General features: G+C 44.1%; 2 protein-coding genes and 1 long non-coding RNA gene across 10 annotated transcripts; 2 read left to right on the top strand and 1 right to left on the bottom strand.

Moving 5' to 3' along the window:
- Window positions 1-4595: 4595 nt before the first annotated feature.
- On the top strand, window positions 4596-110753 carry LOC108402683 (uncharacterized). The gene is made up of 5 exons (XR_001854505.3): window positions 4596-4837; window positions 9466-9591; window positions 93802-93907; window positions 104835-104978; window positions 110362-110753. It is a non-coding gene; the product is annotated as an uncharacterized lncRNA (long non-coding RNA).
- A 16329-nt stretch (window positions 110754-127082) lies between these two features.
- Window positions 127083-963858, top strand: ASTN2 (astrotactin 2). 8 transcript variants are annotated; one of them, XM_073225555.1, is made up of 24 exons: window positions 127083-127628; window positions 241858-242045; window positions 311052-311436; window positions 362863-363015; window positions 411380-411484; window positions 452366-452512; window positions 481204-481371; window positions 504750-504834; window positions 505324-505398; window positions 506185-506322; window positions 596693-596843; window positions 643585-643751; window positions 657754-657942; window positions 719293-719397; window positions 721127-721251; window positions 725201-725305; window positions 728281-728460; window positions 779885-780150; window positions 808250-808383; window positions 809894-810042; window positions 905831-905972; window positions 948490-948641; window positions 950322-950505; window positions 963041-963858. In XM_073225555.1, the coding sequence occupies exons 1-24, from the start codon at window positions 127190-127192 to the stop codon at window positions 963276-963278; spliced, it is 4170 nt and encodes a 1389-aa protein (XP_073081656.1). In that variant the 5' UTR covers window positions 127083-127189; the 3' UTR covers window positions 963279-963858. The 8 variants fall into 8 exon arrangements, with proteins under 8 accessions (XP_073081656.1, XP_073081667.1, XP_073081661.1 ...); XM_073225566.1 differs by having other exon boundaries at window positions 948541-948641; XM_073225560.1 differs by having other exon boundaries at window positions 506197-506322.
- TRIM32 (tripartite motif containing 32) lies at window positions 747508-760088 on the bottom strand. The gene is made up of 2 exons (XM_017662349.3): window positions 760025-760088; window positions 747508-750520 (listed from the first exon to the last, which is right to left on the bottom strand). The coding sequence occupies exon 2, from the start codon at window positions 750439-750441 to the stop codon at window positions 748480-748482; it is 1962 nt and encodes a 653-aa protein (XP_017517838.1). The 5' UTR covers window positions 750442-750520; window positions 760025-760088; the 3' UTR covers window positions 747508-748479.
- Window positions 963859-967492: the final 3634 nt, after the last annotated feature.

Raw genomic sequence — 967492 nt, forward strand, 5'->3', positions numbered from 1 at the left:
TTTCTTGGATTTGTAGAGTTTTAAATGCAAAAGATTCACAGCTCCTCCCTTTATCATCCCAAAGACGCTTTATTCCACTAACTCCAGGAAATGGTATAATTAATGTTTCTTAAATGGGAATGTGAGTACTTCTGGGTTATTTGTGGTGATGCACCAGTGGGTACACAAAGCCAGAGGAGAAACATGGCACATCTTTTTGAAGCAAGCTTAAAAATTGGAGGGGTGGGGGAAATTTTCATATTGTATAAAACTTTATAAGTTTTTATATTGAATACAGACAAATATTCAGTATGTCATTGATCCTCAGTCATTCATGTTTGAACACCTTTGAAATTAGAATGCTTCTTACCATTGATGCTGTGTCACAGTTTAATTTGCATCACTTTTTCTTTCTCAGTGATAAAATACTGTGTCTTACAATATATGCATCTTAGAGTTTATGGATTATAATATTGTGGAGTATAACCTACAGTTCATATGGCATTTTAAAAATAAATGTTTGTATGAACATTTGGAGCTGTTTGGAACAGGCTATGGTTTTTGCAAAGTTCCCTGACCATCATACCCTGGGGCTTTGGAATACAGTGGTACAGGCTGTGCCTCTTGCAGATGGCTTTGCATGGCCTGTCTCTCTGGCTACTCATGTACAGTGCCATCTTCCTAACATTCCACTTCAATATTGGATAATTCCCCCTTCCTTATTTCCCCCCAGTGTAGCTGAGACAGATTGACATTTTCAAGAATTTTATACAAAAGCCAAGGAAAAAGGAAAGGAAATAGAAACAGCACTGAAATTGTCAAATTTTTCATGATTGCATTTCTGATGTTATTATCCTGTAAAAGTAAACAAGAATTTTAGTGAGACCCTTCAATCTTAGCAAAAGTTAACTCTGAGGAAGCCTTTGGCCCTGTTCCAACTCAGTCCCACAGTCAGCTGTAGCTGCACTTCACCTCCCCACCCATGAAGTGAAAGCCTGGACTTGATGATTTCTTGGATTCTTCCGTTGCTGACATCCTTCAGCTTGGTTGTTTTGAAAAAGCTATGGCCCAAGCAAAATGCCACATCCTTTGTCCATAAAATGGCTTGGGATTCACTTGAACAGCTATGAAAGTAAAACCTCTTGCCAACATCATGAGAAGAGGAAAAGAAAACACAAGTTTGCTGGTTTAACTCATAAATTTGGCTCTGCCTTTTCAAAGCACTGTAGTCACCAAGGAGTTAGTTCAGAGGTGAGTAGTTGGTCTGGGTTGTTTGGCTAACAACAATTCAGGTTACTTTTATTGGATTCCAGAACAGTCTCTTAGAAAAAAATAATTTCAAAATTAATGAACGTATTTTTCCAAATCCAAGAAAAGTAACGCGCCCCACAAAAGCTTAACTTTTAATCTAAACCAGAACACTCCATGTTCCAGTGACTGGTTGAGTTTCTGAAATCAGGTGCGGGGATCCTGAAAGCCTAACACCGCTCCTTAAATGTTTCCCTGTCTTGTCCTTAAGCTTATGAAAAGGTATGAGGGATTCTCTTTGAAAGCTGATTATTTAGGCACTTTAGAGCCGTCCTTTCTCAATGTTTTCTGCTTCACGAGAGAAGAACATTTAGCAGGAGGAAAGGACATTCCATCACCACATTCATTCTGGATAACAACCTAAAGGAAGGCTAAAGACAGGTTGAGGCATGTTATAGAAAAGGTCTATCAAAGTTATGAGTACAAACAAAAACATGTCTATGGAGAAAGCAGAAGGAAAAGGGATAGCATAACCTAGAGAAGAGAATATTCATGATATGGGTGGTAGTGGTAGAAAGGAATCTGGGCCCATTCTCCAACATCAAGAACATAGCTACTGGTGCAATGTGAAGTGGACTGTACAGCTTTCTAATAGTTAAATTGGCTCAAGATACTACAGGGTGCTTGCAGAGGGTCTAAGTTCTTCAAGAAGGGAGGTGTTCAGGCGAAGCCTGATCACTACCAGTTGTAAGAGCTCCCAAATTGAATTTTAATAGTTAAGTGATAGAACTTTATTTTTAACATCCCTTTAAATCCTAAGCTCTAATGATCCCCTGTGTATAAGAGGGGAAGTAAGAAATGAGATTCTCAGCTGTCCCCCAAAGAAGGAAGAATATAGGCGCTGACAGCATTTAGGGTCTTTTGATTTAAGAATTGAAATGCAACCCAACATAGCAAGATTTTTGAGAACAACAAAAAGCTCAGCCTGCCTCACTCGGGCAAGGTCTTAGGCATATAAACTACAGATTGTGGGTCACCCTTTTCAACAAGTTTATGTCTCCCTCCTGACTCCTAGGCCTCTCTGCAGGTTGCAGCTAGCCTTCTGAAACTGCACTGTTTCCCATATACCACTCATGGGAAAACTGCCAGCCCAGGTGCCACAGTGCCCAGACCAGCTGAGCTCCTTCATGGTGCGCTACAATTTGGGCAGAAACATTCTCTTTGAAGACCAATGACCCTCTTGCCAGCAATTGCTTAGGTAGAATATTCATTCAAACATGCTGGGCTTGTTACCAGCTCAGAGGATGGAAATTGCGCAGGTAATTTCCACTCGCCATCCAATCTGTTGCTTGTCCACCCTCATGCCAGCCCCCATTCAGTCTTTCCCAAGATAGATGTGACATTATACACACCACTTTACGATGCCTAACACAGCGGGTGCAGTTAGATATATCCAACACCATAATTAATAAGAGTCCTAATGAAGAACTAAAATAACCTACCTGTCACAGAAGTAATGTCACCCCTTAGGAAAATTAAAGTGGCAAATCATCCCCTGCGTGGTCTATTTTCCCTTTATCTCCACTTCATGCTTTATGCCTTCCCCCAAGTTTCTCTTCCTTACATGTGTGAGTTTCAGCAGACCTGGGTTGGTTAGTAACTGACCTAGCCCTTTGCTGTATCAGTGGTGGGCGGGGCACTGAGCCAGGAAACAGAGGAGTAGGCAGGAGTTTCGGCGCCCCTACTACTCTCTGCACAGCGGAAATCTTCATTCTAAGAACCTACCCCAGGCCAAGCTGACATAGCGCTGCTGCAGGGATGCAGACCCAGACTAACCTCCTCCTGCAGTGCTCACTATGAAGGGCAAGCTCCCTGCCCTAAAAGGGCTTTTCGTCCACACAGGGGTCAGAAAATGTTTGCTGAAAGGAGCCGGATAGTAAATACCATAGGCTTGACAGGCCAGTCTGATGCAATCGTTAACTCTGCTGCTGTAGCTCAAGAGCGGTCATCAACAATTTCTAAGCAAATGAAAGTGACTGTCTTCCTGCAAAACATTATAGAAGCAGCCTGTGGTGTGAAGGCTCCTAATCTAGAGAGAGAGACAACCAAGTGATCCTATTGTTGTCGTGTTCAACAGGAAGTGGTAGGACAAGAGGGAAACAGCTGGAGGTAGTTAGGGAAGACTTCCTGGAAGAGGTGAGGTTTGAGTCGTAACTTGAAGGATGAAGAACTGTTTGACCACTTGCCTGCCCTTGCTTCCTCCCCCACCTCCGTCTTACTCAGTGGACTGCTTATCCGGATTAGAGTCATTAGATTTTGAGGCCTCTGAGACTTGTAACGGCATCTTCATTATCTCTGTAACTTCAAGGTCAAGCTCAGTGCCTGTACATGATCAGAGCTTCATGCATATTTATTGAGTTAAAAGGTATTTAACTTTCACCCATTTTAACCACTCTCCCTTCCTGTTCTTGGAAGGTAACATTCCTGTTTCACACAGCCTGGTGGAGGCTTTGTAACAAGCCAAGGGAGTCCTTATAGCTTTCTGAGTACTCATTTGCCGCCAGACTGCCTTTAGTATCGTGTTCTGCCATTTACTAGTTGTGTGACCATAGTTGTGTCACTTAACCTTTCTGTGCCTTGGTTTCCTCTTCTGTTAAAAGAGAATAATAGAAATATTTACCACATATGATTGTTGTGAGGATTAAATGAGTCAATATGAATACAGAATTTAGTGCTCTGTTCTGGCACAGAGCAACTGTTCATTAAAGCCTGGCTATTATTAATATTACAAAGCGGGGCTTAGAACACTAAATAAAAATCTTGCACCTCCATGGAAGGAGGGTGAAGAGGCGCTGTTGTAACTGCTAACATTCATTTGGAAATTCTAACCAACTTCCTAGCTCCAGCCTTATTTGTTTGTTGTTTTAATCTCTCTGCCCTCGGCTGCGGCACAAAGAGAGGAGTTGATTGGCAGCTTAAGTGTTTAAAATCAATATAAGAAGCACTTGGAGATTAAAGCAATTTAAGCAAGGTACTGGCTGGGGCTGGGAGCTGGAACTGCTCTTGAAGGAAACAAGGGAAGGAGATGAAGAAAGTGGGTCAGAAATGAAACAGTGTGAAACTCTGGATAGAGGTGAGATTACAACAATAGCGCAGCACGACTTCCTCATCAGAGAGAGATCGTTTCTTTTTATCAAAAATAAAGTAAAATACAACCCAATGCTTAATCTCAAAATTGCTCCTGCCTATTACTGATTGTTCTGCTGATTTAAACACACTTGTCTCTATGCTCTGCTCTCTGCCACCATGGCCCCCACCCACACACACACATGCACTCACTTCCCCCTATTCTAATCTCTACAGGAAATTCCTTGCCAGGTAGAGATGAAGAGAGTACATGCCAGCCTTGTTGCTGACACTGGATACGACTGAATCTCTGTGGAAACGAGCTGCAGAGACCAGGTGAGGAGGTGGAGATGCAGGAGTGTCGTCGTAGGCAGCCATGGTGCAACCACGGTGCCCCCATCAGACATTGGACTCAGTTAGCCCAGTCTGGGCTCACACGGCAGTGAGCTCCACCGAGGGAAGCTGGATCTGCGTTAAGCCCACAGTAAGTTCAAAGGGTTCTGAAGTAGATAAGGGAGCCCCAGTGCCCCACCTTCCCTACCTGTCTCCGACATACATTGGGACCTTCATCTCATGCTCATTCCCCTTTATTCCTCTGGCCATACTCAGTCTGTACTCCAGGGAGTTAGACTTTTATGGACTTGACAATACTTAATGCATCTCCCTGACTACAACTGTCACTATCTGGCCCTTGAAATCTCTCAGCCTACTTCCACCACAGACTGGTCCCTGCTGTGTTAGCTTCATCCCTAAAGAGGAATTACATGTGCACAGTTTACAAGAGTGTTGCTATACTTTTGAGTCCTGGGTAGATTACCTAATTCCTCATGCAATATAGGTGATTTTTCCTGCTCAGAGAGCCAGGAAGAAGGAGGCATCTGTGATGTTGGGGCATCCAAAGATCTTGGAGAGCTTGAGACATGTACATCAAAGAACACCAGCCATAAAGGAAAGCATCTAACCACATGTGGAGCATTTTAAGCAGGGTGTGGTCTTTATTTCTATGCACTTTTGGGTCTTAAAAGATACAATCTATACCTCTCCCCTTGAAAGAAAAGGGACTTACATAAAAATGCTAATACATGTCATTGAAATGATAGAATAGAAAGTCACCATCTAGTAATCATCAGTAAATAACTGGTTCAATGAAGGTTCAACAACAGAAGTTGAAGCCACTGGGTTAAAAGTTTTTGAAAAACAGAATGTTCGTGGGCTTTCAAACTGTCATCCCACAGATCACTCCTGAACTAAGGAAAGTGATTGTAATGGAGACACCCCAGTGGCTACCACCTTAACCAAATGAGCAAATTTAGCAACAATAATGGGATAAACTGGCATTCTGTGTCTCCTGATGTGCTTCTAAGTCAATTATACAATATCTTGCCAAAAATGTTTAACTTGAATCTGTTCATAAAAAGAAACAGAAAAATCCAAAATTTGGGTAAATTCTGTAAGACAGCTAGCCTGGACTTTCAAAAAATTGCTCATGAATAAAAGTAAAGAAACAAACAAACATACATATATATGTGAATAAATGAGTAGGGTTTTGCATGAAAAGGACAATAAGGAAACCTAAAACCAAATGCAATGACAGACCTTAGTTGGAGCCTGGATTTTCTTTGAGAGAGCTATGAAGTATATTTGGGAGCACTTGGTGTAATTTGAATATGGATGACATGTTAAGCAATTGCCGTATCAGTGTTACATTTCTTGGGTGTGATAATAGTAGCATAGTTCCGTTAAGACAAAGTCCTTTTGCTCTATAGATATATTCTACAGTATTTACTGTTGAAATATTATAATGCCTGCAAGTTACTGTCAAAAGATTTAAAATAAAAAGGCTGTGTGTGTGTGTACATGTATATGCAGATAAAGCAAATGTGGCAAAAGGCTAGCAATTGTGAATCTAAATGAATGGTATACATGTATTCATTATGTTATTGTATCAGGTTCTCTGAGGGTTAGAAATTTTTGCAAATAAAAATTGGTGGAGATGGAAGAAGCCCCCTCCACATTCCTTTTAAAATGTGACTCTTTCTTAGAGGGTATGCTGAGTGATGATATAAAAGTCCCCACGATGTCCCTAATCCCTTCCTCTCCCATAACCATCACAACGGTTTTGACTTCGTCACTTTTTTTTTACTTCACTCCACACATGCATTCTCTTATAATAAGGAAGATTGATCAGGGGTGTTGTGATGCTGAAGCAGCATAAGAAGGAGAAAGCACGTGGGCTGAAATTGGAGAAGAGTTTGCCAAAAGACGATGGAGGAGCAAAGCGTGTCTAGTGGCAGGAAGGGATTTCATAGGCATCATTAGAGAGACTGAATGTTTGTCCCAACGTAGCCTTTGGCCTGATTATCACCATCTTCTATTATGAGTAACTTACTTGTTCACCACCTTCTAGTGTTCTGTTAACCCGCTCCCAGTTGCCCCAGCCTACTAGATTGTGCCCACCCAGTGTCAGGAACCTGAGTTGGGGACTCTGGGCTCAACTGCATCTGATTGCACATCTCTAGCTGCCATCCTGGAACAGGATGGGTTAGACTGTTTGGAATCCTCTTTCTGACTCTGTCCTCCGGAAACTCTGTCTTATGGCCTCTTGGGCCACAGTGGACAGAGCTGTTCTCTCTCCCACATTGCCCACCTAGGAGGCAGGGACTGAGGGGCTGCCTGCTCCGCCACTCCCGAGGAGAGGGTCCCCACCAGTGCTCCAGAGATCTTTGCTGTGCTCATTTGCCTTTTGAAAATCCCCTCCAAACGTTCTGTTTCACAAATGAGCAAGGTCTCTCAGCTCTCTTGCTTCTGTTCTTTTTACTATTGTCTTGCCCTTTGACAACAGGCAGGCATGTGTGAGCTTGAGGTAAACCAAGGCCAGACAGAACTGGAGCATGGTGTTCTTCCACTGAGAGCTGGAGTCTCAGCACAATGCCTGGAGCAGAGCAAGGAGAAGAACAATAGTCCTCGGCCAAACTCATTTTCAAATGTGAATGGCACTTGTGATGACTAAGGGAAGCACCTGGTGAAAAGCTTTTCTCTTGAGTTGTTGTCATCATTGTGTGCATGGCTGTTGCCCTGTGGTTTTGCCTACCAGTTTAACTCACTGTTTTATGTCAGTTTTAGATCTAGTTAATGATTCACTCAAGAGAATGACAATTAGCATATTTGAGGTTTCTCCTCTTGGTTGTCACTGGGAAATTTTTGAGACTCTACTAAGTACCTAGCTGTGTAACAGGCTTATACCAGTCTGGGAAAAGGAAAATTTATCAAATAACATCACTAGTACACAGTTACTTATGACTGATATGTGTGGGGTGTGGTAAGAGTAATCTAACCAGAGGACTGACCTAGCCGGAGTAGGGACAGAGAAGCTATTGGTGAGGAAGTGATATTGAGCTGAGATACTCAAAATGACAAGGGGTTAGCTAGGCAAAGTACCTGTGTGCATGCCTGTGTTGTGTGTACACTCAGTTTTGTGTGCATGGGGTATGGGTGACTATGTTTGGGACATGAAAAGCATATCCTGAGCCAAGGGATGAGTGCAGGCCCAGACCTTCTGGTAGGAGCACAGAGAATGGTTGCTGCCTTCATAGATACATCCTCTGATGGAAAGAGCCATGGAAACCAGTAGATATGGTCATTATGCTACGTGATGGTACACTCTAAGGTCTTTGAAGAGATTTAGGGAGGCCCAGTTTCCCCAGAAATATCTCCATTACCCAGTGTCAGCAGAACCTTAAACTTTATGACTAGCTAACTGAATCTTCACATTCTCCTTACCCTTTTAGAATACAAAGGATAAATTATTTATTCGTTGCTTTTTTCTATCAAATATTTGAGAGCCTCAGATATACCAGCAGGATTCTAGAAGCTGAGGTTACAGTAGTCAGTGACCTTGACAGAAAAAGTTCCTTTCTTTATGGAACTTACAGCGGGTCGTCCCCACTCGATAAAGTCATGACTGTCTGAAACTACTTCTAGGATAGCCTGATCCTGTCTCTCTAAGGGAAATGGTTTGATTCTTTATTTACTTCTACTAACAATATAAAGTGGATGTGCTGGGGACAATCTTTTCTTTTCAACCAGACAACCACACCAAAAAAATGAAGTTGAATCATAACTTTACATATATATACAAATTAACTCAAAATAGTTAAAGACCTAACCTTAAGAGCTAACACAGATTTAAAAATCTCAAACAGATATTTGTACATTAATTTTCATTGCATCAGTATTCACAGTAACCAAAAGGTAGAAAGAGCTCTGGTGCTCATAAACAGATTAATGGATGAACAAAATGTGGTAAATACATACAGTGAAATGTTGTTGAATATAAGAAATGGAATGAAATGTTGATGTATGCTAAAACATGGGTGGGCCTTCAAAATAGTGTGCATAGTGAGATAAAGATGGACACAGACAGATGAATATTGTATGATTTCACTTACATGAGGTACTTAAAATAGGCAAATTCACAGACACAGAAAGTGGAATAAAAGTCACCAGGGTTGGGAGAAGGAGGTGTTATTGTTTACTGGATACAGAGTATTTGTTGAGAATGATGGAAAAGTTTTGGGTATAGATAATATCGGCAGTTAGCCAACATTGTGAATGTATTTAATGTCACTGAGCTATATGCACATATGAAAGGTTAAAATGATATTTGATGTGTATTTTACCACACAAAAACCATTTAGAAAACAAATGGGAGGGATTTTGAGTTTCCTGGGTAAATCCAAGAAAAACAGATGAAAAGAATTAGAATTAGTTATCAGGTAAGGAGAAAAGGGATGTGTGTGAATGTACATGTATGTGCACAAGCACGCACTCTTGAAGATGGAATAGATCCTGGGAGGGAAGACCAAGGGTGCTTGGGTCTGAGGAAGAGACCCAAGGGTGCTTGGGTCTGAGGAAGAGGTGGTATAATGGCCAAGGGTTTCTGATGACCTGGAATGGTTAAATTTACAGAGTATATATTTTGGTTTGGGAGAGATGGATAAACAACACCTCTCTCTTCTCCACTGGGGAGAAAACATCAGAAAGAAAGAAATGAAAGTGAAGAAGGAGGCTATGAGCCCCACAAATTAAAACATTTTATTTAGTCACTTTCAGTTTTAGGGTTCCCAAGGCTGTGATTTAAGTTCCATCAGGACCTCAATTCTCTTTGTGTCTACTGAGTACTTCAAGCAAAGTGTCTGAACCCCATGATTTAATGATAGAAAGGAACATCTTCAAGAGGTAAGATGGGAATGAGATAAATAATTTAAATGCAAGGAATAAGAACAGAATGTGTCCAAGGAGGAAATGGAAAAACTCCATGAACACTAGGGGCAATGCTAGTGTTCTAGGGATCAGCAAAAGTGTACTTGATTCTTTTTATATAAGGCAGTAAGCAGATGTTTTAGAAGACAGAGGACACTTGCCTCTCTCTCTTAGTCTCAGAATGTCTAAAAGTAGTAACATCTAGTTACAACTTTTCCTTTTGCCTGTGGTGCTCCCTCATCTTTTCTCTAGCAAAAATATTGAAAAGTAGGTCAAATTTCTCCTATTTACTCTTAAGAATAAGACAATGTAGTAAGCATGAAACATTTATCATATGTTGTCAGACAAAAAGACTGCAGAGTATCTCAATATTTATTCTCTATTTTTATGGTAATTTATAGCAAATCTCCTTGAGATCTGAAGGGCTCACACCTTGTTTCTTGTGTTCTCCAGGGAATAATATATCAAGTCCATTCTCATCTTCCCAGATGAAAGAATGATTGTAGTCATTAAAATGGCCAAAATGTGTAGGTTTCAGGGAAGCATTTTCCAAGAGTTTCTAACACCTTTTATCAGTCAGTTTTTCTTAGTACTTGGAATGTTGTACTCTTCAAAACATAGAAATCTTTGCATTTGGCCAGAATCCATGGTAAACATGACAAGGAAATGGGTATTTCATGGAATGGTAGGGCCACTAAAGTAACAACAATCAACGTGTGTGTATGTGTGTGTCTGTGTGTATATTATGCGTATATGCATGTGTGTGTGTTTACAGTGTTGGGTTCATATGTATTCAACTTCATATAAGATGACATAAGAATGAAGTAAGTTCTAAATCACCCCAAAATGTTGTGTTCAGCAATGATACTCCTAGCCCTAAAAAAATTTGACCCAATCATTATAGACTCCTGAGGAACACCATTTACCCTCAGCTAATAAAGAAGTGCTCAGTTAGGGATTCTATATCCTTGAAGACAGTACCCTTCCCAAGAGCACTAAAAGAAGCATCTGTCACTTCATTTACCCACATACACACAGTTTCTCAATCCGGTAGTAGAATCAGCACTAATCACCGCTGTTCCTTAGAGAAAAAACAGATAGTTTCATAGAAATTGCAACAAACAGGTCTCTAGGACTCTAGGAGCTGGAAAAATGGAATTTTGTGATCCAGCAGTTTAAACTCAGAAGGTATGGATGCTTGGAGGTAGTTACAAATTGAACACAATTGCTTGGAAGAACAAAAGTGAAATGGTACTTCTGGGAGTCATGTGTGGACAACGTTGCTTCCCAGGCAGATCTTACAATGTATACCCAACAGAGATGTTATAAATACAAGCAGACCCAAGACATAAAGGTATGGTTTTCATCTAGTTCTCTCATATTAACTCCATAACCATTACCAATTTTTCTTCCTATATGGACCTACAAATTATAGAACATGACTCATTTTGAAACACTGCTTTCTATTTTTATAAGCCGATAAAATAGTTTTATTACCCCACGGTTATCTTGCCCAGTTCACAATTTCAGTACTGTGAGCACTGATGTCATATTGGAGAGTCTAGCTCATTACGTAGTAGGTATACGTCGCCTGGATCATGCACTGTGAGCCATGCTTACAAATTCCCATGATCAGCCCCCACTCCTGGCAGCCATGACCTCTAGAGCAGAGTCACTTGTTTCCCCCAGGAGTCCTGCATGTCTACATGGTGTCTTATTTCAGTTTAATACAGCTATCTGTTGTATGGAATTTTTAGTACCTGGATGGCTTCAGAGCAATTCAGAGGTTTTATCTACCCCAAAGCCATTTAGGTCTATGGGGAAACTTAAAATGCTCTGTCCTTTTACCTCATATTCTTCACAGTTCTACTCCCAAAAGGGCTCGTAAGGTCATGCACTTCTCCACATGAGACTCCAATTATATCAGACAGGCTCATTACCCCAGACCTAGGTACAGAAAGTAATTTATTAGAGGCTTCCACCACTCACAGCACCACTGAATATTCTTTCAGGTTAATAGGGGTACTCACATTAAATACATATGTCACTAGGTATACTCCAGGATACTTTTTAGGAATTGTGTTCACACACCAATTGGATAAAGTTTGTCATGAATCATGTCTGACACAGTAATTATCATTGGCACATTGACAACCCACCAAATACCTTCTTCATTTAATGAAATAGAACAATATGACTTTGTGGTTGACATTTCCAGGACCTACCTACATCCGGTTCTACTGTCTTCCCAGGCACAGGATAACTTTACATTTCCTTAGTGCCTTATAGTTAGTCAGATAGGACCATGTGTCTGATTCTGGTCAGTGGGTTGTGAGAGGAAGTGTGGTGTCGTCTCTGAGAGTAAATATTTAAAGGCCAATATAAGACCCTTTTGCACATCCTTTATCTGCCACATTGACCATGGAGGCCGAATGTTCCAGATGGCAGAGCTTTAGTATGGTGGAGCCTCCATCGGCCTGTATCACTGAGGATATTTGGTCTGGAGAGTGACATGGACTTTGCATGAGTGAGAAATACACCTAAGTTTTGCTAAACCACTGAGATTTTGTGTTTGTTATCACTGGAATATAATCTAGCCTTTCCTTACCAATAAAGATTTCTTCCATAATGGAAAAATGTCATATGGCCCTACTTTATTTTAAAGTTTGTGTTCAAGGTCAAACCAAGTGTGATTAAGACTTAGAGTTCATGGCTCTTGGTGTCTGTATACATACCACCCAGTCTGTCACAAAGAGCTCCATGAGGTTCTATCAGAGATGTTATGAATACATTGCTTCCTATAGTCCACGTTCCATGAATGCAAGGGACTGGAGCAATTCAGGTGAAGTGTATGTCTCCTTGAACAATAATAGTCATCACCAGAAGCAACAGGTTTTTAAGGACTATAGTAGCAATATATTGCTGTGATGGTGTTGCATAAAATTTTGGTGGTTTTATAGCAAAATCATTTAAGATCCTGACTCACTCACTAGTTTATAGGTTGCTTGCAAAGTGGGTTGTCGGGGTGCTCTGCCACCCGTTGTGTGTTGTGCATGACACGGGTGTACCATTCTGGGCCCAGAGGCTATGCAGGGCATGGTCTTCTCATGGTGGGTGGTGCAAGCACAAGAGACCAACACAGATCAATCAAGCATATTCAAAGCCTCTCTTCCTGGCACATCTGCTACCCTATCATTAGCCAAAGTAAGCCAGATGGCCAAGCCCAAAGTAAGTAGACCTGGGCTTGTGGTGGAGATGATATATACTCCACCTACTCTCATGGAGGCACATCAAAGCCACATGGAAGAAGGGCCCAGGTGTATGATTCTATTAAAAGAGAAGAGGAAAAAAATAGAAAAAATAAATTCATTCTACCAAAAAAAAATCATACTGGAACAGGGAAAATTAATTGAAGTTATTTTATTTCAAATAACTATGAAATTCTAAATTATCTTTCCCTATGATACCATTCAGTTATATATTTAGTATTTCCCAATCCTGAAATATTTGCTCATGTTATTTATTACTTATGTATTAGTCCATTTATATGTTTTTTATTATTTATTTATGACTTTTTATATCTTGGCCACCAGTAGCTAATCCTTATCTCGTCTCCTCTTCCTTTGGCCAAGGGCATTTTAATTTCACTGTATACTTAGTTCTTTTTGATGACATTCTAAAATTACAGATAATTCCTCATTTAATTATAACTATAATTATAATTCCTGATTATCACATTATTGTTCTCCTGGATTATATAAACACACACATATATTCAACACAAAATGTTTTTTATTTTCCCAGTTTATAACCATTGGGTTTTGGTTCTGACCAGTAGAGTAAATGAGTCATCTCTTTTTCTACTTATCATATTGATTTAACAAAGACAAATTCAGGATTCCATACCTGTTTTTCATCAGGAACTTTCCTCGGGGTCTGCCACAGTGCGTGGTCACACTAACACTTGCATTCCAACATTTCATCCATCTCTTGGTCCTGTACGTCCTGAAGTCATGTGCTCCGGCAGACCAGAGCATGACGTGGCTAATGAGAACGTAGGAGACAATAGAACCATCAACTGTCCTTTTAAAGTTTCAACTCTTGGGGTTTTGAGCTGGGAAGTGAAATGTCCTTTGCATGGTACAACTCCTGTTTAGAAATGAGAGTTGAAAATTGAGGAACCATTTGATATCCAAAATGTGAACCTATTCTTGAAGCATATGTGCTGTGAACTGAGTTATCTGATCCTAATTCAGAAAACATTTATTGAGCACCTATGTTTAGGGCACTATTCTAAGCTCTGGTGATACAGCAAAAAACAAAACAGATAAAATTCCTACCCTTATGCTGCTAAAGTTTTAATGGGATCCTAAGGAATCAGGAAATAGCATTTTAAAAATAACTTTCAAAGTAAAGACTCCTATGTTAAATCCTCAATGCCTGTTTTTACCTGGGACAGAGGTAAAAAGAATGAGACTTAGGAAATAATCAGACTAAGGAAAAGAATGAGGATTTGTTTGATTTTTATTTAAATAATTAGCACTAAGGGTAACCGCAGCAGGTTGAGATACCTTGAGATATTCAAAAGGCTGCTCTAGGAGATACAGAAATCAAAACAATGAGTGTGCTTTGTTTTCCAAGGTCTCCTAGTTAGAAGGATGCACATCCCTAGGCTCTTTCCCTGCAGGTGTTGATTCAATTAGCCTTGTGTGGACCCTGGAATCAGGATGATTAACAACAAATGGCTCAGGGAGTCTTATGATCAACCAGTGTTTAAACAACACTGCAATAGGAGAAATGAAAACAAAGGTCCCGGCTCTGAACCTCATTTTCATTAATCATCACTACAACCTTGCAATATAGACATCTTTTCCTTTCTTTTACAGGCAACTAGAGTAGGATTTCCAAGATCACAAGGTTAATAAGTAACAGATCTGGAATTTGAACCCAAAGACCAAAGCCTGTCTCCATGACCCGTGCGCTATCTACCACACTCTCATTTGCTTATTAGTTCATTCATTCATTCATTCATTCATTCATTCATTTTCACTCAATTTGTGTTACAACAGATAGTTATTGGGTATTAGATGATATAGGAAGGAGGAATGAAAATTAGGTAAGATCCAAGGAATTCAAAAGTCTATAAAGTATCGTATTTGATTGAATTCCAGGAAACATATTCATGGGAGCTCAGAGGAAAGAAAGCTCAGTTACAGCTGGGGAGGTCCTCTGTGGAAAAAGTGTCACCTTAGAGTGTGGACGGATGGGGACAAAGGGCCGTGAACTCTAGGTTAGAGGGGACAGCATGAAGAAAATCCAAGGATCAGAAAACAGACTTACAGGGAATTGCAGGACTAAAGAAGAGAGATTTCCACAGCCACACACCTAATTTTAGAACATGTGAAACATTAAGATTGACAGACTTCACATATATATTTGATATCAGAATCCTTTTGAAAATATGGAAGCTATAGCAGCACTGGGCCTTCTTCTCCTCTGTGCACAAGCTGCTGTAGCTAAGTAATAGCTGCCTCTTTCCCGGAGAACATCTACGCTAATTCTCTTGGGCCAGTGTACACGTTTATGTTATCTGCTCAGCCACCCAGGGGACCAGTTGATGGAAAAGTCAGCTCTGGGTTCTGAGCCTGTCTGCTGTTAGCTGCTTGAATAAGCTTTTAGCACCTCCTTCTGTGGGGAGATGGAGCCGGGATGCAGTGACAGCCCTGGGCAAGTCCACTCCTGCCCAGGAATGTACAGTCTGCTGAGCTGCCTGACGGATAGTTCTCTAGACAGAAAGTGGGCATCTGGGAGGGATCTGGGCCTCTGGACTTGTGGGCTTGCCCCAACAGCCTTTTATGAAAGGTGAAACTAGTCAGTGATTAGTGAAGTCCCACTTTTCCATATTACCTCGGGGCCTGTTCTGTGACTTAAATGTTAGTTTTATTTAGCCAGCCAAGGAGACAGCAGTGGATCAGTGAAAGGGGAGACCCATGAATTTCTAAGATTGGTTTGGCATTTTCTTACCCTTGAGCTAAATGCTAGGATATATATGAGGAAAAAGAGAAAGAAAAAGGGGGAGAGAGCAAAACAGAGACAATAAAAAAAAGAGAGAGAGACAAATTCAGGAAACATTTATTGAGCACCTACTGTGTGCCAGACACTTTCCTGGTGGTCAATTTGATGACCACAAGGTAGAGAGCCTGCTCAACATAATTTTGTTTCTTCACAGAAGACAAATACTATAGAAGTTATTTATCTGAATATAAAAACACACAAATGCAAAGTCTCTGAGACAGTTAAGCCAAGAGCAGATGGAAATTGGGTGACAGGAACAAGCCAGTTGCTCAGCTTACACAAATTTACCTACCAACTCTCATTCTAGGAAATGGGTTAAGGGACATTGACTCGGTGCTGGGCAGCTGGTGGAATGGCAAGAACATGAGTTTTGGAGTCAGCAAGCCCACAGTTTATAAACTATGCCCTGTCACAAGACTTACAGTAACTACTTTCCTCAGTTTCGTCCTCCATAACATAAGAATCATAACTTGTTTACCATATCACAAATTTAAGTGAGGATTTCAATGACACTACATTTTCAGACACTTCATAGGCACTTTATGTATAAGAAACTACCTCCCCTCTTCTGCTTTCTTAGTGACATGGTCCAAGTCATTAGCAATCCTAGCTAGTTTTATTCATGCTGAGACAAAATAAATTCAGGTCCCAGAACCTCTAAATGAAAGATAATGAAAAATATATGTTTTCTCACTTCCTTATTTGGCCGCCTGCAAATTATGTCTCCTGACGCATGCTGGTGCCTCTGCTGTTGCATGACTTCAGACACTGAACTTTGAGTCTTTGTCACATCAGCAGCGCCGAGTAATTCTACACAGAAGTCTGACATTTCCAGTTGAAAAAAATAAATTGATTAAAATTCAACAGGCATGTAGTGTTCGGCATTTAAAGGTCAAGGAATCTAGGGAACTATCAACTTTAAGATAATTCAACATTTAACGCCAGTGGGGCAACCAGGATGTGTCTCCTTCTTTCATCACCCCAGCATTTGACTGATGGGAACATAATTGTGGCAAATTTAATTACAGCCTCAAGATGGGCCATCCATCCTTGGGGTCCTTAGCAATTGAGCTTCCTGAGAGTAAGAAAAGATTGATTTGACTTTCTATGGATTATGTCTTCACTTTTGTTATGTAAGAAAGAATCTTTGCTTTATTTCCCTTTTGAAATTCCCAGGAAGACTGCAAGCCAGGTGATCTTTGCTTAAAGATGGATAGGGAGGAAAAGATCTCCAGACCTTGAGCTCCAGGCTTGACTTACTATGCTAGCATGGTAGAGGCCCCCTCCATCATTATATAACCAATGTCTAGCACAGGACTGGCACATAAACCTAAGTAAGTCTGCCATAAACATTTGCTGATTAATTAAATTAAGAGATCACATTTATGTTTTTTTCAGATACTATTAGATCTTGGGCAAGTTACTCAACCACTCTGGTCCTCGATTCCCACTTTAGTGTAATAGGGACACTAAAGCCTACTACGCGATTGTTGAATTGTTTGCCAATTATTAGCTTTATGTTTTCTCCTCCGGACAGTGATTTTCTTCAATGCAGGGATGGAAATGCACCTCCCCATTCCCAACAGTGCCTGGCACAATGCCTAGGAAAAGGGTAGGTGTTTGTTGGCTTAAAAAGGAATTCGAATCCATGTCATGTGGCAATAACAGTACTGACACAGAATGCAGGAAACCAGGGGTCTAACTTCCTATTCTGTCACCAATGTGTGATGTGACCTCTAGGTCTTAATTTGCTTGTCTTTCAAATGAGAAATATATGTTAGAAAATTTCCAAAGTCCCATATTCTTTGATATTCTTTGATCCTTACTCCTGTTTTTATCAGGACTTCATTCACTAGAGGTCATTTATTGAGTCTTAGTAGTGACTTGAAATTACAGGAAGTAAAAGAACTGTCTTGTGAAAACATGAGATGACTAAAGGATGACATGACTGCTCTCTGCAAATACCTGAAGTGTTTTTATGATAGGACTGCTGATCATTTGTCCTCATTTTTACTAAGAGGAACAGGCTTTGGTTTTGCAGGCAAGGATGCAATTAGACATATGGAGAGATTTCTTGATTACTACAGGGATAAAATGATGCCTACTTTCAGTCTTCTCTACAGGTGAGAGCTAGTGTCCCCGATGAGTCAATCAGTGCATCAACAAATATTTGCTGAGCCTGCATGTTGCTCATTTTCCTCTTCATAACGTTATACCCAAAGTGTGGATCCTGAACCACCTGCATCAGAATCACATGGAGCTCATGCTTAGGCTTCTATGGAATCTACCTCTTGAGCTGATATATAGAATCAGTGGCATTTCTGTGTATCCTACAGTTTGTTTGGCAAATGCCGATCTTGAGTTGAATAGTCTTAAACAATATTTTCTCCCAACCTGGTGGCTATTAAAATAATAAGAACAGCAGGTACTATTTGTTGAACACCAACTATGTGCCACACATCTTACCTATATCATTTATAACAGTCAACACTCACCTGGGATATATATACTCATAGATATCTCCCACCTAAGAGATAAAAGAGACACTGAGTGACAAAGGGATAAAACCAGCAAGTGGCAGGATCAGGGCTTATACCCAGGTCTCCTGACTCCCAGTCCCTGACGCCACAGCTGCTCTCCTGACATGCTGGCTTCCAGGAAGGGCCCTCTGTGAGACTCATGTTCCGCAGCTGTGCCCTTACTTGCATTTGAACGAGAAGGAGAGGTAAAGAAGGTCACAGAGAAGCAAGCTCATCCATATTCAGCTTGGTCTGTTAGCTTTAAGTTTAAGAGAGGAGACTGAGAAAGAGATGGGTCTCTAGTTTCTTGCAGAGAACCTGAAGTAGTTTCTCAGAAAATGTACCATAGATTATTTTTTTCTTTCCTCTCAAGGAGAGTGTAGGATGTTGTGTGTGATCTTACTGTGACCCCTACAGGTTACTCAAAGCAGAATAAAATGACAACCTCCATCAGAGATCTCAGTCCAAAGGAGGGACTCCAGGGAGCCAATTTCAAATGGTCCCCATTTTCATTACTCCTTCTAATTGCAAAATACAATCTCCCTTTGGATCCTCATCACTGGATATCAGCAAGTGTCATGGAAGACCCGCCCCTCCTCACTTTGGACAGGGAAAGCTAATAGGTTATTAACTGGCAGAATAGTCAGTTTTACAGTAAAACAATCAAATAATCATTTATATGCATTATCAATGATTACCTGACAGGTGTGTCCAGAAGTGGAAGGCAAATTTGAGACAGGTAAGGTGGCACACAAATGCAGATGACTTTAGGAAATGCTCCCTTAGTTTTCCCTAACATTTCCTAGACAGTCAGGGTACAGGCTGAGATGATAAATGTGTTTACAACTGAAGTCTTGAAGGGTTAAAAAGTCACCCAACCAACTCCTCTGGAATACTTAAGGGAAAGTATTAGGGAGGCAGGGGAGTAGTTGAAATAACTTTGCTTCCCACTGAGGTTCGTTTATTCAGATTGTCTTGATGATCAGGCTAAGAGGCCGGGAGGCTGAAGAATAAGTAACAGTCCCATTTCAGGTAAAATGCATGGTCTTGTGATTCATTTGCTATGTGAGGAAGAAATAAAAATTAACCTACCCCTGGGAAATACTTAATTTAGCAGGGAGGACAGGGGAAGATTTCCTCAAGAAAATCGGATAAAATTAAGGTCATAAAGAGTGGGCAAGGGACATCACCATGAAGTTGCCTGGGTGCCCTTGGATAAGTCACTTAGCCTTTCTGGACCCTGGTTTCCTCATCTCCTATGTAAGGCGGTTGGATTGGGTGATCTCAGTGGCCCTTTCCAACTCTGACAGTCTATGATTCTACTTCTGTTTTTAAAAACACATAAGTTACTAAACTTATATGTATGACTTGTCCAGAAATACTAAGTCTTTTAAAATACATTGCCCCACTTGTCAGAAAATCTGAAATCCACCTTGGAATCTCAGGCTCCTTAGTGAAAACCCATACTAACCCTCTCCATTTAGAGGTGAAGACACCAAAGTCCAGAGAGGGAAAAGAACTTGCCCCAAGTCACACGTAAGTTAATGGTTGGCATTCTTAAAAAGCAGGCTTCTCGATCATAGGCAAGAAGGAAGCTGACCCACTGCACTTCCCACCCCTCCTTGCTGCCTGTGCATTCAGTACTGAGTATTTTTAGATCTTTTTTTAGATATAAAATCACCTTATTGGTTCTGAAACATAAAATGCAGTAAGCTTGGCCAAGATTGCTTTTAGAACCAGCAGGTTTACTGATATGAAAGATGCAGGGAACACAGGATTTTTTTCTTTCAAATGCCAAAAATATTAACAAAAAATACATTTCTGTACTTCCCCATGTTTCTTCACTTCTTTCCTTCATATCTGCAAGTTGATCTCCAACTAACGACTTCCCAGGGATGTTGTGGAGGCAGTCGTCATAGAAATGATAGCAGTTGTAGAATTAGTCACACTAGCGTTGATGAAGTTGTTTGATTATATAATTTTTTGGTGCTTTTTATAGTAAAAAAAAGAAAATCAGACTTAGGCAATAAAGGAAATTTGTCACATCAAGTATATAAAATGTGGGCAGGACAAGCTTCAGGAAAGGATCCATCCAGTAGAACAACAATGCACCAAGAAAAACACCAAGTGTTTTTCTGTCTCCTTTTTCTACTTCAATACAGGTTTCCTCTTAAGACTGGTTTCTTTTGTAGCCATGAGATGGTTTCCAGCCACCTCCTGGGCTACATATTTGCTGATACCTGCCCAGTGAGTGACAATTCATCTTTTTTTTCTGACTGACCCACAGAGTATGGAACCTGACTCTGTCTCATGGGGCCAACTTAGATCACTTATCCATTCTGAACCAATAAATATAATAGAGTTTAACAGCTATCATCACAGTACCATTATGTTTGTTGGCTGACTGAAATAACTTTGAGGCTATTAGATCCTATTAGATCTTGGGGAAGTTACTCAACCAACTCGTTGAGCTGCAGGAGAATTTAATTCCTTCTCAAATTCCGTGGCTACTAGGTAGTGACGAAGAGCAAAAATGGATGTTGGAGAGACTACCACAATGTACGCTATCATGCCGAGGGAAAAGGTGATGCTGACAGTGGTGCCGATGAAGATGAAAAGTAGTGATGAATAATAAAGAGGATGGCGGTGGCAAAGCCATTGAGGTAATAAAGATGATGCTGATGGTAGCAATGGTAGAGAGGTGGTCAAAGTGAAGGTGATGATGAGGAAAACATTCATTTAACACAGGTTCAGTGAATTTGCATGCTTTTCCCATGCATCCTTCCTAAATAACTTGCTACTGGCCACGGCCCTTGTTTCTCCCTCTGTATAATGCTATTGATTCCCATTTTCCTGGCCACTGCTAATTGGCTCATTGATAGACACATAATCCAGGAAAACCAATCCACAGTCTAGGCTGTCCTAAATGAATGGGAAGGTCTGTTAAGAATTTTCACTGTAACGCAAGCTGTACGCACATGATGATGGGCTCTCAAAATGGCAGGCCCAGTGTCCCTTATTGTTGTGTATCGTTTGTTCCCTCCCCACCCTTGCCACGCTTCCCTGCCCCATTTCCTTGAGGCTTTGCCATGTGACATATCCTGACCTGTGTGATAGGAGCAGACGTGATGCTAGTCTCACATGGGCAGATGCTTTCAATCTGCTTGCATGGCTGGCTGGGTCCTCTTGTTCTGGGCACCTGCCGACAGCATGTCCCAGATAGTGGCTTCTCCTTCAGCCTGGGCTGTAGAATGAGAAGGCATGTGGAATCCAGCTCAGCTAACAGAGCAGTCATTGACCCAAAACTTTCAAGAAATGTAAGAATGAAGTATGTGTTGATTAGATTTTGAGGCTGTTTGCTATCCAGCATAACCTAATTAAAGCTGACTGATACTTTTACACTCAGGCCTGGAGCTAACAACAGAGTTTTCAAAGCCACATGCAACTGTCAGTGAGGAAACAGAGAACCTATAAGAAATCAAAGCAAGTTGGTCAGCAGAAATGATTGAAGGGTATCTCAATATTTTTGTCCTGGGTAGACCTGAGGAATAGGGTTGTCTTAGGGACACCACAATGGCAGGATGCCTGCAGTGCCAGAGGCCACAGCCCCACTGCACAGCCAGAGCTCGAGCCATGTGACCTCATCCCTGCTCTGTCCTTGGGCCAGGCCAGCTCCCCGGGTGGCCTTCTCCCTCTGACCCTTATATTATAGGTGAGGGGCTCATTGCACACTGACATTTTCTCCTCCTAAGACCAGGTAAAGGAGAAAGCATCTCACTACAACTGATCCAACTCTTTTTCCTTACTGAGGACGGTATTTCCAGTAAATCAAAATTCTTCAGCCTGGATCCTGTTTTCTAAAAGTTACCTTTTGAACTCAGTTACAACTTTTGTTAAAATACATACCTACAGTGAAAAATGGCATTGCATTTTCTCTATGTTCTACAAGAGAATTTCTGAAGTCAAAATTTCTCTGAACAACTGGAACTGGCTTTATTTTTTAATGCCCCATAAATATTATATAATCATAAGCAGACATTTGAGTGATAATCTCTTTAGAATCTCAATTTCCCATCTGTGAAAAGGAAATAGTAATATATACATCTTAGGGATCATGTGAGTATTATATAAGAGACTAATGAGGGTGACTGACCCACAGTAAGTATTCCACAAATGACAACTTTTATTAATATTGAGGGGAAGGATGATGAGATGGAAGAAAGGGAAGTGGGAGGAACTTGTGAATTAAATAACAAACACAGACCCATAAGGGGATGTTTGGGAGAAGGCAGAGAACATGTTATGCAAACAGCAAACCTGTCCAAAGCTAACAGGAAAGGAAACCAAGAGTGAATTCCATCTGTTTTCTGCCTGCACCTGCTATTTATTTACTTTTCAGCTTCATCAATCCAGGCCAAATTGTTATTTTTTAAAACCTCAAAACATGGGGAAAAAAGAGAGCAGTGGAGAGAGAGAAACAGGGAAGGGAAAAGAGTAAGACAATAATAGCTAACATTATAGAGTTCTTACTATGTGCCAAGCACTGTTCTAATTTTCTTGCATGAATTGATACATTTACTACAGGGAGTTTATTCTTGTCCTTATTTCACTGGTAAGAACTTAAATGTAGAGATATTGAGTGATTTGCCCAAAATCTAATCTGGTAAGAGAGAGACTTAGCATTGAACCCAGCCAGTCTGGCTATTTAAATCTTTACATTACAAGCCTCACAAGATGAGCTAAGTATAGAGTGGAGAAATATCCAAGGAGAGAGAGGAAAAGAAAAAAGACCATTGTGTTTTCTTTGTGGCTGGGCAGATATTTACATTCGGAATGGAAAACAGTCTGATTGAGGGGCAGTGCAATCTAAGAACTATCCCTGACTCTTTGACTTACAGGTGACATTTGGTTTCACTTTGGAGGTTCAGTAAATCCCTCAAACTGTTTCCTCATTTGCAAAATTCTGTAGCTTTCTAAGTCATCTTTGTGGATAAAATAATAATAGAATAACAGTTACCTGACTATTATAGAAATTAAATAATATAGTTTAGGTAAAATAATTAGTGCATAGCGACTGCCTAATAACTGATAGCTATTATCATGATAATCATATATTATTATTAAATTAGTTGGAGAGAAAGAATCAAGAAATTCTCCATGAAAGAAGTGGTATTTCAGTCGCTTCTTGTGGGTGGGGGATTGTCATAGGTAGAGATCCAGTGGATTGTTCTAGGAGAAGGAAGACATGAGCAAGGCTCAGAGGTGGGAAAACACAAAGTAAATGCTCTGGATTCACTATTTCAGGAATCAGGGAAGCATGTGACTATCCTAGAAATGCATTGCTCTAAAAACTGTTGGAGAGCAGCCCTTAGAAGCTCACCGTGGCAGACCCTCAAGCATCTAGGCACTTTCACTAAGGGGAAGGATAGTCTCAAAGGAGCTACATACCTGACGTTTCACTGCAACGAGACATAAGTAGATCCACCGTTTGCTTTGGCGGTATTGCCAGAGTGTCCACTGGAGATCCTCTCCTCCCGAAAATGGTTGGCTTTTCCCTTTATTGTCTACTGAAGCTTTTGGAGGGCCATTGACCAAAGTTATTATGGGACCAGACTCCAGTTCTAAACTCTGATTATTTAAATCAGGTCCAGATGTGGCTGAGGCTCCTCAGATACATCTTGTGTCTCATTCTACTTGATCCAAAAACCTGTGCCCTAAAAGGGCAAACTCTCCCACCACTGATCCAGCATACAGGGTAAGGTAGAGACCAGATAGCCACAAAGAGCAACCCCACCTAAAAGGCAGGGGAAATGGAAGCACCAGGGCTATCACAGTGGTGGGTAAATGCCATTAGGTCCCTCCTAATTTATGCGGCAAGCTCAGGTGTCCTCGCTCTTCCAAAGTTTGCGTTACACCATTTTGCTTTTGCAAAAGACTTGCATTAGTACCTGCTTATGCTAACTGAAAGAAATCCAGAAATTTTCACTTCTATGACAAAAGATGAAAACAGAAAATAGTGTCCAGCATTTGTTTTGCAGCGAGTCATTATAGAGGCAGTGTGCACCCAGATAGGGAGAGTGGCCCCACCAAGCTTTCCTCCTTCCCTGGGAACCACACTCAGCATCTCGCCATCAAGCCACCAGAGCCTTGAACTCTGTGAGCACCTGTGCTGTATCTGCACTTCTTTTGTGTGTCTGTTAGCAAGATGTGTCCTAAGGGATCAGAAAAGACTGACAGGTTATTTGTTGGGTCTGGGAATGCTCAAAAAATTTCCATAAAAATTAATGGCCATTATGTCTTTGCTTTAGACAATTTCAGCTTCTGAACAGTTTCACAGGAAAACTCTACTTTTTCCTAGTGGGAAATCCTGTAATGGTCTTTGAACAGGCCTGGATCTATTCCCTGGGGGTGCTCCCTAGTTCATTACTATCTTTAGCTCATCACTCTGCCCTGGAGGAACTTGACTCTACCTTCTGAGATTTCTTATTATTTTATAAGAAATGATCCTTGTTAATAGCTAAGTAAATTTCTTAGCCTATTTCTTGCCTATGGGAAGGTGTGTGTTTATGGTAGAAGCATAAGTAATCTCAGTTCCTTTTCATGCAAGCTGGTGGTCCATTGTTGATACAACTCCCTTAAAAGCTTTATGGGCTTCCTACATATCAGTGTAGAAACATAGAATCAAATGTCCAGTTCATTCGACAGAAGCAGCAGCTACCATTCTTTTGGCTTTCCTCTGCTTTACTTTGGCCGTGTATTGTTTGTTAAGCTGTTGAGGAAAAAATGCCCCTAAGGCTCTGAGAAGCCCTTTGTCTGACCCAGAGACACGACTTTAAATCTTTCTGAAGTCTTCAGAACCACAGTTATTGATAATGACAAGAAATTTCTTACTTTATGAATTATTTAAAATTTTAGCGAAGGCCAGATTTGCAAAAAACCATTAGCATACTCATGATTTTTCACATATAATTTCAGTGCAAAACAAAAATGGTTTTGCAAAATTTTATCCATCTTTAAGCATTCTAGTCTATGTATCCTAGTTATTTATTTTTCTGTACATTTTGACCTTTAAATAAAATTTCCCAAACCAGTATTACCCAAAAATAATATCCAATTATAGTACCTTCTTGGCCATATTTTATTTCCTAATGCAACTCCACAATTACATTCACAAAATAAGATTGTAATTTACATTTTACAGTTAAAAAAAAAACCGAAGGCTCAGAGAGGTTAATTTTCATTCCAAAATGATACCACTATTAGCATAACTGGCATTTAAAGTTCAATTTGTCTGTCTTCAAAGGTAGAAAATTGACCATTTCACTCCACTGTGTTTCATTATAATAATCTCACCCTCTGGCACTACACTTTACAGTTTACCAAGCATGATCTCATTTGAGGATTCTCCGTCATGGCCAAATAAAGGACTAAATGAAAATTTAAAATTCCCTCTTCTTTGATCTTCATCAACAAAACAAACATAAATAACTTCAAAACAACTTATTTTTTCCCTGGAGCCAAAAAAAAAGAAATGCTTTGCCTAGTCATTTTTAACCAGCTCACCTAGGGTTCCTGATAAACAGCAGATGTAGTACTTAGCAACTGTTAGTGTGTTTCCACGTTTTCTTTCCTTTCATTGAGTCAAGCTGATATGTGGAATAAGAAAAGTGGTTCCGCGCCTGCAGAGAGACGTCGGGCTGGACCTCATGTGGGCGGGCTGTAAGTGCTAGCCTTTTGGACACCGTTGCTAAGTCTCTCACATAGACAGTGTGGTAGTCTAACCAATGCCCAGGACTTATGAGGAACCAGGTTCAGAAGTGTGGAAGCAATCTTCTACTGCCATGTTTTTCTAACTTTACTCCAGAGTAGAAAAACCAGAATTCAGACTTCTGTGCATCTGCTGATCATTCAGCGTTTTGAGCTACCACCTAGTGGCACTGCCTGCCAGCCAACTGTTCAGAGGGCAGCTTTCCATGTCCTCTGTAGAACAGGCTGTTTGTCCAAGGGATTGCCTTTTTTATTGCATTCTGACCTTACAGTCTTACAATTATGAATGGAAAATGGAAAAATGCAAGTGCTGTTACCTGGAGCAAAAGCAGAGATATAATAAGCTTAATGCAATCAAGGAAGAGGTGGCAATCACTCCAGCACAACCCTCCGGCATGTGCGCGGGCTCTGAATGCGTGCTGCTTTGAATGTAGACTCCATTGCTTACTAACTGGATGGCCTTAGGCAAAATACTTTTCAGTCTTCCATAAAATGGGGGATTATAATAAAATTCCTTGTTTGTATGTTGTGTGAGGATTAAATTACACAATCATGAAAGGTGTTATTTAAAGACCCTGTAAGGTAGTGGTTCAAAGAAGGGTTTCCTGACCAGCAACATCAAGATCCTCTGGAAACTTGTTTGAAATAGTGGTTTTCCAGCCCTACTTCAGACCTGAATCAGAGGCCCTGGGAGTGGGCCCAGCAGCTTGTGGGTAGCTGTCAGATGATGGTGATGCACCCACAAATGATGATGGCAAAGAACAGTCTCAGAAGCTAAATGATCTAGATTCAAATTCCAGTTCCACCTCTTACAATTGCACAATTTGGTATGTTAGTGGGTTAGTTTTCTCATCTGCAAATTTAGAACAATATTATGTTTATCCTGGATTTGTAATGAGAATTTAAAAATATATCCTGTCGTGTAGCAAGTCTTTTACCCGGTTGTTGCGTGGTTCTGATTATTGTTCAATTACTTCTGGCTTTAATTGCCCCTTAATCCAACTGGCTTTATTATTAATTATGAAGGAAAATCAAAATTAAAGAATAAGTATGAATTATTAAAAATATATCAAAGAATATTTTGTTCTAAATTTAAAGGCAAATATGAATTTTATTTATTTTTTAGCTATTTGAAAAAGGACCCTCCCCCACAACGTGGTAGTTTCTAGTTTAATTCCTATACTTTGACCATCATTCAATTTTTAAGGAATATGTCATTTCCGAAAGTATAGTCTGAGTAAAATATCACTGGCCCAGAGCTGGATTCTCTCACCAGAGACTTCCTGGTGTGCCAAAAAGGTAGGAGAGGATGAACATAGAAAAGGGGAGAATGTCCAGGGCCTGCCAGGGCCCTGAAGGCTAGTCCTTCTCAGCGCGGAGCTGACACCTGCCTTGGCCAGGAGCCCACTCCAGGGAGCGCTGCTGGGGCAGGAGCTCTGCTGGGGCAGGAGCTCTATGGCCCATCTCTCAGGTAAAGCCTGAGCAGGTGTGACCAGCAGGCTCTCTGAAGGCCTCTGCACCTGCCAGCAAGCAGGCATAGCGAAAGCGCCAAAAACAGAGCAAACAGGAGAAAGAGCAATTGTGGGCCAAGTCCCGGGGAGCCAGGCCAGGACACGGGCAGAAACAAGCCCTCCTCCTCCAGGGGAAGAGTGAAAGAACACAATGGGCTGTGCTCTCATTTTCTGCCATTAACTTAGGGTCAGACTCCAGACAAGTCTCGGACCCTTCTGGGCTCCCCCATCTGAAAAATAAAATGAGAGCTTCCATGAAAACTGAGGATTGTAATTATTGGTATGTAAGTCAGAGCACTGGCAATAGTGGGCGTGTTTTCCAAGGCACGCCCTTGACCTTGACGCTGATTCTCTGCCGGCCCAGTAACCACTCCTCCCCGGTGCTGCTGCCGGTCTCTCCATGTGCCACTGCTGCTGGCATGGCAACACCAGCACCTCCACATGCCTGATCCCAGGCTTTTCCCTACATGGCTGGTTCTTGGACAGTTGTGTCGCACACACACCCCCACCCCTGATGTTTGGCACAGTAGCAGGCGTTAGCACAGATGCCCCAGACACACCTTTGCCCACAGGACTTAAGGACACCTCTGGTTTCCTAGCATTCTCTAACTTGCTAAACTTCTGGAAGAAAGATGTCTTCATTCTCCCCTAACCCCCTTCCTCTGTATCCTCTTCTCTTTCTGTTCACTCCCATCTGCTCTATGCTTGGTTTTTGAGAGAATATACATGATTTGGGTCACAGTGGAACTTCATCAGGCTACGTAACTCCTCTGAGCCTCAGTTTCTTCATCTGCATAACCAAGATAATGATATATACCTCATACAACCACTGGGAAGGTTAATGCTCAGCACAGGGCCTGGTCCCTAGGACACACTCAGCCGATGAGCACCGCTTTACCATCGCAGCATCTCTACCGTCATCGTGAGCTTAGCAGTTACCTCTGGATTCATCTACTTCTTTCAGGTTGGCTGTTTGTTCCCCTGTAGGGCTGCGGGCTCCAAGAGGACAGGGATCCTGGTGTCCTTACTACTGGTTCTTAACTCAGGGGCTGCTACCCAGAATAGGTTCAAAAACTATTCTTGAAATAGATGTTGGAAAGCAGAAACTGGGCAGACTTTTAAAGTATGGCGTGAGAGTTTGTGTGTGTGAAGGTGTGCATGCGTGAGTATGTGTGACTGCATGTATGTGAAGGTGTGAGCATGTTTCTGTTCCCGTGTGTGTGTGTGTGTGTGTGTGTGTGTGTGTGCTGCAGCACTGCCGGCTCTTTCCTTTACCGCACATGTAGCTCTGCCTCACACTCAGAGCCTAATCAACTGGAATGGCTCTGTGGGGATTCTTTAGTGCCACTCTGTCTCCGTCGCTTCCCCCCGCCACCCAGGCTGCCTGTCCTCGTCCCCAGGGAGCCACAAGATCAGGGCCAGGGGCATTTGTTACATGTGCTTACTAACCGGTATGAAAGATGGAGGCTAAACATTGAGAATAAATAACCAGCTTGTGCTCAGTTAATGTTTCCAAAAAAAGAACAGAGAATGAAGGCCATTTACACAATATTTAGAATCCCAAAACACAGCACTTCAAGGATAGGAATCTAGAGATGTTCATTTTACCTCAGCCATTTCATAGATCTAATAGACAGGTGCCGAGAATGCACTGTGTGCCAAGCACCATGCTAAGTACTGTGGTTACAGAGAAAAAGTACAAGTGCTTGTTGGTAAGGGAAAGAGCATGGGTAGGGGGGGCAGAAAAATAACATAATTTCAATATGACATGCAAATGCAACTATTGGAAGTACAGATGACTACAAGAGGCAGTGCTTTCAGCCAATGACATTAAGGAAGTTTTTCCAGAGGCAGCAGCCCCAGAACTCAGTTTCTCAGCAATATTGTAGTTATCCAGATGAGGGACAGACATGTACATTTCCCTGAAGACTGAGAACATGATGCTCACTGGGAAATCATGACTAGTTCAGTGAGAGTGCTGGTAACGCCGTAACAGCAGTAATAATAATATCAACACAAATGCACTAACACTTCCGTCACATGTGCTCCATGCCAGACAGTCTAAGCATTTTACCTATTGCAACTCATTGCACAGCTAGAATTTAGGGTTCCCAGAATTAAAAGGGGTTGGGAGGTGCAAGGTTAAGAAGTAGATAGTTTCAGACCTCTACTTTGTGAGTAGGCTTGGGGCTTAGGGTTTGACTATGGGATGACAGATAGCTATAGAAGAACATGATTTGATCTTGATCAAGTACCTGCCTTAGAATTATTATTCTCCTTGAATGGCAGTGGGTGGGTAGGGATAAGCTTCAGCCTGAGGCTGGATGAGCAGTGTACAGGCTGCCGGAGCCATCCAGGTGAGGAAGTTGAGTGACTGAATCAAGAAGCAGCTTTGGGAAGAGTCGGTATAGATGGACCTGCTGAGGGCCACACAGCCAAATTCACAGCTCATTTCTTTTCCGCCAGCTTTATCGAGGTATACTTAAAATACACAGAACTTGTTACATGTTCAATGCAAACATTTTGGTGAGTCTGAACATATGCTTACTCCCTGCTCCCCCAAGGCCTGCAGCCTTTACTGCCTTTCTTACCTCACAGTATCTGTCAGGTTTGGGTATCCCTGAGCCCACCCACTGGCCTTCGCCACCTACTAGCTGGGTTATCCAATATACTACTTGATTTCTCTGAGTATCAGTTTTCCCTTATGTTAAATGATGGTAATAAGACCTGCTCTGCTTACATGCTTTTGTGCTTTAGAAATATTAAACCGTGACGTAAATGTGAAGGCTTTCTTTTGCCGATACTGATGAGGAAGATGAGGCTGAGCGTGAAGCGGACTATGCCTTTCCAGAAACCATTTCCTTTGGTCGAGACCAAGCCCCACCCATTCATTTAATCCCTCTCAGTACCCAACCCTTACCCCCCTTCCCCTTCCATAAAGAATTTCTATCCTCTTGTCCCATTAAAACTGTGCTCTAACTCAGCCCTTACATTGAACAGATTTCAATCCTTAAATAATGATTAATTCTGGGTAGATGATTACTGAAGTCTGGTTCAAAACCTGAACTTCCCCAATGTTCAGGGACTATAAGGACATTTAAAAATATATATACCCTTATGTTTAGGTTTGCGGACCAGAGCATTCGTGTTGCAGCATTATTTAATTATTCAGAATAAAAGTTGCCAGCTACAGGAAATGACTGCTTGCAGCATGTAATTTGCCTTCCAAACAAGCTCATTTGGGCTTTGACATTTGACAGAGAAAGGTCTGGGAAGATGAGCTGCTCAGAAAGGGTGTCTCCACATCTGACACCACCTGAACTTTGGTTAAGTTGATTTTCACAATTGCCAGATCATCAAAGGTTAGAGTCATTTAAATTCTCCCTTTACTAACAAAGAAAGAAAACAAAATGCCACCAGCTGCCTTAACCTGCTGTCCTCAACTACATGTACTGGCTGGGGATTCTCAGGAAACCCTTAATGTCTGCAAAAGTTGCTGTGAGGTTGGCACAGTGAATCTACCATAACTCGCTGTGCACTTTCTGCATCCTCTCCTCTTTTCGAAAATACAGCTGTGGCTCTGCTGAAATCTGCTCCGTACAAATAGCCCCTCGGATCCCCACACAGTCAGTACTCCATCCTTCCCTCTGGGTTGTCTGGTGCCAGCACAGAGCTGGACACTACATACGCAGAGCCAAACAAGTGTGTGTGCTGTCCAGGCTTCTCTCCCCACCTCTCTCCTGTGAGGCTGCAGTCATCTTCTGACTCATGTCCCATCCCCATGTCCCTCTAGTCATTCTCTTGGCCCTCTGGAGCACTCTGATAAAACACTAACATGACTGTTTCCATCTGGTGACTACAGAAATTGCCCTTATTCAGCTGAGTCTGGGACAGAGGGCCTTTTTCTTCTTTTTTATTGACTTACTTTACAAATAATTGTTTAGCACCCAGCATATGCTAGGTGTGCCATGCAAGGTACTTGGGAGATAGGGCAGTGATTAAGACAGGCAATGGTCTGTGCTCTGATGATAGAGGACAAGTAAATAAACAGCACAAAGGCAAATATATAGCTTCAATCTACTTAGGAAACAAAAGCGACTCTAATAAGATAGTATATCCAACTTAGGTTGGTATGAGGAGATCAAGGGAGGTCTCTGGAGTCTGGGGGAGTGACAGTTAGGTAAAGCCTTGAAATGAGAAACTGCATGGCGTGCTCAAGGACAGTGTGCCTGGAGGCTACTGCTCAAGGGTGAGAAGTGAAGGTAGACAGGTAGGCATGGGCCTGGCCGTGTAATACTTTATAAGGTGGTAGTCCTCAGCCCCCGTGTTCAATGCTAGAGCACTCTTAAAAATAATGGATGCTTTCTCCTTACCCCAAATCAAGGCACTTTGAATCTCATGGGGAGGTGCCAGAGCACACATCAGTTTGTAAAAGCTCTCCAGGGGATTCACTGGGCAGCTAGGAGAACACCTGCTGTGGAGTCTTTCTTTACAAATTGGCCCAACTTCCCTGTATGCTTACATCTCTGTCCTGCCCCCCAGTTCCCTAACACTATCCCCTAACAGCCTCTATTCCCCGTAGCCCCTAACCACTTTCATACCTTTCATTCGTACTTAGCTGGTTTCCTCTGCTTAAAATCCAATCCCCCATATTGGTTAGGGATATTTTTGGCTGCAAATAAAGAAAACCCTGGCTGAAAATAGCTTAAATAAACAGAGGCTTATGTTTCTCATATTGTGAGTATCAAGGTGTTGGCTAACATCAGTTTGGAGCTTCATCAGTACCAGGGCCTGCAAGTCACCCTTCAGTGCAGGAAAAAGGAAAGAGAGATGGTCCCTTTCATCAGGAAAACAGAGCTCTCCTAGAAGCCCCACTCAGGTATCTTCCCTTTATGTCTCATTAGCCATATCTGTATGACAAGCCATCCTTAGCTGCAAGGGAGGCGGGGAGAGTAAAGAGGAGTTGGAAATTATTAATTTTAACCCCTGATCCTGGCAGAACTTTGGTAAAGGAGTAAGGAGAGATATTGTTCAGATAACAGGCCCTGTCTACCACACATTGTCTTAATCTGCTCAGGGAACTCCTATCGCTCCTCAACAAATGAAAATTGTGATCCAGAGAAGAAATGTTACATATCCAGGGTAACTTGTGCTAGAGATTATAAGAAATAAAAAGAAGTAGAAGTGGCTTTTACCCCCAAAGTGTTTATACTCAGTTTAAGTAGGATAGTTTCTTTTGAGTGGTGAGTTGGGTAGGGAGCATGTGAGAATTTGGAGACCAAGTAAAGGGTACAGGCTTGCATCTTTGTGAAATACCAAACTCTACTAGCCTGACTCGATTCCTGAGTTTGTGGCATTCTACAAAACTAAAGGACTTGAGAGAAGTACGAGATGAGCAAAAAGGGGAAAAGAAAACAACCTCTTGGATGACCCTAGAGGATATGGGATCTAATAGGTTTTCTTAGGAAGAAAGAAGAGAAAGGATCCAAGTTGCAAAGAACACAACCCATTTCCATTGTCAATATCTCCATGAGTCAGGGAAGTGGATGAGAGTCCAGAAAGAGATAATTCAAAGCTCCACCAGGATCAGGGGTTAAAAGTGCCCTCAGTTGTTCCAGCTTCCTCTGTGATCAGCACACATACATATCCCAGGAAGGGACTGCTTCCTCCAGATGATTCCTTTGGGACCATGTGCTTATATTTGAACTTTATCCCCAGATATCTCCGGCATTTAACAACAAACAAAGGATTTTAAACAATGTGCTTTCTCCTGTGAGTGGTGAAACAGACAATAGATAGTCTCTCATCCCAGGGAAATGGGCCTGCTTTGCTGCTCAGAAATATGAGCGGTGGAACTAATCAAAGTACATCTATTTTTGCCTCTGACCCTAGACTCATGTGAATGGAAATCCATACCATCTTTGGGTAATTTTAAATGCAATAACTACTACCATTACATGCATGATTTCATTAAAACCTTAAATAAATACCTTAAAGAAGTGGGTTTCATTATTATCCTCATTTTTCAAATAAGAAAGTGGAGGCAAAGAGAGGTTAGGCAGGTCTATCTGGAGTGGTCAGGACTAGAATCCACCTAGTCTGTCTCCGGAGCCCATGCTCTTAACTAGTGTGCAACTTCCTTGCATAAAGCCATTATACTATAGTGCCTCCTAATTAGGAATTTCATTCTCATAACCACTTGGAATCTGTTTTCGGTGCCTACTCTAAACCCAAGGCCATTACAATCCAACGATCCTGCCCAGTGTGCAATCAGAGGCCACCAAAGTGGGCCACCTAGTCATGAGCAGTCTGAGAACCCACTGTCCACTCATTCTTATCCTTCTTACTTTGTCTTTTTTCCCTTGTTTATTCCTCCTCGTGGTTTTGCTCCTTGTTCCATGGTTGCCTCCGCGGTTGGATTGAACTAGCCTTTCACCATTTCAATCCACTGTGCTTGGAAAGGGTAAGATTGTCTCACTTTCCCAACCCATCCTCATGTGTATCTCCTGGAAGCTGGGGGTATTCTTATGGAGTCAGTTCAAGGACCCCATGACCCCAATTTTGGTGTCAAATATGTCTTCTCCAGCTCCTCAAAAGGGGTGCCATCTGCCTTTGAGCTTCACATTTGTGATTGTCAGTGTTCAATTTTAAAGATCATGTTAATTGAGTGCTTACTTTGTACCAACTACTCAGGTAAGCACTTGATCTCTTTTGTCTCACTTAATCCACCCTCCTCTAATCCCTGTGGGATATGTGTTAAGCATCATCATTACCTCTGTTGTGCAAAGGAATTGAGCCCTAGCAAATTTCAGTCACTTGCATAGGGTCATGCAACTGTAAGTGGACAGATAGAATCCAACCCCAGGGCTGGATGGCACCAAATTTCTCTCTTCCAGGGTTCCACAGAGCAAGCTAAAGCTTCCCACACATGTCAGCCCTCCAGATATTAGCTGACGGTCCTTACATTTCCCTGAATCTCCTCTAGTTTCAACAACCACAGGTCTAGCCACCACTCTCCTTTTTCCATGATTCCACCTTCCATCTCCTCATCACCCTTATCTCTACCCAGTGTGTCCGCTATCACCCTCCTTTTAGAGGTTGGTGTAGGTCTGTATTCACTGCTCCAGGTGTGATCTGATTAGCCCAACATGTACAGTTGGCCTATCACTTCCTTCATCCTTTATGGACTATTTCTGGCAATGAAGCCATATATTATTCTGGCAGCCTCTGTGACCCCAATCAACACAATGACTCCAGAGGGAAATCACTTCTGAATGTGTCTTCTGTTAACTGTGAAAGTGGGCAAAGTGAATGGAATAAGAGGAGATACTAGGAGAAACAATGCCTAGTGAGGAAGAACCTTAGAAGACTCTTGTGAAGGGAGTAAGGTGCTGTTGACTGTGGAGGCACTGGCTCCTAGGGAAGATACTATTCCATACCCAGATGCCAGTGACCCAGCGCTTTCCTGGAAATTCCCCAGGTAGGAAGGCCATCTTGAGGCCACCTGGTGTTCTTACCTTTGTATTCCTCTCAGCAGTTAGTATTTTTTGATGCTGGTCCACCTTGGTCTTTGCGATCCTGTGACATAATGGAATCAAATTAAAGGCCCATTTACCAGCTTTATTGTCGATTATTTATAATACTCTGGTTCCAAAGTGCTTCTTTATAGAGTACTTAAGCTGCCATCGCTGGGCAGAGCTTGCCATAAATGCCTTTACATGCACAACACATTATGTTCCATAGACGCAGCAAAAAGGGAAAAGATTATTCTCAATTATTTCATATGGTCTTTTTTATTGTTTTATTGTAATAAACTGCCATACCTTACACCACTTTAAAATCAATAGTTTACATTAAAAATAATGAAACATGGCTATTAATCTTGCTTAGCATTTCTGCTATTACTTTCTGATAGTGAATCTGTAATATAGAGAAGGTAATAATTATTCACTTCCAATCAATAGGAACATTTTCAAATGCTCCTATGTGTCCCACTGCTGTTGCATCAAAGGGAGCCGATGATAATATTGGCATAGATTTAAAGACTCTTAGTTGGCATGAAGTTCTTCATGCTCTCCCCACACCTGTCAGCACATTCCTTGACTTTCAGAGCATCCTTTTTAATTCCTTGAGACAGTACGATATAATTGTTAAATACCTGGACTTGTAGTCAGAAAGCCAGGATTTTTTAATTCCTAATTACTTCACTCACCAAGTACCATCTGAATGGCTTCAGGTTTGTTATTTGACCATTCCCTGACTCAGTCTCCCCATCTGTGAAAAGGGAATTACTCTGTCTACCTTGTAAGATTATTGTAAATACTATGCACAGAACTTTATAGGCCATGCTTATCACAGTGTCTGGATTGTACTGAGCATCCTAGAAATGGCAGCTACTACTATTATGCTCTGTGCACTTGGAGCCGATGAACGGCCTGAGAGAGAGCTATCATTTCCTGCAGAGTTGGTAGCAAATGAGGTGGAATGACTGTTGCCGTTTCTATCTTTTTGTTCCTTCATCTCAGCCTGGCATGAGGAGCCCCAGCTGTGCCTTGGGGTGGTGCTCAGCATCTGGACTTGAAACTCCGACAGGAGAAATTGCGCCATCAGTCTGGCCCTGATGCAAGAGGCCTTTTAACTCCCAATCCTTTGCTTTTCACGGAAGTCTCTGTGGAGACAGTACGGGAGTGAATATGTGGTTTTGTCAGTAAATACTCTTTGATCAGGACTCAACTGAAATATAAGAAGAGTAGAGACGGTGAATGCTTATGCCACAATTGATGGCATGGCTTTTCCTATCCTGTTTAATTTAATTCAACAACTGTTTATTGAACAGCTATAACATGTGCCAGGAGAAAGCCTAGGTATTGAAGGGTAAAGAGATTCAAAGATTAATAAAACATAATATTTGCTGTTTAAGTATCTTAAAATCTAGGCAAAGAGATTCATGTCCCCTGAATAATTTGAATCCAAAGGGCAGAAAGAAAGATTGATTTTTCTCAAGTAGCAAGAGCTGATTTCAACTAACCATGAAAGAGTAGAGCTTCGTCAGGCACAATGGAGGGAAAAGAGTATTCCGGGCAGGAGGAACGACAGAAGCAAATGCCAAAAGGTGGGCAAGCCTACATCTCAATATAACTCTACTAGCATAAAATCCTTCTAGACTCCCTGCTGCCAACAAAATGTCTTGGAGCTCCATAATCTCTCGGCCTGAGTTCCTAGCTCATTCACTATATGTTTTTTATCTACCCTAGTCTCCTAAAACTACACTGCAAGATATTTGTACCTTTTTTTGGACATGATGCCCTTTGTCTCATGACTCTATAAGCTTGTATTTGCTGTCTCTTGGACTCAAAATTGATTGATCTCCCTGAAAAACTAGTCTCCTGGAAGACTCACTTCAAATATTACCTCCTCTATGAAGACTTCCCTGATACTCTGAGATAATATCACACTGTGTTGCAATTCTTTGTAAGTCTGATATAATGTTTCTTGAATCTATGTGTGTATGTGTGAGTGAATGAATGGAATCATGTATAACATATTCATAAAATGGCAAATCTGGAGGGGCTGGGACACAGTCTGTTTGGGGACACAGTGACTTAGGCTTATAAGACAGGCTAAAGAATTTATATTTTATTTTGTATAAGATTAGATAAATAACCAGAATCATCTTCTTCTAAGAACATTTGATCTAACATGGGCATGTTAAAAAAATAAAATTGGCAGGGGAGAAACTAGAGACAGAAAGTCTACTTTAGGTGATGAGATACGACAATGAAGTAGTTATAGCTGAAATGGAGATGAAAGTAGTAATATTTTAGAGGAAGAACACAGAAGTTGGCAATGGATTGAATAGAATATGGAAAAAGAGTAAACAACCAAGGGTGAAGCTCATACCATCCCTTTTATCACCCTGAAGACATTGTTAGGAAGGGATGTTTCTATACCATTCTTTTTCCCATGTCACCTTTCTTTAAAAAAAAAAAAGAGTTATTAATCTGTTTAGATAAGATTTCAGAGCAGAAATAGGGAAAATGTACCCCAGGGTAGGGCCGCTGAGTTATGCACAAAATTGTCATGCTGTATTCTATCCTTCCCTCTCACTGCAGCCAGATCAATAAGTTAGCTGATCAAACTTGCAACTTTGTTTTCTCTTTCATGTCAAAAACTCTGGGAACACAGTCCTCAAAGCAGGCCCAGGAACCAGCAGTAACGTCGGGGAGCTTGCAGAAACGCAGATTCTCAAGTCTCACTCCAGCGTTACTAAATCAGAGTATGCCTTTTACCAAGATCCCAGGTGGCCTCTATGCACGTTAAAGTCTAAGTACTTGCTCTAGGAAATGACCATTTCAGTGTCAGACAGCTAAGCTGAAAATTATGACTCTCAACCTGGACTGCCCATGAGAATCACCTGGATAATTTTTTAACATCTCAATTCTCAAGCCAATTAAATAAATAATATTTGGGGTAGGACCCTGGCAGCAGTGTTTTAAAAGCTCTCCGGGTGATTCTAATATACAACCAAGGTTAAAAGCCACTGGTCTAAAGTTAAGATTTAGATTTGGGCATAATGGGAGAAATAATCTCCTTTCCTTCTCCTGCATCCCCTATTTAGCCCTTGGTTTCAGTCCAGTCTAACAAAGAGATCAAATTTGGGCTTCTGGCATAGGCCCTGCCTAAAATAAAATTGAAGTTTGATTCCTCATTTTTTTTTGTCATTGTTTCTGTGTTCATTGCTTTTGGGAGTTCTTGTGAGGAAAAGGAAAATAGTGTCAAGCAGGATCCAGATATTCTGTGTCTCCTAGCCAAACATCATTTAATAATGTGCCAACATTTAAACATTATTAACATGAAGTTTGGACCACCATGCTAATGAGGATAGAAAAGCCATCAACTAAAACAGAGGGCACAGAACAGCTTCGACTAAGGAAAAAAACTTTAAATGGAGCACACTGTCTCTCTTTGTGAACACACATCAAAACGTTCTTCTGAACATTTCACATACCTTTCACCTGTTGAGCTCAATGGTTGAGTTTCCCTGCTCCTCAACATTATGGATGAAACCATCTGGCCAGAGGCTTGATTTAGTCCATGTTTCATACAATAAAGAAGTAATGAAAAAAAAAACACAGCACATTAATTCTCTGTGATAATCTCATCAAGAAAGTGGGGGAAGATCATTCTATGGTGTTGGTCTTATTGTAATAATACAGGGCAAGCATCTGTCTGAATCACGGGTTGCAGCTGCTGGCTAGAAACCACTGTAATAATGAAAACCAGATTGAATTATCTTCAGCCATGATTAAAGATCAAAGACGATTTTTTTTTAATAAACCCTGTCTTGTTTTTCTTTGTCATAAATGGTATAGGTTAAGCTAGCTGACTAAATGGAGATATAGAAAATTGAAGGCCTTTTCAACAAAGAAGCCGAGCAGAATAGAAATACAAGAGTGGCCAGATGCATTTATGGGTGATGGGTAGCTAAGTGGATGGATGTGTGGATAAAAGAAGAGCAGAGTCTGTGGAAAACAGAACCTCTTGAAGGGCAATCAGGGGACATAACTTTGTCCTTTTCTGCTGGAAATAGTATTTTCAAGAATAAGCATAATGATAATGTCAGCTCTCACTTTCTGAATGTCTGCTCTGTGCTAGATACTGAATTGGATGCTCTAAAACATTTCTTTGGCTTATTTAGCTGATTTAATAATCACCTTGCAAGGCAAATATTATCTCATTTTTAAAAGAAGAAGCCTAAGGAGTAGAAATGTTTATTTATTTGTTCAAGAAATTTAGAACTTAAATCTTTCTTACTCTTAAAACCTATGGCTCTTTTCATATACATTGTTCCTTCCAATGAACATAATGATTCTTAACATTGGTGTGGTATGGGAATGCATGCTTTTATACGTCCCTTTGTGAATATGAGACACTCTCTCCAGAAGAAAACAAACACGGACATTTACTCCTGTGCAAGGAATTTAATGAAATTTCAGGGAGTTTCCTAACCCCCTAAATCCACATAGAGTTCCACATTAAGAAGCACATGCCCAAAGACTTTAAGAAGTAGTGTGTAGAGGTCAGAAGGAAAGAGAACAAGCAAGAAAAAGCAGTAGATAATTACAAGAAATGTCTTGGACTTGCTGTTTGGAGCAATTATATTTTTGTAATTTGGTTCTCTTAAAATTGTTTTTTAAATTAACATGAAATATATATATATGTTTGCGTAAATGCAAGTTAATGCTTAAAATATGCTATCAGCCAAACCCATCTGGGGGGAAAAAAGCCCTGCTCACTATCACTTAGACTTCTGTGATGTCGTTGTCATTGTCCATTAAAACCCATTGTCCATTAAAACCCACGCCGTCCTGTGGCTGTGAAGTGGCCTGAGCTATGTTGACATCAACACAGGCCATTTCCTGCCCATTAGATCGTACTGTCCTCAGTCTCTCCACCGCAATGAAGCATGCCCTACTATAGTGGACTGGTTTTATTTTTAATGGATGGCCACTGAAAATATTGCTTTTTAAGATATCCTGGTGTCTAGTATCCTATTTTTCTCTTGACTAATTTGAAATAATGTAGTCTTTTATGTAGCCACAATCAGTCTATAAAGGCCCCTCCCACCATCGGCACCGAGGTATTGACTTTCCCTGGTGTCATGTGCCCCTTTGTCACTTCTCTTCAGCATTCTGTTCTGCTCTGCCCATTCTATTCAATTCTTTTTTCTCCAGGGATATCTTTCATTTCCATCTTAATCTGCTAACATCTAGATTAATTCATTCAGTTTCTATTTTTTTTCAAGAGATTCAAGAGAATACTATATTTCAATATTTCAAGAGAAAAATTTCACTTGATCTGGACCCCACAATCCTTATTGACAGCTTGGGGCAGGGTCATGTGTTTAGTTACTTTTGGGGAATTTAAGCCATGATACATATAAACATAGGAAAAAGGACAATATGGGCTTGGAATTTGGAACTGCACTTTGTACTATTTGGGGAAATTTTGATTAGTGGCATTTGACTTGGTCTTTATATTATCAAAAGATATTCATGCATTCAACTGATATATTAATCAAGTTTCTAGTATGTGTTTTGTCCTGTGGAGCTTTCAAAGATCAGAAGCTTGGGTATATTCAGTTAAATTTAGGGGGCCACCACAAGATCCGAAAGGGCTGCTACTTTTTGAGTATTTACTCGGTGTCTGGGACTATACTGTGCCAAGTGTTTTGTAGACCCTTTTTCATTTATTGCCAATAATGTGCTCTCTCACCTCTTCCAAGGTGTTCAATATCCTGTTTATAGGGAAAGTGTGGAATTACTATGAACATCTGAAAGAGACAAGAACTTAGATCATAGCATCTTAGAGCTCAAAGGACTCAGAAATTATTCATTTCATTCCCTTTGATACAAAAATAAGTAGACTGAGGCCAAGAAGAAGAAATGATTTTTCCCAAAGCCATATCCCAAGTTAGCCACAAAGATGGAACTAAGATCTAAACCTCCTGACTTGTACCATGCATTGGTTCATTCATTCACAAAAGTTTTCAGCACCTACTTAGGGGGCATTGAAGTTAAACATCTCTATAGGGAAGGGCAAGACATTTACATCAAAGCGGGGGAATCAGACATTCCACACCTGCATAAATCATCACAATTATGGAAAATCTACACCTTAAAAAGCACCACTCCTAAAGCTCTTAGTGCAGTAGGGGTAGGCAGCGCTTTTGGGTGAGCATTTCCCAAAGTCAGTTGTACAGAACACTGGTTGTAAGTGATGATCTGAACACAGTGTTCTGTGGGCCAATGTTTGAAGATGCAGAATACTAACCCCTTCTTTGGGAAACTCCTGGTTCATACGCTCTGAGAAGTCCTTCACTAAAAAGCCTACTCAACTATGTTTTACGCTGACTCTTCCCACTTATTTGATCTCAAAATACGTTTTTCCAGGTAACATTCATAGACACGCAGAACTTTGTGTGGTGCAGGGAAGTGAAGTAACTTCTGATCTCTCCTAGGGCAGGACCAATGGAGATGCCAAGAAACACACATAAAGCTGTAATTCCTATGTTCTTCCTTTTTAGACCAGTTAGTCATAATACTGCCTACCACCAAAATCATAAAGCACCTCCACTCCTCCCTCCCTCTACAAAAATACATATGTTTTATTCAAAACTTCTTTGAACTCTTACTCTTTTTGCAAACTTCTTCCTACAGCTCTGTCCATTTCTATACCAGTTGGAAGTAGAGACCAGATCACTGGTCTTTAACTGCCAGCATATGTCCAGGACGTCCGGGTAATAGATCTCCTCGTAACACCTCTCTGTGCCACTATCCCAGAACACAGATTCCTAGAATCTTGTAAAAGAGAGAACCTTCAAGTTCACTTTGCATAACCTGCTATGACCATAGTACAGAAAGGTAAACTGAGGCCCAGAGATGTTAACTGACACCCTTCTGTGAAACTCTCCCCTCAGGTACCTCCACCCCTTGGACTGTCTAATGTTAAATCATCCTTCCAATATCAGGTGACAAATCTTTTTCCCTGAAAGTTGCATTACATGCCCTCCTTTTATGCTCCCACAACCATCTACATTTTCTCAAATGTAGTATTTAGCCTATAATGAAACTGTTTATTGTTTGTGTCCCCCACTGGAAACTCCATGAGGGCAGGATGCATGTCTGTCTTGTTCTCTTTGTTCCCATAGAGCCTAGCTCAGTGCATGGCTCCTGATTAGACTGTTCACATCTGTTGAATGAGTGGAAGAATGCCCACAATCACTTAGTGAAGAATGGCTGAAACAGAAGTATATTAATTCCATGTTCAGTATTCTTTTCAACAAATCTTGTCTTTGACTCCTGTGTCTACATATGAGAAGGTCTAGGAATGGAAATTTGCATATGAGGTGAGAGAACTTTCATTCTCAATGGGTGGATGCTCAATCATAGTCAGGTTCTGTTACACCCCACAGAAAAGCAGATGGAAAATTCAAACTGGGTTAAAGGGATTGATTTTTTTTAAACTTATGGATCTAATAGGGCCTGCGTCTCATTCTAGCTAATCAGCCTGATCTCACACTATGGCTATGGTTGCTATATGAATGTAAGACAAAGTTCAGGCCAGCAAGAAATAAAGAGAAGTTCATAGTGTTTCTGGACAAGGCTGCCTATACTTTTCAGAGAAAGTCTCAGATATGGGCGAAAAGGCATGTATGTAGTCCTGGACATTCTGATAGTGGATTTATACCCGAGAAAGGGGGCTAGCTCTAGAATGAAATCACCGTTGTAGTAGGCTGAGCAAATAAATCAGGGTGTTGATGACACCATAGAGCCAGTCAATCAAACTGAGCCAAAGCCCAGCACACTTCCAAACTGCCAGCCAGTGAACTGAGTCCTCTGGTCCCCATCCCTGTGATATACCAATTCTGGGCTTTTCTCTACCTCATGGCTCCCAGAGTGGTCCTACTTATGTTCAGAGTCTTTTAAAATCTTGCCCAAATACTATTTCTTCTATTTTTAGGCCTAATTCCCAGCTTAGAGGTATCTGAACAAAGTCCATCATGGGAAGATGGGACAGGGACAGTTCCATCCTTTGTCATTTTTCTGATCTCTTCGTCCCTCCCCAGAGTCTCCTCCCTTGTTCCTCAGCAAAAAGTAATTCCTGTGAACAGTAATTCATGTAAATAGATGCCCCATTCATTTCCTCACTAAAATGTTTCTCTAACGACTATCTGTCTCCCTGTATCAAATCCCCTGGATATTTAGACCTCTAAGTTCCAGGAATTTGCCTGGAAATGTAGCCTCTGGTCCTTGCTCCCTGCAAAGACCCCATGAGAGAAAATAACATTTTTAAAGGGTTCATTTAAGTACATGGGCTTTAGTATCACACAAATCATGATTTTCCTTTTGACCTTGACACTATATAACCCTGGACAAGTTGATTCAATTCATGTTTCTCAGTTCTGTAAAAAAAGGAGTAGAGCTATTATAATCCACACTTAAACTAAAAAATGTAAATATTAAAAGAGGTAATGTAAATAAAGTGATTGGCAGAATTTCAGGCACAGCAGAGACATCCAGTGAATAGTAGTTATAATGGGTGTCTTTCAAATGGTCCCTGTTTCCAGATAGTCAAGTCCTTAGGCAATCCCCTCCCCTGGTGACTGGCTTCTAGCAAACAGAACACAGGAGCTATGCTAGAATGTCAGCTCTGTCGTTAGGTGATGAAAAGCTGTGATTTCCATCTTTCTGGATCCCTTTGTTGCCTTCTTACCTTACATACATGGATGAAAGCAGCGACCATATTGGAGAGGTCCATGCAGTAAGGAAATGAGGGCAGCCTCAAGGCAAAAGCCAGTGAGGAACTGAGACCTTCCATCCAGCAGCCTGTGAAGAATTGCATCCTATCAACAACGACTGAGTAATCTCGGAAGGAGATCCTTCCCCAGTCAAACCCTGAAATAGTCCTACAGCCCCAGCCAAGAACATGATCACAGCCTATGTGAGACTGAAGCAGAGAACCCATCAAGCCATGTCCTGATTCCTGACCCACAGAAACTGTGACGTAATAAATGCACATTGTTTTAAGCCACTGAGTTTGGGGATATTTGTTATGCAGCAATAGATCACTAATACAGTAGTTTTGAGGCTGTTACCACTGTTGTTTGGCAACTTTGGCAGCTGTTGCTATTGTTAACAACAGAAAAAATAGTAAAAGCCTATCCCAGGGTTTCAGGACATAATCAAAGAGTTATCCATCCATAATCTTAACATTTTTATCAATTCTTCCTTCTGTCTTAAATTCATTTAATATTTCAGCATTTGCTTTCTACTTCTTAGTATATACATGATTCTCTTTTAAAAAAAATTAAATACCTACCAGTTAAATTCATTAATTTCCCCCCACCTCAAATATTCAAATCATATGGTCAATTTAGGACCCTATGTCTTATTGAATTCAAGTCATCTTTCTCCCCTAACATGTTACCTACCATTCATCTAAAACTGATGCGTCTGGGGAATGGTGCCAACCTACATTTGAAAACTGGCTTTGGTGGTATGACCAGAAACTCAGCCTATTACTTCTTCTGTAAAATGGGGAGAATGCCCCTATGCTGAGAATGTCATTTTGAGGCTGTAGTAAAGGAATATTTATCAAGTGCCTGAGCATTAGTGTCAACGAATATATCTTTCATTTCAAATCTCTCTTATGCATGAATCACAGTATCTTGGAACATTATGGATTTTAATCTGATGTAGGAAATTACACTGAGAAGTAACAAAACTAAAAAAATGAAAAAGGAAAATAACTGGCTCTAAATTCACAACAAACTCCTTTTTTTTTAAGGTTACTGTGCGACTTCATTTCTGCAGGATTTCACATACACATCTGTATATTCTTTTTCCTTCAAAGGGAACTATAAGAGATTCTTTCCTCTCTGATGGTCCAGGGTGGCCACACGTTGGGGTGGTTGGACAAAACCTGCCCAACATCTACTGGGATTCCATGGCCTCCGGTTCAATGATAGCAAAGGGATATGGGCTAGGAACTGGAGACGCTGGCTCCAGGATGGGTAAGTGCCCAGTCAATACAGAGTGAAACTCAGGCATGGTCTGGCAGGCCTTTGGTTTCCTTCCAACCCAGCAGGCAGAGTGAGCCCAGTTCCTTGGGGGTTTCCAAATCCAGGTCAGATTTCTATGCATGAAATCCAAGGAATGGTCTTATTTTCTGGAAAAAGACGATGGCAGGAGTAGGCAGTGTTGTATATCATGGTTCTGTAACGTCAGTGCACACACACATCACCTGGAGACCTTGTTAAAATACGTATTCAGATTTAGTAGGTCTGGAGTGGGTCTGAGATACGTGCACTCCTGCAGTGGTTCCAGACTTCCAGGTGATGCTGAATATCTAGTTCATGCATCACATTTTGAGTAGCTAGGGTGTACTGGAAAGAGATGGGCTTTTGGAACATAAGTGTGAGATTTAGCTCAGGCATTTATTAATTGCATGACTTTGGACAAGTCACTTGATTACTGTGAACCTGGAAAATGATTTCACTTATCTCCTAGGATTGTTGTGAGAATTGAAGAGAAAAATATGTTTGTAAAAAGCTTAGTAAAGTGTTCTATCTTGATAAATTTTAGGAAGAGGATACTTTCTACCACAGCTTATGCTTCTGTCTCTGCCAGCCTCTTTAGCAGCCAATATGATCAGTCATCCCCCAGGATGTTGACTTGGCGATGTTCATGTTCAGTTACTTCCTGCTTCCATGGGGTAAGCACATCTGAGTGCATTTTCCTCCTTGGAGAAAGATAGGCCAAGTCTGTATGTCTACCCTATTTCATGTGTGTCTACAACTGGAGGAATAACTTCTGCTATAATCTCCTCTGCAGACTCAGCCACCTCAAGTTTAAGGAAGGGGGCTAAGTAGACCAGCTTCACTCCCTAAGCCTCCTGCTGCAAGTGGGCTTTTACCAGAGCTCATCGTTGGGGGTTATTGGGTACAGGTTCAGCCATTAGCAGAGAAGAGCGTTCTCCCCCATAAGAATATTTCCTTATGTACATAGCCACCTCAGTTGAGAACCACTGTGGGGTGTGAGCAGCAGGCTAGGTTTTGAACATTTATTCAATTTCTTGGTAATACATTTCAATTTTGCAAAACTTCACTCTGATCTCTTAATTGTAGATTCCACAACCACCCCAACTCCTGCTATCTGCTTCTCCTCCTCCTCCTCATCCTCCCCAGCAAGATCCAAATGCAATTTTGTTCAACTCAATTTGAATTAAATTTCTTCAGTGATGTGCCATGTGCTGTGGTTCTGTCCTCAACATTTGTGTTGTTTGATAGACCGGGTCCTTTTGAGCAGCCTGAGTGCATTTGACGTACTGGCACTAGGCACTGGCCATGAAGACATATCGGGAACAGTGTAACTCAGGGACTGGAGCAAACTTGGGTGTCAGATGGTGATTTGCATTAGTGAATCCAGCTTCAGGAAACAATGGGGCAGAGCAAGGCTGAACACCCCTTCATCCCAACGGGGTCTCCCCTAGCTTAGAGCTGGGGTATGAGAGGGAGGAGGTGCTGGCCACAGACACAGGCAGCACCAGGAGATCTGTTCACACTGCCAGTAGGACTCTTACCTAGTTTGGACATTATCTGAAATTGAAATCATACCTGACGTATGAGGCCCTCCCTGGAAGAAATGCACTAAGTTCTTCCCACCTGAGATTATCTCTATCTAGTTTCTGTGCAACCAGAAGAACTGACAAAATGCTCAATTGCCCCTCTTTTCTTTCTGGCAGGAAAGTGGTCTTCCTCTTGGCCATGGCTTTTGAGGAAAATTCTTCTGAGCGTGGCTTTCCTGCTGATAAAGTGAAGCAGCGATTTTGTTCAGAAGGACTCATGTCTGTGCCTGGCCCCAGAGTACATATTACCAGTCCTGGGCCCTATGCTTCGCTCAGAACTGGCACAGTGTCTTACTCATGATTGCTCTTGGTTAGTAACTACCGTGCTAATTATTTACAACCATGTTTTCTTATTCAATCTTGCAAAAATGAATAATGCAGACAGAATTTCTAATCCCATTGTACAGTTAAGAATACTGCATCTCAGGTGGTGCAGAAACTTTTAAACATGTACAAACTTTGGATTCTAGCTCATGTCCCTTTTCTAGGACCACATAGTAAATATTTTAGACTTTTTAGGCCATATGTTCTCTGTAGCAACTACTCAACTCTGTCATTACAGTGTGAACACAGCCATAGACCCTTCCTATACAAATGAATGCAGCTGTGTTCCAGTAATGTTCCACTGTGTTTATTTAGAAAACAGGCAGCCAGCCCATGGTCAGTAGTTTTGTGACCTCTGTTCTAGAATGCTCTCTAGACACAGGCAAATCAGCATTAATGGTCTCTGAGTTCCCATTCTGTCCAATAAATACCTTGTGACCCAGGCCTGGTCCCAGGCCCTGAATCTCACACTGTGGTATTTCTTGTGTCAGATATGGCCCACATCAATCCTTGACTCTGCCATATCCATTCACTGGGGCATATACATCAAGGTAGAACACAGCCCGCATGCTCCTTGCTTAGCTTCATGGTGTGGCCCATTATTTAATTTTAGGACTCTTTCTATAATATAAATAGAGACTCTGAAGTCCATTGAGTTAAATAGTGGATCCAATCTTCAATCATGGTTTTGTAAAATCACAGACATGCTTTTCTCTTCTGCGCAGTTTCCCTTTCAGACCTCCATAAAGGCAAAGAGCAAAATATTAAGTCGTAACTCAGGGAATGCATTTCTGCCATGGCCTGAGAGAATGTGACTCAGGCATTTCCTTTCCAGTGGAGACTAGAGATGAATGGATAGTCAGCATGTCTATTAGACTTTCTCTATCAAACATCAGATACCTTCACCAAGCTTCTGAGAAGTGCTGGCTCTCATTCGATTCACAATCAAATCCTCTAACAGGGATTTAGAGAGCAGATAATCTCTATTGTGGATTAAAGTCAACCCATACACTTTGGCCACTATGTGATACAGAGAGGTAAAGATGCCATCCTTCCAGGAACACTTAAGAATGGATTGTTCACTGCCTGCCCAGAGAAACAGCCAAATCACTTCAGTACAAATCTAATAATAATATTATTCTCCTGTGGGATGTCTCGCCATGGAGGTGGTGGAGGCCACCCTCAATGAAACTAGTAGGTGCTGGAATCAAGAAAGAATGAAGATCTGAGAGGTGAATAGGAACTCCAGTCAAGATGTAGAGTAAACTGCCTGGAATTCATTTTCATTTTATTGTTTTTGCCCAGTTTCAATGATATGATACAAATGTGGACCAGTCTTATCTAAAGGGCAAGTAAGAGAAGAAATTGGATTTGTTTGGTTAAAGATATGAACATAGTTAAGGCTCTTAATTACTAAAACTCAACTTGTACTTATGAAATATTTGTGGAAGTACAGTACAACAGCAGTATGTAAGAGTAACTTAGCCAATTTTTCTTTGAGAGACATTCCTAAGAATCAGGAATCCAGCCATCCAACCATTCATTCATAGATTTATATATGCATGTTTTTATTCATTTATGCATGTAAGCATTCATCTATTCCTGGATTCATTTGCATTGTAAACTCCCAAGATACATTTGAATGCATAAGTATAGGAATTCATTAATTCATCCATGCACAAAGTCATTTATGCATCAGCCATGCATCCATGCAAGTTTGATTCAATCCTTTGTTTATGGGTTCTTATAAGTACTCATTAATTTGTTCAACAAACTCTCATTTAAAATCTATTGTACCAAAAGCACTGCATTAAACTATGTGTAGAATGAAGATGATTCCCCATCTTCATGGAATGCACACTTAAGAGGGGAGGAAAAATCATGAGCATAAAAAGGGTAAGTATTAGGTCAATTAAAAAATACATATTGCAATTAAAGCAATGTGGAAATTCACAAGCAGAGAAGATTTACTTGCATTTGGGACAGAGATACGGGAGAGTAGGAAGCATATTGTTCAGGAGAAGGTGGCCTTTAAGATGAAACGTGACAAGTAGAGAATTTGGGCAGGATCAGCTGGTCAAGAGAACCGTATAAGTAAGTATATGCATGGGATGGGAAAACACAGTAGGGGTGGGAGGAGCTCTGCATGGCTGGCTTACAGGAACTACAGAGAGATAGGATACTAGCAGCAGCCTGGAAGGCAAGGGAAGGCGAGACCGTGAAGGACCCTGAATGCCCAGCGAAGGATTTGGGACTTGTTCCTGTAGGCAATAGTGAGCTGCTGAAGGATTTTAGAGAGAAATCGTACCATCAGAAATGGGTTTAAGGAGGTTTACTTTGGCTGTCATGCATAGAGAGGCAGGGGGGACAGCTAAGAAGTTGTTAAGGGAAGCTATTGAGGCCAGACCTGGAGCTACGAAAGAAGAGGAGATATGTAAGAGAGACACAGAGACAAAGGAGATTTGGGAGATGTTTTGATAGGACTTGAAACTGGTCATACAAAGAGAGGGGAGAATATGTGTGTCTGAGGTTTCTAATCAGGTGTCCAGGAGGTGGCACTGCCTGTGAACATGACACAGGAGCAGACAGAGAGCAGCTGGGCTGGGCAGGAAGATGAGGACCTGGGGCTTGGCTTGAATCTGCTGTGATTCTCATGATGCTGGAAAACATCCTTGAAAACAGAGGCAAATAACTTTGGGCTCTGCATGAGCCAGCACACCAGGGAGCGCCTTCCTCCTCCCTACCCGCCCCATCAGCCTCAATAGCTCTCACCACTGACTCTGAGCAGTACAATCTCCAGGAAACAATCAAGAAAGGCCACTCGCTGGTTACTGGAGGAAGAACGGGCCTGGAGTGGGGAAGGGAGAATTATCCACAAAGTGACTTCTGAGCTCACCTATTTCCCGCCTGTCTTCTCAACCTTGGCCCCAGCTAATGAACCTCAGAGAGCAAAGCTGTCTTTTGTTTGTTTGTCATTGTGATGTTTTCTGGATGATTAAGATCTACACTGGCAGGAGGGTATAAAATCTCCAGCAATTCTTCGTCTGAGGATCACAGGGCATTTTCATCCCCTCCTGACAAAATGCTGAACCTAATATAAAAATGCTGTCCCATCCACTTTAGATGAGAGAAATTGTTAAAAGGGTTTTTTTTTCTTTCTCCTTTTTCCATTTGAATTGTTATTTTTTTCCTCTTCATCATTTTCTGCTTTGTTTCACAACCCCTGTAAAACAGGTTTCTTTTAAAAGAGCAAACATTGAATTGTTAGTTACAGACAAAAACTACAAATGAATCTCACTCTGAATGAGAGGCCAAGGGAAGAAAAAAACAAACTTAGTAGGTGACCGTTTGAGGTTTAACTTTTTCTCATCAAACTCGGATATTTCTTTATCTGTGGGCCATTTTGTCACTCTCACCAATACCTAACCTGCAGCCTTGAAACCCCTAACTCTTTCTGGAAGAAAAATGCAGCCTTCAGAGTTTTGGTCCAGAATTCAGCTCCCCCATGAAAGAATTTCTTATGAGTGATTAAGTGGTAACACATATGTCCACAATGCTCCCAGCTCTGGAATAATTCTGAGCAAACAAGAAAATGGCAACCGTTCCTGCTTCCAATCTGGAAACTCTACCTGGGTCTCTTTCCACCCCACGTGTTACAGAGCTCTTGAATTTGTTCAGATGTTGTATCTTGGGAGCCAGTAGACAGGTGAGGGGGACAACGGGTTTATCCATGGTGAGCATTAAGGGAATGAGAGCCAGAGAAGCAGCTGGCTGGTAGCTGGCTGTTTTAGGGACACTGCACAGGCCACCAGACTTGCTTAGCTGGAGCCTCTGTCTTGTTTCCTGTAGCCCTTGGCCTTGGCCGGCATGGCAACAGTGCCCTCTGCTGGAGCAGTGCAGTCATCACTCCCCACCCGAGCTCTGATGGTCAAGGACAATGGCTGAGAATATGGTGGAGAGAAGACAAGGTTTGACAACACAGCAACCTCGAAAGTCAGCTCTTGCGTGGCTAGTGTCAGGAGTCCCCGTTTTGATGTCAGCCTTGACCCAGGGATTTGGAATCAGAAAGACAGCCCTGTCATGCATTTGCTATGCAGCCATGAGTGTGCTTCACCCTTCCGAGATTCAGAACAGAGAAAGTCACCTGCATTTGGGGGCTATGGTGGCTATGAAATGGGTAATACCACTTCAGCAAGCGTGACCATACAGCTCAGTCTTCCCAGGATGGTCTCAGTTTATACCTGTGGTCCTGGTGTATTTCTTAACAACACCCCCTTTCATTTTTTGGATGATAAATGACATAGTCATCCTGTCCAAAGCCCAGGGCACACTGGCAGGTGTAGTAGTTACTCAGTGAATCCTAGTTTCTCTCTGCTTTATTCAGCTACTGGTATTCTACTGTGAATGCATATGCCCATGGCCAACGGGACAGGTGATGCAGCTCCCTCTCCCTTTCTTCCTGTAAGACACACTGGACACTAGCTTTCCTGCATCCAAGAAAGCAGTACTGCAGTGTTAGGGAAAATCAGCGGGGAAGCAGGTAGGAGTCATAGAATGACAAACCAGGCTGACAACTTCCGGACATCCCGAGGAAGCCCCTCACCCTGTCTTCTGCCTCTCAAAGGTTTTACTTTCTTTGCAGGATTGCAGCAAGACCTAAACACAGCAATCAGTATGAAAATGCAGCTCTAGATGTTATCTCATTTTCAATGGATACCACCATCCACAGTTGGAAAAATATCCCTAAGAAAGAAAATGCAAAATTACAGCATGCATAGGCACATAGCTATATAATGTGCATTATTTCTTCCAAGCCTGAGCAATGTGGGGAATTATTGATATGTCTACCACTGTGATAGCTCAGATCAGCAACAATGGCCAAATTTTGTTGCATCAACATCCCTGATGGGAAGCTGGCACCAGTGCCAGGGGAGCAGATGATCTGCATGTCTATTTACATAAATTTGCATTGGTGTGATGTTAAAAAATAAATGCTGATATTAAGGAAAGTGGTTTTCTCCCAGACTAAGTCATCTCAGTGGAGCACAGCAGTGAAGATCACAGGCTCTGGAAACCGGCCTGTTGTCTTGTGTTTGTGTGACCTTCAATGTGTTATAACCTTGTGGGACTGTTTCCTTATCTGGAAATGGGAATAATAACACCACCTACTGCAGAGGGTAGGTGCAAGGATTAAGTGAGTTAATGTGTACGAAGGATTCAGAGCATCGCCTGGCCTATTAAAGGCTCAAATATTAGCTACTATTATTATCCCAAGGGCTGTCCATTGTCTCCCACTATCAACCTTTATAACAAGGGCTGTGCTTTCTTCTTTCTGCAAATGATGAAAGTTGGAAATTTGGAGCTAGGAGGTATCTCAGAACATCTAATCAGTCACTTTCAAACTTTTATTTTATTCCTCTTAAAATAACCATGGAACACTTTTTGAAAATGAAAGTGTATGTGGAAACCCAGCATGGGAGGCCATGTAGCAATGTGGTTAAGAAAATGGGCTTTGCAAACAGACAGGTCTGATTTCCAGTTCTGGCAAAGCTATCTATTAGCCTTGTGACCCAGGGCAAATGGTTTACCCTGGCGTTTGCCTCCATTTTATACAGTGTAAAATAGCAATGGTAATTGTAAACATTTCATAAGGTCACTATGAAGCTAAATGACTTCACACCTGTTGAGGGTTTAGTGCAAAGCCTGGCACATAATATGAAGACACAGTAATTATGTTAACTCTTGAGATTCTAATATGTGAAACAGAGGTAAGATAGGCACTCCAGGTGAAGCACTCCAGGGGAACCCCTGTGAGTCCACATAACACTATGGCAAAGCTCCTGATTTAAGCCAACACCTGGAAAATAAGTTGCAGAAAGCCCTCAGCCCAGCCCCTGGTCACGCCTCACATTAAGCTTCTATCAGGGCCTTTCTCCACCCCTAGCCAGAATTCTAATTCTGCCACTGTCACTGGCTATGTGACTGCCCTTTCCCCTGCTCTTAGAGCCTCAGCCCTGAGACAGCCTCTTCGGCTTAAACACCTCTTACTGGGACCTATTAAGCTGAGCAGAAGTGTGTGGCATGCCCTGCTGTTGGCTCCCAATGGGGCAAAAGTGTCCTGGACTTGCATTTCTTATATTTCCTGCTTCCTTCCTGAGCCTTCGACAGCTCACAGCCAGAGGGGGAATGAGTCATTTCGTTAAAAATAAAAACACCACCATCTTCCCCCTGATGGCTTTGTTCACGATCCCTGCAGGCTTGCACGGATATGCATTCCCAGCAGCCGGGGACAGCCAGTGGGCAGCCCCGGAAGCTGGCCTACCTGAAACCACAGCATCACCATCACATCTGCCATCGCCAGCCATTCCCACACATTGTGGATGACATGGGGGCCTGGAGGACAGGACCTTGGCCCAGAGTAGAAGGGATGGCCAGGTTCCAGAAAAGAAGGGCAGGGCTGGACCTACGGGCCTCTTAGTTAAGAAACAGAGGACAGCATTCACAACAAAAGAGGGAGTCCAGTCTCCTCATTGTTCCGAGACCCAGAACTGGGGAGTCACTTAGCTGAAGATCACTTGGCCGAGAGGGGGAGAAGCACAGCAAGAACTCAGGCTCCTGTCTCTAGCGACCACCGCGCTGCTCTTCCACTTGCTGTTCCCAGCACCGTGATGAATGCTGTACGGTGTCTGCCTCATTCAGTGCTCAAAACAGGCCTATAAGGGAGGAGCTGCTGCCATTTTACAGATGAGAAAACTGAAGCTTAGAGAGGTTAGGTTACTAGCCTAAGCTCCACCAGCTAGTATGTGGTGAAGAAGTGTATGAAATCAGTTCATTTAAGTGCAGAGCCTAGATGCACAAGCGCTGAATCCTTTAAGTCTGAGTAGTGTGGGGGCTGTGGGGCCGGGTATTGCCTATGTATGGGCTGTAAGAGCAGGAACAATGTCTGGTTCATTGCTGAATCCTCAGTGCTGAGCACAGGGCCTGAACAGGAACAGGCATCCCACAGATAGCTGCTGAGTTCTCGTGTGATGACCAAATCTGCTTGCCCCATGAGGGCCTTCCCTTGAATTTGGGGCATGAGCCACTACTGTACCACTTTGGTCAGGGCAACTTCCTGTGGCCGTCTGGGGGAGAGCATCTTTGTTCTTTCCCCTATCGGGCACTGTCCACACACCTGACTCGTGCTCAGGTTCACAAGAGGCTGCTAACAGATGTAAGGGCTGAACTGGAAGTTAATGAAGCCATGGCAGTAGTCTCAGTCCCACTGTCCGCTCTGTGAATTTGGAGATGTCACTCATCTTCACTGCAGCTCGATTTACTCAGCTGGAAGGAGACCAGATGGTTTCCAAGGGCCACATCAGGGAAGAGCTGCGTCTAGGCATGGAGTAAGCAGGGTTTCTCAGCCTCAGCATGATAGATGTTTTGAGCTGAATAATTCTTTGTTGTGGCTACCTGTCCTATGCATTGCAGGAAGCTTAGCAGCATCCTTGACCTCTACCCCTCAGATGCCAGTAGCTTTTTCCTAGTAGTGGCAAATGAAAATGTCTCCAGATATTGCCACATAACTCCTAGGAAGGGAGCAAACTCCCCACTATCATCTATCTCAATGATATTCTTAGGTCCCTTGTCCTCTCTGGACCTGACCCCTCACCTGCAAAAGTAGGGTGTTGTCCTATTTGTCCCAAATGACTGAGGCATGAATGTGCTCCAGCTGTGACCCTTTCCTGCCTGTGCCATGGGTGGAGGTAACAATTAGTTGAGGGAATTGGTACTGCATGCTTTGATACAGGTATGTAGCTATCAGAATCTATTAAGTGGAATATTATATTCACTAGATTTATAAAATCTCACAATTGTATTTGCAACTAAGGAAAATCATGTTACTTCCAATTGAAAGCTTCCACCAGTTCTCAGGAACTGCTATGTTCAGGTTTTTCATGATCTAAGCCATCTAACTCCTCCACTCTGTGGTTCTCTCTCTACACTTATACCATTTCTTCACTTTGAAAAGCTATTACCTCTGCCAGGGATACCCGTTTCTCTCTCATGCCAAATCCATCAATCTGAATCTGAATTTAGGTATTGCCTCCCAATACCTAAAAGGAAGTCCCCCCAGAACCCCTGTGTACACATTAACCTCTAGGTCCTTCCCATGTGACATGGTGGGTGCAACACTGTGACTCTAATACGCAGCTTCAGTTCTCCAAGTTCATTTCTTTTTCACCTGCAAAATCAGTTCTATTTCTCTGCAGAACCTCGACACAAGGTACTAATCATCATTATAATCATCACTGGTGTTCACACACCATTCAGTCAAATATATATGCCAGAAACTGCTCTGGACTCCGGGTTTATACGGGTCAGACATCATATCCCAGTAAGAGTGAGAGGCCTTAGTTCTGCCTCCTTCTGCTCACAGGCCACAAGCTCCTTTCAGGAAGTGAACACATGTCTCCTCCCTCTGCCTCCAGAGGATCTGCTGAGTGTCTCCATTGAGATAAGAGGCGCAGGAGCCCTTTGCAGTATTGCAAATCGCTCCATCCTTCATGGGATTATTTGTGGCAGAGTCAGGGAGCATACTGTCAGTTATATAGATGCTGAGCCCTCCGGGGCCAGAATCTTGTCTGTTTTGTCCACTGCTATATGCTCCACATGCTGAGCAAGGCCTTACTTTTCCATCACGGACTCTAAATGCCAGGGTAACTTCTCTCCATGTATGTATCTCATCACACAAGGGAATCCTAATCCAGGTCTGTCCAAACTGGGAGAGTGGTTTTTCTGTGAATTCTTCTGGAGCAGTTGTTTTCAGATTTCCTTTGAGGAGGAGGCCACCCTGTCTCTTCTTCTATTCTCTTTTTTTCTAACTTTTCTTGAAAATCTTAAGTTTATGAAGAATACAGTTTGAACAGTGTTGACCATAAGTAATTTGAATGAAAGTTCTGTGCAGTTGAAAGAAAGTTGTGCAAGGAGCCTGAGGTTCCAGCTTAGCCTTCCTTCCGCCTCTGGCTCACTGTGAGACCACTGACCAGTCCCTTCCCTTCCCTGTGTGCTCCCATTTCCTCATCTCTAAAGTGGAAGAGACCGAATAATACTGGACGGTCCAACTGGATGTAATCGTCTAGAACACATGAAGGAGGCACTCACAGTATTGATCTGTTTCTCCCTCCTTTTGCAATATTCCTTTTTATCCCTCTTTTCTGTCCCATCTCTTCCTTCCCCAAGAAAGCAAGGACCCAAGGGGGGGCCCAATGGCACATATCCAGATGGCTGAGCGTGCGCTGTAGCACCTGAGTGACTATATAGGGTCACTGGGGCATCCTGAGCTCTCGCATGGTGCGATCCGGTGCCCTCAAGACCTGATCAGAAATGACAAGAGACAAAACAAACGTCTCCAAGTTGTGACAGCACCTGGGACCCTGTGCTTGGCTCGAGCAGGATGGAGGTGCCAGATCCTTGCTCCAACAACCTGGACGGGGTCTCTTCTGAAGGATCAGTGCCCTTATTTTGACAATTATATGTTCAGTGTGTCAAGTACTTAGCACAGTGTCTGCTATGCAGGAATAATTCAATAAATGGTTGCTATTTATGTTCATTTTCAATTTTTACTGATATCTCCTCTAGGTCAGAAACTGTGGTTAGTTCTGGGTATTAAAAAGTGAAGCAGACACACATTCCCCCTCTCCTCACAGAGCTTATCTAATTGGAGATACTGACAAGGACGATTCTGATCCAAGGTGACAGTTCCGGTCCTGGACAAACAGGAGAGGTGAAGCAGTGTAGCAGGGGAGTGGGAAGGCAGGCAGTTTCTAAGCAAAGACTGGCCTGTGGGAAAATCCACAGGATGAGAAAGAGCACCATGCATGGGGGAAACTGCAAGCAGCTCGGGAGTTGCTAGTTGTGGGTGGCAAAAAATAAGGAAGAATAGTGATGATAGAAGACGTCTGAACATGTTGTCAGGGACCTAATCGTCAAGAGCTTTTTGAGTTATGTTGGAAAGTCCGAAAATTATTTTGAGGGCCATAGGGAGCCCTGGAATGGTTTTCAGCAAGAGAGCAGCATGTCTAGATCGGTATTTTATGAACCTCATTCTGGCTGTTGTGTGGCTGCACATCACTGAATGAGAGAAGGCTAGAGCTGTGAATTAACCCCAGGAAGAATGGGTGGTGTCCTGAATGAGGGAAGTGGCGTGGGCCTGGGATGATGTATCTGCAACACATTATTGAGTTTTGCTTCCAGGCAATGAAATACTTAATTGTCTTCTCTCTTACCATTCATTGTTGTATTTTGTCTTAGAAAATAAAGTGGCACTATTTTCTGAGCATTTGGATCCCTAAATGAACTCTCGTTTCAATTGTTCTTGCTATGTTTATTGTCCACACCTTAAGCCTTTGTGTGTACTGCAAACAAATGGAACATGTATTGGTCCATCTAGATATCTAAAATTGGAAATTGAGGCTCAGAGAGGGTTGGCAGTGTTCATAGAGATGGCAAGAAGCTGGGTCTTTTGTCTCCAAATCCTATGCTTTTCCACATGACAATGCTACCTCCCGTTCATGTATCTATGTGCCCAGGGGACACTAGGAGATCCAAGATTTGAGAGACGGAGCCTGGTGGGAAGGCTTGAAATGAGTTGCTATGTTCTGCCCGCACCTCTGTGTTCTTCCTAGGCTCAGGGCAAGAGATGCCAGAAAGAAAAACAAAGAAGGAGGGAGAGGAAAGAATGCTGTTGTCATCTTTTCATATTGCCAGAGCAGCCAGTGTGGTACGAAAGGACTCACCCTACCGAAGCCCCAGCTCTTGCGCAGGTGCACAGCTGCCCTAAACCGCTCCAGCCTCAGCTACAAATCTTCTGAGGATAGATACAGGGAAAACAGAGCCACTAGGACAGTAGGAAGAGCACCAGGCTGAGCCCCAGTTCTACCACTTACTAGACAGGCAGTCTCCCCTCTCTGAGACTCAGTTTCCCCATCTGTAAATGAGGATGTTAATTATACCTACCTCCCAGGGTTGCGGTGAGGATCATTGATTGTAATACATGAAAGAGAGAATGCCTGCAATGCTTTTGCCCCACACAGCTGCATGGCTTCCTGCCACACTTGCAGCCTTTACTCAGGTGCCCCGTCCAGAGAGCCCTTCCTGTCCACCCCACTCAAAGTCACAGCATTCCTTCCTGCTGGTCCCTCCTATGACCTTCTGGCTTTATTTTCCACCACACCCCCCACCCCCACCCCGGAGAGCATATCCATTGTTGGCTAACAATGGATAGCAATGAACATACCTCCACGTACAAGTAGCAAATATTTCACTTGTTTATTCATTGTGTCTCCACCTTTCACTGTTTGGTTTATTGCTTTATCTCAAGAACCTAAAAGAATACCTAACACAAATGAGGCATGCATCCTAGCTGAATGAAGGATGAATGAATAAACACCTAAGTGAAAATATTTCATGGGTTGGCTTTGGATTTCCAGAATGCCGGGCAATGTTATCAGAATTTCAAATAAGCCACCTCTGCTTATTAATATGTATTCAAGAATACTGTCTCACATGAAAAAAAATAATTACAAGAGTACAAAATAAAAATATACAAATAATTACGGCAAAAGAGGGGCCTCCTTCCACATTCCTATCCCACTTGCCCTTCACAGTTAACCACTCTTCCCTCTTTCAGATTTACCCTATTCACTCACAGGCATATGAAAGTTTAGACATGGTAATAAATGTGAGGCAAAAATCTCCATGGTACATACTAGGTGCCAGGCATGGTTCTAAACACGTGCATCAACTCATCTGATCTCCACGGCAACACTATAAGTCCTATTTTTACCCCTAATTTATAGATAAGGGAGCTGAAACCATTGCTATCTCTTTAATATATAAATGGCATCATACTAGACCTATTAGCCTGCACTTTTTCCACTTAAAATATGTTGTTGTCAGACACACCTTGATATTTAAACTCAGACTCCGTCTGTCCCTTCCATAGCCATTTCAGATCAGTACAGGGCTTTCATTTCACTCAAGCTTTCTGCTGGTTCTTCATCTTGTCTGCAGTCCTCTCCGACTTAGGGGCTGAATTGAGTGCCCTTGGAAAGCCTTTCTCTAATGGTCCATGATTGTGTTCTGCTGGCAGCTCCCCAAGCCCTCGCTGTCTCTGCCCTTCCCTCCAGCCTGGGGTTCAGGGTGATATATCCTCTTCCTCAACACTGGGGGCAGTTCTGCTTACGCATTGCCACAAGGCCCCTTCGAGGTTCCCATTAGCACCACTCTGATTCCTTGCTGCCTTGTTCGCAAGAATGAATCTCTCCCCACTAAGTGGGCATGTTAGAAGTGGGGAGAAGGTGACTTCAAGCATGCTGTAAAACCAGCAGATGTCCACGGAAGTCAAACAGGAGGAGCAATTGCTACTCTTTTTGCTAATTTGCTGATATTTTAAAACCCATCATTCAACCTGTTTGAGCCCCTGGTTTCTCATATGGCAAATGCTGGTAGCTCCTGGCTTACTACCTCGTGTGTCCGAAGTGTAATATTTTGGGAGAATCTACATAATCATAATGAGGTATAACGGTCTTTCACACAAAGTGATTTACAATTTACCAAGTACTAGTTCCAGAGGGTTAATTCCTGGACTCATAAAATTTCAGAGGTGAACCTTAGAAGTGAACATATCCAGTGGTTCCCAAACTCTCTGCTTCACACTCCTGGCAGGAAGAACCCCGAAGATAGAATGGCACCTCATGAACTCTTCTCAATATTTCAAAAATGCTAACGGGAATCATATATTTCCCCAGTAAGATCAGACTTTAATTGCTTTTGTTGGGAATTACATCAACTAAAATTGGTACTTATTGGAAAACTAATTATCCCTTAATAAATGTAATGCGATAGCTATAACCTCTTGAAACATTGGGGGTCTGTGGAAAGAGAAGTCAGAGAAGCAGAGCTTCGTGGAACGATGAAGGACTGCTATCACAGAGATCCCCGCATTTTGGAGACAAGGGAGGTGGATCTCGAAGAAGCAATGTGTAACCTGAAGCTGCTCCGTTCTTCACCACTCCTACATTAGATTATGCCTCCTTTATCTTCTGCTGGACTTAGAATTAGTATTCAAGCTGGTCTAGCCTCTACTGCCCCCTTCCATCTGCCCTTCAAAATGCAACCAAAGTGGTCTTGTTAGTATGACTCCCTTCTCCCCTCTGAGAGATTAGCATTTTCTGGTGTCTCCCCCGTGCTTAGGATAAAGGCACACTCTTCCGTTAGCACACAGGCACCTCCATGAGCTGACCTCACCATCCCTACAGATCCACCTTATGCTCCAGCCACCCCTAGTGGGTTTTGGTCCCTGAATGCACCAGGCCTTCTCACTGTACTTCTGTGCCCTTCTGGAATGAACTCTTCCCTTGGCAGAATGCCCTTCTTCCACCTATTTAACTGCTGACTTTAAGTTCTCTCTCATGTTTCAGCTTCATCATACCTCCTGCAGGAAGCCTCCGTGGCCTGTGCTGCTTCACTCCAGCTTGCCTGCTCTGGGCACATCAGTACCCAGTGCTTCCCTCTGGCATGCACTTTCTGCACCGCCACCTCCTCGGTAGACAGGGGATTGTTACATGAACACGACTTCACCAAGATCTCATGGTACAGGCAGGAGGCAAATGCTAGGTCTTGTCCTGGCTCAAGAGCTCTGTTTGCTGTAGAACATTGCAAGTGCTTTGAAAACCTCAAGCATTTAGCTTTTCCCTCCATATGTTCCACATTTAGAGAAAACAGAGAGTTGTCCAACGTGGAATTTATTAAGGAATAATTTTAGGAATTGTAGAGTGGAAGAAAGACTGATTCTGTCCTCCAGTCTGTCAACCCACAGAAGATGTTCAAGAGCAAAAGCCCAAAGTGAAAGTAACTTCCAGGCAGAGAACGCAGAGCAGCTTTGCCAGAGAAAATGTGCAGGTGTAAATGAGGCCAAAAGGATTTTGTTACTTGTGGGAGAGAGAACCCAAATAATGAGTTGGGAGGCCTGTCTCATTATGTCAGGCTCACTCACAGGGCATTTCCCTCTGGCCTCTCTGCTTCCTGAGACCCATCAAGTATGACGCCAGTCGGGGAAGCCAGCACCTACCCTCACCTGCTGGCAGGTGCCGAGCCACCACCCACCAAGGCCTTGCCACTTAAAGAGCACAGATCCACCTTCAGAACCTCCAGCTGCTGCTTTGAGGGACAAAAAAAAATCCAATAATAGGCAGATCCCCAGAGGTCATAGTCAGAAGACCCAGCCCTTGCCATAATCAGGGACTCTCACTTAATTCACAATGTACTTCAATCTGCATTATCAGTTTTAACCACCCTGGACAATTGAAAAGCCAAGGATATTTATAATGTCACTTTTTTCAAATGAGAAGACCAAAGCTGAAAGATGTTAAGTTACTTTCCTGAGATCTGGTTAAAGCATTAGAAGGTCTCTTTGTAAAAATTGAAAATATAAAACTTTACCTCCACCTTGCTGTGCAACATCGGGCAAGTTACTTAACCTTTCTGATCTTTATTTTCCTCATTAATAAAAGGGAGGTAAAAATATCTCTGTCTCACGGTTTTTGTGAAATGAAATGAAGCAATACAATAATGGACACCTACTGATCCTTGGTACCTAAGGATCCTAATCTTCTAGCTCCAAATGCCCTTGTCCTTTCTGATCATGCATGAGGCTCCGGGTAAACCATTTAACCCTCCAGGCTACAATTTATCCATCGACAAAGGAGGTTCTAGTGACCTTACACAACTTCTCTGAATCTCAGTTCCCTCAACTCTAAATTAAGAGAAATAATTACAGTTTTTCTCTTACAGGGTTATTCTGAGTAGTGAATAGATCATGCTTAGAAAGCGCTTAAGACAATGCTTGGTTCATAGCCAACACTGACTATAAATTAACTGTTATCAGTGTGGTTGTTGCTAATGTTAATATGATTAGTCCTTCCTATTATAAAATGGGATATATATCCTCTCACTCACTCAAGTGATCAAAACTCAGTTCTATTTGGATCAAAGGGAGGTAAGAAAATTCCTGTACTTTTAGTGCCAAAGCCCCCAGTCACTCTTTTTTCTTCTTGCAGCTGACCTTAGAGAAGCATAGACTCTAAGGCCTAGAAAGGCCTTCAGAGGCCATCCACTTGGCCTCTTCTCCAATGTTTGAATTCTCTCCACATCTCCACGAAGTGACATATACTTGAGTACCTCTGGTGATGGGGACCTCACCACCTTGAATAGTGACTCACTCTGTAGACAGTTCTGCGTGCTGAACTCTGTTATATTGAGCCAAAATGCACATCACAGTAGCTTCTTCCTTGTGTATCACTTTTACCCTTCAGCTCTGGCTGGATCCATGAAGTCTCAGGGAATTTGCAGAAGCCAGGCTTCAACAACATTTTTCTCCAGACTGTAACAAACTCAAATGGTATTTGTTGGTCATTTTTTTTACCTCCTTCCTTCTGAAAAAAATCCTAAGCACATTTCACCATTCAAAAGATTTTCTTCTCTCTCTCTCTCTCTCTCTCTCTGTCTGCTGGTTCCCACTGGGATGAAAAGCAATAAAAAGTCAGAAAGAAGTATAGGTTTGCCTTCTGGCTTTGTCACTTAGACAAATAGCACCGTAAAAAACAGTGAATGCTATCGGTTAAAGCAAACTTCTTCCTCTCCCCCGTACATTTCACGGAGTTCTGATGCGAAGGGTTTGGACAGGGAAACCTTTTTCTGGAGATGGATAAGTTGGTGAGCTAAAGATTTTGCATTAAAAACAGATTCTGGTTATAATATCTTCCTGACAGTTGCATTTTGCTCCCCCTGTTTTGTGAGTCATATAAATAAATCTCAGGGGGCACATTAGCTGTAGAGGGGATGTCTTGGAACATTGTGAGATATCTGCCAATCAGAGCAGTTCCAAGCCAGCCCCTGCCATCATCCTGGGGTCTGTCTGCATTCTTTCTCCTTCCCTACCCACCAAGCATCATCTGTCCTTTCCTCTCTTTTTAATGTCCTTTGTATTTCCAATCAGCTTCCCGATCTGGCACAGCTGCAGGAAGTCACATGAATAGACAACATGAGAGGATCTTGTAGTATCTCACACATTCCGATGAAAAATATGCTGGTCAGGAATGTTAATATTTAATCACAGATAAAGTGTCTGAGAAGTTGGTGGAGAATTTTCCATTAAGATACAGAGATACTCAGAGAGTATACTCACCTTGTTAGAAAACCTTATCAGGCAAGTAGACAGCATATGGTGCTTGAAAAGATGCTGGGACAGCACCCGTGGGGCTAAATCCCTTGCCCTGCTGAGGGTTAAACATGAATTGTGAGTCTCGGATAAATGCAAAAGGGAGAAAGTACCCCTCGATCCAGTCTGTGTCTCTGACCGGCACACGCAAGATTAGAACTGAAAGGTGGATGCTGGGCCTTGGCTGTGGGGTAGTTGGGGAGGCTGGGTGTCAAAGATGACTTTGAACTTTTCTCCTGCTGTGGGGAGGGTAGCCCTATAGACACAATAATAAGCCATAAGCTAAAACAATAAAGAAGTTATAAAGTAGCCAACACTGACTATAAATTAACTGGAGCCTTCTCACCTCCTATTTCAATGGACAGTCCACTACAGATAAATCACACAGATCCCCTTCTGTGCAGAAGGGTTTGGAGGCTCAGAGGGGTAAAGTCATTTGCTCAAAGTCAGAGCATATGTATGGTTGGGTTTTGAATGTAGGTCTTTCTGACTCCAAATCCAGTGCTCTTTCCACTAAAGCTATTTTCTTCCAACAGGAAAAAGAGGAACATATCTATTGTGGGGAAGATGATGGTGATGGCAGTGATTGTGGTGATGACGGTGGTGATGGTAGTTGTGAAGGTGATGATACTGATGCTGAATCTGATGGTGATGATGGGGATGGTGATGACGGTGATGACAGTGATTGTGGTGATGACGGTGATGGTGGTGATGGCAGTGATTGTGGTGATGACGGTGGTGATGGTGGTGGGGATGGTGATGATACTGATGCTGAATCTGATGGTGATGATGGGAATGGTGATGATAATGGGAATGATAACAAAGCTGATGCTGGTACATTAACACCTATGCTATCTTCATGTTTCTAACCTAAGTGCCAAGTCCTATGTGAGATGCTTTCTGTGAAGTCTCTCATTTAATCCTTCTAACAGATATTTATTTATTTATTTATTTATTTATTTATTTATTTATTTATTTATTTATTTATTTCCTTTTACAGATAAACAAACAGGCTCAGAGGTAAAATGACTTGCTCACAGTCACATAAGGGGTTATTCAAACCTAGCTCTGGATAGATTTAAAATCCCTGTGCTTCTACTAAAAAGCAGAAAAGTGGAAAGAGTGGGAGGTGGACAAGGAGGAGGATTTATAGTTAGGGCACGTGGAGTTCAGAGGCAGTAGGGAAAACTGATTTATACTGATCATCCTTTAAAACTTCATTCTGTCAGGGATGCTTATAAGGTAGCTGGAAACTAACAGGGGCCTGGAGTTGTGGAAAGACACTGGAGGCAGAACTACAGAACCTAGGATGTCCTAGGCGTGCACTGAGCACCTAGTACATGCAATCCAATTGTCCAGGGGCAGTCTGGATGGGAACCTGGAAAAACCCTTGAACTCTGTGATGATTTGGTAGCCCTGGTGAATACCGTGCTCAGCGGAGTGCAGGACTCTGGATTACCATGAGTGGTGGAGTCATAAGACAAGTGAGGAAGGGCAGATAACAGTAAACTATGGAGAGGTTTGTGGTCAAAATGGCTTAAAGGATTATCAAGCACAAGGGACTTTTTCTTCCACTTCTTTTCGGATAAGAACTGAGCATTTTCATGGGCCGCAGAAGGAATCGGTGGAGAGGGAGAGATCAAAGATATAGGAGAGAGAAGGAGTAATCAGTGGTGTGGTGCAACTGAAGACAGTATTGGAGGATTGCACTTCAGAAAGAAGGGTCACCTCTCTCTGAAACTCCAGGCACAGTAACCATTTGGATCAATGAATCAATCATATCAGATTTCTGGAGTGGGAAAAATCACAGGGTATGAACAAGGCAGACTTGGGTTCAAATCCTGTTTCTGCCACTTTGTAGCTCTCCAATCTTGAATAAATCAATTAATTCCTCTTATTAATTATGTAATAATGATATAATAATAAATGAATGCAAAGCCTTAGTTTCTGCATCTGCGAAAAAGTTGCAAAACAGAGACATCATCATCAAATTCACTGGATCATTCTAAAGCAGAGATTCCCAAATTTACCTGATTCAATCACAGATTCTTCAGTATCTCAATAATTTTTCACAGGGCACCTAACCCAAAAGAAATACCCAACAATTCCAATTTTTGAGTAGTTGGATTTAAACAATTCAGTAAGTATGCATGTCCTATCACTTGATGCACATAATTTGAAAGATAATGTTGTCATTTCATTCTTAAATGAAGACAATCACAGTTAGTATGGATGGGGCTGTGAGCACTGAACAACTTCTCAAAACTCAGAATCAGACTAAATGCTGCAATCTCCATTTCCTATTCCACACCGATCCTTGCGTGGTTACCTACTTTTTTATTAGTGCAATCTTCTAAAACTCAGCATCACAACATACGATGCCATTGAAAGATCGTAGTGTGTTCCATTCTCAGGAATTTGAACTCCCTCACCCTAGTATTTCCAGGGTATTTGGCAAATGTTAAATATCACTGAGTTTGTCTCTAAAGTGGTAAACATCTCTTAGTGCCCCTCTAAATTCTGTTGTGGTCCCCTGGGTACCTTGAGACTTTTTAAGAACCATCATTCAAAAGATTAAATTAAATTGTATATGCATAATATGCACGGTATACCAAAATCCCTAACAAATTGACAAGAAAAAGTAGAACATCATGGTAGGAAGAGAAATTGGAACATCCCAATAGGAGAAGGTGAAAACCCTGATGGCCAATAAAAGCCTAAAGTAGAATTAGGCTCCCCTAGTTAGAGAAATACAAGTCAAAACAACAATGAAATAAAATTTTTGCCCATCCAACGTACAAAAGTTAAAGGCTGATTCCATCTAGTTGCTGGCAAGAGGTAGGAAAAAAATAACTGTCTAATATTGCCAGTGAGAATATAAATTGGTACAACATTTTTAGAAATTAAGCTGGAAGGATCTAATAAAATATAAAAACCGTTTGCCTTTACCATAGCAATCCCAATTGGAAGAATCCACTTACAGAAATAAAAACCACAGTATCCATGAATAGATAGCCAAAGATCTTTATTAGAAAATGCTTTACCATTACATAAACCAGAGTCTGGAAACAACATAAATGCCCATCACAAGTAGAAAAATTTATATGCATCTATCCTATGAGGAGTTGTTTAGTTATTAAAGGAATGAGTTAGATCTATGTGTATTGGCAGAAAGGACGTCTGAGATATATTGTTAGTGAAAAGGTAAAATGCAGAGCAAGTTAGTATAGTGGGATATTTCTTTTTGTAAATAAATAGAAGAAAAATATGTCTGCGTTTATACAAACATATGGAAAAGTCAGGCAGGACAAAAGCTAACAACTATTACAATGTGGTTGGATGGTGAACAGGGAAGGGGGCAAACTTTGGTTTTATCTGTGTTCATATCTGAGTTGCTTGGCAGATATCAACCTACCAACCAGAATTTATTGCCCTTCATAATTTCAACAGAAAACACAGTGAAGGGACCCCTCTTCCAAAAATGCATCTCATATACCTAGCATGGTGCTTAGCACACAACAGGGATTTTACATGCTCAACGTTCTGTCTCTAGTTTTCCTTCTGTATGTCTAATTCCCTGTTGCATTTCTCTCAAAATCTCTCCCTCTCTGTCTTTCTCTATCTCCACCTCCCTTTTCCTCTCTCTCCCTCCCTCTCCCTTTTATGCCAGGTGATGGGGACACAGACAAGGAATAAGACAGGGCCCCTTCCCCTGAGAACTTGCAATCTGCCGGGTTGAAGATCAACACATTTTCAGAGAGAGAGGAAGTAAGTAGAGGGAAGTTGCACCATATGGACTTAATTTTGATAAAGAACAAGGTAATTCATCCACTTAGGAAGTGAGGAAGCTGAGGACGTATGGGGCGTGCAAGCAGCTTGGGCTGCAATAGAAGGATCAACAGGAGATGAACGGAAGGGTTAAGTTCAGCCGTCCTCCCTGGGTGGTTTTGAAATTCATCTTTCTGAAGGCAAGAGTCTGGACTCAGCCACCTCTGAAAGACTCTTCAGGACCTGATTCCTTCATTTTTCAGGCTTCTGTCTAAGATTTATGGGCCGATAGATTCCCTTCCCCTACATAATGCTGAATCTTTTCAATTTTAATTGTGCTCAGAAGCCAACTGTTCATACCCACTCCATCTAAATCCTGCCTGACCAATAAAAAGAAACATCAGGCCCTAACTGTTAGGCCCCCTTCCCTCACCTCTCACCCTGAGCACCATTCTCTCTTTCAACACCCGGCAGATCAATGTCCCTAGGCCATTTCTGCCTCTGTCTACCTAGACAATGGTCCTGACAGAGACAGAAGGGTCAGATGGCAGGGCCGCTGGGCTGGGATCCTGCAAGCTGTGTCCTAGTTTTCTCGGGTAAGCCATCAGGAGTTGCCTCAGCACAGTCCCCTCTTCTCTCATCCCAAATCCCTTTTCTGAGTCTAAAGAAATGGCTTTGCCATCCCCAGGAGAAGCCTTCTGCCCTGGGAGAGCCAAGCCTGAGAAGCTGCCATCAGACCCCATTGTCTGTGTCCTGGGACAAGTGCCAAGCCCCAGGCATCTTGGCTGGGGATGTGGAAAGCCCCTGTTCTGCTCCCATCTGTTCAGAGTGGGGGAGAGAGGCCAGATTTCCCCCCACTTCCCACTTCCCTGAACCCCAGGCTCTATGGATGAGTGGCTTTTCAGAGATGAAAAACCAGAGCCCTGTCAAACAAGTCTTCTTGCTCGACAGAGACAGAATCTAAATATAGAAAGGTACAGCTCAACTCCACGGCAGAGCGAGAAACCCGTCTGGCACTCAGTTTCTGCGGGCTTCCTCCCCTGCCAGGGCACGTAGCCCGAAGCCCAGGACGTAGAAGAGGGTCAGAAAATGTTTTGTTTACCTGACCTGCTGAATCCTGCCTAACCCCCAGCAAAGGTCTTCTGTACAAATATCCCCGTAGGTCCCATCACAGCAGCCCTGGACCCCTCATTCTCCACCCTCCTTCTCGGCCCCTCTCCTGTTGGAAACGTCCTTATGAGAATGCCACTACTTTCAAAGAAACTTCCTGAAGTGGGGGGAGGGGACTAACGCATAGACTCTGCTCTTCCCTGTGCCAGGCACTATATCCCCTACCATATGAAGTCCTCACAATTTCAAGAATATAATTACTTCCATTTTATAGATTTGAACATTGAGGCTAAGAGGTTAACTGATTCACCCAAAGCCACCCTTTCAGAAACCACAGGCCCGTTTCCCCTGCTCCAGAAAATGCCACATAATGATGAAGGGAGGGGAGGGATCCACACTGTAGACCCCACTGGTGGTCGTGGCCCCCCAGATCAGTCACCACAGGAGCTCCAGAACCCTCCTTTGATTGACTTAAGAATCATAAAGTCATACTTCTGGGAGCCAAAAAGAACTCCAAGGGAACACAGGGCCCAGTCTCCTGTTTTCAAGGAGATAAGGTGGCATTCAGATGGTGTATTAGTTTCCTAGGGCTGCCACCTTTGGTGGCTTAAAATAACAGAAATGTATTCGCTCATAGGTCTGGGCACTGCAGGTCTGAAATCCAGTTGTCAGCAGGGCCCTGCTCCCTCCCAAGGCCCTAGGATAGCCTCCTTCCTTGTCTCTTTCTGGCATGCAGTGGTTTCCGGCAGTCCTTGGCTGGTAGCAGCATCACTCATTGCTGCCCGTCTCCACATCACCATCTTCCTTCTATGTGTGTTGGTTTCTGTGTCTGGATCTTCTATCCTTTCTCTTGTGTATAAAGGCAGGAGTCATTGGCTTCTGGGTTTAACTAATCCAGGATGCTCTCATCTTAACCAGATTGCATCTGCAAAGACCCTGTTTCCAAATAGGGTCACACCCGAGGTTCCAGGAGGACATGAGCTTTGGGGAGACACCATTTGACCCCGTGCAGATGACAGCATGGTGCCTAGGAGTGTGGACCAGGAGTCAGGCTGCCTGAGACTTTAATCCCAGATCTGCCACTTTCTCACTGTGTGACCTAGAAAATCTCTTCGCCTCTCAGAATCTCAGTGTCCTCATCTGTGAAATAGGGATAATAATAATACCTACCTCCTAGGCTGGTCGGGAGGAACCACTAAAATAACCCAAGTACAGAGCTTAGCTCAATGCCTGGCACCCAGTAGGTGCTCAAACATTAGCTCCTCTCCCATATGTTGGCAGTTAAGGGAGCATGCTCTGTAGTGAGGCTGCTGGAGTAGAATCCTGCGTCTATCATTTTCAATTGCAAGAAGATGGACAAGTTACTTAACCTCTCTGAGCCATAATTCCTACATGTGCAGAACAGAGATAATAATTATGTCAACCTCACGGGTTTTGGTGAATGGCACATGAAGCAATCCAGATAAGGCATATTAAGAGTATCTTACATGTAGCAAGTTCCCAATAAATGGTAGCAATTAATGATATTGATATTCCCAATTTGAATCCATATGGTATCATGTAATCCTGTCACGCAGTAGGAACAGACTCAGCACAGGGGTCCTGAGATTCTGGCAGAGAAAGACCAGAGCTTGGTGGGCTTCAGGGAAACTGGCTTTTCCCCAGAAGGGAGGGAGCCAAAGGCCTGAGGTACTGAGGCCAGGCTGGTGCGCCCTTGGAGCGGTCCCAGAGGCAGAACCCCTCTTCTCCGTGGCTGGCTCACACCCAGTGGATACACGGGAGCAAGCAGCATCCCCTAGCTTCTGGGCCAAACACACACACACACACACACACACACACACACACACACACACACACACATCCCTAGCTTCTGGGCCAAACACACACACACACACACTCCCACCAGTCTCTAGATGCCATATGAAGGTGACTTAGGAGATCTGGGGGTGGAGAAAGGCTTGTGGCTGGGGGCGGAGAAGCAGCATGAAGCTCATTAGTAACTGACTACTCTGGTGGAACAGACCTCTCCCGGGGGCCATAACTCTGTCCCTGAAAGAGAGAATCATGACTGGGAGGTGGCTGAGGCCTCTGCAGCCCACATCTGGGGCTGGACAGCGAGGGCAAAGCTCACTCCCTGCTTTCTCCGAATCCCAGCATATTCACAGAAAAACAAGAACTTCAGCAAGAAAAAAGAAGGGGGTGGGGTTAAAAGGAAACGGAGATACACACTACAGGGCTTCCTGTAACTAGGCAGCCGCTATCCTGACAAGGTGCCTGGACTCCCGCAATGAAGGATATGTTCTCAGTCTTGAAGGGGGGACATGGGACAGGGGAAAGGTCATGAGCTTTGGAGCCAGGTGCCCTTGGGTTTTGTTGGGTCGCCACACTTCTGGGTGATCTTGGGTAACTCAGGCGCTTTGAGTCTTGGGTTCCATATTTGTAAAATAGAAATATCCATTTTCAGGGTTGTCATAAAGGTTAAATAATCTAACTTGTATCAGCCTGATTCGTACTTGCTCATGAAACGACTCTGAAGACACAGTCCTCAGCAAAGTTGGTAAGGGTCCCAGCTAAATGCCGGCCGAGCCCTTGCACATTCCTCTGCCGTAACAGGAATCCTTTGTCGCTGACTTATGATTGCGTGTTTCCTTGTCTGTCTCCACTCTAAGGTATGAGCTCCCTGAGGGCAGAGAACGTCTTGTTCATTTTGGCATAATTTCTGGCACAGCTGAGTGAGCGGATAAATGGCCAAGCCTAGTTGGGTGAAAGTAATTCCAGTGAGGCAGGTGTGAAGGCAGCTAGTATAACCAAAGCCCTCTGGAAGGCACAATGGAGGGATATACTGATGAATATTCTCTCTCTCCTAGGGTAACTTTAATAGAGGTATACTAAGGAGATTTTGCCATGAATAAGAGAACCAATAAATGGAGACAGGCTTCTATGCACCAGGACTATGCTCTACATTTCACATCAGTCATGAAATTACTGGCAGCAAGCTGTCATCCTCAGTGTTCACATGAGGAAACTGAGGCTCAGAGAGAGCAGTTACCTCGCCCAAGAGCCCAAAGCTAGGAAGCAGCAGAGCCATTGAATAGAATCCTGATATGTATGCCTCGTTACCCAGCTTATGTCCTTTTCTCTAGGCCCCTTCTGATTTAATTTTTAGGCTGTTGGGAAATGGGTATCTCCAAAAGAAACAAGAGCAGAAAGCAGGAATGGAATTTCCTAGGGCATACTAGATTTATACCTCACGTAGCATGCTGCGTCTTTTTCCTTACTCATGCATTGGCTAAGAAAATGCCAGATAAAGCATTTTGGACACCGGGGTATCAGGGGGCCCCTGAAGAATTAAAGCCCTGTTTGTCAGGGACAGATATTTTTCTAGTCCTGATTATAATGGAAGTGACTTTGTAGTCTTAGGAGTCTCAGAAGGGCCTGGGGCTGAGGATGCAGAGAGAATAAGAGGGAGAAAAATGTCCCTTTGCTTTTCTTAGAAGGAAAATGTTGCCCAGATATTACACATTGCCCAACGTAGAGGGGAAAAACAAAATGCCTCGCTGTATGTAGGCTGTGGAAAAATGCAAGCATCCCTCCGAAGCAGCCAATCCACTGTTTATTGAGCCTGTATTAGGTGCCAGGGACTTTACATGTATTCTTTCAGTTCTCACAGGACTACCCCCATTTCATGGATGAATATAATGAGTCATTCTGCTAGTGGGTGGCATGACTGAGATTCATACCCAAGTGTGTCTAGCTACACAGGGCATAGAAGTTGGAATCTCTGCAACTGGAGCAAGCAGACGTGTAGATACTGACCCCCAAAGTCCAACCAAGCATATATACAAGCTTTGTTTTGTTTCATTTTATACTGAATTACCCACGTGTTAGTTCCGAGCCCCCTTACTTCCCACCCCTCCCTCTTACATTTGCTCTGGTCTAAGAACATTACTGGTTTTAGAATCCGCGTGATGCCAACCAGCCCCCAAACAACAGTAACAACATGCCACCCCAAGGTCGTAAATAAGAACATACATAAAAATTTAACTGAAAGAAGTTCATCACCAAACTCTTCATAATGTCAAAAAAATAAATAAAAGGAAGTTCTGCAAACATCCCAAAACAGGCAATTGGACTAATAAACTATGGCACAGTTCTTATATGTAGAATTCTTTACAGCAATGAAAAATTATTTGTGTGACAGTATTTAGGGACACAAACACAATCACATGTTTGTAAGATGTATGTTAGTTTTTAAAGGCAGGTTATAAAACTTTATGACCATTGGCATTTATGTGGTTTTTAAGGTTTTTAATTCTCTTTAACTCTGAGCATTTTATCCATTTTCCATAAGGAATATCTGTTGTTTTTGTAAAAGGGAAAATATTGAGCAGTTACTTATAACTTGCATAATAAGCATTCCACTTTCAAGTCCCCTTCAGTTGTAGTAATACAAGGTCAGTCTACATAAACACAAAAGATAGGAAAGAAGCTCTTAGTCTGCAGAGAAATCTGACTAAATAGTTGGTGTCTTTGTAGGGAAAGGAGAGCATCTGCTTTCTGCCTCCTCAAGAGGGCACATGTTTGAATGACAGCAGGCTGAATTTGTGTTGAATATAAGGAAGGCCTTTCGTAATGCTGTGGTCACCCAAATACACCATAGAGATCTGCTCAGAGAATGTTGATAATCAGCACAGACAGCCAAACCAAGAAGAGTCACATCACACAGAGACTGGCATTACCGGGCACAGCTACAGTTACATGGCACATGTGCCATACACCTTATATAAAGCAACTGCAATCATTGCATAATCCCAGTTAACATGCAAGGAAACAGAGGTTAAATTAGATGCTTACCAGCACACATCCAGAACGTAGCAGGATTGACCTTGGAACCCAGGCCTGTCTAGCACTAATGCCCAATATCCATACACTATATGGATTTCCTTGTCTTTCTTTTCTACCTAGAAATATTCTTCTCACCCAGCTTGCTGCAGCGCCCAGTATTTTTTAATATTAAAAGTTTTAGAATGCTTTTAGGTTTACAGAAAAAATATAAAGATGGTACAGATTTCCCATAAAACCTGCACTCACATTGCCCTCTGCTTAATATCTTGGTTAGCATGTCACAATTAATGAACTAATATTAATATATTATGATTAAGTGACATCTACATGGTATCCAGATTTCCTTAGTTTTTACCCAATATCCTTCTCCTGTGTCAGGTTCCCACATTACATTTATTCATTCAATTTCCTTAGGCTCCTCTTCACTGAGATATTTCCTAGACTTTCATTGTTTTTGACTACCTGGACAGTTTTTAGGAGTACAGTTCAGATATTTCATGGACATCCCTCAATTGGGATTTTTCCAATTCTTTTGTTCTCAAAATTAGACTGAGGGTATGGGTTTAGGAGAGGAAGATCAAAGAGATGAAATGCCATTTTATCACCTCATGTCAAGGGTACATGATATCAACACAACTTATCACTGATAATGTTCCTCTTGGTCACATGGCTAAGGTAGTGTTTTCCAGGTTTCTCCACTGTACAGCTATTCCTTTTGTCCCCCTTTTCATACTCCAGTCTTTGTAAAGAAGTCATTTTGCATAGCTCACATTTAAGGAACAGGGGACACGTGGGGACAGAATAGACACAAAAGTTATTTGGAATTCTTCTGCAGGAGATTTGTCTACATTCCCCCATTTATTTACCTACTTGATCACTTATTCAAATCAGTGTGGACTTGTGTATATTTATTTTATAATTTAGATTATAAACCAATACTACATGAAAGTTCTTACATTGCTTGAATTGTTTCAGCACGGACCATTGAGAGCTCTTACAATTGGTTCCTGTGTCCCTTTGACACATCACCATTACCGCATGTGTTTGTGTGTGTGTGTGTTTATTTCTGGCACTATGAGATGGCCCAGCTTCACCTTCTGTATTCCCTGTCTCAGTCTTCAAATCCAACTTTTCCCCGAGAAATTCCAGTTACTTTTACTGGAGAATGGCGTTAGAAACCAATTTACAGGCACTATCCATGCTCTATGTGCTTTCTATGACAGGGATATCTTACTTTAAGCCCCTCAGCTGACACAGCAAGGAAATGTATGTGTATGTCCTGACCCATGTATATAGCATATCTATGAATGAATCTATTTATATAAATACATCTATATGTAATTATCCTGTAGCTCTGTTAAGCAAAACATGAGTTATCCTGATGTCACCAACTCTAATCCATCACCAAATGGATCATTCTGGTCTTTCCTTGCTTGTATATAATATCCCCCTCCAACAGTGAAAAACCTGGCTCCTACTATCTGTCAACATTTACTTAATTTTTCAGTTCCAGTCGTGGTTTTCAGGATTATTAACTTTTACCCCCATGAGATGCAGCTTTCTAAGTGCAGTGCAGAGTGTCTATACAGTTCCTATTGCCGTTAGTCGTATGGCCTCCACTCATTTCCAAGCTTTCCTAGATCAGAGCATTTTTACCCACTCCCTTTAGTGAGATTATTCCATGTATTTGTAATACAGGTAGATTATGTTGTGACATGTGCTTTTCACCCTGGGATTCTCTGAACTCCTAAATTATTTTTACGTTCATATACATTAAGGTTCACTCTTTGTGTTGTGAAGTTCTATGTATTTCGACAGACACCTAAGGCCATATACCCACCATTTGAGTGTCATATGGACAGTTTTACTGTCCTAAAATATGGCCCATGCTCTGCTGATTTGTCTTCCTCTTAATTCAAATCCCTGGCAGCCATGTAAGTTTATCATTTCTATAGATTTGCCTTTTCAGAATATCGTATACATGGGAACATACCATATGTAGCCTTTTTTTTGCTGGCTTCCTTTGCTTAGCAGTATCAATTTAAGATCCATCCATGTCTTTGAATAGCTGGAAAGCTCATTTCCTTTTATTGCTGAATAATATTCCACACACAGATGTATCATTATTTGTTTATGCATTCACATACTGAAGGATATCTTGGTAGCTATCAGTTTTTTGGCAATTATCAATAAGGCTGCTATAAATATTCACATGCTGGTTACAGTGTGGCACAAGTTTCCCAATCAGTTTGGTAAATACCTAGGAGCAAGATTGCTGAAGTGTATGATAACACTACACTTAGCTATGTAAGAAACTGACAAACTGTCTTCTAAAGTAGTTGTATTATTTTGCATTCCTACCAACAATGGAAAAGAGTTCTTGTTGCTCAGCATTCTTGCCAGTAATTGGAATTACCAGCTTTTTGGATTGTAGCCATTCTAATAGGTATGTAGTGGTGTCTTGTTGCTTTAATTTGCATTTCCCTGATGATACATAATGTTGAGCATCTTTTCACATGCTTACATGCCATCTGTATATCTTCTTTGGTGAGGCTTGTTCAGATCTTCTTCCTATTTTTAAATTGGTTTGTTTGTTTTCTTTTGTTCCATTTTTGAGAGTTCTTTGTATATTTTGGATACAAGTTCAGATATGTGTTTTGCAAATATTTTCTCCCAGGCTATGATTTGTCTTTTTGTTCTCTTAAGGATGACTTAGACAGAGGAAAAGTTTTTAATTTTAATAAAATTCAACTTACCAAATTTTTTCCAATGGATCATTCTTTTGCTATTATATCTAAAAACTCATCTTCAAATCCAAGGTCATGTAGATATTCTCTTATTTTCAGAATTTCTTTGATTATATGTTTAAATTTAGGTGTATGACACATTTTGAGTTAATTTTTGTGTAGGGTTTCTACCTAGGTTCATGCATTTTTTCTCTTTTTTTTATTTCGGTATCATTAATGTACAATTACATGAGCAACATTATGGTTACTAGGCTCCCCCTATTATCAAGTCCCCACCACATACCCCACTACAGTCACTGTCCATCAGCATAGTAAGATGCTGTAGAATCACTACTTGTCTTCTCTGTGTTGTACTGCCTTCCCTGTGCCCCCGCACATACATTATGTGTGCTTATCATAATGCTCCTTTTCCCTCTTATCCCGCCCTTCCCACCCATCCTCCCCAGTCCCTTTCCCTTTGGTAACTGTTAGTCCATTATTGGATTCTGTGAGTCTGCTGCTGTTTTGTTCCTTCAGTTTTTTTTCTTCGTTCTTAAACTCCACATATGAGTGAAATCATTTGATACTTGTCTTTCTCCAGCTGGCTTATTTCACTGAGCATAATACCCTCTAGCTCCATTCATGTTGTTGCAAATAGTAGGATTTGTTTTCTTCTTACGGCTGAATAATATTCCATTGTGTATATGTACCACATCTTCTTTATCCATTCATCTACTGATGGACACTTAAGTTGCTTCCATTTCTTGGCTATTGTAAATAGTGCTGCGATAAACAGGGGTGCATATGTCTTTTTCAAACTGGGCTGCTGCATTCTTAGGGTAAATTCCTGGAAGTGGAATTCCTGCGTCAAATGGTATTTCTATTTTGAGCTTTTTGAGGAACCTGCATACTGCTTTCCACAATGGTTGAACTAATTTCCATTCCCACCAGCAGTGTAGGAGGGTTCCCCTTTCTCCACATCCTCGCCGACATTTGTTGTTGTTTGTCTTTTCAATGGTGGCGATCCTTACTGGTGTGAGGTGATATCTCATTGTGGTTTTAATTTGCATTTCTCTGATAATTAGTGATGTGGAGCATCTTTTCATGTGCCTGTTGGCCATCTGAATTTCTTCTTTGGAAAAGTGTCTGTTCAGATCCTCAGCCCATTTTTTAATTGGATTATTTACTTTTTGTTTGTTGAGGTGTATGAGCTCTTTATATGTTTTGGATGTCAACCCTTTATCGGATCTGTCATTTATGAATATATTCTCCCATATTGTTGGATGCCTTTCTGTTATATTGATGGTGTCCTTTGCTGTACAGAAGCTTTTCAGCTTAATATAGTCCCACTTGTTCATTTTTGCTTTTGTTTCCCTTGCCCAGGTAGATATGTTCATGAAGAAGTTGCTCATGTTTATGTCCAAGAGATTTTTGCCTATGTTTTTTCCTAAGAGTTTTATGTTTTCATGACTTACATTCAGGTCTTTGATCCATTTGGAATTTACTTTTGTGTATGGGGTTGGACAATGATCTAGTTTCATTCTCTTACATGTAGCTGTCCAGTTTTGCCAACACCAGCTGCTGAAGAGGCTGTCATTTCCCCATTGTATATCCATGGCTCCTTTATCATATATTAAATAACCATATATGCTTGGGTTAATATCTGGACTCTGTATTCTGTTCCACTGGTCTGTGGGTCTGTTCTTGTGCCAGCACCAAATTGTCTTGATTACAGTGTAGGAGAGCTTGAAGTTGGGAGGCAAGATCCCCCCTGCTTTACTCTTCCTTCTCATGATTGCTTTGGCTATTCAAGGTCTTTTGTGGTTCCATATGAATTTTAGAACTATTTGTTTCCAGTTCATTGAAGAATGCTGTTGGTATTTTGATATGGATTGCACTGAATCTGTATATTGCTTTAGGCAAGATGGCCATTTTGACAATATTAATTCTTCCTGTCCAAGAGCATGGGATGAGTTTCCATTTGTTGTTGTCCTTTTTAATTTCTCTTAAGAGTGTCTTGTAGTTTCCAGGATATAGGTCTTTTACTTCCTTGGTTAGGTTTATTCCTAGGTATTTTATTCTTTTTGAATCAATTGTTAATGGAATTGTTTTCCTGATTTCTCTTTCTGCTAGTTCATCATTAGTGTATAGGAAAGCCACAGATTTCTGTGTATTAATTTTGTATCCTGCTACTTTGCTGAATTCAGGTATTAGTTTTAGTAGTTTTGGAGTGGAATCTTTAGGGTTTTTTATGTACAATATCATGTCATCTGCAAATAGTGACAGTTTGACTTCTTTCTTACCAATCTTGATGCCCTTTCTTTGTTTTGTCTGATTGCTGTGGCTAGGATCTCCAGTACTATGTTGAATAAAAGTGGGGAGAGTGGGCATCCCTGTCATGTTCCCGATCATAGGTGAAAAGCTGTCAGCTTCTCACTGTTAAGTATGATGTTGACTGTGGGCTTGTCATATATGGCCGTAATTATGTTGAGGTACTTGTCCTTTTTACCATTTTGTTGAGAGTTTTTATCATGAATGGATGTTGAATTTTTTTGAATGCTTTTTCAGCATCTATGGTTTTTGCCCTTCTTTTTATTGATTTGGTGGATGATGTTGACGGATTTTCAAATGTTATACCATCCTTGCATCCCTGAGATGAATCCCACTTGATCGTGGTGTATGATCCTCTTAATGTATTTTTGAATTTGGTTTGCTAATATTTTGTTGATTATTTTTGCATCTATGTTCATCAGGGATATTGGTCTGTAATTTTCTTTTTTGTGGTGTCTTTGCCTGGTTTTGGTATTAGAGTGATGCTGGCTTCATAGAATGAGTTTGGAAGTATTCACTCCTCTTGTATTTTCTGGAAAGCTTAAAGGAGAATGGGTATTATGTCTTCTCTAAATGTCTGATAAAATTCAGTGGTGAATCTATCTGGCCTGGGAGTTTTGTTCGTGGGTAGTTTTTGATTACTAATTCAATTTTGTTGCTGGTAATTGGTCTGTTTAGATTTTCTGTTTCATCCTTGGTCAGTCTTGGAAGGTTGTATTTTTCTAGAAAGTCATCCAGCTTATTAGCATATAGATTTTCATAGTATTCTCTAATAATTCTTTGTATTTCTGTGGTGTCCATCATGATTTTTCCTTTTTCATTTCTGATTCTGATCATGTGTGTAGATTCTCTTTTTCCTTTAATAACTCTGGCTGGGGGGTTATCTGTTTCATTTATTTTCTCAATGAACCAGCTCTTGGTTTCATTGATTTTTTTCTATTGTTTTATTCTTCTCAACTTTATTTATTTCTTCTCTGATCTTTATGATGTCCCTCCTTCTATTGACATTGGGCCTCCTTTGTTCTTCATTTTGTAGTTTCATTAATTCTGAGTTTGACTTTTCATTTGGGATTGTTCTTCCTTCTTTAAATCGGCCTGGATTGCTATATACTTTCCTCTTAGAAGTGTGTTCGCTGCCTCCCACAGAAGTTGGGGCTTTGTGCTGTTTTTTTTTAATTGTCTCCATATATTGTTCAGTCTCTGTTTTAATTTGGTCATTGTCCCATTGATCATTTAGGAGCACATTGTTAAGCCTCCATGTGTTTGTAAGGTTTTTTGTTTTCTTTGTACAATTTATTTCTAGTTTTATACCTTTGTGATCTGAGAAGTTGGTTGGTACAATTTCAATCTTTTTTAATTTACTGAGGCTCTTTTTGTGGCCTACTATGTGGTCTATTCTGGAAAATGTTCCATGTGCACTTGAGAAGAATGTATATCCTGCTGCTTTGGGATGTAGAGTTCTATAGATGTCTGTTAGGTCCATCTGTTCTAGTGTGTTGTTCAGTGCCTCTGTGTCCTTACTTATTTTCTGTCTGGTTTATCTGTCCTTTGGGGTGAGTCGTGTGTTGAAGTCTCCTAAAATGAATGCATTACATTCTATTTCCTCCTTTAATTCTGTTAGTATTTGTTTCACATATGTTGGTGCTCCTGTGTTGGGTGCATAAATATTTACAATGGTTATATCCTCTTGTTGGACTGAGCCCTTTATCATTATGTAATGTCCTTCTTTATCTCTTCTTACTTTCTTTGTTTTGAAGTCTATTTTGTCTGATACAAGCACTGCAACATCTGCTTTTTTCTCCCTATTGTTTGCATGAAATATCTTTTTCCATCCCTTCACTTTTAGTCTGTGTATGTCTTTGGTTGTGAGGTGAGTCTCTTGTAAGCAGCATGTAGATGGGTCTTGCTTTTTTATCCATTTTTTTACTCTGTGTCTTTTGATTGGTGCATTCAGACCATTTACATTTAGGGTGATTATCAATAGATATATACTTATTGCCATTGCAGGCTTTGGATTTGTGGTTACCAAAGGTTCAAGGGTAGCTTCTTTACTATCTAACCATCTAACTTTAACTCACTTATTATGCTATTATAAACACAGTCTGATGATTCTTTATTTCTCTCCCTTCATATTTTTCCTCCTCCATTCTTTTTATATTAGGTGTTTTATTCTGTACCCTTTTGGGTTTCCCTTGACTGCTTTTGTGGATAACTGATTTTACTTTTTGCTTTTAATTAGTATTTGGTTGGTCTGCTTTCTTTTCTGTGAGTTTATTTTCTCTGGTGACATCTGTTTAGCCTTAGGAGTGCTTCCATCTAGAGCAGTCCCTTTAAAATATCCTGTAGAGGTGGTTTGTGGGAGGCAAATTCCCTTAACTTTTGCTTACTGGGAATTGTTTAATCCCTCCTTCAAATGTAAATACAGTATTCTTGGTTCAAGGCCCTTCTGTTTCATTGCATTAAATATGTCATGCCATTCTCTTCTGGCCTGTAAGTTTTCTGTTGAGAAGTCTGATGATAGCCTGATGGGTTTTCCTTTGTAGGTGATCTTTTTTCTCTCTCTCTGGCTGCCTTTAATACCCTATCCTTGTCTTTGATCTTTACCATTTTAATTATTATATGTCTTGGTGTTGTCCTCCTTGGGTCACTTGTGTTGGGAGATCTGTGGGCTTCCATGGTCTGAGAGACTATTTCCTTCCCCAGCTTGGGGAAGTTTTCAGCAGTTTTCTTCAAAGACACTTTCTATCCCTTTCTCTCTCTCTTCTTCTTCTGGTACCCCTCTTATGTGAATATTGTTCCATTTGGATTGGTCATACAGTTCTCTTAATATTTTTTCATTCGTAGAGATCCTTTTATCTCTCTCTGCCTCAGCTTCTCTGTATCCCTGTTCTCTGATTTATATTTCATTCACAGTCTCTTCCACCTCATCTAGTCTGCTCTTAAGTCCTTCTATCGATTGTTTCATTTGTGTTATTTCCTCCCAGACTTCATCCCTTAGCTCTTGCATATTTCTCTGCAGGTCCATCAGCATGGTTATGACTTTTATTTTGAATTCTTTTTCAGGAAGATTGGTTATATCTATCTCACCAGACCCTCTCTCTGGTGTTTGAGTGATTTTGGACTGGACCAGATTCACCTGTCTTTTCATGATGATGGAAGTGATCACTGGCAAATGGTGCATGTGTCAGCTGGGAGGACAAAGTCCCTTACTGCTTGCTGATCATCTTGCCCTTCTCCGCTGCCTGTGCCAGTTACCCACATACAGGAAGCAGTCTCTGGGTTAATCTCCTGAGCTGCCATTGGTGGGGCAGCCCTCAGGATAACCTAGGGCACTGCGGGGGGTCACAGATGTGCCAGGTTTATTCTCCTCTGAGAACAGCACCCCTTCATGCCTTCTGGACCTTGCGCTGACTTCCTCTGCCTGTGCCCAGCAGCTGCACATAGGCAGCAGCCTCTGGGTCTGGCCTGGTTAGCTGTGTGCTGGGAGAAGACTGTGTGGCTGCTATGGGTGGGGCTGCTCCCTGGCTGGTCCGCAACAGTGGTGGGTCAGCTGGTCTGCTTGCAGTGCTGGCAGGGGGGTAATGAATGGCAGGCTGCTTATCACCATGAGGGGCTTCAGAGCTGCGTTGCCACCCAGGGGGTTGGGGTGCCTGAAGTTCCTTAAGATTCCAGCTTGCTGGGCTGAGTGTGCCGGGACAATTTTGTCTACCTGTTAAACCCTTGTCCCTTTAAGACTTTTGAAGTCCCCGCTTTTCTTTTGTCCCAGGGGAGCCAGCTGTGGGGACCCGCTCACAGTCTCCATCTCAGATTTTACTTTTCCATTTCTCTAATATCCAGTACACCATGCAATGTGTGTCCTGCTCCCAGTGCAGATTACTAGGGCTGGTTATTTAGCAGTCCTGTGCTTCCACTCCCTCCCCACTCTGATTCTTTCCCTTCTGCCAGTGAGCTGGGGTGGGGGGAATGCTCGGGTCCTGCCGGGTCACGGCTTTGTATCTTACCCTTTTCATGGGATGCTGAGTTCTCGCAGATGTAGATGTAGCCTGGCTGTTGTACTGTATCTTCTGGTCTCTCTTTTAGGAATAGTTGTATTTGCTGTATTTTCAAAATATATATGGTTTTGGGAGGAAATTTCTGCTGCCCTACTCACACTGCCATCTTGAGCTCCCCCTCTCCATGGATTTTTCTTTTACTTATGGATGTCCATTTGATCCAGCATCACTTTTTGAAAAGACTATCCACTTTTTTTCTCAGTTTTTATTTTTATTTATTGAAGTATATTTGATATACAATCTTATATTAGTTTCAAGTATACAACACAGTGGTTCACCAGTTAACCCATTATTAAATTCTCACCACAACTGAAAAGACTATCCTCTCTTTATTAAATTGCTTTTTCATTTGTGTCCAAGATGAATTGACTACATTTGTGTGGGTTTATTTTGGTTTATTTCCTATTCTGTGGCTGTATGTATCTATTTTCTTCTACCAGTACCAACTTGTCTTGATTACAGCAGGTTTATAATAAGACTTAAAGTCAGATAGTAGAGTCTTCCAACTTTGTTCTTCTTCAGCATGGTGTGGTCATTCTTGGTCTTTTGCCTTTCTATATAAACTTTAACATGAGGTTTGCAATATCTACAGAATTCTCTGCAGGGATTTGGATTGTGATTGCATTGCATATGTACATTGAGTTGGGAAAAAACTGACATCTTACCATGTTGAATCTTCTAGTCTGTGAATATGAAATATCTCTCCATTTATTTAAACCCTTTCATTTCTTTCATAAGTTTTCTGTAGTTTCCACATATGAATACTATAACATATTTCATTTGATTTATATTTAATATTTTATTTTGTGAGTGCTATCATAAATGTGAACGTAAACTCAGATTCTTTACTGGTATACAGGAAAGCAATTAATTTTGTATACTATTGTTGTATCCTGAAAACTTTCTATCATCACTTACTAGTTCCTGGAGGTTTTCTAACTTAATATTTTTATTGAATCTTTGGGATTTTCTACATAGGTGATCATTTCATCTGAGTATAAAGATTGTCTCATTTCTTTCTTTGCAAGCTGTATACTTTTTATGCTTCTTTCTTTCCTGATTGTATTAGGTGGCCTTCTATTGTGATGTTGAACTGAAGTGGTGAGAGAACATTTTTTGCCTTGCTTCCAGTTTTAAGGAAAATGCCCTATCTCTCATCATTAAGTAGGATGTGGCTATAGGAATTTTGTAGCTGTCCTTTATCAAGTTGAGAAAATTCCCCTCCAAATCTAATCTAATGAATGGGTGTTGGATTATTTAAATGATGTTTTTGGTTTCAGCTGTTATGATCGCATGATTTTTCTTCTTTAGTCTATTTATATGGTTGATCACATTGATTTCAAATATTGAACTAGCCATATATCATGCCATTATATCCCAGCCTTATAATCCCGTTGCACCATAGCATATAATATTAGAATTTATTTGATGATATTTGGTTGAGAATTTTTACATCCATGATCTCTGCAGTTATCTTTTCTTATAATGTCCTTATCTAGTTTCAGTATAATTCTGGCCTCAGAGAGTTTGTTTGAAATGTTTCTTCTCCCCTGCACCCCATCTTCTTTTTCCTAAAGAGGTTGTAAAGAATTGATATTACTTATTCCTAGAATATTTGGTAGAATTTACCAGTGAAACCATCTAGGAATGGTGTTTTCCTTTATTAGAAGGCTGCTCATTATTAATTCAATTTTCAAATAGATACAGGGATATTTAGATTATATATTTCTCTTTGTGTGAGTTTTGGTACTTTTTGTTTTTCAAGGAATTGATCCATTTCATCTAAGTTATCAAATTTTGTTCATAAACTTTTTCATTATATTCCTTTATTCTCCTTTTCATGTTCATAAGATCAATATAATGACCCCTCCTTCGTTTCTGATATTAGTAGACTATGCTTCCTCTCTGTTTTGATTGTTTAACCTGGCTAGAATTTTATCAATTTACTGATCATTGCAAAGAACCAGATTTGAGTCTTGTGTATTCTTTATTTTCTGTTTTTAGTTTCATTGATTTCTGCTCTAATTTTTATTTCTTTTTCTCCTGCTTGTTTTAGGTTTAAATTCTTCTTTCTCTAGTTCCCATTTCTCTAGTTACATTATCCATTATTGGTGTATGTTGCACAGCCTTTCCATTAGAGCCCTTAACATATAAATCATAAGTATTTTAAATTCCATGGCTGATGTTTCAGACATCTCTGTCGTATCTGAGTATATTCTGGTGCTTGCTTTGTCACATCAGATTATGTTTTTCGTTACCTTTTGTCACATCTTGTAATTTTTTTGAAAGGCCACATGTTCTATCAGGTAACAAGAACTGGAACAAATAGGCCTTAGTGGGAGGATTTATAGTAATCTGGCTGGGATTAGGCTGGGTTTCATGTTTAGTGTACCTTGAAGTTCCAGAGGCTTCAAATTCCTGTAGTGCGCTTGCTTTTGCTTCCCCTCTTGAATTAGGGCTTCCTAAGTACTACTTTTGTATTCAGAGAGAATCTTTGTCTTGTAGCTGTTTCAGTTGTAATTCACTTTCTCATTATACTATAACCCTGTTAGTGGGATGGTAAGGAATAGGGGAGGGGAAGCTGTATTCGTTTCTTAATACTACTGTAATGAATTACTACAGACTTGGTGACTTAAAACAACATGCGTGTGTTCTCTTACAGTTATGGGGGTCAGATATTTGAAATCCATGTCAATGGGCTAAAGTACAGGTGTCAGCAGGCTCTGAGGGAGAATCCATCACCTGACCTCTAATTTCTGGAGGCCCCATGCATTTCCTGGCTGATCACCCTTTCCTTGAATCACTCCAACCCGTTCATCTCTCATCATACCTCCTGTTTCCCCCTTTGATCTTCTTGCTTCCCTCTTGTAAGGATCCTTGTGATTAAATTTAAGAACCACTGAGAAAACCCAGGATAATCTCCCCATCTCAAGGTTATTTAACTTAATCATATCTGAAAAAAAAAATTTTTTCTATCATATAAGGTAACATGTCACAGGCTCTGGGGATTAGGATGTGGATATCTTTGTAGTGGCATGCCACTACTCAGCATGCAACAGGAGCATTCTAGAATCTTCTTATTAAATCTCAGTGTTTTAGTGAGACGAAGGTTTAGGGCTGTGACCTTCACAGGTATCTTCCCAGTGCTAAAACATTTCTTTTCCACCTGCCTCTTATTCCCTTCCCTGGCTGAAGCATTCTCAATTTCCTTGATTATAAATGATGCCTTTTCCCTCCTCCCCTTCGGTGAAACAGGAATTCTAAAAGGGCTGGAGTATTAGGAATGTGGTTGCCCCTCCCACCATTTGGGTTAAGGATCTTACCTAGAGTGTAGGCTTTTGTTATGGAGTATTTCATGACGTTTACTACTTATCCTTTCCCATCCTCTTGCCAGAGACACAAGGGTTCTTCTCAGATTTCTAAAATGAGAAAATGGTGGGGTTCCTGGCAGTGAAGGCCATAAAAGTGCAGGGGGTCCCTGAAGATTGAGGTCCCCAGGCATTTTTCAATCTCTGGCTAGTCCTTACTCAGCCACCAGCAATTCTTCAAAATCATCAGTATGGTGTTCCTGCCAGTGTTCGGTCCAGCAGGTTCTGCAGGAGCTCTAGCTGTGCTTCTCTAGTGAAACTGTCTCTCTGATTTCAGAACCTGCCGCCTCAGTTCTCTAGTGGGTCTGAGGAAAGCCACTGCCTGTCAGTTTGTTGAGCTTTTTCTTGTTAGGACTGAAGTGATTACTTTCCTTCCAAGCTGTTTACATGTTGGAACTGAAATCCAATGTCCAAGAATTTCAGCATTAGAATGTCATTGCTTTGAGTTAAGTCACTGGACTCCCTTAAGCCATTGTATCAGTCATATACTATCTGGAAACAAAAATGAGGAACCTACTCACATCAAACAGTAGATGGAAGAGAATTTAGCCCAAATCTTCTGTTTTTCAAAAGAGAAAATTGACCACCAATGAGGGGAAAAGAGTTAAGTGAAAACACACAGAGAATTTCATCTGTATTGGTCATTATGATCAGCTTAAAATGATCAAACTTCTGGGGATATTTGAAAGCAGATTCTAAAGAGTAATTCACTAAAGATGAAATGTCAGACATGGCTTAAGTGGCTTTATGCCCTAGCACCTAGCAACACTTAAGAAACAGAGCAGGTGCTCAAAAAAGGTGTTTTGTTTTTGTTTTTAAATAAATCGATGACATAAACAAACAGATCATTTCATAGCCTCTTACATTTAACTCTACAGGTGGTCAAGCTCTTTTCTACTCCAGACAATAAAACTGCAATTAGATATTATATAACAATTAAAATTTTTTAAAAACTACAATTAGAGATTGGACAAATCTGGTCTCTGGTAAATTCATGCTGGGTTAGTATTTTTTTTCCCTTTGCTTGCTTTCTTCCATAAAGTCACAAAAAGAAATGTTATACATGAAGACCTCCATTGTATGTATGAGTTAGCAACTGCTGCCTAACAACCACTCCAAATTTAATGGCCTAAAATAACACACATTATTATTGCTCTTGAGTTTGTGTATCAACAGAGTGGTTCTTCTCATCTTAGTTTGCCTTTCTTATGTACCTACTGGTAGTTGTGTTAGCCAACTCTGCTGACTATAAATAGCTCTTGGATGGCTTCAAGTAGGTGTTCCTTTATTAAGGGGTCTGATCCTCCAAAAGGTTAGCTGGTGTCTTTGATGTGCCCAATGGTTGGGTTCCCAAAGATAGTGAGCAAAAGTACCTAATTAGGCAAAACTTAGGACCACTGCATTTCACTTCCATCATCTTTTCTCAGCCAGTGTAAGTCACAAGGACACATTCAAGGGATAGGGGACCAGACCCTATTGCTTTATGGAGGGGCAGCCAAGTTGTATTGCAAAGGGTGTGGTTATGGGTAAGGGTGAGAAATTGTAGCCAATTTTGCATTTACACTACGTTTCTAATAATAGAACTATTTCTCTAAATATCTGAAATGTTATTTGGCACTGTATTGTGTAGGTGCTGAGTTAGCATTGATTAAAAGGAAACACTCAGGCCACTTTTCTGGTTACATTAGGTTTAGGAAATATATTCAATTACAAACTTCCTGTAAGCAAGTTACCAGAGTACCCACTTCTCTGCTGCGCTGAGATGAGGGTCTGCTGAGCACCTCATATGTTCCCACATAGCAGACCTCAAACCCAGATGATGGTGTCCTGACTTCCCAGCAGTATGGACATCACCCTGGAGCACCAAGTTCCAAACATCAGACTCAGAGCCTTCCTCGGCCTTTATAACTCACTAATGTATCTACTAATAAAATATGCAATTTGTATGCATATCTAGGACTCAACTTCTTTGCTTTCTCTTTCTGACCCTCCCTGCAAACTGAGCTAATGACCAACAGGATCTGCTTACACATCACATCATTTGATCCTCAAAACAGCTTTACAAGCTGAAGAAAGGCTATCACCCCTGCTTTGCAGAACAGATCGTGGAGGTACCATGACTTAGCTAAACTCACAGACTGGTCAATAGTGGAGTTCTCTCTGAGGTTTCCTAATTCCTAGGAGAGAATTATAAGGGGTTATGTTCCTCTCAAGCCATCCCCCTGAATTTCAGAAAATTAACCAAGTTTTGGGTTGCACCAACACTTCCCTGATGAGCAACTGTCTCAACTATCACGTGTCATAGCAGCCGCCACTGTGGGTTTTAAAAGGCCTTTTTACAGACTGACTCATTTACTCCATTATCTCAAGTGGGCCTCAGGGAATTTTAAGGGAAGGATAAAGAAACACAAAAATAGACAACGAATCCAAATCTAGCAACATTTGGTATAAGAGTTAGTTTTCCTCTCCTCCTACCCAGTAAAGATTTAAAGCCACAAAGAAACCTCATTAACCTCATGTCTTATCCTTATTAATTATCAATAATAATAATCAGAGATGGTGGGGCAATGCTTCATGGATTAAATTATGAATCCAATGTTGATGATGTTATTATTGTTGGTAATAATGATGGCATGATTAGATGCAGCTTTTACATTTTTACCTCTCATTCCAAACCTACACTGATTAATTTCTCTTAATACACCCTACTTAATTAGGTATATTTGCCCTTATTTTGCAGGTGGTAAATTAAGACACACAGAAGCTAAATGCTTTTCTCAGTACCACTGAGGGAGGTCCTTTCTGGACCCTGATGTCTGAGCCCTAGACCCTATTAATTGTGGATGAATTAAAAGAGCATGGAATTTAAAATAAGACCAATCAGTATGTGAAGCCTGGTTCTGCCACTTACAAGCTCCTTGACTTTGAGCAGAAGACTGATTCTATAAGCCTCAGTTTCCCCTTGTATAAATGATCTGGCAGGATTATTTAAAAAGTTCCAGGCACTCAAGGAATTTGACTGAGTGGGAGAAACTCAATCAACCACATTTTATTTCCTTCCTAACTCATTCCTAAGAATCTCTTCAGATATAAAACTCACCAAAAAGAGTAATTCTTGATGTCGCAAACCCCTTACTTAGTCTACTCTTGTATTAATTCAGCATTTATTTACTGCATACATTCTGTGTGCAAGACATAATTTTCAATGTCACAAAGAAATGTTTCTCTAAAGTGGTCTTTCGACTTCTGTTAGGATTACCTGAGATAATTGCTTCTAAAACAGATTCCCAGATCCCATCAGAGGTCTACTGCATCTGAATCTCTGTAGGTAGAGATCAGCTATTGGTATTTTAATTAGCACCCCAAGTGATTTATCCACACAATGAAATTTCAGCCCTACTATTTTAACACTTATAAGCTATATAGTTCCTATTTTCCAGGATCCTAAAGATTAAGAAGAGAGGTAAATCATGTGTGCAAATTAATATAGCAAAATGTATGAAATGATTAAGTACTCTAAGGAAGGTTCAAGCAAATTCCTAGGAAGTCTGGGGCAGAAGATATCATTTATACCCCAAAGTGATCGGTGAATTCTTCAAGCCAGAGTTAACCCGATTTCCCATGAAGGTGTGACTAGGAGAAAGATTTCAGCTTTCCTTTGCAGCTTTGGCCAAAGCCAGTCTTCCCAGAATCATAGGTGATTGTGTGACCCTATTGTGGTCTCATGGCAGCAACTAATGCAGCATTTACCCACCATGGAAATCATGGGTCTTTTATTTTTAATGTGCAAAATCCTGAATCAAAATCCTTTCTTCTTAACCATTGTCAGAGTGCTAGGTTCCCAAATCTCACCATGAAACTCAAAGTCCGAGAACTGAGTTTGATGCCGCATATGCTCTGCAAATAATGCTTCCCTGAGAGTGTGGAAGTGGGATGTCTCTGTTTCTGGTTCCTGGGGACAGCCCGAGTACATAAGACAATATAGGAACATGTTAGTAACTCAAAATGTTATCCCACTGTATTGATTATTAAAGAACCATTTCTTTGTTGTATCATTTGTTACCCATCTCATTTCAATAATCCCGACACCATAACAACCCATGGTGAACTCCTCAGTCACCATAACAAAAATGGACACTTTCGTCTCCTAACCTGTAATAGATGCTGATCTAAATGCCTCAAATATATTAACTCATTCCCTTGTTAATTAATTCAAGCAGTGAGGGAAAGTTCACAAAAGGCAGAGAAGCAAGACCGTAAGGAACCACAGCCTCCAGTTCAGAGATGTTTGTGCTCGAAGGTCTGGTCCAGAAAGTTCTCTTCTCCTTTGACTCCTGGCATCTCGCAATTTAAAACACCCACGAGAAGTTCTGTGATATTTCCTACCATCTTGCTGCAAATGGTATCCATCTGGTTCTTGTTCATATTTTGCCTCAATAGAGCAGAAATAGAGTAAAAATACCTAAATCCTATAAATCATCTAGGAGACAAAGTAAAATGTTCTAAGAAAAGAAGGAGGGGGATGTTTCTCAACAAGTATCCCTGTTTAATAAACATTTAAAATGAAAGCTGTTAGAGGGCTGAAAGTTCTTCATATTTCTGGTAAATAAAGAAGAGGGGGAGTAAATACTGGCCAAGGTTGGCGCTTCCTTAGGTTCTTGCCAGCGAACGTGGACCCCAGTAACACACCTGTAACTTTAAGTGTGTATTTCCTTATTCCCATCTGAACAGGCAGGAGGCTGGATATAATTTGAGAACCTGCACATGTGAGAAGAGAGGCTATTCCAAAAGGTGGGAACAGTTTGGATTAACAAAGGCATCATCATATTTCCATCAATGCCATTGCTCAACCTTTATTGGATTTTACTATGTTTCAGATAATGCAACCTTATTTATTCTACACAGAAAGCCTACAGGATAAGTATCACTCCATTTTACACATGGTGATCCAGAATTAGAGGTTGAGTTACTTCATTAAGGAAATGCAAATCAAAACCACTATGAGATGCAACTTCACACCTACTGGGATGACTATTATAAAAAAAAAAGTTAAAACACAGAAAATAAGTATTGGCAAGGATGTGGCCAAATTAGAACACTGTACTTTGCTGATGGGAATGCAAAATGGTGCAGCTATTGTGGAAAACAGTCTGGTGGTTCCTCAAAGAGCTAAATATAGAATTACTATATGACCCACAATTCCACTTTCCAGGTACATTTCCAAAACATTTGTAAACACGGACTCAAACAGATGCTTGTATACCACTGTTCATTGCAGCATTATTAGAGGAAGTAGTTGTGAGGATATGATCACTGACTGACCCATGAGCAGGACCTGGGCAATGGGAAGCTGTCCTTGGAATGTACATTCCAAAATGGGAGCTGTTTTTCCAGGACACAGCCTTGAGAGAGCAATGTGCTATTGAGACCACCTGGATGGTATACGTGATTGAACCTAGTTAAGGCCTCTATATAAGTGTTTAAGATTCAGAGATCTGCTTGTCTGATGGTGCCCAAGACAAGCCTCACATCTAAGTTTCTTTGCTTATTAAACCTGCCACCTCCTGATCTGGAATGGTTTACCTCTTTCTTTGGTCTCTCCTTGCCCTCCATGTATAGGAACCAGTTTCAGATTTCATCCAGGAAGCTCCCAGGTCTTGAATTATCCGCAACAGCCAAAAGGTCAATACCACCCAAATGTCCATTAACAGATGAATAGATAAACAAAATGTGGTGTATTCACAAAATAGAATATTATTCAGTCTTAGGAAGGAATGACATTCTGACATGGTATATAACATGGATGAACCTTGAAAACACTACTTATAGTGACATAAGTCAGACACAAAAGGACAAATATTGTAAGATTTCAGTTATGTGGAACAAGGCAAATCACAGAGACAGAAAGTAGCTTAGAGGTTACCAGGGGCCAGGGGTGGGATGAACAAGGGGTTATTCTTTGACGTGTAGAGGGTTTCTGTTTGTGGTAAGAGAAATGTTTTGGAAATAGACAGCAATGATGATGGCATTGCACTGTGAAGGTAATTAATGCCAATGAGTTGTACACTTAAAAATAGTTAAAATGACAAATTTTATGTTATGTAGCTAGCTAGCTATAGCTTCATCACATATATATATATATATATGTCTACATTTTTAAAAAAGGTTGGAGTACTTGCCAGAGTCACACAGTGAGTACGAAGAGGAGAGAAGCAAAGCCAGATCTGCCTAAATCAGCTACCTTAAGTGCCATCCTGTTCTACCTTTCCGTCCTCTCAAGTTGGGGGAAATTGCAGATTGCAATGTGGACACACACTTCACATTAATTCCTTATCTTGTGTAGAAAAGATCTCTTCGATCTAACTCTTGCTTTCTTGTCTCCTGCATCTAGCAACTGAGAACAAATCATCACTTTTCATGACCTTAGAACTTGTAGTTTAAGAATCTTAACCTCGCTCCTTCATCACCCCAACTGTTGAAAATAAGAAGGCTTGGATATGTTTTTATTCATACCATAGCCTTACAGGAGCAAAGACATTATACCATGTCATTCACTTCCTATTTTCAATATTCATCCTTTTAAAAAAAGTGGATCTATCAGTCCTGATTCTGTGGGAGTGTGGATAAAGTGAAGGTTCCCGTGGCCAGAATTCTCACCTGGCGCTTGTTGGCTGGCTCAGTGCACATGTGTTGGCTATACATCATTATTGGCTCTATATAAAGAGCTCTGCCCAGTGCTCTGGGTGACACAGTGGCGCAGCTGCAGGAGAGCAGAGACGAGACTGGAGTGGTGGCAGCGCCGAGGACAGAGACTGAGACGGCTGCAGGGGTAGAGAGGCCCAGAGGCAGAGACCAGCTTGCTGCCTGCAGACTCGCTCTGAGTGGACAGGATTCTAGTGACTGACCTGCCTCCATGGAAATAAAGCTGGGTATAACCCTTTCACCCCAAGAACATTTTCTACTGTCATTTCTCTGGTCACATTGAATCCATAGTGAACTTGTCCAGGGCTGAAACCCACTGGCAAGACAGGGAGATTTCAAAGCTGTAGTCTCTGCCAGAGTTAAACAAATAGTGTCATTTGAACATATTCTTTGTACTTGTATTTAAGGGGAACAAAGATTCAAAATTATCAGGTTTTCCTGTAATATTTAATATTTAGCATTAGATATTAAACATTTAGTATAAACTATTTATTACTTTAATATTTAGTATAAAAATAGTAACAATTGAAAAGCCTAGTTTCTGGCCTATGTTCTCCCATTGACTGAGTGATCTTGGAAAGTGACTGACACATAATCAATGCAGAATAAATCATAGTTGTTGTTATTGTTGGTGAATGTCAGAGATATCTGAGTCTCTATATCAATTAATTAAAGCATTTGGATTTGATAACCTCTAAGGTCCCTTTCTACACATATTTTCTGGAATTCTATTTTTTTTATGAGAAAAACTAGAAAATCACTCTGCAAACCTATGCTTTCCAACACCTCTCTGGTTCTTCACTGGGGAAAGTTTTTTTTTTTTTAACTTCCAAAGGTTGCTCTTGTTGTTAACTGTAACTTATTGTTTTCCCACACTTGGGCGGCTTTTTCTTCCCTGGTCCCATTACCCCTCAGGAGAAATTGACACTTCCATGGCTTGGTGAGTGGAGTGTGAAATAATTAAATGTGACAAGCCTATCGCTTTCAGATTGAGTCCAACTCCCAAATAGTGGGATTGATTTTCCTCCAACTTATGACAAGAAATGGGTCTGACAAGTTACCACCCAAAAGGAGGCTTTTCAGAGAATTTTAAGCAGGTGAAAGTTGGGTGTATAATGAAAACTGTCCTTCATGCTGCAATGCAGCTCACGTGAGTTGACTATATAACTCATCTACATGGAGCCAGACCTGTCATTTGTACTAATTAAGGAAAGGCCAGTCTAAACTCCAGAAGTGCATGTTTTAGAATTCAATTCAAGTCCCTACAGGGACATGCTGATGGAAATACAAAAATATTCATAGGTGAGTAGCGTGTAACATGCTAGTTAAAGCACAGTGTTTGAAAATTGCTCTCTTAAGGAATGTAATCATTCTGTGTACTCCAGGGTGCAGCTTTCACTTATGTGGCAAAGCCTGAAAAGAACTGTATGTCCTCGGAATTAGTGGACTCCAGAAATGACAACGTTAGGTGGCAACACATGTGCTTCATTTCTCAGGTTTCCATGTGAGGATCTTGTGGGAGCATAATATTCCTGGCCTCTCAATGACCCCCAAGGGAGGATAAGTGACATCTGATTGGTGGATTCTGCTGAATGAAATGGGTGTGCAAAGCCTAATGTATTTTTGTTTGTTTTTTCAGGTCCGCCTGTCTGTAAGGAAGGTGCTTTCTTAGCTCCTCTTTGCCATGTGCTTAGTTGGGAAGGTTCTCTGTCCGGAGTGGAGGCTCTGAAGCAGTGACTGGGCAGGTGAGTTTGACTTTTCCAAGGATGAAAGTACTGGCAAGCATACCTGGGTAACAATCCAAAGCCACATATTTCAGAAGTTTTAACAGAAAAAAACAGTAAGAGCATGTTTCTTTTTTCTTTTGGCCTTTGTATCTATCTTTCACTTGTTCTAAACACAGGTGGAAAATAGGATGTTATTTATTGGAACAAATGTATTACATAGTGTTATCCAGGATATGAGGCTAAAATCAGTTTGTTGTGTCTCCACATGGACTGGGAAAGACTGAATATGTAAATTTTGTACACATTCATGTAAAGGTCACAAGCTTGAGGGTTGGGAGATCCAAGTTCAAGTTGAGTCTCTAAGTGGGAGGCAGCATGGATTCTGGAGCCAAATCTGCCGGCATTAGCATCTGAGACCTGCCAAGTGGTAGGTTTACTAACTTTGGGTACGTTTTGTAATTTGCCTGCAACTCTTTTTCCTCCTCCGTAAATTCAAGAGAATACTTTGTAAGGATGCAGTGGAGTAGATGGCATGGGACTGTAAAGATCTTGGCACGCTGCCACCATGTAGTAACTGCTCAGGGCGCTTTGTCATTAGAATGGGTATCATCTTTTGACTCGAGAAAATGACTTTCCCTCTGACAGCATCTATTTCCTCATTTGCAAAAATTAAAGGACCAGACTCACATGTTTATAAAGTCCCCGCCAGTCTGACTGTCTAGGATTCTATTCTGCAGACTCTTGAGAGTAAAAATGCGGTGCATGTGAACTTGTGTGTGAATATGGGGTTTGTGTGTGTCCTACAGAGGGTTGCTTCCTTTCCAAAGCTCCAAAATTTTACCATTACTGGAAAACACCAACAGAGGGCATCAGGATTTAATTCTGGGTGAGTTGTTCCTGGAGGCTGAGTTCTGGTTGTCTGGCAGGTCTCTAAGCAAAGCTCTTTCCCCACAGGAGCGCTGAAGATTTTGCAGTCCTTCTGACACTGCAGTAACCTCAGCCCTTCCTTCTTGTCTGGTGCTGGGGTGCATGCTTCAGTTTCTGTGTCTAGAGCTTCTGCCCCCAGGGTGTCTGCCTTTGCTTGGGATGGGGGGATGATGGCACTTGTGGAAACAGAACAGTGATTAAAGACATCTGAGCTCTGTCTGCTGAGTGCTGAACTAAGGCATGTGGGTTAGAAATTCCAATCTATCCAAGGGCAGTTCTCGTGTCTGAAATGACAGCAGGGAACCTTCCAGCAGACATACAGTGCAGGACAGATGCAGCAGAGAGGACCACGGTCAGGAAAGCCAGTCTCTGCACCCAGTGTACTCACAACTCCCTGTAAGAAATGTGGCAAATAGCTGAACTGTTCTGTGCCTCAGTCTACCCTTTGCCAGAGGTGTGATGACACTTCACTCCAAGCAGATTTCAAGCAGATTTCAACATCACACTGAAAGAGAAGGGCTGCCGTTGGAGCCAAGTGTCCTGGTGTGATGCAAGAAGCAAATTCCCAGAGCCTTACTATCTCAATCTACAGAACAGGATTAATCCCATCACAGATTCTTTTGGGGATGGTGTTGAGAAGCCATGGGGAGGATGAGTGGAAAGGCATTGTGGAAAAGTGTGAAGTGTCTGCATAGAGGGTAGCATGTCGTCAGTGCCTGTAGTCCTTGTAGTAGCTCTGGTGGTTGGGCCAGTGTCTACTAGGTTGTAACAACATGCAGAGATGCTGGGTGTAGCTGCCAAGAGCACCCGCTGTGGAGTCAGATGGTCTTGGTTCACACCCCACCTTGCCATTCACCTTGCGGGTCAATTGCAATCTGTAAAATGGGAATCATATTAGTAGCATGGACCCCATGTTCTATGACAAACATGCCAGATGTCACATGGAGAACACCTAGTGCAGACCCTGGAATTGAGTGACTGCCAGTAAATTGTGGTGGTCACTGTTATCACAATTGTTTGTTTCTTCCTGATAAGGGGAGCATTCCTAAAGGGTATTGTAATGCCTCACATCTGGAGAACCTTTCCAGTGTGACTCCCAAACTGCTCCGGTACTTAAGGTCTGTGCCAACAGCCCCCAGCTGTCTACCCCATCATAGCCATAGGTGGCCTGAGACGATTGCATAGGACCTTTTGTAAATTCTGTCCCTGTTTGGCATCCTGGGCCCTGAATGCTGGCTACCGTGAGCCCTTCACCCTGCTCCAGCACCAAAATATTTATATTCTCAGGTAGCACTGTAGAGTTGTAAGGACCCTCATCTGGTTCAGTCCCTTCATCTGACGGGATAATCGAGGACCGAGAAGGGGAAGGGATCAACCGAAGGTCACTAGTCCACTGTAAAGGCAGGACCTGGATGGAATCTCACACCAAGTCTGGTTTGCTTATCCTTTTTGCTGCACTACACTGGCTCTTACAAAGGAAGTTAGTTGTAGCAGTGAACTCCTAGCAGGGCTTGAAGTTTGGAAAGAATGCTAGGACCTGTCTAGAATAGTCTCTTGTCTCCAAGATGACCTTCCAACATGCCATCCCAGCCCTGCGCAGCTCTGCCGACATGTCTAGCAAAGCACTTTGAAAGGTAATACATCACTGTATCCGCAGGAAGGAATATAAGAGGAAGACAGGAAAGAGGGAAGAAAGGAGAGGAGGGAGAGAGAGGGAGGGAGGAAAGGCTTATTAAATTCTCCTACAACGGGCAGTGTGCTTGGACTGAACACACATATGGTATTTAATCTTCAGCACAATCTTATCAACTAGAAACTGATACCCCTGATTACAAAGAAGGAGCTGGTTAGACTAAGTTGCTTATGCTAGGATTCTCAGCCAAGTCTGTCTAACTGTAAAATCTGTAGGACTTCTGAAATTAAGCCACCTCAAACAAAGGTAAACATATTTTCAGGGCCCTGAATTTATCAACCACTGACTTTTGATTTATAGCATTTCCCTTGGCTTCTATTTGAGACACTCCTGCTTTTGGTCATTCATTCACTCCTTCTATCTTCATCTATTAAAACACCTGTTATATACCTATTACCATAGAAGATATGTTTGTTTTTTCTTTCCACCCAATCTCAGTGTGGTAGATTTGTCTGTCGTATGCCTGCAATGTGTACACACATGTGCACATAGAAAGTGTACCTACATTCATATGCAGATATGCAAATACATCCGGGGCTATATATTCCCACTGGCAAGCACACTGCATTTGGTGTCTTTGGAGGGGACCCAAGGAGTTTGAGCAGTAGAAGCCCTGGGGCCAGGCCTTGGGGCAATGTCCCTGGGGATTACCCAGGCCTTGCTGCTGTGACCCTGGACTGTGGGAGGGACTATTTGCTCAGACTCTACTCCACAGGGACTTTGATGGCAAATCAGGCCATTGTGGGATCTGTTTAGGTCTTTGCAGGCTGGCCTGGTAGGAGAAGAAAAATCAAAGAACACAAGGAGAGCATGTCACAGCATGTTCACCTCTCTGCACCTATGGGGGTATCATCTTGTGGTCTGGGGACTGACATCCTCTAGCAGGATCCAAAGGAAGGAACGGTGAGCAGTCTTGAAGTTCATTTAAAAAATTAAGAAATGCGAGCAACAATAACAATGATTGAAATTATTTATCCTACTAGATTATAATTATTTCATTTGTCTGCTCCCCAACTACTAGTTGGTAAGAGGAAACATTTACTTTGCCAGGCACTGAGCTAAGAACTTTATACTCATGTCTTACAACGGTGCTATGAAGCGAGTTCTGTTACTATGTCTCTTTTTAAAATATGAGACGACCGGAGTTCAGCAAGGTCCAGACACTTCCCCTAAGCTGCACAGCAAACTTATGGCAGAGTTTAGACTTCTACCAGGTTCCCTGCTGCCTGCCCCCCTCCCCTGCTGTGCTTCTGCCTTCTTGCCTCTAACACGTGACTACCATTCTGTTGGATTAGATCAGTGGTTCCTCTACCTAGTCAATCGTCAGCATCCTCAAGGTGCTACTGAACACTGCTAACACCCCAGCCTCTGGGGGCTTAAATGGGACTCGAAATACATGTTTTTCATAATGCCCCAGATAGTTGTGAAGGCCAATTAAGTCCTTACTTAAGGGGATTTTAGGAGACATGACCAGGTTCAAGATGCCATATATCCAAGGTCCTTTTACCTGTCATCTGGGAGACAAGAAAAGTGGGGATGGGCCCCATGGGGAAACAGCTGAAATAGGGTGTCAGCTCTCCCCCAGTGGGCCTGCCCATAAATCTCAGGTTTTTGGGACTGGAGCCAATGCAGATCAGAAGCGTTTTCCCCTCGAAGCGTGTAACGTCTGGGTATGTCAGGTGAGTGGGGAGCAAGACTCTACAGGCTTCGGCGGCTTCGGACGGCAGCAGCTCACCAAGGTTCACAAAGCACTCATTAGCCAGTCTTGCAAACTGTTCAGAAATCATTTTCTCTGAGCACTGATGTTTGGCTCCCCTAGACAGCCAGTTGCTGGTATCCCCTTCCTCCTCCCACAGCTCCTTGGGCCAGTCTCACCTTCCTAGATTGTTCTCCCAAAGCAAGGTGGCCATCTGGAATGAGCTGAGACATCTGGAGTCCAGTTCCCGCTCTGTCTTTCACTGTCCCTGTCATCCAGACAAGTCTCTTTTCTTCCCTCACTCCTAGATCTTCATTTGGCTTCTTGAATTTCAAAAGGGGTAAGAAAACTAACACTTGTTTGCTCAGCTAAGACATGACCTCAAGTCATTATAACCTAGTGTTCAAGGGCGAGGCTCTGGAATCAAGCATACCTGAGTTCATATCTCTTGTCCGCTACTTACTGCTGTGGAGCCATAGGCTAGTCACTGTACCTCTCTGAGCCTTGCTTTCAATAGCTCTGGACCATCACTACCACCAGCCCCACTAGCTTTCTCTCCGTTCCTGGCCCATGCCGGATCTTCCTCCTGAAGAGCATTGCACAGATGCTTCCCCTCTGCACGGCCCCGTCGTCACCAGGTGAGCCCTGCCCGCTCTCCCTCCCACCTGACATGGCACTCCTAAGCCTGTCCTCCACTCCTGTCCCTGGTGTCCCTATCTCTGTCCATGAACTTGCCCTCATCTCTTGAATCCAACAGAAATCCTTGATGTTACACTTGCCTGGCAATGAGCATGTCTATTACTTTAAATTCAAGTGCTTCTGTTTCACTTCTGGCTGTTCTGGGTTCCTGTCTACCCCCATTCTGATCCCATCCAGCTTTCCTAGGATGCCCTGGCACCCACAGACATGTGCTCTGGGGCTCACACATTCCCGGGGAAAGTGCCACTAACAAAGGTCCTCCTGAATCAGAGAAGGGTAAAAGTCACTTGGGAAAAAAATCTTCATTTGTGTATTTATTTAATAAGTAAATATTTATTTCACTAGGTGTCACAGTAAGAGCTAGGAAGAAGGTATACCTGGCCCCCAGCCCTCAGGAAATTGGTGGGATAAATAGAAATATAGATAACCAGATGGAAGAGGTAAGGTCGAGTGAGGGGAGTTCAGGTGTCTGGTGGGGCGCAGAGGACGGAGTACCACCTCAGTCAGTGCTGACGGGCAAAAACAACACTTTCAGGTAATCGAAGCAGAAAAAGAATTGATGAAAGGAATGGGTTAAAGGTGGCTCACAGGGAGCCAGGCCTGGACACCACACAACACCCAAACCGTAGTGTGGGAACGGCCAGCAAACCGCACACGGCTTGCCCTGTGACCAAAGATGACAGCATATACTCTGGCCCTGGTGCTGGACACCCGAACTTGTAACTCCTGCGGCCTGAATGCCAGGTGCTTCTAATAGCAACTTCCCCCAGGAAGAGTGTGTGCGTGTCTCCTTCCTCATTTCCCTGACTTTCTTCTCAAGGTCTGACTTGGGTGTGCCTGCTAGTCTGGGCCGGAGCTGCAACAGGTCAAAGTGGAATCAGGCAGGACGTTGCCCGACCAGAGGAAGGAAGGATGTGTGTGAGCTCAAAAGCTGCTGGGTAGCCAGAAATGCCAGACGCATATCCACTGCAGATCTCCACTGGGGGGGCGGGGGGGATGGAAAGTGGAAGGGAACATAAAAAGCTTTGCAGAGGTATTGATAGCTCACCTGAGCTCTGAAACAAGGAAGGAAGTTAGCTGAGTAAAGACAGATCTGGAAGAGTGTTCAAACACAGACAGAATAACAGGTGCGTAAGCTTGGAGATGGGGAACTGCACTAGTTCAGTGTAGCTGGAGTAGACTTGGAAGGGGCAATGGCCAGAGACGAGGCTGGAGAGGTGAGCAGGGCCAAAACCCTAAAATCGTGAATCCTTTAGGCTGCAAAGCAAAGCAAAGCAGAAGCCGAAACAAGGTAGCCAGTGTTTTCCAGAGAGACTGACAAAGATGATGGTTCCACATTCCAAGACCGTCCGTGGAAGTGTCTCTGATGTTCTGTTTCTTCTTTTATTGAAAGCAAATCACTGCATCTCACTTAAAAACTCCCTGTAAATAGAGATCCCTCACCATTATGGAGAATTTCTCCCATAAAATCACACTGATGTGGGCTGTTGATAAAAGCATGAAATACTCCTTGCAGAAGACGTCACTTTGTATTCATGTTGGAAACATCATCGACTCCCTTTGGAAATCAGCACAAGAGCCACATTCCTCTGCCTCTGGTCTGCAGGGCCCACCTCACACCTCTTGGCCCGTGTAAGGTGGAGCTCATACCACACGCATCCTGCACACAGACGTCCTCAGCAGTGCCCATCCCCGCCGACACCTCCTAATCTGCTGGCCTTGAGTACCTCACGCACCTCATGTTTTCAGGTGCCAATATACTGTCTATTATTATATTCTCTCACAATGAAAAGCAAAGGGAGCTCTCAACACATTTCACATGTAAAGATTCCTTTTTGTGAGATCTCCCAGGAGGAGGAAGCTGGAGCATGATCTGAGTATTTAGCATTACTGTTTTATGGAAACAGTAAGAGCTCCTAACCAGAGCTCCCTTGCACAGAGAGGGCTCAGTCTCAATGCCAAATTAACGTGCAGGCCAATTCAGGGCTCCTCAAGGGAGTGTCCTCTCCCTGAGACAGGGTTCATACCAGTAAGCAAGGCAGGGATGTGACCGCTCTCCCAGAACCTGCTGCTCCAGTTATCCATCATGGCCAAGTCATGGGATTCAGAGGGGAAAAAATCACGGTTCCAAAGCTGTGTGAGTCCCTTCTGTTCGTAAGCCTGGGCTTAGCAGAAAAAAGTGAACAGACATTTACAGAAGACAGTTTTCCTAGCTACATCCCTATTTAGTACAAGGGAGAGAAAGAGCATTATCTCTTTAAAGCACAAGAGGGCTGTATGCAAACCCCTTCTCTAAGTCATGTCTTTGCCTTTAAAATGAAGAGATGGCAAAGGAAATAGGTTATTTCCTCTATAGATCATCACTCCTAAGACCTTGAGTCCAGAGCCTTTCCTTCTAAGTAAATGCCCCAGCATCCAGAAAGGTGGTCATCTAATGCTTTTTGAAGGTGTCTTTGCATAAGAACCCTTTAGGGTGCATCTTAGATTGATTTCAACCAACGGAGCTGAAACCTGACAGTGCAGAGTTGGCTTCAAGTCCCCTGAGAAAAGGCACTGAGATGCCACTTGGACCTAAAGGTACTTTCTCATTGGTGTGTGGTTTTGTTTCTCCTCTCTGTTTCTCTCCTGCCTCTTGTTCTTCTCCCTCAGTCAGAAGCATCCTCCTCTGCTTTCTGCTTATCCCTGGCTCATGGTAGCTGACACAGCCCCCAACTCTCTATTCCTTTTCCAGAAGCAGTGCCCCCCAGTTACCTACTCAATCTTTCAGTTACCCAAATCCAAACTCCCAAATGCGGATTCCAGTTGTTTCTATGCCTGGCTGCCTGTCATCATCTGCTAGTCCGAGTAAGGTGGGCACCAGGCACACAGCACCGTTGTGCTCATTCTTTAAGGGCTGTGTAAAGGTAGCTTCTCTTAGATGGGATGTGGGCAGAGCAGGATGTTAAAGCTGTATTAGCCCTCTATTGCTGCGTGACAAATTGCCCCCAAATTTACATCATTAAAAAAAATAATAAACATTTATCATCTCATAGTTTCTGTGGGTCAGGAATTTGGTAACAACTTAGCTAAGCAGTTCTAGCTCAAAATCTCTCATGTGGTTGCAGTTGGGATGTCAGCTAAGACTCCAGTCATCTGAAGCTCGACTGGGGCTGGAGGATCCCCATCCAAAGTATCTCACTTACATGCTTGCAAGTTGATGTTAGTTTTTTCCAGGAGACCTCAGTTCCACCCCATCTGAACTTTTTCATGGGCTTTTTGAGTATCTTCATGACATGACAGCAGACTTTCCCATGAGCAGGTAGTCCAAGAAAGACTAGATTGAAGCCCCACTATCTCTTAGGACTTAGCTTCAGAAGTCACACTGTGTTTTTTCTATCATATCCTATTGGTTACACAGGTTAGCCCTATTCATATTGGAAGGGGACTATGCAATGACATGAACACCAGGTGACGAGGCTCACTGGGGGCCACCTTGGAGGCTGGCTACTGCAAGAGTCAGCACCCGCACAGGTATCTAGGGACACTGATGCAACATCTTCACGGAGTGGCTCATGTCAGTGTTCTTCTCCGAAGTGATCAAGATGCTCTCTTTTCTGTGCAACTGGAGTCTCTTGTTTTAAATTCAAAATGATTGCCAACGTTTTGTGCCTTAGAGTGAGAGATGCTGTACAGCTGGTTAACTACATGCTCATGATTTGTAGGACACCATTCACCCCAGAGATCTGTTCTAATTTTCCTGGAAATGTGTTTCATGAGCCCCTGCAGAGAGCCGTGCCTAGCTCAGTGTGAAGCTCTGAGAGGTGGGTGCCTGTATGTATTAACTGGTGAGAGTGATTGATGAGCTGGTGAGTGGAGGCAACTCTCTTAAAAGAAGGTAGGGGAGGAGCAAAGAAACCCATGACTTGGGTGTGAGAAAGCTGAACGTTCAGTAGCTGTGACCTCTACACCGTTGGCCACTTTTTCAGAACCAACCCAGAGTTGGCAGGGGACACAAGGAGCTAAGTAGAAAAAAATAAAATTGAATGTGCTCAGTGCCAAAAAAGGAATGATTCTAGGAAAAAGGTGAAATTCTGAAGGCTGGGCCCAAAAAACTGTGTGCTTCAGATCTCTTACGAGAGCAGAGCAATATTTTGTGGCGAGCCCAGAAGCTGGCTCCTAATCCTCCAATCAGGTACCCTGCCTGTGGAATCCGTTGTGTAGGGTAGACCAGGACTAAAAGCCAATTTTGAATTTTGATTTTGTTGTGCAGTCATTGACAAAGAACTTGGCCGCTTGAGAGTAGTGCAAAATTAGGTAAGAATTATCATCTGTCAGAGCTGCTGTTTCTTCATCTGTTAAAAAAAAAATAAAGATTAGTAATAACAATAACCACCTTGTCTACTCCCTGATGGTGTTCTAAGTATCAGGTTCTAGAAAGCAGGTACAGATTTGAAACAGTCAGGGAAGCTCCATACTGGCCCAGTGAGGATTGGGGACCATTGTAACGCTTTTACTTTGAATCACAGTCGCTCCTACTTCAGGCATGTGAGTAGCAGGGGGAGAAGGAGCTGATCCAAGTGTAAGACACAGAAACTGATAGAGTTACCCACCGCAAGGGCCTCCGCGGAAGCAGTAATGGTGATCGCTGCCATCTGGGGCTTTATGGGAATATTAGGGGCACGCATTAGACAAGTCTTTCCTTAAATTCAAGCATGTGAACAATAAAGCTCAGAATTTGTGGGCATGTACTTCTCTGTGGGACCAGGGACTTGCAGGATGCCACTCTTCAGACAATGAAGGAGAGAGCAGACGCAGGTGGTGGCAGAAATAAGGACGCGAGCATGAGGGAGTCCGGATGCCGTTCAAGCTGCTGGACCCCTTGCTTCTCAGGTCCAGCTGCAGTCCTGCCCTGGTTCCTGGAGAGCCACCTCCTCCCCTCGTCATAAATTTCACTGTCTGTGTAAGTTAAGGGTCTGATTGCTGTCATTCAGAATCAAATGGGTCTAAATGACATTGTTTCTGTAAAAGGAATGGTGTGTTTCAGTTGATGATTCCAGGAGAATTGACACAGAGCTCGTGCAGCCAGAGGCTGTCCTATTACTGAGAGACACAGGAGCATGATGGTTAAGGTCCAGACCTGGGATAGAGACCACCTGGGTCCAGGTCTCTGGAAAAAATCCCTTAACCTCTCTGTGACTGACTTCTTTATCTAGCAAATGCTGATCACAACAGCAACAATAATAATATTACCTACCTTAGAGGAATGTTGTGAGCATGTAATGAGAGATTGCATGATCCAGGTCAGTTACTGCTTTATTTTATGGGAAAAAATGTCACCAAGTTCCCAGCTGTGGCTCCAATCTGGACCCTTAGAAAACCTACTTATCATCACACGCATATGGGGGGAAATGCCTCTGAGTGCTGAAATGAGTCATTGTTCCTGGTGATAATTGGACAACTTGAAAGTGATCAAAATTTTGTATTGAAATTGGCTGCCACTGCCACATGGAAGATAGCTGATACCCCTAAGCTTCAAACGGGGAACTCCAGCTGAAACTTTGCATCCATGCTCAAAAATCCTGGAAATAGCAATTGATAATTGAGATTCTGGTTGAAGCTTAGTGAACAAAGATGCTCTAATTAAATTCTGCATAGCAGCTAATTAACCCATTTGTGTGTTTTCTTCCTTTGTGCAATAGGGGAAGCGCATTATCAACACTCATATACTTGCGATCTACCAGTATGTTTTGTGTGATCTTTCTCCCCTTGAGTAAAATGGGAAGGATAAAAGGCCATCCACGGAATCCCCAAGACATAATTCATCTGTCCGAGGCTTCTGCTTACTTTTATCATTAGCTCTGGGAAGCCCACGCATGCTTTGCTCTTCAGGCAGATGATGGAAGTCCTTTTGAAGGACTACTACCACTAATCAGATCTGTCTCCCGACACAGGGTCCTACAGATCATCTCGGAGTTGGCCGCTCAAGTCACCTAGAGGAAAGGGCCTTGTGCCAGTGTCCAGTGTGGACAGCTCTCCTAACTGCTTGGCATTCAGAGAAGCTTTCCTTGCTACAGTGCTAAGTGATTGACAGGCAGGTGAGTATTTCTGGATGAAGAGTCCTCCCGCCCACTCCAGCCTTGTGGCATGTGGCAAAGGTATTTGTTTCTTTGGAAGGAAGTGATTTGTCTGTGGGAGAACACTGTTTAGGTAAAGTTTGCATAGGAATAGCCTCTGTCTCTGCAGGCGTGTGTGTGTGTGTGTGTGCATGTGCGTGTGCGTGCATAAAGGAACAAAAATGAAAGATAAAGACAATGGGAACACCACAAAAAGGTGCTTCTTTATACAAATGCTTGAAAACACAACACTGAAAAGCTGCAGATCATATAAATGAATTTGTGCCTAATTCAACACATCTTTATTTCTTTCTTCTTCAGAATTAGTGAGTCTGAATTATCATTGGCTTTATTATATGTAAACCTTCACAGAGAGAAAACACTCTTAGAAACAGGTGAGAGAAAGGAAGAAAAATGAAAAAAATAAACAGTGTTGAGAAGGATATGAGAAAAGAAACAAAGGGAATATATTTGTTTCAAGTTGAAAGTGTTGATGAGGACTTTATACATTAGTGTAACTAGTTATAATTGCATATATATGTATGTTTTGCAACTAGCCAGACTATCTCAAAATGAACCTTCTGGTTATTTGGACTTATGTTCAAATTCAGAGAAGAAACAGTTTCCCTGAAGGATTTTGATCCTTAGTGATTTACTTCAGTATCAATACAGGCTGAATATGAAACCCACTGCTTTTAACTTCAGATGAATATAAGTTCATATTACCAATTATTCATTTATTTCCAAAATTTGCCATAATACATATTACTTAAACATAAGAGCCCAATTTTATAAATGAAGAAATTAATTTCTTTGGTCAATCAGAAGTTTCAACTCCTTAATTAAACATCGTTCACATATCCAATGATCATATTTTGCCACTCCACAAACTTTCCATAGTAGGTTGAGTTAATGGCAGTTGTTTTCCTGAACACATCTAACCTATTTGCTCACAATCTGAAGTTCACCTATAATGGAATGGAAGGGTTTGATTAACTGGCAGCTAAGAGGCATGGGTCCCATCCTCAGTTGCATAACAATAGCTGTGTGGTCTTGGGCAAGTCACTTAACTTCTCTGGGCCCCTGCTTCCTCATCTGTACTGTAATGTAATCTTACAATGTCTTCCTCACCAACCTCATATTATTGCTATGCAGAAGAAATCAGGTTCTAGTTGCAGAAGTTCTTTGAAAAGTTAAGCCTCTGAACGAAATGCATGTTTTTATGGATACACACACACATACGCGTGCGCACACACACACACACACACTATTCATGATCATGAATACATAATGTAGGCCGTGTTGAATATGATGTGGGTGTTTTGTGCTTTGAATGCATGTGCTGGAGATCCCAGCCTGTAACAGCGCATAATAGGTGTCCTCTGTGAGATGTAACCTAGGTGACTCTCTGTGCATTAAGCCGCACCTGTGCTCTGACAGAGCCCATGGTGTATAGAGGAGAATTTGGTAGATCAGCACAGGCCCCAGCAGAGAGAACGGAGCCATGCAGAAGTAGCATCAAGCTGTCTGTCCACCAAGGCCGAGCTGACCTACCACTTTATCTACATCATTTTCCAGGGCTCCTCTCTCCTCGGAAAAAAATTTCTCCCGAATCTGTGCACCTGTTTCACTTTATAGGTATAGCCCTGAACTTTAAGCACACATGCCAATCCCCACAGCATTCAGTGAACACCAAATAAATAGATTTACCACCCCCTCTGAGTTTGCAGCCTCAGTTCTAAAACTCTGATCCTGACCCTGACCCATTCCTCAGATTAGATTCCACCGTGTTTCTTTTCTTCTCGCTTCCCTTCAAGTCAAGCCAATAAATGGTTAGCAAGCACTTGCTGTTTTCTAGGATTGTGCTAAGTAATGAGAGGTACAGTAATGGACAGCAATTCATGCCCTCATGAAAGTTATCATCTAATTGGGCAATAGTCAATTAAATGGTTCCAGTCATCAGACTGAAGCAACCATGGAGAAATTTCCAGAAAAGGTGATGTTCAGTCTGAGACCTGCAGTCTGGCAAGGTGTTCATCAGGTCAAAGTATGGTTGGGAAGGAAAAGAAGGCAGAATATTCCAAGTAGCACATTGGGAGGCAACAGAGAATGTGTTGCATTTAAGACCTTGAAAGGCATTCAGTGTGGACAAAGGTAAACAGCAAGCGAGAGCCAACTGCTCGGCTTCTCTCTCCATTCCCAGCTTCACCTTACATTGGGCACCTGCACATTCGATGCTAAGCTCTGCCACTCTCGCTGCAACTTCAGCTCCAACTCCTTCCCCATAGTCTGTTTAATAACCTCCCCAACTTGGTCCAACACTTGAATCCCTTCTTTATGTTGATCCCAAAGGGACTTGTTATGCAATGGATGTTTTGTGTCCTCAAAGTTCATATGGTGAAGCCCTAATTCCCAGTGTGATGATGTTTGGAGATGGGGCTTTGGGGCAGTACTTGGGCTTGGATGAGGTCATAGGTGTGGAGCCCCAGTGAGGAGTTTCATGTCCTGATAGGGGAATGAAGAGAGCAGAGTTCTGTCTATCTCCCCCTAACACATGAGGACAAGCAAGAAGGCAGCCATCTACAAACCAAGAAGAGGGACCTTCCCAGAAACTGAGTCTGCTGGCACCTCATTCTTGGACTTCCCAGCCTCCAGAGCTGCGAGTGATAAATCTTTGTTGTTTAAGCCCTCAAGTCTAAGGTGTTCTGTTACAGCGGCCCAGGCTGCCTCAGAGAGGACTGATGTCCCCTGACCTTGTCTGCAGTCTTCTCTGACACGTCATTTGTATCATAGCTTTCTGATCTCATTTAAGTTTATTTATTATCTCTCAGACTGTAAGGCGCATCTTTGTGTCTCTTTCCAAGTACCTGGGACAGGGTCTAGCTATGTATTTTTCTATAACAAATCTATATTAGGTCACTTTTTGGTTTACAGTCCTTCAGCGATTCTGCATTAATCTTCAGACAAAACCCTATTGTTAACACAGTTCACAAGTCCCAACCCCTGTTAGCCTGCCAGCCTCACCTCTGCCCCTGTCCCTTCTCACTGTTCCCTCCTGGCTCTCCTGCTTTTGAGCTGTCATTCCCTCTGCTTGCTCCTCCCAGCCCTGTGCACCTCCTCCACTCACACTCATCTATAAAGTCTCAGCTTATATACCACTTCTGCAGGGAGGCATTCCCTGGTGCTCGCTGCTTGCCCCTGCTAGAACATGACACTTACTGTGCTTTATTGAAAGGGCCTGTGGCAATGTTCGTCTCTTCCTGTGTCTCAGCCCCAGCACTGATATTTTGGGCTGGATAACTCTGTTGTGGGGGCTGTCCTGTGCAAGGTATGATGTCTAGCAGCAGGCCTGACCTTCACCCACTAGGTACCAGTATTATTTCTCCCAGTTAGGACAACCAAGTATGCCTCCACATATTGCCACATGCACCCACCCCAGAAGACAAAAGCATCCCCCATTTGAGAACCACTGTGCTACACTCTTCAGAAAATAGAGGGACTGTGTCTTATTCGCTGCTCCATCCTCAACCTGGCATGTGGTAGAAGGCCACTAATGAAATGTGTGAATGAATGGAAGTTCCTCGTATAAACTCCTATTGAAGGAAGGAACCTCAGGAAGACAGCTGTGTCAGCAGCCTTGGTAGCTTGGAGTCTGTTTCCTTTTAACGAATGGGTGCACCCTGCATGAACCTGGTGGTCTTCTCACCTTGGAACCTGTGCCCTCCATGCCTTTAGGCAACAGACTGGTCATCTGCTTCCTTCCCCCCCACACCCCTTTGGGCTGCCATGCCCACCTATCTCCCTCTCCAGAACAGAAAAAAAGGTTCCGGTTCCCTGAGCTTTCTGCATCAAAGACGTTTAAGCTTTTAAAGCAAATCCTGATTAATTAACAACGGTGTAGGACTTACATGCATTTCAAGTCGCTTTTATCTCTGAAAGAAAAGATGCCTTTTGGCAGATACTTTCTGTTCCCTGTCTAGTCCAGAATTCAAAGGGCATGCTTTGATGGGCTGAGCGGGTTACCGGTTTTTGGGTGTGAAGAGCAATGACTAGTAATTAAGGAACAGACTCCTTTATATCAACTCAAGGGGGAAAAAAAAAATCAAATTCAATCTCAGCTTCATCCAGAACTGACTTGTGTCTAAGCTGAAGGGCTGTGCCTTGCGTTTAGAGGATAGAGGCAGGAGGGGAAGAGGGTGTGCCATGCGGTAATGGCTGCGTCCAAGGAAAGAGCCAGTATTTGTTCAGCACCTGCCCTGGGCCATGTTAGCTCTCCCACAAACTCTTGAAAGAATCAATATCGTTTCATTTTACAGACTGAACAGACTAAATTTTGGAGATGTTAAGTAATTTGTCCGAAATAACAAGTAGGCCAGGCCCATTCGGCATATGGAGGAAAGAACCTCCGAACCTGCGTGCCCTCAGGCCCCCTGTGTGCTCCCAGGCTCACCTATGCCTCCTAGCATAGAACAAAAAAGGCCTTGTTTTATCTTAAAGGCAAGTCATCCATTCAATCTACCATGGAGGGCTCCTGTAGCACTCTGTACCCACCCTACTGTAGCCCCCATCACAAAAATTCCTCTAAGTAATGTTTTATTCATCTTCCCACCTAAAGTATAAATTCAAAGCAAGCAGGCATCTTTACTTTCTTGTTGAATTCTGTATCCTTAGTGTTTCACACAGGGGTGGGCACAGAGTAGATTTCAAGAAATAGTCACCGAATTGAATATTTACTGAGGACCTACAATGACAAGATCACTGGTTGCTTCCAAAACGTAATTTATCCCTTCTTCCTTAATAGCATAATTCTCACTTTTACCTGAAAGGCCATACTTCCAAATGACTAAAAAAGACAACTTCAGCTGCTTTGCAGGTAGGCGTGGCTGTGCAACGAATTCTGGCCCCTGAGGTCTAAGCCGAGTGTTGTGTTGGCACTTCCACGAAGTCTTTTCTTACTCCGTCTTACTACTTAGATCATGCATATGATGGATGGAACTCAAGCAGCCATTCTGGACCATAATCAGAGCTATTTAGGGATTAAGAAGCAGAAAGGTGGAAGCAAACTGGGTCCCTGATAGCCATGGAACTACTAGAACAGTTCTTCACTATCTATTTTCAGACTTGCTTTATGAGAGAGAAAAATAGATTTCTACCTATTCAATTCACTGTTTTTGTTTTTTTGTTACTTTCCTCTGGATCTCATCTCACCAGATACAACTAAGTGCCCTATTCTAGAGATTGTGAGGCATGCTGTCATATCTGTCCCATGCCTGTGTGGAGATCACAGCATCCCACAGAGCTTTGATGTATCCTATCTGAGTATTATTTGACATGCTACACTCCAGTCATATTAATTTTCTTTCAGTCCCCAAATGGTAATCACCACAAGAGAAGAAGAGAGAAAATGCTCAATGGGATATGAATTGGGAGATACCACCTACAGCATGGAGACCGTGAACATTTTCACAGAGGAGGCGCCCCTTGAATTTGGTCCTAAATATTCACCAGAGTTGGAATCTGTAGAGAACAAGATGAGGTGGAACACCTCAGACACAGAAAATGCAGGACATGTTTGAGAGAAGGCCAGAGATTCTGCCATATAAAGTACAAGAAGAAAACATATCCTGTAAATGTAATTATGAGCATGGGCTCCGGAGTTAGATGTCCTGGGTTTGAATTCCAGCTTAACTGTTAACCAACTCTGTGACCTTGGCTGGGCCACTTAATTTCCATGAGTCCCATGTTTTTCATCTATCAAATGAGGAGAATAAACTCTGCTTTCTCAGTTTTTTTTGTTGGCCTTGAGTTTATATGCATAGAAGACTCAGAATAGTGGCTGTCTCAAAAAAGCACAGCCTAAATGTGTGCTATGACTATCCTCTCAAAAACCTGGGATATTTTGTTGAAACCACAGCAAGTAGAGTCATGAATGCCAAGTTAAGAACTTCAGGCCCATATTATAAAGGCACCAAAAAGCTGAAGGTGTGTAAGTTGTGGGTGACATGGTGAGAGCAATTTTTTTGGGAAATCTTAATGTTGTCAGCATTCACCGTGTATTATGTGTCCTCTCCCATGCCCACCCCATTAGCCTGATGGCTGTGGCGCCTCTCCCTAGGGCACACCAGCACTCAGCAATTCCCCAGGGTCCTTCCTCTGTCTCCGGGGCTCTCTGCCTGATTGCTGACTTAGGCAAATCTGGCTGCTTTTCAGAGACCTGGGGAAGGAAGCTCTCTGGCTCACAGCTCCTGGGCTAGTTGTCCCCATGGGATTTTGCTAAAGCATGTGATTCCTGCCTCACTTCCTCCACTTCCTCCACCCCAAATTCCCCTGTCTCCACCCCTCAGGAGTGGTGTTATCAGTACTGACATTCTGACTCTCTTCCTTGAAATACAAGCCGGTGATTACAACATAACCGGGTAATATGAGTAATTTTTTTCCTTGTTGGTGACAGTGGGAACCAGCTACCTTTGTGAGTGCCTGCAGAGAAAGCTGGCCACAGTGTATGCTGTGGATTGAACTCTGACCTCCAAAATTTATATATTGAAGCTCTGAGCTCCCATGTGATGCTAGTTGGAGACAGAGGCTTTAGGAAGTAATTAAAGTTAAGTGAGGTCACAAGGGCATGGCCGTTACCCAATCCAATAGGATTGGTGGTTTATAAGAAGAAGAGATCTCTCTCTTGCTTCCCCTTTCTCTTCCCCTTCCCACATGAACACATCAAGGAAAGGCCATGTGAACATGCAGAGAGAAGGCAGCCATCTACACATAAGGACAGAGCTCTCACCAGACAACAATCTTTCTGGCACTTTGATCTTAGACTTCCAGTCTCTGGAACTGTGTGAGAAGATACATTTCTGTTGTTTAAGCCCCCCACCCTGTGGTGTTATGTGATGTCAGTCATACACTACTGACACAGTGTATATGCACTTACAGCACACTGTAATGACAGCTGCTGCACAGACTTCTGGACCTGGAAGCCAGCTGCAGACCACTTCAGACAGCAAGTTGCACCTCTCCATCGATAGCTCAGCATACCCTCCAAATCTTCTATGCCAGGTAACAAAAGATGCTCTGGATCCCCTCATCCAGATTCCTGGTTACCAAGTGCCAAGTCAAAGTGGTTTTCCACCTGTGACCATTCAGCTGCCACAAAGAGAGTAGGTAGCTTCAGCTTTTTTGCCCCCATCTCTTTTTAACTTACACTTTATTGATGGTTTAAGCATCTGCTTAAGATGTCTGTGTGTGGCCACCCAGCGAAGCAGGAATCACAGCTGTGAGACAGAAATCACAGCTACAAAGAATATTAGAATACAGACAATATCAAGCCAAGGGCCTACTTTGGTCCAGGTAAAAATAGAATAGAAGAAGATTTAAAAAAAAAGAAACCCTACACACATTGCTGTTTCACCCAATTTTTATTCCTTCAAAAGATAACATGGAGATGAATATTCATGGTGAGAAATGTGAGCCTTTGGCCTTGGAAGCTCAATTATTGTTATTTTGAATTTCATTAGCACTTTATATTTGTAAAGCCCGTTTTGGTGAGGCATTTTGTTCCTTTCCTCCCTTGCCTTTCTACCCCATGCCTCCTTCCTTCCTAAAATCCCTGCGCTCTTCCAAGAGCTAAATCAGATACTGTCATTTCTACAGAAATGGAAAATCAGAAGTGAAGAGGGGAACTGCCTTTGACATAGAAATAACCGACTGTGGCAACAGAAATAATTATTCTAGGAAAACTTGCTCTGAGGCTGTCAGGCCATCTGGCTGTTGATGGTGGAGCTGATTGCTTCTGCTGTGGGACGTTCCTGGGGTTTCTGTCACTTGACTTCCCCTCCTCAGGAGCCAAAGTACAAGCATTGATACATGGTATCCCTGAGCTGGCTCCCTCCACCTGCAATCTTAACATGATTTGGGGACTTTCATTGGCAAGAACTGAGACTTTTCTGATTAGTTAAAGAGATTTGAAAGGGAACAACCACTCTTTATTCAACAGCTGTTAGGTGCAGATATTGAGTATATTACATACATCATCATTCTCTGTACCAGTTACCTGTTATTGCTCAACAAACTACCCCCAAACTTAGTGACATGAGACAACAGTTCTGTGTTGTTAGAGCTTATAGGTCAGTGGGTTGGTTGGTCTGCTCTCTGGGTGAGGCCCATGGATGGGTCTGTGAGTCAGTTGGGATTTAGCTCTAAGCTGAGCTTGCTTGCTGTACCTTAGCAGGGAAGTCTCTGCTCCACATGTCTGTCATCCTTCTGAGACCAACTGGCTAGCCCAGGCATGTGCTTCTCCTAGTGACTGGATAAGACAGAAGGTAGAAATACCCAAGGCTCACAACTGGCACACCATCACTGCAGCCTCGTTCTATTGGTAAAAACAAGTCATACAGCCAAGCCCTGATTTAAGGGGTGGGGAAATAGGCTCTGCCTCTTTGGTAAGAGGAACTGCAAAGACAGTTTGGCAAAGGTTACAGACACTGGAGAGGTGAAGGATCAGGCCATATTATAATCAATTTTGCAAATGACTCAGGGGGGACATTGCCTAGGTTACTCTATGGTGAATTTGGAACCAAATATTTTGGATGTAAGAGACCTTTCTCTTCTTTACCTGTCTATAATGGTTTGGCCTCAAAGGCCACATTTAAGCTTGCATCCTTACTTTTCAATTAACAGTTTCTTTCGGTAGCAACATTCCAGAAAACTACCCTTGTGCAGTGACTTTTCTTTTTATGCCACCTCATAATTTTGATTATGATAAAGAATATAATGATGATGGTGATGATGTTAACTTTCACTTACTCTATGTCATAATCTTGATCATGAAGGGGATTTGGAGTAATGGTTATAACCAGAAACTCCAGAGCAAGACTGTGTGGGTTCAAATCTTGGCACTACCACTTCCTGGCTGTGTGACTCTGGACAAGGGACTTTGCTTTTCTGAGCTTTAGTTTCCTCATATGTCAAATGGCAATAACTAGAGTTCCTGTCTCTTTGATTTATTAGAAGGGCTGATTGAGATGAGACCTTCACAGGATTTAGCATACTGCCTGTCTTATTGTAGGTACTCAATAAATGTTGCTATTATTATTTTGTCACTGTTGACATATGCAAAGTAGAGAACCAAATGCTGCACATGCATTATCACATTTAAACTGCACAGCGATTAGAAAATAGATCTCTGTTGATAGTTGTCTACTTGACCTAAAAGTTTATTTTCTTGTGGCTGCTGTCCCCATTGGAGTCTGCTAGCACATCAATGTGTCACTCATTGAAGGGAGTAAAAAGTTCCTTATTCTTTCTAGCTGAAAGGTGTTAGTTTTGGAAAGAGCCATCTATTTCCCTTTGCAGTACCATCCCTCAATCCGTGCAAAAGTTTCTGTTTCTCTCTAACAGTCCATTCATCCTTGCCACCTGCTCTTTCAAAACATAGACACAAACACAGAACCTCGGGGGATACTGAAGCACATGCTGGATGACTTTTCTCCCCAGTGGCTGGCATCCAAGACAAGGGAAGCTGGACTTCAGGCTTGGTTCTGTTGATGGCATCTGAGATTTAGGAATTCAGCTCTGCTCCTCATTCCTGGAGCTCCTTCTGTTGTGAAATGGAAGTGATGAGCCACAAGCTACCTTAGCCAAAGCTTTGGAGTTGAGTAGGTGCGGTAGGCAGGAGTGTGTGACAGAAATGCTTAATAATCAGGAAAAGCTCTCAGCAGAGGGCACTGAGGTCAGACTGTCATGGATCCAGGTTTTTGATTTACAGATAATAACGGCATTTAGGCTCAGCATGCTGACAGCCTCTCCACAATAGCGGAAAGAGACAGAGGTGTCATTCAGCAATCTGAAAATGACCCACCAGTACCTCTACCTTTAGATTTCAATTTTACCCCTCAGGTCAGCCTCTACTACTCATTTTCTTCAAATGGATGCAAATTCCTCCCATCTCTCTGGGGATTTGCTCTTAACTTGAGATAATGGGAATCAGCAGTAAGAGAGGGATCTTCTGCTCTTTTCTATCCATTATCACTTCTCTGATTATTTTGGTGCCCTTGCATGTGATTCAAGGATAATCAGAGTTTGCACGTTGACTGCACCATGAATCCCCAATGCTCAAGCTTTCCCAAGCCACTGAGCAGCATCCAGAAGCCAAGTCTGGTTTGTTTAGCACTAAATATTGTTTCTCTAACAGTAACAATGCCTGACACAAAATAAGGATTCAGTAAATTCTTGTTGAACTAATGAGTACTTTAGCTCCCTTGATTTTGAATCTCTCTCTAGAGGTCTTCAATTATTCATTTATTCATCCATTCATTTGCTCAAAAATACATATTAGGATTGTGCCTTGGAAGTTTGCATGAGTAAAAAAAAGGTGAATCAGACTGTTCCTAACTTCAAAAAACTCAGAGTATAGGAAAGGAGTTGAGATTTAGCATCAGTCAGTTATTACCACAATAATGCTGCATAATAAAACCACTCTAAAACTCAATGGCTTCAAATAGCCATCATTTCTTCTCAGTCAGACATCTGAATGTTGTCTGGGGGAGTCTGCTGATTTAGGCTAGCTTGGCTAAGCTTGTCTCTAAACTGTGGGTAGGTTTAGGTTTGTTCTCATATCTGTCACCCTCCTTGGACCAGTGGGCTGAACCAGGCATACCCTCTCATGGCAATGCCAGAAGTACACAGAGGCAGCCCCACTACCACAGCATCAGCTCACAGCATGACCACCAGTATCTAATTAGCCAATGCAAATCACATGGCAAGTTCAACATCAGTGGGTTCTGGGCAAATCTCTCTACTCCGAGTGAGAGGAGGAAGGGAATGAATATTTGCTGGACCAAAATCTATAGCATCAAAGCCTTAAATACACATAGCATATGGTAAGTAGATAAAAATATTACATGTTACAGATGTTACACAAGGAATAGGGACATATAAAGGGAAAAATTACTACATGTAAAGGATATGAATAGAATCAGAAATGGCCTTGAACGATGGCAGCTGTATGTGCATATAGAGCACTATTTAGGGAAAAAGTAATCTGGACGGGCTAACGGAGTTTGGAGTGTGTTCAGGGAATAGCAAAGACATTTATTTTGATGAAAAAATAAGTTATAGGAAGAAAAAATAGTGAAAGAGTGGATCAGAAAGATTGGGAACTAAAATACTCTGCTAATGGGTTACAGAAGACCCAGGGCAACAAAATTGGAGAATAACCGGTGAGAATTAAAGTTAATAACAGCAACAAAGTGCACAGTGCATTGGCAAGGTACAAGTTAGTATATTAGCTCCTAGGAATTTCCATTGATGTCAGAGAGAATGAACTGCCAGTAGACCAAGGTGATAAATACTAGACATTACACTTTTTCCAAGTATTATTTTTTCCCAGTGAATCTTCGTGGGTATCTCAAACCTCAGGCTTAACGCCGTGACTGCAGTATATCTCTCCTCTGTGCAGTTTCTTCCTGCTTTCCCATCCCGTCACCTTGGAAATAATGTCACCATGAAAATTACAGTGAATGGGTGAGCCCTTTCGAGGAGGGAGTCATGGAAGTCCTGTTTCCAGGGAGGACATCAGCCCTGAGCCCCAAACGAAAAGAAGGGACAGGTGAGAGCCCCTTCTTTGTCAGCAGTGCCACCTGGACCATGTGATTTGACCTCCCTGGCCTCAGTTTCTTAATTGGCACAAAGAGAATGGTAATACATCTCCTTCTTAGAGTTCGTGTGAAGATTAAATGCATTACCATTTGCAAAGTGCTTAGAACAGTACCTGGAACGTCAAGCAACTCCATTCTAAAGGTAAAGACAGAGGAGCAGATGCTTTTAATGCAGTGTCATCAGTGTTCCAAGCAGGTGCAAGGTGCCAAGGACAAAAAAAGGATGGTGCCTAACCCAGCCTGGGGCATCAGAGAAGTCTTCCTGGAGGGAATGATATTATATCAAAGAGATGAGAGAGATTAACATTTCATGAGTACATAGTTCTTGGTGCTGGGTGATTTCTCTTACTATTTGTAAAATTGACTCTCACAACAACCTTGTGAGATAGGTAAAATTGTGCCCATTTTAGAGATGAAGAATCAAGTCACTCATTAAATATTTTATCCATGACATGATGGTAGTGTTAATACTCTAAACCAATATACCTTATACTAAACACACAGCAACTTTTATTTCACCATTGTTGTTTTTGACCAAGAAGGTCTAGGATGCTGTAATTGCTAACATTTATTGATTGTATAATTATTGATTATAAACACAGGATTGATACCATGCTTCACGGTTTTAATCTTTTTGCCTATTTAATCCACATCTAACTCCATGAGGTAGGTATTTTTTGTTTGTAGATGAAGAAACCGAAGTTCAGAGAGTTTAAGTAACTTTCCCAAGGTCACATAGCAAGTATCAGAGTCAGGATTTGAACGTAGACAATCAGGGATCAGAACCCATCAGTTTATCCTCCATCTATGCTTCTCACTCTAACAGGAACAGAATGCTGGATAAGGAGTTGTAGGACTTGATTCAGCACCCAATTCTAACAACTTGTTATCTTACCAGTTTTGGGTAAATCACAACATTGAGTTTTATTCTTGTCACTCACAAATAAAGCTAAAAATTCCGGTCCTACTGGCTCCCAAGGTGGTAGAAGTCCAATGTTCTGTTGACGAATGTAGAAACATTCAGTGTAGGTGGAAGTTGTTAGTCATTGTTGTTAGTTTGATGTGCAGGCAGAAACTAGAGGAGGCAGCCAGAAGAGCCAGTGAGTCCTGTGAAGGGAGGAAAACAGATGCCTTCAGATGCTTGGAGAATTTTCATGAAACTTCTCCCGCATAGCTTCCCCAAAATGATAGAGTTGGAATCAATAAGTGGTAGATTCAGCAGGGGAAAATGAAATCAGTACATTCTATTGGTCTGAGCCAACCAAAGATAGAACCAGTTTTCAATATCAATGATGAATTCTCCACTTTCCATGTGTGCAAACAATAGGACCTCATGTTGTGGAGAGATTGTAATGGGGAAGTCTGCATTCTGCAGAGGTTTACACCTCTGCTGTGATAGGCTCCATGCTGGTCTCCTGTCATTCGCTCTTGCACTACTCAAATCCATTCTCTACCTAAAGCCAAAGTAGCATTTTAAAAATGTGTATCTGACTATGCCATCCTCTTACATAAAATTGCCCATGGCTTTCCATTTAAATTAGAATTAAATCCACACTCCTTACCATGACCTACGCAGACCTGAATGATTTAGGCCGTGCTAACTTTCCAAGACTCATTTCATCCCTTTCTAGTCTTCCGTGACCCCTCTCCAGCCATAGGACTTCAGATGTTTGGCTCCTAGAATTTGCCAAGTTCTCTCAGGGTTTTTGTATTTGCTGCCCCCTCTGCCTGGAATTCCCCAGGATCCCCCTCGCCATACCAACTCCTACTCATCCCTCCTTGTTTCCAATTAATTGTCCTCAAATATCAATCACTCTCTCTCTAGTTATTCTACTTCGTAGACTCATGTTCTTTTCCATCACAGAACATTTAAAAACTTTCAATCATATATTCTATCTTTTTATCGTGGTAAGATTTGTTAACGTGAGATCTACCGTGCTAACAAATTTTTATGAATATAATTCAGTATTAATAACTGTAGACACAGTGTTGTGCAGCAGATCTCTAGAACTTAACCATCTTGCATAACTGAAACTGTATACCAGCTGAATAGCAACTCCCCTTCCCTCCTCCCATCAAGTCATCTTTGATTGTTTGTTGTGATCTCTTGACTTGACTGTGGGCTCCATGAGTACAGGGGCCATTTCCATCTTGTTCGTCTCTGTATCCCCATTCCTGGAGCATAGTATTCCAAGAAGGAGAAATGATAAGGAGAAAAGGAGGGAGGGAGGAAGGGAGGGAGGAAGGTAGGAAGGAAAAGCTCTTTGAGGTTAATTTGTTTTCCTTTCTTTCTTCTGTAGATGAGCCTCAGTTAAAAACAAATAAACCCAAATTACATATATATTATATTTTGTGCCCAGAGCTGGGGAGAGGGGCTTCCAGTGGATTGCCCTGGAACCCTCTCTAGAATGAGATGGAGAGCAGCTGGACCTCCAGGAGACAGGGAGCCTGCAGCCTCCCAGCCTTGCTGAGTCTGCAGCTTATCATACAATAGTCATCAAATATAGGTTGATAAGTAGGTCAGGAGTGGGGGATGTCCTCTGCCTCCCTGAGATACCTCTGAGCAAGGCCCTGAGAGTTACATCTACATAAAGCTCCTTAGGATAGTGGTAGAAACAGTGAAAGGAGGCCATGGAGTTGGGAGTCAGGGCAGTGCGCTCCTTGGTGTGGTAACATGTGCAGGGACTTGAAAGCAGGTAGTCTTGGGGTTCGCTCCAGGTTACAAACCAAACAAGCACTTGCCCTTGAGTACAGTAGAGAGATTGTACCATTCTCATCTTATAGATGAAGTGATGCTTGAAGAGATAAATAATTTGCCCAAGGCACCAAAGCTAGCAATTGGAAGAGCTGGGATTTGAACTCTGGTTTGCCTGGCTCTGAAGGTTGCCAAATAATGTTCCTTAAAAATTAAAAACAACATGTATTCAGCAACATGCATCAACAAATATAAATATTTGTGAGAAAGCATCTGTTCTTTCCCTCCCAAGTTCAAGGTCACACAGGTATTAAATGGCAGAGCTGAAATTCAAAACCAGTGTTGTCTTATGCAAGAGACTGTGCTTTTAAACATTCATTCATTCATTCATTCATTCATTCATTCAACATAATCAATGATGCCCTAACATATCAAGGAACAACACTGACAGGATTTCTGCACTCATCATAACTGTAAACTTAGCCGGGAAGACACTCTGCCAAGTGTTTGTCGTCATCCCTGTTGCAGCAGTTTGGAAACTCAACCCTTACACTATACCGACTTGTTGGAGGAGATCACCCAGATCATGTCACTGCTTGTTGACCTGTGTGCTGGACTACAGCAATCAGAGGCTCCTCACGCTGTCCCCTGTCCTTGAAATATACATTTCACCCACTGTTCCCATAGCTGAAACAATTTCAAGGACACAACCTTAGAGAGTAATGTGTTGTTGAGACCATCTGGACTGTATACGTGACTGAAGCCCATTAAGGCATCTATATATATACATTTTAAGATTCTGGTGGACAGCGTGGAGACCTACTCATTTTGTGGCTGCTGAAGACAAGCCTTGAATGTAAGCTCGCTTCCTTATGAAACCTGCCACCCACCAAGCTGCGGCCGCTGCCTCTTCCCTCCGTCTCTGCTTGCCCTCCACGTGCAGGAGCCAGTTTTGAATTTCTGAATTTCTATCTAGAGAAGTTGGCAGGACTTTATTAGATACACATTGCCCAGCTTCAGGCTGTGCATTTTCTGTATGTTCCCAATTCTTCCCATGTAGAGCAGGGATTAAATATTCCAACTTCACAGGTGTTTGTAAGAATTATCTAAGAGAAAAATGTGTTTCATGCCTAACTCATAGTAGGCATCCAGAAAATGTTGTAGAAATATTCACTCATGCTGTCATCACCTTCACCACTTCAAAATATAATAGTAAAAATAATGTGCTGCAGAAAGGAAAATGACCTAGTGTTCTATAGCAGAGAATAAAGCTTGTACTTTTCATTAGTAATACACATTCTAATGCACCAGGTTAGCAGTCCAGCTTGAATAAATATAGAGCAGATACTGCAAGGATTCTTTTTTTTTTAGAGCAGGATCCCAGAGAGAAAAGATTGCAAACCAGAAGAGCCAATGAGCCCCAAAAAGACGATCCCGAAAATACACAAGTAGTAAGATTTGTAAGAAAAAAGGTCCAAAGGACCATCACCCATTAATATTGTTAATGATGGAAAATGACAAGAGTTAATGAGGAGGAAGGAAGCACGGATAGGTTAAATGATTAAGTAGGCAAAGAGGCACAGAGATTTGGGTACAAGCAAATGGATGATGGGGATGAATTAAAGATGAGTGGACTTGAGAAAGAAAATGCGAAAGGATGAATGAGGAAAGAAAGACTTTCAAGGAGTATTGTGAGAATTTTGACTAGATGGTGTAAGGAGGGTATGAAATCACTGCAGTAAATCATTGAACAAGAAGAGATTGATTTAGAGGACCAGAGCAGGAGAAGTGGGAGGTAGTGAGAGGTATGAGCTGGCGAAAAAAGATAATAAATTTGAGAATTGTTAAGGGAAAGAGTCAGAGAAGTACTGGGTCGAAGCAGAAATCAGTCAAACAGATGCAAGTGGAAATGAAGAAAGACAACGGTGATTAAAATATTCTTTCATTTTTCACGAAAGAGAAGTTAGAGACAATGATAAAAGTTTGCTCTAACTGAGATATAGTGGAAATGTTCTGAAAGGGAAATGAGAAATGGGGGATGAAAGCAAAGAGACAGAGAGGTAACGGAAGGATGAATAAATAAATAAGTATTTGGAAATAGAAGCAAGCTACTATTAATGAGGACCTACTGTGTGCCAGAGAGCATGGGTTGCTTCCATGTATACCTACTGGCTCCTTCAACCTTCCCATTACCCCACTTAAAGGAAAGGAAATTAAGGGTCAGAGAGGTTGTAAATTTCTAAAAATTAGTTGAGTAGTAAGTGGTGGCATGAAGAATTTGAGTTTACATTAAAGAGTGGTTTCTGATTCAAACAGATAGCAGTAATAAACATATTTACAGTGATTTATTTTTGGCACATGAACCATAAAAGGAAATGCTACAAGATTAGCCTTAATCTTGTTATTGATCCTATACTGACTGATGGAGCTGGACTCTGAATGCTTCGAGAGGCTGAGGGGTTTGCTGAGCTGAGACAAGGGACCATCTGCGGGAAGGTAGCTGAAGGCAAGGAAAGGTAACAATATACTGAACGATGAATGGAGGCAACATGCCGCAGGGAGTGAGGCAGGATTCAAAGCACAACGTGATTTACAGAGAGGGCTATGATTGGAGCAAGAGAAAGCAAATGGTGGAGATTTGTGGGTCCCTAGAGGATTGATGGAAGACTGAGCTTAGATAAGAGTGGAGATGGAGCAGGAGATAGCAAGCTCTTCCCCTAAACTGGAGCTTGTGTTGTAGAGATCATCTTGAGGCTTAAAGAAAGACCGTTCTTTCTTTTTTTAAGTAAAAAAAAAAAAGACTTGAATCACAGAAATCTGGGGAGGGAGAATAGGGGGCCAAAAAGGAAGAAAGAAGGAAAGGGCAAAGGGAGGGACAGATGGACAGAGGAAGAATTATGCCTGCAGTTTAGAAAACCAAAAAGGTGATCTTTTTTCTTTATTGTAGGATTATCCTAGTGCCTGCTTTGATACCTGCCTTAGAGTTACGAGCCAATGAATATGCTGGCATTCACTGACAAAATACTTAATTTGTATCTGTAGCCCATGCTAATCTGAGCACTAGCTCACATTAACACTGTAGTATCCCAGACACATGTGGTCTTTGATCTCTTGGGGCTCCCAGTCTACTGCGGAAGACATATCAAGAAAATACACTAGTAGGTGGACAGTTATTAAAGTATGTAATGAATGCAATTAAAAATATATGTGGAGATTTGAAAGGATATTACAGGGAAGATAGAGAGGGGCTAGCTTAGACTGGGTGGTTAGTTACCTTAGGAAAAGTACTTTATTAGCTAAGACTTGTAAGTTAGTGGAAGACAGCAAGGTGAAGGCTGGAGGGAAACCTAGCCAGGTAGAAGGAAGAGCTGCTGGGAAAATACTGGGGCAGCAAGAGCTTGAAACATTCTAGGACTAGAAAGGAGATACACATGGCTGCAGCCGAATGGCGGTGGCGGGGATCTGGTGACATGAGATGAGAGGAAAGCAGTGAGTTGGGTATCAGGAGACCTATGGATTTACTTATAACATTAATGAGAACCTAACATGGGCTAGACATTTTCACATGTATTATCCCATTTAGTCCCCATCATGACCCTGAGAAGTGAGTACTACTTTCCCCATTTCACAATTGAAAAATGAAGGGTCTAATAGGGGCATTATTAAGTGACTTGACCAGTAGGTAAATTGCAAAGAGGAGACCTAAATCAAAGTTGGTCAGCCTCTCCAAGCTTTGCTTTTCCAACTCTCCTAGGCTGCTTTCAGTTACATGGTATAAATGGAAAGAATTTGTAAAAAAAAAATCATAATAGAATATGGAGGAAGGGGTGGGGGAAGAAAGAGGGAAAATATGTTACAAAACTACTTATAAAGGCAAATATGAAATATGAACAGTGAAGCAAGAGGAAGCACTGGCTGGAAGGATTGAGGAGTTAGAATGAAAAAGAATTCCGGATCAGTGGAGTCAGAGAGAGAGGGAGAAGGGACCCTAGAGGAGAATAATTTACATCAATAATGAAATAGAACTAACTAAGTCAATAATGAAATAGAACTGAGTGAAGAAGAAAGTAGAAAGGAAGAGAGAAGCTGAGGGGACAGGAGTGGTGCCACGGGCCACAAACTAAGATACTGGTGTATAAGCAGGGAAGTCAGCATACTGGGAATAGGTGGGGAAGGCTTGGGGCAGGCCGTGCTGGGGCAGAGAGAGCAATGATTCAGGACTCAGGCAGGCGTGTGTTCTACCGACTGCATGGACAAGGTCGAATTTCTTTGCCTCCCTGAGCCTCACATTCCACATCTGTCACCTGGGTATGACAAGCCTTGCTGCAGATTTTACTGGGATCACACATTAAAGCAGCAGTTATAATTTGTTGAGCACATACTATGTTAAGTACTTTGCATAATTATTTCTGAAGCCCCAGTCCCACCAGAATGCAGGAATTGTTATTGTCATTCATTGATATACTACACAAAGTTTTTAAGTCCTAGAGTTGGCATTCAGAAATATGAGTTCTTTTCTTGTGGTCATCCCAGATTGGACAGTGCCTACTACATGAAGCTGGTCCTCCTCAAAATGACCAGCTAATCCCTTGCTTGCCTTTTCTTTTTTGACTTCAAACCCTCCCTCCCTTCCTCACTGAACGCCCCCCGTTTCCAGTCATCAGCTTTGCCTCCCCTGCCCTCCATTTGTTTCTACCTTTTGTATCCTCAGTCAGGTATCTTAGTTGCAGGCAACAGATACCAATTCTGGTTCATTTAAGCAGAAAGAGAATTCAGTAAAGTAATGTTAGATTACGTAGCATCTCCAAGAGGGTATGGGATCTAGGCTCAGAGTCCATGAAGTCTAGAGCACTACTCCAAATCCCAGCACAGAAAGGGCGGATTGGGACATTATTGTTGCAGCTGCAGTCGGACATAAATAGGGCCATTTATATGCTTGACGCCAGTGACACCAGGCTCTGAGCACTGTGGTTAGAGCCATTTCCACTAGCAGTAAAACCTGAATGTAACTGCCCCAATTGTTGCCACTTTGGTCCCTAAGTGGGTTCTTCCTGATTGCAGCTTCCTTACCAGCAGCTGGGGAGAGCAAATCTCATTGGTGAATTATGAGCCATGTGCCCAAGTCTGAGCTGCCCGGGAAACTGAGAAAGAATCTGGAAATTTTAGCATATTCATGAGAGGTGGGCTATGCCACAGAGAGTGAAACACCTTCTGGTGTAGGAAAGGGATTCATTTAGACACCGAGCGAGTTGAAAGAATATCAAAAGCCAGCTTTAACTTGGTATGCCCACCTCCATGCTACATCCTTTATGGCTCAACTCCAGTGCCACCTCCTCTGGGAAGTTTTCTTTGATTTCTCCAAGCATAAGTTTCAAAGCCTCTCATGAAAGAAGCACATGCCTGTCTGCCTGCATCATATCTGAGGTATTTCTGTCCTCACCACTTTCCCCCACCCCCATCATTATAAGCCCTGTGTTTATCCATCTTTGCATCCCTGTATAATACCTGCTAGGAGCCATGGATATTTGGGGGTGAATGAATGAGTGAAAGTTTTGGTCACATTTGACAGGCCTTTGTACCAGAGGTTCATGAAGGACTTTCACAGACTCTGCCTTACATAAGGGAGTCCTTCTTTCCTGGTGTGCACTTCTATAAATGGACTATGTCAGCATATTTGAAGAAAGGGGCATAGAGAATCAGAAAGCCCCATTGCAGAGGATAGTGGCAGATTGTAAGGGTACAAAGGAGAGACTGAGGGAGGCAGAACGACATATTTTGGAGGAGTAAATGAACTGGAGCAGGCACCAGTTAGAGAGGCAGGAGACGATTGAGAATCAGAGGACTTGAAAGGCCAGATTCCACCCTCCTCCCCCTTGGGTTCACAGATTAGTACACTGAGACAGGAGGAGCATACCTCACACACCTCAGAGCTGACACAGACCCAGATGCACTCCTTCAGATGCACCTTTCCTGACATCTTTGACAGCTGGTCTTTCCAAGGTCATTGAGGACAGTGTGATTTAATGGAAACAGCCAAGGCTTTGGAGCCTGGGGTTCAGGTCTCAGCTCTTCTGCTCATTAGCTTTGTGACTTTGGGAAGTCCCTTCACTTCCCTGACCTCTTGATCTCAGTTTTTTCATCTGGAAAATGGGAACCATAATACCCATCTCATTGGATTATGGTTGTATATAAGAGCTAACATAGGTATATGTCTAGCACTTGGAGAATGCTTCATGCTGATTAAGCATGTTTAGGGTAGAGACCTTGCATTGTATGGTAGTGTGTATGTGTAAGGTAGAGACCTTAAACTGTATGATTAAGCCCAAGGTCACAAAGCAGAGTTTGATTGTTCCTTCTTTTCAGTCCTCTGCCTTTATCTTAAGTCATAAAAAAGTAAATAAAATGTGATGGGAAAGGGGGAAAAAGGCAGGTCATGTGAAAGGTTAAAGATAGAAAGGGGGAAAAAAAGAGGCAGAAGAGGGAAGAGCTAAGAAGAGAAGTTAATGCACAGAGATGACCCAAAAGGTGCAGAGTAGACAAGCAATACAGAGAGAGATGGGAAATGGCTCACAAATTATAGGAAGGAAGCATTTGGGAGATTAAAGTCAAGATGAGGAAGAATGAAATGAGTGGAGAGATGAAAGAGAGAGAAAAGAAGAAAAGGATGGGTGTGGAGAACAGGGGTCATCGAGCACTGGATCCTTGCAGAAGTGATGGCTCCCCAGAGGATCCGAGGTATGTCGGTCAGACAGTCAGCCCAAGGCCAAAGGCGGCTGCGTGTCCGAGCCCCTAGGTCGACGGCTCAGTTTGAAACCAGGGGAAGAAGGAGTGGGGGTGAAGAATTGGTGAACAGACCCCTCCTGTGGGAATGGGGAGAGGATGTAGGAGCCCGCGGGAGCCAGAAACAGACAGAATAGTAGGTCCCTACCTTGCACCCTTTTCAGGAATTTCACACAAAGAGCAGGAGCAGCCAAGCAGATCTGCTCCAAGCAAGGAGTTGGGATCCAAAGGGAAAAAAAAATGCGTGAGTGGGCTGGCATGCAGACGGCAGCTAGGGGACCGGAGCATCCTGGCCTGAGTCAGTTTTTTGGGGGGAGGGTGGCTAGAAAGTGAGGCTCAGAACCCTTCTTCCATTAGCATTAAGTGCAATCGCAGAGGCCTGGGTGCAGGATGGGGTCTTGGAGGTGAGAGAATAAATGAGTGAGTTGTGGGCAAGTGAGTGGGCAGGGGGCTGTGAGGCCACAAGGAATTATTTCAGGGACTAGAAAAGGGTACCGCACTTGTCATGGGGCTTCTGAGCTGATAAAGTTAAGTCTTGACCATCCAGAGACGTCCCCTACCCCCGAGAAGGCGGAGCCTGGAGTAAGGCTGGGCTAAGGCGCGCCCCCAGGTGCAGCCAGTGGGTTGAGCCAGGGGTGGGGTGAAGCTGGGCGAGCCGGGTTGAACCTGGGGGGCTGGGTCGTCGCGAGGGGTCCCTAAGTGTTAGGAATTTGGGGAGGGGTAGTGTGGCTAAAGAACATTGGGAGGGCGGCATTGCGGGATCCTGGGAAAGGAAAGGGGGCGACGGGGATTTGCACGAGGCCGGGCGGAGCCTCCGAGACGCTCGGGGTCTGCGGGGGGAGCCAGAGAAGGGAGCGGGCGACCGGGCCCCGGGAGGCGGCGCGGGGGGGCGGTCCAGGCCGATCAGGAGGCGGAGCCCGGAGCCGGTGGCTGCCGGAGAGCGGCTCCCGCGGCTCTTCGCTCGGGCGCCCCGGTTCGCCTCGGCGTCCGCCGCCGCCGCCGCCTGCTCTTCCTCCTCCGTCGCCGCCGCCGCCGCCGCTCGCAGCCCCGCAGCCCCTTCTGCCATGGCCGCCGCGGGCGCCCGGCGAGGCCCCGGCCCCGGCCCCAGCTCGAGGCTCCGGGAGCGGCTGAGGCGCGGCTTCCACCCGGCGCCGCCGCCGCTGCTGCTGTTCCTGTGCCTGCTGTCGCCGCGGCCGCTGCTGGCCGGCGCCACCGCCGCCGCCTCGCAGGAGCCCGACAGCCCGTGCCGGCTCAAGACCGTCACGGTGTCCACACTGCCCGCGCTGCGGGAGAGCGACATCGGCTGGAGCGGCGCCCGCACCGGGGCCGGGACTGGGACCGGGGCGGGAGCCGCCGCCGCCGCCGCCGCGTCCCCGGGCTCCGCGGGCTCCGCGGGCACCGCCGCCGAGACGCGCCTCCTGCTCTTTGTGCGTAACGAGCTGCCGGGGCGCATCGCGGTGCAGGACGACCTGGACAACACCGAGCTGCCCTTCTTCACCCTGGGTAAGGCTGGGCGCAGGCACCCGCGGATCCCGGGGCACCGGCGCCGCTGAGTGAAGCCAGACGGGCGGGGGCGCCCTGGGGATCCCTGCCCCGGGCAGCCTCGAGCGGGGTTGGGAGAGGGCACCCGCGAGGCCCGGAGGGTGTACAGGTGGTCGGAAGGGAGAAGGGGTGGAGGTCCCGGAGAGCGCGCGGCGGGAGCCCGGGGGCGTGCCGGCACTCCCGCGGCGGGGGCCCGTCCCTCCGTCTCTCAGGGCAGCCGGTCCGTCCCCGGCGCCGCGGAACCCAGAGGGCCGGGTGTGCTCGAGCTGGGGGCCCAGGCAGCGCCCCGCTCCGAGGCCGGGTCCTGTCCCGCCGCCCTCCGCTCCCGTCTGGGCAGGGCCGCTGGCCGCCCGCGGTTACCGCCCCCTCGCTCTCGCCTCCGAGTTGGGGGCTTTGCTCTTGCAGGTAGATTTTCAGCGCGGAGACGCTCCGTGTAGAATCGCCCGGCGCGCGTAAATTCGGTTTCCCCATAGATTGCGTGACCTTGGCCAAGTCCCTTCCCGTCTCTGGCCCTCAGTTTCTGCCGTCTGCGAAGCGAGGCTGGGGAGGATGAGTGATTATCCGAGTCTCCCTCCACTTCCGTTGTCGCATTCGCTTTCCACCCCTCCTCCCAGCCGAGAGCATTTTGTCGTCGTAGTTCCCTCGCTGGTCTAATAATATTAACTTAACGACGAGAGAAAAAGGGTGGGGGGTGGGGGCTCAAGACGGAAAAGTTAATCAGAAGTTGGCCCGTAGCTTGCTGCCCAGCGCCAGTCCCGGAGGAGCCGGCCCTTCGGGGGAGCTGTGGGAGGCGCGGCTGATTTTCCACCCGGGTAATTGATAGTTTAATTATCTCGGAGAGCGTTTACAAAAATGTTGTTTCCCCCTTAGCTCTCCCGCGCTCGCCGATCGCCCGCTCTCCCCTCCTCTTCTGGGGGCGCGGGGCGCGATTGGTTGTCGGAGTCTGGCCAACGACAGCGGCTGGGAGGCGCGGGGGGTTTGCCGGAGTCCCCCGCGCTCGTCTTTCGCGGATCGTGCCTTCCCCGGTTGCTGCTCGGCTCGGGCACCGCGAGGGTGATGGGCCTTTGCGGTCAGCACCTCGGGATCCCCGCTTGGACCTCTGAGGTTAACTCTTTGCTTGCCCGAGAAGCCCCAAGGAGCAATCACTGGACTAGACTCCTCCGTGCTGGGAGCCATAATATTTTTAAATGTGTTTTTGTGACTCTCTGCCCGTCCCCCAACACCACCAACCTTCCCTTTCATGCTGGCTGCCTCTGGAGATTTGAGCGAGTGCCAGGCCCACTCCTGGGCTGAGCTTCGGGTTTCTGGCCCCTGGGCTCCCCCCAGCTGGCTGTAACCTGAGTATGCTGAGCTTTCTGGGATGCATGAAGGAAGAGCGCCCTGCAGGTTCCCAAGGGACTTCCCGTGGCGGCGCGTCTGGCGTACTACACACACACAGACACACACACAGACACACACACACACACACACACACACACACACACACACACAGAAACATGCACGCGCACGGACACACATGCACACACCAGTAGCCCTTCCCACATGCACCTGTGGGCCTGCCCATTTCCAAGGAAGGGGATGAGGGTGAAGATGTAGTTCCTAGGGCCAAAAACTAACCTTGGGCTCATGGCTAACTTGTACCTGCAACCCGGCAGGGAAGGGTCCTTCCTGAGACTCAGAGGGTGTCCCTTCACCCCTTCCAGTCTGACCCTTCAGTCTGTCTACTCCAGGATGACCTGAGAGGTTGGAAGTGGGACTCCCCTTAAAGGGCTGTTGCAGTGAAAAGGGGCGTTTTGGGGTATGGCATGACTTGGAAGGAGGACCCCAGAGCATTTGAATTACCCAAGGATGTGGAGGAACCAGTGCGGTGCAGCTAGGTATGGAAGTTGCCCCTGAATTCCTGGAGCTGACGATCTCTGCCTTTTTACACCTCGGCTTTCAAGAAGTAATGGGTGCCTGGGAGCCCAGGGCAAGCTGAGTGAGGAGCTGGAAGTCTCAAATCCTCCAGGAACGGTGCTTCAGCTAAAGAGTCTCCTGGCGCCCTCTGCTTGGAGCCACCCGCCTCCTCTGACGCACGTGGCAGAGCCTGTAGGCTGGGGACTGCGTGCCGTGGAGTGGCAGGGTGCTGTCCTTCTTGGCAGCTCTGAGCCCTTTGGATGCATGTGGGGAATTGTGTTCCCACCTCCTCCTCCTCCCCCCAGCGCCCTGGACTGGCAGCTCAAGGCGCTCCCGCGGGGGGATTTGGCTAGCGAGGTAGTCACCAGATGGCCGAGTATAGCAGGAGCTGTGTAGGGAGACGTGGGCTTTTTATTTGTGTTGGTCTTCCGCTGTTTGCATGTAAACACGGAGTGCACAAAGAGCTCTGGGAGGGCCAGGCTGGCTGGAAATGAAGGTTTGGAAGGTGGAGAACTATGAGTCATTTATGGCCATATCTGTCCCAGGCAGGGTCCAGAGGCAACCCAATCCCATCGTCCCATCCCAGACCTTTTAAACATCCTTGCCTACTGTTTGTCTCCTGTGCATTGGGAGACTTTCCTACTAGCTCACCACTTCAGGGGATTTGTTGATGGCAAATGCCAAATCCCACCAACAGTGGGGTGCATGGAGCCACCACTAGGGGGTGATGGTATCTGCCAAAGCCCTCAGGCTTCGCTTTGGACTGTGGGCCCAGGGTTGGTGGTGGTAAAATGTTGTTGCGCTGAAGGGGGTGAACAAACAATAAAAAGTAGAATTCCCATTTTACTCAAAGGTCAACTAGGGGACCTTAAGTCTACTTTGCAAACACTGCCTCCCATCACCATTCACCAAAGCTACCTCCATACCTGGCTGTACCTCCCTCCATTTTGCCTCTCTTATTTGAGTTATTGGCTCTATTATTGGTAATGCTCAGACTTAGGGGTCTTTTTTTCAGGCCTTTTCCTCTTCGTTTTTCTTCTCTCCCCATCATGCCCCAGCCTGCTTTATGTGTCCTGAGATCCCTCAGAGGTGAAGTGTCCTCCAGATTTCTATCTCAGGGCCTCATCTTTAGAATCTGATTATGTCAGTGGCACTGACAAAGTGAATTTCCTTGAAAGTGCTCAAGGAATAGCAAATAGTTAATTGAATCCTTAATGTGGTGCTAAGAGCTTTACACTTGCCTTTATTGTGAATTCACATAAAATACATGGAATGGGCACTGGTGTTATTCCCATTTTATGAATTAGGAAGCATTCTTAGGTCAAATACCTAGTCCAAGGTCACACTGTGAATAAATGGAAGACCCGGAACTGGAATCTCATTCTACCAGACACCTGCATTCTTGGTAAATGCTAAGTAGACACCTGAGCCAAATCTGCATGGAGGGGCTGGTTACATTTATGTAGGGCATGGTGCAGGGTCCTGGAGAGAAATAATAACTATCGTCAACATGACAGGAACCTTTCTCAAAGGAACTTCAGCTACATTGATGCACAGAAATATGAGAGTTTGAACATGAACCCTGGCTTAAATGACCTCCAATGACCCTGCCAGCTCAAAGTGCCAAGACTCATGGAGTGTCAAGCATTGTGTCTAATGATGCCAATGAGTGATGGAGATGACATGTTCTGAAACATCAGGGAGGGATGACATCTCTATAGACTCAGAGAAGGCTGGGGACACTTCCTGGGTAGGTAAAGAGCTCAGGAGGCCTTGGAAGATGGGCTGGAGGAGAAGCTGGAGGCTCTGGTACAGCGTGGGAATGTACTGTTGGTGAGAATCTGGAGATCTGAGCTGTGGCCCACTGTGACCTTGAACAAACCATTTATCCCCAGAGTTTCAGTTTTTTGTACTGTAATATGAGTGGGTGGATGAGCCCTAAAATAATCCTTCTGTGTGAAGATTCTATGAACTTGAAGTGCCCTGATGTGCTCTGTTACTCTGACTAGCTCCCCTTGCTTCTCACTCTCTCCTTTCCTTTGCCAGTAACACAGGAGTGTTGGGAAGGAGCAAGTGAAAAGAAATAATTTGAATAGGAGCAACTTCCAGGGCAGGGCTTCTGAGGTCAACCCACAAATCACCCAGTCCTCATCTGCCCCTAGGCAGCCCCAGTGTCTGCTAGTGGATTTAGCTTTCATGCCCACAGGTGGGGAAATGGCACCCTTCTTCCTGTGCTTCATAGTGGCCAGTCTGGACTGTTTACCACCAGCCTCGATTTGGCAAAAGGGGGAAAAAGAGATAAAATTGAGTGACCACTCACTGTCAGTATTTCCTACTTATTTGCCTTGTCATTAATCACACAGGTGAGGAGTGTGCTCTGTGTTTGGGGGAGGGCTGTGAAGAAGGAGAAATCATCTGGTAGTAAGTCTTTAAATGCACATGAGTAGATCTGGCAGTGTCCTGAAGGTCTGTCCCCAAAGGATGCTTTGTGCATGACCATGATTGGTCTAGGTGGAAGACAAAGGCAGGTCAAAATGCTAACTTGGTCAAGTCTGCAAAGATTTCTCAAAATACAGCCAAAAGTGGGCATCAAAAGAGAAAAGCCTCTCGAAGGAGTGAGGAACCAGGGACCAGGTCAGAAGTGTTGCTTGAAGCTGGAAATTTAGCCAGAAAGAACAGTCCACAGTGGGCTGGGGGAGCTTCCTTCAAATGTCAATAGGAAGTGAAGAAAGTTCTTTTTTCTGTCTTGTTCAAAGGGTACAAATACTAAGGGATACAGTTCAACCCCACGGGAGGCTGTGTCCCAGGGTGCTCTCCCACACCTGGCATTCTGACCCTAATGATGATAGGATCCACTTCAGATCTACCCTGCTAAAAATGTTTATGTATGCTATTCAGTATTGTTAACTATAGACACAATGTTGTACAGTCGATCTCTAGAACTCAACCATCTTGCATAACTGAAACTGTATACCAACTGAATAGAATTCCCCCTTCCACCTACCATAGAGTCATCTTTGATTGTTTTGATCTCTTGGCTTGCCTTAAGCAAAGACTATACCACTATTTAGCAGGAATTTGGAGAAAGGACCCACTCCCTGGGAGATGTTGAGGCTATCTGCCCTTTTTGGTTCCTGGTTTGATTCTGAAGGTTGATGCCAGTTATTAAGAAGGAGGAGAAAAAACAGATACAAATAGTAGTAATCTGGGTCTTCTGAAGGGATTTCTGACTACAGAATTTTCTTTGAAGTCAATTTTAGGATGCTTTTCCTCCATATGGGTGAGAGAGGGAGATTCTAAGGTGGATAAGATGATGAACTTGATGCCTTCAAACAAAGCTAGGTTTTAAAAAATGTTATTTCCTTATTAAATACCAGGTACCTTAATCACTAAATGAAGCATTCCAGTAATACTCAGACTTCAAGGTCCCATCCTGCTGTGATGGTCCAGGTTTCTGGGATCTTGTAAGTAAGGATCACGGGGTGGGGGGTGTTCAGTGGTCTCTGATCTGAATCTTTCTCCCCTTTCCACTCACTTCCCTCTCTCCATCAGAAATCTGGTCGAATCTACTTAATAATCAGGGCAGAGAGAGATGTATTGTCTGCCCTCAAAAAGTACTATGTTACTAAGAAGGAAACGGGGCTGGGAGAGAGGAGGGTTCTTCTCGGCTGTGTCAGAGAGGCTCACAGTCAGTCAAGGCCAACCGGGTTTGTTGTTTCTGGGGTCAGTGACATCAGCCAAGACAGCACGGTTCTGTAAGCTTTGGTCTGACCCAGAGTTTGATCATTTTCCTGAACTGGGCCCTCGGGCTGCAAGATCTTTCTGTAATTGTAATTTACAGCAAATTCAGCAGTAGGTTTGACAAAGCCTCTGGCAGACAAAGCCTCCTGCTTCGCACTTTGCTTTGTGGTAAACTAGGCCTTGGCTGCCATAGGCCAGTGTGAACACGTGTCCTGTGGGGAGAGAAGGCTGGAGGGTGGTAATGACTTTTTTGGGTGAAGTCATGAAAGCGCTGGCTGAGACCGTGAATGTTGTGCATTGAATCCACACCTTCCCTTTTATGTGGTAACATGAAGGCCCAGACAAGGGAAGAAGCCTACTTAAGGACCAGCAGTTCAAACTAAAGCCAGGGGTCTTGAATCCCACTCCATGCTTCTTTCTATCACATTGTACCTCCAAGTCATGGCTCTGGGTTTAAACACATTTCAGTGTCTACAAGTTGGTTGAATATCACACAGTGGACCACTTTCTCCTCCTCTCCCTGAAAAAGGAAAAACAAACAAACAAATGAAAAAAACCTTAAAAACAAAAACCTAAGGAGAAAAATATCCCTAGGGAAATTGAATTTGTTCTTCTGCCCAGGTCCCCAGCTGGTTGGCTCCAATTTCTCCGGAGAACCTGAGCGGATGGGTTTTGTTCTGAGTGGGGAGAAAGCCTTGTTGCTTTTCACGTTAGCTGCCTTTGGGGGTGAGCAGAAGCAGCCTGCTCTTTTCCAGGAAAAGAAAGGAGTCATTTTTAACCTTGAGGTGGAGCAGCATTACAGGATGCTTCTTTTTCAGAGCTGCTACTTTCCCAAGTTCTCATACTGACCAGCTAGTGGCAACAAAAGATTAACATTAGCGTAAGAGAGCTGTTTTTCCTTTCCTGCCAGCAGAGCCTGCATCCTTTCTGCCCCGGAAGGAGGCGGGCAGCGGCGCTTGGCAGGACTTGCTCTATTCTCCATCACCAGTGCTCTCCTTGCCTGGCTCTTTGCTGCTGTCTGTCGTTCTTTCGGACAACAGCCCCTACAAATAATTCCCTTTGGATTGGAAGGTGGGGTGGGTGGTGACTGCACAGTGGGAGATTCAGGACTGAAACATTTGTAGCTTCGTTGCTGGCTTGCTAGAACACACAAGCAGTCTAGTCTGTGTGTCAAAAATTGACAAGTCTGTTGTATGTTGTACAGTGTTAGGGTTTTTAACCTGCAAAACTGTGTCTCCTTCTGCACTGTCACAGCGCCCAGCAGGCTCAGCACTTCTTTCAACTACGATTTCAGCAGTAAACTCACTGGTCTATCTGCCTCTAGGCTTATCCTCTCTAATCCATCATCTATACTTGTAGACAGGGTGATTTCATTAAAAGCTCAAATCTGATCATGGCTCTCCTCTCCTAAAGCACTTCACTGGTTCCCCATAGCTCTTAGTGTGAAGTTCAAGCTCTTTATTGTGGCACAAGGTCCATGATCAGACTCTGCCTAACTGTCCTATGCTAAGAACCCTTCCATCTTGTTCTGTAGTTCTGCCCCACCACGCCCTGGGAAAATTCCTTCTTAACCCTTAAAGACTGAATTCAGATGTCAGCTTATCTTTGAAGGCTCTCCTGACGTCTTCACACTGGAATTGAACACTCTGGGCCTTGGTACCACTGTCAGTATAAAGACTGCTATAACATTCTAGTCCCTTAAGAACTATCGAGCGCCTACTATGTGCTATGCACTGGTCTAGGTGCTTAGGGTACATTGTAGAACAAGTGAGGGAGTGGAGTGGGGGAGAGAGAGACAAAGAGAGTGGTGGGGAGAGAATGATAACAACACACATTAAAAAAAAGAAATTAAGGTAGTATGTAAGAAGATGATAAGTTCTGTGAAAAAATAAAAGGAAAAACATAAAACAGAATTTTTTTGAAATGGGTTATCTGTTTTAATACTAAATTGGGTAGAGAGAGATGAGCTTATTAAGAAAATAGAATTAGAACCAAGACTTGAAGGCAGTGAAGGAGGTAGCCAAACAGACATCTAAGAAAGACCATTCTGGGCAGAAAACCATTCAAACCAAGACCTGGCTGGAGGACACCTGGAATGCTCAGTGGCAGCAAGAAGACCGGCATGGCTGGAGTAGAGTGAGAAGGGGGGCGGGCAGACCAGCAGAGGAAACGGGGACTCACATAGGGCCATACATATTCCAAAGAGTTACTCAGGCAGCTCTGAGTAGGGGAGCAAAGATGGAGGCAGGAAGGCTATAGGAATCTCTTCAGTTGAGAGGCAGTAGTGGAAAAGGATGGCAAAATGTACACATCCGTGTTTCTTTGTCTTGAGCTACTTGCCAGTGAGCAGAGGACATACCCCCTTCATCTCTAAGTCTGCAGATTTAGTCTGTGCTTGGCACATCCTGGGTGTTCAGCAGATCTTGGATGGCTAGAACCCTGGGTGTACAATGTCTCATCTCCAGAATCTGTACTGGGCAAAACTGGAGAAGTCTTGAAATTCCATTCATCAGTTAAGGTGGAGGTGGAATGCCACCTCTTCCATAAAGTCCTCCCTCTTCTGAAATCCCATAGCTATTTCCTCTACCTTCTCTAGCTCCTTATTATTCTGGGGTACTATAGGATGAGTAATGAGGCCAGTTTGATTAGAGGAAAGAGTGTTGAGTTCAAGGAAGACCTTCTCTTGAGAATTATGGAAGTCCCGTAAGGGATTAGAAGCTTTGCATCGGGGCACACAGAGAGGCATGGACTGTTTGGGGGGAAATGAATCAGCATGGTTCTGGGATCACCAAACATTCTAAATGGTAAGAATTTAGAACATTATCGGTACAAAACCCTTCTATAGAAAGATGGGGAAGTTGAGGCCACTGTAGCAAGTCAGTGGTGGAACAGGAGCTAGATCCCAGTTGGCTGACTCCTAGTCTGATGTGTCTTCCTCCCATTTGAGGGAAGGGCAGCTGAACCACAGGAGTGGGACGAGCTCGTGGTCCAGAGTGTCACTCTGGCATGGGCTATGGCATGTCATTCCAGCATAGTGAAAACATTTAGTGAACACTTACTGTGCCCCAGATGCGGCTACATCTGTCATCTCATTTCATCCTTTCCACAGTGCTGAAAGAGACAGCTGGGACTCATCCCATGTTAGAGGTGAGCACTGAGGTTCAGAGGAGTTAAGGAACACACCCAAGATCACACAGCTATTGTAGGGCTGAGCTGGGTCCACACCCAGGTCTGCCTGGTTGCAGACCTGGTCTGCGCTGCACAGCACTGAGAGTGTTCTTGAGTTTTCATCTCTTTGGGACCCTCTTTTACTTTTTATCCCTTCCTCTTCTCATTACCAAGAAGTTGCAAATGTTTCCTATATAGGAACTTCAAGCATGACAGCCTCCCAGGCCTGAGGGACTGAACACCTTGTTTCTGTGAGCCAGGGGCTGACTCAGCACCTCCCCAGGCTCTGCTGCTTCATGCTAGTTTGCCCAGAGAGCACGAGGACGTGCTTCATTTTCTCTAGATGCCATACATTATCCTGGACAACTCAGCTAGCAAATTCCTACCTGTCTGTGCTTTCTCGGCTCTCTTTCACCCCGTCTTCCTCCCTCCTTCTCTCCTCTCCACTTCTCTCTCTGTCAGTGCTTAGGGAATTCCCACCGTGTGCTAGGCATAGTGTCATACCAGGGGACCTGTTATCTGGTCTTGTCGTGAACTTAGAGAAGCTCTACCTTCCCTTTCTAGAGATTGCCGGGACATCTGCTCTCTGAAATACAGCTCGTATTTGGCTAGAGGCATTAACGGTCATTCCTCCTTGCCACCCCACGTTGAGTTGAGTTTTGTCCACCTAGTGCTTCTTAGAAGCACTGTGCAGTTTTTAGGTTCCCAACCTTGGAAAGGGAATTTGTACTGTGTAATCTATACACATGAGACACATATATAATAATATGTGATGTTTATGCACATTATAATGCTGTAAAAATCCAAATAAATAGTGTATACTTCTAGAATATTAGAACTGGGTAAAATAATGCCTTTGAGATTCAGCCCTGCTTCTCATTTACCTAGCAAAGAGAAGTACATTTTCCAAAGTCCCGCAGCTAGTCCACAGCAGAATCCAGTTTCTAGTGCAGCTCCTCTGACTGAGAGGCAGTGTGGTGGGGTGGAATGGGTGCCAGCTCTGAAGACCGAAAGCTCTACAACCAAATCCTGGATGTACTACTTCCTAACTGTAGACTTCTGTATGCCACCTCTCTGAGCCTCTATTTCCCCATCAGGAAAGTGAAGACAGCATAATTGCCTCTCTTGAAGTGCTGTGATCATTACCTTTAGAGATCCCTCCAAAACAAATTTTAGTCAGTGCCCAGCACCATGCTCAAGTTTTACTGACACTAAGCCATATGATTTATGGAGCTAATGTGAGCATAGCACCTAGCACAGAGTCTGGCACAATTTGAGCTCCATGCCTCTTAGCCACCTGGAATCCTTTTTTTGGAAGGAGGTGGAGATATGAATAAATAATGAATGCAAATTCCCTTTCTCTTTCCCCCCTTTCCACTCCAGCATACTCTGCTTATACCTTCCCCTCCAACCCCCCCTCCCTCCAGCAAGGCTAAAAAAGGATGAAATTGACCATTGATATCTGCTCCTTCTCTAGGAGCAGGGGAAGCAGTGGACGCCGGGGTTGTCTGAGGACAGTTTGGACAGAGAAGCTCTCAGAGGCTGAGTCTCAGGCAGGTGGGTGTTGGGGGAGGCAGCCAGCACAGAATCTTCTCCCTTCTGGTGGCTGGCTGACAAAGCCTTGCTCTCAGGCACCCAGGGAAGTCACGAGTGGCTTTGCAAGCAGCCGAAAAGGGAAGGAACATTTCCATTAGCAGAATCAGCAGTAAAGAGATTTCCAGTCACAGTAATAGCTGCATTTGGGGGAATCATTTCAGTGGTGGCTGTGGGCGGAGGAGGGAAGGAGTCAGGGCGGCAAGGAAAGGCGGGGAGACGCCTGGTCTGCTTGCACTTAGCCCAGAGAAGGATGGGAACCAGGGGCCAGACGCAGAGTGACTATTTGGGAGCCAGGCTGGTCTTTGGACAGGCATTCTGGACCTCCTACTTTCCTCAAATGGACAGATCCCCATTGCCAGGAGTCCCCCCAGGAAGGTGCACCCTCATTCTCTGCTGCCTGTGTTTAGATTATCTCAGTCACTCTTTCCCAGACTGCAGAGCTAGTTACAACTTCCTAGCCTCCTGGGATTTGCAGGTGGGAAAGCTCACAGTTACCAAGCTGTATTGATACTAGTTCTCCCTAAAGTTAGCTACTCATCAGAATCACCTTAGAACCCAGGTTCTCACTCGCAGGCCTGCTGAGGCTCTCAGGGAGGGCTTGGGAATCTAACTGAACAAGCGTACCAGCTCCTTGGTGTGCGCCTGTAGCACCTGCATGAAGTGGCCCCTGTGCACCTCTTCAGCCTGGTCCCCTGACATTCCCGGTCACACCTGAGGCTCTAGCCTTACTGAAGACTTGCAGATTTCTGAGGGCACCAGGCATATTCCCCTCACCTGACCCCAGAAAGGAATTGGAAGTGGTGTCTCTGCTCTTCTATCCCTGAGTCACCTGGCCAACTCCTAGCCTTAGCTCAGTTATACCTCCTCTGACGAACCTTCTCTTTCTCCTCCAAGGCTTAGACAGTTTGTTTGTTTTTTCCCTGAATGCTCATACCACCCTGGTAGGGTTGCCATGTTTCATGAATAAAAATAAATGCAAAAAAATAAAAGACAGGATGCCCAGTTAAACTTAAATTTCAGACAATGAATACGTGCTTAGCATAACTGTGTCCTATACAATATTTGGAATATAGTCACACTAGAAATTACTCTCTGATTATCAGACATTCAAATTTAACTGGGCGTCCTGTGTTTTATGTGTCACTCCACAGGGAGCCGGTGTCTCCCTCTGTCCTGTCAGGGACCACACACCACTTGGTGAGTGATTTGCCCCACACACCACGTGAGGTGCGCTCCTCACAACTCATACACCTTAGGAAATCAGACTACCATTCACCCAGTTATTCAAGTGAAGGAGTCATTTTTGATATTTCCTTTCCCTTGCCTCTCTCATTCTTTCAATCAGCCAACCCTGTGGTTTTACTTCTCAAAATTATTCACTTCTCATAATTTCCTATTGTCACTCCCTTCATCCAAGCCACCATCCTTTCTCACTTGCGCTATTATATCAATATCCTAAGTAGTCTTTCCGCTACCCTCCATCCCTATCCTTCCTTTATACCGTACCACATGCAGCATGTGGCTGAGTCCAGCTCGCTGCCTGCTCTTGTACAGCCTGTAATCCTATTTACGTGTCTAAATCATAAAAGATAAAAGAAAAAAATCAAAAGAATACTATTTCATGATGTGTGACAATTATATGAAATTCAAGTGTCAATGTCTACATAGTGATTTATTGGAGCACAGTCACATTCATACACTCACGCGTGTACTGTCTGCGGTGGCTTTCGCTTTGTAACAGCAGAGCTGAATACCAGTGACAATGAGCATCTGGCCGGCGAAGCTTAAAATATTTATGAACTGTCCTTTTACAGAAAAAGTTTGCCAAATCTGCTGTATACAGAAGTGACAGTCATCTTTTCTAGAAAGCAAATAGATTTTGCCATGCTCCTATTTAAAATCTTTGTTTCTCATTGCTCTTAAGATAAAATGCGAGTTCCTTTTCAGAGTCTAGAAAAATCCTTAAAATCTTTCCCTTCTCTCTGAGTCCATCTTTCATTTTCTCCCTAGCTCACAAAATTCCACTGTCACCTCCTCCGAGGAGTATTCCCTGGCCAGAGCAGCGCCCTGGTTCGCCCTCCCCCATAGCTTGCCATTTCCCTTATTTTAAGGACCTTTATCCGACAGCTCCTTGAAGGTAGGGCATGTGTCTTTTCCATCTTTGCCTCTCTGAGCTAGTGCCAAGCACAATACACAGTAGGTGCTGAGTGGATATTTCCAGACCAAATGAATGAACACAGGTGGGAATAGGGGTGATCATTTGTGAACACCTCTCTTAGAGGGTAGTCCCCTCATCAGGTTGTTGTGTTGTTTATTGGGAGCTTGCAATGAAGATTCTAAGAGCTGAAGTTTGCAGGGCTTGGAGAGCAGGGCCTGCCACTCAGCGCACAGGGGCAGCTTCCTCCGCCTTTGTTACATAAGCAGAAACAAATAGGCCTGTACTTCAATCCTTTGGCCCTGCTCCCTCCCCACTTTCTTTGTGGTTGGAAGGAATTCAGAGCAATTCAAAGTAATCCTGTGAGTGAAGACCTCATGGAACTAGGTGGCAGGATAACCTGGTGGCCTTGACCAGGTGCAAGGAGTCCTGGGGATTGGTCCCAGTTCTGCTGAGTGTCTGTGGTCAGTCCCTTTCACGTCCTGGGTTTTCCCCATTTCTGATGTGATGAGATTAAACCTAATGTGTGAGGCTCTGCTCAGCCCCCTCAGCTCAGCAGGACCCCAGGGAGAGAAGGGTCCCATCTAGCAGCTTCTGAGCCTGGAAGCTCAGCAGGCAGGATAAGCAGGCTCCCTCCCTTTCTTCCATCCACACTGCACCTTCCCTGGGCCCTCTGAAGATCAAACCCTCAGCTCCAAACCCAGGTGCAACTCACATTTTTGAGTCCAGTCTCCTACTAATTTGTCAGGGAACCTTCTTCAATTACTTTCTCTCTAGCCTCCCCCAGGGAGGAAGACTGGAGAATCTGACCATCCAAAGTAGCCAATTAGCTGTCCGCCAGGAGCAGGACTCCTGCGGTCCCTCCCACCCATCTGTCTTTGCTCTCCACTCTATTCCGCTGGCCTTTCTAAACCACCTCTCCAAGCTGCAGAGGCCTCGAGGGAATCACCCTCTCCCCGCAACTGCCCCTGTCACTTGCCTCCCTGCTCCTAGCCAGGGAACAGAACACCAGCCCTCTCCCCAAAGGGACAGCTGGTGGGAAGGCTGGTGGCTGAGAAAAGGCAGCTGCAAACTTTGGAAAACCAAACGGGCTTCTCAAATCTGCTACATACCAAACTGTGCCAGATTGGGAGGCAAATCATGGATTCTAGTCCTGTTTCTGCCATTCACTTGCTATGTGACCTCAGCTAAATGACAGTTCCTCTTGTGGCCTCAGATAAGATTAAGTGCACATTGTCAGAGCCAGGAAGCTGGGGCTGCTTAGGGTAATTCTTGAGAGAGGAGAAAATTTCCATCTTGCCCGCTACTGGACTTCCAGGTGTCTAGAGCTGTGCCCATCATAGGTGGCAACTCAATAAATATTTGCTGAATGAAGGAATGAATAAATGGAAAATACATGTACTCAGACATTGAAATCAACAGTTTAGTCACATCTTCAGGTCCCTTCTCAATGCAATGCCCTCATAGGTCCATGCCATCAACTAGGGTTTGCTTGGGAGGTGAATTCTATTCTCATTCCCTAGACTAAACCAGTTCTCCTAAAATCCCTGGTTCACCTCAACCTCCCCTCACCTGGGGCTAAGCCCCTTTTGTTATTATTCAGTGGTTCTCCCATCCAGGGCCCTGTGCTGAGGTCCTGGGTGCACAGAAATGCAGGTTGTTCACAGTCTGTTGGGGTAATAACATTTCTACTTTGTGATTTAAAAAAAAAAAAACTGCTCATGGGTATTTCGAGTCATTTCCGTATTATGGATGAAGACATGGTCATTCAGAGAGATCAAGTCAGTTGCACGAGATCGCATTATCAATGGGATAAGCTGTATTTATTTTTAAAAGGTATCTTTTTATCACTGTCATGAATGGAACACCAGAATAACTTGCTATAAATAGAAGATAGCCTGTAAAAGTATGTAACCACTGAAGTAAATATATATAGATGTATGTCAGTATTTACTTCAATAGTCATATATATTTGTTATATATGTATATATATATATATATAGGTTACCTAAATTTATCCCTCATATAACACTTCAGAAACACATTTATCTAGTCGAACCACTGAGACAAAAAGATGTTGGTTTAAAATTTGAATTTTGCTCACTTAATTGTCAGGTTTCCTCTAGTATATGCATTCAAAAATATCGTTCCTGCTTCATAGCTACTCACCATTTTTCAACATCTAACTTGAATGTACTTGCACTGCTTCCAAGACGGCTTTCCTAACTCTTCCAAGAACAGTTAGTTATCTCCCAAGCACTTTGTATATTGACTACAGTCCGTGTTTTCATAGAAATATTGTGATTGTTTAATTGTCTGTCTCTCGCGCTACTCTGTAAGCTTCCTAAGTCAAACATCATGTCGCTTTAATATCTGTAACTCCAGAAGCTAGCACATTCAAGCTTATTGAATTTTAACCCTAAGTTTAAATTGTAGCATAAGGAATACAAGCTTGTTGTAACAAATTCAAACAATTCAGGATTATTAGAAAGCAAAAAGCACCACCTCATTTCCTGGAAGTGATCATGACGAAGAGTTTGGCAGGATCCTTGTGGAATATGGAATGTGGAATAAATATGTGTCTGAAAAGCCACCTTTGGTGATGCAACAGGAAGGAAGTGACTTGTCCAAGGTCAGTCTGCAAGTTTCTTGTAAGTAGTTTAGGGATATGAATGAAGTCAACCTTTTGTGAGGGCACTGGCTTTTCAAACAGGATTCCATGATAGACTGAGTCTCTCTGGGCTTCAGCTAAAGAGACTCCATTTCCTCTGTAACATTGGAGCTGCAGTTTAATCTGAACAAGAGTCTGAAGCTTAAAAAAAACAGCTTCTACAGGAGCAGTACTATTCCTAGACCATCACATCATCCTCGATGTAGTACATTGGAAAGAAGATGGTTAATGTTCCCGACATAATATTTTATGGAGGAGTCATGATTGGAGAAAGCTCACTGACCATATTATATGCAATATTAAGCCAGCTTTACAGTGCTGCTACAAGCATGGCCAGGCTCCAGAACCTACCTCCAGATTTCCTCCTGGCCTCTGGCAGGGTATCCTCCTCTTCACTGACCCCTACTTGTATATGTTTATTATGCTTATATGTATGTATGTATGTGTGTATGTGTGTACATATATATGTATATGTAATGAATGTATAAAATGTATATACAAATGTGTATATATGTTATATGCACATATATATCATATACATATGCACATATATACATACAGATACCTGTGAGAGAGAGAGAATATGATGATTCTTCTCCCTGGAGAACTGAAAGAAGAAACTGAGCCTAGTAAGGAAAAGAGCCAGAAAGGGAGATATGATCACAGTGAGCTGGGGGTGGGTGGGTGTCTCTTTCTGGCATGGTATTGGGCATGATTGATAAAGCAGCTCTCCTCTTGCTTAAACTTCTTTCTCACTTGCGTCAAACTATTCAGGAGAGGATTACCTGGATTTAGGTTGAGTTGCTTACTTTCGAAACCCCCATTTAGGAAACCATGTGGATCGGCAGTTGGTCAGTTAATAGAAAAAAGTCTATTAAAGCAGGGAATCATAAAAAAATAATAATGCACCTTTAATATTTCATGTTCACTTAAAATACATAAAGGTGTATATGTTTGCCAATTATTTGATGTAGAACCCAGGGCCTCTTCTTTGAGTCTGGGTCAGCTGATCAGAGTTCCATGCCATCTTTCTTGCATAAACTATGCTCATAATGCACTAACTATGATCTCCAATGTTGGTTTCATTAAAGGGGGCTAAGAACTTCAATATGCTTGCCAAGTAATCCTTCTTGAATTTTATGATTCCTTTCTAAATTTTTATAGCTGTCACACCTGACCAAACTCAATAGCAATATTTAAGTGACTTTCTTTCTTTTTATAGTAAAATCAACTTAGTTCTAATAGAAACCCCTTTCTTTTGATGTTCATGAATTTTTAATGTGCCTAATACTTCATTAAATTTTGGAATGATAAGAAACACACAGGCTTAAACAGGTTTGGGAAACAAACTGGCTCTCTGTGAAAATGCATGTCAACTGACAGCAAGGTCCCAAGCATGCTGAAGCTGTGCCTTACTGGTGTGAGCCTCAGGATATTTTACAGAATAATGGAGAATACTGGTTAAGCTGGTGGTCAGTGGAGGGAATGCCAGCTAAAAGCTTTTGACATCTATACATATTTCTGGTTGACAGAGGCATTTCATCACAAATTTTAGTGGTTGAGCCATTAGATAGCATCATTAGCTTAGCCTTTAGATAGCCAAAAACTCTGATTTAAAGAAGAGGAAAAGGGAACCCATGTACATCATTGGTGGGAATGTAAATTGTTATAGCCACAATGGAAAACAGTATAGAAAGTCCTTAAAAAATTAAAAGTAGAAATACCATATGATTCAGCAATGCCACTTCTGGGTTTATTTCCCAAGGAAATGAAAACAAGATCTCAAAGAGATATTTGAACTCCCATGTTCACTGCAGCATTATTCACAATAGCCAAGATACTAGATCAAGCCTGTGTCAGTCAATGGATGAGTGAAAAAAGATGTGGTATATACATACGATGGGATATTTATCAGCCATGAGAAAAAAGGAAATCCTGCCATTTGCAGCAATGTGGATGGACTTTGAGGGAATTATGCTAATGAAATAAATCAGACAGAGAAAGACAGATAATATAGGATCTTGTATGTGGAATCTTAAAAAGCCAAACTCAGAAACAGAGAATAGAATGGTGGCTACTGGGAGGTGGGGGGAAATGGGAGGTGTTGGTCAAAGGGTACAAACTTCTAATTATAAGATGAATCAATTATGGGGAGCCAGTGAACAGCTGGGTGACTATAGTTGACAATATTGTATTATGTACTTGAAAGTAATTAAGAGAGTAGATCTTAAATGTCCTCACCAAAAAAATGAAATGGTAGTTATGTGATATGATGGAGGTGTTAGCAAATGCTAGGGTGGTCATTTTATAATATGTAAGTGTGTCAAATCAACACATTGTATATATTAAATGTACCCAATATTATATATCAATTTTATCTCAATAAAATTAGAATCTATGCTTTTGAAAATAAAAAGGAGGAAACTGAGTCCTACAGGTCAGTCAGGAACACAAGTCATGGCCCCTTCTGGGACTCCACAGCAATTGTCAATAATGTCCTTTTCCATTAGGGTGGCCACTTAAAAATTTTATTTATAATTGACATGTAATATGTTAGTTTTGGATGTGCTGTCCTAATGATTTGGTATTTTCATTTCTATTATGAAATTACCCTCCATAGTCTAGTTACTATCTGTCACTATACAAAGTTATTACAATATTATTCACTATATTCCCTATGCTGTACATTACATTATCAAGGCTGTACCCAACCCTTTTCCTGTTTTATAAATGAGGAAACTGTGTTTCAAATAGTGAAGTGACCTAGCATGGGATGCAGAGCTAGGTAGAGCTGCACTCAATTTCCAGATCATATCGACTTTCTCAACGTTATTCCAAATATTTCTTTGCTCAGGAGTAGTTCTTCAATATCTTTTTAAATAATTAAACTTTATCAAATATATTTTTTTTCTCATTTTTAACTATGCCTGATCTTTCTGTCCCTTATGAGGGATGTAGAGCAAGTCTCGTGCCGTCACCACACTGGCTGTCCCATACACGTGCAAGTTTTATAGCAGTTCTCTATAACTCCATCTATCTCCATGCCAACTCTCCAGGCCATCCAAATTCTGAACTCTCAGGACCCTCAGACTTCTCCAGACCTGCTGTCTCACTGCACAGAGGACAACCATGGTCCGAAGGCCAATACTTACCTAAAGTCAAGTAGTTGGGGCTGCTTCTGAATGCAGACTTCAGTCGGCCCAGTCCTGGGTTCTCGTGCCTCCCCTGAGTGGCCTGCACAGGCCTGGGTCTCCCAGCCTGCCTACCCGTCGGGAGGGTCGGACAGGTAAATGAGAGGACAGTGTGTATGAGCAGGCTGGCAACAGTTCCTGTGCTTTATGAGGTGCGGAGTATAATTCAGAACCCATTTTGGGGACGTCTCACCCCATAAAATCTCCAGCAGGAATGGCGGAATTGTTTTGATTTTCCCAGCGCATGTCTTTTAAATACCTCTTCTCGCCATCTCATTTTCCTCTTTGCTTCCTTTTTTCCGTCAACTCTCCTTGATGGCTTATAAGGGGACACAGTGGGGGTGGCTTTGGGGGAAGGGATCCCATGGTATAGATTAGTGGGCTGGCAAATGATTGTGAAAAAGCTCACCTTTCTTGGATGACTCTTCCTCTGCAAAGACCTTGGCTCAACAAATGACTTCAGGGACCTGCCTTCCACAATCATAGTTAGACTTACAGATGCTATCCTTATTCGGGGCAAAAATAAGGGCCCCCCAGAGCCCTCTGTTCTGTAATCCAATAGCAGCCACTCTTTTCTGGTCCGTCTCAGCCTTCCTCCTGTTACGTCATCTCCCTCCCAGTCTTTCGCAATACTGCTCCGGTTGCTTCCTTCCAATAGAGGTGCATTATGCTGCCTGAAAGATGCACCGCAAAGATCATTTCTCCCTCGCTCGGGATCCTCAGTGACTTCCCACTGCTTACAAGATTAATGCCAAACTCCTTGGATCAGAGCCTCCCACCCAAGGACTCAACCCACCTTTAGTTTTCCTTCTCTCTTACTATTCCTCTGCCTACGATTCAGCCAGACTGTTACGTTTTCTTTTTTTTGAAGTACTCCCAGAAAACAAGCTCTACCTGCTCATTTTTATGACTTTAGACAAGCTGTGTCCTCTCTCATGGATGTCCTTCTCCCCCTCCATATCTGCTGGTGGAATCCATCTATCTTTCATAAGCTGCTTTCCTTAGGGAAACTTCCGTCCTTATTGTTTCTTCCTCTTTTCTTCCTTCTCTAATTCAGATTTGAAAAACTATTCAGAAAACTATTGATACCGCTTGTAGACCACTTCCTTTATATTAAAATATGTATGTCTATGTCCTATGTCTTCCTCTACCCGCCTAGCCCAGTACAGTAGCTACTAGTCACATGTGGCTATCAAGCATTTAAAGTGTGATTAGCATGGCTGAGGGACTTTAATTTTATTTTTTTCCACTTAATTTTACTTTATAATTTAAATAATAGCTATGTGGCTAGTGAGAACCACATTGAACAGCAGAGGTGCAGACATGTCCACCGTTGCAGACAGTTCTGTTAGCACTGTCTCTGAGATCCTTGAGAGGAAGGGTGGAGTCCTGTCTTTTCTGGACCCTATTCCTCATACAGGTCCTATTACTGAATAGGTGTCAGTATGTGGTGGTAGAACTGACCTTCAAGTAAAGACTGGGTAACCGCACACCTCAAAGATACCCAGTTTTAAGAAGGAAAGTTATAGCAATTTACTCTTACAACATTCCAAGGTCTGCTAAAAGTACTGCTTCATAAGCTTTCAGCTGTACATTTTTTAGGCCTGGATATCTCACAGTAATCCATGAAGGACACCTACTGGTGAGAACTCTGGGCCTCTGATGGGTCATTTCTCAGCCACGCCTTTTCTTCCCGTCTTAATCTCCTGCCCAGAGCAGGAAGGGGAGCCCCAGGAGTTCTCATTCCGGGGAGACAAGTGCGTGGGGATTTGCCCAGGGGGAAGCTGCCTGACATGAATGCACAGGTTTGAGCTCCGTGGTTGCTTCATGGAAGATTTATGAGCGATTCTTCGAGAGAGAACTCCTGGAAACTCTGCCATGAGTGATGAGACGGGAACGGAATGCAAGAGGCTCTGCGTCCTTGTCTCATGCTTTTCTTTTCCTCAGTTTCCTCCTCGTTCCCACTTTCTCTTTACTCTTAATGTCTCTTTTCTTGTCTCTCCCTACCTCGCCGTGTACGCCTGTCTGTCTTCTCTGGCTCTGCTCCCACAGCCTTGCGTTCCCTGTAGAGTCCCTGAGCACGTGACTCCTGCCGGCCCTGCCTGGCTGGAGAACCCAGCCCCGGGCCCCTGTTGACCAGCATGCCCGCATGCACAGCGCAGAGCTGCTGCCTCTGGGCAGATCCTGACATCCCGAGATCCCCGTGTGCTGTTCGGGGTGAGAGAGCTCAGGTGGGTGGGGCGGTGCGGGGTGCAGCCCTGTGCCCCTGGTGCCTGGGTCTCCTGAAGGGGCCGCCTCCTTGGCCTGCCTCTCTTGTCAAATGTGATTCCACAAGTCCTGAATGACTGGAGAGGCCTTAAAGACCACTTGGTCCTTTTTGTACAGATTTGGCCGTGACCTTGACTTTCAGCATGAGGTGAGTTTTTGAGAGCCGTTGGTAAAAAGGATCCGGTTGCCATACTCCATTTTTGCTAAATATTCGAATCTCTTTTTCTGCACCTCTGGTGGGCTCCTCTTCCTCAGACCCGCTCTCCCCACCCCCCACCCCGCTGCTGCTCTGCACTATTCATCACCAGCTCTTTTTTGAAGCTTTTTTCTTAGGGCATTAGGAACATCTGCTGGAAAGTTTCCGAAGAAAAGTTGCAAGAATGATAAACCTCCGTAAGAGATTATCCCTTCTAAAATGTCAACCCTTAGCTATAACTGACAATGAAAGGCATCTGACCCAAGGTACCTTATTCCCAAATATCACATGCCCTTTTGGATTTGACCTTAAGCGCATATGCTCCGTTAACTTGCAAAGGTTTGGTAGTATTTTATCATGGTCCTGAGTTAAGAGGATTTCTTGTTTCAAAACAAAGCAGCAGCAGAAGGAGATGAAGTAGAAGAGGAATAAGAGGATTGGGAAGAGGGGGTGGGGGAAGACAAATGAAAACAGGCTTGCAACCTTTTGGCTTATCTGCAGGGTAGACTTAAATTTGCTTCTGGAGTGGGATTAGAAGCATCTTTTGTAATCTTTGGATTTCTTTGTTTTCATCCATTTCAATATGTAACCTATACCCAAAGTTTATTAATTTTCCTCCGGATGTATCTTTTGAATCCATCCATTTCTTTCCATCTCTATCCTGGTACAAATGATCTCCTCTCTAATCTGTAATTCAGTAGACTTGTAACAGGTCTCTCAGATTTACTGTTGCTCTTACTGGTCGCCCAGCCCTTCCCAAACCATTCTTCACACTGCCAGAATGACTTTATAAGCTTGTGCATCATATCATGCCTGTTCTCTGCCTAAATTCACAATGGCTTCCTGTTGTGCTTATAATGAAATACACGGTCCCTAACCAAGGCCTACAAGATATTCAACCTTACTTGCACGTTAAAATAGTTGGGAAGCTTTTAAAAATAGCAGGATCTGGACTCTACTGTAGGCCAATTACATCAGTATAACTGAGAGTCAGACAATTGGGTGGTTTCTTACAAAGCTAAGCACATTCTTACTGTAAGATGCAGCAATCACATTCCTTGGTATTTATTCAAATGAGTTGAAAACTTGTTTCTATGCAAAAACCCGCACATGCATGTTTACAGCAGCTAAACTTGGAAACAACCAACATACTGTCAATAGATAAATGTAAAAATACACTGTGGTACATCCAGTCAGTGGAATATTATGCAGTGGTAAAAAGAAATGAGCTATCAAGCCACAGAAAGACATGGAGGAAACTTAAAATCATATTGCTAAGTGAAAGATGCCAATCTGGAAAGGCCACATACAGCATGATTCCAAATATGTGACATTCTGTAAAAGGCAACACTGAGGAGACAAGAAAAAGATCAGTTGTTAGAGGTCTGAGGGAAAGGAGAAAGAGACAAAGAGATGGAACATGGGATTTTTACCAGAGTGAAACTATTCTGTGTGATACAGTAATGGTGAATATATGTTATTATACATTTGTCAAAACCCATAGAATGCACACCACAAAGAGTGAACCCTGATGTAAACTATGGACTTTAATTAATATTAATATATTTATTTTGGCTCATCAGTTGTAGCAAATGTGCTATACTTATACAAGAGGTAAGTGAATAGGGGAAACTGTGTGTGTGTGTGTGTGTGTGTGTGTGTGTGTAGGAAATATATGGTAATTCTCTGTAATTTCCCATTAATATTTCTATAAATTTAAAACTGCTCTTAAAAAAAAGCATATTAATTTAAAAAAAAGTCAGGGCCTGGGCTTTACCTTAGGCCAATTAAACCAGAACAGCTAAGCAGCACTGTTCTGTTTTGTTTTCAGTCTTCTTCTCCGGTTGAACTGGGGGTTCCAGCATGGAGCTGGGGTTTGCAGGCCACTGCCCCGAGTGGGTCCTGTCCACCTGCATCTTCATCCATGCTGTTTTTCTCTGGCTTGCTAAAGGCCCCACTGAAGCCCTCCTTGACTTCTTCAATCTAATTTGCACCTGAATATCTGATTGTCCACGTTTATTGTCCGTTGGCTCCTCTAGACCATGGACTTTTTGAAGACAGGGACTGTGATCGACACTGTGCTTCTCAAAGCATTTGCTTCATAATTCGCACTGGGCAAATATTTACTGAAATAATTAACAAATGAACGGATAGGTCCTACAGTTTGATAGGTTCCTTCCTCGCACCCCCATAAATCCAAATTAGTGGAGACCATGGGGAAAGGGGTGGATGACTGGAGCTAGGTACGATGTTGTATGTACACAGCCCCCTTCCGCTTCTAGAGGGGGCTACAGAACCCCGAAAAACAACTTCCTTAATGATCCCTGAGCATACCCCTCTGTTCCCTTTGCCCTCCAGCTGGTAGCCTGAGTCCTGAATTTAAATTAGGGAATGGATGAGTTAATGTGTCTCTGTCATTTCCATTTTCTTTCTCAATAAAGTTAGTGATTGCCTGGTCAAACTGCGTAATACAATTAGGCTCATGTGTTCCCATCTCCTTCAAGTGCCTTGGGAGCGACTTCTGCTACTGCAGGAGGCAGCTGTGTAGTCCACGCGCAAGCCGCAAGAGGAGAAACCTAAAGCCCTCCCCTTGCCCTCCAGTGCAGGTGCCCTCTGCTGCTTCTTTCATATAGGAAATTAAATTGCCTTTAGATTGTGAGCAAAGGGAAGTGCCATGTAGAAACAGGATATTCACAAGTGCTTTCTGAAGCAGGGAAAAGTGTAAAAGATTCTTTTGATCCTGGCTTGGGTGGGAGAGAGAGACGCACACATACTGGAGTAGCACAGTAAGGAAGCAGTTAAGGATTTATTTTGTTTTTGTTTCACTTGAGTTCCACCTCCTGGCATAGTAGCTGTACTTGTTATTCTGCACATTCAATAAATTATTTTATGGCCAATGAAGAGTGACTGATGTCAGATTTATGGTGAAGGAGCCTGAGGGCAGGATAGCCTGTGAATTCTCTTGGAGAATATCCAGAGGAAGAGAGGTGACTCTATTTTTTGTTCCCATGAAACTGAGGAAAACAAGCTGGGAAAACAAGGCAGAAAGAAGACTAGGGATTAAGGACCCAGTTAACATGGAGCTGCACAGTCACCAGCCCAGACAGGCAGAAGCAGTGATTGACGAGCTCTGATTTCCGACCCGGTCATACTGCTGGATCTGTGTCCTGAGCAAGCCATCCATACATACAGATTTGTAGAGACTTTGTCCATCCTTTTCTCCCAAAGCATTCTTTGGCTCAAAGTGGTGTCATATTTACATCTTGGGAAGAGGAGGTCACCTGGCATTCCCTCCAGGCTGCACATGGATGGAGGGAGGGATCTGGTTTGAAAGGTGAGTCTGGAGGCTTGTACCAAAATGGTGGCCAAGGTAGCAGGAGAAACACACGTCCTCATCGGGGCCCACGGTGTTCACTGTCTGTAAGAGGATAGTGGTGTTCCAAATCCTCTTTCAGGGTCAGAAGCTCTCCTTCAAACGGAATCTTGGGCAGCTCACTGTAAGTAAAGCCCACTGTGAAAGCCGGGGTAAAACTGAATTGCTCAGGCTGAGATGGGGGTGAGGGGTCCCCCGGCCTGCCCTACAGACCTGCTCTGCCCTCTTCTTGACTTGGTCCTTGAAATAATCTATTTAGAACCTAGAGCTCCATGAAGTACAGTTAGATACCACTGGGCATATGATCTCCAGGGCCTTTACAGCTCTGGCCTTAGCAGCTGAACAAAGTGTCTGAAGTCAAAGGTTCCCTAAAGACACGTAGAGGAGAGAGTGATTCACAAAAGGAGTTCCAGGGCTGAAGAGCCACTGACTTGCCTGGTAAAGGTAATGGGCTTTATGTGGCCTGCTGCGCACATGAAGGGACAGGACTTAGCATCTCAGACCAGAAAGGCTTTGCCAAAGGGAAATCATGCTGAAAAGTGTGTGGACCTCCTGGTTCCAGCCCTGTTTACATCTGCAGCCTCACATCCTGCTGTTCTCCATTGTTCTCTGCTTTTCCATCTCTGCTGGGCTTCTTTCAATTCCTCCATGGGAAGGATCCCCTTCTGCCTCAGGGCCTTTGTTCAGGCTGTTTCCTTTGCCTAGAAAGGTCTTGCCTCCACCTTTGCTTTTTGCCTAACTCCTGCTAATTTTTCAGATCTCAAATTAGAGAAGCCTTCCTTGACTTCTCAGGTGAGGGCTGGTCTTCCTGTTTTATATATCTTATTTCCTGTCATTAGTAACACTTAATCACAGGTTTTCATTATACATTTCTTTTTGATGGTTTTTTCCACTATACTGTAAGCTCAGCGTAGGCAGGGATCATGTCTTTATTAGGTGCAAAAATGTTTGTGGGATGGAAAAATAAATAGCATCATACAGTTCTCAAAGTGTTGATTCATTTCAGTGAGCTACTTCTATTGAACTATTTCTGTACACCAGGTCCTCAACAGGATTTTGATCCTATTGATCAAAAATGAGTTGCTCATTTTTGAGGGGACAGGAGAGTTTTTCTGTTTCCCATTTAATCCCCAACCTACCCCCAAGGGACTGTGGAGCCCAGAGAGGTCAAGGGACCTGAGCAGAGTCACACAGTGAGTTGGAGTTCATGCCAGGTTGAAAGCCTGAGATTTTGTCTCCCAGTCCTGTGTTCCTCTGCTTCCCCTGTTCCTACAGACAGTAATGTAATTAGTGAAAATGGGCTTCCTTGCACATGACACAACGTGTCGTCCTTCTTTCCTCTAGGGAGAAAGTAGTCTTGCTTAGAGAAGGATGACGTGTGTAGGTGTAGAAGGAGGAAAATAAGGTGGGGTTCAGTTAAGGAGGTATGCAGAACATGAGGATTCCATAATCCAGGATGCCCCTGGACTGGTGGTACTGAAGGAGGCTGAGGAATTGTGCTGTAGCATCTCTGAGTGGCGTGCCGCCTGCTGCCAGAGTGCAGACTGAAGGCAGGTCCTGCTCCCTCCTGGTCCCAGGAGTATTGACACCCAACCGGTGGGTCCTGATATGGCGCAAAGCTTGCATCAGCTGAGTCTAGCCCTGCTGGCCAGAAGGGGCCCATGTTTCCGTGCCATGGAGGTTTGCCAGATCATGACAGTGAAATGGGTACAAATCCCCATTTTCCCACCCCATGGAGCCTTGCTGGAGGCTGTCAGCAGCATCCTGTTAACCGGGAATAGCTGCTCATTTCCAGCTCTCTCCCAGCTAGCCACAGAGGGTGGCATTGGTAAAGCCACAGTCTTTTAACTGCAGGAAGAGTTCCTATGATTGGAGAACCAGCCTTATTATTTTCTACTTGTGTAAGAGTATGAAATACCTGCTTTCATTTTTTCCCCCTTTCTCTTGATCTTTGTCAAAGAATGAGGGCTTCTCCAATTAGGCAGTTGAGAAGGTAACCTTAGCAACTTAGAGCTGGCAGTGAAAAAAGAGACAGGGTTCCAGGTGCCCCACTTGCCCGAGCACTGGGCACTCTGGGCAAGGCATCCCTGCCCCCTTCATGCATTAGCAACCCCGCCCTGTCAGCTGGGACTGGCCCCAAAGCTGCCAGGCCATTCCCTGCTGCATCGGGGCATTCAGCCTCAGCATCAGCCCTTTCCAATCAAGGACTAAAACTCCTGGATGCAGAGAATTGCCTACTTCCATCTCTGTTCTCTCTTTCTCTCTACTTTTCTATCCTTCTGCTTCTCGATCCTTCTTCATCACTTCTGCAGTTCTCTCTCTCTTCTTTCTCTGCCTCCCTCCATCTTTTCTAGGGTAGAGAGAAGGGTAGAGATTTATGCATTCTTGATTGACACTTCCTACATTGAGCTGCCCCCAACCAACCAGGACACTCCCACCCCCGTGGTCTTTATCAAGTAGTTGTCAGTATACCCCAACTCCCTACCCATCCCTTTTTCCTATCTTCCAAAGCACTTCTCTGAAAGACCTTTTCTATCTAGTCTCCCATCCCGCCTGCACTCCCCATTGACACAGATTTCTGTCTGTCTAAAACTTTGTATTCAGTGCTTATTATCTGGACCACATAATCTAAAAACATTAAACATTGAAAAGAATTCTTGTATTTTTTGCACTCCATAGTTTCCTGGTTCTGAGTTATGCTTCCCAATAGGTTAAAGGATCACATGTTCCCTAACATTCTTTTCACAGTTAACATGTTAATTAGGCATGATGTTTTCTTATAATTCATGTGCTTACTCTGAAATAAAAGGAATGTTGTGGTATCACTCCTGAAGTAAGGGCTTCAGAAAGCTTCAGAAATTATGAGAATAAATATACTGGAATTTGTTCTAATGGACATTCAGTATACTGAAAATGGACAATGGCTGTCAAGGAGGTGTTGAGGTATTGACGGTAGATATCTTTCTTCCCATTTTTCTGTTCTCCAATATCCCCAAATTCCTTTTCATCCATTTATTCATCTTGTCCTCTTAACATTGATTAATGCATCAGCCATCCCCCCTCCGTCCCTCCACCTCTTCTTCTGTCCATCTGTTCTCTTTGCTAATAATTCTGGCATCAGTACCCATCAGGAGCCCTCAGGCTAGGCAAGGTGGGGACAGGAAGGGTGGCGTGCACTCAGTTACAAGCCAAGGAGCAAACTGGCAAGAGCCATGAGGTAAGTTCCCTGGGTCTTCTAAGTGGACAAGAACAGAGAACTCTAACTCTGAAGGGTCTTGAGAGATTTTCACGTTCAGCCCTCCCAGTGTGCCATGTGGAGCCCCAGGCCCAGAGGAAATGACTTGCTTAAAGTCACCCTTCAACTCAAGTCAGTGGGAGAGGCAGAGTTGGATTGAAATAAGTGTGACGCTGAAATAGATCGCTTGCTTTGCTCTTCCCTCTAAACAGATGGGAAAGTGTGGCTCAGAGATGCTAGTACCACATTTCCAGTCATACACCTGGCAGCAGAACTGACGTTGGAGCAGAGACTTTCTGACTTGGTTAGACTCAGGTGTGTGTTATGCTGAAAAAGGACCAGTGATTTGCTCAGGCTGTTTATTTGGGGTTTCACTTTGGCCTTTGAATCACTAGCCTTTTCCAGTACTTCCTCCAGCCAACCACCCCACTCCATCTCCAGACTCTCCAGGGCATCCTGAGTTCTGGGTAACACCCGACTCTGCATTCTTCCATTTTCTTGCAACCCAGCATAATCCCTGTGTCCATGCTGTCTGCTCATCTTCTAAACCCAGACCAGCCTCGCCTGACAGCCCAATATCACTACCCAGATTTGGGCTTCTCTGCTGATATTCCCAGGCCGCCCTGAAGCTGGCGGCTGAGGCCAGATCCAGGCACCAAGGAGACGAGCTTCTTGGCCGAGGATGGGAGATAAGTAGAGACATAAATGGTGATTTTCTGGCCTGTGAGCTCCTGTTCGTGGATTTCATCTTTTAATGGAAGTGCAGTAAATAAAAGCCGTTTTCACAATATGCCAAGCAACAGGTCAGGAACAGCTGAGCCGCTGGAATTGATAGAAGGGAGCAAAGCGTAACAAATCTCCCCAAATTGCACCTAGCTCCACTTGTATCAGCTCCCAGACTGCACACCCCAATTATTGTTCAAGGCAATTATTTCTAAGCTGGAGCTTTTGGAAAACAAGGCATGTGGATGAATGTATACTTCCATTGCTTCTTGCCCAATAGAGTTTTTTCCCATTTTCTATTAGTATTTGAGTCCTGATTGAATCTTAACCCTGTTCCCCTTCCCCATCTTGGAGGCTGAATTCATTCTTCAAGGTTCATTCTGATGATACTTCCTCTAGGTGGCCAACCCCCGCCCCCGCCCTCCCAACTCAGGTTTCAAAGCAACAGTGTTAAATTGAGGTTAAATTTACATACAGTGAAATGCACAGCTCATAAGTGTATTTTTCAATGAGTTTTGACAAATGTATACATCCATGTAACTAAGAGCATTTCTATCACTCCAGAAAGTTCTGGGGCTACCCTCTCCAACCCCCCAATAAACACCCATCCACCCATAGGTAACCACTGGGCTAATATGTATTGATATTAATTCATTTTGTGTACTCTTGACCTCCTTATAAATGGATCCATACAGTACAGGGGACAGAAAACTATGGCCTGTGGGTCAAATAAAGCCCATCATCTCTTTCTGTATGACTCGTCAGTGGAGAATGGTTTTTACATTTTTAAATAGCTGGAAAGAAAATCAAAAGAAGAGTGATATTTCATGACACATAAAAAGTATATGAAATTCCAATTTCAGTGTTCATAAATAATTTTATTGGCACACAGCCATGCTCTTTGGGTTATGTAGTGTCTATGGCTGCTTCCATGCTATGATGGCAGAGTTGACAGACCGCCCAAGCTTAACATTTCTGTTCATTATCTGACCCTTCACTGAAAATGTTTCTTGGCTCTTGATACAGTAGGCACTCTTGTTTCTGACACGTTCGCTAGGTATAATGTTTCTGAGGTTCTTGTATTACGTGTATCTGTAGTTCACAAGTGGCTATTTTAATTCCTTCTGTTAGATGTGCGTCTTTGTCCTTTGAACTGCTGGAGCAGGAATGGCAAGTTCGGTGTGCTTTCTCCACCACCATCTCTTTGTGCGCTCATTGGCTGCATTTCCCCATCAATCATGGCCTATTTTCCTGCTGGGCCTAGGCTCACTCTCAGAATCTGTCTCAACCCAGTGCTCCAGGCAGTTGCTGCTAATAGATCAGAGTTGGGTATGTGTTGAAAGTCATTTGCCATCCCTGGTCTAAAAGCATCACAGTGCAGAGCAAAGACAAACAGAACTTTGACATTGGACAAACCTGGGTATGATTCCCTGTGCCGCCACTTACCACCTCTGTGTAATAGGGCAGGTTACCTAGCCCCTCTGAGCCTGTTTCCCTCCTTAAACAGTGGGACAATAAGAAGATCTATCTCATTGGTTTCTTGGGAATATTAAAAGACCTACAGATATAAATTGCCTTGTTCAGCCCCTGGTATATGGTGGGTGCTAACTAAACATTTCTGAAGAACAAACTTGTTCTGCTTGGCCAAACCTGCTATTCCCTCCTGGTTGGTGAACTTAGAATGCTCCTAGTCATCCACTCTCAAAACATCAAAGTCAAAGCCTGTTCTTCCCATGCACACGTCCCCTCTCCCGTCATCCTCTCTGACTTGACATCTTCTCTTCCTTGACCTGTGCAACTGGTCACCTCTGTACCCTCCTTGAGTCCCTCACCAATATTCCATTATTCTAAGAATAAAGACCAAGCTGTTTAATGTGGCCTAAAGAGCACCCATGATCTACCCCCGCCTACACTTCTAGTCTTACGCACATCACACTCCCCTCCTCCCAATGCTTCAGCCACATTGACCCTGACCTCAGTTCTCCCTAGGAACCACAGAACCACACCTCCACTCTCCTGGTCATTTATGTATTTTCTTCCCTTTGACCAGAATACTATTCGTATTTTTACCCTCTTTACCTCATTTAGTCTTTTATTTTATTTTTTTATTGAGATATAATTCACATACCATAAATTCACCTCTTGAGGAAAGTGTACAATTATTCAGTGGTTTTTAGTATAATCACAAACTCATGTAACAATGACTGTTATCTATTTCCAGAACATCTCATCAACCCTAAAAAAAAAGCCTGTAACCCATTAGTGGTCACCCTCCACTCTCTTGTCCCCCAACCACTAATCTGCTTTCTGTCTCTATGAAGTTGCTTATGCTGGACAGCTCATGTAAATGGAATCTTTTATGACCAGCTTCTTTCATTTAGAGTAATCTTTCAATGTTCATCCTTATTGTACCACATATCAGTATTCTATTCCTTTTTATTGCTGAATAATCTTCCATTATGTGGATACACCACTTTTTTACTTATCTGTTCATCAGCTGATGGACATCTGGCTGGCTTCCATCTATTTTTTGGCCATTATGAGGAGTAATGCCCCTAGAAACATTGGTGTGTACATTTTTGTGTGGACATACGTTCTGCTTTCTATTGGGTATATACCTAAGAGTGGAATTACTGGGTGCTGTCGAACCTCTGTGTTTAAATTCCTGAGGAACTGACAAATGGTTTTCCAAACTGCCGCACCATTTTACATTCCTATCAGCATTCTAAGCTCTCTACATTCTTACCAACACTTGTTGGCCTTTTCTATTTTAGCCATCAAAGTGGGGTGAAGTGGTATCTCTTTCATTTAGTTCATTGTTGCTTATCCATTAGCTCCAAATAAAATACCACTCCCTCAGGGAAGACATCCCCAGGGGCTTCGTCCCCTAGAACAGATCTCATTGTTTTTTCCTAGCATCCTATGACCTTTTCCTCTAAAGTACATGTCAGACTTTTTGAATTATATAATTATCTGAATGATGTTAGATTACTATATACCCTCCACAGTCAACTCTATGCTCAAGGAGGTTAGAACTCTACTATTGCATTTTGAGATTCCAGCCCAGTGCCTTAAACATAGTGAGTGCTCAAAAAAAAACTTGTTAAATAAACACATGAATAGATCCCTTCATCTTCTCCAGAGCCTACATTCTCCTGCCATATACTCTCACAACCTGTTGTTTTATGTTCTCTAGAATCTTTTATGTTGGCTTTTCATCTTTTTTTCTTGGCCTCTAGCCTTGTCCATTTTTACCCATCATCCACAAAACTGTCAGACTGATCTTTGTAAAATACCTTTTTAAAATATCATGACACTCAGAAAACATCCGTGGCTACCTATGCTATTCCAAGTAAAGTGCACAATTTTGAACCATTTTGCTGAAAGACCCTCAGGGTGATACATATATGTATCAGTTGAACCCTTGATAAAATATACAGAGAAGAGAACAATTATGGAACTTCCTCTCTCTTTTACCTTATTTTTGAAATTTCTCCCTTGCTTTAAGTGGCTTGGCACACATCCCACTTGTCCTAATGAGCTACAAGCTCCTGAAGGACAGGGAAGTATTGTATTCATCTTTGGACTTCCCACTGCACCTTGCAAGTGCCTGGTTTAAAGCAACTGTCAGTAAATGTTTGTTCACTTGGATTAAATTTTATTATTCCTCCCAAGAGAAACATTTATATGCTAACAGAGGCCTTCAAACACTTAACTGGAAGGATTAATGTTACCTACCAGGCATCTACTGCAGGCTGGTCAGGGAGATATTCTTGGAGCTAGCCAATCACCATCTCCTCTCCTTGCCAAGGCTCCCTCCTCTGCATGAACTGGGGGCTAGTTCTCTTTGCATCAGTGGGAGGCAGTTGACCGACTCTTCTTCGTGCCAGCTTCAGAAGAACTCTGGGCTCCTTTTTCCTTCCGAGGGGCATCTTGCTTCTCATGCCCCTTCCTCTGCAGACAAACCCCTGGATCCCAGACTCCAGAGGTGGGGGAGCACATTGAATCCTTTGTTCCTGATGACAGCATTGCAACCCAAAGACATATATATTTTTCCTCCTGATAAGTAGGAAGGACCCAAAGACATTCAGAAAACTGGGGAGTGGAGAATGTGCAGAGAATGTTTCCAGACCTTCTCAAATGCTACCAGGTAGGTCTGGAGTGGAACAGAAATTTGAACCCCTAGCTGTGGGGCACACATTTAACCCAGTTATCTCTCCTCTTTTCCAGGAGTGGCATTGCTCTTTAAAAAGAAGGACAGAGAATGAGGATTTCTTAGAAAGGAGGAAGGAGAATTACAATTTAAGGCTTATATATCTCCATGAGAAAGGTGGTGGTGTCTCTGTGTTACAGAAAAGAAATCAGAGGCTTAGTGGGAAAAGTGACTTGGTTGAAGCTCTAGGCCAGACAGTGGCAGAAATAGTGACCTGACCACACTGCCACAGCGTGCTGTCCCTGGGGGTTCTGCTAATAAAGTTCTGCTGTCTCTTGGGAATTTGCCTTTGCAACATGGACACTCAAGGACTCCAGACTTCTAGGGCAGTGGAAACAGTTCTGGACTGGGTACCAGGAGCTTAGGGCCAGCTCCCCTCTGTGTCTGCCTGCTCTCTCCATCTGAGAAACGAGGAACTTAACCCACCTGCTCCAGCCTTTTCCTGTTCTCATCGTCTGTAGAAATGGGTTTCATTTTTTACCTTATACTTTTCTAAATTGCATAAATAACATGTAAAGCCATTCTTTTGGAAAAAATGTAAATGAAATAAAACCACATGGAGTGATAAGTGGCAGTCTGCCCTTGGTCTCCCTCATCTCACGCCCTACCCCTGGATAATCACTGTGAGCTGGTTGGTGTATATCGGTCCCAATTATTTTTCTCTTCCTTTACATCCACATGTATATATAAATCCAAATATGCATCGGCATTTTCCCCACATGCAGGACCATTGCTCTATTATTCTGAGACTTGCATGTGTGTGTTTTTCCTTTAAAAATGATGGAAAATCTTTCAATATCAGAACATTTGGATCTACCTCATTATTTCTAATGACCTCATTCTGTAGTATGGATGGATGTACTATAATTTACCCAACCTGTTTTCCTATTGATGGACATTTATGTTGTTTCTAAGCTTTCATTATTAAAAGCATGCTACAGTGAACTTTTTTGCATGTAACTTTCTATTGTGTAAGAGCATTTCTGTAGGTTAGATGCCTAGCGGTAATATTACCAGGGCAAAGAATATGGGCATTCTTCAACTTGCATAGCTACTGCTGAATTGCTCTCCCAAATAGCTATATTAATTTATACGCAGAGAGAGCCCAGGTGGAATTTTCGAGTTGGGGTTGGAGGATTCTGGGATGCTGCCCATCGCCCTTTGAACCACCTTCTGCCAGCCATTTGTGATTCTGTTTATAGGTGAATGGGTCCTGCATGGAATGCCTTCTGTGTCTGGTTTCCTGCAGTTCAATGCTTGCATGGCTTCCAAAACAGGGTTTTAGAAAAGGTTTTCTAGAATGGGGAGGTGGCCTGAAGAACCTACTGCCTAGCACAGAGCTGTGGGGTTCCTGAGAAGGTCCCAGTGAATCACCAGGGGCTGGGAGGCAGCGACTAACAGGGGCTGTGGCACCTGGCCTCTCTCGGAGATCGGCCTGGTCCTGCGATGTTCAGAAGACCTCTACAGCTCCCTAGCCCATTTCTGAGAGGGGCCCAGCACCAAATGCCCTGCATGCTGCATTGCATTTATTCTCTTGGTCTGATGGAGGACTGTTTTCCTCCCACCTGCCTATTTTCCCTCCTTTCTTTGCCTCTGTCACTAAGCGTTCAGCCAAGCCTTGCAAGCAGGTAGGGTTGGGAATGGACGAGGTTTTTTACAGAGTAGGTGTACGGCTAGCGGTCTTCCTTCAAATGAAGCCAAGATGTCTTTGTTTCCTACTCTTAAACCTGAGTCAGGATAGAGAAGGAAAAACAATAAAAATGCCCACATTTATTGAGCCCCTACTGTGTGCTGGATGCAATGCTTGGCAGCACACAGGTATGGCCTCACTAGCTCATCCTAAGAAGACACTGCTGTCCCTATTTTCCAATGAGGAAACTGGGCCCAGAGAAGTGACAAAAACTGCTTATGGCACATGTCAGAAGATGGGGGAGGTGAGTCAATATCTGTCTAACTTTGTAGCCCACTGTTTTTTTCTTCCATTGTGCCTGGCTGCTGAGAAGAGGATTTTATCACCTATAGTTACACTTCATCAGTATTCAACTATCCCCCAAACATGTATGTATTGATATTTTTAAAAATTCCAGAATCAGATCATCCACAACCATTTCCCATAACCCAGGGAGAATCACTGAGTTTGTGCTGAAACCTTCCCCGATGATTATTCATTTGGATTTGTCTGCTTATCCATTTGAATGTGCCACGTGGTTTATCTGTCTAGGACATTTTCCTGGAGGGTGTATGCTATGGTGTTGGGGGAAAGTGGAGTTCGAAGTCAGGCCAGTTTGGGTTTAGATTTCTTCCTTGCCACTGCATACATGTCCCAAAAGACTCACCTTACCTCTGTGAACCTTGGTGTCTTCTTTAAGATAATAGGCTTATTATTTATAGTTGCACTACAGTTAAATAAGCTTCTGGTATCCTGCGGTTGGCTGAATAATGACCCCCCAGCCCCCACGCAAGCTTTCCTAATTTCCTCACTTGTGAATAAGCTGTAGCATATGACAAAAGGAACATCACAGAGGTGATTAAGTTAAGGACTCTGGGTTGGGAAGATTATCCTGCATTATCTGCATGGGTCTTTTTAAGAAGGAGGCACTAGCATTAGAGTCAGAGAAGATGTTGAAGAGGCTCAGAGGGACTCAAAGATGCTATGCTGCCAGGTTTAAACAGGGAGGAAGGGGCCAGGGGCCAAGGAATGCAGCTATACAAGTCAGAAAAGGCAAGGAAATACATTCTTCCCTGGAGCCTCCGGAAAGGAATTCAGCCCTGCTGGCACCTTGATTTTAGCTCAATGAGATCTATCTCAGACTTCTGACCTCTAGAACTATAAGATGATAAATCTGTCTTATTTTATGTCACTATGTCTGTGGAAACTTGTTACACTGGCAATAGGAAACTAATATACACCCTTGCTAAATGGTGAGCTTCTTAAAGTCTGCAAGGCAGACGGATTTGAGCTTGAATCTCTGTTCCTGTACTTCCAAGCTGTGTGTGACCTCATGCATCTTCGAGCCTCTTTCCTCACGTGCAATATGGGGTGAACAATGACTCTTTAATACAAATTAGTGAAGATCACAGGAGATCGTGGGCTAAGTCACATGCCTGGCACTAAATAGATGCTCCATCATAAAAGTTATTATTTTCCTTGACCTATAGCCATGAACTATTGTCTGTGGCCTTGATAAGCTTCTGTAGTAAAGGGGACAAAACATGAGCTTTTAGAGAGACAGAGTTTTGAATTCCAGCTCTGATAACTCTGTGACCCTAGACAGTAAACCTAGACATCTATGAATCTTCTGAACATAAATTCAAGCAAGGTTAGGTGGGGACCCTGTGACAACCCTGGCTCCAGCAGTCCCCTCTAGCCTCAGCTTCCAGAGGGAGGGCAGAGCCTCCTGCCTTGTCCATCTCCCTGTCCTATGACCTCACACAGGGTATGGCACATAGTTGTGCATGGAGATGTTTGTTGCATAAAGGGGACTACGATAGGGAGCTTGGTCCCCTATTACCAGAGTGAACCCCAGACCTTAGCAGATAGTCTAGGTAAGGACTGGGTATCAGGGAGGTTCATCAGGAGGAAAATTTGGTCCTCAAGATTGGCCCGCTGGTCAATGAGAAAGGGCAGGATGGAAACCACAGCGGCTAGGCAGGACCCAGCCAAGTCGGTCTCTAGTTCTGTGTTGATGGTGTTTGGTATTTGTGATGGCTTCGGTTCAGCCTGCCTCTTTCCTCCTTTATGCAATGCCCACACCTTCACTTTTGTAGGTGCTAGTGGTGAGAAAGGAAACTAGCCCTTATCTCAGCCTTAATTCTTCCATTAACCCCAGGCCTCAAAATGGGGCTTCATTCCGCAAGGCTGTCCTTCACCCAGTACCTTAGCTCTGTCCTGCACATTACTAACTAGCTGGCAGGACTCATAAAATGGTATTGTCAGAGGCTTTGAGCTCTGGCAGACTCAGTGCCTTCCCTCATATTTGAATTATTTCCATCATTATTCTTTGTTTACTGCCTTTGAGCTAATTTTTGCGCCTTGCCGTTATTCAGCCTCTCCCAGTCCATTTGAATTAATTTCGCGAGAAATGTTTTTGAGTTATTGTGGCCCAGATTAAGTCATCTTGTGATCTTTTCATCCACTGTCTTTGTAATTCTATTGAAAAGCTTTCATGTTTGCAGGCCGTGATCGGTGCTGTTTTTATAACCCCGGCCTTTTGCAGTCTCATAATTCTTTTGTTTTCCTGGGTTGTGTCCAATTTGTTAATCCTTGTTGTGGAAGAGCAATAAAAATGGCAAGACGCAGGCCCTGCCAGCATGAGGCAGAGACTGGGGTTGAATCCCAGCTCCAGCAATGATTAGCGGTTGTCCTTGGACAATTTGCTTCCCTCGTCTTGAGATCCAACTTCCTGATCTGGAAAACGGGAAGAATCCAGGCCTGGCTTGCGAGTGGATGATTGAATGCATCTATCTGTAAATGCCTGTCACATAGCAGCTGGAAGTTATTTCCCCTCTCAGTTCTTAAAGTTTCTACTTCACGTATTTTTCCCGTCTGTCTAAAAGATCAATATGACATTTGATGTTTTACAAAATTTAAGTATATAGTCTGATGCTGCTCCACTGTGACTGTTCAGAAATAATTGCAAGTGCTTCAGTAACTGTATTAGCTCTTCTCTGGAACACCTTAGGATACATGCTGTCCAACCTGCTGATTTGTGTTTTCCCCTCAATTGCTAAGTATTCCCTTAACTGCTTTCTGTCATAGTTGTTTCTGTGAGATCTTAATTACTTCCTAATTGTCCACATTTCTTTCCTTTCCTTTTTTTTTTTTCTGTTACTGGCAAAAGACAGATTATCAAAGATGGGTTCAGGATCTTTGCCACCTTAGTCATCATTAATTTCCTTTCTCCCTCATTAGAAAGGCAGGAATATGTTCCAGTTTGCTGTCTGATTTCCCACGTGGATTCCTTCTAAGAACTCTTGATAATTTCAGCTTCTCTTTAATCACATCTCCCCTTCTAAAGAGGCCTTTCTGAGCAGATGCTCCTAATTCTGTAAGAACACATTTCATTGGTTTGTATCCCTTAATCTGACCTGATGGTATTTTACTGCAATGGACAATAATGTAACAACTCCTGTTAAATGCAAGGCACCATGGGAGATATCGGGGTGCAAGAAATGAAGATAACTCTGTCCTTGATTTGAGCACCTCACACAGATAAACATGTGCTCAAATAACAAATAATAAATAAAATGTTAAAGATCACATTAGCAGCTAAGGGAACGCAAGCCAAAACTCAAGTTGGAGCAGGTGGGCTTCAGAGAAAGCTATAGAAGTGAGGTTTTAATTGGTTTCTTTATAAGACATAATTTCTGCATCTGTAAAATGGAGTGATTAACACTAAATTTTCAGTTTGGACATAAAACTAGGTAAATATTTAAAATTCATAGCTCATACTAACCATTAAATAATTATTAATATGCTCCTCCTCTAACAATAGTAATAATAATGCTTGTAAGAGCAGCAGAAATGTGTATATCACCTTTCCCACTCTCACTTTGAGGTGGCAGATCAGGAAATACCATCATCCTTGAAGGAAAAATGAGGAACCTGAGTTTCAGAGAAATTCAGGGACGTACCAGGTGTAATGCTACAACTTAGAAATGTTAGAACCATGGGATTTGCGTGGAATGTGTCTCCACATTCAAGTTCTCATTTTATGCTTCTTCATTCTAGTGTGCTTACAAATAGGAACAGGGGCAATTTGCTTGGTGAATTTGCAAAGTGTTCCTCCAGGCAGCCAGCATCAGCCAGGGGCCAGCAGGGAAGAGGTGGTGAGCTGCAAAAACTCAGGATTTAGAGCTCACATTCGCCAGAATGGATTTCTAAAAATTATTTTTAATGATGGATAAAATTTCTTCAATACCTGGCATGTGACAGGCATTGTGCTGTGTTGTTTTGCATTTATCATCTCATGTAACTCTTGCAGCTTTTTGAATTAGGTACTGTTATTCTTCCCAGTTTACATGGGACAGAGAGACAGACTCAGAGAGATGATGTTATTCAGCCTATTCGGATGAAGTGAGTTGCCTAAATTCACATAGCTATTAAGTGGCAGCATCAGGATGTTTAGCCTACAAATCCAGGGTCCTTGTTTGTGACTGTGGGAATGCTCCATAACTGTCAGATGTCCAGATGAACAGGTGCCATGTTTGCAGATCGGGAAGCCACTGAATGGGAAGCATTGGTAAGACTTGCTAACTAGTGCCAGCATTTGATCAGCAACTCAGAGGCTGTCCCCTTCCCTCCTCACCCTCTGGGGGAAAAGAGTCAATGAGACATGAAATGACCAGGGGGCATCTGAAAAAGAGGAAAAGCCGGGCATTCAGCTAATTCACCAAGGACGTAATCAGCCCTTGAGTCACTGCATTGGTTGAAAGTTAATGTGCCTGCACTGGCCCTGGGGACTGCAGTCTGGCCTTGTGCAGCTTCTGAATCAAGGATGTTCAACAAGACATTGGAAGTATCAGTAGCTGCTTTGCAATGCTGCACTAAGGATTTGAAAACCCTGCTCAGCCAAGCCAGCCCACCACCTCTCCCAAATGAGAGCAGGGAAGCGCTTTTGTGATGAACAGTCCTTTGGGAATATGAGACACTTGGATAAATGAGTGCAAATGCAGCAAATGACCCCTGTCTGGTCACAGGTGGGTATCACTGGCTCTCTTAAGGTTGCAATGTCAGTGCTGGAAGGTCAGGGGTTGGGGTGGGGGTCTTCCTGTTTCTGAGCTTCTCTTCTGTAGAGTAATAAAATCAGACTCAGTGGCTCTGCAAGGGCCTCCCCCACTTAGCATCTTCTGGTCCAGCAGTGCTTTGAAATCTAACAATGATAGTAACAGAATTTTAGGAAACGCTTCCATCTTCCAGACCCTGTCTAAGTGCTTCCGGTATTATCTGATGAATCCTTACAACAACCCCATGAGGCGAGGAGTAAATGTTCTGCTGAGTTTATAGATCAAGAAACTGGGGCACAAGGAGGTTGCAAGTCTAGCTCAAGGTTGTGCAGCTGTCAGGGGTGAAGCAGGGATTCTAATTCTCATCATCTGGCTCCTGAGTTCACATTTGTAACCACTGTGCCTCACTGCCTCCCAATTCGGCTTCTTTGGAAACATTGTCCCCAGCTCAGCATCAGCAGGTGAGAGGACACTTTTACAGGAACAGCACTAAGGGAATTTAAAGCATTGCTATTTTTGTTCAAGTTTTGTTTGGATGAGGGAGGCGAGGCAGGGAATGATATTGCCATATTAAAATATATAGAGACCCTTTGAATTCCTATGTTGGGATGAGCTTGAATTGGAATAGAAAAACCCCAGTTTTGCATGTGGAATGTCCAGCTGGATTTAGTTTCTGCTCTCGCTTGGGTTGCAGGGGATAGATGATACAGAGTTTGAAAGTTCAACCTGTGGGTTAAAGTGGCTGGGGTTCAAATCCCAGCCACTTATCTGATACTGAGCACATTACTTAATTACCCCATCCAATTTCTCATTTTAAAATAGCAATTAAAATTTTACCTATTTAGGAAGGTTTTTGTGAACATCAAACGGCTAAATTAGGCAAAGTGTTTCCTAAGCTGTAAATGTTCCTTTGGATGATCGAAGGTGGCCTGGAGCAGGGGTAACCTTTCATGCATCTGCTATTTCTCCTCCGGATTCTTGGCTCTCCTGCTGCCACCCCGGGACTGGCCGCAGCTCAGAGGCCCTGGGCCTTTGGTGTTCACTGAGGCATTGCTGGGCCTGGGAAAAGAGTGTGATTGGGTTTGCTTTGCACTGACTGCACACGATGAAAGATTGTTTCTTTTTCCTTCTTTCCTTCTTTAGTCCTGGGAATTATATTTTTTCTTAGAGTGTTGTCAGTGGAAAGCACTGAACCAAATTCCCTCAAATTGAATTTGGCTGCCTGAATTGTCAGCTCCCCATCTACTACCATCCCCAGCCTTACCCACCCCCAATCAGATGCCTCCACATTGATACTCACATTCATGGGCTTCCAACTTGGGCTGATAGAAGCGTGGGCATGTGGAGGGAGCCGGGCAGTATACTTGGGTTTAGGGCTGGTCTGTTTATCACCCACCATGCCATGACAACACATGTGCATGCTGGATGCAATACAGAGGCAGCCCGGGTCTGTGGATGGCCCATCAGACGGAGGGTCAGAGGGCTTAGGATGGGTCTTGTCGCAGCACTTAACAACTGTGTGCCCTTAGGGAAGTTGCTTCCCTCTGAGAGTCTCTGTATGTCTGTTTGTTAACAGAAAATGATGCCAAGTGATCTCCTTGCCTCGGAAGAGGTGTACTAATTTAATTCACTTGCTTAACTCATTTGTTCATTCATTCTCTTAGCAAATATTTACCAAATGCCTGTACTGTTCCAAGTATGGTGCTGAGTAATGGTGTTACGATGCTGAACAGGACGTGTTTCTTGCCTTCAAAGAGCGTTTCATCTAAAAGCGTGACAGTTAATAGATAGGAAACAGGTAATTTTAAGGTCACAGGAAATGCTACAGAGTGAAAATGGTCTTGATCTTGGGGTCAGGCAGGGAGGTATTTTAGTCCCATTTCTACCACTTAAGAGCTGTGTCATCCTACTCATGTTTTTGACCTCTAGGGGTCTTGGTTTCCTTCCATACAGCACGGGTGTTAAAAACCTCTTGCAGGGTTATTGTGAAGATTACAGATATTGTGTTTACTCTTCACTGAACAGTGTCGGGCCCCTAAAAAGCACACAATAAATGGTAGCTATTATTATTAATAATGATAATATTAATAATGGATGGGAAAGTGCTTTCTAAGCTGCAAAACCCTGCACAAATATAATGAATCATTATAATCACGTTACATAGAGACTCATTTCCCTGGAGATTCCAAGAGCAGTCAGGATCACTGGTGCCTAGAAAAAGGAAATAATATTATTAACAAAAAGAACTTTAGGTTTGAATAGCTCTCTCCAGTATTAACAAACAGCCACGGCAGGCAAGAGTACTTAGAGAATTCACAAAGCCAGGCTGGCCTGTACTACTGTTGGCAACTGTTATCTCGTGTTTGTGGTAAAGAGTTTCCGTCTTCATTAACAACGCTTCAGTTTCCCTGAAGTCAGGGATGATGTACATAGATTTGCCCCATTTTACTTGACCTAAGTTCAGGCAGCACTATTCTGTGCCAACACCTGCAGTCAAGGTTTAGGGCATTTCTTCAGCCTGCAAATGATTATCCTTCCTACTGTGTTAAAGGCACAGTAATCGTTGGAGACTTGGCCAACTGTGGCTCCGTGATAATGGGATTTTATATTTATAAGCCAACATGTTAAAATGTGTGTTATTTTTATATACAAGTTTTTCAGATCAGAACTCTTAAATAGCACGTGGCAATCATTATTCCGGTCCCTGGGAAACCAAAGCAGTTCTACGGTCTAGTACAGACAAAAGAATGCTGTTTACCTTTACCTTTCAATATGAGGTAGGATGTCTCCCACCTACTTGCACCCTTGATCCAGGGATAATTTCAAACGCTTATGTCTCATACATTGGGAAAGTTAAGGGAGACAAAAGATATGGTTATATTTTTACCCTCCCAAAACACATGGGATTAGTTTACTGTGAAAACTTTAGTATGAGGGACAGCCTACATCATGGAAAACATGGGGGTGAGCATCTCTTGTGGCAGTTCTCATCACTGCAGCAGTATTTCCTGAACACATGAGAAGAGGTCATTATTTAGTACAGTACCTACTTCAGCAGGTTTTTGGCGAAAAACCCTTATGGCTCTGTTTTTCTTTCAATGGATACCTTTAGATTGTATTGAGTGTGAGGTTCAAAACTGAATGTGTGTGTGTGTGTGTGTGTGTGTGTGTGTGTGTGTGTGTATGTGGCACACACATATGGTTATGGTGTGTTTCCCAGAGCACCTATTTGATAAGGAATTCAAAATCTCTTGAACCTATTCTTGTCAATTATTACACTTTTCCAAGTTTGGTGAAGAATTATTGCATAAATATTATGCTTCTTTGGTGAACCCCTGACCCCCAGTTGCTGCTTAAGCCATGCCCACTTCCAGATTTTTAGCTACAGGGGAGTCATGTTTGGAGTCACCCCCACTTTTCTTGTGGTCAGGTTGAGACCTGGGGTTACTATTGTGTTTCACAGGTGAGAAACTGAAGAATTCCAAGTGGAAATTGTTAAAAGAGCACAGACTGCACCCTATGCAGGGGAATATTGTACAAACTCATCATATGGAAATTAGTGCACTGCAGAGATGACTCTGGCAAATGGATGGGGGCTGCCTTAAAGACCCTCTTTCCTCAAGGTTTCTGTGATTCTAAGTGAACCTAAAAATAACACTGAGAGAGAGCAAGCCAAGTTCAGTATGTCTGAGAAGCAAGAGCCTCAGTGATTTTATAGATAAGTTAGATATCTATGCGGTCTCAGTCAAGTCTCAGAATAATTAGAAGACTGTGAAGCCTTGACCACAGCCGAGGCACTGGGAGACTTTGGAAGAATCAGCCGTGAGTAAGCAGAGAGGACCTCCACCTTATGGGGCTTCCCACCAAGAGGGGAGGCGGACGTGAGGGAAGTAGTTGATGCTCAGTGCTTATCAAGAGCAGGTCCCTCCGCAAGAGCTTCATACACGTTCTCTCATTCATCTTTACAAGAACCCTAGTTGGGTCAGGAACATCCTTACTTTAGAAAACTAATTTGAGACTTAGAGTAGTGTTCGTGAGTAGCAGAAGGTCACAGAGCTCCTAAGTGGTGGAGCCACTCAAGATCCCAGGTCTGGCTGACTCTCAGAGCTTGTGCTCTTAACCGGTCGTCACACTGCGTGGAAACGTCACTCATCTGCGGACCCCGTGCTCTTCATCTTCCTGAAGTAGAATCAGTGGGCGGGTCTGCCTTATCCAAAGCACTGTGATAGGAGGAGCTTCAGCTGAGAGGAGCTTCAGACTAGTGTAACGTGATTTTGTCGCAGTTTGCGTTTATTGTTGTTGCTATAACACAGCACACAAATTGGAGAAGCAGAGAGGTGGTCCATGTGAGACTGAGCCTCCTTTTTACTCTGAAAATGTCCTCACTAATTAAAGAATTCACTGAAAAAGATGAAGTTGATGTTATTTGCGGTTCAGAGCAGGTGCTCACAGAAAGCTGGGGAGGCAGTGAGGTCGGCTGCAGTGGGTATGGGGAGCTCGGACACCAGGCAGGTCACATGGATGGCTCAGGGGTCTAAGCTGCCAGATGCAGGGAAAAATGGGGTCGACATAGTGCAATAAGGGATTATTTCTGTGTTATGGGAGGAGTCAGAGGAGAAGAGTTCTTATGGGAAGATCATGGGCAAGGGGTGAACAGGCCTCCACTTTTAATCCAGCTCTACCTTGACTAGCAGTGTGACCTTGGGGAAGTCCTGTCACCTCACTGGATCTCAACTTCCTCATCTTCAAAATGGGGGTGATAATCTCTGCTCTGCTTCCTCAAGGTTAATGAGGGCCTCAAGAGAGAGAATAGTGGTGAAAAGGATCTGTAAACTGGCAAATGCTCAGTATGTTATTTTCTATTATTAATATTTCTCAGATATTTATCAGCAGATCACTGACCTTATCAATTATTATCAGTGTATGTATTCATTGGTATATCCATAGAATTGGCCAGGCTCAGTCCTGGAAGTCATTGTTTTCAGAGAATTCAATCTGTTTTTTTATTAAAGGAACATGCAGTGAACACCTCCAGAATGTAAAGAACTGTGCTAGGTTCTGCAAGATGAGTAAGACAAGGCCTCTGCCCTCAAGGAGTTTACCAGGGGACATGAGCAGAGGGCTTGACTAACTGAAGAAGGGGCTAAATTATATAACGTGCCAGGAGCACAGAGCAAACAGAATGCCGTGTTAACTTGTCACATTCTGCCAAGGTGAATCCGTGCTCGGAAAGAGCTGGGAAGGAGCTCGAGCTCATCCCACAGATGAATCCAAGCTGCCTCCCACTTTGCTAAACTCAGAGGCTTACTAGCTTCCCCGCATCATCAGAACACGGCAGGCTTTCCTGGGAAGGTCTGTTGGCTATGCTGATAGTACTGTTTTGTTCAATATTTCTGATTCCTCTCCTTTCTGGGTCCATGGTAGGTTTGCGCTTTCTGGCCTACTTATGGTAAGATGGCTCAAATAACTACGTTGCGAGTGGAAGTGGGCAGAGCGTTAACCTGTCAGGGGAAGACCCTGCAGAACTCTTTCTTTCCCTCCCGCTTAATCTCCCAATGGAGATCAGCAGTGTTTCAGATGGTGGCAGCCCCTTCCAGGTCATGGAGAATATAATGAAAGGAGGCCCCTTGCAAGCTGGGATGAACATACAGCATGAGCGAAACATACACCAGTATCTCTTCAGCCTCCTGAGGTTTGGGAGTTGTTACTGAAGCATAGTGTAGCTAAAGTTAGCTGACAGATGCTCTGATGGGGTGTGGTGGGGTTACAGCCATGCCCATTTTCTTACTTGTTGTACCTCTTTGTAGGGTTCTTGGTGAGGCAGTGCGGAGGCTCAGAGTTCCTGATATACCTCGTCACCCAGGTTGGAGCCCAGATGCTTCTGTAAGGCTGTGCTTTGTGGGGGCTTAATCAACCAGCAGCTTTTCTCCTTTGAAGCTACCAGACCTCTGTTTCCTGAGGCTTGGCTGCCTCCTGCTCTGCAACCGCATTTTATACCTGATCCCCCCAGTTGTTTATCTTTCTCTGCAGTCTTTCATGAGGTACCTCATCAACAATGTTTGGAAAAACTAAGTAGATCATGCCTGCCTTTTATTTCGTACTTGATTAAATTTTTCAGAGAATTTCAGGCATGTTCGAAAGGCTCATATTTTTCTCTGCTCACAGAAAGAAAGACCCACCTGGCCCATTTCTTGTTTTAATTTCAATCTGTGATACCATATGGGAGTCAGCAAATGGTGGCCCATGGTCTGCAAAATGAGCCCTTCGGGATGAGTTCTAAGAATGGTCTTTTATGGAGTTGATGCCCTGAGGTAGCCATTAATCAGCATGGTGTCTTTGGGCAAGACATTACCTTGCTGGTCCCTGATTGTACAAGTTAGCAGAGGAGGCTGGACCGCATTCATTTACTCTTCTGAAAATATTTTTGGAGTCCTACCCTGCATTAGGTACCCTCGAGGGGCCTGGCACCAGGAAGCTGACAACCACGGACGTTTCCTGCCCGCTTTCCACAGAGCCCCTGCCCTGGTTTAGCATCAACCACTCTTTATTAAATACTTTATGTGTCCCACGCCTGTTTCAGCATTTCCACATATACAGTTTTGTTTTATCCTTTCAGCAATTCCTGGAGGAGATGACAGCATCTTCACTGTGTAGCTGAGGACAATTAGTCTCAGGGACAGATGACTGGCCCGAGGTCACACAGACTCTCATGGAGGCAGAGCTCCAACTCAGCTCTACAAGATCCTGGGCTATGCCTGGCTGTCCCCCACTCAGGCTAAAGCTCCTTTTCCTTCTGAGAATAAAAAGCAAAGACCCCAAATTAATTGCTGGGGGTGTCTGAGGTGCATCCAGAGGGAAGCTGCTGCTTTTGTCTTCACAGATACCAGGCTTTATATGTCTTTCTTTTCTTCTCTTTCTGGCTCCCTCCCCACTCCAGCCTGACTTGGTACAATATTTTCCTTGGGGAGAGTGTTGGAGCCGATCCCCTGACGGAGGTCATAGGACTGGCAGCCCCTATTTATCTCCCTCCCCCTGGGACCGAGAATTTATATGTGATGTCAGGCCTGGGCATGATTTAGAAAAATTCAGGAATTTAAGTCCTGAGGATATAAGAAATAAATAATGTCACCCATATTCCACAGAAAGGGGCATAATATGGAAGGAAAAAAAAACAACCCTGTGATTCTATTAGAAGTAAAGAACAAATCCTGAAAAATGCTAAGTCATTCTGGAGCTTAGACTTTTCAGAGTAGAAGGTGTGTACCCGATTATCTACTGTAACTTCATCACTTTAAAGATGGGGAGACTGAGGCCAGAGAGGAGAAGGGACTTGTCCGTGGCTACATGGATGGGCATCCATAAAGCCAAGCCTTGAGATCAGGTTGGCTGCTTTGTTCCTGTGTCCCCTGCACACACCCACTGTGGAAACAAAGCCATGGGAGTGGAAAGAACTTCATCCAATTCTGGTTGTCTGCATAGCTCATTCAGCATAATATTGGAATGCCTGTTTGCTCAAGTCTCTACCCTTTAGACTGGCAGCACCGTGAGGGCAGGAATTATGGTTCACTTATCTTCGTGTCTCCATCATGCGTTGTCTTTCCTTTCTCTGGTATAGTTTCCACTCTTCATTGCCTGGCTACTTTCTATTCATCTTTAAATTCTACATTTATAATGTTTCAAATGGGAGGCTCTCTCTGCTACCAGCTAGGTCAGACACACCCTGTTGGATATTCCCAGATTCCCTGGACTCTTTCCTGATTTCTACATTTCACTTTGTCCTTATTACCTATTTAATTGTCTGTCTTAACCACTAGACTGTGAGCTCTGTGAGAGCAGGGATTGTGGCTGTCTATCTTGTTTATTTTTGTTCCTTCTAGTAAGTATGCTTAGCACAGGGCCAGACATACTTAGTAGATGTTTGACAGATACATGAAGGAGTGAAACCTCAGAGTATCATCCAGGGATCTCTGAGTGCTGGACAGCTACCTACACACGCTGAGAGTCAGAGTCAGTAAGACGTTTATTCATTTCTGCGACTTCACGTTTAGCCATCAGTCAGAGCCAGTGGGTTTGCATCCACTTGCTCTTTTTCATTTCTGTTCTGAGAAAAGCTACTGTCCACCATTATTTGACATCTTAACTCCTGCCTCCATATTTTCTCTTTTGTCAAGCTGTTCTTGGTGTACATAGTCATTGCAGCTCTCCTCGACTTTTAGGGAAACTGAGGCTCATAGGAGTAAAGTCTTATATAGAGGCTTACACGAAGACAGAATGGTGAGGTCAGAACTGGGTCTGTGATTGCTGACTTCACTCCTTTTCCATGCCTCTGATGGCTGAGGATCTAAATTCCCATATTCTTCCTTCAACTTACACAGTCACTAGAGAAGCTAGCCTGCATTGTCGTACTGGAAGTTCCTGCTGAACGTCATGCAGTGGCTTCACAAATGCTGACTACACAGTGACTCCATGCTGGCTGCTCACCAGAAGACTTCCACGGCTCCAGCCAGGGACCCGTGGCTTTTGAGAATCATCTGTTCAACAAAGCTAAGAGATGAAGGTATTTTGATGCATTCCTGCTATTGCTGGAACCTAGATGGCTACACAGAAGATGCTTAGTGATACCTTTTAATTCAGAGTTGAATGACTAGACCCTTCTCCCGGTATGCATCAGATAGATCTTGAAGAGACTGTTTGCCTTTCTTGAGCCAAAAATATGAGGAATATCAAGTTTGTTACTTTCCTTAACACACTAGTTGTTCTTACAGGAGTGATATTAATAATCATTTATTGCATTTGTATTGCCTAGAACCTCCTGCAATCATTTATTTGCTTTCTTTAATCCTCAGATTAATCCATTAAGGCTGAAGCACTTTCTCCACACTTTATAGATAAAGAATCTGAGACTCAGAGGTGTGAAAGGACTTGCCCAAGGGCACAGCATTAGGAAAGGGCAGAGGTGGAAAGATAACCATGGGGTCCAGAACATAAGATTGAGCCTCTTACATTAGCCACTGCTTCTCACTGAATTGGTGCTTTGTGTTGTACAGGAAGAAAGGGCTCTGAGACACATCAGGGTCCAAGCAGGGTTTACTCATAGAGTCATTATACTTGGTCCAAATGCAAGCCATGTTTAACTTCCCTCGGTTCATAGGTGATAGACATGGACATCCCAGGAGTGGGTAGTGGGAGGTAAGTTGGGGTGGGTAGGTTTTTTGGAAAAAGGTGGGATTTATGCAGGGAAGTTTTGAAAGCAGGGTAGAACTTCAATGGCGGGGGTCTGGGGAGGCATGGCAGGATGAGGGGGGACAGGAAGAGGATCAGCGTGAGGAGTGTGTGGGGAGACCATTCACCTGTTGGCTGCAACTGGAAGACATCACGTTTCTCCTGCAATCCCGTGAGCTTTCTTCATGTCCTTGCTCTTGGGACCACGAGAGACAGATGCTGAGAAAGTCACTTCCAGGCACTGCCTGTCATAAATTACATGACAGTTTCCTCTCCGTGCCAGTGCCACGAGAGGCTGGTGGTCAGCAAGTTTGTGATCAGACATGGTGCCCAGGGTGATGTAAAGACAGGTGCCCCCAGTTTAGCGTTGGCCCCTTTCCTGTTCAAACAATTGGAAGGGAAATGGGATTTCTCATTCAGCTGCCATGCCCAGAAGAAGAGATGGCAACTCCAGGGCTGAGGTATTTAAATGTAACGACTCAAGCAGGGGAGATAGCCCGGCCCCCGCCCCTGCAGTTATGGCATTATCCAAGGTCAGCTCTGTGTGTGTGTGTGTATGTACACATGTGTGTGCATGTATGTATGTATTACCTAAGCTGTCTGACCTTTACCTTGCCTCTGAAAATTCTTACAAATGGTACTGCCTGTGCAGAAACTAATAGGCATGTCCAGGCTTGTGGGCTAACTAGACACTTCTTAAACACCAGAACATGATAGATCCTCATTATGAGACTGATTTTACTGTAAGGGGATGTGTGATAGGACATCCATAATAACCTATATGTTCAGTATTAAAGGGTTCTTCCAATTTACGTATGCCAGTAACTCCTTTATCAGGTATGGGAAACTGAGGCACTAAATGGGAAGTGCCTTGCCATGTCCTAAGAATGTCAGACCAAATTGTAACGACAGTCTGTGGCCTCTCATGGCCGTTCAATATCTCTGTCCATCCCACAAGGAAGTCCTCTCAGCAACGCCAGGAAAGCAACATTTGTAGATTTTCCCTCTTAAAAAGCAAAATGAAAGACTATAGCTAGAATAGGCAGGGTTTGAGACATGCTCAGTGAAATATTAGATGTGGATTCCAGTCTCCAGAGGACCCTGAGTTCTCAAGGACCCAAAGTAAGTGTGATTCCCGAGAAGGAGAAACAATAAAGCCAAAGGTAACTTTAGCCTTCCCTGCTGGGCATAGCCAAAGGGGAAATGCCCACACACAGCCAGGAGCTTATTTCCAGATCTCTTGGTGATGCTCAGAACCTTAGCCCAATGATGATCCCATGTAAGAAGTCATCAGAACATAGCTGAAAACACACTTCCTCAGTTCCGCTGATCCTCAGGAGCTCATTTTAACTCCACACTCAATGGCCAAGGTTATAGAACAACAAAGCCGGCATACAGGGTGACTTTATGACTTTTGAGGACCTAAGCCACTTTGCCTTTGAGGGCTATTCCTCCATAACACAAAAAATACATATATATTTTATTATTATTTACTTGAAAAATATTTTAAAACTGTGGTTATATCACGATGATATTAATAGTATGTACCGAGATCTTTGACCTAAACATAAAATTATTTTTGCTTCTGGTTTTTGGAGGAATTTAAACATTTGCACTGGCCCCTAAAATGTACTGTGGGCCCTGGCGCAGTGCCTGATGGGTAGGTCCACCCCACCAGAACATGCTTCCTGTTCAGTCCTTTATCTTCCACCAGATGGTATGGAGAAGGACCTCCTTCCCTTCTTCTGTTCTCTTCACCTCCTTTAAAGTAGTGATTTCACCTCCCAGCACATCGCTGAGTTTCTGGGATGCTCTCAACCCACAGGTTATATGTGATGGCTCAGAGGGCGACCTACTGGCACATAGTGAGTGTGCAAGAAAAATGCAGATCCATGATCATCCTCCTGGGAAAACCTAACCCTTCTCAGTACTTGGAGATTTTGGCTTTATGTTGGGGACTCGCGTGCTTAGAGAGCCTCAGACGGACTTGGAATTCTCATCTCGGCTCTTACTTGATCCCTTTAACTGTGAGCATGACATTTCTCCTACCAAGCTAGATGTGTGCGTCTATAAAATGGGAGTACGACGCTGATTTCAGTAGAGTTTGGGAGACAATCTGATGAGAATATGTTATAATTTTTTGAGAGCATTTGCACTTTCTACAATTATGAAAGTTTATTCCCATTAGTCCTCTGTCCCCTTCTCTGGGTTCTTTTGGGAAGCATTTTTCATTGCAGTGCTGTGAATGGACAAGTCTGTCATCTCTTTAGCTGTATCCTAAAGTTGAGCTGCTCCCAGTTCTCCCAGCCTGTCCCCTAGCAGCAGACCAGCATCTACCTCCAGATTTCCAATGCCAGCTGCTCGGAGGTAGCCAGAGGGTGTTTGATTGCCCACAGACTCTGGCATCCCAGCACAATCCAATCAGCTCTCTTTCAGTGCAAGAATCCCCCTCAGATTGTAATCAGGGTCCATTCTGTCTCTCCCCAGCCGGCCCTGGCCCAGGAATCCTGAGGGCTAGTTTTGCTTCTCTGTCCTGGCAGCTTCCCAGCTTCAGATTTCACCCTGTGCCTGTCATGGAAGGCAGGCAGCCTGGCATCTGGTTGACCCCTCGCTCACTATGTCACACATGGCAGGCTAGCTTCCCAATCTCTGAACTCCATTGCCCATATCTAGAAGTGGGCATATCTAGTTTGTATTACCCAATATGTAATATGACTGAAAGAATAAGGCAAGAGAATATACTTGACAAATATGTGGTAAATGAAAAGAACTGTTATCATCCTACTCATAAGCATTATTTTTGTACACACTTGAGCAGCCTCTTCTGTCTGGAACCCTGTGTGTGTTGCTAAATAGTTTGTACCATGAAGAAGTGGAATGGTTCATTTATGCAAGGATATCTGAATTTCTCATTCATTCAACAGATACTCAATTTGCTGATCACTCTTCCTGTGCCAGGAACTGTCCTAGGCCCTGGAGAGAAAAGAAATACAGAAAATTTACAAATAATTATTAAGCACCCACCTGGACCCTAAGGACAGAGCAATTAATCCATTTATTCGAATATATACTGGGAACTTCAGATGTGGCAGGAACCATGGATAAAACTATGAGAAAGAAGAGAATAGGGCAAGGAGCGTAAAGCCAAAAGGAGGAGACAAACGTTAAACAAATGCTTTCATAAATAGTTATTTAGAAACATTTTTAGTATATGTCTTGAAGGGAAAAGCCTTGAGTATTTTGAGAACTTATAACTGGGGCATTTATATTAGCCTGGGAATCAGGGAGGGCTTCCCAGGAGGTGGCATTTGAGCTGAAGGATGAGTGGGTTAGCTGGGGGTTGGGCCTTGGGAAGGGGAATAGAAGAGGCTCAAGGGCCTGAGGCAGTGAGACTTTGTGCGGGCCTTGCGCATGTGTGTTCTAGGATGGTGAGAAGGTTGTGTGGCTGGAGGGAGGGAGGATTGACAGGCAGGGCCTTAGGAGATTGCCTGGGGCCAGATCACGCACCATCTGGTGGGGAGGAATAAGACCTACCCTGGAGCAACCCAGAAATTGTTAGGGAAGACAGATCTGTAACAAAAGCACTGTGATATTTATTCAGTGCATCAGCGCTCAAAGGAGGGAGCAGTTAACTCAGTTTTCATGGCTCAGTAAAGTATTCAAAGAGGGGAATTCAGGTTTTTAAAAGATGAGGGAGTCCACCAAGCAGTTCCTATAGGCAGTGAGGTGCACTCCACTCAGAAGGAGCAGTTGCATATGCAGGGTCTGTGGTGAGACACCACTGGCACGTTTAGGAAGCTGGCACATGGCATGAGTGGGGCAGGGGGAGCAACGAGAAGGGGCCTAGAGAAGAGGCAGGAGCCAGCTGTTGAGGGATCTCATGTGCCATATGATGTGAGTCTGAACAGTGTTTTACCTTTTGTTTTTTGTTTTGTCACTTTATTGTTTAGAGCAAGTATAGGCTGGCAGCAAAATCAAGCAGAAAGTAGAGTTCCATAGGCCCTGTGCCCCCAACCCTGGCCTCCCCTGCTATCAATATCCTACACCAGAGTGGTACATTTGCAACTGACAAACCTACACTGACAGGTCCTTGTCACCCAGAGTCCATAATTTACGTTAGGGCTCATTTTTGGTGTTGTGCATTTCTTGGGTTTTGGAAAACGTGCAACATGTGTCCGCCATGATCATTCATACAAAATAGTTTCACTACTTTTGGCCTCTGTGTTTCACCTGGTTATCCCTTCCTCCCCTCCAACCCCCAGAAACCACCGATCTTTTTTCCTATCTCCATAGCTTTGCCTTTTTTTAGAATGTCACATAATAGGAATCATATAGTATGTAGTCTTTTCAGACTAGCTTCTTTCTCTTAGTGTATATGCATTTAAGGTTTTGATTTCAGGGCATTCTCAGAAAGCATATGACAGGGTCCGGTCTGCCATGATCAAGGGTGCTTTTCCTGATGGATGAATTGGGGGTAGCGGTGACCCAAAATCAAGGAGACACATGGGAGGCTGTGTGGGCAATCTTTGGAGCTTTGGGTCCATATCTTTTTTCATAATCAAATCTTAACCTGAAAGATTTTTTTTCCCCCAGTTTCCAGGGTGTCACCATTTTCTTATAATGTCTCTTTAGGCATCTGTGCTTCACTTAAACTGTTGAACTATCCTATCCAGCAAGTGGCTGTTGTTTAAATTTAAATTAATTAAAATTAAATAAAATTAAAATTTCAGGCACATTAGCCACCTTTCAAGTGCTCAATAGCCAAAAGTGGTTGGTAGCCACTGTATTGGACAACACACATGCAGAACATTTCCATCATTGCAGAAAGTGCTCTTAGACAACGTGGGGCTAAATCTTTGAGGACCTCTTTACCTCTTCGTAGTTTGCTAGAAAGATTACAGGCTTTAGAGTCAGAGATGGATTTTAAGTTGCTATCAAAACATCAGTGATGTGATTTTTTTTGTGTGGGGGATATAGTGTATATACATATACATGTGTAAACCGTAAAACTTGATATTTTATCCATTTTTCAGTGTATGATTCAGTGGCATTGATTACATTCACAGTGTTGTACAACCATCACCACTCTCTATTTCTAAACCTCTCATCACTCCAAAGAGAAACTCTGTAGCCATTGAGCAATAACTCCTATTACAAACACACACACACACACACACACACACACACACACACACACACACACACACACACACACGGGGAGAGAGAGAAACCCCTGGTATTCTTTTTTTTTCTTTTTTATGCATACATATATGATTCTTTTTTTTTGTATCATTAACCTACAATTACAGGAGCAACATCATGGTTACTAGACTCCCCCCATCATCAAGTCCCCCCCACATACCCCCTCACAGTCACTGTCCATCAGCGTAGAAAGATGCTATAGAATCACTACTTGTCTTCTCTGTGTTGTACAGCCCTCCCTGTGCCCCCCTACATTATGTCTGCTAATCATAATGCCCCCTTTCCCCCCCTTGTCCCTCCCTTCCCACCCATCCTCCCCGGTACCTTTCCCTTTGGTAACTGTTAGTCCATTCTTGGATTCTATGAGTCTGCTGCTGTTTTATTCCTTCAGTTTTTTTCTTTGTTCTTATACCCCTGGTATTCTTAATCTACCTTATGTCTCTGTTAATTGATTATTCTGGATGTTTCATACAAGTAAAAGCCCTAAATATCTGTCCTTTCTTGTTTGGCTTTTTAAATGTAGCATAGTGTCTTTAACCTTTATCCGTGATGTAGCATGGATGAGAATTTTATTCCTTTTTATGACTGAATGATATTCCATTGTATGGATATACCACATTTTTTATCCCTTCATCTGTTGATGGACATTGGATTGTTTCTATCTTTTTCACTTACTGATAAAATTATGAGTAATCTACTAGATTTCTCTGAACTTCATTTCAGTTAAATGGGCATAAGAATCCTTAAATCCTAGAATTATTGTAAGGACTAGAAGGCACACCAAAGATAAAGTATTTGGGATGAAGTTTCCAGTTCAGCAATTGTTAATTTTCCTCCCCCTTTCTGTCCATCTCTATTTACCATGCCTGTGGTGCCTGGCTGCCTGTGCATTAGAAACGCAACAACTGTTTGCCAATTGTTGAGTCTCTCCAGGCCTATTAGCTCACTCAGTTCTGATTCTTGGACTGTAAAATGTGAAGAGAATATTTTATTTGACCTCTGTGTGTTTAATGTATGGGAGGTTCCAGGTTAGTGGAGATAATACCTCTCAAGTGTCACAAGTCCTGGGATGCAGATGACAGCCCATGTTCCTCATTAAACTAATAATTCCTCTCAGGGGAAGTGTGGCGAAAATCAGCGCTTGACATTTAAAGGTAGATGAAGTCATAAGGAGATTATGACTTGGCCTCAAATAGCATTCCTTGGGCCAGATTAGAAATTCATAGGAAAGAGTAATTGTTTTCAGAGGTCAGACCCCATATTCTCTCCAGTCCAGGGCTGGAGGCATAGACTCTGGGTTCCAAAGGACTGTTTCTCTCTAATGGAGGTACATTGAGAGGGCCTGGTTTTCCTCCTCAAATGGACTCAAATGATAGGAAATCACCACATTCAATTCAATTAAAAAGATATTAAGCAATGGCTTACTTAGGATACTTTTACTTATATCCTAGAGGCTTAGACATTGAGGACATTTAATTATCTCATGTGACAAAAAGTTTGGAGTGACTTTGCAGTTCCAAATATCAGTGCCCTGAGTTGCCATCTCTTTGGTTGTCTTGACCTTCTCCTTGGGGTTCCAAGGTGGCTATAGCACCCCAAGATTCATAAACTAACCCAGCATCTACAGCAGGGATGAAGGGAGGGCAGGTCAGGCCAAGAACAGAGCTCTTCTTGTGAGCTTTTCCCTTCATTAGAAAATTCTTTCCCAGAAGTGCCTCCAAAGATTGCACCTCATGACTCATTAGTGAAAATTGAGTCACATGGCCACTTCTATACACAGTGGAGTTTGGGAAAGTGAGCTGCTTCATCCTTTGAAGGGAGAACTAGATGAGGAAGATGTTGGGAGGGAATGAGTACTGGGCAGTCAACCAACACTCTTTACCTGGACAGCTGTGTCCTAGGGGCAGTGGAAACAGAGAGACTGATAAGGTAAACTCCCAGCTCTCCAGCTAAGCAAAAACACAGTAACATGGACAAGTCCTATAGGAAACGCATGAGGAAGCTGGTTGCATCAACTTGAAGGGAGGAATGGCTTACACTGTCTGTGGAGACAGTGACGTGCATGAACTGTTGCAGGATAGTGTAGGATTTTGGCCCCAGGCAGTGCAGCTCAGTCTGAGAGAATAGCTTATACAAAGGCACAGGAATTGGTAATTCAGGGTTTTTTTTCCCTTTTTTTAAGGTTGTTGGGGGTGGGATACCTGTGTTATAAAGCAGCAATGTGGGAAGTGAGATATACAGGTAGTTTATTGTGCATGCAATAGGCTTTAAGAATCTGGCTTAGATGTTTGGCCTTCACTCTGGAGACACCGGGTACATATTAAAGTTTTTGAGTTGGGATGGCCATCATCTATTCCCACAATTCCTACTACTTTTTTATATCTAGTGATAGATTTGCCATCTAGTTTTTTGTGACTCCAGTTCTCAGGTGTACCCAGTTGCCCATCTTTTCCAAAATTTTGTTGCTTGTTTCTGTTAAAGAGAGTAGCACAATAGACACTGGTGTGCAAGCGGAGCAAACAGGCTCCCACCTCTGTGACCTTCATGCTTTCAAGTCAAAAGCATGGAAATCATCTGCACTTTCTCCTGTCTGCCACTCAGCATAGAAGTCCTGTCCAAGCAGGACCCACAGAGGATGCCGTGATTATGATTGTGTTTGTTTTCCCCACTTTGCTGCTTCAGTACTAAACATAACTGGCTGGCTGTCTTTGCTAACCCATTTGGCTTCTAGACATTTTGTCCATATTTAACAGGCTTTTTCTGTTCTAATCTTTCATTGATTCACTCACGTTCTTACCTAACCTAGAAGATTCTTTATGCTATTGTCCCTGTTTCCCAGCCTCATTCCTCACCCCCTAGCAGGCTCTCCCACCATACCAAGCACACAAAGTGCTCCAACCACATTCTCTCTCATTCATCCATTTCTATGATTTTCACTTTTTTCTCCTTCAAACTGCTTTACAGGAGTAATAAATCTCTCAGATTTTCTCCTTAGACTGTTTTAGATGTATAGAAAATTGGCAGATAGTACAGAAACTTTCTGTATACTCTTTACCCAGATTCCCCAGTGTTAACATCTTACATTAACATAGTAGGTTTGTCAAAAATAAGAAATCAACATTTGTACATCACTGAATTAACTGCAGGCTTTATATTTCATCCAGTTGCCACCAGTGTTCCTTCTTGCTGCCCCAGGACGCAAGCTATGTTTCAGGTAGTCATCGTGTCTCCTTGGTTTTCTCTGCCATGTGACACTTCCCTCCCTCCCTCCCTCCTTCCCTTCCTCCCATTATTATTATCTTAAGATTTGTGAAAAGTACTGGTCAAGTTGCCTGAGGAGTGCTCCTCAGTTGGAGTGTGTGCACTGTTTTCTCTTGATGAGACTGAGCTTCCAGGGGTCTGGGGAAGCACCACAGAGGGGAACTGTGCCGGTCATCCTGCCGTATCAGGAGTGTACGACAGCCACCCCATGTTAATCCAGCTCATGTGGGTAAGGTGGTGTCTACCAGATTTCTCCACTGCAAAGTTCCTGTTTTTCCCTTCTTTAGTCTGCTTATCAGAAGCAAGCCACTAAGTCCAGTCTGTCCTGAAGGAGAGGGGATTAAGCTCCACCTCCTGGAGGGCAGAGTGACCATCTCTTTTTTAGAGCCTTCCTAGCCCCCTAAGAGTCAAGAAGCTATTCCCTTTCCGTGTTTTTCTGACTTCTGCACAGTCACTTGTCTGTACTCCCGCCACTCAACAGTGGACTCCTGAGACAGGGGCCACATCTAATTTGCCTGTGCCTTAGAATCTAGTCCACAATAGATTCTCAGTAATAAGTTTGACTCAAACTTAAGTTCTTCCAAATAGGGCTTTTTTACCCCACCGAGGCAGGAGACCCTGGAGACCGCTCCTCTGAAGGGTGTGGGGCTGGGTGGGCTTGGTCTCTGCCAGCCCCCTCAGCCTCCCAGCTACTAGATCTATGCTCAAGCTTACCACTTGGATTTGAGGACAGAAGATAAAATCCTCTTTGACCTGGGTGCCTGATGATCAATGGGCTTCCCGGCATGCTCCACTGCCCCCGCCTAGCTCTCTCTATGGCACCAGTTGCCACTCGATAAATCCATAAAGAGACAACTCAATTGTTTTGACTTTCGTCCACCTTTTCCAGCGATTCTTCTTTTCCAAGTTAATGGGGCAGAGGGAGGGGAGGCCCACGATTAGAAGCGACACGCACTTTCCTTTTGGGCAGAGACAAATGCCTCTGTGCGCTGACAGGACCATAAAACATGAATTAAGAGATCAGTTATTAATGAAATACTGCGAGCTAATATCACAGCAGTGAAGCCCTTGGCTTTACACAAAGTATTTGGCACTTGTAAAATAAAAGCTTCGATGTCTTGCCTTACCTCTTTTTCCCACAGTAAAGTGGAACAATGTAAACCAGATGTTTTCAATCTTTGATCCAGAATAAGTGTGGACAACTGACTGCCTACACACACAAACACACATATATACAAACATGTTAGAGAGCCGCACTTTAAATCAGCATATTAAGTAAACAGACTTTTATTTTTAAGCAGCTATACAGTAAATAGGCCCATTTTTCTTTGCTTATCTGAACATTTCCTAAATTTCTTTGACCATAGAGTACCCAATTTCCTATTATTGTCTTATGAATATAGGGTTCCATGGAACTCATTTTGAGAAACACATTGCCAACACTACCCAGCACCTCCTTGATGGTGCCTATGCAGTTTAAGAGTGACACATTGAAATAGGGATCTATAGAGTTGAGATGCTGATACAGCCAATTGCCAATATTTTGTTCTTGTCGTTGTGGATAAAGTGAAGTTTCCTGTGGCCAGTCTTCTCACCTGGCCTTGGCTGGCTAGCTCACTACATAGATGTGGGTAATACATTGTTATTGACTCTATGTGAAGAGCTGTGCCCAGTTCTCTGGGTGACACGGTGGCATGGCTGTGAGGCTGCAGGAGAGCAGAGATGGGACTGGAGTTGTGGCAGCACCAAGGACAGAGACAGCTACGCGGACAGAGAGGCCCAGAGGCAGAGATGGGCTTGCTGCGTGCAGACTTGCTCTGAGTGGACAGGATTCTAGTGATTGACCTGCCACTGTGGAAATAAAGTTGGTTATTAGCCTTTCACCCGAAGAATGTTCTACTGTCATTCTTTGGTCACATTGAATCCATAGTGAACTTATCCGGGGCTGAAACCCACTGGCAAGACAGTCCTCAGCTGTCCTGCTTCTTCTGAGTGCTAAATTTTAGGTTGAGATACCTGGAAAACTGCCTCGAGTCCCTGTTTGATTTTGCTTTTGGCCAATTTGCTTAATCCTCTCCCCACTGGGAGCAGAGTTGACCTGATCTCCCAGGCCCAGGCTGAGCAGGCCTCCCCGATTACCTACCTACTTACTTATAAATAGATTATACTCCTCTTTGATTTTAACCTTGGTGCAGTGTTGGTTGAAAACATTAAAAATAATGAGAATGTAAGTTAAGTGTAATCTTCTTATCTGGTAATAGATTCTCTGATTAGCATTTTTTTGTTTCCAGCTAAGCAGCGTGCACAGGGCTTTGGAATCTAAATTAATATGCCAGTTTAGCCTTCAGAAAGCTGGACATGTAACACCTTGGTCCCTGGGCCTTTAGCACATGTGCCCTCATATTTGGTGCTGAGGGCTTTGCCCAGGAGGCCTGAGGTCCATGCACCTTTTTGTTCCCTTTTAGCAATTCACACCTTCTTTGCCCTCGAGAGCCTGCTTCAGTCTTTGTGTAGTTAAAGCCACTGTCTTCTCACTTTTCATTTATTGTCACCTATTTTTTAGAGAGTTGAGTATAATGGGAAGAGGAAATAGCATTAGAAGAAGCAGAGGACCTTACTGATGAGCTGTGTGATTCTAGCAAATTATCGACCTCTCTGAACTATGTTTTCTCTCTTTTATCTGAGGGGATGAATGATGGGAGCTAGCCATGGGGATGTTGGGAGAATGTAAGGAGTGCCTAGCACACAGTATGCTCGGTGAAGAACCAATGGCTGAATGACAGAGAACTTCCCAGGGCATTGGTGAGAACACATGAGACACTGAACCAAGAAATGCTTCTGCCATTATGGAGAGCCGTCTCCATGGGAGCTATCAGTATAATGCATTTATGTGCTAATTTCTAAAGCGTCTCACTAAAATACTCACCTCTCCATGAAGCCTTGTGAGTCATTATAGACAGTGCCTTCCAACTGTCAACCCCTTAATAATTCTGGAGAAATGTTTCATATGCCTTTTCTCCTTGGCCCCACCTCCATTATGCTTTCTACAGTTTTCACTCCAGTCTTCTTGGATGTTGTGGGCATCAGGTAAACCAGCACACCCTGCCTTAGCTAACACACACCACTGAAGCAGCTGGATACCCTTCAGGTTGTAGGCCGGTGGTATGCTAGTAAACTCTGACTGAGTTAATGATAATTCACTGTATCTGACTTCGGTCAGTTACCTCACATTCCGTTTTCCTGGAGAGTCAAAGCCAGTGTACATGTATTGAGCACCGATTTTTTATCAGCACTATGTTCATTTCTTTGCATGCATTCCCACGTATTCCTCTTAACAACCTTAAACATTTGACAGACAATAAAAGTTAAGCTCAGAGCTATTAAGTAAACTGGTTAATATCATCACTGATAGGATTTGAATCTGAGTCTGTGTGATTTCAGTTCCTGTGTATTATGTACAAGACCTTGAGAAAATAGAGATGGCTCAGGGAAGATTCATCCACACCCCCGGCAGGAGAAGAAGACAGAGAAAGTCTCAGGTACCTTTGTTACTCTTTCATGCATTAGAGCAGAGTGATTTTTCTTCCATATTTAATTGCTTATTTCTGCTGAATGATTTATCAGTAGACCTAACTTCTGTTCTTGGCTTGGTCTCAGTTTCTTTGTCTGCAAAATGAAAGGATAGGGAAACCCTTCCTGCACCAAGGTGATAGGATGCTAGAGAATGAGCACAGGTGAGTGTGTTAGGAGTTTGGTTGTTGGTTGGATAAATGCTGTCTCATAGGTGGTCAAGTTCAGGACTTAGGATAAACATATCTAAGTGCTACTTGAGAAATTAATGAATGGTGTATGGGTCATGCTCTGTTTCCTAGTCTTTTGTACCTCACCTTGATTTGATATCTGCAAATATGTTCTGGAAAGTAATCAAAACCTTGGTGGAATAACATGCTGCACTAGACTAAACGTCTGTGCACATGAGTTTAGTCTTGGCTGAAAAAAAGTTACATGGGTTTGGGGAAAATGGAAGTTACCATGGCCAGGATTCTCCCCTGACCCTAAACAACTTGATGATGTCATTGGCCTACTGCTAGGCTACTGCTTCCACACCTGTAGGCAATAAGCTATTATTGACTGAGTCTCTCTATAAAGAGCTCCGCCCAGTGCTCTGGGCAAAGGCAGAGACAGAGGGGGATCACGGACCTGCAGACTGCTGGATGCAGATGTGATTCTGGTGCCCCACCTATTGCTAGAGGAATAAAGCCAAGTATAAACCCTTTTACCCCAAGAATGTTCAGAGTTGTCATTTCTCAGTCTCACCGAATCCATAGTGAACTAGACCTGGGCTGAAACCCTCAGGCAAGACAGTGGGCCATGCAGTTTTGGGTAAATTTCATAAGGCCGCTGAGCCTCCACAGGGGATTAGAGGAGACAAGCGTGGTGTCATCACCCCCATTCCTCCTTCCCTTCCCCTGCCTCCCTGTTTACTTAACTGAAAAATGAGGGTTAAAATATAACCCATAATGGGAACCATAGGGAGTCCTGAACAGTGGATGGAGGGAACTCAGTAGTGGGAATAGCAAGAGGAGAGAGAGAAAACTACAGAATCGTGGATGATGGTGATGGTGTGGGTGAGAAGGAAAGACTGAGGTTGGGAGATAAAAGAAAATGGACCAAGGAGGGATGCCTTTGTCTTGAAACAATCTTTTCTCTTTTCTCTTGCTTTTCACATGTCTGGCTGAGTCTCATCTGTCACTGCCTCCAGTTTAAATGCCACCTCCTCTGAGAAGCCCTCCCTGACTATCCTGTCCAGTAGAATCCTCCCATCGGTTATCCCTATTACTGCACCTCCCATTTTGTTCCTCTGCCGGGGTTTGAAAATCCAGCTCTGCCACCTACCAGCTGGGTGACCTTAGGCAAATCCTTACCCTCTCTGAGTCATAATTTCCTCATCTATCATCTATGGATTTTGTGAAGATAAAATGATTTACTACGTCTTAAGCACTTAGAACTGTGAGAGGTATAATGAGAGCTCTCAAGTGGTAGTTGTGGCTGTAATTCAGATTTGTTTATGTCTGTTCACTTCTTATGTTGCAAATCCATAAAGGCAAGCATTTTATCTTTTTATTCTCCACTGAACACCCAGGACCTAGTGAAAGTCTGACACATGTTAGGTTGTCAGCAGATACTGGTTGCAGGAAACAAATAATGAATGTTAAAAAACTAATAATTAAAAACAAAAATGGAGAGTAAGCCTCAAGAGTAAGCCTTGCAGGCCAGGTGTCAATAGGCCACAGGCTTGGCTCCTGACAGTGACTTCCTGGGCTGCTTCATACTGCAGAAGACACAGCTCCAAGGGAAAACACTGGGGCAGTCTCTTTTATTCCCATGGGCCCTCCCACCTCTAACCCTGGCTCTTTTAGGGTCCTGGGTCTCTTCATGCAGCCACAGTCTGTCCGTGACGCAGGGAGACAAAAGCCCCCTGCTCTTGTGCAGGCTGCAGTGTCAGCATTGCTATCCACATCTGGAGGGGAAAAATCTAATTTATGTTTGGATGAAAAATACATCGGGGTCCCTAGGAGAAATGAGCAACGGGAGGGCAGTGCTTGCATCAGTATTGCACACTGCACCTCCGCCAGGCTCTCTCCCTCCCTGGCACTCCTCTGCCTCACCCTTTTCATTACTCTGAAGTCTAGAGTTGAAACCTGTGTTCATTCTTTTCCTCTTTCCTTAGCTTTAGGCCCAGGGATGAAGAAATGAAAACAACAGAAATCATCAAGGAATAGGGGGAATTGCAGGAAGGAGACACAGCTTCCTGTACAGAAAGCTGTGCAGTCTGATCGCAAGCCACTCCAGGGGGTGAGGGAACGCGAGGTGTGTGTGCACGCAGATTAACACTGGTACCCCTGATCACCCCTGTCTTCCAGAATCTAGATATGTTCTCAAATGTGTGTGGTACTGGGAGTTGACACAGTCCCCTTCCTTTTGGGACCCTAGGATCCCCGGGATGAATGAAGCTGGGGAGGGTCTCTGGGCTTCTGTCCTTACTGTGGCTCAGCGTAGCTCCACGCTCCCTGCGCTTTCATCAGCCTCGGCTCAGGTCCTGGCTCTGCAGGCTGCCTGCAGGACTCACTTTTGAATGGAGAGGGCTTGGAAATCTTATTAACTGTGTCATGGTGTAGGGCTTAATTTTCTCCTAATTTTGCTTTTGGGGATGGGTTTTTCCTTCACACATCTGTATAGATGGTTGTGTAGTTTTGCTGGCTTCTCTGTTCAGGTATGCTGTGCTGGAGATCTTTCTCTTTCTCTCTTTTTTTTCCCCTCCCTCCCTCTTTCTGTTTGTCTGTCTCTTGGAACTAATGATGGGGGCCACCGTGGGAGTTGCTTTTCCTGCTTCAGAAATTTTGGCATAACATCTAAAAAGGAGATGCTCCGGGTGGTGTTTTGAGTAGTTCTAGGGTTTCATTCCTTCTCTTTCCCCCTTCTCTTCTGTTTTCTTCTTCCTCCATCCTCTCTGCCTCCCTTCATCTCCTCTACTTTAGTTTATCTCTTCTTCCTTTTCTTGTTTATTCTTAAGTCATTCATTTATTCATGGAAACAAGGATTAGGCCAGGTGCTGGAAGGATACAAAACTGCAGAAAACACTAGCTCAGCCTTTAAGAAAGGCACATTCTAGGAGGGAAGATAAAGTCTGTGTAGAACTAATTAATGCAGGCAGGGCAGAATGCACTTGGAAGTAAGGTAATGAGCAGCAGAATAAAAGTAGAGACATTGAGCTGGGATCCTGAAGCCATACATGTGGATGAGGCTGGAATGCTCTTTCCACCTCTTGCTCACTGAGCAATCTTGCACAGGTTACTTGATCGCCCCAAGTCTCAGCATTCTCATCTGTAAATCAGGATGCAAATAAGAGGATCTACCTCATGCGGTGTTAGTGATGACGCAGTGACATTCCTCATGTAAAGCATGAGCACAATGCCTGAGTCGCAGTGACTACTGCACAAACGTCACCTGTTGTTGCAGGTGCTGGTGACATCATGACCGTCAGCTAGTGTTTTCTGTGAGTCTTTCCCAGGGAGAAGTGAGTTCAGGCCCTGGGCAGATCTGAGAAAGCCTCCTGGATAATTTAGTTTCAGACTGATTCTTAAGGGTGAGTAGGCCGTGTACAAGTGAATTTGAAATGAGATCTGATGTCATTCTAACAAAAGGAGCAGATGAGTAAAGTGACAAAGGGGCCCTCAAGATTTCTCTTTAATGTTTGTAGAGTTTAAAGACCTTGCATGGGTGTTATCAGGTATATTTGTCTACATCTTTAAAGTTTGCACTGTGGTGATGAATTTGGAACCACAGTGGGGTGGGTGGGTTGAATAATGCTCCCCACCTCCTGTCCTCTGCAAGATAGCCACATCCCAGTCCCCGGAAACCCAGGAGTGTTACCTTATGTTTGCCTTAAATGGAAGAAAGGTCTTTGTAGGTTGATTAAGTTAATGATCTCTAAATGGGGGAGATTATCTTGCTTATCTTCTATGATCCCAACGGACCCTAAAAGCATCTTGATAAGAGGAAGGCATGGTATTTGACTTTAGACGGAAGGGGAGGGGCAGTATGATCAGAGAGACAGAGATCGGAGTGATAGGGTCCTACGCCCAGGAGTGTTGGCAGCTGCCAGAAGCTGGAAGAGGCCACGAACCGCTTCTCCCCTAGACCTCCAGAGAGAGGTGGCCCTCTTGGCCCCTTCATTTTGGCCCAGTGAAACTGATATTGGACTTTTGGCCTCCAGAAATGTGAGAGAATATATTTCTGTTGGTTTTGTCGTACTTTGTGACAGGAGCTATAGGAAACAGATACAATCCATAACAGTATTTGCATGCATTTCTAGCCCAGCACAAGGAGGCCCCTTAGGAGATTCCCTGTCCATGTGTGGGAGTGAAAGGACAGTGGAAATGACTCCTTTTGGCTGCCGGTTGTTCTTTGAAGTATTGCAGCACCCATGGGCTCTCCCTGCCTCGGTTTCCTGTGCTGAGGTTTAAGAGCAAGTGTGCCGGTAGGAAGGCGAAGTCCGGAAAGAGCTGTCCAACCAGCCAAGCTCCTGAAATCCCCATGCTGCTTCTCTGTGGTCTTCAGAAAATCATCAGCAAGACCTCAACGTCATTGAGAGAGGCTTTTTTTTCACTGTATATTCCTTTTTGCCCAGGGGTAATACAGAAGATATGCTACCAAAGGTGGTCAGGGGCTCAGGTCTAAATAGGGCTCCTGATTTCCATGCCCATTTCATACCTATCCTCATTTGGTATGCATATTCTATTTCTATATAAATCTGTATTTGAATAAACTATTATGTTCTAAAAACACAGTCTGAAAATTGCTAAATCACAATTCAAGTCTACCACCTTATGTTTATAGGTAAGGAAACAGGGACCCAGCCAGGAGAGACAAATGATCTAGAAAATTAGTGACAGAACTAGGAGTTAAATTTGATGTCTCTGGGCTCCTCTTCCTGGCCCTGAACCCAGCTCTAAGCTGATAAAATTTCACATAAAGAGGGTGGTTCAGAGGCAGGACTCTTTGGAAATCTCCAACTCACTGTTACTAGCCTTTCCCAAGTTCTATACACTTTCCACGAGATTTCTCATTGACGTTGCCACATTAAATCAAATTATTCTAACAAACATGTATCATTTTTATCTCTTTTTTTACCCAATAAAACTGAGTTTTAGCAGGTCTAAGTGCCCAGCCAACAGTCAAGCATCTAGAGGTGGAAGAATGGGGGATTCCAGCTCCTGACAATCTGGCACTTCAGCTTCTGTGTTCTTCCGTCTCTGAACCTGATTGTCATGTTCACAGAGTGGAAGTGCCTTTGTGGGTTGTGGACCATTCAGGGACCCGTGTTTGGTTAACAACGGGTTAATGAATGTGCTGCTTTGTAATATACAGCGTGAAGTGGAGATGCAAAATGCTATCTCTTCAACCTATGGGGAGTGATAAATATTTGACCAGGTCTCCAGCTAGCTGTCCATAAGAAAATAGCCACAGTTTTCGCTATATGCAAACTTGGGGGCCACACTTCAACCTGAGTCAAAGAACTCATATATTCTTGTTTCCCTAAATGAAGGATGCACTCAAGCAATTGAAAAACAACTTCTGGGGCAATCTTGTTCTATTATGTCTAATGGAATCGAGTGTATGTGGCACACAGTGTGTGCTGAGATTTTACAGAAACAAGGCAGGGTCTCCCATTACTCTAGGAATGGATGGGACGTGAAATGAACTCCTCAGAGACTTCTCACTTTGTCACAATAGAGCTAGTGAGTCACATTAGAAGATCCAGGGAGCAAGATGCATTTTGGGCTCCTGCTTTGTATTCTCCTTTCTACTCTATGCCCTCTTTTCATGCATTTCTCTGTCTGCTAATAAATTGGGTGGCAAAAGGCTCACATAAAAAGGCCCACTGGAAAGGATTCGCCTTGTCATTTAAGGAAATGTTACTGCTGTTTGGAATACAAAAAGACCTTGCTCTGCACGTGACATTGTCTTTTGCCTGATTGTTTCCTACTTTACTTTTTTTTTCCCTTCCATTTTCATCCTCTTTTTGTTTTCTTAGCCTCCTGCTCACGAAGAACAGGAAAGTTTCTTTCTATAGCTTGGAGGCTGTGTCTGCCTCTGTCTCTCACCATCTGTCTGTGTATCTCATCTCCTGTGTGTAGAAGTGCTTTGGTGGGTCATTCCTGTCTCAGTGAATAAAGGCCCTGTGGCAGAGCGAAATGCAGCAACCAGAAAATTAACTATTTGACTCACGAACATCTACTCTCTGGGGTCCATTTCCACCTGGACTATTTCCTTCTTTCTTTCTGTCCTCGCTTTTATTAAGTTTTCTCCTCAGAGCATGACATGAGATTTCCTCACTCAGGGACTTTCAGAGACCCAGCATTGTCCCGTCTCACAAAATATGAGAACCAGAGTAGTTCAGGGAGACTGCCCCCTCCTCTGTAGCTCTGCCTGCTTCAGCCTTAATCAAGGAAAACCGGGGTCTCCAGAGAGCCAGCACTGTAACAGCCACCTCCTTTTGAAATCTCCTCTGGGCTGAGGTAGGTGGGAGGCTGTTCAGAGGCCATGAGAGGCTATTTAGCAGGGGTCCAGCCTGGCCGTGTTGCTGACAGGCAAGCTGAAGCCCAGGGGGATGAACAGACTTGTCCAAGGGCCACCGCAGTGGTTGGTGGAGCTGGGACTGGAGCCCTGGTCTCCTTGCTTTTTCACCTCCGTCTCATCACATAGAGAGAAAGGGACTGGGTGTCTTGTAAAAACAGCCACCGTGTGTGCCCTTTATGGCACTGTACAATTTATCTTAAGAGCTTCCCTGCCTATGACCTTACGTGGCCTCGGTGGCAGTGATTCTGCCAGGCAGGCTGCACCTACCAGCAGCATCTCCTTACCGAGGCAGGAAGTGAGGAGGGCTCAGTCCGAGACACTGAGAAAGGGGCAAAGCCAGACTTTTCGGCTGCTGCTCTTCCGGCTTCACTGCCCCTGCAGGGCTTAGCGTGGCAGAGGCTGGTGACCATGGGGCAACTGCCTGATTCTTTAGAGGGGGAGGAAGGACTTGGCAGGGTCCACAAAGGCATTTTTTTCTTCCACAACCGCTCTTCCTGCCAGCCTAATCTCTCCCCCGACTGGGCCACCTCTCCCCTCCTCTCCTTGTGGGGATACTCGTTTGTGTTGCCTGTCCAGGGAGCACAGGTTTCTCTCTGGACCCTGCCTTTTCCTCAACAGCCTCAATTCCCCATCACAGTATAAAACTACAATGTCAGGCGGGTTGTTTTTTTTTTTCTCTCTCTCTCTCTTTTTCAGAATTGTGGTAAAAGGAAATATTTCCAGACCTAACAGATTAGTGCATTAAAATCCATAAATATTTGATCAACATGTGTTCCTCGGAGAGGCTCTCGAAGGAATAGCTGAGTGGGTAGGTGTGCTTCTCTTACCTTTTCTCCTCTTTCTTCACCTTCCTCCTCCCTCACCCCGAACATTTGGGTCATCTATTTACTAATGAACTCAATATTAATGTATCCATTTTTCTCTCTTAATGTCAGATTTCATTAGGAAACATGGGAGGCCTGACATGAATTGTATGAAAAATGGGTCTCAGGCAAGCTGTTGGGCTCTTGCTTCTTAAGAGAGAAAAAGTTTCTCCAGGAAAAAGCATGGTCTTTCTCTACTGCTGTGATGACACTGGAAATGTGGCAATGACAGATCATGTGTGTGTGTGTGTGCGCGCACGTGTGTGTCCCAGTCCCAGTGGACCTCTTGGAGAAGGTCTACCTGCCTCTTCCTGCCTCCACAATACACAGACCCGACATAGTCCTCAAATCCCAGCTCCAGTGTGGTACTGCATGGTGGGAAACACACTCATTGTGGAGTTAGACTCTTAAGTTCCTTTCCTGACCCCACCCCTTAAAAATTCTGTGATCTGGAACAAAAATCAGTTCCCCTCTCTGAACCTTGGTTTTCTCCTTGGCAAAGTGGGAAATACTAACAATGATTGTTAAGAGAAAAGTGGGAGTTTTGATGTTATTTTATCCAGGAACCTCTGCAAGTGCCTGAATCTACCATGTCCTTTAGATCCTTTTCTCCTGGGAACCCAAGATCGCCTCGAGAGGCACTTTGCAGAACTTGGGGGAAGGCTGGGATGAAGCCATTGGCATAAGCAGCAGCCCAGGTATGGTCTCCAAACCCTCCAGCCTTACCTCCAGCCAGTCTAGACCATGGGGTCCGACTGTCCTCCAGATTGCTGCATCAACTCACAAGACCCGTGAGAGAACGTGACCAAAGCTGGGTGGCAGCATTTACTTGCCTATCTGTGAGGTTAGGAGAGGTAGAAAAGAGAGTTCCATGGGTGGGTGTGCTGTTTCGAGACCCAGCTTGAAAGTCATCATTTTCATCCTTCACATGAAGCCATTTAAGAGCTGAAGCTCAGTAGATTAGTGGTGGTGATGGGGGATGAGCAGAAACTCCTTCCCCTGTATTACCTCTTCTAATTCATTTATCTCATTGTTAAAAGTAAGCAAATGATAAACAAAAAGTATCTAGTATTGTGCCTGCACATCTTGCATGTGCAGTAAATGAGAGCACCCCTCTGTCATGAGCTCTACGCTGATCTCCCCCCTTTCCTTTTTTCTGCACTGTACAGGGACAAGGCTTTGTCTTTCTTAGCATTTATCCTGTCATCTACGTCTCAGAGTATGTGAATATCAACTATTTTTCCAGTTAGTTGCTTATCCCTTTAGGGCAAGGATCGTGTCTTATGTGTGCCCAGCACAAGACAGGCCATTTGAAAAAAGTTTTTGGAAAGATTCACAGATGGGTGGCTGGATGAAAGAGTGAATGGATGAACTGATACATGGAGAAGAGCTATAGGGTTGAGAGTGCTTGTATGTTTAAAGGGGTAGTTCTTAGGTGTAGATTAAAAAGGAATAGAAGCTAAGTGTGCATGGTTTACTTGGGTGGTGAAGAAATTGGGGGGACACATCCATTAAGATCATGTTGAGCCTGGATATTGCTCAGGATATTAGATGTCCTAGAGGGTAATTTTGAATAGGAAGTAACTTTTTAAAAATAGTCAAATATTGCATAGAGGACTGATAGCCTTGCTTCTCCATTTGCAAAACAGGAATCTTTCCTAATCCTCCTATGCTCCCCAGGCAGTCTGTGAGGATGCGAGGATGTTCCGAAAGGATCGTGAAGTTATAGATACTGCAAAATTACATATAAATGGTAGAGATAGATCTTCATTCCCTATTTGTTTTATTGTTTTCATATGAATAAGAACAGAATTAGATTCAGATAAATCCATGCAATATGGCTTTTTGGTAATGTCTTCAGTTGCATGAGGAAGATGAGCCAATTTATTATTCCCATTAGATGGGCTGCCCAAGGTCATGAGCATCCGCTCAGGCCACTGCCCCCTGCCCCATGCCTGGGATAGTAGGTTAGCTGTGTGTCCTTTGGCTTCTCCCCCGGGTCTGTGAGCTAACTCGGGGTGCCTACATAGTGTCTTCACTTAAAACAGCATCTCTACTTGCTGGTTATTTGCAGAAGAGTTCCCTCCTTTTTTTTCCCCCTGTATTGGGTGCCTCATGACCTGATATCTGCATCATGAAGAGGGCATCTCAACAGCGAAAATTCTATGTGTTGGAGTTAGAAAAATGCGACTATATTTAAAAGCTATTTTACCTCCTGAAAGTCACTTTCTTTCTCTAATCCTCAATATCCTCATCTCAAAAACAGGCATACTACTTTTACTTCATGGGGGCATTAGGAGACTTGAATGAAATAATGCTTGCAAAATAACCAGTGTAGTGGCAGGCATGACCCCATGGTCTTCCGCAATAGACGGTGTGCAATAAAGAAATGAAAATGACCTCTCTCTTCACTGCTCTGTGTTCTACTTTCTCAAAGACTGTTGGGTTGGGGGAGGTCCTAGTGCACAGGATTTTGTGATCTGGAACCCAGAAGTCACAGATCATTGCTCTGCAACCAAATTATTTTAATTCCTTGAATTAACCATTTACCAAATGGCCACCTTCCCCACTGGTCTCTGTGGACCCTTATGTAAAATGGGAACCCCCTCTCCCCTTTTCATGTTAATTTGTTGCATCAGCTGAGGAGCAGTAAGGATGTGTGTGTCATTCCTTGGGTCCTTCACATTAAATGTGATTTGCATCTATGTATTTAAAAACCCCTCTTCATTAATTCAGTGTTAGCATTATTTATTCTTATTTATGTATTTATTTATTTATATAGCTTCTCTTTCCCAAAATAATGTTAGATGGCTTATTTATTCAGACAAACTGTGACAGCAAACAGATATGCAGCTAAGGGGGAAAACGGAAGGGCCTTACTTTTGAGTGCGTAGCCAAGAGTGTTCTGCATTTCTTTTTAAATTCACCTTTTATGACAAAACTCTTGACAATGCTAAAGCTTCCAGTGTGGGAGAGTGACACGGTGTGGCCCCTCTGAGGGCACAGACTGGCGTGGAACTGAGCTGTGTAGCGAGCAAAGGGGTGGGGGCCCTCTGGGTAGTGGAAGAAGGGATAGGGAAGGCCCTTGACTACCTGAGGCCATTTGGCTGGAAGGTAAAGAATCGAACCTCCTGGGTTAGGTCAGGCACTCGGTAGAAGGTAGAGGCTGCCTGGGACTTGGAGGGCACTGCATTGGTATGCTGCTTGCGAAGCACTGACACAGACCGGGCCCAGAGTAAGTGTAAGACACCGTTATTCCTTACTAGGCTCTGGTGGCTGAGGTGGGCTTCCTGCTCCAGAGAGGCACCGATAAGGACTAAGGCAAGCTCTGCCCCTTTGTCCCCCTGGGACACAGTGCAGCAGGTGCCCGCTGCCCTGGGTTCCAGTCCCCTGGAGCCCTGACTTCCCCTTTTCACCTCTTGAAGAACTTTCTGTAATTCTTCTGAGATCCCCCCAGCTGAATGTCAAGGCAACAAAGAGCAATTACCTGGCAGGCAGGGGGTGGAGGTTAATTTGTATAAAAGATGAGTGACATCTTACGAATGGATTGTTCCCCATGCAGTCTCTTGAGAGCTGTGTGTGACTGTGCACACGTGTGCGCGTGCACTCACACACACACACACACTCCCTCGCCCACAGGCCATGCATGCACCTCCTTCAAACTGTTGTCATACCCTGGCGTCTCCTGTCTGAGCCCTTGTTTTATAGACAGACTCAGAAAAGAGCAGACTGGGAAGATTTCTCTGTGCCTGGTGGCCTTTTTTTTTTTTTTTTCTTTCCAGACCTCCTGTCTCCTTAAGCTGCCTACACTGGCTGCCAATTTGTTCAACGAAGCTGTCATGTGTTGTTAATATTGTCAGGATTTATGAGCATTGCTAAATGTGTGCCTGGAATAATTTCCTTTCCTTTTCTTTCTTTTCTGTTTCTCTCTGAAGAGCAACATGAAGGGGGCTGGTGAGATTCCAACTCTGGGTGCAGATGACACTGGGGTTCTAGGCTGGGTTCTGCCACTGCTGCACTCCCGGGCTTCCGGAAGTCTCTTTTTCTCTCTTCGGAATTCTCCACCTGTATTCTTAGATGGAGTGATTTTTTTAAGTTAGATGTTTCAATTGGAATTTTATAACTTGATGGATTTAAGGGCTTCCCCATTTGATGAAGAACGAGGCTTTGAGAAAGTCCTCGAAGCCTCAGTTTTCCCATCAGCAGACCATAAGTAGAGATGGAGTTAAGGGACCCTTGCAGGCCTGCTTTAACATGGAGATTAATGAAATGACCTTTCGAGAATCTGGATGCAGTGCCAGCTCTTGGCAATCAATGTCATTAGAGACCCAGATCATTCCAAATAGAAGATCTCTATGCTCCAGGTAAATTTGTGCCTAACTGGGGATACATCATTAGACTGACCTTCCTACCAGGGGGCATTAGGAATGTGTTCGAGGCTAGTACTTCTCAAACATGGGAACTTAAGATAGAACATAATTCAGGAAATTATAGCAATTCGGGGATCATCATTTCTTCATTTTTCCTTCAACAGATATTTACTGAGTGCCTACTAGGTTCCAGCTTCCATTCTTGATTCTAGGGAACCAGAAAGAACCTCTGAGATCCTATGCTTAGAGAAAAACCGATAATAAACAGCAAATAAATACATGAGTGGTGAAACCTAAGCTAGCAGTGAAGGCTCTGAAGAAAATAAAGCAATCACACCATCGAGTGCCTGGGGGCCTGGCATGGGGCTGCTGTTCTAGAATGTCATTAGAAAAATTCTGCCTGAGGTGGCAGTCGAGCTGAGACTAGGAGAATGGGAAGAATGACCTTAGAAAGGTCTGGGGAAAAGCAGTTCAGGGAATGTGGTGAGTATAAAGCTGCAGAAGCTGGGACAAACTTGGGGTGTAAAATGAAGTTAGCAAGGAGGCCCCTGTGGCTGGAGCACGGTGAATAATAGGGGCCAGACAGGTGAGGGCAAAATGATGGGTGATGCAGGTGGGGAGTGGAGCTGTCCTTGTTGGCTACCGTTATTCTCCCCACTACCAAAGGAAGCCCTGACTTACACCTGTCATGTCAGCCTTGCAAAATCCCCAAGGGTGAACATTGTCCCCAGATGCAAATACAGAAAAAAAAAAATCTCAAAGGGATGGATGACTTACCCTCACCTCAAGGTGAGCAGGTGCTGAGCTTCCCCCTCCCTACACTGCCCCCTGGGCAATTGGAGCAAAGGCACTGAGTAGGTCCCTTCCCTCCCTGGGCAGAGGGGTGACTTACAGCAAGGGATCTGTCTGAGGCAGGCATCAGCAAACTCTGGCCCCCCACCTGCTTTACTGGAACACAGCCACACCCCTTTGTCATGTGTCATCTATGGCTATGTTCCCACTCCAATGGCCAAGTTAATTGATAAAGATACCATATGTCCTGCAAAGCCAAAAATATCGGCCATCTGGCCCTTTATAGGAAAAGTTTGCTGACCTCTGGTTGGGAACATGAGCTGGTGAACAGAACCAGGTTCTCCGGCTTTGTCTTCTGGCATCGGGCCATTACTCTGGACTAAGAGGAATGTGTATATGGATGGGGGAGAAAACTGGACCCTGCCCAGCACTGATATTAGCCCCCCATGTGACTCACAGAGGCCTTTTTGCTCTCCTGTTTAAATTATCTTACGTTTAAAATGGGCAAGTCAGACAAGATCAGTGGCTTCCAAACTATCTTAGCAGTTTTTTCGATTAAAGTTTTGTGGAAGTGCAGCATTTAAAGTAGAGTTTAAAAACTGCTCTAATTGAACCACCTGATCACCCTGCAGTGGCTCCTGAGCACGTCCATGGGCATCTTTAGGGTGTGGCGCTGGGAGCGCAATTTGAAAAGCACGGGATTAGACAATTTTAGGGTCTGTTCTGGCTCCCATGTTTTCTGTTTACAATGAACACAGGTAGGCACCTCCAATATAGAGATGTTGAAAAATTCAGTTTTCTTCTCTGTAAATTAAGTTTTCCTGGAAAGGGGCCACATTAATTTTCCTCTCTGGCCCTCAGTTTCCTCATTTATGAAATGAGAACAGTCATCCACACCTCACAGAACCATCCTGAGAATTCAGTGAGGTGGTCCATGCCCAGGGCCAGGTGACAAGCTGGAATAAACAAGAGTTGGGAGTCTTCCACATGTGGGTTCACATATCAGCTTTTTTTTTAAAACAAATTTATTGAGATATAATTCCCTACTGTATATTTCATCCATTTAAAATGTACTATTCAATGGATGTTTGTATAGGCACGTACATGTGTAACCCTCCCCAGTCAGTCTTATAACATCTTATTACCTCAAAAAGAACCCCATACCCTTCAGCTATCACCTCCTTGAAGCTATCACTAATCTACTTCCTGGATATTTCATATAAAAGGAATCATACAATCTGTAATATTTTATGACTGGCTTCTTTCACTTAGCATCATGTTTTCAAGGTTCATCCAGGTGGTAGCATGTGTAAGTAAGTCATTCCTTTTTAAGACCATCTGATACGCCACTGTCTGGGTGTGCTACATCCATCATTGTTTGGGCGTTGCTTATTTATCATTTGGTGGACATTTTGATTGTTGTGAAAGATTCTGTTATAAACATTGCTATACAGGTAAGAGTGTGGGCAGGCATCAGCTCTTGCCTTGAGCAGGTAGCTTGAGTCCCCTGAACCTCCATTTTCTCCATTTTTCTACTGGCTAAATAGGCCAACCTGCATATGGTGGGCTTGTTGTGAGGGTAAACAGAAAGCCTGGTAAGACGTGGAGCCTGGAGCCTCCCCTAGAGCAAATATCTGGTAAGTAGTTGTTGACCATCATTACGAGACAAGATAGATTCTCAAACAAAAAGAGTTCAGGCTTTTCCTTCCTTCTCCTTTGTGTTAAGTCTAGAGTCTTCTTGATGGTGGCAAGCTGACCACCCAGGGGCCCTATATTCTAGCTCTGGGGGTTCTGTGCTTTTCAGACAGAAGCTGAGGGGCCTGCCCAGTGAAGTAGGAGAGAAAGTTAGCATCTTAGGATTTGTGTGAAAATTCAGTGGAGCATGAATGAGGGTTGAGAAGAGAGGGACTAGAAAGACAGGAGGAAGAGGAAAGTGACTATCTTTCTGCTTTCTGGCTTTTAAAGGACAGGGAGATCCCTCTAAATGTTTAGCAGTAAAACCCAGAAGTTGAACTCACAGACCTAGTTGTGCTTTTTTTTTTTCTCTCCATCTTCACTAGGCGTCAGGTGTAATCTTCAAAAGTTCCAAAGGGACAGGTATATCAGGACTGTGTTGGTAATTAATGATATTCCAAGGGTACCCACAATGGACCATGTGCTTGCTGCACACTGTCCATTATTCTTCAGTTCTTTATCGAGCATGTACTATGTGCCAATTACTTTTTGCAATCACTGCTGAGTAGATACATCAGTAAACACAATAGACACAGGCCTTCCTCCGTGGGGGTACAGCTTCCCTCATTTAATCTTCAGAGCCCCAATTAATGGATGAGAACGCTGCGGCTCAGTACGTTCAAGCTGTCTAGCAAGTGCAGAAACCTATTGGAATTCTTGCTGGCCTCCAAAGCCTTGTTCTTTCTATTGAACTATACTGTTTTAGGGGTGAACACATGACAGGAAATGAGACTCCTGCAGTCAAGGCATTTCGGGTTTCCACGATCTAATGCCTTCCCCCTGTATTAGAATTGACTCAGCTGTGAGTGACAGAAAATGTTAGCAATCCAATTGTTTATGCAAGATAGATGTTTGCTCCTCTCCAAGATGTTCTGTGCTGTGGGACAGCGTGTCAGGGACCTGGCCTCCTCTGATCTTGTTACCCTCTGCATGTCCTGCATTCCCAAGTTCACCTTATAGACCAACATGCTGTCCTGGCAGTATATCCATCATGTCCAAATTCTAGCTAGGAGAAAAGTTCAGGAGAAGGGCATGTCCCCTTCATTTCAGGACTTTTCTGCAAGTTGAACTGGCTTCCATTTATATTCCATTAACCAGGACTCAATTTCATAATCACAACTAGTTCCAAAGGAAGGTGGAAACGTCCCAGCTCTACTTAGAGGATTCTGTTACTGCTAAAGGGGGAGACTGTGCTGTCGGTGGGGTGCAGCAGGGTGGGGCAGGACAGGCGCCATCTCTGCTATGTTCCTTGTAGTCATGGAGGTTGACACAGAAGAAGCTGTGAGCAGTGGGCAGAGAGAAGGTAATTTGGGACAGAGACAGGTTCTTGCACCGCAGGACAGGCTGAAGCATAGAAGTCAGGATGGGGGAACATGGGCTACTGGCTCCTTTCCTGCCTGGCGTCCAGGGCTTCCTGCCTCTCTCTCTTCCCTTCTGTTTTCTGCATCCGAATCTCTCAGCCAGCCTCAGGGAGCCCTGCAGGAACCTACCTGGAGGTGCTTTGCAGCAGGGCTCGGGGTGAAAAGCCCTCCTCTGTGTTTCCATTCATCCCTGACATTTGGCTAAGCTCTCTTTCTCTGTGTCTCGGCTGGGCTTATTTCTTACCCTGCTAGTTGTGTTTCCTGAAGTCTTAGGCAGAGTGTATAAAAATGAGCAAGAGTTCTTGGCTGCCTTTAGGCCTCAGAATCATTCCCTCTCCGGAGCTGGCTGGAGCAATCTAGTGGGAGGGGGCAATGGGAGAAGCCAGTCTCCCTTGGGTGGGCTGTCCTTCAGGGATTCCAGCCACATCAGCTTATTTCCTTGGTAATAGGGAAGCTGGCCGTATAGAAAAGTGAGTCTGAAAGTGGGGGCATAGCGGTGAAGAGCAAGGACTGTGTGTTACAAAGACCTGGATTTGAATCTGTGCTCGGCCAGCTGCTGCTGACCTGGGGTAAGCCACTAGCCCCTCCGAGTCCATTTCTTTGCCTAGAAATAGGAATGACAACAGTTGACACATCATGGGGGCAGTTTGAGAATGGAGAGGGATAGTGTGCGGACGTGCCAAGCCCACACTTTCCTGGGAACACACACTTCAGGACAATGCATGTTTCAAAATGGTCATCAGGTCCATTATTTTAGTGTCAAGCCCCATCCCTGGAATATAGTAAACGTTAAACGGCAGCTATTAGCATTGCGATCTCCTGGCTTTTCTGCACGCTGCATTTATGACCCCAGCAACAACCGAGCTCGGCCACTTTATATGGAGTCCTGAGAACTCGCCCCTCTTGCCAAGTGGTCTTGGAGAAGGACATGCATAAGGCCCCTCTTCCACCTTCCCTCCATGCCCCCCTCCTTTGTTCCTTGGCTGATTAAGAACAACAGGGTTTCTTCTCCTGCTTTCTTGGTGGCTCTTCTCCTCTCTGCCTTCCTTCAAAATCCAGTCCTAATTCACCCTCACCGACCAGCGACAGGGACCCTGAATACATATTAAAAGATTAAAGCAGTGAGTTGGACAAATAGACTGTTCAGCGTGAAGAAGGCACGGCAGCTGCCTCTCGCTCAGAGCTGTGACCGTAGCTTACTGTGTCTGCTCTCTTTTTGGACTGCAGTTCTTTAAGGGCAATCAGCTCAATGCGTCCTCTTCCTGTAAGTCTTCCGTGCTGCCCTGTAGAAGGTCACCCACCCGATCCTCCAGCTGGGAGTCACCCTTCTCTGCTCCTCTAGCTGGAGGTCACCTCCAGGGTTTTTCCTGCCAGTTGTCCCTGTTTCCTGATCCTCCCACTAGAGGTGAACCCTCTTACAAGAGGTCACCTTCCTTTGTTCCTACAGCAGGAGGTCACCCTTACCTTTTCCGAATGTCCCATAAAGTCCATACTCCTCGGGATGGTATTCAAGTCTTCAATTTACCTTCCTTTCGCTTTTAGCCTACAGAAGGCATCCACTTTTCTTTTCCTCTCCTTGAGGCGGCCACGCCTCCCCATTTCTTCTTGCCATAGCTTGTTGCTTAGCTCAGTCACTCTGTGTCTCTGGCTGGGTCCACCCTGGGGCTGGTGACAAATGGCTGGAGAAAGGACCCAACTTTAAGTCCTGAATCAGCCTCAGCCTGAATGTCCCTTCAGCCCCTTTCTGTGCCCATTTCTCTTGGATGAAAAATGAGGCCTCTTAGCAGTCTCTGCCATGCACATGGGTGGTGAGGGATTAATTAACAGTCACTGGGAAAGTGCTTTCCCACAGTGTACAGAATACCTGGAGAACACCAGTGGACTCAGTAATTATAATAATGCAAGTAACGGGAAACAGCAACGGCCGCTCAGCCTGAGGTCTTTGCCGGGGCAGGTCGAGGTAGAGAGGTGTGACTCCAGAAGTTGACAGATGTCCAGCTCTGTGGCTCTGAGGGGCTCCAAAGGTTTCAAAGCCTGGCTTCTCTCCCCTGCCCCTTCTTGGCACTCTATTTTTCCAGCCTCACAGGTTCTGCACATTTTATACTGTTTTCCTACCCCCATTTTGTCATGTTTTTATTTTTTGTATAACCTTCGAGACACAGACCCTGGGAATAATCCTGAGCTCCTGATTTTGCAGATGTGGAAACTGACCTCCACGCTGCGAAAGGGAGTTGTTCAGGGTTCTATGACAATCATGCAAAGACGGGTGGCGAACCCAGAATCCTGATCTCTGAATCAGAGGTCTTTCATCCCACCATGCGTCTCCTCTCTAATTCATGCCTGGGATTACTCAAGCTCCGTCCTTCAGTTTACTACCCTTTGGGCCTGTTCAGTAAGGTGGGGTGAACAGTTATTGAGCGCTTACTGTATGTTAAGCTCTGCGCTTGGCTAAAATGAATGAAACCGAAACCTTGCTCTTAGCATGTGCGTGGTTCATGCTATGTGTGCAGTACATGTAGTGAACAATTGCCTTCCTCATCCCTGGATTCCCAGCTTCTAGCATCGGGCCTGGAATATAGTAGTTGTTCAACAAATTAAACGAGAATAAGTGAGTGCTTAGCAACCTCCCAAGGAGCTTCTGCATGAGGTTTTTGTTTTCCAGTTCACTGTATCCATGCTGTGAGGTGAAACTTTCCCAGACACAATGCTGATAGTGTCCCCGCCTCCGTTCCTGGCTCACAGGCTTAGGGCAGCTGCCTGTCTCCTAGCTAACATCCACAGACTTCTTGGCTTGGCACACTCAGCCTTGTCAGATGTGGGCTCCACTCGCCTCCTCACCCCTGCCATGCAGGGCCGCCTTCTTGCACATACACTGTAGCTGAAATGATCCCCATTTCCCAGCTGCATATGCTGCCATGCGTTTCCATCTGAACTATTGCTTCAGTGTTCCCACTGCCTGGAATCCAGGCCCTCCATTAGGTCTCAAATGTGCCAATTCTCTGTATCTGAGAGGGTTTAACTTACACCCACCACCCCTACCTACGGGTAAAATGTTTACCCTTCAGACTCGATCCTCAGGGTCATCTTGTCTTTGAGAACCTTGTTGTCATCATCACTTCTGTGTAGATCCAACACCCCTTTTTTGGACTCAGTCCAGTTTTTTGAAGATACTTTGTATCACCCTGACTGATTTATGGGTCCACCCCCACCGCTCCAGTGAACTGGCTGCTTGAAGGGTTGGGATTGTGCCTAGATCCCCAATCTCAATTTCCTCATATAAAAGTTGATGCTCCGAGATGCTTACATGGGAGCAACATATGGCTGAGTCCCTTCTATATGAAGCCTTTTGTCTACCCTTTCTTCTTCCCCCACAACCCCTACCTGGAAAGGGCTGCTTTGTTTCGCACTGCAGAATTTTCTTTGTGTAATTTGATATCTCTACTTGCACTCATTGGTATTATTTACAAGCCAGTTTTATTCCTGTGGTCTGTGATCAGCCTCCCGTTTTTAGTATTGGGAAGGGTGGGCGGGGGGGAGTAAAGCGTATTTGAGTCTTGGTTCTGCCATTAACTTCCTCCACCACCTTGAGCAAGGCCCTCTTTAACTCTGCCTGCCCGTTTACCATTTAGTTTCCATGTCTATAAAGGCCGCATTGGCCTAAAATTAGCATCTCAGACTGGCTGCCCCAGGCCACAACCAGCACCAGATATCACTGTGCTTGGCTCGCAAGATATTTTGCTTAAAAAAAAAATGGATAGATTCTTCAAAAAAAGATAATATAATTGAGAAATTTCACACAACAGCTGTATTTCCAGCTTCTCTGGAAAAATTAGCAAAGCTGCCTGCCCAAACTGGGCTTCCTTCCTGCTTGGCAGTGTGTGATGGGGCTCAGTTGGGTTGTCTCTTCTGAAAGGGATGTGCACTCCCCATCCCTCCCTCCCAGTAACTCCCTACGGCCGAGTGTCATTTGCCATTTATCACCAGGTGTGGGCTGCTGATTTTCTTTCCTCTTTTCTACTCCACTCATTTCGTTTCATTACCTGCCTGGTGTCCAAAGGCTCTGGGGTTGAGACTCCTGCAGTAGGTGATGGTGCAGGGCCCCTACAGCTCTGAAATGGGCAGTGGTACCCCTCCTTCAATCCGTTTCCCTTACTCCCCTCCAGCTTCTCTATCTCTGGAAGTCCCCAGAGCCTGCTCAGTCATTTGTCAGAGAAGGGGGTGGTGGGAGACAGCCTTTATCTCGACAACAGCGACATTGTCCTCTTCCTGTAATGCCTGCATGTCCACCCTAATTACTCCCTTATCAGTCTCCAGGAGGCCATACAGCAGGGAATTAGTAGGGGAATTGATGAGACACTCTTCATTGTTAAGGAGGCTGGTGAGAAAGGGATCCGGGAGGGGGACGCTACAAATCCAGGAAGGAATGTGGGCTTCTGGGCCCAAGTGCCCAGCCTCTTGGTCATGTGATCAGGGTAGGTCAGCCCAGCTCAGACTCAGGACTGGTTGGGTGGGCAGCTCTCATGAACATCAGAAAAGTTTCCTGGAGAGCTCATGGAGTTGGAGGAGATGGACAGAGGGCCGTGCTGGCTGGGGCCGGCTGTGGGGCCAGAGGTGAGAGGTGAGCCCCTGCGTTCTGGCCCAGACATCCTCATGTGGATAATCCGGAATAGTCTTGTGCTGTCTGGACAGGCAGGCCAGGCTCTGCTGGACCTGCAGGAGTCTGGCCTGTCACTGGCCTCTCCCTTAGGGATCACAGCCAAGCATCTATACTTCAGATGGCATCTTCTGTCTGCCTGTTTTATTATTAAATAAGGTACCTGGATGATGCCATGGTCTCTCACCAACCAGCTGCTGCAGCAACATCTACCTCCTATCCTCTCAAGTTTAATGCTCTGGAAACAAAACACTGGTGTCCTGGACCCATTATTTCTCAGGATGCCCAACCCATCCCTGCCTCTCAAGCTGTAGCTGCAGGACAAGATCTACCCCAGCATCAGTTACCCTCAGCACCACTCCCCCTGCGCTCCACCTGCCTTCAGAGCCCAACTCGTCCTTTTGGAGGTAGAGTAGGCGGAGAGCTGGCTTGCACATCCTGTCTCCTCTGAAGCTGCTTAAATCTCCGCCATGGCTCTCCATGGGTATCGGGAAATTCCAAATCCTAAGCATGGCCAGCAAGGCCTGGCATGAGGCAATCCCCAGCCCACCTCTCTGGCCTCATCACTTGCTATAATCAGTCCCTGTCTCCTGAAATCTATGTCTTAGCCACGCTGGGGTTTTTTTCCAGTTTTTTTGAAGGATCCATATTCACTATTTCTTCCTGGATGCACCTCTCCTCCTTTTGGATGGAACTCCACTCATCCTGTAGCTCTCAACATAGACGTCGTGTCCTCCCGTGAGCCTGCGAGACCACGGCTGGGTTGGGCCTCCTTCTTCAGCTCCCACAGCCATGCTCCGCTTTCCCCATCAGATGCCTTTCACATGGTGCTGGGCAACATATGGGCTGATCGGCACACGTTTCTCCCAATTTAGGAGGGCACATGACCATGTCTGTCTTGTTTCTCATGTGTCACCTGAATCGAGCATGGTATCCAGCTGATAGTTAGGCAACAAATATTTGTTGATTGATTACAAGACTCGAAATAAATACAAGTAGAGTCAACTTAGTTTTACTCAGAATCTCTAGTTCCTCATCTACAAAGTGTGTGTTATAATCTCTGCCTGCGTACAATGAGGGCGAAAAGCAAAAGCGTGCATGAAGAAAGGAAACAATTAGAATGTTTGCTATATGCTTTTCATATGAGGGAAATAATTCATGTTCAGGTGAGAGTTAATCCTGGACATGTTTCCCACTGAGAGCACATTGACTTCTAAGACCAAAGGTTTCTTTGTGTCGTGGACTCTTCCTCAACCCCTCACAGTCTTTTTGTGACTGCAAGGCTGGCGGTTCAGGACGAAAGCAGGAGATAGGGTAGTAGTTTTCACGGAGGACCCTCACCTGGAGCTGCCGGAAAGTCTGCAGATTGGCAAAGCCATAAAACATTTTGGAAGTGAAGGCCCGTGTTCCCTGAAGAGACTGTCTGGGAAGGGCCAGAGTTGAGGTCAATTCCAGGTGTTGAATGAAAGCAGGTAGGATCAAATGGTGGTGTTGGTGGATGGCCAGAGGGAAGGTCTTAATTGATTGCGGAATGTCAGTTTACATTTGAGAATGTGGCTTCAAGAGTCAGAGGTGGGCGGACAGACTGTGTCCAGATCAGTTTAGTGCAGCCGATTATTTTGTTTTTGTAAAGGAAATCATTCTTTTCAAGCTGTGTGTGTGTGTGTGTGTGTGTGTGTGTGTGTGTGTATAAGTGTATGTGTGTGTGCCTGCTAATACATGCACATAAAAATGGCTCACTCTATGTCTGCACCAGACCTATTATGGGAATGGATAAACTTCAGCCCTCAGGACTGTCAGTCCAACAACCCCGTTAAAACTAAATTTAAAAAAAGGTCTGCAGAGAAGAGGAACTGGAATACCTTTGTTTGATTTTTTTCTTATTTTCATTAAATTCTGGTCTTAACTCCAGAAGGGGCTGATGCAGGGAATCATTGTTTCTATTCCAGTGCCCCGAAGGCCCCCATTACTGGGCAGGTTGGAGGAGTCTAATAGCACTGCCAGAGTTGGGAGAGCTTGTTGAAAGTGCCCAGAATCCTCTGCTTAGGTCCATGCTGCTGCAGGGAGAAACCCGGCTGCTTAGCTGGAGCCCTACCTGTGCCTGTGCTGGGGGCTGGGCACACATGCCAGCATCTTCCTGCTGCTGCACTGCCCAGAGTCAACAGGAGGGATGGGAAGCCTGGTGAGAGAAGCAGTGGGGTCCCCTTGGGGCCTAAGGGCTAAAGCCAGAGGGCTCTGCAGAGCAAGTGAGCACACAAGTAGAGAGACAGAAGGTCAGACTGGCAGAGTGGGAGCCACCCAGACTTCAGCTCACGTGGCAAGTGGTGCCATCTGCTGCCTTTGTGACGCTGGATGGCATATCTCTGCCCTCTGGGAGTCAGTTTCTAGAAACATGTGGTAGTAACAGCCTACGATGCAACGTGCTCAGTGACAGGATGCGCTGGGGTGTAGGATGTGTGGTGGGCCTGACACATAGCAGGCAATTCCCAAGTGTTAGTGTTCTGTTCATGCATTTATTTATTCAGGCTGAGGCCATGGTCTTAGGAACTAGGAATTAAGAATAAGGCAGGGATCCTGCCCTCAAAGAATTCAAGGTTTAATCAGAGGAATAATCACAATGTGACAGAGTGTAACACAACTTGCTTTCCTATATAGGAGGCATCTCTTCCATCCCAGGTTTAGGGGGCCCTGGGAAGTTTTGAACAGGAAGTGACCCTTGAGTTGAGGAATAGTAGAGGTTTGCCAGGCAGTGAGGGGGCAGTGGGTCAGGGGGAGAGAAGATTCCAGATGGAAGGAACAGAATGAGCAGAGCTGGCTAGTAAGAGATACATACCATGGTGGGTTCAAGAACTGGGGACTGATCAGTTCTGCATTATCAGGTTAACAAATTTTTATTTTCACTCTAGAGCAATGGTTCTCAATGGGAGGCAGTTTTGCTTAGGGATTGTTTGGCCAAGTTGGGAGATATTTTTGATTATCACAACTGGTGGAGAAGGGGATACTCTTTACTGGCATCTAGTAGGTAGAGGCCAGGGATGCTGCCCAGTACCCTACAATGTGCAGGAAAATTCCTACAACAAAGAATTATCAGGTCCAAAAGGCTCATAGTTCCGAGGTTTAAGAAACCCTGCTCTAGACCATCAGAACCTGGCCTGTCAGAAAAGGTGGTTACCTGTTTGATTTGATTTTAGTCAAAGACTCATCTCTCACTCCTGTCCCAAGGATTCTCATCTGTTGTCCCGGTGCTGACCACTCCCCTCGTATAACTGAATATTCATGAATGAAACGCAGATGGGGTTTATGACTTGGCTCCCTCCCTCTGAATGAGTCACTAGAAGCCATTTACACCTTAGCCTGAATCATTTCAGGGAGCTTTCCAGTTGTTTAGCATGAACCAAGAACCGCAGGAGTAGTACACACAGCCTTGGATAGGGGCCTGTAAGGTTCTGGAACTGGATTGTTCAGAGAACTGGGAAGGCCATGTAGGGCTCTGTGATCTGAACAGATCCCTGCAGCCAGAGACATATGAGTGGTTTCTCCAGAGGCACATATATTTTGTTGAGCATCAGTTCTTGACCTGGTACTGATCTAGGCATGTCGCTGCCTAATTTTCTCCAGGTCTCATCCGTTTCTGCGTTTGGTCTACAAATATTCACTGAGCACCCACTGAATGCCAGGACTGTGGTTGTATGAAGTGCTGGACTTCATGGTTTGGCTACTATCATCCCATTTCACAGGTGAGAAAACTGAGGCCCAGAGAGGGGATGCGACTGCCCAAAGCCACAGAATCTATACTAACATCTAGGGAACTACTGCCAGGCAGGTCCCCCTCCCATGGGTTGAAGTGGCTGTGTCCTTCTTCCCAGCTAGGCTTGAACTTCAGTTTTGGTCTGTATGGGAGAGCATTAATGAAGGAGAGTGACAGAGCGGGAGAGGAGGTGTGCATTTGTGTGCATCTAGAAGTTGCATGAGCAAAACCTGAGCTGGAACCAGGCTGCCCATCAGCCCAAGATTGCCCCGCATACCTCACATTTTAATTTCCAAAGGCTTTCTTTGATTCCTGCTGTTGTGTCTGTCCCAGGCAGCGATGCAAAGAAGAGATGAGGTGCTGTTCAGATTGTCTGTGCTACAAGATGAGGTATGGGTGGTGGCAGTTATGGGGAGCCTGGAGTAGGAGAGGGACCCTCTGACTTCTTGGCTATAGGTAAAAAGCGAAGAGCTATGAGAGGGGTGATCATTCCATCTGCCAGAGCTGTCCGGAGTCTGGGAACACAGGGAGGTTCTGCTCCTCAGATGGCCTTGGAAGGAAGCAGAAGGGGTTGGGTCTATTCCGGAGGAAGGGGCCGAGTGGCAATATGGAATGAGCATGGACTTTAAAGCTAGACCTTCATGGGATATGGAGCCCAGAGCTACCACTGCCTAGCTCTGTGATCCCGGGCAAATGACTTTTCTAAGCCTGTTTCCTGACAGGTTGGCTCTAAGAAGTAAATAGGATCCTACTTGGAAGGGGCCTGGCTTGTGATAAGGTCTTTTCATTTCCTCTTCTGAGAGGCATATAAAGCAGTCATGTGTGATGATTCTCAAACTTGGGCATAAAGTCATACCAGTCAGCGGCTGATTAAAATGCAGATGCCTGGGCTCCTGCCAGATTCCTGTTAGAGTCCAGTGACTGTGGGCCCTGGGGATGTGCCATTTCAACAAGCATCCCAGGGGTCTGTATTGCCTATTGCCTTGCAGTGAAACTGGGAAGTAACCCTTGATGATCTCTTACGTTGGCATGTCTCTTCACCGCTGATGAAGAAAGCTGACTTCCCTGTTTAGTCTGACTTTCCCTGATGCCCTGTGAGGTAGATATTTTAATTGTCTCCATTTTGTGGATAACACAAGAGGATCAAAAGCCTATTGAAACAACTCCTATGTTTGAGTTGGCTTTCAATGTATCAGTTTCAACATTATTATTTCAAACCCATAATACAGTGCAGAGCTGATGGGGCAGCCTATGTATGACTCCCCCTAAATGTCGTGTGGGCCTTGAGCATTTCTATCTCCGTGTCCCACTCTCTTGGCCTCAGTGTCCTGATGTACAAAATGAGGACCACTGGTGGGGAATGAACTCAGAATCCTCATTTATTTGTGAGGTAGACTGTGATGAATTTATTACTCCCACTCCACAGAACAGTCAAGCAAAGTAACTGGTCCGAGGTCTTACAATTATAAAGTGGTAGAAATCAGGTTGTATTAATTTTTTTCCTACTGTGCTCATTGTCTCACTGTGCTGCTGACAGAATGCACTGGAAAAACATGTAGGTGATATCTCCTTGAGTATTAGACTATCACACAGAAGGTGTGACTGTAGATCTGCATGTAACAACCCATTATGGGATCTCGTTACGTATTTAATAAAAAAGCATGTCCAGAGAGGAGCACGGCCCTTAATGATTACTTCGATCTTATCAGAATAAATGGTTCTCTTGGAGCAAAAGGCTCACCCTTTGGAAGAGAAGGAATTTTTCCCAGGGGCCTTTAGACAAAGCAATTTTCTAAGTGGTGCCCCGTATAAAACAAATGTGCCTTAATTTGCCTCCCACAGTGACTAGTTGAGTCCACTCCCCTTGGAGGAGCAGCAGAACCAGCGCCAGGCTTGGTCCTTCTGGAGTACTTTATTTTCACAAAGTGCTTTATAACAATAAGGTTTCAGAACCTCTGCAACCCCAGGCCTCATGCAGGGCAGCACCATATGGGAGAAGCCGCGGTGAATGGCTGAAACACCACACAGAGGTCATCACCTACTTGGGCACCTGCCGGGTGATGTGGGCATGCTTCTTCCTCCCTGGGAGGGGGCTCTGCTCTCTGCCACAACATGAGGGCTGTAAGTATGTCCTTATAAAGCCCCTCCAGCATCATTTTGGGGGGGCTGTGTTAGCTCATACATACCTGGACCTGTTGGAGAGGACCTCAAGCTGTGCAGACAGAAGAGGGGTGACTCAGTCCGCAGACAGCACAAACCCGACTAGATCAGTCTTGACGTTGGATTCTTGGAAAAAAGAGCAGTCCTCGCTGGCCCTTCAGTGTCTCATGACCCTCCCAGTGTCTGTCTTCCTTTTTCTGCCAGGAAGAAGGGCAATCCAAGATGGACCAAGCTCTGAGTGAGGACCTGGGGAGTTTGGAATAACCTAAACTGTAAGATTGCTACAGCCTGTGTTGTATGTTCTATTCAGATGCACAATGATAATAATAATAATAGATAAGATTTATAAAAGGTTGTTTTTTCTGCCAGGCAAAGTTGTGTGTTGCCTATCATAACATACCTAATCCTCACAAAATTCAGGAATAGAGGCATTATTAGTATCCCCATTTTACGGATGAGAAAACTGAGGCAGTGAGAACATGAACAACTTTTGAAAAGCATGTAAATTAGTGAGCGGTAGAGGTGACATTTGAGCCCAATTCGGCTGGCCCCAGAGACCACACCTTTACCTCTGTGCCATGTTGCTCACCCATGAATATTGTGAAACTTGGAAATAGTGCATTTCTCTTCTGCCTGCATTCTGCTGTGGCTCCCACAGGACCCCAAAGGAAAACGGGTGTATTCTTGGCCACTGTGCATCTGGTGCCTTGCTGATCTCCCACTACCCCTGACCAGCGGTTCGATCGCCCTACCCATGCCCAGTCCTTCTTACTCTCTGCCCTGGGTCACAGCCCCTCATTGGAGCGGACAGATAGTGGCTGGCTCTTGGCCTGCCTTCACAGCATGTCAGGGGCCCTGGCTGTACGGGGGTCAGTAGGGCTGCTCTTTTAACTGGGACCTTGCTCTCTGGGGAATCCCCAGTCAGTTCTCCCAAGGCTGGGGGTTGGTGTCTGCCTGGTGTTAATGGCTGGCAGTGGGTGGGAGTGCAGGCTCCCGGGGCACTTCCAGTGCCTGGGATTGACACTCCTGACAGTATGGAGAATAAGAAATGAGCCACGTGTCAGGAGATGTGTTAAAATCTTGGTTCTGCTATCACCTTACAATGTGATCTTGGGTGAGAGACAGCTGCTTGGGAACCTCAGTTTCCCCACCTATAAAATGGGGTCAAGAACTTACAGTCATTAATTTGTTCCTTCATCAGGTCTTTACTGAGTGCCTGGTGTTTGCCAGGCTCTCCGGGCTGAGCAGTGAAAACTAGCTGAGCAGAACCTGCTGGGTCCACAGCGACCACTGACCTTGTGTGGCAGGAGGGGTGTGTATGGAACAGAGATGCAGGGAAGCTTCCTGAGGCTCTGCAATCACAGATGGGGTGCAAGGCTATTTCGACAACCTAAAAGGCCCCCATTTGTCTCATTTCAGCATTCTCAGGAAGAAGGGATTCTGTGTGTGTGTGTGTGTGTGTGAGAGAGAGAGAGAGACAGAGAGAGAGAGAGGTGACAGAGGAGCAACAAAAGAGGGGAAAGGGGAAGGGACAGAGGGAAAAAGGAGGTACCAGCAAAGAGGGGAGGGGAACAGGGGCACATAAGCAGAGCTGTAGGACTCCCCACATGCTCCTGAGGTCCACATAGACCCAAAGAGTGAACCCTCCTGCTCTCCATTCATCTCCACCCCTCACTCCATCTTCATGGACCCCAGGACAGCTTCTGACCTCCCTGGGCTCCCCAGGGCAAAGGGATCCCCAGGCCTGGGTCCACATTACACCAGGTTCCCGCCCGCTGTCTGGCTGTCAGGAAGCTGCCCGCCTGCACTCACTGCTCTGTGACTTACTCTCCCCAAAGGAAACCCAAAGGTGGCCACCTAGCAGTGTTCAGACTTTGGGTAGAGTTCAGCCATTCTTGGGGCCAAAGACACAGACCCTGGGGAGTGTTGTCCTCAGCCAGAGGGGATGTGAGCAGGGAAAGATCATCCTTTATCCTTCCTGGCCTGGGTACCAGGCCTCTTCTTGACCTCTTAGAGTTCTGTGGCCCAAGAATCATGGTGCATGAATCACAGCAGGGCCCGGCCAGTGCCTCTCCTCCCTCTGCCCCCAAGAGGCTCTTGTGAGGGTGAGAATGAAGATGCTGCCATGGACGGCGAGCCCATTATACCATTTTCTTTCTCTCTTTGTCTCTTTCTGTCCCTCTCTCTCTCTCTCTTTGAATTCTCAATACTTCCTACAAGTTAGGTTTAATGTTTAATTACCCTGTTTATGGGTGAGATGCCTGAGCCCAGAGAGAGGAACTGGCTTACCTGGAGGTACTCAAGAGATGTGAGTTGGAGCCAGTGTGCTTCCCCATGCTGCCTGAGTCCAGAAGCCACAGTCAGGGGACGCTGTGACTGTGCGATGGTGAATCGCACAGCCTGGAGAGTCAGAAAGTGGAGCGTTTGAGTCTGAGCTGTGCAATTTGTGATTCATTATCAAATCTTTGAGCACTTCACTTTCTTTCATTGGCACTGCGGGGTTGATATGAATATCTACCTCCTCGTGTTTTGTGCCGTTGACAGCAGATAGTTCATCTAGATCATGAGGAGTGCTAGGCGCACAGACGTTACCTGTTATGATTACCATCTGCCCACGATTTTGGGTGCAATCAGGATGGCCTGTACCTGCAGGCCTGGCTGAAGTTCGTCTGTGTTCACATTCTGTTAGGGAGTGGGAAATTCAAATAAAGAAGTGCTCCAGGCAAAAAATGACGCATCAGAGTTGAGGAGAACTGGCCCAGCCTATGCTGGGCTGAATTTCAGGAACTGACAGTTAACAGAATGAAATGTTCTGCTCATGGGTTCAAAGAAACAAGTGTGCAAAGTTTTGAAGAAAGATGAGGGAGCAGATACTTGCTGATATGTGCTGTGCCAGACTGAGCCCCAGTGACAACAGCACTGGCCAGGCAGGTGCTGTGATCCCTGCTTTATATAGATGAGGTTTACAGCTTTTGAGGGATTTGGCCAAGTTCACATGTCTCGGGACGACCACAACCAGGCTGCCTTCAGAGCCACGGGCTTGCCATTTGCCCATCATGGGCACAAGGTTGGCAACTGGGGGAAGCTGGCAAAGCAGTGCCCCTTCCCAGTCTTAACAACTCAGCCAAGTACACACACAGTGTCTCTGGGTTGTAATTCTTAAAGAAAACTGGAAACACGACAGTTTCACTGCTGAGGATTCTGTAAGGACTTCTTAAACATAATGTGCTTATTCCTTGGAATACAGGAAAGGGGCGAAAACTACCTTGTAAAATATTTTAAAGTTTATAAAACATTTTTAAATGCCTTAGGTCATTTAGGGAGTTGTAATCACTTCTGGTTCTAGCAAGGCTAGTGGTTCTAAATACAGGGGATTTTGATGGAAAACATGAGGGTATATCAGAGCATTTGGTATTAGTGGTGTGTTTTGAAGAGGCCAGACAAAAGGTACTCTGCAGAGAAATGCTTCTCTCATGGACCTGCCACAGTATCTCAATTTAATGTCATTCCTAGTTCCTTCTATTGGGAAATACTTCCCAAGAGTTTACTTTTCTGGTACAGATGACCTCAGGGGACAATCTTGGGTGAAATGTTAATCTGCAGGAATTTGAGCCAATACTCATAAAATGTTAAGGGACAGAACACAGCAAGAGCAGGTTTTTGTGACTGACAGAGAAAGTGCCTAAGAGAATTTGTCCTTAAATAACCCTACTCAGGTTAGAGATGACTAGGGAATGGACAGAAATACCCAGGCAGCTAGGAGGGCAACCCTGCAGCCATGCGGCCCTGGCTCGGGGATTGTAAGGGGGTGCTAGATTTAGATCTTGGCCACAGAAATCGAAGCTAGATTTTGGGAGATGGAATGATCCTTCAGGTTTGGCCACTGACACCCATTCTCTGAACCCTCTATCCTCATTACTAATGCAGACCCAGGTCCTCCTGGGATGCTGTTTGTTCAGAATGAATTACACTTCCATCTCTATGTCACTTCACTTAAACATTCAGAATAGGGGTGGGTAGACTAACTCTGTCTGTGTCTGCCTGAGAGTGAAACAGACACGTTCTTAGCAGTGTTTTATAAAAACAATAAAATCCAAAGCCCCAATAACTACAGGTTCTCTATGCTCTTTAGCGAGGTGTCCTTGGGGATTTAAGCCTTGAGGCACCGTCTAGCAGTGCATTAGAAATCTGTTAACAGCCTCTGCCTGTTAGAGAAGTGATACATAGTGTTTTTGTTTTGTTCCTGAAAAGGATGGGATTTTGGGGAAGGAAAGCTCAGGAAGCAGGGACGTGTCAAACACAAAGAAAAAAAGATTTAGAGAAAACAGCAGGTTGAGACAAGGTCTTGATGGGTGTGGGGTTTAAGGCTCTGTATACCCTTTGCCCATTTTTCCACATGTGTCACTTTTCCGTGTGTCTCACATGAGAGTCCATCCTGAGTATCCAACGGCCGGGGCTTAGCAGTGCTGGAGGCTCTGTCTCAAAGAGGTCTGGTGACATTCCAAGGCCACCCAAAGTCAGTGGTGCACCAGACACCCACAGTGAGTCAAGTATCTTCTACAATGGGTTCTGCAATTTTGTGGCCAGGACACTTTTTCCAGCTTCGCCTTCATCTGTCTCCTTTTCATGACTGCCCAGAGACATGGTCTGCCCCGGACACTTCCCATGGCTGCCCCCTAAGGCCAAGTCCATCTGCCTCCTCTGTGCTGCATGTGTCCTGTGCATGCTTCCTGGGTCGCACTCTCCTGTGCCATTCTGGGGCCCTGCATGAGGTGAGTGTGCACCCCACCAACCCAAGGCCTCGCTGTGCCAGATGAAACCTTGTCTGACTTCCCCAGTCTCTCGGGCCTTCCGAGATACCAGACTGTCTTGCAGCCAGAGCTCAGTACATAGACAATCTAAACCGAAGAACCAGGTCAGCGCCTGTAAGTCCAGGGAGAGGAAATCCCGGGGCAAAATACCTCTAAAAACCGAAATCAGTCAAAGGGAGAAATAAAATTTTAAACCCGTTTATTGCTTACAAATTGCAGCCCAGCGCTGTCTCTCTCTCCCCTACTCAGGAGGAAACAAGCAAGCGAGCTAGCCCCTTCCCTTAAACTCACAGGTTCAGACACGCCCTCGGTTGCCCAGGTAATTACCCGTTGACATGGAGATGAACTTCTCTCCACCCCTGAGATATGCGAATACACTAAAGCCGGGCACGCGAGATACTCTGGAAATGGTACAATCTTACCCACAGCAACAGAGCCCACTTTCCCCTTTCCTGGGAAATGCGTTAGCCACAAATGTGGCTTCCCCAAGACACTTGCCTCTGAACACCGTGCAGGGGACCTCAGTGCAGACAGAGAGAGGTGTGAGGGATTGAAAGTGGCACACACTGCTGTGTGTGAACACCCTGGGTGCTGTAACGAGTGAGGTTTCTAAACACGGGTTCTCAAATACTGTCTTTATTTCCTTTGTCAGGAGTTAGGCAGGCAGGGAGAGGGGAAGTGACATGTGAAACTGTATTAATAAACAAATGGGTGCCAGCAAGTCTTTGGAGTTTGCAAACTTTCATCTGAGAGTGAGACATGGTGGAGAAAGGTGGAGCAGCCATATGGCCTTGAGGCATTTTCCACCGGTTTGTTCAAATTCATTATTTGAATCTTGAAAGTAGATTCAACATATTTCAAACAGTTTCAGAAGACTTGGACCTCTGATCCGTTCATCTTAGAGATAGGAGGGCTGAAGCCCAGAGAAGGGAACAGGGTGCAAGTGAATGGCAGGACTGGGTCTGAAGCCCTGGACCCCCTGCCCCCTGTCCTAGGGGGCTTAGGAGCCGCAGACTAGACCAGAATTCCCAGACCTGAGTCATTCCAGGGGCATCGTCATCCTTTGGGCCATATCTGCATTCTCATTTTTTACTTCCCATCTCCTTTTTCTAAAGTAATATATGTATTATAAATGGAAACTTTAATTTTGTAATGATAAATGGAAAACTAGCATCACTTGCTAAAATTAGAAGACCACTGTCAAAACAAGTACAATGAAAGCAAACAGTGCCATGGCGTCCTTGCCCGCTGGGGGATCTGAGCCCGAGGCCTGCTCTCTCTGGCTTCTTAAAGACCCTGCAGCAGCTCACTGAGGCTGTCTCCTTGAGGTCAGCAAAAGGGCTGAAAGACAATGGCGAGACGGCTTTCTCACGTTATTTTCTGTTTGTTAATTTGATGAAAGTGAACCAGGGGCAGTCATCTTCCATACCAGCATTAGCGTATTTTCTCACACTTCGGGACATTTCTCTTAGTATATTAGCAGCAAGAGAGAAGACTTAGGGGCAGAAGGCTTTTCTTTTCATCTTAATAACAGCTACTCTGTGCTGAGTGCCTACTCTGAGGTGGGTGTAGGATATACTGTACTCCCCTTGATAAATGCTGTCAGTTGCCCTATTTAAAGATGGGGAGACTGGGGCTTTGTCACTTGCCCTAGGCCATGTGGTGGGGCTAGGGCTCACCCTTGGAGGTCCGGCTTCAGAGCCCCCACCTCAGCCTTGTCATCCTGGTTATAATGGGGCAGGCCCTGAAGCCCCTTGGCATTGCTGTTCTCCCCAAGGCCAACCAAGCAGTCCTTCAGTAGAAGCTCAAGAAGAAGAGCATATTGTCATTGAATAAATATAATGAGCACTTAACATGTGCCAGGCACTGCATTGGGCTCCTTGGGGACACAGCAATGAACAAAACAGTCAGAAATCCTTACATCTGTGGAGCTAACTTTTTAGTTTGTATGTGTGTGTACATTGGGCAATTAGTAATAATTAATAAGTTAGATAATGAAGTTTGTTAGGAGAGTAGGTGTCAAGCTCCCTGACTCTTTCTGAACTTGCCCTTCACACATAGTGTTTGGGGCACATGTCTGTCCCCCATTTGCTGCATCTGTAAAACAAAGGGACAGACAAGGTATCCTGTCTCCAGGCTCTGAAATTCTGGGTGGGTTTGCATTTCCCTGCTAAGGCCAGGAAGGAAATGGCTGGTAATTCCAGGAACCTTTACTGGGGGTTGGGTCCTGGGATCCAGAATGACCGGCATCTGCCTCAGGTGGGAAGTGGGTCCTGAAAATCATGTCTGACTGGTTCTTGGGCAGGTTCTGCCAGAGATGATTTCATTAGGAAGACAAATTTAGGAATCAATTATAAACGTTCTGTTGTCTTCCGCATGTCTTCTTGTAAAGTAGCTTTTTTGTTTACTTGTTTTGGGACGTCTACTATTTATTGAGAGCTTGTGTCTATGGAAGCATTTTACATGCATTATCTCAGTTAAGCTCACAGCAGCTCTGTATTAAATTGGGTTCTCCCTAAGTAGACCCCAGGTCAAGGAGATAATGTATTTGGGAGGTGTCCCAGGAATTCCTAGTAGGGCACGTGAGGCAGGGCAGGGAAGGGAGGCAATTAAAGGTGTTTAGCTGAGCAGGGGGCTATACTGGGGAACTGGAGCGCAGTCCTACTGAGGGACTCTGGGGGACAGTATAGAACATGCCAAGGACCATCCAAAGTTGGGGTATTTGTCCTACACCTCCCATCTGCCATTGGCTAAGGGCTACTGTTGAGGGATAGGGGGAAATGGGCAGAGGACAGTAAAACTCCCAGGTATTTCTGGGCCTGCCCTGCTCCAGGGTTAAGAAAGCCTTGAGCAGAGTACAGGTGCCTCTGGGAGAAAGCTCTCCTGGCCTATAGCAGAAAGATGAGCCCTGAGAAAGATGTGGGCAAGGCGCTGACTGCATCAGCTACACACCCCGTCAAGTGAGCACCATACTGACCTCATTCAAAGACAAGGAAAGTGAGGCTTACAAGGGGGAAGGGTCAAAGACCAGACCAGCTGCATAATTTGCAAGGCCCAGTGCAAAATGAAAATGTTGGAGTGCTTGTTTAAAAACGGAGACTTTTAAGATGGTGAGAGCAGAGCCTTAAACTAAGCATGGTGGCCTTCCAGGCACTAGGCCCTGTGTGACCTCATAAGTCATGATACTGTGCCCCCAGCCCTGGTCAAAAGTCTCAGAGGTACCACGTGATACCTCTGGAGCCTCTGGTCCGCCTGGCTGCAGAATCCCCGGTTTTGTTTGATAGGGCTGCTCCATTTCTGCTTAGGCAAATCCCTTCCTTTCTCTGGGCCTCCCCTGGCTCATCTGTAAAAGTTGCCAATCCTGCCATCCCTGGATGGAGGGATGTCCGTTCCCATATGTGCTTTCTTGCACTGCGGACCAGTGACCTCATGATGCGGATTCCACATCTTGAAAATGCGTAGCCTGCCACAAAACCCATTTGGAAAAGAGTGTTAATCTTGGGATCAGAAGGGCAGGCCTAGTCCCCATCCAGACATTTATTGTCTGGTGATCTCAGCCAAGCCATTTCACCTCATCCAGCCTTCATTTTGCTGTCTCTGGACTGATCTCTTGGGGTCACCCTGAGCTGCCCTATGCTAAATCAGTAGCATTGTGGGAGTTCATCAGCCACCATAGGTAGTTGATGTAGGTAGTCAGGGGAATGGGATGAGGACCCTGGAGTTAGGCTGAAAGGCTCTGAATGCTGCCTCTGCTGCTGAAACTCTGTGGAGTGTCCACTTAGCATCTTCATTTCTCTGAGCCAAATATGTATGTATGTGTGTGTGTGTGTGTATATATATATATATGCATATATTTTTGCATATAATGCATGCACATACATACATGAATATATAACAGATATAACTGTTGAAAAGTAGTTGTGAGGGTTTTATAGGGAAAGTGTCAACAGCTTATGGATAATTAATGCTTGTTATTGTGAGCAGATTTATCTCAGGGGACAGGGTGTGTTGGAAGTCATTTTGCACCTTTCTTCACTGATTTGGAAAGTAATTGTGCAAATATTTTTAAAACATCTGATCAGGCTGTAATGTGATGTATAAAATGACATCAGCCCCACTCACCTGCGCATTTCCTGGATGAAAATCCTGCCCCGTCCCCTCAGCACTACCCATGTCTTTTACAGGCCCAGCACAGAGAAGGCTCAGCACAAGCCGTTAAAAGGAAAGAACGATGGATTCTCTCACCTCTTGCAGGCGTTTCCTTTCTTCCCCATTTCTCTTCCTCCCCCTCTTGGGGGCACTGATCCATTGTCCTCCCTTCCTCCTGTGGCCCCCAAACTTTCTTTCCTCCCTTGTTCTTGATCCAGTTCCCTGCTCCCGCAGCAGGTTGGGAAAGTGCCCCAGTGGTGTGCTGGGTCCCATCCAGTGGAATAAAACTGCACTTCATGAAAAAGTGCACCAGACCAGAGGGACATTCCATGGCTGGGCAGTAACACAGGGCTAGCCAGCTCAGCAAGTGCTTCGGGGGTGAGCCAGCCTGAGTTCAGATCCCCACTCCTTCTCCTCATCAGCTGCAATCTGCACCTCAGGCAAGTGCCTTCCCTTCTGGGAATCTGGTTTGTTTCTCTTTGAAAAGGACTTAGGTACAGCTCCCTTGGGAGTGTACAGAGTATCAGATGAACTGCCGCGTGTGACATGCCCAGCATGCTGTGTGGCTGCACGAAGAGCACAAGGAGGATCAATGCGTCACTTCTGCTTCTGGGTTCTCATGTTCCCATTATCCGGGGCTCCAGCGTTGGCTTCCCAGCCAGACTTCCTGATGGAACTTGGAAGTCAGAGCCCCTGGAAATGTCACCAGAGCAGCCTGGGGCCTGGCATTGGGGGGCCGATTTCGGGGGGCCGATTTCTGCCTCATGTCAGTCTATTCCTTTCAAGGACATCAGGCTGAAGGAATGAAATAGCAATTGGTAGAGTTTTTTTCCCATAACAAAATCAGAAAGGATTAAATGGATGGACAGCCGAGGAACAGAGACTGTTCTGCTTCACGATGGCCTGTCAGTCACAGGAGCCAAGAGGAAATAGCTTTCAGGGACTATTCGGGAGAGGATTTGGTCTTTCTCCTGGAGTGTAAAACAAGGTCTCTTAGGGGACAGAGCCAGAGATATTTCTGGGCTTGGAGGAGCATTTCCTGACGTCAGTTATGTGTCTGTGTATGCGAGGACCTAAACGAGGGCTTGGATATGTCCTTAGATTAAATGTGCCTGTATCTCCAGGCATGTGCATGACTGAACACATAGGTGGACCTCTGCCTGTGAGGGTGGTGTAAAGACATCAGTGCACATATATGCACATGAGCTTGAACGTGCAAATAGAGCATGCACAGCAGTATGCAAATGGAGTGAGCCAGGTGGACACGCCGTGAGAATGTGCATGTGTGAGGGCTCTACATATGCCTGTGGCTCTGCTGTGCTGTCAAAGTGTCTACCATGTGTATATGTATGTTCATACAGATGCCTGTTTATGTGTGTCAGGGTGCATGGATGTCCATGCACACACAAATGCTCATGATGCCAGTGCAAGGAGGGGCACAGTTCTGCAGAACATGCACATGAGTCCACATGTGACACATATCTCTGCATCCCCAGGCATGTCATTGTGAAAATGACTGCATGGGAACACATGGCATTGTGTGTACAAGGGGATGCTTTCCTGGCATATGGCAGACACATGAGAAGGAGCATGTGTCTGTGGGCACATGTTGCTTTAGGAGCACGGAGATATAAACATCTGTGTTCACCTGGCTGGGTATCTCTGCAGGGATTTTTTTTTTTTTGTAGATAATTATATTTTATTGAAGGGTAGTTGACACACAGTATTACATTAGTTTCAGGTGTACAACACAGTGATTCAACATTTATATACATGATAATTCTAGCTACCAGCTATCACCATACCAAGTTGTTACAATATTTTGACTATATTCCTTATGCTATACATTACATCCCGGTTACTTATTTATTTTACAATTGGAAGTCTGTACTTTTTTTTTTTTTTTGAGTGGGCATCTCTCATATTTATTGATCAAATGGTTGTTAACAACAATAAAATTCTGTATAGGGGAGTCAATGCTCAATGCACAATCATTAATCCACCCCAAGCCTAATTTTCATCAGTCTCCAATATTCTGAAGCACAACGAACAAGTTCTTACATGGAGAACAAATTCTTACATAGTGAATAAGTTACATGGTGAACAGTACAAGGGCAGTCATCACAGAAACTTTCGGTTTTGATCATGCATTATGAACTATAAACAATCAGTTCAAATATGAATATTCGTTTGATTTTTATACTTGATTTATATGTGGATACCACATTTCTCTCTTTATTATTTTTATTTTTAATAAAATGCTGAAGTGGTAGGTAGATGCAAGATAAAGGTAGAAAACATAGTTTAGTGCTGTAAGAGGGCTAATGTAGATGATCAGGTGTGTGCCTGTAGACTATGTGTTAATCCAAGCTAGACAGGGGCAATAAAACCTCCACGGATGCAGAAGATTTCTCTCAGAACAGGGGGGGTGAGGTTCTAAGCCTCACCTCTGTTGATCCCCAATTTCTCACCTGATGGCCCCCCTGCGACTGTGCCTGTCTTAGGTTGTTCCTCCCTTGAGGAATCTTACCCGTCTCTGGCTAACCAGTCATCTTCCAGGGCCATACAGGGAAATGTAAAGTTGGTAAGTGAGAGAGAAGCCTTATTGTTTGAAAAGGTTAGCTTTTTACTTCTTTGCATATTTGTGCCCTGTGTCTTCTATGCCCAGCATTTGACTTGAGGTATCTTTACCACTTGGAGGAATTATGATACTCAGTAAATTTGATATGAGGCACGAATTCTATTTAAGAGTTGTAATTAGGAAGGAAGAAGAAAAGCTATAGAGGTAGCAGATGGAAGAAAACATGGGAAGATTGATTATTTCTTTGACATATCTTCTTATAGAGTAACTTCAGCATGTATAGGTTTTAAACTACTAATTAAATTGCGCACACACATTAACATAATAGGAGTACAGTTACATGACCAAAGCAGACCTATATTTACCAGCCATCTCCAGTGAAACCAAGAAAACCAGGTAGACACCTTAGGCATTTGTGAAAACTTATCTATGATATGGTGGATATTTTCCAACTGAACTTGAACAGTCTGAGAGAAATCAGAAAAATTAAAACAACCCATTCCTGGGGACTGTTCATATCCCATATGTTCTTTTAACAGTAGATAGTCTGTAGTTGTAAGATTTTGGAGCGCTACAATTTGCACTTCTCCTAATTCTTGGTTGAGTTCCAACAGTATAGATCCAGTCAAATTTGTTGTTTTACTGTATGCACAGGCCAGCTTAGATATCTCCTTCTTCATTCCCATGGCAAGTCCAGGAACTGGTAGGATGAGTACACCTACAGCTGTAGCAGTGCCTGGATCTTTGTTGAAGTTTTTTGATAATCATCTTCTGGTATGAGTCTTCCAGAGAGTGCTGATGTTGGAAGTTCTTCTTCATATGGTATCTTAGTTCATTTTCTGGGTAGCCAAATTAGGCTTTGATCCTCTGTATAAACACAAACAGACCCTTTGCCTATACTTTTTTGTGCCCTTTATACCATTGTGTAGAACTCATTGGAGGTCACGACACAGGAACTGCTTTTTTTTTTCTTTTAAGAGAAAGGAATATTATCAGAAAAATGTACCTCCATAGCCGATCTTCTGACACCCTTTAAGTGGTCAAAATTAAGGATATTTAAAGCATGCATTAATCGTTGATTTACAGTTAGTTTTATCCTATCAGGAAGTAATCCCCCTTTTCTTTCTTTCCTTTTTTTTTTTTTTTATCATTAATCTACACCTACATGATGAATATTATGTTTACTAGGCTCTCCCCTATACCAGGTCCCCCCTATAAACCCCTTTACAGTCACTGTCCATCTTTTCTCCCCCTTATCCCTCCCTACCCACCCATTCTCCCCAGTCCCTTGCCCTTTGGTAACTGTTAGTCCATTCTTGGGTTCTGTGATTCTGCTTCTGTTTTGTTCCTTCAGTTTTTCCTTTGTTTTTATACTCCACAGATGAGTGAAATCATTTGGTATTTCTCTTTCTCCACTTGGCTTATTTCACTGAGCACAATACCCTCCAGCTCCATCCATGTTGCTGCAAATGGTAGGATTTGCCCTCTTCTTATGGCTGAGTAGTATTCCATTGTGAATATGTACCACATCTTCTTTATCCATTCATCTATTGATGGACATTTAGGTTGCTTCCAATTCTTGGTTATTGTAAATAGTCTGCAGGGATTTTTAAGTTATACAAACTTGATTTCTTATGTACCTGTGACTCCTCTGGCCTGATCCCCTTGTATGTTATACAGAGATGATTTATCTAACTTGGTCTCCACTCCCAAACTGTCTGGTGTCCTCTGTGATGGGCACATCTACCTATGACCAGGGCATTCTGGCAACATGGTTCCTTCTAGTATATTCCACATCTCACTGTGGACAGACACCAGGGTGGTGGTAATGATAGTAATACTTAAACTACCAAGTGGTCATGAAAGAAAAATACTCAGAAAAGGAAAATCACCATAACGGAAGTGCCTGGGGTGAATGCATGGGATGCCATGAGGGTGGGTCCCTCACTGCCCAGTCTCTGTGTGTGTGATCATATGATGGCACTAACACCAGGGTGGGACTCCCCATGGAAGCTGGAGGGGAAGGCCTTGTCCTCTGTGATCTCTAATGGCATGACAGTGCCCACTAAGATACAGCATAAAGTGTCGGGACCTTTCCCACCAACGACATTCTCCCGTCAGTCCTCTGAACAGCCTGTGAGGATGGACTGACTGCTCCCATTCTATGGGTGAGAAAAGTGAGGTTCAGAGAGAGAAGCACCTTTCTCCTGGTGACACAGCAAGCCAATGGCAGAGCCAGGAGGCTACTCAGAATCTGGCAGGTAGAGTCCAAGGGTCCTCAAGCCACTGTCCTTGAAGTCAAGAGGCTGGATTCTCAATGGTACAGTCCCTGGTTTGCTGTGTAATCTGGGCCAACTCTCTGAGTTTCAATTTTCTTGACTCTAAATGAAAAGTGAGGATTCAGGGAAGTGATGCCTAAAAGCTCCAGCAAAAGGCCTGCTGCAGTGAAGGCTCCCCGACAATGTTTGCTGAGCTGACTCAGTCTAAGTTTAGCTTCTATGGTTCTGGAAGCGGAGCTGGCAAGGTGGAGTGAGGGCAGGGAAGGGGTGACAACTCAGTATGATTCCTCATCCCATATCTTGATGATATTCTGGGTTGTAACCACAGTGCCCTTGAGAGGTCACTGGAAAGAAGTGACTTCTGTTCTCCAGAAATTTACAACCAAAGAGAGGCCCCAGTGCTTCAGAGCAAGCAATCCCAAACGTCCCTACTACCTGGAGTAAAAGCGATGTGTTTGTGTAGCACGTAGGAGGAGCAGCATGCTCTGTCGCAAGTCGTATTGAGCAAATGCTGACACATCTCAACAGTGCATACACGTGGATTTATTATTATCCACAAGTCAGAGGGATGTCTGGAGGGTGAAATGAGATACACATGCCCACAGCTGGGAACAGAGCCTTGCATACAGTAAGCACTTAACAAGTGTCAGTCATTCTGTAATTTTAGATCAAGTGGCTGCATCATGCCAGGCACTGTTCTAGGCACTGAGATGCAGCCCAGTCCCTGCCTTCCTGGCACTGGCACTCCAGTGATTATTCTGATGTTCTACTCCCCAGGTTATGTGAGGAAAGTGATACCTTGAGAAGTTTGGTGACTTCTTCAAGGTTCTTCAATGAATAAATATCATGGCAGAGGTGGGACCGGCTTCAGAGGTGACTGGCTTCAGAGACTGAGCCCCGACCCTTTGTTGCATTAAGGAGATGGCGTGTTAAGCAATGGGAGGGGATTTTAGCATTTCCCATTGAGCCACTTGGTTTTAGTTTTCTAGACATCTTCCATCAGGTTGATCAGTATTAACCATAATGATGACCTTTTCACAGAGAACATTTTATCCAGAGTACCTTCTCTTGAATTTCTCCCTTTACTTCTTCCAATGACTTAGTGAAAAGCCAGGGGAGGGATCAGTCGTCTAATTTGACAGGTGGGGAACTGAGGTCCAGAGGTGAAAACACATCATGTAGGGTCAAGCAGCCAAAACAGAGTGGAATCGTCTTTCCTGACTGCTAGCCTGGCAACATTCTGTCATCTCACTGGGGAGTCTGGCATTTAAGTCAAATGAGGAAGGCTCCAGAAGTGGTGCCCGGAGTCCTGTGCTTGACTCTGTTGGAGAAGGCCTTCACCAGCCCTCACTCAGGCGCTCACTGTCCTGGTCGGGAGAGACGCTGGCCAGCCTGAGCCTTTTTCTCCTCCTCTGATGCTGTCAGACAATCAAGAGGTTCCTTCCCTCCTCCTGGCCTGGAACCTGACATCTTCTCATTGTCCCTTTCCTGCCACAGGGCACCATCTGTGGTGGGTCTAAATTGGACTGAATGGTATGGAATTGCAAGTCAAAAGGGTCCTGTAATGATCTGCCGCTGGCCTGGGGCCCTGTGCCCTGGTAAGCCTTCTAAATAAGGGTGATGGGGTAGAGGCTGAATTACAATCAAAGCCGCTGTGAACACACCTAACAGGCACAGGGCCTATTTAAGGAATATAGAGAGAGATGATGTTCCTAAAGCCGTGCAGTTAGAGCCAATCAATATCCACTCACTCTTTCAAATCAGGGTCCTGAGATTTTGATTAGAAGGAGGTAGGCTGAGGGGAATATGGTAGGATCCTGCCTCAGGGATATTTTCAGTACCCATTTGTTTCATTCTATACATGCCCACTGAGTAACCTCTCTGAGCTAGGTATTAGGGAGTTAACAGGCAGGAAGGGAAACCAGGCCTTTAAGTTTGGAGACTTGGGGAGCAGAGGGTAGGTGAGGTGTGAAACAACTAAAGCAATGATTACAATATAGTGTGATACACACAGCAGCAAAAGGGAGCCCAGAGCCCCAACCCAGCCTGGGAGGGGAAGGCATCCCAAAGGAGGAGCTATCTGAGTCCTTAGCTATTGCTGCATAACAGATTCCCCCACCTCCACCAACCCAAGACTCTGTGGTGTAAAGCAATTTTTTAGCTCATAATGATGTGGACTTGTAGTTTAGGCTGAGCTTAGCTGGGCAGTTCTTCTGCTGGTCTTGGCGGATCTTTCTCTTGGGTCTATGGTCTACCGGCAATCTTGCTGGGAGCTGATGAGCCAGGATGGCTGTCACACGTCTAGGGGTTAGCTGCGGGCTTTGTCTGAGGTGACATGGGCAAATGGGCTGTGTTTCTCTCATCATCCATCAGTTTAGGCCAGGCTTCTTCATGTGGCAGTTTTAGGGTTTTCAAAGGTGTCAAAAGAGAGCAAGACATGGTGCATGAACACTTTTCAAGTTCCTGCTTCTATCATTGTGGACATTGTTTGGCCAGAGGAAATCATGCAGCCAACTCTGATCCAAGGGGAGGAGGAATAGCCTCAGCTCTTGAGGGGGATCTGTAGTGTGCAGCACACTGTGCAGGTGCACAGAGGGGAACTGTTGGCTGTTTAGATAACCTACTTACAGCTGGGCCCTGGAGATGAATAGTTAGCTGGTGAAAGAGTGAGAAGATGAGCCCAGGGAGAGAGAACAGTGTGAACAAGAGCATGGAGGTACACTTCTAAAGGCTGGGCAGCAGGGAGGGGAGGACACAAGCAGAGCAGAGCAGCGCACAAGATGCTTACTTGTCATGAGTAGACCTTGTCAAATGCCATGTGATCAGATTGGTGCTATTCTGATAGATGCTGCAGGGGATTCTGCGGAGGGATGGGAGACAGGTGAGCCCATACACTCGTAGTCTAAGAGACCTTCACCTAGTTTCTCCCACTTCTGGTTTTCAATCTCTCTCAGTACCTTTTCCACCCACTGAGCCTCAGCATTCCCATCTGTGAAGTCAGAAAAGGGCACCTTTTTAAATTGCATCAGTTCAGATTTATCAAGCACCTGCTATTGCAAAACCTGCCAAGCTACTAAGAGAGGGACTGAGGAGATAATAGCAATTCCTGACCCAGAAGAATCTCATGATTTAGCAAAGGAAATGAAGATTATGGATGGGTAAGGTAAGTGAGCCAGGGAAGGGAATTCAAACCTGATGGAGGAGTTTGGAGCTCTGAAGTGGGAGAGGGCATTTGGGGCAGGGCTCTTCAGAGGGGTCCCTTCAGCTGCATTTGAAGGGTGGGTAGTGTTTGTGTGCAGAAGAGATGAAGGCATTCCAGGCAGGAGACACAGCATGCATGAAGACTGGAAGGCCTAGGTGTTGCTTGGGGCCAGGGACTGTGGCTTGGAGTACAGAGGCTGTGGTGCAGGCCAGTGCCTGATGCCAGGATGAATCTGTCATGTACAGGGGTTCCTCCAAGGCCACCTCCCCCACCTGGCCACATACAGGTGGTGGAGCCTGTGGCAGGTGTGCTCACTCTCTTTGTCTCTGTTGGGTCGCTGCTCTTCCAGGTTTCATTTCTCCTCCCTCACCCACAACACTGTGTGGTGCCATGGTCTCCTGACTCATCGCATCTTATGACCTCTCAGGCCTGAATTCAAGGGTGTGGCACTCAGATGTGAACTCCCTGGGTTGAGGTGAGGGGTTTGGGGATTGTCGAGTCAGACTCAACCCCAGAGGCCTGAGGGATCATCTTGGCAGCGTCTTCAAGAGGCACTGAGGGAGGCCTGGAGTTGTGAGGGAAGTCTACACCCTCTCCCCTGCTGCTGAACTAGTTAGGAGTCAGGAGGGTCTGCCTGTCATGTCTGGCCTGGCCACCCCCCTGTAAATCCTTGTCTTGGCCCTCCTGTCATCTTTGAAGAGCATTGGATTAGAAGGCTATGTGACTTAGGGCAAGTTGCTACCCCTTTCTCTTCCTCATTTTCCCAGTCAGTAAACTAGTGGATTAGATCATGGATGTCCATCCCTTTACACTTATTTTCTGTTGTGATTTTCCATGAGTTGAGGTCATCGTCAATTGGGATGGCTTAAAAAGGGGTTGAGAGGGACACTGGGGATCAGACAGAGGGTCTTAGAGAGACTCCGTCCAGGTGAAACAGGAAGTTTTATCTCTGCAGTTTCTGCCTTCTTCTTCTCTATATTTGGTACTGTATCATCCTCCAGTGGATTCTTCTTGCCTTGATAGTGGCAAGACAGAAGGAGTGACTGGGAGACAGACAGCTGACAGGGAATGGGTGTGTGCTAAATGCTGGCTACCTCAAACACCATCCCGCTTCATTGTCACAGCAATCCTAAGAGATTGCTGTTGTGATTCCCATTTTCCATATGAGGTAAGTGAAGCTTAGAGAGAGAAACTTGACTTACTAAAGGCCATGCAGTGAATAAGAGGAAGGAAGAAAATGGTCTTAAAAACTCACTCACCTTAAGACAGAATACTTCATGTACTCTTCCAGGAGAGATTTGCTTCTTAAAAAGAGAGGGTGCGTGGCAACACAACCCTAGCAGAGGACTTCATCACGATGGAATACATGGAGCATCTAAGTGACCCAGGAGGATGCCTGTCCTGGTACTTATATCACACCCCCAGTGGGGATTTGATCCCACAGTCTTTTCATTCAAATGTGCGAACTCCTTTTGGCAGCCCAGTTAAGACAGTGCCCAGAACCCTGGATTTGGAGTCGGGAAACCAGAGCTGGATTTCATGATCTGCTACTTACTAGATGGGAAATTTGGGGAAAGTCCAGCCACCTGCTGGGCCCTCACATATCTCGGTTAAACAATGGGTATTCTTCTATCGCCCTTGTGCATCAATGCAGACATCGAGACAATGAATGAAAGCCCCTAGCCTGGTGCCTGGTACATAAATAGGTGTTGGTGACACTTAGTCCATCTCCCTGCATCAGTTTGCAGTGTGTGGATGGGGAGGGGAACAAATGCTCTTTGTCTGGCTGCATTAAAGAAAAGAGAAGAAACAGCACAACACAGAGAAACCAAGAAAAAATAAGATGACAAAAAAAAGACCAGAGAAAAACAGCTGCAAGGAGGAAAGTAAATGGCTCAGGGGAGAGTAACTAGCAGTCATGAGAACCAATTCCATCAACTATCCATCTATTTTAAAATAGAATCTGAAAGGATGTGCTTTTCTCCCTTGCCAATATCTCTTAATTCTTCTCCTCCCCTCCTTTATTTAACTGGGTTTAGCAGTATTACTTATCTCTGCCCAGTGGCTGGGGGAAAACAGTTTTGTGTGAAAGAGGCAGTTCCCGAAGAAGGTGGAAAAGGGCAGATGGATGGCAAAGGCAGGGAGGACCACTGATGGAGGGGGGGATGGAGGGGATCTGTGGTACTCCTAGGACATCTGACTCCAACAGGGGGCTGCTGGGGGCCTGGCCATGTCACAGCCTCCTCCACCCATGCCCCAGCCTTTCTCCACTTTCTGTTCCCCAAGACATCTCCCAAACCCAGCACCCAGGATAGTAATGCTGTCCCGCAGGCATTTATCCTGATATCAGGATCTCTTAGACTTATCAGAAGTCCAGATTATAGACTCTGCCTGCCTGCCTTGTGTGAGCCCCTGAGAAATGAGGAACGTTAATCCACCCCTTTATGCATTTTCATCTAATACCTTGTGCGTGTGCTTTCCTGGCCAGTTCCACAATTGTCTCCTGCACTGATCTTCCTTTTTTGCTCTCTTAGATGGTGATTTTTCTTGAGTGCAGGGAACTCATGAAATGTGTGTTGAGCAATGCATTTATTCAGCATGTATTTACTGGGCACCTACTGCATGCTAAGCCCTGAGGATAGCAGTTACCTAGACAGACTGTCTTCTGCTGTGAATGAGTGAATGATTACATGGAAGATGGGGCAGCAAGGGGAAATGCAACTGATGTTCAGCTTGATGGGAGCAGGAAAATCCAGACTAGAAGCAAAGGTCTGTGAGAACAGCGATCAAATTTATCTCTTCATCTAATCTGTCCCCAGGACCTAGCACTGTGCCTGGCCCATTTTAGGCAGTTGTAAATATTTATGATTATATTTGCTTTTAGTCCTGAAAGGGCGTTGCAGATTTCCTAGCATATTGCTGGGAATGACCTTATTTTTTCTTTATTCTACTTTAGATGTGATGTAAATGGTGGTGACATATGGGGACCCTTCCTTCCCAAACACATTTTACAAAGAAAGAAAATCATGGAGGTTTTCTGATTTGTCCTCAGGTAAACCAGCCAGTCGGGGCCGAGGCATCACACAAATCTAGCTTCTGACTCTAAATTCAGGGTCCTTTCCCAAACCCTATGTGATTTTTAACTAGGTCAGGAAGACTGGCACATATCCATCTATCCGTCTGTCCATCCATCCATCATCTAGCCATTTATTCTGTCATTTTAATTAATGGATCTGGAGATCTTCACTCGCCTCTGAACTAGGGTTTGGTCTGATTGTATGAAGGAATCCCATGCGGGGCCAGTTATTTGTGATTCTGCTGGGATATAGTCCATAGGGAAGAAATGGCAGCCCCCTTTTTACCTCCCGCTCTACAGACTTGCTGTACCAGTCATTCTCTGTTTCCCCAGCAATGAGGCCTCTGTATTTTCTCCTGGCATCTCCCATGTGCCTCTTTGCACATTTGCAACCCTTCTGCCTTCTTGCCTTTCGCCCCACTCCTCCATCTGAAATGCCCTCTGACCCATGGACACTTGTTGAAATCTTGCCCATCCTTTTAAGATTCCTCCATGAAGACTTTCTAGATCCAGGTGGAATCCATCTCTCTGCTGAGCTTCCTACTTGGATTTATAGCTGTTTACAGCATGTTTTTTCTCTGTTCTTGGGCTGAGATCCCGAGGATAGAGTCCCTCAATGCCAGACCTCAGAAATGTTGTTTGACTAAATGAATCTTTAAAGTGAGCATGAATTTGCATCTAGTTGATGCAGAGGTAATATATATTCAGTGTAGAACATGTACAGAAAAATGAATCAGACATGATTAAAAATCACCTCTGATCCCACCATTTATTCTTGATGTTCTAGTGTATTTCTTTCCAGCTGTATATACATGTACTTATATCTAAACAGAATTGTAAGATTGTCTATTTTCTAAACTTCCTCTCTCTTTCCATGAGAAATGCCAGGTCCTTGAAAGTTAAAATTCTTTCTCTTCATCTGCATTCTTCAGGGTGCCTACACTTGAGCTAGTAAATGAATTTTGGGAAAGTTGTTGCAGGTTTCAAGCCATCATTGATGTCCTGAGTTGCCATCTCCTCTCCCTGTCCCCTGGGGATGTCCATTTAAATTCAGATATGGGGACAGCTCAATTCAACTCACCAAATGTTTGCAGAGCCCTCTACTCTTCATTTGGCTACTGTGTCGGGCCCTTGGGCACACAAATGCCTCTGACGTGTCCTTGAACTAGAGTCCGGTGAAAGAGGTCAGCTGTACAAACAAATAATGTTAACCTAGGTAAATACCAAAGACCGATATGATGTTACAACAGTGTATATGAAGCAATGTGTAACAAGGCTAACTCTGGAATGCTCCTTGAGGATCCAGATGAATCCAAAAACTACTTAGTGTTATCTCATTTAATGCTCACAGTAACCTGATGAGGCAGGCGCTATTGTTATTATCCACATTTGGTAGATGGGGAAACTGAGGTACAAAGAAGCTAGAAAATTTGTCCAAAGACACATAGCTTGAACCCAGAAGAGCTGGGAGTTAAATTCAAGCAGTTGGTCTTCAGAGTCTTATGCAGCATTCAGTATTTCCTCTTTATAGAATCGTAAAAGAGTACCTACCTCCCAAAGAGGTCATGCAAGTCTTTCAGAGCAGGGGATGGAGTTGAGTCGGGAAGGCTGTTTCAGACTCTGAAAAAGCATCTTAAAGATATTGAATTAGAAAATAGCATAGCATACGTGGGAGATTATGTATTTGGTCAGATCAACATATCCATGCGAGAAACGAGTAAAAAAGGAGTAAGGGGTTGGGGGGGGATGGGAAATGCAAGTGCCACACTCATGAAATTAGGTTTTATCCTGAGGATAATCAGGAGCCATTGAAAGGCTGTGAGCAAAGGAATGATGTGGTGCTATTTATAAGGTAGAAATTTAATTCTGGTAGCCTTTCGAAGGATGGTTGGAAGGAGGAACCATAGAGGTAGTGCTAACCAGCTGGGGTCTTCTAGTCTCCACTGACCTTGGAGATACACCCTTTTCCTCCCTGCTGTGTACCCACAAATCTGATCTGCATGATTTGCTCTGCCCTCGAGCGTGGGGTGGAATTGACCCATGCAAAATACTTTCAGGGGATTAGCAGGTAGAAGGAGTGGTATTGGAGCATTTATTACCCCAAAATTGTTACCTCCATGCTGGGCCATGCCTTGTCAGTAGCTGGGTTATTCTACTGAAGGCTAGAGCTCCTGTCTGGCAGCCCTTTTCGACAACCTTGCCTCTTTCAGGTTTTTATAAGTCTTCATCCTTCACCTCTTTAGGCCTAGGGTGGTGACAGCAAGGAGCAAGGAGCTGTCACTCCCCTTAAGGTACTTTGCCCTTGGTTTGCCTTAATCCTACCTGTGATCAATTTTATGTCCATTTGGCTGGGCTAAGGAATGTCTGGAAAGCTGGTAAAACATTATTTCCAGATGTGTCTGTGAGGCTGTTCTGGAAGAGAGTAGCATTTGAATTGGTAGACCAAGTAAAGGAGAAAGTCCTTCATCAGTGTAGGTGAGAATCATCCAATCCACTGAGGGCCTGAGTAGAAAAGGTAGGGGAAGGGCAAACTTGCTCTCGGCTTGAGGTGGGACACCCGTCTTCTCCCACCCCTGGTTATCAGTACTCCTGACTCCTGGGCCTTTGGACCCAGACTGGGACTTAATACCATTGGCTCTCCTTGTTCTCAGGCCTTCGTGTTTGGACAGGGATTACACTACTGGCTTTCTTGAGCCTCGGACAGGTTGTGGGACTTCTCAGCTGCTGTAATCATGTGAGCCAACCCCTCACAATAAGTCCCTTACTGGGTATGTGTAGGGTCCTCTTGGTTCTGTTTCTCTGGAGAACCCTAATAGACTTCCAAAACCTTTGTAAATGTTCCCATCGTTAAACACTTCTCAGTTGCCTTACTGAGTGTGTCTTCTTTGTTCTGATGAGACCCTGACTGGCACAAAGCCATTTGAAGTATTCTCAAGGGATACGATCAAAGTTTATATTAAGGCAACCATTGTAAAGATGAAAATGAGGGCTCGAGTCTGAGATGTGTTTCCCAGGCTCGGCAGAACTGGGTGCACAGAGCTGGCCACCCACAAATGCTGGGAGAGCTAATGTCAAGGATGGTGCAAGTCAATGTCGCTGTCTTTCCCAACTCTGTCCAGGCAGTGAGTTCATCTCACACAGTGTCTGCTGACTTCTCCCCAGTGAGGCAAAGACCATTTGCAAACTCATCAGAAATCCTCTCTGGCCTTCTGCAAATAATCTGCCGGAGGGTCGGCTGGAGCTGTGGAATCAGAAGACGGGTTAGTTAGCCACTTGGGAGATGTTACCAAGATGGTTGGTGATCAGAAGTGCTGCTTATTTTCATAATGACCTTCAGGAATTAAATAAAAATACAATGAGTGCTATAGATTAGGAAGAACAAGCCAATTAAAAGCACAACACGCCTTCGGGAATTTTTATTTCTTTTCCAGGAGGCTGAAAGGCCTCTGTGCCTGCCGAGGCAGGCTGGCGGTCTACCCGGAATCCCTGATGAAGGCTGATCTTCCAGCTTGGCTTTAGAGGGACGGTTGAGGGGATTTGAGTCTGTTGAATATTTCACGAGCTGCAGCCGTAGGGGGAGAACAGCGAAAGGTGGAAAGACAATCGCTGTGTTTCTTTATGATTCCAGTACAGACCCAGACTCCTCAGTGGGGAGGGAGGCAGGCCCGGAGCCGGCCTACCGCCGGAAGGCACGGCACACCACTTCTCCCACTTTAATATCTGCTGTTTCATTTTATATTCATCATGTCAGCATAATCTGCCTTTATGGGAATCGTCTTGGTTCCCGACCAAATGCGTTTAGTCCCCTTTTTGCTTTAAGTTTGATTGTAATTTGACTTGAAGACTTCAATGAAATGTTTATATGGAAGGACTAGGGGAAGAGAAAAGGGAAAATGCAACTGGAAAATCAGTCAGCAGGGACTCTCAAGAGCTGGCCTTGGTTATGTGTTATTTCTGTGGCCTGATTTTAATGGACATAGGAACTGGCTTTCTGAGCAAGTGTACTCCACCGATGCACTACTGCATGCCTAATACAGCGTGCTCTGTCACCAGGCATTCAAAGTCCTTAACCCCGAGTCTGAACAGCACTTCCACCCTGACATACTGCCGCACTCCTGCTCATAGATGCAGCTTCACTGCCCTGAGACCCTCAGCCGCCAGGCCCACCCACCAGCTGGCAAGCTCTGGGAAGAGAGTGCTAGAGAGACTGGACAGAAAGCACTTATGCCCTGAGAAAAGAGAAAGCCTGGTCAGCTTGAGGAACACTTGTGAGTCCTGCAGGGCTGGAGTGCGTGATGTGGGGATGACGGGAGTAGGTGGGTTCAGGATAGAGCACAGCATTCTGGGCCACAGTAAATGGGGAGTGGGTGCATTATGGGCAGTGAGGTGGGAGAGAGGGTGTGGAAGAATTTCTGCTGTTAAAGGACTAGGAGCTTCCTGAAGGCAAGGCTATGTCTCATAACACTCCATATTCTGAGCTACTAAACTGCCTGCAGTTGAGGTCCTCAGTGAAGTGTGTTGAATGAACAAACAAATCCATGAATAAATGAAGGAATGAGCAAACGAATGACCAGGGCCTGCTTCTGCAAAGGCAGTTTTCACTTTGAGGTCTCTTGCCCCTCCTCCCCACCCCAAAGGCCATCTCTTTTCTTTGTAATAGAGTAAGTCCAGAGCTGTTCTCTGTGATTCAATATTTACTGTGTTTCACACACTTATTATCATTGAGCGTCTGCTGTCTGCTGCCTGGGCAGTCATCGCTGGAGCAAACAAAGAGCTCAGTCTGGTTTGGGTTCACACACTAATTTAGTCAAGGAAAAGGAGATGTTGTAAGATCAGCAGGCACAGTAAGAATTATGCGAACTGGAAATCCACTGGGTCCGGCTGGGTCCAAATTCACCAGTGACCTTAGGCAAGAGTGACTGACTCTCTGCGACCCTCTTTCTCTAATCCGAACGTGGGGAGAACAAGCGTCTTTGTGGTGAGATTTTAGGTCCAGACTGGGGAGAGCTCGAGGAAGGAGCGCAGACTTCAGCGAGCCTCCCTCCGCTTGCTCTGCCTCTGCCTGTATCATCTGTGCTTCCTGGGGGCTTTCTGGTGCCATTCCAGGGACACTCAGCGCAGTAAGTGTCTGCCCAGCTGGAGGCCCATGGGTCTCCCTTCTGGAGCTGCTGAATGAGAGACAGCTATTTCGAGAGGCAGCCCGCAGCCCTGGGTTTCCTGGCCCTCGGGTTCTGGACTTCGAGGCACTGAGAGAATAGTAAGCCAGGTATTGAGCAAGGCCATGTGCCCTAATGTCTTTCCCTTGCCTTGACCCAGCTGCCAGCCTGCCAGAGAAGCTGCTGCCAAGGCCGCGGGTGCTGAGGCTGGGAGGCAAGGGAGAGAGGGAAGTGCGGGGGAGAGACGTGCTTCCCAGCCCGGGCACCCAGCCGGCCTCCTCCCCCAGTTTTCCAGAGTGAGCTCTTGGGGTCCTTTGGGGCCTACGTTCCAAGAGCCAATGAACCTTGCGATTCTCTCCAGCCCTGATCGATTCTTGGGGCAGCGAGGGAAGCCCGAGCAAGCTTCCATTTGGACTAATAACTTTCATTGTTCTGGCTACTCTGTCTTTTACTTGGAATGAGGCAGGAGGCCGTTGAGGGTTTCGCGCCGAGGAGCGGTGTGAGCTAACTTAGGCTGTGGCCCAGGTCCTCTGGCTTCTGGTTGAGAATGAAGAGACGAGGCAAGGGTGGCAGAAGAGAGTCATGTTCGGAAGCCCTTCCAGTGAGTCAGGCAAGAGAGGGTGGTGCCCGGGCCGAGGCGATTGCAGTAGGGGAGCTGGGAAGGGATGCATTTTTTGGGTGGCTTTTAAAGGATTTCCTCATGGTCTAGATGAGGAGTGGGAGGGAAAGCAAGCAGTCAAGGATGTCTCAAGGATTTTCTCAGAGCAGCTGAGAGGCAAATTAGATCCTGTCCCTATTACTAATAATAATGATAATAAATATTAATACCTGACTTTTTGAAAGCACTTATCAAATGCCAGATGCTCTCTCTTTCCCTAAGGACTGTTGATTGGGAACCTCAAGGAGTTAGAATCTATTGGGAATGGACGATACAAGAATAATTCAGTAGAATTTGGTGAGCAAATATCATCACTTCAGGGTGATCCTTTGTCATTCATCGTCACCAGATGTGATGGGGGCTGCAGCGGGGCACGGGGAGAGCTGACTGGGTGAGATATCTATCAGTCCTAACATTCCTTGTCAAGCGTGTGTGTGCATGTGTGTGTGTGCATGCACACGTGTGTACATGAGGTCTTTGGGGACTCTCAAAATACTGCCTCTGAATCAGCTCTGTGTCTTGGGAAGAGGGTCCAAAGTTCCAGACCTCAGGCATTAAGGCTACTTGTCCACTGATGGGTTGCCTGTCTCCTGTCACAGCTCTCCCTCATTGAAGACCTGATTATTCCCCTTTCTTCACAAGACACACTGATGGTCCTTATTATTCTGGGACATTTCCAGGGACACAATCATTTAGTAGATAGCACTGTGGAAAGATCATATGATCCCAGTGGAAGGACAGTTTTGGTAGCTAATGCTATCACGCTTCTTAGTTAATAAGAGACTGTGTTGCTATGATCATGTTGAATGAAAGTACTATGAAAATGATAATGTTTTTTAAGTATCTGCAGAGGGAAAAACAGCACAGAGGTTAGAGTTAAGAACTTTGAGTCAGGTGACTTTGCATCTTGCTAGAAAACCCTCCTTCCCTTTGTTTATATAAGCACATCAGAATGGGGCAGTGGTTTTCCAAGTATTTTTGAGCCATGGAAACCTTTGTGCCAACATTCCTTTGCTTGGGAGTGCAGTGCACACTAGAAAACAATGGAGCTGCTCTGACCAGAGCAGGAAGAATAGGTTCAGAACAATCCCTTTGTAGAGCCCCTTTCTTATAAAGGATGATCCCCAGGTACCTCCTGGGCCGGGTGTTCTCACGGTCTTCCCAGCTTTGAGGTTCTGCAGTTGTGCCACGGGCACTTCATCTCAGTGTCTGAGAAATTCGCACTCTGAATGCCCACTCTTCTCATAGATGTACACCTTCTTCCAGTTCCATGGCCTCCAAAGAATGTAGGCACTGCCCCCTCTTGCCTAGTGTGATTCTGCTGTGGGAGTAGAATGAATTGCCTTACATCCCATGGTGATATACAATAGGGCCCCAGACAGATCTGGGTTCAAGTCCTGCCTCTGTCACTCTGTTGCTTGGGGAGAATCTTGGCCACAGTGGACCTGTCTCTAAATGGAAGTGATGATCTCTGGCTCATAGGTTTGGTGTAGGGGAAGGCATCCTGGTACAAAGAAGGTGCCTTCTGAGCTGCTGAATGTGTGTGCTTCCTTCCCTCCCTGGAGCACCCAGGCCAGGCATGCAGCTCACCCAGCTCCTTGGGTCTTGTCTTGCAGAGATGTCTGGCACGGCGGCGGACATCTCGCTGGTGCACTGGAGACAGCAGTGGCTGGAGAATGGCACCTTGTACTTCCACGTCTCCATGAGCAGTGCCGGGCAGCTGGCCCAGGCCACCGCCCCTACACTCCAGGAGCCCTCGGAGATTGTAGAGGAGCAGATGCACATACTCCACATTTCTGTGATGGTGAGTGAGTGGGAACACCATAGGGGCCCCCAGGGGTGGGAGGTCAAGATGGGGAGATTATGGAGGGAGAAAGGGAATTGCTAGCAGAGGGAGGGAAAGAACTGGCCAAGTGCAAGAGGTTAGAATGATAGACAGAAGGTCAGATGTAGTCCGTGAGGGCACATGAACTGATGCACCCACATCCATCATCTGTCAGCTGTGACAAACTAATTATACTTTGGAAAAGAAAATAAAGGGTCTCCAACTCTTCGGCCTTTTGACCGACATCGCTGGGAATAGCTGTTTAACGTCTGTCATGTGCTTGGTCTGCTTTGCTGAGGGCTGAGATTCACTGCCCCGGAATGCACTGGCCTTTCCAAGAGTGACTGAACAAAATTAGAACAAAACAGCAATATGGCTGCCCTTTCCCAGGTGTCCTTGATGTACAGGTGTTTCAACCCTCAGAACACCCCCTGCAGTATTGACAGTGCACAGTGGCCCTTGCAGCTGGGCTGGCTGTGGCCAGAGCCACACACACAGAAGCCCAAGTTACCCTCACAGTATAGTTGTGAGTGCTGAGTTAGCACCTAACCCAAGGACACGCAGCTAGTAATAGATGGCGCTCCTCTGGGCATTTGAACCCAGTGTGTCTGGCTACAAAGCCTGACATGTCATCTACACTCTGTTTCTCTCAGTGAAAGAATTTATTGATTATCTCCCATGTATCAGGCACTCTGCTGGGCCCATTTATGGACATTATGTCATTGCATTCTTGCCAATAATGCATGAAGTCAGACATGTCACCTCCCTATTAGAGGTGAAGTTATGGGCACAGAGTGCGGTGGCCTTCCATCTCTTGGCCACGTGATTTGGAATTCCTTGAGTCTGCTGCATCCTCGGAGTAGGCAGCTGAACTCACTTTGACTAAATGTTAGTCATTTAAATGTTAGTCTAAAGTGTATGTAAGCTCACAGTAATGGTTTCTTTAAAAAGCTGTGTTTAGTAACTTCGCATGGTAGACGGGGAAAAGAAACAAGCTAAGTTTGCAGAATGTACAGAATCTAATTGGCTTGAGAGGAGATCAGATAATAGCTGCTACTGACATCCCCCTAGAGCTTCTTTTTTTCTCAGGCCATGTTTGTTTACCTTATTTTCTTCTTTTCTCTTTAGAATAGATCTGCCAGATGCATGAGGGTAGGAAATGTTACTTCCAACATATGTGTAAGAAAGGTATGGCTCAGAGAGGTGAAGTGGTTGGCATAAGGCCACTCAGTAAAGGGCTACCACCCACCCTTTCATGTCTTCCTTCCATTCAGTAGTCAACATTTATTGAGAGTCAATGAGGGAGAAGATCTTTGCTTTTGATCTCTGCTCTCCTGTTTCCTCTTCAACTACCCCTGCACATTAGACATTCAGATCAGGGCTGACTAAGAGCTTGGAAGTTTTCTCTTTTTGGAAAAACACACACACACAGACACACCCGAGCCAGACAGCAGTGTTAATTTTGGACCAAACACATGCTCATCACATGGAGGAACAAATCAAGGCCTTTGTGTTATTCATGGAATGAGCATGGTAGACTTTTCCCATATAAATATATGGCGACTGGTGCAGCCACATGCAAAGCCCAGTGGGGGCCTGCGTGCTCACTTTGTGGTGCAAGTTTGTAAGCACCATCTCAGGGTACTTGCTTAATTCCTCATGGGGCAGGGGGCACCATCTGCCATTTGAAAGGCTTGAGGGAGCTTGACTGCTCTTCTTTGAATGTTTGAGAGTCAGACTTGGTTTTGACTAGTATTTATTAAGCATTTTCTGTGTTTCAGCACGGCATTGACTTAAATGCATCCTTACCGTGCCCCAGTAACCTAGACAGCATTATCTCAATTATAAATGAGTCCTGGGTGGGCTTTCTCTGCCTCCAGGTTCTGGGTTAATCCCACTACGTCAGACTCTCTCCCCAAGGATGGTAGGTCATCCTCAACTTTCTCTGCTGCCTGGGGAATTCAGCCGAAACAGGATTTTTACTAAGATCCAGATTAATCTGAAAACCCCTATAATTAAGGATGTGGCTGGCAGAGTAGGCACACTCCACACCCTCCCTGTTCACGGCAAAATTGGCCCAAGGCTACCACTGTGTGGTCCTGCCCCTTTGAGGGTCTTTTCCCCCTGTAGGGCTCCAAAGCCTGGGTCTTTCCAGTCTTCACCTTACCCCCAGGAGACAGTCAAGTTCAGGAAATTTTGAACCTCAAGGTGTTCATGATGGCAGCCCTGCCTCTCCAGCTGCGGTGAACCTCAGAGAACATTGCCCTCTGTCTAGAGGGCCATTGATGGGGAGGTCATAAACATAGCCCAGAACCCAAGTGCCTGCGTGGAAAGTCCCCCTGTGCCACCTACCACGCTGGGTGATCTTGGACAAAGTATTTAATCCCTCTGTGCCTTGCTTCAGTCAAATAAATGAGGGTTCATACTAATACTTACTGCGTAGGTATACCACGTATCAGAAGAGCATGGCACCTAAGACCATTAGCTTTCATTTGTAGGGGCACTTCAGTTGAAAAGTTCAAGATACGCTGATAGAGTATACCCTTTCATTCCATAAATGGATAAACTGAGCTCCAAATACAAGCTGAAAGTTGTCCAGGATTCCCCAGCCAGTTGGCGAGGTTGGCCTGAAGGACAAGCCTCTGTAGCTCAGCTCAGCTTCTTTCCTTGCCACTGTGGCCACAGATGATTACCAAGAGCAAAAAAGAGTGTTTGCTTCCCCTTCCCCCACAAGCAGTCATTCAAAATGTCATTAGCGGTGCCTGGGATCTGTCTTCCCATTTCACAGATGAGAAATCTGAGACTCAGTGAGTTTAACTGACTTTCCTAAGGCTACGAGGCTAATGAGAAAGCGATTCTGGGATCAGGCTTTTCCCAGGTATCTGAAGTCATGTCCCATGGTTGCTCACGACACCACGGCTCCCACTGTCAAATTTCACATTGTTTTCATCTTTGGTGAAGATCCGAATGATCCAGTCAACTGCCAAAGAAATCTGGAAGCCAGGGTCAATGTTCTCCATCTGCTTTTCGCAGGACAAACATCCTGTGCCCCCATGCAGGGCAGCCAGCTCCATCTCAGCCACTGGAAGCGGTAACAATCCATGGCTCATGGAGTGGAACTAGCATGTTCTTCTGGGCTTGTTAAATCCTGAGTTGAACATCAGTTTTGTCCCAGAAGGCTGCATCATCTGACTGTTAATATCCCCAGGGTCATGCAACAAAGAGGTACTCCGTGAACCCTGGGCCAGAAAAAGGGAGTGGAGGGTCATCTCATCTAGTCTGCTGCCCCAGCTTCTGCTACTCTGAGCAGTCCTGTGCCTGCCTCAGTCACACAGGTGGTGTGATGCAGACAAGAGAGAAGAGGTTTGCTTGGAATTCAGTCTCTCTTGCTTCCTGTTTCCACGCAGTTTTACTCAGAGCAAGTCCCGTCACCTCTCTGAACCTGTTTCTTTATCTATGAAACAAAACCTATCATACCTGTCTCAGAGGTTTAGGGAAGAGGGGAAGAAATATGTAAATAGTAACTAATACCCAGCCTGGTGCACCGTGGATACGCAGTAACAGTGGATATTAGTATTACAGTCGGCAGCAATATTTACAGGACTCTAGGAGCAAGAAGGCATGGGTTTAGTCTTATTTTTGCTACTATTTTGCTATCAGACCTAGAGAAATAATCATCAAACCTGACATTTATTATTTATTATATGTCAGGTAGTATCCCAGAAATTGTTTCACATGCATTATTACATTTAGTCCTGACTCAAATCTAAAGGTGTATACTAGTATTTCACAGATGAGGAACTTGAGATGTTAATAAAATCAACAGCTGTCAGTGTGACATGGGCTCACAAAGGTTAAATGATAAGACCAATATTTCACTCCATATTGGCTGATCCAGAACCTCTGTCTGCAATCCGTATAGTAGACCACCATTTCGCCACTGCATCAGTTGCTGCTTAAATGATAAGGCATTATGGGCAAATTCAAACAGACTCCCTCTTGATGTGGAGTCTATGGGTCTATTAAGGGGGGTTATGACTTGGAAGTCAACTCCAAGGTTGAACAGTCTCTCTGCTGCTAGCTTTATGACCTTAGTCAAATCAATATCATCATCTGTAAAACTGGGTAATATTTCCCGACTCTTCAAGTTTTTCCAAGTAATGAATGAAGCTATGCATACCAGTCCCCTGCACCATGAAGATAATGGCAACCACTGTGGAGGGCTGTCTGTATGCCAAGCATACTCTAAGCACACATATGATTTCATTTAACTGTTCTGGTTTATAGTACCTATCTCATGTACAGAGGAGGAACCTGGAGTTGCTTAGGTTTTACAACTTGCTCAAGTTCACATCGCCGATGAGCACCAAGCTGAGAGCCCAACTCCAGCCTGTGTGTATTGAGAGCCTGTGCTCTTGGGCATGATTCTGCATGGTGCAGTGGCTGACATTCAGTAAGTGTTCACAAGTGGGAGCTGTTATTAAAATGTTAGCTTAGCGACAGACTTTGGTGACAGTGTGTTTTAAGAAAGGGGATGAAAGGAAATGTTTGGCGTGATATGGAAGAAAAGAAGACCTTTGAGAACACGTTTCTTTTAAAAGGACCATCCCACAGAAAATGCTACAGATTTACATAGGTGGGCCCCAAGGAAGGAGGGTGACAAGGGACCAACATTCCTGTCCACAGCAAGACAAACGGGTTTGATCTACCAGGCAATGGAGTGGACTGAGTTGGGGGACAGTGAGTTCCCTGTTTCTGGGGTATGCAAGCAAAGACTCTATTTATCAGGATTTTGAGAGAAATAATAGTTAAATTAGATGACTATTGTAAGTCCTTCCAACATAGAAGATCTATGATTCTATGTCATAATCACATATAGAAAAATACTTTGAGGATTATAAAGCACCACATAAATCTAAGAAATTATTATTACCATTCTCAACACTTTGTTTAAAGGATCTGTGTAATATGGGCATAATACATTTTAAAACTTTCTGTGAAAATGGCTTTAGGTCATTTCCCTAACCATTGCATTTATTCGTTCAGAGAGTATCATGCATTCCATAGTTCACTGCTTTAATCACTCAATCATGCAATGGTTTACTTGCTTACTAAACTTAACAATGCAAATCCTATCTGCAAGAAAAAAAGAAAATTAAAAGCTTTTAAAAAAATCAACCCCAAGCTAAGAATGAGTCAGCCTTATGAGATCTGACTACTAAAAGTGGTCCTACATTTTAAATTGTATTAATGAAAGAGTAGTTTTCTGAACAGCTAGTTTTGAAGGGTCTAGGTGAGATTTGAAATACTGTGTTCATACCTGTGGGGATTACATGTTAAGAGAAACAATAACCAACTAGAAATGTTAGGAGAAAATAGTCAAGCCAGTGATGAATCTTAAAAATAAGAATGCTAGTAAGGATTGTTTTAATGCTTAGTATATGTTATAGTAATTGACATGTATTTAACTAATTTAATTCTTACAATAATCCTAGTTCAACAGATTATTGTAATTACTTCTGTTCTACTTCCGAGAAAATGTAGGTGTGGAGAATGTAATGTGCAGGAACTGTGGGCTGGGGTCCCCAAATTTCATCTCCTAGGCCTCTGACTGACTGACTGGCCCTGTGACCTGGCATGTCTCTTCCCTCTGCTTCCACTGCCTCCACTGCAATGGGCTGAGGATGGAGGTATCTGCCTCAGGTGCCTTTGGGGGGCAGCTGCATGTACGCTAGAACCTGACGGGTAGCAGGTCTGCATAACTGTTAGGACTCTGCTAATCATTAATATACGAGTTTCCTGCAGCAGCCGTGATGAAGCACCTCAAACCGAGCAATGTAGCCAACAGAAATTCCTGTCCCACAGTTCTGGAGGCTGGAGGTCTGAGAGCAGGGGGATGGCAGGGGCCTTCTCTTTCTGAAGGTGCTAGGGAAAGTTCTGCCCGAGACCTCTCCCCTCGCTGCTGGGCTCTCCTTGGCTTCTGACAGCGTACCTCCAGTCTTCACATGGCAGTCTCTGTGCATGTCTGACTCGGTGCCCACATTTTCTGCTCTTTATGAGGGCGCCAGTTATATTGGTTTGGGACCCACCCTAATAATTGTAACTTGATTACCTCTTTAAAGACCCAATCTCCGGATAAGACCCCATTCTGAAATACTGGGGATTAGAAGCCCTGACATGTTTTTTAGTGGGGGACATGATTTAACTGATAACAGATAGTCCTGTTGTGATATTTTTGAAGGATGCCCAGGAAAACCAGGACAGGAGAAGCCAAGCCATTACAGACTACAGGTCCCAACAGCCTTGCAGACAGAAGACAGACGAGTGGGGGGGAGACATCCTAAGACATATTATTTTAGAAGAGAAGGCAGCAAAAGTCTAGTGGTACGAAAACCATGTGATACACATAGCATAAAAAGCCATGGCCTGGGACTCAGGTGTCCCCTTCCTGTCACTGATGTGTTCCATGATCTTTGTAGGTCCTGGATCTTAGCCCAAAGATACCCATCTGTAAACTGAGATCATCAAGCTTTTATCAGTTGCAAGACATGATGAAGTTTGGCAATAAAATATCCCAAGTACATTTTTATGTAAGTGGGCCATACGACATGAATCCCATTTACTTCTCTCCTTTTTTTTCCCAGAAAGCAGAGTTTTTAAAATCATTAATACATCTTTTAAATAAAAAAGAATCACATGAACTTGTAGCTCAACCTTGACTTTCCTCAACAATAAGGATTCACTAAATGCCTGCAAGGTTCTAGCCAGGCTGATGGGAAAACTTGGAGAACAAGCCATGGCTTCTGCTAAAGGAAACATGGCTTGTCTCCCACAACACAGGGATGTGGCAAAGGATAGGATGGGCATGGAGTTCGGTTTCAAGGGCCCTAAGTTCAAACTCACCTCACTGCAGCTACGGAGATTGGGATATATCTTTCCCCCTCTGAGCTCCCTGTTTGGTCACTTACAAAGTAGAAATAAAATTGTAATCATAACTGAGATAATGAACAAGAGAGCATTTGACTGGGTTTTTCCCAAATGCAATGGAACTATAAAATATGGTGGGAGTGCTGGAGCGGAGAGCACTTTAGACTTTGCCGATTCCTGTAGATCCTGTAGATGAGCAAGCTTCTGCTTATTTAGTCTACAGACCCGTCGCTCTGAACCTCAGTGACTGACCAACTCACTTCTCCCTCCAGTTCATGCTGACAGCTGCAGTCGCTGTGGCTGAGCTCTGTGTGTCTCCCATTTCTGGAAGTTTGGCTGAAGTGATGCCCCAGTCTAAGATATTTGTGTTTTTTTGTGGCAGAGGAAATGAGCAAAAGAACTGGCAGAAACCTAAAATATTTCTTAAAGTTAATCCTCAGATGTGGGTTTTTTCACATTCTATGGGTCTAAAATACATCATGTGGCCAAGCCCAAAGCCACAGGCAGGGGCATGCAATCCTGTACCCAGGACAGAGAATGGACATGTGGACAATTACAAACAGCAATAGACTATATGCCAACTTCATTTTACAGGTGGAGAATAAGAGGCCAGAAAATGGTTGTCCACCATTCCTGCCTCATTCTTTTCTACCAACAATCAAGTCCAGATGGAAAAAGGCATCCTGGAGATAGCAGTGGGCACCATAGGAAGGGGGCCTGAAGGCTGTTTCTTTGGTCCTCTGGCCAAAGAAATGCAGGATGAAAATGTATACAAGATTAAAAGCATCTGCATAATGTGAGACAGGGAGACAAAGAGAAACGCAGACAGGAAAAATAGATATCCACCAATATTTATTGAGCTACTGTTCTATACTAGGTATATAGAAACTACCAGAGACAGAAAGATATAAAGGAAATTGAGAAAAAAAAGAGAAACCAGGGACAATGAGAGAGAGGTAGAAAAACACAGGGAAATTGTCAGGAATAGACAGGAAAGGATTTAGCAGTAAAAGCAGAGGTAGGGAAAGAGGAAACAGGATTTTAAAAAATGGAGGAAGGAAGCCACCAGAAGGAAGTAAACAGGGAAAGAAAAACAGAGACGTGAGCAGGAAAGAGTGGTAGAACTGCACAAGCGAGGAGGGAGCTGGGCAGGGAGTCAGGAGCAGATGTGCAGCCGGCACCCAGCAGAGACAAGGGTGGGGCCAGGCACTGTGGGTCTGAGAAGAGGCAGCAGAGGGAAAGGTGGACAGGGCACAGTGCCCAGTCCTGGAGAAGAGAAGGGGGAGGGGAGAACAAAGTGGGGAGGGACCAGACAGGTTGGCAGAAGAGTCAAGGGGAATGTCCCCTCGGAGGCCATTTCCCATCCCTCTGCTACAGCTTCTTGTTGCAAATTTTACTTTTCCTTCAAGAACCTGGGGCCTTTGTATGATATTCCGGCAACACAGAATGAATGAGTGTGGTGTGTGCACGTGTGTGGTGGGGAATTCCAGCTGCTTGCTCCCCTTCCATGTGCCCTGAGTTGGCCCACAATAAAAATGGGAGGTGAGCTTAGCTTTGGAGCTCCCACCTTCCCTCTTGGTGGAAATAACGTGGGTCTGGAGACAGACAGATGTGGGTTCAAATCGTGACTCTTTCCCTTATTGCTGTTTGTCCTTAGGCATGTTCCTGAACTTCTGTTTCTTACTTTCTCCTGAATTTTCAGTGAAACTGTGGATCCCTCATTCCTGCAGCTGAGGGGAGAAATAAAGACATGTGAAATGTCATAGAACAGTGCTCAGAGCAGGTCCCTTTTCCTTCTGCATTTTAAAATACTTGCTCCCAATTCACCATTATGCTTGGCCTTCACAAACATTCTTTGAGCTAAGTTGGGCAGGAGTTACTAAGAATATCAACTCTAAATACCGATACAAATAATGGACTAAATAAATAAATGGGACAGAGGAGATAGCTCCTCCTTACAGTAGAATCCCAATTAATAAATGTACAGGGAAAGAGGGAAATAGAAAATCACCATTAGACAGTCGCCACTGTAATAATTACTGCCAACAAGACCCACCGATCTATGCTAAAATTAATGGGGGAAACTTTGAGAAGCAGCAGGCTATTTGCAAAGTCTACCGGTGTCACCTCCTAAGATATTAATTACAAAAGGAAAATGGTGACTTTTCAGGGGAGAATCTGCTAGATACTACTTGTTTTAGTTGTCTAGGTCTTAAAACAACACACATGTATTCTCTTACAGTTTTGGAGAAGTAAGCTCTCAGTAGGGCTGTGATCTACAGTCCCAGAGGTAATCTGTTCCTCGCCTCCTCCCGTTTATGGTGACTCTGGGCGCTCCCTGGCTTGTGGTGGCATAACTCTAATTTGTGCCTTTGTCTTCATATCCCCTTCTCCTCTGTGTCCTCTTACCTGCATGTATCTCATAAGGACAAGTGCCACTGGATTTAGGACTCCCCTGGATAATTCAGGATGGTCTCCTCCTTGCAAGATCTTTCACTTAATTACAATTGCACAGACCCTTGTTTTCCAGATGCAGTCACATTCCTGGGCTTTGGGGTTAGGAGATGGACATATCTTTTTGGGGTCCATCATTCAGCCTCTACATCACTTGAACCAAGTGCTCAAGGCTAACATCACCAGGAATAAGACACATCCACACCAAGAATCCCGAGAGGAGGCTCAGAGGACACAATGCTGATTCTGCGGCATACCTGCCAAAAGCCGGTAACCGCATTCTAATGAAAAGATAGCATCAGACAAACCCGAAGTGAGGGAATTCTGCAAGAAAACGGCCCAGCACTCTTCAACAGCATCAAGATCATGAAAGACAAGGAAGACAGGGATTGTCACAGATCAGAGAAGACAAGGGAGACAGGAAAATGAACAGCTGTGGGGGATCCTGGACAAGAAAAAGAAAACATTAATGGAAAACCTGGGGAAATTTGAATAAGGTCTGTGGTTTAGTTAATGGTATTATGTCCTGGTTTTGATTCTCCCCCTGGTAGTGATCATTCTGTTTTGTGAGGTGTTCACTTTGGCAGAACCCTCTGTACTATATAACTTCTTGTGAGTCTATAATTATTTCAAAATAAGAGAGTTATAGAGAAAAGAGGAGTATCAGCATAGAATCCTGGCCCCACCACTTAACTTAGAGTGTGACATTGGTCAGGTTACGTCTCTGCCTCAGTTTCCTCCATGAGAATGGTGATAATACTACTTTCTATCTCATGGAATTAACATCAGGAAACATGAAAACCACACAAATGCTGTGTCCTCAAATGTCATTAATATCACTGCTGTTATGTTTCTGATTTCACAAATGATAAAATCAAGGCCTAGGAAATTAAGACAGCTATTGTCTAAGATCTCATAGCCAGTGCCTGAGCCCAGAATGAAACTTAGGTTTCTGATTCCAGGTGATGTCTCTATAGTATTTCTTTTCTTATGGGGCCTAGAATGAGTGAAGACCTTTTAGGAGCTCATCTCCATAATCCAGTAATTACTCACCTCTGTGTGTTGAGACAGGCCTGACCCTGGACTGTGGAAGGAAGACAGAGCTGCCTTCCCATCTAGATCTCAAGATGAGGTGTGTGTGTGAGTGTGTGCGTGCACCCCACTGAACCACACTTCCTAACCCTTCCCCAGCTATCACTCAGCAGAATGCCTCTCTCTACATGCTACGGGGACCATAAACTTGTAGGTTCAGCACGACCGTATTTCACTCCATTGCGGTACTCATCCTGTCTGTACGCCCACCAACACACTGGAACAATTACCCAATTCAAACTTCTGCTGCTAATGTTCCCCAGCTCAAGGGCGTCTTTAATAGCAAAATAATACTTGTTTTTTCTTCCTTCCCTCTCTGTTTTCTCCTAATCTCTCCCCAATGAGACATAACATTAATTACAGCAGTTAACAGAAATTCTGTCTCCATTACCGCCTGCCACCTTCTCCATCTTGGCTTCCGCCTCTGAAATTTCTCTCCTGAATGAAGTGAGGGGGAGGTTTATGCATATGTGTGATTGTATTTACTTACCTTTTCTCTGTCTACCTCCTTTGTGCTGAATTTTAAGTCAGGCAGAATCAATATTGTCAGTGGGGGGGAGTGTGTGAGTGTGAATGTGTGTGTGCTGTTTGTGCATGTCTGCTTCGTAATCCAGCTGTCATTTCGGGCTAATTGTGTTGTTTCCTCTTGTGTGGAAGGAAATCTTATCTGTTTTGGATTAAAATTCAATGAAGGTCATAGCGGCTGGAAAACTTACCAGACTGCTGCAATTAATGTTCATTTGGCTTTGATAAATTGGAGCGTTCCCCTCAATGGGACTGGAGTGGATTTCAGAAGCAATAATTCTTCCATTAACTCAATGATTCCGCCTGCGATAGAGGACCTTGTCCTGCTTCTGTTTGTCATCTGTCACTTGGAGGAGCTGGGCATATGTTGGAGATGATTTATCATGATTGAAGCGCCTGCTTGTACCAAAGCATTTAAAACCACCAATTATTTTTGCCCCCTGTAAATGGCTCGATTAAACAAAATGTGAGGTTGGAATTAAGGTAGAACATGTTTTTTTGTGTGCTCCTGTTTCCACTCCTGAGTTCCCATAGTCGTGGGGTTATACACGTTCCTTTGTAGGACTAGATGAGAATGAATTTGTCATAGGAATAATATTGGACACTTACCACATGCCAGGGAATAGACTGGAGTTGTATGGGCATTATTTTACTTAATTCTTAAAACACTTCTTTAGAATGGTCCATAGATGATAAGCATTTCATCCAACATAAGCAACCAGGACTGGAAACCAAGTGTCTTGATTCTCATGCAGTTGCATTTAGATTTTTTTTAAATTGCTTCATATGAAATCTACTATTTACTGCAGGTATGTTAACAGGTGTGGAGCAAGATCTCTCTCCCGCATAAGAATCCCCTTGGGTGTTTGTTTAAAAGGCAGTTTCCTGGGCCTTGTCTCAAGTCCACCAGATCTGAAGTGTGAGATTCTGGAGCATCTGTGCTGGGGCGAACGCCTCTGGCCACTGTGTCTGCACGTAGCAAAGGTGGAGAGTCACTAACCACAGCTTGTTGAGACCAGCAGTGGGGAAGTCACAGCCTCCACCCACAAATTTTTTAAATGATTGAATGCTCACAAAACCCTGCCAGGGAGGCCTTGTGTCTCCATCTTACGGACTGCAATGTTCAGGTATTTATCCAGGAAAGTGGCCTTGCCCAAGGTCCCACAGCAAGGAAGAGGCTGAGCTGGGATCTAGACGCTGCATTTGTCTTATAGGCCATGATGCTCCTGCTCTTACTTAGCAACCCCATCTCGGCTGCTCCTGTCCTTGTCCCTCCATGTCCCCAGCCCTCCTTTCCTCCTCTAACATCCTGCAGGGGCATAAGCAAGAGTGGTCTGGGCTTTCCCTGTGGATACCCTCTTCAGTTCCTGTTGTATTACAGTCCTTTTGTATCCTGATAGCCCCCTAATGAGGCATCTAGAGACCTGCCCTGTCTTGGCCTTCCTTAATAAGGAGTGAAATATGTCGGTGACTGTGCCAGGGGCTTTGTTTAGATGCTTCACAGAGGCACCAGAGGCCTTCTAGGGGGAGATGTGGGGCGGCTCTCCACTCCCTTCATTGCGGATGATCTCAGGTAAAGGATGCTCACCTTCAGGGCAGATCTGCCACCATTGTAGTAATTACAGCAGCAGGGCTGAGGGGAGAGGAGAATCAGCTGGACCTGGATCTGTCAACGTTTTGCTAACTGTGTGATCTTGGGCTAGCTACTCGCCTTCTCTGAGCCTTGATTGTCTCACATGTAAAATGGGTGTAACAATGGTACCTCCTGCAATAAAATCATAGCCAGGAAGGGAAGCATCCATGTTAAGTGCAAGACTGGTATCTGACAAATAGAAATGCCTCAATAAAGTATACCTATTCTTAAAGTTTAAATACTGTTGCACCAACATGAATAGACTATGTTCCCATTTAACATCTCATTAAAACCTCCCAACAATATGTTAAGTTAGTGTTCTTATTAACATCCTTTCATAGCAGAGCTGGGTGAGTGTCAGTTAAGGGGCTTGCTTAGAGGCACACAGCTGGCCAGTGCCGGAAAAAGAAGTCCCTGCCAGAAGTGGGTGGGTGGGGCCATTGGTGGGCGCCTGCCTCAAGTCCTGTGGACAGGTCATTAAAGGCTCAGAAGGAAATCTGTGCTGGGCCCTGTGCCTGCCCTTCGTTTTGAGATTCACAGTAACAGGTTTCATGGACTTAATTGTGCCATCCTCCCTAACCATTTTCATTTTGAGGCCCAAACCCTCATTGTGACTGTGTTTGGAGATAGGGCTTGGAGGAAGGTAATTAAGTTAAGTGAAGACACAAGAGTGAGGCCCTAATCCAGGAGAACTAGTGTCTTTATAAGAGGGAGGAACACCTGGGATGCACGTACATCATGGAGCAGCCACACGCAGGCACAGTGTGAAGGCGGCTGCCTGCCGGTCAGGAGGTGGGGCGCACCAGGGACCAGCCCTGCCGGCTCCTTCATCTTGGACTTCAGCCTCCAGAACTGTGAGGAAACAAGTGTCTGTTGTGTAAGCCCCCTGGTGTGTGGGATTCTGTTAGGGTGGCCCGAGCCGACTAACACAGCCGGAAACTGTGGTCAGTGCCTCCCGGACCCCCCGGTGGCTGCGGGAAGCTAAAATCACCTTCTCCTTTTCCTCTGCACTTGTTCCTGGGTCAAGGGGGGGAAGCAGAAGGAGGAAGGAGGTGACCACAGAGCGGAAAGGGGGCAAGATGGAAAATGAAGAAAGAGCAGAGGATAGATTTTTAGAAGGGGAGTTCCTGGTGTGTAGCGGCAGCTCAGTGAACTGTTAGCTGGATGGACTGGGGGATGAAAAGTGGAGGAGCCCATCATGTGTTATAGTTACGGTTGTTAGAGTTTTCATGATACCATAGCACTGGGTGCACATTTGACAGATTCCAGGGAGAGGACCTGTTAACGTCTTCCACTTAAATTTTTTTTTTTTTGCAATAACTGACTGCCTTTCCTATGCCGGCATGATCTTTGTCACACACTACTTCATTAAATGTCACAAGATTCTGCCTGTTCATGGTTATTCCCAGATGAGATGTGTAAGAATATGCCCATTTGATGGATGAGAAAACAGACTATGCAGGGTCACACAAGACCTGGATTCTGAGTCTGCAGCTGATGCTCTCCGCATGAGCATCCTGATTAAGACCCGTGAGACTGGAGAAAGGGCTGACTCACAGGAGGGGCCCCTGCCTTGTTGAAAGTTCTGTTTCTCCACTTACTACCTGTGTGGGCTGTGGGAAGGTGTGCATCCCGTCAGAGCTTCACAGCAGTGGGGTGAGGCCTCAGTGAGGTGACATGGGGAAGGACTTAGTGCCTCACCTGTGGGAAATGCTCCGTACATGGCAGCTGTAGAGTTGTCAAACCTCTCTTCATAGCTGCAATATCCTGTTTTCTGGACTTTAAACTTAGGACAGTAACTCACATCTCACAAGACTGGGCTGAATGAAGTGAGATAACCCAGGCAGAATGCCCAGGATGGTGCCTGCCACTTAATGACGTCCAGTTCCTGACAACTGATCGTCATCACCGGCAGCCTCTGAACACCACCCTGGGAATCTCTCAGGTAAACCAAAGGCCAAGCTGCTGGTTTTGTGGTCCCAGCCCATGGTGCAGGAGGACCAGCAGCCTTGGGAGGGGATGGCTGGGGCCTCAGAGCCACCCCGGGGGCCATCTCCCGCTCCTCAGAAGGTGAAGACATGGCTGGCCTGACCGAGGGGTACAAAGTGAGAAATAAGATTGTGAAGCAGCAACAGCCTCTGTGTCGTCATTTCTGCACCAGGAGGTCAATTGGCTTCATAAACTGCTGCCACCAGAGCGGTCTTTATTTAGGAGTTCATTAGGAGTGGCAAAGAGCCACTGCCCATGCAGATTTCTATCTCTGGAAGTTATAAAAAGCAGAAGTATTTTAAACAAATGCGTTTTGCACCCGTTCCCACTATGGAGAAGGGTACATATCAGAGCAGGGGCATGGGCCTTGAAGAGGAACATCTGAGCCTGCGTGGCCCATTGTGCCCACGTGTATAGCCCCACCCTCTGGCTGCTGCAAGTGTGCATCTCAGTAAAGTTTGGTCTTAAGGGTAGCACGGTCTTCTGAGCCTTTATGGACCAGGAACAGTGAGTGCTTAATGTCCACCCTTTTACCTTTTCTAATCTCCACAACCATCCTGTGAAGAGGCTATTGGTAACTGCCTTTCACATGTGATAAAACCAAGGCTTGGAAGATCTTTGTTAGAAGTGATGGAGCTCAGGCTTGAACTCTGGGTTGTGAGAGTCCGAGGTCTATGCCTTTAGCTTCTGTACTACAGTAGAAACTCCTCACTTTCCTGATAAAATGATCTGAGTATCCATTGAAATGATCTGTTAAAAGCTGAGTGAGGAATTTCAAAGAGCAAATCTTTTAAAACAGAGTTTCTCCTGTGGGGGCCAACAAAGTCCCTTAATGCTTTCATGAATCAACTCTATGTTGATTTAGAAGTTGATCACGCTCAGAGAATGCCTTTCACCTTACCAATAAACGTAATAGTGTAGTTAATAGTAATAGTAGCTAATAACAGTGCTTGACAGTTTTAAGACAATGTTCAAATATCTACTTTTGCATTTTCGTCAAAACCATCCTTGAGTATTTAGGATTGTAGCTATTATTATTAGCCCTAGTTGAATCTTAGAAAGGTTTATCATGTCCAAGAACACACAGTGACTCAATGGTAAAGCCAAACCTACTTTTATCTAATATCCCAGCATCCCCTGGGGTTAATTAAAAGGTTAGGGATGCCCTGAGGTGGCAAATAAGAAAGAGCACATAAAATCATAACATATCAGAGCCACAAGGAAACTATAAGCTTTCTGCTTATAAGACCCTACTTTATACAATGAGAAAACCAGTGCCTAATAAAGGGATCTTGTTCAAACACACACAGCAAGTTAATGTGACATTAAGGATAAAAGATGGGTAAATTTGGGTTTAAATCCCAAATTCCTATTTTATCCTAGTGACTTTGAGCAGGTTAATTAATTGAGCCTTGGTTTTCTCTTCCATAAAAGAGGAAAAAGATTACCGAATGGGATAAGGATTCAGTGGGATGACATCTGTGAGACTGGTGGTGCAATGCATGTCACAGAACATGCGTCCACTTAAGTGACAGTCACCGGGTCAGGGGATAAGGAGGAAAAAACATGGGCTTGTGGCCAGACTTACACTCAAGTTCCTCAATCATTAGCAATGTGACCTTGGAAAAAATCACTGAAATCCTCTTAAATCAGTTTCCTTCTATAAAAATTAGAGTGATTTATATACTCAACACCATTTTGTTTGTTCTGCATATTGAAAATAATCTGTGGTGAAGATCAACCCAGAGCCTTGCACACCATGAACCTCACCTCGCGTGGGTCTCAAGTGTGTTCTGTTCTTCCCAACCCATGCTTTGCTCTCTCAGCTGTCTGTTCTCCAGGCAAACAAAGAAAGCCCATGGCTCCTTCCCTGAAGCACCAGTGTTGACATTTTTCCTTTGGGCGCTGGAGCTAAGAAGCAGTTTGGATTCCAGCCATTTTTATAAAAATCTTCCCAACTTTGTGGAGTGATGTGTCCCCTCCAAGCACAGAGCTAGAGGAAAAAGATGGCATTAAGTGTAATTAAATATGCATGCCTGTGTTTGGGGAATGCATTGGGGGGGATTTGTCTTTAAAGTATCATTCTTGTAGCAAAGACACCTGTTATGCTAATGATGCTGTGTTAGTCTCTCGACTGGGGGCCTGGATGTTTTCTTAGCAGAGCTGCTGTGAATACATTACACCCCATGTCGCACGCGCTCTGTGGTCTAGCATCTTTTGCTTTTTCTCAAATGTAAGCACCTTGGATTCTTAATTTGGCTTCTGTAATGAAGCACATGGCTGGGAGAAATACTTGAGTTAGGCCCCTCATTGGAGAGAATACCTGATGGGAAAAGACTGGAAGAGAAACAAACATTTATTGAGCAATTGCCCTACACCAGGCAGTGTGCTGAATGCAACACTTTGCTCTGCTATTTAATCTTACCCCAGCAACGCCAGGTAGGAATTTGTATTGTTAGTTTATAGATAAATGGAAACCCAGAGAGGCTACAATTTAGTTATTCAGCTAACATTTCTTCAACACCCAGCTGCTGTGTGGTGAGTAGCAGAGCCCTGGAATTGTTGATCTGATCTATAGGGTTTATCAATAGCTCTGACCAGAGGTGGACTTGAAATTGATGCCCCAGAGAAATGAAGCAACTTGTCTAAGGCCACACTGTAGGAACTGGCAGAGCTGGGATTCAAACCGAGATCTTTTGGAGTTTTGTTTTGAGCCCTTTGGAACAAGGAGGCCTGGAGCTTGTTTATTAACTTCTCCAGCTTTCATAGACCATCTCATATGCAGAAGGCACTGTGTTAAGCAGTGCAGGAGGTTCCGAGATGAAGGATCTCATGTCTTTGGGTGGAGGTCTTGAGTCGAGTATTCGGATAAGACAAAGCAGCACTGTGTCAGAGGAGGAAGAGGTCCCTTCCAGCTGGAAGGACCAAGGGAAGGTCCTGGAGGAAGGGAATACTGATCTAGGTCTTAAAACGTGGCATGCATTTGGGCATCAGTCAGTAATGGACCACTTCTGTCTCTTAGTCAAGAAGCCTTGGCAGTGTGTTCTACACTGACTCATTTTTCAAGCAGGATTAGATTCCGATCATCCTATTCAACAGCAGTTCATCTGGTTTTGACGACTCTGTCCCATCCCACAAGGGCTGGAGACTGATCAACACAAGTACACAGACGTGGCTTCTACCCACGGAAAGCTCAGAGGAGATAGGGAAGGGAGTGTCTAAGTCATTTTTAGTGAATTCAGGGAAGACTTCTGGGGGAGGATGATTTCCGTTTAGAAGGGAAGCTTATAAATGATCTATTCCAGTAATTTTCAGAATTTTACACCAGAGACCTTCCATCAACTGGAATGTTATGTCGACCACGAATGTGCTACAGTGCAAAGCAGATCTATTCCAGCTGGAAGTTTGGAGCAGTTGGGGTCGATGTGGGTGGGTAGGCAGGCAGGATTTTTTTTTTTTTGTAGTTGTTCACTCAAAACAGCCAAAGTTATGTCCTAGTGACCATGGCTTGAAAACTACTACACCAACCTGCACCCCCCACAAGGGACAGATGGAGGGACTGTGTCCTCACGGTAGCTCTTATTCAAGGCTGGAATCAGTGAGCAAACTGAAGCCAGGAGCAGCTCTCTGCTCTCCTGTCCAAGGCCTTCTGCAACACCATTGAGAGAAGGGATTGTTGCTTGTTTTTGTGTTTAACTTTCTATTTTGAAATAACATGAGATTTACTGAAGAATGGCAAAGAAAGTACAGAGAATTCCCATACACCCTCCAGCCAGCTTCCCTAATGTCAACATCTTTCTTGACTAGGGTCCATTTGTCAAAACTGAGACATTAACATTGATGTGACCTTGTTAACTAGGCACTTCATTCCCATTTCCCCCATTTTCCTGCTGATGTCCTTTACTGTCCTGTCTCCTTAATCTCTTCCTATGCAGGCTTTCCCTGCTTTTCACCTTGACATTTTTTAAGAGTATTTGTCAGGTATTTTGCTGGAGGTCCCTCAACTTTGGATGGCCCGATGCTTTGTTATAATTAGATTGGGATTATATATAGATATGGAGGAAGAAGCGCACAAAAGCAAATTGCCCTTCTTGCCACATCATATCAGGAGGTACATTACGCCACTAGGATTTAGCACGGGCCATGGTTACCTTCTTCAACCTGTTTCAGGGGGTTTCCACTGGGTTTTCCCCCACTCTGAAGTTCCTGTTTTTCTCTTTATATTCTTTATTATTAGAAGCAAGTTAGAAGTCCAGTACACATAAGCAGAGGGGAATTAAGATCTACCTCCTGCAGGGAGGTGTGTTAAAGAATGTGTGGATATTTGTTAAAACCACTACAGTAATTAATAAATATTTGGGGGAGACACTTTGAGACTCTGCAAATATCCTGTTTCTCTGTAATGTTTTCCCCACTAATTTTAGCATTCATCAGTGGATCTTGCTTGCAGTGATTCATTGCTGCGGTGGAGAACGGGGATTTTAAAGTGAAACAAAAATATAAAGGAAAAAGAAAAGGAAGGAGAAAAGAGTTGCACACTTATTAGAACCAACATTTCTCTAGGCGGTAGACCTGCTCAGGGTAGGTGTTGGGGAGAGAGGGGCTGCACTGTCCTCACCAGCTGTGCTGACCTCCTCCTACCCCAGGGGCGATCTAATTGGCATTCACCATGGCACCTCAGTAACCATCACACTCTGAGGCTGAGGGAGGCTCTTTTAACTCTGTTAGGAAAAGGTCAGTGTGGAGCAATGTAATAATACCTAAACTGTCTATTTGCTCCCAAATTTCTTCTTAAAATACACCTAATTGAGGAGGCCAGGTAAAGATATGTCTCTTAATCTGATAGCATCTATGTTTCTGTGTGTGCATACTTCCTTTTTGCTTTGCATGTATGTTTACTACTGGGTCCCATTGCATTTAGGGAGGGAGGGGGTTACAAGCCCATCCTTAGCTTATATTGTAGCTTTGAATAGTCACTTATAGCAACTTAAATCCTTGGTGAGGTTCCATAAGATTTCAGTGATAACACATGGCTTACTTGAAGCTCAGAGAGGAGGAAGTGTGGGAATGTATATAAACTGTCCATGCCTGCCTGGCACATCTTGGGGGTATCTGATGTGAATCACTGAGAGTTAAGTATGTCAGAGCAGCTCATTTGGCCCTTGGAGCAAATCTCATGGAAGAGGTGGCCTTTGACATGGTCCTTGAAGAATTGAGTTTAATAGGAAGGGTTCTAGACAGAAATGAGCATACAGGAACCTAAGGATCTTAGGAAATTCCTTACTCACTAAAATACCGGGGGTCTTCCCATCCATTTTGCCTGGAATTATTTCTGAGTCTGAGGAATTATTGTATTAGGGATGTGGCTACTTTCATCAATGAGTGATCAAGCACTTGAACATCTTTATCATCTTGGAATAACAACACAGTATTAAGAGTTTCTTAACTGGTTAGTGGGTGGGTCGGTCTGCTGGTTGTAGCTTTAGCTCCATTCAGGGAGTCTGTCTCATTACCATTTAAACTTTGCAGGAGACACTTGGCATCCAGCTCAAATACCCTTAGCACTAACCCATTCCAGAAATGCTGGCCCAGCTGCCAGCAAATGTGACTCTGGCTAGAGGCTCTCTGGCAGCTTAGTACCCCTCTGCTCATCCATGAGAAAGGCTAGCGTGCCCTGGAATCACTTCACTGTTGATTGTTGGGGGTTGGTAAATACCTACCCTACTGCCCTTGCCACCCCAGCAGGGTAAAGCTCCTATTGCTCACCCTGGTATCTGGCTTAATAAAGCATCCTTTATGGGCTTTCTTCCCTTCCCTGCCACATTTTTCCCACTCCCCTACCAGGGTTTCTTCCAGTCACTCCCAAATAACCACATATGCTCAAATCCTTGTTTTTTGAATTTCTTCTGGAAAAAGATGCTTCTTTTATGGCTGCTTTGACCAGGAAGTTTGAGCCCAGAAAAGGGCGAGAAAAAAACCTTTATTTCCATTTGGCTCTGCAACAGATTGGCTGATTGAAACAGCAAAACACTGTCACCCTCTGGGCTTGCATTCCTTACTCGTAAGGGGAGAGGTTAGCTGAGATGTTGCCAGAGCCCTTCCCAGAGTTTTTGTTCTGAGGTCTCAACTTCCAAACACCTTCATTTATCCCTTATACGGATGACTTCCAGGAATTCATTTAATTTGTTTAAAGGAAATGTGTATGCTTCTTGGCTACGAGGTTTTGTTTTCAAAATGAACCTTTAGGTCCAACACTTGCAGGGTGGAGAAGCTTGGATATCGTGCTTCCCAGGAGTGCTCGTCTTTGACTTTAGGTATAAGCCCAGAAGATGGGGAAGGCTGGCTGTGGATCCTCTTTCCCCTCCTCATCTTTCTTTGTCCCTTTCCCTGTACTAACTTTTCCGTTTGCACATGTGGAAGAGGACAGTCCTGAGCTTGAGAGCTCTGACCTATTTTTTTCTGACTGAATAGAATATTAGGTACCTTTTTTTTGAGAGCTTAGTGCATGCCAGGCATTCTGCCAGCACTTGCCACACATTATCTTGCTTATTTCTACAACAGTCCTATGAGGAAGGTACTATTATTATTTTATCATGAGGAAACTAAGTTTGAGAGAGTTTATGCCATTTCCCAAGGTCACGTGGCTGTTAGTGGTGAAGCCTGAATTTGAATCCAGGCTTGTCTGAATTGAAATCCTGCCTTTTACTCATTACCTGCTTCTCTGCATGATGAAATTCAGGAGGTATTACTCCAAAGTCCTCTATGCACTTCAAAACATTATTCATAAGAACTGGGTGAATGTAGAGGCAGGGGCAGAGAAATGATTGAGTGGCACCTAGGAGAAACACATGTAGATTTTATTGGATGGTAAGCTGAGTGAAGTAACAGTGTTCAGCAAAACTTTTTTTCAATTTAGATTTCATTAATATGTGTCTCACCTGGAACAGGGATAGTTTGATCTGGCTAGTCATTTCTTGGAATATTGTGCTTACTTGTAGTATTATCCTTAAAAAATAAAGCATGATCAGAATTGAGTGTGTCCAGGGAAGATCAAACATGGGCTAGTGAAAGTGTTCAAAACTGCATTACTACAACTCTACAATACCTGGGAGGGTTTAGCCTGGAGAGGAGAAGACTTGGAGATCTTGGTGCGGATTATGATTTCAAATCCTAAATCTCTCTCAATGGTATGTGGGAGTTAAATTTGTCCTTTGTGGCCTTAGGACACAAGCAATGGGGAGAAGACATATGACAGCCCATTCTAGCTCTGTTTTTAAAAAAGGCACAATAACAAAAGGATCCAAAATTGGAATAGGATATTTCAAGAGGTGGTGTTTTCTCCACCATGCCTGTGTTAGGATTTTTTTTTTTTTTGCAAGTGATATAAATCCAACTCAAACTGCCTAAGGACAACTGAGGTCTTTAATTCTTGAAGGAACTGAAGTATCTAAGGGCCACCTTTAGTGCAGGAATGGTTAAGACCAAAATGTCCTCACCAAGTGGTCAGGAATGTGTCTCAGGTCCCTCATCCTGGCTTCCTCTGGGTAGGTTTCATTTTCTGGCAAACTCTCTCCAAGTCATTAGATTATCTGGTGCTTCAGCATTGCCAGGAAGGAAAAGAGGGTGCTCTTTGTTTTTAACTGAAGGGCCTGTGCAAACTATTACTTACTCATGTGCCCATCCCTATGTTAGTTTTCTACTGATGTTGTGACAGATTACCGAGAACTTGGTGACTTAAAACAGTACAAATATCTCATCTTACGGTTCTCTAGTTCATAGATGCAACAGGTTCCCCTGGGTTTCAATCAGTGTTGGTGGCAGGACTGAATTGGAATAGAGGTTCTGGGGAGAATCTCTTTCCTTGCCCTTTCCCCCTTTGCACGTTCCTTGACTTTTGGACCTCTGCTTCCATCTACAAAGTCGCCAAAATTAAGTCAAGTTCTTCTCACGCCCTATCACGCTAACCTCCTCTTCTGCTTCTCTTGTTCATTTATAAGGACTCTTGTGTTTGTATTGGGCCCATCTGTGAATCAAGGACAATCTACCCATCAGAAAGTCAGCTGATGAGCAGCCTTAATTCCATCTGCAACCTCCTTTCTCCCTTACCATGTAATCTAACATTTTCACAGGTTCCAGTCATAAAGACATGAGCATCTTTAGGGCATTATTTTGCCTACCATAAATCCCAAACTAGGCACTGTGATGCTCTTACCGGTTAACCCTGGGTCAAGTGGCCACTCCTGGCCCCAGACTCGAGTAAATCAGAGCCAGACCACATAGACCTGAGAGAACTGAAAGGGGTAACACTTAATCTCTCAAAGGAAAACTAGGACCTTGTTAAAAAAGAAGAGGGGATTTCTTTTGTAAAAATGCTAAGGCGGTTTTTAAAAAATCAACCACAGTGTGGGGTGGGATATTCATTATTCGGTATGGGATAAAATTAATCATTTTAAGGATTCTTTTTTATATTCTGATATTTGAAGATCATATCCTATGGTTATGTCCAACTGCAGAGAAAACATATCGCTGATCACATCTAGTGATATACCTTCTATTCTCTATTCCTAAATGAGGCCCTGGGATTGCCTAGGTACAGTTTTACTATCTTGTTTATGTGGTTCCCCATTTCCTATATGATAGACCAACTAGTAAGAGTCACAGGAGACATTTTAAGAGAAATGATACAATATTATTATTTTTTCACTCTTTATAAAATTCAAAGTGTTTAAGCAAAAGGTTTGACGGCTAGGATAATACTGATCAAAAAAAGTGTTGACTTAATATTTTTTTAAGAAATAAAGAATACTATCTTCCTTACCTGAGAAGGATATTTTTATGGAGATACACTAAAAGATTCCATGAAAATATTCAGCAAAATAATTCCAAAGGATCAAAGTTCCTTAGAGGAACAGCAAAACCTTTCTTTCCAAACTTTGCTTCAAGAAAAGCAAGAACTATGGGGCTGCCCATTACTGAATTTTTTCCCTTCCTTGCCTGCTGCTAGTCAAAATTGGATGGAACCATGAAATCCTAAACAATTTCACTCCACCACAGGTGCCTTTAGTGATACCTTTCCAGTCAAATGCACACTTTAGGGCTACAGATGGTAGAAGAAATGCAAGGTAGAGGTAAGACTCAGGAGTCATGGGAGACATTTTAGGAGAAGTGATGTGGTATTAATTTTTTTCTGAGTCCACAGTGTTTAAGCAGAAAGCTTGGCTGGGGATTTATTGGGGAAACCTTTGCCACTATAGAAAACTCTCAGTTCAGGAATAGCTATAAACAGGGAATCAGGTCCTGTGTACATTCTCCGTAAGCTCTGAGGCTCTGTAAATTCTTTTAAGCCCAGATCAGGATGAGCGGATAACCTGCCTCAGCAATGCTTAAAGCCTATCTACTAGTTGGGGGTGGAGTGGGGTGGGGTGGGGTGCTGTCCCTGGTGCTGAACAAGCTCACAGGCAAAACTGCTCGGCACAATTTCTGCTGAAGAACGCAGCCTCAACTTGTTTTGGTTTTTATTTGTGACCAAAGGCCCACCTCTGATTATGACTCCATAACTCAGTGAAAAAGCCTAGGGTTCCTTCTTTCCACCTCAAGTGTGACTTTATTACTACTAGAACTTTGATGAAAGCAGAGACTTGGTTAAATATTTCACTATGCAGTGCCTAGAATAACATTTCATTCATACTAGACACTTGCTAAATTTGGTTCAAAGAAACTTACTAATCATAATTTTCCCCACTTTTCCACTTACTGGAGTAATATATACCTACATGCATACATACATACACAAAAAGTCAAAAGCGATACAAACTATTTCTGTAGCACAGTTTGTAACATATGGAATACTTTCAAATTCAATCTTCCTAGTCAATTCAAGCTATATGCTATCTGCCTCTTTGTCTAGCTCCATGTCTAGGAGGCATATTGTGGGTGCCCCGTACTTTTTGTTGAATTAAGCTAGGTTAGTTTCACACACTAAAAAACTAAGATTCAGAGAGAAATGGATGACCCAAGGTCATACAGTTAATTCATGGTGGAGAGCTGTGACATTTCCTTTTTTTTCCCCCTGTATGGTGTCACTCTCCAGATCTTTCAGCTCCCTGACTTTGGTGACTAAACTTAAAGACCACTTCAGAAAATCACAAATTCTGACCTTCCAGTTCTTCTCAACAACAGTGATGTTTTCCTGACACTAGGTAGGGTGTGCATCCCTTACACATTTATGGTTTCTGACAAGTTTGGGGGGAATTAGTTTCAGTATTAAAGGATATAAAGTATGTTACTAAGAAATGAGGTTTGGAGCTGAAACCACATAGTTTCAGATCTTCCCTCAGTCCTGGCATTTGTTTATTAGGAGGTAGAGTGGGTTGATGGATGTGCTTCCAATGATTGGGCCTCAAAAGAAGAGCGAGAGTTCTCAGTTCCCTTACTAAGGTCCTTCTCACCCTTGGCTCACATGGTAGCTGCTCAAAGGAGCTCAAAGCCCAATGTGCACAAGAACAGAACCCTGCCGTCCCACTGCTCTGCACTCCTGGCCCTGTGGAAGGTTGTGTCATGGTCCCCAGGAATAAAGTTAGGCTGTACCTAATCCCCCTTCCCCCAAGGCCACAAGAATTCCAAAATCATACTTGGGGGAAAAAGGAAGATGAGAGGGACTGGTATGAGGAGGAAGGATGGAAGGCAGGAGGAAGGGCAGGAAGTAGCGAGGATGGGCGTAGAGGCAGGAAGCTCCTACTGAGCATCCCTCTGCACATCATTCTCTGAGAGTCACTTGTACATTTCCTGTTTCAATAATTTGCATCTGACATATATACTGAAAACAGGGATGACTGGTGGTTGCTTTCAATACCCCAGTCCTCTGGGATTTGTTACATACATTTCACATATGAGGAAACTGAGCTTCAGAGAAGTGAAGCACAGAGCAGCTGAGAGGACAGTTTTGGAGGACAAAAGACTGCAGTGATAATCACACCCAAGGAGGGCTCCAAAGGGCACTGGGAAGGTGAACGGGCTGAAAAGGGAAGTGTCCTTTATTATTATTATTATTCTATAGCCACACTACTATCTGTGTAGGAGCTACTTTTATTTTCTTCATTTTACATCTGAGGAATAGGAGGATTGGAAATAGGAAATGTCCAAATACATAGTTACTCATTCTACTTTTCTGAAATATCTCCTCTGGGCCCAAAAGTGAAGTAAATAATTCCTGTCCTTCAAGGATCTGCTAGTGTGGTATGTGCCTTTTTCTGTGGCCAGTGTCATCTGAATTAAAGGATGATAGTACTCGTGAGTTGGAGAACAGAGGAGAACAAATGAAAAGCATTGCAGGCCGAGACAAGCCCGTGCAGACATGCCGTGGCTTCAGGATGTGAGGGCACAGCCCATTTTTGGGAGTGGGAGTGATTTGTTGTGACTGAGGCATAGGTTGCTTGCGGAAGCATGGCAGGTGATGAGGCCAGAGCAGTCTGATAGCAAAGACTGACGTTTGATCCTGCAGGCTGCGGGGAAATAACAGGTCTTCATAAGCAAGCAAAGAATGGGCTTTAGAAACAAGACTACAAAGTGGTGGAGGAGGAATGCCCGCTCTGGGCTCTGCATTGGCTCTGTGTTAATTCTTGCCGCTACAGTCTAGCCACCTCCCCTGTTGCAGGCTGAAACACAATGACCACGCAGATGCCCCCAAATGAGCAGGAAGAGGGAACAAATCAGTGACCCAGTTTGAGTCTGAGTTGTGCCTTGAGAGGCTGAGCCACGTGGTAACAATTTGCAACATTAAATTGAAATTGGGTCTGATTGGCTGGATAGCACTTGGCCTACATTAATACCCGAGGAGACTCTCTGGGTCTGATTAAGCTGCAGATTTTGCTGGGCCCTCTCCTGGTGATCCATCATTATTCATGTCAGCACCAGGCCTGTCAGCCTCCCTCCCCCACCCAAAAGTAATGAATTGAACTCCACGACCCACACGTTTGATGGAATGAGACTCTAAGTCAGGCCAAGGCCATGGAGATGGGCTGCAATTGTTCCTTCCTTCTTCTCTCCAAAGGCAGGGCTGAGTTATCCACTGCTCTTCTTTTTACATTCCTCAGTTGCAGAACTGGCATCGAGAGCAGTGACAAGGGAACCCTGGAATAAGGAGGGCACAGGAACACCTAGAACCTGAGACCTCAAATAGTCTTTGTATATGTAATTCAGCTGTTCCCCCCGTGGCATAGCTGGGGAAATGAAGCTGGCCCTGTGCCCCACCATCACAACAGGACAGGGACTAAAACCAGTCTCTCCTTTTCTCAGATTGTCCGTACTCTTTTTTAACTTGCTTCTTCCCCTAGACTGCTACTGGACTCCTCTTTTCCCCTACTTTCTGAGGATGGAGAGAGCTGCATGCCCCAGTTTGCCAGGGGAACCAAAATTCAGCATCTCTATTTTTCCTCTGTGTCCTCTGACTCTGACATCAAAGCCAAAAGTCCCTGTGACAGCCACTGTCATGGGGAGAAAGATGAAGAAAAAAGACATTAAATGATGTTTCTAGCCTAGAAAGAAACGTAGAGGTCACCTTCACCATCCACAGCATCCCTGTCAAGTAGCCCTTGAGCTTCAGCTCACATGGCGCCCCTACTGCCAGGGAGCTCACTGCTTCCCGCGGCCATCTTTCTATTTTGGACAGTTCGCCTCTTCAGAAAGACTTCTTCATGTTGACCTAAAATTTGTGCCATACAGCTTTTCACTCTTTGGTTGTAGTTTTCTGCTGTCTCTAGGCAAAGCATGAGTCTTTTTTTTTTTTCCTTCCATGTTGGAGTCCTTTGGATCCTTTGAGCTGCTTCTCATGATTTCATGCCCTGCAAGTCTATGGTTCTTTCCCCAAATCCTGCATTTGACCCATTAGTAAGATACTAAATCCATTGAATGAGACAGGACCAGTATTTCCTACACCAAAATGGGATGGAATGGAATAGAGTGGATAATATCAGAATGGATTGTAGAAAGTCAGGACAAGCTGTACTCCTGAAATTTTGATGTTTGTGTATGTGAGCATGTGAACTGGGTTTCACGGAAACATGTTTTCTTCTGTGTCTCAGCAATTGTGAATAATGCTGCAGTGAGCATGAGAATACAGATATCTCTTTGAGAGAGTGATTTTATTTCCTTTGGATATATACCCAGAAGTGGGATTGCTGGATTGTATGGTAGTTCTGTCTGTAATTTTTTGAGGAACCTTCATAACATTTTCCATAGCAGTTGTACTAATTTACATTTCCACCAACAGTGTTCAAGGGTTCTTATATTTACACAATATTATTTGTCAATTATATCTTAAAGCTGGAAAGAAAATGGTTTCTTACCATGAGTGACACTGTAAAACCATTTCAAGGAATACCATTCAAAGTGTCCCCCCTCTTTTTTAAATGCTAACCATTTTTGAATTGGGTACCATTCCAGGTTTGTAACTGATTATCCTGTAACAATTATTCAGCCTCTCTGAACGTCAGTCTCTTCATCTCTTAAATGCAGAGAAAGTGGAATGTGTCCTCTCCTTCACAGCACTTTTGTGATGATCACATATGATGCTGAATGTGAAATTAATTTAGAAAGTGAGAGGGTCTGAGTTACAGTAGTAGTGGTGGGATGGTGGAAGTAACAGGAGAAAGAGTGGTAATAATTTCTGTTTTCCTTCTTTGATCTTCTTTCCTTCCTCCTCCTTCTCTTCTGCTTCTCATTTTTAATGCTAGTTTAGCACAGTCTAGATTTCTCATCATTCTATCTAAAAATCAAGGGACATCCTAATATGGTGAGATGAACTTGGGCTTTTTGAACACATGCCTTTTCCACTTATCAGTTGTATGACCTTGCCAAGTCTTTTAAACTCTGTAAGGCTCAGTGGCTGTACCTTTAAGACGGGAATCTCAGCACCTAGCCAATGAAAAGGTTTCATGATTGAATGAGTAATCCAACGTGCATGACACATAGTGGAACTCAAATCATAGGTCCCTTTATCCTATCCTACCCATTTCCAACTCCCCTTCCTCGGAGAGGCTCATATTCACATAGATGGAAGTCAATTTCTTCATGCAGGATTGGGCTGAGACCAGGCTCACTAAAGGGGATGGGAGATGTGTCTGAATCTCTCCAAGAGGGATTCTTGGTGATGAAGTTACATAGATGGACATCATTCTAATGCCCTCCTGGGAACAGGGGCATTTCTGAGGTTTGTGTCAGCTGCAGATGCCTCGGGATGCTAGGAATCTGTGCTGCCTCACTTTTGCAGAGGCCTCTGCACAAGGAAATGCACATGGGGTTCCTGGAAGGCGTGGGAAGAGGAGGCGCAGGGCTGGGTGAGGCTACCACAAACCTTGAGTCTTGACACCCAAGTCTCTATTTCCCATTACCAAATGAAAAACGATCATCTCTGTCTGCTTACCTCACAGGCCAGGTGTGAGCGTCAAATGAAATTGAGGATGAGGCAATGGTTTGTTAGTGATCCACATGGGATTTTATTTTGTGGACTCATTTAAATTCAGACCAATTTTCTTTTTTCCTTGGGAAGATGACTATCTCTAGATGTGTGCTTCCAAAGAAGTAAATTTTTCCTGCCATAGACTGTGTCCTTCCCACACGCAGGCTGAAGCTTAATCTCTGCCAGAGGCCTGTCAACCCTGCCTTTCAGTGTAGGACTCGCCGTGGAGGGCCCCTGACAGATGTGGCTGCAGAGTAGCTGGAAGCTCCTTCCTCCACCCCTCCCCCTGCTGTGTACTTTCGAGTACCATGGAAATTCTCCTGCATTGTTCTTCAGCCAAATTTGGCTTCTCTGTGTTTTCCAGATATGCCCTGCAGCTCCAGCTTTCTTCCTGTATGTTGCTCACACTCTTCTGTCTTTTAAGGGGCAGGAGAAAGGCTTCCATTCACCTCTACAGATAGATTCATCACAGAAACCACCTCTTCTGAACTCTTTCTCAGATTGTTCTGGTTTAAACAATCCCAAATGAAATCCCAGCTCTAATATGTATCACTGTGTGACCATGGGTTACTTCTGAGCTTGTCTCTTCATCTGTAAAATGGAGTACACCACCACTAGTCTCTCAAGGGAACAGTGCAAGTTTAGTGGGATGCTGTCTATAACCTGCTTTAGTACATGGTGGGCATTTGATGTAATCTCAATGGTGATAAGAATCATCTTGTTTCCCGTTATATTCCCATTCCTTCCACTAGGCTTGGCACACAGTAGGCATTGATAAGATATATGCAAATAATTAAAAATGTATATTATCTCCCTCCCAAACTTTCTCTGAAAGCCTGGAGGGGGCTCTTTATAATAAATCTCAGCCCTAAATAGTCCTCAACAATTCCTATGTGTCTAGAAAGGTGGAGGTGGCCAGTCAGTTCTGGGCCCCACCCTCTTCAGCCAGAGTAACTCCAGTTATTTGTTTAATAATTATTAAGATTCTACTGTTAGCTGGGATTTAATTTCAAGAGGGTTTTCTCAGCTATAAATAACTGGAAAACAGCTTCTTTATATGAGTAGGTCACAACCATTTAAAGGGTTGTGAAATATTGAGTGGCTCGCAGCACGTATTTTTAAGAGAAATAGAAGAGACTATAAAAAATTAGAATGGAATAGAGCAGAAAATAATAGAACAGAATGCAATGGGAAGGAACAAAATATATCAAGAATAGAATGGTATAGAATAGAAAATGATAGAAGGTGACAGACTCAAATATAAAAGGATAGAATGGAATGGAACAGAATGCACTAGAATAGAGCATTACATTTTGGCATACATCCATTGTAGGAAGGCAAGTATTTCTTTGTGTGAAACTTTTATGTCAGTTACATGTGATATACACACGTGTACACCTGTGTGTATTTATTATGGGCTCCTATGAGGAATGCATTAATGCCACTACTTTCTATTTTGGTAGTCAACATGGCCTTTTTTTTATTGCTTAAGTTGATGCAAAACTAAAGGACCAGGAACTGTAACTGATTCCCACCTAGGTCTCCTCACCCCCAAAGCCCAGGCCTGGCCCTTCATAGGTGCCCAGGAACTGTTGGTCAAATCAAATGGCTGAGGAAACACTGAGCTTTGTTGTGGTGGCTTTACAAACACATGGTAGCTGAAGTATGTACTAGATGTATGGGAATGCAGCAATATAAAAACAGTAAGTGCTATGTAAGGATTTTAATCATGACTCAAAGGTTTACAATGGGGTCTGGCATGTAATATGCTCAATAAACAGTAGCTTTCATCATTGTTGCCCCACCTCCTCAGTCACTACCTTACCTGATACTTACTAGATGCTTCAGTTCCTCTTGTCATGCATTCTTCATACTGCCCGTTGCAGGTAGCTGCCAGTGCCCCCATCTGACAGATGGGGAACTCTGAGGCTCTGAGGGACAAAGTGATTCACTGAAGGAAGCAAATCCCAAGAGAAGCGGAGCTGGCATTGTATGCCTCCCCCGTCCCCTGTCAGGTTCAAGAGTTCCATGCTCGCTAAGCACTTCAGAGGCTGCTCAGACCCAGAGAGGCTTCCTGAAGCAGACAGTTTATGCAAATGTGCACCTCTGAGTATATGGCTGGATAAGCTACCAAACAGAAGGCACAGGAGCAGATCAGGCAGCTGGATTTCCGAGGTCAGTGGTCCCCAAGCTGAGTTCAGCCTTATACTTGGACAGGAGGGGAGCAGGGAAATTGAGGGTCATCACAGATCCACTCCCCTCCTCTTTGCACCCTGATTTCTCCCTTATCACTGACATCAGATGTTGCCTAGACAGAGGGACAGAGAAAGGCAGTGATGGCTGGACTTCTCAAGCTTCCATTTCCTTTTGCTAAATGGAGTAGGCAGTCCCTGCTCATTTTAGAAATGTGATGAGAATGAAAATGGGCAATGCAGGCAATGAAGGAGGCCGAGGATGCAGACTCTCACGAAATACGGCCCACTTCCCTCTTTGGGGGCAGTGCCCAGCTGGACTGTAGTTGCTGGATCCCTGCATACCAGCTCTTTCTCTAGCCCATGGGAGCCTTTCAGAAGAGGGAGACACCCTTGATAGTGGCCACAGAAAGGTCTTTAGGAATGGCCCCAAACCCAAAGCTCTGATTACATAGGGCATTCCAGAGGGCAGTGCTATTTCCTGGCCTCATGATCCAGCACCTTCTTCCACCCTCCCCTCCTGGTCCCTGCCCGCTGCTGAAGAGAAACTGGGCATGGCAGAATGGTTCTGGGAGATTTCCTTGGCCCTCTGAACCAATCATGCCAGGCCTGAGGAGTAAAACATCCTTATCAAAGGGCCCCTTCCATGTCCAGGCCCATGATTGCCCTCTAGGGCTGCAAGAGTGCCCATCAGCTGTGGTCAAGGGCCCTGACTCTGCTATCGTTGAATGCCCAATGTGCCAGGTAGCAACCTAGACACAATATCTACCATCTCTTTACATTTTTGTAATCCTCATCAAAACTCTGATGCATGCATGTTCCTATTTCACAGAGGAAGACGCTGTGATTCAAAGATGAAGTAGCTTGCCTATTAGTAACAACGACAGGACAGAGAATCTCACTTACTGAGTGCCGGGGACCTAAATGCTTCAGGGCATATTGTGTGATGCCAGGATTCACTCCAGGGCTGTCTGGCATCAGAGCCTGCCTTCTGCAAAGTCATGAGGCTGCACAGGACCATGGAAGAGCTTGGGCAAAAACCCTGACATGGTCTTAAACCTGTGCTCCCAAATTACAGACCGCCTTGTCTCTGGCAAATCACTAAACCTCTCTGAACCTCAGCTTCCTGTTCTGACAAATGAGAGTGATGATAATTACCTCACAGAGTTGCCAATTAAGTGGTACAAGACATGTCTAGTCCCAAGCAAATATAAAACACTCTAAAACATAATGATAATTTGATTTTTTTAATGGCCTTGTGCAAAGAATGTAGTCAGGAAACAGGGAGCCATTCAAACCATGTGCACAGAAACTAGATCTGTCCTATATCTTGTTCTGTCCTCGTAGTCGTACAGTGTCTCATACTTAGAAGGGTTCCACAAGCATTGGTTGAATGACTCTGTCATGGATTGATGTACTGAATGAATGAACAAGTGAGTGAGTGCAATTGAATTAGGTTTTTGCTGCAGCTTCTTACTTTATTTTCCAGGCTTTGTTGGACTGCAAACCTCTACCTTTTAATTCTGCCTCTCCAGTCTTGGCCACAGATGGGCATTATGTGCTGTCCAGAGGGGTAGCTAGCTACTGTTCAGGTATCAGGCTCTGTCCCCTCAGTGAATTCTGCCCCCTCCCCACCTCCGACCATCAAGTGCGCCTGGCCGTAACTCCCTTGTGACGGAGGCATTCATCCCCAGCATCTCTAGGCAATGCAGAAACCTTTCTCTTTCTTCAAAGGGACTTCTTCTCCAGCCCATAGAGGGTGTAATTTTATCAGAGGCTGTTTGGGGAATTTTAATTTGAGAACTATTCTGGCCACGTGCATGTATAATCTTCAGAAAAGGAAAAGCTCTGCCCTCATGGACTCTTGTCTGTCCTTCTCTGATCTCTTAGAGAGTTCCCAAGTCTTAGGAGGGCAGTATGCCTGAGGCTTCAGGTTCTTTGGGGTTCTTTCCTCTACATCCTGCTTTTTATTCCCTGATCCAGACTATCATCTTCCCTGACAAGGAATAGTGCAATTTCCTCTTCACTGTTATCCAGGCCTCCAGATTTGCCTTTTTCGGATTCATTCTCCACACTGCTGACTCAGTATGACCGATCTTTCTTATCAATAGTAACGAAAAGGTCAAAGGCTCTCCCTCAGTCAGTCAGTCATAGGAGTGTAACATAGCATCAAGTATCAGGGGTTTAGATAGATTGAAATTCATTCATTGATTCAACGTTTATCAAATTCCTTCCATGTGCCAGGTACTGTTAGGAGCACCAGGTGTCCACCATGAATAGATCAAATCCTTATCTTCATGGAGCTTATGTTTTTGTCAGAGAAGAAGATAATGCATGAATACACAAATTAATATTGTCAGACTGTAATAAGTGCCATGAGGAAAAATGAAGTAGGGTAATGGGCTAGAGAATGACATGTGCCTCTATTTTTAAATAAGGTAACCAGGAAGCATGTCTCTGAGAAAGCTGCATTTGCTTGGAGTTGTGAATGAGGCAAGAGCGTAAGAAGCCATGCAGACATCTGGGGGGAGTGGAGTCCTAGCAGATGGATCAGCCTGGGTTGACATTCTGCCTTCATTGATTTCCAATTGTGACCTTGGGCCAGTCATTTCATGTCTGTTATTTTCACTTTCTCCTCTGTAAGATAAGGATGCTCTGATGGTTCTGACTTCTTAGCTTTATTTACAGAGCCTTTCGTGCTCTGACACCTGCTTATTCCTGATCCAGACCCACCCTGCATCCCTGACTTGCTGCCTGGCCCAGCCACACTGAACCACTACAGCCTTTTCCTCCTTCTCTTCTGTCCATGTGGACGGGCCTCTGCTTCGCTTCATCTCATCTCCACCCGACTCCCTTTGCCTGGATCACTCCAACTCAGCCTTCAGATACTAGCCTAGACGTCGCTTCCCCCTGGAAGCCTTTGGTGACCCTCCGCCCCAACTCTAGGCTGTGTGCTTCCATTCCCCTCTCTTTCTTCCATTCCTAGCACTGCCTACAGATACTTCCTAGCATTTGTGCCTCTCATGAGATTGTGAGCTTTGTGAGGCCATCAGAGATAGTGTTCAGCACATAGTAGGGGCTCCCTGAGTGTTGCTCACCTACTATGTGTCATAGGCCCTGAGGGCCTTACAAAGCTCAGTCTCATGGGTTGATTAGAGGTCTTGATCAAAGAATGAATAGAAGTCTTTTTCAAAAAGTACCCATTTATAAGTTAATGGAAATACTTGTTAAATATTAACTGAAATCGATGAAAATGTCCTGCCTAAGAGAAAAATGATGAAAACTTTACCAAATAAAAGCATTCCTTAAATGTATGAAGTACTTAACAGGCTGTCAATCCTTCTGTCTTCATTATCTCCAATGATCTTCAGAATGAACTTGAGAGAGGTAGCCGATGGCAGGGTGGGAAGACCTCAGGAGGCAGATAAACTTGTGTCACACAAGATCAACCACGTTGAAAAGAATGGGACCAGCACGCAGACCCAGTGTTCTGACTCTTAGTTCACTGCAGTTTTTGCCAGGTCCTCCCTATATGTGCCACACTAAAGATGTGTGTGTGCGTGTGAGTGTATGGTGGGGAGGCGTCATTTCCGAGGAAGCCTCTGGTTCCCCCTAGACTCTAGTCCTTGTGGATGCAGCTGCCCATGGGAAGCCCAGGGCTCCAGGAGTATGTCTGCCAGATTAGGGGAGGCCGAGGTACCTGCTTCCCAAAAGCAGAGCTGGCACTGCTTGTGGGTGGCTAGTGAGTTGATTCTCCAAAGAAAGGGAGAAAGGTGAGGAGGTGGCGGCGTTCTCTGGGAAGAATGTCACCTCGAGGGCCCTTGAGGCTGAGGTCCCTACAGGCGGCGGCCGAGAAACACATGAGACAGTGGCATACATGTTGGCTTGGGAGCCCAGAGACCAGATTCCTGTTCTGTCTCTGTCTCCTCCTAGCCATGCTGCCTGAGCAAGTGCTTTGCTCAGTCTGGGTGTCAGTCTGTCCATCTTGAAAAATAAATGTGTGTGTGTGTGTGTGCATGCGCACGCATGCGTGCAGCCAAGGGGCAGGTGGTACAGGGGGAGGACAGGAACAACGAGCACCCTCACTCTTATAGAAACTCCTTTTATAGGTTTTGTATGCTTAAATTTGCATATAAAATGTCATTGGAACAAAGGGTTCTGGCACAAAATGAAGTTTGAGCACCTCTGGTCAAAATTATCTTAACCGGCTTTCCAGTTCAGACTATCTGTAAAAGGTGAATAATTGTGAAAATCTTCAATTTCAAGTACTCAGGTGAGGAAAGAAAAAGAAGAGGCTGCAGGGAGGGATGTGAAGTTCAGCAGAAGGAAGACGGAGAAGCTGCCGGCATTCTCTGTGATTTAAGGCGGGGAGAGCAGACTTCCCACATGCCCTTTATTTCCCTGTTTTCCTTGTTTACTTTTCAGGGTCTTACTGCCTTTTTCCCTTCTCTCTACGTAGCTACTTTAAGAACTTGATAGGGTGGGTTATGAGTTATGGGTTATCAGGCCATAACTTGGGAAGTTATATTCTTTCTTTCTGTCACAAATGTGACTTTCAGATGTTGACCATGAGAATGGATGTTGTAAATACTTACTGGAAAGCTTATTGGAAAGCAAGACTCAGTCACATGGCAGAGGTAGGTACAACCGCAGAAAGCTTTGGTTCAATACGCTTATTGCACAGATGGGGCAATTGAGGCCTGGAGAAGGAAGAGCCATGCCCAAGGTCACACCGTCAGCAGCGACACAGCCAGTCGAGGTGCCGGGATGGGGAGACCCGGCAGCAAGTGGTTCAAAGAGGCATGTTGGGTGTTGCTGTCCCTGAATTTACATGCAGATTGATGACATATCTCACATGCCTTTTACCTTCAGGGCATGGCCTGTTTGAGGTTTGTACTACATGCCACCTTTCTGCTTTTTGATCTCTTACATGAATGCTACAGAAACTAAACACACTCTGCTCCTGTCTCTAAAAATGTACAATCAGGACAGACCTTATTCTGTTGATGTTCAAGATCACCAGACAAGTGCTGAGGCCAGACCAGTCACTGAACAAACATCTGTTCATGTCTGCACCCTGCTCAGAATGTTCAGCTGGCGCTCATTCCCTTATGGATTAAGTCCCAGCTCCTTGGCCTCACTTTTGAGCACCACTGTGATCCAGACCAGGCAACCCCACCGTCCTTTGCCACTCCCAACCTCGCATTTTATGTCTGAGCTAGACATTGTGAATTTCCTGTGGCATCTAAGATGCCCCACGAGGTTTTAGCAAGAAGGCCTTTGCTCATACAGTTCTCTCTACCTGGATCCTTCACTCCTCTTTTCATTTGACCCTGCTTAAGCCAGAGCAGCTATTACTAATTGTGTACAACTCAGTTTAAGCCCCAGCTTCTACAAGAAGCCAGCATGGCTTTCATCCTTGCTGTCTGAACCTTATAACCATGCGAAGTGTGGACAGACCATCTCAAATTTACTGCTACCGTAACACTACTCTGTGCGGGCAAGGTGCCCATCTTCCTGGACACGGGGAGGGGACCAGGAGGCACATTGTGAAATCAGAGGCATCTCACTCTCCTGGGTGTATTCCAGAGCCTGGCACAAAATGGTGTTATTTACTGGAATACACCTGAGCCCCTTTGAGCTTCATTTTCCTTCTCTGTGGAATGCAGAGACTAATGAGGCCATTCATTGGTCAGGGGATCCTGAGAAGAATAAATGAGACTGTATATGTTAAAGGGCTTCATAAGCCATTCCTCATCTGACTAAGGGAGTGGTTGCTATTAATAGCCAGGCTCATGGGCTGCGTCTTGTGAGTGCCAGCTGCAGCCAGGGCCTTGTGCCAGGTGCCTGAGATATCTAGGAAAAGAGGATGATGCTGCCTTCCACCTCTCCTGCACAGTCAGAAATCAGGCTTTATTTCCAGAAGGGCAGCTCTGCCAGACTGGAGAGGCAGGCCCTTAGAGGTGTGGGCAGCTACTGGCCTGTAACTGTAGCCCTGCTATGAGGAAAGAGATGCCATTCTGGGCGAACGCACTCATTTCCTTATTCAACATATCGCAGAAGCCCAGATGGACTCTAGCATTGCATCTAGGACAAGTTATCCCACACCCAAGACCTTGAATGTTACTTATTTTGCCTTCAAGGTTGCTTATCTTTTTTCTCATCAAAACAGGTTTAAAAAGGTGGGGGTAAGAATTCAGAGAGCTTAAGAGAGAAGAAACTAGCTCTGCTCTTCATCTGAACTTGAAACTCTCCAAGGAAAGAGAATAAGAAGACACCACATAGTGGAAAAATTATTTCACTACAGACATCTCGCTCTTGGGCCGGATATGTTTATAAATGAGAAAACTGAGGGACAGGATGGAATGCTGTTCCCCAAAACCTACATTAGTTGTAGAGGCAGAGGAAGGACCCAACCTGGGGACCCTCCATCCCAGGGCGTGTTTCCCTGAACAGCAGAGTTGCATCACTGCTGCCCTGGGACTCTTCATCCTGTTACCTCAGCTTCCCTGTGACAAACCATAAAGTCTAATTACCTTGTATTTGACATCCTGTCCAGTTTTGAGGTGTGTGTGTGTGTGTTTATATGTATATATATATACATATATATATATTATTTCATAATATTATTTTAAATATTTAAGTATTTAAAGTTAAAATATGCTCCTTTTCATCCATCTGTCTACTAAATATTAGGCATGTCCTAGGTACAAGGATATTCAAGACAGAGTCCCTGTTCTCATGAAGCTTGAACTTGGGCAGACTCCAGCAGGCATTTTAATTTTAGATCCAAAGTTAGGATGACCTCAAAAACGTTGACAGCAAAAACATAAAAAATACATTTTTTTGTGACTCTGGTTAAAAAGTAGTCTTGCCAAAAGTATTGTGTTTCTGTGATGGGATATAGTCTCTCATTTATATTCTCATGTGGTCCTAATAATGGCCCCTAATGCAGTCAGCAGGATTGGAGAGAATTTCCCCATTTTGACTGTGGGGAAATTAAAAGGGTAAAGTCATTTTCCTTAGATTCCCATAGGCAATTAATTTTTTGCAAAAGAACACAAAATAGATTTGCTGTTTTTTTTTGTCTAGGACTGGATGATGGGACTGGAGGGAGGAGCCTTTCAGTGGCTGCCAAGGTTTGGGAACAAGACTAGACAACAGGGCTCTACCTGCCTCGGTCAGCTTTGGGAAGAGGCTCTTTTGCGCCACAGGAGCAGCCACTCATCACAGACCAGTTACAGGGCGTGGCTGGAACCGCGGCAGAGGGGCTAGGGCTAGCCCAAAGACCCAAGGCCTGGGCAGGACCCCTGTCTCCTCCCTGTTCTTGGCCTCAGGTCATAGGAACAATGCTTCCCTGCTATTTCTTGGCAGCCTTGAGTGCCCAGTGAGGCATGGCAAGCTCCTCAAACATGCCCATCGAGGCATCCATTCCCCATGCGGGTGCATAGCGAGTGCTCAGTATTGTTTGCTGGGTGTGGGTGAGGGGTCAGGCAAAGGGATGGGTGCAGGGTAAGGACACGGAAGTACCCCTCTGTCCTAGGAACTTTTACATATTCTTCTCTTTGGCCCTTCCACCATTCTGCATTGTACGTACTGCAGATCAGAGAGGTTAAGTAACTTCCCTACCTCACTCACTGGGGATAGACCAGTACCTGGGATCAGAATCCACATCTGTGCTTTCTCTCTGCTCTTCATGCCTTCATCGGTAACAGGAAGTCTGTTTGGACAGGTTTCTGTCCTATAGCCAGGAGTGCAGCCTGAGTGAGGAATGGTGTAGGTAGTGAAGGGCCTTGGAAGGCCTTAAGATAAGGAGGAAAGCCATTAATCCTTGCTTTTTCTGTCTTTATCTTTGCAAGTTTCTTATTAGACTTTCTCTCTTCACATTTTCAATTAACATTCCTTTCTGATTCTCCCTTATTTTTCTCTCCCATTCTGTTACAATTTTTCTTTTCCTAGTTTTCTCTCCAGAATTCTGAGTAGATTCCTGTCATGGTCTCTCTAATCAGTGCATTTAATGTTTTGCCCATTTCTGGAATGTTCTTTTGGACGAGAAGTGACATGGTCATTTCCCAGTTCAAAATCCCTGGCAAGATAGAATCCACACACATTCACCTATTTCAGAAATCCCTTCAGGTTCAGGCCGGAACAATTGCTCTGGGGCCAGTGCCCACCATCCCTGCATTCCATCAGCTTGCAGCTCTGCAGAGAACCATGTTGTATGGTCATCATTTCTTCATCTGCCTGCTCACCTCACCCCCAGCCACCAGTCTGGAAGGTCTTGGAGGAAGGGGGGATGCTTTACTTACGCCTTATCCCCTTGTTAGATGCTCAGTAAAGATGCAGTGAAGAAATGCATCAGATGCCCTCCCACACACTCTTTTATCTCTGTTGTCTTCACCATGATTTAGAAATTGGAAATCTGAGTTCTAATATCCGCTGTCTGTTCGGGAGAGACACCAGCAGGAAGCTATTGAAGTGACACTTTCATAGCATTTTACAGATTACGAGCCATTTTACCCACATTAACTCTGTTTGGTTCTCACAATAACCTATGAGCTCAATAGTGATTTTCATTCCAATGTACAGAGGAGGATGCTGATCAAAGGGTCTGTGTGATGTAACCAGGGCCACAGAACTGGTGAGCCGTGGTGCCATGACTTGTCCCCTGCATGATATCGCTACTCCGGACCTTGTTTCCTCCCCTCCCAAAGACACTATGTCTTAATTACAATGAATGAGGGAAGGAAAAGCTAGGGTAATTATTGGTGACACATTGAGCAAGTGTGAAGCTCTTAGAAGAATTGAAATGCTTTCTTTCTATACCTTCAAGGACTTTTTCATTACTCCTAACTCCTTACATTTGTGTATTTATGTAGCTGTTTGCCAAGTGATTGTTTTTTTTTTTTCAATCTCAGCTTCCACTTGCCTCCTATTCAAGTCAGTGGAATGGGCAGAGGCCTTAGCAAACACTTATTTCTTTTGCCTTCTCTGTCCATGCACTATGCCAGGCACAAGGACATAACTGAGCAACCAGACATAGTCTCTGTCAGCACGGAGCTTAGAGTTGAACCGGGGAGGTAGACTAGTGAATACATAGTTATAATAAAGTACAATGTCTATCAAGACACCTGAAGCACATGATTGTGTAGCACAGGGAGCCCTAGGCAAGCAGTGATGGCTGGAGAAGGTTTCCAGCAGGAAGCAGGGATCCAAAGAAGCAGCAGTTAATTAGGCAGAGTGGTGGGAACATGTGCTAGGCAGGGAGACTATGTGTAAACACCAGCAGGCAGAATGAGACTGGTTCAAGATTACTGCAGCACTGTTCATAATAGCCAAGATATGGAATTAACTTAAGTGTCCATTGATGGATGAATGGATGGAAAAAATATGATATATACACATGTACACATATATGGTGGTACATATGCATACATATGCAAGGGAATATTATTCAGCCTTAAAAAAGGAAGGAAATCTTGCCATCTTTGACAGCATGGGTGAAACTTGAGTGCATTAGGCTAAGTGAAATAAGCCAGATACAGAAAAACAAATAACTGCTTGATTCTACTTAAATGCAGTATCTAAAATAGTCAAACTCACTGGAGCAGAGCACAGAATGCTAGTGGCTGGTGGCTGGTGGCTGGTGGGAGAGAACAATGAGAAGTTGTTATTTCGGGGGTATAAAGTTTCAGTTTTGCAAGGTGACTGACTACATTCTAGAGCTCTGCTATATAATATAGTGCCTACAGTTAATACTGCGCTGTACACTTAAATTTTTGTTGAGAGGGTAGATCTTATGTTAAGTGTTCTTAACTCAATTTTTAAAAAAAAGATTGAAAGCCATGCAGAGGATAGAACTTGCCTGAGTCACCCTCTGAATTCAGGGTGGATCAGACGCCATGGCCGAGACCTCCGGCTTCCCAGCCGGAGTCCACTTCCTTGGCTGTACTGTGGGTCTCCACCTTTCAGGAAGCATCAGGGTAATTGGAAGAGCCTGGGCCGCCTGGGTCCAAATCCAGGAATGGAGGACTAGCCCGAGCAGGCTTCAGCTGCCCAGACCTGGTGCCCTGGAGCCACATCCCTTTGCCACTACTGGGCCTCCCGCCACTTGAAGATTAGTCACAGATGCTGCAAATACATCCACAATATTGTGTCAAAAAAAAGACATGCAGCAGCATTCAGATAGTAGGCTTATTAGCCCGCTATTATCCATTCACCTAAATATTCCCACTAATCAGCCTTCAGATGGGCAGGATTAATTGGTTACAATCCTAGCACTGGGCACATCTAATTGAAATGGATGCAATCGCCTTTCAGAACGGACAGCTTATCCATTGCCATTACACTGAGAGCACGCCCTGGCCCATGGGTTTTGCTGTCCAGGGCCATTACAGTGGAGGCCACAGAAGGATGAATGGAGCCCTTTTCTCACCTCTGCTCAGGGCTGTAGCCACCTTCTTGTACCATGGTTATCTGTTTGCTGCATATCCATCTTCTCTACAGGATTATGAGCTAGTTGAGGGCAGATCCGTATTAATTAGCTTTAGGTCTGACTGCATATAACAAGAAAGCCAAAATAGTGTTTTCCTGTCCTATAAAACAAGTCTGGCAATAAGATAGCCAGGGCTGGCACAGTTACTCCACAATGTCTCTTTAGCCGTTCCTTCCTTCTTTCCCTCCCTCTCTTCTTCCCTCCTTCCTGCCTTCCCTGCTTCCTACCTCCTTTTCTTTCCCTGCCATCCCAACAAATGGCATCCATCCTCATGGACTGAGATGCCTGCAGGAAAGTTGGCCACCACATTTGAGTCCCAAGCAGCACGAAGGGGGAAAAAGGGAAAATGAGACCCACCTCTTTGGCCAGAACCTAGTCACCTGACTCAGATTTAAATAGCATCAGTGTCTGTTACTCAGGAAGGAAAGGAGGATGCATACTGGGCAGGCGCTTTGACATCTTTTGTAGAGTGCCTGAGTCTGACTGAGCTTCAGCATCCCTCACAAGGCCTTCCTGGGACATCATGAGAAGAGTTAAGAATTCGGGTCACATAAACCCTGGTGTACATGCTGGCTCTACTGTTTACTAGGTGTGTAGCTTGGGTGAGCCTTGTTTCATTTTTTGAGTCCAGTTTCTTTATTACAATAATAGTCACACTGACTTAATAGGATGGTTATAATGATTAAATGAGTATTCTTTATTCAAGTGCCTTCTAGGGCTTCTGGCACATAGTGAGGCAGCAACAGCTGATAATTTCCAGGATTCATGATTGTCATTACTGAAGGAACCATACAGGTGGACATCATAGCCTATTTTAAAGAATTCTGGATTTCAAGTGAGAAGATCTGTGCTTGAGTCCCTCGTAATGGCTGTGTGGTCTCTGGCAAATCATTTAACTTATCTGATACTCAGTCTCATTTCTGGAAAATGAGAATAATGATTTCTGTCAGTTATGAGAATCAGTTACTTTCTAACAGAACAAATGCCATACTATTATTAAGGTAATATTTTGTAGTGAGAAATGGATAAGCTGGGAGGGATCAGGTCAGACTACCTGATTTCCTACCCCAGCTCTGCCCCTTTTTAGACATGTGACATTGGCCGTATCATATGACCTTGCTGAACCCTGTTTTCCTTATCAGGAAAAGGTAATAGCAATACTTTCCTTGTACACTTCCTGTAAGACTCCAAGGGAATGACCTATGCAAATGCCAAGTCCCTGAAAAACAGAAGGCTAAATAAATGACAGTATTGATTGTGGCAATGATGATGTTGATAACAGATCAGTCGGTGTGTACAGAATGCATGAGTTAAAGAAGGAATGAGTCAACCAGCAAACGAGAAGCACAGAGTTGGTGTCCTTCCTCTGCAGAGCCGCACAGAGGGGAACACACAGAACTAAGTTCCTTTTTGGATTCTGAAAGCAGCTTTTGCTCTGAGCAGCCCCCACCTTGCTTGGCTGGTTCTGCAAACCAACAGGGACCCGGTGAGATGCATTAAGGGACTCCCATAGGGAAGTCTTTTTGTCATGTCCGTAGGAGAGCATGTTTCCCTCTCTCCTTCTTATCACCTCCACTCATCCTTAGGCCTAGTTTCCTCCTTTTGAGAACAGACTCCGAGTGGCGACTGAGCCCTCATCCGTGTCTCCAGGCCACCTGTATGCATGTAGCTGGGCAGAGTACCGTAAAATGTTTATTACGCAGAGGTTGAGATGATAACATTACTTACGCTTTTCTTTTCTAACAAGAGGCGATAATACGTTAATGATACCTCCAGCCCACATATCCCTGTTCCGTTTCTGTCTTATTTTTGCTTTTCCAGGCTCCTCCTGACTTTCGTCTAGTAAGTACATCAAGTACTAGGAACACAGACCTCATTTGGTACAGAGAAACTCAATTATATCCACCAGCAGAGTGTAAAAGGAATGGAGGTTTGAGATATATTTATAGGTTATATCCTCTGGGTGGAAACTTGCCAATTTTCAGTCTAGCAATCTATAGGAATGCTCAGGAGGATGTTGGCTACGTCCAGAGGAACCATTCCAAATGGAAAACACTCTTTAAGAGGATTTATAATAATGTTAATGTCAAAGTTATCTCCAAGTTAAATGAAAGTAATTGGGCCCTGTAGAACAGAGTTTATAAACTGGGAGCCCAAGACCATATCTAGGCCACGGATGTGTTTCATTTTGCCCCCAGATGGACCACCCAGTGAAAAAAAAAATTGGTTGCCAAAAATTGGAAAATAAGGTTTCTAATGGAAATACTGTGTGTGTGTGAGAGAGAGAGAGAAAGAGAAGGCAATTTTCATTATCCACAGTGGATCCACATTCCTGGATGTCAACAATTGGCTGGATTTCAGTAGAAAGATCACATGTGCTCTAGTTTGCCACAGTCCCTACTGCACCCTATCGTCCACTCCTCTTATATCCTGCTCAGTTCCCCATTTATGTCTTCTGTGGATATTTATGTTTGGGCCCTTTCTTTATAAAATACTTGCCGCTTGGAGTGATACAAATGTCAAGATGACCTGCAGCTAGAATGAAACATTGAGAAAGCGCTCCTGGCTTATAGGAGTGCGGTTGTCAGAGTTTCTTCTGGCTGAAAACATACCCAAACTAATGCATTTGAAAGAACTCATGAGTCACACTGACTCTGAGGAGCGACTGTGTCAACTCTGAAAAGCATCAAAAGGACAAATTCACCTCAGTGGCGTTTTGTTTATTGGACTCAGTTTATGTCAGAGCTGACAGTCCCACCGGCTTTGAATGGCCTTAGGCTTGGAAAGAGCAGCTGGCATAGAGAGAATTGTCCTTTTCTCCCCCTCAACTTGAGTGGCTCTTTTACATGGACAAAGGGGCAGCCCAGAAAGGCTCAGATGGGAAGGAGGATGGTAACCAGAACTCAGTCAGGGCGTGAATGTGAGCTTTATGCCCAAGCCTTGTGATGTGCAGGAAACAAGGGCTGAGAGAACCCGGCGTGGAGTGCGGAAAGGTGTCTGTATGGGAGGCAGAAAGTCTGGGTTGGACCCTCAGCCAGGCCCCTGATGTGCTGTGAGTGAGTTTGGTAAAACCCTTCCTTTTCTGGGCTTTAGACCTCCATTTGAAAAATGGGAATTGAACTTCAATAGGTTGTAGAAACACTTTCAGAGATCCTAGAGGGAGAACTGGCACACGTAGCTGAAGACAGATGCAGACTGAAGGTCAAGTCTGCAGGAAGGTTTATCTCAGGGCAGCTCCACGTCTGCTCTGAATTTACAAAACCTGCACTGAATCATTTTCCTGCCTGGACTCCTGGCCCTCTGCTACTGGGCTCCATGCTACGCCCCCAGCCTCATCTCTTTCCCCTCTCCCTCCCCCTGTTCCAGCCATATCAACGTCAGGCTCTGGGAACGTGCCAACTGTGAGCCAGGGCAGCTATTGCTCCTGCCTGGAACACTCCTTTCCTTATCCAGGCACAATCCTGCTTCTCACATCTCAGTTTCTCCTTGGAACCTTCTCAGTCCTCTTTCACCGTCACACACAGTCACACCTACAGAGGACTGGCTTTGAAATTCAGATCCCAGCTCTGCCACTTACCAAGAGCATCATGGACTTTGTGGAGGATGGCAGGGCCTGGAACCCAATGCCCCAGTTCTTCCCACTGAGTCCTGGACCTCCACCTCACCGGTCATCCATTTTAGTCACCACAGTGACTGACCGCAGACCACAGTCACTGAGTCTCAACTTCTGCATCCAGTAAAAGGGGCTGAACACAATATTTATTTCATAATGTTGAGAGGGTTGAAATGGTAAGCGTGCCAACCATGTGATATTATGTCTGGCACCAAATAAGCACACATCAAACATTTTAGGACTAGAATCAGGGCTGCATTCATCTTTGTACTCGCAGCCCATGCCTGAGCCTAGCAAATAGAATGGGTGTGCATCTAAGGGCCACATAACTGTTTGGGCTGCGGCACTCTTTAGCTCTGTGTTTTGTGGTAGGAAGCTTAACCCCTGTGAGTCTGTGTTGCCTTTTAAGAAATTAGAGTGGTTCTACCTGGCCTTCAGACAGGGGTCCTCTGCATCCCTCACTGGGGCTAATGAATGGAGTGAGTTGGGGTGGGGCTGTCTCTTGAAACAAGAGAGGGCTGTGCAGATGTGAGCTCCTTATTATCCTTCCTACTGCCAACAGCTTCTTTCCTCCAGCAGCAGCCCGGAGCCACTTGCTGCCCAGGCAACAGTAGCCCAGATGTTGCCACCATCTGTCTGTCTCACTGGGCCTTTTCCAGAGACAGGGGGAACCAAGGAGCGAGGAAACACTACCCTGGAGAAACGTGTGGATGGGTGTCACTAACGCCTCCCACTGTCCCTCTCCTACTTGTGGTCTCCTGGGAGGAGGGACCACTTCTTCTCCTGGCTTTTCGGAGAAGCGTAGGAAACAGTGGCAGCCCTGGCCTTTGGGGCTGGGGCTGCATTTTGCCTCTGGCGATGTCATCAGCTGAGAATGGCAGAGCCCCTCTCGACTGACAAGTGGAGACGTAACAAACCTGGGGCTCAGGAGCCCTGAATCTGCTGCCACTTCGCAATATGACCCTGGGCAAGGCAGATAAACCCTCTGGGCCTCAGTTTTGCACATTGATAACTGATGCATCTAAGGTTCTACAAAAACATTCCCTGCCTTGATTTGTCCTTGAGTGTGTGGAACATCTTACAGCTTGGAAAGACTGGAGAAAGTTTAGTGTCTGCATCCTTCCCCATCTCCCCTCATTTTTCTTATTTTTGGGAGAATGGCATCTTGGCTACTTAGAGAATAATAGCCACTGTGTTTGAGTTGCCACTGGGTGCTGGGAACTTTACTCACATTAGCTCATCTTCACAGCAGCCCTCGGAGGTGGGCACCAGCATCCCTCCCTGTTTCTCTAATGGCTAAACTCGGAATCAAAGGAGAAAATTCACTCTTAAGTCACACAGCTAGTCAGTCGTCTAAAATTCCTTCCAGGGTGCTACACCACCAGGAAGGAATGAGGTTTTTGTCACTGAAGGGTGCTGAGGATGAGATTCCACCACAACCTGGGCCACAGCCAGAGATACTGGCTGTCGCTTAATCAGTTCCTAGACATTCAGGCGGGGAGGCCCCTTGCAGACTGTCTGCTGCAATCCCCTTTTATAGATGAAGAACTGAGGCTCGGAGAGGGGTGAGGACTTGACCACTGTCACTCATAAACCTCCCAGAGTCAGCCCACCTGGGCTTGAATTCTGTCTTGGTCACCTGCGTCTCAGCCATCCCCCTGTCCCTTAGTGACTGCCTGCAGAGGGGGCCCAGGCCCTGTTCCTCAGCCAGACACACATGTTTGGGTCAAGGGACCTGGAGGCTGGCGGGGCTTCTGATGGAGCTTCCACAGGTTCACCTATGTACTGGATGAGGGAGGGAGTGTCTTTAATAAAATACCCTCTCCCCCTCCTTTTATGGAATGGGATTGTAATTGTAGCCCTGTGAGATGGTGGGATTTCACTGTGCCAGCTTCCCACAGCCATGGCCGGTGGCAGCCCCCACCCCAGGCTCCTTGGGAAACACAAGTGTGTATCTCTAGGGAGATGGGCTAGCCTGTACACAACAGGTGTTAGAGGGAGGAGGCCCCTGGTGCCTGCATCTCCTCTCTGACTGCTTCCATTCCAGATGGGTGTGTGGTCCCTAAGAGACGCAGAGTGAGGTGGGGTATGGCATAGTGGAGTGGTGGAAATTGACCTTCAGAGATATTTGACTTTATCGTGCACCCCTTCTTCTAATGACCTTGAGTCAATTGCCTATTCTCTCAGAGGCTCATTGTCTTAATCTGTGAAAAGGGGATTACAATAGGGCCTACTTCACAAATTTGTAAGGCTTAAGTAAAATAATGTAGGTAAAATAGGCAAGGCAGGAACTGGTGGGTAGAAGGTGCCAGGTTGTCTCACTCCCTCTGTGGTTCCAGGCATTGCTGTCATTCCATAGTCCGTGGCTAGCAACTGGGCTTGCACCAATGTCAGACACAAAAAAAGATACCACCATCTCTATTTTGTTTGCATTTCTGGGCTAACTTTCCTTATCGTTCCTTGGCTTAATAATAGCAACCATTTATGTAGCACTTACTAGGTGCCAGACACTGTACCCAGGGCTTGACATATATTAAGTCACCTCACTCTCACAACACAGCTGTGAGGTACAAGTATTCACTTCACAGGTGAGGACAGTGAGGCAGAGAGAGGGTGGAAATGCTTCCTTGCATGGAAATGCTGGAAGTCAGATGCAAGAGCCAGGGCTCCCCATGTTCTACTGAATCTGTGTCTGTCCTCCTTCCATCCGTTTTCGAGCCCTGAACTGCTTCCATCCATATCTCAGAGCCCTTAGGCATTGTCTCAGGCTGTGAAGATGCATTGCAGTGACTGGATAACACCCCTGCCCTCACTGACTGTCAGTCCAGGACAGAATGAGACTCACATGGCAGAGCCCCCAGTCCCACGTCCTGACCTGAGCTCCCTGTCCTGCGCCCATGAGTTTTTTTGGACAGCTCTCCAACCTGTAATTTCTTCTACTGCTCTCCTGCAGCCAGCCTGTCTCCAGCCCCCTGCAGCCCAGCACTGAAGGCCTGGGGACTCCTCAGAGTGGGAGCAAGCCCAGAGCCCAGTACCACTGCTCCCGGACCATGGCTGTGGACAGGCTCACTCAGCCACTCCACACGTCCATGTGTTACTGGGACATGTTCTAGGCATTTTCACATTTTGGTAATGATGCAAGGCAGTGTGGGATGTGGCATCCTATCAGAATTGAGTTGATTGCTGAGCTCTACCGCTCAGTAGCCGTGGGTTCTTAGATCAACTCATTTGGCTCCTCTGGGCCTCAGTTTTCTGGTGTGTATAATGGGACTGAGCTCCACCCCCAGCCCCGTCACACCTACTGGATTCCCAGGGCTGATAGACCCACGGCTGGACTAAGACAAGTTCAAGACCTGGAGTCAGAAGGAACTGCCTTTAGTTCCCTAGAAATGTTATTTAATGTTCTGTGACTCATTTTACTCACCTGTAAAATTGGTACAAAAATACATTTCCTCCCTATTTCACAGGTCTGTGCTCTGCAGGGCCAGGGCTGGAGTAAGGACGTGAGTGCCTCACTCCCTTTGGACACAGGATTTAAAGGGTTGCCAAAAACTCAGGAATGCATTAATTTTGACTTAAAAATATATTCCTTTAGAATATTATTTATACTGGCGCCTCTTTAAATTTTGCCTCGCTCATCTCACGCTGGGCCCTCCGGGTAATGCAGAGCTGTATCAATGAGGCACTACTGCAGGGAGAGCCTTTCAAGTCTAAGTGCTGACACTGTTTGCTTTAGAGTATTTGCTTATAGTTACAGTAACGCACTTTTAGATGGGAGAGAATTTTGCTAGAAGACATTCTCTCAGATTTTCTACCGAGTCTTACAGATCTGGGTTCTAACGATGGCTCTGCTGCAGATCATTGTGACATGGAGCAAATGGCTTAACCTCTTTGAGTTTTCTTATCTGCAAATTGGGTATATTAATATCAACCTTCCAGATTTCCTGAGATCGATTTAGTTAGATGATACATTTGTCAATGCCAGTGAATGTCTTGACATGCCTCTGCAAAATGAAAGAGCAATTTTTTTCTAGTTCTGCTCCATCGAACCCTAGAAATTTCAGATATCCAATTTCCACTTGAACTGTAAGAGTTGTGGTTTATCAGAAATGGATGCCCAATTAAGATTTTTGTTAAAAGGAAGTGTTCAGGTGCAATAATAATGATAACAGTGTTGGTTAACCTTAAGATCTCTAGGTTCCTTTTTTTCATTTCTGTCATTGGGAAAGTGAGCCTTTAGTTTAGAAAGACGAGTGTATCCACACCCACTGGGTTTCCTTCCAGCCCCTGCCGAGCATGGTACGAGCATAGTATGAGCATAGTATGAGCCACATGGCCTGCTCAGGAGGCATTAGTGGACACCAGATTGGTGCGGAGGAGACAGAAAATGCAAGGTCACGGTGCCGTGGTCAGGATGCCCGTCCCATCTGTATTGTATCTACTGTGTGATTAGTCTCACCTTCCAGCCCAGACACCATCTCTCCCTGCCCTAGGCTCCGTTTGTATCCAGGATGTAGCAGCTGGGCACCATGGCCACCTCCTCTGGTCTGCAGAGAGAAGGGTTAACTCTGCCTTTTGCCCTCTGCCCAGCTGCCCAGCTCCCACCTTTTCCGCTAGTCCCCCTTCCTGCTGCATAGCACTTGTATACCATACACTGCAAAGACACCCTCTGTTACAGAGGTATGATCCGTTGACATTTTTAGCAGGGAGTCCTTGGTCCAAATAATCTTATAGGGATCTGCAGTTCATAAGACATACAAGCAGCATTTAGTAGCATGGAGTCTGTTCCTATACACATTTCATTTGCATGAATTAACCTATATATGTGTTTTACGACAAGACGTACAGAAACAGATAAATTTAGGAAGTCAGGTTGTTTTCCTTATCCTTACATTCAATGAACATCTATAATCCAGAGGGAAAATGGGATGGAAGATGTGAAACTGCCACCTTTTTTGGTCACTCTCAGTGCCCACCCCTCACAGTCAGAGCCACTCTGCCGGAGTGCAGTTCCCTTGTCTAAATTCATCCTCTTCTCTGCGTTTTTAAGCATGGCTCTACATTCAAGCAATTATTTCAGGTGCTGAATTAAATACATAGTAGCAGGAACATTTCAGCTGGATCCTGAAGGATAAGCAGAAATGTGTTCAGCTTTCAGTCTTTACCTATAATGGAGGGATCATTTTGAGAGTCTTCTTTAATTTTTTGTGGGCGCACACACACACACTCATTTGTAAATAGCACTCAAAAGTTTCCAAAGCCTTTTCACCCACGTCACCTCATTCTATTCTCCCAACCATGCTGGGAGTCAGGTAAGGTCAGTCACTGTTGCCGCTTGACTAGTGAGGGAAAGGAGGCTATGGCAGTTAGAGTAACTTGCCCAAAATCTCACGAAGAAGATTAAGGTCCAAGCTCCTGGTTTCCGTGGAGGCTGACACTGGTTTAGGTCCAGTGATCTTCCACAATATTCTGCTTCTGAGTAAAGATCCAGTGCTTTAGGGTGTCTTGCCCGAGTAGCAGCCCTCCCCAGGCCTGATTTCTTCGGGAGCTGCATTGCCAGCCTGCTCTGCTTCTCAGAAGAACAGGAAGCCCTGCATGCAGGGAGGCTCTATGCCTGAGACCCAGGCCAACCCCCTAGAACACTCCCTTGTTGACAGCACAGGGAGAGAGGCTCCAGAAACCAGGCACAGACCATGGGAGAAAGGAAATGATGCCAGAACCCATCCTGGTGCAGAAGAAAGGAGCAAATGTTGGAACTGAAAGGGCCCACCAAGTACCAGGCATGATGAATGAGGAGCAAAAGGACAGCGGAAAGCCCACACCTACTTGCATTGCAGTGCAATTTCAGAAGGGTGTGGATGAAGCGTGGGGAAATGTAAAAGCTTTCAGAGAGCAAGAACAAAAAAGAAAAAAAAGAAAGTTCCCTACAAAGGAAAGAGACAATAGGGTGCTGGTGAATGGGACATTACTGACAAAATATTCTCAGCAAATGGTCCTATGGGGTAGGTAGTGGGGATTAGTTTTGCAGAAGCCCCATATTTTCTACACCTGAATTCAGAAAGACTTGCAAAATTAACAAAAAGGAGTAAAGCAGACAGGGCTTAACATCTTGTCTTTATTATTCAGAAAGGTTAGTTTGGCAGGCATAGCAGAAAATGGGTACTTCCCCACCCAGGGTGAGTACCAGGTGCCTGGTGCCTTCCCACGTGGGAATTTGCCCCCATGAAACGGGAAGGGCAGAGGGGCAGACCAGCAGGCCACTTCTGCAGGGCATCTGGCTCCCAAAATGAAAGGAAGAGAGGGAAGGACAGAGCTGTGGATGCCCGACTCCTCACTCCCAACCCGCCAGCCAGGAGAAACAGGCTATGCTGGAAGGAGGAGCACAGGAATGGGGCAGGAGACGGGGAGTGTTTGAGGGAATTCATCCTGATCAAAACCAAATGCCTGGGAGAAACACTTCCTCCAAACACCTTTCAGAGTGCTTAAGGGCCCATCTTCTTAAAGCTTCACTAAATATGATAGGTACTATTACAGTAATAGGACTGTCAGAATGTCCATTGTGTAGATGAGTAAAATGAGGATCCTAGAGGCTCTGATAACAGACATTTACCTTTTCCTGCTACTTTTGTAACAACACTTACCTGGGTGGCCTTTGTAACTTTATTATAGTCTCAAGAAAGTGGCAGGGTAAGAATTTTACTCCAATTCTGCCTGACTCCAAAGTACTTCTAACTCCTTTTCTCTGCTGTTTCCTAGACTGGGGGGCTCTTAAAGGCAGGTGATGATAAAGGGAAGGAGTGCCACTTAGTGGCCCTCTGACATCTGGTCCCACTGGGCAGCCTTGGGGTCTGGATGGAGAAAACAGAGGAAGCTTGTGACCACAATAAAAAAGACCCCCTGTATGTAATGGGCTGAGGACTTGGGTAGAACCCTGCTGGGGTCCTTGGCAAAGAGTCCCTTTGCCCTGTCTTCCTCCTCAGCCTCCTCTCTTCCCTTCCCCACTTTTCATTCTCTTCCCCTTTCCACTCTGTTCCTAAACTGTTGGCTACTGGACTTCTCCAGGGACAAGGAACTCCATTCCCCTTCCACTCCCCCAGAATCCCCCCAAAATTCACTCCTCTCTGATTTGGGGTTTTAAATCAATTCAAACCCATATATTGATTATTTTGTTTTATTGGCCCAATCATATGAGGTAGATTTGTCTGTCACCCCTAATTTCTAGATATGGAATAAAGTATCTTGTCCAGGGCCACCCAGCTAGAAGAGCAGTCCTAGTATTTATATTCAGATTTGGTGGCTTGAGACTCTAAGCTTTAACCAGTGCTGGGGAGGGGAAGATTCCCCTGCAATAGAACCCCTTTTGGTTCTTGCAGCTGGTCTAATAATTAAACTGGTACAAGGTAGATTCACAGGAGAAAACGAATTTCATATGTATGGGGACCCCAAAAATATGAGACCCAAGAAGTGACTGAAGCAGACTGTTTACATACCTTTCGATGAAGAAACAATAAATTTGTGAAGCACTGACAAGACAGGGAAGCTTGGGTTCGGCTACTCATTAGTGCAGAACTCAGCAACGCTAGTTGATCCGGCCTTGCCAGCCCTGAATTCTCCATCTCTCGGCGGTAGGGCTATCTCTTCGCCTCCTGGCAGGCAGGGCACCTTTCACATGGGAGATTTTGTTTCCCTCTTTCAGAGAGACAGGAGGGTCCGAGTATCCATCCTGCACCAGCTCTTTCTCCACTAGCGTTACTTCAACATAATATGGCAGATTGGCAAAGTTTGGGGTAGCGGCCTGCCCTGAACCTTGACACCAACAAGCAAAATTGTGACATATAAATGAGGGGGAAAAAGAGGTTAATCAGGGAAGATACATCTGTAGGTAGATATGCCAAAGAAGGATGTAGAGGCCATTATGGATGACCATGCCGGGGCTCTCCAGCACTGAGAATTTCCATTGCTTTTGTTCCTCTGCTGAGTGCATGAGCTCATGGAATCCTGCAGTCAATGCTACATCACAAATGGGGGAAACTGTACGGAGAATCCAGTGAGCTGCCTGTGCTCGGGAGCTCCGAGGTGTTAGGTGGGATTTGAATACTCTTCTGCTCCACATCAACCAGTGTGTCTGCCACTAGGTCAGCTCTGCCAAGCCGACCTGGTGGCAAGCTCCCCTCCCCCTGCAGTTGATTCTGCAGGGCTGGCTAAAGCCCAGAAGCAAGTATTTTTAATGAGCATCCCCAGGGGATTCTTATGCTCAGGCAGGTTTGGGATGCATACATGTCTATCTTAATCTGCCCGGGCTGCTGTAACAAAATAGCCTAGGCTCAGAGGTTTACAAACAAGACTTTGGTTCTTATGGTTCTGGAGATGGAAATCGAGATCAAGGTTACTACATGGTAAGGTGAGGGCTCTCTTTGGGGTTGTAGACTTTTCATTGTATCCCAATGTGGTAGAAGGGTAAGCCAGCTCTCTGCAGCCTTTTTTATATGGGCATTGATCCCATTCATGAGGGTTATGCCCTCATGGCCGAATCACCTCTGATAGGCCCCGCTTCCTAATGCTATCACCTTAGGCATTAGGTTTGAACATACACATTTGGGGGAGCATGAGCATTCAGACCATAGCAGTGTTGTTGGGTCACACTACAGGCTGTGGGAATGGGGATGGTCAGCTCTGTTTGGGAGGGTCAAGAAGCAGAAACATACGCTATGTTCTAAAGTCTGAGTTGAGTTTGCTGTGATAGGACTTTCTGTGGTTCTTTAGTCCAAAGCTATTTCCCTCTAATTTCTCCTCATTGTCCAGATGCTGTCTCCCACAGTGCTGGCTGGGTCTGTTTCCTCTGCCTCAGCATAGCCATGCAGGCGTAGGAAAGGAGGTCTTAACGCCACCCTTTCTTAGTCCTTTTCTTTCCTGGCTTAATTTTCTTGGTTTGCCTAGCATGGGTTATCCCAGGGACTCTTGGATCTGAATAAGAGCATCCTTTCCCTAGGATGGATATCCTTCCCCTCTTTGGCTGAATAGCATCCATCTGGACCTTCAATGGAAACTTACCTGGAAATAAGGTCTTTAAACATGTATTGACTTCATCTTGAGATCCTTGGGTAATCTGAGACTTAGGAGGGGACCTAAACCCAGTGACTGGTGCCCACTAAGAAAGGAAGACCCAAAGCCACACTGGGCCAAAGGGTGATGTGAACACTGAAGCAGAGACTGGAGTGATGCCTCCACAGGACAAGGAACTCGGGAGCTACCAGATACTGGAGGAAGCACAGAGGGATTCCTCCCCAGAGCCCTGGCAGGGGACAGTGGCCCTGCCGAAACCTGGATTTCAGACTTCTCATCTCCCAAGCTATGCACAATTAAATTTATGTTGTTTTAAGCCACCCAGTTTGTGGTGGGCTTGGCATTGTTATGAGACCTAGGAAATGAACACAGCCAGTTTCCTTGGAGGCAAAGAATGGAGATGAGATTCAGAAATAGTCTTTCTCTGGGGCAATGCCTATCCCACTCCACCTACTTTTCTAGGACATTCTTGTTGGTTCAAAATGCGTAGGGTTCCAATGGGGCCAAGAACCCAGGCTGCTTGCTCTTGAGTGAGCCCAGGCCCCTCACCAACATGGGAAGGGGGTGGCTCTGTGACACGGGGCCTTTCATCCAGCAGCTGTGGGATTAAGTTCAACTGCATCTAATTGTTTTGCCATTTAGACAGCTCTGGGCTCTGCCAGACCTCATCCTTCCAGCCTCAAGCTCTCGTAGCCCCTTGGAGGGATTGTCCTAGGGGAGTTATCACTGACCCTTTTAGGCTATCACATGCTGGGGCTTTGGGTCCCTGTCCTCCACCCTGGACTTGAGCTAAGGACACTGTGCAGTCTTGTAAATCCAGCTGGGGTTGGGTCTGTGGGCGAGCCTTGGAAGGATATAGACACAGGGAGAGAAGGGAAACAGGGCCTGGAGAGCCTCCTTGGGGCAATCCAGATTTTGCTGGCAAGGTCTTGGAACTGATTTCAAGGTGTTGGGTACTCATGGTGGGGGCAGAGGAGGTTATCAGTGTTGCCCTTGGGGTGTTTCCTGAAGGAGGAAAGCAAGCACTGAGGTCTACCAGCTCCCCCTGCAGCCTGTGCCCCTGGTTGGCTAGGGTGGAGGATATCCCAGAGGTGGAAAGGTTTGCCAAAGTGGGGTAGTATTCAACTGGGCAGTTCTCTCTGCTAACTTGAAGTATGCAGCAAAGGAGGAATTCCATGTTTTTAAAGACTCAGGAGATGTGGAGAGGGAAGGTGAAGAGGAAAGGGTGAATCCTAGCAGATGAGCCCTGGCAGGTGCAGCCGGAACACTAAGCAGCTGTTGCTTCCCACTCCTGTCACTGCACACGCCAGCCTCCGGTTGAGTCCGCTCTCTTTTCCCTTCTTTTAGCTTGGCATCTTGTGCTTGACTCTCTGCCCTCAGTAACTAACCTTCCTGGGGTTTCCTTGATCAGGCCCAGTAGGGAAGATCCCGAGGCCATCACAACATGCCTTCAAGACATTTGGCAGCTCCGTCGCCAGTGCTAGGAAATGGCCAATCCCTGTGGTGTGATTTGTAATAGGTTTTGAAATCACTTGCTGGGTGGACATGGAGGCACTGGGAACACTGGGAAGCCTCTGGACGGGCAGTGTGCTTTTTGTGACTTCCTGCTCTCTAGGCCCCAGGCACTGCTGCCGATGTTTGGTTCGTTCCCTCTCTCTCCAGCACTTTTTACTAAGGACTGATACGTATCAGTAAAATCACTTTGCACCATATACTCCTTTCATGGACATGGTTCTCAGTGGGGTCCTTGTATAAAGAAGAAATGGCACCTGTTATCTTGCTCATTTTTAAGCTGGAGAAACTGAGACTCAGAAAGGCAAAGTGGCCAGCCTAGGGCTGTACAGCTGGTTGGTGACAGCCAGGGATTTGAACCCAAGTCCTGTGTTCTTTGAGCGACATCGTGATGCCCCCTTTTGTTTAAAGTCCTATTATTTCCATCCATATATAGGAATAGGAACAAAAATACATACAGCCATCCATTTGCTTTCTGTTGCAAATTGTGCATGAATAGTTGGGTCAGACATCCTCTCACCCATTTGCTTTCTGGTTCACTGTCTCCTGAATATATACAAGTAAATAAATAAGGAGACAAGCTTGGGATTCAGGCCAAAATTTCCCCTTTGCTCCAACAGTACAGAGAAGTCACCTGACGTTATTTCCCTCCTAATTTCCTCACTACACCTATAAACCCTACCCCAGCCCCAGGAGGGGACTAACAGTGAGATTTTTTTCTTTTTTATTTAAATTCACTAAATATCTTCGAGCCTTCTAGCCTCAGAGCAGGGCTCAAAAATGATTCAGGCCAGCCCTTGCCTTTTAGGGAGTACCAGGCAACTTGGGGAGATACCTATCTATCCACTCACTTATCCAACCATCCATTCAAAAACTACTTAGTAAGCATCAACAAAGCACTGAGTTGTTTTGTTAATGATAGAGTAATAAACACAGCAAACATCCTGCCTTGTGGATATCCTATTCCATGAGAGCCAGAGCAAAGTTAGCCTGTGTATGATAGAACGGCAGGGAGGAGCAAATACTGTAACAGCAAGGAAAAGACATAGGCACCCTCTGATGCAGACGGGGTGAGGGTCACTATCCAGGGTGCAGAGGGACATCACTGGTGAGGCTGTGTCTTGGTACCGATCCGCCCCCTTCACAAACATCCTTTCCCCACCCATGATTTGTAAGAAACCAGCTCACTTTGGAAGTGCCCTGCTTGTCTAAAGTTATTTCGGGTGAATAAAGTAGTAACTAGGGTTTCCATGGGCCCCAGCTTCTTGAGTCTTAGCCCTCCTTCTCACCTCACCAGGCTGAGTTGCTGGTGCAGCCGTTTGAAGTTGGTAGAGTATTAAGGATCTCTGCGTGGGGCCTATGAGTCTGCAGCACAGAGAATAATGCCCTGAACAAAGAACATGGCTCTGTATGCTGCCAGCTCTTGAAACAAACTTGAGAATCCCAGGATGACTACGGCAGCCTGCAGCAGAGACTATGGACTCTGGGACCAATGGCGCACCCTGCCTCTCATGGGCTCTGCAACCTTGGGTGCAGCCACATCTGGGGTTCTTGTTTTCCTCATCTGTTAAACTAGGAATGACTCGCTCAATGGGCTGCTCTGGCCAGCTTGCTGAAACACAGACATGAGGACCCGTGAGCATCCTGCAAACTTCTTCAGTTTATAAGGGAGCAGGACCAAGATTAGGTTTCAAGTTTTCCCATATCTTTCTCACTGTGTTTTTCTTCTTCTGGAATTTGTTAAGCTACCATTTATTGACCACTGCCTATGTTCTGGACACTGTATGGGATGCTTTTTGTTCACTCATTCATTCACTCATTTAATTCCTCAATAGTGTCATTCATTGAAGACTATTCACCTTTTCCGATGATAAAGCCAAGGCTCAGAAAAATGCAGTGACCCCACCCAAGGCTGCACATCTGGTCCATGGTAGTGCAGGTATGTGAGCCCAGGGCCATCAGCTCCAGAGCCTGCACCCCAACCGTCATGCCGCTTAGCTGGTTGTCCATTCTTTCTGTCACAGTTTGGGTGCACATATACTTGATTTACTGAGCCAGCCCGCTCACCCACCTTTGAACTTGGCTGTAATTGGAATTGTAGGGAAATCCTTATTCCCATATACTCTATGTTTTGCATTTAGAAGTTATAAGAAACTCTTTACTTCTTGCTATGTTTTCATCTGAAATAGAGCTTATTGAACTGTGCTTTACAGTAGTTATCTGCTTACTTATCTATTTCCCCAAACCAACTGCATGTTCTTCAAGTCTGTATTGTGTGCTCCTGAGCCCAGGCAGGAGATTTGCACAGGGATGGGATGTAACAATAAGAACAGTGCCAAGCCAGTGACTCCTGTGTATTGCATGTTTTCTATAGGCAAAGGGCTGTGTGACATATTTTACATACATCTTCTTATCCTCACAACAACCCTTTTTGGTGAATGGGTTATTCCCATGTTAGAGTTGTGAAAACTAAATGTCACAGAGAGAATTTCCCAAGGTTAAACTGCTGGTGAGTGGCCCAGTAAACCTGAACTTAAGCTGGCTTTCTTGTAGGCACACCTTTAACTGGGAAATGAATAAACCAATACATGAGTGCAAGGCTCCTCCCTGGCCATCTGGGTTCATCTGCTTATCTTCATGACTCAACTAGGAAGAAAATCAATCATCTCAAAAATGTTGTCTCCTATCCTCTCTATTCATCCGTCCTTCTGAGTGGGATTTCCGACAGAACTTGAGAGGCCACCTGAGGAAAGAGAGGATGATACTGATTTGTGCTAAATGGCTCATGTGAATTATCTTCAGCCCTCTCTCACATGCAGATGGAGACTTGCCAAACAGATGTAGATATATTTCAGCCCCCTGTCCTCAGAGAGGCATTTATAATGGATTCATTTATTAATTCTTCAACCAGTAATTGAGGATCTACTATGTACCTTGGACCATTCAACTTCATTCAGAAATAAATAAAACCGGGCAATTCCCTTCACTGCTTCCCACTGCAGAGATGCAACAAATGCATAATGAGGACCGCTTGATGTTTTTGGTGCACAGACTTGATTAAGGACGGCCTCCAGGGCCACTCGGAGTGATGGGAGGGTATTTGGCAGACAGAGCATGAGTCACTGAGGGGCCCAGAAGGTGGCATTTAACGCAGCTAGAGATAGTAGGTTTCAGAAAGGCTTGTTGAGATCTCATGACCTAAAAGCTGAGGATTAAAGGACTAGACAAACAAGTTGGGGAAGGTATTTCTGGCAGAGTGAGCAGCATGAGCAAAATCACAGATGCATGAGATGGTGTGAGTTACATGGGACATTTAAGTGGTGTGGTGTGGCGCATGCATATGTAGTTGTAATATGAGGTAGGATGTCATAAAAATATGTATGTTTCATCTGTTCAGAAATGCTTTCATGTTTGCCTTTGCCTTTCTAAGCTAGAATATTGGAATTGGAATGATTGTTAGAAACCATCCAGTTTCACCTATTCACCCCAGAGAAGGGAAGGGCAGAATGGTCAAGGCAACACTGCTTAGAACCTGTAGCAAAGCAGCTGTGATAATGGGGATGCAGTTGGGAAGCTGTACAGAGACTCATATTGTAGTGGATGGGAATTGGTGGCTTTATCACTACCTTGGATCTATTTTTCAGGGTCCAAGGCTTTGCATCAATAAGGATGCTAATATTTCCTGAGACCCACTATTTGCAAGCCACTGTGCTAAATGTGTTCTGTAATGCAGTCTCACTTAATCCTCCCCAAACCCTCTCAGGTAGATGTTAATAACCCAAATTACAGAAGAAAAAACTGAGGAAGTGCAAGTGAGGTGCCCAAAGACACTTAGCTGAAAGGTAGTAGAACCGTCACTACAGTCTGTGTCGGTCTGACTCATGGGCAAGCACTGGTGTCCCAGTGTTCAATAGTTTTCCCCCCGATTAATTTGCATAGGGTTCAGAATGATCTCCCAGGATTTGGGCCCAATTCTGATGTGCTCTAGAGATGATTGAGAAAGGTTGAACTCGGTGGGGAATGAATACATTCCAGAGAATTGCTATGTTTTACTTTATTTCCTTGGCATTATCTTGGGAAATAAACTAGTGTCTGTATTATAAGTAGATGATTAGTTTAAAAGAAAAATGCTTCATTTACTATAATGGGACTTCCTTAAATAGGTCACCCTATATCTGTCTAGAGGCAAAGAGATAGCTATAGATAAATGCAGCTAACTAAAGACATATAAAAGTGGTTTGAGTGTATTTTTATATGTACAAATATATACATATGTACATATATAAGCAAATCCTTGTCTGTTGTAAATTTATCTTCCCCTAATTATTCACACTAGTAAACTTACCTCTTCATTTAATTATGTACTGGGATCTTTTATAACCTCCTGGGAGCTTACCCATAAAAAAATTAGCATTAGATAGAGTCCCCTCTCATCCAATGACAGAATCCTCACCTCAATGTCATTGTTGGTACCTTTCTTCTCCCCCTTTCCTGCCACTCAAACACCAAGTCTTCCCAGCCTATGGAGTGTGTCTTATTTCTATCCTATCTGCTAAGCCACTATGGCCTAATTTTGGGTTTCATCACCTCTTTCTTAGACCAGGACTTCCTCAGTCTTGTACTATTGCCTTTTGGGGCCAGATAATTCTTTGTCATATGTAGCTGTCCCATGCATGGGATTGCATATAGATTCCATGGCCTCTACCCTCTAAATGCCAGTAGCATCCTCTCCCTAGTCATGACAGCCAAAAGTATCTCCATTATCAAGTGTCTCCTGGGCAGGGGCAGTGGGGAGGGAGCAAAATTGCCACCAGTTGAGAAAATGCTATCCTAGAATGTGGTTAACAGCTACCGCAGGGGTCCCTCTGTTTCCAGACTCCCCATCTCATCCATCCAATGTGATCTTTCCACCTTGTTGCTTTAAAAAAAAAAATCTCTGGATCCTTAATACCTAAAGCATGAGCATGCCTCCTGCAATATGATTCTCCCCTGTGCTATCATCTTAATCTCTCTTGAGGTCCAGTGGACAAATCCAGCCCCTGAGAGAGTGATCCTGCAGTTTACTGGAAAGTCTCTTGGCTTGGAGGCCTTATCCTATATTTTGCCACCTTCTTGGCTCTTCTCAAGCAAGTTTATCTTCTGAGCCTTCACTCTTTCATCTGTGCAGTGGGTATAATAATTATAAGCATCAAACTCTGATACAAGGTAGAAAATGCTAGAGCTCCTTAAGTGAGGGTTAAGATGAAGTGTGGTGAGAATTCAGAGGATCAAGAGGTTCCTTCTGGCTGAGCTGGAGGGGGCATATCCTAGAAAAGTTCACCAAAGAGATTGCATTGAAGTTAGCCTTGAAGTCTGGGTGGTATTTGGACATGCAGTTGTGGGGGTGAGGAATAACAGTGAAGGCAGCATTCCCAGCAGAGGATATGGCTTGGGCAGAAATCTCAGGACATTCTCTAGAAACATGGAAAGTTTCCACATAGTCAGACACTCATCCATAGTAAGCTCTTGGTAGGGCTGATTGCATGGATGGGTGAAGCATATATTTTGAGAAAGATACCTCAAAAGCATTTATTTTGACTATATATGAACTATACTTCAGTAAATATATATATATATATATATGCACAGACACACACAGACATCAACAACTACACAAAAGCATGTGTTTTGAGATGAGGTCACCCACAAAAATGGGGGCCTGGTTGACAAGAACTTGAACTGCCGAATCACAGGACTTTCTGGCTTGGTGTGGAGGGAGGGACTCTGTTTCCAGCTGTGCCTGGGCTGTGGTAGGGAAGATGGATTGAAAATAGTACAGGGGGAACAGAGCCTGGGAGATCAGCCAGAGTGCATTAAAATGATCACAATGAAAGGCACGGAGATTGGGACCTAGGCCAGCCATAGACAGAAAGGGAAGGTGGTGGGAGCTATTTTGTGGACCACACTATCAGGATTCACAAGCTTTTTCAGCAGTTTTGGGGGGTACTGGCTGCATATTCTTCTTCCAGTACTAGTTTAGGGTGTTCTATGAATTTGGTCACATCCATTCTCCCTGAACTTCAGTTTCCTTATGTGTAACATCAAGGGTCTGGACAATATTCTAGTAATTTCTGCAGCCTAAATATAGACTGAGGCCTGAACAGAGAATTCCCAGAGAACTTGGAGCCCTTTTCTTGCTTTGTCACTCGGCAAATGGCCAAGAGAATACCCAGTGGATCGTCAGTCTTCAGCCATTCTGGGGCTGGCTGTCGAGACCAGACACAAGTGACTAGAAGAGAAGGACATTACTTGGGAGAATATGCATGTTCACAGCTCTGAGGATTAAAGGCCCATGTTCTTATCACTGCTGAACAGAGTATTATAAATCCAGTCTTAGAATACCAAATCCCCTTGCAGCTTGGCCATTGTGAGGGAATATTAAAAAGGCCAGAGACAGAAATAATCAGTTTCCAAATGACACATTGTCAAATAAAGCATTCCTCACATTATCCCTTTCTTTCCTGTCTCTGGCTCCTTCTCCCATGCCTGGATATTTTAACATGAAGAAAAGATTAAAAGGAGGCCAGGCTGACTGGAGTTCTAAGTGTGACTTTTCAGAAGGCTTTTTCAGTGGGGTAGTTTGGGGGCATCTTTTATTTTTCATCTCTACATATTTTTTAGTGTTTGATATTGTATATGTAAGCAAACCAGCTGGAGGCACTCGCTTTGGGATACAGGCAGAATAGCGAAGAGGGAATGTGTGAGGTTTGATCCGGTGCTCTGTGGATGCTGGGGTCAAAGCTGCTATGGGGTCTTTAAGATTTATATTCTTCTTGCATCTCCTGTCAAGATTTTAGGCTTCTACCTGTTTACTAAGCACCTTCTCTGGGCCAGCCACTACATCTTAGGCTGGGTAACTGGTAAAGGTAAATGGCAGCTCAGGACCTAGAGTGGGAAAATGGTCAACCAGATGACCGTATTGTAGCAGCACAGCCGGGAAAGACAAAGACACTCCTTGAGGACTTGCTTTCCAAGCTAAGATGGCTGGGTGAGTTGAGATGAGCAGATAAGGAGGAATATATTGGTTTCCCAGGGCTACAATTACAAATTACCATAAACTGGGGTTGTGAGGGGAGGGGCCGTAAAACAAAAGAAATGTATTAGCTCACACTTCAGGCCAGGAGCCCCAGATCAAGATGTCAGCAGGGTTTTTTCATTCTGGGGGCTCTGAGGGAAAATCTGTCCCATGTCTCCCAGTAGCTTCTGATGGTTGCTAGGAATCCTGGGTGCTCCAGAGCTTGCAGTGTTCTAGTCTGACTCCATCTTCACGTGGTCTCTGTCTGTCTCTCTGTGTGTCTCTTTTTAGAAGGACGCCAGTCATGGGATTTAGAGCCCACCCAATCCAGTATGACCTCATCTTAACCAATGACAACTGCAAAGACCCTATTTTCAAATAAGATCGCATTCTGAGGGTCCTGGGGGTCATCAGTCAAACCACCACAGGGAGTGAGTAAGGCTCTGGGCTGAGGGAGCATCTGGCGTGGAAGACCTCGGGGCATCACAGATTGGGGAAATGCTGATCTCCCAGTGTGGCTCCGGGACAGGGTTCCAGGTAGGACTTGCAGGATGCTGGGGCATGAGAAGGAAGCTGGCACCCTTGGGGGCCAGGCTGGACATCTGGACATTATTCTGTGGGTCCTTGGGGGCCAGGAAAGGGTCTTAAGCAAGGCGGAGGACTGTGGAATGATTTGGTTTAGGAAATAGGAATAGAGAGGCTGAAGGAATGAGGCGGGCATTTGTAGGCTTTTGTGGTGCCACACCTTTTATTGTCTTGTTTAATCCTTAGCATGACTTTTCACATTAGGAAAATCAGCAACATTTATAGCTGAGCCTGTTGCAGTCCAAGGAGGTAAACTATCAGCCAGCTGGTCACACAGCCAACAAGAAGCAGGCATATGCTCCATATACCCCCCGATATATCCAATTTCCACATGACGCTGATCTGCCCTCAGCATCGCCCACGCTCACCCTTGTCTGACTCCACTGGGCGATCTGAGACTCACTGTCAGTAACAGAACAGGAGGAGTGAGCTGATCCTGCTCTGGGGAGACCCCTGGTAGGGAAGGTTCCATGTGAGATGTGGATGCACCTTCCTCCTACCGTCTCTTTCCTCCATTCTGCCTGGTGGCTTAGTGAAATTCTTAGACGCCTAAGAAGAAGATAGAACTAACCACCCCAAGACCTGTACTGCTTGCAATCTTACAAAAACCAACCCCTAACTAACACACTGGCATTTTTATTTTTGGAAATTGCTGCCACTTCTCTAACCTGTTTGTCCTGGGCCGCCCAAGAGTAAACACAGTCCAACTCCAGTTTGGCATCTGGTCATGCCTGAGACCAGCAGGGCCTCAGCTTACCACCCCTCTACCTTGGCCTCTTCATAACTTGCTTTCTAAAAGGTCTCAGCCTTTCTTTATGTCCTCTTCTCCCTCCTGGGCTCCCCTCTGGCCCTGCAGCGTTCTCTCCACGGCTTGTGATTTCTCCTGGTGTGTAGCCTCAGTGGCAGGATGCTCTGAGCCTGCTCACTTTTCCAGCAATGGCTTCTGCCTTCCATCTGCTTGCCCTGGTGAAGGAAGCCCATAAACCGGCATGAGTAAAGCTCCGTGTGTATGGATAGTACGGCATCCTGGGCATGCAGGTTTTAGCTTCTCCTTGACTCTGTTACTCATCTCGCTTCTTTGCGTGAAATGTCCCACCAGAACAGAGGTGGCCGAAGGTTCTTTTCAGCTCCTTTGCTTGTGCACAGCACCTCTCAGTATGTAAGGGCTATCACAGCAGAGCTCAAATTTGATTTCACAACAACCCTGGGGGGATACCATGAATCCGTTTATCACAGGTTTACCACATGCCAGACACTGAGTGCAGCACCCCACATCCATGGGCTCATATTACCTCCTTTTGTAAGGATTGTTTTTGAGCCAATTTTATGGGGTCAGAAAATTGTGATTCAGAGATTGAGTCCTTTATTCAAGATAGCCCAGCTTATACATGGTGGCATGAGATTTTAAAGAAGTCTTTCTGACCCCTAGTCTTTGCCCTTACATACTGTGCCCTTCCCAGTATCTCCAAGTTCAATTAACAGATGAGTCAATTGAGGGTCTAAAGGTGAATCTGGATAATTGGAAGTGACTCAGTGAGTAAACTTGAATCCAGGATCGTTTTTCCTGCATGCTCAGAGCCTGTCCCCAATTTCTTGTACTCCACTACTTTTTCAGGCTCTGGGAACACAGAGCTGGTTGGACAGATGCTTGTAACATAAATAATAAATAATATAAATAATCCAAGCTGCTACTGTGTTTTGGGTGAGGTGCTCTGAACCCTTTCAGAGCCCTGCCCGGGGACATCTGTTTCAGTAGGTCGGTGGCATAGTAACCCCTCTAATACTGGAATTCTCACTTGGCCAAGTTTTCACAATTAAATTTCAATCTATATTAGAAGCCACATGGTTGGTGGCTCAGCTGAGGCTGGTGGAACTGAGGCCAAGGCAAATGGGGAGCCTGTACCCCAACCTGAGGGCCAGAACCACCTGCTTGGGCTCATATCAGATGCTAATGCCTGTGGCTAGAGAACCAGTGGATCATTAAGCTAAAGGGAATCTGAAGCTCAGTCCCCATCAGAGCAGGGCAAGGGAGTGGGTGGTGTCACTCTGCTCCACCTTCTGGAAGTTTCCTGTACTGGGCTATCACCTGAAATTGCCTAGGTAATGTGAGGAGGCAGACACAAGGCTAGGCAGGGGCTAATTAGGCCTTTGAGGCTGCTGTCCTCTTCCACACCAGACCGACTGGGCAGCCATGCTGTAGTTTGAATCCCAGGTGCCCTGCCTTGGGTAACGGACCCTTTGTCTCTCTGTCTCAGTTTCCTCACTTAACCTAAGACAGTGATGCCTGGCATGCACAGTTATAATGGTAAATGACAGAGCATTTCTGAAGCGTTTGGTCCAGATTGAGCAGGATTTGGGGACTCAAGACAAGTTTTGCAGAACAGGCATTCAGGGCCAGGAGGAGAAATCATCCATCCCTTCAATCCTTTATGTATTCATGGACCATTAAATATACACCTGCTGAATGCTGTTGACATTAGCATCAGATAACAACCTGAGTGGTTGCCATGTGCCCCACACCGCACTAAAGACACACACTGTATTTAGCCTCACGATGACCCAGTGACGTAACACTGTGAATACTACCCTTATTTAACCAATGAGAAAATCAAGGCTCTGAAAGATACAGTGACCTACTCAAGGTCACACAGCCTGTAAGTGTCACACTCTGGACTAAACCTGCGTCACTCTAAAGCTAGCTCTTAGCTGCTTACTGCTGGAGGGCTCTGGAGGCAAAGGGGGGGGGTCTTCCTGCCTTCCAGGAGCCCCCAGTGTGGGTTTGTGAGTTGACTAAAGATGGGGGTGGGTAGCGGTGACCAGGGCGAGTTGTTGGGAGGCAGTGGGGCCAGGAAGGTGGGGTGGCAGTTGCACAAGAGGCCTCTGTTGAGGCTGGTCTTGGTTTGGGTGATATGCCATGTTCATATGAGGGTCAAACACCCATTATCAGGGTGAGAAGGGGCTGGGGACCAGGCAGGGTCTGACCCGCACAGCAAGTGAGAGCAGGAGAAGACAGAGGGCTGGGTCCGGCAGGCAGACTTTGCAAGGTCATCAGTGGACCAAGTTAAAAGCTGCTCTGAAGAGTCAGCCTCAAGATGTGCCCACTGAAACCTGGATTTGAAAGGAATGTTTTCCGTTCTCCTTCTCGGAATTCCCTCTGTCTTCATGTGCTCTCACCCTCTTCCCCATGTTTCCTCTCCTCTGTTCGATCTGAGAAACCCAGTATCAAGTAGCCAGTGACTGTATAATGAGCAGCTGGCTTCCAGTCTCCTCTCTGCCACATCCTTTGCACCGTTGGACCTACGACCCATGTGACTTCAAGCAGTTTACTTAATCCCACTGAACCACCTGTTCCTCATTTCATTTACGGAACAGAACCTATGTTCTCTGTCACACAGGGTTGCCTTGAAGATTGTAATGAAATAAAGTAACATGAAGTAATACAGTAAGGAAGGGCCTGCTGTGGTTTTTATCAAGGGTTAGTGCTTTCCCTGCCTGTGTTCTCTCTTCACCCGCCTTTCCTCTGATCTCTTTCCTTCTAAGTCCTCCCTCCCTCCCTCTGTCTCCTTCCTTTCTGATCTCTGATGTAAGAAACCCACAAGTAATAACCATGTTACAGATGATTTCTAGGCACAGTGCAATCACTAATGTATGTTCTGTGGAGGGAAAAAGGATCTGTCATGTCTTGGTGGAGCTCCAGAGGTGATCAACTATACCCACATACCCACATAGCCATGTTACACATACTTGACAGATCACACACATGTGCATACACATACAGATAAATACACATACTTAAAGCTTTCTTTGGTTAGTATACTGGTCTTAAGTTCTGATATCCAAAGAAACCTTCCTCAGCCATACCTGCGTACCGGGCCCACCTACCCAACCCCTCCCTGCACAGAGGTGATGAATTCTAGCCGAGGAAGCTGAGGGCCTTGCAAAAAAGAACTCAGTGGTTTCCCAATACCCTCAGCAGGGTAGCAAGATCATTTTGGTAAATAATGTTCCTCTTGGGCTAAACAGATATCCTTAACAGCAGTCACCCCCACCCTTGCGCCAGGATAATGTATCCATCTGTCATTTTCGTTAGATGTTATACGAGTAGTTATCAGAAGTTGTCCTTGCCTTGAATGGGATCATGGTCAAGGAAGAGCGATCAACCACATGGGGGTGTTGAAAGAATATAGGTGTTAGAGGTAAAGAATAAAACCAAGCAAACACACAAAGAATAAGGCTCAGCTCTTGCTCTGCTGCCCACCATCTGACTTTCTGAGCCTCTTGATTTCCTCACCCCTCCACTCAGTACAGCGAGGGTGATCCTTCCCAACTCTAGGGAGTTCACAGCAGGGACTCAACAAAGTGGACTTCAGGCTCCCAGACATAAAGCCCAATGCGTCATGAGGCAAGGTATCTGAGGGGTGCCTACCCCGGTTCATGGGAGATGTTTCTGCTGCAGAGTGAATAAAGGGAAGCAAGGAGAATGCAGACCTTCCACCTCAAACCCTCAGCAGGTGCTGGGGGGAACACAGACGTATTTCACACATACCCCTGCTCTTGCAGAACTCACAGAGCAGGGTTATTCATGACCTCATGGCTCATGTTAAGATGCATTCACAGGCATTTTAGCCTGTTGCAGTTTAAGGTATGGCTCAATCAAATATTTACCAGCTGGATGTCCTGAAGAAAAATAAACTTCAGGCTACCTTAAACTTATGAATAAAGGAACCTTAGAGAGGTGCATATTTTCATTCATTCATTCAACAAATATTATGAGACAACTACTTTGTCCCAAGCTCCTTTTTGGGAAGCAGACATTAAAAGATGAATGTTTCTGACAATGAAGACCATGTAGACTATGCAGAAATTATACTTGACTTAATAATGCTGTCTTAGTTTTTCTTCCAACCTGCTACAAATATATCTCCTGATCCTTCAGTGGAACTCATTCTAGAGATTAGGAAATGGGGCCAAGAGAGTGTGAGCAAATGTCCTGGGGCCACTCAGCCGGTGGGAGGCAGAGTAGAGATTCAGATGCTTGCCTGTGTGAAACCACAGGCCTGGCTCTTCCCAACATTTAGCAGGCTGTGCAGCTCTGTCATGACCATTGTCCATCTCCTTTGCAACTCATGGAAAACTTATGAAGGAGGAAGGGAAGGGATTCTTACTCACCCTTGTCATGTGAAAAGCAAGGCCAGGAGAAGTCAAACAGATTTCCAAAGGTCACACAGTTTGTTGGTGAGAAAGCCACGTTTGAAAACAGCATGTCTCAAAGCCATGGCGGGTGGCTCGACAGGAGGCGCACCTGGGGTCCGCACTGAGTGGTGACCGGGAAGCCGCCTGTGGCCCCGAGAGCAGGGGCCCATTCTCTTGTCCTTGTCCTTGTCCCTCCGTTCCAGGGCGGCCTCATCGCACTGCTGCTGATGCTGTTGGGTCTCACGGTGGCGCTGTTCGCCCAGAGGCGCTGGCAGAAGCGGCGCCGCGTCCCGCAGAAGAGCGCGAGCACGGAGGCCACCCACGAGATCCACTACATCCCGTCGGTGCTGCTGGGGCCGCAGGCCCGGGAAGGCTTCCGCTCCTCGCGGCGGCAGGCCCACGGCTCCGTCATCGGCGTGCCCATCCGGGAGACCCCCATCCTGGATGACTACGACTGTGAGGAGGAGGAGGACCCGCCCCGGCGCGCCAACCACGTCTCCCGCGAGGACGAGTTTGGCAGCCAGGTGACCCACGCCCTGGACAGTCTGGGCCGGCCAGGGGAAGAGAAAGGGGACTTTGAGAAGAAAGGTGAGTCCTTTTCGGTGCCCACCACCTTCCGGGAGGCGTTCTGGGGACCTGCGGGGAGGCGCATGGCCTGCGTAGTTGGGGACACAGACGGTGTCTTCTGGGCTAAGCCAATTCGGGTTTCGGGGCCACCTCTCTGTGGGGTTCGCAGAGTTTACCTTCTCTGGTTCTTCAATAGTGGGGGGGCGGGGGAAACAAGAGTATCAGTCTTCCTGATTGGAGTTTTGAGGAGCATCAGAAGCCATGTAGTCCAGTATCTCTCCAGGGTCTCCTGATTGCCTCCCTGATGGCCGTCTAACTACACAGGAGGAAGCTCGTACCCTTTCTAGACACTACTCTCAGGAGGCTTTTCCTTACACTGAGTTGAAATCTGTTTTCCTGGCCCTCTGTGTCCACAAAGAAAGTCAACCTGATCTTGCTTCTCCAAGGTGGCTCTTGAGAAATCTGACAACAGAAAAAAAAGGTACCTCGTACCTTCTAGAAATCAACCTAAATAAACAGTCCATTTTATTTCACTAGATTTATGTGACATATTTTTTAGACATTTCACCATCGCGGCACTGACCTTTAGATGGCAATTCTACCTTTTCCTCTTCTGTAGTGTGGCACCAGAACTGACTGACCACTCCCCTTGCTGAGCAGAATTGGGACTTTGACCTTACTTTCCCAGCTGTTAGGCTTCTGTCGATGCAGCCAGAGATCATGCTGGCTTTGTGCAACTTTGCTGGCTCATACTGTACTTTATGATTATGAAAACTGCTCACTCGTTTGCAAAGACCCATTACTTTTCTATTGGAGGCCAGTCGATTAGTTGGACACAGCACGGGATGTATTCATTTTGTCTTTATTAAGTGTCTGTAGCTCCACGTTGTTTGTAGATGGAATTTGGCTATTGTCCTTTAGATAAACACTGCAAAGGTACCATTCTGCTTTTTTCTCCTCACTGTCTTTGTGACTCTGGTGATAATGATGGGATGGAGTTTTGGCTGGGAGATCCCAGTTTTGACACTGACTCACTCCTTTTTGTGAGCTGAGAGGAACCCTGACTGCTTAGCGCAGCCCTGGAGCTCAGAGTCTACTTCCTTCTCTTCTACTTCTAGGCCCTTCCTCTCAGACCCACCTTTCCACAATGCTCAGTGGGCAAATAGGGCTTCTTAAGGGCTTCATTAAGGGCTGCGTAAAAGGAGAAATGTTTGTCAAGCTTAGAAACCCAGGGAGGGGAGTCTATTTAGGACAGTGAGATAACTTTTTCATGGGGTGACCCGGGGATAGCCATGAGTTTTGTCAGGAGCGGATAGGTACTTAGAGCCTGGGGAGTTCATATAAAAGTAATCCCATAACCCTTTGAAATTGCAGCACTAAGGGCTGATCCCACCTGCACATTTCACACTTAGGATTGACCTGTAAATTCAGACCGCTCTATCACACTTGAGCTCTGTCAGCCTCTTTTTTTCAGTGTAGATCTGCAAATAATAGAGGGGCAATCTGGAGCACAGAGGGAGAAAGTTTCATTACCAAGCGACAAATGTTTGGGTTCCTGGACTCCAAGATCATTGTACTGAGAAGGTCTGACGTTCAGCTGATGCACACCCATGTTGCTGACCCTCTCTCTGTTGTTTTGTTTTGTTTTGATTTTTACTTACTGAAGTATAGTGGATATAAAATGTTAGTATTTGCCCTTTGTCAAATACTGAACTTCTGTGCCAGTTGGGACATAGCTTGCTGCCTGACCCCACCCAACACCCTCTGCAGCCTGGCAGGCCCAGCCCCTCCCCAGGCACCCTGCTGAAGTTCCTACTGTCTAGGAACAGGTAGTTTTAGGACACTACTCCAGTGTGAAAGCTGGCATCCTGTCTTTCCTGTGAGTGCCTTACAAGTTCTCAGGTGTTTTGAATATCACCGCTGCTACACCTCGGCAGGTTGCTGAGAATGTAGTCATGCCCACATGTGAATGCTCGTCACTATTTGGTACATAACGGAAACTTGATACAATTAATTCCAATTCTCCTTGTCCATCCTGAATTTATGTTTCCTTTCCCTGAATACTATGCATGAAAGCTCAAGGAAATTAAAATGACGAATTTATCCCTTTATCCAGGGATAGGGTAGGGGATGTCAGAATGAATATTGGGTTTTCTTAATTTTGTTTTATTATTGTGAAAAATTGCATGCGTTTTGTAAGACAAGGAAGGAAAGGAAAGAGAGAGAGGAAGGCAGGCAGGCAGGCAGGCTGAGTTATATAAAGCAATAACTGAAAGTCTTACCCTTGTCTTTCTATCTTATCTAGCTGACAAGACCCAAAAATTAATCCTTGAGAAGATAATAGTTTGATTTTATATTCTAGCATTTTCTGACATACACATGTATGGATATATATTTATATCCATATAATATATATATATATATATTATGTATGTATGTGTTATACATTTAAGTTACATACATACATATAAATTATATGCATACCCATGTACATGTATTTGGTACTCGGATTATTTATATATACATATATATATTTACACTCAGATATACACTAATGGGACCATCTCAGCCAAATATGTCATTTTGCAGCAGTTTAATAGTTTACTAAACATTGTGTGAAAGACATCTTTCCATGTCACCACGCACACCTATCTTATTCATTTTGAAAGCTGTATAGGATCCCATAATGTGAACCTACCAGGCACACCAATATTTACTACCTCCTGTTGTTGACCATTATCTCCTGTTCATACTGGCATTTTGAGGAATCAATAAGCATCTTGTACACACACACACACACACACACACACACACACACACACACACACACACACATTCTTGCAAATGTGAGGTTGTTTCTGTAAGATGGATGCCTAAAACCAGAGGGTGATGAGTGCATCAGAGGGTGATCATTACACATGTGTAATTTGGTAAGTGTGGCTGTGTTTATTCATTTTTTAAATTTGTTTCATTCTCTTAAGGGAGGCTGCATATACTCCCTCATACAGATCTGCATAAACAGCCACTGCCCCAGCACATTGAGAAGTCATTTATTATCACGAACCCTTCTGATCTTTATGTAGTTGCCATCATTTTATATGTGCAATTTCTCTTTTGTTTTTTTTTTCCAATTAACGTTGGTTCCAATTCTTTTGTGTGTCTAAAGTCAGTCCTCACTGTTACCCTGAGAAATGATTCTTTTGGTGAAGTGATGCAGAATAAAAGCTCTTTTTTTTTACATTTGTTTGTTTTACTCTCCTATTTCAGTTCAAGGCTTAGGGTGGAAGAAGAGAAGAGAGACGGCATCAAATGCCAGCAGTAGCCCCAGTGAGAGGTGGGAAGGGGTCGCAGTCACTCCCCTACGGGGCCAGCAGGCTAAACCTGATTGTTGCTCAGGATCACAGACCAGACAGCCTCAGAGTGACCGGGCCCCTTACTGGGAGGATGGAGAGGAGGCCTTTGATAGAGTCCCTGTAGGAACCCAGCTGCCATCCTGTCCATTATCCCAGGAGCCATGTGTAATTAGCCCTGAGTGGAAGGCCTATGGGAGGGTGGCTAGGAAACCAGTATGACTGCTCCTGATGACAGTTAGCCTTTACTTAGTTATAACCACGGTTCTGAGGACTTTCCGTGAATTAAGTCACTTACACCTCACAATACTCTATGAGTTGTGTACTAATATTGCCCCTACTCTGTGGAGCAGGAGACTGAAGCCAACAGTGATTAAGTAACTTATCCAAGGTCGCACAGCTGAAATGTGGCTGAGCCAGGTTAAAACCCTAGCACAAGAGCCATGGTGTCATGGGGCAGAGCTGGGATGGGAGCCCACTGCATTCCCTGACTTCCATGATCCTTGGGCACGCACCCAGCTCTGCAATCCCAGGGGCAACTAGCCACCATGAGCTTGCTTCGCCCACAAATCTGGGAAGAAAAATAGGAAATTAACACCTGTTCTCCAAGACAGGAGCTGTTACACAGTAATTCTGAGCTTCCATATTGGCAGAAGGGATTTTGCACGGGGAAACCCCATTTTTTGGAGTGTTTTGACTGGTTCCCAGGGGCCCAGGGACCTCATGTTTGTTGTCGATAGAGAACTCTAGGGTGACAGAGAATTGAGAACCTGTTTATTAACTCACCCTTCTGACACCCCTGTGAACACCATGTAAATGTCCTCCTTGTGTAGCACTTCCCAAAATTTCAGAGCTCCTTTGTCCACAGGCTGGTAACCTCAGCACCAAGTCCTTAATAACCTTTTTTTCTGAACTGGACAAAATTTAATATCTTACCTTAGTGTTCAGATTTCTTCGCAGAGGCTCCAGCCTATGTTTTCACCACCTTCATCCTTGCCGAGGCTCCAGCCTATGTTTTCACCACCTTCATCCTTGCCGAGGCTCCAGCCTATGTTTTCACCACCTTCATCCTTGCCCATCCATCCCCTCTTCATGCCACGCCCCTCTGCCTGGCATCTGTGGAACACCTCATCCTCACATACCTTCCTGCTTCCATGCCCACCCTCCTCACCCATTCTCCACACAGCAACCACTCTGTTATGTCCCTTTGGTCATAGCCAGTCCAAGCTTAAAGTTTTTCCAGAGTTCTCACTGCTGTTGGTCCTCACCTTTTATGCTCAAGTCACAGTGCCTCCTCCTCTGTTCTTTAGACATGCGATGTTTCTACCACAGGCCCTTTGCATATGCCATGACTATCTTTGCCTGGAAAAATCCTTCTCTTTCCCTCACCTATCTGTTGTGCCTGACTCCTTCTCATCATTCTAGTCTTAGCTTAAATCCCACCTTATCAGACAAAAATTTTTTCCTCTATGTGAGTTCTCCTCAACTCTCTGTCTTCTATCAACTCTCTTGTTTGTTTTTATGATAGTACTTTTTATTATTTGGGTTTATTTATTAAATATTTTAATCCTCTCACTAGACTCAGAGTTCCAGGAGATGGTGCATCAGGTCTCTTTAGTTTGTTCTGTGCCTAATAGAGTACCTGGCATATGATAGGTATGGGAGCAGTAGATGAAGGAATGGATGAATTGATGAAAGGATCTACAGATGTCACAGTGCCTTTCCACAGGCTGGTAACCTTGGTATGGACTCCTTACTAAGCTTTTTTCTGAACTGGACAAAACTGACTTGGTATTTTCAAAAAACTTATTTAGTATTTCAAAACTTAGTATTCAAGCTTAGATCTCCCCAACCATCTCATAAGAAATTATCATTATCGAAATTTAGAGATCATCTCAAAGAAGAACTTCAGGAGGTAGAGGAAATTTCTTCCTCCCTAATAACTGCTTTTAACTGGTTCGCACATTGGGGTTCCATGTAAGATGAGTCTTGAAAGATGGGTTGTCCAGCATAATGAGAAGAAGAGTTTGGATATGACTTTCTTACACCAAACTGCCCTGGCTTCGTTTTCCCGAACTGCCTCTCCCTTCTCCTTATTCAAAGCCATCTTTGGAGTATGCATTGTAAAATCGCCCAGAGGCGGTTCGGCATGCCTTCTGTTTCCCCTGCTCCTTCGTCAACGGTCTGCGGAAACAGATGGTCTGACACTTGAGTCCTTACACCTTCTTTTTGGTTCTCACTACCCAGGCATCTGTCAATTCACTTATTTACCAGACATTTACTGAGTACCTACTATGTGCAAGACACTGTGTTTCCTGCAGAAGATACAAAGCAAAATGGGAAATAGAGTTTCCTAGAAACTCAGTTTACTGGGGTGTAAAACAGTGATAACTGTTCTCTTTTATATAGTCCTTTAACATTTTTAGAATGGCTTCATAAACATTATTTGATCTCTGTTACTGAACCTCAGAGAACTTAAATCACTCACCCCCATAACAAAGCGAGTTTAGTGGTGAAGCTGTACTTCAGGCCACATCTCTTGAGTTGAACTCTCTTCATTTGCCACACAGTATATATCCCTGCAGGGTCCTGAATATGCTTTGGATGTTACGACTTGTTACATCTACATTGCCCCCCACCTAGTCTTGAAGATCATAAATGCCTCATCTTTGGAAGTATTTAAACCAGTCTAGGTAACCATTTGTCAAGAGTGATGTTAATAGAGCTGGAGATTAGACAAAATTAGAAGTGATCCCTTCTAATTCTCAGGTTGTAAAAATGGGACTCAATCTGTTTTCATTCCATTTTCTTCTTAGGACTTCTTAGAAAACAAAGAGGGCATATCTGCTGGAAAGGACCAGACCCTGACGCTACAGCAGAGCTTGTTCTACTTTAATGTTTAAGTCCCTTCCTTCCCAGACACTGGCCCTGTGCCTACATACCCAGGCTCTGCAAGGCAGGAAGGAGCAATGCCTCTAACAGGCAGGAGCTCAGCATCCCCAGACAGCCATCCTCTGAGCTGTCTCCACACTCTGCAAAATAAGATACAGACAGAGATTTGTCATGGAGTCACAAACAGGAATGTCACCAAAGCTGTCACCAGAGCCCCTTAAAATGTCACTTCCCAGCATTAATTGCCATGATAGCAAAACAAACGAGTGTTCTCTGAACATTTGCTCTTCGTTCCTCCTTCCTCACAGTCCTCTCCCTGTCTCCCTGCCCCCCTTTCTCCCTTCTCCCTCAGAGGCTCCTTCTGTTTGTCTCAGGGACCCTGGGGCATTCTGACTTGATTAGACTGTGCCCGGGGAGGCAGCCCCAGTGCACACTGACAGATGAGGGTGAAGGAGGTTTGATAAATGTCAGGGGCAGAAGAAACTGTTCCCTGATTGATCAGAGCTGGAGCAATTTCCCAGCAGTCAGGGGACTTCGCACCTCCTGTCCTGGCTTCCCTTGAAATGGCTGGAAATCACTCACTGGAGCCCGGACTGTTACAAAAATCATGTAAGCAGCTCAGCCTCACTGTCTCCCACAGGGTTCCAGCCTACCTCTGGCTTCCATATCCTCATCCACACTGGGGAATGAATAAGTCACCATCTTTACCCACAAGTATGATCAATGTTTACTTTTCCTATGTTTTCTAATTATAAAAGTTATGTGTACTCATTGTAGAAAACTTAAAAAATAAAGCATAAATTAGCCATTTTTAAAAACCCCTCATCAAATAGCCACAGTTTTCCTGATTTTTCTTTTCCCTTTTACATACTGAAAGTTGAAAATTTATTATTTTACATCTCATGTTTTACTTAAAATTGATGATAACATTTCAACACATTTATCATTCAATCTTATGATTATATCACAGTTAATTGGTGGGAATTTTAGTTGCTGCCAGTTTTTTTCCTCTACTCTTTGGTGGTTATTAGCAACAAGCATTTCAGGGCTTGTAGCTCGGGGCCAGAGGTTGTTCCCAGCTCCAGGCAAGTTCACTCTGAATTCGCTGAGAGCAAAATATGGTAACAGAAAGTTGGTGAGGGTAAAAGGGTTTATAACAAGCTTTATTCTCATGGTGGCAGGTCAAGTGCTGGAGTCACATCTGCACCCAGCAAGTCCGGCTCCATCTCTGTCTCTTCTCGGCTCCAGCCTCTGCCTCCACTCCAGTCTCAGCCTTCACCTCCAACCTCTGCTCTGCCCTAAGCACTGGGTGGAGTGCTTTATATAGCAACACAGACAATACTGGCTTATTGCCAATGTGTGTAAGCATTAGCCTAGCAGGCCAATTGCATCGTCAAGTAGATTAGGGTCAGGTGAGGATCCTGGCCATAGGAACTTCCATTTTCCCTATAGGGCTAAATATAATATTAAATCATGATTATTGAAATGAAGGAGAAATAAAACAAGGGAACTAGGACCCCCAGGAAAGGCCTCACTGATGAGATGACATTTGAGACCAAATATATAGTAGATGAGGAAGTAATCCATTCAGATATTTGAGGAAAGAATTTTTTAGGAGCTAGCACCCTGTGGCATCAGTGTGCTGGGAGTGTTCAAGGAATGAGGAAGTGTGCAAAGCATGAGGAAAAGAGCAAGAGAATAAATGGGGTTCCAGAGACATTGAAAAGAAGGCCATATAAAACCTGGGAGGTAAGGATATTGGCTTCTGCTGTGCATGAGATGAGAAGTCAGTGGAAAATGGGGAATGAATCTCTTATAAAGGTGGTAAGCAACTGGGGCCAAAATGAGAAGGAGGGACTTACGTGGTGACATTCAGAATTAAGTATACAGGGTTAGGACCCCAGGACAGAGATCTACTCTGGAATCTCATGGGTGGAATTCAGCTCCCGGATATGTTTCTGTTTTGTCTGCATAAAGAGTATGTTTTACATTTTTCAATTAAGTTGTCAATGTTTACAACTGAAAATATTTAACATCACAGTCCACATTTGTACTTCCCTTGACTAGTAGAGGTCCTGGGAACCTAGGTCTCTCAGTACTTGGCGGGAGCTTCGTGGGAGCACCACCCTTCCAAGGGCTTCTCCCCCCATTTCCACATGGACAGTTCTGACCCACTTCCTTCACCTAGATCCTCCCATGCCCCTGGAGGCTCTTGAACTCAAGTGTTCTTACAAGGAAGGATAAATCGAGTCTAATGGGCTGAGCTGTGGGAACAGGAAAGGCCACAGGAGTGAGAAATTTGTCTCCTATATTGCTTCAAGTTGGGAGGGCATTAGGATCTCTAGGACCTTCTAGAAGACATGTATGTCCACTCCTCATTGGTACAAGGAGAAGAGATGCCCAATTTGGTGGCAGGTCAGGACCCCATTCTTTCTTCTCTCCAACTCCTTGAGTTTTATGTTTCCAGCTATAAAGAGGCTAGCAGCAGATCAGAGACTAAGAGACTTTTGAGAATTTCAGTGGTGGAATATAAAGTTAAGAAGCCCAGCTTTCAAACCAGACACTCCTACAATTCACCAAGTGAGGAAACAAGCAAGTCATCTCACACTGCTGGGACTCAGTCTTCACACTTCTAAAATGGGATTGCTTTCGGCCAGATTCCTGGAGAATTAAAGGAGAATCTCTATGAAAAATACTCAGCACAGCACTCTGACTTCAATTAACAGAAACTGTTAGTTTGTCTGAAATGCCCGTTGTACTCAGCAAACAGGCACAGAGAGGAGAAGGGGGCTATCTGAGTTTCCAAAGCAAGTTAATTGAGAGTATGTGTGTGGGGGTTGTGGGGGGGCTCTAATACAGACAGTCTAACTTTCCAGCCAATGTCATTTTAATGTTTCTACCACTTCATTTCTGAAAGGGTGTTTTTTTTGTTTTTTGTTTTTTTCCTATCTAAATCCCAGATGTAGACCTTGGTCCTGACATGTTGTATGAGATTACTACACGTGTATAAAATGAACGAATGAATCCTTGATGAGAAGGTTCTCTTTGCTCCCAAGAGGAAAGCTGCATGGGCATCAGCTGTGCTGAGCTTGTCTGCCCACTGCGTCCCCCACACACCGTTGAGCAGTTGTTTTCTTTCCTTATGGCCCAGGGCCCTCTTTTTTTGTCTCCTCTGTAAGGCATTGCTCAGAAGGTGGTCTCCTGTCTGAAAGAATAAGGATGTCTGGACCTTTGTCCCCACTGTCTCCGGTACGGGACAGCAGAGACACCAGGATTATGAAAGCAGAGTGAGCCTTGAGGGCCATCTCTGAGGCTCCAGGCTCCTGGGGGAATGGCACCCACAGACACTCAGGCACTCAGCTTACCCACTGAGCATGGAGAGAGAGGGCCCTGACCCGCATGTGAACAGATGATCTCCACCAGGTACCTGGATCCTCTGTGGTCCTTAATGTGTGGCTGCCCTTACAGTCAGTAGCCCATGGAGTCACTGCTCCTGGGCATATTAACAAGTCAGACAGTCATTGTGTGCCCTTTCTTCTCTGCATTTTAAACGGATGGTACATTAGGCTGGTTGTTTACTCTCTTCCGTGCATGTTTCCTATCTTGCAGTGAATACTGAACACAAAAGCACCCCTGTAGCTTGGCCAGGAGTCATTCTGTTGTGGGTGATTAACATCCCCAGCAGGGGAGGATTCTAGTTTCTAAAGGGTTCTTGGCCACTAAGTTCCTGGAAATTCATCAATGACATGAGAATGGGAGCTGGGCATCTTTCTCCCTTGACTTGGCTGTTCCATACCGGAGTAGAGACCAGTGATCAACAAAATGTAGACGACTGCCCCGCCATTCCTCTCCACCACGTGCTTCCCCAATGCTCTGCCCCCCATTTGCTACATGGCACCCCCCATCAGGCTGACTTTGGAAAAGTGCATGCTTTGGAAAGGGTGATGGTCTTAACCTCTCTTTACTAGGAGATCTGGGTTAATTCATTCTAACCTTCTCAGCTCACTAATTTTGAAATCTTGAACTAGTCGCTTCATTTCTCTAAGCTAGTAGTTCTCAACCAGGGGTGACTTTGTCACCTCCACCCCGTTACTAGGCACATTTGACAATGGAGACATTTTTATTTGTCATGAGTGGGAAAAAAGTCCAGAATGCTACTGGTATCTTGTGGGTGAATGGTAGACACCCCACAATGTGTAGGCCAGCTCCTCATAGTAAAGAATTACCCAGTTCAAAATGTCAATAGTCCCAAGGTTGAGAAACCCTGTTCCAAGCTTTAGTTGTCAAAGGGTAAAATGGAGATAACCACTTCACAAGACTGCGGGGGAACCCAAAAATTATGGAGGTGACTGCTTTTTTGCAGACTAATGCACTATGCAACATGGGATGTAATGTTATTGCTACATTATTATTTCTTTCACCATCATCTATACATATCTGTTTGGAGGGAGCTGCCTCTAAACCAGATGCATCACTGGTATTTCTCCCTGGACAGCTCTTTGTCCAGTATCTGCATATCTTATTCCTTCAGTCCTCTCAGGTCTTTCCTCCAATGTCATGTTGTCATCTAGATCCTCCCTGACCACCCCGCATAAAGTAGGACAATGTGCACGATCACGTGCACACACACCATGCCCTCTGCTCTCCTTTACTCCCTTTTTCTTCATAGCCTCTGTCACAATTTGACCCATTGTACATATTTGTGTATCTGTTGTCTGTCTCCCCTACCCCGAGGTGTTATGTCTGTTCAATGTTGTATGCTTGTTGCTTAGAACGTTGCCTGGCATAGAGCAAACAACAAATAAATAGCTTCTTGAATGAATGGACAGATTGAATGAGTAAATGAATCCATGGATGACTGACAGTGAGTGTTTTCATTCAGCCTATTTGGGTTTCAAAGAACCGGCTGTTCGGTGTAACTGATGAAGTTTGCTTTTAGTTGGAATAGGAGAAATATTGGCATGTACAGATTAAGCTCCATGATCAGCCCTCAGTAAAGATTAACACATTTAATCTTCAAAAGCAAGGGTTGGTGTGGGCAGTGCCAGTGATTGCCCCCTTTTTCAGAGAAGGCTGCCATTGCCAGGAGAGCTCAGGTAACTTCCCTGTTCTGTGCACCTGCTTTATGCTAAAGCCAGGATTTGTACCTGGTCTGTGTGAGCCTTAAAAGCTGGTGTCTCACCAATACCTTGCTGTATATCCTGTTGGTGAACACAGGGACCAGGGAGGATCAGAAAATAGTCGAAGGCCGTTGTTGTGACAGAACAGGAACTGGCACATTGCGTCTGCCTCACGTAGCTCTGGTAAACTCAGCAATCCGTTTTGTTTCTCTGCTCCTCCTCTGCCTCCAGCTGGAACTGACCTCTCTTCATCTCCCAACCTGTGCATGCCTGTGGCTTCTACTGCTTCACAGCTTCTGCTTCTGGCTCCTCTCCAGTCCTCATAAGAGATGCTCTTTCTGTCTCCATCTTCTTGTGTTTCCTATTCAAACACCCCAGGAGAGAATTTGTCATATCCAATATTGAATGTCCTGATGGGCAGATCCTCACTCAAGGCCACGTCACCATCCATGAACCAATCGGAGGCTCCCCACCTCTGCTCACATATGGAGCTCTGGTCGCATCAGCTTGGCCAGCTTGGTGGAGCCTCAGAACACCCTGTGGGTTTTGAACCACTTGCAGCTCCTTTTCACTACCACAGGCATCTGTGGGGATGGCAGACCCTCAAAGCAGCATATCTTGCCCAGAACAGTGGGGAATCCATCTGTTCAGAGGAGGGCTGGTGTGTCTTACTTCCAAAGAACTTGGTTTGTGAATAGCTTAGCTTAGCAAAGAGATAAATCAGAGAGTGATGGATTATTTTTCTAAATGGTTCTTTATTTTACTAAACACATGCCACAGGATTCCTTTCACTATCTTGCACCCCACTCAGTGCATGCAACAGAGGGTGAGATTTAACCAACTCTTAAGTTACCAAAAAGCTCCAAGACACCCTAATGTATAAACCATGGTGACACCATAATGGAAGGGCTTTCTGACAAATGGCCAGGAATAGATGATGGGTTTGGTTGTGGATATAAATCCTGTCCCCACATGACACTGTGAAAAAGGTTTAATAATCGTGTTGGACTCCTGAAGTTGTCTTGAGAATGAAATACAATAGTATATAAATGGCCTGGTCTAGGGGCCATCTGCCATTCACATTAATGGTCTGGGGACAGCCATTTCCTCTTCCTGATTCTCAGTCTTCCCATCTGTCTAATGAGCAGCTTGGACGCCTGCAAGTCTAAACGACATTTTCCAGTTTCTTCCCATGGTATGAGAATTCCAGGGCTGTGGATATGCAGCTGACCCTGGAACAACATGGGAGTTAGGGGCACTGACCCCCTGCATAGTTGAAAATACACATATAACTTTTGATTCCCCCAAAACTTAACTATTAATAAGCCAATTGTTGACTGGAAACCTTACTGACAATATAAACAACCTATATTCTTACAATAAAGCTAGAGAAAAGAATTTTTTTTAATTGTCACAAATCTCCAAAAAAATTTCCAATATATTTACTTTAAAAAAATCCACGTATAAGTGGGCCCACGCAGTTCAAACCTGTGTGGTTCCGGGGTCAACTATTCATATGGCATGGGGCCAGGGGCAGTTGGTCCAGAACCCAGTGCTCTATACCTAGCGGGCATGACTCATGGTGTGTGTGTAGTCGGGGAGAGGCTTTTAGAAAAATAAGACCAGGAAGACTTTCTCTCATGCAAACCCTTATCTCCTCATGCCTTCTTGTGCAGAAATGATGCAGAAGGGAAAGAAGGCGCCAGTAACTGGCATTTGAACCGGGCTAATAGGTAGCAGAGCCAGTCTCAGACCTCTCTTGATAGTCTGCTGGCTCCAGGACTGTTTTGTAAGTATCCCAAGGAGGTCAGCAAAGAGAAACATCACTTCCTCATCGTCTCCCTAGTGAATGAAGCCTTCAGAGACCAGATGCATCCACTTCATTATAATTATGTTAAGTGCCGCCTGATTGGCGCTGTTCCTCACGCCAGGAAGCATCAGCCTTGTGTGGTGGACAGACAGGCTGCCTACTTTGGCTCAGCCCAGCTCCGTCTCATCCAGCTGTATCCTTGGCAGTGGCTGCCTATTGTACCTGTGATTCTCCTTTGGGGAAGAGAAAGCAGCGGGGGACAATGGGGAGGGCACTGAAGTGGCTGTGTCTTCAGCAGCTTAAGTCTGCCTCCTCTCTGGGCCTCATTTTGACTGTGCAGGGTCAGGTGCACTGTGAGAGCTCTACACCCTTAATCAGCTCTCAGCTTGTCGGGGTCTCAGGAGGAAGGTGACACTGATGTTCTAGGTGGGGAGGGTACTTCTGGGGGTTGGTCTGGCCCAGGGGTCTGAGTGCTGTCCTGCAGGACCCTGGAGGAGAAAGCAATTTCTGCCCTGTAGGAAAATTCCCCTGTGAAAGCAGGAATCTTTGCTTAGGTCGTGAGCAAATGAGGCTTGCCCCCTCCGGTAGAGGGCCGGAGGGTGCTAAAGACTATTCTGATCTCAAGGGCTGCATTTTGTAACCCCAGTTGTCTAGGCATGGGTTTGGGGAGGGAAGCAAGAGTGGAGGGCTAGCAAATCAGGCCAGATTTCACAGGAGAGAGAGCCTTCAAGCAGGGCATTTAAGGCTGAGGAGGATACCAGAGGGAAGGTGCAGGGATGGAACTAAGCATAGCAGTTGGGCAGGTGGGCTGTGGAGGCAGGCTGTCTGGGTTAACTCCTGCTATTTTCTGACACCTGATACTTATTAGCTGTGTATAACCTTGGGCAAATGAGCAAATGCCCCTGGCTCTCACTATCCTCATCTTGGATTGGGCAGAGTCAGAGGGTGTGTTTCCTAGTTGTTGTCCACCTAAATGAGTTAAGACATGTCACAGGGCAGAAGGAAATATTTTTTGTAAGGAAAATGCTCTAATGTTATCATACTGTGGTGACAGTCCTGTGCAAATAGATAAGGTGCTTTATATGCCACTTCATTTAAATCTCACGACTCCTCTGCAATCGATTCATTCACTCATTTCCCAAGTGCTTACTAGAACAGAGCAGCAGAAGGACCCCGATGACCCCTCCCCTCAGGCACGTCAGCCCCCCCGTGGGAAGGCACCCTTGCCACTGGAACCAAGCTACCGCGTAATTAGGGATTTAACACACAGCTGCTGGGAAGGCAGCGTCCTGAGTTCTCTGAGGGAGGAGAGAGGTACTTGGCTTCAGTTTGGCTGTTCAAGAAGGCCTTTCTGAGAAAGGAAGATTTAAGCTCAAGTCAGAAGGATGCATAGTATTTAACCAAATATAGGACTGAAGAACAGAAAGTGACTTTTGCAAAGAAAAAGCTCGGCCTCTTCAGTGACCCAGAGGCCGGTGTGATTAAAACACAGTGAAGGGGACTAGGCCAGTGTCTTCTTTTCTACATAGATGGGGAGCCTGAGGCATGGCTAGATGAAGTGGCTTTCCAGCAGCATGTATCTGGGATGAGGGCTTGGGGTTTGCCTGAGATGAAAGCTTCTCCAGCCCCACGAGGGAGACTACCATGGAAGCGGATCCTGGTTTCTTTCACAGGAAATAGATGGCATCTCTGTCTGAACTGACGAAGGGTATAGATGGAGGGCAGTAACTTAGAAGGTGGTGGGGCAGGCCCCGTGTGCATATGCATAACAGACAACCCAGCTGAGTTCGGACTTTATCCATTCTAATTCCCCTAGGGATATGGGATAGAACTGGATTAATTTCAGAAGAGCCCTATGCATGCTCCAGGGTTTAATATCTCCTGTGTCCTCTAGGTCATCCTTGGCATCAGAATGCTTTGCTCAGATCAGCAGTATAAAGTGTTTTCAGTTTTTCACGTGTGTGTGTCTGTATGTGTGTATGTGTCTGTGTGTGTGTGGTTTTCTTCCCCAAAGCATGCTGACCTCACAGAGGGAAATGCACAGAACTTGGGTGAAATCTTATTTATTTTTTTGGAAGGCATGCTGTACAAAATCATTTCTCTCCCTGCATAAATATGCATGAGGTTGACCTGCTCTCTGCTCCCCAGGAAGCATGTGCTGGTGGGGAGAGAGCCCCATGTGACTGGTATCACAGCCCTGCCCATGGCTGCTGGCACCCCATTAATCAGGGGGGAACAGCAGCCTCATGAGCTGTGAAATTGGCAGCCCCCTGACCGCTCCAGGGCCCAGTAGAGCAGGGACTCTTATTTCACAGCTGGAAGGTGGCAGTGGGAGCACAGAAGGAAGGCACTGAGCTTAGTGGGCCAGAGCAACCGTGCTCCCCTCCCAGCCTTCCCAGACCCCAAATGAGTCTTGCTGAGAGGGCATGCTTCTTGATTAAGGGGAGGGATGGGGGAGAGGGAGAGAGCGGAACCAGCGAGAGAAGGAATACACTGAATGATAACGGCCACCGTAACACATTCCTATTGAGTGCCTGCTGTCACTGAGTTCCAGGTGCTGTGCTGTACACTTTTTATGCATTTATCCAATCCTCGTGATCATCCTACATGGTATCATCATGAGCCCCATTTTACAGACCAGGAGTAATGGGACCCAGAGGTTAACTGTTTCAGTCTGGACACTGTGATAGAGCTGGGAACGGGACCTGTGTCTCTGTGCCTGCCTTGCCCCAGGGTCTGTGTTTAGTAGCCAGAGCATATCCTGCTATCTAGCATGCTATGAAAACAAAAACAGCAAGGGAAAAGTGTCTCATTCTTTCAGCGGCCATCTGCAGAGTGCACACTCCATGCAGAGACTCGAGTCACTGTGTCAGGTGCTGAGGTGCTGGGGGGATTAACATCTTGGGCTAGTTTGCAGTGTGTGCGCGTAAACAGGTGATCACAGCAGTATGACATATACTGGAGAGCGTGGCCAGGGTACAGTCTTCCTCTGACGTGTACCGGCTCTTTAAACTGGGGTAAGTTATTTAGCTTCTCCTTGTCTCAGTTTCCCTGTCTCTGAAACAGATATATGAGCATACCTAGATTGAAAATCACTGTGAAGATTAAATAGGGATATGGGATAGAATAAGGTGTTGAAACCGTGTTTGGTGCATAGAGAGCAGTCCATGAATTATTGCTGGGAAGGTGCTGAGATAATGAATATGAATAGCCTTTTCTAGAAGCACATAGGCAGTAGCATTTAATTTTGCTGAGGATCCTGGGCAAGGCTTCCTTCTGGGGGTGATTTTGAAGATAAGAAGTTTGTTAGTTAACCCAGGAGCCAGAGGGGATGTGCAAAGGCCCTGAGGCTCATGACGGAGAATGGTACATCCTAGGAAGTGCAAGAAGTCCAGAATGGCTGGGGCGAGGGGACATGCACAGGACCAGCAGACTGGAGGGGCACACAGGCCAGATCATCTCTTTCCTATCACTGCAAACAATGGGGTCTCTTATTAGGGTGACATCTCATACTATTAGGCCACTTTACCTCTCAGAGATTCTCTTTCATCCTATGGGAGATGGAAATGGTAATATACTGGCTCACTTATCTCCAGCTAATTATACATATTTAGTATAATCAGTATAAATTAAAACGTGAATACCTATAAATTTTATAGATATAAAAAATATTTTTACACACACACACACACATACACACACATATATGTTTATGCATATGTACTGTTGCCCAACCTAAAATAGAAAATAAGTTTTAAGAGAATTTCAAATCTGTTCAAACATGCTGTGTCCCAGCGCTTACAATATATCCTGGCCTAATAGTAAGTCTTCAATACATACTGGTGGAATAAACAAGAGAAATGGGCTACTGGTGTAGAATGTAGGCTGTAAAGGGTTATGCACCTGTAGGTGATCTGTTACCACTTGCTGGGGAATATCCATCTTGTCTCCCACATTTACAAAAGAATAAAGGAGGATGGAGGAAAGGGTCCTAGGACCCCTAGAGGACTGGTGGCAGTTCAGTCTTTCCTAGGGCATCAGCCCCCACAAAGCCAACCCTGTCTGTGGGTGGCAGGCCCAGGAGCAGCCCACAGTGGCATGTATGTCTAATAACTTAATTAGGGCCAGTGCCACCCCATGCAGCCCAGCTGGGCCCAGCCGTCTCCCACTGCAGATGTTGTTTGCCTGTTCTTGGTGCTTTGATTCCCCTGCCTGCTCCTTCTCTGGGGCCTTGTTAATTAGATCTGAGTGTGAGGGGTCTGGTGCCAGGCTGGATGGGCCCTCGGATCCCCCTCTTATCCTACAGCAGGCACCCCAGAACCTTGCCCTGATGGATTTCATACCTTCCAGGACATAAGTGTCAGCACTTCTCTGCCTCCTCTGAGCAGTTCCTGAGAGGCATTGGGGAAATCGCTGTTACTTATCTTCTGTGATGTCCCCTAGTATGGAGCCCACCTGTTTTCTTGTCCTTAAGTTCAGGGAATGCAGCCAGTTTACCCCATGATGCCGTCAAGGTGGGGCCCACGGGCATGTCTAAGACACTGTCCAGGAATCATCAACATAAAAACCAACTCATTTCCTTCCTCCTTCCCTCTGTTCACTGACACTCATTGAACACCTACTGTGTACCAGGGACATTTCAGATGGTGGGGACAGAGCAATGATCAAAACAGGCATGTCCTTGTCCTCATGGAGCTGACGGTCTAATGGGACAGTAGAGGGAGAGACGTTAATCACAGGACCCCATTCCTAGAAGCTTTGGTGCTGGGCAGTGATAAGTGGATGATGGGTGGGGGAGTAAGCAGAGAAGAGATGGGGTGCCTCAAGAAGATGGCCACTCAGAAAGAATGACTCTCAAGGCTCTGAGATGGGTTCCAACCAGGGGCACAGTAGGGATGGAACAGAGTGAGAAAAGGGGAGAGCTGTAGGCGATAAGATTGGAAACCTGATGTGGGGCCAGATCCCACCTGGCCTTGGATGTCAGGAGGGAGAGCTGGGATATTGTTCTAGGTCTGATTTGCAGTATCGGAGGGTGTGGTGCAAAGGAGCTGTGTGCACAGATGCATATTGCTGAGGGGAGGATAGAGAACAAGCATGGTCACTGGCAGAGCAGTTCGGAGAAGGTTGCATGAAATGGTTAACAGTCATCTCCACTGTAAACACACCTGGTATGTACTGTGTGCTCTGTGTTCCTTACATGTGCAATTCTCCCAAACCAAGGATACCCAGGGGTGAGAATTTATATCCACGGTTGAGTGACAGAGAATATACAGTGTGTTTATTCCTCTCTAGAGTAGGGAGTTTTTAATGTAGGGCTCAGACATTTGAGTTTTCCCCAGAAATCATTTGCAAAATTGGGGGTATCTTCAATTTCTTGGTGCGAGGATCTGTCGCCTTGTCACCGCACCAGAAAGTCCCAGGTGTAGGCAAGAGTAGGAAGCACTGCTTTAGCTGCTCCAAACACATCGCTGCTGGAAAAGGCAGACATTCAGACGCCCGCACGCCCAGACCACTTTACTCTGAGGTCACAAGATTACTTTTATGTAACTGGTTTTGCTATAGTAACATTCATGCAGGCTAATGGAGAGCCAGACCAAGTTCTATTCCAGGCTTTTCTGTGTCATAGCTGTAGAACTGAAATAAGCTATTAACCTCCTTTCCTCTCAATTTGTTTATGCATGAAATGGCAGTAATAAAATAAAGCTAGTTGGAGGTAGTAAATAAGTTATAAAGGTCACACTGTTTAGAACAGTTCCTTGGCCTGCACAGGTACTGTTTGTATCATTAGACCTTGATGCAGTTCTCTCCAGTTTCTGAGAAGGGCTGGTTGAGGATATTGTTTAATTACTAATTACCAAATACAAACATCACCCTCAGGAATCAGAATCTAAATCACTGTGTCCTCTGGTGAGATGGCTATTTTAATTTTATGGACATCTGAATCTTATATCCAGTTCTCCCTCTGTGTGCTGTCTGCTGGGATGCTTTGAGTATATTTTGAAGCTGAAACTTGGATGTATATGGACTTGATGTGTTAATTTCAAATCCTGTGTTTTTCCTTGGCTTCATTTTTATAGCCTTGTATCTGTTGTTCTTTCTTTTGAATTGCATCCTTTTTATACCTCCTCCTAAAATATGTTTTAAATTATGAACGACTGCAACTATACAATAAAGTAAATGTAGTAATATGTATGTATATGTGAGTATGTATATTTTTTTCTTACTATTGAATTAGAACAAATAGAAATCTTTTGTGGTATACATCAGATTTTTAAAATAAATATTAAATTACACAGCTAAGTTATCTACCCCCACCTGTTCATTCCTCACCACCCTGACGTTTGTTTGCCACCTATTTGAATGTTTATACTTTCACCTGATTTATAATATTCATCCTCATATCTAGAACTGTCCTCCATGCTTTAAAATTTTATATTTCATCACACTCATACCAGCATTGTATAAAAATTACCACTTTCCAAAATTCTCAGTAACGCTCATCATCAAGCGATTTACATTTTGCCCATCTGTAGGATTTAAAATTTTAACTTCAATGCTAATTTAATTTGCATGTCAGGGATGACTAATGAGGTTAAACATCTTTTCTTATATTCATTTTTCTTCTGTCAACTTCATGATTACCTCCATTGCACATTTTTCTAACAGGTTGTTTTTCTTTTGCTGATTGCTGGAAGTGTTTTATACATATTGATCCTAATCAGATTTTGAAAATAAGTAGCCCTTTGTCATTTGAAAATACCTTCTTCCAATCTAAGACTAATATTTTAATTTTGTTAATAGAGTCATTTCCTCATTTCAAGGATTTTAATTTTCATGGTGCAAACATTTGATTTCATGTCCAATTTATACTTCTTGTGAATTATGAAAGAAGTATTTCACTAACCTCATGTCTTAATGCTGCTCCTATATTTCCTTCTAAATTATTGAGATTTGGTTTGTCACATTTATCTATTTAGCCATGATTTTGTTTATGGTATGATTTACAGATCTAATTAGCTTTATGGTTTCGCATGCATAGCCAGTTCTGTCTGTTCTCCGAAGAGTCCGTCTTTAGTGCACTGATGTACGACACCACGGTCACAGAGCAAGTCCCTCTGTGAGTGGAGGTCAGTTTCTGAGTTCTTCCCTGCCCCACTGGGCTGTGTATTGATTTCCATTCTAGCAACTTGCTGTTTTTAATTATTATGGTTTTGTAATGTCGTGGTATCAGGCAGGGCAGAACTCCTCAATGTTCTTATTGAAGTGTTTTAGCTATTCTTTTATTTTTACTCTTCCTTGTGAATTTTAAGATGAATTCCTCCTCTTTCAGGAAGAGCCCTGCTGTGATTGGGATTGGGATTGCACTGAATTTACAGATCAGTTCACAAAATTCATGAAATCAAACCTCCTACCCATGAAATTATATATCTCTTTATTTAGGCCTTCTTTTATGTCTTTGAATAGGGCTTACATTTTTCATCTATATACATATCACACCCCTTTTATTATATCTAACATCTAGGAGAATCACCACTTCTGTAATCATTGCAATTTTTTTTCATTTTTATTACATTTCTTAATTTTTTGTGTGTATAGATATACTAGTTTTTCATTGATCTTGAATCCAGAAAATATTCATTATATTATTACTTTTTGCCTTTAGATGCTCCTTAATTTCCATGTGAAAAAACATGTAACTTGTCATTAATAGTCATTTTGTGAGTTTGTATATCTTCAATTTTTTTGTCTCTTGTCCTTTCACACATATAGTCTGGGCTTTCCACTCAGTGATGAATAAAAATGATAACAGAATATGTCATTTTTTGTTCCTGATTTTAAAGGGAAGAATACTAAAACTTAACCATTGTGTGTTATGTTTCTGTAGGTTTTCTATAGATAGCCAAATAGTAAAAGTTAGAAAGCTTTTGATAGTAAAGAAATTTCTATTCCTAGTATATTAAGAATTTTTAAAATCATGATTGGGGGTTACATTTTATTAATTACTTTCTGAATCAAGTGAGATGATCATGTTTTCTCCTACGAACTGATTGTGTTCAGAAAACATCCTTACATTTTCTAACATCTTTGACAAGTTTCAGTATCAACATTATCCTAGCTCCATAAAACATGAGGCTAAACAGCCTTTTCTGTTATACTGTCATGCTGTTATGTATAACTATTTGTATGTATAGTTACTGTGTGAGATGGAGGGAGTATCTCATAACATTTGTTAGAATTTGTGCTTAAGTCTATTGGGCTGATATTATTGTTTGTCTGTTTGTTAGATGGTAAATTCTGTCTACTGATTGAGTTATTTGTCTATTTCAGTCGTCTGTTTCTTCTTAAATCAGTTTTGGTATTGGATGCGTTTCCTTAGAATCACTGATTCTTGTCTAAGCTGTCCCATTTAAGGACATAATCTTTTGTTTTCAGTATTATATGTTAAATATTTAGCAAATAGTATTATATATGCATTTGTGTGTATATGTATTTGTGCCCAGTTTGCATGTCTGTATGAGTATGTGTGCATGTCAGTGTGTGTGTGTGTGTGTGTGCGTGTATCCCAACCTCCACCATATCTATAATCATATCCTCATTTTAATTCCAGATATGGGTTTATTTGGGCCTCTTCTATCAATCTTACTGGTATTGTATCTTTTATTAGTATTTCCAAAATCAGGTCATGGTTTGTTGGTACTCTGTGGTCTGTCTTTTCTATATCTTTAATTTCTGCTATCTTATTTCCTTCTCTCTTTATCCTTTATTATTATTATTACTATTATTCTTTTTCAAAATCCTTGAATTAAAAGTCTGATTCATTCATTTTCAGCCTTTCTCCTTAGCTAATATTTTCATTAAATGTTTAACTGTCTTTCAAGTATTACTTTACCTCTAGATAATGTGTTCTAATATGGTGTTGCATGTTGTCATTTAATTCTAAATATTTTCCAAGTTTCTTTGTTCTTTGAACAATTATATTAAACATTTTTACTTAAAGTTCTAAATATACATTTTTAAGGTTTTTTATTACTGACACTAATTTTATTGTACTTTACCAGAGAGTATGATCTGGTTACCATTCTTAGTTATTTGCTGAGGCTTGCTTTGTGCCCTGGAATGTGGCTACTTTTTGCAAATTATTCCTGTGTGTTTGAGAAACCTCATTTTCTAATTATCAGACAAAAGATTTCATGTGTAGCCATTAGATCCTACCTGTTAAGTTTTTTTTGACCAAAATTTCTATGTCTAGATTTTTCTGCTTGATTTTTTGGTTGTTGTTATTTCTGAAATGGAGGCGCTAAAAATCTTCCATTCAAAACCTAGACTGGTCAGTTTGACTTATTTCTGGCATTTTTTGTTTTTTATGTTTTAGGACTACATTGCTAAGGAATAAAATTTTGGATCGTTAATTTTTTCAGGTAGAATTGATTTTACTATTAAGTAGCAAATACCTTTATTACTAATAATGCCTTTTGCCTTTTTTTTTTTAGCTGGTATTTTTCTAATAAATGTTCTTTCACACCTTATTTTATAAGAAAGAGCTAGGGCTCAGGAAAACAAGTAGGCTAGTCAGCTCAGAAAAGAGTCAGGATTCAAATTTAGGATCACCTGACAGAAAATAGATACCTGTTGGCACTCAGTTGAGTCTGATTTCATACAAGTTACTTCAGGCAAAGGACTCTCTGTACGGTGGCCAGTATGTGAGGCAGTCAAGCTGTTTGATGTCAGCTCCATGACAGGTGGGTCTTTACCTCTCTTTGTCCAGTGCTCCATTGCAAGCATCCAGAACAGTGCCTCACACTTAGCAGGTGGTCACAAAATATGAATTGAATGGATGAACTGTTATTTTGGTAATTTTATGATTCTTTTTCCTATTTGTGAGAAGAGGCTTGGATGGACTTGCAGTCAACCATGTCATTTACAAGCTCTGTGTGACCCCCTCACAAATCATGACCATTTCTCTGAGCCTCAGTTTAGCCATTGCAGGAATGGATGCAATAAAGACTGACGTTTCTACATTGTCTTCAGTTTGTGAGGAACATATTAGATAAAGTATGTAAAATGGTCATCCTAGATAATTTTTGAAGGATAACATATACACAGTAAAGTCTTTAAGTAGCACAAATTTTAAGTATATACCCTTGATATAGTTTTTAATGTATGCATATACTGATGTTACCATCATCTAGGCTGAGATTTAGATCTGTGCCTCCCCCTACAGTGGCCACTAGCCACAAGTGGCTATTTAAATGTAAATCTATTAAAATTAAACATCCAGTCCCTGGTCACACGAGCCACATTTTAAATACTCAGTAATCATATGTGGATTTTTTTGTATTTGCAGTGTCTCATGTATTCTGTAACACAGAATATGAACCACTTTGTCATCACAGAAAGTTTTAGTGGGCAGCCTTACGATGGAATGCTTCCGGCACCCCCAAATTTTCCTTCTTACACCTTCCTAGACAATACCCACATCTCAAAAGTAAACAGTATTTGGACTTTTGCCACCTGTTGGCTGCTCCTATTGTTTGTGTGCATGGGATCCTACAAAGTGTTTTCTTTTGTTTGTGACCTCTTTTTACTCTAGATACCATAGAGATGCATCTTTGTTGTTACAGATACCTGTAATCCATTCTTGTTTATTACTGTGTAGTGTTCATTATATGAATTAACCACAGTATGTATATCCATTCTACAAAACACTAATTTTTATTATCATTTATTTTACCCTAACATAAGTCCTTTGAGATAAGTGCTATTATTATTTCCATTTTACAGGTGGAGAAATTTGTGCACGGAGAGGTTAGGCACCCTTTCCCAAGAAACACAGCTAGACCAGAAACCCAGGCAGGCAGGTTTCCCCTAGAGTCTTTACTCTTTGTATGTGACATTGACCCTCTCACTTGTACTCTGGCAAACATCACATACTTGTGAGCATTTATATTGATTGGCTAAAATGACTATTTCTCCTCCCCATTTCTTCTTTCTCTTTTTCTGCTTTTGTTTTCTGGTTTTGCTTTGAGCTCCTCTGTAGGACTCTGACACTGTCAGAGATGATTCCAAAGTCTGTCCTTAGACGGTGCCGAGAGCTGGGGCCCTTGCGGAGTCCAGGGCCTGAGAATGGTGACACTTCCCTCGCCGACCTCTATGAGCCAGACCCAGTGCCACCCTCCTTACTCACGTGGTACTAGGGGTAGAGCATTCGGCCAGGCTTCTGCGTCGTTGTTAATGTGTTTGTGGAATCTAACGCTGGTACTGATAAACGTCACCTGGTACGGTATGGGTTACCCGTATTAGCGTGTGAGATAAGCAGAGCTGCTTCTGAGAGTCCGATCACTGCATTGCCCCCATCCCTCCAGAATGCTGCAGTGAGAGGTGGTCTGAGGCCAAGCGGGCTCTCAGCTCAAGGCATTTTACTTTGCCTGCTGTTCTCTGCTGGGATTCTTTTCCCTTACACGCCCACCTGGCTGCATAGTGGTTGCCTCAGGTTTCTGTACAAATGTTCCTTTCTCCCCGCGCCTCCCCCAAGGCCTCCTGGTTTGAAATGGCAGCCCCTTTTCCCCGGCAATTCCTGTCCCTCTTCCTGACCTTTCTCTTTTGTGTTAGCGACATCTGAACCCAGCCTCTGTTTTCCTTCTTGTGTCTTTCCCCTGTGGCAAGAGTCATGAAAGTATTTCGTCTTTCTATTTCTTTGAATCCCAAGTGCCTGCCCCAGTGTTGCCACATAGCAGGTGCTCAATCACTGTTAGTCAATATCAGGGGCTCAGTAAATAAATGAATGGACGAATTGTGAAGCAGACAGAGTGTGGGGTCAGGAAAAGAGGATAAGCTCACCAGAGAAGGGAATATACCAGTGATCTGCAAGCATGTTGCAGTTGGAGTGGCTGGGAGGTGGGTGCAGCTTGGAATCAAATTAATACTAGAAGCAAAGGAAGGGAAGAAGAGAAGTATTATTTATTTTGTACCTACTATGTGCTAAATATGTGCCCATATTACTACTATTAAATAGTTACTATTGAATGTTTATGGTATGTCTAGCAGTTCTCACAATGACCTTTGCCTGTGAGGTATTATCACGCCTGTTGCAAATGGGATGAGTGTGACGTACCCGTGATCACAGAACCAGAGTGTCCTGGAGCAGGGATCGGACCCTGATGTGGCCTGACCCCACAGTTGTTCTCTCCCCATCCCAGGATTCTAAGGGGGATTCCTTCTGTTTTGCCATTCCCAACACACTTTGTGTAGAGCCCCTCTCTGGTAGGTCGGTGTTTCTGGTCCTCCCCGCTCCTTGGCTGGGAGCTCCCTCTCTTCCCTGGGAGATGAGTTAGGAGCTGTCTAATTGACCTGTACATACCCACCCCACTAACGGCTGGCGCAGCCCCAAAGTGGCACACAATAGGTGCCCACAGAACATCTGTTGAAATGAGTTTGCCAAGGGCTGGCTGTGTGGGACAGCACATGCTGGCGGTTCTGTGCCCTCCTTTCTGGTGGCCCCCTTCCACTGCGCCATCCTGTCATTGTTTGGGGAAACAGCATGGGCTGTTTTTTTTTCTGGTCTATGTTTTAATATTCATACCTTCTGCTTGGAAGCGAAGTTCATCCAAGAACAATCACAAGCAAATGAAAGCTAAGCTGTGAAATTGTGGGAAGGGGAGGCAGGGAGTCACTATAAATAAACCCCAAGCTCACGTGCCTTTTTTCTTTTTTGACTCACACACAACTATAAATGTTTGATGAAACATTTTACTTATTTACATATCCTGTCAGAACAAACAGAGGCATTTGGACCTAGTTCCCCTCCTCACGGCAAATAGCTACATTTAGAAGACAGAAAGACCCCCTTCCTCCACCCCACTCTGGGGTAAAAAATAAATGAGATTTTTTTTCTTTTTTTCTCCCCTCAGGCAAGAGAGATTTAGCTGTGCTCTCATTCCCCCTTCATCAGCCTCTATTTATAATCACTACCATTTATTAAATACCTGTTCTGTGCCAGGAAGTCTGTGTAGTGATTTCCCACAGTATTACTTAATTCTCTCAACTCTTAAAGCAGGTGTTATTGTCCCCATTTCACAGCTGGGGAAATTGAGGCTCAGCAAGGGTGTGTATTGTCCAAGGTCACACCAGCAATTAATGGGCAGGCAGAATTCCAAAGTATGCCTGTCATTCTTTAATCAGTGCTTTTCAAACTCCAAGTTGGTTCAATTTGTTGAGTCATAGTCAGCATATAAAAACATTAAAAAAAACTGTAACAAAATAAAATAGAAAACAGTAGAGTAAGAGAGAATAGCAAACATTATAGTATATCACGTTACTGTTGCTTCATGCAATATTTGTTCAGATGAGTAGCCACATAAATGCATATTTTATTATGGGTTCTGGTCTGACAAGTTAGGAAGGTCCTCCTGTGATGGTCAAATGCTTCTTCTAGTCCCAAAGTTCCTAGACTGACGTCTATGGATGGACTTCATAGTAGGTGTACCTGGAAACCAGTGGGAATTGAAGACAATTGTTTTGCACTAATTATTTTTCCAGGGAAAGGACTCTTCCATTAATTAAATTCTCAAGGATGTTGAACTCTCACCTCCACGTGTAAGTTAAGGACCTCCATACTTCTTCAGGATGGCCTTGAGGGACTGAGCATAAGCCATCACACTGTCCCCTTGCTTATGGAAATGATGATACTGATAAAGGAGATGTCCTCCTGTTACTCTAACATGCACAGCATTTTTAGGTTGTGAAGTGTTCGTACACCCAGCACTTTCAGAGCTCCCTCATCGTTCCCAGAGCTCCTCCCACTGCCCTCTTAGCTCCTCCCACCATCCTGTTAGCCGTCCTGCCCCACTGCCCTCTTAGTTCCCCCCAGCCTCTTTGCAACAGAGGCTGAAGGATTGCGACCTCTATTTTAGTGGTGAGGAAACTGAGTCTCCAAGAAGCCAAGTTGTTTCGAGGTCACTGTTTGTGGTCTTCCCCCCACCATAATGCCCACCACCTGAGTTACTTTCTCCTCAGAGGCACTTAGATAATATTTCTAAAATGTAGATAAGTTCTTATCCCTCTCGTATCTAAGTACCATTGTTTTTAGGATACAGGCAGAGTCAGATGACCACCCAACTATTCTTCCCTCAGGAGAAAGTTTGCTGACCTCCCAGATAGCATCTGATTTCCCTGTACTTGCTTACAGAGCCTCCTGTGCAGCACATGCCACTCATGAAGTTATGTGGGTCAATGTCTATGTCTTTTTCAATAATACAAATCTCGTTAAGTATAGGTCAGTGTTCTCCATGTATATAGTAGGTGCTTAATATTTACTGAATGGAAGATTTTCTGACTCATAGCCTATTTTTTCTACCACATTCAGGTTCAAAGAGAGACAGTAGTATTTTCAGCCAAATTTTCAAACTCCCAGGAAGTCATTTCTTCATTTATAAGTTCATGCCTCCACATTAGTTTCAGCATCTACTCTAATCTGATTTGGGGCCTTGCTCCTTGCCCTAGCATGGCATTGTATTTGGGAAGTGGTTAAAATGAAGGAAGATCAACACGGGGGTTTGGGGGATTTTATTTAAGTCACTCTAAAATCTCCTGGACATTAAAATGTAATTGCTAAATATTGTTTTAATGTTTTAATTTTAGATGGCTCAGAACTGTATGGGTTTCATTTCTCAAACTCACAAGAATTTAGCGATTAAGAGGTTCTCAGATTTTTTTTTTTGAGGGCATCTCTCATATTTATTGATCAAATGGTTGTTAACAACAGTAAAATTCTGTATAGGAGACTCAGTGCTCAATGCACAATCATTAATCCATCTCAAGCCTAATTCTTGTCAGTGTCCAATCTTCTGAAGCATAACTAACAAGTTCTTACATGGTGAACAAATTCTTACATAGTGAATAAGTTCTTACATGGTGAACAGTACAAGGGCAGTCATCACAGAAACTTTCGGTTTTGATCACACATTATGAAGGAGGTTCTCAGATTTTAAAAAAAACCTGATGGACACAAGATAGATAGATAGATAGATAGATAGATAGATAGATAGATAGATAGATAGATAGATAGATAGATAGATAGATAGATAGAGGAATAAATGTAGTAGTATTTTGTCATGAAGTTTTTGGACTTTTAAGACACAACTGATGGTACCTTTCTCTATTTGTCAAGCTTACCTCTCAAAATACCCAGTTATATTTTGCTTCATTTTAGTTTCACCTTTTTAGGTCATCTTTCCTAGTTAAAAAAAAAATAACTATAAAAATATGTGCTATGCAGACTGTAACTAGAAGTGTTAGCATCACTCTCTTGTATGTGTCCTTTAGTCTTCCCACCAACCTAGTGGCAGGAAGGATACATGTTTTCAACATCATTTGACCTTTGAGAAAACAGAGGCAGAGAGAAAGAGAGTCAAGCATCATCATATTCTGTGCTGGGAAGCAGGCTGGGCTCTCAGACATGGTCTACCTTCTTGGATTCTAGGGTATTTTGCAATCTGTGGCAAAGAAGCAATTGAACAAAAAGCATGGATTAAGAGAGGGGAATGAAGTGAGGGTGTGGGCCATTTAATAGGGAGACCCACCTAGTCCAGAGGGTCAGTGAGGTTTTTTTCTGAGTGTCCGGGAGCTGATTTGAGATCTCCAGGACAGTAACCCTTAGCAGAGGGGTAAGGTGGGAGATGGGAAGATGCTGCAAGAAGTTTGGTTTGGCTGAGGGTGGATCACAAAGGAATGGATGGCAGCAAGTGATGAGGCAGCTGTGAAGGACCAGGCCATAAAGGGCTTTCCTTATGTGCCATATGCCAGCATTTGACTTTGTCCCAAGGGCAGTGGCCTAAGAAAGCCATTAATATTTTTTGAGCTGGTGAATCAAAAGATGCAATTTGCGTTTTTGTCAAATCAAATTGATTGTAATGGGGAGGATGGTTGGAGGGAAGAGAGACAGTGGAACTAAGACGGCAGATTTGCTGGGTAATAGAAAGAGTTCTGTATTGTTCTGGGCTCTGCCTCATGACTTGACCCTTCAGATTCCATATCTGAATCTTTGTCTCTGTCTCTTTCCATCCCACTGTTACTAAATGAACACACTCTAAAGCTATAGAGTGGTAGGTACATATTTGACATCAGCACCATATTGTATTGATCAGACCCATTGGTATTGGGTAACCGTTTAGTTAAGCAAGTTGCAAACTGTTTATTATAAGTGCTAAAGAGATACATTTTACTCATGATTATATTATAGAGGTTTAGAAATCTTATGTAATAAAGGTATTGCTTCAACTACAGATGTTCCTGTGATAATAGATTTTTGTTTTTTATTACTGGACACTTAATTTGTGTTAGGCTTTATACTAGATATTTTATTTCTAGTTTCTCATTTCAACTTCCACCCAGTTTTATGAGGAGGTGGCATTATCATTTTGATGGAGAGTAGAGTTTAAGAAGCATGAAGTGACTTGTTCAACAACTCGCAACGGAATTTAGTATTGAGAAAAGGGATAATATTTACGCTTGCCACTGGAATTTCAAATATCTGTAGTGAGGGGGTGCTGTGCTCAGGGTGCATGGGGAATAAAGAGCGGACATATGTGGCCCTTTCAGAAATCTACAATCTCATGACACAAGTAGTTTATTAATATGAGTAACCATCAAACATTCATGCTATGTAGTTCTGCATTCAGGGAGAGAGGAACACGGAGGAGTAGCAGGTGAGAGGTGAGGGAATCTCTGAACTGGGACAGCCAGGCAGAGCTATACTGGGCCACCCAGGAAAGAGCCCAGGTCTTCCATTCAGATTCTTAGCTTTTCCTCCTGCTGGTGAAGCTGTCTTACTCCACCTTCCTGAGCCTCCATTTGCTCCTCTGTGAGGCAGGGGTAACAATACCAGCTGTGCAGAGGCTGAAGCAAAGCATTGTGTGTAATATACTAAATCATAAAAGATGTGTGGTAAGTGTTCAGCAAATTATATACACCCTCTTCATGAGTGTGAATGCAGATGGCGGGAGGGCTGTGGTATGGACAGGGCAGCATGAGGGAGCATTTGGAGGAGGAGGCCAGGGTTTCTGCAACCTGTTGTGTGACTGCCAGGTGAGTGGTGGAGCTGTGAAGCTTAGTGATTGTCAGCATGGCTTCCGATGTCAGACTGTGACCTCCAGCACTTCCTCTACTCTGTGCTAGCCCTGTGGCGTTAGTTAACTTTCCTGAACAGAAGTTTGTTCATTGGTAAAATGCCCATAAGAAGAAGTTATTTAACTCATGGATGATTGTAGGAATGCCCAGAGTCAACCTTGGCCTGATCACCATTCATCTTCCTGCATACCTGCTAAGAATCAGATGTCCAATGGAAGAAGGGAGAGACTCTCAGCAGAATTAATGCAAGAGGGGTGAGGCATGCGCCAGGGAAATTTCACCAAAGCCTGACACCCTATGGCAAAGTCAGGGACCCCTATGTTATGCTTGAAGGCCCCTGCCTGCTTCAGCTCAGACCCATGCCTCATAGAGGGGTTTCCCTAACAGCCTCTGATCCAGCCATGAATAACACAATTTAGGGCCCACTGACTGTCTAGAGGCAGTTGGCACAGGGGTCTAAGGAGACCAAGATGCTGAAGATCTGTTTTGTCTTGATGGTTATTGATCTTTCCCCAAACTTCACGCAGCGTTAGGCTGGGATTCTGCCATGTGTTTATTAATGCCAGAGTGTAGGCTTCCTCCAGGCTTCTGTTCACTTTTCATTTACACCCAGTGACAGTCTCCTCAGGTGACATCCTGAAGTGTTAATCCATAGAAACAGTCAGTTATGCAGGGTCAAAGGGTTCTTCAGCCAGCTACATGCTGCAGAAAGAGCCCTGGGGTAAGAGGTCGACTCCAATGGCATCCCCACTCTCTGGGGCTCAGGTTTGCCACATGTAAATGATGGTTTGGAATGTTTCATGTACTTCTAAAAGGCAGTGCTTCTAAAACTGATTTTATAAGATAATGGAAGTAATAGTTTAGTTGAGAATATATTTTAAGGCAGAACTTTGTGTATTAAACCAGTTGTTTGCAAATCAAAAAAAATCACTTAAACTCACAAAGATCCTTGCTTTGAAACTCAGTGAGAAATGAGTCCCTGTTAATTAACCATCAATTTATTCATATACCTGAAATATTCTGTACCAGGCACCATACAATGGAGAAATACTGGAGAAATAGAAGAAAGTTATGCAAGTATGGTCTTTGCCAATGTGGAACTTACTTTCAATTTAGGGAAGGTAGAAATCATACATTATTGCAAGTTTAAGTGTCACAAGAGCAAGAAGCCCTAATAGTAAGATGGGAACATACAGAAAAAGTACCTCATCCAGTGATAAAAAGACTTAATGGTCAATTCAAGTGTGAGCTAAAGGAAAAAAAATGCGTTATTGAGAACCACAAATTGTGTATTTTGATTGAATCATGGTATGGAGACTGGCTCATGATTTGGGAGATAAAGAGTGAAGTCAAATTCTGTCACTCCCTGCTAAGTAATTTTTGTCTGGATATGTTGTGATGATTCTGTTAATTCAGAACAAAAGAAAGCCCTAGTTGGAATGGGAGAAGTTGTATTCATGTAATACAATAGTAAAAGTAACAATAAAACAGTATCAAAAAGTTATAATCTAGTATGTTGTCTAAGAATGGCCCAAAGGATACAGTCGCAAAGCATCTTTAAATCTGTGTCCTATTTCCAGTTTTTGTTTGTTGATTAATGTTAGTTTCTCATCTGCCCGTGTATAGAAACAGAATGACTTTTCTGATGAGCTTTGGATAATGCAAAGTCTGACATTTACTTAATGTAGCAGAACACAGTCTCAGTTCAGAGATGCCCAGTGTCATATAATAACCAACCCTTTCATCTCCATTAAAAGGTGAGGCTCCCTTCTGACCCAGCTAGGGCTCTAGTTATCTCGGACTCCAGGGAGGTGGGTGAAACTTGCTGGCTCTCTCTTTCTCACTTACCTCCCTCCTACTTTTCAGCTATTGTTTCTATTTCTTTTGAAGGAGGGAACGTAAGAGGGTGACGAAAGGTCCAACTTGATTGGCATTGTCATAACTTGACTTCAACTGCAGTGGGCCTGGTAGAATTCTAGCAGGCTCTTTGTCTGAAGGCATTTCATGATCTCAGATACCAACCCCCATCCTAAATATCCTCCTCTGAGGTCCTTTAACGGGGTTGGATACATCCCCATTTCCCTGTTTATTCACTCATTCTGTGACTGGAGAAATTTCTCCAGCTTAGCCTTGGTGAGGTCTGTTTACCCCTCTGGGCAGCCCTCTTTCTCAGAGCTTAATGTAATTGTGGTGGCCAACATGTGTGTGGCACTTACAATATGCTAAATGTTTCCCTGTATTTACTCATTCAGTCATCACAATACCCTGTTTTAGAACTATTATCTCTATTTCACAGATAAAGAAACTGAGCCTTAGAGAGCTAAAGCAATTTACCCAGAATCTCACAGCTAGAATGTGGATGGGCCAGGATTTAAGCCCACACTTAGATGGACTATTCTGTACTTCGTCCCCATGCTGGTTCTCTCTGGCCCATCATCCTGCCTGGACCATGAACACTCTGAGGGTGCGGGCTGATCCCCACACAGGCATCTCTGCTGTTCTCTTACCAGAGCAGCTAGCCAGTCCATCTCTGCTCTTTCCATTTCCCTGGTAGGAACTGGATGCCGCCTCACTGGCAGGGACCCCACACACAGCTCTCTGCATAGTCTTGTGAAAGCCCTTCTTAGTAGGCCTGATGAGGGCCTTCTGACGCCATCATTCCCTTCCCCAGAAAGGAGGAGGTGAGGCTCCCAGTAAGGTTATTTCCCAAGAAATCCCCTGTGTATCCTTTCTTCAAAAGTCACTCATCATTTGCCAAATAGGACTGAAGGTTTTAATAGTTCACTAAAAGTTCTCCCCACTTCTCGTAGGATCTACTGGGTGATCTATATTCCCCAAACTCATTTTGATGTCTGATATGTGTCACTTTGGGGTCTCAGGTACAAGTTCCATTTCCCATCCGGTTGCAAAGTTAAATTATGCTTTGTCTTTTGAGCCTCTGATTCTTAGATAAACCAAAAAATTGTAAAAGAAGTGTGAAGCTTGTTTGGACAGTGGTAACTGTTACCTATGCCTTTTTTCCTTCTGTAAATTTTTGGTTTTGTTTGTCCTTTTCGGGGTTTTGATCTCCTATCTCCCCATGTAAAAGTCTTACATGGTCCATAAGGGTCAGTTCAAAAGCCTTTTGCTCCTTGAAGCTTTCTGCAACTTTTAACCCCCAGCTTTTTGGGGGTTAAACCTGTTGAGGTTTAATTCTGACTGCTTTTACAAGAGCTATTTTTATATGCCTTTTCCCGAGAAAAACTACGTGCTAAGAGAACACTCACCACCATCAGCAGCAGCAGCCTGTTATTTTGTGCCAAACACTTTAATAGATTATCTCAGAGACTTGAGATATTTTGGCAAAATCTATATACTTAAACCAATCATATAGACCAGATCAGAGAATTGCACAGCTTAAGAAAACACCAAAGTTGCACAGCTGAAAAAATACAGAACTGAATCATTGATATTTCTTATTCCAAGTCCAGCAATTTTAAAAAATACATATTCTTTATAACTTCCATTATTTGTAGTAACAGTATCAAACCACCATTGCTACATCCTTATTTCACTGTACCTCTCAAAAAACCTTGTCCCCTCTCCAGAGCCCAAGACATTACCTAGACTGGTATGGGCTGAGTTTTTGTGTTGCTTGTACAGAGTGTTTATAAGTTGGGCTTCACATACTTTGCATTTTATTTGTTAAAAGTCTTTATTGCATGCCTACTATATTCTAGTTGATACTCTAGATGCTGGTGATAGAATAGTTAATGAAATCGATAATGACGTTTAATTTATTTAACTTATATTTGGAAAAGCATATAACATGCAAAGCACATGTATGATAGAATTTCAGAAGTGATATTATAGTGAAATCAGAACAGGGTGACAGAACATGAGCATACGAAGAAGGATTCTACTTTTTAAAACTCTGTTACAATCATCTCAGTCCCCTTTCAACAGCCTTCTTAGGAAGCTGGGCCAGTATTATTGCCATTCATACAGATGAGAAGCACTCCAGTCACATAACTCATCACCACCCTGTGTCACCAATGGTCACACCGACCTGACCTCCTACAGTCTAGGAACTTAGACCCTAAGTAGATTTTCATGACATAGTGGAAACTTGAAAGATATATAGGTGGGATAGGTTAGATTATTGTTCAGTAACTACTCACTCTTCATCTGCCACTGTGAGCAGTGCTTTCCTGTCCCACTGATACTGGGCTCAGCCATCTGACTGACTTTGACCACTGAGATGTTAACAAGTGTGACACAGGCAAAAACCTGGAATGTGCTTGTAAAGCGGAGTTTCCTTCTTGTGCTTCTCACATCTCTGTGGGAATATGCCCCAGAGAGCCTGCTGGTCCAAAGAGGATGAGAGACCCCCGAAGTGCTGAAATCGACCTGCTGCTTGCAGCAGGCAAAGCCAGTCTGAACAATCTGACCCCTGCTTGACCCACAGTCACATGAATGAATGCATTGTGAATGGAAAAAAAATTTTTTTGGAGTGGTTCTTAATGGCAGTAACTAGCTAATATTAGAATCAGGCCTTAATCTCAGCTTGCCCATTCTACTTTTCACTTTGGCCAACTTCTTTAACTTCTTAGATGCTCAATTTCTTCATCTGTAAAATGATGATAAAAAATAAACTTCATGGATTTGCCTTGATGAGGAACTTGGATGATGTGTGTAAAGTGCCTGGAATATGGTAGATGCTCAGTAAATTTTTCTCAGCACCCAAAAGCTTTGAGCATGCTTCCTGGTTGCCTCCTAGACAGGGACCCTGGTCATGTTTTCTGGGCTGCTCTGGCCTGTTTCTTGCTGACATCACTAATGTTTATTCTCTCCCCCCTCATAATGAGTCCAATATTTTTTCTTTTTTGCTTGAGAAATTTCAATAAGTATGTAGGCACTAGTTGAATAGTCCATCCATGCTGGCATATGAGCTTCCAATATGTGTTTATAATTATGCCACATTATCTTAATTACAATGATGTGAGGAAGGGAATGGGGGGGAAAGATTTAAAAAGAAAACTGTTCAGAAAAATGGTCCATGAAAAATAACCCACAGTTCGGGGATGCCAGGCCTGCAACTATGGTTGTAATTGAAAATGACACTCTTAATACAATACTTACTCATTCTTCATAATAAAAAAAAAATGGACATGCTTTTTGCAATTACCCAATTTCAAATGAAATTAACATTCCTTGGCATTTCCCATAAATGGTTGGTTTGCACACATCGGTGGAGACAGTTAGCTTGGAAATGAATGAGGGCTGTGATTGGTGAGAAGATGAGATAGGGAAGGTCAGACACATCCAGAAGGACAGGGTGAGAGGAAGGATTCAGACTTTGCTGAAGATGGGAAAACAATGAAGGTAAAATCAGGCAGTATGTCTGGTGTCCAGGAAGAGCAGTGAGGCTTCAAGGAGTGGCCTTATGTCAGAGCCACAGAGGTATTTGTGATAAGCTCATTGAACAAATGAGTCTAAGCTAAGCATTGATTGGCGTGAGCTGTGTTAAGTTTCAAGTTCCGTGTTCCGGAAGCCCCCCTGCTCATCACTGCTGCCCTCCTTGACTGGCTGCCTGGTGCTCCACTCTGCTGCCACTCAACTCACTGAAGTTAACGGTAACGTGAAGACATGTCTTCATGCCGTGACTTTTTTATTTTGGTAATGAATGTTTTGATTAAGTTTTGTAGGCAAGCTGATCATGGTAAGGAAAGCTTCCCTGACAAGTCATCCTTTTATAATTGAAAAGAAGAATATTCAAGCAACTTTTGGATCTACTGAGGTGTAGTTAACTCAAATAATATGCCATTTCAGGGCGGAAAAACCAGGGTGCGCTCTTGACTTCTCTTATCTCCTCCAATTTAGACCTAAATTCTGTTTTTCTTGTCCATTCTAACCCTGGATTATATATATTTCCTCAAATATGTATTTTGTTTCCTATGTCTTTTGACTCTGCTGGAGTCAAGATCAGTATCTTCTTTTGTTTAGGCTTGCACAGGCTCTTGAAAAATGCATAGTAACTAAAATTGGATTTGGGTTATTATGTTGACTCCACCAATAATTAGTATTGGGGCTCTGGATGCAGTTTGAATTCTAAACTTACATTCTCCTTGTACAAAAAAGCAATTTATTAAAGTGCTTACTTGATATAGTTGTTGTAGGTAATAAACTGGAAAATTCAGCTTAAATGCTTAGCATAGTTACTGGCACATGCTGAGTGGCTCAATACGTTTCACTCTTTTTATCATTGTTATCATTATCCGATCCCTCTTTCACACTGACACTCACATTGATCTTTCTTAAGTACATCTCTGGTAGTGCCACTCTTCTGATCAAAATCTTCCAATATGTGTACCTATCTTGTAATATATGTATGTATAATCTTCCCTGTTACACAGCTTGATGTTTGAGCCCCTTTATGATCTGGTCAACCTCTTTCCTGCCTCCTCCGGACAGCATCCATTCAGGAACACTGAACTCCAGCCTTCCCAAATGACTTGTCATTGTTTGAACTGCGTCTGTGTGTCTGCATCTTTATATCTGTATCCGTATCCATGTCCATGTCTATATCTACCCATTTGCTGCCTAGCCAAACTCTCATCCTTCCTTGATACACCTCACCTAACATCAGTGTTTCTGTAGGCCCAGGTGAGTGTTAAAGTCAACCAGGCAGGTAGACATCTTTTTCCCCTGGGCTTTCTGGATATGGAACTCTATATCTTCCTTTTGTCTCTGTCTCTGTCTCTGTCTCTGTCTCTCTCTCTCTCTCTCTCTCTCTCTCTCTCTCTCTCTGTGTGTGTGTGTGTGTGTGTGTGTGTTTTAGTCTTAGGGTCACCAGTTACTCATCAAAGAGTTCTTTTTGATGTCTGGCCCAACTCGGTCCAGCTGAAATTTAACTTCATCTTGGTATGATTCATGGCATCATCAGGCTCTTTTGAAAACTGACCCTGAAACACCACCTGGATGCTTGGCTTCTAGCAGTTTCCCTACTGATTTGGATCCATGTGTCTTAATTTCATTCTAGTCTCTAATCCATAGAAATGTGCATGTCTCCCCTCCACTTTCCTCCTCTGTCTTCAAATGCAGCTCAGGAGGTAGATAATATGGCCATGAAAAGAAGCAGGTGGGGGGTTGTGGGCTTCCCTCTTGTCAACTTCTTCCTTTCTCAGGCATCATTTATTATAACTTAGTACAAACAGGCGGAGACCTGCCAATTTGCTGCACAGCCAATGACTCGCTGTTATATCTCAGCTTTCTTCTGCCTAGAACCAGACAGTAAGCCCATTGTTTCTGAGCCCAGATGCCTGGACAAGAAGGTTTGTGTCTTTGTGTGTGTTGGGGGAATGAAGAAAAGAAGTGGGGAATGGTGTCTTCCCAATCCCATACATAGGAGGGCAAGATGAATCTCTTTAGGTTTCTGCTAAGAAGACAATTCAAATTCAATTTTTTTTCTTCCTTTATAAATATTGAAGGGCACTTAGAATTAAAACAATTAGAACTTCAATTTTTTAATTCACAGAATAGTGGACTTTTGGGGCTATCATTTGCTGACCTGTCTTTTATTCCACCATAGAAACTCTTCTATGCTATTTTTGGAATGTGACATCTCTTCCTGATTCCTTCCAAGGGCCAGAGTTCCTATGTGTAAAAGGGAGATATAAATAGAGTTTTCTTCATAGCGTCACTGAGAGGTACATGGCATTAAATCTGCAAAGTCCTTTGGCAGGTGTCTGGCCCAGTGTAAACACTTTTAAAAAATTAGTTCTTGTAATTACAAACATACAATGCATGTACCATCATGCCTGGGCATAGCTACAGTAGAAAGGATGTTAAACATCAGTTTTATAAGTAGTGCTAGTACAACAGCCCTTCAGATGATTGAGGCAGCTTACTTTTACTCCCTCACAGTGTCTTATTGTTGCTCATGATACCACTGTAAGCGTTCGTATCCGAGTAGCTTCTCATATCTGGACCAGCTCTAGTTTGCTAGTGATATTCTCAATGTGACACTCAGGTCTCCACACAGTCCTCTAGGTGTGGCCTGAGCAGTGCACCATGTTGCTGTCCCCTTCTTGGGTCTAAGACTTTATGTGAAGAATATATGTAACTTTCTCAGTGGTCACCTGACTGTTGACTCGAATTGAGCTCTCTGATGCCCAAATCATTGAATAAAAATGACAAAAGCGAGGAGAGGAGGGAAGACCACCCAGCTGAATGTATGTTTATAAAGTTTGCGTTATTGGCGAGAACTCCCAAAAACTAAAATCTACTTGGACACTCCTGTCTAATCCAGGCATGCAGAGACCAACTTCTGGAGGTTTAAATCAGGAGGTGACTGGGAAGAGCCAGCGGTGAGGGAGAGGAGGCAGGCACTCAGAGGGAGAGCCCGTGTGGCTGAATCCCTGGAATCCTCCTTGTGGGAGCAGCAGCTGCAGCCTGCACCTCCTGCCGGGCCTTTAAGAATCTCTGGCGTTGCTCCTAGATGAGCGTGGTTTGGAGGGTCTCTCACATCCTCTCTCTTTCTCTTTCTTTTATCACATTTCCCTACCTTATGTGCATATCTCACAAAATGAGAGCATTCCTCAAGACCCTTCCCGCCCATGCATGCAGGCTCTATGTGCAAATGGATCTCTATTATTTCACCAAAAAACATCAGAGGAGGAATTTGTTCTGCTCCACTAAAGACATGATTTCCAGTCCTCTCTACAGGCCTAACTCAGCTTTTTTTTGGCTGCTCCCTGGGAAAAGGATGGAGGAAAAAGGAGGTATCCATAATACTCAGCCAGTTTTAACCAAGATTAAAAAAGGAAAACATAATTCAGGATTATCTAGCAGCGGAATAAAGCTAATTACTGAGATGCATATGTGACCTCATATTCACATAGGTATGGCGGTCCCCAGAGATGCTTGGGGCAGCCCCAGTGTCCCTCAGCTGATCCCTTTTCTGCTCTGTCCACATCCTTCTTTCTTCCTCCTCCCACGTGTGTCATTTCAGCAGGGCTTAAGATGACAGGAGTCAGACCAGCTTGGGTTCCAGGTCAAACTCTGTCCCTATATGGGGATACTAATGTCACCCAATTCCCAGGATTGTGGTGAGTGGAATATGAGGTAATGGTGCCTAGCTTAGGGTAAACGCTCACTAAGTCAACAAAATATGATTTAAGTACTATTGTGCTTATTTAAATCATTCTTGTAGGCATCTTCATCTCATCTCCATGTAGTAAATGAAAACCAACCAGCTCAGAGAGACAGTGTCATTGTACCCAAGGATGGGCAGATGCTACCAGGCAGATTGGGATATGAACCTCAGTTTAATAATAAAAAAATTTTGTACAGTATTTTTACCATTTTTTTTGTCTCTCCTCTTTGTATGTACACTGCCTAAGTAAGGATGTAAAGAGCAGAACTGACAATCTCAACCTTTACTAATAATAGTCAAGTGCAATACTGCAAACTGCATAGTGACCCAATTTATCAAATACTTTAACATCTCACAGAAATTTTGTCTCTTAAGGCCCAGAGAGGCTTGGTGAGGTGTCTAAAGTCACACAGCAGTTGGGCTGGAATGGAAGATCTTCCTCTAGATCTGCTGAATTTTCATGTCAGCGTTCTCTGCTGTCCCCTCCCCCTCGTGTTGTGCTCTAGCTTTCTGCTTGTTTTTGTGTGGCGGTGGCATGTAATTACAAATAATAAAGCAAGCCTGCTCTAACTGTCATGTAGAAATGGGAAATTGAAATTATAAGTCATTAAATGGGAAATCCCAAGCCTTTATAGTAACGCCAACTCAGCCTCAATCCATTATTGTCTATATACTTAGCCAGTCTATTTTTAAGAGTTTAATATTGAGAAATAGGACATGCTTATAATGCAGCTGCATTCATTTCACTCCAAAATCCCTGCCATTTGCTATAGTTAGCTTAAATGTGTTTAAATTTATAACCACCCTTTTTCACTGGGAAGATTTACCCTTAGTTTAAAGGAAGATAGGTGGATAATCTGCCAGTGGAAATAGTGAGAGTTGTACAAATTCCATATTCTGCTTTCTGGCTTGCTCCCTCCCCCACCATAGCATGGATTAGTAATGGACTATGTCACATTGTATATTCTTCATTCGCCTCATTCAGTGCCTGTTCATATACATCTTGAAATATTTCTTCATTCAGCAAGCATAGCCCAACCTTGAAGCTCTGAGTGGATGTGTTAATAGTGTTTATGCCACTGAAGAGGGACACCTCAGTTTCACATGGTTGTTATTTCTGGGATTATCCTCATAAATATCATTATGTGGTCTAAAGGGAAGCTGGCAGGGAGGGGTTCATTACATCCACTCCAGTGTGGAAGTCAGTTCATTAAGGCATGTTTATGGGTCCCACCCCAAAGCAAACCCTGGAGTAGTATTTGAAGATATGTGTCTACCTCTGCTATTTATTGGCTACATGACCCTTGAAAAATTAATTCATCTTGTGCCTCACTCACCCCTTTGTAAGATGGAAATAATATGGATCTTGACAGGTTGTATATCAGTCAGTCATTGCCACAACAATGCTGTGTAACAAGCGACTACAAAAATCTCAGTGGCATCCAGTGATGAACATTGGCTGGTCACATGTCTGAGAATTGGATGGAGTATTATGCATTTCTTGGGGGAGGTTTTTCCTCATCTGGTATGGCTGAGTCTGTGACCTAGGCTGCAGGGGTAGAGGGACTCTGCTTCATGCCGCAGAGCTGTGAGTCCACCATGTGCCTGCCGCTCATCCTCCCTGGACCTGTAGGCTAGCTGGGACAGGGCCTCCTCATTGTGGTGGCAGGTGTAAATGTGTGAGCAGGGCTATGTGATGCCTCTTGAAGCCTATGCTCGTTGCTGACACGTGCTGACTTCCATTCACATACCACTGGCCAGAGCAAGTCACACAGCAAAGCACAAATCCAGAGGTAATGAAGTTCATTCCATCCACAGTGGGGCTATCACAAGGGTGTGCGTGTGGAGAGGGGTGAAGAAATGAGGCTAATAAATCCACGTACCCTGGTCATGATGAGAATTACAGTAAATCATGGTAGTGTTTGCCTTAAAATAATACCTGTCACATTATAATCACCCTATAAATGCTAAATGTTGTTTTTCTTGCTGTTATGATTATGTGTGAGGTGTTTGGCAAATTGGAATGGTATATTTAAGTGAACTTCAGTTAACAGATCAGTCAGCGAAGTCCAAGCCAACTCTTGCAGAAGAAATAAGGCCAAGAAGAAGTTGAATTTCTGGGGAGGAAAGGAGCAGGGATTAGAGAATAGGCTTCTCTCATCTCTGCTAACCAGCTACCAGAAAACAACCTCCTCTGGCTTGTGATGATGGAGTTACTTCTCTATCAGCAAACAGCAAGTGTTTGTCACACTGTAACTAAAATTTGTGACCTGATGATCTCTTAGAAATCAAAGCACTGGCTTGATGAGCATGTCAGAGGAAGGTATGAGAGTCAGCAGAGGGCGGGAGCAGAAGCCCTGTTTCCAGGATTAATGTTGCAGCCATATCCAGGAGCCAGCTGATGGCTAGAACCAAGGCGTGACCCTGATGGGGATTGCTGAAGCAGAGTAGAGACAGAATCCCTGAATGTTACAGGTACCAGGGATGATCGTCAAACTTACACACTTGAGGACAACAGGGAGTTAGAATCCACAGATCTTAGTCCAGAGTGATGAGTTACCCAGAAAAGAAGTGAAGAACTTTGCATGTATTAAGCTTTGACCCAGTGCGGAGCCCTCTGCAAGTCTATCCACTTAAGCTGGCCAACAATAATGATAATCAAGGCTATAATTTGTTGGGTGCTTATTCCATTTTGGGTACTGTGCTAAGCACATTGAACATATCATTGCACTGGATTTTAACCAAAAGACCCAACAAACCTAGTAACTATTGAGGGAGATGTATGCTCCAGGTTTTGCAGATGAGGAGCTGAGGTTTAGCAAAGTTAAGAAGCATACCCAAAGTCACATAATAAATGAGGGATAGGACGGAGGTATCAACCCAAGCCTGTTAATTCCTATGCTTCATGCACTTGCTAAACGTGGCGTGTCTGAGATAACAATAACAGGCTTGGGAAAGCATAGTGGGGCTGTAAGGCTGGGCTCTCAGAATAGGTGAGCTTTTTCAAGTAGGGTTTAGAAGAGGATATAGGAATGGCAGAAAGAGCCAGCCCTTCCTGCTACTCCAGAGATGGATTTTCAGGGTGATAAAGTCATGTCTCACTTTAAGCTCTAATAACCAAACTATGTGGGATTTTCCCTACAATTCTTGCCCTTGTCGTTTTCTGACACTACCCTTCATAGTGTCCTCTTTGCCTGGTTCTACATTCTTTAAGCTCAAAGGAGCTGGCATCTCCTCTGGGAACGTCTTATAGCCTTTCCACTCACAAAAGAAATTAGAAGGCATGTCCTTAGTTGTTTTGTCATACTTCCTTCTTTACATGGGCATTTAGCACACTCTGTTTTCATTATCTTTACCTGTCCTTTCTACTAACAGTGTCTAGTTTTAAAGAAGGGCAGTGTTCAGTTCATCACTGTGTCCCCAGGACCCACTTCTGGGTACAGCACCCAGTGATTTTGTTGGCTGAGGCATCCCAACTGTAGAATACAGACAGTCCAGTCCCAGGGAGTGCTGAGTTACATGCATAGCCTCCCTGTACAGTTCCCCAAGAAATGAATCTAGGAGAGGAATCTGACTAGTAACTGTAGTTCCATCAGGTTCCAGGCATGCCTATGACCCCCTGTGTTGGACAGAAGATCCAAATTGTTATGACTGATGTTTTCAGATGTTTTGGGCAGTAACAATAAGTCCCATTTTAAAAATACCTACTCTGCATTAGGTGCTGTGATAAGCATTTTAGCATCTCATTTAATAAAAAAATTGCTCTAAGAATTTGGAATTGCAAACCCCATTTTAATACTTGGGGAAGCTGAGACTCTGAGTGGTTAAGGGATTTGCCCATATCTCACTGCTGGTAAGAAACGGCTAACATTTCAAGCTGCAGCTCATTGCAAAGCCCTTCTGTAGGCATGCCTTGCTCCCAAGATGGTAATCAAGTGGCCAGGAAATCTTTGACCATGTCACCCCTAGTTACTTGACCCTTATTTCCCTGAATAGGACTTACTGGCCTGTTATATCGATGGCAACCCAAGTTTTGGAAATCTCCTTTCTGCTTCTGGGCTTTAAAAAGTGGGAGGTTGTTAAGATAACAGAATTGGAAGAAGTCAAAGGGCTTTGCATGCTTTGGAGTGCAGTTCTTGTGCTTATTGCATTCATGGTATTGGAAAAACACTTCATTTACACTGAGAACTGCAGGAGGGCTTTGCATGCTTTGGAGTGCAGTTCTTGTGCTTATTGCATTCATGGTATTGGAAAAACACTTCATTTACACTGAGAACTGCAGGAGGGCTTTGCATGCTTTGGAGTGCAGTTCTTGTGCTTATTGCATTCATGGTATTGGAAAAACACTTCATTTACACTGAGAACTGCAGGGCCATGGGGCTGGAAAGAATCTTAGGCGCTGTCTGTGTTCTGGCTGGGGACTGTGGAACCAGCTCCAGGGAACCTAGGAGGTTTTGTGTTTTTAACAGAGCAGAGAAAGTATCACTAAATTTAATTCTGTCACTCAAACCCATGCAATTCTCCAGCAGAAATTATGACCACCCTACAAGTCTTCAGTATTAACTGGCAGGTCCAAGCCCATCTCTAAGAGAAAAGACTATTCCCAAGTTTTCCCATTTATATTTGTTGTTATTTGTTCATTTGTCTTGTCTGCGGGTACTTGCTTGAAGATAAGCTGGGCCAGACACCCAAGGCTTAAGAAAATGCGTGGGAGAAAAAATGAAAAAGTGAGAAAATTCTATCCATCAACATTTTATCCTTGAGGTTTAGGAAGAGGTGACCATTTTTAAAATGAGTGCCTGGGTTTTAAATGTGTTCTACTACCGGAATATTCTCATCTGGTGAAGGAATATTGACTATTTTCTTTCTTACTTTTTTTCCCCCCCTTTTCATAAAGAGGTGACTCCTATATGAGATGGAATGTTGTGTTCAGTGATTGGACTTTCACAACTTCCAAATCTGAAGGTTTTTTGCATTTGTAACAAGACCTTCCCAACTGAGGTGTACTTTAGGGCTGGGCATCTTCTCTTATTCTCTTCCTTACCGTCGTGGCATTTGAGTTTGCCTGGTCCAAAGTTCTGGGGATGCAAACTGAGTTCTGTATCAGTCAGTTGCCTCCAAAGAGAAAACCAATAGGAGCTGTCTGTATCACCTACTGGTTATATACATCCTATTATCTCTATCTCTGTCTCTATCTAGAGATTGATTGATTTACTTATTTCAAGGAATTGACACATGATTCTGGAAGCTGACAAGCCCCGAATCTTCAGGGAGGACTGGTAGGCTAGAGATCTGGGGGAGAGTTAATGTGGTAGCTTGAATCTGAAAATGGTCCGCTGGCAAATTCTTTTTCCTTGAGGAAGGTCTGTCTTTTTCCTGTTAAGGCCTTCAACTAATTGGATGAAATCCACCCACATTACTGAGGGTTATCTGCCTTGCTCAAGGTCTACTAATTTAAATATTAGTCTTTTCTAAAAAATACCTTCACAGAAACATCTAGAATACTGTTTGATGACATATCTGGGTACCATGGCCTTAAACAAGTTGGTCCATAAATATCACAAGATCTGAAGTTAAAGTTATGCTAGAATTTGGGGGAGCAGCGAAGAGGAGTGGGAATGGGAGACCTGAGTGCCAGGTCTTGGTCTGCTGCTGACTTTTACCATGACTTTGTCTCTTGGTACCTCTGTTTTCACATTTGAAGAGAAGGGCAACTGTATGCTCTCCGTAATAATTTCCAAAGTGGGTATTTTGTAATGTAGATGACTTTGAAAATGAATGACTTTGAACAAGTGAGTCAATGAGTGGCTTGACTAATCATGAAACCAAAGGGTGGTAGGAAATTTAATAAGAACTGTTCTTGCTTGAGCACTTAGTATATTCTAGAAGTCCTGTTAGGCAGTTTGTAATCTTAATTACATTCAATCCTCTCAACAACCCTGCAGACATTTACAGAGGAGGAAACTAAGGTTTGAAAAGAAAAGGGAGTGACTCAGGGTCACACAATGGCTGAGCTGACCTTGGACCCGAGTGGGTTTTTCCACTTGCACCAGGCAGTATGGCCAAGTAAGGCCCACCTGTGACTTGGCTCTCAGAGCACAGTTCTGTAATGAGATGGAGCTGACGCAATGGAGCACGGACTGAGCCAAGATCTGCAGACTGGACAGTCTTGACCGTCAGCGCTGAGCAAGGCTCCCCCGGCATCGCTGCTCTGTCTCTGGCTGAGGTGACACCCTGGCTCCAGCTGGGCTGGACTGCCTGGGGCTCACTGCCTGTAGGGGCTGGGCTGTCAGAGTGACTTCACGGGCCTGGAGAAGCCACATCCCAGCTCCAGGACTGGGATATCCATTTTCATCCACCGGGCAAGCCAGCAGGAGTATGTGTCAGGTGGAACGGGGTCATGAGAGTCTCCCTCACCTGGGGCCAGATCCCAGTTCTGCCATTTCTAAGCCGTGTGATCCTTGGGGATCACGGAACTCCTCGGAGCCTTGGTTTCCTCATTCCTAAAGAGCAACTAGTGACAGTTACCTTTCCAGGTTGTCAGGAGGAATGCATGAGAAAACATAAAGAAATGCCAGCCTCCTTGCCAGAGAAGAGTTGGTCCTCAAGAATTGAGAGTTTTCCCCCTGTGTGGCCTGGGTGAGTCTCAAAAAATTAAAAGAGAACGTAGGACTTTGAACACAAACCTGTACGAGTTTCAGTGGTGGAGCGGCCCAGGCTGTGTGTGGGAGAGGTCGGCAGGGGCAGGTTTGAGTGTCGGTAGCTGAGCACCAGGGCAGACGGCAGGCAGCGCCTGCCCCGCAGGGCCGAGGGTCACTGAAGCTTGCTGCCCTCCGGAAACCAACACCCCCCCGATGCTTTTGCAGAGGCACTCCGGGTCTGCCCCCTTTTCCACCTTCTCCCTCCCGTCTCTTGCCTTCTCTGTCTCCTCTCCTCTCCTTCCTGTTCACCTTTTATTATTTCCCACTGTCTCCTCTCTTTTCCACTCTCCTTTGCCTCCTCCTTTTCAGCCCCTGTGCTTTATTACTGAGCAGTTTTCTTTCCCATCCTTGTTTTCTCTTCTTTCCCCCTCCTGCCTTCTCCTCTCTTTTTATCTTGGCTTGGGGACCAGGGCCCCTCTCCTCAGGCCCCTGTGGTTCATTCCCATTAAACTCGACAGTCGCTTTTATGTCACTTTGGAAGAGGCGGCTTCCCGCTCCTCTCCCTCCCGTTCCCGGGCCTGCGTAATGCTCAGATCAAGCACCATCTGTTGCATTCATCCCGGCGACGGTTGAGCATTTTGCTGCTCTGGGGAGGCAGAGCTCAGTGGGTACCAGGAGGTAATGTGGCTTGTTTGGGCAACTTGACATATCGATACTGATGGAGCCACCCAACGGGATCAGGAGGGACGGGGCAGGAGGGAGTGGTGCGCGCCAGGAAGAACTAGGCCGCGGAGGGGCTTGCCGGCATGTCCTCCTCCAAGTCTGTCTGGGCTCGTGGCACTGCTGCTCAGGCAAGAGCAGCCAGCCAGATGGATGGGATTTGCTACAGTCGGTATTAGAAACCCACGTAGCTCAGGGGAGCGAACCTTCCCTCCCTGTGAGTATTCCTCTCGTCCCAGCCAGTCAAATCTACATCAGCAGAAATAACAGGATGGGCAGAGGCCGATCTTCAGGAATCGCTGAATGTCAGAGCCACAGCAAAAAGGGATGGCACTTCAGTCAAGGTTCCAGCTGGACAAAGAAGTCACCCTCAAATGGGATTTTTAGGAGAAATCAATGAAGGGACTATTTATAGAGGTGCAGGCAGAGTGAAGAGAATCGGCATGGGGGTACTGAGGAACCAGGGGCAAGAAATAAGAGGAAGCCATTATGAACCCCTGGAGCTGCACGGTCAGGGAGAGGAAAAAAAAATTGTTTATTTTTCTGGAGCCTGTGAAAACTGGATCTGTGGAAACTGGTACCCTGGCAGAAGCTGTAATTGTTGAGAGTCCCAGACTCTGTCAGATACATGGTGCAGAAACAGGCAAGGAGCACGAAGACATGCCCCCAGTTCTCTCCTCCTCTGTCCTGCCAGAGCCTCCCACAGGGCAAACCCAACTGGTAGGGTAGCCAGATAACAGGAGCTGCCCAGAAAGGGTGTGCGTCCAGGACATAGGGTGGAGCAGAGTGAACGTGGGGGCAGGGCGGGTGTGGCGTGCTAAGGAGAACAGCCAGTGCCATCAGGAAGGAATGTGTGTTCTATTGCCTGCAGTGGGCCAGGAGCTCACGTTCCTAACCAACCACTGCACGCAGTCCCTCTCTGCATTTTCCAAGGAATGCGTGTATAGAGTCTCCAGCTCACTCTTGGGAGTGTAAGACCCACATAACCGCCTGTCTACTCAGCACCTCCACTTAGGCGTCCGGAAGACACCGAGCTTCTGTATCTAGGTCACAGTCGCTCTGGATCAGTCCTCTGGGTCACGTTCCCCATCTTCCCAAGAGGTGCCATTGTTATGTCCCTATGGATGCAGACCAGGAGTCATCCTCCATACCTCCCACTCCTGTCCCCACCTTTGCCAGTCACTCAGCACATTCTCAGGGCATTGAGCCTACAAAATACCCTGAGTTTGCCCGCTTCTCCGTCTCTACTGCTCTGCCTCTGCCCTCTCCTGTCAGCCACCCTCTCTCTCCAGGCCAGCAGCATCTCAGACGCGGACTTCTGCGCCACGGCCCCGCCTTCCTGGTGGGTCTTCACTCTTCTGTTTCTGTCCTTCTCCAGTGAATTCTGCTCTCTGCTGCCAGAGCCATCTTCCCCAGATGAGAATCTGACCAAGTCACTCTCCTATCTAAAACCATCATTTACAAAGCCCAGAGGGTTAGGATGAGGGCTGGTTAGAGCTACTGTTAGGATCAGGACCTCATTCCTCTCCAGCATGAGCGCATCCCACTTGATTTCAGTGTTTCAGGCCCACCAGCCATTGACTGCAGCAGCCCCTCTCGTATCTGTTCTCCCCAAGGGGTCTTTGTTTAGATTCCTCCCCTGCCTCTTTGGCTTCTGGGCATCCCTACCACCCCTTCCTTCTGATGGATCATATTCTTTTCAGACCTTCACACTGCTCACTTCCTGGAAGCAAGTTCCCATGATTTCCATAAACCAGATGATATTTCTCCAATAGAGCACCTTGTATCACCTTTCACCTCTCTTTCCCTATATATATCATTTTCACGTCTTTACATGTATCTGTCAATCACTTCATTAATATTGGTGAGCATCATGGAGTTTGGGCTTTTCCACCCCTGAACCTGGTAATGGAGTGCATTTTGTGTCCCTCACAGATCTGTCTGCTGAAGCCTTCAGGGTGACTCTGTAGTCTTCTTGGGCTGCCGTAAGAAAATATCATAGACCGGGGGCTTAACAACAGCAATTTATTGTGCCACAGGTCCAAAGTCGGGGTGCCCATATGGTCGGGTTCTGGATTCCTGATGGCTGCCTCCTCACTGTGTGCTCGCGTGGTTTTTCTCGGTGGGTGTGCAGAAAGAGAGGGAGATCTTCCTCTTCTTATAAAGGCACCAGTCCTATTAGTTTAGGACCTCACCCTTATGACCTCATTTAACCTGAATTACCTACTCAAAGCCCTATCCAAATACAGTCACTTTGGGGGTTAGAGCTTCAACATAGGAATCTTGAGGCATAATTCAATCCCCAGCTGACTGTATTTAGAGATAGGATCATTAGGAGGTAATTAAAATTAATTGAGATCATAAAGGTGGGAAAATCTGATAGGACTGTGACCTCAGAAGAAGAGGAAGAGGTCTGGACGCCGTCCCCCATTCCCAGTGCCGCCATGCAAAGACAGCCTTTAGGACATGGCGATAAAGCAGCTGTCTGCAAGCCAAAAGGAGGGTATTCACTAGGACCGACCTGCAGGCACCCTGATCTCAGACTTCCAGTCTCCAAAATTGTGAGAAAATACCTATCTGTTGTTTGTTACCCAGTCCATGATTTTTGTTATGACGGCCCAAGCAGAGTAACTCACTCCTCCTGTACTCATCACATGTAAATTATGTTTTTTTCTGAAAATGCTGTTGAATGAATGAATAGGGAGATTAATGAATGCATGGATGGTGGCAAACACACCAGTATGGAATCCTTGGAAGATTCCAGATGATGGCTTATTCAGGACTTGGCCACAATAGAGGCCAACAGTTAGAATTTTGGGAAAATCACTCTCTGTGTTTAAAGCATCAAGGTTGGGCATACAGAACTGGACTGTAGCATCTTGCTGGAGGGCTCTGCATCACAGGCTTGGAGGAAGGGGCCCATATTTGGGATTATCTTCTTGGTTCACATCTAAGTAGACCTCACAAAGATATCTGGGGAGAGAGAGAGCAAGACAGGCAGTAAGGAAGTTATGCTACCACATGGTTCATTTGTATTGACAATTGTTTTTTCCTTAGCAAACATAGTTCCTATGTCCCCAAAGAGGGGATTTCTCACCCAGAGCCTAATGCCCAGACCAGCCCTCCAGGTATGAGCTACCCTGCAGACACATCTGTCTAAGCTGATAACCTTTCCTGGAAATATAGGAGCTCCTTAGAAATTGATGTTGGGACATTCAGAAGCCTTATTGTCCAGTCTGGTGAAACCCCTTCAAAGAAACAGGAATCTTTGGCACATCCTGTGTCTTATCTTTAGACAGCAGGTAACTCAAACTGAAGACATTTCCTTTCTTACAGAGACATAGAAGGAGGGAAGACTGAGTTTGAAGATTTGAAAGTTGAGGCTGTCTTTGGGAATTTTTCAGAACAAAGCCACTGGGGCCATTTAGCCAACCTCCTTTTCTTCTTTCTTGTTTCCTCTTCTTGCCTTTTATGTTAGCTTTCTCTTCCTTTCTCAAGAGTTCTTGCCTTTTTTTTCATCTCCCACCTTTTCCTCTTTGCCCATCTGACCTCTCTGTGTCCATTCTCTGGAACTTTCCACCAGTGCCAGTTTTGAAATTTTGTGGAAATGTGGCTCTAACAAATCATGGGAGAAGACTGACACAGTAGTTGGACTAAGAGATAGAAGGTTTGATTTTGCTACTTGCTAGCTTGGAGCAAGTCATATGCCTTATCTGGGGTGGTGGTGGGGTGGGGGCTTCTATTTGCCTCCAGTGAAATGGAGATAGTATACCAAGTGATGTTCATATCACTGTCCTGAAGTTTGATCTCCTAAAATGTTGTTTGGCCCTCATACTGCTGTGCAGTTCAAGCCACCATTCCCCTGGCTGGCGGTTGTAGAAGCCGCTGTCTGAGCCTCTAATTACACTCTCCATACTCTAGTTAGTAATTGTCATCAAAGGGCCTTACTTTGAACATGACTTTGAACATGCCAGTGTTCTGTTTAAAAGCTTTCAATGATTAGGTTTTGTCATTGTCATACAATCTAGACTCCTCAGTGTGGCTTACAAGGTGATCTCACCTCCCCAGCATCCTCTCTTTGTAGGCTCCATCATGGCCGCACCACACTCTCTTCAGTTGCTCAAGTACCACACCCTTACTGGCTTTAGATCTTTGCCTAGGCCTCTCCTCCTACCCAGGGCATTACCCCGAAATCTTTTAATAACTCTACCTTGATCTGCCCTTCTTTGCTAATTCCTTTTCTTCCTCAAGGTCTCAAGGTAGACATTGCCTCCTCCAGGAAGTCTGCCCTGACTCCCAGGGAGGGTGAGATGACCTTCTTGGTACTCCTCTGGTACACTGTACTCTCCTATTGCAGAAGTATTACACAGTGTTGGAAATGCCTGGGGATGTGGCCTACCAAGTTATGAATTCCATGAATTATGGTTTGTGTCTAACTTTTCCCCATATCTCAAGGACTTTGAGCAGTGCCTGGTACATAGTAGGAGTTGAATAATTGAGTAAGCCAGCAGATCCATGTGTACTGGCACCTGTGGCTTCTGTGTCCTCTATGGGTCAGGGAAGGAGGCCCAGGGACTCAGAGTGGCCAGGCCCAGTCCTCTAGGGGCTGGGGATGGGCCAAACTCTAACCTCAGCCCCATTGCTCACCCTGTAGCAGCAGCTGAGGCGGCGCAGGAGACAGTGGAGTCCCTGATGCAGAAGTTCAAGGAGAGTTTCCGCGCTAACACGCCCATCGAGATCGGTCAGCTGCAGCCAGCCCCACGCAGCACCTCGGCAGGGAAGCGGAGGCGGAGGAGCAAGTCTCGAGGTAGGCCCGCCCAGCACCTCTTGCCAGGACATCAGCAGGCTGTCCACAGGTTCTGAAGATACGAGGAAGAGCTGTGCCTTCTTCCCTTGCTTCTCTGCACCCACAAAACTCGTGCCACTGTTTGCCTGATAAGTCATGACAGCTGAGGCCTTGGAGACAGCAGACATGTGCCCTGGGTGTAGAGCTAACCTCTGAGCACCGGCTCAGAGAATGGGAGTGGATCATTGTTTAGAGTGGTTGAGAAGATTAGCAATGCTCGGTGGGAAGTGCCTAGCACAGGATCTGAGCACAGTGGGTACTCTTTAAATTGGAGCTGGTGTCATTTTGGAGAGAGGAAGAGGGGCAGAAGATGCTCATGGAAAGGCAGACTCAGGATGGGACTCCAGACCAAGGTTTGGGTCATCCTTGAATAGCCTGAATAATACAGTGGTCAAGAGTAGTAGCATTGCACAATAGATAGAACAGGATCTAAACTGTGGTCCTGCAGTTAACTAACCATGTTACCTAACCTTGCTGGGCAGGTCCCTCTGCTCCTCCAACCCACTCCTATCTCACAAGGTTGTTAAAATGCCTTAGCACGGTGCCCAGCCCAGCATGCATCATAAAGTAGATCTTCCCCTCCTTCTCTTCATCCTCCTCTTCCTCTCTCCTCCGCATCATCATCATCACCTCTTTCTTCCCTGATCATCTGTGTGACTTTGTATATGAGACAAGCCCTATTATCATTGCCTGATTCCCAAATCGGGTCTCTTTTCTTTCTGTCCACTCAACAGTCTCTTGACTCGGTTCTGACTATGTCCCTCCTCTTCTCCCATAGCTTCAGTGTCATCCAGTACCTTCAGATGTGGTCGGGCTTGAAGATGACATTCAAGGTCATCACAGAGCTCTCATCTCTCTATGCTGTCCCTTCTAAATCCCTGTGTTCTGCTTCGATGTTCTTTTTCATGCTGTTTCCCTTGCCCTAAATCTCCAACTGGACCCTATGAATAATCGTTGTCATTTATTAACACTCACTTATTCCAGGCAGCAGGAAATGCTATGTACACCTTATCTCATTTGATTCTCAGCAGCCCTATGAAGAAGGTATCATAATCCCCATTTTAGAGATGATTACATTACAGCAGTAACCCTGCCAAAGCGACACCTTAGTAAGCAGTACAGCCATGAAAAACTAAGCAGTCTGAGTTCCAAACACTTCTAGCTAAACCTCTTTGCTCTGTACTAGTGAAGTCCTATCTGTCTTCCAAGCTGAACTTGCATGGCACGTTTCCTTGAAGATGTCACCGATCGTCACAGTCACAAATCACTCTGAATCCTCCTATGTGCGAATGCCCCCGCATTTTACATATGTGCTAAGCACTGATTTCACTTTTGTGTCATAGAATTTGCTCTTTTCTACCTCCTTAGCTAGACAGAGAGTTCTTTGAAGGTGGGGATTGTCTTATTATTTGAACTGTCTTTACTTTTCTGGGCCTACATTAGTGCCTGTGCACATGATAGACACTTGTTATTTATTGAGAGAGTGTCTAGGTCTTAATCCTGGAAATGTTTTCTGAATCTTGTGAAAAACCAACATCTGCGCGTTTGGTTGAGGTCATGAATTGAGGCAGAAGTGGGTCATGGAATCCCCATGGCAAACCCCAGGTTCACTGTGTATAGTGATAAAAAAAAAAAAACACTGGCTTTGTGGTCAACAGTGTCTGGGGACTCATCCCAGTCCAGTCCGTTGCAACTTGCATGGCTTTGGAAGAGTCAGCAGATGTCTTTGAGTCTGTTTCCTCTTCTGTACCCTGGGGTTGCCAATCCCTCTCCCAGAGAATTGCTGTGAGGTGTTGATGAGATGATGAGTAACAGAATACCTTGGAATGCCTCAGCTGATGTGTATTAGGAACTGAATAAATGCAATCAGGTATTTCTTCTGGATGGGGGATTGAGAGTCACTTATAATTTCACTCAGTCATCTTTATGCCTCTACATTCACCAAGAATTCCCCTCCTACATCCTCCCTACATATACAGACCCCATAAACTGGACTCCAAGTCTAAAACCTCCCCCCAACTTCACTGCCAATCTGAATTCATTTCCTTAGTGTCATCTCAAACATTTTTATGTCACTGAATTCTTCACCCCCAAATCCTTTTTGATGTACCATAACTGTCTCGATAAGGCCCCTACTATTAGGCATCTAGGCTGTTTCTGATAGTTTATCATTATAAACAGTGTCACATGGAACACAGCTTTTGGCATAAAACTTGGTCTTCACTTTGGAATCTGCCTGTTTCCCCCTCTTAGAACTTCAGAACTAGATTATTAATGAAAATCTGTTTGACCTCTACTATGATTGGATATCAGGTTATTTCATTTTACAAGTTAGATGGAGCCTAAGAGAGTTAGTGGTTCTACCAAGACGAAGAAATTCATTTTCCTCCTACATGTATCTTAAATCTGTCCTCTCTTATTTGTCACCACTTTATTTAATGGCTGTTGTCACCTCTCACCTCCTACTTGCAACTGGACCCTCCTAGAGATTCAGTCTCCCCAAAGCAGCTGGAGTAATCTTTTTTTAGAAACATAAACCAGATAAGGTCACTTTTCTGCTGAAAGTCGTTTGCTATCCTTGGAATACAATCCAAACTGCTTGCTGTGGCTTATAGACCCTGTTCTCTCTGGATCTACCTCCTGCCCTCTTCACTTGCTTGGCATTTCCTTGTGCACCAGCCACACTGAATTTCTTTGTGTTGCATGAACACAGCACATGGCTCCCCACTCTAGAATCTGAGAGCTCTCTGTCCCTTCTCCTTGCCGTGTCTCTTCTAACCTCCCAGCTGCACTCCTGGCCAGCCCCTCCACACCTTTCAGTTCTCAGCTCAAATGTTAGCTCCTGGACTGTCTTCCATGACTACCCCACCTAACGTTTTACTCTTTTCCATCCCCAACCTTCTACTGTCTGTTACACAACCCTTTTTTACTTCTTCCATAATATTATGGTCTAAAAGTATTTTATGCATTTGCCTGTTTGCTATCTGTCTCTCTAAAATGTTTCATATTCATAAACCTAGTACATAGAGAGCGTTTAATAAATATTTGTTGAATAAATGACTGTATTCACCTCAAAGATCTCTGGAAACTGGCTCACTTTTGTAACAACTATCACATTGATGGTGTAAGGGGGACCCAGGATAAACCAAAGCTTCCTGATACAGACCTCCAGGGAATCCACTTTTCCCAGACATAGGCTCTGATGGATAGCACGTTAAATGTGCTCAAGTAGTTGCTGTTAAAGCAGTTTTCAAAATGGTTTAACAGCACTGTGCTCATGATTTTACTACCACCATTGGATAAGACAGCAAGAGAAAGTGAGGCAAATGCATGCCAGCCCTCTATTTCCCAACACACACACTTACCATCAGAGGTCCTCAGGATTTCCTCGGACAAAAGAGGCTTGTGGTCAATAAAAGTTTAGAAATTGTGTGCACTCTCTCTTACTCTTAGAAATTCCCAAACACATCTAAGACTATTAAAAGACCCTGGGAAGTCTTGCAGTACAGAAAGCCACTTTGTTTAGCTCAGTGACTGTGAAACCAACTTGACCACAGATTCTGTTTCTCCCCTAGGGACATTTACATCATGACGGACATAAACACCATTAAAACACAATGTGGGAAGGGCTTTTATAGCATGTATGGACTGACCATCACAGACCCCATTCATGATGGTCCCAAGCCTCAGTCTTCCCTGCTTCTAAGATGACCATGGGTTTTCTGGCCCCAGGTGGGAGCACATGGTGTCTCTCTGCTTCAGTAGGCTCTGTGCCCAGCCCATGGTGCCCAGTGGGTTGCAGCAGATCAAATGGGTGGCACAGAACTGGTGTCCTGGAATTGAGCACATAGGTAAAAGCAGTTCCAATGTGTTTCTTTAGCTATGGCTTCCTTCTTAGAAGCCTACGGATGCTGAAGTGCATGGTCCTTGGTGGCAGAGGAAGGCAGTAGAGAACTAGATTGCTGCCCTCATGTCTGCAGCAGGGTTGTGTGAAGCAGCTGAACTCTCCACTGCCCACAGCAGTGAAGAGTGAATGGGTTGGCATTCAGATAAAGCAGGGATGTGAGGAAGAGCCTCCTGGGGTTCATGAAGTTTCAGTAGTGGTCTTTAAAAGGGGAATTTTGTATTTGAAATAAACACCATTGGCTAACGGAATCATCTTATGCAAGTGAAGAAGCTGTTTTTAGCCTCAGTTTTCTCATCTGTAAAATAGTGTTAATAACACCAAAACCGTATTGGCTTGGGAGACAATACCTGCAAGATGCTTAGCCCAGTGCCTGACACATAGTTGACCATCAATGAAGAGTAGCTAATAATGGCTGCTGTCATCAGGGTCCTGCTCCTTGAGCCCTGAGAGGCCCACAGATCCATGCCCTCCCCTACGGGCCATCACCTCTTCATGAAGGTTTCATTATTCCTCATCCAGCTTCCTGCAGCGGCCTCTTCATTCACAAATTCATCTTCCACCCTGGCCGCTAGACTGATCTTTTGAAAACACACTAAATCTGGCCATGTCACTCTCCCACGTAGAATACTTTCCTGACACTCTGTCACTTTCACTGGGGTCTTCTCACTCTTTTGCAGTGAATCTTCCTAAAGGCAGATGAAAATCAACACCAACCCCCAAAGGGTTTGCAGCTATGCTCAGAAGACATACACCTCAATTTCCAGGTTCCATTAGGAAAAAAAAAAATCCGTGACATTCTGTTTCCTTATACATGCATGCTTATTTTAGTTTCAGTTATATTATTTGTCAGTTAAATTATTTAACATTTTCCCAAGTCTTTAGGTAATATTGATACCCCAGGAAGAACCAGGTTTATACTGATTATGCTAGAATGATAATGGTACCATCTCCAAAAGGTTTCCATAGGACCAGTAACACAATGTCTGTAAAACCCTGAGCACAGAGCCCGACAGAGGTGTGCAGTGTACATATATATATACTATTATTTAATTATTTACTATTCTTATCATTACTTTTTATTATTACTCTTATTTTTTCTCATTAATCATTAGAGATACATTTACCTAATTTGAGAAGCAAAAATCTATAGGATGAAGGGTATATACACTGTTTAATGGGGTTGAAAGTTGCTACATGAGACTCTTTCCTAGCCTGAACTCCAGCCCAGCTCTGGCTACCTTCCAGCTCCAAGACAGTGTATTTCGTGACCTCCAGCACACTGGCCATTTTCCCTTCTCCCAACATGCCTTGTTTGCCAAGTCTCTGTACTGACCATGCTTTGCCTAAAAGACCCTCCTCTTCTCTCCTCTCTCTGTTCCAAGCAGAAAATTGCTACTCATTTCTCTGTTTCAAAGTCTTCTCTGTGAAACCCCACCCCCAGCCCACCCTCAGTCCTAACCTGGGCTTAGTGAGCCACTCCTTTGTCTGGCAGCTTTCTGCTGCTTTTTGTCGCAGATCTTATCACCGTCCATCATAAATACATGTGGACACATCTGTCTCCCTCCTCACCTCTGACAGTCCCATGATGGAAAGGACAGTGATTTATGTTTCTCTGTGCAGCCCCAATGCGTAACATAGAACTGGTGTAGAATAGCAATTGGCAAAATGGGAGAATATATGAATAGATGATGGATGGATGGATGGATAAATGAAGATAATTGGGAACCTCCTAGAATACAAAGGGTTAAAAAGATGTGGTACAACTAGTATCTTTTGAGCACTTAGTATGTTCTGAGTGGTGTGCTCATCACCTATTATCATTAAAAGACTCCACAAATCCTATGAGATTAGGACTATAATTGCCCACATTCTACAAAAGAAGAAATTCAAGTTTAGACAGGTTAAGTGACTTGCCCAAGTTTACCCAGCCCACAGATTGTGGAACTGCGAATTCAGAGGCCAAAGTCCACATTTCAGTTCCCAGATGACTTGCATTTTAGTCATAGGCAGCCTGGCTAAGATCTTCAAACTGGGAGATTGTGCCAGCCTCATCTGGACACCGGAAGGAAGTGGTTGTAGCTTCTCTTGCACTGGCAAGTGTTTTTGTATCATCAGTGGTGCTGTGAGGGTTCAAGAGCTCCAAGTTTCTGGAAGGTGGACCATCTTTCTCTGAGCTAACAAGAGTCAAGGACATCCCCCTTCAGGTTCTCTGGTCCCAGGGAGCCAGTGTTATGTCCCCAGGAACTTGGAGGGAGTATGTATGACTTTCATTTGGGAATATGAAAAGACTTCACAAAGAAAGTGGCTTTAAGATACTATTTTGAAGGAAGAGCAAGCATTTGGCATATGGCAATTGGGGGTAGAGTGGATCAAGTAGAAGAAATGGTACAGAGGTGGAGAGAAGAATAACAATTTCATCATAGGCTTAGCACTAGACTCCAGGTACCTTGGGTCTGGCCAGTTTTTCTGTCTCTGTAACTATCTCATGATTTCAAGTTGAACTGCATTTTGATTATGCAGTTTCTAAACTTCCTTCAGTAAAAGGGGCAGTGACCTTGATAGGAAAGGAAGGCTGCTAAGGGGGCAGCAGGCTGGGGGAACAAAGACAGGAACCAAAGAATAAAGACTGATCTTGTGGCTGCCTGTTCAATATTTAAGCATAGCAACAGCCCAATAAGGTGCATTATTTAAAGCCATTAATGTTTTTGAATATTTTACTCTAAGTGAATAATTCATAGCCAGTTACTAATAAACAGAAAATATATCTGTATTTACATATGCATATATTCTGAGGACAGTGTCCCACAATAAAAGAGCACACCAGGGTTTATCTATCAGGTAGGATAACAGTAGCTAGAAGCTTTGATAACCCTTTCTCTATCTTCCGTGTGATATTTGTCATTTATTACCTTTTATTAGAGTAATTTATGGCCACATCTGTTCTCCATAAATTAATCTCCTCAAGTGCAGTGACCATGTCCAGGTCATGCCTATGCCCCCATTGACTAGCCTAGTTCCCAACAAATAGCAGATGCTCAATTAACACTTGATGAATTAATGGACAATTAATCAAATGTGCTACATGATCTTGGACAAGACCTTCAACTTTCCAGGCCTCAATGTCCCCATGCAAAAAAGCCATGTGGCTTTGTGGAAACAAACTCAGATTCTGGAATTTTGTGAACGTGGCTTCATATCCCAGTTCTGCCTCTGACTCGCTCTCTTTTGGGAAATGACTTATTGTGCTAAATCACCTTTACCTTATTTATAAATCATATATTGGGCTACCTCATAGGGAGGCTGGGAGGATCAATGTATGTTAAGTGCTCAGCAGGCTATACTGAACCTAGTAAGTACCTAATAAATCTTTGTTGTTAATTTGGAAAGCAAAGGTGATGGGCTAGATAATTTCCACAGGACTCTTTCAGTTCAGATGGTCTTTGATTATAAATCTGTTTGGGAAGCACTGTTGTCTATTGAAAAGTCCAGAATATGGAGTTAGAAAACTCTGGTTCAAACCCTGGCTCTTGAGTGCAGTAGGTCCTCAGGGAACTGCTTAATCTTTTTATGATTCCATCCCCAGTACCTGGAGGTATGATATAATACCTGCCATTCTATTTTCCCAGGCCTGCTGAGAGAATGTGCTAGAATGCTTATGGACATGCTCCTTTAAAGTACTCTGTAGACTAGCTGCATCCTGCAATCAGAACATCAGCACCTTCAAAGACAGGGAATAACATGCATATTTGACCCAGGAGCCTTTTCCCTGGGCCTCTGGGTTTCCTTTTCTTGACCTCAGGACCCTCCCAAGAGGGGTTGCCAGGGCCAGTGCCACCAGCAGCCCAACAATTTGTAAGTTGTGTTGGACTGAGGTGTGGGAGAGCTGATCTGTAGTCAAAGCACACAGTTGCTGCCATAAATCTTTTCTGATGTATCTTTCAGACAAGTTTGCATCCCTAAAAGTGTATGTCTCCTCCAGGTGCTTTTCCTTGTCCATGTGAAATATGCCAGGGGGCTCTCAGTCAATTCTGGCTGTCTGGCTGGAGTGGAGAGGCAATCACAAGTGGCCTTAGCAGAAAGCTCTAAACCAGGTTCTGGTGGGGCCCATGGTCACAACTCCTCTAGGGTATTTCTTTCCTCAGAATGGCGCAGTACTATGTCAGTTAGAGTTGTGGCATAATAAAATACACTGAAACTTTGTGACTTAAAACAGCAACCATTTATTTGGCTCTTGAATTTAAATCAAGCGTTTGGACTGGGTTCAGCTGAGCAGTTCTGGTTTTGGTGGGGCAGGCTCAGCTGAGCTTGGCAGGTATTTGCGGTCGACCAGCTCTCCTAGGCTGGTTCAAATGGCAGATGGTCCCAAACAAAGCAAGAATGCTGCTTGAGGCCTAACCATGGAAGGAATACATCATCCTTCCTATTCATTCTATTGCTCAAAGCAAGCTCCAAGCCATCTCAGATTCAAGGGGTGGAAACAAAGAATTCTTGAAGGTGGAAGGGGCAAAATATTGGGATGATCTTTGTAACCTACAAGTACTGATATTATATTAAGCCCTATTTTATGGTAAAGCCTGGGCTGATCCTCACAACCCAATGAGGTAAACATAATTGTTCCCAATTTGCTGATGGAGAAACTGAGGCTCCAATATGTGAAAGAGCTTCTCTAATGTTGTCTAGGGAGGACCAGATCCAGATTCTGATTCTTTTATAGCTCATCTAAAGACTATCCCTTTTTTTTTTTTAAACCTCTGCTAACTTTCCTCATTTTAATGGTGCTAAAGAGGTTTGGATCTCAAGCCATGGTTATGTACACCTGGCTTGTGTGGCGTGTGGAAGGGCAGCAGATTTGTTATTGTTGTTGTTTCTTATTGGCATAAAGTTGATAAACAATATTAAATTGGTTTCAGATGTACAACATAGTGACTTGATAATTGTATACATTACTAGATGCTTGCCATGATAAGATATCCCGTTGCCATACCAAGATCTTACAGATTTATCAGTTATATTCTCTATGTTGTGCTTTCTCTGACTAGCTTATTTTGTAATTTGTAGTTTGTATCTCTTTATCCCCTTCACTTATGTCACCCATCCCATCATGCCCCTCCCTATGGTAACCAGTAGACTGTTGTCTGTTTGTTGATCTGTTTCTTTTTATTTCATCTATTGATGGACACTTAGATTGCATCCATGTTTTTGCTATTATGAACAATGCTGTAATACACAAATGGTGTGCATATATCTTTTCAAATTAGCAGTTTTGTTTTCTATTGTTTTCCACAGTGGCCGAACCAGGAAGCGCAGTAGACTTGGATCCTGGCTCCGTTTTTGCCAAGGCCTATGGTCCATTACAGGATCAGGAAAATGTTTCAGGAAAGGGCTCAATAATAAGTATTTTAGGCATTGCTGACCAAGAGACAAACTTAAGGGTAGAATGTAGGTACTTGTGCAATGAGAGAACATTTTCCACAAATTTTTTACTGACAAAATTCTACCAATGAGAAGGATGGGATTTTTCTATGGATACTAAAATGTGAATTTCATGTAATTTTCAGATCTGGACATATTGCTGTTCTTTGATTTTTTTTAACCACTTAAAAATGTGAAATCTGTTTTTAGCCCCTAGGCCATGCAAAACCAGGCAGTGGGCCAGATTTGGCCTGCAACCACAGTATACAGGAATTTCCCAGATTTGGATTCAGAGAATACTAGACCTAACCACCATGGGTATCTAATTGCTGGGGGTTTTAGGTAAATTCAAAAGTCTCAGCGTCTTTGTTGCCCCAGGATCCTAGGCACACAGTGGGGGGATAAAACTCGTTCAATTAGTCCACCAGAGATAGAAATGGACTTCAAGGTCATCTGATACAACCTACTTGTAGATGGGGACAGTAATGGATGGGGAGGCATCATCCATGACACACGGAAGAATTAGCAACCTAGGAATGGAATTCCAAGTCCCCTTCTTGCAAGATTGTCCTCTTCTCTTGCCATTTGAACATGTAAAATCACGTAGGCCATATTACCTACACCAGGATTGACTGTTGGAGAATTTGGATAAAACACGTAGTTTGAAGCTGGCAGCTTGTGCTTTTTTCTAATTCAACTGTAATCCAATGGGTAAGTCACTTAGGAGATTAGAATGCGAAGGCTTTGAGTTCTCCTGTATTTAGGACAGACATGGTCACACCCTCTGAGGATGTGGGGTAGCACAGGAGCCATCAGCCGGAGTTTTCAGGCTGTGCTCCAAATAGGCGCTCAGGGAGTCTGGGGGAGAACGTTGCTGCGTACGTACGGCTCTCTCATCAGACTCTTTATTTATGTAGTGGCTTCAGTATGTAGGGGTGGGGAGTTCAAGTCCTAAAATATAGTTCTAAAATAAGGTCTTTAAAATCAAACATGTTTTTAACAAAAGCTCCTATTCCTTGTGTAAAAGAAAACTGGGAAAGAGTGTAGTCAATTTTCAACAGTGTGGTGCACAAAGCTGATAGGGGCCGCCTTCTTGTTCCACATGTTGGATAAAGTATATATTTTTTAAAAAATGCAAATTTATCTCAAAGATCAAGAAAGGAAACCCCTCAGTTGTAAGGAATGAGGAGGAATGAAAAGCTCAGGCTTTACGTTTAGAAGCTGCTTAGGTAGACAGGACGGTTAGGTGGGAGAAAAGGAAAGAAAAAGGAGCGAGGAAAACATGAAAGGTAACATTGTAGAAATAAGCCCAAACCGTCAGTAATCACTATAAATGATTATAATTTTCATTATAATAAATTTAATTAAAATAAATATAATTTAATAACATGTCAAACACTTATTATATTAATATATTGTTAGTATTTTAATATGCAGTATATCATATTATAATTATACAATCAATATTAAAGCAGTTAATATTAATATATTTGGTAATAAATGTGATCTGCATAATAAAATTGAGATAGATTGTATTAAGTAAAATCATAGACTATTTACCAGAGATCTTCCTAAAACATAAAGACACACGAAATTTGACAATGAAGAGAAAGGCAAAATGTATGCTAGGCAAATGCTAATCAAATAAAAGCTTGGGGAGACCTATAAATATATGGCAAAATAAACTTTACAATGAAAAACAAAAAATTCTCAGGAATAAAGAAGATCATTAATTGTAAGAGGAATAGTTCACCAGCAGACAAATGAAATCTCTACTTACAGAAACAACACAGCTTCAAAATACAGAAAAAATTGAGAGAAGTACAATGACAAATTGATTAATATGTAATCAAAGTGGGAGCCTTTTTACAGAACTCTTAGATGAAGTAGGCAAACTTGATCTAATAATAATACAGAGGAATTGAGCTATACTATTACAAATATAATCAAATGGACATATATATAAAATTCTGCCTCCAAGAATTAAGGATTTTTTTTGTAAGAAGTGAGAAATTCTCTTTATAGGTCTTGACATCTGATGACCTCAATTTTCTGGCCTTGGCCCAACCTCCTGAAATTTCACGTTGTTTTCACTGATGACTTTTTGCAGTGTTTAATTGTTATTCCTCTGAAATATATTTCTTTCAGTCGGGTGGGAGTAAGGAGGCCAATCTTTGTGCACGGATTTTATTTTGGTTTTGCTGTCATTGCAGGGAGAGTGTATACACCAGGTTGTGGTTAAAAGGCACTTACAGAAAAATGGTCACTGTCAAGACAAAGTAATAGTATTTTGTTTCAGTCCCGTAGTCGTTATGTTTCTCCTTTGGGCCATACAATAAGCCGCTTTTTCAAGATGTTTTCTGGAAATAGAAAGGCCCTGTGTATGGTCTGGTGTGAAGGCGAGGTTCTGGGGCATAGCTGTAATGGCCAATCTCCTCCTCTGTCTGTGTCAGCCTGGTTACCTTGGTGGCCCAGAAGGGTCAGTGGCATCCCCTTCCATGTAATGCAGTGACATCAGTAGCAACCTTCCTAGATTCCAAGATGGGGAAGGGTCTTGAAGAAGTCATGCTGTTTCCAGGTACTACCAAATGTAAATGGCTTGGCAAGATCTTGAGAATTCAAGACTCCGTAGTTTCCCTGATAATTACAGCATCCCAGAATGGTGAGGGTCGTTGATATACTCTCTGGCCTCATTCTGACAAAGACCAGCTTCTGTGGCCTCAGCACAGCCAGATGAGTCAGATCATCCTTATGGCATCATCTCTGCCATAGAGTGAGTCTCTTCCTCACTGTTCTCTAGTGTGGCAGCTGCTGACACCCATTTCCCTGATTCTAGTCCCTCTCGCTCTGTCCCTGCCAGGGCTTCCAAACGTAGTTTCATTCATTCTTTCGACTGAGTGCCTGCCAAGTGTGAGACACCATTCTAGGTCCTGAGATAGCATTGTAAAACCAGAAACACTGGTCTCTACCCCTGCGGGACTCAAGTTACAGAGGAGGGAAAAGGTGGGCAATACGACAAGCGAGGAGGTGTCACTTACAGATTGTTCTCGGTGCACTGGAGTAAATGACCTTGGTGTTGACCATTGTAATTGTCCACCCAGCCTGTAGTGAGACGAGTCAGGCTTCCTATCTCTTGCCTTAGCTGGACACCAGCACTACCTCTGGCTCCCCTAAGCCAAGTAGTCCAGGAGGACCGTATCCTGTGGTTGTGGTTTTATTCTACATCCTACTTTGCTTCTATCTGATAGGAAACAACAGCAGTAATTGGCCACCCATATTGTGCCAGTCATTGTTCTAGGTGCTTTCAAATGTATTATTGTAACCAACCTTGTATAACTACTTTGTAAAAGAAAGATTTTTCAGAGACATGAAGTAAGTTGCTGAAACTCACATGGCCAGCCAGTGGTAAAGCCTGGATGTAACCATAGAGCTGTTTTCAACACAGCTGACCCTTCTCCTACATTACAGCTGTGCCTATTTGCAGTGTCTGCCTCCAAGACTCACTTGACATCACCTCTGTGAGGTCTGCATACACCCAGGCCTCCAAAGTTAAGCTGAAATTTGGCAGAAATAAAGGCAGCCCCAAAAAAGGGCCCTTTCCTAAATCCCTTAATTATCCTGGTGGGATTTGGATTCATTTTCTTGCCTAAAATTTTTTTAAGAATATGCCATCTGTGTAAATTAGATTTTATGATTTTGTTGTAAACTTTTGGGCAATTTAACTTAAAAAAATTCTAACCTTTAATCTCTCTGCCTAATGGAAAATGTTGGTTTGGTATACTAGGTCTAATTGTCCCCACCACGTGTTAGAAATCCAAATGTAGCTTTGCATTTTACATCCAATTGAAAACACAAACCCCTCGCCTCATTAATCCTTTGCAATCCAATTTTTCCCCCCCTAAATGAAATGATCCTTTTGGGACACATTTATATCCTTTTAACAGCCGCCTGACAGTTCTGCTGATGGAGTTTGTATCCAACTTTGTTACTGGATAGTGACAACTTGCCCTGACGGATATGTGTACATAATTATTCTCTCGCAGTTAGATTTAATTAATACTTAACCTCATCATGATCTTGCAGCTAGTGAGCTCTCTCTGCAGGAGCAGTTAATGGCAAAAGGATTTCCTCTTTAGCCAAGAGAGACTCCAAAAGGCTTTGTAAAACTTGTACTTTTTTTTTTTTAACAGGAAAATAAATGCATGTGAGCCTGATTCATTTCTTCCCTCTCCACATTCATGCCACATGTGAACGGATTTGAGGCCCCTTATGGGAAGAGGGTTTTTAAATTCAATTTCAAACTATCACTAATATGAACAGCTCCAACAGACCTACAAGGAAGGTGTGTATTTTTAATAGCTTAGAATTGAGTTGTCCTCACTTCATTTTGTTTATGTCTGTAAACAAAATATACATGTGTATATTTTTCTAACCACCTCTCTCTCCCCAAATGCAACTCAGAGCTCAGTAATAAATAGCTATGCAAGAGAGCAGATATTAAGAGGAAATTACTGGGGAGACAACAGGAGTTTGAAGAGAAGATTTGGGGAGAGATTATTAGGAAGTTTGTAATAAGGAGAGGAAGTGTGTATTTATAAAACCCCATTGGATGGGAATACTTCACAAATAATCTGTCCCCGTTCATGCTTGTGAAATATTCATATGCCATTTGCTTTTTATTAACCATAATCATGATGCCTTGTGTTTGCAGAGAGCTTAACAGTTTACTTTTTTGCATCCATTAATTTACATGATCTTTGCAACAACCCTAGAAGGTGAACAGAGAAGCATTCACAGATGAAGGGACTGACGTGACTCACTTGCTCACAGACACACAACTAAAAAGCAAAAGAATCTGGCATTGAAGCCAAAGCCTTGAAAGCGGATCCAATGCTGTCCTTTCTATCTTAGGCCAGATCCCTTTAGGTTTGAAAATGCAAAAGGCAAGATTTGAGTGGCTCAAATGGCAACCCCTCTTGGTCTACATCAGCAGACTCTCAGCTCAAAGATACTGTCTGAATTGAGAGTAATGCAATACTGCTTATTTTAATGATTACATGCAATATTAATGATCATTATTACTGTGTGTTGTTATGGGAGAGTTCACCCAGTAAGATCTAAGAAGCCATCAGTAAAATGTGGCTACATCAGAATAAAGGAGACACACTCTTTCTCCATGATGTCAACGCTGCTTAAAGGCCTTGACCTTGAAGCCCAAAGAGGCCTAAAATAAAATGTTCTAGAAATTCAGGACTGTGAATTCGGACAGATGGATACTTAGAAATCATCCCATAATACGGATGAGAAAACTGAGGCCCAGAGAGGGGAAGTAATGTCTCCACTGTGAGCTTGTGGCAGATCTGGGCTCCCAGCCTGGCTCGCTGACCCCCAGCACAGATCTTTTGTCCACTGCACCACAGCTACAGCTTTAAGGTGGAAGAGGCCTCAGGAATCTCCCTTTTTTTAAAATTTTTTTAATTTTTTAATTTTTTTGAAGAACATTATGTGTACTAGGCTCTCCCCTACCCCAAGTCCCCCTCACAAACCCCATTACAGTCACTGTACATCAGCATAGTAAGATGTTGTAGAATCACTACTTGTCTTCTCTGTGTTGCACAGTCCTCCCCCCACATTATACATGCTAATCATAATGCCCCCTTTCTTCTTCCCTGCCCTTATCCCTCCCTACCCTCCCATTCTCCCCAGTCCCTTTCCCTTTGGTAACTGTTAGTCCATTCTTGGGTTCTGTGATTCTGCTGCTGTTTTGTGCCTTCAGTTTTTCTTTTGTTCTTATACTCCACAGATGAGTGAAATTATTTGGTATTTCTCTTTCTCTGCTTGGCTTATTTCACTGAGCATAATACCCTCCAGCTCCATCCATGTTGTTGCAAATGGTAGGATTTGTTTTCTCCTTATGGCTGAATAATATTCCATTGTGTATATGTACCACATCTTCTTTATCCATTCATCTACTGATGGACACTTAGGTTGCTTCCATTTTTTGGCTATTGTAAAATTGTGCTACGATAAACATAGGGGTGCATCTGTCTTTCTCAAACTTGGTTGCTGCATTCTTAGGGTAAATTCATAGGAGTGAAATTCCTGGGTCAAATGGTAAGTCTATTTTGAGCATTTTGAAGAACCTCCATATTGCTTTCCACAATGGTTGAACTAGTTTACATTCCCACCAGCAGTGTAGGAGGGTTCCCCTTTCTCCGCAGCCTGGCCAGCATTTGTTGTTGTTTGTCTTTTGGATGGCAGCGATCCTTACTGGTGTGAGCTGATATCTCATTGTAGTTTTAATTTGCATTTCTCTGATAATTAGCGATGTGGAGCATCTTTTCATGTGTCTGGTGTCCATCTGAATTTCTTCTTTGGAGAACTGTCTGTTCAGCTCCTCTGCCCATTTTGTAATTGGATTATTTGCTTTTTGTTTGTTGAGGTGTGTGAGCTCTTTATATATTTTGGATGTCAACCCTTTGTCGGATCTGTCATTTACAAAAATATTCTCCCATACTGTAGGGTACCTTTTTGTTCTATTGATGGTGTCCTTTGCTGTACAGAAGCTTTTCAGCTTAATATAGTCCCACTTGTTCATTTTTGCTTTTGTTTTCCTTGCCTGGGGAGATACATTCATGAAGAAGTCACTAATGTTCACATCCAAGAGATTTTTGCCTATGTTTTTTCTAAGAGTTTTATGGTTTCATGACTTATATTCAGGTCTTTGATCCATTTTGAATTTACCTTTGTGTATGGGGTTAGACAGTGATCCAGTTTCATTCTCTTACATGTAGCTGTCCAGTTCTGCCAGCACCATCTGTTGAAGAGACTGTCATTTCCCCATTGTATGTCCATGGCTCCTTCATCGTATATTAATTGACCATATATGTTTGGGTTAATGTCTGGAGTCTCTAATCTGTTCCACTGGTCTGTGGCTCTGTTCTTGTGCCAGTACCAAATTGTCTTGATTACTATGGCTTTGTAGTAGAGCTTGAAGTTGGAGAGTGAGATCCCCGCCACTTTATTCTTCTTTCTCAGGATTGCTTTGGCTATTCAGGGTCTTTGGTGTTTCCATATGAATTTTTGAACTATTTGTTCCAGTTTGCTGAAGAATGTTGTTGGTAATTTGAGAGGGATTGCATCAAATCTGTATATTGCTTTTGGCAGAATGGCCATTTTGACAATATTAATTCTTCCTAGCCAAGAGCATGGGATGAGTTTCCATTTGTTACTGTCCTCTTTAACTTCTCTTAAGAGTGTCTTATAGTTTTCAGGGTATAGGTCTTTCACTTCTTTGGTTAGGTTTATTCCTAGGTATTTTATTCTTTTTGATGCAATTGTGAATGGAATTGTTTTCCTGATTTCTCTTTCTATTGGCTCATTGTTAATGTATAGGAAAGCCACAGATTTCTGTGTGTTAATTTTGTATCCTGCAACTTTGCTGTATTCTAATATCAGTTCTACTAGTTTTGGAGTGGAGGCTTTAGGGTATTTTATGTACAATATCACATCATCTGCAAATAGTGACAGTTTAACTTCTTCTTTACCAATCTGGATTCCTTGTATGTCTTTGTTCTGTCTGATTGCCATGGCTAGGATCTCCAGTACCACGTTGAATAACAGTGGGGAGAGTGGGCATCCCTGTCTTGTTCCCCATCTCAGAGGAAAAGCTTTCAGCCTTTCACTGTTCAGTATGATGTTAGCTGTGGGTTTATCATATATGGCCTTTATTATGTTGAGGTACTTGCCCTCTATACCCATTTTGTTGAGAGTTTTTATCATGAATGGATGTTGAATTTTGTCAAATGCTTTTTCAGCATCTATGGAGATGATCATGTGGTTTTTGTCTTTCTTTTTGTTGATGTGGTGGATGATGTTGATGGATTTTTTAATGTTGTACCATCCTTGCATCCCTGGGATGTATCCCACTTGGTCATGGTGTATGATCCTTTTGATATATTTTTGAATTTGGTTTGCTAATATCTTATTGAGTATTTTTGCATCTACATTCATCAGGGATATTGGTCTGTAATTTTCTTTTTGGGCGGGGTCTTTGCCTGGTTTTGGTATTAGGGTGATGTTGGCTTCATAGAATGAGTTTGGGAGTATTCCCTCCTCTTCTATTTTTTGGAAAACCTTAAGGAGAATGGGTATTATATCTTCTCTGTATGTCTGATAAAATTCCAAGGTAAATCCATCTGGCCCAGGGGTTTTTCTCTTGGGTAGTTTTTTGATTACCACTTCAGTTTCTTTGCTGGTAATTGGTTTGTTTAGATTTTGTGTTTCTTCCTTGGTCAGTCTTGGAAAGTTGTATTTTTCTAGGAAGTTGTCCATTTCTTCTAGGTTTTCCAGCTTCTTAGCATATAGGTTTTCATAGTAGTCTCTAATAATTCTTTGTATTTCTGTTGGGTCCATTGTGATGTTTCCTTTCTCATTTCTGATTCTGTTGATGTGTGTTGATTCTCTTTTTCTCTTAATAAGTCTGGCTAGAAGCTTATCTATTTTATTTATTTTCTCAAAGAACCAGCTCTTGGTTTCATTGATTTTTTTCTATTGTTTTATTCTTCTCAATTTTGTTTATTTCTTCTCTGATCTTTATTATGTCCCTCCTTCTGCTGACTTTAGGCCTTATTTGTTCTTATTTTTCCAATTTTGATAAATGTGACATTAGACTATTCATTTGGGTTTGTTCTTCCTTCTTTAAATATGCCTGGATTGCTATATTCTTTCCTCTTAAGACTGCTTTCTCTGCGTCCCACAGAAGTTGGGGCTTTGCGTTGTTGTTGTCATTTATTTCCATATATTGCTGGGTCTCCATTTTAATTTGGTCGTTGAATCCATTGACTATTTAGAAGCGTGTTGTTAAGCCTCCATGTGTTTGTGAGCCTTTTTGCTTTCTTGGTACAATTTATTTCTAGTTTTATACCTTTGTGGTCTGAAAAGTTGGTTGGTATGATTTCAATCTTTTTTAATTTACTGAGGCTCTTTTTGTGGCCTAGTATGTGGTCTATTCTGGAGAATGTTCCATGTGCACTTGAGAAGAATGTGTATCCTGTTGCTTTTGGGTGTAGAGTTGTATAGATGTCTATTAGGTCCATCTGTTCTAGTGTGTTGTTCAGTGCCTGTGTCCTTACTTATTTTCTGTCTGGTGGATCTGTCCTTTGGAGTGAATGGTGTGTTGTAGTCTCCTAAAATGAATGCATTGCATTCTGTTTCCTCCTTTAGTTCTGTTAGTATTTGTTTCACATATGCTGGTGCTCCTGTGTTGGGTGCATATATATTTAGAATGGTTATATCCTCTTGTTGGACTGAGCCCTTTATCATTATGTAATGTCCTTCTTTATCTCTTGTTACTTTCTTTGTTTTGAAGTCTATTTTGTCTGATACTAGTACTGCAACACCTGCTTTTTTCTCCCTATTGTTTGCATGAAATATCTTTTTCCATCCCTTGACTTTTAGTCTGTGCATGTCTTTGGGTTTGAGGTGAGTCTCTTGTAAGCAGTGTATAGATGGGTCTTGTTTTTTTATCTATTCAGTGACTCTATGTCTTTTGATTGGTGCGTTCAGTCCATTTACATTTAGGGTGATTATCAATAGGTATGTACTTATTGCCATTTCAGGCTTTAAATTCGTGGTTACCAAAGGTTCCAGGTTACTTTCCTTACTATCTAAGAGTCTAACTTAACTCACTTAGTATGCTGTTACAAACACAATCTAAAGGTTCTTTTCTATTTCTCTTCCTTTTTCTTCCTCCTTCATTCTTTATATATTGGGTATCAGATTCTATACTTTTTCTCTATCCCTTGATTGGCTTTGGGGATAGTCAATTTAATTTTGCATTTGCCTCACAATCAGCTGCTCCACCCTCCCTACCATGATTTTATTACCTCTGGTGACAGCTATCCAACCCTAGAAACACTTCCATCTATAGCAGTCCCTCCAAAATAGACTGCAGAGATGGTTTGTGGGAGGTAAACTCTCTCAGCTTTTGCTTATCTGAAAATTGCTTAATCCCCCCTTCAAATTTAAATGATAATCTCACCGGATAAAATAATCTTGGTTCCAGGCCCTTCTGCTTCATGGCATTAAATACATCATGCCACTCCTTTCTGGCCTGTACAGTTTCTGCTGAGAAGTCTGTTGTTAGTCTGATGGGCTTTCCTTTGTATGTGATTTTATTTCTGCCTCTGGCTGCTTTTAACAGTCTGTCCTTATCCTTAATCTTTCCCATTTTAATTACTGTGTGTCTTGGTGTCTTCCTTGGGTCCCTTGCGTCGGGGGATCTGTGGATCTCCATGGCCTGAGAGACTATCTCCTTCCCCAGATTGGGGAAGGTTTCAGCAACTACCTCCTCAAAGACACTTTCTATCCCTTTCTCTCTCTCTTCTTCTTCTGATTTCCCTATAATGCGAATATTGTTCCGCTTGGATTGGTCACACCGTTCTCTCAATATTCTTTCATTTTTAGAGATCCTTTTTTCTCTCTGTGCCTCAGCTTCTTTGTATTCCTCTTCTCTAGTTTCTATTTCATTTATTGTCTCCTCCACCATATCCAACCTGCTTTTAATACCCTCCATCGTGTTCTTTAATGATTGGATCTCTGACCTGAATTCATTCCTGAGTTCTTGGATGTCTTTCCATACCTCCATTAGGATGTTGATTATTTTTGTTTTGAACTCCCTTTCAGGAAGAGTAACGAGGTCCATATCATTTAAATCTTTCTCGGGAGTTGTATTAACAATTTTACTCTGGACAAGGTTCCTTTGGCATTTTATGTTTATATATGGCGCCCTCTAGTGTCCAGAAGCTCTATTCTGGAGCTGCTGAGCCCCTGAAGCAATGTCAGGGGTCACAGGGGAGCAGTACTGGGGGTAGGAAAGAGCTGTTCCCGGCCTTCTGGCTCCTGTGCCTGTCTCCACTGCCTGAGCCAGTGGGCTGGGCACACAGGTATAAGTTTTTGTCCCAGAGCAGCCAGATATGGATCCCTGCTTTCCAGAAGCAGCTGGAATCCCAGTCTCCCCAGGATCTCTGCCTGTATTAACTTTCCAACCCGGTAGTCATGCGAGTCTCATGAAAGCACCATGAAATGTAGGTTTGTGCTCTCAGCGCAGATCTCCGGGGCTAGGTATTCAGCAGCCCCAAGCCTTCCACTCCCTCCCTGCCCTGTTTTCCTCCCACTGGTGAGCTGGGGTGGGGAAGGGGCTCGAGTCCTGCGGAGCCACAGCTCTGGTACGTTACCCCGTTCACTGAGGTCTGCTCTTTTCTCCAGGTGTGTGCAGTCTGATGCGTCCTCTTTCCTGTTGCTCTCTCAGGACTAGTTGCGCCAATTAAATTTTCTAATTGTATCCAGTTTTAGGAGGAAGCCTCTGTCTCTCCTCTCACACCACCATTTTTGTTAATCTTGGAATCTCCCTTTTGACAAATGAGAAACTGAGGCCTGGATGAGAGGAGTAGTTAACCCAAGGGCACACAAGTGACTGAGAGGCAGCAGTGTGCCACAATCTTGCCCTTGGTTTTCATTGGTTGAATTCAATTTAACAAATATTGTCTGTGTTAGTGTTATGTGTCAGGCATTGTGCTAGCCGCTGTGGTTATATCAGCTTACAAAAGCACAGAGAGGCAGGTTACAGAGGCAGGAGGAAAGCATGTGGCCACTGACCCTGCTTGGGCACTGCGGGTAAATAAGAAGAGCGTGAAACTTTCCCAGGTGTAAACAAATCCAGATGCAAACAAGATCTGGGACTTTGGAGAAGAAGGTTGAGGACAGGTGGAGTGGGGAAGGTGGGGAGAAGTGTTACAGCCCCAGTACAGAGTCTCTTTTCTTTGATATCTTCCTAATGTCATCACTTCTTTCTATCCTTGAAGATGAGAGCTTGAAGAAAAATGACTAGGTGCTGGTAGAATGCAGTCTGTAATATTTGGCGAGCACTTTACAGTTTACAAAACACTAGCATTTCCTCTTGTCATTGAATCCTTACCAAGGGCTTACTGTGTGTGTCAAGCACCATGCCTGTTTTTTCAATGTTTCTACTTAAATCTTCACAATATTCCTGGAAGGCTGATATTATTATGACTCCCAGTTTACAGATGAGAACATTGAGGCTCTCAAGGCTAGGCCCACTTGCCCCAGGTCACATAGCTGGTCAGTGGCAGAGTCTGGATTTGAACCCACATCAGTGGATCCCCAAAACCAAGGCTCTCAACTACAATTACTACATCACTGAAGCTGGCTAGAGCACAGGGTGTTGGAACCTAGAGTGGAGCCCATAAGGTGACCCTTTGACCTTGCTTGGATCTGATCCTAGATGTGCCACTTCCATCTTATGTCATCTCTCACACATGACTTGGTAGATTTAGACTCCAGCTCATAATAGGCAGCTGTGGCCTCCTGGTCTCTTGATAGTACCCAGTAGCATACCAGGAACTTTAACCCTGCAAATGCAAGGATCTCTGCTGCAGATGGCATGGCCTTATTCCAGAAGCTTGGGGAGATTTACATTATAAGTCTTGTAATTGGCATTTGCCATAAACTCAGCACTGCATTTATTATCACTGATGACTTATATTACAGGGTCCAGTGGATCATATGGTGCAAATGGCAGGGTTGGTGCACCACAGCCTGACTTGCTACAGAGCCTCTTCCTACTCTGTGATCCACTCAGAACTGGCAGCTTTCCATGCCACTGAGAAATGAGTCAGAACAATATCCCCAAGTGTTTAATATGCTGTCTTCAGGCCTACTGTGCATTCTGCTTCCTTCCTGGAGATGAGAAGCAGAAGATGCAGGAATTTCTCATTTATTTTGGAACAGATGCATGGCATGTCACAGACCACAGAAACCTAACATCTTCACTGACAGGGTGAGCCCCCAATGCTTCATAGGCATTATTTCATACCTTCTGGAACACATACACCTTACCAAGCTCTTGAGTATACTTTACCTTTCTTGTTCATCTAGTCTGGTTAGCACAATGCATTGACATAGTGGACCATTGTGACAGTCTGCAAAATGTCCAGGTGGCCTATGTCCCTTCTGTTATGACAGAGGGTAGGGCAGTTAACGTAGCCCTGGGGCAAGACTGTAAATGTAGTGGTGCGTACCCCATGCGAATGGAAACTGCTTCTGATCCTCCTTCTAGTTAAGGATGGAAAAAGACTTATTTTCAAGATCAGTGGCCACATCTGTGGCTCTGTGACTGGCTACAGCACAGACACTACATACAGCAGTTGCAACTGAGCCAACAATTTGTTTGGGTTTGGGGGAGCTCACTGCCATCCTCCTGACCCAGCTGGATTTTTAAGGGACCAGATTGGTGAATTAAATGGAGATGTGATGGAGACACTATCCTGCATCTTGAAGGTCTTTAAGAGTATTACTTATCCTACCCATTAACCTCAGGATGAGGCACCGGCTTTAGTTTCCCCTCTTGGCTCGGGGGCTGGAATGCTTCTACTTGCTTTGCCCCCTTTGATAGTTTATCATCAGGATCAAGGAAACAATGGGAAGAGGGTTCTGCCAGCTATTACATTAATCCATGTAAATTATACACTTGGGGACTGGGGAAATGATCATTCACTGTGAAACAGACCTAGGTAAGGACGACACGCTGCTTGCTACATGGCAGTTGATATATCTCCCACTCTAAGAATGCCTTGGGTCCCTTTGTATCAACATCAATTTATATTCAGCTGTCTTTGAAAAATCTGAATATTCCTTTTACCAGAGTGTATGGTCACTCCGATAAATGGCCCTAAGTCCCTCTGAGGAAGCCCTGGAGGAACGCTTGGGGAGCTTCCTTTACCCACTTGCTGTGGTACTGCCGTCTTCCTCACAGGTACCAACCCCTTCTTCTAGCAGTGGGTTCAGGTCTAGAAAGAGCACATGGTAGAGGCTTAGCAAATACCTGCCGTCCTAACATGATGACTCATTTTGCTGCAAGTGTTCAGAATGTGTGTGGGAAGGTGGAGGTTTCAATCGTTCACAAACAGATATGATAAACTTTTTCCTATGAGCCACCACTTTCCTCTATTTCTGGTTTTGTATCCCTCCCTCATACTGAATAGGAGCCAAAATATTTTGTAATTGTTCAAAGCTTCACAATTACATAATCTCTGAAGACAAATCATTTCCTTTCATGTGAAGTAACAGCTGTGCAGTGTTATGGAACTACATTTTCGCTTTCCACTGCTGTTCCTCTGCTCACCTCCACCTGGGGGGACCTGCCCACAGGACAGCTTCTTAAGCCATGCTCCATCACCTCCTGGGGAATTGAGGGTAACAGACACGTCACAGTGGGATCCCCCCATTTGTGTTACTCACACATTATCTCAGAGAAGAGCTGGGGAGGTAGGAATCAGTGTCCCTGTTTTTCATATTATGAATAAATAAAAATGTAATTTAAAGAGAGGCAAAAAGGTTAAGTAATTTTCTCAAAGTCGCACAGCAAGGAGGAATCTAAGCTCAGATCTGTCCCCTGTCACATGTTCTTTCCAGCACTTGGGAGGGTTGCTTTATTATTAAATGTGGAGTGAAAAATTCTGGAAGCAGTGGATAAGGGGGTAAGCTGGGGAGGTGGTGGAGGGGGCAGGGGCCCTGTCGGCCACATCCTGGTCCACCTTTTCTCCTCAGAAACAAGCCCATCTGGCCTGCATGAGGCCTTCCTGCGTGGCTGCCCCTGGCCTTGGCGTGAACATTCCCGAAGCCCGAAGCCATTCCCTGGGAAATATGGAGCGATTTGGGAAATAACACACTGTGCCTAGCAAAACGAAATTCATTTCCTTCATTCCTTCAAGGAGCTCCTCACACAACCCAATAGCTGAGTTCTCCTGAAACATTAGTGTTTTTGTGAGAGATCTCCGAACCTACGTCTGAATTCTCTCTTCTTGGGAGCGGGCAGGAAGAGCTAATAATGGGTACTTTTCCCATCAGCTGAAGCTCTTCGCTTTTCCACATGTTTTTACATGCATTATCTATTCATTCATTTCACAAATACTGATGGAGTGCCTACGATATGCCAAGCCCTCAACTAAGTACAGAGTATGGTGGTGGAAAGAGGGAGAGCTCAATTTCCTGGTGGTTCTATTCTGGTGGAAGAGAGGGGCAGATGTAGCATCATCTCAGATAGTGATACATGTAATTAAGAAAAATAAAGCATGGTATAGAGTGTGGGGAAGTGGAAGAAGAGTGTATCCTACGTAGGGAAGTCAGGGAAGGCTTCTCTGAGGAGGTGACATTTAAGTAGAGATCTGCCCAAAGTGGGGCAAGGACATTCCAGGCAAGGAAAGAGCAATGTCATGACTTCAAGACAAGTACAAGGTTAACATGTTCAATGACCTGCAAAAAGACGCTGGTGAAAGATGCATTGTGAGTGGGGACTACAGAAAGGAATAAGGTTGTACTGGCTGTTCTCTGGGAGAGGAGAGGGACCAGTGATGCCTGCCACACTTTGGCCTGAGTACGTGCTTTGGCCATAGTATGAGATCATTTTTACTGGGATGGGGAACCTGGCAGAGTAGCACATTTAGGAGGTACCATCAAGAATTCTGACTTGGCCGTGTGATAGTTTCTCATCTGAACTGAATAGTAGCTTTGCCAAATACATAAGGAAGATAAAATTATTTTTCTTATAAGGAAACAGGGAAGTTAAATGATTTATGTGAAGCCATGTGGCAACTTGGATAGAACCAGGATGAGGACCCAGGTATCCGAAGTATGAGTTGTTGAGTCTATATGACTTGCCAGCGCATCCGTCTTTGAATGACTATGAAATTACATGGTGCATTTGCTCTTGTAGGACATGGGGAGAGGCTGGAAATGCAGTGTGTTTTACATAACAGCATTTTTGAAAAGGGGGTTTCACCTGCCTTATCATAAGATACAGGAGCCTTTAGGTGGGATCTGACACCCAAGGGGACACAGAGGTCACCCTGGGCTTGCCCCATCTGAAGGAAGATGCAGGACGGCGTCCGCTTTGAAAAGATGCTGTTTTCTACTGCAGGGAATGTGGCAGGGCTGAGGGGGAGTGGGAGCAAGGTGGGAGGGAGAAGCAGGCCCTCCGCGCATGGTAGGGTATTTCTCTTTGAGATGAACAGGCCAATCTGCCAGCAAACAGGTGAATTGGGGAGCATCTCTTCAAAACATCTGCTGCATCCCATGATGGGTGCTGCCGGTGAGAACCCCCTCCCCCGTGCTCCATTCCTCTAGCCGACACGTGTCCATGCCCACTGCGTGCCAGGCACAGGGAAGGAGGGAAAATCCCCCTTCCGCATTCTCAGGCGGCATGAGGCATGCTTCCCACCTCCCAGCGGAGTTCCCCACCATTCCCCAAACAGCCTATTGGTACAACTCTGGGTATTCGAACTGCTTTCTTTTTGTTTTTCTCCCCCCGCCCCTTTTTTTTCTAACCTCCTTTCCCTGAGGTGCTTAAAACCCTAAATGGCTGCAAAGGAGAAAAGACAGAGTGCAAATAGCAAATTGAATTTTAGCTGCATCTGTGCTAGTTAAACTTGGCATTTGTAGAAAGCCTTTCACATGTGCACCACAGAGAATAAGGGACTTTTCCTAATGAAGGGGAAACTGAGGTTTCTCATTCCAAATAGGGCCCCCTTCTGTCTGTTCCTCACCCAATGCCTTGATTGCTATGAAAACCTCAATTCTATCACCACTAGTCACCATTCCTTTTTATTGAGGTAAAATTGGTAAATAACATTTTATAACATTGTGTAAAGTTCAGGTGTACAGTATGATTTGATAGTGTACACTGCACAATGATTACCACCATAAATCTAGTTATAGACCAGTCACTATTTTTAATGTTAAATTATCATATTGTCCACAGGGAGTATAGGGGAGAGGACTGGGTGTAGAGAACCAAGATCAGCATTTTTTTCTCTTATTTCCTAGACCCATGGACTTACATACACATCAGCTATATGACCTTCTGCTTATTTTGCTTACGTCACAGAATTGTTAAATGAATATACTTAAGTGATGAAAGGAATTGCTCTTTTATTTATTTTTTGCTGATGCCTGGGTACTACTCCCTGATCCCCCAAACATATGGACACACATCCACTTTGTAAAAAAAATCATGGTCCTCTGACAGTCAAGGAATACCTCTAGTGGCTACAGGACAGGCGTTAGGCCATGGGAGCCTACCTTGGAAAGAGGGGCTCTGCAAAGGTTTTGGAGGCAAGCCTCCACTGTGTGTCCCAGTATCACCATTCTTTATCCTTGCATTGAGCAGAATGAGAGGCTCCAAGATGAAATCCCATACTATAGCCTTGTCCCCTGCTCTGCAGGTCCAAAGTGACAAAGATTATTCAAGGGAGCAGTTAGTTGTGTCTATTGTTCTTGATTATGTGTTTGCCTATTTAGTTTTTTATTCTTGTGTATCCAAAAAGATGCTGGAAGACAGACACTATAGTGCCTCTGTCATGCCTCTGTCATGTCTACAAAGTATCTGTTTTCACCAAGACTAATGCATATCACAGGAGACCCCTTCCCTCTGTACAGAAGCCCATATTCTTTGTTAGTTTCAATTCACTGCAGAGCAAAGCCAAATGCTCTGTTTCTCCTCTGCAATGATCCTCCCCACCCACATCCACAAATCTAATTTGCAGTCCTGCCCATTCTCTCTTCTACCCTCCAGGGTAGGAGGAGCAAGTCCCTGCAACCACTTCCATAGTTCCTACATTGACCTATGTGTTGGCCTTTCCACACTTTGTTTCCGGACCACTTCCTCCCTCTGAATCTGGGTTCCTTGAGGGACAGTATCCTATTAACAGTTATACCCCTAGCCTATTGCATAGGCTAGGTAGTCAATAAATGTGTTGACTAAACATGTAAGTAAGTGAATGAAATAAAAATGTATTTTCTCAATACTCCAAGGCTCACAAGACCCTTTAAAGCCTTGCAACAGTACTAAGTGCAGACCATATCCCATTAGAGGAGTTAAGACTGAAGAGTTGGAAGAGTCCTAGGACTCACCTGAGATCACTGTTACAGTTATTATTGTTGCCTAATAAATTAAAACAAAAAGCATTTTATCTGACCCACGGTTTTGTGAGTCAGGAATCTGGGAAGGGCTCAGCTGGGCAGTTCTTGCTTGGAGTCTCTGACGTGGTCACGGCCAAACCCCAGGTGGGGCTGTAGTCATCTGAAGACCCAACTGGCTGGACGTTCAAAATGTCCTGCCTGCATGGATGGCAGCTGATGCTAGTTTGGGGCTAGGAACTCAGTGGGAGCTGTTGACTGGTGCTTCTCCAAGTGGCCTCTCCAACAGGGCTCTTTCTGGGAGACCAAGGCTTTTTGGATGGCAACTGGCTTCTCTCAGTGCAGTCCTCCCAGGACAGCCAGGTGAAACTATGTGGCCTTTGTTGATTGAGCCTTTGAAGACATAGAGCCTCACCTCTTCAAAGCTTTTTTAGTCACAGCAGTAACACGCCCACCCAGATTCAAGGATAGGGCATCCCACCTCTCAGTGGGACGTACATTAAAGAAATTGGGAGCTATGTTTAAAACCTCCACAGGAACACAGAATTAGTCAGAATGAAAGAACCAAGACTCAAATTCAGGTATCCTGACGACAAATCCAACCATTTTTTTGCTACTCCTTGATGGGTTTATCTCTATAATGAATTTTGAATACACAAAACAATTCAGAGGAAATGCAGTGTATCCATGAGGGCCTCAGTTCTCCAGATAGCTGCAGGAGGAATTATTCCATTACAAACACAATTTATGGTAAATTATTGAGATCTCTCTGTTCCAATTTCGTACCTGAAATGTGTAAGAGAAGGGAGTATTCTTACCCCTCTGGGATTACCTACCTCTCTGCCACTAAATCTGACCATTAAAAGTATCATTTGGAAACAATATGTCACAAAGATGTGTACCTTAGTTACACACTTAACCAAGGACAGGAAGCTGGATTTAATCTAATAAATGTTATAGACTGGTTTATTTTTTTATTTAAAATGATTCATGCTCATTAAAGAATGTTTGTAAAATTCCTAAAAGTACAGCCATAAAAATAAAAACTTCCATCTATCATCTGTATTTCTATCATCCAAATACTACCAACATTGAAGTTATTCTCTACTTTCTTGCTAAGCTTGATTTATATTTTTCTATATGCAATTTAAAAATCAATTTTATTAAAGTATATTTTATATACAATAAACTACATCTATTTAGGGTATATAATTCCATGAGTTTTGGGAGCTGTGTACACCAGTGAACATTTCCATCACCCACAAAAGTCCCTGTGACCTTTTTGTAATACATCCTTCTTCCTGCCCACATCAGGCAACCAGACTATAGATTGGATTTGCCTTTTCAAGAATTAGATAAATGGAATCATACAGTATGTGTTCTTTGTGGCTGTTATTTTTCACTCATTGACTTTGAGATTCACCTATTGCTGTGTATATCAGGGTTCCTTTTTACTGCTGGACAGTATACCATTATATGGATGCACTTTGTTTATTCGCCTGTTAATCGACATTTGCTTAATTGCAGTTTTTTGCTATTGTGAATAAAGCTGCTATGAACATTCATGCACAAGTCCTTGTGTGGGCATATGTTTTCATTTCTGTTTCATAAATAAGTAGGGATGGACTATCTGGGTCATATGGTTGAAGGCTTAATTTTTTTTTTTTGAGAGAGCATCTCTCATATTTATTGATCAAATGGTTGTTAACAACAATAAAATTCTGTATAGGGGAGTCAATGCTCAATGCACAATCATTAATCCATCTCAAGCCTAATTCTTGTCAGTCTCCAATCTTCTGAAGCATAACGAACAAGTTTTTACATGGTGAACAAATTCTTACATAGTGAATAAGTTCTTACATGGTGAACAGTACAAGGGCAGTCATCACAGAAACTTTTGGTTTTGATCATGCATTATGAACTATAAACAATCAGGTCAAATATGAATATTCATTTGATTTTTATACTTGATTTATATGTGGATCCCACATTTCTCCCTTTATTATTATTATTATTTTTATTTTTAATAAAATGCTGAAGTGGTAGGTAGATGCAAGATAAAGGTAGAAAACATAGTTTAGTGTTGTAAGAGAGCAATTGTAGATGATCAGGTGTGTGCCTGTAGACTATGTGTTAATCCGAGCTAGACAAGGGCATTAAAACATCCACGGATGCAGAAGATTTCTCTCAAAACAGGGGAGGGGGTGAGGTTCTAAGCCTCACCACTGTTGATCCCCAATTTCTCACCTGACGGCCCCCCTGCGACTGTGCCTGTCTTAGGTTGTTCCTCCCTTGAGGAATCTTACCTGTTTCTGGCTAACCAGTCATCTTCCGGGGCCATACAGGGAGATGTAAAGTTGGTAAGTGAGAGAGAAGCCATGCTGTTTGAAAAGGTTAGCTTTTTACTTCTTTGCAGATTTATGCCCTGTGGTTTCTATGCCCAGCATTTGTCTTGAGGTATCTTTACCACTTGGAGGAATTATGATAATCGGTAAATTCGATATGAGACATGAATTCTATTTAAGGGTTGTAATTAGGAAGGAAGAAGAAAAGCTATAAAGGTAACAGAGGGAAGAAAACATGGGAGGATTGATTATTTCTTTGACATATCTTCTTGTAGAGTAACTTAAGCATGTATAGGTTTTAAACTACTAACTAAATTGCGCACACACATTAACATAATAGGAATACAGTTACATAACCAAAGCAGATCTATAATTACCAGCCATCTCCAGTGAAGCCAAGAAAACCAGTTAGGCACCCTAGGCATTTGTGAAAATTTGTCTATGATATGATGGATATTGTCCAACTGTACTTGAACAGTCTGAGAGAAATCAGACAAATTAAAACAACGCATTCCTGGGAACTGTTCACATCCCATGTGTTCTTTTAACCATAGATAGTCTGTAGTCATAAGTTTTGGAGCGCTACAACTTGCACTTCTCCTAATTCTTGGTTGAGTTCCAACAGTATAGATCCAGTCAAATTTGTTGTTTTACTGTATGCACAGGCCAGCTTAGATATTTCCTTCTTCATTCCAATGGCAAGTCCAGGAAACGGTGGGATGGATGCAGCTACAACTGCAGCATCGCCTGGATCTTTGTGGAGGTTTTTGATGATCATCTTCTGGTATGAGTCTTCCAGAGAGTGCTGATGTTGGAAGTTCTTCTTCATATCGTATCTTAGTTCATTTTCTGGGTAGCCAAATTAGGCTTTGATCTTCTGTATAAACACAAACAGACCCTTTGCCCACACTTTGATATGCCCTTTATACCATTGTGTAGAACTCATTGGAGGTCACCACACGTAACTGCTTTTTTTTTTTTTTAAGAGAAAGGAATATTATCAGAAAAATGTACCTCCATAGCCGATCATCTGACACCCCTTAAGTGGTCAAAATTAAGGATATTTAAAGCATGCGTTAATCGTTGATTTACCATTAGTTTTATCCGATCAAGTAGTAATCTCCCTTTTCTTTCTTTCTTTCTTTTTTTTTTTAATCTTTAATCTGTACTTACATGAAGAATATTATGTTTACTAGGCTCTCCCATATACCAGGTTCCCCCTATAAACCACTTTACAGTCACTGTCCATCAGCATAGCAAAATATTGTAGAATCACTACTTGTCTTCTCTGTGTTGTACATCCCTCCCCTTTCTCCCACCCCCCGCCGTGCATGCTAATCTTAATACCCCCCTTTTTATTCCCCCCCGCCTTATCCCTCCCTACCCACCCATCCTCCCCAGTCCCTTTCCCTTTGGTACCTGTTAGTCCATTTTTGGGTTCTGTAATTCCACTGCTGTTTTGTTACTTCAGTTTTTCCTTTGTTCTTATACTCCACAGATGAGTGAAATCATTTGGTATTTGTCTTTCTCTGCTTGGCTTATTTCACTGAGCATAATACCCTCCAGCTCCATCCATGTTGCTGCAAATGGTAGGATTTTCCCTCTTCTTATGGCCGAGTAGTATTCCATTGTGTATATGTACCATATCTTCTTTATCCATTCATCTACCGATGGACATTTAGGTTGCTTCCAATTCTTGGCTATTGTAAATAGAGCTGCGATAAACATAGGGGGTGCATCTGTCTTTCTCAAACTTGATTGCTGTGTTCTTAGGGTAAATTCCTAGGAGTGGAATTACTGGGTCAAATGGTAGGTCTGTTTTGAGCATTTTGATGAACCTCCATACTGCTTTCCACAATGGTTGAACTAATTTACATTCCCACCAGCAGTGTAGGAGGGTTCCCCTTTCTCCACAGCCTCGCCAACATTTGTTGTTGTTTGTCTTTTGGATGGCAGCCATCCTTACTGGTGTGAGGTGATATCTCATTGTAGTTTTAATTTGCATTTCTCTGGTAATTAGCGATGTGAAGCATCTTTTCATGTGTCTGTTGGCCATCTGTATTTCCTTTTTGGAGAACTGTCTGTTCAGTTCCTCTGCCCATTTTTAATTGATTTATTTGTTTTTTGTTTGTTGAGGCGTGTGAGCTCTTTATATATTTTGGACGTCAAGCCTTTATCAGATCTGTCATTTACAAATATATTCTCCCATACTGTAGGGTTCCTTTTTGTTCTATTGATGGTGTCTTTTGCTGTACAGAAGCTTTTCAGCTTAATATAGTCCCACTTGTTCATTTTTGCTGTTGTTTTCCTTGCCTGGGGAGATATGTTCAAGAAGAGGTCACTCATGTTTATGTCTAAAAGGTTTTTGCCTATGTTTTTTTCTAAGAGTTTTATGGTTTCATGACTTACATTCAGGTCTTTGATCCATTTTGAATTTACTTTTGTGTATGGGGTTAGACAATGGTCCAGTTTCATTCTCCTACATGTAGCTCTCCAGTTTTGCCAGCACCATCTGTTGAAGAGACTGTCATTTCACCATTGTATGTCCATGGCTCCTTTATCAAATATTAATTGACCATATATGTTTGGGTTAATTTCTGGAGTCTCTAATCTGTTCCACTGGTCTGTGGCTCTGTTCTTGTGCCAGTACCAATTTGTCTTGATTACTATGGCTTTGTAGTAGAGCTTGAAGTTGGGGAGTGAGATCCCCCCTACTTTATTCTTCTCTTTTCAGGATTGCTTTGGCTATTCGGGGTCTTTGGTGTTTCCATATGAATTTTTGAATGATTTGCTACAGTTCATTGAAGAATGTTGCTGGTAATTTGATAGGGATTGCATCAAATCTGTATATTGCTTTGGGCAGGATGGCCATTTTGACGATATTAATTCTTCCTAGCCATGAGCATGGGATGAGTTTCCATTTGTTAGTGTCCCCTTTAATTTCTCTTAAGAGTGACTTGTAGTTTTCAGGGCATAGGTCTTTCACTTCTTTGGTTAGGTTTATTCCTAGGTATTTTATTCTTTTTGATGCAATTGTGAATGGGTTTTCCTGATTTCTCTTTCTATTGGTTCATTGTTAGTGTATAGGAAGGCTACAGATTTCTGTGTGTTAATTTTGTATCCTGCAACTTTGCTGTATTCTGATATCAGTTTTAGTAGTTTTGGAGTGGAGTCTTTAGGGTTTTTTATGTACAATATCATATCATCTGCAAATAGTGACAGTTTAACTTCTTCTTTACCAATCTGGATTCCTTGTATTTCTTTGCTTTGTCTTATTGCCATGGCTAGGACCTCTAGTACTATGTTAAATAACAGTGGGGAGAGTGGGCATCCCTGTCTATTTCCCTATCTCAGAGGAAATGCTTTCAGCTTCTCGCTGTTCAGTATAATGTTGGCTGTGGGTTTATCATATATGGCCTTTATTATGTTGAGAAGGCTTAATTTTTTGAGAAAGGTTTTTTTTCTGAAGTAGGTGTACAATGTACATTTTCATCAGCAGTGTGGGAGCCTTTCACTTGTTCTAAAACCTTTTTGAAAATGGTAAGGCTGATTTAAAAAAAAAAAAGCCTAGCCATTCTAATGGTTGTGTAGTGGTATCTCATTGTTGTTTAATTTGCATTTTTCTGATGACTAAAGAGGTTGAACATTTTTGCATGTGCTTACTGCATGTACCTATTTTTTGTTTGTTTGCCAACGTATTTCTTCACATAATTTACCAGGTTTTAAGCTGCGTTTTTTTATCTTCTTATTATAGAACTGTAAGGAGCTGCTGTATATTCTGGTTACAAGTTAGCCCCCCTTATCCTCAGTTTTGCTTGCCATGGTTTCAGTTTCCCCAGTCAGTCACCATGGAAGCAGATGGTCCTCCTTCTGACGTAGCATCAGAAGGTCAGTAGGAGCCTTAGGCCTATGTCATCATCACATAGGCATTTCATCATCTCACATCAATCACAAGAAGGCTGAGTACAGTACATCAAGGTATTCTGAGAGTGAGAGCCCATTTCTATAATGTTTAATACAAAATATTATTTTAATTGTTCTACTTTATTATTAGTTATTGCTATATATGGAGCCTAACTTACAAGATAAACTTTATCCTAGGTATGTATGCACAGGAAAAACAGTCTAAAAAGTTCAGTACTGTCTGTGGTTTCAGACATCCACTGGGGATCTTGGAATGGAGCCCCCATTGGTAGGGAGAGACTATTGTATTACAGACATCTTCTCCTAATCTCTGCTTGCATTTACTTGTCTTAGTGGTGTCTTCTGAAAAGCAACACTTTTTCATTTTTGTAAGTATATGTTTTCTTCTTTTATACTTCATGCATTTGATTCCCTGTCTAAGATGTTTACCTGTCCCCAGATCACAAATATTTTTCTACTGTTCCCTACTAGGTTCATAGTTGTGGCATTTGCCTTTAGTTCTATGATCCATTCTGGGTTCGTAGGTGCATTTGGCATGAACTAAAGGCCTATGTTCCTTTCTTTTAGCATATGGCTCTCCAGTTGTTCTAGCACCTTTTACCAAAGAGAGTTTCTTTTGGCAACTTTCAAAAATCAGTTATATATCCTTCTGGACTCTCTTTTTTGTTTTATTTATATGCCTATCCTGTAGCGAATAATATACTATCTTGGTTATTATAGTTTTATTATAAATCTTCAAACCACATAATAAAAGTCCTTCAATTTTGTTCTATTTTAAAATGGATTGGCTCTTCCAGGTTATTGGCACTTCTGTGAACCACCTTGTCAATTTCTACCAAAATAAAAAATTAATGCCTGCTGGAATTATCATTAGGATCGCATTTAACCTATATATAAATTTGGGATGTAATGACATCTTAATAATAGTGAATCTTGCATTCCACAAATGTGATATATTTCTCCTTTTGCTTAGGTTTCCTTTAATTTCTTTCAATTCTCTGTTGTTTTCATTGAAAAGGTCTTGCACGCCTTTTGTTAAACTTAACCAAGAAATTTAGAGTTTTTGTGCTGTTGTGAATGGAATTGTTTTTGAAATTTTGTTTTCCAATTGTGTTCTGCCTATATATAAAAATACAATTAACTTTTGTCTTTGAACCTTTCCTCTTTCAATCATGCTGAATTCATTTATTTTAATGGTGTTTTGTAGATTCCTTGTGACTCCTTTTCTAAACAATCATGTCCTCTGAAAACAAATGTAATTTTATTCTTTCCTTTCTTATCTTTATGCTTGCTAACTTGCTTTTTCTTGCCATACTGGAATGGCTAGAACAAGGATGTTTCTGTGTCTCATTTTCAGCGTTTGACTACAAGCACAGGCTTTTTTTCCCTCTTATGTTTATCCTGTTGGGTGTTTCCTGAGCTTCATGAATTTGCTAGCATATAACTTTCACTAAATTTGGTAAATATCAACCATTATTTCTTTAATTTTTATTTTTTTATTCTCTTCTCTCTCCTTGCCTTCTGCAACTCCATTCTATATTTATAGAATGTTGTCCCATGGATCTCTTAGGCACTATTTAATATTTTTTCAATCTTTCTTCTCTTCTTCAGATTAGCAACTGTCTATTAATCTATCTTCAAGGCTAATGATTACTTCTCTGTTATCCCCATTCTATTAAGCCCATCCAGTGATTTTTTTTAATTTCATATATCTGTTTCATTTTTCAGTTCTGAAATCTTCCTTTGCTGTATGCATATCTGTATGTGAATAATTTTCCTGCTAACAATTTTTACATGTTTTACTCATTATGATTTTCTTCTTCTTCCCCCTACTGAGCACCAGTCCAACAGTTGTGTTAAAGGCCTTGTCCATCCGGATCACGTTAGGTTGGCTTTTGCCAATTGTCTTTTCCCTTGGGAGTGGGTGAAACTTTTGTGGTTCACCGTATGTTGAATAATTCTGGATTGAATTCTAGAAATTGCGAATTCATTGTTAACATTCTTGGATTCTGTTTCTCCAAAGAATACTGATGTCTTGTTTGTGCAGGCAGTTACCTTGGTTCAGCTCCCACTGTCTTACCTGTGGTGTGCACAGCTCAAATCTGTTTTGTTTCTGTTTTGTTTTTTTCTTTAGCTGAATTGGTTGGAGTCTGCCTTACACGTGTATGCTTCAGAGGTCAGCTAGAGGCACATGCATAGATTGCACACAGCTTATGAGACCCTTCTCTGGATCTTTCCTTTCCTGAATTCCTTCCTCACTCTCTGGTGCCATTGATTGATCTGGGATCCACCCCCTAGGTCTTCAGTCCAGAAGGACAGCAGACTTTTTCTGCGTGTTTCAGTTGCCCTGAACCACACTGAAACTGTGACCTCCCCTCAGGAGAAAGCTTAAAACATGGGAAATTCACCCCATGCTGTGTATATTCTCTAAATTTCAACTCCTTCCTAAAACAAACCTGCTAAAATTGACTTTCCAGAGTCCTTGGGCAGTCTTTTGTTTTCTTTTTGTATTTTGTCCAAAATGTATTGTTATCTGTAGGAGGGTAAATCTGTTAATACTCTTCCAAACCATAAACAGAGCTTCCATTATATTCAATAGAAATAATGTTATAATACAGAAATTGTGTTTTTTATGCCCTTTCTTAAAATTAGTATTGGACTCAGGTACTGTCTATAATATGTTATCATCATCAAGGCCCATTTACTATTCCAAAAATTACCCATTATCCTCAAGTTGACCATTAAGGTTATTTTCTATTTTCTATACTTACAAACAACATTGCAATGAGTATAATGCTGCATAAAGCCTTTGCTATATTTAGGGTGGTCTTCTTAGGGTGAATTCCCAGAAGTGGGTCAAAGGGATGGATATTTTTTAAGGCTCTTTTTGTATTGCCAAATTACTTCCCAAAAGGACTGTACAAATTTGCACTGCTTGCAACAATTTAGGAAGATGATCATTTCATAAAACCCTTGCCAGCACTGGATATTATTAAACCAAGAAATAACATTTCTATTTCAAAAGATGAAAAATTATAACCAAGGATTTATGAACACATATACACATAATATTTTAATGCCAGAGGATAGATTTTTCTAGTTCTGTGACCTGAGACTCTAAAATGAAATACATGTGTGACAGAGAGAAAGCCTCTGAGAAATGAAATTCTGAACAAATAGTCAAACAGAGTTATAATAAGGGAGGAATTTGAGAAGCATAGAGAGAGAAGGTATTTTTGCACAGGAGACTGAAAGATGGTAAAAAGGCCAGAAATGTAAAACTGTTTAGTCCAAACTTAAGAAAATATTCCCAGAAGAGATGAGCCTTCACATTTGTCAGTACATGGTGGGAAAAACTGAAAGAAAACAAACAAAAATAAAACAGGCTTTTAACATTGCTTTCAAATCAATAAAAACAAGAAAATGATTGTCCCATTGCATGGAACAGCTGAAACCTTATTACCAAGTGAAAGTATAAAACTAAATTCATTCTGAATCTTTCAGATCTGTCATTTGTATCAAGAAAAAATAAGAAAACTAGGAAAGGGAGAATAAAGGTGTGTCATAAGGGATGGATTGCTAACATACAGAGGAGGTACTAAGTATTTAAACTGTTTGCCTCAAGTTCAGTCTCTAGACCTAAGCAAATTACTTTTCCAGGGCTAAAATGATTTGAAGATATGTTTTCAGAATCACAGAGTTAGTGATACTCTTGGAGAATCAGTTTAGGTAGAAAAAGTTCCAAAATTCTGAAGAAGGACAAATCTTTCCATACTTTCAAATAGGTGGTGAAATACTTTTAAAACTTTTACTTTTGATTCTCAAAAACAAGGAAGCTCAGTTGGTCCGATTAGCAGAGGGGGATTTGGGGAGGAGAAGTTGGAAGTACTAGAAGCCATCATGGATTCACCAAAAGTAAGTCACACCAGGCAAGGTGTGTTGCTACTTTGAGTAGGTTTGTTACACAGGGAGATGAGGGAGCGACAGACACAGGATATATGAACATCAGCAAGACATGTGACAAAGCTTCTCGCATGTGTATTCATCTTTACATGTGTTTATCTGAATATTCTGTCTTCCCAATGAAGTGCACGCTCTGTGATGGCCAGCAATATCGTTTTGTTTCACCCGCAGGTGCATATCCACTTCCTGGCACATTACAGGCTCTTCATATATATGCATTGAATAGATAATATTTCTGTTTTTTTCCAGAGGAAATTGTAGAGTGCTTGATAGTATAGTCAAATGGTTTGGTTTCATTCTGTTGCATGGTCCCAAAAAGCTTTCATTAAGACATGGATGCCAATCTGAAGAGAGTTCTGAAGCCAGGACCCAAGAGGTATTCTCCATCTATTCACTTTACTACTGACATCCTTGCCTTGAAAAGATCTGGTGTGGAATAGTGAGAAGAGCAAAGAGTGCAGTTAGACTCCCCAGTCATTCCCTTCTCCATACTGGCTGTGTGGCCCTGCCCAAGACAGTAAGCCCTGCAAACATCAATTTCTCAATACTTAAAACAAAGATATCAGCATCAGCTTAATCATGTTCTCACGTGTACTCTGTGATTTTAACATGCATGTTCTTTGCTCTAGGGCTTGACATGTTGTAGATACTCAGTAACAATTTATTCCCTTCCTTACCTCCTGCTCCTCTTCGTATTTATTTAATTTATGGAGAGCATGTAGTCAGAGAATAGTGAAAACAGGAGATCACAAGATTAGGGCCAAAATATATCTTGAGACACCAGGAGAAAGGCCTGAATTATACAGAAACAATTTAGTAGTACAAAATGTTCTTTATTTTGGTTTGGAAAAATCAATTCTACAAATACATGATGGGAAAGGCCAGATTTATTTGCAGTGCATGTGAACAAAGAACTGAGGGATTATTGAATACAAGTCAGCTGCCAGTAAAGCAGAAGCAATCCTGGGCTGCATTCTTATAAATCTTGTGTTCAGACAAGGTGGGTGATAGTCCATTTTTGCTCTGTGTGGGTCATATCACACCTGGATTTCGATGCTTAGTTGTGGACATCAAAACCCAAAAAGGACTCAAGCAAGCTAGAGTATGTTGAAAAGAATCTGACGAAATAAATTTGAAATATGAGATGCATGTCAAATCACAAAGATTAGGAAATGATGTAATATCCAGTGTTATAGAGGATGTAGTGAAATAATCACTCCTATATATAGCTGGTAAGGATAAAATTGGCCCACGTTTTCAGGAGGACATCTTGACAGTATGGATCAAAAATTTTAAATATGTTAATGCCTTTTGACCCAGCAACTTATCATTTTACTCTCAGGAAAATTCTATACACGGTTGCACAGGAATGTACAGAAAGATTCATCTTTAGGAACATGTGCAATATTATAGTGAAAATTCAAAACAATACAAAATTTAAACAATAGGGAACTGATTAAATGGTGATGCATTGATACAGTGGAACATATTGCAGGCATGAATAGATATTGGAGTCAATACTTAATGATATGGGATAATGTGTATGACACTTTATTTAGCTTTATTTTAATTCCACACATGATCTCAGTTCATTTTCAAACAAAAGGAAAAAAAAGGGTAAGCAAAAAGAAGAAAATATTGGTATTCAGAGAAAATCACTTAATACATTGGTGAATAGAGGTATACGTATATGTATTTTGGCAGATAGAGGAAGATATTGATTTACATATAAATCTAGGTATAGATCTATATGTATGCATGTGCACATTATGTGATACATTTAATTTATATAGTAGCAAAAGTACCAGGCATATAGTTGGATACTAATATGTATTTCTGACATAAATGAATCGATATGTGCTTCAATATTTTTAAACAAAACTCGCTAGCTGTACTCACATTACCAGGCAATAAAATCCAGTTGTAAAATTACATCCATATAAATGCATAGTTAAAAACTAGAAACAAGGGAAGTCAGTTGGGAGCGACAGTATTTGACTTTATTATTATTTTCTTCTTTGTGCTTTCTATTTTTCTCATTTCTACAATAAACATGCATTGACTTTGTAATCCCCCAAATCATAACTTTTATAAAGCATGATGATTAAAGGAATGGCCGAAGGTATTCATTGGAATACTTAGCCTGGATGGAAAGATTATAAATGGGCACATGAGCAAACTTCAGAGAGCTGAAGGGCCATCGTATGGGGTCAGGGATCAGCCTAAGCCTGATTCCAAAATGCTGGACTGAATCTAGAGGGTGGAAGTTGCAGGGAACCTGTTTTTTGGCCAGGCTCACAGACCCAAATATGCTCTCTTTCTCCATTGTCCCTTCTGGATTTGCGACTGTATTCTAGTCTCTGCTCTGCCATTAATGAGCTATGTGACTTTGACCAAGTCATTTGTAGCGTCTCTGATCCTCAATCACCTTATCTTTCAAATGAGGATAAAAATAACCAATCTCATCCAACCATTGGGAGGATCAAATGAGTTGCTATCGGTGGGAAGAAAGTAAAGGAATTAAGCATTATGTCATATTTGCTGGATGTTAATGCCTTTTTCAGTCATACAGTGTATTAACAGGGCAGACTTGGGAGGTGAGTCTCTGGACTTCTAGTTCATCTTGCCATTGCACAGGCTTCCACATGGTGACAGATTGGAGCTGTGTAGATATTTCTGTAGGTCTAGGCAAGGGGAGTAGTATGGTCATGTACTGCTGCATAATATGCCACCCCAATTTTAGTGTCTTAAGACAGCAACAGTCTTGTTAAGCTCATGGATTCTAGGAGTCAGAAATTCATAATCAATAAAGGGAAGTCAGGTTGCTCCACAATGACTGAGACTCAACCAAAAGTATTCAGATATCTCTGGGCCACTCAGATGACTGAGCTTCAACCAGAAGCTTCTCTCACATTTGTGCCACCTGGACTGGAATATCTTGAAAGCAGGTGTCAGCTGGGACTGCCGGACTGGACCATTTGCATTGTCCTCTCCATGTGGCTAAGACTTCCCACGGGGCAATGGCAGGCTTCCGAAAAGGAGTGAACCTCTGGAGTCAATTACAAGACAGTTAGACAGAAGCTGCATCACTTTTTTTGACCCTAGCGGTTATGCAGGAACACTCCCTGTGCTGCTTCGTTATTAAAAACACATCCCTAAGGCAGCCCAGATTCAAGGGGAGGGCAATCAGTCTCCACTTTTTTTTGGAAGTGGCAAAGGTCCCATGGCAGAAGAGACTAGATGGGAGATTTTGTTATGGCCATCTTTGGAAAACATGGCTTCCAACAGGGAGCAATGGGATATTCCAGAAGACAAAGCTACTCCATGAGACACCGAGTTAAATTCAGTTGAAGTGCTTCTCCTCCACAGGTAGTTCTTTGTGCCAAAATTTGAGGATAAATTAAGGTATCTCCCTTTTTGAATGGGGGATGATAACCTCTGGGATGGCCACCTTACACTAAATGTCAAGTGAGGAATGAGCTTAAACTTCAACAATAAAGACAATCTATTTTTATAAAAAATGAAACAGAATTTTATTAAGTGTCTTTTATTGCCAAGCATTAGATGCTCATTGGAAGAAAAATATAAAATGCAGATAAGCAACAGTAGGACAAAAAATTTTAAATACCCCGAATCTTATTATCCAGAGAATAACCACTAGAGAACCTTAATATATTTCTTTCAATATTTTTTGTGTTTATGTGTATATGCATACATTTACATACTTTATATGAGTGTGTATTTTTAAAACAGAATAAGATAGCTTTACATTTAGTTTGCAGTATGCTTTCTCAAAACTTAGTTCATAGCCCCAGATTATAAACATCTCAGAAAATGACTTTTACTTTCTCCTAATTTATTTTTAAATTACAACATATTTTTATTACACCCATTTAGTTGAATTCACACCAAGTATCAGCAAGCATGTATACATTTCCACAAATGGAATCCCTCTTTGCATTCTTCCCTAGATACCTTTTCAGTCAACAATACATCATGGAGAGGTTTGCATGGTAGTAAATATAGATTTATGTCACTGCATAGACTATGAAAGTCTATTTTAGAGATAAGTCACTTTTTAAAAATCAGTCCCCTGTAAATGGGCCTCTAGGTCATTTCCACTCTTTTCCTAAAATTATAAACTGTCATGTTTAATGATATTCTCCCATAAAGATTATTTTAACCATAAAGATCAATTTTAAAAAATTTAACATGAATGCTGCAGAGTCTTCTTTCCTGGCGGATTAGATAAACCAGGGTTTGAATCCAGGTGTTGCTGCTTCCGGCTCTGTGACTACAGATAAGGAGCTCCATCTCTCTCAGCCTGTCTGCATGCTTGGAAGAATGGCAGTATGTGAAGTCACCCCTGGGTAAAGTTCCCAGATTACAGTGGTGCCCGATGACAGGTAGCAGTTGTGGTCAGAGCATCTCCAAGTGGTAGATATGCATGAGCCTCGGTCATTTAGCCCCGGGGCTCAGAGCAATTGTGAGTTGTGTGGTTTAGGGGGTGTGGGAAGTTTTAGCTGCTTTTGTTCTCTTCCCATGACTGGCATCATTTGTATTCCCTGGACAGTTCGGGGTCAGATGGGTTTTTGCATTCTTAAGCTACATATTTCTCTATCTGGCGCAGTTCTGGGCAATCTAAAAATGCAATATCGCTGTCATCAGCTCTAGGAAGACATGGAGCCTGAATAATTTAACATGTCACCACCATCCATCATGATACCGAGAGTGCGTGAGGTGGCGTGTGGAGGATAGGCCTACCAGAGTCTGGCAGAGCAGGCCTGTGGACAGGGCAGCCCCATCAGAGAAGATGGACTTGCAAAACAGAGCAGTGAGTTAATTCTCGAGGCCCAGGAGAGACCGTGCATCCAACGCCTGCCGCAGACTTTGCCCTAATAGGACTTTCAAGCTGTTGGGATGCCCCGGTTTGCCCCCGTGCAAACCTGGGGTCAGGTCCCTCATTGGCCACCAAGTATCTGGGTCATCTTAGGAAAAGCTTCTCAACACCCCTGAATATCTCAGTCTATTTATGAGCAAAACTGTGATCATTCCTATGTAGAGGATGTAGCATCCTGCTTGGAATATCTTAATTGCTTCTTTACAGGAAAGTAAGCTCTTGGAAGTCAGGAAGTTTGGTCTGTTTTATTACTGTGTTATCCTCAGTGCCTAGAACAGTGTTTGGTAGAGTGGACACTTAGTCAAAGCTGTTGCATGAATGAACAAATGAGTGGGTGTTGTTATAATTATTGAGGTGAACACTGGGTCTGGGACAGACCCAGTGGTCACCTTCTGCATCCACAGACACTGGGTCAGGACTCAGCATGCCTGAGCTTGGTCCCTTTCAATGACCCTGTAGGTCTCCTTTCTGTGCCCCAACTTTCCTTCTCCTGCATCTCTCATGGGTCTCAGATCCCCACCATTCTACAGTTCTGTCATTGGTCTTGTGACTTTATGAAGAGAACTGAGGGTCTCTGTTTTTTAAAAACATTTTATTTATTAAGATAACTATCATGTAAAATAAAATCAAACATTAACTATTTAAAATGCATAATGCCATTCACATATTCACAAAGTTGTACAGCCATTGCATGTGTCTATCTAGTTTCCAAGACACTTCCATCACACCCATAGTCATTAACAATCACTCTGTAGTCCACTCCTTCCTCTGCCCGAGCCCTGACAACCATGCTTTCTGTCTCTAAAGTCTTATTTATTTATGCTGTTTTGTATAAAAATAATCGTATAATATATGACCTTTTATATCTGGCTTCTTTCATTCAGCAGAATGTTTACAAGGTTTATTCACACTGTAGCATATGCCAACCTTCCTTTTTATAGCCAAATAATATTCCATTGGATGGACATAGCACATTTGTTTATTCATTCATCAGTTGATGTGCATTTGGGTTATTTCTGTCTTTTGGCTCTTATAAGTAGTGTTGCTATGAACATTCCTATACAAGTATTTATTTGAATACCGTATCTTCAATTATTTGGGGTTATGCCTACAGGCAGAATTGCTGGCTCATGTAGTAATTTTGTGTGTAACTTCTTGAGGAACTTCTAAACTATTTTCCACAGTGGCTGCACCATTTTGCATTCCTACCAGCAATGTATGGGGCTTCCAATTTCTCTATGTCCTCTCCAGCACTTGTTATTTCTCATTGTTTTGATTATGCCCACCCTGGTGGATATGATGTGGCATCTCATTGTGGCTTTGATTTGTATTTTATCAATAACCAGTGTCTCATCTTTTCATGAGAACAGAGGATTTTTGAATCAGACAAAAGCCAAGTTCAAATTTGGGGGCTTTACCATTTGTATTTTGTGTGTTCTTGGAGAAGTAACAGTGAGATGCTGAAGGTTGGTTTGCCTTCAGTAAAACTGGAATGATTCTCACCTGTCAGATCCTTGTGAAATGTACGTGGTATTACATACAAACTGCCCAGAGCAGTGCTGAGCATACTAGGGTGTGTGCCTGTTTCCTCTCTTCGTGGCTCCATCCCAGACCATTCAGGACCAGAAGAACCTGGGGCCCATGAAATAAGATCAAAGGAGTGACTGGTCCTTCTCCTCTCTTGCCAGTCTCTGACCATTCTCACTTCCCTTTAGCCCCTAAATGGAAATATTTCAGCAGCCCTGTGTAATTAATGGTTGTACTTTAGTTCAATAAATCGCTCATTTCCTATTAAAATGCTAGCAAAGGGGGCTCTTTTCCATCCATCTGAATCATCTCCAAGTCAGTCTGTAATTAGCCTGTGGCACGTTCAGGTTATATGGGCACTCAGAGGCCGTATGCCTTGGGTGGCTGCCATCTTCCTAGGACGTTGCAGAAGGCAGAAAGTCACCACTTCCGCCCAGCGGCATGTCCTTGTCTTGTATAAACTCAGGCAAGCATTGAATAAATGAGGAACATGTCCTCACCCTCACTCCTTTGGACTTTCTGCTATTTACATATGCTGTATCATTTTCTCAATAATGACCACACAAGCTGAGAGTTACTGTCCCCCTATTTAAGATGAATTCAGAGAGATTAGGTGCCTTGCCCAAGCCAACATAGTTCATAAGTCAGACCTAGGATTAGATTCATGTCCGACTCCCAATACTAGTTTCTTTCTAAAGAAGTGTATTACCTCTCATGGTACATGGATGACACCAGTGTAGGAAATTATGAGACTCTAAGTGCCTGAGGGCAGAGATAATGGCTATTGTCTTTTAATAGAATCTGAGCTGCACCATTTTTCATCCAAGTCACTTTAAAAATATATATATTCAACACCTTTGTGGGTGGGGCCTATGGCTTATTCATCTCTCTCCTATGCTCAGATCCTGACCCTTAATTATGCTTAGCAATAGTTGTTGTGTAAGTCAGTTACCTCTAGAATTGTACTTTCCACTATGGTGGATGACTGCAAGACAAGCTAGTCTCTGGAGATGTGCTATTGAGCATCTGACATGTGGCTAGTCTGTACTGAGCTCTGCTGTGAGCATAAAATATGTAAAATATTTACCAATAGTTATTTTATGTTAATTACATGTTAAAGCAACAATATTTTGAATATGTTGGGTTACAGTATATTTTAAAATTAATTTTACCTGTTTATTGTTATCTTTTTCATGTGCTAGTTAGTAGAACATTAAAAATGGCATGTGCGTCTTGCATTTTATTTCTATTGCGCAGGTTGGTGTAGAAGCATCTCTGAGCCTCCGTTTCTACTCTGAAAATGGTAGCTTAGTTCTCACAGGAGGGAGGTGAGGGTCAGAGGTGTGCGAATGGAGAGGAACTGGAGAAGCCCTTAAGGTAGCCAGGGGCACGTTCTCGGTGTGCTTGGACATGCGGAAGGGTGGAGGCGTTGTTAGGATCTAGGGAAGCTTGATTAGAGTTCCTACCCAAGTACGCAATTGCAGAGGTTTGGGGGAGGAGCAGTGAGGAGTGGAAAATGTGCCCTGGAGTTGGGAGCAAATAACGGACCTGCAAATCCTCAGAGGTCACATCGTCAAGCTTCTGCTTCTGTTGTACTTCTGCACACTCTTGCATGTGCATGCGCACTCACCCACTCTCGCGCACTTGCACTTTCCTGGGGTATTTTAGTGATGAGTCAGGCTTTGCAGGTAAGCAGACCTGATTTCAGTCCTGGTTCCCTCACTTACTACCTCCCGTCACCACGCCGAGATGTGGTGTATTCATCTGTAAAGCGAGGCTCCTAATGCCTTCCTTACAGGAATGGCTGTGGACAGTAAGTGAGGTATTTACTTGTACATGATGCACACCAGAAAGAGAGACTAAGGCAACAGCCTCTGCAGCCACTGTCCGGATTTGAATTGTGTGGTTCTACTACTTAACAAGCTGTGTGACTCTGGGCAAATTGCTTAGTTTCCTTGTGCCTCATCCATTAAAATGGGAATAAAAGTAGTAACATACTTCCTAGGGTTGTTGTAGGGATTAAACAAGTCCCTGTGTGTAAAGGGCTAAGAACAGTGCCTGGCAGACAGTACTGTGAGACAGGTAGCTTTTCTTATGGTGTTTGAATTGCCTGGCACCCCCACTGGACTGTTCCAATAGTGAACAAATCCTGTCTTCCATGTTCACCATGAGAAAGAGGGAGAGAGGATTGAGCTGGAGCACTTAAAAGCACTGGGATGGCATTAAAAGGTATGTGGGAAGGGTCTGGGGTAGACTCCTGACAGGGGCACACCTCTCCCTTTTTCTCTGCTGCCAGAAACACAGCAGGAAATATGACAGATGCTTCCTGTACATAAGGCAACTATTTTTTCAGATCCTTCATTTTCCCCTTGGCCAAGAACTATGTGTAGATGAACAAAATCCCCCGTCCCTCCCTCCCTCTTCCGTTCCTTCCTTCTTTCCTTTTTCTGTAACAATAAAATAATTTAATAGCAATTTAAAGAGTTCTATTGGCCTCTGGAGATCGCTGCTCTTTCCACTGCTTCCAGAATCTCCATGAGGCCTCAGCCAACTCTGTTTCAAAGGAGAGCCTTTAAGTGGGGTAATTGCCGCTGGGAGAATCTGGCATGTCCTGCTGTCTCCAGGTCCTACCTTCATTGCTGGGGATTGGGGAGGTTTACTCTAAGGCACAGGGACAGACCATGGCTGAAGGTACATTTGAGGACAAAGATCAGGCAGTCCTTTGTACTCTCCCATCTATTACAATGTAGTGTCTCAAGGAAGGGGGAGGGCAGGTATTCACCCTTCCATTTTACAGAGCCCTAAACTGAGGCAGTGTCGCAAGTAGTTAAAAATTTGAGCTTGGCCATCAGTCACACCACGTCTGACTTCACTCATCCTTAGCAAATCACATTCCTTTTGTGAACCTGGGTCGCTTCATCTGCAGAGTGGGCATCCTAGCTTGATTGAAAAGCTAGGAAACGTTTGTAGGGACAATAGTCTCCTTCTGTGCTTGTTGTTCAGTGACACTTCTCCATCCAGGATGGCTGCTTTGACCAGACCCTTGCGTCGCCTCCCACAGGTAGTTTACTGATGTAGGTCTCTGAAGCTCCAGACACTACATAGTTTTCCAAACCAAAGTCCCCCTTCAGTGCACATCCTGGGCCCCTAACATGCTCTGAAGCTCTGTCCTTGGTGCTACCTCTCAATGATAAGGAATTTATTAATCCTTTTATCCCTCTCTTTTTACATCCTGTGCATTTTATTTTTCCCTTTTCCCTGCACATGATTCTGAGTTCATCTCTGAAGCCCCATCTGCCCATCTTGTCCCCACTGTCCTCATGACCCTGCCCCACCCAGACCCTCATCTCTTGTCACCTGGTTGATCGCTGAGCCTCCTAGCTGCTTGCCCTCGCTGGCACCCGTTCTGAGGCCTGCATGCCACAGTCATGTCGTTCCTGGTATGTGCAGCTGATGAACCTAGTCTCATACTCTGGTACCTTCCATGACGCCTAGTTAGCCCTCATCCTCAGAGAGGCACTTCAGGACTTTCACTGGGCGGCCCCAGCTATCCTTCCAGCCAGCACTCCCCTCACTGCACCCCCTCCCTCGCCTCTCCTCGCTCCCCATCCCCAGGGATGTTCTAGCTCTTACCTCCCCTTGGAGCTCCATTTCTACCACTGAAGCCCCATATACCATTGCAGCTCTGGCTTAAGTCTTCCTTCCTCCATGAAGCCTTTCCAGATTCTCCTTGCTGGGAGGGATTGATCTCCCTGCCCCCCATTCCCAGCATCTCACTGTGTGGGGAAAAAGAGCCATGAGTTTAGTGAGAGGCACCTTAGGGTCCCGCTTGTCTCCCTGACTAGCTCACGAGCCACTGGCTGGGGAGGACCACGTGGTGTCTGTCTGTAGCTCTAGCATCTGGCTCTGGGCCTGGCATATAATAAGACTTGACTGAAATGCCTGTGAAATTAAGTTGCCTGGAGTGTTTTCTTAGAGGTAGCAGCAATATAGCTGTCAATTATTTGGTACCCACCATATCCAGGTATTTTACATATGTTATCTCCTTTAATCTTCAAAGCAACCCCGCAAGGTTAGCCATTACTGTCCCTATTTAAAAGGAAAGAACCCAAGGCTGGGAAAGGTGAGGCATCTCCTCAAGGTCACAGAGCCCTGGGGCTGCCAAGCCATGGTCAGACACCAGATCCACCTCACTGCAGAACCTGAACGCCTTCCATAAATCATGCCAGCTCCTGGGTCACTTGGGATTTACGGAAAGAAGGCTGGAATGGGGTTGCTGATCTTTGGGATGTATGAGGGCTTTAACAAGCTTCTGAAGGCCTGCAATGACTGATGGGTTATGCTTCTTCTCAGGAGGAATCAGCTTTGGGAGAACCAAGGGGACTTCAGGTTCAGAGGCAGACGACGAAACGCAGCTGACGTTCTACACAGAACAGTATCGCAGCCGCCGCAGCAAAGGTAACGGAGTCCCTGGGAAGGTTCCAGAATGAGAGCTGGTAGGAGGAACACCTGGGAGCTCAGTGACAAGCCCGAAATCTTTAGGATGGCCCCCATCCAGCTAACAGCGAGCATGGCTTCCAGTACCATAACTAGACTGGCGGTAGTCACTGCATCTTGTCCTCCTCTGCTCTTTACTTACTTTCAGTCCTGACTCACTCTTCAAAGGATTTAGGGGCAATTTTTTTTTATAAGTGAATGCAGTTTTTAAAAAATCCAGCACATAAAAAGAAGTGAGTCAGATTGACAGGGAAATAGGAATAAGGAAATTATTCAAATGCAGGTAAGTCGATACAGGGTAATCTGTGTCCTACTGTGTTGAGCAGTTAGGAGTTGACAATATCACTCAGAGATTTAGCCATCAAGGTGCAAAAAGAATCATGCTCAGCAGTAAAACACACAGGGTCTATGTGACAGAACCAAGCATTTTTGCAGGACGCCCTGCTTACCTGAGACCAGGAAGTTCTCCAGTTGGTTCCTATGAGTAGAACTCCTCTCAACAGTGGCTTGAACAGATGAAATCAGGGTCAATGACTAACTGTTTCTCCCAATACCACGCAGTGTCAGGCAATGTCCAAATGTTGAACCAGGACTCCCTAAAGGACTAAGCCTTGTGGCTGAGTTCTGCAGTTCTCTGCTGATTAAATGTGCTTGGAAGGGACAGTAGAGCATATTTCAGGCAATCACCTGTGAATGTAATTCCTCATCCCTGAGTGTTTTGTGAGACTGAGAATGCAGCAAGTTCAAGATTGCATTCTTGCAAGAAAGAACGGAGTGCCGACATGACTCCATGCTAGTGATGAAGGATAGATCCAAGGGCTTAGACCGGCCCCCAGCAGGAAGCAAGGGTCCTCTGCTAAACATGAAGACAGCTAATCTTAGAATCTTCCTCAGAAAACAATTTTGCCTGCATTCCACCCACACCAGAAGGACACTGAGAGAGAGCATAGATTACAGCTTCTCTGGGCTCCTTTTGTTCTTAGGCGAGTTACCTGCCTTCCTTATACATTGCTTATGTCATCTGTAAGGTGGGCCTTGTAATTGCCTCATAGATTTGAAGATGAATTTTGGTTAAGTTATATAAAAGGAATCTGGCTCCCGGTATATACAAAGAACAAATAACGTAGGTGTTCCTGAGGTCAGTTCAGTTCTGTTGTTTTCCTCACCTCCCTCTGGTGCTTGCACTGAAAAGGCCCCATGTAGGGAGTGCCTCTCCTGACACAGCTCTTGGGAAGGTTTGGTGGCCTCTGCAGTAGAATAATTGGGCCTGCCTGTCACTCTGCCCCAGGATTTGTTTTCTGGTGCCTGCAGCGCCAGAGATTTAGAAGTTGGCGATGGATGATTCTTGACCTGTCTTCTCCCCTCTCCCAGTACAGCAGCCAGAATTCCGTCTGGGGCAGTTGGTGGGTCTCCTCTGCAGGAATGGGATGTTGACAGTAAATTGGAGAAGCATCAGTCACTGAGTACACCCCTTGTAAATCAGAGTTAAACTTAAAAAAGAAAAGCAAAAGCAAGTGGCAGCATTCAAGATAGATGATTCGGCCAGTGCCTCCACGCAGTAGCAAATACCAGGCTGTGTTTCGAGGACAGTGAGATGCCAGGGCTGGGATGCACCCCCACATGCACCTTCCTTCCTGGACCCTCTGGCCAGGGCGCTGGCATCACCTCTCTCCTCCACTTACTGCCCACCGATGGGGAGGCCCTCCCCCTACCACCTATCTCTCTCTTCCTCTCATCCTGGGATGATGTGCTTGCTGGCTAGCTTGTTAAATTTCAAGTTATTTTTTCCCCTTTTCTGCCCTCCTTCCTCTGGTCTTCCCTCCCTCATCTGTCACTGCGTCCTTCTCTTCGTTCCTCTACTTTTGTTCTGTTCCTTGTTCTCACTCTGCTCCTTCTTCTTCTTGTCTTGGCTTCTCCTCCCCTTTTCCCACCACTCTCTGCTCTTGTCTCCTTTATTCCCTAACGAATGCCCCCTCTCTCCCTCCCTCCATCCCTCCCTCCCATACATACCTCAAATATCTGTTAACCAACTGTGCATCTGACACCACGCTAGGCACTGGAGACACAAACCAAACAACAGTGTTTACAAGCTTTACCCTCACGGAGCTTGTCTCCTATCAAAATGCATTTGATGGTGACAAACGGTAAGGAAAAAGAATACGAGAAGGAAGGAAATTTAGGGAAGGAGCTGCCGGTTGAGATTCCCCGAGTGCATCACCCTGCCTTTCGCAGATCACAGGGAAACACCCCTGCCGCTGTGTTCTGTGTTGCCAACATCGTTGGTGCTGCTACTCCAGCTGGTTGAGTGAACTTGGTCTGGGCAAAGCCTCTGCTTCATTCAGAGGAACTGAGAGCCCAAGGCCCCAGTTGCTGCAGATACCAAGGCCCGCCAGGGAAGGGCGGTAAGCCTGCTTCACTGTTTTTTTACACTGTCACAGAGTTGGGGCACCTTCAGGGCTCACTGCCCTTGTGGGAAAAATGCACAGTACAAAACAGGGCCCGGGGAGCTTTGGGAGGCCCTGGGGTGAAGGCGTAAAGGAACAGAGTATTTAAGAGCCGGAGGTCCTAGAGCGGCTGCCTGCATTTCATCCTGGCCTCCACCACTCACCAGCGGTGCCATTTTGAACATGAATGTTAACCTCTCTGTGCACTAGTTTCCTAATATGAAAATGAGGATAGTAAAATTAAAGCTCCAGGGGTTGGTCTAAGGATTAAAATTATTTGATAGTGGTCAGCACAGAGTTGAAGGTAAAGGAGGGAGAGAACAAATCATGGTGGAGCTAAGCTGCTGAGGAAGAAGTCCTGGACCAAGCCTGTGGACGAACCTCAGATCTGCTGCCAACATGCCGTGTGACCTCGGTCGCGCCACTTACCCAGGCCTCGTTTTTTTATCTGAAACCTGGGAGAGTCTGATCTGAGATGGCTTCTGTGTATTTGTAAGACTTCTCTGTTCTTGAAATGCACCTGGCTTCCCTCCATTTGCATTGTGCTGCCTCCCCCATGCCTGATGCCTGTCCCCTTTCTGGGTTCTCTTTCTGGACAGGTTGTCTACCCTGACATGCCAGTGGTGTCTGTCATCCCGTTTGTGCCTTCACTGCCGAGCCTGCCTGCTCCCCCTTTGCCCCAACCCCCTCCCTGACCTCTGCCACTACCACCCAGCTCTTCTTTAGCAGATGCTGTGAGTCAGCAGGTCCCATTGCACAGGGAAAGGCACAGTGCAGTGAGGTGGGGGAAGAAAGAGACAAAATACCAAGAAAGGTGGTATTTTGATCCCCATATTGACCGCAAACAGTCATTTCATAGCAACTGGAATCCATATGAATTCACCACAGCTCTTTTAGCTCCATCTGAAAACAGGATCTGGGCTGGGTTCCCCAAATCTAGGGACATGTGGACTTGGATCAAGGCATCCAGCTGTTACTGTTTTTGAGGGGCCCAGAAGGAAGTTGGGACTCTCTTACCTGATGGTAACAAGAGCAGTGGTTTCTGTTCCCACATTTGCCACCCATCTTCTGGATGACCTTGGCCAAGTCACTTCCTGTCGGAGCCTCACTTTCCCACTTGACAGGGAGAGGTTGAAAGGCAGACTCAAGAGCAAGTCAGCAAACGCTAGTGAAGGTCTTGCTGAGGGGCCTGCATGGGGCTGAGTGGTCCGGGGAAATGTTAGAAGGCACTGGAAGACAAAGTACAGCCAGATATTACTGGGCAGTTCAGACTGTCCCAGCTTTAAGAGCAGAGGGACATGGAGGAACGCGGGAGCAATGCAGAAGGGCTTCCTGGAGGAGTTGAAACTGGAACCCAGGCATGGCCCTGTTGCTGTCACCCACACACCATGAGCCAGGAGTCTCAATATCCTTGTTTCTTAGTGGAGTGACAATACCTCCTTCCCAGAGGCAACTGTGAGGATCAAATGGGAGTGTGAACATGTCCTTCATAACCACAGCTCCCAGAAACATGCTCTCCCTGCCTCCATCACCACCACCTTGCCCCTGCCACCTACCTCATTTGCTTAGAAATAGCTCAAATCACCTTCTTGGTGGTCTCACTTACCCTATGCCAACCCATTCTCAGCGCTGAAGCTGAGAACTCTTTTGAAAAATGGTAACAGAGATGATGTTGTTTCTCTGCTTAGAGGCTTTCAGTCCTTCCTTTTATAATTAGGCTGGAATCTGAACTTCCGGCACCTGCCAGTCCAGCTTCCCAGGGCCACATGCTCCTGCCACCCTGGAGTCTCCGCCAGCACCCCCACACCAGTCCTACCAGAACTGTCTCTTCAGTAAGTCTCTCCTGGCACGCTCTCCCCTGCCCTTGGACTGCCTCCCACTCCCTCTGACATCTCCACTTACACAGCAGGTCTGCAGCTAAGCCATCCCACACCTAATTTCCTGCTTCATGGCATCCCAGCTCCCACGTCCTGTTCCCTCTGTAGGCTTCATCACTACTCTGATTTTACGTTCACCAGTATGTTCTCTGGGCAATGTTTGCACCCTCTGCTGAACTGGGGGCTTCATGAGGACAGGCACATTGTCCTTTGTGCCCAGCTTCCCATCCCCAGCACCAGACACAGAGATGGGTCCATACAAGGCACTGGGTTAATATTGTTGAAATGGATGAATGGTTAATGAATGAATGAAAGAAATTCCAGGCCCGGTGTCTGCACTGTTATTACTGCTTTGCTAACTGTCCCTTCTCGTTTTCCCTCACTCTACTCCTGCCTCTTGGGAAGAGTCTGTACTCCCTTCCTGCTTCTAGTGAACAGAACTGAGGCCCCAGCCCTGCCCATTCTTCCTCTCCAAGACCACCAGGGAAGGTCATGCCGGAGGGTCGGGGAGGGCCTCAATACCGATGTTGAAAACCCACTCTGCCCAAGTTCTTTGAATGCGGTGGGAGTGTATGCCAATATGAAGGGCTGTAACATGTCCAGGAGGTTCCCTTGCAGAAAGGATACACCCCGGGTTGATGGCAGAGAGAGGACATGGAATGCAAGGAGAAAGGAGATATTTAACAGGTTTTTCCTACCTTAAGAACAGGTTGTTCTCGGCCCTTAGCAAGTCCCATGAAATAAGTAGAAGTGGTATTAGATTCAGCCAGACCAGGCTATGAATCCAGACTTCACCTCATCCCTTGTGTGTGGTCATGGATAGACTTTTAGCCTCTGTACCATCCCTGCATACAAAACACACCTAGCTGTTGATACATACATGACAGAGTGAGCAAGTCTAGAAATGGAAAGTTCCAGAACTCACCCAAAGATGCTCAAGAAATTTCATTCTTTCCTACTGAAACTCTTCTTCCCTTGAAAACATTCTGAACCCCAAACCTAATCAGCTAAATATCTCATTTTTGGCAGTATAGTCACTGGTAAAGAGATTTATGGTATAGTCTGAGACTCAACTCTCGCTGCCCAGAGCCTTAGAGTCTTTTTAAGGGAAATGGGATTGTTATTCAAAGGTGTTTGGTATGGCCAGGTAGACCCCCTTAAACAAAAAATGGTAGTAAACAATGTGGCAAGTGGCAGAGAAGTAGGAAACAGAGTGAGAGAACAAGATGTGTGTGTCTGGTGGGATTTCCTAAATCAAGAGTCAGTGACGTCTTCCTGGGACTGTCCAATTAGTAAACATTTCTGGCTGTGCAGGTTACACAGGCACTGTTGGAATCACCCAACTCTGCCACGGTAGCTTGGAAGTTGCCATAGACAGCATATGAGTGAGCAAACCTAAATGTGTCCTAATGGAACTTGATTTCCAAAGACAGGTGCAGATCCAGGTTTCACCTGCAGCTCACCGTTTGCTGATCCCTGCCCTACACCACCCACACCATGCAGGTGGCCCTCACCTGTAGGACTGGTCCCGGAAATGGGAGCAAAATCTCACAATGCTTTATGGAATGAATCCAGTTTCACAGTGCACACCACCTCCTGCCTAAAGGAGTCTCTAATGTGCCAAGAGTCCTGTGTTTGGTCACGTAAATGACCATCCAGTCCATCACTTGTTTGGGATTTGCCAGTTCTGACAGTGTTCTACAGAATGAACTAGTGAAGTAGCTGGATATGAGGTTCTGACTGGGCAGAATTTCACCTTTATTAACCAGGGATGACAGTATGTATAGCAAAAGACGCTGGACCCAGAGCTGGGAGATGTGTAGTGAAGCCTGAACCCCCAGCACTAACTCAGTGACCCTGGGCAAGCATGGGCCCTCATGGGGCCACAGGGTTCCTGTCTGCCAGGGATAATTTATGCCTCTTGCCATGAAGTCTGAAGCTCATTCTTATCTAACCTGTATTTAGGGAATAAACCGCCTTGCTAGCATGATGCTGGGCAGTATGTGAAATGGGACCTGGGCCCCAGCCTCAAGGTGGTCATAACCCTCGGGGGTGACTCAGCTCACACACAGAAGTGGCACTGGTCAGGACAAGCTAGTGTATAACTGGGTCCAGATGAGAAGAGCAGCCTGGTGCGTCCAGCCCCAGGCGCAGTGCTTAGAAGGAAAGGAGTGGCCGCAGCTGCAGGATGACCCCCCACTGAGCAAGCAGCAGCAGGGGCGCCCAGCCCAGCTCTGCGCTGGCAGCTCTGCAGCCTTGGGCGAGTCTCTCTCCTTCTCTAGGCCTGGCTCTTTTCATGTGCTGGCTGCCCAGCCAGATCCAGAAACCCAAGTCTTCTTATTCCGGATCCCGTGCACTTTCCTATGAGCTTCACTAATTAGTTCCCCAGCAGAGAGAACCAGGACACAAATGCCCCCTGGTTTTGCTTATTTCTTTGTTGTAGTTGCTGGTTTAACCTGGCAGTTCTTAAGCTGATATTTTCTGTAGTGAGGAGAACTCTTGAATTGTAAGCAAAACTTTGTGCTCATTGGCATGGATGTGTGAATTCTTTTTTCTTTTTGATTCTCCCCTGCCAAACACATAGACACACAAAGTTTAATCATGTTTCTGAGAAAAAAAAGGTAGGTGAGGGCAAGTTCAAACCACATCTGCTGAAAAGGAGGCCTTGCAGGACTGAGCTTGAACCTGATATGGCTTGACTCCAAAATCTCTCATCATTGCATTATTGGCCCCTAGGAGAATCTTGCAGATTTCAATATTTCCTCTTATCATAACACCTACCCTGGTGGCTCACTGTTTGTGATCTACAGTAGGTGGATATCTTCCTCAGAAGGTCCTAGAAGTGCATGCAGGCTTTCTGGAAAGATTCTAGTTTCCCTCATAGGGAGATGGGACTGGGATTTTGTATTTCTCTTATGGAAAGAACAGTAAAATGCAGAAACCAAGCTTTGATCTATACCTGCATTGAGCCCTATTTAATGAGACATTAGAGAAGAGAAAATTGTGTATTCAGAAATTGTTACAGGCTAAAAGAGGTCCTGTTTGATGTCTCTTTCCTTACCACTCCCCATTCCCTCAAACCTCAGAGGAAAGAGACATTGGTGTTTTCTTGTTCTTGTTACTCCTAAAGGCCCCTCCCAGACCACCTCTCCCCAACACACAGAAACATCAAGCAGTCTTGGCCAAGCGCTGGTTCCTTGAATGCAGTGAGGGAGCCAGGCAACCTCAGAAACTCCCTCCCCAAGCCCATGATGGTCACCGAAATATTGTTTCAGTTGCTCTCAGTTCTCTTCCTCTGCCATGCCAACCAGCTCAGCACCTGACAGCCCAGCCCGGCGTTGACGGAAGGGAGTTGGCTGTCAAGAACCAAATGGGAGACCAAAGGCAATAAAGTGAACACGTCGTTTTGAGTTGCTTATACCAGCGAGAAGGAATCATCAGTCTCTCTCGCTTTGTTGTTTTTCAACTAGGCTCAGCAGGATTGTCCCTGCTTTTTCTTACGCTGAGAGATTGAGACTCTCTGCTTCCTGCCCCAAGTGTGAACGCTCTGTCATCCCCTTTATTCACCCTCCTGTGCGATGCCCAGGATTCTCTTACCCTGCAAAGCTCTTCCGGGATGAAACTGCCGGTCACGATTGCCTGCCGTGTGTCAAGTATGTTGTGAGATGCTTGTCTGCGAGAATTTATTTAGTCCTGGCCCACAGTTTGGGTGATCTTGGGCAAGTTAGGTTACTCTCCAGGCCTTGATTTTCTGCTTTCAGAAATGGAGGTGACAATTCCACTTTATAGGATTTATGTGATGGCTAATCAGAATTACGTTGTCAGTAGAGAATTAAGTATACAAAGGGAGATAGTGGGGGAAAAAAAACAGACTATGCTCATAGTAGTTCTATGAGATAGTGGGAAGGATGAATTGACCCAGATCAGGAAAAACTTTGAATGCCAAATTCATTCATTTATTCACTCATTTCATCAACTAATGTTTACTAAATATCTTATTCTGTTGAGACTCTATGCTAAGGACCCTGTATGAGAGTTAAACACATCAGTGATGTGACTGCCCTTGTGAATCTTAGTTTTGCCAGTGAGAAAAGGGAGAGAGTACTTCACAAATAAACACATAAGTGACATAAATGAACAGATCATTTCAAACTGTGACATGTGCCTCTGAAGAAAGATGGGGAACTGATGAAAATGGAGAAAGTCCCAGCAGGCATCTTTGAGGAAGGAGCACTGAAGCTTCTATCTGCAGGATGAATGGGCCGTGGTCACGTGCTAAACAAACACATCTCCATGTGAGAAAGAGGAGGCTTGGCCTTCAGCCTATGGGAAACGGGGGGTCCAGGAGTTTTTGAAGAGAAATCCATTATCCTGCTTCTGTTTTTAAGAAGAGCACTGGCTCCACAGGGGAGGAGGAATTGGAAGGAGGGCAGACGAGAGGTGGGAGCCCAGTTAGGAGGTTGTTGAGGCAGAACAGGAGACTCTGGGAGTGCATAGGAGGGGATGGCTCTCAGGGACGAGTTAAAACACCATGAGAACCGAGTGGCTGATTGGCTCCAAGTAGGTGACCAGTGAAGATGGCCGAAGACAGTCTTTCGATTCTGGCCTCAGAGCTGGAGAACATCATAACCCCAGGGAAGGGAGGTGCAGCAGACCTTCCGGAGAGAAAGCGAAGCTCCACTTCAGAGCTGAGGCCTTTGAGGTGCCTGTAGGAGCATATGGAGGCTCTGCTCCCCAGAGCTGAGCCCAGGGGAGGTCTGACTGGGCAAAGACAGCGGGGCTCAGCGCTCTGTGGCTGTGAGTTAACTTCATGTTTTTGTGTAATGAATGGCCACACACTTGGCAGCCCCAAACAGCAGCCATTTATTACCTCATGGTAGTTAGATGAGCAAAAGTCCAGTTGTGTCATAACTGGGTTCTCCGCTCGGAGTCTGAAACCAGCATGTTAACTGGGCTTCATTCTCGCCTGAGACTTGGGAACCTCATCCAGGAGCACGTGGTTGTTGGCAGAATTCATTTCCTGCTGCTGTGAGCCAGGGACCACGACCAGTTCTCATGGCCACTCACAGACCCTTGGGTATGATGCCCTCCATAGCTAGGGGTGACATGGCTGTGGCCTCCTTCAAGGCCAGCAGGAGGCAATCGCCTGTACTTCTCTGCCTTGAAGACCCAGTCTCTTAAGGGTTCATCTGATTTGGCCAGACCCATCCAGGGTAGACTCCTTCATGATGGACTCAGGCAACTGACTTGGGACCTTAATTATGGCGGAAAAACCCCTTCACATTTGTCAGATACTGCAACTCAATCACAAGTAATAGCCCGTCCTATGCACAGTCCTACCCACATTCAAGAGGAAGGGAATGTCCAGAGTGTGTACGGGGGTAGGAATCTTGGATTTTAGGATTTGCACCCCCCACTGGGTGGTAAGTGAAGGCCTGAGAAGAGGAGAATACAGAGCCCCCTTTCCCCCTTATCCATGATTTCAGTTCCACGGTTTTGGTCACCTGTGGTCAATGGTGGCCTAGAAGCAGATGCTTCTCCTTCTGATGTACCATCAGAAGGTCACTAGTAGCCTCACGCTATGTTACAGTCCTACATCACTCACCTCACTTCAGCTCATTATGTTAGCTTTTTATCATCTCACATCATCCCCAGAAAGGTGAGTATAGCACAAGAAGGTATTTTGAGAGAAAGAGAGAATGCATTCATGTGACTTTTATTATAGTATTGTGTTATAATTATTCTATTTTATTATTATTATTGTCAATTTTTTGTGCCTAGCTTATACGTTAAACTTTATCATAGGTATGTATGCACAGGAAAAACATAGTATATATAGGACTCGGTCCTTGGCAGGGTTTCAGGCATCCACTGCAGGTCTGAATGCATCATCCATGGATAGCAAAGGCTACTTAATCTTAGGAGGGGGTGTAGAATGGAAACTGAAGAGGCTAAGGGTGTTCCTCTCAGCATGGATTTGGAGTTGAAGATGTCCTTCTCTCAACATCTCAGGTGCAACCAAACCACCTGGTGCTCCATGGGAAGGAAGTAGGTGCCCCAGTTTGGACACATTCATTATGAGAACAGCTTAGAGGACATAGGGTTTCAGGGAAGATCTGAAACTAACTCAACATGCATGATAATCTGCAGTGCCCCAAGTCATGGAGTCAGACCCATTCTGTGCTGGGCTTTTAGTGCAAAGAACTTTCCTTCAGGGCTCCCAGTGTGATGATGTGAGATGATAAAGGGCCTTTGCGATGAGATGAAGTGAGGGGAATGATGTAGGCATCGTGACATAGTGAGGCTACTGTTGATCTTCTGATGCTTTGTCAGGAAGATCGTCTGCTTCCAGACCATGATAGAGCACAGGTCACTGAACTGTTCAGGTAGAGCAGTTCTTCTTCTAAATTATAGTCGACTTTAGAAAAAGTGGGGTCAACTCTGTGTCTTGTACTCCAATGCTGGGGCACATTGGGCAAGTCCCTTTGGCTCTCCATCTATTCAGCTGGGAGGTAGTGTTTCAATAAATTATATCTGAGGCTTCTTGCAACTCTGAAATTCTCTGCTTTTATTCATTTAACCCATATCATAGATTCCAGTAAGTGCATGGCTTTCTTGGGAATCGGGTTAATAAGACATAGTTCTAGTCTTTAAGAAGATCCTTCTCTGGTTACTGTATGTGTAAGAAATGAAGGCCACTGACTTCTAAGCTCTCTCTCTACTTCAAGGACATCCAGGGAACTGAGGTGTTGCAGCACTATTGGGGACAGCATGTTTATTGGTTTATCTGTTTCTCACTATTGTAAAATCATTCACTGATACTACTAGAGAAAAATAGGAAATAGAAACAAAGAGTAACCTCCTTGACCAGAGAGCTCAGTTCATTTTTCTCACATCCTCATTTACATATATATTCTTTCCTATCACTGTAACTGTAATCAGCACACACATTTGCACTTTTTTTTTACTCAATATTATATCATGACCATCTATTTTCTATGACAGTACCCATTTTTCACGATTCTCTAGACCTGAAGGTACTCGTTGTAGCATAATCTGTACTATTGAAAAATTAGACAGAGCCTCAATGTCCAACCACAGGGGGATGGTTAAGTAAATCATAATGCATCAACTTGATGGAATACTATGCAGCCACATAATTGTGAAGAATGGTTTTTTACAGAAGGGTGGAATTTACAAACCAGGATGATTACTTTTGAGGACAACCAGAACAATTCACTTAAAAAAGTCTGTGGGTGAATCACAGTATGTTATGAATGTCTGGGTTTGTCTTTCTGTTTGTCATTTGTACCTTGCCTATCACCAAATGGAATTTGAGGTGAGTGGACTTGCTGGAGGTAGCCCTGTGTGCAGGTTTAATTAATGGTCTTTGGAACCAAACACAGCTACTTATAAGTTCTGGCCAAGTGGTCTTGGGAAGCTCACTTTGACCCACTAGCTCCCACTTTCCTCAGCTGTGTAATGCATTCTCAGTACTTCTCACTTCATACTCCAAACCTTCAAGAGTGGTTTTGAGGTTGAAATGAAATAAAACAAGTAAAGCACTTAGCATAGTTCCTGGCAGGTGGTAAGTGATGAAGAAATAGAAGTGTTATGTCCAGCCACTTCATTTCATACACCAAGAGACTGTATCTTAATATTTATGTCAGATGATCTCAAAGGTCTATTGTATCTTTAAATTGAAAAATATTGTCCATCCCTCCTTCATTAGTCACTCAAACCATTTTGTGTCTGACCTTGGGATCCCTGGAGGCATGGAGGTATTTCCTCTTTGCTAATGGGGGGAAAAAGTAAAAGAAAGAGGCTGAAGAAGAATCAAAACTAAATATCCAAGTGGAAAGGGTCCTGGAACACGGTAATGATCTCCCTGTACTCTGTCCTTGAGTGATGTTTTGAGTAAAAATTACTTTTCCCTTTTAGCATGGGTCCTAGCCCTGTGTACACAGGACATACATTTAGGCTTAGAAAACAGATACTGTCTTTGGACCTCAACTCAAGAGTTTGATCTAATAGGTTTAGGATGGAACCTGGGCAGCTCTGATTTCTTATAAAAGCTCTGCAGGTGCAGCCATGGTTGAGAATCGCTGTCTTAGGGAATTACACCAAAGATGTGTAAGGTTGGTGGTCTCTGCCCTCAAAGCATTTTCAAGAGAGTAGAGAGAATAAGAAATAATGGAGAAGACCAGATCAATCAAAATCTCAATTTATCTCTAGCAAAATAATTTATAATTCCAATGATGTCCTTCTTGACTCTGCAATTCTGAGATTGCAATTGCAAGGTACACTTTTTTTTAACAAAAGTAAGATAATGTAGATAAGCCATGCATTAATGGTTGAGGAGGTTTGAAGTGAAGGTTCTGAGATACATAGTATCCATCAGTCAAGCATGGCTCCCCAGAGGAGGAAAATTTTGAAACAGACACCTAAAGAAAAAATGATGGAGAAGCAGAAACAAGGCGAGGGGGTGGCTCCTCCAGCCTCCAGAAGAGATCTCCAGCAGGTGTCCTACCATTTAAGTTCAAGGTAATTTCAGTCCACAGTATACATAGTGGAAATGTGCTAGGTGGGCTCTGGCAATACAGCAGTAAGTTAAGCCCACTCTGGTCAGGGGAGACAATCAAATGGGCAGTTAGGATGTGAAAAGGGCTGTGAGACAAAGTGGATATGAATTTTGGGCTGGCACAAAATGACCTGACCAGCTTAGGGGAATCATAGTAGGCACACTGGCATGGAAATACCTAGTCTGAGCTTTGAAAAAAAAGATGGTATTGTTGAAGGGAAGAAGGGAGGAGATTATTCCTGACCGAGGGGACTGTGAATAGGGTGATACTGAACAGAATGCCTGGCCTACTATAAGCCCTCAAAATAATTCTAGTTGGGAATGGGGGGAGGGATAGGTCCAGTTCTTTTCATTGAAATACAGTTTGAGGAACGTAGCGCTAGAGGTGACGTTGCCTAAGTGATTTGGACTTTTTCACGAATGACCATGAGAAGTCATCAAAGGATTTCAACAGAAAAGTGATGTTTTCAGATGTGTATGGTGGTAGGTCATGCCAGCTTTTGTGGAAGCTGGCTGGAGGGGGATAAAAGTGGGGTGAGGGAGACCAGGTTAGAAGGCTATTGGCAATAGCTCAGATGAAAAATGAAACCATCTGGCCTAAGGCAGGAGCAGTGGGGATGCAGAGCATCTCCTTTATTGCAGGATGTAGTCACAAGCCACACCCACCTACCTGCCTCACGTGGTCCAGCCGTATTGCCATGGCAACAGTCTCTTTAACATCCCTGGCCAGAGAGAGTGATAACAACTCTTACATCTGTTCCTGGAGGTCCTGCTTCTCTCTCTCTATTTTTTTTCTTCCTTTTTCTTCTTTTTCCCCCCTTTGATTGTATCTGATCCAACCTCACTGTGGTAATTGAGTGTTTGAGAGTGAAAAATTATCTCAGCAGCTTGGCCCTTATCTTGACAGCGAAGCAGCACTTTTAATTTAATTTTGTTCGGAGATGCATGGGTAACAAATTTCACTAATCGCCCGGCTGTCGCCTTCTGCATGGTAACGAGCCGTTTGTTACCTGGCAGCCCAGCGTAAATACATGTGGAGAAGCAGGCGGGGACAGAGACAGGGGCTTGGGAAGGAAGGAAGGGACAGCTGAGATCAATATGAGCCAGGCTGGGGCTCTGCCAGCAGGTGAAGAATCAGAGCTGGGAGGCTGGCTGTGTAACACAGAGAGAGGGGCTCAAGAGTTAGATTCATTGGCGCTCCTGTCCTTCATCTGCCTCCTTCTGTCTGGGTACAACCTTGAGCAAGAAACTTAACTCTCTGCATTTCCTGTCTTTAAGGTGGGCATGTAATACTCCCTACCTCGCTGAGTTATGAGTTAAAGAGAAACTCTATCAGGAGTTAATAACAGCCCTAAGCATTATTCCATGATGTTTCAGCACTGGTAAGAACCTTAAAGGAAAAGCTCTGGTCCCCTCTCCAATGTTTATCTTTCCAAACATCAGCCCAGACTGTTCTTCAGCTTTTTCTTGCATTCCTCCAGAGATGGGGAGCTCACTCAGTATTGAGGCAGCCAATAGTTCTGACTCAGAAATATGCCTTCCTCAAGATTTCCTTAGCCCAGCCCTTAGACCAGTGAAAATGATAAATTTCCAATATTCTTCCTAAGTGAGCTCCCTCCCCTCCATATTTGGGTGTGGAAATAATATAGTTTCTGCCTATACCCACATTTTCTTGTATCCAGCTTAAAATACCCAAAAGAAGTCAGTGCTGAAAACCTGTTATAAATCATGTGGCACAACTTTGCATTTTACATATGGGGAAACTGAGGCCCAGAGGGAGGAAAGAAGTTTAAAAATAGCTGTTATTTCTTGAGGGCCCATTATGGGTTAAGCACTTCACTTGTGCAATCTCATTTAATCCTTGCAAGACAAGGTCTTGTCCTGGTTTTATAGGTGAGGAAACTGAGCACAGAGCAGGAAAGCAACTTGGCCACATCGCAGTTTTAGTAAGGCTCATAGAACAGAGATTGAATCTTGTTTTTAACTCCAGGCTGCAAGCTTTTGTGCTGTGGTTTTGCCTCTAATTGCACAGCACCTCGGCAGTAGAGGCAGAACTAGAAATGAGGTGCTCTGACTTCCGGTCACATAGCCACACTAGAAAAAGGTGCATCCCAGGGATTCCTGTGTAAAAGGTGGTGCAGACTCCCTTTCTCTCTCTCTGCAGTATCTGGACCACAAAGCAAGGGAAACCATGAAGGGTGCCGCCATGCAGCCACCACTGCCAGACCCCAGTCAGTGGGTCCTTGGTTCTGGATTTATGAGCCTTCTTGGTGTCTCCCTTTCTTTTCATTTCAGAGGGCTTGACTTTTCCCTCTCTCAGCTAATTAAAATCCCCAGCCAGGGCTGCCAGCCTTGGATCACAGGCTGCTCTGATAAATCACTCCCCGGGGAAGGGGGAGGGCTGGAGCTCTTATCAGAGGGCCTGGGTCCATCCCGCTCTCCTCTGGGAGACGGGCACTGCGGCAAACGGACCGTGTCCGCCCCTGCTCAGCCCAGAAGGGGCTTCATTAGGAATAGGAAAGTAGGAGTCACCCAAGGCTGATGAGGGACAGGGGATCCAAAGTCATGTTCTGGAAGCATTTGTTAGAGTGTGTCATCCCCTCTTTTATGTTTGATGTCCCCTGCTTGGCCTCCATGATAAATTCTACTTCCTCACCTGACACTGAGTGAGGGGTCGTGTAGCATTGGAGAGCATGCCTCTGGGGATGCACAGACCTGGATATAGATCGAGACTTCCCTGTCTACCCACCTTGGACATGTTACTTAACCCCTCTATTTCATGTTCTTCACTTGTGAAATGGAAAGGGCAGCTGCTGCCGTGGCCCTCGAGCAGCAGCCGTTTCCACCGACAGCTGCTATGACCTGTGGTGGATATTAGCCAAGCTGCCTCTTAACCCTGCCTTCCATTCTGTTGTCTGTTCAAACACCCACCGACATCTTCCCCTCCCGGGGCCTGGTGGAGCTGCTCCCTCAGCCTGCAGCACCATGTCAGTCCCACTCTGTCTGCAGAAACCAGACCGTCTGCACTTCCACGTCTGGTTGGAACCCAGGGCACCACCTTCCAAAAGCTTGCCCTGATCCCTCCAGACAAAATGTCACTATGGCATGGTACCTGTATCTCTTTTATTATCAAGTCCTTGTCTCTTTCCTAAAATCACCGTTAGTTCTGAGTGTCTCCGTGCCCCTCTAAAGAGCTGGAGACCAGGGGCAGCGCCTTGATCATACCTGTATTCCTACTGTCTGAAATCATATTTAATGTGGGAGGTGTGCAATAAATGTTGCCAATTAAAATAAGAAGCCCAGAAAACCTCCCTCCTTGTGTTGTGAAGGTCTTTTTTTCCTAATAGATCAGAATGCTTTATTGCTCATTCGTCCTGCTATTCCTGGAGGTGAGGGCCAGTGATAATAATGGTTATTGCCTGGGTTCCTGTGCTTGATGTGAACTGTCGCCTTCCGTGGTGGGTGGTGAGTGACTTCCCCAGGCCACGGAGCTAACCAGTTCCGCAGACTAGGGTCCAAATCTTCCGACTTTCGTTTCTGTCTTTAATCCACCAGGGCAGAGTTTATTCCATTCTCAGCCTCAGCTGAAGTCTGGAGGGTCTCTCCCGTTCGGAATTACTCTTGCCCCTCCATGTTTTGCGGAGGTGTTTGGTAGAGAGGATCGCTCCTCTTGCCTCCCTCTCTCCCTGCCCCAGCCCCGGGTCTGTTGCCGGAGTTACCCACAAGCGCCCCCCAGTGGTTGTAGGCATAATGCTTCACTCCTCAGAGAGGAGGAAGGTTGGTCCGACGTGACGTCCTTCACGCTGTCACAGGTCCTGCAGGGAGAGGGCAATGCGCGGCTTACCATATAGTAGGGGCTGGAGAGAGATGACTCAAGCCTAGTTCCTGGTCCTGGGAGATTTACAGCCTCCTGGGGGGAAGAATGGTGACATTAAAACAGAGACTGAAAGTCCATCGTGATAAATGATGTGATGGGGGTTTGTGGCATATCATGGGGATCCCGAGGAGAGCCTTCTAACCCTGTCTGGAATAGGTGAACAGCAGAAAGATGGGAGGGGAGAATTTCCTTTTAGAGAAGGACATCTTACAGGATCGGGTGAAAAGGACAGTCCAGGTGGAAGGCACTCCTGCAAAGCTGGGCTGGGTTGGTAGTGGGAGAGGCAACACAAGGCTGGGAACCCGGCTAAGGAGCAGGGGCTTTGAAGATGCATTAAAGTGTCTTCATCGGAGACGCTGACCCAACTCCATATTTTGATTTCTGCACTCTGCCTCTTAGAGTTCTTGCTGCATTGTACTGCCTTTTGGCTTTCTCTGTTTTCTCATATTTTCTCTGCCCCTATTTTCAGGTCCCATCTCTATTCTCCTTTGTAGATGTCATCTTGTTCTGCTTCCATGTATTGTTCCTTCTTTCTCCCACATTCCCTTTCAGTGTTAACTCTGTCCCTCCTTCCCTGCAGAACACCCTTTGTCCAAACATCCATTTTTTATGTGGATACCTGACCTCTGTGAGCTGCAGAGCCTGGATTAGAAGTCAGAGTGCCTGGTTCTGTCATCATTTTGCTGAATGGTTGGTGAAGCCATTGCCTTGTACCTTAGTTTCACCGACCCTTAAAAATAAAAAAAACAGGTTGGACTATATTTGCATCACATATTCCACACATCTAGGAGCCTTCCCGTTCCTTGGATGCCAGCCATAGATTTGTGAGAACTGGGCCCCTGGAACTGTGCTACCAGGGTCTTGAACTAGATGAGCTCTAAACTCCTGTTCAAGCTGATGATCTGGTTGTCTTCTTCGCCTCTCCCTGTCTTGTTGCTCTTCTGCCCATGCCCCCGCTCTTCTCAGTTCCACCCAGTGCCAGACTGCAGGATGTCTGCCTCCAAAGGGAAGCACTTCCAAATGGAGAGAATGATCTGTAATTGAAAGATGATGGTTTGGGCAGAAAGCATTTGTTTTCATCCTCCCAGCATTACAATTCACAGTGCTTCAAACCAGCTGAGACTGAGGAGACTATATTAGATATGGATTTAGAAGCCTCCCAAGGAGCCTGAACACGGAACAACATAAATTCAAGATGGCGTGCTATTATGGGGAGGCTTCATTCTTGGAAACAATGGAAAAAAGTTGATCAATCTGTAAAGGGATTTGGGGGATCTTGGGGTGGTTGCAAGCCCTGGAATTCTGTATAATGTATTGTTTAAGAGCATGGACTTGAACAGTCCTAAGTTCAAGTCCCTCTATGGCATTTACTGCTTATACAACTCTGAACAATTTACTTCTCTGAGATTCAAGTTCTTAATCTGTAAAACGGGCATGATGGTGCATCTGAAAGGAGCTATTCAGATTACATGCATTAACTCATTTAATATTTTACTTACATTTTAAAGATAAGGTCTCTGAAGTTCGGAGAGCTTATGTTACCTTCTAGAAAGTGATAGATAGGGCATACACGTAGGCACGCTTGGCCCCAAAACTAATGAATGCCTTTTTGACATAATATTGCCTTATATTAGGCTTAAAATATCTCTAAATTTATATTTTAATATATCTCAATTTAGGGGAGAGGCTATTAGATGGGCATGGAGGTACAGTGGGGATGAGTTTCTATAATTGGAAAGGAAGAAAGAGAACAAGGATTAAGTTATTCATTTATGCTCACATTAATTCTATAGAAATGTTCTAAACAGTTGTGTGGGTGTGATTGGTTCTGGGGCCCAAAACTGAACCAGACGTGTTCTATGCTCTAGATTAACACAGAATCTGTTATGGGACAGAGACAGCTAACTAAAATAACAGACGGTGAGATGAACTTCGTGGGTATATACATGTAAGGACACCAAGGAGGTTGGGATCAATTCTAGTTGGGGGCTCAGCCAAGAAGGCTCATCACAGCCTGGAGGCAATATTGAAATGGAGTCTTAAAAGAGTAGTAGGTTCTCACTATATGAAAGAGGTGAGGAAGGGCTGTCCAGGAGGAGGCGAGTACTGGTTTCCTGTGGTCGCTCTAACAAATTACCTCAAACTCGGTGACTTAAAACCACAGAAATATATCCTCTCACAGTTCTGGAGGTCACACGTCTGAAATCAAGGGTTTGGCAGAGCGGCGTTCTTCCAGAAGCGCTGAAGGAGGATGCGTTTCATGCTTCTCCTAGTTTCTGGCTGCCTTGGTATTTCTTACTTTGTAGTGTCTCACTCCGGTCTTGTGCTCCATCTCCACAGACTCTCCCCTCTAAATGTCTCAGATGTCCTTTTGTCCTTCTCTTATAAAAACCCAAGTCCTTGGATTTAGAGCCTATCCTAAATCAAGCATGATCTCATCTTGAAACCCTGAACTTAAATACCTCTGCAAAGACCCTTTTTCCAAATAAGAGCCCAATCTGGGGTTCCAGAAGGACATGTCTTTTGGGAGCTATACTTCAACGAACTGCAAGTTGAAAGCAGAAAAAAGGTTCACAGCTGTTGGAAAACAGCCATATGGGGTCCTATGTCAATGCCATGGGCTCTTGGGAACATCTAAAGGAGCTTGGATTCTCCATGCTGGGTGATGATGGGTCACCCCTTCTTTCTAGACCTTAGTTTACCCATTTGAAAGAGCAGGGCTTGGCTGGGATGATCATTAACATGTTTCCAATGTTGATATCCTGGCATCTTGGCACTCAGGCAAAGACTCTTTTGCCCATTAAGATCCCAAAATAGCAATATGGGCAGGAGCTGGACCACAGCAGCTTGGAGGAAACAGCGGCTGTCCCAGTGGCCCTGGCTGGACTGTGATAACAGCTCTCTAACACCGTTGTTAATCTTTAATTGGTATTTGATTTGATTTAACATGATCTTCTGCTTGTAAAACACCTTGAGATGTTTCTGCGTTGTAAGCGCGCCCTGGAAACACCAGTTTATTGTATTAACAAGTCTCAGCCTGAACATAAAGGGAGATAATTAGAAACAGCAAAGTCCCTTGACATGCTCAGGGCAGCCAAAAAGCTCTCGGGAAAACAGTCCTTTCAGCTGCTTTCATGTATCTGAAAGAGAACGCTGGTGGAACAGCCCCAGTGGATAGAGGAGCTTGTTAGGGTCACTTGGCACGCTATTTATAGCTCTCAGCTAGCACTGCCTTTATCCAGCTCCTGCAGTCCTGTGGCTCACAACACCCCGACTAAGTTTTTGCTATAACCCTTAGGAACCCACTGGGTGGCCAGCAATTTGTTTCTAAGATCTTTGGGCATGCAGACTGTGCTTTCTCATAAAAGCAAACATACACAGGGGCAAAGTTCCCACAAAAGTTGACTTACCTCCTGGTGAATCAGAATCATTGCAGTACTATCGAGATGTCCAACAGGCACCCAAATAAGTGCCAGATGATTCTTTAACCTGAAGAAATGTACCCTAAGGGTGAAGCAGTTATAAACTGCTTATTCCTAAGAACAGCCCTGCTTGGCACTTTACCATGTGATATATTTGAATCAGAACTATGCCTGACACAGCAAGTGTGTAACAAAAATCTGCATAAACTAATGTGGTTGGGTTTCAAGGCTATTCCATAAGTATTGTTCTTGGTCTCGAATGCACCTGAAGTAAGAGAATGCAACAAGGATGGTTAGCTTCTGAGGTTGCACACAGCATTCTGTTTAACCTCTACCCTGGTGTGCATGAATTGTGGTAATAGGAAAAGTGGTGGTTTGAAGCCAAGGCTAGCTTCTCAAGAGTTTTCTGGATCCATATTATTCCCAAAGATTGACAGAATTATGAATAAGGGTTAAGTTTTCAGTCTTATCTACAAGCCTAATTAACCTGTTATGTATGAGATACATGAAGAGTATTATATTCACTACACATAAATATCGTTTGTAAAGTTAATTTTAGAGAAATATGTCTTATATGTTTCTATTCAGTGTGCTGGGAGAGCGTGCCTATGCATGCCCGGCACTTTAACGCCACCCCACCATCACCATTTATCTGACAGCATCAGCAACCATGACTTGGGCATGGCTTGGGACTTGAACACAGATGCCACTGAAGGTTTAGGTCATCTCTGTGTAGTTTTTAAACAGCCCTTCTCTGATTTTCCATCTGCCAGAACAATGATTAACAATTCTGGGGGGGAAACATTTAAAAATCAGATGTCTGGGCCCCGCTCCCAGAGGTTCTCAGTCAGTAGGTCTCATGCAGGAGCCAGAACACTGTATTTTTAGCAAGTCCCATGGAGAATTTTGAGCCAGGGAACAAGCGAGCCTGTGTTTGCTCAATAAGGCGAAGGTGCTTTTGGAAGAAAGGCCCCATTCAGGGGCTTGGCCTTGCTGAGTGGTGTAAAGCAGATGTCTCTCATCCAAAGTGAGAAGATGGTCCTCCTGAATGCGACTAGATCAGGCAGGGGTGAATGATACCTTGCTAAATCCATGGGCATGGTGTTGGGGGTAGGCCAGACCACTCACAGCCTCCCTGTGGGACCAGTCCTACTTGGTGTTGGCTGCAGATGGAGTCACGCTCCTTGCCGTGCGGAGTTCCGTGTGCTGCACAGGAGAAGGCTCATCCTTCAAACTCACACCTGGCTTAAAGTCCCAGCTCTACCACTGACCTGCCACATGGCCTTGGGCAACTAACACAGCTTCCCTCAGCACCTTGTCTTGACCTGTAGATGGACTGACAGTGATGGAATGAGGCTTAAGCAAAACAGCGTGGTAAAGAAACATAATTATGTGGCACACAGTAGGTTTCCAAATGTTTCCTTTCCTCCTTTCTTCTTTCTTCTCTCCTTGCCCAGGGAAAAAGAAAGGCTTCTGAGAACTGAATTGGGGGCCTCCTCTCCTTCTTCACTCTCCCACTGAAAGTTCAAGGATGACAATATTTATTTCCTTGTTTGGAGAATGTAAACAAGCCACAGCCTGGACTGGCATTAATAATTTATACAACGATTCACATGATGCACATTTGGAATATACAGGATTTACAGCTTCCCACTAACTTTAGGGTCTACGTACTTGACTCCCACATGTCAAGGGCTCAAGCTGAACACTATAGACATGTTTAAATAATCTGTGTGCAAAGGTAACCTCCTAAAAATAGACAGGCGACCTCTCCTTGATGAGCCTGTGTAAATGTTTGAAAGAATTAAACTACAAATCAGCAAAACAGATTTTGGGGGGTGGCTTATGTTTCCATAAAGAAAAGAAGGAAACATTGAATTAGAATGGAGCTGGATTTGTGTGAGCGAACATCAGTGCTTTGCGAAGGGGAGGGTGCAGAGGAAGGTCGTCGGCATGAAAGTGGGCTGGTCTCATCCCAAACTGCCACAGTCAGGTTCCCTGCGGGCTCAGGAGAAGTCACCTTTATTCATTCTCAAGCCAGTAACTTGTCAAACACCAGCCATGCTCCAGACCCTGCATCAGAAACCTTATGTCCACTATGTCACGTAATGCCCACAGCCACCTTCCATGCGGCTGCTAGTACTCACTTTGCAGGTTGAGGAGATAGGGAGGCTCTGTTGGTGAGCTGCTGTGACCCTCTGTGTTGGACCCTGATGACTCTTATCCATGCACCGGACACTTAACATCTTTTGGGCAAATAGCTTGGCATCGTTAGTTAGCCTCAGCTTCTTCCTTTTAAAACTGGCATCTGCCGTTCATGTACATCGTCATACATGGCTCATGTCTTCTTATTCATTTTATGTCCCTAGCACTCACTACAGAGCATGGCAGGGACACTTGGAAACAGTGTTCCCTCCTCTGGATCAGGAGGCATTTTCAGCTTATATGAAATACTATTCTAAGCATGGGGGACATGCTAATTTTATCTTTGGCCAAAACCTACAGAATACAAATATACAAATGAGGACATTAAGGCAGAGAGACATTACATAAAGTGCCCAAAGTCACACAGCTAGTAAACATCCAACTGGAATTTAAACCCAGGTCTTCTAGCTCCAGAGCCAGCAGTCTCCCATTCAAGTTCCTCAGTAGAGAAGATTTATGTTGCGGCATTGATTGTTTTGGTCTATGACCTTGATGCAACTTGGATAATTTACTGTGTGTGTCAAGCAAATATTTGCACAGCACATTATTGAATAACTAAAGACTATTGGTAGAAATTATACTCTGTTCTGGTTAAGAAAAATCTTTGCTAGAGATAGAATGGGTTGCAGTGAGAACTATATGAGATCCCTGTTCTAGGAAGTGTGTAAGTGAACGTTGGATGCTACTAAGGATATTCAAGAGTGAAATGAGAAGAGAGTGTAGACTAGAAAACAATAGGAAAAAGGCAATAATAATGTGTGTCATTCATTGAGTGCTTACTTAAGCACCAGGCACTGTTTAAAGGACTAAACACACCTCAGAGAATATACACAGTATCTCTATGTTAATTGCAGGGGAATGAAGACTGAAATGAGTAAGCAGGCTGCCCGATCTGTAACATCATTGAGCGAAACCCAGGTCTGTCTGACTCCAAAGTCCATGATCTGGCTCTGAAATTCTTAAGCGTTCTTAAAAAAAGAATCAGCATGTATTTTGTGGCAGTGATGAAAGTTATGCACATATTTCTAACTTCTCTGAACTTGGAAGAACAGCCATCAGACTGTCAGCCCCACTGAAGCAATCTGATCCAACCCAGGGTCTGCTGGCAAGCTGGACGTGTGAGGAAAAAGACATCAAGAGAGCTGTATTTGTAGCATTTGCCAGTTTCCATGGTGTAAATGCTCCTGCAGTGTCAATTGCAAGTCACTAGGTTTGAAACCATTAGGCAACATACCTGAATATCTAGCAGTTAACTCTTGTGAGACAGTTGGGGCCAGTTCCAGCACACCATTGCTCCAGTCCCTCTGATGAACCAGCGATGCACATCTTGTCTGCTATCTTTTCTTTCTCTGTATTTCCAGTGCCTAGCAGTTTGGCGCATAGAAGGAATGCAAAAACTCAGAATATATTGGTTGATTAAAGAACAAATAAATAATTGATAAATAAGTAGTCAAAAACTGGAGATGAAGGTGAGAAATACTTCCTTCAGCCCTGAATTAAGAAGGACGCAGCATCCTCTTACTAGGAGATTCTGTGTGCTTATCTACACTTCTTTACACCAGTGAGATGCCATCTTGACGAAATTCTGCCTGGGAGTAGAGTTTGGGAATAGATGTCAAAACACTGTTTGCCTCTTCCCATTCCCCTCCTCAGAAGATCGGATCCATCACGAGCCAGCAACTCTACCTCCAAATGCACCTTGCCTTTGATGACTTTCCTCTATCCCCAGTGTATTTCCACCTCCATTGAGTCTTGATCTCCATCCGGTCATATAATCTTGTGAGTCTCCCCACCACAATGGTGGGGGTGCCATTCTCCCTCATGCTAGGCTGGGGAAGCATGCCAAACTGAGCATGATAACACGTAACTTCATCCAGCCACCCTTGTTCTCAGTGCCCTTCAGTGGCTCCCCTGCTACCTTATGGAAGAGCAAACTCCTTAACTTGGCCCTCAAGGCCCTGTGTGCTGTGGCCCAGCTCTCCAGCCTCGACTCACCTTTCCCACTGCATTCCTCCCTGGAGCATCCATCCTGCCTCTTGGAACACCTTCCTTCCCGGCATCATGCCTGGGCTTCCCTGGCCCTTTCTGAAGGAGGTCCTTCTGGTGTACGCTCCCACCCTGCCATGGGCTTGCCAAGCCTAGCATGGGTCAGAGGGCAGATGACAGTCACATCCATAAACCTCCACCTGCTCCAGACTGAAAGGTTCTTGGGGTGAGGGTGACGTGTTTCTGCCCCGGTTCCCTGTGCCTGGCGGTGTTGGCAAGTTAGCTCCATTGGGTTGTGAGGTCTCCTCTCAGGGGTCAGGAGGCAGTCACCTGGGGGGCAGTGTGCCAGAGAGTTTTGGAGGCTGCAATCTGGTGTCCACCATCTTCGGATCAAATTTTATCACCTCTGTAGCCTTAGGTTGGCAGTTGTATTCAGATGGAATTAAATTTCCTCCTCTGTAAAATGGGTGTAGTAACAGTAACTCCCTCATAGGGTGTTCCAATTATAGGTAAGATAATTCTATGTAAAGCACTTAATCTAGGAGTCAGCACAGGGGCAAGTCCTTAAGCATGGTTAAGTGATAAACCAAGCTGTTATGACTTTTTCTTGTGAGACAGAGCTACACCTCAGCCCAAACTCATCCTCACCTCATGCTCTTCACCAAGAAGGTAATGACTAGATTTTGTTTTGCCCCCTCGGGAAAATTCCATGAAGTCTGTTCCTTCTCTCGGAAATAAGTGATTAGTATGGGAATCTGTTCATTCATGTATCCATTGACCAAATATTAATTTAGCTACTACTCAGTACCAGGTCCAGTGCTAGAGAAAATGAAGCAGGTCCCATGCCCTTGAGGAAGGTGGAGCCACCTGGGGGAAGTGACAGGTTCTCCATTCCTCTCCCCCTGGTTACAGGATTTTACCAGAAGCTTTGTAAATAATCAACTGGGAGATTAGGCTATAAAAATAATAAACTTTGGTCTATCTTGTCCTGTGTAGTTTGAAAAATGAAGGGAGGGGGAGACGAGGGGAAGGAGGACCCAGCTCCCATGCTAGACTTTAAATAGAGCCAATGTATTATCATGCCTGTTTTATCATTTGAGGAACCTGACATTATAAAAATAGAAATGACCATCCCAAGGCCACACAGCCAGAAACTGGTACATCTGGACATTTGAACTCTGCTGACTTTCTGCGATGGCATTTTCCACTCTGGGAGCTGCTGCCTGCTGGAAAGCCAAGGAGGAAGCGGCATTGCTCACACTAGTCCTGACTGATGGTTGAAATGGAAGAAGAGATTCATAGTTGTGATTCCCATGGACGTTGTTACTTCCACTCTAAGCTTATCTACAGCTAGTCTCAATTCTTATACACTTACACATATATTCACATCCTCACATAGATACCTGGGTTTCTATAAAATTTAGGAGGGCTTCTCTTTCAGCTCTTCAGGCTGTTCAGGTGTGGGTATTTTATAAATAAATGCACTCTAATGTTACTATTATTGCTGTCCCATAAATTTAACAGCATCTACGGGGAGCTCCAGGTATGGGTTACAGGTACTTGGGGAACGGCTGCTATGGTGTCTTTGCCATACAACTGAGTAATGCCTCCATACAGCTCCTACTGCAGAAAGAATCTGTGTCCTTCCACCCCAGCACAAGGAGCCAGGTGCCCTTGGAGGGGCTGGAGGGGGAGCTGGGGAGAAAGAGCATTGTTTTATAAATACACAAGGCCATGTGTGATTTGGGTGTGTCATTGCTGACCATCCCTTAATCTAGGAGGAACCATGACAATGTACTGGGTCCAGGGTCTCTGCTGATGGTAGCAGGGATAGCAGTTAACAGCCCCTGAGTGCTCAGTATATATCAAGCAATGTGTTGAGGGCTTTACATGCATAAAGAACTTAAGTGACTTTCCCAGCGGCATAAGCTAACAATTATCCATACTCTTTTATTGCGAGCCACAGTGCTAAAAACAATTCTTGGTTTAGCTCCAGTAATCTTGTGAAATAGGTATTTTCATTATTTTTGACAACACCGAGACTTAGAAAGATCAGATTGCTGGGACCACCATCTCCAGCTAGTAAGGGCTTGGTCCCAGCCCTTTGGGAACCTAAAAGCTATGTTCTTAGCTCTTCCTTTTCATTGGTTTCCCAAGTTCACAGTGTCAAGATATTACTGAGCTCGGTTTCAAGCTCAATTTGTCTGATTGCAGAGCTCCCAAGTCTTTCATTTCACCAACTTCTGGGATTGAGGTGTGAACACAGGATCTTCCAGAGAGACAGAGAAATGCCTTTACAGAGATAAAAAGCACTTCTGTACAGCCGGCCCTGATTTTGTCAAGCACACTTCGGTGGCCCCTTCCTCTCAGCCTCCACCGGGTTGTGCTGTCTTCAGTGAAACCACCTATCAGGTACCCTGGGGTAGAGTGATGCTGTCTCCTCCTGACCTCGCCTGCCTGCCCGTTGTCCTGCCAGGGTTGGTCTCTGCCTGGCTCCTTGGCACATCATGTCATTTGCCCAGGGTGTAGCACATACCAAGTGCTCAGGGACCCTTTTTTAAATGCAGGGAGGTCTCTTTTAAGCTTGAAGTTCCCTGAGTCCCCTGTTAGGGATAAGAACTTTCCAGTCTCGCTTGGTAATTCATTTAAGTAGGTCCCAGTATTATCTACTGCTGTGCAACAAATTATCCCCAAATTAGCAGGCTAAAATAACAAACATGTATTATCTCACTTACTAAATCAAAAACCATTTACTTATTTAGTACATCGACAAACTTGTGCCAGTCAGGGACCCAAGCACCCCATGACCAGTCCTCCAGCGTGAGACCTCAGTGAAGGTGGCAGCCAGGGCTGTGGTCCCTTCCTAAGGCTTGCCTGGGGTGAGTGTCTGCTCCCAAATCCCTCCGGCGGCTGTTGGCAGGATTCAGTTCCACAAGGGCTGTCAGCCAGAGGCCACCCTCCATCCCTAGTCACCTGAGACTCTCTCTCTAGGCAGCTCGAAACATGACATCTGCCTTCACCGGATCAGGAATGTGAGAAGAGCCTAGAGAGAGTGTAATCAACACGGAAGTCACAGTCTCTTGTACCCTAGTCTTGGAAGTGGCTTCCCCAACTTTTGCTAGTCAGTAGAGGTGGGGATTACACCAAGGTGAGGACCACTTGGGGCCACTTTAGAAGCTGCCTTCTTTCGTCCCCCTGCCTTCCTTCCTTTTCTCCAAACCAGATCTCTCTTTTATTTCAGGTGACATGTTTGTTCACATCCATAGACTTGAAGAAAGATGTGTCACCAAGCCTCAGTTTCTTAATTTCTACCCAAGATGTTCTTTAGCCTCCTGTGGTATATGCAGCCTCTGCTGTTCTTGCACTGTCCTTGCAGATAAGATTCCTGCCTCTAACTCAAGTGCCTCTCCTTGTATTCCATTCCAGAGGTGCCGTCCTCTACCTCATCCCTTGTCACAAGGTCTCCGGACCCCACTCCTTAGGATTATGCAGTCCTGCAGTACACCCAGTACCCTATACAATGTCTGGCACTTGGTAGACACTTACACATCTTTGTGGACAAAGTGAATGCATGAAGATGTGTTTCAGATTTGCACTGTGCACGGAGGGCTGGCCTGAAAGGGCTGGAGACACCATAGGGGATACAGTCCACTCTCCTTACAGCGCATGCCCTCTCTCTTTGAGCCACTCCCTCCCCCCCACCTCTCTGGCCTCTTCTGCCAACATCGGACTACAGACACCTGTTGCTCCTGCCACTCCAGTTTATGCATAGAGTCCCTTTCACCCTTTTCCTAGACCACATGTCCTGTTTTTCCACATGACCAGCTCTCATGGTAGAAGCCTCAGCATTCAGGAATAGTTCTCCAATGCCCAAATCTGTGTGAGGGGTCCCCTCCTCTGCACTGACCTCTCTCACCGCGGCAGTCCCCTGGCGTTACATTCTGTGCTCAGGAGCCTGCTACCCCACTGGACACTGAGACCACTGATGGCTCTGATATCTGTACCCCCAGCTCAGAGCACAGAGTGCAGTGTAGAGTGGGGCCCTCAAGAAATACTTATTGATTTGAGTGAATGGATTTCTTTCTGTTTGAGATGGGAGACAGATGTACACAGAGGGGAGGGACTTGCTGAGGATTGCAGTCAATCATGGCAGAGCTGGTATTCAAGCTTGGTCTCTAGTCTCCCAGAACAGAGCTCTTCACACAGCTTCCAGGTGCTTGCTTACCACTAAAGGACAAGACATAAGGTGGGTCTAGCATGTCCCTTGGGTTTGACCCTTTTGTTCTTTTGGAGATGGCATGTTAAAATAGCAGGCTTGAGAGGTTTAGGCCCAGAATCCCAGCCTGAAATGGACAGAGGCCTCCTAATGGAAATGTGTTGGGGCAGAAATGTTTCATGGGAACATTTTTCCCTCTCTTTTTTTTCCCCTTCTTTTCTCCTCTTTTGTATTATTCCCTCCTCAAAGGTCTAAAGGCAAAAGTGTTTATCTCCAGATGGCTGTTTAAACACAATGCAAGTGTGCTTTTGCTGAAATGTTACTGGTCTGAAGACAAAGCAATGGATTGGAAAGCCAGGGGAAAAAGACCTCTACTTAAAGAGCTAGAGACAGGGTGTTTATTTTAAAAAGTCTCAGGTGCTCAGTTGTCAAACTCCTATACCCAGGAAAGGACAGAGTTCTCTGTCCCCTGCTCGGCCCCAATGCCCTCTCTCACAAGGATGAAGTTTGGGTGCAGAGCAAGACCCTTCATCTTAACTCCTCAGGCCAAAGCTCCCCTGGTCTCTTAGACCTGCAGGAGACTGATGGCAAACAAGCCTTGGGATGAGGGGAGCATGGTTGCTGCTGGGGATAAGCAGATCTGGGTTGAATTCCAGCTCTACGTCTGACTGCTTCTGCAGCTTGGGGCAAGTGTCTGATCTCTCAGAGCTTCATTTTTCTCACTTAAAAAATGGAAATCATGGTACTTAAGTCCGAGGGATGTTTTAAGAGCTAAGTGAAATAATGTGTGTCAAGTGCCTAGATCAACTCCTTGGTTCACAGTGGCTGATCATATGGAATATCTTTCTCCATTCCCTTTTTCTCTAAGTTTAGGTGTCTTCTGTGACTTCCCCATCAAGAGGCCCCTCTGCTTGAGTCTTTTTTGTTTCAAGGTTAAATGTCCAAAACCTTCATTTGGTGTTCTTTTCTGACAAGCTCCAGTCCAGCCCTGGTTACTCTCTTCAGAAGATGGACCTCTTGTCGGTGTCCTGTTCACAGCATCACACAGACCTGAGTCACACTACCTTAGCTTAGAAGATGTGTCACCTTGATGAATCAATTCTCCCTGAGCAATACTTCCCTGATCCATAAAACAGCAATCAAGGGCTATTGTGAGGAACAGACTAAATAATGGATGGAAAGGCCCCACTCGAGGCTTAGCATGTAGTTGGTACTCTGAATGTGCTTGAACCTTCTTTGTGGAAACTCAGCATCCTTCTACTCTTCCTCCCACTTCTGACCTATCCTGAATTTATGCAAATAGTTTCCTGGATGCAAAGGTCAGTCTCTACATTTATTGGTCTTATATTTAATGATGATGATGTGAGCAAAGCTACTATTCATTGAATACCTACTCTAAAGTGTATATTTCCCTATTTAATCTTTCTAATGACCTCATGAAGTAGGTGTCATTCACATTTTACAGATTAGATAATGAGCTCTCCTGAAGGTCAACCAGAAAATAATAGAGCTGAGGTGTGAACCCAAGTTTCTCTACCTCCAAAGTCCATGTTCTCCCCATTACCTTGATCTACTGTGCTTTATACTTTGCACCAGTCTGTTAAGGTTGTTTCATAGGAGTATCTGGAAATACTGGTTAAGGTAGGAAAAGATGACAGTAGTCCCATGTGGTAAACAGAGAAACATTGTGTGGAAGCTGGGACAGACGGGACAGATGGCATCCATGACTGGCCCTGGGCAATGTGACCTTGGGCAGTGCTATTCTCCTATCCTCCCCCTAACCTTTAGCATGATTGATTGGCCTAACTCATCTAAAAGGACTCCTCCAGCTCTGCTTTCCTGGCTCCATGATTTTTCCTGCATATGGGAGTCAAATGACTGAAAATGAGTTTGGAACAAGAGAAATGTCGGGGAAGCTGTCTTTCAACTTCAAAACCAAATGGCTGCCTTGAAGAGGGGGGATGGAGACCAGTTTGTGGAACTCTTGAGGGCAAGAACATATTCAGCTGGTTACAGCTCTAGGGCTAGATTTTCATTTCACATCGTCCTAGACCTCATACTGAAGGTTAACAGTGAAAGGAGACTACGTAGCACACATTATGAGCTTTGCATCTAGATTTGGATTTGAATCCTGGCTTTGCTGCTCAGTGGCCTTGTAGCCTTCTAGCCCTGGGTTCGACTGCTGTTTTATTTGTAAAATACGGAGCTAACAAAACTGTATCATTGATTGAATAAGGCAATATCTGTACAATATTTAGCACAGCATGTCACAGATAGAAAGTGCTCCAAAAACAGATTATCATCATCATCATAAATGAAATGGGTTTTCTTTGGAGCTAATAAGCTCCCAGTTTAGGTGATTCTCAAACACAGGATGTATGACCATGGGTGGGAGCATTGTAAGGAACTGTATTGTGTAATACGTTAGAGTCAAAGCCCTTTTAATTCCCTGTAATTCTTAGATTCTGTGATTCAAACTAGAACAGATGACACATGTGACAGTGGCTGAGAGGAGTATTCAGTTCCTGTGAATTGTGCTGGTTAGGGCAGACTTGGAATGGAAATTCTATGGTCTTGAAAAGAAGGTCCACCTTGGACATGTGGAAAAAAGTAGGGAGGTTTGGGGAGTGCGTGCAGCCCGTCACAAGGAAAGGGACAGGCAGTTCTGATAGCAGTAGAGGGTTTATGAACCATCAGGCAAGACCTCACTTCCCATTAGTCCTCAGGTGTAGTCTGAGAATCAAGAGAAAGAGATGAGGAGGAAGGGGTAGAGATTTGATGAAGCCCCTTTCCTTTAGAGGCTGGTGATGCAGTGAAAGAAACATTGAGTTTGGTGCTCAGTAGGTCTGGTTCCTATTCCACTTCTGCCCCTGACTAGTTATGAGCCTTTGGGCAAGTCAAATAACTCTCCAATTTCCATTTCTTCCAGTACCAGATAATAGCAGCACTGCCTAGAGTTTACAGCAGACATACGGAATGAAAGAGATTCTGTAGGTAAAGGACACCATAGCAGATCTAGTAAAAATTTAATGCACGGTAAACATTATTCCTTTCCTCCTTACACAAACCTTGGGCCAAAATCCGCTGACATCTTCTAGGAGATCAAAACAGTGGCTTGTTCAGCCGGCTCTGAGAAAAAGCAGCTAGAGATATGCCTTTCATGGAGATGGTTGATGATTGGCCCTGGTCTTCCTTGGTGGCCATGGAAACCTGTGGCTGCTCTTCCCCTTTGTACCACTACTTGTCCCCAGCTCTTCTTTACCCCTCCCCTCTCCCTCAGTGGTGTGGGCTTACCCTGGTGACAGAGCCAAACAGCCTGCTCTCTTGGGGGTGAGCACAGGGATGGAGCACCTGTATCTTAGTAACGTTTTTATCTGTAAAACAGTACAGCTGATGACTACCTGTGAACCTTTCCTGCTTCCGTCTTTCCCATTGATTTCTGTGCCTTTCTAGAACTTGAGCTCTTTTGAATCATCTCCAAGGTCTCTCATCTGCACACTGCAGTTTCATCTCCAGAGCACAATATCCTTTCTCCTTCCCTGATGCATCCCATCAGCCTTCTAGAAATCAGATGGATAGTCTTGAACCTTCTGAACTGCCTGCCTCCATGTGCTTGACTGTTTTCCTTCCTTGCATGGATCTTCCTGTGTCTCTGAAAGTTTTTTTTTTTAATATTTTTCCCAGTTGAGATATAATTGACATACATCACTATGTAAGTTTTAGGTATACAGCTTAATGATCTGACTTACTATTTTATGACATGACAGCTGCAGTAAGTTTAGTTAGCATCCATCATCTCATGCAGAAACAATGAAGAGCAAAATCAAGAAAGAAACATATTTCCTTGTAGTGAGAATTCCTAGGATTTACTCTCTTAGTAGCACTCATATATATCATATACCAGTGTTAGCTCTACTCATTGTGTTCTACATTACATGCCTAGTACTTATGTACCATAAAACTGGAAGTTTTTATTTTTTGACCACTACCATCCAACCCCTTCTCTCCCTACCCCCATCTCTGGTAACCACCAATGTGATCTCTTTCTCTGTGAGTTTTGCTTTCCGATTCTACATATAAGGGAGATCATACAACATTTGTCTTTGTCTGGCCTATTTCACTTGGCAGTGTGCCTTCATGTCCCATCCATGTTGTCTCAAATGGAAGGATTTCCCAGATGTTTAAGGCTGAGTAATATTCCATTGTGTGTGTGTGTCCTTCTGTATATCCTCTATTACAGCTTTTTTATCCCTTTATCCACCAATGAACACTTATGTTTCCATGTGTTGGCTGTCATAAGTAACGCAAAACATAGGTGTGCACGTGTCTTTTGGGGTTAGTGTAAAACTCCATTTTCTTGGAGTCAGACAAGGCTGACTGTGTGAAACTCCTCTGTCACCTGCCGCTGGTTAAGTGTTGGGTTTCCCATTTTACAATAGACATAGTTATCTCTGCCTCGCAAGGCTGTTGAAAAGTTTAAAAAGGCAAATGTCCATAGAATCTTTAACAGAGTGCCTGGCATAGGGGCAACCGTTAATTATTGGAAACTGCTGATATTAGTAGCAGCAACCTTTGTATAAATTATTAAACTAGCTCATTATTTCCCCTACTTTGTTCTATAGAATAATGGTTCTGTACCATATTAATACTTTGGGGGAACATTAGGTTAAATTCTGCTGAAGAGAATTTAATGCAGGCCTTTTCAGAGATTTTAATACCAGATACATATGCTAGTACTTTAAGAGGTGAATATAGAATGTAGCATGCTCCAGGATTTTTTTGAAAATGGAAATTTTGTTTTTCCCAAGATATATTTTGTTTTGTAGGAGATACTGTACTGGCTTTCGGGGCATTTGGATACACTTGTATGGTCAGTGGACCTGGGGATAGGGGGTGAAGATTCTAATTCTACCTTCTGACCTTGTTAGTGAGATCTGGATATGGGGTCATGGAAAGAACACCGGTCTGTAGGGCCAGAGATGTGGCTCCCAGGCCTGGTTACTCCTCTGGTGACTGAACAGGAGGTCACTGTGAAGTCTCTGTTCCTCGTATGTATGCAGGAGAAAGTAGGAACGTGTATTGCATAGGGTTCTGGTAGAAAGTAGAGGAGGTATTTGGGAATCATTTTAAACTAGTAACTGGGAAAGTAGGGTCCTGTCTGTGCCATCTTCATTACCAACACCATTGTCTCCATCTCCACTGTCATCCCCTTGAAGTTACCTTCACACTTCCAGGCACAGTCACTGGCAACTGCCATAAATCTAAATATCCAGCTGTCTGTAGTCCCATTCTGTGCTGTTGCCAGTAGCTTCTTGTTCAGCAGGGTATCTCAGTTCAAGCCTGCACTATAGAAACTCTACTTATGCATGAAGCAGAGCTAGCCAGAGGGGGTCCCCAGCGGCCTTTCACACAATGGTCTGACCCCAGGTAGCGCACTGAACTGATTGAGGCCATGCAGTAGTTTCTGGGGCTCAGGAAGGAGAGAAAGAGCCATCCTGCTTTGCCTTCTCACATATGCCCTCCTTGTAAAATCCCCCCTGGTGGTCTGGAAGGGTCCTTTGAAAACCTGCCCTCAACAGCAGGTGGGGTGATGAGGCCACTATGGGTCTGCTGGCCAACCTGAGGTCTCTAAACAATTTGGCCCTTAAGAGTTGAGCCCTCTCTGCTCAGGCCACATCTACATTGATAGAGGAGTTGTAGAGGGTAATGGTTAAAAACTTGAGCTCTGAAGCTGGATGGTTTTCATTTCAGCCCCAAAACCTTTGAGCAGCATGACCTTTGGCAAATGGTGGCCTCTGTTTCTTCACATGTAAAATGTGAGTGCTAATAGCATCTTGTGAAGATCAAGTGAGATACTACATTAAAATGTGTAGTTTTATTGTCTAGAAAATAAGTGTTCTTATAAATGTTAGTGGTGATAATGATAATCTTAGCTTAGAAAGCCATTGTAAACAGCGAAATCTATACAAAGTATAATAAAGAGACTCAAAATATGAGTTTAGAGAAACAAAGCTAGCAGTATTTGGTTTGGAGGAAAGAAGGCTTAAGGCAACCTAATTGTTATCTTTAACTAACTAAATAACTGCTCCGAAGAGGATGTATTAGATGCATCCCCTTTGACTTGGGTAGCAGAAGTTGGCTCATAGAGTGAGATTCTAAGGCTGTTAAACACAACTGTCTGAGAGTCGAATTGCTGCTTCATAAGAGTTAAGTGCACAGATCTTATAAAGGAAAATCCTAGGGAAGATGGGCGATTGGGAACATTACAAATTATTTCAAGGATACTATGGATTTCAGCATTCAGAGAACCAGCGAACACATGAAACTAGTTGATGGCAGAGAGAGAGAGAAGGGAAGAGGAGAGACTCAGCCCCAGGTACGCAGGCCAGCAGAAAGGCTGCTCTGCATTGACCCATTGCCCTGGAGCAGCGTAAGCAGAATCCAGATGGGAAGCAGCTGAGGATGGCGGGAGGGCACCTTCTCTAGAGTTCTGGGAAAGCCCCAATTTCTAGTACTCTTTCCTCCTGCCTCCAGTGTGACACTTGCACTTGTTAGAGGATGTGTCTCAATTTTAATTTCCAGAAATATGCAGAGAAGCACAGTGATGCTGGAGCTCGGGTGCAGCAGGAACCCCACGAGGCACTCAGGGTGGTTAATGGGGCATGCCAGCAGGCTGCAGTGGTCACCCCGATATGTGGGAGGATTGGCGGCCCCTCAAGGGCTTTTTGCATGATACCTGCCCAGACGGACACCAATCCTTGCTGAAGAGAATAATTAAGTACATATGACTAAAAAAGAACCAGTAGTGATATACCAACAGTGACACCTCTTGGTAGAATGGGGAATGACTTCAAGCACTCATTCACTCATTCATTCAACAGATGTTTATGCAGTATCTAATACATTCCGACACACTTATAGACGCTGGAAATAGGAGATGACAAAATATGGGGTCTGGCATGTGGTGGGTGCACATTGAATAGCTACCTATTGAATGAACTCATTCCCATATGAGGACCTTGAGGCATACAGGAGTAAAGTGACTTGTCCATGAGGGCCAGTGGCTAAGTGTAAAATCCAGAATTCCAGGTGGAGCCAAAGTACCACATGTCCTGCTGATGTCCATGTAGATGCCATGAGTTGGGCAGTGGGGTTTTGAGAAAATGAGATGAAAAGAAAGATTCCAAGGGCACATACGTCAGTATGTGTGCTTAGTGTTGTGATTACCATCTCTCACTGGATCCACACAGCTACCACGTAGGGATCGCATTGCCATTTTATAAATCAGAACACTGAGTCTCTGAGACTGTGGCTAACTTGCCAAAACTTAGACAGCTATTAAATGGAAGAATTTGGATTTAGTCTCTATGTCTAAACCCCAAACCCAGCCTCTTCCCCTTATTCTAAGTGGCCTTTCCACCTTTGGGGCTCTTCCACCCTAATGTCCTGGGTTCCTAGAATCTCTGTCCCCCACCCCAACCCTATGGGCCATTTACAGGAAGTAAATGACTTTTCAGCTTTGGACCAAGTCTCTTGTCCCCTGAAGATATAAGGAGGGGAGAATCAGTGGGAGTCTAGCGGCTCTAAGTTTTCCACACACAGTGGTCTGATGGGGTTAGATCTGTTTTCTTCATTGTAAAATGTGATTGATTCAACTCCGAATTTAACTTAAATTTGATTTTCTTTTCTCAACCTGACATTTCCAAACCCAGAAGCAATCAAACCCCAAATTATAAGCAGCGTGTAGATCAACAATGCCGAGTTATTTCCGGTTGAATTTCTCAAGCAAGGCGTTTTATGCCATGTTCTCCGCTGCCAGGAGAGGACTTGCAGGGGGAGAGGGAGGGGCAATGGAAAGGGAATTAGTGTGTTAACTTTCTCTTTTCCAACAATCACCATGCCCTGGTGAAATTCTATTCCTACAGCACAGCTTGTTCCCTTGCAAAAGTGATGGGGAAGGAACTACAACCTGGGATGTGAACCAGGGATGACCATGACCCTAGCCAGATGAGGATGCTCATGTTATGATCTGAAACTAACATTTATTCAGTTGTTGTGTTTTTTTTTTTTGCTAATTGCATGCATTATCTTATTTCATCCCCATGTCAGCTCTGAAAGAAGACTGATGTCCTCATTTTTCAGATGGAAACATTTTGTCTTATTAGGGTTACATCAATTGGCAAGTGTCACTTGGAGATTCTGTGGTTGAGCCAAGATTTGAACATGGGAAAAGTGGACGGTAGTATGATGTGGGGGAGAGGATGGCAAAAACTGGCTCCATCCTGCCTCTGCCACATAGAGGTTGCATGAATTTAGACAAGCCATTGAGTTGTTCTGCCCCCTGTAAAATGGGGAAGACTGGCAACAGTTTCCTGTAAGGACTGAATAAAGTAATTCTCCTCCACTAAAATGTAAGTGTCAAGGACAGTGGCTGTTTTGTTCACTGTCTTTTCCCCTGTGTTGGACCAGTGTGGGGAAAAAGCTGATGTTCAATAAAAACTGATTGGATGGGTGGATCACGTGATGAATGGATGGATTGATGGATGGACGGATGGTTGGAAGGATAAGTAAGTGCTAGGCATTGTACCTGGAACATAGTTAACACTCAGCAAATGAGGTTTTTCTTCCTGGTCTCTGCATCCTGCAGTGTAGTACAGAGCCTGGATGAGGAGGGGTGGGTGTTATGGGATAGATAGCTTCTACCTCACCATTGTCTCCAGCCCCTATTCACGGTTAAGTGCCAATGATCAGTTCCTTGGGCCAGAAACTCTGAAGAAGTCACCTTTGTCTGAGTCCCCCTGTAAAGCTTCCGGCAGGTGCAGATGCCACAGGAACTCCCCAAGCCCCATGAGCTGCTCCGCGCACATCTAACCTGCCTGCACACTTGATCTGTGTGCTTTCTTTTTTCTGGGCTTCAGAGGCAGCAATGAGGCTTCAGCATTCTCTGAATACATGGCTGTCCCAGGACATTCCCATTTTCCCTTCCACTCTCCCTGTTCATATAGCTCTCCCTTACTATCCACTTCTTGTTTCCAGTTTCTGTAAAGAACAATTCCTAATATTCTGATACTGTGCTGAACAAAGAGGTAAGTATGTCCTTTTTCTGCTATCAGTGATGAGATAAATACTGATATCTGGCTTGGAAATGATCATTTACCAAGTGTCTACCATGTGCTAAAAACTATGCTAGGCATTTGACATCTGCTGTCTCATGTAGTTCTTACCATGCTCTTGAAGGATAAATCATTGTATTCCTATTTCCAGATCAGAAAACTGAGGGACAGTAAGCTAATGTGACTTCACCCCCTGCCTCATTGACTTTTAAAGACCCCGAATACTACGAAGGTTTAAATGACATAGAGATGCAGTTAGCCCAGCATGAGTCCTGGGAGACAGTGTAAACAGTCCCACTCCTGCCCTTGTCCCCCCAACCAGAAATCAGCCCTGTGAAGCCCAGGAGGTATTTCTGTAGTTGGTTAATGAAATAAATGTCTTGTGCACTAATGTTTCTGTGGCTCATGTATATGTATTGGTCAGGTCTGTGGGAGACCTGCTCAGAGACCCACAAGGTGCCGCTGTCCATCCAGGGCATCCACCTCCTCAAAGCCAGGAGCCTCTAACTGCATTTCCCATCTCACCCTCCTGTCCACCTTCCCAAGAATTTGTTCATGCTGGGCACATCCTTACACGTTTTTCCCCTCAGAACAGACTCCATAGAATCTGAAAGGGAAACTTAGAGCTGCTGCCAAATATTATTTTGGGGTTTTGTCAAGTATCTAATCTTGGGACAAAATGTTGACCTTCTTAGGAAAGACCTGTATCAAGCCACCAATCCCTAGTCCATATCCTTTCTAATACAAAGCATCAATGTTAGTGTGCCTGTGCTGTTTAGTTACTAACCTGTTTATTATTAGAGTTTAAAAGAACTTATGGCTCCCAGATGAGAGATAAAAGTTGTTCCTTTTTTTTCTGTAGTCATTTTAGGTCTAGGGGTTTCCCATATCCTGACACCAGAATCTTTTAATTTGATCTGCTTTTCCATTTAACAAGTATTCAACAACTATAACAACCACAACTATATGAACAATCTCTCCCATAAGCTATACCTTGTCCTAGAACTGGCAATAAAGACAGGGACCCTATTCTTAAGCAGCTTCTAGGTTCTAGGCAATGAGCTTGGCATGAGAGACATAAAGGTGGTGATGATGCTATCTTTTCCCTCAAGAAGCTCAGTGTCAAGAAAACTAGATATCCATACTAAAAAATCCCAGAGTGCACTGTTGTAAGTACTCCTGTTCTATTAGGAGCTACCAGTCTGGCAATGTCTGTTGTTTATGGTTGACATGTTTTTTGATTGATCAGCACCTGTGTCTGGTTACTAGTACTGTTACTATCATCCCTAGAAGTTATGATGGATCTGCTGAGATTCTAGCATGTTCCAGTCACTATGCTAGGTACTGGGGTGCAATGGTGAGCAGAAGACGTGCACCTGCCCTCAAGCAGCTTACCATCTTACCAAGTTACTATACCCAGGTGTTTGAATAAGATATTTTGGAGAGACAGCAAATATAGGAAGTTTATCTGCTGAGAGGGATAGGAATTTAAATTTATGATTAATCTCAGTAAGTGATGGAGGACAAGGAAACGAGTGCATATCTATGCAAAAGAAATAACACATATACTAATATTAACATGGCAAAGGATGTTGACTGTGGCAGCACAGCACTAAGGCAGCGCTGCCAGCTGCTGAGCCAGGTAGGAGAGCAATAGGAGGTGTGAGTGTGGAGACCACCACGAAGGGCCTCTGGTGCCAGACCGGTAGGCATGGATCACAACCTGTGGCCAGATGTGAAGGAGCTTAAGGGGGTGCAGCAGGGAGTGAGATGGGAAGATGTGCCCATAACACCCTCATCCCACAAGCAGACAGACAAAAGAAGAGATGAGGGGTAAGAGGGAAAACTGCTAAGGATGTAGAATAAATAAGACCACGTGGCTGTTTAGATGTTGCAAAGGAGAAAGACAGAAGGCTGAAAGAGGACAGCTAAGTCTCTGGCCAGTGTAAATGGTGGTACTTTCAATAAGCTGGGGACCCAGGATAAAGTGGAGGAGGAGGCTCTAAGTAGAAGATAATGTGTCTAGTTTTTTATGTGTTGTCTTTATCGTGACCATGGGACATCCGTAAAGAGCTGTTCAGCAGATTTGGGCATAAAGGTTTGCTCAGAAGAAAAGCCTAGTGGATAATAGAAATTGGGAGACAGTGTTCTAAAAATGATAATCCAAACCTTGAAAGTAGATGAGAATAGCAAAGCCTAAAGAATGGGACACAGTGGAGGCTTAGGACACAATTCATAGAATTTCTTTGTTAGCCCAGTCCTTTCCTTGCCACACAGACCAATCTACTCATTCTACTGTACCCATGAAATTGTCTTTAGTTTTCCCTGGTAAAACTCCCTCCTCCATCCTATGCCCACTCTACTTGCTCTTAACACACCTTACTTTGGATTCTAAGTGGCTGGGGTTAAGCCTGCCTTCCCCCCTAGCCTGTAAGTTCCTGAAGAGCGAGAGCTATTCTTCATCTTCTTTGTGTGTGTCTCACATAGCAGGTGTTCAGTAAATAATTGTGAAATTAATTTGAATTGATCCGCTCCTAAGAGTCAATGAAACCCTTCTAGAGGACAGACATATGTGCACTGTGCTGCACAATCATCACAACAACCTGTGAACTGTTTCTTAGCATCTTTATCAGACGCATAAGGAAACTGAAGTTCAGAGAATGAACAGGTCACACAGTCACTAGGGCTAAAGCCCAAATGTGAACCCAGGATTGTCAAACTCCAAACTCCATGTGCATTCTCCTGGGCCCTATGAATTCAATGACATGGTGACTCCTCACTCGCTTCTAAAGCAAGGGGCGAGTTTAATTATCATCTAATTGTGATCAACAACGACCAGCCTAATTGGGAGGGGAGAAGGGCAAATTGCCACAATTTTCAGTAAGTTTGTTTTTTTCATCTGTACCAAAAGGGATAATAAGCCCCTTTTGCAGAGAGTTAAACCAAGACCCAACCAGGGGCCACTGAGATGTCATTTGTCATTGTAGGCACAGAGGTTGGAAAATAGGGTTTCTTTTTCCAGCTTCCATTTTTAGAAAATAAGAGAACCCCCACATTCCATGCTCTCCCCATTTCCTCATCTCGTGGACTTATGTGCCTTTGTGTGTGGTTTTGTTATTAGGTTTGCTGAAAAGCCCAGTGAACAAGACAGCCCTGATGCTAATTGCCGTAAGCTCGTGCATCCTGGCCATGGTGTGTGGCAGTCAGATGTCCTGTCCGCTCACTGTGAAGGTGACTCTGCACGTGCCTGAGCACTTCATTGCAGACGGTAAGAGCTGAGCATCAGAGATGCTCCACACCTACTTGGCACCTTGCAACTTGTCTGGTCAAATGCATGGCCCAACCTCAGAATCATATTACAAAAACAAAAATAAAAACAATAAACCCCACAGAGCATCCAATGGCCCTGGAAAATACCTGTATCACTTAGAAACCTTGCTTATTTGAATGCAACTAAGAACTGCTTTTGTTCCATGGACAAGGGTAAGGTTTGTTAAAGGAAGAATTCAAACATGAGTGCAGAAAGATTGAGCTATTTAAGAGAACTTACTGTTTTTTTTGTGCTTATGGATCCCATCCCTAACTAAAAATATCCCCCTACCAAAGTAATATTTGCTAATTAAGAAATACGGCAGAGAAGATTACATGAGCTTTGTTGGAATTTCCTGAATGTCCTGGAGAATACTCATTTCCCATTCCCTGTAAATGTACTTTACAAATAGGTTCTATCCTACCATTTACTTGTCACCCAATTAATTTGAATTAATGAGATGCAATAGTCACTATAATCATTCTCAAAGCATCGTCCAAGAAACTGATTAAGGTGCTTAATATCTGTTGTTGAACTGTCCTCCAGGAAGTTGTTCTAGTTTTATACTCCTGAAGAATGTGCTGGTCAGAGAAAGCACATAGTGGATCTGTGGCATCTTACTACACTGATGGACAGTGACTGCACTGGGGTATGGGTGGGGACTTGATAATATGGGTAAATGTAGTAACCACATTGTTTTTTCATGTGAAACCTTCATAAGAGTGTATATCAATCATACCTTAATAAAAAAAAATGTGCTGGTGCTGCTTCCCCAAGCATTTGTCTAAACATTTGTTGTTACTATTTTTAAATACACTGAAGGTTACTACAAAGAAGGCATATTAAGTATATATCTTAATGAATTTTTATATGAGTACATCCAAATCAAACCATGAAATATTCCCCATGCCTTCAGCTTCCTTATGCCCCCTCTCAGTTAATGCCCTCCCAGAGGTAACTATCCATCTGACATCTAGCACCAAATTAGTACCATTATTTTTTAATCTTTTCCTAATTGGATATATATTAAATGTTATTACTCTAAATTTGACAGCCTTATCCCTACATGACTCAATTTTATCTCCAATTTATAAGTTACAATGTTCAGAGATTAGCATTACACCCATTAGTATGTGGCGTCTAAAGTGGAACTTTTACCTCCTTTATCTGAAACACCCAGATTTCTATTAATGGCTCTTGTGATTGCTCCCACTTCACCATAGTGCACTAGCCCCTACTTATTTTTCACTTAAACTGCAAATAAGTTCAGTATTTCTCATTTTATATACATTCAGTTGATTTTCTGACTTAAGCACAAGATTTATGTTTCATCCTGATCAAGTCATATGTACACATAACACATAGATGTGAGTGTGAGATGGTAGGGGGTTAGTGGAGGGAGGCAGATGGGACAAAATTTACAGACTCAGCTGGTCATATAAGCTCGTGGAATTTGGGATTGGAAGAATTACCAGAACCTCGGTGTGGCTGGAATATTGGCATGGGAAAGTAAGAATGAGGAACAATGAGGTCAGAAAAACCAGTAGGGAAGATTTTGACCACCATTGAAATCATATGACTGTATTTTATCCTCACTATTCATTAACTGAAATGTCAGGCCTTAGAGACATCCATATTTTAAATATTTATTTTCATACGTGTAGAAATGAAGCTTCTAAGAGGCTAAGTAATTACATATGACCCTGGTAAATAATTTGATAGTTAAGAGATACAGAATAACATCAACATGAATCCAAATACTTATTTTGTTGGCTGTCACTTCTTAGCCTAGTGAGTGACTTACCTCTCTGAGTCTCTGTCCCTGCATCTGTAAAATGGGAATCATAATAATGCCTATCTTGTAGGCTTACTGTGAAGCCTACAATTTCATGTTTATCAGATTTTCAGATAACATGTAGCTGGGGAACACCAAAATCAAGGGATCATCCAAGAAAACTGCAAAACTATTGTGATGGCTTGGAAAGATGGACAAAAACATGGTGAATTAAAAGGTGCTCCTTCTTGGTGGTCCTTATTATGACCCCTATCATAAACTTAAAACTTTAGATTGCTTGTAGACTTGCCTGTTTCTGCCTCTAGACTGGAATTTCTGTGAAGGCAGGAGCTGTGTCTTCTGGAAGAGGTATTGTATCCCTGGTGACAAGCACACTGCCTGGTCCAGGGTGGATACTCAATAAATATGTGTTGAGAGAATGAAGAGAGCCTGAATTAAAGCAGAGTCATGAAAGTTCTATGGGAGTCTTCTATGTCTCTAAGCAGAAAGGGGAGACTGAGTCATGGAAAACTAAGGCAGATAATGCTGAGTTCAAAGCAAATTGGAAATAACCAGGAAGTGTACAAGTACTAGAGATACGATGGAGCAAACATGGCAGAACACACTAGAAAGACCTAGACTAAAGTGTCTCAGTCTTGAGGCATAATGGAACCCCCTCCCCTATGTGCTATAATATCTTCGCTAGGAATGCATCCTTCGAAATGAGATATGTTTGGGTTCAAATCTCAGTTCCATTGCTTAGTTGCTGTAAATATAAAAAGGTGTGTTAAACTCCTTGAGTCTCATTCTTCTCATCTATAAAACTGGGAATTTGGAAAGGTTGAGTGTCATAATATACATGGAATAGAGTATCTAATATGTAGTGAATGCTCAATAAATAGCAGCTGTTATTACTCTTATTCCTAAAATGTTCCATAAAGAAATATATCAGAAGCTGGGACATGGAGGTCAAGAAGTTATAAAAAAAACTAAATAAATGAGATCCTTCTATTATTATAGATTGTAATAGAACCCAGTGGATTCTAGTTGGATTCTTCTGGGGCCAATACTAGACAAACAGACCTTCTGTAGCATGATTCCAGTGCCTCCTGGGTATGGTTAATCTATGTGCATTGCTCACTGCATTTCCTCAGAAGCTCTCCAAAGTGATCATTGTGGTCACCATTTGACAGATAAAGAAAGTAGGACTTGAATAGAAGTAGAATTCAGTTTTCTATGGGGGTGAAAAGATATAACAAAGAACAATTCGTATGGATTGGACTACTGGAGTTTCTAGCTCTGATATCTGAAGATATGAGAATGTTATGCAGGGAGTTAAGAGGAGAAGTGATGATGGTTCCTGTTTTCCTGAACCCTTATTACCACTTGGCATTACTATCTATAAATATATTGAGATAAACATAAATACAGCAAAGAACAAATTACAAATGTACAATTCACTGATTTTTTTTTTTGCATGTATAAACATCATAGAAGCCATTCAGGATGAAAGTAGTTCTCGTCAATTGGGAGGGGCTCCATTGAGACAAGGTTGTCCAAGGACCATGGTCAAGCCAGCTTTCACCTTTCTCACTTTCCCCCATGAACCTTAAGCTACCTAGCTGCCAGCCCTTTCCTAGTAGGCAAAGCGAGCCTTACGTGTTGGGCTGTCCATGGTGCTGAAGTATTGGAGGGGCTGAGTAATGGACTTGGTCTTCAAGAAGAAACTGAATTCTGCACCTGTGTTACGGCATAGTTATGCATGATGCTTGCTGCCCATTATAAGTAAAGGTCAGCACGATATAGCACTTGTCCAGAGCCCAGTGGCAAGAGCAATTAATACTGATACAGCCGCCATCCAAGCCCTTGGCAAACACCACCCTTCCTTTGTCTGGGCCTTCTCAAGGCCGCTCGTGGCATTTTGCCCTGCTCAGCACAGAGTGCAGAGATGGACTGGGTCTGTGTCTAAACTTACCAAATTTAGCACTGCTTTTTAAGCTGTGGCCTATAAGTCACTAGTCCTGGGCTGATGATCCCTAGGACAAGTGAACCACATTCTCTAGGAGTGGAACCCAAGTATTAATATTCTTAATGAGAACTGAAGGTGATCCTTTAAACAGAAGTTTGAGAGCCACATCAATATCTGTAAGTATTACTTTCCTTCCCTCTAACAGATGTAGTAACTCCTTGAGACCCCTTGGAGCCCAGATAAAAGGCTTTTGTTTCTTCATTCCTTGACTTTGTCAATGTCATATTAATGGAGGTGCCTCATGGTACAACTCCAGTGGTTGCACATAACATTGAATATAACGTTAATGGTCCACTTTGAATTTTATAACAAGTAGTTCTGATCACATGGATTTGGGATTCCTTCAAATGGCCACAGGTAGCATTATTAGTGAATTGGTTATGGTTAATATGAAAAGCTCATCCTATTTAAGATGTTTACTTGTGCTTCCCTTGAGGCTCCCAGTGTAAGTTAGAATATTCCCACCCAATATTCTGCCCCTGAGAAGAGGCAACTTTTAAGGAATAAGTTGTCTAAATTCAGTGGGTGACATAGTTCCATTGTAATGTGTACACAGATAGCACTATACCTAGAGTTTTCTGTTGTTTTGCACTGGGTGATGTGCTTTGAGAGAGTGAATGATATAATGCAAAAGAGAAGATTTCCAGTCAAGAGACTGTAAAAATATTGTAGATGCTTAATGACCTTTTCAGGAAAGAATGGAGGAAAATCACTCTACTAAGAAAAGTTGTGGGAACCTAGACAAAAGTGAACTTAAGCATGTCTGTTATAAATATAGTGATATTCAAAAACACTTTATATGGAGTTCTCTCATTCAGTTCTCTGTGAGGTAAGATTTAGTAGACTCATTTTGCACACAAGGAAAGTAGGTCTCAGAGATGTTAAATGATTTGCCCAGATTAACATACTCAAATAAAGCAAGGTATAAAAGCCCAAGTCTACAGGACTCCCAACCCAAGGTCTTTCCATGACTCATGCTTCCACAAAAATGACCATTACAATTATAATTTGTCTTGAAAAGGGAGTAGGCTTGTTCTAGAAGTCCCCAGGAAGCAGAATTAGAGCTATATGGGTGATGAGGGTTGTCGGAGATGGGAGAAGATTGAGCCCCAGTCTGAAAATGTCTTCACATTCTAAGCTCCAGCCTCATTATCTGTAAAGTTGGGGATACTAGCAGTACTTACCTCATAGAATTATTGTGAAGACTAAATGAAATAATGCCCATAAAGCTTTTAGCTCAGTACCTGAGACCTAGTAATGGCTCCATAAATCCTGTAAATGTTGGTAGTTGTGGTAATTTTTTTTTTTTAATATTGGAAGGGGGTCATTGCAAGGTAATGAGTTCCCCATCACAGAGAATTTCCTGAGAATGGATGGCCACATTTCTATGAAGCTATAGAAGAAAAGTGAATGGATGTTCTTGGCTTGGTTATGTGACATTTTGATTCAGAGCCATGTTATCAGAATACAAATTTTAAAAAGACTTAACTTTTTAGAATTTTCAGAATGTTTATTTTTTACTACCTCTTCCCTTAGTGTCACCCAACCTTTGCTCAGAGGTAGAATGAGACCCAATGAGTGGTGTGTCTTGAATACTTTACTTGGCTAAATACACACACACACACAAAAAAAAAAAACTGTGGTTTTTTATTTTTATGTTGATATGCCCATTGCACCAAAATACCAATGTCAAAATGTCTATCTGTTAAGGTCAATTTAAATTGTTAGCATCGTCTTTTGGGTTGGGATAAGATTGTATTCAAAACTTCGCTTTCCCAATGGCTGAGGAATTTGGGATCAGAGGGTTCCATACCAGCCTATGAAATCATCAAGTGGAAATGTTCGTCATTAGGATGGCTTCATTCATTAGTATGCTAAACGTGTAGCTGCTTTTGAATGCAAAATTGAATACAGTAAATGTCGGTCTGTGTTTATGTGTTTCCACCCCTATTTCATGCCTTTCAATGAGGGAGAGTGAGCTAATGTTGAATCTTTGTGTCTTTAATGAGGAATGAGTTTCTTAATTGAGTTCAAAGCTGTTCTGCAGTGATTTGAGTACCTGGGAGGAGTGTTTTTAACTCTAGGAAGGGAAATTTACACTGCACTGAAGGTGGCAGCCTGACCACAAACTGCCAAACAACTGCATTAAAAAAAAGTAGTTTCTTGGACATCCTCCTTTCTGGCATCATCGGGGGCTATGTTTTAAAATATTTAGTGTTTAGTTTAGATTTTAGACTTTGAGCACATTGGAACATGTTCAGGTATAAAAGTGCTCTACATTATGGCCTCTGCCTCTCTTCCGTCCTTAAGTCCTTTGTGCACACAGTGCTGTTAAGACCAATAGGCTGCCTGGCCTTATACCTGCCTTACCTTACCCCACTTTCTCTGCACTGGTTTTCTGGTTCCTTAGATATCCTTGGCTGCCTCCTGCCTGAGGGAACATTTTGTTCTGATTGCCTGAAAATTTCTCCTCACCTCTTTAGGACTGATTCCATTGACTCCACCGTGAGGGACCTCCCTTCTTCATGTGACAGCCACTGTTAGGTCCCTTTCTAAGCATTCCCCTCAAGCCCTGCTCTATTCCTTGATTACACTTATTTCAATTTGTGATTATATACTTGTCTAGTTAATATTGGGCTCCTAGGTTGTAAGTGCCAGAAGATAAAGATTATATTGATTATATTTGTTTTACACATTATATTCAGCACCTAGGATACTGTCCATAACAGTTTGTGTCCCCTCAAAAAGCATTCCTTGAATGAAAAAGAAAAGTGATTTCAATAACTAAACTTAAATTACTTCAAGGTCAAAGGCCACATCTTATTCATGCCCTAATGTACTGTGAGGCCCAATGGAGGCTCTGACTCAGTAGACGTATAGTGAATTGTGTCTGTGAAATGAATGAAGGGAGGGAGAGCAGGCTGGTGGGCCCAGATGCTCTAAGAAGATATATCCTGGGAAATGACAGTGCAAGAAATCTGAGACTGTCTCCTCTTGTGTGATTGACTTCACTCCCCGTGGTTTTTGTTCCTATCCCCAAAGATAAGAAACTTCAGTCAAACTCACATTTCTCCCCCTGACCCCACAACACTAAAATGAAACAAGCTTTATCCCGGAGCCCAGGAAGAGGGGAAAATATAAATGGAGCCGAGATTCAGAACACTGAAGGGGTTGGGGGAGGAGGTGGCAATGAAATACCAATAAACCATATTAATATGCTAACTCAGGAGGAATAGGTTGAACTCCAACCCAGATTTAATAACTATACGTGAAAGAGAGCAGGGAGAAGGCAAGGCTAGATTTCAGTCAGAATTAAAATGAGATCTGTAATGAAACTGATAATATAATTATAAACTGTGAAAAATAATTTTTTTCCCTTCCTCCTTTTCTTGTTACTTCATGGGAAACCTGCTCAGCAATGGCCTGGAGCTGATGGCAGGTAGCTGTGGATAACCCCCTAGAGGAGAATCTGATTTTTTTCCCTCAAACCTTTTTATTAGGGAAGTCTAGATCTTCAAAATCATGGAAGGAAAAAGAAAATTAGCCAAGTCATCCCTTCCTTAGATAGTAACCGATCCCCAGGGCAAAGTGGTAAGGGGCTTGCGGCAGAGCAAAGACTGGAAAACCACTGTGAGCAGTTGAGCATGTTCAAGCTTTTACAGATATCACAGCAGCCAGTTGGGTTGGGATGCTTAATGGCCCTCTGTACTAAGACGTTAGCCTGGCTCCAGACCAGGATGAATCGTTACTAATTTCCCGTCTTAACAAAAGGGATAACTGGCTTTGATGTTCAAAATTGGAGACTAATTTCTGTGTTCTGATAGCAGATGGAGTCCAAAAATACCTTCCTAAGAACTGGGGGCAGAGGGAGGTTGCAAGGGATAGGGACATTTAGTTAAATTTAATTTAATTTCTTCTCATTAATAATTTCATTTTGCCACAATGAGCAGAAGACCACTTTGACTTTTTGCCTGTGAGGGATGGATAGGAGCTTTGATGGGATGGAGCTTTCACTGTCCCATTCTTACTGGCTTGGTGTTTGCAAAGAGATGTAGGGTTGGGGCAGCAGTGCAGGGCTGGGACAGAGAAGGTAACGTGGCACAAAAGTTAAGTGCATTGATTTATGACCCAGGAGATATGAGTTCTGCTCCCAGGCTTCTGCCTCCTGTTTTTTTTACCTTGGGGATATCAGTTCACCTGCCTGAGCCTCAGTTTCCTCATCCAGAAGCAATGTTAGTCATCAGTGTCACTTCCAGGGAGGGTTAGTGGGCTGATGAGTGTGGTAACTTTCGCCGACTGTGAGAGGAGGCCTGATGATAGCATTCTGCTTTTCCCTTTCTGTTTGTTTATAGCTTTATGATTTATAGAGACAGTAAAAGAGTTGGAAAGAGGTGCTATTGGGTATGGCCAAGTAAGTAGGAGGTACAATTTGAAGGAGTCTTAGCTTGGCCAGCAGGAAGAAATTAAGTAGTTAAAAATTTATTAGTAACACCACTCCCTTATTCATACATAATGCTGGTTTTCTGCCTTCCCTTCATCCCTCCTTTCCCCCCCTCCCTCCCCTTTTGTGGTCAACAAAGAGTGTACATCTCTTTCTCTGTGGCATGCGCAGATGTCAGGGATGCAGAGATGGGTAAAACGCAATGTCTGGCCTTCCCTGCTTGGTGGTAGTGAGACACACCAAGCAGATGGAATATGAGTTTGATAGGAGTCATTGGTGGGGATCCTGCTGGGTGCTGTGGGAACAGAGGAGAAGGACAGCCAACTGTCCCCAGCTGGAGATGGGGAGTGGTGCTAAGGAGAGGAGGCCTTGAGCGGGTGCCACCTGAGCTGGGTCTTAGAGCCGTTGATGTTTGCCAGGAAGTGGGTGATGGAGGGTGGCAGGCTCCCCAGAGAGGCACCGGCCCTTCCTGCTACATTTATGTGGACCTCAGTGATCGAGCCTCCCAGTGTTTGCGATAATAGCTGCACTAATAATTGGTAACATTTACAGAGAGCGTGGCTAAGGGCCTGGCCCTCTGCTAAGCGCCCTGCAAAGTATTGCTTCATTTAATTCTTTACGTCATGAAGGAGATCCAGGCATTAGCCCCACTTTAAACTTAAGGGAACTAAAACCCAGGGAGTTTATGTGACCACCTCAGTGCGACACAGGGGTTGAGCAGAAATTATTTCAAATTAGCCGCTGCAGAATGTGGTAGACAGAGAATTAAGTGACCAAGATCGGATTCTAGCTCTGCCATAAACTCGCTGTGGCTTTGAGCAAATCTCTACTTCCCAGGCCTTGGTTTCTTCATTGTAAAATGTGGAAGGGAACAAGATGGTACTTAAAATTCCTCCTTGCCCTAACATTCCAAAAATAGAATGAGAAATACTGGGATTCAAAGTCCCCCTTTACCCCTCCTGTTAGGTGAGTGACCTCCAGAGCCTTTGGGGAACCATCCCTTTATAATCCCCAGTCCTCTCTCTTCTGACTCTTATTTGGCCCAGTCTGTAGCCAGGGAGCCCCCTGAGCAAGGATCTTGGGAGCAGAGGCAGCTGAGAAGCCTTTCACAGTTCACACGTTGCCATTTGAAGAAGGCTTAGCAGGATCACAGCCAAGCTGGTGCAGGGACTGCAGGCTCCCCGGGCTGCCGGGTGAGAAAGGAAGCAGAGGGGAGCTGGGCCACCGTGGGAAAGGTGCTTCTCCATCTCTAGCTCCCAGCTTCAGCTACCGAGGGATCTGGAACATCTCGGGTGCCAGCACGACCACGGGAGGGGGAGGATGCATCCTATTTAGAGGGAAGATGATGAGATGGGAGGAATAATTAAAATCTGGCCATCCCTCCTGCCTCTCCGCCTTCCCTACCCCCAACCCAGGGCCCTGGTGCCCCACAGAGCCTCTCCCTGTTTGGCTTTCCTCCCCGGCAGGCCCTCTGGATTATCCAAGCCAAATATATCTGCAGCTGCACAGCCTTGAACTTTGGGGCAGCTGTTGGCAGTTTTCTGAACCTTTGCTGAAGGCCTGGGTATCTGACCCTTAGAGGGAAGCCTCCTCAGAGCCGGGACTGCCCCTGAACCTTCAGTGCATTCCATCTTGTGTTTTAGCCCTGATTCCCATTTGGGCTTTATCTGTGAATCCATACATTAACGCATGCAGCTGACACTTGCAGAGAAGCTGGTCAGAGCCAGGCCTCCCATTCTAGAACAAATTCAGACACAGTCAGCACTAAAGGAAGGTGAAGTAAGGGAAAGAACATGAGTTTTAGAATCAGGAAATCTCAGGTTCAAATCTGTACTTTCCCACTCACTAACTGTAGATCTTAGATGAGTCACTTCACCTATTTGAACCATCAATGTCACCACCTATGCAAGAAAAGCCTTTAGTTCCTACTTCACAGGGTAGTAATAAGGATACAGTAGAGAGTGATATGCAAATATCCCATAACAGGTGCTCAGTACATGCTAATCATGCTTTCAAAGGGAGTGCACACGTTATTTAATGTGACAGGGTAGTTACAGGGCAAAAAACTATAATAGAAGACAAATCATAATCTGGACCATGGAGGGCATGTAGACAGGAGTGGGCAAGGTTGCTGGAGAAACCTGGAGTGTGTTCCCATGGGCAGGTCGGGGTACAGCTTTAGGGATCAAGAGGATTTTTCCCAGTGGGGGAAGCTTCCTGGCCAGGGATTGGGACAGAGTGTGTGTTCTGTTGGAGACGCTGGGAGAGAGTGAGGACAAAGACAGCCTGCGAGGCAAACGGAGCAGGCTGAGCAAAGGTCTTTTGGAGCACAAAGCATCAGACCCTCTGGGGCTCCAGGACTGGGAGCGGGACTGCCAGCAACAGATGGAAGAGCAGGGTCTCTCTGTGTTGGGTTTTTATCACGGAATCACTGAAGGATTTTAAACAAGGGGGTGTCGGGGTCCACAATGCAAGATGGTAGTTAAGAGTTCAGGCTGTAAAGTCAGACACATCTGGGTCCAAAGGCTGACTCTATGAATTAATAGATATTTGATGTTACAAATGTTACTTGACCCATCTGGCACGTATAATGGGCCCAGTAATACTAATACCATCCTCCTAGGAAAATTAAGTGAGATGGTATCTGTCACCTATTTAGCAGAATGGTTGACAGGCAGGGAGCACTCAGTCATATTAGTTTTGATTGGCATGATTATCCTCCTAGTTTGAGTTCAGTGTTCCTGCAAAATGGTCCTCCACTGTTCTTTTTTGCACTCAACACATTTACAATTACTTATTCGATGTCTAATTTGGTTTCAAGTCTGGGCTGTAGAATCACACTCCCTGGGCTTGATATCTGGCTCTGGGATTTCCTAGCTATGCAGCGTGGAGCTAGTTGTTTGTTATTAAGCCTCTGCTCATCTGTGAAATGGGGTGGTAACAGTAAACCACCTCGAGGGCAGTTGAAGGACTATATGAAGCACTTAGCAAGTGTGATGCATATAGTCAATGCTCAGTAGCCCCTGCGAATGATACTTTAGGCCCTTTAAGGGCAAAGAGTGTAGCTGTCTGGTTCCTCTGAAATCTCTAGTCCATAGTCAGTGTTCAGTCAAGATTTGTAGATTGACTGACTACAGTGCAGAAGGCAGATCTGAGGACCGAGGCAAGGAACCTACTGGGGCCATTACATTTGGTCTTTTTGATCATGTCTGAATGAGGCATTGGAAGAGAGAATAAATAAAAGGGAGTTCCCGTACAGCTAGAACCAAGGAAATGTAGTAACTAATGGCAAGGAGGGCAGAGATGGGGAAGGAGTTAAAGACAGCTCAGTGTTTACCTCTTGGGGTGTCTGGGAAGTTGGTGACCCCAGACATCAGAATTAGAGCACTTTCGCCACACTGTGAAGTGTGGTGATTGGAAGCATGGAACACCCAGGGCACAGTACGTGGGTTCACATCCGAACTCCACCTTTCCCATGGCGCAGCTTCATCTTCTGAAACACAGGGATACTAATACGCCTCCATCAGATGGACTGTAAAGATGTAATGGTTGTGAAATGCAAGAGCCTGGCCCAAAGTATGGACACTCAAGGACTATCACTATTATACTGCTCGTGCATCAGCTTTGCTCTGTGAGATCAAGAGTCAGATGCCCACCCCTGTGTTATGTTTGTAGAAAACAAGTGGGAAAAGAAAGGCAAGCAACTTCGAAGAATACACAATATTAGGGCTTTTACAAATCCTTCCTGGGTAAGGATTACTAGTAAGAGATGTCACAGTGCCCTGTGAGCAAAATTAATTTGCCCTTTCTCTGAAGGCTGCTCTCCTGAAGTATTCGGGCCCGGGCTGAGGATGGAGAACATGGTCCAGCCCCAACCCCAGCCCCTGCACAGGGGCTGACATGACCCGTGAGCGTGAAGGCTCCAGGGCGCCTGTTTCTGGTAAAGGCTCCAGTGCAGCACCAGCACCCTGGGTGTGGGACCCGCCATGGAGGCAGAGGCCTGGAGGGAGACCCAGGGGGGGGCCCAAGGATCGGAGCTGGTGTTTGAAATATGGAATCAATTAAAAATGGCAGCTTCTGCCACCTCATGTGGATACAGAGGAGAGGGTACACTGTGGGCTTGTTGCAAAGTACGAGCTTGCCAGTTTTCTGAACTGTAGAACGTAAGAGCTGTGAACTATTTACAGCCCTGTCTTTGCCATTCCCCACCTCGTTTGCATTCCGGCAAAACAGAATGGTGGTTTCCTGAAGGTCCAGATCTTTTTTGTTCCTTCACAAATTCTCCTGTGCTTTTGCCCAAATTCTCATTTCCCTCATCTTCACCTATCTGCCACCTTCTGGGGCTTCAACATTCAGCCCAGACCTGACCACCTTGACTTTACAGAGGAGGCAGGGCCCCTGCTCTGTGCCCCCAGAGTCCCCTGTTTTATATTGCTTGCAGTTCTGACGATGCTCTATTGTACCTGTCTGTCTACTTATCTCCTGCCTAACCCACAGAATACTTTCAGGCAGATTCTCTTTTCTGCCTTTTTAGCCCCCAGATTTTGTCACGGTATCCAATGGAGCACTGGGGCCTAGGATATTTAGATCCAGTCCCCGCTCAGGACATAAAAAACGACTTGAAAACACCGCTCTGACACACTTAATATTGTCACTGTGATTATGATCCCTATTGCAATTTTATTTTGAACTCCAAAATTAGGTCATATGATCTGACAATGAGGTGGGCCTTTTAATACAAATCTCCAGCCCAGGAATCATGAGCTGCATTGTTTCCAAAGCTACATTAGGGACAGAATGGAAGATGAAGATTATTCTCATTATTGTAGATCTCAAAGGTCTTAGATCTTAGAGAAATAACAGGTTGAGTTGAGCATTAAGAATCAATTGAGCTTGGACAGATCTGTCATCCACCTCAAAGAATGTGTTTGAGAATTGGATAACACTGGTTTGTGCAAAATAGAGCTGTGCACAGCTTTGCCCCTCTCCCTGACCCACCTGCTGTGTCAGCCCTCATCAGCACCCCATCCCACCCCCTCTCCATCCTTATGCCCCCAGTAATTCTGTCTATACAACAAGCACATATTTATGGCATATCAAATGCTCCACAGTCTGAGGACAGCAGACTGGCGACAGCAGACTGGCATATGGAGCCCTCCACTATCAGTCCAAATCATTGGAATGTTAGATAATTATGAAAATATCAGCTAAAAGTCATTATGCACCTCTAATGTGGCAGGCAGCATGCTAGGTGTTTTACTACCATGCCTTATTTAATCTTTATAGAACTTATTCACTCATTAAACAAATATTGGCTCCATGTTCTTTATGTATCTTGAACCAGTTTCTTATCAGTTCGGAAAAAGATATTATGAAGGCCCCTGCCTTCATAATGCTTGCATTCCCAGCAGGAGATGGACACCAAAGCAAATTAGCAAAATAACGAAATATGCTGTGGCAGAAGTCAGTGAGAGCTACTGTGAAAAATAATTAAAATGGTGTAAAATAGTTAAATTGAATTGAGTTGGGAGGTCATGCTCAGATATGATGGTGAGAGAAGACCTCTCTGAGGAGGTGGCATTTAAACTGAGACGTGAAGGGTGCAAGGGAAGAAAATGTGTTCCAGGCAGAGGAAACAGCAAATTCAAAGCTGCTTGAGTGACAGAGAAGCACGGAACTGATCTGCATGGTTTGGGGGGACAGGGTGAGGCAGGGTTGCAGAGGTGAGCAGAAACCGGGTCATCTGTTGGGATAGGCATCCGCCTCGCCTTTCCATGGGCAAGCAAGCTGATGTTCAGCAGAGCAGAGCTCTGAGGAACAGTGCTTGGCTCAGGGGCTTTGCTGTCTGCCCCAACTTCATGTGTTTAAGTTAAGCTGGGCCAACCCACTTCTGGCCAGTCAACACTCCTTAGGTTTCAGCATTCTAGTTCTGATGACTTCTCCCTCACCCCCTCATTTATTCCCTTCAGCTCATTTCCTGTAGTTCTTCCTGGTTCCTGACATAGTTTGGCTTCTTTTCCTCTGCTTGTCTCCATGCTTCCCTGAGAACCGTGCACCGTCTGACCTCTTCTCTCTTGCACCTGCCTCTCTGCTCCTTCCTAGACACAGCCCCGCCGCCCGCTCTGACTCCATCATGATGGCACTCCAGAAACCAGCTCATTTCATCATTCTGGCATCCAGTCCCCGATGCCCAGCTGACACTTGATGGCTCATTATTTGAGGCCCATATTTGAAGGGAATTGGAATTGTGCTAAGCAACCTGAGTATTTGACATTTCAAGGAATAAAGGAATTGGTAAAGCGCAGTTTCAGGCAGGGGATGAAAATTATTTTTTTAAAGGGGTTTGCCCCACTTCCCACACATTTAAGTCTGGGTTTCAAAATCAGTGTCCTTCTCTGTTGCCATAGAAGATGCTGCTTGGGGAATCTCAGGGTACGTTCCCATAATGGAAATGAGAAAGTCAAAAAGAAACCCTCCAGCAATAATATTCCTTCTTGCCCTGGGATGCTGTTCATGATTATTTCTCAGAAGTGATCTTTAATTGTTTCATCTAAAGAGGATGCATCTTCTTTCCTCTGCCTGTCTCTTCACAGAGGCTTGTGAATTGGATCCAGCTATTAGTACCACTTACTAATTTCCTCTTAGTCTTGCTGGCGGAAGCACCAGGCTTGGAACAACTTTTAATTCTGTTTTTAATTAAATTTCAGTTGTTTCAAATCACTCACTTTTAATGTCGTTTCTTTGCAGCCCTCAGAAGTAACAGGAGCTGTGTGTTCTTGTTTATGCCCATACACAAGCTGATATGTATGTTTCCACGGCATGGCTGAAGACTGACTCCTGGCCGAGGTCCAGAGGGAGAGCAGGCAATTAAGGAAATAGAAATGAGTCACATTTGTTTACACTGTTATATCCAAACCTAAGTGTGTTGTTTAAGCAGGAGTCTTGGTTTTTGTGTTTGTTTCTGCCGAACTATATTTGAACAAGGCAACATTTCCTTGTATTTCACAAGAGGATAATCAAATATATATAGGTAGAAATAGTATAAGAATAGCTAATGCTTATTAAGCATTTATTATATGCCAGGTATTGTTTTAAGTACTTTATATATATTACCTCACTTACATTAGAAGTAATTTGAAACGACACACATTTAATTTACATATGTTACCTCCCACGTTCCTAAGAGATTATTATCTACAGTTTTATAGCTGAGAAACCAAGGCCCATTTAACTGGATCCATATCACTTGGTTAGTTGTGATAGGGTCAGAACATGAATGCTGACCACCTGACTCCATATTTCTGCTCTTACACATTGCACCAGACTCGTTTCCTATAAGGAAACAGAAGGACCTCATCATCTAAATGAATTTAACAACCAAAAAATAGAGAAAATTGACTAGTTCTTTGCAAAAGTGAAATTCTGTTAGTTTATGTTTAGTCTTCCATGTAGCTTCTGCTAATGCCCATTCCTGTTGTGTAAATGGTGAAGCTATATGATGGACTTTCATTCTGTGCTCTTTCAGATACTTAGCACGCCAGAAAGGACAGTTAAGTTTGAAAGCATAGGTATAAATATACACCAAATGTCCTCGTATCCCCTGGTTTAGCGGGTGTCATTTGCTATACTGTTAGTTCCAACTGAGAACAGACCCAACCAATTTTCTGTCTCAGAAATGTCACATAGCTTACTTTCTTTGGTAGGAACATTATTTCACTGATAAACATCATCCTCCCTTCTCTACCCAAAACACACATCCTACTGCTGAGTATTCCCAGCAGCCGGTTTCCTCCCCCACAGTCTTCGTCCTTACTCGTTGTCATGTAAGTGTTGGTGTGCATTGACTTTGTAATACCCATCTCCTTTGCAACATTGTGTGCTCTCTGTGGTCAGGTGCAATAGTGCTGTGTCTTTTTTGTTCCTTGCTGAACACACAGTTCTACCAGGCCTGGCGTATATATGGTGCACAACAAACATTTGTTGACTGTACAGATAAATGCATTAAGACTTAAACACAATAACTGCCCTGCTGAGAAGTCAAGTCACAGTAGATGAAGCACAATACCTGGAGTCTGGACACCTTGCATCTAGTTTCAGGTTTGCAATCATATCATCACAGGCACAAAACTTCTTTACCCCCTTCCACATCTTCATTTGTGACCTGGGATGATAATAAGTCCATAAAGCATATATGCATATACACAGAATAGAGTATGATTGAATGCCAACCACTCTAAAAATTTGTACGGCCATGAACCTACATCTTCCTGGCAATAACTCTGAAGGTAGTTACTGTTATTTTCCTCATTTTTTTTTTCAAATAAGAACACTGGTCCCAACTAGGGTAATAACATTTCTCCAAGCTCATCCAGCTGCTGAACAATATCTGTCTGATTCCATAACCTCTAATATCTCTTGCTGTGAGGATCAAGTGAGTTATTGGATGTAAAGGTGTTGTGCAGTGTCTTGAACACTAAGAAAAAATTGCCCATTGCTAAAGCTCAAGAGTGAGTTTCAGGTGAATTTGAAGCACCATGGAAGAGTGTAGGGAGAGAAATCGGTGGTTTACTTCTTTCATTTCCACTTGGTAACATGTAAGGCAGGATTTTCCAAGTGGCTGAAAGCACCACTTGTCACGTCATCCATCCATCCACTCAGAATATTTCCTGATTACCTGTGAAGTGCCAAACACTGTGCTGAGAAACAGTGATCTGAAGATGAGTTAGATGTGGATTGTCTCAGAAAGCTCACTGTCTTGTGAGGTAGGTAGAACATCAGCATGCCCCAGACCCTGCCACATGGGGGGGACTCGGTAGGCATGGGCTGAACCCCAACGTGTCAGTCGTGACGCTGCTGTAAGGAGAGAGGTTCACATGCCAGGCCCTTGGGGGCTGAAGGACAGGCGTCTCCCAGGTGAGAGGGATGGATCGGGGAGAGTAGGGAGGGAGACTTTGCCTTTGTCCAGGCCTGGGAGGGCAGGTGCGACGAGGATGCTCCAGGATTCGGGCACAACCTGAGCAGAGGCAAACGGTGACTGGGAAGGACATGCGTGGGAGGAAGGAGTGGCACCATGTAGTCCGCTGCTGCCTTTCTTCCCCCAGTGCCCCTCCTACCCCAAGGGAGGAAGAGGGTGTTCCTTAGCTTATAGGACAAAGACAGAAATGGCAAGCCCACGTGGTCGCCTACTGTGTTTGACTCGGTACTGTGCCTTTGTAAATATCCTACCCGTCAGTCCTCTGCAAGCCTCTGCAGTGGCTGGTAGATCACCAGCAGTGCTGGCAGTAGAGTGAGAATGGCAACAATACTCTTTTTATAAAAGCAGCACAGGAGTGAACGAAGTAATTATTTCCTAGGCCGTCTTTCCTGATCCTCGTCCTAGGCTTTTGATGACTCTTCTGGTGTATGTCCTTCCAGAACTTGTGCTGTGCCTACACAAACAAGTGCACACACAAACAAGCACGTACACACACACACACACACACACACACATACACACACACACACACACACACACACACACACACACACACACACACACACACACACACACCACACCACACCACCCCAATTGCTATTTCTTTCTTTCAGATCTGTGGCCAACCTGCTTCCCTCCTCAATGGACAGCTCAAGGTGCCCTTACGCACAGTGATTTATGAATTGCCCCCATTTTATAGAAAGAATAACTGCATAGGAATCATTGTCCCCATCTTATAGAAGAGGACCCCCCAAGCTTCATAAAGGTTATACAGTCCATCAGCTGGCAAGTGGCAGGGCTAGGGTTCCAACCAGTCCTCTCTGGCTCCCAAGCCTGGCTCCCTTAAGCCCCACCAACTCCCTCTGGGACAGAATGAAATAATTTGTCCTTCATGCATCGTAGACCAGAAATGTGGATCTCAGCAATCCTGTATCCTGTTTGAGCTTGGAGACCTTCATTTGGCCTTCAGATAAAAAATTTTTCTCTCCTTACCTTCCCCAGAGTCCATAGTAGGGATTGGCTGGTTAAGGGCTGAATGCTGTGAATGCTACAGGGCAGCTCAACTGTGTTTCTTCTTTATTATGTTGCTCTACATACCAGTACTATATATTTAGGCAACTGTTCTCATCTGTGCCAGACAGTGAAATCTGCTCCATCAACATAACTGTTGAAGCCTCTGATTTTTGGAAGCTTTGCCCCATGTAGTCCTTTGTAGCATCATAAAACAATTAGATTTAGGCTTAGCATTAATTTGAATTATTGTCCAGTTTCCAGAAAATATCTTCTGGGAATGTCATGAGGATGTATGGCATGTCTTTGGAGATATTAAGTATTGAATTACAATATTGTGTCACCTTTCCCCTGCCATTTCTCTCTCACTCTCACACACACATGCTCAACATGGCCTGATTTATGTTTCAGCCACCACCCTGAGAAGCTTAGTACTTAGAGAAATAATACTTAGTACTTAGAGAAATAACCAGAGACAAATATTGACAGAAGCCATACACACACATACACACATAAATCTTAGTAGCGTGGATAGGATTTCCCTGAAGTGAAAGGAATGAGATGCCGGCTGGTGTCACAGATAGAGCTCTAGACTCAGAGACAGGCAGACTGAGTTCTAATGTGGAATCACCAACTTCCTAGCTGTGCAAACTAAGACATATACCATTAAGCACCTTCAGCTTCAGTTTCCTTGCCTGTAAAATGGGGATAAAAGTCACACCTTCCCTCCAGAGTTATTTCTAGGAGCAGTAACATTAATAGTAGTGGCAGTAGTAAAAATCTCTATTTGCTTTGTACATCCAGTAAATGCACACAGTCACATCCAATATGCAAATGCTGCACAGTGGGTATGGTTCATCCTCTTTTAGACAAGGAAGCTGAGAAAAGAGATAGTAAGCACTTCTCAAGGTCATTCAAATAATAAGTGGTAAGGGCACTTTTTGAATCCAGGTTTACCAGTCCCAAGGTCTGTGCTTTGCCCAGTGAATCATCTGTAGACAAAAGAGAAGAGAATAGAAGGCTGGAGACCCAGACGTTGACAGTGAGAGACACAAAGCAGGCAGGTTCCTGGGCCTAATTTGGTCGGTTGGCATTGAACCCACAGTGCAGTGATGAAACTGATCTGGGAGGAATTGCTAATATGGTTTATTCTTAGTGCTCACAGTTGTGAGCTGTCTTTGCCAAACAACCCCTGGCATTTGTGCACATTCCTCAGGAAAGGCAAACAGAAGCATATTTCATAGAAAAGGGTGGACCCATAGAAGGGGCAATGAGACAGGGGACATAGTTAAGCCAGTGGAGCTGAAGGTCACATGGCACACACATTCATTTGTTAATTCAGTCAACCAGCCATGTCTTAGCCACATAATATGTATTTTTGTTATGAACTTATTGGACCTAATATGTGCCAGGCATTCTTCTAGGGCTTCTACAATGTTAGCTCACTCCTGCAACACATCTTTTTAAGTAGTATCCCTCATTCCTGCCCTATTCAACTCACCCAGGATATAGTGAAAGTCAGGGGAGATGGAGATGCTGGGATAAGCCAGGAGTCAGGAGAGCAGGGATGGGCACACCTGGGTGCGTGGGAGGGAGGCTTCTATTGTCTGTGTCCCAGGCAGGACTACCATGTTGTACACCAGGGAGCACCATCCACATAGGATACAGTTATTCATAGAATTATCTATGCTTATGTGTATGTACACACATGTATGCATATATACATAAACACACAATTGCCCAATTGTATATACACATAAGAAATACACAAAATTATCTATGATATCTATGAATAGATGTACAGTTATATATAGAATGCATTGTTTGCTCTGTAAATTTTGTGCCCTGGAATAGTATAACACAGAGGCCCTAGCCAGGCACAGTCCTGGACTTAGGCAATTTAAATGGATTTCTATTTAACAGTCATAGAATCTCTGTGAAGTATTCCCATTGTACAGATAAGGAATTGAAGGAGGCTTACCAAGATGGATTTGTTCCAGGGTTACACAGCTACCCAGGAGCTAGGCTCGGGTCTAATCCATGCTGTTTGTCTCTGTAGTCCATCCCTTTGTCCCCCTTCTCAGTTTATGTCCCACTTGGGCAGCTGAGAGAGAGGGGAAAGATTTTCAGTGTAGCAGTTCCCCCTTCCCTGCGGTTTCATTACCTGTGGTCAGCCACAGTCTGGATGCAGGTGATCCTCCCTGTCGTGTACTGTGTGTGAGAAGGTCAGTAACAGCCTCACACTACATCACAGTGTCTGTCATTCACCTACTTCATCTCATCATGTAGGCATTTCATCATCTCACATCATCATCATTGTCAGAAGGGTGAAAATGGTATAAGATATTTTGAGAGAAAGACCCACAGTTACACAACTTTTACTATCGTGTCTTATGATTGTCCTATTTTGTTATTAGTTATTGTTGATCATCTACTATGCCTAATTTATAAATTAAACTTTATCATAGGTATGCATGTATAGGAAAAAAACGTAGGCTATGTGAGGTTGGGTACCATCTGTGGTTTCAGGCCTTTGCTGATAGTCTTTGAATATATTTCCCCATGGATATGGGGTGCCTACTGATACAAGTCAGAGCTAACGGACCTTTGAGTTTTGGAAGCAACTGTCCACCATGTTTATTCAAGAAGCACTGATCTTAGATCAAAAAGAAATCCAACATTGACATTGGATTTGATGCAAAAATTTCTAATGCACACATAAAGAAGTTAAAAAAAAAGAAAAAAGAAACAAATGAATTTTTAAATTAAAAGTAAATAGCTAAACCTTCATAAAATTGTATATCAATGATATTTTATTAAAAAATAATATAAATAGCTGCCTTCAAACTTTAATCACAGTTCTTCCTGAAAAAATTAAATAACTCAAAGAAAAGCATGAAGCATTTCATGACTTTGTTCTTTTCCCTGCTGCCTAGCTTGGTACCAAATTGTTATATCTCTGGGGAGAAAAAATAATTTTTTTTGACATTTCAATACTTCAAACCCCTTTTGTTCAAACACCCCTAACTCAACTTTGAAGCAAGACCAGGGATGCATAAAGGCATGTGGAATTTTATGGCAATCTGTTTCAGCCAGCTTTGATCACCATTTGAGGTGGGGAAGACAGAAAACTGTAGAAACACAACAATTGCCTGGAGCAAATGTGCGTCTGGCACTTCAAGGAAACCTCCACTTGGGGGAGAGGAAGCCAAGCTTTGATACAGCTCTAATTGGAAATAAATATTTTTCTAACATAGAACACTCAAAACACTGGTGGGCTGTCCATCTCCATGCTTCCTTTTTAGGGATATTTAATAATGAGTTCTTCCATGGCATGGATCTCTCAAGGTTATTGCCGTTTTACCCTCCCAGTGAGAGCCTTGTGAAAACATATGGCTCAACAGGATCGGTTCTTGATTGTCAGGATGAAGTGCTGGGACAAACCCTGAGCCAGCAGTCACAGCCCTTGGGTTCTGGACCCTTAGCACATTCTACCGTAGTTGCCTTGGGAGAGTCAGTTCACTTCTCTGACTGTGCCCTGCTCGTGGCGCTAAGAGACTGGGAGTTATGAAGCAGCCAGGTTCTAGTTGAAGATACTTTGCCAATCCCAGTGGGAATCTTGGGCACATCCCTTCCTTGCCTTAATCCTCAGTTTATCTCTAATTAGAACATCCATTCTCAATGAGGACGGTAATACTTCCAAAGATATGAAAGTCGATTCTTGGGTTGAGAGGGTACAAGTAATCTTACTCTTCTCATGTATGTCAAAAGCATAGTACGTAGAGATATGCAATATAGCTATGGTATTCTAATTTCAAGGGTAGGGAGTGATTAGTGAAAAAAATGTCTAAAAAGTTTCCTTAGCAGGTGATAATGAAAACAAAAGAGTTGAGAACCCTGGACTAAAGAAGCTCAAAGATTTGCAACACCCTTTAAAATTAAATATGCAACTTAGTATCATAAAGTTCTGATCTGTTCATAATGGTTCCAAGAAGATTGCAATCTTAACCAAGTTTCTATCTTCTTCAGAACTTTAAAAAAGAGTATTTTTGTATAATGAACAAAAAGAAAGATTGTTTTTCTTTAAAATAACCATTGGAACTTCTCAGTGGTTTCTTAGTTTTCTTCTTCTCTTCGCCATTTGCACATTATTCACATACTTTATCAAGGTTGCATATTCATTATAATCTTCCTGCCAGTCCCTCTGTCCATCAGGGATGTTGGACGTGTTTGGAACCAGGGCAGGCAGCAGACTGGGCATCTGTGGAATGGATGAAATAGCTTAGCTTAGACCAGGGTTTTTATTTTGGGCTCCACAACCTCCCAAGGGGTCCATGGAGAGAACTGAATGTCACTTACCAGTTTTCTTTGTGATATTATGCATTATGTTTTATACAGTTGAGAACTTTATTCTGAGACGTGGTCCAGGTGGATCTGTGACACAAAATAAAAGTTACTAAATGGAGCAGATGGCAGAGGTAACTGGTGTCAAGGAAGACAGAGGTAGTGTATTGGTTTGCTAGGGCTGCCATAACAAAGTGCCACAGACTGGGAGGCTTCAACAAAAGAAATTTATTGTGTCACAGTTCTGGGGGCTGAAATCCAAGATCAAGGTGTGGGCAGCGTTGGTTTCTTCCGGGGCCTCTCTCCTTGGTTTGTCGACGGCCCACTTCTCCCTGGGTCTTCTTGCGGTCCTCCCTGCGCATGCGTCTGCGTCCTCACCTCCTCTGCTTATAAACACCCATCCTGTTGGACCAGGCCCGCCCTGATGACTTCATTTCACCATAATGGCATCTTCAAGGACCACGTCTTCAAATACACTCTCATTCTGAGGTGTGGGGAGCTAGTACTTCAACGTGAGTTCAGCACATCAGCCCCTAACAGGTAGAGACAGCACAGAGGCATAGGCTGAAACTGATCCAGGAAAAAGACAAGAAAATGGCAGAGGAAAAGAGCTGGAAGGAGGAGATCAGGAGGCGAAAGCACAGAGACAGGGGGCTGATCACTGTCTCGGAGACAGTTGTAGGAGAAACCACCCCCCACCCCCGCCCCTGTGACCCTACAGAATTGCTGCCTTCAGAGACTGAGAGCTCCCGCTTCACAAGCCCCCGGACTGTCGTTTTCAGCCTCACGTTTGCCATTGGGTCGCTCACTCCTCAAGTGGCTCTCAGTCAGGGGCAGCGAGTGACCTGTATTCAAGCCTGATGGGGGGGCTCTGTGGATGGGGCAGAGGGTTAGGAGTGGGTGCGTTCTGCTTGGGCCTCTTGGGCTGATGATAGATAAGCTCCTTGTGTATGCTTCACATCAACTGATGGTTTCTCATCCTGTGCGCCAGAAAGACATTTCCCCCAGGCCCAAGAGCTGGGACATCATGAATGTACATGATGTAACAGAAGGAGGGAAACCTTTAATTATTTCACACCCAAAGAGAGAGGAAAAAAGAGAGCTGAATATTTTTGGCTAAAACATTCCCCTGAGCTTTGTTTATGAAGACCCTCTTTCAGCCACACAGTCTTTCATTGCTCCCCCACTCAGCACTGTGACCAGAGCCTTCTTTTGAAATCTTCAGTCCACGGTTCCTAGAGGTCTGTCTCACGACTGGAGGTATAATGAAAGGGCTTTGCAGCAGCCGTCTAACTCTCCAGGCCATTTTGTCTGGTAATACCTCCTTCCGTGGTATTTTTAGTTCTCATCTGTAGCTTTCTATTTCTTTAGGGGCTGGTATGCCTCTGGCTTTTCAGAGACCACTCTAGAGTGGCCTGAGCTCCACAGCTCACCCCTGATCTATGCTGCACAATTATGGAAGCAGGCTTATAATCAAGGTAATTGAAGATCAGAGTTAATGAGGACCTCTGTGCCCGTGCAGTCCCCTGAGCAATGCTGAGCTTCAGATGCTAGATAAGGAAACGACTGGGCTGAACCGAAAATCCATTTGGCTAATTAGATGATGTATATCCCCACAAGCTGGTGGGAGAAAAACACACACACACACACACACACACACACACACACACACACACACACACACACATATATATACATATATATGTATATGTATATTTAAAAAAATAAGGGAACATGACATTTTGAAGTTGAGATTTTGGCAAAGATTCATTTTAAAGCCACTGCTGTCTGGGGAGACTGATTTGAACACAAGGAGGAAATTCAGAACATCCAGAAATAGGGGGGGGCGGGTACTTTTGATCCAAAACCGAGAAAATATAACAAGGGTCCTTCGGACAAATAGAGATAGACACATGGAATAATGCATTTCTATTCCTTTCCTATGGGATCTCGTAAGAATTAAAAAGATTAAGAGGAATATGAGCTAGGTCTGAAGGGGAGCCTCCGGGGGCAAATGCCACTTCAACTTCTGCCTGGTGCCTTGTTCTCTTTTGCATTAGTCAAGGTCTAGCTTAAAAGCCAACTCTTCAATAATTCCTCTCTAAACCCTCTTTTTTCTTCCTTTCGTATCCAAGGACAATGCCCATCTCTTTCAGGCACCTCTTACAAACCTAGATTGCCCTGGATCTATCTGTGCTCACATTGGACCTTCAAAGTCTATAACTGTCTCATGTCTCTTCTCATTTTGTGTGTCTATTTGTTACACAAGAAGGGGTTTAATAAATGTTGTCTAAATGAATACTGGGATAAAGTCTTGCTGATTCCATTTTGCATGGTTACTTCTCTTCACTCTCTGAGGTGGCATCTCCCTGCCACATGTCCTTGTCCCTTCACACGGAGTCCCTCTAGCATCTCTATGTTAATGATCCACATCACACACCCATAGGGTGAAGGAGAACTCAGGAGCCATGAGAGTGGAGTTCAAGTTTTAGTTTGGAACTGGGGCGCCTCTGCAGGGATCATCATATATTCTGGCTCTCCCAGAATAAAAGAAAACATAAGTAGAGATTGATGTGGAAGCATTCCTGCTTCATCATCCTATGGCAAAGTGGGCTGAACTTCCCTCGAGTCAAGCCTGGAATGTTGATGCCATTAACTCATTAACAGACATTCACAAAGCCCCTAGCAAGTGCCAGGCATTTGACTGAGAGCTGGATTGATAAGGACTAATGGATGAGTCACGACCTCCTCCCTGTATGAACTCACAGTCTATCAGAGAAAACAAAAGGTCTCCAATACCACGGACACACACTGAAGGGGAATGAAGGACTGACTACCAGAGGTGTGGAGCGACCGGCTCTGCCTGCTGTCAACCCAAGCCCCGATTTCCAAGACAGCCTGGAACAAGGGGCAGGTCCCAGCATTGCATGCTGGAAAACCTGGGTTCAGTTTCCACTTTGGCTACTTCCTAATTGTGTAAACTTGGCTAAATGAGTTTCCCTCTGAACCTCATGTTGTCTTTTTGTAAAATGGGGGAAGTGCGTATCCTCCAAGGTGCTTGCAAGGGTTAAGTAAGCAGGGTGTTATCACACATTCGACCCGGGGGCCGGAACAGACAGGGCATTCAGAAGACAGCAGATCCCTTCTGCCATTGTACCAGCAGCATACCTTACAATGGTATCTTTTTTAAGACATTGAGGATAACCTTCCTTTGAGCCAGTCCTTTCCAATGAGACTTATGTTTGAAAGATAGTCTGTTAACCAGTATTGCATTCAGAGCATCCATGTTTATAAGAAATCTGAATAGTAATCAAAATAAGTCCTGTTAGTTGAGATTTCACAGTGTGCCAGGGACCTCACATACTATAGTGGACATGGTAATGCCGCATCCTGATTTCTCACTAGAATGTAGGTACTCATTCCCCAGCTGCCAGGAATGTTGGTGGTTGACTACTGTCTCTGAGTCTTGTCTTGGAGAAATGTCTTCCACTGAAAAGGACTACTTCACCCAAAATGTACGGTCCCTTCCGTGGGGAGAGCCCACAGCCCATGACCAGTTAATGCAGGGTAAAAAGACTAGACACCCTTGTCTTGATGTGGGGCAACTCTGAAGGACCAACAGCTCCAGAGCTTCTTATGGCACCTGCTGACGGCTTTCCTGCAACTGCAGAGCGAGTCCGCTTCCCCCTTTGCCCAAGCCCACTTTGCTCAACCCCTCAAAGAGAACACCAACACCCCAAAAAACCTCCTGCATGCCTGTCTCTGCCTTTGAGTCTGATTTCTGGTGAACCTGACTTAAGACAATCCATTGCCTTATTTAATTTTTATATTAACTCTTTGAAGGAGCAATCTGTATCCACATTTTTCAAAAGAGATGATCGAGGATGTGTTTTCTTGTCCATGTTTACAGAACTCGTAAGCAGCAGAGTGAAGATCAGAATAAGAATATGTGTCTTGCTGACTCTGTTCTCTTTATCACTGCACTGTGCAGCTTTCTTAAAGGAGTGGAATTAGCCAAACTCAGCCCTGGGACACAATTCAATATCTATCCCTCAGTCTTTAGTGAGAATAAATACAAGATTTATCCTTTTAAACAGCATGACTGTGCTTTTTAAAAGAAAAATCTGTAGTTGATAACTGGTGCTCGGTGCCTGGCACAAGAACCCACGTGATGTGTTTCTGCTCGGGCTTAGTTCCAGAGGGGGAAATATGGCTTTGCAGATAGATTTACATATCTTCCTTTGCCAGAAATTTGAAATATGGAATCCATCAGACTTCTCTTTGGCTTTAGCTGCCAAGGATTTTAAGGCCAACTTCAAATGTGGTCATTTCCTTATCTCTCAGCCTGAAGCCTGATGCTATCTACCCCATGTGCTTTTCATACAGACTCTTCTTTCGTCCTCCCCCAAAATTACATTGTCCACTGTGCTTTAACTTAGGAACTCGTTCTATAAGATGACATAAATCATAACATTTGTGTGAGTTAGAGAATATTGCCTGCTTATGCCCTTACCCTTTTCAGGGAATCTTAGACCTCCCAGAGCAGCCCCATAAGACTGATGGGGTCCTGTGTCCCTGGCCATGGCCCCTTAGATCAGAGCTGGACACCAGAGCCAAGAGGAGTCCAGCCACTGGGCAGCCAGCACGTCCGATGGGACCTGGCAGAGAGTTGCCATCAAACCCATGTGATGCCTATTAACTGAGTCTCTCTTGGAAAATGTAAACTGCATACATAGAAAGATTTTGTTGGTTGATAGTAAAATAGAGAAGAGCAAATGTGGAGAGGTCAAGTCATGTTCATTCTGAGGTAATTTAAGATCTCCTGCTACTGAGATCTCTAGATCTTCCATAAATCTAGAACCACTTGCCGAGTCCAGCTTTGCGGAGCGTGACCCTATTTAAATTCCTTTTTTCTTTCCCCTGTGCAATTTTACCTTGGCTATATTGTTACTTCTGTGCCCTAACAATTTACATCCGTATGTCCCCACCCTGATGGACTTCCGTTTCTTGTCCCCCCAAAATATGTGTATGTTTACATATGTAATCCATGTATGTATGTATGTAGGGGTGTGTATGTATGTGTGTAAAGAAGAGGGTTTTAGAGCATAGATTGCAAAGCTTGGGTCTTTTGTTTGGCCTACACAAGCTTTCAAGAACAAATTTAAGCCATGATTTCCAAATTGGTTGATTACAGTCAAATTCTGAATTTCCAGCTTCTCCTGAAGTACTTACACCACTGGCCTCTAGACCCACTGGGCAGAGCTGGCTACAGCTGGGTCGCAGCTGCTCCATTTTGATAGAAGCTGCAGGGCCTCATTCACCCCAGATGCCATCTCCCCCTACTGATTCCCAACATTATGGCATTTTCCAATGTACAAGTGATGCTTTTTTCCTTAGCAGCGCTAGAGATTTCTTTGAATCTCCCTCTAATAGAAGTAAAACAAAAACAAAAACAAAAAAATGAGTTAGGCCAGGATGCTACTTCTCATACTCAGGCAGTTTCTCCCACTGATAGAACCCATCCAATCGGGCCCCTGTGGGAATTACCCTGTTCTGGGCAGATGCCTGGGTGACAGCGACATCAGCTATTTTTTTCTTTTATATTGTATTACTTAATCATTCACTAATAGGAAAAATCATGCACTGGCTAAGCACTTTTTCTGCATTCATTCATTTCATTTTCACAACAGTGAGGTAGGTTCCATTGATATTCCTATTTATAGATGATGTAATTGGGGGCCAGAGAAATTGAGGGACTTGTCCAAAGTCAATGGCTGATAAGGGCAGGTCCAGGATTTGAGCCCAACTTGCTCTCAGGCTTAAGGGCCTCTGAACCCCTAGGCTAACCTATCTCTTGTGTCTGATTTCCTGCTGTCTCTGCTGGCTGCTGATACCATGACTGACACATGACAAATGCCCTGTAAATGTGGATAGACAAGTGAAGACAGGGGACTGGGGTCAGTTGATGGCTTTTATGCACCTGTTCATGTTTCTGGCCTGCAACATCATCAGTGAGTCACATCTGTACCCTACAATTGGAGAGAAAGTAGCTGTCTTTCTTTCTGTTTGCCTACAGGGAGCAGCTTTGTGGTGAGTGAAGGAAGCTACCTGGACATCTCTGACTGGTTAAACCCGGCCAAGCTGTCCCTGTATTACCAGATCAACGCCACCTCCCCGTGGGTGAGGGACCTCTGTGGACAGAGGACAACAGATGCCTGTGAGCAGCTCTGTGACCCAGAAACTGGTGAGCCATTGGGACAGGGCTGGGCAGAAGTAGGAGGATTGGGGGTGAAAGATGGTCCGCAATCTGTACCTGAAGACTCATGGCTTCTGAGGAATTGACAAGGGGCTTTGTGTGAAGGTCCATCAGTCCCATTGGTGGTTAAACTACATGTTGCCATTGCCTGATAAGGGAGAAAATCCTCATGAAACCACAGAATCTCAGAGTTAGAAAGGCCCACAGACAGCATCCTGTCCCAATTCAGCAAAGCCAAGTGTCTGAATGTTATCAGACACCCGTGAGCTCACATCCTATCCACCTCTTACTAGCTGGGTGTTTGTGATCATTTTTCCAGCTTTATTGATATACAATTGATAGATAACTTTGTGTGAGTTTAAGGTGTACAATGTGATGTTTTAATACACACATATAGTGCAAAGTGATTACTCCAATAAGGTTTATTAAGACCTCCGTCACCTCACATACTTATTTTGTGTGTGTATATATGTGTGATGATGATTTTTGAGATCTACTCTCTTAGCAACTTCCAAATATGTGTATAATACTGTATTGTCAACTGTTCACCATGCTATATGTGATCCCCAGAACTTATTCATCTGAAGCAGGGAGATGTTGATCACAGAGTATAAAATCACTGGATCTTTTTTACCAACATACTTCCTCTCTCTGAGAGCCAAAGAAAATAGCATCTAACTTGCAAGCCTACTGATAGAATTAAATGAAATAATGCATGGAAAGCTCCTAGGATATTCATTTATTCATTCATTCAGCAGATATTTACTGAGTAGCCAGGCACTTTTCTAGGCATCGAGGATATAGCAGTGAACAAAATAGGCAACATCTCTGCCCTAAGTAAGCTTCTATCCTAGGAAAACATTAAATCTGCACTAACAAGGTGGCCACTAGCCACATGTGAGTATTTACACTTGAATTGATTAAAATTAAATAAACATAATATTCATTTCCCTGGTCCCATAATTCAAGTTCTCCATAGCTAGATGTGACTCATGCCTACCTCTCGGACAACCCAGAAGTAGACCATGAGCATCGTTGCTGAAAGTTCTGGGCAGCCCTGCAGTAGGCCAACAGGCCCATAGATACACTCCGTCAGGTGATATAAACAGGGGTGAGCACAGAGTATATGGAATGCTAAGCTGGCAGTGGGAGTGGAGTTGTTATTTCATAGAGAGATGGCGGGAAAGCTTCTCTGAGAAGGTGACCTTTGAGCAGGCACCTCAGGATGCAGGTGGAGGAAGCCACGCTCTGTGTGGGAGAAAAGCATCCTAGGCAGACGTAACCACAGGGCCCCACTTTGTGGCAGGAATGCCAGAACTTGCTGTTGGGTCAGTGCGGGCAAGGACACAGTGTGGTTGAGGGCAGTGGGAGGTGGGAGGAGTAGGAAGCTAACTTGGAAAGCAGAAGGTTGGGTTGGGGGTGTTGCAGGATGTGATACAGATGATGAGGACTTCGGGTTTTATTCTGAGCAAGTTGGGAAGTCTTGGGAGGATTCTAAGCAAAGGAGCAACATGGTCTGACCTACATTTTAACTGGGCCACTCCCCCCGCTGTGTGGCAAATGGACCCAGGTCAGTCAAGGACACTTTTATTCTAATGCAGGCAAGAGTTGGCTTGGACCCCAGGGGTAAGGGAAGAAGATGGTGAGAAATGGTCAAATTCTGGGTATATTTAAAGTATAGATTTGACAGAATTTGCTATTGGGTATGAAGGTGAAAAATAAAGAGGAGTCAAAGATCCCAAATTGTTCAGTCTGAACAAGCAGATGAATAGACTAATCATCTACTGAGTCGGAGGAAGGTATAGGCAGGTCAGGGTTGAGATGAGCAGGATATAAGTTCTAGAGGACTACTAAACATCAGGTAGAGATGGAAAATAGGCATTGGGAACCAAATGTCAAATTTAAAGAAGAGGTCTTAGCTGCAGATTAAAATTTGTTAATCAATAGCATATAGATGATATTTAAACCCAGGAGGCACCACCTTACTTACCATAAATGCTTAGTAAATGGACAATATCTTATTCTTGGGTGTTGGTATGGATTAATGGTAGTGATTAATACACACACATAGGGAAGTAGCATTAGAGAGAAGAAGAGATTTGCCAAGGTCACAGAGCCACTTAGAAATGAAGCTGGTACGAGAACCCCAGTTCTTCCTGCCCCTGGTCCTGTGCCCTTCCCTACATTTTACATTGGTACATATTCTTTCGAACTTCATCCCTCTCTCCATGAACATGAGTCTGGCCGTCTGGCCTGGAAAACTCATTGCACAGATGCGCAGAGCTGAGGGGTCTTGGTGGCCCAGGTCAGGGGTGTGCTCCCTCTTTCCAAGTTCTCCTCCCCCTCCCCCTCAGGCAGTTCAGGAGTAAGGAGAAGCCTCTCCAGGCTAACCCCTGTGTCTCTGCAGAGCCAGGCAAGGATTTGGCTTTCTAGCCACCATTCCTTCTTATCTTTGAATTGGCAGCCTGGTGAGAGACATATTTGCCGCCTTTACGCAGGCCAGCTGGGGAAGCTGTTTGGGAAATGCAGTACAGCTCCTGTGTACCACTTGACCAGACAGATGAACCTTCCTTCTCTTAATTGCAACATTTAGGGTTTAGGGCACTGTCTGCCTAAGCAACACCCTTTTACCTGCAACACACACACACACATACACACACATTGTGGATTATCCTCACCCAACAGCCAGGGGAGCCCTTGTGGGATTATGTGCCTCTGAATCCGGTCCTATAGGTTCTCCTTTTTTCCTCTTCTCTTTCCTTAAAAAAGAGGCAACATTATTGGTGGGAGGGAACAGAAGCAACCCCCTTCTTTGCCTCCCTGTAGGAAGCTCCAGCTAGGGAGAGTGGTGAGTGCCTGAGGGTCTGACTGCTGGTTTCCCAGATGACCTGTCTTCAACTGCAAGTTCATGGTTTCTGACGATCTTTTCCATTGGCTGCAGGCTTGAGGGCATAAATCCAAACAGTGTATCATCCAGGGAGCAGACATGTGTGAGCCAGTTTTGAAAACGATCAACTCTCCTACCAAAATGGCCTATAATTTCACACCCCTACACACACTCTTTAGAGCTAAAAAATTTTAGTAGAATCCGCTGGTGATATTGATGCCCAGAGAAGAAAGGTGAGGATGGCAGTTGCAGAGCTGGCAGATGCAGAGCCAGGATTCAGACTGTGCTCCTAACCAGTGCTTCTCAAGCCTCAGTAGGTCTCCAGGGAAGCCTGAGATTCTGCATTTCTAAAACTGCCAGCTATGGCTGCTGCTTCTGACTCTAGGACTACCCTAGGTGCCACAAGGCGCTAAGCTCCCTCCCTCTCAGTAGTCCTCTCCCGTTCTGTACAAACAGTGAAAGGTCCAGCTGCCATATGTGTTAACTTACGTAGTCTGACAAAACCATGCTCACTTCTTCCGTGTCTTTTTCTGCCTCTGTTACCACACACCCTGGGCGCTAGGCACAGATACTTGCATTCCCTGGAGGCACCATGCCCTCTCATGCCTAATCCTTCCCTGGGCTGTTTCTTCCTCCTTAAAATACCTTTATCCTCCTTTTAACGGGACGCCAGGGTCTCCCTATTTCCATTTCATTCAGCCCAAACATCCTCCTAGAGACATTGCTGACTCGCCATCTCCAGCCATCACTCAGTTGAGGGGGTCCTCTGTGCTCATAGCCTCTGAGCTTCCCTATGTCACAGTTTTGGGCCCTGTGCAGCCCTTGTCTGGATCTATCACCAGGCTATAAACTTTCTTAGGGGCTGGGGTAAGGGTGATTCTAAGCATGTGTCTTGCTCATGTCTGCATCCTTAAAACTTATCATGATGCTGATGTATAATTAATGCACAGAAATTGAAAGGAGGGAGCAAGGAAAGAGATTCTCTCCCCATCCTCCTTGAAATAATTTGACCTGCCAATTTTTAATTTGTTCCTCTGTGTCCACTTGCATATGAATTTAGATTAAATATTTTCCAGCTCTGGAGAAATTGGGTCACCAAGAATTGTCCAGTAGCCAGACCAGCTGGGACCCTGGCCTTCCACTCCCACTCGGCCACCCCTCCTGGAGCATCCCCATTTGCATTCTCCAGGCTGCTCCTGCTCACAGCAGTCCCCCCAAACACTCCACACAAAGGTTTGCCTTCTGACTAGAGTTCAGGCTCCTCCCTCTTCCTGAAATATCTTCCATCCTTTAATTGTCTACTTTCCAAAATCCTATTCACTTAATTACCTCATTTCCTCTAGGTAGAATGAATGACTTCTACAGTATCATCAGGAGTTTTGTGTTGACTAAAAATCTGATTAAAACCTGATTTATTGTTTGGCACCTTGTCTATCCAGCTAAACTATAAGCTCCCTAAAGCCACAGACTATATTCTTCCCCCTCAGTGCCCAGCAAAGCCCCTTCCTTCTACAAGTCACTCAAGGCATAAATGGATGAGAGCGTCTACAGGTAAGCAGTAGAAACGGGAACATGAGATCCCTGAATGTATTTTCATGGGGCTTGACTCAAATCCACTTTGTAAAATTTATTTCAATTTGTTAGACTCAATTCAACCAAGATTTTCTTAATTCCACAACTTATAAGTCTTATCTGTTACATATTACGGGAAATCACAGACAAATTGGACAATGTTCCTGCCTTCATAGATTTCACATTTTCACAGAGATAAAAATAATATGTTCATATATAGCTATTCTAAAAGACACAATGTGGAAAAAATCTAGCATAGACATCAACAAAGTACTAATGTCTGGAGAAAGGGGAGAAATGTATTCTAGATGGGGCTTTTCAGGAGATAGGTCATGGAGAAGATGCCCTTTTAGCTGAGCCTTGTAGAATCTGTAGGGAGGAAGAGTGGGAAGGCGCTTTTGCAGAGGGATCTTCATGATTGAAATAAAGATGAAGAAAGTTGAGGATGATGCCAGGAGCCAGAGAGCAGTGTAGTGGAGCTGGCATACGGAGAATGTGCTTTACGTAAGGAAGAGATGAAGGGGAGTGGCAGGGATGGAGTTGGAAAGGGAAGATGAGGGAAAACCATAGAAAGGTAAGGATCCCAATAATCTGAGAATCCCAAGCGGTTTAGTAAAACGATGCTGCCCACTGAAAAAGGGGAACTGCCCTTCACATCTGTCCAGTTTCTTTGGGGTACATCTAAGTATCCAAGGAGAGAGTGGGGCCTCCCCTCCTTTGCCTTCCATTAGGAATTTGATTTTGGGGGGAGCCATGGAAACACTAAACCCCCAAACCCTGTACATATTCAGGTCTTAGACTTGTCAGAAGTGGCGTAGTCTCCCTTAAATAAATCCTTCGTTCTGTTGGTGGGATCTGCGGGACTGAGCAAAGTCTTGGAGTCCAAGTGTTGCTCATCATGCTTTAAAGCTTTATTGGATGTATCGGTGAGAAGGTGATTTCTCCCAACTGATCAGGAAGGAGAAAGATAATGGGGAGATTAGTGCTGCTGAAGAATATAGAATGTCCATGTTGCATAGGTGACCCTGGCCATGTATTCCTGGCTGTGTGCCCACAGCCCAGATCAGGAGTATTTTTCCAGGGATTTCAACAATTAGTACCACCCACCTGGTTGATTATGGAACTGGACCTGTGATGAGCTGGAGCTGGCTTGTATGGACTCATGAGAGTTGATTGTTTTCATATCTTCCCAACGGTTTGTTCACTTAGATGGCATAAATTGCTTGGAAATTGGCTACGTGAGGGTATTTATACACAACACACAACATGGTCAGTGTTACAAATCATGACTTATTTCCTTTGGAAAGCCCATCATGAAACATTGACCATCCTAACAGTAGACGGGATGAGAGCAAATCAATCCAGGACCGAGGGCCTCCGTGAAGGCTTAGACAAGGCTTGGAAATGTTGCCAGAGGATGGCATTGTTTCTTCCCAGAATAGACTGCCATAACTTTTCATCTCTCTAAAGATAGAAAGTGAACATTCAAGGACTGCTAGCTATAGTCCCATATAGTGTAGCATCAAACAGGCCAAATGATCAGGTTTCAACTCTGAAGAATAGCATCATAAGTATATCTTCATGTGAAAGAGCTTTATTAAAGTTCTCATGTGTGGTGTCATGCTAAATTACATATACATAATCTTGGACAATATGGCCCCAAACCGCATGAGGTGAGTAACAGCTGAACACCAGTTCCTTTAATCACTCATTCATTCATCTGTTTACTCATTCAAGCATTTAGTGAGCCAGAGTTAAAGTAGAATATCATTTGGAGTCAGAACCAGATTCAAGTCCTTGCTTCTTTGCTTACTGGTCGTAGGGCATTGGGCAAGTCATTTTTACATGGTCAAGATTCACTTTTGATGTATGTAAAAATAAGGAGAATAATTCCCGTTTTGCAAGGTTGTGAGAATGAGATAAAAAAAATGACATTGAATGTAATTAGTAACTAATATATGGTGGGCACTCAACACATCTACTGTTATTCTTACAGTCATGCTGTTACTAGTACCTTCACCTAATTCAATAAATATTTCAATTAATTCAGTAAATGAGACACCTTTAATCCAGCAGTACACAAATGTGTTAGAGTCTGTGAGAAGAAAATAAAATATAGTTCCTGCTCAATAGGAACTGACCACCTAATAGGGAAACTTACTGTAACCTGGGAACTCCTATCTGCTGGCCTTTCTTTTAGTCCTTGTGTGACTTTTAAACTTGTGCAATGAAAAAAGTGACAGGTTTTCAATCCTACTGCCAGCTTGCCACAGATTTGCCATTTGATACGCCACACACAGTGAACTTCATATCCCTTTTCTTCAACAAAGAGGTCAGTGAAACCATACTTTTATTCACTGAAGGGCCCTAGCGATCATCTAGTTTTATCTAATGAGTAGACTGAGGGCCACTGAGGCTAAGCAGGTTGCCCAGCGTCGGCCAATAAGGTAGTGTCAAGATACGAATTACAACCCTGAATAATTTGTAAGATATTTTCCAGCCCAAATTCATGTTTCTATGACCTTTTAAGCACTAATAACTTGGAGCATAAATATGATTGAAACAATTTGTAAATGGCGTTTAGAGCAGATTGAATTTTCTTTTCAAATTGGTATGAACTTCAGTCATGTTTGCTATCCTATCCAGTTTATTTTCATGTCTTCAGCAGCCATTTTTCATTTGCATTTGGATATGAAATGAGAATACAGCATGTATAGCTCTATCTTATATATGTCTTATATTGTGATAACTATTTCTAATGCTTATAGATTGTTTCCATTGTTTGCTGAACTGTGTGTTATTAATGTTAAAAGGGACACAAGGACATCATGAAGTTATAAAGTCCAAGAATTCAGATGGAAAACGTCCCTATGTTGAAGGAGATTATAACATGGGGGAAGTGTTTCTAGGTGATGTAGCAAGTATGTAGAGTTTAAGTTGGGTAGTGAATAGGTGAGAGGTGCCATTAAATACACCGAAATTTATCTGAGAGAATCAGCCTTCTGGCAGACCAGAGAGGAGAGATTTATGTGTGAGTGCCTAAGTTTCTAAGGACTTGGCCTTTGCTCATCTTGTTTATTGCTGAGTCTAAGGAACTGAAACAGTTCCTGCATTAACACATCATTTCTTGAATGAATGAATGAATGAACGAATGAACGAACGAACGAATGAGAGAAAGAGAGAACAAGTGTTCTGGTGTCAGGACGATGGAGAGCCCTTAGGGTCCTGACAATAGTATTTTGGGTAAGTGTGTTTTTGCTAAAGACTTTTATATAAAACAGGTAACTCTTTTCTCAGATTCCCCTTTTCCCTTGAGCTGGGTACCACTAGTCTTTCCTGAAATCAAATAAAGCAAGTTCCATCCTTTATCTATTTAGGATTAGCCTATGTACAGCTATGCTGGTACTCCAACGGGCCTCAAATAGAAAAATCAGTCCTCCATGAAGTGATTCATTCTGACCTTCAGAATCCATAATGTTCTCTACCTTACCATTCCTTGGTCCTGAACTTTACTAGAAAACCTGAATTAAACAAAACTTATTTAAATGGGTTGTCAGTTAATAAACCCCATGCCGCTTTATTCAGACATGCAAGATAATGGAATCAAACATTTCAAAATCATTCCCAACAAAAGCTGTTCAAACAACAACAAAAAACAAACCAAAGTTTTTCTGCTTAAATTCCATGAAAGAAGTGTTAATAATAAAAGATGATTTATGTCATCAGATTGATCAATTTGATGGAGATTCACTCTGTAGATATAGCAGATGGGGTCTTGGACAATGACCATCTGTACCTTGCCATTAAGAGAGATACGGTGGAGTTTTGGTGAGACATGAGGAGGTACATGAATGCTGGAGTAACAACAGCATCTGTAATTTATTGTGCACTTGTTGAGCATCAGACATCATGTTGTGATTTCATATAACTATCTTGGTCTTCATAACACCCCTACGAAGTTCTTGTTGCCTTCATTTGCCATACAAGAACCTGTGTCTTAATGTAGTTGCTTGGCATTCATAAGGTCATGTATTTACTGAGTATCACAGCTGGGACTTGGACCCAGACTGGGTGTCAAACTACTGTGTTAAGGAGTCAATATGTGAGGCGTTTGTTTAACACTGAGACGAGAGGCATTCCAGCATTTGCTCTTTGATAGGTATTTGCAGAAAATTCTCAGAGGCAGACATGAGTCCTTTGGACAAAGAATTTAAAGAATAAGTTGACTTGAAAAAATGAAAGGGCCCAATTTGACTGGGGACAAGGGAAAAATGCAGAATTGAGAGGTGAAATGGTGACAGCATTTATGAGTTGCAGGGAAACTGTTTTATATCTCTGTTTGGGAGTCTCACTATAGTTGATTTAAATGTGTCATAAAATGTTATGTTGTAGAAGAGGGTTGAGGTCCTGTGAAAAGAGACAATCTGTCAAAGACGAGGTCATAAAATTTCAGAGAGTCTGCAACGGCAAGCAACAGGACTGACTGTTCGAACTAGGAAGGACAGGAAGGTTAGAATGGGCTACAAAAGTGAGAACTTTTCCTTATTGGGAACTTACCAGCCCCACTGAAAATCCACAGCAACCTGTGCTTCTGAACTTAAAAGAAAGAGGTTGTAAGAAATCTGAAGTCTCATATTATAACATTGCATATAGGAAGGTGACTTATGGTATCTCTGATTATTATCCCTGGGGCAAAGGTACCAAAAAGTAGGAGAACTCTCAGCATTTAAGACTAGATTTCATCATCAAAAATACTACCTATTGGCACTTAAATTAGAGGCTATATTTAACTGTGTTCAATAGTTTAAAATGAAAATATATTGGGGTCTCTAAAAATGGTATATGTCCTACTACAAACATACCTCATTTTATTGCCCTTGGCTTAATTGTGCTTTTTGGATATTGTATGTTTTTACAAATGGAGGGTGTGTAGCAACCCTGTGTTAAGCAAGTCTTTTGATGCCATTTTTCCAACCACATTTGCTTATTTCTGTCTCTGTGTCACATTTTGGTATATCTTGCAATATTTTAAACTTTTTTATTATTACTGTTACGGTGATTTGCAGTCAGTGATTATGAGTCACTGAAAGCTCAGGTAATGGTTAGCATTTTTTTTAGCAATAAAGTACTTTTTAATTAAGTTATATACATTGGCTTTTTTTAAGACCTAATGCTATTGCACATGTAAGAGCCTACAATACCGTGTAAATATAACTTTTATAGTCACTAGGAGACCTGAGGCTGCAGCAGAATTCTGAGCTGAGGACTGCTGTCATCTAATTTCTATTTTAAGAGGATCACTCTGACCACTCTATTGAGGAAAAATATAAAGGGACAGAGACAGGAGTGGTAGCAAGAAGGCCACTTAACAGACTACTGTGATAATCCAGGCCAGGGATGATGGTGGCTTGGGCCAGGGCCGTCGCCGTGGGGGAGGGGAGAAGGGCTTAGAATACAGATACCACATTTCCTTCATTGCAGTTATTTGGTGAGCACCAATCATGTGCCCGGCATTGTGCCCAGTACTGGGGGGAGTGAGCAACTGAAGTTTCCATCTCTGCCCCTTGGAGCCTTCTGTCTGATGAGTTGGTTTCATACTTTGACATCAGAAATGAAGAATCCAGCTGCTGTGTCCCCCACTTATGAATAAATTCCAGGACTGCTTTCACACTGTCCCTAAGGAAAGGACCACAGAGAGGAGGATCCTGTCTGGGTCTGCTTGGGCTGTCATGACAAATTATCATAGACTGGGTGGCTTAAGCAACAAGAACTTATTTCTCACACTGCTCGAGACTGGGAAGTCCAGCTTCGAGATGCCACTGAGTTGGTTCCTGGCTTGTTGGCCAATTTCTCGACTCCTCCCTGTGTCCCCACAGGGCCTTTCCTTGGTGTGTGTGTGCAGAGTGGGAGTGTGGTCTCTCTCCCCTCTACTTCCTCTAAGACCACTGGTCCCATCATGAGGTCCCACTCCCACGGCTACATGACCTCCCAGGGGTCCCACCCCCAAATACCATCCCATTAGGGGTTAGGACTTCAACATATGAATGTAGGGGGACAGAAACATTCAGCCCATAACAGACACCAGTGACCTAAGGTGAGAGGAGAAGGGAGACAGGGACATAAACATGTGATGCAAGGATGTGCTGAGTAGCTTTGCCGAGCACTGTGCCCAGTGGCACCGGTGCTAATACGAGGCAGGTAAAGATCCTCAGGTACAAAGTCTAAGGAGGTGCTCATTCTTCAGCATCAGGCCTGAACTTGCATAACCCTCAGTGTCCCCTTAAACTTGGGAAACAACCAGTATTAATTCATGACCAGGCCTCCAACCCTCCTCCTAAGAAGCCTTTGAAGACTCTCCTGCATGGGCAGGTGGGGAGGGTCAAAGGGCAAAGAGGTCCAGGGCTGGGAAGGACCATGCAGACCATCCAGCCCGTCCTCCTCCTTCAACAGCTGACGAGGTGGAAGTTCAGGCAGGGTCAGGGCCTTGCCTGTGTCCCTCAGGAAGTTATTTAGTGGCAGAGCGGAGGTCTCCTGACTCCCTTGCTGATGCTTGATTTCTCTACCTCTTAAGAACAACTGAAGCTGTCAGACTATTTCATCCTTGGAATGTAGACCCCCCCACTGCAGCCTGAGCTAGCGCCTTCAGGAGTCTTTTACTGTGTGGAAAGGTGACGTCCACTTCCGAGAGGGCTTTCGAGCTTGCCTTCCAGGCTTATAATCAAATCCACTCATTCACGCAAATAAGTGTTTCAGGGCAGGATGTCGGAGACATGGCAGGTTCCCCATAATCTTCGTTAATGTCTTTCTTTCACAAACATTGACTGAGCCCCACGAATGAGTCCATCACCAGGGAGGGAAGCACAAGAGACACTGCCAGCATCCTCCGGTTGCTCATGATCGAGTTGCCTTCCTGGTGGGCTCTGCTGTGTTTTTAGAGAGGCAGTCACAGCAAAATGGAGAGAGTCGAGGCACTGAAGTTAGATAGACTTGGGTTACAATCTAGGTTCTGCCACTAACTATTGGTGTGGTTTTGAGCAAATTGTTTCATTTTCCCCAAGCCTCAATTTCTTGCTCTTTCTCATCAGAGGAAAAGGTATTCACCTTTGTAGGTGATTGTGACAATTGCAATTTGTGCGAAGTACCTGCTGCATTATATGGCAAATGCATGTGTTCAACAAATGGGAATTATTGAATCGGGGGTAAAATGAACCCCTAGTGTTGACAATGCTTAACCCGCAAAAAGACTTAATCACGATGGAATGGAAGGCGTGGTGACAGATTTCTGAGCAGAAGGGGCCTCCACACAACCATTGAAAACACAGCACTTAGCGATAGCACTAGTTTTTTCTAGTTTTCTGATACCAAATACAGGGACAGCCCACTGCAGCACACCGTCCCTTCTCCTCTCTCTTGACTGAAGGCAGCTTTCATTTCAATGTGGATGATCACAGGTCTCTGAATAGGAGAGGTGTGTGTGTGTATGTTGCATGTGTTTGTATGTATCTGTCTGTCCCAGCCTTTTGGTCACAGTATCAAATGGTCTCTAAGTTAAAATTTCACTGGATGGGGTGGGGAGGTATATGGATTTTATGCTGGTCGTATCAACACTAGCCCTCAGGATAGAGCGTCCAGGAATTTAAATTGCTCCATGCAAGTAGGCTAGGCCAGGTGGTGTGTATGGTGTGAACGGGCTGCAGTCTCTCAAATGGCCAAAAAGGGACAGAGCAGCAAGGCCTGACTCCCTAGTGAAGGCTGGTGCAAGCCACTTGGACACATGTTGCTTAATTCTAATGATTCATGATGATTCTCCATCATATACCAGCAAATGTACCGTAAAAGTGTTTTATAAAAGAATGTGTGTCTTAGTAATGGGAACCTAGCCATTCTGCAATTAAATCACTGCTAGAAGTCGGGGGTTGGGGGAGGGCTGTGGCATGTACCTCAGGTGGGGGCATGGAGAGCAGAATGGATGGGAAGGGAAGAGAGAAGAGGGAAAGGAAATAAGGAACATGACGGAGCAAGAAGAGCAGAGGGGTATGGAATGAACCCAGAAGGGAGCCATGCTCTGCTCCAGGAACCGTGACCTGTCCTGCCTGTCCTCTCTGATGCAGTCCTCACATTACCCCTTGAAGAAGAGACTGTCCTTCTTTGTCTCTTTGTGGGTGAGGAAGTGAACGCAGGTCCTGGGCCTCTGACTCAAACTCACATTCTGGTTCGTGGCAGATGCTCCAAGGAAAGGGAGGCATAGAGAAGGACACACAGACAGTAAGAAATGTAGAGCATACACAGAAAGCGAAGACAGGCAGAACCCAAAGAGAGAAACTGAGGCAGTGACCGAAACACAAAGACTGAGAAATTCAGAGAGAGATTGAGATTGGGGCTGAGGGACCATGAAACAGAGACAAGGAGGAGCAGTGGGGGTTGAAGGGACAAGAACACAGAGATGGATATAATCAGACATGAGACTAGCAAGGTGAAACCTAGCTGGGCTCGGCTGAACATACACACTATGTAAAACGGTATATAATGTCCCAGATGGAAGGAAGTGCAAATGCAGCTCCAGTTTCTCTGGGAAGCTAGCTGTGACCCTGGCCATCTGCCTCTAGCTGAGGCTGAGGTCACTCTGAGGAAGGGACCCTTCTGGCACAGAGTGCAGATGTCACATGCTCTCCACAGCTTCTCTCATTTTCTCCCAATTCCCAACCAGACAAAGGCAAAGGTCCCTTTGTGTGCCCAGAACCCCTCGCTCGATGGTGTGGATGGTGTGGCCAGGACACATTTGTGTGGCCCATTGTACTCAGCAAACATCTGGAAAATCATTAGTCTTTTTGCTTTAATTTTATAAATGAAATTTGATTTTACACTCACAAAGATAGCTGATGCTTGAGGTAAAAGAAAACACAGATGCATCTCTTGTGGAGCAGAGAACTCTTTTGCAAAATGAATGATTATGCTCTGCTTAATTTACTTTGTATATTTCTCTATGCTGTTTCAGGTTTTGTGCAAGCAGGGAACAACTGCATTATGAATGATCGTGTGTTCTGAGTGGAATAAGCATATATTTTATCCTCATTGCCCCCCTGAGAGGACAGGGCTTATGTTCCCCATCATCTCGGGGAGAAGGATAAAGGCTCAGAGAGGTGAAGGGACCTGGGCAAGGCCAGCCGGCAGCTGGTGGGGAAGCAGAGCTGCCAGGGCCCCTGGCATTGGCAGCCACGTAGCCTGATCTCATCTGCATCCCTGTCAATTCCCACAGAGCTGTGCTAGGTGGCCAGGTAGAGCCACCACGGTGGGTCATTTTGAGTGAGACTCTGGGTCATACTGAACTCCTTCATCTTGCGTGGTATAGGGACTCTGACTCCAGAGTCAAGAAGAGCAGAGTTTGAATCCTGACCCTGCTGGCTTTCTTGCTGTATGGATGGGACTTTTCACTCCTGCAGGTTTCAGTTTCCTCATCTGCACAATCAGAACATTGGCATCTGCTTTATAGAGTGGTTGGGTGGATGAGAGGTGAAAATGTGGATCAAACACATCATGCTTAATAAGATCCATCAGCATCTCTTAGCCTTTCCCTTTTCCCAGTTTATAACTGAGGGTTCCAGGATAAGAGCTATGGTCAGGTATGAACATTGAGGCAGCCAGGTCCCTAATAATAACCATCACAACAGCAGGCCATGTTGATGGAGCCCATTCCGGGAGTAGAGTGTTCTTGAGGCAGGCTGATCGACCTCACTGTAGAACTGAGGAAACTAAGTTGTCCAGAGACAAGAAATTATGCAAAGTCATGGAGCCATTGGGTGGCAAATGCAGAGTTCAAACCTTGTTTTGACCCCACCACCTGTCTTCTCTGCTTCAGACTGCCTTTCTGGGCACCATGGTTGCATTCAGCCTTTGAATGACTGTGTTTGTAGAGATGACATGGGGGTCTCCTGGGGCTGTTCCCCATACCTGCAGAACAAGAGGAGGCTCCTTAGTGCCTGCTAAGCCCTCTGGCCCTGCTGGTCTAGCAGATTTCCCATTTGCGCTGTGACCTCCCTTAGCACCCATCTGTTCCCCTGTCTGGAGGTTCTTACTTCACCTGAGAGAGAGACAGGCTGTCCAGCCGGGGCTACAGCCCTATCTCTGGAGCCAGGCTGGCTAGACTCCCATCCTGGCTCTGGCCCTCTAAGCTTTTTGACCTTAGGCAAGCAAGGTACTTAACCCCTCTGGGCCTCAGTCTCCTCATCTGTAAGATGGGATTGAAAATAGGATTTACTTCCTGAACTCATTGTGAGGGTCATATAAGTCAATAGCAATAAAGAACTTCTAACACCACCTGGCAATTAGAAATCTCAGCATTCCCTCTTATTAATAGTACTTTCCCTCTTCACTGGTGTGCCCCTGACCTTGGGGCAGGGTTTGATACTCTTTCCTCTGGTTCCTGTGGTGCACACTTCTCTCTTCAGCCCAGATCACACATCGTGTCCATTATATATTTTCTTCTTGGAACCCCCACTGGCTTATCAGCTTCTTGAAGACAGATGATTGGATGGATTCATCTCTGTGCCCCACCTGCACCATGCTGGCCACAGAGGAACTCTAGAGAGAAAGAAAAACGATCAGTTAGTCTGGCCCAGAAATGAGGCAAGAGCTACGTGGGGAGGAACTAGCATAGCGGGGAGCCCGGGAAGGGAGTTGCAGCCAACCGGGACAAGGGTACCAAGCCAGGAAGGCCATGTAGCCTCAGGGAGCCCAGCCTGGACAACAGTGTTGGCGATGACAGCCGTGCTGGCAGTAATAGTAATAATCGTGACGACGACGACAGCTTCCACTTACTGATGGCTGCCTCCATGTCTGGTGAGGTGGTAATTGCTTTTAGTATGTTCCCGCCAGTCCTTGTGACAATTGTCTAAATTGTTTAAGGTGTCCATTTTCTGATGAGGGAACTGAGACCCAGAGAAGCACCACGATGTATCCAGGCTGCTCAGGTCATAAGTGGCAGACTGAGGGTTCAGCCTCAGGTCCCTTTGATTCCCAGACCAGGGCTCTGTCCCTTTCACCAGGCAGTGACCTTGCTCCCCACCCGCTCCCGGGTTGATCTCAGAAGCTTGGATGATACAAGCTCTGGAGTGAAACCCAGCTCTGTGCATCTGTGTTTGAAGTCCCTTCTCAGTCAGCAGGGACAAGAGCCTTCCTAGTTATTGAATCCTGCATCTGTAGCAGTCCCAGGCTGTTAGATTTCTTCACTGGCTTCTAGCCTCAATCAGCCATAATTTTAAGGGAGTCTCCCACTCATGTGCTCTTCTCCTGGACACAGATTTGTAGCTAATTGTGTGTGTGGTACACTCAGGGATAGAGAAGGCTAGGAAGAGAGGGAATGGGGTGCTGGGGAGGGCCTGTCCTGGCTGAGACCCTGAAGTTGGGGCCCTAGTGTAGCCTGGCTGGCAGTCTTTCAGAGCCCGGGCCATTCCACGTGGGCTGCCCACAGAAGCTGAGCCAGGGCCAGTTAATCCCCATGTAGCCTTGATTAAGGTCTCTGATCTCCATGAGACCCAATCACCAGCCTGTGCCGCCAGAACCTTTTGGCCTCTAATTTTTTTCTTTCCCTCAGAGGCATGGTGATGGATGGCAATGAGGGGCTGGCAGCTAAAATGCAAGCATCCAACTTTGCCTGAAAAGCTTTGGGAAGAACAAGACTGAGAAGTCTCACTCCAACTCTATATGGAAAAAAGGGGCATCAGAGAGGCTAACAAGAAGTTGCTTAACTGTCACTGAGACCGACCTCCTCACTGGAGAGAGAAAGTGAGACCCCAGGAGGGTAGGGATGTGTCCCAGGTCCCATAGCCCATGCAGCTGAGGAGACTTCTAAAGAAGTCTTTCTCACTTCATGGAGGCCCAGAGGACATCCTCATGTCACGTCCCTCCAGTCATGTTTCTCTGCCTCCTGAGCCTGTATTCTCCCAGCTCCCACATCTGCCCTGTCTTCTGCACAATTCCTAGGGAAATGCTGACCTCAAGAGACAAGACCAGAGCATTTAGAGAAAGAATCAAGGACTGGCATTTGAACAAGGTTTGGAAGGGTGTTTCGGGATCTCTGAGTATTAGCTACTCATTATACAGACGGGAGTGGGGAGGTCTAGAAAAGTAGAGTGATTTGCGCAGAGGGCAGAGGGCTTAGCGCTGTGAAATGCATTCCCTGCTGACACTGCCTACCACCCAAACTGCCCACAGGATCCCCTTGCTTTACAGAAGGATCATTGTACCACTTACTTCTCCCTTCTCCTCCTCCTCCCTCCCAACCCCTGCTCTCTCCCCTGTTGAACACACTCCTCTCCAGGTCTCAGACCCTGCTGTGCTCAAGGAGTGGGATCAGGGTGGGTGGTCAGCAGGTGGGTCTCAGGTGGCTCTGTTCTTACCAGTAAACCCAGAGGAAGTTAGAGCAGCAAAGGTACAAGGGAGGAAGAGTGATTCACAAGGTTGGGAAGGTTGGGTGGGGAGCAGTCATGAAGGGCTTGGGACATTAGACTCGGGTATGTGAAGGCTGTCATGGAAGCAACTGGACACCGTGGAGAGGACTGGAGAGAAGCCATGGGTGCAGCTGTTCTTTGAAAAGATAACCATCCATCAGTCAGACTGATGGATGGGAGGACACTGAAAGCAGGTCATCCGTGATAAGACTTTTTCAACAGTGCACATGGAAATTTGGTGCCTTTCTGAGAACGCAAGACAGATCAATAGTGTACAGTACCTGCACCAGGGCAGTGGCAGGGGTAACAGATGAGTCTGAGTGAAGGCAAGGAGGTAGAATCCATGGGATTCGGGTCTCATTTGAAATGTTGAGGGTAAAAATAGAGTCTAGTCAGAGATTTTTCTACAGTTCCGGATTTGGGAAGAAGGTGGCACCATTATTCATATGGGTGTGAGGTGCTTTGACAGCTTGTGTTACACTAATGCTGTTTAACAAACAGCCACATCATTTTATTTCAATGTGAGTGGAAGCTTCAAAGACCTGACTCTATGGCCTTGGATGACTGACTAGTCCAATCTGAGCTTCCAATAATAACAAAATGCCAAACAGCTATGATGTTTTCTGCAAGAAGAAATGTGGCAAAGACTGTGTTGAGGACTTTTCAGATACATCACTGAAACGAGGACACCAGTATCTTCCTCCTGGTACTAGTCACAGTGTGGTAAGCAATGACATGTCATTGTCTTCTACCTCTCCGAGCACAGAGATGGCCCCCAGTAAGGTTGTGCCCAGCCCATGCCTCCCCCACCAGGTGCCTGGCCCTGAGCTGGGCTGCAGTGACACAGAAGTGAAGAGGCCCAGAGGGTGGCCCACAGGGTCTGAGTCAGCCCAGGGAAGAATGCCACGCACTTTTAATGCTCTCAGGCCCCAGGGAGATGTCTTTCCAAGCCACGGTGACAAGAAGAGTAAATAGGAAAGTGAACAGCAGCCAGTGTCCCTGGCCTGTGAGGATAAGTGATGACTGAGATGGAAGCAAGTGAAAATGGAATCACAGGACGATGACAAGGAGGGAGCAGGGGAGCCAGACAGCTGGGCAGGCTTGGGAAGAAGGCTTTGCACTTATCCAGCACACGCATGGGCAGGTGATGAGTTCCTCTGAGCTGTGGGGACAGAAGAGACAGCACCCTCTGGCTGATGCCCTTGTCTAGACCTGAGTGTCCTTCAGTAGGCAGCACCATAGACAAAAGCAAGACTTGCTGCTGGTTCTGGGTACATGGGAACCAGCTGTGGTGATTATTCCATTCAAGCCAACTACCCTGAATTTACAGATAAAGAATTGGGAGTCCCTTTAGCTTTGCAAAGGGCATATCTTGAAATTGAGACCATCCTTCATCTAGAAATCGCTAGATGCTTTTTCTTTCCACTAAAACAAGATGCTAAATTGACCCCTTCTGTCCTGGAACAACAATAACAAAATGCCAAACAGCCGTGATGTTTTCTGCAAGAAGAAATGTGCCAAAGACTGTGTTGAGGACTTTTCAGATACATCACTGATCTTTCCAGAAGATCAATGATGTCAGTCTCATTACGAATCAGGAAACAAACTCAGAGAGGTGAAGCAACTTGATCGAGTTTTTACAAATTCTAAATGGCAGATCCAAGATTTGAATCCCAAACAAGATGATTGCCAGGCTCACTGCTGAACTGTTTCAACAGCCCACCAGCCTTGCATGATTAATGTGGAAGCACTGTCCACTTTGAAGTGGTTTAGGAGAGCCCCACACAAGATAGGCTCAGATTGTTCAGAATTGAGGGATTCTTTTGTTTTTACCCAAGAGTTTATGAAGTGAAAACACATGTAACGTAAAATGAGAACTCCATAAATGAGACCTAAAAGACATAAAGGGTAAATATTTTTAAACCAATGAAACTCATCTATAGCTGATAATGTGGAGTTCTAGTAACTAACTTGATGACAATCTGCTTAATTGAATTCCCTTATGGGAACCACTTTAATGAAGAGATTAAACTCCTTTTCAAGGTCTGCATTATCAATCACATATACATGTATGTTTTAAATCTGTGAAGGATATTTCAAATTCATTATGTTTAAAAAAATGTGTTTGCAATGTAATACATTCTCATTATAGGACACTCAGAACTATTAGAGGAATACACAGGGAAGCACGGGTTTCTAGAAAATGGTGCTTGGTGTATTGAAATATTGGGACCATTAGTGAAGTGGAAAGGATGCTGAAGTAGTGGCCTAAAGTCCTGGTTTCTACTCCTGACTGGCCCAGAGGCTGGTGTCGTGATTTGGCCAAAGGTCTTTATTCTCTAAGCTTATGTTTCCCTTTTTGAAAAAAAGCGGTGGGAAGATTTGAACTAGATGATCTTTAAGAGCTTTTCCTGCTCTGATGTAAAATAGAATTCTATTTTAGACATTCCATCAGCACTTGTGTTTACACTTTCCATTTCCTTGGCAAAAACCTGTCATGGATGTAAGAAAGTTTCTCCCAGTCTTCAGCAGAACCGTCATTACTATAAATGAACTCAGCCTGAATTTATGAGAATTATATTTATGCAATCGCTAATTCATTCATTCATTCAACAAATGAGTTGCCTACCATTTATGAGGCACTATGTTAATTACTAGTGTATGGAAATAATTAAGAAAAGGTTTCTGCAATCCAGAAACTCCCAGTTTAATGGGGGAAAACAGACAAACAAAAAAATTGTTTCCCTATCCAATTGGTATAGGCATTACAAATGTGAACTATATACCCTCCTTTTTTATGTACCAGACCATGTAGCAGGGGCTAGATATCGTGGTGAACAAGACGGCTGCAGTCCCTTCAAGGAGTGTCTGTACTAGGCCAGGGCGATGGGGGCTTGTGCATTCACCATCAGCCCCTGGAAACCATGTGAGCCTGTGTTGCTGGGGAGCTGTTGTCTGACAGCCTGGCTGCCCTGGGTATGCAGAGGCAGAGTTGAGGAAAGGACTCGCCCGGGGAAGGGGTTAACCCTCAGTTCTGGCTGACACAGGCTTACAGCTTGCAAAAAGGAAATGTTGGTTGAAATAGTAGAGAGTTAGCTGAGCCAGCAAAATGGGAAATAGAAGTCAATAAAGCCAATAGCCTCAGCACTGATGGAACTCCTGCTGGAGAAACCTGCCCAACTGCTAAGCGTGATCGCCGCTAAGACTGAAATAAATGGTGTCCAGAAAACCGAGGTTAGGGATTTGGAAGGGCAATGCCAATGACTGATACTCACTGGCACTCAGAACTGATGAACGTCAACTCCAGCTTTCCATTTTGCAGATGGGGAAACTAAGGCCCAAGAAGGAGAAAATTACTTATCCAGTGGACGTAGAGTTAGTATGTCAGCATATACCAGAACCTAGTGGCCATCTGGGAATGAAAGGGAAAGAGGAAGTTCATTCATTGAGCATCTCAGTCCTTGTCTGCCTGAGCCATGAACTTTACCCTTCATTCCTTCAAAGTATTCCTACAGCAGCTCCATGGGAGTGGCATTACCGTCACTCCCATTCTATTGGTGAGAAGACTGAGACGGCAAAAGATGAAGTAACTTCCCCAAGGACACACACCTAGAGAGAGAAAGTGAGGGTGGAGCCCAGCCTTCATACTTTCCCTCTGCCTTACTTCCTGTTCTCCAGGCAGCCATATGGGTGCCTCCAGGGTGGATGCCTCTCCTTTGCAAAAATACATATTTGTTGTATAATGAGCATCAGTAATTAATGATCCGTTCTGGGCCAGAAATTTGCCTAGTAAGTACACACCGCAAGAAAGAAAGAGAAAAAAATAGGAACACCCTTTCTCCCTATAGATTTCTCATTCCCCCTAATTTTCCCAAAAGGAAGGAAAGGAGGAACACTGGCCTGTGTCCCGCCCTGCAGGGTCATTGTTAGGAGAGACAGAAACCTCCACTGTGCCTTCCCCGACCGGCCTTGGCCACTCCCCCAAGACTTGCTGTCGCTTTGCCAGAGGTAACCAGAGGCAACCGTTTTACTTCTCCCATTATGAATCATGAGGCCTGTGGTTTGTGGCAGATCATAAATCAGTCCTGGGAGTCTTGAGGACAAATCCCAGGACTTTTAATATTTAATATTAGACATGTTTCAAATAGTGAATATTTCATGAAGGGGCTGTTGCATTTCAACACATTATTAGTGATTTCTACTGCTCCTCCCCTTTGGTAAATTATTCTCACCCAAATTTCAAGGATCTCAGCCCTTTGCCTCCATTTTCCTTACCTCTGGCAACCATCGGTCCATTAAGGTGTGCATACTTTCAGCACACACTTTGGTGGGAAACCCCAGGCGTGCTGTTGGAGAGAAGAGTGACAGAACGCATTCCTGCCTGCAGGCAGCCCCTCCTATTTACCAGGTGCCCAGAGGAGGGGAAAGGTAGATCTCTCTCTCCTGTCTTTCAGCAGTCTTAACTCTGAATATTTTTAATACCATCTCTCTGACCCTTTCTCCCCTCCCTGTTCTGTCTTATTACCATTTTAGTTCAACCACCATTTATTTATTAAGCCCAGGCTGTTCGCCAGATACTTGCTAATGCTGGAGGTACAAAGATTTCAGCAGCATTATAATGTATAAACCAAGCTGGAGTGTTTTCTTTAACCCTGAAAGTGCTTTGTCTAAGGTCAAGTGCATTAACATTTATAGTGAATCAGTGAAAACAATAAGGTTGTTTGAGGAATACCAACATCCATAAAATCAGGAGTGATGTTTCGGTAGCAAATGGTTGAGAAAATCCTGATTCAGGAGACGGGGAGTTGTAAAGAACAGGAGCTTATCATTTGCACCTTGACTCGGTTCTGTTATTCTCTGTGGTGAACCAAAGATGACAGGAGATGGGCTTTTTTGTTTTTTATTTTGTTTTTATTGTGAATGGGGCCTACCTAAAATAAGTTTACCTGGGAACTGGGGTTAATGGGACGATGCTCTCCAGTGCCTTAAATTCTCACCTGTAACATCTGAGTATTTAGCCTTCCTTTTTCATTAGTAAAAAGATGCAAATATAGTTTTGAGGAAAGTTAAAATCTAAAAGCTGGCAAAGCCTCTACATCTTCCCTACCAAACTGTACATTTTTGAGAAACACGATTTGGAAACTTTGGGGTCAGGCCAACGAGAATCATTGCAGAAGTGAAGAATTTCAGGTTCATCTGGAAGAGTGTGTGAGTGTGATTAGCAGAAGATGAGAAAAAAGAAGGCGGCCTGGCAGCAATCGTCTGAAATGTATGAGCTGTCACAGATAATTACTTGTTCAGCTCACTGGGTTGGGCATCTACCCTGTTCTAGGCAGGGCGTAAGCCAGGGCAGATTCTCCTAGCACTTCCTAAGGCCTGTTGTACAGAACACTAACCCAGTAAGCCTCCCAAAGTGAAATACGTTTGGGGAAGACTATGTGCGTGTCTTTCCCATGAGGAATTACACACCACTCTCTCTCATGAACAGTATTCTGTTTCCCAATAATTTAACTTATGGAATCTATTTTTGGTAAATCATCTGTGAACATTCCACAAATACACCTTAGGAAAAACCAATAATTAAGGAGCAGGGCTAGAGGATAGGACAGAAAGCTTCTGAAAACCCTGCCGGGTTTCTGAACTCTGAAGATTTGAGACATGTGATCTAAAGATCAGGAAATGAGATATGTGGTGGCCACCCAAAAGGCACTTGACCAACGGGAGAATATACTCAAGTCAGGGGTGGATTCTAGCAAACATTCATGCCACCAGGCATAAGATTTGGGCAGAAAAAAATGATCCATGGGCACATGGATGGATAGATGAATGGATGGATGGTAGTTAGATGGACGGGAATGGAGTAAGAAGGGAAAGGAGTGGAGGGGAAGAGGGGTGGGGGGGGCACCAATTAACACAGACAAGAACAAAGCAAAAGAAAATCTGGAAATATTAGGTGAAAACAAATTCTCCCAAAGGATGAAATCAAAGTATCTCGGAGGAAGTGGCCTTTGATTTGGGGCTTATGGATGAACAAGAATTGCTCTTTCAGGTGGAGAAAATTCCGTTGTCTGATTATACTTCCAGTGCAAATGTACCTTATCACAATTTAAATATTCAAAACAGGGCCTCCACTTGTAGCTACCGAGTCACTTCCTGTCTCCCTCATGAAACTGTGAGCCTGTCAGTGTCTGGGTCTCACCTTTGCCCTCTGCATTCCCAGTGCTCAGCAGAGAGACTGGCTGGGAACATGGTCAGGGCTTGTTGAGTGAATAAGAGTGAAGGACCAAATTAATAAACTCTTTAACAATCACAGTGGCAGGTTGACCAGAACAACCTCTTCCCATGGGCCTTTTTTAAAACTAGGCAGTTCGCTTCATTTTCTAGGAAAACAAGGAAACCAAGGGAGAAGCCTGTTTGGGGCAGGCAATGTTTACAGGACCCTTTTCTCCTTTTTCTTACAGGAGAGTGCAGCTGTCATGAAGGCTATGCCCCTGACCCAGTTCACAGACACCTGTGTGTGCGCAGTGACTGGGGACAGAGCGAAGGGTGAGTGGCAAAGGACACTGGGGCAGAGGTAGAGATTGGTTCTCCCATGGGAGGCCCCAAACAGCTCCACAAAGAGAACTTTTTCTCTGCAACAGCTGTATTCCTGCAAAACGTGATGGGAAGTAAATCCTGCTTCCCACTGAATCACATGTCAGTATTAAAGGTGAATATTCAAGAGAACACAGGCTGAAGTGTAACTTCCCCTTTCAAACTCTTAAGTGGTCGATGAACACTTCCTTACGTGTGCTGGTGAAGAGAACCAGATTTTTGTCCATAAAGTCCAAAACGGACAAGTAGATTTTAAAGTGCTGTGTCTGTCTGTGAAACGGAGACAGTTTTTTATAATGTGAATAGTCTTACTCAGTAATTACATCCATGGAAGCTGGTTATGTAAAGCTCCTCTTAAGCAGTGTCCACATAGGAATCCCACCTGCTTCTGACTAATGCAATCTCCTATCTCCTTTTCTTTCCCCTCCCTTCTTCCTACAGACCTTGGCCTTACACTACCCTTGAGAGGGGCTATGACCTGGTGACGGGGGAGCAGGCCCCTGAAAAGATTCTCAGGTGGGTCGGCAATCCTGCTGGGGCGTGGTGCTAGGAAACAGAGAAGGGTTTGACAGAAAGGCGTAGTCATGCGTCCTTAATGGTGGAGCCCGTGAGCCTCTAGGCTACAGTGAGGACAGAGTAACTCCCACTGGCAGGAAATGTATCATCATGGCCCACGTTGCTATGGGAATCTAATTCCCATTTATCTGGCACCTAGACCTACAGATTCAGATACTTAAACTGAAGAAGACATTACTGATTATCTAGTCCAGCAGTTTAAAGATATTCTGTAACCATAGACCCTTTTCCTGCCATCTCCATGAAATCCTGTGTGAAACTTCAATACTCAAGCTGATAAAGACCTACAGCAAACTAAGTGGCAGAACTGGGAATGAGATTTGGGTTCAAACTGATTGAGAGTCTGTGGTCTTGACCTTTGTGCAGACTACACACACTGACTTTGCAGTTGCTTATGGAACTCCAGCTGGCTGTCGGGACTGCTTGGAAAAGCAGTTAAAGATTTAAACTGTCCTCACAGTGTACCAGGAGTTAGAACCTGGACTCAGGAAAAGAAAACTGACAATACAAAGCAATGCATGGACTAAATGACTCACAGATTTAAGAAATGGCCACCCAAGTCCGAGCAAAGTTGGCCAAAACTGTGTCTTGGACACAAAAAATGCAGGGGACTCAATTAGGTGGGGAAATGGTAAAGGTTCCTAGGAGGGATAGAAGAGGGGCCCCTTTTTTCTGTTTTCTCTCTGCTTCTCAGGGAGATCCCCAATGGAAACTCTTACATTGCAGGTCTACTTTCAGCTTGGGCCAAGGCCTCTGGCTTCCTGTCAGCAAAAGCTTCGTGGTTCCGCCCGTGGAGCTGTCCATCAACCCCCTGGCCAGCTGCAAGACAGACGTCCTCGTCACGGAAGACCCTGCAGATGTCAGGTAGGGAAGGCATCTCCAGTAGCTTATACCAAGTAGCTCTTGGAGAACTGAAAGGCCCACTGCTTCAGAGTCTTGAGAACTTCTGCGAGGAAGTGCTCTTCACGCTGTTGAAGTAGGCGGCTGCCTTGTAGATGGTATAAAGTAATCATCAAATATGCCATGCTCCACGCTCCTAAAAGTGTCCTCCATTGGTGGGCCTCGGTGCCTTCTATTTCAGCATGACTACACTACTTTTGGGTTTATATAAAACACGATAGAGGATAAACCACTCTCTGACTCATCCTGGGATCATTCGTTTTTAAAGACCATTACTTAATAGTGTATTGGAGAGTCATGAAGGTGACAGATTGGAGAATGAGATGCTTTCTATTGTGACTCTGGTACTGGGAACAGACTTTGGGCTAATCCATAGGTTCTAAATATACAAGTCAAAGTTACTTGTCTTTTACTCATGAAAGGATGGAGACTACATCTTGTACGTTTTGTACCTTGTAGTTAACTTCATCATAGACTTACTCTACTGTGTTCTAATTAGTTGCTTAGGTATCATTCTGGCCCATTACGTGGCAAGTCTCTCAAGGTCAAAGAAAATAACTTACTTAGCTTTTTAAGCCCCAGTTCCCAGTACATATTTGACAGCTACAATGTTTGTTGATTTAATTAAACCTGTAGTCTTAGATCTGATCCTAGCACTGACCTGGAGACTTTTAGCAGAGGCTGCTTTTCCCCCCACCTCCCAATTCGATTAAGGGAAGCATTCTAGAAATTTAAATGTCACCAAACATGATTTTACTTTTGGAACTGGCTTACATGCAGCATTCTGACTTCTGGACTGGCATTTGTAGTCATGCCCCTTCCTCCCACTCTCGGTGACTATTATTCTACCACTGCATAGCTGGCTTGGGGCCATTCTGAATTAATGCTTAATCAGAATATCCCTGGCACCTTGACTGGAAGCTCCTAGAACCCAGCTCTCCTGATTTTCAGTGTGTTTATTCTCACCTTCTCAACTTCTCATGGAGGAATGAAACTAACATGATTTTTCAGGATGTTGATATTTCCCCAGAATGGTAGTTTTAAAAGGAAATGAAGCGGTAATTGCTAAGAACTAAGATGGTTCCATACACACACAGATTAGTTAATAGCAGACTGCCATCATTTCTACTTTTGGTAGATTTGAAGTAGCCTTTAGTAAAACATGTGCTGAGGTTTCTCTGCATTACATAATTTAAAGATGGTGCAAAGACAATCTGGTTGAAGGATTATTCTCATACACACCAAATGACCTTACTGAAATCAGCAGAAAGCAGAGGGCTTTAGTAGCTTTCCTTGGAGTTATGTACTGTTGACATTAAATTTGTGATTTCAGTGAACTTACAGGTGTCAGGCTGGCTCATAGTAACACTCACTCTGGAGTTGAACAGATCTGGGTTCGAATCCCATCTCTACTCTGTATGGGCTATTTGATCCTGGGCAAGTTCAACTGGCTAACCTTTCATTTCTTTGTAAAATGGGAATAATGACAGTGTCTTCCTCACAGAGTATGATAAAAATAACTCATATCCATTGATCACATCCTACGTGCCAAACACTTTACTAAGATAATCTCATTATATCCCTACATCAACCCAGAAGGTGATGATTTTAAAGATTAAAATTTTAAGGATTAAATATTATTTTCATTTTAAAGATTAAAAAGGCAGTGCTTTTTCTAGTATGTGATGAAGCTGAGCTTCAACCCATGATTTCTTCAGCTCCAGACCCCATGTCCTTAACTATTTCATTGAAGCACCTCCCAAGAGTTATTGTAATGATTAAATAACATAAGATATGTAAACACTGGTACATAACATGCTCTCAGCATTACATTACACCAATTTTAGGTGAATTCTCATTGCAGTAGAGTTGAAGTAGAAAATGGTGATTGTGGGAAGTCAGAGTTGGGAAGGTTGTGTACTGTATCATGCTGCTGAGAATGACTGCGATCCACAGGATGACTCAGTTGCCTTTCTGATCTAATCTGAATTACATTAAATAACAAGCCAGCCACAGAGGGACCCAGAATACTGTCCTACAGGGACTGTAAAATGTCTTTGGAAATGTAAAAAAAAAAAATGAGAAAAGCATAAGTACTAGCATTCACTTCAGGGAGAATATTGTATGTAGTTGGAAAGAATACTACAGTAAGTTGAAAGGGGTGAGATCTCCTAGGGGCATGAGCCAATTACAGTTAGATACTTCTGAGCTCCTTCTAAGGATGCTGTACCCAGTTCTGTAGAGAGAGTGCTTGCACCCAGGTGCACCCAGAGCAGAGGTGCTCGGGGTGAGAAATGGAATGATTTTCTGCAGCTGTGGGTCCTTTTCTCAGCCCTTTCCCCATAAACCTCTGCTTTAAAGAAAAGTTGTATGGATATATGAAGAATATTGGTTTGATTAGGGCACTAAATTATTATCCTGTTTGGGTTGCCCACAGGCCCTTAGTCTGGGCTTGGAGCAATGGCAGACACATGCTTAAGACTTGTCTTCATCTTAGTGCACATGTGTGCATTGGTTTCACTGCAAGAGGGATGAAAGACTGCAGTCATCACCATTCAAAAGGATCTGTGCTATGTTGAATTTTCCAAGCTGCACTAATAAACCTTGTTTGACATGACATCGCTAGGCAAGTGCATCGTGAGTGTTTAAATAATTAATAAGTTCCAATCCCATGCAATGTTAGAAATTAATTAATAATAGATCATAATTATAGATAGCCAATAATAGGCCATAGAGTCGCAGCAGAGAAATCAGAGGAGAGACTGTAAGGAGGAGCAGAGTCAGAAGCAAAAGGATTAGCATTCCAGTAGAATTGGTGGTAAAATGTAAGGTGCTTTCCCAGTTGAACTTTTTTTATTGTTTTTAGTCTCTGACAGATTATTAGGAAAGTATGGAATCTCACACTATGGAAGGCAGAGTAATTTAGCAGTACAGGCTCTACGCACTTGGGTGGCTAAATTTAAAACAACTAATGATGATAACTGTTGGTGAGGATATAGAAAAACTGGAATTCGTGTACCTTAATAGTAGGCTTATAAGTTATTATGATCACTATGTAAACTTATTGGGCAGTGTCTATTAAGGTTGAATGTCCACATATTGTTTAACTCATCAATAACACTCCTAGTAATAAATGTACTGCTAACAAAGTATTCGTTATTCTAGTATAGCATTTACTTGCACTTCCAAAAAGCTGGGGGAAAATCCACAAATGGCATCAACAACAACAAAGTAAATAAACAAGTTATAGGATAATCTGACAATGGAATACTATTCATGATGAATACTAATGAGCCCATCAACCATACACATGACCATTAATGAATCTCACAAGTAGAATCTTGAATTATGTAAGACATAAAAGACGCAAAAGCATATATATGTTTCTATAACAATCAGAAACAGTAAAAACTAGTATACGACATTAGTAGAGAGGACGGAAATTCCCTCTGGGTGATGGACAGGACAGTGGCTCAGGGGAAGCACGGCAGGGTTATGTGTTGCTGATCATACCACATTTCTCAATCTGGGTGGTGGTTATATTGGTGTCCTCAATCTGTAAAATTTCCTTAAGCTGTACAAATATGATTTACACATGTTTCTCTGTGTATGCGATATTTTGATTAAACATAAAGTTTATTATATGAAGTGGTTCTTTTTTTTTTTTTTTAAAGCATAGGCTATGGAGCCCAACTGAGTTGCCTGAGTTCACATCTAAGCTCCATCGCTTGTTTACTGCATAGGCTTTTCTGTAGCTGTGTTTCTCCTTGTGAATCATCTGGATAGAAGCCTGCCAGGTGGGGGTATGGTGAGAATTAAGTGATGTGATGCACCATGAGGCCCTGAGCCTTGCACGTGGTGAATTGTCCAGAAGCATTAGTGTTTCTGTTGGTCGTTATAGTACAGGGTAGTGTGTTTTTGTTCTCTTTCTCTTTTTAATTCTTTGTCTTTTGCTGAAAGGCTGCATTCAATCTGTGATGCATCTAAAAATCAATGGAGTCTTGACAGCCAATCAGAGTATTGGCCACTCACATTAATCCCTTTGTTGTGGGTTTTGGAGAAGACATATGAATTTAAAAGTCTGGTACACTGTGCTAGGTCTAGTGACTTTATGTACCAAGAAATATTTGCAGAATGAGGGAGCACATGTGCAGTATACATAAAGTGCCTTGTAGCACTGGAAAACAAAAATTCCTAAGCAAAGAAGGTAGGGAAGTATTTGCAAGAGAGAGGACATTAGCAATTAACCTTGAATTGTGGGTAAGTTTTGGCTATGTGAAATCTAAGGTGGAAGGGAAGACTTTCAAGTCTTGAGGTTGAAGGGCCAAAGAGGAGACTTCTCTCCTCTGACAGCTCCCGTTCTCCACCTGCCCCAGCAGGAAGCTGCTAGAATGAGATTTTTAGCATTCCAGCCACTAATGATGTCAGCTATGAAGGTGGAAAAGTGAGCTCTCATTAAACCGCATACGGATTGCTTTCAATTCTGAAGCCTTAGCTGGGCCCCTCCTGTGTGTCAGGCACTGTGCCAGGGAGCTTAGGTATACAGAGATGAGTAAGGCCCACCTCTGCTTTCAGGAACCCCATTTTAGCAAGGAACGTAAAACAAGACACTGACTTGAGAGATGAAATAAAAAGATACTTGTGGAGAAAGAAGCATGGCAAACAACACTTCCTGCTACACACTGGGCTTTCTTCACAGTTTCACCTGGAGCTGGTTCTTCTCATGAGAGAGATGTGAGAACAGCTATTATAGGTGGAATAATAATCATCCATAAAGCCCAGCTTTTGGAACCCCTCAGTGATTTTTCTATGATCTCAAATCAATGAAAATGAAATGGTGAAATACTGTTAATTCCTGTACAATTTTGAAAGAATAATGGGATATCAGGATGCAAGCTAGCATTGCTCACTTGGTGACATTTTTCACATTGAATTAGTTCAGAGTAGAATTAGGAATGGTTCCTTATTCTTTCGCCCTTCCAAATCCAAGCACTAAGAATTTATTGAACACCTACTATGTGCCAAGCTAAGTAACAGAGATATATAATGGCAATATGTTAAGACAAAGATTTCAGTGCTTCCAAAGAACTAAAATTACAAACAAAGATACGATATATTCTGTGGCCATTGAAGAAGATAGAGGGAAAGTTCAAGGCAGAGACAGGACATGAGGGAAGAGGCGAATAAACTCATTGGGGGATGGAAAGGAAGGCCTTACAGAGGAGAGAACCTCTGAGCCATATTTAGAGGTATCAGCAGGAAGTCACTAGGTCGCTGGTTCTCAAAGTGTGGCCCCTCGGTCAGCAGCATCAGCACACCTGAAAATCTGTTAGAAAGGTAAATACTGGTTCCCCATCTGTTGTAGACTGATAATGACCCCCAAAGGGATCAGCTCCCAATTCCTAGAACCTGTAAATGTTACCTTATTTAGAAAATGGGATCTTTGCAGATGTGATTAAATTAAGAATCTTAAGATTGGTTGATTATCGTGGATTATCTGGAGGGGCCCAGAGTATCATCACAAGTACCCTTGTAGGAGAAAAGCTCTCCAAGTGCTTTACTGAAATGATCTCATCACCCATTATTTGCCTCATTCAATGCATAAGGAAGCAGAGGCACAAAGCAGGCATATAAGTTGCCCAAGGTCACACAGCCAGTAAGTGCAGAGCTAGGATTTGAATCCTGAGAACCTGGCCCCTGACTCCATGCTTCTCATCTCCAGGCTGTGATTCCTGGGCTTGGCCTGTTTGGGGACGTTCACCCACATCCCAGATCAATCTCTAAAGGCACAAAATGCTCTGATGAGCCAGACTTGGGTCACCGAGTCACCCCTGAAGCCCACAAAGGTGGGGGTACCTTTGCCATGTGGATTGAGATTTCAGGTAGGATAGCTCCCCCTGGGGGAAACACAGGACAGGCAGCAAATGGATATCAGACAAGAAAAAAAATGCCACAGGTGTTCTTTCTATGGACAAGGCATGAGTCTTGAAGTGGCCTGCCTGATGAGGGGAGTTCGGTTCGATGTGTCTGGAGTGTAGTGCCAAGGGGTATGTGGCAGAGGATGCGGTGAGAAGAGGGAACAGAAAGTGTGGGCCATTTTCTACCTCCTCCCCTTCTTCGCTCAGCTGTGGGCCACCTGGACAGCAAGGACTCTGAAGGCACTTGAGGATAGTGTTTTCACTGTTTCAAGGGTCCCCAGCAGGTACTTCAGTGCAGATGCTCCAGATACCAGAATCTGGCTTTGCTGGGCAGTACCTGCAGTCAGGTACAGGGTCATCTGGAAACGAGGCCTGTCCATCTCAGGTGCAAGCCCCATCAGAAGCCGTCTAGGTACTTGCTTGTGGGACAGATGCTGTGCTGGCTCTAGAAATATAAAGCCCAGAAAAGGAAGGAATAAGACTAAGAGTATAGGCAAAAATCCCACAGACCTTGGCATATGAATCTTGGCACCAGTTTATGACCTGAACTTTGTGGGTCAAGTAACTTGGCTTCTCCACGGCCCAACTTTCAAATAGAAGATAGAGATCATTGTGTTTCCCTCAGATGGTTGTTAGGATTGAGTGACTGTAGAATAACTAGCGCAGCACCTTACATGTCATCGGTGTTCAAGGAGTGGGATGTTTTAGAAGTTTTAGTAGGCACTGTACTAAAAGCAAGGAAGTAGCCTTTCTATGCCGTGGGCTAGGTGGTAAAAGATGGAGTGCATGGCACAGCAATGACCTGTGTGTCCTTCCTCTTGATCACTTTCAGCTCCAGTGGCAGAGGTACGGGAGGGCAATCAGGGTATGGGAGCCAGGCAAGGAGAGAGGCTCAGGAAGCAGGTGATCCATTACACAGGGCGTCAGCATGGAAGCCCTCGGGCAGCCTCTGGGGGAATCCCTTGATGGCAGGCTCTATATCATTTAATAACTCTAGATGCTTCCTTCCTATTCAAGGTGAGTAAAACTCAGACTTCCTGCCTTTGCCTTCCCCACAACCTCAGCAGATCTTACTATCTTACTGTGTGTGTGTGTGTACTTGTGGCAGGCAACCTAGAAGTACATCCTAGTAGGGAGGATGAGACAGGTTGTCCTCTTTGGCCCTTATTATATAGAATCTCAACCCCATCATGCTTCCCCTGCCTTCCCCTTCTTCACCAGTTACTCACACATATGTTCCTTTCCCAAAGGCACCTACTTATCTGCTTAAAACTCAGAAGAGGATTGAGCAAAGTGAATGGTGAGGGCTCTGGAACCAAATTGACCGAGTTCAAATCCCAGCTCCATTACTCACTAGCTGACCTTGGGCAAGTTACTTAAACTTTCTGAGCCTCAGTTTCCTTACAAGCTTTCCTAAGCTTTTTCTTCTATAAGTATTATGGTTTCATATCTTACATTTTGGTCTTTAATCCATTTCAAGTTTACTTTTTGTGTGGAGTTATATAGTAATCCAGTTTCATTTGCTTGCATGTAGCTGTCCAGTTTTCCCAACGTCATTTACTGGAGAGGCTGTCTTTTCTCCATGGTATATTCATGGTTCCTTTATCATATATGAATTGACTACATATGTGTCAGGAGACATCTGGGTTTACATCTGGGCTCTGTATTCTGTTCCATTGATCTATGAATCTGTTCTTATGTCAGTACCATACTGTTGTGATTACCATAGCTTTTTGGTATAGCTAAAGTCAGGGAGTATAATACCCATATGTTTCTTCTTTCTCAGGACTCCTGTGGCTTATCCAGGGTCTTCTGTACTTCCATATGAATTTTAGGACTATTTGATCAGTTCATTAAAAAATGCCATCGGTATTTTGATAGTGAGTGCATTGAATCTGTAAGTTGTTTTGGCAGGATGGCTATTTTGATGATATTAATTCTTCCTATCCATGAGCATGGGATAGGTTTCCTTTATTTGTGTTTTCATTAATTTCTCTCATGAATGTTTTATAGTTTTCAGAGTAGAGGTCTTTCACCTCCTTGGTTAGGTTTATTCCTAGGTATTTTATTCTTTTTGATGCAGTTGTAAGTGGAATCATTTTCCTGATTTCTCTTTCTGCTGGTTTGTTGGTAGTATATAGGAATGCGCAACAGATTTCTGTGTATTAATTTTGTATTAATCTTGCAACTTTGCTGAATCCAGTTATTAGTTCACAAAATTTTTTAATTTACTTGCCCAACATATTATGGTAGCGAGTGGCAGAAACAAGATTTGAACTCCAGCTGTTTGGTGAGAGCTCAGTGAATGTTGGCTATTGTTGATGCAGGGGGACTGTCTATAAGATTGAGGGTTAGGTTCATTGTATTTTCCCTCTTTATGTTTGTTGACCATTTAGTCCATTGAGTGTATATGCAAGTCCCTTCCATGCTAGTGGGGAAGACGCAGGCTGTGGGGCACCAGGGAGTCTGTCCAGCATTCATTCACAGATGGGTGCATGGAATTTGGGCATTAGCATTTGCCCTGTACCATGTATCCCTTTCGTTTTGGGAGAATGAAGCCCCTCTGAGAAATGTTACTATACAGGCCTCTATACTCCCTACCAAATGGATCTAGTCTGCACCCACATCTCTTCACATCCCTGCTGCCTGTCAGTCAGCCCGTGAGCCTGAAGACATATATTCCCCCCATTTTGGTTTTAGCGATCATAATAAAAGTGAAGTCTATTAGGATGAGTTTCTGCCCAGGCTCAGTAAATCTCTTCAAACGCCATTCAGCACCAGATTTCTGTTAGTGTGTGCTACAGCCTCCCTAGTGGCAAAGACTAACTGTTGGCTCAGGCAGAGGACCCACAACACAGTCTCTGCTAAATGAAACTCAAATGGAGACTTTCGAATATAAATATTGAGGTGACCCAGGTTGGATAAAGAGGAACCAGTTAGCTAAGCCTCTTTCTTACATGCAGGAGATGCTAAATTATTAAAACTTTAATAAACGTAATAATAAATATTTGATGTTGAATTATAGAAGACTTTGCAGATACAGTGAAACTGAGAAACGACTTGTTATATCAGCATTAGAAGTGAAACACTTTTCAAATGAGACTTTTGATGTTCAAATGGCCTTTAGATGAAAAGAAAGAGAGAAGAGAGAATGTACAGAGAGACATGAAGCTATAATTTTTTGGTAAGCATGCTGGTCTGGGGTCAGGACACCTGGATTTGTGTGCTGACTCCACACTACAGACAGCAATAAGTGGCATTTTGGATGTGCCCAAGTAGGCAGGGGCCTTCCACATAGCTTCCCATATGTGATCCTTACAGCCATCTGCTGAGGATGATGCTGTTTTCAGCCTCTCATTTCACAGGTGAGGAAGCTGACATTCTAAGACTTTGAGCAACACAACTGGTGAGAAGACAAGTTGGAATTTGAATGCAAAGCTTCCTATCTCAAGATTCCACAGTATCCATCATGCCGCTGTGCTGCATGGAAGCCCTTTCTGCTCTTTATTATTTGGGATGGTTTTGGTTTCAGGAGACAGAAACCTAACTCAATTAGCTGAATGACAACTATATTGGAAGGGTTCCCTGGGGAGGGTGAGATCAGCTTAGCCACAGGGATGAGGGAGTTGATGGAATTCTATGGCATTAGGTGTCTGGCTTTCCTTGGCATCATTCTGACGGTTTCCTTTTCTCCTAGTGCACAGCTGCTACATCCCTGCTTCCACCCTGTGGCAGAGGTTGGGGAAATCATGACTCACCAATACTTCTGTGCTCTTACCACCGAACAGGGAACACTATCTTCCTTGAGCTGAGGTTTGAACAATCCTAGGGAAGGAATCTTATTGGCTCGGCATGGGTTACAAGCTCACCTCCAGATTAGTCATCTGTGATTAGAGGGCAGATCACAAAGTACAGATACAGCCATGGAAGGAAGTTGGGGTGAGGGGTAGGCTAAACATCTTCTCCAACCTATGTCTTCAAAATCCTCCCGGGCTTTGTTTATCCACCTATGTTAGAAGTTAGACTAAATCAGAGATGGCAGATACCAGACATCTCATGTGCCAACTCAGTTAAATGGGGTGGGGCTGCCTAGCATGTTACACTGGGAAGATTGCTGATGTTCTGGGCCAGACTTAGTTGGGAAAAGTGTCCCGATCAACTCATGATGCCTGCCTTGGGTATCAGACAGCAGTTGTGACAGAAGGGTCGCGTATTTGACACGTCTGAACTTGGTGGTATTTAGAGGTCCTTCCACTTTTTCATCTGATGACTTGATGATTGTGTCGCCTTGTGAAATGAAGAGAGATTTTTGGTTGCTGAGACACAGTGGAAATATTATCATATGGATGGAGATATTAGGATGAATTAGAGATGGAGCTAACTTGCATACCCCATGTATCTGTTTTTCTCCATCTATCTCCTATCTCAGGGAATATATTTGGATAATCTCATCTTGGTGCCAACAAGTTTCCTGAAATAAATTTCTGGCTTGAGGCAGAGTTGAGGCCTCCATATAGGTGCTTTCTTGATACTGTCTGGCACTATCATTGTCACTTATGTTAAAAATGGAACGCTCTAAACTATAAACAAAACACCCACATTGCAGTGGCCTTATACTGCATCTTAGGGTTCCAAAGGCATGTTTAAACAATTATAAGCCTACAAACTGGAAGTGACCTATGGAGTCGTGTTTTCCATCCCCCTTGCCGTGCATCACAAGGATGGTTCTAAGTTGGTAGAATCCACAGTCTCTGCCTACAGGAATCTCACAGCCTCCTGCCGTGTTGCCTGCCATGGTCTCACAACGATTCCCTTAGAAATCCTCATGCTGGTCTCACCACAACAGCCCAGGCTTTAGACTTTGCAAGCAGCAGCCCAGGGACGGTGGTCACCAAGATAAGCTAAACTGAGCAATCGTTTGTCTTCTAAGGCCCACTCACCAGGGCTTATAGGACCTCCCATTTCCCTTAGTATACCTTTTTCTGTCAGGTAAGTAGCAAGTAGCAATGCCCCTTAGACCCAACATGCAGAGCAATGCAGTGTAGTCAGAAAGGCGATTTGGATATTTCACTGAAGAATGAATTAATCTGGATATTAGGTTTCCCCTTTCCCTCTCACTGACCAAGGAAACCAGTTTCAAAGAAGGTCCCAGCAGGAAGCAGCTGGCCTGCTCAGGCTGGTAGAGGCTTAAAAAGGGGCTGTTTACAAAGTTGAGGGGAAGTTCTAGAAAAGCAACAAGGCCTATGCAGCATACTGTGGCTAATGTCAGGGGGTCCGGGTGAGGGTGAGTCCTCCGGCAGAGCATGGAGGCAGGATTCCATGGAGAGTACCGCCTGGCATCCAGGGGCAGGTAGGTCAAGGGACAGATAGGGAACAAGCCAGGGAAATAAATGCCCCAGTCTCATTCAGCTGCCTCCTGTCAGACTTCTGCTGATGCCCCACCCACCCATTGGCTGACGCAACAGAAACCCAGCAAAAGCACCCCTTGAAGTGGTCCATTCCCGTCAGCTTCCTGAGGCACAAAGCATGGTAAGGATGGCCACCTGGTGGAAGAGATCTAGCAGAAACTCCAGGCCCTTCTATCCTACCCTCCAGATATCCTCAGGGTGCCCAGGCCTCTCCATCTCCTCTGACGCTCCAGGCTCAGACCCTTCCTAAGATTCTCACTGCTTCAGCCCCCAGCGCACCTCCATGCACATGCCCTATCCCACGTCCACACAGACTGGACTGTGCCTGGGTCCTGCTAAACTCACTCAGGACCCCCTTACTCCATCCCACAGAGCCTCAGAAAAAGCATCCAAGCCATTTCACTTCATACAAATGAGCCCGTCCGAATCTGGCCATCATGCCCTCTGTGATCTCATTCCCCACCATGTCCATGTTTGCCATCCCCTCAAAATGTCATACACCTTCCTGTCCCCATGCCTTTTCCAGTGCTGCCCCTCTGCCTGAAGGTCCTAACACTCATGCAGTCCCCTATGCACCTAGCACACTACTTCTCCATCACAGCCTTGCAGAAGTGTCACCTCCTCTAAGCAGCCCTTCTGAAACAATCCTTCCTTCCATCCACCAGGATCATAGCCCCCTGTTGCTTTGTTTATGCTGCGAGAATCTCTCTTCCTTAATTATGCAACAGCATATTGCCTCTCATTAGCATTCATTGTTGATGAGTCCCTGCACTCTGCTCCCACCTGGTCATCTATGTGTTCCTGGAGGTTGAGGACTGAATCTTAACCATCTTTTCATTCCCAGTTCTAGGCACAATACATGGCTCAGAGAATGGATACGGAGCATTTTGAGGACCCAGTTTTGTGTGGTTATGTTGGCACAGTTATGAGGATATTTTGATGTTGCTTGTAAAATGCTCAACAAATATCTCAGTGCCATCTCTGAGCAGCACCTAACCCCTTATATGTAAATATCCGTAGCATCAAGCAGCAGCCCTATCAAAACTTCCTGCCTCACAGTGTTGCCTGTATTGTATTATGGGAACCCATACTGTCTCAGAGTGGCTCCAAGAAACACCTATACTTTGGAGTTAGTAAATGCAACAAAATTTTAAAAAGAGGGTTCTGCAATTCAAAAGGTTTTAGTAATACTATGGTAAATGAAATTGCTACACTGATTTCCATGGTAGCAGCTTTCCTAAGGACATTAATATGTTAACGAATGTCATGAACTTTAGGAAATAAAGGCTGAACACAGCAATCTTCCCAAAACTAGTGAACCAGGTGCACGCTAAAGACCAACATTGCTTGAGACCCATTTCAAGTAATAGCATGTTAGCCCACCGAGGCTCAGAGGCTGCACAACTTAAACCAAACATCAGAGAAAGGGATTTGGTTCCCAGTGGCCTCTTTCAAAGTACACATACAATTTTTGGGAAGGGCTTTTAAAAATGGTTGAGATAGTGAATTTTATATTTTATATGTATACACACACACACACATATATACACACACATGCTCAACAAATATCTTGGTGCCATCCCCTCTGTGATTTGGATAATCTCATCTTGTGTGTGTGTGTGTGTGTATATATAACAACCATAAAAGAAAAACAGAGAAAGGAAATAGTAAGAAAGTGGGAGATGGTGTAAGGGGAAGCATGCATGGCCATCCCAGTCAGTCCTAGCAAGCCTGCCAGACACCTCAAAGACATCCCATGTCCAGAATCAGAATTCCTGGAACAGAGAGTATGGCTTCATAGTGTCTCTCTCCCCTCCTGCCCGCCAGGGCCTCCTTCAGCCCTGCAAACATCCTCCTGTGTACAAAGCTGGGGCAACCACCCTGCAAGGAAACAGCCGGAGAGGGCACATGGCCTGGATCTGGATTAGCACACGGACTGTGTGAGTGCAGGGGAGGTGGGTGAATCAGCTGCCAGGGTGTTCAGTCCAGTGGGCACAAGCACAACACCTGAAGGCACGATGTCAGCAGGAAAACACACAGTTCCACACATCCCAGCAGGGCCTGGTCTTCAGGGAAAGATGTTGGTTCCCACAAAAGGTGAAGTAGGAGAGGTCAAAGGGGACAAGCTCACTTCCCTCATCCATAACTTGGGCTTTGAAGGGGTGACTGCACCCAGGGGGGGTCTGGCAATCTCTGGGAATATTTTTGGTGGCCACAGCTGGGCAGGTGCCCTTGGCCTCTAGTGGGTGGAGGCAGGGATGGTGTTAAGCAACCTCCAGGGAGGGATTATCCGACCCCAGTGCCAATAATATCCAAACCCACATTTCAGTAGTACCAAGGTGGGGCAGCCCTACCTTGGGAGTTACATTAGACCCACTGAACAGATGAGAAAATTGAGGCTCAGGAGACATGATTTCAAATTCATGTTCATTCCATCAGACCCTTCTAGGGACCCAGTTCTAAAGGGGTTGGGGTATAGCTCAGATTATTAAACCAGAAGCTGAGGCATGAAGAGGAAAGCATGCATAGACTTAGCCCCAAAAAGAAAGGAGGAAGAACTGGTCTCAGGAACAAGGTGTGCCCTGGCCTCTGGAGTGAGCACCAGCCTCAGGCCTTTGGAAGGGGGTTCTGCAGAGCTGGGCTGGCCAGCGCAGGCCTGCTCCCACATCCAGCACCCGGGCCATGGGGTGAGCAGAGGCCCTGACAGCAACCTGTTCCTCCAAAGTGAGCCAGAGATACCCGCCTTCCCCAGCTCTGACAGATTTTGAACGTTAAAAAAAAGTTTACAATCCCAGCCCGGCAGGCGTAAATCACAGAGCCTCTGAGCAGCAGCAGCAGACATGACTTCTGGCCCCATCGCCATGGCAACGGCACACAGCCAGCTCTTGCACAAAAGCGCTGCTCCCACCCAACAGGCCTGTGCAGGGCCCTAACGGAAAGACCAGTATTCCAGAGAAAGGTGGTGGTCTCCAGAACTCACTTCCTCTTTGTCTTCCCCCTGCACTGGAGCAAGCTCCTTGCTTTTTCTTTCCTCTCTCCATCCCCAGCCAACAGGTTGTTACCCACCTCTCTTCTGGGTGGAAAAGCATCTTTCTCTTTTAACCTCTCCTCCTGAAGATTTGCAGAAAAGACCCCAGTAAGAGCCTGCAAAAGACCCCGATGGGTCTGCCTGGCCTCCTGCCTGAACTGTGAGTTATGGTGATAGCTCTCAGGTGTTGAGCACCAATCCATGCAGACACTTCGCCCCCCAAAACGTTGGCAAATGAGGCCTTTTAGATTTTCTTCTACCTCCTTAATCCAAACCATCCTCTGCATGCAGCTGGAATGGCTTCCTCGAGTTTAAGAGCCTATTTTTTACCCTTCTACCAGTCCCCTTGTTTGTTGTCAAGAAGACAAGCCCACACTTCTCAGGGAGACACACAGCCCTTGGGGATCCAGTCTGCTTCTCTCTCCAGTCATGTCCCCACAGCCCCTCCTAGAAGCTCCAGCCCTCTAGAGTGCTTTCAGTTCCCCATGCTTCTCGCTCCTCCCGCCTGGCACACAGGTATCACCTGCTCCTTCATCTTCCTGCTTTTACCCCTCCAGCAGGGCTCGGCAATATGCCACCACATCCAGGAAGCTTTCTTGGATCCCACTACCTTAGTGTAGAAGCCTTTCTCCATGTGTGTCCACAGCATCTGACATCCCCCTTTGTCTCACTCACCCTCACACAAGTACTGTGTCTCAGAGCTGCTGTGTTCAGTGATCCCTACTCTGTTGCCCAGGTCACCATTTCCTCTGTGTAGACATAGGTAGGTGAGTAGCTCTCAAACGGCTGCATTCTGCACTGCACTTCCTACCTTCAGTCTTGACACTCTCAAATCAGTGCCCCACATGGTAGTCAAAGAGAGATTTTTTTCCCAACACAAAGGTCTGGTTAGGTCATTCCCCTGATTGCACCCATTCTACAGGTCTGCCCTTAACCTTATAGGAAGTCCAAACTCCTTGCATGTCCCTGCCTGCACCTCCAGGCTACATCCTACAATCCTCTCTGTGCCAGGCCCCCCTGGCATTGGTATTTTGTGTTCTTGCTTGTCTCCAGGCCTATTTTGAACTCAGAACATCTGCCCCCATCTTCCACTCCCAGTTTCTAATACCTGCATGCTGAGGTATTTAGGATAAAAGGACATTGTATCTTTCATTTACTCTCAGACAGTTCAGAAAAATGTGTAACCATGCAAATACACACACCACGCACATTTGCGCATACCTATGTGTATACAGAGAGAGAGACAAAGGGCATAGAAAACAGAAGAAAAACTGGGTTATGTGAGTCCTCCGACTTTGTTCTTCTTTTTCAAGATTGTCTTGACTATTTTAGGTTTCTTGTATTTTCATATGAATCCTAGGATGAACATATCCTTTTCTGCAAAAATTAAACAAATTCAACTGGGCTCTGACAGGGACTGCATAGAATCTGCAGATCATTTTGGGGAGTATTGCCATCTTAACAATATGAAATATGTTAATCCATGAACATAGGACATCTTTCCATTTATTTACATCTTCTTTAATTTCTGTCAGCTTTCTTTTAGTTTTCATTGTACAGGTCTTACACTTCTTTGGTTAAATCTATTTCTAAATACTTTGTGCTTTTTGATGCTATGGAAAATGGAATCATCTTAATTTCATTTTTGAATTGTTCATTGCTGGCAAATGGAAATTCAGTTGATTTTTGGGCATTGACCTTGTATCTTGAAGCCTTGCTGGAATTATTTAGTAGTTCTGGTTGTATGTGTGCGCGCATGTGTATGCTCCTTAGGATTGTCTATTTGCAAAACCAAGTCATCTGCAAATAGTTTTCTTGCTTTTCCCACCTCTATTTCCTTTTATTTCTTTTTCTTGCCTAATTTATCTGACTAAAACCTCCAGTGCAATATAAATAGAAGTGGTAAGACTTTATACTATTCTTAAATTGTTCTATAACTCTGCTATTATGTTAATGTAAGAAGTTTAAAAAAAGTAAATACTGAAGGCCCTGCTTTCAGGAATTCTGATTCATTTAGTCCAGGTAACACTCAGGCAGGAGCATTTTTTAAAAGCCTCCAGTGGGTACTAATGTACAGCTACGGTTGACAAGTTCTAGATCAGCCTTCCTGGAAAGAGGCCTTTGTCCATCCCCATCATAGCATGTATCCCAGTTGGCTATGATTTCTTTTTTAGGTTTCCAATGAAACTGTAAATCTGAAATCCTGCGAGCAGGGATGGTTTCTTTCTTGCTTACCATATATCCACAGCCATAGTGTCTGGTACAGAGTAGACTGAAAAAAAAAGGGCAATGTTTGTAACTCTCATATCAAGCCCATGTAACACTGACCCATTTTATAGAAGAAAACACAAATCTCAGAAAAACTACTTGCCTAAGACCATACCCATCAGATTATAGAGCAGAAAGGGGTTCAGACTCCTGCTCATCAGATCCAAAGCTTGTGCTTTGTCCACCTGCAGCAGAGCCTCCTTCACACACTAGGAGGAAATGTGACCCATCCAAGCTCACACTATGGGCAAGTCAAGAATGGGGGTTAGCGCAAAGGTCTCCGACTCTGAGCACCTGTCATGGCCCATTCCACTCTATCAGAATTGCTGGAAATATCCAACATACTTGGTGATGCCTCTGCCATTAATGAGCTGCATGGCCGTGGACGATCGCCTTATCTTCTCTGAGCTTGAAACCTGGGAACAACTAACCTTGTCAGGTGGTTATGAAGCCTCAGTGATCTAGGGTCAACTTCACAGTGCTGAGAATGAGCACAGGGCCTGGCACTCAAGACATGCTCAACACAGGGCACCAGATATTTTTGTTAAGAAAAAGAAATGTCCCATAGGCAGCAGCGACCCTGGAGGACACTGAAAAGCCTCTCAAGAATGTTGAGAGGTGACCAACCACCTGGACTCCATAACTTGATTTCTAACTAGGGCTTGAAAATTCCAGTGGGGAATGGGGAGATGCAAAAATCAGTGCCTCACCCCAGGCTCTTCTGGGCCCCTGCCTTCTTCCAAGTAGGCATTGGGCCCTTAGTATCACGTGGTATCTGCAGGACTATCAGGAAATTGGCTTGGTTAGCATATCTTAATGGCCTGCTTTCTAGCCAGAACAATTCCTAGTAGGAAGAACAAGGGTTTTGGAGTCATGCAGATTTAGACTCAAATATGACTCTAATGCAACCTCTCTGTGGTCTTGGGTACCTCACTTAACCTTCCTAGACCTCAGTTTCCTCATCAGTATAAAAACATGGTAATTATACCTTCTTCTTAACTGTGAAGAGTCAATGAACCTACTCACTGATGCCAAACAATCAGTAGTTAATAAGTGTTACTTGCCTTAGCGAATGGGGGAGTTAAAATCACAAACTGGCATTCCAGTAACAGATATTTGTGCAGGGCCTATTGGGCCAGAGATAAAGGAGATCTGAGAAATAGACACTTCCATCCCTTGTTTCTAGCCCAGAGAAGCTGGGGCACAGAGATGGCATGGGCCTGGCCCACTGTCACACTGGGCCATGGAACAGGCCATCTGGGTCCTTGTCCAGGGGCCCCCCTCGTGTCCTTAGGCTGCACCTTCATGGCCAGCACAGATGTCCTCTCTCCAGAGTCACTGGTGGCTGAGCAGGAATCATATCCTTCAGTGGAGGTTGTAATCAAAAGCAGCCTTGAGCCTTGGGGAGGCAGCTCCAAAGGCTGTTGCTCTGCTGGCTGGGGCAGAGGCCTGAGGCCAATACTAACAGCCCTGGGCTCTTGACAGCAGGTGTGGATGATGAATGGGCATCTTAACGTGATGGAGCAAATTGATCATTGCATCACCGACCACAGATTATTTGTTTTTGTGATGAGGGCAATTTATTACCCTGCATGTCACACAGCCCATGTCATCACCAGAGATAAAAGCACAGGGCCCCACACCCTGTGCCTCTCATCATATCTCATCTCTTCTTAATGGGAGAACAAGGATGCTGAAATAGAGTGGCGGATGCTCAAGGCTGCTCCAGTGCCCTTCTTACCCTGTCCACCCATTTCTTCTTTACCAGGAAATGAATAGCAACAAAACTCAAGGGCTTTTAAGCCAATCCCCAAAAGCAAATGAGTTGTGTCTTCCAGGCCAGTCTGGTACTCTCTGGAGCACAATGTTCAGAAGGATTCTGACGCTATGTGTATGCTCAATAAGAAAGAAAGCTGGAATCAATTAGTGATGTCTACATCAGGTCTAGAATAAGTAGTCACACATATACCATGTCCTTTATTCAATGATGGTGGCGATTGGCCTATGTCATACAACTCTGAAGTTCTGTCAAATGCCCAACAGCATTAAGAATAAACTAAAAGGCAGTTAAAAATAGAACATGCAGTTATAGACAATTAATGAAAGTTTTCATCTTCTTGTTATTTCAGTCGATGCAGTAGCTCTTAACTATAATAGCATAACTCACAGTTCTGTCCTAAAAAGTTTTGGGGTAAGTTGCAAGATCTGTAACACTAAAAATAATCAAATTACTCAAATTGCTCTGGTCTGTAATATTTGAAACTGCAGGGCCTCAACCCAGAGTTTAGATCAGTTGCAAGAAATACAATATTAGTAGTAGTCATATTACTTAAGTTCAAAAATATTTCCTCCCTTGGAGGGATTTTTTGGAGTGTATTATATTCAAAGTTGTAAGTAAAATAGTAGCCCTCGCTTGGATTCTTAAATGCTTTCTTGAGTGGAAGAGAGGAAAGTGGAATCATTAGTAACCTGCTGGTGATGACCTGCTTGCTCACACATCCCCACTGGCCAAGTCTATGGTACCTCCCTGAACTTCTGGCTGTCAAATAAACAATGGGGCTTTATCTACTCTACCCGTGTCCTCGTGCTCGCCGGGATATGGCCCTCTCCTGTCTAAAGCAAATTCTTCCAGCTGGGTTCTGGATCCCACAGACTCCAGTGTATTGAAGGACCTTGTGCTCTTGAGTACACCCCCGCTCTCCTTTATCTTTGCAATAGAATCCAGATGATTACAGATGGCAGGGAGAGCTGGCATGCTTCCCCTCCCCTTATCTCAGCTCCTGTCTCTGTGTTGACCACATTATTTCCATGTTCTCCATAATGTAAGGGGCATAGGTACCAGGAGCTCAAGAAGCATTCTTACATCTGGAGGAGGGCACAATGGGAACAGAGAGCATCTCTTTGCCTCTATGTGTTGTGTAAAATCTCAGGGAAAGATTTGTGTTGCTCTGGCCAGGTACATTGCCCTTCATTGGCACAAAGACTTCTAGAAGGGATCAGATGCTACAACTGGTCAAGTCTGGCATATGCTGTGGCCAGGATGGCAAGATGCCTACCTCGTCCTCCTCCCTCCCCCCATGACCACGTGAGGGGAGAAAGAGGTAGTTCCCCAAAACAAAGGAAAACAAAAGAAAAGAGAACTGGCTGATGTTACCAGGCTAAGGAGGAAAGCGATGCTTACCGAATGAAAACAGTTGCTCATGATGCTCTTTAACTTCTCTTCCCATACTGGCCATTTATTTTTCAGGATTTAAACATGTTCAGCCATGCCTCTTATTAATAAGTAATGATAATTTAAAATAACAATCTGGATCCTCTCTTAACCATGCTCCTCCTTCAGCTATCCACTTACCTCTCTCTCTCTCAATCTCAATAGCCAGAGTTTTTGAATGGGTGGTTTATTTTTGTCATTTCTTAGCCACTTCTCAACTCACTGGAACATGGCTTCCTATAACTTAATGGTTCTTAAGTGGACAATTTTGCCTCCTTCTCCTGCCCCTTGGGATCTCTGCCAATGTCTGGGGACAGTTTTGGTGGCCATAAATGACAGGTGCTATGGGCATCTAGTGGGTGGAGGCCAGAGATGCTGCTGAACATCTTACAATTCACAGGAGGCCCCCTCCCTAACGGTGAATTAAATAGCTTCAAATACTATTGGTGCCAATGGTGGACCCTTCTTCTGGAGCTATCTCCTTCATTCCTGATTGCCTTGTGTATTCTTTTATGGGCCTCCTCAGACACCATCCAAACTGTCAACTGATGCTGAAACAACAACCACAACCAAAAACAGAAATGCCAGTTATTGAGCATCTACCATATGCCAGGCAATGAGCTAAGGGTGTTTCATGCAGCTGCCACATCTAATAAGATAGATACTATTATTGTACCTGAAGTCACACATCCTCCTCACAGGGCAAGCCAAGATTCAAACACAGATCTATGTGATTCCCAAGTCTGTGCCTTTAACCACTAAGTAATAAAGGTATAATCCCTAGAACCCTCACTGTATCCACCAAGAAGCTGTTCCTCCTCCTTGCCTGGCCCACTTGGACATTAAGACATTCCAGAATTGGGCATGGCTTGACCCTGCAGCCAGCTTCCTCCAGGCTCCAGCCTCTGCTCAGTCTCAGCTCATCATCTTGTTTCCCGCCCCCAGCCAGAAGAGGAGATATCAGCCTTCCATGAAGCAGGATTCTGTGAGGGAGATGGAGACAGAGAGAATCAGTAATTCTCTAGTATATTTTTAGACAGTGATGATAAATATGTTGCAGAAAACTCAAGTAAAAACTTTTTTTAATATTGGTTTATATCAGCAGCAGCAAATGATTCTAGCACTGGGGCTGACATATCATAAACAGATGCCACATACTCCATAGACTGAGGGGACGTGTCTTTGTGCCACCAAGCACAGGGGCATATTCAAGCCTCAGAGAAGTCTGGTGTCTGCCAGATTCAGTTGACATTGGACCTCTTTTATTTCCACAGAGTATTAATGGTTTACAGAATATATTTTGAAAGGTGCTAAGGTTGTGACAACACCAAAGTAAACCAAAATATCCCCTGGTCTTACACACACACACACACACACACACACACACACACACACACACACACACACACACCTCAGTAAAATTCTGTCTGCTGAAGGTGTAGGGCTGCAAAGCAACAACCACTGTCCATCCCGTGCCTCCCTCCCTGCCCCCAAACAACACACAACACACACAGCTGTAATGAGCATACCTAGTATCCAGATCTTGGCTTCTAAATACCACTTCCATTAAAAGGGTTCTGGGCTATGTAGAGAAATGGCTAGTTCTAGGGCTGGGACAAAGAAAATAAAACATCTTATATCAGAAAGATGAGGGTATGTTAAAGGACACAGGAGCCAGCTTGAAGAAGTTTCTACTTTTGGGGGAGTTGAGTTAATTCTCCTCAGTTCTTGTCTCTGCTGCAACAAAGAATTAGAGGGCGGAGACAGTAGTGCAGCAGAGTTAAGGTTTTATTTGAATACACTCCAAGGGAGAAGCAGGCCAAAGTCAAGGTGGACAAAGGCAGGTTTACATGAATAAAACATAGAGGAAGGAAAAACACAGAGGAAAGAGAAGTTCATTGAAATGCTACTCGGTATAGGGCATAATCCTGCCAACTCCTAATGCCAGTATCACCTAGCGTCCAGTGTCTGCTTAAATCTGCTCAGCATGAGAACTAAGTCCCTACAACCCCAGGAGTTGGAGCTGCAGAGCACTGGATGGAGTGAGATGATGTTCTGAGACCTTCCTGAAGGCAAAGAAAAGAGATTCTCACACAGGATACTAAGGAGCATGATCGCATAGCTTCGGTTCCATCCAGGTCATCCAGGTGATGGGAACTTGCAAGCCCCAGTCAGAGCTCTCAATAGCCCCTCCCTACTTATCTGAAGTAAGATGGAGAGAGTGACCTCAGGGAGGGGGTGTGCTGAAGGGTTTGGGATCTGGGGTTTTATAGGGCTTTTTTGGGTTAGGGTCAGCATAAGGCATGATGTGTACAGGTGATCCATAATTCCTTTGGAGTTTTGTCTCAAGAATAGGGTTACTTAGCTAACTATGTTGGTTTGGGACTTCAGCATTCTTTCTCCAGATAGGTTTATTTATACTTCCGAGGTCTGTCTTCTGCCCTGCTTACAAAGTTACTTGATTAGGGGCTGGAGGAAGAGGAAAAAACAGCATACAGGTTAAGTTAAAGGATAAACTGGGCCTTTTTGCAGGCTAAGTAGATTTTACAATGATATTATCTAATTGATACAGTGAAGACACCAGCTGTGCTCAGATACTTTATCTGGGGAATACCTGGACATTCCAAGCCACTCCTAGCCTTTGAACTTCAAGTAATTAACTGATTAACTCTGAGTCCCTTCTGGCTCTCTGGTTTTATCTGGTTAACTCTTTGAGCCCCTTTTAGTGGGCTTTACTGGCCTATTCTCCCTCTTCTCACTCATATCTATTTCCTGCCTAACACTACTGGTCAAATTTGTGTGACTTGAGCATCAAGATAAATAATTATGGTAACATATAACTATGTCAATAAAATAGGAAATCACTAATATACATTGAATGTTTGATGAGGAATGAGATTTAGTTTCAAAGTGCCTCCCCACAAAAGACTTACTGATTACAGAGGGATAAAGGGTTACTTTGGTGGACAAGACTGGCTGACAATACTTCAATCGAATGTGTAAAGAGAACATCGCCGTAAATGGGACAAATCAAAATATGTGCCACCTGATAGGCTGCCTGGACAAAGAAACAGGACTGCTGTGATATTCTTTTCCAAAGATGCATTTGCCTGAATCTGATCATGAAGAAAGATCAGACAACCCCAAATTGAAAGGGGATGATATTCAAAAGCTTCAAGATCATGAAAAATAAGAAAGAACTGATGAAATATTCGAGATTGAAAAAGGCTAAAAGGCATGACAAATAAAGATGGTGCATGATTCTGACTTGGACCTTTTCCCTAAAGGATATCTTGGGACATTTGGCAAAACTTGAATGGGGTTTGAGCTTTCTATACTTGTAATGCACCAGTGTTCATTTCCTGATTTTGATGATTCTGTTGTTATTGTGCATGAGACTTTTTTCCTGCTTGTAGAAAATACTGCTTAAGGTATTCAGAGTAATGGGAAGTCTGGTCAGCAACTTATTCTGCAGTGGTTCATAGGAAGATGCCTTGGTCTGACCGGAGTAAAAAAATAATGCCTGAAACCAAGTGTTATTTGAGGATGAGTCTGTTTCTCTGCTCTCCAAATTTGGATCAAAGGAATCTCTTTCTGGATCTCATCAAGAGTAATAAAAACATGCAGTCTATCTCACCTCCCTCCCTTCTTTTAGAAGAGTCTAGGGAGATGGGATGGATACACAGAGGCAGAGAAGAGAGGGAGAAAGCCATTGGAGTGGAAAATCAAAGTTGTTTACACGTTAATTGCTCAATGAGATCTGCTATGTGGTCCCTTTGGGAAGCCAGAAGTATCTTCCCAGAAGAAATAACAACCTCATCAACCTAACTCAGATGTCTCTATAAGACCTGCGCGTTTATTATCCCATTTGTTCCTCAAAACGCCCATAGAGGCAGAATGCACAGAGAATATGAATCCCATTTCACAGTGTAAGAAACCAAGTCCCCCAGAACTTAAATGACTTCCTGATATCACACATCTGGCAGATAGTGGTTCAGTGAATCAAGCCCAGAACTGTCCAGTTCCAGAGAATCCTCTAGAGTTTACCTACTGCCTTCCAAGATACCTATCAGATCGTCTCCCTCAAAGAAAGAGCAATAGTTATTCTACACCTACTGGAGAGGCACCACTCCACTCCTTTTCCCCACATCCTGCCTTGGCTTAATTCACGCTGCAGAACTTTGCCCCACTTTTTCTCATCTTGAAATTTAAAGGCAGTGCCATTTTGGGCCAAATGCTATGTATGGCTGATTGTTCAAGCAAGCTGAAGCCTGTGTTCCCAATTCCAAGTATGGGGGTCGGGGCTTGGGAGTGGGGAAAGCTTTCACAGATAAAGGTGGCACGTTAGTCCTCCAGCCTGCTGGGGTCCTGGATCACTCACTGCTCTCATGTACCCTCTCCTCTTTCTGCCCCACAGCCTTCCTGCCTCAGGACCACTAGAGGACATGAGCCTCCCTTTCTCAGAGGCTCGGTTCCCTGGTCTTGGTGAGCACCACTCCCAGAGCAGCCAGGCTCCAGCCCCCACAGCCACGCTGCTGCTTCTGTTTTATTGTCTTCCTCCTTCATTCCAGTGCTAACAATTGAGGAACATTATTAGATTCCAAGAAAGTTATGTGGCTGAAGAATTTATTAATTTTTCCCTTTGGCTACACAGAAACAATAATCGTTACCAGAGAACTTTAAAACAGCATGAAAGAAGGGGAGAGGAGTTTAGGTTGCTGTGTGTTGGAGGGGGGATGGAGGGAGGAATAAACTGTCTAGTTCTGAGATGCTTTTAATGTCTACAGAATCTCCCCCAAGACATCTTGCCATTTTCTCCCACTAGGTTCCACTTGAACTGGCATGTAGCCTCAGGGATGGTGAAAACTCATGATAGAAGAGAGACATCAACGGGGTGGAGGTGGGGGGGAGTAGGGTGTTCATAAAAGACTTCATGCGGAAGAGGTGGGATGGGATGAGTTGAAGGGAGACAAAGGTTCATGGTCATATAAAATGCAAGAACTGTGTGTGTGTGCTGCTCAGGATTGTGATTTCAGCACTAAGAATAAGAATAATATTGCACAAATTACAAACCTCCATAGATTTGTGTCCAATGGAAAGAAAGTGGGACCAAGGGAGGAAGAGAGGGAGGGAGGGGAGGAGGCATGAATGCAGGCTAGGGTGGTAGGGAGCCGTGGAAGTAAGGTTGAAAGATTGCTTGTGGACGTCAGTTTGGTCCTGCACTAACTTTGAGTCTGTGTTCTCCCCCAAGCCCACCGCCGTCACTTTCTGAGCTTTTCTCTCCAACAGTAGCTGCCTACTTGACATTCAGTCCCCCTTTCTTTGCTTACCAAACCCTGAGGCTCAGGGAGAGGGGAGCCCCATCCCTTTGTAAGAGCTAAATCATGATTTGTCTAACCCGGTACAGTGAATTCTCCTTACCAGGAATTGGTGAGGGTTGGTATGTGAACCTTAGTTCCGACCACTGAGATACAGGGGATCTTCTAAAAAACGTCCCTTGCGCTTAAGAAGGAGACACTGTAAGTGACGATTGCTTTCTGATTCTGGACTTTGTCGTGACTGGCCAGGAAGCCCGAAAATGTTTTGTCTTCTTGAGACCATGAAGCAAATCATCCTGAGAGATAAGCCAACTCTGAGCATCCCAGAGTGGACAGATGGAAAACCTGCGTCCTTAATAACATAACTGAGCTACTGAATTGAACAGCTCTGAAATCCCCCATCTCTCTAGACTCTAATATAAGCAACCATCTGTGTCTTTGTGGTTTAAGCCAATCTCAGTCTTGCTTTCCTACTTCTCTAAGGCAAAGGCATCCTAAGTGATACAGCACCTCAGCCTGATGCAGTCCAGTCCCATCTCCGTCCAGCGCGGTGCCCGCCTTCTCCATTCCAGCCACTTCAAGGTGTTGATGGATCCCACATACACTCCACTACAGTGCCGTCATATATTTGCACTGCTCTTCATTCAGTCTCCCCCACCACATGTCTGTAGGACAGGTGACCCATCCTCTCCCAAAACTAACTGAGAAGTGTCTTTCTCAGGGAACCTTTCTACCTCTGATCTGTAGCATGTGTCTGTAGCATGAAAGTTAGGAGTCTGAACTCAGGAGCCAGGATGTCTGGGCTTGAATTCTGGCTCTTCCACCTACTAGCTCTGTGACCTTGAGCATTTTGCTTAACTCTTTTCTGCCTTCATTTCTTCCTTTGTAAAATGGAAATAATAGAACAACCCCCACCCCCATAGGCTAGTTTTTAAAAATTGGATGAGCTCCTACGTGGGAATGCACTGAGAGAACAGTGCCTGGTACAGAGTAAGCACTATGTAAGTATTGACTATTATGGTTCTGTTTGTCCTTTTTACATATCGGTCTCTGCAGTGAGCAGGTGAACCTATAAATTCTTTGTGGGCAAACCTTTTTCTTCATTGCTTTATCCTCAACACCAGTGATAAAGCCATGCATTGGCAAAAGAAGCACTTAAATCAAAACCAACAACATTTTGTGGGATGAGATGACATGGAATGAAGTAGGATGGAAAGAAATGGAATGTGCTGGAATGAAATGAAACATGCAGGCCATGTGGGAGGCCAGTCCACTTGAAGCAAAAGATACTGTATACAGCTAAGCCTTTCTGCTTACAGGGCTTTAAATTTCAGGCCAAAGGTATGGGTATTATCTTTAAGAAATTAGGGAATCATTGGCGATCTTGAGCTGCACAACTGTGAGTGTATGCAGGAAATGGGTCTGCCCTTTTTTTTTTTTTTTTTTTTTTTTTTTGCATGGATACCTTTTAATTGAAATACCCAGTGATTGCCCAGGTGATGAAATGAGACTGGAATACTTCAGACACAAGTCAGTGTCAATGCTACTTACACACTTGGGCCTGACTGGAAGGAAGGGTGCGCAGGCCTGTTTACTGGTGACTGAATACTGTGAAGTCAGTTACCACTGTTACCTGGTCCATTATTCAAGAAACTGCATGTATAGAGCTCAACAACAAACAATATGGTTAAAAAAGGAGCAAAGGACACAATTGACATTCTTCAAAGATTCGCAAATGCCCAATAAGCACATGAAAAGATGCCCAACATCACCAATCATTAGGGAAATGCAAATCAAAAAACTATAGTGAGACAGCACTTCACAAGACATGAATGAATCAACAAAACCAACATATATGCAATGGTATATCACTGGACCATAAAAAGGAATGAAATTCTGACATACACCATACATACATGAACCTTGAGGACATGCTAAGTCAATAAACAAGATACAAAAAAAAAGACAAATATTGTATGATTCCACTTATGTGAGGCACCCAGAGTGGTCAAGTTCATAGATAGAAAGCAGAATAGTATAGAATGGAGGTTGTCAGAAGCTCTAGGGCGGGGAAATGCAGAATTGTTCTTTAATGGGAACCAAACTTCTGTTTGCGAAGCTGGGAAAATCCTGGAGATGGTGGTGGTGACGGTTGTACAACAAGGTGAATGTGCTCAATGCCACTGAGTTGTACACTTAAGAATGATTAAATGGTAAATCTTATGTCATATACATTTTGTCAGTTTTTTTTTTTTTGAGAGGACATCTCTCTTATTTATTGATCAAATGCTTGTTAACAACAATAAAATTCTGTATAGGGGAGTCAATGCCCAATGCACAATCATTAATCCATCTCAAGCCTAATTCTCGTCAGTCTCCAATCTTCTGAAGCATGACGAACAAGTTCTTAAATGGTGAACGAATTCTTACATAGTGAATAAGTTCTTACATGGTGAACAGTACAAGGGCAGTCATCACAGAAACTTTCAGTTTTGATCACACATTATGAACTATAAACAATCAGGTCAAATATGAATATTCGTTTGATTTTTATACTTGATTTATATGTGGATCCCACATTTCTCCCTGTATTATTATTATTATTATTATTATTATTTTTAATAAAATGATGAAGTGGTAGGTAAATGCAAGATAAAGGTAGAAAACATAGTTTAGTGTTGTAAGAGAGCAAATGTAGATGATCAGGTGTGTGCCTGTAGACTATGTGCTAATCTGAGCTAGACAAGGGAAATAAAACACCCACGGATGCAGAAGATTTCTCTCAAAACAGGGGGGTGAGGTTCTAAGCTTCACCACTGTTGATCCCCAATTTCTCACCTGATGGCCCCCCTGAGTCTGCCCTTTTTTTAAGAACTTTTTGAGATATGATTTACATACCATAACACTCACCTATTTTAAGTTTACTGAGTTGTATAAAATCACCCAAATCCAATTTTAGAACATTTGAATCTGGCTTCTCTAGCAGTATGGTTGAACCATAGATGTATTTATGGGAGCAGGCCGTTTGGGGGTCCAGTCATGGAGGTTAGGCCAGAAATGAAGGTGGTGGCATCAAGAATGAGCATCTGTCTCTCTTTACACAGAGCCTTAACCCTTGAAAGTGTGGACTCTAGCCTCTGCAGTCTGTACCCATGGGCATCCCATGAGTCCTGGTCGCTAACCCCCTCCCTCTCAGCATTAGGCATAATGTATTACACACTTTTTCCACTCACCATTCCCTCTCATCTGTGAGCTCCTCAAAGTTTAGGGCCATGGCTGATTGACCATTTTTCCCCAGTTCATACCTACTGACAGAAGGACCTGGCACATGGTAGACAGAGATTTAAGATGGGTAAACAACCCAAGCACATCATGAACTATAAGTCTGGCTTTTAGAATGCTGTGGAAGTGGGCTGACATTCCTGTAGTGTAGATCCATTCAGGAGAGGGTATGGGAATGGAACGATGAACAGGATTGTTATGAATATAAAGGCTTTGAGTCGTTATGGCCCATTTGGCAATTACAGGTCAAGTGCATCAGCCACCCAGTCTCATTGCCTCTGAGCTAATGCCACCTGGCTGTTCCTTGAACCTTTTTGCTTTGTGTTAGACTGAATTTGGCCTTTTATCATTTCCATTTTCTTCTCCCTGTGCGGTATCTAGCAATGTTTGCTAAATCTCACACCACTTGTCTCTGGCTAGCTTGTTCAGTTCAGAATGGAGACCTGCTCAGGGAAGCCTTCACAAGCTGTCTCCGACAGGCAGAGTGTATGTGTGTATACACATATGCATCTGAGCAGTAAATCAGTATCTCAGCTTGTGCCAGAAAGGCAGGAACATTCATTGCAGGCACATATTCCTAACATAAAAATGATAGGATAAGCAGTTTGAAGCTGAAGGCAGGGAGGGCTGGTATCCTGGACCCCAGAGGGCTGTCTGGCCCTAGTACTTAAGAGGTCTAGGATAAAGGACCAAGTCATGAAAACTGTCAGAGAGGATGAGAAGCCACAGACCCCAAAGGGAGGTTGGAAGGTCTGGAGTTTAAGAGGAGCATATCAGACAGGAGGCCCAGCTGTGGAAGTTTAGAGACGTGAGTTCAGAGGAGTTCAAGGTGAGCTGAGAGAGTGGTTAGCTGTGAGGCTGGAGAAGGGCCAAGACTCAGACCCACCTTACCAGCACAGAGAACTGAGGGCCTGAGCAGTGGTTGTCTTATTCCAAGTTGGCACATTCCACTGCCTCTGAGCAGCAGGAACCATTGTGCGTGCGTGCATGCGTGCGTGTGTGTGTGTGTGTGTGTGTGTGTGTGTGTGTGTGTGTTGTCTGCTGTCCTCCTTAAATTTCTTCAGACTTTTAGAGATAGATGGGACTTTTTCAGTTTATCTAGTTAGATTTTTTTCTTTTTAATGAAGAATCAGAAAGGTGCTGCAATTTGCACAAAGACCCAGAGCCTTCTGCAGCACGGCCAGGATTGGAATGTAAGTATTTTGTCTACTGGGCCGGTGTTGCTTCTACTCCTCTGCTCATGCCGTGTGGCTGAATATCTTGCTCTGTTTCGGTGCTGTATAGCCAACAGTCCCAACTTGGGTGCCTGGCCCTGATGGCATTTGTATGTGTACAGGCATTCTAGTGAAAAGGCAGTCGGCATCCAAATAAAGTCTCTAATTTGTTAATAGTATTGTTTCAATGTTAATTTCTTAGCTTTGATAAATGTAGTGTGGTACATGCTGGTTAATTTTATGTCTCAACTTGACTGGGCCGTGGGATTCTCAAAGGATGTCAAACATGAATCTGGGTGTTTCTGAGGAGGTTTTTGCACCTGAGATCAGCATTTAAATCAGTAGAACCCCAAGGATGGGACTCTAAGGGAAACAGTGCATTCCCTAGTGTAGTGGGCCTCATCCAATCTGTATAGAACTGAATAGAACAAAAGGCTGACCCTCCCCTGGGTGAGAGGGAATTCCCCTTCTCGAAGGCCTTTGAACAGAGACCTCAGCTCTTCCTGGTTCTAAAGCAGCCTGCCGCCCTTAGAATTCAAAATGAGCTCTTGGTGTGCAGATTTTAGACTTGCCAGCCTCTGTAATCACGTGAGCCCATTCTCTGTAATAAATTTATTATGTATGTGTAGAGTCTCCTGCTAGTTCTGTTTCTCTAGAGAACCCTACTACACATGGTTATATAAGATGTAAGTATTACGGGAGCTGGGTGAAAGGGGTACAGAAATTCTCTGTATTATCTTTGCAATTGTTCTCTAAAATTATTCCAGAATAAGCCTTCAAAAAAGAGTAAATGAAAGAGTCAGTCCAGAATCCCAGTGTCCCAGATTATCGTTAATTCCTGATAAAGGGACTTAAAAGTTCTAAGAGACCAAAAGGGTCAAATACAGTGCTAAACTACGTGCTGTAACCGAGGCTTCTGGATCCCGGACGGCAGCCTTAGTTTTCTTCTATGTGCTACAGTGACCCATTGGGAAAAGTCATTGCAAAGACTGGATGCGATTTTTCCTTTCATTTCCCTTCACTGTGGCACTTTGGAGCCATAAGGTTTATGAGACCAGCAACTACATTTTATTCGTCTCTCTGTGTCTCTGGCACTCAGCACAGAGCCCACGTACAATAGGCTTTCACTAAAGATTTTTTTTTCATTTAGTCAATTTGAAAAATAAAATCAGAAGAATGACATGGATGATTTCATTTCTGTCTATATGTCTAAAATACACTCAGTTAATTAAAAAAAAAAAAACTGAGAGTCCACTGTGTGATGAGCCCTTTGCTAGATATGAGAGAGATGGGGGAGTTACAAGGAAGAAAAGCACATAATCCCTGTCCTCAAGGGGTGGATGGTTCTGTGGATGCCAGAAGAGCTGGAAAACAGTAATGAAAGTCATTTTTATAAAGTACTTACTATGTGCTGGCTACTACACAGGATTTGCTCTATATCATCTCCTGGCATCCTTAAATAGGACATTCGTGTTGGTACTGTCATTGTGTTCATTCTACCAGATGAGAAAATCAAGACCCTGTGATATTAAATCACAGGCCCAAGGATGGGATTCTAGTTAAGGAGCAGAACTGGAATTTGAACCCATGACTGGCCCACCAGCAACCGCTAACCCGTTTACCCTTGTAACATAGAATCTTTCTGAGTTAGAGCTGTCTCTTCACCCATCTTTTTGTGTAACAGAGTGGGTACCCTAATAGGAAGAACCCTGATTGTGTTTATCTTTGTTCCTTCAAATCCTAACACAGCTGGGCACAGAGTAAAGAAAGTAAATGCTTGTGGAGGTGAATTAAGGAAACCAAGCCTCAAGAAACAGTGAGGGACAGCCGGAGTCCCTTTCTGGGAATATTCTTTTTTTTTTTTTCAATAGCAGGAAATATCTCAGAAAGATGATCAATTCTCCTCTGAAATTACCTCCCCTGTGTACTTTAAATGATGAATCGCTATCAATCTGAAGAAAATAATATTGTGATACTATACTGAGGCTCAGATAACGTGCTGTCTTCAGAATGTGGTTTGGGCCCATGTGCTGGCCGTGGTCTCAAGGGCCCTTTCATTTATTCTCCAAAAGGGAAGCAATGGATTAAAGGCTGGAAAGCGGACATAATGTAAGTGTTGCTCAGAGACAGGGTGGGTTGTTGAGGAGCCCAGGGGCCTGCAGAACTGCCACCATCCAGCGCTAGGACAGTGCCATCCGTCTGCCCTGAGTAAGAAATGTCAGCATTTCTTGGGACAAAAGGAATTACATGTCTGGAGTTACAAAAGAGGCATGACTTTAGACGGTTTATTTGTAAAGTGACAACAAAAAGCCCCCCCCCCCACCAAGAAACCTGGATTCTGTTTCATTTGTATTACTGTGTGACCTGGGAGCTTGTCAACCTAGCCTCTCAGGGTCTGAACTCTGTTATCTGTCAGTTGAGGATTGTAATAGCGTCCTTGTCTGCATCATAAACAGAGCTTTGTCAGACTGCACCGAGGTATATGCAGGAAAAAGACAGCAGATGTGCTAAGTGATAGTCCAGTGTATTAACGGCACAGTGGAGTGTGAGTTGGGAAGATAGTATAGTAAAAAGAGTACAGTTGTTAAGGAGTGTCAGTTCATATTTATATTGCTGCATGGTATGATTAGGCAAAGGAAAAAACTGAACTTCAGTTTCCTCATCTGTAACAATGAGCTCAGAGGTTACAGAGAAAATTACAAATGATATGTGAAAAAAGCCTGGCACAGGGTAAGTCTTCAACCAGCTGATACATGTTTTGGGAGCTGCAGTTTGGTTTATCTGTCTCCCCCATTGGACTGGGAACTTCTAGCAGGTAAAAAAGACATCTTGGCAGCTGAGTAGAGCACATGGCTTGACAATTCAGTAAAAGGTAACAAGTATTTATAAAATGATCTCAGTCTAGTACCAGGATCAACTAGGACTCCATTTGTACCTTTATGTTATCCTAAACTTTAGCTGTATTTCTTTCTACCCGTACTCCAAAAAGTTAGGTAGTTGTTAGTCCTTGAAAATGTTCTTTCATTTACTCATTCAACCAATAAGCATTTATGGAGAACCCATCCACTGTGTGAGACTCTGAGACAGGTGGTAAAAAACTATATCCATTCCTGGATACTAGGAGAGATACTAGATACTAGTATAGGAGAGATACTAGATAGTACCAAGAAATAAGAGGGATTAGGGAATGGACACATTTGAACTGCCCAGGCTGGCTTCTCAGAGAAGAGTAGAGTCCCAGCTGAGATCTGAAAGAAGGGATGGAGATGGAAGACCAAGGGGGAAACAATACCTAGTGTATTCAGGGAGGTGCAAGTTGTTCTGCATAATGAGAGTAAAGGTTGATGGAAGGGAATGAGGGAGGATGTGGGAAGGAAGTAGGAAGAGATTGGTTGGTCCAGGGGAGAAAGTAGGAAGAGATTGGTTGGTCAGGGACCAATGATGAGGAGCTTGGTAGGTTATATTCAGGAATCTTTTTGCCTGAGGGCAACTGGAAGCCATAAAAGAATTTTAAGTAGGACAGACAATTACTGGATTTCCATTCTAGGACCATTATTTCATCTCAATATGGAAGGTGGATACAGAGGAAGGCAAGGTCATGGTCTTAGAGTTGGCTGCACCCACATTCTCCTGTGAGATACTAGCCTGTGTTTATAATATTAAACCAGCTTAGAAATTATACACAGAATCCAAACAATGATGGGTCTTTCATGCCTTTTATGTTCAAGGTCCCTAAAGTCTTAAGAATGTGTTCTCACATCCAGCAATTAATTTGTCCAGGCCTAAGGACACAGGCAGGGTTTGACCACCCATCTTTGCTGATCATTCAAGACATAAGGTGCCAGGTCTTGGGCAGAGCCCTGCTAAATGAGAGCAAAGTGATATATGTGTAAGTTCATTTGTTATCGGAAGCCACCAGATTCACCCTTCAAACTAGACAGGGGGAAAAGATTGATACTGATGTGCTCATGGGCTGTTAGAAAACCCAACCATTAATAGCTTGAAGATTCCTGGAAAAGAAAAATGCCATTGGAGAGTGTCATATGCACCTGGTGATATGGTGGGCATATTCCCAGCTTCAACAGCTTAATGAGGTGCCTAAGAGCAGGGGCTTTGGGACCACCAGAGGGATCAAAATCAAGTGCAGCACTTGCCCCTGCCTACTCAGTGGCCTTCAGCACGTCACTTAACTCACCCCACAGCATTGTTGCAGGATAAAACGAGGCCATGTATGATGAACATGGTGTGATAGTAGTAGCAATTGTGGTGGACAAAGCAGTGGTGATGGTAGTGGCCCCATGGCTTAAGACCACAATCGCAAAGCCAGAATATACTGGGATCAAATCCCAGGTCTGCCATTCACTAACCGTGTGTTCTTGGGCAAATTATTCAACATCTCTCACTCAGTTTTCTCATCTGTCAAATGGCAATAATAATAGTGCTTATCTCGAAGGGTTGCAATGAAGATTAAATTTAATGAGCTACAGCTGGAGAGTGTCATGACAATACCTGGAACATGGTAAGCATAAATGAGTGTTAAAGGAACACATATACTAATTAATGCTCAAAACAAGGTAGAGCATGTATGCCTCCAAACAGAGGACAGGTTGCTTCCTTATCTTGTGGATGAGGAAACTGAGAGAAGTAAGGTGAGTTGCCCGATCCCATAGCCAGTAACGGGTAGAAATGGAATTTGAATTCTGTTCTGCCAAACAGCAATACTAATGCTTTAGACCATTGGACTAGAAGCCTTATTCTTTTCCTGTATCATTTCCAAAGTCCAATTGTGATCTAAGAAGGTACATGCTTCTTGAATAATGTAAATCTCTTCAAAAGCTCACACTTACTGGGTGTCTTCCATGTGTTTGGCCTACCCATTAGGTCACTGAGTTTTCACAACAATCCTCTGAGCTCAGCAGAATGATTCCTGTGTTAAAGATAAGATGATGAGGCTCAGAGAGGTTTAATTACTTGCCCAAGATCACACAGCTATTGTAAAATAGCAGGGACTGGTCTCAAATTCAGATATATGAAACTCTAAAACCCATGCTCTTGAACTCAGGGCTCTTTCAGTCTTAATCCCCCAATGTATTGAACAGTGGGATGTCCTTCTGGGAATTCAGTCCAATATATATTGTTTTATTTAAAGTGTGAGACCTAGAAGTATAGATTCAGCCAGCACGAACATGAATATTTCTAAGGGAATCACCACTAATTGGCCTCTTTTGTAATTATTCTTAATAACAACCTAGCAAGGTGAGTATTATTTCCCTATCCTTTTTACAGATGCAAAGAAAGAAAAGCTCAGAGAATTTAAGTAACTTGCCCAACTTTGCACAGTTAGAACAGGAAAACAGCTAGCATATGCGTGCATAACAGCCTGACTCTAGAAAACTAAGCCTATTTTCCCAACAGCCACAGTATACGGGGGTGCATATAAATGTCACCAGAAAATAATGGAACAGCCATCATTTGTCTGTGCCATGCATGCCTCAGCCTATGGAGCTAAGTGATTTCAAAAGCCATTTTTTCTTTACAAGGCCATCACTTAGGTGTTTACCAGCCTGACTAACTTCATTACGCGCCGAGCTTACTTTGGGGGTATTGCCATCTTCATAAGGTTGTCTGAATGGCACACTCAGCTCTGTTAATTGCCAGTGTTTTGTGTGCATTAGCTGCAGCTGGCGTCACTCTTGATGGGTACTCTAGGGCCCGTTAGGGGGTTTGGACCCAAACTCGCAGAACAGTGGCACCTCTGAGGCTGTTGAAACAAGAAATGGGGCTACTTTGATGCAGGACAGCAAGGCACATCTTCAGAGCAGTAGCCTCTCATTTGTGGAGATGGGACTGATATCCAGCAGTTATACAATAGGACAATGTTATAGCTGCTAAAATATTGAAGTGCATCGGGACCAGTTCTCAAATAGCTGCCTCCTGAGCCACTAAGTGGCCCTGACCATCCCAGGCCCTCTGCTAGGACTCCCCAGATGCCCCTTTGATCTAGAAAACAAAGGACTAACGCTTGTTACAACAGAGGACCCCAGGATCCCACCATATGCACATTGGTCAATTGGTGGTGCCCTCCACGTAACCATTGTTAATATTGTTGAGTGCTATCTCTGCCTGAAGATGTTATTTAGCTAGAAGACTGCAGCACAACACAGCCAACCACCCGTATCATCCTATCAGTATTATTTGTTGCTCTGTCTAATATCTTGCACCAATTCATATGGATTCTAACATAATCAGTATGTTCTACTTATTGCATTTCAAGGGTGGTGTTTTAGTCAATGGTGGATTTTGCTTGGCCTATTTTTTCTTTTCTTATTAAAATTCAGAAACAATCTTTGTTGATAATAGCTCCAAAAGGGTTGCCATCTCCTGTTTGGTGGGTTCTGTTTTCATCCAGGTTCCCTCCCACCTTGTGAACTGAATGTTCTGATTTAATCACTTAAGTGCTCTAGTTTCTAATCTAAACTTGTCTTGGCCTCCCTGTCTCATGAACATGAGACAGAATCGCTGGACTTCTCTGCAGGAAGGGTCTGCCTCATGCCCCCCTTTGCTCTGGTTCCACCCCGTCAGCTTGAAGTGGGCCGGCAAGAGAGCGTGAAGAAAGCCATCCTGAGGTCTCCGAGAGCCAGTCTTACCTATCATTTGCGGCACTGAGCAGGGAGGAGCGGAGTGCAGGTCATGAAAAGAAACTAGGATGGAGGCTCAGAGGAAGTGTAGGCAATTTGTTTTAAAGGAGCTGGAATTAGTTCCTGTCTCTCTGAATGTCCATAAAAGTTCCCTTCCCCTCTCTATTAGCACCCGTAACTCTAAGGATGTAGCTAGTCTGCAATTACAGAAACCCAAAATAAAACCTGCTTCTACATGAGGTGGAGGTGTGTTTGTCTCTTGGGTAAAAAGTTCAGAGGTATCCAGGGCTGCAGTGAGAGCCCGTTACTCCAGGAGTGCTTAGACATTCAGGCTGCCGCCAGCTTTCTGTCCCTCCATCTCTAAGATCCAGCTGTCACTGGTGTGCACCAAGATACAGCAATTGCTCTACACTGGAGCCGTAGGATGAAGGCAGGGGGAAGAGCTGCAGAATGTGTAAGCAGCTGTCTCCCAAGGGGGAGCCCTGGAGCTGCTACAGTTTACCTCCATGTCTATCCTGTTAGCTGCAAAGTAATCTCATGGCCACACCCAGCTTCAAAGACCATTAGGAAATGTGATGCTGATTCTGGGGAGCCAGAAACCAAACTAAAATGTCTCCTAGTATAGAAGAAGAAAAAAGCCACCACTAGGACCCACCCTCAGTCTGTCCTTACAGTGTATCAGATTCTTGGCGGTGTGTCCCCACCTTTCCACAGGACTCTAAGACAGCATTGCCTGTATCTACTTTACTGTTGCACACCCAGCACCCCGCTTCAGATTTCACCTATAAGAAGTGTCATTCCACTGCTTAAACCCTACAACAGCTTCCCATTGACCTTGATGTCAAAGCCAAGCTTATTAGCATGGCTATAAGGTCTAGTACTTGCAAGCTGTCAATAAACATTTGTGGCATCAGTTGTCCAGTTAGCAAGGTGGCAAGATTATCTTCAGAAGTTAAAATCCATTCTTTTCATTAATTACATTCCCCCACAAAGTTGCAAACTAAAACCTAGAAATCAGCCTTAAAACCTGTATGAATTCACAAATCTGTTGCCCACTGCCCCTCCCAGGTTAGGAACCTGCCTTCATACCTTCTCCCATGAGATGGGCAGGAAATCTCTGCTTTAGGGATGGATTCCCTACTGTTGCCACAATGTTGTAGCTTTGCCATGCCAACCTCCCACCCTTACCTGCTGCCCATATCTACATCCTCATAAAGCAAAAAGATCAGAGGGATTGGCAGATGGACCCAAGAGTAAAGACACATCAGCTGGCATGACGTGGCTCAGAGAGCTGGAACCCAGCACACACTGACCGGGTACTTTGCCAGATCTGTCACAGCAGCTTGCTGCTGTGCTTCAGAGGAGGTGGAACTAAAGCTCAGAGTGGAGGCAGGAAGCCTGGCTGGTGTGTTTGAGGAACAGAGTAAACTGGGGCGAGTAGTAGGAGAGGAGGTCGAAGAGGTCACAGAGGGGAGGGTGGGAGAGTGAAGATCCAGTAATAATTAGTAACCCAGGCAGCAACGGGCTAGGGAGAGAGAAATGGGGGTGGAGAAGAAAATGAATTCTTGAAGCACTGGTGAAGGAGAATCGAAGCCTCAGGCAACAGTCTAATGGAGAGGAGGTGGGGGTCGGGGGGCATGGAGAAACAGAAGTAAAGGTCAGGGATGATTCTCCAAAAATGTCTGCCCTGAGAGTTTGCACAGGAACTTATGTCTTTATCATGCATACAGAGTGCTTAGTAAATATTTACTGTATCAAATCCAATTTCTCTCCCTTCTCTGTCCTTCTCCTGAGCTTTTATTTTGTCCCAGACTGAATCTACAGTTCTCTGATGCCCAACCTCCCCTCTTTGTCACCCCCAGTCTTGCTGGAGAAACCTAACAACTCTCTTGACCCACAGCATGGTCAGTTCTGACATCAAGGCTAAATCCTAAGACATCAGCCAGCATCCTAGGCTCAAGCTGGGCCGTTCTGAGCCCAGATCAGCCATCTTAAGATGTATACCTTCTTCTGACTTCTCAATAGCCTTTTCCTCATACCTGGCAGCTCCCCAAAAAAACTCCAGACACACAGCCCTGGTGGTGAGCGGTCCAAGGCCAGGCTAGCAGTGATAAATGCTGAAGATCAACCAGCTGGGCCACCCAGTGGTGCCCACCTGCTGCCATGAAGCTGTCCTTGTGTGTCACTGCCCACCCCTTTCTGTACTCATCACAAGTTCCCATTAGCTCTAGCATCAGGAAGCCTCCCATCTTCCATGTACATCCAGTGAACTGGAGCCCCTGAACCCCCAGCAAGCATCCTTCCCAGTACATCCCATTGGCCTCCATTAATATTCAGGGACTGACAGCTAAGATTGACTGCCTCATTAGCAGGCATCGTGCGGAACTCTGACAATAATTAACAACTCAACAGTCTCATTTGCTGGCCTATCAGAGAAGTATTCAATCAAAAATGTAATTTGCCCGATGCCTCCATTTAGCATGGGAAGACTATTCCTTCAAAGTTTTAAATAGTCTAATTAAGAGGGAAGAAATAGAAGGGGAAAAATTATTAACAGTATAGGTTTAATGTGAAATTGCTGGAGCGAATTAATAATGCAATAACCATTTTTAGCAGCTGTCTATCAGTTTGTGGGCCAGAGTAATTCAATTAGTCAGCAAAGGGCTGTTCAGATTAGATGGTAGGGAACAAGTACCATTTTGTCTCCGGAAGGTGCTGTGGACTTATTCTCCTAGTTTTGAGAGGGATCCCTATAAAACACTCTAAGACTGTACAGAGGCAGTGTCTGGGGAACAGACTTGGAGCAAGTGGGCTTGCTTTTTTCTCAGGGTCATCCTTAAATAGTCTCAGGGCTTCTCCTCAGGGTTTACTTCCTGCAACCAGCTCCACAGTGTCAACACCCCCGATTCAGAGCAAATGGTCTGCCAAGGTCAAGAATCCTAGCTGGGCAGGATTCTGCCATAACCTCTGCCAGCAGCCATATGCTGCAGCGACAGGCACCAGGGGCTTTTTCTTTTGTCCCGTGCATGCCTCCTGCTATGCTCTGCAGCTGTGCTCTTGAAGACCCTTCTCTCAAGAATGTCTTCCCAGTGTCTGTGCACTAAACCCTATCAGCCCTTCCAGGTCCAGCTCAAATCTCATCTGCACAAACCCTCGCACTCCCATTCTAGTTTCCAGGTCCCTTCCAATGCTGAGGTTCTGTCCTTCCCTTTTTACCTGCAAGTGAGGATAACGTGGCAGATCCAGCTCGAAGGGGGAGAGTCTCATGTGAGGAAGGCAGCGGGTCTAGCAGAAGGAATCCAGCCTTCGCACCCAGACAGACTTGGATTCTAATTTTGGTTCTGCCACTTCGTGGCTGTGTGCCCTTAGGTAACTTGTTCCATTTCTCCCTACCTCAGTTGCTCGGTTTGTAAAGTCGAGATAAGAATCCCTCCTCTGCTGACCTGTAAGGATGAGGGAAGATGTAGAAAAAGTCCATAGTGGGTCATAGGTGCTTTAAAATGGCCACCGCTGTTATTCATGCACTTAATGCAGCGGCAGGCTTACAGTAAATGCTGGCTTTTTACCCTTCCCAGCACCTTGCTTTGCATCTCCACAAGTCTTTGTCTCTCAAGGACTATTCAAATGGTCTACTCTTTGAATATAATTTTCTTTTTCTTTTTTTCCATTCTTTTTCCCCTGATTTCCCTGTTCCTTTGTAAACTCATAGAGAGTATGATTTATGTCATATACAGTTGGCATCCTGAGCATTGCCCAGCTTTCTGCCCTGCACAGGGGAGGCTTGAGAATCTGCTGCAGAACCTGGAAGTATGTAGAAGGTTAGAGGAGGAAGGGCTGCTGCCGTGAAGGCTTGTGGGTGAATGTGGATTCATGGGTGGGAGACTGCCCATGAGTAATTAAATTTGTACATGAAATTCCCTTGAGTATCTGAAAAAGTGAATCAGTGTTTCTGTAGGAAGGTAGGGTATGTTGTAAAGGCTAAACTGCTGGACTCTAGTGTTAGGCACAGCTGAGCTTGCATTTCAGCTATTTCTCCTTGACTTGTAAAGACCCCTCTCCGAGCCTCAGTTTTCTCATCTGTAAAGCAGGTAGTAATAGACCTACTTCTTGTGCTATCGTGAGAATCCAGTGAGGTTTTGCATGTAAAGCATCTGCTGCGTAGTAGGTACTCGGGAAACAGGAGCTGTTTTTGCATGACTTGGAAGAGAGAGATGGTTGGGAGGTCAGGGATGATGATGGACAGGGAGCTGAGGTGTGCTGTGGGGTGCCACGGCAAACGCTCAACAACAGCAAGTTGAAAGCAAGGAGGAGATAGAGGGTCGTAGCACAGGCGTGAAAGGGTCTGTGGCCAAAGCTAAATTGTGGCTTCCCAGGGAAGGAAAACACACCACAGGGGGCTGTCAGCCCTGACAGCTGGTTGTGTGGAACAGCAGGACGGTACAGTGGTGTTTTCCAGCGCTCATTTATTCCTAGAAGACACGCTAGGCACTTGCTACAGTGATCCTCAGTTAGGGGCTACATGAAAGCAAAGTTGCTTCAGGAAAGACCCCCACCCTGAGGTGCTTATGTTCACAGAAGGAGGTAGCACTCAGGTAGACAAAGGGGTTAGCCCTGAATAGAGCCCAGGCACTGCTCCTTGGGAGCCCACAGGTGTCACAGGGAGGGGTCTCTGGTGCAGATTGCTGTCCTAACTATAGATTCACTGGAGCCAAGACAATTCTAATAGACAGAGCCAATCAATCTAAAGCAGTGTGCTCTATGAATACTCATGAGTGTATTGTTATACAAGTGAGTTACCGGAGCTGGCTGGAGAAGGAATCTGTATGCCAGAGGAAGCCAGAGAAACAAAACCTACCAGTTTCCTGTTAGTAAAAATAAATAGAAAACGAATAAGAAACCCCATGACTGTGAGGCTTAACACGGCTCTGCATTTATGGCTGCATGACCATGTGACAGGTTCGCGTGCTAAGGTCTCCACATGTATTATCTCCCTTAACAGTAGAAATCAATCTTTGGGGAGATAAGAAGCCTTGCACCCTAGAGAGAGGTTCTGATGAGGAAAGTGGGGGAAACTTGGCCCAAGGAAAGCGGAGGTGCTGGTGGAAGGAGAAAGAGACGCCCTGCCAACTACACTCCTCAACTAAATGCTCAAGGTTTTTTGAGCTGGCCACAAACAATGAAAATGAGAGTTTTTGGTTCTCCTGCTGAGCCTGCTCAAGGATGGACTGTTCCAAGTGACCTCTTTGCTCTATTCCAACCGGCTTACACAGAATGCGGAAATCGCTATTCATTGTTTTTAGACTGCCTGCTCAAACCATTCTCCTTTCTTCCTGCTGCCCTACAAATCCTGGTTTTGCTTTTATTTCTACAGAGTGGTCTCATGTGTCTCTCTTTCTTAAATAGTAAACTGCATAAAACTAACTGAATATCTCAGGGTAATTCTCTGATTAAAGAGCCTGGGTGTTAGATTCAGCCACTCCTGGGTTCAAATCCCAGTTCTGTTATTCCGTGGGTGACCTTGCATGAGGAAGTTAAGGTCTCCAAGCCTTGGTTTTCTCATCTTTATGATGGGAATTAAAAAAGATAAAAGGGAACCCAGCTCACTGGGTCTGTGAAGTAGTTAAATAAATCAATGCATATAAAACCCTAAGGGCAGTCTCTAGAGCTCAGTATGCAAATGTATTATTTAACTTATTATTATCCACATGGCCAGACAGAAAATGGCTGGCCCAACATTTCTTACAACACCAGTGAAAACTAGTAGTGATACCAAACTACCTATATTTCTTTTATGTGGAAAGTTGAAATTAGACCTGATGACACTAAGGGAACAGAAAGAAGGCAGGAGCAGCAGTGACTGAGGGAGCAGACAGAGCTGCCAAGGCCCAAGGCTACAGGATGTGCCACAGAGGAGAGTGCGCCAAAAGGAATCTCTGAGCTGGTGGGTGGGTGGTAAGGGTTTGGACACCTGCATACATTTTTGGGGATCAATTTGTGTTCTGATGCAATTTTTGAAAATGATCTGAAGACCTCTGATGAGGGAGAAATCATTCACAGGAGGAACATCATTGTCAGTTTCATGGATATTGCGGTATTTGAACTAGGTGATGGGACAAGGGATGGCATTCCAGCCAGGGGACAAAGGACAGTACGCCATTTTGGATAGAGTGTGACAAAGAATGGAGGAAATGAGTTTTAGAAGGAAGAATGGGACTTAACCATCCAGGACGTCATTCTTAGGCTAGGGCATTTCAGCTGAGCTCCGTGGGCAACAAGGGGACATCGGACACTCTAGAACATGTATGCTCATGTCTAAGTGTGCACATCCATAGGTGTGTGCATGTGTGTCCTTGTGTATGGAGGGAGAAAAGCAAGTGGTGCCAAGAAAGAAAGGTATAGCTGATCCAAGCTGGGCATCTTCCTTGATCATTAATCATGACCTACACTATGTGCAGAAAACAAAAAAAGGAGGAGCAGAACCAGGTTTGGGTCTGAGAAAACCAGAAGAAGGGCTGAGCGACTGCAGGTAATTCCAAAGGAGAGGGCAGTTCCTGGAGCCAGTCCTGAGTTCCCTTTAATCTGCGTGTGTGTCAGGGAGCCAGTGTGAGTATGTGTGTGTTTGGGTGCACACACCCACACCTGCATTTCCTTTTAGGCAGAGAAAAAGCAGCCCAACTTTCTATGGCTCTGAGACTACAAGTCCCGGGTGATGAGATGTGACAGGAACAAGCCCACCTTCTGCTTCATTAAAAAGCTACTTGAAAGATGACTGTCAGGAGAGATGGGCATTCCTCCTCTTACTGGGAGGTTCCAAACCCCGCCTGAAAGGTTCTTAAGAAGCAGCTTCTAATGCAAAACCCGTAACAGAATACCTAGCACATAGTAGACACTCAGCGTGGAATCACTGTTGTCATGGTGATGAGATGAAGACCGTGATGATGGTACAGGTGGTGGTGGTGGTTAAGTAGGAGCTGTAGTTGTGAGCAAAACATACTTAAAAAGAAATGTCTAATATTTTGGTAATGGGGCTAAGGAAATGGTGGCTTTTTTTTTTTTTTAGCTGAGGAAGCCAATATAGATCTATTTTTTGAACTGAGGATCAAGATACTTGAATTATAATAAAATATCTACTCTCGGGACCTCATTTTTTCCCTCTTCGATACAAGGAATTCGATTCTAAGGCTCCTGCGTACCTTGAGTAACTTTGTCCCAAGCCCTCCCTGTCAGGGGTGAAGCTTCCAGCGTCTCAACTCTAAATCCCACTCTCTATGCCATGGGATGAACTGAAGGGGAGGCAGGTTCCGTCACCCCCGTGTTTGCTCCTAGTGGGACGTGCTCAGAGTGGAGCATGCTCCCTTGGGAGGTGGTGAGGGTGGCGCGCTCCCTGGCACTGGAGCAGAGCCTGGCAGTACACTCCAGGGAGAGCTCTCCCTGGGTCAGAAGCTGGACTAAATCACCACTGCTAAGATTCCTGCCCAGGTCCAAGACTTACGGATTCTACTTTGAATTCTTGGCTCCCACCCTCTGTCTGCTTTTGAGGTGTCCCCACCCCCACGGCAGACCCGCAAGGCACCTGAGGCGGTTACCCTCCCCAGGGGTGAAAGCTGGTGGGCAACTCTGCCAGCCTGACCCACGAACACTGGGTCTGATCACAGGACAGTTTCCACAGGTCCTTCCCGCCGCTCCCCTCTTCTCAGAAAATGTAGAGGGCGCCGCTTACCCAGTCAGGATCTGATTCTGCCAGAAAGACTCCTTCTAAAGACAACAGGGTCGAGAGAAGCCACCTAAGTGCTGACTTGGACCCTCTAGGAGTGAATGTGTTATTGTAGAAAAGTGATTGGCCCGATGCGGAGGCCAAGGAGTAGAGAGCAAAGCCCCTGACCTACAGAGAACGGACTGCCTGGTGGAGGTGATGGCCGCCGGATGTGAGAAGCAGGCCAGAGCAGCTGCCTGCTGTCGTGCAGCTGGAGGAGCCCTCCCAGGCCTCCAGGTTTTCATCCACAGAACGGACTCTGATTAGAATCTTAGTGCTGTGCTCTCGAAGGAGGCAAGCCCAAGGCTCAGGCTGCGTTTGAATGTGAGCTTGAATGTCCCCGTCTGTAAAGCAGCATTGCTGATGCTTCCCTCTTAGGACTTGTGAGGTGTAAGTGAGGAATATACTGGAAGGGCGCCACCCCAGCTCGGGCAGAGGCTGACTGCCCAATGAGCCCAGCCCCTTCCTACACCGCGTCTGCCGCTCTTCAGGTCGTGTGACTCTGTTGTTTTAATGCACCAACTTTTTAAAAGAGCGTTTTCAGTAAAACAAATCTTCACTCACCAAACTGACAGCCCACCACAAAAGCACCCACCACGGAGCCACTTGTACAGACTTCCAGAACGGTTGCCATGTGTTTTCAGAGGTAAATTGTAATCCAAATGGGATCACACTGTGTATTTTTTCTGCAACTTGCTTTCTCTACTTACTACAAGGTTTAATGAAGCCTCCATGTCAAGTCACACAAATCTACAATATTCTTTCTCATAGCTGATTAACATCCCATAGTACAGATGGATCACAATCCAACAGTGGGCCTGGAAGGTGTCATATTTTGTTTTAGTATTGCAAAAATGCTACAATAAACAGCTTCATGCCTGTATTTTTATAGCTATGTTTGATTGTTTTTAAGTCTCTTGAAGCGGGATTATGTAGTAAAAGGGAAGTTACTTTAAATTTTGACAGGAACTGCCAAATTCCTCCCAGAAGCTCTGACTCCAGTCATTATTGAACATATATTGATTAAAAACCCACTGCGACTCAGGCATTCTGGCAATACACAGCATGAGTCAGATACAGAGACTTTCTTAAGAAGCTTGCAATTTGTTATGGGCATACACTTTGCAAACAGTAATAATTCCAAGTGGACTTGGGCATGGCTCAGAGTAGATATTAAGGGACCTTCTGGGGAAGGTGGCTTTGGACTTGGCAAAGGACAGGCAGGCTATGGGTTATGTCATTCCTGCAGGTTATGTCCTACAGGAATGACATCACCTTCTGAAGAAGTAATCAAGGAAGACTTCTAGAAGGAGGTGTTGCTGAAGCAGCAATATAAAAAAGGAAGGAGGCTTGAATAAGAAATAGAGAAGGGTGGGCATTATCTACTATCACAGGATCTAAAGTAAGGTCAGCTTTGAGGTCAGAGAGACCAGAATCTTGGACCCAGTCCCAATGAGCTGCATGACCCCAGGCAAGTAACAATGACCAGAAACTCCAGGTTACTCATTGTTGAAGTGGAGGTAGTAGTTCTAGTGACCTCAGAGAGTCATCGTTCATTAGCATTGGTCTAGAAAGTGGGGATACAACAGTGAAAAAACACATAACCCCCACACACACGAGACACTGTAGTTGTGGGTGAAATGTGGCAATGCATGGTCAACAGTGCAACACAGCACCTAAATCATGATAAAACATCTTCATTTAAGCTTATGAAGGCAAGAGGGTATCATAGGCTGAAGATGGCTTGCAAGAGACAGAAGGGATGTGGACCCAGGACTTCTTAAGGGATCTTAAAAGTTGGTTGTTCTCATTCTTCCCTCTCTTTTTATGTGTCAGGGTGCCTCATCCATGTTATCCCCTTTAAATTAGTCACCGTTAACGTTGCCTATTACAGGAGCTGGAGAACAACGCTTAAGTTGTTAAAATAATTTAGAGCTTTCATGTAGAGCAGAGCCAGCTGTCCTGGTTCCTCTGTGCCTGGCATATTGGCTGGGGGGACAGGAGCTGCTTCTGAGATGGAACCACATGCTGAGGAAAAAGGTCCTTCATTTGTGGAAACTGCTGCTGTTCTGGGGAGGAGGAAACTAGGGGAGCTCAAAGCCACTTTCGAGAACTGCTGATCCACCCTCTGGCCAATATTGCACACTGTTGGGAGGGACGGGAGTCAGTATTTGAAAAAAGACTTGTGAATTTTAAGAACTGAATTGCAAAGAGCAAGGAACGGTGTGCAACCCAGCCACAGACTAGAGACCACCACACCCCAATTGCTAGCATCAAAATGGCACTTGAAAAACAAAACGAAACAAAACAATTGATACAATCTAAGAATCTTCCAGAATTGTTTTTTGGTCTTGTTGCTCTTAGGAAGCAAGTATGAGACCTCCCCATATAGAGACAGACCTTTGTTCATGGGTATTTATTTCCTGTGTCATTTTGGGCAAGTTAGATAAGGGACATTTGCAAGAGGTCACTGTATAGGTCCAGTAGAGCTTTTTAGGACTATTAAAGCATTCAAACTGAATTCCAGGGAAACTGCGATACTGTCTTTTAACCACGTGACAGGAAGTGCTGTTGATGGTGGAAGCTGTGTTCCTCTTCAGCATTTGAGGAAACAAAATCCCAGAGGTGGGAAGAGACTTAGCAAGGTCACAGAGCCAGTTAGGAGCAAGATTAGTTCAAAGTTCAGGGCTTCTACATAGTGCCCTCCTGTCTCCAACCTCCATCCCTACCACATCAAATGTGTCCTGTTCTTTGATCTAAAGTTGCACTGAACAGTTCACTTGGTAACTGGTCACTGACAATGATAATAATTGCAAGAGTTTAGCTTTTACACTCATTCAAGGCTCCATGCCAAGCACTTAACTGACACTATCTCAAAGCAGCCCATGTGGGAATGGGAAGCACAAATCTTGGTGCCATTTTAGAGGTGAGAAAACCAAGGCTCAGGGATATTAACAAACTTGCCCAAAATGACACAGGAAATAAATAGCAGCAGTTTTAAATTTTTGGTATTTATTTTGCCATTTATAAAAGAAATCCCCCATCATTAAAAAAAAAGGAAAACAGAACTTTTCAGTGAATGTATTTTAACATGAAAAGATAAATATTGGTTGATACCTTCTGGAGTTTTGCTTTGTTATTTTGTTTGTTACTATGCATAGTGTTTTTATTGTTTAATAGTACAATCATATGTCCATAAGATTTTGCACCCCACTTCCTGTTATAACATAGGCGTGTTCCATGTTATTACAGTCTTTGTAAACCTCATTTCTTATAGTTGCATAATAGCACCTGTAATGAATATGCCAGAGGAAAGCTATGAAGGGAAGTGGTAGAAGGGGATGGAAGAGGAAAATAAGAAGGTAGATGATTGACTTTTGGAGGAAGGATGCAAACGAGAAAAGAGCAAGGGAGGCTTTGCCCATGGGATTTAACCATTATTTGATTCACAGGGTATTTTAGTGGTGGGGGGGTTGTAGAAAAGCATCTGCATGCAGAAGAGAACTGGAGAGGGGGAACACAGATCTGCTTGCATTTCTAACCTTATTATCACAACAATATCCTGACCCATCTACAGACTCAGACTGTTGACATGTGACAGGAAGTTCCCTTGAGTTTGAGGGTGCATCTCTCTACCCCATCACTCCCAGCCACCACCTGCAGGAAGCCCTTCCTGCCCCCTAGGCTGATGAGCACCTCCTCCCTCTACTGCAGTAGCTCTGAATGCCTCTCCCATCTAAGCAGGTATGGGGCACACACCTTAGCTACAGTGTTCACACCAGACGTCCGAGGGCCTGACAGTGCTAGGTACATAGCTTGTTCTCGAATAATTCTACTGAATTAATTGGTTAACCAATTAGCTGGCTAATTAACATGGCTACCTCACTCTTTCACCTCCCACCTTCCCTGTCCCTTTGAAGTGCTGAAAAGTCAGTCCTTATGATGCACAAGAATTATCTGGGGACCTTGTGAAAATGCAAATTCTGATGCTGAAGGTTTGAGTGGAACCTGAGATTCTGCATTTCTAACAAGCTCCAAAAAGAAAGTTATGCCTCCTTAGAGCCCAAATTAGGAAATTCTGTTGCCTCCAGACCTAGACATTGAAGCATCCTGTACTTTAATGCATTTATACATCCATTCAGTAAATACTGATTGAGCATCTACTATGTGCTTGGAACTGAGGACTCAGTCATGATCAAGTAGATATGGTCCCTGCCCTTCCTAGAGCTTATGATGTAGTGGGAGCAGCTGGCATGAATCCAACAACTCCTAATTGATAAATACTTGCAAACTTGAGCTATGTGCCTGTCAGAAAGTAAAGTAATATAATGCTATGAGAGTTAACTGGGATATGTATATGTGTTTTGGGGGTCAGGGTAGCTTCTCTGAGAATGTCATGATTAATATGAGATCTAAAGGACGAGCAGGGTTAAAGAGTGAAAGGGGCAAGGGAAAAGCATGTCAGACACAGGGAATAGCATGTGCAAAGACTTGGTAGCAAGAACCATGTCCCTAGAAGTCTTTGTAGTCCAAAGGAGCCTGCAAGAATTCCTTATCACTTGAGCAAAAAATAAATCTCCCTAAAGAAATTAGCACCTTTGCTACCCAAATGGATAGAATAATGACATTTCCTAAAGTGTTGAAAAATCTTGAATCAGTGATAAAGGTGAAGAAGGCAGTGAGAGAGAAGAGAGCCAAATCTAATTTTTTCCTTGTACAGGAAGATATATGATATAGCCAAAAAGAGTACAAGGCTTGATCTTAGAAAAACTAAAGACCTAGATTCAAATCTTCCTTCCATCCCTTACCACTTATCTTACCACTTTTCCTCATTTGCAAAATGAGATGATACTTCAGTATCTACCTGACAGGGCTGTGATTTGACATTTTTGAGCTAATTTGCATAAAGCAGCCACACAGTCGATTTCCCTTCCTCCCTCCTGGCTTTCCAGCCACAGACTCCCCAAAGTGATGTCCAGAGGGCTTTGCCAGCCCTTTTCCCTGATGGTGGATCATCACTGTTGGGGAAGCAACAGTATGAAACCCCAAAGTACAGAAATAAGGTGGCCCTCTGATGAGCAAATGGTGAAAAAATCAACTTCTAAAGCTTTTGTTCATTTGATAGTCTGTTGGTCTAAAGACTTTTCCCCAAGGAGAAGGCTGGTCACAACCACAGAAACTCTTTGGCTTTCTGAAAAGTCTAAGGCTGCTGCTACAGATGAAGATGTCAGCCCAGATAATCACCCTGTGGCAATGGCATTGATGTGTCTGTGCATAGAATGCTCTGCAGGGCAGGAAAGGGCAGTCTGGACGCTTGGTGAAATGAAGCATCCTTGAGAAAACAGCAAAGCACGTCCCATGCTCTGCAGGAAGAGCCATGGGGCTGCCCCTCATCCTGGGCTTCCCCCTCTGTGAATCTGAGCACAGAAACATCCCAAGGCAGCAGCCAGAGCTTCGATACCAGGCAGACTGGAGGCCAAAGCCCAGCTGTCACAGGCTGGTTTTATGACTTTGGGCTGGTAATTTCTCCTCCCAGAACCTTAATTTACTCATCTATAAAATGAGGATCCCAGGATCTACCTTGAAGGACAATGGAAAGGACTAAATTATCCAGTGAACACTGAGTATCTCCGAAGTCCTCTTGGCCTTAAGGTGCCACTATTGCTGTGGCATTAGAACCAGCAAGAAGAAGACAGGTGCCAAAGGCAGGCATGACTCTTGGCCCTGCCACTCAGCTCTGGGTGACACAGCAAATCCAGTTTACCTCCCTGAGCCTCAGATGCGAAGGGGGTGACGGTCTCTGCATGACGGCGCACTGATGACGATCAGGATAGAGATATGCTGACAAAGCACTCTCCAGTGCCTGGAGCAAAGTGGGCTCTGAGTAAAGGGCAGCTATATTATTTTACTTATTTCACTATTATGGTTATTATCATTATTATGTTTAATCAAACAATAGGGACTAGGATAAGCTTAGTTTAAATTCTACCTGCATGGCCAGAAGAGAAAAAAGATTCAAGAATTAGGTATATTCTGCTGAAGTTCAGAGATAATGTCCTTAAAGCTACGGAAGATTTGCTTGGATCATACATTTTATTCCCACTTTATAGATGAAGAACCAAGTCCCGGGACAGGGAAGGGTGTTCCTCATGTTCACATAGTGTAACCGCCTGAATGGGACCTCCTGACCGTCCAGGGCTCCCGCTGCTACATCACAGCAACTCTCAGTGAGCCGCTTTCTTGGCATTCAGGAACCTCATCACCATGGCCAAGGTCTTCCAGCGATGTCCTGTATGCCTTCCTTACAAAGGACTGTGTCCCCCACCCCCGGGCTGCTCTGCTCACAGCTGATTGAAAACACTCCGTATTCTGCAGCCTCCACACCTTTGCCTGTGCTGTTCTCCCCTCCAGAAGGTCCACCCCACTCTTCACCTAAGGAGACACTTTCTACCAATCTGTTCCTTTTCTTGCCTTTGGGGCCCTGGAGCTAGAGATGCACCATGGAGCCATGCCATGAGAGAATTTTCAGCTCTTTCAAGATGAGGCACCCCCTCCCGCAATTTCCGTGAGGAATGGATACAAGGGAATTTGGTCCACGTGGCTACCCTCACCTTCTCACACACGCCAGAGAGTTACGAGCAGTATAGATTATTTTAATGGCAGTCTTACTTCCAACTGCATCTCTCCCATCTGTTCTTCCCCAATTACAAATGCAGAAACCCAGCATGTGTCTCCATTCTGGCAGTAGAGAATGAAATATAAGTGCTATAAAAGGGAGTATATTCTTTGAACAATACAGTTGGCACCTGTGAAGCTTACCTTGGGGTTCAGACTCTTCCTACATCTACGAGACGGAGCCGGAACCACCTCCAAGAAAATGCCACAGCATGCCCAGGTCATCCCTCCCATTCCGCCAAGGCCAAGGCTACTAAGAAATAACAGAGGTGGTGTCCAAAAAGTGTTTTGTCCAAGAAAGAGCCTGGAGTTCTGTGGAAAGGGCCCAAACCAAACTGAGCAGAAAATAGAGTAAAGGGGGAGTCTGTTTGCCACACCAAAGGCACAAAGTAGGGGTTGGGTCTCGGAGAGACTAGGTAAAGCAGGTTCCTTAGATACTGGCAGAATTTAAGGATCCAGAAGCATATCAGGCAAAGCAAACTGAGATGTTATTATTCTCATTTTTGTGCAAAGGAAGTAAAAGGCTCAGGAAGGTCAGGTTACCTGTATGAGCTCACACAGCAAGGAAATGGCTGACCTGAGTTCTAACCCAGCTCTAGGAAGGAAGTCAATGTTTATAACTGCCGTGCAGAGCCTAACAAGTGAACCCCCCTCTCCAGCCTCAGCCACAGGCAAACTGACGTCTCTATTGGCACACGCATACCTACCGAGCAAAACCCAAGCTGGCGTCCCTCACCCCTGCCGCAGCCATCGTCAGGATCAGACGCAGAAAATAAAATAAAAAGGGCAGCCAAGTCCTAGATTTCAGAAAACAAATCATTCTCTGGGCAAAATATACTTCAGGGAGGGAAGAAATCCCTAAATGTTTTATTAGAGGAATTCAACAACTACAAATATTAACAGCAAGGCTATGAATTATTTAAAATCCAACTACCTAAACCAGCCTATAAATTAAACATGAAAGGTTCTTTTCAGTAAGAAAGAGGCCCGATCTGCTCTTGGTTCTTAGCTCTTAAGAAGAAAGAAGGCTGACCCCGTATGTACTGAGTACCTACTATGTGCTAGAGGCTCTGCTTTTCTCTGCTTCCGTTTGTAGTCTCACAGGAAGCCAAGGAGAGGGAGAGGTTATCAATTGCATTTTACAGATGCGGGAAACAAAAGGTTTGAGCCCGAAAGTGATTTCTCCCCAGACTCACGGTTAGTCAATAGGGAAGCCAAGGTTGAACCAGAGTTTGCTGGATTCAAAGCCAGCTCTTGCCACTGCACAGGCTGCCTCTCAGCTGGAGGACACATGAGGATGAGAAAAACAGGAAGGGGAGGCCTTAGACACATCCCAGTGAATGCAGGGTGATGTTCTGCAGATCCCAGTGCCTTGAACACAGAAGCCAAGTGCCTAGAGTTCGAATGCCAGGGAGTTAGTCATATCTTTTTTATTGTTTCTGGTGCTGCTCCTCCCGCTGTTAGTGTTGTTTCTAGGTAAATTTTTGTTTTGAACTAATTTCAGATCCACAGAAACATGGCAAAGACAATACAGAGAGTTTCTATTTGTACCTCACCCACTTTCCTCTGACGTTAGCATCTTACCTTACCCTGAAACATTTGTCACAGCTAGAACCCAACATCCCTGCATTAATATTAACTAAACTGCAGACTTCATGTGAATCTCATCAGTGTTCCCAGTGATAGCCCCATGCTGTCCCAGAATCAATCCAAGATATGGCCTTGCATTTAGCTATCATGTCCCCTCAGTCCCCTCTGGTCTGAGATGGTTTCTCAGTGTTTTCTTGGTTTTCCTGACCTTGGCAATGATGAGGAATGCTGGCGAGGCATTTTGTAGAATGTTCCTCTATTTGAGTTATGCCCTTTCTACCACCTGTGTGACAGTGGATAAGGGACTTTCTTAAATTCTCTTCTTTTGATGTGATATGAAATACAATGAAGCATGGAAACCCCCCACTCAGGGCCAATGCCCTCAGCCATCACAGCCATTATTTTACAGGACTGATCTTACTCTCAAGAGTGAAGGTGCCATGGAGTAATTTAGCATGCTATATTCTAGGGCATTAGGTTGCTTTGCTGTAAAAAATTACAAAATTCCAGGACAGGAAGGACTAGTAGGATGACTTGGTTTGACCTGCCATTGCTGCTTGAATGCCTGTTAGAGGGCAGATTGCTCCATAGAGGAGATGTGCACTGTTTTATAAGGCTTCTGTGCCACCCTCAAGCTACTGGGACTGGTCTCTCTCTACCTCATTTTGAGGCTCATAGGAATCCTAGTCCACTTCCTCTCCTACTCTACGGAATGACTATGTCATTCCTTCCCTCCCTCCCTGCAAGACTCAACATAGCCTCCTGCCATCCTCTCTTAATGGGTGTCTTTGCTTTTTATTGCTCTAAGAAAATTCAAGTAATGAGAAGATTGAGGTCTGTTAGCTCACTGGTTTCCATACCCTCCGCTCTGCCTTGCCTTCTTCTATGATGAGTGTGCTGCCTCTTCTAATCTGTGTGCAAACCCTCAGCTGGAGCAGAGGTGGATTTATCGGAAGCCAAAGAAGCCTAAGCTTCAGAGATCTTCATTTGCCTGGCCCCTGTCAGTCCCTGAGGTTTCTGGGGATCATAGAATGTTTGAGATGGAGACTGGAACCGAGAACATTTGTATGTTAGCATTTCGGGGATATCACCCAAAGCATGTAAGGTGGTGGTAGGCAATGTCTAAAGACATTTTGGTTGTCACAGTTTGGGGGATGGATGCTACCAGCAACTACTGGGATTCTGCAGACCACATTGCATTCCAGGGGACACACCCCTACAGCAAAGAATTATCTGGCCCAAAATGTCAATCTTGCAGAGGCTGAGAATTCCTGGCCTAAAGAAATCTCAGAAGAAAGATGCATGCATGTTTAAAGTGCTGTTTATTCATTATGATTTCTTTTTTCATACTAAGTAAATATTAAATTCCATACCTAATAATGAATGAATGGCTTTGAGTTATTTTTCTCAAAGAAGTCTCTCCAAATTCCATCAGCTCAGGCCCCACGAAAGTTGGACTGTCCCTGCATGCAAGCACCAGACTCCCTTTCCCCCATTAAAGACTTTGCTCCTGCAATTTCTCCCTTCTCCTGAGTCATGTTTTAAGACCTCTCATCTTGCAAGGCAACACAAAATGCTCTCCTTGACCCCTCTAAATGAATTTGCCTCCATTCTAATTCTCTGCCCTCCCTTTATAATATAACCCCTCCAAAGAGTTAGCTTATTCACCAGCACCAGGCCCTCCCCTTCCTGCTCTTGACTCCATTTCCACTAGGCTCACCACTCCCTCCCTCCCAATGACAGGCTAAAATCTCATTGTCAGAGTCCCCCATGACCTCCATGTTGCCCAGTTCCAATGGCCAACTCCCAGTCTCCACCCCTGGACCTTTATCTTCTGTAACAAACCTGGTCACTCCTTTCTGCCAGAAACCTCTTTTCTTGTCTCCTAAGACAGCACTGGCTCCTCATTCACTGCCTAAGTCCCAGGGGCTCACTGTCCTCTTCCAGGTCCTCCCTCCTTCCCAACATCTAAGTGTTAGAGGGCGCCCCGGCACTGTGCTCAGACCTCTCACTCCCTCAGCGATTTCACTCAGTGCCACGGTTTTAAATGCCAAAGAGTTCCAGCCTGGGCCTCATAAATCTCTCTGTTTGAATGGCTAATGGGCATCTCAAACATTGCATGTCTGAATCCAAACTCTTTTTTCCTCCCACCTGCTCCTCCCACCGTCTGTCCCACCCTGGAAAAGGCACTAACATGCGCCCTATTACTGAGGGCAAAACACTGGGAGTTTTCCTTGACTAGTTCTGCGTGCTCATATCCACACCCAAACTGTCAGCAAGTCCTGCCCACTCCACCTGGAAAATATATCCATTATTCAATGCTCAGCACCCTCTTCTGACCTCCTAACTCAAGCCGGCATCACCTCACATGGGAGATGCCCTGATCTCAAGGCTCCTCTCTGCTTCCCCTCTTCCTCATCCCCACCAAGTGCGTTCTCCACACAACAGCTAGGATGGTCATTTAAAATAGAAATCAGACCATGTCATGCCGTGCCCAAAGGCTACCCCCGATGGCTGGTCCAGCGCACTTGGGGTGAACACAACATCCTCTCCACCAACTAGACCATTTCTGATCTGGCCCTTGCCTGCCTCTACCATTTCCTACCATCCCCTCCCTCACTCGCCTCTGTTCCTGGCCTGTGTGAGGTCCTCCTAGAAATCTAGGCTCACCGCCGCTTCAGTGCCTTTGTCCTACAATTCCCTCTTCAAGGAATACATGTCTCCCAGATTTTAAGTAGCCAGTTTTATCAGTTCATCCAGGTTTCTTGAATCCACTTCATACATGCATTTGTTATTAATGTATCATAGATATAGCACTGTAATATTAGGCATTATATATTTACATTGTATTCAGTTCTGCGTACCCAGCCCCTAAAACAATAAGCAGTGGCCACTTTGAAGGAGCGAGAATGATGTGCCCCACGTGCTAGTTCTCGGCCTGGAGATAACATTTTCCCGCTTCCTCTGTTTAGTTTACGCTTGGTGATCTCAGCTCCCCTCCACAGCTGCAGGGAACTGGGCTATGCTGCTCTGTGAGAGCCCTGAGAGAGATCAAACCACCAAGAGGAAACGAGAGAGCGTGTGCTGGTACAGGCTGCAGGTGGCGCCGATGGTGGCAAGGATGCGGATGATTTTGGTGATGAGAAGTATGTAGTTGATGGTCTCTATGGATTGAGTCAGTTGTATGCCAGGCTCTGTGCCAAGAATTTATAAATCATCATTCCCCTTAGGTACTCAGAGTAGCTCTCTGAGGTGGCCCTTTCTCCATTTCACAGATGAGGAAGAAGGCCAACTCAGGAAAGAATGACAACCTGCCTGGCTTTACAGAGCAGACATATGGCAGAGCAGGCATCCTTGCCCTGCTGTGTTTAGCCCCAAAGTCTGGGTTTGTCTCATCCTGGGTCTTTTCATCATTCTTTCCCTTCCTGAAAGTGTCGACTCCAAATGGATTAACCTACAGGTCCACTGAGATAAAGGTCAACCCAGCCCCATGACCTGTGTCCTTTCCAGCATCCCCCATGTCTCAGCCTGCATGCCTTTATGCTTCCGTTTGGAGGGTCCGTGGCCAGAGGACCCTGCCTCTCAAAAAGGGGGTGGGAGCTGACTCCATCAACAGTTGGCTAAATACTCAGTTCTGGGCATCCTCAGAGGCTCATCTCATCTTTTTGTTGGATGTGGTTGCCTCCAAACAGTGCCTCCTGCAGCTCTGGGTGCCTGAGCAACACAGGACCTTCACGGGCTGTCAGCTTCTTAAGAGGGGAGCCTGAGATCCAGGCAAGGGACGACTCACCCAGCCTTCTCAGTAGGTTAGCGGCAGAGGTGGGCTTGCGACCCTGGCTTGTGGTTCCAGGCACCAGCTTCTGCAGGGCAGCGCTTTCCTGCAGTGCCTTAACTTCTGTACCTCAGGGTTACCACACCCCCACTCCCATTCTTCACCCCCTCCACCACATTTTGTTTTCTAGTTCAAGTGATAATAATCTTGCTCTTACATAGCCCCTTTCTGCCAAACAGATCCCTGTGCACAGTACAGGTTTTGGTAATGGATATTACCCGCCATCCGTCTTTCTTAATCACACTCTTCTCCTGAAATGCAGCCACTTCTCGGGTGAAATATGGCCCCTGTTTAGCCGTGCTTAACACCGATGGGAGAGCCCATGAAGGCTGGTCTGCTTTTCCAGACGAAGCTGCAGCATACTCCAGAACAGTGGTTGGCAGATTTCCCTAGGTCTGAGCTTGCTCAGAGACCTTTCTGTGGGGCTGCAGCTCATTCTCTGGACCCCTTCAGGACCTGGACTGAAGACTGAGGTGTCTTGATCCCAAGCAGAACCTGGAGCCCAGGTAACCCAACCTCAAGTGTCTGAGCTGCAGTGAGAGAAATGCATGACCCAGCTCTGGGCCCACAGGCCAAGGGAAAGGAACTGCTTCTCCAAACTACTGAATCTGTCACCTACTCTTGGTAAATAATCAGTGAATAACATACCGAGGGTTCCAGTGCGCATTTCACCACGTCATGGCTGAGTGATCTTGTACAACCTCTTAACTGCTCTGAGTTCTCAAGGTTCTCATTTGTGTAAAGCAAATCATAGTCCTAGCTGAGAGATTCTGATGAGAAAATGCAAGCAATGCTCTTATTAAGACTACATAATAGTGGCTCAATAATGTTAGCCATTGTTATTATATGAGGATTAATAGAGAAATGCTAATAGAGAAAACAGAAAAATACCAAACAGGAATTTTTTGTTGTTGTTATCATTCATCTACAATTACATGAAGAACATTATGTTTACTAGGCTCCCCCCTTCACCAAGTACCCCCCACATATCCCATTACAGTCCCTGCCCATCAGTGTAGTAAGATGCTGTAAAATCACCACTTGTCTTCTCTGTGTTGCACAACCCTCCCCGTGCCCCCACACACACACATTATACATGCTAATCGTAATGTCCCCTTTCTTTTTCCCCACCCTTATCCCTCCCTTCTCACACATCCTCCCCAGTCCCTTTCCCTTTGGTAACTGTTATTCCATTTCTGGGTTCTGTGATTCTGCTGCTGTTTGGTTCCTTCAGTTTTTCTTTGTTCTTATACTCCACATATGAGTGAAATAATTTGGTACTTGTCTTTCTCCACCTGGCTTATTTCACTGAGCATAATACCCTCTAGCTCCATCCATGTTGTTGCAAATGGTAGGATTTGTTTTCTTCTTATGGCTGGATAATATTCCATTGTGTATATGTACCACATCTTCTTTATCCATTCATCTACTGATGGACACTTAGGTTGCTTCCATTTCTTGGCTATTGTAAAGAGTGCTGTGATAAACACAGGGGTGCATGTGTCCTTTTCAAACTGGGCTGCTGCATTCTTAGGGTAAATTCCTAGAAGTGGAATTCCTGGGTCAAATGGTATTTCTATTTTGAGCTTTTTGAGGAACCTCCATACTGCTTTCCACAATGGTTGAACTAATTTACATTCCTACCAGCAGTGTAGGAGGGTTCCCCTTTCTCCACAACCTCGCCAACATTTGTTGTTGTTTGTCTTTTAGATGGTGGTGATCCTTACTGGTGTGAGGTGCTATCTCATTGTAGTTTTAATTTGCATTTCTCTGATGACTGGCAATGTGGAGCATCTTTTCATGTGTCTGTTCGCCATCTGAATTTCTTTGGAGAACTGTCTGTTCAGCTCCTCTGCCCATTTTTTAATTGGATTATTTGCTTTTTGTTTGTTGAGGTGTGTGCGCTCTTTATATATTTTGGATGTCAATCCCTTTATTGGATCTGTCATTTATGAATATATTCTCCCATACTGTAGGGTACCTTTTTGTTCTACTAATGGTGTCCTTTGCTGTACAGAAGGGATATAGTCCTACTTGTTCATTTTTGCTTTTGTTTCCCCAAACAGGAATTTTTAAAGCTCATATATATTTATCATACTTATTGATGTAATAATAACTTAAGGCACTCACTTCAAGATATTTTAGCTTCCTACTGATCCTCTTTTCTCCCTGGTTTCTGTCTCCTAGGCTTCACACCTGTATTTTTACTTGTTTTTCTAAAAAAGACTTTAGGCATCCTACTAACTGAATGACCTCACATAAGTCCCTGCACATTGTGATTCTGAGCTGGCATCTCTCATATAATCTATTTCAATGCACACCCTCTCAGCAGCCACCATGTGCCAGACTCCAGGGTACAGAACAGAACAAGGTCCAGGCTGTACTTCCTAGAGGCTGACAGCGTGCAGGGGGTGATGGGCATGTGAGCAAATCATTCTCCCTCTAAATAAGAGGTCGCGCCAGAGTAACAGGATTAAAAATAGGGCTGCCCAGACCCCTGGCTTCCCATGGGAGAGAGAAGGGAGGGAAGTGTCTGGAGTTCAGTGTCCGGCCCCACCCTGCTTCAACCCAAGAAAGGGGTTCTGCTTTCTTAAAGTCTCCTGTGTCCAGATCCTACATAAAGTCATGTTTGAATAGAAGGGTCTGCTGCTATTCTTTTTTCCAACATTGAACAAAAAGGTTCATCTGATCTCATTGTCCAGGACTTGTTCCCCAGATGTGTCTGCTTGACATATCAGCCACTTTGAGCCCCACCCTGTGTGTTATTTAGTGAGCTCACATGGGCCTGGCTACTCCATGTACCCTATTAACCTGTGAGCTCTATAGGGGCAGAGTCCGTGCCCCTTGCCCTGGTTACTGCCAGTCTCCAGGGCAGCGCCTGGCACATAGGAGGTTTCTCCTGGACTTTGGCAGAAACCCAAGGCGTGGGTAAGAAGAGAGAACAGAGATCTGCTTCTTCTTTGTGGCTGTGAAGGGCGGGAGTGGAAATCTGAAAGGACGATAGAAACCTCTAGAGAGACAAGCCCGGGTTCAAGGGCAGAAAGCATTTCCTACCTGTCTCCACATGAGGATATATGATCCCAAGGCTCTTATAGCTAAAAACATCTGGGGACTCAGTCTCAGGCTCCCCATACCTCTGGTTGCATTGGTCACCGTGAACATTGGTGGGGGGCCATCCTGAGGCCACCTTGTTCTTCCAAGGCCATCCAAGAGAGCTCAATTTGAGGCTTGCCTTCCGGTTGTCATGAAAGTATACTTGTCAATTTAGGAGGATAAAAGACTATCTAAAGTCTTATTATTTTACCATACTACTTGTTCATGCTTAGTCTTATTATACCTGGGTTTCTGTCTGTGCTCTTGCCCTGGGCCCTGGGAATGTTGGGAGCAGGCCTGTCTGCTGAGGGAGACAAAGGCAGTGCCTGCGTGGGGAGGGCACACCTGGCCTTTCACACCGCCTTCAGCCTTCATTCAGACACTTCCCTCCATGCTAGAGTTGCTGGTGGCATCTTTGAGAGCATAAAGGCTGTGTGTTGGGGTCGAGTGTAGGGCCGGCCTGCATTCAGGGCACGTCGCCTTCCTGGCGGATTCCTCAAGCCCTTCGTCTCTTTTTATATCCTGCGCCTGTCTTGGTAAAGTGCTAAGTGTTTTGTGCCGTTACAAATGCCCCTTTTGTATCACACCAACTCCTGCTGGTGGTTCCTCACAGCCTACAATAGGTTGTACATTTATTTCCGCTAGGGCTTTTCAAAAGGAACACGCGCTCTTCTGTACAGGAAAATCTGCCTCCCCCGTCCACCCCCAGCGCCCCTGCCCCCCAAAGTGAAGCCCAAGATTAGCTCCCTGGGTACTCTTTTCCACTTCCCAAAATAGCCAAGACTCCAAAGAAGGTGGCCGTGGCATGAGGCCCCCAGGCAGAGAGAGCTTTGGAAGGTTGGGCCTTGTCCCTCTCTCTCTGCCAAAGACAGGACTACGGAGGGGACTTCCAAAGGCTTGCGGGGCGGATTGGGGTGGGGGCGGCGGAAGGCAGTTGGCCTGGGCCTCATCATCACAGACTGTAAACACGGAGCTTTGCCATTACCACCAGATGAAAGTTCTGGAGCATACAGTAACCCTGGGGGTGGAAAGATGTTAGTCACCAACCTTAATCCTGAGTTTATTTTTATAATCCTGTTTGTCATATGAATTTTTTAGAAATGGAAGTGGCCCAGGCCTTTCTGCTGTACAAAACAGATACAGATCGTGTCCAATAGGCAGATGAATAATAGACACTTCCGTAGCCCTCAAATTATGCCAAACACCATTGTAGTGCTTTACACACATTAATGCACTTAAACCCTGCAATGCCAACCCTCTGGGATAGGATTCCCATTTCACAGGTGAGGAAACTGGAGCCCAGGGGGCTTAATTGAATTGCTGGAGGTCCCACAGCTAGTAAGTGGCATAGTCAAGACTGGAAAGCGGGCAGTCTGGCTCCCGGGTGAGGTCTTTACCACGATACAGTATGCCCTCTAGAAGATGAACAGCCTGACTGGACTCCGAGTGGAGTCCTACAATCCCACCTGTCATCTCAGGGCTATATACCTCAGACTATCTGGGTCCTAAGAAAAAAACAGCATGTGGCCTTATGGGAATGCCTGCCCTGCAACATAGGAGCCTCCTACAGCCTTAACCCTTCATGCTCCTGTGTCCTAGGGACACCCATTTACCAGAGTTATCACATCAACCCTATGCCAGCCCCTGTGCTGTGCCCTGGTCTCGTATATGGCAAATATGAGAGAATCCCAGCCCCTATCCTTTCGACATGCAGGCACATGGGGAAGGAGGGACTCACACTCTGGTGTGATGCTTATCGGAAAGGTAGCCGGTCAGGCACCCTGGGTCACAGAGCAGAAGTCCCAGTCATGGGAGCACCAGTGGAGGCTTCTAGATGCAAGTAAGACTTAATCTGAGACTCAAACAATCAGCAGGCATAGTGACGCCAAAAGTGGAGTGGGGGAAGGGAGAACAGTATTCTTGGCAAAGATCTGGAGGCAAGTGCCAGTTGCTTCTTGACCCCAGCTGTACTTGTCCTTTGTGAGCATAGCTGCACAGTGCCTGCCTGGATGCACAGGTAAGGAGGGCTTTGCAGACATGTTTCCTTTGGGCTCCAGACCTCTGTGTGAAAGGAGAAGAACATCAAACTACAATCTGTGGCTGTCACATGCCACCCTTGGCCTGAGCTCTTTCACCGTGTCATCTCATTTAATCCTTCCCCCAAGGAACCTGAGGCCCAGACAGGGAATCTGTCCCATTCAGAAGGAGGAGGAGGTGGGCTCAGCCCCGGGGTGGGGATGTTTCCAAGTTTGAGCCTCTCCCACCAGCACCCTGACATCAGACCTGCCTACAGGAAATGATTTAAAAAGCCCTGACTCTAGAGTTAGGCTGGGCGGTCTGACAGAGGCAACACCGTTTTCCTAGTCATGAAGTTTGTTCATAGGTCTACAACTGGCCAAGCTTCAGCTGGAGCAGTACTTCCCCAGAAATGGTTCTCAGTTCAAGTCAGTAAGAGTGGGTCACCTGAGGCTAGAAGGTCAACTTTCAAGGTGGCAGATCTAAATAGTGGGCAAGCTGGTTCTAGCTGCCAAGTGGAAGCTCAGGAGGGGCTGCAGGCTGAGGGCCACAGTCACCTCCTAAGCACACTTCTCCATGGACTGCTCCGGCCCTCACACAGTATGGTGGCCAGGCTCCAAGAGCACAGGGTGGATGTGCATGGCATTTTTATGACCTAGCCTTTGAAGTCACCGAGGATCACTTCCACTGTACTCTATTTATTGAACCAGCTGTATGCAAAAAGCCAGTTTCAAGGAAAAGGGACAGGATTCCTAACACCCAATGGGAGGAATACCAAGATCACATTGTAAGAAGTGCATGTGGCAGGGGGATATTGTTGTGGCTTATCTTTGGAAATACAGCTTATCGTAAATACCTGCTATCAGCTAGGCACCACTCTAGATGCTAAGAAATAAAGAAAACAAACCTGCCATCATGGAGCTTATATTCTAGGGGGGAAGACAGATAATAATATGGTAAATAAGTAAATTATGTAGTAAGTTAGAGGTGATAAGTACTATTAAGAAAAAAAAAGGGTAAGAGAGCCTGGAGTACTACTAAGGCTGGGCAAGAGTGGCAATTTAAATAGGATAATCAGGGGGTTCCCCAAATGGCATTTGAGCAAAAAATTGAAGAAGAGAGAATGAGCATGTGTTTATCTGGGAAAAGAGCATTCTAAGAAAAAAGAACCACCAGTGCAAAGGTCCTGAGGCACCAAATGCCTGGAGGTGTTTGAAAAATGAAGAGATTAGTGTCCCTGAGAAGGGGAGAGGGGAGAGTAGTAAGAGCTAATATCAAAGAACAAGTAGGTGATTCAATAGATCATAGAAGGGCTTTAGCTTTTATGCTGAAACAGGGAGCTATTGGAGGGCTCTGAAGAAAAGAGAAACGTGATCTAACCTACGTTTAGAAAGCAACACTATGGCTACCTTGTTAAGAATAGGTTGTAGGGGAGCAAGGATAGAAGTCAGGAGAGCAGGCAGGAGGATATTGTAACAAGGCAAGTGACGGACCACGAGGGCTTAGATCAGGGTGGCAGTGGAGATGGGGAGAAGGGTTTGGATTCAGGAAGCATTTTGAAGTTCTGATCTCCTTAGAGCTTAAAAAGAGAAGGACAGATGTCCAGCAGTGCCCTCTGATCATCCTGTGAAATTGGCTAGCCTTCACAGAGGAAAGAAGGTAGGCTTCTTGTCTTGGCTCACCCTGGGCCCTCTTTGAGAAGTGGTTCTTACTTTCAGATAATTTCTTTGGACTATTTCACCCCCACCCCCTGACTTGCACTTGAAGCAACTGGATAAAGCACCCTATCCATTTCCTGTGGAATGGTAGCCCTGTGCAGTCGTCTGGGACTGCAGTTTCTCTGGGTACATAAATGGGGAAAATGCTACCTTCATTTTTTCCCTTTTGAATATTTATGAAGTGCACTTGCTCTACAAAGTCCTGAAGTAAAAGACTTTGCTTTACTTAGTTCAGCACAGCATTTCTCAAATATATTCGACTCCAGGAAATTTTTTCGACAGCATATGTCCTCAGAACAATTTGAGAAAGGCCTGTCTTCAGTGACCTTCTCCCAGGAGGGGATCAACACAGCCATGTGTGTTATCCATGCAATATGGAGGCACCTGCCCCAACCCATTTGGGGCGGCTGCTCTGGCCTTTCTGGGGTCTTGCATGCAGTCTCCTTGCCTTTGAGGTCCTGCAGACGCTGCCCATTGCTAGGATAATGCCTCCCCCTCCACATCACTGTCTGCACTGAGATGCCACATTACGGCAAGCTTGGGGGTCAGCACACCAAGGCTGTCCCTGGCGCTTATGTTTGTTCCACGACCCTTTACTGGCACTTACCCTATGCCTGGTATGATGCTAGCTAAGCATGCTGGAGGATACACAGATGAATCCAAGTTGGGTCCTGCTCTCAGTGTGGTTCAAGTATATCAATAATGGCCATCAAAAAGGAAATAAAGTATAAATTGCTGTAAGAACAGCTTTAAACACACACATGCACACAGTCCATAGCTAAAAGAGGGCTTTGTATTCAAACTTGCTTCAAATTGCTGCTAATGCCACTGTGTTTGACCTTGGGCAAATTTCTTCACATTTCTCTCTTGGTTTTCAAAAAATCCAATCCAAAAAAAAAAAAAAAGTCTTTAATGTGGTCATTAGTTTTACACCCCTGGCAAGCCTGGAGCAAAACCTAAGACCAAGAAATCCTGAAGAACAGAGCAGGCTCCTGACTCCTTCACAAAGCAAACTGTCTCTCCCCCCTTACTTCCTGTGGAGCCCAGGACCAAAGGGAGGTGTAGGGGGACAACAGAAAGAAGGAGAGAGGGGCTTAGAGAAAGGAGGAGGACCTGCTTAGAGACCTTTCCAACAAGAGAATTCACCCAGACAGACAGAGGAAATACCCCAAGGGACCTTCGAATGCAAACTGTTCTGGAAAGTGCTGGAGGCTCCTGGTGACTCAAAGTCCCAGCTCCCTCCTTATGCATTTGGTCGATGAGTGGTGAGCCTCCTGCCTTGTCCGTGATCAGTCAGTCTCCTGCCATTAAGAATGGATCTTACTTCAGATCATTTCATAGGGTTCTATTTTTCTGACTTGTGCTCTAACCTTTAAACTGTCTGTGTCTGAAGGTTAAGCCCAAGGAGTAAAGCCCGCAACCAGGAAAATCTCTGAAAATGATTTCTCTTCCTATAACACAGAAACCACAGACCCCAAGAAGCCGTGATCACGGTAAGGGGGAGAGGCCTCCCAAAAGCAGAGCCCCTGGGAAACCACAACCCTCTCCCCCAGTCAAGCCTCTCCACACTCACTGAGCCTTGCTTTCTTCATCCATAAAATGGAAATATCGATGGTTAGTTCCCAGGGTGGCCGTGTGAGGATTAGATGCGAACGAAGCATGGTCCTCGGTAACTGATGTTGCTCCTTATAAATATTAGCTGTTAATCATCATCGTCATCACCATGATCATTGCTTTGGGGTGGGATCAATGAAGGCTGCATGGAGAAAATGACATAAAGAAAAATAGCACGTCAGCCTGTGCACACTGGGGGAGAAAACAATGCCAGGTGGAGGACTAGTCTAATCAAAGCACAAGGTCCCAAGAACTTAGATATTGCCAAACCCACTCCTCGGCCCTGACAGCATCTCCTGTTGGACTTGACCCCAGCAGCCCTACCTCAGAGCCGTCAAGGGACCCTTCGACTTGGAGGCCACCCCTTGGTGGCGTCACCCTGGAGTGGCCCCTCCTCGGTAGTCACCAGCACTCACACAGAGGCAAAAGGGTGCGTTCAGGTTCAGCTGAAACCTTGCTCAGTTCCAAAGCTGACCAACACTAGGACACTTAAGAAAACATTAAAAACCTCCTTAGTCCTGAGTCCATTAAATCACCTTCCTCATTCTGCAGAGATGAGGCAGAAATCTCATCTTTCAACTCAATAAAGGAATGGTTTTTGTTTAAGAAACACAGCAAGAAAACAGGGGGCGAACAGTAGATGAATGTAAATTATGCCCCAGACAGAAGACACTACAGGTCACTTTATGGGTGATCAGCTTTGTGAAGTCAGTATCTCGTGTGTATTTTGAAACTGGGGAGTCAGACACTCTTAGCAGAGAAGCCATTACTAGGTCTGATAACATTTTCTGAGCTCTTTCCATGTTACTATTTAGTCTTTGATATCAGGCAGTGTACTAGACATCTCTTATTTGTTTTGAGTGTACTTACAAATAAATGTGTGAGTCAGTTTTGTTCTTAAGAATTAGAAAAATACCAATAAAGCTAAAAGCACTCCAACTATCGCACCTACATTCATCACTACTAGTTCTATCCTTCTCCTGTCCCTATTTTCCCCTCCCTGAAAGTAATCACTCATATAAATGTGCTTTTTAATCTTTCCACGTCTTTCCAAAATAACTTTAAATGAGTTTGTGTTGCCACTTTTCAGTTCTTTAAAAATACTTTTCCATATATGTAACCTACACGCAGGAAAGCTATAATGTGTGCATGTTATCTTAAATGGTGTCATACTATATATAACATTCTGCATCTTGCTTTTTCCTTAAGAAACACTTTTTTGAGCTCTACCCATGTCGACACAAATAAATTCAGTTCATTCCTTTTAACTGCAGGAGAACATATGAATATACTAATTTTATACAGTTACACCCTGATGGAAGGGGGTTAGGTTGTTTCCAAGTTTTTTCCTTTACAAACTGCGTCAGTATCATCTTGCACATACATCGACACAAATAAATTCAGTTCATTCCTTTTAACTGCAGGAGAACATATGAATATACTAATTTTATACAGTTACACCCTGATGGAAGGGGGTTAGGTTGTTTCCAAGTTTTTTCCTTTACAAACTGCGTCAGTATCATCTTGCACATACATATCTCTGTGTGTATGTGCAAGCACTTGAAATGATCACACTTAAAAGCTAACAAGTGGAATGCTCATTATAGATCATTTTTATCCCTTTGAGAAGCAGTTTCCTGAAGGGCTTCTAAACCTCCGTTCTTTGTTTGACCATCTGGTTTTCAGAGTTACTGACACTCGTTCTTGGAGGGATTATAAAGAACCAAACCTCAGTTAGATTCTCATGCCCCATGAGGTGAAGGGACTTGACCGTGGTCACGGTGCCCAGAATTCCTTCTTAACATTTCCTTGACCAGCATTACTGCTTGCCTGTGTCCATTCAATCTCTGCATGGCCCTTGGCAAGTGGTTGCCTGCAGCTTCTGTAGTGGGTTGCACCTGAATCTTTCTCCCTTCAGGTTAAAAAAAAAAAAACAGAAAAAAATTGGGCCACATGTGGTCCAACCCTCAAACGAATCTGGTGGGAAATTATCCCAGGTTCCTTGCTACTTGGTGGAAAGATCCTGGCTGCCTCCTATCCCATCTCTCCCGCAAGCCTGAGCCCCTGTGACCCAGCCCCACGATGGCCCACTCACTAGCATACCCTTGTTGACTTTCTCCTCTTCCTTGTCTCACTCCCCCATCCCTCACCTGCCTCCGGGGATCACCTACCAAATCAACTACCTATACTTAAATCCTTGATCAAGATATGTTCTTTACAGAGTTCAGTTAAAGACTCCATCTGTCCGCCAGGGTCTGGGCTAGGCAAAAAGGATACAAAACAATGAATAATATATAATACTGTGCTCTTAACAAGTCACAGGCCAGTGACCAGATCTTCTGACTCCCAGTGCAGTGCTCTTTCTGCTGAATAATATCTGTGCATTTAATTCAATGGCATTCTTTAAAAAAAAAAAGGAAATCAATTGGTCTTCCCAGCAATAAGTCTGACTAAATGAAGTTTTATTGTAATAACTTAATTCCACTGTCTTTTTTTTTTTCTGTAAAGGCCTGACTAAAATATTAATCCTTAAGCAGAGACCTTAACTGGAAACCAAGCAGCTGCCCTGATACTCTTATTGGCATCTCCATTTTTCTGATATATATGTTTCCCCTCCCTCTGCTCTTAGTAAATGTTGATGTTTGGTTCACCCTGATCAGTATTTAGCTCTTCTGGTTAACTTATCTTATTTATTGACCTAAGCAGAAAATCAATATAGTCTTCATTTGCCATCCTGTTCGGAAGAATTTGATTCTGTAGAAACTGTCTGGGTTACTAAGGCCTTCATAGGATACCACAGACTCCGGAAAGCCTTCCAGGGCCCAGCCATACCTGACCTCCCCCCACCCTGCTGCTTTAAGAAGAGAGTGAACGAATGAAGTTTGCTTTTTAGAATGTGCTGGATCTCCAGGAGCTCTGCCCATACGTTCCCTCAAGCAGGGCTACTTTCATAAATGCACAGGGAGGTAAAATGCCCTTGCAATAAATAAATAACACGACCAAGAACACTTCTGAAAAGCCAGTCGCTTTCACATCCTAGCAACTGCTGAGTAGTCTCAAGTCCGTACTTGCCGAGGGAATTTTCCTGTCAAACAAACCTTGGACTGTAATCCCAGTCCCCTCCCCGCCCCCCGATTAACTGAGACCTTGGGTAAATTACCTGCTTTCTCAGAACTTCGGTTTTAACTTGCCGGAAACCTAAGGACTCAGGATTGTTTCAGAATTACAGGTAATGCCAGTGAAACTCACAACAGGGCACCTGGCTCCTATTATTATGTGATCGCCACCATTGGGTGTTTCCTTTTCTTTTTCAATTGTGAAGGAGTCATTGTATTTTTTTTAAAAGAGTTATTTACAGGTCTTTTGATCACTTTCAAATACCGATTATCATTCACGCTGCGTCCCTACCTACCCCTCCCTTTTAAGGATGGAGAATGCAGCCCAGTTTAGCGGCAGGGCTGGGGCAGATAGAGACCCATGTGTTTTTTTTCTAGAACCTGGAAGGTAAAGGGCTGTTTGTGCACTGAGATCCCCCTCTGGCCTGCATGTGAGCCAGGCCAGCTGGCAGAGGCTCTCCCTCAGTATCTCCCCGGAGGGAGAGAGGGAGAAAGGATCCCCGTCTGGTGCCACCCGGAGCTGCGAGTGAGGGGTGCGAATTCCCGGCAAACAATGAGTATTTGGAAGATACAGGACTCGTTTGTATTAAAAAGTATTTGCTGTTTATCTGGAATTCAAATTTAGCTTGAATTTCAGATAAATATATTTCAACTATAATCCTTTATTTTTATTTGTTGAATCAGATGACTCCAATATTAAGTGGTCATCCAGTGACATTGAGCAGGTGACATCTGAGCCATGAGACTCTCTGGGGGCCCAGCATTCCTGCTTGGATCAAAGAGAGCAAAACAGCCGTAGCGCTCTCTGGACAGAGGGATCCATGAATTTGTTTCTCTTCTCACTTTGCAGTATTGTCTAAGTACCTTGGCAGCAATGTAGGACTTCTCTAAAAAAAAAAAAGTAAATTAAAAGTGGGTGAGCAGATACAGTGCGGCGCATGCGGAGCAGGTACAGGACTGGCATTTTTAGCACCAGCCTCTTCTCTCCTTTGCTTTTCCCCACTCCCTCTCAGGGCTTCCAGCCACCCCACCTGTACAGCCAGCCTCCTCCCCTTTGCCCATTAACAAATCATGTACTCTCAGACCCGCTGAGTGTCGGTGCATAAGGACAGCATTTACTCTGCAAAGCCACCGATTGGAAAAGGCTGTCCCCTTGGGCATGGCTTTCTCACACATAAAGGATAGTTTCTCAACTCATGTATTTTAAGCAACAGCTGCTTGAGAAGATACCTTAAGACTAGATCAGGAATTATAGGTGAAGAGTTGGTATAAAGCGGTTTTAAACAAAAGAGTGGGCAAGAGCAGAATTAGTACATGTTTTTTATTGTGAGCGATACATGATTTTAAGTAGGTATGAGTATTAGTAGAGCAATAAATGAAATGCTTGAAGTAGATCTATGACTGGTCCCTTTACATTTTTAAGCAAAGTTTATGTATTCAGACAGATCAAACAACTCTTAAAGTCTTCTCAAGAAGATGGTGGGTGGGTGACCTTATATTCAGGAACAGTGGGGAAGGCCCGTTAGATATTGAGCTCAGGCTTTTTCATCTTAGCTGTTAAAATAAATAATAGCTAACAGGCTTTGAAGATGTACAGCAGCCAGTTCTAAATGCTTTGTCTGTATTAATTCATTTTATCCTCACAGCAACCCTATGTCGATGGTGGTGGCATTGTTAATCCCCGCTTTGCAATTAAGACCCTTAGGCTGTCTGGCTCGAGAGGGCCTGTACTTTAAAAATAAATAAATAAACACACACATATACATACAAATAATGTATATAAAATGTCAAACATACCTGAGATACAATATCAAAAATACATAAAAGTAGAAAGAAGAGTACAATGGATCTCCATCTCACCATCACCCAATGATAGTAACATCACCTCATGGCCGAGAGCCCACCTGTCAATTAGATGACACCATCTGGCTCCCCACAGCCCGAATTCAAATCTTAGATCCTCCATGTGCCTGCTGGGGCCACTGGACCAGTCCCCATGCTTCAGTTAGCTTCAGTTACCAGCTCTGTACGATGAAGGTAAGCAACACAGTTGCTAACTCACAAGGATCGGGGTAAGGCAGCACACGTTTTATGTGCCACACTCCCCATTTGACTCACAGGAAGCAGCGTTATCAGATTAGGGTTCATCTGTCCTGCTCTAATGGAAGAGGCGACAGGGCCACGGCAACTGAATACCATGGACCAAAGGTATTCTGTAAATATCTCTGAGTAAATGAAAGCAAAATGTCTTGTGCTTCAGCCCCAAAGCTCCATCACCTATGGCACATTGTCTTTCAATGAAGACATTTTTCTGCCCAAGTTAATAGTTATAACTCAAAACCCTTTCAAAATATAAACAGTCTTTAAGAGGAATTATATGCTAATACAAATGTCAGGGTACCTCTGGCTACTGTTAGCAAAACTGAGCAGTGAATACCTTAGATACGTCAATGCCAAGCATTTGAGTTCTAAGATTTGCTTTGATGACTCAGAGCATGCAGAATCTTTTCTGGATGGACTGGAAGTGCTTTGTTTATGTTATTGAAAAAACAAAATTCAACTGAGTAAATCTGAAGATCTGATTGCCTTTATTTAACAATTCACGAACCAGGGAGCATCCCATCTAGCTGCAGAGAAAGAAATGTTTTTAAAGGCAGAAGGAAGTCAGAAATGAACATGAAGATAAAGATTATTTTGGGCAAGGTCACCTTCCTTTGGGGGACAAAGGGGCTATTAGGTAGATGACCTCACTGATGCCGATCATCAACTTCCTTACTGACCAGTTAAGATGACATTCCTGAGGGAGCCTGAGCCTGCAGTTAGGTTCGGTATTAAGTTTTGGTTTGGTGACTTGGGTTTAGCACATGTGACTCCATGCGGGGCTTGTTATCTCTTTTTGTAACAGTGTGAAGGCTAACAGAGAGCTGAATCCTTCCTATGCTAATCTTGAGGCCCCTGGCATCAAATAGAATATTAGGCCAGATGCAGGAGTAAAATTGCTGAAAAAGATGAATGATAAAATCATCTTTCTGTGAGCTGCTGCCCCAGGCAGAGATGGATTCACATGATACCTCCACCTCTCACCAGCCAGAAACAGTTCTCTTCCCATATAGAAGGCAGTGTTTGCTTGTCTGTAAAACGGAATTGGCAGTCATGACACTCATTTTGACACTTAGTGAGATGCTATTACCAGTTTCCTTCCCCTCTACAGAGCTTTAACAAGTTCACCTCTGCTACCTTGTGTCTTCTTTACCAACAATGTCATTCACAAGGTAGTCCCCTTTTTCAGGCAAAAGAACTGAAGCCCAGAGGGGTTAAGTGACTTACTCAGATTCACACAGCTTCTGCTGAGGATTTATTTTCAATTCCCCATGCCAGCAAACTCTTCTATAGAAATGCTTGGGTATTATTTATTTAAAGGGCAGCACAGAGGTGGCGGGCGATGAATGAAATCTTTAGTTCTATGCCTGGAATTGAGGTGCCTCAGATGCCAGGGGAGGTGGGTTCTCTTGATTATATCATACAGAAAACCAAAGATTTCCTTTAACTACCGTGTTGAGCTATTGCTGGCAATTTGAAATGTTTATGTGAGGCCCAGGCAGCTGATCATCTGGGTGGCAGGTGCAGTTAGAAACATGGAATAGGAAGGGAGTTTATTTAGAAAGGGCCTGATGAATCCCCAAAATGAACTTGTCAGTCAACCCAAGAAATGTAACTGTGGAGGATCAGGAAATTAATGATTGTCCTCCTTGGCACAGACAGGCACTCCAGTACCAGGGCTGTGAGTTGCTAGCTGTCAGCACATTTCTCTCTCCCCCAGGCGGCTTGGTAGTTATTTCTGTCAATAGAAACTGAGTTCAATACCTCAGAAATGTTGATCAATAAGCTCAGCACTTGCTGGTTGAAATGAGCTTTAGTATTACCTGGAAAAAGAGGAGGGAAGACTTGGATTCCTTCCCTCTTTCCCTTCCTCTCTTCCTCCCTTCCTGTCGTCTTCAAACATTTAATGTACATGTGTCAAGCTCTGTGCTGATCACTGAGAAAACACAAAACCATGAGAAGAGTCAGTCCTGAACGAAAAACGTACACATGTGCCCTGCAATGTGCCTCGGAAGAGCTGCATCCAGGATCCAGGAAGACAGACAGGCACGTGACAGCAACTCAGCCTAAGTGGTGTGATGGCTGGAGGGCTTCTGGCCTCATGGAGGAGGGGATAAGTGAGCTGGGCTCTGGGAAATGAATAGGAGTCCGTCAGGTAGTCACGAGTGGAAGGCCATAACACATATTCAGAGATGTGGTGACAATGACAAAAGAGGTATATCCTTCCTCTTGCATTATATTATTGCTTCCAATTCTTTTTTCCCCCCCTTTGCTGCTTCCTTTTCCTCAGGAATGAGCTTCTGGTAGCTTTTTAACACTCACCTTTGGGGCAAGAGAGATAAAAATATGAATGTTATGTTATTCATATCAAGTGATAATAATTTATTGAGTCTCTACACTGAGCCACTAAAACCATCAGAAAATCCCTATAGGGCAAAAAGTAGTGTTTGTCTCCGTCTACACTGCTGTACCCAGCAGCCTACACATAGTAGGGAAGTGATGAATATATTTATTTTAGAATGCATGTCAGGCACTTTGCATGTATTACCTCTGACCTCATGATACATCAGGATGAATAAGATGATATATAATGTTACCGGTACGGAGTGGTCAGAGTAATCCTTTAAAACTGCATATCAGATCATTGCAGTCTTTGCTCAGAACTGTCCAGTACCTGTTCTTTATACCTATAATAGAACCCAAAGTCCTTATTGTCATTTCCATGATTCTCTACTATCTGGCCCTTGCTGCTCCTTGCAGAGCCAGCTCTGTCCCGCCTCTGGGCCTTTGCACCTGCTGTTCTTGCTACTTATAACATGCTTTTCCCAGACTGATTCTCTGCAACACTTCCTGCTACTGATTACATCTCTTCAGGCCTCCAGTGGTCCTTTTCTCACCCGTACTCCAAACCTACACAGCCTCTCCTGCAGGAATCTCTGTCTCAGGGTCTGCCTTTTTTCCCTTTGTTATCACTCTGACATTTTACCATCTGTTTGTATGTTTGCTTATGCCTGTTTCCCCTGGAACATAGCAGGCTCTCAAGAATTGCTTTGTTGTATTTGCCATGTAAATTTATTTTTTATATATTTCTACATTTAATCTACTCATAAGTAACATTACAAAATAGGTGTGAATGTCCCCATATTTAAATAAGGAACTTAAAACATAATTAACAATAACAACAGCAACAAATTATTGAGCGTTTGCTCTGGCCAGATGCTGTGTTAATCATTCTGCATTCATTATCCCATTGGATTATCTCAATAACCCTACAAGCCTCCCTGACCACCTTACAAAACTAACACAGGACCCCTCAGTTCACCCCAGCACTCCTTGCCCCCCTCCTGCCACAATAACTGCCTCCCACCCTCCACCATTTAACACTTAGTCCATTTAACTCCTTAACATTTTGTCATTTGTCTGATGCTTGAGCCCCACTAGAACATAAACACCATGAGAAAAGGGACACTTTTTATACACCACCTCCTCTGTGGCATGCAGAACAATGCCTGGCATGTTACAGCTGATCAGTAAGTATCTTTAGATATTTCTGAAATGTCCACTTATTTCCCCCATAGGAAAAGGAACCAAATTTGCAGAAGAGGTCAGTTCTCCCATACTGTTTGTCATAGTCTGCATTTGACTACTTCATAGTGTGATTGGCTCATAAACACTGTCTCCATCTGCTTCCTCCCCCACACTGTCTTTTCCAACCCCCCAGCAGTCCCAACAGTGACCTCTTCTAGAACAAGAGGGCAGAGCAGGCCTGTGGGCAGGTAATTGCATCTCCTCCTCTGCTGTGAATCTCTCCGAAAGTGGTGTGCAGCCAGGACCAGACTCTGCTGCCTGTTGCTACAGGTCTGCCCAGATCCTTAAGAGGTGGAGACAAGGGGCTAAGCCCAGAACTAAGGAATCCACAGCTACCCATCCTCACTGTATAGTTCCAGAGACAGCCCATCCCATCTTTCATTGACATAAAGAAGAACCAGTTTTCCTTACTTTCCTGTATAAGCCTAAACTAGCATTAAAGATAGTAATAGGTACTCAGTAGACACTTGCGGAATGAATGCATGAATGGAATAAAGAACATGCTTGCAAATGCATGAAAAAAAACCCATTGAAAATAGGGCAATTGAGGCACAGGGAATAGAAGCAACTGTCTAAGATCTCTCACATTATAGCTGAGCTAGGGACTTGAACCTACTTCTATAGATTCCAAGCCAATGACTTCCTTCTGAACCCCATGGCATCCAGACAGTGCCGGTCCCCAAACGAAGGTCCTGGATTTGTAAGACACAGGCTTCTACATAAAGCTTGATTGCCTGCCTGCTTCCCTGCCTGCCTGCCTGAGTTTGAATTTACTGAGCAATCTATTAACGTGAGCCTCAAGGCACATTTTCTTCTTCTGTTTTGTTTCCTCCTACGTGCTCCATGCTCTTCCAGATAGACACAGGGCCACGCTGGAGACCCCTCCCTCGCCTCCTGCTCTCTGCTGATCTCTCTGCCAAGGCAGAAGACAGTCACCCCTCCTGGTCAGGATTACCTAAAATGCCATATTCTCTCCCAACATCCTTTTCCAAAACCCCTGAATCTTCATCTGGCTCTTCTGTTGGCAAAATCCAGAACCAAACCTAGAACCTCTGGAACAGATATTGTAGGAAAAAAAAACCCCACAGACTGTCTGCTCCATAGTCTCAGCCCCATTGCCACACATCCAATCGAAGGAAATGCCACCTCTTCCTTGAAGTTTCTATTCCCTATCATATATGCATGTGTATTTGTGTATGTGTAATTTTTTATTGCTTTTTTGACATGTTATTGAAATTTTCCATACAATTATCTATACCTGGAAATAATGATTTATAATTATCACATAGTGTCTTATTGTATGAATGAACCATAATGTTCATTACCATTTTGTCACAGTTGGATATCTAGATCAATCCCACCTTTAATCCCATTATGAATGGCATTGTGATGAACATGTTTGTGCGTGTATCTTTACCTGGACTTCTCTTTTTCCCTTTAAAATATACTACTTTGATCACCAGATCAAACTGTATGAACACTTCAGGAGTTTTGATATATTTTGCCAAGTTGCTTTCCATAAATTTTGGCTATTTATACCTGCAGAAGTAGAATAGAAAAAAATCATTTCATCGTACTTTGTTAGTACTGAGAATTATCATTTGCCAAAATACTTGCCAGCTTGATTTGTGAAAACTACCTTCTTATCAAATAAATGAAAATTAAGACTAGCTTTGGGAGAATAAACGAACTTACGGTTTTCATTTCTTCAACCTCACATTCTTTGAATCCAGTCTTCTTTCTCTTTGCTTTTTGCCTTACCGCTTATGACACGAGCTCAACTGTAACGACTTATTTTCAGTCCATAATTTCGTCTTCCTTTTACCTCTCTTTTTATTTCTCTAGTACCATCATTTGCTTTTTTTAAATGAAATATTTATTTTTGAATAAACATATAAATATACACAGCTCAAAATTCCAAAGATACAGGGAGATCAAAGTCTTTCTTGACCCACTCACCCAATTCCCACCCACTCCCATAATCCCAATTAAAAGAAACTGCCTCCCTGTCTGACCTTCCATGTCTTTTCTGCTCTTCAAGATTGCTGACTTCACTGGGGGTGGAGACCCTGGTTTACTCTTGTCTTATTTCTGACTGTTCATAGCAGAGGGATAGGCATAGCAGGTGTTCAGTAAGTATCTTTATAATGGATGGATAAATGGAATGATAGGTAGGCAGATGGATAGGTAGCTGGATAAATGGATGGATGATAGGTGGGTGGATAAATGGGTGGATGGATTAGTAGATGGATGGATAAGTGGAATGATAAGTGGGTGGCTGGATGGGTAGATGGATGGATATATAGACCGATGAATAAATGGAATAGGCAAATGGATGTATGGATTGATGGGCAGATGGATGGATAGTTATTTTGTTCCTAAAGAAATTAGGAACCATCCTTTCAGGCTTTGAATACCTAACAGTCTTATAATTATTGATGATCAATGAGAAATTACCCAGTGATTTTCACTACATAAAAACCCCATTTATTAAACTGTGCTACAGATAACCCTGATGCTTCAAAGCAGAAATAATTCTTGTTCAGCAAATGAATTAACCAGTGTTAATTGCCATGATTCACTATCCACTACTAAACTTTTTTTTGAAAGTAGCTGATAGAATGGACACAGCCTTTTCCAGACTGGAATTTCCACATTATAAAGTAATTTTTTATAGACATGTAGAGTGTCTTGGGTTCTATATAAGCTTGAGTCTCTTGGGAAATTTACCTGTCACCACCATGCAAAGATAGCAGCTGTCCCAGGTGCTGACTGAGAAGTGCAGTAAAAGGGAATTTATACTGGCTGGACTCTTGCTCTGTGCTGGCCAATGTGTGGTACTTAGTTGGCCTATCTTATTTTGCATTCATATCTGTCAGGAGCGGTAGGTCCTTAAACCTTCATTTGATAAATAAGGAAGCCGAGGCCAAAGAGACAGAGTGGCTCTCTGGAAGTCAGTTAGTGAGTTTCCAGACAGAGCTGGGATTTCAACTCAGCTGCTTCTCCCTGGGATGCTGAATGTTTTCTGATGTCCCCAACCCTTATATTTCATATTTCCTTCTTTATTCTAACACCACTTGGGATTTATCTCCTCCCTGTGCCCATATCATAGAATAGATTTCCCTACATTATGGAATAGAATTCCATTCCACAGGGTTCCTGTCCCTCTGCTAACATGTGGATCCCTCCATTCCCCATACACACTGCCCTGGATACATTCTTTTCACCCTTCAACTGCCCTCAAAACTTCTCTCCTCCAGGAAGGCTCCCTTGATCACTGTAGACCATGGATGCTGCCCAGAGAATTAGGGGATCTAATTTTGAGGTAGCCATTCTACACCTCAGGGATTCAGTTTGTTTATCTGTAAAATGGAATTAACAAGACCAGGAACAACTGCGACAGCTGAATGTGTGATGTGACACCACTTTGACAATGATGCCACACTGCACTTATGTGAGGGATTATTAAAACAAGGAGTTCTGGGCTTGTTCACACTAATGCGGCAGCCCCTCACAGGCACTTCTGCCCTTAGGCCATGTCTGTGTATGTCTGCAGTACCTGTCCACTGAAATGGACATCTTAGGGGACCAGGGCCACCTTTGCACATCTCCATATGTATTGGAGGGTGCCTGCTACACAGTGCTCAACAAGTATGGCTTGAATGCAGAATGAGCATGGGGGCAGGGCTGGAGCCAGCCGAGCTGTGGGAAGGAGGCCTCTACTTCCTGCACACCTCAGAACCTTCTAGCCCCTGGTTCCAAGGCAGCAGGAGTCTCCCATCAGCCTAGGGAATTGGGACACTTCCCCCGCAGGCTCTACAGGGCATTGGGGCATGACAGTCGCTGACCTTCCTCACTCAGAGAGCTCTCCGGACTTTTGAAAGCAGTTCACAATGAAAGAAATCTGAGGGAGCCTTCAGTCCAGCCCTCACTTCACAGATGTGGAAACTGAGGCCCAGAGAGTAGCAGGGATTTGCCCATAATCACATGAGTGGCAGAAACCAATTTGGAACCCGAGGCTTTAGACTCTCCAGTACTCTCCCCAGCAGTCTGGTGCCCTGCCAGTTTGCTCAAGCAGCATTTGGGGATCACAGGGGAGTGTCCCGTTCTGAGAGTGTCCGTTACTGCACACCTGCCACTCCCTTCCTGGGCTCTGCTGAACCTCTCCCTGCACCTCTGCCTGCCACATGGAACCTGGCCATGTCCAGAATACCAGAGAGCACAGGGCTGTGGCCATCTACAGGGTCAGGAGGTAATCAAAGGCAGGCGGGGAAGTACGTGGAAGCCACTTGAAGGGACACATGCAGGGAGAGAGCTTCCCGGCTGGTGCACTGTTCCTCTAAACGGAAAGTCTGGGGAACACCATGACCTTTTCAGTGGCTTGGGATTCCAAGGTGTTTCTTTGTATTTTAAGGATTACCAGCTGTGTTGAAGTTTAACTGATATACTGCAAGTACTGCACATATTTAATGTATTCAATGTGGTCACTTTGGACATAGGTATATACCACCATCAAGGTAATAAACTTACCCATCACTTCCAGAAGTTTCCTCCTGCCCCTCTGTTTGTTTTTTGGCTTGTTTGTGATAAGAATACTTTACCCAAGATTTACCTTCTAAACAAAATTTTTAATCCTATGATACCGTTTTGTGAACACCAGGCACATATGTTGTACAGCAGCTCTCTAGAACTCACTATTATGTGACTGTAGCTGTATACCCTCTGAACAACTCCCCATTTCAAGCAGTCGTAGAAGGCAGAGAGTTTCACATTAATCTTTGTTTGTATTTTCTCCTCTCCCCACAATTGTGATGCTGTATTCCCACCAGGAGAGGCATGAAGAGTAGGGGGCCTTGGGCTCGTGAAAGCTCAGATTTATTTAGAGACCAATTTACTAGGGAAAGGGGCCAGTGGCTCCATTCTTTTCTCTTTCCCTCAATGAATTCTCATGTTGTTTATTTACACATCCATCCATTCATTTAAACATTCAAGTAAAACTGTGCCACCTCCCTATTAAATGTCACTGTACCAGGTCCTGCAGGGGCAGAGTCCTGCCTGCGGGAAGTCACAGGCCAGTGGGGAAAATAAAATCTGCCGCTGCTTCTCCCGTCCTATCTCTCCTGAAGCCCCCCTTGCCTTCCTCCTTCATTTCCTGCCCAAATATCTACCAGCCCCTTCTCCAGGCCAAGATCTGGGCCACCTGGTGGGTTACTCATGGAGGAGGAAGACCATTAAACAGCTCCTGAAATGTTTGCAATCCGTGGTAGGAAGGCTTGGAAATTAAAAATGAAGTCAGCTAGGGCTGAGTTTGAAACTGATGAGTTCTGTGACCTGAAGCAAACCTCTGCACCTCCGTCAGGCTCAGTTTCTGCATCTCTATAGAGTGGGACTGCAAATGCCGCTCTTACAGGGCTGCTGAGAGGATTGTAGGCAATAGTGCAGGTAGAGAACCCAGTGCCTTGGCTATCACTCTGTTATTAGTAATTAAAAGCATGCTCAGCATTCAGGGAGGCCCCAGAGAGCATGAGTAATTTGGGTGGGATGAATGAATTAAGCCTTCAGAGACAACGGGATTTGTCAGCAGAGTGTCTGACGTGCTCTGGCTAAGGAGAAGCTTGTGAGGTTGGAAGACAAAGTTGCTGCCTGTCCCCAGTACTCCAAACACTTCCCAGAGATGCATTTGCCTGTCCTAGCAATAGCCAGCAAGTCTGTGCTGTAGGATTCACTACAGGCCATTGGCCTGTCCCCTGGGAGGGAGGTGGGAACTGGCTCACCCCCACCCCTGGGCTGGCCCTGGGAACCTCCTGCCAGCAGTGGCAGAGACCAGCCAGCCTGGCTGGGAGCCAGGTGCAGAAACTACTGGCAGGGTGGGGTGAAGCGGCCAGGAAAGAAGCTCTTTGGGCCCAAGTCAGCCTGGCTGTAGGGTGACAGCTGTGTGGAGGGCAGGCAAGAGTCACTACTGTGACTGCACACCTCTGTGTTCACTCTTGCCCAGGCGCCCCCTACAGGCTGGTGGCTGCAACTGCCAGGAGCCCAGAAGGAAGAGAGAGAATGTTCAAGGCCAGGGAAAAAGCAGCACTTCCCTGACAGCCAAAGTCCTGTTCTAAAGCTTTTTGGTTCCTGATTCTGACTTGGGGTGGAATTCCCAGGAGCACAGTCTTCTACACATTTAGTCCCACCCTCCTGGGGAGAATGTGGACTTTAGAGCACAGTCAGATTCCTGTGACGGCTCTACTTTTAAGGTACCAGGGGGGTGTACATGGCTTCATACACTGAACCTCGGTTTTCTATCTGTAAAATGGGGTACTGATCTGCCTTCTGAGATTGCACAAGAAAGTCGTCTAGAAGACACATTCACCAGAGCCTCCTGAACGTCGTGGCCCCCCGCCTGTCCCTCTCCTTTAATCATGGGCTATCTGACTATCTCCCCAGCACTGACCTCCTCCTTCCCCTCCACATTTTAGTGACTCTCTTTGTGCCTTCCTCTAACACTTGTCCTGCCTTTCTCCTCCTTTCCTCTTCCTTCCCTACCCATCTTCCTTCCCCTCACTGTCCTCATCTTCCTTCAAGACCTGATGTATTGCTACCACCTCCAGGAGGTCTTTACCGATCAGCCCAGGAAGAATCCATTGCTCCCTTTTGGGGACCTCGTGTTTGTTTATGTGTCTGTGCTATAAGTGTTCCCTCTGCTTCATATTATATCTTATTGCCTCTGGCCCAAGCCTGTGTATTTCTTGAGGGTGGAGCTTTATCTGGGCACCTCTGAGGGCTGCATATCTAGCAGATGGCCTGGTACCCAGTAGGTGCTAAGCAATACAGAAATGTATCCTCACCACAGTACACTGGGCAGCCCTAAGCATGGACGGCTGCAATAAACTTGCATCACCCTAGAAGGAACAGACTGAAGACAGAGAAAGGCTAGCATTTGCATCTTTGCATAAAGCTACTCTGCCTCATTTATTTCACCCAGTCTCCCAGCCACCCCGTGAGGAAACTTAGCAAGGATGCATCTGCTGATGAAAACAACAGTAGCTCAGATGGAGGTCACTTGTGTGAGGGCACAGCCATGAGAGCTTTCAAAAATTGTTTTCTGAAGCCATAGGCTGTTTTTCTTTCACTACACTGCATGTGCCCCTCCAAGTAGGAATGATTTGGTTTTGATGGTAGTGGAGTTTTAATTTCCTGTCTCTTCTTATCTACACGCAAGATTCTGGTTCTATTCCCAGACCCACAGATATGCAGGGAGAAGCTTTCTCCCCCCAAGTGTCAGCCCAGTAAGAGACTCTCGTCCTGGGGTCCATGCTGGAGGTCCTTGAAATAACACACAGAGTAACACATTTTTACTTGTGCCAACCTCACATTGAAATTTAGCTTTTCCTTCTGTTACAGACACAGGTATGCTAACAGCACCTGTGAGTCTGTTCCTAATAGAAATCACATGTAGTTTTATATCCTCTTCCATTTGTTGCAGATGTCTTAAAATGTAGTTCATGCTCATCACCAGTTCCAATTTGCGGTCATTATTCCCTCTGTTACTAGACCTTTTAATGCGTCAATGAAGAAGCATATGTAATATTATATTATAGTTGGCTTTAAAAAAATGTTTTGGTAAGTGGTTTCTTTGGTAATACATTTTGCATTTGATTTTACGCATTTTAAAATGTGGCCCATTGGCTTCTGCAACTGACAGAGGGGTCCTGGGCGCTAAGTTTAGAACCTCTGTTCTCCATGCTTGGATACTTTTTAGGGTGAATGAAAGCAGACTTCTGTTAGTAACTACAACCAGAACAATAAAAGCTAGTGTATCAGTGGGGCGGTTCACATCACTTTGCATTTATTCAGTTACTCATTTGTTCATTCGTTCATCAGTCCAGTAAAAATGTAGGCGCCTGTGCAATGTTCCAGTGACCAGACTGTAGTGAGCATATCAGAGCCCCTCCATTCATGGAACTTTTATTGCCTCGTGTAATCCTCATGGTGACCTATGACTCAGGTGTTATTATCTGTTATTTATGCATGAGGAAAACTGAGGCTCAGAGAGGCTGAATGAGTTGTTTAAGTTTTCTGAGCTAATAAGTGGCAGAGCCTGGGTTTGAGCCAAAAGCTGCTTCATGGTAGCATGATTATATCTTTGATTTGCCTGCTGATTGTGTAAGTCTCTTGATTTCCTTAAATGCAAAATGTTGAAAACAGTAGATATCCTCCCCACCCCCCCAATTCTTTCATTTCTTCCTTTTTTTTCTTGGGAAGCCACATAATGTTAGAAATCTGAGCCGGTATCATTGTGTAAGTGCAGAACCTGTAGCCCAGGGAGGGTAGAGGGTCATCTGGGGACATACAGCAGAGCGAGGCCCAGCTGGACCCCCATCTCACCCCCGGGGTCTCCAGCGGGCACTCCTCCTGCTTGGGGTCCCAGCCAAGTTGGCCCTGGGATGGTGGCTTCTCCCGGCTTCAGGCAGCACCCCCTGCCATCCCACATCCCCAGGGTCCCCCGCCTCCCTGGGCAGCAGGCACACTCCCAGCTGGGCTTTCTGAGCAGCTGCTCCCGAGAGCCCCGGGCCCTCCCACCTCTGGAGCCCATCCTAATGAGCTGCTCTCTGAAGTGAGAGCTGTGAGGACCTCTCAATGTCTCAATGACTCTGTGTGGGTATTTCATGAATAAATAATCCTCAGGCCTCCGCTTTTGTCACTGAACCTTTTTTTTTTAGAATGGTTCCTTTTTAATATGATGGTGGATTTGCAAGGGTCAGGAGAAGTGGGGTGGGTGAGAAGAATTTCTCTGAGCAATCAGAACAAGGACAGGGAGGAGGTGATGGTTTTTTGCCAAGGAATAATGGCCTCAGAGATCAGATGGATTCCACAGTCATGGTGTGTATGTTGGGAAGGGAGAGGGGTGGTCCACACATTCTCTGGTCACTCCCGGGGAAAGCCAGGTGGGACAGAATGTCCCCAGGCCACTGGCTGGTGTGCTTCAGGGCCTGACACTCTGCAGGAAAATGTGCTTTCCCCAACCCTGATGCCCAACTCCCTAGATTAGATTGGCCCCTCTGCCCTGTGCTGTCACAGAACCCTGTTCCATAGTTTGTGATTGTAGATACAGGTGTAGCCGTAGACATAGAGACAGGGATATAGAGACCAGCAACTATATTCCATTAGCAGGACTGTAAGTCCAGGAGAACAAAGCCCTTGTCTGTGTTGCTCTTCGTGTATACCTAACCTCCAGCCCCCACTGTGAGTGCTGGGTAAATATTTGTGAAATGAACAAATGTATTTCCAAATTAACAGCAGCCCTTTATGGAGGCCCTTGTTTGGGCCGGTGATGATGAGGGCATTTTTCATCTTTTATCTCATGGCTCCTGACCACAGCCCTGTGAGCTGAATAGTATTGTCCCCATTTCACAGAAGGCCAACAGACACTCACAGTCATTTTCCTTTTGTCCCCAAGGCCTCACAGCTGGTGGGCCTCATTTGTCCCTCTTCTTCCTTCTGCCTATGCTTATTCAGTGAACAGCTGCAGTACACCCAACACTCTGGGGAAAGTGAGGGAGGCAGAACCTCAACACACAGGAAGCTTGCAAGCTACTCAAAGATACAGACAGTCACAGGAAGCTGTGAGACCACTCTGCACAGCGGTATGTGTTCTTGACCTAAATTAGTGCACACCATAATTGCCGGAGGAGGGGAAATGGTAAGTGTCAGCTACGACATCAGTCTCAGACTCCCCAGGTGGGAGGGGATCTTAAGGAAGTAGGCAGGATCCTGTCGGGATGGGAGCCAGACACGCTGGAGCAGAGACCCTGGCTCTGCTATGACTGCCTGACGTGGGGCAAGCCCCTCAGAAGCACCAGGCCCTGTCTGTCGTGTGTGCATTTCCTTTTTAACCAACAAAATGGGGGTAAGAATGGCACTGTCTCATAGGGCTATGGCAAACATTAATGAGATAATCCACATTAAGTCCAAGTTCACACGTCTTAAATTCTCAGTAGTATCAGCCAGTGTCACTATCACCATGATATTTACAGCCCTCCTGGGTGGCTTGATTCTCCTCCACCACAATCCCGGAAAATGGCCATCCCTCCTCAGTGTGCATCCCTTCTGTGGCCCCCAGCGGGACCTTGGGGGATGGTGTCCCCATTGCTCAATCGCTCTGACTTTAGAAAAGCCCAAATCTGCCGCCCTGTGGCTTATGCCCACTCACCCCTGCCTGGAAGCCTTTTACCAACTCATCTTGATAAAGCAGGTGCCATATGCCCACCACTCTCCTAACACTACCTATGTTATCTTCAGCTGGTCTCAAAACAGCCTTAATCTTCCACATGGTGCCTCAGTTTCCTCTATAGAATGCTCCACTTCTATAAAAGATGGTCATATGTTTTATATCATTGTGTTTTTATGAGGATTAAGTACATTGATACATATAATACTTGAAACATTTCAAGCATATTATGATCTATAAGCTTTAACTATTATTGTTGTTTTTATTGCCATCATGATTTTTATAAAATACTAATCAATGTCATTCATCTACATCAAAGCAGGGTCTACTTTTAGAACAGTTTAGTGGCCAGCCATAGTTCGCAGCGTGAAGTCCAGAATCACTTGGGCCTAGCACACAAAACCTTGTCTAGCTTGCCTCCTGGCATCCCGTGCTGCCTGTCCTTGGCCACTCTCCACCTTTGCTCAGCACTCCTGTCTCCTGGCATTGACTGAAGTTCCTCCAATCAGGGTATACCCTCACCGACTTTGAGGCCTTAAGATAATTCTGTTTCCTCTGCCTAGAATACTCTTGTCCCGTACCACCCTCCTTTATTTGGTTAATTCCTGTGGGCCCTCCATGTCCAAGGTCTGACTTGAGGGAGGGGTGCTCTTCTTTATGGTCCGAGGGTCCCAGTTACGTAGCTAGGCTAACTTTTTATTTGTTTTTCTGCCTGCCTAGCACACGCTTTGCCACATCTATTCCTATGCCTCCCAGAAACCAGCCCAGGACCCAAAAGAAATTAGGCAACAAAGAAAACGATTAAATGAGTAAAGGGACAACATGAGGGCCCAGGTCCTCCTCTCCTTCTCTTACATTCTCAAGTCACAGTTCTTGCAAATGTGAGGGACACTCACATGGCACCAATGGCTACCAGTTATTGGGTACTTCCTGTGTAAGGGACATTTTACATATATTATCTAATTTATTTCACATGCTAACTCTGTCAGCTAAGGTATTAACATCCTCATTTTTCAATAAGAATATGGAGGCTCAGAGTTTCAGGGAATTGCCCAAGGCCACCTTCTAGTGAGTGGACCTGGGAGACCAACCTGTCTCATATCCACTATTCTACGTTGCTGCTCATGCTGCTGGGAGTCAAGGCTCCCTAAATCCCAAGGCAGGAGGGCAGCTTGATCCCCATCAAGCAGCTGTACTCCCTCCCTCCCCCTCCCTGCCATGGAGCTCAGGACACAAGGCTGCCTGTTATCAGAGAATGATTAGCCTGTACCCATGGGGGGCTTGTCACTGCCTGGCCCTGAGTCATCCATTCACACCTCTCTATGAGTGACACAGACCTTTCCTAGTGTTTATTAACAGCAGGCCACGTCAGCATCTGTTCCCAGCTGCACTGCCTAATGCTCACCCTCTATGGGGCTCAGCTGAGTCGGCCAGTGGACCCCAGGTGATGCATCTACACTTGCGCAGTCAGGTGGGGAGGGGATGACAGCCACACTCAGCCTGGTGGGGTATGGCTGACTCAGTTCTGAAACGAGTATTATCAGGGTGGGGGGAAAAAAGAATAAGGATGCCAGAGCTGGAAAGGTACATGGAAAACATCTTGGACAGCATCTGGACTTAGTAGGTACAGAAACAAAGACAAAGGAAAGTCTTAAGAATATCAGTTCAGCAACTGGCATGCAGTAGGCACACAACTGTTTGCTGAATGAATGAATGAAGAATAGATTCACATTGAGTTGTAGAGTTTGGAAAACACATTTATATGCATCATGTTATCACATTCTCATAAGAATCCTACATGTGCTATTCTCATTTTACAGATGGGAATACTGAGGTTCAGAAGAAATTTCATATAGGAAGAAGAATGTGGGTTCTGGAGTTGGACAGACCTGGGTGCATATCCTAAATCCAACACCGACTTGCAGGGTTTTCCCATGTAAAACAGGAAATAGCCGTGTAGCCTGCAGTGTCTTGCTGTAAATACAGTTTTATTGAAACATAGCCATGCTCATTAATTGCATTTGGCATATTATCATTGCATATTCTCCATGGCTGCTTGTGCACTATAAAAGCAGAATTGAGTCATTAGGACAGAGACTGTATGATTTACAAAGCCTAAGACATTTTCTTTGATTCCTATATAGAAAAGTTTGCCAAACCCTGTTCTGCCTGGGGTGTGTTAGGTACTTAACTAATGTTGGTCTTTTCTCCTCTCAGATGAAGGAGAAGTGGCTTTATTATGGTCCTTTTTCTAAGACTTTACAGGCCTGTGAATACTGCAGTGCCTGGAATTGGAAAAGCTGGTGTGGCGTTAGGAGCACTGGAGGAAGAGCCAGGCAACAGGGTGTTCTAGTCCTGGCTCTGTCCTGTGTGAGCTTGAGGACACCCCTCTGAGCCAGGAGTAGTGGCTCGAGTGTCCCCCCAAGATTCACGAGTACCCAGAACCTCAGAATATAACCTTGTGTAGATATAGGGTCTTTGCCAATGTAATTAAGATAAGGTGAGAACAGATTAGGATTGGTGCCAAATCCAGTGAGTGGTGTCATTGTAAAAAAGACATGCAGACAGACACAAGGAAGAGAGCCATGTGCCCATGGAGGCTGAGACTAGAGTGAGGAGCTACAAGCCAAGGAGAGCTAAGGGCTGCCGAGAGCCGCGGGAAGCTCTGAGGAGGCAAGGGAGGATTGTCCCCCAGGGCCTACAGAGGCAGGCTGGCCCTACTGACACCGTGACTGGGACTTCCATCCTCCAGAACTGGGACAGCGTAAGTGTCCGCTGTTTTACGGCCCCCAGTTTGTGCTGCTTGTTATAGCATCACCAGGCAACCAAGGCACTGCATGTCCCCCTCTTTATGCCAGCGCGGGTGAGGCTGTGTGGCGTGCGCATGGGCAGGAGGCCGAGGTTTGCAAAGGGCGCACAGGCTCCGCCCCTCCAGTTCTTCCTCCTCTTAAGATACAGAGCGGCTGGGTACAGATTTCTCTGGGCTTTTCTGTTAGGAGATCTCTGACTTGCCCTGGGGCGCAAAGCAAGTTGGGAATCAGAAACGTGGCATGGAGCCGCTCAGGGTCGGACGTCAGGCGCACTTGCATGCTGCCCTGGCCTCACAGCTTCAGACCCGAGCGAACCAGGACAAGCGACATAACTCACCACGACCCAGTTTCTCCACTTGCACAATGCGAGTAAACGTGTATATACACCTCACCAGGGCTATGGTGACAGTCAGAGGAGACAGCACAGGAAAGGAGGCCAGCGCAGTTCTCTGTGCAGAGCGGGTGCTCCGGGCCTCCGACACGGTGGTGGTGGTGGTGGTGCTGATGGCGATTCCTGGAGAAGCTGGGGCTCCCACCGGGATCTCCCTGTCACCCCAGCGCACCTCCACTCCCAGTTGCTTTTCCCTTGCTCCCTCTGCCCCTGCTATTGGGGCAGCTCTAAGCTCCAGCAGACCCCGAATCCTGGGCCCAGCCCCTGGGATGACGGACTGAGACCTGAGTGAAGAAAATGCCAGCACCTGCCTGGAGCCCCTTCTCTGCCTTGCGACGAGACTCCTCATTTTCCCAGCCTGACACAGTCACTCCAGACTCAGTTACAGCCCCTGTGTCAGGCCTTTGTGTTTTAAATAACGTTCCTTCATGTAACTGGTGTTTATGCTGAATCAATCCTCTTAAAAGCTAGCAGCCTGCTTATTTGTACAGCCGGAGCTGTCTCCAGGCCCCGCGGGAAGGTGACAGGTTTTGCTTGTTTTTCTCTTCTCTCCCTTTGTTTCTCTGTCTCGGCTCGCCTGTCTCCTGTCCACTCACACAGTCTTTTTCTTCACTTGCATTCTCTTTCTGACTCTATCCCCTCCCCCTCGCCCTCTCCCCCTCTCCTCTGTATACATTCGTTGTTACCTTGATGTGTTTTCCTTTGTGAATTTCTGCGTTTCCTGCTCCTGTTTCTTTTTCTCCTAATCTTGTTCTTCATTTTGCCTCATTCCTTATGCTTTCTTGGCCTCCAACTTCCTCTCTTTTAATTTCCTAGTAACTCTCCTCTGCGTCTTTCTCTGTTTGCCCATCTGTCCATCCATATCTATGCGCCTGTCTCTGTCCACCCATCCATTCATCCACCCATTCATCTATCTTCCGTGTTTTTGCCTCTCAGTTTCTCTTCTTTCTTTCTAGTGTTTTCTGTACATGTTTATCTCTTTTCTTGCTCTCATGCTTTCTCAGATGATCTCTTCCTCTGTCTTTTTCTCATCCTCTCACTTCCTTCTCCTCCTCCTGCTAAGGATATTAATATTTTAATAGCCTTAATCTCTTCCCAGGATTCTTGCTCCTTTCATGATTCAAAAGTGGCAAACCGCCCAGAGCTTTCAGCTAGGAACTGTTAATTCTCTTCCCCTGTCCACCTGTCACCCTTATCTCACGTGCACCAAGTTAGGAAGTGAGGGATAATCCGGCACCTCCTTGCATCTTCTCATTTGTCCCCATACTACAGCTGTGAGCCTGAAGGATTTGCGGTGGGAACCCGGAGGCCGGGGTGGGCAGGGGAGTGGACTGTTGGAGAGACTTTTGATAAAACTACTCATTGATGGAGACTTCACCCAGGCCTTCTGGTGTTTTCTTTGTTTCCTTTTGAAAATATTTACTTGCACAAGTTCTTACCAGACCCTGTGCTGGAGGCTAGAAAGGGGTGTGTAAGTTTTGAGCCCTTCCCTCAAAAACTCTCTGGGGAACTGAAGAGCTGATGATTAAGATCAATAAGATAACAGATTTACACAATGAACTGGAAGGGTAAAGGAATTATTTCTGTTTGAGGGAAGTAGAGAGCTTTCACAAAGGAGTCATAATCCATTCTTGGGAGGTAAGGACTGCCCAGTGTCACTGCTGCATCCCTAGGGCCTAAAATAGTGCCTGGTACCTATGAAGCACTCACTAAGCAGATGCAATATGTGAACGAATGGATGAATGAATAATGAATGAATTTGAATAGTTCTGAAGGATTCTCGACATTGTCAGGGAGAAAAGGTAGAGAGGAGCATCCCAGATAGAAGAGCAGGACTAAGATTCAGAGAGATGAGGGTCAGACTAGTATCCCCTCTCCAAGGCTGACCTACCCATCTCCCAGATAGTGCCTGATGGCACACGGCTGTGTCCCTCACTGGGCATTGACTCCAGCCACAAACAACTGTCTCATCGAAGGAAGCCCCCTTCCAGATGGCAGCCCTTAGCCAGTGGCAGGCTGATGTGTGGTGCAGAGGACTGGACCCCTTGCCTCCATTCAGGGCATCCCTAAAGGGCTATGCCAGCTCCAGAGCTCCCCTCAGGACCGACTGAGGCTTCAGAGCCACATGGCATTAATCACACTGGAAGTCAGCCTCTCCCTTGCCCAGTCCTACCTTACTCACTTCCTATGAATATCCCCCAAAAGGCCTCCTCTATAAGCCTGCCATATGCAACTCTCTGTTTCAGAGCCTTTTTTCAGGAAACCTGACTTCAGATGGCCTGTTTAGGGAATGAGAAGGGGCCTGTGACCAGCAGATAGAGGATATGAAGACAGAGTACGTATAGGTAGGCGGGTAGGTAGGAAACGATTATGAAGGACCTTGAATGCCAAGGAAAAACTAAATTAGATTTTCTTCTCTAAAGAATGGAGACCTATTGATCACTGGGGTGTCTGTCAGAGCTGGGATTTTACCAAGTTCACTAGCTGTAAGTATAAAAGGTGGAACAGAGCAGGTAAGCATGGAGAAAGGAAATAAGCCAGCAGACTTATCCATCTGGAGCTGCAAGCCAGAGGATGGAAAGAATGGAGAAGGGGTAAAGGATGGTACAGAGACATGACCAGTAGTGTTTACTGGCCACTTCCTGCACCAAGGGAATATCCAGGAAAAGTCCTTCTTTCACAGTTTTCTGTTCTCTGAGTCATCTATCATGGAATAATGTGGTGCCCCTTATCACTGCCTGTGGTGCCACTTTAGTATCTTCAGCAATTGTGGGCATCATAGAGGTTCCATTGCTGATATTCCTTATTTGGAGCCCTTTCTTCAGAAAACAGCATCTCAAAACTTCTGTCTGTATCTCTCATCAAATAGAATCTTAGCAGATCCATGGATTATGGTATCTAGTCCAGGTTTATCCCTCGGGAGCCTCATTTGGGAGATGTGATATATTGGCCTAGAATCCAATGTGTTGGTTCTGCTGTCTGTAGGCTGTGTAACTTGGGCAAATCCCACACCCTTTAGAGTTTCAGTTTATATCCACAAAGTCAGAATGATAGCAATGTGCCCATTTTGCAGAGTTGCTATGGAGAGGTCTGGAATCTGTAGAAACATACCATTTCAAGTTCAGAGTTGTGTAGCGGGAAGATCTTTCTCTTTGGACTCTGATGGAACTTGGACAGAAACTTCAATTCTTCCACAATACAAACTGGATGGCCTTCCGCAGGACACTTCACCGTTCTGAGCCATAGTTCGTTTACTGGTAAAATGGAAATCTCATGCCTACCTTCCAAAATTATAAGGATTAATGAAATAAAGGGATCAAAGTTCCAAGTACATTCCCCTTTATCATAGGTAGATATACATCATGTCATATGATGACAGACCTATTGAATTTTTTTCTTTTCATTTTAAATATGTACTTGTATCATATTCTTGATTACAAACATAATGATGTCAAGTGTAATGGATGCGTATTTAAATTGTTTAAATCCTAATGATACATATGTCCCTGGGGTTTAACCATGCTCTTTCTTTCAAAGGGAAGAAGCGATGCTGTCCACATACTTTGAAACCATCAATGACCTGCTGTCCTCCTTTGGGCCAGTCCGCGACTGCTCTCGGAACAATGGGGGCTGCACGAGAAACTTCAAGTGTGTGTCTGACCGCCAGGTGGACTCCTCGGGATGTGTGGTGAGTGATGCAAAGCTCCTTGCTGAGGTCCCTCCTTGTATAGGAGACGTGGCCAAAGGGGATCCCACTGCTCATAGCTCCTGCCTCTGTGGCCTCTGGCACCCCAGGCTGCCTTGATTTCCTCATCTGTAAAGTAGAATAATTAAACTTATCTCATGGAATTGTTGGACGAATGAGATGAGGTCTTAACTCTTTAGTGCCCAATAGATAATAGGTCCTCGGGAGCTCCTGACTTCAGGAAACTTATGGTGCACTTGGGTGTGAGATAGGACATGCCTTAGTTCTGTGAACACAGCGGGGAGCATGCCGGCACCATGTCCAGCAGAGAAAGTTTCTGCTGAGACCTGAAGTTTGTAGGCTTTCTGGGAAATTTGGTGTTGGAACTGACCTCAAAAGATGAGTTAACTTATGGGGAAAAGAGTGCAGATGGCAAGCTCTTCTGTCCAGGCAAAGGCATGGATGGGAGATGGTGGCCTTGTTTGCCTGGAGCTTTAGCATATCTTGTGGGATAAGGGCACAGAAGATAATGTGGAGATCTTTGTTGCCTGTAGAAAATTGTTACAAACTGCATGATTTGTTTTATAGGAATCACCTAGGGTGCTTGTTTAAAATCTAGTGTTCCACACCAGTAACTTTGATTCTGTAGAGGGCGTTGGGTCCCAGAAACCTGAATTTGTAACCATTTAATGAGTGCGTATATGTGTGGGATGGGGGCAGTAATGTCTTGGAATTTGTGTGGGATGGGGGCAGACATGTGGGAAACATTGCCCTATAGGCTGAACCCCTTGGTCTGGCATTCAGTGCCTTCTTGATGTGGCCCTTTCTAATGTGTCCATCACTGAACTTCACTCTACAGTGTAGCTAGTGGGGCGAATTAGATGTAGTTCTCTGAACATACTTACCTGTTTAATGCCTCAGAGACTTTATTCCCACCATTCTTTTGCCAGCATGGATTGCTCCCCCGGCCCATGTAGCAAACGAGTGGCCCTCTTTCCAGATCCATCTCCTTTAAGAAGTCTTTCCCATCCCCCATTTGCAGAAGTACCATGCTCTTCAAAGGATCATGCTTATGTTTTCCTGTACTCACATCCGTCACCTGTGATGATTGATAACACAAACTGACTTTTTTCAAGTTGATCTCACCCAGTAAGCTGAGGAGGAACCCAGAGCATCTATTGATTTAACTCAGCACCCCATTAGTACCCATCTCAGTAAATAAGGAAGGGAGGAAGGGAGAGAGGGAGGGACAAAGAGGTCTGGGATGGCAATTCCTGCTCTGGGCTAGGCTCTCTGGAAGAGACCAAAGGAAGGAGAATACATAATTGGCTCTTAGTTTGCCAGGAGACCAGTACAAAAAAGAAGCTTTAGAGAATGAGGTGATGCAATGAAGTTGTGTTTTAGACTGAAATATCAACATATCTTCAGAGGTGGTTGGGCAATTAGAGATTTTATTGATTAGAGTTCTTAGGATTGTAAGTGACAGAACCTCAACTCAGACTGGTTTAGGCAAAAAGAAGAAATATATTGCTCAAATGGAAGTCTAGTCACAATAGGACTGGGGGACTCAAACAGTGTCGTTGCGATCCCTCTCTTCTTAGTTCTGCTTTTCTAAGCACTGTGCCATGCTCTGGCCCACCACACTGTCCCCCTTTAGTGAGTCCTGCAGGACAAGAACATCTCTTTCTAGTTCCTCCAAATAAAGTCACAGGATTCCATCTCTTTGGTCCTACTTGGCTCTCATGCCCATCTCTGTACCGATCACAGTGGTCAGGAGGAAGGATTAGGCTCATCCCAGCACCAGTCATACCTGGGGCTTGGGCCAAGTAGCAGCTGCTCCTAAAATTCCTGGTAATGAGTTGGCACAAGGCATAGACTCTCAAAGAAAAGTAGGGTGCTTGCAATAGGAAAAGAAGTTGTAGATACTAGGTGGGTGTGCATCAGCAGCTGTTTGTTTCAGAGTGTCGCAACATCACCCTTCATTCTGCATATTACAACACTGAGGCTCAGGGATGGAGAAGAAGATTCCCCCAAGTCCTAGAGCTAGGCAGTGGCCAAACAACTCAAAAGGACGTCCCACAGCATCTGTGTGGCCTCCAAAACATGTGGCTGGCATTTCTGAAAGGATTAAGTTGTCTCAGTTCCCTTTTCTATCTGTTCTCTTTCCTGAACTAATTAAGCTCCTTGCCCTTGATGACAGAAGTTCCAGAGAATGAAACCTCAGAAACCAGAAGGGTGTGTGTGTGTGTGTGTGTGTGTGTGTGTGTGTGTGTGTGTGTGTGTGTGTGTGTGTGTGTGTGTGTGTGTGTGTGTGTGTGTGTGTGTGTTTCTAGGCAGGAATCATCTCTTTTTCCCCTCTCGTTAAAATAAACTAGGAAAATGAAAAGAGAAAGAGCATTCATTCCCTGGAGGTGAAGAGAAAATTTCAACAGCCTGATGAGGTTGTCAAGGACTTTCCTTTCCAGATTAAGGATCTAACGTGAAAGCTACAACTTAAGCGCTTGACGGACTTAAACTCTCCTCCGTGCCTTCAGGATAGACAGGGTAATACCCACTTCTACACTGAAATTTAATATCTCACCCATTTCTGTGTAGATTCCACATCATGCCTGCAAAGAAACTTTTTCTTAGAACCCCTCTTCTAAAAAGCTCTATCTGGCAAAAGAAAAAATAATAATGCCTTACATTTTTAGAACATTTTAGAGTTCTCAAGGCATGTCTATGTCCAATAATAACTCACCTTCACAACAAAGCCGAAGTAGGTTCCCTCATTATACGGGAAGCAGGGTGATATTCCAAGGTCTCACCACAAGGGGGCAGGATGGAGGCCCAAGAACATGGCTTAATCGTGTTCCTCATGCCAGACCCATTTTGGTTTGCTCTCCTATGGAGCCGAGAGGATGTGGTAGCACAGTACCTTGGAATGAAGGCTCTTAGTCTGGTCTGAGTGAATCATGCTAAGCTCTGACTTGGTCACTGGTGAGTTTTTGAGTCAACATTGTCCTCAGTGGCCTCAGTTTCTTAATCTTTCAAAATGGGGCAATAGCTTTTGATCTCGTAAGTTTTTTGAAAAGTCAACATAACTGGAAATGATTTGGGACTTACAAAGTGGTCCTTTAGTGTGTGAATGATGAAACCACAGTTATTGACTTTTTATGTAATGGATATGATATATGGGGCCCCAAAAATTCAGCACCACAGCATATTTGATTTTCTGTGTTTCAATAAATGAGTTTCATTTCTGTTATGCTCCACCCACTGGTAATGGAAACTTGATTCTAGTCAGTTCAGGTTTTCTGTTCCTGGCCTGTTTCTGAACATCTAAGTTCAAGGGGGCTAATGTCTGCCTAAGGCATGGGGGAATCATTACCTATTAATTCTAGCACTTGCTATTTCATCTGTCCATCACTCTCTTTCCTTTCTGGTATATTCCAGGACCCCTCAGTTCCCACATGATTTATAAGCGCATGGTCTATCCTGGCTTCTGCTGCCATGTTGGCTTCATCCACCTTGAAGTCATTTGAAGACAGCTGGGTCGCCTGTCACATAGCTTTCCCACCCCAGTGAGGGCATGAGGGACGTCCAGCAGCTCTCCTGCACCACCCGAGGGCATGAGGATTGGATCTAGGCAGACCGTGAATCATTTGTAGCTGGCTGCTTTCATGCCAAGGAAGAGTGCTCAGCCGTGCTTCCGGATGCCACATGCCCTCTGGCAAATGAGGCAGAGACCCTCCTTGCCTTCAGATCCCTCAAACGCATCTGACTTGCTCCAGCCCCATCCTCTTCAACCATCCCAAGTAACGAGCCTGGTGGGAAGAGAGCCCAGGTCTCTTTTAAGGACATCCAGTTTGATTTCCAACATTCCTTTTCCTCCGATGCAAATGATCTTTCCTGGAAGTGTGGAAGGAGGCCTGGCAATCCCCTAACACATCACAGATGCTTCCATTCTTTGATTACTATTTTACCTTCTATCTAGGCCTCAATTTCTAACCTCTCCTCTCAAAGAAAAAAAAAAGAAAGAACAATGAAGAAAGCTCATTTTGCTTGGCCTTCTGGTTCTGCTGAGCAGTCTTCCCCTGGGGTAATGTGGTCCTCGAGTTGGCAGCTGCCCAAACTGGGGAGGATCATAGGGCGTGTGGTAGGGCAGAATGGTCACTCCACAAGGATGCCCACGACCTGATGCCTGAAACCTGAGGGTGTGTTACCTTAGGTTCAAAGGGGGAACTAAATTCACATGTGGAATTAAGGTTGCTAATAAGGTGACTTTTACAAAAGGAAGATTGTCCTGAGTCATCAGGGCAAGTCCAATATAATCACAGAGTCCTTGGATGTGGAAGAGGGAGCCAGCAGAGGAGGTCAGGGGTGCAACCCAGCTAGCTTTGCACATGGCGGGAGAGAAAGACAAGCTAAGAAAGTCTCTAGAAGTCGAAAAGGCAAGGAAATGAATTCCCCCCTTGAGCTGTCAGAAGGGAACGGAACCAGCCAGCACCTTGAATTTAGCCCAGTGAGACCTTTGTTGGACCTCTAACCCACAGACTGTAAGACGACAAATGAATGATTTTAAGCCACCAAGTTCATGGTAATTTGTTCCAACAGCGGAATAGAAAACTGATACAGAATGAACAATAATGTGTAGAGGGAGGGTGATCCGGACAGTATTTGATAGAGATTTATCCTGTTATTTTGATGTTCAGTTACTTCCAGGGATACCTTCACCTGTGACCAGGGATGGGGGAAGTATCAGGAAAGGGAGGGAGCCTTGTGTTCCCCTTCAGTGTGCTAAAGAGTAAAAAATTGTTATCTATTAGGTATGGTACAAATCTGATAAGAGTAATGATGTCAGGAAGGTGCAGTTTGAAAAGTAAGCTATGGCTCTGTTTATTCTGTGTGGCAGTATAAACACTGAAAAATGTTAATCAAGATAGAGGACAAAACCAAAGAAAACTGTAAGCACTTAATCATGATATTGTGTGGAGCATATTTGCGCCATCTCTGAGCAGCTGCTGCCCCCTGAAGCATTCCGCTCATGCTCTTTCTTCGCGTTATCCCTGTTTTCCCAGCTCAGGAAGGGGGCCTTTTGATGGACTCAACCCCAGACAATCCTGTGATCAAAATCCATCCTCCTCAGTGCTTTTGCAGTGTCAGGTCACAGATCCTCTTTGCTGTTCCAATTATTATCTGTTACTGCATAACAAACCACCCCAGAACTCAGGGCCTTAAAACAACTGTTTTGTTTTGGTCACAACTTCGAGGTTCAGGAATATGGGAAGGACCCAGCTGGGTGAATTGTCTCTGACTCACGACAGGTGGGTGTCGGGGGCTAGAAGATTTGCTTCCAAGGGGACCCCTTCACTTACCTGTCTGGTGCTGGGGCTGGAACAGCCTATAGTTGATCTTGGCTCTGTGGAACTCAGCTGGGGTATCAACCAGAGCATTTGCCCCTGGCTTTTCCATGTGACTTGGGTTTTTCAGTCCATGAAGGCTGGGTTTGCAAAGGGAACAACCCAAGATCAAGTGTTCCAAGCTGCAAGGCTTCTTAGCACTAAACCTCAGGAGTCCCCGAACATCATTTCTACCATATTCCATTTGTTAAGCATGTCATTAACATCAGTGCAGATTCAAGGGGTGAGAACTGAACTTCACCTGTCCAGAGGAATAACAAAGAATGTCTGGCCATCCTTGATCTACCCATTTACCTACAGGATGGACTCACAGACAAGGGCTACCAGAGCAGGAAGGGACTCTGAAAATCTAACCAATCCAGCACTTCTCCCATTATATAGACAGAAACACAAAGGCCTGGAAAGATACATAGATTGCTCAAATTCATGCAGGGAGGCAGAGCTAGAATCAAGATTTGATCCCAAGACTCCTTCCTCCCAGTCGCACCTTCGTACAGTAACGGCCTTACAGCATCAGCTTTGCCACAGTAGAGGCCCAAAGATTTATGTAGCGATACTGCTGTTTACAGCATGGGAATGAAATGCGGAATACAGGAACATGAGCCCCACCTTGTTCTATAACCTAATTCAGAAGAGGAAATGGGTTTAGCAGGGCTGCAGTGTGGCCTTGAACACTTCTTTGTCTCTGCCCAGAAATATCTAAAGTACTGATGTGCACCTTGGAAAGAAGAGACATGGTGCAGGAGAGAATGGACCCTCACTAAGCATGTGCCGTGTGCCGGTTCACTTACGTTCATGGCAGTTAATGCGCATAGCTATCCCCCTAGATGGATATTCTTATATCCGTTTTACAAAACAGAAAAGCTAGGCAGCCATGCATAGAGTGACTGTGCCAAGCATGAGTCTCAGTACTTCACTCATGTTAACCAAATTAATTCTCACAGTCATCCTATGAGCTAGGTTGTATGGTTATCTCCACTTTGCACACGAGGGAGATGAAACTAGCAGGAAATGAGGGCATGTGAAGCAGCATGGAGACAGGGACAGGAGGGGCAGTGCTAGGCAGTTGAGGGCCTTCATAGAAAGTTAGCAGTGGGGAAGGAGCAGCCATTTGCACGCTCCCTGTATGCTGTGGATGACAGTATCTTTTAGGAGGTGTATCTAATGCCAGTTGCCGGCACTGCCTCCGAATTTGCATATTCCAAGCCAGTCCCACTCTGCCCCACCCCCTACAAGCCACGCAGCCACATTCTTCTCCTCCTTTTTCTTTTCCATTTTGACCTAAAAAGCCATCTGGCCTTCCTGCTATTAGGAGCAACTATAAGATCTCTGATTGCCCTGAGATGCTGAGAGGCGGCAAAAACATGCTGCCTTCTGAAAAGTCAAGGTGAATAAAGATAGGAATTTTCATTGATTATATAGGCCAGAAACCTCTGTGGCACCACTGAGAAGGAGCCAAAAACTGGAACCTGGTTCAGTTAGGGAGAGAGAGGCAGCTTCTCTGCATTCCTCGTCCTTTCTTCCTTTAATGACTCAACTGGACTGTGCTTAAAGGGAACAAAACTTAAGAAGAGAAGGGAAGACACACGAAGAGAACTAGCAGAGTGAGAAATCACTTTGGAGCACGGCCCGGGCCCCACTGGCCAGGGGAAGCCCGGCCCTGTCTGCCTGGTGTCCTGCCCTCCTGAGCGGCTGGAGCAGGGGGTGAGCCTTACGGGGGTTCTGGCCCTGGGAGGGGGTTCTCCTCCCCAAATATCCACTCTCGAGGCTTAGTCCTTCACTGCAGATCAGCAACAAAGGGCGTGATGGGCTCACGGTACAACCAGGATAGGTTGTGCCAGAGTCCAAAATAGGAGGAACGATGCTTGCCACATTTTTCTTCTAAAATATTTTTAGGAATATGCAAATTCAGGGGGCAAAGCATCTTTCTGGAAACTCAGAGTCTCAGGATGGGAAACCGTATTTAAAGGGTTGAGCATCTCCTGTGTGGTGTCCTCTTCAATGCGACCTCTGATGGAATAGGTCCATAGACAGAGAATTCTCTATATGCAGCTTCCTTAGTAATATTAGTTACTGATGTTACTACTGGAATCATTACTCAGCTGATGCTGTTGATAAACAAATTAGTACTATCAATAGTATCAGTACTAGTATTACTGATAGAGATACATAACAGGAGTTTATGAAGGCCGGTTATGTGCCAGACCCTGGGATATATGCTTGCAGTTTATCACCACATTAAATCCTCACAGCTACCTTATGAGGGGGCATGATTATTCTGTGATTATTTCTATTTTTTCCCTGAGGAAATGGGTTTAGAAAGCATGAGAAACTTGCCCAAGTCCAACAGCCAGATAAAGGCAGAACAGAAATTCAGACCCAGGTCTATCTAATGTGAAAACACATTCACTTAACCGTTCCAATGGCAACTTCCAGAGGCTAAGGATGGTTCACCAGGGGTAAAACAAATGTTCTTGATGTCAGGGAGCACAAAGGGAGGAGACACTGCTTTCTCTCCTCCCTCCCTCAACGTCCAGGGTTCCTGCTTGCCCCTCTGCACGTCTGTAAGAGATCTGCACCTGACAGAGAAGGACCATTGGCAAAGGGGTAGGATAGTCAGAAAAGCAGGGAGTTGGAACTGTGCCTCTGGACTGTGCTCCATGCAGGCGCAAACTTTGGGGGCTGGAAAGGAAGGGAATTGCCCCCCAGATGGGAGCTCTGTGAACCTGTCCTCTGTGAACCTTCTAGGTGGGGGCTGGGGTGTGATACGGGGCTTCCAAGATTATGTGGCATTCTCATAAAGCCTCTGCACCCTTTTATGACATTAAATATTTTATTCTTCCCCTGACATTTGAAGCTATTTTTTTACCCTAATTTTATTTCTTTGGGACCTGGAGTTGCTGGCTCTGATGGTATTTCTGGGAAGCTGGTTTTAGTGTGTGGAAGTCATTATCCGTTAAAGTCAGGGAGCAGCCCCCGCCCTTCCAAAGTGGTGGGTTTTACCCTTGGATTCGGAGTGGGGCAGGGAGAAGGAGCTGCAGTCCTGGTTCTGCCCCCTACTGGCTGCAGGTGTGGAATAACTGGTGTCAGGATGTGCAGCGGCCACCTGGGCGCACTGGAACCGGGAGAGGGAGCTTAGGACCAGCATGGGGAGGAGCCCATCAATTGCTAAATTTCCTTTCAGTTCTAGAAATCTGTGACCTCCTGACATGTGTTCTCAGAGGGCAGCGATTCTTGCACTGTACAGGCCTGAGGGCAGGAAGGGAGGCATGGGGTGGGGCTTCACTCTTTAATTGATGGGAAAGCACACACATGCACACCTTATTTTATTGTGCTTCACTTTACTGAGCTTTGCAGATGTTGCATTTTTTAACATATTGAAGGTCTATGGCCATGCTGCATCAAACAAGTCTGTTGGTGCCATTTCCCCAACAGCATTTGCTTACTTCCTATCTCTGTATTACACTTAGGGGTATCTTGTTTCAAACTTTTTCGTTATTGTATTTGTTATGGTGATCTGTGATCAGTCATTATGATGTGCCGAAAGCTCAGGTGAAGGCTAGTGTATTTTAGCAATGAATGCTTAATTAAAATATGCACATTGTTTTTTGAGACATAGTGCTATTGCACATGTAATAGCCTGCAGTGTAGTGTAAACATAACTTTTATATGCACTGGGAAACCAAAAAGTTCATTTGATTTTTGCTTTATTGCAACATTTATTTTATTGCTGTGGTCTGGAACCAGGCCCACGATATTTCCAAGATGCGCCTGCATACAAGGGGAAGATCATCCCTTTGCCTGCCTTTGGTAGTCATCTCTGGAGTGAGTGTTGACATTTTCATTGTAGGTTTCATTCACCTGTCTCAAAAACCTTTTTGGCTTTGGAAAGGTGCTCCTCTGAGAGAATGCATTTACCCCCTACCCATCATCCCTGCCTTCAGGAGGTCACTATAGTGCTTAAGAGCACAGTTCCTGGCACCAGAGAAATCTGGGCCAAAAACTCACTCTGTCACTCACAGGCTGTGTGACCTTGGGACACATTCCTTATGGCCTCTGAGTCTTGGATTCATGTTGAGTAAAATGAAGATAATACCTGCAAAGCTACTATTAGGACTAAGATAGTGTACACTGGGCCGGTGCCTGGCCCTAAGTAAGCAGCAAACATGGTCGTTACTGTCATTATCTGATGTTTCATGCAGGGGTGCTGGTTGTCTGAGTTGCTGCAATGTGCCAACACCTCTGACATGGGTCTCATTATTACTCCTTTCTTTATAGATGGGGAAAATGAGGCAGGGAGCACTTAAGTAACTTGGGTTTGCACAGCTTCTAGGTTCTAGAGCAGGGAATTGAAGCCAAACAGCCTAATCCTAATGCCAGAACCCTCATCCTTAACTGGGGCAAATGCTTCATCAACATCATTTTCAGTAGTTGCCTAAAAATTCCCTGGAAAGCAATATCCTGTCATTTCCTTGGTCTTATTGTTGGACATTTTGAGTGTTTCCTGTTTTAATCTGTTATAAACAATGTTGCTCCATGCACAGATGTCTCTGTCCATGTTTTGAATAGAATATATTTGCCAGAGTGGATGACCAGCAGTCTGTCAGGACAGTTCTCTTGCATGAGTGCTCTGTGATTTGGGTGAAGGTGTAGGACAGATGAAAATACAAAGGAGCAACATTGTCTCTGGTTTTCTGGACTCTCCCTGTTTTGGGGTGCTGACCGTCTGTCAGGACACAGTACAAGGGCAGGCTTGGTTGTTGGGCGGAAAGGGTCCTTGAGGAGGGGAGTGAGAAATAAAAGGACGTTAGGGGGTCGAGCCCAGGGAAATGTGCAGGCTGCACGTGGGAGAGGGTTCAGCACAGAGGAGCTGCGCGGATAAGCGGAAATGAGACGGCGGAGCTGTTGCGTCCTTGAGGACATGAGGGGGTCAGAGGCAGGGACTGCGAAGTGCTTAGTAGCTGTGCTGAGTGCCTGTGAAAGACTCAATAGCTGCTGGATAATTAGATCTCTTATTTTTCTTATCTCTGAAATGAAAACCTGGAGTAATTGTGCTCATCTTAATTACAGTAATACAGTGGTTGCATTTCCAAGGTATTTTCCCCCAATCATTCTTCAATCTTTTTATAAAGATTTTTTAAGTAGCCTATGCCCATTGGAAAGTGAAATAAATTCAAACACTGTTAAACTGTATAAAGAAAAAGAAAGGTCCTCCTTCTTCATCATTCATTTACTTTAAAGATAATTGTGCCACACTTTGGTCTATATATATCCTCCCATACATTTTATCCCTCTGTGTATTTAAATATAAGAATTTATATATATAAGCCTAAAAATGGAAGATAAAAAGCACATAGTTGTGTTTCTTTAGGATAACTTTCTATGTCAGAGCTATGTATCTTTATACATACTTTTCAAAGAGCATTTAATTTTTTGGTTTTTTTCCTTTTTCTTCTTAAGACAGCTGTCTCTCTAACTTAATCTTAAACATATGTAAACCTTCTTCCTTATGCCAGAAAATAAAGATGAGCAAATTGGGGCCAAAAAGTATAGGAACTGTGCTTGGCTTGACCCCTGTATCCTGATTCAGACCAGTTCAGGACTCTTCTTTCCATAATCTTGTGGTATTGTTTTATCTTTTTTGACCATTCTTTTACATTTTATCATGGGTCTTAGGGATAAGTGGATGATAAATATCATTGTTGTTATTATTAATTTGAAAAGTTATTCTTTTCCCTGTGTTCTCCAGCTTCTCCTGAATCCCACCTTAAATAAGTGTCCACCTACCAGTACGGATATTCTTGGAGACTATAGAAAGTTGTCCAGGGATGGTAAAGAGTTAGTTTGCAATGCAGGAAAAAAACAAAACAAAACCTGGTCTCCCATCACCAGAGACTGTGAAACCTTTTAGCCATGAGGTAACAGCAGTGAGAAGGTTTCCTAAAACCCTCACTAGCCTTTCTCTTCACTGGGAAAATGGACCTGAATAGAGTTCTATACATTTCTAGGGAGGTGGGCTGGTTAATCAGAATTCGGCTCCAGTGGGAAGGGCAGACTTGACTGTGATCCAGTGTGGGTTCAGATCCCACCCCATCACTGGGAAGCTGTGTGACTGTGGCCAAACTGCTGGATATCTTGTCTGTAACCTGAGAATGATCCTTGCACCTTATGATACTGTTGGCTGAGCCCAGTGTGCATAGCCAGACCCGAGCTGGATCAGTTCCATAACCTCTCTTCCCGGAGCCAGTTTCTGTTGGAATCAGAGGCATTTGATGAGCTGGGAAAGAAGGTCCAGCACATGTTTTACAGCACTACCAAGCAATTCCCCTGTTGTCAGTGGATACAATCCTACATTGCATGTGTCCCACAATCCAGACAAGACTACAAAACTGCACCCCACACACCCCACACACCCCCACCAAATTCAGATGTCAATTGCAAGTCCAGGTTATCAACTGTGCTTCTGACTGACAGTCTGTAGATTGGAGGTTTCCATGATCCTCTTCTTGGGTTTGATTTATTTGCTAGAGGCTCACAGAGCTCAGAAACACTCTTTTTGATTTAATTTAATTTTTATTTATTTTATTTTTAATTAAGGTATCATTACACAATCTATGGAGGTTTCACAGGAGCAACATTGTGGTTTCAAGATTCACCTATATTATTAAGTCCTCCCCACCCCATGGCAGTCACTGTCTGTCAGTGTAGTAAAGTGTTACAGAGTCATTACTTATCTTCTCCATGCTGTACTGCCTGCCCCATGACCCACCTATACTGTGAGTATGAATTATAATGCCCCTGAATCCCCTTCTCCGTCCCTCCCTACCCACCCACCTTCCCCCTCTTTCCCTTTGGTAACCTCTAGTCTCTTCTTGGAGTCTATGAGTCTGCTTCTATTTTGTTCCTTCAGTTTTGCTTCATTGTTATACTCCACAAATGAATGAAATCATTTGGTACTTGTCTTTCTCCACCTGGCTTATTTCACTGAGCATTATACCCTCTAGCTCCTGTGTTGCAAATGGTAGGATTGCAAATGGTAGGATGTTGCAAATGAGCATTATACCCTCTAGCTCTATGTTGTTGCAAATGGTAGGATTTGTTTTCTTCTTATGGCTGAATAATATTCCATTGTGTTTATGTACCACATCTTCTTTAACCATTCATCTACTGATGGACACTTATGGCTGAATAATATTCCATTGTGTTTATGTACCACATCTTCTTTAACCATTCATCTACTGATGGACACTTAGGTTGATTCCATATCTTGGCTATTGTACATAATGCTGTGATAAACATAGGAAGCATATGTCTTTTTGAATCTATGATCTTGTCTTCAGGTAAATTCCTAGGAATGGAATGACTGGATCAAATGGTATTTCTTTTTTTAGCTTTTTGAGGTAGCTCCGTATTGCTTTCCAAAATAGTTGAACTAATTAACTTTCCCACCAACAGTGTAGTAGGGTTACCCTTTCTCCACATCCTTGCCAGCGTTTGTTGTTTCTTGTCTTTTGGATGTTGGCCATCCTACCTGGTGTGAGGTGATATCTCATTGTGGTTTTAATTTGAAGAAATGTCTGTTCAGATGCTCCACCAATTTTTTAATCAGGTTATTTGTTTATTTGGGTGTTGAGGCATGCGAGCTCTTTATATATTTTGGATGTTAACCAAAATAAGTTATTTATGAATATATTTTCCCATACTGTAGGATGCATTTCATTCTGCTGATGGTGTCCTTTGCTGTACAGAAGCTTTTTAGTTTGATGTAGTCCCATTAGTTCATTTTTGCTTTTGTTCCTTTGCCAAAGGAGATGTGCTCAGAAAGCAGTTGGTCCTGTTTATATTCAAGAGATTTTTGCCTATGTTTTCTTCTATGAGTTTTATGGTTTCATGACTTACTTTGAGGTCTTTGATAAATTTTGACTTTACTTTTGCATATGGAGTTAGACAAAAATCCAGTTTCATTCTCTTATATGTAGCTGTCCAGTTTTGCCAGCACCATTTGTTGAAGAGGCTGTCATTTCCCCACTGTATATCCATGGCTCCTTTATCATATATTAATTGGTCATATATGTGTAGGTTTATATCTAGTTTCTCTATTCTATTCTGTTGATCTATGGGTCTGTTCTTGTGCCAGGACCAAATTGTTTTGATTACTGTGGCTTTGAAGTAGAGCTTGAAGTTGGGGATGGTAATCCCCCCAGCTTTTTTCTTTCTTTTCAGGATTGCTTTGGCTATTTGGGGACTTTTGTGGTTCCATGTGAGTTTTAGAACTATTTCTTTTACTTCATTGAAGAATGCTGTTGGTATTTTGATAGGGATTGCATTTAATCTGTAGATTGCTTTAGGCAGGATGGCCACTTTGACAATACTGATTCTTCCTATCCATGAGTATGAGATGTATTTCCATTTACTGGTCTCTTCTTTAATTTCTCTCATGAGCATCTTGTAGTTTTCAGGATATAGGTCTTTCATCTCCTAAGTTAGGTTTATTCCTAGGTATTTTGCTCTTTTTGATGAAATTGTAAATGGAATTATTTTCCTGATTTCTCTTTCTTCTAGTTCATCATTAGTGTATAGGAATGCAACAGATTTCTGTGTATTAATTTTGTATCCTGCAACTTTGCTGAATTGTTGTTCTAGTAGTTTTGGGATGGATTCATTAGGGTCTTTTATTTACAATATCATGTCATCTTCAACCAGTGACAGATTAACTCCTTCCTTACCAATCTGGATGTCTTTTATTTCTTGGTGTTGTCTGATTGCCATGGCTAAGACCTCCAGTACTATGTTGAATAAAAGTGTTGAGAGTGGGCATCCTTGTCTTATTCCCGATCTTAGAGGCAAAGCTTTCAGCTTTTCACTATTAAGTATGATGTTGGCTGTGGGTTTGTCAAATATGGCCTTCATTATGTTGAGGTACTTGCCCTCTATACCCATTTTGTTGAGAGTTTTTATCATGAGTGGATGTTAAATTGTGTCGAATGCTTTTTCAGCATCTGATGAAGTGATAATGTGATTTTTGTCCTTTTTGTTGATGTGGTGTATGGAGTTGATGGATTTTTGAATATTGTGCCATCCTTGCATCCCTAAAATAAATCCTACTTTATCATGATGGATGATCTTTTTTATTTGAATTCTGTTTGCCAATATTTTGTTGGGTATTTTTGCATCTATGCTCATCAGGGATATTAGTCTGTAATTTTCTTTTTTGTGGTGTTTTTGGGTGGTTTTGGTATTAGAGTGATGCTGGCTGGCTTCATAGAATGAGTTTGGAAGTATTCCCTCCTCTTCTACTTTTTGGAAAACCTTAAGGAGAATGGATATTAAGTTTTCTCTAAATGTTTGATAAAATCCAGTGGCAAAGTCATCTTGTCCAGGGCTTTTGTTCTTAGGTAGATTTTTAATTACCAATTCAATTTCATTGCTGGTAATTGGGCTGTTCAAATTTTCCATTTCTTCTTGGGTCAGTCTCGGAAGGTTGTATTTTTCTAGAAAGTTGTCCATTCCTTCTAGGTTATCCAATTTGTGAGCATATAATTTTTCATAGTATTCTCTAATAATTCTTTGTATTTCACTGGTGTCCATAGTGATTTTTCCTTTGTCATTTATGATACTGTTTATGTGTGTGCACTCTCCTTTTTTCTTGATAAGTCTGGCTAGGGTTTATCCATTTTGTTAATTTTCTTGTAGAACCAGCTCCTGGTTTCATTGATTCTTTCTATTGTTTTATTTTTCTCAGTGTTATTTATTTCTGCTCTGATCTTTATTATGATCTAGAATAAATCCTACTTTATCCTTCTGCTGACTTTGGGCCTCATTTGTTCTTCTTTTTCTAGTTTCATTCATTGTGACTTTAGACTGTTCATTTGGGATTGTTCTTCTTTCTTGAGGTAATCCTGTATTGCAATATATTTTCCTCTTAGAGCTGCCTTCCCTGCATCCCACAGGTTTGGGGCTGTTGAGTTGTTGTTGTCATTTATCTCCATATATTGCTTGATCTCTGGTTTTATTTGGTCATTGATTATTTAGTAGCATGTTATTAAGCCTCCATATATTTGTAGGATTTTTCATTTTCTTGGTGTAATTTATTTCTAGTTTCATACGTTTGTGGTCTGAGAAGCTGGTTGGTGCAATTTCAATTCTTCTGAATTTACTCAGGATACTTTTTGTAGCCTCATGTGTGATCTATTCTTGAAAATGTTCCATGTGCACTTGACAAGAATGTGTAACCTGCTGCTTTTGGGTGGAGTATTCTATAGATGTCCATTAGGTACATCTATTCTAATGTGTTATTCAGTGCCTCTGTCTTTTTGCTTATTTTCTGTCTGGTTGATCTGTCCTTTGGAGTAAGAGGTATGTTGAAGTCTCCTAAAATAAATGCATTGCATTGTATTTCCCCTTTTAATTCTGTTAGCATTTGTTTCACATATTTAGGTGCTCCTGTGTTGGATGCATAGATACTTACAATGGTTATATACTCTTGTTGGACCGACTCCTTTATTATTATGTAATTTCCTTCTTGTGTCTTGTTACTTTGTTTTGAAGTCTGTTTTGTCTGATACAAGTACTGCAACTCCTGCTTTTTTCTCCCTATTAGTTGCATGAAATATCTTTTTCCATCCCTTTACTTTTAGTCTGTGTATGTCTTTGGGTTTGAAGTAAATCTCTTGTAGGTAGCATACAGTTGGGTCTTGTTTTTATCCATTCTGTTACTGTATATCTTTTGACTGGTGCATTCAGTCCATTTATGTTTAGCGTGATTATTGATAGATCTGTACTTACTGCCACTGCAGGCTTTAGATTCGTGGTTACGAAAGGTTCAAGGGCAGCTTCTTTAATATCTAACAGTCTATCTTAACCCTCTTTTTACGGTATTTCAAATACAATCTAAAGTTCTTTTTTCTCTCCGTTCGTCTTCCTCCTCCACTCTTTATATGTTAGGTGTCATATTCTGTACTCTTTGTGTATCCCTTGACTGACTTTGTGGGTAATTTATTTAATTTTGCATTTGCTTAGTAACTAATTGATCTACTTCCTTTACTTTATTTTTATTTTCTCTGGTGACAGCTATTTAGCCTTAGGAGCACATCCATCTAGAGCAATCCCTTTAAAGTACACTGTAGAGACAGTTTGTGGGAGGTAAATTCCCTCAATTATTGCTTATCTGGAAATTGTTTAATCTCTGCTTCAAACTTAAATGATAATCTTTCTAGGTAGAGTATTCTTGGTTAGAGTCCCTTCTGTTTCATTGCATTAAATATATCATGCCACTCCCTTCTGGCCTGTAAGGTTTCCGCTGAGAAGTCTGCTAATAGCCTGATGGGCTTTCCTTTGTATGTGATCTTTTTTCTGTCTCTAGTTGCTTGTAATATTCTCTCCTTGTCATTGATCTTTGCCATTTTATTTATTATATGTCTTGTTGTTGTCCTCCTAGGGTCCCTTGGGTTGGGAGATCTGTGCACTTCCATGACCTGAGACACTATTTCCTTCCCCAGCTTGGGCAAGTTTTCAGCAAGTATTTTCTCAAAGTCTATCCCTTTTTCTCTCTCTTCTTTTTTACCCCTATAATGCACATACTGTTCCATTTGTATTGGTCAAACAGTTCTCTTATTATTCTGTCATTCTTAGATATCCATTTTTCTCTCTGTGTCTCAGCTTCTTTGTTTTCCTCTTCTCTAATTTCTATTTCATTTACCATCCCCTCTACCACATCTAATCTTTTAAATCCCTCCATTGTATGTTTCATTTCAGATACTGTATTTTTCAAAGGTTCTATTTCTTTGTTGAAGTCCAACCTGAGATCTTGAATATTTTACTGTAGCTCTTTGAGCATGTTTGTGATTTTTATTTTGAAATCTTCATCAAGAAGACTGTTGATTTCAGTTTCACTTAGCCCTCTTTCTGCTATCTGTTGAATTTGTACAAAATGTTTTTGCTGTTTCATATTTCCACTGATTCCTATAGAATAATAACTTTGTGTTGGCAGTGCCCTCTAGTGTCCAGAAGCTCTACTCTGGAGCTGCCCAGCACCTGCCTCAATGGCGGGGATTGCAGGCATGCTGGCAGTGGCACCTGCTGGGAGGAAAGAGATCTTTTCTGCTTCCTGGCTTCAGTGCCTGCCTCCACTGCCAGGTCCAGTGGGCTGAGTGTGCAGGGAGGAGCCTCTTTGTTATATCCCTGTAGCTGCCGTAGGTGGGCCACCCTCTGGCTGTCCTGGCACAATGGGTGGGGGGCAACAGGTGTGTGGACCAGTGCCTGTAGGGAGGAAGGTGTGGGCAGGCTACATAGTACTGTGGGGGGCCTCAGGGCTACATTGCCAGCCAAGGGGGACTGGGTGTCTGAAGCTCCTAAAAGTTCCCTACCTGCTGGGCTGAGTGTGCCGAGACAATTTTGTCCGCCTGTCCTTTCTCCTGAGCAGCAAGTTCTGTGTAATTTTTGCCCCTTTAACACCCCTCCCAATGTTGGGAAGTCTTTCAAAGTTCCCGCCTTTCTTTTTTCCTGGAGCAGCTGCTTATGCCTACCTGTTCTTCACAAGCAGCTGGAATCTCAGCATCTCCGAGTATTCTGCCTGTCTTTGCTTTCCAACCCCACTAACCTCCAAAGCACCATGTTATGTGGGTTTGTGTACCAGAGCAGATATCCAGGGCTGAGTGTGTAGCAGTCCTGGGCTTCTATTCCGTCCCCACTCCATTTCTCTTCCTCCCGTCTGTGAGCTGGGGTGGGGGCAGAGCTTGGGTCCTACCAGCCTATGGCTTTGCTACTTTACCCTTTTCTGTGAGGTGTTCTTTTTTCTCCAGATGTAGGCAGTCTGTTCTACAGTATTCGGGTTGTTCTATTTGGTGTATTTTTGTGTTACATGTGGTTTTGTGAGGAAGTTTCTGCCTCACTTCTCACGCCGCCATCTTTTTCCCTGCCTCCTCAGAAAAACATTTACTTGTGTTCACCAGTTTATTATAAAGGATATTATAAAAGACACAGATGAACAACCAGATGAAGAGGTACACAGGGCCAGGTTTGGGAAAAGGGTGTAGAGCTTCCATGCCCTCTCCATATCTCCTCTGTTTGCTAACTTGGAAGCTCTCTGAACTTTTCCCTTTTGGGTTTTTATGGAGGCTTCACTTCATAAGCATACATGATTAAATCATTGGCTGTTGGCAATTGATTCAACATCTAGCCTCACTTCTCTTTGTGGAAGTCAGAGGAGTGGGACTGGAAGTTCCAATGTTCTGATCACTTGGTTGGTTCCCCTGGCAACTGTCCCCATCCTTAGATGTTTTCTAAAAGTCACCTCATAAACATTAACTCAGGTATGTTTGAGAGGGGTTTGTTGTTAACAAAACAAACAAAAAACAAGACATCTTATTTGCTCTTATCATTGAGGAAATTGCAAGGTTTTTAGGAACTGTGTAAAAATGAGGATGAAAGCAAAATACATATATTTCTTATTATAAATCACATTATCACACATGGGAACGTTTTCTAGCTTTCACTGATCTTCAAGAATTTTTCTCACCATCACTTAAAGGTAAAATCATTTTAGAAGCCTACTGTCATGGGGATGATATAGACCTAGGCAATAAAATGACCAGGTTTCTTAATATAGTTCCTATTGTATATTCTTAGCTAAGTCCCTTGTGCTTTCTACAAATTCAGAGAGTTGAACTTGAACTTCATTTATTCTCTCTTGGGCTCCTCCTGTCCTCCAACACTCCATAAGTCAAAGCTGTACTTGGGTCTGTAGAGGGAAGACCCTAAAGATCAGCCTATATGACAGCCAGTGGGACTTGTGCTCCCCACCCCACTTTCCCAGAGAGCCATTCTGTCCTGCACAGTAAACCTTAGGGAGAAGACAGGGTCTCCATATGGCAGAATTTTAGGCAGGAGTGTTGTAACCAACCTCCGTGATTTTGCCACTGCCTTGTTTAGATCATGAGGCATGTCAATGAAAAACTTGATTTTTTTCTATTAGAATATTAGTATATACATATATAAGAATGTTTAGAATATAGAGAGAAGAGGGAAGAAAAAGACCACTGTTGTTATTCTGTCTCCAAGACCCAGCATTAACATTTTGTTATTTTCTTTTAGTAGTTTTTCTCCATGATACATATTTGGCAATGTCATTGTGAAATATAATACAGATGTAGAAAAATGTATAAAATATTATATACCATTTCATCAATAGTAACTAAATGATACCCATCTAACCATCAACCAGGTCAAGAATTAGAATGCTGCCTGCATTCCAGAAGCCCATCACACCCATTGTGCCTCCATTTCCCATTTTAGTCCCTTCTTCCCCTCTAGAAGAAGTCATGACCCTACCCTGACTTTTGTGCTAATTGTGTCCTTTATTTTTTCTTTATAGTTTCCCCATCCATGTGCACATAGGACACAATTTTATTTTCCTTCAGCTTTTCCACAGTGGATTTTTCAGTATTGACAACATTTCACTAAGCTGGGTAAAACTGATCTCCTTTGGTGGAAGCAAAAATAGGTTATCAGCTAGTCCACAGTTTCATTCAAATTTTAGCTGCATTCAGAATGCAACACCTAAGTGCTGGCTATGGTCAGGTACTCTGCTAGGCTCCAAAGTTTTGGTGATGAACCGTGTCCTAGCTAGCAGGAGCTGGCAGTCTATGTACCTAGTCAAAAAGGGGTGCCTCGGATCCTGCCCACATACACAGGAAAACACTTTTCTCCTTTCCTAATGACTCCCTCTGGTGTAGACTCTGGACTAGGCTGCTGCTTCCTGCCCTTTGAATTTTGGGCTCCCATATGAGCAAGCATAATTATTTTTTCCCCCAGCTTGTCTAAAACCTTGCAGGCTTTTGCTAGGGCATATTTTTAAATGTTACATCCTGAGTTCATCCTGAGTGAAAGGAAAACCTTTTAGGCAAGGGGTGGGGGTAGAGAAAGAACAAATGTCTCTTGAGCTGATTTTAAACGTAACTTTGCATCTTGGAATCCTCACAGCACCTCAGCCAAATGGTACTGCTGTCCCCCTTTCGCAAGTGTGGAAGCCAACTCAGGAAGGGAAGTGGCAAGCCCAGTGTCACTCAGATTGGGATTAATGGTGGTGGGATCAGAACTTAAATCTGAGGGGCTCCAGTAACCTGGACGGAAAAGATGAGAGCGTTGGTCTGGGAGAGGCTTCCTAGAAGCACAGATCCCAGTTACGCTTGTTGATGACATTGAAAATCAAGGCTGGAAGTACCCTGCTCTGGGGCTGGATAGTTGGTGTCCTGTAAGTGGCAGGGTTGTGAGAGGGTAAGAGTTTGTGCTTAATTCTTGGTGCTTGTGAGTTTCCTTCCACCATCACCCCTCCTAAAACAGTGGACTTGGGAACCTCAGAGCCCAACATATATGACATCTGTCTCCATAGAGGGGCAGGTTTTTATTTTTTTCCTTTCCCTTAAATTGTTCTCTGTGACCAAAAAAATTAAATATGCAAACCACCCCAAATTACACTCGACATACGCTGAATAAATATATAGCCAGAGAAACATATGTTCAATGGCTGCCGCTCCATGCTTTTCAAAGCCAGCGAGCTTAGGAAATCATTCCTCACGCAGGGTCCGGGTGCTCAATGAGAAGGTGCAGCAGGAAGAGCAGCCTCAAGCTGCAAATGGAGTTTTTAGTTCCAAAGGATGGGAAAGGAGAACCAGCCAGTGACACCCAGCAGGCACTGAAAAGTCCATGTCTCCAGCCTGTTCTAATGGCTGGCTCTGGCCCCTGGATCTCAGTCTCATTACTAGGCATAGTAGTAGGTAAGAGGGAGTTCTTTGGAACCAGGCTGTATGGCTTCTATTCCTGGCTCTGCCATTTACCAAGGAATTTGGGACAGGTTGCCTTGTATTATGCCACTTGGTCTAAGTCTTCTGGTATCAAAAAAGGGGTAAAATAATAGGACCTACCTTACATATGTGGTTGTTGTATAAGGAAGCATAGCCAAAGGGTTTCCTGGCTCTGCTGCTTACTGGCTGTGGGACCTTGGGCAAGTTAACAACCCTCTCTGTACCTCAGATTCCTCATCTGTTAAGTGGGCATGATAATGGTATCTGCCACCTAGGATTGCTTTGAGGAAGGGATGATAAGTAGTGTGTGTTCAGTTACCATCCTTAGAATAGGACCTGGCCCCATAGGAATCACTCAGATAATGTCAGACAGCCATTTTCCCCCAGGGTCCCCTTGCACCCAGGTCTGTAGCATACATACTTTTTCAAAATTTTCTCTGCTCTGTACCACTCACAGAGAGAATAGCACACGGGACCTCTGAAAACTAAAAGAAATCTAAACATCTATAGCGTTGACCCGAAGCAAGTCATCTTCCTTCTCCAAGCCTCAGTTTCTCACCTATGAGTGATAAAAATAATAGTATACCCTTTTGTGAGTTGTTGGAAAGTTTGGATAAGATAGCATAGCTGTGTAAAGTGTCTGGCAGGTGGGGAGTGCACAGTCAGTGCCCGTTTCCCTCCCAGCACTCTGAAACACAAAGTGCCTGAACCCAGGGGAAGGTGGTTAAAGCTCCCACCTTGGCAGCACAGGGCTGCTTCGCTCAGTCTTGCCATCAGCCCAGAGGGCCCAGCTTTGGAGTGGTGCATACCTAAGCTGAGCCTCAGCTGCAGCCCTTACCTGCTCGCAGTGTGTGGCCTTGAGAAGTCTCCTGATAGCTCTGTAGCTCAGGATTCTCTTCTTCCAATAGAATCTGAGTTTCTATCAGGAACACAAAGCTGCAACAATATAATGCATGGAGGAGTACTTTGGAAACCTTAGCACGTATTTCATAAAAGGCAGCGCAGCATGATTTGATATCCCGGTTCTGCCACTTACCTGCCCTGTGGCCTTGGGACAAGCCACTAAAGCTGTCTGGGCCTCAGTTTCCTTCTCTGAAAAATGAGAATAGTAGTACCTATACCATCAAACACTGGTTCATATTATGAGTTAATATTCATAACACATTTAGAACAGTGCCTGGCACATGGTAAGCACTATTAAGTGTTAGCTATTATTATTAACGAGCTATACAGAGGCTATTTATTATCATCACCAGACAGTCATTGAATAGACATTCTTCAGGACTCCTGGCAGAATTTCTTGGGAAAGTGTTCCCGTTCTCCCTTCCCCCAGCCCTCGGTGCTCATATTCACAAAGCCAGGGAGCTTTTAAAAATCCAAGGACTGTAAGAATGTTCTTACTTATATTTTCCCTCCATTAGACTAGATGTTCCTTGAGGGCTGGAGCTAAGGCTTTGTAAACTTGATGACCTGGAAAGGAGGAGGCTGTGAATAGGCATTTGCTGAATTGAATCCCCGCTCCCTATGGGGGTCCAGGGGAGCTCCAGAGCAACGCAGGAGGCTTGACGACTGCCACCAGGGGGAGGATCAGCCATTTGAAGAGGCTGTCGGGGTGAGCTGCAAGCAGTGTTCTCAAGCCGCTCCCACCCTTCATGAGCAACCCTTCTCCATGGTTCCCCAGCTCAGGTGCCACCTACTCCCGGAAACTACCACCTGACCTCCCTTGGAATTTCTATTAGCCTCCTGCAGAGAACTAGAGGGTGGCCAAGCTGTCAGGCCCTTGGAGACCAGCTGTCACCTTTCTCACTGAATTATAGGAAGACTGAGAGCCAGAGAAGGGAAGTGTCCAAAGCAGGGCTCATGACCTGTGTCTCCTAGCTCCCTTGTGGCTTCTAAAGGAAAGACAGGTGGCCACAGATTCAGATGGCTATGATGTGCGGTGATGCGCATGTGAACGAGCAATCCAAACCGTGCATTTGAGCACTTGCCATTTCAGCCTGATTTTTGAACAGAAACCATCTTGATCCATGACTTGCCCCCCATCTGGGGTTTCCCCAGTCCCTCCAGTTTATCTAGATTCTCCTGGAGTTTAGGGACCACCATGCCTTCTACTCCTTTGTGGCTCCATAGGAAAAGGGTGGTGTGGTGCAGTAGACAGAGCGTGGCTCCAGAATCACACACACCATGTTTGCACACCAACTCTACTCCTAGAAAACTGAGTGGCATGGCAAAAGCACTTCTGGCCTCCAAGCCTGTTTCTCCCTGTGCAAAATCTGCAATAATAGCAAGTTCATGGAATTGAGGGCCTTCAGTAAAGCAGAATAAGGAAAATACTGGGTACAGTGCCTGGCCCACACTAGGTGCTCAGAACATTTGAATTTCCTTTCTCATGTCTTCAGTTGGTGCATGTTGAATGCTGCACAGATGGCTGGCATATGGGGAGAATGGCCTGTTGGTATTTCACTGGAGCTTAAGCCAAAACTAAGCAATATAACCAGACATTTTATTGCATTCTAAAAATATTTATCAGGCATCGAATATTAAAGTGATAATACTCATAATGGCAACCGTTCGTAACAACTGTCATTTCTTTGTGTACTGGGCACCATGCTCAGCACATTAAATCTCTAATTTTCCCCCTCAGAAGTTCTTCTGAGAAGATGTAATTCAGCTCATTTTATATTGAGAAAGTTGAAGCTCAAAGTGTTCATGAAGTGAATGGCTAGTCAGTGGCAAAGCCAGGTAGGATTCAAGCCCAGGCCAGCCTGGCTCCAAAGGCCACACAATGCCCCCTTCCCTGTGTTGGGCACTGGGTGGTGCTGAAAAGAGAGAGCTGTGTGTCTTATACTCTGTCTCTTCAAATAGCCTGTAGACTCATGGGGAGACAGACTGTGAACCACAAACTGTCTTGCCTGGAAGAGTAAAGTTTGTGCCGGAAGAATAACTAACATGGGAGAGAAGGAGAAATGATTCTTGCTGGGCATCAAAAGAAAGCAGGGACTTCCATGCAAGGAGTCTTTATCTGTGATGGCAAAAGCTGTTCCCAGCAAACCTAGGATTTTTTCTGTTGCCAAGTTATTTATTATCAAGATCATTTGAAAATGTGGAAACCAAGATCAGAAAGGTATGGTAACTTGCCCAAAGGCACACAGCTAGGTAGTAGCAATGTCTGAATTAGACTTCATTTCTTTCTGTCTCCTCAGTATCCCTCTGCTTCCAGAGGTCAAGAAGGGGTCCACAGAGGTGGGTGTTTGAACTACAGTTTACAGGATGCCCAGGATTCCTAAGGAGGAGGCGGGTAGGCCAGGTTGAGGGCAGAGCATGGACCAAAGCACTGAAGTCGGACCCCGCCCAGGGCAGGTGCTGTTGGGTTCTTGTCTGCGTGGCTTCCAGATCCAGGTGGAGGGACAGAAGGGACAGGTTGCAGGTCAGGGACTGTGTCTGGGAGCTCTCCAAGGGACAGGCTCTGCCTTCCCCGCTCCCAGGTCCAAGGTCCCTGCTGGTGCCTATGGCTGCAGTCCTATGCTATCCGGGACTGTGGGTCCCTGCGATCCTTTGATCCATGCCCACCCGCCTCCTCCATGTCAGCACCAAATTGAGCAGCAGCTGAATTGGCATGAGTTGATTAAAACTCCCAGTAATTATGGGCTCCTGACTGGCCTGCCTGTCCAAATCAATGTCGTCAGTAATAGACGGGCCAGTTTGCCTTATTGACAGTGAGGCTGAGGAGGGACATGAATGGCAGATGGGGCTCTGGCCTTCCCTTCTCACCCCCATTCCAGGCAATACTGCAGAGGCCTCCTGGGACAGGGAGAGCCAGGCCCACTCAGACTCCACAGCCCTTACTTTGCCTGTGTGATGCTCCATAACCTTGCCTGCAAAATGGCCATATCCTAGAGGTAACTCTGAATTTTGTTGTAGGGATTTGAAGAAATAGCATATGGGAAAATGTCCAGCGCCTGGTAGCTGCTCAAGAAATAACCATTTCATCTCCTTCATAGCTTCCTTCTGTCCATTTTTTGCTTCCTAGAATGCCCTGTCTAATCTGTACATCCAAGACTATGCTGTCAACAACCCCTCTGAGCCCCTCATAACACATCACAGTGACCTTCCCACAAAGTTCCCAGAGTTCCTCTGTAAGCCCTAGCCAGTCTGAACTATTTGCGGCAGTACAGACAGGCCACCTCCCAGCAGATCACGGAAAGAACCCCTTTGCAACTGGGGGCCTTCGACTGGGGGCACAGTCTGCCTCTCACTTGTTGTGTGACCTCAAGCAAATCACTTGGCCTCTAGGAGCTTTAGTTTCCTTGTCTGCAAAATGGGCAGGATGATTCGGGTCCTGACTTAGCATTGCTGAGAAGAGCAAAAGCTGCCTGTAGCATATTCTGCCTACCCTCTGCATACATGCAGTCCCCTTGCATTGCTCCCTGAATGTATTTCCTATTCAGGAAAAAGTAACAAGGAGTTCCCAGTAGCTCCATTTTTTTTTTGAGCACCTGCCATTGTAGCAGGCACACGTCAGATATGTGATTTTGTTTGGTTCTCTCATAACCCAGGGAGGGAAGAGTAACTCTCCAGTGGAGACATGTGGAAACTGAGGCTCAGAGAAGCAAGGGCACAAGGCAGGCGTGGGCAGACTTCACTCACAGGTGCAGGATCCTATGTGGCTCATGGCGTGCAGGACCTATCCTTCATGGACAATCTCATCACTGCTGCACTGTCTCACTTAATCCTTCCCATGATCTTATGAAGCAGTGCATTGTGGGGAGACAGTACTATTATTATGTTTGTACTGGTGGTGACAGAGAGATCGAATACTTGCCGAGACCTGGGAGGAGGACAAGGCTTTGCCCATAGTTAGGCAGGTTTCGAGGCATCCTTCTGATTCCTTAAAGCATGCCCAGTTTATTCAGAGGAAATTCTCCATTTTCTTCTGACATATTTTAGAGCTAGTTCCCCCTTTTCACAATTCATGGTTGCTTTGATAAAAAAAAAAAAATAAGCAGTTCAGCGCTCAAAGACTTCTCCAACTTCCTATTGACCGATTCCATCATTTTAGAGTTGAGGAAACAGACTGAGAGAGTGGTCTGTGCTTGCCTGATGGAAGCCAGGCAAAACTGGAACTCAGCTCTCTGGAGAGCCAGTCATATGTATTATTTGAGGGCTTGCTAGGATCTGGCTTCTTATCTCCAGCTTCCCATTTTCCCACTATACCTACTGGAAGGGTGATTTTTCTGGCTGGAGAAACTGAGGCTCAGTGAAGGATGGCTAGCTCAAAGTGTCTACCAGTAAGAAGCTGGCCCCAAAGTTGGAGTTCTTTCCATTACCCTGCCCTACCTCTCAGGCCAAAGGTTGTAGAAAAGAATGAAGATGCCACACTAATGGTCCCCAGGGCCTGTGGGAGGGATGGGGCTCTTCCTTCAGCCCCACCAGGAAACTCCCCAGGCTTATTTACTGTGTGAGTCACTCAAGCCCTAAGAAACGTTACTCCGTTTGGTAAATTGGTTGTGTTTCCTTCTTCTCAGAATAACTTTTCACCTTCTAGACTTGGGAGTAGGGTAGTGGAGCAGCTCATTTCGAAGTTTGCGCTTGGAGCAATATGCATTCCATAATTAATGAACATTAAAATGCATAATTACAAACAGAAACAAATAGCTCAGAGATGATAAAAACAGGATGGGAAAGAGTGAGAGCAGGCCCGGGAAGGAGGACGTAGGCTGGGGCGTGCAAGGCAGGGCCAGAGGATTGTAGGAACGCTGGGAATCCGCCAGGCTCATCCTCCCTCCCTCAGATCCGAAAGGCCTGAAGGCTCAGGGTCTTTCTGCAGCTCCTTCCTTTCCTAGCATGGAGCAGACTGGAAGCTGTGAGACTCTGGAGTCCAGCCGACCTGGGTTTCTCACCCACTTACTGTAAAACCTCAGGCAAAGGAGGCGGCCTCCAAGGAATGTGATGATTATCCGATGGTCCTGCCCCTTTTCTCCAGCCAGTTCCCACAGAGCCTGCCTCCCAGAGCTCCTCTTGTAAGTGCTAAGAAAGTGCTTACAAATAACTGAATTCCCTAACTTCAGTCATCTCTTCAAAGCAGCAAATCAGGTCACTCCTCTGCCAGCCACTCCCAGTGCCTTCCAGCTGCATTTGGAATAAACTCAAGATGCCTTCCCATGGCTGAAGTCAGGGGTCAGCAACTTTTTTGTAGTAATTAAGAACCATGTAGTGGGCTTTGCAAGCCACACATGGTGTTTTTTTGTTTGGTCTTATATGCTTTCATTAAAAAAAAACTAATGTAAACATTCTTAGCTTGGCAAAACAGGCTGTGAGGGAATCGACATCTTTCCTGTATTCTTCCTTAGCTTTAAATACAACTAAAAACCCTGAAGCAGGTTTATATAAATAATATATGAAACAAACATGAGACTGTAGAAGGTGGAGAAAAGCAGACAAGCTAGGGTCTTGGGGACCCAAGGAAAGATATCCTGGCCCTTGCTTTAGGTTTTCTTTTTACCTCACATGTCCCAAGCCTAAAGCTGAAGGAGCCAGCAACTCAGAAATGCCAATAGGTGAGGACCGAAAACAAAACAAAACCCCAAATCCCAAAGCCCGCTGCTGTCTTCAGTCAAAATACCAGGGCAAGGGCGGCCTAGCAAGATAAAAAAAATTTTAAACAATACCACTCGACCGAACAACACTGAACAAAACACGGCCCCTCCCTACCCATGCTAACACAGACCTAGTAGGGAGCTAGATGTCCATCCTTACCAATCTGATCATCCAGTCCTCTCTTCTCCCTGATGGGGTAGTGTTAGAAAAGGGCAAGTGGGGAAACCTCCCCTGATAATTTTCTGTCTCCCCTGACAATAATGAGGTATGTCTCCCCTTTCACCTGCTGAAGCAGTCTCAGAGGAGTCCAGATCAAACAGAAGGTTTAAATAAAATCTAGATTTAAAACATTATAATATAATGCCCCAAATGTCTAGGTTCTATTCAGAATCATACCAAGAACCAGAGAGATCTGAAGCCAAATGAAGAAAAGATAATCAATCAATGTCACCACCAAGGTAACAGAAATATTAGAATTATATGGCAAACATATTAAAACAGTTGTCATGAAAATGCTTAAGCAAGCAATGACATGCACAAATTTTAAAAACTCTCAGCAAAGACATAGAAGATATGAAGGAGAAGCAAATGGAAATTATAGAATGGAAGAATGCACTAACTGAAATTTATTTTAAAAAATGAAAATGTATTCAAAGAAATAGGGGCTGAAAAATTTTCAAATTTGGCAAAATGCCTAAATCTACGTATTTAAAAAGATGACTAAACTCGAGGATAAACACAAAGAAATCCACACCAACACATGAGCCAAATTTCTGAAACTAGTTTTAGTTTTTTCAAGGAAAAAAATATTGAAAGCACAGAGAGTCGCAGCATTCTATCAGTAGGGTAAACACAATTTGAATAATGTTGGAATTCTTGTAAGGAGACATGGAGACAAGAAGGAAGTGGTGCATTTTCCAAATGTTGAATAAAAAATAGCTGTCAACCCAAACTGCTATCTCAAATGAAATATGTTTTAGGAATGAGGGGTCAATCAAGACATTCTTAGATGATGGAAAACTAAGAATATTTATTGCTGCCAGACTTACTCCAAGAACTAGCTAAAGGGCGTTCTCCAGAGAGGAAAGAAATGATAAAGGAAAGAACCTTGGAACACTGGGAGGAAAGAAAAGAACAACCCAAAAATATGGGTAAATACAATAGAACTTCCTTCTTCTCTTGAGTTTTATATATTATGTTAGATGGCTAAAGAAAAAATAATAGCACTGTGTGATATTGTTCTAAATGTATGTAGAGGATTATTTAAGTAAATTATAGATGGGAGAAGACAAAGGGACATAAAAGGAGGTAGGTTTCTATAATCACTTAAACAGGTAAAATGATGACAGAGTAGACTGTGATAAGTCACGCATACCTATAGCAACCAGAAAAAACTATATAAAAAAATTGACTCCATGACACTACAGATGAATCAAAATTCTAAAAAATGTTCAACTAATCCACAGGAAGACAGTTAAAAGAAAACAGAAACAGAAGGAAAAGATCAGAAAACAAAATAAAACATCAGACTTAAGCTCTAAAATATCATCCCACTAAATGTAAATAATCTAGAAATACAAGTTAAAAGGAATTGGCAGAGTAGATTAACTTATGTTGTCAACAATAAATTCACTTAACACATAATGATTTAAGCAGTTTGAAAGTAAACAGATTAAAAAAAGACATATGTAAATCAAATGAAAGCGGGAGTAGCTATGTTAATATCAGATAGAGTATGCCTTTGAGCAAAGACAATTATATAATAATGAACCATTTAATAAAAAGGCCATCCAATGTTATAGAATAACTCAATAACATAATCAACCAACATGATCTAGGTAACATTTATAGAACACACTGACCAGCAGCAACAGAATATACATTCTTTTAAATGCCTGTGGAAGATATGCCAAGATAGACTATATCCTGGGCCATGAAAAATGTCTTAACAATTTAGAGAATTCAGACATAACAAAGTATGTTCTCCAGTCACAATAGAATCAAGCTAGGAAGTAATAACAAATAACAGAAAAATCCCTAAATACTTCCAAACTGTCACAATACACTTCTAAATAACATGGATCAAAGAGGAAGTCTCAAAAGGAAATAAAAATACACTGAATTGACAAAAGCAAAAAAGACAATATATATCAAGATATGTGGAACACAGCACAGTGACGTTTTCTTGTAATTTTCTGTGTTTTTATATTTAATGAGAAGGAAATTTATAGCCATAAATGTAGAGATCAGAAAAGAAGATATTTCAAGTCAATAATCTAAGCTCCCACTTTGAGAACCTACAAAAAGTAGAGCACAGTGATCCAAAGCAAGCAGAAGAAAGGAAATGAATGCAAAACAGAAAAACAACAGACACAAGTCAATGAAACAAAAAAACTGAAAAAAAAAAACTGAGTAATAGAAAACTGAGAAAAAAAAAATCTAGCAAAGCTAATGAGGAAAAGGGAGAGAACACATGGTTACCAATATGAGGAATGAACTATATGATACCACTATAGACACTTCAGACATCAAAAAGATTAATAAAGGACTGCTACAGATAACTCAATACACATATTCCTTGAAAAATGCAAAATACCACAACTTACCCAGTATAAAACAAATATTTGAATATTCCTATAACTACTAAGGAGATTGATTTTGTAACTCAAACACTCCCCCCAAAGAAATTTCTAGGCCTGTGTATATTTTCACAAAGTATATAAAGTATTTTTAAAAGAATTAACACTAATTCTGTAATATCTTTTGGAAAATCAATGATGAAATATTTCCCAGTTCACTTTAGGACAGTAGCATTACTCTGATATCAAAACCAGAAAAAGAGTGAAAAACCATAAAACTTCAGACCAATAGCTTCATTCATTTAGTGGCAAAAATCCTTAACAAAATACTAGCAAACAGAATTCAATATAAAAAAAGAACTACTCACAATGACCAAATGACCAAGTGGGGTTTATTTTAGGGATATAAAACTGGTTCAGTAGTTGAAAATTTATCAGTGTATTAACAAGCAAAGAAGAAAGTCACATGATCATATCAATTGATACAGGAAAAGCATTAGACAAAATTCAACATCCACTAATGATAAAAAAAATCAGAAAAATAGGAATAGCAAAGAAATCTGCCAACTTGATAAAGAACATCAATAAAAAAAACCTATAGCTAATATATTTATGATGAAAGACTGAATGGTTATTCCCTAAAATCAGGAACAAGGCAAAGGTGTTCACTCACAACACTTATTCAACTCAGTGCTAGCAGTTCTGGCCATTACAATAAGGCAAGAAAAGGAAATGGCATGGAGATGAGAAAAGAAATACTAAAATTGCCTCTATTGGTAGGTAGATCACATGATTGTCTAAGTAGAAAATCCCAAGGAGTTTACATAAAAACTCCTAGAAATAATGACTGAGTTCATCAAGGTCTCAGAATAGAAAAGAAATATGTGACATCAATTGTAGTCTTATATACCTGCAGTGAACATGTAGACCCTGAAATAAAGAATACAATGCCATTTGCAATGCCTAAAATTAATGAAGTATTTATATATCTAACATAACCTGTATGTGGTATGTATGCTGAAAACTGATAAAGACATCTTTAAAAAACCTGAATAAATGAAGAGATAACCCATGAATTAGAAGACTCCATTATCTTCCAATTGATATAAAGGTTTAATATAATTCCTATTAAAACCTCTGATGATTTTTTTATAGATATAGACATGAATTTTCTGAAATGTATGAAAGAGCAAAGGAAATAGAATAGGCAAAACTCCTTTTGGAAAAGAAGAATACATTGGAAGAAGTCAGTCTACCCTATTTCTAGACTTATATAGCTGCAGTAATCAAGGCTGTGTGATGTCAGTAGGACAGACATATAGATCAATGAACACACTGACATGTAGACATATAGAACAGAATAGAAAACCCAGAAATGACCCATACAGGTAAGCTCAATTTATTTGTTTAAAAAGAGGCAAAGCAGTTTAAAGAAGGGAGGGAGCTTTTTCAACAAAGGTGATAAAACAATTTCACATTCATAGGCAAAAAAAATACAAAAAAAACCTTCAATGTAAGTCTCACACCTCATAAAGAAATTAACTCAAAATGTATCACAGAATTAATTGTAAAACATAAAGCTATAACACTTCTAGAAAAGCACAGGAGAAAAATCTTTCAGATTTGGACTTGGCAAAGACTTCTTAGATTCTAAAAGTATGATCCATAAGAGAGAAAATGATAACTTGGATTTCATCAGAATTAAAAACATTTGCTCTGTGAAAACTCATTTGAAGAAGATGAGAAGACAAGTTATAGAGTGGGAGAGAAAACATTTGCAAACCACAAATCTGACAAAAGTCTAGTGTCTAGAATATATAAAGAATTCTCAAATCTTAACAGTAAAAAAAAAGAAAAAGAAAACAAACAAGTTAGAAAATGGGCAAATTCCATGAAAAGAAGCATCTCAGTGAAAAAGATATACAGATGGAGAATAAGCACTAAACATGTTCAGCATCATTAACTATTAGGGAAATGCAAGTGAAAACCACAGTGAGATATGACTATGCACTGATAGTATGGCTTTAAAAAACGTACGTACATATATAGAGAGACAACATATGTCTATATATATATAGACAACATCAAATGCTGGTGAGGATGTGGAGAACTGAATCACTCATACATTGTGGGTGGGGACTTAAAATAGTATAACCACCCTGGAAAACAGTTTGGCAGCTTCCTAAAAAAAATTAATTAAAAAAAAATTAAACATGCAATTGCCATATGATCCAGAAATTGTACTACCTGATGTTTTTTCCAGAGAAATGAAAAGTTATGTTCACACAAAAACTTATATAGAAATGTTGATCACAGCTTTGTTCATTATAGCCAAGAACTGGAAATTCACACATCCTTCAAAAGGTGGATGGTTAAACAAATCATGGTATATCCATAACATGGAATACTACTCAGCAATAAAAAAGAAATTAAACTGTGATACATGCAGCCACCTGGATAAATATGAAAATTATGATGCGTGGGAAGAAAAAAAAATCCTTAGGTCACATACTGCATGATTTTAGTTTTGTTACTTTCTTAAAATGACAAGAATTCTATAATGTATTCTGAAGAATTCCATAATGACATTCTATAATATATAGAGATGAAGAACATATTTGTGGTTTACAGGCTTTATGGAAGGGAATCAGGTTGAGAGGGAAGTGGGTGTGGCTTTAAAAGGGCAACAGAAGGAATCTTTGTAGCGATGGAAATGTTCTGTATCTTTATTAGCAATGTATACATCCTGATTATGATATTTTTACTACAGTTTTCCAAGATGTTAACATTAGAGGAAATGTCGAAGAATACACAAGAGCTCTATTATATTATGTTTTTACAACTACACGTGAACCTATGGTTATCTCAAAATTTAAAACATCAACAACAAAACACAGGGCTCAGACTGGATTGGTCCTGCAGACCATAGTGCGCCAACCCTAGCTTAAGTGATTTGGTCACTGCCTACCTCTCACACCTTGCCTGTGCTAACCTTGTGTTCTCCTGTCTTGCTGAGCTTCAGCCTCAATGGCCTTCTTTGTTCCATGGACAGGCCAACACTGTAACTCCCTCAGGACTTTCATACTTGCTATTTCTTCCTGGATAACTCTTCCCTCTTATATTCCCCCAAGAGACTCTACTTTAAAGGGCTTAGCGCAAATGCTCTGTTTACACCTTGTTCATCCATGCCTGTTCATTTGTTTCTTTCTTCATCACACTAGTTTACTCTATGAAATAATCATTTTACTTTATTTTTTTACTTGTGAACCATTTGTCTCCTCTCTAGAACTTAAACTCATTGAGAGCAGGGTCTTGTCTGTCTAGTTTACTACTCCATTTAAGGCACCTGTGCATTTGAATAGCACTAAGTTCATGCTCAGTAAATATTTGTTAAATGGTCCAATGAAGGACTTCTATAGAGGGGAAAGAAAATACAAGTGAGCAATTTCAGTTAGGCTTCCTTTTGGGGGGTTGAGTTCATTCATTCATTAATTGCTCAGGCAAAAAAAAAAAAAATGAAGGCATTTATTGAGTGCCTACTATGTGCCAGGTCTGAGGCAGGCACTTGAGATGGGTTTTACAGAGTCTCCAGAAAGACCTTCAAGAGAGACACTATAATTCCCATTTCACTTATGAGGAACCTGAGACTCTCCCTGAAGTGAAGCACTTGCCTAGACGCACAGGGTCACAAAGCCTGTTTGGCCTGCAGGCATGACTTCGGTCCCCATGTTCTTGTCTCCAAGCTGTCTGCCCCATATAAAGAAAGGAAACTGAGGTCCAATTGGGCTCAAGGACTTGCCCAACATCACAGGGCAAGTGAGTGGTAGTGCTTGGGCAAGAGTTCTGGTCTTCCTCTTGTCAGGAAACCAGGATGTCTCCTTTTTGCTACAACGACATCTCCTCCTTCTAAGAAGACATCCCTGACTGAGGCCTCCCTACTCCAGTATTCCCCAACCACTCACATTTGGGAGTTTTTATTTTACCATTCGCATTATACAGTGCTTCGTCATGTCTACTCTATACTGAGTTCTCTGCCTGACAGATAAGTATATTGCTTCTTTCTCCAGCTAGATTCTAAGCTCCTTAAAAATACCCATAACAGCACCTACCATTTGCTGAGCACTGTGCTAAGCACTTGATACATGTATATCACTGTATGAATTATCTGTTGCTGTGTAACAAATCATCCCCAAATCGAGCAGCTTAAAACAGAAAGCATTTATTATCTCACACAATATTTAAGGGTTAGAAATTCAAGATTGGCTTAGTTGTGTGGTTCTGGCCCCTACATGATTGTAGTCAAGGTGTCAACTGGGACGGCAGTCATCTGAACTGGCTGGACTGGGGCCAGAGGATCTGTTTGCAGGCTCACGCTTGTGAGCTGTTGGCAGGTCTCAGCACTGCTGGCTGCTAACCACGGGTTCTGTTTCTTGCCACATGCGGCTCTCCATAGTGCTACGTACAACCTGGCAGCTTGATTTCACTAGAGCAAGTGATGTGAGAGACAGACAGACAGACAGGCAGACAGACAGAAGACTTCAGTCTTTTATAGCCTAATCTCGGAAGTGATATGGCAGCAGTTCTGCCATCTGCTTTTAGTCATACCAGTAATCCCTGGTACAGGGGGAGGAGACTCCATGGAGGGCTCATTGGGGACCATCTCTGATGCTGGATACCACTCTGTTTACCCTTCACAGTACTCGTATGAAGACAGATAAAGTTCCATCACTGACCAAAGGTTACACAGCTTATAAAAGGTATAGTTTGCATTCAAACCCTCATTTAACACTTAGTCCCATTAAACATCCTGTCTGGCACCCAGATAGTTCATTCAAAACCTAGCAAACAGCTACTATGTGCCAGAAATATTCTAGGTGTGGGATACAGCTGAGGACAGGTCATGAGGGTCCATAGTAAAGTCCATTATAAAGTTTATGCTTTAGTAGGGGAGGTAGATGATGAACAATGAAATAATTGAAATAATATGCTTTGCAAGTAACCTCAAATCATAGCAATGCTAGGGCTCACCTGGCCCCACTCACCCCCAAGGTCTCAGAGCAGGAAGTCCATGCTGGGTGAAGGAATGACCATGTGGGGCTCACTGGTGAATGCACCCCACTTACTCAGAGCACCTCCCCGTTGTTCACAGAACAAATGCAGGTTTGGTTCTAGTTTGCTGTGTTATGTGAATCTAGTCCCTCCCCTTGCTGAGCCTGTGTCCCATCTGTCAGTCATCTTGGGGAGAGATACTAAGGGATCTGTTTGTTGTCAGCTAGAAGATGCTTGAACATACGGGGTAGCGAGTGTTCCAGGCAGAGCACCACACGACGAGGGGCTGCTGAGGGGCTAGGGTGATGGACGCCCTTCCATTCCTGGGCCTCAGGTGCGCAGCAAGGAAGTTAGGTCATCCCTAAATCCCTGTTGGCTCCGCCTAACTAACCGGAAAGCCATCAGTCTGCAAGCCGCACAGAGTGAAGTCGCTTGCCTAGGAGTCAGTTAAGAGCTACAGCACCAGAAAGCATGAGAAGCCCTGCTCCTGCCCCGTTTCCTCAGTTTCCTTTTCTGTAAAATGGGTGTACTGAGGCTACCTACCTGTATTAGTTTCCTGGGGCTGCTGTACCAAATTGCCACAAACCAGGTGGCTTAAGATAACAGGCTCCCTCCAAGGGCTCTAGGGGAGGATCCTTCCTTGCCTCTTCCAGCTTCTGGGGGCTCCAACATTTGTTGGCTAGTGGCCACATCTATGCAGTCTCTGCTCTGCCTCTATGCAGCTTTCTCCACTGTGTGTGCAATCCCTCTGTGCCTCTCTTATAAGGAGATTCGTGACTGCCTTTAGACCTACCAGATAATCAAGGTAGTCTCATCTCAAGAACTGCAGTTTATTCACACCTGCAACAACTTGATTGTGGATGGTGACAGAGGTTCCTGGGGTTAGGACAGGGACCTATCTTTGGGAGCAACTGTCAGCCTACCACACTGTCTTATTGGTTTGCTATAACAGTTAACTAACTAAAAGCAGGTGAAGTGCTTCTCCTATGCCTGGTTAATAGAACCTACTTTTTTTTTTTAAATTTTTTATTGAAGGGTAGTTGACACACAGTATTACATTAGTTTCAGGTGCACAACATAGTGATTCAACATTTATATACATGATAATTCTAACTACCAGCTATCACCATACAAAGTCATTACAATATTTTGACTATATTCCTTATGCTATACATTATATCCCAGTTATTTATTTTATAATTGGAAGTCTGTACTTTTTTTTTTTTTTTGAGAGGGCATCTCTCATATTTATTGAACAAATGGTTGTTAACAACAATAAAATTCTGTATAGGGGAGTCAATGCTCAATGCACAATCATTAATCCACCCCAAGAATAATTCTCGTCAGTCTCCAATCTTCTAAAGCATAACGAACAAGTTCTTACATGAAGAACAAATTCTTACATAGTGAATAAGTTACATGATGAACAGTACAAGGGCAGTCATCACAGAAACTTTCGGTTTTGCTCATGCATTATGAACTATAAACAATCAGTTCAAATATGAATATTTGATTTTTTTTGAGAGGGCATCTCTCATATTTATTGATCAAATGGTTAACAACAATAAAATTCTGTATAGGGGAGTCAATGCTCAATGCACAATCATTAATCCGTCTCAAGCCTAATTCTCGTCACTCTACAATCTTCTGAAGCATAATGAACAAGTTCTTACATGGTGAACAAATTCTTACATAGTGAATAAGTTCTTACATGGTGAACAGTACAAGGGCAGTCATCACAGAAACTTTTGGTTTTGATCACGCATTATGAACTGTAAACAATCTGGTCAAATATGAATATTTGTTTGATTTTTATACTTGATTTATATGTGGATTCCACATTTCTCCCTTTATTGATATTATTATTTTTATTTATTTTTAAAATTATTTTATTTTAAAAATTTATTTATTTTATTTTAAAAATTATTTTATTTATTTTTATTTTTAATAAAATGCTGAAGTGGTAGGTAGATGCAAGATAAAGGTAGAAAACATAGTTTAGTGTTGTAAGAGAGCAATTGTAGATGATCAGGTATGTGCCTGTAGACTGTGTTAATCCAAGCTAGACAAGGGCATTAAAACATCCGTGGATGCAGAAGATTTCTCTCAAAACAGGGGGGAGGGGGGTAAGGTTCTAAGCCTTGCCACTGGTGATCCCCAATTTCTCACCTGATGGCCCCCCGGTGACTGTGCCTGTCTTAGGTTGTTCCTCCCTTGAGGAATCTTACCCGTCTCTGAGTAACCAGTCATCTTCCGGGGCCATACAGGGAGATGTAAAGTTGGTAAGTGAGAGAGAAGCCATATTGTTTGAAAAGGTTAGCTTTTTACTTCTTTGCAGATTTATGCCCTGTGGCTTCTATGCCCAGCGTTTGTCTTGAGGTATCTTTACCACTTGGAGGAATTATGATAATCGGTAAATTCGATATGAGGCATGAATTCTATTTAAGGGTTGTAATTAGGAAGGAAGAAGAAAAGCTATAGAGGTAGCAGACAGAAGAAAACATGGGAGGATTGATTATTTCTTTGACATATCTTCTTGTAGAGTAACTTAAGCATGTATACGTTTTAACTACTAATTAAATTGCGCACACACATTAACATAATAGGAATACAGTTATATAACCAAAGCAGATCTATAATTACCAGCCATCTCCAGTGAAGCTAAGGAAACCAGTTAGGCATCCTAGGCATTTGTGAAAATTTGTCTATGATATGATGGATATTGTCCAACTGTACTTGAACAGTCTGAGAGAAATTAGACAAATTAAAACAACCCATTCCTGGGAACTGTTCACATCCCATATGTGCTTTTAACAGCAGATAGTCTGTAGTCATAAGCTTTTGGAGCACTACAACTTGCACTTCTCCTAATTCTTGGTTGAGTTCCAACAGTATAGATCCAGTCAAATTTGTTGCTTTAATGAAAGCACAGGCCAGCTTAGATATCTCCTTCTTCATTCCCATGGCAAATCCAGGAACCAGTGGGATGGATGCAGCTACAACTGCAGCATCGCCTGCATCTTTGTTGAGGTTTTTTGATGATCATCTTCTGATATGACTCTTCCAGAGAGTGCTGATGTTGGAAGTTCTTCTTCATATTGTATCTTAGTTCATTTTCTGGGTAGCCAAATTAGGCTTTGATCCTCTGTATAAACACAAACAGACCCTTTGCCCTCACTTTGATATGCACTTTATACCATTGTGTAGAACTCATGGAGGTCAACACACAGGAACTGCTATTTTTTTTTTGGTTATCATTAATCTACACTTACATGATGAATATTATGTTTAGTAGGCTCTCCCCTATACCAGGTCCCCCCTATAAACCCCTTTACAGTCACTGTCAATCAGCATAGCAAAATGTTGTAGAATCACTACTTGTCTTCTCTGTGTTGTAAAGCCCTCCCCTTTCTCCCACCCCACCATGCATGCTAATCTTAATACCCCCTTCTTATTCCCCCCCTTATCCCTCCCTACCCACCCATCCTCCCCAGTCCCTTTCCCTTTGGTACCTGTTAGTCCATTTTGAGTTCTGTGATTCTGCTGCTGTTTTGTTCCTTCAGTTTTTCCTTTGTTCTTATACTCCACAGATGAGTGAAATCATTTGGTATTTCTCTTTCTCCGCTTGACTTATTTCGCTGAGCATAATACCCTCCAGCTCCATCCATGTTGCTGCAAATGGTAGGATTTTCCCTCTTCTTATGGCTGAGTAGTATTCCATTGTGTATATGTACCATATCTTCTTTATCCATTCATCTATCGATGGACATTTAGGTTGCTTCCAATTCTTGGCTATTGTAAATAGTGCTGCGATAAACATAGGGGTGCATCTGTCTTTCTCAAACTTGATTTCTGCATTCTTAGGGTAAATTTCTAGGAGTGGAATTCCTGGGTCAAATGGTAAGTCTGTTTTGAGCATTTTGATGTACCTCCATACTGCTTTCCACAATGGTTGAACTAATTTACATTCCCACCAGCAGTGTAGGAGGGTTCCCCTTTCTCCACAGCCTCGCCAACATTTGTTGTTGTTTGTCTTTTGGATGGCAGCCATCCTTACTGGTGTGAGGTGATATCTCATTGTAGTTTTAATTTGCATTTCCCTGATAATTAGCGATGTGGAGCATCTTTTCATGTGTCTGTTGGCCATCTGTATTTCTTTTTTGGAGAACTGTCTGTTCAATTCCTCTGCCCATTTTTTAATTGGATTATTTGTTTTTTGTTTGTTGAGGCATGTGAGCTCTTTATATATTCTGGACGTCAAGTCTTTATCGGATCTGTCATTTTCAAATATATTCTCCCATACGGTAGGGTTCCTTTTTGTTCTATTGATGGTGTCTTTTGCTGTACAGAAGCTTTTCAGCTTAATATAGTCCCATTTGTACATTTTTGCTGTTGTTTTCCTTGCCTGGGGAGATATGTTCAAGAAGAGGTCACCCATGTTTATGACTAAAAGGTTTTTGCCTATGTTTTTTTCTAAGAGTTTTATGGTTTTATGACTTACATTCAGGTCTTTGATCCATTTTGAATTTGCTTTTGTGTATGGGGTTAAACAATGGTCCAGTTTCATTCTCCTACATGTAGCTGTCCAGTTTCGCCAGCACCATCTGTTGAAGAGACTGTCATTTCACCGTTGTATATACATGGCTCCTTTATCAAATATTAATTGACCATATATGTTTGGGTTCATGTCTGGAGTCTCTAATCTGTTCCACTGGTCTGTGACTCTGTTCTTGTGCCAGTACCAAATTGTCTTGATTACTATGGCTTTGTAGTAGAGCTTGAAGTTGGAGAGTGAGATCCCTGCCACTTTATTCTTCTTTCTCAGGATTGCTTTGGCTATTCAGGGTCTTTGGTGTTTCCATATGAATTTTTGAACTATTTGTTCCAGTTTGCTGAAGAATGTTGTTGGTAATTTGATAGGGATTGCATCAAATCTGTATATTGCTTTGGGCAGAATTGCCATTTTGATGATATTAATTCTTCCAAGCCAAGAGCATGGGATGAGTTTCCATTTGTTACTGTCCTCTTTAACTTCTCTTAAGAGTGTCTTATAGTTTTCAGGGTATAGGTCTTTCACTTCTTTGGTTAGGTTTATTCCTAGGTATTTTATTCTTTTTGATGCAATTGTGAATGGAATTGTTTTCCTGATTTCTCTTTCTATTGGCTCATTGTTAATGTATAGGAAAGCCACAGATTTCTGTGTGTTAATTTTGTATCCTGCAACTTTGCTGTATTCTAATATCAGTTCTACTAGTTTTGGAGTGGAGGCTTTAGGGTATTTTATGTACAATATCACATCATCTGCAAATAGTGACAGTTTAACTTCTTCTTTACCAATCTGGATTCCTTGTATGTCTTTGTTCTGTCTGATTGCCATGGCTAGGATCTCCAGTACCACGGTGAATAACAGTGGGGAGAGTGGGCATCCCTGTCTTGTTCCCCATCTCAGAGAAAAGCTTTCAGCCTCTCGCTGTTCAGTGTGATGTTAGCTGTGGGTGTATCATATATGGCCTTTATTATGTTGAGGTACTTGCCCTCTATACCCATTTTGCTGAGAGTTTTTATCATGAATGGATGCTGAATTTTGTCAAATGCTTTTTCAGCATCTATGGAGATGATCATGTGGTTTTTGTCTTTCTTTTTGTTGATGTGGTGGATGATGTTGATGGATTCTCGAATGTTGTACCATCCTTGCATCCCTGGGATGAATCCCACTTGGTCATGGTGTATGATCCTTTTGATATGCTGTTGAATTCTGTTAGCTAATATTTTATTGAGTATTTTTGCATCTGCATTCTTCAGGGATATTGGTCTGTAATTTTCTTTTTTGGTGGGGTCTTTGCCTGGTTTTGGTATTAGGGTGATGTTGGCTTCATAGAATGAGTTTGGGAGTATTCCCTCCTCTTCTATTTTTTGGAAAACTTTAAGGAGAATGGGTATTATGTCTTCTCTGTGTGCCTGATAAAATTCTGAGGTAAATCCATCCAGCCCCGGGGTTTTGTTCTTGGGTAGGTTTTTGATTACCATTTCAATTTCTTTGCTCGTAATTGGTTTGTTTAACTTTTGTGTTTCTTCCTTGGTCAGTCTTGGGAGGTTGTATTTTTCTAGGAAGTTGTCCATTTCTTCTAGGTTTTCCAGCTTGTTGGCATATAGGTTTTCATAGTAGTCTTTAATAATTCTTTGTATTTCTGTGGAGTCTGTCATGATTTTTCCACTCTCATTTCTGATTCTGTTGATTTGTGTTGATTGCCTTTTTCTCTTAATAAGTTTGGCTAGAGGCTTATCTATTTTGTTTATTTTCTCAAAGAACCAGCTCTTGGTTTTGTTGATTTTTGCTATTGTTTTATTCTTCACAATTTTGTTTATTTCTTCTCTGATCTTTATTATGTCCCTCCTTCTGCTGACTTTAGGCCTCATTTGTTCTTCTTTTTCCAGTTTCGATAATTGTGATGTTAGACTATTCATTTGGGATTGTTCTTCCTTCTTCAAGTGTGCCTGGATCGCTATATACTTTCCTCTTAAGACTGCTTTCGCTGCGTCCCACAGAAGTTGGGGCTTAGTGTTGTTGTTGTCATTTGTTTCTATATATTCCTTGATCTCTATTTTGATTTGTTCATTGATCCATTGATTATTTAGAAGCATGTTGTTAAGCCTCCATGTGTTTGTGAGCATTTTTGCTTTCTTTGTACCATTTATTTCTAGTTTTCTGCCTTTGTGGTCTGAAAAGTTGGTTGGTAGGATTTCAGTCTTTTGGAATTTACTGAGGCTCTTTTTGTGGCCTAGTATGCGGTCTATTCTGGAGAATGTTCCATGTGCACTTGAGAAGAATGTGTATCCTGTTGCTTTTGGATGTAGAGTTCTATAGATGTCTGTTAGGTCCATCTGTTCTAGTGTGTTGTTCAGTGCCTGTGTGTCCTTACTTATTTTCTGCCCGGTGCATCTATCCTTTCGGGTGAGTGGTGTGTTGAAGTGTCCTAAAATGAATGCATTGCAGTCCATTTCCCTCTTTAGTTCTGTTAGTATTTGTTTCACATACGCTGGTGCTCCTGTGTTGGGTGCATATATATTTATACTGGTTATACCCTCTTGTTGGACTGAGCCCTTTAACATTATGTAGTGTCCTTCTTTATCTCTTGTTACTTTCTTTGTTTTGAAGACTGCAACCCCTGCTTTCTTCTCACTGTTGTTTGCCTGAAATATGTTTTTCCATCCCTTGACTTTTAGTCCGTGCATGTCTTTGGGTTTGAGGTGAGTTTCTTGTAAGCAGCATATAGATGGGTCTTGCTTTTTTATCCATTCTATTACTCTGTGTCATTTGATTGGTGCATTCAGTCCATTTACATTTAGGGTGACTATTGAGAGATATGTACTTACTGCCATTGCAGGCTTTAAATTCATGGTTACCAAAGGTTCAGGGTTAGCCTCTTTAGTATCTTACTGCCTAACTTCGCTCGCTTATTGAGCTGTTATATACACTGTCTGGAGATTCTTTTCTTCTCTCCCTTCTTATTCCTCCTCCTCCCTTCTTCATATGTTGTGTGTTTTGTTCTGTGCTCTTTTTAGGAGTGCTCCCATCTAGAGCAGTCCCTGTAAGATGCCTTGTAGAGGTGGATTGTGGGAAGCAAATTCCCTCAGCTTTTGCTTGTCTGGGAATTGTTTAATCCCACCATCATATTTAAATGATAGTCATGCTGGATGCAGTATCCTTGGTTCAAGGCCCTTCTGTTTCATTGTATTAAATATATCATGCCATTCTCTTCTGGCCTGTAGGGTTTCTGTCGAGAAGTCTGATGTTAGCCTGATGGGTTTTCCTTTATAGGTGACCTTTTTCTCTCCAGCTGCCTTTAAAACTCTTTCCTTGTCCTTGATCCTTGCCATTTTAATTACTATGTGTCTTGGTGTTGTTCTCCTTGGATCCTTTCTGTTGGGGGTTCTGTGTAATTCCATGGTCTGTTCGATTATTTCCTCCCCCAGTTTGGGGAAGTTTTCAGCAATTATTTCTTCAAAGACACTTTCTATCCCTTTTCCTCTCTCTTCTTCTTCTGGTACCCCTATAATACGGAAATTGTTCCTTTTGGATTGGTCACATAGTTCTCTTAGTATTGTTTCGTTCCTGGAGATCCTTTTATCTCTCTCTATGTCAGCTTCTATACGTTCCTGTTCTCTGGTTTCTATTCCTTCAATGGTCTTCTTCATCTTATCCATTCTGCTTATAAATCCTTCCAGGGTTTGTTTCACTTCTGTGATCTCCTTCCTGGCATCTATGATCTCCCTCCAGACTTCATCCTTTAGCTCTCGCATATTTCTCTGCATCTTTGTCAGCATGTTTATGATTTTTATATTGAATTCTTTTTCAGGAAGACTGGTTAGGTCTGTCTCCTTCTTAGGTGTTGTCTCTGTGATCTTTGTCTGCCTGTAGTTTTGCCTTTTCATGGTGATAGAGATAGTTTGCAGAGCTGTTACGAGTGACAGCTGGAAGAGCTTCCCTTCTTGTTGGTTTGTGGCCTTCCTCTCCTGGGAGAATAGCGACCTCTAGTGGCTTGTGCTGGGCAGCTGTGCGCAGACAGGGCTTCTGCTTCCTGCCCGGCTGCTATGGAGTTTATCTCCGCTGTTGCTCTGGGCATGGCCTGGCTTGGGCTGCTACTGCAAAGTGGTGGAGCCCCGTTGGAGGGGGAGTGGCTGAGAGGCTACTTGTCTCTGTAAGGGGCCTCTGTGCTCCCTGCTGCCCAGGGGGTTAGAGTGCCCAGAGAACCCGAGATTCCCTGCCTCTGGACTAAGTGTCCTGCCCTGCCCCTTTAAGACTTCCAAAAAGCACTCTCCAAACCAAAACAATAACAGCAAAAACAATAACAAAAAATAATTAAATAAATAATTTTAAAAAAAAGAAAAAAGCACGATTTTCTTTGTCCTCAGGTACTGGTCTCAGGCACCCGCTCACCAGTCTTGCTTCCCTGTTTCCCTAGTATTGGGGTCCCTGTCCCTTTATGACTTCCAAAAAGCACTCACCAAATAAAAAGAGGAAAAATAAAACAAAAACAACGGCCGCTCCTGTTTCTTTGTTCTCTGGCGTCGGCCTCAGGCACCTGCTCACCAGACTTGTCGCCCTGTTTCCTTAGTATCCAGGACCCCACGTGTGCACCGTGTCTGCGCTCTGGTCCATAATCCTGGGGCTGGGTGTTCAGCAGTCCTGGGCTCCCTCTCCATCCCTGCTGACTCCTCTCCTCCCTCCGGGAGCTGGGGGGAGGGGCGCTCGGGTCCTGCCGGGCCGTGGGCTTGTATCTTACCCCCTTCCCGAGGCACTGGGTTCTCTCAGGTGTGGATGTGGTCTGGATGTTGTCCTGTGTCCTCTGGTCTCTATTTTAGGAAGAGTTGTCTTTGTTATATTTTCATAGATATATGTGGTTTTGGGAGGAGATTTCTGCTGCTCTACTCAGGCCGCCATCTTGGCTCCTCAACAATGACTTTTTCCTACTTCTTTTTTTTAAAGGACAAAAGTGGTAGTGAATCGGTAGGGGATGAGAAAAGCCACGATAGTGCCCTGCCCAGAGACCTCCTGTTACCTGGTAGGAAATCAGCTGTTCTCTCCAGCGCTCCTCCCGGAGTCTCTGCAGACAGCCAGCCCAGCCCCCAACACCAGCTCCTGTCTCCTAAACGACCCATAACCAGGTGCCCTCCTGTCTGACTGTGAATGCTCAGAGACAGGCAGGGGCTTCCACTGAGCTTGTATTAATATGTACAGTACTTCACTCACATGGGAAATTGATTTTTCTGTTTAAGCACAAAATGTAGCCATCTTTATAACTTTTCTGTGGCTTGACAAAGGCCATTTATAACCTATTTTCTCCGTCACCCTTCCTAGCGCCAGTCCCAAATGTCTAGAAGAACTCTTTCCTGCATTTGTTGTGATTATGGATTCCACTTAGGCAAAATTTAATTTCCAAGAGGACTGACCTTTTTTTTTGTTATTTTGGTTTTGTAAATTAATTTTTGTTTGTGTGTTTTGTAATTGATGTTGTTCAAGGTGATGTGTTGGAGAAGGGACCGTGGAGCTAGTGGGCGGAGGAGGGAATGCAGTTTTAATCAGTGATGTCCAGTGGATGAGGAGGGCTGAACTCTGGGTGTTCATCTTTGTGGACAGGAAATGCCAGCAGGGTGACTGAAATTAAAACCTAGTACCTCATTTTCTCTCCTGAATACTGGAGAGTTAGAACTGCTTCTCCATCTGCTGGACTGGAAAAGATGAGCCCAGCCTCCTCACATGATGGAAAACGAAGTTCCATAGCCAGTTGTCCCTACAGTGTAAGATCTTCCATTCCTGGAGAACAAGGAGGTGCCAGGACACTAACAAGAGCATTTGGCTGAGGTCACTCGAGATCGGAATTGTTGGGGCTTTGTAGGGACAAGAGGGCAGCCATTTGGTTCCTGGAGGGCTATTCACATGGCCGGGCAGAGGAACAGAAATCATCCACAGAGGACCTTGACTGTCAGCTTAAGGGAGATTCAAGCGGCTGTTGTTGAAAATGCATGTGTTTCCTTAAGCTGAGGAGTGAGGATTTGGAAACAGCACCCTGCTGGTCCTGAGGAAGATGCTGTAGAGGACAGGGGACTGGCGAGGAGGTCTCTGTAGGCTCCTGCTGTGGGTGTGCAGGAGTCTCCTTAAGACTCGGCACAAGAATGGAGAAGAGACCAATTTAAGACATGAAGGAAAAAAATGTCACATTTGATAAGTACCAAATTGTGCGCTGGATTCTGGAGTATGGGATAAACTCCCATCATCCAGTTAAAGCATCACAACAAATCCATAGGGATAGGAGATGTGCACATCTAACAGATAAGAAAGCTGAGGCTCAGAGAGGGTGAGTAACTTGTCCTGGATCACACTGTAAAAAGAGGAAAAACTGGAATTTAAACTTGTATTGGTAGGAGCTCTCTTAAATATATCTGACTGCCCTCCAAAGTGACCTTTATCGCAGCAGAGCCTACAGGACAGTCAATATAAACACATGGTGACGATGAGCCCAGCCATGTCAAGATTAATAGCAGCTAATGTTTGCTGTCCTGCTGCCATAAAAGCTGCAGTGTTCTAAGCTCTCTGCAGACACATGTCCTTTGATCTTCACAAGTGCCCTAGAAAGGTTCTGACAGAGGTCCCATTGTACAGGTGGGCTTGCTGAGGTTCTTATTAATTGGCCCAACAAGACTTGGAAACCATCTCTGTGGTACCCAGCACTGCCCGTGTCCAGAAGGCGGGAGGAGAGGGCGCGAGGGGACCCGCACCTCCTCAGCCCTAACCGCCCCTTGCTCTCTCTCTGAGCAGTGCCCCGAGGAGCTGAGGCCCATGAAGGACGGCTCCGGCTGCTATGACCACTCCAAAGGCATCGACTGCTCTGATGGCTTCAACGGCGGCTGCGAGCAGCTGTGCCTGCAGCAGACGCTGCCTTTGCCCGACGATGCCACCTCCAGCGCCATCTTCATGTTCTGTGGGTGAGTGTCCATCCTCGAGGTCCAGCCGCCCCTTCCCAGCAGCAGGGGATGCAGGGAAAAGATCAGGAGCTGTAACCCAGCCAGGCCAGAGCTGACCTTTAGCAAAATGGTCTTTCTGTATCTGCTTTTTCAGCCCCAGAGGCTAAAAGCAACAGTATGAGCTTCTGTTGTGTTTTGGGAAGAGGAAGAAGAAAAAAGAATTGATTACTAATCACAGTTAGTGGAATCCATGCTCAGGCTGCATCCCCGGGTCAGACTGTTTTTCTGATGAAGCCTCCCAGCTCTCCTGATCTCCCTTGCATCCTTGGTCAGTGGAGTTTGGAGACAAAAGCAGGCATCCTGACGGAGTCCCTCAGAAACGAGCAGGTGTGGTTCTTAAGAACACAGGCTGAGCCCAAGCTTTCAACTCTGTTTCTGCAGGAATTCAGCAGTGCAGGTTCAGAGTTTAGCCTCTTGTCTGTAGGGTAATGAACTGCAGAGGGGAGGTGGAAAGGAAGTCATGCAGGCAAAGGCTAAGAACAGAAAGGGGTTTTAAAATTAGTCTGAGACTGAAAGAAGGGGCGCATTGGAACTAACTTGCTGAGTGGCCTGGGTCAAATCACTTTCCCTCTCTGGGCCCCAGGCTGGCCACCTGTGAAATGAGATCTGTGGACGAGGCTGCCTGACATTCCCCGTCTACCCTGTTTCCCACACTGGGGACTGCAGTGGGAGCTACGGCTCTCCGGACAGCACCTAGCATGGTGTTGTTTCTCAGCGATCACTCACGGAAACAGCAGACGTTTTTCTTTTTTCTTTCTTCCTTTTTGATGATGTTTCCATATTGAAAAATATGTTCATCCTTTGACACTCTGTGACGCAAACATCATCCTGTGCTCATGAAGACTGTTGGTCATGGACACATACTGAGTGCTTTACTTAGAAAAGCAGAATAAGGCACTTAACAACTTCTTCTGTCCTAGGTACTATGAAAAGGGGAGGAAGAGTGTTTATGTGTTGAGTCTCAGTTTAACAGAAAATTAATTTTGCCTGCATGGGTCTAGTCCATGGGGTCTGGTTTCCCTTCTGGAGCCTACTTCAGGGTCTCCCTCTCAGCCCCAGTTACACTGGGGGCTGCAGGCGCCTTTGAGCAGGTGTTGGAGCAACTCACTGGAGACCCTAGATGTGCATCAGTAAAATAAATAAGAAATAAATTAGCGTATGCAGACCTGAATTTATAGTAGTTTCTCCTCAGCTTAAGTGACTGCAGGGCAGTGTTGAGTAAATTATGCATGGGTTTAAATCTGAGGCTTGAATACAGAATCAGCTCTGTTCTTATCATTGTTATTTTTCTCTGGATGTACTTGGGTAGGGGGTGGGGGTGGTCCTCTGTTGCAAATAACAGCAGAGAGACAGCAGCAATGGACTTTGGCACAGGAACTGTTTCCACCTTCCATCCGTAGCACACTGCAGCAGTCTAGTGGGATCGACACACTTGGACTCTAGCCCTACCCCTGCTTCTAAGTCTCTTTTAGACCTCGGGCTAGCCTGCCAGGACCCCCGATCTTCGGTTTTCTCATCTCTCAAATTTTAATATCTACCTCAATCTAATGGTGGTAGTGCTGAGTGCAAAGTACTTAATGCTTGTTACTCCATTAAGGTAAGGCGATGGGCCCCAGGTCACGTGGCTAGTGATGTAGGTCACGTGGCTAGTGATGTAGCTCACTGCCTCCTTGTGTGACCTTGAGCGAGGTACTTAACTTCCTTCTGCCTCAGTTTCTTCATCTGTAACAGAGATAATAATACCTCTCTATGGAATTGTTATGAGGATGAAATCCATTACATTATTTACATCATAATTTACATTAGTATTTGTAATGTGCTTTGGAATGATACCCTGTGGAGAGTTAGCACTATGTGTACATATGAAATAAAACAACTTGAGTGAATGATGTAATGACAATAGTGCCCTTTCCCCAACTTGCTCTGTGACCTGACATGCTCAACCTCTCGGTTCTTGGTCTGTGAGACAGGCAGAGCTGGCCTCTCCCGCCAGGAAAGGCCTCTGAGTTTTAAGTAAGAATGAATGGGCGGGAGTGTGTGGTGAGTTGAGCCAGCCCATCCAAAGGCTGATAAAACACACAAAAAGAGGAAATAAAACCCATGCAAGGCAGTGTCAGGCGCTTTGAAAATTGGCTATTAAGGATGCAAATGAAAAGTTACCCACACTTGTTAGAAGCACTATAAACAAAACAATGGAAGCTATTAGCAGGTACTTGTGTGAAAGTTGGTTGAAAGAAGTGGCAGGCTATTGAATGAGCAAGGAAAACAAATCCTCACTCCAGGGGACCTTTTCAACTTGCTCAAAGCTTTGTGGCCTTCCTAAATATTTCCTGGGTAGGCATAGGTTTAATAAACCTTTTTGCAGCCAGATTGGTAATAGCACCTAATAGGTACTCAGCGCTTCCTACATGTGCTGACTTGTGCTAAGTGCTTTGATTAGATTAGCCCGTTTAATTCTTCTAGCAACTCTATAAGGAAGGTGCTGTTGTGATCTCCACTTGCCATCAGGAAAATCAGGCACAGAGTGGCTCAGTGACTTGTGCAAGGTCACACAGCTAGTAAATGGGGGTTAGGGCATCAGGGTTCAAACCCAGGCCTTGTGGCTCCAGTTTCAATCAAGGCAGATCTGATGTCACTCCTGGCCTCTGGCCACTTCTAGCCACATGGTCTTGGGCAAGTCACTAAAATTCTCTGAGCCTCTCCATTCATGTAGGATTGATGTGATCATAGCACCATTGTAAGGATTACATGAAATTATACATGCACAGGGGCTGGCAAACCTAGGGCCTCAGTAACTGGTAGTTATAACTCGTGTAAGAGGTAGAACGCCATGTCATTTAACTTCAGTGACTGAATTGTGTGCCTGCTTATCATTCTATCTCCAGCATCTATCACAGTGCCTGGGACATAGCACTCAACTCTTAAATGTTAGATGAAGTGCCTCAATGAACGTGACCAAGGAAGTTGTCCCCCATCCAGTCTTTCCAGCTACATTTTCAGTTATTCCCCTGTCCCTGAATGGAGTCTCTTGGCTTCAGCTTCAGGAGTTTTCACCACATTGTTCTCTCTCCTCTCCTCTCCTCTCCCCTCCTCCTCCCCTGTACCGCCTCTGCTCTCCCACGTGCCCTTGGCACATTAGCTTAGACAGCTCTGTTTCATCTTCAAGACCTGGTGTAGTGTCCCCTTCTCCAAGCCCCAAGATGTGCAGTGACCCTGAAGCTGGATGAAAACAATACCTCGTCCTTTCAAGTGCTGCTACTTAAATATCAGCTCAGTATTTATCAGGTGGGGTCAGGGCCTGCAAAGGAAGGATTTGTTTTCTTGTCATATTTTGGCTTGTATTTTTCCATTTCTACCCACAAGAACCTCTTACAAGAGAGAGAGCCAGCTGTGGGGAGCCTGGAATTCTGATTGACCCCAGTGAAGTCTTGCTGCCTCTTGCAGGCTGGACCTCTGGCTGGCTGCTCTGCTTGTCAGCCCCTAGTCAGGCCAAGTTCCCCCAAATGGAGGAAAGTATCTTCCTCTGGATCACACAGCACCCTGGACTGCTCTCTGTGGTGGCCCCATTACTTTGTGGACTTACCTGAAGCCCATCACACTGTAGATTCCTCATGATCAGGCACTGGCTCCTAGTCACCTGTGTGTCCCCATTGTCATCCCCCCACTGCTTACCCCAAGGACTTCTTCAAAACCATGATAGGAATTCATCTGCCTGAGATTTGCTGCACCTCCCCTGTGCTTGGTCTTTCTTGGGATGCTGAGAATGCAAAGAAGCATTGACCCCAAGTCCTTGCCCACCAGGGACAAAGGGGACACTGAGGACTGGTGACTGAGCCTCGCTTGGTCCTGAGGGATGTTGCCAGAGCACAGGTAACAGTACAGTAAAGAGAAGCAGGTAAATCTGAAAGAGGAGGAGAAGGTCACTGGAAACTAAGCTGAAGCATTCAGAATGAATCTCAGAGCTAAGAGAGCATTACCTCCCTGGAAGCTTTGATGAGTTACCTAGCAACCAGGTTTGTATCATTTGTGTGCATGTGTTTACAACGCATATGGTACACTCTTCCAAGAGAACGTAGTATTATCCACATAGGCCCAACCTATAAACAAATGGATGATCCAAAGGTAAGGCTGATCAGAGACATTTATGAGAAGAGAAAGGGAAAGGGAGAAAGTGGTTTCAGGAGCCTGAAATAGAGTTGGTCACCATGAGATAAATTTAGCTCCCTGTGCTTCTTGGCAACCAAACTGAACAGAAAATAAATGTGGTGGATTGTGTAGGTGCCCTTACTTGACAAAAGGTTGGTTGCATTTTTTGTGGTCTTACTTTGTGTTCTGTTTTTTGCAAGAGGTAGACACCTTTTACTGGTGTCATTTGCTAAGAGAGATGTTCTCTATGTATTCCTCAGTAAGAAATCAGATCAGTGTCATCAACAGTTTTGAAGTTTCATTATTTCCCAGATCATTTCGAGGAGGAAACTGAGGCCCGGAAGGGTCTTGTAGGCAGTCAGGAGGTAAAATTGGGAGAGAAGATATCCCAAGCTTCTCTCTGCTGAGAGATAATGGCTTCTCTAATCTGAATACGTTTAAATTATTTAAATGTCTTTTCATTTGGAATATAATGAAAATGGATTTAACAACGTGGGCTCAAAGAGCATGTCCAGCCTTAAATCATCCTTGCTAGCCCCTCAGTGTAATGCCACTTTCATGTGATTTTAGGAGGAAGAGGAGATAAATACATTGTGTTTAATATACATCGTTCACTGGAAGCTGCTTATTTTCATGGTCAAAGCTCCAATAGCAGAAAACACTGACCTAGAGAATGGAGACAGCAATTGTAAATGTGCTTGTCAGTAACTAATTGCAGGGGGCGGGGGTGGGGGATTCATTCAGGCACTTGTTTTGTTGTGATTTCCAGTTTTTAGTCTAGGATGGGAGCTTTCTCCCCTCTGCCTTCTGCCTGAAGGACTTGGATTTTACCTCTCAAGGCTGACACAGAACATCAGCTTGCCAGGTTCTTGTCAAACATTACAACCTTACAAGTGTCTGCTCTTTGGAATATTTGCCAAAGCTCAGATATGAGACATATTCCTGGACAGTTGATGGAAACACACGAGGTCCATTCATTCATTCAGAGTTGTTTTCCAGTGTGGGTTCCGTGGGACATTAGTTCCCTGGGAAGCTCAAAGATGAAAGTGGAAGCTCAGTGCTGAGGCCCACATGGGAAATTCTGCCCCTCTGTAACCTCCTCTTGAAGGTTCAGAGTGCACAGTGAAGGCAGAGTAAAGGGGACAGTAAAAGCTCTGACAAATCCTGCAGCAGTGAAACACATAAGATTTCACTGATGCTAAAATTCTCATATATTCTACATTTTTAACACCTCTGAAATGAGGATGCATTTTACTATCAGTGGTTTGATAGACTTTAATTTTTTTCTCTTAATATTAAGTGAAATTCTAGTGTCCTTACAAGGTTGAAGGTCTTAGAGTAGATGCATTGTTATACTGTTTAGCCCAGAGCTCTCCCTGGAATTCTGTTTTCTTTCCTTTCTCTTCTTTTCTAAAAAATACCCTTGAGTACATTATTTTCAAAATGGCCTTCCTAGAAATACTACATGTTTCCGTTTAGTGAAACTTTCAGATGGAAACCACCCTGAGAACAGTTTTAGTAACCTTCATTTTGATTAATGGTGGGACCATCTGAAGGGCCTGCATGGGAAAGACCTGTGACATTGGTTAGAGGCGCTCATTGGTTGACCTTAGAGGCCAGATCGCAGAGTGTTCTGGCCCTGATGGGCCCCCGGGGCGGATTTCTCACAGGTGTCAGGATCTGTACCACTAAAAGAGCACCTGCTTCTCGCCTGCCTTGGTGTGAGGTGCTTAGATCCATCCCTGACGTTGGTCCAAGCCTATGTGACAAGCAGCTCCTTGAATGCTGCTTAGCCTTACCTTTTCTCTGTTCCTACTTTTTCTCCAAGATTTGATTCCTTTCCCTGTCGTAAACAATGGTTTGTAGTCCATATGTTTCAATATGTATTTTTATTGATTCCATAAACCCCTCAGGAATGAATGAATGACTGAGCAATTGAATACATGAATAAAGAAATACTCCACTTTGAGAATCTGTGTAAATGCCACTTCTCTATAAGGTCCTAGTTTCCTCTTTGAAAAGCACACAGGTTGGAAGAAAGCATTTGTGTGGAAGGGAACAAGCACTAGATTTAGAGCAGGAAGATCGGAGCCAGGGTCCTGGCTTTTCCAAGGCGCCAAGTTCCTTGGTCAAGGAATTTCAAGTGCCAAGCCTCAGGGTCCTTAGTGGCAATGTTGGGATGCAAGTCCCCATCTCACGATATTGCTGTAAGGATTAAACAAAACCTGCTCTCGGCTAAACATGTATAAAATATTATGGCTCAATCTCTCAGGTCCCGTCTAGGCCTAGTATTCTCTGTAATGTGATGGGTGTGTTAAGGGTAACACATTCGTTGCCTTCAGCTATAATGCCCAGTTTGTATCTTTGTACTTATTTTATGTTTTTGATTTTGGCATATATATAAATATAGTTTCATGCAGATCTTGGCTGGTTTCCTGTAAGCCTACACTCTAGAATTTCTATAAGAAAATCTCCCAGACGACAGAATGTTCTGAAGGAGCTGTATAATTATGTTGCATGGTACAAAAATAATATAAAATTTATAAAAGCCAACAACTAAACAGACCTTTGCATAAATCATCCATCCTGTGCCCCAAGGTGGCTTGGAGGAGAGAGTTGCTTATCTTTCAAAACTCAAAGGACCATTTGCCTTTATGAGTTGCGTTTTTTTTTCTCCCTGCGTCTCTGAGGGTCTTACTAAGCTACTCCAGGCCTTTTATCCTTGTCCTTCTTCTCCTGCTGAGCCACAATCCTTTCCTACCCCAGGCAAAAAAAATGACCTTAAACCTACAATTGTAATATGGCTAAAATCACACACACATCCATGCTCACATATACACTATACACACCCCTTGAAATGTGAATTTCTGGGTTTACTCCTAGCACCACTGTTGACAAGATTTATCTCCACAGGCAAGTCGCCTAACTTCTCTAAACCTGTTTTCTCATCTGAAAATGGGACCATTTCCTCCTTGTGAAGGTTAGGTATTAGTTTCCTAATGCTTCTGAGATGAAGTACCACAAACTTAAGTGGCTTAAAACAACACCGATTTATTCTTTTATGATTGTGGAAGTCAGAATCTAGGTATCTGCAAGACTTCAAGACCAGAACAAAGCCTTTCTGTCTGTCTCCCTCCCTGGGTCTGTCCGTCTCTCTCCCTCCCTCTCCGTGTCTGTCTGTCTCTCTCCCTCCCTCTCTGTGTCTGTCTGTCTCTCTCCCTCCCTCTCTCTCTGTGTCTGTCTGTCTCTCTCCCTCCCTCTCTCTCTGTGTCTGTCTGTCTGTCTCTCTCTCCCTCCCTTTCTCTCTACATCTCCTCTGCTGGACTTCCAAGTTGCAGTTCTTCTGACACTGAACACCCTTGTCTACCTCTCAGGCTCTTTTAAGGCCCATTATGATTACATGGAGCCCACCCAGATAACCCAGAATAATCTTCCCATCTCAGAATTCTTAATCACAATTACAAAGTTCCTTTTGCCATGTAAGGTAACAGAATTATAGGTTCTGGGGATTAAGACATGGACATTTTCGGGGGACCATTATTCTACCTACTACAGATTGTCATAGGAACAGATCATATATAAAAAAAATATTCGACTAGACCATGGAATCTTGAATGCAAGGCTGATCTTTGCATAAATGTGTGCATGTGTGTATATGTGTATAATGTGTATATAATGTATGTATCTAGCTTACGTGTAATAATTATATGTGTATAAATGTATAAGCATATGTGTGTGTGTGCACTCTTTGTTTCCAATGAATATAGAAGTTGTTCCTGATTACGTAGTTTGAATTTAAAAAAAAGAAAAGGAGAAAAGAGTCAAGAGCAACTCTGTTGGCTTTAAGAAATATGGATCTAGAGAGAAGCCAGCAGCTAGTGTCTGAGAACCACTGGAAATAAATTTATATTTCCTGGAAAGTGTAAATGGGTGATAGATCAAATAGCGATCATAGATAATAATAGTATAGTCACAATATTAATAATCATCACAATATGATGCATTAATTGGCTACTATGTGATAGATAGTATTTTATCCTTTATTTCTAATTCTCACAGCTCTGTGATGAGCCTTGTTATTACTTCCATTTAGTAGATTGTGACACTGAGACCTAGGGATGTTGACAGACTTGATTAGGGTCATATATCTGGTAGGTGGCACAGTTTCTATTTGAACTCAGGTTTAATTAGACCCAAAAATCTGAACATGACACCTTATGTCTCCCTTTAGCAAGGGGACATGGGATCTCAATAAATTTGCCAAAATAGAAATTACACATGCCTCATTCTCAGACTAGAATACAATAACATTAGATATTAACAACAATCTAGCTAGCGAATGATTCTGTTTGCTTGGGAATGACAAAATAAAAACATTCTTCTCAGTAAACATTGGGTAAGGAAAAAAAAAATCCAACGCAAATTACCACCTCTTCAAAAGAACAGGAACAGGAAGGCTGTCTATCAAACCTGTGGAATACAGGCAGACCAGTAGTCAGAAGCCTCCCAGCATTTATTAAGAAGCAAGAAAGATTGAAAGTAAACGAATGAAGCATTCAACCCAAGAAGCCAGGAAAAGGAATTAGAAAACAAAGTCAAAGAAAGCAGTGGGAAGGAATTAATACAAATAAACATTGAAATACATGAAATAGGGAAAAAAAAGGAGCTTCATCTATAAAATGCAAAAGCCTGGTCAAAGAAGAGAGAGTGTACACAAATAAACCCATCAGGAGTGAGTGAGGGACATAACCATAGAAGCACAGAAGATAAAAAGTTTAACGAGAACCCTGTGTACAACTTTATACTAATACATTTGGAAGGCTTAACAAAATGCATTATTTTCTTAGAAAATATAAATTACCAAGTTTTAATCATGATGCTGTAGAAAATCTAAATACACAGACAACATAAAATAAAATGATAAGAAAGCTAAATTTACAATTGAAAAGAAGACATCTAACCCAGGGGATTTATAAGCTGGTCCTACCAAATCACGAAGAAATAGATAACCTCTATCTTATGTAAACTGATCCAGAGAAAATAATAAAAGGATGTTTTTCTAATTTATTCTAAAACCCTAGCATAATCCTAATACCCAAACTGGGCAAATGTATGCTCATCCATCTATGTATATCTGGTAGACACATTAGAACTGATAAGCTCTGGTAGGGTGAAAAATCAAATTAAAAAATCAGTAATATCTCTCCTCAGTATCAGCAATAAATTCAAAAATATAAGGGGGAAACATAAGTGAAAAAATGATCTTATTCCCAAACTGGAAAAGAGTATAAGAGAAGGTATCACTTTATGTTTGGACACACTGCATTCCAGACATAAATCATTTAATCCTCACAGTGGCCCTATGAGGTGGGAATTCCTTTATATATAAGCAAAAGAAGTACAGAGAGCTTAAGCATTTTGCCCAAGGTCACATAGCCATTAAGAGATGGAATCAGGTTTTGGACTCTGGTGGTCTGGATCCAAATGCATGTTTGTAACCTTCAGAGCATGTGCATCGCATAAATACCTATGAATAAGCTCTCACAAGAGACACCCAAATTTTTTATGACCAGAAGTCTAAAACTTCAGTGCAGTGAAGGTTTTTAAAGGAACACTTAATAAGTGGAGATGCAAATGATGTCTCTGAATTAGAAGACTCACAACTGTAAAGATCCAGTATCAATCAGTTAGGATAAGATATGCCACGTTGCTATAACAAACCAAAAGCTTGCACACGAGTTTCTTTCATGTTCATGGAAAGTCCACTGTGACTGAGGCAGCCCTCTTCCATCCTGCAGTGTGTATCTGGAACATGTGGTCTTCAAACTTGCCATTGAAAGAGGACAGGGCTTGAGGATCACACAGGATGACCAAAAGGGCTGGGTCTGGCCATAACTTCTATCAGCACAGATTCCATTATTCAGAATCCTGTTATGTAGTCTCTCCATCCAAACTGCAAGGGGAAGCTTAGATCTCTAGTCTCCAGTGCATGTCCAGTGTGGTCAATACCCAGTTAGCAGCAGTGCCCAGCAGAGTTGACTCTCAATACATATTTCTTAAGGAAAAAAAAATACCCATCCCCCAATTTAACCTCAAAGTTCAATGCCATATCACTCAGAATTCCACTAGGATTTTACATGGAATTTGCAAACCACCTGCAAAATTCATCTGAAGGGAAAAATGAATAAGAATAGTGAGGAAATTTTGGAATGGAAAACTAGTTATATTTTACTGTATCCAAACCACACTGTAAAGCTATGGTAATTTAAAGTAGTATAGAAATCTTGCAGGAATATACAGATAATAAAATAGGAAAAAAATCCAACCATGTATGCATGGTATACATTGGGATTTAGTATATGATAAAATAGTGTTTAAAATTAGTGAAAGGATGGACTCCTTAGGTATTGCCCATTCATCTAAAAAATAAGTTAACTACTCCCACCATGCAAAAATTAAATTGCATACAGAGTAAATAAAGGTGAAAAATTTGTATGAATACTAGAAAAATCTGCAAAAAAATGTATCATTTTGTGGCTTCCTAAGCATTGCACAAAATTCTAAAGCAATAAAGGTTATAAGACAATATAGAGGTTATAAGACATCAAAAGTGAGATTGAAATGCAAGTTCAGACTGGAAGAAAATTTCAATATATATGGAATGTGAAGGATAACTATCTAGAAAATATACAAGGCCTGTGCAAGCCAATAAGGGATGAAGCGCCGTAATAGGAAAATGGCCAAAGCACATGGATGGACAACCTACAGAAGGACACTGAAACATGACTGCAACATGGAAAGGTGGTAGACCTCACCAGCAATCAGGCAAAAGGAAAATGAGGCAAAAATGAGTAATTTTTTTCCCATCCCAGACTGGAATAATGAACATGAAAGATGTGGGGAAATAGGCTCACTCATTCATCAGTGATAGTATTATAAACTGGCAGAGCTTCTACAGACATCCTTCTAGTAGATCTATCAAAATTTTAAAACTCCTAAAACATTGACCCAGCAATTCCTCTTTTACAAATCTCTTTTATAGAAACACATACATGTGCATAGTGATATATACACAAAGATCTTCATTATGGCACTATTTGTAATAACAAATGGTGATAAACAACCAAAATGCCCATCAGTAAAGATTAGGTAAAAGCATTATGGTACATTTATACTGTGTAATGCTGAATAACCATTAAAAAGATAGATCTATATGAATACTGATTTGAAAAGATTTCTGAGAAATAGTATTAGGTACAAATACCTATCTATCTCACAACAAAATATAGTATAATTCTGTTTATTAGTTTGTTATGAAAAAAAATATGTATATATCTACCCATAATATATACATATATATGTGTTGTATATACGCACATTGTATATGTATACATACACACAGACACACACATTGTATTACAAGCAGTGCCGTGATGAAGATCTTTGTATTTGTATCACTTTGCACTTGTGTGTGTTTCTATAAAAGAGATTCTTAAAAGAGGAATTGCTGGGTCAGTGTTTTATGAATTTCAAAATTTTGATGGATCTACTAAAAGGCTGTCTGTAGAAGCTCTACCAGTTTACAATTCTATCACTGACGAGTGAGAGAGCCCATTTCCCCACATCTTTCATGTTCATTATTCCAGTCTGGGATGGAGTGTATAAAGTGTAGATATACATTGTGTATAGTGTGTGTGTGTGTGTGTGTGTGAAGTGTATATCCAAATACCTTGAAACAACTCTAGAAGAATACATATTAGTTAACAGTGATGACCACTGGAAATGGAGAAAGAATATGTGTGCAGTGGGAAATGAAGCAATTCTACATTTTAGTCTACAGATTTTGATAATGTTTAATCATTTACAACAAAAGTGTATTTGTTTACTGGTGTGTGTGCATGTGTGGAGAGAGAGAGAACTACTCGATAAACCATTTCTCATATTTGTTGGGAACCTTCAGGGACAAATGGATGGCACTAAACTTCCTCAAGCACTTAATGTATACTATGCACAGCCGTACAGTTCACTGTATCTGTACTGCAGCTTTATAAGGGGAGTTACTTACATTTACAGATGCAGAAAGAAGGGGAGATAGACCTGACCAAGGCACCAGAATAGATAGGCCTTCCAAGAACTTTCCACTGCACTCTGGGCAGGAGCACGGAAACATTACCCACGTCCACGCAATACACTGGTGTTTAGAGGAGATCAAGGAAAGAGGACAGCTTGCTTCATAGGTGAGGCATTCCTGGCTTTTCACTGGAGTGACCTTGGGTCAAGTTCATCAGCTCTGCCTTTTATGCTTTCTGACCTTCATTTGGGCTCTATGTCTGTAGCATCAGCTACTGTTTCCTGCAACTGGGGAATGTTTTCTCCCCAAACCATCTCACAGATGAGACCATCTCTCTCATCTTCCACTTGAGTTCCTGAGTCTCTTTGCAGTCGGATTCAATACATTTTCACTCTGCTCTGTGGAGGAAAGGCAAATAAGAGACTGCCTTCTTGCTCCTCTTTCAACTGCCACAGCCTAGCTAGGGTCATGTCATGCAAACAGAAACAATGGGATCTGGAGAAGACAAGAATAGAAAAAGAGGCTTTTGTTACTAAACAGACCTTAATTTGAATGTCAGCTTTGCAATTTAACAGCGTGAATGCTTTATTTCTTGGCTCCCTGTTTTGCTTCTCTGTAAAGCAGAAATGATGATGGTTAGAAAATAAATATACAAAATGCCCAGTGGGTAATACATGCTTACTAAGTAGAAACACCACCATTGCTGCCATTTCTACCATTACTGAATTATTTTTTAAGTACCCTACAATTCCTGTTTTTGTGGTCTATGTTTCACAAGGCCTCATAACAGCCTAGTTTATTAAGGTGGGACAGGAGAGTCTACCCATCTTACATACAAGGAAACTGGAGATCAAAGACGTTAAATGACTTGCTGGTGTTCACATAGGTCTGAAGGATCAAAGATGACATACAGGTGTCTTTAGTTGTTCAGCCCATCCTCTTGTGTGTCTTATTTATTATGAACACCTAGTGCCTAGCAAAGGGCCACGAACATGTAGACACTCAAAGGATTCTAGTTTCTGGATTGATTTTTTCAGGGGCTGAGGCTTCTACTTCCTTCCCTCCTCTCATGCCTTGCTAAGAAATTTCTCTTCCCATTTCAAATATCCCCAAATTGCAAATATTATTTCCACACTCCATTCGGATGCCTCTTTGGTCCATAGGGGAGCCTGCCCCTGCCTCAAAGGCATGTCAAGGGCCCTTCTGCTGTCGGGATTGGGTAATTAGAGGCCAACAGAGGCCACTAACATTGCTAATTGAATAGTAGCAGTGGCTCCTGGTCTGTGTGCTGTCCCTGGTCCTGAAACAATCACCTCTAAGCTACAAGGGCAATAAAAACCTTGATTTTGTTACAGTCTTCAACCTGGGTAGACAGATACAGTGGGAATAGATTCTTGTTTGGGACACTTGTTGATAATTCCCTGTGAATTGGTCTGTCATGCTTTTTAAAGTCTGTGTGTTCACAGAAAACAGTTTTCAAATTTGCTTCGCGTGTGGATGCATGCTCTGGTTTCCCCCTCGCCTCCTCCAAAATGTCACAAATGACTTTCCTTGAATTTACCAATTTGCAGGATTAATGTGCTTCTCTCTAGACGCCTGTGCCCTAGATAGATTCCAGCCAGAATCGCTGTCTCCAGTCCTAGACTCTGACCTGTTTTGCAGGCAAAGGAGGCCGTGGTTTTAGGTCACCCCCCGTGGGGGCACCCAGCATGTGGAGCTAACTGTCGGCTCTGTTTTATCATGCAGTTGTGTGGAGGAGTACAAGCTGGCTCCAGATGGAAAATCCTGCCTCATGCTCTCAGACGTCTGCGAGGGCCCCAAGTGCCTCAAACCCGAATCCAAATTCAACGACACCCTCTTTGGAGAGATGCTACATGGGTACAACAACCAGACGCAGCACGTGAACCAAGGCCAGGTCTTCCAGATGACCTTTAGGTATGGGGCAGACACGTGTGCTTCAGTGGTTGAGTTACTGTCCCAGATCTGGGCACGGGAGGAAGCCATGGGCATCCATTGATCACAGTCCTGTGTGACTGGCCAGCACCTCCCCAAGCTTATTGATGCCTATCCACGAGGCGTTAGAAGTCAGCCAAGTTCATTCCATGAGGTTCCTTTCCCACGACCTAGCCCTTATTTATCTCGCCCTTCCATTTTTCTAATTTTATCCACATATTTTTAATCCAATCTTGAATTACCCTATAAGTACAATTAATGGAATTAAAAAATTTTTTAATTGATCTATCAGTCTATTAATAAATATTCTATGTAGGTTATTCAGGCCATTCAAAAATAAAGACATTTAATGAAGTAGAAAATAAAATCCCCATCAACCAAAAATATACCAAATTTACATTTTTCTGAATATTCTTAAAACACCTTTTTCCCTCTCTATCTGCACACATACACGTGCATGCACACACATGCATGAACACACACACACACACCCCAAAACTCAGTAAAACTATTTAGAAATTCCTTTTCTTTTTTTTTTTTTACTGTTTAGAATTTGCTTTTTTTGCTCAAAATAAGGCCAAATTTAACCTTTCCCTTTTAGCAAATATAGAGGTATGGGAGGAATTAAAAGATGAGTCTACCTTCACATAAGAGCAAACAAAATGGGAACTGGGTTGGCCATATCATACAAAGATGAGACATGCCTCTAATTGTGAAGGGCTTCCTGGGAGAGTTGAGGACACTGAGGCTGTTTGGTCTGGAAAAGAGAGGCCTGGGTGGATTTATTCATGCTCAAAATCTGGAGAATCCTAAGATGGTAGAGTGAGAAGAATTATTCCATGTACAAGAAATATCATCTAAAAAACCTGCAGTTGTAAACATTTTTGCATGAAAATATAATAGGATATTATCCAAGGCAGGATTCTCCCTACATTTGAAGTCATGCTAACGAAGGTCAGAACTGATAAGACATCACCATTATAATCATCATCATCCCCATCCCATCATTTAATTTATAATAGTAGTGATTGTGTGAAGTGATAATAACCATTTTTTTATTAAAGAATTACTCTATATCAAGTCTTTACTAAGTATTTTTAATATTAATAGTAACAACCACAACTGCTGATATTAACTCAGTACATGTCGGGACATTTTAAGCACTTTACATCCATTAATTTATATAATCTCCACAATTGGCCTGTGGAGTAGGCAGGGGTTATTAGCATCCCTTTTATACACAGGAGAAATAGAAGTGTTAAGTGTTTTCCCTAAATTCCCCTTCTAGGAAGGGAGAGAGCCAGGATAATGCCATTTTAGCATTTTTATTAAAACCCTTGGAGGCACAATGGCCCCCATTTTACAATCAAAAAGTTAACACCAGAAAGGTAAATTTACTTTCCCAAGGTCACCATCTAGTTCAGAGGGAGAGTGAAGACTCGGTTGTAAATTAGGCTGATTACAAAGCCTTGCTTTCCGTTTTCTAATCCAATATACCTCATCATTTCCCACTCAATAGAACTAGAATGGAATATGAATTCCCTAAAATCATTCATCTGTAGTTAGTTATAAGATACTTCTAGAGTACCTAGTACATTCCAGGCACCATGCTGGTTACTTGGGATACAATGGAAAATGAGATAAAAGTGGCACCAGACCTGTGGTGCTTAAGTGTAGTGTGTGTGTGTATATGTGCATGTGTGATCTTATGTGCTTACGTAATTTGTGGTAGGTACTATGAGGTAAATCTATAGTGTTCCAAGAAAGCAATTAACAGTGGGGGCTAATTTAGTTGGAACAGAGTGGTCGAGGAGCGTCTATTGGATTAGAAAGCAATAATAAGGCTTTAAGGCCTACTTTTCAGACGAAGTGTTATTTAAGTAATAACCTGGAAGATGAGTGGGTGTTAGCACTGGAAAAGGTTTCAAGCAGAGACAAATGTTGTGAGGAGGAAATGAATGCAGTTGTCTTTAGGAAATGAAGAAGTCTGGTGTGGTTGAAGCTGAGTAGTAAGGGAAAAATGATGAGGGGTGAGGTGAAGCCAGCACAGGAAGTAATGGCCAAACGTGAGGACCTTGCAATCCAAGTGGTTATTCTAATAGCAAATGAGAGAACTCTAAATAGTTAAAGGAGGGGAGGATGTCAGGATTGCGTGGCATTTTTCAACCCTGTGGTGGCTGTGTGGGAAGTAGATTGTCATGAGGGTGTAGAATGGGAGTTAATTAAGTGTTTATCTTGGAAGCTATGTGAGAATATTAGTGGCTTCAACCAGGATGCTGGGAACAATTCAGAAAGAAAAAGGGATATTGAGAGAGAGTTGGGAATTATAATGGACAAGGGTCATTTAGCAGTTATAGGCCTTTAAGGATATCGGCCTTCAAGGATATAACCTTTAAGGATAAGGTTGGGGGAGGATTCAAGGGTTACAATTCAGTGGCAGAATTGAGTCTTCTAATTCCCAGTAAAGGTTCTTCCAACTACTCAGATGTTCAAGTAGTGGCGGCATGCAACTTCGTTGGAAGAACTCTGGGAGAAATTTAAGGACACTCTGGATGAACTACACAATGTTGAGATTCTATAGTGCCGGCTTTCTGTAGTTCTAATAGTCCATGAAACTGTCTTGAGCATCACGATGAACAGAATAATTCTGAGTGAAATCCAAAAGGAAAAAATTAAGGAATTTTCCCTTGCCTTCAAGAAAGGAATTTATAAGCTTGCAAGATGACACACACAATTGAAAAGATATATGAACATTTACTTTGCAAAGCAGTGGTCCAAGGAATGTGAATGGTTTCTAGAGAGTTCCTATGTTAAACCTTTGGAAAGGAATTAGAAGGGATGATAAAAGGGCTTCTAAGAGGATGAGGCTTGTGAACTAGATTTTGAAGAAGGAGCAAAGAACAGTGCCTCTTGGGAAGAATATAGGGCATTTTCCTGTCCAGGAAGGAGCGTGCAGAGGCCCAGGCATATGGGTAAGCAGGAGTGGGAAGGTTCCAGATAGACACAGCCCGAATCCTGTCCCCACCCATGACAAGCACAGTCCTACTGCCTCTTCTTTAAAATGGGCTGTTTGCTCAGATGCCAGCCTCTGTAATAGGCACCTTTCATGTTTCATGTAGTTTGATTTCTCACAGCAATTAATACCTGGAAGATGAGTGGCTGTCAGCATTGGAAAAGGTTTCAAGCAGAGACAGAATGGCTGGCGTGTGAGAAATGATCAAATGTACTGGCTCCCATTTTCTTGTGTGAAGATTAGTGTGGTCCAAAAAGAAGGATCCAAATTGGATAGCACGATGCTAGATCCTACAGGGGTTCCATGGAATCCCAGGATCTCATTTATACATGGGGAAAGGACTTGGCTAAAAGCCAGTCATCGCAGAGGCTGCTCATGATCTCAGATCTCCTGATTGCCCAGTGCCTTGCCTTCCCACAACCATCAGATTGGTCAGTAAGAGAACATGGGTCAGTAAGAGAGAGCCTTAAAAGCTGGTCTGGGAGTCTGCCGACTCAGACAGAATTTTAGCCCCATCAGGCATCCTCATTCTGCCTCAGACACTGTTCATTGTTCCCAACTCTTCAATCTTGAGTCATATCTGAATACCCAGTGTATGCCCTGCTTTGCTCATGGAGTGGGTATTGTGAACACACCACGCTTTCTCTTTTGACAACAGGCTCAAGATTTAGGGAATCCTGCAGACTGCCATTATGTTCGAGTGGCCCATTTCACTTAAGCTCTCTCATCCTTGCCTTCAGTTAAACTCTATTTCCATCCCTAGACCGTATCACCTCTTGGAAGCACATGCTAAGACAGTTGACTTCTCACCGTGGGAAGCCAGTGGCCTCACTTGAGTCTAAATTTATCTCTTTCAAGTCTCCCTTTCCAAGCCCCAGATGAGGGGAGGCTGCGTCTCTTTTGTCCTCCAAGCTCCAGAAGGCAGGCCTGCAAATTTTTTAGCATCAAAGGCAGTTGTCATTTCTCGCCTCCTCCCCCTTCCTTCTCTCTCTCCTTAAGTAATCTCCGGTTCAGTCCCCCAGAGTAGCCAGAAGGCATCCCACCAGCCGTCCTGCCATATGCCTCATTTCCTGACAACTTCCTGGCCTGGGATTTCAAACTCTCTCCTAGTCGAGTGTCTCCTGTGTGACAGCTCCAGGACTCTGCTTTGTTCACCTCCCTGCCCCCTCCCAGATCCCCACACCTAGAAGCTGCTGGTGGTAGGGAGGTCTGCATTCTGATTTCTTCTCTCACAGCTCTAAAGGAGCAGCCTGGATTTCTGCTTTACACAGAAATCCTCACATTTTAAGTCTCCAAACAGGACACAACACTTAAAAGATTAAGCAGTTCAGACCTAACCCTTTGTTGTACCCAAAGACAAACAGGCCATCAAAGGATGGAGCTTGCTCAGTGCTTACTATGATATGGGGCCTCTCTGAGGCTGAAAGAGTGTGTGACTCCCAAACCAGTGTCCCCCCTGGCTTCTGGTTCTGAAGGGGACATATGTAACTTCTTGATAACCCGGGATAGCATGTGGTGAGAGGAGCCACCTGTTCCCTCCCTGCTGTCAGCAGAGAGGGGGGACTCAGGGCTCATAGGGGAATGCTGAATCCTTAACTGAAGAAGGACCTTAGGCAAAGGCCACCCCCAAGTGCATGATTCTGCAGGAAGTTGATCCCATTCCTGGCCACCTCTTCAAGTTGTCACATGCAGGCTGCAGCCTGTCTCTGAGAGATGAGCATGTAGAGATATTTAGGACCCAGACAAGGCCAGGAGGCACCCACCGTGTGTGAAGATGAAGTGTGGCACACACTCTGAGAGCCCCACAGAAGGTTAGAGACAGGGTGGGAGCTTCAAGAAAAGCAATCATGGCCACGGAGGAGGAGGACCAAGATGGGGCAGACCATGAGTGTCTACGTGACAGAGCAGGGAATGACAAGCACAGAAAGAACTGGAGGAGTGGGGCAGCAACAAGGGCTAAAGAAGCAAGGAGACAGATGGTGAAGGGTAAGGGAGCTGGGGAGGAGTAACAGGTGGAAAGGTTGAAGGGAGACCTAATGGGACAAGGAAAGAAGGGCAGAGTTCATCCTAAACTCCCAATGGCTTTCATTCCCAGGAGGGAACCGGGGTTGTTTTAAGGGACTAGGTGGTGCCTGGAGAGAGCTCTGTATTAGGAGTCTGGTGGGCATGAATGGACATGATACTTGGGTAAACTTTCAGGTTCTGTAGAAACATGAAGAGTCAAAGATCTCACATCCAAGTTGCCCCCAAACCCAGAAAGTGATGCCAAGCTCTCTGGCTCTGAGCCTGCTGGGTTAGACCATGTTGGGCTTAGTGGCTCATGCAGGGTCACTATTAAAATCCCCTCCCCTCAGCTCTTAACCAATGAGGGAATTGGCAAAGACCGGTGGAGTGAACTAGACTTACCAATAGTTGGTGGTATTTCATGTTTCGTTTGTCTTTTATTTCCCTCCCTTTCCCATCCTCATCCACCCTACCTCAGTCCTGTAAGGAAGAAAGGTCGTTGTTGGTTACAGATTGCAGTGACTTAGATGAACATCAGTCAAGAACTACTTTTGAGCCTGAAGTCTCAGAAATTGCAATGAGAAGTTGCTTGGGTACGGTGCTGAGTGAATTGCAATGGCAGATTTCGCAAAAGCCTCATCAAAAATAAGCTGGTTCTGCCAGCAGCCGACATTTGCTCATAGGCCTTAAAAAATGACCTACAAAGAGTGTGAGGAGCTCATGAGAGATTTGCTAGGAAACCACTTTTCAATCTGGCCTGCTTATCAGATGTGCATATTGTATAGCATAAGGGGACAGTTTTGCGTAAGATGTGGGATTTCAGGATGAGGCGCTACCAACCCACGCCAGGAGAGACATAAGAGCTTTCTTTAAGGATTTGAGGAAATCCAGCTTTCATTAGTGGCCCCCACTTATTCCCCTGCTGAGGATCCTGAGTCAGATCTTATTAAGTGGCCTCACAAGCCGTAGTTTTTCTAGTGCCTTCCTGGAAGGTGGTAAATTGTACATGCTGCTTCCGGAACCTTCCCTTCCTTCTCTTCCCCCTCATTCTCTTTTCTCCCTCTTTAACCACATGTGTATTTGTTTTATTTGCCAGGTCCTGTACTACATACTTTATATAATTTCTCATTCAATCTTCTCAATGCCTGTTTCAAAATAGTCCTTAATAAGTTGATTTTATAAAAAGGGAAATACATGTATTAACCAGAGTGCATTAGGTTTGTGCCTTGAAAACAGCTTTAAAATCTCAGTGGCTTGGCCAGAAGGTATGTATGTGCTGCTCATTGCACATGCGCCACTCAGAATCACAGGCGTCCTGCTCATTCTGGTATTTGGGAATCTGGGCTGACAGAGAAGCATCATCTTCATGTGCTTCTGTGAACACCTTACTAGTGGGAAAGAAACTTGTTTCTTATGGTTACCTCCCAGAGGGGACCCTCTGCTCACATTCCTTTGGTCAAATTAAGTCCCATGGTTAGAGCACCCTGCAGAGGGTGGAGCAGAGACGTACCCTCCTGTCATGTGCTGAGAAGCTGAGATCCTGTTCACTACATGGGGGCACAGAGCTGTCAGCCCAACTAGCCTAGCAGTCGTACAGCTAAAAGCTGGGAGCACGTGGGCCCAGCAACAAAGCCCACTTACCAGGGTGCCTCCCAGGATTCTCCTATGTCATCTCCACCTCTGAGAACTGCAATAAAACCTTCTGTTCTCATCAATCTCCTTCATTCAATTCCCGAAGAACCATAGATCTTATAGATGAGGGAACCTCGGAACAGTTTGTACACTCCCCTATTTTGTAGATGAGATGCTGATGCTAGAGGCTCACTGTATTTAAGTGGATTATCTAAAATCATATAATCAGTAAAAGGATAATCCAGGCTTCCAGCCCTCAGTCTACTGGGCTGCACTGTCTCCACCCTGAAGGCTAGGAGATGCAGAATCCAACTCCCACGCTATACAGATGGTAACACCAAAGTCAGGGCTCTGTCAAGAATGATGGCAGAGCTGGGCCTGGGAGTTTTTTTTTCTGCATTCTCAGGCCTGGATATTTGGTATTATACCATGACCTTATTGTAACAAGATAGAGCAAAGGGGGCTGGCAGTGGAAAAATTACCAATTAGAAGAGGCATTAGCTTCTGATTTTCAAGGCCACTTCCAAGCCTTTCTGTGCAGTACTATTCCAGCTCTTAGCAAAATGTTCCTCTTGGAGACACAGCTATATGCTACCATCTCCCGGGGATCAGTTGGCGAGATCTTGGAAGTGGGCTGACGACAGAAATGGGAAGCTGGATCACAAGAGTTAAGGGATGATTTTTCCTGGGCTGGCTGCAAAAGAATCTTCTGTGTCTCCATTTTTCCAAGGTTTCTGGACATCTGCAGAAGTCAAGGTCAGTGTGTCCCATGCATAATACCCCCTAGAATCAAAAAGCCAAATTTCCATTCCTGTTAGGCCACTTGCTGCCATTCCCATTCGCGCCTTTTGGTTTCTGCTGCCTTTCCTGAATGCCTACTTCAGTTGCCTAATCTGAAATTAAATTTAGGGCAGAGTTCAGAGGAAGACTGAAGACTTCTGACCCAGAATACAGCCTTTTCCTAATGAACCCCCATAGCCAGAGGTTCCCTATTCACCTGATCATAAAAATCACCTAGGGCTGCACCAAGACCTACCAATCACTGTTTCCCAGATACGGAGCCTGGGAAGGTGAACTAGCACCATGTTCCCAGGTGCTTCACATTATCAGCAATTTGGGGGAAGCGGGGACTGGTGTATTGACTCGTGTCCAAGACGTCAGGCCCTAGAGTCTGAGTCCTAGCTTGCCACTTGTCAGCTGTGTGACTTTGGGCACACTTCCATTAAGACTTAGTTTCCTCATCTCTAAATTAGGAATAATAATAGCAATAGCCACTCCCTGTTGGTGTTGTGATGATAAAATGAGACTGGGGCTTGTTCCATTTCTGTTCTCAGCAACAGGGAGAACTCAGGTGCTGTAGGGGCTGCCAAATTAGTAAATGAGGAAGAACCATGGGGAAAAGGCCATTCTTATGGGCATGATTCTGCAGGAACTTAATCCTATTTCTGGCTGGGACTGAACTGAACACAAGGGGTCAGGGTGTCACCATGAGAAGAGATGAGGTCCAAATCCCACATCTGACATTTCCTAGCTATGTGGGTTTGGACAAATCCCTTTGCCACTGTGAACCTCAAGATCTTCAACTGTAAAGTGGGGTTTTACTTCAAAATATCCTCAAAGGGCTATGGTCATCCTCCCAAACTCCTCTAACCAATGTCGGTTTTGGTGAATATATTGCTTTGTTAAAATACCCAGGGTGGCAGAAGAAAGGCAGCCCTTCATGCTCTGAGGGTCTGTGGGAGCTGGACAGCTCAGCCATCAGTGTGGGATGTGCTGCAGCCCCGGGCCACCTTCTTATGGCCTTTGGTAAAGTAATGTCATCGATGCATTACAGCACTTGTGTCCTATCCGTAGCTCCTTTGTTTCTTGGCCTTCAGTGAAGTACAGTTGACCTTTGAATGATGTGAGGCATAAGAGTGCTGACCCCTTGTGCAGCTGAAAATATGTATATAACTTTTAACACCCCAAAAAGGTAACTACAAACAGTCTACCATTGGCCAGAAGCCTTACCAATAAGTTAACACGTAATTTGTATGTATTATATACTATATTCTTACAATAAAGTAAGCTAGAGAAAGGAAAATGTTTTTGTAAAATTGTCACAAATCTAAAACAAAAAAAATCCAATATATTTATTGAAAAAAGTCTGCATGTAAGTGGACTCAGTTCAAACCTGCATTGCTCAAGGGTCAGTGGTACATGTGATTAAAAATGTGGCATTTAGATGCTCAGGTGTGCTCTGTGGAATTTGATAATAGGCCTGGGCCCTTGTCCAAAAGTTCCAGAAGGGTGTTAATCTCCCACCTCTATGGTGATATTAAAAATATTTAACGATTTGTTTACAAGTATTACTGGTCAATAGGAGAGGATGTTTGTCAAACAGAATGAAGGTTAACCAGTAATTGGTCTGCACATCAATCGTGCTCACCTCCTACCTTTTCTGGATTCCCTTCCCCTCTTATTAATTCATCACATCCTCTGGTGAATTTGCCAATATCCTTACCCATGATTGTTATTATAAAATTATTTTTCTTTACTTTTCAAAACCTGTCTTTGAAAGGCATAGACAGACGTTTCTCCCATGACACATGTGGGCAGAGTAGGTTGACTATCATACTATTGACATGTGAAGGCTGAAGCTCAGACATGAGAAATGTCATTTAGGGGCAGACAGCTGGCACATGCTAGAGCCAGGAGTCAAGGTCTGCCCCCTTCCCCACTTTATATAGCACACAGATAATGGGTATACACATGTGTGCATATGATCTCAAAGAGGATCATGCTCAAAGAGCAAGAATGCAAATAATAGCTTATCACTATTGTACACAAAAACCCTACCTGAAGGTAGGAAGTGTCCGTATGCCTGTTTATAGCCAGAACACAATACACATGAATACACATGTATGCTCTAATATGCATACAAATTGCCAAGGGATCCTGTTAAAATACAGGCTCTGGGTCAGTGGGCTACATATAAAGGCCCAAGACTCTGCATTTCAAATGAGCTTCTGGGTCTGAGGGCCAGCTTTGAAGAGCAAGGTGTTAAATCTACCTTATGTTAGATGTGAGCCTGGGTTATGCCTGAGACTGGAGAAGGACTGTCATTCCTCCATTTTCCTGTTTGAAAGCAGAAACCGAGCCCAAGACCACCGGCACTAGAAGACTATGGTGTCCCAAAGGAATCATGCTCCAAAGTGACCAGTGAAGAGATGGCGCTTTGGATTTGCAATAGCCAGGGCAGACAGTGCTGTCCTTTAATCCACAGGCCCCAAGTGCATAATGTAGCTATGTATGTACACAATGTATATTCTGTACATCGTCAATCTGTCTGCTCTCTCACTGATGGGTACAGACACTCTGAGCCTCAGGGCCAGTGGGGGAGGCACTAACTATCCAGACTCGTGTCCTGAAGCCCTGGCTGGTGCCCAGGTCAGAGCCTCCTCCATGTGCTCCTGCTGCAGTTTCAGCTCTCAGCAGCCATTAGGCGCAGCAGAAAGTACTTTCCAGGGAAGACCTGGGCTGCAGTCAGCTCCAGGTCAAAGATGGAAGACAAACTCCTGGAAAAGTAGCGAGAAACCCATTTGGGTGGTGACATCAGCCTGACTAAAGCTTTAGTATTGTTAAGCACTGAGACAAAAAGCTCACACCATCCATACTCATTAGTTTAACTGGGGACAAAAAGAAAGTAGAAAAATTAAGACCTAGTGAAAGATGCCTTTTATTTTTGTGTGTGTGGGGAGCAGAGAATTGCAATCTATTTAAGACCTCTCTAATCTTTCTCCCTAATTATAATAAGAGAAGAAAAATAGATGTGTTAATTCTTTAAAAAAATTACTCTGAATGTTCACATTTCTAAATACACCAAACCTGGTCATTTTTTAAAAGGAAAAGAAAGCATGCACAGCATATTTTGAACGCTCTCCAATGAACCTGAAAGTGTGTCTCTTGACTGCAAAAGGTGCTAAGACAACAAAAGCAACCAGGTCCATTTCACTTCTCTTCCCAGTGCTCCTCCCTCAAGTTTTTGGTTTTGTTCTTAGTTTTCTGGCATCAAAATCCCTGACTGCATTCTTTTTCTAGGAGGGGGAAGCCTGTCAGAACCATTGAGCCCTCTGAAGCAGAGACCATTTTTAAGAAACTGCAATTTCATTGCCCTCAAATGCAGGCAGTAACTCAGGCTGGTCTAAGTGCTCAGAAGGAGAAGTCCATAGGGAACCTATGGAAAAGATAAGGATAGATTGTAATTAGCACAGTAATTGTAATTAGCAGAGCAATTGTAATTAGCACAGTGATTGTTTGTTCATAATGGGTGCTTCCAAAATGACTCCAGGCAGTTTGTTCTCTTAAGTATCTTCTGCCATTTTCCTGGGTGATCTTGTTTACACTGCTAACGTAAGAATGTGCTTAGCAATCTCTTTTCTAAATAAACACTCCAAAGGTATAAGCCAGCCCAGCCCCTGGCCAAGTATTATGCATCCTTAATTAATTGGTGTCCACAGCACTGAAATTTTACTATATTTGCATTATGCTAAGGCAACATTGGTATATTACTCTCTAAAGAAATCCTTCCTCAGAAGTCATTTGTTACTGTTACTGTTGTTTTGTTAATTACAGGAGCATGGGATGAAGCCAAAGGCTTGCACTTGAGGGCAGCGATTCCAGTCCTGAGCTTAATACTTGCTCTCATTTGTCATTTAGCATGTTTCTGGTGCATACCTGTGATGTATGTCTTAAGCACTGGGGATGAAAAGAGAAAGGAGACAGGTCCCTACTTTTACCCAGATGGACCACTGGCCTAGCCTTGGTGTGGGTGAGCAGCAGGGAAGACTTCCTAAAAGAGATGCTGGCTGAAACCTGAGGGGCATGACTAACAGGGAGCCAGTGGGACAGTGCTCCAGGCAGTAAGAGCACAGAGCCTCTGCAGATACGACTGTCCACATGGATCATGTGGAGGGTGAGCAAACGGGATTGTAAGGATAAACCATGGTAAAGGAGGGGCATTGGATCGGGAAGGGTTATTTAAGCATCACAGTGGTGGGACCATTTCGGGCTGAAAGACTGCACAGCCTTACAACCTTTCTGAGCTCAGTTTGCTCACTACTAAATCAGGGAACATAATAATGCCAACCTCCTGGGAGAATTATGGTGGGGAGGGAGAGGTGATGAGAAAAGTCAGGTTAAAATGCTTTGTAAAGTGTAAAGTCATGTGCAAATGTTAGTGATATTTTCCTAACATGAATCTGAGGATCTGTGAGACACCACTGACTCGGGCATTTGTGTTGGACTGCCCGTCCTGGCACAGTTGAGATCATGGGAGATGCAAATTCACCAGCATTACTTTCTTTGTCTTCCTTCCAGAGAAATCAAGAAGTAACTCTATTCTAAGCTCACATGAATAAGCCTACGCATGTGTAGAAAGAAAATTAATTTTTAGGGAAATATTTCCATTTCAGGGAGATGCCCTGAATAGAAATGTATTCAGTAACAATTCTAATGAAAGATATGATCACAGTTTATTGGATGTGAGTTAATACAAAAACTCCTAGGGCAGTGGCTGCGGTTTTATGTAACATCACTACTGAATAATTACTATTAATGATAATCTAGTGGAATACCTTAAAGGTGGCTTTTAAGAGTCCAAAATGAGCATTTATTTTTATGTCTCATAAGATCTTCAGAGGAGCCCAGTAAGTGGGCAATTAATTAGCAGCCACAAGCCAGAAGCTGAAGGTGCAGGTACTTGGGTAGCCCAGTCCTGGTTAATTCAGTGTATCCCTTACCACTCTGAAACAACTTTAACCCCCAAATCAGTGGGCCATCTCTCTCTTCTCCTTAAGGTTCTGCTGCTTGTTGTGACCTTGAAGTTGCTTCAGGTTGTTTTGGATACTTTCTTGAGTTGGAAGAACGAGATAAAGAAATTAGTTTTCCTTGCCATCTCATAGTTCAGAGAACTAAAGTTATATGCCTCCAAGTTTATTAATTCCCGGCCTACTTCTAAGGAGTTAGTGAGACCCCAGCCAACGGCAATATACAAGCCTAGAGGCCATATAGGCTTCCTGCAGCTGTATTTGCAAAGGAGGTGGAATCCTAGCTTGAAATTAAACTAAATTGCAATTATTAAAATTGTCCTTCAGCCTGTGTTCAGCCCATAAGTATACATTCAGTACTTTGTATGTGCCAGGTTCCGGAGATGCAAGCGGACCAAGTCTCAAACACTGGTGTAAAGGGGAAAAGAAGATAATTCTTTTTGGTATTATCTAAGTCTATCTTCTTAACTTTGTTCTTTTTCAAGGACCTGTGATCCATCTCTTTGAACTGTAGTCATCAGTGAAGATAGCAGAGAAATACATTCATAAATTCACAGAGTAACTCAATGTACTGAAAATGTCCCATTCTTCAGCCTCCCCCTGAAGTCCTTTGGTACCTTCCCACCACTTGCTCAATTCAGCCTTAAAACCCATCCTGCCCTTTGTTTCAGTGCAATTGAGTGCAGACCTCTCTCCCCTATTGCAATACCCTTGAATAAAGTCAGTATTCAGGTTACCTTTATTTTTGCCAAATTCCCCCACTGCTTCTTTTTTCTGATTCAAGATCTCATCTGATACCAGGACTGTAAAAGCAAAAATTACAGTGGACAGTTGCACTGGAGAATTTCAGGGGAGGTTGACCAGTGGAATCTGTCCAGCACACTGAGTTTTTCTGAATTTGCAAATGTATGTCTCTTCTATCTTCCTTGACTACATTTCAAAGAGATGGCTCCCAGATCCTTGGGGAAGATATTCCTGGGTTGTAAAATTGGCAAGGGGCTTTAAAAAAGATTAGCATGTTAAAGAGGCAGAGAATGAATTTACAATAACACATTGTCTAAAGTGAATGCTCTAAGAAAGGGTCAGAAAAACCTGTCTGAAGTTTGATCAAGCTGTAGGAGCTTTAAGAACAACTTGGTTACCTTACCACCTGACTTTCAGTTGTCTGTCTCCTTAGACTCCTCTTTGCTGTGAGAGTTTGGTAGGCTTACTTTTTCTAGGTACAAAATTCATAAAACTCAAAAACAAAATCAGTAAAAGGATATCCAATGAGAGTATTACTCCTTTCCCTGTTTCCTTCCATCCCTCTCGCCCTCCCCCTACCCCTCTACTTCTTAGTATGATAAACTTCTTAATCATGACACAGAGTACATTCTAATACAGGGATACCACTGGTGAATCCTGTGCAACCAAGGAAAAAGTAGGAGCCCTGGCTTGGTGGGGAGAACTGGGTTTTGGACCTCTTGAACTGTTGGGCCTCACACAGGCAACTCCATGTTTCTCATCCTCATCTCTTTATATGTACAATAAGACTCTGGCATCTCAGTTGTGCTGCTGTGAGACAACTGAGATAACAAATGTAAGGTGCCTAGATCCAGAAAAAGTTACCAGTACTAATAGTAGTAACAATAGTAACAATAATATCATTGAGAAACCTACAGCACCATGTACCATTGTATCTTCATTGAATAAAAAAAAAAACATTTATTGAGTAACTATTATACCCCTCTCACTGTTCTAGGATACTGGGAATACAGCAGTGAGCAAAACTCCTAAAAACTCTGCCCTTATGACTTACATTCTAGTGTGGAAGACAATCAAATAAATATATCCTATGTCAACTGTATATACTATGGAGGAAAGCAGGATAAGAGAGCTAGGGTGTGCTAGGCAGGGGATTCTGTTCAATACAGGCTAGACAGGGAAGACTTCTTTGATAAGGTGACATATGTGCAAAGATCTTAACACATGAGCATAGCTCCAGGAGTAAGGGGGTTCCCCAACTGGGGCAAGTGTTCTGTGCATCTGATGAAACCAAAGTAAGATAAAGGAAAGTGCAGGTTGGGAGAAAGGGCTTATTGCTCACTGCTCGCTCTGTCTCAGTAGCCAGCCCTTGCTCCAACTGTCCCCTACAGCCATGTGCATGCTCTCCTCATGCCTCCCACCCCTTCACCCCTTCCAGGAGGAAATCCATGGCTGGGTCCCTAGTGACTGGCAAGCACCAAACCAATTACATACCAGGAATGGAGAAGAGGAGAGAATGGCTGTTTTCTCTTCACCCCTTGGCCCAGCTGTGGCACTTCCATGGCCTATTGATATACATATAGGGTGGGAAATTCTGGATGTAAACTTCCATTTACCCAACAGTAAGATAGTAAACCTTGCAGATATCTAGGGAGAAGCTACCAGGCAGAGGGGAGAACAAGTTCACAGACCACACTGGCATGTTTCATGAACAAAAAGGATGCAGGTGGATGGAATACAGTGAAAAAGGGGATGAGTTGTAGAAGAAATGGTTAAATTAAAAAGCAATGGCTATTGAGTGGGGCAGTGTGGCAGTTGTGTAGAGTCCTGTGAGTCATACAAGTACAGTGCTTCGGTTTTACACTGAGTGAGAAGATAAAGGCAGCAGTGTATAATGTGAGCAGAAGAGAGCTATGATCTCACTCAAATTTTTAAAAGACCACTGTATTTGGGGTGTGAAGAAGAGATTTTGGTGGAAAGGGTGAATGCAGAAAAAGCCGTTGCAAAGCTTTTGCAGTGGTTCAGGTGAAAGAAGATGGAGCCTGATCATGGGATTCAGCACGGCAGGAGGTGGATGTCTCCTAGCTGTATTGTCAGGGCGGGGCAACGCGATTTAGTGATGAGGGGGAGGAGGTGGGGAGGCAGAGGTGGCTCCCTGCTTCTAGCCTGAACAACTGCATCGATGGAAGTGCCAATGGCAGAGACAGAAAAGTCCATGGAGAAGCAGGCATAAGGGGTGTCATAAAAGTAGAAATTCAGGGTTGACCATATTAACACATGAACTTGTTTGTGGAAAATTCTAGTCATTTATAAAAGTAGGCATAGTGTAATACAACTCCAGTTGTCATCATTCTGCTCCAGTAACTGTCGCCTGGTCATGTCTGATATCTGTCCTCATGGAGATGTCAGGAAGCCAGCTGGATATCCCAATCCAGAAGAGACACCAGACTTGAAATGCAAATCTTACATTTAGTATATAGATTATTGAAAATAAAAGAGGGGAGAAAAGCTCACCAGGAAGTAGAGAACAGGAGTGTCCAAGCCAGAGCCCAGGAGCTCCCATACTCACAGGTCAGAGAGAACAGACACCAGCAAAAGAGAATGAGAACAAGCTCCCAGGGATGTAAGAGTTGAACCCAGGGAGGAACTTCACCAGCTTAGACCAGTTCAGTTCTTAGAACAGAACAGTGTGGTGTAGAAACATGATGCTATTTTTCTCAATGCCATTCAGCTCGTAAATGGTGGAGCCAGGATTGGAATGTAGGCGATCTGGCTCCAAATTCATACTCAGATATCCATTCCTCCCCACTCTTCCACCACACAGTCACACATTCTGCTTGGCTGAGGGACTTGAGGGATGTGACAGTAGGGGAGTGGGAGAATGTTATAAAATATGCCCACGTTAAAAGTTAACTAACTATGCAGGGCACTGTGTGTGTGATGGACCACCAAGTTATCTTAGTCAATAATTCAGTGCAGCCTAATAATAGTAACAATGGGCCAGGCACTCTGCAAAGTCCTTCAAATGTTGTATCTCCTTCAAGCCTCACAACAGACTTAGGAGATGAACAATGTTTTATCCATTTTGCACAAAAAGACATTGTGGTCACAGAGCTTAGAAAGTGGTGACAAGGGATTTACTCTGTTCTGCTAATGGTTTTATGATCAAATTGTTCAGAAGGAAAGGAGGAAGGAAGAACAACATAGGCTTTGAGGTCAAGTAATGTTAGCTCAAATCCTAGCTCTCTGCAATGTGATGATTTTTCTTTTTTAGCAATAAAGTATTTCCATTTTATTTTTTAGATTTTTAACTGAAATATACTTTGTATACAATATGATATTGGTTTCACACTAACAGTTTAATGATTCATCAATTATATATATTATTAAATGCTCACCATGATAAGTGTAGTTACTATCTGTCATCATACAAAGATATGACAATGATATTGGCTACATTCCCTATGCTACACTTCAGTCCCTCTGACTAAATTATTTCATAATTTGAAATTCAGACTTTTTTCTCCCCTTCACCTGTTTCACCTATTCCTCTTTCACCCCCATGGTAACCAACTATTTGTTCTTTTCATTAGTCTGTCTCTGCTTTGTTTGTTCATTTGTTTTGTTTGTTGGATTCCACATATAAGTGAAACCCAATGGTGTTCATCTTTCTCTGACTGGCTTATTTCACTTGGCCTAATACCCTCAAGGTCCATCTATGCTGTCACAAAAGGTGAGATTTCTTTTCTTTTTTATGGATGAATAATATTCCATTGTGCATGTATACTATGTCTCTTTATCCATTCATCTACTGATAGACTCTTTGGTTGCTTCTATATATTGGCCATTGTAAATAATCCTGCAGTAAATGTAGGGGTTCATATATCTTTCAAAGTAATGATTTCATTTTCTTCACGTAGATTCGCAAAAGTGGAATTGCTGGGTCATACGGTATTTCTATTTTTAGATTTTTGAGAAAGCTCCACGCTGCTTCCCTTAGGGCTGCACCAATCTGCAATCCCACCAGCAGTGTCAGAGGGTTCCTTTTTCTCCACATCGTCACCAACACTTGTCATTTCTTGTCTTTTGGATAGTAGCCATTCTGACTGGTGTGAGGTGTTGTCTCATTTTGGTTTTGATTTGCATTTCCTGATGATGTTGAGCATCTTTTCATGTCCCTGTTCACCATCTCTATGTCGGCTTTGGAAAAATGTTTCTTCAGATCCTCTTCCCACATTTTCATTCGATCATTTGGGGGTTTTTTTTTTGGTGTTGAGTTGCATGAGTTCTTTATGACTGCAATGGGCTCTTGATTGTTTATCCACCCAGCATCAGTTTCCTCATCCATGAAAATGACAATCTAAAAAAAAATCCAGTATCTGATTATCATACTATTTTTCCTCTGAAATTTTTGTGAAAACCTAAATTAAATTGATATTTATATGATTCTTCTTTTAGTATCTTCCTTCCCTACAGACATGAAACCTGAGACTGTCTTTGACTGTTTGTCATTGTAAATCCCCCAAGTCATAGCAAACTCTCTACACAACTAAGGTCCTGGCAAATGGTAGCTGTAAGTTAGAAGTTGCTTTTTTGTTTGTTTGTTTGTTTATGTATAAAGTGCATGAGATATGCAGGTCATAGAAGCTTTTATGCCCATCCCCAGATTGGGAGCCTCCCTCAGTCGTAATGCTTTGTATATTAATTTCCCCTAAGATGCTCTGGTAGGAGCATAATTTAATGATGGAACCACGGCTTTGGATCCAGGCAGACCTGGAAGTAAATTCAACATCTGCTACTATAGCTGTGTGACCTTGGTCGAATCACCCAGCTTCTCGGAATTTCATTGTCCTCACTTGTATAAAGTGGATGTATCAACTACCTCATGGATCAGGTATCAGAATAATACCTAGTGTTTAAATCAACTGAGCCATGATAGATGCTCAATATATTCTACTTATTTTCCCTTCTCACCCTCAAGAGAGAAACCATGCTTATTTGGCCGGTGACAAAAATAAACAGGGCTTGGTGACCAGAAGATAACTAATAAATTGGAAGGCAGAAAGAAAGTAAAGGAAGGAAGGGGGAACAGAATTTATATAAACTTAAAAAATATCAACTTCTAACATAACAGCTACCATTTGTTGAGACCTCAGTTGTGGAGACACTTTACTAGGATTGGGGATTTACAATGATGAGCTATCAAAAATGGTCTCAGATTTCATGCCCATAGAAAGGTAGACATTAAATAAAGAATCACACAAATATAATTAAGGTTTTTACAAGAATTTCAGAGGAAAAATAGTATGAGGACTAGAGATAGGCTCTTTTTTTATTGTTATTTTTATGGATAAGGAAACTGATGCTGTGTGGATAAATTATCAAAATCACACTGCAGAGAGTAAGGAAGTGGAGAAGGGGGGAAGGAAGTCAGTAAAGGTTCTGTGAGCTTTCTTAGGACTTGCTAAAGGAAAAGAAACCATTTCATTCATTCATGGAACAAGTTTTCTGAACCCACTAAATTGTAATCACTGTAAAAAGTGATGGAGATACGAACAGAGCCAAACAGTCTCAGTGTCTTCCCTGATTGGTAGCATAACCACACATCCCAGTTTGACTGGGACAGTTCTAGCTTATGCCAGTTGTCCCAGAGTCCTGTCTACTTTAGCGTTCATCTCAGATTAAAGTCACCTCATTAGATGATAACTTACCTAGTCACTCTGCCTACTGAACTCATAGGTAATGAAAGATGCCTGTTTAAGTGCAGCTCCATCACAGAGCTGTGTAGTGTGACATGTGGGAGTCCAGGCACTCTATGAGCAAACCTCATGTTGAGAGGGGCAGACACATGGGGTTTAGGTGCTGCTCAGGGAATAATGTCTAAACTGAGATGTGAAGGGTGTGTAAAAGGTTATTAGGTGTAAACGGGTAACTGTTGAACTGCTGTGTTGTGTATTTGAAACCAATATAAGATTGTATGTCAATGATACTTCAATAAAAAAATGGAAATATGAAAACAGACAGACAAAAAAGGTTTTTATGTGAAGGGAGAGAAGAGAACAAACAGGCTGTGGTAAGCTGATCAGAATTGGCAGAGAGCATATTGTTCCAAACGCAAAGACTAATGTGGCCAGTATGTAGGGGTCTCTCTCCTGCTCTTCATTCACCCAGTAGGTTCCTACAGGGGAGCAGCCCCTCTCTGGCTGATTTTGCCATCCTGCTGTGGGTGGTAGTTCCCTGGGAGATGGAGGAAGAATGGAAGTTGATGAAACATTCACTCTTGGATTGGCCCAAAGGGACAGGTGCCAAAAATGACAAAGAGAAGAATGCCTGTTCTCCCCAAAATTAGTTTCTCTTGAAAAGATAGAGGGGAAGCTTTTGTTCCAACAAAGTTATGTTAATATTGTCAAGTTGGTGCACTGGGTCGCTGAACTGGTACTTGGGGACTGTCACAATATTGATGGGGAGTTTGGCAAGTTAATTTTAAATCTGTCACTTCACTCTTCTACGATTCTTGCTCCTTAATAAAACTCCACAGTGATTGTGGGCTCAGCTGACAGCTGGAGAGTGATTTTTGAGTCTGAAAATGGCATGAAATGATTTTCTCCCCTCCCTTTCTCCTCTTGCCCCCCCTCCTTTTCTCCTTTCCCCAAATCCTAGGTTGCCAGCCTGAAGTGAGGAATCCCTCCTCTTACAAAAGAGGCCCCATTGCTGGGGAGAGCCTGGGGCTCTGGAAAGGGTGTAGACTTTGCATTAGACTAACTGGGGTTGGAATGCTGATTCTGCCTCAAACTACCTGTGTGACCTTGTGAAAGCCACTTGAGGTCTCTGATCCTCTGGTTCCTGGGGCTGTTGTGATATAAAATAATACACATCAAAGCACCTGCTGCAATTCACCACCTGCCAGGTCCCTCTCTTCCTTTCCACATTATGTAGGACATGAACTGCAGGTATATGGCCCTGGACTCAAATGGCAAGTGAGCCACAAGCTATGCCCCCCTACATAGCTTTAATTGATCCACTGCTCAGACGGCATCAAGAAACCCATGGAGGAAACCAGAAGGAATGTAATTATAGCAAATGTGCAACACCTCTGAGAGCCCCAGTGAGTCCTAATCAGCTTTTTGTACAATATAGTAACAGTCTTAATAAAACTCATCCCACTGAAGCTAAAATCTTCATTTTCTGCACACCTATAAGACTGTCTTCTCTGCTGGAGTTCCTAATCAGTGCAGATCGCCAGGAAAGTGTGCAAACATTCAAACAATATAGGCATGTGACATTTGCTCCCTGGGTCTGTTTTCTATGGTCAGTGGCCTGTCTACTCTAAGGCAATCCTGCCTACCTACTCAAGGCTGCATCTTGGATCCCGTCCCCTGCTTATGCATGAATTCAACTTTACTCTGTGTTTGAATCTACATTTTCCTCATTAACTTTGACCTGGCTATTTTTCTGGCTACCACAGTCACTCCCCCTCTTTATCAGCAGCCTCCCAAGTCCCAATTGGTTCCACTAACTGCATGGTGGGCAGCCCTGCTCAGCAGACCAACCCTTCCCTCCTCTCTACAAAGTGCACATCTGGGCAGTGTGTGAATCCATTGTAGAGCATTTGGCATTCATTCCGTAGTTATTAACTAAGCAACTATGTTATGACAGGCTCTGTGCTAAGTCCTGTTATTTATAGAAGTAAATGAAATAGCTCACAGTTGTGGTGGGGGGATGACAGGAATGAACACAACTACGGGAAGAGAATGGAAGAACCCGACAATGAGGATGGGTGTGCTTATCCTTACTCATGCATCTTCTGATGCCCTGTCTAGGACTTGGTCCTAAGCTCCTCTTCAGTTATGACTTTCTCTCTCCTCCCCTGAAGGACACGCTCCTTGAGAGAAACTTACAGTTTCCACTTCCTCACTTTCCAATTACTTCTCACACCTTTCTAATTGGATTTCTCCCATATCACTCCCTCGAAATGCTCATCTAAACTAAGGTCATCATGGATAACATTACCAGTGAAGAGAGCAGAGTGGTTCGGAGCTTGGGGAGTGGAAAGAGAATGCCTGGGCTCAGATCTCAACTGAGTCTATTTACTGAGTAAATTTGGTTTTAGCAGCTGTTAACAGGAAGGAAGCATTTAAATTAGAGAAGGCATGTAAAGTGCTGGGGACAAGTGGGCCTACAGTCATCACTCACTTGTCTTTTTCATCTTCTTGCCTTACTCTGCTTCCCCCTGACCACACAGTGTTGCAATTGGATGTTTGTTTCTTTGTCTTCTTGACTGGCTTGTGAATTTCTCATGTCTTCCACAAATCAGTGTCAACCGCAGATCTTGACCCAATGAGCACCCAGTTAAGCATTGTGGATATTAAATGAATGAGTAAGTGAATTAATGAAGGTATGAATGACAGAATTGGTGTGAATGAAAAATGGGATGGTGTACTTAGTGGGCAAATGTATATAGAAAGAGTTATGAATGTATATTCATATATGATTAATATATGGATGCATATATGTGAGAATATGTGTGAATCAATGAACATACAGATAGATTGGTGAAGTGATGTGTGAGTGGTGGAATAGACGAGGAAATGGCTGAGGGCAGGAATGTCATTGAGGAAATGAAAAAATGACTGAATGAAAAGGTAAGTGAATGAATAAATAAATTATTGACCTAGGTGGGCATGGGAAGATCCTGGACTTGGTATTAGCCTAGGAGGGCTTTAAAAGGCATATAGCTTCGGGGGAAATGTGTGCTACTCTGGGAAAATAGAGTCTTGGAGATGAACAAAATTAGTGATATCTTTCTTGGAGTTTGAGGAACATTAAAAAATAAGTCTGTTTAGAATCTGCTGTTGTGCCAGGCACTGTGGTCAAGAAATGCCAGAGGAAACAGAAGAAGTAGGTGGGAAGGCACACAGGGTGGGCTGGTAGGAAATACTGAGGCTGGAAATTCGTGTGGGGTTGAGTTCTATTTGTTACAAGGTCCTTAAATATCACGTATAAAGTGTAACTGTTTATTTAGTGTATAATAATAGCAATCACAACAATAATTAGCCATCTCATTCCTACTCTACCCAACAGTATACTCTGATTTCTCTTTGATCTCTCTGTTGAGTTTCCCAAATGCCTCAAGAGAAGGCTGGGCAGGAGCCCTCACTCCTTCCATTTGCATTCACTTAATCAGTAGTTTAGATTTAAGACTTTTCTGCTCTCCTAAAGGACTTCAGATAAGTAGCAAAAAAAATTGCATACACATATAGAGGTATTCAAAGCAGAGAGGTATATTTTATTTTAAATTTGCTTAAGGGGTTGATTCTAGAACTCTAATAACATCACCATAAGTGGGTCCAGGGAAAGTTTTGACAAAGAGAGGTATCCTGGGTTCTACTCGCCTGTAGAAGGAGGGATAGTCAGTCACCAGGGAGAGAGCACCACAACTCGAGAACAGTTTCATCCCTGGCTCCCCACACTGGAATGTTGAGCAATGCCATGGGGCATGGCTTCAGCTATCGTTTTGAGTCCTCCGGTATTTTCTCTATGGACTTTTTCTTTTTAATTGACTATCCATAAAAGTCCTGGTGTTAAGGAATAATTATCATTGCAGGAAGAATACTAAGTATTACTTTGAAAATAGGCAGACTACTATTGCCTGAAGAAGTTGAAAAAATTCCTCCAACCATGAAGCCAATAAAGGAAGTTATGGCCACATTTCAAACTCAGATCTTCTGAATCATGTCTTTTCTACGGCTCATTGTTCTCTGTTTTAAGACCTATTGCCTCTATGTTGTTGGATTCCAGGGTAGAGTCTTAGATTGTGGTGCTGTCTTTCTAGATCTCTCATTTCCCAACACCATGGCTTCAGTATTGGCTGTTCAAGGTGTGGTTTCATGCAGTAGCATGGGCCACACCTGGGAGCTTACTAGACATGCAGGATCCCCCATTCCTAGAAGATTCACTGAGTCAAAATCTGCATTTGAACAAGATCTCCAGGTGAGTCATACGCCTGTCAGTATTCCAGAAGAACAGGAATAGAGCAATGGTTTTTGAAGTGAGGTCCTCAGACTAGCCATATCAGCATCACCTGGGAACTTGGTGGAAATGGAAATTCTCAGGCCTCACTCCAGACCTACTGAATCAGAAACTCTGGGAGTGAGCCCAGCTACCTGTGCCTTAACAACCTCCATTCCCACCCCTATTCCTGGTGATTTCAATGTATGCAAAGTTTGAGAACTGCTGGGCATAGAGGAAAGTACGCCAGTCATCAGAACTGGTCATGCTGGATTTGGAATCCCAGGAGCCTCCACTCCCTGCCTGTGTGGTCATCCACTCCCTCTCTGACCCTCAGTTCTTTATAAGCAAAATTATGATGAGGAGGAGGATGGTAATGACACCTGCCCCATAGGGATCTTGCGATATCGAATCATCTCTAAGATATGCCTTTCCTCCTGATGCCCCAGTGGGCCCTGTGGCACTGCCTTCCAGGCCACAGATCAGGGTGAGAAGGTCTCTGGACCCAGCTCTTTGAGCAGCACTGTGTGTCAGCTCCTGATGGCTCTGTACTTCAACCAGATTCAGTAATAGAACTAATCCATGTAACACAGCTTGAATCAGAGGCAATTTGAATTAATTTGGCAAGTTGAACATCACATGTGGCACTATTCAATATTTTGCTGGAGCTCGAATCCATAACCTAACTACATCTCCTTCATCCACTAATTTTGTAATTTTGTCAGGAAAAGCTATCAAGTTGTCCAAGATGATTTGTTCTGCATAAACCTCCAGCGCTCCTTATCGCTCACTATTCCATTATCTCCCGAATGCTTGCAGATTTTCTCTGAGCACATTTGTCCAATTATTTTACTAAATATTGACACCAGGCTTACTGGACAGCGATTTTCAGGATTACCTCTCATTAACCTCCTTGGAGACCGGTTCTGCATTTGGTCAATTTCCCTGCCACCACTCCCCGACCTCCGGCCTCTTCCTACACAGACCCATCACCTCCTGCCACATGATGCGTCCACCCCCACCCCCAGTTTGATTTGGACAGCAATAGTATACTCCCTCATCCCCCACCCACCTCTGACTCTCCAATAGCCCCAAGGCCATTTTACATATAGAATCACAGAAAATGAGAGGTGGAAAACAGCCTTAAAGAGGAGGCATGTTGTGGGAGGGCCGAGACACACTTGGATTGCAAACCTGGCTTCTCCACTCAAGTGCTTTGTGACCTGGGGCAGATGACCATCTCTCTTTGGACTTTGCTTTTCTTTTTTCCCCTGTCTGTAAAATGGGACTAAGTAAACCTCAAGGGGGATTACTGAAAGGATTAAATGAGACAAATGCTTTGTGTTCTCCACACTGCCTGCTCGGAAATCGGTGCCTTGTTAATAGCAGTCCCTTCCCTTGCACCTTACCTAATGCCCTCTCTTTACAAAGAAGGGACTATATCTAGGAAGGAGACACACAAAAGAGCACACAGATCATGAACTCCACAGAAGGCACACCGCTGAGTCCTTACTCACTGTAACTACCTACATCTACCTCTGGCCCCTCCCTGTTAATTACGTATAGGTGGAGGTGACCCCGTGCACAGATCAGTTTGTCCAGTACAACATGGGCAGATTTCAGTCTGCATTCACCCCTCAACAGGGCACGCTTGTACAGTGCACAACCTGCACACAGGTATGTAGAGACCCTCATCTTCCTCTACGCTAGGAAGGATGTGAGTTTAAAGCCTCTTCCAGCCCTCATATTCTCTGATCTGTCCCCCTTCTTTGAGATGTCAGAGACAAATATGCCTGAAATTCTGGCTTTTTAAATTTATTTTTCTTTGCTCATGTGGCTGGAGGCAAGATGAGCAGGTCTATAGAGGTATCTCATACAACTGCTGTGGCAAAACAAACAAAGAATGGATCCACATTAAATTAATTTCATTGATTTTTGGTTTTCTACCTCTTCTTTGAGATCTCAGAGTGTGGAGGTTATAATTGGGCCGTTTATTATCCTCTGCAGAGGGACCCCGCGGAACCGGTGTCTCAGGGGCCTGGAGCTCCTTGTTTACATATCACCCTTCAGAACCGGCTAACAGATAGCCCTCCTTTCTGGCCTGAGTCCCATTCCATTCCCGTTTATTATGTGTCCCTGTGATTCTATTACCTGCTCGCGGTCTCAGTGACTCAGCCACAGTGACTGCAGTAATGATGGCTTTCAGAGCTCAGCTAATGACGCAGGCACTGAGGTGTCCAGACCCAACAGCCGGCTGAATCTCAATTTAGCAGGATTTGGGACCGCGGCGACATGCATTATGCATGAGTGCGCTTCCGCGCGTGTGTACCGGCGCCTGTGGGTTTGTCGGAGGCAGGGTTGGGGGTGCACATTTATACCCAAGGCCCTGCCTGTTGGCGGGCACAGTGAGGAAAATGAGATGTCTGATCGTGCGCAGCGCTTGCTGGAAGACTGGCAGGAGGGGAGGGAAGGAAGAATATGTTGGTAAATTTGAACGAGTCTAGCCTTCCCCAGGAAGACAGTGCAGCAGACTGGTTAAGAGCCGGGCTCTGGATGGGGATGGCTTGGGATCAGATCTTACCGTGTCTGTTTAATGGCTGGGTCAGCAAGTGCGGAGGAATGAAGATTCAGCTTCCTTATCTCCATCATGGAGGGGGGGCATAATCTGCTGAGGGGATCAAGTGGAATAATGCAACCAAAGCTCTTTGCCCCGCGCCTAGTACCCTAAAAGGTGCTCAGTTAACGTCGGCCACTATTAGTAATGATTACGGCTCCCTGACAGAAGGAAGTTTCTCTCGCCATCTCCCACACAGCCTGCTTGCATGATCCTAGAGCACTTCCGTCTCCACTCCCAGGGTATGACTTGGCCATTCCACAGAATAGAGAACACTAGAAACAAGGGATGTAGATTCCTGTCCCGGTTCTGCCTCAAGGTTGTTGAATAACCTTGAATGAGCTACTTCCTGACTTTGATCCCCAGCCTCTTCACCCACAAATGAGGGATCCAGGTAAGTCAGACTATATTTCTTGGAGGGGCATAGAATCATCCTAAGAGCCTCAGGAGTCCCTTGCCAGGGTTGGGGAAGGGGTTGGGGGCGCAGGCTGAAGGGTAGTCTTACCTCATCTCTGTTGCATTTTGGGGAATTCCAAATACAGATTCTGCTATAAAAAAAGAAATTTGAAAACCGTTGCTCCAGCAGATCACTAATGTGCTTACTGTTTTAATAGCCCATGCTTCTATGACTTCTTCATGGAAGCAGCCAGACAAGCAGAGAGGTCAGTGACCACACTCTTAAAACTACAAAAGATAGTTATCCTGGGGATGTTGCGCTAGTCTGGGGACAAGGCATGTCTTAAAAGTATGGGGGTATTCTGAGTCTGTCCAGCTAGGCTATATAGATCTGGTTCTGCAGGAAGGGGAAGTGGCTTTACAGCCAGACAGAGCTGATTCGATTCTGAGCTCTGCCCCTAATTTGCTTGCTGATATTGAGCAAGATTCTGGGCCTCTCTGAACCTGAGTTTTCTCATCTGTAAAATGGGAGCAGTGGCTTCTACTGCAAGTAATGATGGGGACCTTAAGTGAGATACGTAATCTTACAGCACATGGTATACACTCAGTGCATGCTTTCTCTTGCCCTCTTCCCCACCTGAATTCTGAGTTTATTCCTACACTTCAAGTCCTATCTTTAAGTGAAGCACTCCGGGCTGAAGGAGACATGGTCCTACCTACCTTCCTAGTCATTCACTATCTTCTCTGTGGCCCTTGTTCTTTGTGACATGCCCACGAGGCTACAGCATTTCCTCCCTCGAACCCACAGATTTCTGGGGGAAAGCCTTGGTAGGAGACTTTGAGCAAGGAAGCCACTTTACTGTAGCAGGTGGGAAAGTCCAAGGCAGGCCCTCTTGGGCAGTGCAAGTATATGTCGGCTCAGAGTTGGAGACCAGAACTTGGCAGTGGGAACTAGGTGTGTTTCAAAGACTAAATGCCCCAGATATGGGGCAAAAGTTTAAGGATAGAGTTCTAGCTCCCAGAAAGAAAGCATCAGGATCAAAAGAACATAGCTCTTGATAAGAACATAGCTTATCAAGACAGGTATCAGGAAAAGGTGATAGAGGCCCAGTACCCAAAACTGTTTCCTAAAATGAGAATAAAACCAGAAGCCAGCCTAATTTCTTCCCCTTCCATTCCTTTCTTTATTTCTCTCTCTCTCTCTTTTTTAATACTACTGCTTCTAGGAAAGCTTCAGGCTAGCAGGAGAGAGACACATTTATAAAGAAATAATGACTGTATTACTTGGTGCATGCTTAACAGACATGAGTATCAAGTGCCAACCTGAAGCTAAGTCCCCTGCGCTCTGACCTAGAGGCTCATAAATTGGCTTTGCCTGGAAGCAGGTCCTGGTGACTGGAGCTAACATGAGGCTGTTGGCTGGAGTCATATGGCTCTGGAGCAGGGAGAAGAGAGCTGGTGAGTGAAGGGGAAAGCAGTCCTGGGAATGGGGCTGATCATTTTAATCCAGAGTGAACCTCTGGCTGATGGAGTTTTCTGAGGGGGAAGCACACATGGCAGGTCTCAGATTGCTGATTCCTCGACTCGGCTGGAAGACTGGCCTTGGCCCGACCTGAACTCTACTTCTTTGCTTTTAGCTTGTTGGCTACCCGAAATCTAGTCTTTGCTTTTGCAATCCTGTAATTGTGTTCTTCGTCACTTTCTCCAGCCCTGCTGGGAACCCAATGTTCCAGAGAAAGAGTAATATTTAATATATTTTGTAAATGTAATGGCATGAATACCAGATGATCAGAATGAACCCTGGAGCTACCAAATATTTGACTGTCAGCCATAAACAGTAAGAAAGATTGCATGCATGAGTACCAGTGGAACGTTAGTCCTGATGCAGAGCCCCACCTCTCCATCTGACTTAGATCTTCCTTGGCCTGCCTATACTCATGGCTGCCTGACTTCTGGTCTTAACCACTTCTAAATGGATGTGACTTCCTCTTGGTTGTATAGAGCCACTATTGCTGTCCATGGTGCTGCACGGAGGCTGACACTAATCCCACCTCCCCATCATCCAGTCAGTTTTTAGCAAGGCCTCCTGCCCTTCAAATGAAGAAGATATATCTTATCTCTCGTCTTCTCTCAAAACATACAGAAGTGTAATAGGTAATTTCAGAGAATGTGATTACAAGGACATTATACACTGAGGCAACTTAGATTCATCTGTTCATTTATTCATGAGCCTCTACTGTGTGCTGGACTCTAAGCAAGGTGCTAGAGATGGAAACATGGATCAGATGCTATCCATGCCCTCTTAGTACTTGTGGGCTGGTGGGGAAGACATGAGAATAAACTAAATTTACTGGTGTTTGACAAGTGTTGCAGCAAAGACTACCATTTATTATGTGCTGAGCACTATGCCAGCTGCTTTAAATGGATTAGCTTATTTCTTCTTCACAACAACCCTTTGAGGTAGATACCCACTCTCCCCATTCTCCAGCTGAGAAAATGCGGACACCAGGAGGTTAATTGCCTTAAGCCAGGGCTTGTCTGGCTGATAAGCCCAGTAGCCCACTTGCTTAATCATTGTCCTCTGCTTGTTCTGTGTTATGGAAGAAAAACTATTGGGCACAAACACTAATGGGTACCTGATGTAACCAGGCAGCCTGAGAATGTTTTTAAAAAGAGATGCCTGAGTTGAATCTTGAAATGGGAGTGGTTGTTAGGGAAGGAGAGAGGAATGGATATTTTAAGCAGAGAGGCCAGCCCATGAGGAAGCACAGAACTTGAGAAGAATGCACATAAGCCTCCAAATAGTTTGGTCTTTCTGGAACACGGGCCCCATTCTTTGGAGGGACAGGTAGAGGGGTTACCAAGGCCATGGATGCTGGGATGCACACCCTTTGGCTCCTTGAAGGGCATGTTAGTTGGAAAATTGGTTTAGGGAGAAAACTAAATTGAAGGATATGAAGTGTCCTTGGGGAAAACCCTGCAGAGAGTTCTTCTCAAGAACTTTTTACTGAGGAGTCTTGACTTCTCCATAGGGAACTCATTATCACCATGTAAAAAAACATATGCGAGTACACATGTATTTGGAAACAGGAAACTGACAACCTGGAGGGAAAGACAGGAGAGTGAGGGGGCTGGAGACAAGGTCCCGCAGGAAGTGTTCAAAGCCTGGGGTTGTTTATCCTAGAGAAGCAAACACTCAGGGGGAATGTGTGAGCCGAAGTCAAGTCTCAAAGGTTTGGGGAAGGAAAGGGCCTGGGTTTGGGAGTCAGACAGGCTTGTGAAATCTTGAGAATATTACATCACCTCTCTGGGACTTGAGTTCCTCAGGGTGAAAGGGGGGATTCTTGGTGGTTTTGTGGCACCATCGTGAGCCTTAGATATACTGTCTGTAAGGCACCTGGCATGTAGCCCACACTTGACAAAGCGGTAGCTGCCTTTGCTATGATGGGTATCCCGTAGGGGAGGGAAGCACAGGTCTTACGTAGATCCCCAGGCCTGAGTCAACCCAGTGAGCTCCGTCCATCCAGCCCAGGGACAGCCGCATGGAGTTTGCAGCATCCATGCAGCCCTGAGATTGATGCCACTGCCCACCACGGTCTCATTATCAGCTGGTCCTCAGCACTGGTAGGCAGTTCTCTTCCTGCTCTCCTGCGCCCCCTCCTGGCAGTGGCTCTGCTAAACCTTCGCAGCCTCCTTTAAGCCTCCAGCATGACCTCCACACAGCCTTCCTCTTTCTTTCGTAATTTTAAAGAGAAGCTGTGAGACCATCAGGCAAGACAGGGCAGACCTTCCCAACTTCCTGCACACATACCTCCATGTACACTTGCTCCTCTCTTAGGGGAAGACATGTTTCGTATGTGTCCTGATACTGATCTCATCCCCTCCACTCTTTCAAGAGACCTGGTGTTATCAGTAACCACCCCTTTTTCTTAAATGTCTCTCTCTCCCCTTGACGCTCCCCCTCAGCGCGTCACGCGCTCATTCTCCCCACTCATCCCCTCCCCACACTCTGAGTTGCCTTCAGCTGCACCGTATGTCTTCCATTCACAGCCAGCTTTCTAGAAAGAGAAGGCTGCACAAATGGTCTCCGCTTCCTCACGTCCCACTCGCTCCCCACCCACCACAGCCCTGCTGCTGCACCTCTCACCCACAGAAACTGCTTCCCCCAGTACACACACTTCACTTTTTGACCCACGCCAGCCTCTTTAGGCCCACTCGCTGTTGAGCACTTCTTCCCTGACGTCTGTGTACAGCACCCTCCTTGCCTCCAGAGACTCTCCCCAGCCTTCTTGTGGCCCCGTCCTCAGACTTCCAGCCCCTGTCCCTCCACGCTCCCTAAGCGGGCCATCTTCCAGATCTGTACCCCCAGCCTGGGTCTTTCTTCAGAGCTTAAGTCCGCTATACCCAACCGCCAAGTATGGCCCCTCCTAGATGAGCAAATACACCTCAGAGTTAAGTTCGAAACAAACCCTTTCGGGAGTCACCAGCATGCAGATAATGTTTAAAAAGTCATTTTAGTTGAGGGTGTCCGGATTGAGTACAGATAGTGAAAAGAACAGAGACGGATTATTTAGGGGTGAGGACAAGGGAAGGAGCCAGCCAAGGGGACAGAGAAAGGGTGACTGGGGAGGACGAGGAGGCAGAATCACCAGAGACTGGGATGTGGAGGCGGCTCCAGAACACTCTTCATGAAGAGAGATGGGCCACCTGTGTCACGGGCCGCCCAGAGGTCACCTGAGGTGATGAGATACTGGTGGGGTTGGCAGATGGGAGGTGGTACCTGTGGTAAGGGTGGGGTGTGCCAGGTGAGTGGAACAAAAGGCTGATGGGAATGGGCTGAGTGAGGATCAGAGGCGAGAGTCAGTATGGGGACCCATCTTCAAGGAGGAATTTTGCTAACAAGGGAGACAGGAGATTCGGTTTCAGGAGTTAAATACATTGTAATTGCCTTTTTACCGGTATGACTCCCCTACCAGGCTGCTGAGTGCTTGAAGACAGGGTCATTGTTTTGTTTTGTTTTGTTTTGTTCTCATCTTTGATGCGTTGTCTGACACAAAGTAGGTGTTCACGAGCTTGTGTCTTAGCAGAGAACTGGGACCCATCAATATTTGTGCAGGTTGTTCATGGAGGTAATGAGCTCTCTTTTACTGTGGTTCTGCAGTCAGCAAACAGAGGCTTTTCTTCCTCTCCCCCCCTCTGCACCCCCTCCCTCCTGCCCACTTTTTCTTCCTTCCTTTACTGCTGACTCCACAGTGCCATGACCCCCAGCCCTCAGAGGGCTCTAGAGGGCACACCTGACAGTGCTGGCTGCAGAGAGCCCTGCCACACAGGGGATTCTGAGCTCAAGTCCCTCTAGAGTGATGGGGGGGGTAGAAGACGCTGGAAGAAATGCCCATGCATTGTCCACATGCTATGGAAGAAGTCTCGTAGCCTCGGTCTCCAGAGCTGCTCAGCTCACAGACATACTCTTTGTTAGTGTCTCCTTGTGACTGTGCTATTAGGAGCTGTCAGCTCCTCATCCCTAATGCTCTTCTCTGCTTTGAAATGTTTTGTCAGGCCACGTACGCCTAGAGAACAGGGGTCCCGAGTTCAGCAGAATGTCTCTTACCGTGCATCCTCCACGCCTGTCTCTGGGCATCATGCTTAATTAGACCCCAGCAATCACCCTCGCCTCTTCCAAGCCACCCCTCCCTCTCCTCGCAAGCAGACAAGCTGTGGGAGCCAACACAGAGCCGCCGAGTCTGTGTAGCGGGGACACGGGCGTGAGCAGGCTGGCAGGCAGGGAGGGGCGGGTGCCAGCCGGTCAGTTCTGCAGGCATGGGTCTCCGCCGACCGGCCATGTGCACTGCTTGTGTATGTTTGTATATGAGTGTGTGTGAGGGCATTTGTGTGTATATGTGTATGCCTCTGTGTGCCTAAGAGTTGTGTGAGTGTAACTATAGTAAGGGTGGGATGTGTGAAATGAATGGTACAAAAGGCTAATTGGAATGGGCTGAGTGAGATGAGAAGCGAGATACTGGAGTCAGTGTGGTGGCTCCTCTTCAGGGGGGAATTTTGCTAAAAAGGGAGGCAGGAGATTAGATTTCAGGAGTTTAAAATGGATTGAAATTGTCTTCTTACCTATGAGTATGTCAATCTTTGTATTACTGTGTGTTGAAGTGTGAGTGTGAATATCTGTGTTTAAGTGTGTGTGAGTGTGCTTGTGTGTTTCTGTGCATGTGAGGGTGTATTTCTGTGTGTATGGGAGTGTGTGCCTGTGGGGGCAGGAGGGATGGAGTTTGGTCCAGCTGGACTGACATCTCTTTGTCGTAACCCTAAGTGGTCCAGCATGTCTTCCTTTCCCTGTTTCTTTATAAAAAATGTTAGTAGCAACCATTTTTTGAGGCTTGCCATGTCTTAGGCTCTGCTTTAAGTGACTTAGGTACATTTTTTGTTTACTATTTAGCAGTCTTAATTATAGTTGCTACAAGCCCCCTTTTCACTAAGGATGGAAAGGGGAAATTATTTGCCCAAGGCAACACAGCCTTTGTTATTCACCCCTATAAAGCTAATATATATATCTCTGTAGAAAATTCAAGCAATGTTTTTAAAAATAAGAAGTTAAAAATTACCTGAAGTCTTATCTGAGTTCACATATTAGTGAACCTCCTTCCAAGTGTTCCCCAGTGCTTATAGTCACATTATTATTGAAAAATGTATGTAATAAGGGCAGTGTAGTATATGCTTTTCATCTGTTCACTTAAAAAAATATCCTCTAGAGATCTTTCTCCTCTAATTTATGATGATCAGCTCTGTTTTTCAATGCCTACATAGCATTTCATTATCCAGACTTAAAATTAATTTAGTCAGTCCCTTATTGATAGACATTTAGATACTTTCCAGCTTTTTACTATCATAAGCTATGTTGTGATAAGCATCTTTGTAAATCCAGCTGTGCACATTGGATTGCTTATCTCCTTAGGATAAATCCAGGAAGCAAAACCTCTGAGGCAGGAAGTTTCACAGTTAACTGTTGGTACCCAGTGCCACATAGCCTCAAGAAAGGTCCGTCAAGTTTACACTTCAAGTCCCTGATGTAATAATGGCTTAGCAAGGTACTGAGCTAGCCAGCGGGGAATGCAGCTGATGCTGTCCGCGGTGCTGATTTAATTCCAACACTGTTGTGGGGAGGGGTGTTGACATGGCCTCAGGACCTTGGCTGGTCCAGGACTTAGGACCAGGAGCCATCTAGAGATTCCACTGCAGGGACCCTGGAAGACAAATGCAGGGCTGGGAGAAGGGGGCTTTCTCTGCAAGGAAAGGTTCATTAGGCTGCTCTGCCACATCACACAGTGCTCTCAGGTAGAACTTGGCCTCCACTCAAAAGGAACTCTCCTCTGCTGAATTACCCTAATTCAGCCGCATGCTGTCTGGGTCCTCAAATTCGTCATTAGCAAGCATGCTGTAAAAGCATCTGCCTTTCACACAGTGCCTCTCAAAGATAAAGAACACTGTTACAGAACTAAACGAGGGGGAAAAGGCAGAGGAAGCCGAATGGGTGGGGCTAAGTTTGCAAATGCATGCAGATAGGAAGGTACAGAGGATGCCTATCAAAGGAAATGAAGATCATATTGATGCCTGCATTAGGCTATTATTATGATGATGATTATTTTGAAATTTACACTGCCCTCTGCTTCAAATTAAAATAACAGGGGGCAGTTAAAAATTAAAGGTGGAAAGATAATGATACCAGAAACAGTAAATGTAAGTGCATTGTACTCCAAGCTCCTTGAGGGCAAGACTAAAGAAGGGGACCCCAATTCTAGGAATAGTTGAATAGCTGAAAAAATGAAAGAATGAATGACCCATCCACAGAGTCATCCACAGAAAGAGGTTACCTCTGAGAACTAAATAGAGATGGCTCCTGTGTTAGCTCCATCACTCACTAGCTGTCACTGCAATCTGGGTTTGCTAAGGAAGCAGAACCCAAGTTCACTAAGCAGGATGTTTATTAGGGAGTGACTGTGGGATTAACACATGGGGAAGCAGGACTAGGGAGAAGTGGTGCTACCCAATGGGCTCACCACAGGCTCAGCTGACCCCTTGGGAAGCTCTGGGCTGAAATGGCCCTTCAGCATTGGCCTGAACTGGGCCAAGGTATCTAGGCCTTAATGCCCCTGCAGTGAGCATTCATGCCTCCCAGGGCTAGGGCAGGAACATGGACAAGGTGGCTTTCTGTGGCTGAGGCATTCCCTGAAGGGGCTGACAGATGAAAGCTGCATGCTAACAGCATGCCAAGGGTTGGGGCAAGTCCTTGTCTGAAGAGAGACCTGGGTGGATTATCACAGTGGCTGCCACACTAGCGGTATGTCCTTGGACCCATCATGTAATTTTCCTGGTCAGCTTTCTTATCCACACAGTGAAGAGAATACTCCCTCATACAACAGGAATGCTGGAATGGCTGAGAAGTTCTGTAAGTGATATGCCCAGCCACATTCAGCCCAAGGGATGCTCAGTGAAAGCTGCATGCTTGTTTCCCATCCTCTGGGCTCCCCTGCAGCCCTCATACCTTGCCTAATGCCTATAGTCATCTGGCTGTTTCTTTACCTCACCCTGCTGCAGGTCCCCACTCCCAACGGTGCTTGTATGTTGTAGAAGAGTGAAATATAGCACAGGTTACCGAGTGTCAGCTGTGAGCCAGATGCTGTTAAGCACGTTCTCCACCTGTCATGTCCTCTTCAGTTCCTCTCTAACATCCTAAGAGCCTGGCTTTAGCAACCTCACTACCTGTAAGGAAACTGAAATAAAGAGAGGTGAAGGATCTTGCCTTAGGTCACACAGCAAATCATTGCCGGTGTTGGGATGCAGTGAGAATCTGGGCCCACTTGATTGACTGTACACCCCCAAACAACACAGGCAGTGTTTCTGCCTCCCTCAGTGGGCATTCTCTTGCCTGTTTCAGCAAGTCTGAGTGATGAGAGTTACCTGAAGAAGTAGAAATCTGGGATATTTGAAGGTGGCCTTCAGGGACTCTGAGCCACCATGCAGCTGGAGGAAGAGGCAGGTCGGTATTGATCACAGGACCTGTGCACAGTAAAACACAGAAGGCGCTGACTGCTGGCTTTCTGCCGAGGAGCTGTGAACAGAGAGTGCTTGAAGATCTCCAAATCGCTGCATTCGGGGGCAGATTGACACTCGTTTCCAAAAAGGAAAAGGAAAAAAAAATTAGTATGTGGTACAAAGTTATGGCCAATGATTATGCATGCTTGGTGGGAGAATGTGATACAGTCAAATGGCTGCCCACAGCCTTGGGTGTCCGAAGTGGGAACAGTGATTAACTGAGCACCTAGTGTGTACCAGGCGCCATGGTGGACACTGCAGAGTGGGGAGCAAGGCAGTCTCAGTCTTTACCCTCACTTGGTTTATAGTCTAGTAGAGAAGAAAGTCACTGAAGCCCTGATTATTGAGTGTCGTCAGAGAAGGAAAATGGGCCTCTTATGGGAGAATCAGGATGAGGTAAAAAGGGGATGGACTTAGAAATAAAGGCACAGAATTGAGGCACTTTTCACTTTGTGCTTCTTGGGTAAGTGATTCAACATCTCTGAGCCTCAGTTTCCTCATCTATAAATAGAAAGAAAAAAAAATCCCTACCTCACAGGGTTGTTATAATCAAAGAAGTCAATATCTAGAAAAGGGGTCAGAAAACCTTTTCTAATGGGCCAGACAGTAACTATCGAAAGCTTTGCAGCCATGTGCTCTGCTACAAATACCAGCTCTGCCGGTGCAGTGGGAGGGCAGCCCCAGACTCCACGCGAGGGAGTCCGACCCTCCACCCATCCAACTGGTGTGCTATGGGTGTGTTCAATAAAACCTTATTTATAGGCACAAGTTCTGAACTTCACATAACTTTGACATGCCACACAAAATATTATTCTCTTTTTCATTTGTTTTCCAGCCACTTAAGAATGTAAAAACAATTCTTAGCTCAGGGTCTGTATGAAAAGCAGGCAGAAAGCTACCTTTGGCTTGTGGATGGTAGTGTGACAACCACTAATTGGAAATAGGGAGGTCGTGAAGGTGTCCAGTGGACCTGAGTTCATGCCCACTTTCCATTCAGATGGCTAACAATTTATATTTTTCAGAGCACTTGAATGTCAGCCATCCAGAGTAGCCCTCCGGGAGCCCCAAAAAACTAGGCAAAGAGAAAAATATTATTCCCATTTCAGAGCTGCAGAAACTGAAGCATAGAGATTCAGGGGACTTTCAAAGTTCGTGGACAGGAGGGGCAAAGCTGGAACCTGGAGTTTCTACTTCTGTACCGTGTTCTGCTTCTGGGTATCAGTAACGGGAGGGAAAGACAGCAAAGTAATGATTAGACCCAATAATACTGCTATAATTAAATAAGTGATAAGTAATATTTCCACAATGACTTAGACCTTGAAGGTCACTTTGACACACATTATCTCATTTGTTCTTCACTGAAACTCCACGAAGGGGGTATTATTAGTAGTTGCTGATGCTGTGCAGTCACAGAGCCGGCTAAATAGCAAAGCTGCATGTCTGTATGTGCAGGTATCTGGCAGCCTCAGAGAATAAGCCCTTCTGAGTAATGCATAAGAGCCAGGTTTCCTCGAACTGGAATCTTCAACAGCCCCCTTACTTACCTACCTCTCTTCCTTCTGCGTCTGTTCTCCGTGCTCCAGCCAGAGTGATCCTCCTAAATGCAGATCTGATCGCATCACTCCTCTGCTCTGAAATCGCCAGCGGTTCCCCATGTGCCCAGGATAAAGTCCAGCTTCCTTTGCTCAGTGGACGAGGCTCCACATAGCTGGGTTCAAGCCCACCTTCCAGGCGTCCTCGGTCACTGCTCCTGGCCCTCACCTTGCCTGGTATTGTCCATTTCTACTGAGTGGTTCCCTGAGTTCCCTGGAGTTCCTCTTGCCTCCTTGACTTTGCACATGCTGTTCCCTCTTTCTGGGATTCTCCAGCTAAAATACTCAGTTCATCCTTGATTTACAGCAGGGGTCTGTCCCCTCCTCTAGGAGTCTTCCTGGAACACCTCTCCTCCAGAAGTATGAGGTGGCTCTTCTCCTCTGTCTTCTCTATCAGAGCCCTCTCTTGATAGGCCAGTTCTCATGTTTGTCTCTGCAGCTAGATTGTGAGTGCCCAACACACAGTAGGCACTTCATGAATTGTCATTTCATTCTTAAATAAATACATGAATGAGCTTCTTGATGGCAAGGGATACCTTATTTACCTTTGTCCTCCAAGAGCCTCAGTCCATGCCTGGCACATAGTAGGGTTCTGTAGATGTTTGTTGTCTAGATTAAGTGGATGGGCAGGGGGAATGGATTCAGGTCCTGGCAGACAGATGAATGAGAGATGAGCAAAGTCCTCCCAGGACTGTGTACCAGCTCTGAGTGAGCAGCAGACAGAGGTTGCAGTGGGTGGTCATCGATTTCCCACCGTGCCCTGGACAGTAGTCACCACCAGGGCCCCTGGTTCCCAGCCACCCTTTCAGCATCTCAGCACATCTCCTCTTCCCTAAAACTGCTGTGGAGCTGCGTTTCCCCCCTCGGCGTCTCCCCCTCCTCCCCCCACCCCTGAGAGTAGGTTTGGTGCTCCTACAGATGTTTGTATTCTCTGCAGCTGATGAAAATATTCATTATCTTGTTAGCTACAGCGGGGAAGGAAGTGCGGATTTGCATTTCCCCAGATAATCAGGGTGGCACAAGTGGCGCCTGCCACTGGGCCCGTTCCCCACCACCCCCACTCCCTTCGCCCCCACAGAATGGGGAGCCCCCAGTCTGCAGACTCTACCTCTCTCCCCTCTTCCTTGCCCAGGCACAATCTAGAATGGAAAAAGGAAGCTTAGAGGCCCAGGATCTATATACCTGCCAAACTCACTCCATAAAGATGATTTCTTAGCGTGTTTTCTTCCCTGCTCCAAATCCCCACGTGACTCCCACCTCTCAATCAGGTCTGAACGGCCCGGCCCGGCTTTTCCCTCCTAAGGTTAGGGATTTACATCTGTGTTAAGCTTTATCCCACACAAACTAGTTTCAAAATCATTGGCTCCTTCCATTCTAGCAAGTGTCCTCTAAGACTGATGGTGTCATTATTTGGTTTTGTGTAAGTGGCCACTGAGCTGGAATGACTTACCCAGTGTTACGTTGCCACTAAATAGTGATGTCAGAAAAGCTGCCCCCTGCTTCCCTGTTCAAAACAGTCTTAACACGGCCTTACAGTGACTTACATCAGTGGGGGGCCCTTGTCCTGGGCCTGACAGAGCTGGGGCTTTGAGGTTACACTGTGCATCCCAGTGCCGGCAGGGCAGGGGGCCTTTGGCCGTAACCAGGGCTTTTACACTTGGACAGGGAATAAGACCTGTGTTCACAAAGTGTGTGTGCCCACATATTTCATAATAAAATCTTCTATTCTGGCAAGCTCCTAAACTTATCCCAATAGCCCTTCTCATACATTCAGGGAGTATTCAGGTCTGGTATCTGTATCTTGTCTGACTGATGAAGAAACCAGAACTGTAGAATGAGAAAGAAAATGCCATACATTCCATGGACATTGAAGTAACAGACCCAAGATCACCCAGCCATCCTTCCAGTCACCTCATAAACACATGTTGAGCACTTTAATGTGTCAGGTACTGTTCTGGGTGTTGGGTAGACAGCAGTTAGCTAGACAGATAAGGTCCTTGCCCTCATGGACCTAACCTTCTGGGAAGGGATAGTCATGTGGAGGCAACCAGGAGAAAATTCTACATGTATTTCTGGTGGTAGTAAGGGATATGAATTAAGATTAGGGAGGGTAAGGAATTGGAAAGTTTTACTTTATGCAAGGTGATCGCAGCAGGCTTCTTGGAGGAGGTGACAGTAAAGTGGGCCTGAGTGAAGTGGGAAGGTGAGCCCTGTGTGTGTAGAGGAAATAGCAGGACAGACAGATGGAGTGGTAGGATTCCTGATATCTCACTAGGCACTCAGCGAGTAGAGAAGAGTATGGTGGCTAAATAGGGCGCTAGTTCTAATGTCACCATTGCTTCCTAGCAATGTGGCCACAGGCAAATCCCTTATGAAGCCTCAGCACCCTCATATGTATATTGCAAACAGTCATGGTACCTTCCTTCCAAGGCTGTTGTGGGATTTGAGGGGAGAATGTATATACAGCTCTTTATATTATGCCTGGATGGCGTCAAGCATAATATACATTATAACAGGAGCACCATAAATTAGCTCCTATTGCTACCTAGGGCTAAAAGTCTAGGAAATCACACACGCCCCTTCTCACTATTTCAGTCACATTTACCCAGCATGCACTGAGTCATACAACACAGTAGGGTCTATGATGGATATTAAGAATACAGTGGTTCATTAATTTAACAAGTATTTGCTTGAGTGTGCATTAGTCCAGGCTCCGCACTAGGCTCTAGGGCAAGAGAGATGAGTAAGACAGACGCTGGGCCTGCTGTTAGGAACACTACCCCAATGTTCTGAGGCTTCAGGTTCTCCAGTCTGCGAGCTGTCCACTGACCCGAGAGAAAGCGCCTAGGCCACAGCTGCCAGTAGAACCTGGTGCATGTTCTACTGGGCAGACACAGCCTGCTTGCACATCCAGTTTCTCTGGGCAGACACAGCCCTGCGTGCACATCCAGTTTGACTCATGGAGCAAAGTTGGATTTCACACCTGTTTGCTCTCCTGGCAGTGGCACAATCTGCCCATACGTGGGTTCCATGGAGAGTCCCCAGTGGACAAGAAATCTGTCAGCACTGGTCAGAGCACCCCTGGACTCTGACTTCTTAGTCCGACTGTCCCCCAACAGGGAGACCCTGTCTCCCTCATGACACCAGTGGCCCTGAGAGCTGGCTTATGTATGTCCTATGAGCCCCTAGCATGGTGTCAGCCTGTGCTGCCCAGGAAGATCCCCAAGTTACAGTCCAGGATATACCCCATGTGGCTGTTGTTTGGGGCAAGGCACTCTCCCTCGGGAGTAGTAAGTTCCTCCATTTCCTTATTATTCACAACATCAGCAAGAGTGTTTATTGAGTGCTTACTGCATTCCAGGCACTCTCCTAAATCATCTGCATATGCTGTGTCCTTTAATTCTCAAGCAACTGTAAAGGATGTCATTTTATTCTCCCCATTTTGCAGATGAAGGGACTGAGGCACAGTGGAAGGACTGGACTAGATTCTGATTTCTTAACCTTCTAGTACTGGCATTCAGTAGCTCTAATTCTGCTGTCCATTCATTCAGTGAATTATTATTGAATACTTACTATGTCAGGGCCTGTATAGATGCTGTATGTATTTTACTTCATTTAATCTTAACAAAATTGTGGAATATACTTTTATGATTCATTCTACAGATGAGGAAACAAAGGCGCAGAAGGGTGTGTTCATTCAGTGGACGAATCGGCCTTTCCTACTGGACACTTTCTTTGTGACAGGCCCAGACCTGAGTTCTGGGGAGACAATATTGTGAGCTGGGAGACATATCCTGTAGGGTGACTGAGTTAGGTTAGGACTGAAGGACAATGGATGGCCAGAGAAGGAAGCCTGTGTCCTACCATGCAGGGAGATTGGCCTCTGAGGATGCTTGCCAACATACTGATGGGGCACTGCTGACATGGTGTCCCAGCCTCCATGCAGCCATTATAAAAAGCCCACCCTCAGCTGGTCAAATGCTCTTTCCATTCTCCCTTTCTCAGACCCTCAACCACCCACGCATCCCATTCCCATGCCCCCCTCACTCCTGGTGGGCCAGGAGCTTCCCATGGCTTCAGTAATTAAGCTCACACATGCCAACAAGGGAAACAACATCCCAGATGTGATCATAAATTTAGCTAATCAGCCATATGGTCTGGAGTGCTGACAGGGCAGGAAGGCATTCTGGGTAAGTGCTGGGTTCCTGGTTTCCCTGAAGGGACGACTGTGAGGTGTGTCACCACGTTCTCCAGGACAGGGCACAGAGACTCAGGGCTTCCCACCACCTGCCTGAGGTCCCCCCATCTGTCTCTTCACTGGGAGCTGCCCTGGAGAAGGAAGTCCCCAAAAGACAGAAGGAGGGAATCTGGCTTATGGACAGGAAACACAGAACTCAGTTCAGGAGATGCTGTTGGTGGCAGCATTGAGTTTAGAATTTGGAAAGGCAGGCCCAGCAGGGTGGGCACAGTGTGGCATAGTGGGCAGCACACTGGAACCTGGACTTAAATCCCAGTGTTGTCACCTATTAGCTGTGTGGCCTTGGGCAAGTCACTTAGCCTTTCTGAAGTTCAGCCACTCCATCTCCAGTAAGTAGCATATAGCAGAACTGGTGTCAGTGATGACTGGTTTTTTGATTCTAAGCATCTCAGAGATAGCCAGAGATACCAGTGAATGAGAAAGGAAGAAGCTGGTACAAATTAAGCAAATTGGTGCCAGAGCTAAGCCCCAAACCATGATTTACAAAGCCCCTTATTGGTTTTGAGAAAAGAAAATCAGGTGGGCTCAGAATTATTGGGGAATTTAACACAGTTAATGACAGCAATGGTTACAATTACTTATCAATAACATTAAAAATCTACTTTACTCCAGAAAATGTGTCCTTTATTTTACCTGTATCATTAAAAAATCTTCACAGCAACCCTAGAGGGTTGATAATTCGATTATGGAATTGAGGTTTAGATGGGTAAAGTATTATGGCCAAGATCACATATAGACAAATGTGTTTGCAGAGGGGATTCAAACGTGGTCCTGGGAAGCCAAAGCCTGTACTCCTCAGGGTTCCTAGAAATGTAGGTTGTATGAAGATGCTGCTCTTTGAACAAAGCAGTGGTTAAGTGGTGGTCTGGCCCCTGCTTGAGAGTTTGCTGCCCATGGGGGAGGAGGGTCTGGAGGCCAAACTAAACCAAAAATGGTATTTATCTGAGAGAGGGCGCATATTGGTTTCATATGGCTGCTGCAATAAACTACCACAAACTTAGTGGTTCAAACACTGTACGTTTATTCTTGCATCCTTATGGAGGCCAGAAGTCCAAACTGAGTCTTCTGGGACTAAAATCAAGGTGTTAGTAGGACGTCCTTCTAGAGGCTTCTGGGGAGAATCTGTTGTTTGTGTCTCCTAGCCGCTGGCCTTCCTTGGTGTGTGGCCCCCACTCCGATCTCTCCTCCCATCTTTACACCAGCGTCTGCCCCTTCTGTTAGGGACACGTGAGATGATACTTATGGCCCACCCAGAAAATCCAGAATAATCTCCCATTTTGAGTTTCTTAGTTTGATGTGGATGGAGAGGTTAGACTAGGGTCTGTTTCTCTGCAAAGTCCCTATTGCCATGTAAGGTGTGTTAGGCTGCTTGGGCTGCCATCACAAAATACCACAGACTGTGTGGCTTAAACAGTAGATAATCATTTTCTCGGAGTTCTGGAGGCTGGAAATCCGAGACCAAGGTATCCTCCGGTTGGTTTCTCTGGGGCCTGTCTCCCTGGGTTCGATGGCCACCTTTTCGCTGTGTCCTTTGATGGCCTCCTGCTCACCTCCCTGGTGTCTCTGTATGTCCAGAATTCCTCTTCTGAGAACACCAGTCAGATCAGATTAGGGCCCACCCTAGCGACCCCATTATCATTCTGTCACCTCTTTAAAGGTCCTATCTCTAATACAGACATATTCTGAGGTGCTGGGGATAATGTGAAGACGTTGATACATGGATTTCTGGGGGGGACACAATTCAGTCCACGACATAAGGTAATATATTCCCAGGTTACAGGGCCATTATTTGCCCACCAGAGTACTTTTCAATTTAAATGGAGGCAAAGCCATAGCTGGGTGTGGTGGTAACCAAAATCAGAAGCAGGGGCCAGGGGACCAGGGAGGCGGAACAGTGGGCATAATAACCAGGAAGTGTGGAGGCAGGATGAGACTAGGTCAAGAATAACGGTTCCTAATGATGGCTGTGAGTGGTGGGTGTACACCCAAGCTCTACTCTGACCTACTACTTCTAGATCGGGATCAGTGAGCTTGGTGAATCAAAGGAATAGGAAAAGGAGGAAGAGAGGCTGATCTCTCATGTCAAGGTGGATGTGCAGAAGTTCACATGAGCTGGAGACATTAGACTAGGAAACTATTCCTCCTGGGATGATGTAGCAGTAAGGATCCCAGAATTTATTGGGAATTGACGTATACAATTTCTAAATGCACTTCCCAGCCTCAAAGTCTATACTCTAAACAGGGATCAGCAAACTTTTTTCTGTGAAGAGGCAGAAAGAAAATATTTTCAGCTTTGTGGGCCATACAAGCTCCAGAACAACCCCTCAACTCTGCCAGTGTAATATGAAAGCAGTCAAACAATATATAACTAAATGGGTGGGGCTGTGTTCCAGCTAAACGTTACTGAAATAAGCGGGGAGTAGATAGACTAGAGGGCAATAGTTTGCTAAAAATTACAGTTTGCCATTGTTACTCTATAACAATAACATTTAATATAACTATCTTACCTGTGCATATTATTATTATTACTAATAGATAATTTTTAGCATTGTTTTGGATTTACAGAAAATTTCAGGAGAAAGTACAGAGTGTCTATTATCCTCAATATCCCCTACCATACAGTTCCTCCTCTTATTATTAACATCATGCATTAGCATGGTATATTTTTTCCAACTGATGAGCCAATATTGATGCAATATTATTAACTAAAGTCCATAGCTTTATATTGTACAGTTTGAAGAGTTTTGGCAAGCGTATAATGTCATGCCTCTACTATTACAGTATCATACAAAATATGATAGGACAGTGCTATTTCACTGTCCTAAAAATCCCTATGCTGCCCTGTGCAGCCCTCCATCTCTCCCTAAATTCCTGGCAACTACTTATCTTTTCACTGTCTTCATAGCTCTACCTTCTCCAGAATGTCATATATTTGGAATCATATAGTATGTATCCTTTTCAGACCTGCTCCTTTCACTCAGTGATATGCATTTAAAGTTCTTCCATGTGTTTTTGTGGCTTGATAGTTCATTTATTTTTACTGCTGAAAACTAGCCCATTGTATGGATATACCACAGTTTATCGAGTCAGTTATTAAAGGATAACTGGGGTGCTTTCAAATTTTGGCAGCTATGAATAAGGTCACATAAACATTCATGTGCAAGGTTTTGTATAGACGTAAGTTTTCCATTCCTCTGGGTACATATCAAGGCACACAGTTGGTGAATTGTTCAGTAGGACTATGTTTAGCTTTGTAAGAAACAGCTGAACTGCCTTCCAGAGTTTACGGTTCCAGGATGACATGTATTGCGCATCTGTTGACATGCCTCTTCCCTATCTGTACATCATTGGAGAGGTGTCTGCTCAGCTCTTTTGCCCCTTTCTGAATCTGGTTGGGTTTCTTAAAATGATCTTGAAGTATCATTGATATACAATATTATATTGGTTTCAAGCATACAACAGAATGATTCAGTAGCTAACTGCATTGTAAATGCTGTCCCCAACTAGTGTAGCTACTATGTGTCAATATAGAAAGATGTTACAGAACTATGGATTATATTCTCTACATTGTACTTTCATCCTCGTGACTGATTTATATTATGATTTTAATTGAGATTTTGTGCCTCTTTATCCCCTTCAGCTATTTCACACACCCACCTCTACCCCCACTATGGTAACCACCAGCCCCTTCTCAGTTTCTGTGAATCCAGTTCTGTCTTGTTCATTTGTTTAATTTTGTTAGATTCCACATACAAGTGTAGTAATATAGTATTTCTCTGCCCAGCTTATTTCACTTTGCATAATACCCTCTAGGTCCATTCATGTTGTTGCAGATGGCAAGATTTCTTTCTTTTTTATGGGTGAATGTGCCATCATATGCCACCATATATATGTACCATCTCTTCTTTATCTGTTCATCTATTGATGGACACTTTGGTTGGTCCCATATCTTGGCTATTGTACACACATAAACATAAGAGGGCATATATCTTTTCAAATCAGTGATTTTGTTTTCTTTGGGTATATACCCCGAAGTGGAATTACTGAGTCAAATGGTGGTTCTATTTTTAGGTTTTTTAGGAATCTCCACACTGCTTTCCACAGTGGCCAGACCACCAATGGTGTAGGATGGTTCACTTTTCTCCATATACTCACCAACAGTTGTTGTTTCTTGTCTTTTTCATAGCAGCCATTCTGACTTGTGTGAGGTAATATCTCCTTGTGGTATTGATTTGCATTTCACTGATGATTAGTGATGAGAGCATCTTTTCATGTGCTTTCTGGTCATCTGTATGTCTTCTTTAGTAAAATATCTGTTCAGATCCTCGGCCCATTTTTTAATTGAGTTATTTTTGTGGTGTTGAGTCATATGATTTCTTTATATAATTTTGGATATTAGCCCCTTATTGGATATGTCATTTTGCAAATATATTCTACCATGTGGTAAGTTGCCTTTTTGTTCTGTTTATCGTTTCCTTTGTTGTACAGAAGATTTTTAATTTGATATCATTCCACTTGTTTTTGCTTTTGTTTCCCTTGGCCAGATAGACATATCCAGAAAAGAATTACTCATGCTGATGTTCAGGAGATTCTGGCCTATGTTTTCTTTGAGTTTTATGGTTTCATGTCTTATATTTAGGTCTGTAATCCATTTTGAGTTTACTTTTGTGTATAGTGTTAGACAATGATTCGATTTCATTCTCTTGGATGTAGCTGCCCAGTTTTCCCAACACCATTTATTGATGAGACTGTCTTCTCCTCACTGCATATTCATGGCTCCTTTGTCATATATTAATTGACCACATGCCAGTGGATTTATTTCTGGGCTCTCTATTCTGTTCCACTTTTTATTCTGATCTGTGGGTCTGTTTTTGTGCCAGTACCATACTACTTCCATCACTGTAGCTTTGTAATATAGCTTGAAATCAGGAAGCATGATACACCCAGCTTTTTCCTTCTTTCTCAAGATTGCTTTGGCTATTTGGGGTCTTTTGTGGTTCTGTAAAAATTTTAGGATTATTCACTCTAGTTCACTGAAAAATGCCATTGATATTTTAATAGAGATTGCATTGAATCTATAAATTGCTTTGGGCTGGATGACTGTTTTGACAATATTAATTCTTCCTATCCATGAACATGGGATAGGTTTCCATGTATTTGTATCTTCTTCAATTTCTTTCATCAGTGTCTTAGAGTTTTCAGAATACAGGTCTTTCACCTCCTTGGTTGAGTTTATTGCTAGGTAATTTATTCTTTTTGATACAGTTATAAATGGAATTATTTTCTTGATTTCTCTTTCTGCTAGTTTGTTATTGGTATATAGGAATGCAACAGATTTCTGTATATTAATTTTGTATCCTGCAACTTACTCAATCCATTTATTAGTTCTAATAATTTTTTGGTGGAGTCTTTAGGGTTTTCTGTTTATAGTATCATGCCATCTACAAATAGTGACAATTTTACTTCTTCCTTACCAATTTGGATGCCTGTTATGTCTTATTCTTGTCTGATTGCCATGACTAGGACTTCCACCATTAAGCTGAGCAAAAGTGGTGAGAGTGGGCATCCTTGTCTTGTTCCTGATATTACAGGATAAGCTTTCAGCTTTTCACCATTGAGTATGTTAGCTGTGGATTTGTCATGTGTGGCCTTTATTATCTTGAGATATGTACCCTCTGTACCCACTTTGTTGAGAGTCTTTAGAATGGATGTTGAAGTATGTCAAATGTTTTTTCAGCATCTATTGAGATGATCATATGGTTTTTATCATTCCTTTTGTAAATATGGTGCATTGCATTGATTTATGAATATTGTACAATCCTTGCATCCTTTGAATAAATCCCACTTGGCTGTGACAGATGATCCTTTTGATGTATTTTCTAATTTTGTTTGCTAATATTTTGTTTAGGATTTTTGCATCTATGCTCAGCAGGGTATTGGTCTGTAATTTTCTCTTTTTGTAGTATTTATTTTTTATTGTGGAATTTTAAATGTTTTCTATTTAGTGTAGATACAAGTCTTTTATTAGACATGTGTTTTACGAATATTTTCCTTCAGTCTCTTCCTTGTCTTGTCATTTTCTTAGAAGTATCTTTCATAAGGCAGAATTTTTTAATTTTAATAAAACCCAACTTATCTTTCTTTTTTTCTATAATGGATTGTGCCTTTGGTGTTGTTTAAGACACATCATCAAATATAAGATCATCAAGATTTTTTCTTATGTTTTATTCCATAAGTTTTATAATTTTGTGTTTTACATTTAGGTGTTTATTTTGGTTCCGTTTTTGTGAGAAGTGTAGGCTCTATGTCTAGAATGTCTCATTTCTGTTTTTAATGGATGTCTATTTGTTTCAGTACTGGTTTTTGAGAATACTATCCCTTCTCCATTGAATTATGTTTGCTCCTTTATCAAAGATTAGTTGACCAGATTTATATGGATCTATTTTGGGGCTCTCTGCTTTGTTCCTTGATCTATCTGTTATTTCACCAATACCACACTGTATAGATTAGTGTAGCTTTATAATAAGTCTTTAAGTCAGGTAATGTCAGTTCTCTGACCTTGTTTTTCTCCTTTTAATTTGTATTGGCTGTTCTGGGTCTTTGGTCTTTCCATACAACCTTTAGAATTAGTTTGTTGATCTAGACAAAATAACTTAATGGGATTTTAGTTGATACTACATAGAATCTAGATCAACTTGGGAAGAACTGACAATTTAACAACACTGAACATGAACATGCAATATCTTTCTTCTGATTTAGATGTTTGATTTCTTTTATCACAGTTTTGTAGTTTTCCTCATATACATCTTGTACATTTTGTTAGATTATTTATCTATCTCTTTTTTTTTTTTTGATGCCAATGTCAATGGTGGTGTGTTTTTTTTAATTTCAAATTGCAGTTATTCATTTATGGCATATAGGAAATAAATTGATTTTCATATATTAACCTTATATCTTGTAACTTTGCCACAGTCCCTTGTTAATTCCAGGAGGTTTTTTGCTGTTGCTGTTGATTCTTTGGTATTTTCAACTATATATGTTATTTTTTAGGAACTCAAATCACATTCCTAGTAATAATAACAATGACAATAATAATAATGGTAGTTAACATTCTGGAATACATGGTATGATATGCCAGGTGCCCTTCTGTGTGCATCACCTCATTTAATTTGACAACAACTTAGAATCATTAGTACTGTTATTAAGTCCCTATAATAAATGAGGAAACTGAAATTTAGTAAGGTGAATGATGATTTATCCAAAGTTGGAAAAGAGACATAACTTAAATCTTCTTACTAGGAAATAACCATAGTAACGGTAACCACCACCATAGTTACATATATATCATGCTGTTTATACTCATTTCCCCTTCTGATCTTCATAATTGAGTCTATAAAAGTATGTACTATTATGATTCTCATTTTACAAATGTAGTAAGTGAGTCTTCTGAAATTAAGTAACTTGCTCAGGATCACAAACCTGGTAAAAAAATGGAGTTTAAGACCCATTCTCAGTGCATGTGAGTAGGGTTTATTCTAGACAAACTGAGGCTCAGCCTGACCATGTGATTGCATATGACAACATGATCAGTAATTTTCAAGGCTGGAAGCTATATCCAGGGTCTTAGAAACTGAATGGAATTGCATTTTGTCATCAAATTTTGAAAAGACCAAAAATGACATTCATTAATCGGATTTTTCTTTTGCTATGTCTTTTTTTTGAGTCTTGATATCCATTTGTTTTAAGGAGCACTTAAAAATCATTTCTAATTGTCCTGTAACAGTATTATGCACACTTCACCTTGGTTATGATGTAAACTGGCTAATGTCCACACCAGCCAGGGGTCAGATTTGGCCGTCACTGATGGGAGTGCTGTTGGAATTGAAAAAGAAGGGATGTGAGCGATGGTCAGGACTCCTCATCAGCGCAGTGTTGCAGAAAGCACATGCAAGTACTGCTGCCTTTCTACTGCCTTTGGGTGTTTTCTTTCTCCATTGCTAATGACTAATAAAAACAAGAGAGAAAGAGGAGCGGAGCGAGCAAACAAGAAAGCAATTGCGATTAGATTTGCTTCTACTGCAGCAGGTTTCTCATTTGGCAAAGCTCATTAAAGGTGGCTATATGGGAAAGACTGCCAAGGTGCCCCGGGGAGAACAGGGAAGACAAACGGGAAGAAGAAACTTTCAGAGATGTGACCCTGGCCACAAACTCACACCCAGTCCAGCTGTCTGTAGGCCATGTGTTCTGATTCTAAAGTGCATCTCATGGTTGGTTTTAAATGTTAATGTAAAAGATAAAGTTCTCTCTCTAACTGCTACCAGAAATGAAGTTATTTTAAATGCATTGATGCTATGTGGTCGGTTAAAATGTGGCTTTAATTTATACTATCTGTTGTGAGTTTTGGAGTATCTTTTTCCTTTAATTTGGAGCCCAACCTATTGGAGGGTCAACTTCACAACCATGTTTGAGAGTCTTCTCTGTAGCTAAGGCTTCATTGGGAGCTGAAGAAGGAGAGAGAAGACCTAGTTAGTCTCTGCTCCCAATGTGAGGGAAATAGACATACCCATAACAATTTCAGTGCATGCTGTGGTAGGAGAAGGGGTGTATCTCATACGGTGCTAGCGGCAGTACCTTTATAATTAACAACTCTCACAGAGGGCAGGAGTAGGGTATGAAGTTAGGAAAGAATCAAATCCATCAGCAAAAAAAAAAAAAAATCCCCCACACAAAAAACATCCCGCAATATAAAGAAAATAACTCCAGATTAGTACAATTAGTAGCCACTTGTCCTGAACTCTCATCATAGTTCAGTTCTATCACATGACTTGGGCAAGCTGTGTTTGCTCTTGGAAAGGAAGAAAAGAATTTGAGGTCCATTCTAGCTTTAAAATATGCATCTTTCTTATTCCTAATCAAGGCAGACTTTTTGAGAGTGCTTTTTTAAAAAACTGAGCTAGAGCGGTGCTCTCTGCCACAACAATAGCTACCATTTGTTGAAGTCTACTATTCTCAGGCCTTCTGCTAAGCGGTGCACATTATGGGCTCTTTTAGTCTTTATAGAAAGTATGTGGAGCAAGGATATTATAATTCCCATTTTTCTGATGAGCAAACAGAGGCCTAGAAAAGGTTCAGTGTTCTGTCCAACCAGAGCCACACGGGAGATGGGAGTTGGAACTAGGATGCAAATCCAGGAGTGCCTCAAAAAAAAGTAGAAAAGAAGACACAAAGTACCCCATGGGAGCAGAGCTCTCCATATTGGGAACTTCTTCTCAGCCCTGTGGGTTAGGGTCATGTGGGTACACCTGTATTAGTCAAAGAAATGACTCCAGGGCTGAAAAGACCCCCAGAGATGGGAAGCGACTTGCTTAAGGCCACACAGCAAGTTAGTGACACAGCTTCACAGAACTGGCTCCCTTCCCAGGGCAGGATTGAGGGTGCATGATGCGTGGTGGGAACATGCTGTAGGGTTCAGGGAGAGCCAATAGCCTCAGACTTTGAACACATTTGCCAGATGCATTTATGCACACACTCTGTGTCTGCTCTTCTGCTAGACCCTTCAAACACATGAGTGGTGTTATCGGGGGAAAGGAACCCTGGGAACAGAGAATGACTTGAACACCTGAATAAGAAGACCCTCATTGGATTGAAACATTTTTAAAGGCACGAGTATATTGGCTTCTGCCCTTGACCGCGATAAAATAAGCAGCGAGAGCCTTTAGGGATTGAAGGAGGCCAACTGGAGCATGCAGTACAGGGATGGGGCTGGAGACAGATGTCTAGACTAAGCTGGGTGCCCCCATCCAAGGCTCAGCTGCCACCTCAGCCCAGGGGATCTTCTCTCAGACCCTGCAGATTTGTGCAAGGAAACAGGTTTTGGGCTTGAATCTCATTCAGCCACATCAAGACTACATGATCTGAGGCAAGGCTAATTCTCCTCTTCAAATCTCATTTATAGCATCTGAAAAACAGAGATAATGACAGTGCTTGGTGCAAAAAACGCAAAGGTTGGACCTGGTGATGTTAAACTTTCTCCATCCCCAGCTGAAGGTTTTATGTCATGGTATCAGGGACTTTGGTTCATTTCCTTGAGAGTTAAAGGAAAAGTTCAGGAAGCTGCTTCAGAGGACCCAGTGACAGCAACTCAGCACATTCCCGGTGTTACAACAGGACCAGGAATCCCAGTGCTGACACACACAGCCAAGGAGATGGAGGGTAAAGTGGCTGAGGAGAAGATGTTTCTCTAGCCTGCAATTTCTGTCAGTTTCAGGGATTGCAATTACCCGAGCAGGAGTTAGTAACAGCCATGCTTGGAATGCCTAAGTGAGTTTGGTGCCACTGGTAGAAATGGTTTTGTATTTAGAGCATGAAGGCCTGTGAAGTGTATAAGTCAGGCATCACACTGTATGCATGTGTATGTGTGTGTGGCATGCACATGTGCATACATAAATGTGTATGCCTGAGGGTGGTGCAGAAGAGAGAAAGACAGCAGGGAGCATGGCTGGAGCATGGATGGTGGCATGGAGCTGACTGACAGCACTGATTCAATTGCATGCAACTCTAGGAAAGTGATTTCATGTCACTGAACCCCAGTTTCCCTAACTCCATTATCAAAAATAATACCTACTTCGCAAGATTGTTACAAGGGCCTTAGTCTCTCTAGGCAGTTACATCAAAATGTCACATACTGGGTGGCTTAAAGAACCAGCATTTATTTCTCAAGGTTCTGGAGGCAGGGAAGCCCAAGATCAAGGCACTGGTTGAGTCAGTGGCTGGTGAGAATCAGGATTTGCTTTCTGGTTCATAGATAGCACCTCAGGACAAAGAGCTCTCTGGGCCTTTTTTATAAGGCACTAATCTTACTCATGAGGGCCCCACCCTCATGACCAAGCACCTCTCAAAGGCCCCATCTCCTCATACCATCACACTTGGGATTATATTTCAAGTTAAGAATTTTGGGAGGGCACACACACATTCAGTCTGTAACAAGAAGGTTAGAAACAAATCCTGTGGAGCACCTAACACATAGTATGCTTTCAATAAAGAGCACTTATCATTATTAATGTGAGCATTCATCTGGTACATTGACCCAGCACTGGATCTTCAATGAGTCAACCCTTACTTTTCAGCATGTCTTTTAGGGGCAAAATTAAACACTACTAGCATATTTTTGCATAGTTTTTAAGAATATGGAGTTAGACTATTCGAAGTCCAGCTTACTAGCTTTGTGCACTTAATCTCTTTATATTTCTGCTCCTGCATTAAAAAAAAATAGAATAACAGTACTTACCTCACAGGGTTGCTCGGTGTATAAGATGCATGCCAGTCCTTAGGATAATTTCTAGCACTTTGTCAAAAATCACTAGATATTAGATGCTTGTTGTTCTGATACTAGATTTCTAGGGAAGAAAGGATGAGGTGAGTAGGGAGGTGGAGTTGAATAAGGTGATGACTCCGGCCCCACAGGAAGGAGATTGCAGTACAGCAGTTGAATAGATTGTCTCCTCGACATTTCTGTTCAGGGAGGAGGCATTCATTCATTCACTGAATAAACACTTACTGAGCCCCTAGTGTGGGCTTAAGCCACTGGGCAGGGGCTGGATGCACAGCAGTGAATAACACAGGCATGGTCCTAGCCCTCAAGTGCCCTTGGTCCAGTGAGGGAGACAGTGAGTGGCCAGGAATAACAGTTCATTGTGAAAATGCAAGGGTAAGGAAGGATGGGTGCTGTGGAAACCCAGAGGAGGGACATCGAACCCCCCAAATGAAGGGAGAGGCATCTGCAAAGCTCTCCTGGAAACAAACAACAAAAACTGGGGCATGAGAGGCAGAACAGTGGCCCCCAAGACATTCATGTTTTAATCCTTGGACCCTGTAAGTAAGTTACCTTGCATGGGAAAGGGGGATTCAGGGTGCCAGTGGAAATAAGGTTACTAATCAACTGATCTTGAGATAGAGAGATTATCCTGGGTGACCCAGTTAGGCCCAGTGTAGTCCCCAAGTGTCCTTAGAGTGGAAGAAGGAGGCCAGAGAGGAAGTCTGAGCGCTGTGATTCAAGGAGGACTTGCCTTGCCTTGACCAGCTTTAAGGGTGGTGGAAGGGGGCCTGGAGCCGAGGAATGTGGGCAGTCTCAGAAAGCTGGAAAAGGCAAGGGAAGGTTGTCCCGTAGAACCTCCAGAAAGTGTGTAACCCTGCCAACACCTTGATTTTAGCCCAGAAACCCATGTCAGACATCTGACCTGCCCTACTATAGGGTGACAACTGTATGTTGTTTTAAGCTGCTAAGTTTCTGGTGATCTGTCACAACCACAGAACAGTAATGCATGGAGCCAGTGATATATTTCAGTTAGGACTGTCATTTTAGGAAATCATTCTGGCTGCATGGTGGTAAATGAATTGCAGGGGCAAGCTGAACGCTGAGAGCGCAGGTAACAGGCTGTTGTGGCAGACGCTGGGAGAGGGGATGTGGCCTATACCAGAACAGGCAGCTGGTATGAGCTGTATTCGCACCAGACCCAGCAGTTGGGGTGTGTAGATGAGGGGGGCTGAGAGGGGAATCAGCTGAATAGATCCCTGCAGCCAGGACCTACAGAGCCTGGAGCAGGAAACAGACATGCAGGGACAGCTATGCCTGGCAGAGTTGCATATCTTGAGATCAAAGCCAAAGTCAAGTGTTGTGGAAACAGAAACTCCAAAGAAGGGGCTCAGGGATGACTTCCTGAAGGAGATGGCACCATGCGGTCTGTCTGGGAGACTCCCAGGAAGGCTCAGAAGGGGTTGCAAAGAAGAAACAGATGTAGCCCCTGCTTTGAAGGAGCCCACAGTTTAGAGAAATCAGGCAAAAAAAGTGGTCATTTTATTAACATCTGAGACTATGTAAGTGGAAGCAGCTCTGGGTTGGAGATCAAGAATACGGATGGGTAGCCAGTTCAAGTCATGCAAACCCAGGAGCCTTTAAGTAAGTCACTTCTGGGCCATGCCTCCGTCTCCTCTCTCATCATCTTTGTGAGCAGCGGGGAGATAAGTGTGGCCCCATATGTGGGCCGCCGGGTAGCCCGTGAAGTGACTTTGCATCCATGAGCCTTCAAGCAGCCTGGAAGGAAGGCAGCCCCGGGAGCCTCCATCTGGAGGTGGCCAAGCTTGTATGAAATGCTGCAATTTTATTCAAGATCTGGTCTCACACATAGCGACTGGGCTGAGGTGGGCTGGCAGCCGGCAGAAGTGGGAAGGAGGCAGGGCTTCTGCGATGGGCCAGAACGCACTGGCTGCTCCCTGGCCTTGGTCAAGGAGGAGAGAGGTGTCCGAAGCTTCTGGTTCTCAGTAGTAAGGGCACCTCGGGGAGATGGAGTCAACACTGCCAGACATACCCCAGGACGCCCTCTGCCACTGCCCACCACACGCAGCGGATGCCAAGCAGCCGGTGCTGCCTCCGGAGTGCCTCCCAAATCTGTGCCTCTCCTTGACTGATGTTCTATCATTTGGCTCCTCCAGCACATCTTGTCTGGGTTGCTGCAGAGCCTCATAACTGGTCTCCCCTCGTCCAGCCTTGTTCCCTGTTTGCAGTCCATCGTACACCATGTTAGCAGGCAGTCTTGCTAAATCTCTAGTCAGATGGTATCACTCTTCTGCTTAAAACCTTACGTGGGTCTCCTCACCCTCAGAATAAAGCCCACATTCCTTAGTACCACTTTGAAGACTTGTAAGATCTGTTCCCTACCTGCCTCTCTCCAGCCCATCTTTTCTTTTTACTCAGTGCATTTACATCTTGAATCTTAGCTTCTTTCAATTTCTCGAATGTGCCATGTGAGTGTTCTGTCTTCTTCCTCCCTCCCCACCTCTCTCTCTCTCTCTCTCTCTCTCTCTCTCTCTCATACACACACACACACCTTTGAACTTTTGCACACGCTTTCCTTTCTGCCTGGACCCCACCTGCACCCCCCTTCACTTCTCTCTCCCTGAATAGTCCCTCTTATTCAGTCAAGAATCACCTCCTCCAAGAAGCCTTCCTGACTTCTGCAGTGTGTGTTAAGTGTTCCTCCTCTGTACTTCCTTGGTCTCTGAACCTCCTCTATGAAACTTAAACTTTATCACTCTAACCTATAACCATAAGAGTTCAAGCCTTTTTTGACTACAACTGAGTTATGCAAAACACTACAGTCTTCTTAATTTTCTAAAGCTGATAGAATCTTCCCCTCAATCTTTCCATTCCACTGATAGCAAAAAAGTATTTCTACTCACCAGCAAAGATACAGAATGTCCTTGTTAGGGGTGTTGGCCCATTCAAGGTTGAACTCCCTGCCAGCCAGCCCTGTCAGTCCCTTACTCAGCAGTCTCTGCCCACCGCCACCTGGCCACAGGATGCAGGTGGGTGCTGATAGCACTTTAGTACAAACACAGTCTGCTGGACCATGGCCGGTTGTCACTATGTGATTTCCTGTTTGAGCTTGGCTCTGACCCCCCACTGTGATAGGCATGGTCCTAAGCAGTCTTTTGAGAGGGGCTATTTTTCAGAATCCACTGCCAAAGTCCAAAGTGACAGGGTCCCCACACTCTGAAGCCCCTTGTTCTAATCTCAGGTCTCCTTCACCATCCCTGCCTCCATGAGAGCAGGGGGATTATGCCAAGAAGTCTTGCCTGCTTTAGTTTCTCTGTCCTGGGGGTGCAGGGCTCAGAGGCCGACTTCTGCCAGCCTCCTACTACCCTACTACCTCTCACAGGCTTGTTGGATAGAGGGGTTCACAGATTCCCCAGAATGTGCCTGGGTCTGGAGGAGAAAACCCCAACTCCATTGCTCCTGCTCATCTGCCCTGGGATTTTCCCCAAACCCTTATTAGTATCTTAAGCTTTTTTTGACACCATCCTGGAGGTTGGGCTGAATGGGGAGGCAGGTGCTGACTTCCAGGCCAGAGAGAGGGTTGCTGGCTCTCGGGTCTGAAGTCTTGGTCTCCTGGATCTCTCTCCTCAGCCATCCCTCCCAGCACTAGTGGCAGAAAGAAAAGTTTTGGCCTTCCTTTTCCCGGCTGGTGAGAACTCGCCTGAGACCCTAGCCTGCACCATCTTGTATATCGGAATGAGACGTGGCGACCTGAGTCAGGCAGGCCTGGCTTTGATACAGAAGGAAAGCTTCATTCCCAGCATAGGCTGGCTTCCTGAACTTTTGTCTGACCCAACACACTACAGTCAGCTTTAAGATGCAGAGCTGAGTGATGGCCTCCTTTCTTTTCCAGATGGTATCTGCTCTTCTATCTAAGGGATGCATGCCTTTGATTTAGCTGGTGTGGTACCATCGACAAATATGATTTATGGGGAGTGAAAAATGCTTCATTTTAACATTTTCAAAACCATTATTCACCTTGCCACACAGTTGCACACATATGTAGGAAGGATTTGTGCACACGTGTCTCCTTCCAGGCTAGGGGCCACTGGAGGACAGAGAATGCCCATTTTGTCATTGAATTCCCAATGTCTGGTACAAAACAATAAAGATTTCTTGAGTGAACGAATGAGTGAATGAAAGGTTCACTGAAAGAATGATTAAGTCGGTAGTGCATGAGCTTAAATGAAACTGAAATGCAGACCCATAATTAGGAAGCAGACCACAGGAGGACAAAGCGTCCAGCTGCTCCCCATGAAGGCCAGAGCCTGGGGGACGGGGGGCCATGTAAACAAGCATTAGAATCAGTTCAAGTATCACCAGACCCTCTGCCTCCAGCATCTACAAAATGCATACAAAATCTAGCCCAGTTCTTCAGGTAGGGAGCAGCTTCCCAAACCATCCGCAGTGACAGAGCTAAGATGAGGACCAGGTCTCTGCGCTCCTTATCACAGAGGAAACCATGGCTCAACCAAAGTCACTTCTCACTTGGCAGAGAGGCCCAGTGTAGTTGGAGGCAAGGGATGGGGCCTGGTTAAAAAAGAGACGTCCCCACTGGTGTTGACAGTTTGGTGCCACCCTTCTAGAAAGCTCTGGGTAGCTGAGGGAGATCCAGAGAGAGTGGCCCCCTCCCTGCAAACCCAACAGCCTGCAGGCCAAGGCTCTGAGCCTTCCCTCCGCTCAGAAAAGGCTGCAGTGCTGGCTGGCTCTTGGATGATTTACTTCCCTGATATACCTCAATTTAAATGCTAATTTCCCCAGAACTGAGGGGTGATTGGCTCTTGCCTGCTGGTGGCTGTGTATTCATGTATCCAAAACACTCACACATACTCTTAAATGGGGGCAGGAGGGAGGGAAGACCTGCTGACCGGTGGGGAGGGTGGTGAGGGAGCCAGTTTCCCTCGCTTGTCATTGTCAGAGTGGCTGAAGAGAGGGAAGCCCGACAAGGTACGCCCGACAAGGTACACCCTCCATGGAAACGCTCTGCACATTTGCATCACTTAGAGGTCATGCACAGGTGGCGTGGGGGGGATGAAGCTGCCCCTCACCACTGCACACCTTTGAACGGATGCTTTGGGGGTTTGTTCTGTGAGCAGGCACTGTGCTGGGGGCTCTGAGGCTCTCGAAGACATTCAGAATCTAGTGTGAGGTTCAGGAAAAGGAACCAGTACTGAAGGTAACTCTACATAAACCCTCTTCCAAACCTCTTGAAGTTAAAGTCATTATTCCCATTTTACAGAGGAAGTCACGAAGGCTCATAAAACGTAAGTGACCTCCCCAAGGACACACTGCCAGCTTTTGGATCCCTGTCTGTATGACCTCTGAACCCACGCCCTTTCCCCGACCAGACCAATCCCTAAGGCCACACCTGGAATCTATTCACAAGCAAGATGCACGAGGGAAAAGTGTTAGGAAAGATTTATTCTAACTGGGGAAAATTGAAATGGTTTCATAGAAGAGGTTTTTTTTTTTTTAAATTGGGCCTCTTGTCTGCTCCTGGCATTCCTCACTCCACCCCGCTCCCCACACCTCCACCCCAGTGTGAATGCACATGCACGCCCACCGAGAGAGGGAGATATAACCAGCCCCTACTTAGAGAGATCACCTTTCCCATCTGGTCACCACCAGCTCATGGGGACCTAGCCCCTGTCTGAGCTCCATAGGAGCCCAGGTTCCTGGGCCCATAGGACATCAGAAGAAGATAAGAGAGTTTTGAAGCCCCTTATGTAAGGAAGAGCTGGCATTTTAGACTCAAATCTCCAATATCTCTTAGATCCTAAAACATGCTGGAACCCCGTGACAAACATGAGGAAGGACTCTATCAAAAAATGCAGGTTGCACACACAGTTCTTTTGTTTCTGGGTGGCCTTCCGCTGCCTCTTTAACACGTGTTCACTGAGTGCCACAATGTACACAATTTGCACTGTGCTGGGCAGGCACAGTCTTGTCCCCCCTGGAGCTCACCGTCTGGTGGGAGATGTCGGTATCCAACAAGGTCACCATGAGCACACCTATTGTTAGAAACTGGAAGTTCTTTATGGACAAAAAGAGTGAGATGCCCTGAGAGAGTGTAGCAGGAGATCTGATCCTGGGAAGATCCTCTCAAAGGCGGTGAAATATCGTGTGCTCTGAATGACAAGTCGGAGTGGGCCAGGTGTGAGGGGGGGGAAAGAGCTTTCCTGAGAGAGGGCAGATCCTCAGTGAGCCCCTTGCAGGAGGCGAGGATACCCCAGAAGAGGAACTTAGGGAAAGTGAGTACAGTTGGAGAGAAGTGGGCCCCGGGACAGGGGCTCATAAAATAAGGCAATAGAGGGAGGCAGGGGCCGGGTTTTGAAGGCCTTGCGGACCTTCATACAGGTTTGCATTCTCTCCCGGTCTTCGTGACCTACAGCACCTCCTCTGATTGCGGCTGTACCTCCAGTGGCAGCACAGTCTGTGGAACACGGGAGACCCTAATAAATGTCCATGGAATGAATGAGAGCTCACACTCCCAGAGTTGCCCTGGGTTCCCGGGGCCCAGAATCTACTATTTGAAAAATTTGATCACTTGTTTCCATATAATGTCAACCAATGTCATAGATATTTGGGGGGAGATGTTTGCTTAAGGAAACAGTGGTCCTGCCGTTACCTGCAACACAGCAGCCACTTGTGTACACAGACACGTGCACACCAGCACACCCCGCTCTGGGGGTGAGCAGCCCAAGTGCCTGGTCTCAGGTGATCCGCGTGACCTACAGCGCGGCGTTAGACTTGTCCACCGAACGTCTGCTTACTGAGTGAAGGACATTAAGCCAGGAGCCTGACCGGCTACCAGTGGTCTTGCTCACTACCACTTAATAACTGTGGACCTCAGTGGGGCAAGTTCCTTAACCTTTCTGAGCATCCACCTCTTCATCTGCATAATGGGAATAATAATAATAGTTGTCTCATAGAGTTGGCATGCAGTTAAAACCACACAGACACACACACTACTTGGAACACAGCTGATGGCCAACAAATATGATGAATAAATAAATGTTACTCATTCTTCCTCTGGTCTTCCTAGTATTAGGATTAGTTAGTTGCCTGGTGGTGTTTACTACACACATGCACCCACAAGCTCTGAGAATCTGAATTCGGTCTGTGACAACTGAGGTGGAGCCAGCACTCCTCCAGCCTCCCATCACCATTCCCAGGTGGGTGGATTCTGAAGCGGCTGCCAGGGTTCCCTCTGAGATGCCCGGCCCCTCGGAACTTTCCCAGTGGCTGCTGTTCCGTGATTTTCGTCCCAAGAGAGCTGATTGATGCGAAGGCCCTGGGCGCCCTCTGCTGGCAGAGGCCATGCAGGATGCCTGGCAGGCCCCAGGTGGCAGCCGAGGGTCTGGTCCTGAGGGGCAGTCCGAGGTCTTTGCTCTTCATTCCCCGCTTGGTCCATGCCTCTGTCCCTCCCTCCCCTCCACACTGGCCTGTGAACTCCCACCCCTCCATCTTCTCCCTTCTCATATGCGTCCTTAAGATCCTCTTGCTTCCTGGAAGCCCAGTGGCAGAACCTTCCTCCAAGGAGAAGGGGTGTCGTGCCAGGCCCTGGCCGTGCTGAGGTCGCCCACTGTGCTGCCCCCCATTGTCCCTTCAGTTCAGGGTCAGATTTGCCCACAGAGTCAAGCCTGGTTTACCCGAAGGCAGAGGGTTTGGAGGAGAGGGATGTGAGGACAGACAGGGTGGCTCTCTGCCCCATTCCTCTGCAATTATAAACGCACTGCCAGGGAATATTTGAAAAGGAGACCCCTGGGTGGGAAGGTGAAAAAAGGTAAGTCTGCCTTCAGATTGCTCTTCCCAAAGGCGTCTGGTGTGTAAGTCCCGGGAAGCCACGTCACCTCTGGGAGCCCTGTTTCCTTACTGGCTGGATGGGGGAGTGGGCATCTCATGGCACTGGCATGAGGACTGGTGAGGTCACCTGGAGTGCAGAGCCCCGGGGGTGGTTGGGGAGTCTGGTGGGAACTAGCAGGGCCCTTCTCTCGGCCGTGACCTCTGTGGGCTCAGCACACCTGTGGGTGCTCTGGTTCATCATCCTGGGCAGCCTGCACAGGTCACAGAGCAGAGGTGACGAATGTGAGCTTTGGGGGCAAACCACCCAAGATCTCCAACTGCCTTGTGCTTCAGCTCTTCAGCCTCTGAACAGGGTCTCCACAGCCTATGTCCTAGGGTTGCGTGAGGACTAATGTAAAGTACAGTGCCTGGTGCATTCGCCTACTGCTGAAGGGCTGGTGTCATCATTATTGCTAGATCTGGAGATAAGGTGGTCTGATGGAGGTCTGAGGGGCTTGCCCAGGTTACACAGCTAGGACGTGTGTAGGGCAGGGCCTTCAGAGCCATCTCGCTCTGAGCTACCTTCTCACTCTTGCCCTCTCCCACCCATAGAATGAGTGCTTGGGTCTCGTGGGCGAAGGGTCCCAGAAGCACCCAGCCCACCCCAAATTCCTGATGGTGGGCCCCACTGACTATTCTACGTGGCTAATGTGTTGTTTCCCCAGCAAGGCTGGGAAGATCTCGAGCACAAGAGGCAAATCCAGTCCGTCTCTGGGTCCCTAGGCCCAGCTCAGGGTTCCATCCCAAGAGTGTGCTCAATGCATGCTGAATAACTAGGGCATGGGGGCAGCCCGCCACCCTGCAGTATCTGTGTGGGAAGAGTGAATCTCCAGAGGCCACCTCATGAGGGAGACAGGAGGAAACGTAGCCCTTTAGACCCTGGAAAATGTTACAGGCTACTTGGGGATACAGCCACCGCCCCTGACAGGCTGTCTTTTTCTATTCACAGGGCTGTAGCACGTGCCCAGGTTGGCAGACAAATCACAGGCCAGCCACAAACCCCCAGGCAGAAGCCACGATCACAGGCACAAACAAGAACAGCTCCACAGGCCAGGTGGGCACACACATGCAGGCACATAAAATAACTTGTGCTTATACGCACAAGCGTGGACCTAGAAACTCACCGTCATGCACGCCTATGCCCGGCAGGCAGTCCGAGGCCCAGCTGCTTACCTCACCAGGTTTGCATCAAACAGGCCTGAGGTCCAGTCCCAATTCTATCTACTGCCTCTTAACCCTGAACCTCCTTTTCTCCTCATCTGTGAATTGAAGATAACAAAGCTATTGTGTGGGGTTGCTGTGGAGGTTCATTATAAAATGTTTGTGAAGAGCTTAGCCAGATCCTAGCAAATTATAAAGATGCAGTGACTTGTCAGAGATGATGGTGCCGATGCTGGTGCTGATGAAGGTGGGCCTAATGTCTCCTCCTCTGGACGCTGAGCTGCTAAGGGGTCAGACTCAGGGAAGGTGTTTGCCGCATGGATGAACCGATGGCGAGCGGCGCCGATGCCCACGTGGGGAGCATGGGGACGTGGTGTACAGGCAGGAAGGTGACCCAGGCCCCTGGACACTTGTGCAGGTGCTTTAGAACTGATTGAGACCCAGGCCCCAAAGGCTTCACTTCAACATCACCTATTTTTGTTTTTTCTTTGTTCTGATTTTTATTTCAAAGTTGCCCATTCCGGGTGGCCAAATGAAGTGATAAATGTCTCCTCCCTTTGTTCTTCTCCCCCTCCATTTCCTTCTCTCCAGATTGTAATGGGTATCTCTAACTCTGAGCATCTTTGAATATGAAAAGACCTCAAAATTCAGATTTTAATGCAGAAATGCCCACAATACCATCCGTGCCAGGTAGCTGTCAAGTTCCCTGCTTGTTTGCTCCCAGTAACCAGAAGCTTACCACCTGTCTTAGCAGGCTACTCTGTTTTCAGGCAGGTCTATTGTCCAGAAGACTGAAGCCTGCCTCCCTATAATGCACTATCACCACCCTACCCACCCTAGGATCCCCTGTGTTCAGGGTTGCATCCTCTGAGGTTACTCAGAGGTCTGTCTTCTATTTCCTGGCATGGCCCTACTGGGAAGAGATAGAGGTACCTGCAGAAGTTAGGACAGGAGAAAGCATTAGCCAGGGAGCTGAGAGACCTGGGTGTGAATCTAACCCAGTGGTTGACATTGAGCATGTCACTCCCCTTCTCCAGGCCTCAGTTTCCCTATCCATAAAAGGAATCTGATCCAAAATATCTCTTAGGGTCCTCCTACTTTAAGAAACACACACCCATTCTTCCAAGCCTTCCCTTTCTCCAACTTAACCTTGTCCTCTCTTTCTTCAAGTACTCCATGCTGTTCACAGCTCCCTGTGCTCTCCTCCCCACTGTCACTGCTCATGCAAGAGGATGTTCAGCAGCCAGACCTACAGTTTATAGAGCAGCAGACTGTGGCTTGAGCAGTTGTCAGCTTCAACCCATTGAATGTTTACAACTACTCTGAGATTTCACTTTACAGATAAGGAAACTGAGGTTCAGAGTGGACCAGTGGCTTGCCCAAGATATGCAGCTAATAAGTGGTGGGCCAGGATTTGGCCCCTAGCCTGCCAGATTCTAGAGCTTATCATTAGCACCATATTCTCAGAGCTGGGATCCAGGGAGCCAGAGGCATCAGAGCAAAGCTTCCCACCTGCCCATCAAGAGTCTCTCTTCTGACCACAAGCTTCCTGCCCTCCCGCCCCGCAGCCCCCAGCTGCCTCCACTTCCTCCACTTGGTAGTGTCTCTGCTCCTCTCCACAGGGAGAACAACTTCATCAAGGACTTTCCTCAGCTGGCCGACGGGCTGTTGGTGATCCCACTGCCGGTGGAGGAGCAGTGCCGGGGGGTCCTCTCCGAGCCCCTCCCGGACCTCCAGCTGCTCACTGGTAAGACGCACATGCTGGACCGCTCTCCAGCCTGCCTGGCCACACGCCTGGTCTCTGGGTACAATCAGTCCTCAGCACACCCAAGTGTTGCCAGGCCACCTTCTTCATGAGGGACAGGCTGTGAAAGGGACCTGCTTGTAATCCTGCTGTGGGCTCTGTGGAACGAGGGGCTTCCTGAGACCCTAGACTCTGAGCCAAGGCCAGATTTACTCTCTCAGCATATTTCAAGTACACAGTACAGTATTATTAATATGCCCACCAAGCCATACATCCGATCCCCCTTTGCATCCTTTGACCAGCATCCCCCCATGTCCCCCACACCCCCACCCATTCAACTCTGCTTTTATGACTTCACCTCTTTTCGATTCCACATCAAAGGGAGATCATGTAGTATTTGCTTTTCTGTGTCTGACTTATCTCACTAGGTTTATTTTTAAATCAATTCTAAAGGAAAATCAGTGGACCTCCTCAACCAGAAGCCTCTCTCACTTGAAAACACTTGAGTTACACAGGTTGTTTTTGAACCTGGGTGCTGAGCCACCCTGTAGGGTGGCTATTTTTCCCATTTCATAGATGCAGAATCTAGACTCAAACCAGCTCCAGGTCACACAGCACATCTGCCAGAAGGAGAACCAGGTGCCGCGGGCTCCTGCGCTTTTCCCTCCCTGTGCCGCTGCCTGGCCCCACCCTCCCTCTCCCCTCTCCTGAGAAGCTGTCCTGCGCAGTGTCCTGAGGCTCTGGGTGTCCGCTCACCCAGGATGCCCTTCCTGCTCTGGCTCCTCCTCTCCCTATTCCTCTTCTACCCTTTTCTTGGGGACTCTCCCTGCATGTAGGAACCCTGGCTCTGCCTTTGTGATACAGTAATGGGACAGCTCAACAACACTGCCCCCGGGAGAAAGGACACCCTGATGGATGCTTGAGCCATCTCGCCGAGTGAGAAATTGGCCGCGAGGGAAGACCCTGCCGCATGGCCGACTTCGGTTTCCCACCCCCTCTTTCACTTGTGAGCTCTTGGAAGCCTTGTTCAAGCCCTCCAGTCTCCATGAGCCTGTCCTGCAAAGTGGCACAGCAGGGGGAGTCCCTGTGTGTCGCAGGTCTCCTGGGGGCCAGGCACTGTGCATGTCTCAATCCATGTAACCCTGCAAAGACATTATCGTGCCCCCTTTTAAACTGGATAAATAAATAATTTAGCCTAGGGCCACCTGACTATTCTATAGTTGAGTCAGGAATTGACCTCAAAGCTGATGATGTATCCACTATCCTACGTCACCTTGTGACCTGTCCTAGTTCAAAGCAGGGCCCAGATGTAGATAAATGAAATCACAGATATAAAAATGCTTTTTAAAATGTGTCTGAAAAGTGCCATGCCTTCCTTAATTTTCATTTTTCGTAAGTTCATAGAATTTCAGAGTTGACATGGACTGTCAGGGGCATCTAGTCTAATCCTCCTTACTGATGAGGAGATCAGGTCTACGGTATCCTCACTGAGTGATCATCTTTCTTGCATTCCCCCTGTGATGGGGAGTTCACTACCTATCAAAGCAGATATTGCCATATTCCATGGAGAGGTACTGTGTTTTAGTGGGAAGGACCCTGGGTCTGTCACTGATCATTGTATGTCCTCAGGCAGTTTCCTTCTCGGAGCCTCAGTTTCTTCTCCTGAAAAAAATGGGCTATAACAATTATTCCTCAGGATTGTGGTGACAGTTGGAGATCATGGATGTAAAATGCTTGGCATGTGATGCTCCTGCATTAGCGGTACAAATTGTTAGGATTATTTGTTTTGGTTTGGGAAATCTTTGGAGTCATCTTAATAAGGGAATTGTTATATCTTAAGAGTGTTTTAAATGCTGTTTTTTTAATTTCCAAAAAAATTCCCTCCCCCCATCTCAGAACTTCATTTTACTCCTAATCCTTGGGTGGGGATCTAGGAGAGAGAGCTGGGTGAGATGGGGGTCATGGCTAGAGTAAGAATCAGGGATGCATTTATGATCAGGAATGTGATACAAGCAACTAAGTAAGCCAGCAAATAGGTATTTATTAAGAGCCCACTATGTGCAGGCTCCATTCTAGGCTCAGTAGGAGGAGGGGTAATACAGACCATGGCCTTGACCTCAAGAAGCTGACTTCTCCTGAAGGAGCTTGTATACCAGGGTGGGATCCAGGAAGGACCTGGAATGGGGACAGTGCAGGATGGAGTGAAGACCACCACAGGCGAGGACTGGGGGCAGGATGAGGGGTAGACAAGACGGTTTTATCCATGTCTTGAGCATCAGAACAGACCATATTCTCTCCTTTCCTTTTGGACGTCATGCCACCAAGTTAATGAGCTGTACCTCAACAGCCTGCATCAAAATGTTCTGCCTCCTACTCTTGGGGAGGGGCCCCAACTGCTGAGACCCCTCCACGCCTGCTCTGAGTTAGGATGATCATGGACAGATGGCGGCAGAGGCTGCCTTCCTGTGCAGAATGTCTTTCCGCTCTGACTCAGAACACAGTCCGCTGCCTCCTCCCGACCCGTTCTTCTCTCCCCAGCCTCTGCACAGAAAGGACAGGACAGGCTGAGCAGATAAACAGAGAGGACTTTTTATGACCAAACGACCACGCTCCAGTAGACATATATTTGGGGATCATGAATATTTTACTTTAAAGTGAAAGCCTCTTAAAAAATTATATTATTGCTGAAAAGGCTAAGGAGGGGGAAAAAATGTTGACAGTAATGGACAACTTTAATACTGTTGTAACGTCCAGGAAGAAATCATTTGTTCCAATGAGATTCTCATTTTAATCTTGGTATCAAGTATCTCTTTAAGTGCCTCCTCACCAGGGGACAAGAAAAAAGGGTAGAAAATGTGCCTGTCATTTGCAGAGGATACATAACAACAATAATAATGATGACTGATGATGTGACTAGCATTTCTTTTTCATGTATTTTTTTTCCTGATTACAAAAAGGAGTTTACCATTACAAAAAGGAGTTTCTCCTCCAAAAAGGAGAAAATTTAGAAAATGGAGATGAACATGAATCAGAAAACACCTACCACCCAAAGTTAACCTCTTGCTAACATTTTGTTGTGTTTTTTTCCTTTATTTTGTGTCTCTACTTATGCTTCCTAAAACGCATTCTGTGGAACATGAGTTCCAGGGGACCTTCTGTAAAAGACAAGGTTCTTTGTTCAAAGAAGTTTGGGAAATACTTTGATGGAGCCTTAAAATGCAAATTAATCTATTTGAGATGCTAAGAAATCGTACAGGTTTTTTTTTTAAATCTTGTCTAATTTTGTTTAGCCAGTATTTCTCTGTCTTGCTTGAAATGGGAAACTTTTATGTACATGCATTTGTATTTTATGTGATGTTAGGCAACAATGGTCTACACAGGGGTCAGCAAACATAAAGGGTCAGATAATAAATGGATTAGGCTTTGCAGCCTGTCTCTGCTATGACTGTTGTCATCTGTTGTCATAGGCAATTCGTGATGGATGGGCTGTGGGTGGCTGGCCCTAGTCTACTTACAGCATTTCCAGGTTACCAAAGGATTTCTGCTTCTGTGACCTTACTTGAGACTCACAATGTACCTATGAAATAAGATCAGCATTAGCCATAGTATCAGGTGAGGAAATTGAGGCACCAGGACATCTAATGCCCATGACAAGCTGCCAACAGGGTTTGGTAGAACCATGACTCTACTCTTGCTTGTAGGGTAAAGGCACCTTGCAAACTGTTGAGCAGAGAGAAAAAGCAGGGATGGGACTGAGAGCAGAGGCTAGGAAGAGGCCTGGGGGTGGGGCCCAGATAAAGTCAAGGGTCCTAGTGAGAGTCAGCACTCGGAGGCTGAGCCTCTGCCTACTTAGAAGAGGTGGCCATTGACCAGAGCCCAGCGGTGTCGGGCGGGTTGCGGTGAGAGGCGTCTAAATGCTGGGCTCACGTGACCTGCTTATTCCCTCCCCCAGGAGACATCAGGTACGACGAGGCCATGGGTTACCCCATGGTGCAGCAGTGGCGGGTCCGGAGCAACCTCTACCGTGTGAAGCTCAGCACCATCACCCTCTCAGCAGGTGAGGACGGCCCCCGGGGAGCCTGAGGCCTTGGTGTAACTGAGGATTGGCTCCCAAGCACAGAGGGTCTGTCAGGTCCTGTGCCGGCACTGGGGATGCTGAGGGAGGAAGCTGTGCCCTCCCCGCCATCAAGGAGCCCACAGGGAGGGCTGATGGGCAGGGTGACGGTGACATAAACACACTGCAGTAGGGTCAAGGCAACAACGGGGCCGCAGGGGCACAGAAGAGGGGGCGCTCTGTGCTGAGGAGTCAGAGGGGCTTCCGGAGGAAGGGGTGTCTGAGCAGCCATGGAAAGATGAACAGGAGAGGGGGGCCAATGACCGCCTAAGTCACATTTATGGTCTCAGTATTTTAGGCTTCTGAGTTTTTCCCAGGTGCTGGTTCCTCTGGCCTCTCCTGGCCAATCTCTTTTCCTACCCATGTCCTGAACAACAGTAACAGCCACCCCTCCAACACACATACATATACATCACCCACACTTTACCTGCATGACCTCTGTGCTTCAGGTCATGGGGACAGTTTGTAGTTATCAAAGTGGGGCATGTTCTTCCATGCCTTCATGACTTTGCACATGCTGTTCCCTCTGCCTGCATCTCCTTGCCCAGGGAATACCTCCTGCAATACTTGGAGATGCCTCCTGCATTCTTCATCTCCGTCAGAATAATTCAGGGAATTTCTTGGGCACGACTGCATATGTCAAAGCACTTACAAGTGCCTGATGCTAAGCCCTGTCTGTCTCTCCACTGACCTGAGAACTGCAGGGAGGGCTTGGGTCCTGTTTATCCCTGTGTCCTACATTCCTGTATTCTCTCTAACTGGCAGAGAATTGGCACATTGTTGGTGCTCATGTTTGCTGATGGAATTTTTAAAAAATGAAAACTGAAAAATAAGGAATGTGGAAAAATAGGGCCTGGCCTGGAGTTTCCTGGCCTGACTCTTACTCATAACACTGCCACGGAGTAGTGTCCAAGTGTCCTCTAATTATCTGCCAGCTCTTTTGTGTTTCAGTGTCATTTTGTTCATGAGCAACATGGAGCTCTTTCAGCCTGGGAATCGGAGGGCTTCATCCTCTAGGAAGTACAAATAGTAATTATTGCTGACATCATCCAAGCCCTTTATGGTCTTTTAAATCTTAGGATCTCTATCAGTCCTGTAAGGAAGCATTATTTATCCCTTTTTTTTTTTCAGATAAAGAAACTGAGGGTCAGAGAGGAGAAGTAACTTGTCCAAGGTCACACAGCTAGTAAATGGCAGAACAGAAGCAAAGCAGTAGCAGTTTTGTCTGCCTGAGTAAAGAGCCACAGGGCATCTCCATGGTGTTGTTACTTACAACTTGATAGAAACAATCTCATCATTAACACTGCTGCTTTAATTATCCAGGTTCATGAGTTAACATGTTGATGGAGAGGGGTTATTCTAATCAAGAGCCCATTCTTTGAGTCCTGCTTCTGTTTTCCTCACCACTCACACCCTCATACTGCCCTTGTGAACGGGCTGTGATGTCCCTATTAGAACCACAAAGGTGTATCTGCTTTAATTAATCAATAATGGCATTCCTCAGAACCCCCTTGCAAACGAAATGTTGGCAAATTGGAGCTCATTTTTAATGTGGAAGAAGTTTGCTCTCTTACATTTCACTCTGATGTGGCACAGAATCAGTTGTTCTTACAATAACTGTGGTCGGTGGGTCTGCCATGGCCCAGGAACAGTGCCCCCCGTGCATGTACCTGCTGGCGGTGGGGAGGGCTGCTGGTGCCGACTCAGAGAAATAGACAGAGCTTTTCCTTTCAAGGTGGGGCCTGTTGCAGGTGCAAAGAGTTAGGTGCCCCCAGCCAGGATGGTGCAAAAGCTTCTTGGGTGAGGAGGGGTGACTTCCCAGGGCCTTGCAGGATGGGTGTGGCTTAGGGAGGAAGTGGGGAGGCCATTTCGGATCAACAGTGGGGTGGGTCTGTGTGCATATGTTGCAGTGGCAACAGTAAATGAAGAAAGGATGCTGGAAGCCCGAGGTCACATTCAGGAGAAGTATGAAAACTGATTTGCTGGGAGTAAAGCCTGGTGCAGGTGGTTCTTGGGAGATGACCTTAAAGCCCTGGAATACCCAGATATCATTGGTGGGCTCTATCCACCAGTAGGGAGGATCCCAGAGGATCTTAAGGCTCCTGAAAGAGTAGCTTGGTGGCAACCTGCCTATTGGAGGATGGGCAGGGAGACAGCAGCAGTTCCTGAGTGATCCCAGAGTAGGCCCTGCACTAGGCACTGAGGACTGGGTCTCTTCGACATAAGACTAAGGTGGTAGAGCAGCAATGAGGCCTTTGACAGCATCAGGAGACAAAGCATAAAACTATTTTAGGAAGGCAGAGGCAGAAAGGCAGGCAGCGCAAGAAGCTAAGCCAGATCATGTCTCAGGACACAGAATCTGCTGACCCAGTGCAGCCCCAGGGCTCCAGCCTTGGAGGCTCCAAGCCCTGGATTATTGGGTGCAGTTGAACATGCCTATGCTCTGGGGTGAGAGCAGAAACAGGCTGGATCCTGGTTCCTCTGTGTGGAGGCCCAGGCAAATCACTCACAGTTTCTGGGCTTTGACTTGCTCGTCTGCACAATGGGGATTACAGTGTTGAAAAAAAGGCTCAATTAGACTAAGTGGGCCAGGCATCTAGCAGTGTACCTGGTGCACATCAGTTGCTCAATAGACATCAGCTTTGGTGTCGTGATTATGACTTTCAAGTCCCCATGATCAAGGTCACCAAGCTTCTGGCCTTTCTCTGGACTGTCTCGGTCACTCTGTCTCATGGGTCCCCCATAGAGAGCAGCCTTTGCCTGGTAAATGAGGGAAGGCTGTACACATTTGGACTAGTGCTGCCACTGTGGTAAGGGATAAGGCACCAAATCCAGGCTGGAAGAGACCTCTGCCACTTAGTTTGGCAGCCACCTGCCTCCCAGGGCTGACCTCCATTGCATGCTCCTCCTCCGTCCAGGCTTCACCAACGTCCTTAAGATCCTGACCAAGGAGAGCAGTCGGGAGGAGCTGCTGTCCTTCCTCCAGCACTACGGCTCCCACTACATCGCAGAGGCGCTCTACGGCTCTGAGCTCACCTGCGTCATCCACTTCCCCAGCAAGAAGGTCCAGCAGCAGCTGTGGCTCCAGTACCAGAAAGGTAAGCCGGGAGTCCTTGTTGAAGCTGCTGGCCAGGTGGGGCATGGAGGTAATGCTGCGTGGGAGACAGCTGGGCTCCCTTGGTGCTAAATCCTGGGCCAACCACAGATGAACGGTATGGCTTCAGGCAGGCTGCTGCCCGATCTGGGCTTCAGTCCCACCAGGGACAGAATGAGGGGCCCATGTGATGACTCCTGGGGATTCATTCAGGCGTTTCTGGACACCAAGGCCGTGGTGGTCTGGGCTTCAGAACTCTGGCTTCTCCCGCGCGCTCCTCTTTTAAACTTCCTCACATTGAAACAGGGTTGGGATGGGGAAGTGGTGTCTTCTGGACACCTTCTCTCTCAGCTTCTTGGAAGCACCCAGGAAGAGTGCCAGGCCCTTGGGGAGCAGTCACCTCATGCCTGAGGCAACAGTTTCACATGCCTCCCGTGGAAAGGCTTTTATTCTCAGTGAGGATCACCATTTCTCTGCGATCCACAGCCATTATCACAATTGGAATTCCCCAGACCAGAGGCCGGAAACCAGGCTCTGCCATTCAACTTGGGAAATTCCTTCCTTCCCCACCTCTATTTCCCTTCTTGTGAAATGGGCACTAAGCAGCTGTTTTCCTCTACCTCCCACACTGAAGGGAAGTGGTTTATGTGAAAGCATTTTGAGAAAGGTAGAGATGTTGCATACATACATTATGTGTTTTAATGGGTTCATGAGTTCACATCCCCATTTCACGGATGAGAAAATGAGCCTCGGATATGTCAAGAGTCCATAGACACACAGCTAATGAGTAACAGGGTGAGGATTGCTTCCTGTTTTCATTATTATTATTATCATCAATTGACTTAAAAAGAAAGCCTCTTGATTGATGGAATGGCTGAGGAGTGACGTCAAACACATGCCTGCCCCTCCTTCACATGGCTCAGCCACCTTATCTCCAAGAGCCAAATTGACCATAATTCATAAAACCACAGGATGTGGGAGCCAAAAGGGACCTTACTGGTCTCACTGGGCCCAGCATTCCAATTACGCACCTGGGAAAACCAAGGCCCCAAGGGAGGAGGGAGGTTGCTCAGCCCCGCAGCACCTCGGGCAGGGCCAGCACAGGGCTGGGGTGCTCCATACTGTGCGTTGAGGACTTTCCAAACCACCCCTCTGCCCTGCCTAGATGAGGCCCAGCCTACCTGCCTTTGCCATCTCCAGAACCCTCCCTATGGTTTCCCCGATAGTGGACTCGCCCCTCCCTGCCTCCTGCGCACAGCTGTGTGGGGCACCGGGTGGTTTATAGGCGCAGGGGACATAATTGAGTTGTCTGGGAAGAGCTCTGTTTTATGGCGGTGACAATGACGGTCTTTAAGGAAGTGCATTAAATCAATAGAAGTCTCCTTGTGCGACCCTATAAATAATGTGACACATCATTAAGCAGGGCAATAAGCTTCAGGACTTTGAAGTAATACAATTAGGTTATGTTTATAAAAACCTTTGCTCACTGTGGCCACTGAACTCATTTGCCTCATCCACATTTGGGGCCTGGGAATCTATTGCAGTGCCAAATCCCACCCCATCTCCATTCTTGGCTGCTTCCAGGCCTTGGACCTTTTCACTGCGGAACACCCCATTCCTTACACGGTGGATGCATGCCATCTGTTGCAAGTAGGAGAGGGAGGGGGCAGCAAGAAGGCTGACACAGCAGCCAGGGCCTCGTCAAGTCCCAGAGAGCCGGGTTTGCCTCGAACCTGCTGGGTGAACTTGGCCTGCTAGCTTTGCTCTCTGGGCTTCTTGTAAAGGTTCTTTTCTCTCTTCCATCATCCGTGTTCATTCCCAAGAAGCACGTGGGGATACACTGAGGCCAATTTAACCATTCTGGGTTTGTTTCTTCCTGTCTTTCTATGACCTGGACAGCACATCAAACACTATGGGTTTACTTTTTAAATATGGGAGTGAAGGTTGGGCTTAGGAGGGCAAGAAGCTGGGAATCCCCGAAGAATGAAAGACTCTGGACCCAGAAATGCTAAGGGATCCTTCTCTCTCCCAGCCACCAACTGTGTCCTTGATGTGTGCTGAACAAGGGCCCAGCGGGAGCCAGGTCAGGAAGAATCTGGGCTGGAAAGCTGGTCACCCTGGGGGGAGAGCTTGTGGGGAGAGGAGAGGTAGAGAAATGTTGCAGTAGGACAGACAGGATTTCCAGTCCCGTCGCTTTACCTGACATCCCTGCCAGGTAACCTTGGGCAAAGCAACTTCTAAGTGTCTGTTTCCTCGTGTGTTTAATGAAGGGTAGTGATTCTATCGCACAGCTTTTGAGAGAATAAAGTGAGGTAATACAAGTAAAATGCTTGACTTACAATGAGTGCATGAAAACTGGTAGTTTACAATAAAGCAAAACCTGTGGGCATCAGCTGATGATTCTAGTCCTGGCTACAGCGTTTGCTAACGTGTGGCCTCAGCTTTTATTTCTCCCTGTGAAGCACCTCTGTCACTACTAAAGGACAGTACCTGCAGATATGCTCAGAACCCAGAGAGGGTGGTGGATGAAGGTTCCAGGATTCTCTGAGATCTGTGTCTAGCCCCAGACAGTGGCTTCCCCTCGACTGGTCCATGCTGGACGAGGAGTTCGGGAGAAGAAACTAACCACAGACATTTGTCCAGCCCTTTACGGTCTATAGACGGCTTTCCTCGGGTCCTCCCACCTACCCTTTGAGGCAAAGGAGGCAAGAAGGCCTCACTCCTCATTTTAGAGAAGGGAGACCTGAAGCTTAGATAAGGCAAGGGACTGCCGGGGTCACACACTGTGCTGGTGCCTGAAACGGTATTTGAGCTCCAGCCTGAGCCCAGTGCTTCCTAGATCTAGTGACCCCAGGCATTAAAAGCAAACACCCCAGCCTTCCCAGGTTTACTGCTGATGGGGCTCCGGCTATAATTCTGTGTGATCTGGGGCAGCCACTGGAAATCATTGGAAAGCAAAATTGGGGTGAATGTGCCTAATGAAAATGTCTCCCATAAGAGCTTTATTTTCCTCTCATCTCCCTAAGTGCTCTCAGCGTGCATTCCACAGGGGTAAAAAGTCACATTTATCATTTACTAAGTCTTTAGTTCACTGGTACGTCTGAAGCCTTTCCTCTGTGCAGACCTTGGGCCAGGTGCTGGGGCACCACAGCAGATAAGACGTGCGTGCCGCCCCCATGTTGCTCATTTCCCATCTGTCTTAGACTGCCAACATTGCATCATTTTCGTTACAGAATTTCACCCACTGGTAGACAGCTGGAAAGAGGGAGGGGACTGGCACATGGTAGGGAACCCAGTCGCCGTCATACAATGGCCTGTATCTTTCTTTGAACCTGCCAGTTCTGATCAGTTGGGAAGTGGCTTGTCTAGACCACCGAATGGAAGACACTGTGGTCACTGGGGAAGAAAGCCATGATCAATTAGCAATGTCTGCTCTGGATGCAGAAAGCAAGAGTGGTGGTCTATGTATTGTTTTGCCTGCAGCAGGGCAATGAAAGCTAGAATAACACACCCAGTTAATGATGTCAATTCCCAAAGGGCACTGGGCATGCCAAGAAGGATTACAGAGATCTAGGTGGGGAGGCGGCATTTGCTACCACCAGGTGGGTATCCTTGGCATTCTATCAGTCTGGAGCCAACTAGAACACTGGGCAGGTCAGTTAGATGGCACCTGACAGAAGGAGGAAAGCTGGGCCTTCGAAGGTAACTAGAGTAGCCTAAGTCATCCCCAGACACCCCAGGGCCTAGCATTATCTGTGTGGAAGCTGTCCAGCCTGTCAGGTTCCCTTAACCATCACCAACTTCCTCTGAGGCTGGGCCCTCAGCACCTCATGAAGTTTGGAGTCCCTTGCCCAGTTTAATATTTTGACTACATGCTGCTGTGTTCTTGATACACCTGTGTTTGAAAAATTCTCCTTCTCCCAACCAGAGTTCCATTTCACTCTTTGACTTGACAGTCATATGCTCTCCCTAGATGTGGCCTTGATACGTAAGTCTTATGTCATGATTAAGATGCTCTCTGCTACTTTGAATAAAGACTTCCTCATTTGAAGGTAAAGCACAGGTTTTGTGGTCACATGGACTCTGATTCAAGCCTCAGCTCTGCTTCTTAGCTGCCATGCAATCTGGGGCAAAATGACTCACTCCCTCAGATCAATTTTCAATTTCCCCATATGCAAAGTAGAATAGGCAGGTCAGGGATGGACTTACCTCGTATTGAGCTGGGCACCTAACTGTTATCTTGACCCAGCCCATCCCCTCCGTCCATGGCTGCCCCATCCACTCAGATAGTCATTTCCCCAGGGGTGTATGTGTGGGTAGGTGTACACATGTGTATATTGGAGGGTGGGCAGATACGGCTGCTGATTTGCTCCCATCCTTGTTAGTTGACTGAGGACCAAGGACAGGGGTAGACTGGCCAGCGGTAGAGAGAGGCTTGGAAAAGAGTGAGGGAACTGTGGGGCTACACTAGGGGAATGTCAAAGAGCTCTGTGACCTGTGCTTTTATCCCCCCTGTCATTCTCTAGAAGGATAGTGATGGATGCAGAAACTTCCTGTCTGATAGAGTTCTTGAGTTTTCAGTTACCTTCTTTTTCATGGAGAAAGTGACTATGGAAGATGAAGAGTCCGTGTATGTGAATGAATTGTTTATTGTGTGTGTGTGTGTGTGTGTGTGTGTGTGTGTACATGTGTATGTGTGTGTGTATGAGAGAAAGAGACAGAGACAGATCAGCTGAGGGAGGTAGAGGAGACAGAAAAACAGAGAGAGAGACAAAGGCAAACTACAGGAGACATGGAGAGACAAAGAAAGTATACAAGAGAAAACATCTTCGATTAATAGGTCTTTTTTAAGTTTAGAGACTCAGTGACTCTGGTGAAAGGACTCTCTCCATGTGAAGGTTGCACTGCTCTTGAGTTTAGATGGGGACCGTCCATAATATAGAGATGTCCCCAAAGATAAATGTCTGTTGCCACCTTTAAAAGATGTTTTATCTCTATTATAACTTTCCAAGACTGTCCGAGGGAATGAATTTCTGCATTTCCATTTGAATTACAATGCACTTTTGAATGTCAGCTGAAACATTCCTAGACTACTCTTTAAAAGAGCGACTGGCTGTTTGAAAGGCAGCCTAGGGGTTGAAATGGGAGGAGGAGAAGGAAAAGAAAATCAAATGTCACCTCCGTTTGTGAGGACAGGTGTGGCCAAGAGGCTAATGTGAGCCGAAGAACTCTCCTGGGGCTTCAGTTTCCTGAGGAAACTTGCTTCAAAGACAGACACCAGAGATAAAAGGAGTCCTTTTCAGAGCTGAGACCCACTTGGGTACCAGTTTACTTCTCTAGTGATTTAATGGTTTGGGGGCAATTTTTTTTGCTTGACCTTCATTAGCATTTGACAGAGTTGGCCCCTTCCTGCTTGAGGTACTTTGTAAGTTGGCTTCCATGGTACCAGATCTTCCTGGCTACCCCCCTCCTTTTCTGCCTGCTCCTTTGTCTCCTGTGCGGGCACAGCCTCCTTGCCAGACCAGTCGGTGTAGGTGCACAGGACCTATGGGCCCCTTCTCCCGGACTGCCGTTGTCTCTGGGGGGATCTCAGCCAGGCTCTGTCACGGCTGCTACCTGCATGACTCCCACTTGATAGCTCCCCCTCCACATGTTTTTCTGACATTTGCTCTCATGCTAGCTCCCTTGCCTACCCAAACTGTCCCACACAACCTAAGACTTTTCCAGTTTTCTAGTAAAAAGCACCATTATCGGTTTAGTGGCAGAACCAGAAACCTAGGAGTCCTCAACATCTCCCTCACTCCCCCATTTCCAAACCAGCTCACGTCTTAATCAATTTTAATTCCCATAGAGCTTTAGAATTTGCCCACTTCTCTCATTTTACCACTGCTGCACTGTCCTGGGCTGCCACCATGGCTTGCCTGGACTCCAGCATTTGTGTCCTACCTGGTCCTCCTGCATCTACTCTTGTCCCCCGTTAATCCAGCCACACAGCAGCCCTGAGGACATGGATCATCCAGGGTTCTGCAGAGAGGCAGATGGATGGATGGATGGGTGGATGGGTGGGTGGATGGGTGGATGGGTGGGTGGATGGGTGGATGGATGGATGGGTGGGTGGGTGGATGGGTGGGTGGGTAGATAGATAGATAGATAGATAGATAGATAGATAGATAGATAGATAGATAGATAGATAGATGCCTCTGGATACACGCGCGTGTGTGTGTGTGTCCTGATAAATGCATATATATAGAGAGATGTATTGTGGGGAACTGGCTCATGTGATTAGGGAGGCTGAGAAGTTCCAAGCCAAGGTCTGCTCAGCAAACTGGATACTCAGGACGGCTGGTGGCCTAAATTCCAGTTCCAGAGCTGGCAGTCTTGAGACCCAAGAAGAGCCAATACTTTATTTGAGTCCAGAGGCAGGAAGGGACTGACATTGCAGCTCAAACGGGCAGGAGCTCTTCCTTACTCTCGGAAGGGCAGCCTTTTTGTTCTGTTCAGGCCTTCAGCTGCCTGGATGAGGCAGGCCCACCCTAGGGAGGGCAGTCTGCTTTCCTCAGTACACTGACTGTCGTGTCCCAAACACTGTTGCTAGTACCCTCACACACACATCCAGAATAATACTTGACCGAATACCTGTAAGCCCCATGGCCCAGTCACGTTTACACATAAAATCAACCATCTTGGGCTGTTTCTAACACAGATCCCATTGGGCCACTCCGTGGATGAAAACTCCCGGGTGTCTTGCCATTGCCCTGAGGCTAACTTCCAAACTCTTCCCTGTGGTCTCAGGGCCCTTTCAGATCTGATGCATCCCTAGCCAGCCTCTTCAGCCCCATCTGCCCCATACTCTCTGCTGTTAAGTCATATGGAGCCTCATACCCACTAACTGTTAACAGGGGTCCTGGCTACTTTCGTCTGTGCCAGGACCCCAGCGTGGTACTGCAAGGTGGCTGCATACCCTTTCCCCTCTCCTCACACCATTCTATGCAGCTGTTTATAGGCTCTGTCTTGCTCTGGGGTAGTGTTTTTTCTTGGAGAGCAGGGAAGCCAGAGAAGGTAAGATATGGGCTTGGACCCTCTCTAGCCTGCTGCACACCAGAGGAGAGAACCAACATATTTCTCTTCAGAACCATGCAAAAAGACTATACAGGATGTGGTTCATTAAACACAAGTAGGCCCACGAGACTGCGGTTTCCACCAGATGAAATTATCAAAAAAAGCATTTGTTCCCCAGTTTAGATTGAGTCCATCTGGAACGGAACACCCTTGTCTTTTTCCTATCAGTGCATACCAAGAATAATAATCCTTCACATGTGCTCAGGGCAGTGCATCTCGCAAAGTGCTTTGACGTACATTATTTCATCCAATTTACTCCTTGCAACAAGCCTGGGAAGTAAGCTTTGTTATCTGCATTTCACGCTTGAGGAGACTGAGGCTCAGATGGGTAAGATGACCTGCTGGAGTTCCCAGAAGGGAGCTTAGCAGAACAGGGATTTGAACCCAGGCTGCTTTAATCACAAAAACCCTGATCGTCCAACTATACCATTGCAGCCCCAGAGAAAGATTCAGGCATCAGACCCAAGGGAGCCATCTGCACTCCTGTTCTGTTTTTCTTGTCCGCCATTACAAGAACTGAGGAAAGATTTGGAGTTTAGGCCCTCAGCTTGGGTGGGAGTGGAAATGCTTTTGCTCACTGGTGCCCCTCTGTACAACTCTCTTCTCTGTCCTAACTTTGGGGCAACATCATGAGATGAAGCCAGACCCTAAAATGTCAGAGCTGGAAGAAGCCTTAGCAGTCATCCAGCCAGGCCTGAGTTTCTCTTTATATGTTCCAGTTATGATCAAAAGGTAGCAGCTGCCTGGGATGCTACATTGAAGGAGGTTGTGGGTTAGGACCAGGCTCGGGGGAAAGAACACAGGGATCACTTAGCAATATCTATCGAGGGTATAAAAGTAAGAAATAGAAAACACCTGTGTAAGGTGTTTTTCATGCCTATCTAGGCCAGTTATTCCCATTCTACAGATTGAAGAGTTGAGGTTGGCTTATGCAATCAATTAGAACCTACAATTTTTAAGGGGGAAATTTAATAACCAGGTAGAAGCATTTTTTGGTCTTCCTCTTCTTGGAAACTCAGAGCGAATTCAGACTCCTGGTTGCCAGAGCTGCACACCTACTCATAGATGATAGAGACATTGGTTGGTAGACTTAGGCACGCGTGCGTGCGCGCGTGCGTGCACGCGCACGCACACACACACACACACAGCGTTATCTGAAGCACTGGAGACTTTCCCCGGTGTCCTTCTACTTAGGGGAAGCAATAAGAGATTGACACTGTTGTAAGCTAGCTACTCTGATGCCATTCAGACAGGGGCCAGGTCATACCTGCTCCCCTGTCACAGTTCCTCTCCCAGGAAGGGAAGGCATGAAGTGAGGGAGCAGACTTGTCTGACAGGACCCTTCTTCCTCAGCGGTCTTGCATTTAGAACGGGCACTTTCACTGGAGATGCATATGGGGCCCTTGTTTTGTCTCTGCCTTCAACCCTATAGTGAGAACGAAATGGTCCGGAGGGAATGCCGACGCACAGCTATAAGCTATTGCCTTCCCCGGGGCTTTGTCCGCAGCTGACCCTAGCACCCAGCCTCACTCTCAGAAAGCATCCGCAAGGACACGTTCCCCTCTCCATCTCTCATGGTCTCCTTCATCCCTTCCTACTCCTCCATCATTCCCCTGTAATGCTTCAAGCCCTTGCTGTAGGCCAGGCCCTTTACCAGGTACTGAGGATGCCAAGATGAGTGAAACACACTCCCTGCTCTCAAGGACCTCATGGTCAAATGGGAAAGATTAACAGGTGAACAGAAAAGCATGATCCTTTTGATAAATGCTTAAAATGCTTTGACAGAGGCAAGAACAAGGCGTGTGTGGGGGTGGGGGGGTGCATAGGGTTGGGTGTAGAAGAGGTGAGGCTGAGAGGTGAGCCCCTAACCACCTAGACTGGGCTGGGAATTTCCCTGGAGGAGAAACTATCTGAGAGCCCTGGAGGGTGAGTGGGGATTTGGCCCCTGCAGAGTAGACATTGATTGCAGGGAACAAAATGCAAACTCGGGTGTGTGAAAAAGCCAGGTGAATGCCAAATTCCCTCCAACCATCTGAGAGCAGTGGTGCCTGAGGCCCTGCAGGTGCTCCTGAGGGATGCCACTGGCTTCTTTGTTAGACCTCCGTCTTTGTGCTTCCGTCTTCCAAGCAGTAAGAGAAACTGCCATTGCCTCTTGCTCACAATTGAGAACTCTTAAGAATGAGAGGATGAATCTCCAAATGCCTGAAATTAAGGGAAAGCAAGAGTTGAGTTTGGATGTAACAGGGGAATAGTTGGAAAAACATCTGAACCTTTTGGAGGTGATAGGAAATCATATGGTTAATTGGCCCATGGTAGGACCTCAACACACATCAGTCTGCCCCTTACCAACAGTATACCTTTCAACCGACAACAATGTGTATATCAACCTCTGTGTGGTCGTCTGATCGATTTGCCAGATGTGTGACTTAGGCAAAGGCATTTTTGTTTTCTGAGCTTTGCTTTCTTTACCTTTAAAGTGGGTGTAATTATACTTGCTTTGCAGTACTTTTGTGAAAATTAAATGAAATCATGTTTTGTAAGGGGATTATGGGATAGAAGAAATGCTCAGGAAATGGTACATATTATTACTATAATTTATTGTGAGACACAGTTAAGTCTTCCAAAACAATGATATCACAGTGTGCCTCTTTCTAGACCTGACTATAGCTGCCTAAGATAAAGCATTAAGTCATGGCTGTTTTTCCCTGGCTGATCTGCCAACCTGTGAATTTCAGTCCTGCCCAAAGGTGGGAATAGAAGGCAGAGCTATCAGGAAGCACAGCCTGGAGCCCGGCAGTGGGGCACAGGAGAGGGTGTTTATACAGCTCAATACCAAGCTTACAGTGGTCAAGAAGGATGCAGGGGTGTGTGTTCATTGGTGGAGGGGGCGGCAGAGGCGTGAGCGACAACTGAGTTGTACTGAGTTCCTACTATGCACTAAGTAATTACATGATCTCACATTGTCTCCATAACAACTTGTGAGGTCCAGAGTATTCTCTTCCAAATGAGAAAGCATCTGCTTAGGGTCACATGGCTATGAACAGGTAAAGGCAGGACTCTATCCCAGGTCCCAGGACTGACTTCGGAGTCCACATGCCCGACAGCCTCCCTGTAAGAACAGGTGCGAAGTAACAGAGAACCACCGTGTGGCAAGAGGCACCTCACACATATGACCTCAGTTAATCCTCACAACACCCTTCTACAACTAGTATCTTTACGCGTGGGAAACTTGAGACCCAGAGGCTAAGATACATAATCCAAAGGCACGCAGCTGCTAACCAGTATGCTCCCTTGCCTTCTTTTTCTTCCATCTTTTCCTGTTTCAGTCCTTTCACCATTTACATTTTGCTGTTACTTAACCATGGTGGGCACTCCCAAAAGTATATTCTCTCTGAGAGGCATTTGTCTACTCCACTGAAACACTTAGAAGTATTTGGTCAGGAAAAATGAGCAAAGAGGCAGACAAACCGGCATGATTCCCTCCTTCATGATGTCGATCAACTGCCTCCAGATTCTTGTTTTCTGGTAACACCTTTGTCGTGGGTCGGAGTTCAGGCTGTGAGCCCGGCCTTAGAGATTGACTTGACTATTGATCCCCTGGGTTGGAGCTGGCCTTGATTGTCTTCATCTCCCCAACCCTGAACCCTGAGGGTTCCTCCTGAGGATCTTTGGGGTCTATACTTCTGGTCCCTTCAATTCCACAGCTGTCCAGGGAGGTGGAGGGCTCCTTTTACAGATCTTGGTCCAAGAAATCCCTGAGGTCCAAGAAGTCCCTATGTTCTTACATACAAAAATACAAACTAAGCTGCCCCCTTACCCTGGTTTTATACAGCACCACAGTTGTTGGAATTTATAACTGGAAAGATCCTTACTTTAATAAATCCATTAATACAGAGGATGAAATGGAGAATAAACAGTTTACTCAAAGGGAACTATAAATTAGTGCCAGGACAAGGACTCAAACCAGCTCCCTCTTCTCCTTTCTCCATCCAAGCAATTGTGTTGACAGGCTATTCAAGAGACTGTGTGTCCAAAAGTATCTCATTTGTTTTTATTGTATCAGCTTTTTGAGACATAGTTTACATACCATATAATCGAAGGTATCTTTTTGAGACATCTCTTCCAGTGGTGACTTTGCCCTATTCGAAGTTTGAGTAGAGTTTCCAGAAAGAACACAACTTTTCATTATTTCATAATTGAAAAAATATTCTTTAAGGAAAATGGAATGTCAGGGAATTGTTCCTTCCACCTTTCAACCACATCCCTTTTTTTCTTGCAGTTACAGTCAGCGAGGCAGCCAGTAGGAGGGGCAGCAGGTGGCATAAACAGATGGTGCTAAATGTGACCCAAAGTGTTCATATATATCAACATATGCACTAAGCTGCCCCCTTACCCTGGTTTCATCCAGTGACAATTTTACTGCCTGTGTTTTGGGTACTGTGCTTTGTGCTACAGATGCAGCAGTAAATTAAATGTTGCTTTGCCTTCAGAGCTCATTCTGGTGTGTTGGAGAGCAATAGGTAATGAGGAAATCATAATGCAATATGTAAATGTTAGAAGGAGGAAACACAAATTGTGGCATGGACACCTGACTAAAACGGTGTGGTGGATCAGAAAGGGGCCCCACAAGACCTAGAGGAGGTAAGATTTAGGTAACATAGGTGGGAATGAAAATATATCAGGTAGCAATAAAAACATGTACAAAAAAGGCCCAAAGATAGGGGAAAAAATGTGGATGGGGCAGATTGTTAGCGATGGATAGAAGCATGGTGAGATAGATCTAGGATGATAGGGAGGTGGGAACCAAATCCTACTGGATGTGTGGACTATGTCAAGAAATTTGTCCCTTAACTGGGAACAACTGAAGACCCTTTAAAGATTTTATGCATTATTATTAGCATTTGCATTTTAAAATTTGATTCTGCTGGTGTGAGACAGGGCTTGACTTTGGATAAAAGGAAGTGTATATGGGATGCTAGATTAGAGTTCGGAGGATCAATTGGGAAGTTGTAGCAGTGCTTCAGGAGAAAAATAGTAGCTAGTTAAAATTTAGTAGTCATGAGGATTAAAAAAAAGGAATATGGATGGGAAAAAAATATTAAGTTGCTAGTGTGATGAGTACTTTATTATTGAATGGTGGGAGGTGGGAAGTGAGGGAAATGATTAGAAATAGTGTCAAGGTTTCTGGCCTAAGTGCCTGAGTCAATGCTGCCACTCCTAAGTGTTCCTTAAGTGGAACAAAAGAAGAACAGCTGATATTAGGGAGCTGCGTTCAGTTTTGAATACTGGGTCTGAGTTTAAGATTTCTGAGTCTAAGAATTCTAAGGGATATCCTAATCAAATACACCAGCCCACAGTTGGCGCACCAATTGGCAACTGGTACACCAGTCTAGTAAAGAAAAAGAAGGTAAGACCTGAAAAATGCAAGCTTGGGACCCAATTACATAGATAAATAAAGTCATAGGAGAGGACAGTACCTCCCAGCAAAAAAACGAATTTCCCTTTTTGCACCTTGTTTCCTTAGGGAGCTACTTTTCCACTGCCATACTCAGTATTGTTTTTGACATTTCTGAATTAAATAAGAAATTTCATTTATTTCGTTCAGGGTGTCTGCCCATCCTGCTCATTTTGGGCCAGCTTTAACTTGCACAAAATGTTATGGGACATTGAAGAACAGTCCTAGCACTTATTAAGTTAATATCCCCATCTCATGAGGAGAAAAACAAGCATAGTGGCCATAGTCACCAGAGTAGGAGGAAAGAACACAGACTTTGAGGGTTTTTTGCTCCATCATTTGCATCTCTCATTTAACTACATTAATTAGCTTTAATGGAGGGATGTTGAGACTGATGGCACTACCTATGTAACAAGTGGGTATGAAAAGGTTTATAGCTCACATGAGACTTTCTAGAGCGACCAAGCAGATCCAAAAATGGCTTGAGAGAACAGGAAAAAACTAAGTCGGCTTTCATGGCAGCCTGAAGGTAGAGTCAGGATGAGGGTTCCCGTGCATGGACTACGGCTTGTAGGTTTTGAACTCCCCATTGGCACCAAAGTTGGAGGTACTTGAGATTCCTTATCAGTTTGTTCAGACATGGGGTGGAAGATGAAAGAGGAGTGGTAGGTTCTGAACACTGTCAACATCAAACATCAAAAAGGGAGTAAAACTCTATTACAAAGTTCTATCAAGATTGCAAGACCCATTTATCTTAGGCTTGTGAGAGGGAGCAAACTGGCATTATTTCAAGATTTTTAAAAAGCAGAACATTTATTTCTGAAACATTGTCATCAGAGATTCCCAGTAAGGAGATCGATTAGAATACCGGGGATGAGGAGGGGTGTGTTTTCAAACAACGTTGTCTTTCTTCTCCCTCTTCCTCAGCCCCCACTACAGGAGATGCTAATCCACACCCCACCATCTCCGTAGAATTTAAGCCTCGTTGAGCCACGGTTACTGATAGGAGTAAGTGATATGACTTAGGGCAGGGAGAAGAGAACCACTTGTACTGCTACTTAACAAGGAAGGGAATGGACCAACGGATCACATTAGACCTTTGATTTTCTTTAATACCCCTCCAATCTTGTGTTTTGAACATCCTGCTGGTAATACCTTCTTACACTTCCCTGTAATGTTGTACCTTTGTTCACAATGTCTCTCTACTTTAAAGGCCCTTCAGCAGCCATATCCTCTCAACTATATAGTCTTGCCTCAAACAATTGCCACTCCATTTCTGTCTTACACCATTATCTTATTCTTGAGTATATTTGTGTTATTCTTTTGCCTAACTTATATGTCCAGCCAGACCACAAGCTACCTGGCTGCATAATTCATCACTGGTTCCTCTGGCATTAATTATTCATATAATTACCACTAATAATAATAAAAACAGTAAATGTCTTAGATGTGTTTGAGTGAATGAATAAATGAATGTATGGAATCTAAGATCTTAATAATCTGTCTAAATATACAATGGCATTATGGTTGTAACCAGATAAACTGAGCAAATTACCAAAAGAAAATCCTAGTTTTATTTATATAGGGAAGACATGCATTTGATTTTCACACACGCTCACCCAAACTACGTTTCAATCAAGAATCTCAGTGAGTTACTAAATAATTTTCCTTTGAGGGAAATAGGCATTTTCCTTACCAGTTTTACATAATCCTTCAATCAAAAAAATGATGGTAACCTTCAGATATTATTTTACTGTAATTTAAAAATATTTACCACTACTGAAGGTTTATGGAATGTCTGGAAGTCTAGACTTACATCCATGTTTTCTACATAATAACATACTAAACAGTATAATTTTATTACTAATAAGGAAACTGAGGCCAAGAGGCTAAATGACTCAGTAGTCATAGAACTAAGGGGGAAACCAGGACTGAATCCAGGCTTCCATGCTTACAAAGCCCAAGTTTTAACTACAATATCTTATATTAATTCCAACTAACATATTTAGGCTTATTTTCATTTTTTTAATTATTTGACTTAATGTTGACATGGAAGAAAATATCTACAGAACTAGCTAAGCATCCATGTTTGTTTAAAATATATATATACTCATATACATATATATACATACATATATACAGGCATACCTCATGTTATGCACCTTATTGTGCCTCACAGATAGTTTATTTTAAAAAATTGAAGGTTTGTGGCAGTGCTGTGTTGAGTAAGTCTACCAGCTCTATTTTTCTCATACTATTTGCTCACCTTATGTCACTGTGTCACATTTTGGTAATTCTTGCAATATTTCAAACTTTTTCATTATTATAGTTGATACTGATATTGTGATCTGTAATTAAGCTTTCTGAAAGCTCAGATGGTGGTTAGCATTTTTTAGCATGTTTTTGTTTAAGTTATATATATATTTAGAAATAATGCTATTATTACACACTTAATAGGCTACAATATATTATAAACATAACTTTTATATGTGCTGGGAAACTAGAAACTTGATTTGATTTACTTTATTGCAATATTCACTTTCTTGCAGTGGTCTGGAACTGAACCTACAATATCTCTGAGGTATGCCTGCACACACACACACACACACACACACACACACACACACACACAAAATATAAAATCTTGACTCATTTAACCTTTCAAAAAGAGTCAAGATGCCATCCTAATTACTTTCATCAAGTAATCAGCCTTTAGGTTTTATATGCAGCTTTCCTGGCAGGATACATTCCTGTGAAAGAGCTTTGCCTCTGTTCCTCCAGCAATCTCACTCTTCCTCCAATAGGCTTTTTTTTGGGGGGGGGGTATCAATATCCAATCACATGAGCAACACTGTGGTTACTAGATCCCCGCATTATCAAATCCCCACCACACACCCCTTTGCAGTCACTGTCCATCAGCGTAGTAAGATGCTATAGAGTCACTACTTGTCTTCTCTGTGCTCTACTGCCTTCCCCGTGTTCCAAAAGGCTTTTTCATTAAAAAGCTGAGCACTGCTGGTGCATCAAAAATGCAGGTCTGGAATCTCCCCCAGTATTATTAACCTTAAAATTCTTTATCTGTTCATCAAGGTTCTTCATCAGTTCATTCTTCCTTGGAGGAAGTCCAGGGCAATGGAAAACAAGATTTCAAATACTTCCCACAGGAAAGAGTGAAATAATTTATAAGAAAGTAGACAAAGAAAGGAAGCCTTTGTACTTTAACAGTGGAAGTCATATATTCTGAATTCATCACTTTTACATATACTATTCCTTTTTAATTCTCATAGCAGCCCTCTAAACCATGAATTGACATTTCCTTGTACCAGAGGAGGAATACTAGGGGTACAGTAAGCAATTGGGTTAAGGGGGCATTGATTAGAAAATGCAGGTTCCTTCTACTACTCTCTGATGTAAGCACAATAAAATCATAGCAAGAATTATGCAAAAGCATTGGGTGAAAATTCAACCACAATTTCAGTTGGTCAAAAAGTAATTAAAATCATAGGGCTAGAAGGGATTTTAGTGACCTAGTCCAATCACCTTATTTTATAAGATAGGGGAACTGAGGCAGAGGTACAGTGATCACCTGAGGCCACACAGCTAGTTAAGAGGCAGAGCTGTGCTTCAGGCACAACCAAGTCCATTGACTTTCCCACTAGAATACATTGCCAGTCCTAGCACTGCCTCTCTAACTTCAGGCTTAGCCAGGGTACCATGAATATTAATGCTATCAACAAGATATGGCCAAAGGTCTGGAGTATGAGTGTTTATTTTGCTAAACAGATTTCTACTTCACCATTGCCCTGCTTGTAAAAAGCATCTGCTGTTTCATATCTATAATATGTTTTCAGATCCCTTGAGAGGCTGCTCGTCTTGAGAGCAAATCAGCAGCCTAGCCAGGTGCAAGGCAGAGCTGAGTTTCATACCAAGTTCTGCCTTCCATCTCCCTCCTAGAGAGCAGGGCAACACTTCACTTTAAGAGGCCATTCATTAGTGCTGGAATAAAAGGACAACTACTTCAGCATTACTTGCCATACCCACAAAAACACTGTTAAGACTCAAGCCAAGTTTATCCTACTGATTGGAATAATGGAATGTCCCGTGGGCTGTCTCAGGCTGGAGTGAACACTGGACTTGACCCTCAGTGTCATTTGGACAGTACCTATGCCTGGCCTTGGAGGAAGTCCAGGGCAATGGAAAATAGATTTTAAATACTTCCCATAGGAAAGAGTGAAATAATTTATAAGAAAGTAGACATACTGTCATTTATCATTACATTTTTCTCTTCTGAACACCTGGTATAGTGCCTGACCCACAGTAGGTATTCAATAAATATTCAAGGGGTCATTGCTCTGAAACCTTAATTCTATATAATTACTCAAAATGATAAAGGAAAGCACAGGCTAACCAATCTGTAAATCATTTGTCTTTCATTTTTTTCGGTACCTTATAAAAGGGCTTGCCTGAGATTACTTTTTTATCCAATCTGAAGGATATGTTAGGAAGACTGGGCCTATCATCAAGTTAAAACAGCCATAACTAAGGACATACTCTGAATTAGGCACCATATTATGTGCTTGTAGGGAGAGATTAGTTAGCCCTTAATAAAACTCAAGTACATGTGCAAATAATTGCAACACAGTGATATACATGGTAATGGAAACAGGATATAGGTAGGTAAGTAGTAAAAAGGAACAGGTGACCAGATTTATTGGAAGCCTTGTGGCTAGGGGGAGGAAATGCTTAAGATTTTGGTTGGGAAATAGGAGCCTGCAAAATAGGAAAATGGGAAGACATTGTTTGGGAGTGGCTGGACCACCTCACTCCACTCTTTTGAGACATTCAGTAAAAGACTACAATGATCACTCTCACTTGTTGGGTATGCAATAATCTTTCCAGGCATTTTCACATCTGTTGTCTCACATCTTATACCCTGGCTGGAGGGAAGAGCCATTTTCATCAGGTCACCTCCAGAGGAGGAAGGGTTAAATGACTGGCCCAGGACCATGTGGCTAGTATGATGGAACTGGATGATAAGCAGTGTTGTAGTTCAGTGGTTTTCAGAATGTCTTCTGCAAATTCACAAGTTTTATAATGGTACATAGGAGGTTAGGTGAGGTCAAAAAGGCTGTTCTCCCAGCCCACAAACCTCCTTCAACCAGAGCAGCTGTTCCTTGATCTTTTTTTTTATTGACGTATCACTGACATACAATCTTATGTTGGTTTCAAATATACAACACAGTGGTTCAAGAGTTGACCATATTATTAAATCTTACCCCCCTCTCCTTGATCCTCTTTACACGGTAGGCTTGTATGTAAGACTTCCTTTGAATAAGAGTACTGTGGCTTAAAAAACAAAAAACTGCTGTGATTGAGCAGATTAGTTCTTGGGGCTATCCTGTGCAATTTAGTCAGCATGGTAGATAGTTGAACATTGTGCTAAGCACAGCCTAAATTATTCACATCAAAGAAACAAAAATATTCAGACCACACATTTCCATTTTGAGCCAGCACATAACCTGGTGTACTTGAGGGCCAAGGCATGAGTGTGGTTCAGGATGGGGCAGGCCTATATGCTGATGCCAACACTAATAGCACTTCCTTCCCCTAGCACTGGCAGCTGGAGGATTGCTGGCCTTGGGCACACCATGCCAGCCGGCAATATCACATTGTCTGCTGCAAACTGTGTGCCAAAGGCATCGGCCTCTGTATTGCCTCTGCAAGTCCCCCACTGACACCAAAGACAGATCTCCTGCTGCCAGCTGCTGCCACAGATAGAGTGGCTGTAACAACTAGGGGAGTAATTTGTGATGTACTTTTAATTGGATCAATTTCCTCTCAATTATACAGTCTTTGAAAATTAGATGCAGTTTCATAATCAGAACATGGGGCTTTCTCTAGGTGAAAAGCACAGGGTGGACTAGTTCGACATCACTTCAATTATCTTCTTTCCTATCCTATCCTTTGGCAGCTATCTTGACAGAAGCCAAGAAAATGCCACCAAAAAAAAAAAAAGACTTTTTTTTTGTAGGTAGTTCAGCTTAGCAGAGTTTCCACGAAAGCACAGCAACAGCTCTTTGGCTTGCCATCCGCTCTTAAAGAGCAAGATACGTTGCTTAGTAAACATCAAAACCTGAGGAACTCTTGTCACAGATTTGCTCACCTACTTTTGGTCTTCTTAAAAACACAAAGATTCTTCCTTTTTGAACTGTAACTGTAAGGATAAGGCAGATGGTAAGAGGCTCAATGTAAAACAGAGTTGGTGACTCTAGACCTTGGGGGCTGATTCTGTACACATGCATGTGGCTCTAAGATCTGGGTTATCTTTATATAATGGTGCTTTTGGCTGACTAGGTAAATTCTTCATGTTCTCAAAGAATGCAGTGTCCAATATGGAGGCAAAACAGCCTGGTATAACTTGTCCTTCTCCTGACCTCCCAAATTCCATGTTTAATTAAAAGAGATGAACACCAGTGATGAAGAACAGTTATCAATTATTTAATACTTGATAGAGGAATGGAAATATCTTGAAACCAAATGTTATGTAATCACCTGGGGAAAATAACAGAGTAAAGACCTGGAAGTCTGCTTTTAGTCATGAATGAGATGTGTCTCCCCACCCTCCACTTCGCTGGCCTTGGCCTGTATGGTACAATTCCACAGGCAACTGCTAGCACAGGTCAGTGGAGAGAGTGAGTATGAAAAACAGTGAGCTGTAGAGACTATCCAGGGGTGTTTACTGACTATATTAGCATTTCATTTGTTTATTCCCATCTTCCTACACATTGACATAATTCCAATCCATATGGTCCTTTCAAAGGCAAGCAATCCCAGGCTAAAGTCCTTGACCAACCAACTAGGATCAATCCATTCTGTCACTGGCACAAAACCTCTATAGAGCCAAGAGGCAATGCCTCTCAAAGGGATTGTTTATCTCCTTTGGTGGCAATGAATGAGCTTTCACACTGGTAAAGGTGACCAGGGTCGGGACATCATGCCACCGGGATACGATACCTGAAATGTCACCGGGAGGGGGAGGAGATCCCCCTGGAGCATGCACACTAAATGCAGCAGAGTTGAGGAGAAAGTGCCACACATGATGAATATTCTAACAGGAAGGAAATAATGGACAAGGATTATCAGAGTCAAAAGAGGAGAATCAACAAGGGCAAATTTCAAATACAGGGGCAGAAGGCTCTCTGCTGAAGCCTGGAAGTGCCTAAGTTCTAACCAAAGTTCGGCTAACCCCACAGCACGTGTCCTATTTGGCTCTAAATTTAGCAGGGGAAATAATGCAAATAAGAAACACTAAAGACAGGGCATCAAAAATTCCACGACTAGCCAGCTGCAATGAGGACATAAGCCAAGTCTATTCTACACTACTGCCAACCACCAAGGAATAAGGAAAAGAGAAACTGGATGAGAAGCAGAAACTGATCTCCTCACCCCCTAAGGAGTAGAATATCGTCTCAGATGATAGCTGTAAATCTTGATGCAATGATCCCAACAGTCCAAGACCAGCAGCTGCCCCTTAGGAGTGAGGGCGATGCCCACTGGACAGGTAAGCCCCTCTCGAATGAGGACACTGTAGCCCCCACCCTTAGGGAAGTGGAGAATTTCCTTGCGACTGCTATCAGCCACGATGAGATCACCACGGGCGTCCACACACATGCCAGCGATGCAGCGGAAGTCCTCGTTCTCGGAGAAGAAGTGGCTAATCTGGCGACCCAGCTGCCCATCAGGGCCCACAGAGCCAATGGAGAAGCCCCCCTCCAGGTGGTGCTCATTCTGCCGATTCTCCAGATTAAGGCCCAAGCCCTGGGTGAAGTAGACAGTGCCCTCAGCATCACAGGTGACAAACTTGGGCCGCACGGCACTACAGAGGCAGCTATATTTGACCACCCCTGCCCCTCGGTCAACGGTGAAGCACCAGAGCTTCCCGCCTTCCACATCAGTCACCACGAACTGGCCAGATGGAAGGGCTGTGATGCCCCAGGGTTTGCTCAGCTGGCTCCTGTGACAGGCCACGCAGTGGCCATCCAAGGTGTATACCTTGAGGGAGTTGTCATAGCTGTCAGTCACACCAATCAGCCCGTGGCAGTTCATGGCCACTGAGAGGGGAGTGAGGTTGGGCAGATCAGCCCCAAGGAAGCTCAGCACAAAGCTATCAATGCCACTGGGGCTGCGACGGATCTCCTTCAGAAAGCCTTTGCGCGTGAAGACTTGTATACGGTAGTTGCCACGGTCAGCAACCAGGACCTCGCCTTGACTGGTCACACAGAGACTAACAGGAAGGTTGAACATGCCTGGCGTGCTGCCCTTGGCCCCCATCTTCTTAAGAAAGAGACACTGCTGGATGTTGGCAGCCATGTCAGAGCCCCGCAGCTTAGCCGGAGAGGCCTTAGGGCTGGCGACCACTCCCTCAGGGCTCAGGTCCATCTCTCTAAAAGTAACAGAGGTAGAGGCAGCCGAGGCTGCAGCCTCCACATCCCAGGAATCTTCCATGTTGACCGTCCGGGGCTTCTTGACAGCCTGCCCAATTTGGAGGGGACCGACATGGCCGACCTTAAGGAGCTCCACGTCCTGTAGGGTCAGCTCCCGTGGCAGGCTGGCGGTGAGCTCTGGCTCCTCCTCATCAGCTGTCTCCTCCAGCAGGGCTACATCTGCCTGCTTGATCTTGGCCAGGAAGTAGTCACAGCGAGACACGGCCTGCACCTCCGCAATGTTAAGCAGGTAGCTCTGCTCCTCTATCACCTGACCATTGGACTTCTCGACCTCCGCCAACGAGCCTGTGAAGAACCTCCTCGAGCGAGCCAGCTCCTCCTGGACCCGGCGCTCCTCGTGCCCGTACTCCTGGAGAACTGCCTTATACCTTGCCTGGAGGTCCTTGGACACGCCTTCCAAGGCCACCTTCCGCCGCTGCAGCTCCCCCGTAAGCTCCCGCAGGCGGGCCAACTTCTCTCCGAAGTCCTGACGCCGCTCCTCAGCCGCCTCTTTGACGAGGAGGGTGCAGTGGCCAGGGGGCTGGTGGTCCGCCTCCCGGCAGGGCTCACATAACACCACACCACAGCTCCGGCAGAACTGCCGAGGGAGCCGCCGCCCACAGGCCCGGCACATGAGCAGACCCACGGCCTCGCTGAGCCCAGCTGTGTCAATGATCTTCAGCACCGTCAGGTTGTCTGTCAGCTGGGTCAGGCTGGTTATGCGGGTGATCTTGCTGCAGAAGGGACAGCGGACACCATTGATGCTACTGGCTAGCAGCTTCTCCAGGCACTGGCGACAGATGGTATGGCCACAGTGCAGGAGCTTGGGCCGCAGCTGCTCCTCTGTGAAGGACTCCATGCAGATGGGGCATTCCAGCACTTCCCGGAGGGCATCCAGGTTCAGGTGAGAAGCTGCTGCGGCAGCCATAGCTCTTCCTTTAAAGGATCCGCTGGCACAGCCCAGAACTGCAGAGCTTAGTATGCATGTTCCAGACGGTCAAATCCTCCTAAAGAGAAGAATCAGCTGTTATTCCATTGCCTATGTGAGTTAATCCACTCAAAAAACAGAAAACAGCTACCACCACTCATTCAGTCACTGTCTTATTTAAGAATTATTTACTGAGGTCTACCCTCTGGTAGCTGAGGGTGATACACAACAAACCGGACAAAACACTGCCCAAGGGATAAGGACTCAGGTTCCGGAGTCTGAGGCTTCGTTGTGTGATCGTAATGAAGTAACCTAAACTTCCCAAAGCTCAGTGTCCCCAACACCCATCTAAAAAATTGAAATAATCATGATGTCTACTTTCTCTGGTTTCTGGCAGAGTAAGCTTAAATAATATGCTGAACACAATGCACTTAGTATAGTGCTGGAAAGTAGTATGCTTGATAAGTGTCAGTGGTGACTTTTATATTTTCTTATGTCTACAACTCATCATTTATATTAGGAGAAAAACAGAAAAATTAAGTACAGGAAAGGATCATACACTAACTTTTGCAGGAGCCCAGTAGATGGAGTAACAGATTCTACCTAGAAGAACTGGGGAAGGCTTGCTTCCAAGAAATGGTCCTAGAAGATGCACAGATATGTGTAGATGGGGAAAGGCATTTTAAGGAAAGAAAACTGTGAGCAAAAGCATGGAGACTTTTTGTTGTGTTATATAGTTTACCATGTCATGTTGAGGATCCTAGGAATCATACAGAGTAGTAGGTTATGCTGATTAAATGATAAGCTTTAGGTGTTCAGCAAAATATTAGGTCAGAAAATACATGTATTTTTCATTCATCTAGCCTCCTCTATCTGTTCACCAATTCACCCATCTAAGACTAGGTACCAAGTACTACACTAGACAGACACTAAGCTTCTCATACAAATCCTGCCCTTCAGATGCTTAGACTTTAGAAAAGGAGACAAGACATGTAGGTAAATAATAACCAAGGCAGAAAGTAGTATCATAAATGAGGTATGAACTGAGTTTGTTGGAGGTTAAGAGGTATTCACTCTAACTTGAAGGGAAACAATTTTCTGGCATTTGATAGGGTCCTAGAAGATGCACAGATATGTGCAGATGGGGAAAGAGAGTACCAGGCAAAGGGCAGAGTCTTCACAAAGGTTAGAAAGCAAGGGACAAGACAAAAACTTCAGAGTATTAGAAAAAGAACAGAGATTACATAGGCTCTGGGTTGTTTCCTCATCTGTAAAATGAGAATAATACTGCCTTCATGAGGTTAATTCAGGGATTAAATGAGATAATGCATATACTGTATACAATGCTAAGATTTGCCCTCAGCACCAAGAGTCTTAATTTTTGTTGTTGTTTTTTTATCTCATCCTTAGGTTAAAATTGTAGGAGAATATAGGGAGATTAGTGTAACTGGTTTGCAAAGGTAAACTGGGGAATAATTATAACAAGTCTTCAGAGCCAAAATGAGTCCTTTGAACTTCATTTTGATGGGCATAGCGATGTAATGAGCATTTTGGAGCAGGGAACTGGTATGATCAAAGCTTGAATGGAGTAGACAGAAAGGAAAAGAAACTAGTTTGGAAGCTACTGCAAAATTGCCAGAGGGAGATAAAGGAGGGTGAACTAGGGTGCTGGTGTTAGAAATGGAAAGAAGATGCATTTTAGCAATATTCCAGAAGTACAAACACTAAGATTTGTAAACTCAGTGGATTAGGGTAGGGAAGTGGTGGAACTAAGATAGCCAGTGAGTGAAGCCCAGATGATTTTTAAAATGGTATTGCCTTTCAAGACAGTTTATTTTTGGCCTGGAACACCCCCTGCTTCACTAAGTATATGCCCTGAATACTCCCACCCTCCTTGATCCACAGATGCTCATAAAATAGAACCACAGAGATCTCACTGCTCTGCAGCCTTATGTCATTGTCAATTTATGCCCCAAATTAGAATGAACAGATCTAGCAGGGTGAGGCATATGGATAAATTCAGCCCTTCCTAAATGGAATTCCTACAGCTGCACCTGTGCAGTCTTGTGATCTGCAGATGGTCAACCACAGAGGAGGAGGAGGGCATGTTAGCTTGGTTTTAAGGACAATGTAGCAAGCTGAGGAAAGCTTTGCAAATGTTATCAACTTTCTTCATGCATACAGAAGAAGGGAGTCATTGCATATACGCAGTAAAGATTTCCCCCCATATTCAGTTTGGCATCTAAATTTGACAAATATTCAATAACAGACATGCACAATTTATCTAAAGTCAACCCCACCTTCCTGAAATCCCACACCCCTTCTACTGAAGGGGAAACAGCAAATACTCAGTACCTACTATGTGCTTGTTGCCATCCTAGATGCTTCATATACTTAATCTCATTTAATCTTCTTAATGACCCTATGAAGTAGGCACTATTTTTATTATCCTATTTTACAGATGAGGAAACTAAGACTTAGAAAAACTGGCTCAAGGTCACATAATTCAAACATGGTTTTGAACATGAACCCCAAAGTACAGATATCTTTAATTCTGTTTAATCAAACATTATTTTAAGCTCTTTTTTTTAAACTGTCACTTAACACTTATTAACAAGTGTTCTCTAGTCCATATTATGAGAAATACTGGCTTATAGCATGTAATTTTCTCCACAAGTAATACAGAACAATAATACAGTTAGGAGGTCTAGCTACTAGAGTGGGTTAGATTGATTTATTAGTTAAGTGACCCACTCCCACACACCAGTCTTGCAACTCATTTTGACCCAAATCCATGCCTCAACAAAATAACACATCATAATATATTATGAACCTATAATGTCTCATGTGAATATCTGAAACCATGAACTGAATTCTTAAATGCCATGGATGTGGGGGCAATAATAGAAAAATACTGATAGAAACCTCAACTCAGGAATCCATGCAAACCTCAATTCTAAACTGAGGCTTCAGTTCTCTCTTCCATCATCTGGAACAACAGACTGAGGATAACATTTGGTGTTTGGATCCAGAATATGTTACCTTACAATTCACAGGGACATCTGTTCTTCCCAGACCTGGCACTGCAGATCAGCTAATTAAACAAGTCTGCCAACTTGTAGAAATACCAGCAAATTCTTCCCCCAGCTTTCTGGAAAATCATACCACCTCCTTCAATTAAAATGCTTCCTGCCTCCCTAAGCCATCCACTTAAAAAAAATGAATTAACTATGCCCACATCCATACCCCAAATTATCTTTAACTGTCTGCAATTTCACTAGTCTCTCTGAGGCAGGGGAAATTGTCACAGATACCTTCCCAAAGCTACCACACTTTGCCCAGGAAGGAAAACAAGAATTCCTATTGCGAAAGCATCAGGCATGGAGACTGCCTCAGACCTGGAAAAAGTCTCAACCATGTCTCCCCCATTTCTATGACCTGGAAACAGTGCTTTCAGCAGAATCTTAACCTGATATGGAGCTATGTGACAGGCAGACACAGCCCTTCTCTGAAAGGATACATCTGGTCATTACCGTTAATACTGAGAATGATTGAGGTGGAAAGTCAATTCGAACTCGCTGAAAAGAACAGATGGGTGAAAGGAATTGTCTTTCTACCCCAAGTCTTTAAGTGAGCTGCCCTTTTTCTGCTGGCTGTAAGGTCTGAAACCAATCAGAATGGCTCCCTAACATGTTAGTTATGATTTTGGCTGCCTCCATGACACCTTGAACATGTTCCCTGTTGTGCACTTTGTACTGCCAACTCTTGACCCCTTATCTCATGTCATCTCAGTTTACCCACCCCCTTCACTCCTTTGATCTTGTGATTAACAATGCACATCCACTCTCATACCAGCCCAGCTCTTTAGCTCCAGATGAGGATCTACCTCTTAAGCTGTATGTGCTCTAGCTGCCCTAAGACTCAGGTCTTTGGGTAAAATTCTGTAATTAAACCCTAGCCTGATCTGGCAGGTTCTGGCACCACCAGGTGTTCCCCAGTCCATGATATACGTAACCGTCATAGCAGAAAACAAACGAAAACCCACTGATCCTGAAGTCAGAACTGTGATCCAATCAGCACTTTTGATTTACAATTTACAAGTTGTGGGACAGTCAATAAATTTTTAACCTCACTAAACCTGTTTTCTTAGTTTATAAAAGTTGTAATAACTAGGGATAATGCATAATACAAAGTTTTTAGCCTAGAGACTGATAGGTGTGCAATGAAAGATTACTATTTATCGCAGTTTTAGTAATAATCAGGAATAGTATTAATAATAGTAACAACTAGTACCCGTACTAAAGCATTCCATTTAAAAACTGCATTTTGAAAGGATGGAGAATCTTTCCTTTCACAGCATACGCAGGCACATACAGATTAATGAAAGGACTGGCCAGCTTTGAAATGATCTGACTATCATTAATACTGAGAATGAGTCAGGTGGAAACTCAATATGAACTCATGGTAGAAACTGGTGGGCAAGGAGTCCACAACTCGTGCCCAGAAAGTAAGTTCCAGCAGCTCCTTCTAGCAAAAACTAAGTATGAAATGCTAGAATTAGCAGTGATCCCAAAGGGTCACGTAGATGAGTAAAGTGAGATCAGTAGAGACTAATCAAGATCTCATTAATCACATGGCAGAGCTAGGGCTGAAAGGAACTGGGGGTGGACAGTATTATACAGACTAAGAAAGTGAGTTCAGGACTCAGGCTTCTGAGGCCCACTCCACCACTTAACCACACAGGCTTGTGCAAGGAACCTAACCTCTCCACTTCTCAGTTTATCTAAGAAAAGGACTTTAGAATAGTATCTTCCTCACAGGTTGTTGTAGAGATTAGATGATGTGTATAAAGCAATTAGTACAGTACCAAGCAATTAACTGTGCGGTCAATAGTTTTTAGCAGGAGCAGTGGCACTTTTCAATAGGCAGACTGTACCCAAGATACCATTACACACATTTCAAAAAATAAAAATTCTGAGCCTTACCTGGAGATTGTTTTACGTGAACTCAGAATCACAGGATCAGAGATGACCTGAGGTTTCGAATCTCCATCCAGTGTTTGAATCCCCACCATGGGGAACTTCTCTAGATGTGTCTATTTCTTATACTTCTCTAAGGTCCTTGAGGGCTTAGGCCATAAGCAAAACTGCAGAACTTTAAGCAGTTAACTAAACAAGTCTTTACTGAGCACCTACTGAGTCAGGCCTCATGGAGACACTGGAGATATAGTTTGAAGAAAAACCAGACATGAACAGAGCTCTTCACCTAAAAACTAGAAAATAAGGAAATAGTACATTTCCCTCCATCACACATTCCCGTTTTGGGTTTTTGCAAGGCTTATCACATTTCTTTTCTTGAGAGCTTTCTAAACTGTATTTATTCCTCCTGTATTTGAGTGCCGTGTCGATTAAGTGCATAACCATCCCCAAGCCACCAGTAGCCACTCTCTGGGAGTGGCCAGCAAGACTGATTTCAAGGAAGTTAGTGAGGTCACCTCCTGACATTCACCCAGTCCTGTGTTTAGGAGAGGATTTTGAAGTTTAGATTACTCAGGAAATTTAAGGTATCTGCAAACAGCAAAGATAAACTCAACAAGTAGGGGCTTATAGAGAAAACACAAGCATGATCCCAAAGCTGTACCAGTCTGGGATGTGTAAGACAACCCAGAAAGAAATGTCTGTAGGGGAGAGGAATCTTTAGCTAAAATGTATCAAGGGCAAGTTAAATCAGTCATAGAGTTGGCTAGAACACACTTGTCTGTTCTCTATCTTCCTCCAGAGGAAGACAGGACCTGGAAAGTTTCCTTTGTGTCTTCCACAAACATTTGAGGAATACCAACGTGTCAACATGACTCAAATGACACAGGACAAGGGAGAAGTCAAGTCTTTTCTCAGGGGGCCTCCAACTCATGTCAACTCACTCAGCTCCCTTTCAGTTCCTTTCTCTGCATACAATACAAATTCATTTAATCATGAGATTTTGATTAAAGGATAAGGAAGCAGGTGCTGGTAGATGTATGGGAGAGGAAGAGAATATGAGGGAGACTGGTAGGGGCGGCTTAGGGTCAGTGAGAGTTGGCAAAGCCAACACTCAGTTCCCTGACATCATCTTCCTCTCATAATTGCTACCTCTCAACAGACTACCATTTACTGAATGCCAGGCACCTTTTATACATCCCCTCCTATTCCATAGTAACTGTGGAAAGTATGTGTCATTCCTCTCTCTAAATAAGGAAACCAAGGCTCTGAGAAAAGCAACCTGTCTGAGGTCTCACAGCTGCAGGCAGTAGGACGTGAATTCAAATCCAAAGTGTCAACTGCCAGCCATAAAACCACACTGGCTCAAGAGATGTGTTACGGTGCCCTGGCTGATGGGCCTACCGTTACCGCTAGGCAGTCTGGCGGAGCTGCTAGTAAAGGCACCTCAAGATTTGTAGAGCTGATTGTTTTATAAGAAGGACATAACGGCAGGAGTGTCACAGAGGCAGCATATCAGTGTTTTGGACAACAATCCACTTCACAGGCCTTGTCAACTTGACTACCTGCCATTCTCCAGACACAAATGTCTCCTTCAATGCTGGAAAAGCCCTTCTAATAAAACTAGTTAAAACTATCAGACAGAACTTGGCTCACACCCCTGCTTTGCCATTTACTATATAGCCTTTGGTAAATCATTTAGCCTATTAGTTGTTTGGTTTTTTTTAACCTGTAAAATATGGAACAACACCTACATTGTGGGCACGATCATTGACAGGATTAACTGAGATAATGCACATAATAAGCACTGGTTAAGTGGTAGCTATTTGTATTTTTAACAGATTGAGGCTCATAAGGGCCAAGTGCTTGTCCAAGATCACCTAGTAAAGTTAGCAGCAGAGGAAGGATTTTGGACTCCAAGCTCTGATTCCCAGGCTGGGTTTGAGTCCCATTACATATTTTCCTTAAGGGTATGTGAATGTTACAGCTAAGTGTCTTTCCTGATGACACAGTCCTGCTGTTCCTGAACTGGCTTCAGCAATGCCATAGCTCGTCTCAAAGCTGACAATGCAAATGCTATTATTCTGTCCTAGGGGAAAGAGGCCCAAAAGAGATAATCAGAACAGGAGTTATTCTCCAGAGTAGGGCTACCTTCAGCCTCAGTCCCTGCTATGAAGTAGTTTTTCAAGATACTCCCTCACCCCCAAGTCTCTTGCACCTCATCCTATCTGCTAACCTCAAGCTCTTCTTATTATCTACCCACTGGTCCTGGTCGACGAGCAAATCAAAAACAAAGTCCAGGGCTACTCCCTACCTAATCATATTCCATTTAGATTTCAATTTGCTATCCCAGGATACTCACAGGGCAATCCTTTCTTTAGAGGAGAATGGGCTGAGATAATAAGACTGTAAGTATTTGGGTTTGGAGCAATAATGCCCCAGCAAGGAAAAAACAAGGAAAGAGAATACACAGGGTTACAGAGATCTGAAATGTATGCCGAGCTCTGCAATGCCTAGCTATGGGACCTGAAACAAGTCACTTCCTAAGCCTTAGTTTCCTTATGTGTAAAACTGGATATTATAGCAAAACCAATGTAGAACTACTGTGAAAGTGGATTAAGAAAGTAGACATGAACATTTTATATTCCTAACTTCTGAGCACTTACTATGCACCAGATACTGAGCACTCTCATTTACTTCACTGAATATTCACAATTACCTCTGATGTAGGCCTGTTATTAATCCCACTTTACAGATAAAAAGCCAAAACTAGGGAGGTCAAGGAACTCATTCAAGATCACAAAGTCAGGAAGAAAAAGCCAGGATTTGAATACAGGATAGCAGGGTCTAGAGCAAGGTTACTCAATGTTGGCACTCTTTGACATTTTGAGCCAGATACTCTTTATTGTGGGAGCTGTTCAGTGCACTGTAGGATGTTTACGCTCGGATGTCTGTTTGATCTGTGGTGTCTACCTACTGAAGGCCAGTAGTACCCCATACCCCAATTGTGAAAACCAAAAATGTCTTCAGACATTGCCAAATGTCCCCTGTAGGACAAAACCATGCCCCATTAGGAATCCTGTCTCTCTCCCAATCCAAACAGCTTATTTGCAGAGCCACTGACTCTTAGAGCCATAATGGCCTTGTATAGGATTAACTCAATCTACTTAGAAGAAAATAAGGCCTGAGACCATGTTCCATTCATCCCCTGGAGGTCTCACACACTATTTGCTACCATTGCCTGGCAGCACAGGCAAAGAGGAACTTAGGCAGATGACCTTGAATAGCTTCTTCTAGCCTTAGGTCCCCTTTAACTACTCTCTTCTCCCTGGAAGCCTAGCACTTTCAGTGGGCCTACAGTTCAGGGTGGAGTTACTGGTGCTACCATGGCTGCCTCATTGTAAGGGACCTTTGGTTAATGAGTGAGGGACATTCTGTCCCTCAGAGGGAATGCCAGGTTCTTTCATCAGTCCTGATCTCTGAAGACTTCTGACTTTAGTGCTGAACCCCTGAGCTCTGCTACACCCATACATTCATATACAGTCTCATGTATTAGTTCTGGGTCCGCAGGTCTCCAGAACTCCCTTTGCTTCCCATCCATGCAGAGACTTCAGGAAAATTCCACTAGCAGCCCAAAACACCACCAGTTCACAGAGCTACTACTCAAGTCCTTTAATTCTATAGACGTTAGTATGTCTCCACCCCACCATTCAACCCTCCCTAAATCCTGTTCCCAACCCTCTTTCTATACAGAACTCTAGCATTTTGGGCTCTCTGTTGCAATTCTCACCAATTCCTCACTCGTGCCCCAAATCCCTCTGGCAGACATCCTTTAACCTGTTTGCAAATCTCTGCATCCTACATCCTTGCATCCCAGTTCATTCCAATTCTACTCCTCAAATTTCTGACGTCGCTCAATCCGAGCCCGCCAGCTCCCACCATCCATCAGGCACTGTGCTCCCCCTCAAACCCAGCTTCTTCCTCTTTTACCCACCCTGTCATGTGTTGCCTTAACCAGGTCTCTTCTCGCTAATTAGATACTGCTTCCCGCTGATTCCAAGAACTCAATTTTCCCCAGAGCCCATAAAGAAAACGCAATTAGGACAGCTCCAAATACTGCTGCCTCTGACTTCAGATTTTAGCCCCTTAAATGGCTAGAGCCCCCAGATTTCCTGAAATCTCCTGAGGGTCCCAAATCTCATCAGGGGCTTCCCATTCCTTCATTATTTCCTTAATTCTGTACCCCTGGTGCCTCCAGGGCCTTCAGATCCCGCCCTATTACCCCTGATGCTGCACCCCCTTTCCTCAGGGCCCCCATATTACCTCATACCTCCAGAGATGCTACACAGCATATTTTCTCATAGCCCCTCGCTGCCCTCCCGGAGATGAATCTCCTCGGGGCCCCTGACCGCATCGAATCCCTCCCCAGCCTGCTCCTCACAGCCCCACCCCCACCCCGTACTGCCCCTCAGATCCAGTCCCCAGACCCCGCCATTCGGGCGTGGGCCGGCCGCTGCACGCCATCACAGCCCCCGTCCCGCCGCTCAGCCACGGCCTGCGACTGCGGCCGCAGACCCTCATCCCCGACCCTCCTTCCCGCCCCTTACCTGACCGCCCGCGGCTCCGACGCGTCCGCCGTCCGCCAGCCCACCCGCCCGCCTCTCTCTGCGCACACGTCGCAGCGCGCCCCTGGCGACCGCCAATTCGCAAGACCGCCTGTCCGTCACTGCGCCCCGCCCCCGAGGCATGCTGGGGCTTGGAGTCCCGCGAGCGCGGCGCTCGTGGCCCAGCGGCCCGGAAGGAGCGAGCACTTACCAGAGAACTGCGGGCATTAAGAGCACGTGATTTGGCTCTCTGTCCCCATTGTACAGACAAATTGAGGCCCGTTGTACAGAAACTGAGGCGAAGGAGGCCTGCTCAGATTTACTCAGAGAGTGGGTCTGCAGCTAAATCAGCACGTGTCTGATTCCAATGATCCCTGCGCTAAACCGTGACCTCCTGCAGTCCTCAGCAAAGGCTGCACCTCGCCCAAGAGCCCCTCTCAACCTCAGCGTCCCCATCTGAGAACTGCAGGAACTCAACTTTCACTCTGGGACAAGCAGGGAACTTGGGACTCGTTTAGAAAGATAGTTCTTCAGGCTCCACATTTCTCCCAATAACACACCGCGTCCTGGAAACAGGTATCTCTGATGAACAAATTTGCTCCTGTGAAGGAGTCTTTTACCTGGTCATCTGGGAGGCCAGCAGCAGAAGTAGATATGGGAACATCTCTGCAGCTCCTGTCCCTGCTGACTGAAGCTATGCAAAAAAATCCACAAAAGCAAGTTGGCTTTTGGGGGAGCCAGGAAAGGGTAGAATCTTCCAGGAGGGAGGTGGTCTGGTGTACTGGCAGACAAGGACCTGTGGTCCCTTAGATGGTGTGGGCCCAATTACTGGCTCTTGCAGGTGGCCAGGAACAGGAACAGGAACAGGAAATGGTTTGAAATAGGATGGGCTTGGGCTTGAAATCCCACTTAGGTGTGTGACCCTGCATGTTGATAAAAACAAGGAACAAAGATAACATCTTTGTGCACTTGGTGTCTGGCTGCAGCTAAGCACTTCACATATGTAGAGTTCACTTGACCTTCATATGATCTTATTAAATAAGCAGCTAATGCCCAAATGGTTAAACAGCAAGGCCACATGTTCGTAACTATGAAGCCCAGATTGGAACCCAGTTCTATAAAAGAACCCACTCTCTTACCTTTTTAAATTTCTCTCCCCAAGTATTTGTCTCTAAATGGATATGAGGTTTGCTATGAGGATTAACCAAGATTATGAATATATAGTGGTTTGTACTTAATTAGTGGTAACTTTTTTTATCACCATCATTATTATTATAATTAGATCTTACATTCTCTAGACTGCTCATTCCAGAAGGCCCAGCTCCCAACACTTCCAGTATGGTGCACAACAGGAGGCTGGGGTGGTATCCTTCTGGCATTCTTTGAACAGGCATCAGGGGGGCACTAGTTACATGGATTGGCACAGAGCTCTGGGGCTATCTGAGACCTCAAGTGTATACTTGCAGCCCAGGGCCAGCCCGGGTTTGTCTGGAAGGCCAGGAACAGGTTGAATCAGGAGTGGGCTAAAACAAGAGTTGGGGGCTGAAGGCCCCTGGAGCAGGTTTTGCTCAAAACAGGCAGTGTGTGGGTGCAAACAGAACCTTTCGGGGCCAGGTGAGGTGGTATGCTTTCTTCTCTCACTTCTTGGGCTCCTGGAAACTCCACGGTGCTCGCTGCATGCTCAGCAAGTACCAGGACTTGTAATCTGATGATTTCTCATAGGACAAATAACAGGCTGGACTTTAATTATCCACTTCCCTGTGATCTTTGTCAGTGAGCTGAAGGACAATGCCCATTTGTTGTCCCATCTGTGAGCACTGTGCCCAGCACATAAGAGTTGCTGAGTAAGAGAGTCAGACTAAAAAATGTGACCTTAGGCAAATGGCACTCCCCATTTGCCTAGAGTTTTTCTAACTGCAGTGTAATTCAGTGGGGTCAGTCAGGTAAGACTGGACCATTTTTTGAACACCAGCAATATAGCAGGCATTCCATAGATATTGTCACATGTCAAAGTTGATCCCCTCAACAATGACTCAGGTAGGTATCAATAGCTCCATCTTACAAAAGGGGCAACCAAGGCTCATTAAGGTCAGAGAGCTTGCCTACAGTCACAGCCTGAGAAGTGGTTAGTACTGAATCACCATCCAAGACTACCCACATTTGTGACACCAGCTATCTTCCTATTTTATTGATAAGATTTGTTTCTAAGACTCAAAGAGAGGAGGAGAGATGATGACGCTTAGGAAATCAAGGAATGCAGGGGGAAATCATGGGTGTTATCATGATCACGGAGTGTAAAGACGCTCAGATGACGTGTTCTGAGCAGCATTGCCAGAGAAGAGCAAGGATTGCCCTCCACCCTGGGCTTCCCATGTGGGAGACTCAGAGTGACCTATTTCACCAGAATGGCAAGGAGCTTGGCTCTCTGGGCAGGAGCCTGGGGTACTTCTAGCAGCCCCTGTGTTGCAGGTAGGGGAGATGGACAGTTGTCAAATAGTTTCTGCCCAGCCTTGAGACCTCAATTAGACACTTTCCTCAGACCGGGTGTGGCATGAGAAGCCCATATGCTGTAAACCAGTTAGCAGCCCAAAGTCTCCATTCAGGACTTACCATAGTTTTTTTGCTGATGTTTCGCCAACTACAGAGAGGGGCTAATGGTGCTCCTGACAGCCTGGAGATCTAGTCCAAACATGCCTTAAAAAAAACAGTAACAGACCCTTTCTTTTCTCTTAAAACAAAAAACCTGTGTTTGTTTGACTGCCTTTGTTTGTTTTTGTTTGTTTAAATTACTTACCAGTTAAATTAATTACCACACTTCCCACAGAATCTCAGAGTAAAATAAACTCCCTGGAAAATGCAGTCACTTTAATCCTGTGGCTTTGCATACCCTGGCACCATATTAACATTCCTCATACTAGAGACGTTTTTAAAATGCTCTTTGCAGAGCACTTTAAATACTCTTTTTTCAGCATTTTCATGTAACTTTTTCTTTTTCACTTCACATTGATACCACCTTTATCAAATTTCTTAGGGCTGTCATGATGAAATATCACAAATGGGGGGGCTTAAAATAAAGAGACACTTATTCTCACAGTTCTGGAGGCTAGAAATGTGAATTCAAGGTGTCCAGTGGGCTGGGCTTTCTTGAAAGTGTCAAAGGGAGGCTTTTCGCTTGCCTCTTCCAGCGTCCAGTGGCCCCAAGTGTTCCTTGGGTGGTGTTACCATAATGGCATCTCCATCCTCCTGTGCTGGTTTTCTCCCTGTGTGTCTCTGCCTTTACATGGCATTCTCCTTTCGGTGTGTCTGTGTCTTCTTATAGGGATGCCGGTCAGATTAAGTGTGACCTCCATCTTCTAATTAAAACTGCAGTATGACTTCATCTTAACTGACTACATCTACAACCCTATTTCCAAATAAAGTCACATTCTGACTACCAGGTTAGGCTTTCAACATATGTTTTGGGGGGACACATTTCACTTAATAGCATCACCCTATGAACTAAGTGTTATTCTCTCCATTTACAGAGATTTCTGGTTTAACCTCTGTTTCTTTAAAATGGGATAACAGTAAACAACTAATTCACAGGATTGTTGGGAAAAAAATGAGAAAATGGATGTTAAGCACTTACATATGAGCATGTTACCTAACATGCAGTGATGTTCATTTATTGCATTTATTATGATTATACATAAGTTTGCATATTAAGACCATTGTGTGGTCGGAAGAGTGAAGGCTTTGGAGTTAGACATCTGTCAGAACCCCAGGTCCACTCACCTGGAAGGTTATTTTGGAGAATAGATGAGAAAGACTATTTGAAGTAATGCTTGGTAACTTTTCATAACTGAGAAGCTATGTTACCTTAGACAACTTACTTAGCCTCTCTGTGCTTTACTTCTTCTGCAAACTGGTGATAATAGTAGTTATCTACCCATAGGAATGCTATGAATGTGAAATGACTTATAAGTGCTCTATGAATAGTTTTACTATTATTGTTGTTATTACTATTCTCTACAAAGTGTTCCCCCTTTCTTCCCATATTAGCAACTGAATTCTGAGGAGGAAGAGGAATTTCTTGCTTATAGATTGTAGTAGAGAGAATGTAAACAGTTAAAATTCTAATGCATCTTAATGAAATTTGTCTGAGTCTAGAGATTTATAATTGCTACAACTTTGATTGTAATGTAAAATTATATCTATTATGCCTATCTTTATTACTTAACCTATCACTGAATAATAAATCGGCCCCAAACTTTGTGGCTTAAAACAGCACACATTTCTTATTTCAGTTTCTGTGAGTCAGGAATTTGATACAGCCAAACTAGATCCTCTCCTTCACGGTCTGTCACAAGGCTGAAATTCTGTTATCAGCCAGGGCTGTGATCTCATCTGAAGGCTTGCTTGGGGAAGGATCTGTTTCTAAGATCACTAATACAATTCTTTAAAGATTGTTAGACTGGGGACCTCAGTTTCTTGCTGGCTTTTGGCTGGGTACTGCCCACTGTCCCTTGCCACTCTAGCCACTCCATGATGTTTGTTTCATCAAACCAGCAAGAGAAATTCTGTGAGCAAGACAGAAGTCACAACTTGTGTAACCTAATCACAGAAGTGGCATCCCCTCAATGTTGCTATATTCTGCTGGTTAAAAGTAAGTTACTGGAATGGAAGAGATTTTATCAAGCAGTGAGAATCAGGAGGTGAGATCATTGTAAGCCATTTTAGATGCTCCATCGCTCCCACCCACCTCTTCTTCCCTCTTCTTTTTCTCCTTCCTCCTTCCCTTTCTTCTTCTTTTCTTTTTTGTTCCCTCAGTCTCTTATTCTGTTTATCTATCTAGACATCCATCCATATGTCTGTCATTAGTCTACTTTTTGATGAAACTTCTACTCTAATCTCTACATGCCATATTCAATCCCTATGTGTTTCACAGTCTAGCCTATATTTGGTAAATGGTAAGTGCTCAATAAATGTTTGAATTCAGTTTAAATTTACAGCCTAAAGGAGCATTTAAAAAGAGTCAACTTTACCTATCACTTGAATATAACCATTACATTGGTTATATATATATAAATATAAACATTTACAAAGTTTCCCTTTAATCTATTCATACATACTTATGACCATTTTTGGTATCCAAAAAGTATTATTTCTAATAAAAATGTCTTTATATCTTAATTAATGTGGGGACATGTTTGGCATCATTTTTGTTCTGGCCTTCATAGTTGTCAAACTGGCTACCTAAGAATTACATGAGTCAAACTGACAAGCCCATCTTTGAACATTTAACCATCACAAATAAGACTACATAAATGTCCCTGTGTCCTTTTTTTTGTTAGATTTCCTTGAGATGAGATTGAAGCAGTTTGTTCATAATTTTTCAACTTTATTTTAATATCATACGTGTTTATTTTAATATCATACGTGTAGATGTATTTTTTTCCCCTATACATGGGCTCAGGGAGCACCAGCTAAAATCATACCCAATCTGTAGTGGTTTGAACTAGTAAAGATAATCAAAGGTCAGCAGTAATCACCTTGATAAATGTTAGTAGCATCAAAGGCTCAGAGAACATTCCCTGGGTAGTATCATTGTCTTCAACTCAACTCAATGCTAAGCAAGGACCGCTGGAAAATTTCCACGGGATGTAGTTCTGCTAAGCCCTACGTATCAACCCCAGTCTAGACTTCCTGTCCTCTGGGCTCCAGGATTTAAGCCAGCTTTCCTTTCATGGTGGCTACCATTGCTCTTTGCATCAGTTGGTATCTCTAAGACTGGCTGACAGCAAAGAGACAGTCTCCTTTCCCCAAGCCCCCAACCCCTTGCCCCACATATTCTTCTCATGTCGCTGCTATCCATAATTCTCATTTATTTTTCTAAAAGTAGGAAACATTTATTGTTGTTTTTTAAACATAGTACAAGTGAAAATGCATTTAGAAGGAGGCATCCAAACAGTATGGAATGTAGATATGAAAAATCCCTCATCATTCTACTCCCCAGAAGTAATTGTCTGTACTGATTCTGCGTAATCCTTCCTGCAGCCCTTTTCTCAGTGTTCTTTTGAGAAAAGTACACCTGCAAGGAGAGAAAACCATAGAGCAAATCCCTGTGTGCTCATCACCCTGTGATAATTGTTGTCAATGTTTTGCCCATTTAGTTGCTGCTCTCCCTCACCCCTAATTTAGTTTTTGCTGTTGATCCTGGAGTCTTTTATTGCAAATCCCAGATATCCTCTTATTCCTCCTATAAACACCTCAGTATAGATCTCTAACAGATAATTGTATGTTCTGAACAACTCAACATCATTATCATATCTAGCTTCAAAATATCTTTTTATAATAGTAATGTTTAAATAAGGATCAAACTGCCTGTTGTACTAAGTCTCCTTCAATCTGGAATAGTTACATCTGTCATTTTGCCAATGACCTTGTTTGTTGAAGACATTGACTGGCTTTTTCTTTAGAAGCACCCGCTTCGCAGATTTCACTTGTTGCTGCTTCTTGGTAGTTTTTAACTTGTTCCTCTCTCCTAGAGATTCATCGCTTTGGTTTTTTGCTTTTGTTTTTTGGGTGTTTTTTTGTCTCATGGACCCCTTTTGTAGGAAGATGAAGACTATAGGCCCCTTTAATGGAATAATGTTTTTAAATGTATAAAATTAAGTACATGGAAACTACACAAGAAAAATTATATCAAGATATAATCAGAATCTTTTTAAAAACTGTAATATATATAGGTGCTTCTATATTAATGACAAGTTCTGGTGGAGAGTCTAGTAACTGTCATAATTTCTAAATAATGTTGAAGGTAAACCTTTAGAAATATTTGTAACAACTGTAACATGATAGAAATATATGTGAATTTGATTGTGTCAGAGTTCTGGAAGTTATAGAAGCTACACTACTATAGTTTGTTGCCTACGTTCATAATTTAAGGAAATGCTACATTGCATTTAGAAGATACTCAAAATAAAGATGTATTTTTTTCCCCCTATACATGGGCTCAAGGAGCACCAACTTAAATATATGTGCTGTGCCTTGTAATTACTGTGTAATCTTATCAAAGGCTCTTAATGTCTGGTTTACTACTTTTAGTGATATTAAAATTGTTCTGTGGATCAAGTGCTATGAGTCTGATCCATTGATCAGAAATTTCCCCATAATCCTTTCTCCTAGTGGTTTTAGGATTCATTGATAATAGCTGTCTAGATCTATTATTTTATTATTATTAGAAATTACAAAATGGTAATTTTCTAATTCTGACATTCTTCCTGCACTTATTTATAAAGAAAAATGTGTTTACGTTGAAATCCAGTTCATGTGATAAAACCTTGATTAATACTTGATTCTCATCAATTTTACACATAATGAGCTGGTCTTCTAACCATCCCCAATGGTGACCAGTGAGCTACGCTGATTGGATTTGGTCTGAGGAACATTATGAATTATAGGAAATTTATTTATTTGATATATTTCAATCAACTGCAGTCATTATTCACTTTGATGTTTAATTTGTCCAACCTTAGGCCAGTGTGAGCCCCTCTAAGTTGGTTTCTATGTCCTTTTGAAATCACCACATTAGTCTTTGGCAGCTGTATTGCTTTTTGGCACAGCAAGATATCCCAGGCTCAGTTTGTATTTGTACCACTCCTAATCCAGAGTTGGAATAAGGAATTTTTCCAAGAATATTTTGTTCCTTTTAGAGGGAAATGGTATTTAAAAATAAGAGTTGGTGTTCAATGGTATTTATTGCTACAAGGGTGCTCTTACTTCTAGGCCTTTTCAGTGGACAGAGCTATGAAATGTTTATTTTTTAAAAGAGAAAAAACAAACAAGTTTATATAATTTCCAGTTGAAATTTCAGTGTACAGAATTTTTCTCAGCTTTGGCTTTCTGCATGGTTTGGTTGCCTCATGCCAATAATCTTAATTGTTTGTTATTACCCACTATATACACATAATAGTTTCCAAATAATAATACAAATATTATAACTAGCAGGAAGTCCATAACATCTAGTTTAAGATTGATTTGAAGGTCATTTCTAATTTGGGATATTTCTCACCAAACATGTAAAGTCAAAATACTGCATTTTAAAGCCACTCTAAATAATTATTTTCTCCAGGTGGTTATGACAATACTCTGATATATAGTCAGGGTTATTTTTTCAGTTTGCCTATAATTTGTAGATTGTTTTTGTCTTTCTTTTTTGATTAAAAATGTATATGTGTACATATATATGCATATATATATATACATATATATGTAAAAATTATTTTTTGTGGTCTTGTTTTCTAACAAGATACACTGAGAAAATTGTGGTATCTATTCTTGTCCATTTGACCTCATTTCATTGCTCCCCCTGGGGGTAACCTTTCTGAAAAATTTTTGGTTGTTTCAGTGTTTCTTAGTGAAAAACTATAACCATTTATCTGCTGTCATCTATCTACTGTGTGTATTGTATATACAGACACATATATATGTGTATATATATACATAATACATAATATATTGTATAGTACATATACATGTATGTAATACATATTATGTATATATAAATCTTATTTATATTTAAATGTATGTGAATTTATACTCCTTTCTTATACAAAGAAAGCAGAAAAACACTGCTCTGCACTTTACTATTTCCATTTAATAAAACTTTTGTTTTATTTGTGACTACTCCATATCATATATAAAAATTGTCCTAATTCCTTTTTAAGTACATGGACTTCACTGTGTGGATGCACCATAGTTTTCAACCAGTTCCCTATTGACTGTCCATAGATTCTTAATTTAAGGATTTTATTCCTAATCACTATGATGTAATGGGCAGAAGTAGCAGCAGTTACACATTCAATTTCTAGAATTTCTAACTGCCTAGAGCTGAATCACTAGTAGTATAACAGGTCGGAGGTAGCTTAAGATAGTGGAAAAGTGCTCAGAGGTAAGACTGGTCAAAGTGGAAGTCCAGTTCACCCGAGGGCCTGATTTCACCTCTATGAGCTTCCATTTCTTCATCTTTAAAAAGTGGTAATGAAGCTGACCTCTTGTTGTTGTTAGGGTTCACACAGATCAAATGAGACAGTGTGTGCAAAGCAAATCCTGGAAGATCTGCCTGTAAAAACATGGCTATTATTAACTTCATCGATTTTCTCAGTGATAAGACAGAGAATCTCTAATGTGTCTTAGCCTTTTGTTTTTATTTTATGTTATTTTTTGATAGGTGGGCTCATTCGGCCCTCTCTCTGTCCTTAGCAGCATAGCTGCAGGGCAGAGGAAACCTAATGGGAAACATAAGACACCTTGAATCTGTTCTTCAAAAGTATTACCTGTCAGTATGTTTAAAGGTGATCTTTTAACCTGTGTGTTATTAAGATTGTGGTGAAAATCAAGGGCGAGAGGTGTGACAGCAAGACTGTGTCCTCCTAGGACAGTGGTCAGAGTGAGGCAGTTTGTTTGCTGATAGCTCTTCATACTAAAGCTTCCACCTGCCCCCACCCCAGGTCCACACCCCTCTCCCTGTCTGAACCTGGCAACCTCCTGCTGGCCCCAGGGTGGCCTGGTCTGCCTTGTGGCCTGCCTCAACGTCCTGTCCAAGGAGGCCTATCTGGGAGTCTCTGTCTAAAGCAGGTCATTAGCATCTCAGAGGAATGATTCCTTCTGGGCATTTCCTCCTCAACTCCTAACCTAAGAAGCTACTGGAAGGAGGAGGAAAGAACTGAAGATCTAATCGTGGAATCCTTCCTCTAGGGTATAAGTTTTGAGCAAGAGGAGGAATGGAAAGCAGGTCACCTATTAATGATGCTTCTTCACTCAATTGGACAGAAAAAGGGCTTTGGAATCAGAAGCTCGTTGCCTAATGGCCTTTGGATACAGTCTGTCACCTGTTGGACCTGTTTCCTCAGTTGTATGATATGGTTGTAAAAACTGTAATGTTCCTAGTCCAAAGCACTGTTACTAAGGTTATTGAGATCCATAATATCTTGTGTTTGCCAAAGGAGAATAGAAGCCAGGAAATGTGAACTTTCTCTCTATCCTCTCCCTTTGTCAAGGACTTATCCTATCACATTTAAAAAAATTATAACGAAATGTACATCACAGTGGTTCAACAGTCCCCCTCTCCTTCCCCCCACCTGCCCCAGCCTACTACCCTCCCCCTTAGTAACCACTAGTCATTTCTCAGTATCTATGAGTCTAATGCTGTTCTGTTCCTTCTGTTTTGCATTATTTTATATTCCACAAACAAGTGAAATCATATGGTACTTGTCTTCCTCCACCTGGCTTGTTTCAATGAGCATAATACCCTCTAGCTCCATCCATGTTGTTGCAAGTGGCAGGATTTCTTTTCATTTTATGGCTGAATAATATTCCATTGTGTATATGTACCACATCTTCTAGATCCATTCATCTATTGATGGACACTTAGGTTGCTTCCATATCGTGGCTCTTGCAGACAGTGATAAACATAGGGATGCCTGTATCTTTTTGAATCATAGTTTTGTTTTCTTCAGGTAAATTCCTAGGAGTGGAATTATTGGGTCAGATAGTATTTCTACTTTTAGTTTTTTGATTATCCTACCACATCTTGAAAAAAAATGAGTTACTTATAATAATACTAGTAGCAGTAAGAACTGAAGTGTATTGGGTGTCACAGGGCATATGTATTCTCAAATTATAACAATATGTATCTATATTGCGAGTGATATTAGGCTTATTTTATACATTAAAGAGCAGAGATTCTGAGAGAGGAAGTCTCTTAAGCTTGCCCATCATCACACACAAGGCCTCAGCTAGCCCATAAGTCACCTTTGTATGAAGTAGGAAATAGTACTCCTCCACTTGGATTCAATCCCATGAGCACAGGCATGGTGGGGCAGAGGCTGGATTCAGACCCTATTTAGCCCCTTGCCTTATCACCCTAGTGCAGTACACAACTTGTGTAACTGTACCCAAAGGCCCTGGTCACATGCACAGATATTCAAACCCAGATCTGTCTGATACTCAGACCACATTTTCCACAGCTACCTTAGAGTTCCTCTCTTTCTAGTTCCTTCAGGATCCTGCTCCATCAATTATCTCTTCTCTCTGCCCTATCTCCAGTCTTTCCCCTCTCCTCTCCTCTGGTTTTTTCTTCCTGGCTGAAACACCCAATCAAATCTCTGCATTTGGGTATCACTAGGATTAGATCAAACCATTATTCATCATTTCACCCCAGTGCCTAGCTCCAAACCTGGCACTGAATAGGACTTCTAAACAGATGCTTCTTCAGAGCCCTGGGGGCATTACCCTCAGCTTCCTTGTATCATAGCCAGGACTTTACTGGGTTCCCTGCTGTCCTCAGGGCCTAGTGAGTTAGTTGCCTTGCCCAGGGTAATAATCACTCCTAGTCATGGAAGAACAGTTTTTTCCCAAGAGCAATCATCTTAAGCAGGCACTAGAGGGCAGCAGGAGATCACATATGGTCTTTTCCCAGGTTTCTATTACAGACACAGCCCACCTTATTCCAAAAGGCAGGCGCTTGGGGCTGCTCACTCAACGGCAAGGGTGCTATGCTAAAAGTCTGCAAGTGGGGAGGGAGCCTAAGCACACTTTAGTCTGTGGGAAGGTCACTTCAGGGCCCTTGAGCTGCATGAGGATGCTTTATGCTGCCCCTTACTTTCTTTAGGACAAATAACAGAGCAGCACCTCATGGGTATGTTATTATTTAAGAAAAAGAATCTATTAAAACAATTCTAATTTGTAAGCAAAGAAAAGACATTAGCCGCTACTGCACTACAGAGCAGCATCTAGGGGTCTCTATCCCTGCCCCAGAGAAAATGACCTTCCTTAGAGATTTAAAATTTCCTCAGAGATTTACTGCTTTCACTTGAAACAAGTATCCTCTTGTAGGATATGCTATGTCACTCTGAGCCTTAGTTCTTTCATCTGTAAAAGGGGGCAGCAATCCCTACTTTTCAGGATGGTAGTGAGGACCACACAAGATCATAGGTGTAAATCAGTCAGGGCTGCATCTCTCACTTGAGGCTTAGAGCAGTTCAGTGGAGACTTAGTATACCTGTTTTACAAATGAGGAAGTTAAGGTTGGGGAGGTGAAGTGACTTGGTCCAGAATCTGAAATCAGGTAGTGTGACTCAATAGTTTTGGACTTAAGTGGTCAATTCTACTGTCTACAATCTACTGTGTTCCACTGGGTAGGAAGCATATAGTTTCAGAAGAAATTCTTGCCAATGTGATTAAAGACCAGTAGCTTAAAAAGGAAGATATGCAGATCCATACATATGCAAGAATTGAATGATGCCCTTCCAAACTTTGCAGTGTATTTCTCACCTTGGTAAAGGCCAAGGGCTGGAACAAATAACCTCTGATGGTGCTCTTGACACCATAGAATTTGTAAATTCCTCATTGTGTTCTGTTTCTCATGGATCGTCCAAATAGGCCAAGATTTGGGTATTAACGTTATTGACATTTTACCTATGAGAAGAGAGAGGCTCAGAGAGATTAAGTGACTTGTCCAAGGTCATCCAGCTGGAAGAGCAGGAAATTGAACCCAACCAAGTCACTGTGCTATCAAACCAAAGCTTCCCCTCTGCAATTGGGTTTATTACTTGTGTATTTAGGAAAGAAGATACAAATTAGATCAGATTAGGACATCAGTTGCTGCACTAGGATTCTTTCCTGAGACTTGGCGGTTTTGAAGACCTGTCTTCTTTTTAGCGTCTCCATTGTTGTTTCCCGTTCCATTCTTCAAATATGCACATCACACACATACACACATGTAGAGTCAGATGTATATGCCTCATCAGAAGCCACTCAGGGATGCCGTACAGATCCTGGGATCCACAGTTCATCCCCCTTGTTAGTTACTTAGTCTTAGCATGACCCCCAAGTCGGGGGTAGCCTTGAGATTTCCAGCAGGATAAAGTGCATAACTCTGGGTCTGATGCTTAGGTTGAGAAATGCAGTTCCTGCCTGGGAAGCTATGTAGGTTTAACAGGGCAGCCCCAAGTTAGAACTGGAAGCCTAGAAAGGTAATGCGTCCTACAGCACTGGAAGTGTCCAAAAAGAAGCTGGAGGATGATTTGGTGTGAATGAGACATCTGATGGGATTTTTGATGAGGTGACCCTTTAAAATACCTTTATCCATGAAATCCTTTATCCCATGTAAAAGGGTGGGTGAACCTGGCAGTGCTGTCTGGGGGTGGCAGGAACAGGGAAGGCCCTTCTCACTCCTGCACCAGAGGTGACTCACTGTGCAGGGTTGAGAAGTGCGCTTCAAATTTTGGAATGGAAAACATGGATAATGGAAGGAGGTACAAAAGCTGCACTAGTTATTAATGGTGTGGCCTTGGGAAAATTTCTCTCTCTGAACTGCTATTTTTGGATCAATAAAGGAAGGTTAAGACCTTTGCCTTTGGGTGAGGATGGTAATAAATTGAGATAGTGGGTTTGACGTCTGATAAGTTCCATGAATGGAAAAGATTAAAGAAAAAAGGGTCTGACCACACATTCATCTATTTATTTATTCACATATTTACCTGCAAGTTGTCTGTACTACATCAGTGAACTCAGTGCTGGGGATGAAAATGGTCATTAAAACTGGCCATGTCCCTGACACCCTGGAGCTCACAGATTAGTTGGGGAGGCACCTTAATTCAACTAGCACAGTAACTAAAATTACAAACATGACAAGCGCTATAATGGCGATGATGATATAAATGGTTCAGCTGAGAATAAAAATTGAGAATAAGCAAAATATAGTTTATGAATATATGTATGTTCAAAAGTAGAGATGAGAGTTGGTTCCCACAGTCCTTTTAATTATTCACTGGGATAGTCTTCTGCTCCTAGATGAGAATTTTAGCAGGGTACATCTAACCTATCACTTTTATAGAATGGACAGGCCTATTTTAAGCAGCTAATGCAGTTTCAAATGAGAAATTAAGATGTACAGCCCAAGATTTTAATCAGATCTTGAAATCTGCAGATCAGCTCTCCTTGCCTTCCCCAGGGACACCCCTTCACCCAGAGGAGGGGCAGGGCTGGGCCTTGTGCTTGTTCTCCACCTGGCACTTCCTGTCTCTCTGTGGTTAAAACAGAAGGAAGGAGAGTGGTAGGATTAGGAAGGTCCTTCTTGCCCTGGCACCCTTGTACCTGGCTCTTGGGAGGTTTTTCAGGGGCTTCTCAGCAATCCCCATTGCTAGGGGCTTCTCCCAGGACCCAGGACAGAGTAGTTTCTCTTTGGCTGGCTGCTGCCAATCATCCCCCCCCCACCCCCACCCCCGCCACCTTCAGTTTCTCTGGCCACCCACCTCATGGAGATTCTCACTGTGGGGACCCCTGAGACGCTGTTAGAATTTGTCTTGGGTGGGACTCAACAAAGTTGCAAGCCAGCTCTTTCTCCTGTGTGACCTATATCCGGCCCTGGGGAAATAAGCATTTTTCACCACTGAAAACCCCTGGGATTTGGGGCTATTCCCTGTGCGGTCCTTCCTGGTCTGCCACCACAGGCCACTAGAGCTTTTGAAGGTAGACTAAGACCTGAGTCCACTACTTTTCCAGTTGCCAAGAACACAGAGCAGGTAATCCAAGAGGAACTGCTGAGACCCCTTGGGATTAGAAGGTAGCGTGCTCTACATGCCCTGCCTGCGGCGCTGGAAACTCTACACACCAGGTAACAGCTCTCTCCAAAACAAATCTCCTCTAAATCCTTCCTGTCTAACTCTCTGGCCTTGTTTTATTTCCTTGTTCTGGCTGAAGCTTCTAGAGTTATGAAACTAGTTAAGGATTCATCTCCTTCGTATATTCTGCATATGGGGGTCTGGCTTTGGGGTTTCACTTCTGTCGTGGTGTCTCGATAGAAATTTCTGTCTTAACGTCCTGTGACAACAACAGCAATAATAATTATTATAACAACCTCAGCAGTAACAAAACAGTAACAGCCAACACTGACTGAGTGCTTAACCTCCTTCATCCTCACAGGCTCCGATTCAGGTTCGTGCTGTTATTTATAAAGGGCGCACTGACGGTGCTGGCCCTTGCCTGTTCAGCCGAGAAGTCCAGATTGCACAACGCACAAGCACAGGCCCTGCTGATGGCATTTCAGCTGGCTCCTTGCCCTTTGTCAAGGATATTGGTGTGGGTCCTGGAGTCAGGCCTCAGAGCAATTGCCTTCCTCCACAGGAGACAGTAACTAACTCCGCCTAAGAAATGATTCCCATTTCAGCAATTCCTGGGAGGCCATTGCTGTAATAAAGGCCATTCTTTATGATATAAAAGTCTCACCCTCTTCCCCCCTCACCCTTAACGTTTCTAATTTGAGCCCCTCTGGTCCCTGTGGAGCCTTTAAATGCTTCAAGTGCAAGACTATTGCCAAAGCAGGCCCATCTGACTCGGAGGCGGCACCCTGTGCCGCTGCCGAATATTGAACAAACATTCGCACAGCTCTGGCTCTCCCAGAAGCCCTTAGTCTGATGCCTTTGTTTTGTTTTCTGGCTGAGGGCAAGCAGTGCCATCACCTCCTGCCGGAAAGCCCTGGCTGCCCTCCCAACAAGGAGTTGTCACTTCAACTCAGGCTTTTTTTTTTTTTTTGGTGGCAATGAAATAATACCCAGCGGGAATTTGGGAGGAGAAAAAAGAGAGTTCAGTTGGCAGGTTCTCAAATGAATGGGTTGTAGTGTCATTGGAACTGAATTGGGCTTGAAACCAGACATGATCCTATTTTGGAAGCATTGTTCAGAGGGATGGGAAATGTGAACAGAGGATAAGTCTCTTCAAAAATGCTCTTTATCCCTGCCCGTTAAAGGCAGCCTGTTTTAACTGAACTCTCCCATCCCCTCAATGGCAAGTGCCTCTGTGAAAACCTGGAGGAGGTCAGACCAACTGGCAAATTGATCAGCTATTCATCTCTTAACCTTTCAATCGAGAGAGCTAATTTTACTTAGAGAAGAAGCGGTCACTTGATTACAAACCATCAAATAATTGACAGTCTTGAAATCCTCAAATCTTGGCTCTTAGACTCATCACTGCTTTGATAATATAGCACAATGATCACGATATATAAATATGTATTCAACAGATATTTATTAAAAACATTACTGAAAGTCTTCTGTATTCCAGGTACTATGTAAAGTACACGTGGGAATCAGCAAACCTAATACTGTCATTGTCCTCATGGAGCTTACAGTCTCTAGATATTACCAGGTGATACAAAGAACAGGATGCTACAAGGGTCTTTAACATGCAACCCTAATATAGATTGGAGGTATGGGGATGGAGTTCCGGGATGACTTTTTTGAGCAACTGGTACTTGAACTAAGATCTGAAGAGGAAATGGGAGTTAGCCAGGAGAAGGCAGGGCCAGGGGTGGGATGGGGAAAACATTCTGCACAGAGAGAAGAGCAGATGCAAAGACAAGCAAAAGGCACAGGATGCACGCAGGGACCTAAGGGCCAATGTAGCTGAAAGTTAAAGAATTAGGAGGAAAGGTTGAGAGATCAGAATGAAGAGACAGATGGGCTGTCTAGATCCCACATTACCTATGTGCCATCTTAAGGGTTTCGGTCTTTTTCCCAAGAGCAGTGAAATGCCATGGAGGGGTTTTAAGCAGGAGTAAGAATATAGGGTTTGCCTTTCAAAAAGATGTCCTGAGCAGCAGAGTGAGGCTGGATCAGAAGCAATTAGCTTTCACAGTTGTGATGTCTACAGAGGAATAATTAATGGCACAACTAAGGTCCTCCCTGTTTTAACTCTCATTCAGATCGAAACTTGGGTATGACACAACTGATATGAAAAGAATCATTGTTAATAAATGTGCCTGGGACTTAGAGTAAGTCTCCATTTAGGCCTTGGGCTCCTCACTTGGTAAGTGGTAGGGTTGAGCCAGATGATACCCAGCTTCCCTCCTTTTGCAAAACCAGCCATTAAGTTCAAGTGTGAATTCTATACCGCCACTGCAGTGCACTTTTCAGCCCAGACCATGAACTCTTAACCCTGCTTTTTGGACTGATAGACTGAAAAAAAAAAACATTTATTGGATGAAAGCCAACCAGCAAAGATCTGTAGTTTGTTTTATTGTTAAATGGCTACTGGTATTTTTAACCCAACAACTAGGAATGTTTGTTTGTTTGATCGAGGGAATTTTTATTCCCAGCACCATGTTACATTCCTTCCCAACTAAATTATGTATATGTGGCAAGGTGCTATGAGGGCAGGACAATTATGTTTTAAAATATGAGATAAAAATAGTAGTTTAATGATTAATTGGTTAACAGAAGAATGAGTCCTATGCTGAAAGAATAACTATGTGTCACTGTGTGACCTTAGCAAGTCATCTTCCTTCTTTTGGGACACAATCTCCCCTTGCTTAAAATGGGAGGGTTGTACCATATTAGCATTTTGAAAGTGTACTTTTTCAATAGTTTTTGAAAGATGTTTTGTAGAGAAAGGAGGGCCAACTCTGTTTTTTTCTTCTTGGAAATGTACTATCCAAGTGTATCAATGGCCTAATTGACTCCAAAGTTTTCACGTCAACTAATCCATCATACTGCCACCTTCCTGTGTGATTATATGTGAATCTTCTCTCTGAGACTCAGTTTCCCCATCTGTAATGGGGTTAGGATAAAGGTTTTCAAACTTTTTCTGTAAAGGATCATATAATAAATATTTTAGGCTTTGTGGGCCATTGGATCTTTGTTGCAGCTACTCAGTTCTGCCATTGTAGCTGTACATGATACATAAATGAAGGAGGGTGGCTGTGTTCCAATGAAACTCTATTTATGAAACGGGCAGAGGGACCCATTTCACCCATGGACCCATAGTTTACTGACCTCTTGGCCAGCGTGTAGGTTAACTGCTCTCTAATGCCCTGCAGCTCTGATTCCCCCCGACTTCCTCCCCTGAACGGTTCTTCTCTCCCAAGTTTGAAGTCACCCTTCTCCAAAACTATCCTTCTGGCCTGCATTTCCAAAAATCATCCTCATCTTCTTTCAATGTGTCTGTATATAAGACTGTCTCAGTGTCCCCAGCTGCTGTAATGCCTTCTTCACAGTTTTGTTTTGTTTATCTTAGTAACTACCCTTCTTTAATCCCTCTGAAGGATTGGTTAGCTGGAATTCGCCTTGTCTTCTTCCCCCAGAGCCTTTGATCTGATGCTCATAAGCATTTGCTGACAGCCAGACAGAAAAGGTGGAGCCCAGATCCCAGGCCTGAGGGCCCAGAGAGGGATGAATGAAGGCTGCAGTTATTTGTATTTGGAATTGGCAAGCGCATTTCCAGATCAGCTGCATGTCATTGCAAGCCTATCGCAAGCGCAGAAAGCAGCCCTCCTTTTTCTCCCAGGCCTTCTGCCCAGGGATCCTGTTTCTACTGAGGCAGGAGCTTTCCTTGACTTCATCAGGCTTAGAAGAAGCTGCCGTCTAGACAGTGCTCTGCCCCTTACTACAGGGATCCCCTGTTTTGCTACTCAGACTGTACATTGTGCAACTTTGAGGACACCATTCATATGCTCTGTGATATCAGTGGAACCTTCTGGGTTACAAACTGCCTTGTTTCTTCAAGCTTTGGACATAGTTGTAGACCCCTCTACTTATGAAATATTATATAGAAGGCCAGCCAATAAAAAAGGTACAAGTGAAACTGCTCTATATGAAGCTGAGATGCAGGTTTAGAGTCTGTCTGCTTGGTTTTCCTCTTGCTCTCTGCAAGCAGCTACTGAGATGGTTCTTGGGATCTCTAGAACTCCTCAGAAGAATTCTGGCAGCTCTAGCCTAGATCATGAATGTCTTTCTAACCATTTGGAGTTCTTTAATTAAGTCTCAAATGCATCCCTAGCACCATGCCAGGTGCTGAAGGGCAGGGGTGCAGAGTGGGAGATGCAGCCCCTCATCTTCAAGAGCTGCTTACACGGTTGAAGAGGTCAGCAGAAAATGCAACAAGAAAATGAGCTTAACAAGATAAACTCTTATAAGTAGACATGTTTATTCAGAGAAGGGCTAAAGCAAGGAGGAAAGACTTCCTGAAGAGGGACACATTGGAATGGAGAATTGTTGGGTGGTAAAGATTTAGAGAGGCAGAGGAGCGGACAAGTAGGACAGGTGAGCAAAGGTACAAAGATAGGAAATGCTAGTTTTATGGATCATGAGAGATCATACAGAATGGAGCATCCAGAATGAGTCAATCAGTGTGCGTATGAAGAAAAAGGCAAGAAAAGAAGTTTGAACAAGGATGCAGATGAGCATGGAAAGCAAGGGGGAATAATTGCTTTTCCAGATAGGTCCACCTCCTTCTATCTTATTTACCACTCATAAGTATTTCTGTTAGAATTATTAGGTCCATTTTTACAGGATTCATCGCTATAGGCTCTTTGACATAAGAGAGTTTCCTAAGGTTGCATAGCTATTATCAAGCAGAATTAAGATCTAAAATGAAATTAACCTGACTCCAAAATTTGTTTCCCCCATTATGTGGGACTTTATGGAAACTATAAGACTGGAGCAACTTTTTAAAAGACATATAGAATTTGTGTAAACTGACAGTAGACAGGAGACATTTCCTGTTGGGAAAACTATCCTTGAATATTTACATCTTGCAGGGGTCCTTGGAGGCTCCTCCAGTCCAATCTGCCAACTTTAAGGGTGGAGGAAGCGAGGCCCAGAAAAAAGCAAGGGGCTATTTAATGTAAATGGTAAAACGAGACCTCACTCTGGTGTCTGAATCCTCGGGGTAGTGCTCTTTCCAAGGCATCAGGAACACCCCACTCTACCATCTTTTATCCCTTCCATTGCAAAAGGAATAACCACCTCCTTGGCACATTGGACAATTTACAGGTTCAAGAATCTGACCTTTTGAACAATACTGAATTTTTCTCTCCCTCTCCAGAGACCACAGAGCTGGGCAGCAAGAAGGAACTCAAGTCCATGCCCTTCATCACCTACCTCTCAGGTCTGCTGACAGCCCAGATGCTGTCGGATGACCAGCTCATCTCAGGTGTGGAGATCCGCTGTGAAGAGAAAGGCCGCTGTCCCTCTACCTGCCACCTTTGCCGCCGGCCAGGCAAGGAGCAGCTGAGCCCCACACCAGTGCTGCTGGAAATCAACCGTGTGGTACCACTTTACACCCTCATCCAAGACAATGGCACCAAAGAGGTGAGCTCCCCTGACATGACCACTAAGTCAAATCTAAGTGCCAACCCTCCTACCTCCTGCTCTGGAGAACCCGAAGTCTATCAGGATGTCATCATTGTCATCACAGTGATAACTAGCATTTATTGGTACCTTACCATGTTTTAAGTACACATAAAGTTGCTATAACCAATAGATCTTCAAATCACCGTAATTCAGTACAATAGACGTCATGGCTTGAGTCAGAGTCCCAAGTAAATGTTTTTGATTGATGGGTGGCTTTACTCTGAGAAGTGATTCAGAGACCCAGATAGTTCCATCTTGTGCTACATCAACCTGATGCTTGCATGGTTGCTGTGGAAGAAGAAGGCACATGGAGAAGTGAAAATGGGCCAAGCCTGAAAGTGGCAGATCTCATTTCAGCTCCCATTCCATTGGCTAGAACTCAACCACTGGGCGCACACATCTTTAAATGGTGGTAGATCTCATTTCAGCTCCCATTCCATTGGCTAGAACTCAACCACTGGGCACACACATCTTTAAATGGAGACAACGAGATGTGTCTCTCTGTTTGCCTAGGAGAAGATGTGGGTATAAGAGTCTCTGCCCCAGTACTTGGATCACCTCTTTAATCTGCCCTCTAGATCTATGATTTATTTGTAAATATTGGTTTTCTTCATATGAAATTGCTAATATTTGATCATTTTTTATTTATCAAAATGGTTCCCCCTAGTGTCATGCCCACTTTACAAGTGAGGGAACCTTGAAGATGTTTAGTGATTTGCTCAAACTTGGTCTGCTGCAGAGCCTACATGCTTAATCTTGAAATCATATCTCTTTTTCCTCTTTTGGTATCTATCATTTTCAATTGCAGCATGTCAGGGCTTGGGGGGACAATATAAATAATTCAATGTATGGTTTGCAAACTTGTATTCATGAAAACACTTTTTCCAGATGCATTCTTTCAGGAACCCCAACCCATAAAACCAGGAATAGTGATGCCACTCCTTCAGTTAGGAAGAGGATGGTAGATAAAGCATCTCCATTTGGTCCCCAGTCTTCCCTCTGCAGCAACTCCTAGACAGCCCTGGGCCTCCAAAGAAGATAATCTGTTAGACCCCTGACCAAATCCAGCAGGATGCTGTAGATTATGGACCCCTCCCATTGCATCCTGTTGTACTGAGTGGAGGGTGATGAGTGGTCACGTAGGGTTTCACAGAGCACAGACAGGGAATGAGAGTAAGGATGTGGGGAGAGTGTCAGAGAGACAGCCCGAGGCAGGGAAGGGCATGATCTATACAAAGACTGAAAGAAATTCCCCATGACTTAGATGAGTAGTTAGAGGGAAAGCACAGGTGAGACCAGAGGAGTCAGAAGGAGCCTGACCATACAGGATATGGGAAAGTGGGCATGGAGTTTGGACCCTATCTGGATGGCAGTGAGATGCTTAAGATACATGCTTAGCAGGAGGCTGATAGGATTATATTTGGGGTGCAAAAGGAGCTCTCTGGAAACAACTCAGATGACCATCAGTGGGAGAGCAGTTAAATAAGTGTACGATGGAATACTCTATGCTAGACAAAATGAACTATAGTGACACTTACTGTGAGATGAATGAACATAATACTAAATGAAGAAAACAAGTCCCAAAGATACATTTTATGTAGAAGGGACCCTTCCCCCTACTTAAGTTAAAACAGACACACACCACATACCAAACACATTACCTCTTAGGAATAAATACAGGTGCACTAAGCTATTTAAAACAGGGAATCACAGAAATAATGCACCTAGGATTCGGGAAGTGGTAATCTGGAGTCAGAGGAGGCACTGGGATGGCGTGAGGGAACGTCTGTTACATGTAGGTATCAAGTTCCCAGCTGGCATTTGGTGTGGCCAATTTGTGGGAGTTTATGAAAGCATAAAAACTAGCTAACTAATACTAACTGGATGAATACATAAAGCCCAAGCATGCCTGGGGCAACAGTGAGCTTGGGACATGAACAAGCACCACAAATAGCCTAATTCTGTGCATCAGAGGTCAAACAAACAACAACAAAATCCAAGTAGGTATATGTATATCTGCACGTCTGGCCTCAGGATGACAGTCCGCTGTGGAAACATAATCACGGAAGCAAGAACACCTGTGAGGAGGCTGTTGTGGCTTCTGCAGAATGCCAAGTGTGGTCTGACCAGTGTCATGTCAGTGGGGACGCATAAGCAGCATAGACAACTCTTTAGGGCTGAGCTCCCTAGGACTTGGTGAGTAAGGCCGTTTGCTGCTCTGTGAACTTGCTCCAAGGACTGACTGTCCTTCTGGGCCACACTCTCCTCATCTGTCGTGTGGCATGATGCTAGCTAAGTCACAGGACTTGTGATGCATTCTTGTCACATGTGGTAACAAGAGGACTGATGGTTCCTTACCTCTCTGCTTAGGAGTCAGATTCCTCCAGGTCTGCATTCTATGCCAGCTTCCCTCAGCATCATCAAAATAGTTAATTCTTTGGAAATCCAGCGAGGCCTTTCTGAGGCCAGTGCTGGGATGTTATCGGAGAAGCCCAAGAGTGTGCAAGCGCCAGTAGATGGCACTGCTCTCCTTGCAGGAGCCCTGGAGCTCTTGAATCGCTAGTCATTCACTCATTCATTAAGTAATTCTGGGCAACTACTGTGTGCCAAATGCTCCATTCATGCCCTGAGAAGTGAAGAATACGACAAGTGGACATGGTCTTTATCTTTATGGAGTTTACAGACTTGTGGACAAGATGGATATTAAGGAAAAAAATCACACAAATAAGTAATGACACACTGTGCAAAGTACTAAGAGAAGACTGGGCCAGTGGGTTGAAAGTGGGACAGGGAGCCTTGTGGAGTCAGGGAAGGCTTCCCTGAGGAAGAAGTGACATTTGAATCTAATCCTTAGGGATCTGGTGCATAAAGTGAATGTGAAGGACTGGGATTCGGGGAGGGGAGTGAGACAGAGCACATGTCAGGTGAAGGCCCAGCTCCTCCAAAGGCTGGAAGAATGAGCAAGCGTAGCCCATTTTCCTGAGGAATGAGTGAGAACTAGTGTGGCAGGGGCTGAAATTAAGGGGCAGTTCAGTGGGCAATGCTGAGGAGAGGTGACAGGGCCAGGCCAGGCCAGGTGGTGCCATGGAGGCTGTGATGGTGAGGAATGTGGTCCCTGGTGGGGGGTGCCAGGGAGGACAGGGCCAACAGGCAGGGGTGCTCAGTCTTCTCTGCTGCAAGCTCTTCTCCTAGTCATCCCTGCCCCAGAGCATTAGAGCTGGTTTCCTCCGAGTCTCCAGTTTCTTCACCCTGTCTCCAGACCCCAACACCGGCCCTTTTAAAGCTTCACAGCAGCCTAGGGCTGCAGTATGCTAGGCATTTCTGAGGGAGCCAGGCTGTGGTAGGAGTAGGTAGCACTGGCCCACTGTAGGTCTGGAAATGATCGTGGAGGAGGCAGTGTGGCCACTGAATGATGCTGGAGTGAAAAGAAAGCAGCCACTCACATTGTGTCCATCAGCTGGTTTCCAGCCTCCTCTCCAAACCCCTATAGCTCGTTTCCCCTGGCTACTCCATCTCCCTGCCTTTCTCTGCAGCCAGAGTCAGACGCCACATGGGTAAGACACAGAAGTGCCTTGGCCTGGGCTCTGACACTGAGTCACAGCAAGGCTGGGCAAGTCATTTTCCTTCCTGGGCCTTTCTTTTCCCACCTAAAGAATAAAAAAAAAAATAACAAATAGAAAATAGAGAGAGGCTGAGTTTCTGAGTTTCCTGAAGAGACTGTGTCTAAGTGGAATCAGAGTGCATGCTCTGGGCTCCACCCGGACTGGGTTGCTCTCCAGCCTCAGTCTCCCATCCTGTGTGACACTGTGATGCCGAGTGAGCTCTCTCAACCTCAGCTGCTTTATCTGTAAAGGGTGATCTTTATAGGCATCAAATGACATAATGAATGCATAGTGCCTGGCACATAGCATATAATGGACAAATGTTTTCTATGATAATGGTAAAAATAATGTTTGTCTGAACTTGCCCCTTCCTTTTTTATGCTTCCTATGGTATGTCCTCCTCTAGGTAGTACCCAATAATTTTTCAGGAGCCCAAAGTGCTAGAGACATGACATTTTACAGTAGGATCTGTATTTTGTATGGGCAGGGTCATTGGTTAACCCAAAAGTGCAGATCACACATGGCAGGGTTTTAGGTGCATTTCCTCACTTTATAAACATTGCTAGAATTCATGCTCTGTAGGTGAGGGATACCATAGGTGGAGTTATACCTGAGTGAAAGGATTTCCTTCCCTTGAAGACCTTCCAGTGTAGGATGGGACCATTCTTCTATGTCAGAACTCCTGACTCTTGAGTTACTTGAGGTGCTAAGCCCACTCCTGAGTCCCGCTGTGTGGCATAGTCAGGAAGGATTGAAGAGGGAGTGTGACTGGCCTAAGGTCGGCGGGGCAGTTCTGGCCTCTGACTCTGGACCAGGGTCAGGGTGCGCTCTGGACCGCTGTGGGGACTGTTAGACACCAGCTCCTTTGGGGTTGGAGTCTCCGTAGCTCCGTCTCCATGAACACATGGGAAACGAAGATGCCTTTCAGCTTTGACTAGAAAGAAGCCCTTTGTTACACTTCGAATAAGCAAAGAAGGAAAAGTCTTCATGGTAGACAGTCGGGTTAATAGGTAAACTGCTCCCTCCACCTGTTAAATGATCCTTACAGCAACCCAAAGCCACAGACCTTGGCTGAACACAACTAGTGCTTAATGTACAAGACTTCGTGTGGCTGTTGATTTATCCTTTGGGTGAAAAAGAGGAGGCTCCAAGTGGGGCAGAGAGAATAGTGTCATGGTGAAGAGCCAGACAGAGCTGGAAGTGAATCCCAGCTCTGCCACTGACCATCTTTAACCCATTTGTACAGTAGGCTTAATCCATCTCCGTTTTGGGTTTCAGAGTTTTCTTTGGAAGAACTAGAGAATTGGGACACTTGGAATCTGAATTAGTTCTGTCATTGATGGTTATAGGGCACTGGACATTAATACTTCCACAGTTTTGGTTTTTGTTTCTTTATTTGTATAATGAGACGTTATAGGCTGATTTTATCCATGGTCCCCTCCAGTGCTGTGACACAGTCAAATCTAACGTTTACCCTGAAAAGAGAGGAAATATTTTGAGGTTAGAAGAGGCATCCTGTGATCTGCAATTTATTTCCCATCCAGATATATTACCAGTTTTACTCCATAAATTAATATTGGGAAGAGAAAGATGTGTATACCTTGGACTCTACCTCAACAAGGTAGCATTTCTGAGTAGAGAAAGATATTAAAATCATATCCTGTTTATTTTACAGATCAATTTCTTTATTTTACAAATAATAGAACTGAAACCTAGAGATGAGAAATGACTTGCTGTAGGTCAGACATAGACAAGTCTGAATTCAGAGTAGTCAGGCATGGCTTCTGATGTCAGAAATGTCTTTCATCTCACTGAGACTCAGTCTCCTCATCTGTAAAATGGGAGTGGTAACTTTCCCCACAATGCTCTCACGTAGAAACATTAGGAGACTGCTAGTGTTTTGAAGACTATAAAAGCTGTGTAGATCTGAATTACTCTTTTCTACTGTTTGGGTCCCTTGATTTCCAATAATGTGAGATTTTTAAAAATCTTTTCATGCTGCTGCAGGAAGAGCCATGTATGACTTCTGTCTTGTGGTTGTCTGACCTTCCGGCAGAGCCCCTCTCTCCCTCTGCCAGAAAGACCTGTTTGCTCTGTTTACATTTCTTGGCTCACACTAAGAAAATAATTCCAAATGAGTGCTCTTTGAAAAGAAATTAACGGCCAAGATCACACCCCCCACCATTACTGACACCCCCACTGTGGCCACAGCCATGACGACTACCATCATCACCACCCCTGTACCTGTACCACCATCACCTCGCACTGGGCGCTTAGCGTGGGCCAGGCAGTGCGCTAGGAGAGCGGTTATGGAAGGGACTGAGATACAGACTGTGCCTTCAAGGAGCTCACAGTCTAGTGAAGGAGGCAGAAGAGCCACATAAGTAACTGTAATTACTTGCATATGTTACATTCATGCATGATTTATTTCCAGATAATACAAAAGACATTCCAACAGTGTTAGAAAAGAGGGAGAAAGAAACTCCAAGAGGGACAGTCTGGAAGAGATTCTTGGGTTGAGGAAGGGTGGATATAGGCAGACAGTAGGACAGCTTGAGGCAAGTCTGTGGATGGGGAAGATAATACTACCTATGAGATGTATATTATATGCTGAAACTGTGCCAAGGGCTTTACATGGTCTGTGTCATTTAATCATCCAGCAGCTTATGAGGAAAGTATTATTATCGCTCTGCTATGGATGAGGAGACTGAGGCTCAGAGAAGCTTGAACCCAGTTCCATAAAATTCCAAAGCTAGTTCAGGCCAGAGTCAGAAAACTATAGTCCATGGATGAGATCCAGCCTGCCTGTTTTTATAAATAAAATTTATGAAAGACAGCCATGCCTTTGCTTATATATCATCTATGGCTGCTTTCCTGTGTCAACAGCAGAGTTGAGTAGTAGCCACAGAAAATGGTATGGTGCACAAAGCCAAAAATGTTTACTTCCAGTCCTTTAACCTTAGTCTAGACTAAGGGCTGTTGGAATGGAAGGGGAGAAAAAGGTCAAATACTATGTGTTAAATACATAGAACAGAAGACTAAAACCCAACCATTGTTGAGTGCCAACTATATGCCTGGCATGTTTACAGTGTTTTATGTATATTATACATTCGGTTTATTCCCTGACATATTTGACACATGCCCTATTATGCCCATTTCATAAAGTAAGAAACAAAAACAAACTCCTGAGGCTTTAGAGAAGCTTAAGCACACACAGCTAGGGACTTGAGGGGTCAGAATTCAAATAGAGAATGTCTGTGTCCAAAGCTTATGTGTTTAATCAGTCATTCTTGTAACAGGTGGCTAGATCTAGGACAGAGAAAACTGGGAAAGTGATACGCAGAAGGCTGAGTTCTGGGCAACTTTAAAGGCTATATTGAGGGATTTGGGCACCTTGTAAGCTGTAGGGTGCCTTTAAGATTTGGGGTCAAAGGAAAGACATGACTAGATGTGAGTTTTAAGCAGATAACTATAGTAACAGTTGAAGGGTGAATTAGAGGGACTAAGGACAGTTTTATGGCAATGGTTATTCATTTGGGGTCTGCTGATCTCTGATTTTAAAAGGTCTTTGGCTCTCCATTCCCAGAAAACGTATGCCAAATTATACATTCTTGTAATTTTTTTTTCCTGGAAGAGAGGTACATGGCATCAGCACATTTTCTAAATGTTCTTGAACACTAAAATAAGAGGACCAGTTAGTTGGGATTTCCACTGCAGAAGTCCATATATGAAATGGCTGGAAGCGTGGGGGCTCAATTCAAATAATCTTAACAATTATTTACTATGGGTCTCCTTGGGGTCAAGCACTGTTCTGGGCATTTGGGATACATCAGAGAGCAAAACACGCATATATTTTGACCATCTGGAGACTTAATTTCTACTGGAGTGTGTGTGGGAGACACAAAACAAACAATCAGAATAGTAAATAATATAGTATATTAGAAGGTGAAGCAGGGAAGACAAAGTAAAGCAGATTAAATGAGGTCAGGAGGGCTTCGTGGAGTGTGGAGACCTGGATTTCAAAGTGCCTCAAAATCTATCAGACTCACTTGGGATACGGATGGGAGAACCATTTGTTAAAACTCAAGGTTCCTGGCTTCCTCCTTCTGATTCTGGGGGGTTCCCCTGGGGCATAAGGCTGGGAATCTTCATTTTCACAAGCTTCCTGGGTGATACTGATGCGCAGTGAGCTTGAGAACCACTACCCAAAACCATGGTTCATACGTATTTCTCATTCTGAAATTCCTTCAGGGGATTCCTTGTTTAGGGATTAAGAAAGTCAAGTACTTATAATCTGGCTAAATCTTGTCTGTTATTGTGGGTCACTTCCTCTCCATCTCCATGCATTCCGAGGAGGAGGTGAACTGGCCAGAGACCAGACTGTCGGGCAGTCTTTGGCAAGAGGGAAGATCAAAGAAAATAAGGGGAAAATAATCCACATATTACTCAACATGCTCATGGTCAATTACAAAAGAGGAACTTAATGCTTGGCTTGCCTACTTGCAAAACTGGAAAAAGTAGCAATTTCGTGGGACCAGAAAACCACCAGAGTCAATAAGATATACAAGACATATAGACTTAACAAATGCAAATATTTTGGCATGTCAGAGATTAGAGCATTGTTTTACACCACCCCACACCCATAAGACATTGAATTCAGTTAGCGAACGTAATAAAAAAAGAGAATAGCATAGTGTCTTTCCCTTGTGCTTTTAATAACAACCATTTACTGAGCACTTCAATTAGTGCCAGGAGCTCAACTCAAACACTTTATGTACTTAGCTCATAGAATGCTCTCATCAACCCACATGGTGGGTATTATCTTTTTTTTTTCTCCCCATCATGAAAACTGAGGCTTGGAGAAGGTACAGTACTTACCCCAAGGCCTTACAGATAGGAACTTGTGGAGCCAGAGTTTGATCTGAGCACTTGAGCTTTTTTCTCATTTTACTACCCTCTGCTACCTACTTTTTTTCAACTTTTTAAATAAAGTGTAATCAGTGGAGGTCTAATGTGTACTAAAGACACTCTCACTGCATTATATTACCTTCTCCAGCTATTGGGTCTTCACTTTCCTTACTAGCCAACATTTTTGAAAACAGACTATTTCTGCTGCATACTGATTCACCCCCGTTCGTTCCAGGGTTGGCTCCCTCCATCCAGTGGAAATTGAGTGGGCTTCTCCTCATTTGTAAGTCTTGAAGACCATTTGAAACCATTTGCCTTAAACAAGCCAGCGTTTTTCTTGGTAATGTTTTCTCTCTTAGTTCTTATAATCCTGAAACCAGTTAGACATCCTTTATCACCTCTCTTTCCTTCCTGCCTGCAGCCATTCCCTCAAACTACAACCCATTGAAATCTAAGAAATCCTAGAGATTTTTCTTAAGAATTTTTCAAATATATTTGCTTTTACCCTGTTTTGTCCAAGTCTTGCCTATGGCAGTAGCCTCCTAATTGGCTAATAATGACCCTTGCCCCCTTTAATCTGTTTTCTTCTTTGTAGCCAGAGTGATATTTTCAAAACTAAAACTCACATCACTTTCCCAACTAAAACCCTTAATTGCCTTCCAGTTGCTCTTAGCATCAGGACCGGTGTACCTACCATAGCCTACAAAGGGCGGCTTGGCCTGGCCCTTCCAACTTCTTAAAACTCATCCTGTATCCCTACCTTCTTTGTTTTCCATGTTGTAGTCACAGTGATCTTTCAGTCTGTGGAAACACATTCATGTCAAAGAGGCCTTGCATATACTGTTTCCTTTGTCTGGAATGTATCTTACCCTCCTTTTCTTCTTTCCACTGTGTTAACTGCTGCTCATCAGCCACGCTCTAGATCGGATAAGATTTCCTTATTTATTTGTTTACTTGCTTTCTTGAGTCTTTTTATCTTTTTTCCATTAAAATTATATGATCATATGATTAGCAGTTTCTAATTATACTTTTACATTCTATAATTGTTTGATCAATGTCTGTATCTCCTCCTCCACATTGTAGTATTTGATTTTGTGATAACATTCACAATGGCAGTGACTATCAGGAATGAAGGCATTTCACAGGCCTCTAGTCCAACCCTCGTCTCCTTCTTGATTCCTTTCTACCGCACCCTGCACATGTTAGGGAACCTGTGTTTGAACAGTCCCAGTAACAGCTTACTCAATGATCCCTAAGCGTCCTGTTTTCCTCACTTCTGGGGAGGAAGTTTTTCTGTACATTAGAGGGTAAACACCATGAGACCAGGGTCTGACCAAACTTTTGCTCAGCATTACAGTAGTTTCTGGTATAATACCTGACTTAGAGTAGAAATTCAACAAATACATTTTTCATGCAAATGAATGAATGAATGAATGAGTGAGAAATGAATGTTACCAACTTGCATTGGTATGCTTGCAAGGTGCTCTCACATACACTGGCTCCCTTAATCCTCTCGATAGGCCTATGAAAGTAGCAGTGTTTATTTTTATTTTCCAGATAAGAAAACTGAGGCTTAAAAGAGGTAGGTACCACCCTCAGAAGCCTCACAGGGCTAATGAATGTCGGGACTAGAATCCCTTTTCCAGCTGTCCCACAACCACTCATTCATCACACAACCATCATTTATCTGAGAGGGTCATGCAAAGACTGCCCCAGCCAGGAATAGACAAGCTGCCGGCCCCATCCCTGGTGGAGTAAGCCTTGTTCACAGGGGGCTCTTCTTGGGTCATTAGGCAACTTCAGTCAGCAGTGATACTAAGGGCCCAGAGAGAATTCACAAACAACTCAACTCTATTTCCCTCTAATCTAAGAAGAAAAATGTCATTCCAAATGTGTCTCACAATTCACCAGGCAGAGGCAGTTGAAAGCAGCATGAGTTTGTACACTTACACAGGCAGACAGTCTGTGCAGTGCCTGCTCTGTTCACCAGAGTCATCTGGTCATTCCTAGCATTTCTGAGCAGGAGAGTCCCAGGCCATAAGTCAAGTCCTGGAAGGAAGAAACCCTCAAAGAATGTGGCTTCTCCTTGGGCCATGTGTTTCTTTTATTTTTAATCTCCATCTTCAGATTTTTCCCATTTTGGGGAGCACTGTTAAATCCCTGGATCTTCTGCTACTCAACCTCAAACCAATTTAGTTGAGAGAAGTGTAACATTCACAATGGTAGAGAGAGTAGCATAGTGAACCTCCATGCACATTTCACCTTCTAGTTTCAACAATGATCAACTCATACCAAGTTTGCACACCTGCTCTTTCATCTCAAACTTTATGCAAGTTTACATGTAAATGTTAAAGTCCATATTTCTAAGAGAGAAGGACTCACAAATAGCTTCAATGCCATTACCAGGCTTTCCAAATGAACAGTTCCCCTTTGTCATCAAATACACAGTCATTGATCATGTTTACCAGATAGTCTTATATTTTTGGTACCAGTTCCTTTCTTCAAATAAGATCCAACCATTGTGATTGGCTGAGAAGTAAGTCTCTTTTAATCTATAGGTTCCCTCTTCCACCTCTCTCTTTTTATTCCTTGTGATATTTTATTGAGAAACTTGGGCTGTTTTTCCAGTAGGGTTCCCCACAGCCTGGATTTTGCTCATTGCGTTTCCATGGTATCATTTAACATGTTCTTCTGCTTCTGTATTTTTTTATAACTTGGTAATTCAGTCTAGAGGCTTGACCAGCCTTGATTTTTTGGCATCCCCCACAGCCAGTGCTGACAGACCTATAGACCAATGTGATCTAATAAAACAGCTTGAGCTCTCTACTCCAGTAGTTTAGAGTTTGTCTTGGATGCCGATCATATCTGTCATCAGCCCTGCCTGTTTCCTTTCTCCTGTGTGACTTTTGCCAAGGGATTCTTCTTAGTTATCTCAGATGTGATGTGGGGTTAATAATGATACTAATAAATTTCTGAGGTTATCATGTTAAATGAGATGGGCATATTACATGTGTGCCTTTTGCCTGGTGCATGATAAGTGCTCAGTAGAGACAAGTTCTTACTTGTCTTCTCTTCCCTTCTTGTTCTTCCTCTTTCTCCTTCTTCTTGTTCTCTACGTTTCATTATTTTATGATGAAAATGGTGCATATAAGAAAGGAAGAGCAGAGAAACTCAGAAATGGGAGGGATTATCCTAACATGTAGTCCAACCCTAGTCTAGTGCTTGATGCCCTTCTACCATACTGTTAAGTGCCTGTATTTGATTTCTCCCAGTAAAAGCTTGCTCAGTGACCCCTAAGCAGTCTGTTCTCTCACTGCTAGAACATCCTTCTTTCTGTTGAGTCAATGTATTTTCCTCTACATTCGCTGTCCTTGTTGTTTCTAATTCCATACATCCACACTATACTGAAATAAGCTTATCTATTGATTTACCAGACAGAACACATGCTTTGGAATCATAAAAACAAGGGTTCAAATATCAGCTTGGCTATAAAATTTCTTTGTGCTTTTGGGTGTGTTACTTAAGTGTTTAAGCTTCTGTTTTCCCATCAGTAAAATGGAATTGATAATGCCTGCCTTATAGAACTGATTTGCAAGTTCAGATAATCCATGTAGGAGAGTTAATAACAATTCTTGGCATATAGAAATAGCTCAGTAAGTTTGTCCTCTCTCTTGGTTTTGACAGTCTTTCAGGTATTTGAAGATATCTTAGGTCTCAGTTGGACTTTTCTTCTCTTCTGGTAAACACTCCCAGTTCCTTCAATAGTTTTTCATCATACGAGTCTGATTCTTACCTCAGACTAAGTCTTATTTCAACCAACCTGATTATTTGCCATTGAAAGAACTCTAGTATTTACATGTCCTTTTTAATGATGTCTGGTTTATGAAGAAATAAGCCACAACACAACAGAGATTGCTTCAGTTGCCTACAGAATGAAGGGTAGAATCCAAGTCTCTTGCTTTCAGATTGTTATATTTGTCCTGGGTCACAATAGCTTCTGTCTTTAGTGTCATGCTCATAGTAGGTATTCAAAACATAACTTTTGAGTGGCTAAAGGAAAATGAAGCTCAGAAGGCAAAAATCTCTTATCAATGTCACAAAGCCCATAGCTTGGGAACCAGGATTTAAGCACATTTGTCTGGTTCCAGAGCCTGTGGCCCCAGCATGTACACTGTAGACACTACCTCATCATTGGCTCCTTCCTCTGCTGTTTGACGTGGGCAAGCCTATTCTTTCATCAAGTAACCTTTCTTGGATTCTAGAATCCCTCCTGTCACTCTATTTGTCTTCACCTTTCTGTGATGGTAAAACTTCTTGCTTTGCTCTTATGTGTTAGTCACCTCTCAGCCCCCTGGAAGCTATTCCAACATCTAATCGAAGTTCTTGTCTCAAAACTCAACAAAGATCTTCTTCTTCTTCTTTTTTCTTGACGTACAAATGACACATAACATTACATTGTTTCAGATGCATAGCATAATGATTTGATAATTGTATACATTGTGAAATGATTACCACAGTAAGTCTGGTTAGCATCTGTCACTACACAAAGTTATTTTTTTTACTTGTGGTGAGAACTTTGATCTACCCTCTTAGCAACTTTCAAATATACAATTCAGTAGTATTAGCTATAGTCACCAGGCTGCACCTTATATTGCCATGATTTACCTATTTTATAACTGGAGTTTGTACCTTTCTGACCCCATTTGCCCATGTTGCTTACCCCCTGCCTCTGGCAACAGCCAGTCTGCTCTATATATGTGTATGTATCTATAAGCTTCTTTTTTTTTTAAGATTTCACATGTGAGATCATACAGGACTTGCCTTTCTCTGACTTATTTCATTTAGCATAACACCTTCAAGATCCATCCATGTTGTCTCAAATGGCAAGATTTCATTCTTTTTATGGCTAAATAATATTCCATTTTATATCTGTACTACATCTTCTTCATCCATTCATCTATTGATGGGAACTTAGGTTGTTTCTATATCTTGGCTATTGTAAATAATGCTGCAATGAACCTAGGGGTGCATATATCTTTTCTAGTTAGTATTTTTATTTTTTGAATAAATACCTGAAAGTGGAATAACTGGCTCATATAGTTTTATTTTTAATTGTTTGAGGAGCCTCCACATTGTTTTCCATAGTAGCTGCACTAGTTTTCATTCCCACCAATAGTGTACAAGGATTCTTTTTTGTCACATCTTCACCAACACTTATTTCTTATCTTTTTGATACTAGCCATTCTAACAGGTAGGAGGTGATTTAACAAAGACCTTCTGTTAACTCCATCTAAAACCTGGCTTTCTCAACAGGTTTTTTATAAGAAACAATCTACTCTTAAAAGAGCTAGGGATTGGCTCCTTCAACTTTAGCTTGTGCCTAACCTGAATCTGTACTAGATATCATTACTTCCCTTCAAAAAATCAGAGGGAATACCAGGAAAACAAGTATGGTAGCTGCTTCAGGGTGGGGGAGTATACTTGGTGAGGCTCTGTCCATCCCTCCATACTGCTTCTCCCATTGTGTTGTTCCTCAAATGTGCAGATATCCATTTTGAATGAAGCTGCAGAAAATACAGATAAAGATATATACCTATAGGTAGCTATGTTGGTATAGATATATACTTATGTATATTTAGATAGATAATGATAGATAAAAAGTAAATCTACTTAAATTTACTTACTTTTTTATGTTTAGGAGGCTATTAGTTACATTCTAGGTAAACAGACTTTGGGATTTTAGGAGTTTTAAAGAGATGTCATTGAGAGCATCCCAAGTTTTGGAGTTAACCAAATTGAGATGTGAATTCCAGGTTTTATCCTCACTTGTTGAATGGCACTGCACAGGTGACATAGCCCACCTGAGCTCTACTTTCTTATCTTTAATGTGGGGATAATAAGAAGACCTGCTTCCTAGGATGTTTCTGGATATTACATAAGATGACAGATGTAAAGAAAAGGAGGTACAAGAATGGGACTAGGCTTACATTCTCATTTGACCACATATATGGAGCATAACGTAATTACTCAGAATCTCAGCGAGGGTAATACAAGGATGATTTAACTCATAGAGCTGTTGTTAGGTTAGATAAGATTATGTATATAGAACACTTAGCAATGTCTAGTATGATTAAAAACTTGATCACTATTAGTTGCACTTCTTTTCTCCTTGTCTTCTTCAATTTCCCTCTCCTTTCTTTTCCTCCTACTCTCTTCTGCTACTATTCTTTCTTTTGGTAGAAACATCCAACACAGAGTAGGTGTATAATAAATAGTAATTGCTTTACCCTCAGGCATTCACTGATTAAAACACCAAGAGAGTTGTCAGTTCATAGAAACTAGGGGAGGCAAAGGTAAAGATAATCTCAGTGTGTCTTTGGCAGTTGGTTCTAGTAACATATTTTTCCCCATCAGAAAAATATTAAAAAGCATAAAAATAATTCTGAGCAAAGATGAGCCTAGGATCATTTTTTGTCTGTAAATAGTTATAAATAACAACTTAACAACACTATCGTGTTCCAAATAAATAATAATTCATAAAAATTATGTTGCTTCCATTTAGAGAATATCCAAGGTCAGGGCTTTGTCAATGTTCACTTGATTATGAAATATATGCACCTGTGTGGACATATACGTGGCTCTTGCTTTATTTTAGGCACTTTATAAATGATCCTTATAATATTCCTCATTCATGTAGGTATTAGTAGATTCCCATTTTATGCATGTGGAAAGTGAGGCATACCAGGTAGAAGTCACTTCTATCAGTCGGCTTAGTGATAACCCTAAGATTCCATCCCAGGGGTTAGGTTCCAAAGACTCTACTCTTAACGTCCATATTCTGATGTCCCTCCAGCATTTGGAATACCCTTTGCTGGGTTAAGAGATCTAGACTTCTCAGAGTCCAACTTTCCATGATGGAAATGTGGCTACAAAGAACCTGGTAGAAATACCCCTTTTCATAACCTCCTCTGCCAAATTAATAAGGCTCCTTTTCAAAGGCCAGATAAGCTCAGGATGGGTCTAGACTACGCATGTCCCCTCCTGTCCTCTGACCTTTCTTCCCCTGCCCCCACCCACAGGCCCAACCATCAAAGCCCCACCAGCTGGAGAGACCGCCTCACTCAGATGCCTCCTAAGGGGAAACGGGTGTACTGGAAAAATGAGATCACCAGTGGCCACAGAAGGGAAATTGTGCAGTCCTTTGCTCAAGAACTCACGATTAACTTAAGCTAGAATTCAGCTATATAAACTCCACAGTCTTGGACCAAGTCTCCACTTGAAACCTTCCCACCTACCTCTCATCTCCAGATGTTCTCACCACAGGGGAGAAGAGTTAGTGGCTGTCAAAAGACAGCAGAACTTAGAAGACAGGTTCTTGTCTATTGGGTGTGGCTGGGATCCTTGGCTAAAAGCTTCCCTTAGGAAAAGCATGTGTTTCATCCAGGTTTCCCTGCTAGCACAGAGCCGGCCAAGAGCAACGCCTTGAAGGAGACAGGCTGAGAGGAGGAGCCATCCTCCAGAGGACTTGGATTTGTAAAAGACTAAGAAGCCCTTGGCAGTTCAAGGTCACAGGGCAAGATGCCTTGGGAAGATGACTCATGATTAGAGGGATGAGGCTACTGATATGGCTGTGTCTTCTCCCTGGAGTTACAACTGATGTTTCCTATTGCTCATAATTGGTCTGCTATTCATCACTTTCACAATTGCTATCAGCTCAGTGACAGGCAGGACAAATGGTCTGAAGATAGTTTGAAACAATGTGAGCACAATCTATTGTCCTGATGACCAAGCAGGTATACTAGGATGGTATAGATTAGACATCCAGAGAGCTCTCAGTCTTCTATTCCTCAGTTTATCACTCATTTGTGCCACACTTATTCATGCAACAAACATTCACAGAGTGCCTACTTAGGACCAGGCTTTGTGCAAGGAGTTTCAGATACAGTAAGGGAAAAAACTCAAAGTCCAGTGGAAGGAAAAAATATACAAAGAAATCAGTCAATAAAAATATTATAGTTCACTAACTTGTGATTTTTCAAGCTATGTTGAGATAGATTTATGTATATTTAGACAGATATAATAGATAAAAAGTAAATCTATTTAAATATGTTTACTTCTTATATTCAGGAGGTTGGTTATTAGTTATAGTCTAGGGAAACAGACTTCGGGATTTTAGGAGTTTTAGTGAGATGTCATTGAGAGGCCCTAGGTTTTGGAGTTGACCGTATCTAGATTTGAATTCCATATTGTATGCTCACTTGTTGGATGGCATTTGTCCAAGGTGCAAAAGGAGCCTTCAGTTCTGCTGGGAAATCAGAAAAGGGTTTCCAAAGAAGATTGCAGTTACAGTGTGTCTTAACGAATGAGTGTGATTTGATCAAAGGCAGAATGGAAGAAAGCATTCTAGGCTTAGGAAAACCACGTGCAAAGGTACAGTGGCATAGAAGTTTGCTGCCTGCCTGGTCCACAACAGGTGGTTCAGGGCAGCTGATACGTAGGTCCAGGGCAGACTAGGACAGCAGGATATGAGGCTAGAGTGCCCCGCTGTGTGAAGGGCCCTTGTGCTAGACTAAGAAACAGAATATTTAGGTTTGTCTTAGTCAAAGAGCTCTTTCACTGGTAAGAAACAGAAGCCCCTGTTTAAAATGAAATCCTGTAGGTTTTTATTCTCTAACTGGAGTACCCTAACCCAGGCGGGTGCACTATGATATGCCACAGCCACAGGATAAAGAGATCAGAGATTCTGGAACTGAATAGTATATAAAGTCATAATGTGTTAAACACTTCTCCCAGGATTTCTAGGCAGTGGGTTTGCATTTTGCCTGGGAATCTGAATTTGTAACAAGTGCTTCAAGTCATTTACAAGGCAAGAGGTCTAGGGATCACGCTGTGAAAAACACTGTGGGAAAAACTCCATTGTTTGAAAAATTAACCCAAGCCTGTTGTGGAGTAGAATATATAATTTGCATAAATATTTAAGGGACTTCAAAGTAACTCTGCACTTGTCCCTTCTGATATCCAAGATGCCTTGTACAGAAAGCTCAAAACACTCTTCCATGTTTTACTGGAGGATGTGGAAAGTTTTTAACTCCTGGGCTGGTCTCAGGAGTACAGTTAGCATCTGATAGGAGCATGGCAGAGGTTAAGAGCACAGAATTATGCTGAGGTCCCAGAGGAGAAATCTTCCAATCTAAGGCCAGTGGGGGTGAAGGTCCAGAGAGATGCAACAGGATTAGGTTCTTAACATTAATTAATTTATGGTAGTCTAATCAATGACTGAGCCCCTGCGCTATGTCAGGCACTAGGGATTAAGTAGTAAAGCAGACAAGGCTCCAACTTCAATTTGTACACAGTCTATTAGTATAAACACAAGCAATGAAATAGACAATAAAATATAACTCAATAAAATAGATTTTATGATAGGGGAAGATGTGTTACAAAAGAAGGGGTCTATCCCAGTTTAAGGGGGTCAGGAAATGTTGCCTGAAAGAGGTTGTCTCCATGCTGAAACTGATGGATTAGTCAGTGGGGGAAATGATGGGATGGGGGAAGAGTGTTCCAAGGAGGGGAAATAGCATATGAAAGGCTGGAGGGGAGGAAGCAAGGCTGGAAAACAGAGAATAAAGGGGTGTTGGTGAAAGGTGTTGCTGCAGGGAGAAGCGGGGATTTGGGGAGACTGACATCGGCACAGAGGCATCCAAATGACTCACAGCCACTAAGTGAGATGTGGCAGAATCTGTGTGGCCAGGGAGGCAAACCATGGTGGCTCAGGTCATCAGAGCGGCCCTGCACCTGATGGGTAGGAAGCTAGGACAGCCCCTGAGCTGGATGCCTGGGAAGATTCAGCAGCGTCAGTAGGAGCTACTCACACTGTTCTCATTCATGGTGCTGCCAAAAGGTCATGAGCTCCAGAATAAGACCATCTAATACCCTCACCTTATAGATGAGATAACCAAGTCCCAGAGAGGGAGACCAACTTGGCCAAAGTTGTACAGTTACTGACCGAGCTAGGACGAGCTCTTTCCTGAGTAGCTCTTGGCTGGCAGAGGTGTCCAGCCTGGAATCTACATTCATGCAGTGTGGAGAAGACTGCTGCATGCCAGATCTTCAGAAGCCACGGACAAATATGTTTAGGAAATGCTGCATATTATGTGTTACCTTCTTGGGGCTTTTCAGTGACTGTTAGTATATGAATAGCTCTGGGAAGCATATGAAAAGTTCTGTGTAGAACAATCTATTGGGTTTTGTTTGACCTAGTCTTTTCCAAATTTATATGACCACTGAGATAATCTTTCCCACACCCCCAATTTTTTCTTAACTCAGAATCAAGTTTAATATCCCATTGAACTTGTGTCTCTGAAAACGTACTTTGGAGGGCTGTTCTGGCCAGTGAGGGCTTGGAACTGACCAGAATGAGGTTAACCGTCATAGTGTGTCCTGAGATAATATCATCCACCTCAGCCCCCACCTGTCCTCAGTATTTAGGAAAAATGACTGGGGGAGGGAAGAGGATTCAGTCTTTGGAATCAGCCCGGTGTTTTCTTCTTAACCAAATCATCCTAGATTTGTGACATTGTTCAAGTCACCTAATCACATGAGCCTCAAACTTCTTTAAGTTTCAACTTTTTCAAAGATTGCATGGAGACAGTGCAACCTAATATATGGGGTTATTATGGGAAATAAATTAGTTCAGAGTGGTAAAAACAATTAGGTTTTGGAATTTGAGAAACTTGAGTTTGAATTTTGCTCCACCAAATGCTGACTGTGTAACATAGAAAAGGAATCCAGACTCCCTGGGACTTCAGTCTCATCCTCTATATAGTGGAAGTAATGAAAGTACCCAGTTCATGATTTTGCTTTGCAAATGAAATGACCCTCTCCACAGCAAGCAGTAAATACTTGTACGGCATGTAAATGTGCTCAAAAATACATTATTTTTAATGCATTAAAACCTAGCACTTCATCCTCTACATGAAATAGATGGAAGCTGAAACATGGGGTGAACTGACAAGACAAACAGCTTCTTGCCCGAGGATCATATAACCCTATCATCTTGTCTCTGTACATCTTAGGAAGCAGACAGCTGACAGTGCCCCATGCAGGAGTGTCTCAGTGGGTTGTATATTTATTTCTCTAATATTTTTTCATTAGCAGAAGTAAGTGTGGCAGGAGGGGGTTTTGGTTGGCTCTAAATGTCTTCCCCCTGTCACCCAGATTAACAAGCTGTTCTGTCAGGCTCTCATCATTTAGGGGAGATTGGCTTGAAAAGAGAGGTTTATCCTGACAGGGGAAATGAGGTGTCATTTCTGTGATGTACAGAGCCCTAGATTGAGCTGCACCATTTCTCATAGAGGAAACAAGTCCTTGCCAGTTAGCGTTCTTCGCTGCATGGCCTTGTGAGTGGAGGGATCTGACTCAGAGAATGCAAATGAGGGGCAGGGCAAGGGAGGTCAAGGGCCAAGCTTGGGATTTGGAGTTAGAGTCACTCTGTTCTGCTCTGTTCTCGCTGGGAGACCTGGTCTGCTATCTTCACTTCTCTGAGCCCACAGCAAAGATTACTGGGGACAGTAAGAGTTGCTGCATCCCCAAGTTGCTGAGAGGTGTATGGGAGCTAACAGACGGATGCCCTAGCGGCAGGCGCAGAAAAAGGAAATGCTTAATTGGTGTCTCTTCTCTTCATCCTACTCCTCCCTTTCTGGAAAAACCATCCATGGCATGTTCCTCATATGTGTGACCTCATCTACAGAGAGGATGTTAGCTGACAGGAGTTTTTAACCACAGTTTACTTTGTGAAGTAGTTTTAGGTTACCTGCAAAATTGAGCATACATTACAAAGAGTTCCTGTATACCTACTCCCCCCCCCCATGCAGTCTCTCTGACTGTCACCCTCCTGCACCACAGTGGTGCACCTGTTACAATGGGTGAACCCCGTACCGACACACAGCATCACCCAGAGTCCATGTTTACATGGGGGCTCACTTGTGTGCACTCCGTGAGTTTTAATCAGTGAGTACTGACACATTGCTGCTCTGAGAGTGTCATCCAGAAGAGTGTCACTGCCCTAAAATTCTGGGCGTCCTACCTGTTCATCCCTCCCTTCCCCAGAGCCCCTGCCAACCACTGATTCTTTTACTGTCCCCAGAGTTTTGCTTGCTTTCAGGAACTTATAAAGGATCCCAGGCTGTGTATCTAGGATAGGAGGTTTCAAAAGGCATGGGAAAATGGTGAGCAGCTTTGAGAAAAAGAAAAATCCAGGAAACAAATCAGAGAATGTTCAGAACCAGTAATGCCATGAACTGTATGTCCAAGTCAAAGAAATTACAGGTGACATTGAGACCCAGAAAGGGTAAATAAATGACTTAACTGAGGTCACACAGAAAGTGAGTTAGAAAATGTTAGAGTTCTCTGGGACTCCTATTTTAGGCACTCTATCCTTTTCATGTTCTATATCCTCTTTCTGTGGGATTTTATTCACTCTATGGCTTCTGTTACATTGAACCATATGAAATTGCTGACATTTGACTTAAAAATGCCAATCACTTACAGCATTTTCATTGGTCCATTCCTGTTGGTATAGTGAAAAATCTCAATATATGCTTAAGGTGGAGGGTATGAGGGGTGTCAGTAACATTAAAAAATGGATAGTCTTCATCAGAGTATGTATTTGGAACCTTTATATTTCAGAGCATAGGCTCAAGAGCCAGCCTTCCTGGGTTCAAATCCTGGCTGTGCCACTTACTAGCTCTATGACCTTGGTCCCAAATATAAAATGGAACATAATAATCATACCTGCCTCACAGGTTGTTGGAAAAATTAAATGAGTTAATTCATCTAAACTGTTTAGTGTTTTTGGGAGGAGTAATACACGTAAAGCATTTAGAAGAGTGCTTGGCATATAGTAAGCACTCAAAAATATTAAGCACTATTACCAATATCCTCTAGTTAGTGAGAATATTGTTCATGATGGTAGTGACTGAGAGAAATGGGCTTCAGGATCAAATGACCTGAATGCAAGACCTTGTTCTATCACTTTTTAGCTGGGGGCTTTGAACAACCTGTTTTACCCTTCAAAGTCTGATGTCCTTATCTGTAAAATAGGAATGGTGAGTAGGAAAATAGAATCTGCCTCATAAGCCTATCGACAAGATTAAATGACATAATGTGTATTAAGGTGCTTAGCACGCTCTCAGAAAATGTTACTATGTTAGTTTTGTGTCCAACAGCATAGCAGGTTAGTGGCTTGAACCCAAGCCCAAGGGTAGGTGGCCTCCTGTAGTGAATGTTAGTTGAGATGGAAAACTTGGGTAATCTTTTGCCAGATTCTTGTGGCGTAAACTTGGACAAGGCTCTCCCCCTCTTTGGGCCTCTTACTCAGCAAAGTTATGAAGGCCAGTATCACCTCTCAGGACTCTTCTAGATCTGAAATGCCCGGGATCTGGGATGGTGAGTGTATATGCAAGCACTTCCGAACCGTCTTAGCCCCAGGATATGCATGCAGCTCAAGGTTTCTACTTCCCTGCCCTCAGCCATTCCCAAGTTGCCGCCTCCTCCAAGCAATCCTTACAGATTGTTCAGAAGTGAATTACCTGCTGTTTCAGTTATTTATTGCTATGTAATGCCCCAAATTGGTGGCATAAACAACACCGATCATATTATTCTCTCCAGTCGTTCTCGGGGTTGACGGGGCTGAGCTGGGCAGTTCTTTCTTGGCTCTTGTGTGGCTGCAGCAGGCTGGTCGCTATGCTGGAGTGATCTTGAAGGCGTCCACACTCTCATGTCCAGCATATGACCCTGGCCTTTGGCTGGGACCTCAGCTGGGCCCATTGGCTCAAATACCTACACATGGCCTAGAGGTGGTCTGGGCTTCCTCACAGCATGATGGCTGGGTGCCAAGCATGAGCACCCAAGAGACATGATGAGAGGCTGCCAGTTTCTCCAGGTCTGGGCCCAGAAATTACAGCAGCAGTACTTCTTTTGGGCAAGCAGGCAGAGCCCCAGCTCAGTGGGGAGAGGACCCAGATCCCACCTCGTGAGGAAGGGAATGTCAAAGACATCTGGGGTCACATTTTGAAGTCAGCACACCTGACCTCCTGCTTTCTTTGGGAATAAGAAGACTTAAGTCAACTCACATTACCCTCTTCTCTCCCCAAATGTGTTCTAACATGCTGCCTAGTTTGCAGCCACTGATTTGTAACAAGATGACCAGCTAATCTCCCGACTCTCAGGGCATAGCCATATTTCTTATTCTAGCCAGAGAATGGGGGCACCAGCCCCTGGTCTCCAACTTCTATAACTACCAGAGAAATGAGTATTGGGCATCTCCTGTAGTCACACCTGGAGGGTGTGCTGACTGAATGGCAGATGGCCCAGGTGGGTCCTATCCCAGAGGCCAGCATGGGCTCAGGAATGAGTCTCTCTACAAATAGGATGTCAACAATTTCCCTTTCTCCCTCCCTCTCTAAGGACCTAGGAGTTTCTTATTTGAGATCCAATCATTTCCTGAGCAAAAACTATCAACACACTCTCCTCTGAGGAATAATCTCAAATATCTCCAAAAGGGATTCTACCTTCATACCCCACCCAACCCACTCTCAGTGGCTTCAAGGAAATTTAGTCTCTTTATGGTGACTCTAAATTTAGTCTCTAAATTTCTGCAATCTCTTTTGGTAGGAAAGAAAACCACAGCAAATATACAAGTTTAATCCCTAGCAGAGCATCCCATTACATATCCATGAAATTTAACACATATTTTTGGCACTTGACTATGTTTTGACTCTTTTGCTTGGAGCAGGGGACACGGTGATGAATCAAATGTATTACCTTGATCTGGAGGGGTTCACAGTCTAATAAGCAAAAAGGACAGATAAACAAGCAAATGACAATGAAATGTGAAATGTGCATTGAATGAGAAGTGGTAAAGACACAACCCTCTAACTGTGGTGGGGCTCTGGTGGACAAAAATTTCCTAGAGTTCAACAAGGGGAAGTAAGTGGGGAAAGGATGTTTTAGACCAAAGGTACACAGCATGGCTACAGTCTTGATATATACTGGGTCATAGAGTGGGAGCAGTGGGGAGAAGACAGGACGACAGTAGAAGGGTCATAGCCTGGACAGCAAAGGGCTTTGGAAGTCAGGTTAAGAAGAGGCTTTAACCAGAAGGTGGTGCAACTTTTGAAGGGGTCTGAGCAAGGGGGTGGAATAAACAGTGATGTTTTAGAAAGCTGGGACCTTTGATGTTCTTTGTGCTGGAAAAGGTGACATTGGAGCTGGAAGGCCCTCCAGGAAGCTATGACAGTTGCCTGGAGAAGGACAACCAAAAGACCAATCTTATTAGTACTGTGAAGATAATAAAATCAGTGAAGCTTTGAGGAAGGGGTTTAGGTATTTTTTTGGTCATACAGACCAGAACATCTCAATATCAAAAATAACAGACTTGATGTCAGCCCCTGAGTATAATTTTTAGTGTAAAAATACAGTCATTGTAAGTAGAAATATGAAATTTATGACCTCAGTGACATTCTGTACAGGTGGCCCTAAGCATCTTAATCAAATACGGAGTGTTTACTTAAAGTTTACGATTCCTAAAACACTGTCAGACGTTTTAGAGCTGGAAGGGCTCCTTCCTTTGTATTCCCAGAGCCTCCTGTATGTATTACTTCATAGCATTTGAACCACATTAATTGTAATTGTGTGTGTCTTCACCATTAAACTGTGAGTCCTTTGAAGTTAGCAACTGGGTCCTGTTCATCTCCTTTCTTAGCATCTAGACAGCATGTGGTATGTGGTAGAAAGTTCAGGGAATGTTTATTGAACTTAATTAAACCTTCAAAAATGTATCTTCCACATTCTCATTTTACAGAAGGAGAAATTGAGGCTTAAAGTGAGGAATAACTCAGTAATTTGAACCATGCAAGCTCAAATAGGAAAGTAACAATAGAGTCAGGAATAAATCCTAGTTTATTTTGATTGCTTAACATTTTTGTGGCTATTTTCTCCTCCTGCCCAGCTTGGTTTGTTAGCTAATTAGCCAGAAGTTGGAAGCATTTACAAGTAGTGGAAATGCAAACCTTCTTTGTTATGAAAACCAATGGCCGTGCAAATGTAGCCCTTACCCCTTGTATTAAGTACAGGAGTTGTTTCTTAAATCCCTTCGCTTGAAAGCCAGGAGTCAACAATGCCTCCAGTGTAAGGTTTCATTTCCCTCTGAGAGCACACACACACTCAATACAAACACACACACGCACACACACATGCACACAACACAGAAGCACGTGATCCAAGCAGAGCAGCTGAAAAGGATGTTTTGGATGAAGTCTTGGCATTTATTGTTCCTTTGTGACCCGGGAAAGTCAAGGGTGCCAGGATTCAGATGGACTTCAGTTCAAGTCCCTACCTCTCCATGCTCATTTGTGAATGCAGAGAGGACACCCATCTCAAAGGGTAATTTTAGGATTAAATGCAAGAATAGAGTAGTTACATCACAAAGTTTTTCTAGCCTTTCTGAGCCACTGTATTTGTATCTGTACAATGGATTAGATTAGATGGTTTACAGAGTCCCTTGAAGCTGGAACATTCTATGATTCTTCTCCTCTGGGATCTCACTGCATTAAAAATGGGGTGTTGAAGGATGAAGACATAGGCAAGAGTGATTCTGCCCTGACACAATGCTGGCTTCTGCTGCTTTTCAAGGGCTTCCTGTTTGATGCAAGCTTTTTATCAGGGTATGTTTGTACTCTGTCCAGGGTTTGCCTGGCCATTGCACCAGTCCCCATTCTGTTCCTGAGGGTTTGGGAAAGAGCCAGTGGATGTGGAGACGCACAGGCAGGATTTCTTCCCAAGAGTTGCTTGGATGGTGAAACTCACAAAGTCCAGAGAGATTTCCTGTTTTGTTTTCCACAAGCTCAAGTGACTATCGATTACAAAACACACACATGCGGGTGCGCGCACACACATACGCACATGCAAAAACAAAAACACACACAAACAAAACAGGATGTTCTCTCTCCTCCCCTTGCTAGAGTCCAAGGCACTCTCGTAACCATCTGTGTCACTTTCACCCATGGCCTTGGATTTCACCATTATGGTAATTAAGCCCTTAGTGCTGGCTGGAGATGTTACAGAAGCCTAAACCATGAGCAGTTGTGCACATTAATTTCAGGAAGGAGAAACTTGCAAATGGCAGGAGAAAAAGATCTTTCAATCAGAGTGACCTCATGCTGTCCCATCTGGTTTCTGTCCCCATGAGAGTCTCCCCTCTGCTCCTGGTAGGAGAACAGACGTTTGTCCCAACTTAGGTTTTGACTCGTAGTAGGAGCAGTGATATTGCTATGCGCCAGACCCTTGACAGCAGACTTTCTGTGCAGACACTGAGAGGGATATACCTATAATTTTCAAAACAGTTGTTATCTAAAATTTGAATTTAACTGAGCATCCTGCATTTTTATTTTGTGAATCCAACAACCCTGCTTGGGGTTAACCCCTCTGCCCTGCACTGTTAAACAGAATAAAGACCTGTGCTTGGGGCTCACCAAGGATTGGATTGGGATTCTGCTTCCACCACTTCTTCACTGTGTGATCCTAGGAAAAATTGTCTTACCACTCTTATTCCTAGTTCTTGTGCCTGTAAATAAGAATCATAACATCTGTATCTCTGGACTGTTATCAGGATATTTTTAATGCCCTTAAAGCACCTCATGTTGTATGATTAGGTGCTTCGTGAACATTAGCATTTACTGTAATTCTTTTTTGTTTTATTTACTCATTTATTTATTACTTTTAATTCAGGAGAAATTAGTAATTTGTTCATCCCCTAGGAGAAGATATGGGTAAGAAGGTATGTCAAGAATAAATGGAACCGCCTCTTCAGAGGCCCTGAGAGAAATGCAGGAAGGCTTACACAATAGCATGCTTGACACACACCTTCTTCGGGATCCGTGTTCTGGGTAGCTAGGAGGCAGACCCTGGAGCCACTTTACACAAACATGCCGAGCATGAATCTCTTGGACAGTGTAGGGTGGAAAAATGTGACACCTAGTAATCACATATCCTTGGTTATAGGCACTAGAAATCTTTCTTTTAAAAAAGTACATCGAAAGTAGAAAACATGAAAGAAAAGGAAAGAAAGCACATACTCTCTGGAATCCCTATGTTTAAAAAAGAGTTGTCACACAGTCTGAATTCCCAGTGCCTTGAAATGTCAGTGTAAATGGAGAGACTGAAGCGTAAAGTACATCAGCGCCTCAGCCTGAGCCTAATGGTCGGTTTTTCAGTGTCCGTTCATTTATTCAGTAAATATTGACTGAAGGACTGTGCTCAGTCCTGGGAGAATGCTCAAGTGAACAAGGCCTGGCCTGCCCTGGGTGGGATCAGCATGTGTTAGGTGAGACAGGCAAGGGATGTGGTGGGAGGTGTGGTCTAGTGTTTAATAGCATCCAGAAGAGGTGCACATGATTCCAGGCTTAGGAAAGGCAAGGTGGGGTTCCCAGAGGAAGGACTGTTGCATTTGAGACCAAAAGAGTAAATTGAAATACCAGGGAGGGAAATAGTCCAGCAGAGAGGGAAAAAAAAAAGGAAAAATTCTCATTGAATTGAAGCACAGTGCAGTTATATAGAATGTTGATCATCGTTTGGAGAAGAGGTCAGAAAACTATGACTCTCAGACTAAATTTAGCCTGCTGCCTACCTTTGTAAATAACGTCTTACCAGAACATAATCATGCATGTTCATGTAGAGTATCATCCATGTCCCTTCCATGCTATAAAGGAAGAGTTAAACTGTGGCAGACACTGCCTGGGCACAAAGCCAAATCTGTTTACTATCTAGTCCCTTATAGAAGCAACTGGCTGTCTCCTGATTTGGAGCACATTTTTCATTAGCAGGGATTCACTGTTGATGGGAATACTAGTGGTTGCATATGAGGGTGGATGGTAGCGTGCAGAGGAAAATGAGAAGAGTGGGGAGAAGTGATACTGGGGAGGTGGTTCAGAGCTAGAGCAAAGAGTTTAGATTTTATCCTGAGGGCTGGGGGAGCCTCTGAAGGGTTGGAAGCATGTTGTTGAGATGGGCAGACTTCTACAAGAGCAGAGCAGTGGGGTGTTGAAGAGAGCAGGGTCTGGAGCCAGACTGCCTTGAAACAGATCCCAACTCCATCACTTACTATGGACTTCAGGCATATTACTTACCTTCTGTGCACCTCAGTTTTCCAATTTGTAAAATGGTAAATAATGAGAATAGTTATTATAATATTTATCATGTACAGTGGTAAAGATGGTATAAGTTAATATAGGTAGAATGTCAGGCCCACAGGAGGTTCTGAATGGATGCTTTTACTATCCCATCTTGATGGTCATTCTGGCTGCTGGGTAGAGAATGGCTCAGAATGTGAGAACCTGGTGGTAGCGTATGAGCGCTTTTGGCAAGTGATGGCGTCCTGTGCGTGGGAGGGCAGCTCTGAGGCTTGGGACAGCTACCACCACGGTCACTGCGACCTTCACTCTCAATCTCCCCACCATTGTCATCATCATCTCTTCTGTCATGCTGTGTTCCAGGCCTTCAAGAGCGCTCTGATGAGCTCCTACTGGTGCTCAGGGAAAGGGGACGTGATCGATGACTGGTGCAGGTGTGACCTCAACGCCTTTGATGCCAGTGGGCTCCCCAACTGCAGCCCCCTCCCACAGCCAGTGTACGTATGTATGGCCCCTCTCCCTTTTGCAGCCCCCTTCATGGACTCACTCTCCTTTCCTGCTAGTCCAGACCATGGCTCACTTCTGTTCCCAGGGTTTCTCATCAGATCCATAAAGTCTCTGGGGCCTGCCTCCCTCTTCCAGCAAGCAGGGAGCCTTGGGGACAACAGACACTGGCCCAGGGGCCGGCACTGATATCGTAGCACGTGCTTTTTTAAACGATGCCCCTTGGTTCATCATGACGTCCTTCACTCATCCATTTGGTAAAAGTTTACTGGGCACTGGGCACTGACTCCTGCTTCGTCAGTCTCTGCTTTGGACATCAGGGCTTCCTGAGATAAAGAAAGTGTCGAACCTTTTCTAAGGAACTTCATTTTATTCATTCATTGAGCAAATGATTTTTGAACACCTGCCGTGGGTCACACACTGGGGAATTATATCACTGAAGAAGACAGGCACAGTTTGTGTCCTTAGGGAGCTGACTGTTTCATGAGGAGACAGGTGTCAAAGCCAGAACAGGAAATAGGGTGCAGTCTTAAACTTTAAATAATAAAAATATGAAAGAAAAACCAAGAGGGACTAATGGAGAGAATAATGGAGGAAAGCTTTGCTTGGAAGGGAGGGAGTCAGGGAAGCCTCTCTGAAAAGACCTGAATTAGACTAGATTTTGGGGGACAAATGGCAACAATCATGTGTTGGGCAAAAGGAAGAGTGAGTGTGAAAGGCTGACACATGAAAATCACCATTTGAGGGAGTGCAGGAAGGTCACCTTGACGAGAGGAGTGTGATTAACAGGGAGAGTGGTGTGTGCCATGGGAGTCCCTCTAACACCCCTCTGTGGTGGGGGCGGGGAGGAATCACATTATAGGGTAGTCCTTAAGGGACGGCATGATTAGTGGAAAGAGAAGGAATCTGGACTAGGGACAAGCAGGGTTATGGTTCTGTCCCTAACTTGCTGTGGGACTTTGTGCAAATCATTTTCTTCTCATCTGTGAAATGAGGGGATTGCACTTCCTGTCTCCAAGGATCCATTGTAACCTCCAATCATTCTGCTATTTCTTGCTTTATAGAAAGGATTCCTCAGAACTCCTGCCCTCTGTGAGGGAGTATTGATTTAAGGATATTAAAAGGATATTAAAGAGAATGGCGGCAAGGTTGAAAGCTGCTGTATTTGAAAGCATTGCCAATTTTCTGATGGTGAAGCACCATTGAGAATATGGTTTAAAACAAATGGAAAGCTAATCAGCTTTCTGTGACCACATATTGCATGTGGTCATTAAATTACAGATTAAATTACAGAATCCCACATTGATCCTGAAAGGTAGTTCTTCTTATCCCCTTTTTATGGAAAAGCAAATAGTAGAAAGAGATACAATAAATTGTCTAAGTCCAAACAAGGGGTTGGTGGTGGGTTGAGTCCTGCTTTTTATAACCTGGCACACGCAGCCTCTTTGGGAGCCCAATAATTGCTGACTGGCAAGCAAACAACCTTCCCTGTCACCCCTCTAGGCTGCGGCTGTCCCCGACAGTGGAACCTTCTAGCACTGTGGTCTCCTTGGAGTGGGTGGATGTTCAGCCGGCTATTGGCACCAAGGTCTCTGACTATATTCTGCAGCACAAGAAAGTGGATGAATACACAGATACAGACCTCTACACAGGTAAGACAGACGGTGGCTTCCCATTTTGTTGGGACAGTGTGACAGAGGAGGGTTTCTAACTACCTTTGGAGACTTGGTGTCATCGGACCTGGGAAGGCATGGGGAGATTTCACTGTTTAGTGATTGCCACATGGGGCCCACACCTGTGTACTTTTTTGGGGTATAATTTTCAGCAGGGAAAGATAGCAAATAGTAGTTGGAAAGACTTCCTGATTTAGGTTGGATCCTCAAAGTCATATATGAAAGGATTCATTTAATCAGAAGACTCTTTGGTCTTTTCTACTTGGGAAGGCCTACAGGTTATATGTTCAAAGTCCCTGGTCTTTGAATATATTATCTCTGAGACTGAGATAAGGAAATTCAAGGAGTTGCCTTTTCTAGTGAGATGTACTGAGGTAGTCTTTAATTCTGGGGAAGAAGGATCTGGAAATGATTCAGGTAAGTAGGAAATCAGAAAAGAGGCTATTAAGAGTGTTACATTTGGTAGTAACTCAGAGCACTCTTACTGAGTTCTAAATGTCTAACACGGCCAAGAAGCTGGGCCATCCTGGAGGCTAGGTCTGTAGGGGCCAGTCTGGCTGTAAGGCAGGCCTGGAACCTGCATCTGTGGAAGCCTGCCTTGAGGCTAAGGCCATGGGGACAGGCCTGATGTTGGGATGTCAGGGGCCTGGGGCCATGGGAGCCGACCAGGTGCTGGGGTAGGTCAAAAGCCTGGGTCTGTGGTAGTCAGCCTAAGCTGTGCCTCACTGGGAGCCTGGTTTCACAGGGTCTGATTGGGAGCCTGGGCAGCAGGGGCCACCTGGAGCCATGGGAGTTGGCAGGTGTCAGAGTGGGTTGGGTTCATAGGAGCCCACAGGGAGCCTAGTGCCATGGCAGCTTCTGAGGACTTGAGCGTTGCTGGGTCCCTGGAACCAGCTGTGGCTGAGGTTAGCCCAGGGTTCTCAGAGTGTGCTAAAAGCCACCTACAGCTATGGGAGTTGGCCTGGTGCTGGGGTGGGGCTGCTTTGGGGTGCCAAGGTAAAGTCAGACACCCATTTCCCTCTCCTTCTTCCACAAGGAGGGTTTCTCTCTCTGTACTGCTTGGTTTGTAAATATATTATCTCTGACCTACCCAGGCTTCAGGGAAGGATCATGGGAAGAATCTATCTTTTCTACTCTCTCAGTGAATCTTTTCTTATTTTGTATTTTGCATCATCCAGGTGCTATAATCTCTCACCTAGAACTCTTAGTTCTCGTGAAGGTGTATTTGAGCATGGATAATTGTTCAAATTTATTTTTGGGGAAGCAGGGAACAAGTAATAGAAATTCCTATGCAGCCATTTTGGTAATATCAGTCTCTGAATGATTACCAACTTTTTTTACAGATCAAATAAGTGAATCCTAGAGAGGTATTGACTTTCCTAAAAGTACCACAATATGGTCCAACCAGACTTGAAAACCAGACCCATCTTTCTCCCAACATAGTGCTCATTCTTTATGTAACATCATACTTAATGGTGAAAGACTGAATGCTAGTTTGCTGAGAGATTTCTGTTTTGTTTTGTTTTAATTAGAAATGGATGTTGAATTTTCTGTGTCTATTGTAATGATCATACAGTTTATATTTCTTAGTTCATTAATATGGTAAATTACATTAATGGATTTCCAGATGATAAAACAAGCTTGCATTTCTGAAATAAATAAATCCCACATGGCCATCATGCACTATCTTTTTATCATTGGATTTGATGTGCTAAAATTTTGTTTTATTTTAGAATCTTTGCATCTGTGGTCATGGGAGATTTTGATCTCTAGCTTTCTTATAATGTTTTTGTCTGTTTTGCTATCAGGATAATTCTGGCTTCATAAAATTGCAGAATATTTTATCCTTTTCTGATTTCTGAAAGAGTTTAGATAGATTTAATAATATTTCTTCCTTAATTATTTGGCAGAATTTGCCAGTGAAATAATCTGTGCTTAGAACTTTCTTATAAGAATGTTTAGCTACTAATTTTAATAGACAGAATCACCCTATATCTTTAAAAGAAAAAGTTCAAATCAACAACTTTAGTCACCACCTTAAAAATTCAGAGAAGAGCAAACCAAAGTAAGCCAAAGAAAAAAATAACAAAGACCAGAATAGTAATCAGTGAAGTAGAAAACAATGAAAATATGTAAAATCAACACTGATTCTTTGAGAAGAAATATGTTACATACCCCTCTGGCCAGATGGATCACAAAAAAAGAGAGATGAGACGAATTACCAATATCTTTAATAGATATAGGGTTATTCAGGTCATCTATTTCTTCTTGAGTGATCTTTGGTAGCTTATGTGTTTCAAGGAATTTGCCTGTTTCATGTAAATTATAAAACTTACTGGCAAAAAGTTGTTCATAGTATTCTTTTATTATTTTAATATCTATGGAAATTATAATGATATTATATCCTCTTGATATTGGTACTTCGTCTCATCTCTCTTTTTTTCTGATCCATCTGGCTAGAGGGGTATGTAACATATTTATTCTCAAAGAATCAGTTTTGGTTTTACATATTTTCATTGTTGTTTTCTACTGCACTGATCACTATTCTTTGGCTTACTTTGGATTTAGTTTGCTCTTCCCTGAATTTTTAAGGTGGTGACTAAGGTTGTTGATTTGAACTTTTTCTTATGACTATTTCTCCTAACTGCTGGTTTAACTGTTTTCCCAAGTTTGGTAAGTTGCGTTTTCATTCAGTCCAAAATACTTTGTAATTTCCCTTTTGTATTCTTCTTTAACCCATGGATTCCTTAGAAATATGTTACTTAGTTTCCAGATATCTGGGGATTTATCAGATAGCTTTCTGTTATCAAATTTGATTCCACTGTTTCAGAGAGCATACTTTTCATGACTTTAATCATTTTAAGTAGTAAATTACCTTTTAAAGATACTTAAATAATAAGAAAAGTAATTTTATATATTTACCATAGTTACCATTTTGTTGTTGTTGTTCTTCTTCATTCCTTCATATAGTTTCATTGTTTTCCTGCCTGAAGGGTGTTACTGTTTCTTATATTTCAGGTCTGTTAGTGATTAATTCTTTCTGCTTTAGCTTTCATAAACTATTATTGCTGGGTACTTAATTCTATATTGACAGATTTTTCTTTTAATAATTTAAAGGTGTTGCTCCTCTTTCTTGCATTGTTTGCATTGAGAAATCTGTCTCAATACCTATCTTTGTTCCCCTGTATATGCATGTCATTTTGTTTTCTGGCTGCTTCCAAGTTTTTCTCTTTGTAACTGGTTTTGATCAGTTTTTATTATTTACTGTACTTGAGGTTCATCCAGGTTCTTGAGTCTGTGGGTTTACAGTCTTTTCACATTTGGAAAACATGGGGCCATTATTTTTTTAGGTAGTTTTTCTCTCTGCCCATCTTTATTCTTCCTCAGTGACTCTGATGACATGTGTATTTGGCCACTTGAAGTTGTCCTTCAGAACCCTGATGCTCTTTTCATTAAAAAAAAATAAAACCTCTCTTTGTTTCATTTCAGATAGTTGCTAATGCTGTGTTATCAATACCTTCTGCACAGTCTAATCTATTGTTAATCCCATCTAGTGCTTTTTTCATCTCAGAAATTGTAGTTATCTTTAGAAGTTCAGTTTGGGTCTTGCTAATACATTGCGTATCTTAAGTCTTTCGACTTATGGAATAGAGTTATAGTAACTGTTATAATGCCCTTGTTTGCTAAGTCTAATATCTGTGTCAGTTCTGCGTTAGTGTAAATGAATTGATTTCTCTCCTGATTATGGGTTGCATTTTCTGTCTACTTTGCATACCAGGCAATTTTTGATTGAATGCCAGACAATGTAATTTTTGACTTGTTGGGTGCTGGATATTTTTATTTTCCTATAAATATTTTGAACTCTGTCTTGGGACACAGTTAAGTTACTTGGTAACAGTTTGATTCTTTTGGGTCTTGCTTATTTGTTAGGTGGAACTAGAGCAGAGTTTAGTTTAGGCCAAACTATTCCCTATGACTGAGGCAAGACCCTTTTATGTGCTTTACACAATGGTTAATGAATTACAAGATTTTCTAGTGTGCTGGTAGGAACAGGCACCATTTCTGTCCCCTGCATGAACAGCAGACTCTGTTCATCTAATCCTCTTGGGTTGGTAGGTTCCTCGCGTGCGTTCATCAATCACTGCTCTGTTGAATACTGAAAAGGGACCCTCCGCGGATCTCTTCACTTTTCTCTCTGCACAGCTCTCTCTTCTCCATTATTCTATAAACTCTAATCACTTTGGTCTCCCCAGAAGGAGAACTCTGTCTCCTCAATTTAGGGAATCTTCCGGATACTTTTCTCTTTGCATAGTGACCTGGACTCCCTCTAAAGGCAATAAGCTGGGGAAATTTTAGCAGTCACATAATTTTGTTTTCCATCTTTAAGGATCTCTGTTCTTTGTTGCCTGATTTCCATTTTTTCTTTAAAAAAATTCTTAATGTTTCAAGCATTTAGGGAAATCTAATTCCTGTTTTTCTATCTTGCGCAGAAATGGAAATACAATATTCTTCCTCTTGGTTGTTCAGGAACCAGTGCTCTGATTCAAAAGTTCCTTTTTTTTTTTTTTTTTTGAGAGGGCATCTCTCATATTTATTGATCAAATGGTTGTTAACAACAATAAAATTCAGTATAGGGAGGTCAATGCTGATTGCACAATCATTAATCCATCTCAAGCCTAACTCTCATCAGTCTCCAATCTTCTGAAGCATAACGAACAAGTTCTTACATGGTGAACGAATTCTTACATAGTGAATAAATTCTTACATGGTGAACAGTACAAGGGCAGTCATCACAGAAACTTTCGGTTTTGATCACACATTATGAACTATAAACAATCAGGTCAGATATGAATATTCGTTTGATTTTTATACTTGATTTATATGTTGATCCCACATTTCTCCCTTTATTATTATTATTTTTAATAAAATGCTGAAGTGGTAGGTAGATGCAAGATAAAGGTAGAAAACATAGTTTAGTGTTGTAAGAGAGCAATTGTAGATGATCAGGTGTGTGCCTGTAGACTATGTGTTAATCCAAGCTAGACAAGGGCAATAAAGCATCCATGGATGCAGCAGATTTCTCTCAAAGCAGGGGGGATGAGGTTCTGAGCCTCACCTCTGTTGATCCCCAATTTCTCACCTGATGGCCCCCCTGCAACTGTGCCTGTCTTAGGTTGTTCCTCCCTTGAGGAATCTTACCCGTCTCTGGCTAACCAGTCATCGTCCGGGGCCATACAGGGAAATGTAAAGTTGGTAAGTGAGAGAGAAGCCATATTGTTTGAAAAGGTTAGCTCATTACTTCTTTGCATATTTATGCCCTGTGGCTTCTATGCCCAGCACTTGTCTCCAGGTATCTTTACCACCTGGAGGAATTATGATACTCGGTAACTTCGATATGAGGCACGAATTCTATTTAAGGGTTGTAATTAGGAAGGAAGAAAAAAAGCTATAGAGGTAGCATATGGAAGAAAACATGGGAGGATTGATTATTTCTTTGACATATCTTCTTGTAGGGTACCTTAAGTATGTATAGGTTTTAAACTACTAACTAATTTGCACACACATATTAACATAATAGGAATACGGTGGCATAAACAAAGCAAATCTATAATTAACATCCATCTCCAGTGAAGCCAAGAAAACCATTTAGGCACCCTAGGCATTTGTGAAAATTAGTCTATGATATGATGGATATTGTCCAACTGTACTTGAACAGTCTGAGAGAAATGAGACAAATTAAAGCAACCCATTTCTGGGATCTGTTCACATCCCATATGTTCTTTTAACCGTAGATAGTCTATAGTCATGAGATTTTGGAGTGCTACAACTTGCACCCCTCCCAACTACTGGTTGAGTTCCAACAGTACAGATCCGGTCAAATTTGTTGTCTCACTGTATGCACATGCCAGCCTAGACATCTCCCTCCTCATTCCAATGGCAAGTCCAGGAAACGGCGGGGTGGATGCAGCCACAACCGCAGCATCGCCCGGATCCCTGTGGAGGCTTTTTGATGATCATCCCCCAGCACGAGTTCTCCAGAGAGTGCCGATGCCGAAAGCTCCTCCTCATATCGTATCTTAGTTCATTTTCTGGGTATCCAAGCTAGGCCTTGATTTTCTGCATAGAAACAAACAGACCCTTTGCCCACACTTTGATATGCCCTCTATACCACCGTGCAGAACTCATTGGAGGTCAGCACACAGGGACTGCTTTTTTTTTTTTTTATTAAGAGAAAGGAATATTATCATCTGACACCCTTTAAGTGATCAACATTAAGGATATTTAAAGCATGCGTTAATCTTTGATTTACCTATAGTTTTATCCTATCAAGGAGTAATCCCCCTTTTGTTTCTTTCTTTCTTTTTTTTTTTTTTAATCTTTAATCTACACTTACAGGAAGAGTACTATGTTTACTATGCTCTCCCCTATATCAGGTCCCTCCTAACAACCACATTACGGTTACTGTCCATCAGCTTAGCAAAATGTTGTAGAATCCCTACTTGTCCTCTCTGTGTTGTGCAGCCCACCCTCCCCCTTCTCCCTCCCCCCCATGTATGCTAATCTTAATACCCCCCTTCTTCTTACCCCCCCCTTATCCCTCCCTGCCCACCCATCCTCCCCAGTTCCTTTCCCTTTGGTACCTGTTAGTCCATTTTTGGGTTCTGTAATTCCGCTGCTGTTTTGTTCCTTCAGTTTTTCCTTTGTTCCTCTACTCCTCAGATGAGTGAAATCATTTGGTATTTCTCTTTCTCCGCTTGGCTTATTTCACTGAGCATAATACTCTCCAGCTCCATCCATGTTGCTGCAAATGGTTGGATTTTTCCACTTCTTATGGCTGAGTAGTATTCCATTGTGTATATGTACCACATCTTCTTTATCCATTCATCTACCGATGGACATTTAGGTTGCTTCCAATTCTTGGCTATTGTAAATAGTGCTGCGATAAACATAGGGGTGCATCTGTCTTTCTCAAACTTGATTGCTGCATTCTTAGGGTAAATTCCTAGGAGTGGAATTCCTGGGTCAAATGGTAGGTCTGTTTTGAGCATTTTGATGAACCTCCAAACTGCTTTCCACAATGGTTGAACTAATTTACATTCCCACCAGCAGTGTAGGAGGGTTCCCCTTTCTCCACAGCCTCGCCAACATTTGTTGTTGTTTGTCTTTTGGATGGCAGCTATCCTTACTGGTGTGAGGTGATACCTCATTGTAGTTTTAATTTGCATTTCTCTGATAATTAGCGATGTGGAGCATCTTTTCATGTGTCTGTTGGCCATCTGTGTTTCTTTTTTAGAGAACTGTCTGTTCAGTTCCTCTGCCCATTTTTTAATTGGGTTATTTGTTTTTTGTTTGCTGAGGCGTGTGAGCTCTTTATATATTCTGGACGTAAAGCCTTTATCGGATCTGTCATTTTCAAATATATTCTCCCATACTGTAGGGTTCCTTTTTGTTCTATTGATGGTGTCTTTCGCTGTATAGAAGCTTTTCAGCTTAATGTAGTCCCACTTGCTTATTTTTGCTGTTGTTTTCCTTGTCCGGGGGGATATGTTCAAGAAGAGGTCACTCATGTTTATGTCTAAGAGGTTTTTTGCCTATGTTTTTTTCCAAGAGTTTAATGGTTTCATGACTTACATTTAGGTCTTTGATCCATTTTGAGTTTACCTTTGTATATGGGGTTAGACAATGGTCCAGTTTCATTCTCCTACATGTAGCTGTCCAGTTTTGCCAGCACCATCTGTTGAAGAGACTGTCATTTTGCCATTGTATGTTCATGGCTCCTTTATCAAATATTAATTGACCATATTTGTTTGGGTTAATGTCTGGAGTCTCTAATCTGTTCCACTGGTCTGTGGCTCTGTTCTTGTGCCAGTACCAAATTGTCTTGATTACTATGGCTTTGTAGTAGAGCTTGAAGTTGGGGAGTGAGATCCCCCCTACTTTATTCTTCTTTTTCAGGATTGCTTTGGCTATTCAGGGTCTTTGGTGTTTCCATATGAATTTTTGAATTATTTGTTCCAATTCATGGAAGAATGTTGCTGGTAATTTGAGAGGGATTGCATCAAATCTGTATATTGCTTTGGGCAGGATGGCCATTTTGACGATATTAATTCTTCCTAGCCATGAGCATGGGATGAGTTTCCATTTATTAGTGTCCCCTTTAATTTCTCTTAAGAGTGACTTATAGTTTTCAGAGTGTAAGTCTTTCACTTCTTTGGTTAGGTTTATTCCTAGGTATTTTATTCTTTTTGATGCAATGGTGACTGGAATTGTTTTCCTGATTTCTCTTTCTATTGATTCATTGTTAGTGTATAGGAAAGCTACAGATTTCTGTGTGTTAATTTTGTATCCTGCAACTTTGCTGTATTCCGATATCAGTTCTAGTAGTTTTAGAGTGGAGTCTTTAGGGTTTTTTATGTACAGTATCATATCATCTGCAAATAGTGACAGTTTAACTTCTTCTTTACCAATCTGGATTCCTTGTATGTCTTTGTTCTGTCTGATTGCCATGGCTAGGATCTCCAGTACCACGTTGAATAACAGTGGGGAGAGTGTGCATCCCTGTCTGGTTCCCGATCTCAGAGGAAATGCTTTCAGCTTCTCGCTGTTCAGTATAATGCTGGCTGTGGATTTATCATATATGGCCTTTATTATGTTGAGGTACTTGCCCTCTATTCCCATTTTGCTGAGAGTTTTTATCATGAATGGATGTTGAATTTTGTCAAATGCTTTTTCAGCATCTATGGAGATGATCATGTGGTTTTTGTCTTTCCTTTTGTTGATGTGGTGGATGATGTTGATGGATTCTCGAATGTTGTACCATCCTTGCATCCCTGGGATGAATCCCACTTGGTCATGGTGTATGATCCTTTTGATATACTGTTGAATTCTGTTTGCTAATATTTTATTGAGTATTTTTGCATCTACATTCATCAGGGATATTGGTCTGTAATTTTCTTTTTTGGTGGGGTCTTTGCCTGGTTTTGGTATTAGGGTGATGTTGCTTCATAGAATGAGTTTGGGAGTATTCCCTCTTCTTCTATTTTTTGGAACACTTTAAGGAGAATGGGTATTATGTCTTCTCTGTGTGTCTGATAAAATTCCGAGGTAAATCCGTCCAGCCCCGGGGTTTTGTTCTTGGGTAGTTTTTTGATTACCGTTTCAATTTCTTTGCTCGTAATTGGTTTGTTTAACTTTTGTGTTTCTTCCTTGGTCAGTCTTGGGAGGTTGTATTTTTCTAGGAAATTGTCCATTTCTTCTAGGTTTTCCAGCTTGTTGGCATATAGGTTTTCATAGTAGTCTTTAATAATTCTTTGTATTTCTGTGGAGTCTGTCGTGATTTTTCCATTCTCATTTCTGATTATGTTGATTTGTGTTGATTCTCTTTTTCTCTTAATAAGTTGGGCTAGAGGCTTATCTATTTTGTTTATTCTCTCAAAGAACCAGCTCTTGGTTTCGTTGATTTTTGCTATTGTTTTATTCTTCTCAATTTTGTTTATTTCTTCTCTGATCTTTATTATGTCCCTCCTTCTGCTGACTTTAGGCCTCATTTGTTCTTCTTTTTCCAGTTTCGATAACTGTGATGTTAGACTATTCATTTGGGATTGTTCTTCCTTCTTCAAGTGTGCCTGGATCGCTATATACTTTCCTCTTAAGACTGCTTTCGCTGCGTCCCACAGAAGTTGGGGCTTAGTGTTGTTGTTGTCATTTGTTTCTATATATTCCTTGATCTCTATTTTGATTTGTTCATTGATCCATTGATTATTTAGTAGCATGTTGTTAAGCCTCCATGTGTTTGTGAGCATTTTTGTTTTCTTTGTAGAATTTATTTCTAGTTTTATACCTTTGTGGTCTGAAAAATTGGTTGGTAGGATTTCAATATTTTGGAATTTACTGAGGCTCTTTTTGTGAGCTAGTATGTGGTCTATTCTGGAGAATGTTCCATGTGCACTTGAGAAGAATGTATATCCTGTTGCTTTTGGATGTAGAGTTCTATAGATGTCTATTAGGTCCATCTGTTCTAGTGTGTTGTTCAGTGCCTGTGTGTCCTTACTTATTTTCTGCCCGGTGGATCTATCCTTTGGGGTGAGTGGTGTGTTGAAGTGTCCTAAAATGAATGCATTGCAGTCTATTTCCCTCTTTAGTTCTGTTAGTATTTACTTCACATATGCTGGTGCTCCTGTATTGGGTGCATATATATTTAGAATGGTTATATCCTCTTGTTGGACTGAGCCCTTTATCATTATGTAGTATCCTTCTTTATCTCTTGTTACTTTCTTTGTTTTGAAGTCTATTTTGTCTGATATTAGTACTGCAACCCCTGCTTTCTTCTCACTGTTGTTTGCCTGAAATATGTTTTTCCATCCCTTGGCTTTTAGTCTATGCTTGTCTTTGGGTTTAAGGTGAGTTTCTTGTAAGCAGCATATAGATGGGTCTTGCTTTTTTATCCATTCTATTACTCTGTGTCTTTTGATTGGTGCATTAAGTCCATTTACATTTAGGGTGACTATTGAGAGATATGTACTTATTGCCATTGCAGGCTTTAGATTCGTGGTTACCAAAGGTTCAAGGTTAGCCTCTTTAGTATTTTATTGCCTAACTTAGCTCACTTATTGAGCTGTTATATACACTGTCTGGAGATTCTTTTCTTCTCTCCCTTCTTATTCCTCCTCCTCCCTTCTTCATATGTTGTGTGTTTTGTTCTGTGCTCTTTTTAGGAGTGCTCCCATCTAGAGCAGTCCCTGTAGGATGCCCTGCAGAGGTGGTTTGTGGGAAGCAAAATTCCTCAGCTTTTGCTTGTCTGGGAATTGTTTAATCCCGCCATCATATTTAAATGATAGTCATGCTGGATACAGTATCCTTGGTTCAAGGCCCTTCTGTTTCATTGCATTAAGTATATCATGCCATTCTCTTCTGGCCTGTAGGGTTTCTGTCGAGAAGTCTGATGTTAGCCTGATGGGTTTTCCTTTATAGGTGACCTTTTTCTCTCTAGCTGCCTTTAAAACTCTTTCCTTGTCCTTGATCCTTGCCATTTTAATTACTATGTGTCTTGGTGCTGTTCTCCTTTCTGTTGGGGGTTCTGTGTAATTCCATGGTCTGTTCGATTATTTCCTCCCCCAGTTTGGGGAAGTTTCCAGCAATTATTTCTTCAAAGAGACTTTCTATCCCTTTTCCTCTTTCTTCTTCTTCTGGTACCCCTATAATACGAATATTATTCCTTTTGGTTTGGTCACATAGTTCTCTTAGTGTTGTTTCATTCCTGGAGATCCTTTTATCTCTCTCTATGTCAGCTTCTATATGTTCCTATTCTCTGGCTTCTATTCCTTCAATGGCCTCTTGCATCTTATCCATTCTTCTTATAAATCCTTCCAGGGATTGTTTCACTTCTGTGATCTCCTTCCTGACATCTGTGATCTCCCTCCAGACTTCACCCCACTGCTCTTGCATTTTTCTCTGCATCTCATCCCACTGCTCTTGCATTTTTCTCTGCATCTCATCCCATTGCTCTTGCATTTTTCTCTGCATCTCTGTCAGCATGTTCATGATTTTTATTTTGAATTCTCTTTCAGAAGGACTGGTTAGGTCTGTCTCCTTCTCAGGTGTTGTCTCTGTGATCTTTGTCTGCCTGTAGTTTTGCCTTTTCATGGTGATAGAGATAGTTTGCAGACCTGGTACGAGTGACTGCTGGAAGAGCTTCCCTTCTTGTTGGTTTGTGGCCTTCCTCTCCTGGGAGAATAGCGACCTCTAGTGGCTTATGCTTGTCAGCTGTGTGCAGACAGGGCTTCTGCTACCTGCCCGTTTGCTATGGAGTTTATCTCCACTGTCGCTGTGGGCATGGCCTGCCTGGGGCTGCTCCTCCAAAGTGGTGGAGCCCGGTTGGACAGGGAGCGGCCGGGAGGCTATTTATCTCTGTAAGGGGCCTCTGTGCTCCCTGTTGCCCAGGGGGTTAGAGTGCCCAGAGATCCCCAGATTCCCTGCCTCTGGTCTAAGTGTCCTGTCCTGCCCCTTTAAGACTTCCAAAAAGCACTCTCCAAACCAAAACAACAACAGCACCAATGAGAGAGGGAACAGAAAAAAAAAAAAAAAAGGAAAAAACACGCGATTTTTTTTTTTTCCCTCAGGCGCCAGTCCCAGGCACCTGCTCACTGGTCCTGCTGCCCTGCCTCCCTCGCACTGGGGTCCCTGTCCCTTTAAGGCTTCCAAAAAGCACTCGCCAAAAAGAGAAAAAAAGAAAGGGGAAAAACGCACGATTTCCTCTGTCCTCAGGCGCCAGTCTCAGGCACCCGCCCACTGGTCCCACATGGAAAAACGCGCGATAGTCTTTGTCCTCAGGCACCGGTCCCAGGCACCTGCTCACCAGTCCTGCCGCCCTGCCTCCCTAGCAACGGGGTCCCTGTCCCTTTAAGGCTTCCAAAAAGCACTTGCCAAAAAAAACCGCTCCAGTTTCTTTCCACCCGCTGGGAGCCAGGGGGAGGGGCACTCGGGTCCCGCCGGGCCGGGGCTTGTATCTTACCCCCTTCGCAAGGCGCTGGGTTCTTGCAGGTGTGGATGTGGTCTGGATGTTGTCCTGTGTCCTCTGGTCTCTATTTTAGGAAGAGTTTTCTTTGTTATATTTTCATAGCTCTATGTGTTTTTGGGAGGAGATTTCCACTGCTCTACTCACGCCGCCATCCTGGCTCCGACCCCCAAAAGTTCCTTTTTTGATAGAGTAAAACTTTCTCCTTTTTACTTACAAAGTCTGGGGTCACCCACATAGATATTGCCCCTTTTTCCTGTTGCCATTCAGAAGTTTGAAGATAATGACATATCTGCCTCCATATTTACAGGTTTTTCTAAACTTTATTGTAACACATGACTTTCATTCTCCCCACTATCCAATTCTTAGATTATTCTGTAGGCAATTGTCTCTAAAGAACGAAGACAGTGACTCTGTGTCTTTATTATTTGGGATCCTTTACAGTGCCTGACATACACAGATGTTCCATGTTCACTGAATTGAATCACATATACATCTCTTAACTTTTCAACTCTGGCATTAACTCCTTGAGTGCTGTGTGATCTTGTGTAGTACTAGAGACTAGCTGAGTACATAGTAGGCCTCCTAAAATGTGTCATGATCAATTGATGCTGTGGACAATCAGGGATGAATATCTGAAGCAAAAGCCTCAACTCATTGCCTCCATGCCACCTCTGCTGCATCTCAACCATCTTGAAAGTGAACTTGGCCCAAATTTGAAGACGTTAGCTCACCTGGTTGAGTTTTATCTTAGAGGATATAAGCCTCATGAAAATAGTATGGGCTTTGGAAAACCTGGCTTCTGCTTTCAGTTCCCACCACTTCTTACTGAGAAGTTTAGGGCTGGTCAACATCTTTTCTAGGTCTCAGTTTCCCTGTTTGTAGAGTGAGAAAAAATAGCACCTACTTCACAAGCTACTTTGAGGTTAAATGCAGCACAGTTCTTTGGTACTAATATATTTTAGTTGCTTCTCATTTCCATGATTTGAAAAAAAAAAAAAAGAAACGGGAAATTAAATGTTAGGAAGAAAACAACAAAATAAAGTTTAAGACTTGGTCTGGATAGAGAGCTAGGATTACTCACACATTTGGCCAGGTGAGGCCAGAATAGGGAAATGAGGGCTTTCTCCTTTGATCTCTCTGGATTTTTGCTGGCAGCTGAGTCCAGTGCTGGAATTGTTTGTTTATTCACAAGTTCACGTGTGTGCGTGCGTGCGTGCACAGATATATGTGCATACACATGTTCTCTGTGTCTGTCTCATACACGCACACATGCACAAACATACGCACACTTTATTACTGCCAGCTGTTCGACACCCTTTTGAACTAGCTGTTGAAATGTCACTCTCCCTCCCTGTCTCCTTCCCATGCAGCCCCCACCTCTGGGTTTGGCACTGTCTTTGTTTCCTTCAGAGAAGCCATTGCTCTGTTGGTTCTGGGATTCTATTGGGAAAGCCAAGCATAAGTAGCCTCCTGTTCCAGTTGTTTTGAGCAGAAACGGGGCTTGTTTTGGGGGGTGGCTGAATTCCCCACACGCTAATCTGTCATCGATATTAAAAACAGACGTCTGTTTCTCCCGCATGGCCTCATCAGAGCAATTGGCATGGGTTTCAGCCTCTTGGGCAGAGGTAGATGAAGGGGGATGGAAATAGGGAGGGGGCTGAGGCCCAAGCAGATTTAATGAATCTAAATCCCTTGTTTGACTTATGGAGAAAAAGGCTGGGGAAGGGGAGGGGCTTGTCTGGAGGTCCCACACGTGATGAGTTAGTGGTGGAGTCGGAGCTAACATGGGGGCTCTGATTTCTTTACCTGCTTTCCCTGCCAAGTCCAAACATTTTTCCACCAGTCCATATTACTCTGATGCTCTTGTTGCGAATGAACCGAGAGGCAGATGGAAATTAGGGGATTTGGGCATCTGTGTGTCTGGGCAGGATGGGGTATCTAGGCACCTGATGGCAGCTGGGGGACTCTGACCTTATAAAGAATGTAGCCCTTCGTATTCATTGCTTCTGTGTCTGCTTTCATATATACCAGCTTCTGATAATCCCAGAAGTTCAGAGAGGAAGGGTCTTAAGCATCAAGTCCAACTCCTTCACTGTGCAGATCTGCAGGGTGAAGGCGAGAAGGGGGAGGGTCTCGCCCCTCTTTGTAATCTCACATCGCACTCCCCTGTGTTTTCTTTGGTCATCTGCTGTTCTTTTTTTTTCATCTTTAAAATATCTGACACTCTGCTGTCTCACCATGGAAATCCCAGCTTCAGCTTGTTTGGTTCACGGCTGGAAGGCCAGCTGGCTCTGTGGGTCCCCACAGAGAGGCCCTCTCCACCATCCCCCCACACCTCCTCACGAGAGGCAGCAACATCTGGAGCTGGTCAGTGCCCCTTTGGTCCTGGCATCTGGAAGCCTGGTGGGCTGCTCCCCAGCTGATCAGCATCAGGCCCCCTTCCCGCCAACTCTCAACTGTCCTCTCGGTTTCTTCCTTTCTCTCTCCTTTTCTGACTCTCGCTTTCTCTCTGCCTCTTCTTTTGTCTTTTTCACTTTACATCACCTTCTGCCTATGTTTCTGTCTATCTTTCCTTAACTTTGTGTCTCTGGGTTGGGTCAGGTATAAGCTGCTCCTCTGAATTCCTCTAGATCTGGGTCAAGAATAATGTCAAGAATGGTCAGAGGATATCTCTGTCCAACCCCAGTCTATATCCTCTCCCTCCCTGTTTCCATTTTGTCTATTTTACAACTGAAAAGACACCCCCATTCATATCACCCCATCTTAGATCTTAGACTGAAGACTTTCTCAAGAGCAGAGGAGCAGTTGTGGAGGTGGATTTGTGTGGGACATAACTCAAGGCAAGACACAGCCCAGCCCCACTTCTGCTGGTAGCCGAGAGGCCAGTGGCAACAGTGGCTGCGATGGGACAAGGATGCTGGAGCTGATTATGAAATACTGTGGAAATTACTCATAGCTCCTCAAGCAGTGTGGGCCATGTCTGAGCTGTACCCTTTGTCTGAGAAGCTAAAGGGGCCTTCACCAGCCTGCCTTCTGCCTACCCTGGACCAGCTTGAGGGAGGTGATGTCACTGGAGACTGGGCCTCCCCTCAGCTCAAGTGGAGGGGGTAGTGGAGGGAAATATGTTTTATAGGTTGAGGTACAAACTGACATGAGTGCAAACATCTGGAACTGATATTAGTTCCTCAGAAATTGTTACCGTCACTCCAACTGCTCATTGAGGGAAAGGCTCCTAAAGTCAAGGGCCTCCAAAGGGAAAAGGTACTTGGAGGGACCTAATTCTCTCCATTCCTCCATGCCACCCTGCCTGCCCTCTATATCACAAAGTTTTTATAGTTCACAAAGCACACTCATCCATCCCATTAATGTATGTGGGGCTCTTTTTATTGTCCAGACACTGAAGAACATACCGGGCAGGAATAGTAACAAGACAGGCATGATTCCTGGACTCATGAAGCTTATAATCTACTAGAAGAGAAACACAACTTAGCAAGGAATTTCCCTGTTGCATGATGAGTGTTGAGGTAATTGAGATGCTTTCAGAGCCCAGAATAGGGGCTTCTAACTCAGACCAATATGACCAATGAAGACTACCTAGAGGAAGGGAGGCAATTCTTTGAGATTCTTGCCCCAGTAATTAATCACACTGATCAACCCCTCATACTCAAGGCTACCAGCCCCCCATGTAGAGCTCACACTCTGGCTGAAAACACTGTTCTGCAGGTGTCACTCCCTCCCTGCTGCCACGTGCTGTCATTGACTTTAGTAGCCATCATGGATGCTGAGAAAAGTCACCTTTCCCTCTGTACTCTGCAGAACACCCTTCCAGGCCAGTGTAGAATTACGGTAAGTAGGTGCCTCCCTTGCAGCCAGACTTTGTCAAGACTAAATCCATCCTCCCTGCGGTCCATGAAACTCCATCATTCCCCCAAACATAAAGTCAAACAGAATCCAGCCTTCATCTTCTTGACTGAGATGTAACTGACATACAACATAATCTCTTCTCCCTTCTTTTTATCCTCATTGCCTAATTTAAGCCATCTCACATCTCTTGCAGGTACTTTTTAACGAGTCTTCATTTTAACCAGTTTTTATCCCTCTTCTCAATTATAAAGCCAGAGGAACCCTTCAAAATACAACGTTTGATCGTATCCAGTGTCTGGCACAGTTCCTGGTATGCCACACTCAGTAAATATTTGAATAGATAATCAGATTTATAAGTATCACTCTCCTGATGTAAACCTTTTAGGAGCTTTCCATAACTCTTCTACCCAAATAAAACCATTTTTGACTTGCCTACAAGTTATGAATAATTGCTCTTACCTCTGTCTCCAGTCTCCTATCTATTCTTGATACCACAATTTTCTTTCCCACTTGGGTCTGTACATTCAGGCTTCAGCTTTAATGTCACTTACCTGAATCCTGAGATTATATTGGGTCCTCTCACTGATTATGTGAATTTTTAGCATTTTAATACTCCCGTGGTAGCACTTATTCCAATTATAGTGAATGCATTTTGATTGTGGGGGGAGAGGGAATTAGCACTTATCTTTCTTACTAGAATATTAGCTGCTTCAAGTTGGAGTAGTGTTCATCTCTTTCATTACTCTGTCCTCAGTGCCTAGTAAAATGTAAGGCATATTGTAGGTAGCCAGGGCAAGTGTGAGCAGGACGTAGTGAGAGGAAATGAAGTGTGAGGGGTGGATGACGATGGAGAGTATACCAGGCAGGGATAAAAATGCGTGCAGAAGCCTTCAGAAATAAAAGGGTGGTGTGGCTGGAGTACAAATTTTGAGCGGTGGAATTGAAAGAGAAGAGACTGTAGAAGGGGTGAGATTATGGCAAGTTGTTTAAGCCATGCTAACGAGTGAAAATTTTGTCACCCTGGCTGCTCTATGGAAGATGAACTGAAGGACCTTTGAATCCATTATCTCATTTTATTCACAAATTAATCTTTCTAAGTTGGAGGGAATTATTGTCTCTGTTTACACATGAGGGAGTTGAAGATCAGGTTTGTGAAGTTGAAAGTTCTAAAGAGTATGGGGCTCAGAATTGAATTTGGGTGTCCTGACTATTTAAATCAACATTTTGTTCCGTTTCTCACTGCCAGTATACTTTAGTCCAGCCAGAGGCAAGAGGCCCCTGCATCTGGAGATCTAGAAAAATGGCCGAGTGGTCTTTCTACAGAACCTCATTGCCTTAAGAAAGGATTCAGTGTGGCATTGAGGGGTGGACGAGGTGACCCAGTCCGTGGGACTCAGGTTCTGTTACCCGCCTGGATGGAGGGATGGCTGACATGTGACTGAGCAGAGACAGCAAACAGCCTGAAGGTGAAGAGAGAAGAGAAGAATGGTTACTGCTGTAAGAGCGCTTCCTTCTTCATCAGACATGGGGTGGTAGGAGGGAAATAGAATTTCCGTCTGACTCATTGTAGACTGACTTTTAAAAATCTTAGTTCCTCCTCCTTTATACCTTGAATATGTCCTTGTTTTCTTCCCCACTAAGGCCTCTCTAGATACTTCCAATATAACTTCTTCACCAGGCTTCCCTGCCACGAGTCTTGCCCCTATACCTTCCTCATGTTGCTAGAGTCTTATTGGTCTATCCCAGGGTGTCCCCAGATTCATTCCCCATATGTGAATATATTAAATAAAAAATTCAGAACTAAATGCCAATAGTTCTCAGCATTGTGGGACAAAGGAGATTACATATGATGTATGTGAACTGTATGGTGCATAAAAAATATACAATAATCACCCATCCTCTTTCTTTGTCCTTACATCATCTTTGAAAATATATAAGATCCTTTTATTTATCTGCAATAATTGGCCTTAACCTAGAGGCAGCAAACCAGTGTCTACGTAGTGTCTATTTTTTAAATATTTGAATAAGATGCCATCATTTAAAATCTAGAAGATATTTACATGAAAATAAGAATTCCTAGCTTCTGCTGAAAAAAGAGTAGGTTCTTGTGTTTTGGCTCACATTTCCACATGGCAGCAGTAGACAGGAGAGCTGAGTATCAGCTGCCCACTTCTGAGAATGTGAGTCAGCTCTAGTTTGCCACAGTCCCCCTCTTCTAGGTTCTCTGGCATCCAGCCCTCCACATTAATTCATAGCATTTGCTTCACCACTGCAGATATTTGAATGCATCATCTCTGACTTAGACCAGGAACAAAGAACATCTTCCCTTAAAAGTTTTACATTCACCACGTCTTGTAATATCCTTGTCGCTGTTTGCCCATATCATGGGCAGGGGGAGTTGAGCTGACCATTGAATAATAACAGAAATGTCTTACTAAAATTGCTTCCATTTTTTAGTGTTTACTGTGTATCCCACAAGACTTCTGGTATCAGGGTATCTGTCTGGATCATCACTGTATTCATTTGCTGCTCATCCTCTCCTGGCACAGAGTATGGTTTACAGTAGAAGCCTAATGGGTAACCAGTAAAGGAGGACACTGAATGAACCAAGGGGGATGCTGGGGCAAACTCATTTAATCCTCACAGTAAGGCTATGATGGAGTCGCCATTGTGAATCTCATTTTCACAGAAGCAGAAATTGAGGCTCATAAGTCACCCACTGGGTCACCTGTTTCTAGAATCCTAAAATATACATAGAAGGTCCTTACAAATCAGCTAAGCCAGTCCCCTCAATTCTAATGAAGAAACGGAATCCCAGATGGCAAGGAAGTTCCCCTCAATCTCCTGGTAAGTTCAGACAAGCACTTAGGCAAGATCTCCTGGCTCCCAGCCCAGTATTGGTTCCCATACCACATGCCCTTTGGAGTATACTGCCTCAGATGTCCCCACCAATGCCATTCCCAGTCTTCATAAACTGCCTGCAGTTAACAGCCCTCTTGCTGAATCATCCTGCCCTGCTTCCCAAGGGAGAGAGTCTGGGTACATCCCTGGAGCCGTGTGAGATGAGATCAAGCAGTGTTCACCTGGTCCCAAACGCCCCAGGGAGAACTCAGTTACCCTGCTCTGATCCGGCCTCACCTACCCCAGTGGGAAAAGGTGAGGGCTGAGTACACTGGAAAGAGGGAATTTGGTTATCAACCAACAATGAAGATGGGCTTATAACAGAGCAATTACATGCCCTGCTGTAATAGCCGTGTAATCTGTAGTTGCCAGGCTTCTCTCCAGCTCATCTTTGGAGACTTGACCCATTTAGAAGCCTTAGGCACAGCTGACATCAGTGATGTAGGCAAGCTTTCTGACATGTGAGAATTCCCGGAAAGTATTCACTCCATAATCCCAAAAGGCCTTTTAGAACCATAGGAAATCTGGAAGGAATCATAGTGATCACAGATAAACCTCTACCCAATGGCCTCCACTCACCCCACACTTCTCACTCAATCATATACATAAGGAATAAGATTCAGAGGAAGAGAAGTGACTTGACTGAGGTCATTCAAAGTTCATGAATATAATCCTATAGGTCCTAGAAGCCATATCAAGAGTCCTGGAATAATTCCTTCCCTCCACACTGACCTTCCAAGTATCAAAGAGCTGGGTATAATACTTATGGATTCAGGTTTACCCACGTACTATTTCAGACCACTGGGCAGCATTCATCCTTTGAGTCTGACTTTTGGTGAGAATATCCTCTAAGAAAGGAGCATTACCATTTGCAAAGGCCAGAAAATGTGGAAGCTATGCATTCTAGTAGGCACACAAATAAGTTCCTTTATATAGCCTTCCTTCAGAGATATTTCCTTTATATTTGAAAAAAACCCAAACTCTTTCCATTCTTGAGTTGGCTGTCAGGAAGCTGATGACTAACTTAAAGTGTAAGGCCAGTAATAACACTAGTCGTCTTTCTCATCCTCAGGCACACAAAGCCAGTTACTTCCCTCTCTCAGAGTGTTGTGTCGTCCACTGTTTGCATTGTTCGCTCCTCCATAGCATTTGGTTTTTCATTTCCTTACTGTCTTCTCTTGGAGGCTTTCTGACCACCTAAATTTAAGGTTGCTCCTCTTTCACTCCTGTCACATCCCCCCAGTATCACTGCCCTCCCATCGTTTGTCATTCTCAGAAGTGATCCTATTTATTTGTGTTTTAGCCTATTGATTTTTGGTTCCCCTGCTCTGGAATGTAAGCTCTGTAAGATTGAGGACCTTGATCGTCTCATTCCATACTATATCCCTCCTATAGGGATAGGTGATGTAATGCTCTCATCAGAAATTAAGAAAGCAGGAGGTCAAACTACAAGTGAACAAGCGGAAAGGTATAAAGAAGGCCAAGGCGAGTGTGAAGCAAGAGTAACATTTGTTAAGTAACTGTTCCATACCAGGGACTTTGTAAGTATTACAGGAAGTACAGAGTTCATTAAAGGGAAGGGGAGGAGAATCAGTGTTTATTGAGCATTTATATACTAGGTACTTATGTATTATATTTAGTCATCAGAATTATCCTGAAAAGTAGTTATTGTTATCTTTATTTCACAGATGGGAAAATTGAGGTTCAGAGAGGGAGAGTCCCTTGCCAAGGGGCACATACTTATTAAGTGATAGAGCTAGGATTTGAACCCAATTCTTTCTCACTTAGAAGTTCATGTTCTTTATCCCTACTGTTGATATCTTCCAAAGAATCCCTAAAGGGGGAATAACTACAAATATATATATTTTAAATGAAAGAAAGGAGAGGGAATATATAATGAAAAAGAAATAAAATCATAAGGGTGTGTTTTTGATTGGGGGTGTGGAGAGGGTTAGATATTATTTTGAAAGCAGAAATCATGGGGAAACTTAAGCTCCAAGCCTCTTGGGTCATACCCTGGGCCAGGGGCTGCAGGTCTCCATGTTTCGTGCATTGGGCACAGATGGGCTGTCATCATGTACATGATGAATCACACCTTAGGAGGATCAGATCTGGCTCTTGTGCAGCAGCTGAGACTCTCAGGGGAGTGTTGGGCCTACAGCATAAGGGGGCAAGGGGTGATGAAACTGAGATCCACTGAGTACACTCAGCTGGCTGAACCTAAGGCAGCAGAGCAAAGTCAAATGTCAGTGAGACTGGATTCTTTTATCGTTTCTCAACTGGAATGAGCTGCATGGACAACTGCCTTGATGATTATGTAGATTATAACTGGGGCTTTTATCTGCATGCTAAGTTGATATAGCAGCTTATATTGTTTAATTCACTTCTAGCTGACAAACAATTATGGGCACATGTCATTTTGTGCTCAGGGTAGTGCCAGCTCCTGGGCCTAAGTTGTGATTAGAATACACCCTCTCATTCTTAGTTAAGGATGGCTAAATGCAGGTGAGGTTTCATGGGTGGTTGTAGTGTAGAGTGGGCCCCACCAGTCTTGGCTTACATAGGGTCTTGGCAGTAGAACAGAGGCTCAAGTCTTGGACAAGTGGGATCAAGGTAAAGATATAAAGCAGGTTAGCTCCCTCCAGACATTCTCTGCCTTTTACATCCATGTGGAGAATGGTGTTAGCATTCTATTCCACCACCCAGGACAGTTTGATAATTTTTATTAATGTGTGGCCTAGTGAGTTTCCTTAGCCTTCATCCATCAAGACTGCATCATACCTTCAACAGCAGCCCACACCCAGTGCCTGGGAAGTCCATATATCATGCCTCAAGGCAGGGAGGCAGATTCTCTTTTATCTCTCTTGCAAAAGCACAGATGTTTGGAATGTCAGTAGATGTACCCAGCCCGCTCCAGGGTTCAGGCACAGCTTCTCCCTGGATGACCTCTTTGGAACCCTCATTGCCAGAGCATTCCTGGAAGACAAGCTCTCCTGTTGTTTCTTTAAAGCTGCCTTCCCCTGCCTCAATCTCCCAACCCATGTGTTGGGGGCAACGTGTTTGTGTGGCTACACCTGCCTCATTTCAGAGACTGATGCCACTTGCAAGGCAGATATTAACTAGCATCTGAAAAATTTCATACCTCAATTACTGATTCATGGCTTATCTTTACTCTTTATCCACATCTCCCATTCATCATCTGAAGAAAGAAAGTGATGATGAAGGGGTGGATTGCAGGACACCTGACCTGACACCGAGTCCCTGTGTGATTTTGGAACTCTCATCTCTGGCCTCATTTTCATTATCCCTGAAATGAGGTGGTTGAAACTGATCATTTCTGAGGTCTTTCTGTCTCAAATGTTATGATTTCAAGCCTCTAGGGCATTAAATGCATATACTATCCCCTCCTCTTTCATTCATTTTTGGCAGGGTGCCTTTATTTATTTTTTATGTTTTGGAATTTCTGTGGAAGTATAACACTAATACACAAAGAACACTAATCATAAGTGTACATCTTGATGAATTTTCACAAAGTGAACACAGCCCTGTAATCAGTACTCCGATCAAGATTCAGAATATTTCCAGCCTACCAGAAGCCCACCCTGTACTCCCATTCAAGTATCCCATTGATACTTCCTCCAGGGTAAATCACTCTCCTGACTCCTTAATTCACGTAAATTAATTGTGCCTGTTTTCAAGCTATATGTAAAAAAAGAAAAGAAGAATCTACAATATGCATCCTGTTGTGTCTGGGTTCTTTTGCTCACCAACTGTAATGTTCATTCATATTGTTAGAGTTGTACTATATTATTATTATCATTATTTCTGTTGCTCTCAAGGGAAGCTGCCATTTAAAAAGCTGGCAGCAATTTTTACAACTAGAGGCAGCAAGTTAGCTTGGAGCTGAGCTTTTTGCTTGAGGAAGATCTTATGAATGGACTCTCTTAGATACATAAAGGTAAGGCCGGTAGGTAAACATTGGTGACTCTTGGGGAAGGATATAATGGGGACATTCTGTAGCCAGGAAGAGGCTACCCTCTCAGTGACATTTGGTATGTAGAGCTCCAGGGGAGCAGCTATGAAAATTTGATTTTAAATCAAGGAACTGTTAAAAATAAATGGTAGAAAATCTTGATTACCTTCCCTTATTAAGTATAGAGGGGCTAAGGTTATCCCAGCAAGTAGGGGATCTAGCATGAGGGAGGAAAAAGTTTGAATGGTGTACCCAGCTCAAAGCCACAGTATGCACAGCCACCTTGGCATGGAGAGGGGTTAGTCTCAAAAGAACACTTCTCAGCAATGTGTACATGTGGGGCTAAGAGAACAATTATTCCAAAAATTAAAGGAAGTATTTGTGGCTCAAGATGATGAAGGTGTGTTCAGATCATACATTCATTCATTTGTTCACTTAACAATGACAGTTTGTGCTGTCTAGTCAATGTGCTTGGCACTTTTAGAAGTAATACATCTTCAAATGCAATCTGTTTCTGCCTCAACATTCTTTCATTACTCCTATCTTAATGTAACCAGTATGTTAACCTATGGTTGAGAAGGCTCCTTGTGGCTGCACCTCTTTCAATTTAATGGTAAAGAATTTAGTGGGGAGAGTTATCTTCCTGGGACATACTGAGCTCTGAATGGCTATTTGCTGATTATTGGGACCACTTCCTTTGCAGCAGAATTATATGACCTTCTGCCACATACACCTCCCCGAATCAGTTCTCTAGACTTTAGTCTTCCTCTTGAAAGAAGAAGAGAAAATTGCTGTACCAGTTCATTTATAGGTTTCCTTGTAGGTCTGTGTTTCCTAGATTTCAGAGGGATAACCTTTTTTCACTTACATTGCCCAAGTCTCCATGACATGGGTCAGCCACCCATTAAAAATGGAGAACCCAGCCATTTTTCAAAACACTGAGGTCATGAGCTATGTATTCGAGATCTTATACATTTTATTGCATTTATTGCACAATATTCCTCAATTTAAAAAAATCAAAGAAGAAAACTACCATTTATTGAGCCCTTAGGCATAATAATATTCAGTAGTAATAATGAAGTAGAAAGTGTATCATCCCATTTCACTGATGAAGACACTAATATTCTGAGATGCTAAGGAAGATATGCAAGGTCCACTGGTGTCCAGTTTTAGCCCTTCGTCATTCCAGAGCCTGCAGTTGTGGCTGGCTCTACCTTCTCCATGAAGCTTCTCCTGATTTCCATTCTAGGACCCATTATAGTTTTGTGTTCTGAGATACCTCTGCTCCAGAAACCCTGGCATAGGCACCATCTCGTCTGTTGCTACCGCCCCCACTGTCTCTGCTCAGTGAGTAAACAGAGACTTTTGGTTCCCAAGGCTGTCAATTGGTGCTATTTTGTAAGTCCTAAATTTACTGCTAAAGTATTTTACAAGATACAACCAAACAAAAGCAAGTCTTTAAACAGAAGGTCACAGTTTTGGAAAGGCCCTTTTGGGTTTTGAACGCTAATGCTGGGCATTAAATTCATCTTAAGCAGAGCTGAATTTTCCCTCTGGATTAGAGGGATGGGTTTTTCAATGACCACTGTCATTTGGGATCCTGGAAAGCAGAGGGTGGATATTTTTGGCATGGTTTATGCCCAGTGCCTCATTCTCCAGTTGACTCAGGTTTCTGGGTGGAGATTCAGTTTTGTAGTAAGACTCTGGACCTAAGACAACAGTCTGGCCAATTTCTCCCCAGGTCGTTCTAAATAACAAGAAAAAAAAACACTGGTAACCTTTTCACAGGGCAGAGATGGAAATGAGACCTTCAAATTCTTGTCTACATGAAAGTACAATCACTTTAAGATAAGAATAATAAGAGGGAGATGCTGGAATATTCCTTTAAAAGGGCTGGGGTGCAGACATTAACATCTCCTTTGAGCGATGCCTCTGCTTTATGAAACCCTTTTCACACACTGTCTCATCAATTGCTTACAGCAGTCCCATCATGTGGCATGTCCTTCAACTCCTTGAGCATATTTTCTAAATATGAAAATGAAGACTCAAAGAGGAAAAGTGTTTTAACCAAGGACACACAGCTGGTAAGGAGTACTAAGGGCTCTAGCTCTTGTTGCCAACCAGTCACCCTACAAGGACTGGGATCATCACAGTTGATCCTTTCAGCAGCTCCGAGATGCCTGTATCATCATCCCTACTATAAAGTGGGAAAACTGAAACCTGGGGGAAGGATGATATGGGTGGCCCCAAATTAATTGCATGGCTCAGTCCCCAGTGGCAGTTCTCCCAGATTGTCTAAACTTGAGTCCATACCAGGACCCTCTTTGTAACCCTCCACACAGAAAGAATGGTTCCCTCCAAAGCTGTCCTGAGATCTGAGTGTTCTGTAATTGCATTGCTTCTTAACGTGGCCAGGTGATTTTACAAAAGCAGGTTTCACCAGCTGTGAAGTGGTGGCCTCTGGTAGATAAGCAGTTGCTGGTGAATTAGCAGAATCTTTGACTTGAGAGCGTGGCTCCTTTCTAAACTCAAACTCTCGGTCAAGATTTTATCCATCAAAGCTTCATTCTTGAAATCAGTCATTAATTAGCTGAAGTCCAAGACCTTCTCAGAGCAACCACTATCATCGATCACATGCGTCTGTATGCCACACTCTGTGCTAAGGACATTAGAAATACTTTTTCAAATCTTTGCAGCAATTCTGTGAGCTACACATTGTTATTTCCTTTTAAAGAAGAGAAAACTGGTGCTCAGTCAGGCGAGACCACTTGTCCAGTACAGAATGGGGATTTGAACAAGGTCTCTCTCATAGTCCTTGTGCCTTTTTGTATGCCAAATTGTCTTCCAACAGCTGAGCTGTAGACTGTATATGGTGGAAGGAACTTTAAGGTATTATCCATTTGAAGAAGTCCCTGAGGGCTGAACCATGCAACTAAGGCCCAAAAAGGAATGGGATTATTCATAAAGTGGGATTTTCTCATATTCTGCATTAACCTAATCGAGTAGGTTTTTGAGACTGACACTTTCCCCTAGGATTCTCTGGGCCAGGGTATAAAGCTCATCATTGATACCATGCCAATCATCCAGGGAGGAATTGAATGCACCTGAAGATTACGCAGGGATTCAGGGCAAAGAGGGAGTCACCTCATGGCTCTCCTAAAGCCAGGAACTTGCCTTCAGTATTGTTTTGGGGACTGAAGCATTGAAATTTGGAGGGATACACTACTCAGATTTCCCTGGAAAATTCCCTGTAATGAATGACCCACCCATTTTCTTCCCTCTCCTCTCCTTCCTGAGTGAGACATAATCCTAGCAACTGGGTTATGTCACATTTCGCTTTGTTTGGAGAGGATAAGATTTTCCCTCATCTTAATTGAGTGATTGAGCCTTTGTGAGCTCACAGATCTAATCTTGAGATGCGGGTGGGTTAAATTTGGTTATTGAGACATAATAGGAAATAGTGTTTCGGAGAGTTTGGGTTAGAGGGAGTGATTGGATCTTTCTCAGTCGGAGGCCTTGTGTGGGGACAGGCTGGAGTTTTTCACACACAGATGGGCTCCTACAGCTCTGGAATAGCAGCCCACTCAGTGACTCCCTCTGAGATAAATGCATGCACAGCAAAGGCTGGGAGATTGTGTCTGTCTCCAGTTATATACTCTTTTCTCCCCTGAGGCCACGTCTTCCAGGCCATTTCAGACTCCAGGTTTATGAATGGGTGTGGTATAGCAGGAGCTCTGGACATCAGGTTCTCTTTGGTTCTGACTTCAATTAAGCTACTAACTTTCTCTGCAGCCTTTGGGAAGTTACTTCTCTTTTCAGGCTTTGTTTCCCCATGTGAAACAAAACAAAACAAAAAAGGAGTTAAGAATCTGTGTCTGCCACAGTCTCCTTTTGAATCAAGGTTTTAGGAATGATTAAAGATGATTCAATATAACCAACATATGTTCTGAATGCCAGCAGTGTGCCAAGCACTGGGCTAAGTGCTGGGAATTCATTGGTGAACAAGAATAGGCAAGAACTCTGCCTTCCTGAGATTTAGAGTTGAATAGGGGAGATAGACAATAAGCAGTTGACTTTAGGCACAGTGACTCCTATGGAGGGGAGCACAAATTCTTTGGCAGGGTATAGCAAGAACCATGGCTAAAAACTATTTTGATGTCAAATAAAAACTTATTGCAGACACAAAAATATTGTCTCTTTAGAAGGAGTTGTTTCTGCATGATTAGTAGGAGAAATCACACTATTAAAAAGTCAAGGGATCATCGAATGTCCAAGGAGAACCGCGTCATTGTAGGCTGACTGGGCTGGAAGCGTCTGATGGGATGGGGACCCTGCTTCTAGTGGGGAATGTCTAATTCCAAGTGATAATTTGGTTAATATCTATAAGCTCCAGGAGAACAGGACCTAAGTCTTTGTCACTCAACATTTCATTCCAGTACTCAGTACAGTGTCTGGCACATGGTTAATACTTAACAAATGTTGAATGAATGCGGTTGAGAGGAGATGAGACAGGAGCCAGATCACAGAGGGATTAGAAAGCAGGATAAGCTGCTTGGACTTCATCCTGTAGGCAAAGGGGAGCCTTGGAAGCCGTTTGAGAAGGATTGTAAACAAGATCAGAGCGGTACTTTGAAAAGAAAGATAGCTTTTCTAAATGTCATGATTATGGTTCCTTATTTTTTTAGCACATCTGTGAGCTTCCTGGTAGCTCTTTTCTCATGCTTTCTTGTGTTTAACACAGGTTTATGCACACAGAAAGTACTTGGGAACTTTGCAGCATGAATGAGTGCAAGGATGAGCAAAGGCATGACGGTAATGGCTGGACAGATGGAGAATGTGCAACACAGGCTTGGAATCGGTCTGCATGAAATTTGAAATCACAGTCATAACATTTATTTATAACATGCAATGACTGGGTACAATGAACAACTTTCTTTTAAGTTTATCTCTTTACCTGTGGACATTCATGTGTGATGCATAATGGGTGCTCAATTAATCTCAGCCATTGATATTTATATTCTTCTTCTCATGGGGAAGATGAATGATTTTCTAGGAAAGCTCAAAGGAGACTATCTGGACAACTTTCTCATTCTGTGCGTAGCTTATAACAAAAGTCCTCAGAACTTTGAGCTACCAGAGCCCGTGTACATCACCCAGCACATCCCCTTCATTGTACAGATGGTAGGATCGAGCCCTGGAGAGTGGAAGGGGTGATCCCAAGTCCTGCAGTGAGTTAAAAGCAGAGCCAGGACTTAAGGCCAGGTCCTCTGGTTCATTATGCATTGTGAATGGACAGTACAATTATCAATGAAACTGGCTTTAAGAATTCCAGTATTCTAGATGTAGAATGGAGCCCTAGGCTTTCAAACAGTCTCAAGGTCCAATGAAATTGTTCTTTTAGCTTGTGTATAATACATCTTGTCGGCCATTCCATTCTTTTTATCCAAAATGTATTCTGATTGTTTTGTTGTTATGTCTTTATTTTCCTGAGGGAGATGAACAGTCAGAAGGGATGGCATTAGTGACGATAAAGACAAGATTCATAGCAGAGGCTACTCTTGCTAGGTCCTGTATTGTCTCAATAAACTTCATCTCCTCTGAAAGCTCCTGATCCCAGGTTGTGGATGGACCCAGAGATTGCAATAGACTATAAGTGAGCTGAGTAAGAGAATAAGAAAAGGACAGTGGGTGAAGGAAAGTGATGACCACTACTTCCTTGCACAAGGTCCGAGCAAAGTCATGTCCAAAACCATCTCACTCAACTTCCCCGTTATGCATGGAGATGGGACAAGATCAGCTCAGATCATAGGATGTTGGAGCAAAGATAAAATCACCTGCCCTCAGTGTTGCATCAGATATAGAAGGTGAAGGCAAATGAGGATTAAGGATACTAAGTGCATAAATGGGAAGTTCCTCTCTGGAAAGTGGACCTGATTAAGGTGGAAGATCCTGAGTTCCATCTTGGATATATTGTATTGAGGTTCTTGGAAATATTCAAATAAAGATGTAACAGTGCAGTTAGATTTCAGCAGCATAGGAGCCAAGGGAGAAGGTATGTCTGGGCAATAGAACTTGGAGAGCTAATCATGTGAAAGGTGAGACAGTGCATGTGGGTGCACTGTCCTGATAAAGTCAGTTGACTGGGAGAGGAAGTGGGTTTGGGATTGAACCTTAAACAGCCCCAGCAAGACACTTCTAGGTAGAAGGGCCTAAGCCTGCCAAAGAGACTACGGAGCAACCTGCAGGAGAGATTAATCAACCAGAAAAAGAGAGCTTCAGGGAGTAAGAGCGTGGTCAACAGATCACAGTCTCAAGCTGTCCTGAGTCACTGTGGTGGTAAATGGCAGAGCCAAAACTTGAATGCAGTTCTGTAATTCCCAAAGCCATGCCCCTTCCAAAATGCTACACTGAGTCCCAGCTGTGAGACAGACTGGATGGTGAAATGTCCATGATTACAAGCAGAACTGTCCCTTCCCTCCCTGATCTCTGGCTCCCTAGACCCCAAATGCCCTCAGAAATGACCAAGGCTTAACAGAAGGAAGGTCAACCAGAACGTAAAACTCACTGTGAGAACACTAAGGCCCCTTTCTGCCAAACTTTCTCCCCACCCCCATCCCCAGGGAAAGGAGTCCAACAAAACTTCAATTCACTTGTAATTGCTCCACTCCCAGAATTAGGAGGATTTTTTCTTCTTTTTTTCTTTTCCTTTTTTTTTTGTTATTGGTCTCCTTCTAACACCCTCAACTGATGCTTTTATAAAACTGTTATTTTAGAGCTGTTTGGACTTGTTTTCTACATAGCTCTTGTTTTCTATTATTTCTCTATTTTTCTAGGGTTCAGACTAATTAAAGGAAGTGTAAATCACACCTCGTTTGCACAAAATACCTTTCATGAGGTCTGGAAGCAATTTAGCTTCTGTTTGCCAAAGATCTTTAGGAAAGAAAAAAAATATCCCCTTGGTTTAAGAAAGATTAATTTCTTGGTGCCAAAAAAACCCATTAAGTGCACCTCCCATTTCTGGGATCTTTTATGGTTTTCATGTGAAAATGGCAACCAGGAGGAAAAAAGAGAGGGAAGACCAGACTGGCTCTGCAGTTATGTCTGACCCGCCTGTAGCACCAAGGCAGCTGTCCTGCAGCCAAGAGCAGATTTAGAACACAGCGCAGTCTCGCACGACATCCAGAGTGAATGGAAGATGAGCCACAGGCTGTCTTCTGCTTACCTTTCCCTGTTCCAGGTACCAATCAAGACTCAACTGATGGTCATTCCAGAACCATGGGTCCTTGATCTGGGAGGAAACTCTAAAATGAGTCTCTAAAGAGTGCAGCCTTGTCACTTAGGGCTCCCTCTAGCTCCCTCTGATAAAGACCTCCTGCCTGTTTCAGTCGCTTTTGCCCCGTCTCCCCTCCTGCCATCTCTGCCTCTTTTGTCCCTTGTATGTGCACCTTTGCTCTGAGAAGTGACCCCTTCCATTTCTTTGAGGAGTTTGTATCCTAGAATGTGGAACCACGAAGGGCCCCTCATTGCCTTTCTAATGTCCTCATGTTGTAGATGGTGACACTTAGGGGGAAATGGTTCACCCATGGACCCAAACAGAGCTAGGGTTAGACCTCAGGGCCAGACTTTCAGTCCAGGGCCCTTTCCACTCCTGCAGAAAGATGATTCTAACACTGCAACTTGAGACAGCAAGGTGGCGGGTGAGAAAGTGGTCAGCTTAGAGGGATAGTGTGCTTGGCTCCTCGTGTTGTGCCCTGACAGTGCTTGCATCCAATACCTTCTCATGAAGTCAGTCTTAGGAAAAGAAGGAGATAAACTAGATGAACTCTCGAGGTGGATGTGGTAAATTGCAGTAGGAAGAGAAAAACCTTTGTGACTGATGGATCCTGTATTCAGACCTTAGCTTCTCTTCCATTTCCATCTGGCTGACAATGGAAAAGTGACTTCACCTTTCTAGGCATCAGCTACCCCATTTATAAAATAAGGATAATAGTACCGCTCTGCTGGGATTGTCAGGACCACTAAATGAGCTAGTGGATCTAACAGACCCATAGTGGGGCATCACTAATCAGAGGCTGTGGCTTTTCCAGGTGCCTTCCCTCTTGAGAGTGAATCAAAACCTTTGTATGTGACCACCTCTTGGCCTCTTCTCTCTCCAAGTAGTGGAATTTACTTCCTAAGAAAATAAGTAAATAATAATACAAACATATTTGGACCTTGTTAAAGCATGGAATTTCCAGGCTGCTTTTCTGCTGATCTGAACCTTCGATAATTCTTTTGACGGGGAGAAAGTGCTGTGGACAAAAATAACTTTATCCAAGAATGAATTGCATACTGTGTTTCCTTGCTTGGTATTTTCTTTTTTTTTATTTTTTATTTGAAAAACCCAACTTAAGGAAGAAATGTTAGTGAGGAGGTAGATGTGGAGAAGCAGCAGCAGTGGTGTTGTCTCAGGGATTGGCGCGACAGAGTGGGAAAAACATAGGCACTGGGTTCAAATCCTGACTCCAGTACCCCCTATGTATATGATCTTGGACACAATTGTTTTTCATAATTTCAAAATGAGAATCATAAAAGTCCTATCTGGAGAACTAAAAATGTACTGTTACATAGTAGAACTGAGTGAGAGAGAGAATTCTAGAAGAAAGGATGTACACTGTTCCAGAAGGAGCCCCCAGAGTCAGAAGACCAGAGTTCGAGCCCCAGGTCTAGCAGTAACTGGGACTTATCTTTCTGAGCCTCAGTTTCTCAGTAATAAAGCTATCATATTGCCGTCATCTCTGAGCACACTGCCCCTTGGACCTGGCCCCTGTCTTCCTCATTGCTCTCCTGAGTCATCGTAATGTTTTCCTAGCTCATCTGTCTTCATCCACCCTTCCCAACATCATCCTGATTTTCACTTTGCAGTCAGTGGGAGGATTCTAAAACCCATCATCATTCTCTTTTGCCTGCAGAATAAAGTCCTCATTTCTTAGTATGGTTTATAAGGTTCTCCACAATCTTCTCACCCCTTCTTGTCTCTCCTCCCCTCCCCTGGTCCTGCCCTCCTGCCCTCCTTACCCCTGGCCCCTGCACATTGTAAGCCTTCTGCTGAAATGCCTTGCACACATACCTACCTTTTCTCCAGAGCCCAACCTCAGCTTGAGACTGTCTGAGGAGCTTTACCTACAAATCCCCTAATTGTTGGACTTACAACTTAGGTCACGGGACTTGACCTGTCCGAGTGCCACTTTGCTCGTCTGTAGAACGGGAATGTGAATCTCCTCTCCACGGGCTTGGAGGAGGAGTGAAGTGAGATAGGTAGCATAACTAGCTGTGGTCAGTGCCTGGTGTGTCCTGAGCGCTTCTCTCAGGTGAGGCCTCCCTCTTTCTCTTCTCGTCGCTTACCCCTGGGCACCACTTCAAACCCAGACTCCGTGTTCACACAGGACACAGCCCTTCCCAGTGTCTTCCTCTCCCACTGGGCTGCGAGTTAGTCTCTGTGGGTCTGTGCTTGGGTTCTGATTCCAAGTCCCAACTCTGTCACCGAGTGTAACTTCAGGTGACTCAGTCGGAGCCTCAGTACCTCAGCTGGAAATGGGAGCAGTGAGCACATCTCACAAGGTGGTTATTGGGAGTAAATGAGAAGATACACCTAAAGCACCTAGCAGGGCTCCTGGCCCACAGAGAGAACTTGGCAAGTGTTTGCTATTGTTGTTGTTGTTTCTGTATCCCTGTGCCTGGCCCAAAGAGGATACAAAGGTTGTTGAAAGGTTGAAAGCGCTTTAACAGCAAGGATGAGTGTGCCATGAGTTTTCCCATGGCTTTCAAAGGAGACTTGGTCACAGATCCAGGGTGGGGCCTGCTTTGTGTGATTATGGGATCAGGCCAGGGCACTCCTGTTCCCCTGAACCCTACTCTCTCCCTCTTTTGTTTAAGACTTGAGAAAGGGATGAGAAGGGGAGAGCTCGGGGCAGGCACAGGCACACAGAGAACCAAAAACACGTGAGCCGGCAGGGCCACCCTTGTCAGTGTGCCGTAATCCTGTCCTGAAGCGTTTCCTGCCTTCCTGCCCCAGCCTCGCATCCTCCCACACTCCCCCTGAAGTCCTGCCAACCAGCAGGGTCATCCTCTCCTACCCTGGCCCCTCATGGAGGTCACCTAAATCATCTTGCCTTTTTGGGGAGGTCTGATTAGAACCTTTTCATCCTAAATACCATGGGTCCGGTGGTTGACCATCCTGAGTTTGAACCCAGCTTCCCTACTTGCCAGTTTTGTAATTAGGTCCAATGACTCACTCTCCCTGAGCCCATTTCCTTGACTGTAAAACAGGAATACTAATCCCCATTCACGAGGTTGTCACAAGGGTTCCGTGAAACGATGCAGGTAGAACACCAAGTCAGCGCCAGGTATCTGTAAATGCTTCCTAAGGGATTAGTCCCCATCCTTCTTTCCATTGTCTGTACTTGCATCCTGGATACTGCTCTGTGCCAGCCTCCTGGACACAGGATGAAGTAGTTTCCCGTAACTGAGAGTAGGCAAGGTGGGGCCCAGTGGCGCCTGAATGTTAACAGAGGGATGGAGCTTGGGTGCTTCCAAACATATGATTCTACTGCTCTGTGAAATACTTCCCAGCTCGAGAAGGTCAGTGTGCAGGCGAGAGGGCTCCCATACTCCCCTCCCTTCCCCTCTCTTCCCCTGTGCCCTGAGCTTCTCTCCGAGCACGGCGCCAGGGGACTGCCCTGTGTATGGGTCACTCCCCGTCATGTGTCTTCCTGCTTTCCCTCAGCAGCTCACTGTGGCATTTCCCCATTCAAATGCTCCTGCCGAGCCGAGCGCACATTCAGGTGGGTGGGGAAGCACTCAGTCAGTGTTCTGAGGGGGAAATTATTAAGGGATTCTTTTACAAGACCATCTCCAGGAGCCATTCCCCCTGGGCTTCCTACTGCCGGCTCTTTCCCACTTCAGGCCCTCCCTGTATGTGAAGGTGAGGAAATCCAGTTAGAGGGGTTTTCTCTGCCTAAAGACCTCCAGACTAACTTTGTAATACTCTAACAAATACTTACTGATCACCTACTACTTGTCAAGCTAGGCACTCAGAGGGGACATGGCATCTATTTTCTTGCTTTTCTCTGGCAATCTATAAATCAACACTGAATAAAACCTATAGAATTTGGGATGCTCTGGCCTCTGCCATCACCCAGCCTTATCTCCTATTACTCCTTTGTAGGGAACTCCTTACTCAGCTGCACCAAAGTATGTGCATTCCCCGAAAATCTGGGCCATATTACTCCTTCTCATCTTTTCAGACTTCAACACCCTTCTGAGGTTCTCTTTTTTTTTTTTTTGCATTATAATTTCCAGAATGCTTGGATCTTTTGAACAGCAATTTGTATTGTTTTCATAATCACAAAAAAGTTACTTTCATTTTGGAAAACAAAGAAAAGCCTAGCTAAGGAAAGTGATACTGCTTCTAGGAAGCAGTCTCTAGGTTGTAGCAATCGGGAGGGGGAAATGCGGTGTCTTCATCAAGCAGGGGGAATTAAGAGCAGAGCCTTGAAGAGCAAGACAGGACTTGGATGAAAGGGAGGAAGGAGGGCATTCCAAGTGCAAGGGCAAAGGCCTAGAGGTTGGAACTTGCAAATCATACCCAGTAACACAGAGACGAACAAAGTTTAGCCACACTGGATGCTGAAGAGAATAAGGCTTGAGTCTTAGATTGAGGTCAGATGTACAGTGCCTTGAATGCCAGGCTGGAGCACTTGATTTTGATCCCATACCAAGTGGAGAACTACTGAAGTTTAATGTGTAAAGGGTAGCAGCACTGGGACTCTACTAGAGATAGAAGAACAGAGATGATAGTGTTCTGACAAACCACCTTTGATGAACACTGGGACTTCCACATATTGGCTTGGCTGTCTGCAAAGGGGACAGGGGGTCCTCACCCAGTGTATAGAAACAGGCAAGCGTGTTAGCATTGGTCTTCAACTACTGGAAGGAGAAAAGACCAGTCCTTTTTCCAAGAGGGAACTAGGTTTGTTGTATCTCTCTGCCTTCCCAGTGGACTAACTCCAGGTTCACTTCACCTTCCACTGGGACTGGGAAGCTTTTTGTTCAGTTTATGTCAAATGAGGGCAGTGTTCTTTTTGCATAGCTGCAATAAGCTCACCCTCAGGGCTTAGAACACAACTGAGGTGGGCTTGGGCTGGAGTAGAAGACAGAAAGGCAACAGTTATGAGCAGGCCTGGGGCCTGGCGCGGGCCTTGGAGTGCACTGCTGATTGCAATTGTGAAAGAGATGCTCCTAGCCCAGAGAATCCCTTCATTCCCCTCCTCCCTCCACCTGACTCAGGGGTTGGCGAACTAGAGCCTATGGACCAGTTGCAAATAAAGTTTTATTGGAAACACAACCATATCCATTCACTTACACATTGTATACAGCTGTTTTCGCACTGTGACGGTAATGACAAGCACTGGCAACAGCAGCTGTGGGGCTCACATGCAGAACATATTTACTGTCTGGCCCTTTACATTAAAAAGCCCCCTGACACTCGATCTAAATAAAACCTTCTCCATCCTTCCAAGCAGAGTGTAATTTCACCTTCTCCAGGAAGCTTTCCTTGATCTTCTTCCCACTTCTCATTGAGTGTTCTTACCTCCAAAATGAGACGTCCTTTCTATCCATTCATTTTTAGTACCATAGTTTTTAAAAGGTTCTCTTTAAGTCCAGGTACAGCTCTTGTGCGGAGAGACCCCATGTTAAGCTTTCTGTCAAGTAATGCTCAGCAGCAGATAGCAAAGCAGAAGTACGTGTTTTAGAGACGTGCGCAGTGTCAAGTTGTCTCTCTGTCACTGAACGGTGTCATGACTTGGGACAAGTCGCCTCATCTTCCTTAACCTCTGATCTGCAGTTTAGCATGATAACATAGCACCTACCTATTCTAGGTTATTATAAGATCCAAAGAGATAAAACAAATAAAAAAATGACAAAAGCAACAAACAAAAGCAAAAAACTTGTAGTAAGTGGGAATTTAAAATGAATTGACTTAAGGTTACTTGGGATCTTGCTTTTGCCAACATGTAAAGTTAAATTTTCTCCCATAAATTTTGGGGAGAGAAAAAAAAATTCTGTTATCCAGTGTACTTTGAGAACCACTGAGTGCACTCTCTCCCTCTTTCTTGGAAATTTATAAGACATATCATATTAAAGGCTCTGAGATATCCTGTGGGAAAGAAATCTATTTAACTTTATTCAACCTTGTATTTTTCACATTTATTTGGCCACCCACCTTGAAATAACTATTAATGTCTCCTGAGAGGTAATGTTCTGCAAAACATACTTTAGACCAGTTGGGCAGGCTGGTTCTTGGGTCCCCCTGCAATTCTGTCACACTGAGTTTATTGAAGCCGCTTATCAGCATCCTCTTTTAATCACCTCCAGAAGGAATGCAATGACAATCCATCCACATTTTTGCATAAAATAATGTCCTGTAGGTCTGTTTGTTCTGTAAGTTAAGAAGTAGTAAATATGCATGCCACCCAAGCCCCAGGGGTATTTGCCACAAGGGCTGTTTGAGAATTCTGCCGTGTGTGTGCACATGTGTGTGGTGTGTGTGTGGGGTGGGTGAAGTCACATACCTAGGGTATTGCAAGTCCTGTGTGCATCACAAGCATGCCTTTGACCTTCTGTGTTCAATCCACTGGAAAGTTTCCAGCGTTCATCTTGCACAGTTGACCCCTCCCTCATTCTGAAACTGGGACATTTGGGTACTGCTGCAAAGGGGAAATTGGGGCCTTGGGAAGTTATTCCTTTGTTGGGGATGTTGGTGGAGCATGAAGTCATTAGATAAGCGTGGGTTTGAGATTCCAACTTGCTGGAATGTAAATTGGGAGTAGCTGCTACTTTCAGCAGTGAGGGTGAGCACACATTTTTCAGACTCATTTCAGTGGGGCTGTGACTTGAGTAGGTGGTCAGGGAAGTCTTCTTTACCATCCTCTTTGGATGCCTCTGGTGTGTACCTACTGTCCCAGTGCACTTAATAATACCGCCTTACCCCCTTTCATTCTTAAAAGCATCTGACTTTGAACAAGGAATCATAAGGGAATACCCCCTTCTCAGGCCCTTCATAAATGAGGCTGGAAGTTCCAGGAGAGATCTGGAAAGGAAAGAGGGAGCCCGGGCTGTGAGGGCCGGTCATGGCCCACACGGCCAACAGAGGGCGCTCCCACACCACACAACACTGGAGCCTGGAGATCAGCGGCCCGGAGAAGGGCCCGGGGAGAAGGTGGCCAGCTGACCTTTCTCCAGGCTGTTTTCGGGTTGCCAGAGCAGCGGAGGTGTCAGCTGAGAACGGCCACAGCCTGGGGAGGAGAGGGGAGGGAGGGAGGCTGGGGCACCCGAAGGGAGGAAAAGCTGGCAGGGGAAACACAGACACATTTCACAGAGACAGGGACACAGGGAAACACATTGTACCTACAAACAAATGCAATACGCCCCATATGGACACAGCGTACAACTGAGAGAGCCTTAGAAAATCGCACAGGATGCAGAACCACAGCATGAATGCGACCCATCAAACACAGATACATGTGACACCGTCCGTCATCTTGCCCAACAACAAAGACAGCAGACGGGCGCACACATATGTAAACGCATCATCCCACAGGGACACTCAAGCCGTGTAGAATATGCAAAAGACAGCTAACAAAGACACGCATGGTAAGCATGCAGGCTTACGCAGCGGACCCACAGCACACACGGCATGAGGATAGCACGCCACACACAACAACCCGCCCCACCCCACCCCCCAGTCATTCCACAGAAGAGCAACGGAAGCAGAGAAGATAAACACAGCCAGCTCCACAGACATGCTGTAAAGACACATGCTGTAGACCATATGCCATGTGGCTGCACCCAACACAAACAGGCGCGCAACACACAAATGGCATCCCCTCGCACTCTGTGGGCACAAACCCACATGCATCAGAAGCACTTGAAATTCAGTAAATGTTCCTGTAAGAGAAAAGAAAGGGAGGCCACAAATGCAGGGAGAGAAGAGAAAGAGGGTTGAGAAAGATGGAGAAGAGGACAGGAAAACAAGGTGGAGAGGAGCAGACCCAGGGTGGGGGGCGGTGCGGGGGACAGATCTGGAGTTCAGCTCCGCCTCTTTCCCCCTCTGCTCAGGTCGCTGTGGCAAAGAACAGGCTGGTTTCGGGTGGTGCCCCTGGGGAGGCCACAAAGACTTGGTGGCTGCAGCCGAGCCGATGGTGCCCCGGGGAGAGTGAGCCACCAGCCTGGAACGGGGCTAGGGCCTCATTCTCAGTGGGGACGGGGGCCCCGGCCGTGGCTCCGTCTCCCTGGGTCCCTGCAGCTCTAGTCCACCTCCAGGGAGCCCTGCCCCGGCCCCTCCATCCCCTTTAATCCAGGTCTGTGTGTTGCCAGGTCTGCAGTCTGACTTTCCTCAGGCAGCAGTATGGCAAAGAAGCTATTACTCAAACTTTCAAGGTATATTCCAGTCTCCCTTTCTAAAGGATACTTTTTAAAAATTAAAAGGGAAAGCTTGAGCGATCCTAAGAGAGGTTGTACCTCCAGAGCAGACAGAGCAGGTCAGGATGGTAAAGGACTCTGCAAAGCTTGCTTCTTACGTAACTGAGCAAACACAACGCCCTTCTTGGAATCACAGGGCGTCCAGTGAAACAGATTCAGATCAGCAAACCTTCACAGTCAACCATCCTAGTCCAGACCAGTGCCAGGTGGTAGAATATAGAAACTAAAGACTCAAAACCCACCTTCCAAACTGTACAGTCTAATGGGGATAGGGACGTAAAATGCAAAACTTATTAAACAGGGGGCAAGGGGTTAAGTAAATAAATTGATTTTGCTTCTTTTTATATTGATAAGGAAAGAGGGGGCCAGGGCAGTGAACGTTCACCAAAAGCCTACTACATGTACTGTGCTGGGCACTGCATATACATTATCTTGGTTAAATCTCATAAAACAAACTTTGGAAAATAGGGATTAACAGTTCCATGCTACAGAGGAAGAAACCAAGGCTGAAAATATGAAGCCACCTGCCCAAGGCAGCAGTTAGGAAGTCCAGATTCAAATCAAGCAGCCAGACTTCAAAGCCCCCGTCTTTTCCACTACATGGTAGTAATTAAGTATTTCCTCTGGCTTTTCAGCTCTTGAGCAAGAGCCAAAAGAAAGGGGAGACAGTCACAGCAAAGGGACTCGAGCTAGACAGCCCGAGGGTGTACTCTGGGCTCTCCCACCAGTAAGAGGAAACCGTGGGCTGTGAATTCCCCAAGGGCATATGTCCTCCAGTTTCTGGGCCTGGTATCAGGTACACTGACATGCTACCTCCCAAAGTTCCCAGATCTGCTCTCTGTCTTGGTGAGGTTCAACCCTCAGCTCATCACACTGCCCATGGGGCGAATCAGTGTCAAGGATGGATCTTAGTTTCTTGGGTTTCCCTAGTTGTCTGTAGGTCAAGAAAAGAAGAAATATCAGGGAAACTGGTGGGCCCATAGGTGGATTGAAGAGATCTTAACTCTGGTCTCCAGTTCACGTGGTCTGGAGAACGTCTTTCTACTCTGTATCACTAAGTGTCTGTTGTGGGTTATCAGCAGAGGTGGAAGGAACGTTTGGGATCATCTAGTCATTTTACAGGCAGGAAAGCTGAGGTCCAATGCCATGCCTTAGTTTATTAGTGCTTTGTTTTGATTAATAACCATTTAGCAACTATCTATTTAATCTATCTATTTAAATATCTATTTAATATTTAATATTGTTCCCATACTTAATTTTGATTTACACTAAGCCTTCTGCATGTGCTGACTCATCAGAAGTTCACAGGGCTCCTATAAGGCAGGCACTGTATTTGTCATTTTCATACACAAGCAAACCAAGCTCAGAGACATGCGGTGGTTTGCCATGGGCTGCACAGCTGGTCAATGACAGCACTGAGAAGCAGACCAGGACTGACTCTTAGTAATAACTCCCAAGTGCTCTCCCAAGTGTGACCAATCCGGACACATGGCAGGGCAGTGACCTTCCAATTTAGAGAGAAGATAAGTCAGGCATAAAAGAAGAATATCTTGTTCAAGATCACAGAGCCTTTTATGAAGACCTAGAGGCCCTGACCTCTCCTCTGCTTGCCTTCCAACTGCTCCCTGGACCAAGCTTGGCCCTATCACTTGTCTCCCTGGGTTGGTAAAGCAGTTGATGTCAGTGTCCAAAAAGGCCTCATCTTGTTTAGAAAAAGTCCTTTTGTAATACTAAAAAGTGTCATCATTCTGCCTGTCTGGGGGCTCTTTAGCAGGACACCCAGTTGCTAATTTTCTTCCAGTTAGATCCTTTGGGGTGGGGTCCCTCTCTCTACCCCTTGACCGCTTGAACCCACCTAGCTCAGGTTGGTTAAGCTCCTGTTCCATCTTAGATGGCATCAGCTGTGCATTTCAGGCTAGGCCCTGCCCATGTGCAAGTGCTTTGTGGCAGTTGGGCCTGGACTTTGAGAAGGACCAGATCCAGGCTGGGGAAATGACTGGCCCAGAGTCTCCTGACAAAGGCTCTATGTATTGAATGGAGGAATGGCTGGTTGAGTGATCAAATGTTGTTTTCTTGTGGCGGGATCTGTCTCTTCCTCAGCAAGGGGATTTATCCTGGAATTATCCAGCTGTGTCTATCGAGATTTGGCTGCAGACTCAGATTCCCAGGGTGGAGAGGTCAGTGGCTGCATTTGTTCTCAAATATATTTCATTCTCTCCCTAGCTACTCTTGGTCTTTAGTCTAGTTAGTATAAGCATCTCCACAACTCGTTCCGTGCGAAGAGTTAGTTCACTACAGGCTGATCCACTGGTACAGTCCTGGGCTGAAGTCCCAAGCATCCTTGTCCCAGTAGGAAGGCTCCCCAGGTTTTCCATCTGCAAGATGTGTCTCAGAACCATTCCTTTTCACATTGTGCATTTCCGAGCCTCTGTCCTTATTCAGGAAGTGGAAATGAAAGAGAGAGTTTTCCGCCTTTGAGGACATAATCTGAATTATTAATGCCATATACAAAAGGATACTTAGATCATGGTTAGGAGATAAAATACCTGGACTATAGTTTCAGCTCCACCATTTGTTCGTAGTCCAATCACATCCTTAAAATGGGCTGGTAACAATACCTCGTAAGGTTGCTGGGCAGTATTGTACACAGTAGAGGCCCAGTGAATGCTAGCTATGATTTTTGCTACTTCTTTCATTATTGTTATCACTCAAGGCGAGGCTCTCTGAGGTTTGGTGTTCACACCTGTAACATGGAGACAAGAATTCACCTTGACATTCAGGGGCAGGGGTGTGAAAAATAAGAAAGTGGTTAGAAGAGAGCTTGTCAGACAGCAGAGGCTCAGGAAGTAGGAACTGTGGTCTCATTCCCTCCCTCCCTCCCTCTTCCCTCCCTTCTGTCCTCCTCTCCTCCCTTCCTTCCTTGATTTCCTTTGTGCAACAGTCCCCACAACACCCTCTCACTCAGTCTTTACCCGTCTTCTGTAAGCCACCTCTTACTGGGCATGCTGACTTCTTCCTTCCCTTTCTCAATCCATCTTCCACATCGCAGCCAGAAAGGCCATCCAAGGCCATTTTGGTGTCACAGGCCTTCTGTAAGAACACAGCAGTAACTATTCCCACCTAGCAGAACCTACCTTTCTAGGAATGTGAGATTCCCCAGCCTCCTGGCCCCACAGAGACACTGCAGGCACACAAGTTGTCAGTCCAGCAACCTGACAAGAGACCCCCAGGGCCCCTTGTGAGCCAAGCACTCAGGAGGGAACAGAACTGGGGAGGCCTATCAAAAGGTGCCCAGCACAGAGACAGAAACCTAGCCTAGGCTTGCAGCCTCGCAGAGGTGTATTGGAGCCGTTTTGCCCTGGGTCCTGAGGACAGCTCTGCATAACTCTTCCCAGCTCCACGTTCAGTGACGTCACATTGGCCGTGTGACACTGGCTGTGGTGGAAGTATTACACCATGGATATCAGCCAGTGCTGCCAAGTGCCTTTTTTCCTCCACAGAACCTGTGGTTAAGCACTTACCAGCACCCTGCTGAACCTCCCTGTGGGCAAAGTGAAGGTTCCTGTGGCCAGGATCCTCACCTGAACTTAAGCTACTTGATGATATGATTGGCCTGCTGCTGGGCTACTGCTTCCACAACCCATGGGCAATAAGCTATTACTGACTGAGTCACTGTATAAAGACAGGTTTGAAACACAGTCTTTGAGCTTTGTGGACCTGTACAGAGGAGGTTAACAAGTAAACAGACACATTCAGGATAGGGTGAAAAGTAACGGGATGGTGGGGTGGGGGTGGGAGCTGTCAGTAAAGTCTGTGTAGAAAAATACATCATTTGATGATCCTTGAACAAGCCTAGCATTGTGTGGAAAGGGATTTCTGGACAGAAAACTGTTCAAAAGCAAATGCCCAGAGACTTGAAAAAGCTTGGAAGATTCAAGGACTTGTGAGCAAGCAACTCAACGTGGATTCTGCATCAGACACAAGAGTAGAATTAGTGAAAAATGACCCTGGAGAAAGAATCAAGGTCAGACAAAGCTAAGGAATTGGATACATTTATTTATCTGGTAGGCTCCAGATAAGTGAGGAGTATGCATATTTTAGCCCAATCACTGGCTACAAATGGCCTGGAGGGGTAAGAAAGAAGGCAGAAAGTCCTGCCAGGAAGCTAGGTCCATGTGGGCAGAAGATGACGGGAGCAATGAGTGTAGAGAAGGGAAGCCAATCAAGAGGCGTTTTAGAGATGCAGCCTACAGCAGCAGACAGATGGCTGCTGTATTTAAAGGATTCTGAGAGTTGAGTGTCTATGATGCTGTCTGAGTACCAGACAGTTTTATATGTACTTGTAACCAAGTCTCTCTCTCTCGATCTTGTAGGCCTTAGCTTCTAAACTTCAGGTTATAACCTAGTAGTGGGTCATGAAATCAATTTACCGGATAATGACAACATTAAAAGAAAGAAAAATGTATCAGATTATATTGCATGCAACAAGGGTATTATTTCACAAAGCTTTGATGCAGTCATATATACATGTATGTGTATATTAGATGGGATGTAAATTATATGAATCACAGTCAAAAAAAGTTTGGAAGGCTCTTTTCTATGCTATGAAATCCTGTAGGGCAGGGGTTGTTTCTTACACAGCTCAAACTGAAGGAATCACAGAACTGGAGGCAGCCTTTGATTCTGACCCATATAGAAGTTTTGTGCCATCAAGGGCCCCAGCCCTACCTCTTTCAGTTAGAGAATCATCCTTGGAGAAGTTACGTGATTTCTCCAAGATCAGATTAATTCTCATAATATCCTTTACAATGCCTGGTTTGATTAAAAGAACGAGTGGAACAATGAATGCCTTTGTGAATGGATACAGATACAGATTATAAATTAATGCAGTAGCAATACATGAGTAAATGAATGAATGATCAGATGAATATACAACTATATAAAAAACTGGATGGATGAATTAATAAAGGAAGGAGAGAAAGGTAAAGAGGGAAAATATGAGAGACAGGAAGGAAACTCTCAAAACCCCTCACAAACACTATGAGCCTGTAGATTCCCAGCCAAGAAGTGAAGGGTTTTTCTGAATGATCCTAGGAAGAGGTCCACAGCCAGTTAAAATGCATCATGTGGCCAGCACAGAGAACAGCCCCACTTGACTGAGTGGTGATGGCCTTGCAGTAGACTTTGTTATATGCCTGTTTATAGGGTGAGCTATTAGCAGGCCCAGTGTGGGGGCAGTCAGGCGCCTGGCATCACAGAATGAATGAGGTGTTTGGGATGGGGAGAGATGAGATCTCTGCCCCAGCTCTGGCCAGCTGAGTCATCTCCAGCCTGGAGGGCTGCCGTGCCATTATTCGTCAGTCGCATGACTAGGAGCCAACCAGATCCATGCAATCTGAACTACCTCCAAAAGCTGCACATTTAGTTGAGGGGAGAATGTATTAAGGTGAAGAGCAAGGACCCAAAGAACCACCAGGGGTGACTTAAAGTTAACTAAGCCTTAGCCGCTTTAATTATTGGAAATTCGATCTAGGCTCAAATCCAGGTTTCTCTGTTCATTTGCTATGTGGCACTGGGTATGTCACTTTACTTTTCTGAGCTTCTGTTTACTCAACTATAAAGTGGATATAATGTAGTATTTATATCTTATAGTATTTCTGTGACCTACATACCTTGCAAAGAACTTATGCTAAATAAGTGTTCTCTCCCTCCCTTCTGTGTCCTTTGGTGTCTGCACACTTTGTATTCTTTCTTTCTTTCTTTCTTTTTTTCTTTCTTTCTTTCTTTCTTTCTTTCTTTCTTTCTTTCTTTCTTTCTTTCTTTCTTTCTTTCTTTCTTTCTTTCTTTCTTTCTTTCTTTCTTTCTTTCTTTCTTTCTTTCTTTCTTTCTTTCTTCCTTCCTTCCTTCCTTCCTTCCTTCCTTCCTTCCTTCCTTCCTTCCTTCCTTCCTTCCTTCCTTCCTTCCTTCCTTCCTTCCTTCCTTCCTTCCTTCCTTCCTTCCTTCCTTCCTTTTTCTTTTCTCTTTTCTTTTCTTTTTTCTTTTCTTTTCTTTTCTTTCTTTCATTCAACAGACACTTGTTGAATGCTCCCTGTGTATTAGGTGCTGTGTTCTGGGGATACAGCAATGAACCAAAGAGACAAAACTTGTCTTCATACAGCCAACAGTCTGGAGTAGGGGGTGGGTATCACAGTATTAGATAACTCTGGGGACAGCCTTACATAGCTCTCTAGAAGGAGAGGAAGACAGAGTTTTAAAAAAAAGTTTATCATATGTTGATAAGTGATACAGAAGAAGGGAAGGACTCATGATTTTTAATCAGGTGGTCAGAAAAGGGAAACATTTGAAGAAAGACCTGAAGGAGATGAAATGAAGGACCTGGATAAAGAGTGTCCCTGGTAGAAGGAAGAGCAAGTGCAAAGGCCCTGAGATGGGAGAGTGCCTATTGTGTTTGAGGGCTGGCAAGGGAATCATTGTTCATGTTGCTCTATTTCAATTTTTTTTTTCCCTGCCACTCATCTGGGAGCATTCTTAATTAACCTTCAGGCCCTAGCTCCTTTTGCTTGGCCATCGGGGTATGGATAACTATCTTTGGTATGATAAATATATTTAGATAAATATCCATGAGGAATTGCTCATGGTAGTCTACTTACATCTTTACTCCCACTGCAGAGTGCAGGTTCCATGAGATCAAGGTTCATGTCTCTGTTGATCATCTCTGTGTTCAACACCAAGAATACTCTCTGGCTCAGAGCAGGCACTGAATGAACATTTACCGTATGTGTTGTGTGAGGAACACACGAGCCTTTGGAACCTTTCCTCTCACTTTGGCCTCATCAGTGCCCCCTCATACTTCATTCATCCTTCAAGGTCCTACATAAGCCTTGCATTCCCCAAGAAGTCTTCACATCGTCAAGGTCAGGTTCACCTCTCCTTGACGTGAACTCCACAGTATACCCAGGAGAACATTAATCTTCTGGGATTCTAATTAGTGAGCTATGGAACATAAGAAGAGTTGTGGGATCAATTCATTTGGAATACTGATGGTTAATCAACTCTAAGCGGGTTCCTTTATTCAGTGACTTCTCAGAGACTTTACTGTGGTAATGGACATTGTGAATCTCAAAGAGAGGAATCATTAGGGAATGTTTCCAAAGCATATTTGACTATGCTGTGCCTTTTCTCAAAAGAGCAATCTTTCGTAACCCACTCTGGAAAATACTGGGTTGAAACTTGGTTGGGATTCTCCAAACTTTTAGAATGTTCTTTGGTTTAACCTCGGCTGACCTCCATCACTCTTGCTTCATGGCTCAGAGAAGCCACCTTGCTTTTGGTTTCTACCTCCAGCTCGCCTGCTAAGAAGAAAGGCTGCTCAAGAAGGAGAAATGACCTAAGACTATAACATGTTCCTGGCCAGTAGGGTATCCCTAATGAAATATAAAGATTCACAGTTATGACAATTGAGGGGAGCCAAGGGAATAAGAAGGGGACACCTGCTACCCAGGCCTATGAAAGAAGAAGGCATGGCTTTTTTCCTTCTTACCCTCCATAGCTACCTCCTCAAGTAGTCTCAACAACAAAAGCTTGTCAGGTCAGTTCACACCATAAAAGTTAAATTAGTGGCAGCATATAACTGATGCACTTGATAGCCACAGGGATGGGATCTTTATCTTTGCTCCCTGGGGCTCACGGGGGATGCCTACACTCCTCTCCAGATTTTGACAAGGAGATTTTTGTTTCTCCCACCTCATTTTGTCTGAGTCTTTCTCAAAGTTGTTCTCTGTTTCTGGTTTTCTCTTTGGTAGTCTCCCTTGTCTCCTAGGGTTGGAATGACGTATTCTGATCTGGGACCTGATCACCCAGCTCAGCTTGAGGAAGGTGGAGGCTGGATGAGAAAAACACAACTGCCTTTGCCTCAACTTATGTTACTTCACTTTAATTCACTTAAAGTCAATAAACATTTCTTGAACTTCTACCAGGCCTCCTATACTGGGCACTGGGAAAACTAAAGATGAAGCACTCATAGCCATTGTTCACAAGAACTTCCCAGCCTAAGAGGGGAGATGACATAGACAGGTGATCATGATGCACTTGGATTAGAGGATGTAAGGTGGGAGGGTACCAGGTGGAGGTGGGAGGCTTGCAGGATCTGTGCTCAGATGGAAGAGTCAGTCTGTCTCTTTCTCTCGCATCGGTTTTCATCATGTGTGATGTCCCCAGACTTATTTCTCCCAAACCTTCTCAGCTTCATTTTTGCAAACAATCCCAGGTTCATCTAGACACCCTATATTCCACCTTCCTTGCATGTGCACACATTCTTCTTTGTTCCTTGGTGATTTCCCTGCCCCTTTGCCTGTCAGGTACCAGTCAGAATACCTAGTTGAAGTGACTTATACTTTCTCTGAGAAGCTTTCTTACTATCATCTTTCTCTGCTTTCCATCCAGGTCCAAATATTAATACTTAAGTTCTGTGCCTCTAAAACTACTGAAGTTCCCATCAATGGATGGATGGATAAAGATATGTGTAAATATTATTCGGCCATAAAAAAGAAGGAACTCTTGCCTTTTGCAGCAACACGGATAGGCCTTGAGGGCACTCTGCTCAGTGAAACAAGTCAGAGAAAGACAAATACTGTAGTTCTCACTTGTATGTGGAATCTAAAAAAAGCTGGACTCAAAAGAATTAGAGAATAGAACGGTGGTTGCCAGGGGCTAGTGGGTAGGGGAAATAAGGAGATATTGGCCAAAGGGTATAAACATCCAGTTGTAAGATGAATAAGTTCTGGGGATCTAATGTACAGTGTGGCAACTGTAACTACCAATACTGTATTATTTGCTGGAGAGCTGATTAAGGGAGTAGATCTTAAATGTTATCATCACACACACCAAAAGGTAGTTAATGAGAGGAGGTGGAGGTGTTAACTAATCTTTTTGTGGAAATCATTCCACGACACATACATGTATCAAACCATCACATTGTATACCTTACACTTATATATGTTATATGTAAATAATATATTGAAAAAGCTGGGAGAAAAAAGAAAAAATCGGTAACTATGCCCAAGAAACTGAAAATGTTATACAAGAAAATCTCATAATAGTACACTGCTTGGTTAAGCATTAGAAAAAAACTGTGCCTCTAGCATGGTATGTATACCTTCACTTATTGAAAAAGTGCCCCCAGATTCCAAAGCCATCTTTTGCTAGAAATTAGAGATACATATGTCCACAAAAAAATACATAGCCCTGCTTACATGGCACTTACAGTTTAGTGAGAGACAGACACATAAATTAAATTATAAAACTAATGAATATATAAAAAGACATTCCTGAAAAAAGAACCCTCATGTGCTAAGAACTTGAGGCTGGAAGCTGGAATGATGGATGAACTCCCTGATGGCTACTGTAAGTAGAGGAGACAATGAGCGGAAAGATGAAGAGATGGGGAAGAAGGTTGGGAGGCTCAGATCACCTGGGTCTAATGTTAAAGCTTTTGGATTTTATTTTAAATGTAGTGAAAATATGGAGAAGAGTTTGACATTCCATAAAGAGCTAGACTTCTTTTTATTTTTCACTGTCTTCTGGGTGACCGGAAACATGTCTGGCATGAAGGTGCCTAATAAAATATGCAGTGAATGAATGAATGAGGTAATGAGTTAGTGTTATAGTCAGATTTTATTTTACAAACATCACTGCAGTATTATGTGGAGAATAAAACACCAGAAGGCAAGAGAGGAATGTATGTAAACCAAAGAAAGATGTAAGTCACATGTAATTGTAGCCCATTTGGGACCACACTGTGCTGTGGTGGTATACAGTACTGTGATTAAGAGCATTGGAATCAGACAGACTTGGGTTCAGATCTCAGTCCTGCTATCTGTTAAGCAGCATGACCTTAAATATGTTGATTTCAGCAATGGATTCATTCTTTCTTTCTTCTTTTTTTTTTAATCCTTCTATCTCCCTCCCTTCTGGCAACCACAAGTTTGTTCTCTGTATTTATGAGTCTGTTTCTGTTTTTTTTTGTTGTTTGTTCATGTTTTTTTTTAGATTCCACCTGCAAGAGAAATCATATGGCATTTGTCTTTCTCTGTCTGACTTATTTCACTTAGTGTAATACCTTCTAGGTCCATCCATATTGTTGCGAATGACAAGAGTCCATTCTTTTTTATGGCTGAGTAATATTCCACTGTGTATATATACCACATCTTCTTTATTAATTCATCTGTTAATGGGCACTTAGGCTGCTTCTATATCTTAACTATTATAAAAAATGTTGTAATAGACATAGGAGTACATATATCTTTTCAAATTAGTGTTTTCATTTTCTTCAGGTAAATGCCAAGAAGTGTAATTGCTGGATCGTATGTCATTTTCATTGTTAATATTTTAAGAAACTTCTGTACTGTTTTCCAGAGTGGCTGTGTCAATGTACATTCCCACCAACAGTGCACAAGTGTTCCCTTTTCTCCATGTCCTCACCAGCACTTGTTATTTCTTGTCCTTTTGATACTAGCCATTCTGACTGGTGTGAGGTGATACCTCACTGTGGTTTTGATTTGCATTCCCCTGATTATTAGTGATGTGGAGCATCTTTTCATGTGTTTGTTGGCCATCTGTATGTCTTCTTTGGAAAAATGTCTGTTCAGGTCCTCTGCCCATTTTTTAATTGGATTGATTCTTCTGTGCTGAGTTGTGTGAGTTCTTAATCTGTTTTGGATATTAGCCCCTTATCTGATACATTATTTGCAAATATCTTCTCCCATTCCGTAGGTCTCCTTTTCATTTTGTTGATGGTTTCCTTTGCTGTGCCAAAGCTTTTCAGTTTGATGTAGTCAGCACTTGTTTCTTTATCAACAAAATAGGAACAATTGTAGTAAACTGCTTGTTTGTTGGGAGGATTAAGTGAAAAAAAAAGGATTATGAAGTGCCTGACACACATAAATAGTTGAGGAAGTAAGAAAGATAGACTAGCATAAAGACCAATCATACAGCTCAAGTCAGGCTTCCAAGGCTTCAATCTCGATTCCGTTACTAGCTGTGTCACCTTGGGCAGGTTCTTGGCTGCCTGCAGCTTCCCTACATGCAAAACAGAGGAAATAGTACTACCGGTCCCCAGTGCCTTATCCAAAATCCTAGGTAAGAGGTGGGTTTCTGGTTTAAAATGTTTCTGGAATTTTTATACAGGTCATGTAGTGTGTACACCATATATTTTGTAACATTCTCACCGGGTTCTTGGACAGCACCCCCATAATCAAACTTCTTTTTTCTGCAGCTGTACATATACTTACACAAACATGTTAAATGGAATTAAAGAAAAAGAAAAAAAATAAACATAGCTCACAATTAATTCAGATCAGAATTTGCCTCTAAATAAGTTGTGAAAAAACTGGGCACATGCTCCGTTTTGGCTTTCAATGTAAGTAGCACAGGTACAGCATAAAAGTGTATTGTGTGTTCAGTGTGTGTTTGTTGAGTGTGCCCTCCCAAAATTATGGTCCTGTCCACCTGGTCTGGATGAGATTCCCAAGATCTCAGCTGTCTGCATTTGTCTGTGGGATGGAGTAAAGCAGGGCAAAGGACTTACGCTGGAACAAAGGCCACCCCCCCACTCCCCTCTGTGTGGAGCTCCCAAGGCGCCATCTGAGTATAGCATTTTACACGTGAGATAAAGGAGTGGAGGTCTCCAGCCCCACAGGGCCTAGGCCTTCCATAAGCGGAACGCTTCTTTGCCACTGGCTGGCAAGAGAAAAGGTAGGGAGGGTGGGGTGAGAACTGCTTCTCCTCTTCCCCACATATCACCTCCACAAAAGCAACAATCTACTGTTTGTTTTGTTTTGTTTTGTTCATTTTTCTTTTTTTTTGTTGACTGGTCTGTTCTAAGTGCCTACAAGAATGACTGGCTCTTAGTAGTTGGTCAATACATATTTACTGGATGAATGAAAAAAATGAATAAGAACAAGCATTTATTAAATGCCTGCCATGTGCCAGGCAATTTTACATAATGTCTTCAATCCTCATATCAGTCTTATGTAGTAAGATTCTCAGTTCTGTTTAACATGTGGCGAAACTAAAGCTCAGACAAGCTCACGTCATCAGGATCCACATCTCGGCCTCAACCCCAGCTCATTCCCTGTGTACTGCCATACCAGGCACTTTGTGAAAGAGTCTAACCTGGTATCTGTCAGGTACCTCCTGTCAGCGTGGACCAAGGTGGGGCACTGGGCTCACTATCGAGATGTAGGCTAAGCTGGGAGGTCTGAGAGAGTCCAGCCCAATCAGAACCCTTGGCTCTACCGAGTCAAGCAGGTATGACTTCCTCAGACCTAATAATCCTGGCTCTTTGGGTCCAGCGCCATAAACTGCGCATCCTGGGTCACAGTGATGCTAAGTCTCTGGCTTGTGACTGTGAGCTCTGATCCTTCCATAAGCTCTCTTTCTCGGCTTGTTCTGGCTCAACCTCACACTGACTGCATGACCTTAGGCAAGTCATGTTTTGCTTTTCTCTTCAGTACATGTAAAAAGGATGGGTGACCACATTTCCCCTGAGAGGTGTAGAGAGAACCAGGGGCAGTGAATGTCAAGAGTCTGAATAGTTTCTGTTGTAGTCATAAGCCTCCCAAATGGTAGCTGCCCTTGCTGCTGCTATTTGTATTATTTAAGATGAAGCGCTCCAGCTGGTTTACCATATCACCAGCTGAATCGAGGCCCCAAGTGGCTGGGGGCTATGTGCTGATAGTAGTCTGAGAGTCCTGGGAGGGTGGATACAGCGCCCTTTACCTCGGTCCCTGTCACATAGGATGTGGCTCTGAGTGAGAGTTCAGGACTCATTTGCTGAAAGACTGATCAACAGTAGGATGGACAAGGTCACTGCATCTCTATGCTTATCCCTCCACAAAGGGACTTCGGCAAAAACAAAATGCCAACAATGTGTATTCAGTCACAGTCTCTTAGAACAGGGAAGGTGCTTGAAGCAAATGCAAGTTCAGAGCTGTTTAAGGAACCGAAGAACAAAATGAGCGGTGTGTGTGTTATAGTGTTTTATTTGTCTGTATTACTACGCCTCTTTTATCCTGAGGGTTTTTAATTGCTCAGAGACATAGAAAATATTACATGTGTTTATATATACTTAGAAAAAGTATGGGAAATACACACTGAGATGCCAACAGTGGTTATTTTGAAATGGAATTATTGCAGGTAATTCTTTTTTTTCTCTTTGCTTATCTATACTTTCTACTATTCCAGTGGAGGACCATGCATCGCTTAGGCGATTTATGTAGGGACATGAAGGGACTCAACCTAACATCCTCCAAATTATAGCTCTTTCACTTCCGTCCTACCTGTGGTTTCTTTAAGGGCAATTTCCAAGTGTTGATGCCTCTGTCTGAATTGAGAGCAAGAAAGGCGCAAAGAAAAAAAAAGTGCTGGCCATCCATGTCTAGACATTTAGGAAAAGGCAGAAAATGAAAGAAAATATAATTTGTGGGCTTCTGTTACTTGCTACCTACCATGTGGAGTGCTGTAATTATACTTTCTTATTTAACCCATCTGTGAATACTGCATGAGTAGAAGAGACTAGGTGTTATTCTCCCCATTTCACAGAAAAAGAAGCTAAGACTGAGAGAGGTCAAGTCAGTTCACCAAATCACAGATCCAGGAAACAGAAGTTATTTAGACTCAAAACACTGCTTTTGACCACAGTGCCACTGAATTGAACAGATAGTGGGACCCAGTGGTGCACATATTTGCATCTCTCTTCATCTACATTTGTGTGTGTGTATATACATATAGTATGCATACACTACAACTGTGATATGCATATGTACATATGTGTGTACATATACACTAAAGACTTCGGTCTTCTAAGTGCTTATAGGAAAACAAATGGATAAAATGGGTAGAAAATTACTTCAACATGTAAATATGGTCATAGATACTTATCTTACTGTGACCCAGAATTACTGGGTTAATTTGGGGGTATTTGTGTCAGTACAGTCCTAGAAAGCCAGTACTAGAGGAAATCTTGGTGATCACCTAGTTATCAACTTCCTTCTTGATTTCTTCCTTGATTTCTGGAATGTTCTCTCTCTCTCGCTCTCTTTCTCTCCTTTTCTCCCTCATCTCCTTTTCCCTTCTTTTTTTTCCTCCTCCTTTTAATATGAGCAGAAACCTTCATTCAAAACAATTTACAAGGCTCAACAATTTTAAAACATACGAAACTAAATAAAAGCAGGTGGCTGAAGGATCTAGGCTGAAGCCTCCTTCTCAGGGCCCCTGGGGACTCGTGCAGAGCCCTGGGACTGAAACCCCATGGCTCTAGGTCCCCTTGCTTGCCACCAAGGAGGGGACTCAAGACCAGGAATATGAAGACTGTTCTCCAAGTCTCTCAGCAGCTTCCTGCAGACATGAAATGGGAAAGTGCTCACTCACCTAAGAACTCTCTTCACACTTTATTGCAATTATTTGCTCAATTCTTCTATTCTTTCTGCTGGAATGTAAAGTACTTGGAGAGCAGATGGAATATCTGCACTATTCTCCATTGTACCTCCCTACCTAGCTCAGAGCCGCGCACCTGGTAGGCATGGAATACAATATTGCTGAATGGATGATCCCTTGGGTGAATGCAGTAGATCCTTCCTGCCCAGTCTAGTACTGTTGTGCTGTGACTTTATGATGCATTCACTGAACGGGTCAGTATACTGACAGAACTAGTAGCCTCCAACTTGAGATGCTAATCATCCTGAATAATAACCCCTCCCTCCCTATGCCCCTACGCCCTGAGACCTTTCCTCATTCCACAGCCTGCAGCTCCTGTCATTCAGCATTCAGCTGTCAGGTCCAGGGTTGGGAAGTAAAGAAAGAAAAATTCAGCTGATCCCATTTTTAATTCAGTGAATGTTAAATCCGTGAAGAAATTCTCTTGCCCCTCCAGAGCTGGGGACCGCCACCTCCTCCCCGGTGTCTTCACAGCACTGTCCACTAGCTTTCCCTGAGGTCAGCTTCAGCTAGAGGGCTTGGTGAGCTCTGATGGCCCAGGGGATGGGGTGGGAGGGAGGGGAGGTGAAGTGTACTGAATGGGGAGGAGAAAGCCAACCCCATCCCACATAAACCCATTCTCTGAAGTTTGGGGTTGTCCTGGTTTCATCCTCCTGCTCTGCTGTGGTTCAAGCTGGCGTGGGGTGCGGGAGGGTGCGGGAGAAGGGGCCTGCCTCTGGGCCCCTAACAGCTTTGGCTCAGAGATTCCAGCTGCACATGGGGGGGCTGGCCTCTGCAGCTGGCCTTGCTGCTCTCCTTGGCTGGGGAGCAGAGAGGCCCAGGCCAGGGAACTCAGAGAAATCCGAGGGCCTTGGCCTCTTGCTGGGGTGGCCTGTGGGCAGCTGTGGGCCATTTCCTGTGGCCTCTAAAGTTAAAGGGCTCTATACTTTTCCCAGGGCCTCTGTAGACCTGCTTCTCTTCTCCTTTATGGGCAATGAGCTGAAGAGAATACATGCTCCTGAACATCCGGGTTTCACTTTATACAAATTAGTTTTCCTGGAAATGAAAATTTGCGTCCCATGAAAACCAAAGTCCATTGGATTCCCTTTGCAATCCTGGCTGGCAGTTTCAGGGTGTAAAGAACCCAGATAACCTCAGAGTTCCCCCACAGAAAGGGAAAGGGAACTGGGAAATTATCAAGCACGGCTTCTCCTGTGCTGCATTTGAGCATCACCTTCGTTATTTTGTCGTATCTGGGATATTATTAATTAATGTGTTCTTCAGATTGACTCATACATTTTTTTATTATTTTATTGTTGGTTAAATCAATGATTTCAAAATAGAAATTTATATCACTACCAGTAAACGGAAAATCAGGATTACTTGCCACAAATAGAAAATAACTCTAAAAATCAATACAATGAAAACCAAACAATTTTATATAATTCTAGACAGATGCTGTTGCCTCTGGAAGGTTCTTAGAGGGAATCTTGTTCTGTCTTTTTTAAAGAAGGAAGGTTGGCACATGTCTCAGAATTGTCAAGAGAAAATCAGCACTGAACCAAGACCATTCGCCATCACTGAATTTGAAGGACAGAATGAAAATGAGAAGTCTTTTTTCAAATGATTTAATTTTGATGCATCACACACTGTGGTATCAACACCATATAACCTAATAGAGTATTTTTCTTTTTTACCAGGGAAGGGCCTGGCTCCCAGTAACACAGTGAATCTGTGACAGTGGTTGGATTAGACCCAGGACCCTGGACTCCAGAGCAGGTTTCTCTGCCCACTAAACACACTCCAAAATGGCCTCTTTGAAGGGAGCAATTCACTTTCAGGAGTAGGGTCTCACTGGGTAAGGGGTTTATCAATAAAAAGGTTATATCATTTTTTTCCACCCACCCCAGAAGTCTGAAGGTGGTATTGTTAAGATATTAGGTTTTCAGCATTCTAGCTACCACTTTGTATTTTCCTATCTTACTTAAGAAGTACATTGAAATTATTAAGTAACTATTTTAGTTACATGGTAATTTGTGCTAAATTATAAAAATGAGAGAGTAAATCAGTCACAAGCATGCTGAACTTTGACTATTAATAGTTTAATCACTCGTTCATTTATTGAGCAGCGTACACCTTTAGATACATACAGCTGTCTGGCTATTAGAAAACCCTTTGGAGCAGGCTGATATCCTGTTCTTCCATGGCAATTTTTTAAGCTTCAACTTTTGCTCAAGGTCAGAGAGTCAAGAGACAAGTTCACCTCCAGGTTTAATTTCCCCAGAGTTTCTAAAAGCAGGAAGAGAGGCTGTAACGTTTGCTGAATACCAACAATGTGCACAGGGCGATGCTGGGTAGGTGCTGCTATCCCAGCCTCAGGCATGGAACAGCAGCAATCCAGCTGAAGCATTTTGTCCAAGTCTCACCAGTCTGGGCACATAGAATTTGACCTGAGTTCAAGTCTAATTCCAAAGCCAGCACTCTTGTATTGCATTTCAAGCGACATGCTTATAAGCATTTTGAGAAAAGACAATTTGTCTCACATACACTTTCTCACAGGGCTTACCACTGGGCCCTATACATAGCTGTTAACTCAGTAAATATCTGCTGAGGATAATGGTGATTTAGTAGATGGGGGAAATTGAGGTCCAGAAGAGACAGGTGAAGAAAAATAAACACTGATCCCTGGCTCAAGGCTCCCTGGACTTCATTACCTCACATAGGGCTCCTTGGAAATGAATGCTATATGTATCTAAAGTTGCATCTCTTTTATTTATTTTCAATTTGGGAACTAAAATGAAGTGAGGTAAGAGGCTGGTTATTGATCAGTCTTGTTTTAGAATCAAATGTAGACTCTCTGGCATCTTCCCTGGCATGTCTGCAGATTGACAGAATCTTCCTCAAACCAGCAGAACACTGAAAAAAAGAAAAGAAAATGAAAGAAAAAAGCAAAGGGAGGGAGGCAAAACTTGCCCTTCATGAGAGGGTTTGCCTGCGCCAGGCTCAGACATTTCTTAAAGACGCCCGGCCCCGGAAAGCCCTTAGCTCTGTCTCATCAGACCCGTCCTTTGACATGGCCTCAGTCTTTTCTACACCGGGCCTCTCACTTTCAGCCCTACTGCCTCTGCCCCCAGAACCCTTCCCATTCTCTTCATGAACCAGGTAATTTCACGGATTTCCAAAGGAAACTCTAGCATCCCACTGAAAGCCCTTGACTGTCCTCTGTAGGTCGGGTATGCACGTTTGCTGTGCCCACAGTGGCTTGGACCAGAGGGGCCGAACCCAGACCTAGTGCCAGGGGATGCCAGGTTTCAGGGCACCAGGTCTTGGCTCTCCATCTTTCCTTCGACCCCTGAGTTGGGTTTATTGCCCCAGCACACATGGCAGAGCCACTTAGCTGGAGGAACACTGGTGCAGGAGTTGAGAATCAAGGCTCCACATTCCAGTCCTGCCGCGACCTGCTGTGCGAGCTCCGGCGGGTCTCCCTCTCTCTCTGCTCCTCAAAATAAGGTGTTCAGTGGTTTCCAACACCACGTTAACAGAACCCGAGGTGGATTCTTTGAAGCAACTGAACAGCCACTGAGGAAGGCAAATTAGCCAGGAGCTTGCCCCCACTCACCTCCTGCTATCAGCCTTACCTGTTGGGGTTTCCTATTATATTAGGAATAAGTATGTTAGGAATAAGAAGATTTTGTGAGAAATCAGTTTGTTATCTGTTTAAATAACTTGAAAAACACTCATTTTCTAAATTCACGTTTAGCTACGCGAACACCCACTGCTTTACACACACACACATACACACGCACACACACACATACAAAATAACCTCAGAGAAAATAAATGGACAGAAACAAAACATCATTTTCCTAATGATATGCCTATTATAGAGGATAGGTTAACTGAAATGTGAGAAGGAAGTTGGCTAAGAAAATGCTTTGTTCACTCACCCCCATTTTGATACATTGCATGAGGGAAGAATCTTAGAATCTTTGGTGTTATGAGTATCTTGTGGGCCAACTTTGGCCTCTGGGAACTGCTGAGACCAGGAAGTCTTCATGGATGTGTCTGTGTCTCTGAAATGTGACAATCAAGGACATATGCATGCATGTGTATTTACACACATGTATGTATGTGTGTGTATACCCATGTATATATGTATTATGTATGCATGTGTATATATATATATATATATATATATATATATATATATATATATATATATATATATATATGGCAGGCTATTATAAGATCTGCTGGCCATATCTTTATGGATAGAGCTGCAAACTTGGCCAGACACCATCTTCCCTTTCTCTGACTCCCCCTAACTCCACGGCTCTTCTAGTTCCTGAGGAGCTGAGGCTGGAAGTTCCTGCTCCCTTGCTCCCCAGCCTGATTTCTTGCCCCTTACACTCTGCTTCCCAGTTTCACTGAACTACAGTGCTCCAGGGAGAAATGAAGACTAAACTAGAGAGATGGCAGTGAGGGTGGAGGTGGAGAGAGATGCTGAGAGGTGGAGACCAGAGGACCATGGAGGTGGCAGTGGTGTGTGTATGTGTGTGGGGGCTGTGTCATGTGTGCATATGTGATGTATCTAAGTGCTGTGTATATTGTATGTGTATGTGTGTAGTGTGAATATGTATGTGGTATGCATGTGCTATGTGGATATGTATGTGTGTGGATATGTGTGGTGTATATGTGTGCATGCATGCGTGCGTGCGTGTGTGTGTGTGTATGTGTGTGTATGTTTTGGCGAGGATTGCTGTAAGAAAAGACTAAATGGGCAGAGTGGATATAGAGGCTGGGCATTGAGCCAGGACTGACTATGTGGCTGTTGGGGCCAGTGGCCCAGAAAGAAAGCAACACAGGGGAAGAAGCAATGTGGAGGAAAGGAATTACAGTAACTGATAGAACTAAGTCCCAAGAGAGTCAAGAAGGGGGCTTTCAGGGAACTGCAGCCCACGGGCAGGCCTGGCCTTCTCGAGAAGAAGGATGCTAGGAGCTATTGCCCCACCAGATATGTCTCCCCCAGCCTAGGCCCAGAGGAGCAGAGCAGGGGGAAAGGTGGCTGGGGGCAGAAGAATGGGAAGGGAGCACACACATTGATTTAGTCACTGTTCTCAGGAAAAGACAATTCTAAGGGAGGGGAAGCTGGGCCGGGAAAAGAGAGAAAATTAGGCCAGGCAGTGGGCTAAAGTGTTTTGCAATGTGTGGTCCATTTATATCAGAATCACCAGGGAGAACATGTTAATAATACAAATTACTGAGCCGACCCCAAAGCTACTGAATCAGAATTTCTGGGAATCTTTATTTTTCACAAGCTTCCCAAGTGATTCCATGTCTACTAATGTTTGAGAGTCACCATGATTGAGAAGCTCCTTGGGATGATGAAACCCAGTGAATGTTTTCCCAAAGGGTTCTGCGGCCCTTGGAATGCCCCTTCTCTGCATACTCCACTTCCTGGCTTCCCTGAAAGGCAAGCAGGCAGGGTTTCCCTGACATGTCCTTCCTTTAGGCCCACAGTTAAGTCCCACTGTGGTCAAACGCTGACATTTGCTGACAGTAGGGTCAAGTGTGCTTCTCTTCCTGGCAGGCATTAGAGCCGCAGGGCAAGACCAGGTATCTTAGAGGTCAGGAGGGTCCAAATTCTAATCTGGCCTTGGCTGTGTTCCAAGCGTCCCAACTTTGGGTAGTGTCTTTCTCCACGGAAGGACAGGGGCTCCTGCCTATGTCTCAGGGTTATTCCAAGGAGGGAACAAGGCCTTGGGCAGAAAGATGCTGCAGAAATGCCAGCCTCAGTGCTGTCGTTGGGAGTAACACCTAACAGCCTCCTTGGAGCTGTCGCCTTGCAGGTTTCATTCTCGTCTTCTCTCCTTCCCTCCCCGCCCGCCCTGCCCTCCTCTTCACCCACACTGCCTGTGGTGATGTCCACAACTACTCCAGGGGGTAAGAACTGGCATCCTTATCTTGCAGCAAGGGTGCTGTGCCTCAAAACTCACACATAGCGGCTGGTGGGACCTAGACTGAAGCCTAGATCCATCCAACACCAATGCCCAGAGACGTTGTATGGACATAAATCCAGTCACGGAGGAACTTCACTTCTGTGGTCTGATTCCCAGGGTCCTGGGCATTGCAGAGGAGCAAGACACTTGATGTGGAATTACAGAAGGTGGAGAGGGTGCTTCTGACTGTGGAGATCTGGGAGGGCCATTTGGGAGGAGTGGAATTAAGACAGGGAGATTTCGTGTGGGATGTTTTTTAAGTGGTGTTTTGAAGGAAGCCTATGGGTTCAACAGGATGACAGAGCGAGCACATCAGAAGCAAAGGTACAGAGGGGAGGAGATTTCTACTCCCATTCGGGGAAGTAACTGGTCATACAGGTAGAGTAAAAAGCATGGAAGGGGAATGATGAGTAAAAAGATATTACAGGACCGGATGCTGGGGGGGATGCTTGGATGCCATGCTAGGGAGCATGTCTGCCGCAAAGGATGGTCCAATGGAGGTGGGCATCAAACAAGGGCCTGGAGGCAGGAAAGGGCAGGCCTTTTTGGGATTCACCTTGGTGTTCAGCATGGCGGGAGCACAGGACGTCCTGCCCATCTGGTCCCCACGCCTAGGCAGAATCCCTTCCTAAAGGTTGCATGCACCTCTCTGCTGGGATCACCTTGCAAAAGAGTATCCATCCCTCCTGCTGCCTGGATTGAGCAAGAGGCCAGAAGCAGGGCAGTAAGCAGCAGCTGTGAGTCAGACCGTCCCACGCAGGCTCCAGCCTGGGCCTGGGGCCCCAGCTGGAATTGGAGATCCCGCCCTGGTTGCATTTGCCGAACATCCGCTGTACGGGCGAGTGCGTCTCAGAGCTGCCCGACTCCCTGGGCGCTCTCCTAGCGGCCCCGGCCCTGCCATGGGTGCTCTTTTGTTCCTCCTCCTCTGCACACCTCGCTTTCTCTCCCGTTGCCCCCCATGCTTTCCTTTTGAGAGCTGGCCCTCCTCTGCCTTTCCTTCCTTCTTTACTTCCAGCTTCTTCTCCTCCCTCCTTGGAAGCCTTTTATTGTCAATATTTTGTTATGTGTAATGTGACTCAGGAGACCCTAGTTTAGACCAGGCGACCAGTGACTCACTAGAAGGCCTTGGACTCATCCCTTCTCTCTGGGCCTCAACTGGCCTGTCTGTCCAGTGAGGCAATTTGATGAGATGATGGTTTAATAATGGCAAGGATCCCTCAGGATTTGTCCTTCTAGAATTGTCTGCTTTTACCCACTCTCCTCTTTCATAGAATCATTAAATTACAGAGTTCACAGGGCTCTGAGACTCCCTCCATTTAGGGCCATGCACTTAAACCCTAGCTGCCTACTGGAATCTCCTATTGAGCTTCTAAAACCCAGTTTTGCCCAGACCCTAGACCAGATCAGCTCGGTGAGGATGTACGGGGGTGGTGCTCAGGCATTCATTTTTTAAAAGCTCCCCAGGTGATTCTCCTGTGCAACCAAGGTGGAGAATTCCTGATTTAGAAGACCCTCCCTTTAGTAAAGGTGGAGACACAGGGGCCCAGAGCAGGCAAAGGGACATTTCCAGGGTCACATGGTGGGTCAGCACTGACAGAACCAGAACCACAAGCCTCTCACCATCTACGCCCCCTTGGCCTCCACTTTGACTCACCTTAAGCAAATGCCATGGCCTGCAGTGGGGCCAGGCAGGCGAGCGGCCTTCGGACTCTGCCAGAGCCCGGCTTAGAGGTGAGGCCAGACACAGCCCCAGTAAGCCAGGCGTGCCTTACGGGAATTGCTCCTGGCTCCAGCTTAGAAAACAAACGGAGTGCTTTGGTTTTCTTTGGCTGCCTCCCCTGGTGGAGGAGCTCGGAGGAGAGCACCTGAGGACACAGGTTGGCTGCTCTTCTCCCAGGCCAAGTGGGGCTGCCAGACAGGACGACGGGAGACAGGTGGGCAGGCACAGTTGTGGGGTGCGAGACGTGCACACCTCCCACAGCTGCCAGCAGGCTGCCTGAGAAGCACCCCATGCAGGGGCTGATGCCCGAGGGTGGAGGGAGCAAAGGCTCAGAACCTCAGCGTGGGTGGCAGCTGCACGTAAACCCCACACCTTGACCTGACTCTGAGCAGACCCTCTCAGGCACATGCAAGCTCCACTCCTTCTTCCCAGACAGTGGTTCTAGCGGAAGGAGATCGGGTTTGGGATCTCCGTTAGAGCTGCTGTTCATTGAGAGCTCCCTATGGACCAGGCATTATGGTAATTTCTTTATTCTTTGCGTATAATTCTCACGTGGATCCTTCTCGGCTCACTGTGGCAGGAGTGGCTCGTTTGCCCACTCCAAGGATGAAGAAACAGGATGGGAGAGATGAAGCCCACCATCCAGACACACAGCCCTGAAGGCACACAGCAGATGCAGAACTCAGGTGCAGGTCTGCCTGATTCCGAAGCTCAGCCTCTTAGCCACTAGGCAGCACCACTTTTGTATAAATCAGCAGACTTGGGTTTCTCTCTCCACTCCTCTAAGGAGAGGCTATGTGTCTTTAGGCAAATTAATTGACCTCTCTGGGCCTCAGTTTCCTCCTCTGTAAATTGATGCTTGCTCTGCCTATTTCACATGACTGATGTGAGGATCAAGTGAAAGTTGGACATGGAAGAGGTTGGTAAATAGCAGAGAGGTACACAAAACAAGAGCTTATCGGAGTTATCACCAAACACAGCTGTGTCCACATTCAGGGAACCGCCATCACACATACACCTGTGCACACTTGTGACCTTGGCCATCCTGGCAACTTCTTTGAATCCCAACGACTCAGGTGGAGGAGTGGAAGGGATGAGAGGCAATAATAAGAGCTTGTTTATAAAATACTTCACATCTCTCAGATGAAAGCTTCTGGATAAAATATCACAGCACCACATAAATAAAACAAAAGTGAAATAATATTATTCCTACCCCCTCCAGCCAGCATGCCTGCGGATGCTGTCACTGAAGCTGAGGGCAGCTGGGCCATGTCCCAAGAGCAAGGGCTTTGGAATCAGAGTGAGTGGAGTTCAACTCCAGCCCCTTCCCCATACTGGCTGTATGAGTTGAGGCTGGTTCCTTAGCCTCTGTGAGCCTCAGTTTCCTCATCAGAGAGTTGGGAATAAAACAACAATTACTGGTTGCTACAGCAATTACACAAGCTTCTCTCTCTGTATGTCTGCCACAGGACTCATCACACTAGGAATGGTGTGCCCCTTGGCATGCTGGTCTTCCCCGTTCTACTATAAAGTTGCCTAAGGTAGTAAGTGCGTCTCGTCTTAGTGACGGTGTATACTCAGTAGTTTTCGACTCCCTTTCTTCTTTAATACTCTCAAAGTCTCTCCATCTTCACAGCAAACTTCAGACCCATGCCTATTTCTAACTCAAAATATTACTCACCTGGAACAGAAATTGTGGGGCTCAGGACTCTTGACTCGTTGAGATATCTGCTGTGCTACTTGTCGGTTGTGTGACCTTGGATAAGTCCATTCACATCTCCAGACTCAGTTTCTCCATCTCTGAAATGATCCTTCCTACATAATATGCTTCCTACACATCCAAGTCCTTGCTAGGAGGATACACTATGATACTACCCGTGAATATACTCTGTAAACTGTAAACATTTGGAAGTAGCCGGGGATGTTACTTATAGCAGGAAGGCGTTGTCTCTTAGACAATATATTTCATTAAATAGAATCATTTCTGCCAGGCTCTGGACACCCCACCCATGGTATCCATTCACACCAAGATCTAAGACATAGTGTCTTCAGCACTTCTCCCTTGGGTGGAGAGCTCAGGCATCCCCACTGCCCCTGATATCCCTAAGCCATCCCCATCATCACCTCCTCACTGACTTCTCCCATACCCTACAGCCACAGGGTCTACAACACTGCTCATTTGGAGGCCCAGAGACTGGAGGTTGAGTCTGGGCCTTCAGTCTGATATCCTATTCTTCTCGAACTCAACTTCTTAAGGGAACTGAAGAGATTCCAGATGACAATAGTCATCAGCACTCAAGTTGTTAGCACTTTTACTTCACGAAGAGATATAGCCACAGGCAGTCAGAGATGCAAGCGACTCCTCAAGGCCACTCAGCAGAAAGGTCTATTTGGTGTTAGAATTGTGCCTTATTTATCTCTTCATCCCCACTGCCTAGCACAGTGCCTGGCTTGTACCCTGTATTCAGAATATGTTTGTTAAATGTGTTCTGACACTGAGTACACGTGAATTTGCTTAAAAATACTTTTCTTGCTGCTCCACCTACCACAGAGAGAACAAGCTGGGTGATAAACCCTTTTGCCCCAAGAACGTTACACTGTCATTTCTTTTTTCACTCTGAATCCATAGTGAACTTGCCAGGGGCTGAAAGCCACTAGCAAGACAATTTCCTTCTTTTTAAAGAAATTCTTTTAATTCTCTGCAGATAGGTCTACAGGCAACTAATTCCCTCAATTTTTGTTTGTGTGAGAAAGTATTTAATTTTCCCTCACTTGGAAGAATTCTTTCAGAATACAGAATTCTAGTGAGAAGTCATTGAAGAATCTTAAACAGAGTGGTGACATGATTAATACGTACTTGAGAAAAATCATGAATCAAATGAAGGAACAGGACAAATTTAACACAAGTGCCTCTTCAACTGGATCTTGAAGGCACCACTTTTAAGTCAGCATCCATTATGTAGCACACTTCCAGGGTTTGAAGAAAAGAGGCTCTTCCCTATAGTCTCCAATAGTAGATTTCTTTTCCAGGCTACTTACTGGATTTGGGGGCAGGTATCTCAGGGTATGGAGAGAGCCAACTGGGGCTTAGGGTGGTAAATTGAGAGTGGATGAATAGGTTGCATTTGTTGGGAAGAAGTCCTGTAACCCAATTTAGCCAAAGTTGGAAAGACAAGTATTAAAATTGTAAATTTTTAATTAATTCCACATGTAAAATTTTCTGCAAAAAATAAAAAATAAAAAATAAATACTTTTCTTGCTAATAACTGGCAATTTTGAAATGTGATTTTAAGAAAGATTTACATTGTCTATAAAAATACTTAAACCATGCTTTTCAAATATGTTTCTCAGAGCTTAAAAGATCTGTGGCTATACTTCAGGGGACAACAAGCAATGGAATAGTTTGGGGGAGGTATTAGATATGATCTGATGACCCTGTTTTCATATCAAGTAAGGTCTTTTGGGAAGTGGATTCTGTTGCTTTAAAATGTGTGAAAAATGAATGCTGTAAGGTATGACAAGGAATCAGAATATCCTCAGTTAGGCACTGAATTTACAGAGGAGGAAATTGAGGCCCAGAGAGGTCAATTAATTTGCCTAAAGACACATAGTCTCTCATTAGAGGAGTGGAGAGAGAAACCCAAGTCTGCTGATGTGAAGACACCAATCCACAGTTCACTCTCCAATATTGGGAGCAACACTTTCTATAGAAATCTTTTGGGCACTTGCACAAGACCATGTTTAAGAGGTACAGAAACCCCCTGACATCTAGCCTCAGCTACGGACCCAAACTGCCAGCCCTCTCAGACTCTCTGCTTTCTTGAATATAGCCTGGCTCCAGGCAGGTGGCCCCCTCTGCCAAGTCTGGCATCCCTGGCTGCAACTGGCACATCTGGGAACTTGGCCTAACTCTGGGCCAGGAGCTGCTTGTGCAGTCCAAGAACATCGCTGGGAAGCTGAGAGGAACTGTCCCATGGACTGCAGAGGAGAGGGCCCATCCTTGTTGACTCCAGCATTCAGGGAACAGGTAGCTGGGCCAGGAGCAGGCTGTTGGCATTCTCACGAAGGGTCTTCTGTCTCAGATTCCAAAACAAGCTAGGAGAATGTTTCTGCAGCTGGGAAGAAAGATGGGGGAATCCCTCTAAGGCCTTTTTATGCTTCACAACTTTTTATGTCCTTCAGGCAGCCACAAAAATATCTCCAACTTCATCTTCTTTGCCGTGTTTCCCACTGATTTGGCTCCCGGAAAATTGCTATTATGTTTGCTCCTGTGGTCTAGAAGCCTGGCCCCAGCACCTAATCCAAAGTGTGAACTTTGGTGTCAAAAGTATAAGGTCTGTGTGCTCTTAACTGTGTTTCTATGCAAACCTCTGATATCCCTAAAAATGAGTCAACTGAACATTGCAGGAAGAAAAATGCAACTGTCAGAAATGTGATAGAAGTGTCAAAAGCACACCAAATCTGGGTTACAGAGGAGCCCAAGTCATCCTTTCCTTTTTTTTGGGGAGGTGTAAATATAGCAAATTAGCCATAAAATGGGGGAAAAGGTGAATCGTTACAGAGAAAGACCTACCACTATCATGTCTAAGATAGCTGTGCCCTTTGTCAATGACAACTGGTGATGATAAACATTTTTTTGGTGAGGGGTTGGGGAAGGAATGCTGTTATAAATTGCTTGATTAGACACGAGGGCTTCTGGGTTGCCCCCAGTCTCCTCCCGACTATTGTCTGGGGACACTTCATTTTTCATGCAGATAGCTTGCTCCTCTCCAGACACTGCATATTCCTTAGTATGACTGCCTCGGTGCAAGTTTCAGGGTTGATTTATCACCAAATACAAGAATGTCGGCCATAAAGTGTCCTTAGAGAAGTTTGGAGTGCAACCCCTTTAGTTGGCAAGAGGTCCTGCAGGGAATTTGATATTGCTAACATGGTCCCTCTTCTCTCTGTTAGAAATACGCTGTCATGTTGTCATGGGGAAAAGAATACTGGAGGGTTCAGTCATCCACTCCAGGTCACATTGCCTCTGTGAGGGGCAGTGACAAAGTCTGAACTAGCAGTCCTCATCAGTGCATGTCCGTGAGCCCGGTGGCTTAGCAGAAGGCACCAACAGGAAGCTGAGAAGCATCATCTTGATGTCACAAACAGTTCTGGGACCCATGTGAGTTAGTTCAGCAGGTCCAAGCAAGGAGCTGAGGAGCCTCTGTCAGCTCTAAACTCACAAGAGAGGAAAGCAAAATTCCATCACAATGTTGACCATCTGTGGATAAGGATGATTTTTTAAGAGAGGCCGCTGGAAAAGGGGATGAAGAAAATGAAGACCTGACTTAAGGAGATGTGATTTTAAAGGGATCACTGGCTCAACTAAGCAACACAGGATATGGCATAGCAGTATGTTATCCTACCTTATGAAGCTTCTGACTTTAAAGCAATTTTAAGCTTTTTTTTAAACTTTTTATTTTATGGTGGTAAGAATACTGAACATGAGCTCTACCTTCAGCAAATTTTTAAGTGTACAATACAACATCGTTAACTATATGTACACAGTGTAAAGCAGATCTCTAGAACATACTCATCTTACAAAATTAAAACATTAGGCCCATTGATTAACAGCTCTACACTCCCCCTACCCCCTAACCCCTGGAAATCACTGTTCTATTCTCTCACTCTATGAGTTTGGCAATTTTAGATGTCATATAAGTGGAATCATGCAGTATTTGTCCTGTGAATACTTATTTCACCTTGTGTAATGTCCTCAAGTCTCAACCATGCTGTCGCATATGGCAAAATTTCCTTCTTTTTTAAGACTGAATACTATCCCATTGCATGTGTATTCCACAATTTCTTTATCTTTTCATCTGGTGATGGGCATTTAGGTTACCTGTGCATCTTGGCAGTTGTGAATAAAAACCACAATGAGATGTCGCCTCACACCTGTTAGGATGGCTATTGCCAAAAGAGTGCAAAAGTTGGTGAGGATATAGAAAAATTGGAACCTACATGTTACTGTCAGCAATGTAAATAGTGCACCCACCATGGAAAACAGTATGGAGCTTCCTCAAAATTAAAATCAGATTTACCATATGAACCAGAAATCCCACTCTGGGTATATATCCAAAAAAAATTGGAATCAAGATCTTGAAGACATATTAATACTCTTATGTTCATATAAGCTTTATTTCCTTTACAACAATCTATTTCAAAATTGTATCATATCAACAAAACAAAGTGTCCATCTTCTGTTACGCTGTCATTCTGAAACTCATGAGTGTGAAGAAGTCCCTCATTTCCTTCAGATCTTTTCTGTCAGAAAACTTGCCAGATGGTCCTAGAATGCTAATATTTAGTAGAGTTAATATTCCATTTAAGATAGTTCCAAAAGGCTATATTACTGTCCAACACAGATATTGTATGACTTTTTTTTTTTTGGACTGGATGATTCAAAAGATGAACAGCAAGGTTATCCCAAAAATAACACTCTTAAAACAACACTTTGATGAACGGGACTGGTGTTGGTCTTTAATAACTCCAACATGTTCTCTGTTTTCCCCAGAATATATAATTTGGCTTTGTTCAGATTTTTGTAAGTTATTTTTAAAGTTCACACTGAACGTACATTTTTCAGATGCCCTTTCAATGATCTTTGACCAAAAAATAATAAACATCTCAACTTGAATTGATCTGATTTTAAAACAATTTATTCAACTGAAGTGACAGGATTTATTAGGCCCCTTAGAGGCAGTGGATCTTATAAGACTTTCTGTTTCATTAAAAATCATATCACAAGTCTGTCGATTACCATGCAAATTAATAAAACCTTCTTAAAGACAATTATCGATATGTATCAGAAGACAACTTATTGTAGGAAAAATTGTTCGTGAAAGGTTGTCATGGAAGGATGTTCACAACAAGGTGAACTATAAAAGAAAAAAAGAGAAAATAATTAAATATTGATATTGAAGAAAGCCAAATAAAATAGCATATGTGATGTCTTAATTACAGCACTTCTGGCCACAGAGGTGTGAGTGTCTTTACTGAGACCCTAGGGGGAAACCTTGTAACTCAAGAAGACACAGGACCTGGCAAGTTATCAGGAACCACAGATGCTGGTCTTGCAATCTTTTGGACACCCATTACCTGTTGCCTCAGCTTATGGAACACAATCACTGCCCCAGTCCAGAGTTTAGGCCACCTTCTTATCTTTCTAATACCTTGGTATTACCTGCGTTAATTTCCTGGATAAAAAAATATGATTGGGATACCTTGGATTAAGTTTTTATTAATGATGTAATCAGGTATCATTAAAGGGATCGGATTACCTAGGAAAACCATGGCTAAAACAGCCCAACGCTCTGTGTGTTGAGGACAGTTCTCAGACAGCAGAGTTACACGCTGGGTAAACCTCAGAGTGACTCACACTACTTGTGATCTTGTGTGTGTGTGTGTGTGTGTGTATGTGTGTATGATGTATGCGGCTGTAAGTGTATATACCAAAATGCTATCATTTTATAAGTTGTCTTCTTTATGTTAGGTTTGGAGGATTTATATATTCCTTTTCCCTTAAATGTTCTAGAATGAACATAGTTTATTTTTTATAATAAAATTTTTAGGACTCTATCAAATTAATTTTCGTGGTGGAAAAGGGTATTGCACATTCGTTATCGAATGGGAACATAACAATGGGGACAAATCACTCAGAACTGTACCAGTTTGAGATCAGGATTTTGGCACATTTCCTTCCCAGTCAAGGCATATTCTTTATATAGTGGAAATCATAATACTTTAATTTTTTCCAACTTTTTTTTTCATTAGATGGTGGAATATAAACATTTCTTCATAGTATCAAAAACCTTTTGCAAACATTTTAGTGTCTGTATACTGTTTAATACAAAGGATATTCCAGATTTTATTCGCCGTTGCTCCAGTATTGGACATTTTGGTATTTCCAGTTTCTCAGTTATTTTAAAGACTGCTAAAATAAACACGGGCCTTTGCATTTTAGACAAAAATAATCTTGTATGAAGTCTGTTATAGAGTGGGGTCAGTAGTGAATTTGGAGCATACAAAAATAGTTCTCGGATCTACTAAAAAAAAGTCACTTCTCTGATGGAGCTGACAAGAATTCTTTCTTCCATTGTGTCCCTTCTCGTTCTGAAAGTCCTGTCTCTGTGTGAATTCCCTCTGGGGTTGGTGCTTCAATGTCCTGGCTGATGCCCTGCACAGGGATCATCAGGACGCCACCTAGAGGCTGGACAGTCATATGCCAAGGAGAACTCATCCAGGGGCCAAAGCAGCCACCCTCTAAGAGTTGGCTGCTGTGATGAACACATTTTGACCACAGGCCCAGTGTTTCCCTGTATATGTGCTATTCCATTCATCATCAGATCTCGGGGATCTGGGATTCCGAGAGGATGAAGAAATGAAATGGTACAGATTATCAAGGGATAAAGGACAGGAAATCATTTTCCCTTTCTCTGCCAGCATATCCCTTTCAGTATGAGATAAATTCAGGCGGATGTGGTATTTTCCTCTTTTCCTTCTTTTTCAAGCCTGTGATCTGGTGCAGGATCTAACGAATGGTGAATTTCCCCTCTGACGTGAGTAGAAATTTAAATTAGAATGAGAACAGTTCACGGCCAAGAGGATAGTTAGGAAGAAATCCACCATAGAGATATGAAAGTTTAGGAATATATCCAGTATTTCACAGCCAGTTACTGACTAGAAAAAACTGGCCTCAAGTAGCTGAAACAAAAAACAACTACATTTCATCATGCTGAGATGCCACTGGATTGAAGAGGCGCTTTATTTTAGGTGCCATTAAGAAAGAAAAGAGCTGCCAGTTGAACCCAATGCTTTCTTATCAATTAAGTTTTTAGACTTATTGAAAGAGCTCAGTTATTCTGATTATATTTTTATAATATATCAGTCTTATGATATAAAAGAAAAAGAAATGTTCAGAGTCATAAAACTTCTCATTCAGCTTCTAACTTTTCTGAATCACTTTTGACTCAGGGCCATTGAATTCTGGCTGTTTTCCACAAATTATCCTCCTCCTTGCCAACCAGAGGCTCGGTCATGCTACATTTTGTTTTATTTCTCCTTATAGTTTTTGTTTTATGATTCTTGAGGTATATCTTGCATACCAAAATAATTTGCCTATTTGAAATAAAGAATTTAATCCTTTTTAGTACATTCACTGAGTTCTATCACCATGATCAATTTTAGGACATTTTTTAACACCCCCAAAATCAACTCTGTTAGCCATTAGCATCCATGCCCTGTTTCTCCTTTACCCAGTGCTACCCAAGCACTAATACTCTTCTGTGTCCCTGTGGATCTGCCTGTTCTGAATGTTTCATACAAGTGGAATCTTACACATGGTCTTTTGTGACTTCCTTCTGTCTCTGAGCATAATGTTTTCAAGGTCCATCCATGTCACAGCATGTGTGAGTGCATCACTCATTTTTATAGCTTTATTTCTGAGAAAAAGCTTCCCTTATTATCACTGGGATTTTCCTGCAAATTTCAGTGCTGGTCCTTTCCTGCTGTGGCCAGCAGTTGTTCATGAAGGCCGTCAGACCGCAGTTGGAACTCATGTTCCTTTCACAGTCGGTTCTTAAGTCGTTTGTGGCCTGAAATGTCCAGGGTTGTCTGTAGTCAATTGTACCAAGAGGAATGACAGCCAAATGCACACAGGCGCATGCAGTGACATCTGCTGCCCGGCCAACAGAGTGCTTGTACGTCATCGTTACTTGCAGGACGCATCTCAATTTCAGATATATCAAAAGACAAAAAAAAAGTGTGACGTTGGAATTAATAAAGCAAGGAATGCACGTTTAGTACTTTCCCTTAAGGCTCTATGAAGGGGTTTCACTCTGAGCACCACAAATTTGGGACACACAGCCCAGAAACTTGAAGGGACGTTAGAAATCACAAGTCAAAACACCAGGGCCAGAGCAGGGGTCCCCTCCCTCCCTCCCTCCTTTTCTATCTTTCTCTCTTTCCCTCCACCCTCGTCTCTCACTCTTCTTTCTCTCTTTCCCTCCCCCTCTCTCGTTTACTCCCTCTCACCCTTTCTTTCTCTCTCTCCCCTTCCCTCCCTCCTTTCCTTCCTCTTTGGTAGAAGCTAATCCAGGTCCGGGAACCACAGCTCCAGCTTATTCTTGACAGGTCAGCCAGAGGCAGCCTGAGCGTCAGCCAGCAGACATTGTCGTAAGAGTGGTATCAGTAGTGAATTTGGAGCCTACACATCTGGTTTCCAATCCTGAGATGGCTCCTCAGGAGTAGTGTGACTCTGGGCAAACTGTTAAGCCTCTCTGAGCCTCGGTGCCATCCTCCGTAACACAGTTGCAGCCCAGAAGTGCTGCTGTGGCAGCTGTGCAAAACCACACACGGAGCGTGCCTCCTGCTCACAGATGATCCTTCCAGTCCCAGCTGCCCTGGCTCAGGTCTTCTCTGGCTTGGATCCTTGCCACTCTCCCTCAGTACCTATGACTTGGTGTTTTATTTTTTGATCCCATGCTACTGTTCTCTTCCCCACGTGGCTGCTGTCCCAGCTCTTCCGATTCTGTGATTGGTCACTGGAGTTCTCTGATTTCACCCATTTGCAGAAACAGTCTTTTCAAAGCCTGAGTTATCTTTAAGGCTTTTCCCCAAGAGACTCTGCTGGGTTTTCTGGCTTTGGAAACTCAAGGGCAGTTGGCTTCCATCAAGGTTCAGTCATTCACCTCCCCGGGGCTTCCTGTGTATCTGCACTCCTGTCGTCCCCACCACACGTGCATGTTACACAGGCCTCTCCATCTCATATGCTGTCTGTGAGTTCAAGACAGAGAAAATGTGCAATGGTCAGAAATATGATAGAATTGTCGAATGAACAGGAAGTTATCAGTGGAAACGGTGAGGCCAAAATGTCAGCTCTGTTTGTTCCACCCTTGTGTAAGCATGGAGAAATTTTGGTGAACAGAGAGGCCAATTAAAAGAAAAACATCAGCAAGCAGAGGGACGTTGAACCACACGTCAAACAACTTCACAATTGCAGTTGTGCTCTCTCATGATGTTTCAGCACCCGCTGCTGTGCACTTGGGACATAAAGACCAAAGAAAGGTGGTTCTCTTTTAGAGGTCATAGTCTCATAGGAAACAGACAAAGATATAAACAAATGCAATGCAGCATGGCAGGTCTTTCCGTGGGGGAAAGCGGACACGGCAATGGGAACAAACACTGTGCCTCTAACCCAGACTAGGGGATGTATGGGAGCAAGAAGGTGTCTGCTTTTATTAATAAATAGACACTAAATAAAGGGCTATACTTTGACTTCACCTTTCATCGGGGCATGATTTTCCGCTTTTGTAAATAAAAATACCCGTGTATTCATTCATTTAACATATACATATTTAGTGCTGTTGCATGTCATGCACTGTCCTAGGTGCTGGGTATTCAACGGACAAAAGAGAAATGGTCTCCACCCTTGGGGAGGGTGGGCTGCCAAATGTGGCTGAAACCAATTAAATAATTAAACAAACTAATGAAACAGACATATAGGGACAGCTCACATTGTGATAGGTTCCCTAAAGGGAGCAGTTAGGTGTTATGAAAAGAAATATCAGGAGACCCTTAATGTAGTTGATGGGGAAGGGGTCCTTCTCATGTCAAAAGAAATCTTCTGTCCTGTTTCCTGACTCTTGTTGAGTTGTTCTTTTTTTTTTTTTAATTCTTTCATCAGACATTTCTAATCATTTGCTCTGGGTCAGAATTGGATCTGAGCCTCTGGGATACAGATATCAGACTGCACTCACCAGGAATCGAAAAACCTGCTAGGGAGGCACACTAAAAATCACAAGGACAAATTTCATAGCTCTTGTCACATTCGCTACTCGTGCCCATGCCATGAAGCAGATAATTATGATCATCCCCATATTGCAGATAAAGAAAGAGAGGCTCTTAGAGGTTCGCATGACGTGGCACATGTGCATGTAGGAGATGCTGGAGCATGTATGCAAACCTGAGCTTTCTAATGTCTTGTCCTTTGTGTGGACGATATTAGCACCATAGAATAGATAACTGTGGATTAGAGAAGGAGGAATGGAGAGGGCTGCAGAAGGGGTTTTTGATCTAGAGTGACTTTTGGAGAAGATGGCATTTGTGCTGGGCCTTGGAGACGAGCAGGGTTTCAATAAGAGAAGTGATGCTGAAAGGCAAGGGGTTAGGGTGAGGTGGTCTACAAGTTGAGGGAACAGCCAGTGCAAAAGCACGGAGGTAGGGAATTGTGAGCCATTTGGGAATGAATCTGGAAGAGATGGTTTGTGGACAGAGTGTGGCCTGGAAGGAATGGTGGTTAGGACTGTATTGTTTAGGGAGACACTAAAAAAGCTTTGACCTTCTTTGGAGGCCCGTGATGAATAATTAAGGACCTTTCAACATGGACCAGGTTGGTAAGAGCTTTCCTTAGGTCTGGCACCTGCAGGATAAAGGAGTGAGAAGGTTCCTTGGCACATCGGCATTCTGAGCACTTACTCTATCACTGCTATTGACTTCAGGTGGCTCATTGTGATAAATATCTGGGGATTACTGCTCTGGGCTAACATTGTCACTCAAACTCAAGAACCAGTGCTGGAGATGAGATGAATAGCTTTTGGATACAGGTTTTATCCTGATGCTTGATTTATTAACATGTTACAGTGGCCTCAGAGAGCAGAAGCCATCAGTGGTACTTGGGCTCTCAGGCTGGAGGAGCATAGAGGAGGGAGGAAAGCCCACCGCCAAAGCTGGGAAGTCACCTGCCCCCGTACTTGGTGCTCCTCCTGTGCCACACCTCCTACCCTCCACCCCAGGCTCTGTCAGCCGGGCCCCATGCAAGGGCATGATGCACACCACATACTGTCCACATGTGTTACAATCATTGCTTTCCTTTAGTTCTCTTAAACTTGGAGCTTGTGAGTTTTGGAAGTTGAAGCTTTTGGAGCAGAGATACCTGGGCAGCTCAGAGACAGAAGCAGGCTCACCCGCACAGAGAGGACTGGGACCTTGGCTGTGGAGCCCCGAGAAGTGAATGCCCGCTTTCATGTAGAAGTCGTACAGGGGGGCTCGCATCCTAACAGGCTGGAGAGTTACTAACAGCTCTTCAATATTGTACAGGGGTTTCACAGTTTTCAAAGTGATTCTGCAAACATTATTTTCCTTTAAGCTCAGAAAACCCCAATGAAGTGGGAGTTTTCAGACCTGCTTGACAGATAAAGAAACCGAGACTCCAAGGGTCCAAGGGTCATTCAACTAATAGAGCAGGAAAACTGGAACTCATGTCACCTTGCTGTAAATACAGAGTTCCTCCCGTGACACCAGGCTGCCCCACAGACATCAGTGAAAGGCTGCAAGGGACAGGGGTTTCTGGCACTACAGCACGGAGGGGAATTCTGACCCCATTTTCCCATGGAAACCTTTTTACCCGGGTGGTTAAGATGTATGGCTCGAAGACTAAAGCACTGCCCCAGCAACTGACTTGCCTTCCAGTTGATTTCGTTATATTTCGCACAGCACCTGTTAGGTAAGACGATAACAAAAGTTGAAAAGATTATTTTTCTTTTACTCTGGTGAAGAATGCAGACATTTGCTGAAGCTGTTCAAGAATAGGAGCTTCAGTTTTTCTCCCACTAAGAATCACTTTTCCTTTCACCAGGATGTCCAACCTATGTGAGACATCCCTGTCAATGACACTGGGATGTAGCCTCCATTATGGGCAGAGTTTTACAGTAAGATAGACCTCAGTCCAAATCTAAAGAATCTAAGTGATGTGACTTTTATTTTTTTTTAATTTGGCCTTTCTTTCCTTGCTAAAAATCCAACTAGCCCTGGCCAAAAAATATGTTCCATGCATCTGCAGCCCCTGAGACAATGCTTTCTTCCTGGAAATCTTCTCTGCCTCTGCCCCATGGAGAGCTGATTGCAGTTATGGGAGGATTTTGAAATGGTCAGATCACTACTTGACTTGAAATGAAAAGCTGGCATCTAAGGCCTGGTTAAACAGGAAGTGCCCATGTCTACTAAAGTCACACTTGCTTTGAGCCTCTTCCTTGTCCAAGGCCTCATGTGTGTCCATTCCTAGAACCTCCCCAAAAAATCATCATTATCAAAATCACAAGAAACCCCTATTATTTAGGGTCCACTTTGGGCCAAAGACTGTTAGGATCTTTCTATATAATATTGCCAATCTTCACAGTCCTGCAAGGAAGGCATTATGACCTTGAATTTTAAAGTCGAAGAGATGGACGTCCACAGAGCACTGGTCACCCATGCTAGATCACTGTGTTCTCGTTTAAGTACCAAGCTATCCCAATAGCCTGAGTCTGCTCTGCGTGTTTCAGAAGCAAGAAGTCAGCCTTCTTTTGGAAAGTGAGGTAGCCCTAAGTTTCCCAAAATTTACCCAGAGTTAATATTTGTGTTAACTCTCCACAAATTATGTTTTAATACAGAGAGTACAGAATTGAATGACCGATGGACCTGGGGTTGAGTCTTAGCTCAGGAATTTACTTGCTGTATAACAGGGGCAAATCATTCAGCCTCAGTTTCCACATCTGTACAGTGGGGCTCACGCTTTTCATTCCCCTTGCCATCTACCTCCTCCTTTTCCTCCTCATCCTATTTATAATCATAATGATCTCTTTTACAGTGTTGTTACGGAGATTAAATGAGATGATGGACGCGGAAAGAATTTATAAAGTCCAAGTGATGACAGTGATGGGATTGACAGTGACAATAGTACCTTTTTGATCTCACATATATGTGAACAGGCAGGAGATGAAGACCATAGCCTCATTCTTTTATCACTCAATCACTGTACCTATGTGCTAGGCTCGCTGAGTTTAAAGAAATAGGCATGCAGAGCCTTGGGTCTCAACCCTTATTTCTACATGATGCCCATGAAGGCTATAGTCCCTGGAAGATGCATGCCCCTAGACGTTTCCAGGTCTATGATGACTAGCTGTAGTTCCAGTAACTTTTTCTTTTTCCCAAGAAATCATATTTGTATGATATGCAAGTAAGTGTGAGGGACATTATTAGAAATTATCTGAATCACTTGTCCTCAAAACGTGGTCTTAAGACCAGCAGCATCAGCAATGTCTGGAAACTTGTTAGACATTTAAATTCTCAAGCCCCACTAGACTTAAAGAATTAGTAACTCTGGGGTGGGGGCCCAGCAATTTGTGTTTTAACGAGAACCTCCCACTAGGTGGTTCTGGTACGTGATAAAGTTTGAGTACCTTGGTCCAGATTATTTAAAGGGCCAAACATTCTTAAATATTTTGCCTTCATTATTTGTGACTAATCATTTCTAAGTACCAGACTGAGGAGGTCATGATACCGTTAGTGAGAACCGCCCTGGGTCACAAAGCAGGCTGCACGGAACCAGGAGGACTCGGGTGGCTTTTGGCCTCAAGGAACAGGAACTTTGACTCAAATTGATATAAACATAAGGAAACGAATTATCTCAGGTGACCAGAAGCACAGAGGTAGGATGGCCCCAGTGTGGTGTGTCCGAGATCCAGCTCTGGTTTCCCACAATGCCCCTCCTCTGCCCCCAGCTGCACACTGGATCCTTCCTTAGCTGGTAGCAAGGTGGCCGCGGAGGGCTGATCACAAGGTAACCACAAGCCTTCCAGGCATTTATATTCAGACATTCTCAGAAGAGGGAATGGACTTTTCTTGTGTTTCCGTCTTAGGAGAGAGAGGGAGACCTTCCTCGGGAGCCCTTCAGCACACTCCCTGCATGTGGCTCATGTGCCCACCACTAATGCAACCATTTCCAAACAGTCACTGGCTTGCAATGTAGGCTTTGCTGTTTTCTGAGTGGTTGACCCCTAACCCAATCAGGGTTTCAAGACCAGAAAAAAAGAAGGGAAGTCAAGATTCACACTGATAACCGAATGAGAACTGTTTACAAAATTCACCTAACCGGGGAGTTTGTTTAAAAATTTAGAGGTAGAGTAAAGGTACGGGATGGAAATGATGCTGCAGAGGCTGAGCCCCACACCCTCACTGCCCCAGGCTGAGCCCTGGGCTGAGCTCTGTCCTGCTCAGGTCCTCTTGTAACATCGTCTTACCTACTTTTTTAGTATAAAATACAGTTTTATGTTGTATGCAAATCTTGTGTAGCTTTGGGGGAAAATAACTGAAAGAGATCTTAGTGGTAAAAAGGCTGGAAACCCCTGAGCTCAGGAATCCTGAGTTCAAAGGGTTAAGAACTCTCTTTTACTCATCAGCTGCCCTTCCATGGTTTCCTGACCATATCACAGAATATCTAGTTCAGTTCAGTTCAGTTGGTCGTTGGGCCAGGAGGCGGCTGAACTGGATGGGGTGCTCAGAACCGCAGAGGGCACCTTGCCTTTTGCTCTTCCCCCAGAGCATCCTTCTGTGGAAGCCCTTCCTTCTTTCCTCTCTAATTATTCCCTTATGTTGTATATGGAGATACTGAAGAAAGTCTCTTAATAGGGAGTTAGCAGAGCTGGGCCCAGGTCCTAGATCCTTCTCACTAATCCTCTGTCTCTCACTAACTGCTGTGGCAAGTCAACCGCCTTTTCTGATCCTCACCTTAATTCATCCATAACATGAAAGTGACATCATCTGCTCCAAAGTATCAAAGCCAGAAAGAAAAGGAAAATGCCCTGTAAACTGTAGGGTGCCATGCATGTGGGCAAGGGTGTCAATGGTGCCTTCATGGGCTAGGGCTTCCCAGTGGGGGTCTTTAGCCTACACATACACACCCCTACCTCACAGGCCCTGTTCAAAGGACCCATTCAAAGGGAACTGGGGCTCTAAAAGGGTGAGGGGAACATAAACATATGGAAACTGCTACAGGCTGTAGAATGGGGTGAGATGTGAGGATGATGGCCATGGCAGTACCACCCATGGAACAACTGTGGAATGCAGGCCTCATGGAACTCACTTGATGCCATGGATCCTCATAGCAGCTCACTGGAGACTCTGTAACCATCCCCATTCTGTAGGTGAGAAAACTGGGGCTCAGAAAAGCTGTGAAGCCTGCCGGGTGTATACACGAGCAAGGTTCCTATGAACTGAAGAGGAATGTGGAATGGGAAAGTGCAGATAGGAGTGAGCCTTAATCTGGGGCCTGAAGATTGAGTTTGCAGGATAAAAAGAATGTATCAGACAAGTAGATAAGTGTGAATAACAATGCCACTCTGGGAAGGTGGCAAGAATAGTAAGATGAGAGTAGTGACTCTGACCTAGGGGTTCATTTATTCCTGCATTCATTCATTCAAAAATATCTTGAATATCCACTAAGCACCACTATGATGAGAGACCCTGGAAATATTGTCCAGAGAGAAGCTCAGAGGAATTTTCCTAGGAATTCTTATCCTTCAGACCTACAGGCTGCCCACCTTCTTCTCATCTGGCCCATGTGATGAAATGTGGACTAACAATGACATGGTTGTTTCCTCCTTAGTTTAGTAGAAGGGGCTTGGTTCTAATTAGACCCTGTTTTCATCCTGCTGTATGACCTCAAGCAAGTCGCTTGTCTTTCTGTGCCTGGTTCTCCATCTTGGAAACAGAAGATTACCTTCAGTGGGTGCTAAGGGCCTTGGATCTGACTCTGAGAATGTCAGATGATAATACCCTGCCTCTGGCCCTTGAGGAAAAACAAATTGTTAAGTGCCTAGATAGTTCTTGGTTCTGATCCCACACTGTTGTTCAACGTCTGTGTGAGTTTGGACATGGTCTTTGATCGAATTCTTTGTTTGTTTGTTTTGAGGTATAGTAGTTATACAATATCATATTGGTTTCACGTATACTACATAGCAATTTGACAGTTATCTACATTATTAAATGTTCACCCCAAGTAGTGTAGCTACGATCCATCAACAGAGATATTACAGTATTGTTGACTCTATTCTCTATATTCATCCCTTTGACTGATTTATATGATAATTGAGCTTTTGTGCCTCTTTATTCCCCTCACCTATTTCACCCACCTACAACCACCCCTTCCCAGTGGTAATCCCAGTCACTTCTCAGGGTCTAGAGTCTATTTCTGGTTTGTCCATTTGTTTTGTTTTTTTATAGATTCCACATATAGATCATATGGTATTTGTCTTTCTTTGCCTGATTTATTTCCCCCCTAGATCCATCCATATTGTTGCAAACGGCAAGATTTCTTTTTTTTAAATAGCTGAGTAATATTCCATTGTATATGTACCACTTCTTCTTTACCCATCTATTGATGGACACTTTTGCTTCTAAATTTTTGCTATTGTATAATGTGCCAATAAACATAGGCATGCATATATCTTTTTGAATCAGTGATTTTGTTTTCTTTGGGCAAATTCCCAGAAGTGGAATTACTGGGTCATATGGCATTTCTATGTTTAGTGTTTTGAGGAACCTCCATACTGCTTTCCATGGTGGCTGGACCAATTTACATTCCCACCAATGGTGTCGGAGGGTTCCCTTTTCTCCACATCTTTGCCAACAACTTGTTATTTCCTGTCTTTTGGATAGTGGCCATTCTGAGCGATGTGAGGTGATACTCACTGTGGTTTTGTTGCATTTCCCTCATAATTAGTGATGTTGAGAATCTTCTCATGTGTCTGTTTATTCAAGTCCTCTGCCCATTTTTTATTTGGATTTTTCTGGTGATGAGTTGTATGAGTTCTTTATATATTTTGGGTATTAGCCCCTTATCCAGTATATCATTAGCAAATGTATTATCTCATGCAGTGGGTTGCATTTTTGTTTTGTTGATGGTGTTCTTTGCTGTGCAGAAGATTTTTAGTATGACGTAGTCTCACTTGTTTATTTTTGCTTGTGTTTCCCTTGCCTGGGAAGATGTATCCAGAAAAAAATTACTCATGATGATGTTCAAGAGATCCCTGCCTGTGTTTGTGTTTTCTTCTAGGAGCTTTATGGTTTCAGGTCTTACATTCAATTCTTTAATCCACTTTGAGTTTACTTTAGTGTGTGATAATAGTGAGCCAGTTTCATTCTTTGGCACGTAGCTGTCCAGTTTTCCCAACACCATTTATTGAAGAGACTGTCTTTTCGCCACTGTATATTCTTGTCTCCCATGTCATATGTTAATTGACTCCCCAAAATTCTTTTAATAGCAAGAAACCAACATCCAGTGAGGTCAGGTGAGTCACAAAGGAAGTTAGAGCACAGCCCAAATCCCAGCCAAGGCCTTTCCTCTCCAGAGAACCCAAGAGCCAGTGCGTCCCTCCCTCCCCTGCAGGACTTGGCCATCCCCAGGAGGCAATTGGAAACCTTGGGGCCATGAAGTCATCACCTCTTCACAGAGAGGAAATTGCTCTGCAAGGGAAATTGGACTTCTTGTTTCTTTCCCTCTGGATCCCTGGAGGTGACTCTCAGAGAGTCACCTCTGCTGCCCTCTTCCCCATTCTCCCCACTTGAGCCCAAGCCGTTCCTCCTTTTGGCTGCTGGCTGGCCCAGAACATGGGTGTTCTGCTGCCTGCCCCCCACCAGGAACCCATGCTTGGGTCAGTCTACAGGATGGCCTGCCTGCAAGGCCTGTGCTGGGTGGAGAACCCATGGAGAAATCACACGTAACACCTCCAGCTCCTGTGGCTTCTCACTTCAGTAACAGTAAATACTGCCCACTCCCCAGTGTATACTTGGAGGTGAAGGAGAATGGTTATTGGCAATACAACTTGATGGAGAGAAAAAGTAGATTGGAGCCTGACCACTCAGCTTCCCAGTCTCACCTCTGTCACTTATCTGCTGAAGTTTAGAGAACTTTCTTCACCTCCCCAAGCTTCAGTTTACTCATGTGTAAGACAGGAATCAGAATGCCAGCCTGGCTATAGTCTCTTGGTGTGTTTTTCTGAGGAACGAGTTGAGTCATTCATTACACACTTACTGAGCACCTATACTATGCACCAAATATTCTTCAAATATCTGAGGATACAGTACTGAGCAAAACAAAATGCTTCCTACTATGGAGCTTATGTTTCAGCTCCTGGAGGTAGGGCATGATGATGAAATAGTAGATGTGCCATGTAATGTCAAAGTGTAATATGTGCCTGGAAGAAAAATAAGACAGGGCATGGGGGTAGAGGTTGGGTGATGCCATTTTAGTTGCAGTGACCAGGGAGTACCTCTTTGATTTGGTGACGTCAGCATCATTGAAGGACAGCATGGTCAGCAAAGGGAAGCAGAAGGGCACTGGCTGCAGTGGTAGAGGCCCTGGATCGCAAGGTCGGGCAAGGAGTTGATTGCTATGAAATGACATGTACACTATAAAGCTCCAGCCCAGTATGAGCACTCCAGGCCAATAGCCACTTCTCCTGGCCTTGGAAATGTGTGGTATGCAGCAAGGGCCAAGTGTTGGGCCAGACATTTACATCACATTAAATCCTTAAAACTTTCCATCAAAGTGTGAGTATTTATTCCCTTTTACACAAGAGGATACTGAAGGCGGAAGCCCAGTTCTCCTGGTGTCCAAAGACGGTGCTGTGCTTGTTGTGGCAGACTCCTGGCTTTGATTTTGATCTTGGTTTTGGTTTTAATTTCTGATGACTCTCCATATCCATTTGCATCCATTGGGTGGCCACTGAGGGAGAGGTAGAGACAAGGACACAAGCTGGGTGCCAGGGAAAGGCTGTGCCAGAGCCCCCACTGTGTCCCTAGGGCACAGACTCCATGAATACATCCTCCAGGTGGCTCCGTTCATCGACAGCCTCAATGTGATGAAAGGAATGAGTAGATTGTGGGACACTGGGAAACACACAGAATGAGGAGTTAGAGAGTAGCTTTCATTCCTGGCTGGTACTTCATGTGATGTGACTTTAGGCAAATCACTTCCCCTTGCTGGATTCTGGTCCCCTGTATACACTTAGGGTCATGTGTGCTAGGAAAATCAGTAGTGATTGAGTGTGTAGAGCATTTCACTCCTCTTCAGAGAATGTGGTGGAATCCGACCTGTACCATTTCCTCATAGAACTCAAATTTCAGCTGCACAGTTTGCTGGGACCTTGGACAACTTGCCACACTTCCATTAGTCCTGATATCTTCATTTGTAAATTTGAGGAAATAGCACTGGAATGAGATGAAGTACATGAAATACTAAGCGTAGCACCTAATAGATTGTGAATGCTCAAATTATTATTATTATTATTATTATTATTATTATTATTATTATTATTATTATTATTAGTTGAGAAATGCAAGCAGTAGTTAGAGGTATGTCTCACTCTCAAGGGTTACTGTAGGCATCAGGCATGATTAAGTGCTTGATAAAAAGCAGTTACCACTTTTCTCATTACGGTTGAAGTGAAGTGGCATGGGTATTCATAGGCCCCAGCAGCCCAGGTTGTCCCCTCTCTCATCTGACCTTCCCTACCCTCTGTCCTGTTCTTCTCTCTGCCCTGACTTTGGCTGAACTCCCCCCCAGGGGTGCCATGTACAGTGGTACAGGTGCCACAGAGCAGAATGCTACCATATCCAAATGCTCACCCTTCCAATTGTAGACATCACATGTGAATGTTAATCATTGATCGTGTCTCTTGTTTTAATCAATCAGATTGTCAGATCATTTTCAGATACATAGGAAGAAAGTGTCTAAGGAAGGGATTTTTTTTCCCCCTGCTGTTTTGCACAGAGGCACCATATAGGCAAGCAGCGACTCCTTGTGCCTTAGTCTTCCAGTTTATGAAATGAAACCCCGGGACAGATGGTGCCTCACACTGCCCTTGGCTTTGGGTCCTTGCAGGTCCACAAGTAGGCACTGCCTGACCTGTGCTCATGAACTCAATCCGTGCGACTTGGAGAGGGAATGTGTGATCCCTTAGAGACCTGTGGGTTCCTGGAGCCTCTGCCTTAACCATAGGGATCCGTAAACCAGGGTGATAATCCTGCCCTGCCTACCTCCCAGTGTTATTGTGATGATCAAACAAGAGAAAGGGAGTGTTTTGTAAATCCTCATGAGCTGTACAAATTGGAGGGATTACTTATACACACACATGCATTTATGTGTGTATAGGTGTGCATATGTAAACATATATATTTGTGTGTATATATACATATATAGTATGTATATACACTATATATATAAATGCCATATATGCATTTTATATGTATGCACACACACACAAACAGAGACACGCATACTCTAAAACTCACAGGGCTATAAACTCACAGGGATAGGTATGAATTAGAAGCTTATAAACCTTGTTTACTCATTCAGTGTAACCTAAGGCATGTATTAAACAGTAGGAAAAACTGACCAGCCCAATTTTCCAAGCTTAGAAACCCTTTTATAGCTTTCATTGTGGGTTGAAGAGAGAACTTGTTTCCCTTCTCTATTTAAAGGAAAATTTTAATATAAATAGGAAAGCAAGGGACTCATTTTAATAGACAGTGAAAAAATCCCAAATAGTATGGGAGGGATCGATGATGAGATGAGAATGAAAATGGCTGTCACCTACTCACGCTCCCACTGTACCTCCCCAGTCATTTCCCCTGGAATAGGTGGGACCATAGGTCACGAAAATTGCCCTGGCCAAATGCTCAACGGTGACCACCCCTGGTGGAGGCCCTTCTGGCCTCCGAGCATCCCCAGCAAGCCCCCTCTCCCTGTGGGTTTCAGTGAGACCCCAAGGCCCTCCTCCAACCAGGCTGTGGGGAAGATCAGGTCTTTGGCTGGGTGAGTTTTGGCCGAAAGTTAAGGAGGGAAGGGAGAAGTATCTACCCTTAGGTCCTGTGCCTGTCTCCTCTGTGAAGGGCACTGGGTGAGGCCGTGGAGAATGAGACATGGAGGAGCACTAGCCCCTCTGGGGAGGGCCAGGCGGTGCCAGGCGTCGAAAGCCAGAAGAGGTGGCGTCCTCTGCGCCTCGTCTCGGACGGCGGGTCTCAGCATCCCGCTCCCTTGCCCTCTACACCTTCTCTGCCTCTGCCACTCCTGTTTCCTTTTTTATCTTGATATTATCACTTTCTTTTTGAATAGCTTCCTGTGTCCCTCTTTCCCTCCCTGGCTCCTACCCTCCCTCCCTCCCTGTTTCTCTCAGTCTTGGTCTCCTGTCTCCACTTCTCTGCCTTGATCTCTCCTGTCTCTGACTGTCCGGCTCTCTGTCTCTCCATCTGTGCATGACTCTGTTTCTCTCTCTGTTCCTCCCTTTGGCGTCTTCTACTTCAGTCTCTGTGCCTGAGTATTTCCTGGCTGGGGCCCTCTCTCTGACTGGCTTTCTCTATTTCTTCCTATTTCCTTCTCTCTCCGTCTGTCGCTCCTGTGGAAATCTGCATGTCTGTGCCACCTCTCAGGTCCCTCCTCTTCCCAGTGATTCACCTCGGCCCTGTGGAATGGTGTTGCTAGCACGACTAGAAACCTGACTCATCTTTGCCGGCCCTCTCCCCACCCTCCTGATGCTCTCTGCTGTGGGGCCTGGGCACAGGGATGTGCTGCGGAGGGGCTGTGCATTTGTGTGTGTGCGCGCGTGCGTGTGCACGCACATGCGCATTCCTGTGCCAGCGGGAACTGGGGGAAGGAATGGCTTCAGGGTCCCATTCTGTCCTCCCTGGTGCCTTGATGGGGTGCCTAGGGGCTACTTTTGGAGGGTCCTGATCAGATTTGTATTTCAAGCTTGGTCCCACCCTAGGAGGGAAGAAGAAAGACAGAGTCCCCCTTATCTTTGAAGATAAAGCAGCTCTCTGCCTACCGAAGGCTTTGAGGTCATATTTAGAAAAGGGAAGCTTGTTCATCCAGCAGTTTTTAATCTCTGGCACATAGTTTGGACAGTTCTGGTTTTCAAGGAGCAAGAGGTGCTAAACTCCTGAGGAAATGCACTTTCCCTGGATTGTTGAATTTCTCCAATTTATTCCATATGAAATGTTTTGTAAATTGGTATTTTTCATTATGAAAGTAATAGCAACAGTGAAGCTGCCACCTATTGGATGTTTATCATGTGCCAGGCACTGTGCTAAGTGTTTTGCATGCATTTATCTAAATTAGTTCTTAGTATGATTCCACTGGTTCCGTTGAGGTAGAGGCATTTTCACATTCATTTTACAGGTGAAGAAAATGTGGCTTAGAGAGAAGAAGTAGTTACTTAGAGAAATCATTTAGTAAAGCCAGGATTTAAGCCCAGAACTGAGCACAATATTGCCCTTTCTGCTGTTTCCCTCCCCAAAGGGAATTTCATACTGATGTCTTGGTAGCTGCAATTGTCTAAATCAGCAGAAGTGTGCAGAGGTCAGTCGTGGGGGGTGTAGGCACTTCAGGGTGTGGCTGTGAGGCTGTATTCCTTGTGGCTGGGCTCGCAATCTGGGTGAGGAGCCAGGAGCATGTGGTACAGCTGCTGAAGCACTGGATCAAGAGTCAGGAAACACGTGATTCATCCCCAGTGTGTCTTCCGGCAGACACATTCCTTCCTGAGCTTCAGTTTTCCCTTCTATAAAATGGGAGTGTTCACTTGCAGTTGGTCTTGCCCACCTCACTGAGTGACGAGGAGATGGGGGTGTGCACTCCTGCCTATAAAGGGCTTTAGGCATGGAGAGGGCTGCCGAAAGAGAAAGGCAGTCCTCACGGCAGAGACAAGAGTCAAGGGCAGCCAGTGTGGATGCTGAGCTGGTACAGCAGAGGGTTTGGCTGGCAGAAGTGCCAGGGTCGGGCAGAGATCCAGAAACAATAATGTCAACGAGGGGCATTCCCTTTCCTGGGACGTGGGGGTCTGGCAGCCACACAGAGGGCCCAGGGAGGCTAAGAATGAAGAGGCAACATGACAGGTAAAGAGAGGAAAACAAAGAGGGTTGAATTCTGTACAGTCAAGTCGGGCTGGGAGAGTACTTGCTGCACTTTCTTTCTATCATGGCCATTTGCTTCAGCAGAGAGAGGTAACCTGGTTTGTGAGTCTCACAGGGAGGCAAGGACACAGCTCACGGCCTCTGACTCTAGTTCAGGGCTCCTTTACACAAGATCTGCTGGCCTCATGGAATTGCTCCTTCTGACACAATCCAAAGGTCGGTGCACAAGGAAACCCCAGCCCACCCCTCCCCTCTTGAATCTCCTTCCAGTCGGGAAGGAAACCGTGCTCATTCATGGACTTGCTCACTCCACACACCCAGACAAAGGACACAGAGGGTGCATAAGACAGGCCAGATCTCTTTTTGGAAGACCCCAAGTCCACAGGGAAGGGAGACACTGAGTAGGTGACTGCAAGACAATGGGCTAAGGACCACACTGAGGAAAACAGGGTATTGTAAGCCCAGAGGAAGTACTGCAAGCCCCTGTTGAATGGATTGATGGCTAAGGAGAGCTTCTGGAAAGATACTGAGTATGAGCAAAAACTTAAAGGCTGAGCATGAGTTGTCTCAACACGTTTACAAATCCTTGGCTGAGTCATTAGTTGCCTTCCCCTCCAGCCTCCCCTCTCCCCAATGCATTCAGTGGATCCTGAATGAATGGCGACTGTTTCCCCCAGACTGCCCCCCAGTCTGCTCCTGAACTCATGGAGCTCACAGTTTAGTAATCAAATGGTATGTTCTTAGAGCTGAATACTGACATCCCTCCATCCCTCCCAAAGGATGGCCTCCTCTCCCTCCTTCCAACTCCAGAAGCACCCCTCTGACATTTTCATCATCTTACCTGGCACTCTGCAGATTCCCCACAACAGCAATCCCTGACATGTGCATTAAGTCTTGTGGATTATAAAGCACTTTTATATCTATTTTATGGGCTTAACTTAATTTGCTCCTCATGACTCCCTTACAGAGCAGACACAGAATAACATCCTCATTTCCAAGGCAAGGAGACTGAGGCCCACAGAGACAGAACAATTAGGAAGTGCGTGTTGTGGTAGAGAAACCACAGACTCTGGAAGTGAATCAACCTGGGTTCAAGTCCTCGGCCCCCTGTGTAGTAGCTGTGTGGTTGGGAAGCTTGCCCTAACTCTCTGAGCCTCTCTTCTCTTCTTGACAAAAGGAGAATAATAATCCCAGCGCTGCCAGATGACGTGCTATTTCATCACAGTTGTAGTTGAAGGGGCTTTTAGCTCCCCCCCCCATCAGCACATAAAGGTTCTGCCCCTCTGCACAGAGAGGGAGACGCTGAATGAAGCATTCAGCCCAGAGAACGCTGGAAGTGCTGGAGGAATGGAGACTGATGAGAAGCACATTTTGTGCAGTTGATTCTTTCCACTTGACAGTAGTGTAACATTCAGACATGCAATTTAAAAAAGAAAAGAAAACCTCTGTGGATGAGGCTGAGACGGCAGTAAACACACACTGTTGTCCTTAAAGAAAAACGGCAGGGTGGCCCTGGCTTTCCCTCCACCTGCCGTGTCCTCTGCAGTCCCATCTCCAGACCAGCTCTCCCCACACGTTAGCAATACCCACTCCAGCCAAATGTATTAGCATCATTTGTCCTCAAGCCGGTGGGGATGACGAGGGCTCTTATGGCCTTAACTTGTACGACTGTAGAAAAGGGCAAGCTTTATTAGCCAAGTGCATATTAGTGCTGAGGTTAATATTATTATTGATAATACGTTGCAAGGCTCTTTGCTGGGTCACTCATAAAAGCAACAACTGTTGCAATTCTGCCTTGCTAAGCTGTGAGCATGGCAGGAAAGGGGCCTTGCCCACGCAGCTCAGCACTGTGTCTGCTCTAAGTAGTCCTTTTCCTGGTCCCCAGTGGGTGTTCGGAAACTGTTTGTGAACCGTTTCAACAGTGGGGCTCACAGGAGGCCTGTCCTAGGCCTCAGTGAGGAAGGCACAGCAGTGGCTCTTTCTATAAATTCCTCAGAGGCAGAGATTGGGTCTTTTGTAGCAGACACCTCAGGGACCAGGCGGAATCGTCTGGCCCATGGCTATTTCGACAGCAACTGTAGTGGCAGTTCCGTCCACACCCAGGCTCACCTTGTGCTGCCAATGACTTCAAACACATGCTTCCACTTCCTGCCCGGGGACTTTGGGCAAGACTGATGAGGCTTCCTAGGCCCAGTGCAAGCACAGCCAAAACATGTGTATGGGGAAATTCACACTCCCAAGGGATGCTCTCAACCAGTGGTCATCAGGACCCGGGGAGTTTGTTCTCCAGCTCCCCAACTTTGAGCCAAACAATTCTGGGAGACATACCATTCACTTCTTAGAAGGTCCCTGTAAAATAACACCCCGCTGCTCGTGGCAGCAAACTTGGTGCCGCCCCTCTATATTGACTTTTCCTCTTCCCTATCTCATTCTTTCCTTTACCCGACGCCTGCTTCTTGGAATCTCCTCCCAAATAAACCATCTGTGCCCAATCGCCTCTCTCAGGCTCTGCTTTCCAGGAAATGCAAAGTAAGACATTCTTCTTCATGTTCTGTTCCCAGACATCAGCTCAGTTTACAGTACACAGTAAATATATTCACTCCCTAGACAAATATTTATGGAGGACCTGCTGTGTACAGGCACTGTGCTAAGTAAACAAACTCCTTCTCCACGGGGCTTACAGTGGGATATTCACAATACAGTAATTCATCCATATACGAGAGAGATCAATAAATTTTATGAGAAGAAATAGAGTAGCAGAAAGGGATAGAGGAGAGTGATTAGGTTAGATTGAGTAGCTGGAGAAGGCCTTTCTGAGGAAGTGACATTTTAGTAGCAATCTGGTAATGAGAGGCAGTAAGCCATGCAAAGATTTGTGGAGACCACAGGTACAAAGTCCCTGTGGTAGGAACATGTTGGAGTATTAGAGGAAGAGGAAAAATGCCACCCAGGCTGGAGTGAGTGAGTGAGTGAGTGAGGGGGAAGCACAAGCAATAAGGTCAGAAGACAAGGCTAGAGGAAGCAGGACTTAGAAATACTCAGTGTTTTGTTGAATAATAGAATTTTTGTATCCCTCACTCTAGGCAGTGTTTTATCATGGGAAAGGTTCAGGTTTTGGAGTCCAACACTTCTATATTTAAAGTCCAGCCTTGTTGTGTAGATGGAGTGTGGCCTTAGACATCTTGCTTAAGACCTGTGAACCTTTTTTTTTTTTCATTCGTAAAATGGCAATCATAAAACCTACCTCAGAGGATTTGTATCTGGTAGGACTCCTGCTTGCAAGTTACAGAAACCAAATGGAAACTACTTCAGTAGCAAAGGGAAAATACTGACTCATCTATTTGAAATATCCAAGGGTACAGCTAGCTTCAGACACAAATGATCCAGGGCTTCAGTTGATGTCATCAGGACTCCATCATTGTCCCAGGAGTTAGTCTGATTGAGGGGCCTGGATCACTTATTCATCCCTTTTTGGCCTCTGACATTGGAATATCAGGCCATTGAACACATACCCATCTCTAGCGGAGGCAGGAGACCTGAGCTCCACCTAAATCATATAGATTGAAACTGGAGGAGAACTGGTTTCCCAGTGGAAAACTGGGGTGCTATTAGTAGAAGGATGCATGGGTTTAGAGCAAGTCAAGCCCACAAATGTCCATCTGAGGATGGGTATGAGGCTGAGCCCAAAGTCCCTTCACAGAGTGCCTGACATATAGGAGCCCTCAGCAGATGCTTGCTAGACCACCATTGCCTTTTTTAGAACCCTTATTTTTTTGGCAGCCCCTTCTCTCCTGTATCATGGGGTCCTATACATGCCTGAAGGAGGTCACATTGGAGGCAGCCTGGCTGCCCCCAAAACATGTTCCTTCTGGGGCTGGTATTGGGAAGATGGGGGTAGATCCAGCTTTAAACACTGAAGTTTGGTTTCACAGAATTCCACAAATATCTGCATGGCCAGCCCTATGTTGGGTACTGGTGACAGAGAGGTGACCAAAATACACTTCTGCAGAAAACATCTCACAGTCTATAGGCAGATGTGTACTAGGAAAAGCGCAGACTTTGAATCCCAGTTGCCCTCTTGTAGCCTTTACCCCACCACTCCTAGGTGGCTCTTTTTAGGCAAGTCATTTACCCTTCCTTGAACCATCCCCTCATTGGTAAAAGCACAGTTCACCTGACTCATTAGCTCATTTTGAATATTAATCAAGACAGGGTTGTTTTGAATGCTTTATCAAGACAATATAAGTAAAAATGTCATGCATTTTTGATGCCATATAATAAGAGCTAAATAGACATTTCATTTCCCTCTTTGCCTCTTGCCTTCCTTCTTCCTTTTTAAAAGTACTTCCTTTTGCAAAAAAAAAAAAAAAGGGAAAGTTCTAGGAAGTTAGGTATTATGTAATATATCTAAGAGTGGCTGATTTTCACCAGTAAAATCTTACCACCGGACAAGTCGATGACACCTGCTGGGGGTGAGGTAGCGAGGGTGGGGAGGTGCAGGCACTATAAACCCGCCATAGAGCAGGCATGCCCCGTGTCTCATTCACTCCGGCCCAGTCCTCGGAGGATCACCTACTTTCTGGATGAAGAAGCAGTCTCTGTGAGTTTAACCGTCCATCCCTAGGTGATACAGTTCAGAGACGGCGGAGCCTGGCTTCAAAGCCAGGTCTCATCTGCCCCAGACTTACTCTCTTTCCCGTACCTCATACTGCTGTTGTAATGACAGTGAGAACTGTCACACAATGGATTGTCAGATTCAAAACAGCATCCTGTTTTGGATGGAATGAAACAACTGCAGCAGACAGGCAAGAGGTCCTCATCCATGCACTTGGTCCCTGACAAGGTCTCACAGTGCATGTCTGCATTTGCCCAAGTAAAGAAAAGGTGGGGGCACACAGAGCCTTGCTCTGCCCCGCAAACCACCACACAGAGCGTCTACAGGTTAGAGAGGGGCCAGGAATGAGGGGCCTCTAAGTCCCCTGGGTGTTTCCTGAAGAGTGTGGGGTCCTGAGCAGGGACCCTTCTCCCCACCTGGGCTAAATAATAACTCGCTGCTCCCGCCCTTTCCATTTTGGAATTTCTCGGCTGCTTTTCTCCCAACCTGTTTCCAATTTGCTCATGTGGCCAGCTTTGACTGTGACCTCGACTCAATCCAAAGCGAGAGGGTGAGGGAGAGAGTGAGGGAGAGGGAACCTGAGGAGGAAAGGGATCACCGAGGGTGACGACGAAAGAGGAGGGGGAGAGAACCGGGTCCGGGAGGGGCCTCCAGAACAGTCGCTCTGTGCTTTGTTGGGTTGGTTCTGAGGCTTCAGCAGAACCGAGATCGACCTTTCCTGCACATAGTAATGAGAGCAAGGCTGGAGGCTGAGTGAATAAAGAAATGTGTGGGGGTCTGGGCCGAGCCCACTCGGGTTACAGCCCCAGAAGAGCCATAATGGGGAACAGGCACATTCCTGTACAGCAGCTCCCAACTCCCTATCTGTTTTCAAGGAAAGAAAAACAGAGAAAGAATGTTCGAGTCTTGGACAGGCACAGGCGCAGTGGCGGCGGCGACTTGGGGCTGGGAGGGTTCTGCCACGTGGCCATGACAGTGTCGCACGGAGGAGGGGACAGAGGTGGTCCGGGGGGAGTGTCCTAGCAGAATGCACGTGTAGCTCAGAGGTCGAAGAACTCAGTTTGATTTTGGACTCTGCATCAGAGTGGCTGTGAACCCTTGAATGGGGGGCAACATTCCTGGGCTTCTGTATGTCTGTCGGGGGATAGGGCAGGGATTTAGGATTTAAACACATTTTAAGCAGTAAAACTTTTAAGCCAAAGGTTTTAAAACGTTTTTTTTTTCAACCTAAATGAAACATGGACCATCCGTATCTCAAACAGATCACGCTGGCGTTGCCCTGACTGCAGTTCTGTGTGGGTACAGAGGGTATAAACGTCAGCCCCCACCACGTTTGCCATTGCTTCTGACTCCTGGACTTCCAAGTACTCTACTTTGCAAACCACTGTTAGACTGTATTGCATATTGGAAACCTATTGAACTTCTCCTGTCTCTCCTGGGCTTCCTAGCTTTCTCAGAGATCCCAGGCTTAAGAAGATGGCAGGATGGGACTCATGCCTAGCCCAGTGCCAGGCCCACAGTAAATGCCCAGTAAATACAGCTCACATTCATGGTCAGAAATGGAGGAGCAAGGGCTCTTGGGACAGACAGCTTTGGGAACTCTTCAAGTCTCCGTGGTTTTATCTCATCGGCCAGCTGATATGAATTTTCTCATAAGCTGAAGGGGTCAAGAGGTCAAGTTTTTGCCTCAAGCCTACTTCCCACTTTGTGTATGGCAATGGTCATGGCCATGCCACTTCCCTTACCTGGGCTTCAGTTTTGTCACCTGCAAAAAGGAGCATTTGGATAAAAAATAATCTCTAAGGGTCCTTCTCTGTTATGACAGTAATAACAATAATAATAAAGATAGACTTTTTGAGCTCTTACTGTATACTAGACATTGTGCTAACTGGTTTGTAAGCTGTACACACAATATTTAATATGATAGTCACAACACTGCAAGTTACATACTATTATTATACCCATTTTATATATGAGAACATAGATGTGGAGAGTCAAGGAACCTGTCCAAGGCAAGCTGTAAGTGGGGGTGTGCAGGATTTAATCCTAGGCACTGTAAATTCAGAGCCCAAACACTGAACCACTGCATTGTATTACTGTCTGCTCAATTGTACCTCCAGCAGGTGTGGAGTTTGGCATTGCAGAACCACAGTACATGTGTTGCACTTTGTGCATAGAGTCCCCCACCACCACTTTTATTAGTCACCTCTGTTAGGTGAGGGACAGTGAGGGGTCACCTCAGTCATCTGTCTCCATCTAGGATGCATTTAAACCTTCTGGAAGAGAGTACCAAGAAAAGCAATCTTACAATTGACCTTACTGATCGGTTCTTGTACTAAACTAACCTTCCTATTGTCAGATTACAAACTGTAGAAGGTCAGGGACCATTGCTTTTTATTGTTTTATTCCCCAAACCCATAGAGCTAAGAGATTCGTATGAATTCAATCGCAAATTGAGCATAATTGAGAAAGCTCACTTTCTAACACTATCACTTTAAAATTTTCTCTAGGAGGCAGCATAGTATAAAAGAAAAGGTATGGCTTTGGAGTTAGGATATGGGTTCAAATCTCAGCTCTGTTCTTGGTATATTTGTGAGCTTAACCTGAGCTTTACAACAGAGACACTAACATTTATCTCATTAGGATTGAACATCGTGAGGATTAAGTGGAAAAGAGAAAAGTTAGTACTAAATGTCAGTTTCCTTCTTTTCAATCCTTTTCATTTGAAGGTCATCGTGTATATATAGTCCCAAGTAGAACTGGGCACTAAATATCCTTCTCATGTCCTTTATATAACTAGTTATATAGGCCATGTTACCCAATTACTTCACCTGAACTAAACTATACACCTCAGAACTCTGTGCCAATCTTACCTACCTGATGTGTTTATGGGGCTTTTATCCATGGTCTAAATTATTCTGAAATGCATGGAAATATCTGGAAGGCTATGCTCATTTGAAAATAAATGTCAACCATCTTTTGGCTTGAAGACAGGCAATTAATACAGGCTGCAGGCATACTGAATTCCCTCATGAAGAGCCAACTCTTTCAATGGCTATCTGGAAACAAATTGAAAAGCAGACAGACATGGATCCAAGTTCAAAGAAAACAAATGTGAGCAGCCAGACTCGGAATCCTGGGAAGCCAAGAGGAACAAAGCCCTCTCTGCATCCAGCGAATACGCACATGTTTTCTTCCCTTTTCTCCATTTTCCCCCATACATTGCTTCACTTTGGTACCTATTGGAAGAGATGCATTATTGGTTTATGGTTTTACTGTGGAAGAAGCTGACTTCAGAGGCCTACAGAAGAACTGGATACCAAAACCTGCGGTGTTAACAAGGCTTCATTCCTAGTCATTTTGCAGCAGAACCTCTGGTTCTAGACAAAGAATTTCTTCCTAGACTCAGCCTTTCTTTCTAGACTCCAAACACATAAAGGAGTTCTTGACCCCTTTCTACAGAAAGTAAAACTGAGACCCTGAGAGGCTACGGCACTTGCATAAATGGTGTAAACTTCAGTCCCAAGTCTGTCTGGCAGTAGCCACTGACTTGCTTGCCACTGACATTAACCCGATTCAGACACTTGCTCTGGCATCCCTACATCAAGTCTATGAATTGTGTATGTTGTCTTTATAAAAAGTGGAAAACAAAACACACTATTCATCAGCTCTGCTGTATTGGACCGTAGGGACATATGCACTTAGAGAACTGAGGTCATCGAGACCATCCAGACAGTTCAGATTAGACAGGTGTTACGTGATACACTTGCGATGAATGGTAAAGAAGTGCCATGAGGCTTCTCTGGGTCTCAGTCTTCTCAGATACTCAGCCAACGTTACTGTTCTATGCTGGTTCTGTTATACTGGGTTGTCCCTAATCCCAAATAAAGAGGATATTGTTGAACAAATGTCCTCCTCTTGTTTATTACTGAGAATACAAGCGAGTAGAGTGTGAGGCACTCCATGTCAGGCATGAATGAGAACAAGGAAACAACAGATGGGAAGCCTCATATAATTTCATATTGTGTATAAAATATACCTCATTGCCTATTTGCTCCTCAGTCACCCAATTTTAGAATTGGAAGGAAATTTAGAGGCTATTTAGTCTGGCTCATTTACTTTATCTATTTTTAAATAAATTTCATTGACTTTTTTTTCCCCTTGTTACAAAAGAAACAAATATTCATTGTAGATCATTTAAAAAATAGAGATAAGCAAAAATAAGAGAGAAAAGTACCCATTATCTCATTTTCCTTATAAAGTCACTATTACACATTTGCTATATTTTCTTCCTACTCCTTAGATATACTTGTAAAACTAGATATATTTGTGAAATTTCCACCACAAATGAGATTATTCTGTAATAGGGTAACCTGTGTTTAAACTTACTATGTCATGCATATCCTTTCATGTAACTGCATATTCTTCCACAATATTATTTAAATGGTTAGAAAATATTCCTTGGCAACATTACATGATAATTGATATTGCTATTTCTATGTCATTGAACATTTAATCATTCTAAATTATTGCTAGTTTAAATAGTACTGTAATGTTTATCCTCATGACTTAATATTTGTGCACATGTGATTTGAGCACCTTCACTTTCCATAGGAGAAAACTAAGGCATGTCGGTGGGAATTTAGTTGTCCAAAACTATCTAGCAAATTCTTAACAGAGCTAAGGCTAGATCCCAAGATTTCAAAGGTTCAGTCATTCTGTCTGGTCTTCTTGCTTATCCTATTTCCAGTGAACTTCAGCTGCTTCCTAAAACCTGATGGCTGGATTGACTTTAGAGATCATGAAGTTCAGAGTGCTTGTTCTTCCACTGTTCCTTCCTGCCCATGACCTTCATCACTAATCAGTCATGGAAGTCTCTTTCCCACTTAGATGGAACAGGTCTTTGTCCATCTCAACAGAACACTCCATGGATCTAGTATCAGCACATAAGAGCGACCGTGTGACATGAAACCTATTTTACATCCCTAGTCCAACTCCTTCATCATGTAAGGCAAGCATATGCAATTCCAAGAAGGAAGTTTCTTGCTCAAGAGGTCAAGAGGAAGTTAATGGCAGTTAAAAGACCAGAACAGTGTTACTCTGGATGGAATGCATTGTCCCCTTGTTGCTTTTTCATGCATTTTTATCACACAATAATTTACCTCATTTGAACCTTGCTACAGTCTTGTAAAGGTAGGTGTTAGTGTCCCCACTTTACAGTTGAGAAAATGCAAGCATACATTTAAACAAAGAGTCAGCAGGCCTAGATACTAATCTGTGCCATTTTCATACCCTGTGCTTGTTCTGTCCACTAGTCCTCCTGATAACGGTATCCAGACATGTGGTGGGTTTGGACAACAGCAAGAATGTCTGCTCACCAAGGCCTGAGTAGGGGAGCTCATCTTTCTTTGTCTCCCTCCAGGAGAATTCCTGAGCTTTGCTGATGACTTACTCTCTGGCCTGGGCACATCTTGTGTAGCAGCTGGTCGAAGCCATGGAGAGGTTCCAGAAGTCAGTATCTACTCCGTCATCTTCAAGTGTCTGGAGCCCGACGGCCTCTACAAGTAAGACATGCTGGGTGCGTGGGGAGCGTGAAGCAGACAAGCCAAGTTTAAGTCTGGGAGGCAAGACATGAGTAATCTGTCCAGGCCAGCCAAATGTTTTATGGGCTAGCCTGTGTGTGCACCTTGGGTTGCTAAGATTTAGGAGTGTCCATTGGAGAAATGTGGCCACAGTGAGTCACGGTCATACAAGATCAGTGCTGAAGGGCCCAGGGAGGCCAGAAACTCAAAACCATTTCTCCTATGGATGAAGTGGCAGGGTAGCAAGGACAGGAGGTCCTGCCTCGTGCTCTGCTCAATTCTGTGATCCCTCCTCTGAAAAATGTTAACTTAGCACATCTGAAGAATCTATACATACAAGGTATATATGTGATATATATACATATAAATTTTTATTAACAGATCCAGCCAGTCCCTTAGAAGTAGTGTCATTATCATTCCCTCATAAAATACAGCCATTGCATCCAAACTTCTGGATATGCAAAAGAAAGCATTCTGAAACTCCATCTATTAATCTCAGTGGAAAAAGATGCTCATTTTTCTTTTGTTTGCCCTCTCAATGAATGTGGCCACATTGGGATGCAACAATCATAAGCTATAACATAGAGTCCTTGATACCAACTCTCTTCATGTAGCCTAATTATGAAACTATAGGCCACCTCCCTTACCAACCTAGAAATTTCCAGCAGTTAACAAGGTGAACATTATTCACCAGTTACTCAGCTCATTCTTTTTTTATTTTTTTTACTCATTCACTCAAAGATTCTTCAGTTATCCATCTATCTACCCAATTACTCGATCATCCCCATCCCTTCTTTCTATCGATCTGTCCATCCATCCATCTCATTCATCCATCTATCTATTCATCCACTTATACTCCATTATTCATTCACTTATTTATTCATCAGTTCTTTCATTCACCCATATTTATATTTACTCATTCATAACTCATTTACTTATTCAGCAGATGTTTTCTGAGGATCTCCTAGGTCTCAGGGCTGTGCTAGGAAATGCAGGTATGAATGTGACTAAGACGGAGTTTCCACCCTCAAGTAACTTACACCCTATTGGTGGCATGAAAGGTCATAGACTGTGGATTCAAATCTGGCTTTGATATTTTTAGTTAAGTGACCTTAGGTAAGTTTCTTTACTTCTGTAAGTGTCAGTAAAACAGAAATAATAAAACCTAGGTTGCCGAGTTACATGAGAATTAAACAAGAAACACCCTAGCACAGTAGCTAAGTATATACTCAATAAATATTTGTCCCTCCACAGTCTGTGAGTGTCCCTCACCTCCAAGATGCATCCCATCCCCACTTCCTCTAGAAGACCATGACTCTCCTAAGGACCTCTGTGCTCTTCTGAACATCTCACATATCAGGCTCATTGGTAACATCCAGTGAGTTTGTGCGCCGAACTCAGAAATACCACTGTAAGCGGGAAATCAGGCCATCTGACCCCAGCTTTGACACCCACTGCCTCTTAGATGTTGAGGCCCATATTTTATTTTATACAGAATGGCAAAATCAACCGGGGACGGCAAAAGCTCTAGGAATGGAATCTCCAGAGTACAACAGGCTATCAGCTCTCTTCCAGTGAGACATCGGGACTAACTTCACGGGAGACCTAGCATTTGCCTCAGGCCTTAAGTGGTGACCTGGGATCTAGATCTTGATAGCATGACTCTACAGCCTCTTAATCATTAAGCGCTGACACCCACACCCTGGGCTTTAGGGTCACTGCATCTATGAAATGCAAGTATGTGATTAGATTAAGAGCGATAAGGTCCTCTCCAAGTCTAAAAACTATGATTACATGAAGAAAGCACAGTTTTTAAAAGATTTCCTGATGGCTGCTTCTGGTTTCTCTGTCCCTCTTTCAGGGCATAGACTGGAGGCAGACAGATCTGAGTTCAGATCTCTTCCCCAGACTTATCAGCTGCGTCAATTAAGTGAGCTTTTCAACTTTCTGGGTCTCCATTTCCCCCTCTGTGAATACACAAATAATACCAGTGTCCAGCCCACTGGGACCCCAAGAAGATTTGATGAGCTGATGCACAAAAGCTCCCCACTTTCTGGTGAGCTCCCAGAAGGCGCATTGGAAGTATTAGCTGTTAAAACTCTTGCTCTTGTTGTAATAATTAATTTCAACTTCTCCCCTCCATTCTCCAAACGTTGGGAGAGAGAGCATCTAGTAGAGAGGGGCAAGAGCCCTGGCAGGTGGTTCCTATTTATTGAGACACAGCTAGCAATTCTGTCTCTGGGTGATGTTCTGGGGGCTTGGCATTAGCCAGGCTGGAACCCAATAGGCCTGTTATATAGAGAGCAATGACCTGTTTTATGGAACCCCAAAGCAATGAACACTGAGAGCTGACAAATCAACTGACATCCTTTAGCAGTGACATCATTTCCCCTCGCCTCTTCTTTTCCTCCCTGCCTGGCACCCCCTACCTCCTTGCCTTCTCTTGAGGTAGGAGTATCCTTTCTTCTTCTGTGCTGAAAATGTGCTTATCATGAGCTTGTCATCCCTGACTCTGAACACGTCTGTATTTTTACTTTTGAAATCGGTTCTGTCAATGGCCCTGGGCTCTGGGATGCTCTGACAAGGAGCCAGGGTGTTGTTTGGACCAGCCTCATAGCCCATTGGCGGCTCTCCTCTCCTGAAGTCTGACCGACTCGGTCTCAAGTTTTAAAATAGTTCTAGTGTCAGTTCTTGGAGTTTCTCATTTTCTGCTTGTTCATGCCTTACCAAAATTAGTTTTCTTCCTCTTGGGCCAAAAAGACAGTGTGTGGCAATGGAAAGAGCACAGGCTTTGGGAACATGCTGAGCTGGGTGCAAATCGTGGATCTGCCCCATATTCAAAACCTGACCGCAGGAAATTTTCTTTTGTCACTGCCCTATGTAACACTTTCTTCCTCTGGAAAAAGAGAACTGTCAACCGTGCCTGTCTCATTAGGCTATAGGGAAGAACGTTAAGTGAGTAACTCCATGCACAGGGTCTTCCAGAAGGCCTGTTGGTATTTAGGAGGCCTGCAGGGTATGCTAGTTACTTTTTTCTTCTTCCTGCTTCATTTTCCTTGACTCAATTGCCAGTTATCAGTGTCTCTTTCTCCCAGGGACAAGCCTAGAGGAGCTATAGCCTGTGAGGCAGGTTGGGATCCTACTAGCCCTGGAAAGAATGACCATCCAGGATCCTCTGGGGAGAAATAGGATGAAAAAAGAGCATGATGTAGACCCCCCAAGGTTTAATGAAGCACTGTCAGGCACTAAACCCCCATCCATGCTGCCAGAAGGTGAGATGGGAGGATTCGGGTGACACAGGTGTGGGGGACCAATCTCTCAGGCAGGAAGTCCAGGGTTACATCCAACCTCTTGGGTTAAACTTTCATGTTCTTTCCTTTCTCTGCAATTTCAGTATTTTCAAAATGAAGGTGCATTAGATGAGAGTTCTGGGGATGCAGACTTTTGCCGCAGGATTGCTTCTCATCCTTTTTCTCCTCTTCCTCCTGGGCTCGTGCCCTTCTGACTACTGTGCCTCTCTCACTTTTCATTTTGCCCTACCGTGCCTCTCTGTGTCTCTGTCCATCTCTCCTTGCCTTATAGTCTTTCTCTATGTATGTATTTTCAGCATGGTTCGCTGTGTTTCTCTGTCTGCCATTCTACTAAGCACTCCTTATTTGCCTTTTTCTTTGCTAATCTGTTCGACTCTTTTCTGTGTACATAGCTCAGTTTCTCTGTCCTTTTTCTTGACTTTTGGTTCCCACCTCTGAATCTGACCCCCCCTGTACCCCGACTTCCTCTCCCTACCCCACCTAGGAAGGTAGGCCCTCCATCCATGTAATTTTATACAGCAACACACAGCTGAGACCAGTTGAAGGAGTGAAAGTCAACAGTGTGTCCTAAGATCACCCCGGTGTAACAAAACAGAAACATCAGCTCTTGAGCCCTGTTTAAATTGAATTTCCTTGTTTGCTTCATTTGTTTTGCCTTTGAATGAAAACAAACAAAGAGCAGCAGAGAGGGGGTCCCCGAAAGGTCTGCCAGTGCAGCAGCTCCCGTCCCCTTGGGTTGCTGGAGCCCGGAGCTGACCCTGAGCAGGAATATCTACTCAGAGTGGCTGAGTCGGGCCACGCTGGGCATCCGCAGTCCCTGCCCCTGCCTGGCCACAGGCCTAGACACCCTTCTTATTGCCACTCCCCAATTTCCTACTACCCAAGGTAATTAGTGTCTGTCTTGTCTTGGCTGCCTTACCTCTCTCTGATCGTGGACGACTGCCAAAGGGTCCTGAGCAAACAAGCAGCAACAGCCAGGCCCGATTCCTGGGGTGGGGGGCTCATTCCCACACACTCAGAGGCTTGCCTCAGGCCTACCTTCACCTCCCTGGCCTCAGCTCTGTGAAAGGAATGCCAGGGAGCCTGGGTACTACAACCACGTGCCAACATCCATGGTGGGCCCAGAGGCTGGGGAGGGAGGCGGCGGGGGGGATGCAGGGGTGGGTGGAGGTGGAGGAGAGGAAGGAAAAGAACACCATGGTTCTGAAGGGGAAGCATTGCGAAGAAAGCCTGAGGTCTCAGCAGTCAGCCATTCCCACACTTGCTCCCAGCGAGACCTGGGGCCAGTTCCTGCCTCTCCTCTGGCCTTGATGTTCTCATCTGTGAAATGGAAAGGTTAATCTTGGTGCTGTAAGACTTGCTTACTGAGGTGTCGATGGAGACTCCTCACAAAGTCCTGATTCTCAGCGCCCCCAGTTCTTCCTGGATAATGGAAATAGTAGTGATAATGATAGTTTATTGAGCATCTGCTATGTGCCAGGAACCATGCTAAGGATGTCACGTGTGCTGTTTTATTTAATCCTCACCATAACCCTGTGGACCAGATGCCATCATCATCATTTCCTGTTTCACAGATGGGAGAACTGGGGCTTAAAGGAGTCAACTTTTGGCCTAAAGTCACATGCCAGGAAGAGCTGGAGCTGAGATCCATACCCAAACTGGCTCTGCCCACCCTCCCCTGTACCCCACATTATGTCTCTGTTCTTGTCCACTTCCAAGGAAAGAACACAGACGGGAAGACCCAGGTGGCAGCCTGCAGATCCCCAGGGAATATACTTTACACCTCGTCACTCTCCTCTGTGAAATGGAGCTAATTCACCTCATCCATAAAATGGAGATAATTATTTATACCTCTGCAAGTTGTTGTAAAGACTAAACTGGATGTCAGAGGAGAACATGCTTTGGATTTTTCACAAGGTGGTCCGCACATGAAGAAAGGCAATCATGATCATTCTGTTTGTCAAAGGGCAGAACCAGAAAGGGCAACAGGAGGCAGTAGACATTGTGAATCCACATTCTCCTTTCCACCCTCCACCACATATAAATATTTTTAAATCAGACCTTTGAAATCAGACAGAGGTGAGCTTTGCCATTGCCCCTACACTACCCACTGTGTGGCCTGTGGCAAACTTCTTAACCTCTCTGAATTTCAGTTTTTTCATCTGTGAAATGGGATCATAAGAGGACCAGTTCCATAACATTGTGAGGATTCTGTGAACTGACACATGTAAAGAGCACAAGGGAGCATCTAGCTGTCAGTACTTCCCGAGGGGCGGGAAGATGAGTGCCCACCATTGTGACTGTTCCCTAACCACTTGTGCCTGGGGTCACCACCGTCAGCACTGCTGTGTCCACACCTTTCCTGCATGAGGGCCAAGTTAAGTCTTCATCTCTGACACTGGTCCCGTTGCTCATCACTCCCCAGGCACACTTGCTATAGGTGCCAGCCCCTTCCTTCTCCTTCCTTGGCTTCTACTCTTCCCTTTCTCCAGAATGACCTCCACCCAGCTCTGCCCATGACTGCTTCCTTGTTTTCCTTCAGGTCCATGATTAAGTGGCATCTCCTTAGAGAGGCCCTCCTCGTCCACATCCTCTATGGTAGATCCCACCTGCCACACACAAAGCCACGGTACTTGCTAAAGTTGTAATGATGTAGCATCTGTTGACTTGTTCGCTGTCTGTCTTGTTCACTAGAATGTCAGCTGCCTAGAGCAGGGTCTGTGCCTGCCTTTTTCATCCTATATCCCTGGTGCCTAGAACAGTGCTTAATGCCCAGTAAAGAATCCAATGAACAGTTGTTGAACGATTAGAATGAATTTCCAAGTCCATGCAAAAATCTGTAGACACTGACTTATCCCCTTTGCTCACTTACAACCTCTAACTCATTTTCTCGAGCATTCAGGAGTCATCTACTGTGTGTCAGGCTGTGGGCTACGACCATATATCTCTCTCTCTATCTCTGGGTTTCTATGTCTGTCTCTCTGTTTATCTATCTATGTATCTATCATTAATCTTATCTAATATAATCATCAAAACAACTCTGTAAGGCAGTTACTATCATTCTTTTCCAACAGATCAGGGTACTAAGGCACGGAGAGTTTAGATAACTTGACCACAGCTCAAGCTAGTAAGTGGAGAAACCCAGGTTTGAACTCAGATAATTTATTTCTAGAACCTGAACTTGAAATTAGTACACTAGATTCTGAGAAGAGTTGGACATGTAGAAACTCTGGGGGTCTGGCAGGCGAAGCTGTTTAAAGGGATCTTTTGTGCAAATGTCCATGCCCAGGTAAGTTAGAAACAGTATGGAAAACAGATTTTCAGTCTCGACACCAAAATCTACTTGACTGCCGCTGAACTCTGAACTTTGCCCTGCCTCTGCAGTCCTGGCAGGGACACACAAACAGCTGAACCATGAGTCTCTACAAAGACCTCCAATCTTCCCCATGATATACTCCCAGTGCCCAGGATCACCAGCTCTTACCTAATTCATTGTTTCCCACATGTTGCTGCAAACAAGTCCAGGCTCCAGGCCCAAAGACGGAAAAGCCCAGGGGACTTGGAGACTTGGATGAAGCATTGCCGTGCTCTGGATAACCCCCAGGTCACTCCTGCTTCTTCTGCCCAGGCACAGCCTGGGCAGCACATTACGGAAGCAGCCAGGGACGCTGCCATGGATATTATAATTATATATTAGATGAAATCCCCAAAATTTCCTTTATTTACATTCCTACCCTACCCTCTTCATTTCCTCTCTTCATGCCAACAATCAGTACAGAATTTACTGGAAACTGCATGGAAGTCATCAGGAGTTCTCCAGGGCTGACTTCCAAAAGTGCTTGCCCAGATAATGGGAGGCGAGAGACCTGAGGGCCATCTTGCCCCAGGCCCTCCACAGCTATGAGTCTTGGGCATGGAGTTTCCCCTTTGGAGGCCTCTGTTTCTGCATCTGTAGACAAAAGATTGAGTGGGGCCATCCCAAAGGACGGTTTCATGACTTCGAAGCCTGTGCATCTTAAGAGATAATAAAGGCGAGGAGACGGACTCAAGCCCCTGGCAGTTGAAGAGGGAAGAGTTTGAGGCCGGCGGAAGAGTTCCCTTCAACCTGGGCTGGATAACTGTCCCCTCTCTCGGTTTCAGGACCCAGTCTGTTCAGTGGGCCTCCCAAGCCAAGTCCTCGACATGACTGGGCCCGCCTGAAGGGCCTCTCAGCTCCCAGGAGAAAGGAGATAGGCACGGAGCAAGCCTTGCACACTGACCAGGGGCCTGGGCTGCAGCCTCTGGACCCATGTGAGCTGATGGTGAAGCCCAAGGCTGATCCAGGACACAGCGGGGAAGGAAGCCAGGCGGGCCTGACAATTCCCACCCTGCTCCTCACTGGCTTTTCCTTCCCACTGTGAAATTTGTGCAGTCTTTCTTTTTACCTCTTCATCCCCCCCTTCCTCCTTCCATCCTGCCTGCCTTCCCTCCTCCTCCTTTCTTTCCTTTCTCCCTGCATCCCCTCCTGTTTTGCCAACATCTCTCCTTTCCCTCCCCGCTTTGTCCATTTCTCTATTATTCCTGACTTTCTCTTTCATCTCTCCCCTTTCCTTCTTCCGCTTTGCTTTCTTGTTCTCTCTCTGTCTAGGTCAGGAATGCTGCCTCTCTCTCTCTCATTCTCAATGTCGCTGACTTCCTACCCATCCGCCTCTGTCTTTTTGTGTCTATGTTCACTTGTCTTTACCGGATGTCTCTGTATCTGTATGTCCTGTCTCTTCCTCCTTTTCTTATCACTTCTCAGTCTCTGTCTTGCTTGGTACCAGGACCTCTCTTCTTCCATCCTGTGTCTTTCCCAACCCCTTTCCCCTCTTCCTTCCCACCCTGGCCTAAATACAAGAATCTGGGCCTACTCGATGGCTCTGGGCTAAACAGCCAGTTGGATGTGGCCAAGGGTCCCAGAGCTCAGCAGGGGCTCCCTGGCTAGGTGGTGCCCTGTCCTGTGGGTCAGGGGGTAGGGTGAAGGAGGCAGATAACTGGATAACTCAAGACTCAATTCCATCTAGCGTCGGGTCATCCTGACCTCTCCGAAGTGCACAGTTGGGGCCCCAGAGAGGGGAAGAACTGTCCTCAAGCCAGAAGCATATACAGCCATGTGTCCCCAGCCAAGAGAGATTCGTAGAGGAAAAATAAAGCTGTTTTTCAGCCGACAGACTGTGAGGCTCCTAAAACCTGCTGGGGACTCTCAGGCAGGCTGTTTCTTTCCTCAAACTGCGTCAGGATTTCATCCAGGAATGGGACACCAGCCAGGGTTCTGGAGGGACAGGGTACAGGCTGCTTGTGTGAACTCACGGAGGGTGGAGGGATGGGAGCCGAAGTCATGCTGGAAAGCGAGGCCTTGAATGCGGGCAGAGGAGCTGGACTTTATCCTGCAGGCAATGGGGAGCCAGGGAAGGCTGTATTTAAACCTGTGTTTTGTGGTGACAGCTCTGACCATGGTGTGGAGAACAGACTGGGTTGAGTGGAGAATCAGGGAGGCCGTTCAGTGCGGGGGAGGGGAAGGATGGATCCTCACACATGTGGGGATCCAGGGAGTGGTGCCCTGGGGCATGTGCTGGGCCAAAGGGGAACAGCATGGGCTCAGCTCAGTGTGGAAACATCAGGAAACAGCCTTTCCTGTTCTCAGTGACTGACTGTAGTGCAGAGTGCTTAGGAAAAGGACATCTTTGTTGGGCATCTACAGTGAGCCTCACACAAAGCCAGGAGCTTGGGATGGGGAACCAACCAAGCCAAAGCAGGCCTCTGCTCTCTCGGAGCTCGTGGTCCTGGTAGGGAACCAGAAGGGGACAGGCAGTTACACGGCGCTTCACTGCAGGTACTGATGGGAAAGCCTAGCGACCGAGGAAACACCAAGGAAGGGCTCCTGACCCAGTCACGTCTCCTCCAGTTCAGCTTTGCAGACCTACTGTGAAGTCTTTCTGAGGAAGGGAGAGGGGGTGCTGCCCTGGATTGAGTAGCGCCACCCCACAAAATTCACGTCTTCCTGAAACCTCAGAATGTGACCTCATTTGGAAACAGAATATTTGCCAATGTAATGAATTAAGGATCAAAATGAGATCATACTAGATTAGGTTCATCCCTAAATTGAATATAGCGACCAGTGTCACTTTAAAAAGAGGAAAGGACTCAGGAAGTCACACAGAGAGAAGAAGGCCATGTAAAGGTAAAGACAGAAATTGGAGTTTTGCTGATGAGCTAAGGAATGTCTGGAGCCATCAGAAGCTAGAGGAGACAAGGAAGGAGTTTTCCCAAGAGCCTTCAGATGGAACATGGCCCTGCTGACACCTTGATTTCAGTCTTCTGGCCTCTGGAACTGTGAGAGAATCCATTTCTGTTGTTTTAAACCACCACATTCATGGTCATTTATGACGGCAGCTGTAGGAAACCAATACAGGGGTGAGGAGAGCTTCAGGCAGAGGCCGGATTGTGAGAAGCCTGGGAGGCAGAGACGGCTGATGCAACAGCGAGTGTCGCTGGGTGTGGGGAACAAGGAGTGGGTAGGAGAGCCGGCGCTGCAGAGGGCCGGCCCCAGGAGGAGCGTGGGAAGGAGTCAAGGGGCAATGGTATGGATGGCTTCATGGCTGCCGGGAAGGGTTGCTCTGCAAGAAGGCCAAGCATCTGAACAGCATCCATAGGAAAGCAGGTAACCTAAAGCCTAGATGTCATGCCCCTGAAGAACATTTGAGCAATCAGACTGTTTATTCAAGCTAAGAGAAGACACAGGAGAATGGCCCAGTGTCTTCAACACTTTGTAGAGCAGTGTGGGCGTCAGAGGGCACAGATGCGTTCGCTCTAACCCCAGAGGGCGGGGTGGGGTGAAAGGCTATGAGGGAAGTAGATTTCAGGCCCCTATCAGGGAACATGGCAGTGCTGGCCCTCAGTAGGGTGGGACTCTGAGGGGCTAATGAGAGCCCCATGCTCAGGGCAGCACAGAGCTGAGGGAGGTGGGGGCGAACTCTCAGCCAGGCTTTGCCGACAGCAATGGGTCAGCATAGCCAAATGCGTGTCATAGGGAGCAGTCGGGACTGCAGTAAATTAGGAACAGAGTGGAGAGTACTTAGCTCCAGCTAACCACTGCAGTGTGAGAGTGGAGACCCGGTGTTGAAAAAAATCTTCTGAGCCATAACTGTAGATGTTGAGGTGAAATCTCTTAATTACTAGTTGCAGGCGACCAACTTAAAACCGACCACGTAAACTAATTTTGTTGGTCCCAGTTAGCCTGCAGGTCATTAATTTGGAATCTCTAATCTAGGTCTCCTGTCTTGGTGTACAGATGAGGAAGCTGAAGCCTCAAGAGACCCAGAGATTTCATAGTCACAGCAGAGCCAGGGTTAGCACATGGAGGTCCTGACACAGCTCTTACCAGCAAGCCTTGATGCACACCTTCTACCTTAGGGTTACCTTGGTAGGGGGAGAGCACAGAGACAGCTCAGCATGGGCTCCCAGGGTGGGGCGATGAGCCACACTCGTCTTTGCTCCCAGCTTTGCTGACCCTGTACCAGGGGCCTTGAACAAAGGTCTTCTTCCTCTTTCTGAACTTCAGTTTCTTCTTTGTTCGGAGAGGGATTGATGAGGAGGTTGGATGGAGATGTTCCTTCCTTCTCTGACTTTCTAGGACTCTAGGAACTCCTGAAAATAGGAATGGATCCAAGCCAGAAGCCAGGCACCCTAACTTCCCTGCTGACATTGTGCCAGCTGTGGGCCTGTCCGCGCATGCAGAGGGGCTGCCCAGCCTCCCACCCCCAGTCTCACCTCCATCTGTGAAAGAACTGTTGCTGTGAGCAGTCTTAGGTCATCCTGGAGAGGTGTTAGCAGACTGCAGGGGATCACCATGAACGATGTGTAGCAGCTGAAAGGCAAGACAGAATCCAGATTTCTGGCATCTTTCTTTCTTCTGTGTTCTCCTTTGCCCCAAGGACAAACTCCCCCATGTACCAACGACCCCATTCTGCTTTCACATTCAGATCACAGCAAGAAAAAGCCTGAGGTCTCAGATATCCCTGACCAGACCTTTTCTCTTTATAGGAGAAACTGAAGCTCAGAGAGGTCACAGGGCCTGCTTTCGGTCAGAGCTAGGCTGGACCAGGGTTCTTGACTCTACACTAGAGCCCACCTACTGTTCTCTCATCCTCGGTCCAAGAGTACATGTGCCCCCAACCAGCTTTAGTGTCTGAGAGGCTAACAGACTGGCATAAGGAGTCATAGCACCCTATGGTCGATTCAAATCTCAGACACTTTCTGGGCTGTCCAACATACCTGTTTGCCCTGGCCCTCGATTTCCACATCTGTAAGAGAAGAGTATTCCTACTTCTTACATTAGAGTTTTGTTGTGAAGCAAATACAGAGTAGTTAGTGCATGCAGAGCTCCCTCCCAAGCATAGCATGCCCAGCACACAGTAGGTGCTCAATATCAAGTACATACCAAATACATACAAGACGTTTCTTTAGTAGGTCTTCATCAGGGATGCCCATAAAGTGGACTCAGGATTGGCTAATTTCCCCACCCACCGTGAAGTTGCTCACATCTCTGTCCTATCTCCAAGTTCCCAGCAGACCTTTGGACATGAGATATGTTAAATTTGGGATTGTTTTCCCCAAATATCTGACATAACAGGAGGTGCCTTCCCTCTTGTGTTTTTGTTTGTTTGTTTGTTTGTTTTTCTGCTAGTGTTCCTTGAACCTGTCCTAATGCAGTTCTCATGATCATCCAGAACTAAGATTGCCAGTGATGCAAGAGCGGGGCGGGTTTTAGAAATCATGTTTTAGGACTCTGTGAATCCCTAACATATGACCTGGCATTTAGTAGGTACTTAATTTAGTGAATACCAAAGGTCAGCAATAGATATTGCAAGTTGAATGGATGGAGTCAGCCCTTCTATATAAATACATGGAGGTTCATCTGTAGTGATTAGCCAAGGACATAACAGTCCCATGGCCCCTGCCTGCCAATCACTCTCCCCTTCAACCAGTTATCCAGTTCTCAGCACCAACCACTGATGGTGTTAAGGTCCACTGAACTCTTTGAACCTTCGCAATATGGTACCATCTAAGGTGGGTAGTATAGTATCCCCATTTTCTTTACAAAAAAACTAAGAAAGGTTAAATGACTTGTTCAAAGTCACCTCATTAGTAAATGGCACAACCATGAGTCTATTAACACAGGCTGTCTGGCTCCAGAGGCCACACTTGGATAATCTTAGGCATTCCTTTCATAGGCAGTGGTGCAGCTGAAATTTGAAGTCTATGTCTCAGATTGAAAGAGCTCTGCCCAATGTTTGGGGCAAACTTGTAAGCAGCTAATTTTCCTGGGGTAAAGGGTGATTCACCCCATAATAAAGGAATAGGAATTCCCAGGAGGCTGTGATCTCTAACAACCAGTGTACCTGGAGGGGAGGTACACTTGACCTGGGTCTGGAAAAATGGATAGCATTGGCCATTTAGAATGAGGGAGGTTACTGCAGCACAGGCAGAGGAAAGAGCTGAAATAAAGACAGGGAGGTACAAAATTGAAGGCACACACAGGGGCAGCAGAAGGAACGGCAAACAGTTCAGGCAGTTGAAATGCATAATAGATGAGGTTGGCTAGGCCGGACTTGCAAGGCCTTGTAATGCAGACTAAGGAACTGTTGATTCCTTCTGAGCAGCAGTGGGAAGACCTCATCTGGGTTTTAGAACGATCTCTGTGGAATATGGGTTGGAGCTTGGCGTGGCTCTTAGGCAAGTCCTGGTAAGATATAATGAATCTGGAATCAGAACAGTGGCCGATGGGGATGGACAGGAGGATGTGGGTGAAGAGAGGCCTAGGATGTAGGGTGTCTGTACTTACAGCTGTCCTTGTGAATCTATTGAAGAACAACCAATAAGCCTGCCTCATTAAGTAGATATAACATGGCATTTGAAATTTTAAAAATCTGGGTTCAAATCCTGACTCTAACCTTTTCATACTTGGGTAACCTTTGAAAAACTGCCTAACAATTGAGACCAAGCCTTTCCCTGCATCCAGAATGTGGGAGTCATAAATTCTACTTCAAAAATGTGCATGTGCAATTTTTAAAAAGTCACTCTATATGTCAGTTTCTGGCACCTAGTAGGCCCATCATTCATACTGATTTCCTCCCAACCTTTCTCTTTGCTTCAGTTTTATTGCAGTAAGCATTCATATGCATTCTCTCTCCCTCCACCCTCTTCCTGCCCAGCTTCCCTCTCTCTGTCCCTCTTTCCCCAGGATGCCAGAAATGAAATAACATTCTTTGCATGTTTTTTCTAAAGCTGCTGGCAGCCTTCCCTCAGACCTCTGGCTGGGTCAGGACTCATTTGCATTAGCTTGTGTGAGGCCAGGCTGAAGGGGAGGGAGAGGCCCTGTTTTCAGGGAGTTTCATCAGGCCTCCCTGCCAGAAAAAGGAGAAGTTACTATTTCTTTCTGGGAAACCTTCACAGACTCAAACAAGCAAGGCAGGCCAGGGAGCTGTCTCACTCGTGCAGTGGACAGTGGGTGGGGGAACTGCCTGCCTGACTCCCGTGACTGCGTCCAGCTCCTCTCATCCTTAGCACAGGCCTGTCCCCGGAAATCTCCCCTTCGGCGTGTGTAGTAACTTAAGGCCATAAATAGATCTTTCTTAATTGTATCTATGGCCTGCAACAGAGAGCAAAGGGTCAAGGAAGACACTCAGAAGCTACAGGATAAATAAACAGCAATGTTGCTGGCTTCTAAATGGATATTAAATCAGCAAGAGCATCTTTTAAAAACGCAGAGGTAATCCCCAGAGGGTTTTTTCGGTCTGTTTTTTGCTTTAATCCTGTGAATTTTGTAACAATATGCTGCCTTAGAGTTACACTTTCCTCCAGGAATCTCAGTAATGTCCAAATCTAGATGAGCAATGGCAGGGCAACGGGAGTCCCCTGTAAGGGTCTCAGGAGTGCCACTGGCACCATGAAATGTGCTGACCCTGGAGCAAGGCTTATGCCATTTACAGAGAGGCAGACTGAGTCCCTGGTATTTCACTGGACAACCTCCCATAATTTCCCATTATTATTTTTCAGGTCCTAGCCTGGATATGTCTCCTTCAGGCAAGACCTTGGCCTCCTCTTTCATAATAGTTCCCACGTAAAAATAAGAAAAGGAAAAATAAAAGACTCAGTCATGTGATGGCTATAAAATTAACTCATCCAGTCATCTCAATAACCCCATGAGGACAGCATTTTATTATCACCATTTCACAGATGAGGAAACCAAAGCCTGGAGAGGTTAAGAAATTCACCTGAAGTCATATGCTAGTTAGTGGTAGAGCCAGGATTTAAATTGAGACAGGCTGGATCCAGAGCCAAGTTCATAATCATTAACTAGTCCAGCCGCCCCAGAAGTCACACTTGCACTTAATGAGCCTACCACACAGCAGATCAGGCGCTCCCACACATCACAGGGCCTCGGCGCACGCTGCATCTCTTACTCACCTTTAGTTCTCAGCCTACATGTTTCTTCCTCAGAATGGCATCCCCAGGACCCACAATCTATGTTACGTTCCCTATCCCTTCCCTTTATTGCAATTCTTAAACTTTGCAATGACACATTTCTGTGTGTGTTAATGTCTGTCCCCTATTAGACTTGCTAGACTCTGAGGGTCCAGATGGTACCTGTTTCGTTTATCTCCGAACACTCAACCATACACGTGCAGAAGGCACTCAATAAATAGTTACTAGATAAATAAATGAATACATGTAATATTACATTTGATCATAGCTGTGATCCTATGAGGCAGATACTTCTCCTACGGAGGCTGACAGAGACTCAATGAAGTGAGCACAGTCATTGAGAGAATAAATGACAGTACCAGGATTTGAAAGCAGGTCTTTTCTGACCTCAGAGCCCCTGCCCGGAACCACTTCCCTCCTGCAAAGCCCTATAAGAGACACACAAAGGAATGATACAGTGTCCATCCTAAAGAGCTCCCTATTCTACTGAGAGGATCCAAGTATGTATACAAACCACCATGCCACAAGCCACATTAAAATTGATGAATTGGTTCTAAAACATCACACAGATCATGAGCTATGGCCAAAAGGTGGGGAAAACAGGGATGTTGGGACAAAGAGGAATGACCTCCTCTAACCTTTGTTTACTTACCCAGCGCACTCTTACTCCCTATGAGAATGTTCAGATATGTCACTCTCCTTATTCCCTATTAGCTATAGAGTTCATTCACTTTGTTTTGGAGACTCTGCTTCTCTCTAGGGTTCTGTGCTACATTCTGGGAACCAGGAAACAATGCACTCCCCCTACTGCCATGGGGCTCATGATATAGTGTGGCTCCTGGTGTGAGAGCTCAGAGGAGAGAATGCCTCTCAGTCCAATGAAAACTGCCAGAAAGAGTGACTTTTCAGTTGAGTTTTAAAAGATGAACAGGATCAGTAAGATGTAGATAGAGAAGAGAAAATGGGTTTCCAGGGAGAGGGAATCCATATGTGCCAAGTTATTAAAGAATAAAGCAACATAACAATTTACAAACCCTACTCAAGTTATCCTGGGGCATTGGGGCGAATTTGAAAGATGAGGCTGAAGAGGTTGATGGGACTCGAATCATGAATGGACTTTATTGCCAGGCTAAGGATTGTACTTTATCTCGAGTCACTAAGGGTGTTAAGCCAGTTGCTCAGTAGACATTGTCACATTTGTATTTCAGGAATATTACTCTGGCTAATATACTGGTAATTGGTTGGAGGTGGGAGAGAACTATAGGAAGCAAATAAGGAGGCTGTTCTCGAGGCCTGGCTGAAAAGCAGTGAGGTCTAGGATAGGCCAGCATTTGAAGAAAGGTCGGTGGTTGCAGTCTACAGCATCAGGTGAGCAGGGTGAGAGTGAGGGGTGTGCCCTAGGCAGCTTGTCAGCATGCACGCACTTACTTTCCTGATGACCCTTGCTAAGAACTCTACTTCGATCCCTTGCCTTTAGGGTGGCCCAGAGTAGAGCAATTGATGGGGAAAACCAGAAAGCATTTGCCAAGCACAGGCACCTCCTACGGGCAATAACTGTCCTCAGGAAGATCAAAAACAAGCAAGCCCATGTGAGCTGGCAAAAGTTCCCATTATTCTATTGTTTTATTTTTAAGAGTACCTGACTCGCATCTGTATTCGAAACAGCAAGAAATTCTAACAGGCACCACTACCATGTGAGGAGCTGATGGGGTTGAAATGAGAGTGAGATGTGGTTTCTTTCTCCCAGAGAGCTCACATGCCAGTGGGGATGACAGCAAGTAATGGAGAGATGAGGACAGTGTCACTCATGGCCTCAAGTCCCAGTTATTAAGACACTCAGAAGAAGAAACAATTAGCCCCATCTAAACAGGTCTGGGTGTTTCCCAGAGCCAGGGAATTTAGTTCTGAGCCAGGTGGGAGAACTGAACGAGGTCACTGACTAGAGGTTTCCTTTGCCAGTCGCTAGGCTGAGCTGCAGCGCTGAGCAGAGGGGCAGTCTACCTTCTGGGACAAGAGTGCACTACAGTCCTATTAATGATAACAGCTATCTGCCCCCCCCTCCCCCCACTGCTTAAGCACTTAGAAATGAACCGGGTACTATATCAGATGGGTGATCGAACATTATTGTGCTTACCCTTCACACTAACTTCCTATGGATATTTCAGAGGGGTGTCTGAGAATCTAGACTCTTGGATACAAGTGACAGAAACTCAAATCCAAGTTGCTTATGGAAAGAATGGAATCTATCCTTTTATCTAACTGGAAAACCCAATAGATGTGCTGACTTCCATCCCGGCAGGATCCGGGGGTTCAGATGATATGAGATGGATTCTTTATCTCTGTCTCAACTTTGCTGTAGGTTGGCTGCATTCTGAGGTGGGTTTTCCCTGTGAAGGATGGATATGGACCCCAGAAGCTACAGGCTTTGGTGGTCCTTCATGCCCATCAGCCCAGAAAGAGAGAGACATGCCCCTTCCAGCCAGGCTTGCAGGCCCCAGGAGAGGACTCTGGCTGCCTTGCTTGGGTGAGGCCTCCACTTGTTTGGTAGAAGGCAGACACATGAAATGGGCAGTTCTACCCAAATCACATTGAGAGGTGGAAGAATTGTTTTTAAATGGACACAGGCACCATGCTTCCAGAAAACTGAAGAAAGACTGAGTAAGGGAAACAAATAAAAATTAAAAACAAAAATTGGTGTCCTCGGAGTTTCATCATCTCCATTGCACAGATGAGGAAATAGAGGCCCACAGGGGTGAAGCACAGACCATGGTCCCCATGGAGGTCTTTCTATTGCCAACACCAGGGATCCTTAACCACTGCGCTGCCCTGACTCAATGCACACTCAGTGTTCTGAGGAAGGTGGGATGGTGGGAAACCCCACTCAGGTGCAGCAACCAAAGTCACAACAGGGAACGGAAGAGGAGGGTCACAGAGAGAATGGGCTGGTGTGATGGGAAACAGGGTGCTGCAGGGGATTCCCTGGAAGGCCCAGCCTCATGTCCAGGCTTAGGAAACCTTTGCTGAGCTAGTGACATCAAAGCTGGTTGTTGAAAAGTGGAATGATGGGACAATGGGGGGACCAGGCCAGACGCGGGAGGTCTAAGTGTCTCGGTGCCATCTTGGTCCTTGGACTGATCCAAACCTCATGGAGATTTTTCTGCAAAAGGGAACAGTTTTGTCTTCCAAGTCAAGGTGAATGCAGCACAGGGAGCCCTCAACCAGCAGTTGATTAAGTGCCAGCTCTATCACTGTGCCACTCTGTGTCTGTCCTTGATTAGAAAGCCCCCTCCACACCCTCCCTGCAGACATCAAATTCTCTGAATGTAACATGTGGGGCAAAAAACCCTGCTTTGTCTTGCTTTCAAGGTTATTTGCGTAATGAGTTTTGCAAAGTGTAAATTGATAGGTGTCAGGGATGTGTTCATTTGTTTGCTTCCATTAAGAAAACGAAAATAAAATGCAGAGTACAGAGACAGTACAATAAACCGCCACATGCCCGCCGTACAGGATTAATACATGTCAGGACTCTGAGCTCATTCTTCTTTCCTAAAATAAAGACACATAGAGACGACTCTTTCTTCCTGACACCAGTCTGATGTTGTCTCCTTCCCTCCTAGGACACAATCACTGTCCTAAATTGTTATCAGTCTAGTCCAAAGAGCAAAATGAGCTTATGTTTTGTGTATTTCTTTGCTTGCTTTTTCGCTTTTAATTTCCACCATCAACCCTGTTCCCTATGCTAGCAAATTGAACCTACAGTTGCTTCCAGCTGACACTTGCAGCTTTCGTTATTTATTATTAATATTAATTCAACTTCTGTAACAACCAAATATTCAAAACCAAGGCACAGAAAGTCTCGCTGGGTCTTATCTCTCCTGGAAAACTTTTTTTTTTTCCTTTTTATGTCAAAACCTGTAAGAAAATAAATAAGTATTTTAATAATGTATTCTTCTAATCTCGTGCTTACGCAAAGCCTTACGTCTCTGAGAGCTTGCCCAGGCGTGGCGAGGTCTTATCAGGGCCGGATGCCCCAACCGTGCCCAGCCAGCCCGTTGCCCTTATTCTGGAAGCTCACGGTTTCTAAGGCTGATGTGTCCAGTTGACCAGAGAGGCTTATCTTCATGGGACAAAGGGATCCCGATGGCAGCAAGGGCCCTGAGATAGTAGACAAAGGCTATGTGAGGTTGCCTGAGTTCACAGCAGTGATCAGCCCTGCTTGCTGGAGCAAAGCAAGGCAACATGGCAGGGAGTTCGCAGCCCTGGTGGTGGAGACACATAGACCTGGGTCCGAGTCCTGTACTCTGCCACATCTCAGGCAGGTGTCTTTCCAGAGTCACAGTGCCGCAGGGAGCCTGTTTCCAGTCTGCACATGGGAGAGGGAGAAGCACCACCCTTGCAAGTTTCCTGGGAAGACAGGCATAAGGCATCTAGCACTGTAGTGCCTGACACTTACTTACCAGACATACTGTCAGAGGGGAAGGAGTGGTAAGCTGGGCTCTGTGGGCAAGCAGAGAACAGGGCAGTGTGGCCCAGACAGCAGAGTAAGAGGAGGGAAAAAGAAAATCAAAACAGAGCAGATTTCCCAGTATAAAAGCTCCCTGGGGCCCTACTTCGAGCTGTGTTATGTACACTGGAGGCAGGGTGATGCCTCTGGGAAGGACAGCTCACTCTCAGCACTGTTCTTAGTCCTCACTGTGAGTCTGCTCACCGTGCTAAGTGTCTATATGGCATCCTGGCTTGGAAGCAGGGGGTCTGGGTTCAAATGCTGAATTTGCTTTGAGCTCACTGTGTGACCTGGGAGACATTGATTGCCCTCTCTGACTCCTGTTAAACAAATGGGTTGAATGAGCTCTTTGACAAGACTGTATCTGGGTGCTAACCATCTCTCAGCCTGTGAGAAAGCTCTGAGTTCTCTTGTGAAACTCAGGACTGACATAGACCAAATTTCCCTTAGGGCTTTCCAAGCAACTGTTTTCACCTTCTCTGCAGTTCCCACCTCTGTTGGGAATCTTACTGAGATATCGCAAGTCCAAGTCCATGTGCTTTTATCATCTTTATCCTTCTTATGGGAGCCTGGGTTGGGTAGCTGATCTTTAAGTTACTATTTGCAACCACCTAACTTTACCCTCTGTTGCTTTGGCCCTCCTCAGCCAGTGAGGGTGACAGCTCCCAGCAATCACCTAAGAAAAGTTTTTGCCAACCCCCTTCCAAAAAACCTGACTCGTTTTACCAGTGTCTAATTTTCTATCCTGTCTTGTTCACCGCTGGTTCACGTGGACATGAAAGACTATAAGTGCCTTTTGGATTAGGACTGAAGTGCTCATTCATGGTGGGAGTACCACGTAATACAAAGATCGCAGATTTGGGGTCAACTGGAAGTGGACCCTGCTCTGGAAATGACTATCCATGTGATTTGGGAATCTCATTTCATCTCTGAGACTCTGTGTTTCTTCATCTGTAAACATAGATACAGATAATGTGAGCTAATACTTAAGGTCACTATAAGGACCAAATCGGATACCTCACAGCCAATGACTGGCAAAGACCATGTGTATATATGAGACATGTATATCTTGCCTAGTGAAGTAAATCAGAAGCTCCATGAAGGGCAGGGACTGTGTTTTTATGTCTTTTTAATGTCTTCTCACATAATGTCCACTGGTACACAGGGTTTCTGGGCTGCACCTGCTTTTTTAATAGCTGCAGCCAAGGCACATGGGAGCACAAAAGTTTCTAGAAATACTGTGAAGTGAACAAACAGCTGTTTCAACAGCCAAAGAGGGACCAGCCTTCCTAATTCTTTGAGCTTGTGCAAACTGGAATCCCATCTTCTCTACCCAGCAACTTCATCCTCCAGCTTTTCCAATGCTGAGTGTGGAAAAGGATCCGCCATTGCCCTGAGCAATGCACATGTGATTCTCACATTCTATGCCCAGTCCATGCACACACACCACACACACATGCATGGACACGTGGACATTTATATCAATACACACATATATGCATATTCATTTATTTGATAAACATTTATGAAGGCCTACCATGTGATCTAGCAGTTTTCGGCACAGGATAGATCAGTGGATAAAACAGACTAAATCCTTGGTTTTTGTGACTTTTATATTCAAGGGAGGGGGGTTGACAAACAAAACCAATAGGCATAGCCAACAAGGAAATGATATAATGTGTTAGAAGATTATCAACATGATCTCCAACATGAAGAAAAAATTGAGCTGGGTAAATGGCATTCTAATATATGTCTAAATGTAGCAGTTAGGATATAGTTGAAATTTGAAAGGAAGCCTCATGGAAAAGGGGTCATTGGCTTAAAGATTCTAAGGAGGTGAGGAAAGGAACAGGGAAAAGGACATCCTGGGCAGAGAGAGCAGCCAGTACAGGTTGTTGGGAGTGTGTCAGAGATTCAGAGTGAAGCCCCACAGGATTGGAAACAGTTGTTGACTTTTGTTCATCAAAGAAATAGAACATGCAGGTGAGGATCACTAAAAATAGTAATTGTAACTATGTATTGAGCTGTTAACCATCTGCCAAAAATTTGGCTAAGGGCGTCTTACCTGCACTGAGGAATCTTCCCAACTGCCCTGCGAGGAGAGCAGAATGGTATTGATGTTATTGACAAGAAAACAGAGGCCAGAGGAAGTAAATGACTCGTCCTGTGTCGCATAGCCCAGAAGCAGCAGAGATGATATTTACACATAAGTAGATATGGGATAAGGGTTGGGGCAAGAGGCGCTTAGTCAAACTCAAGAGATCGGGAAGCTCAGATAGAAGACACCCAGGCCCCAAATTCCTGCCATGGTCTCCATAATAGAGTCAGAATCCTTTCAGATGGACACTCTTGGTTTTATTGTCTTTTTTATAAACTTATTATTGACACCTAATTCATGTACTGTGAAATTCACCCTTTTCAAGTATGCAAGTCAGTGGATTTTAGGATATTCATAAAATTGTGCAACCATCACAACTAATTCCAGAACATTTTAACCATCTGAACAAGAAACTGCATGCCCATTAGCATTCACTCATATTGCTCCCACCTCCCAGCCCTGGCAACCACTAATCTACGTTTACTGTCTCTAAGAATTTGCCTGTTGTAGACATTTCGTATAAATGGAACCATACAATATATGGCCTTTTCAATCTTGATCCTTCCACTTAGCATAACGTTTTCAAGGTTCAGGAATATTGTAGCGTGAATAAGGACTTCATTCCTTCTTATGGTTGAATAATATTCAATTGTACGGATATGAAATATTTTGTTTATCCATTCATCAGTTGATGGATATTTGAGTTGTTTTCCACTTTTAGGCTATTAAGAATAATGCAGCTATGAAAATTTGTGTGCAAGCTTTTCTATGGACATATGATTTCAGTTCTCTTGTGTATATTCCCAGGCATAGAATTGTTGGGTCATGTGTAAACTGTATGTTTAACTTTGAGATGAACTGCCAAACTGCTTTCCAATTTACATTCCCACCAGCAGTATATGAGCATTCCAATTCCTCCCATCCTTACCAACATTTCTTTCTTTTTTCCTCACGAGAGCCATCTTAATGGGTAAGAAGTGGTATGTCATTATGGTTTTTATTTGCATTTCCCTAATAGCCAATGGTGTTGAACATGTCTTCATGCTTATTGGTCATTATATATCTTCTCTGGAGAAATGTCTACTCAAATTCTTTGCCCATTTTTAAATTGGGGAATTTTCTTTTTATTGTTGAGTTGTACGACTTCTTTAGATGTTCTGAATATTAGACCTTTATCAGACATATGATTTCAAATATTTTTCTCCTATTCTTTGGGTTGTCTTTTCACTTTCTTGGTAATGTCCGTTCAAGCACAGAAGTTTTTAATTTTGATGAAGTCCAATTTATGTATTTTTTTCCCTTTCATTGTTTGTACTTATGGTATCATATCTAAGGAATGATAACCTAATCTTAGGTCATGAAGATTTCTTTCTATGTTTTGTTTTGGTTTTTTTTCTGAGAGTTTTACAGTTTTTACTTTTACATTTAGGTCTTTGATTTTTTTTTGAGTGAATTTTTTTTATATGGTGTGAGATAGGGGTCCAGTTTCATTCTATTGCCTGTGGACATCCAATTGTCCCAACATCAGCTACTAGAGAGACTATTGATAGATTATTCTTCCCTCATTGAATTGTCTTAGCACTTTTGTTGAAAATTAAATGACCATAAATGTCTGAGTTTATTTCTGGATCCTCGATTTTACTCCATTGATCCATACCTACGCTTATGCCAGTACTAGAAAGCCTTGATTACTGTAATTTTGTAGTAACTTGTAAAATTGGGATGTATGAGCCTTCCAATTTCATTTTCTTTTTCAAAATTATTTTTGTTATTCTGGGTACCTATCATTTCCATATGAATTTTAGGAGTAGCTTGTCATTTTCTGGAAAAAAATCAGCTGTGATTTTTATAGGAATTATGTTGAGTCTATAGATAAATTTCCACCTTAACATTAAGTCTTCCAGTCCATGAACACTAGATGTCTTTCCATTGATTTAGGTCTTCTTTAATTTCTTTCAATGAGGTTGTATAGCTTTCAGTAGATGTTTCACACTCCTTTCGTTAAATGTATTCTTAAGTGTTTTATTCTTTTTGATGCTACTGTAAATGTAATTGTTTCTTAAGTTCATTCTCTGATTATTCATTGCTAATATATAGAAATGCAACTTTTTGTATATTAATCTTTAACTTACTGAACTTTGCGGGGTTTTTTTTTTTTAGCTTTTTTTGTGAATTCTTCTGTTTTACAGTATACAAGATCATGTCATCTGCAGAGATAGTTTAACTTCTTCAGTTACTACCCAGATGATTTTTATTTCTTTTCCTTGCCTAGTTGTCCTGTTAAGAACCTTCAGTACAGCATTGAATAGAAATAGTGAAAATGGACATCTTTGTCTTGTTTCTGACCTAATGGAGAAAGCTTTCAGTCTTTACAATTAAGTATGGTATTAGCTGTGTGTTTTCTAGATGCCATTTATCAGATTGGGAAAGTACCCTTCTATTCATAGTTTATTGAGTGTTTTGAAAGTATCATTAAAGAGATGTTAAAAAAAAAATTCAACCGAGTAAATTTGAAGATCTAATTGGCTTTATTAAATAATTCATGAATCAGGCAGCATTCCATCTAGCAAGTAGAGAGATACTCCAAAGGGCTGCAGGAAGGGAGAGGTTTTTAAAGGCAGGACAAGGAGACCATAAACAGAAAAAAAGACTATTTTGGGTAAGGTCACCTTCCTTTGAGGGACAGAGAGTGTACATGTGATAGATTACCTCACTGCTGCTGACCAGAAAATTCCTGACTGACTAGATTTCTGGGGGAGGTTGAAACTGCAATTTGGTTAGTTATTAAGCCCTGGTTTGGTGACTTGGCCTAGGAGAAGTGACACCATGTTGGGCCTATGGTTTTCTATTTAACAGGGTGTTGGGTTTTGTGAAAGATTTTTCTGTGTCTATTGAACTGATTGTGTAATTTTTTTTTGGTATCATTAATCTACAATTACATGAGGAACATTATATTTACTAGACTCCCCCCTTCACCAAGTCCCGCACCCCACACCCCATTAGTCACTGTCCATCAGCATAGTAAGATGCTATAGAATCACTACTTGTCTTCTCTGTGTTGTACAGCCCTCCCTGTGCCCATCCCCCACATTAAGTCTGCTAATCATAATGCCCCTTTTTCCCTCTTGTCCCTCCCTTCCCACCCATCCTCCCCAGTCCCTTTCCCTTTGGCAACTGTTAGTCCATTCTTGGATTCTGTGAGTCTGCTGCTGTTTTGTTCCTTCAGTTTTTCTCTTTATTCTTATACTCCACAGATGAGTGAAATCATCTGATACTTGTCTTTTTCCACTTGGCTTATTTCACTGAGCATAATACCCTCTAGCTCCATCCATGTTGTTGCAAATGGTAGGATTTGTTTTGTTCTTATGGCTGAATAATATTCCATTGTGTATATGTACCACATCTTCTTTATCCATTCATCTACTGATGGACACTTAGGTTGCTTCCATTTCTTGGCTATTGTAAATAGTGCTGCAATAAACATAGGGGTGCATACGTCTTTTTCAAACTGGGCTGCTGCATTTTTAGGGTAAATTCCTAGGAGTGGAATTCCTGGGTCAAATGGTATTTCTGGTTTTAGTTTTTTGAGGAACTTCCATACTGCTTTCCACAATGGTTGAACTAATTTACATTCCCACCAGCAGTGTAGGAGGATTCCCCTTTCTCCACAACCTCACCAACATTTGTTGTTGTTTGTCTTTTGGATGGTGGCGATCCTTACTGGTGTGAGGTGATAGCTCAATGTGGTTTTAATTTGCATTTCTCTGATAATTAGCAATGGGGAGCATCTTTCATGTGTCTGTTGGCCATCTGAATTTCTTCTTTGGAGAACTGTCTTTTCAGTTCCTCTGCCCATTTTTTAATTGGATTATTTGCCTTTTGTTTGTTGAGGTGCATGAGCTCTTTATATATTTTGGATGCCAACCCTTAATTGGATCTGTCATTTATGAATATATTCTCCAATACTGTAGGATGCCTTTTTGTTCTATTGGTGATGTCCTTTGCTGCATAGAAGTTTTCAGCTTGATATAGTCCCACTTGTTCATTTTTGCTTTTGTTTCCCTTGCCTGGGGAGATATGTTCATGAAGAAGTTGCTCATGTTTATTTCCAGGAGATTTTTGCCTATGTTTTTTTCTAAGAGTTTTATGGTTTCATGACTTACATACAGGTCTTTGATCCATTTCGAATTTACTTTTGTGTATGGGGTTAGACAATGATCCAGTTTCATTCTCTTACATGTAGCTGTCCAGTTTTGCCAACACCAGCTGTTGAAGAGGCTGTCATTTCTCCATTGTATGTCCATGGCTCATTTATCGTGTATTAATTGACCATATATGTTTGGGTTAATATCTGGACTCTCTATTCTGTTCCACTGGTCTGTGGCTCTCTTCTTGTGCCAGTACCAAATTATCTTGATTACTGTGGCTTTGTAGTAGAACTTGAAGTTGGGAAGTGAGATCCCCCCTGCTTTATTCTTCCTTTTCAGGATTGCTTTGGCTATTCAGGGTATTTTGTGGTTCCATATGAATTTTAAAACTATTTGTTCCAGTTCATTGAAGAATGCTGTTGGTATTTTGATAGGGATTGCATTGAATCTGTAGATTGCTTTAGGCAGGATGGCCAATGGCCATTTTGACAATATTAATTCTTCCTAGCCAAGAGCATGGGAGGAGTTTCCATTTGTTAGTATCCTCTTTAATTTCTCTTAAGGGTGCCTTGTAGTTTCAGGGTATAGGTCTTTCACTTCCTTTAGGTTTATTCCTAGGTATTTTATTCTTTTGGATGCAATTGTGAATGGAATTGTTTTCCTGATTTCTCTTTCTGCTAGTTCATCATTAATGTATAGGAAATTAACAGATTTCTGTGTATTAATTTTGTATCCTACAATTTTGCCAAATTCCAATATTAGTTCTAGTAGTTTTAGAGTGGAGTCTTTAGGGTTTTTTATGTACAATATCATGTCATCTGCAAATAGTGACAATTTAACTTCTTCTTTACCAATCTGGATGTCTTGTATATCTTTGTTTTGTCTAATTGCCGTGGCTAGGACCTCCAGTACTATATTCAATAACAGTGGGGAGAGTGGGCATCCCTGTCTTGTTCCCGATCTTAGAGGAAAAGCTTTCAGCTTCTCACTGTTAAGTATGATGTTGGCTGTCCTTTAGTCATATATGGCCTTTATTATGTTGAGGTACTTGCCCTCTATACCCATTTTGTTGAGAGTTTTTATCATGAATTGATGTTGAATTTTGTCAAATGCTTTTTAAGTGTCTATGGAGATGATCATGTGGTTTTTGTACTTCTTTTTTTTGATGTGGTGGATGATGTTGATGGATTTTCAAAAGTTGTACCATCCTTGCTTCCCTGAGATGAATCCGACTCGATCATGGGTTATGATCCTCTTGATGTATTTTTGAATTCAGTTTGCTAATATTTTGTTGAGTATTTTTGCATCTATGTTCATCAGGGATATTGGTCTGCAATTTTCTTTTTTGGTGGGGTCGTTGCCTGGTTTTGGTATTAGAGTGATGCTGGCTTCATAGAATGAATTTGGAAGTATTCCCTCCTCTTCTATTTTTTGGAAAACTTTAAGGAGAATGGGTATTATGTCTTCTCTATATGTCTGATAAAATTCAGCAGTGAATCCATCTGGCCCGAGGGTTTTGTTCTTGGGTAGTGTTTTGATTACCGATTCAATTTCATTGCTGGTAATTGGTCTGCTTAGGTTTTCTGTTTCTTCCTTGACCAGTCTTGGAAGGTTGTATTTTTCTAGGAAATTGTCCATTTCTTCTAGGTTTTCCAGCTTGTTAGCATACAGTTTTTTGTAGTATTCTCTAATAATTCTTTGTATTTCTATGGGGTTCATCATGATTTTTCCTTTCTCATTTCTGATTCTGTTGATGTGTGTAGATTCTCTTTTTCTCTTAGTAAGTCTGGCTAGGGGTTTATCTATTTTGTTTATTTTCTCAAAGAACCAGCTCTTGGTTTCATTGATTTTTTTCTATTGTTTTATTCTTCTCGATTTTATTTATTTATTCTCTGATCTTCATTATGTCCCTCTTTCTGCTGACTTTGGGCCTCATTTGTTCTTCTTTTTCCAGTTTCAATAACTGTGACTTTAGACTATTCATTTGGGATTGTTCTTCCTTCTTTAAATATGCCTGAATTGCTATATACTTTCCTCTTAGAACTGCCTTCGCTGCGTCCCACAGAAGTTGGGGCTTTCTGCCTTAGTAGTCATTTGCCTCCATGTATTGCTTGATCTCTATTTTAATGTGGTCACTGATCCATTGATTATTTAGAAGCATGTTGTTAAGCCTCCATGTGTTCGTGAGCCTTTTTTATTGTACAATTTATTTCCAGTTTTATACCTTTGTGGTTTGAGAAGTTGGTTGGTAGAATTTCAATCTTTTTGAATTTAATGAGGCCCTTTTTGTGGCCTCGTATGTGGTCTATTCTGGAAAATGTTCCATGAGCACTTGAGAAGAATATGTATCCTGCTCCTCTTGGGTGTAGAGTTCTGTAGATGTCTGTTAGGTCCATCTGTTCTGGTGTGTTGTTCAGTGCCTCTGTGTCCTTACTTATTTTCTGTCTGGTGGATCTGTCCTTTGGAGTGAGTAGTGTGTTGAAGTCTCCTAGAACCAATGCATTGCATTCTGTTTCCTCCTTTAATTCTGGTAGTATTTGTTTCACATATGTCGGTGCTCCTGTATTGGGTGCATATAGATGTATAATGGTTATATCCTCTTGTTGGACTGAGCCCTTTCTCATTATGTAATGTCCTTCTTTATCTCCTGTTGCTTTCTTTGTTTTGAGGTCTATTCTGTCTGATACAAGTACTGCAACACCTGCTTTTTTCTCCCTATTGCTTGCATGAAATATCTTTTTCCGTCCCTTCACTTTTAGTCTGTGTATGTCTTTGGGTTTGATGAGTCTCTTGTAAGCAACATATAGACAGGTCTTGCTTTTTTATCTATTCTATTACTCTGTGTCTTTTGATTGTTGCATTCAGTCCATTTACATTTAGGATGATTATTGAAATATATGTACTTATTGCCATTGGAGGCTTTAGATTCATGGTTACCAAAGGTTCAAAGGTAGCTTCCTTACTATCTAACGTCTAACTTAACTCACTTATTAAGCTATTATAAACACAGTGTGATGATTCTTTATTTCTCTCCCTTCTTACTCCTCCTCCTCCATTCTTTATATGTTAGGTGTTTTATTCTGTACTCTTTTGTGTTTCCTTTGACTGCTTTTGTGAATAGTTGATCTTATTTTTTGCTTTAGTTAGTATTTGGTTGGTCTGCTTTCTTTGCTGTGATTTTATTTTCTCTGTTGACATCTATTTTGCCTTAGGAATGCTTCCATTTAGAGCAGTCTCTTTAAAATATCATGTAGAAGTGGTTTCTGGGAGGCAAATTCCCTCAACTTTTGCTTGTCTGGGAATTGTTTAATCCCTTTTTCATATTTAAATGATAATTGTGCTGGATATAGTATTCTTGGTTCAAGGCCTTTCTGTTTCATTGCAGTAAATATATCATGCCATTCTCTTCTGGCCTGTAGGGTTTCTGTTGAGAAGTCTGATGATAGCCTGATGGGTTTTCCTTTGTAGGTGATCTTTTTTCTCTCTCTGGCTGCATTTAATACTCTGTCCTTGTCTTTGATCTTTGCCATTTTAATTATTATATGTGTTGGTGTTGTCCTCCTTGGGTCCCTTCTGTTGAGAGAACTGTGGGCTTCCATGGTCTGAGAGACTATTTCCTCCCCCAGTTTGGGGAAGTTTTCAGCAATTATTTATTCAAAGACACTTTCTATCCCTTTTTCTTACTCTTCTTCTTCTGGTACCCCTATAACATGAATATTGTTCTGTTTGGATTGATCACACAGTTCTCTTAATATTCTTTCATTCCTGGAGACCCTTTTATCTCTCTCTGCCTCAGCTTCTCTGTATTCCTGTTCTCTGATTTCTATTCCATTAACGACCTCTTGCACCTCATCCAGTCTGCTCTCAAGTCCTTCCAAAGATTGTTTCATTTCTGTATTCTCCTTCCTGACTTCATCCCTTAGCTCTTGCATATTTCTCTGTAGGTCCATCAGCATGGTTATGACCTTTATTTTGAATTCTTTTTCAGGAAGATTGGTCATATCAATCTCCCCAGGCCCTCTCTCAGGGGTTGTCTGGGCATTCTTGACTGGACCAAATTCTTCTGCCTTTTCATGGTGATAGAGGTAGTCGTAGGCAGGTGGCGTGTGTGTCAGCTGGGAGAACAAAGTCCCTTCCTGCTTGCTGGTTATCTTGCCCTTCTCCACTGCCAGTGTCAGTCACCTGCACACCCAGAGCAGTCTCTGGGTTAATCCCCTGAGCCGCCATGGGCAGGGCAGCCATCGGGGCAGCCCAGAACCCTGCGGGGAGTGGCAGGCACGCCGGATGTGCTCTCCTGCAAGAACGGTGCCCCTTTGTGCCCTGCCCTGGCTTCCTCTGCCTGCGCCAGGCAGCTGTGCACCAGCGGCAGCCTCTGGGTCTGGCCGGGGCAGCTGCGTGCTGAGAGGAGACTCTGGGTGGCTGCCATGGGCGGAGCTGGTCTCCGGCTGTTCCACCGCTGTTGCGGGGCTGCGCCAGCTGGCGAGAGCAAATGGTAGGCTGCTTATTGCTGTGAGGGTCTTCAGAGCTGCGTTGCCACCCAGGGGGCTGGGGCGCTTGAAGTTCCTCAGGATTCCCAGCCTGCTGGGCTGAGTGTACCCAGATGGTTCTGTCCAGCTGTGAGGCCCCTGTCCCTTTAAGACTTTCAAAAAGCACCCACTTTTCTTTTGTCCCAGGGGAGCTGGCTGTGGGGACCCGCTCACAGATTTTACTTTTCCGTCTCTCTAATATCCAGTACACCATGCAATGTGTGTCTGTGCTCCTGGTGCAGTTTACTAGGGCTGGTTATTCAGCAGTCCTGAGCTTCTACTCCCTCCCCACTCTGATTCTTTTCCTCCCACTGATGAGCTGGGGTGGGGGGAGTGCTCAGGTCTTGCCGGGTCGTATCTTACCCCCTTTGTGAGATGCTGAGTTCTTGCAGTTGTAGATGTAGCCTGGCTGTTGTACTGTATTTTCTGGTCTCTCTGTTAGGCATAGTTGTATTTATTGTATTTTCAAAAATATATATGGTTTTGGGAGGAGATTTCCACTGCCCTACTCATGCTGTCATCTTGGCTCCTCCTCTGTTCATGTAAATTTTAACCTGTAGTCTAAATAATAAGATGTATTACATTGAATGACTTTCATATGCTGAATCAATCTTACTTTCACAAGATAAATCCCACTTGGTCATGCTGTATACTCCTTCTGATGCATTACTGGATTTGTATTTATAGGAGTATTTTGTTGTGTCTGTGTTTAGAATGGATATTGGACTGTAGTTTTCTTTCCTGTGGTGTCTTTGTCTGGTTTGGTATCAGAGTAATACAAGCTTCATACAATTCATTGGCAGTGTTTTCCCCTCCTTTTTGGGGGGAAGAGTTTGTAAAGGATTGGTGTTGATTGCTGTTAGCATTTGGGTAGAATTCACCAGTGAAGACACTTGGTGACCCCTTGTTTTACAGGAAAAAAAAGCAAGGCCCACAGGGAAGGATTTCCCCCAAGGGCACTCTATTGCCCAGGGGCAGTGCCAGCGCATTTGGACCCAGATTAGCCAGTAGCTCACTGTGAGCCTTGTCTCCAGTTCTCACACTGCTGTTGAGAGCAGGTATCATTGTTCCTGTGCAACCACTGAGGAAACTGAGGCTCAGAGACGTGGTGTGGTACGACTTGCCTGCATATTCAGTGGCTGAGCTGGAACTCCCAGTAAACTTTACAAAAAGCAAGGGCCTATTGCTTACAATACCCTCCAAGATGATTGCCTTTGCACAGGGGTTTGATTTTCAGGAAGCACTGTTCCCACTTTATCTTCACTTGAGTATCATGAATAAGCAAGATAAGCAAGGCAAGATTTACTCTCCCAACCACTGTTCTGGGTATCTTCCATGTTATTTTGTTCTTACAACAAACTTGTGGGGCAGATATTGTTGACTCCAGTGTACAGATATAGAACTGAGGCTCTGAGAGATGATAGGAGCAGGAACTAGAGCTAGATATAAGTCAGTCCTTCAGATTCCAGGTGTAGACTTAAGTCTTCTCTCCACATTCATCCCTCCACCTACGGGAAAGTACAACTCCCATCAGGTGGAGACTGAGCTCAGCTTGAAGTAGGTAGGAGCCATCCTGCCTATAGTGTGCCCTGACTTAATGTCCAAGAGTAGATCCAAGATGGTGCCCTCTGCTTGGCCTTCTTTCCTGTGAGCTTGGCTTTGGCCAAATACAGTCTCAAAAGGCTCCATGGATGGAGAGAAAGACTTTAGGGTCAGCTGTGGGAGGGGGATCCATGTCAGTGCTGAAAGGGGGTGAGGGGCGGTGGTGTTTCTGTACTAAGATCTCCTCTTTGTCTAAAGTTGGGAATGTGGAGTTCATCCTCCTAATAAACTATAACCTCCTCTGATCTATGACTCAAGACACAGTTGAGACCAATGAATATCTAGTAATTCTATTTGGAAACAGCACTGGACTTTGAGTTAGGAGCCTTAGGCCAGGGCCTGACTTAACTGCTATCTGTGCAGCTTTGGGGAAGCCAATTCAAATTTCTCTGGCTCACTTGTCTTTTGTCTCCTTGTGAAGTGGACTTAATAATACAAAACCCTTAGTTGTAAAGATAGCAGAACACAAGTGTGTAAAAGCTCCCCCAACACTGTGTCTGATATGTATGTGGAATCTCTAAGGCAATTTCACTTCCATAATGACCATCTGGTGCTCACAGCCTCCCTCTGGGGTTATCGATAGGTATAAGAGGCTCAGAGATGTTCAACCTTCTGACCAAAGCCCCATAGCTAGTCAACACCTAGGCTAAACCTACAAATCATGCCCTCTCTCAAGGAAACCTAGTTCCAAGTTATGCTTTCCAGAAAAAAAAATGTATATAACCAAAGTCACTTAAAGAATGTTGTTTTTGTCTGGGTTTCAGAGAGGCTGTCCGGTATATAATGAAGATATAAGAAAAAGGCCACAATTTGCTTTAAAGACCCAGGAACATGAGTGGAAGTGGAGTGATCAGGCATCCCATACTCAATTTATTCTTTGCCTTAGAACCATAAAATTAGTCTATGTCTGCTTTACCCTAAAACAACCTGTAAAAGATGAACATCTTCCAACTGAGAACTGTGGTCAATCCACCTGTGTGTTATCATGCCGTCTGCTCCCTGAAAGAAGAGAAGAAGGGGGTGGGGGGAAAGACGGAGGGATGAGGGAGAAGAAGAAAAGAAAGTGGGTAAGGACAACTGCTTTAGCCGAGTTAGGTGCCAACCTAAATTTTTCTTGGCAGAGGGTCAAGTCACACTTGCCAGGTAAATGAATGTACTCAGACAGACCACTGGCATAGTGTTTGTATGTTAAAATCCCTTGGTGCATTCATTCCTTTAAGGCTTTCTGGGTGGGGATGGTAAGGATTGTCACCATTTTTTTGTTGTTGGAGAAAATGGGATTCTTATAGGTAGTTAACAGTCCCTGCAGGTTGCAGCTGACGGGGATCTGATGGCCTTTGAATGCATATCCAACGCTTAATGCACTGTTGTGAAGAATGGACACACCCAAAGCAAACAGGGGCAAGAACACATTTCTAATGAAGTGAGCTTGTTCACTCTTGTACACATTTCTTGCTCATCTGTTAACTCCTTAAAAGCAAGGACCATGCTCTCTTCTCCATGAATGCGTCTCCTCTGCTTAGCGGAGTGCTGCTGGTGGCAGGCTCCCAGAGACGGGAGCTACCGTGATAATCACTCATTCCTCAGTTGGGTATTGGAAATATGCTCAACATGCTTTGATTGTAAATCAACTTACACTTATTTGATTTTAAATGTAAATCACATAATCATTTCTGAGTTCTGGTGTTCTTTGCACTATGATTTTTAGGTAATGCTCACATCCCAGTGAATGTGGGGTCTTGGCACACAGAGCAGGGAATGTCTAGCTCTGATTCTAGATTTTTGGTGCCTCTGCCTGAGCTCAGCACCAACACTGGTTTCCAGGCTTGGTCTTGCCCCAGAGCCCTCTCTGCTGGCTCCCCACTTCCCTGATTCTTTGCCTGATTCGCTCATACAGCTGGAGGGGTTGAAGGGAGTGCAAACTGAGGGTGCTGATGTTTGGAGTCCAACCACAGACTGTCTCACCTTTGTCCCAGGCAGGGCCTCCCAATCGTCATCAGACTGGGTTGTTTTGAAAATAGGATCCAGGACTCGGTGCTTAATACCATTACGGTCTCTCTATGCTGGGTACTGGAATTAAGTAGCTGTGTTGGTAGAAAGCAAGAGTTGTCAACCCAAGTTGGGAGATAAGAATGGTTAGTGTTTGGTGCTGGAGAGTAGGTGGGCTCCATGTGGAACAGAGCAGGGATCCATAGCAGCTCCAGGCTGTTCATTCTCAAACCTCATTTTGATACTCCTGGACTAAAGGAGAAAAAAGATACTTTGCCTGGACCCAGCACCCAGCTCAGGAAAACTTTGGACATCCGAATTCTGGCAGCCAGTCCACACCATGTTGCTGAATGCCCTCATTTCCCAGGCTGGGAAACCAAGGGTGGAACATGGTAGAACTTGGCCAGGGCCACACTGCTCATTCAGTGTCTCAACTCCAGCGGGAGGAGATCTCCAGCAGGCAGTTGTGGCGTTGGGCCGGGGGTCAGGAGAGCTGCATAAGCTTGAGTGAGTCACCTGAACTCACCGAGCCTGTCTGTACAACAGGAATGATTTCTAACCCTGGGATCCTATGAAATCATGTAAGCAACCAATATTATGTTAAGTACTGTCAAAGCTCTAGATCAGGGGTCAGCAAACTTTTCTCTAGAGGTTCAGATAGTGAATATTTGAGACTTTGGGGGCTACATGGTCTCAGTTGCAGTTACTAGACTGTGCCACTCTAGTGTGAAAGCATCCACAGAAAACACATTTTAAGAAAACAAGTGTGGCTATGTTCCATTAAAACTTTATTTATAAAAACAGACAGCAGACCATATTTGGCCCATAGTTTACTGACCCCTTTCTAGATGTTTAGAAGTTGTTATTACTGATGACATAACAAATGACCCCAAAATTTAGTGGCCTAAAATGACCATTTGAGTATGCTAATGGTTCTGTGAGTTGGGCATTCAGGAAGGGCACCTCAGCTTTACTCTATGAAGTCTGAGGCTTCAGCTGCAAGGATTCAAAAGCTGGGGATGACTCAACTGCTTGGGCCTAAGTTACCCAAAAGTTCCTTTCCTTGTGCTGCCAGGATCTGGGCTGGGAGGTCCTGAATACCAGGCCTGCTAGGTGCCTGAGCTAGCTTCTCCACGTGGCCTGGCTTCCTCCCACCAGGATGGTCTCAGGGCAATTAGATGTCTTGCATGGAGGCTCAGGGCTCCAATGAGAATGTTTCAGCAACCAAAGCGGAAGTTGTATGGCCTTTTATGATCCACACTCAAAAGTCACACAGTGCCCCTTCTGCTGTGCTCTGTTAGTAAACACTTATGAACCCATTGGCATTCAAGGTGAAGGGCATAGAACCACCCCCAACCTCTCAATGGGACCAATGTCAAAGAATTAGGGATGGCTTGTTTTAAAACTGTTATAGAAAAGATTAGTAATTCAAACACACACACATATTGAATAATAGTGAATGCTTACTTAGCACTTACCATATACGAGGCATGGTTTTGAGTACTTTATTTCACCAACACCCCATTGAAGGAGATAATATTATCATCCACACTTTAATGACAAGAGACAGTGAAGAACAGAGAGGTTAATTAACTTGCCCAAAGTCATGAAGATGGCAGGTTGTAGAACCAACATTTGAACTCAGTAGTCGGGCTCCGAAGTCTGTTCTAACCATGACACACCATGCTTCATTGTGATTTTAAAAACAAGAATGCTCTTTCTACTACCGGAGCAGAACTGGATTAAGAACCTGAGTTTTTGGATTGCCAGGTGCCTAGCAACTCTCCCTGCCAGCAAGAAATTACAAACATTGTTTCACATCTACTCTGAGTCCAGAATATTGTGTGCATCGTAGGTTGTCCAAGGGAAAAGGTACGGTACTATTTTAATCATAAAAAAACTAAAATATAGGTAGAGGGGATTGGATTCTGATTTAATTCCTACAAGGCCACTTTGAGATGGAACTTTGGTCCCCATTTTACAGATAAGGCAATCAAGGCCCAGTAGTTAAGTTGCTACTTGCCCAGGAGCTGATGGAGGCTAGATTCAAACCCAGAGCAGTGTGACATGCAAGCCCGTGCTCTTTGCCATAGACTCCAGTGGAAGAGGATCTGGAATTCAGACCAATTCTATCAGAGGAAAGAACCCTCAGTCCCTAGAAGGTCAGATCTAGCCTCCCTCTCAGAGTTTATTGCAGAGCCAAGGAGACTGAGACCAGAGAAGGGCAGTGCGGTGCCCCTGGCCATCCAGCTCCTCAGACCCAGAGCTGGCCTGGGGCTCGGTGTTTTTCCCACCACCCCTGACTGCCACGCTGTGCTGGGAATGGCAGGGAGGAAAGCGATGGGGGTAGAGGGGCAGTTTGAACTGACGGGAAGTTGTTTGCCAAAGCTGTGTCGGGGGAAGGAGCATTTTACAAGACCGGGGCCTCTGGCCTGGAAACATCTGTTTCCCTTCAAATCAGCGAGGAGACTTTTGCCTCCCCAGAATGCCTAAATCATGTGGCGGCTGGGGAAGAGCAGGCGTTGGCCTGGAGACTTCAAACGCATTCTCTGGTGCTCTCTCGGGGACCTGGTACTGATGCGGCCTCTGGGGCTCTGTCCCTGCTCTTACCCCCTGTCAGATCCGTGAGAAGCTCTCACCGCCAATTAACTTCTCAGTTTCATTCTCTTGCCCCTGCTGCGCGGGGGTCTGGGGGCCTTGGATGGGACCAACAGCAGCTTCCTCTCCACCCAACTCTCCTCTAATTTCCACTAGGACAACTTACTCGGGGTGGGGGCAAAACTGAGTCTTGGACAGTGGCATAAAACTAGTACTGTTGATAATAATATCCACAGCTCTCTCTCGAGAGCGCTAGCACATGCCAGGAGGCATGGTGAGCACTTCCATGCCCCATCTCATTTTATTCTACCACCCAGTGCCATGGGTTTTAATGTCATGATTCCCATTTTACAAGGTGAGTAAATTGAGACAAGGCCTCACACAGGCAAAAAATGGGGAGCCAGAACTTAGCACCAAATTGCCTGATTGCAAAGCCATGCTTCTGCCCATTCTGTTATCAAATCTCCTTTCAACCTAATCACCTTTTGTTCATTTTACAGATGGGGAAGCTGATTTTCAGACAAGGGAACTACCATGTCATAGTCAGGTCATTCATTCAGACTGTCATTCCTGCTGGAAAGTATTTGCTAAGCCCCATGTGACTTAGATGTCTGAGCCTCAGATGTAGGTGCATAGAGATGGGCAGAGCCATATTCTGGTCCTGAAGACACTCAGATAATCATGTGGGCAAGAGAGAAATGTGTGGTCACTGACCTATTCATGCAACATGTGCTGTGACAGGACACCCTGCAGGGAGAAAGGCTTCCCAGAGGACATGAGGTTTGACTGATGCTCCAAGGACAAGGTGGGAAGGGTCAAGCAGAGAAGGGGGTGGGTGACCCAGATAGAGGGTGCAACCTGTGCAAAGCAAGGCAGTGGGATCCTTGTTCTAGAACGGTCAGCAGTTGAATTTGATTCTACTGCAATACAAAGGAGGAGGCAAAGATGGGTAAACAAGGCTGGATCTGTGGCCAGACATTGAGTCTCAGTGATAGAGTGCTATCAATCAAATGAGCACCACGGTGTTACACTGAGAGCCCATGATAAGGAGTTTGGACTTTGTCATAAGGATGATGAAGAAACACTGAAAAATACTTTGCTTTTGCGTAGTCAGCCCCAAGACACTAACCCATACATTGAAGTCCCAGTACACTAAGACCATATTGCTTTAGGCATCCAAGATCTCACAGCCCACAGTCTGTGAAAAAACTGGGACAAGAATGCAGGTTCTCAGCCACAGTGGCCAGTGTTCTTCCCCCCAAAACAGGGTCCAAGGAAGGAATGACAAGGGTTTGAGCCTGCAGCTCCAGGTTCTTAAATATCCCATGGTGCTTCATCCTCCGAGCCACCTCTTACGATAAAGGTCTCTCACAGCTGCAGTTGGACCTACGACAACCAGTTGTACAAGAATCAGGATGGTGCATAGGAGGAGCAATGCAGGAGGAGCCAGGAAAGCCGGTGTCCTTACTCTGGACTCATTGTTAGTGGATCCTTGTGCAGGTGCCTTTCCTCTCTTGAGCCTCAGTTTCCCCACATATCACATGAGGATATGGAGTTTGGTGATGGCTCAGTTCTAGTTCAAATCACCAGTGGATCTCAGCCTGCCTCCACAGGCAGAGAGAAGGCGAAAGAGCTGAGCTGAGGGCAGCTGGCAGCCCTCTTGATCCCCTAAGAAACACCAAGTCCTGGCTGTGCCGCCTCCGTCTCCCTCCTGCCTTTAACACTGTGTGGGTGTGCACACGTGCCTGCTTCTCAGTCTCCCTCTCTTTCTCGCCTCCTTCTCCACATCAGGGGCTGCCACTTTCTTCCCCTCACAAAGAGCCCCTCCAGGCCCTGCCTGTTCCCCTAACAGCTTTCAGATGTGTCTCTGGAACAGTTCTACAATTACAGCTGAGACAGGCAGAAAGCGCATGGCCTCGTGACTTTTGACCCAGGCCTGTGAGGTTGACATCTTCCTCTTTCTCCACCCGTCCGCCCCCTCCGGCAGGGTGGCCTGAAGCCTCCATGCTGAGGCCTTCCCTGACACGTTCAGTTATTCTAATAACACAAATAGAAGCTACTTTTATGGAGCAGTGATTGGACCAGGCCTGTTGCAATCATATATCATTGCGTCCTGATCACCAACTTGTGAGAGATGGATAATTTCAGCCTATTTTACAGGTGCAGAGAGTGAGGCTCAGAGGAGATGAAATGACTTCCCAAAGACAGCTCAGCCAGCAACTGGGGAAAGCAAGGATTCTACCCTGCTTTTTTAACTTGAAAACCTGAGACTATTTCTTCTGAGCATGCTGTTATTCATGCTGACTGGGCTAAGCAGAGGGGTGACCCCCAAACCCCTTGGTGGAGGAAATGTATCGCAGAAGCACCATGGAAACATAAGTGGCCAATGGGAAAGCAGTGTTAAAACATTTTTCCAACTCCTCATGTTTTGAGGCTCATTCACATATCTCAGTCACTACAGCCTTCCGGTTTCCCTCAGTTGAAATGTATCTCTTCCTCTTCTGCTCCAAGAAAGCATTTTTTAAATTGTTCCCTTGGTCTTTATATGGTTTTTATAAAAATCTGCAACTTGCAAGCCACTTCTCATGTATCACTCCGTGTAATCCTTGAGCCAGCCATGTTCTGTCTCTGCAATTATCTCCATTTTGTTGATGCAGAAATTGAAATTGGAAAATGAGATGTGATATGCTCAAGTTCGTTCCTTTACTCAGCTATTTGCTGAGTGCCTACCATATACCTAACACTGTTAAGTGCCAGGGAGCCCGGCTGCAGCAGGCACGCTCTGGGGGCTGCAGGCCTGGGTTGCATCCTGCCTCTGCCACTTCCTAGGTGGGCTGTCGTTTAGGTAGGAAGTGCTCACCCAGTGCTACCCTGTTCTGTCCTTACCTCCCTACTTTGCTCCTTGCTTATTCTCACATCCTGGATGTTCTTTCTGATCTTGCTTCCAAGCCCCTCTGCAAGGCTTCCCAGTCATAGCTCCCCTTGTATAGCATGTATATTTCACATTCATCCACACCAACCTGTGAAGTGGGAAGCTGCCTGCCTCTCACAGATACTCAGAGCAGAGAGGCGAAATAAACACAGAGAGGTGAAGTGACTTGACTGAGGTCACAGAGAAAGGCCGTAGAACAGAGTGTGGACCCAGGCCTGGCCACCTCCAAGACCAGGCCCCTTCCTCTGTCACTCACTGCTTCCCTTGACCAAGACAGTACTGGATGCAGTAAGTGCTAGAACTGAGCTCCACTCACAGTGCTGAGATATGACAGGAGAGAGAGATAATGCCCACTTGACAGTGCTGTCATTCTCACACCAAAGGTAGAAGCCAAAAGCCCCAGAAAGCAGATGAATGGACTGTCCGAAAATTAGACCAAAATACGCCATATGTAGGCCTCTTAAGACCTATATTTTAGACACAGGCCCACATTCCTTTACCCTTACCAGCACTCCAAGCCAGTAATGAAAGATAAAAGGCTGAGACAGGTTTGATAAGATAGTATAGTGCAATGTGGTTAAGGACACAATCTTTGGATTCAAGCAGACCTGGTCTCCTGTTGCTATTTACTTGATTTGTAATAACAGGTCAATTAGTTGACCTTTTTTGGAACTAATGCCCTTATTGGTAAAATGCAAACAACCCTAGTACCCAACTCATACAGTATGAGTGACTGGAATAATGCATCTAAAGGACCCAGTACCTATGGGCACTCACTAGATGATGGCCATGCCAGTGTGCAGAACTCCCTGCACTTGAACTGACAGTTTTGCAAGGGGAGACTTATTTCTCCTGTTTCACATATGAGGAGACTAAAGATCAAGTTCTGTACAGCCTGAGGCCATACAGCTAGTGGGCACTAGAGCCAGGATTTGAATGGATGCCCACTGGCTACAAGGCTCCTTGCTCCCTCTGCTTCCTCACATCATGCCACAAGGGCTCTGGGTGGCTTGATCCCTCTGTGGCCCCTCACACAAGCCCCCTTCCAGTTGTGCTAGAAAGTATCTCCATGCACCTGTCATGGGCCAAGCGGCAGTGTCCCATAGCAACAAAGAATGCAGAATGCAGAAGATTTTCACGCAAAAGACAACAAATGACCTTCTCTCCAGAAAGATACTAGCTTCTTACTGTGACCCATGTACCAAGACATTCTGACTCATGGTACCTTTTGTAAAGACAACCTTTGGGGCATGAGGTCATGAAGTATGAAAGCTGGGAAGTCATGAGGTACTAAGCCTGTGTAGATCACCAAGTTCAGACCCTCTAGGCTACTGAGTGGTATTGCTGGAGCAGCAAAATGACAGCTGAGAGCAAAGCACAGGCTTTAGAGGAAGGCAAAGCATGTACGAGTCTTGGCTCTTTCATTCTCTAACTCGGTAACTTTGGACAAATTGCCTAATTTTTTTTTTTTCAGTTTCTTCTACTGAAAGATGGAGATGATGAGGGTGATTATTTTAGCAGGTTTTCATAAGATTAGAAAAGCATAGGAGATGTCACCATCTCAACATACTTGGAGTTGGTCAAGTGTACCTAGTGGAATTATATTTGTACAGAGTTGAAATCCACGCCCTTGGCCAGAAGATGGTAGCTTTTGGGTTACATGTATGGGCTTTGGAGTTAGACAAACCTAGGCGTAACTTGCCAGGCCCAGTAATTCCTGTGGGGTCCTAGGCAAGCTGCTTCGTCTCTCTGAGCCTCATGTATGAAATAAAGAGAGTAACAGTATCTATCTTTGTAGGATCATTTGGGGGAATTAATAGTGATAATGAAAGTCAACCTGCTTTAGCTCAGTACTTGACACCTATTAAGGTCTTAGCACATAGTAATTAATTTTGTACAACCAACTCCTATTCATTAAGTGACTAGTATGTGCAGATAATCCAGGCTTACCATTCTGCAACTTGTCAATCATCGTGTTACATCCATTTTATAACATGAGCTAAGGTGAGGGGTTGGGGAAGGAGGAAAGGAAAGAGGGGCCCTGGACCTCAGTTCTCCTACTTGACCCAGCAAGCCCTCTCCCCGCTCCATTCGGCTGCCTCTACCCTGAAGGCTACTGAAGGAGGCTACTTGACTGAGACAGGACACTCGATGTCTCACACTTCTATTCAGTTTGTTCCTGGCCTCCAAGGCTCACCTCCTCTTGAAAGTCTTCTCTGCTACATAGACTTTGTTTAAACCACAGAACTTAAATCTCGAGGTGTGAAGGTCAGAGGGCCTTCTTAAGAAGCAGAGTGCTTTAGCTCAGTACTTGACTGAGCTCAGAAAACATTCTGAGCCTCAGGTTGGACCAGAATCCATCAGGTCTGTGGTATCCCAGTTCTCCACTTCTACTGCCACACAGGTTGTCTGCTCCTCCCAGTACAGCGTAGAGCCTCAAGTGACAACAGGGAAAGGCAGGGCCCTGCCTTATGCCTAAAGTACCTCCCAGACCTCCCAGCATGGCCCGCTCAGTCCACGCCAATCTTCTACCTCATCTCACTTGGCTACAGCTGCACCAGCTGCCTATTCCTCCAACAATCTGGGATCCTTTTCTCCTCTGGGCCTTTGCACATTTTGCTCCCCTGCCTGGAATGTTCTTCCCCCAGGTCTTCCTCCCATTAGCTAGTTCCTTCTCAGCTCAGACCTCTCTACAGGCAGGCCCTTGTGGACAAACCTGCCTGAAGTACCCGCATTCCCCTCCACATTTGTCTTTTTTCACATTATTCTGTTATAGACTTTCTCACATTCACCATTATCTGATGTCTTCTGTACTTTTTGATTAGCTTTATGCAGGTAAGGGCCTTGACTCTCTTGTTCCTCTTCATAATCTTAGCACCTAAAATAATTCCTGGAATATAGTTAATGTTTATAAGTATTTGTTGAATGAATGAAGGAAGGAATATGTAAATGAGTATATCTAGCCACACAAGATACCACTGGGGTTCTCTTTTTAATCTGTGGACTCAGGCTGCTCTGTCCCCTGTAACTGTGAGACCACAGAAAGACTCAAAATCTAAGTCTCAGTTTCCTCACTGGTGAAATGCAGGTCATAATAACCCTCACCTTCTAGGCTTCTTTACTTACAAGTTAAGAGATAAAGTGCAAAGTGCCCAGCAGGCAGTTGGTGCCCAATAAGTCCTGTATAGTTTTCTTCCAAATCATTTCTCCTGCACCATAAACATCCTGAGTTATTTTAACCATTATTCCTGTGCTTTGATTTTGTGTTCCTCCATGCAACATCCAGGGCTTTCTCTGAAGTCACAGCCTGGTGCTCTGTTTCCTTGCTGTGCCCCAGGTTCACTCTGTATGCTGTGGATACACGAGGGAGGCACTCGGAGCTCAGCACGGTGACCCTGAGGACGGCCTGCCCACTGGTGGATGACAACAAGGCCGAAGGTAGGTGATGCATGTCTTCACTTCCCAGGTAACTCCCACATTTCCTCTAAGTTCTGCACCCAATAGTCATTAACCACTGCTGCTTTCCCACCGCACATGTGTGTTGGTGCAGGGGGAAGAAGTGAAGGAACTAAGGGAACAGGAGAAACAATCAAATCAGAATACAAAGGAAATTGAGGCTAACCAGCAATGTCTTTGCCACTGGAAGGATTTGCTCCTCTTTATAGAATTTGTCTATGCTCTGACTTAAAGGTGAGGAAGGGTGGAGAGTCAAAGTACCGTATTTACAGCCTGCCCTTTAGCCAATCACTGACTTTGATCTCTGTCTATGCCAGAGCTGGCACTTGGCGGCACCTTGGAGACCACTTCACGTTGCTGTGCCAGCGCCAGATATCGCCAGATATCAGTAGCTGACCACAGCTCACGTTACCATCTAGCTGAGGGGCGGCCTCAGAATCCTCAGCCGTCTTCAGTGACTAGCATGTATGATTCAACCTTTTTGCTACTCCTGGCCCATGAAGTTGGAAACATCAGGCAATACACCTGAAAAAATAGAACCAATCCATCAGGTCCACCATATACTTATTTCTTGGGCAGTGTATAAACACTGTTTCTGCATCAGGACTGACAATAATGTGATGGTAGCTCATGAGTCCTGGTGGTTTGATTCAAGTTCAGCAAATCTTTTCTAAGAGCCTTGGTACAAGCAGTACAGGAGAGACATGTTCTTCCCCTTTTAGGAATTCACGTTCTAGTGGGAGAGGGGGAGATTTCTGCAAATGGCTCAGTAATAGGCTTGATAATAAATGTGTTGTGTGCTACCGGATCAGAGGAGGTAGTGAGCTATTAAGTGACAAGGGTGAGGGGTTTGAGATGGTTTCCTGGTAATTTTTTATTATTATTATTTTAAAATAACACATGCACATGGTTAAAAACATAAGAAAAATAAACATCAGAGTAGAAAATACTGCAAAGTAAGTGATCCTCCCATTCTGAGCCCAAGTCCACCAGATTCTCCTAGAGGCAACCATTGTTAGCAATGACTTGGAAACATACATAAATTTTGATCAGTCATCAAACATGAAAAATTTGTCTTCTATTCAAGAGAGAGGCTCATGATGAATTTAAGTCACACCAGCTGGTTGGAGTGATTGAAGAAGTAGAAATTGTCATGAATAGCAAGCAGAAGAGTCTGGATTTTCTCTGAAAGATTTTTGACTAGAGACCTGTAAGACCTGATCCCAGAAATGTGTCGGGAATATTACAGGGGGAAATAGAAGTAGACTGTTGAGATGAACCCAGGATAGTTTATTGAAGCCTCTGCACGTATTCGGCATTTTCTGTTAAATCAGGGGCACCACGATTAGGTTGATAATCAAGCTTACAAACTATGAGAGCTCACTTTTGTGCCAGGCCCTGCGTTGAGTGTGTTCCGTCTGCTTTTTAATTTAGTCCTTCCAGTGTACCTCCAGAGTAGGTCTTGTTATCTCCAGTTGATAGACGAGGAAACTGTACACAACTAGTCAATGACATACGGAGGATGGGGTTAAGTTTGTCTGGACCCGAAGACCACACACGTGAACTTTGGTGTGAATATGCCTTTCTTATTGCAAGGCATGCTTCCATCCTCATCTTTTCTTACTGTCCAGTGATCTGTGCCCTGCGCTTCTTCCCCTTCAGAGATAGCTGACAAGATCTACAATCTGTACAATGGGTACACAAGTGGAAAGGAGCAGCAGACCGCCTACAACACGCTGATGGAGGTCTCAGCCTCAATGCTGTTCCGAGTCCAGCATCACTACAACTCTCACTATGAGAAGTTTGGCGACTTTGTCTGGAGGAGTGAGGATGAACTGGGGCCCAGGTATGGGTGTGCAAGCATGAGTAGAGCGGTGAATTCTTCTTGCCTCTACTTGACTTGACTGGACCCTTTCTTCCATAAGGTGAAAATGGGCTTTATCAAATCAGTAAGGGGGGGTGGTGGTTACCTTAGCCATGTCAGAGTTAGCGATGGGAAAATGGGCAGGAAGCATGAATGGAATTTTAGCTTCTTGGACTCCTGGAATGTCAGATAAGGGAGAGACACCAGTGCTCTTTCCATCAGCCACTCTCCTTGCCCACCTTCCAACTTCAGTTTTAGAGACGAAGGCCTGTGTGTCCTAAACCAAGGCTGTAGATGCAAATAATACAGGGTCATGGCTCCTAATCTGGAGCTCTCTCATTCTTCCACAAGAAACCTGCATTTTTTCTGGAATAAGTATATTAGTAATCATGACTAAGTACATTCATAAATTCAGTATATACTAAGTCATGATTTTTGTCCACCAGTAGTTAACTATGCCAAAGCACTATTTTAGGTGCCATGGAGGGCTCAACAAAACTCGAATGCAGTCGCTATCTTCTAAAGCTTTGTAAAGTAGGATATGAAGTGGGGGCTGCATTTCGTGGCTTGCACCTAGCAACATTCATTCGTCCTTCCATTTACTCAGCACTTACTTAGTAGCACCTCTTACAGACGGTTGTTGGCCATGCAGTCGCGGAGGTAGAAGCAGTCTCTACATGCACATAGCTTACTATTGTAGGTAATTATGCAAGCAGTTGCAAAGAATGGGGATAATGAGTGTCAGGATAGTGAAGAATAGGCCGTCTGGGGAAGCAAGGCATAGACACTTGGTCTAGGTGACCCCGTGAAGGCGTCCCGCAGGCCGAGACTCTGAGATCGAAACTGTGAGTAGGGGTCAGGCAAGTGAAGGGAAAGGAGAATTGGAAGGTTCTGGACAAAGGGATTAGCCTGGAAATGCTCAGAGGAGATAATGTTACTTTAGAACAGGGTTCTCCTGTCAAAGTGTGATCTTTTGCCTGCCACCTTTGTGATATTTACCATATCACCATATAATATGCACTCTATGTATTGGACATTTCTTTCTTAGATTCATTGCTTATTGAAAATATATTTGAAAACGCTGTATCATTTTGCAAAGAAGAAATGAGCACCATCTACCCTGAACAGAAAATTAAGCCTAAACGTGCAATACAATGGAAGGCAACAGAAACCAGTGTTGTTCAATATAGCAGAGCCTAAGCTCTCCCTTTAAAAAGGGAGATTAGCAAGTGTTAGAAAAGTACTAAAGACACAGTGGCAAACCCAGACTTTCTTTTTTAAAATAATCTGGAGGAGGGGAAGCAAATGAAAAAAGGGAATCTCACCGCTTTTCCCAGCGTGACTTATTGTTGTTTAACACTGGGTCTGTGATCCCCCTGAGTACCACCTAAACCCCTTTCCCCCACCCCAGGGGAACTGCTTCTACACTTTGGTGAGCACTGTGTGTAGAGGAACTAAAGAATTTCCCTACAGTCCAGCAAAGTGTGTGACAGCAGGAGTGGTAAGAGATTAGAAGGGAGAGGTTAGCAGGAGCCAGTCCTGATTGCCCTTTAAGTAGGGTTAAAGAGTTTGGATTATCTCCCGAGGGTAATGGGAAGCTTTTTCGAGTGTTTTTGACAGGGGGGGTGATATTATCAGCTCTTTAAGGGAGAAAGATCCCTCTAACTGCAGTTGGAAGTAAGGACTAGGAAGGTCAAGACCAAAGGGAGGCAGTAAGGCCCTAGAGGCTGTTGTAATAACAATTCAGAAGGGATAATATTGTGTTCTGGGGCAAGGTAGCACCAGTGGCATTGCAGAGAAATGCATGACATCCTGAGATACTGAGTTGGCAGCACTTTGTGCTTTAAAAAGCTTTCAATTTTGCCCTGTACCCTGGATGCCCTGTATCCTCCCTGTTTTATTGATGATAGGAACTGGAAGCCCCGTGAGGTTGAACGACCTTCCTGGAGTTGCAAAGATTTTAGCATAGAGGCTGTTCCTGCCCTGAGCTGTCACCCTCAGCCCTCCAAGAATTTGAGGCCCTCAAGGCAACACAGGAGAGCTTGGTCAAGGGATAAAAGGGATCTCCCTGGGGCGGGTCTTATCTGTTCTGCTGGGTCCTGGACTGTAACTTTCTCCCTTTCACATGAAAGGATGGTTCTTTAGATAAAAGCTAAAAGAGGACAGACAGACAAGCAGAAGCACAGAGCCCCAGATGAATGCTGCGTGAGTCATCTGGGCCGCCATCTTGCCCGCGGACAGGGAAAGGCATCCCGCTTTATTGGGCTTTCCCACAGAGCTCAGGGAGTTTGGGTGGGATCTAAACCAGAGCTCCACTCCTGACTTTGTCTTTACAACCTTCTGGGATCCTTTATGACCCTCCAGCACATAAATCTTCTGGAAAGGCTGCCTGGCCGCACACAGAGGCAGGACACCTCACTTGGTAATGGACTGTGATAACCTGCTAACCTCTAGCCAACCAGTCACCAGCCACTGTCTGCCAACCCCCACCCATGTCACCCAGCTTCGTCCTTCTTTGGTCTTTCTAGTCTCTGGAGGGGAATCTGAGACTCCTCCAACATCCCATGCCGGCATGACAGCAGGAATCTAGACAACTGCATCCTAATCTATCTTAGCATTACTAAGGAATTCACTGCAAAGCTTAGGCTCTGGCTCTCTCTGACCCTCAATTTCTTCATCTATAGATTGACCAGGAAGCACTGTGCAGTGGTTCTTTTTAGCATTGGTAATTTTGTTTTTCCTAAGTAAATCTTACACAGAGCTCCAGATCTTAACTATAATGCCGCATCTCCAGGGAATCCTCTAAAATTCCTACCTGTTCACACTCTCATGCCTTAGTTTTCTACATCATACCTACTAGTTTTAGTGTCTTACAGTTCTTATATGTTTATTTTTGTATTACCTCCTCTCCCCATTACAATTGCAGTTTATGTATAGTTAGTCATTGTTTATATCCTATTCACTCTTGCAGGTAGGTGCTAAATAGTTACTTGTTGAATAATTAGATAGTGAGATGAGTGAATGTGTGGATCAGAGAGTTACAGAGTTGTTCTAGTAGAAGCTAGAGTGGGTGGCCTGGAGCCCCCTCTGCTGGGTCTCCATTTCAAACCCCCCCCAATCTCAAGGGTCTCAGCTCAGGTTTCTCTGAGCTATCAGGTATCTATAGATCACAGCTGGAAACAAATGAATTCCACAAACTCTAAGGTCTTTCTAGCTCAAAAATGCATCCCCTACAAAATGCATTGTCCTTGCAAATATTAAGAAACTTGAGGAGACTTCATCTTGTTAGCTTGTTGATTCATTGATTCATCTAATGTTCTTATTATGTGCTAGGCTCTGTGCTGCACCTGAAAACATATGAGTAAAGCAGCAGATCCAACACCTAGTGAGGAAAAGGCCGGCCAGCAGGCAGTTGCAGGAAACATGTCACAAGAAGCACGCTGTAAAAGGAAGGCAGGAAGTATGTTTTACAGCAGTGCTTCTCAAACTTTACTGTGTCTGAGAACCACGGAGCCTTGTTAAAATTCAAACTAACTTGGGGGTCTGGGATGGGCCTCAGCTTCTGCATTCTAACAAGCTCTCAGGTGATGCTAATGCTGCTGGTCCCAAAAGCACACTGGAGTAACACGGTTTCCAGATGTGGATAGCTGGTCCAGCTAACCCAGACCTGGAGCTCGAGGAAGGATCCCTGGAGAAGGAAATGAAGTTGATGCCTAGCATCAAAGGACAAACAGGAGTCCTGCAGGTGGAGGGGGAAGCTGTTCTCATCAGGACCATCCACTGCCAAAAAAGAAGAGCAGGCTGGGGACGAGAATATACTTCAGTCAAGAAGGATAAATCTCACTGGGGCAGAGAGTTCAAGGTGAGAGGGAATAAGGAAAAAGCAAGGCTAGAGAGTTTATCAGAGGTCAGATCATGATATCTATGGTGAGCCCTGTTCGGGAGTTTGTTCTTTCTCCCAAAAAAGCCAGGTAAAGGTTTCAAATAGAGGGGCATTTGGATAAATGTGCCATGCCTCTCAAGGATTAGCAAGTGTTCAGAATATCAAAGTGTAAAGGAGAGAGCAAGACATTGCACTGCACCGGGAGCCTTGCGTTCATGTCCTAGCTTTGCCACTCACTTGCTGTGTGACCTTGGGCAAATGTCACCCCCATCCTGGGCCTCATACATAGCATACAAAGGCTGGACTTTAGAGTTCTTTCCAGCCGGGAGGCCAAACAACCAGCAAGCCCTGAAGGTTGTAGAGACCAGAGAATAGGCACGTCGTGAGTTTCCTTCCACCTCTGGCCCAGTGTGTCCTCTTTCTTAGCCTAGGGTGATAAGAGCTCTTCTCAGGAGCACCCTGAGGGCTGATACGGTGGGATGAGCTGTGTTAGGATTCTCTTGGCCTACAATCACCAAATGCCAAAATGTTCTCTATTTCCCCCTGGCTCTGTGGTCACATACCCCCATAAAGTTTAGTGACAAAAGGGCATCTCTTACCTCTGCCTAATAAATCTATCAGGCCAGTGTCCTGCAGAGCCTGGTTCCCACAACCGCCACAGGTTACTGCAGACAGCTACTCAGAGAAGACCCACTGACACCCAGCTGTCCTAGCCATACGTTTCCTATTAGGAGACTTGAAAAAGTGAGCACATAGGTGTCCAGGGCCCAGAATTTACTCCAGTAAGAACATACTTGACCGCTCTTGGACTTCTCAATCCTCTCACTTATGTTTAGCTAAAATGATAGGGGAGGGAGGAGAGAACAAGTACTCAAAGAGATCTTGTTTTGTGGAATTGGTCTGTCTAGTCTAGAAATGCTATATTTATGATATCAGCCCCTCTTGCTTCCATGGCAGACATTACTAATAGATTGTAGAGATCATCACAGGCTTGATTCAGCCTGGGATTTTTGTCAACACAGCAAGAGAAGAAGCCTTTACCATCTGAAAATAGTTGGCACATCCTGTGAATGAACCATAGTTGCTAAACCCTTAGTGAAAATAAGCAAGCTTGGGATGTCACTGTACATTCTTCCAGTTCAAGATTATATTAGCTCCTTCCTTAGCTATCATTTTTATTATCTCAGAATTTCTAAGATATTGGAAACAAAAACAAACAGGCTTCTAGGGCCATATTCCTTTAATCTTGGGGGCACTATTTTTTCCCCCTGCATATTTTGACATTTCTGAATTCAGGATGGATTGTGCAAAATGGATGGGCAAATTATGTGTTTTATTATTTCTTCTTTACTTGAAAGGCTGTTATTAAATCAATAACAGCCCTTATAACTGAAGATGTCTTAGAGTGGATAAACACAAATTAAATACACTATGACATTGAACAAGTATCCTATGGGTCAGTTTCCCTACTGATCCTAAAGCAAGGTTGGTTACTATCTTGAAGTTTCTATCAGTTCCAAACTGAATCATTTTGGGTTACTTGAGACTCTGTCATTTTCACCCTCAGTTTAGGAATGAATTCCTGGGACGGTCTCATAGTTTCTTATGAAACAACAAGGAGGAGGTCAAGCAAAATGTAAATATTTTCACTACTTGCCTTACAAATAACATTTCTAACCTGTTGAGGATATATATCCAGGTGTCAGTACCTGAGCTTCTGGTTTTCTGGTTAGTGGGAATGGTCTGAGGCTAAATTTGTTGTGGATTTATTCTAAAAGTAACCCGAATTAGGAAGCCATGGTCTGGTTCATCAGATCTATGCCAGCTATAAAATATATGTGTATGTACATGTTTTCAAAATGGAAATACCTTTATTATATTTTGTTGTTCAAAGTAATTCTTGCTCATTCTATAACATCCAAATGATATAGATGTATGTAAAATAGAAAGTGAAAATTCTGAACCTCAGAACCACATAATCCCAACCCAGAGATAAAATCCTTAACAGTGTGCACATACCTTTGGAAATAGATATGGACACGACATGGATATGCATATAGACAGGGAAACCAATATAGGCTTTAGGATATGTCTACATTTATAACCTGCCACAGGTCCATTTCCATCAGTTCTGCTATGTTTAACAAATATATATGCTATGTCCTGTTATCTGCCTTGTATTAACAATACAAGCACAAGTCTTTTCCATGGATGCATATGTAAATATGTTGTCTCATTGAAGGTCCCTTTAGTCATGCAATTACATTAATGCAGCACACATTAATTTTTTCCCTCTATTAAAGACGAACTAGGTTTCTTCTGAATTCTTCAGTATTATAAACAACTCTATATGAGCATTTTGCCCAATTTCCTCTTATTTCCTTAGGTCTGCAGAACGTTTCTGCTAGAGAATTCTGGCTTTCAAAAACTGAGGACTGAGAAGTTTCTCAGTTCAAGTCAGTTTATCCTTATTATTCCCTACTTCTCACATAGTTGAGACCTAGACACCAGGGGAACTATACACTGTCTAAGAAGTAGGTGGGAAGTATTAGTTGAGTCCCTATTTGTGCCCAGTTGTTTATATCTCATCTCCTGAGCAAATCGGTTTTGAAGATGAAATAACAGATAATCAGTGGAGTTAAGTAATCCTTCAAGGTTACACAGCTAATAAGTGTCAGAGCCCAAATTCAAAATACTGTTTTCTGATGTCAAACCAATGCCTTGTCCACCATAATGCATCTTGGGATATAACCCATACCCCAAGATAGGTGCCCAACCAAGGGAGGATGTAATAGGAATCTCAACGGAGAAATAGAAGCAAAGGGAAAAATATGACTTATGGTAGCTGGGGAGATCTGGGCGGCTTTCTGGAGAAGAAACTACAGCGTGACTTTGAAGTGTGAACAGAACCTCAGTGAATGTGGTTCTCTCATCTCGAGAACTCAGTGATTTGGTAATTGTTGTGTAGTGGTCATCACATGCCCATCAGATGGTATTTCTCTGTGAATCAAGCCCCTAACTCCTTTCCGATTAAAAACAGACCAACAAAAGCAACAAAAATCAACTCCAACTTGCACTACCATTAGACCCTGCTATGGTCTGAATGTTTGTATCCCTTCAAAATTCATGGGTTGAAAATCTAATGCCCGAAGAGATGGTATTAAGACATGAGGGTGGAGCTCTCATGAATGGGATTAGCGGTGTTGTTACAAAAGAGGCCCCAGAGAGCTCCTCTGCCCCTTCTACCACATGAAGACACGGTGAGGAAGTGCCGTCTATGAACCAGGAAACGGGCCCTCACCCGCCATCACACTGAATCTGCCGGTGCCATGATCCTGGACTTCCCAGCCTTCAGAACTGTGAGAAATAACTTTCTATTGTTTAAAGCTACCCAGTCAGTGGTATTTTGTTATACCAGCCCAAACGGACTAAGATAGACTCTTTTCTAAAGCACAGTTTGATCATCTCCAGTGAAAGGGAACCCGTACTACGTTAGAGGACTATAGTTTCAAGGTTTTGGAAGTTTTTGCTATATTGAGTCAAAATTTGCCTTCTGTAATCTTAGGGTGTCTTCATCAGTAACACTGGGGTGCCTTGCAGCAAAGATCTGAGATGCTGTTCTTACACTCTGTTAACCCTGTCCAAACTTATGACCAGCCTGAGACTCACTTTACCACCTGAGGACTGGAACTAAAGTACGAACTCTAGAATTGTTGTGAGAATTATATTGAAGATGACGTTGAGTAGGCTTCTGGCATGTATAGATGCTTTATCAGTTATAGTGATTATCCCTGACTTGCAGTTTTTCCCCAGACTTGTCTTCAGTTACTAGAACAATATATCGGTTTGCTTAAAGTCCTCCTTCAGTGGATGCATGCCATTTCTGCTTTCAGCACTTCCTTAGAAGATTTGCCTTTGAGACGCCCTTCAGCAGCATGAGCTGGCTGCAGTCTGCATATGTCCTTCTTACCAGAAGTGACTGGCCTTCTCCAGACGTGGCCTGACCAGGGCAGCATGAATGAAGTCATTACTTCCTTTAATCTGCCCTCTCCACTTCTGGAGGCTGTGTTCCAGTGTTTTGCAACTACATCATGCCCTCGACTCTCATTAAGCTTGAGGTTAGCTAACCCGGAGACATTTCAGCTCAACTCAAGGAGGCAGGGAGGAGGGAGAGGGGCCAACCCGAACATTTCCTTACTGTCTGTCCTCCTTTTCTCCATTCCAAGACCCCCTTAGAATTTAGGTCTCTGTCCCATAATTGTGTCAGCAGCTGATTGGGTAACGGTGCTGGGAACAGAATGGTTGGTCAAAGGTTCTATAATTCCCGGAGAAGTGGCATCCCAGCCCAGACCTTGACTCCTTCACAAGCCATCCCTGTCTCAATCTTGCCTGCTAATGCAACCCTAAATTAATGTGTGGGGTCCCTCCTTCACCTCTGGCTTCCTATCCCAGGGAGTCTGGGTCCTGTCTCCAATGAGGAAGATTTCATTTCCGGTATTTGAGAAAAGTGGTCACTCTGACCTACAATTTCCCCCTCCAAGGAAAGCTTAGAACATGCCTGGCCTTTGATTTACGCATCTGCATTGCATGCAATTTATTACCCAGCACTCTCGCTTTTGGTCTCCCACTCGCCCTCCTCCCCTCCAGCCTTTGAGCACCTCCAACCCTTCTCTCCACAGCTTCACCTTCTCAGTTTCCCTGTCTTTGTTGCCTAAATTCAAGCCACAGTGCTGAGGCACTGTGCATGGTGGAGAAAGAAGAGGGGACAGTTAAGTGAACTGATGTTGGTTTAGTGTCTATTACGTACAGATTCCTGTGCTGGATGCCTGTGGCAGTCATTACAGCCTAACAACAGCCCCATACAATAAGCATCTCTATTCTCATTTTACAAATGAGCAAACTAAGGCTCATAGAGACAAGACTTTCCATAATGGTCTCTAAAGCCTATGTCCTTTCTACTACAAAATGCTACTTTGAATCTTGGCTAGGTTACTGAGAGCTAAACAAATTACCCAGGTTATCATGTCCTCCTCAAAACACTGTTGTTATTCCCATTGATGTGGTAAGTAAGAGTTACTGGCATTGAAGAACTTAGTAATGCATGATCCACACAGCTGTGGAAGTACAGAGCTCATTGTGAATCTGGGACTCCAGAGGCAAGTGTTTCATCTCAGCTCTATACAAATCAGGAGCCCCGGTTCTGGCTTTGCCTTTATTACTAACATCAGGTGTTTCTTTAGGAAAATTATTTTCTCACATCAAACCCCAGTTTCCTCATGATACAAAGGGAAACTTGGTCCAGTTAAGTTCCAAGGTTCTCTGAGGAAATGACTGGACCGTTGGAGGCAAAGCATGTGAGTGCATTGGAGGAATTGTCTTCTCTAACCTCATTTTGTATATGTGGCTTATTTTTGTGACTGGGTCAGAAAATCACTCTCCATTGCCCTCAAAATAAAATGTTTCACGACTCAGAAGACCCTGGGTGGGCTGATATCTGTCAAGGTGGCCCCTCACTCATTCTTTACACTGACCATTTCAAACAACTGGTGGTTTATGATCTCTCCAGTCAGACTTTACATGGGCTATTTCCTCTGCTTCCCCATCTCCCTGAAAAATATGTTTCATCACTGAAGCCCTAGCTCAGATGGTACATCCCCTGGGAGGATTTCTCTGAGCCCCCAAACTAGTGATTAGGTGTCTGCTTTATGTATTCCCATAGCACCCAGCATGTTCTTGAACCCAGAATTCTGCCCCTAAATTAGATGCTGTTACTACTCCTGTCTGTCTGTCTCCTGCCACTGACTTATAAAGGTGCTCAAGGCTGAAAACAGTACACAAATAATGGTGGCGGTGGTGGTGGTGGTGGTGTGGTGGTGACACTTCCTACATGTCAGGGCCTTACTGTGCACCAAACACTTAGTTCTAAAAGTTTTACATGTGTTAACTTACGTAATCCTCACTCTAACTCTATGAGGTCAGCAAATGTTACTCCCTTTTTATAAACAAGGAAACAGAAAGAGTAAGTGGCTTTTGAAAATCACAGAGAAAACAAACCAGTACTCCTCATACAGTGATGGGGAACACTTCACACCTGGGTGTGTGTCCTACCTGCTTTCTTGCCACCAGTCTTGCCCTCCCCCAACCCGAGTCTTCTCAAGGCCCCCAGAAATGTTTTCCAGCACTCAAGTCTTGCTCCTGGTCCTCCGTTGCTTGAGTCCCTGCAAATCTCCCCATCCAGACAGTAGTCATAGGGCTTGCTATAGATTCATTAATGTTTTTGTAAGAATTCTTAAAACAACTCTTTGTAGTGGATACAATTATTGTTCCCATTGTATGGGTAAAGAAACTGAGACACAAGCAGTTAAGCAAACCCCTCAATATCACAGAGCTTAGAAGGTAATTGAGCAGGGATTTGAACCTGAGCAGTTGGCTCCAGCATCTGTATGGGGCACTGTTATGCCATACAATTAATGCCCCAGTTTCTAAGCTCCTGTGGCCAGGCTCCTGTCACTTCGCCGGTTTCTCCACTCCCTGTGTCCCCCCTTGCTTGCTGTATTCCAGCCATACATTCCCAGAACTTCTGTGTATAATCCCATGGCTCTGTGCCTTCACCTATGCATCTTGATTGTCATGCCTTTGTCCTCTTCTTTACCTCACCCCTACTCATCTGTGAGACTCAACAAGTGCCCCTCCTACCAGGAAGCCTCTTGGATAGCTACAATCTCGCCTAGGCACCTTTCCGTTTTCCCACAGCTCCCATACTTCCTTGTATCATTGCTCTTGCCACGTATGCTGCAGTTTTCTATTTGTGTGTCTTTCTTACTGAATGGGCAGCTCCGCATATAATAAATGCTCAATAAATGAACAACCAATGACTTCATCTCCTTTAACTTCACAAAAGCCCCATTTTTCAAGTGAAGAAATAGGTTTAGAGACGTAAAGAAAATTCCCTAAGGACACTGAGCTGCTAAGGAACAGAGCAAGAAGTCAAACAAGGAGGGGTAAGAAATGAACTCCTTGGGTTCCTCTGGGGAGGTGCCTGCCAGAGGGGAGAAAGGGCTGTGGGCAGAGTGGCAACCTGAGTGTGATTATGAAGCTATGAATTTTTGGCACCTTGGGAAATATTCCACCCAAGTGGTGAACTATACAAAGAGGACTTTTTGAAAGGCACCTCATAAATTGTGCCCACAAAATGTTCACATGTAAGCCCAGCCCTTTTCTAGCCACCACACATGTGCCTCACACAGTCTCCCATTTATGGAGTGTGTTGTCATAAAGCACCCTCCCTCCCGGGGTCTCGGAGAGGCACAGAGGGGACAGCAAGAGAGGACCTCTCATTTAGCCCCTCAGGATTCCAGGGCATCTTGAAATTACCGGGTTGTAGAGGAAAGTGGATTCCACATGGAGACACATCTTGATGGTGAAGCGTACATATGGTGTGTCCTGGGGAAAGCATATTCCTCTCCCTAAGCCTCAGTTTCCACATCTTTAATGAGTAGGTCAGACTAGGTCAGTTGTCTCAGTTGCACCCCCAGAATGCAAATGTCTAGAGACAACTATATTGCCATAACTGGGGTGGGGGCTGCTAAACTTCCTACAAGACAGGCCCCGCAACCAAGAACTATCTGGATCCGATGCCAGTAGTATCACCAATGAGAAACCCGAGGATGTCAGTGATTCTTGCTAACTTTAATTCTCTGGGCAGCCAACGGATCTCTCAGGGATCCTCTGTCTGGTGCTGGATAAAGGGCTCCTAGGTAAGTTATTAATGATAATCCTCACAGGACCAGGTGACTTTTGCTTAGACTAGTGTTCAGCATGACCTTGATGCCATCATCATAGCAATTCTTTATAATAGCAGAGGCCATGTATCGGGAGTTCACTCTGCTTTGGGCATTTCTCATAGTTAATCTCCCAGCCAACTTAGGAATGTGAGGCCACCCTCACTATTTTAGACGTGAGACAAATGAGATACAGGGAAGTTTGGATTTGGGGACATATATATTAAGGCTCTGATGAACGATTTCCAAATTTCCTGACTGAGAAAAGAGTATGAGGGTTTAGAAAAACAAGAAGGCAGACCTTTGGAGGGGGACTTGGTAGGTGTTCAGGCCAGCATCTGCATGTCCACCTGCAATGGTCAACTTGATACTTGACCTTGGTCAAGTCATGTCATTTCTCTAAAACTTGGAGTTTGTGCCCTTGAAGTATGTGAGTAGAAAGAATAGTATTGTTGTGAAGATTAAATAAAGCTTTGGAATGTATGTAAAGTATTTATCCAGTGTCTAGCACACGAAAAGTGGCAATAAATTTTAGTTGTTGTTGTTGATCATTATTATTATAATCTCTACTTGGTCAGAGTCCCAAGGCTGGTGACCATATAAGTCCCAGGATTCTCCTATCTTAGAAGTGAAAATGCCAGATCAGAGGTTACACCACTCTCATGTTTTACACATTGCACAATTGAACAAGACAGGTTCCAAAGTGACTTTGGAATAGGTGCTTGAAGTGCCATACTCAGGTCAGGAATGGATAGGAAACTGGGACAAGAAGTCCTCATTTGTCTACTGACGTTTATTCACCTCTCAAAGGCTTAGCTTGCTTCCCCCATCACCGTCTCCTCCTGCCTTTCAGGAAGGCCCACCTGATCCTACGACGCCTAGAGAGGGTGAGCAGCCACTGCTCCGGCCTCCTGCGCAGCGCCCACATCCAGAGCCGTGTGGACACCGTGCCCTACCTTTTCTGTCGCAGTGAGGAAGTCCGGCCTGCGGGTATGGTGTGGTACAGCATCCTTAAGGACACCAAAATCACATGCGAGGAGAAGATGGTGTCCATGGCCCGAAACACGTATGGGGAGTCCAAGGGCCGGTGAGGGAGGGCGCCGCCCTCCGTGAGCACAGAGACTCTCCGTGGGAGGGGGAGCAGTACTCACGTGGATGCTGGGGCCTGGGTGGGCTGGGGGTCAGCCGAGGAGGGGCCCGGCAGATGAGGCTTGCCAGCGAGCCAAAGCAAACTCTTTTCTCTTGTGGATAGCCAACAGAGAACTTTGTAACCACTGGAATTGTCCATTTTTCTCTATCTTTTATTTTTTCTAAGATATTATTTGACGCTAGCAAAGTGTCCCCTTTTTAAACTTTTTCTTATGGATGGCGGTCAGTCCCGAGGCAGGACCTATCAGGTGGAGATCAAGCGGCCTTTGTTCTTCTTCCTTCCGCCTGCCACACGCAGCTTCCTTCTGCCATGGACCCCTGGAGGAACCCTCTGAAGGGACAACTGGACCCCCTCAGCGTCAGGAAGGAGGCCCCGAGGATCGTCGCAGTGAGGAAGCTTGGGTCTTTATGACTTTTTTTTCAGACATTACTGAGTTTGCAGGAGCCCTGCCTCTTCCTGCTACCTGTGGGTCTGCCCAGAGTCCCTGCAGGGCTTTCCATGCATTAAAAATTCCTATTGTCTCTCTTTCTGCTTGGATAGTGTTTCTTACCACTGGGGGACCTCTGTTTCTTCACTCAACTAGTATTTCTTGGTCACCTACCATATGCTAGGCAATGGGCCTGCAGTGAAGGACTGAGAAGCTGCTTGCTCTCAGGGAACTTGGTGTCCATTGGGAATCACAGAGAAGCAATCTGGTGATTTCAGGCTGTGTGTGGTAGGGAAAGGATGGAGCTTCTCTGAACCCATTGTTGGGTCGTGAGGCAAACAGGAGGGGTTCAGGAATGCTTCCTTGGGAAAGTAAGGCCTAAGCCCAAAGGATGAGGGGGAGTCAAGCAGACAGACAAGGAAGGTTGAGGCTTGATCTAGACAGACAGGACTTCGGGATTTAAACCCCAGAGATAGTAAGAGCAAAACATGACTCATTCAAGGGCTGAAAGCACTTTCCATGAGAATCTAAGTGGATCGTAGAAGAGGTGAGGCTGGGGACCGGGCAGAGTGTTGAGAGCCTTGGACAAGAAGTTTGACCACTTGTGAAGTAACGGACGGCCCCCGCAGAACATCAAGAGGGAAACAGTCAACTTGCTCTTTAGGAAAAACCGTTCCAGCTACAGGATGGGGGTTGAACCAGAGAAGGCCCCAAAGAGGGTAACTATTGTCATTTTCCAGTTTGTACCCTGAGGCCTTGGGTTGACATTATACCACTAGAGTCTCATCTTAAATGCTAGCTGTACTGCTTCCAGGATGTTGCTTGGGAGGGTGATGAGTACAGTGAAGCATTATAGGTTCTTAACATCCTGGCAATAGCTCAGAGAAGTGAGCCTGCTAGAAGTGGGGTGCAGGTCAGGTATTTCGTAATGCAAGGATGACACGTATTACAAAGAAGAGAGGGAGAGATCATGAATATCAATAAAATATAAGCAGTTAAAAATATGCCTACTTCTGTATTTTGATGAGTGCTGCTGAGATAGATCAACAACCCCTTTCCATGCTGAGCCCCCACCCCATCCTCCACCCAGGACTCTAATACCAGTGGGGAAACAAAGCAAAGGACATTCTTCTAAATAACTCAAGTACCTAGAGAGCTCTTCAACTTCCAGTAATATGAGTGCAAAGATGCTCTTTCACCAAGTTTTGTTACTATTGGATTTGTATTTCTGCAAGTATGTAGGTGGAGTTTAGATGAATAAATCCCTCCTATAGTGTTGGCAACCCTTCTCCTCCTAGGGATCGTATGTTTAGAGAGAAACACACATCTTACAACCAGAAGATGAAAAGTAATAGTTCCTTTCACTGAGTACTCACCTGTCTTTGTCAGTTGCCTGTCTTAGTTATGGTATAATGGAAAACAATAGACTGGGTGACTTATAAACAACACAGATTTGTCTCTTATAGTTCTGGAGGCTGGAAGTCCAAGATGAAGACACTGGCAGATTCGGTGGCTGGTGAGAGCGACCTTGTTCATAGGGAGCTATCTTCTGACTGTGTTCTCACATGGTGGAAGGGGTGATGGAGCACCTGGGGTCTCTTTTAAAAGGGCACTGATCCCATTCACAAGGGCTTCACCCTCATGACTGAATCACCTCACGAAGGCCCCACCTCCATATACTATCACATTGGGGATTAGGTTTCAACACATGAATTTAGGGGTTGGGCACACACATTCAGTCTGTAGCATGGCCACCTGCCAAGCCCTGTTCTAAATTCCTCTCACGTATATCCTTTCCTGAACCCTAGGTCCCAGGCCTTCACCCAGTCACCCCATTGTTATAGCTTTCCATTTTCTTGACCCAACCAGAGGAAAAATTTAGCTCAACAGTTGCAGAAAATTGAACTCCGTGGAGTGCTGGCGTTGTGGTCTGAGCCTGATTCACTTTGAATCTGACGTGCTGCCATTTACCAGCTGTTACCTTGGGTAAGTAATTTGACTTCTGAACCTCAGTTTCTTCATCAGCAAATGGGGTTCAAAGCAGTCCTACCTCATGGGATTATTATGAGGTTTGAATGAGATAATAACTGTAAAGTACTCAGTACTACATATAGGAGGGTCATTTTTTTCCTCCTAACAGACAATATGCATAATGCTATGAATTTGGAGTGATGACTGGGAAGCTTTGTATGAGAAAGGCTTAGAGAATTCTGATTAAGAGGAGGAATTAATGACTAGCACCCTATAAGGCACGTAAATTGTAAATAGTATCAAAAGTTTAATTGAAGGAAAAGTGATTGAGAAGATGGAACTTAAAGCAATAGCAAGAGCTCCAAGGAGAAATGAGGACAGAGATGAGGATGCCTGAGCTGGGGCCACTGCAATAGTGGGGCTGGATCTGAGCGGGATTAAGGTTGACTCAACAGGGCTTGTTAACTAAGAGATCCAGGAGGTTGGGTCTCTGGGCAGAATAAGGGGCATGAAGTGAATGATCTGCCCATATGGGCTCAAAGGACAGTGTATGGATGAGGCATGATTTGCATTGTGCAGATACAGTAATTGGAACTCAGAGAGCCAAGAATATTTTTTAGCTTTATATGGAAACTATGCATGGATCTGTGTATAAATATGCATGGATTGTTATATCTTCCAAATGCAAGTATATAAACCATGGTGAGAGGCTATGTAGAGCCAGTGTAGAATGTTATGCAAGAGTGAGGTATTGCACTTATGAAAAGAATACTGGATTCCTCATTGCCGTCTTCTCTCCCCCTCTGCGTCCCCCACTTCTTCCTTCTCTTCCTCTTTCTTCAGCCCAGTTTTGCTTCTGCAGTAGAGTGGCTGAGTGGCCTTGAGCAAGCCAGTTGCTCTCTGTGGGCCTTGGGTTCTCCATATGCCCCCACTACCCTGGGAAACATGCACGTGTTGTGACGTGAGGAATTCTATCAGATGATAACTGGTATACAAAACATTTTTCACCTCTCTTCCCCGTTTTCATTTTCACTTTGTCCCTTTGAGATCGATGATGGCAGGATGAATGGTTTCATTTGGCCAGTCTAGAGAGGGTTAAGGTCCCTGGATCCCCAGCCAACTCTACTGCCCTAGAGACAGCCCCCATATGGCTCATGGTCATACAAGCCAATGGCTGTAAGGTTCCAGCAACCTTGGGCAAACGACAACCTCTCCATGCCTTGGTTTTTCTCCTCTGCCAATTTGGGTAAATAATACCACAGCTCATCAGGTTTTAGTGAGGGTTTAATGGGTCGACATATGTCAGGCACTTAGAGTAGTGCCTGGCATGTAATAAATACTGTAAAGTGCTGATTGTTGTCAGTCTTATACGCAACACTCTGCTCTGCAGCCACATTGAAAAATCTCAGAAAATGCCCCCCACACCTTCCCTCCCAGCCTGTGTAGGTGCTGCTGCCCCTGCTGGGAATGCCCTTCCAGCTTGGGCAGATCCAGCTGAAATGTCTTTCACTTGCACCAGCTCCTTCTGCCTCTCCTTGAAGGAATTAGTGCCTTTCTCCGGTGGGGTCCTATAGTGGGGACTCCCTGCCTCCCTTCCAGCATTTCCCTCAATGTCCTTGTCCCTCACAGGAGTATAAGCAACACAAGGGCATGGGCAGGGTAGGATCCTCTCTGCACCTGGAGCCTGCAGGAGACCTAGCTCAGAGCTGGCATCCAGCAAAACTGAGCTTTAGGTCTAGAATGAGGGGTTTGAGGGG

Source organism: Manis javanica, chromosome 2 (assembly GCF_040802235.1).
Source record: "Manis javanica isolate MJ-LG chromosome 2, MJ_LKY, whole genome shotgun sequence".
Lineage (NCBI taxonomy): Eukaryota > Metazoa > Chordata > Mammalia > Pholidota > Manidae > Manis > Manis javanica.

What these genes read in the sequence shown, in the direction of transcription:
- ASTN2 (XM_073225555.1), top strand. Translation starts at nt 127,190, where the DNA reads ATGGCCGCCGCGGGCGCCCGGCGAGGCCCCGGCCCCGGCCCCAGCTCG. An exon ending in TGGACTCCTCGGGATGTGTG is followed by an intron (nt 596,844 to 643,584) that starts GTGAGTGATGCA and finishes CTCTCTGAGCAG; the next exon opens with TGCCCCGAGGAGCTGAGGCC. An exon ending in GGACCTCCAGCTGCTCACTG is followed by an intron (nt 721,252 to 725,200) that starts GTAAGACGCACA and finishes TCCCTCCCCCAG; the next exon opens with GAGACATCAGGTACGACGAG.
- TRIM32 (XM_017662349.3), bottom strand. Translation starts at nt 750,441, where the DNA reads ATGGCTGCCGCAGCAGCTTCTCACCTGAACCTGGATGCCCTCCGGGAA.